Consider the following 1153433-nt stretch of genomic DNA (forward strand, 5'->3'; position numbering starts at 1 on the left):
AAAGATATGAGAAGTTGTTTTTCCTCTGGGTGAATCCAATTATTTAGTGCAGATGATCACCCCAATTACCAGATGAATCTAGGAAGAACCACGTGTGATAAACAGTGCTGTCATGCCGCTCACCTGAGGATTAACTACTGTTTATCCTGAGAACATGTATGTAATGGGCCCTGACTGCTTAACTCTATAAAAGGGTGATATTTCTTTCTGTCTTTGCCATTTAGTGGACTGCCTATGATGTACATCATATTCTTATGCTTATTCAATAATTGTTTTCTTTACTACCTTTGTGAGAGGTTTCTAGGTTGCGAGAAGATCTTACATTTAATTATATTTCCCCAATAGTTAAAAGGAAATTACTCTAAATATAAGCCCTGCATTTATCAAGCCAGGATTTAGATAAGCAATATCTCCAGGTTCCATTACAGAATTTTTTCTCTCCCTCCCTCATTTCTGAGGCATCTTAAGCAGATCTTAATCATCTAACCTGAAGCAACTTAGCAGCAGTAGCAGCAGCAATCATCTAACCACTATTTAGCATGTAGTGGTCAGCTCCATACTTACCTATAAACTTTCACCCCCCCACTTTTGACTATGTTCAGGCAGTTAAAAAACATTTCCCCATGTGATGATTATTGCATTTTTCCTGCATCTGACCTTTCCTGGTCATTCTCAGTTCTTCAGGTTTATCCCTGAACAAAAAAACTGGCTTCAGCCTGAGCATTCATGCTAAGCAGCTACCCTCCTCTGTTCCTGATTGTCCCTTCTAATTATCCATTTCTACAGTCACTAATTATGGTCATGGGATGGAAATTCACATCCTCACACTTTAGCATTAACATCATTTCAAATAGCTTTTACTTTACCCCTCTTTCAGAGTAAGAACAACTCCCATACTCAAAGAGATGCTATACTCATGTATTAGTGTTTATTCCATCATGAGAGGTAGAAGGTCCAGCGTAATTTCACTGTGCCTTGGGCAATCTTTTTTATCAACAGGTCAGCACTACATCTCAATTGGCAATTATCAGTTGACACAGTCTCCTGAGTTCTAGCATCCTGTTTTCAAACTAGTGTATTCAATACTAGTGTATTCCAGGGTCACCAATACTGTGATATCCCACGTTTAAATGTCAGCAGTGCTGATAGAAAGATCTTACATGGGACATCGTATAGTAGGTGATGTTCATTAGCAGTGACCCTGTACTTATTTCCAAAATGAGATTCCCAGACAAAAGTAACACCCAAGAACATCAGCTTGTTTAACTGGACTTTTCTGTTAGGCAACGACTCAATCATGAAGCGAAGGAATAACAAGTGTGCTTTCAGAAGTCACTGACTTCTGAGTCATACTACTCTACAGTGATTTAAATGATGCTTAGGGCTGTTTCTGTGCTCAAGAAAAACCTCTTATTTTTGATGGACGTGCCAGTTGACAGTCTCATCAGGGAATACTGTATGTCCTTTTCCTGCTATTAACAACAATATTAACAGAATTTCCTGACACACAAATCTTTTCACTTTAAGGTTTCACATACCGCCAAGGTTCTGCTTCTGTTTTTTCATCATAATTTTAAAAAACCATAAACAGATCACTACAACATTTTTGAGCTTTCTATTAGTGATTCTGGAGTAGCAATTATAACTCCATAGCTCCTCGACACACACTCTGGTACAAACAAAGGAAAGCCATCATTTTTGTTCACTTGGAGATTTTTAGTGCAGCCATATATTAGAATGGATGTCCAGGCATCTACCGATTATGCTACCCAATTAATATCTGGGTTCACTGAACCACTTCAAAGTCAATACAAAAAAAAAAAAATGTTGTAAGAAATCATCTGTTGTAGAGAAATTGGAATTCCTGTGCATTGCTTTTGGCAGTGTAAAATGGCAGAGCTACAATGGAAAACAGTATGAAGATTCCTCAAAGAGTTAAAAATAAAACTACCATATGATCCAGCAACCCTACTTCTGAGTATCCAGAGAAGTTAAAGAAAGGAAGAAAAAAACAATTGGTATCTGCATCCTCATGTTCTTTGCAGCATTGTTCACAAAAGCCAAGGCATACAATATTTGATTATGTAGGTAACCTTTCTAAACATTCATTTTAACATCATCAAAATATGAACATGGTGCAGTGAGTACTGTGGCTTATTCTTCATGCAGCCAGAGGCACTGACTGCTGAGGCTCATTGCGGGGTCCTTCCCCATGAGTTGCCCCCACTGAAGGAAGCTGTCTTATCCAAGGTTATATCCACTTCCTGCAGGCAGAATGTGTTTATAACTGGTTGAACTGGGTTGCAAAGGTCTTGGCCCCTTTGACTCAACTGGTATTCTAAAGAGTCATGCCAGCTTCCAAACACCCCTTAGGATCAGCTGAAGCCTCTTTTGCAACTTCTCCCTGTGCCCAATTTTGTTTTCTCCATCCCTTGCAGGCATTGTAGCTCAGCACTCCCAATGAATTTTTGTTTGCAAATCTCAGTATCTTTCCCAGAGATCCTGACATACAGTATAAGTCATCTTGGTTTAGAATTATTATTTTTCCTAACTTTAAAAAATTTTAAACATAAGGAAAAAGTTGAGAAAAAACACTACAATGACACCATGTATCTACTACCTAGATTCTATATTTATATTTTACTGTTGTTTTATAACATGTCTATCCCTCTGTTTTAAATTCATTGTGAATAGCTGAATATTTAAGATACTAGCAATCATCATAAAATGTAAAACTGCAATGAAAATCGACCTCAGCAAAAATCAGCTACATGTTATCAAGATATTTTAAACTGCCTTATCTTATAAAAGATGTTCAGCCAAGACATGCTTCAAGACACCCTGGGCCCTGCAGCCAACCATTTTAAGAACCAGCCCACCCTCCAGTAATCGAACCCTGCTTTGGGACCACTGGGCCCTACAAGCAGACTCCAGGACCTGTCTCTACCTGCCATAGTCTAGCACTAACTCGAGGACCTGGCTTCACCCATCAGTGGGTGAGCAACAGGTTTGGAGACTCCTGGACCCTGCCTCTACTCAATAGTAACCAGCACTATCCCAGGGATCCCTATGGATTCCACAGTCAGCCACTTCATGAGCCTGTCCAACCAACCAGCAGCCGGCAGCCTCCACACAGGTGGCCAGCCAAGCTTACCAGACCACCCACATAGCATGCCGCAAAAAAGAGACCCTCACAGGGGCAAACATTGCAGCATTTGGGTCTGGTGACACGAGGGGAGTGTACTGCTGGGAGGTACAGGACAACTCCTACAAAAGGTCACTTTGTCAAGGTCAGGACATGTAACTAGACTATCAGTTGAAAATACAAAATAAAAAAAGCAAGTTAAGCAAAATGAGGTGACAGAAACATGTTGCAAAGAAGCTAGATAAAGTTCCAGAAGAAATAAATGAAATGGAGACAGGCAACCTACCCAAGAAAGACTTAAAGGTAATAATTGTTAAGAATGATCAAAAAAATCAGGGAGATGTAGAGAATGGACATCTGGGTACAGAGGGTGGGGGGTGAATCGGGAGGTTGGGATTGATGTATGTGCACTGCCCTGTGTAGAACAGATAGCCAGTGGGAACCTGCTGGATACTCAGGAAGCTCAGCTCTGTGTTCTGTGGTGACCTAGATGGTTGGGATTGGGGAGGGGTGAGAGGGAGGTCCAAGAGGGAGGGGATATGTGTACACATATAGCTAATTTCCTTTGTTATACAATACTGTAAAGCAACTCTACCCTAATTTATGAAAAGAAAAATGAATATCTACTAAGCCTGCCTCACTAATATGCAACATAATTAGCACAGGAGCAATTTACCAGCTGCCATTGCTGAAAAAATGTTTGTTTTAGAATGTCAAGCCTTAAAGCACAACTACTAAGTAAATTATAACAAGATTTCAATTATTTGACTTTTATAATATTTCAGATTTATTTTTGCATTTGACATGGTTTTTCTATAGTATGTTATCTATCTTGGCCATTTGGTGATTTTAACATTTGACCATTCAACCTTCAGCCGAAATGGGTATTCAGTACACCTCCAGTGAATTTTATAGACTGTTTTCCCCTAGTTAAGATGCCAGACTGTTTCTATGTTGAAAAACTCTAAATTTTTATATTTAAAAATTATTTAATATTCCTAGAGAAGCCTAAGCTATTTTACTAAGAACCTTCAAATACTTTTGAAAAGCACTATTAAAGTTCATTCTCTCAATTACGGGCTTCCCGTAAAGAATCCACCTGCCGATGCAGGAGTCATGGGTTCAATCCCTGGGTCAGGAAGATACCCCAGAGGAGGAAATGGTAACCCATTCCAGTATTCTTGCCTAGAGAATCCCATGCACATAGGAGCCTGGTGGTCTACAGTCCGGAGGGTCCCAGAGTCAGAAATAACTGAGAAACTGAGCATGTACACACTCTCAATTACCCCTTTTGGAGTTAGTGTAAGGATCTGTAAAACTTCAACAACAATGAAAAAGTCAACCACATTTTTGTTTTATTAATATTTTTGAGAATATGTACACTGATTTTATAGCTTATGTGGAATAATTTTTGGTTTTGAAACTTGATGAAATAATATTTTTCCTACCTTTTGTAGACCTCATGATTTGTATACAGCTCTATTTTTTATTTTGTTAATTCAGACAAGTCAAAAACTAGCTTTTAAATGTATAGATTTACCAATTAAATATCCAATACTCACCAAGTGTGGAAAATGAAAAAGAATGAACCACAGAGTACTTGTAAGAAAAACGGGATGTTTGCACAACAGGAAAGATGCTGCTGTGAGGACTGTTTGCACAATGAGCCCTGACTCACTCTCTTATTTGGAGCAGGTGTACATTTGGACAGCAGCTTGTGTCCATTTCTGAGGCTGTTATTAAAAACAGCTGGACAAACATTAATACCTTATGAATCTCAGGAAAGCAACTGGAAGAGAATGCCTGATGGAAATAAATTATACAGAGGACAAAGGGTATTTGACAAAAGTACAGACATAGGGAAAATTGCCAGTTTAAACAGGAAACAGAGAAAGGGAAGGTAATGCTTCCTGACATGAAGAGACTTTGTTGTCTACAAGGAGACTCATCTTCTAAGTGAAAAAGTGGTTAGTAGTTAGAGCTAGCTGACCCTAAGTGTAACAGTTTTATTGACTCCAAAGGAAATCACAAGTCCTGACTACACTTGATAGGTGGTTTTCAAAGAAGCTGTTGATACTGAAGGGAGTCAAAAAGGCTTAATGAGAGTGCTTGCACTTTGTTAGAGCATCGGTGCACACACAGACTACTAAGTGTACAAAAATCTCTTTTGGTTTTAAACAAAATCTCTTAGTTTTAGCTAATGGGAGAAGGACAGTTCCATCTTGCCCTTGACGTAATGGAGATGTAATCCATTTTCTGAGTAAGGTATATTGGCTCTTCAAAATAACAATAAGCTGTACTTTGTACAAAAGAAATCTGAACTTTTAATTTCTTGTTAAGAACAAAACAAACAAATGGAATACTTTTAGTTCTATTGTGGTACAATTGCACTTTCTCATAACAACTTTCTGGTAGTGAGTACTGGCTCACAGTTTGTTTTAGAGCGGTAATAATTTGTATCAAGGTTTCACCAATAACCCTACTCAGCTACATGACTGGAGTGTAAAATGGCTAGGGCATTTCTAGTAGTCCAGATGTCAAATATGACTGTCACCTTTCTGGTAGCACAAATATGAGGATCCCAAAGACCACAAGAGGAAAATTCTCCTTCTCTGCACAAAGCATTCACACTGTCAGAGTAGACACAATTAGTAATTCTAAGAGTATATAGTCCCTAAGATTTTGGTTTACCTATATAAAATATATTTTAGCTTTTGTTGATTCCAAATTTTTCCAGTTTTTCCCATCTGCGTTATGGTCATTTTAATTCCTTTACTTTTCAAATAACTAACTCTGATGCCACATTTTTTGAAGTAGGGAAAGCACACAAAGAGAACACAAATACAATTCTCTTAAACAGTGATGGATTCAGGAATGGACACCTAGATTAGACAATGCCTACTCAAGTGCTATACCTTGAGAGACAGTAGCAAAACAGCTCCCAAACTATAACCTACATCACTTTGGACAACGCCCTGTTTGAAATTAAACTCATAAAGATTCATTGGATGGAAGAGTTCAAGGCCCAGCAGATCTCCTGTGGCAGAGAATAATGCAGCAAGAAGCCAGCTGCAGGGTCTCCTGAGCACCCCAAGAGAGAATTGTATTTGGTACTTTTCACTCAGAAGTCATCAACAAGGCAACTGTTACAGTCAAGAGAGGAAAAGACCAACCAACTCTAATTAAAAATCATTCAACAGGCTGTTTCTCCCATCTCAGTTCTCTGTTCTCAGTATACAAAAAGAGCTTCAGAAAAGGGAGGATAAGGAAAAGTCCCTAAATCAGAACTTATCCCTTTCCAATTCCAACTCCTTTGAGCCAAAAGTCTTGCTGCTGATGCAAGGAAGAGAAAGATTTAGACTGAAGATAAACTGATATTTAATAACTGAGATTGACAGGAAAGCTATAGAATTTGTCCCAAGATAACACTAAGGAATAGAAATGGAAATTCTACAAAGAATGGTTGAAGGAAGTGATTTTGTAAGAGAAAGATATTAACAACTTTATATCTGTGTCCCATCAAATTCACACTGTTCATTAATTTATTTACACATTGATATTGGTAGTTCATATTTGAATTAGTTTGTCTAATTCTTTCCCCAGTAATCTGACATAAAGTCACAGATTAAATGCGAGTACTGATGAGGGAAGAGAACAGAAATAACTGTGAAATAGAAATGTAGTTTTAGGGAGACAGTTTGGTAATGATAATCTTAACAATCAGCTATTATGTATCAGGCATTTCATAAGCATCTTTTGGGAATCTTTACAACTTTGTCAACTAATTATTATCCTTCCTAACTTGAAAATGTAGACAGCCCATCAGAGAAGTCAAGTTAATCATCTCAAGTAAAGGATCCAGAGTTAGGGCTTGAAGGTAGAGGGTTTCATTAGTCATATATACCTCTAGAGGGGAGGAGGGCAGGAGTATTTAGGGGATGGTAGTGATGGGGGAAAAAAGAAAAGGTCAGTAACCCAGAGAAGAAAAGGAAAACAGAAAGGAAAAGCAGGAATATGCTGGAGAAACACTTTCTAACTTTATAATTACCATGAGGACTAACTTGAAGGATTCAACCTCACTGTCATTTATCCACAGAAAACAAAAGTAGTGGCTTAAATACACATAAACTCTTAGTGCTTTTCCTCTATCAGCCTACTTTTGGTTATATAGAGTAGGTTATACACTCTATATACAAAAGTGTAGGAAGTCCTTCCTGTCATTTGGGTTCATTTCAAGTATTATGTTGCCAAACATCAGACGTAACAGTAAGTATGACCACAAAAACACACCACTCAGCAAAATACATTGTAGAATTTACACTGTTACAAAGAAATTTAATGTTTTCTTTCATTAATGAAATCACAGGCAACTATTTAAAGTCCTTTTTATAACATTAAAAATATAAGACTAACATTATTCTCTCTCTGGGGCCTAACCTCCCCCTGAATATCCATAGGCAAACAGAATTTACAATTAGATTGTCCTGTCAGTGAATTTATTTCATATTTACCAGTCAAGTCAAAGACTGTGCTCTCACTGTGTGCGTATGTATGTATTTGCATGTATATACATGTGTATTTTCATACCTGTGAAAAATTCTGTATCAAGAGCAGTATATACTACTATTTACTGAGTTAGGCAGATAAATCTAGACATCATATCAGAAGTAACATTTGCTCTGTCAAAATCTCACTTCAGAGCTTCTCTATAAACAAGCATTGCTTCTACTAATAAATCTGAGACCTGAAATGACTAAAAGTGAACATAAAAAAATCAAGAAATCATGTGACAACTAAACAAAAGGTCCAACACACAGAGGATACGATCTGCTCAAGATCCTTTTTTTCTATGCAATGTATTATATGGAAGTAATGTGAAGTACTCTCCATCTATCTGCTGCTCACCAGAAAACGAATCATTCCCTTACCCTGGGAACATTAGTAGTAGAAGAAGAATAGATAAACCTTGGTTTGAATACAAGCTCTGTCCATATCAGTCAAGGGAGCTTGGCCAAGATAACTAACTTCCCTGTGCCTCGGTTTCTCCATCAATAAACTGTGGAAAATAAGATCCATGTCACAGTGTTATATATGTACATTGAGACAGAATGATCTCTGTTTTTTTCCAAGGCAAACCATTCAATATCACAGTAATCCAACTCTATGCGCCACCAGTAACGCTGAAGAAGCTGAAGTTGAATGGTTCTATGAAGACCTACAAGACCTTCTAGAACTAACACCAAAAAAATTGCTCTTTTCATAATAGGGGACTGAAATGCAAAAGTAGGTAGAGTTTTTGACAAGAGAACACACTGGTCATAGCAAACACCACCATAGTTTGGCCCCAGGTAAATAACAGGGAGGGAACACAGCCCTGCCCATCAACAGAAAATTGGAATAAAGGTTTACTGAGCATGGCACCACCCAGTGGAACAAAACCTAAGTTCCCCCTTAGTCAGTCTCTCCCATCAGGAAGCTTCCATAAGCCTCTTATCCTTCTCCATTAGACGGCAAACAGACTGACAACCACAATCACAGAAAACTAACCAATCTGATCTGGTCCAAACATGGACCACTGTCTTGTCTAACTCAATGAAACCATGAGCCATGCTGTGTGGGGCCACCCAAGATGGACAGGTCATGGTGGCGAGTTCTGACAAAACGTGGTATACTGGAGAAGGGAATGGCAAACCACTTCAGTATTCTTGCCTTGAGGACCCTATGAACACGATAAAAAGGCAAAAAGATAGGATACTGAAAGATGAACTCCCCAGGTCAGAGGGTGCCCAATATCTACTGGAGAACAGTAAGGAAATAACTCCAGAAAGAATGAAGAGATGGAGCCAAAGCAAAAACAACACCCAGTTGTGGATGTGACTGGTGATGAAAGTGAAGTCCAATGCTGTAAAGAGCAATACTGCATAGGAACCTGGAATGCTAGTTCCATGAATCAAGGCAAATTGGAAGTGGTCAAACAGGAAATGACAAGAGTGAACGTCAACATTTTAGAAATTAGCAAACTAAAATGGACTGGAATGGGTGAATTTAACTCAGATGACCATTATATCTACTACTTTGGGCACGAATCCCTTACAAGAAATGGAGTAGCCATCATAGAAACAAAAGAGTCCAAAATACAGTAGTTTGGCCTTGAGTGCAGAATGAAGCAGGGCAAAGGCTAATACAGTTTTGCCAAGAGAACGCACTGGTCATAGCAAACACCCTCTTCCAACAACACAAGAGAAGACTCTACACATGGATATCACCAAATGGTCAATTCCAAAATCAGACTGATTATATTCTTTGCAGCCAAAGATGAAGAAGCTCTATACAGTCAGCAAAAAACAAGACCAGGAGCTGACTGTGGCTCAGATCATGAACTCCTTATTGCCAAATTCAGACTGAAATTGAAGAAAGTAGGGAAAACCACTAGACCATTCAGGTATGACCTAAAATAAATCCCTTATTATTTTACAGTGGAAGTGACAAAGGATTAGATCTGATAGAGTGTCTGAAGAACTATGGACAGAGGTTTGTGACACTGTACAGGAGGCAGGGATCAAGACCATTTCCAAGAAAAAGAAATGCAAAAAAGCAAAATGGTTGTCTGAGGAGGCCTTACAAATAACTGAGAAAAGAAGAGAAGTGAAATGCAAAGGAGAAAGGAAAGATATATCCATTTGAATGCAGAGTTCCAAAGAATAACAAAGAGACATAAGAAGGTCTTCCTCAGCGATCAATGCAAAGAAATAGAGGCAAACAACAGAATGGGAAGGACTAGAGATTCCTTCAAGAAAATTAGAGATACCAAGGGAACATTTCATGCAAAAATGGTCACAATAAAGGACAGAAATGGTATGGACCTAACAGAAGCAGAAGATAAGAAGAGGTGGCAAGAATACCCACAAGAAAAAAGATCTATACAAAAAAAATCATGGTGTGGTTACTCATCTAGAACCAGACATCCTGGAATGCAAAGTCAAGTGGGCCTTCGGAAGCATCACTATGAACAAAGCTAGTGGAGGTGATGGAATTCCAGTTGAGCTATTTCAAATCCTAAAAGATGATGCTGTGAAAGTGCTGCACTCAATATGCCAGCAAATTTGGAAAACTCAGCAGTGGCCACAGGTGGAAAAGGTCAGCTTTCATTCCAATCCCAAAGAAAGGCAATGCCAAAGAATGTTTAAACTATTGCACAGTTGCACTCATCTCATAAACTAGCAAAGTAATGCTCAAAATTCTCCAAGTTAGGCTTTAACAGTACATGAACAATGAACTTCCAGATGTTCAAGATGGATTCGGAAAAGACAGAGGAACCAGAGATCAAATTGCCAGCATCTGTTGGATCATTGCAAAAGCAATAGAGTTCCTGAAAAACATCTACTTTTGCTTTATTGACTACACCAAAGCCTTTGACTGTGTGGATCACAAAAACTGTGGAAAATTCTCAAAGAGATGGGAATACCAGACCACCTGACCTGTATCCTGAGAAATCTGTACGAAGGTCAAGAAGCAACAGTTAGAACTGGACATGGAACAACAGACTGATTCCAAATCAGGAAAGGAGTACATCAAGGATGTATATTGTCACCCTGCTTATTTAACTTCTGCACAGAGTACATCATGCTAAATGCCAGGCTGGATGAAGCACAAACTGGAATCAAGATTGATGGGAGAAGTATCAATAACCTCAGATACACAGATGACACCACCCTTGTGGCAGAGAGCAAAGAACTAAAGATCCTCTTGATGAAAGTGAAAGAGGAGAGTGAAAAGGTTGGCTTAAAGCTCAACATTCAGAAAACTAAGATCATGACATCCAGTCCCAGCACTTCATGGCAAATAGATGGGGAGACAATGGAAACAGTGAGAGACTATTTTGGGGGGCTCCAAAATCACTGCAGATGGTGACTGTAGCCATGAAATTAAAAGATGCTTGCTCCTTGGAAGAAAAGCTATGACCAACCTAGACAGCATATTAAAAACAGAGACATTACTTTGCCAACAAAGGTCCATCTAGTCAAAGCTATGGATTTTCCAGTAGTCACGTATGGACGTGAGAGTTGGACTATAAAGAAACCTAAGCGCCAAAGAAGTGATGCTTTGGAAATGTGGTGTTGGAGAAGACTCGAGAGTCCCTTGGAAAGCAAGGAGATCCAACCAGTCAATCCTAAAGAAATCAGTCCTGAATATTCATTGGAAGTACTGATGCTGAAACTCCAATACTTTGGCCACCTGATGTGAAGAACTGGCTCATTTGAAAAGACCCTGATGCTGGGAAAGACTGAAGGCAGGAGGGGAAGGGGACAACAGAGGATGAGATGGTTGGATGGCATCACCAATGCGATGGACACGAGTTTGAGTAGACTCCAGGAGTTGGTAATGGACAGGGAGGCCTGGCATGTTGCAGTCCATGGGGTCACAAAGAGTCTGACGCAACTGAACTGAACTGAGAGAATATATGCATGGTGCTTAGCACAGAACCTAGGACACATGGGGAAGTGATCACGCTTGGCTGGTGAGCATGCTCCGGAGCCAAACTCTGATACTCATGGGAGCCACACTCTGACACTCACCAGCTTAGTTTCTCAGGGTAGGACACTTAATATGCTATGTCCCTCTTTTCTCATCTATAGAAGTGTGATAATAATGGTATTACCAAGTTGGTTGCATTAAATTAACATTTTAAATACATTTAATAACTTCACACAATAAAAGTTAGCTCTTATAACTCACCATCAAGTCAATGGTTAGTATTAATATCTGTTATTTTTTAAAAAACAGAGTTTTTAGGAAGAAAAAAATTTTTTTTTCAAAAACAGAAACAAAGAGCAAAATAAAATATCCATGGGAAATGACAAAATACCCCATAGCTTATCCACTAACTCCACCCCTGTCCTGACCTGCAGAGACAGGGACTCACCAAAGTTTAACACTCAGAGGGTGAGAATTAGAGCTATCCCCTCCCCACATTAGCTGCCACCTAGGGAGGCTCTTTCAGAGGTTTCAAAGAAACAGTACTGCAGACCAAAGGACGACATTAATTCTGCCTTGTGGGAAGGACACAGTTCAGTGTGTTCTGCCTCTCACCTTAGCTGTGGACCCATTACAGCATTTCCGGATCGATTTTTTATCCTGTTCTAGGCTTGTCCTTCCTCTTAGTTTCTACTCCCTCAGCGCCCCACCCCCAGTCCAAGGCTAGAGGTGAGAAAGCTTTATCCTGTCGCTATTGCTCAACCAAAGGTTTCCTGCCAAAATGGAAAACAACTGTTGAAGGGACAGAGCGTGCTGCTGCCCACACAGCCCCCTGACATCAGAGGAACATGCCAGGCCCTTTTTAACGCAGGTTTGGGAACTAAAGTTGCAAAATGTGCCATAGGACAAGGGAGTAATTTATACATAAAGAAAGGAAGGAGTCTTATTTCTGGACAAAAAGTAAAAATTTTATAATAAAACAATTGTCTGTAATGGAAGGAAGGAGTTAATTTGAAACATTAACTCAGAAAAACCAGTTTGTAAGTATTATGTGATCAACACATGCAAAGCAAACCCCTGGACAGATGTGCATAGGCCAACATGGTCACAGTGATGATCTCAGTTATTTTTTTCTCTAGGTTTCCATTTCTGTAGTTACCAAAATATGCAATTCTTTTATAACAGGACATTAAGTTGAATTAATATTAGTGACAGCTAGTCTCCAGGATGGTCCCTAATGACCCTCACGTTTGTATAGACTGCCCCCAGGCTGTATCAGGGTTGGGCTGTGTGACCCATGAGATTACAGCAGAGGTCACTTCCAAAATTAGATTATAGCAGACTCTAGTTTCTGTCTTGGGTTCTCTTCTTTCTCATCACTTGATCTGAGGGAAGCCACTGCCATGTTATAAGGACTCTCAAGCAGCCTATGAAGCAGCCCACGTGTCAAGGAATAGAAGTCTCCAGCGAACAGCCACTAAGGACCTGAAGCCTGCCAACAAACCTGAAGGTCCCACCAGAAGTGCATCTGCACCCTCACCAGGGACTCTAAGCCAGAACCAGCCCGATGTCTCACTGTCTTCGTTTCTTGACCCTCAAAACTGTGTGATAATGAATATTCATTATTTCATGCTGTTACATTTTGGGATGATGTATTACTCAACAATAGTTAAACATTTTTCCATAATACTGAAGATAAATAACCAGGTAGGGAAAGTTTTGTTTTGTTTTTCTTTCAGGTGGTTTATGCACCGACTCTTGTGAGGAGTGAGTATTACTCAGTTTTTTTCATGAAGACTCCAGGTTTGGAACAATTCTTCTAAAGTGAAAAATCAATTGAAAGAAGGACTTCAGAACTCTTTCTTCATTTATGTTCATATCTGTGAAGAGGAAATATTTTCCATCACAGATTATACCTAGACTGATAGAAAAATTTCAGGTAAAGTGAATCCAAGTGTGGAAAAGAACTCTTAAGGTTAAAGTAATTTTGTACCAACTTGGGAATTTTATAAAAATAGCCTATGGCTATAATTTTATTGAAAACTAGACCAAAGGAGCAAATCCAAATTGAAAGTATTGAGTTATTACTTTCCTGCTCTGACAGCACAAGGAAATCATTCTGTATCTAGAAGAGCCCTCAGGCTCTCTACTGACTAAATTGGACATATGAAGAGGCTGACCGAACATTGCATTTTACACAATACTGACATTTCACCAAAACTTATCTAGACGGGGAAGGCAGTTTTTTTATATACCAATTATTTCCTCGAGAAATAATAGAAATAATCTTTCAATTCCTTTTTTTTTTTTTTTTTTTTTTTTGTCTCCACCCTTCGTATCTTTCCAAGGAGGCCCCAGCATCCTTTTAAAGCAGACAGCAAATGAGATCATTACGGTTTGCAATTTGTTGCTACCTGTTTGGCCATTTCTAGCACCTTATCTCTTGGGAAATGTAACAAAAGAACACACAAAAATTTGGAATGGCCAAATCTTTTCATTTTGATCACTGAAAACATATAGACATAACTGGGATCCCTGGAAGCAATTATTGCTAGACGGTCATGAAACCACATGGATGCCCTCGGTCACTACACCCGCAGCATCAGAGTCACCATTGGTGACGTGTCAAAAATTCATCTGCCAGGGCCCTCAGTAAAGGCAGCACCTTCTGACATATTTTTCTGAATTTTTAATCCAATAAACTTCATCCTCTTTTTTTCCTCAATTGCTTTGTCTGGACATTTCTTATATCATTCTTTATTGTGCCTTTTATTATTGTGGTTTGTGAATTTGTCTTTATTATGAAGATGGATGGCCACAAATTATAGTAGCCACTGGGAATATAATGATAAAGGATGCCCAGGACCTGAGCAGGAGCTGAGAGAAATCCTCAGGGATCCTCACCTTCCTGGATAAACAGCCCCTCAGCTTCCCCACCTCATTTCAAAATGTTGCCGGTCTCACAGCCAAAGAGAACAGTCTCTAGAAGAATACCAAAATTAGAATCAATTATTAACTATTACTTTTCCTCATAAGAAATCATGCGTATTAGCCTCACTGCATTTACAACCTTCTTCCTTTGACACAAGAACCCCTAGTCTCTCAGACTCTCCAATCCTTCTCTATAAGCCCCTTCGCTTCCTCAACCCCCCACTGCAGCTGCCTTTTCGCTCACCGTGCCCCCCATGACAGCATCTACACGAAGCTTGCAACCTCAAGTCCTTTGAAAGTTCCTGTAACTTTGTTCTCTGTTGGAATCAGACTATGCTCTGGAAGACATTACCTTTCCTACAGGCCTCACAGGTGAGGAATGTCCCCCCTCTTCTCATATGAGAGGCAAGTGGGTTGGCAGCCTCTCCATCATGGTTTCCAGATCAATGTTCCTTTCCTTGCCATAAAAAGAAACACAAAACAAATAAAAAACCAAACCTACTTGAAGTATATGCCATCATACCACCTTTTATTTTCATAGGTATCTGCCATTCACCTGGTTACTCCCTATATTCATTGAAGATTTTAGCACTTCACTTCAAGTGTTTATTCCTACAGAATCCCTGTCATTTTGCACGGTGAGCTTAACATCTACGCTGATGATCCATTCAGGCTTCTAACTCTTCAATCCTCAAATCTTTTCATATCCAGTGTTTTACACTTCACTTGCTGCCGCTTTCATCCATATAATGGATGAAACCTATATCCATATAATGGATATAACCTAGAACAAACAGTTGGCAAACTGGCCTGCAGCCAAATCCAGACCACTGCCTCTTTTTGTCCAGTCTGCAAACTAAGGATGGATTTTATCTTTTTTAAGTGGAGTGCACCCATGTTCATTCATGTTTATATCATCTATGATTACCTTCTTCACAGTAACAATAACAGTTCAGTAACAGTTCCCTGTATTTCAGTGAATGGTTCACAGTTCACAGTGAACAATAACAGTTCCCTGTAACAATGCACTGAGTTGTCAAGAGATACCTATGGCCTGTGTGTATGCGTGCTAAATCGCGTCAGTCATGTCTGATTCTTTGCGACCCTTTGGACTGTAGCCTACCAGGCTCCTCTGTCCATGGAATTCTCCAGGCAACAGTACTGGAGTGGGTAGCCATGCCCTCCTCCAGGGGATCTTCCTGACCCAGGGATCAAACCTGTGTCTCTCATGTCTGCTGCACTGGCCTACACAGCTGAAAATATTTACTATCTACCTAAGCTGACTTACCCCTGCCCTAGACTGTCTCATTACCAATAACTGCAACACTTTCAAAAACACAGTTTTAAAAGTTTCCTCTCTGCCTGCCAGCCTCTCCTCCTTCTGGTTTGCTTGAATAATCTTTAACCACCCATCCTCTTGATGCAGTCATCACTTTTTCCCCACCTCACTTCTCTCACTCTCCAGGTTGGATTCCACAGTCCAGCAGTGTATTCACTCCCTTGCACATGTACGCAACGTCCATGCCCCCATTTTTCTATCAGTTGAGCCTCTTGTGATCATAACCATACCCCTAGTTAAGTTCAACTGTCTGCCTATTCCATGCCTTCCCCTAAGGAGATGACGGTAGCTGGAGGAAAGGCACACAGCCACATGACAAGCTAGCTTGTAACAGCCTGCTGGTTTGAATGTGTGGCTGAAGGTGGAAGGAATTGAAATGTAATAATGTTTGGAAAGCTTCTCAAAGAAAATAAAAGGAACTCAGGTTAAGGCTGATGCAAGTCTTCAAGACTCTGACAGGCCCAGCTGGAATTAAATGAACTATTAAAAATAAGGTCTCATCAATACCAAGTGCAGAGCAAGCGCCTTTAAAAAAGAAGAAATGTTTTCCCCCAGAATTTTGGGGCTACATTTACTCTTAGAAAATAATAATAGAAGTAGTAATATAATGATAATAATAATGATGATGATGATGCTTGTCCTCGGGAGATGTGCTATCTTGAATAGATGAATTGGTAGAGAAAGTAGGGAACTAGCAGAAACATCAAAAAGGACACTGTGGAAGCATTCCCAGCCATGCTCCCTTCACAGTTTGTGAAACTGTCCAGTGATGGCCAGTGGAGTGCAGAGCTTCAAAGAGTAGGCCACAGGACTCAGGCCAGGGCATTTCATTGCGTGGGTGGGAGCTGGAACCCAAAACACAAGGTTTTTATTCCTGATTAAAAAAACTGACTTTCCTGTGTTGGGGATGTTATGGATTGAGATGTATCCTCCTAAAAGTCATATTTGACCTAAATCAAACTCCTTACAATTATACAGTGGAAGTGACAAATGATTAAAGGGATTAGATCTGATAGAGTGCCTGAAGAACTAAAGACAGAGGTTAGTGACGTTGTACTGGAGGCAATGATCAAGACCATCCCCATGAAAAAGAAATGCAAAAAGGCAAAATGGTTGTCTGAGGAGGCCTTACAAAGAGCTGAGAAAAGAAGAGATGCAAAAAGCAAAGGAGAAAAGGAAAGATATATGTAGAGTTCCAAAGAATAGCAATGAGAGATACAAAGGCCTTCCTCAGTGAGCAATGCAAAGAAATAGAAGAAAACAATAGAATGGGAAAGACTAGAGATCTCTTCAAAAAATTAGAGATACTAAAGGAATATTTCATGCAAACATGAGCTCAACAATGGACAGAAACGGGAAGGACCTAAGAGAAGAAGAAGATATTCAGAAGAGGTGGCCAGAATACACAGAAAAACTATACAAAAAAGATTTTCATAACCCAGATAACCACGATAGTGTGATCACTCTCCTAGAGCCAGACATCCTGGAGTGTGAAGTCAAGTGGGCCTTAGGAAGCATCACTATGAACAAAGCTAATGGACGTGATGGAATTCCAGTTGAGCTATTTCAAATCCTAAAAGATGATGCTGTAAAAGTGCTGCACTCATTATGCCAGCAAATCTGGAAAACTCAGCAGTGGCCACAGGACTGGAAAATGTCAGTTTTCATTCCAAGCCCAAAGAAAGGCAATGCCAAAGAATGCTCAAACTACTGCACAATTGCACTCATCTCACATGTTAGCAAAGTAATGCTCAAAATTCTCCAAGCTAGGCTTCAGCAATACTTCATCATCCAAGAACTTCCAGATGTTCAACGTGTATTTAGAAAGGGAGAGGAACCAGAGATCAAATGGCCAACATTCATTGGATCACAGAAAAAGCCAAGCGAGTTCCTAAAAAACATCTACTTCTGATTTATCGACTACACCAAAGCCTTTGACTGTGTGGATCACACAAAAGTGTGGAAAATTCTTAAAAAGATGGGAATACCAGACCACCTTACCTGCCTCATGAGAAATCTGTATGCAGGTCAAGAAGCAGCAGTTAGAACTGGACATGGAACAAAGGACTGGTTCCAAATTGGGAAAGGTGTATGTCAAGGCTGTATATTGCTACTCTGCTTATTTAACTTCCATGCAGAGTACATCATGAGAAATGCTGGGCTGGATGAAATACAAGCTGGAGTCAAGACTTCCAGGAGAAATATCAATAACCTCAAATATGCAGATGACACCACCCTTATGGCAGAAAGTAAAAAAGAACTAAAGAGCCTCTTGATGAACGTGAAAGAGGAGAGTGAAAAAGCTGGCTTAAAACAACATTTAAAAAACTAAGATCAAGGCATCTGGCCCCATCATTTCATGGAAAATAGATTGGAAAACAATGGAAACAGTGAGAGACTTTATTTTGGGGGGCTCCAAAATCACTGCAGATGGTGACTGCAGCCATGAAATTAAAAGCTGCTTGCTCGTTGGAAGAGAAGCTATGACCAACCTAGATAGCATATTAAAAAGCAGAGACATTACTTTACCAACAAAAATCCATCTAGTCAAAGCTATATCTTTTCCAGTAGTCATGTATGGATGTGAGAGTTGGACTCTAAAGAAAGTTGAGCACCGAAGAATTGATGTGTTTGAACTATGGTGTTGGAGAAGACTCTTGAGAGTCCCTTGGACTGCAAGGAGGTCCAATCAGTCAATCCTAAAGGATATTAGTCCTGAATATTCATTGGAAGGACTGATGCTGAAGCTCCAATACTTTGGCCAGCTGATGTGAAAAATTGACTCCTTGGAAAAGACCCTGATGCTGGGAAAGATTTCAGGTGGGAGGAGAAGGGGATAACAGAGGATGAGATGGTAGGATGGCATCACTGACTCGATGGACATGAGTTTGAGCAAGCTCCAGGAGTTGCTGATGTACAGGGAAGCCTGGCATGCCACAGTCCATGGCGTCGTAAAGAGTCAGTCATGACTGAGCGATTGAACTCAACTAAAATGTCATATGTTTAAGCCCTAACTCCTAACATGATCATATTTGGAAATGGAGCTGATAGGGAGGTAATGAAAGTCACATGAGGTCATAAAGATGGGGCCCAATCCAGTATGACTGGTATCCTTAGAGGAAGAGAGATACCACAAGTGTCCATGCAGAGGGAGAAAGCCATGTGACGACACAGCAAGAAGGTGGCCTTCTACAAGCCAGGTGGAGAGACATCAGCTGAAACCAAACCTCTCAGCACTTTGACCTTGGACTTTCAGCCTGCAGAACTGTAAGAAAATTAATTTCAGTAGTTTAAGCAACCCAGTCTGTTGTATCTTGTTATGGCAGCCCAAGTAGGCTAATAGCAGGAGTAAAGTGGATTGGCAAACCACTCCAGTATTCTTGCCTGGAAAACTCCATGGACAGAGGAGCCTGGTGGGCTAAGAGTCCACAGGGTCGCAAAGAGTCGGGCACCACTGAGTGATTGAGCCTCACAAGGGAACCCAAACAGGGCCAGGAATATGAAGAAGTAGAACTGGGAAGTTATGCTACACTCTTGTCTATCCTCCCTTCTGTGGGCTGATTTCATTGCTCACATTGTCGACAATTTTGGCCAAAGTTAAGGATAAAGGAAGAAAAATCATAGATATGTTCTGGGTTTACCTTTTCCCAGGTTAATTACTCATAGAAAAGAGGGCTTCTCTCTTTCTTCCTGGTCACATAAAATCCCAGAGAGGAAACTGAATTGTACTGGCTTAGCACAGAACAGAACTGATCACACACCCTTTGATAAACAAGTCTAATTCTAGGGATGGAGTGTTACAATTAGTCAGACTGGATCATTTGAGCATCCTGGTGGTTAGAAGAGGGACTGAGTGGGCCGGATACTCTGTAGACATTCACACAACAATAACAAAAGGTGGATAAGGAACATTACCTGAAGGCAGGGGTAAAGGTACATGGTGCTTATGTCAGAAGAAGGGGGAAGATATTAATGATGGACTCCCTTGCCCTCCATGGAGACCAAGGTATTTAGATGCTTTTTCTTTGCACTTCCAAGAGAAAATACAAGTTAGATAGAATTTTTTAATTATAATAATAATAGAATGAACATTACCAGGCTAAGAGACAGATCTGCTTAATCGTCAGTATTCATTGAATCCCTGTATGCAGGCATGCTCAGTTTTGTCCAAATCTTTGCAACTTCATGGACTGTAGCCTTCCAGGCTTCTCTGCCCATGGGATTCTCCGGGCAAGAATATTGGATTTGGTTGCCATTTCCTCTTCCAAATCCCTGTATAAGGGAGTGCTAAGCAGTGTTCAGCTACTAATTGACTTCTGCCAAAGGTCTTTAGAATATCCATAAAATCCCAGAACTCTTAGTTGGCATGGCTCACTTTGGACTTAGGGGCACACCTGGGGTCATCTCTGTGGGCAGGAAAGACAACTGTTTTGAAAGACGTGGGAGATGCTCTAACACTTTTTCATAATGACTGTCTAAGCAGAAATCAAGAGTCTTTGGGGGGAGGGCGGGTGTGTGCATCCTGTACTTCTTTAGAGACATTACAAGGAAATTTTCATTCTAATCTCTAGTAGAAATACTAAAAAAAACAATAAAATATTATCTTTCATACAAAGAGTCTTTCCTGGAAATTCATAAATATTACATGTTCTTTCTTGCAGAATGGATAAACTATGAGCTGGGTTTAGTCACACAGCCTCACACTTCTTTAATGGGGGACACTAACTACTAGCCATTAACTCTATCTGTCCTTGAAAGAAGGAAGAACTATCATATCAAAATATGGAGGATCCTGACCATGAAGGATTTTCTGTAATTTCCTTCTGAAATGGCCCATATTCTTCAGAAACCTACACGTAACTGTGCAGTGTAATGGGGCTGAAAAGAAAGCTTAGCAGAAGATAACTAGTTCTGGCTCTTTTTTTCTCCCCACCAGCCTTCTAATTCCAGAGGGATTCGTAAGCAGTAACAGTGGAAGGCTGTCACTGCAAAATTCAACATAGCAGAGAACCCAAGGACATTAGAAAACTATCTTGCAAAGGATACATGTCAGATATTTCACTGTATACCTCAGTAAGCTTCGTCATAGTAAGAAAACAGGCACACTAAAAGGGCAGACAGAGATTGTGGCAACATTTAAAATTATACAGAATCATCAAATTATAGGAATGCTCCTAAAATTTGCTTGAAACATTGAAAGCATTCAATATGTTTTACTGAAAACCACAATCACAGAAAACTAATTAAGCTGATCACATGGACCACAGCCTTGTCTAACTCAATGAAACTATGAGCCATGACATATGTAGGGCCACCCAAGAAGGATGGTTCATGGTGGGGAGTTCTGACAAAAACTGGTCTATTGGAGAAAGGAATGGCAAACCACTTCAGTGTTCTTGCCTTGAGAACGCCATGAACAGTATGGAAAGGCAATAGATAGGGCACTGAAAGATGAACTCCCCAGGTCGGTAGGTGCCCAATATGCTACTGAAGAACAGTGGAGAAATAACTCCAGAGAGAATGAAGAGATGGAGCAAAAGCAAAAACAACACGCAGTTTGGAGAGGGAGAGGGTGGGAAGATTTGGGAGAATGGCATTGAAACATGTAAAATATCATGTATGAAATGAGATGCCAGTCCAGGTTCGATGCACGATACTGGATGCTTGGGGCTGGTGCACTGGGACGACCCAGAGGGATGGAATGGGGAGGGAGGAGGGAGGAGGGTTCAGGATGGGGAACACATGTATACCTGTGGCGGATTCATTTTGATATTTGGCAAATCTAATACAGTTATGTAAAGTTTAAAAATAAAATAAAATTTAAAAACAAAAACAAAAAAAAAAAAAAAAAAAAAAAAAACACGCAGTTTGGGATGCGATTGTTGATTAAAATAAAGTTCAATGCTGTAAAGACTAATATTGCATAGGAACCTGGAATGATAGGTCCATGAATCAAGGTAAATTGGAAGTGGTTAAACAGGAGATGACAAGAGTGAACATCAACATTTTAGGAATCAGTGAACTAAAATGGACTGGAATGGGTGAATTAAATTCAGATGACCATTATATCTACTACTGTGGGCAAGAATCCCTTAGAAGAAATAGAGCAGCCATCATAGGCAACAAAAGAGTCTAAAATGCAGTACTTGGATGCAGTCTCAAAAATTACAGAATAATCTCTGTTCATTTCCAAGGTAAACCACTCAATAGCACATTAATCCAAGTCTATGCCCCAAAAAGTAAGGCTAAAGAAGCTGAATGGTTCTATGAAGACCTGCAAGGCTTTCTATAACTAACACCCAAAAAAGATGTCCTTTTCATTATAGGGGACTGGAATGCAAAAGTAGGAAGTCAACAGATACCTGAACTAACAGGTAAATCTGGCCTTGGAGTACAGAATGAAGCAGGGCTAATAGAGCTTTACCAAGAGAATGTACTGGTCATAGCAAACACCCTCTTCCAACAACACAAGAGAAGACTCTACACATGAACATCACCAGATGGTCAATACAGAAATCAGATTGATTATATTGTTTGCAGCCAGAGATGGAGAAGCTCTATACAGTCAGAAAAAACAAGAACAGGAGTGGACCAGACATGAACTCCTTATTTCCAAATTCAGACTTAAATTGAAAAAAGTAGGGAAAACCACTAGACCATTCAGGTATGACCTAAATCAAATCCCTTATGATTATACAGTGGAAGTGACAAATAGATTCTAGGGATTAGATCTGATATACAGAGTGCCTGAAGAACTAGGAACGGAGATTTGTGACATTGTACAAGAGGCAGTGATCAATACCATCCCCAAGAAAATGAAATGCAAAAAGGTTGTCTGACAAGGCCTCAAAAATAGCTGAGAAAGAAGAGAAGTGAAAGACAAAGGAGAAAAGGAAAGATAAACCCATTTGAAGGCAGAGTTCCAAAGAATAGCAAGGAGAGATAGGAAAGCCCTTCTCAGTGCTAGAAATAGAGGAAAACAATAGAATTGGAAACACTGGATATCTTTCAAGAAAATTAGAGATACCAAGGGAACATTTCATGCAAAGATGGGCACAATAAAGGACAGAAATGGTATGGACCTAAGAGAAGCCGAAGATATTAAGAAGAGGTGGCAAGAACACGGAAGTACTATACAAAAAAGATCTTCATGACCCAGATAATCACGATGGTGTGATCACTCACCTAGAGCCAGACATCCTGGAATGTGAAGTCAAGTGGGCCTTAGGAAGCATCACCACGAACAAAGCTAGTAGAGGTGATGGAATTCCAGTTAAGCTATTTCAAATCCTAAAAGATGATGCTGTGGAAGTGCTACACTCAATATGCCAGCAAATTTGGAAAACTCAGCAGTGGCCACAGGACTGGAAAAAGTCAGTTTTCATTCCAATCCCAAAGAAAGGCAATGCCTAAGAATGTTCAAACTATCACACAATTGTACTCATCTCACATACTAGTAAAATAATGCTCAAAATTCTCTAATCCAGTTTTCAACAGTACATGAACTGTGAACTTCCAGATGTTCAAGTGGATATAGAAAAGGCAGAGGAACCAGAGATCAAATTGCCAACATCCACTGGATCATCAAAAAAGTTAGAGAATTCCAGAAAAACATCTATTTCTGCTTTATTGACTATGCCAAACCACTTGACTGTGTGGATCACACAAAACTGTGGGAAATTCTCAAAGAGATGGGAATACCAGACCACCTGACCTGTCTCCTGAGAAATCTGTATGCAGGTCAGGAAGCAACAGTTAGAACTGAACATGGAACAACAGACTGGATCCAAATAGGAAAAGGAGTACGTCAAGGCTGCATTTTGTCTCCCTGCTTATTTAACTTCTATGAAGAGTACATCATGCAAAATGCCGAGCTGGATGAAGCACAAGCTGAAATCAAGATTGCCAGGAGAAATATCAATAACCTCAGATACACAAATACCACCACCCTTATGGCAGAAAGCAAAGAAGAATTAAAGAGCCTCTTGATGAAAGTGAAAGAGGAAAATGAAAAAGTTGGCTTAAAACTCAACATTCAGAAAACTAAGATCATGACATCTGGTCCCATCACTTCATGGCAAATAGACGAGGAGACAATGGAAACAGTGACAGACTTTATTTTGGGGGGGCTCAAAATCACTGCAGATTTTGACTGCAGCCATGAAATTAAAAGATGCTTGTTCCTTGGAAGAAAAGCTATGACCAACCCAGATGTTTTTTTCTCTATAAAAAACCATAGTCATTACTGCCAAGCAATGTCTAGTCAAAGAGAGGTCATGGTCTGGTATTCCCATCTCATGCCAAGGTCTGTCTAGTAAAAGCTATGGTTTTTCTAGTAGTCATGTATGGATGTGAGACTTGGAGTGTAAAGAAGGCTGAGCACCAAAGAATCGATGCTTTTGAACTGTGGTGTTGGAGAAGACTCTTGAGAGTCCCTTGGACTGCAGGGAGATCCAACCAGTCCATCCTGAAGGAGATCAGTCCTGGGTGTTCATTGGAAGAACTGATGTTGAAGCTGAAACTCCAGTACTTTGGCCACCTGATACTGCTGGCCACCTGAAGTGCTGACTCATTTGAAAAGACCCTGATGCTGGGAAAGATTGAAGGTGGGAGGAGAAGGAGATGACAGAGGATGAGATGGTTGGACGTCATCACAAACTCAATGAACATGAGTAAGCTCTGGGAGTTGGCGATGTACAGGGAAGCCTGGCATGCTGCAGTCCACAGGGTCACAAAGAGCTGGACATGACTGAGCAACTGAACTGAACTGAGCATGTTTTATGTCCTAGAGATGGTTGGTTTAAACAGAACATTATGATCACTCTTTGTGCGAACTGAAAAAAAAAAAATGTTTCAATAATTCAGTATTTCAAGAAAACTTATTATCTTCTAATATTTGGTTTTACAAGTTTAACTGTCAGTGTATTGAGATTTCTTTCCCCAAGAAACAAATATAAATATCTTGAAGGACGTTTGAAGTAAGGGACCTCATCGGCATTATTCAGATGTAAAGACAGTAAAGCAGAATTAGTAAAGTTCAGTTAATAACTGCAATTGAACCTATATTGTCACCACCATATTCAATGACTATCAGTCTTCTTTTTCTTAGAGTCTTTAAATAGAATTTAATTGTGAAAATAATTAATATTTCATAATCATGGTTTAGAAGGAAAAGAGTCACCTAAATCAGAACTCCACTTTTGGAGAAAGCTTAGTGTCGTAGGAGATCTAATTAAAAGAACAAAATCTAAAATTGGGAGGAAATCAAGATGGCAGAATAGGAGGACATGGACCTCACCTCCCTCCACAGACACATCAAAAAGACACCTACATGTAGAACAGTTCTAACTAGAAACTTGCAGCAAGTCACTTGTACAAAGAAGGGTATAAGAAAGAGCTACACCGAATTGGGTAGGAAGGAAAGAGAAGCAATCAGGTCGGGACCTGTGCCTCTTGGAGGGGACACAGAGGAAAAAGGAGATTACATGGAAGAAGATCCACCCTGGGGCATAAGCATTACAAGCCACCTACTGGGCTCCCCTGTCCTGAGGTCCAACACGGGAAGATAGCTCCCATGGCTGGCTGTAGGGTGGGACTAGCAGGAGGGCTGCTGGAAGCTCTAGCTCTACATGTGAGGAGTGCACACCAGTTTGCTTGCTCCTGAAGCAGGGTCAAAAGCAAGGGTGCTAGTACTGGGAGCAAGGCGATTATGCACTTAAAGGGAATGGAGTCAGCTCGGTCCCAACAATCAGGACTTCTGCTCCAGCAACTTGGGACGAGCCCTGCCTGCGACAGCATGGTAACAGCCACTAAGCAGACAGGGAGCATGAGGTCACACCTTACTCTGGCCCTAGTGCCTTCATCTTCAGTCTTACCTCCTGCCAAGGTGACAGCCGCCAGATACCCTGAGGAGAGATGTGACTTATGTTCACCTGGAATCCAGCTCTCACACCAAAGCCACCGGGCACACACAAACTGCATAGGGAGGCTCCTATGTAAGCGCACCACTTCAAGACCACCACGGGCAACTGTTTCAACTAAGTGCCAGAGACAGAGAAAGATAAGCAAAATGAGAAGACAGAGGAATTTGTCTCAGTTGAAGAGTGAGAGAAAAACCCTTAAGAACTAATGAAACAAACAGTTTACCAGATAGAGTTAAGAGCATTAGTAACAAGAATTCTTACTGAATTAGGGAAAAGAATAGATAAACACACTGAGAATTTTAATAAGTAACTAGAAAATATTAAAAAAAGAACCAGTCATAACTGTAGAATACAATAACTGAAATGGAAAACACACTAGAAGGAATGAACTGTAGACTACGTTATACAGAAGAATGCTAAGTGATCTGATGACAGAAAAATAGATATGGCTCTATTGGAACATACACAGAAAAACTTACAAATTTTCAAAAATGAGAAAGTTTAAGGAAATTTTCTGGAACATCAAGCATACCAATCTTCATGTGATAGTGGTCCCAGAAGGAAGAGAGAGAGAGAGAGAAGGGAGTTGAAAATGTATCTGATAAAATTATTTTCTCATTGATAGACACTGAACTTATTTTTTAGAGCTCCAAAGGCTTTTTGGTTCCAGTTTGCCTAAAGCTCTGTTTTCCCTTGTATTTTATGTATATATTTCCTCCAAAATGCATAATTTGTAAACTGCATCATACAGTTTATTTTGAAATGGACAGTGACCAAAATGATGATTAAAATGTGCACCTGTAAATTTCTAGGATATTGGGAAAGGATATTGAAAAGTATAGGGGTTGGGGCCTACTTAAACTGTGAAGGGAACAGGATTATAAGAAATGATCTTTGATGTTAACTTCTCATTTAAATGCTTTCTTCTCTGCAATCACCCTCTGTGTTTTTTCAGCCTTCTAACTTTACTGAGGCTTTCCATGGCTAAGTCAAAGATCTCTCCTGGTAAATGTCACACTGCACTTGAAAATATGTGGGTTATTTTCAAATACCTTTTGATATTGATTTCTAACATAATTCTACATTGATAAGAGAACAGACTCTGTATGATCTGTTGAGTCTGGTAACAGACTCAATAGCTTTAGACTATGAAAATTTTTTGTGCCTTATTTTATATTCCTGAATATGTTCCAGTAGCTCCTAGTTTGCAGTATATGAGAACTTGAGTAGAATTTGTATCCTACTGTTGTGTGAAAATTGTGTAAATTTTAATGATGTTGAATTGGTTCATAGTGTTTTTTAGGCCTGCTGTATCCTTCTACTTCTCTGTATGTTTGTTCTATTCATTTTTGAGGGTTGGATATTGAAACTCCAACTAAAAATCTTAATTTCTCTACTTAAAATATTGTAATATATATAGTGGAACAATATGTAATCTTGTTCTGTATTTTCCAAGTCTCCTGTAAATGCGCTATCATACTTTTATGATTTAAAAAAAGAAAAAAGAAAAAATATTGTGGCACATTAAAATTTGTGGAATGAATATATGTCAGTGATATTATTGTAGCTTGGTATGTACTTATATAAATTAATGTGTAAATATTGTCAAATGTCTGAATTTGAATCCTACACTAAATATACTTTCTGACTCTTTGGAGGAAAACTGGATGCATGGTTTTTGGAAGGCATCTAACAGTTCTGCACTTCAGTTTTCTCATATGTGCATTGAGGGCATTTGCTGAGCTATTTCTAAGAGCCCTTCCTACACTAAAATTCTATTAGTCAAGCTCTACTCCCATTCTTCCTCTCATATTCCATTGAGGTAAAAGCCCCTTTGATCTTACAGTCATCTTCATCTTTTATTTAACAAGGGTGGCTCTGTGTTCTCCAGACTGTTCTAAAAGACTCTTAAAGAGAAATCAAATTCTTTTAGACCCTCAAGTCCTGATCGACTGAGACCTTTACATCCTAACAATAGCTATTTGATACAGTCACTGGATGAAGCAAAGTCTCTGCTTCTGTTGATGCGGCTTAGTGACTGTGAGTTCAGCCAGCCAAAAAATCCATTTGATTGAGCAGTCTTAGTACTGGACAAGGTCCTATCCCAAGGTAATACATCCAATGCTAAGATAAGAGAAAATGTTGGGTAATCTTTTGTTAGAATCTCTGTGAATCCAAATGTCTTTGTTGTTAACTTGGTAGGGGGGTTGGGGGAAGTATGGTTTAGGAAGATTTATATTTTTAAAACGTGAATTCTGTAGTATCTGAAACAAAAGCAGCAATCATTGAGGGATAAACTATATATTGATATTAGCTCTGTGTTTTACAAAAATCTATACAGTGAGAGAAACATATATATATATAGTGAATCTACATACAATGATGCAAAATTTTTGTATCTTAATAGCTATATGCAAGCGTAAGATAAAATCAAGATATTATTCTCGACTATTAGTCAAATGACTTAGAGGTAAGCTACTTTATGATAAAGGAAGTTCCACATTTCAGAAAAAAATATTCCTAGTTGGAAATGTATCAGTTCAGTTCAGTCACTCAGTTGTGTCCAACTCTTTGTGACCCCATGAACCACAGCACGCCAGGCCTCCCTGTCCATCACCAACTCCCGGAGTTCACTCAGACTCACGTCCATCGAGTCAGTGATGCCATCCAGCCATCTCATCCTCTGTCGTCCCCTTCTCCTCCTGCCCCCAATCCCTCCCAGCATCAGAGTCTTTTCCAATGAGTCAACTCTTTGCAGGCCAAAAAAATTCCCAAACAGCATTTTTAAATATCTATATGGTGAGAAGTTTTATTTATGAAGTTTTCAACATTTCAAAGCATCTGAATATCACTTTTAATGGTTCGTTGATATTGTTAGCATCTTGTCTCATGTCCATTTCCAAAAGCTCCAAAAGGTATATGGCTAAAATCATGAAATTTTAAGCTGTCGTTAATAAACTGCAAAATGACTTTCTTCCACTTTTTTGTCTGACTCCTAATAATTCTTAAATGTCTCTTCTCTGAAGTTTTTCCTACACCTATTTCCCTGGCAGATTAATCACTAGCACTCTGTTTTATTTAAACAGAAAATGTGGATGTATTTTAATATGTATGCTTTAGTTGTTTCCATACCAATCTCTCTTATGAGGTTGTCTTATTCATTTCTCTGTTCCTAATACCAAGCACAACGCCTCACACACAGTGTGGGCTTAATAAATACATGTTTCTGAACTGGTGAGAAACATGAAGCCCAGAGAAAAGCTGTGTTCAGAGATTACACAGCTCAATAAGAGTACTCAGGCTAGAATTCAAATACACTACTTTTAGCATAATGACTTTAACATAATCCAAAACAGAACTGGGGAAACAGACTCTTGGAGGGCACAACAGAACACTGTGTGCACCAGAAACCAGGAGAAAGGAGCAGTAACCCCACAAGAGACTGACCCAGACTTGCCTGTGAGTGTCCAGGAGTCTCTGGCAGAGGTGTGGGTTGGTGGTGGCCTGCTGCAGGGCTGGAGGCACTGAGTATAGCAGTGTGTGCATGGGACCTTCTGAAGGAGGTCTTCATCATCTTCATTACCTCCACCATAGTTTGGCCTCGGGTCAAATAACAGGGAGGGAACGCAGCCCTGCCCATCAACAGAAAATTGGATTATAGATTTACTGAGCATGGCCCTGCCCACCAAAACAAGACCCAGGTCCCCCCCTCAGTGAGTCAGGAAGCTTCCATAAGCCTCTTATCCTTCTTGATCAGAGGGCAGACAGACTGAAGACCACAATCACAGAAAACTAACCAAGATCACATGAACCACAGCCTTGTCTAACTCAATGAAACTATGAGCCATGCTGGGAGGGGCCACCCAAGGCAGACAGGTCATGGTGGAAAGTTCTGACAAAACGTGGTCCACTGGGGAAGGGAATGGCAAACCACTTCATTATTCTTGCCTTGAGAACCCCATGAACAGTATGAAAAGGCAATATATAGAACACTGAAAGATGAACTCCCCAGGTCAGTAGGTGCCCAATACACTACTGAAGAACAGTGGAGAAATAACTCTGGAAAGAATGAAGAGATGGAGCAAAAGCAAAAACAACACCCAGTTGTGAATGTGACTGGTGATGAAAGTAAAGTCCGATGCTGTAAAGAGCAATACTGCATAGGAACCTGGAGTGTTAGGTAAATGAATCAAGGCAAACTGAAAGTGGTCAAACAGGAGATGGCAAGAGCGAACATCAACATTTTAGGAATCAGTGAACTAAAATGGACTGGAATGGGTGAATTTATATATACTACTGTGGGCAAGAATCCCTTAGAAGAAATGGAGTAGCCCTCATAGTCAACAAAAGAGTCCAAAATGCAGTACTTGGATGCCATCTCAAAAATGACAGGATGACCTCTGTTCATTTCCAAGGTAAACCACTCAATATCACAGTAATCCAAGTCTATGCCCCAAACAGTAAGGCTGAAGAAGCTGAAATTGAACGGTTTTATGAAGACCTACAAGACTTTCTAGAACTAACACGCAAAAAAGATGTCCTTTTCATTATAGGGGACTGGAATGCAAAAGTAGGAAGTCAACAGATACCTGGACTAACAGGCAAATTTGGCCTTGGAGTATAGAAGGGCAAAGGCTAACAGAGTTTAACAAAGAGAAGGCACTGGTCATAGCAAACAAAGTCTTCCAACAACACAAGAGAAGACTGTACATATGGACATCATCAGATGGTCAATACTGAAATCAGATTGATTATATTCTTTGCAGCCAGAGATGGGGAAGCTCTATACAGTCAGCAAAAACAAGACTGGGAGCTGACTGTGGCTCAGATCATGAACCTTATTGCCAAATTCAGACTTAAATTGAAGAAAGTAGGGAAAACCACTAGACCATTCAGTTCAGTTCAGTTGCCTAGTTGTGTCCGACTTTTTGTGACCCCATAAACTGCAGCACGCCAGGCATGCCTGTTCATCACCAACTCCCAGAACATACCCAGACTCGTGTCTATTGAGTCACTGATGCCATCCAACCATCTCATTCTCTATAGTCCCCTTCTCCTCCTGCCCTCAATCTTTCCCAGCATCAGGGTCTTTTCAAATGAGTCAGCTCTTTGCATCAAGGGGGCCAAAGTATTGGAGTTTCAGCTTCAGCATCAATCCTTCCTATGACCTAAATCAAATCCCTTATGATTATACAGTGGAAGTGACAAATAGATTCAAGGTATTAATTCTGATAGACAGAGTGCCTCAGAACTATGGACTGAGGTTACTGACATTGTACAGGAGGCAGTGATCAAGACCATCGGCAAGAAAAAGAAATGCAAAAAGGCAAAATGGTTCTCTCACAAGGCCTTACAAATAGCTGAGAAAAGAAGAGAAGTGAAAGTCAAACGAGAAAAGGAAAGATATACCCATTTGAATGCAGAGTTCCAAAGAATAACAAGGAAAGATAAAAAAAAAAACCTTCCTCAGTGATCAATGCAAAGAAATAGAGGAAAACAATAGAATGGGAAAGACTAGAGATCTCTTAAAAAAATTAGAGATACCAAGGGAATATTTCATGCAAATATCAGCACAATCAGTTCAGTTCAGTCACTCAGTCGTGTCCGACTCTTTGTGACCCCATGAATCGCAGCATGCCAGGCCTCCCTGTCCATCACCAACTCCCGGAGTTCACTCAGACACACGTCCATCGAGCCAGTGATGCCATCCAGCCATCTCATCCTCTGTCATCCCCTTCTCCTCCTGACCTCAATCCCTCCCAGCATCAGAGTCTTTTCCAATGAGTCAACTCTTCGCGTGAGGTGGCCAAAGTACTGGAGTTTCAGCTTGAGCATCATTCCTTCCAAAGAAATCCCAGGACTGATCTCCTTCACAATGGACTGGTTGGATCTCCTTGAAGTCCAAGGGACTCTCAAGAGTCTTCTCCAACACCACAGTTCAAAAGCATCAATTCTTCGCCACTCAGCTTTCTTCACAGTCCAACTCTCACATCCATACATGACCACTGGAAAAACCATAGCCTTGACTAGACGGACCTTAGTTGGCAAAGTAATAACGTCTCTGCTTTTCAATATGCTATCTAGGTTGGTCATAACTTTTCTTCTAAGGAGTAAGCGTCTTTTAATTTCATGGCTGCAGTCACCATCTGCAGTGATTTTGGAGCCCAGAAAAATAAAGTCTGACATGTTTCCACTGTTTCCCCATCTATTTCCCATGAAGAGATGGGACCAGATGCCATGATCTTTGTTTTCTGAATGTTGAGTTTTAAGCCAACTTTTTCATTCTCCTCTTTCACCTTCATCAAGAGGCTTTTTAGTTCCTCTTTAATTTCTGCCATAAGGGTGGTGTCATCTGCATATCTAAGGTTATTGATATTTCTCCCAGCAATTTTGATTCCAGCTTGTGCTTCTTCCAGCCCAGCAGTCCTCATGATGAACTCTGCATATAAGTTAAATAAGCAGGGTAACAATATACAGCCTTGACGTAAAGGACGTCAAGAAATGGTATGGACCTAATAGAAGCAGAAGATATTAAGAAGAGGTGGCAAGAATACATGGAAGAACTATACAAAAAAGATCTTCATGACCCAGATAATCACGATGATGTGATCACTCACCTAGAGCCAGACATTCTGGAATGCGAAGTCAAGTGGGCCTTAGGAAGCATCAGTACGAACAAAGCTAGTGGAAGTGATGGAATTCCAGTTGAGCTATTTCAAATCCTAAAATATGATATTGTGAAACAGCCACATTCAATATGCCAGCAAATTTGGAAAACTCAGCAGTGGCCTCAGGACTGGAAAAGGTCTGTTTTCATTCCAATCCCAAAGAAAGGCAATGAGAAAGAATTCTCAAACTATTGCACAATTATCTCACACACTAGCAAAGTAATGCTCAAAATTCTCCAAGCCAGACTTGGAGAACTGTGAACTTTCAGATGTTCAAGATGATTTTAGAAAAGGTAGAGGAACCAGATATCAAATTGCCAACGTCCATTGGATCATCAAAAAAGCAAGAGAGTTCCAGAAAAATATCTACTTTTGCTTTATTGACTATGCCAAAGCCTTTGACTGTGTAGATCACAACAAACTACACAAAATTCTTGAAGAGATGGGAATTCTAGACCACGTGACCTGCCTCCTGAAAAATCTGTATGCAGGTCAAGAAGCAACAGTTAGAACTGGACATGGAACAATAGACGAGTTCCAAATCGAGAAAGGAGTGCATCAAGGCTATATATTTTCACCCTGCTTATTTAACTTATATGCAGAAACATTTATCATGAGAAACGCTGGGCTGGATGAAATACAAGCTAGAATCAAGATTGCCGGGAGAAATATCAATAACCTCAGATACGCAGATGAAACCACCCTCGTGGTAGAAAGTGAAGAAGAACTAAAGAGTCTCTTGATGAAAGTCAAAAAGGAGAGTGAAAAAGTTGGCTTAAAGCTCAAAATTCAGAAAACTAAGATCATGGCATCTGGTTCCATCACTTCATGGCAAATAGATGGGGAAACAATGGCTAACTTTTTTAGGGGAGGGCTCCAAAATCACTGCAGATAGTGACTGCAGCCATGTAATTAAAAGACACTTACTCCTTGGAAGGAAAGTTATGACCAACCTAGACAGCATATTCAAAAGCAGAGACATTACTTTGCCAACAAAGGTCCGTCTAGTCAAGGCTATGGTTTTTTCCAGGAGTCATGTATGGATGTGCAAGTCGGACTATAAAGAAAGCTGAGTGCATAAGAATTGATGCTTTTGAACTGTGGTGTTGAAGAAGACTCTTGAGAGTCCCTTGGAAAGCAAGGAGATCCAACCAGTCCATCCTGAAGGAAATCAGTCCTGAATATTCATTGGAAGGACTGATGCTGAAGCTGAAACTCCAATATTTTGGCCATCTGATGTGAAGAACTGACCCTTTTGAAAAGACTCTGATGCTGGGAAAGATTGAAGGTGTGAAGAGAAGGGGACGACAGAGGATGAGATGATTGGATGGCATCACTGACTCAATGGACATGAGTTTGAGTAGGCTCTGGGAGTTGGTGATGGACAGGGAAGCCTGGTGTGCTGCAGTCCATGGGGTTACAAGGAGTCGGACACGACTGAGTGACTGAACTGAAGGACATTGTAGGTCATATGGTACAAACTATTCATTTTATAAATATGAAATTTAATAATAACAGATAATTAATAGCACTCTTCATGTACAAGGCACTGAGTGAAGCACTTTACATGTATAAACTCATTGATGCTTATGGCAATTCCTGAAGGGTAGATCTTATTACTATAGTTCATTGATTTAAAAATACACATTTTCACATTTCCCACTTGAATATCTTCAAACTATAAAAACTGAAATCAGAGTATCACCTCAAACATTTTAGAAGTTATGTGAGTTTGGAAAATATGAAAAGGAAAGGAATTGAAGATAACTCTCTTGTTTTACAAAATAATAAACGTAACTATTGTGTTTACCCATGTTCAACTTTTTTCACAAAAATCTCTAAGATGGAAAAATAAACTTGAAAATAACATAATTTCTATTTTTTTCCCTGATTTTTCAGGAAAGAAGTGCTTATGATCCTCCAAAAATAAGAATAGTTAATTCCATTACCTGTATCATGTATAATATGATAAACATCATTTGTCTGAGGCCAGCATGACACTCAGTGATCCAAGTTGGGGTATGGCTGTAACAGCCAGGATTGTGGATCCTGGCATTGTTTTCCAAGTTAATGAGGTCAAAACCAGGCACATAGACAAGGACCATTTCTCAGGAGGAGGCCAAAGTTACACTTCAGAAGCTCAGTCACTAAGTTGTGTCTGACTCTTCACAACCCCATGGACTGCAGCATGCCAGGCTTCCCTGTTTTTCACTATCTCCCCAAGTTTGCTCAAACTCATTTCCATTGAAAGAGTGAAGGACAGAGCTGCTATTCAAACCTACATGAGGCCAAAAATATGCTTAAGAGTCAAAGATTGTGGTCAATGTTGAGAGAACCTAACTAGGCAAGGGGCAGAGCAGAGTATGACAAGATACCCCAGCCTGGATTCAGGATTTAAATCAGACAAAAAAAAAAAAAAAAAAAAAAAAAACACACACAAAAACACCAGGAGAAATAAGTCTAAATCGGAGAAGAATTTAAACTTGGGGGTTGAAAACAAGCAATTGTTCTTCAAAGAACTGAGCATCAGTGGTTTTTAACTGTAGGCAACAGTTGTGTGCCTCACAAACCCTGGTTTGGGGAACAGATGAGCCTCCAAGATCTAGCCCACTCCACAGAGATGTTGGTGACCACATTTGGGAGCATCCTCCTGGAACACTAGTTCTAACAGCCAATATCTGGCTGATTAAACTCAAGATGAAATTTAGGTTTTGAAACTTAAGATGAAATTTAAGGTGCTGCAGTCCATAGGGTCACAAAGGGTTGGACATGACTGAGTGACTGAACTGAACTGATGTCCTGATTCGGGGCTTCCCTGGTAGCTCAGCTGGTAAAGAACCCGCCCTGCAATGAAGGAGACCCCAGTTCAATTCGTGAGTCAGGATGTTGCCTGGAGAAGGGATAGGCTACCCACTCCAGTATTCTTGGGCTTCCCTGATGGCTCATATGGTAAAATAATTCGCCTGAAATGCAGGAGACCTGGGTTTGATCTCTGGGTCAGGAAGATTCCCTAGAGGAGGGCATGGCAACCCACTCCAGTATTCTCGCCTAGAGAATCCCCATGTACAGAGGAGCCTGGTGGGCTACGGTCCATGGAGTCACAAACAGTTGGATATGACTCAGCGACTAAGCACAGCACAGTACAAGTCCTTATTCACTAGACAGATGCTGACTTTTCCACACCACTTTAACAGGGCAACACTGAGTCAGGGTGAAGATCGCTGCTGTAGCATTTGAAATGCTGACTATAATTTTAAGCTGATGTTTAGGGATATTTTGGCCACTGACTGCAGTTAACCTTTATGAATTCATATGCTGGGCTATGCTACATCACTTCAGTCATGACCAACTCTATGCACCCTATGACCTGTGGGCACCAGTCTCCTCTGTCCATGGGATTCTCAAGGCAAGAATACTGGATTGGGTTGCCATTCCCTTCTCCAAGGGATTCTCCAGATCCAGGGATTGAAACCCCGTCTCTTAAATCTTCTATGTTGGGAAGCACTTTCTCTACCACTAGTGCTTCTTGGGAAGCCCATGAATGCATATATTTGCCAGTAATTTTTTAAGACTTTTGATATATTTTAATGAGGATGTAATCCATACAGCAACCTTCTGAATGGATATTGCTTTTTTTTCTCATTTCACAGATAAGACGACACAGGACTTTGGAAGTTAAGTACTTTACCTTCGCTCACACAATTTCATGCCAACAACACAGAAGTTCCTCTCCCAGGAGGAGTATGGAGGTAAAGTATAGGGAGTTGGAAGTAGAATTATGGAAAAAGGAAAAATTTGCTCTTTCTGGATTAAACTAGAAAAATCCATAAGCAATAACTGTGCTTAAGCTTTTTATAGAAGTAAACCCCCAAACTGATATACATATTTTTGTATTTTTTAATGTGTGACTGAAAGATTTGTAAACATCAAAATCTTGAATCAAGGTTGCTAGGCAGTTATTTCCAGGGACGGTATATGGAAATTTTGTATTGAGAAAATGCCCTGCGTGCATGTAGTGTGTTGTGAGTAAGTGCTAAAAGAAGGGGGAACTGTCAGCCTAGAGGACCAAAGAAGAGACCCAAATGACTAGAAGCAGGCTTTGCCCATGCAGAATTTTCTACTCCTTGAGGCAGTGATCATCTTATCAGGGAGAAGGAACAGCAGGCTACTTAGCATACCTTCAACAGGCAAATTGTGACACTCCCCTTATTTTGAACCATGCTCACCAGAAAGGCTTCTGAATGTACTATTGCTTCCTAAACAGACATTAGATAGGAAAGAGTCTGATACAAACATCCCAGTTCACTTATCACTGCATTTCTTACTGTAAATAAACAAAACAGAATTATGGAATTTATCCCTTTTCTACGAGCTTGAATAACATGAGTCCACTCCTGAGCAATAGATCAGCTCTTTCTCTGATAAAACAGCAGGAACAAAAGAGGACAAAACTCCGAATATGTTTAATCCACCAAATGAAAATATCTTTATATATCAAAAATATAAAACAGACCTAGGTAAAAAGCCTCTTCAAACCAGTGAACTCTGCACAACAGCCATAGTGTAACTCTACTAGGAGAAAATTAATCCAGAATAACTTCATTTTCAAAATAAGACATTTCTTGCTGTCAAAACTATGCCTACCATAATCCATAATTCCATACATTTTATAAGAAGTTAGAAGGAAATAAAACAATAAACTGAACTAAAAGAAAAATAATGTAAAATAGAACCCCAATAATCTAATACATAAAACAAAATTCTTCCCTTAGCTAAATATTAGACATAAAGAGATACAATGCTACTATGCATAAATAAAGATAATGATATATTGGTAGCTGTTGGAACTTCAATAATTGTGCTCTTAAAAAAAATACCAGTTATCCCATGTCCAGATCTTGGATTCTGATACCATTCTCCAATGAAAAGGACCAGAGTTCACTGGAGAAATAGCTGGCTGTTTCTAGAGCCAAGGAAGGGTACAGACATGATGAATCAGGAGCATCTTAAAGGGTCAGAAAATAAGAAAAGTGCTCGGAGAACAAAAGATTGGGGCCTGTCAATGGAGCCGGAGTGAAAGACTTCCTAATGGCCAGAACTGCAATAATTTGAAAAACAAAAAAACAATAGTATTGGATGATAATTCAAAGCATGCAATACATATCTCAGGTCCATATAGATATCAATAAATGATGTAATGAACAAAGGAGGGGGAAGAGACAATTCTGTCTTATGAAGAATTTCAAATAATTTATTTGACTGCTCCCATTTCCAGGAGATGGAGCTTAAATCATGCCCTACTTTTTTTTTTTTTTTTTTTAGATTTTTCTTTTTTTTTTAATTTAAATTTATTTATTTTAATTGGAGGCTAATTACTTTACAATATTGTATTGGTTTTGCCATACATAAACATGAATCCACCACGGGCGTAAATGCCCTACTTTTAAGTGTGAGCTACCCAGAGTGACTGGCATCTTTAGAGCAAGGAAAACAAAGACAGGAATTAACCTCAAAGTGGAAAAACCTTGCGAGCACTGCCTCAACAAGATGATTAAGATTAGCATCATCACTAATAAATCATGGTAATAACATGTAGCCTGATATGATGTGATGAAAATTCACCTTCACCTCTCTGGTCTTGCTCCCAAAAGCCCGTGACCTTAGTCTAACAAAGAGAAAAACATTAGACAAACCCATACTGGAGGATGCTCTACAAAGTACTCCTCAAAACTGACAAGTTCATTAAAAAGTAAAAAAAAGAAAGCTGGAGAAACTATCACATATGGAGGAAACTGAGGCAATATGATGACAAAATGTAGTGAGCAGAAAACAGACCTTAGGGAAAAAACTAGTGAAATCTGAATAAAGTATGTAGCTCAGTTAATAGTAACAAACCAAGGTTGTCATCTTAGTGTGATAAATATACCAGAGTAATGAAAGATGTCAACATCAGGGGAGCTAGAACTCTATACTATCTTTGCAACTTTTCTCTAAGTCAAAATGTACTTGAAAATTAAAAGGTTATTTTTAAAAAAGAGAACTATTGTTTTCTTCATACTGTAGCACTATGGATTTTTTAAAAGCTATGTAATGAAAAATTCTACATCAGATGGATTTTGACATCTCTAATTGTTCTTCTATAGTAAAGTCACCTTGAAAAGATTGCATTCAGATTGAGCAACACAGCAATTCAATTATATGAAACGTCAAACCATCCCCACTCAGGATTTTGGAAGACAAAGCTTTCTGACCTCAAATACAATAGGGTATCCTCTTTTGATCCTTAGTTTCCAGCAAAGGCTAAACCTTTGCTAGAATAGATGACAAATAAAATAAATAGATGACAAAATGAAGAAAAACACAATCAATAAAACAACCCTGTCATTATAGGCACTGAGTTTCTCTGAAAGAAAATGAGCAATTTATGTCTTGAAAGACTGTCCCATGAGAAGGAGGGTTGTGATGAAAAGTTATTTATTCTTTAATAATTTATTCAATAAAAAAGTATTGCTTGCCCATAGTGACCTAGTGATTCCAGAAACAGAGAGAATGGATAAAGCCCTGGTCATCATGCTCCTTGAAATCACAATCTGAGGGATAAAGATGGACAGGGAAGGGGCATTTAAATACCCTGAAGACTGCTAGAGCTGCCTTTTCTCTCCAGTATCTGTGTTTTGTAACATATGCTGGATGCTGTCTCAGAACATCCTCTCACCCTGCACCATCAGTGGTTACAAATGCAGGAGCCAGTCCAGATTTACGAGGAAAAATAATTATCAGATAAAAAGCTACCTCTAGAACCATTATCTCTTTTTTTCTTAATAAAGCCATTACTTCATGGTAATTTCTCTATTGCATTCAAATATTGCCCCTGCTATAGCCATTTGGGCTTTTAATATTTTTTACACCCACTTATGAGCAAGTCACCAACATGACCTAATGGTATAGGCTTGACTTTAAAAGATTTATGATTCCTAAAGATTCACAAAGGCAACTCCTAAATAAGTGAGGAATGTGTTTTGTCAACACCAGGGTCTTTGTTTATCCCCTTTGCCTTGTAGTCTGTATAAAACATGTTATCTAACCACTACCAGACCTGACCAGTAAGCCATGGTACCACTGGGATTATTTTTTCTAAGTCAATTTTATTTAGGAATAAAATATACTCACTTTTCGACAAATGAATATACCCATGTAACCACCACAATGATAAAGCCTAAAACATTTTTCCATCATACCCAAAAGTTCCTTCATGCCTCTACTCTCTGATTCAGGCACTCATTTTGTTAATTTGCATCCTCGAGGAAGTAGATGCCAAGAGATAATTCCTCATTAAATAGATCTAGGGGAAATAATGTGAAGGATAAAGGGAAGAAAATGAGGGTGTGGGGAACCTGCAGACCAATGCAGCTCTGATACAAGGGAATAAAATGAGAAGGCAGGAGGAGAGGGTAGAGAAATACTCAGACAGCACAGTGCAACCCCAAGAAAGCCTTGGCCAGGTCAAAGGGGCGTCCTCCAGTCAGTCTCCCATAGAAGAGTCCTGCATCTCTTAGGAGTGGGCTGGAATCAGCACCTCCTCTGTGTTCAGGCATTGTGTAGGGGTATCCCATTGTAGGATGGACCACCATTATGTATGCATTACCTAGTGCTGGACATTTGCACTGTTTCCTGTTTGGGGCTATTATAAATAAAGCTGTACGTTTATGGACAACTCTTTGTGTAAATACATGCGCTCATGTATCTTGGGTAAATATGTAAAACTAGAATTCTTTGGTCCTATGATGGGGAAACAGTGGAAACAGTGTCAAACTTTATTTTTTGGGGCTCCAAAATCACTGCAGATGGTGACTGCAGCCATGAAATTAAAAGACCCTTACTCCTTGGAAGGAAAGTTATGACCAACCTAGATAGCATATTCAAAAGCAGAGACATTACTTTGCCAACAAAGGTCCATCTAGTCAAGGCTATGGTTTTTCCTGTGGTCATGTATGGATATGAGAGTTGGACTATGAAGAAGGCTGAGCACCGAAGAATTGATGCTTTTGAACTGTGGTGTTGGAGAAGACTCTTGAGAGTCCCTTGGACTGCAAGGAGATCCAACCAGTCCATTCTGAAGGAGATCAGCCCTGGGATTTCTTTGGAAGGAATGATGCTAAAGCTGAAACTCGAGTACTTTGGCCACCTCATGTGAAGAGTTGATTCACTGGAAAAGACTCTGACGCTGGGAGAGATTGGGGGCAGGAGGAGAAAGGGACAACAGAGGATGAGATGGCTGGATGGCATCACCAACTCAATGGACGTAAGTCTGAGTGAACTCCGGGAGTTGGTGATGCACAGGGAGGCTTGGCGTGCTGCCATTCGTAGGGTTGCAAAGAGTCGGACACGACTGAGTGACTGAACTGAACTGATGATAAGTGTAGTTTAACTTTGTAAAAATCTGCCAAACTTTATTCCCAAGTGTTAGAGTCACTGCATATTTTACAATATGTCCAGTTGCCCCCATCCTCTCCAACATACGGTACTATCAGTATTTTTAATTTTAGCCCTTCTAGTGAATACCTAACATATTTCATTTTGGTTTTAATTTGCCTTTCCTAGTGATGAGGAGCATCTACTCCTATGTTCCACCATCCCTCCTAAAGGGGCTCCCATTAGAGCACCAGGTTAAAATCATTTAAATCAGGTCCAGGTGTCCATGAGGTTACCAGGTGTAATCTGTTAAGTGCAGATCATGATTTTTCAGTGTTCCTTACTGAAGGAAGAATAGTAAAAATATAAAGGAAATAATCTCAAGAGGATTTTAAGTCACTGCTTCGAATATACACATATTCTTTTCACCTTATGTCACCTAGATATTATACTTGGTCAGTTTATAATTACAATTGCATCTAGCTGCTAAAAACATAGTTACAACCACAGGACTTAATAATTATTCTTCTCACATAACCGTAGTAAACCATTGGTGACATTGATTCAGGATTTCAAGAATACTAGTGCTTACGTACCTGAGATTCTCTTGACCTTTTTTTCCAAGGTCCCACAGTGGTTGCTCTGACTTCTGCCATCTCACCTCCATTTCAGGAGGGTGGAACCGGAAAGGGGAAAGGACTGACTCCCAGCTGAGGCAGCCTTTTTAAGTGGCTCCCTGGAAGCCCCGCCCAATGGCGTGCGATCATACTCACTAGCCACCCAATGGGTGGGGAGAAGCGGAGAAGCTTGAATTTTTTTATGTCCGGTATTAAACTGGGCATAATACTGTGATCAATCATATAAGAGTTCTGTACCTCAATGAAAAGGACAAAGCTGATATAAAGGATGCAACTAGGAATCTTTATGGGCTTCTTCCGAGGTGCTAGTGATAAAGGACCCGTCTGCTAATGCAGGAGATATAAGAGACATCCGTTGGATCCTGGGGTGGGGAAGAGCCTCTGGAGAAGGTCTTGGCAACCTACTCCAGTATTCTTGCCTGGAGCATCCCCGTGCACAAGCAACAGAGGAGCCTGACAGGCAACAGCCCATGGGGTCGCAAAGAATTGGACACGACTGAGGCGACTGAGCAGGCAAGCAGGAGTCTTTACAGTCTCCTTCCCTTTACCCTTGATGGTCTGAAAAGAACAATCTTAAATTACTGTTCCCTATTTGATCAATTTTAATTCACTGCTTAATTCATGGAGCATCTTTCAATCTAACGTCTCTATAATTGTCTACATTTGATCCTTTCAACATATTATATACCCTTCTACCTGGAGTATTTATCTATAATTAAATCCTTTCTTTTAAAAACTCCTTCCTTGCTTTATAAAGCACTATTTAATGCTGGTTACCCACTCACTCTCTCACTGCCAGGTTTCTCCTTCTCAGTATCCTTTTTGGGGGTCCCTTCTTTACTGGGGTCCCTCTTCCCTTCTTATTTCTATACACTGTCTCTGGCGATGTCATTTACAACTATGACATCAATTTTAATATGCCCCACTTCCCATCAGTACCTTCTTTTATGTCTCTTTTAAATTATCAATTCCCTGCTAGATATATCCTTGAATTGCCAGCTACCTACTAGATATTTCCATGTGCTGCTGCTGCTAAGTCACTTCAGTCGTGTCCGACTCTGTACGACCCATGGACTGCAGCCCACCAGGCTCCCCCGTCCCTGGGATTCTCCAGGCAAGAACACTGGAGTGGGTTGCCATTCCCTTCTCCAATGCATGAAAGTGAAAAGTGAAAGGGAAGTCACTCAGTCATGTCTGACTCTTAGTGACCCCATGGACTGCAGCCTACCAGGCTCCTCCATCCATGGGATTTTCCAGGCAAGAGTACTGGAGTGGGGTGCCATTGCCTTCTCAGATGGGTATCTTACAAAAACTCAGAGTCTAGATTTTCAAAGTGAAATTGTCTCTCTCCCCATCTTTCATCCCAAATCTCCCATATTTCCTCTTTTAGCTGATGTTCTAGAATTAATAATTAGTGGGGGAAAGATATGACCAAAATATTATAAATCCCTTATATGGATCAGAAGGCTAAAATATTTTTATCCTCCATATCATTTCACTGTCACTACAGCATTAGAAGAAAGATACTTTATTGTATCTATTTTACAAGGAGGAAACTGAGACATAAAAAATTAACAGTTAAGACCAGAGAGATAATAAATGATATCCTCTCGTAGTCTCAAGTCCAAAATCATTGCCTTGGGCTGTTTCACGCTTTTTAATCAAACTATCTGACATAACTTTCTGTATACCTACTTGCCTAAGGAAAGTGACTTCCACCTCAACTCTCACAAAACTCAGCAGTATACCTTTAAAAAAAGTTTACTCCTCTGTCCCACAGCTGTGGCTTTTAATGCAGTGTCTTAGCCTTTCTTACCCACACTAATACAGATAACTTTCAAAGTCCTCTTACTAGTGATACCGGATTCTTTTCTTCATTCTCCCCCCAAAAAAGAGATATTTGCAAAACTAAATTCTGTCCATGTCAGCCTTTTGATAATATTCCTTCAGTGATATGTTATTATGTAAAGAACAAAGGCCAGTTCCTTAGTATTATAAAGTCTGCTATGGTTGGGCTCATGTCTATTCCACCCTGTTATCCCACATTTGCCTGTGGAATTATTTAATGACTGCCTAACTTTGCATAGGCTGGCCCCTGCCCCTGTTTTGATAGCTTTTCTTTTATTGTTTAGCATTTGGATTCTCTTGGAGTTTCCTGGCTTTTCTAAACAGATGTAGTATGCCATATTCTTTCACAGGTGTTTCAATCTCGTACATCACAGTAGTCTTACCGCAGGTCCCAATGTCTAAACAACGAGACAACCTACTCTGATCTCTTTGATGTCAACAAGTATGTCATCTTAATCTCTACAGGTTTAGTTCCTAGAATAGTACCTGTTCCTAAGAAATCAACAGTCCAGTTTGAGATACATTAAATAATATACAGTAGGGTTTCTCCTACCATAGGATCGACTTAAAGTGCCATATTAATATAGATTTTGTTACTTATTTGTAATTTGATTTGTTCATGTGATTTCTTCTTCCCCACAGTTAGCAAAAATAAAGATACAAGGTAACCCAGGTTCCTTAAGGAAAAAAACAACCAGTATTGTGTCCTTTATACAGCCAGAGAAATGCATAAAATGTTTTCTAAATGGCACAGGACTTTTTTCTTTTCTTTATTCTGCAACATATGGCATACTTGCTCCTGAGCCTCAGAGTATTAGTCAGCTTTACTACAATAACAAACCACCCCAACTTTCAATGACTTACTATAACAAGTGTTTCTTCCTCATTAATGTTAACTGTATCTGCGTTCTTACTCTAGGCAGAGGACCTTTTCCATGGGTCCTCTGATTCTAGGACCAGGGATGGAATAACAGTACCCTCAGGGACTAGCTGTAATGGTACAAGCACAAGCTGCCCTACATAAGTGCACTCCATGATTCTGCCACATCACTCATTTTACCTCAGTGAGTCATGTGGTCAGGCTACTGGATGGAGTAGGAAGTGCAGGGAAGCGCTGATAGTCGCCTGTTGTACAAAGTCCTAAAGGAACTCAGTCCTGAATAGTCATATGAAGGACTGATACTGAAGCTGAAACTCCAATACTTTGGCCACCTGATGCAAAGAACTGACTTACTGGAAAAGACCCTGATGCTGGGAGAGATTGAAAGCAGGAGGAGAAGGGGACAACAGAGGAATGAGATGGTTGGATGGCATCACCGACTTGATGGACGTGAATTTGAGCAAGCTCCAGGAGTTGGTGACCGATAAGAAGTCTGGCGTGCTGCAGTCCATGGGGTTGAAAGAATCAGACACGACTGAGCAACTGAACTGACTGAACTGTTGTACAAAATAGTTAGTAGTTAATACAACTAAAAAGCCTAGAGGAGGACTGCCTTCACGGATAGCTTGATTTGATGACAAAAAGATTTCACCAAGAATCTGTCAGTTTGAGGTAACTAGATGGTTGCCAACTGCAACTGGATACACGTGTGCTTTTCCTGTTACTCCAAAGGGACAGTGTTTGCCATCCTAGCTATTGATTAAAAATTCCTGGTTTTCCTCCGAGTAGATCAACTTTTTTTAAGTTCTCCAAACCAATTACCAAGATATGATTTTGCTACTTGGCTTCTGCCTACCCAGAACCCTATTATGCCCAATAAGGGAGAGAAAGTAACTGCTAGAGAGATGCCTGATCATGTCCACAATGAAAGAGATTTCAGGAGGATATTTTAGTTACTTCTTTGTAGACTTTATAAATTTTTAAAAATATATCACTATCATATAAAGAGATAAGAGAATACCATAAAGAACATACCACATTTATATATCCATGAGCATATTTTTACGCTTCTAATAGAAACTATGGTAACTAATTCTAATCTGGATGTTGTAAATTTACAGTGTTTTTCTACTGAGTACTTATGTTGAAGAAAGTTAAACTGCCCAATTTGTAAGAGCTCCTAAAATTCTTTTTTTTAAAAAAAGATTTTTTTATAAATGGTTAAATATTTATGGGTAAAAATATAAATCCACTATATCATTTCAAGAAATTACCCCTGATTCTTTTATCTTGCATTCAAGGTCTTAAGTGTATCACAAGCTATTTTGCTTCATTAACTCTTTTGTTGACATAAACAGGATATTCTTTCACATGTAGAAAGAAATAGAAGAGCACTAGCTTTGAGGGCTAGGAGTCCTACATTAAAACACAAAGCACACCACAAATACTAATCCTATTTTTGTTCCTTTTTATTTCAATAAATAGCTTCCCTTACGCCTAGAGAAATTCTCAGGAAAGCAGGCCATATGGGTAGTGTGTGGAGGACTAAACAGGAAGGCAATTTCTGGCTTCTGGAGAATCAGGTCTTACAGATAGGGTTTCAAATTTTTGTATGAAATATTAGAAGTTCCTAGATCATCAGCCACACTTATTATTCCAGAGGAAATGCCAAAACGTATTCCAAACACAAACATAAGTGATTTTTGGATTATCTGCTTGTGTTCCTCTCCAATAGCTTGGAAAATTGAGTCAACTGCATGTGAACTTCTTATTCACAACTAGTCAGAATATAGCCTCCTCTGAATTATTCATGCTAATTGTGGGGAAGAAGAAATGTCTTGGGTATATTAATTTACAGATGAAAAAATCTGGATTGCTATGGCATATTGCATTTATCATTGAGAGAGAATATTTCACAACATATTATAATTATTTAAAACATTTTGTCTATTACACTTGGAGTTTTGAGGGCACCCAATGATAAGGAATTGAGGCAGGTGTGAGAAATATAAAAATGAGCAACTCACAGCTGGTCATCTCAAGGAATTTAGTGTTTCATGGAAAACATAGATAAGAATACTAAGATTTACAAAACAGTAAGAAAATCACATGGAAACACAGGGACAGAGGGAGCTTGGAGGATTTGAGAAATTCCATGGGTAAGTTAGCAAGCTGAACGTCAAAGGATGAGTTATCTAGACAGTTGTGAAAGAGCATAAGTGAAATAAGAAGAGCTCAGAGCTTGCAAAGAAAACCAAGCAGTTCCATGGAGCTTTGGCCAGCTCCAGGCAGCAGTGGACACCTGGGCTTGGCTGCTATCATAACTTGACTGGCATCACAAGCAGCTATAGCAATCAAGATCTAAGTACAATGCAATGAACCCAAGCACTTGAGGACTTATTTTTTAGAGGTGCAGATTTTTGGACACTATACCTGATCAATAGATGTGAGTACTACAGTTGGCCCCAAGAATCTGCCTTGTTAACAAATTATCCAGATATTTTAAAATGTTAACTAAAATTTAATAATTATTGTTCTATGACATTAGATACACATTATAATCACCTGCTGCTGCTGCTGCTGCTAAGTCGCTTCAGTCGTGTCTGACTGCGACCCCATAGATGGCAGCCCACCAGGCTCCCCCGTCCCTGGGATTCTCCAGGCAAGAACACTGGAGTGGGTTGCCATTTCCTTCTCCAATGCATGAAAGTGAAAAATGAAAGTGAAGTCGCTCAGTCGTGTCCGACTCTTTGCGACCCCATGGACTGCAGCCTACCAGGCTCCTCCGTCCATGGGATTTTCCAGGCAAGAGTACTGGAGTGGGGTGCCATCGCCTTCTCTGTATAATCACCTTGGAAGCCTTAAAAGATGCCAATGTCTAGACCCATCTCAGATATTATAATCTGGGCATCATCATTTTTTACAGTTTCCCTGGTGACTCTAATGTAGAATCAAGTGTGGAAATCACTTATCTAAAGGAATTATCAGTGCATTGTTATTCCTTTTTTGCTGACATATCTTCCCAGGGACATTTTAGACTGAAAAGTCCATTTCTCTAGGTACTAAAGGTCACTTTTGCTAGCACCATAGTAATGACCATCTGGTTTCTATGTTTGTATTTGCCACAATTTGAAACAGACCTTGTAGAATAGTATAAACACCTAACTATGCCTTTATCACATACACAAGTGGAATAATTGAAAGAGTATTGCTGCTGCTGCTGCTAAGTCGCTTCAGTCATGTCCGACTCTGTGCAACCCCATAGACGGCAGTCCACCAGGCTCCCCTGTCCCTGGGATTCTCCAGGCAAGAACACTGGAGTGGGTTGCCATTTCCTTCTCCAATGCATGACAGTGAAAAGTGAAGTTGCTCAGTCGTGTTTGACCCTCAGCGACCCCATGGACTGCAGCCTTCCAGGCTCCTCGTCCATGGGATTTTCTAGGCAAGAGTACTGGAGTGGGGTGCCGTTGCCTTCTCTGGAAAGAGTATTAGAGGACACAAAATCTTTAGAGGTAAAGTATCTGGTAGTCTCAAGTACTGTGTATTGAAATTAAATGTTCCAGGAGCTGTATTTCAGGCAGCTCCAGAACCTTTCCTTCATAAATGTATTTTGACATTGAAATGTATCTGTCTACACATGTGAATATACCAACTAATCATTGTGAGGTTTCCACTATAAATGGCTTCTTTCATGGACAGAAATTTCTTGTAAGATAAATTAAGGGACACATTCAGAGCATTTCTTAAATTGTTTTCCTGTTTTATCAATATATAATTGACCTATAACATTGCATTAGATTAAGTTATACAACAAAATGATTAGATATATGTATATGTTGTGAAATAATGACCACAATAAGTTTAGTTAAAATCTTTCTCTCTGGTTTAGTTTAACACCGTGCCGAAGTCCTTCCATGCTGTCACAAAGGCAGGATTCCCTTCTTTGCTATGGGTGAATTATTTTAACTTATTCATTTACGCATATACACACTATATTGTTTCCATGTCTTGGTTATTACAAACAATGCTGTAATGAACATGGGGGTGCAGATATCTATTCCAGATAGCAATTTTCCTTCATTTGGACATATACCCAGAAGTAAAATTACTGGATAATATAGCAGTTCATATAGTAGTAGAGGCAATGGAATTCCAGCTGAACTATTTAAAAATCCTAAAATGATGCTGTTAAAGTGTTGCACTAAATATGTCAGCAAATTTGGAAAACTCAGCAGTGGCCACAGGACTGGAAAAGGTCAGTTTTTCATTCCAATTCCAAAGAAGGGCAATGCCAAAGAATGTTCAAACTACCATACAATTGCACTCATTTCACATGCTAGTAAAGTTATGCTCAAAATACTTCAAGCTAGACTTCAGCAGTATGTGAACCAAGAACTTCCAGATGTGCAAGGTGGGTTTAGAAAAGACAGAGGAACCAGAGATCAAATTGCGAAAATTCATTGGATCATGGAGAAAGCAAGAGAAATCCAGAAAAACATCTACTTTGCTTCATTGACTACATGAAAGCCTTTGACTGTGTGGATCACAACAAACTATGGAAAATTCTTAAAGAGACAGAAATATCAGACCACCTTACCTGTCTCCTGAGAAACCTGTATGCAGGTCAAGAAGCAACAGTTAAAACGAGATATGGAACAATGAACTGGTTCAAAATTGGGAAAGGAGTATGACAAGGCTGTATATTGTCACCCTGCTTATTAACTTATATGCAGAGTACATTACATGAAATACCAGGCTGGATGAATCACAAGCTGGAATCAAAATTGCTGGCAGAAATATCAACAATGTCATATATGCAGATGGTACCACTCGAATGGCAGAAGTTGAAGAGAAACTAAAAAGCCTCTGATTGAGGGTGAAAGAGGAAAGTGGAAATACTGGCTTAAAACTCAACATCCAAAAACAGATCATGGCATCTGGTCCCATCACTTCATGGCAAATAGATGGGGAAACAATGGAAACAGTGACAGACTTTATTTTGGGGGGCTGCAAGATCACTGTAGATGGTGACTGCAGCCATGAAATTAAAAGATGCTTACTCCTTGGAAGAAAAGCTATGACCAACCTAGACAGCATATTAAAAAGCAGAGACATTACTTTGCCAACAAAGGTCCATATAGTCAAAACTATGGTTTTTCCAGTGGTTATTTATGGATGTGAGAGTTGGACCACAAAGAAGGCTGAGCACCAAAGAATTGATGCTTTTGAACTGTGATCCTGGAGAAGATTCCTTGGATTGTTCATTGGAAGGGACGGATGCTGAAGCTGTAGCTCCAATACTTTGGCCACCTGATGTGAAGAGTTGACTCATTGGAAAAGACCCTGATGCTGGTAAAGATTCAGAGCAGGAGGTTAAGGGAGTGACAGAGGATGAGATGGTTGCAGGACATCACCAACTCAATGGACATGAGTTTGAACAAGCTCCAGGAAATAGTAAGTACAGGGAAGTGTGGCGCGCTACAGTCTATGGGGTCACAAAGAGTCAGCAAGGAATCAACAACTGAACAACAATAATGTTATTCTATTTTTTTTTTAATTTTTGAGGAAACTCCGTGCTGTTTCCCATAGTGGTTGCATGATTTTCATCCTCACTAACAGTGCACATGTGTTCCCTTTTTTCCACATCCTCACCAACACTTACTTATTGTCATTTGTGATGATAACCATTCTTACAGGTGTGAGGTAATAGCTAATTTTGGTTTTGAATTGTATCTCCCTGATGATTAGTGATGTACTCTGCATATAAGTTAAGTAAACAGGGTGACAATATACAGCCTTGACGAACTCCTTTTCCTATTTGGAACCAGTTTGTTGTTCCATGTCCAGTTCTAACTGTTGCTTCCTGACCTGCATACAAATTTCTCAAGAGGCAGATCAGGTGGTCTGGGATTCCCATCTCTTGAAGAATTTTCCACAGTTTGGGTGGCATCACTGACTCAATGGACGTGAGTCTGAGTGAACTCCGGGAGTTGGTGATGGACAGGGAGGGCTGGCGTGCTGCCATTCATGAGGTCGCAAAGAGTCGGACATGACTGAGCGACTGATCTGATCTGATCTGATCTGATGATTAGTGATGTTGTTCACTTTTCATGTATCTGTTGGTCATTTGTACATCTTGGAAAAAAATGTCTATTTCATTCCTCTGCCTAATTTTTAATCATACTGTTAATTTGTTTGCTGTTGAGTTGGGTTAGTTCTTTATATATTTTCCAATATTGACCCTTTATCAATTGTATGGTTTGCTAATATCGGCTCCTATTCTGTAAGTTTCCCTTTCATTTTATTGATGGTTTCCTTTGCCATACAGAGCTATTTTATCTCATTTATTTACTTGCTTCTTTTTCCTAATTCCTATTGGGGGCATTACCTCCCTATAGTCCTCGTTTATAGTGAAGCCATTGCAGGACAGTTCTTTTTAAATGTACCCTGACCTCTAATGCCTGTAGTGTACAGCCACTACCTGTTAGGCAGTACGTGCCCCAACTGTTGGGAAGAAGGAAGGACGCAAACTCAGTCACTAATTTAATTTCCAGCTTACCAGAAGGTAGTAAGAATCTGTTCATTATTCTCTACCTGTTTGGGGTACAACAATGGTGAGAAAGATAAGAACATCAGAAAGATGGATGTTAGAGGACAATTCTACTCATTTGCTGGTGGAAATAATGAAAGTCCCAGAAATTTTAGCACATGTTAATCAAGAAATAATGAGAGATGAGAGGGAAAGAAAGCATTAAGTTATTCTTCTTTATCTTTTGCTGAAAATAGGTCTCAGCTCTTTGGAGTTTAGAGCCAATGTTATTTACTATGGAAACAAAGGTTCCTGAACAAAGACCAAGATCATGCCTGATTCTGTGGATGGTTGAGTGGTGAAGCCACAGCCCTTCCCCACTTTGCTCTCTCCAAACTATTTCTACTTAATGACAGGAAGGGGAAAGGAAAATGCGCAATCCATCCTAAAGTCTCTCTTTTGTCACTTTCCAAACAATGTCTAGAGGCCAGAAATGAGTATTCATTACATTTTGTCCTGGCAGGAAATGAACCTAAAATGATCCTATTTTGTTCTTGGCCCTTTACCATCACTATCGCCAAAAGCAATTACGCTTTTGCACAATGTATTATATATAGGAAACCAAATACATTTACTCCTTGTTCTCATGGCTTTAAAAATCAAAGCCAACTAATTCTACGGTGGAGCCAGGCAAATACACAGTTAGCCTGTAACATCTTGCATCAAAAAGGAAGGAAGGATTTTTTAAAATGGGGCATGTCAAAGGGATGAGGGAGCACACCCACGAGAGATTTCACTGATGAAAGCTAGAATAACTCAGACAAAAAATAATTAATGGAACACTGGGTTATAATCCAAAGTATAAAAGAAACATCCCTGAATCCATACAGATATAAATAAATGACTGAATAAACAAATAGAAAAGAAGAGACAAATCTTCAAGAAGAATTCCAAATAATTTATGGGAGTATCCTCCCCTCCAAGAGATGGAGCTTAAGCTCCCTTACTGTTTGAACGTATTGTGGACTTGGTGACTTGCTTCCAAAGATAAAATAGGGAAAGGAAGGAATAATAACTTTACAGTGGAGCAATGTGGCACATGATACCTTGGATGAGGATCGAGGTTAACATCATCAGTGGTAAATCATGTTAATAGCGTGCATGCCCCAAATATGATGTGATGATAAGAGCATTTCATCACAGGATCTTCCTTGCTAAAACCAATGACCCCAGTCTACACAGGAGAAAAACATTATACAAATTCAAGGACACTCTACAAAATACCTAACCAATGCACCTCAAAACCATCAAAGTTGTGAACAACAAAGAAAGACTGAGAAACTATCACAGACTAGAGCAGAGTGAAGAAGCAAGACAAATAAATACTATATGGTAGCCTGGATTAGATCCTGGATCAGAATACGATAATGATGGAAAACCAGTAAAATCCTGCCATTCCAGTTAATACTAATATACCCATGTTAGTTTCTTAGTTTTGACAAATGTGCCCTGGTAATGTAAGATGTGAATGATAAGAGAAACTGGGTGAGATGTATGTCCCAAAATAAAAATTGTATCTCAAAATAAATACTGTATTGAAAAAATAAGACAAGTAAACATTATAAAAGCATGTGGAATGAAACTGTCAAAAAAGCATGTATTTTATGCATGTTATGCAGGTAAGGTTTTTTAAATGTGTGAATTAGGTGTGTTTTAGAAGAAATAAGCCAAAGATACATGATGAAATTTTTAGGCATAAAATTTAAATGTTTCCACATTTTTTTGTGACAATTCAGGAAGGCTTTCCCTATATCAACTTACTTCCTTTTCTTAAAACAAAAATTAGTGTCAGTTAAGTGTTTTTAAGAGTAAATTTTCTATACATTATATCAAACCTGAGATCATCATGCAATAGGTTAAAAGCATCAAAGATTTTGCTCCAAGTACTTACCTGACAAGGGTTTCCCTGGTGCTCAGTGGCAAAGAATCTGCCTGCAATGCAGGAGATTCAGAGACACGGGCTCGATCCCTGGGTTGGGAAGCTCCACTGGAGGAAGACATGGCAACCCAATCCAGTATTCTTGCCTGGAGAATCCCAGGGTAAAAGGAGCCTGATGGGCTACAGTCCATAGTTTGGCCAAGATTGGATACAACTGAAGTGACTTAGCAAACACTCACTCTCACTTGATATTCATTATTACATCTCTAATTCACCCAAGGTAGCCTTACTTTTCCAGTTAACTCGTAGTGTTCTGTGCACTCTCTCTTCACTGGTGTATGCTTCAGTTCCAGGTAAGGTCTTGCAAACTCATTAACTGCTTCTGTTTCCCCACCATCGCTGCCTTTTCTTTCCTCTGTTGCTTGGACACAACAAAAGAATTTAAACAGGGCTTTATTTCCCTCATTCATTTTATACATTTTGATTAGTATCGGTAGTCTTCAAAGTTATTTTGATCACCTTAGTCCTGTTTCTAGGTCAGTGTTTCTTAAAGAGTGGTGTGAAGACTAGCTACATCAGAAATACCTGGGATGTTAATTCTTGGCCTATACCTACAGACTTAGAATCTCTGGGGTGGAGTCCACAATCCTAATTTTAACAGTGGTTCCAGGGTAACTTTTGTCCACCGCTATTCCCTAGTGGCTCAGACAGTAAAGAATCTGCCTGCAGTGTGGTAGACCTGGGTTCAATCCCTGGGTTGGGAAAATCCCCTGGAGGGGGATATGGCAACCCACTCTAGTATTCTTGCCTGGAGAATACATGGACAGAGAAGGCTGGTGGGGGGTCACAAAGACTTGGACATGACTGAGAGACTAAGCACAGCACGGTATAGGAAGTTACAAGTTTCTGGACATCCTTAGTTTTCTCTTTGATTTATGGAAGAACTTGAAACGTTTTTAGCAGTGTCAAAATTCCAAGTAAATACTGGTTGCTGTTCAGTTGCTCAGTCGTGTCTGACTCTTTGTGACCCCATGGACTGCAGGATGCCAGGTTTCCCTGTCCTTCACCATCTCCTGGAGCTTGCTCAAACTCATAACCATAGTGTCAGTGATGCCATCCAACCATCTCATCCTCTGTCATCCCCTTCTCCTTCTGCCTTCAATCTTTCCCAGCATCAGGGTCTTTTCTAATGAGTTGGCTCTTCGCATCAGGTGACCAAAGTATTGGAGCTTCAGCTTCAGCATCAGTCCTTCCAATGAATATTCAGGATTGATTTCCTGTAGGATTGACTGGTTTGATCTCCTTGCTATCCACCCTTGGACTCTCTCAAGAATCTTCTCCAACACCACAGTTCAAAAGCATCCGTTTTTCACCATTCAGCCTTCATGGTCCAACTCACATCCATACCTGACTACTGAAAAAACCATACTTTTGACTAGGCAGACCTTTGTTGGCAAAGTAATGTCTCTGCTTTTTAATATGCTATCTAGGTTGGTCATAACTTTTCTTCCAAGGAGCATCATCTTTTTATTTCATGGTGCAGTCATCATCTGCAGTGATTCTGGAGCCCAGGGAAATAAAGTCTCTCACTGTTTCCATTGTTTCCCCATCTATTTGCCATGAAGTGATGGGACCAGATGCCATAATCTTAGTTTTTTAAATGTTGAATTTTAAGCCAGCTTTTCACTCTCCTCTTTCACCTTCATCAAGAGGCTCTTTAGTTCCTCCTCACTTTCTGCCATAAGTGAATACTGGGGTGCTCCAACCTTTGTTCTTGACTCTTTATTTGGATGAGTCTATCAGTTCTACAGCAAAGAAGTCTGAAATAAAACTTCTTGTGATTTTTCCTCAATTTCAGTATTTCCAGGGGCTCTTTTCAAATAAGGCCCCTTCCAAAATCCAGCTACAAAAGGCCATATCGAGAAATGTTCTTAAATGTTATTTCAATTCACTTTCTTCACTTTTCTTGATGGATTTCTTGCATCATTTCTAGACTAATAACACAATATGAAGAGTCACATACATAATGTAATAGACAATGAATTATGCTGAATTTATCTGATGAATAAATCATTTCAGCTAACAACACTTGGTTAAAATATTTCCTAAAAAGATGTTTCTTTTCTCAAAGTTAGAATAGTGTGAAAAGTGTATGTGGTTTATACTTGTTCTCCTTTTCCTTCATGGCTTGAAATTTCCATTGTCTGCCTCACTGTGACACATTATTTGCATTTTTTTCTCATTTCATTTAAAATTATCAAGTTGTCTTTCATGTTAATTAGCTTTAAACAGGAAAAAATATCTCTGTGCGTGTAATACCCAACTCCAAATAGCCATTATTTCATTAGCTTCATGCTTTGGAGACATAATGGCTGCTTGTTATAGCACAGCAGAGCTGGTATAAATTAAATCTTAATGGGTCACTCATTGAAAAAGTAGTGTAAAATGTCCTGAAAACCAAGGTTCTTTAGCTAAACTTAATGATATCTTTTGCCATAAAATTTTCCTAATGTTGCTCTTGTAGTTTAAACACACATCCATTTTAATCAGTTTCTAAATTGTTTACTCAGGAATATCTTAAGAAAAGAAATGAATGCTGATTAGATCTTCTGACAAAACAAACCTGAAACATCACTATTGATGTTTCTAACCAAATGCTGTGAGAACTATACATATATTTTTGTGCATGGATTCTATATTTCCTAAGGAAATGACATGCAAAAAGCTGATGATGGCTACTGAAATATCAAATTTAATGATCTCATACATACAAGTGATTTTTAAAGCAAGTAATTCATTCATTTAATATTTTGATTCAGAAGTAACAATCTCAACTAGGTTAAAATGATTAATAAACTCCTCTAGAAAAGAACTGCAGAAGGAAATGGCAACCCACTCTGGTATTCTTGCCTAGAGAATCCTGTGGATGGAGGAGCCTGAGGGTTGTGTCCATAGGGTCACACAGAGTTGGACACAACTGAAGAGACTTAGCGGCAGTGGCAGACAAAAACTCTTCATATTCAAAAACACTTCCAACATTTTACTCCTGCTAAAAGATTCATTTTGATGTTTGGCAAAACTAATACAATTATGTAAAGTTTAAAAATAAAATAAAATTTAAAAAAATAAATAAATAAATAAAAGATATATGTGTGTGCATGATATTGGCTCTATTCGACTGTATATAGTTAGAAAGCCTTCCAGTCATAGAGCATACAGAAATCTAGTTATGATTTTTAAGTAAAATTTCTTCTATTAATTATTCAAAAAAATTATCTCAACACTTTTGTATGTCAGGCACTATACCAAATCCACTGAGAACAAATGTGAATAAGGCAGACATGTTCCCTGCTCTTGTGGAGCTTGAAAATTAGTGCTACTATTTTATTTCTAAAAATATAAGGACTTTTTGTCAACTGCATGCTAGTTGGACTCACCTCATATTAATCAATTAGATTTTATAGTACCTAATTGTTACTGTTTCAACAATACAATAAAACAAATAGGGAATTTTAAACATTGTAGGAAAGTAAGTCACACATTACACATAAAATAATTATGTGATCAAGGTATTATGGGTTTTACAGAATTTGCAATCATTGCATTTATGATATAATTCAGTTAAATATATGGTACATTAGAAAACTGAAAAGTACCTGAGAGGATGCTAATTCTATGCTACAAACCGCACTCAGCCCCAACCCCCTGCCAAATTAATTTCTCTTCTGGGAAAAGAGGTTAATCCTGATCCCAGAAGTTTCAAGAATTCTTCCTTTCCTGTAAATAGTGATATAAGTAAATGGAGTGATATAAGTAAGAAAAACTACCTCTTATGAAAAGCTGAGTGCCGAAGAATTGATGCTTTTGAACTGTGGTGTTGGAGAAGACTCTTGAGAGTCTCTTGGACTGCAAAGGAGATCCAACCAGTCCATTCTAAAGGAGATCAGCCCTGGGATTTCTTTGGAAGGAATGATGCTAAAGCTGAAACTCCAGTACTTTGGCCACCTCATGCGAAGAACTGACTCATTGGAAAAGAGTCTGATGCTGGGAGGGATTGGGGGCAGGAGGAGAAGGGGACAACAGAGGATGAGATGGTTGGATGGCATCACTGACTCGATGGACGTGAGTCTGAGTGAACTCCACGAGTTAGTGATGAACAGGGAGGCCTGGCGTGATGCGATTTATGGGGTCGCAGAGTCGGACACGACTGAGTGACTGAACTGAATTGAACTGATACTCTACTACAACAGTGTGAAGTTCCTAACTTCCTGTGATTCTTTAGAAAATTATATTCTTTAAATTAATTGAAAAGGGAATTTTGAGTAATTCATGAAAATTCCAGAAATCAGTTTTTAATTGTGAGATTAATATTTTATACTGACATATTAAAAATGTGGAAAAATTTTTTTCCACCTAAATAGTGAATTCAAGAATGAGCTAGAAACTGCTTGGTTTCTCCCAACTTTTAGTTCAGCCCAATCTTGCTATTCACCATTCACTACATCAGTTAAGGATTTCTGCTGGTCATCAAGGAAACTATAATATAGAAAGGGTTGAAAATGGTGATAATCTCATTTTCCATAAACCTGTAAACAAGAGATAAACTGAACAGAAAAAGCACAAATGCATTCACTGTTCCATTGGAGAAAACAGGTTTGAAATTATCGTACAAAGAGGCTTTTCAAAAACAGGGCATGCTGTTTTACAATAGCTAAAAAGGAAAAGAGAATCTGAGGGATTCTCTAGAGGTCCTAGGATAAATGAGGAAAGAAATGGAACTTGAAGAATAAGGGTATACATTCATTACAAATGCAAGAGGAATTTTTTTTCTTTCTAATTTAAAAATTAGAAACACAAGCCTGAAATTCTGCCCATATTAATTTGCCTTTTTATACAGTGTAGGACAATTTTATTTCATAGTACTATAGAAGCAAACTTCACAAAGGTTTAACGAAAACAAATCTTCATAGTAGCCTTTCCATAGTTCACTGAAGAGAGTTGGAAATATCCAGAACTATCACTCCATTTAAAATTATCAAATTTACTTAGATATATAAAAGTTTTCATTTCCTATTTTCCAATTTTGAGGTTATAAAATGGAATAAAAATCTCTGACACAAAATGAGGAAGAGGAGAAGGGGAAAACAAAATGTGGTTACACTGGAATTTTAGCACAGTTCATTCTTATCACTGAAAGATCCAAGTAAAAGTTAAGAGTAGGGATTAAATAGCAAAAAGTAAGTATGCAAACTATTGATAGAAGGAAGAGATATCAAAATCAAGCTTCAATTATTTTATGATTTAGATAAAAAAAAAATCCTGCATTTAGAGTGTTTTAACACTAATTGCCCATAAAATATAAAATAGGACTTCCTTAAATTCAATTAAATACACTATACATACTACTTTCTAATGGTCCTCTGTTTCATACTGCTGTTATCAATCTCTACTAAAACTGAGGTCCTTGAGGACCAAAGCATATATATTTTTCTCCCATCGTCCCAGCCCTCCCTCCACAGGTAACCAGCAGGAAACTAATAAATGTTCCAAAGACAGAAGTGAAAACAGACAGGAATGAGACTGACTTTCTTAAAGATTGAGTAGAAAGATACCTTTTCATCTTGAAGTCCTTGCTTCTACTAATAGAATGATGGGATTCAGCACATGCCATACAAAAGTATGGCACCTTGGCATGTTGAACATTTTAAGCTGAAAGAATTTGAGAAAACAGCAAAAGCAGAAAGATCATCCTGACATTTCTCCAACCCTTCTCCTCTGACATGTCGTAAAACCCTCCTGTGACAGGTATCCTCCCTGTACTCAGAGAAAGGAGCATTCATATCTGGGAAGACAAGGGGACAACCAAGAAAAATCTGAACATCCCTTGCCAAGTTCCCCCCTTGGAACTTGGGGGGAACTACACTTAACTCATACTCCTTAGCCTATTTCTCCACGCTGCCCCACCCTTCATCAAAGCTAGCAAAATGATACTCAGATTTTCTTTGGGTCTTTGTTTCCTTATGAGGGCTCCTGTGTCAAGTAAAACTTACTTTAATTAATGTGTATGCTTTTCTCCTGTTCCTCTCTCTTTGTCAGTTTAACTTTCAGACCCAGCCATTGGTATTAGGGGAGCAGAGGAAAACTTTTTTCTCCTCTGCAAGAGATATATGTTCATACCTCCCCAAATTGATTTTTTTCAAGTGTCCTTCTTACTGAATAGTTTTACAACCATAAAAGTCTTAAAGGCAGTTGTTAACAGAGCTATCAAAAAGGTTAAGGACTTAAAGGGAAAGTTCAAAATCCTCTGACAGATTTTCTTTAAAATGAAGATAGGAAAGGGAAATAGAACAATGTAATGTGCTGAGGGTTTTTTTTTCCCCCTGGGATAAAAATGTCTCTTCCAAAAGTAGGTTTGATGTCCCACTTAATTTTCAGCTACTAGTTTCAATTGCTATGTGGAAGACAAAGATGATGAGCTACCCCTCAGCTGCCTTGCCCCTCAACCCACAGTGCTCTGGGCCTCAGTGCTCTCTGAGTCTCCTTCCTATTAGCAGGCATCCCTTCCTATTGTGGGCATCCTTCCTATTGGTGGGGCTGTGAGCACACAAGAGAGCCCTGTCCCAAATTCATGACTGAGTTACTGTGTGCATAGTACTTAGTTTCAATTTTTTAATAGAAAAAAAGTAGACAGTGATTTTAAACCTAAACAGTCATGCAAATATGTATAGTGTTTCATTTATAAATTAATTTTACAGATATTTTCTCATATAATCTGGCTTCCCTGGTAACTCAGATGGTAAAGCATCTGCCTGCAATGCAGGAGACCTAGGTTTGATCCCTGGGTCGGGAAGATCCCCTGGAGAAGGACATGGCAATCCACTTCAGTACTCTTGCCTGGAAAATCCCATGGACGGAGGAGCCTGGTAGGCTACAGTCCATGGGGTCACAAAGAGTGGGACACGACTGAGCGACTTCACTTTCTTCCTTTTTTTCTTTCTTTCTTTCTCATATGATCATGTATGATCACTAAAGAAGACCTTCCAGTTATTATCTTCACTGGGCAGCAAATGGAACTCTGACTTAGAGGAGGCTTAACTTGTTGCAAAGAGTTGGACATGACTCAGTGACTGAGCATACACACACACAATTTGTTACAAGTAAATGTTTTAACTGCAAGAGCATTCAAAAAATGCTTAGAAGAACCAGTCATTCATCTCTTAGAGATTCCTTCTGTAAAATTCAAGGTGATCTTTTGATGGATGAGAACCCATATTTTAAGCCATATGTTATCTCCTACTTTTGCTATATTCAGTGATATGAAGAAAAAGAATTCAATAATCTAACCAGAAATCCAATAATAGCAATGTCTACCCTAAAAGGTTTTAATCTACTTAAGGTACAACTTAATTTTTGGTGTAACTAAAAAAGTGAATAAGTCAAAAGAATTTAGTATGAATATTTTATATTCAATTTAAGATCAAACTATTATTAAGTGTGGGCTTCCCTGGTGACTCAGATGGTAAAGAATCAGCCTGCAATGCAGGATACCTGGATTTGAACCCTGGATTGGGAAGATCCCCTGGAGGAGGGCATGGCAACCCACTCCAGTGTTCTTGCTTGGAGAATCCCCATGGACAGAGTATCCTGGAAGGCTACAGTCCATGGGGTCACAAAGAGTTGGACATAACTGAGCAACTAAGCACACATTAAGTGACCGTGGAAATACATTGTTAACTCTCTTACCAGAAATTGCCTGTTATCCTCTAAGCTACAACCAGAACTTATACAATAGGTAATACATTTCCTTTTAACAACAAACAACATTTTTCATTGCTATGACAAATATTCTACTAGTAAGTGTCAAAAGATGGGGAATACTTGTTTGGGATGATAAGAAGGCCAGCATCCTGAAAAAGAAATGGTCAACTATACTGGAAATTTTCCTTCTTAAATTTCCCTTTATAAATCCCAGTTCAGCACATCATTCCCTTACAATATAGATAAAATGAGAATATTCCTATTATTCTTTCTGCATCAACCATGACACATTACATAAACACATGCAGAAGTTTATGTTTCACATTTGTATTTCAAAAATAATGGTATTATTTGAAACATGAATCCAGTGGTATTTAAACATATGTGTACAAACCTTGGAGCTCAGTCCTGAAGGTCCCATTGGGAACATTTTTCTCCCAAACGACACAAGGGCTTTGGGTCACAGATTGTTTTTCTTTGTTTTCCCTCCAGTCCTCATCAAGATCCAACTACACCAGCAGGGAATGAAATCAGCAGGACGCCTGGCAGCCACTTTGCAGAGGCCAAATCTTCACTAATGAGGCCCTGAGAGGAGACAGCCACAGAGTCGGATGAAATTCTGCTAGGGATCTTTTGATGCTTCCAGGTGCATTTTCTGCTCAAATCTGATGAAAGTAAGGAAATATATAAGATCATGAAGAATAATACAATAGAACTATCATAGCCAAGTGTAATCACAACGTGGAGACACAGATTTGGAACTGATGGGGCTTGATACAGTTAGTACTCCAATGTTGTGACAGAGTTAACATTTTAAACTATGATGGCCGTTACTTGAATTTTCCAAAAAGTTGCCTTAAAAACCAAATGAAAATCACTTTCTGACCTAAAGATTCATTACTAACAAGATGAAAATATTCTAACTGGAACAGAAAACTGGATGATCTGAAGTCCCACCGGAACACACAGAATGACAGAATGACTCCAGGCTGACAAACACCCTGAGGAGAGCCTATTGTGAATACAGGTACTGCGGTGGGGAGAGGCACACATCTGTTTGGGGTGCTGCAAGGTGAGCACCCACCTGTGGGCAGAACACAGATCAGTGAAGACTAATACTGACTCTTAGGTCTGCGGCCAGCCTGGGGTGGGGGCTGGTGACGAAGGCGATACAGAGCATCCCTTTACCATTTTTTTTAAATTTTATTATTATATATCTATTCTGTACTTGGACAAGGCAATGGCACCCCACTCCAGTACTCTTGCCTGGAAAATCCCATGGACGGAGGAGCCTGGTAGGCTGCAGTCCATGGGGCCGCGAAGAGTCAGACACGACTGAGCAACTTCACTTTCACTTTTCCCTTTCATGCATTGGAGAAGGAAATGGCAACCCACTCCAGTGTTCTTGCCTGGAGAATTCCAGGGACGGGGGAGCCTGGTGGGCCACTGTCTATGGGGTCACACAGAGTCGGACATGACTGAAGCGACTTAGCAGCAGCAGCAGCATTCTGTACTTTCAATTAAATAGAAATTCTAAACCAGAGAGCTTTAAATTTCAAACCTTGAGTTCAGACAATTTAAATGGGGGCCTTATGATCCAGCAATCCTACTGCTGGGCATACACACTGAGGAAACCAGAAGGGAAAGAGACACGTGTACCCCAATGTTCATTGCAGCACTGTTTATAATAGCCAGGACATGGAAGCAACCTAGATGTCCATCAGCAGATGAATGGCTAAGAAAGCTGTGGTACATATACACAATGGAGTACTACTCAGCCATTAAAAAGAATACTTTTGAAGCAGTTCTAATGAGATGGATGAAACTGGAGCCTATTATACAGAGTGAAGTAAGCCAGAAAGAAAAACACCAATACAGTATACTAACGCATATATATGGAATTTAGAAAGATGGTAACAATAACCCTGTGTACGAGACAGCAAAAGAGACACTGATGTATAGAACAGTCTTATGGACTCTGTGAGAGAGGGAGAGGGTGGGAAGATTTGGGAGAATGGCATTGAAACATGTAAAATATCATGTATGAAACAAGTTGCCAGTCCAGGTTCGATGCACGATACTGGATGCTTGGGGCTGGTGCACTGGGACGACCAAGAGGGATGGGATGGGGAGGGAGGAGGGAGGAGGGTTCAGGATGGGGAACACATGTATACCTGTGGTGGATTCATTTTGATATTTGGCAAAACTAATACAATTATGTAAAGTTTAAAAATAAAATAAAATTTAAAAAAAATTTTTAAAAAGGCAAAAAAAAAAAAATGGGGGCAGGGATTTTCAGTGTTGTCTTCATGAGGGTTCAGACATGGGGACTCACTGGAGGACTGCTGGAGCTGACCAAGAGGCCACCTCACCTGCACAGCCTCTTGGGGAAGGTGTCATCACCTGGCTATGGAGAAGAGAGAACACTTGGGTTTGCCCTGGCTTCACTGTCTAGTCAAAACCACATGGTGTCCTATAAACGTCATCAGGATAGAACTCCTACAAGAAAAATAAAATAGATTTTACCGAGAAAATATTGTGATAACACTGAGAACACAATACTGAGTGGTTTGAGACCAACTAAGGTTCTCAGGGCCCTGATAAATATGTCTTTCCTGGAGCACTGCACACAGCCCCTTAACAGGACTACATGGGTATTTGAAATACTCAGAAATACGCTTCAAATATGATTTTTACCAAAGTCTTTGTCCTATATAGGATATTACTGGAAAAATTGGAGAAAATACAATGATGTCTAAGGATAAGTTATTATTTCCACATTTGGATGGTTCCTCTACATTTGGATGTTGGATGGTTATACAGGAAAATGTCTCCATTTATATGAAATATATACTAAAGTAGTTGATGTGATAAGACTTCAGGTCAACAAGTTACTCTCAAATGGTGGAGGAAAATAGAAGTTCTTGGCACCAAACTTGCAACTTTTTGTGAGTTTGTAAGTTTAAGATTGCTTTAAAATTTATATATATATAATTATATATATATGTTCTTATTGTTTAGTTGCTAAGTCTTGTCTGATTCTTTTGCAACCCCATGGACTGTATCCCACCAGGCTCCTCTGTCCATGGGATTTCCCAGGCAAGAATACTGGAGTGGCTTGCCATTTCTTTGTCTAGGGGCTCTTTCCGACCAAAGAATGAAACCTGTGTCTACTGCATTGGCAGGCAGATTCTTTACCACTGAACCACTGGGAAGCCCATAGCACTCTCCATGACCTTGCCTAAACCTACCATTCTAGCATTTTTACCCATTATTCCCCTTCATAAATCCTGTACTCCAGTTAAACTAGCTTATCAGCTACATCCTAACATAACAGCCCGCAGACTTCCCCACTAATATGACTTTTGCCTTACCTCCACCCCAGAAGCTTTCCAAAAAACAAGAATCTAACTGTCAAATTCTACTCATCCTTGAAGGCATTTCCTAAATGACATCCCATTCATGAAATTTTCTATCAGAGCCTAGAGTAATGCCTCATACATAGTTTATGCTCAAAATATATCTAGTGATGAGAGTTCAATCACTTAAGACTGGAACAGTTAGAGATAAGTTCATAGACATTGTACACGAGCTGGATCTTTCAAGGTCAGCAGAAGTCAGCAGTTCAAAGGTAGATAAAGATTTTTTTCAATAAACAAGAAAGACAGAGATCCAAAAGGAAGATATAAGTTTACTTGAAGGTAAATTTGGGAATGCAATTTAATGATCCATGGGAAAGAGTGTAGAAGAAATTCAGATTATAGTAATTGGAAGTATAGAAACCTAGCCCTGCTCTATTTCAGATCAGATCAGTCGCTCAGTAGTGTCCGACTCTTTGTGACCCCATGAATTGCAGCACGCCAGGCCTCCCTGTCCATCACCAACTCCAGAAGTTCACTCAGACTCACGTCCAACGAGTCCGTGATGCCATCCAGCCATCTCATCCTCTGTCGTCCCCTTCTTCTCTTGCCCCCAATCCCTCCCAGCATCAGAGTCTTTTCCAATGAGTCAACTCTTCGCATGAGGTGGCCAAAGGACTGGAGTTTCAGCTTTAGCATCATTCCGTCCAAAGAAATCCCAGGACTGATCTCCTTCAGAATGGACTGGTTGGATCTCCTTGCAGTCCAAGGGACTCTCAAGAGTCTTCTCCAACACCACAGTTCAAAAGCATCAATTCTTCAGCGCTCAGCCTTCTTCACAGTCCGACTCTCACATCCATACATGACCACAGGAAAAACCATAGCCTTGACTAGACGGACCTTTGTTGGCAAAGTAATGTCTCTGCTTTTGAATATTTTATCTAGGTTGGTCATAACTTTCCTACTGGCTAATAATACAGACAACAGGGAACAATAGAGGATGAGATGGTTGGATGGCATCACCAACTCGATGGACATGAGTTTGAGCAAGCTCCAAGAGTTGGTGATGGACAGGGAGGCCCGGCCTGCTAAAGTCCATGGGGTTGCAAAGATTCAGACATGACTGAGTGACTGAACTGAATAATCTAGAAAGTAAATAAAACCAAAGAGAAATAAAGAGATTTTTCACATACAAGCAATTAAACAAAGCAAGACAAGATTCTTTTTAAGTATGGGGATTGTGTCCAGGTTTTATTTTGTTCAGTTGCTTGAAGCAACAGAGTATTAGGTCACAGGCAAAAATGAGTGATTATCCTAAAACACTGGAATGGGAAGAACAGCCAGCAAAGAATTAAATCTTCTGACTGTATGTATATTCCCTAAACCACTTTCCTGGAAAAAAAAAATGCTTTATATTGAAAATACATTATTAGTCACAGTCATGAGAGGCCAAGTATGTACCTGCTAAAGAAACAAAGCATTCCTACTTTTCCCTGAATTTCCTGTATAATAAAACCTGAAAGACAATAATGCGTAATTCCTATGGACCTAAAATATTTCATCAAAGAACTACCAAGAATTCTGCAGACATTACTGACAACTACTTTAATATGAATTTCATATTTTAAGAAGACTTCCTCATGGAAAAAGGATATAAGTGATTTCAATTTTTGAAGAAAAATATTGGAGTAATGCCATTTTGTAAGAATCAGCTGTTGCAAATGAAGCTCTCACTCAGGAAACAAAAAGAAGCAATTTCATAATAAAACAAAGTTGCCAGCATGTAACAGCTGTCACTTCACCCTTAACCCTGCACTCTTCTCTATGACAATCTAAGGAGTGCAGTATTTCCAGTAAGCTCTGGATCACCTGGTTTTTTTTCAATACTTTCACTGCACTAAGAATTTCACTACAGTACCAAAGAAAGAAGTCTCACAAGAGCCTCACAAAGGAATACATTTTTGCAAAGATTTCCTGAGTAAAACATACTGAAATTGATCCCAGTATGCCTGGAACGTCTCCATTCCTTTCTGCCATCCTCCTTTCCTGTTTGCAGCCTTTCCCATAGACTGGTCCCTTGTTTTCCTTACAAGATCTCTCTCACACACACAACAGTCTGAGACCAGTGTGACTTGAGTAGGAGACTCTCAGATGCCTTCTGACCCTGAGGTTCTGTCATCTATGACTATGAAATGTTCAATTAGAATTAACCATAGCAAGTCTCCAGTCCCTTTAGCTTTTCCTTTTTAAAACCTAAAATTAAACTTAAACTCATGAGGCAAAAATAAATCATGTGTTCATTTTTTGAAAATTGTCATTCCCTTGGAGTCCAAATGAGAGGACTCATTTGCACTCTAGGAATGAATAATAATAGCTTATAATGACATGATAATAAGCTGATGGGATCTGGGGCTCAGAATACATCAAGGTTTGTGAAACAGGGGTCAGCAATCCTAATAGTTGGAAGGCAGAGGATCTAATGAGAAATACAATGATTTCTGTCTTGCCTTTCCATTAATTTGTGGTTTGCTCTCTGTGATATTGATTTATCATGAGGTTTAAGAAATCTCTTCCAGATACATGCTCTCTTATCTCTTGATTTGGAGATAAGTTAGATGTTACAAAGACCAAGAAGAATAAACTGCAGCGCATTGCAAGTCGCTCAGTCATGTCCAACTCTTTGCGACCCCGTGGACCATACAGTCCATGGAATTCTCCAGGCCAAAATACTGGAGTGGGTAACTTTTCCCTTCTCCAGGGGCTGTTCCCAACCCAGGGATCTAACCCAGGTCTCCTGCATTGCAGGCGGATTCTTTACCAGCTGAGCCACAAGGGAAGCCCAAGAATACTGGAGTGGTAGCCTATCCCTTCTCCAGCAGACCTCCCCAACCCAGGAATCAAACTGGGGTCTCCTGCATTGCAGGCAGTTCCCTGAGCTATCAGGGAACCTTACTGCATCTGAAATGTGTGAAGACCTAAACAAATATTCAGTTTATTTAGTCTATTTGAATGAGTACACTAAGCCTAAGAGATTAATAATTGTTGTTGGAAGGCTTGTATGGGGACACTCAGCAAATTATAGTAAATCCCTATCAGCATAAAGCATTTCCTAAACCGAATTCTGAGTAGTACAGTAGATACATTTCATATTTAAGAAGTTGATGATATCATCTCATCTTCCCAAATTCTTACATAAAAAAGGATAGGTCACTCTTTCATCAATAAATTGGAATATTTTAAAGATAGCCATGTCCAGAAAAACAAAACAAAAAATTCTTAAATCATGTGGCCTCTTTTTCGAAAAAAAGAGAAAATTAACGTGAAAGGAAATGTTAACATTTTAAATAACCAGTTAGAAACTGGTTAGCTGTTTGGTTGAAAATTACCTGTTTGGTTAAAACAAGTTGTATGTTCTATAAAACAATAATTGATTTCATTATATCTTTGAGAAAAAAAAATTTCAGAATTGGTTCCTTGGTGCTTAGAGTTGAATATTAAGTAAATAAGTTGAAGGGGAAAAAAATAGCCTAAAATTCACAGAACTGTGCAGCACTAAATCAAAATTTGGGCTTCCCTGGTGGCATCAGACAGTAAAGAATCTGCTTGCAATGCAGGAGACTCAGGTTCCATCCCTGATTCAGGAAGATGCCCTGGCGAAGGGAAAGGCTACCCACTCTAGTATTCTTGCCTGGAGAACTTCATGGACAGAGGAACCTGGTGGGCTGCAGTACATGGAGACATAAAGTGCTGGACATGACTGAATGACTAATACACACAGCACATATCAAAATTTACTGCATTTTTAATTGTTCCAATTACTAGCAAGTTTTTATTTTTAGTTATTCCCAATGAAATTAGTTAAGACAGTAAATAATAGCATATTTGTAGCAAGTGTTTCAAAGTTAATGAGAATTATTAAAGATAATTTTTATCACATGCCTTCTCTACAAAACCAGGAGATTTATGACTAAATAGGGACATTACCCACAGTTTAGCTGCCAGGAAGAATTATATGTGCTAATTAACAAAAGACCTTGGAGGAAAGTGGTCTCATTTACAATCTTAATAAAAAGAAGAGAAGATACCACAGAGGAAAAGATAAACAGATTATTCTATGAACTATTATTTCTTTATTAAAAAATATATCATAAATAAAGAGGAAAAACTAATAAAATGTATTCAGGAAAAGATGAAATTGATAGGAAACATAAGGAAAAATTAGGAAACAAATAAATGAAAAAAGAGATAGAAAATGAAAATTTTGAAAGCATGTTATACTTAATGAGTACAAAATAAAAATAAGGTAATTATCTATGCTGGTAATGTGTATATAGAAACTGATAAATATTTTAGAAGTCATTTTTACTATGTATTCCAAAAATTATATCAATGGTAGTATCCTTTGATACAGTAATCTCATCTGCAGTAATCTCATTTTCCTAAGGATAATCTAAAGGAAAGATTATCTATATTCATTGCAAATTTATTTATGGTAGCAAACAAAAAACTATATATTTATCAATAGGAAATAATTAACTACATTTTGGCCTATCAATTTGATGGAATGGTATTGGGCAATAATTGAAATGCTATTTATGAGGATTCTATTCAGTTCAGTTCAGTCACTCAGCCATGTCCGACTCTTTGTGACCCCATGGACTGCAACACACCAGGATTCCCTGTCCATCACCAACTCCCAGAGCTTACTCAAACTCATGTCCATAAAGTCAGTAATGCCATCCAACCATCTCATCCTCTGTTGTCCCCTTCTCCTCCTGCCTTCAATCTTTCCCAGCATCAGGGTCTTTTCCAATGAATCAGTTCTTTGCATCAGGTGGCCAAAATATTGGAGTTTCAGCTTCACCATCAGTCCTTCCAATGAATATTCAGGAATGATTTCCTTTAGGATTGACTGGTTTGATCTCCCTGTAGTCCAAGGGACTCTCAAGAATCTTCTGCAACACCACAATTCAAAATCATCAATTCTTTGGTGCTCAGCTTTCTTTATGCTGCTGCTGCTAAGTCGCGTCAGTCATGTCTGACTCTTCACGACCCCATGGACTGTAGCCCACCAGGCTCCTCCGTCCATGGGATTCTCCAGACAAGACTACTGGAGTGGGTTGCCATTGCCTTCTCTGCAGCTTTCTTTATAGTCCAACTCTAGCTACATATCGTAAATATTAAGTGCAAATAGCTATTGAAAAAACTGCATAGATGTAGAGAATAGAGAAAAATGTGGAAAAGGAAAAAAAGCTTTGAGAGAAAATATTGCTAATTTTGAACCTAATTTTTATCCACATTTTGTTATAACTTATTTGGGGAGAGAAATAGAGTAAAAGATTTCTCAGGGTTCTATTGGAATTCAATACTCTCAAGATAGTTAAACATAGCTCTTCAAGTTAAATCTATTTTGCCATTTATTTCAGAAACCATATCCTTAAATTACATGTGCTATGGAATTACATTCAATACAATATCTGGTCAGTGCTATCAATTCAGGTATGGAAGGTTTGATGAGATATTTCACTGAATTAATTGGCGATGTTTTGGATTCTAAAACAAGAGACTGAAGTTCAGTGCAGGCTGATGACAACAGAAAAGGCAATATAGACAGAACCAGGAATGTTCTAACTAGAAATCATTTCAAGGTGCTTAGAGAGAAGAAAGTGAAAGAGACACAAGGCCTCCCCTCAATATCCTTTATAATTTTATCCTGTATATATAACATCCTTTACAATTTTACCTGTATGATTATGTTAAAAATTGCTTCATGGATTTCATGAGAATGCTCAATCTGCCTGCACAAATCCTTTGGTTGCTTTCATAAAGACCTAAGTTAATGATTTGTCTCTCTGCTGCTGCTGCTGCTGCTAAGTCACTTTAGCCGTGTCTGACTCTGTGCGACCCCATAGACAGCAGCCCACTGGGCTCACCCGTCCCTGGGATTCTCCAGGCAAGAACGCTGGAGTGGGTCGCCATTTCCTTCTCCAATGCATGAAAGTGAATAGTGAAAGTGAAGTCGCTCAGTTGTGTCCGACTCTTCACAACCCCATGGACTGCAGCCTACCAGGCTCCTCTGTCCATGGGATTTTCCAGGCAAGAGTACTGGAGTGGGTTGCCACTGCCTTCTCCCATTTGTCTCTCTGCTGTGCTGCTAAGTCGCTTCAGTCGTGTCCGACTCTGTGCGACCCCATAGACGGCAGCCCACCAGGCTCCCCCGTCCCTGGGATTCTCCAGGCAAGAACAGTGGAGTGGGTTGCCATTTCCTTCTCCAACTAGATATATGTAAATATACATAAACCAAGCATTAGATCAGAGAGTCAAAAGCTAAGGACCTGGAGGCTAAAACTGACTTACAGATTTATGTTCAGGTAGACACAACATTGACAAAGGTTTGAGTTGGAGTGTAGTATGGTAGAACAAATAGTCTGGACCAATTCAAACATTTTTTGTCATTTGCCTGGATCCCAGAGGCATTTGCGCTTACACAGTTGACACCTTATCAATAATGCCAACATCATCAAGTTAGAATTTTTTTGCCTTACAATTAAGGGTGACTGAGAGCTACTTTTTTTGGTAGGAGGTAGAAAAGAGGATAAGGGCCTCCCAGCTGCTTTCTCAGGAGAAGGCAATGGCACCCCACTCCAGTACTCTTGCCTGTAAAATCCCATGGGCGGAGGAGCCTGGTAGGCTGCAGTCCATGGGGTCACGAAGAGTCAGACACGACTGAGCAACTTCATTTTCACTTTTCACTTTCATGCATTGGAAAAGGAAATGGCAACCCACTCCAGTATTGTTGCCTGGAGAATCCCAGGGACGGGGGAGCCTGGTGGGCTGCTGTCTATGGGGTTGCACAGAATTGGACATGACTGAAGCAACTTAGCAACAGCAGCAGCAGCAGCAGCTGCTTTCTCAACTTACCAGAGGCTGACTGATTCCAACCTTGCACTGATTGTTTGACCCCAAGACAACAGCTCCAAAAAGGGAACAAAGAGCAGGATTGAGGTCATCCCACTTCCCAAACTTCAGCAATCTCAATGCTTTCAGGAAATCAACATCAGTAGCTACAGCCCCATGCCTTGATGGTAAAATGGAGCTGGGGCCTATTCATAAAGACTTTTTAGTCCACATTCATTTTCTCACTAGTTTTGGGTCCAAACATCTGTATCTAACACAGGTGTCAACTGTGTAACCTCAAATGCCTCTGAGAAAGCAGTTGGGAGGCCCTTATCCTCTTTCTCTGCCTCCAACCGAGAGAAGCAGCTCTCAACCACCCTTAATTGACTGTACAGCAAAAATATTCTAACATGATGATTATTGATAGTACAGGGAGAATCTTTTACTGTATTAAAAAAAAATACAATGATTGGAACATATTGCAATTAGCCATAAATTTCATTTAATATCTAATTAGCCATAAATTTCATTTAATATCTTTCACCTAAGAATCTCAGAGGTTGATAGCTATTAGATGGTTAACCTTTACTGAATGAGGTATTTTTATTCTTACAGCCTGCAAACCACATATTAAAAAATAGCTGGAATTTTTTAAGATGTGAAAAAAAAGAAAAATAGAAATAAAATACATTGTTCTTTCAGGGGCTTTAAATCCATCCAATAGGAAGAAACATTGCATTTAATTGATAAAGACATCAGTTGGGCATAGTCTATGAAAAAGCACGTTTTTTTCTGCTAGCATTTTTTTTCACAACTAAGATTCAAGTAATACATGATCACCGCTTCTGTGTAATAAAGAACTTTTGCTACTCAGGCATCTTTAACTTTTTGGCGACATCTGCTGTACAAATGGGAAAATGCTGCGGAATCATTCTGAACCCAGAGATAGTCTAGAAATTATTTTATTTTTAATTTAAACACTACAGCCTTTTTTATTCTTTCCTTCAGTATAAGCAGGCCTCTTTTTAAAAATTTAATAATATTTAAGTAATTTCTCTATCTATTATTGCATGCATGCGAGTGTGTGCTCAGTCATGTCCAACTCTTTGTGACCCCCATGGACTATAGCCCACCAGGCTCCTCTGTCATGGGATTTTTTTTTAGCAAGTATACTGAAATGGGTTGCCATTTCCTCCTCCAGGGGATCTTCCCGACCCAGGGACCAAACTTGAGTCTTCTGCATTGGCAGGCAGATTCTTTACCACTGAACCACCTGGGAATCCTGTATTACTGCATGAAAGTGAAAGTGAAGTCGCTCAGTCATGCCCGACTCTTTGCGACCCCGTGGACTGTAGCCTACCAGGCTCCTCTGTCCATGAGATTCTCCAGGCAAGAATACTGGAGTGGGTTGCCATTTCCTTCTCAGGGGATCTTCCCGACCCAGGGATTGAACACGGGTCTCCCGCATTGCAGGCAGACGCTTTAACCTCTGAGCCACCACATAGAAACATAGACATATCATTCTATGCTGACAAATCCCAACTTAATTCTCTGGTAGATTGTTTAAAAATATCAATTTAAAGATTTTGCTAAACTTCTGTTTAAATATTAGGAAAAATATTAAAGTGAATATTTAAAAGCCTTCTCTTATTTCTAAGGGCTCAATTAAATATCATTATTTAAATGTCATGTATTTAATTAAATAATGTATTATTCAAATAACTCCTGGTGGCTCAGCAATTAAAGAATCTGCCTGCGATGCAGGAAATGTGGGTTCAATCTCTGGGTCTGGAAGATTTTCTTTTCTGTTTTGGAGAAGAAAATGGCAACCCACTCCAGTATTCTTTCCTGGAAAATCCCATAGACACTGGAGCCCGGCAGGCTACAGGCCATGGGGTTGCAAAAGAGTCAGACACAACTTAGCAACTAAAACCACCACCCAATATTTACAGTAGAACTTGACTTTTAAAGGAAATAAAAATTCCAAATCTGTCAACTTGACTTGTCATTTCTCTAGCTATAAAAATAGAAGATTTATCTGGTATGTATAGCATCGTTTACACTCCTAAATTATGTACAACCTGTTCACAACAGGTGGGTTGCAAGACTCAAACTATATCACAGCTCATGATTATAACCAGGATATTCTTTCGGAGGTATTTGGTAATTCAACAGCAAAGTAAATAATTTTTTATTGAGTATATATTATAGTAATATGCTAGATGCTTTCACCAATGTAACATGTGAGGAAATGGTATGCTGTGCCATGCTCAGTCACTTCAGTTGTTTCTGACTCTTTGCAACTCCATGGGCTATAGCCCATCAGGCTCCTCTGTCCATGGGATTCTCCAGGAAAGAATACTGGAATGGGTTACCATGCCCTCTTCCAGGGGATCTTCCCCACCCAGGGATCAAACCCGCATCTTCTGCATTGCAGGTGGATTCTTTACCACTGAGCCACCAGGGAAGCCAATGAAATGGTACAGCTCCCAAAGAAAACCTCAAAATACGGGAGCCCCGTGTTCCAATAGAAGGAGCTATTCTCACCCACTCTGGTAAGCAATGAGAAGATATATCTCTCATTGACTATGGTTCTCCAGGTCATAAAAAAAAGAAAATACTATTTTTTCAACCTGCTTATTGTTTTCCAGTATACAGATACCTATTTAAAGTTGGTTATAGTATAAAAACTAGATATGATAGAAGTAAATAAGCCTAGAGTTTCACATAATTTTCTATGAACAGATTTACATTATTGAGCAATTCCTTCCCCATTGTGATTTCCTCTCCAGTTCTCAGTATCTTTTTTAAAATTAATGACCTCAAGGCCCAATAATCTGCATGAAAAAATAACCCATTTTGGTTAATTATTTTAATTATGCTATTATCTTTATAATTATACTAATTTAATAATTACACATTAAATTATGAGTTAATTATCCTGCATGTATTTATTGGCAAGGCTGGCTCACCCTGTGAAAAATAAAATACAGACTGTTCCTCAAGAGTTCATAGCCTGGAAAAGGGATGCATCAACATTCAAATCAGAAGGCCCTAAGTGACCAAATGAGGTCTATAGTAATGAGATTAGGATTGGCTCAGACAGCAAAAAATCTGCCTGCAATGCAGGAGACCCAGGTTCGATACCCTGGAGAAGGGAATGGCAACCCACCCCAGTATTCTTGCCTGGAGAATTCTGTGAACAGAGAAACCTGGCAGGATACTGTCCATGGGGTCGCAAAGAGTTGAACATGGTTGAGCTACTAACACTTTCCCTTTCACTTCACTTCACAAGTACTTCCAGCTGAAGGAATCAGGGGGAGATATATAGACAAAGTGATCCATGTGATCAAATAAGAGGAGTAAGTGCATTTTCCAAGTGCTGGTGTGGATGGTCTAGGTAAGGAGGAATTCAAGAGCCTGGACCATCATCACTGAGACAGGAAGGGCTAGACAAAGGTCTGACACTGAGCAGCCTTGGATGTCTACTCATTGAATACACATTGGCTGATAAAGGAATAACAAGAAACAGAGGCTGAGACAACTCACAAATGACCCTGACTTGCAAACTAAAAAGTTTGAGATATTTACCAGGAATGCTGAGTGCCTTACCCTAGTGCCCTAGATCATGGAAGAGAAATATCTTCAACTCCTGAGTTTCAAGTCAATTTCCTTTTAGTTGCATCTCAATGCTATTGTGCCAGGCTGGGTTTTCCCCAGCTTCATTCTTCTTATACTTTTAAATTCTTTGTGATCTAAGACTATGGCTTTTTGGCAAGTTGCCACAGATTTTGCACACAGATTAGTCTATATTTTCCATTCTGAAAAAATCATTGTTTCCCCCACTTCCTCTTAAAATTACAAATTACAATCACCATCTTTCCCTGGGAAATTACTTTTATGCTATAAATTTTTAAATATTTTAGATTTTCCTCTCCAAATACATTTTATCATAGTCAGCCCTAGAATGTCCCTTACCACATCTGGTAAGTAAAAGCATAGTCCAGGAACATACCATCATCTCCTCTGACCACAGAAGGTAGTAATAGCCTAGAAAAAGGCAGAGATACAGGAGGAAACCTCACCCAATTAGTAGCCTTCATCCACCTTCCAAAAAAAAAAAAAACCTTGCTTTGCTTTATCTTAAAGTCTGAAATTTTCTGACCGGTCAATTAAACAGCATGTTTGAAATGCCTAATATATAAGTACAAATATATTCAGAGATAATTAAATTCAGTTGACAACTCAACTGCAAATCATAAATACATACACATTGAGATTCTGCCTAGAATTTTATTTTCATCCTAATTCTAGAAGTAACGAAACATTTTTCTACTACATCAAGTTTGAGGTTCTCAACTCTACCCGAGACAAGTAAGATTTTGAGTTTCCAGTCCATGAATGGGTTCATAGTTTCTTTTTAATCAATTATCACTTTCTACTAACCTCAGCATATTGGTAAAATTAAAACATCATCCTTTCTTTTCTCTAGTGGCTCAAATGGTAAAGAATCCACTTGCAATGTGGTAGACCTCAGTTCTACCCCTGGATTGGGAATATCCCCTGAGAAGAGAACGGCTACCCACTCCAATATTCTGGCCTGGAGAATTCCATGGACAGAGGATCCTGGCGGGCTACAGTCCATGGGGTCGCAAAGAGTCGGACATAACTGAGCGACTTTCACTCACTAACCTCAGCATATTGGTAAAATTAAAACATCATCCTTTATTTTTCATTTGCAGTTTCAGTCTAACTTCACACAACCTATAGAAGAAAAATGGGACAAATTCAAATGACAGAAAGAATTATAAAGATAATTTACACTTCTATACTAATTTTTAAATGTCTGCATGAATCGAGCAGCTTAACTTCAACTCTGTACAAATCTGTGGTAAGCAGATGAAATGGCTACAAGGAAGCCACAGTTCTCTCTACAGTCAAATTATATTCTCTATAAGCATACACATGCACTAAACTGGTTTTCCCCACAGGCATGACTGTTCCTTAAATAAGGCTGTCAGGACTGCCATGTACTGACAGAGCAGCTGCACCTCAGTGTGATGGTTTAAGAATGACCATGTACTTCATCCAGATTAGGCCACCTTTGAGAGTAAAATCTATATATCTTTTTCATATTGTTCTCAAAACTCTACAAAATTTTTTAAGTAAAAACTACATATCTGTATAATCTAAGATAAAAATTTTAAAACTTCATATTCATTATCTAAACATTAAAAGATATGATCACATTATATAGATTTAAACACATAATCTATGTGTGACCAGACTAGAATCAAGATGGCAGAATAGAAGGATGCAGAACTCATCACCTCCTACAAACACATTAAAAATATACCTACATATTGAACAATTCTCACTGAAAACTAACTGGAGACAAGCAAAAAGAATCCTGTACAGTCAAGGCTATAAGAAAGATCCACACAGAATCAGGTAGGAAGGGAAGAGAAATGATCAGGTCGGAACCTGGCCCCCGGGGAAGGGACAAACTCAGAGGAAGAGATCACACAGGTGGAGATCTGCCCCAGGGGGTAAGAAGTTCAAGCCACATACTGGGTGCCCCAATCCTGGGTTCCCCCAACTGCCCTCTTGGCTGGTTGGGGGGCTGGTGGGACTAACAGGAGAGCTGAGGGAAGCCTGGACTCAGCTCATGAGATGCACAGAAGTGCTTTCTTTCTCCTAAAGCAGGCAGAGAGGGCAGATTGAAACCATGAAGGTGGCTGAGTGATTTTCCAGGACCACCACAGGGTCTGCCCCAACCTGAGCCAAGCAAATGCTCCAGCGCTGCTTGTCTCCACATGCGTTGCAGCGTCTCACACAGCGTTGCAGCTCAACATGACAGCAAGGGCTGCCACAAGAGAGGAAAAATCTTACCCCTGAAACACTAAAGAGGCTCATACCCTATGTGAGGTCTGAACAGGGAGGGGGGCAGCCATTACTGCTGTTGCTTAGGGAGAGCATCAGAGGCAGAATGGATCTCGAACAGCAGCCAGACCTCCACAGCCCGCGCACCAACCCCACAGAATACCCACTCCAGCCCCTCTTGCTCCAGCACTGCTCTGGGGCAGAGGTGCTGGAGGAAGAGCACACACGTAAATGAAGCTGAATCAGCTCGGTCCTGAACCAAGGGCTTCTTCTCTAGCAACTTAGGACCTGATTCTGGCCCCACTGGGGTAGTGATGGCCACTGAACAGAGGGGAAGCCCTGTCTCATGCCTGGCTCAGGGCTCAGCCCCTCATCCTACCACGGTGACAGCTGCCAGCATACCTGAGGAAGGAAGGGACTTGTGTTCACAGCAAATCCAGCTCTCTCACCAAAGTCACTGGGCACATGCAGATTCTACAGCAATGCTCCGACATAAGGACACCTTATCAACATCGACATAGGTAACCACTTCACCTCACTTCATAGAGACAGAAAGAAAAGTAAAATGAAGAGACAGAGGAATTTGTCTCAATGGAAAGCACAAGAGACCCTCTTGGGAAAAAACTAATAAAAAAGAAACAATTCACCAGATAGAGTTCAAAGCATTAGTAATGAGAATGCTAACTGAGTTAGGGGAAAAGATAGATGAACACACTGAGATTTTTAACAAGAGACTAGAAAATGTAATATAGAACCAGTTAGAACTGTTTTAGAGCTCTTTGCAGCAATTTTTGAGTGTGGAGTTTCACCTGTCATCTAGTTTTATTGAGGAAAAAATTTGTGTTTAATTTTATCTTTCTTATGTACTTCTTATGATTTCTTACAGAAGTAGAAATAATACTATATGCTTAAATAGTAAAAATACTATTTAAACTGAAAGTCCTTTTTTAAAAAATTTTATTCAACTCAATGTATTTCTATAAATCAAGTCAAATCCGTTGTAGGATGACAATATAAATGTATAAACACAATTATTTTGATATATAGTTACAAAGTTTTTTTTAAAAAACAACACTCAGGTTTGAGTGTTGATCAAAATACAGGTTGATTTTTTTGATCAAAATACAGGTTGATTTTTTTCCTTTGATCAAAATACAGGTTGATTTTTTTCAATTATCTGTTTTAAGGCTTTGTCCTTTTAAAATTAAGTTGCACTACAACAATGTAGATTTATGCATAAACTTTTGTATCAATTTCAAAAAGTTCAGAGAATTCATCAGGACTCCTAATGCTTGCATGACCTATTTTGAGATTAAGAAGGAAGCTGAATGTGAGAGTCTTATATTCACAATACAAAATCATTTAGGATAAAGAAGAAAAACTTGCCTATGATGTTACCACCAAAGCGTGGAAATTAAAATACCAAACAAGATAGGAACTATTTTAATAAACATCACAAATATTATATAAATGTTTATTTATTTTTAAATAATCATAGTATAGATGATTCAACCTAAAATATTACTATTTCCAAACAGGAATATGAATGTGCTCAGCAAGTATATACTCAATACAGTTTTAAACAGATGATTGACTTACATTTAAAATCTTTGGTTAATGTAGCAAGTCAATTGCAATTAAATTTCTTTATAGATAAAAGCTTAGCCAGATTATACAGACTGTACAGTAATGTCATGGAAAATAAAAATTAGATACAAAATGTTAAATGATGTTAAAATGGCACTTCATCTGCTTTAGTTTGACATCAGGCCCAAAGGGAAAACAGAGCCACTGATGCTACCTGCCCTCCATTTCAAGCCATCTTGTTAAATGATTTATGCAGGGTATGCAAAGGAGGCAGTTCAAAATATTTTTGCATTTGTTGGTTTATTATCTAATATAGGGATATGTAAGTCGTTGTAAAAACCTAATAAATGAGATAATTTCTTTAGCACAAATTATCCAAATACAGTGGCAGTTTACCTACCCCCCACTCTTGAGGTAGGGAGGAAAAGTGCCTCTTCCTCACTTCAAAGCTACTGAATGAATTAAACAAGGTACTGCTGGGCGAATTGAATGTTTGTCTACTAAAGTTTGGAGAGTATAAACATCTGGTACTTGACTCCCACCTGAGAAATTCCGAAGGAAAAGTCTGAACCTGAGTCCACAGAGTAAAGAAAGAAGTCTATGCTTTCCATAACTGGTAAGTCAGATGCAGGTTTTGGAGAAAGGAGCCACACAAGGATCATTTAAGGGGAACATCATCTTCAAGAAGGTTTACTGTCAGGAACAAGGAGCCTTTAGCAGGAAGAGAGCAAAGATACCATCCAAAGAAGAAGTAGCTGGGAGACCAAGGGAACATAGGGAACAACTGCAGGAGGAACATTCCTCACAGCGTAAGAGCTGAATTTGATGTGTTCATTCTCCTTCAAAGGGAGAATACCTAAGAAACCCACAAAAATATTTTAGGAGAAAAAGAATGGACTTTGGGAATCTGCCATATTCAGAGGGCACCAAGCATCAAGTTACATCTGCCTCTGTCAACTGGGTTTTTTTTTCATGCCTCCTTTGCTTCCTCCAGAACCAACTCAGGATGTGACAGTTGGCAGCCTACTGGGGAAGTGATGTTGAGAAGGAACAAGGTGCGCAAGTGGCCACACTCTCTTCCTCTCCTCTGATACTTAATTTTATGTGTCAATTTGGCTGGACTAAGGGATGCCCAGATAGCTGGTACACATTGTTTCAGGCTGTATCTGTGAGGTTGTTTCCAAAAGAGATTACTAGCATTTGAATCAAATTGAGTGAGGATCACCCTTACCAATGCAGGGGGCATCCACCATCTGTTGAAGGCCTGAATCACAGAGCAAAAAGTCAGAGGAGGGGCAAAAGGAGAAGGGGGTGATATAGGATGAGATGGCTGGATGGCATCACTGACTCAACGGACATGAGTTTCAGTAAACTCAGGGGTGAGGGCAGGGGGAAGAGACTGTGCGGTTGGGTCATTTCAGGTTCTCCGAATTTTACAGTTGTCAAGGTAACATTGATATTGAATCTTAATTTCAGCCATACACCACAATGTAAAAGCACCAGAGAAAAGACACTGTGTATTTAGGGTCTAACCAATATTTTAGAATGTCTGGAATGTGGAGCACACAAAGAGAAAAGTCTGAAGAGAGTGGAAAAATAAGCAGGGACCAGAATCATGAGTCTCAGATGCCCTGCTACAAAGCTTTTTCCTCTAAGGGCAAAGGGAAAGCATTAAAGATTCTTAAAAAGAGTAACATCATGAGATTTGATTTTTGTTTAGAAGTCTCTCTAGCTATAATTAAGTCAATGTTTGGGAGAAGGGCATGGCCAGAAGTTGGCAGACAAATTAGAAGGCTGTTGGAGTACCTAATAGAGTAAAATGTACCAGAAGTACCAAAAATAATTTTAGGAATAGAAAGATATGGATGGATCTCAGATATTTAAGTAGAAGGAATAAGTAAGCTTTCTGGATTTAGAAATTAGATAAATGATATGTCTTTAACTATAGTTTTAAAAAATAGGCACAATTTTGAAATGGAAATGTTCTATTCACAAAATTATGATAAATTAATCATACAGTAGGAAGATTAGAGTCATGTGTATATATTTAAATGGTAGGTTTTTCCACTTCCTGTGTTTAACTGTTAAAATAGAACACAGTAGACTCAATATCTAGGTAATATGAATCAATCAACAAACTTTCAACATACCCACTAAATAGTAAAGATAGTATTAAAGATAGTATTCTCAAAGAATTTTTACTAGTTGAGCATCTTGAGACCAAATAAATTAAAAAAAAAACAACTGGTAGCACATTGTGGTATTTGCTAAGTAGAACTATATGCCAGGAAAATGGTAAAGACATTTAAATAAAAAATGTGAGACAAAATAAGTGATAAACACTGAAGTTAATGCTTTCTCTAAAGTTTTTGCTTATGGGTACAATGCGCAATCTTCTTTTTGAGCATTCTTGAGATCAAAAGAGCGCCCCTTTTTAAACAAAAGATGAAACAAAAGACCCAATTAGTTGATGTGTTTCCATCAATGCCTCCTCTTTCTTTTTACTTCATCCTGTAGGGCTGAAATCTATGCAAAATACAGAAAAGAATGAAAACAGGCTGACAATGATATCTTTAATTGCCTATGCCTTCCTTGCTGTTTTTCTTCAATACTGATTTTTTTGGTGAACAAACTCACTTTTAGTCTACCTCTCCTGCTTTTCAAAAACAACCTTGTTATATCCCTTTAATTATCAGCAACAGACTTCCTAAGTTTAAAAGGTTCAAAAAATATGTTTACTTTTGGATAGAACCTTAAAAACACAAATGATTTAAAAAGTCATCTTTTTACATAGAAGTTCTGCTTCTAGAAATTTATGTTAGTGACAAAGTGAAGAAATTATGATTATGTGCCTAGAATGGTGCTCTTTGAGTGTTTTGTTTTTCTTTTGAACTTTTTATTTGTATTGGGGTAAGAGTGCCAAAGAATTGATGCTTTCCAAACTATGGTGCTGGAGAAGACTCTTGAGAGTTCTTTAGACTACAAGGAGATCAAACCAGTCAATCTTAAAGAAATCAACCCTGAATATTCATTGAAAGGACTGATGCTGAAGCTGAAGCTACAATAGTTTGGCCACCTGAAATGAAGAGCCAACTCACTGGAATAGACCCTGATGCTGGGAAAGATTGAAGGCAGAAGGAGAAGAGGGTGACAGAGAATGAGACGGTTGGATGGCATCACTGATGCTTCACATGAATTTGGGCAAACCCCAGGAGATGGTGGGAGACAGGTAGGCCTGCCCTGCTGCAGTCCACGAGGTCACAAAAAGTTGGACAGAACTTGGTGAACGAACAATAGCCAATTTACAATTTTGTAATATTTTTGGGTGAATTGAAAGGGAATCACCCAAACATATATAAGGATCCATTCTCCCCCAAACTCCCCTCCAATCCAGGCTGCCACATAACATTGGTTTCTCTTTGAGTTTTAACAGTGGAAACATAGTCATCACCAATACTAATGTCAAAAATGGTTTGGTTATATAATAATAGCATAAGTATACAAGGCTATGGTTTTCCCAGTGGTCATGTATGGATGTGAGAGTTAGACTGTGAAGAAAGCTGAGCGCCGAAGAACTGATGCTATTGAACTGTGGTGTTGGAGAAGACTCTTGAGAGTCCCTTGGACCGCAAGGAGATCCAACCAGTCCATTCTGAAGGAGATCAGCCCTGGGATTTCTTTGGAAGGAATGATGCTCAAGCTGAAACTCCAGTACTTTGGCTACCTCATGCGAAGAGTTGACTCATTGGAAAAAAGTCTGATGCTGGGAGGGATTGGGGGCAGGAGGAGAAGGGGACGACAGAGGATGAGATGGCTGGATGGCATCGCCTACTCGATGGATGTGAGTTTGAGTGAACTCTGGGATTTGGTGAGTCTGAGTGAACTCTGGGAGTTGGTGATGGACAGGGAGGCCTGGCATGCTGCGATTCATAGGGTCACAAAGAGTCGGACACGACTGAGTGACTGAACTGAACTGAACTAATACAACAGAATATTATGCCATCATTAAAAAATTATAAAGTAAAACAGTATTATTAAAAAATACTTAGACCATATATTATTACATTGAAAATCATCTAATAGGAGAGTATTATGACATGCATTCCTATCTATATGTGTAAGGAATTCAGAAAGAAATTACCCAACGGGTTAATAGTAATACTAAAGGATATGGCATTATATATTTCTTTCACTTCCTCTCTACCATCTGAAATTTTAGAATGACAATATGTTATTTGAAAAAATAAAATATATTATGAAAGGACTTTCATTGTTGTCTTTTTTTTTTTTCATTGTTGTCTTATGAGGTGCTTTCTAGACAACACTTCTTTAGACAGAGAAAATCATATAAGGCCATATGTTATAAAAACTCCTTCTTCTATGGTTGTATCTTGATTCCTACTACTGAATGCCTCCCATCCCCCAGCAACTAGAATGAGAACAGATACACTTGCCATTTTTATGGGGTTTGTTTTTTGGCCAACTCATGACCACTTAAGGCTCATTTTTCTAGCTTCAAATAATGACAAATTATACAAAGTTATCTTGCCATTTGAGAAAAACCATCAAATAAGGCTTTACTATTTTTATTAAGGTAAAACATTCTATCACCCAAATTCAAAATTAGAGAGTCATCTTTAATTTCTTCTTTGCTTATTACATCAAATCTCTAACAAAACTACCCATATTCTCCCTTTCATTTCTATTCTTTACAACAGGAGTCAGCAAACTGTTTCTATAAAAGACCGCATAGTAAATATCTTAGCACAACATGTTTAGATCTTAAATACACTTTGCTAAGTGAAAGAAGCCAGACATAAAAAGGCTCATTTTGCACAATTCAATTTATACACCACTCTGGAAAAGGCAAAACTGAAGGGACAGAAAGCAGATTTGTGGATGCCAGTGATAAAGGGATAAATAGAAGAGTGAATATAAACAAGCAACACGAGGAATTTGGGGGCAGGGGGCAGAAAAACCTCCAGACAGAAATGTGGTGGTAAATACATAAGCCATTGCATTTGTCAAAACTCAAAGACCTGAGCATCACAGAGTCAATTTCACTGCATGTTAACTTTCAAAAGTCAGACCAAACAAGATGTGGGGAGGAATGCAGGCTGTGACAAATCTAGTTGTATTTCAAAGGAGTTACATAATTACAAAAAGTTGATGACCAAGTAATTTTAGTAAAGCGTTATTTTATTGTATACTTCAACATTAAACACACACAAAAAAATGTACATTAACACTATGCTTTAACTTAGGACTTGAGCAAACTTTTTCAATAAAGACTTGATAGTAAATATGTTAGGCTTTACAAGCAATAGTCTCTGTCATAACAACTTAACCATGCAGTTGGAACACAAAAGCAGCCACAGACAATACATAAACAAATGACCACAGCTGTGTTTCAATTAAACTTTATTTATTAAACAGGTGCTCAGTTGGATTTTGCCTGTGAGCTGTACTTGGCCAGTCTCTGCTAAAGCTGGTAAATTGGGTCCTCGCAAGGGTTCAGTTCAGTTCAGTCTCTCAGTCGTGTCCGACTCTTTGCAACCCCATGAATCACAGCACGCCAGGCCTCCCTGTCCATCAGCAACTCTCAGAGTTCACTCAAATTCATGTCCATCGAGTTGGTGATGCCATCCAGCCATCTCATCCTATGTTGTCCCCTTCTCCTCCTGCCCCCAATCCCTCCCAGCATCAGGGTCTTTTCCAATGAGTCAACTCTTCACATGAGGTGGCCAAAGTACTGGAGTTTCAGCTTCAGCATCATTCCTTCCAATGACCACCCAGGACTGGTCTCCTTTAGGATGGAATGGTTGGATCTCCTTGCAGTCCAAGGGACTCTCAAGAGTCTTCTCCAACACCACAGTTCAAAAGCATCGATTCTTCAGCGCTCAGCTTTCTTCACAGTCCAACTCTCACTTCCATACATGACCACTGGAAAAACCATAGCCTTGACTAGAGGGACCTTTGCAGACAAAGTTATGTCTCTGCTTTTGATATGCTATCTAGGTTGGTCATAACTTTCCTTCCAAGGAGTAAGCGTCTTTTAATTTCATGGCTGCAATCACCATCTGCAGGGGTTTTGGAACCCAAAAAAATAAAGTTTGACACTGTTTGCACTGTTTCCCCATCTATTTCCCATGAAGTGATGGGACCAGATACCATGATCTTCATTTTCTGAATGTTGAGCTTTAAGCCAACTTTTTCACTCTCCTCTTTCACTTTCATCAAGAGGCTTTTGAGTTCCTCTTCACTTTCTGCCATAAGGGTGGTGTCATCTGCATATCTGAGGTTATTGATATTTCTCCCAGCAATCTTGATTCCAGTTTGTGCTTCTTCCAGCGTTTCTCATGGTGTACTCTGCATATAAGTTAAATAAGCAGCCTTGACATACTCCTTTTCCTATTTGGAACCAGTCTGTTGTTCCATGTCCAGTTCTAACGGTTGCTTCCTGACCTGCATATAGGTTTCTCAAGAGGCAGGTCAGGTGGTCTGGTATTCCCATCTCTTTCAGAATTTTCCACAGTTTATTGTGATCCACACAGTCAAAGGCATTGGCATAGTCAATAAAGCAGAAATAGATGTTTTCCTGGAACTCTCTTCCTTTTTCGGTGATCCAATGAATGTTGGCAATTTGATCTCTGGTTCCTCTGCCTTTTCTAAAACCTGCTTGAACATCTGGAAGTTCACGGTTCACGTATTGCTGAAGCCTGGCTTGGAGAATTTTGAGCATTACTTTGCTAGCATGTGAGATGAGTGCAATTGTGTATTCTTTGGCATTGACTTTCTTTGGGATTGGAATGAAAACTGACCTTTTCCAGTCCTGTGGCCACTGCTGAGTTTTCCAAATTTGCTGGCATATTGAGTGCAGCACTTTCACAGCATCATTTTCCAGGATTTGAAATAGGTCAACTGGAATTCCGTCACCTCCACTAGCTTTGTTCATAGTGATGTTTTCTAAGGCCCACTTGACTTCACATTCCAGGATGTCTGGCTCTAGGTCAGTGATCACACCATCGTGATTATCTGGGTCGTGAGGATCTTTTTTGTACAGTTCTTCTGTGTATTCTTGCCATCTCTTCTTAATATCTTCTGCTTCTGTTAGGTCCATACCATTTCTGTCCTTTATCGAGCCCATCTTTGCATGAAATGTCCCCTTGGTATCTTGGTATTCCCTTGGTATTCCCTTGGTATCTCTAATTTTCTTGAAGAGATTTCTAGTCTTTCCCATTCTGTTGTTTTCCTCTATTTCTTTGCACTGATTGCTGAGGAAGTCTTTCTTATCTCTCCTTGCTATTCTTTGGAACTCTGCATTCAGATGCTTATATCTTGCCTTTTCTCCTTTGCTTTTTGCTTCTCTTCTTTTCACAGCTATTTGTAAGGCCTCCCCAGACAGCCATTTTGCTTTTTTGCATTTCTTTTCCATGGGGATGGTCTTGATCCCTGTCTCCTGTATAATGTCACAAACCTCCATCCATAGTTCATCAGGCACTCTGTCTATCAGATCTAGGCCCTTAAATCTATTTCTCACTTCCACTGTATAATCATAAGGGATTTGGTTTAGGTCATACCTGAATGGTCTAGTGGTTTTCCCTACTTTCTTCAATTTAAGTCTGAATTTGGCAAGAAGGAGTTCATGATCTGAGCCACAGTCAGCTCCTGGTCTTGTTTTTGCTGACTTATAGAACTTCTCCATCTTTGGCTGCAAAGAATATAATCAATCTGATTTCGGTGTTGACCATCTGGTGATGTCCATGTGTAGAGTCTTCTCTTGTGTTGTTGGAAGAGGGTGTTTGCTATAACCAGTGCATTTTCTTGGCAAAACTCTATTAGCCTTTGCCCTGCTTCATTCCGTACTCCAAGGCCACATTTGCCTGTTACCCTAGGTGTTAGTCCCCTGTAATAAAAAGGACATCTCTTATGGGTGTTAGTTCTAAAAGGTCTTGTAGGTCTTCATAGAACCGTTCAACTTCAGCTTCTTCAGCGTTACTGGTTGGGGCATAGACTTGGATTACTGTGATATTGAATCGTTTGCCTTGGAAATGAACAGAGATCATTCTGTCATTTTTGAGATTGCATCCAAGTACTGCATTTCAGACTCTTTTGTTGACCATGATGGCTATTCCATTTCTTCTAAGGGATTCCTACCCGCAGTAGTAGATATAATGGTCATCTGTGTTAAATTCACCCATTCCAGTCCATTTCAGTTCGCTGATTCCTAGAATGTCGACGTTCACTCTTGCCATCTCTCGTTTGACCACTTCCAATTTGCCTTGATTCATGAACCTAACATTCCAGGTTCCTATGCAATATTGCTCTTTACAGCATCAGGCCTTGCTTCTATCACCAGTCACATCTGCAACTGGGTATTGTTTTTGCTTTGGCTCCATCACTTCATTGTTTCTGGAGTTATTTGTCCACTGATCTCCAGTAGCATATTGGGCACCTGCTGGCCTGGGGAGTTCCTCTTTCAGTATCCTATCATTTTGCCTTTTCATACTGTTCATGGGGTTCTCAAGGCAAGAATACTGAAGTGGTTTGCCATTCCCTTCTCCAATGGACCACATTCTGTCAGACCTCTCCACCTTGACCTGCCCATCTTGGGTGGCTTAGTTTCATTGAGTTAGACAAGGCTGTGGTCCTAGTGTGATTAGATTGACTAGTTTTCTGTGATTATGATTTCAGTTTGTCTGCCCTCTGATGCCTCTCGCAACACCTACCATCTTACTTGGGTTTCTCTTACCTTGGACGTGGGGTATCTCTTCATGGCTGCTCCAGCAAAGCACAGCCGCTGCTCCTTACCTTGGATGAGGGGTATCTTCTACAACTTAGCAACTCTGAAAGTACTTTATTTTTATACTAATGTTGAACTAATAAGTAAATATATTGTAGAAAATGAGATTTGGGTTTCTCACCTGCCGGGAGCCGGCATATTGCATATTGAGTGCATATTGCATATTGAGTGCAGCACTTTCCACAGCATCATCTTTCAGGATCTGAAATAGCTCAACTGGAATTCTATCACTGCCGGGAGCCAGCGTGAGGAATTCCGCCCATGACAAAAGTCATGAGGAAGGAGGCTCGGCATACGCAAAGGCGGGATCGAGCCTCAGGAGTCCCCCTGGAAATTCTCGAGCATCTACCCCCAAAACCAGAGTCTGCCTACTTTCTGCTTTGTGCTTTCACCTACACCTCTGACTTTACGGGGGGCTGTCCCCCACTACCTCTCTCTGAAAAGAGAGTTAGCTTACAGCTCCAGTTAATAATTCCTGGGTGTGACAGTGTTTAACCTACAAACTCCTTTGGAAATCCTCTAGCCTGCCTGAATAGGTTTTTCCGGCCACATGTGATTGTTCAGAGCCTCCCAACTGTGAGAGGCAGGAGATGTTCTAAACTGCCTAAACACAGATTCCTTTGAGTAGTTAAAAGATTGATTAGAAATTGTATTGGTGAAGGGTTTTTCACTTGTTGGGCCAATGTTTGCTGCTAAGTCTCCATACTCCTTACCTACTGTGTCTTTGGCAGTGTATTGATTGATATAATGGGTGTATAGAAATGTAAAATGCAGCTTTGTCCAATGCTTTTTGGAAGGCTGGCGCCTGACTTTGGAATAATCACCTTTAGAGAAAGATAAGTTTCTTAAAATGTTAACAGGCCTCCGGGCAAGAAGATGATGTCAATCACCTGAACTTTTGCATATGATAAGTTTGAAAGCCTGGCTTAGATTAGAACCAGGAACTGCTGTCCTTGCATGACTCCACCCCTTCCCCCATTATCCTCTATGCATACCTTAAGGTATAAAAACTACTTTGGAAAATAAAGTGCGGGCCTTGTTTACTGAAACTTGGTCTCCCCATGTCACTATCTCTCCCAAATTCCAGCTGAGTGTCCATCTGGAGTGCGGATGTCCTCTGCGACCATTTATTTGCCTGGGCTTCTAAGACCCACTCGAGAAGGTGTCTAAGGTGGGGCACCTTCCGCTATTCGAGAGGGCGCCTGCGGCCTCCGTGGTCAGAGCTAACCTGGTGTCACGGGTTATATTGATTTTCCGCGTAAACCAAGCCACTCAGCTTCTTTTCTCCACTGAATTTTCCTACTGAGCTATCCTTATTTCAGCCGCTTTTCTCCACTGAATTTCCTCACTGAGCTATCCTTATTCTATTACTCTTTGTATCCTTAATTAAAGTGTAATTAAGCAGTTATTCCCTGACCCTCGCCTAGCCGTCTCTCCTTCGAATACCCTGGATCAGCCGGGGCTGGTCCCCGGCACTCACCATCAAAAGAAGTTACAAATAAGGAAAGAGGAAATGCTAGAATGAATCATGTGGAACTGGATTGCACATGGGAGTAGTCAATGGATTCATGATTTTTTAATATCTACAAATATAGATAGAAATAGAGATATGTTTACAGGCATGCGTTAGGGAGATACACATGTATTGCCGAATTCTATTCATTAAGATGTACTAGAGGTGTCAGCCCAGCAGCAATGAGTGTGGTTTCTAGTTATCATTCTTTAATAAAAGGAACCGGGGCTCCTTATAAAATTGGTTGACACCAGGGCTGGGGCAGGGAAAACATTGGATTATCTTGGATCAGTTTCTGATGCCAGAAAGTAAGGAATTGATTAAAAGTAAATAATAAAAGATCAAGCCATAATGAAGGAGCATAAACAAAAACTCCCAAAGTCAATATGAGGATATTTTCAAAAATAAAATACAAGTAACAAAGATACTGTATTATAAGCCAAGAATGAAATAAATATCCACATAGATATAAACACCCCCAAAGTGAATAGATAAATAAATGGGGGAAAGAAACTAATCTTTTTTACAAAAGATTTACAATCAAAGATGTAGAAGGAATGAGGAGAATCACCATTAGAGTACCACACCAATAACTGTCTCAGACACAACAGGTTAAAACCTACCACACTGGTTCATAATATTTATGTAATTGAAATTATAGTTAAGATACTACCTTATAGGTAAGATATTTTTTCTAAGTGCAATCCATTTGCCATTTTGGGTTCAGGGTAAAAGAACATATGATAACTGTCTTTAGGGCCTGGTTCTGAAGAAATACAGGAACTTAGATAACAGCCTGTTCCCCCTGGTATAGATTAGTGGAGTACTCAGCCTCTGCGAGGAGCCCATTGTTTGACTTCACATCCACCTCAGCCCAGAAGCAGTAACAACATGACCTCAAGGAGGCTCTCAGCTAGGTAAACCTAAATAAAACCCAGATCTCCATGTGCTACATCTATGGATCCGGAGTGTCCACGTAACCCAAGAAAAAGAGTATGAGAGGACCAATAAGCTGACGAAGGCCTGGGGGTCATGTGGAACTATTTTGGGATTTCAACACTGCTGACAAATGACTGGGACCATTGACTTCAGATCCGGTGCCAGCACAATGTCTCAAAAACACCACACTGAAGTGGTCACATGCCAGTGGATACCAGTCAGGGGCTAGATAAGATTCCACACTTCATAGAAAATCAGCAAGGATTCACACAACGCTATATGCCTCCATAAGTTCCCACAAGGTCACTTCATCCTCTTTACTACTACTACTACTAAGTCGCTTCAGTCATCTCCGACTCTGTGTGACCCCATAGACGGCAGCCACCAGGCTCCCCGTCCCTGGGATTCTCCAGGCAAGAACACTGAAGTGGGTTGCCATTTCCTTCTCCAATGCACGAAAGTGAAAAGTGGAAGTGAAGTCGCTCAGTCGTGTCCGACTCTTAGCGATCCCATGGACTGCAGCCCACCAGGCTCCTCCACCCATGGGATTTTCCAGGCAAGAGTACTGGAGTGGGGTGCCATCCTCTTTAATACCCAGAAATTATCTGGAATTAGAGCAGGGGTGAGAAGATGAAAAATTAAAGACTGAAAACTTATACCAAAAAGCCTGAAACAAGTCAAAGAGGTTATTTATGCAGGAAGAGAGGGAGCGATCATTATATTCTAAAGTGAGTTTTTTGTTTTGTTTTTTTTAATAAATACACCTTTAAAGGGACTAACTGTATGAAATCATGGAAAATATTATGAAATTGCATTGATGTTAATGTTAACTTATTGAATACATACAGATGTGTAATGATTCTTTTTTGAAACTGAATTGTTGGCCTCTCCATGCAGCTGGTGGGATCTTAGTTCCCAGGGACTGAAAGCAGTGAAAGCCTAGAGCCCTAACCACTAGACTGCCAAGGAATTTCAAAAGTGGGATATTTTGTAGAAAATAAAAATTTGCACTTTATTTGCATATGTGTAAGCAATTACTAAATCGGTGAATTTACAATACTTGTTTACTTTGAGGTACCATTAGATTGAAAGTTCTGTAGAAACATGAACTGCATCTTTTTTTTTAACCATTGTATATCTAGCATGGTAAGAGGTATTTGATAAATATTTGTCATATGAATGAATGAATAATAAGGTACTGCTCTGGAACTGAAGACTCAGAAAAGCAGGCAGACATGTAAATGGATAATTAAAATAAACACTAATAAAGGTATGATACAACTCACTAATCTCTGTCTGTGAGGGGCAAAAAAGACTTGAGAGGAGGGGTATAGATCTTGAAGGATTAAAAAAGGGCTTGACAAGGATTTTCTGAACTAGGCAGAAACTCAAAAATTTTCCTGAGGTTAAAACCATTGATTTTATACTTATTATTTTCTCTGAGCACCAGCACAGTAACAGATACTCAGTAAATGCACTAATTTGATTTGAGTTTCAGTTTGCAATCCATTAGTCAAAAGAAATTGCCATTGCCTAAAATAGATTTCCACCTGATGATGTTCATTAGAATGCTTTTTGTAAGCTAAATTGATCACTACAGTAGCCCTGTATGATGAGATTTATTTATGAAATTACCTGCCATAGGATCAAATCAAATAGTGATCATGGATAAACATACAAGTAAATTGACTTTTTTTGCTTTTTTTGATTTACACACATGCAAGTTTAATAATGATGTAATCTATTGATACTTTAGGTTAGATTCTCTGAGCAAGTCTTTTGTTTTTCATTTGAATTCCTCTACCTACTTTATTAAAATGTAATTGTATTCATGTAATAAGTACTGAACTTTAAGTGTTATTAAAAGGCTAATTTGACAACTTTTTTCACCATTTGAATCTTCTTATTCTCAATGAATCAAAAATATCTCTCCCAAAATAGTAAGAGAGGAGCAAAAAGAGGGAGGGAGAGAGAACTTCAGTTCGGGGCACATAATGATAACAATTAGAGTGAATTTCCTTCAGATTTCAGGATAAAATTATATAATCATAAAATTCAAATTATACTGCTGGAGGCAACCTTAGAAATCATCTATTTCTTTGTTTTACATTTAAACCTTATTAGATGTAGGTATAAACAAACTAGAAACTGAACTCTAAGCAATAACCAGGGAAGTATCTTAAATGTCTTGATTTGAATTACTGTTTTTAACAACAACTTTATTGGGATATAATTGACATTACATAAAATTAACTGCTTTAAAGTATACAATTCAATACTGCTACTGCTAAGTCGCTTCAGTCATGTCCGAATCTGTGCAACCCCATAGACGGCGGCCCACCAGGCTCCCCCGTCCCTGGGATTCTCCAGGCAAGAACACTGGAGTGCGTTGCCATTTCCTTCTCCAATGCATGAAAGTGAAGTCGCTCAGTCGTGTCCAACTCTTCGCGACACCATGGCCTGCAGCCTACCAGGCTCCTCCGTCCATGGGATTTTCCAGGCAAGAGTACTGGAGTGGGGTGCCATTGCCTTCTCCATACAATTCAATAGGTTTTAGTTAATTAACAGATCTGTGCAACCATCACAAATATCAATTTTAGAGCACTCTCATCACCCCAAAAGGAACCCAGGACCCAATGTGAGTCATGCTCCATTCCACCATCACCCTAATCTAGTTTGTTTCCATATTTTCACCTATTCCGAATTTCATATACCTCTATTAGGACAATATGGGGTTTTTGTGGCTGGATTATTTCAGATAGCATAATTTTTTCAAGGTTTATCCATGTTGCAGCATTTAATAGTACTTCATTCCTTTCTCTCTCTTTTTTGTTTTTTTTTTTGCTACATAATTTTCCATTTTATGGATATGCTGCATTTTATCTATCCATTCATCACTTGAGAGTCGTTTGAATTTTTTCTACTGTTTTGTATTCTGCCCTTCAACCTTCAAAACACTCAAATCTCTCCCATCCTATAAATTTCCATTCTTTCAAATTCTATTAACATACTTCTCCATATCTTTACTGAATATTTTGGAAAATACAGTGCCTTTACCTTTTTCTCTCATAATCCATTGAGACAGAAACTGTCAGCTGCCTATCCAGTATCTACGCTCCTGTTCTTTGTCTCTAACTGGACCCTGATCAATGCACCCAGCTAGAATATTTCATTCCCCAGTCTTTTCTGGCAGCTAGGGGAGTTTAATGGGTTCTAAGCATAAGTTACATGGACTTCCAAACAAAATAGTGTTTAATGGGGGGTTTTAAATATGTTCTTGTTTTTCTTGCTATTAGTTCTTTCTCCTTCCTCTTGTCTACAATACACAGCTGGTGTCTGAAGTCCCAGCAATCATCTGGACAATGAGAAGAAACCCTTGGGATGGAAGTCATGGCCAACCACAGTGGAGTAGGAAGATAAGGAGTTTCATACCAGATCTGGGAGGTCTTCTTTCTGACTTCCTCATGAAGGAAATGTGTCTTTAACTTTTCTGTGTTTCATTATGACTTTCTAAATTATCAGTCCTCTCCATTAAACTACTCTTTATTTCCTTTTATTTATTGATGTAGTGTTGGATGCATATATTTAAACAATAACATATATAGTAAACTATATAACCTTAGATGGTATTATTTAAGGCTGTAAGCTTTAGTTTTAATATATAAATAATATTTTAACATAATGCAGTTCATTCCATAAACCACATTGACTTTAATTAGTTGATATTTTATATGTGTGCACAGACAGGCAAGAATATAAGTAAAATGATTGTTTGAAAGTTCAGTGGTTTTCTGATTTATATGAATCAGCTAAGGAATTTTTTAGATGAACAGAAATTATTCACTATTTATTTTTAAGGTCTCAAAATCAAATAGCAATTAATCTCAATTTGATCTTAAAGCAGAATATAATCACTGTTGACATTTAAAATTCATCAGAGAAATATGATATTTTAAAATTTTACCCATATGTAAAACATTATGTTTGAGCCAAATCTAACCTCAGTTGATAACACTTGTGCTATCCTCAACCTCTGAATTTTTTTCTTATCTCTTTGCTCTAATAAAACTCCTCTCTTAAAGGTCATTAGTTAACCCAAGTTGCCAAATCCAGTATTTAAATGCTAATTAAAAAGCCCCATGTCATTCATCTTCTGCTTTTATCATATGTACTGAAGTCTTAGAACTCTGTTCTTGTTTCTTTTTCTTTATTGTTCACTCTTGGATTTTCTCCTACTTCTGAAACTAACCTCTCTTTTTCATTGATTCCTCTCTTCCAGCTCCCTATTAAATTTTAGTTGCCTTATATCTCATGCTCAGTTATTTCTTCTTAATCATACAAGGCCAAAACTTTCTCTTACCAATATGATTGTGCTACCCAAATTTATATCTCAAACCTGACATTTCTCTTGAGCTCCAGACTCACGTTTAGAGCACCTGATGTCCTAAGAGGATATCCTGTTAACAATTTAAATAAATATAAGCCTTACAGTCATTCCATCGATGTTAGTCACCCTTCGATGACTGCTCAGTGCCTAAAGCAGTAACACCAGAAACAGTATCAAAAGATCCTCGTGTTGAAGGGAAAAGATGAAAAATCTTGTGCCTGTGAGTAAGGGCTCTTGCAGTTTCAAGTAAGAAAATACCAAATCTGCTCAGTTTAAGAAAATAAGGGAACATATTGACTCATATATTTCTGTAAGAAACTAGCTGCTGACATGGTTCAATTCAATTGTTTAATAATTGGCTTTATTCTCTAATATCACAGGCAAAATAAACTCAAAATGGATCAAAGAGCTAAATGTACGGCTGGACACTATAAAACCCTTAGAGAAAAATACAGGCAGAACACTCTGACATAAGTCACAGCAATCTTTCTTGACTACCTCCTAATGAAATGGGACACCAGTCCCAGGCACTCACCAGCACCTCTACTACGCTTGCGCAGTACAATCAGCACTCCTCAGGAGGGCGACGAGAGGCGCTTGATGACGTTCCTTGACGCGACTCTTCCCCCCTCGATTCTAACATAGCAGCTTAGTGATCATCCAGAATACGTACCAGATCGGGCTATTCTGCGTAAACCATCCAGAGCCATCACTGTACTCAGAGGAACAGCCAAGGCCTTTACAATGCTCTACGTGCCCACATTGTGTCCAAACTCCTAACCCATTCCCTCTCTAAACTCATCTCCCAGTGTTCACCCCTTCACTCACTCAAATCTAACTTTTCATCTTTTTTTAGATCAATATCCAAATTTCTCACCATGATATACATGTTCTCTGAGTTTGCTTTTAGTGCTCGACCTGCCTGATCCCCTCACTTGGTGTCTTCTTGTTCTTTCTCAAATAGTCCGTCCTATCTTGTGGCCTTTGCACCAACTTCCCCTCAGCCTAGACTGCTCTTCCCCAGATGGCTGCAAGCACAAGTCTTATTCCCAATCCCGTCAGGTCTCTGCTCAAATACTACTTGATCAGGAAGGACTTTTTAATTATTCTATGTAAAATAAAAGCCCACTATCACTCTGCATATTTCTCTAATAAAACAGTATCACAAAAATATGCACTTATTTATTTCCCATCCTTCCCTCATAGGTCTGAGGACTGAAGAAAAGATTTCCTGATGAAGCAGTGATCCAGCTGAGTCATAAGTAGGAATAAACCGCCAAGAAATGGGAAGAAGCACATTCAGGTAAAAGGGTTAGAAATAATGAGGCCCTGGATCTAGAAAAGGCAGGCACAGAAGTAACTATTGTAAAAGGACAATGTAAATCATACTAAGGAGTTTGCCTTTATCTCAAGCACAATGAAAGATTTAAGGAGTAGGATTTTATGATAAGAATTTCATTTTGAGATGATGCATTTAGCTGTTTCAAGAAAAGATGGATTCAGTGGAGGATAAGGAGGTTTAGGAAAGTCAGTGAGAGGCTCTTTCAATGGCAGATGTAGGTGTTTCATGTGATGGCTTCTGAGATTCATCTTCTACAGTATTAACCATGAATCTCTTGCAGCCTCTTGGTCCAAATCTCTCCTTTAATTTATTTTGAGATGGTTATATTGTCCCTTGGCTTGAAGACCTGGAGCTAACTGTGGCTCAGATCATGAGTTCATTATTGCAAATTTGGAGCTTAAATTGAAGAAAGTAGGGAAAATCACTAGGCCATTCAGGAACAACCTAAATCAAATCCCTTGATTATACAGTGGAAGTGACAAATAGATTCAACGTATTAGATCTGATGGACAGAGTACCTGAAGAACTCTGGACAAAGATGCATAACATTGTACAGGAGGTGGTGTAAAAACCACCCCTGAGAAACAGAAATAGAAGAAGGCAAAATGGTTGTCTGAAGAGGCCTTACAAATAGCTGAGAAAAGAAGAGAAGTGAAAAGCAAAGGAGAAGGAAAGATATACCCAAATGAATGCAGAGTTCCAAAGAATAGCAAGGAGAGATAAGAAAGCCTTCCTCAGTGAACAATGAAAAGAAACAAAGGAAAACAATAGAATGGAAAAGACTAGAGATCTCATCAAGAAAATTAGACCAAGGGAATATTTCATGCAAAGTTGGGCACAATGAAGGACAGAAATGGTAGGGAACTAATAGAAGCATAAGAGATTAAGAAGAAGTGGCAAGAATACACAGAAGAACTGTCCAAAACAGGTCTTAATAACCCATATAACCACAGTGGTATAGTCACTCACCTAGAGCCGTGCATCCTGGAGTGTGAAGTCAAGTGGGTCTTAGGAAGCATTACTATTAACAAAGTTAGTGGAGGTGATGGAACTCCAGCTAAGCTATTTAAAATCCTAGAAGATGATGCTGTTAAAGTAGTACACTCAATAAGCCAGCAAATTTGGAAAACTCAGCAGTGGCCACAGGACTGGAAAAGGTCAGTTTTGATTCTAATCTCAAGGAAGGGCAGTGAAAAGAATGTTCAAACTACCATACAACTGTGCTCATTTCACATGCTAGCAAGGTCATGTTCAAAATCCCTCAAGCTAGGCTTCAATAATACATGAACCAAGAGCTTCCAGATGTACAAGCTGGGTTTAGAAAAGGCAGAGGAACCAGAGACCAAACTGCCAAAGTCCCCTGGATCATAGGAAAACAGCAAGGGAATTCCAGAAAAACATCTACTGCTGCTGCATTGACTATACTAAAGCCTTTCACTGAGTGGATCACAACAAACTGTGGGAAATTCTTCAAGAGATGGAAATACAAGACCACCTTACCTGCCTCCCGAGAAACCTGTATGCAGATCAAGAACATGGAAAAACTGACTGGCTCAAAATTGGGAACGGAGCGTGACAAGGATGTATATTGTCACCCTGCTTATTTAACTTATATGCAGAGTGCATCATGTGAAATATCAGGCTGGATGAAGCACAAGCTGGAAACAAGATTGCCAGGAGAAATATCAATAACTTCAGATATGCAGATGATAATACTCTAATGGCAGAAAGCAAATAGGAACTAAAGAGCCTCTTGTTGAGAGTGAAAGAGGAGAGTAAAAAATATGGCTTAAAACTCAATATTCACACAACCAGGAAAATAGAGCATAGATTTCAAATTGTACACATTTTGCTGTGAATATATTCATGTCTGCAATTCACAAATAGAATAATTTTCTTTTACAAGATAATGACGTCCATGAGATGGAGTCGCAATGGGATATCTCTATAGTCAAACAAATATTTGTGCATGTTTCCATTCATTTACTTTTACAAATGAAAGTGACAAAATAATCTTATGTCCTTGATGATATAAACTCTAGTGCTTTGAACTGGCAGCTCCTTCTGTAACATGTATAGATTCTCTTTGCTCTTTTCAACCTCATAGGTGCCTCTTTTAGCCACTGAATTTGACCTTAGTCTGTCATTTTTTAAGCCATAAAATGACCAGAGAACATCTGCCAGGGAGGTTCATAATAGCTGAATCAGTAACTATCTCAACTAGTAAGCAGTTTCATATGGTTAGAAATTTATCATGTGATCTTAAATCAAGGGTGTTTGGACTTAGAAATTAGTTGCATTTTTACCTTATACCTAGTTCTATTTTCACATGTTAAATTTATAACTACACATGAAATTCTTCTTATGTATAATGTTGTTGTTGTTCAGTTGCTAAGTAGCGTCCAACTCTTTGCAACCCCATGGACTATAGCATGCCAAGCTACATGAATAATAGCTAAGGCTAAAAATTTCTATTAAATACAATATTTTTGTTTCTGAATCTGTGTGCATGTGTGTCTGTGTGTTTGCATGTGCACATGTGCACGCACATTTGAAATTTCTTTACTAGATACAGACAGTCTTTGATTCTATGTGAAAGTGTCTGACTCTTTGCAATCCCAGGCACTGTAGCCCTTCAGGCTCCTCTCTCCATAGAATTCTCCAGGCAAGAATACTGGAGTGGGTTGCCATGCCCTTCTCCACGGAAATCTTGTCGATCCAGGGATCAAGCTCAGGTCTCCCACATTGCAGGTGTATTGTTTACATCTGAACCACCAGGGAAGCTCAAAGATAAAATCCATACAGTTATGGAAGAGTTATGCATGAACTTAAACTTAGTGTATGTGTTACAAATCTCTGAAGAGTTAGTTAAGTCAGTTATGTTGTATTCTACCAAAACTACATGAACTAGGACTTAGCATTTTTTAAAATATACAGTTGATAATATATTTTTAAATAATGTTGAGTGTTAGGAAGGAAGATGAAGAGGGTACCTACTGCCTCAACTGCTCATCCCAAGCTGTTTATTCACTCGCGCAAAATTTCATTTAAAGAATATGCTTCAGATTTAAGTGGTCCAGTTGTTTGGAAAATAAAATGAGATAATTCATGTAAAGGAAAGTTGTACAATAGTCAGCAAATGTTAACTCCCTTTATTTCTCCCTTTATCTTTCTCATTCCACACTCCTCTTCCCCCTTCTTCCAACCTTCACTCATGTATATTACCATGTCTCAAATAATACTTTTACATGTAAACAAAATAGAAATAGTTTATACTGAAAAAAACCTCCCCCAAAAAATCATTTTAAGAAATAATTTTTTAATATGATAGCATTTACAGATTTTATTCTGAAGAAATAGAAGCCAGAAAAGTTTTCTGATCATTTTCTCTTCCTGATTGCTAATATTTTATATTAACCAGTGATGACTATATCAGGTCTCCATGTCAAGCTATCACAATAGAACTATGATTATGCAATCCTGATACTGAAAACATTTTTAATTGTAAACAATATTTATTAGCTAGGTATACCACTAATGTTACATTACTCTGTGGAAAGGCAGGATATAAATATTTTTACCTTTTTTTCTTTACTTTCTCTACTTTTTTGGGGGGGGTGAGGTGGGATGGAATATTTTTTAAAACTTTTACATATGGTCAAGGCACTAATGGTGCCTTGGGAAAAAAGCATAAAACAGCAAGCAGGGACTTTTGTCTAGTGCTTATTATGTGCCAGGGATCCTGTATTGGGCTTCCCAGGTGGCTCAGAGCTTAAAGCATCTGCCTGCAATGCAGGAGACCTGGGTTCAATCCTTGGGTCACAAAGATCCCCTGGAGAAGGAAATGGCAACCCATTCCAGTATTCTTGCCTGGAGAATCCCATGGACGGAGGAACCTGGTGGGCTACAGTCCACTGGGTCGCAAAGAGTCGGACACGACTGAGCGACTTCACTTTCTTTTCTCTTTTATTATGTGCCAGTTCCTGTTCTAAGTATTTTATAAAGTCATTTAACTCCCACACAAACTCTGGGGTAGTGCTATAAGCCCCACTTCAGCTCCCAGAGGCAACTTATTATTTTCACCCCATCCCCTAGCTTTCATTCTCCTCCTTAATATTATTCTTATCGTCTTATGATCTCTGGTGTGTTCACCACTCATTATGAAAGTTGAAAGGGCCCAGATCCTCTTTTATCTTCTCCTATTGGTCAGGGATTGATCAGCATATAAGCTAAATTGAGCCACTTAGCTCAACCCCAAGCTCACCCTGGCACTTAGATTTTAGGTGTCTGACATTAGAATATGTTCCTATAGGCAGATGTCAGGACATGTCAGCAGCCATGACTTAGTGTCACATTGCTGGTGGTGACACCTTGATCTGACCCATCCTGCAGTGGTTGTTCTTCCCACTGATTCATCTTCATCATCCTTGTATCCTGCCCATTCCCTTCTCTCTTCCCCCAGCTTCCAGGTGAAACTAGGCGAGCGAGGGTGGTACCATTTATTTCAATAAATCTTTTCTCTCTCTCCACAATTTTTTTTTTCATGTAAGGTAGCCATACTTGGTTTCTGTTGCTTATAACTCAGATCCTTGAAACAGAAATTAGGACCAGATGTCAGGTTAACATTAAGAGACTCTAAAATGCAGTCTTAGCAGGGCCAAGGAGATTGGGTAGAGGTCAGCGGGACACATCTATTCAGTGGCTGGAAGATTCTAGTTATTAATATAGTGCTTAAAGCTCAACATTCAGATAAACGAAGATCATGGCATCTGGTCCCATCACTTCATGGGAAATATATGGGGAAACAGTGGAAACAGTGTCAGACTTTATTTTGGGGGGCTCCAAAATCACTGCAGATGGTGACTGCAGCCATGAAATTAAAAGACGCTTACTTCTTGGAAGGAAAGTAATGTCCAACCTAGATAGCATATTCAAAAGCAGAGACATCACTTTGCCAACAAAGGTCCATCTGGTCAAGGCTATGGTTTTTCCTGTGGTCATGTATGGATGTGAGAGTTGGACTGTGAAGAAGGCTGAGTGCCGAAGAATTGATGCTTTTGAACTGTGGTGTTGGAGAAGACTCTTGAGAGTCCCTTGGACTGCAAGGAGATCCAACCAGTCCATTCTGAAGGAGATCAGCCCTGGGATTTCTTTGGAAGGAATGATGCTAAAACTGAAACTCCAGTACTTTGGCCACCTCATGTGAAGAGTTGACTCATTGGAAAAGACTCTGATGCTGGGAGGGATTGGGGGCAGGAGAAGGGGACGACAGAGGATGAAATGGCTGGATGGCATCACTGACTCGATGGACATGAGTCTGAGTGAACTCCGGGAATCGGTGATGGACAGGGAGGCCTGGCATGCTGCGATTCATGGGGTTGCAAAGAGTCGGACACGACTGAGTGACTGAACTGAACTGAACTGAACTGAATGGAAATAATTGTTTTTGTCCATTCGTACCCTGGAGAACCAGATCATGTGTGTATTGAAGCTTTTGCATGAAGGAACTATGGAGAAAAAATTAGGATGTTAGAGTGTATTGACTATATTTAATGGCCTTCAATAAATTCATACATAAAAGAGGTACGATAGTTTTGATACTGCCATTGGAAAGCAGAAGGGTGAAAATAAGACCTTGACTAGCGAAACACTATAACTGATGCCTGTTCAGTTGCCAGAGAGTCTAATACCTGGAATCCGCAAAGATTGGAAGAGCAGTTATGCTTGTGACTCAGGAAAATGCTGTTGCTTCCTGTCCCTCATCCAGGCCTCCAGTATTAATAATTAGCTCCTACTAATAAGAAAGAAAAAGTCTCTTTCCTCCCCTTGAAAAAAAGCCCTCACATGAAGCCTGCAGGAAAAGAGGATTTTAATGGCATTTTTATCTCCCAGCTTATTGTTTCAAATTGCCCCCAAACAGCATCACTAAAGCTGTTGCCTCAAACTTTATCTTACTTCCAGTGCCTTTTCCACCAGATTTCTGGGCCCTACCCTCAGAGTTTCTGAGACGGTCTGGACCCAAGAAATTGTATCTCTAACCACTCCTCAGGTGATGCTGCTGCTGACCAGGAGCCACTTTGAGAGTCACAGTGCTTGATAAATGAGCAAAGCAGAGAAACGGAGGCTCATTAACACAAAAACTCTGGTAGCTAGAACTGAATGTCAAGACTTCAACTCATCAGGACATCTGTCTTTGGCTGCTGGCCTATGAAACTTCGTGGAAGCCTCTATACATTTAATGAACTTTTCTGCCAAATAAGCTCCACACCTGGGATTTCTTGCTATGCTATGCTATGCTAAGTCATTTCAGTCGTGTCCAACTCTGTGTGACCCCATAGACGGCAGCCCACCAGGCTCCCCCGTCCCTGGGATTCTCCAGGCAAGAACACTGGAGTGGGTTGCCATTTCCTTCTCCAATGCAGGAAAGTGAAAAGTGAAAGTGAAGTCGCTCAGTCGTGTCCGACTCTTAGCGACCCCATGGACTGCAGCCTACCAGGCTCCTCCATCCATGGGATTTTCCAGGCAAGAGTACTGGAGTGGGGTGCCATTGCCTTCTCCGTGGGATTTCTTAGGTCCTGAATATAATCTCTATGCTCCTTAACTAATAGGAAGTCTCTAAGCAGCAAAGGGAAAGGGGTAGCAAACCCAGTGCCCTTCTCAGAGACGGTGGTGAGGGACTGTAGAAAAGAAACATCCAGAAACATCGTAAGCAAGCCAGAGGTAAGCAGATTGGCAAACTGGGAAACTCGCAGGTCAGAGAGTCCATATCATGGACGTCGGGACCAGTCATCCCTATGTGATGTTTCCTCTTTTCCAAATGGAAGTTTTCACTTTAGTCACTCTTTTCCTTCTGCACCACTCTATTCTTACATGTGCACCATATAGATAACTGTCTATTTAGCCATAAATTACTGAATTATGAGAAACTAGATTTGGACCCAAGAAAAGGAATGTATCTTACCCAGGGTCAACCACTCACTCTCTGAAGAGCTCCTCAAAATAATTTGCTGCTAAAACAAAGTTAAGTTTATTGCTTACCACTGTAAAGGAAACCACTGATGGGACATTAGTAGCATTTCAGAATAGCAAGGTCAAAAACTAGGGTTTTGGTCTGATTTACTATATCTGGGGATATTTCCATGTGACAGGCAGATGAAATTGGGCCAAGATTATTATGTAACAGTTTAGGGTTAGTGGACACAGTGAAAGAAAAGTTTTAAAGCAAGCCTTTGAAGATTAAACAGTCTAATGATTATAGTTGAGTGATCTACTGAGATACCCTGCAAGGGCAAGTTCAGAAAAGTTATTTGCTACTTCATCTTCCAAACGCCAGACTCACTGGAATTGCAGTCAGTCAAATACAAAGCATGTTAATGTAGACCTTAAGCTGTGTGATTATATATGATTTTGATTTTTATCCGAGCTCTTAGAATCTGAATTCAGTAACTTAATCTTTGGATTGCATTTTCTGAGATGACGTGTGTGCTTTTAAGGGCTATTTGTGTGGTGTCTGCTTGTTCTGTGTAAACTTGAGCATGTTTTAAGCCACGTGTTGAAAGAAGTGTGTGTCCAGCTATTGAGAAGCCTGAGGAGTAGGCTAAAGTGGGCATTTCTGTTTGTCTCCAGAATCCATGTCCCTTTTTAGTAATGCCTGATTTCCATTTGAGATTAGTTTCCAGGTTGTCTCTGGCCAATCATCCTGACTCAGGGGGCTTCCTGGTGCTACACGCATTGATAGAGGAATGGATGCCAGAGAGAAGGATTTGGGAAGGTGGTAGAACACATGGCATCTCCTTCTGACCGTTCCTGAACTCTTCCAGTTGATCGTGGCTTGTTCTGTGTTCCTCACTAGTCCTTCTGTCATAAAATAACTCACGCAAATGGTTTACTATTGTGCCTGGCCAAGCTGAGTGGTTTCAGTGAGTGTGTTTCCCCTGCCACCATGACCCAAGTGATAGGTAGGTCTCTCCATATGTGAAAAGTGTCTAAATTCCAAAAATTTTTTTTCTTTCTTTTAAAACTCTGGTATTCAAGACAATTATTTTACCAGGTGTTCAAAAAATGTCTAACGCAACATTTAAAGTTGAGCAATGAATTCTCTGTCAGGTGCTGTCTACTATCACCCTGAAATAATTGAAGCCTAGTCAATGCACGGGAATATCCAGGACAATATACATTATGGGAATCCAAAATGATTCTATTTTTATTATACCTTCATCCAATTCCCCTTTACCCCACTACCACCACCTCTGGTAACCACAAATTTGATCTTTTTCTGAGTCCATTTGCCCGTTATTGAGGCATATTTTCTGAAAATGCTGTGTTCACTCTTGTTACACAACATAGCAATTCAATAATTCTGTACATTTCAACATGATCAACATGAAGTCTAGTTACCATCTGTCACCATGTATATATTAGGTAGTTAGAATAGGAAAAAGAAGTCCAGAGTGGTGGTGGCTAAAAAACAAAGAAGGGGAAAACCTGTGAAAATAGAACAAAGGTCCGAGGACCAAAGTGACAACCTCAGGTAAAACAAACAGCCCTCCTGGCTAGACCAATTTACATAGGGCAGGCTCAGTGCGGGGAGAAAAAAACATAAAAAGAGGAGCCAAAATTGGGCCTCTGTCTTCTCTTCTCTTCGTGTTTTTTGGGTCAGCCCGCCCTCATGCCTCGAGAATGTATTTTCCTTTGCTTGCCAAATAAAACTGAGCTGTAACATGGAGCTATAACAGTGGTCTGTCCACTGTTTCAAATTTTTGCTAGAGCAAGACAGAACTGAGAAAATAACAAACTCCCCTGACATATATGGTGCCGTGACTCGTATTTAACCTGGTTGAAACAACCTCAGCTCGGCCCCCATGAGGCAGAAGCCAAGCACAGCAGAAGCCCAACTCAGTGAAAGCTTCTGTGGTGGAAACTGAATGCGAAGAAAACCCAGCACTGAGGAAGTGACAAGAAGCCCAGTGTGCTGGAAACCGGGACAGCAAAAATAAACTCAGCCGAAAGCTCACATGGCTCAGTCTCAGATTTCAGAAGACCTCTGGTTAAGGTAGGAGATCCTCGCTCCTATAGCTGGAAGGACATATGGCTAACAAAATCTTAATTTGTTTACAGTCTCTGGTTTCTTGTTTCCTCGAATCCCCCGCACTCCACCCCACCATGAATAGGCAAGTGGTAGTGGGTGCAATTGAGGGGCTCTGGGAAGGGCTACTTAGTAGTTGTTGCCCAAATGCATGGGGATTTTTCTGTCCTTAATCTTCTTTAATCTTCTTTGTGCCAAGAATCCGGCCAATGAAAACTCTGAGAACAGGTCAGGTATTTAGCAGATTTTCTGGCAGGTTATGAAGGGGATTCCTTGGTACTTTTTTCCCACTGCTTTTTCCTCTCGTCCTTTAGCTCCTCTCTCCCAGGACTTGAGCCCAGCCGAAACCCACGGTGCCTCGTTTCAGGACATGATAAATCTTAGGCTCTTGATATCTCATTGCAAAAAATTCAGTGAGAGACACAGTGATGGGTAAGAGATGGATTTGTTCAGATTCAGAAAGAAGCACATTCCAAGAGTGTGGGCCATCACAGAGGGCGAGTGCAGTGGCCATGGAATGTGGTGTGGTCAGTTTTTGAAGGCTGGGTTATTTCATATGCTAATGAGTAGGAGGATCATTCCAACAATTTGGGAACCTCCCATTCCTTTTGACAGTGCTTTGGAACTGTCCTGGCACTTCTGGGTGTGTCATTTAGCTTGCAGATTTTGAGGATCAAGGTTTAGTTGAATTTGACTTGTTATCTTGGACCCATTTGATTTTAATTGGTTTATGTTATGCCCTTGGGCTATGTCATTCTTTCAAAAGTTGTGCCCTGCCCCCCTTCCCTCCTGTTTCATACTTCTCCTGAGCCTCATCTGGGCCCACAGTGTTGCCTTTACAATCTTCTGGAGGGACAAACAGAAAATGTCTGGCCCTTGGGAGGGAAATACTGTATAGTATCCAATCCTTCTAGGTATTCAGGCCTTCATCTTCTAAGTTTCCTACAACATGTGCAACAACAGCATCTCTCAGAGAACCCACTAAGGTAGGTGACAGGCACACAAAGCCTGCTAGAAGTCCATCTGTTGGTGGCATCCCTTCAAGGGCAATTGGGCTTCCAGGGATAATGTTTGCCACTTTGGGAGTTAGCCCTGCAGGCCATTTAGGCCCAAACCCTTGCTACCCTTCTCTTCAACTTATAAACATAGCCCAGGTCAAATCTCCACTCCACTTTTATGGAACACCTGGTCTGTTGCCTCTTATCAGTTTTTTCCTAAGCCACTTACTAACTCCTACACCAGGACCCTGTTGTAGGCAACATTGCTCAACTCTGCTTATTATTAAAATACTCCTAATGCGCCCGACATGGGGTAGCTCCTCCTGGCTGCTGCCCCTGACCTTGGGCGTGGGGTAGCTCCTCTCAGCCACTCCTGCGCCATCGCAGCCTGGCACTCTCGGCCGCTGCCCCTGACCTCGGACATGGGGTAACTCTTCTTGGCTGCCGCCCCTTGGGCATGGGGTCCACCCAGCTTCTGCCCCTGACCTCAGACGTGGGGTAGCTCCTCTCAGCCATGCTATGTGCGCCGTCGCAGGCGCCCACGCTATGTGGAGGAGCTACCCCAAGTCCAAGGTCAGGGGCGGTGGCTGAGAGTGCCAGGCTGCAACAGCGCAGGAGCAGCCAAGAGGAGCTACCCCACGTCCGAGGTCAGGGACGGCAGCCAGGAGGAGCTACCCCTGCCCAAAGCCAGGGGCGGCAGCCAAAACAAGTAACCCCACGTCCAAGGAGCGGTGGCTGCGTGGGCACAGGAGGGCCGAGAGGAGCTATTCCACGTTCAAGGTCAGGAGGGGCGGCGGTGAGGAGATACCCCTCGTCCAAGGTAAGGAGCAGCGGCTGCGCTTTGCTGGAGCAACCGTGAAGAGATATCCCACGTCCAAGGTAAGAGAAACCCAAGTTAAAAGGTAGGTGTTGCAAGAGGGCATCAGGAGGCAGACACACTGAAACCATAATCACAGAAAACTAGTCAGTCTGATCACATGGACCACAGCCTTGTCTAACTCAATGAAACTAAGCCATGCCTGTGGGGCCACCCAAGACGGGTGGGTCATGGTGGAGAGGTCTGACAGAATGTGGTCCACTGGAGAAGGGAATGGCAAACCACTTCAATATTCTTGCCTTGAGAACCCCATGAACAGTATGAAAAGGAAAAATGATAGGATACTGAAAGAGGAACTCCCCAGGTCAATAAGGTACCCAATATGCTACTGGAGACCAGTAGAAATAACTCCAGAAAGAATGAAGGGATGGAGCTAAAGCAAAAACAATACCCAGCTGTGGATGTGACTGGTGATAGAAGCAAGGTCCAGTGCTGTAAAGAGCAATATTGCATAGGAACCTAGAATGTCAGATCCATGAATCAAGGCAAATTGGAATGGTCAAACAGGAGATGGCAAGAGTGAACATCAACATTCTAGGAATTAGAGAACTAAAATGGACTGGAATGGGTGAATTTAAATCAGATGACCATTATATCTACTACTGCAGGCAGGAATCCCTTAGAAGAAATAGAGTAGCCATTATGGTCAACAAAAGAGTCTGAAATGCAGTACTTGGATGCAATCTCAAAAACGACAAAATGATCTCTGTTCGTTTCAAAGGCAAACCATTCAATATCACAGTAATCCAAGCCTATGCACCAACAAGTAACGCTGAAGAAGCTGAAGTTGAATGGTTCTATGAAGACCTACAAGACCTTTTAGAACTAACACCCAAAAAAGATGTCCTTTTCATTATAGGGGATTGGAATGCAAAGTAGGAAGTCAAGAAACACTGGGAGTAATAGGCAAATTTGGCCTTGGAATATGGAATGAAGTATGGCAAAGACTAATGGAGTTTTGCCAAGAAAATGCACTGGTCATAGAAAACACCCTCTTCCAACAACACAAGAGAAGACTATACACATGGACATCACCAGATGGTCAACACTGAAATCAGATTGATTATATTCTTTCAAGCCAAAGATGGCGAAGCTCTATAAGTCAGCAAAAACAAGACCAGGAGCTGACTGTGGCTCAGATTATGAACTCCTTATTACCAAATTCAGACTTAAATTGAAGAAAGTAGGGAAAACCACTAGACCATTCAGGTATGACCTAAATCAAATCCCTTATGATTATACAGTGGAAGTGAGAAATAGATTTAAGGGCCTAGATCTGATAGATAGAGTACCTGATGAACTATGGATGGAGGTTTGTGACATTATACAGGAGACAGGGATCAAGACCATCCCCATGGAAAAGAAATGCAAAAAAGCAAAATGGCTGTCTGGGGAGGCCTTACAAATAGCTGTGAAAAGAAGAGAAGCGAAAAGCAAAGGAGAAAAGGCAAGATATAAGCATCTGAATGCAGAGTTCCAAAGAATAGCAAGGAGAGATAAGAAAGCCTTCCTCAGTGATCAGTGCAAAGAAATAGAGGGAAATAACAGAATGGGAAAGATTAGAGATCTCTTCAAGAAAATTAGAGATACCAAGGGAACATTTCATGCAAGATGGGCTCAATAAAGGACAGAAATGGTATGGACCTAACAGAAGCAGAAGCTATTAAGAAGAGGTAGCAAGAATACACAGAAGAACTGTACAAAAAAGATGTTCACGACCAAGATAATCACGATGGTGTGATCACTGACCTAGAGCCAGACATCCTGGAATGTGAAGTCAAGTGGGCCTTAGAAAGCATCACTATGAACAAAGCTAGTGGAGGTGATGGAATTCCAGTTGAGCTATTTCAAATCCTAAAAGATGATGCTGTGAAAGTGCTGCACTCAATATACCAGCAAATTTGGAAAACTCAGCAGTGGCCACAGGACTGGAAAAGGACAGTTTTCATTCCAATCCCAAAGAAAGGCAATGCCAAAGAATGCTCAAACTACCACACAATTGCACTCATCTCACACACTAGTAAAGTAATGCTGAAAATTCTCCAAGCCAGGCTTTAGCAATACGTGAACCGTGAACTTCCAGATGTTCAAGCAGGTTTTAGAAAAGGCAGAGGAACCAGAGATCAAATTGCCATCATCTGCTGGATCATGGAAAAAGCAAGAGAGTTCCAGAAAAACATCTATTTCTGCTTTATTGACTATGCCAAAGCCTTTGACTGTGTGGATCACAATAAACTGTGGAAAATTCTGAAAGAGATGGGAATACCAGACCACCTGACCTGCCTCTTGAGAAACCTATATGCAGGTCAGAAAGCAACAGTTAGAACTTGGAACAGACTGGCTTCAAATAGGAAAAGGAGTACATCAAGGCTCTATATTGTCACCCTGCTTATTTAACTTATATGCAGAGTACATCATGAGAAGTGCTGGGCTGGAAGAAGCACAAGCTGGAATCAAGATTTCCGGGAGAAATATCTATAACCTCAGATATGCAGATGACACCCACCCTCAGGGCAGAAAGTGAAGAAGAACTAAAAAGCCTCTTGATGAAAGTGAAAGAGGAGAGTGAAAAAGTTGGCTTAAAGCTCAACATTCAGAAAACGAAGATCATGGCATCTGGTCCCATCACTTCATGGGAAATAGATGGAGAAACAGTGGAAACAGTGTCAGACTTTATCTTTTTGGGCTTCAAAATCACGGCAGATGGTGACTGCAGCCATGAAATTAAAAGACGTTTACTCCTTGGAAGGAAAGTTATGACCAACCTAGATAGCATATTAAAAAGCAGAGACATTACTTTGCCAACAAAGGTTCGTCTAGTCAAGGCTATGGTTCTTCCAGTGGTCCTGTAAGGATGTGAGAGTTGGACTGTGAAGAAAGCTGAGCGCCAAAGAATTGATGCTTTTGAACTGTGGTTTTGGAGAAGACTCTTGAGAGTCCCTTGGACTGCAAGGAGATCCAACCAGTCCATTCTGAAGGAGATCAGCCCTGGGATTTCTTTGGAAGGAATGATACTAAAGCTGAAACTCCAGTACTTTGGCCACCTCATGGGAAGAGTTGACGCATTGGAAAAGACTCTGATGCTGGGAGGGATTGGGGGCAGGAGGAGAAGGGGACGACAGAGGATGAAATGGCTGGATGGCATCACTGACTCGATGGACATGAGTTTGAGTGAACTCCGGGAGTTGGTGATGGACAGGGAGACCTGGCGTGCTGCGATTCATGGGTGTACAAAGAGTTGGACAGGACCGAGCGACTGAACTGAACTGAATGCCCCTGACAGGACCAGATAACCTACTCCTTTGTCATTACTGTAGGTCTATGACAATGAAATGTTTACCATTGGAGACACACTAAACTCTTCTTATGAAAGACTAGGGGAGGAAATCAGTGACTTACATTCCCTAGAGCAATAAGAGGATAAGTCTTATGGCTATTTCACCAAGTTCCCAGTCTCAGGGCACTGACTTGGATTGCTTTACATCATGATATCTATTCCCATCCATGGTGGACAAACCAGCAATGAGTTAAGATTGCAATCCCTTAATCCTATCCAGCTCTGGTCACACTGGAGACCTTGGGGACACCCAACTCCAGCCCAGGGGTCCCAGGAGGTCGATCTGCCTGAACTGCCTAGGGATCTGGTCTTCAAAAGGTTGTCCTACCTCAACATGCTTGGGGATCTGCCAGTCCAGGGGTCCCAGGAGTTGACATGACTCAACCTTCCCAGGGACCCAAATCTCAGGAGGCCAACCTGCCTCGACCTGCCCTGGGATTCAATCTCCAGGAGGCTGTCATGCCTCTGCCTGCCTGGGGATCTGCACCCTGATCTGGGGATGCCTGGCTCTCAGGTTGCAACAGTACTGGGTAGGGTAGTCATCAAAAAGACTCATCCCTAAGGAAGTCCACCCCTGGAAATAGAAGGAGGCCTGTTAGTTTTGTTTTTGTTTTTGTTTTTTTTCTTTTCCTCCCTGTCATCACTGTCTTTCAGATGGCAAATAACCAATCCACTTCCCAACAGACACCCTCGAGATGCATCCTTGATAACTAGAAGCTGTTCAGTCCTCTAACCCTAAGGAGAAGTCACTTAAAATTCTTTTGTGCCACTGTATGGCCACAGTATCCTATGGGGGACAAGGAATACTGGCCTGAGGATGTGCGTTTAAATTATAATACCATCCTGCAGCCAGATTTATTCTGCAAAAGACAAGGGAAATGGACAGAGATCCTCTATGTCCAAATTTTCTTCTGACTAAGAGATATGAAGGAACTCTGTCTTAAGTATGGGATTGTTGTATGCCCTAAAAGTGAGCCTACTAGGCAAATGGTGTTAGGCACAGACAACCAAGAGAAGGAAGCCCCCTGTGAAGGCTCACCTCCTATGGCTCCCGAGTTGCCTGGTGCTCCTTTCTTGTAATCAAACATGCCCCCATATCCAGGAGCAACCCCTCCACAACAGCCAACTTTCAGTATGTCCTTTGGTTGAAACTGGAGGAGAATTCAGACCAAGGAGATCCATAAGCCTCTTAGAACTAAGACAGATCAAATAAGACCCGAGAAGCTATACAGATGACACAGGCAAACATTCCAACACATTACCTTGGCCTTTGACTTGACGTGGAAGGACATCATGGTCATATTTAATCAAACTTTATCTGACCCTGAGCATGCTAGGGTCTTAAAGGAAGCCCGAAGGTATGCTATGTTGGGCTTCCCTTGTGGCTCAGCTGGTAAAGAATTCACCTGCAATGCTAGAGTCCTGGGTTCGATATCTAGGTTGGGAAGATCCCCTGGAAAAGAAAGTGGCAACCCACTCCAGTATTCTTGCCTGGGAAATCCCACGGACAGAAGGAGCCTGGTGGGCTACAGTCCATGGGGTCACAAAAGAGTCAAACACAACTTAGCGACTAAACAACAAAGTATGCTACGGGGCTTCACATGTCACGCAATAAACATCCAGTAGGGGAAACTGTGGCCCCCTCCTCAGATCCTAATTGGAAGTATAATGATCCTCAGCACATCTGGGAAAGGGATCATTTTTGGATCTGTGTAAAGGCAGGACTAAAAGCAGCCCAGCAAAAAGTAATCAGCTATACCTGGGTCTCAGCAATAACTCAGGAGCCCAATGAGAACCCCATTGCCTTTCTGGAAAAGCTAAAAGAGGCCCTCCAAAAGTTTACCAATCTGGATTTAGACTCTTACAAGGGGCAGATGATTTTAAAGGACAAATTCCTGTCCCAATGTGCATCAGACATCAGGATAAAGTTACAATACCTACAGCAGCAGGACCCTGCTGCCTCTTTAGATGAGATGGTCCAGACAGCTACCAATACCTTTTATAACAGAGAACAGGAGAAGGGAGCCAAGGCCCAGGAAACTGAGAAAAGGAAAGAGACAAGGCATGCCCAGATGCCGGTCCCCCTCCAAGGAAGCCCTATGGCAAACCCTGAGTCCTTGAAGGACAAGGCACGAGGCAGATGCCTAATCTGTAGACAGATGGGGCACTGGGCCAAAGAGTGCCCAAACCATGACAAGTCTTCTAAAATGGCTTGCTACAAATGCCATCAACTGGGCCATTGGGTGGCACTCTGCCCTCGGGACTCAAGAGCCTCAAGGTCAAGCACCAAGCCTACCCTCACGATGGTTCAAGAGGGCTGAAGCGGCCTACTCCAGCCAGCCTATCTGTCACAGATAACCATCACGGGGCTGGAGCCAAGGGTGCAACTGGACGTGGCAGTTAGGTCCAAGAATTTCTTGGTTGACACAGGGGATACCTACCCTGTCCTGGCCTCCTATTCTGGAGGCTTCTCCTCCCAAACCCATACCATTTTGGATGCTACAGGAAAAACGATTACAAAAAGATTCACCTGAGCAGTTCTCTGTTGCTGCCATGGACAAATAATTTCCCACCAGATTCTGGTGGTTCCGAGTGTCCTACTCCCTCATTGGGAAGAGATATACTCACTAAACAGAGGACCACCCTTGTGATGGGAAGCTTTTAGCCCCTGGAGCCCTACAGCTTCTGATTACTACTGAGGAACCCATTACACCCACTCCAATAGGGAGGGACCAGAAATTATGGGAAGAAAAAATTAACCCCCAGGTATGGGTCCAGGGGACTCCTGGACAAGCCCACCAAGCTGAACCAGTCGTCATTGTCCTCCGAGATCCCACTGGGTTTCCAAACTGGAAACGATACCCTTTCAGAAGAGAGGCTCAGGAAGGACTACAGCCTTTAATAAATAAATTCCCTGCCTGTGGGCTATTGGTCCCCACCAATTTGCCATGTAACACCCTGACCCTCCCTGTAAAGAAAAAGGGCAGGACCTGGCGAATGGTTCAAGATCTCTGTATCATAAATGAAGTTGTAGTTCTCCTCCATCCCACAGAGGGTTTATAGCCCTCGATCTCAAAGATGCATTCTTTTGCATACCACTGGCTAAAGAATCTCAATATCTTTTTGCCTTCGAGTGGGAGGCTCCAGGAGAAAAACACCAACAGATGACTTGGACAGTATTACCTCAAGGGTTCAGAGATAGCCCCCACCTGTTAGGGAAGGCTTTTAGCCAGGATCTCCTAGATATGGACCTGGGACCTAATGGGAGAATATTACAATACGTAGATGACCTACTAATCCGCTCTCCAGATGAGAAAAGTTCCCAACAACATGCAATTCAGGTTCTAAACTTTTTGGCAGATAGGGGATATAAAGTCTCCTGTGCTAAGGCACAGATGGTGGAGACAAAGGTCATTTACCTGGGAGTTCAGATTACACACTGGTCCAGGAGGCTGTCCTCTTGACTGAGTACAAGGAATCCTCCAGTTACCCTCCCCCACAACTCAAAAACAATTACAAGCTTTCCTGGGGCTAACTGGGTATTGTAGAATCTGGATACCTAAAGAGTCGGACACGACTGAGTGACTGAACTGAACTGAACTGAACTATGGTCTAATTGCCCAGCCCTTATATGAAAGTTTGAAGGGACAGGATGATTCAATCCCACTGATGTGGGGAACTCCTCAAAAGAAGGCAGAGGCTATACTAAAACAACCCTTAACTCAAGCATCTGCCTTGAGGTTGCCAGACCCAGAAAAAGCATTCTTTATGTCCAACTTTATGTCCAACTTTATGTCCATGAAAATAAAGGAATAGTCTTGGGAGTGTTAACTCAAAGGTTAGGACCTGAGCCCCAGTCTGTAGCTTACTTATCCAAGAGGCTCGACCCAACCACCTGAGGCTGGCCTCCCTGCCTTTGAAATCTTGCAGCTATTGCAATCCTGATAGAAGATGCTTTAAAATTCTCTTTTGGGGGCAAACTAACTACTTTTACCAGCCACTAAGTGAAACAACTCCTGAATGGGAGAGGCCATTTATGGATGTCTGATCAAAGGATCCTCAGATATCTAGTAGAGCTGATGGAAAATCCAGGCCTGACTATATCCCCTTGTGAGGTTCTTTACCTTCCTGCCTATCCCCAAGGGCTCTCTCCCTTTTCACTCTTGCCTAGAAACCTTGCACCACTGGACAAAACCCCAAGACAGATTGTCAAAAGATCATCTGACCAATCCTGGGGAAATCTGGTACACTGATGGAAGCAGCTTTGTCTTGGATGAAAAAAGAAGAGCCAGATATGTAGTAGTCTCCAATTTTGAGACCATAGAGGCTAAACCTTTGCCTCCAGTTACTTCAGCCCAATTAGCTGAGCTCATAGCCCTGACTTGAGTTTTAGAGCTGTGAAAAGGAAAAAAGAGTAGCCATTTACACTGACTCCAAGTCTGCCTTTCTGGTGCTACATGCACATGCTGCTACTTGGAAAGAAAGGGGCCACTTGACCACCCGAGGGTCCCCAATCAAATATGGTGATCAGATTCTTAGACTCTTGGTCTAAGACTCTTGGAGGCAGTCCGTCTGCCCACTGAGGTTTCAGTTCTCCCATTGCAAAGGACACCAAAAAGGGAGCATGGAAGTGGCACGAGGGAACCAAGCAGCTGGTCAGGCAGCTAAGAGAGCAGCATTACAGAACAGTGACCTAATATGGGTTGTCACCTTAATTCCTCAGACTAATTTGCCAGAAACTCCTTCATATCCTGAAGGTAAGACTCTTAAAGCTAACAGTGAGGGCTTTCAAGATCATATGGGGTGGTCCCTCCAAAAGGAGGGACTCCTTTTTCTGCCTGGGAACCTCAAACGCAAGTTGGTTAGCTCCTTACATGCCACCACTCATTTAGGGGGAAAGGCCCTCCAAAGATTACTAGAAAGGTCGTTCAGAGGAACAGGCCTCCAAATGACTATAAGGCAAGTGGTCTCCTCTTGTCCCACTTGCCAGTTAAACAACCCCCAAAGATCTCGAAGACCCAAGCTGGCCCAGCCCATCCAAAAACATGGGACCTACCCAGGAGAGGACTGGTAGATGGACTTCACCCAGATGCCTGTTTCTCATGATAGATACATTCACAGGATGGACTGAAGGCTATCCCACCTGGACTGCGAAGGCTGAAAGTGAAAGTCGCTCAGTCGTGTCCGACTCTTTGTGACCCCATAGACTATACAGTCCATGGAATTCTCCAGGCCAGAATATTGGAGTTGGTAGCCTTTCCCTTCTCCAGGGGATCTCCCCAACCCAGGAATCAAACCCAGGTCTCCCGCATTGCAGAGAAGGCTGAGGAGGTGGTTAAAAAAAAAAAAAAAATCTGCTCCATGAAATCATTCTGAGACTTGGTCTGCCCAGGTCATTACAAAGTGAAAATGGGATATCATTTACTTCTAAGGTCACCCAAGGGGTCTCTAAAGCATTGGGCATTACTTATCTCCATTGTGCCTGGAGGCCTCAGTCTTCAGGAAAAGTAGAAAAAGCCAACCAATTCTTAAAATCAGCATTAAAAAAGATAACCCAGGAGACCTCCCTGGGATGGAAGGCTTTACCAATAGCTCTCCCACACAATCATATTGCCCCTAAGGAACAAGTTGGTCTTAGTCCTATGAGATGCTATATGGGGACCTTTTATTTGTGTCAATGACCAGAGGGTCAAACCCTCTGGTCTTATACCATGGCCACTGAGCAATTCCAACAAGATATACACTTTTGGGGTGTGAACCAGGAGCCAAAAGATTCTAAAGAGCCACCACTATATGCTCCAGGAAATCAAGTCCTAATTAAAGTCTGGAAAGATGGATCCCCAAAGGCTCAACTCAAGCCCACATGGAAGGGCCCCTACCCTGTAATACTTTCTACCCCCACAGCAGTCAAGGTACCAGGACATGACTCCTGGATTCACTACTCACGAGTCAAGCCATGGAAGAAAACAGAAGAGGACACTCAATACACCTGTGAGCCCCTGGGAGATCTCAGGTACCTGTTGAGGACTACAAATGAGTGCAGTTCTAATGAATACCCCAAAAATTAAGTTTCTAGGGATAAGATTTCACAGGATAGCTGTAAAGAGCCAACACAGCTTGGCAGGGGTTGTACTCCAAAATAGACAGGAGACAGCTCTCCTGATCCCTGAATAAGGAAGGACTTGAGCCATCTTGAAAGAGACGTGTTGTTTCTGGGTGAATACCTCCACTTAAGTTAAAGAAAGTCTCACCATTTTCAAGAAAAACATTCAGATCCTACAATATCTCAAAGAATGAGCTAGAGAGTTCTTGGGGTGGTTACAATCTCTCTTTGGGGATCCTTCTCCTGGCAATGGGGAATTTGGAGTTTGCTTTGGCCACCTCATGTGAAGAGTTGACTCATTGGAAAAGACTCTGATGTGGGGAGGGATTGGGGGCAGGAGGAAAAGGGGATGACAGAGGATGATGGCTGGATGGCATCACCAACTCGATGGACATGAGTTTGAGTGAACTCCACGAGATGGTGATGGACAGGGAGGCCTGGCGTGCTGTGATTCATGGGGTCGCAAAGAGTTGGACACGACTGAGTGACTGAACTGAACTAAACTGAATGCCCCTATGAATCCTTGTTATCACCATATTGATGCTACTTATAATTGCTCCATGTATTATCAATTGTCTAACCCATTTTGTCTCTGCCCAGGTCAACAAGCTACAACATGCAGTGCCAGTTCAACAAGGATATATAAAACTACAGCCGACCACTGAAAATATCACTCATCCTTAGATGGACACTGCTATAAGGACTCTGAGGCTTGAGACTAGCAAGAGGGGAGGCCCAATGCCAACGCCATCCCAGTTCGGCAGGAAGTCACCAGAGAGAGCTCAACGCCCCTATTCCCAAAGAATTGGGCCTCCCATCTCTTGAGGGGAGAATGTTAGGTAATTAGAATAGGAAGAAAGGAGTCCAGAATGGTGGTGGCTAAAAAACAAAGAAGGGGAAAGTCTGCAAAAATAGAACAAACCAAGGTCCAAGGACAAGAGTGAAAATCTCAGGCAAAACAAACAGCCCTCCTGGCTAGATAAATTTACATAGGGCAGGCTTGGGTTGGGGGGTTGGGGGAGGGACATATAAAAGGAGGAGCCAATATTGGGCCTCTGTTTTCTCTTCTCTTCACATCTTTTGAGTCGGCCCACCCTCATGCCTCAAGGATGTATTCTTTGCTTGACAAATAAAACTGAGCTGTAACACGGAGCTGTTACACTGGTCCATCCATCACTTCAAATTTTTTGCTGTGGCAAGACAGAACTCAGGAAATTACAAACTCCCTGGACATAAAGACATTACATTGTTATTGACTATAGTCTCCACTCTACACATCTCATACCCATGACCCATTGACTTTGCAACCAGAAGTTTGTACCTCTTAAACTCCCTTACCTATTTGTTTTTTAGAATAGATTCTTTTCTTTATTTTGAAAATGTCCTTCTTATAGACATAAACCAAACACACACAACATGACCAAAAATATAAACCTCCACGTTAGTAAAGTAATGCTCAAAATTCTCCGAGCCAGGCTTCAGCAATATGCGAAGCATGAACTTCCAGATTTTAAAGCTGGTTTTAGAAAAGGCAGAAGAACCAGAGATCAAATTGCCAATATCTGCTGGAACATCAAAAAAGCAAGAGAGTTCCAGAAAAAACATCTATTTCTGCTTTATTGACTATGCCAAAGCCTTTGACTGTAGATCACAACAAACTGTGTAAAATTCTGAAGGAGACAGGAATACCAGACCACCTGACCTGCCTCTTGAGAAACCTGTATGCAGGTCAGGAAATAACAGTTAGAACTGGACATGGAACAACAGACTGGTTCCAAATAGGAAAAGGAGTATGTCAAGGCTGTATATTGTCACCCTGCTTATTTAACTTATATGCAGAGTACATCCTGAGAAATGCTGGGCTGGATGAAGCACAAGCTGGAATCAAGATTGCTGGGAGAAATATCAATAACCTCAGATATGCAGATGACACCACCCTTATGGCAGAAAGTGAAGAGGAACTAAAGAGCCTCTTGATGCAAGTGAAAGAGGAGAGTAAAAAAGTTGGCTTAAAGCTCAACATTCAGAAAACGAAGATCATGGCATCTGGTCCCATCACTTCATGGGAAATAGATGTGGAAACAGTGGAAAACAGTGGCTGACTTTATTTTTCTGGGCTCCAAAACCACTGCAGATGGTGATTGCCGCCATGAAATTAAAAGACATTTACTCCTTGGAAGGAAAGTTATGACCAATCTAGAGCATATTAAAAAACAGAGACATTACTTTGTCAACAAAGGTCCATCTAGTCAAGGCTATGGTTTTTCCAGTGGTCATGTATGGATGTGAGAGTTGGACTGTGAAGAAAGCTGAGCGCCAAAGAATTGATGCTTTTGAACTGTGGTGTTGGAGAAGACTCTTGAGAGTCCCTTGGACTGCAAGGAGATCCAACCAGTCCATCCCAAAGGAGATCAGTCCTGGGTGTTCATTGGAAGGACTGATGTTGAAACTGAAACTCCAATACTTTGGCCACCTGATGTAAAGAGCTGACTCATTGGAAAAGACCCTGTTGCTGGAAAAGATTGAGGGCAGGAGGAGAAGGGGATGACAGAGGATGAGATGGTTGGATGGCATCACCGACTCAATGGACATGGGTTTGGGTGGACTCTGGCAGTTGGTGATGGACAGGGAGGCCTGGCGTGCTGTGGTTCATGGAGTCAGTCGCAAAGGGTTGGACACAACTGAGCGACTGAACAGAACTGAACTTACCCAACTGGGACAACCAAAAATGCCTCCAGACATTTTCCAAATTGCGGTTGAGAATCCCTACTTTAGGACTTAGGTTAAGTATCACATTCGCAAGGAATCCTTTCTTGGCACCCTGACCCTCACTCATTTACTTGAGCTCTTCTGTCATAGCACCCATATCAATTTGTAATAAAAACTATTGGGGGATTATTAATTATGATTATTAATGGTCCCTTCCTGAAGGGATGTAAAGTTTGCTGTAAAATTTGATGTAAAGTTCCTGAAGGTAGAGACTATATCTGAATTTTTTTCTTCTCTCTTTTTTTAAATTACTATTTACTAACCATTCCCTCTCTAGAACAATAGCTATGTATTAACATTATTTAACAAACAAATGCTTGTTAAGTGAATAAATTAAAAGCTAGCTAAAGAAACAACACAAAAATGTCCCATGTCTGGTAGTTACAAATCTGAACTCACCATCTGCTCTTATTTTGGGAATAACACATAATTATTTAGGGACAAGGAGAAGGAGAAGAAAAAGAGAGAGAAGAGGAAGTAAGAGAAAGACAAAACCAAGAGCATGAATGAAAGTATGGGTCCAGGAAACTAGGTGTCGCCAGAATAAAGAGTGTTATGGAGAAACAGGACCACAGCATCATATTTCCAAGTATGAATATGCTTGTATACTGAAACAGATATTTGCTTGCAAGTGTCTGACTTTTCTAAGGTCAGAAATCTGCTGAATCAAACATGAAACTTGCTCCAGGCCCTTCCTATCTTCCCTATTCCTGGTATGCACAGCTACTCATTGTGAAATCTCACACTGTGTGTGTGTGTGTGTTAAGTCGCTTCAATCCTGTCTGACTCTTTGCAACCCTATGGACTGCAGCCCACCAGGCTCCTCCATCCATGGGGATTCTCCAGGCAAGAATACTGGAGTGGGTTGCCATTCTCTCCTCCAGGGGATCTTCCCCACCCAGGGATTGAATCCATATCTCCTGCAGCTCCTCAATAGCTATCCTTGGAATTTCTTACTTTCACCTAAGTTTTTCGTAATTGAAAAAATAATTAACAAAAGGCTGATATCATCACATTGTTCCAGAGAGTATGTATTGTTGTCTGGAGCTGCATGTAGGTCAGTTCTAGACAGTCCTCAGAATGTTAAGAAATGCTGCAGACTTTCCCAAAGACATAATAGCTTCTACAGTGGCCCTGCTATGGTTCTAATCAACAAGGGAAATGAATCCTTTAAAATCACATTCAGAAAATGATAGATGCAGAAGCATCACATTTCATGTTTTCAAACTATCAGTTCAGTTCAGTTCAGTTCAGTCGCTCAGTTGTGTCCGACTCTTTGCAACCCCATGAATCACAGCACGCCAGGCCTCCCTGACCATCACCAATTCCCGGAGTTCACTCAGACTCACGTCCATCGAGTGACTGATGCCATCCAGCCATCTCATCCTCTGTCGCACCTTCTCCTCCTGCTCCCAATCCCTCCCAGCATCAGAGTCTTTTCCAATGAGTCAACTCTTCGCATAAGGTGGCCAAAGTACTGGAGTTTCAGCTTTAGCATCATACCTTCCAAAGAAATCCCAGGGCTGATCTCCTTCAGAATGGACTCCTTGCAGTCCAAGGGACCCTCAAGAGTCTTCTCCAACACCACAGTTCAAAACCATCAATTCTTCGGCGCTCAGCCTTCTTCACAGTCCAACTCTCACATCCATACATGCCCACAGGAAAAACCATAGCCTTGACTAGCTGGACCTTTGTTGGCAAAGTAATGTCTCTGCTTTTTATATGCTGTCTAGGTTGGTCATAACTTTCCTTCCAAGGAGTAAGCGTCTTTTAATTTCATGGCTGCAGTCACCATCTGCAGTGATTTTGGAGCCCAAAAAAATAAAGTCTGACACTGTTTCCACTGTTTCCCCATCTATTTCCCATGAAGTGATGGGACCAGATGCCATGATCTTCATTTTCTGAATGTTGAGCTTTAAGCCAACTTTTTCAGTCTCCACTTTCATTTTCATCAAGAGGCTTTTTAGTTCCTCTTCACTTTCTGTCATAAGGGTGGTATCATCTGCATATCTGAGGTTATTGATATTTCTCCCAGCAGTCTTGATTCCAGCTTGTGTTTCTTCCAGTCCAGCGTTTCTCATGATGTACTCTGCATAGAAGTTAAATAAGCAGGGTGACAATATACAGCCTTGACGTACTCCTTTTCCTATTTGGAACCAGTCTGTGGTTCCATGTCCAGTTCTAACTATTGCTTCCTGGCCTGCATATAGGTTTCTCAAGAGGCAGGTCAGGTGGTCTGGTATTCCCATCTCTTTCAGAATTTTCCACAGTTTATTGTGATCCACACAGTCAAAGGCTTTGGCATAGTCAATAAAGCAGAAATAGATGTTTTTCTGGAACTCTCTTACTTCTTCCATGATCCAGTGGATGTTGCCAATTGTATCTCTGGTTCCTCTGCCTTTTCTAAAACCAGCTTGAACATCAGGAAGTTCACGGTTCATGTATTGCTGAAGCCTGGCATGGAGAATTTTGAGCATTACTTTACTAGCATGTGAGATGAGTGCAATTGTGTGGTAGTTTGAGCATTCTTTGGCATTGCCTTTCTTTGGGATTGGAATGAAAACTGACCTTTTCCAGTCCAGTGGCCACTGCTGAGTTTTCCAAATTTGCTGGCATATTGAGTGTAGCACTTTCACAGCATCATCTTTCAGGATTTGGAATAGCTCAACTGGAATTCCATCACCTCCACTAGCTTTGTTCATAGTGATGCTTTCTAAGGCCCACTTGACTTCACATTCCAGGATGTCTGGCTCTAGGTCAGTGATCACACCATCGTGATTATCTGGGTCATGAAGATCTTTTCTGTACAGTTCTTCTGTGTATTCTTGCCACCTCTTCTTAATATCTTCTGCTTCTGTTAGGTCCATACCATTTCTGTCCTTTATCGAGCCCATCTTTGCATGAAATATTCCCTTGGTATCTCTAATTTTCTTGAAGAGATCTCTAGTCTTTCCCATTCTGTTGTTTTCCTCTATTTCTTTGCATTGATAGCTGAGGAAGGCTTTCTTATCTCTCCTTGCTATTCTTTGGAACTCTGCATTCAGATGCTTATATCTTTCCTTTTCTCCTTTGCTTTTCGCTTCTCTTCTTTTCACAGCTATCTGTAAGGCCTCCCCAGACAGCCATTTTGCTTTTTTGCATTTCTTTTTCTTAGGGATGGTCTTGATCCCTGTCTCCTATACAGTGTCATGAACCTCAGTCCATAGTTCATCAGGCACTCTATCTATCAGATCTAGGCCCTTAAATCTATTTTTCACTTCCACTGTATAATCACAAGGGATTTGATTTAGGTCATACCTGAATGGTCTAGTGGTTTTCCCTACTTTCTTCAATTTAAGTCTGAATTTGGTAATAAGGAGTTCATGATCTGAGCCACAGTCAGCTCCTGGTCTTGTTTTTGCTGACTGTATAGAGCTTCTCCATCTTTGGCTGCAAAGAATATAATCAATCTGATTTCAGTGTTGACCATCTGGTGATGTGGGCTATTATAATCAAAACAGTATACTATTGGTATAAAAGCAGATACATAGACCAATGGAATAGAATCAAGACCAGAAATAAATCCATTCATATACAGTCAACTAATCTTTTACAAGGCTGCCAAGAATCTGCCTGAAACACAGGATAGTAGTTTCTTTAATAAACAATGTTTGGAAACTGTGTATCCACATGTAACAAAATGATATTGGATCCTTTTGTTACAATATACACAATAAATAACTCAAAATGGGTTAAAGCCTTAAATATTATATGTGAACCATAAAAATCCTATAAGAAAACATAGGAATAAAATACCCATGACATTACCCTTGGCAAAGTCTTTTTGGAAATGTTCCAAAAACAAGGCAATCAAAGCAAAAATAAACAAATGGGGCTAATGGCAAACTAAAAAGGCTTCTGCACAGGAAGTGAAAGTCTCTCAGTTGTGTCCGACTCTTTGCAACCCCATGGACTATGCAGTCCATGGAATTCTCCAGGCCAGAATACTGGAGTGGATAGCCTTTCCCTTCTCCAGGGGATCTTCCCAACCCAGGGATTGAACCCAGGTCTCCCACATTGCAGGCAGATTCTTTACCAGCTGAGCCACAAGGGAAGCCCTCTGCACAGGAAAGGAAACAACAAAATGAGAAGGAAATCTACGGAATGAGAGAAAATATTTACAAATTGTATCTGATAGGGGTTAATCTTCAAAACATATAAGAAACTTATACAACCCTACAGCAAAACAAAACACACACACACACACACACACACTTATAACCCAATTAAAAAGTGGGTGAAGGACCTCAGTAGACATTTTTCCAAAGAAGACCTACAAATTGTCCACAGGTACATGAATAGGTATATCACTAATCAGTAGGGAAATGCAAATCAAAGCCATAGTGAGATACCACCTCATACCGGTCAGAATGGCTATTATCAATAAGATAAGCAATAACAAGTGTTGGTGAAGGTATGAAGAAAAGAAAACTCTTGTGCACTATTGGTAGGAATATAAAGTGGTACAACCACTGAAAAACAGTATGGGAACCTCCAAAAAAATTAAAAATAAAACTATGTATGATCTAATAACCCCACTTCTGTGTATAGATCCAAAAGAAATAAAGTTAGTATCTCAAAGAGATATCAGCACTTCCATGTTTTCACAGCATTATTCACAATAGCCAAGATATGGGAAAACTTAAGTGTCTGTCAACAGATGAATAGATGAAAAAAAATGTGAGATAATACATATGAATTAATATTATTAGCTTTAAAACAGAAGAAAATCCTGCCATTTACAAGACAGATGAACATTATGGTAAGTGAGATAAGTCAAAAACAGAAAGATAAATAATGCATCATCTCACTTATATGTGAAATCTGAAAAAGTCAAACTCACAGGAGGATAGAACTATTGCAAGTTTGGGGGCATACGGAGTCAAAAAATGGAGAGATGTTGGTCATAGGATACAAGCTTTCATTTATAAGATGAATAAGATCTGGAGGGGTCTAATATACAGCATGGTGACTGTGGTTAATAATAATATATTTTACATTTGAAATTTGCTGATGGAATAGATCTTAAGTGTTCTTATACAGAAAAGGCAAGTACATGAAGTGACAGAAGTGTTAATTAGTTTGATTTTGGAAATCACAATGTACACATATATCAAATTATTGTGTTGTACCCATTAAGTATATATAGTTTTTTGTTTGTTTGTTTTTTGTTTTTATCATTTATGCTTCAGTAAAGCTGGGGGAAAAAAAAGAAAGAAAAGGACAAATGTAATATATGATTGCATGCACAGCATGGAGAACTTTAAATACACATGCAAAAGAAGAAAAACAGAATAAAACCACCTATCAAAAAAAAAAATCCAGTATGCCCAGGGCACATGCGCTGCTGCTGCCTGAGTCCACTGCTCTGCCTCAGCCTGCTTCTCTGACCATGCCACCTGCTGTTGGGACTTGGCAAGCTCCAGCAGCCTGGAGTCGGACAGCCCTGGATGAGTGTCTGGCACCTCATGTGCATATCTTTGAGCTTGCAGCCCTGAAGCAACCCCTCTCTTGGTCCTCCAGTCAGCCTGGATGTAGACATTAAGGAAGGGGAACAGAGACTTGGATGGCAACACATCTGATATGGGAGACTGGTTCCATCCTTGGTCACACATGCCTCGGAGCAACTAAGCCAGTGGGCCACAACTACTGAGCCTAAGCGCCGCAACTACTGAAGCCCGCATGTCATAGAGCCCTTGCTCCACAGTAGGAGAGGCCACTGTGATGAGAAGCCTGTGCACTTCGACTAGAGAGTAGCCCCTACTCTCTGCAACTAGACAAAACTTGAATGCAGCAATGAAGACCCAATACAGCCAAAAATAAAATAACTGTCATTCACTCGATACAGTTGATAAGCAGTAGAGGGAGTCAGGCAAGGGAGGTACAGCAGCCTCCCAGGGGCTCCTGAGCTTCAGAGGAGTCTGTGACATAAAAGAACCTTGAACACATGAAAAGATGCTCAATATTGCTCATCATTAGAGAAATCAAAACTACAATGAGATATCACCTCACACTGGTCAGAGCGGCCATCATCAAGTCTACAAACAATAAATGCTAGAGAGGGTATGGAGAAAAGAGAACACCCTTGCACTGTTGTTGGGAATGTAAATTGATATAGCCAGGATGGAAGACGCAATGGAGATTCCTTAAACAGCTAGGGATAAAACCACCCTATGGATGGCGGACCTAAGATGGCGGAGTATAGGATGGGGAGACCACTTTCTCCCCCACAAATTCATCAAAAGAACATTTGAACGCTGAGTAAATTCCACAAAACAACTTCTGAATACTGGCAGAGGACATCAGGCACCCAGAAAAGCAGCCCATTGTCTTCGAAAGGAGGTAGGAAAAAATATAAAAGATAAAAAGAGAGACAAAAGAGGTAGGGACAGAGATCTGTCCCGGGAAGGGAGTCTTAAAAAAGAGAGAAGTTTCCAAACACCAGGAAACACTCTCACTGGCAAGTCTGTGGCAAGCCTTGGAACCTCAGAGGGCAACATAGCCGGGAGGAAAAAAAATAAAAATTAAAACCCACAGATTACGAGCCCAACGGTAACTCCCCCAGCAGAGAAGCAGCGCAGACGCCTGCACCCGCCACTAGCAAGCAGCAATGCAGCCTCTTCTGCATGAGGTGAAGGTAGCGCCGAGCCCCTCATTCTACTAAAGTTAAGGTTCTTGTTAAACCAGAGTCTCACAAATGATCAGGAAAAGAACTGCATGCCTACAATTATGGTTTTGCTTTATCGGAAATTAAAGATCATTGGCCAAATTTTCTTAATGCACATTTTAACTTTTTTATTTTTTTGTTATTTAAACTTTTTTAGAACAGGAAGGAATCATCTTTTCATTTGTAGCAGAAAGCTAGGCAGAAGAAATAAATCTAACAGAAAACATTGTTATTTCCTAAGAATACTGCAAGGATTAAAATAGAGTTATATCCAAAAAAAGTCTGGTGGATGGCTGTATATTTAAAAGATACTTTTACTATAGGTGTCTATGTATTGCTTGGAAATCATTTTTACTTGCTTCCAGATTACTGCTTTTATTCCTGTCAAATTCAAAACATTTAAATAGACGGTGATGCCTGATGACTAAATCTCAGGCAGTTTATAGTCAGTAAAGAATACCAACAACTGTATATGGTACCTTTAAGTAGTGTGAAGATAATTATAACATCATTAATGTTATTCTCAAGTATAGTGGTATGAACTGAACATACCAAACAAGAAATTCCAAAGAACTAACAGGCTTTCAATTCTGCTAACTTGGATTTGTATGTTCTGCAAAGGTGGATTAGACAAGTTTACCCATCTATACTCTCATATCCAATATTTCCTTACTCTCTCACACTACCACTTACCAGTTGTTTACAATTCCCCCAAATAATTCTACTCTTAAATAGTTTTCATCTACCCAAGACACTGTATATTGTTGATTAAAAGTATTGTAATGGAAAAGCTGAAGTACATCTAAGAAGGCATCTAAAGTACTTCCCTGATTCACAAACTGGAATCTTTTGCAGCTTAATTAACTTGGAGGAGGTGCAAAACATCTTATTTGATTGTACCTAACTTGAGAATACACTCAATTTGATCTCCTTTGGAAAACACTCAGCTGTACAGCAGAAATTAACAAAACTTTGTAAATCAACTATTCTTACAAAAGTGAAAAGAAAACACTCAGGCTCCTAAAAGAATCATATTTTTCATCAACAAGCAATTTTTCCCTGAGCCTACTCAAAGTAATCTGCCAACAGGATATCATTACGAACATTAAGGATTTAAATAGTTTTCTATTCTTCTTTTTATAGTTTTATATTTTTATTCAATTTTTTAAAAACCCTGTTTCTATTGTTGTTTTTAAATTCACTCTTTTTGTCATATCTGTGACTTAGGCAATCAAGAGCTCATTTGTTTATATTTGTCTCTCCTTTTCTCTATTTAAAAATGAATAAATACTTTTATCTTATCTAGTTTGTACATGAAATTCTGCACATAAGTAATCGGTCAATTCCTGCAGGTTTATTTTTAAAGTTTTAATCATAATTAAAAGATTACTAGTTTCATTTCCATAAGCCATTCACTCTTAGTAGTCAATTATAAAAGTGAATTCATAAAGCATATGCCATTAAACCATATTGATAAGAAACTGAACACAACAAAGATTACATACAACAGGACCTACAGTGTTGTAGAGCAATGCTTTTATCTGTTTGTTCTTTTGTAAATAAATTTTCCCTAGACATTTTATTCCAATTTTGTTCTCAGCCATTAGATTTCTGGATATTCTTTGTGACCACTAGAGGTCTACTGCACCTCTCTTGAAAAAAATGCTTATTTTTGTTAGTTATGCTGTTTAGGACCTGCCTGAATGTGTCTACTATTTACCCATATTTTCACACACTGAATCACTAATCCATTCATCATTGTTCTGATGCTACTTTCAGAGGAGGAGAGAGTTGTGAGTTTCTTACATCTGCCTCTTTCCCTATCCTTCTTGTATATAACACTCTATCTCCTGGCTCCCCAGGCCCTTATTCTACCAGGCATCTCTCATCCTCTCTCTACCTTCAACACTTGCCTTCTTCTTTGGTCTCCACTCATTACCTTGTAGGCTTCCCTGGCGGTTCAGACAGTAAAGTGTCCGCCTGCAATGCAGGAGACCCGAGTTCAATTCCTGGGTCGGGAAGATGCCCTGGAGAAGGAAATGGCAATCCACTCCAGCAGTCTTGCCTGGAAAATCCCATGGACGGAGGAGCCTGATAGGCTACAGTCCATGGGGTCGCAAAGAGTCGGACATGACTGAGCGACTTTACGGCATTACCTTGTAAACTTGCTAATAAGGCTCCCATCCTAAAATCTTCCTTCACTCTGGTCTTCCTCTAGTAACTCTTCTAAGCTTAGGACTAAGTCCTAAGTCTAATCACCCATTTATTGATGAGTTCTTACTATTATGTAAGAACTCTCATGTTATCTGTGCTCCCATTGTCACCCCCCATGGCTCCTCCAATACAGTTGCACTCAACTGAAATGGCTGTAACAAGACAGTTACATCCTTGATGCTTCCTATCTTTCTCCCAATAGCATCATTCCTGAGTCCTGAGGTTCTATCTCTTTAATAGTTCCAGAATCTGCTTGCTTTCCTCCTTGTCTCATCTCCACTCAGGTCCTCATTTCTTCTCATCTAAATTACACCCACAACCTCTAACTGACCTCATGACATTGGCCTTCTTTCCTTCCAACATTCTCAACCCTCCTGCCAGGGATCTTACTAAGGCACATCTAACCATGTCACTACCTTGCTAAGACCATTCCATCATTCCCTGAACCTTCAGATAAAGCCCAGACCCATAGTAAAGACAAGAGTAGCCCATCACAGGCCTCCGCTTACCTCTCCCCTGGGTCTCTCTCCACTTCTCTCTTCCCCCAGATCTTCACACACAAACTTTCTGGCTTGTCCTTGCTCCTTTTGTTACCATTGATTTTTGCACCCACTCTTTTCTTCTGTGTTGAACTTCATCGTTGAGAGTACGTTCTTCAGAAGTCTGTGGGTGATAAACACTTGGTCTTTGTGTGTCTTAACATGGCTTTATTTCATTCTCTTTTTAGTTTTACTGACTATAAATATGACTTTTTAAAATCTGAGGGCACTGATCACTTTTTCCTGGAAAAGTCTGCGCTTTCATCTTTCCCTTCATCCTTTCTATTCTCTCCTCCTTTTACTCTAATTACTTGTATGTGGAAATTGATCATATTATCCTATCTATCTCTTAGCTTTCTCCATGTTTTCATCTCTTTATCTTTATATTGTGAGTGGGCATCTCAAATCTATCTTTCAATTCACTTTCTTTTTTCGTCTGCCATTTCTATACAATTGCTTAAATTCGCCTCTCTAAGAAGGCTTCTTGAAAGCTAAACCTGAATTAAGTTTTCTTTCTCTGGGTCACTAAAGGTCCATGTACAGGCCAACATATAGTACATTTAAAACTTTAACTTTCTGCTTATTTCTCTCTTCCATTTCAAATTTTCTATTTGTTAAGGGCAAGACTGTTTTTTATTTTTAAACCCCTTGTACCTGCTACTGTGCCTGTAACATGAGGAACAATCTGTAAACATTGATTATTTCTCACTTTTAACTTCAATACGCATACCTGTCTGGTACTATTGCTAATTTTATTTTTCACTTGATATCTACTTATACACCTTCCCCATATAAGGGTAAGAACTATATTTATTTTGTGCACTATTATATTTCCTATGTTTGGGACATAACAAACACCCATATATATCTGTGTTTTCTTTATGATGTGCCTCTCATTACCTTGAAGAAAACCCAAAGGAATGGTCTGTGATTCGAAAACACTGGCAATATTACTAGAACTGTGGCGCTATTGATGGATCCTATTTTAACAGCACAGCCTTCTCCTAACTTTTCTTTGACAGTTGATGGGTTAGATCCCAGTTTTATATTTTGAACAGTTCTTTCCATTCCAAGCATATTGACTGACTTTTTTCTATCTCCATGGGTTTTCTGAAAGCAACAGTAACATTCCAAATATCTTAAATCTATTACTTTTAGCCAAAAACAATTTCAAGAGAGGAATAATACAGGTATCATTCAGGGAAAATTCTTCTTTTCCATACTTGATGTTTTCTTCTGGATGAAGAGAGTAACACTTCCAGCCTCTCTCCATACTCTCACCACACATTCTTCTATATTCACTTTAACTGCTCCATCTCATACTCACATCCAAGAAGGAAAACATGCTATTTTTTAATTTGGAGAAAGAAACTGGATGAATAGCCCAGCTCCTTCTGTCTCCTTATTCTGAGGAGTGGGAATTCTTCTCTCCATGAACTTATTCTGCTCCTGTTGGGAGAGATTTTCCATGGTCCAGTATTGCTTTGTAGCTATATGTGTATATATAAATATATAAATATATATATATATACCTAATTGGGGGATTCAGTATTAGATAACTGACTTGCCTACAGACATATGCATGTTCTTTCACTGTCCTTTCAGTAATAAGGTGATATTTTTGCCCTCTTTCCCCTGAAATTAAGCTTTATTTATCAATTGCTTTAGACCTAAACCAAGCACGGGGAGCTATTTATTGATGCCCCCCGCCCCAAAGATACTAACACATTTCAACAGAAGGTGGTAGCACATATTACAGTGATCCAAGCACGCATTCCTGCCACTGTCATAAAAGAGCAATTCATTCATTCATTCAACAAACATCTATCGAACATCTGTAATGTGCTAGTCCCTGAGGGTAGCTCAGTGAACAAAACAGTCAAAATCCCTTTCTTCATGAAGTTCATATTCTAGTGGAAGAGAAATAAAGGAAGATATAAAAATAATATTGGGTTGGCCAAAACTTTTATTCGGGTTTTTCTGTAACATCTTAACATCTGTAAGAAACTACAGAAAAACCCAAATGAACTTTTGGTCAACAGAATAAGTGCTATGGGGAAAAAATAGGTTGAAGAGATTAAGAGCGGGATAAGATAGGGAGGTCAAGGGCAATCTCAGTGAGAATATAACATTTGAAGCATTGCACAAAGAATGGATAGAAGTGAGAGAGTAGTTGAGGGAGAGATCTGGAGTAGAGGAAACAGCTATGAGGCAGGAAGAGTGAGGAGGTCAGTGGGGCTGGAGAAGAAGGAGTACAAGGAAGGAGAGGTAGAGTCCATGGGACAGGAGGTCAAAGAGGTGATGGGGAGAGAGAACAAGTCATGTAGAACCGTGAAGGCCATAGTAATGATTTGAGCTTTCATTCAGGGTGATATGGGCTGTTAGTGCAGGATTTAAACAAAGGAATGACATTGCCTGACATGTTTTCAAGGGATTTCTCTTGCCTGCTATATTGAGAATGAACCTACAGGGAGCAGTATAGAAACAGGGTAATCAGCTAGCAGATGATGGCAACGATCCAAGTGAGAGGTGATGGTGTCCAGGAAGAGTGCCGGCAGAAATGGTAAAAGGTGTCAGATTCTGGATATATTTTATAGATGGAGCTAAGAGGAATTCCTGATGAACAGGCAGTTGGATATGACAGCCTGTGCTATTAACTACTTCCCAAGGCAAGTGCCTCTTAAGAGATACTGAATAAGCCTCATAAAGTCCATCAGTGATCCCTGCTTCCAGGCATCATATTTCAACACTTTAAAATGTAGCTTTTGCAACTCAAGTTACTCCCAGTGTAACTGGGAAGTGAAGTCTGGTCTAGAAGAACTCACTCACTTCAACATTTCACTTGGTAGAGAAATTAAAATGCTTGCTCTCTGATATCAGCAAACACTTATAAGAATACATCGTGTATATAAATATATAAAACATACAGCTTTAATAAGAAAATGTATCGATAAGTCAATATCCAACCTCATATCTCGTAGTAACTGCTAAAAGAACATCTCCTATGTACCACATTTAGAGTCTATTAAAAGGTGACAAGGCGTCTGATATTTTGTGAAATCCTAATTTAAATCTTTATATCTTTTAGGAGTAATGGGAAAAATCTTTTCTAGCCTTTGCATAAAAGACCAAACAAAGATCTAACCAATAAGTAGAACATATTAAAGTTTTTTGTTTTTGTTTTTTTTAATTACAGGCCATTTAAGTCAAGTATGACTTGATGAACTCAACCCACAAATGATTTCAAGATTATGAAATAAAACTCCAGAGACATTTCTAGAAACTTGCTCATACTCTGCTATCTGAAGTAAGCTTGTAAAACTATCAGTGTGCCAAGGTAAGTAATAAAATGTTTGACCAATTGTCAATATTTTTCTTTACTATCATCCAAATGTAACAAGGCAAGTCAAAAAGCAGCATTGTCCTCACAGCAGTATCACAAACATTTGTTGGGAACAAAAGGAAAATACTAATGATTCCTTGCTATTTGCATAAAGTTATCAAAATTAGAACATGAAGGAAAATAGTCTATAGTCACCAACATGTGTAAATAGTATAATCACTCCCTCCATTGACAGCTGCTGTCCATGCCAATGCCACGTGTCCCTTCCTTTTATCTTCCACCTTTCTGTGTTTGAAGAAACATCCAAGCATCAAGACATGAATGACCTGCACTCCCACCACCAGAGGCAAAGATAACAAAGTAGATGTCACCATCTCCCTAGACGAACAGGAAAAATGTCAAGGACCTGTTTTTACAACATAGTAATCTGGGGATTTTTTTCATTCAGAGATTCTATTGTTTTTTCCACTGCCATCTGTAACAAAACAGGGAAATGAGGTTTTAAAAAAATCAATGTTAAATGTAAACAAATCATGTGGACTCCACTGGGCTCCATAGTGTTGTATGTTTACTTTACAGATGTAACCTTTGCAGGCATTGGCTAATTCCGGTGTGATAAATAAAATTATCTTCAAAATTGGAGTACGACGTCATCACAAATGGTATGATGGAAACAAAGTTATAGCCAGTGCTCACTTATCCAGAATGACAGGAAACTGGATAATTGAATAGTCTCATTAGGTAAGAATTATTGTACATAAATTACCAATTTTCCAAGAAATAGAGTAAAAGTAGAATATATTTAAACCATGGTAAGAAGAGGAACTAAAAAGCCTCTTGATGAAAGTGAAAGAGGAGAGTGAAAAAGTTGGCTTAAAGCTCAACATTCAGAAAATGAAGATCATGGCATCTGGTCCCATCATTTCATGGGAAATAGATGCAGAAAAGGAGAAGACAATGGCACCCCACTCCAGTACTCTTGCCTGGAAAATCCCATAAACGGAGGAGCCTGGTAGGTTGCAGTCCATGGGGTCGCGAAGAGTCAGACACAACTGAGCGACTTCACTTTCAATTTTAACTTTCATGAATTGGAGAAGGAAATGGCAACCCACTCCAGTGTTCTTGCCTGGAGAATCCCAGGGACGGGGGAGCCTGGTGGGCTGCCGTCTATGGGGTCGCACAGAGTTGGACACAACTGAAGCGACTTAGCAGCAGCAGCAGATAGGGAAAAAGGGGAAACAGCATCAGATTTTATTTTTTGGGGCTCCAAAATCAATGTAGATGGTGACTGCAGCCATGAAATTAAAAAACGCTTACTCCTTGGAAGGAAAGTTATGACCAACCTAGATAGCATATTCAAAAGCAGAGACATTACTTTGCCAACAAAGGTCCGTCTAGTCAAGGCTATGGTTTTTCCAGTGGTCATGTATGGATACAAGAGTTGGACAGTGAAGAAAGCTGAACACCGAAGAATTGGTGCTTTTGAACTGTGGTGTTGGAGAAGACTCGTGAGAGTCTCTTGGACTGCAAGGAGATCCAACCAGTCCATTCTAAAGGAAATCAGTCCGGGGTGTTCCTTGGAAGGAATGACGCTAAAGCTGAAACTCCAGTACTTTGGCTACCTCATGCGAAGAGTTGACTCATTGGAAAAGACCCTGATGCTGGGAGGGATTGGGGGCAGGAGGAGACGGGGACGACAGAGGATGAGATGTTTGGATGGCATCACTGACTCGATGGATGTGAGTTTGAGTGAACTCTGGGAGATGGTGAACGACAGGGAGGACTGGCCTGCTGCGATTCATGGGGTCGCAAAGAGTCGGACAGGAATGAGCCACTGAACTGAACTGAAGCACAAATTAACCCATTTGGTTCATAGCAGTAACCATACCATGCTAGTAATTTTGAATATCAATTTAGCCTGCCAGATACTGGGTTGAATCAATGGTAGCTTTCTAATTTGGCCTGGAAGTTGTTGATTTCAACAAATTTCTGCCATATGAATGCACTGTTATCATATGTCTATCTGATAGAGCTGTACAAGTGTACATTTTTATAACTCCCATAATTTGAACTTTTCTAATATTTCAGAGAAAGAGAAAGGAGAGAAAATCACTAGTATAATCCTCACACAAATATAATAGAGAAAATTAGGCATGTATTTTACACATTATTTCTACTTACCATGTCAGTTCAGTTCAGTCACTCAGTCGTGTCTGACTCTTTGCCACCCCATGAATTGCAGCATGCCAGGCCTCCCTGTCCATCAACTCCCGGAGTTCACTCAAATTCACATCCATCGAGTCAGTGATGCCATCCAAACATCTCATCCTCTGTCGTCCCCTTCTCCCTCTGCCCCCAATCCCTCCCAGCATCAGGGTCTTTTCCAATGAGTCAACTCTTCGCATGAGGTGGCCAAAGTAATTGCAGTTTCAGCTTTAGCATCAGTCCTTCCAATGAACACCCAGGACTGATCTCCTTTAGGATGGACTGGTTGGATCTCCTTGCAGTCCAAGGGACTCTCAAGAGCCTTCTCCAACACCACAGTTCAAAAGTATCAATTCTTATGCGCTCAGCTTTCTTCACAGTCCAACTCTCACATTCATACGTGACCCCTGGAAAAACCATAGCCTTGACTAGATGGACCTTTGTTGGCAAAGTAATGTCTCTGCTTTCGAATATGCTATCTAGGTTGGTCATAACTTTCCTTCCAAGGAGTAAGCGTCTTTTAATTTCACGGCTGCAATCACCATCTACAGTGATTTTGGAGCCCCAAAAATAAAGTCTGACACTGTTTCCACTGTTTCCCCATCTTTTTCCCATGAAGTGATGGGAGCAGATGCCATGACTTTAGTTTTATGAATGTTGAGCTTTAAGCCAACTTTTTAACTCTCCTCTTTCACTTTCATCAAGAGGCTTTTTAGTTCCTCTTCACTTTCTGCCATAAGGGTGGTGTCATCTGCATATCTGAGGTTATTGATGTTTCTCCTGGCAATCTTGATTCCAGCTTGTGCTTCTTCCAGTCCAGCATTTCTCATGATGTACTCTGCATAGAAGTTAAATAAACAGGGTGACAATATAGAGCCTTGATGTACTCCTTTTCCTATTTGGAACCAGTCTGTTGTTCCATGTCCAGTTCTAACTGTTGCTTCCTGACCTGCATGCAGGTTTCTCAAGAGGCAGGTCAGGTGGTCTAGTATTCATATCTCTTTCAGAATTTTCCACAGTTTATTGTGATCCACATAGTCAAAGGCTTTGGCATAGTCAATAAAACAGAAATAGATGGTTTTCTGGAACTCTCTTGCTTCACCCATGATCCAGTGTATGTTGGCAATTTGATCTCTGGTTCCTCTGCCTTTTCTAAAACCTGCTTGAACATCTGGAATTTCACAGTTCACGTACTGCTGAAGCCTGGCATGGAGAATTTTGAGCATTACTTTACTAGCATGTGAGATGAGTGCAATTGTGTAGTAGTTTGAGCATTCTTTGGCATTGCCTTTCTTTGGGATTGGAATGAAAACTGTCCTTTTCCAGTCCTGTGGCCACTGCTGAGTTTTCCAAATTTGCTGGCATATTGATTGCAGCACTTTCACAGCATCATCTTCCAGGATTTGAAATAGCTCAACTGGAATTCCATCACCTCCACTAGCTTTGTTCATAGTGATGCTTTCTAAGGCCCACTTGACTTCACATTCCAGGATGTCTGGCTCTAGGTCAGTGATCACACCATCATGATTATCTAGGTTGTGAAGATCTTTTTTGTATAGTTCTTCTGTGTATTCTTGCCACCTCTTCTTAATAGCTTCTGCTTCTGTTAGGTCCATACCATTTCTGTCCTTTATCGAGCCCATCTTTGCATGAAGTGTTCCCTTGGTATCTTAATTTTCTTGAAGAGATCCCTAGTCTTTCCCATTCTGTTGTTTTCCTCTATTTCTTTGCATTGATAGCTGAGGAAGGCTTTCTTATCTCTCCTTGCTATTCTTTGGAACTCTGCATTCAGATGCTTATATCTTTCCTTTTCTCCTTTGCTTTTCACTTCTCTTCTTTCCACAGCTATTTGTAAGGCCTCCCCAGACAGCCATTTTGCTTTTTTGCATTTCTTTTCCATGGGGATGGTCTTGATCCCTGTCTCCTATACAATGTCACGAACCTCAGTCCACAGTTCATCAGGCACTCTATCTATCAGATCTAGGCCCTCAAATCTATTTCTCACTTCCACTGTATAATCATAAGGGATTTGATTTAGGTCATACCTGAATGGTCTAGTGGTTTTCTCTACTTTCTTCAATTTAAGTCTGAATTTGTCAAGGAGTTCATGATCTGAGCCACAGTCAGCTCCTGGTCTTTTTTCTTGCTGACTTATAGAGCTTCTCCATCTTTGGCTGCAAAGAATATAATCAATCTGATTTCAGTGTTGACAATCTGGTGATGTCCATGTATAGAGTCTTCTCTTGTGTTGTTGGAAGAGGGTGTTTGCTATGACCAGTGCATTCTCAGCAAAACTCTGTTAACCTTTGCCCTGCTTCATTCTGTATTTGAAGGCCAAATTTGCCTGTTACTCCCAGTGTTTCTTGACTTCCTACTTTGCATTCCAGTCCCCTATAATGAAAAGCATATCTCTTCGGGGTGTTAGTTCTAAAAGTTCTTGTAGGTCTTCATAGAACCATTCAACTTCAGCTTCTTCAGCGTTACTTGTTGGTGCATAGGCTTGGATTACTGTGATATTGAATGGTTTGCCTTTGAAACGAACAGAGATCATTTTGTCGCTTTTGAGATTGCATCCAAGTACTGCATTTCAGACTCTTTTGTTGACCATGATGGCTACTCCATTTCTTCTAAGGGATTCCTGCCCACAGTAGTAGATATAATGGTCATCTGAGTTAAATTCACCCATTCCAGTCCATTTTAGTTCGCTGATTCCTAGAATGTTGACATTCACTCTTGCCATCTCCTGTTTGACCACTTCCAATTTGCCTTGATTCATGGACCTAACATTCCAGGTTCCTATGCCATATTGCTCTTTACAGCATCGGACCTTGCTTCTATCACCAGTCACATCCACAGCTGGGTATTGTTTTTGCTTTGGCTCCATCCCTTCATTCTTTCTGGAGTTATTTCTCCACTGAGCTCCAGTAGCATATTGGGCATCTACTGACCTGGGGAGTTTCCCCTTTCTGTATCCTATCATTTTGCCTTTCATACTGTTCATGGGGTTCTCAAGGCAAGAATATTGAAGTGGTTTGCCATTCCCTTCTCCAGTGGACCACATTCTGTCAGACCTCTCCACCATGACTTGCCCATCTTGGGTGGCCCCACAAGGCATGGCTTAGTTTCACTGAGTTAGACAAGGCTGTGGTCCGTGTGATTAGATTGACTAGTTTTCTTTGATTATGGTTTCATTGTGTCTGCCCTCTGATGCCCTCTCGCAACACCTACCTTCTTACTTGGGTTTCTCTTACCTTGGATGTGGGTTATCTCTTCACGGCTGCTCCAGCAAAGAGCAGCCGCTGCTCCTTACCTTGGATGAGAGGTATCTCCTCACAGCCGCCCCTCCTGACCTTGAACGTGGAGTAGATCCTCTAGGCCCTCCTGCGCTGTTGCAGCCACAGCTCCGTGGATGTGGGGTAGCTCCTCCCGGCAGCTGTAGCTCCTCTCAGTCACCGCCCCTGACTTTGGGCGAGGGGTGACTCCTCTCAGCCAGGCTTCTGCGCGGTCTGTCGCTGCCGGCACGCTTCTGTAGTACAAGCCTAATGCTTTAAAATATTTTAAAATTCTGGCTGAAGTTGCAAAAAGTTATTTGAGCTGTATACCCTTCTATTATACTTGCTTTCATACTATAGCAAGAATAAACCATCTAATCAGAAAGATTGAATTTGAAGCATAATAAATCTGAATACAAGATTTCCTGGAAATACTTTACCCTGCTTTTGGATACCTATAAGGAAGTAGCCTATGCTTTTCAAATCCAAAGAGCAATCTTACCTTTATTTTGTGCATATTAAAGTTTCAAATTCTGTATTCAACATGGAATAGTATTTTGATATAAACCAAAAGCTCTCTGCTCATCTGAAATTTTACTAGCCTCTGAAGCAGTAAAAACATCTTCAGTTTTGTCGTCTTGGAAGGATCTAGAACTTTCAAGGAATGCAGGCATCTCACGGCACAGCACACCCTAGCTAATTCCAGGAGGAAGGAAAAATCTGAGGAGATTCACATACCCGAAGCATCCTTGCCCACTAGGCAACACAGGCATGCACTTGGGGAAGCTTCAATTGAGGCTGCAGTACTTCCCTTGCTGCTGTTCAATTACTAAGTCGTGTCTGACTCCTCTGTGACCCCATGGACTGTAGACCACCAGGCTTTGCCGTAGGATTTCCCAAGCAGGAATACTAGAGTGGGTTGCCATTTCCTCCTCCAGGGGATCTTCCTGACTCAAGGATTGAACCCACTTCTTCTGCCTTGGCAGGCAGATTCTTTACCACTGAGCCACCTTATCCCAGCATTCACCATCTTCTGACTGCTGAACCTATGACTTTCAGAGGCTCACCTTTGTTTACTGGAGTTACCTCACTTGCAAGTAACTGGTAGGTTCAGTTCAGTTCAGTCGCTCAGTTGTGTCTGACTCCTCACGACCCCATGAATTGCAGCACGCCAGGCCTCCCTGTCCATCACCAACTCCCGGAGTTCACTCAAACTCACATCCATCAAGTCGGTGATGCCATTCAGCCATCTCATCCTCCGTCATCCCCTTCTCCTCCTGCCCCCAATCCCTCCCAGCATCAGAGTCTTTTCCAATGAGTTAACTCTTCGCATGAGGTGGCCAAAGTACTGGAGTTTCAGCTTTAGCATCATTCCTTCCAAAGAACACCCAGGGCTGATCTCCTTTAGAATGGACTGGTTGGATCTCCTTGCAGTCCAAGGGACTCTCAAGAGTCTTCTCCAACACCACAGTTCAAAACCATCAATTCTTCGGCGCTCAGCTTTCTTCACAGTCCAACTCTCACATCCATACATGACCACAGGAAAAACCATAGCCTTGACTAGATGGATCTTTGTTGGCAAAGTAATGTCTCTGCTTTTGAATATGCTATCTAGGTTGGTCATAACTTTCCTTCCAAGGAGTAAGCGTCTTTTAATTTAATGGTTAGGTCCCCACAAACATACATAGTGTCAGGTCTACCCATAGACAATTACTGATTGCTTGAAGGGTACAAAATCCCTACTCCTTTGCCTCCAAATAAGACAGCCTCTGAAATTCATACTCCAGAGCTCCTTGTGGGATCAGGTTGAGCTACACTTGAAATCACACGACTGCATGGCTTTTTCTTCTCCCCCCGCCCTCTACTCCCCACTTCCCCGACTTGATTCTCCAGGGAGCCTTCTTTTATAAATCACTTGCACCTGAATCCTTAATTAAACTTTCTACTTTGGAGAGAGCTTGATCTACAAAGCAGGCATGGCTTGGTATTCAATACTTACAAACAAAGTATCTCAGTTCAGGCAAATCAGTATCCAAGTTAGAAAGCAGATGCAGAAATCTGGGGCAAGTGACGTTCAGATCAGGATCTAGGACTGAAAGGCAGCAGCAGAGAACTCTAAATGCCACTATCAGGAAGGACTGATATTCAGAGGCAGAAGTCAATTCTTTAGGAGGAGAATGGGACTTCAGCAAGTTTTAAGAATAGGGACTTGGGAAAAGGAACTAATACAGAGGTCTAGTTATAAGAAGTGTGCCAATTTTAACTTTTTCATGTCTTTTTTTGTCCTTCCACCTGGAATACCTACTTCCAATCTCCCCATATTGCCTTCTGCTGAATCTGAAAATTTGAATTAGTCTTTGAAAACACAGCCTGGAAGTCTCCTACTCTATGATGCCTTTCCAGTACCCGTAATACAGGCACAATCTCTCTTCCCTCTCTGCCACCTCTATAATGGGCACATAACTGGGTGCAATGACCATTCAACATTATTGTTAATGTTTGATTTTCATCCCTTTAAAGGCTGTGACCTACCAACCTGGGGAGTTCATCTTTCATTGTCATATCTTTTTGCCTTTTCATACTTAGTGTTCATGAGATTCTCAAGGCAAGAACACTGAAGTGATTTGTCATTCCCTTCTCCAGCAGACCACATTTTGTCAGAACTCTCCACCATGACCCGTCCATCTTAGGTGGCCCTACACAGCATGGCTCATTGAGTCAGACAAGGCCATGGTCCATGTGATCAGTTTGGTTCAGATCAGATCAGTCGCTCAGTCGTGTCCAACTCTTTGCGACCCCATGAATCGCAGCATGCCAGGCCTCCCTGTCCATCACCAACTCCCGGACAGAGTTGAAGTCCATCTCAGACTCATGTCCATCGAGTCAGTGATGCCATCCAGCCATCTCATCCTCTGTCCTTCCCTTCCTCTCCTGCCCCCAATCCCTCCCAGCATCAGAGTCTTTTCCAATGAGTCAACTCTTCGCATGAGGTGGCCAAAGTACTGGAGTTTCAGCTTTAGCATCATTACTTCCAAAGAAATCCTAGGGCTGATCTCCTTCAGAATGGACTGGTTGGATCTTCTTGCAGTCCAAGAGACTCTCAAGAGTCTTTTCCAACACCACAGTTCAAAAGCATCAATTCTTCCGCACTCAGCTTTCTTCACAGTCAAATTCTCACATCCATACATGACCACTGGAAAAACCATAGCCTTGACTAGATGAACCTTTGTTGGCAAAGTAATGTCTCTGCTTTTGAATATGCTATCTAGGTTGGTCATAACTTTCCTTCCAAGGAGTAAGCGTCTTTTAATTTCATGGCTGCAGTCACCATCTGCAGTGATTTTGGAGCCCAGAAAAATAAAGTCTGACACTGTTTCCACTGTTTCCCCATCTATTTCCCATGAAGTGGTGGGACTGGATGCCATGATCTTCGTTTTCTGAATGTTGAGCTTTAAGCCAACTTTTTCACTCTCCAGTTTCACTTTCATCAAGAGGCTTTTGAGTTCCTCTTCTCTTTCTGCCATAAGGGTGGTGTCATCTGCATATCTGAGGTTATTGATATTTCTCCTGGCAATCTTGATTCCAGCTTGTGTTTCTTCCAGTCCAGCGCTTCTCATGATGTACTCTGCATATAAGTTAAATAAGCAGGGTGACAATATACAGCCTTGATGTACTCCTTTTCCTATTTGGAACCAGTCTGTTGTTCCATGTCCAGTTCTAACTGTTGCTTCCTGACCTGCATACAAATTTCTCAAGAGGCAGGTCCGGTGCTCTGGTATTCCCATCTCTTTCAGAATTTTCCACAGTTGATTGTGATCCACACAGTCAAAGGCTTTGGCATAGTCAATAAAGCAGAAACAGATGTTTTTCTGGAACTCTCTTGCTTTTTCCATGATCCAGCAGATGTTGGCAATTTGATCTCTGGTTCCTCTGCCTTTTCTAAAACCAGCTTGAACATCAGGAAGTTCACGATTCACATATTGCTGAAGCCTGGCTTGGAGAATTTTGAGCATTACTTTATTAGCGTGTGAGATGAGTGCACTTGTGTGGTAGTTTGAGCATTCTTTGGCATTGCCTTTCTTTGGGCTTGGAATGAAAACTGACCTTTTCCAGTCCTGTGGCCACTGCTGAGTTTTCCAAATTTGCTGGCATATTGAGTGCAGCACTTTCAGTTTGGTTAGTTTTCTGTAATTGTGTCTTCCCTCATAGCTCAGTTGGTAAAGAATCTGCCTGCAATGCAGGAGACCTGGGTTTGATTCCTGGGTTGGGAAGATCCCCTGAAGAAGGAAATGGCAACCCACTCCAGTATTCTTGCCTGGAGAATCCCACGGACTGAGGAGCCTGGCGGGCTACTGTGCAAGGGGTCACAAGAGTTAGACACAACTTAGCGACTAAACCACCACCACCAAAGACTGTGACATCTGTCTCATTCATCACTTCATCCCAGAAACTGTCATGACATTGAAAGCACCTATCGTGAATTGATAGGAATAGCTCCTAGAACAATGCAGAATCCCAATTACATGATGGGGAAAAGCACAAAAGCACATGGGAATTGTTCAAATAGATCCCAGCAAATCTGGACTGTCTAAAAGGATCAAGGCAGATAGTTTAGAACTAAAAGACACACCTGAGGGCATGGGGGAAGTTGGCAACTATTCTGGGGCAAAGAACCAGACTGGGCTGGAGAAGCATTTATTTCTGGTTCACACCTTTCATACTTGCAGATTGATGAGTTACTTAAATATCTTATTTTGTTCTCGTACACAAGAAATATCAATTTTCTTTTATATTAAAAAAACCCTCAATATTAGGATCCTATCAGGTAAACACTTATCTTTTATTTCCTCCCCTTGTCTTCTACAATCTGGTGTTATTATGATTGTTTGGTGGCTGAAAGAATGAGGTTTAAATCCTCTTTGCTACCCAGTTCTATTAAAGAAATAAATTCCAATTAGCACTTTAAATGATGATTTAAATTATCTATGCCTTTTATTCAGGACATCATTTTCCCCATAATTTTAGAAAGTATAGTACAGGGAACTCTACTCAATAGTCTTATATGGGAAAAGAATTTGAAAAATATATATGTAGAACAAAATCTCTTTGCTATACACCAGAAACTAACATAATATTATAAATCATATATACACCAATATAACAATATTATCCCTTTAAAAAAGAAGAAAATAGATGGCTATTTGTATTGAGAATCCTATCAGTGTTTTGATATCTTAGTTCATATGATTATAACCAGTGTATCAACTTACTGTAAAAAGAACTGCACTTAATTGATTCCTTGGTTCAACAAGTGTGGAAACAAAAATTGATTATAGTTCATTTAGATTTCTGTTTTACAGACTCACTGCCATTAGGAAAGATGGTATTGAAAGACTTCATCAGCTAATTTAATGGTGTAATTGGCAATCCAAATGACAGACTTGGTTTTCCTTTTCTCACAGTCATAATTCCTCTTCTTAGCACTGCAACTTCTCAATGTTAAATGAAGACAAATATTATACAACACACAGACTCTGACTCTCACTAAGTCCAAAATAGTTCATCTTCAAGTATTTGTAAACTGAAGTGCATTCTGAGAGAATGTTATCTATTCTGTGCTTTAACCCATTACAGGGGCCCTGCTATCTTTAATCCTCAATAGGTTCCATCTTCTTTCATATTTGGAAAGTACCAGGCAGTTGGAATCTTTCAGTGGTGCTACCTCCAGCTCACCCCTAATACTCAAACCATGTGCAAATTTGTTCATTCTTTTCAGTGTCCTAGTAGTTTGTCTTCCTCTCTAGTGAATTCACTAGTTCAGTGTTTTTTGTCTTTATTTGGAGCTATTACCATATGCTTCTTACCAGATTTCCTATCTGCAGCCTACTCCCGATACACAGACTTATCTTTCTAAAATAGAAACATATGTTATAGCCACTGAAAACTTTCAGTTCTTGCCTATGACTTGCTTTTCTTTAAAAAAAAAAAAAACCTTTTTATTTTATATTGGAGTATAGCCAGTCAACAATGTTGAGATAATTTCAGATAGACAACAAAGGGACTCAGTCTTACATATACACATACGTATACATATACATATACATGTTTCCATTCTCCCCCAAACTCCCCTCCCATCCAGGCTGCCACATAACATTGAGCAGAGTTCCCTGTGCTATATACAGTTGTACCCTGTTGATTATCCATTTAAAATATACCAGTGTGTACATGTTGATCTCAAAGTCCCTAACTATCCCTTCCCTGCGAGTCTGTTTCTGTTTTGTAAATAAGTTAATTTGTATCATTTCTTTTGATTCCACATATATCATATGATATGTCTCCTTCTCTGTCTGACTTCATTCACTCAGTGTAGCAATTTCTAGGTCCATCCATGTTGCTGCAAATGTCGTTGTTTCATTCTTTTTCGTGGCTGAGTAATATTTCATGCATATTGCTCTTTGTCAGAGTAAGCAAGTTGCCACCTTTCTTGGTAGTTTAAGCTGTAACTTCCTGAGTGCTGTTCTCACAGCAGACCATTTGCCAGCTAGTCTCTAAGACAGCAAGCTTTCTTTCCACCCTTGCCTTTATTTACTCCCACAAACTAGAATACTCTTTCTTCTACTCAGATTCCTTTTAATCACTCAATGCTCTTCTCAACCACCTTGTCCATTCAATACTTTTCTTTGAGTTTTCTAATCCAAACTCATGACACATTTCATGGGCATTCTAATTGTCTTAATTGTCCAATACTAAAAATAATATCTGGCCTATAAATCATGTTCAGTTAATGTTTTAATGAAAGAGTTTTCTGAATCTTCTGTCATGGAAAATGATAAGCTCTAACTCACAGTCTCTGGTATGATCCTTCGTAAATGGCGTGCTGCGATTCATGGGGTCGCAAAGAGTCGGACACGACTGAGCGACTGATCTGATCTGAGAATTACTTAGCTAAGACTTAAATGAGCTTGTCATTTCAATTATTATATGATGACTCTCTGTTATTCATCCAAGTAGGTAAATATTCATGGAGGATCTAGGATAGGATAGGCACTGAGAATAAAAGTGTGAGTAGAGTGAATATCATCCTGTCTTCATGGAGATGACAGTCCAGAGAAAGATCCAAATACACACACTTGCACATACAAAGTACAAATTAATTCTAACCACTTCAAGGAAAGTACAAGATATACAAGAGAATGCAAGAGATCTCAACCTATCTTATTTGTCATTTAATCTCTAGCATATGAAAAATTACCAGAGTTACAGCCAAAGCTTATTACAAGTATATTGAACCAAAACAGACTTTTTCCTGCTTTGTTGTTATATAACATCAAACAAAAGTCAGGGAAAACTGTCAAGAGGCCAGTTCATTTGAGTAAGCTGAGTAAGCTTATCTTTTTAGTTCAGCAGAGGTGAAAAGTTTTAAGTCTTCTACATAAAAAAGTCCTTATCTCTTACATGAATCTCATATTTAAATATATGTGGAAAATGTGGGAAAAGGTAGAATAGAAGTAAGTAAGGAGAAGCTAGAAACAGAATATAAAAATGAGAGGAGGAAAATACATACATGTATACCTGTGGCGGATTCATTTTGATATTTGGCAAAACTAATACAGTTATGTAAAGTTTAAAAATAAAATAAAATTTAAAAAAATAAAAAATAAAAATAAATAAATAAATAAAAATAAGTTGCCATGTAAAAAAATAAATAAATAAATAAATAAATAAAATTATAAAGAGAAGAAGAAAATTGGAGGGGACATACCAGAAATTGTGTTTTTTTATACATGTCTCCACACACATTAAACTCTTCACTCAGTACCTGGCATTCTTTTCTATTTCTCTGTCAACACTGAAGAGCTAAACTGATTTTCATGTTATGAAATTGTTTAAAAAATATGATTTTTTATTTTTTACAGTTAGAGATACCATAAACATGTCTTAGTGTTTTTTATGACCAGATAAATAAATTTCTATTCTACCAAAATGTTTATGGGTCATATTATCTCTATTGGAACTACTCATGTCTATTGTGTAGTGTGAAAGGATCCATAGATAACACAGAAACAAATGAATGTATCTCTGTTCTAATAAAAATTTATTTACAAAAACAGATATCCAACCTATGAGATATAATTTGCCAACCCCTACCTCGGAGTAAAATGTACTATTCAACATACACACATACATTTGTGCAAAGTGCCTCATGTATGTTTGAGTTATTTAATGTGTCTTTCATATGGATCAGGGTATAAATTATTCTAGGGTTCAATGTGCATTAAATTATTTATACAATATGAAGCATATTTTAAGTATACTGTAATATTCATCCTTTACTTTTTATGAGACAGTATTGAATCCCAGGGACGGGGGAGCCTGGTGGGCTGCCGTCTATGGGGTCGCACAGAGTCGGACACGACTGAAGCGACTTAGCAGCAGCAGCAGCAGCATCTGATTTATATATACATTAATCTTTGCTTTTTATGATCCTCGATCTTGTTTTTTATAATTATTTTTTATAATAATACTGCCTTAATGCAAATAGCAAGCTTGATATGCTTGTGCATGTATGTGTATTATTAATATTCTTAATCACTTTCCCCCTCTATAGTTCATGTAACTTTAACTGTGAATGTCATTCTGTAGAAACAGATCTAGTCATCTAATCCTTCAAATTTATTTTTTCAATCATTAAAAGTTATGCCTTATAGGTAGGGCTAATAATAACCTTTTTCCTATAGAAATATATTAATATCACTGGGTAGTAATTGACCTCCCCTCCCTAGGAGACAATGCAGACATTTCCAGGGGAGTTACTTTAACAGAAAATGTCTTTAGGCCTCTTTTTCCAAATCAAAGACTTTAAGAGGAAACATGCTCTTAATTGTCTGAAGAAGGGCAGTGGCTGACCCATCACTCAGGCCCTGTCAATTTTCTCAGTTGAGAATACAATCAGAAGCCAGCAGATGATCTCTTTACTTTCCTTCTGCCCAACTTAGTATGCAGTTTCCATGACTCAGTTACCTTGGCTCTGTCACTGGTGTACAAGGCAGGACTAGAAGCCAAGCAAAGGCGCCTTAAAGACAGTAAAGATGACTGGAGATCTACAGAATGAAAGTCAAAACTGTGTACCGCAGAAAAGAGAGAGGGAGTTCCACTTTCCCATTTACGGGAACAGGCACAAAGCCAAATTAATTTCTTCTAAACTTGAGGTTTGTGTTACATGGTCCTTAAGTCTGAGCTCACAGAAATGAAGTTGACAGCTAAATTACAGGCAAAAGTCACGCTTAAGAACTGATCTCATAGCCTTTACTCACCCGTCTAGATATGGAGCTATTTCTGTGTTTGAAATGTTCATCTGATCCTGCCAGCTTTACCCAGGTGAAACTCCAGGTGAAGCCTGAGAAATCAATAGAAGAATTGTTACGCAGACAGGATCCGGGAAGGCAGGAAAGCAAGGTGGGGCTTAGGGAGCCTGGAAAGACAGCAGGCTTGAATTGGGCCTTTGATAATACATCAGTTAGGCCTGACTAGCAGGACAGGCAACAACATTCTCGTCCTGAATTTGTAGATTCAGCTATGTTTCCTCAAACCACAAAGTGAAGGAACACAGGCAGCCTTTTCTTCGGTTATGGCAAATACCTGGTTGATCAAGTTAAATGTATATTTATGTATTATATATCTCTATATATTTACAGAGATATATTATATTATCTCCACATATATGGGGCTTCCCTGGTGCCTCAGTGGTAAGAAATCCGCCTGCCAATGCAGAAGACGCAAGTAAGTGCAATCCCTGAGTGAGGAAGATCCCATGGAGAAGGAAATAGCAAGCCACTCCAATATACTTGCCCAGGAAATCACATGGACAAAGGAGCCTGGTGAGCCACAGTCCATGGGGTCACAAGAGTCAGACACAACTAAAGCAACTGAGCATGCACCATTTATAGATATATAGAGAGATAATGTATAAATATATTATCTATAAATAGTTATATATATATACACACACACATACAAGAATGACATGGCCTAGCAATCTCCAAGTTTAGCAATCATACTTAAGTGTACTACCATTATTTCAGCTTTTAAATTTCCTTTCTGCTTACATGCTTAGCAAGAATACCAGTTTAGAAACGTCAGTTAAATTTGAATTTCAGTTAAATAATGAATAATGTTGTAGAAGTATATACCCTCTGCAATAGCTGGGACATGTATTCATTTTTGTCTGATATTCATATTTAATTGGGCATTTGCATTTTATCTGGCAGCTCTAGTTCTTAGTAAAGCATGGAAGATGGAAAGGGATGATGTTTCTTATGGAAATATTAATTACTGGATGGATAAATTGGCACTGAAGTGTTCCATGCTGTGGTTCATTAAAGATCAAATGAGACCAGTTTATTTTTTTCTTATATAGACACACATAATTAATTCAGAATAACAGGGGAAGGTCAGTCTGAAATGGTAAGATATTTTAAAGTAAATGATACAATTTAAGGAAAGGAGTCTTCCAGAGTGAAGTTAACCACCAGGAACTCAAAAATATTTATTGAAAGAATTATGTGAGATAAATTGTTGATTATCATACAGTTGGCATGACTGTTAATTAATTACAATTGAGGCTGATAGAGTAAATTTATTCCCTTGAAGAAAACAGATAATTGTCATTTAAGGCCCCTGGAGGGTTAGAAAGCAACACAGAAAGGAAGAAATAATAAAGATTATTGGACAAAGATTAAAGGAAAAAACTCTCTTCTTGAAATAAACCCACCAGATAATAGCACTTTATTGGATGCTTACTATTGTTCATATATTTGGGTTGCACATTTTTGCCAAACACTTTACATAAATCAGCTCATTTTCTCTTTTAATCTCTACAGTATATCTCTATGAGAAAGATACTCCTATGGTCTCCATTTTCTAGATAAGGAAATCAGGGCTGAAGACTGATTAAGAAAAATTATACAAAGGCAGGTCAGAGTCCTTAATCCAGATTTTACTAATACCGTAAAATTCCATACTCCTAGCCATGAAGTGATATCAACTCCAACAAGTCAAAGACCAATCTGATGTGTATTTGAACATAGGAAATATGTTAGAATATAATAATAAGTAACCCAAGGTTGAAAGACTCAGAAATCAAAAGACATACAATCATATAAAATATAAATAAGGAAACAAACTAATAACTTGTCCATCTGTTTTTGGATTTAATTGGATCGGACTCTGACCATACGGTGGCTAGAATCTTGTGCTTGGGCTGGGAAGGATGCTACTGTGGAGGGCTTATAAAAGCCCTGAAGTGAATCAGCTATAACCTGATCTGGACAGGTGTACTTTACTAATACATACAAGTGATTCATTAGGCTGCCATATGTTGGGGATATTCATTGAGACACAGAGCTGAATGTGCCAGGAATGGAATTGTTGTCATTAATTACCACTATAGAAAGTGGCTTCTACTTTGGGTGGCTACAAAGGACAGGGCATTGATAGAGCCCATGTTAGGAAAACATCCTTTTGTAAAAATGGAATACTTCATTAAAGTTGCTAATGGCTCGATCAGCTGTACAGCATAAAGAGAAAATAAAAATTTGAATATCCAAAAGGATCAAGACAGGACAGAAATAAATAACTAAATGTCATAGCGTACCTTTTATAAAGTGCTTAATTGCTTTGAAGTTAAACATGTTCATGCCTTGCATGAATTTTAGCTCTCAAGATTTAGGAAGTCACAGGACAGCACAATTGCCTTCCACTCCTGGGTTCAAAACTATTGAGAGAAAGGTACAGAGATCAGAGAGATGGATATTAAAATACAGGCTTTATTATAATAAATTTCTGATTGGAAAGTATGACTTGTCTTATATTTATGGCCACCCCAGGCCTCCTCTACCTCACCTTTAAATTTCACAAATGTCCTGAGTCAGTAACAGTGCCGCTCTGGGCAATCACAGGCCTGATCTTGCAGGTTGTAACACAGAGGGGTAGAGAATTAATACTTCCTGCAGGTAAGCTGCATCCAAAAGTGAAAGAGGGAGAAGGTATACAGTAAGGAGAAGGTAAGCAGTTTTTCCAAACTTCATCAACACACCACTCATCTTCCCTGGGGACACTGAATGAGGGGCTGGGAAGAGGCCAGGAAGTGACCCTGGAGCAGAAAACCAAAGGAGATTCTTCCAAAATATGGACTTTTCTCCATCCTATTCAAGTTGAAGCATCACTTGCTGAATTCACTTAGCAACTTCTAAGAGACTCAAAGAAACTGGATACTCTGGAATCAAGATTTTATACTATTTGAATTTTACAGTAAAATTAACTATAACAGGAACATTTATTTAATACTTATGATATGCCAGGCCCTGTTCCAAACTCTTTACATATATACATTCATTTAATCCTTCAAATTCTTCTAAAAAGAGAGATTCATTATGATCCACAGTTTACAGTTGGGAAGACTGAGACACATGGAAGCTAAATAGTCCTCCAGAGACTTCCCTGGTGGTCCAGTGGTTAAGACTTGACTTTCCAATGAAGGGAGTGGGCATGGCTTCAATCCCTGGTCAGCAACTAAGATCCCACATACTGCATGGTGTGGCAAAAAATAAATACACAAATAAAATAAAATACAACATTTATTTAAAAAATAGCCCTCCACATTTTTGCTGGTGGTCTTTTTATTGTAAGTCCCTTCCACCTGTGGTAGAGACACAGGAAATTTTAGCATACTTTTCTGTATATTTTCTTTAGGCAGTACGGCTTTGATTGCTGGCTCAAATGCCACATTCTACATAGAATTGGATAACCCTTGGATTTTTTTTAAACCAAGCAACTTCTTTCCCTGGTCCTTGTTTATACTTTCCCCTAGATGCTTCAATTGTTAAAACTTTCTCAATAGAGAGGCTATATGTCTGCCTTCCTTCTGATCGTTTCTTTATTTGCCCATCTAACTTTTCTAGGTTTCTTCTTCTTCTCAGGCATCTGCTCCGGTCATCTGCAAACTTCTCAGGTGAATCACGACTCCCTGACAACCCATAAGACAGTATGAAGCCAGCCCTTCTCTGCCTGCAAGGCATGACACCAGTTCCACTATGTTTAAAACTAAGGCCCATTTACTTGAAAGTTACCTGACCTGTCCTTCCACTGGGTCCACCTGAGTCTTTAAATATACACGTTTTAAGAACCTAAGTGTACTTGCTTCCTGAATTTTTTCTCTGTGTTGCCTTCATTTGCTCAGGTCTCTGCTACTTGCACTTTCTTTGCCATCTGCTGCCCCTATTCTGTTACGAAGTTCCTGATGCCAACTTTGGTCTTTAGCTTTTCCTTCTTAGTTTGGCTCATGCATGTCTGCAGACTGGACACTTGGTCTCTCTCTCTAGACCAGTGCCTTTAAAACTGAAATCTTCAACTAGTAGGCATGACCCCTGTTTTCAAATACAGAATATAATTAAATGAAATAATGTATAACAGATTACAACTCTCATGATAACTAGAGTATTTGGGGTGACTTTATTCCAGGTGTGTGCACATGTGTGTGTGTGTGTGTACCTGTGTTGTGTATTAGAAACCACAAGGTCAGTGCTGGGTGAAAAAAGGATGCTGGCCCAATGAGGCTATATTCAGGCAGAGAAGTACAGCTATATGATGAGGGAACAGAAGGAGGCTCAGGGAAATATTCTTTTTTTCCCATTTCTGTAGAAGGAAATGGGTATCACTGATGATACATGTTCCAAACTAGAGTGAAGGCATGGGGCAAAGCTATTGAGATGTAAAGGTGTCAAATCACAGGAGAAGGCAAGTGAGTCCCAATGACCTCTAACTTAATGTAAAATGATTTAGGTCATACATTAGAAGCCTTGAATATAATTAGTTGGGCATCTTGAAAAATTCTGGGACAACTAATTTCCAAACTGTTAGCAATTTAAGAAGGCTGAATTTTTAAAAGCCTTGTTGAATGACAGTGAATGTTTATTTGAAATTCAGTTCAGTTAAGTTCAGTTCAGTTGCTCAGTCGTGTCTGACTCTTTTCAACCCCATGGACTGCAGCATACCAGGCCTCCCTGTCCATTACCAACTCCCGGATTTTACTGAAACTCATGTCATGTTCATTGAGTCAGTGATGCCATCCAACCCTCTCATCCTCTGTCATCCCCTTCTCCTCTCACCTTCAATCTTTCCCAGCATCAGGGTCTTTTCCAATGAGTCAGTTCTTCTCATCAGGTGGCCAAAGTATTGGAGTTTCAGCTTCAAGATCAGTCCTTTCAAAGAACATTTAGGACTGATTTCCTTTAGGATGGACTGGTTGGACCTCCTTGCAGCCCAAGGGACTCTCAAGAGTCTTCTCCAACACCATGTTTCAAAAGCATTAGTTCTTCGGCACTCAGCTTTCTTTATAGTCCAACTCTCACATCCATACATGACTACTGGAAAAACCATGGCCTTGACTAGATGGACCTCTGTTGGCAAAGTAATGTCTCTGCTTTTTAATATGCTGTCTAGGTTAGTCATAACTTTTCTCCCAAGAAGTAACTTGAAATTACTACAGAGTAATTTAGAGTAGCTCTGTTATTGCTTATCAGCCCTAGGAACCATAGAAAAATAACTAAGAAAGTGGTAGCTCAAGATTGGCCACAAGAGGACGTGGCAAAAAAGGCTAGGGGTGTGGCCACCTGATGAGTCCAGCAGGCTGGAAGAAACTACCACCATGGAAGGCCTGCTGAGTGCTAGGGGAAAGGCACTGAGACTGTGCCTGGTGCAGGCGGTCTACCTGCCCATAATGAGGAGAAAGAAAGGGTCCTGGGAAGACAATCTGCACCACTTCTTGAGATTAATATACTTACTATGCATTAATAAACAGGATGCCTGAGGCAAAACAGTCAGGTAGAGGTTTGGGTATCCTTGTTTAAATTTCTGAGCTCTGGTTTTCCCTAAATAAACTGAATAACAACATAGGTGATGGAGGAAGATGGGGGCTTGGAAGTGGGATGCAATTCTGAAACAAACTCCTCTTTCTTCATTCTCCAGCACTTCTTAAATCTTCTTTCTACTTTCTTTGTAATCGACTTAGAAGATTAATAAGTCTTTTGAATGTATTGAAAGTAGAATTGATTAAATCTTGAAAATCATCTTGAAATTTTAAAAAATCACTTATTCCTTATTGCTGTTCAGTGTTGCATTATCTATTGCTATGTAAAAATGCCAACACTTGGTGACTTAGAATGATCAATTTTGTTTCCAAATGTGCAGTTTAGGCAGGGCTCAGTGATGGCATCTTGACTCTGGTCTACTCAGCCTCAGCTGTGTGGCTCCATGCCTGGGTCTGGAATCATCTAAATATATGTTCAATCCCATGTCTGTCAGTCAGTGCTGGCTGTTGATGGGACCTCATCTGGGATTGTCAACCAGAGCACCTACACATGGCCTTCTCCATGTGCCTGCGCTTCTGACAACATGGAGTTTTAGGGTGGGCATTCCAAAAGAGAGAGAGATGGAAAAGAGCCAGATAAAAGATCTGTCACTTTTTGTGACTGAGCCTCAGAAGCATCACTTCCTCTGCATTTTATTAATTGGGGCAGGCATGAAGGGCAGTCATCTGGCCCATTTTCAGTCATTTTCAATCATTAAAATGGGTCAGATGACCTCCAAAGTGCCTAAGCATTTTTTGTCTACTGTCAGAAGTACAGGATGACTCCTAAATCTCATGGTTTTGCACTTTGATTCACATTATTTATTCCCTACTTCCAGCTCAATCATCAAGCCTAATCATCCACCCAGGTTCAAAAGAGAAGAGAATTAGACATGATATGTCATTTGTACCACATTCTTTTCATCTAGGCAGTCCCAAAGGTCTGCCAAGTTTCAAAGGGAAGGGAAGCAGACTCTTCTTCTTGATGGGAGAAATGTAAAGGGCAAAATGCTGGCCCTGGGAATATTGCTTTGGCCATTTCTGGAAAATAAAGTTCACCACATTTAGCAAACTTCAAAAAAAAAAAAATGAAAACGTCCAACTTTATTTAGGTACAGAGAAAAGAAAGTCAAAAAAACTTTCTCAAATGGAAGCAGAGAGGTAGGTATTGTTACCTTTCTTCTGCCTACCACAGATTTCCTGAGGGTTTACATCAATGGGAATTTTATCCTAGCAGTCAAAAGCATGATTTGACCCTAGAATTTTTATGGGTGAATCTTAGAGCAGAATCTGAGGAGTTAAGTAAAATGCTCTTCTGCTCAAAGCTTATTTTAGAAATAAGTAATGGATGAATCACTAAATAGCTTATGGTTATGTTTTTATTGATATGTGACTCACCATGTGCTCCTATCTTTCAGGCAAAAATAATGTCTTTCCATGTAGGTGATTTGCTTTATTAGACCTCATGGGGGTAAAGAGCTCTTTGCTTTATGTTTTACTCTGACACAGTAATGGTCCTTGTCCTGCTCTTGAGAAGTGACTAAGATCCTCACTTGGGAAGATGCATTAACTTTTCAAGCTATATAAATTCCATTTATGAAATTATGTCTACCAGGCATTATTATCTAAAAGAGTTAATGCTCTTTCTCAGCATATGGAATTTACTGCTGAGACCCAGGCCCTCCAGTATACACAGGGTATCACAAAAAGAATCCATTCTGCGAAGTTGTGCCAAAGATCAGGAAAATGGAGGTCAGATGAGTGCTTAAGTATTTTTTGTCCACTGTCAGAAGTACAGGATGACTCCCTACATCTCACGGTTTTGTACTTTGATTCACATCATTTCTTCCCTGCTGAGAGAAACCTAGTTCCTGCTCAATAATAATCACATCCACTGAAAGCCTTTCCATACTTTACCAAGTTTAAAATTACTGTGAGTCTATCAACAGTAATTTGATGAACTCAACATCAAATTTAATTCATATATATTCAATATTCGGAGAAGGCAATGGCAACCCACTCCAGTACTCTTGCCTGGAAAATCCCATGGACAGAGGAGCCTAGTGGGCTGCAGTCCTTGGGGTCGCAAAGAGTCGGACACGACTGAGTGACTTCACTTTCACTTTTCACTTTTATGCACTGGAGAAGGAAATGGCAACCTACTCCAGTGTTCTTGCATGGATAATCCCAGGGACGGTGGAGCCTGGTGGGCTGCCGTCTATGGGATTGCACAGAGTCGGACACGACTGAAGCGACTTAGCAGCAGCAGCATATTCAATATTTATCATCTTTTTAGCATAACACAATATGCTAAATTATTCTTTATTTTCTTTTGCCATTGGAGACATCAATAATCTTTGTTCCTCTGCTACCCCAAATAATCCCTGCCAGATAGAACTGAATTCATGTTAGAATCCCCAAGCACCTTTTTGAAAATACCAACCCCTGAAATTCATCCTAAACCAGTTAAATCAGAATCTCTGGAAGAAAATCCAAGTATCAGGTCATCACTATTTTTTTTTAAACTTTCCTGGGTAATCCAATGGTCAGCCAAAATGGAGGACCACAAACATAGTGGATATTCAGTGGTGTTTTCCTGAATGGCATTTGTCTATTGAGTACCAAGTTCCCATTATAGATCCTTGAAGTATCTTCATTCTACAAAATATAAGATTCCTAGTTAATGCGGTAAGTACTTTCCTTTTTCTCCAGCTAGAATAAAGTAGGAACTGCATATACAAATATATTTCAAGTTATTCAACACAAAGAGTTGAATGAAAATTATTTCTTTCCTAGAGTATAAAATTTTAGGTAACAACTTAACCTGATACAGAAAAAGATATTAAAGATTCTCCAGATGTTATCATGGGCAACATGTGGTTAGTTATAAAATAGAATAACCTAGACTATGGTATTCAAATGTGTTCAGGGGAAATGTTTAAGCTAAATTCCATGATTTGTATACAGTTGACCCTTGAACAATGCAGGGTTGAACTGTAAATGTCCACTTACAGGAGGATACTTTTCAACAGTAACTATTATAGTAGTACAGGGTCCCTCGATTCAATTTGTGGATGTGGAATGAACCACAGAGGACAGTTATAAATTATACATGGATTAAAGCCCCCATGTTGTTCAAGGGTTAATTTGTATTTTTACATAGTTCAAATATGCTATATACCATAATTTAACATATTGGTAATTACCAAAATATTAAGATATGTTGGTTATTAAAATTACTTTTGCAGAACTTCTGACATACATATACATGTACACATGCATACACACAAATGTGGAAATCAGACTTGCTTCAGTCTGCTCACATAAAACCGCATGAGTTCATTATTAAAGCATATGAGTGCTACTCTCAACCATATGCTGGCAAGATTTAGGCGCTCTAGCTTACAGGTTGTATTTCTCGCAGCAAAAAAAAGGAAAAAAAACAGTTGTCAGTTGTGAAATAACAATTCATAATATATCACATTATAATAGTTTAATGTCATAGATCACTTAATGCATTTATATTTTAGGCACTCCTTTTCAGACTTTCACATTATATGGAATGCAAACATTATTAAATATTATTAGTGATACAGTTTTGACCTTAACATACCAAATACTGCTCCTTCATGCTTCTGGATCAGTTCAGTTGAGAAGTACCTGATGTTTTAAAGTAATCGTTTTAAACAATGATTTTATGACTTCTTTTATGAATCCAGTGTATACAGCTAAAAATGTATTAAATAAATTGTATGCAGATGCTAAAGTACAGCAATTCTCACCAGACTGAAACTTACAGTGTGCAGTTAGTATTTCAATAAGGCTCTCTAGTGTGTGTGTAACTGTGTTCTCCCAGAAAACCAAACATCCTTGTTAGTAAAACAGAATTTTTTTCAGCTACATCTCAGGGAGGATGGGAAATGTCAGCAACATATACATTAATGCTGAAAATCATGTTTGAAACTAGAGCCAACCCAAAATTTTCCTGTCGTTTCAAGTGGCAGGAGGGGAAAGGAGAACAGGAGCTGAATTTAGTATTTCTTTAAAAAAAAAAAAAAATGTACTCTTATTTATTCGGCTGTGCCGGGTCTTGGTTGCAGCACACAGATCTTTTAGTTGAGGTATTTGGGATCTAGTTCCTTGACTAGAGATAGAACCAGGGTCCCCTGCATTGGGAGCATGGAGTCTTAGCCACTGCACCACCAGGAAAGTCTCCCAATTCACTATTTCTTGTTACCTGTCAGAAATAAGGTTTGGCATCAAAATGTCTCAAGTTTGGCTTCACTCTGAGGGCTATTGGGTTTAAATGCTTTTTTACTGAGGACCTGGGTAGTTTTCTAGTTTAGCATAGAGGACTACTCTGTAAAACTCCTGGAAGCATCACAGGAAATTTTAGGAAACGAGGAAAGCTATACTTAACCAGAAGCTGCCTCCGCATGTCGCAGGTAGAATGAAAGGAATTCTGCAGAAAGACCCTTGGAGGATTTGGTAGAAGGCTTCTGTCTCCTTTCCAAAAGAAAAAAAAAGCATGCTGGGGTAACAGATCATTTCGGAGGGTAAGGCAAAGAGCTGCAGGATTTGGTTTTGGTTCCCAAGGGATTAGGCAGCGGCACTGCCTTTTCTGCTTTTTGTTGGAGCAGCAGAACTCAGAACTCTGCCCTCTGAACTCAGACTACCTGGGGCGTCCCTGCAGGGTCACGTGGCTGTGTCGAAGGACTAGGAGCTGAGCACGGGATCCAACCTCTCGCTGCCTATATTCCTCCTATGAAAACAGAGCATTCGCCATAGCTATGTTGCGAGGGTTTAATGAATTAATACTCATAAATTACATAGAACAGAACCTAGCACAAGTAAGTCCTCAATTACTTAACAATTTTTTAGAATATTAGCTCAAAATAGTTCTAAATTAATACCTAGTTAGTGATGCCCTGCAGCCTCTATGCTTATTTAGCCTTGTCTTTGATATTTCACCAGTGACTTCTATAAAATGTATTTTACATTTTTAGACCTGAAAGACAAACTATAAATAAGTTGTGTAGACCACAAATCTGTAATTCAGTTTGTTCTTCTTCTTAGAGAAAGTCAGTCAATTGTGGTTAAAATCATGACAAAAATATTTCTTCCTTAGAATAAGTATCTCTCCTTCAGCTTTTTTTTCCAGGAAAACACAGACCTGAATGAACTGTTGAGTTCTCTGAAGTACTGATCTGAAAGTCTCAGCTTTTAATTCTCCAGTACATATCCCTTCATGAGCCTGGCTCTGTAGGATGTGCAGCAAACCTCTCTCATTTTGGGGATCTGTGTCTTTGGTTTCCTAGTAACAAAGAAGACACCGCACACTAATGTCCTATCCATTTGTAACATAGTGACAGCAAAGCCAACAGCCGTAAAGTTACCCAGTGATGTAAACTGAAGAATATTTGCCAAAATTGGCAAAAGATAAGCTACTCAAGGCAGTCCTTTTGAAAAAGTAAAATACATCTATAAAACAAGATTATCTATCTGTTGCTTTAAAGGACATAGTGTATTTTTCCATTATTTGGAAGGATCCTCAAAAGCAAAATGAAGTCAATATTTGGGATTTCATTGGATATTTTACTTAATAAAATGAAACGATCGCTTTCCATGTATTGTGTTATGTGCCAAATATAGTGTAGGGAACAACACAGACATAAATCCTAATTTATAGAACTTAATCTAAGCACTCTGTTTCAGATTTAAGGTACTTTAGAATTACTCAGGAAGCTTGTTTAAAGTGTTCTCAGGACTTGGATTCTGATTCGGATCACCTGGGAGAAGCCCCTAAAGCTGCATTTTTCAAAGGTGCCCCACATAACAGTGATGCAGATCACCCACCAACCACATACTGAAAACTGGAGCAGAGGATGATCCAGGCAAATCTTGTTAAGAAAATAAGAGTTGTGATTAACATTTTTACAGTAGTGATTTATGATGAAGGACACAGAAGATAAGTGTCAGCCTACCATATCATCTTGCAAGCTCAGACACAGTGTATCTGTAAATGGGAAAAAAAAAAAAAAAGAGTCGTTTTACAGGGAAATTTTGCACAGGATGCAAGCTTTGTCGGTATTCAGACTCCTGATGCCCCATCTTCCAGCTGTGACCAAGCCTCTCAGGACTCTCAGTATGTGTTCAGCCTCTCTCCCAAGCCCCTCTGATAACTCGTCCAGCTGTTCAGAGAACAAGCCAACTGAATCAACACAGGCTATATTTACCACAAGTGAAAGACTATCAATACTTGAGATAGCAGCAGGGAATTCTGACATCTGGTAGCACCAGATGATTAAGAAAGGCATTTGGCAAATCCAAATAGGTAAAACTTAGGAAAGACAGCTGCTTTGTGGGTTCAGGATTAAATCGAGCTGGTGAGAGGAAGTAATAGCAGACTTGCCTGCCAATTTGCAAAACTTCTCCTTAATTCCCCAAGGTGTCATTTTTACAGATAACTACATAAAGCAATTTTATTACTGTATATGATTTTATCTAAATCATATGTAAAATTCAGCATTTATTCATAGATTATCTTTCTGCACCTGATGATTAAAAAGGAGCATTTCTTAGCAATACTGAGAAACTGAATGGCTTTCATTGGTCAGATTTTTTGGTGGGAACTCTAGTCTACTCATTCTGTTGGGACAGGTGCCATAAACAAATCGTGTGCCCAAAGGAGGCATGATTTTTAGCAAGGCAAGGAAGGCATCCTTCTCAGTTTCTTAATAAGACAGCGGGCTCAATGATCCTGAAACACCATTCTAGGAAATACAGAAATTCCCATATAATTCTCCACTTTAGGTTAATATTGATATATCTGTTTGAAATGCTGATTGTATTTTCTACAGTGAAAGCACAGAACAGGGAAAAGGTCTGGAATTAAGGAGCAAGGGGAAAAAAACTTGCGTGGCAAGGCAGAACGTTTGCATAACAATAGTTATTAAACAATTTTCAGAGACCCAGCTGATCTGGACAGGAGAATCAGGAAGAGGAAATTCCATTAAAAGACCCTACTGCCATACACCTGAAACAGCACAGCATTGTAAATAAACTATACCCCTATATAAGATAAAAAAATTAAAAACTAAAGTGTAAATAAAAAGTAAAGACACTGATTTGTAGAGAGACCAGGCCTTCTCCAGCTTTAAGGTGCATATGACTCACCTGTGGATCTTGTTGAACTGTGGGTGCTGATTCAGTAGATCTGAAGCAGGCCGAGATGCTACATTTCCAACCATCTTTCAGGTGATGCTGAAGCTGCTGAGGATTGAGGCGACAGGGGACCACACTGGCTAATGGGGAAAGGATGGAAAGGAGTTCAGTGTTTGCAACATGACCTTGGACGCAGTATTCTTAGATTTGCTTACTCTTCATTTCTTCACTTATTCATTTCTTTAGCAAGTGTCTCACTAAAATGCCTACTATGTGCTTCATACAGCACTGGGGGTATCAAAAGGAACAAAACAGGGGCTTCCCTGGCAGTCCAGTGCTTAAGGCTCCAAGCTTCCAATGCAGCGGGCACATGTTTGATCCCTGGACAGAGAACTAACATCCCACACACTGTGCCCTATGGCCAAAAAATTTTTAAAAAAAATGGGGGAGCAAAACAATGAATTCCTAACATCCTGATCTGCTTTTCCTGCCTTCCTCAAAATGTGCTAGATGACTCAGGACAAGTATGGAAGTATGACTGAGATGCAACAGTCTCCCTGAAATCTTCTCATCCCCTCAGGCTTCTTACCTTTTGTCTCTGTGCTAATTACCAAGAAGTCACTTCCGTGAGTTGCACTAAAACACATCAATTTTAAAAAGAGCAGATTAAAGCCATTAAATAATTATGAAATGATTTAGTATAGCTTCAAGTTCTTTAAGGACACTTAATACCCTTAAAGAGAACTTCAACCCGAATTTTCCCATTACCCAAATCATTTCCTGGCAGACTGAGAAGAATATTAGATCTTTTTAATGCCACCAATGTGACAATAATGTGGAATTAATACATTATAAAACATTCTAATGTGTCAATAATAGATAATTTTAAAATACTTGCTATGTAAAAGAGTTTATTTATTTTAAAGTTTGTCTCATCAGTGATAGTTCTTAACAAATTTAAAGAGTTCAAACCTTCTTTCTTAGGTCTCCTTCACTTACTTTCACAGCTCCTTTCCATTGTTAACTCTGTTAAGTTTAAAAATAAAATAAAATTTAAAAAAAAAAAAAAAGATACAGTTATCTGAAAAAAAAAAAATTTTTAAAAAAAAAAAAAAAACTCTTTTTCAAGGTTATCTCAATAGAACAAATGGAGAAGTCTGGAAAGGCATCTATCCTCAATCTCCTTGCATGTTATCTAAGTTGTCTACCACCCCAGTTCTCAGTAATTAGTAGCAGGAATGATGTGCTAAATGCCAAAGTGTGCCAGGCATCATGCTAGCTCTTGCATAAAGCATTTGCCCATTACCACCTGCAACAGTTCTGTCAAGGAGGTCTTATTCCACTTTCACAGCAGACCAGGGCTCAGAGAGGTGGGGTTTATATGAGCTAATAAACCAAAATGACAGATCCAAGCCAGGAGGACAAAATCCCTAAGTCTGTCCCTTCTACCCCATACCACCATACCAACACCTCATGAAGCCTTCTGTTAGTTCTTAAGTACATGAGTGTGGGACATTATGAGTGTGCCATAAGGAAAGAAACTGTAGTCTCTTTTTGTCATGTATGGAAATAAATATTGTGATATGGATGATTAATCTGATAATTTTAATATTCAAATTCTTTATATGCGATGGGGTTTAAATATGGCAAATATACGTATTGAATATCCTAAGCAAATATACATATTGAATACTGTAGTCTCTTTTTGTCATGTATAGAAATAGATATTGTGATATGGATGATTAATCTGATAATTTTAATATTCAAATTCTTTATATGCAATGGGGTTTAAATATGGCAAATATACGTATTGAATATCCTAAGCTGGATTTTGAGAAAACAACAGAAGCAGGAGGGTCACCCAGACTCTCTTGCAATCGACCTACCCCTTCTCCTCTGAAACATGAAACAATCATAAACCTTCATGTGAGTGATGCCCTCCCTACACTCAGAGGAAAGGAACATCCTTTTCTTCAAAGATAAATGAACATCAAGAAGAGCCCATATAAGCCTAATTTTACTTCATTTTCTTCACATTCCCTAATCTCTCATATTCCGTCATGATCTCCCATGTTTCATCAAACCTAGCACAAAAATATACAGTTCTGCTTCTTTAGGTCTTCATTTCCTTCTGAAGGGTCATATCTCACATGAAACTTATATTTAATAAATGTATATGTGTTTCTCCTGTTTATCTGTCTTTGCCAATTTAATTTTCAGACCCAGCTAAAAACCCGAAGAGAGTCAATGAAATCCTTTTCCTTTCCTACATATGTTTACTTATTCTTTCATTGTTTGGTCTATCAGATTCTCTCAAATGGTGTTTGGTCTGCTTATTAGGCTCATTTGATCTAAAAATACAAAACTTCTTCAATTCAGAATTTTTTATCTTCCTTTTCTTGTTTTTGTTTTTTGAGCTCTTGCTTCTCCTCCATCTCCTTTTTCTCCTTTCAAACGTGTTACTGTTTGCATACTAAATAACTGGATCTAGCTGTCTTGTGTGTGTGTGTTAGTTGCTCAGTCATGTCCAACTCTTTGTGACCGTCTTACCTTTTAAATCATGATTCCCGTTTCTTGGTATTTTTGCTCCAGATTATGAGGTTGTACATCAAATTGATCTTCCAGATTATTAATTCAACTCAGCAAGGTCCACTCTATTTTTATTTTCTCTGTTATTTTTAATCACGTGTTCATTCAATAGCTATTGAGCATCTCTAGTGGTACTAGCTCTAGTCTAGGCACTTGGGGAATATGAATGAATGAAATAAATCAGATAACTCTTATCTTCTAAAATTACTTTAAGGCAATTTATCAGAAAGGCTCACACAGAAATTCTTCCTGTGGCACCCTGACTCCTCGCTCTCCCCTGCCCCGCAAACATCCTGTAACTCCAGACACTCCTGAGACTCAGAAGTTTAAACTTCTTGTTGAATCCTCTATAATTTGTGATTGCTTCTGGCCCAATTTATTCATGATTATTCACACTTAGGAGCTGTTTTCTACCCTGGTGTTTACCATTGCTAGAAGATTACTTTTATAGAATCAAGTTATTTTAAATTATTTGTTCTTGACTTCTAGGCATAGTTGATGGGTAGATTACAAGTACCCAGTTTACAGAATATATAGAATTGATATCCCATGGTATTATAATTTTTAAAATTTTTTTCATGGGGGTTACTCACTAACCCTTATAAGTAACTTAAGGCAGTTTGTTTTATTCATCTCTGAATTTCTAGAACCAAATAACATGCCTGGCACAGAAGTTAAATAATTTTTTGGAATAAACAGTACAAAGGGCCGGTTTCAATGTGTGTTTTTTATTTCTTTACCTATTGATAAATTCACAGAAAATTGAAATGACAGACTAAATACACGAATGAGAAAAGTGTGCTGAGATTCCACTTAAGAGGAATAAGGAGTAAACTATCACAGATTTTCCTTCAGCATTTTTATTAAGTGAAAAATTAAAATAACTTCTTCCTATATGTGTCCCTATTCTTAAAATTAGCATTTCGTAGGATTTTACTTGCTGTTCTTTGATTTTTCAGCAAGAAACAAATTGACGTCTTTTTCCATACCTTAACTTTAGTCTCTTATAACAGGTTTCCTGGACTAGAAAGTGCACCTTTTCAACATACTTGGATTATCGGACAATTCTTTTGTTGCTTTTTATAGATAATTGGAAAATTCTTCAAGAGATGGGAATACCAGACCACCTGATCTGCCTCTTGAGAAATCTGTATGCAGGTCAGGAAGCAACAGTTAGAACTGGACATGGAACAACAGACTGGTTCCAAATAGGAAAAGGAGTACATCAAGGCTGTATATTGTCACCCTGTTTATTTAACTTATATGCAGAGTACATCATGAGAAGCGCTGGACTGGAAGAAACACAAGCTGGAATCAAGATTGCCAGGAGAAATATCAATAACCTCAGATATGCAGATGACACCACCCTTATGGCAGAAAGTGAAGAAGAACTAAAAAGCCTGTTGATGAAAGTGAAAGTGGAGAGTGAAAAAGTTGGCTTAAAGCTCAACATTCAGAAAACGAAGATCATGGCATCTGGTCCCACCACTTCATGGGAAATAGATGGAGAAACAGTGGAAACAGTGTCAGACTTTATTTTCTTGGGCTCCAAAATCACTACAGATGGTGACTGCAGCCATGAAATTAAAAGACGCTTACTCCTTGGAAGGAAAGTTATGACCAACCTAGATAGCATGTTCAAAGGCAGAGACATTACTTTGCCAACAAAGGTCCGTCTAGTCAAGGCTATGGTTTTTCCTGTGGTCATGTATGGATGTGAGAGTTGGACTGTGAAGAAGGCTGAGCACCGAAGAATTGATGCTTTTGAACTGTGGTGTTGGAGAAGACTCTTGAGAGTCCCTTGGACTGCAAGGAGATCCAACCAGTCCATTCTAAAGGAGATCAGCCCTGGGCTTTCTTTGGAAGGAATGATGCTAAAGCTGAAACTCCAGTACTTTGGCCACCTCATGTGAAGAGTTGACTCATTGGAAAAGACTCTGATGCTGGGAGGGATTGGGGGCAGGAGGAGAAGGGGACGACAGAGGATGAGATGGCTGGATGGCATCACTGACTCGATGGACATGAGTCTGAGTGAACTCCAGGAGTTGGTGATGGACAGGGAGGCCTGGCGTGCTGCGATTCATGGGGTCGCAAAGAGTCGGACATGACTGAGCGACTGATCTGATCTCTGATAGAGAGTTGGACTGTGAAGAAAGCTGAGCACCAAAGAATTGATGCTTTTGAAATGTGGTGTTGGAGAAGACTCTTGAGAGTCCCTTGGACTGCAAGGAGATCCAACCAGTCCATTCTGAAGAAGATCAGCCCTAGGATTTCTTTGGAAGGGATGATGCTAAAGCTGAAACTCCAGTACTTTGGCCACCTCATGCAAAGAGTTGACTCATTGGAAAAGATTCTGATGCTGGGAGGGACTGGGGGCAGGAGGAAAAGGGGATGACAGAGGATGAGATGGCTGGATGGCATCACCGACTCAATGGACATGGGTTTGAGTGGACTCCGGAGTTGGTGATGGACAGGGAGGCCTGGCGTTCTGCAGTTCATGGAGTCGCAAAGAGTCGGACACAACTGAGCGACTGAACTGAACTGAACTGATACATTCACATCTCTTATATCCACAATATTAGCAAAACATTTTTAAAGTCAGTTTTTGTTCATATTTGGTTTTTTGTTTTTGTTTTTGGTGGGAGGAAGTGGGAGCTACTAATTCGTACCTTGATGTTTCCTTTGTGGGCACTTAGCAGAAGATAAAAATGATGTTTCCCTCCCCTAATACAAGAGCCAGTTCTCTTTGTTTGAAGAAGCATCACAAAGAAAATTTCCATGAGGGCTATACAGGCAATATAACTGAATGATATGTATAGACAAGGCGTCTGTGAATGGTGAAGTGCCCGTTCTTTCTAAACAGGATGGCTGCTGTTCATCTCCAACTCTGTAGGAATGCAGCCCAGTCTCCACATTCTACATCTTCCAGTTTCCCATGAGAAGCCAGGAATATCTTTGTTTTTGTTTTTGTTAATTTCAGCTTTATTGAGGTATAATTGACATATAAAATAATAAAATATTTAAAGTGTTCATCATGCTACATGTGCATACATTGTGAAAGGATTCCCTCAACTAGTTAATTAACACATCCATCACCTCGAATATTCTCATGTATTTCTTTTTTTTCTTTTTGTTGGAAACATTTCAGTTCTACTCTCTTTGCAAATTTCAATTATACAATTCAGTGTTATCAATTATAGTCACCACATTTTTTCATTAGATTCTCAGGCTATGCTTAAAGTTGGAAGTTTATGTTCTTTTTCCAAAGTCCCCTGTTTTCTGCATCCCCCAGCCTCTTCTCTAATTTTTTGCTCATCATTTCTATGAGTTTAATTTTTTTTTCAGATTCTATACATATATGATATCATGCAGTATTTATCTTAATCTGCCTAGCTTATTTCACTTAGCATAACGCCCTCAAGGAGGTCCATCCATGTTGTTATAAATGGCAGGATTTTCTTTTTTTGTGGCTAAATAATATGCCATTGTGTGTGATGTATGTATGACATCTTCTTTATCTATTAATATTTGTGGGTTGATGGACACAGGTGGTTTCTATATTTCAGCTATTGTGAATAATGTTCAATGAATATTGGAGAGCAGATATTTCTTTGATATCCTGTTTTAATTTTCTTTGAATGTAAATCCAGAAGTGGGATTACTGAACCATGTGGAAATTGCTGGATTATATATTTTTCTTTAGTATTAGTGAGTAATATAATTTAAAAACAATCCCACACACACGGAAAAAAATCCTAAACAAACAAACTTTGAAAACCAAACTAAATACATCAGTGGATTCAATCTGTCCACAGCTGCCTATTTGTAACATCCAGTTTAATATCTAATTTTCTTAATCCTGGAGGAATTAATAAATGCATTTTGCTTTATTTTCCTGAAAACATTTTTGAAAAACAACTCCTACTCTTTAAGCGGTCAGGGCCTTTGAAGAACAGAACAGAATCGTCTCAGGATACAAGGGTAGAGAAACTTCCTTTAAATTTGAAGGATTTAAAGGAAAAAAGTGGCACAAATGCAGAAATGAATTTTTCCCTCCCAGACAGACAGACCCAGGGGAGGCAGGTTTCCAAATGGCAGAGTCCTTCTATTGGCCCTAGAGTCATGTTATTTCCAGGAGATGACTGGGCTAACTGTATGGATGGATGGATGTTTATGAAACGAACACCAGAAAAGTGGAGCACCCTATGCTCAGGGGGCCTATGTGGACTTGACCACCATAGTCTCAGTGGTAACCACTCTGGGCTTCAATCTCGAGGCCAGCTTCTAATTTTCTTCAATTACAAAAGTGGAGGGATTTCTAACTAGTCTGTGTTTACCTGTATCCCATGGTGGTAGAATTTTTAGTGAGGTACCCAGTCAGTAACAACTACAACTAAGTTTCTTTGCCACTAGACATGGCCCTATGCCCACCTTCTGGTCATTAAAAGAATTATGTGTACAACCTTAAGGTCATCCCCATGAAAGAAGTTGACCAGACTTTCCCTCTTCCTTTTCTTTAGTTGGAATGTGGGCATTAGGATCAAGAAATGAAAACCTTGAGTCAAGAAAAGTAAATCAGTGACACAGAAGGTGATCCTACCAACTCTTGCCACCTACTCAGAAGTTTATGTGACAAAGAAATATTTTTAACTTGTGCAAGGCACTGAATTTTTAGGTCTCTTTGTTAATTTAGCCTAACTTTTCCCCTAATGAATTCAAGAGGGCTTGGAGTTTTTCCAAGCGGATACCTTATCTGCCTCTCCCTCCCCCCACAAAACCTTCCCTGGTGGCTCAGATGGTAAAGTGTCTGCCTACAATGTGGGAGACCCGGGTTCAATCCCTGGGTTGGGAAGATCCCCTGGAGGAGGAAATGGCAACCCACTCCAGTACCCTTGCCTGGAAAAGTCCATGGACTGAGGAGTCTGATAGGCTATAGCCCATGGGGTCGCAAAGAGTCAGACGTGACTAAGCAACTTCACTTTCACTTCCCCTCCAAAAAAGGAAGAAAGGCAGGATTGACTTGTGCCTAATTACAAAGGCAAAGAGGATGGAGTCAGTATAAAATTTAATTTAATTTAGAAAAATATTTTACATGCTCAAGTGTTATGAAATAATTCATGTTGATTACATGTTTTTGCCACTGAAAGAAGAATAAAACTGAATGCTTATCTTGGCATTCCAGCCTTGAAGTATTTTCTTTGATGTCCACCACAACTGAAGCCTGATTACTTGGGGATATTTGCCATGAGGATAATGAAAGTTTTCCCACAATGAATCTATTCTTACATATAAAGGAATATCATATATATGTTTTATAGGTGATGGTAACTTTTTTGGATGATGTACTGACTATGATTAGATTACTTTGTGCCTTGATTACTTTGGACTGCGGCCTGAAATTTTTCTGACAGCAAACCTTTAAAAGAAGGTAATTTCTCAACAGTAAACTTAGGCACATGGATTTTTTTTATCCACTCACTTCATCATACTTAATCTTTTTTATTCTTCTTTTCAAAATAATACTCAAAATTATTTTATTTAATAGATTAAGGAAATACAAATATGGGAAAACAGGGTAAAAACCCAGTTCAGTAAAAGAAACTGGTGAGGTATAAGAGATCATCAATATTCATGACAATCTCAGCTTATTATTAGACGTATCATTTATGAGGACAGGCCTCAAAGGTGCAATTAAATCCAATACATATTAGAATGAACATCAACAATCCCTTTAAGATATTGCATAACCCTTAATTTATAATTGATAAGGGATTCTCTGGTAGTTCAGCTGGTAAATAATCCACCTGCAATGCAGGAGACCCCAGTTTGATTCCTGGGTTGGGAAGATACACTGGAGAAGGGATAGGCTACCCACTTCAGTATTCTTGGGCTTCCCTGGTGGCTCAGCTGTTAAAGAATCCGTCTGCAATGCAGGAGACCTGGGTTCTATCCCTGGGTTGGAAAGATCCCCTGGAGAAGTGAACAGCTACCCATTCCAGTATTCTGGCCAGGAGAATTCCATATTCCACTGTATAGTCCATGGGGTCGGAAAGAGTTGGACACGATGAGTGACTTTCACTAACCCTTAACAGCACCAAAATATTGCATGGAATTTTGTTATGGTTGTCCTAAAGCCTAGGGGACATTTCCCTTTATGGAAAAATAAAATCCAGGATTAATTTCCTTCTTCTAGCCTATATCAAGATACATTTTAAAAAATCAAGCAATTCTTCTATTTTAACAAATACATAAGTGGATGCCCAAAGCCTGTGCTGAGAGTGATTAAATAAGTAATCTGTGTCAAAACATTTTCAATAGCTGACAGTGTGTCCTGCATTCCTTGAAGTTCTTCACAGTCCTGTGATCTGGGAGAGCCTTACGTAACAAGCATCTTTCCCAGAAAGCGTTCATTAACATCTGTGGAATAAATTACTGTGTGAGGAGAGGAATAAATGAACACCAGACAAATATTAACAAGTTAAAACATTAACCACCTAGATGTAGCAACTGACCTTGGTTGAATTATTTTGTTTACTTATATTCTTATTAAAATTTCTCTCAAAATGTGGAGACCATTTGCAAGTTTGTCAGGAAAAGTGTCGGATATCACCACATCCGAGTCCACAAAGATGCATAGCAGGGCATGTTTGGGCATTCCTTAAACTGAGGAAGACATGGAAAGCTGGAGTTTATCTTGAGAGAAAAAAGCACGGGATATATTATATATATAACACATAACTAGACATTTCCTGAACTGGGAAATACCTAAAAAGGTGGAATATATTATGGAATATGACTCTGGTGGAACAGAGTTGGGGACAACGTAAACCAACTCCATCCAATAGAAATATGATGCAAGCCACAGATGCAAACTATATATGTCATTTTAAATTTTCTAGTAGCCACATAAAAAAAGTAAAATTAATTTCAATGATATATTTTATTTTAGTGAATGCTATCTAAATTACTACACTTCAGTAGGTAATCAATAACAAAGTTATTGAGATATTATATACTTTTTATAAACTAAGTCTCCAAAATCTGCTGTGAATTTTACACTAAGGCACAAGTCAGTTTGGACTAGGCATTCTTGAAGCTCTCAATAAATTCATTAGGCCAGTGGCTACCCTACTGAGCCACCTAGAGAATTTGATTATTTCCCTTCTGAGTGATCTCTTTTTCAGAGAGGAGAGATATAATGCACATTTTTGTGTTTTTTGTTTTTTGGTTTTTTTTGTTAAAAGTATTGTTAATGTCTAAAATATTAAACAATATTGCATAGGAACCTGGAATAATGATGAAAGAGCTTCCTCTGTGGCCTTATGTAGGAATGCCCTTGTGTAGACTGCATACAACAGGCAACTCTGGCAGACTGCCTGGACCTGAAGTGGGTACAGATAGGAGTGTCTTGGGGCACACTTTCACAGTCACCTTGGAAAGACTGGTGGAGCTGGAGCAGGTCCAGATCAGGAGGGTTTCAGTGCACACCAGGGCCACTTTGGCAGGACAGTTGGAGCTGGAATAAGCAGATCAGGGAGTCCTGGGGTGTGATACACTGAGGCCCCTTGACAGAATGACTGGAGCTGGAGCAGACGTGAGCCAGTAGATTCCTGGAGCATATCACAACTAGGGCCACCCTGATGGCCAGCTGGAGGTGAAGCAGGGACAGGCTGTGTTGAGGCCACCATAACAGGACAGCTAGAGTATGCATGAGCCTGGGAGTCCTGGTGTGCACCATGCCAGGGCCACCTTGGTAAGACAACTGGAGCTGGAACAAGTGCAGGTTGGGGGAACAAGGCACTCTACTCAGGGGTTTCCCTGGGGAGAAAATTGTAACTGGCAAGGGCCAGGGAACTTGGCAGGTGGGTCAGAGCACCTGGACCATATTTTTGTTCACACTATCAAGGTGAAGCAAGAATGGAAAAAATAGCACTCTCTGGTGACTCTGATCCTGAAGAGAGTTCCAGCAGTTCCTTGCCTGTTTGGCAGCACTCTAGAATTAGTAAGTGGATTTCCTTCAGTATCATCTAGGTGCCCTTTAAGCTGTTATTTTTTTTTTACCATGTTTCAGGATGGGAGAGTCTGCAGGCAGGTCCCTCAATGATATCCCTCCCTATTATAGGTTGCTGCATCAGGGATGGAGTTTCTGTAGATACCATGTCTTCCTCTCTTCAACCCATCTCCATGAGGTCTTCTAGCATTTGCTTTTGCAGAAGATGTTCAATCATCCCTTTGTAGGCATTAGTTTTGGTGTGTTTGTGGGAGGAGGTAAGTTCAGGGTCTTCTTGTACCACAATCTTGGATCATCTTCAAAATGTGCTACTTTCAATTAAGTGTATTAATATAATTCTTTTGTTAAAAAGTATCATGTAAAATCACTGCAGATGGTGATTGCAGCCATGAAATTAAAAGATGCTTACTCCTTGGAAGGAAAGTTGTGACCAACCTAGATAGCATATTGAAAAGCAGAGATATTACTTCGCCAACAAAGGTCCATCTAGTCAAGACTATGGTTTTTCCAGTGGTCATGTATGGATGTGAGAGTTGGACTGTGAAGAAAGCTGAGTGCCAAAGAATTGATGCTTTTGAACTGTGGTATTGGAGAAGGCCCCTGAAAGTCCCTTGGATTGCAAGGAGATCCAACCAGTCCATCCTAAAGGATACCAGTCCTGGGTGTTCATTGGAAGGACTGATGCTGAAGCTGAAACTCCAATACTTTGCCCACCTCATGTGAAGAGTTGACTCATTGGAAAAGACCCTGATGCTGGGAGGGATTGGGGGCAGGAGGAGAAGGGGACGACAGAAAATGAGATGGCTGGATGGCATCACCAACTCGATGCACATGAGTTTGGGTGAACTCTGGGAGTTGGTGATGGACAGGGAGGCCTGGCGTGCTGCAATTCATGGGGTCACAAAGAGTTGGACACAACTGAGTGACTGAACTGAACTGAAACTCTAAGTATTTCTAGAATTACAAAATAAGGTAAGCCTATCATATTCCATGGAAAGTAATACGTTGGACATTATCATTGATAATAAATAATTGACTGAAAAAAATCCATTTTCAGCCTGTGATTTATTTAAATGTTTAATGGATACTAGAAGACTAACCTGGAAGAGTTTGGAGTCAAGCTGGGGTAAAAAATCTCACCCATATATAACAATTCAGAGACAATAAAACTAAGTTTAAAACAGACAGCAAAATTTGACATCAAATATAATTCCTAGGTTTTTTCCCTAGCCTGTACAAAGCTGAGATTGAGAAAACTTCGTTTTTAGCACTGACTCTGTGAGTTACCAGCTATATAATTTATATAGCAACTCTGATCCCACTTCTCTACGTTAAACAAATAGGAAATAGGGAGAATACACTCTATGTTTTCTCAGTTTTTGTCAGTATTAACATTCTGAAATTCCAATTCTACTTTTTTAAATGGAGGTTCATGGTTGATTTATTTTTCAAATAAATAGAAATATCTGACACAATATAAAATTTCAGGATTAGGATAGAAGACACAATTTTATTAGAGAAACTAGAAATGATAAGCATCAAACTCTTCAAATTTTTTGGAAGCTAAAGCAAATAGAAACAGGAAATTGGTTATAACTCTTATTGTCCGATGAGGCAGTTTCTTTTTTACATGGAAAAACTCAAACAATTTATATGAGATAATATTTATGAAGGCATCATGCTAAACAAATTCAACATCGGTATTGTATAAAATGCAATTACTGCCTCATATTATCATGTTGATGTGAAATGTCCATGTAAGTTGAGAGAAACTCATCATAACTATCTAACTCTCAAGTTATCAACTCAGAAATAGAGATCATTCTTCAGATTTTTACAATCAACAAAATGAGGAAAATAATCTAACTACCAGTAATTGACACATGAAGAAACAACTTCTGCCAAATCGCCACTCCTCAATTTTTCTTCCTCTGAAAAAAATATTTTTTAGTTAAAGTGACTTTAAAAAATAAAAATTAAAAAAATGTATCTACATTTCTGGTTAGGATTGTAGCTAACTTTTAGTGAGCTCAGTTTTTCTAGAATATATGGCAATGGACGACAGATTGACCATATTCTAGTTTGCTTATGCGCTATAAACAGCCATAGAGGAAATAAGAGGGAGAAACTTTTATACACTGAGAGCAGAGGGTCTCCCGGTTTCAACGGCTGTCCTTTCTCAGGACGATACTAACACTTGCACTGAAAACGCACTTGATTTCAGCTCAGTCTGTATAAACAAGTGTCCTTTCTGACAAAAGAATCTGCATCAAGGTAGGTCTGAGAAGGAAATTAACTGCACAATACTGAATTGAAGTATACAGTTCTGGCAATGTTCATGACATGAACTCCTCTTTCTGTATTTTTGGCTTCATGCTTACTCTAATCCTATAATCAATATAAAAATATAATATGGGAAAAAAAACCTTCAATCAATGTTTATGAATCTTTCCAGTTGAACAGAGTTTCTACTCCTAAGCATAGAGAGCCTACAAGTTGGGGGCAGGCCAAATTGCAGGTATAATTGAATGGCTAATGGGGAATTTGATTGTAGGCCAGAATTTAAAATGAAAAATGCTTCCTGCACTTTGTAAAGGTCTACCAATCCAAAATGCATTGATAGCCTTACGTCTCCCTACTGGATTGTTAAAAATGTCAATCAAGTATTATACAGTTTAATCTCATCTAGCCAGGTAACTTATCTCCAGATATCTCATTTTGCCATATTGATAGGAAAAGGATCACACTATATCTTCAGATGTTTTGTTTCAACATTACACAGCAAAGAAATGAAGAAATGCTCAACTATTTCTTTTCTTTAGTATTCCTATTCAACAACTCTCCTTGACTACTTTTCTACCCCATCAAAGCCGACAGCCCACAGATTCAATAGCTTTTTCACTATCACCTTCAACCTGTACTTACTTTCCTCTCTAGCTAGAGCTTAGTTTCCATGGTCCATCACTTAAATAATTTATTGTCACACGCTGTTTCACTCATTTCTCTCTGCATCATACTCTCTTGGCTAAATCCCAGTTGTAATTAAACTCAACTAACACATTGAGTCTCAACCTGCAACCAAACAAATTCTCCTGGAGAAAAACACATACCTACTGAGTCCATCCTAAAGGAAATCAGCCCTGAATATTCATTGGAAGGACTGATGCTGAAGCTGAAACTCCAATATTTTGGCCACCTGATGTGAAGAGCTGACTCATCTGAAAAGACCCTGATGCTGGGAACGATTGAAGGCAGGAGGAGAAAGGGATGACAGAGGATCACATGGTTTGATGGCATCACCGACTCAATGGACATGAGTTTGAGTAAACCCTGGGAGTTGGTGATGGACAGGGAAGCCTGGCGTGTTGCAGTCCGTGGGGTCTCAGAGAGTCAGACACAACTGAGCAACTGAACTGAACTGAACTGAGTTTGAATATATTGTATGGCCACAAAACTCAAAGGGGCATACAACAATGCTTAGAAATTTTGTTTATCTTATGACCTTTCAAAATGACTATTTTATCATTATGGAATGGCTACCGACTCCAGTATTCTTGCCTGGAGAATCCCAGGACAGAGGAGCCTGGTGGGCTACAATCCATGGAAATGCAGAGTCATCCATGACTGAGCTATTAGCACTTTCACTTTCTTGTTCAATTCTACATCCCTTCTCTTCTAAATCTTTCTCATTTGACAACTTTGCTTTATCAGTTCAGTTCAGTTCAGTCGCTCAGTCGTGTCTGACACTTTGCGACCCCATGAATCGCAGCACGCCAGGCCTCCCTGTCCATCACCAACTCCCAGAGTTCACTCAGACTCACATCCATTGAGTCAGTGATGCCATCCAGCCATCTCATTCTCTGTCGTCCCCTTCTTCTCCTGCCCCCAATCCCTCCCAGCATCAGAGTCTTTTCCAATGAGTCATGAGGTGGCCAAAGTACTGGAGTTTCAGCTTTAGCATCATTCCTTCCAAAGAAATCCCAGGGCTGATTTATAGTCAGCCCTAAAATAGAAATATCAGACCGTATCTCATGCATCTTTACACCTTGAAATAACCAGCCTATCAATATCTGTACCCTTTTTTTCTGTCCTTCCCAGAGCCCGCCAGTGTTGTAAAGCGAACTAGTATCTCTATGATGGTGGCTTTTGTTTCCAAACTGTTGCTCAAAAAACCTAGAGGATGCCTCTTTTTCTTTCCCACTTTTGCCTGGCCCCAAGAAGAGCGCTGCCTTGTCTTTTGTCTCAGAGACTTGAAGGAAATAACTATCTTACTTAATTTTGTCCATTGAGCTTAATTGCTAGGACTCAGGTAGTACAAATTCCTCTGTCTGTATTAGGAAATCAAGAGATATATGTGCCATACAGGATAAGAACACAGGACCATATGAACTGCACACACTTATTACCTGACTCTGTCCACACAAGTCCATGGTCATAAACCTCTCTTATGAACTTCAAATTTTTCGTGGTTCAGAAGTTCCTTTTTTAGTGGTGTCTTCATATTCAGAGACTAGACTTCAGGATCAGACACTGCCTATACATGCCTAATGTCTAAAATGAACCTGTCTCAGCTGGAAACCAAAATATGCTGCTTTAATACATTTAATCACAAATAATTCTCCTACAGCTATTATGTTTTTGACTAGTTCAAAGAATCATGGAAACCACAGACAGGAAACAAAAATGTCTATTTGAGATACTTTCTTTTCCAACTGAGGTGAGAAAGATTAAATGCTTACATTACCTTGTGGCTTTTTCTATAATAAATTAGTATGGCTAAAAAGTTGAGATAACTATAGCATTATCTAAATGAAGACTTAATTAAGGTTCACCAAAGCCAGCTACACTTTCCTAGGGGCCTCTCAATGTTTTCATGGCCACATATGACAGAACATTCAGAAGTGCAGCTTTTTTTTCAAATGAAACCTTTGGTAAGTTCTGGGAGTCATTTTATCATGAAATCTGCAATAGTTCTGATTCTCAGCTGTTGGTACTTCTTATTGGTCAAGATTCTGCTCTGACCCCTTGTCTGTTTGTTCTTACATACTGTCTCCTTGAGTGAAGTCATCCACTTTCACCATTGTCTGAAGTTGTCTTCAGATGATGGTCATATCTACCTTTCTGTCTCCTCCACTGTAGCCTCATTTTGTTCTACGAGGTATCATTTTTCTGTTGGTCCTAATATCACTCAACCTGAACCAAATAAAGGTTATCTTCCCACCTTAATAACCAAACTTCAGAATTTCCCTTTGTCAGTTATTCCTTCAGTATCTCAGGGAGGAGGCAGTGGCGGGGGTGGGGGGGGGACGCAAGGGGGGAAGTTCTAGGAGGTAGGGCCTTTGAGAGGTGATTAAGTTATGAGGGTGGAGTCCTTGTGAATGGGATTAGTGTCCTTTACAATCCACAGAGTGGCAAAAGAGTCAGACATGACTTAATGACTAAACAAAAACAACAAAACAAGCTTCCAGACAGACCTCTAACCCTTCCACCGTGTAAAGACATGGTAAGAAGAGCCTGGCTATTAGCCAGGAAGAAGGTCATCACCTGACCATGCTAGCACCTGCGTCCTAGATGTCCCAGCCTCAGAACTGGGAGAAATGTATTCCCATTATTTATAAGCTATCCCTGTGTGTGCTATTTTATTATAGCTGCACAAACTGGTTAAGACATCTTCCAAGGCCTGTTAAAATGTCACATTTTGGGGATGAGCCTTTCCTAGTCACCCCACAGCCCCAGTGGGGGTTTCTTTAAACCCCTAAAAAGCAATTGCATTTTACTCTGCATCGCTAAAATTTCATTGATGTATAATAATCTACTCCTAAACTCAGTATCTTACAATAGCAAGTTTCTGTCTGCCATGATTTTGCAGGTTGACTTGGGAGTTTCTCAGCTGTGCTCACTCATGTGGAGCATCACCTTGAGTGTCAGCTGCACAGGAGGATCAAAGACAACCTCACCTGCTGCCTGACAAATGGTACTGGTGTTGATTAGCACACCTTCATTTTCCTCCATGGGCCTTTTATCTTCCAGTATGTTAGACCAACTTTTTTTGCCCTAGTCCTAAGGCAGAGTTCCAAGAGTGTCAGGGCAGAAGTTGCAATGTCCCTGGAGATGGAAAATCCAGGACTCAGTATAACATCACCTCTACTTTATTCTGTTGGTCCAAATAAGGCACACAGTGAGTCCAGACTCAGAGGTCAGGGAAAATAGTCTCCATCTCTTGATGGAACAAGTCACAAAGGCACATTGCAGAGAAGAATGGGAGAGAATAGGAGAAAGGTTGTGCTTATCCTTCAAAACAATATACAACACTTGGGATCTAATGACATGCTTTATTGTATTGCTGTCTATCACATGTATTTTAGTTTAATTGATTCTCAAATTATGATATAATTCCCCTGCAATAAAACTTCAAAACACATAGTTTTCTTGAATTTTTTAAAATATTTAATACAGACTGGACACTGCTCTGCTGCTGCTCAGTTGCTAAGTCATGTCTGAATCTTTGCAAGCTGATGGACTGCAGCCCATTAGGCTCCTCTGTCCATGGGATTTCCCAAGTAAGAATACTGGAGTGGGTTGCCATTTCCTTCTCCAGGGAATCTTCCTGACCCTGGGATGGAACTCACATGCCTGCATTGACAGGCATATTCTTCACCGCAGAGCTGCCTGGGAAGTCCAGACTGCACACAGATAATATTAATTATATACCACTTCCCTTGTGGCTCAGCTGGTAAAGAAACCACCTGCAATGAGGGAGACCTGGGTTTGATCCCTGGGTTGGGAAGATCCCATGGAGAAGGGAACAGCTACCCACTCCAGTATCCTGGCCTGGAGAACTCCATGGACTCTAAAGTCCATGGGGTCACAAAGAGTGGACAAGACTGAGTGACTGTCCCTTCACTTTTCTTCTTTGCTAGACACTAAGTATTAAAGTCATTTAATTCTCAGTATATTAAATAATTTAGCTATCACAGTGGATGTATGAGATAGGCCTATTTTTAGACTCATTTTACAAAGAGGGGAACAAAGTCAAAGTGTAGTTAAGTGCCTTTCTCAGTGTTCACAACTACCAAGGATTATTTTTTTTTAATGTGACTTTTTATTCACAAAGCACAAATTCCAGGGGACAGCCTCAGTGACTTGGAATTCATGTTAGGGAAGTGTCTTGAACACTTGAGTAAAACAAGTGGCTACAACAGCGGTCAATTAAAAGGCACTTTCATGAGAAAAAAAAAAAAAAAAAACTTCCTCAGGAGATATTTCTCAGTGCGTAACCCACTGGACAGCTACTTTGCCTGTGACACCTGTTGCTGCTTTGCTGACCAGTTTAGTACAAGGTTAATAGTCAAACCCACACATTCTGGCTTCAGATTTCATGCTGTTAATCAGCATGCTATAGGTATTGATATTAAGATGATACAAATATTGTCATCATTTTATATCTACACAAATGTATTTCCTCAAAACTACCTAGAAAATACTTTAGCAGCCAAATGATGTATTTTCAGACAGAATGTGTTTCTATCTAAAATACTGACCTATTTTTGAAGAAAAGATATACAAAAAAAATGTAATAATCACTGAAATCATACCTGATGTGAAGATTCCTTTTTCTTTCTTTCACTCCATCCCTCTAAAATCTCTTATCTTGATGTAAACCCCTGGCCTTTTCTGGTATCTTTACGGGAGACACTTCCAGTTAGCCATCTCATCAATGAACAATACCTTATCTGAGCTTGGGTAATATCCTCTGGTGTTCACGTTAACAGGATTTAGCATTCATCACAAGTGAGACTCATACCCATGTGGGTCAGTTAACATGCCACCATTTCATCTTCTTAACCAGCTTGTCCTTAGTCACAAGCAAAATATGGGCCCGGAGACTGGAATAAACCTAGTCTATATGTCATTGCTTCTGGGGAAAGTCCTCAAAGTGCATACATTTATAGTAGAACAGTTGTTAACATTCTTAGATACTAGATATTTTGTGTATTAACCATGTGAGGGATGTTATGGATACTAGAGTTCAAGTGAACAGAAAAAGTAACACTTCCGAGTTTTCTTGCTTTTGTGGATTCTCAAGAAAAATCTAGTCTCAGCTTGCTGGATATTTTTCATATATTGAAATAGATATCCTATTTTTTCAGTTGTTTCCAAATAACTGTGAAATCTCTGAGGCAGTTTTCCTTATGATTCCCCACCTATAAGCAAGGGTACATGTAACAATAAAATCTAGGGGATTTAAGGTGGTTGATGCACAACAATGGGGTTGCTGGGAATATAGAAATGATCTATTTGATGGTACTTTACATAATAATCAATCTGACAAAATCCCTTGACAAAATAGCAGCAGGAATTGGGAGGAGCCTTTAGAATTCATAATAAAAGTGAGTAAATATCTAAGTCAGGCATGGACAAGGATGTTGTCTAACTCCTTTGACAAGGTTTAGGTGATGTTCTCAATAAAATCCAAGATCTCACAATATAGTCTTTTGAGACTGAATTATGTCCCCTCAAAAGATGTCAAGTGCTAACCCCCTACCTGTGAATGTAATCTTATTTACATGTGACCAAGTAAAGATGAGGTTGTAAGGGTGGGCCCTAACCTAACAGACTGTGTCCTTTTATAAATGGGGAAATTTGAAAACAAAGACAGACATGCAGAGAAGAAAGATGATATGAAGATGCAGGAAGACGAGGATCATCTATGAGGCAAGGAACACCAAAAACTGCCAGCAAACTCTCAAAACTATGAGGGAGGAACGGCATAAATATGAGAAAATAAATCTGTGCAGTTTAAGCCATCTAGTTTGTGGTAATTTATTATGGCAGCCTGAGAAAACCAGCAATAAACTTTTTCATACACTCTTGGTTACTTAGGCCCCAGGTAGTTATGGCTACTGGAGGGTAAGTTCCGGCACCAATAACGAGGTCCAGGATATTTAGAAAATAAAAAAAACTACATCACAGATAGAAGGATGACTTTCTTAACCTTACATTCTTATAAGTCATGACTCTACCCCTTATTTTCAGGAAGGAAAACAATTTTCCATGGTAATAATCTCATGAGCTCATAACTTTAATACTTATTTTATATCCCACACTCATTTAAGAAATATATAAAGAGTAAAATTCTATCATTAAAGAGTTTATAATTAGTTGGAGGTAGGTAAAAACATTAACCAAATTAAAAATCAATAAAAGGCAACACTAATGGATTTCTAAATTGAATCATGTAAGTGTACTCTAAAACTCAACATTAGTATGACAATCTCATAGGGAAACTATCTTTTTAAAGTATGCACTCAATACACACAAGTGTAATAATTAATACTCAAAAAATAAATACACTTTTAAAATCAACTTTATTTTAAAGGTTTTACTCACTCGAGCTCTCCACCCTTAACTACAAGCCTCTTGACTGCAATTGTGATTTGATGTCCACATTGTCTAAGTATCTACATACAATACCTAAAGATAACCCAGTTAGCAAGAAGGGTTAACTGAAAACAACTAAAGCTGTGATGTGAAATGTGAATTATATGTTTTTTTCCTTTCCATTCAATTTGTTACATTACATATGATTATATATTAATTGTCATATCATATATATCAAACCATAAACAGCAGGCTCACTATGAAGTTCTTTAAAGGCACAGGGTGTATCTTGTTCCCACATATGATCTGGATCTTTCAAAAATATTGGTTAAATAAACAAATAAAAGAATAAATGGATTTCTGATATTAACTTCTTGCAAGGAACACATTTACACTCTTAACCACTTATTCTGGGGCAATACATTCTTCCTTCTTGTGTTGATTAATTTCTATCGATCTTATAGTATGTGGCCCACAAGGCTCTTGTCTCATACCACTCAGTGCTGGGTTATTGATTCCCTGCCTGCATCAGGACACTTATAATATTTGCAGGAAATTCTATCTTTGTTGATGTGCTTGCTCAAAGTTCACTTCAAGTACAGAACCATTACATTGCAGGGTTGACTCTGGTACTCTCCAGAATGTTCTACAACAAAGCTTGTTTGTTGATTGATTGCTTGCTTGCTAGTTTTTTATTTTGTTCATGTGTTTTTGTTTCTGGTAACTGCAAGTCAATACCCATCAGAGTGTCAAGAAATTAGCCCAGTGGACTGAGATGAGCTATTTTGGAAAGAAGGTGTGGCAATGGAGAAAAGGAAAGGAAGGAAAGGAAAGTTAAAAGTACATCCACACTATGGGTAAATATTCCTTATAAAAATTGCTGCATTTGTTACTGAGGACCACAGTCAAAATTTTTGGAAAGCCACTATCTAGTATTACTGTCCGTCAGTAACTTTTGGCCACGGAATGATTTCTTTTCATTTTTTGCATGACCCCATTACTTTAGCTTCTTTGAGTTTATTGAGCTTATATCCAGCTTTCTCTGAAGTCTGCTCTCTTTGTATCACTGATGCTTACATTTGCATCTTCTTGACAAGGATGACTTCCAGACTATGCCCACTTTGAGAACAATCCCCAGGTTGTACAGGACATCTAAATCAAGAAGCTCAGGTGATTTGCTGTATAATTCTTAAAATATGAGTGACATTTGTCCTAGATAGGTAACATAGTAAATATATTGTCAGACTCTGTCTCTGTCCTTGGGCACAATCCTAGCCAGTATCTACTTTTGTCCATTGCACTCAGGGCTCTGAGCATTTAAAGTGTCCTATGAACTAAATCCCCGCTGATCAGATGATAAATTCAGCATTATGTGCAAAACTGTATAAACTAAATGCTATTACATTTAGGATGACCCTGCTAAATCTAAACAAAAGGTTCTCCTGAGTTCCCAACAGGAAAATGTTCCCCAAATCAGTTGGATTCGGCCAGCTTGTGTACAGAAATGGCCTAAAGACATAACTCCAAACTCACCTATGGAGAGACCAGGGCCAAAGCCTGGTAATTACTGAGATATTAAGGACTTTGGCTCACTGAGAATGTGATTCTGAAGAGAACAAAGACACTTATTTCTATTTGATATGTGTGTTGGGAGAGTGGTGGCAACTCAGATCCTGGCATTGGAAATAATCCTCCCCACTAGCCCAGCTTTGTGGAACAATGTTGCTCCTTAAAGATTTTGAAAAGAAAAGTAATACCCTCATTGCCTTTTACTGACAAAAAAAAAATTTATTAAATGAAACAAAAGGATTCAAATAAAAGATCAATGTGACCTCTCTGTATGGTTGACACAGATACAAAGCATTTTCTAGCTTCATGCCTATTCAGAATTCACTGTCCTTATTGATATTCATTCTATTTATCAACTCAAACTACATATTCAAAGCACCTATAAGTACACAGTGCTAGAGGCTTTATATCTGCTTTCAAGGGTCTTTCTCTCTCAGTTCAATTTAGTCACTTAATTGTGTCTGACTCTTTTTGACCCCATGCACTGCAGCACGCCAGGCCTCCCTGTCCATTGCCAACTCCTGGAGTTTACCCAAACTCATGTCCATTGAGTCAGTGAAGCCATCCAACCATCTCATCCTCTGTTGTCCCCTTCTCCTCCTGCCTTCAATCTTTCCCAGCATCAGGGTCTTTTCAAATGAGTCAGTTCTTCCCATCAGGTGGCCAAAGTATTGGAGTTTCAGCTTCAGCATCAGTCCTTCTAATGATTATTCAGGACTGATTTCCTTTAGGATGGACTTGTTGGATCTCCTTGCCGTCCAAGGGTCTCTCAAGAGTCTTCTTCAACACCACAGTTCAAAAGCATCAATTCTTTGGCACTCAGCTTTCTTTATAGTCCAACTCTCACATCCATATGTGACTACCAGAAAAACCATAGCTTTGACTAGACGGACCTTTGTTGGCAAAGTAATGTCTCTGTTTTTTAATATACTGTCTAGGTTTGTCATAACTTTTCTTCCAAGGAGCAAGCGTCTTTTGATTTCATGGCTGCAGTCACCATCTGCAGTGATTTTGGAGCCCAAGAAAATAAAGTCTGTCACTGTTTCCACTGTTTCCCCATCTATTTGCCATGAAGTGATGGGACCAGATGCCATGATCTTAGTTTTCTGAATGTTGAGTTTTAAGCCAACTTTTTCCACTCTCCTCTTTCTCTCTAGTATGGGATATAAATATTAAATGAGTAAACTGAAAAATATATATGATATATATATATCATGGAAACCACTGTGCTATTAAAAAATAACAACAAGGGATGGGGGTTACTGTGAATTAAGCCATGATGGATTATGTTTAACATTGAGACCTGAATGGTAAGGAGAAGCAATCTATTTGAAGGTGGAAGAAGAGCCTTGCTGTAGGTGGAAGGCAAGGCAGAGCTTAACTAACTAAAGAATCAGAAGGAGACAGGAGACACTACTTGAATGACCTGGACAAAGAGAGCCATGGAGGGAGCAGGAGGAAAGGCACCTGGGAGAATAGGTAGGAGGTAGTAATACAGGTAATCACAAGGTAAGGAAGGCGGAGTTTATTCTAAAAGCAGTGAAAAGACATAAAAGGGCTTTTAGCAAAAGAGGAGGCTGATAAGACTGAAATTTTTAAAGACCATGTTCTTGTGGTATGATGAATGTGTTGGAGATAGGAACAAAGGACCAAGAAGAACCACGGGGAGAACTGTTAGGGGATGATTTTGATATCCAGATGAGAGATGATGGTTACTGGGATGAGGAAACGGTTGAGAAAACTGTTGAGGAAGTGGGCAGATGACTTTGAAAGTAGACTGACCAAACTTATAAATCATATTTAGAAAAAGAAGGTAGGAGGCTCAAGAATGACTTCAAAGATTCTGATTTTAAGATTTATGTGGATGATTATGAGTGAGAGATAGGAAAAGTTAGAGGAGTCACAGACTTTGGCAGGAAATGAAGTGTTTAGTAGGGGACAAGCTAGCAGAGCAACTTCGAATGGAAGAGAAAAGTAGACAGTTGGAGAGCAGGGACAGAGACTCTGAGAGGACCTCTGCTGTGATCATCTGATTTCTCTGCTGCCCCACGTAGTTGCCTAGAACTCTAGCTGCCCCTAAATGAGGAGATGTGGTCAGCAAGAGGAACCTTGATATTTCATTTAATCAAATCACACATTCTCTATTGCATTTGACTTGGCAACTCCCAGGTGACCTGCTGCCAAGTCAAATTTTTAGCCAGATAGTGAGCTGTATGTATCTCTTGCAACTTCATTTGCTTCCTGCTTTGTTGGAAGCAGAAAAGTTACCACCAGGTAGAACAATAGACAATATCAGGAATGGGAAACAGCTGGTATTGGTTGATCCAACAGTGAGAAGACCTCGGAGATGGAAAAAGTATATTCAAAACCAAAATAAATCAAAGAGGATTAAGACATAAGGTAAGAAGTCACCTTCACATTTTTCGGAGGGAAATCAGTGAGTCAGTACTGAGAAGACAGCACGAGTGCTGAGAGTGTGATTGATGAGAGGTCAAGGCCATTAAGAACAGTGGTGCCTGGTGCACTTCAGCATTGCCCAGTAAGCCAGACTCCCTGTCTTATGTTGTTATCTAGGGACATCTGTACTGGTCTCCCCACAGTACAATATACCTCTTTTTCAGCAGGACATGAAAGCATTTAGACAACTTGTCAAAAAGTAGATCATATGGTGTTTCAAGCTTGCATTGCACAATAGCTGAGTAGAGACATTGAATTATATTCCACCTAACTCTTGCCGTGTGCCTGTATTTGCCATCCCCATTTCACACATAAATAAATAGAGGGGCAGAGAGGTTGAGAAATGTGTCCAAGGTTATACATCTGGTAGCAGAGGTAAAATTTAACCCAAGTTGGTATATCTTCATGCCACAATGTTGCTAATGAGAATGTGTCAAATAAATTTGACTAGGAAATTAAAATAAGTAGATCCTTAATCAACAAACTTCCCGTGATTTTTCACTTTAGTAGTCACTTGTAAAGCTTAGTGTTAATATTAATAATTTCTACGGTCCTCTCAATGAAACTATACCATGAATATTATTAAAAATTTCACAAAGACCAAATACATGGGAAAAAAAAGATTCCCAAAATGCAAAAAAAGAAAAAAAGGCCAAGGAAATAGGTAGAAAATGTACTTTAACTTAGCTGACAGCATGTTTCTTTGACACCTCCGTTGAGAATAAAGTGTATACGTTGCTTATTTTTTAGGACTATAGGAAATTTAACATTTCTTTTCCAATAAATAAAGAAGTCATGAAGAAGGAAATGAAGAAATTTCAACATGATGCCCCAGGCAGTTTATGTTTCAGTCCAATTGGTCTATTTGCAATTTTATGAACTTACAATATACTCTGATACCTCTGCTTTTGCTCAAACTATTTCTTTATCCTCTAATACCCATGGGTCTGCTTTTACTTTTTAACTCTTTGTACCAAAATCCCAATTATCCACAATGACGGCTCAAATGTGACTTCTCCCATGAACACTTCTACTAATAAAAGAAATAAAAGAACATCACCATTATCTTTTGTACCTTTTCATAACACTTTACATATTTGTTTATATGTTATACATGTAAGGTCCCCTCCAGTCTAAAAGCCTCTTGAGACAAGAAGCTGTATTTTATGCGCTTTTGTTCAAATGCTAGGCATGATTCACCACAGAGGGAATTCAAAGAGTTCAGCAAAAAAAAAAAAAAAAAAAAAAAGAAGAGTTCAGCATATGAAATACTCTCATAAAAGCTTGAAACATTCTCAAAACTAGCACAGAAAGCAGGTTTATTTCAGGCATACTATTAGATTCTCAATAGAACTGATATCATTGCTCTCCTGCAGAAGAAACATAGCCCTCAGTCTCCTAAATTATCCTGATAGAAATTTAGCTTGCTCTATCAGTCTTTCCAAGATAAATTTTGGAGCAAGGCTCTGTAGAGGACTCAGAGCATCTTCTTTAGGTTTATAGAAAGACTATGCAGAGATAATCTGAGTATAGATGGCATCCAGTTTCCATTGTCTACCCTCAGAACTATTCCCCTTTCTCTGCTATCCCTATTCCCTTTAAAGATAAAGATCAAAAATTTTAATTTTATTAAAATTAAAATGTGGAACTAAAAATAATGTCTATAGCAACAAGTCAATAAACAAAATTATCACTAAGAATCTGACAAAAGCCCTTACATGAATTAGAAATCCCTGAATAAAATAGACTACATCATGACTAGAAAGTGAGATTTAATTCAGGATCTATTCATGAGAGAGCATCATAGATGAAGATCCTTAAAACTAATATTCTTGGTCAGGAAAAAAAAAAAAAAAAAAAAACAGGATCAGAGTCCTGACCCTAGAGACTTGCAAATCTATTGGTAACAACATTACCAGAATTGATGAGCACCTCAGACTTCATACCATGGCAGGTGGAGAGGAGAACTAAGTGAAAAATGGTGATGGGGAAAAGTTCAGTTCAGTTCAGTCACTCAGTTGTGTCTGACTCTTTATGACCCCATGGGCTGCAGCACACCAGGCTTCCTTGTCCATCACCAATTCCTGGAGCTTACTCAAACTCATGTCCATTGAGTCGGTAATGCCATCCAACCGTCTCTTCCTGTCATTCCCCCTCCTCCTGCCTGCAATCTTTCCCAGCATCGGGGTCTTTTCTAATGAGTCAGTTCTTCCCATCAGGTGGCCAAAGTATTGGAGTTTCAGCTTCAGCATCAGTCCTTCCAATGAATATTCAGGACTGATTTCCTTTAGGATGGACTTGTTGGATTTCCTTGCAGTCCATGGGACTCTCAAGAGTCTTCTCTGACACCATAGTTCAAAAGCATCAATTCTTCAGCTTTCAGCTTTCTTTATAGTTCAACTCTCACATCCATACATGACTACTGGAAACACCATAGCTTTGACTAGATGGACATTTTTTGGCAAAGTAATATCTTTGCTTTTTAATATGCTGTCTAGGTTTGTCATAACTTTTCTTCCAAGGAGCAAGTGTCTTTTAATTTCATAGCTGCAATCACCATCTGCAGTGATTTTGGAGCCCAAGAAAATAAAGTCTGTAATTGTTTCCCCATCTATTTGCCATGAAGTGATAGGATCAGATGCCATGACCTTAGTTTTCTGAATGTTAAGTTTTAAGCCAACTTTTTCACTCTCCTCTTTCACTTTCATCAAGAGGCTCTTTAGTTCTTCTTCACTTTCTGCCATAAGGGTGGTGTCATCTGCATATCTGAGGTTATTGATATTTCTCCTGACAATCTTGATTCCAGCTTGTGCTTCATCCAGCCCAGCATTTCTCAGGATGTACTCTGCATATAAGTTAAATAAGCAGGGTGACAATATACAGCCTTGACATACTCATTTCCTGATTTGAAATCAGTCTGTTGTTCCATGTCCAGTTCTAACTGTTGCTTCTTGACCTGCATACAGATTTCTCAGGAGGCATGTGAGGTGGTCTGGTATTCCCATCTCTTGAAGAATTTTCCACAGTTTGTTGTGATCCACACAGTCAAAGGCTTTGGCATAGTCAATAAAGCAGAAGTAGATATTTTTGTGGAACTCTCTTACTTTTTTGATGATCCAATGGATGTTGGCAATTTGATCTCTGGTTCCTCTGCCTTTTCTAAAACCAGCTTGAACATCAGGAAGTTCATGATTCATGTACTGTTGAAGCCTGGCTTGGAGAATTTTGACCATTACTTTGCTAGAGTGTGAGATGAGTGCAATTGTGTGATAGTTTGAACCTTCTTTGGCATTGTCTTTCTTTGGGATCGGAATGAAAACTGACCTTTTCCAGTCCTGTGGCCACTGCTGAGTTTTCCAAATTTGCTGGCATATTTAGTGCAGCACTTTAACAGCATCATCTTTTAGGATTTGAAATAGCTCAACTGGAATTCCATCACCTCCACTAGCTTTGTTCATAATGATGCTTCCTAAGGCCCACTTGACTTCGCATTTCAGGATGTCTGGCTTTAGGTGACTGATCACACCATCATGGTTATCTGGGTCATGAAGATGTTTTTTGTATAGTTCTTCTGTGTGTATTCTTGCCACCTCTTCTTAAAATCTTCTGCTTCTGTTAGGTCCATATCATTTATGTCTTTTATTGTGCCCATCTTTGCATGAAATGTTCCCTTGGTATCTCTAATTTTCTTGAAGAGATCTCTAGTCTTTCCCATTCTATTGTTTTCCTCCTTTTTCTTTGCAATGATCACTAAGGAAAAAGCAGAGGCATTTAGGATGACAGTAACCACTAACATACATTGAGCCTAACTATGTACCAGGTGCTGGGCTAAGAGTTTTATTGCTTCACTTCATTTAATTCCACAACAGCTTTATAAGCAAAGTCCTATTTTCATTTCTTTCTTAATTAAAGAGAATGATGTTAACAGAGATTCTGTGGCTCTTACAAGGTCAGCATCTAACAAATACTGGCACTGGAATTAACTCAGCAATAGGTCTGGTGCCCAAGGAAGCTGCTGCTAAGTCACTCCAGTCGTGTCCGACTCTGTGTGACCCCATTGACGGCAGCCCACCAGGCTCCCCCGTCCCTGGGATTCTCCAGGCAAGAACACTGGAGTGGGTTGCCATTTCCTTCTCCAATGCATGAAAGTGAAAAGTGAAAGTGAAGTCGCTCAGTCGTGTCCGACCCTCAGCGACCCCATGGACTGTAGCCCACCAGGCTCCTCCGTCCATGGGATTTTTCAGGCAAGAGTACTGGAGTGGGGTGCCATTGCCTTCTCCACCCAAGGAAGCTAGCCTGTATTTAAAAATCATCATGCCCAGCCAGGATCCATTATGGCAGCAAATACCTAAGAGAGTCTCTTGGAAGGAGCCATACTCACACTGCAGCAGGATGAGGAGAGTACCAGGGTCTCAGGTAGTCTATCTGGTACAGAACCCAGTTTCCTGGGAGTGAAAGTGCTAAACACGTTTCCAAGGTGATGTATGCCAAAGTTCATAGGTAGGTTAAACTGTCAGCAAGGAATTGGAGGGTGGAATAGAAGTTTTTGTGTCCCTTGCCCCCTCCACTTGACCCACCAACCACTGTAGCCATACTGAGATGATCTGACCCCATGTCTGTAGCCAATATCCCTGCTCATGTGCTCACTGTGCCTCCCCACTTTGCTGCCTCGGGCTTTCCCTGAAGCTACAGGAGCATACTCAGTCTGCTCAGGATAGCCCAGAAGTGCAGACAGTTAATGTCCCCAAGGACAGTCTTCAATCAGTAGGGATGGAAGTTGCCCCAATCTCCTACGGTAAGCAGCTGCAACCCCCAAGCTAATTCTGAGGGCTTCTTAGAAGTCCCCAGATGCCGGGAGCCGGCGAGAGACATTCCACTCGTGACAAAGGTCATGAGGAAGGGGGCTCGGCATACGCAAAGGCGGGATCGAGCCTCAGGAGTGCCCCCGGATATTCTCGAGCATCTACCCCCCAAAAAACCAGAGTCTGCCTACTTTATTGCTTTGTGCTCTCACTTCTGACTTTACTGGGGGCTGTCCCCCACCACCATCTCGCTCTCTCTGTCAAAGAGTTAACTTACAGCTCCAATTAATAAAGTTCCTGGGCAATTAGGAGTGTTTAAATCCAAACCCCTCAGATGGCTCTCTAACTCGCCTGACAAGTTTACCCAGACACCTACAGCTATGCATACGATTGTTTACAGTCTCCCAGCCTCCAGAGGCACGGGAAGCTTAAGATATTCAAATAGCTTAGAGCCTCTCAGAAAATTAGAAACTGTCAGAATAAAACTAGTAAAAGATTTCATTGATGAGCCAATGTTTGTTGCCAAGTTTTCACATCCCCTGAATTGTATCCTTGAATGTGCATTAATTAATATAGTTGGTATGTAGAAAAAATAAGTAGTGGCCTGGTGTTAGTAACTTTAGACCCTTAAGGTAGTAAATGCTTTCCTTTGTAAACCCATTACACATCCACCCTATAGGAACGTAATCTTATCTTCGGAAGATGGCGCCAAACCTTAAAATAATTACTCTTAGAGAAAATAAGTCTTTGTTGATAAGTCCTTGTCAAGAGTCATAAAATGTTAATAGGCCTCTGGCCAGAAGATGATGTAAATCACCTAAACCATTTGTATACGATAAATCTGCAGGAAAGAAACCCTGGTTTTTGATAAGCATCAAAGACTGCTGATTTTGCATCCCCTATTATCCTCTATGTGTAACTTAGGGTATAAAAGCCCCTGTTGAAAATAAAGCTATGGGCCTTGCTCACCAACGCTTGGTCTCCCCATGTCATTCTTCCCTTTAACTTCCAGCTGAGTGTCCATCTGGAGCGTGGATATCCTCTGCGACCATTTATTTGCCTGGGCTTCTAAGACCCACTCGAGAAGGTGTCTAAGGTGGGGCACCTTCCGCTATTCGAGAGGGCGCCTGCGGCCTCCGTGGTCAGAGCTAACCTGGTGTCACGGGTTATATTGATTTTCCGCGTAAACCAAGCCACTCAGCTTCTTTTCTCCACTGAATTTTCCTACTGAGCTATCCTCATTCTATTCCTCTTTATTATCTCTAATTAACATTTGAATAGGTCGCCTAGCCGTCTCTCCTTCGAATACCCTGGATCAGCCGGGGCTGGACCCCGGCACCCAGAGGGCTTGAGCCCCAGCTGCTTGGAGCAGTACTCAACCCAACGACACCTGTGCTGATTGTACTTTCTACCTTGTCCCACTCTCCTTGTGCCTCGCTTCTGCCTCCTGGGATCACTTCCAGGAAAGTGCACAGTAGTTCTTAACAGATGATCAGCTTTGAGAGGAACCAAAACTAAGACATGGACAACTAGGCAATCAAGAGAAAGAACCATGCCTAGCATTCTGGGCAAATATGACAGGAAATGAGGGAAACAGCTGAAGTGTAGTAAGAGCCAGTTTGGGCTCCAAGCCGTCACCACCTCTCACCTGAACTACAGCGGTAGCCACCTAACTTGCCCCTCTTTCTTCCCTGACAACTTATTCTCCTCACAGAAGCCTGAGTGGCCCTTTAAAACATAATAGAAACTGATCATACCTTCAGAAATCTTCCAATCCTTCAAATTACCAATGGAATAAAATCCCAAGTCCTTATCATAGCCTAAGGTCCTGTAGGATCTGGCTTTCAGAAGCTTTCACGTTCATCTTCTGCTACGGTTCTCAAATTCTACAACCTTGGAGACATTTTCTGTTCAGTCTTTTCCAAATTAGTAATTCTTCCAGCCCTATCACATATATCCCTCTCAATCCTCATACTCCACACAGCATATATCACTGCCTGAAAGTGAAAAGTGAAAGTATTACTTGCTCAGTCATGACTGACTCTTTGTGACCCCCTGGACTGTAGCCCACCCACCAGTCTCCTCTGTCCATGAAATTCTCCAGGCAAGAATATTGGACTGGATAGCCATTCCCTTCTCCAGGGTATCTTCCCCACCCAGGGATCGAATCTGAGTTGCCTGCATTGCAGATGGATTCTTTGCCATCTGAGCCACCAGGGAAGCCAATCACTGCCTGACATTGACCGTATTATATTACAACCAGTTCTTGCTATATATGGCAATTATGCTTTATAAAATCACTGTAGATACTGAATTAGCAAATACTGAACCAATAGTCCTGAGGGAAATATAAGGTTAAGTTCCTGTGAGCTTCTGAACACAAAATGTTCACCTTCTATCAATATACAATTTGTTTTATGAATGTTTCTGTTCAAAGACACTGTATTTAATACACACTGCTGATTTGTTAACACTGAACTCACATCCAATGGCTGTGTCTAAACAAAGCTTATCTAATTCACATATTTTCTCCATAAGTCACATCATAACTTTCTTAAGCTTAGGAAGACTAGACAGTACTTTAACACTACCCTGGGGGGGTCATTGGAAACAGCAAAATCAGACCCCTAAAAAACAAACAAGAAATGTAAAAATCACAGCACTAAATAGTCCATGAACAGGATACTTGTTTTTAGAATGAGAGCAGAAACAGGAAGAGCATTGCCTTGATTGGCTTCAGCTGAGAACATGCTTGCACAGTGACTCAAATTTTTTACCACTCAGCACATACCTGTGAATGATTTTAAAAATACTACAAATACTGATTTAGGGGGTTACACACATTTTTAGCAACCAGGTAAAGTCACAGAAAACCATGAACAATTAGGATCAACAGTATTTATTTGTTCACTTTATATTATCTATTTCTTCTTCCTGATATCTGTGGCACTAGCAATAAAGAACCCACCTACCAATGCAGGAGACATTAGAGACTCAGGTTTGATCCCTGGGTTGGAAAGATCCCCTGGAGAAGGGAATGGCAACCCACTCCAGTACTCTTGCCTGGAGAATCCCATAGACAGAGGAACCTTGCAGGCTACAGTCCATAGGGTTGCAAAGAGTCGAACATGACTGAAGCAACTTAGCACGCACACTCCCTTCCTGATATCTAAACTCTATAAGAGCCTTTTTCTGGTTATTGGCTTGTTTTTCTTGTTTTCACTTTTTCCTCAGCATCTAGACCAGCACTGTCCACTAGAAGTGTAATGTGAGCCACATATGTAACTATATATGTCTCAGTAGCTATATTTTAAAAAATAAACATATAAAATTAATTTCCATAATGTATTAATTTATCATATTATATCAATATCTAATCAATATAAAAATGTTAACCTGACAGTTTCCATTCTTTTGTTTATTTGTTCCAAAGCTTTGAAAACCAGCATGTATGTTTACTTATACACACTTCCATTTAACCCAACCACCTTCAAGTGCTCAATAACCACATGAAGCCAGAGGCTACCATGTTAGACAGTTTGGGTCTAGAACAATTATTGGTACTGTGGATCACAATAAACTGTGGGAAATTCTGAAAGAGATGGGAATATCAGACCACCTGACCTGCCTCTTGAGAAATTTGTATGCAGGTCAGGAAGCAACAGTTAGAACTGGACATGAAACAACAGACTGCTTCCAAATAGGAAAAGGAGTACGTCAAGGCTGTATATTGTCACCCTGCTTATTTAACTTCTATGCAGAGTACATCATGAGAAACGCTGGGCTGGAAGAAGCACAAGCTGGAATCAAGATTGCCGGCAGAAATATCTATAACCTCAGATATGCAGATGACACCACCCTTATGGAAGAAAGTGAAGAGGAACTAAAAAACCTCATGATGAAAGTGAAAGAGGAGAGTGAAAAAGTTGGCTTAAAGCTCAACATTCAGAAAACGAAGATCATGGCATCTGGTCCCACCACTTTATGGGAAATAGATGGGGAAACAGTGGAAACAGTGTCAGACTTTATTTTTTGGGGCTCCAAAATCACTGCAGATGGTGACTGCAGCCATGAAATTAAAAGACGCTTACTCCTTGGAAGGAAAGTTATGACCAACCTAGATAGCATATAAAAAGCAGAGACATTACTTTGCCAACAAAGGTCCATCTAGTCAAGGCTATGGTTTTCCCAGTGGTCATGTATGGATGTGAGAGTTGAACTGTGAAGAAAGCTGAGCACAGAAGAATTGATGCTTTTGAACTGTGGTGTTGGAGAAGACTCTTGAGAGTCCCTTGGACTGCAAGGAGATCCAACCAGTCCATTCTGAAGGAGATCAGCCCTGGGCTTTCTTTGGAAGGAATGATGCTAAAGCTGAAGCTCCAGTACTTTGGCCACCTCATGGGAAGAGTTGACTCATTGGAAAAGACTCTGATGCTGGGAGGGATTGGGGGCAGGAGGAGAAGGGGACAACAGAGGATGAGATGGCTGGATGGCATCGCTGACTCGATGGACGTGAGTCTGAGTGAACTCCGAGAATTGGTGATGCACAGGGAGGCCTGGCGTGCTGCGATTCATGGGGTCGCATAGAGTCAGATACGACTGAGCGACTGAACTGAACTGAACTGAACTGAATAAGTCCCCAGTAAACATTGTTGAGTAAATTCATTTATTCACTATTTCTACATTCCAAACACTGAACCAAGAAGTTTATATCCTTTAGATTACTTAGTTCACACAACCACCCTGTTGTTAGTTATTGTTACCTTCTTTGTACAGTTCAGCACCTGAGATGCACTAACTTGCCCACAGTTACAAAGAATTCCAAAACATGACTTGAGTACCCAACCATCTGACGGAAGCTAATGTCTCCAAATGTATCTTCATTAAAAGATACTAATACAATTTTACTTAAAATATCCATTAAGATATTAGTCAAAAGATGTTGGCTGTGGAAAAAAAACCTGCGTGGTTCCGAAAGTATCTCAGGTTTGGCGTCAATGTTTTACCTTTTTAAGAACCAGGAAATGCTAATTAATGCAATTATTCTATGCTTGAGTGAGTAAGCACAGTTCAGCTCAGTTCAGTCGCTCAGTTGTGTCTGACTCTTTGCGACCCCATGAATTGCAGCACGCCAGGCCTCCCTGTCCATCACCAACTCCCGGAGTTCATGCAAACTCACGTCCATCAAGTCACTGTCATGCAAAGCGTATCAGGAATCCTTGTAACTTGCCAGTGGCTCAAGGGGAACACTTGAGCACCACTGGCTAGACTTTGAAGCACAAAACATCAGACATCTTGTTATTTTACATCATTGAAAAACACGTTTCTATCCTTCTAAACCACAGGACTCCCCTCATTTTCCTATTGTATGGAAGAACTTCTATTTTTTCTTATCTGTGAAGCAAACTCTACTGCATTTTTATACAAGCATTTGCAGTAAGAAATACTTCATGACAGCTGTAGAATGGCAACATAATCATCAATTCAAAATATTAACCTTCTTTAGATTCCAAAAAGGAATGGCTTTAGGGTGCTTTAATCAATTAATATGAACAATTCACAACTGATTAACACAACCTATTTTTTCTGCTCAAATTCTGCTCATGTAAAAACCCACAAGATTAATCAGAGGTAATTTGTTGCAGAACAAAACAAGAGACAAGAAAAGTTTTTCAGTGAGAGCAGTTGTAGAATAATAAAGCTCATTTTGATTCTATAAAAACTGAAGAGCCCTCAGTTTCAGAGTAAAAATTGCAAATCACGTTTTCAATACTCCTGTAATTCCAGACTCTAATTACAATGTTGTATCATCCTAGCTGCTCAGCTTGCAGTATGTTACCCACACCCTCACACAGAAAGCAATCTGGACACACCAGCCCATGGAGGGGCACCAGAAGCCAGGCTTCTGTGATGTGGGCTGCAAGAGTGCTCCTTACATCATATTTTCCTACGGTGACAGAGCTTTTAAATAGGCAAATAATCAGCACTTGTTTCATAAACTGAAGCTTACGTTGAGGGTCTTGAACATAATCTTGCTAACATATGAAATGAGCTCAATTGTATGATTGTTTGAACATTCTTTGGCATTGCCATTCTTTGGAATTGGAGTGAAACTGACCTTTTCCAGTCCTGTGGCCATTGCTGAGTTTTCCAAATTTGCTGACATATTGAGTGCAGCACTTTAATAGGATTATCTTTTAGGATTTGAAATAGCTCAGCTGGTATTCCATCACCTCCACTAGTTTTGTTCATAGTGATGCTTCCTAAGGTCCTCTTGACTTCACACTCCAGGATGTCCAGCTCTAGGTGTGTGACCACACTATCTTGGTTATCTGGGTCATTAAGACCTTTTTTGTATAATTTTTCTGTGTATTCTTGCCACCTCTTTTTAATCTCTCCTGCTTCTGTTAGGCTCTTATCGTTTCTGTCCTTTATTGTACCCATCCTTGTATGAAACATCTCCAGTTTTCTTGAAATGAGCTCTAGTCTTTCCCATTCTATTGTTTTCCGCTCTTTCTTTGCATTGTTCATAAGAAGGCCTTCTTATCTTTCCTTGCTATTCTCTGGAACTCTGCATTCAGTCTCCAGGTCTTGTTTTTGCTGACTGTATAGAACTTCTCCACCTTTGGCTATACAGCACATAATCAATCTGAATTAGTACTGACCATCTAGTGATAACAATGTGTAGAGTCATCTCGTGGATTGTTAGAAAAGAGTGTTTGCTATGACCAGCATATTCTTGTGACAAAACGCTGTTAGCTTTTGCCCTGCTTTTCTTTTTGTACTCTAAGACCAAACTTGCCTATTATTCCAGGTATCTCTTGACTTCCCACTTTTGCATTCCAGTTCCCTGTGATGAAAAGGACATCTTTTTTGTGTGTTAGGTCTAAAAGATATTATAAGTCTTCATAGAACCAGTCAACTTTAGCTTCTTTGGCATCAGTGATTGGGGCACAGCCTTGAATTACTGTGATGTTCAACAGTTTACCTTGGAAATAAGACAAGATTATTGTGTCATTTTTGAGGTTGCATTTAAGTTTCTGACTCTTTCTGACTCTTTCATTGACTGAGGGCCACTCCATTTCTTCTAAGGTATTCTTGCCCACAGTAGTGGATATAATGGTCGTCCAAATTAAAGACACCTATTTCCATTCATTTTAGTTCACTGATTCCTAAGGTGTTAATGTTCAATATTGCCATCTCCTACTTGACTACATCCAATTTATCTTGATTCACAGACCTAACATACCAGGTTTCTATGCAATATTACTCTTTACAGCATCAGACTTTACTTTTAACACCAAACACATCCACAACTGAAAGTCATTTCCACTTTGTCCCAGTCACTTAATTCTTTTTGAAGTTATTAGCAATTGCCCTCTCTTCTTCCCCAGTAGCATATGGGATACCTTCTAACCTGTGAAGCACATCTTCCGGTGTCGTATCTTTTTACCTTTTCATACTATCAATGGGGTTCTCTAGGCAAGAACATTGGAATAGGTTGCCATTTTCTTCTCCAGTGGACCACATTTTGTCAGAACACTTCACTATGACCTGTCCATCTTGGGTGGCCCTGCACGGCATGGCTCATAGCTTCATTGATTTATACAAGCCCCTTCACAATGACAAGGCTGTGATCCAAGAGGGGGTAATCACTCTTACTAGTAATTAAACAAACACATCAAGCAGAAATTATATTTCTTTATGTCATTTTTAATGATAGAAAGGAATATATTATATATTCTCAAAACTGTTCTTGAATATGAATTTTGTGGCAAAATTTTAAAAATTAATTTGGTTTCAGTCATCGACAACATTCCAATTATTTTACTTCTAGCTATCACGTTTAATGCAATAATGTGAAATACATGTCAATATTTAGGTATAAAGACATTCATTATCAAGTTACTTGCTATAATAAAAAAATGGAAACAATGTAAGTATCTAAAATGAAGAAAGCTTCAAGTAAATGACCATCCATAATTACAATGAAGTAGACTTTAAAAATGACATTCCTGAAAATTTTAAATAACAAGAAAATGCTTTAATATTATAATCTGATGCTAAAAGAGACAGAAGGAGATAAAGCTACTTGGCTATGTATGTGTGTATATATATATATATATATATATAGGTATGTGTATATGCATATATGTGTGCGTTTTATTAGTGATCATTAGTCTTTTTTTTTTTCATTAGTCTTAACTATAGAAAAAATACACCAGAATATTATCTAATGTGGAAACACATCAGACTATCTTATCTCTAAATTTTTATGCTCTCCTGTATTTTCAAATTATTTTAAAGGAAGAATGTGCTCATTCCATAATCAAAAATTTAAAATTTCCATCTATTTATTTCAGAAGGTTCTTGGATTTTTCTAGAAGGATAATATTAGGAAAGAACTTGGAAATGAGAGGTTGCAGACTGGTTCTCTATGGGTTAGGCTGAAACTGCAGATTTGTTTTTGTTTGGCCCATGGTGTGTTTTTGTAAATGATTTGTTGCCAGCATTTCATATAAATTTCATATAAAAATCCAAACATCTGGTCTTCTAGAAAAGTCCAAAGATCTCATGATGCTGGGCCCATCTTCACATGGGGCAGTGGTGACTGCAGCTGAGGATCAGCTAGTCCTTCTCGTGGGACACAAGCTTTCCTCACAGCCTACTTCTCCTAAGACCTGCCCTAATCCTCACAAGAATTTGACTTTGCTATGAATATTGGTAATGTAAAGTTTTACCAAAACCACAGCACCCTACAGAGTCAATGTCACCTTCCAGTCCAAAACCACTGAACTCGGGGGTTCGTCAGCCTGGAGTGGAACACATCCATTCCTGTAAGGGTTTTGTGGTAGAAAGGTATGCTGTCTGCATCTCAAGACATCCAAGATGCTTGGCCAGCTGTCTCTCCTCTCCATCATCAGTGTTTATTACACATCTTCAACATAGCCAGTACTTTTTTTAACTTTTTCTTTTAATTAAAGTATAGTTGATTTACAATATCATGTTAGTTTCAGGTGTATAGCACAGTGATCCAGTCATATGTATACTTATTTCTTTATTCCTTTTCAGATTCTCTTCCCTTTTAGGTTATTATAAAATACTGTGTATAGTTCCCTGAGCTATACAGTAGGTCTTTGTTGGTTATCTATTTTATCTATAGTAGTGTGTATATGTTAATCCTAATCTCTTAATTTATCCCTCTTCCCACTCCTTTTTCCCCTTTCTGCTGCTGCTGCTGCTAAGTCGCTTCAGTCGTGTCTGACCCTGTGCGGCCCCATAGATGGCAGCCCAACAGGCTCCCCCATCCCTGGGATTCTCCAGGCAAGAATACTGGAGTGGGCTGCCATTTCCTTCTCCAATGCATGAAAGTGGAAAGTGAAAGTGAAGTCACTCAGTCATGTCTGACTTAGCGACCCCATGGACTGCAGCCTACCAGGCCCTCCATCCATGGGATTTTCCAGGCAAGAGTACTGGAGTGGGGTGCCATTGCCTTCTCTGTTTTCCCCTTTGGTAACCATAAATTTGTTTTCTATGTCTGCCAATCTCTTTCTATTTTGTAAATAAGTTCATGTGTATCTTTTTTTGGATTCTTCATGTAAGTAGTTATCATATGATATTTATCTTTCTCTGGCTTACCTCACTTTGTGTGATAATTTCTAGGACCACCTATGTTGATGTCCACCGACAGATGAATGGAAAAAGAAGATGGGGTATACACACACATACACACACACAATGGAATATTGTTTGTGCTAAGTCACTTCAGTCATGTCCAACTCTTTTCGACCCCATGGACCATAGCCAGCTGGTCTCCTCTGTCCATGGGATTCTCCAGGCAAGAATACTAGAGTGGGTTGCCTTCTCCAGGGGATCTTTCCAACCTACGAATCAAACCCTCATCTCTTATGTCTCCTGCATCGGCAGGCGGGTTCTTTACCACTAGCACCACCTGGGAAGCCCTACAGTGGAATATTATGCCATTTGCAACACGGCCCGCTCGCATCTGTCACCACCATTATGGCTGGTGCTCTTCATTCTTTGCTTCTTCCACCTCTTTACATGTTCTATTCTGTTTCTTAAGCTTCCAATTCTTTCTGAAATACTTCTCAATTTTAGACTTTTATAAATTATATTTTCATAGCTTTTATATAGCTATATTTTTTATATTTTTATATAAACCAGCTTTTGTTTGTTTAGATCCACCCAGTTCATTAAAGCACTTTTTCCTTCATACTAGACTATCCAATTACAAGTTATTTATTCATTCATTCAACAATAGTTAGTAACATTACAGTGACAGGAAGTAGCAACGAACAGACAGAGAAGCCCCTCTAGCCCCTAACTCTGCTGCAGTTATATTTTAGTAAGAGAAACACAGTCAACTAGGAAATGAAAAAGAAGATCATTTCAGAGTAATCCATGCTATAAAAACAAAATAAAACAATGTGATATGATAACCACCAAAGGACAACTTTAGAGTGACTAGATAAGGAAGGTCTCTCTGAGACAATAACCTTTGAGTTAAATGATGAGAGGCATTAAGTCAGAACTGGGAGGAGGGTATTGCAGGATGAGACAAGAGTCAGTTAAAGGTGATAAATCAGGAAGATGACTGGCATAGCAGAGTTGAAGAAAGGCAAGGTGGACAAGACCAGTTCTGTTCAAGTAGGTGGAGCTTGCATGCACTACTAAAGAATTTTGATTTTCTTCTAAATGCAATGGGAAGCCACTAAAGAGTTTGCAGGGAGGCTGTTTAGGAAACTATTGGAATAATTACAGTTGTAGATGATGGTAGTTTGGACCAGGATAGTAGTAATGGGACTCAAAGAGAGATCTTTTGACCTTTCCAAACTATAGACATTTTTCATTACTTTTTAAAAAATTTTTTATTTTATATTGGACCTGCCTCTTGAGAAACCTATAGGCAGGTCAGGAAGCAACAGTTAGAACTGGACATGGAACAACAGACTGGTTCCAAATAGGAAAAGGAGTACGTCAAGGCTGTATATTGTCACCCTGCTTATTTAACTTCTATGCAGAGTACATCATGAGAAACGCTGGGCTGGAAGAAGCACAAGCTGAAATCAAGATTGCCAGGAGAAATAACAATAACCTCAGATATGCAGATGACACCACCCTTATGGAAGAAAGTGAAGAGGAACTAAAAAGCCTCATGATGAAAGTGAAAGTGGAGAGTGAAAAAGTTGGCTTAAAGCTCAACATTCAGAAAATGAAGATCATGGCATCTGGTCCCATCACTTCATGGGAAAGAGATGGGGAAACAGTGGAAACAGTGTCAGACTTTATTTTTCTGGGCTCCAAAATGACTGCAGATGGTGACTGCAGCCATGAAATTAAAAGACTCTTACTCCTTGGAAGGAAAGTTATGACCAACCTATATAGCACATTAAAAAGCAGAGACATTACTTTGCCAACAAAGGTCCATCTAGTCAAGGCTATGGTTTTTCCAGTGGTCATGTATGGATACAAGAGTTGGACTGTGAAGAAAGCTGAGTGCTGAAGAATTGATGCTTCTGAACTGTGGTGTTGGAGAAGACTCTTGAGAGTCCCTTGGACTGCAAGGAGATCCAACCAGTCCATTCTGAAGGAGATCAGTCCTGGCTGTTTTTTGGAAGGAATGATGCTAAAGCTGAAACTCCAGTACTTTGGCCACCTGATGCGAAGAGTTGACTCATTGGAAGAGACTCTGATGCTGGGAGGGACTGATGGAAGGAGGAGAAGGGGATGACGGAGGATGAGATGGTTGGATGGCATCACCAACTCGATGGACGTGAGTTTGAGTGATCTCCGGGAGTTGGTGATGGACAGTGCAGCCTGGCGTGCTGCAATTCATGGGGTCACAAAGAGTTGGTCATGACTGAGCAACTGAACTGACTGACTGACTGATAGTTGATTTACAATATTATGTTAGTTTGAGGTATACAGCAAGGTGATTTAGTTATACATATAGTTAGAGAAACCAAGGGAACAGTTCATGCAAAGATGGGCACAATAAAGGATATAAATGGTATGGATCTAACGGAAGCAAAAGATATTAAGAAGAGGTGGCAAGAATACAAAGAAAAATTAAACAAAAGAAATCTTAATGACCCAGATAACCACTAAGGTGTGGTCACTCACCTAGAGCCAGACATCCAGGAGTGCAAAGTCAAGTGGGCTTTAGGAAGCATCACTAAGAACAAAGCTAGTGGAGGTGATGGAATTTCAATAGAGCTATTTCACAACCTAAAAGATGATCCTATTAAAGTGCTGCACTCAATATGCCAGCAAATTTGGAAAACTCAGTAGTGGCCACAGGCCTGGAAAATGTCAGTTTTCATTCCAATCCCAAAGAAAGGCAATGCCGAAGAATGTTCAAACTACTGCACAATTGCACTCATCTAAAATACCATGGATGGAGGAGCCTGGTAGGCTGCAGTCCATGGTGTCGCTAAGAGTCAGGAACAACAGAGAGACTTCACTTTCCCTTTTCACTTTCATGCATTGGAGAAGGAAATGGCAACCCACTCCAGTGTTCTTGCCTGGAGAATCCCAGGGACGGGGGAGCCTGGTGGGCTGCCATCTATGGGGTCGCACAGAGTCGGACATGACTGAAGTGACTTAGCAGCAGCGGCAGCATACGCTAACAAAGTAATGCTCAAAATTCTCCAAGCTAGGCTTCAACAGTATACAAACTAAGAAATTTCAGATGTTCAAGCTAGATTTAGTAAAGGCAGAGGGACCAGAGATCAAATTGCCAACATCCGTTGGATCATAGAAAAAGCAAGAGAATTCCAGAAAAACATCTACTTCTGCTTCATTGACTACACCAAAGACTTTGACTGTATGGATCACAATAAACTGTGGAAAATTCTTAAAGAGATGGGAATACGAGACCACCTTACCTGCCTCTTAAGAAATCTGTATCCAGGGCAAGAAGCAAGAGTTAGAACTGGACATGGAACAACAGACGTTTCTAAATTGGGAAAGGAGTATGTCAAGGGTGTATATTGTCACTCTGCTTATTTAACTTATATGCAGAGTACATCATGTGAAATGTCGAGCTGAATGAAGCACAAGCTAGAATCAAGATTGCCAGGAAAAATACCAATAACCTCAGAAACGCAGATGACACCATGCTTATGGCAGAAAGTGAAGAGGAACTAAAGAACCTCTGGATGAAAATGAAAGAGAAGAGAGAAAAAGCCGGTTTATAACTCAGCATTCAAAAAACAAAGATCATGGCTCCAGTCCCATCACTTCATGGCAAATAGATGGGGAAACAATGAAAACAATTACAGACTTTATTTTCTTGGGCTCCAAAATCACTGCAGATGGTGACTGCAGCCATGAAATTAAAAGACGCTTGCTCCTTGGAAGAAGCTATGAGAAACCTAGACAGGATATTAAAAAGCAGAGACATTACTTTGTTGAGAAAGTTCTGTCTAGTCAAAGCTATGGTTTTTTAGCAGTCATGTATGGATGTGAGAGTTGGACTGCAGAGAAAGCTGAGAGCCGAAGAATTGATGCTTTTGAACTGTGTTGTTGGAGAAGACTCTTGAGAGTCCCTTAGACTGCAAGGAGATCCAACTAGTCCATCCTAAAGGAAGTCAGCCCTGAATATTCATTGGAAGGACTGATGCTGAAGCTGAAACTCCCATACTTTGGCCACCTGATGTGAAGAACTGACTCATTAAAAAAGACCCTGATGCTGGGAAAGATTGAAGGCAGGAGGAGAAGGGGACGACAGAGGATGAGATGGTTGGATGGCATCGTGGACTCAATGGACATGAGTTTGAGCAAGCTCCAGGAGTTGGTGATAGACAGGGAAGCCTGGCATGCTGCAATCCATGGGGTTACAAAGAATCAGACAGGACAGAGCAACTGAACTGAAACTGAATACATATACCCATTCTTTTTCAGATTCTTTTCCTGTATAGGTTATATAGAGTGTTGAGTTGAGTTTCCTGTGCTATGGAGTTGGTCCTTCTTGATATCTATTTTCTATATGTTCTTGTTGTTCAGTCTCTAAGTCATGTCTGACTCTTTGTGACTCCACGAACTGAAGCACACCATGTTTCCCTGTCCTTCATTGTCTCCCGGAGTTTGCTCAAACTCATGTCCATTGAGTCAGTTTTGCCATCCAACCATCTCATCCTATTTTGTCCCCTTCTCCTGCCCTCAGTCTTTCCCCATCAGGGTCTTTTCCAGTGAGTTGACTCTTCACATTAGGTGGCCAAAGTATTGAAGCTTCAGCATCAGCATCAGTTCTTCCAGTGAATATTCAAGGTTTTTTCCTTTACGATTATTTAGTTTGATCTCCTTGCTGTCCAAGGGATTCTCAAGAGTCTTCTCCAGCACCACAATTCAAAAGCATCAGTTGGTGTGCGTATGTTAATCCCAAATTCCTAATTTATCCTCAGGTCCTCTATTTATTTGCTACCAAAAAGATATTTCCCATAGTTATACAGACATAAGTGTATAGTTAGTTTGAAGTCAAAAAGTTATGGAAGACCGGGTTTTGCATAGTTCATGTTTCACTACACCTTAGGGAATAAATTACTGCATTTCTCTGACTCTGTCAAAGATGATACTGAAGATGTACCATGCTTTTATGTACAGTTGCTGTTGTTCAGTCGCTCAGTCATGTCCAGTTGTTTGCGACCCCATGGACTGCAGCATGCCAGCCTTTGGTGTCATCCACCATCTTCCAGAGCTTGCTCAAACCCATATCCATTGAGTCAGTGATCCCATCAAACCATCTATCCTCTGTCATCCATATTGTAACATATTACAAAATAAAGCATTCTAAAAATGTGAGGATAGAATAAAAGTCAATTTTTCTTCTTCCCCACTTAGTTCAACAGCTCACTGAAGCCCTAGCTCAGTGTTCCACTCTACCATTTATCTTTGTTGTCCTTCTTAAAGCCCTTCTGGCTGACCCAGAAGAGGTGGGAAGCCAGGATGGACAGCCACCCTAGAGGGACAAAACTACAACCATCATGGGCAATGGAGTTGCAAAGTGACAGGGGACAGCTCTAAACACATGATTAAAGACTTGCTACTTCTCATCCTTAAGGACTGAACTGAAACGGCATCTGCCAGAACAGAACTTAGTGGACAATCTAATTTACATTCCTCCGTTGACCACATTACAATCTGTTTTGGCACCTTTTTACTTCAGTTCAGTTCAGTTCAGTCGCTCAGTCATGTCTGACCCTTTGCGACCCCATGAATCGCAGCATGCCAGGCCTCCCTGTCCATCACCATCTCCCGGAGTTCATTCAAACCCATGTCCATCAAGTCGGTGATGCCATCCAGCCATCTCATCCTCTGTCGTCCCCTTTTCCTCCTGCCCCCAATCCCTCCCAGCATCAGAGTCTTTTCCAATGAGTCTTTTTACTTCAGTTCAGTTCAGTTCAGTCACTCAGTCGTGTCCGACTCTGTGCGACCCCATAGAAGGCAGCCCACCAGGCTCCCCCGTCCCTGGGATTCTCCAGGCAAGAACACTGGAGTGGGTTGCCATTTCCTTCTCCAATGCATGAAACTGAAAAGTAAAAGTGAAGTCGCTCAGTTGTGTCCGACTCTTAGCGACCCCATGGACTGCAGCCTACCAGGCTCCTCCGTCCATGGGATTTTCCAGGCAAGAGTACTGGAGTGGGGTGCCATTGCCTTCTTAGCAAGTCTCAAATTGTAATGTTTTCTACCTCTCTCTTCTTTTGAACTATAAATTCCATAAAGGCAAATTTCAACTCTATCTTGGTCATTATTGATCTCCAACACATAAGAAAATGTCAGAAAATACTATATGCTTAAAAAGTATTTCTTGAATAAATGAATGAAAAAGAAAAGATGACAATTTTGTCCTATACTTGGCACATGGAGCCTGATTAGTTCACAATACAATGAAGCCAGGAGCATATTGGCTAATTCAGCTCACATCAGACTACTCTGAGCATCCCTGGAGTCCAAGTTCGTCTGACTGCAGACTTTTGAAAGAATACATGCCAAATGGATTATGGGCAGCAGTGAGGACTAGCGGAAGAGAGAACAATGCTATGGGATGTCATGAAGAAAAGAAAAGTCTTTTGAGAAATAAGACATTTGGGACTATGCTAATTCTCTTCAAATATTTGAAGGGCTATTAAATATGGAAGATACAGTTGTTTTGGTTTGATTCATTTCCTTTTTTTTTTTGTTTTTCCTGTTTCCTCAGAAAGAAAAACAGATATCACCAAGTAAAATGTATAAGGAAGCAGACTTTGGGAGAATTTTCAAGCAGGTAAATGTAGTTATTGAAGTGTATGTCATTAGAGATATTTCAGCTGATACTAAATAATCTCTTGTCAAGGTAATATGGAAATGATTTAAGCATTCAAGAACCCAAGGAGAATGAGATGGAGAATGTAATTGGATTAAATAGTTTCAGAAGTCCCTTCCAATTTTATGAATACATGCACCTATAAAAAATGGATATAAAATCTCCAAGTGTACCCAGATAACTAAAAAGTACAAATAGAACCTTGGAATGTTTTGTTTTGTTTTGTTTTAACTTTCATCACATTTGTTTGGGAAGATCTTCTGGAGAAGGGAAAAGCTACCCACTCCAGTATTCTGTATAGTCCATGGGGTCACAAAGAGTCAGAGATGACTGAGAGACTTTCACTTTCACACTTGTATCAAATCTTCAGAGTTTAGCATCAGTTAATACCATTTTTTAGTACTTTTCTACTCTTACAATTATAAAATTTTGATTATTTGCCTCTAGTAATACAATTTTAATAGAGTTCTTTTGCACTGTGCTGTTTTATTGCCAAACATGTTACTTGCAGGGAGAAGGCAATGGCAACCCACTCCAGTATTCCTGCCTGGAAAATCCCATGGATGGAGGAGCCTGGTGGGCTGTAGTCCATGGGGTCGCTAAGAGTCAGACACGACTGAAGCGACTTAGCAGCAGCAGCAACATGTTACTTGCAAAGCACAAGTACCTCAGGTTTACTTTAGAGAGAACACATTGAGGTCAGAAAGCAATCCATTTAATAAATAAGGCTACACTGTAGTTGAATGTCTTATCAACATGACTTAGCAAGTATTAAGTGGGGCTGGCATTAGGATTTGGATCTGCAGGTCTTCTATAAAGTGCAAGCATTCTTTGCTTGGAGAGGAGGGAGCTTGGTTTACTGACTTGTCAATTTCAAGGGTTGGTGAAAATGATAAAGTCACAGGGAAGACTGACAAGACATTTTAATTTACCAGTTTTGAGAGAGCACATCTGGAGGATCCTGAAAGTAAATCAGCCAGTTGGCAAGAAAATAAAATCAAGATGTTCTGAGAAATTATGAAATTTCATCTAACACAAACCAGAATAACAGAATAAAAATGATGAATGTCCTAAGTATCTTAAAATGGAGAAAATAATGCATTGTAGGAATATAATAGATTTAAGATATATTCATAGTCTAGATCCACATTTTATTACTTAGATGAAGTACATCTTATAAGATCATACATTGCTTGCTGGAGAGAAAATTACAGAAATAGGTGTCATGTTACTAGGAAATTTAGACAATTAAGACTGGCTATAAACACAGATCTGGAGAAGGAAATGGCAACCCACTCCAGTGTTCTTGCCTGGAGAATCCCAGGGACGGTGGAGCCTGGTGGGCTGCCATCTATGGGGTTGCACAGAGTCGGACACGACTGAAGCGACTTAGCAGCAGCAGCATAAACACAGATCATGTTTGGACTTCCTCCATACGTTTCCGTTCCCATTTACTTGGGAAGGGACTCAAATCCTCTTCACCACGATGTGCTTACAATTATATATAAATAATTGTGTAGTGCACAAAGGTGTGGGATGCCTTATTAGTGGGGAGGGGGACATAGGTGGCAAAGGAAGGTGATAGAAATAAAACATGTAAAAGCCATCCACAAAGTGTATACTTATTAAACTGATTGATTCATGAAGCATCATATCCTGGAGATCTTTTCACAGCAAACAAAAGACCCCCTGACTATTTACTACTTCTGATTTTTTAAGTGATATCAATAGAGAACCATTTCCCTTGTAGAAACACCTCTCAATGCTGCTTTTTACAGCCACTATGAAACAATTGTGATGTCACACTCACCTCAGCCAAGACACGGCATCTGTTATTTGATTAGTACATTTCAAACAAAATTAAACTTTAGTAATTCAGTCAAAATGATTTATCATATGCAAACAATGCTGAGCAGAAGTGAAGTACTCTCATTACCCAACCTCACTGGGGGCCTGCAGCACTTATTATAGCTTTCTAGTAATAACCACAGCAAGGCCCACGTCACCAGGACACAGAAGCTTATTTTGTGGTTGTCACTTCCTGAGTGAGTTCCTTAGCTACTTGGGATCCTCACTGGGCCACACGGTAAATCTTTGGGATTGAAACAGTAACTGATAAGAGTGCTGAGTCATGTTTATTTCAAAAGCAGTTATCATGATTCATACTTAGGAAGAAAACACAATAAAGGGGCTCTTTCAGTTCTCCATCTCTCACAATCAGGAATATTAATTGCTTGTTATTATCTTGATTCAAAATGCAATGAAAGAACCTACATATTTTCTCAAAACTTGGTGTACATATCAAAATCTAAAATATTTAGAATATGTCAACATATTCTCTGAGGCAGATCTTTGGCCTGAAAACACAATTCAATAATGCGATGTGGTCAATTAGCTAACCATCCGCTCAGAAGCAAGACCTGCAGTTGTCAGTGATAGAACTTCCTCCTATAATGAATGCTAAGCTATTAGATAAGTTTAAATTTTGTTTGGATTCAAAACAATTTTCTAAAAAAGCCTTCCCCTTTGAGTTATTTGTATCTTATATAACAGAGAAATATGCTTTTTAAAATATGATTCATTCATTTAGAAGTAACTATTATTTCTCAGAAATTATTCTATTTACATTATTAAGGATGAAAAAAAGCACTCGAGGTACTCACATGTCTAAATACAAGAGAAATAGATTTTAGAATAAAGGCAGGTATTTTGTTCTTTGGGAGCACAAAACTACAAGTGAAATAAAAGATAAGAGCTGAATACAGGTTGATGCAACCAATTACTTCCAACTCTCCATTTGAAGCCTTATTATTGAGATGCCACTATGGACATCTTATTGCAGGAAATTCCAGTCTTTATGATGTCTTAGTCTGCAAGATGCTGCCATATAAAATACCATTGATTGGCTTAAACAATAGAAATGCATTTTTTATAGTTCTGGATGCTGGGAAGTGCAAGATTAACGTGCTGGCAAGACTGGTTTCATTCTGAGGGCTTTCCTCTTGGCTGATAGACAGCTGTCTTCTTGCTTCATCCTCACACAGTGGAGAAAGGAAGTGCTGGTGTCTTTTTCTCTTCTTATAAAGACACTAATCCCATTATGGGGCCTCTACACACTGACCTCCTCTAAACCTAATTATCCCCCAAAGACTCTGCCTCCTAATATCACCACATTGGCAGATTAGGGCTTCATCACATGAATTTGGATGGAAACAAACATTCAGTCTGTAACAACTGGCCTAACACATGCGCGTTAGAAGTTGGAAAGTAAACGAAGGCAAAATACTGCACTGAAATTCAAAAGCTCAAAATATTTTCTGAGCTTAGTTTGGGGAATAAAGAGATGATATCTGGAGCATTTCAGGCAAAATAAAGTAGTACTTCAAAAGAATAAGAGGAAAATTTTGCAACATTTACCTGAATACGTTATAGGAATAAATCTTTTTGAAATTTTGAATGATTTTGAGAAAAAGTGGTTGTAATCATTCAACAACAAAAATACCTGCTGTTCTAAGTACCATGGAAAATACAGTTAAATATGTGACATGGTTTTTCTGTGCAGTGAACTTATTATTTCATTTGTTTCTAATCAGAGCACACAACACAATGTAAATGATGCATCACTCAGTTCTGAATTGCTGACTCAACATCTGGTTCAAGATGTCTAGCTTTATCTTCCTTACTTCACAAAAAATCACATTGAAATGACATAAACAAATCCTCAGCAATCCTGTCAAGACAGAAAGTGTATCATCAGCACAGCAGAACAGAAAGGATTTTCTGATGAGAATCAAATGCTGGGAAGAATGCAACAGAGCTGAGTCATGGAGTAATACTTAGTTCAGAGGTAGTAGAGTCTAGGGAAAGAGTGAGCTATAACTCTCCTTGTTGGCTGTACCAGTCCTCTGCTTCCAGAAGCTTACCCTGAGCCACTGCCTTTCACAAGTAGAGTCCTTTAAAAATGGAAGCCTGGGGACAAAGAAGCAGGTGCTCCAGGTGACCTAGTGCAGTCATGAAGGACACAAAGCGCCTCCTTGCACATGGAAGACTCATAATAAGCATTTTCTAAAAGAAAGCCAGCCTGCCCATGTTCTTGCTACATGCACACATTCACATATATGCACACACAGAAGGAGTGAGGTCACCATCCAAATCTATATTCACTACCAGGACTTCATAAACTTTTATCTGAACCCGGAAATATTCTCCTGCTGCCAAGAGCAATCTCAAGTATCAACCAGAGGTGTAATAGACAACAAATATTCAGTAACCATTTGAGGAACAGTGACATGAAGGAAAACTAATAAAATCTGCAAACAAAAGAATAAATGTGCTGAGCAATGAAGGAGCATTTGAAAACAAGCACAGCTAGGAACCTCTGAAAGATTCAAAGGATAACTCGCTCATTAATAATGAGGCTGCTAAGAGAAAGAAATTAGTAAAACAATCGATAAGTGAGATGAACAGAAAATGAAATGCAGCTGAAAAATCAATCATAGAGACTGCCGCAGAATGCCATTTAAAAGAGAAATAAAAGCTAAATGATCAAAAGTATGAGGGAACATTTAGGAGATGAGACACGGAGTATAGATCTATCAATTCCAACATCTGTCAACCAGGTCTTTCTGTGCAGAAGTACAGAAAGCCCAGAAAAGGAGAGGCGAAAGGAAATTAGGTAGAAACAAAATTATACACTAAAATGACTTATTCTTTCAAAAAATGCTCAATAGGTTGAATGACCACAACTCTGGTTACTAATGTAATTAAGCTGATATCAGAATTTGTATGAAAGAGTAAAGGATTGAGACAGTTTGGTAGACAAAATAGGAGGGCTTGCCTTCACAGATATCAAGACACAGTAAGCCAGAGTAATTAAGACAGTATGATCCAAGACAAGGAAAGACAAACAGTGCTACAGAGCCTAATAGAGAGTCCAGAAACAGAGTGATGCCTTTGGGAAAACTGCACATAACTAAAGTGCTAACAATCAGTGACGGAGGAATGGACAACTCAAGAAACCATGCTGGGACTGTTCATTAGCCCGATGACTAGGGTCCCTAGCTCACTTCTACAAAGATAAAAGCATTCCCATGGGGATTAAAGTTTTTTCTCCATAATTTTTCTGTGTTAGAAAAATTTTGTAATAGTCAAACATTTTACAATTAATTCAACAAATACTGATTACTTTTAAAACAGTGAACAAATGAATCAGTAAAACTTGCAATTAAGTCTAGATAAGGGTTAATACAAGATATTATGAAATTATTAATAATCTGAAGAACTTTAGCGCCTTTCCCATTGTCAAAAGGCTAATAAATAGAGCCAAAATTTAAAACTGAAGTTTTCATGAGTGCCTAATTTCTCTGTTTAAAATACTAGAATAAAATATAGGAGCTAATTTCAAATCCTGGGCTGAGTAGGCCTCCTTAAATAAGATATAATACCCAAAATTCATAAAATCAAACAATACCCCAAGCACACATAAAATGTAAATATGTGCTGGGAGAAAATATTTGCAATGAGTATCTTTCAAAAGGATTAACTTTCAGAATAAAAAGAGCTTCAACTCTGAAAGAAAAAGATGACATAATATGAAAAAATGTAGAGCATATTAAGAAGCAACTCATGAAAAAAGTGAAGAGGAACTAAAGAGCCTCTTGATGAAAGTGAAAGAGGAGAGTGAAAAAGCTGACTTAAAACTCAACATTTAAAAAACTGAGATCATGGCATTCAGTCCCATCACTTCATGGCAAATAGATAGGAAAAAAAAATGGAAACAGTGGCAGACTTTATTTTTTTGGGCTCCAAAATCACTGCAGATTGTGACTACAGCCATGAAACTAAAAGACACTTGCTCCTTGGAAGTAAAGCTATGAGTAATCTAGAAAGCATATTAAAAAGTAGAGACATTACTTTGCTGACAAAAGTCCATTATAGTCAAGCTATTATTTTTTCCAGTAGTTGGATGTGAGAGCTGGACCGTAAAGAAAGTTGAGCACAGAAGAACTGATGCTTTCAAACTGTGGTGTTGGAGAAGGCTGTTGAGAGTCCCTTTGGGGCCACCTGATGTGAAGAGCCGACTCATTGGAAAAGACCCTGATGCTGGAAAGGACTGAGGGCAAGGAGAGAAGGGGATAAAAGAGGATAAAATTGTTGTGTGGTATCATTGACTCAATGGACATGAGTTTCAGCAAACTCTGGGAAATAATGAAGGACAGAGAACCCTAGACTGCTGCAGTTCATGGGATCTCAAAGAGTCAGACACAACTTAGCAATTGAACAACAATAACAAAATTTATATAGGTTAATTATAATGTATGATAATAATAAAAAATGAGCTATGTATATGTGTACCAAAATGCAAATATCATCAAGAAAAAAGGAAGTAAAATTTTAAAAGCACATAACAGAATAATTTATTTAGGCTAATTCTACAACTTAATAAAAAAGAACAACAGAATTTAATTATATTATATATGCAATATAATTATATAGTACAATCATGACAAGGACACACATATATTTTACAATACATTACACACATGCATTTACCTATAAAACTTCTCTAGGGAAACATACCAAATTATTGCCACCAGAGATGCCCAGATTGAGAGGGATGAAAGATCAAATAGTAAAAAGAACTTAACATTTTACTGTATGTGTGTTGTTCTATTTTTTACAATGTGAATGTATGACTGTGAATTATTTTATCATTAAAAATTATAAAATATTCAAAGTACAGGTTTCATGCCTTGACTATTTGTAATAAGCAAATACTTGCTATTGTGGACTGAATCATGTCCCTTGAAATTCATATTTTGAAGTCCCAACCCTCAGCACTTCAGATTGTAACTATGTTGGAGATAAGATCTTTAAAGAGGTGACTAAGTTAAAATGAGGCTATAAGGGTAGGACCCTCAGCCAGTAACACTGCTGTCCTTATGAATGAGGAAGAGGTCCCAGGGATGCTGTGCACAAAGGAAAGATCATGTGAGATCCCAGTGAGAAGGTAGCAATCCACAAGCCAAGGAGAGAGGCCTTAGAAGAAATCAACATTGCCAACACCTTGATCTTGGGCAGAGGGGAGTCCAATTCAGGCAGTCTGACTCTAGAACTTGATTTTATAACCACCGCCCTCTCTAGCTCCCAGACTCCAAATCACATTACTCCTTTTCATTTCTTCTGTATTGTGTTTGATGCCTTTGGAGCAGTGGGGTATATACGAGATTAAATCAGTGTAAAATCAAATCACTTAAATCCTCAAGCTTAATACATTCTAACAAAATTCAGAATGAACTGGCCATGTACAATATTACTAATTTACTCACTGTACCAGTAATAATTATTCCTTTGAATTGGCTACATGTTATTGAGTCAAGACATCTCGTCCACTGTTATTTTGGTGTTCTTTTCTTTTATTGACTACTCTACTTCATTCAGAGTGACAGTAAGTACGACCTTACTTATCTCTTTTGTTACAGAACATCAATATTGATCCTTTTTCTAGCTCAACACTCTTAATATGATTGAATGCTAGTCTAAACTGAAAGTATGATAAATGATGATTAGATATCAAATTCTAGAAAACCATTAATTTTGGAAAAGTTAAAAAAGTTTAAAAATTATTTGTTATTTAAATTTAAAAGGTCTTATTTTGAGGGTATTTTCTTTCCCTCCATTGAACTGTGATCTGAGTATCAGTCTCTCTCTTCCACCATTACTGTCTTATACTTTAATTGGAAAAAGAAGAGATTTGTCTAATATTAGTTCCTCAATCATCTTTCTGCCACCTAGCTGCTCATCACCCAACAAACTCTGGTCACAAGTACCACTTTCAGCAATTCGGGACCACAGATCATGCTCTGATGGGTCTACCCTGGGTCCTGAGCTATCCCAGGATTTTCCACCTCCACATCAGAGGAAAGGTAAATATGAGATGTGCCTCATTGTTTGTTACTGACTCATCCCTTTATCCTCCTCTTCATCATCAGAATGTAATGGTGTTACCAGAATTTACCAAAGGATTAAGAAATATACATTGATTTTGAATACTGAAAAGAAAAACAATTTTAACTATATGAGTTTAACTGTTTTATTAGTCAAAGAAATAGGCATCAAAAAAAGTTGCCCTTTTACATTTGATCTTTGGACTCCCTAGTCATGCTTCCCCGTGGTCAAATGCAGTGCATTAGAGAGAACTTCAGATAAGATGTACATCTCCAAACCACTGCGGGGAAGCTCATTCCCTGTCCCAAGGTTGGTTTTGCTTTAAAGATGCCCATATCATTATACATCTCTTAGAATAGAGATATCTCTTAATGACGCATGTCGCAGCACCATGATTATTTAGTGCAGACTAATTAACCTCTGGGCTGGAAAGAGGAGATTCTAGACAATCCAAGGTCTTTAGTGCACTAGAGTGAAAACAGGGGAATCCAGGTTTTCCTAGTCTTCTGAGGAGCATCAGTTAAATCATACATAAAACTCTTCCACAGAGATGCATTCATTCTTAGAGTAGTTTCTGGCCAAATTTAAGAAGAAAGAAATTTCCTAAATGTACCACAATCTGCACAGGCCCCACACACAACAGAAATCATGCTTATGGTAACCCACTCCAGTATTCCTTGCCTGGAGAATTCCAGGGACAGAGAAGCTTGGCAGGCTGTAGTCCATGGGGTCACAAAGAGTTGGACACAACTGAGTGATTAACACTCTTTTTCACTTTACACTTTCTTTCACTTTATACTGTTCAAAAGAATCACGTCAGTCCTGTCCCTGCCTCTCTCCCCAGCTTTTGGATGCTTTATAAAAAGGGCACAACTGCAAACCATCCAGTCATCTCTGCCTAGAAAAAGAAGCGTTGATATTTCCTATTTTTGTACACCTTAGACCTATTCACATTTGTGTGCTTCTCTTTGTATCAGAATAAAGAGTGAATGTTTATGACTTTCCTGAGAACATCCAGGATGGCAAGAAGGAGAGTGACCCTCTCTGCTAAATAGAGAAATAAAGATGACTTTATCATGTATTTAAATATAAAGGATATCTGCCTTCGTTTACTTTAAGTGAGTTGGTTTTATCTGTACTTAGATATATTGGTAAAATCCTTTAATAAAGTTTTAATCTTGAATGATATCAAGGTGGTTTGTTTTGTTTTGTTTTTTGCTAATTCCTCAGATTTACAAAGTTATAAAATTAAGATAAATTTTAAAGGGATTATTTCATATACACAAATATCTGTCTATGAAATGCAAGTTAAATTATGGGTTTTGCTCTAGTAATATTTTTTCTCACAATGTGGAGCAGGATGATATTTTCAAAGGAAGTAGAATAATGATCTAGTCAATGAATGGTGTCTCTTTCTAGAGAAAGTGATGTTTGTAGTTTTCTACAATAATTCCTGTTATTGGTTCTTCCTTTTGAATATATCTACTTTCTTAGCTTTATTATTATATGGAAGATTTTCTGTTGGAAATAGCATTGATATATATTCAATTTATAATGTATGATATTTTGGAAATGTTTAAAAATAAGTGTTTCAGAACAACTTATTTGCATATTTCAGAAGAGCTGAGGTTTGTAAACACATCACTATTACACTATTTTACAAATAAAGAAGATGATTCAGGATGAAGGACCAGCTCTCCACAACTTGAAGATTCTCCTGATTGGACCAAATGTCTTGTTGGCAAGTAGGACGATGAGTAAGCTGTATAAGGGCAGAACCATTGTTTGCTTACTAATGATATACCCCACGTGCCTAAGATAGGCCTGAGTTGGTTAGCAATAAATGCTTGCTGGATGATTTAATCAACCACTTACAGGTCAATATTTTTACGTTAAGAGAATTAGACTGAAATGATTTCCCATTTAGCTCTCATATTAGAGTAAGATTCCATTTTCAGAAAAATCACAAATTGTATTATACAGATCTCTGTTCTTCCTCTGCCCTAACACATAATTAGGGACAGGTATGGTCAAACAAAACTAGTGGAGGTAATGGAATTCCAGTGGGGCTATTTCAAATCCTGAAAGATGATGCTGTGAAAGTGCTGCACTCAATATGCCAGCAAATTTGGAAAACTCAGCAGTGGCCACAGGACTGGAAAAGGTCCGTTTTCATTCCAATCCCAAAGAAAAGCAATACCAAAGAATGCTCAAACTACCGCACAATTGCACTCATCTCACACACTAGTAAAGTAATGCTCAAAATTCTCCAAGCCAGGCTTCAGCAATATGTGAACCGTGAACTTCCAGATGTTCAAGCTGGTTTTAGAAAAGGCAGAGGACCCAGAGATCAAATTCCCAACATCCACTGGATCATGGAAAAAGAAAGAGAGTTCCAGAAAAACATCTATTTCTGTTTTATTGACTATGCCAAAGCCTTTGACTGTGTGGATCACAATAAACTGTGGAAAATTCTGAAAGAGATGGGAATACCAGACCACCTGACCTGCCTCTTGAAAAATCTGTATGCAGGTCAGGAGGCAACAGTTAGAACTGGACATGGAACAACAGACTGCTTCCAAATAGGAAAAGGAGTACGTCAAGGCTGTATAGTGTCACTCTGCTTATATAACTTATATGCAGAGTACATCATGATAAATGCCAGGATGGATGAAGCACAAGCTGGAATCAAGATTGCCAGGAGAAACATCAATAACCTCAGATATGCAGATGACACCACCCTTATGGCAGAAAGTGAAGAAGAACTAAAGAGCCTCTTGATGAAAGTGAAACAGGAGAGTGAAAAAGTTGGCTTAAAGCTCAACATTCAGAAAACTAAGATCATGGCATCTGGTCGCATCACTTCATGACAGATGGATGGGGAAACAGTGGAAACAGTGGCTGACTTTATTTCTTTGGGCTCCAAAATCACGGCAGATAGTGATTGCAGCCATGAAATTAAAAGATGCTTACTCCTTGGAAGCAAAGTTATGACCAACCTAGACAGCGCATTAAAAAGCAGAGGCATTACTTTGCCAACAAAGGTCCATCTAGTCAAGGCTATGGTTTTTCCAGTGGTCATGTATGGATGTGAGAGTTGGACTATAAAGAAAGCTGAGTGAGCATCAAAGAATTGATGCTTTTGAACTGTGGTGTTGGAGAAGACTCTTAAGAGTCCCTTTGACAGCAAGGAGATCCAACAAGTCCATCCTAAAGGAAATCAGTCCTGGGTGTTCATTGGAAGCACTGATGCTGAAGCTGAAACTCCAATACTTCGGCCACGTGATGCGAAGAGCTGATTCATTCAAAAAAGACCCTGATGCTAGGAAAGATTGAAGGTGGGAGGTGAAGGGGACGTCAGAGGATGAGATGGTTAGATGGCATCACCAACTCAATGGACATGAGTCTGGGTAAACTCTGGGAGTTGGCGATGGACAGGGAGGCCTGGCGTGCTGCAGTCCATGGGGTTGCAAAGAGTAGGACACGACTGAGCGACTGAACTGAACTGAACTGAATCATCAAGCTTAAGGTAATTCCTCAGGTAAGAAAAAAAAGCTATCATAAAATTAAAGAATTGGAATCATTGTGTATTTGAAGAGCTTCAAAATTCCTTATACCTTGCACTTTTGGTGTTTTTAACTTAACATCTATGAAATAATTATTGAATATTCATCTTGTGCCAACCACAGTTTTATGCATTGAAAATATAGCCATGATAACACAGACGATGATTCTTCTTCAAATGCAGAGACTGATAAGTAAAAACAAAGAAGAATAGGAAGAGTAATTGATTGAATTATTTCAGATGGTGATAAATGCCAGCAAGTAAGTTCTAAGTGAAATAGGTTGATGAGCTAGAGATAACAAGTGAGGAGCATGTATATATTAAAAAGGGAAACCAGGGAGAACTTCTTGAGAGCAGCTAAAGTAAAGCAGGAGCTGAGATCTGAATGATGAGATGGACTCAGAGGAGGGAAGGTATGAGAAATGTTTGCCTTGCTAGGATTGAAATCCAGAGGCTCCCAGATGGAAATAATTATGGCAGTTGTAAGGATCAGATCTTACACTTTATATACATCTTATAACCAGAGGCCAGCAAGCCTGGAATGAGGTAAGAGAGACTGAAATCAGAAAGGAAGGGCAGACAGCAGTGGAAATACTATGTTCCCAGCTCATTGGGGAGCTACTGAACATTTTAAAGCAGGAAAATAATGCAGCCTGACATTTTTAAGAAGATCATATTTACTGTTTTGCTCTTCCTGTTGGTGCTTTTTAGCTCTATAGATATAGAGAGATGAGCCCAAGGCATCTTCAGGAGAAAAGAGCTGAAGAAAGACACTTAGCAGCATTCCTTACTAGTTTAGAATTCTTAAAGATCACCAAGAGTGCTTGTTTCTCCCGCATTGTAGGCAGATGCTTTGCCCTCTGAGCCACAAGGGAAGCCCTTGTTTAAAATACAGATTCCTAGAATCTCCTCCTCCTGCTGCTGCTGCTGCTAAGTCGCTTCAATTGTGTCCAATTCTGTGCAACGCCATAGGTGGAAGTCCACCAGGCTCCCCCGTCCCTGGGATTCTCCAGGCAAGAATACTGAAGTGGGTTGCCATTTCCTTCTCCAATGCATGAAACTGAAAAGTGAAAGTGAAGTTGCTCAGTAGTGTCCAACCCTTAGCGACCTCATGGACTGCAGCCTACCAGGCTCCTCTGTCCATGGGATTTTCCAGGCAAGAGTACTGGAGTGGGGTGCCATTGCCTTTACTGATTTGGGAGGAACTAAAATTTGCATTTTAACAATGACCCCAAATGATTCGGATATAAGTGATGGCCTACAGCTCACTTTGGTTTAGAAATTATCCCAATTTGAAAAGAAAAGAGTTGAGAATTTTTTAGGTTTACCAATCCAGCTCACCATTAGAGGAAAATAGCAGGAATTTGATGAAAGTCTAGTCAAGCTGGACCCTTCACTAGAATTGGATCTCTGATGGATGTTTTCAGATCTCCCTTTAAAACAGGGATCAAAACAGAGACAGACAGTGTGTAAAGAGTATGGATACAGGTTTGGTAGTGGATGGGTTCGCCTTGAACTGAAGATTTATGTACACACCACACTAAAGCAACATCCAGCATGTTTATCCCATGACTCAGTTTCCTAACCTACCCATCCATCCCATTCCTTATTTCAATCCTTACCCTACTTCTCTACACAGTTGTTACTGTTGTCACTGCTTCTAAGCTCCTACTTGTCCTTGAAACACTGCAAGCCTCATCTCTCATGGTTACAGATCTTTGAGTCTGGCTTTTGCATCTCTCTTTCAGCAACACGTAAAATAACCTGTGCAAAATGGGCATCTGGATTCTCCCCTCTTCTCCCTTCTCAGCAATACTCAAGATGACTTTTCTGGTCTTTTTAATAATTGAAGGGAGGCACACAAAAACACCATTTTGCACATGCAATCAAGGGTTGCTTTCCTTTAAAATTGTACCCCTTTCATTATGCAGTTAATGACAGCAGAAATTCAAACCTGGCTTTCAGCCCCCAAGAAAATAGAGAGAGCTCCGCACAGAGTTCACTGCGGAATTCCACACACTTTCATGAGATGTGGTCAGAAAGGATGAGCATATGGCTTCGAGAGGGGTTGGCAAGTTTCCTGTGTGACAACAAGCTCTTGATCCCACAGGCAGACAGCCAGGCCACACTGGGCCATATTGTTTATTACCTGTAGGGCAGGCTGGGCAACAGCCAGCCAGGTCAAGGGTCCAAGCTGCCCACATCAAATGTAAAATGGAGCGAATGCTAACAGAGAAAGGCTGCTGCCCACAGCCAAGAATGCAAGGGCCTAAGAAGTGGAATGTGATGGTGCCCAGAGAAGGTACCATCCCACTGTATTGATGGGGGACCTGAGCAGAGGCCAGGAGACAGTCCCGCCCACCTGGAAAGAAGGCACTGTCCACATTCCTCCCTTCCCTCCTGGAGCTCTGAACTTGACAGCTCCACTGGAGAAAAGGGAGCTCGAATAGTAAGTGCTGCGAGTCTGGAATTCCTATACTTGAGGAATAAATTCAGGCCACTGATCCAATGGTGATGCTCAGACAGATTCTTACACCCATTCCTACACATTCTTTCTAATCTAGATGTTCCACCCTTCTAGGTATAAATACAGTCCTTTATGGTCAAGAACCATCCAAGCTCTTTGTTCTGACTAAAAAGACAAAGGAAAAATGGGATAGAGCTGGATTATCCATAACTATTAAAATGACTTAGTACTATTATTGTACTATTATTATTACTACAAAAGTCATACACAATTTTAATAGGGTTATATGCACAGTTATCTGGGTGTCACCATCTGAAAGCTGCTTTTTCCTTTTAAAAATATGAATCTAGTTGATTTCTCTTTAAAAAAAATATGAACTTAAGCCTGTTACAGCATTTTACTGGCCAAAATTGTGGAAATGTTGGCCTGCAACACCTGCAGACAGGCCTGAGGGTGGCCCGCCTCTAAAGGTGTTCTGGACAATGCCTCACGCAGATTTTGCTGTTCAGTGTATCTGTCTAACACAGATAATGTACTCAAATAGTTACTATGTGATTTTATAGGAAGAAATTTTTCTTCATAATTCTGAGAAACATGTTTCCGTCCAAATAGGTATTTAGTGACAATATTGAGAATGCACAGTTTGAGATGTCCATTCTCAACCTTGTCCCAGCACCACGACTAATGTCTCGCCTCCTAACTGCTCATGCTGACTCGGATTTCTCCCTTCCCATCCATCCTGCAGACTACGGACAGGATGTTATTTCTGAAATGTAAATTTAATCTTATAGTTATCTTGCTTAAAATAGTTTCATCCTCATCAAGAATAAAATCAAATCTATTTGTCTATGCACAGGTTCTCAAGGATCCTTCCCTCACATTACTTTTTTTTTTTTAATTAAACTGTGGTTGATGTACAATGTTGTGTTAAGTTTCAGGTGGAGAGCAAAGCGATTCATATACAAATGACAGATTATTTTCCATTACAGGTTGTTATAATCTATTGAACATATGTTCCCTCTGCTATATAATAGGTCCTTTTTATTTTATATACAGTAGTGTTTATCTGTTAATCCCAAACTCCTAATTTATCCCTTCCTCGACCCTCAACTATCCCCTATGGTAGTCATAAGTGTGTCTTCTATGTCTGCACTCACACTATTTTTGAGCCACACCAAACTACTGGCAGTTCAACATCTCTCAGTTTTGCACATGTTATTTGTCTGCCTGGGATACCTTCTTTCCTTTCATGTCTGGACAATACCTACCCTTCCTTTAAGGCTGCTCAAGCACCAGCTGTCCTCTGAAATTGTCTATGAACCCACAAAGTTTTAATCACCGAAAGCACAGCTGTTGGTTCCTCTTCTGATGTATTAGACAGTCTGTGCACAGTTCTCAGGAAGGGCACCGGGAAGCCAAGCTGCCTGCAATGGAATGCTAGTTACCACTTAATCTGTCAGCTGTGTGACACTGGGCAAGTTAGCAGAAGGCACAGTGTCTCGGTTTCCTCATTTATAAACCAAAAATAATATAATACCTACTTCAGGAGACAGTTGGGAGGATTAATGAGTTAGTATATGCAAAGTGTCTGGTAACTAATATGTTCAATAAATATTATTATTGTTACTAAATAAAATTTATATTAAGGCAGAACCTACTTAAAGTGTGCAGCTCTGAAATATACAACTCCATTAGTTTTCTCATAGTGAAACACACCTGCATATCCACCCAGATCAAAAGTGAGAAACAGACTCTCACCAGCACTCTAAAAACCTCCTTCCTGGCCCCTCCCATACCCATCACTCCTACCTCCTGCAAGGTAACCACAGTTCTGACTTCTATCGCCATAGATTGGTTTTCCTTGATTTTAGTTCTATATAAATAGTATGATACAATAATTTTGTATCTGGTTTCATTCACTGAACATGGCAATTGTTTGATCCACCCATCTTGATAGCATTAGTATAGTATACCATGTAGCAATAATTCATTCATTTTGATTACTATAATGTGTAATATTCTGTTATCTAAATGCATCCTCAATTTAATTATTCATTCTACTGGGCTTTTTATTGTGGTTAGAAAAAAACATGCAACATGAAATACACCCTCTAAAACTTTTAAGTAAACAGTACGTTACTGTTAACTCTAACTCAACCTTGTACAGCAAATCTCTAGAACTTTTTCATTATATGTAACTGAAATTTCATACACATTGAACAACAATTCTGCACTTCCTCCAAACCCCAATCCCTGGAAACCACCATTTACTTTCTGTTTCTAGACATATGATTACTTTAGGTATCTCATATAAGTTGAGTCATGTAGTATTTGTCCTTTTGTGACAGACTTATTTCACTTTGCTTATCTTGTATCTTCAAGTTTCTTCCATGCTGTCACATGTAACAGGATTTCCTTCTTCAGGCTGAATATGTAATATTTCACTGTGTGTATTTATGTTTCCTTTATCCGTTCATTCTTTAGTCACATCTAGTTTGCTTCCCTGTCTTGGCTATTGTGAAAAATCTACAAGAAACATGGGAGTGCAAATGTCTGTTCAAGATTCTGATTTCAGTTCTTTGGATAAACACCAAGAAGGTGAATTGCTGGACTATATAATAGTTCCATTTTTAATTTTGAAGAAATTACTTACTGTTTTCAATAGTGGCTGCACCATTTCACATTCTCACAAATACTGTACAAGGGTTCCAATTTCTCCACATTATCATCAACACTTGTAAATTTTTGTTTGTTTTTGACGATGACCAGCCTAACATGTGTGAGCTGATATCTCATTGTGGTTTTGACTTACATTTCCCGTTGACTAGTGACATTGAACATCTTTTTCATTGACCTGTTGGCCACTGTATGTCTTCTGTGGAAGCATGTCTATTAGGATCCTTTCCCCATTTTTTAATTGGGTTATTTGCTTTTTGTTATTGAGTTGTAGGGGTTCCTTATATGTTATGGATATTAACCACTTAGCAGATATGTAGTTTGCAAATATTTTTTCCTGTTCAGTAGGTTGCTTTTTCATTTTGTTTGTTGTTTTCTTTGTTTTGCAGAAGCTTCTTAGTTTGACATAATCTCACTCATCTACTTTTGCTTTTATGGCCTGTGCTTTTGCTGTCATTTCCAAGAAATTATTGCCAAGACCAATGTCATGAAGATTTTTCTCTATGTTTCTTTCTAGTTGTTTTATATTTCAGGTCTTACATTTAAAAATGTAGTCCACTTTGAGCTGATTTTTATGAATGGTGTTGGGGTAGGAATCCAATTTCATTCTCTTGCCTGTGTATATTCAGTTTTCCCAGCACCATTTGAAGAGGCTATCCTTTCCCTGTTGTGTAGTTTTCATTCCACTATTGATGGACAAATGACTAATTTCGAGTTATTGTTTTTGTTTTGTTGTTGTTGACTCTTAACAAAAAATGCTTCTATTAACATTATTGTTCAAGTCTTTTGGTAAACAAGTACACATTTCTCTCATTTAAAAGTAGTATTTCAGAGGCTTTGAATAATGTATGATCCTTTAGTAACTAACTGCCAGTTTTCCAAACTGGCGGTATCATATCTTCACCAAAACATGCTACTGTCCATTTTTTTGTTTGTTTATTTAACTTTAGTTTTCTTGTAAAGGTATTTCACTGGTATTTTAATTTATTAATACATTTCCATGACGACCAACCATGTCCATCACCTTTGCAAATGTGTACTGGTCAACTGTACAGCTTTTGTGAAGTGCTTATTCAAGTGTGTTCCCCATTTCTAATTGTGTTTTCTGGAATATTTTTTATTGATATAAAAATAGTCTGAATATAGTTATTTGTCAGATATGTGTATTACAAATATTATCTCCTATTCTTCAGTGTGCTCTATTACTAGTGTCTTTGGTGAACAAAAGTTTTTAACTTTAGTGAAATTCTATTTATCAATCCTTTCTTAATGTTTTTGATGTCTGGCTTATGAAAATTTTTCTCCCCAAGGGGATGAAATATTTTCCTATGTTATTTTCTAAAAGTTACTGCTTTTATTTTTGTATTTGTCTATGATCCATCTAGAACTAATTTTTGAGTATGCTGTAAGGTGGAGGTCAGTAGACAGCTGATTAACCATTTTTTGAATTTAAAAAATCCTTCTCCCTGTTATACTTCTATCATTATTATATCATAGTCACTATCATTATCATCATCATGACCATCATCAGCATTTATTTATAAGCCTGTCTTCTCCATTAAACAATTAGCATCTTTGGACAAAACTGTGCTGTGTTCACCATTTTCCTCTATACTTAATATAGCTGCCAGTTAAGAGTTTGTTCAATCAACATTTACTTAATAATTATGCATGCCAATTTATAACATGGGTAGAGATATTGTAAGAAAGTGCATGATTATTTTCAGAGTTCTGGCATCCTGCCGTAGTATATTATATGGAAAGTTATTGACAGATTGACAGAATGTGGGAGGGTAGTGAATCACTATTGTGGATCTGCGGAGACCAGAGTATTGCCAGAAGACTGGCTATGGGCTAATATTTAACTTTTCACTATATTCTGGTGAGTTTGATGTGGATTCTTAAGAATACTCTCAAATGGACATGAAATATGGAATAAAGGATTCTGGGAGCCAATATCAGTTAACTGTAACCAAGTCATGCCAGACTAAACTTTTGTAACAGGTTTATCTCAGTAAAGTAGGAAAATGTAGTCTATGTAGTTTAGAAATATATTTGGTGTGCTCTCCTGATTCCCTAGCAAATAAGGGGTATGACTCCTCTCTGTGACTCACAGAAACTATGACTTTTTAACTTTTTAACTCTGCTTGACACCTCATACACTGTAACAGATCACAGTTAATGAATGATTTATAATAGAGTTAGATGAGTTCTTATATAGTAGAGTATGTTGGAGCATGAACTTGTACTCAGAATCTGGCTATTGAAGACCTGGTAGTCTATTTGTGTGTTTTGATGATGCACAGGTCTTTTTCTTCTGGGGCTGAAATAGAATGGAGGAGTTTTAAAGCCTATGAAGAAAGATAAGGTGAATATAGTTGAGGAAGACAGGGATTGCTTAAATCTATCTGTTTCTGGCTTCAGGTACTAGATTTTAGTGTAAGAGGGATTAAGGGCAGACGGTTTAGGAAACCAATAAAAACAAAACAAAACAAACAAAAAAAAAAACACTGGAGGCTATGAGCACAAATATTACTGCTGGTCCTAGTGAACATTACTCCCCAGCTTTGCCAGGCATCACTGAGAGGGTTTGGCAGCCAGCCCATGGGCTCAGAGGGGCCACCTTAGGGATATGACACTTAAAGAAGAATATTAGCCGATTTGTTCCAGGATACTAGTGACACAACTTGACATCCCAGAAATAACTAGGGGTAACTTTGACAGAGAAGGGAGATGTCCTTCAGTATCAAAATCAGAGGCTAAGTACTATAATTTTGAAATTAATGTTAATGTGACTTCAACAGGCTGGTAAGAACTGGGGGAATTCTAGAACACCTAAGTACTAAATAACCATACACAAAACTGCAACTTAGGCTTCCTTGGTGGTCCAGTGGTTAAGAATCTGCCTGCCAATCCAGGTGACATGCGTTCTATCCCTGGTGCAAGAAGATCCCACATGCTTCAAGGCAACTGAGCCCGTGTACCACGACCACTGAGCCTGAACCCCAGAGCCCTGGAGCTGCAACTACTAGAACCTCCCACAACAAGAGGGGCCCCAGCAATGAAAAACCTGCATACCACTAGAGCGTAGCCCCTGATCACCACAACTAGAGAAAGCTTTCACAACAAGAAGACCCAGTGCAGCCAAAAAGAAAAATAATTTTTTTAAATCGCAACTTATTGAAATTCTAATTAATCTCAAAATTTTTGTATACAATATTTTATTTCAACTTGTTTTATAACCCTACTATTTCCCAGGTGGCTCAGTGGTAAAGAATTTGCCGGCCAATGCAGAGATGCTGGAGACAGGTTTCAATCCCTGGGTCAGGATGATTAACCGGAGGAGGAAATGGCAACCCACTCCAGTATTCTTTCCAGGAAAATCCCATGGACAGAAGAGCCTGGTGGGCCACAGTCCATGGGGTCACAAGGAGTTGGACACACCTGAGTGACTGAGAATGTATGCATGCACTAACTTTCATTAGCAATAAATTCAGTTCTTTTTATCTAATTTTTTCAGACAAACCTTGGAAACATTTATAAAGCTTTTTAAAATTTTTAATCCCATTTAAATTTTAATTATTTAGTTTACATACATATTTGTTTGAAAGAAAATAGCATTGTGATATTCTGTCTTCACATAATTAGAGTACAATATTTTTCTCCAAATATTCCAAAGGCAGGTTGTCTACAAGTTTATAAAAAAACAGTTTACTTGAAATAATAACTATAATTCTTGATAAGGTTATTTCTAACTTAATTTGTGTATTTTGTTAATATTGTGAATGAGCTCTTATTATATTTTCTAAATTAGAATTGCTGGAATAACACACAGCTATTGTTAAATGTTTTTCATGTATGTCATTTGGCTAAACTTTTTTATTATGGTATTTTTTTAGTTGAATCATATATATTTTCTAGGTATATCTTTACATTTGCAAATAATAATATTTCCCTCAGTTTCCAAAAGTATGTACAACTTACTTCTATTTCAATCTTATTACATTAATTAGAACATACAGAACATTGTTAAATGATAATGTGATTATGAGCAGAATAACCTATTTTTAAACCCTCCCATGTGGCAAAATGGAAACAATTTAAACACTTCCTGATTCAGTTAAATTGAAGACCAGAGGAGAAATAATCCTATGTGAAGGATGGAAGGTGAGAGGAAGACAAGCATAGTCACAAATCTACATAGGGGAAACTGAAAATGAAGATACAAGAGGGAAAAAATGAGGTCTGATGACATTAACCTGAATTAGTATACCAGATCCTTCCCTGAAGGAAGAATTTGAGCTCACTTCCTCCCATAGATACAGCAAAATCAGAGGCAAATATAGAACAACTCTCTCAGAGAATGACCTAAGCTAACAGGGCAGATTTTCTAAAGAATATAAAGGAAAAAACTACATTGATATATAGGTAGATGGGGCAGAGATGCAATGAGCCAGGACTGACAACTCTAGCAGGCAACCCAAGATAGGAAGAGGATATTACAAACTCAGAGGTGCTCCTTAAAGAGCAAGCAGTTTGAGGTCCACATTGGGTATCCAAGCCCTGGGAACTGACAGCAGGAAGACAAACCCTCTTAATGGATTTTAAACCAATAAGGCTTACACTGAGAGAGTCAAAGGACTGTAGAATACTCCACTCTTAGAGTGTGCATCCACAAACTTACTCCCTCTGAGTCTCAGTGCAGAGGAAGCTGATTGAAAACCACCAGGCACTCTTTCTGGCCTGCCAAGACCACCCCAGCAAGCCCTCCAGCTCAAACTAGTTTCTGGCTCCAGCACCGCACTTCCAACTCTGATGAAGCAGTGGCCCTTGGTGTGCCCCAGGAAAATGCCAACCCTCACCAGGCGCTGGCTCCAACACACCCCATCCTCTGCCACATTTGCCTTATAGGGATCCTAGAAAGTAAGAGAGAGAATGGCAGAACACTTATTAGATAAAATAATGGCTGAAAACTTCACCAACCTAGGGAAGAAAACAGATATCCTGGTCTGGGAATCAAAGAGACTTCCAAAACAAAATTAACACAAAGAGAACCACACCTAGACATAACATAATTAAAATGGCAAAAGATAAAGAGAGAATTTTAAAGGCAGTAAGAGAAAAACAAAGAGTTACTTACAAGGAAAACTTTATAAGGCTATCAGCTGATTTTGCATGAGAAACTCTGCAGGTTAGAAGGGAGTGGCATTATATATTTGAAGTGCTGAAAGGGAAAACTCTATAAACAAGCATACTCTACCCAGAAAGTTTATCATTCAGAACTGAAGAAGAGATAAAGAGCTTTCTAAACATGCAAAAACTAAGAGTTCATCACCACTAAACTGGTCTTTCAAGAAATGTTAAAGGGCCAGCTTTAAGCAAAAAAGTAAAGGCTACAACAAGAAATAAGATAAAAAAAGCTCACTTGTAAAGACATATACAGTTGACCTTGAATATAATGAGCTTGAATTGCATGTATCCACTTATATGTGGATTTTTTCAATAGCAAATACATGGCACCCCACTCCAGTACTCTTGCCTGGAAAATCCCATGGACAGAGGAGCCTGGTGCACTGCAGTCCATGGGGTTGCTAAGAGTCGGACACGACTGAGCGACTTCACTTTCACTTTTCCCTTTCCTGCATTGGAGAAGGAAATGGCAACCCACTCCAGTGTTCTTGCCTGGAGAGTCCCAGGGACGGGGGAGCCTGGTGGGCTGCCGTCTATGGGGTCACACAGAGTCGGACACGACTGAAGCGACTTAGCAGCAGCAGCAGCAGCAGTACTACACAATCCACAATCCATGGTTGGTTTAATCTGTAGTTGCAGAAGAGAAAATATGGAAGAATCACGTATTCAGATTTTTTACTGTCTGGAGGGTCAGAACTCTTGGCACCTGCATTGTTAAGAATCAACTGCATATAATAAAGACAGGGGATTAACCACTTAAAAAGTTAGTATCAATATTATAAGACAGAAGTCATAAAAATCAACTATTATTAAAATAAGTAATTAAGGGATACACAAAGGTATGAAATATGATGTTAAACACCAAAAGTGTTAAGGAGTAAAAATTTTGAGGTTTTAGAATGTGTTCAAACTTAAGTGACTAATAGTTTAAAACAAACTGTTATATACATAGGTCAATATATATGAACCTCATGCTAACCACAAACCAAAAACCTGCAATAGGTACACACCCAACAAAGAGAAAGGAATCCAAACGTAACACTAGATAATATCATCAAACCACAAGGGAAGAGAATAAAAAAGTAAAGAACAAAAAAGAGCTACAGAAACAGACAGAAAGTAAGTAACAAGATGGCAGTAAAGCATACCTATCAATAATCACTTTAAATGTAAATGAACTAAATGCCTCAATCAAAAGACATAGGGTGGCTGAATGGATGAAAAACTAAGACTCGTCAATATGCTGCCTACAAAAGCATATTGTAGGCAGAGTTAAGGATACATATGGACTGAAAGTGAGGGGATGGAAAAAATATTAAATGCAAATGGAAATCAAAAGAACACTGGGATAGCAATACTTATTTCAGATGAAACAGACTTTAAATCAAAGACTATAACAGAAGACAAAGAAAAGCATTACATAAAAAGAAATAAATTCTAGAAGAGGATATAATAGTTGTGTGTGTATGTGTACGTGTGTATGTGTGTATTCAACACAGGAGCACCGAAATACATAAAGCAATTATTAACAGATATAAAGGAAAAAATGTACAGTAAGATAATAATCATAGGGGACTTTTAACACCCCACTTACATCAATGGATAGAACATCCAGACAGATAGGGAGTAAAGAAACACTAGCTTTAAATGACACAATAGACCAAAGAGGCATGTGTGTGTATATATATATATAGTATATATATTATATATATATATATAGTTGTTGTTGTTTACTTGCTAAGTCATGTCCAACTCTTTGCAACCCCATGGACTGTAGCTTGCCAGGCACCTCTGTCCATGGGATTTCCCAGGCAAGAACAAGAATCCTGGAGTGGGTTGCCATTTCCTTCTCCAGGGGATGTTCCCACCCCAGGGATCAAACCTGTGCTTCCCACATTAGCAGGTGAATTCTTTACTGCTGAACCACCATGTGGTTTATATATATAAACATTCCATAGAAAAGCAGCAAAATACACATCCAAGTGCACATGGAACATTTTCCAGGATAGATCACTGCTAGGTCACAAAATAAATCTCAGTAAATTCAAGAAAATTCAAGAAATTATACCACAATTCTATGAAGAGAAATAAACTACAAGAAAAAAACTGCAAAAAACCAAACACATATGCTCTTTGCTTAGTGGAGGCTAAACTATATGCTACTAAAAAATCAATGGGTCAATAAAAGAGTCAAAGAGGAATCCAAAAAAATACCTTGAGACAAATGAAAATAGAAACACAACTTTATAAAATCTATAGGATTGCAGCAAACGCAGTTCTAAGAGAGAAATTCATAATATTACAGGCCTACCTCAATAAACAGGAAAAGTCTCAAGTAAACAAACTAAATTTATACCTAAAGAAATTAGGAAAGGAACAAACAAAGCCCATAATTAGTAGAAGAATGACATAATAAAAATGAGAGTGGAAATAAAAGAGATTGAAAGAAAAAGAAAGAAAGAAAAAGAAAAGATCAATGAAACTAAGAGCTGGTTCTTTGAAAACATAAACAAAATTAATAAACTTTTACCCAATTCATTAAGAAAGAAAAGGAAAGAGCCAAATAAAATTAGAAATAAAAGATAAGTTACAACCTATATGACAGAAATACAAACAATCATAAGAAATACAAACAATTATATGACAACAAACTGGACAATCTAGAAGAAATGAATACTTTTCCAGAAATATTCAATGTTCTAAGGTTAAATCAAAGAAAAATAGAAACTATAAATAGACTAATTATTAGTAAGGAAATTGAATCATGAATATGAAAAACTCCAATAAACAAAAGTCCAGGATCAGATGGAATCACAAGTGAAATTCATCAAACTTTTAAAGAAGATGTAATATCTATCCAGGTCAAACTACTCCAAAAAGTTGAAGATAAAGGAATATATCCAATTCATTCTATAAGGTCAACATCACCCTGATACCAAAACCAGATATAGATACCACAATAAAAAGAAAATTATAGGCCAACATCCATGATAAACATAGACACAAACATTATCAATAATATATTAGCAAACCTAATTCAACAATACATTAAAAAGACTATCCATCATGATCAAGTGGGATTTATTCTGAGGATGCAAAAATGATTCAGTATCTGCCAATCAATGCGATACACCAAATTAATAAAGCAAAGGGTAAAAATCACATGATCATATTAATAGATATAGAAAAAGTATTTGAAAAATTCCACATCCATTCATGATAAAAATTCTCAACAAACTGGGTATAGCAGGAACATACCTAAACATAATAAAGCCATTTATGACAGATCCACAGCTAACATCATACTGAATGATGAAAAACTTAAAGCTCTTCCTCTAAGGTCAGGAACAAGACAGGGATGTCCACTCTTGTCACTTTTACTCATCATAGTGTTAGTAGTCCTAGCTGCAGCAGATAAACATAAATAAATAAAAGCATCCAAATTGGAAAGGGAGAGGTGAAACTGTCATTATTACAGATGACATGATATTTTATGTAGAAAATATTCACCAAAAAAAGATTACATCAAAAAAAAAATATTAGAATGAATAAATGAATCATTAAATTTGCAGGATAAAATCTGTTGTATTTCTATGTATTAATAATGCACTATCAGAGGGAAATTTTTTAAAATCCCATTTACAGTCACACCAAAAAGAATTAAATACCTAAAAATAAAATTAACCAAGGTGAAAGAACTATACTTTGAAAATTTCTTTTAAATTTGATGGAAGAATTGAAGACAACACAAATAAATGAAAATATATACCATGCTCATGAACTGGAAGAATTAATATTATTAAAATTTACATACTACCCAAAGAAATCTACATATTCAATATAATCTCTATCGAAACACTGATGGCATTTTTCACAGAATTAGAACAAATAATTCTAAAATTTTTACAGAACCACAAAGACAAAGCAATCTTAAGAAGGAAGAACAAAGTAGATGGTATCATGCTTCCTACAAACTATACTACAAAGTTATAGTAATCAGAAGAGTACGGCCATAAAACCCAAAATATTGGTCAATGGAAAAATAGAGAATTTAGAAATAAATTTATACAAATATAGTCACTTAATCAAGGAAAAAGAAAGCAAGAATAAAAAGGGAAATAAAGCTTCTGTAACAAGCAGTATTGGGAAAACTGAACAGCTACATGTAAAAAGAATGAAACTAGGCTATTTTCTTACACCATGTACAAAAATAAACTAAAAATAGTTTAAAGACTAAATGTAAGACTTAAAACCATAAAACTCCTAGAAGAAAATATTGGCAGTAAACTCTTTGACATCAATCTTAGCAATATTTTCTGGATCTGTCTCCTCAAGCAAGGGCAAAAAAAAGCAAAAATAAACAGGAATATATCAAACTAAAAAGATTTTGCACAATAAAGGAAATCATCAACAAAAAGGCAAATAACTGAATGAGCAAAGATACTTGCAAATTATATGTCTGATAAGGGATTAATATCCAAAATATGCAAAGAACTCATATAACTCAATATCAAAAACCAAACTGATTAAAAACTAGGCAGAGGACATGAATAGATGTTTTTCCAAAGAAGAAATGCAGGAGGCCAAAAGACACATGAAAAGATGCTCAGCATCTCTATGATTTAGAGAAATGCAAATCAAAACCACAAGATAGCGCCTCACTGAGATATCACCTGTTAGAATGGCTACTATCAAAAAAACAATACATAACAAGTGTTGGTGAGGATACAGAGATAAAGTAACTGTCACGTATGGTTGAGGGAAACGTTAACGGACATAACAACTATGAAAAACAGTACGGAGGGTCTTCAAATAATTAAAAACAGAGCTGTCATGTGATCCAGCCATTGCACTCCTGGGTATATATCCAAAGAAAGTGAAAAACACCAATTCAGAAAGTTACAGGCACCCCTGCATTCCTGGAAGCATTATTTACAATATACATAACCTATAATGGAGAAGGAAATGGCAACCCACTCCAATATTCTTGCCTGGAGAATCCCATGAACAGAGGAGCCTGGTGGGCTACTGTTTACGGGGTCACAAAGAGTCGGACACAACTAAGTGACTAAGCACATAACCTATAAAAATATCAAATCATTGTGGCATACCTGAAACTAATATAATATTTTACATCAACTATACTTCAATTAAAAACATGAAAGTAAGAAATAAAATCCAGAAGATAGCTTTCTGATATTAAAAAAAGAAGAAGAAATAAGATTGTTACACAGAGTGATATGAGGTGGATATAAATGCAAGGTGGCAATTGCTAAGAAAGGAGAGGACCATATAAAGGAAATTTTATCATTCTCGTAATTTTACTTAGGATCAAGCTTGAAAACACATACAACACATTATATGGTGCTAACTTTCAATGTTAGCTAGAGCAATGAGTTCATGTATTTATTCTGTATTCTTATTTTGAATTCAGAACAAAATTTCATTGTCACTGCCTTAAGCATGATCTATTTAATTCATTATGGGAATGGGAGGAACAGTTTTTCTAAAGAATTTGTGATGAGAATAAAGATGAGGTTTAGAGTCAAAGCAACAAATAATTGACAAAGATGCAATGAGGTTTTTCCACAAGGACAGTTTCAATTTTTTAAATAGAATCAATGTACTGGCAGAATTTACTGGAAGAGAAGTGTTTGTTAGAATTGACTACACAATCACGCTGAGATATACTTTCATAATAGATGTCACAGTGCACATGGAACCTGTATCCTAGATTATTTTGTAGATAGATTCAGGAGCATGCCCCCAACAATTGACAAGCCTTCAGCTGATGATGGAAACCTCTTCTTTACAGAAAAATGCTCTTTCCCAGTCAGATGCTTTTATTTCAGAGAATTAAATTTTAGGGAATAAGGGGTGAACTGTCAAAAGCAATAAGTGGGAAAAGAATGTCTTTTGGAAGCAAAATGTCAGCTTGAATCATGGCCTACCTCTTATTGCACTAAACAGTTTGGGCAAGTAACTTTAAATTCTGCAAACCTCAGTTTAGCTACCAGTAAAATGGAAATAAAACTATCTATATGAGGCTAAAGGAAAGATTAAACAATGTAAATTTCATGGCCTGAAATTGGCACCCTTAAAGGAAATTAAAAGTGTTGGTTCTTCTTTATTGTTATTTATGTAGCATTTTGAAATATGTTATTGCTTTAATATTTGTACTTTTTAAAATCTTTTTTTATAAGTGTATCTTTTTAAGCCAGAAGTTTTCATTGCCTCAGAGAAATTTAGTATCTTTACAGCTGGGATGGAAACATAACCAAAATATTTTTATTCATTTCTAGACTGCCAAAATAAGCACTAGAAACCCATCTTTGAAACAACAGTCCTAAAATCCTGGCTTTTGATTATAACTTTTGGGCCTTTGTGATTTAAGGAAAAAAAAAGTGTTTTACGTCCCAAAGTCTTATCATTAAATATCAGGGGACAAACCTGACCCTCATAGCGTAATGTCCTGTAAGCCACAGACCAGAAAGATGTGGCACAAGTGCCTACACTGTAGCAAAAGGAGATTTTAATAGCTGAACCACATGCATTTTGTATTCCAAGTACTTTAGTCACATTAATTCACTCATCCTCATGACAACCTCCTGTACAGATAAGGAAATTGATGCTCAGAGAGGTTAAGTAACTTATCCAAGCTGACACAGCTTGCAACGGATGGCTCTAGTATTTGATCCTGTGCAATCTGGCTATACTCTTTACTATGGCGCCATGGTGCTATAAAAGCAGATCCTGGGCTTGGGAGACGGTGCTTGGAGATTACTGGTAAAACAAATCTGAAATCCAAACACTTGGAGGAAGCAGATTTTAAAAATCTCCAGTTATGTTTCAAAATTCAGAAACAAAGCAGGCTGTGTAAAGATAACCTCACAGAGGGTCCCGTGCCCCATGTCCACCCCCACCCCTGCCACACACACCGATCCTGGAGCAGTAGGTACACTGGCATGGAGCATTTGTTCAGAAACAGGACTTGCAGTAGTATGTCCTCTGCTTCACAAGTCCTACACGTCCCTGCATGCCAGCAGGATACCCCAAATGCCAGTGGGGTACCCCAAATGTCACTGGGGCATTAAGTGCTCCTAGAACTCAGAAATGGGGTGAGGTGTGCTGAAATGAGCATGCTCAGGAAACATAGGCCTGGAAGACAGCTGCGATCTGGACAACGAGAACACAGAGTCACTGCATAGGGGCCGGAATCCAAGACCCCTCACACAGCAATGTTTACTGCTCAAAGGACATAAGGAAAGCTGAATAGGGTTCATGGTGCATGAAGTTTGCCTATAAGCTTTGGGGATCCCTGTGAGGAAAAAAGAATATAACATGATAAATATAATGTTAAGAATGAAGGTAAATGTTTCTTTAAATATTTGAGAAAAGAAAAAAAACAAATATATAAAAGCTAACAGATATATCATAAAATCTAGATAATAAAAATGGTTTTATTAATTTATAATTATAATTTAATTATAATTAACAAATTATAAATTCTCTATAAAACATTTTTCATACATTTGTGGCTGCATACTTTTTGATCACTTATTCATATGATAACTATTTTGTAATAGTTTCTACAGAAAGAATAAAAAGGTAGATAATTGAGGCTTTCTCAAGGATCACTGACATTTTTTATAACTGGTAGTTGGAAGGCATAAATCATGTGGCCTCACACGTGGATGCACCTGCTGTCTGTGCCAGTACCTCACAAACACAGGAATTCTAAGTTCTACTTTGCATAATTTCTGTCGGAAAAAAAATAGATGTAACATTTATTATTGCATATGCTGCATTATTGAATGTATTCCTGGCCTAAAAAGAAAAATCTCTATGTCAAGCTGTCAATGAGAACTAAATTTTCTGCTTACGATGTTACCCCTCTGGTAACTGCAAGAATCTTCCATAGGCTTTTTCCCAAGTTTTTTCTCCTCCATTCGCCCACATACTTCTAATGCCAGGCATTGTAGGCGCTATATCCCCATATGACCCCAGCCTTCCATGCTTTTGAATTGGCACAGCAGGTGACGGGAGTATTTCTATTAGAGAAGCCATTTCTAGCCAAGATTGACCAGTCCATAACTTAACTATTAGTGGAAGTGACTGTAAACCACATGAATCTATCACACTAAATACAAACTGAATGTACCCCATCTCAACTTCCCCATAATCAGATCCCCAAAATTCTTCAGCTATCCCAAAGCTATTTTATAAAAGGTGAAGTTTTGGTGGAGTGAAAATCAAGTGGCAAACAACAGTGTTCTTAATCAGTTGCTATTAAAGTATTTAACTTCTGTAAAAGTTCTAAAATCTATGACTATATGAACCCATCCCTGTGCCCCTTCCAAGGATTCAGAAAAAGCCCTGAAGTTTAAGCTTCATTAACAGTACAGTACATTCAACTCCAGGTATGAGATACTTCAGGCAAGACCAAGGAGGACAGGATGATACAGCAAGGACCAATGGCCTCTCCCGGAGACCTAGGGCTTACCCTGGGGGCTTGACTTATTCTGGAAAATAAGAGTTTTAAACTGAAAGTGACTAAGAAAACTCGAGTGAGCAATTTATAGTTCTTCCCCGTTCCTGACCAGATTTGGGGGGCTCATGGACCAGTTGAGTTCAGTTATAGAAAATAAATTACATCTCTGCACGTCTAAAGGGTGACTTGAAATATAAACCCCACTACATATGAAAAGAAAATGACTGAAACACAAAAGTCAAGGAATTTAACCCTCTGTCCTCAAAAGATTGTGAGTTAATGTGAAAGGCTAAAAAAAGGTACAGATAACAGTTTGGATAGCTTTAAATAGCTTTCTGTGGTAACCTCTAAATCCCCACGGTTCTGGATGATTTTGACAGAGAACTGGACCCAGAATGGGTTTCTCTTGCTTTGGTCTGAATGTTATTCAAACCAAATTCAACACTGGTTATTCAGCCACGTTTGGAAATACCAGGGGGTGACTGGCAATAAAGTTTACTGCTCTTTTAACCCTTCTCTCACCAAAAAGAGTAATGGATACAGCTGGAATAAACTACTCCATCAAAAGACAATGTACAAAATAAATTTAGTTAGCCTTGTTATAAACTGAATTGTATCCCCCAAGTTCACAAGTTGAAGACCCACTGCCAGAACCTTATAATGTGACTGCATTTGAAGACAGGGCCTTTAAAGAGGTTGAAATGAAGGCATATGGGTGGGCCCTAATGTAATATGACTGGTGTCCTTAGGCGAGAAGGACATAGACAACATAGACAGAGGGGAGAACATGTGAAGACACAGTGAGAAGGCTTCTATCTGCAAACCAAGGAAAAAGGCCTCAGGAGAAACCAACACTGCCAATACTTTGATTTGGGACTTCCAGCCTCCAGAAATGTGAGGGAATAAAGTTCTGTTGATTCAGTCACCTTGTCTGTGTTACATTGTTATGGCAGCCTTTGCAAACTAATACAACTCAAATTGGAGTCTTGGTGGGGTGGAAGGTTCCTTTTATGCTCATAAATGAACATGACAGTCATGAAAAAGTTTTTTTAATAGCTTCACACCTATATCTACCACCTCTATGAATTTTCTCCTATATATGCCAATTCCTTCTGGGCACTGAAGAGGCTTTTTTAAGGGGAAATATATTAAAATTAATGTTTCACCCCTTAAGACCTCTGTTGGGTATCTTAAGCATACATTGTGGATCCTGGGGACTCACAGCAATTTCTGTGTAAAAATTATTCTTTCCCTGTGATTTCTCTTCCTTTATCTGGCAATTGAATATTTCTCTGGGAATTTAATATTTTTATCTTTGAACTAAATTGCTAAGCCTACATGTGATATGGGTTTTTCCTCTATTATTTTGTAAAAAATATCTCTCTGTGTGTGTATCTGTTTGCTATATAAACTATCAACACTTAATTTTAGTGCCAAAAAAGAGTTGTCAGGTTTTGAGGATATGCACATGTTTCATGCTTCCCTGGTGGCTCAAATAGTAAAGAATCTGCCTGCAGTGCAGGAGACCCAAGTTTGATCCCTGGTTCAGGAAGATCCCCTGGAGAAGGGAATGGCAACCCACTCCAGTATTCTTGCCTGGAGAATCCCATAGATAGAGGAGCCTGGCGGGCTACAGTCCATGGGTTTGCATAGAGTCAGACATGACTGAGCAACTAATACACACACACACACACACACACACACACACACACGTGTTTTACACACCAAATACTGGGAAAAGAGTTTACTCGTTTTTTTAATATTTTGCAAGTTTTTGTGTGACATGAAGTCTCCTTTTCCAGTAGCAAGTCATCATCTAAACACAGAGAGAGATTCGGAAAGGCTACACTGTGACTGCGAAGGTGGAGGAAAGGGCCAGGAGCCAAAGAACACAGCTGGAAAAGGCATGGAAGTGGATTTTCCCTAGAGCCTCCAGAAGGAACGCAGTCCTGCTGACCATTTTAGATTTCTGACCTCCTGAACTTTCAGATGACAAATCTGTGATGTTTGAAGCCACTAAACTTGTGGCAATCTGTTATAGCAGTTATGGGAAGCTAAGCTGCCGTCTATGGGGTCGCACAGAGTTGGACACGACTGAAGTGACTTAGCAGCAGCAGCAGCAATGCTCAGTGTATACTCCAGTGTACCCTATAAGTCCAGGCCTTTCCTAGTCCTGAAAACCTCATGAGAAGGCCAGGAAAGGTATCAAAACCCTAAGTTCCACTCTCCATTGGAGCATGAAATAAATCATGCCCTCAATTTGACCCAACAAACAACTCACTCCGGAGCTAGGTGGTGGTTTCATAGCCTTGAATCCACATCACTTCCTGTCCACTCCTTCTTCCCCAATCTGTGTGGGCTTCTTTTGGATACTGAGCTCCTATCTGGACCCTCACTGGTCCTATGAAGACTAAGGCCTCAGAGTTTCAGAACCACGGCTATTCATAATCAGTATAAATCCAGCTGCACTGGGAATGAGGGACCCGCACTGACACAGACCAGGGTCTCGGCAAAGCAGAACAGAGAAGCAAAACCTTTTTACGAAAGAGATCAACATGCTAAGCCACAAGTCTGAGAGCAACTTCTTAAGATTTAGACTACCAGAAGGACATAAATAAAACTAACATTCCCCGGTTTGTGCCGTGGACTTCACACGCATTATCTTATTTAATCCTGATGGCAGTGCCTACGAGGAGGTGTTTTATTACCCTCATTTTACAAATGAGAAAACCAAGAATTCGCAAACATCATTACTTTCACAAATGTTACGCAGCTGGGGCTTGAGCCCAGGCAATCTGACTCAGAGCACCTACAAAGACTTCTGGCCAGCAATGCAGTGAGGTCTTGGGCAATGTGTTTTCAAGCTACAAGTAAAGCCTGTCAGCAGCACCACTTCCTAAGGGAAGGAAGCTTTAAAAAGCCAAGTGGGGACGGGGTGAGAATTTTAGGGACCCAGGTAAAGAGAGTGGAGTTCAGGACAGGGTTCCAATCTCAGAGATGCAAAAAAAAAAAAAAAAAGGGGGGGGGGCAGAAGGAGAAACACCAAAAAGGCCACCCCCATCCCCAATAGGACCTGGAGCAGAGTGAAGCCATGGCCCTATCTGGGAATCAGATAACTAAGTTTCTCCAGTGAGACTTGGGCAGGGAAGGAGGTTAAGGGAGCAGCAAACTTTTTCAGACTTCATTGACAAGAGAGAACAAGGTTCCCATTCATCTTCAGTGCTGGTTTTCCTTGATCTGGGGCACAAGAGGAGCTGTGACTTTGGGTGTTTATCCTTTCTGGCTGACTATAGGAAAGGGCTGGACTAGGGCAAGGTGGATAGTGAAGTAGGTCATATAGTGGTGATGAGGTGGGCAGCGGAGGCCCTCTGTCAGGGCTCACATCCACCCTGCTGTTTGCTAGCTATAGACCTCCAGCAAGTTACTAGACCACATACAAATGAATGCACGCATACTCTGCATCTTGATTTCTCGTAAACAAGTATCAACCAAGAAATTCTTAGTGGGCATCTACTTGTAGACTCAGTACAGGGTTATTGGACAGATAAAACAGTGAATAAGAAACATCCCTTGCCATCATGGAGCTTGCAGAGAATCCTACTTATCAGTAGTAGTTAGCCCTCTATAAGAAAAAGGGGATTGAGAAGAGAGATATATAGGTTCAAAAGCATATCCATTTGGGCTAATTAAATGAAACTTGATTTAAGGATGAACAGCAAGGAAAGAACATCTTAGAAGGATGAAAATTTCATGTTGGCAGTGTTGCTAGTCTGACCGCACTTTGCCTTTGGTTTATGTTAAAGTTAACTTCAAACAGCATTGATATATTTTAAACTATTGGAGTTTTCCTTAGAGCTGAATCGATAAAGAGGCCTAATGGCTTTAGAACAAATTGATCAAAATTTCATTTCAAGCCTGACATTTAAAGTAGAACATTACGAGCAGCTTATTTGCCCTCAAGGAAAACTTAGATATAGAAGTGCTATAATTTAAACTGTTCTTCAAACAGTGAGAAAGCTCGAGTTTATTGAAATAATAAGGATGATGATGACAATATCTCTCATCCATTAAGCATCACCCACCTACCAGACATGGCGGTAGGTCCTCCACATGTATTATATCTGCGTGTATGCTAAGTCGCTTCCGTCGTGTCCGACTCTTTGCAACCTTATGGACTGTAGCCCTCCAAGTTCCTCTGTCCAAGGAATTCTACAGTCAAGAACACTGAAGTGCGTTACCATGCACTTCTCCAGGGAATCTTCCTGACCCAGGGACTGAACCTGCATCTCTTACATCTTCTGCATTGGCAGGCAGGTTCTTTACCACTAGTACCACCTGGGAAGCCTGGTATTATCTCTAGTCCCTGCAACAACTTGGAAAAGTAAGGACTATTACTTTTGTATATGAGAAAATTGAGATTAAGTAATGTGCTTAAAATAACACAGACAATATATGTAGAATGCACATAAATGTACAACATGTACATGAAAGATAAAAGTCATTTTGATTTACTCACATATTTTGTATCGTGCATTATAGAAAGGCCACCTATTTCTGTTTTCTCTTACTCTTGCACCTTATATTTTTACTTAAATCTCTAGGTAGTATTTTCCTAAAATTCTGAGAAATAATGGTAGACATATGTTGCTTTTACTTAGTATTCACACCCCTTCAAATAATAGTACCTCTATCCACTTTCAATCCATGTGATTTCATGGGCCTGACTCCATCACCTGGCTCCAGAGCTAAGCATGTGAGTCATCTCTAGACAATCAAAGCACCAAATTACCCTAACTACAGGGTGTTTGCTTTTAAGGTGAATATGACAAAACAGGATAAATGAGAATTGTCTGCCAAATATTGGTTGGAATTCTTGAAAAATAAAACCTTTCCTTTGGTGTTGCTAGCACAACAAGGCAAAAATCTAGATACAAAGAAGCAATCTGCCTGAATTTGAAATGAGCACAGAGAAGTGGAGTGGCATGTGAGGAAGAAAGGCAAATTCCTGGATCAATCTGTGCCTGAAACTGCCTGAACTTCTCCATTTAATAATGTAATGAATAACTCCCACCCCTCCCCATATTGATTTCTTACTTCAATCAAAGTCATCTAATGCAGAGCATGAGTTCAGTTTGTGACTTTCCATTAAATGCTAGTCATGTATTTTGGAAATACTAATACACCAAGAATTAATGAGCAGTTTCTTTGGTATGCAAAATAATGATAGCCACCCCGCCCCAAGGATATGCACACCCTAATCCCCAGGATATTATCTTACAAGGAAAAATTTCTTTACAGATGTGATTAAGGATAAGGACCTTGAGATTAGATGGCCCAATCTAATCATGTAAGTTTAAAAGCAGATCTGGGAAGCAGAAGAAAAGGTCAAGAAATGAGGTGGAAGAAGAATAAAGAAAGAATCTAAAAAAAAGATGGGCTCCTCCTGCCATTCTTAGCTTGGAAGTTGGAGGAAGCAGGCCACGAGCAAAAGAATGGGGTGTCCTCTAGAAGCTGGAAATGACCCCCTGGAAGCAGCAAGAAAACAAGAACCTCAGTCCTACAATTATAAGGAACTGAATTTTGCCAACAACCTAAATAAGTAGGAAACGTAATCTCCCCATAGCCTGCAGGCACCTTAATTTTAGTTTGATGGACACACCAGGCTTCTGACCTACAAACTATAAGATAAGAAATCTGTATTGCTTTAAGTCACCACATTTGTGGTCACTTGCTACAGCAGGAGTAGAAAACGAATACAGATTCTGTTCACTGTATTTGCCTTGGAGAGTCTGGGAAATCAGACCATAACACTAAAAGTTCTATTAGCACAATTTCCTGGGTTTGAGGGGAAGAAACTTTGGGCCTAATCTTAGCACAGCCACACAAAGAAGAGGAGTAGAAGGAGAGGCCTCAGAAACAACATAAGAGAAGGCAGAAATCTTAGGCTGATAAAATGTGTGCCTCAGTTTGTATTACTCAGCAATCACTGAGGAGAAATAAATTTGCTGTGCTAACCTAGGGCTTCGGTAATCATATCCAAAATTCCTAACAGTGTATTAGTAAGTAAAAAGCAGCCAGGTGGAGCCTTGGAAGACCAGAAAGCACCTACCAGTGATAAAGAAACTTTTCTCCATCATTGTTAGGACCGATGTCAGAAGTTTTGACAAGGGAAAGTAAAATTAGGAAGAGAAAGCAACGAGAGTATTGAATGGGAGTAGCAACAGCAGCAACACTGACAGGGTTGGATGATCCAGGCCGGGGCAGCAGCAAAGCTATAGCAGCCACTGAGAAAGAACATGAAGTCCCCAGAACCCTGGAGGTGAGAGAGGAAAGGAGAGCAAGGGTGGGGGCTCCCATGAGAGTTCTGGGGATGGGGGAGGGAGATCAAGGAAACACAACTGCAATTATTGTACAAAACCTCAGCGACCCCAGGGCCCCACAGTCTGGCATCACATGGGTTACCGTGCTCACAAGTTTCTATTTCAAAACTTTCTCAGAACATTCTAAATGAGCTTATGACTGCTTTTTCAAGAATGGTGCTGCCTTTGGGATGATGCCCTGGAGCCTCTCTCAAGGTCGTCATCCAAGGTTCACTAGTCTGTTTGTAGTGACTTTACGCCACTGTGGCAAAGCACAGAGGTTCCAGACTTATGAGTCTCTTGAGCTGATGTGACACAATGAAGAGAAGGCCTAGGCGCTTAAAGCAGGATGATTTTTCCACTTTCCAGTTCACCTGCCTCCTGATGTCTTCTGAAGGGAATTAATCAGAGAGCTCCTTAGTCATAAATCTCTGGAGATAGTACTCAAGAGGAAAAAAATAAAGAAAGAAAGCTTAGAAAGTGAAGATCTTAAGTAACATATTCTTTTCTCCAGTCAAGGAAAGTAGTATTTATAACTAAAGCATCAAAGCCAGCTTTTTCTCTTTCATGAATGACTATTTTATTTTCTCTCTTTTTTGTGGCACTAGAATTATACTCTTAAAAATACAATGTTATATCATATTAAAAAATTTGCCTATATTAAAAAAAAAACTAAATATTTTAATTATTTAATTTTTCAAAAATGCCCAAGCATTATTTAAACACACCTTTAGCTTTTTGGATATTTGACAGTACATTGGTCAAGAAATAAAGAACCAAGGAAATAATAGTAATAGCAAGAATTCATTAGGGTCTATGCTTACTTTGTACTGGGGAATCAAGGACTAAATACTATATTTTTTAAAGTTGCAGCTAGAAGTTTCATTTATGTATTCTACTTCCTCACTCATACATAGCTACAAAGCCTTATTCATTAATGACAATTGTTTTTGTTAGGTAGTTAGAATAGGGAACAGAATGATAGTGGCTAAAAGACAAGGAAGGGAAAAGCCCTCGAATAAAATAGAGCTGTAACACTGATTTGTCTAAGAGCTATGACACGGTCTGTTTGAGACCTGAGAGCTATAACACAGTCTGTCCAAGACCCAGAGCTGTGACGCGCCGAGGGCTTTAATGTCCGTCACTTCAAATCTTTGTTGTGACGAGACAGAACCGAGGAGCATACACTCGCCTGACATTTTGATGCTAGCTGATCTGTAAAATGGGGGCCACAGACTTCTCAACATACACAATCTGGAAGAAAAGGTTCTAGTTCATATTTCTTATAGTCATCTGAGCTTGGGAAATTTTAAAGAAGACAACCAGAAAGAGTTTTTCCTGCAGCACTATATTTAGTCTTATTTGTTTATCTTTCTTGTTGCTTAATTGAAATGTAAACATAAAATAATCTGATTTCTGGTTTACCAATCTACAACTGCTAAGCAGTAAATAATGGCATGTCTTTTCTAACCTCAAGAAATCTCAGAGCTGGGAAGGGCAGTTAATTGCCATCTTAGAAGTTCACCAGTGGTGAAGAGCAATGCACTGCCTTTCTTTGATCATTAAGATTAATTGTTCTTTGTAATTCTCAGAAATGGCAATCTGTAAGGTTAATAATATAGAATGGCACAATGTAGATTTTTCTGACCCTTGTTTTTCTTAACAAATAAGGGCAAGAGTTTAATATTAATTAATTATCACTCATTAACTCATGCTCTTAACACAAACAAAAAACAGTTTTGTGAAATTCTGTTTTTCTAAAATTTTTTTTGTCCCTGGGTTTATGAGAAGTCCTTCTATGTATCAGGAGACTGGATTTTAAAATTATTTTTAAGAATTGCTTTCTTCTCCTTACTCGTCAGTCTTTCTACCTGCCAAAAAAAGAAAACTAACATAACAAAACCCAGGAATTTAGATTTCATGAATCCTCTAATTTCAACTTTGCTTGAGCAATTGTGGACAAAGTATCTAAGATGAATCTAAGAGGTGGAAAGACCCTTGATCTCACCTGCTCCATGTTCTCTTTCCCACACCCACAACTTTGGTCTCTGGGCAAGAAACATGCCTGGTTTGTTCTTCACTGAACCCCATTACAGAAGAGGAAGTTGAGATCCAGAGAGTGGAGACTGTTCTCACTCCACCAGTCATTAAGGGAGCAGGGCTCCTAATTTCCTGTCCAACTTTTATTTCCTGCATCCAGGGTCCCTGGAGGATGTGAAAATTCAGAACAGTAATCAAAATAATGATGTTGATATGATATTAGAGCTAAAGGAATGTAGTCATCTAGTCCAATTCCCATATTTTTTAGATGAAAAATACAAGACCCAGATAGATTATAATTTGTCTGAGGTCATATGTTTTGTCAGAGGAAAAGCAGAACCCAATAATGGTGCTGCATGGCCCCCATTACCATCAGAAATCAACAAGTTCCTTGTAGAGGGACCTGGAAAAGAGAGACCAATTCCTGGAATTTGATAGCTCTTTCCTGTCTTTGTTTCTCATAGATAAGTCCTGTATAGGTGACTTTCTCCAAATTGAGCACATAAAACTACTTCAGAGGCCAAAATGATGAAGATCTTCAAGACATTCTTAAATTTCTTGGGTTAATGATGTCACACAACTGGCCTTTGAAAGGAAGCACCTTAACTTGCCTCCTCTCGTCTTGTTGTACATCAAGAACAGAGCCATCTTCTGCCCTAATTTGGGGCTGACCATCACAATTACATTCTAAACACTCCAATAGTAAATGGAAGTTCCCAGGTGCCATTGGAGCATATATCCAACATGTCACTTTTTAGCTTAAAGAAAAAACATGTCTTAGGGGAGGGGTAGGGTTTAATGGATTGGAGGAAGACTATTGCTTTTAACTGTACTTTTTACTTAACCTATCTCAATGCTCTGAATATTTGTTTCCCCTCATGATGCATATGCTTAAATCCTAACCCACAACGTCATGGTATTAAGAAATGGTGCCTTTAGAAACTATTTGGTTGAAACATACACATTACCATATGTAAAATAGAAAGCCAGTGCAAATTTGCTGTATGACTCAGGGAGCTCAACCTAGTGCTCTGTGACAATCTAGAGGGGTGGGATGGAGTTGGGCAGGGGGGGAGTTCAAGACGGAGGGGCCATTAAGTATACCTATGGCTAATTCATGCTGATGGTAGAAACGAACACATTGTTGTACAGCAATTATCCTCCAATTAAAAATAAAAAACAATGGGAAAAAAAGAGAAAATATTTGGGTCATGGGGGTAGATCCTCATGAATGGGATATACAAGGGACCCCAGAGAACTCTCTTGCCCCCTTTCCATCATGTGAAGATACAATAAAGATGACTGTCTGTGAACCAGGAAGCAGGGTCTCACTAGACATCAAATCTGCTGTAGTCCTTAATCTTGGACTTCCCAGCCTCAGAACAATGAGAAAGAAATGCTTGTTGTCTATGGGAGTCTTAGATATGGTACAAACCTTCTTCTACTTATGACAGAGTTGAAAATATCACAATTCAAAAATGAATTTAATACACCTAGTGTACAGAACACCATAGCTTAGCTGAGCCTACCTAAAATGGGCTCAGAACACTGACATGAATGAGCCTACTTTGGAGCGAAATAATCTAATACAAAGCCTATTTTATAATAAGCTGTTGAACATCTCATGCAATTTATTGCATTCTATACTGAAAAAAGAAGAACAGAATGGTTGTAAGTGTATTGGTTGTTCACCCTCATAATCTCGTGACTGGCTGAGAGCTGTGGTTCGCTGCCACTGCCAAGCATCACGCGAGTATCATGCTGCATAATGCTAGCCTGGGAAAGGTCAACATTCAGCATTCAGAGAATAGTTTCTGATGAATTCATATTGCTTTCACACCATCATAAAGTCAAAAAATTCTAATTTGAACTATTTTAAGTCAGGGACAGGCTGTATTTTTGTTACAACAGCCCAAATTAAGACACCTATAGCCTACATTTTCAATAGGAAGAACAGTGAAATCTACCTTACTAGACCCTCAGACTTTGCAAGTCACTGGGGACCCTGGTGAGGGAAGCGCTGACTGGGTTTACGAGCGATGGCTTCTAAATGAGTGAAGACAAATCTTTTAACAGTCAAGTCCTTTTGATTCCCTCTCACGTTTATCTGATATTCCAGGATAAGGATGTGTTTGCCACCATGGCTCCAAAAATCTCAACTCATTCTTAATTTATTTACAAGTCCTACTCTCCCTGAAGGAAAGGCCAGTAACAAAAGCTGGCATTAAATGAGTTCCTCTTATGTGTAGGTACTGTGCTTTAGATACGTGATGCTCATTCTCATGATAAACTGCTAGACCTTATGAAGCTCCTTTTATAGATGATATGTCTGAGAAGTCCACAATTTGCCCCACAGGTAAGTTAAGGATAGAGATTATTCCCACTTGTTTCTCAACTGATTCAGGTGTTCTTTACAGATTTGTCTTCTCCTCTAACATAATTCTGGTTTACGGTCCTCATGCTTCTAGCTAAACTGAAGGGTTAAAAATGATGCCCAGCCTTGGAGAAACTGCCCTCGCTCTGGCTGGCTTGCCTTCCATTGTTAGGGTCTCAATAACAAAGAAGAACTGAGGAAGCTCAAAATAAGACTGCTGTTTTTAGTTTTGATTTTTATTTAACCTATAGTCTACATTTTCAACAGGAAGAACAGTGAAATCCACATTACTAGACTCTAACTCAGCGGGGCACTCGGGGACCCTGGTGAGGTAAGATTTGAGTGGGTTTAAGGAGATGTTTGAGCAAAGGAAAATTTGGAGATTGAAGCTTGACACTTCTTAATCAGAATAATATTCAAATCCAAGAAGTGGAGCAAAAATAAGTACTAACTATGGTATAGAGTGGGAGAAGGAAACAATAAGATTAAAAACGTTTTAGAAATACTAAGTACGATAGAGGGAATGTAGGAGGTGATGAGGGTGATAGTGTGGTTGGCAGGGGTGGAGTTTTGGCATAATTTTCAGTGTATACCTAATAAGATTTAAACGTGAGCTGTCAGAGGAGTAGTTTCTAGGTTAGAACAAGGTATATACAAAGACATGAAGGATCAGAGGTTTATTACTGTCTTGAAACTTTTGTAAAATATTACATAATTATGTTGACTTCACCAGCAATAAAAAAATTGACCTACCCTTCACATAGAAGTTAAATCTTGTCCAGGGTTATTCTATAATCTTGTAACATCTAGATATGGCCCAAGAGGACTTAGGCTTTATGTTTTCAGTAAGACTAATGATTGAGTTGGTTTGTATATTAAATTTGGGCAAAACTAATTTTCCTGAATCCAGAAGCTTTCTCCTATCCTAGTGATAAATGAGTCACTCATCTGTACCTTAGTGGTGGCTTAGTCACTAAGTCATGTCCAGCTCTTGCGATCCCATGGACTGGAGCCCACCAGGCTCCTCTGTCCATGGGATTCTCCAGGCAAGAATACTGGAGTGGGTTGCCATCTACTTCTTCCTGCACCCTAGTAGGAGTGGCATTTTTATTCTCAAAGGCAGTAGTGGACCACAAACGAGTAAAGGTAGATAGTACATGACTGTAACCCATAAGTAAAAAATGTATTATCTCTGTTTCCTAGGACTCAGCTATTAAGCAACATATAAAAGAGGGAATCTTATTACTATTCACCCTAATTTATACAGGTCTTATTGCTACTGTAGTTATATTGCCAACAACTTGTCTGAGCAATAGATATTGCTATGAAGCAATAGATAGAGGTAGGTAGGTAGGCAAAAAGATCAATAGATAGACACATAGAAATGCATATGTCTGTGTCTCCATGTGATGTGTGTATACTTAATTATTTTGATCAAATTTGGTTAATTGAAATATTTCTAGAATTCAGAATTTTTAAATGCACATTCAGTTCAGTTCAGTCACTCAGTCGTGTCTGATTCTTTGCAACCCCATGAATTGCAGCACGCCAGGCCTCCCTGACCATCACCAACTCCCGGAGTTCACTCAAACTCACGTCCATTGAGTCAGTGATGCCATCCAGCCATCTCATCCTCTTACTAAACTCAAATATGCCTTTGTGGACTTTGAGTTTCTTGTCATTAGAATATGTTATAAATTACAGAATTAGCCTGTGGTGCCACAGCCAGAGAAAAAGATACAAAAAGAAAGAAAACAAATACCCTTGCCCCACAACCTTCCTTTCCCAGAGACCATCCCTACCCTAGGGTAAACTTCATTGTCTTTTCACCTCTTTATGAGGTAGCAAGCTCAGGTTTGGGGTGAATCCATTTATCTCAATGTACCTGAGAGTTTTTTTTATGCTATTTTTCAGCCACTAGGTGACAGAAAGGTGTGCCACATGTCCCCAGGTTTATGTTTCTGTGTGTGTATGCTTTGTCATTCAGTCGTGTCTGACTCTTTGTGACCCCATGGACTGTAGCCCGCCAAGTTCCTCTGTCCATGGGATTCTCTAGGCGAGAATACTGGAGTGGATTGCCACGCCCTCCTCCAGGGGATATTCCTAACCCAGGGATCGAACCCAGGTCTCCCACATTGCAGGTGGATTCTTTACCATCTGAGCCACAAGGAAAGCTCAAGAATACTAGAGTGGGTAGCCTATCCCTTCTCCAGAGGATCTTCCCGACCCAGGAATTAAACCCAGGTCTCCTACATTGCAGGCAGATTCTTTACCAGCTGAGCTACCAGGGAGGCCCATGTGTATGCATAAAGTTCTGAAATTTAACATCAAAGAATTCCCTTTACACTACAGGAAGGCCTATGAAAGCTCAGATTTCTCTGTCATGAGATGAGTGGAGTATCTGAGGAAATAGGTTAATCAATTTTAAGTATTTCTCCAACGACATTCTAGAGGTTGGGTACCCGATCCTTCCCATGGCTAGAATCTGAGGAGACTCCTAAAAAGAAACATTCTTAAATATTTGATCTCATCCATCTCACATCTCAAACTCTATGAGTCAGTAATGTCACTCAGCCAATCCAGAGTAAGACATGTCTTTCTCACCATTACTAAGTAAAGTTGTTTTGTACCCACTTCTGTATTAGTGGTTTATATATTTTTAATATTTTAGATAAAAGATAGAACATAAAGTGCCACTTCATGCTATGTAGATCTTCCTTTTCTTATTATTGATTATTTTCTGGATAGACAATATACTCTAAAATCATTAAAAGTGCTGTAGAACATCAGTGGGTATTTTATTCTTAATCTCTTTGCATACTTCTCTGTGTTTCCCATGATGCCATTTCTGGGCTTTTTGCCCACTCTGAAGATTCTCCTTTAATTAGCTCTGAAGCATCTACTTGCACAGAAGATGCAGTTAAGATACAGGTAAATATCTTTCAAAAAAACCCTTATGCTCTACATAATATACCTACAACAAAGTCTAGAGATGATCATAAACAGTAAGATATTTGCTCAGATATTTGGAGAAGAACACACTCACATAAGCAATAGTTACTGAGTTCAATTAAGGATGCAGGAAAAATGTGATGCAATTCCTGCCCTCCAGAGGTCACATCTATTATTCTCAATATACAAAGAGTTCAACAAGGTAGACCTCAGTGTAAGTGGAGATTAAGAATGAGCTGTGGGAAAATCAGGGAGAAAAGTCCATATATAAGAAAGCAATGTGAACAGAAATCTTTTCCATCCCAAGAGAGAACTTGGCTGGGGCATCTTCACCTAAGTCAGCAGTTGGCAAACACTGCAAAGGCCAAGATGGCAAATATATCAAACTTCATGGTCTACACAGTCTTTCACAGCTACTTAACTCTGCCATGTTCCTGTTAATTTCAATTTACAAAACAGGTGGCAGCCAGACTTTGCCTTAGGGCCATAGTTTGCTGACCCCTGATATAAATAATCACAGTTTCAAGTTGGTATCATTAATAGAGAAGGAAATAGAAGGGAAAGTAGATTACATGAGGAAAAAAAATATGAGATTGGCATTAATAAACATTTGATTGAATATGACAAATATTTCCTGAGCATTTACTATATTCTAGATATGGTATTAGGTATTAGAGTAGGAAATGGCTACCCACTCCAGTATTCTTGCCTGGAAAATCCCATGGACAGAGTATGCTGGAGGGCTACAGTCTACAGAGTTGCAGAGAGTTGGACACAACTGAGCATACATTAAGGTATTGGGTATAAGGGGTAAAAGAAATGAACAAAAATAATCATACAATGTGATAAGATCATATCATGGAGCCACAGCTTTCTGTGTCCTGAAATAAGCAAGCCATGCACATGGGCTCAATAAAGGCCCTCCATTCAAATTACTTTAGTCTCCAAAACACGCTTGTGGCTCAGTAAACTAGGCTAAATGGGCAAGTTGAAGAAGCTGCCAGTGAGTGCTGGTAAAGTAAAGACAGGACATTTGATGACTTTTGAATCAAGTGGATGGAAATGAAATTTAAAACTTCAGACAGACAAAGGCTAAATTGTTACTGGCAGCTGAAGTCATGCTTGTTTCTTTAAGAAGAATAGTGGAAGTTGAAATAGAAGTGATAAAATATTGATATCATAAAGATACTGACTTGTGATAGGTAAGCATATCAACTACTTTAAACTAGATGTGCTCTATGTACCAGAAACTATCATTATAAAAAGATAAAACATGCATCTCTGATGTTACCATACACTGTGAGTATTCACTCAGAAGATTTGCCTATAGGTCAAGTTTGTGGTTATCATGGGGGAAAAGAATGAACCAATCCCACTCCTGGAGAAATTGAAAGAAAAAAAGGAGAATACCATTTTGATTATCCAGTACAATGATTTTTAGTATTTGACAAGCTTATAGACCCTTAGAAAATGTAATGAAAAATAGATATAAGATTTCCCACACACACAAAAAGTGTATTTATACATAGAAACAAAATCTTGTAAATCCAGAGGATCAAAGATCTACTGAATCCTATCTGTGGAGCCTCTGCAAGCCTGTGAACCAGAATTTGAGAAACACTGCCTACAGTAAGCCAGACACTTTTCATGTTTATCTCAGGTGATCCACAGACAAAGAGAACAACAGTTGACAAAGGTCCTGTTAATATTATCACCATTTTACAGAGATAAAGGAATAAGATTCACAGCGGCTAAGGAATTTGCCCAACATCACAAGCTAGAAAGTGGCAGAACTGTCTGTGAACACCCGGCTTACTAGTGAAATGGAACTCACATGTGCCTTGTTGCAGCATTCTACTTGCAAACTAGGAGAAAGTAAATGAAATCATTCTTTTATAAAAACAACTTCTACGACAACCCAATGGAAGCATTCCCCAAAGAGAAATAAGTTCTTTGTTCTTAAACATTGAAAAAGTGTTTTAGGTGAAAACTTGCTCCCCACTTGACCCCCTCCCACCCCTGAAAATATTCACACCCTAGTCCCCAGAACCTGTGAATATGGTACTTTACATGGCAAAAGGAACTTTGCAGATATGATTACATAAATGATCTGGTGATGGTGAGATTATGATGGATAATGCTTGTAGGCCCAATAAAATCGCAAGTGTTCTAATAAAGAAGATGGGCAGGTCAGACAAAGGAAAAGACTGTGATGATCGAAGCAGAGGGTGGAGTGATTTGACCACAAGCCAAGGAATGCCAGCAACCCCTAAAAGCTGGAAGAGACAAGAAGACAGATTCTCCCCTAGAGCTTCCAGAGAGAACCAAGCCTGCCAACATCTTGCTTTTAGCCCTGTGCAGTCTTTTTGCAGACCTCTGCTTTTCAACTGTGGTGTTGGAGAAGACTCTTGAGAGTCCTTTGGAATGCAAGAAGATCCAACCAGACCATCCTGAAGGAGATCGGCCCTGGGATTTATTTGGAAGGAATGATGCTAAAGCTGAAACTCCAGTACTTTGGCCACCTCATGCAAAGAGTTGACTCATTGGAAAAGACTCTGATGCTGGGAGGGATTGGGGGAAGGAGGAGAAGGGGATGACAGAGGGTGAGATGGCTGGATGGCATCACTGACTCGATGGACGTGAGTCTCAGTGAACTCTGGGAGTTGGTGATGGACAGGGAGCCCTGGCGTGCTGCGATTCATGGGGTCGCAAAGAATCAGACACGACTGAGTAACTGAACTGAACTGAACTGACCTGCAGAACTTGAAGAGGATGAATTTCTATAGTTTCAAGCCACTAAATTTGTGGAACTTTCTTACCATGGAAACTGGAAACCAATACCAAAAGTAAAACCAAGTTATTTATAATCACATTTCATTTTTTTTTCTGAGCTCCATGAGAGCAGGGAGTTTTATATCCTAGCACCTAAAACAGTGCCAAAAACAGAGTATATGCCCAAAAAAATACACAATGAAACAATGAATGTTCATTGTGGTACCATGAGATTTTACAAATATAGGAGAATTAAGAGTGAACCTAGAGGCACCTTCCTACAGGGAGAAAAAAAAAGTTTTAAAATGCTATATATATTAATAGATATAGAGTATAAAGACAACTATATCTTTGTCATGTGTTTACACCCCAAAGATGCAAATACAAGAGAATTATTAAATAAATGTTAAGGTGAATTGATTGATTATTCAGCCAAATTCTCTAATACACTAGTCCTTTCTTCATATAATCTTTTGTTATTTATGAATGAGGTGGTCCAAACTCAATTCTGCTTAGCAAATGACTATATTTTTCTTTTTCCTCACTTCTGATCACTCCTGCTATTCTTCTTGGAACAGGGCAGGGAATGAATTAAGGAATAATGAATCATTTAGAGGTTGCTGTGGGGAGGAGGCTGAAGCTTATGACTCCTACAAACAATGAAGTTCATGTCCATACCTCACAGCATGACAAAAACAAAAGATGACTATCCCCCTTCTCTTTAAAACTAAAGGCTTCAAATTGATCTTCTATGGCCACTTTGCTTATATTAGGTTTTCCCTCCCAAGGGAAGCTGATACAGTGATGTTTCAGGTAAAGGATTAAGAAAAAAAAAAAAAGAACTGAAGTACCAAACTCAATAGATGCCTCTTTTCAAGTCCCACCTACTAAAAGCTTTAATAGTTAGGGTCAGTGATCGCTGATGATACCTGGAATTATAGCCATCAGAGGCAGCATCATTAAATAGATATTATAAGTGTGAAAGATGTCCAAGGACAAGAGAGAAGAGGATGGGAGAGAAGAATTCTAAATCCTGTGGCTTAACATAGTTGATTGTATTTTGTTAAAGCAAATATTCCTAGTCAGTGAACAGGAATGTGCTTAGTTAGAGACCAGGACTGCCCAAGGTCTGAGTCCTCCATGAGATGGGAAATTAAGGAAATGAAAGAATTACACAGAACATTTACATGAATAAGACTGTGAGTAATATACAGCACTTATACCACATTCCAGGGGTCAGATCCCATCACTTCATGGCAAACAGATGGGGAAACAATGAAAACAGTGAGACACTTTATTTTGGGGGGCTCCAAGATCACTGCAGATGGTGACTGCAGCCATGAAATTAAAAGACGCTTGCTCCTTGGAAGAAAAGCTATGACCAACCTAGACAGCATATTAAAAAGCAGAGATATTACTTTGCCAACAAAGGTCCATCTAGTCAAGGCTATGGTTTTTCCAGTAGTCATGTATGGATGTGAAGGTTGGACCATAAAGAAAGCTGAGTGCCAAAGAATTGATGTTTTTGAACTGCGGTGTTGGAGAAGACTCTTGAGAGTCCCTTGGACTGCAAGGAGATCCAACCAGTCCATCCTAAAGGAAATCAGTCCTGAATATTCATTTAAAGGACTGATGCTGATGCTGAAACTCCAATACTTTGGCCACCTGACATGAAGAACTGACTCATTGGAAAAAACCCTGATGCTGGGAAAGATTGAAGGCAGGAGGAGGAAGGGACAACAAAGGATGAGATGGTTGGATGGCATCACTGACTTGATGGACATGAGTTTGAGCAAGCTCCAGGAGTTGGTGATGGACAGGGAAGCCTGGCATGCTGCAGTCCATGGGGTTGCAAATAGTCAGACACGACTGAGTGAACTGAACTGAGGGGTCGGAACTCTTTTATATGGCTACACACTCCCACCTGCAAAGAATTCTAGGCAATACAGTATGGCTTCGAAACTAAGAAGCAGAGAAAACAACTTCGGTAAAGATAAGTATTCGACTCATTTCCTATTGTTCTTCCCCTCATTTACTGTGTTCCAGCCATTTTGGCCTCTTTGTTTATTTTTAAACCTATTAAACCAAAGTCCTATCTCAGAATCTGTGTACAGACTGTTCCTAACAACCTAAATGCTGTTCCCGTTAGATATTCACACGACTTTCCCTCTAATTTCATTCTACTTAAAACCACTTCTTCAAAGAGGAATTCCCTGACCCCCACCTCCATCTAAAAACAGTACCCTGTCGCTCTCTAGTCCCTCACTCTGATTTTTTGTTTTCCTTTATGTAATTCATCACTATTTGATATTATGCATGCATGTGTGCTCAGCTGTGTGTGTGACCCCATGGACCGTAGCTCCCCAGGCTCCTTTTTCCATGGAATTTTCCATGAAAGAATACTGGAGTGGGTTGCCATTTCCTATTCCAAGGGATCTTCCCAATCCAGGGATCAAACCCATGTCTCTTGCATCTCTCACATTGCCAAGCAGATTTTTTACCACTGCACCATCTGGGAAGACCATCTGACATTATCAGTTCAGTTCAGTCACTTAGTCGTGTCCAACTCTTTGCGACCCCATGAAGGGCAGCACGCCAGGCCTCCCTGCCCATCACCAACTTCCGGAGTTCACCCAGACTCACATCCATCGAGTCAGTGATGCCATCCAGCCATCCCATCCTCTGTCGTCCCCTTCTCCTCCTGCCCCCAATCCCTCCCAGCATCAGAGTCTTTTCCAATGAGTCAACTCTTTGCATGAGGTGGCCAAAGTACTGGAATTTCAGCTTTAGCATCATTCCCTCCAAAGAAATCCCAGGACTGATCTCCCTTAGCATGGACTGGTTGGATCTCCTTGCAGTCCAAGGGACTCTCAAGAGTCTTCTCCAACACCACAGTGCAAAAGCATCAATTCTTCGGCACTCAGCCTTCTTCACAGTCCAACTCTCACATCCATACATGACCACAGGAAAAACCATAGCCTTGACTAGACGGACCTTTGTTGGCAAAGTAATGTCTCTGCTTTTGAATATGCTATCTAGGTTGGTCATAACTTTCCTTCCAAGGAGTAAGAGTCTTTTAATTTCATGGCTGCAGTCACCATCTGCAGTGATTTGGGAGCCCAAAAAAATAAAGTGTGACACTGTTTCCACTGTTTCCCCATCTATTTCCCATGAAGTGATGGGACCGGATGCCATGATCTGACATTATAACATGTTTATTTGTTCATTCCATTTTTATGTTTTTCTCACTAGAATGTAGACTCCTAAATGTCAGAAACTTAGTATGTTCTCATAATTGCTGTATTTGCAGCACCCAGAACATTGCCCCATATATGATAAAACACTCAGGAAGAATTTTATTGAATGAAAGATGTTTCTTAATAAAGACTTCACATATATAAATACTGCAATGACTCTATTTTCTAATGACCCATTTTGAGCACAGCCCAGGTTACCCTCTTTCACAAATATCTCTTATTCATTCCACTTCATCCCACTAACTCCTATCCATCTTGAATTTAACTCGTCTCAAGGATCCTCTCTTTTCCCAAAACTCCAGCTGCTCTGTGCTCCATAGTGCTTCACACATGACTCCTTCCTGTATGGAAGTCAACTGAGGATGTGTCTGTCTCCCCCACAGTACAATTAATTCCTCCTGGGCAGGGCTGTGTATTCCTTAACTTTGTGTCCTTATTGCCTAGTATACTATCTGACATATGGTAGAATCTTAACAAATATCTGTTCATCAGAACTGTTCAATAAGTTTGAAGACTTCTTGCTGCAGAAAAACTTATCAAGAGAAAAAAATCAACCACTTAGACTTCCCTAAGCAGATTTAATAAGAATTTGGCAAAACATGATTCCTCCCAGCTCCTTCCAAATTGTAAGAATACAAAAATTGTTCCTTGAATCATATATAATTAATGCAATGGTTATTAGAGCTGGATTATTTGTTTTAAATATGTCATTATGATGCAGTAAAGTGGTAATAGTTTAGTGTTATAGATGTAATTTGTACATTGAGATCCATGAATAATTGATGCACACATCCTCTTTATGTCATTTTATAAAATTTAGAACATAATCTTATTTTAAATGACTGTAGAGATTTTAGTATTTGTTAGTTTTTAACTTTGGATCATTTTGCTGTTGAATTCATGATCAGAGAAGCCAGGCCTAATGGTAACATTATTGCTAAATGAAAAAAAGATCCATTTCACATTGACATCCTTAATGGTGTAACTTGCAGCAATGTCTTATAAAGAAATGTGGAGATTCCTTATAGGAAATGGATAATTGGAGAGACAAGTTAATCCTGGAACTAACAAGTAGAGAGCTTCCTTCCCAGGTGGCTAAGTGGGAAAGAACCCACTTGCCAATGCAGGAGATGCAGGAGACATGGGTTTGATTCCTGGGTCTGGAACCTCCCCTGGAGAAGGAAATTGCAAACCACTTCAGTATTCTTGCCACAAAAATCTTATGGACAGAGGAGGCTGGTGGGCCCCATTCCATGGGGTTGCAAAGAGTCAGACATGACTGAGCACACACACACACAAGTAGTTATAATAACCCATGAGGTGATTAGTAAAATCAAGTATTTTTTCTTAACTAGAGAAGTCTTTATTGCATTCATTTTCCATGTGTATAAAAGGTTTCTAGAAAATATGGTAACAATTGGACAAATGTAACTCCTGTCAGAGACACCTTCAATCTGTAAAAGATAAAACATATTATCTGTGTATCTAGACTTTGTGTATCCCCTTGTACATGTATATATTCTGCGATACAGACATATATTTATTGTCTATATTTATGCATAAGGCATTTTCTTTCTCTTTCTCTCTCTCTCTATATATACATATATGTGTACATGTATGTATACATATATATATGTATATATATATTTAGTATGGTTAATAACCATGCCTCCCAGGGTAGGCAATCATGACTTTTAGAAATCCTATTCCACTGTGTTACTTACATTTCATGAACTGATTAGATGTTTGGTTCTGTCTTCACCCATGCCAAAAGAACAGGCTTAAGACACAGTAGCCAAACCAGATGTGAGTTTACAAAATGCATTTGTTCAATTTCTATTTGGATCTTTATCTAAAAATCAATAATGTCTCAGCCACCACCTCATGGTGAAGTCCACCAGAGAAAACTGAGCCAACTGGATATCATAATATTAACACAGATATCAATGCATATGAGTCTATAAGATCACTAAAACCAAATATAGCTTAAATTTCTCTGGGACCTTGAGTAGGTATCAATCCCATTGACTCATCAATAATGAGTGCTGTAGTGACTTCAGGTTTCAGAAAATAAAGTGAGATACCTGGTACAATTCTACGTTTGGGTGAAGGAAGAGGAAAGATAGGATATAAAGAAACAATTTTTCTTTGAGGTGCCAGGTTTTCCTACTGTTCTATCAAATAAATCAGGTTCTATTTTGTTCAAATTTGGAGAACCCCATGTATATAGACTACAAGTTGAGTTGTGCAATTTCATGATAATTAGATAAACTTAATCCATCTGGGGCAAATGAGATACATTCATCAGTCTACAAACAATATGCTTAGGATATAAGTTTATTCATTCATTAGTTCAGTTCTTATTGATTACTGATGTAGTAGTGATGCTGAAGGCCAAATCACTGCTCATTCTTGCCATGGTTTCACATCTACTACAGAAGACAAGATCAGTAACTATATATTATTTTCATTTATATTTGGTTTATTTTTCTTCTGTGATGTGATACTCCACATGTCCAACAGGAGTCTTTATAGTTTTGCATCAAAAAATAATATTCCATCTAATTTAATGTAGCTTAGACCTGTCAAGAAGAAAGGGCAAGCGGCCAACCTGCTGACTGACTAATAATTTTAGGCAGGGTCTCTCGGGGATTCAGTATCTGTATGTGGCTAATATAGGCCAGACATTTAGCTTTGCAGTTTGCTAAAATCAATTCCATCAGCTCATCTCAAGTGTGATCAAACTCTGGGGGAATTATTTGGACTGGAAAAACCACAAGAGATGGGCATGCAAACCAGAGTATCAATTTATTTGCATGGTTGATGTACTTGGCAGAGTAAGCATCATTGATCAGGGTAATGCACTAAGGAAACTGAATTAGAGATGAAAAACAGTTGCTCGCATGCTCAGCCTTAGAATTATGGAAGTTAAGGATTCTCAAAAAGTAGTCCATCCAGCTAAATTGTTAAGATAATTGATTGTTAAGATAATATTTTTAAACAGCTTTACTGAGATACAGGCTTCCCTAATAGTTCAGTTGGTAAAGAATCCACCTTTAATGTAGGAGACCCTGGTTCGATTCCTGAGTTGGGAAGAAGCCCTGGAGAAGGGATGGGCTAACACTCCAGTATTCTGGCCTGGAGAGTCCAGAATGTATAGTCCATGGGGTTGCAAAGAGTCAGACAAGACTGAGTGACTTTTACTTTCACTTACTGAGATATAATTCACATGTCATACAATTCATCCTTTTAAAGTGTACAACTGAATATTTTTACTGTATTCACCTCTAATTTTAGAACATTTCCAGCACCTCAGAAAGAAATCCTATACCCGTTACCAGTCATTACGCATTCCCTCTTCCCCCCAGCCCTACACCTCGAGGCCACAACTAATCTACTTCCTTTTCTATTGATTTGTGTATCCTGGACATTTTATATCAGTGGCATCCTGCAGTATGTGTTTCTTTGTGACTGGCTTATTCACTTAGCATGTTTTCTTGGTTTTCCTATGGTGTATCATATATCAATACTTTGTTACTTTTTATTTCTGAATAAAATCATATTTTATGAATATACTAAATTTTATTTATCTGTTCATGGCTGATGTATATTTGGGTTAATACTAATTTGGGGCCACCATGAACAATGCTGCTATGAACACTCACATACAAGTTTTTGGGTGAACATATGTTTTAATTTCTCTTGGGTATTTCATAGGATAACTCTGGGCTTTCCTGGTAGATCAGATGGTAAAGAATCTGCCTGAAATGCAGGAAATCCCAGTTTGATTCTTGGGTAGGGAAGTTCCTCTGCAGAAGCCACGGCAACCCAATCCAGTATTCTTACCTAGAGAATCCCCATGGACAGAGGAGCCTGGCAGGCTATAGTCCATGTGGTCACAAAGAGTCAGACATGACTGAGCAACTAAGCACAGCACAGCACAGCACAGGTTAACTTTATGCTTAAATTTGGGGGAGGCCTACTAAACTCTTTTTCAAAGGAATTGTACCATACTTAATTCCCATCAGCAATTATAAGCATTCCAATTTTCTCCACATCCTCATCAGCACTTGTTATTTTCTATTGTTTGTTAGTAGACATCCTAATGGGTATGGGGTAGTATCTCATTGTGGTTTTGATTTGCATTTCTCTAACTAAGATCATGGCATCCGGTCCCATCACTTCATGGCAAACAGATGGGGAAACAGTGGAAACAGTGGCTGACTTTATTTTTCTGGGCTCCAAAATCACTGCAGATGGTGATTGCAGCCATGATATTAAAAGACACTTACTCCTTGGAAGGACAGTTATGACCAACATAGACAGCATATTGAAAGGCAGAGACGTTACTTTGCCAACAAAGGTCCATCTAGTCAAGGCTATGGTTTTTGCAGTAGTCATGTATGGATGTGAGAGTTGGACTGTGAAGAAAGCTGAGTGCCAAAGAATTGATGCTTTTGAACTGCGGTGTTGGAGAAGACTCTTGAGAGTCCCTTGGACTGCAAGGAGATCCAACCAGTCCATTCTAAAGGACACCAGTCCTGGGTGTTCATTGGAAGGACTGATGTTGAAGCTGAAACTCTAATACTATGGCCACCTGATGTGAAGAGCTGACTCATTTGAAAAGACCCTGATGCTGGGAAAGATTGAGGGCAGGAGGAGAAGGGGACGACAGAGGATGAGATGGTTGGATGGCATCACCAACTCAATGGACATGGGTTTGGGTGGACTCCAGGAGTTGGTGATGCTGGCGTGGCGTGCTGCGATTCATGGGGTTGTAAAGAGTGGGACACGACTGAGCGACTGAACTGAACTGAACTTTGGAGAAATAGCTATTCAGATATTTCGTCCACTTTTTAATTGGAGCATGTATTAATATTTTATTTGTTTTATTGACAATTACATTGTACAGATATACCACATTTTATGTATCCATTTATCAGTTGACAGATATTGTGGAATAATGTTTGTATTTCTATGGAGAATGTTGGTGATGTCAGCAGGATGGAAACCCAGGGAAGTGTGTACTATTGAAATTAATTTGGTTTATGGGCCTAAATGCTGAAAGAAGTAATAGTGCCTGAAAGAACCCAGAAAATGTTATAATATACAGCTAACATATTTAAAGTAGGGGGAAGGTGAAGCAGTCTTAGAAGTCTCTGCTCCCCTAAGAAGGTGAAGCCATTTAGGCAAGGCAGCCAGCCTCTAGATAGCAGTTATACTTGCAGCCATGTGTTAGTTGCACTCTCTTTCTAGCTGTGTGCATGCTTAGTTGCTTCAGTCGTGTCCAGCTCATTGAGAACCCATGGCCTATAGCCTGCCAGACTCATCTGTCCACGGGGTTTTTCCAACAAGAATACTGGAGCGGGTTGCCATGCCCTCCTCCAGGGGATCTTCCAGGAGGTCCATCTAATTTAAAACTGAAACTTTAATTACTGGAGAATTAAGTTACTGGAGAAACATCACCAAGGTACAATTAGCCCATTGCCCTTGGAGAAAAAGGACTGGCAGGAAAAAGAAGGGTCAGGGTCTTCAGCAAGCAAGTTGAAATGCCAGCAAATGGAGCATTACTGAGAAATCAGGCAGAAGTGGGACCACATGAACCAGGAAAAAATGGTAGAGAACAGAGATGAAGGGGGATCATCATTGTAGGGACAGTAGCCCAGAGCCCACTGCAGTCATTTTACGTTCAATGCAGAAATTTAGTGATATTATTTCTATATTTTACCAGCTAGAGGGTGAAAGTCCACTACCTGTCTTGGTCAGACTTGGCTTTGGATCTGAAGTCTTGAGCATACACGGTAAAATAAAAAGCCTATATTAATAGCAACGTGGAACAAGAGAAAAGCAGTGACTTCCAAGCCTCTGTAATCAAAAGATACAATCAATACTAGTTCATCTATCTATCAGTCTATCAATCATCCATCAATTCTTTTCATTAGAAGAAAATGGTAACTCCTCTTTTGAACCCTTTCTTTCAGCACGGGAACAGATTTCTGACCTTTTGGTCTAATACCAAAGCAAGTGGTAGATAGTGTTTATGCCATATTTTAAGATGGGGTGGGGGGGGCAGGGCGAATGGGCCTTTAAACATCAAAATCATCCCCAGCCTTCTAAGAAGAAGCTACTATGAGAGCCTTACTGAAGGAATAGCAGGTTTTTGTCTCTTATTGCATGCTAATCCCTGGTCAGATGCTAAATGGTAGAATGTCCCACCCAAATCCCATGTAAATTATTACTGCTATATTTCTTTTACCATCCCTTCCCAATACTATATATTTATATTTACATAAGTTAAATGGGCATATAAACTTTCAACTCACTCTACAGTTTTCTTTACATAAGCTGTATTTCAGTCCTTTTCCAGATGTTATACCTTGGATATATTGAGTGAACTAACTCTGGAGACCCCTTGCTGTTTTGGTCAATGGTATTTCTGATAGAGACTTGGGATACACCCTAATCTCACTGTTAATTATTTTATTCAATAGTTAACCAAAATTATTTTTTATCTGTATTGTGCTTCATATAAGTCAAGAAAAAAATCCTGTCCTCAAAGAAATCACAGTCCAGGAGTGCTGGTGAAGAGGTGGACAAATAGACAATGAAAGGCCAAGTAATGAACAGGTAGATGCTTTAGAAACACAAAGAAATACTTAACCCAATTCCAGAGTCTCAGATAGCTTTTGTAGAGGAAATGGCTTTCCCTGAGACTTGAAAGATGCATAGGCATCAGCCAAAAAGGGGGAGGGGGGCCCTGGCGCAAGAAAACATGCCAAAGGGAACAACCTGTAAAAAAGCACTTCATATATTTAAGGGACTGTATCAAATAGCCAATCAGATTCTCTTTCTTGGGACGTTTGAATGCATGTTGTGCAGAGAAAAAGAAGAATTCAAAGAATAGTGGTGTAAGCAGAGAAACAGAAAGAAACACAGTTACAAGGTCATTTGCAGGCTTCAGAAAAAGAAGCAATAGCAGATGGCTGCTTCTAAAAGAATAGGTTGACCAAGTCACCAGAGACCTTCTTATTGGACCACAAGCGTCATCACCAAACACCAGGTGTGCTGCTCTATTCTGAGGGACAGACAAAGTCTCTCTGTGCATCTGTTATAAGAGCCTACAAGAACTCTTTCCTTGCAGGAAACAAACCCACCTTGGAAATGACTGAGCAATGAAAATTTCAATAGTAGAACTTGAATCTGGGGATGGCTGAATATAGTGGTTTAAATGATATCACCAGAAACAGAACTCATCTCTTCCTCTTCATCTGCCAGCCCTGCTTTGCTTTACGTTGTCTTTATGTTTCCCTCATGCAAATGGAGAAGGCAATGGCACCCCACTCCAGTACTCTTGCCTGGAAAATCCCATGGAAGGAGGAGCCTGGTAGGCTGCAGTCCATGGGGTCGCTAAAAGTCAGACATGACTGAGCGACTTCACTTTCACTTTTCACTTTGCTGCATTGGAGAAGGAAATGGCAACCCACTCCAGTGTTCTTGCCTGGAGAATCCCAAGGACAGGGGAGCCTGGTGGGCTGCCGTCTATGGGGTCCCACAGAGTCGGACATGACTGACGTGACTTAGCAGCAGCAGCAGCATGCAAACGTTGTCCAAGTGGCCCCCACTAGTAGCCTCAGTTTTACATTTTACTAGCCAGGGGACCCCATTCTCCCAAGAGTTCCAGCAATAGCTTGGGTCTTGCACCTATCTGTGAACTGACCACTGTGGCCAGGGACAGGTGAACCTTCTATTGCTCTATCCTAGGTCTTATGTTCACCTTAGATCAAGGTCAGACCCACCTACTCACGTGGACTGAAGTGTGGTTCCTCAGTGGAAAATTGATCAGCAAGGAGTAAATGGAAGCTCAGAAGACAGAAACAGCAGTTCCCTTCCATAAATTGTCCTTGTGTGTCCTTCCCTCCTTGTATCTTTCAAACAAGTTTGCAGTAGCTGATGTCAACTCAGCACATTTTTGTGGGGTTATTTGTAGTTTTTTTATTTTTTATTGTTTGCTCCTCATAGCCTGAAAATTCCTGGAAGAAAAATAATCATTTGAAAAATGGTCCTGTATAAAATAGATTTTCACATGTATAACATGCAATTTGTAAACAGAAGTAATGATTATTACCCTTAAGCACATATGGCTAAATTAGCCAAGTGTAAACCAAACACTGCCACACTGCATACCTATGAAGACAGCGTAGGCACAACCAGTTTTCAGGGCCTAAAGCAATTTAGGACTCCTTGCTCATCTTAAAATTAACTGTATGCCTCTTGTTATAAAAGGATCATTCATCATCTCTGACTTTAAATAGACTAATAAACTTTAAATTGTCTAGCACAACAACTAAAGCATAGTAAGACCCTTTAAAAATTGAGTTGGCCTGGAATTCAAAAGTTGTTAACAATCAATAGGCAATGTGTCAAGTGTGACAACAGAAATAATAGACCAAGATTTAATCCTTCTGGAATTCAGAGTCTATTAGCGGAGAAAAACAAATAAAAATACAGAATTATAGTACAATTTTTAACTACAACAGAAACTGGTACTAGGTGTGCCTACAGAGGAAGAAGTAATTAAATATGGGAATGGGTGGTCTGGGCAAGGATTCCAGGAGGAGGTGATTGCTAAACTAGATTTTGCCAGATAGATTTGGTAAGTGGCTCTGAGCAAAGGGCACTCTGGAGGTGGGTTGAGGGGGGCACAGATCAAAACAAAGTCATGGTGCTGTGGAACAGTATACTCGTGTTTTGCAAACTACTAGGGCAGGAATGGAAAATATGAGTTTAGGGAGCAGTAAAACATGATGCTGGTATGACTAGCAGTTACTTGAGTGTCTCTTAGCCAATCAGTTGAACAAGCCTATTGTGAGAATATTTCTGATGGTGAGAATCGAAACATTTGATAGCAGGGCACTGATTAAATATACAGTAGAATACTGCTGCTGCTGCTGCTGCTAAGTCGCTTCAGTCGTGTCCGACTCTGTGGGACCCAAGAGACGGCAGCCCACCAGGCTGCCCCCTCCCTGGGATTCTCCAGGCAAGAGCACTGGAGTGGGTTGCCATTGCCTTCTCCAACAGTAGAATACTAAGTACGACCAAAAACGATGCTGCGGAAAGCCATTTAGTATTAGAGGAGGGGAGAGGGAAGGAGAAAGGGAGAAGGAAGGAAGGATTGAAGGAAGGAGGAACTGAAGGAAGGAAGGAGGGAGGGAAGGAGTGAAGGAGAAAAGGAAAGAAAAGAAAAGAAGAATGAGAAAGGGGAGAGGAAGGAAGCGGGCGAGAGAGAGAGGAGAAAGGGAGGAGAAAGGTAGGAGCCTGACTTAACATGACTTGCCAGAACTCGAAAGGCAGCCAGGAAGCATCAAAATGGACCTTGTAGTGAGTCTTCAGCATTTCCATCCTGATTTCTCTGTGAAAGAACTGCTAAGGGCTGATTCTAGAGCCTACCTTCCTTCTCTCTCAATAAGAGAACCTCGGTTTCAATTGGGGCACCAGGACATCTAGCCTAGGAAAACCAAAGCAAGCCTGTTCTTCCTGGCTACATGCTCACTTTCACAAACTCCTTGGGTGATCTGGTGACTGTATTCTGGTCAATGACTTGGAAATAGGAGAGTGGGTTCTGGAAAATATTTTTTCCTCCATAAAAAGAATATGTTCCCTTTTCCAATGGAATCCTTTTCTTTCTATTATAGAGGAGAGAAAAGGTTTTTTTCCCCTCTATCCTCCTAGGGTCTCTAACTGGGGCCTTGCATATTAGACAGTGAAAATACATATTAACAAGAGAAAAAGAATTAGAGTTTATTAATATGTATCAGGCATAGATGCAGAAGAAACTCAGTGATGAGTAACTCAAAGGGGCAGTTAGAAATTGGGCTTAGAGAACATTTTCACAAGAACAATAAGCTTGTATAGAAATGACAAGACAAAGGAAAAGGGGGTTTAGGCTTTTAGGGGCAGCAAACTGTGGGAAGGCAAATATTAGGGGGAAACCTAATGAAAGGGAAGAATTCCTTTAATACGATTTGTTTGCAGACTTATCATGGTGCAGGGTTCCTGTCCTCTTCATGGCCTTACACTATCCCAGGAGAGGGGATGTATGGTAATCCTCACTTCTCAGAAGTTTCTGCTTTTAGTCATATAAGGGAAACTCTAAGAAGGCTTCTTTCTGCAACTGTTGGTTCTCATTTTCCTCTGGTTCAAAATAATCCTCATGCCTAAGCGGCATATTTTGCAGTGGCATATTTGAATCCCCTATACTGTCTTGAATGTGGTTTGTAAGGATATGGTTTTTAAGGCAATGGCAGCCATTTTGTAACCACGCAGTGATAAAATTTATCTATTTAGAGTCCAGTACTGGGCAGAATGGGCTTCCCTAGTGGGTCAGTGGTAACGAATCCACCTGCCAACACAGGAGACATGGGTTTGATCCTTGGATTGGGAAGAACCCCTTTAAGGAGGAAATGGCAACCCACTCCAATATTCTTGCCAGGGAAATCCCATGGACAGAGGACCCTGTTGAGCTACAATCCATGGGGTTGCAAAAGAATTGGACACAATTTAGCAACTAAAGAATAACAACTGGGTAGAATGCATGGATATAAAAAAAAGTTATAGTCCCTCAGCCAAAAAGTGTAATACAAAGTGTCAAGATATGCACATATGAATTAACCAGAGAACAATTACAAAATAACTTACAGTATGACTCAATGCCAACTAATGCAGCACTAATGGGAGTCCTCAAGAACTGACTGCTGCTAACTCCTCCTGTCGATACTTCTTGCCAATCCAGCTAAAATGATGAAGTTTCTAGGCAAGATGTGACATTTAGAGAAGATTCTCATCTCAAATTCTTATCCTTTTAAAATACAGTACTGCCCCTGTTTAAATGCCCCTAAGACCTTTCAGTTAGAACTGGACACGGAACAACAGACTGGTTCCAAATAGGAAAAGGAGTACATCAAGGCTGTATATTGTCACCCTGTTTATTTAACTTCTAGGCAGAGTACATCATGAGAAACGCTGGGCTGGAAGAAGCACAAGCTGGAATCAAGATTGCGGGGAGAAATATCAATAACCTCAGATATGCAGATGACACCACCCTTATGGCAGAAAGTGAAAAGGAACTCAAAAGCCTCTTGATGAAAGTGAAAGTGGAGAGTGAAAAAGTTGGCTTCAAGCTCAACATTCAGAAAACGAAGATCATGGCATCTGGTCCCATCACTTCATGAGAAATAGATGGGGAAAGAGTGGAAACAGTGTCAGACTTCCTTGGGCTCCAAAATCACTGCAGATGGTGATTGTAGCCATGAAATTAAAAGATGCTTACTCCTTGGAAGGAAAGTTATGACCGACCTAGATAGCATATTCAAAAGCAGAGACATTACTTTGCCGACAAAGGTCCATCTAGTCAAGGCTTTGGTTTTTTCAGTGGTCATGTATGGATGTGAGAATTGGACTGAGAAGAAAGCTGAGCGGCGAAGAATTGATGCTTTTGAACTCTGGAGTTGGAGAAGACTCTTGAGAGTCCCTTGGACTGCAAGGAGATCCAACCAGTCCATCCTAAAGGAGATCGGTCCTGGGTGTTCATTGGAAGGACTGATGTTGAAGCTGAAACTCCAATACTTTGGCCACCTCATGTGAAGAGTTGACTCATTGGAAAAGACTCTGATGCTGGGAGGGATTGGGGGCAGGAGGAGAAGGGGATGACGGAGGATGAGATGGCTGAATGGCATCACCAACTCGATGGACATGAGTTTGGGTAAATGCCAGGATTTGGTGATGGACACGGAGGCCTGGTGTGCTGCGATTCATGGGGTCTCAAAGAGTCGGACACGACTGAGCAACTGAACTGAACTGAACTGAAGACCTTTCACTCAGAAAGGAAACAGACTAACAAAAAAGCTTTGGGCTGGACCCTGGGCTTTAGTCTTGGTAAAGGCTCTGAACAGCTGCAGGACATCACAAAGTTTATTTAAATGTCTGGCATTTTGATCCTGATTTATAAATTAGAGTAATGATTCATTTAATTTACTGAGCCCTTAATAAATGAGTGTAGTCTTAGGTGATAGAGATTTAGCAGCAAAAAAAGAGACAAAGTCCCTGCCCTCAAAAACAGTAGAGAGACAATAAACAAATATATACTCTATCAGAATGCAGTAGGAAGTCTGCTAGAAACACATAAAGCAGGCTAGGGAGGACAGGAAGAATGACAGGTAAAGGGGGAGGGAGCTGCTATTGCATATAGAGTGGATGAGAACACATCTTTGATAGGAAGGCTGTATTTCCTTTTCCTTGTGGCGTGAAGTGTATCTGTGTTCATGTGTCTGTGAACACATTGCCCTGCTTCTCCAGGGTCAGAGGAGAAGAAGTCAAATAACTGAAAATATGTAAAAAGTGCTTGGTAAATTACTGGGCATTATGTGGACATAAGGTATTGTTATTGTCATTATAATTTCAGGTTAAGTCTAAACTCCATAACTTGACATTTAAGATGCTTTACAAAACAATTTTCTAATCTACCTTTCCAGCTTTATCTCCACTCCCTTGCATAAACCTAACTTGCAAATAAAATTTTCACTTTAATTCACTTGGCAATTAATCATGTACCGACTCACATTGCTTCTCCTATTGTTTCTTCTGTTCAAATCCTTTATTATTTTCATTTCCCACAAACCCTGTGTTCCTAATGATATTTTAAACTTGTGTATGTCAGTCTTTCTGTAAATTCCTTAAGGTATTCAATAATATGATTTGGCTTTGCTTCATGTACTGGCATACTATTTATCATCATTCTGATAGTTATTATGCTTTGGAATTTGGTGTTATACTAATTTTGTATGGGTTTTGAATTGCTTTATTCATCATGGAACAACGTACCTTTGAGAAGCAGAATTAAAAAAAAAATTCTGTATTGCTAAAATGAGCCTATAACTGTGGTTAGGACTTGCCTTAAGGATTACCTCAGTTCACTCAGACCAATAAGCACCTCCTAATCCTCTGCGTCCACTTCATGACCACAGTCCTAGCCATCCTCTTGGCTTTTTCATGGCCTTGGGGTTTCTCTTGCTGGTATGCATTTGTTATTGTCTCTTGAATGACTTTCAAGTGATTTTTTGCATTGAAAGAACTTCCCAGCAGTCTGAGAAATCAAGCAGAAGAGATGGATGAGTAAAATATAGTAGAAACTATAGGATAAGTACTAAGTGAAGCTTTGGTAGACATAATGATCCTACCAAAATAGCTAATCCCTGGAACCTCTGACTATCTTACCTTGCATCACAAAAGGGCCTTTGCCGATATGATAAATTAAGGATTTTGAGATGGGGATATCATTCTGGGTTATCTGGATTAACCCAAAATAATCACAAGAGACTTTGTAAAAGAGGGATGCAGGAGAGTCAGAGTCAGGGTAGAGGATAAAAGAGGTCTGAGTGATGTGGTCACAAGCCAAGAAAGGCAGGTGCCTCTAGAAACTAGCAAAGAACAGTCAGGAACAGATTCTCCCCTTAGAGCTTTCAGAAGGAATACATAGCCCTGATGAACCTTTGATTTTAGCCCCATAAAACCAATTTTCAGGCTTTGTACCTCAAAAACTATAAAATAATAAATTTGTGTTGTATTAAGCCACTACATTTGTGGCAATCTGTTATAGCAACAGGAGAAAACTACTGCAGGAGACCTGGGTTTGATCCCTGGATTGGGAAGACCCCTTGGAGAAGGCAACAGGAACCCACTCCAGTATTCTTGCCTGGAGAATCCATGGACAGAGGACCCTGGCAGGCTACAGTGCATGGGGTCACAAAGAGTCAGACATGACTAAATGACTAATAGGAAACTAATACAGTAGTTTAATAATTTTTTTTAAAAAAGCCTGAGCTAGGGATCTGTCACAATCTAGCCCCTATCACATTTTTAGTTGTGTAATATCAGGAAAATTGCTCTACCTCAGTTTCCTTTCCTGTAAAGTAAAATTATACCTGCCTTACAGAGTCATTATGAAGACAGATGAAATCATTCATATGAGCATTTTGTAAAGTATTTTGTGTTATGTAAACGTGAAGTGTAAAACTTATTAAGGCTTTCTTAACAAGGGTTGGGTATGGAATGAAGACACCCATCCTTATATGTTGCATCATAATCATTCTCAATAACCAACATGTTATTTTAAAAGTGGTAGAAGTAGCCTACTGTCGGGATGGCCACCCAGCACACTTGTCACAAACTTCCCTCTATTAACCAAACTGGACATGGCGAATGGGCTTCCCTGGTGGCTCAGATGGTAAAGAATCTGCCTGCAATGCAGGGGACCTGGGTTTGATCCTTGGGTTAGGAAGATCCCCTGGAGAAAGGAATGGCTACCTACTCCACTATTCTTGCCTGGAGAACTCCATGGAGGAGCCCAACAGGCTACAGTCCATAGGGCCACAAAGAGTCAGATACAACTGAGCAACTAACACACACATACAATGGAATGCAACATTCTTTGTGCAAGAGCCAAGACACAGCCTTAGAATCCTTCTTAACCTACCTTTAGGAAGTTGCAATCAGTCATCTAGAGCTGGCATAAAAGAAGAAATTTATTAAAATCCCTGACTTAGTGGTTTAGAAAGTTCGGTCCCTTGGCCAGCAGCACAAACACCCCCTGTGAACTTGTTAGTAACCACAGGTCCACCCCAGGCCTACTGAGCCAGAACCTACATTTTAACAAGATCCCCAGGTGATCCCCATGAATGAGAGGATCTCTTTTGCAGTGTTTTGAATTCCAGTTATGCAGTTACTACTGTGTGACCTGAAGCAAAGTGTCTAAATCATTGAAGCTTTAGTTTTCTCATCAGTAAAGTGGAGAATATCACTCACTTCACTGGGTCCTTAAGAGAATTACAGAGGCTGCATATAAGGCATTTTGCACAGTGCCTGCCAACAAATAGTCGGTGAACATTACCTCTTTTCAGTTTCATTTGCACCATCTGCAGCTGCTAACCATTCATTCAGTGTTGCTGGAGCCACTTTGAGTGGACGCTTTCCAAAGCCATCCATGCCCAGGAGAGGGGAGTTGGGGCGGTAGGGGGCAGGGGGCAGAACACTGTCAGCAATGCATTCTCCAAATACGCGGGGCATCATACTTTTTGCAACACCGAAGAAACCTCGGATGGTCTCCTTGGTTTCAGATCTCTGCACTTGGCTCTACCGGAACCCGTGTGCTGGAGTCAAGACACAGCCATGGAGTCTGGCGACCTGCGGGTGGGAGCGAGGGCCAGAATTCCTGCGGAGCTGCTCTGGGCCCCGGCCCTCTATCTTAATCTCCTTCTGAACTTTCCACCTGCTGCTGGTCTCCTTGCAGCAACACCGCAACCCGCCAGCGGGGGCCCGGTTGCCCCCTGGCCCGCAGCAGCCGCCGCCGTAACCCCTTCCCGCGGGACGGAAGGCTGGGCGGGGGCGCGGCGGGGGCGGAGCTCGGCGTCCTGCTGCTGCTGCTGCTGCTGCTGCTGCTGCCGCCGCCGCCGCCGCCGGTGCTGCCGGTGCTTCGGCCGCCGCTGTCTGCGCTCCTGCCGCCCCTGTCTGCGCTCCTGCCGCCCCTTCCTCGAATATTCAGGCAGGGCAGCACTGCCCGGCGAGGACAGTTGGGCGCAGCCCGGGCCTGACGGACGAGCAATCGGGGACGTGAACTCCCACCTCCAGTTTGGCTCAGTGCCGGGCGGCGGCGGCTGCAGTCCCGGAGTGTGGGGTGGCCCCCGCGGTCTCCGCCCGGCTCCTGCGCGCCGCCTCTGCTCTTTGCATAGTAATTTCAGTTCCTGCTAGCACCCGGCTCCCTACCGGAACAGGTCTGAAAAGGACCGCCGCTCCCGAGCCCGCTGAGGCATCGGTGTGGCGCCGGGAGCCCCTGCGTGTGATATGCGACGGGAAGCCCTCGCCAAAGCGCAGGCAGCGGCCCCGCCACGCCGGAGACAGCCGGGCAACAGCAGGTAGGTGAACGGCGGCCGCGGGAGGAGACGCCCCCCGCGCCACCTTGCCCATCTTGCAACCCTGGGAGACCACAGCTTTGCGGTGTGCTCGGTACTGATGGGAGATGGATTCGGTCCCACATTTTGCCAGGTGATCCTTTTTGCCTGTTGCTCTCGTTCCCATCCCGTCCTGAGCTCCAGGAGGGGCAGCCTTTCGCTCAGGTGATGAATTTCTCGGCAAGGTCATTGCTCCCTTAGGCTCTGGCTTTGAAGGTAAACCGGCGAAGACGCCTGTTGTTCTTGTTCTTGAGAGAGGGGGATTTGCAATCAGGTCTGCATACTGTGAATATCCAAATAGGGGTGCGTGTGTGTGTGTATGTGTGTGTGTGTGGCAATACTACACATTTTTCTCATTTTTCTACACTTACTCCGTTTAAGGTCAGCATACTATCGTTCTATATAATATACATGCTTTTGTATGTGTGTGTATACACACATTACATACATAGTTTTTCTTGAGATAGGCAGAGAGGGAAAGGCAGGCAGAGGTTGATAAAGGGAAATCATTGTAGAGACCTGTTCAATATCTAGAGGTGAACTTTGGAACCACATTAAATCAGGGTAGACTAGAGGCTATAAACAGTTCTTTGGAGATGGATTTTAGAAAAGAAATCACTGAAAAACAGTCAACCAATACACACAAAAGATCCCTACGCCATCCAGGCAGATCCAAAAGATACAGGCAAAATTTCAGACGCAACAATGGGCAGTGAAAGAGTGGGGGAAAAAAGAAGGGGGAAGAATTTAGACACTCGAAACTGATTTTGGCTGGTAGGAAGGCAGCAAAGTCTGGTCAGGTTTAAAGTGCTTTTTAGAGGGGCCTTGGGAGAAATCTTGGCTTGGGGTGTAGGTAGTTCAAGGTTAAGATGATGTAAATGTCCTGAGAGTAGCATAGGTAATGGGGGAAAGGCAATGGTTTGGAGGGGGAGGGGAGAAAGGAAGCTCTGAAAGTCATCAAGAAGCAACCACCTTTATTAAGGTATACTCTTTTTCCTGTTAAGGCAATACCTTGGATATGCTCTATCTGGTAATAAATATTTTTCACACCACATTTGTTAAAGATCCATTGGATCGTGTTTTCATTTTGTTTTTGCAAAGAATCTGGGTCATGGTGGGACTGGAGGAAACTGAAGTGTTTACAACACCAGCAAGATTTGGAGAGAGAGTTGATTAAGGCTTTAGCTTCATGAAATATTTACACATCTCTTGCGTGGGCTTTTGTTTGCTCTTGTTGGTAATGCTGCATATTTTACTTTGATAATGCTTTGAGTGTACTTCTTCTGAATGTGCTTATTTTCCAGTTATAAACTCTTCTTTCTTTTCCATTGTGTTCACCACTGGCCTGCCCTGAGTAGCAGCTGTGGGAATAAAGATACAATGAGTCACAGCATAAAGAAGAAAATCTTCTCTTTTGCTATCTGGGAATGGCAGGAGTTTGTATTAGGGAATATTCTTTTCAAATAGGATCGCAAAGAACATCTTTCAAGAGTTTTGCTGCTTTTAGTTTATTGGCAGGGTGGGGGGTAGGTTGTTGATTCATAAACATAAAAAAAAGTAGTAATTGCCATGGCAAGCCTAGATGTTATATCACTGGAATTTATTCTGGAAATAGTGCAAAGGAACTTATGAAGATCCATGCAGAATGTGTGTGTGAGACTTCACCTGATCACTAACTAGACTAATGAAAATGATGAGGACAAACTCGCAAGTGCATAGCTTCATGTGGCAAATGGAGATCTGAGGCATGGTCAGAACCCCTAACTGCAGGTCAGGGTGGGTTCCAACCAGCAGTTTTGTGTGTGTGTGTTTTTTTTTTTTTTTAATTAATTAATTAATTTTTTGGAGGCTAATTACTTTACAGTATTGTATTGGTTTTGCCATACATTGACATGAATCCGCCACAGGTGTACATGTGTTGCCCATCCTGAACCCTCCTCCCACCTCCCTCCCCATCCCATCCCTCTGGGTCATCCCAGGGCACCAGCCCCGAGCACCCTGTATCATGCATCAAACCTGGACTGGCAACCCATTTCACATATGATATTATACATGTTTCAATGCCAGTCTCCCAAACCATCCCACCCTCACCGTCTCCCACAGAGTCCAAAAGACTGTTCTAAACTTCTGTGTCTCTTTTGCTGTCTCTCATACAGAGTTATCGTTACCATCTTTCTAAATTCCATATATATGCATTAGTATACTGTATTGGTGTTTTTCTTTCTGGCTTACTTCACTCTGTATAATAGGCTCCAGCAGTTTTAAAATCTGAGTAATTTTTTAAAATTGCCTCAGTACACTTGCCCAATATACTACTTTAATTATTTGTCCCTTCAAAACACCCTAGTTTGTGCCCTAAATAAAATTGAAAGAATGTATTAGACACAGCTATCCTTCACTATATGAATTTCCAGTCACAAAATCTGCACCCTTCAGGGAAACACTAAAATCATGGTCATAGAATCCTAAAGTCATGAATGACTGGCCTTGGAGGGTCAAGACACACAATTCCAGTCCCAGATCACATTCAAGCTTTTTCAGTGGCCATTCTTTATGAGGTCACTTGTTGATTCATTTATGCCTTCTCCATATTTTTATCCTGAATTCAAGATGGCTCTAGATTGTAGAATAGAAGTCTCAGCCTATAAAACTCGGGAGGGAGGGAGGAAGAGCACAGAGTGCTATGAAAGTCACATTGTGGGAGAGGAGAAGAGTAAGGACAGTTCCCAGGATTTGAAGGATGAGGAACTAGCCTGGTAAAGAGGACAAAGAAGGGCATTCCTTGTATAGGGACCAAAATATACAGAGGCCGAAGAAGAACAAGTAGTTCTAGGTGGCTGAAAAACTGAGGTGATGAAGATGCAAAGATGGGGATAGAGAAGGAAGTGGATCCATCTTCAAACTGAAGTTCAGAAGAGCTGTTAACTCATTTGATCCAGACGAGTTAGGTAAATACATTCATACTGAGGCTCTGTGTTGTTCACATTACCCAAGTTTATCTCTTTTAAATGTCTAGAAACCATATTTACCTGAATTTATAATAGCCTGATTAAAAGGGAGATATGTCATTGAGAAAGTCAGAATTCTCTGTGCCTAAATTTCTTCATCCATGAAATGTCTACCACCTACCGTGCATATTGTGAAAATAAAAGAGAATGAGAGAATGGAGATTTCAGTTTTACAGAAATTCAGGGAATCTTATCTTTTGACCAGCAGTACTCAGGGCAAAAGAATGGAAAGTATGCATACGCCAAGCATTTAATCGTCCCAGATGACTCCACACATTGGACTACGGTAAAATGGATATCCTATCATGCATCGTTTTAAAAAGTCTGAAATCTACTGCTTTAAGTGATACAAAGAAGAGATACTTCCAGTTTGCAAGTCACCTAGAGATCTACTACACAAGCGTTTACACCATATTCTGAATAGCAATCAGAATATAGGGCTTCCCTTGTAGCTCAGTCAGTAAAGAATCTGCCTGCAATGCAGGTGCCCTGGGTTTGATAGATCCTGGGTTGTGCCCTGGGTTGGGTAGATCCTCTAGAGAAGGAAATGGCAACCTACTCTGGTATTGTTGCCTGGAGAATCCCATGGACAGAGGAGCCTGATGGACTACAGTCTGTGGGACTGCAAGAGTCAGACTCAGCTTAGTGACTAAACCACTGAATAGCAAACTTGTCTTGAGAAAGGTAAAAAAAAAAAATGAGTATCAAGGTGGGGGGAGAAAATAACAGCAGAATTTCTGTTTAGACTAAAATACGACTCGAAAATTGTTATTTATTTTCTATCTAAAGTTTCTTTTCTCAGTCCTACTACTGTAAGAATGCTAGACAGAAAGGCCATAACGCCAGTCACTTATCTGTTATTTTCTGCCATATTTTTTATTTCTTTTGCAATAATTTACTGGCTAAGCCTTGCTTCAAATGAATTTAATAGTTGAACTACTTAAATTATATGACATACCACAATATAGCATGATTATTTCATTTCTCGGAACACAAATATAGTCTTTGGCACAGAGTGGCAAGGGTGATCAAGTGATTGTCTTACATGGAGCAAACCCTGCTTCTGTTCTCAACACGCTTCTTTTCCTGAGTGCCTTATAGGTGTAGCCTCCCATGCTCGATACTGGCAGCTCTGTGAGAATGAATCAGACCACCTGATACTCAGAATCCCAAAAGGAAGGGATTCTGCCAGACTTTCTTTCACAGTTGCTCTGTGACTTGTCCATCATTTTAATTAAATCTGTAAATATATCTGTATGCATTTTGAGAAATTAACATCTACTGTAGCTAAACAGTTATTTTAAGAAGATAAAATCAGAGAAGAAAGTGCGTTATATGTATTTCTGAAAACTTTTGGTGGGCTTCTCTTAGCTCTTGCTGTCTTTCCTAAGCAATAAAACAATCTTAGGAATTTGATATCCTCTTGAATAAACCTTTAACCAAAAGAACCATTGCCAGTTAAAAAAATAGCCTCATGGGCTTCAATTAGTTGATTTGGAAGGCAATCAATATGGAAATTCACTTTTTATAAATATGTCTCAGACTTCTCTTTCATCTTTCTCCACTTCAGAATGTTTACATTCGTGATAATCTAACTTTTTTGCATGAGTCAAGTCTGGGTAATAAAAACATGTAGAGGCTGCATTTGAGTTGAAAAGGCATTTGTTAAATTTCATGGAGGAAGACATAAATACATACATATATATACATACTGTTACAATTCAAAGTACTGTCTTGAATGCCAGTGAGAAAAATTTTCACAGCTTTTGATCTGGGCATGTTACAGTTGGCAATACAATAGCAGCTTTCTAATTTTACATGCCTGTAATTAGACTGACAGCTTTATTTTGAAGCTAGCAGCATAACTGAGGGCCTGAATTATTAATTCCAGTCAGTAATAACTCACCCTTAGCTGCTGTGACCTATGGAATCTGAATCTATAGGTAGGGCTTAGAAATCTATATTCTATAATAGTTAAGAAAGGATTTTAATCGCCAGTTGTGGACACTCCTGTTTAGTGTCCAGCCTTTACTTATAAGGAAGAGGAAAGATTACAGATGAGTCCCAGAGAAGTTAATAAATTGTCCGAAACCACTGAGGCAAAACAACCTAGACCTCCGCTTTCTAGTTCACTGATTCTCTGCAAAGGAGAGGAGGAGCAGGACCTGAAGTGAGGGTCTGAGGGGCTCCTGAGTGGTGTGGGGGGGGGGAATCCAATTACTCCTGCCTCCTTCTTCCTGGATTGTGAGTCAGTACAGTGATCTCTGTCTCAAGGGTCTAATGAGGCAGAAAAATTTTGAGGATCTACTGTGTGATCTGAGACCAGGCCACTTTCTTGGCCTCACAAATCAGATTCCATTTTAAAATGTTAATTCTTGGGTCCTAAACCTCGTAGATCCCCAAGCTATCCCTAGGAAGATTGCTTTAATCAGTAGTCACAGCCTGTGACACTAGCAGAACCAAGCAAATCCTGAAAAAACTCAAGACTAGAGAGTGAAAATCTATAAAGTCACAAGCACCTTGAGGGACCTCAGGACTGTTGCTAATTCAGTAATGGAAAGCTGGCCAGAGACCTCAGAGCTCCTTAAAAAATCACATTTGCATCTACTAATTTTCTGGAGGGAAAGGAGTTAGAATACCTTTTTTTTTTAAGCCTGAATTGCATATGGTCCAACAAAGTAAGAGATCTAGTTTAGGGGGTATTAATCAAGATGGTTTATGTGGATAGCTTCTTGATTTTTTTTTTTTTTCAGAATATTGACTTCTAAATAGACTCAAATTAAGCTAACCATATTGTGTCTATGGGAGACTCTTTCTTTATAACATAAAACTTGGAGTAAATGAAATGCTTGAGGGAGTTAACTGTTCAGTGTATTTTCTGAGTAATAAGAGCATCTTTTTGTTTGAATTCTTGTTGAAATTTTTTCTGAAATCTAATACCCTATGCTTGTGTGTCTGCCTTAATAAGGACAATATGGCAAATATTATCAGGATTCAGAATTTTGTATCACCTCTGGGTTTTTATTCTGAATTATATCTGTGTAGGACAGGGCTGCTGAATATAACATAGAATTTTTGAACTGTTTTTTATTCATTTTGATGTAAGTGTGTTTTCTCATGATGTACTTTAAAAACTTTTGTTGTTGTTCAAAAATGCAAAAGATATTTGATTCATTGTGGGTGTTACTTTGTTGGACTTTGATCTTTGCTTTTGCCGTTACATCATTTTGGAACACTTATTTCATCTGAAATTAGTTTCTCAATCCCCTCAAAACATGGTTTAAAGCTCATTTAATTCAGCAAACTCTCCATGCTTCTTTAGACCTGTTTCTAAGTACTATTTTATACATGAATTTGTAATTTATCCTTACTTGTGTTATTCTCTAAGCATGCCTTACTTTGAATCCTATAAATGATTTCTCCTTGAAATAGGCAAGCAAAAAATGAAGTGACTAGAATTTTTATGCTAATGAGAATTTTAATCAGAGCTAAGGTTAATAAATCGATGTACATTTCCCCCTGCATCCTTGAATGAGTAAAAATTGCTTATGACAGATGGGTGTGGAGGACTGGCCTTGTTTTCGTGTTGAACAAGTTCTGAAATCAGTCTGAGAACAGAAAGAAATCTGTCAGTGTCAGGGTCAGGGGCTAAGCTCTGACTGAGTGAAAATGCCTCTGCCTTTCCTTTCACTTGGGGGGTGATTTCTTGTCTGCATATGCAGATTCGCAGAGCAGGAGAGTCCTTTGTCATGAGCATCTGAGGGGCCTGGTGTGCTTCACTTAAACCTCTCAGACAGGTTTGAGGATGTATGTGTGTGCTAAGTTACTTCAGTCGGATTCTTTAGCGCTGAGCCACCCAGGAAGCCTGAGAATGTAGGTACTGGATCAGAAATTGAAAACTGGCCAGCAGGAAGATCATGTTCTATCTGATCTGCAGGTATTTCTTTTTAATTAAGCCAATATTTAAAAATAAGAAGATCTATTATAAAAATGAAACACCAACCCACACTCTCTAAGCCAGAGTTGACTACAGTATGTGCCTTTATTATACCTCAGACTATATTACACTTCAGTCTTTATTACACTTCAGACCCCACTGCTCCCTATTGTCTCCCTGACACTGAAACTGCGTATAATCCCTTGTACTCAACAGCTTCGCTTAATTGTGTGAGCTATAGGTACTGGGTTCTCAAAGCCTGAACTAGATGTTTTCTGAGTACCACTGAGCTCTCCAGTGCTCTGAGCGTGTTCATGAAATTGATGTGCCTCTACAGAGTAGAGAGATTATTGTGCAGTGTGTAGTTAATTCCTATACATTCTCATGAGAATCTAAACAGTTCTCATCATCAAAATATGTAAATTCTGTGAAAGGGTAATGAATGCAAACTGAGTTGACCTGGTCTGTTAAGAACAGACTAGTGGAAATTTTTGTTTGCTTGCATGCTTTTTATGGTACCACATTGGAAAATATAAAACAAAGAAGCAAAAAGTTTGATCAGTTATCAGTTTTACATTGGGTTGCTTTATGTATTGAAGTACAGTTGAATTATAATATTGTGTTAGTTTAAGGTATACAGTAAAGTGATTCAGTTATGTGCGTGTGTGTGTGTATTCCTTTTCAGATTCTTTTTCCTTCTGGGTTATTACAAAATATTCAGTATAATTCCCTGTACTCTATAGTAGGTCCTTGTTGGTTAGCTTCATATATTTTTAATGCACCATATCTTTGTTTTATTCACAACTCTTTCTGTAGACTCTACACATGTGTAGCCTCCTGAAAGCCCAAAGCATATCTCAAGCTTTCAGTGGATGGTGTATTCTGTTTGGTAGACTGGGCAGTTGAGAATAAACTGTCAGGGGTGGTATTGACTTGTGTCCCAGTTTGTGACTGTGTCCGTGCAACTGAGGAAGGGTCATCTAATGACGGTCGTTGGTAATGATTCCAACCCTTGGCCACAGCGGCCCGAATCCCTGTGCAGTCTGCCCACTACACTGTGTGGAACTGCTCTGTTAATATGGCTGAAAATGAAGTGACCCTGTCAGTGTTGATTTATTCATGCTGCAAATAAAAGCAAATGCTCTTTGGAGACAACAGGCAGAAAACGCAGGCAGAGCCCTGAAGTAGACAAAGCTCTTCCCAGCTCTCTGAAATCTCTGCTACTTTCTCAACTTCAGCTGCCACTCTCCTTCCTCGTGCATACTTCATGCCTGCCACCCCCACATCGTGCCTCCCACTTTACTTCTAAAAACATCCTCGCACCTAATTATTAATCCCAAAGTGTCGGTGCCTCGGCAGCTTCACTCCAAGAAGACAATGCTGAGAATAGTATCAATGGAGGCCAACAGAGGACACGGTGCCACATCAACTGTATGCTTCCTTCGGACAAGAGTGCATTTCCTTCTAGAATATTGTCTGTCTTTAAGTAATAGGCATCATATCCCCTGAAGCATATTGATAATATATATAAAACCAGAGGTGTCCAGTGACTTAAATTTACACTAAAACTTTTATGTTCTCTTATGAAACTATCCTCCTTTTCCCCTGGTGGTTATTTTGACGTTTAAAATTGCAGCGATGGGCTTTTAAAGATCATCCCTCTGGGGTTTGTGGCTTTTGAGTGCTGCGTCCAGGTCTCAGGAGGGATGATAAAAGTTAGTAATCTGAATTGGACTGGGTTGAGGGTACATCAGCACTTCCGTTTGGTAAATCAAATAAAAACATTCCTCAAACTGGAAATAGGAGTTCAGTTAGGAGCTGAAGTACAGAATGTGAGAAGGGATTGGCAGAAGGCCCTGATTTAAGGAAGACGGATGTTTGGATCATTTGGTAAGTTGGATATTGAGTACTTCATAAGTAAGACCCTGTGCTATGTGCTAGGGATTCATAGTTGGATAAAACGTAGTCTGAATTCTCAAATAATTCCCAGACTACTGGATTAGATAAATTTATTGATAAATGTGGCTCAGCAAAGTGACAGTGAGCTCTTTTCCTGTCAGGATCTCCAGGAATTCCCCTAGTCGCCTAACAACCAGGCTCCTTTCTCAGTCCCAACCACACACACCCCCGTGCCTCCCTCTTCCTTACTTAGGCCCTAGTGATTCAGATCACTTTCCGTCCATCTTCACAGCTTCACTACCTGTTCATCACACCTGGGTTCCTTTTTTCCCCAGCCAGGCCAGCATGAAAACTGGAAGTCTTTCCCCTCACTGTACTTCCTTCATGAATTTGAAAATAAAAACGTAGACACATGTATTTTCAACTTTATCCTGCTAAAAACAACTAAGAAACAGAAGATCACAAGAGTGACCAAGATGGGGTAGATAGAAGATCAAGAAATCTTCTGAGTTTCTGCTGGTGGCTAGTCTGAATACTGTAGGGAGTTTCTTCCCCATGAGTACATAAGAAACTCTGTGTAACTCCATCCCCTTCTCTTTTCTCTATTCAGGAAAATATCTACAAATGCAAGTGAGGTGAATAAGAGTAACATTATTATAGAAGTGACTTTATTATCGAGATCAGTATGGTTGACATTGGAAAGAACTGCTTTAATTATTCTTTTAATAAATCATTTACTGTCATTGATACTTTACCTTTGCTCATAAACTGTTTGTGATACACTAGTGAATTATTAGATGGTTTAAAGGTCATGGTTTTAGAGTATTGCTTAGATTCTCAGGGTTCACGTCCACCCTGGGGGGATGACTTTGAGTTAGATCATTACTGGGCCGTGTACCCACTTCAGGGCACTGAAAATACCTGGCTGTTTTCATAGTTGCCTGGCAAAATGCCTCATACCCTCATGCTGTCTTTTGTTTCTAAGGTGGTGCTCATCACTTTCCCCTGGTTTTCCTCTTCGGAGTTAGGACCCTGTAGGTTCAGATGGTAATCCACGTCTCTGCAAAGCCCTGGTGAATGAGCCCATCTCTGTGTGCTTGCCCCTACTTACAGAACTTCCTAGCCTTGTTGCCTAGAAGGTAGTAGTGCAGGGAGAAGGGGGACGGTACCTGGATTACAGAACTAATGATGATGAGTGGAGAGAACAAAAGGCCAGCCAGACACAAGAGAGAAGAGGAATTTAAGTGGGATAAATAGGAGCAAGAGACCAAAGGACCCACTCAGGCCACTTTGTCATCTTGGTTCCAGCGCATGAGAGAATGGACTACATTTCTTTTTATCTATTTGCTTTCCACTGTAAGGAAACTAAACATGAGCAGATTATACTGTGCTTAGTCTCTCAGTTGTGTCCTACTCTTCACGTTCCCATGGACTGTAGCCTGCCAGACTCATCTGTCTAAGGGGATTCTCTAGGCAAGAATACTGGAGTGAGTTACCATGCCCTCCTCCAGGGAATTGTCCCAACCCAGGGATCGAACCCAAGACTCCCACGTGGCAGGTGGATTCTTTACTGTCTGAGCCACCAGGGAAGATTATAGGTTGGTATAATTAATGACCTCCAGCTCTTTCAAAACTTCATTCTTTAGGCTCGTCTGCCAATAACATCTGCTAAACTCATTTCTCATTTAAACAAATCTATGAGGTTTGGACTTTCCTGGTGGGTCAGTGGTAAAGAATCCACCTGCCCTTGCAGGCGATATGAGTTCAATCCTCGGGTCAGGAATCCTCTGGAGAAGGAAATGCCAACCATTCCAGTATTCTTGCCTGGGAAATCCCACAGACAAAGAGCCTGGCAGGTTACAGTTCATGGGTTCGCAAAGAGTTGGACATGACTGGGCGACTACACAACAACATAGGTTTGTATAATACTATTATCTCCCCCATTTTAGACAGGAGGAAACAGATCAAATAACATGCCCCAAATCCCTCAGATTAGTGATGGAGCTGAGAATCCAGAGTTGTCTAACTTCAAAGGCTGCACCCTTTACCACTATGCTATATACCTTGCAATATTTTAATATGAACGTTATTAATACTGTGGGTCAAAATATTAGGAATGGACAGGATCTTACAGACTGCTTTTTCCTATCTCAGATTTCATTTTGTGTTATTTAAAAAGAAAATGTGAAAGCTTCTAGATCAGTGATAAGTCATTCTTTTATCAAACAGGGTGAGCTCAAGGACAAACATTTTGAGTTAAAACTTCATAAGTCATAGTATAGGCAGAAAAATTGCAGAACAAAATGTCTTATTAGAATATCCAGGTGACACATATGTCGTACAAACAACGTCTTTGTTTCTTGAAAGAAAAACCAAATATATTCTACGCAGTCACAGGTTTGCACATGTGCACATACACACATATAACAAGAAAGAAAACCGGGCAAGGCTGTGTTTAGCTTTACCTCTGGACTTTGGACCTAGAAACTATTTATAGAACTAGTGTTTCCGTGATTGAGGCTTTAATCACAGACAGTCATTTACTTATGAAAGTGAGCAATTCCTTATTATAGCTTGCTGCTAAGTGTTCTAGTTGCAGACTGAAGGATGAACAAAAGGTAATCTATGCACAGGAGGCCCATTTGAGACAAGTTTCTTCTTAAAACTCTATTTCTAATAAACTAACGGTACGTGACAGGAGGATGAGGATACATAGATTTGTCTGTTTTGAACATGAAAATTCACTCATTGGTTTAAAGTCATGATTTCTGCTTTAATTTTTTTAATATTAATAATAAGCAATTGATTTTTTTTCTAGTTAAAAATAAAAACAAAACAGAAGTCCCCTGCAGGCACTAGGCTTATTGCTGGACTCTTACCATCAATCTGGAATGTCTTTACCACTTGGTGTTGTTTCAAAACCCAAACTCTTTGTTCCAGAGTGTGGCACAGTAGAATGCACTGCTTTCCAAAGTGCAAGAGATTTCTACCAGTGACCTGTGAGATGATCTTAGGTAGTATACATATTTACTTTGTATTGAATAGTTACAAATTTATCTTAATAGAAAAAGGAGTAAATTTTAAAGTATATAATTTTAAATATGCTATATGAAAAATATATCACTGATACAACAAACCTGTGACTTTACAGGTACCATTTCCTAAGGCTTGGCCAGTATTTTTAACTAGTGCACCAGTTACATTCAATTGAATGAAAAATATTAAGCGAAAAATCATTTAGACAAGAGGGCTTCCCTGGTAGCTCAGTTGGTAAAGAATCCACCTGCAATGCAGAAGACCCTGGTTTGATTCCTGGGTTGGGAAGATGTGCTGCAGAAGGGATAGGCTACCTATTCCAGTTTTCTTGGGCTTCCCTTGTGGCTCAGCTGGTAAAGAATCTGCCTGCAATGTGGGAGACCCGGGTTCGATCCCTGATTTGGGAAGATCCCCTGGAGAACAGAAAGGCTACCCACTCCAGTATTCTGGCCTGAAGAATTCCATGGGGTCACAAAGAAAACTATTAAGTAAAATATTTTGTAAATGAAAATATTAAGTGAAAAATCATTTAGATAAGAAGTACATAAACCAGAAATCATGAGAGAGGTACACAAATGTCACAATCTGTGCAGGTGGTATATGAAACCACTGCCCTAGGCAATGCCCTAGGGCAAATGTCACTGCCCTAGGCATCTCAGATTCTCTCTAGAAATGAGAAGGCTGGCCCAGAAATCCCTAAGATCAACTCTAGCTCTAAAGCCCAATTATTTTTAACAGGCTTGCATTTTTTTCTTTATCCTTGGGCCCATTTACTGAATTTTAAGTCTTTCAGCCTTTTCTAGATCTTAAAGACACCCTTCTTATCTGCCCCCCTCCTCTGTCAGCACCAAGCACTCACGCATTCATTCATTTATGCCGGGTACTCCTGAAACAAATATTCTATGGAGAACGTACATTCTAGGTAACGTGGGCAAACAGGAAAGCTGTGCAATTCTATACCCTTGACTTCATTCTTAAATGAGTATGCATGTCTGTGGCTCCCACTAAAGTTAAAACCCTCAGAAACGCTGGACTTCCGTCATAATCTTTTCTTTGTACTTCCTGAATGACTAAGAGATCCTCAATGGAAAGTCCCTTCATTGATAAAAGCACATTATCAAGGCTCATATTACAAATTTAAAACATGTGCTGTATAAATCCTGAGTACGATTATATATGAGAATAGACAAAAAGGACTTTCTATATTTCACAGCTAGAATGGTCTAATGCTTGGGCCATTTTAAACACGAAGGGAAAAATACAGTACTTTTTCTGTAGAGGATAATACAGTTGGTTGTCTAGACATTTTTACAGGTCTGAGTGAAATGAGGAATTTTAACATGTCAGGTGTTCTTTAATTCAGTGACACTGAGGGAGGAATTGAGTTTCAGCAGTGTTTACTGTTTTTCTGTATAATTTACCTCCAAACACATGATGCTTTGTCGCTTATCGTGTCTGACTCTGCGACCCCGTGGACTGTAACCCTCCATGCTGCTCTGTCCATGGAATTTTCCAGGCAAGAATACTGGAGTGGGTTGCCACTCCCTACTCTAGGGGCTCTTTTCAACCCAGGGATTGAACCTGCGTCTCCTGCATTGGTGGGCGGATTCTTCACCACTGAGCCACCTGGGAAGCCCAAACACATAGTTATGGTATAACTATTATTATCACTATTTTTCTTTAGGAATTTGTCCTTGAGAAACATTTGAGAAAGTATTGTAAAGCACCTGAGTGTGGTGAGTAGAAATTGTCACAAACATCTGTGTGATGTCAGTAGAGTTCTTTTATGCTTGCCAGCAATTCATAAGATTTTCCTGTACTGGTAAAAAGGATATAGCTGTGGTTTCCTGCTGGGGTTTCTATATAATAGTGAGAAAAGCATCAGAGGATCAGTTCGTTGTGGTCGTTCATGCACTGCTGCTCTTTTCTTTTTTGCAAAAAAAACAGGAAGTTGAAGTTTACTCTTTACTCAGTTCAATTATGTTTAATAAGGACTTATCCATGTCCTCCTGTATAGGAGGATATAAAGATGAAAAATGCCTTTAAAGACCATAAACTCTTAATACTAAGAAAAAGTAAAGAGGTTGATGTACATACATTGTGATTAAAAACTGTGAAATTGTTCTCAAAATTTTAATGTTTATGTTTTATCTTAGCATAAATAAGATTCCAAGTGTCACATTGAAACATATTTTGAAGAAACAGCTAGTTAAAAACAGGTGGTTTCTAATGCTAGTAATTACACCAAAGTTCAAATTATAATAGTTTCTTAGTTCTGTATTCTCTAGTGATAGCCCAAAATCTTGATTTCCTAGCCCAGTAATTTTGAGGGGAATTGGGCAGAAGAGCATAGTCCAAGCCTTTTTCTCAAAGACAAAGTAAAATGATGTACTTAGATTTAATAAATCAGTATGATTACACTTAACACTATTATACATTTAAAAAGAAAGAAAGCCATGCACAAAAAGAACATTTGTAACCAAGTATGTATTCTGAATGGGGCTTTCCAGGTGGCTCAATGGTAAAGAATCCACCTTCCAATGCAGGAGAGGCAGGAAATGTGGGTTTGATCCCTGGGTTGGGAAGATCGCCTGGAGGAGGGCATGGCAACCCACTGCAGTATTCTTGCCTGGAGAATCCCATGGACAGAGAAGCCTGGTGGGCTATAGTCCATGGGGTCGCAAACAGTCAGACATGACTGAGCGACTGAGTGTGCATGCACATATATTCTGAATAAAAATGATTTAATGGAAACTGTATCAGTTAGGAAAGCAGTACTGTATGGTACTGAGCACACTGAAGAATTGATGCTTTTGAACCGTTGTGTTGGAGAAGACTCGAGAGTCCCTTGGATTGCAAGGAGATCCAACCAATCTATCTGAAAGGAAATCAGTCCTGGGTGTTCATTGGAAGCACTGATGCTGAAGCTGAAACTCCAATACTTTGGCTACCTGATGCAAAAAACTGACTCATTTGAAAAAGACCCTGATGCTGGGAAAGATTGATGCAGGAGGAGAAGGGGATGACAGAGGATGAGATGGTTGGATGGCATCACCGACTCAATGGACATGAGTTTGAGTAAACTCCAGGAGTTGGTGATGGACAGAGAGGCCTGGCATGCTGCAGTCCCTGGGATCGCAAAGAGTCGGACATGAGTGAGCAACTGAACTGACTCACCACTATGGTGATATGGAATAATGGGTTTATTATAAACTTTAGACCTTGCACAATTGTGGGAGCTTATAGAAAAGTTTATGAAAAGTAGTTGCTTTTGCATCTGGTATTGGGTCTGAAGTCATCATAGGTTAACAGAGCTGGTATGTGTTGTGTGTGTGTTAGTCAGTCATGTCTGACTCTTTGTGACCCTGTGGATTGTAGCCCGCCAGGATCCTCTGTCCACAGAATTCTCCAGGCAAGAATACTGGAGTGGGTAGCCATTTCCTTCTCCACGGGATGTTCCTGATCCAGGGATGGAATCCGGGTCTCCTGAATTGCAGACGGATGCTTTGCCATCTGAGCTACTAGGGAAGCCCTAACAGAGCTGGTAGTGGGAAGAAAAGCTGGATGTTAAGTGAGGATGGGCAAAGGCACACTGGAAGCTATGTCGGACAACTGTCCCATCCAGCCCCAGTGATCTGGGAGAACTGTGGAAGGAGCTGGCACTCTGCATTGCAAAGCTATTCGTGCACCTGGCCCAGAAGGTGAAGATGGGGGTCTATGTGCTCAGTCATGTCCAACTCTTTGCGACCCCATGGACTGTAGTCTGCCAGGCTCCTCTACCCATGGGGTTTTCCAGGCAAGAATACTGGAGCGGGTTGCCATTCCTTCTTCATGGGATGTGGATTTGGTGGGAGGCAAAGAACCACAACCTGGCTGCTACTTGACTTCACCAAGGTGAGCTGGAAGATCTGTGCCAGCACCTGTTGCACCACATGGGCCTCCTGAGAGCTGTAACGCTACTGCTTCACTTCTGCCTTCCAAAGCTCACCTAGATTTTCCTTGTAGCCAAGTGGAATGAAGAAACATTTAGAGAAGGGAATTCTGGAAATGGGTTTCCATCTAAACTAAATTGGCAACTGGTACAAAACCATCACGGAAACTAGTCAATAAATAGAAAGAGAAATGTCTACGGTCAGACAGCCCCTTGTTTTTGAGTTCTGTGAGAATCCTCTAAACTGAAGGACTCAGGTTCCAGTCTGCTCATGGATTATGTTTAAGACGTTTTCTTCTATTTATACAAATTTTCTTCTGCGTGGAACTATGAGTTGTTGGTTTACTTACACTCAAAGACTAGAGCTTCAAAAGTAGTATCTATTAAAAAAAAAAGTTCCTGGATTCATGTCATTTAAGCCACTGAGCTCAACACTTCAAAATATATATCATCTTGCAATACAGAAGTTAATGAGATTAACTCAGCACATGGTTGAATGATGTAATGATGAACATATTTTCTGCCACAATAGATTCCAAACTCCATTTTTAGATTTCCGTAGGTGCTGCAGAAGGTTCATATAATATAATGTTACAGAAAAGAAAAGGCTCACTTAGAGATAAGCTGCCTTCTCCACCTCTTTGCAACCCCATGGACTGTAGCCCACCTGGCTCTTCTGTCCATGGAATTCTCCAGGCAAGAATACTGGAGTGGGTTGCCATTCCTTCTCCAGGGGATCTTCCCGACCCAGGGATCAAACCTGGGTCTCCTGCATTGCAGGCGGATTCCCATCTGAATCACCAGGGAAGCCCAATGCAGCATGTGTCATTTGCCTATTGCTGCAAATCTCTGCACTTGGGTTAGGGTGACAGTGTGCTGGCACCCCACTCCAGTTCTCTTGCCTGGAAAATCCCATGGACAGGGGAGCCTGGTAGGCTGCAGTCCATGGGGTCGCGAAGAGTCGGACACGACTGAGCGACTTCACTTTCACTTCTCACTTTGCTGCATTGGAGAAGGAAATGGCAGCCCACTCCAGTGTTCTTGCCTGGAGGATCCCAGGGACGGGGGAGCCTGGTGGGCTGCCATCCATGGGGTCGCACAGGGTCGGACACAACTGAAGCGACTTAGCAGCCGCAGCGCTATACATACAGAGGTGGCTAAGATTTACTCCGTGTGTGTGCTCAGTCACTTCAGTCACGTCTGACTCTTTGAGACCCTGTGGACTGTAGCATGCCAGGCTCCTCTGTCCATGAGAGTCTCCGGGCAAGAATACTGGAGTGAGTTGCCATGCCCTCCTCCAGAGGATCTTCATAACCCGGGGGTCAAACCTACGTCTCCTGCATCTTCTGCATTGCAGGCAGATTCTTTACTGCTGAGCCACTGGGGAAGCCCAAGATTTACTTCTTACCAAGAATAAATCTGTAATCTAGTGAGAGAGATAATACAGAGATTCAAGTGAGGGAGAGGAGCAAGTGTTTAATGTGGGCTTAATATGGAATTGGAAATATTCTGGTTCTAAAAAGATGAAGTGTTAAAATACTGTCCCACACTATGCATCTAGAATGACAAGGACAAAACAAAAACTTGACAATACCAAGTGCTGGCAAAGATGTGGTATAACTGGAACTCTCACATGTCACCAGTAGGAATACAAAATGGTACAGTGACTATGGAATGTATTTTGGCAGTTGCTTATAGAGTTAAACATTCAGTTACCCCATGATCTGGCACCTCTACTCCTATTAACTTAAGTGAAATTAAAACCTACAGTAACCCAAAGATCTATTTCTAGTGGCTTTATTCATAATTGCCAAAACAAGACATACTGAAAATATAGCTCAACTAGAGAATGTATAACCAAACAGTGGCACACTTGTGCAATGGAATACTATCCAGCAGTGAAAAGGAAGAAATTATGGATACAACAAACAGCACAGATGAATTTCAAATATATTATGCCAAATAAAGAAGCCAGTCTGAAATAGCTCTGTACTTTTACTGTTACATGACAATCTGGAAAAAGCAAAGTCAGAAGTGGAAAACAAATGAGTGGTTAAGAGTGGGGGAGAATTTGACTCCAAATGAATGGTCAACAGTCAAGGACTTTCTTTGGGGAATGACAGGATAGTTTTGTATCTTGACTGTGGTGGTGGTTATACAGCATTTATCAAAACTCATAGAATTGTACCCCCCAAAAGTAAATATTACTGTACATTTTTTTTTAATTCTTAAAAAATAAATTCAGCTTTGAATCATGGTCCAGAGTTTAGCATCCTCTTTGTTCTGAGATCAGAAAATCAGGCCATATGGAGAAGATGCTAATCCTATTCTCTGTTTATTGACATAGAAAAATGTGCAGACTGAACAGATTTGTGCTCTGATGTCCAGAAATCTTGGGTTAGTTTAGCTCTCAAAACTCTCTTTAAATGGATGGAGGCAGGGATCATGGGGCCCTGAATATCAGCTAAGAATTCTGTTGCCAAAAATGCTGTTACGTTAACCATATGGTGGATGTAGGTGAGGGTATTGTGCGCTTGCTGTGTCTTCTGCTGGCTGTGTGTGAATGGGCTATGACCCCTTCTCTCACCAGTCTCACGTTCATAGACCCTGAAGGTGACTGTTCACTCCGATCTAATTTATTAAGGTCTTATAATATCGGAAGTGCTAAACTACATGCTGTGAGCACTAATACCGAGCTACTTAGAGTCTGTATCAAAAATGAAGCTTACAACCTAAGGTGAGAGATAAGACATGATAAATCCTGTAATAAAGGTCTTCTTACTGGACTGTGGCTATTGAGAGATGGAAGTCACCACTTCCTGCCAGGAGTATCAGAAAGGTTTACTTTGAGGAGAGGATGGTGTTTGTCCTGAACTTTGAGATTCTTAGTTCCTAAGGTCTTTGAGAAATGGGTCTTTTCTATCTTATTTACTAGTTTCTTCCATATTTCATCCAGTCCCTGATACACTATGTTTTATTGATACATCAATGTTTTATAATTAATAAATAAAATAAAAGACAGAGGTGGAGAACACACACCAGGGGGACATGGGCTGAGCACAGAAATTCAGGCAAATGCTTGAGAGATGCATGTTTGAGAAACTGAGAGTTGTTCTGTCTGGCTGGAGTATAGGGGGCTTGTGGAAACCAATGTGGTGAAATCAAAATGGTGTTGAAATCAAACTGGAGGTATTCTTCAGTTAATGTTAAATAATATGAACATGTTTCAGTATAGGAAGCCTCTGAAGGATTCTAAGCTGAAAGTGAAGTGATCAGTCTTTTAAGATAATGTCATTTGACAGTGATTATAAGACAGTGACTATTACTGATTATATAAGCTGTATTGAAGCAAAGCAAAAAAACCATATCTTAGGCACCTATACCAGCTCAAGCATGACTTGGAGAGCTCAAGGGTTGGAAGATGGAAACTGGAAAACAAGAGTCAGAAGCCCTGGGTTCAAGTCCTAACTCTGCTTCTGAGCTATGGTATAAATCACAGAAGTTCCTGAAGCCTCAGTCTTTTTAATCTGTAAGGTTAATGTGGAAATTATAAGAAAGAATATCTATGGGAGCTTTGTATATTCAAAAGAGCTATATAAATGTGAGAAGTACTGTTATTTGAGTCTTGGTTATAGGCAGGAAAGTTGCAAATATTTCTGGCAGAGCTGTGACAGGAGTTGGGGACTGCATGATTATAGGGGATGAGGGATCTGAAGCTGTCAAAACCATTCCAGGATTTTAAGCCAGACCTGGCTGGGTGACCACTGGTGCTATTAATAGGAACAGAGATGTCAAGAGGGAAAGTTCATTTAGGCAGAATGATGTTGAATATGGGATAGCCAAATTCACCATCCAGTCGCTGTACCATGTTGAGTTTGGGATACTGGCATAACATGCAGACCCGCAGTTGTAAAACGTAGGAGGATGGGAGAGTGGGGAAAAGTGGTGCCTGTAAAGAAGTTACAGCTATTAGATCAGCACCATTAGATACTCTAAGTGTGAAAGAGATTTCCAAGGACAGGAAAGAAGAGGACTAAAGAGAAAAATTCCTGATAAAACCCATGTTTAAGGGTCAGAAAAGGAAACAGTTTCATCTAAGGCTACAAAGGGACTGTCCAAAAGTGGAAATGAAACTCAACTAGGAAGAATGTCAGAAGGGTTCAGTGGTGAAAACCATGCCTGGAGTTCTCGGCAGATGAGGAATAAAATTCAGTTTCCTTATTTTGAAATTGATAAAGTAATACTTCCCTTGCTGGCTTATTGTGGAAAATAAATAAGACTTAGAGCAATATCTTATACATAATAGTCTTAAAATAGGAGCTGTTATTATAGCATTTCTATTGCTATTAGAAATGAAGTCTCATTTTCAATATCTTTTAGGAATTAAAAAAAAATGTAATTACCCAGGCCTTGTGAGTTTTGTGTGTATCGTGTTCCTTTATAAAACATAAATCATAGGCTTAATTTGCAGCATAATTAACATCTACCAACCTTTAAAGCATAAAACCTAGCTCCACCGTCATTTAAGAAGAGCTCCATACTGTCCTGACAAGAGCATACTATTTTTCAGTGATTCATGAAGGTGTCCTGCTTGAAAAAAATTTCTTCCATCCTTGCCAAAGTTAAAGCAAAGATACACAGGTTAAGAACTTGCCTGTCTGTTTCCTGCTGCTGCCCTAATGTGAAATGTATGATTTATATGGAATTAATGCTATATTCAATCCTGAAGGTGGAAATGTAAACTTAGTTAACTCAGAAAATCACTAGTGGAGGGGAGAAAAATTAAAAGAATATCAGTTTTATATGTACACTTTTACACTGTCTTATGAATAAGTGACCAGACAGCATAGAATAATCATAAAATCTATTTGTACCATGCTGATTATTTTTTAGATTTTTATCTAAAAAACTGAGCATCTCTGCTTTGATTCAGGTAAAAACCAGTTTCCTTTAAAACAGGGGTAAAAAATCTTCCAGGATCACATCTTGTGTCTCATCTCAAACCAGCCACCTTGAAAATGTATGCTATTAAAGAAACAGTGAAAAAGCACAAAAGGCTTGGGGACATCGGCAGTTACTCTGGGGAACACTATCCAAGGCAAGGAGCAGGATACTGTATCTTTTAAGATCCTCAGGGCTCTGAAATTCACTGGTACATTGAACATAAGTCCCTTGGTTTTCAAAGCCAGATGTTCTGGGGCTTTTTTTCCTGGTGTAGGACCCCAAGCTCAGCCCTTTGTAGGCCTGGACCCTTTGCTCCTTGGGGAGGACCTCTGTGATTGGGACATTCCTTCCATTCATGGCTCACCAGTCCAGGGGGACGAGTCCTGACTACACTGTGTGTCTGCTCCTCCTACTCATATTGCTGTGATTTCTCCTTTGTGTCTTTAGTTGTGGAAATCTTTTCTGCACGTCTTCAGGTTGTTCTCATGGATAGTTGCTCTGTAAATAGCTGTAAGTTTGGTGTGTCTGTGGGAGGAGGTGAGCTCAGAGTCTTCCTACTCTGCCATCTTGGCCACTTTCCCTCTACAAGTTTTGATTAATCATTTAAATACATGGAGTAATGTGCCATTGAATTTCAGAGCCATGAGGATCTTGAAAGATCAGAGCATAATAGCCCCTTATCAGCTTCTCTCTGAGTCCTGGCACAGGCGGCAGTTTGAAAGAAGCCAGGGTCAACCCTACTTGATGATCTTGGAGAGCCTCCTGGAAAAACAGGAGGCAACTGGGACTCCCCCTGGGAGCCTTCTTTGGGAACTCATTCTACCACAATAACATCAGCGTTGGCAATCACTATTTTGAAATTGTCTCTATAACCTATTAGTGTTAGGGACACAGCCTTGCCCACCAGTAGGCCGTGCCAACCCCCAAAAGACTGTGTAGCACTTTATTTATAATGAAAAAAATCTGCATATCGGTGGACCTGAGCAGCTCAAAACCACACTGTTCAAGAGTCAACTGAATACACAATGGAATATTAGTCAGCCATAAAAACAAAAGCTTGTTATTTTTGACCATGTTGCTGGATCTAGAGATTACTGTGGAAAAAGTCAATAAAAAAGCAAATACTGTATGATCTTGCTTATATGTGGGAATCTAAAAAATGAAACAAACAAAATGAAATGAAACTAGACAAATAAACAGAAAACAAATGGGTGATTGCTAGAGGGAAGGGATACAGGGGGCAAAATAGGTTAAGGAGATGAAAAGGTACAAATCTCCAGTTATAAATAAGCCACTGGGATGTTATACAGCATAACAAAGATGGTCAATAATATTGTAATGACTTTGTATAATGACAGATGGTTACTAACTTGTGGTGATCATTGTATGGTATATGCAAATGTTGAATCACTGTGTAGTATAATTCTAAAACTAACATAATATTGTAGGTCAACTATATGTCAATTAAAAAAAACTATGGGACCTCCCAAAGAAATTGATAACACATTTTGTCATCATTTGATATGAGTTGCTGCCCCAACACTGAAATCAGGCACATTTTCTTCTATATAGCAATCAGTAAAAATGAATCTTACCATGGAACCAGCTCATCAATATTTCTCTTTTCTCTTTTTTATTTTGTAAATTATGAGAGTATGATAACACATTTACAAGAGACTTGGAAAATACAGAACGAAGTTACATATAGTCCCACTATATATTACAATTATTTTTAAGTAGATAAATTAAGATCATCAATCTTTCTTTAGGATTTATTGTGATTTGCTGAATTTTCAAAAACATCTCTAAATATACACATTTCTTTCTGTACTTTCATTCTACATTTTAGTTAGTGATTTATTTTTTACTTATTTCAAAGTATAGGCCTTTGAAATAATTTCTAGAATAAAATTAAATTTCTTAACTTGGCACTGAAGTCTATTCATAATAGACTTGGGCCGAGAGCCGTATTTCCCAATGAATATCCCAACCCATACCCCATTTTCACACAACTCCCAGCTCTCCTCCTTTATATACTCTTAAGTTCCAGGCACAATGGACCACAGTAAGTCTATAATTTCCCATGTTTGAATCTTTCCTTAGGCTGTCTCCTCACTCCCAAAGCTCAACTTTAAAACCTCAGCTAACACCCTTACCATGTGCTATGAAATAGCACACCGTCCAGTTTAGTCAGTTCAAATGTGTGAGCCACAGTAGACTAATTTCTAATAACATATAACCCCAAAATGTCAAGGCTTAAGGAAATAACATTATATGTGTTTCTTAAAATCTTTACCGGCACTTGCAAAAAGTCTTTGAATTTTACTCTAGTGTCAATTGAACATTTGCCCTTCTGTACTCTCCTAGCACTTTCCTTTGTAAGCCTAGTACGGTAGTTGTTCTTAGAGGTATATCTTCCTTAAAATGTTCAGTTCTGGAGCCTATCAGCCAGCTTTTCTGGCATAGCCCACCCCCCAAACTTAACATAATGCCTTAAGCATAGGACTCCTCAATAAATGTTTACTTAGTTCAGTTTTCCATTGAGTTCAGTGTTGAAATTCTTCAGGAATTTGAGACTAGCATAGTAGAGTAAAAAATAATAATAATTTGCTTTATAAGTATTTTCGTGGTACTTCTAAATCCTTATAAAATTAAGTTGTTTTTTTTAAGTGGCTGTATTGTATCTAAGATATTTATCATATTTAAAGCATCTTTAATGTAATGAAATAAAGCATATATTTCCCAGTCAGTACTTGGTGACTTTTCTTCCTTGAGGTTTTTGTTTTCTACTCATTCTGAAAGTCAAAAAACTCCTGGAACCAATGATAAGAGATAAAATAAATAGGAATGTATTTATAATGTATAAGAGGAGATGTATATAGAAAATGCAAATACATTGAAGCTGGAGTCACATTTTTTAAATGAAAAAAAGGACAAAGGATCTATAGTATTTTTTTAAAGTAAGCTTTCCAATTATGAGGTAGATTCTCAGATGAAAAGAACCTTTATCTGATGTCTTTATCTGATGTGATAAAGACAGAATACAGGAAAGCACCAATGAAAGGTGAATTTTGCTGGAAGAGAAATATCAAAGCTGGTCTGAAGTCAGTCCCAGCCAGAGTATGAGGAATCAAAAAGCTGAGGACAAGATTTCTGGGTCATCATGATAGAATGGTTATAATGAGCATCACCCACTACTGTTATCTATATAACTTTAACAAGATGATCAGCAAAAAACCACAATTTTGTTGAAGCAGTTCAGCTTTTGAAATGAACATTTTTGTGTGTTGCAAACCAGTATCCTTGACTTTTATTGACAATTCCTTTTATCACTTTTGTTAAAACATTCAGAGAACATGACAAGTACTTAAGTATTGTGTCCTCTTAATTTTTATGTGTAATTACATGAGGAAAATATATTCCTTCTATTTAAAAAAAGGGGTGAGTGTGATTGAGCAACCTCTATGAAAAGGAAAATGTCTATCAGTTAAAGAAAAAGATATATAGATATTTTGCAAAATAAAAAGGGAAAGAGCTGAAAAGATAAGCAACTGATGAAGTCAAGCTAGGAAATGATGTATCTAAGTGGAAAACTTGTGTATGACTTCCTTGTCCACTGAGGATAGATTAAGCAGCTGGAGTAGCAGAGTTAGAGATTTAGGCAAAGAGTGGATGTTCTAATGAGCTCCTTGCTCATAGTGATTCCTTCCCAAACACCCAGTTTCTCTGCCAGTTCCTGGACGCTGAATTACTTTATGTGCCTTTTCCCCAATCCGTGTCAATTTCATTTTGTATAAAAGGTGAATCTTGATCATTTCTTTTGGAAATAATTATGCAGAAAGGCCATAGTAAGATTTGAGAACAGCAAAAAGAAGTGCATTGGAGGACAGAGTCAAGAATTGAGATCTTTTCAGTGCAGCCTAAGGTTCCAAAATATTTTCAGAATTAAAATGTCAAGTTGTGGACCATGACCTTTGGTGGTTCTGTGATTATGGAGTGGGTGGAGTAAGGGAAGGGAGGTGGGGAAGGGGCAGTGGACTTGGAAGATTACCTGGCAGTAAGTTTATTAGTAAGAAACTACAAGTAGTTGTCTGTGACTAACACTACATATGTTGCTGCTGCTGCTAGCCAACACTGTGCAAAGCCTTCTTTCTAAGAGCTCACAACAACCCCATGAGGTAGATGCTACTTCCATCCCTCTGTTATAAGCTCTAGGCGCCGAGGAGTTAAGTCATTTACCCAAGGCCACACAGTTCATAAGTGGCAAGCTGGGTGTGAATACAAATCATCAGATTCTAGAAAATTCTTAACAGTCTTGCTAATGGAGCCTCTCCCACAGAGAAATGTTTCTCAAAGATAAGGTCCACAGTAACTCTAAACTGCTAGTAGTTCTCTAATGCCTTGTGTTCAGTCTCCTGCCCCTGCTCATGCTGTTTTCTTTGCCTTGAGTGACCTCCTCCTTTCCACCCTTTCCTTCACATGGCTAACTCTTCACCCTTCAGGTCTCAGTTCAGGGGTCATCCTACTCAGCAAAGCTTTCCAGAACCCTCCTGAAGGTGGTGGGGTCCCTCTCCTCACAGACGTACATGGTGTCTTATGAGCACCTCCATCACAGCGCTTACCTGTTACTGTACTGCCTCATCTTGACATCTTGGATAGCCCAGCTAACTCATCCTTCGCATCCAGTCAGTCATGGCGCACAGGAGGTTTCATAGCTTCAGTATTTCTAGATCCATCCTTTCCTCTCTGTTCCTGTGACCATACCTTGGTTCTCTCAGTACCTCCTGCAGTCACCTTCTGAAAGGTCCTTTTCCCTCCAGTCTCCACACACCTGCCCCGTCTAGCCCGCAGTGACTGCCTGTTGGCAAGGGGAAAAGCCCAGTGCAGTCTCACTTTGTTGCTCCCTTTAGTCTCATCTCTTAACAGATGGCTGCTTTGCACTATCAGCCCTGATCTGGAGCTCCAGCAATGCTCAACAATACATCGTTCCAACCCCACCCCACCCTCGACCACTCCTGCCAACAAGCTGTCTCTCTCTTCTAACATCTGTCCGTGAGTTGTTCTTAATGTGCACATGAAATGCCCTCCCCCCTTCGCTGACAACTCCTGCTCAACTTTCTTTTTTTAAAATTGAGATATAGTTGATTTACAGTATTATGGTAGTCTCAGATACACAGCATAGTGATTCAGTATTTTTACAGATTATCTCCATTAGAGTTATTATAAGACAGTGGTGACAATTCCCTAAAATATAATCTATTTTATACTTAGTAGTTTGTATCTGTTTATCTCATGCCCATGATTTGTACTAGTTTGCTTTCTGTATCCATGAGTCTTTTCTGTTTTGCTACTTACATTTGTTTTATTTTTTAGATTCTATATCTAAGTAATATCATGTAGTATTTGTATTTCTCTGACTTATTTCACAAGTCATAATATTCTCTAGGTCCATCATATTGCTCCAAATGACATTATTTCATTCTTTTTTATGACTAATATTACATTATCTATTTTTACCACATCTTCTTTATTCATCTGTTGATGGACATTTGAGTTGCTTCCATATCTTACCTATTGTAAATAGTGTGCTCTGAACATTGAGGTGGATATATCTTTTCTAATTAGTGTTTTTTTCTTTTTCTGGATATACCCAAAGTGGAATTGCAGGATCATATGATAGTTCTATTTTTAGTTTTTTGAGGAAACTGCATACCAGTTTCCGTAGTGGCTGCACCAATTTATATTCCCACCCAAGGTGTACACAAGTTCCCTTTTCTCTACATCCTCACCAGTATTTATTATTTGTAGTCTTTTTAATGACAGCCATTCTGACTGGTGTGGTCATGTTGACATATGTCTCCCCTATATTCACTGTGATGAGAGTCTTTATCCTGAATTTTGTCAGATGCCTTTTCTGTGTCTACTGAGATACTTGTGTGATTTTTATCCTTCCCTTTATTAATATGGTGTATCACATTGATTGATTTGCACATACTGAACCATCCTTGTGTCTCTGGCAAAAGTCCACCTTAATCACCATGTACGATCTCTTTTATATATTGTTGGATTGGGTTTGTTAATATGCTGTTGAGGATTCCTGCTTGACTTTCAAGGCAGCCTTGCTGTCACTTACTCTCAGATTCCCTAGGTAGGCCCTCTCTCAGTTTCACCAACAGTGTGATCTCCTAATGCCCTGTATCTCATTCTTTCATGAAGCTCATTGTATTATATTCCAATCAGCCCTTTTCATTTCCTCCTTCCACGCTAGGGAGGAACTTCCTGAAGGTGAGAACTGGTATATTTATCATGATACTGTCAGTGCCTGGGATGTAGCAAAAGCTAGATAATGTTTGATGAATGAATTAATGAGTTAAATGTCACATATATAAATATATATATCACACAAATAAATATCACATAAATAAATATCACATAAATAAATGTCACATATATAAATACATATAAATAACATTATTTCCACCTTTTGTGCCTGATGCCTTACCATTTGTCCTTCCCCCTTACTCCTCATTAAACTTGGAGCTGTTCCCGAAGTCCACTTTGCATGTACCATGATCTGTGTGGTTATTTCCACTGACTGCACAGATTGGAATGAGTCCTTTTCCTCTTGTGTTCCTGTTGAAATCTCTGGCACTTAAATTGCCTCTGTCCCCAGCAGATGCCAACCCCTGTAGGCCGGAATGAAGTTTTGCTCATTTCTGTGTCTCTCTAGTCTCACAGGCCCAGCACTAGTGTATGTTAAAAAATTTTGAATAGCTAAAAAAAAGTAGTATGTTTCATATTTAGTACTTCAGGCCCTTTATTTAGCTGTATAAGAGTTGAGTGGATACAAAAATAATTACTGTGAAGGCCCTGCCTTCATCTCATCTTATAGCCTTCAGTTAAGCAAGAGGTTTTACAAAGCTACATGCTGAGGCCCTTGGCAAGCTTGGTTGATCTTAATAACATGTGGTCTTCTTAGGCCTGAGCAGATGTGGGTGATGTTCTTATCACTTTTAGAAAAAAATAGCCTCCCTTACCATCTGAGAGTAATATAATTGCATGTATGACAAATTATTATATTAATGAATTCTTAAAAGCAAACAAGTCCAGCTCATTATAATTTTATTAGGTGAATTTCCACAGATTTGTGAGATTTCTGACATAAATTCATAATCCCCATGATAATCAAGTGGGAATAGCCCACTAAGCCACTTCAGGCCATGAAGAGGTCATTTTTAATGAAAAGCACCAACACATCTGCAAAGTAAGTTCTCAGGGTAGCGCCTACACATTTTGGATTGATCCTTTCTTAATTAATTCTTCTAAACCTGTGGGTTTATCCCAATAAAGAATGTGCACTGCTGAAGCAAGAGAGAGAACACAACTGCTCATGGTCAGGCTGACAAGGCATGATGTAAACTTGCCTGGATTCCATTTATTTTATTGTTTAAAAAGGATGTAGAATATTTATTTTTGTTAAAAACTGCTAGTCAAAGCAGTGAATAAAAATGCAGAGCAAACAATTCATGAGTTGCGATGGCATGGACATGATTCTCATCATAGCTAGTGAATAAAACAACTTCAATAATAGAAACAGCTCTTCCTTTATGTTAAAGTGATTTTGTTGGCAATACATTGCACATTATTGGTCTAATGTGAGATCTTATTTTCCCATTAACTTATGTCCACTCGATGATTTATAACTTTCTATTTGAAGGAAATAAGAGCACAGTTCTTTTGAGGCATGTTAAACTTTTACCCGTGTTAACTGCACGCTTTTTTTTTTTTCTTGCCAGTGCCAGGGAGGATACCAGGCCTGCCAGGTAGGCACTCTCTTTACACTCTTAGACCTTACTGCTTAACAAATAAAAACAAAGGAACAAAAATCAATGTTTGACAGCAAAGCAATACCTTATAAAGGGGCCATGCCCCTGCACCAATGCAATGAGAACAGAGGGGAGGTATCTAAATCAGGGGTTGGGAAACGCTTAGGGTGGGAGAGGTCTAAAAAAGTTACCCAGAGGAGGAGATGCTGAGCTGAACTGAGCTTCACAAGGGAATAAAGAGGAAGAATGTATTTGTTTCCTAGATCTGTCATAGAAAAATGCCACAAACTGGGTGGCTTGAAACAACAGGGATTTGTTCTCTCACTGTTCTGTAAGCTAGAACCTGAGACCGAGGTGTCGGCAGAGTTGGTTCCTTCTGGTGGCTCTAAGAATCTGTTCCATGTCCCTCTCCTAGCTTCTGGTGGTTGCCCACAGTGCTCAAATTGTAAACACATCACTCCAGGCTCTGCTCCTGTCTCTTCACAGGAACTTCTCCCCAGTATTTGTGTCTAGGTCCATTTTCCCGTCTTCTTAATGAACTAGTCATATTGGATTTAGGACTTAACCTAACCCAATGTGACCTCCTCTTAACTTGATTATATCTACAAAGACGCTGGTTGTGGGTTAAGCTCACATTCACAGGTTATGGGTGGATCTGAATTTTAGCGACAGTATTGAGAGTACAGAGGGCATTCAAGAAACAGGAAGTATCATGGATGCTTGTTGGATTGCTACATGGATGCTACAGTTGGATTAAAAGGTTCTGGAGATCCTAACAAGTTATGAGGCTTAGAGGCAACAGGAGCTTCATCACAAAGAGTTTTGTGTGCCAAGCTTAGGAATTTGAATTTCCTCATGGAATGTGTGGGTGTCACAGAAGGATTTTAATTCTGGAAGTTACATGATTATATTTGCATTTTAGAAAAATCTTTCTGGCAGCAGTGCGGAGAATAGAAGAAGGTACAGATTGGAGATAGAGAGATTATATAGGAAGTCCTTGAAATAATTCTGGCAAGAAGTGATAAGTGCCTATATCACATCAGCAGTAGGGAGACTCAAGAGAAAGTGGTCGATAGAGGAGATATTTAAAAAGAAGGATCTCTAAGACATGGTGGCTAGTTGGGTGTGAGGGAGAAGAACAGAGAGACAAGAGTGGTTTTGAAGTTTCTGGCTCTATGTGAGAAGATGGAGGTGACATTCGCTTAGCTAATTGAGAAGAAGAACATGATTAGAGATCAAGGTGTGTTAGCATTTGAACCTAGTTGAGGTAATAACACTTCTAACTGGAGGGCTGCTATTTTGGAAATTGACTGACAATTCTGGCTTGAGATTTGAGATTCCTGAACATATAAGTAATGGTGCCCCTCAAGTTGAAAGTAAAAAGTGAGACGAGCAGAAGTTCTGGCAAATGCCAACATTTAGGAAATTAACTGAGGAAAAAAAAAAAAGTCAAAGACTGCATTATGAAGGAGACTTCCTTAGAAAAGAGGAAAACCCAAGGAGAGCATATCACAGATAAGAGAGCTTCCAGAAGGACAAAGTGTTCAGACTGTCAATGCTGCTGAGAAGTCTACAAAGATAAGGAGAGAAAAGTGTTTGTTTTGGCAAAATACAATCATTGGTGGTTTTAGCAAGGGCAGTGTTGGTGGAATGACAGGAATGACAGAGGAAGAAAAAAGACCATGGTGACTGGAAGTGACTCTACAGGAAGGGAGGTATGTAGGGATCATGGACTGTCATTTCAAGATGGTGGATTGTGAGGAATCAGAGCTCTGGTGGAATCAGTAGCTCCATGGGGTTAGGGAAGAGTTTTCCCCTGATGGAGATTTAAACAAGCTGTGATTCAATTCAAATGGGAGAATATGAGGTCTACGGAGTGGCCTTGGGGCAGAGGCGGAAGGTGGGAAATGAGTAAGGACATCTCTCCCAAATAAAGAAGTCTATGAGGGCATGTTCTTAAGGCAGTTGTGGGATCTCTCGGAGAGCTGCTATGTGGTCATTGTGTTATATGAATAAAAAAAAATAATTCTCCATGAAATGGGCATGTTTTGCTGGCTACCTTTCCCAAACCTTAGAACTATCACATGAGGGGACCTATCCTCCTCCAGACAAGGTCAATTATGCCTCTCTCCTTGGGCTTTGCATCTGGAGCATTTAATTGATGCAGGCAGGGGTTTGGGAGATGACGGTGGGGGTAATTAGAAATAACTTATCCCAGTGACAGTTTTTTACCATACCCTGGTTTCTTCCCTCTTCTACCCTGCTTCTGTAGCCTTCTTCTCTTCCATTCCTGTGTCTTTTGATAGGCTATAGTGCCAAACTCTGGGAACCACATGGCTTGGGTTCAAATCCAGACTAGCCACACCCTAACTGTGTGATTTGGAGCAAGTTACCATTTAACTTCTCTGTGCCTTGGTTTCCACATCTGTGAGACTAGTGATGATGCCTGTATACAGGGTTCTCTAGGAATTGATGATTTTAATGCTTAGAATGGTCTCTACTCAAAGGAGGTGCTCTAGGTGTTTGTTATTACTTTTCTGATAAATTCCCCTTCTCTGTAAGCTAGTCCGGATCATCTGTTTCTGTGTGCCACCAAGGAATCTTTATGGATACCTCCTTCATTCCAAGTGAGTAACATTATATGATATTATACTAAACTTGAATATCTCATGTAATTAATACTTTCATAGGGATTGACCACTACAATGGTTTAGAGAGAGATGAAAGTTCTCATTTAAGTATCAGATAAAGCAGGTTAGCAAGAGACACTAATGGCATATTTGTACAGAATTTTAGAGAACAAATATGGGTGAATTTTTAAAAATTATTTTGAAATGTGATAACTCCACATTGTCTATTGATAGAAGTGAGATGGATATGATAGTTCCTTTCTAAGTTCATAATACAGTAGAAAATGCAGTGGCCGGAGCATCAGATTTGGAGGCTTATGTCACTTATGTCCCCTATAAGAAGGTAGTATTTCTCTCTGAGTCTCAATTTCCTCAGGCAGAAAATGCGCATGGCTATCTGACATTGAATTCTAGGGTAGTTTGTTAAACAGCAATATTGCAGCAAAGATAAGGAGGCTGATAAAGCGATGGGATTAAGATCTCCTTTAAAGGAAAATAGGGGATAGTGAAAAAAGCCAAGGAATAAATCTAACAAACTCTGGCAGTTAGAACTAAGGAAAAAAAGCTACCCAAGGCAGTCTGGACCAAAACACAGAAGAAAACCAAATAAACTGTGGGTCACAGAGGCTAAAAGAGACACACATTTCAAAGAAGAAACATTCATGTGTTGAACCTGGCTAAGAGGTCAACTAAGATGAAGCCAGAAAGTGTTTTGGATTCACATATGTCAGGGTCACCAGTGATGGCAGCATGAGGCTGGGTGGAATGCAGGGATGAAGGCTTATGAGTCAATCATGAGCAACTAGTGACAAGAAAATATTATATATCCAGGAGCCTCAGAACCCAAGGACAGAGGATGGAAAAAAGGAGTTTGAAATGACTAAGGCCCAGCAGATGGCCCAGCAAACAAACATGACAATTTTTTCTTGTCTGATTACCGCAGACAAGTAACCAGAAGGTCACCATTGTGGACTGACTCTCCAAGGTCCCATGACAAAAGGGGAAAAGCCAAGTTGAAGATCTGACAGGTGGACCAGTGAAGGGCAGGCAGCCGCACAGAACAATATCTGCACAAGGAAGCACAGTGGTTCCGAAGCAGAAGAGTTCAGCCTGTGTTCCCTGGGGCTCCTCGCCTCTCTCCTGGAATGCACAGTGTGTAGACTGCAGACTGTCCCTTGGGGACAGATGTTCTGCTTTTGCAGGTCTCTCATGCCTTTCCCTGAGATCACCTTGCCTCCCACCTAGACACAGACCCCACAAGGGCAGAATCTGCCACTTCTCCTGAGAGGTTAGCCCACAAAAAGAGGGAACAGTGGCCACTTTCTTCACCATTTAGGCTGGAATCTAAAATTCCTAAAACATTTTGAGAATTCAGCTGTGATCTCAAAAGCCACTGTTATGGAGAATGGACACTTCTGAGGTCAAAATACTCCCCAACTTTAAAGGTTCTGGGAGAAAAATTCTTTGTTTGGGCTGAAGGCCCTTCCCAAAATGTGTGAGAAGCTTATGAATCAGAATGAACTGTTGAAAAGGAAAAAAGATACTTAAAAAGTGTTATGTTTAGGTCTGCCCAAACAAGCATGTATGTGTGCTTAGTCACTCAGTCATGTCCAGCTCTCTGCGACCCCATGGACAACAGCCCACCAGGCTTCTCAGTCCATGCAGTGGGATGTCATGCCCTTCTCCAGGAGATTTTCCCAACCCAGGGATCCAACTCAGGTCTCCAGCATTGCAGGTGGATTCTTTACTGTCTGAGCCACCAAGGAAGCACTAGAATACTGGAGTGAGTAGCCTATCCCTTCTCCAGGGGATCTTCCCGACCCAGGAGTTGAACCAGGGCCTCCTGCATTGCTGGAGAAGGAAATGGCAACCTACTCCAGTACGCCTGCCTGGAAAATCCCAGTCTCGAAGAGTCAGACACAACTGAGTGACTTCACTTTCACTTTCATGTATTGGATAAGGAAATACTCCAGTATTCTTGCCTGGAGTATCCCAGGGACAGAGGAGCCTGGTGGGCTGCCGTCTATGGGATCGCACAGAGTCGGATGTGACTGAAGTGACTTAGCAGCAGCAGCAGCTCCTGCATTGCAAGTGGATTCTTTACCAGCTGAGCTACCAGGGAAGCCCCCAAACAAGCGTATTTGACGCATACTTTTTTTTCTTTTTAAAAAAATGATTCAGTTATACATATACACATATATGTATTCTTTTTTAGATTTCTTTCAATTATAGATTATTACATGATATTGAATATATTTCCCTGTGCGATACAGTATCCTTGTTTATCTACTTTATGTATAACAGTCTGTATCTGTCAATCCCAAACTCCTAATTTATCCCTCCCTGCCCCTCTTTTTTCTTTAGTAACTATAAGTTTGTTTTCTGTGTCTGTGAGTCTATTTCTATTCTGTAAATAAGTTTGTTTGTATCATCTTTTTAAATTTCACATATAAGTGAGATCATATGATATCTGTCTTTCTCTGTCTGATTTACTGCACTTAGTATGATAACCTCTAGGTCCATCCATATTGTTGCAAGTGGCATACATTGCACTTTGGCACATATTGCAAGTTGGCCAGAAGGTTTGTTTGGGTTTTTCTCAGGGAAAAAAAAAAACACAGTGTGATATATATGTATATCACATCTCTATATATGTATATACACCATGTATCTTCTTTGTCCATTTATCTGTTGATGAACACAGGTTGCTTCTATGTCTTGACTATTGTAAATAGTGCTGCTATGAACACTTGAGTACATGTATCTTTTTGAATTAGTTGTTTTTTTTTTTTTTTTTGATATATGCCCAGGAGTGGGATTCCTGGATTATATGGCAACTCTATTTTTAGCTTCTTACAGAAGCTCCAGACTGTCCTCCATAGTAGTAGCACCAGTTTACATTCCCACCAACAGCGTAGGATGGTTCCCTTTTCTCCACACCTTCTCCAGCATTTATTATTTGTAGATTTTTTTGATAATGACCGTTCTGAGTGGTGTGAAGTGATATCTCATGCAGTTTTGATTTGCGCTGCTATAATAATCAGCAATGTTGAGAACCTTTTCATGTGACTATTTGACATCTATGTCTTCTTTGGAGAAATGTCTGTTGAAATCTGCCCATTTTTTTGATTGGGTTGTTTGTTTTCTTGATATGGAGCTATATGAGTTGTATGTATATTTTGGAAATGAATCCCTTGTCAATCACATCAATTGCAAATATTTTTTCCCATTCTGTTAGTTGCCCTGTTTTGTTTATGGTTTCCTTTGCTGTTCAAAAGCTTTTACATTTGATTAGGTTGTATTTGTTTATTTTTGCTTTTATTTCTATTACTCTAGGAGGTGAATCCAAAAAAAATGTTGCTGCAGTTTATATCAAAAAATGTTCTGCCTATGTTTTGTCTAGGAGTTTTATAGTATCTGGTCTTAAATTATCATATCCAGCCTTACTTTTGACATGTATTCTTATATGCTATCATTTTATGAGTATATATTCCCTCTACCCATTATGGGAATATTAAGTATATGTTCAAACTGAAGTTGCAGGAGCACAACTCCTGCTGCTGGATTCTTGGCAGGCAGAGCATCTCCCAGCTAACATATCCACTCGACAAATGAAGGTGGGAGAAATGATCCACCAAAGATCCCTTTGACTTCCTATCATAGGGATCGCACAGAAGAGGCTAGGAAACAATGACAATTCGCCTGACAACAATAATAATAATAATCTGTGACTGGTATTTCCCCATTTCTTTGCATATTACGAAGAACTCACATTATTTTTTAGTACATTTATGTTTCTTCTCTTTTACTTTAAGAGGCTTTGGGGTGAGTGAGGGAAGGATATACTTCTCATGTGTACCAGATTACTTGTTATTTCTATAGAGAAACATAAGAGCAATGTCTAGTTTATCAAAGGAAACTAACCACCATTTATATTAGCCTCCCCCAAATGAAATACTTGAGTATAAATTTAACAAAATAGGTAGAAACTTTATGAGGAAAGCTATAAGACTCTGGTGAATGAAATCAAATGAAGAGATATTTCCATGTTCTAGGATAGGAAGATTCAAAAATGGCAAAATGCGAGTTCTTCCCAACTTGATTTATAAATTTAATGCAACACCAATTGAAATCTCAGCAAGTTATTTTGTGATCTTGCCAAACTGATTCTAAAGTTTATGTGGAGAGGCAAAATACCTAGAATAGCCAACACAATATTAAAGAAGAACAAAATTGAAGGACTGATGCTACCAAACTTCATGGCTTCCTTTAAAGGTACAATAATCAAGGCAGTCTGATCTTGGTTAAAGAACAGACAAATAAATCAATGGAGTAATAAAATGTCATCAGAGTTCAGATTTTGGCCCATATAAATATAGTCAACTGATCATCAAGAAAAGAGCAAAGGTAACCCAAAATCACTGCAGATGGTGACTGCAGCCATGAAATTAAAAGACTCTTACTCCTTGGAAGGAAACTTATGACCAACCTAGATAGCATATTCAAAAGCAGAGACATTACTTTGCCAACAAAGGTCCGTCTAGTCAAGGCTATGGTTTTTCCTGTGGTCATGTATGGATGTGAGAGTTGGACTGTGAAGAAGGCTGAGCGCCGAAGAATTGATGCTTTTAAACTGTGGTGTTGGAGAAGACTCTTGAGAGTCCCTTGGACTGCAAGGAGATCCAACCAGTCCATTCTGAAGGAGATCAGCCCTGGGATTTCTTTGGAAGGAATGATGCTAAAGCTGAAACTCCAGTACTTTGGCCACCTCATTCGAAGAGTTGACTCATTGGAAAAGACTCTGATGCTGGGAGGGATTGGGGGCAAGAGGAGAAGGGGACGACAGAGGATGAGATGGCTGGATGGCATCACTGACTCGATGGATGTGAGTCTGGGTGAACTCTGGGAGTTGGTGATGGACAGGGAGGCCTGGCGTGCTGCAATTCATGGGGTCGCAAAGAGTCAGACATGACTGAGCGACTGAACTGAACTGAACTGAAGCAAAAAGTTAGTCCAGAAACAGACCTTGCACCCTTCACAAAAACTAATTCAAAATGGTGGATCATAGACCTAAATGCAAAATGTGAACTATTAAACTAGAAAATCACAGAGGAGAAAACTCAGATGACCTTGGGTATGGTGATGACCTTTTAGATACGACACTAAAGGCACAATCCATGAAAGAAAGAATTGATAAACTGAACTTCATTTAAATTAAAAACTTATGCTCTACGAAAGATGATGCCAAGAGAATGAGAAGACCAACTATAGACTGGGAGAAGATATTTTTAAAAGACATTTCTGGAAAATGACTGTTAACTCAAAATATACAAAGAACTCTTAAAATTCAATGAGGAAACAATCTGATTTTAAAATGGGCCAAAAATCTTTAAGAGACACTTCACCAAAGAAAATATACAAGGAGCAGATAAGCGTATGAGAAGCTGCTCCACATCATACTTCATTAGAGAAAAGCAAATTAAAACAACAACCAGATGCCATTACACATCATTTAGAATGACTAAAATCCAAAAAATCAAAATAACACCAAAGGCTGGTGAGGATGTAGAATAAGAACTCTCATTCATTGCTGCTGCTACTGCTGCTGCTAAGTCACTTCAATCATGTCCAACTCTGTGTGACCTCATAGACAGCAGCCCACCAGGCTCCCCCATCCCTGGGATTCTCCAGGCAAGAACACTAGAGTGGGTTGCCATTTCCTTCTCCAATGCATGAAAGTGAAAAGTGAAAGGGAAGTCGCTCAGTTGTTGGTGGAATGCAAAAAGGTACAACCACTTTGGAAGATAGTTTGGCAATTTCTTAACAAAATTAAACATACTCCTAACATACAATCCAGCAGCTGCACTCTTTGGTATTTACTCAAATAAGTTGAAAACACATAGCTACACAAACACCCCCACATGGATGCTTATAGCAGCTTTATTCATAATTACCCAAACTTGGAAGCAACCAGCACATCTTTCAGTAGGTGAATATAATGGTTTATCTGGACAATGGAATATTATTCAGTGCTAATAAGAAATGAAAATACTTGGAAGAACCTTAAATACATATTGCTAAACGAAAGAAGCCAATCTGAAAAGTCTACATACTGTAAAATTCCAACTATATGACATTCTGGAAAAGGCAAAACTATGGAGATAATAAAAAGATGAGTGTTTTCCAGGGGTTAGAAGGACAGGGAGGGTGCTTGCTTCTGCAGCACATATACTAAAAAAGAAGGGCTGGGAAGGGAGGAATGAATAGATGGAGCACAGAGTGAAACAGAACACTGAAACAACTCTGTGTGGTTCCCCTTATGATAGAAACATGTCGTTATACATTTGTACAAACCCACAGAATATACAACACCAAGAATGAGCCCTAATGTAAACTATAGACATTGGATGATGTGTACATGAAGGTTCACTGATTATAACAAATATGCCACTCTACTCTGGTGGGGAATGTTGATGGTGGGGGACTTTACGCATGCATGGGGACAGAGGTATATAAAAAAAATCTCTATATCTTCTTCTCAATCTGCTATAAACCTTAAACTACTCTAATAAAATAAAATCTGAATTTTAAAAATATTAATAGTATTTCTGAAGATTAGAAAAATTTATCCTTTATTATATATTCTAAAATTTAGTTACAGTTATTAGTGATGGTTGAATTAATCTTAGCTCTCAACTCATTTTAGTTTGAGCATTGGTCTTTAAAGGACTCTGTCTTGTTAGTTAATCAAATAATTAATTTCTTTTTCCTTTTACCCCACTTCTATCCTTTTCCTCATCATTCACCCATAACCCATCATGCCATTTTTACATGTTTTTATAAGAAGGATATTATATCAATATATCTCTATTGCATAAAATTTTTTAAAAAGAAACTACCTACTGAGGGTATTGTTTTCAGCTAGTCTTTCTTCATGTGTAAATAATAAGGAAAAGGAAAATCCACATTCTAAGCAATAACAGAAGTGTAAGTGCAACAGTAATTAATGAAATGAATCTCTAATTAAGACAGGTTGCATTAAAATGTGAATTAGAATATCATTGCTGCTGCTGCTACTAAGTCACTTCAGTCATGTCCAACTCTGTGTGACCCCATAGACGAAAGCCCACCAGGCTCCCCCATCCCTGGGATTCTCCAGGCAAGAACACTGGAGTGGGTTGCCATTTCCTTCTCCAATGCATGAAAGGGAAAAAATAAAGTGAAGTCGCTCAGTCATATCCGACTCCCAGCAACCCCATGGACTGCAGCCCACCAGGCCCCTCCGTCCATGGGATTTTCCAGGCAAGCGTACTGGAGTAGGTTGCCATTGCCTTCTCCAGAATATCATTAGCAAACCTATAATAATTTAATTAAAATAAATATTCTGAAAGGAACTTAAAGATCAGTGTATATTTTAATTTACATGTGGAATCTAAAAGATTAAACAAATGTAAGAAAACGGAAACAGACAAATAGAACAAACTGATGGGTTGCTCCCTGAGGCTAAGGGGTTCAGAGGATGGGCAAAATAGGCGAAGGGAATTAAGAGGTACAAACTACCAGTTCTAAAATAAAAAAGTCATGGGGATGTAATGTACTGCACAGGAGATATAGTCAGTAAATATCACAATAACATTGTATGGTGTATAAGCTATAAAAATAATTGAATCACTATGTCATATACTTGAATCTAATAAAATGTTGTAAGTCAATCACACTTCATAAAATGTTTTAAGTCAATTTTTTAAAAATCAGTACATAGACGGTAGAATAAATACAAGGCATAAGAATTGTATAAAGTATGATTATACATGATTATACCTAATATATAGTAGGTGATCAATAAATATGAGAGAATGGTTATTAAATTCATTGTTAGTATCAAAAATACTCTATTATTTGTTATATGGCAGAGGGACAAAATAGCTCTGAGCTCTGAGACAGGTAATTCTGTTTTTAAGCAAGAATTTCCTGGATTCAAGCCCCTTGAGACAGGTAAGGCTCAGAGAACCTTCCCTTAAAATTAAGTCTGCCTGGCCTAGGTTAATTGTAGACATTATGGAACTGAGAGCGCCACATGAAACTGACCCACTGTTAAGATCAGTTAAGCAGGTTGGGGTTTTGATTTTCCCTTTTTTTTAATGAAATGTGTTGGCAAATATTAACTAGTCTGATTAGGACCCAGATTGCATTACGGTGACAACATTACAGTTTGTTATTCCTGTTGACATGGACAGGGAGACAGACAAAGGTCTGTTTCACTAAGGAAGAAATAAACAGACGAGTAAGGGATTGCACAATTACTTTTCCTAGAGCTCTTTGCAGGGCTGGCAGGAAATGAGTGAGGAGGAAGGAGGGCTACTTTCTGCTCCTCCTCCAAGGATGGACACAGTTCTCAAATGTCAGCAGGGGCGCAGGACTGCCGGAGCAGATCTAGTCCAACTGTCGGGGAATCCAAATCTGTTCTCAAGAAGGAAGAAGAAAGCTATCCTATTGTCTTTTATCTCTGATTTGATTCCTTTTTTCCTACTGATACCAAAATTACTCAAATAAAACCAGGATCAAGAATGTGCTGACTCAGCCTGGCATTGAGTGGCTGCTGGCTCTAGGCAGGATGCTACTATTTTATTATTGATTAGAATATCTTGAATAATAAAATGTAGACATCCTTGGTAAAGCTTTAAAATTAGAGATCCAGCATTTGTTCTATTGTTCAAGTCATAGGGCCAAACCTGTCTTCTATTTGAGTTCTCTTCTCAGACAAAGGCACTGCTTTACTCTAAACTTGCTTTCATCCCCCCATACCCATGTGTGATTGTACACACTGAGCCTGCACACACACACACACACACACACACATACACAGAGGTTGCCTGTCCCCATCCTGGAAAATGTAGAAGTCACCATGACACAGTGCTTGCCATAGCAACTGAAGCTCCTCTGGCTACATCTATAGCTCCTATTGCCTGTCCATGAACTTCAGATGATTTTAAACTCCTATTTGTTGTGGCTGTTGGATTTAATGCTACAGTTGGGATTGTCTGGGACTTGGGGACAAATTTGCTAAGTTTGCAGATGGCATAAACTGAGATAGTCATGCAATGAATTTACCAAATCTTTTTTAAGAAAAATGGAGGATCTACCCAAAAGATGTGATTCCTTCCCTCTTTCCTATTTGCAACATTTCTAAAGCTTTACATGTTAGATTCTGTGTGGGCACCAGAGGCCCAAGATGACCACCTGGTTACCTCTGATTTGAAGCTCTCAGTTAAGCTGTCTGTTTTTCAATCTTTGGGTCACTATAGATATAAATTTGATGGATTTTAGTCAACACTTTTTAAAAATGTGTTTTATTGACACACAGTTGCTTTACAACATTGTATTTTTGGTGTATGATTTAGTTTTATATATATAATACTTCATATATATATATATAATAATATATATGCTATGCTATGCTATGCTAAGTCACTTCAGTTGTGTCCAACTCTGTGCGACCCCAGAGACAGCAGCCCACCAGGCTCCCCCATCCCTGAGATTCTCCAGGCAAGAACACTGGAGTGGGTTGCCATTTCCTTCTCCAATGCATGAAAGTGAAAAGTGAAAGCGAAGTCGCTCAGTCGTGTCCGATTCTTAGCGACCCTATGGACTACAGCCTACCAGGCTCCTCCATCCATGGGATTTTTCCAGGCAAAAGTACCAGAGTGGGGTGCCATTGCCTTCTCCAAATAATATATATATTGGCTTAAAATTCAACATTCAAAAACTAAGATCATGGCATCCAGTCCTATCACTTCATGCAAAATAGATGGGGAAAATGTGGAAACAGTGTCAGATTTCATTTTCTTGAGCTCCAAAATCAATGCAAATGGTGACTACAGCCACAAAAGTAAAAGATGCTTGCCCCTTGGAAGAATAGCTATGTCAAATCTAGACAGCGTTTTAAAAAGCAGAGACATCACTTTGCCAACAAAGATCCATATAGTAAAAGCTATATTTTTTTCAGTAGTCATGTATGGATGTGAGAGTTGCACCATAAAGAAGGCTGAGCACCAAAGAATTGAGACTTTCACACTGTGGTGCTGGAGAAGACTCTTGAGAGTCCCTTGGACAGCAAGATCAAACTAGTCAACCCTAAAGGAAATCAACCCTGAATATTCATTGGAAGGATTGATGTGAAGCTGAAGCTCCAATACTTTGGCCACCTGATGAGAAGAGTTGACTCATTGGAAAAGACCCTGATGCTGAAAAAAATTGAGGGCAAGAAGAGAAGGGGGCAACAGAGGATGAGATAGTTGGATGGCATCACCCATTCAATGGACATGAGTTTGAGGAAACTCCAGGAGATAGTGATGGACAGAGAAGCCTGCCTGGTGTGCTGCAGTTCACGGAGTCGCAGAGTTGGACACAACTTAGCAACTGAACAACAACAACAACAATATAAGAATATATACATATACACACACACACACACACAAATATTCTTTTTCATATCCTTTTCCATTATGGTTTATTATAGGGTATTGAAATAGTTCCTGTGCTATACAGTATGCTCTTCTTGTTTATCCAATCTATATGTAAGTCTGCATCTAGTCAGCATTTTTAAATGGGATGGAATTGAAATATCAGAAGTATTGTTTTTAGTACCATTTTATTTTAGTGGGCTAAACAATTGTATAAAAATGTGTGTACTGGATTGTGAGGTAATTTTTTAAACATACACTGTGTCAAAAAAAAAAAGGCTCAAAATCCACTAGTATAGCTAATATATTGACAGAAAAATTTGTGATAGCCTAAGTATTCCATTGAAGCAAAAAATCCCATTAATTGCAGTTGTTTTCAAACAATTGGAAACATGCCATCAGGAAATCAGTGGGAATGAAAGTTTGAATTGAATGGCCAAAGAGTGATTAAAAACATGAAAAGAAAATATTTTTATAAATCATAAAATAGTAAGTGCTAAGATAATCATGACTGCCATAGTGATATGACCAACCATAAAGCTCTGAAAGGAGATTCCTTATGGGATTAGCAGAGTCAAGAAAATGCACTGATCATAACAAACACCCTCTTCCAACAACATAAGAGAAGACTCTACACATGGACATCACCAGATAGTCAACACCGAAATCAGATTGATTATATTCTTTGCAGCCAAAGATGGAGAAGCTGTATACAGTCAGCAAAAACAAGACCAGGAGCGGACTGTGGCTCAGATCATGAACTCCTATTGCCAAATTCAGACTGAAATTGAAGAAAGTAAGGAAAACCACTAGACCATACAGGTATGACCTAAATCAAATCCCTTATGATTATACAGTGGAAGTGAGAAATAGATTTAAGGGCCTAGATCTGATAGACTGCCTGATGAACTATGGAATGAGGTTCGTGACATTGTACAGCAGACAGGGATCAAGACCATTTCCGTGGAAAAGAAATGCAAAAAAGCAAAATGGCTATCTGGGGAGGCCTTACAAATAGCTGTGAAAAGAAGAGAAGCAAAAAGCAAAGGAGAAAAGGAAAGATATAAGCATCTGAATGCAGAGTTCCAAAGAATAGCAAGAAGAGATAAGAAAGCCTTCTTCAGCAATCAATGCAAAGAAATAGAGGAAAACAACAGAATGAGAAAGATGAGAGATCTCTTCAAGAAAATTAGAGATACCAAGGGAACATTTCATGCAAAGATGGGCTCAATAAAGGACAGAAATGGTATGGACCTAACAGAAGCAGAAGATATTAAGAAGAGATGGCAAGAATACACAGAAGAACTGTACAAAAAAGATCTTCACGACCAAGATAATCACGATGATGTGTGTGATCACTGACCTAGAGCCAGACATCCTGGAATGCGAAGTCAAGTGGGCCTTAGAAAGCATCACTATGAACAAAGCTAGTGGAGGTGATGGAATTGCAGTTGAGCTATTTCAAATCCTGGAAGATGATGCTGTGAAAGTGCTGCACTCAATATGCCAGCAAATTTGGAAAACTCAGCAGTGGCCACAGGACTGGAAAAGGTCAGTTTTCATTCCAATCCCAAAGAAAGGCAATGCCAAAGAATGCTCAAACTACCGCACAATTGCACTCATCTCACACGCTAGTAAAGTAATGCTCAAAATTCTCCAAGCCAGGCTTCAGCAATACATGAACCGTGAACTTCCTGATGTTCAAGCTGGTTTTAGAAAAGGCAGAGGAACCAGAGATCAAACTGCCAACATCCACTGGATCATGGAAAAAACAAGAGAGTTCCAGAAAAACATCTGTTTCTGCTTTATTGACTATGCCAAAGCCTTTGACTGTGTGGATCACAATAAACTGTGGAAAATTCTGAAAGAGATGGGAATACCAGACCACCTGATCTGCCTCTTCAGAAATTTGTATGCAGGTCAGGAAGCAACAGTTAGAACTGGACATGGAACAACAGACTGGTTCCAAATAGGAAAAGGAGTACGTCAAGGCTGTATATTGTCACCTTGCTTATTTAACTTATATGCAGAGTACATCATGAGAAATGCTGGACTGGAAGAAACACAAGCTGGAATCAAGATTGCTGGGAGAAATATCAATAACCTCAGATATGCAGATGACACCACCCTTATGGCAGAAAGTGAAAAGGAACTCAAAAGCCTCTTGATGAAAGTGAAAGTGGAGAGTGAAAAAGTTGGCTTAAAGCTCAACATTCAGAAAACGAAGATCATGGCATCTGGTCCCATCACTTCATGGGAAATAGATGGGGAAACAGTGGAAACAGTGTCAGACTTTATTTTTTTGGGCTCCAAAATCACTGCAGATGGTGATTGCAGCCGTGAAATTAAAAGACGCTTACTCCTTGGAAGGAAAGTTATGACCAACCTAGATAGCATATTCAAAAGCAGAGACATTATTTTGCCAACAAAGGTCCGTCTAGTCAAGGCTATGGTTTTTCCTGTGGTCATGTATGGATGTGAGAGTTGGACTGTGAAGAAGGCTGAGCACCGAAGACTTGATGCCTTTGAACTGTGGTGTTGGAGAAGACTCTTGAGAGTCCCTTGGACTGCAAGGAGATCCAACCAGTCCATTCTGAAGGAGATCAGCCCTGGGATTTCTTTGGAAGGAATGATGCTAAAGCTGAAACTCCAGTACTTTGGCCACCTCATGCGAAGAGTTGACTCATTGGAAAAGACTCTGATGCTGGGAGGGATTGGGGGCAGGAGGAGAAGGGGACGACAGAGAATGAGATGGCTGGATGGCATCACTGACTCGATGGACGTGAGTCTGGGTGAACTCCGGGAATTGGTGATGGACAGGGAGGCCTGGCGTGCTGTGATTCTTGGGGTCGCAAAGAGTTGGACAGGACTGAGTAACTGAACTGAACTGTGTGGTGTGGTACAGTGTGACCTGTCTCAGTACTCAACATCAGCAGTTCCATTTTGTGACTCTATTGCCTTCCCCTCTCTATCTACTCCCTGCAGTCTTATATTAAAAACCTAATTTTTACAGCCTTCTCACCAACATGTAGGCCCAGTTTCCAGTTTTTCCATTATTCTCTCTAACCAGTTAGAATTCAAGTCCTGGTAATTCCTCCTTGAAAAGATGTATCACATCCATGTCCTTCCTCTTTCCACTCCCATTCTCACTGTTAGTCCAGACTATTGTTTTAACCACCTGTCCATTGCCTTGCTTCCCAGGTGGTGCAGTGGTAAACAATCCGTCTGCCAATGCAGGAGACTCAAGAGTCAGGGGTTTAATAATCTCTGGATAGGGAAGATCCTCTCGAGTAGGAAATGGCAAACCACTCCAGTATTCTCGCCTGAAGAATCCCATGGACAGAGGAGCCTGCCAGGCTACAGTCCATGGGGTCACAAACAGTCGGAGATAACTTAGCCACTAAATAACAACAAAAAGGGTTATTGTGGGTTTTAAATGAGATAAAGCTTATGAAGTCTTTAGGACACGAGAACGCCTGGAGTATAGTAAGTGCTCAATAAATATGTTTCCATATCATAACACATCGCTAACCTATATGATGGAGTGTACATGCTTCCAAACAATACTCATCTTCCCTTAGTGTGACATGCTGAATTTGTATTGTCAAATCCTCCTGATTCACAGACTTGCCACTGTAGCTGTCCTTGAACATGGCAGCCTGAGATGTTTGCCTTCTCCCTCAATTGCTGCCTTTCCCATGCACTCTAATCCTTCTCTGCTGTGCCACATTCCAACTTCTGCATCATTTTACACCTTGTTTTCTGCCATTGTTTGGCCTTTAGCCTTATGTGTGATGAGGTATTGTTTCTTCTATGTGTATCTCTAAGCATGAGATTTATAGGAGAGGTGCCATAGCAAATGAAAAGGTAAAAATGCCAGATATGATGAATTACATATAAGAAAAAATATGTTTGAAAGAGTAACAAATAGATGAACCATTTATATTTCCAAACACAGTGGGGTCTACATTTGTCTGGCAACTTTGATAAGCTAATTTGATTCTAGTTAACTGAACTTTGTTTTCTCAGCATCAAAGCAGATTGCAGGGAGAATGACTTAGTCACCAGATTTGATATAGGCCCCAGAGGGTATCAATGTGAAGCCACTTTATTCACCCCTGAGAAACTGTACTAAGACCAGCAGATAAAGTGAAGCCTTTTATCTCTCTTTTTTCCCCACTCCTGTTGTCCTTTTGTACATCAATTTACCACATCCCTTTCCTCACTTCCTTTATACTTTTTCATGTCACTATGTATTCTGCTTTGGTAATTTTAAAATAGTAATTAATCAATAGGTCTCATAATATTTTCCCCCCAGAGAAGTAAAAATACTCAAGCTAAGAATAAATACTCAAGCTTTACATGCTATTAGTTGGTTAAATTAGGCTGACAGTTATACAATAGAATTTTAAATGAAAGGGACATGTATTGCCTAAGTTCCTCAAATATTTGATTTAAAACTTAGTGCAATGAGAACTCTACTGCTACAGAAAAATACTCCTGTCACTCCACAAATATTTTTGAGCACCAATTATGTATTAAACCACAGAACAAGAGATTGGATTCTTTGATAATGCCTAATCATTTCCTTGGGGCTTCCCAGGTAGCTCAGCTGGTAAAGAATCCGCCTGCAATGCAGGAGCCCCCAGTTCAATTCCTAGGTCAGGAAGATCCCCTGGAGAAGGGACAGGCTACCCACTCCAGTATTCTTGGGCTTCCCTGGTAGCTCAGATGGTAAAGAATCCACCTGTAATACAGGAGTCCTGGGTTTGATTCCTGGTTTGGGAAGATCCCCTAGGGGAGGGCATGGCAACCCACTCTAGTATTCTTGCCTGGAGAATCCCATGGAGTGAAGCCCTGGTGGGCTACAGTCCATAGGGCCATGGAGCGAAGCCCTGGTGGGCTACAGTCCATAGGGCCATGGAGCGAAGCCCTGGTGGGCTACAGTCCATAGGGTCGCAAAGAATCAAACATGGCTGAGTGACTAAGCACAGCACAGCACAGCCATCATTGTCTTGAAAATTCCATGGGAATCTCTGTCACTCAATCTATAGTTTTTTCTAATACTTACGGAGGCTTGAAGAACTGTATTTTGTCCTGTATGGGAAAATATGGTTCTAAATAATGGGGATCTTAACCATGGACCACGACTGAGGAACTTCACTTTCACTTTTCTCTTTCATGCATTGGAGAAGGAAATGGCAACCCACTCCAGTGTTCTTGCCTGGAGAATCCCAGGGACAGGGAAGCCTGGTAGGCTGCCATCTACGGGGTCACACAGAGTCAGACACAACTGAAGCGACTTAGCAGCAGCAGCAGCAGCCATGGACCGTAGATCTTAACCTTAATCCAAACAAAATGTCATTTAGGCATAATAACCTATTGTATCCTGTCTGCTCTGGTTAATAACTTCTGTAATAAATTTCACAGTTGAGGGATTAAGCCTTAGAAATAATTATGAAATCAGTGAATACAAACTACATTAGCTTTTTGTAGGAGGGAGGAGAAAGACCAGGCAGATGGGGTTGTAGAGGGATGGGGTAGATGTTTTAACACAGACCTAGTTCCAGAAAGGTGCCCTAAAAGAGAAGTTTAGTAATACACCTTTGAGATGAATTACTATCTTTTTAAATAACTGTTTTACATATTGGGCTTCCCTGGTGGCTCAGACAGTAAAGAATCTGCCTGTAATGCAGGAAACTCAGGTTCGATCCCTAGGTCAGGAAGATCCCCTGGAGAAGGAAATGGCTACCAATTCGTGCCTGAAGAATTCTATGGACAGAGGAGCCCGGCAGGCTATATTCCATGGGGTCACAAAGAATCAGACATGACTGAGTGACTAACAGTCACATATTAAGCATGCTAGCCTGCTGAAGAAAAGTCATTATTGCACAGTTGAATAATTCACCAGACTTGTAGAGGAAATCCAGCAGGATAACTGCTACAGGAAGGATAAGAAGCAGGAATTGCCTACAGTGGTCATCTTTGAAAAATATATTTATGCCAGAGTATTAAATATTGTCTTAAAAATCAAAAGTTTTTCCTTCAAGGAAACAATAGCTAACTTAGAAATATTTAGAAATTCCTTCTAAGTGGGAATAAATTCTGCCACCCACCTTGCCTGAACCTTGATAGCAGGTATATCAAGCATACCTCAAAACTATATGCTTCTCCCTTTTCTCCTTCCAACTGATATTCTTAAATGTTGCCTTACTATCATTCAAGAGCATATATAAAATTTCACTATTTTTCTTGCTTTCATAGCCAATTTCTCAAGAGAGGTATAAATATTTAATAACTGGCTCTCTAGGAGAAAAACAGCCCTTTGTTTATAGTTTGGCAGTTTCTGTGTTGCCAGTATTACACTATTCTGTAAATACTCCCACCATGGCCAGTTTCAAGCTACATGATGTTACTGATAGAGTTGCTGATTATGGAGATCCAGCACAGCACTGCTTGTAGGCCTGCTATTCCCATCTTTCATCACTTAGGTACCTTAGTAGTGGCTCCATAATTTCTATATAAAAAGGAATACACAGGACCAATGTAATTGGAAAGAGAAGCTGCATATTAAGTGCACTGTTTTTATTGGGTTATATGTTTATTTGGAGTTAAGAGGCACAGACAGAGAGAGCAGTGGAAGAGCAGCGAAGAGGAGTAACCCCATTCATGCCATTTGCCAGCTTTCACACAGACACCCATTAATTAAAAGTCTTCCAGTCCAGCTTTGGTCCTTGTTCAGTTTCTTTTTTTTTCTTCAGGTTAGAGCTTCTTTATTTTTTAAAAAGTTTTTATTTTATACTGGAATGTAGTTGATTAACAGTGCTGTCATGGTTTCAGATGTACAGCAAAGTGACTCAGTTATACATTTACATGTATCTATTCTTTTTCAAATTCTTTTCTCATTTAGGTTGTTACATAATACTGAGCGGAGTTCCCTGTGTTATACAGTAGGTTCTTGTTGGTTATCCATTTTAAATATAGCTATGTGTACATGTGGTTCCCTGTTCTTTAATCATCTTGTCAACCTTCCCAACATCCTCCCAGTCGCTCTGATTTGAAATCTTGGAATCATCTTTGATTCCTCCCTAGCCTTGCTTCCCTCCCACATGGCACCTCTGCCCTAGTTTTCTTATGTCTTTTCTTTTTATATTCTTTATATTAACAACATTGATGGACTCTCCCTACCTTTTTAGGTGGCAGTAGCCTTGTAACTGTTCTCCCTCACTGGATTCTTTTCTACTAGTCAGTGTAATTTGAAATCCGCTTCATTTGTAAACTTTCTAATTGTCTCACTGGCCTGTTGGAAAAGCTCTAGTAGCTTTCTACTGCCCACTGAAGAAACCCAAATTTGTTAACAAAGCCAATAAAGGCTTTCCAGTCTCACCTGATGTATGGTGTCAGCTTTTAGCTCCCCATAGCCATTTTTATGTAACTACATACCAGTGTTGGTTGTTTTATACATAGCCTTGCATCCGATAAGTCAGGCACACGTAGGCATGTATTAACTGGTAAACATGTTTAGTGATACTCCTGCTTATGAGTACACTATATTTGAATTTTCAGGACAACCTACTCTTCCTTGAACAACTAGTATATTTTCCCCATGTCTGTGTCTTCTTTTTTGTGGATTCTTCTGAATTCCTCCCCTCTACAGTTGAAATCTTCTCTTGTCATTCAAGGGCAGAGTCAAATTCATGTAGAACTTAAAGATATTAACAAACAAAAAGAGGATATGTAATATGTCTTAAAACAAGCAGTAAGAGAGAGAAGTGGCTGTGCCTTTTCAATGGCTTAAACCAGAAGCTAGAGACTGCAGCCCAGAAAGGAAAGAATGCCAAGGGCTGATGAGGAGCAGTGATAACTCCTAGAAAAGGCATGTTAATGCTGTTGAACCAGAAACATCAGGGTGATTGTAAACCTTTAAGGCAGCAACTACCTCAATGAGGCAGGTTTAACCCCAGATTTCTTCTCAGGTATCCAGTGGAGTCTCATTGTATACTTAGGACTAGAGGGCAGAACTGATTTAGTTAGACAAAGTAAAGAGCTGGTGTAACATCTGAAAATCCAAAGTGAATCGAGAGAAAATAAGATCTGAAAGTGCAATGTTAGAAAAAAACATCCTTCTTACTGATACTCTTAGCAATGGGGAACCCAGAGTTTTCACCTGGCTTATAAAATAGGAAACCTCAGGGTTCTGGATTTTGATTTGGCAGTAATAATATTTTTCCATTCTTTACATTTTTTACTAAGTTTTACACAGTGGAAATAAGACTACAGGGTTTTAAAAGTACAAAAGAATAAAATTTTTTAAGTCATCCATAAAACTACCATATATTGACACACTACTATTTTCTATATTTCCTTCTATATTTTTTCTGTATATGTTTTCTCTACATATTACATTAGATATAAATTTTTTATAGCATATAGCACCACAGCTTACTGATATAATTGATCAAAACTAGAGAACATAAGAAATTATGAAATGATATGTATATTCTTATTATTTTCCTTCCAACATAAAACATTTCAATTTTCATCATTCACTAGCCGTTTGACACAGGGCAGATGGAACCACTAGTTGGAGTTTTGTATCCTTTTTCTTATATAAACTCATAATGGACTCTTTGATACTTTTCTACTTCAGTTTTATTAGAGTAAAGCAAAGAATTTCTAATTAAGAATAAGAATATTAAATGTTGTTATTTTCCCCTTTTATAGCCATCTTACCCATTCCTAATTTGATCGCTCCTTTTTTTTTTTTTTAGTGACCTACCTTTGTCAAGTCTTACCAAAGCATTCACCTTGGTTTCCAAGAAGCAAAAACACTTTTGTCGTCAAGTTTTATCCTTTTTTATGCAATACAGTAGTCAAATGATGTGGTGGTGAGAACACAAGCAATTGACATGAGCAAGTTTAGGAAGAGCCACTGACTCTTGGTTTTGATACAATGTAGTGATAGAAACAGAATTGGGCAGGACCGCCAGAGAAGGGGCTACCTTCTGTGAAGGTTCCATGAGTCACGATTCTCACCAGTAAAGCCTACATTGAGAATGGAAAGCTCTTTAGCTAGATGGAGGTTATTTAGAGAGCTCCTGCTGTACAACCCTCCAATGAATGTCATTGTTCACCAACACTTGCACGTTGTTTTGTTTACTTCTTTAGGCTCACTTCCAGAAGTAGAATTATACATAAGCTTAGTAGGACTTCAGAAGTAACAGAGAGTGGAAATCAGAGATTAGCGATTTAATAATGGGCTGGTCTGGAGGACCTCATTGGGAAGACAATACCTGAGCAAAGGCGTTTAGAAGCCCTGTGCTGTCCCTTCACCTGATTTCACTCCCTTGCCCTCCTACTCAGCTCCAGCTGCCACGCTGAGCTCTCACCCTTACCCGCAAGTTCCCACCTTTGTACTAGTTGTGCCCTCTGCCTGGAGCACAAAGGATGAGGTAAAAAGTGCCATTGGTACAATGAACAGTTAACTACAGGAGATGAGAGGTAGGACAACTGGTTTGGGTTCATGTAATCAGAAAAGGTCCTAGGGAAACATTATAATTCCAAAAAGCTATGCATATTTACCCTTCTTGCTGTCTTTAATATGCATACATCATGAATTCATTTTTACCTCATTTTGTGCTTTTGGAAGCAGTAGAGTGTGGGTTCAGACTCACCAGGATTAGAATTCCAACTATGCCACTTACTGAATTTGCAACTTTGGTGAGCTGGATTTCTCTGAGCCAGTTTTCTCATCTGTAAAATAAAGATAATAACCCTCTCTGAAGCTTGTTGAAAGAAGAGTAAGCAACATACAAGGTCTGACAGATGATGAGAGAGGATGTCACTATTAAAAGACAACTGGATCAGATAGTGAAGGACATTTTTTAAACTGTGTTAAGGAGCATGTATCTTATTTTATAGGTAATGGAGAACCATTAAAATTGTTTTGAACAGAGAAGTGACATAGCGTATGTTTGTTTTAGGAAGATAACACAGCAGCAAGTGGAGGGTACGTTTTCAGAATTGGCTAAATGAGACCAAGTAGTATGGTACTGCACTGTTGTGAGACATGATAAATTCAGTTAAGCCTGGTAGAGACACACGAGGTGGATTTGATAACTGGCAATTAAAATATGTTTTCTAAACTGTATATCTTAATATTTAGTCAATTCTCAAAATATAAACAAAATAATTTTTTTTAATCATTCTCATTGATGTTTTGACCCAGTTTCCCAGAGTCTGGCTTTAGGCCATTCTTGGATTTATTGTTTGAAGTATATATGACTTGAGGACCAACTGCTCAAGCTACCAGGAATAGGAAAGGAGGGAGGGAAAAAAAGGAAATCAACTGATAAACAGGAGTCAGAGAGTCTGGGAAAAGAATCTTAAGTAAACTTTATTTTGTGGCCCAACAGACATCGCTTTAAAAAGCATTTCTCAGCTGTTGACGTTGAAAAATAATTATATCGCCTAGCTTGGAGCTTGTAGATAACCAAGATGGATACGGAAATCATGGTTTCTTTTTAACTGGTTGCATTCCAGACTGATCTCCTTACAGAACAAAGAGTAGATGGAAAGAGTGTGAAAGGATAGATCAGCACAAATCCATCAACACTGATAGAAAAGATTCAGGGTGCAGATTTTCTCAGGAGGGGAGCATAAGCTTTTAAATTTTTAATTATTTTTTTATATGTGTACATTCATATAACTTAAAATTTTAAAAGTACCAAAGAATATGAATGAAGTCTTCCACCCATCCTATTACCCTAGACACCCAGTTCCCCCCCTCTGAAAACAATTTCTTATTTATCCTTGCAGAGATATTTTATGTATGCACAAGCAAAAGCTACTCATTTTTCCCTTTCTAATATAGTTAGTAGCATTGGAAACATACTGCTCTGTATCTTAGGGATTTTTTTTTTTAACTATCATTATGTTTTTGTCTTACTTGTTGTTTTTCCTAACAATATGTTTTGGACTATTCCATATCATTGGAGAAGGCAATGGCACCCCACTCCAGTACTCTTGCCTGGAAAATCCCATAGACGGAGGAGCCTGGTAGGCTGCAGTCCATGGGGTCGATAAGAGTCGGACACGACTGAGAGACTTCACTTTCACTTTTCACTTTCATGCATTGGAGAAGGGAATGGCAACCTACTCCAGTGTTCTTGCCTGGAGAATCCCAGAGACGGGGGAGGCTGGTGGGCTGCCATCTATGGGATCGCACAGAGTCAGACACAACTGAAGCAACTTAGCAGCAGCAGCATTCCATATCAATATATAAAAGTTTCCTCATTATTAAATCTGACTGCTTATATAGCAAAGAATCTGCCTGCAATGCAGGAGACCCCAATTCAATTCCTACGTTGGAAGATCCTCTGGAGAAGGGATAGGCTACCCACTCCAGTATTCTGGCCTGGAGAAATCCATGGACTATATATAGTCCATGGGGTCACAAAGAGTCAGACACAACTGAGCAACTTTCACCTAGTTGAACTTAGATGGACGTGCCATAAATTTTGTAACTAACCTGCTCCCTATTAATGGATATTTAGATTGCTTCTAATCTTTTGTTATTTCATGCACTGAATAACCTTGTACATGTATCAATTAGTACATGTATTTTACTCATAAGTACCTAAGGTGAAATTGTTGAGTCAAAGTGTATTTGACCTTGTATCTTTGATAAATAGTGCCAAAAATGTTGTATTAATTTGCATTCTCAAAAAAAATTTGCATTCTCACAGGTAGAATATGAAGAACACTATGTTTGACCTGAAAGCAGAAAACTCTATCATTAATTCATATGTACCTGGAGTAAATTCAAAGGCTGTCACATCTACTCATGGTATTCATTCTGAAGATGCTGCTTTCTATCCAAGTGGATACATTTGTCTCCTAGATCAGAGGTTCTCAACTGGGGACAGTTTTGCCTCCCAGGACACATTTGGCAATGTCTGGAGACATTTTTTATTATCACCAAAAGGAGGTGGAGGTGCCACTAGGGTACAGGCACAGGACCGTCATTCCTCTGTCCCTCCCCACAAAGGGTTATCTGGTCCAAAACATCAGTAGTGCAAAGTAAGAACACCTACCATAGATCAATGTCTACATCCTCCTGATTGTATTAAATATATCTTACAAAACTGCAGCTCCTCGACTCTGTAACCAAATGAAATAATGAGACCTCTGTGCTTTCATAGTACATTTGCTTTTGTTTTTTCCCCAACATTTATGTTGTATTGAAATTAATGATTTACAGGAACTGTGAGCTCCTCAAAAAAGATCAATGTATCTTATTTATATCTGAATATCCAGCATCAAGAAGGTACTCAGCTTATTAAATGAGTGAATGGATGTAAAAGTACTTTCTAGTTGTTTCATTGTGACTTAAAGTGTGACTTATTTTATATATTTATTTTTTTACTCTTACTTGCTCACTTTCTCTTTCAGTTTTCTTCAGACTTACACAAGTAATTTTTTCTAGCAGACAGAGGAATTGTACCAGGAAGTGTCAGCTGAAGAAGTATGGGCCCCTCCCCTGACTTAAACTTATATAAACTCTGGTTTATTACTATATCATTAATCACTTAATTATAGACTAGCTTGCTCATTTATAGCTCTGGATTGAATTTGTCTTGTCTCCTCAAATGGACTGAAATCTTCTGAAGGGCAAAATCAAAAATTTTAAGGACCTCAGTGAGGCCTAACTTAGGACTTTACAGACTATAACGCAGGAGAGTGACAGGTTGGTTCATCTTTTTCGCTAATCACAACTCAGACCTCACCCAAAGCAGATTCTGAACTCAACCAGGAAACTGCTGCTGCTGCTACTGCTAAGTCGCTTCAGTCGTGTCCGACTCTGTGCGACCCCAGAGCTGGCAGCCCACCAGGCTCCCCGGTCCCTGGGATTCTCCAGGCAAGAACACTGGAGTAGGTTGCCATTTCCTTCTCCAATGCATGAAAGCGAAAGTGAAGTTGCTCAGTCGTGTCCGACTTCTAGAGACCCCATAGACTGCAGCCTACCAGGCTCCTCTGTCCATGGGATTTGCCAGGCAAGAGTACTGGAGTGGGCTGCCATTGCCTTCTCCCAACAAGGAAACTACTTCTCAAAAGCAGAACACCCATGGGAATTCTCCTGAAGTCCTGTGGTTAGGGCTCTGTGCTTCCACTGAAGGGGGCACAGGTTCGGTCCCTGGTTAGGGAACTAAGACCTTGCAGTGCAGTGCAGCCAAAAATAAATCAAGACTAACCATTTGAAGAAAAAAAAAAAAAAAGAGCAGAGTATCCCAGACTCTCCTAGACACGCAGGTCAACAGCAGAAGGTCTGTGCTGCGAGGGGATCCATCAGCTTCCTCACTTGGCTTTCTCCCTCCTCCCCACCTTGTTCTCTAGGAGAGGATGAAACAAGAGGAAAGGGAGCAGGGCATGACCTTTGAAAGAATGACATGGCCACAGAGACATGACAAAGACAGGTTAGAACCAACTAGGTCCAAGATTCAACTTGCAGTAAACCCTGAGTTTCATGACAGGCTCATTGTAATATATTAGCATGTAAATGCCATACCCACCAGCGCCATGACAGTTCTGAGGCGGAAGAGAAAAGGCCAAGAAGTGGGCGGTGGCCCAGTTCCTAGAAATCCCTGCCCCTTCCCCAAAATAATTAGTACAGTCCTCCCACTTCTTATCCTATGAAATTACTCAGCCCGTAAAAACTAACCACGCTATATTTTTAATTTCTCTCTTTCCCTGTCTCTCTCTCTGTCCTTCTCTTGCACTCTCGCACACTCTCGCATTCTCTCTCCTTCTGAAGTGGCCCACACTCCGCATGTGTGTGGGCGGATAATTAAATCCACTTCGTACCTGTAAGTTCCTCTCGGAATTCTTTCCCAGGTAAGCAGGAACCTCAAATCCGCTGGCCTTAAGAAGAGCCCTGACTGACAGTTGGGGAAGAGCTCTCTTTTCACATGTGTGTCTGGTCACCACAAATCCTGCCATAAGACACTTCATTGTCCGATTAAAGGCCCCAGTGTGACTTGAACTAAGTGGCCAAAATCACTAGTAAGCTTTCCTACCGCTGGCTGCTAGCCACCGTCTCCGCTCAGCAGGCCCCTGCAGGGCTGCCACACGAGGGGAGGCACGTGGCCAGAAGGGAAGTGGGTGGAGCCAGAGGCCAGGTTTTAATGAGACCCACCTGTGTGGGTGGGGGAAGGGTGGCAACAGGCCTGCAAGGTCAAACAAAGCAAAGACGAGAATCCTGGTTTGTAACTCCCTGGCGCTAATGGATCTTGGAGAAAATTGGGCTGGGGGCAGCTTTGATCCTGTCTAACACAGCAGTTTAAAATGCAAATACAAAAAAAATATGCAAATATTGACTGCTGGGTTTATTTCAACCGCTTGTTGTTTATCTACCTTTTAACCCTGAGATCCTGTTGCCTTCTTTCCAATTAAGACAAGCTTGCAGCTGAAGATCTTCAAAGCTGAGTTGCGGGAGAAAACATTCAGATTCAAATATCTAGAAAGCAAAAGCCGAGTAAATGATAAGAGACAGCTTGATTAGGAAAAGGTTAAAAAAAAAAAAAGCAAAACAAATGTTTAGTTGTTCTTCCCTGGAATAGTTCAAGTTTAAATATTTTTAAGACGGTTTTGAAACAGCAACTTTGATATTTGATACCTTAGATACTTAGGTATCTTGGATATTTATAGAAATGATCTTAAGTAACTTTAGATAGTTATCTCCACAGGTAGGACAGTGGAGCTACTGAGGGGTTAATTTTTTAAGGTTACTAAAGCTTGAGTCTTGACTTTGCTGAGAAAAAACCCGAAAAGGTCACATTTCCTACATGATCTAAAAAGAATAGAGCTCACTGTTGTGTTTATTTTCAAGTTAGCTAAAACTTTCCTCTTCAAATGATGGTGTTTGGTTAGGGGTTTGGGAGAACATATTGTAAACTTATTTAAGTATTGGGATGTTTAAGTTGGCTTTCTAGTAATAGATTGCATGGTTTCTACCTTCTTAGGTAAATGACTCCAAAATAATATTTTTAAATGATAATAATTTCTGATTGTGTATCTGTTATTTTCCAAGAACCAGCAGAGTGTTTAACTTATTTAAGCTCTATAACAACCCTGAGGCAGGTAAATTCCATTTTGTGACATTTTTCCAAGGCCTCAGACAAAAGGATATTAAGGTACAGTCTTAGAAAGTTTTCCAGACATGAATTTCCTAAAATTATGTACATACATGTATGTGTGTGTGCACATAGGTGTTTCTAGAAAGAGTACATAGTTTTTATCAGCTTCTGAGAAAACTCTGTGACCCTTAATGCATTCAAATTGGATAAATCATTATGAAGAGCAGAATTTCTGTGTTGCCTTGTCTACCTCTATTAGCCTGAGCTAGTAAATGGTTTCAAGGCTATGTTTTCTGAGTTTTCTCTTGTTTCTTTCATTGTCTGACTTTTTTCTTGGGCTTCTTTCTTGCCCAGGTCATTGAGCTTGCCTCTAGAAGAAATGCCCATCTCTCTCCTGTGTAAAATTGGTTAACAACTTGGACTCTGGAGCCATATGGTCTAGATTTAAATCTGTTCTCTCTTACTGCTTGCTTGCATGACCTTGCCTCAGCTTCCAGTTCTGCAACATGGAACTCAGAGTAGGACCATCCACCTGGAGTTGTTCTGAGTCAAATAAATTCACATAAAGAACAATGTTTGGAATATAGAGAACAGTAAGGGAGTGCTTGCTGTACTGTGTGCTTCTAATCAGTTGTGCACTTAGAAGTCATCTTTTCAAATCATATTTGACAAAAAGGAAGGATATATTTGTGGTCTTCATGCTTTTCAAAGCTCATTTTTACATCTTTGTTTTTGTCCAGCCCTACTTACCATGGAATTCAATGAGATCACAAGCCATGCATTTGTTTTTCTGAAAAACTGTGGAACAAAAGAAAAGCTGAATGGGGAAGGGATGCAGCCTATTCCTCATGTGCCTTTATTAAAATGACCATTATAACCAAAAGTCTGGGACACTGTTGTTGGCACAAAGCAGAGACTGCCTGTCTCATGAGCCTTCTGATTGATTTTAGATGCAGTTCGAAGGGAAGAACCAGTTTTTCAGCTGGTATCTTTGAAGAGTGCATTTGAGGCAGCTATTAGTGTGAGGGTATGATTTTTTAAAGAAAGAAGCAGCAACTGCTTTTCGTAGCCTGTGGGTGTTTTCCTGGGACTGAATCACCTCCCCCTAAAGCTGTGCACTGGCAGGATCTGCTGGGTTCAGAATGCAAATGATCTAGGCAAAGGTTCCAAGTAAAGGGAGCAAATCAAATCGGATTGAATAGGAAACCAGATGATATTTTTTCTTTATCCTTTTTTTGAGGATTAACAGTCTCTTATCTCTCACCCCACTGTTCTCCAAGGGTCTTTGTGATCATCCAAATAATGGCTGCAGTCAGATGAGTGTAAACAGGGACACCAGGGTCCCTGTAACGCTTTCCTAATGTCACTAAAGAGATCTGATGACATCCTGGAGCCCTTGTTCTAGCAGCGCAGACATTGTTAAGTGGGCAAAGGTCATTGCTGCCACAGGATTGTCACCATGATCTGCACCATATTGGCATCTTGCTGGCCCAGGACTGCCAAGCCTCTCCCCATTCTTTGTTTGCATCTACTGCTCTTCCCGCCAGAGCAGCTTTGGAGCAAGTCACAAAGGGCTGCAATTCCCTGCTGCCCGTCTTATTAAGTGTGGGTGTCTGTTATGAAAATAGGCAGCGCGGCTGAGTAGTGGAACCCACTATTTTCAGAATGAGCAGTGGCGGTGTCAGCTTTCAACAAGTCGAGCTTCTCATAAAATGACCAGTGATGAATGCCATTGTAGTCGGTGTTAGTACCGTCCAAGCTGCTGTTGCAAACCACTTACAGAAAGAAACTTCCCTCTCCTCTGAAGATACTTTTCTTTCCCCTCTTTTTTTATATTTTCTTTCCAGAGTTAGAGATAATAAGGAAGCAGCATAGAAGGGGCCCAGGCATTACCATTCATAAGAATTCAATTATAACAGGAATTAGATTGGTCTCGAGTCAGTCTCTGGGCCTGTTACCTTCCCTGTAAAAAGTCAGTGGTGTTTACCCTGCAGGCTTGCTGCATTGCTGAAACAAGGCTTTAAGTCTTTGTTCACAATTTTAAAGGCAAAAGCGCCAAAGGGACCTGCTGTCAAAAGTCCAGTTCTCCAACAGACTTAAAAACAAACTGACTTAATGATACCATCAGCTTCTGTGGAATTCATGCCCAATTCAGAAGGAAGTCATAATGCCCCAGAGAGTCTTGTAAGAAAATTCTTATTTGCTGTTGCTAATGAGATGAGATGATAAGGACTCCTTCCTTTACTCACCTCAAGTTGGGCTCCTGTGAGCCCATTTCTTAATTAGATCTCAGTCTTGGTCATTCTCAATTTGTTGTTGTTCAGTTGCTAAGTCGTGTCCGACTCTTTGCAGACCCTATGAACTGCAGCATGCCAGGCTTCCCTGTCCTTCACTATCTCCCAGAAGTTCGCTCAGACTCATGTCCATTGAGTCGGTGATGCCATCCAACCATCTCATCCTCTGTCACCCCCTTCTCCTCCTACACTCAGTCTTTCCCAGCATCAGGGTCTTTTCCAGTGAGTCATCTCTGTGCATCAGGTGGCCAAAGTATTGGAGCATGAGCTCCAGCATCATTCATTGGAAGACCAATGAATATTCAGAGTTGATTTCCTTTAGGATTGACTAGTTTGGTTTCCTTGCTGTCCAAGGGACTCTCAAGAGTCTTTGCCAGCACTACAGTTCAAAAGTATCAATTCTTCGGCACTCAGCTTTCTTTCAGTTCAGTTCAGTCGCTCAGTCACGTCTGACTCTTTGCGACCCCATGGACTGCAGCACACCAGGCCTCCCTGTCCATCACCAACTCCTGGAGCTTACTCAAACTCATGTCCATTGAGTCAGTGATGCCATCCAACCGTCTCATCCTCTGTCATCCCCTTCTCCTCCTGCCTTCAATCTTTCCCAGCATCAGGGGCTTTTCAAATGAGTCAGCTCTTTGCATCAGGTGGCCAAAGTATTGGAGTTTCAGCTTCAACATCAGCTTCAACCTTCCAATGAACACTCAGGACTGATCAGCTTTCTTTATGGTCTATCTTTCACATCCATACATGACTACTGGAAAAACCACAGCTTTGACTATATGGACCTTTGTCAGCAAAGTGATGTCTCTGCTTTTTTATATGCTAAGTCCGTCATAGCTTTTCTTCCAAGGAGCAAGTGTCTTTTAATTTCATGACTGCAGTTACCGTCCACATTGATTTTGGAGCCCAAGAAAATAAAGTCTGTCACTGTTTCCATTGTTTCCCCACCTATTTTCCATGAAGTAATGGGACCAGATGCCATGATCTTAGTTTTATGAATGCTGAATTTTAAGATTGTTGCCTTCAGCAACAGTCCCCCTACCCTTGATGCCTCTTCTTAATCATTTTCCATCCACCGATCTGCCCCCACCCCACCCCCATTCACACACAAACCTACTCCTTGGTCATAAATCCCTACACATTTTTGTGTATTTGGAGTTGAACACAGTCTTTCTTTCCTCCTGCCATGGGCTTTACCCCTAATGCAATAGCCTAAATGAAGTCTTTCTTATCATTTTAACAAGTGTCAGAATAAATTTCTCTTTAACACAGATCAAAGTTTGCATTCGTACTTAGTCGTGTCCATTGTGTCCAACTCTATGTGACCCAGTGGACTGTAGCCCACCAGGCTCCTCTTTCTATGGGATTCTCCAGGCAAGAATATTGGAGTGGGTTGCCATGCCCTCCTCCAGGGCATCTTCCCGAACCCCTGTCTCTTATGTCTCCTGCATTGGCAGACGGGTTCCTAACCACTAGTGCCACCTGAGAAGCCCCAGATCAAAGTATATATGAGGTTTTTTAAAGAGGCTAACACTTCTTTGGTGCTTAACATGAGCCAAGACATTACTTGTTTTAAGAGCTAAGTCTATTCCTCACAACAGCTCAGTGAGGCTGTATTATTATTATTAGCCTCAATTTATGGATTACACTGGGGCCCTAAGATGTTAAATTACTTGCCCAAGCACACAAAGCTAGAGCTTTGTGGTGGAACTGATATGTGGTAGAACCCAGGGGGCTTGGCCCCAGGGTTTATGTTCTTAAACACAATGCCTGCCTGTCCTCAGAAGACTGAAAATTAGGTTGGGAAGTCTACTGTGTCAGTGCTCTTAAAACAAAGCTCTCAAACTTACCCGTCCATAGGAGCCAGGGTAAATTATGCAAAGGAGTGAAGCAGGCTAGGTGAGGACGGGTTGTGTGGAGTCTGGAATGCCCCTGCTCTCTAGAAAGACTGACCTTCACATCGTCACCTTGTGTTGGTATCTGGAAATGCATGTCTTCTGAGGTGGGAGGGAGGGCGGGGGAAGGCGGAGAAACAGAAGAGAGAAATACGGATTTTTATGAATGATCTCTTCAATAGACAAAGAGAAGAGAAAAAGGGAAAGGAGAGAGAGAGAGGAAGAGAAAGGAAATGGAAGGGAAAGTTGCACAATAAACACACACAGACCTGCGGAAGGAATTTATTCAGTCTGTGGGCCACCTCATTTAATAACCTCATTTTGAAAGGTTATTAAATCTTATCACAATGGAATCCTACTGATTTTAAAGACTTACTCCTCACTCTAAACCACCAAGTCATTACATTTTTTAAATAACCTATTTGTGTAACCTATTAGAGACTGTGCTGCTGCTGCTAAGTCACTTCAGTTGTGTCCGACTCTGTGTGACCCCATAGACGGCAGCCCACCAGGCTCCCCCGTCCCTGGGATTCTCCAGGCAAGAACACTGGAGTGGGTTGCCATTTCCTTCTCCAATGCATGAAAGTGAAAAGGGAAAGTGAAGTCACTCAGTCGTGTCTGACTCTTAGCGACCCCATGGACTGCAGCCTACCAGGCTCCTCCATCCATGGGATTTTCCAGGCAAGAGTACTGGAGTGGGGTGCCATTGCCTTCTCTGATTAGAGACTGTAGATTTCTGCTATTTAGTTGGAGAGGAAAGGAGCAAAAGGAGGAGAATTGTTTCTTGAGGTAAAGCAGTCTGTCCAGGGCTCATGGAGATGCAGGGACAATTACAATAGCAAATCTGTTTCAAGTAGTGTTGATTTCCTATCTACTCATGAATCAAGAGATTTCAAATTACATGTGTTAACCAAGCAATCTGGGCTTTTCTTCTTGAATTGATGGATAATTTAACTGCTACTAACAAAGCAAACAAAAAGAAAATGTTCTTTTAAATGTAAACTAGTATAATCAGCTCTCGGAGAAGGCAATGGCACCCCACTCCAGTACTCTTGCCTGGAAAATCCCATGGACGGAGGAGCCTGGTAGGCTGCAGTCCATGGGGTCGCTAGAGTCGGACACGACTGAGCGACTTCACTTTCCCTTTTCACTTTCATGCATTGGAGAAGGAAATGGCAACCCACTCCAGTATTCCTGCCTGGAGAATCCCAGGGACGGGGGAGCCTGGTGGGCTGCCGTCTATGGGGTCGCACAGAGTTGGATACGACTGAAGTGACTTAGCAGCAGCATAATCGGCTCTCTGTGGGAAATGGGGATCAACTCGGTGACTTCTGAGATTTCAGTGAAGTCCCTCATCTTTTCTAAGTCTTCCAGCCTTCAGTTGCTGGACGCTGAGGTGTTCATATTTTACAGTCCTCTCTGGCAAGCCAGGCTTCTTGGTTCCAGCCATATAACAAGGAGATGTCCCCCAACCAGATGTTCTGACCTTCCAACTTTTTATAGGAGGTGGCCAATGGACTTGTTTTTACTTATTTAAAGTCTCATAAATAAGATACAACTATTTTATTTCCAAAAAATAGCACTCTTTCAAATAGTGTTTTCATTACTATTTCATGTCATGGCTTAAATTTGCTTATTATTTTGAAGTTTGGTAGGGCTTAATAATGGCCATTTTGGAGGGAAATGGGATCAAGTAACACCTTTTTGCGCACAAGGCTCTGCACTGCGTCCTGAGGAGTGAACAGAAAAGAATCAATAAGATTGTCCCCTTCCCTCCTGGGACTTGAAGGACTTCTGGAGAAATGAGACATTTATACAAGCAACAACAGTACAAAAACAGTACATGAAAAGCACAATACAAAGAACACAGATGGCCATAGCTGTAGAATTTTGAAAAGAGAGAGAGATTTTATGACTTAAAGGCCTTAGGAGCCTTCAGAAAGGATGGGGTTTAAGTGGGGTTTTGAAGAACAAGTCTGCTTTTTGAAGATGAGGTCAGAGAGTAGTACTAAAGGTATAATAAAGACAGATGCCAAAGAGGCAGAGGGAAAATAAGCTTGGGGCACAACAAGTGACTGCAACAGAAAATTCTAGAAAGGAAGAAATGGAACATAAACCTGGGGAAGTGATTTGAATGAGCAGAAAGCAGTCAAGACCAAGGAAGGGAAAATATTTAACCCATGAATATGAATAATGAAGTTAGAAGAAGAGCTGTTTGGGAAAGAAGATAAATTGGATTTATTGTTAAATGCCATATGATTGAGCAATCAAATACCATTGAACCAAAACACAAAAGTATTTATTTTCAAAATCTGGGCCCAACCAAGTTGACCTTTGCCTTGCTTTGACCCTAAAGCTGGAGTTATGATTGTGCTGTTTGATTTATTATCTATCACATGCAAAAAGTAGGATCTTTGAACTTTGGAGCTGGAAGAGCCCTTAGAAATCATATAATTCATTTGCCAATGAGTTAATTTGGGGTGCAGAAAGATTAAGTGATTCCCATGAGGTCATAGAACCTGTGAGTGATAGAAGTAATATCAAAACAGTCATCTGCTAATTTCTGAACCATTGCTGTGTCTTCATCACATAGTCTGGTTATTCTTTCTAAAAAAATGTTTATGCATAAACACACATGAATACATTTTCATATATACTTTTAAGGACTCAGATATACTTGTTAACATCCAAAATTTTCCCACTTTTGGATACCTGCATCTCTTTTTCCCTATTTCTAAGTCACAAAACTCCATTTGCCACCTAATATGTCTCATTATATATATTTTTGGGACTTATATAACTATACACAAACACACATAACACATATGTATGTAGAGTTTTTGGTCATTGTTTTACAGAAATGAAAACATATGTTCTTTTATGTACCTTGCTTTTCGCATTCAACCATACCTTGGTGAAATTTCTCCCAAGTGAAAAGTTATAGCCTCATTAGCTATTTATTTTAATGGTTGTAAAATGCTCTACTGTAGAGCTATATCATGATTTATTCTGCCTCTCCGCCTTTTATGGAGACCAGTTTGAGTTTTTTGCCTCTACAAATAGTTCTCCAATAGACATGTGTGCACGTGTTAGTCACTCAGTGGTGTCCAACTCTGTGATCTCATGGGCTGTAGCCCACCAGTCTCCTCTATCCACAGAATTTTACAGGCAAGAATACTAGAGTGGGTTCCCATTTCCTTCTCCAGGGGATCTTCCCAACCCAGGGATTGAACCCAGGTCTCCTCCATTGCAGGTGGATTCTTTACCATCTGAGCTACCAGGGAAAGCTTTTTTAATAAACATACTTGTATATTTATCTACATATGCTGGTATTTTATTTCTATTGATAGGATCACTGAGTGAAGGACATGTGTATTTTTAGTTTTAAAAGCTAAACTACTTCCCTAAGAAAGCTGCAATAATACACATTTGCACATACAATTAATAGAAATACTTCCTTTCACAAGGTCTTCCCAGGCCATGGTGTTACAACATTTTTTAAAAGTTTTTTGCAAGTGCAGTTGGTATAGAGTAAAATCTCATTGTTTCCTTATTTGCATTTCTTTGATCACAAATGAATTTGATCATCTTTTCATCAAGTTGTTGGCTATTGGATTTCCTACCTTATAAACTCTGCTTCCATATCCATTTTTCCAATGGATTATTTTGTCTCCTTATAAGTTTTTAAGAACTTCTACTATATTTCAGATATTTTTGCCTGTCCTCTAGGGTTGAAAACGCTTTTTTAAACCTGTTGTATCTGTTTGTGTCATCTTTTGCCATGCAAAAGTTTTGTCATTTTTTTTAGTCATCTGTGCTGATGTTTTCTCTCATAATTCTGGGTATATTTTCTGCCTTGCCAAAGAAACCTATCTACCATGCTCCTAGATATATTTATGAGCTTATATTTTCTTAACAGAATTTTTTATTTAAATATTTATATTTTAACCTTTAATCTCTCTAAGTCTATCTAAGATTTATTTTTGGAATTGGTATAAGAGAGAGTTTTCTTTTATTTAAGATGACTAATGAGTTTGCCAGCCCCTTATATTAAATAATCCATCCTTTTGTCACTAGATCGAAATGCCTCTTTTGTCATATATTAAATCCTTATTTTATATCTGGATCTATTTCAAGATAATCTAGTCTACATATCTGTTTGGGCTTATATCTTATTTTAATACTTATTCATTTGATTACAGTTGCTTTATAGGATTTTCTGATATCTGGTAAATCAGATTACACAAATGACTTGAAGTTGTTAGTAAGTGCATATGTAAGTATTAATATGTTAAAAGCCTATTTTCTAGACAGCAATGGGATGAAGCAGAAACTAACATATCAAGATAATACTTGTATAATTAATTTTTCCATAATCTTTCTTCCCAAGATCTGCATTTATATCAACAGTTATGGAAAGAAAAGATTTCATGTGCTTGTGAGATCCTATACAAGTGACAAATTGGTATAGTTTCAACCCTCAGATACTGTACTGTATTAATGGTACTGTTTCCTTGATTCACAGATTGGTCCTTCAGAGGAATCACCCCTGATTGCATCTTCACTTTGAGCTTCGGCTGCTTCCCTAAAGGAGCGCTGTCCAGGTGCGAGCTCCAAGGTTTTTCCCGGAGAGAGATTCCATGGGGACTGTACCTGACCCTCTGAGATCAGCCAAAACATCCCTGATTGCAGCTTCTGGAGAAGAAGAGGGCCTGGGAGAGGTGCAGGTTGCCTCGCCCCAGCCTCGACCAGAAGTCCTGAGTGAGAACACCAATGGCCTTTCCAGCACTCCTGCAGAGCCAGACCTCAGCCCCAGAACAGCTGCCAAGGCCCTGATGCAGGCCGGTGAGCATGTGCCCACGCAGGCAGCCATGTCCTCTCCTGACATTGTCAGTGAGGTGGGGAAGGCATCTCCCACACTCAACTCTCCTGGCAATACTCAGCTGTCAGGGGGCAGAGAGTCCATAGCACCAGCCCTGTGTTCTGCAGCAGGCAAGGATCTAATACGTGCAACATTTACAATGCCAGCCAATCAGCACATCCACCCGGTTGTCCCAGGCAACCAGCCCCATGCCAGCCCCCAATCAGGGCCTGAAGATACCCTGGTGAAATCACAGAGAACTGCAGATGGAGGGCAACCTGAGAAGTCAAGTTGTCCGGTGGTGGTCATCTGTGGCAAAGATCAAGTGCCCTGTGATTTTCCTTCTCAAGAAACAATGCGGGGAATGGTGCAAACTGAAGATACAGCAGCCAGGTCATTCAGTCCTACTTCCGCTACTGTAGGTGGACCCGAAGCAGAAAGGCAGCAAGCTGTTTGCACTTCCCAGACAAGGTCCTGTGGCTCTCCAACAGGAGAAGATGGATGTTCGGGGAACAAACCACCCCCTGCCGCCACCTCAGACACCCAGGCCATGACTTCGGTGATTCCTCAACCATCCCACCTCCCTAGCAACGGATCCATGTTTCCTCCAGATCCAGAGAAGGTGCCGCTGGCAGCACAGCCTCAAGTGTCAAGGTTTAAAGAAGCAAGTACGATGACCAGCCAAGCTGAAAATGAGATCAAGAAAACCCCGCCCAGGGCTCAGCAAGATGCCGAGGTGCAGGCAGTGGCGAGTGTCGAGAGCAGATCGGCATCCACCAGCCCCAGCATCCTCGCTGCATTCTTAAAGGAACCCCCTGCTCCAGAGCGGTTCGAACAAGAACAGCTGCGTGTCATTTGCCACGGCAGCGCGAACCACACGTTGGAGCTGTCTGAGAACAACACCCTAGACCCCCGGGAGGCGGGTCAGTGCCGTGACCTCATGCCAGCGGTGCACATCCAGACAGCTACAGCTGTTTCTGCAGCTTTCCAAGGAGAAAATAAATCAGGGAGCCTACCGGGGGACGTCCTTAAAACCTCAGCCATCAACGTGTCATCCAGTGATGCTCAGGAGACGTGTAAACAAGACAGGAAATCAGCAGGAATGACCCTAGCGGGGCAAGAGCTTACCTTTAGACAGCTTTCGGGTACTACTTCTACCTCCCTGAAAGCTAGCCCCAGTGACCAGATTTCTCTTAGCGCAGGACGTCAAGTTGAAACAGGTCATGGATTAGGGAAATGTGAAACGAAGCCATCTGAGTTTGCAGTGGCAACCACCAGTGGCCACAAACCAGACCCCGACTGCAAACTCTCCGACTCCTGTGGCCCTGCCAGCAGAGCCGACCAGTCCAGGAGCTTGGATCTCACGAACCAAGGGGATGCAAGAGAGAAGAAGCTTGTGTCTCCTCAGATAATGAAAGAACAAGAATCTCCTGGCATCGATATCCTGGAGGTGAGGGCAAGGGCAGAGGCCAAAAGCCTACTGCTCAATCCTAAATCTCAAGAAAGTGGAGGCGTGGCATCAGGTGCCAGCCCTACACCCTCCCCAGTTAGAAGGAGCCAGGAGGGCACCGGGGAAGAAAACAGACAGACCAAGACAGCTGCCAGCCTAAGCCTGCCGTCGGATGCCATTGGGGACTCTAGTCCTGGTTCTGGTAAAAGGACCCCTTCTCGCTCCGTCAAAGCCAGCCCCCGCCGGGCCAGCCGGGTCAGCGAGTTCCTCAAGGAGCAGAAGTTAAACGTGACAGCTGCTGCCGCCCAGGTGGGACTCACTCCAGGAGAGAAGAAGAAGCAGCTGAGTGCCGACTCCAAGCTCCAGTTGAAACAGTCCAAGCGTGTCCGGGACGTGGTGTGGGACGAGCAGGGCATGACCTGGGAGGTGTATGGCGCTTCCCTGGACCCGGAGTCCCTGGGCATTGCCATACAGAACCATTTACAAAGACAAATCAGAGAACACGAGAAGTTAATCAAAGCTCAAAGCGGCCAGAGCCGGAGGTCCATCTCCTCAGATACTTCTTCTAATAAAAAGCTCAAAGGCAGGCAGCACAGTGTTTTCCAGTCCATGCTGCAGAACTTTCGACGCCCCACCTGCTGCATTCGTCCTGCTCCTTCTTCTGTGTTAGATTGAAAAGGAACATGTCCAGAAGCCCTTGGATACTGCTACAAGCTTCAGAGGTGTCCATCTGTCTGTCAGAGCTTACTTAATTTTTTTTCTGAGGGACCAGGAAGAGAAAGTATTAACTCACAGAAATTGCTACTAAGAATTGCTGGGTCCTTTGTTCGGGGCTCCATAAATAAAAAATGTTGTTTCAATTTGAAAGGAAGTGAAGAAGTAAGCTTCGCTGAAGGTTTACAACCTTAATTAAGAGGAAATAACACTTTTTTTTAATATGATGTTTTTAGAATAACATGCTCATTACACATGTGTCATTTTATATTACTGCCTCAATTTATCACACTATGGTATTTCCATTAAAACCCCTGCTTTATATTAAAAGTAGCAAAGACACTGTTAGCAAATACAGTTATACTTTGTAGTCCAATGCAATAAGAATGCTGATACCACACAAAATTTAAGTAGGTGATGAGAAATATCATGGAAAAAAAAATGGAAACAAATTTGACTCATTCCTCGGCTAGAGGATATAAATAAAGTACTTACATGCATAAAATGCCAAATATGAAATAATATTTGTAAACATCTGCATATAATCCTTTTTATAAACCTTGTTATACCTGTTAATAAACATAAGAAAGTTATATTAGGAAAAAAGTTAGCAAACCATTTGAATACTGCCCACATAAAACATGAATTTATGTATATACATTTTCCTACACTAAGGACAAGGGTCATCTCTGTGATTGTGCTTAGATTAAATTCATATTTCCTTGCCCAAGAGGAAATACATGTGGCTGAATTCTTGAAGAGAATTATCATATTATTGATAATACTGAGTTTTATGTTGTTCAGCTGTCTCCAATAACATTCTGCTGAGAATGTTAAGGTTCTGGTAAGGAATTATAAATAGCCAATTACCCAACACTCCTTTTCTTATGTTGAAAAAAGGAAAGTCTCCTGAGTAACAAAAACAACAGGTTTAATTGTGGCTCCTGTAAACAGGATGCAGTTTGTATTTTTGTTTTGATTTGGTTCAGTAGCTTCTAATAGAAAATGTAGTCAAATAGAAATGAGCTCCCATGCTGCTTTTGTATACAGACTAATATCATCTAATTGCTTAAGACTAATCTGTGGTAAAAGGTAATTTCTTCAAGCCTATTAATTTTAAGAGAAATACCATCATATCTCATCCTTCCAACCCATTAGAAGAAGCTGCCTTTACTAAAACATCATTTACTAAAACAGCTTTAGTAAAGCTGCCTTTACTAAAACTAAGCTTTGGGTGAGCTTAGTCCTTGAGAATATAGGCACCTGTTTGAGCTGAGCCCTCACCTGTCTCCATAATGAAAGCGTGTCCTTGGGGCCCATGAGTGTTGTGCAGGGCACTGGCTGGGTGACCAACAGTGGCTTGAGTGGGGCTAGTGGGGAAGAGAGGAGTGAGCCCTGGAGGTTGTTGGTTTCCACCTTGCATTTAGAGAATCACTGTTAGTGATGAAGGGGCGTTGGCTGTTTTCTCTAAACTCACTGCCCTGATGAGCCAGGAAAGAATTGTCCAGCTGTATACTATCTCTCCAGAGATTCATAAAGGCCATTTGTGTGGTAAATGCAAAGTTTCTATTTTTTTTTAAATTTGGATTCTCTTTTGCAGATTCTGAACATATTGCAGGAGGATATCATACTTCAACTTTAACACCACAAGCTACATCAGACATAAATTAGTCAATAGTCATCAGTTTCTTTCAAAGTAATTGGACTGTCTATGAAGCGTACATAAGCAGACCACAGAGCCATTCTCAGAGTCAGAGCCAGAGAATGGCAATTACAGGTGTTAGAATTGAAACTTACAATGAATTTTTTAATAAAGCACATGTTTGTTTCTTACCAGTTGGCCTCTACTAAGAAGGCTATCTAAGTAGAAATTACCATCAAATTAGCAGCCAAAATTATTAATAATGAATTGCATCTAAAACTCTCTCTTTGGGCCTTAAACACCCATTGGCTGCAGTGTTCATGTCACTTCTGTAGGAGATGCCTTTGCCAGAGTTTAACCTCCCTCCTGTCTCGCTCACTGGCTGGCTCCCTCCCACGTGCTGTGTACACATAGAGAACACCCTCTGTACACAGTGGCAGCTGTCAACAGTACCCACTCCAGATGGGTGGGCCCAGGTCACCCTCTGCTCTGAACTGGCTAGAACAGGCTGTCCCTGCATTAAAATGGGAAAAAAGGAAGAATTTAGCATCTGGTAATAATATTAGTTTTCATGAGGTTGGAGTAACCATGTGATTTATAAATAGTGAAAGGCAACAGAGGCCAAAGAGAGTTGTAGACATTGTTGTCACACATTAGAAGCAAATTAATAAAATTCAATAAATTAAAACTTAAAGTGTGCTAGAGTCACTTTGGTTTTTCTGGGGACTGAAACTAACCTTTACTTCTTAATCTTCAATTTTTTACTTTCAATCTTTACCACACTCTAAAGATTGTCACAAAATGTTACAAAAGCTTTCTTCTCACTTACTGAATCTTATAGAAGGAAAAGTCCTGAAAAAAATTGTCACAGAAATAGCTCATCAAATAGATAAATAAGACAGGAGCCTATTCAAAACAGTGGTGTTTCTGCATTATGATCCCCCAAAGAGTCTCAGGATAAAACCTTGTTTTGAAAACGCTCTTTCACTTGGATCTATGACACATACACATTTAGGACATCATTTGTCATTCCTTAGGTTCACTCAGCAAATGAAGTTGCAAAACAATTTTCATGGCAGACTCTTTGAACTTGCTCTGCTTATTTGTTACCTGCATGACACACACAGTGTTGAAAGCTGTTTTTGTCCTTATTTCTTTTAGTTATCTTTTGGTCCTTTTAAATGTATTTTAGTTGTTGAAATAAATGGAGGAAATACTTTATTAAGTAGATCAGTATAAGATATTTTTTAAACCAGCAGAAAAAAAGAGATGACTTAGGCCATCCATATGTTTAACATGTGAAGATGTCTACCCAGTGAAAATTTTTCATTTAAATACCGATTTTTCTATTTTATGACTACAAGAAAAATGTGACCATTTCAACTGTCATGTATCTACTTATCTTCAGTGTTTTTCTAATTATGTCTTTCTGGAGTATTACCCTTGATGCCACAGACCAACTACTTTACATACACTGAAATCCTAATTAAGCTTTGTGTTTTGGATCCATGGCACGCGTTAAACGTTTTGTTAGGCCACAGTGGACCAGAAAACTTTTTTGTTTGCATCCAAAATGAAATATTTATAAAAAAATATTACTGTGTTTTCCTACCTTGACAAGTCAGCTCTATTGAATATAATTTGATTTCTGATGATCTTTAATCTTTAGAATGGTCGAATATTTATTATTTTGGATATCAGTGTTCTCCATGTTATAGGTTAAATATCATAACTGGAATAAATTGGACTGAATATGCATGTGTACCATATACCCTAGAGGTTGAATTTGGAACCAAGTTCTTAACAAGAGCTTGTCATCTTAAGAAAGCAGAAAAGGAAAACTGCTTTGGGTTGTATCTAAGAGTATTAAGGTTTTTATTGTTCTAGCTTATTCTGATAGTCTTCCTCTCATCTCTGGGATTTCCTATCATTTGGGAAATATCTGTATATACCACATGAAGACTAGGATATGATGTGACTTTAAGATTTGTTTACAGAGGACCTATATGAATAGGTTGTTAATGTAAATTGTTTGGCCTCTGTTGTATCCTCTTTGTTACTGTTTTGCTTCCAAAATGTGAGAAACTGTCTTTTCTTCCTCCTACATATTGTGCAAGTGTTTAACAATTTGTCCATTTCTAGTACCGCATAATTTACCACAGCCCTTGTCTACTTTTTAAGAATCAGTGTAAAGGAAAACAATACATTAGGATAAGGTTTGCATATATATATATGTGTGTGTGTGTTTACTGAATATCACAAATGTCACTTGTAGCCTTGTGTAGGCCTCTACGTGTCTGATTTACTAATCATCTACAGTGCTGCCATGGAGATGACGCTGTTTACTCTCTCCAGCTTTGTCCTAAGTGGTATTTGAGAAACGGAGCCTATGAACTTCCCTTTGTGATAATAATGCAGTGAACTCAGCAGTATCTTGGATAAATAAACTGACCATCTTGTCTCTATCCCGGTTCTGTCTACACAGTGAACCAGAAGTCTCGCCCTCCTCTGCCTCAGTGCTTGCTGTTTTATATTCCCATCTGACCATTTTCTTTTCTGTTAGCAATGTTCTTGGTTCCATGTGTGGCCCTTTGGGTTGAATCTCCAAAGGTGGGTCAGCTGTTGCCACCTGGCAAATAACAGGTAACGTGCCAGATCTCCTGTCCAACTTTGTAACTTTATCCTTCTTAATGAAATTCTGCAGCCAGCTGAGTAATTTACAAATGTCATTGTGTAGACACATGGGCTGAAGGATATCTACAAAGTTTTAGACATTTTTTTGCAAAAGGGGAAAAATTAGTCTTGTAAAGACTGAAACAGATTTCCATGAACTTTACCCTACTGTTGGAAAAAAATGAATTCTCCTTGGCTACAGAATAAAATAAACTTGATTTGCAATGACCAAGGACATAAATGAAGATGGATTGAAGTGGAAAAATTCTGTCTCACAAATCAGAGACATCTACCAGAGTTCATTACAGCTACTTTTAACTGTGAACATTCACCAGCTAAACTACTCACTTGCCACAACCAAATAACCTCTCTCAAAGTAAATCCAGTACATTGGTATATATGTGTAGATAGAAACAAACAAAACAAAAAAACCCTGAAAAATTACTGTTGGCTGTTAGGTAAATCAAGGTGATAATCAAAAGGACATTTGAATAACGGCAAGCCTTGGTGAAATGACTGTGAGGGCCAGAATGGTGCAACAAGGTCTTATTGCCAAGTTTGGTGTGTTTTTCTAAGACCCAGATATCTCAGCTACTCATCCTGAGAATAAAGACTGTTGATAATGAAATTAAAGTCAAGCAATAATGTGCCAAAAGAGGCAGTTATACCACCAAGTGCATCTATTATGGGCACACCATTATATATTTATGGTTTGCTCCATGAAGACTGACCATAACCCATGGGATAAAATAAGCAAAGGCATAATTTCTGCTTTCTTGCTGGAAAAACTTACGTAAGAGCTCCATAAAGAGGTACAGCACTAGTGAACATTAGATCTTAGGGTTAACAGCTCTGTTTTAACATTAGTCAAGACCAAAGGAATCACCAGGAGTCTTGCTAGCTTAAAATTCAAGACAGCTTCATCCAGAAACATGGTTGAAATGGAAGGTTAAATGTATAGTCATACTCTCCCTGGACACTAGCCTATAAGAAAGCAATTCAGTTAACTCGGCCTGGAAGATTACCAGATTTAGCTATGAAAAAAAATGGGTTCTCAAATGAGGAATAGCTAAAACGTGAATACTCTTATCAAAAGTGGCCAGACATAATGCCTTACAGAATATGATGTTGTAGATGGGCGTTTCTAAATACTAATTCTTCACCAAGTATTCCTTTGGGTTCAAGCTCGAAATCAACTGGCTGGAGTAAAGATCACGTATTTCCGACTCAAACGACTTAGCAGCGGCAGCAGCGGCAGCATTTTACACTTTAGAAAAAGGTACTGATGATCGACCAGCATGATGATAGTTGTGATGATGTGATGACAAATACCCTAATGATTTAAGTGTGTTAAAGAGAATTGAGTGGGGAAGAAACACTACCTTCTTTCTCGATCTTTTAAGATATGGGAGGCCATCTGTTTATTTTGGAGTGAAAAGGATAGCTTGCTTTTTGACCTTGCTGCTAGCATTACTCTTTGTTCCTTTAAAAATCAAATTATTTTTAAGCAAAACTTTTGAGAAGTTAAACTTTTTTTTATGGTTCATATTGTTTTTGTGTTATGTATAGAGCAAACTATGAAATGAGCAGAAGAGGCTTACCCATTTAGACTTCGTAGCATTTATTTAACCACATCTTTGAGTAAATTATTTTGTAAAATGTTTTCCATCATTTCTGATGTTGGTAACTTGGGAGATTACAGTATTATTCTCACACTCCCTATTCCCTAGAGGGTTGGAGAGACTAAGTCTTGTTTTTAAGGGCATCTGGAAATACCTTTCCCAGGTATTTGAGAAAGGTCTTCGGGGCCTGAAAACCCAAGAAGGAAATATACTGACAATTACTAAACTTCTAAATGTATTTATCTCTGCTGTACTATCATGTAAACACTATATTGTGCATTACCCTGTAGCTGGTTGTGGTACATCAGTGCATTTTGTAAGTATGTACAGTCTGTGAGCAGTTGGTTTTCTATTTTTATGTGTAGGAAAAAAAAAACGCTGCATCCCATTTTAAGGCCAAGTTCTGTCATCAGGTAGGCACATGGCCGAAAGTGAATAAAACCAACAGAAGTGTGCATGTATGTTAAGTGACAGAATTTGTCCTTTTGTTTTTGAAGGTCAGAAAGGGCTGTTGTTTTCTTCCTTTAATCATCTCCCAGAGTAGATAACATAATTGTCACAAAGGCTGAATGCAGTCATCAGTAGATTGGCCTGCTACCAAATATGCCAGGGCTAATTCCCCATGCCGTTAGTCACAGGTAAGGTCAGTTCTTTGACCACTGGGTTGATTTACATTCCTCACACATCTTCTCTGTGTTGTGTGATTAGGATGTACATACTATGGGTGTGATTGTGTACATACCTTGTATGAATTATCTAAATTCTCAAAGCAGTGGAAAGCAGGAAGGAGAAACAGTTGTTCAAAAGCCTCAAAAGGGCTAATCAATGTGAATTTTCATTTTCTACACATAAAAATGTATACATAACTGTAAATAGCTTACCCACATATATATGCACACTTAAATGCATTTTATTCATACTGGTACATTTAAATCGATCACAAATTAAAACAACTAACTGAAAATTGCATCTTTTCATGACTGTTTGGTTTCACGCGGATTGATATCAGACTGGATGCTCCTCATTTAACAGTGTTACTCCCTCGTAGCACATTTGGCGCTTAGAAAAGCCCAGCTCCACTGAGTCACGAAAATCTAGGTGATATTACTTGAGACACAGACAGGTACTTGAGCAGCTTCAAAGGTTTAGTGCTGTTCTTTAAGTACCTAATGTTTTATCTGAAAATGACAAACACCGGGGGAAACCAGTTATGCTTCATAGACTCGTTTTGTGCGTTTGGTGGCATGTTTATGTGCACTCAGAAAAGCTCTATATTGTAGAGCTGTATCCCTAGATTTCAAAAGGGTATATAATCACTCAAGGTGGAACATGATTGCAGGCATTCTTCTCTTGAGATTGGCAAAACAATGTTTAGCAACACCAAAGAAAAGTCAAAGAGTAAAGATTTTATTTTTAGAAGTTACAAATGATACTGGTAGAATAACAGGATGTTAGCAATTGGGGTTTCCTTAAAATGGACTCAAATAAATGACTGTTATTGACAGTTGGTGACACTGTGGACTAGATAACAAGATTAGAGTCATTAGCCAGCAAATGTCAGTACTGGACAGTAGTCAATTTATCACAGTTCCAGTCAGTGAATCGTTGTTTTAGTTTCTCTCATTTCTTCAAAAAGGAAGTACTCTATTAGACATCGAAAAGTCTGATCTGGTCCTTAAAACCTAATATGAGTTGATCCTGATATTTTGACACTAATAATTATGTTGGCTGGATATTAGGTTGAAGTTATGAAAAGAAATACCAGAATTGCCATCAACAGAAACTTCTGTATGGCAAAGTACAAATATAACCACTTCTCAATAGAAAGTCAATTATACCATTTCATAGGTACTCATATTTTAAAGACTGAATGTGCCATCTTTATATCTTAGATTAAAAAAGGTTAAACACCATAAAAACACTACAATTACAACTACACCTAGCTGTGTTTTTTAACCACCAAAAATGGATGTTAGAAAAGCATACATGAAATCTTGATGTCAATATTTACTGTTGCTTAAAAGATAAATTTAAGTTTATGTAATTATTTTGGAAGTCATGTATTAATTTAAGTGCCAACCAGAAAAATTATAGATGTCAATATAAGAATCATTTATGTGTGTACTCAGTGGAGAAAGACCAAAAGTGTAGTATGATGTTAAATCACTGAAGAAACAGTAATAAAGTGAAATTCCATTTATGAATCTAAAGTTATGTCTTTTCATGATGCCTATAGACAAAGGTCATTAAATTGCTTATTTAAGAAAGTCCCCATCCTCTGTAAATTGACCTATCAATAAAATTTCATTACCTAGGAAAAAAGATGGAATATTATGATTTACATGAGGATAGATCAAGATTTTGAAATTACCTACACATCCACCCTCATTTTGGATTTGAGTTTTGAATGGATGAATGAATGAAATTCAACTGATGACTTAGTTTTATCCTTAAAAAATGTCAAATATGATTTTGTTGCTTTTTTTCACTTTCCATAATAAACGTAATATAGATTAAGAGATACAGTCTTTGTATTTTGTTATTATTGCTTCTGCCATTGCTGGCAAAGTTGTTCCTTAGCCCTAGGATGTTTAGAATCAACTGATTTTCAGTGTGACACAATTCTGCAGTGAAGCTGAAAGTATTTACACTGAAAGTATCAATTCCATTAATTAAAATAGAAATCCCATGCCTTCAGCTCATCCGAAACAGTGGTTTTTCCTGCTCAGCATGGCACAGTGGTATGTGTGTACGTGTCCATGTGGCTGTCCATGTATGAACTTTTGCTCAGTGAGAGGTGATGAGAGGTTGATGTTCATGGAAATATAGGAGGAGGTAGGGTGCAGGGTACACCTACTCTTATGGAAGCATAGAAACCTATATTCAAGCTTATATTGTCTCGTGCCTCTGCCCGTGGCCACCAGGTGCGTTGCTGTGGGGTTTCAGCTTTTCTGCCCGCTCCTTGGTAAATAAATCAGCATCCTGCAGTTTACGTTCCCAGAAGGAGACAGAAAACCCAGCCATGGCCTTAAATCCAGTTTAACCGTGAATAAAACTAACACCATAGTTAGATCCCTTTTTGCCTCCTTGAATCTGTGTTCAATTCATTGAAGAACTGCTGAGTTGGATAGATAAAACATTTATGAACTCCAAGGCTCAGATGAGAAAGAACCTACCTGCAATGTGGGAGACCCAGGTTTGATCCCTGGGTCCGGAAGATCCCCTGGAGAAGGGAATGGCAACCACTCCAGTATTCTTGCCTGGAGAATCCCATGGACAGAGGAGCCTGGCAGGCCACAGTCCATGGAGTCACAAAGTGTCAGACACGACTAGCACTTTCACTTTCTTTCAATCTTAAAAAATGATTTCGTGAACTTTCCATGAACCTTAAACAGTGATTGTTTCAAAACTTCCAAGGGCCTTGCTCTCCATCCAATGACTGTATGTATAAATACACACTATTCCAGCCTAAAATGATGTCCTGGGGCTGCCATTATCTAACTCTTGAACACCGAGACATTCATTTTGGCAAATGAAACTTCATACATTTCCAAAGATATAAATGCTATTTGTGGAGAAGTTAGATGATGCAAGGATCCTCAGGAGGGCTGAGATGTTTTATCTTATGCCTGTAGCTGTTTATGTGCCACCAGCAGGCATTCCTATCATTAGGTGCATTTACAGCCAACTGTTCTCACACACCCACATCTTTAATCTTACATAGTAAACACAAAACAGCCTTAGCATAAGCTGGCTTCACTGGACTGACTGAATTCAAAATACTTATTTCTTGTAAAGAGTACACCTTTTGTAAACCATATAGGAACTCTTTAAGTCTAACACATATTCTTAACGAACTCATGAATACCAATATTGTTTAATTTCCCTTAACACCATTCTAGACTATCAGTAAGCTAAGTTACAGAGTTCTAAATTCTTTAGACTCTTTGAATCATCTTAATGTCCTATAGCCAGTTTTTCTAAAAATATCATACAGGACTAATATAGTAGAAACTCATATTATCAGGATGGAAGCTGCAAGTGCTCAAAGAAATTTCTGGTGGGAGTACGGGCTTCCCAGGGATGATATTTTCCTACGCCTTTTTTTTTTTATTCCCACTTGACACCTCTCAATCAAACTACACAAGGACCTTGGCTTGTCATTCAAAACAAGAAAAAAAAGACCTAAGCAGAATGTCACTGTCAAAGATATTCTAAATGTTTAGAAGCAAGGTAAGACTTCTTAAAAGGGTGAAAGTATTTGGTTATTTTCTGTGTTCTTTTTTCCTAAAGTCAATACAAAGAGTAATGATCAAGGGCTAAATATTCTGCTGGGCACTTCTACATATATCTCCACCTTGGGAAGTATTGCATAAAATTGCACATTTTTTCAGGGTTGGATACTTGAAATGGATGTTCAAAAAGATATCATGGTAATTACCCAGGCTTAGAACCAAAGAATCCTGGGTTCAAATTTCAGCTTTAAAACGAAATTTCTTGGCCCAGTCACTTAATCATTTTGAGCTTCAGTGAGCTCACCTGTGAAATGGAGATAACAATACTTACTTTGCAAAATTATGAGGATTAAATGACACAGGGAGAACAAATGTTAGTTCCTCTGGCTACTCCTTTGAGTTTTGTATTCTTTGCTTGAACTTTACCACTAGATTATAAAAAGGCTGGCATTTTGCCACTGTCTTCTATTTAGTAAACTTTTTAATAAATCTAGAAAAGCACTAAGACTGGTTTAAATATGACTATGACATACCTAAATTGTCACTTTAAGCATATTTCCCTTTTTGTTCAAAACATAAGGGTAACACTATTCCAATGTTTAGAGTTATCAGATCCTTAAGAATTGGTAAAAGATTTTGATTAGTTTAACTTTGTCACATCAAATATGATTTTTAAAATATAAAGTTAAATGCTAATTAAAATATTACCTAATTATATTACTAAATTATAGTACTAATTATAAAGTTATAAAGCCAATTATTACTAAAATATGAAGTTAAATGCTAATTAAAATATTTAATTAAATACTAATTAAAATATTAAAAATTAATGCTAATTCATATAAAAACTGAATTAATTAAATAATTAATTCAAAAAAGGAGCAAAGAGGAGAAACAATTGGTAACTTTACATGAATATTTGAAACTTAGATATGATAAAAAAAGATTCTATATGCAAATTAAGAGAGGTGATATAACTGACAAAATATTGGAATCTAGAAAAATAGGAAGAACACCTACAAACCAGTGACAAAAAGATGAATACAACACAGAGATTCATCAAACTGCACAAGCAAGCATCATGGACGTGTGAAAATATGCTCGACTCCACTAACAAATCTCTACCTCTCACAGCTGAACGCTGTTGGAGGAGACCTTCCAGATATACAAGGGCTGAGTTAGGAGCTTTACATGCAAGAGAAGGAAGAGAGTGCTTCACCTGTATTAAAAAAAAAAAAAAAAAATCTGCAAGTTGGAGAACCCTGGAGATGTGTGCATGGGAGGGAAGGAGAGAGAATCAGTGTGTGTGTGTGCATGCACCCGGAAACAGCACGTTTGCATGTAAGGGAGGCAGGGGCACGGGGAGAACTCTTAAAAGAATCCGCAGAATGCCCACCAGTGTAGGTTCAAATAAGCCCTTGCCAGAGAGTGCAACACTCAGCCAAGTATGAACTTTCCAGATCCCCTTTGTTCCTATCTCTCCCTGGTCTTCATCCAGATTATCTGGCAGAAATAGAATCTTTAAGGGGTGTAGAAACAAAAAGCCAAATCACAACCCCCTTCTTCGCTGGGTCTGTGAGGCTGATAAGGAGGGAACTTCCGGTTGTAAACAGAAAAATGATTATTCCATGAGACTGGGCATTTAAAATTTGCATTGAGACTGCATTTGCAATTTGAATGAACTGTGCCTGCTGAATCGGGGAGGGTCCCCAAAGCTGAAACAGATGATGTCACTAATGATGACCTTGCCACCTGATGGAAAGCTTTGTGTGGACAGAAAATACTGGAAGTTCATGTGACTGAGCCCTGCTACCTGCTTGGCCCCTGAAAACAATTGCATTTGCAACTGCCACTAGTCCAGAGGCTCCAGATCTACCCCAGATTTTAGAAATCATCGACATCAGACTTTGCATGGGTCGTGGAGGCAGGGTCCCAGGTGATTCCTCTTCCACTTATCCAGACCCACTGCTGCTGCTGCTGCTGCTGCTGGTGCTGCTGCTAAGTCGCTTCAGTCGTGTCCGACTCTGTGCGACCCCATAGACGGCAGCCCACCAGGCTCCCCCGTCCCTAGGATTCTCCAAGCAAGAACACTGGAGTGGGTTGCCATTTCCTTCTCCAATGCATGAAAGTGAAAAATGAAAGTGAAGTCGCTCAGTCGCGTCCAACTCTTCGCGACCCCATGGACTGCAGCCTACCAGGCTCCTCCGCCCATGGGATTTTCCAGGCAAGAGTACTGGAGTGGGTTGCCATTGCCTTCTCCACCAGATGCACTGAGGTAGGCAGAATTCTAAGAGGGCCCTGGAGATTCCCTGCCTCTGATAAGCACATATCTTCCCTCAGTTATTCAGTCAAGCACAGCTGTGGGGGTGATTTTGTAATTAAAGTCCCAGGTCAGCTGACCTTAAAATAGAAAGATTATCTGCATGGGCCAGACCAAATCATGTGAGTCCTTTAAAAGATAGTATTTTTTTCAGCTGGTACCAGAAGTCAAGGAGACACATTCTGTCTGGCCTGGGGGAAAACAAGTATCCCATTTGGCTGGTAGAGAGGAGGCCAAGTGGCAAGGAATTGGGACACCTTCGAGGGGCTGGGAGTCTCCTTGCCATCTGACTAGGAGAAGTAAAAACAGCAACTCAGCCCTACAGCCACAAGGAAATGAATTCTGCCAACAGCCAATGAGCTTGGCAGAGGACTCCTAAACTCAGGTGAAAATTGCAGCCCAGACCAACACCTTGATTTCAGGCGGCAGGACCTGGAAGAGAGTCCAGACATGCTGGACCTGTACTTGTGAAAGTGGCGCAGTGGTAAAGAATCCACCTGCCAATGTAAGAGAGGCAAGATATGCGGGTTCGATCCCTGGGTCAGGAAGATCCCCTGGAGGAAGGAATGGCACCCCACTCCAGAATTCTTGCCTGAAAAATTCCACTGGTGGAAGAGCCTGGTGGGCTACAGTCCTGTAGGGTTGCAAAGAATCGGACAGGAATGAATAACCAAGCACCAGCACAACAACAGAAATTGTTAAGATAACAAGTATATAGTGTTTTAAGTTGCTGAGTCTCTGGTAACTTGTTACATAGCAATGGAAAACTGATACAACTCTCAATTAAGGATTTGAAATTGCCAAAGACCAGTTGCTAAGTCAAGAACTTGTTTCTATCTTTGCCACCCAAATCAAGACACAGGAAGCCTTCCATTCTGGAGTATCCATTTTCCTGAAACATCTGATGGGAGCTTTAATGGGTAAGTACCTGAGTCACTTTAACAATGAAGCGATCCTGGATGTTTTTAGTTGTGCTGGTTATCTCTCCTGTGCTCTTCACCCTGACTCATCCTGCTCTGTGCACTTGGAGGCTGACCTGGACAGATGGGTACCACAGCCCCTGTGCCATGTGCTGGCTGCAGATGGGTGGCAGGGAGAAGAGAAAGGAAGGCTGGGACATTTATTTCCCGGATTGGCCCCATGCGTTGTGTTATGCTTGACCAAACCAGAACCCGTGCCGACAGACCTCTCCATTAGGTGACTCCTGGTTACTTCTCCTGCCTTTGACTTCTCAAGCCTAGGACTCATGTGCTGGGGACCCCCACCCGGTCACTAGACCCCTGGTCCTCCACTACTATTTAGTGATTGCCCTAAAACCTACCTATATTTGCATAAATCTCTTTGTAGAATTCTCTTCAGTTATGCTGTTTTAAAATGCCAACAGTTTCTTAACAGAATTTGACTGTTAGAGTACTCAAAGTGTCCATTTTTAAATGATAAAATGTGGGACTTAAGATACATTTCTGTATCTTTTGGCTGGCTATGTCCAGCTGTGCCCCTTGACCTTAAAAGTATTATTATCTTCTTATTCCCACCTCCCTGTTAGCATACTGCATAAAATTGGAAAACCATTTGTTGGTGTAAATAATGTAGATCCTATGAATATAAGATTTTCTTTACTGTATGATGTGTATGCTTTGTCACTCAGTTTGTGTCTGACTGTTTGTGACCCTGGCCTATAGCCCCCCAGGCTCCTCTGTCCATAGGGATTCTCCAGGCAAGAATACTGGAGTGGGTTGCCATGCCCTCCTCCAGGGGATCTTCCCAACCCTGGTCTTCCGTATTGCAGGTGGATTCTTTACAGTCTGAGCTACCAGGAAATGTCATTTTCAGTAAAGGAGAAGCCTCCTGGTGTGAAACAGGTACCAGAGTGTTACAAGATGCCTCAGATACCAGTGCGTGGCAGGGCTTTTAAGATAAAAGCTTAATGAAATGATCTGCCTCATCTTCCCCATTTGCAAAACAGGACAATTAGTATTATTTGTCCCCTACTCACAAATTAAATTAAATTTCATATATAAAAGATTATACTTTAGTAATTTTTTTCATATTATTGCTATTAATAATAATAACTAAGGTGTATTGATGGTTGACTACATTCTAGTCTTAATTCTAAGTTTCTTAGATACATTTCCTATTCAGTCAGTTCAGTCACTCAGTCGTGTCTGACTCTGTGACCCCATGGACTGCAGCATGCCAGGCCTCCCTGTCTATCACCAACTCCCGGAGTTTACTCAAACTCATGTCCATTGAGTCGTTGACGCCACCCAACCATCTCATCCTCTGTCATCCCCTTCTCCTGCCTTCAATCTTTCCCAGCATCAGGGTCTTTTCAAATGAGTCAGCTCTTCACATCAGGTGGCCAAAGTATTGGCGTTTCACCTTCAGCATCAGTCCTTCCAACGAATATTCAGGACTGATTTCCTTTAGGATGGACTGGTTGGATCTCCTTGCAGTCCAAGGGACTCTCAAGAGTCTTCTGCAACACCAGAGTTCAAAAGCATCAATTCTTCAGTGCTCAGCTTTCTTTATAGTCCAACTCCCACATCCATACTTGACTACTGGAAAAACCATAGCTTTGACTAGACCGACCTTTGTTGGCAATGTCTCTGCTTTTGAATATGCTGTCTAGGTTGGTCATAACCTTCCTTCCAAGGAGCAAGCATCTTTTAATGTCATGGCTGCAGTTACCATCTCCAGTGATTTTGGAGCCCCCAAAAATAAAGTCTTTCACTGTTTCCATTGTTTTCCCATCTATTTGCCATGAAGTGATGGGACCAGATGCCATGATCTTAGTTTTCTGAATGTTGAGTTTTAAGCCAACTTTTTCACTCTCCTGTTTCCCTTTCATCAAGAGGATCTTTAGTTCTTCTTCACTTTCTGCCATAAGGGTGGTGTCATCTGCATATCTGAGGTTATTGATATTTCTCCCAGCAATCTTGATTCCAGCTTGTGCTTTATCCAGCCCAGCATTTCTTATGATGTACTCTGCATATAAGTTAAATAAGCAGTGTGACAATATATAGCCTTGATGTACTCCTTTCCTTATTTGGAATCAGTCTGTTGTTCCATGTCCAGTTCTAACTGTTGCTTCCTGACCTGCATACAGATTTCTCAAGAGGCAGGTCAGGTGGTCTGGTATTCCCATCTCTTTCAGAATTTCCCAGAGTTTATTGTGATCCACACAGTCAAAGGCTTTGGCATAGTCAATAAAGCAGAAGTAGACATTTCCTACTACTCTTCACAATAACTCTGTGATGGAAATATTATAGTCCTGCCCATTGTACATATGAATGATAAAATGCAATTTGTAGATGAAATGAAATGCAAAGAGATTCAGTGCATATAGCTAGTGGATGGTGACACCAAGATTCAAACCTACTCAGGCGGTGTTATTGACTTACATCTCACGAGTTCACTAAGGCTGCCTTACTGTACACAAAATGCTGATGACCAAAAAAAAGGGGGGGGGGCAATATCAGGATGTTAGATACTACTTCAACAAAATCTAGGGGTTTTCTCAAGATCTATCTATTGGCCCTTACAAAGTTGTATTAACTCAGGCTTCCAAAGTGTTATGTGATGTCTCTCTCAAAGGAACAAACCTTCTCTAACCAGGGGAGGAGTATTAAGAAAACAGAACAATTACTTCTAGGAGAATATGAAGTTTTCTCAAATATATTTCCTCTAGTTAGTGTGGAAATGGAAGGGAATTAAACAAAAAAACATGTTTAGGTATCAAAATATCCATTCATACTCTATGTGAACCACATATTCACAATCACAACAAGTAACTATGCTAAGACTGCAAAAAACAGGAGAATGCTTACTGAAACTGTATAAAATTACATGCCCTTTTCTGGGAAAAGAAAAAAAAAAAGGATCCAGGTGTATGAAGGCATTATGTTATGTGCAATCTGAAGTACAGTTAATACAAATTGATTGAAAGTTATTTCTTGTCTCATAGCAAATGAGATTGCTTTCTACCCTCACAAGTGTTTTAATAATTAATTATTAAGTTAAATTTTTATGAACTTTAGAAATGTAACTCAAAATATATGAACAAGCCTTGAGCATATTTTAAAATAATTGATACAGTTATTAGAAGGTATAAATTTTTAATTATAGCTGCCTTTGTGGAAAAAACAAGGCCCAGTACAACCTCATTTTTCCCTTGAAGGTGAAATCCTCATTTAAAGATACTAATTCTAATAACATTGGCCAAATGTACGGACTGAGACATTTAAAGTAATTATGAATTTGTAAGTGATGTAATAATTTCATTTTGAGAAGGTTTTTGACTTAATCTTCTAAGGCCTTAGAACTTCCCTGGTGGCTCAGATGGTATAAGCGTCGCCTACAATACAGGAGACCCAGGTTCAATCCCTGGGTCGGGAAGATCCTCTGGAGAAGGAAATGGCAACCCACTCCAGTACTCTTGCCTGGAAAATCCCATGGGTGGAGGAACATGGTAGGCTACAGTCCATGGGGTCACAGTCGGACCTGACTGAGCGACTTTACTTTCTTTTTTTTCCAAGGCATTGGATGACTTGAAAGAAATACTCTCAATCTTAAAAAGGTGAAAACAGATCACTTCTCCTTCTGAGAACTTTCCAGGTCATTATAACCAGTTTTGCCTTTAACTGGGGGAATTTTTCTACACTAGGTCAAATGTCAACCAGAATCTTAATCCAAGAACCTATTACAGACTTAAACAAAATGACATCAAAAGAGCCATTGTTTCATTCAGTAAACATAAATTAGATACCTCCATCAAGCACGTGTGTGACATTGACAAACAGGTGTGTTGAAAGTGTGAATTACCCACACTCTAATAGCTTCCCAGATATGTAAACCACAAAGCACAGCAATATCAGAAAGTCCGCAGTGGAACTCGTATCAGTTACTACAGGAGTCCAGAAGATGAAGCTCTGACTCTCTCTCTGGAGTTCAAGCCAGAAGTTAGAGGATGGGAACAGGAGAACACAGTGCATAGCGTGTCACACTGTGCATTTGCACGCCTGTGTAGTTGTAGTAACTTGTACTGAAAATGAAAGTGAAGTCGCTCAGTTGTGTCCGACTCTTTGTGATCCCATGTCCATGGGATTCCCCAGGCCAGAATACTGGAGTGGGTTGCCATTTCCTTCTCCAGAGGATCTTCCTGACACAGGGATGGAACCCAGGTCTCCCACACTTCAGGCAGACTCTCTACTGTCTCAGCCACCATGGGCTTCCCTTGTGGTTCAGCTGGTGAAGAATCCACCTGCAATGCGGGACACCTGGATTCGATCCCTGGGTTGGGAAGATCCCCTGGAGAAGGGAAAGGCTACTCATTCCAGTATTCTGGCCTGGAGAATTGCAAAGAGTCGGACATGACTGAACTTGTAATGTCACAAATTATTTGTCAGTGGACATATTATATCATAATATTGGTAAAGTTTAATGGATATTCTCACACATTTGCACATTTATCAGTGAGCTGTGATCATTTTAAGTGGGTAGTACCATGAAATGAGCCCCGAAGAATTGATGCTTTTGAACTGTGGTCTTGGAGAAGACTCTTGAGAGTCCCTTGGACTGCAAGGAGATCCAACCAGTCCATTCTGAAGGAGATCAGTCCTGGGTGTTCTTTGGAAGGACTGATGCTAAAGCTGAAACTCCAGTACTCTGGCCACCTCATGCAAGGAGTTGACTCATTGGAAAAGACTCTGATGCTGGGAGGGGTTGGGGGCAGGAGGAGAACGACGGAGGATGAGACGGCTGGATGGCATCACCGACTAGATGGACATGAGTTTGGGTGAATTCCGGGAGTTGGTGATGGACAGGGAGGCCTGGCGTGCTGCAATTCATGGGGTCACTAAGAGTCGGACACAAATGAGACTGAACTGAACTTAACTGAACCATGAAAAATAATTGAGTGAGTGAACACTTACAGATAATATATTTACTATATAAAACATGTATTAGTAAGATATGAGGTAACATATGATGAGGTATGATGTGTAGAAATGAGCCCTCTTTATCCAAAACCCCTAAATCATGTTTGGAACCAGCAGTTGAGGGCAGTACATCATGACCTAATATAATGTTTTAGAGTATACTTTGTTATAGAAAAAAAATGTGAGGCCATTGTTTCCTTTCACTTTGACACTATTGAGTTCATGATCTCTGAAACATGAGCGTGACAAAGAATACCATATGTCAGGGCAGGATTAAAAAGGTCTACTGGCATCCACTGTTTGTTAACACAGAACAGTAAGTCACATGGCATTCTTAAGTGGAGATGACATGTGGGTCAAAACAGGTGAGAACTAGAATGTCAGTTGCTCATTGTATTCACCTTGGGCCTCTGATAAAGTCCACCCTGAGGTGCTCAGACTGCCCCCCAGGACTTACAGCGTGAGGTGGGGTGCCTCACACAGCCATCAGGGTCTGGTATGTAAGGGTTTGAGGTGGAAGCAGGGTAATGGCCGCCCACCTGTGGTAAGACCGCACTGGTGCCTCTAAGAAGTTGATTCGGACCACCGGGCCCCTCACTGTCCACATCTTGCCTGTTGTGATGAACCTCAAAATGAAATGCCAAGAATCAACAGAAGTCAATCAGAAATTATGTCATTAATCAAAAACTCTCTATCATGTCCTTCCATGTTAAAAGAAATGGTTATTTTCCAGCCTGGAACTCAAGAGTCAGAGGTTTCCCAGTTCTACCTCATGATGCTTATCTCATGTGTGAAGCCTGTCTTCATCACAGAGAAAGGCAGGTTAGTGTGGCCTGGGTTTTTTTTCTGTCTCTACTTCCACTCTTGGGATATTGGAGAGTCTTCAAAATGAAAATTCTCTCAGTTTAATGTAAAAGGGTCACAGAGAAGCAAACCTCCTCTTTTCACTACTGACTATTCCGTCTGCAGATTTCAGTTTCTCCTCCCATAGTATGAATAGGATTCAAATCTGAGTCCTCTGAGCCCACATCATTGCCTATAGTAGAAGAAAAATGTTAAGAGTTTGTAGCTATCAGCCCCACTTCTCCTTCAATGCCTCTCCATCTGGGCACACAATCCTATATTCCTTTACGATGAGAGGGAGAGGCAGAAACTCAGTCCTTTTTAGGATTTAGCATTGGATATCTCATACCATTGCTACTGAGATATCCATTAGTCAAGGACCAGATTCTAGGGAGAGAGGGAGCAAGAGAACATAAATCCCGCTGAGAGGAGTGTCAATCACCTTGTAAGAAAAGCATGTGAGACTGAATAAACAGACTGATGCAACCATCTTTAGAGCATATAATCTTCAGTCTGTCACACCCTCTCTCCGAGTAAGAAGGGCCCAGTCCTTAGAGATATAATGGCTGTTCTCTTCTTCTTCTCAGGGTAGGGAAAATAATTTTATTTATTCTCTTACAAGGATGGACAAAATGTTTCCTCTTAAATGAAAATTGCATTGAATATATTCATCTCCAATTGGAAGTCTATAAACTTGCTTCTGCCAAATGAATCCATCAGTGGGAATAATTAAACCAAGGTTCATGTAGGAATTGGCAGAATTAGGAGGGAGATTGTGGACTCAAATTTCTGATTGGTTGCTGTAGTCTGTAAGAAGTAAATATTTTATCTTCATCCTGTTTCCGGCACACAGCTAACCCTGTTGGAATTTCCTAAATGATGAGAGCTTTAAAGGTGTCTTTTGTTCTGTAACTTAGGTGGGTTTTGGACCAAAACCTAAGGATGGGGGCTAGTTGCCAGGGAAACTAATCATGTGATTAGAGGTTCACTCAGAGAAGGATTCTTGCCTGGAGAATCCCATGGACAGAGAAGACTGCCAGGCTACAGTCCATGGGGTAGCCAAGAGTCAGACACAACTGAAGTGATGACTTAGCATGCACACACAGAGAAGGAAAGGCTTCCCATGAGAGTCCCGTGGAGAGCAAGGAATTCAAACCAGTCAATCCTAAAGGAAATCAACCCTGAATATTCATTTGAAGGACTTGTGCTAAAGCTGAAGCTCCAATACTTTTGACCACCTGATGCAAAGAGCCAACTCGTTGGAAAAGACCCTGAGGCTGGGAAAGATTGAGGGCAGGAGAAGAAGGGGGTGACAGAGGACAAAGATGGTTGGATAGCTGCTGGGAGCCGGCATATTGCATATTGAGTGAGGATCTGTAATAGCTCAACTGGAATTCTATCACTGCCGGGAGCCAGCGTGAGCACTCCGCCCATGACAAAGGTCATGAGGAAGGAGGCTCGGCATACGCAAAGGCGGGATCGAGCCTCAGGAGTACCCCTGGAAATTCTCGAGTATCTACCCCCAAAACTAGAGTCTGCCTACTTTCTGTTTTGTGCTTTCACCTACACCTCTGACTTTACGGGGGGCTGTCCCCCACTACCTCTCTCTGAAAAAAAAAAAAAAAAGAGTTAGCTTACAGCTCCAGTTAATAATTCCTGGATGTGACAGTGTTTCAACCTACAAACTCCTTTGGAAATCCTCTAGCCTGCCTGAATGGGTTTTTCCGGCCACATGTGATTGTTCAGAGCCTCCCAACTGTGAGAGGCAGGAGATGTTCTAAACTGCCTAAACACAGATTCCTTTGAGTAGTTAAAAGATTGATTAGAAAATGTATTGGTGAAGGGTTTTTCACTTGTTGGGCCAATGTTTGCTGCTAAGTCTCCATACTCCTTACCTACTGTGTCCTTGGCAGTGTATTGATTGATATAATGGGTGTATAGAAATGTAAAGTGCAGCTTTGTCCAATGCTTTTTGGAAGGCTGGCGCCTGACTTTGGAATAATCACCTTTAGAGAAAGATAAGTTTCTTAAAATGTTAACAGGCCTCCGGGCCAGAAGATGATGTCAATCACCTGAACTTTTGCATATGATAAGTTTGCAGGAAGAAAGCCTGGCTTGCTGCATGACTCTACCCCTTCCCCCATTATCCTCTATGCATACCTTAAGGTATAAAAACTACTTTGGAAAATAAAGTGCGGGCCTTGTTCACTGAAACTTGGTCTCCCCATGTCACTCTCTCTCCCAAATTCCAGCTGAGTGTCCATCTGGAGCGCGGATGTCCTCTGCGACCATTTATTTGCCTGGGCTTCTAAGACCCACTCGAGAAGGTGTCTAAGGTGGGGCACCTTCCGCTATTCGAGAGGGCGCCTGCGGCCTCCGTGGTCAGAGCTAACCTGGTGTCACGGGTTATATTGATTTTCCGCGTAAACCAAGCCACTCAGCTTCTTTTCTCCACTGAATTTTCCTACTGAGCTATCCTTATTTCAGCCGCTTTTCTCCACTGAATTTCCTCACTGAGCTATCCTTATTCTATTACTCTTTGTATCCTTAATTAAAGTGTAATTAAGCAGTTATTCCCTGACCCTCGCCTAGCCGTCTCTCCTTCGAATACCCTGGATCAGCCGGGGCTGGTCCCCGGCAGATAGCAAAACCAACTCAATGGATATGAGTTTGAGCAAAGAGATAGTGAAGGACAGGGAAGCCTTGCATGCTGCAGTCCATGGGGTTGCAAAGAGTCAGACATGACTTAGCAAATGAACAACAGAGAAGGAAGAGGGGCTGGAAGCTGGTTCAATCACCAACGGCCAGTGATTTAATCATGTCTATGTAATGCTGCTACTGCTAAGTCACTTCAGTCATGTCCAACTCTGTGCGACCCCATAGATGGCAGCCCACCAGGCTTCCCTGTCCCTGGGATTCTCCAGGCAAGAACACTGGAGTGGGTTGCCATTTCCTTCTCCAATGCATGAAAGCGAAAAGTGAAAGGGAAGTCACTCAGTCGTGTCCGACTCTTAGCAACCCCATGGACTGGAGCCTACCAGGCTCCTCCATCCATGGGATTTTCCAGGCAAGAGTACTGGAGTGGGGTGCCATTGCCTTCTCTGGCCTATGTAATGAAGCCTCCAGAAAACCCAGAAAGGATGGGAATCAGAGAGCTTCCAGGTTGGTAACATATGAAGTTTCAAGGAGATTGGTGAAATGGAATGCACATGGGAGCTTTGTGCCCTTCTGCATTGCCTTGCCTTATGTATCTCTTCCATTTGGCTATTCCTGAGTTGTATGTTTTTATGATAAACCAGTAATCTAGTAAGTAAAATGTTTCTCCAAGTTCTGTGAGCTGCCCTAGCAAATTAATCAAAGTCAAGGAGGTGGTCATTGGAATCTCTGACCTATAGCTTGTTGGTCAGAAAGACAGGTGGCAGCCTGGACTTGGACTGTCTCCAGGTAGAGTGTCAGAATTGAGTTGAATTGTAGGTCACCAGAATTGTTTGGTAATTTGAGGAAACATCCCCCACCCCCGATACACATACACACTAAAATTGGATGATGAATTTTTGAGAACAATTTAGAACCAAAGAGTACTTTACTTGTTATAATATCAGTAACTAGTAGCTTTATATCCATAATGAAAATATGTCCAAAAAGTACATAATGAAGAATGCTTTATAAAGCATTTTTAAAATAATTTTTATATTTTTTATAATAAAGGTAACACAATATTGTAAACCAACTATACTTCAATTTACAAAAAGAATGCAGTAGGTAAAAGTTTATTAGAAAAAATACTCAGCAGTTTATTGGGAAGTTAAGTCTCTTGAAACAACTTCCCTGTAGGGACAGAAAAACAGCATGGATAATTTGGCTAAAACACCCTTTGAATCCCAAACTCAAAAAAAGAGCAATTAATTTAAAACATTTGTACTACATAATGATCTAAGACTTGGTTATTAGTAAGAATGGAATAGCATTTCATTTCCCTATTAATAAATACAGAGTACAGAGTAAATTAACAAAAGAGTTGTAGACTATGGACTTGAGTAAATCATTCTAAGGGAGGAAAAAGAATTTTTCCACTATCTGTCTGAGTTCTTACCTGAGACCTCTTTAGTAAAACATAGATTAATAAGAAAAAAGCAAGCAGGTTATTAGCATGTATACTTCATGAATACATGGGAGAAACCCAGGGGAAAAAAAAAGTGCATCTCTCTGAGGTAGGTTAGAATTTGGACTTACGTATCATCATAGGGAAAAGGGAAAGGGAAGATAGACCTTTTGGGGCAGGGTAAATGATTTTTAGGAAAAGCGAATGGTCCTTTAGAAGAACAGATTGAAGTTATGATAGTTAGTGACAAAGTTTGTCTGGATGTCTCCTGTAATGAAACTCCTCAGAAGAAGATTTATGACAATTTAGTTTCTTTTGGAGGATCTGTCTTTAGGCTTATAAGGGTAGTTCAGAGACAGCGTGTCTGTACAGTTGCCATTTCTCAAGTATCTACAGTTCAAAATAACCAGTATACTAAAGGGCACATTCCGAGGTGGTGCGCTACTCTTTAATATCAAGAATTTCTAGTAAAATAATTGATACAAGTACCTGCCTTCTAGGTGTTTGAAGTCCCTGAAGTAGGTGTTTGTTTTTTTTCTTATACATTTCTGCAATCTGTTAAATACTTTAGGTTTTATACATTTAATCACCTATATTTCCTCTCTTGCAAGAAATTTTTGGTTAAGCAACAATAATTTCAGTCAAACCTTTGTCTAACATACTGCATTTTGAACAGACATGGTCTAAAGAGAGAACTGTCAAACGAGAGCAGGGAAGCAAAAAGAAAATCTTGGTGGATGGATCCTCAGTTCTGTGCCCTGAAAAGAGAATATGTAGCTAAGTTTCCAAGGTCCTCTCTGGGATTTGAGACCTTGATAAAAAGACTTTTCCCTCTCTATGGATTGGGGGAGACTCCTCCTGCAGAAAATAGAGAGCCGCCCTACCCCATGCTTGAGACCCCAGAGTTAGCTCAGACCGAGGGGGTGAAAGCTTGGAGTGCCTGAGAAAAACCAAGCTGTGACTGCCCTCTGCTGGACAGGCTTAGATGAGCAACCTCTCTGAGACTCCATAGGACTAGATGCCAGCTACCCTTCACTCTCCCTTCTGCCTACTAAGCTCATCAGTACTCTCGCTAGGCTACTTGCTACAGCCTCTATGCCACCATGCTGGCTCTTTCTTCTCCTGAGATGTGTACTGTGGCTTCTTAGGTAGTGCTAAGTATGCATTGTATTTTTACTTTCCCCAATTTTTAAGCAAGGTGACATTCTGCCACAAGTCTGAGATACCATTCTCTCCTCAGTTCCACCCAAAACTCCAACGTACTTTATCTCTAGGATGTAATGGACTACCAGCAAATGTGACTACTTTGCAATTCACTAATTGCTCTTTACATTTGCTGAGTTCCCTTCTATGTAACAGATGGCTATGGGCTAGTGATCTTAAAATTGACTGAGAGGAACAGAGAATAAGAATAGAGAACCATTGAGTTAGAAAAAGAGAGCTGAGTTCTAATACTAACTTTATCACTCCAGGCCTCATTTATCTCTGTCTGTATGGAAAAAGATAAACTACATCACTATTCCCAATTTAAGGTCCTTAAGAGTTTAAAATGTAATCACAAATATCTGGGAAATACAAACAGCCTGTGCATATGTTAGCCAAAACATCACATTTCTAAAGACATAATTATATAATTATTAGTTAAAATATATAATTTAATAATTATTACTTTCAGTTCAGTCGCTCAGTCATGTCTGACTCTGTGACCCCGTGGACTACAGCACACCAGTCTTCCCTGTCCATCACCAACTCGCGGAGCTCGCTCAAATTCATGTCCATCAAGTCGGTGACGTCATTCAACCATCTTATGCTCTGTCGTCCCCTTCTCCTCCTGCCTTCAATCTTTCTCAGCATCAGGGTCTTTTCAAATGAGTCAGTTCTTCCCATCAGGTGGCCAAAGTATTGGTTTCAGCTTCGCCATCAGTCCTTCCAATGAATATTCAGGACTGATTTCCTTAGGATTGACTGGTTTGATCTCCTTGCAGTCCAAGGCACCCTCAAGAGTCTTCTCCAACACCACAGTTCAAAAGCATCAATTCTTCGGCACTCAGCTTTCTCTGTAATCCAACTCTCACATCCATACATGGCTACTGGAAAAACCATAGCTTTGACTTGATGGACCTTTGCCAGCAAAGTAATGTCTCTGCTTTTTAATATGCTGTCTATGTTTGTCATAGCTTTTCTTCCAAGGAGTAAGCATCTTTTAATTTCATGGCCGCAGTCACCATCTACAGTGATCTTGGAGCCCCAAAAAATAAAGTCTGTTGCTGTTTCCATTGTTTCCCCATCTATTTGCCATTAAGTGATGGGACTGGATGCCATGATCTTGGTTTTCTGAATGTTGAATTTTAAGCCAACTTTTTCAGTCTCCTGTTTCCCTTTCATCAAGAGTCTCTTTAGTTCTTCTTTGCTTTCTGCCATAAGGGTGGTGTCATTTGCGTATCTGAGGTTATTGATATTTCTCCCAGCAATCTTGATTCCAGCTTGTGCTTCATCCAGCCCGGAATTTCACATAATGTACTCTGCATATAAGTTAAATAGGCAGGGTGACAATATACAGCTTTGACATACTCCTTTCCCAATTGGAACCAGTCTGTTTTTCCATGTCCAGTTCTAACTGTTGCTTATTGACCTGAGAAATTGCAGATTTCTCAGGAGGCAGGTAAGGTGGTCTGGGTTTTGTTGTTATTGTTATTATTACTTTGGCACTAGACTGATTATTACTTTGGCTCTAGACTAATGCATTTGGTTATTTTTGCTTTAATTTGTAAATTATCTACATAATACAAAAATCTTGGGACCACATCCTTCTGTGGATTTAAATGACTTTATCATTTAATCCAGAATTTATCTGATACATCACCCTCATCCGTATAACTTTCAGGTACCTCCTTAATCATTTTTCCCATAGTTACTTCTGAGAATACCTGGAGAGTTATACAAATACCCACAAACCAGTGAACTCCTGTTTGTCCTCCTATCAACTCGATGATAACTCCCTTTGCAAATCCGAGATCGTAAGCACCACCACCTTGATTGCAGACTCTGTCTAGGGAGGTCCGCCAGGCCCATGAGGTTGTCTGCTTGACTTTCAGTGCTACAGGACCCTTGAGTTGCTGATAAGCTTATATTCCCTGTGGTTTTTGTTACACTGAGGTGAAGCCAGAGTCAGCACAAAATGAAGCGGAATGGCTTCTCCCCATAAAGCCCAGATAAAGTCATGGGTCCTAGCCAAGTTGAAAGCTAGAGAACACATGCTGTCAACCACTGTCTTACAATCTCTGAAGCCCCACCCAACCCTTCTTCATTCTCCTGGACAGGAAAAAGAGGGGAAAGCATTCTCCTCTCCAGACTCTCTTCCCCCATGCTTGAGTTAATCCACTGGGACATCAGAGCTCTTGGTGAAACATTAATTCAAGGGAGTCAGTGGAGGAAAAAGTAATAAAAAAAAATCTTAGTGGTGATAAAATTTGAGAACTCTGAGCTGGGTGACGCTTAAACCCCCATTCAGTACTCTTGATGGTATAGCCCTTCTGGCATCACCTTGTCTCACCGGGAATGTGGGAGTTTTCTTGATTGGCTTTCTTGGAATACTTCGTCTCTGTTATTGTTGTTGTTCAGTCACTAGGTCGTGTCCAACTCTGTGACCCCATGGACTGCAGCATGCCGGGCTTCCCTGTCCTTCACTATCTCTTGGAATTTATTCACATTTACATGCATTGAGTCAGTGATGCCATTTCTACTGCTCTGACCTGCCACCAATTCCACACTTGTTCTTCATTCTCTTTTTTCCTAACATGCATTACACATTTTGTCTAAGCAGTACCATTTCTATTGTTTGTAGTGATTTTATTTTTCCTACTTAGATGTCACCAGAGAATAATTTGATATTAATGAGCTTCTTTATATATTATAAAAGAGACAATATCCTCAAATTTGAGTGCTTAGATGCAGATGCTTTAGAGATATCACCTATTTTGTGGTATCGTGTAATACACGTGACAGATCATTCTAATACCATTTAGAGAACAAAGAATATGGACTAGTTTATTTGTTGCCAATAAAATGGCAAAACAAAGATTTAAAACCAGTTCAGTCTTCAAATCCATTCTCTTAAATCTCTGCTCAGAAAAGCTAAGAAAAAAGGAAGCAAAAAAGGCTTTTGCAATCAAAATAAATTTCACATAATCCATGCACTAAAGCTTATTAACTCTTCTCTAAGGGACTGTCTCAGACTCTGAATCAGAGCCTAGAATATTCACTCTAATCCCAATCCCATTTCTAAATTATCTGTTTTCTAAATCTATGTCAGATAGAAAACAGCCTGTTGACAGCTGTGAGAGGAATAAATGATGTAATTATCAGATTCGGAGAAAAGAAGAGACAGGAAAGTTATAAAAATTAGTCTCACAAACTGAAAAATTCCCAGAAGAGTAGGACTGCTTAGAGGCACACAGCGGTACATTCTAATGTCAGATGAGTGCAATCGCTGGTGTTCATAAATTCTGAGGCCATTTTGTCACCCTTATACCCTACTTACAATAACTCCATTAAATTTTCCAAAAGACATGAATCAGTAGCTGCAAGTTCTCGTTTATACACCTTTTTTCAAAACTTAAAGATAACTTTCTGCATTGAGTATTCTAGAACCACTGTTGGAAAACAATTGATTTTATCCAACATGAAAGTTGAATTTTTAAGAGTATATAAATCTGTTTTTGTAAAGCTCAAGAAGAAGCAAAGTAAAACACTGTTTTGTTTAAAGTGAAAAGTGAAAGTGAAGTCACTCAGTCATGTCCGACTCTTTGCGACCCCATGGACTGGGGTCTACCAGGCTCCTTCATCCATGGGATTCTCCAGGCAAGAATACTGGAGTGGGTTGCCATTTCCTTCTCCAGGGGATCTTCCTGACCCAGGGATTGAACCCAGGTCTCCCTCATTGAAAGCAGAGGCTTTTAATCTCTGAGCCACCAGTTTTGTTTAAAAATATGTGATAAAATAATTTTGTAAGCCATACATTATAAAAACAAAACTTTTATACACAAAGGAATAATGGTCCTAAAATTTGAGACAGTGCTTTCCTCCAAGAGGAGACAGAGAGATGAAATAAGCAAGTAACCCAATTCAAAAATGGACAAAGGCAAAACCAATACAATATTGTAAAGTTAAATAAAATTTAAAAAAATGGATAATGCCAAAAAAATAAATAAATAAATTTAAAAAATGGACAAAGGATTTGAATACACATTTATCCAAAGAAACTATCAATAAACCAATAAGGACATGAAAAGATTCTCAACATCATTCTTTACTCATTAGGAAAATGTGTATGAAAACCACAGACACCATTTCTCACCCACTAAGGTGGGTATACAAAAAAGACAAGCAGTAGCAAAGGTTGCCAAAGATGTGCAGAAACTGGCACTCACACATGGCTGGTGAGAATGTAAAATGCTAATTATATTGGAAAACAGATTCGCGTTTCCTAAAAAACATTAAACAAACTTACCATGCAACCTTGCAATTCCAGTCTTTCGTATCTAGCTAAGAGAAATGGGTAAATTCTATGATACATAAAATATCTCAATAAAACTTTTTTTTAAGAGCATAACAGATTTCAACTTTTTCCTCTAACATTTTAGTAGGCTACCCACATTATTCAAAGCCCCTGTGAAATTGTTCTTAATTGAAGCAACACATGACTGTGCTGTTCGGTTCCTTCTAGTTTGCATAACTGACAGGTGGAAAGGAGAGGCTTAATTACCCGCAAATTACTCTCATTATCATTCCTTCCAATTTAAACAGCCAAAGTGCGGTTGTGAGTAATGTCACTAAAAATGTACCAGTTTGCACTCCTGAAAACAACAGGAAAAATACTGGTGACTGGCGACCTTTGAGTCACTGGCCCTGGTAACATGGGCACAGTCAGCTTTGCCTCTGCCTTGGATCAGCCAGAATATGTCACATGTTTTACCTTAAAGTCAAAGAAAAGGAGTTGATAGTAACTCTTATTTAAAAGAAAATGATCAACTTTTGATTCACCTTTAAAATTATATATGTAGATGATTATCTACAGGGCAAAATAGAAAAGTAGATGAACATGAACATAGCTGAAATGCATCAAATCCAAAAAGAAAAAAAGAAGATTCACTTGGAGACATACCTGCTGTTCCTCTGAGAAAGTATTCCTTTGGTTCTTCACATAGGACTTGACAAGGTTCATCATGGCCTCTCATCTGTATTTCCCTGGAGACTCAGGTGATTGTTTCTGTGATGGTTGTTTTGAATGGAGACATACTCTAAATTTATGTCTAGTGTATTATTGCTCTATGGAGTTTATGGTGGTTGTTTTTTTAATGTAACTGTTCTGAAAGCCTTTTAGAAGAAGACCTAGGATGAACTTAATGGCTTTGTTTATGCTGTTTTGGAGAGCAGGTTCTTTCTGCCCTGCAAAATGAAAAAGTTATTTGGGGAAACACAGCACAGACTGGCATATTTTTCTCAGATCTGTGGTAATGTTACCATGAGGCTAGAACTGTCAGACCAAGACTGCAAAGCCATCGAGAGTGCCATTAGCACGGAAATGCACACAGCCTCATTTTCTATTACTGGCGATGCAAAAGCAAAACACCGCAGAGCAACAAGAGAATAACATGAATTATTTCCCTTTTTATTTATCACTTTATATTCAACCAGACAGAAAGGTAAAGAGCAATGGAGAGTTCTCCATTTGCTAACAAAGCAATTTAGATTCATTAAACATCATTGGCCACTTTAGAGGAAGTATCCTGGACTTAGACATTGTTCAAGGACTTCCCTTTTTTATGGAATATCTTCCTCTTCAATCTTCTCCTGATAAAATTCATTACTTGAGTTTGGAATGGAGAAAGGACATTAGTGGGAAAAACGGGGGAAATCTCAATAAAATCCATCATTTAGTGAATAGTATTGTGTCAGTGTTAATTTACTAATTTTGCTTATTGTGCCAAGAGTATGTAAGATGTTCATCTGAGGAACAACTGGGTGAAGAGTACAAAGGAATACTCCTTGGCAACTGTTCTGTAAACCCAAATATATTTCATAACAAAACCACTCGAGAAAACAACTTAAAGAGAGTTACTAAACGTAGAACAACAAAATTCTTCTCTTCCTGTGAGAAATGGGTCAGATAGCTTCCCCATGATGTCTGTTTTTATCCGCTACCAGTGAGAAGTGAAACTGTTACATACTCTGATGGCTGATGGCCTTTTGTTTGTTTACAGCACATACCACATTCTAACATTTATAATTGATGTCCGTGTTTAATATCCCCTGTTAAGAAAGCAGAAAGGGTTAGGACCCAAAAAAATGTGAGTTTAAATTCTAGTTTATCAACCTTGGGTGAATGACTTAGCCTCCCTAAGTCTCAGTTTCTTCATCTAAAGAAGTGAGATTAACCAGTTCACTATAGATTCGATGATCTTCCATGCATAAAGATCTTTGGGAAAAGCCAAGCACCTCACAGAAGCTCAAAATATGTATTTATGTGTTGATCCCATTACCCTTATTATTAAACTATGTTTCTTGGCATCAGGGACATTTTCATCACAGTTCACAGTGACTTGAAATATGGATGCTCAGAAATGGGTTAGTGAATCGAAGTGGTTCCAGAATATGTTTTTTCAGATTGATGTGTATGTCAAACATTCCCATTTAACTCTCTATTCCAGTAATTTATTTCTCTAAATTATTATTTCACTTTTTACAATATTCTCAATTCTCAAAAGTATACATGTATACTCAGTTATATCTAGCCCAAACCATTAAAATTTCTCATGAAACTATTATAGGAGAAAAGGGTTTTTTGTTTTTGTTTTTTTTTCCATATAAAGTTATTGAGTAAACCTTAAATGTTCCCCTTTTCTATTTCTCTCTCTGGAGCAAGAATTTACCTCTCACTACAACTCAGTAACCCGTGTCACATTCTTGGTCTTGTCAGTGCCTGTTTCAGGGGATCCTGCTCAAAATCTGCAGTGCTTGCTCTGGTTTGTTAATATCTTCATTTCCAGTCACAAAGCAGACTCTATATATTCTAACCCTACTCATACCTATGTGTTTTGGGATTTATCAAAACTGAAGAGAGCTGGAGTAAAATAACATGACATTTTCACTTACTTTTTATATGACTATTCTGAAAACATTTATTAGCATAAATCTAATTGTTTTCTCATTCACTCATCCATTCTCTTTGACAAAGGGTGATTGATTATTTAGTACCTACCAGCCACTAAACAAAATACTGAAAATATGAAAAAAAAAAAACCAGTTCCTACCCTAAATAAGTTCGTGTCCTCTAGACAGACAAACTTGTAAACAGCTCATTAAAATGCAATGTGGCCTGTGCAATAAAAGAATGTTATGGAACATTATGGGATCATAAAAGAACATTTCAGTCTGGGGAGAAGAGGTGTATCATGACTCCAAAGCATAGTTCTCAGCCAGAGCTGCTATGGAAATTATCTGGGCAGCTTTAAAAAATACCGATTCCTGGGAGCCACTTACATACATTCGATTATGATCGGCCTGGGGTGTTTTCTTAGGGAATAGGATCTTTTCACCCTCTACTGTCCTAAAGAATGAGAAGAATCTAGCCAGGCGGAGGACTGGGAAAGTGAGGAAGGGCATGGAGAAAGGGTATGTCAAACAGACAGCAGCATGAGCAAAGCCACTGAGGCAAGGAAGAGGAAACTGACAAGCATTCCAGTTTTGTGAACGGGCAGTGTTGTAAGTAGGCTTTCGATGTTCTGAGAGCAGAGGTAGGAAGTGAAATGAGAGGTGAGCAAGGAAGTCACGTGCTGCATCAGGATAACAGATTTGGAGCAAAGAAATGCCATGGTCAGATTTACATTGTAGATCGCTTCCTCTGCTAGCTGAGTAGAGGGGGGCGGGATTTTATTGGGTTGGCCAAAATAATCGCTCAGTTTTTTTTGTATGATGTTATGGAAAAACTGGAACAAACTTCTTGGCCAGCCCAATAGATAGCCACGACTGGAGGCAGGGAGAATGAATCAGGATGTCCAAATGAGACACGAAGGCTAGAGTCTTGCAACGGCATTAGGAAGAGATTCCTAAGAACTGTTTGGAAAGTCATATTAGCTGGCCTTAGATATTGTTGGGGTGTGGCGAAAGGGGTGAAAGGAGAAATCTGGTGAACGGGTGAATAGAGATTACTTCCTACTGAGACAAGTTGGTGATGGCAGTAGGTTTAAGAGGAAATGTGATCTGCTCAGCTTGGAACACGGTGCATCTGAGACGCCTGTGGAGCGTTGAGATGGAGATATTGTACTAGGCCACCTGGTCCAGGTTTCAGGATGGATGAGAACATGGATTTGGACTCATTCAAGGTTGCTTTTGCTTTGCCTGGATCCTGAAGCAGCAAATAAGCAATGCAAAGATAGGGATGTGACAGGCTGACATAGTTCCTCATTGTCTCTCTTTTATCTTAAGGAGACACATTGCAAATGCAGTGTCTTGGCAGTGTATGTGAACAATTTTTCCACCGAGACAAAAGAATTACAGATCTATGGGCTTTCCTGACTTTTATATCCTCAGCTATGTCCGCACCCAGCAACTTATGGTAACATTTGAAGCTCCAATTCTGTTCCACAGACCATATTACACAAGCCTACTATCTGGGTTCTGAGGCTTGAAATTCTTGCTTTGTTAGTACCAGAGAAGATGCCTTACCTACCCAAGTCAGTCTGGTCACATATATCTTGTAGGTTCTTTTAGTTATATCTCAATAGGCAATGATATTTGGAGGAGTGTGAATAAGGGCTAAGCCTCCCTGTGACTTCAGTACCAGGTTATAAAGAAAGCAAGTTGCAGACCAACTTCTGCCATAAACACAGATATTTATTAGTGTTCCACTCTCTACTCTCGTAACAAACCACCCTAAAACTTAATGGAGTATGTTAATAAAAAATATTGATCAGTCCATCTAAGACAGAAATGGAAAATTTTCTTCAGGCCAAATTTGAGGATTATAACTCAGGACGAGCACCTCAGAAAGCTCTGAGAACTCTTCCACCCTTTAGCAGTCAAGGCACAGTTATATAACTTTTTTGAGACAGAGAGCTGTACATTAGATGACGTATGATTGACAGTTTACATAATCCAGATCTAGGCTCCATGTGACCCCTTATGAGATGAAGAAGGGGTGGCATCTTTAAGGAATTGCCTTGTTGATGCTAGGGGGATGTTGCTTCTTATGGTTAAGCAGGTATTTCTGCTGTTGGGAAAGGCTACACAGTGCAGAATGTAGGGACAGGGAAGGCCAAAGGGCAGAGAAAATTTTTGTTTTAAATTTTTTGTCTTCCCATAAAATAAAAATTTTGTTTCAAAGCTGAAATAACAATCTTACTATTAATATCTCATAGTTCTGAGGTATAACTGATCTCAGCTGGGTGATTTTTATCCCCTGGGATCTCTCAGTTGTCATGTCTGCTGGAGTACAGACAGATTGAATATCCATGATGGCTACTCACACGGCTGGTTTGAAAGCTGGCTTTGGTTGGGAGCTCAGTTGGAGCCACAACACCTGTGTGTGTCCTCTTTTTTGTGGCCTGGCTTCTTCCCACCACATGGCATCTGGAAGCAGGGCAGTTAAGGGCCATACCCAGAACTGGCAGAGTCATTTCTGCTGTACTCTATCACCAACCATTCCAGCAGCCGCAGGAATAGTCCATATTCAATGGGATAAAGAAACAGGTGCCTATAGCTTGACAGGAGAGTGACAAGGTGACATTGTAGAAGATCAGTCTGTGAGAATACAATCTGCCACAGTTAGCAAACTGGCACAATCCACCATCTTGAAGAAAGATGAAGCCTCAGCTTTTCATTCTTTTTGTTGCTCCAAAAATATTTTTCATAAAAAGCTTCACCTGAGGCAAGTGTAATACCATTCCAGAAATAGGGTTTGGCTGACTGCGTTTTTTGTTGTTGGTGGTGGTGGCAAATACATGGCATCAAGGAATATGGACTCCTTGAGGCCCATGGAACACCTCAGGGATTAAGCTCAGGACACCATTCCAAAGTTAACAGGGCTTATTAAACTCATGTGCTCTGTGTATTCAAGGTTGGTGAATGTCTAAAATATTCAGCACATGTATTCCCAGGTGGGTCAGTGGTAAAGAATCCACCTGCCAATGCAGGAGATGCAGGAGACATGGATTCGATCCTTGAGTCAGGAAGATCCCCTAGAGCAGGAACTGCCAACCCATTCCCATATTCTTGCCTGGAAGACTCCATGGACAGAAGAGCCTGGCAGGCTACAGTCCATGGGGTTGCACAGAGTCGGACACAATTGAGTGAGCTTGCACACATATACTTCCCCACTATCAGTGATATTGTGAGATCAATGAGTATTTTTAGGCAATATGTGAAATGATCATCAGGCACTGGGGAACTGCTGCACTTGTCTACACAGGAGTTTCTGGGAATAGGTTTGTTCCTCACCCAGCACAGATGGCCAGAGACCATTGGATATGAAAGTCTGAGCCTTTGCAGAGACCTCAGGGTTGGCGATTTTAATTTAGAAAGTATTGGATATAAAGTTTTAAGCCATTTTTAAACTATTAAAAAAAATATGAGGTTGGATGAAATCCCCCAGGAAGGGTGAGTACAATGAGAAAAGCAGTGATTCTTGGTCAGTCTCTGTGTCTTCTTAAATTTCTTTCATCAATGTCTTATAGTTTCCAGTGTAGAGACTTTCATCTCCCTGGTTAAATGTATTACTGTTTTATTCTTTTTGTTGCAGTTGTAAAAGGGACTGTTTCCTCAATTTTCTTCCTGATGCTCTGTTATTAGTGTATCAAATCACAACAGGTTTTTGTGTATTGATTCTGAAATTTTACTGTATTTGTTTATTAGTTCTAACATTTTGAGTGGGACTTTTTTAGATTTTCAATATATACTTTCATGTCCTCTCTAAATAGTATAACACTTCTTCCTTTCAAATTTGGATGCCCTTTTTTTTTCCCCCCTAATTGCTCTGACTGGGACTTCCATACTATGTTGAATAAAAGTGCAAGGGTAGGCATCCTTGTCTTGTCCCTAATCTTAAAGGGAATGGCTTCAGCTTTTCACCATTGAGTACGAAGTTAGCTGTGAACGTGTCTTCTATGGGGGCTTCCCTTGTAGCTCAGTTGTTAAAGAATCTGCCTGCAGTGCAGGAGACCGGGGTTTGATCCCTGGGTTGGGAAGATCCCCTGCAGAAGGAAATGGCAACCCACTCCAGTATCCTTGCCTGGAAAATCTCATGGACAGAGGAGCCTGGTGGACTGCAGTCCAAGGCATCCTTGTTTTGTCCCTAATCTTAAAGGGAATGGTTTCAACTTTTCACCATTGAGTACAGTTAGCTGTGAACTTGTCTTCTATGGTCTTTATTATGTTAAGATATGTTCCCTATTTACCACTTTGTTGAGAGTTTCATCATAATTGAATGTTGAATCTCGTAAAATGATTCTGCTGCATATATTAATATGATTAAACGATTTCTGTCCTTCATTTTGTTAATGTGATGTATCATCATTATTGATTTGCATATGCTAAACCATCTTTGCATCCCTGAAATAAATTCCATTTGAACATGGTATAATCATTTTAATGTATTGTTGAATTTGGTTTGCTAATATTTTGTTGAGGATTTTTGCATTTATGTTCATCAGGGATATTGGCCTGTAGTTTTCTGTTCTTGTGGTGTCCTTTTCTGGTCTTGGTGTCAGGGTAATATTGGCCTCATAAATGAGTTTGGAGGTGTTTCTTCCTCTTCTTTTTTTGGAAGCATTTGAGAAGGATTGCTATTAAATCTTTTTAAAATGTTTAGTAAAATTCACCAATGAAGTCATCTGGTCCTAGACTTCAGTTTGCTGGGAGGTTTTTTGATTACTGATTCAAGCTCCTTATTAGTAATCAATCTATTCAGATTTTCTGTTTCCTCATGATTCAATCTTGGTTGATAGTATTTTGTTAGGAATTTTTGTACTTCTTATGGATTGTTTTGAAGATAGACAAACCTCAAGTTTTTATTTTTAAAAGCTGAAAGTCACTGAAGGAATTGTGCTTGGTCATCCCCTTTGGGGAGTGGGATGAGACTTGAATAACTTTAAGAGAAGAAATCAAAATAGTTATAGAAGAAAGGATGTGGAAATCTTCAAGTAGGAAGGCATAGCCCTGGAGGAGGGCATGGCAACCCACTCCAGTATTATTGCCTGGTGAATCCCCATGGACAGAGGGGCCTGGTGGGCTACAGTCCATGGGGTCGCAAAGAGTCGGACACGACTGAGCAACTAAGCACAGCACAGCACAGGAAGGCATAGAAATTTCAACGTGTCCTGGGAGAAACAGAGAGTAGTGTCTCCTATCTCTGAAATCATCTTAAGGCATAGCCAAACTCACAGAGGAATTAGATATGGGTCATATAGGAATGCTGAACGCCAGGCAGAGTGGCACCCCACCTCAGAGAGAACTAGCAGAAAATAGGCACAAAATAGTAGAGCTGCCAGTCTTTGGGTGGGCCCACAGGTTTGGACACTGAAATATCAACATTATATAAGAGTGGAGAGTCTCATGGTCAAGGCTTTGGGGGAGTGGCATTATAATACTGGTATCCATTTGGAAAACAGACGATGTTTGTTCCAAATGATGGAGCCTAATGAAATTAACTATGCTTTAGCCAGTTATCTTCTGAGATAAGGCCTACACATGTTTAAAAATTACATGTTATTATTATTGCACTCTTTTTATCTCAGTGCCTTGACTAGAGTTTGGTTCTCCACAGATGATGCTACTCTTTCTGCGGGAACTTGTTCTCCCAGCTCTCATGTATTGAAGGGTCATATGTAGGGCAGCCATGGCGTTCTCTGGCAGTTCATTGCTTCCAGACCTTGGGAATCCTACCTTTGTAAAACTTAGGTATCTAGCTAGGGCCTTCAAAGTGCCTTTTCTGTCAATGACCTGATCTTACGTCTTCCCCTTATTTATTCAATGTCTTGGGCGCTTGCTGACCCATCTACCCCACACTCATACCACCGGAAGTTTCAAGGAATATGTAGACTGTTGAATAAGCTTGTGGACATGTGACCTATGCTTTCACACAGAGCTCCATACTGAAAAGGGCTCAACACTTGGTTAAATGTTCTACTTCTGCCATCTTAAAGTTCTCAGCATTTTTTTTTTTTTTTTTTTGGTCCATGCCAAACCACTCTTGTACAAAAGACCCATTGTTAATTTTTCGTAATAAAAAGGGACTTCATCTTAATTACAAGGTTGTATTTAAGATGGCAGGTTTTCCAGTGTAGGGGAGATTTTGAAGCTAAGTGTTCTATCAGCTCCTGCTGATATACTTGTCCCTGTTTACTCCTTAAGAAATGTACAGTATATTGAAATTGCAGCTTCCAAGGACTGCTGTTCAGCTAATCATGAAAACTGTTTAATATTAGAGTGTTGCCTCTCTGTGTGTCTTTCATTTAAATTACAAAGTTGGTACTTTCTTGAATACCTTTGTGTGGCCTGGACTGCCAGTGTCTTTGTGAGGAAGATTAGGTGAGCAGTAAGCATGATTTCCCATCATTTTGGAGATGAAACAAGGTGAACAGCAACTAAAGGACTTGTCCAAGGACAATAATGACAAAATTTGCTGCGGTGTTCAGAATCTCAAATTTATAATTCTTTAAACCACTGTTCACAGTGTCTGCTTGGCAAGCTTTTCCATTCCTTCTCCGCCAGAGGGGAAGGCAAACAATTGATCTTATTTTTTCCAAAAGTAAAGATCTATTTGCTAAATATGCTATCTAAAATTCATGCAGTTTTTTCATTTGATGATATGGACAACATTTGTAAAATTTGTACACAGCAGCAATTGAGTGCCTATAGACTGAGCCCTTGCTAAGCCTGGGGTTAATTTAATTTTTACATTTGAGACAAAGTGACATATGCGCCCTTCAGAGGATGCTCTACGGTTGCAATGCCAGTTAGGTAATGTTTCTGCAAAAATGACTGCAATGGACTGAAGGTGACCCCCAAAATTCATATGTTAAAATGCTAACCTCAGTGTGATGGTATTTGGAGGTGGGGCCTTTGAGTGGTGATTAGCTCATGAGCAGGGCTCCCCAGCCTCTGGGATCTAATGCCTGATGACCTGAGGTGGAGCTGATGTATTAATAATAGAGGTAAAGTGTAAAATAAATGTAATGTGCTTGAATCATCTCAAAACCATCCCCCCACCGCAGTCCATGGAAAAACTGTCATCCACGACAACTGTCCCTGGTACAAAAAGGTTGGGGACCACTGGTGATGAGGACTGGGTCCTCACAAATGGAACCAGGCCCCGAGAGGTCTCTTGCCCCTGTCCGTTCTGCCTTGTGGGGATACAGCAAGAGAACAGTTACGAAGGAACCAGGAAGTAGGTCCTCATCAGAGTCAAATCTGCTGGCATCTTGTTCTTGGGCTTCCAGCCTCCAGAACTATGAGAAATAAATTTCTGTCACTTAGAAGACACCCAGTCTCTTGTATTTTGTTATAGCTGCCCTTACCCAATGGCATTTTGCAACCCTAAAAATGAAAGAAATTCTGTCACATGTAACAACATGGATACCCCTCAAAGACTTTATGCACAAAGGACAAATACTGTATAATTCCACTCATATGAAGTATTTAAGAAGTCAAAATCATGAAATGAAAGTAGAAAGGTACTGAGGATAGAGTTTGTTTTGTAAGAAGATAAAGTTCTAGACAGCTTTTCTGCTTTTTTTGGTGTCTATTGTTACAACAATGAGAATATACTTTACACTGCTGAATTGTGCATTTCCTTCTCCAGGGGATCTTCCCAACCCAGGGATCGAACCCAGGTCTCCCGCATTGCAGGCAGACACTTTAACCTCTGAGCCACCAGGGAAGCCCCTAAAAATGGTTACAATGGTAACCAAAAACCATGAGAGAGACAAAAAAAAAATATCAGAGGGTAATAAGTGTTACGGAGGAAAATAATACAAGTAGGAAGAGCCAGGAAGCACCTGTTGGGAGATGGAGAGAAGTCTGTGGTCCAGAGGATGGGGTGCTGAGGAAAAGACTTGCTAGATTCAAGACATCAGGGAAGTCCTTGCTGACATTTGAGGGCATGTCACCCATGTGGATAAATGAGGGAAGGTGCAAACAGAGGGAACTGCAAATGGAAGGCCCTGAGGCATATGATGTCTGATATATTTTAGAAACATCAAGAAAGTCTCTGTAGATGGAACAAAACAAAGGCTAGGGTGAAAGGTCAGTGATGAGGTAGAAGAGGGTTGAAGCAAGAGAAAGCCACAGATAATGTAAGACCTGGAAGCCATTTTGAGGAGTTGACTTTATCAGAGTGACACGGGAAACCATGAGTAAAGGCAGACACAGGCCGAACAGTCCAGAGCTATTAAAATTATCCAGGAGAGAAAATGGATTTAAGATGTGTTTTGAAAGAAGAACCACAGAATCATCCTGACAGATTAAATAGAAAGGGAAAGGGGGGAATGAAGGATGATGCCATGATCTCCTCTCACATGGTTACTCCTGCCTGGTCTCAAGTGGCCTGTGCTCCATTCACTATCTCATTTTGGGGGTGATGCTCAGATCTGTTCTCGAAAATTTATGGAGAAGGCAATGGCACCCCACTCCAGTACTCTTGCCTTGAAAATCCCATGGAGGGAGGAGCCTGGTAGGCTGCAGTCCAGGGGGTCACGAAGAGTCAGACACAACTGAGCAACTTCACTTTCAGTTTTCCCTTTCATGCATTGGAGAAGGAAATAGCAACCCACTCCAGTGTTCTTGCCTGGAGAATCCCAGGGACAGAGGAGCCTGGTGGGCTGCAGTCCATGGGGTCGCTGGAGTCGGACACAACTGAAATGACTTAGCAGTAACAGAAGCAGTTCTCAAAAATTTACTACATCTCATCTTATTTATTACCCTGCTTGAAAAATAAAACCCCTTCCACATAAGTCATAACTACAACCCCAAGCCTTACTCACAAGTATAATCCAAAAGCAACAGGGATAAAATCTAAGGAGGCATATCAGTCAGCTCACCAGATAAGTGTATTTGGGTGAGCTGCCACTGCTAGAAGGAGTAGCCCAGACCCCTGGAAATGACTCATTCACATAAAACGCATGAAAGGAAATAGGAAGTTTATTCTGAGATCAAACTCTGAGATGTATACAGTAGAATTCAAAATCTTCTTTCTTCTCCAACTTTTATATCATTTCTTCAGAAAGCATGTCATATTCCTGGAAGGAAAGTAGATTGAGTTGCTCCAAAGCCATTTATTTGAAATGTCTAACTAATAAATTTCAGATGATGATGGCACATATGAAGGACTTCCTGGATCATTTAAAAGAATATGTCTTAGTCTGAACAATTACTGGGTAAGTCAAAATAGACTAATTTCTAAGACTAAAGTAGCTCCAAAATCTCAATGGCGTAACACAAGGAGATGTATTTCTTACATGCACACAGGGTCCTGAGGTAGATGCTCCTGGTTATCTTGCTTTCCCAGGAGGATCCACTCCACATGGTGACTCAGAGAGTCAGAGCCACACAGGCAGTGCGGGAATCACCTTCAATATTCTTTTTTTTGTTTTTCTTCCACCATCTCACGGGCCTTCATTTCCAGACAAATGGGCAGGGAAAGACAGAGTGGAAGATGACACAAGCATTTGATATCAGGTGTACAAGTGGCAACTTCCATTTACTTTGCTGTAGCCAGAACTCAGTTACATGCTCGCAAGTTGTAGCAGGAAGGGTGTAACTGGAGCCTTCCTGGGTGCACAAAAAGCAGACAAAATGATGGATGGTGAACAAGTAGTGTCGTCTCTGCAATAATTTCCTATTTGTATCTTTATTTTTTTTTTAATTTTTTAAAAAATTACTTGTTTTTTAATTGAAGGATAATTGTTTTACAGAATTTTGTTATTTTCTGTCAAACATTTTTATTTAACTTCTCGCCTAACCCCAAAACACATGACTTAACAATTCTGGCCTATTTTTAAGGATCATGAAGACAAGCAGCCCAACATAAAATCTCTAGCTTTCTGTTCTTGGAATTTGACAGGAAATCAGAAAGACATGTATACATGTATCATGTATCATGTATTTGATCCCTTCAAATCAATATTCTGTTTTTTTAAGTCCACTTATGTTGAAATGTGTCACAAACAAACCAAAAATCATAGAGAATAATGTAATGTCTGCTGTGTGTCCTAAGATGATTGGGCTTTTAACATTTTGATGGTGTGATGACTGTGGAACAATGTCTCTATGGTTTTAGTTGGCATTTCTCTGATAACTAGTGAAGTGGAGCATCTTTTCATGTTTGTGTGCTATTTATTACCTGTAGCTATTCCATTTGGCCCCAAACTAACATACCCCACTCAGCACAAAATAAAACCCTGCATGCCACCAGTACCACCCTTCTGAAAGACAGCCTGGTAACTACAACTATGCATTACTCCTGAAGACTTGCAATAGTAGAGTCCCAGGAAGAATTCTGGTCAATATCATTTTCTCAATTTCATTGTATTTCTGAGGAGATTCTATTGCATCCGTGGTATTTCAGTGTCCATTATAAGCAGGCATCTAATCAGAATCTTAATCTCAATTTGAATTAAATAGTCAAAATTTGTATGAGGAAGCACAAAAAAGGTGCAAGAAACGAGAAAATGAATGAACAAAGAAAGGATGCCATCGGCTGTAATTTTCTGGTGATCTTGCTGAGCTACATGGAAAGTTTGTTGCATGTGAGGATCTACTGTTTGCAAAAGTGTCAGCAAAACCTAAATGGAAATATCTCCTTGCTCCAAATGTGCTTAAAGCAAATATGCATAAGTACCTATATTTCATTATAAGCAAACATGCGTCAGGAACTTATATTTTACTAACACCACTGGAAGCTATAATAACCTAGATTTCTGCATCTGAAAATGCAAAACAGGGAGGAGGCACAGAATGCTTGATAAAGCAGTTGCCTTGTCAGAGGCTCCATTTATTCTCTTTTCTTATGCACAGACACCCATTTTATATTTGCTTTTCAGCATGAGCAGATACTGCCATAACATATTTGCCTTCCGGCCAAATAACTTGTTTAATGAGACCAACATCTACTGGCAGATCACTGAAGGTCACACCAGTTTAACTATATTGCAAGACTCCTGTTTTTACAAAGACAAGCTTCACTCTTGATAGAAAAAGATTTAAACAGATGCATAGCAGGGTCAGAAGAAAATACCTTTTTCCTACGGGTACTGCTCTGACTTAGTTACCTAAAAACTAAAACACACCCTCTCTTCCTAAGTCCATCTGCCTTTGATGGTGTCTTTGGAAAGAAGGGAGGAACTCTTACTGGTCATTACTATGCAGCAGTGTTTCTTGATAAGGATAGGAGTTGAGGAAGCTGCCTTGCTGTCTCTCTTGGAGGCGTTTCAAGTCCAAAAAGCTCTACCAAGGTGTAAGGAAGGAAAGTTTTCCTTGACCCTCCTTAGGGTCTCTGGCTGCATCTGAAAATTAAAGGGACAAAAACAGATTAACAGGAGAGAAGTATACACATTTATTTATTAAAATTTATGTGATTTGTGAGCCTTCGTGAGGAAATGAAGACTCAAAGAAATAGTTCGACCTGAGTATTTGATGCTAGCTTTGATGAAGGGTGAAAAGTCATGAAGCAGTATGATAGGTTAAGGATTATGGGTAAGTATAGCAAACTGGGAACACTTACAAGTCCTTTCCATTCAGATTCTTCTTGGCATCCTTTGTATTCAAAGGTAAAGATGCTCCTTTCCTCCAGATATAGGGAAGACACCTCTCACATGAGGAATTTATGATCTGTTTTAGGAAAGAGGGTGGGGACAAAATTAGAGTGATCGTCTTGCTTCTGCTGTTTTCTCCAACTCCCTCAGCTTAAAATATTTCATACGTCAAGGTATCGTGTTTTGGAGTAGCCTGCCCTGAATCCCACCGAAGGGAACTCTGCACTGTAAACTGACATGGGCAAGACACCAAGCCGCTGATCTTCCTCTAGTCTCACACAGATCTTCTTAAGACTGAGTTTCCTTCTACCAAGTACTGCATCCTCAGCATCCTCGTTCTGCTGAGAGAAGACTGCCTCAGCGCACGGAGGTGGAGCTCTGGAAACCCTGACCTGGAGCCACAGTCATGGCCTCATCAGGGCTCATGTTGACTCTTTCTTGGTGATGTAATTGGCCCCTCCCTCTCCATGACACCATTTGGTGCTAGACCGACTCCAGATTTACAACAGCAGTCAACAAGAAAATGAAATTTCATTGGGAGGAAAGGAATGTGGAGTCAAGTGTGGTTTCATATAACTTCTTTTTTAGAGCCTTATGTTTTCTCACTTTTATCTCAGATGGGTATACACTTTGCTTCTTTAGTTTGCTTGGGTGATCATAAGAAAGCACTTCATACTGGGTGGCTTAAACAGCAGAAATTTATTTTCTCATAGTCCAGAAGTCTGGAAGTCCAAGGTCAATGTGTTGACTAAGTTGGTTTCTTCTGAGGTCTCTCTGAACTTGGCTTGTAGTTGGCCATCTTCTGTCTGTATCTGCACATGATCTTCCCTCTATGTGTGTCTGTGTTCATGTCCCCTCTTCTTAGAAGGACACCAGTCATACTGGATTAGGGCCTAATTGAATGGCTTCATTTTATCTTAATTACCTCTTTAAAAGCCCTGTCTCCAGATACATTTCTGATACCAGATAAAAATCCAAATACCACTCTGAGGTCCTGGGCCTTCAACATGAATTTATGAGGACTAGTTTCAGCCCATAACAATTTTCAACACATGCTTTCTAAAATATTTTCTTAAATTTTAAAGGAATGAGTTTAGAGGTTCTCTTTGTTATTATACTCCCCCTCTTCTATTTGCTTTCCTCTTCAAAAATTTTTTTCTCATTCCTTCAACTAAAGTTGTACTGATACTATCACACCAGGAGATCATATTACCACCATCCCATCATGCTAAGAGGCTTCCCAGGTGGCTCAGTGGTAAAGAATCCGATTGCCAATGCAGGAGATGCAAGAGACATAAGTTCGATCCCTGAGTTGGAAAGATACCCTGAAGGAGGAAATGGCAACCCACTCCAGTATACTTGCCTGGAAAACTCCATGAACAGAAGAGCCCAGCAGGCTACAGTCCCTGAGGTCGCAAAGAGCTGGACATGACTGAGCATAGTACAGCACAGCACATAATTCTAAGAGGAAACCACATATACCTCCTTATGTTTCTAACTGAAATAAATCCTGTTTAAATGATGACTGTGAGTCTTTCAGCACCAACTTTAGTAAATGCATATCCATCAATCACAATACCATAAAAGGTCTGTTCTTTGGCATGAGGACACTGGCTTATCAAAGTTCTCAGTAGATTAACTGAATTTGACTCTTCCAGATTATTTTTTTAATTTATTTTTCTCTCAGAGTCTATGAGTAAATAAAAGAACAGCTATTAATCAAAAATCCAGAAACGTATCCATGTGTCTGGAAATTTTCAATTTTTTGAGAAGTTGAGCTCTAAGCATTCCTTAATTTAACCTGCTTCTTCACCCTCTCATTCCTTCTTCCCCCAAGGGAAAGTAAACAACAGTCATCTGGCCATTTCCTGTAACTGAATTCAATGGCCTGAATGTTTACGTTCCCCCAGATTTGCCTGTTGAAATGTGAACCCCCAAAGTGATTGTATTAGAAAGTGAAGCTTTTGGAGATGACTAGGAGATTGGGATTAGTGTCCTTTTAAAGAGGTCCCATGGATCCCCCCAGCCGCTTCCACAATGTTACACCACAAAGGACAGATGGCCACCTGTGAGCCAGGGGGAGGGCTCTCACCAGAAGCAAAACCTGGCCATGTAGACACCCTTATCTTAAACTTCCAACCTCCAGAACTGTGATAAATAAATTTCTGTTGTTTATAGGCTACCCAGGCTGTGATATTTTGCTATGACAGCCTGAATGTATTAAAATATTGAACAATTTGACAGCTGTACTGCAGCTAGTCTAACTCAGATTACTAAACTAGGCTTAGAATTGGAATGGACCATCAGAAAAACGGAAAAATGTGGAACTCTCTTAAATGTGAAACGCTCTGAGAAACGTGTATGCGGGTCAAGAAGCAACAGTTAGAACCCTGTACAGAACAACTGATTCAAGATTGAGAAAGGAATATGACAGGGCTGTCCGCTGTCACCCTGTTTGTTTAATCTATAGGCTGAGTAAGCATGAATAAATGCCGGGCTGGATGAGTTACCAGCTGGAATCAAGATAGATGTGAGAAAGATCAGCAACCTCAGATACACAGATAATACTACTCTAACGGCAGAAAGCGAAGAGGAACTAAAGAGCCTCCTAATGCGGGTGAAGGAGGAGTATGTAAGAGCCGGCTTAAAACTAAATATTAAAAAAAACTAGGATCATGGCATCCAGCCCCGTTCAGATCAGATCAGATCAGATCAGTCGCTCAGTCGTGTCCGACTCTTTGCGACCCCATGAATCGCAGCACGCCAGGCCTCCCTGTCCATCACCAACTCCCGGAGTTCACTCAGACTCACGTCCATCGAGTCAGCGATGCCATCCAGCCATCTCATTCTCTGTCGTCCCCTTCTCCTCCTGCCCCATTACTTCATGGCAAATAGAAGGGGGAAATGTGGAAGTAGTGACAGATTTCCTCTTCTTGGGCTCTAAAATCACTGTGGTTGGTAACTGCAGCCATGAAATCAAAAGACGAAGGCTAGGACAAACCTAGACAGTACACTGAAAAGCAGAGACATTACTCTGCTGCTGCTGCTGCTAAGTCGCTTCAGTCATGTCCGACTCTGTGTGACCCCATAGATGGCAGCCCACCAGGCCCCACCATCCCTGGGATTCTCCAGGCAAGAACACTGGAGTGGGTTGCCATTTCCTCCTCCAATGCATGAAAGTGAAAAGTCGCTCAGTCGTGTCTGACTCCCAGCGACCCCAAGGACTGCAGCCCACCAGGCTCCTCCATCCATGGGATTTTCCAGGCAAGAGTACTGGAGTGGGGTGCCATTGCCTTCTCTGTTACTCTGCTGACAAAGGTCCATATAGTCAAAGCTGTAGTCTTCCCAGTGGTCACATATGGTTGTGAGAGCTGGATGGTAAGCAATATCACACATTGAAGAATTGATGCCTTCAAACTGTGATGCTGGAGAAGACTCCTGAAAGTCCCTTGGACAGCAAGATCAAACCAGTCAATTTTAAGGGAAATCAACCCTGAATACTCGTTGGAAGGACAGATGCTGAAGCTCCAGTATTTTGGTCATTTGATGCAAACAGCTGACTCACTGGGAAAGTCCCTGATTCTGGGAAAGATTGAGGGCAGAAGAAGAAGAGAGCATCAGAGGATGCGGTGACTGGATGGCATCACCGAAGCAATGGACGTGAACTTGGGCAAACTCCAGGAGGTGGTGAGGGACAGGGTGACCTGCCGTGTTGCAATCCATGAGGTCGCAAAGAGTCAGACATGACTGGATGACTGAACAACAACAACGAAATCAGAAAAATACAACAACAGGAGGTGGCTTGGAAAGTGCTGGCTAGCTTAGCCTTTATTATGCAAAGGTAACAGACCACTTACCTGATAGAATGACCAATTTCAACATAAAGCAACAATTAAGGGGGTTAGAAGAAAGTGAAGAAGAACTAAAAAGCCTTCTATGCAGAGTACATCATGAGAAACGCTGGACTGGAAGAAGCACAAGCTGGAATCAAGATTGCCGGGAGAAATATCAATAACCTCAGATATGCAGATGACACCACCCTTATGGCAGAAAGTGAAGAGGAACTCAAAAGCCTCTTGATGAAAGTGAAAGTGGAGAGTGAAAAAGTTGGCTTAAAGCTCAACATTCAGAAAACGAAGATCATGGCATCTGGTCCCATCATTTCATGGGAAGTAGATGGGGAAACAGTGGAAACAGTGGCAGGCTTTATTTTTCTGGGCTCCAGAATCACTGCAGATGGTGACTGCAGCCATGAAATTAAGAGACGCTTACTCCTTGGAAGGAAAGTTATGACCAACCTAGATAGCATATTCAAAAGCAGAGACATTACTTTGCCAACAAAGGTTCGTCTAGTCAAGGCTATGGTTTTTCCAGTGGTCATGTATGGATGTGAGAGTTGGACTGTGAAGAAGGCTGAGCGCCGAAGAATTGATGCTTTTGAACTGTGGTGTTGGAGAAGACTCTTGAGAGTCCCTTGGACTGCAAGGAGATCCAACCAGTCCATTCTGAAGGAGATCAGCCCTGGGATTTCTTTGGAAGGAATGATGCTAAAGCTGAAACTCCAGTACTTTGGCCACCTCATGTGAAGAGCTGACTCATTGGAAAAGACTCTGATGCTGGGAGAGATTGGGGGCAAGAGGAGAAGGGGACGACAGAGGATGAGATGGCTGGATGGCATTACTGACTTGATGGACGTGAGTCTGAGTGAACTCCGGGAGTTGGTGATGGACAGGGAGGCCTGGCGTGCTGTGATTCATGGGGTTGCAAAGAGTCGGACACAACTGAGCAACTGATGTGATCTGATCTGAGAAGATGTCCATGAAATTTTTATGTCTCCAAGCCAATACTACACTTTGTTTCCATTTTCTTAGTAAAACATGGTTGTTTTTGTAATAAAGCAGTTTTAACTGTGCTTATTGTTCTGTAAGTTAAAGATTTAGTAAACTCAACTATTTAAAATTTCTGGGTATTTGCTTTTAAAGGCTCATCCATGTGCTTACCTCAGGAAACTGGCCCCCAAATAGTTATATTCATAACTAGTCAGTACACAGAAAATGTATGTAGCTCAAATTTTGTAAACCAGATTTCCCTTTTCACTTATAACTTTAGAATTCCTTTCTTTCCTTTTACTTCTAATTGATCAAATTGACTCAAAATATACAGTCAGTCATTTAAATCACTTTACGTAAAGCCATTTGGTTAGGAGGTTTATGATTTGTTACATGTTAAAATGACCTACGGGAAATTTCTTACTTTATAATACAATTCTTATCGCATGGTATATTAAAATAAAAATATATCATATCAATGTTGGGTTCATTCTAGTAAAGTGGTGATAATTCAAGACTATAAAATATGTTATTATTACTTACTAAGCCTTTCAAAATACATAAGGATTCAGCAGATGAACAACTGTGGTAAAAAGCTGAAAAGTGATTTTTAACCACAGCCTCCAGACTGCTAGAGTCTCTAGGGTGGGAGTGGGGTTGGAAGGGAATGAGATATTGTTTGAAAAAAATATATACGCAGTCTATTGTTTTCATAATTTTTTTTAAAAAACACCAGTGATAAAGGAAGGGAGGAAGGAAAAAAAAGAAAGGAAGGAAATTACAAAAGCAAATGATATTTTTATAACCTAAAAGAGTAGTTAAATATGTGTCAAAAGACTGAGAGATATTGACTTAAAAAATTGTTAAATAACAAAAAAACATATTTTTAACCTTCAAAATATATAAACAATGTAAAAGATAAAGAAAAAACTGAAGGAAGTGTTCGAAACACATATATATCAAAGGTTTAACTTTCTAAGAACTTTACATAATTTCTGAGGATATAACAATGGGCAAAGGACACCAATAAGAAGCTTAGAACACAAGCAACAGTCAAAGATGCACAGTGCAGTGGTTAGGTACCCAGCTCTGCAGACAGAACTTTGCCTCCACTAAACCAGATAACTGTAAGCAAGCTATTTACCTCTCTGTGCATCTATTTTCCTACCTGTTTGTTCAGTTGTGATTTTTTCATGCTGGGTTTTTTAAGTCAAGGAGCAGTTCCATGGAAGAAAGAGATTTTTACTTTAGCTTTTTCATGTTCATTGAAGCTTTTAAACATGAAAAGCTTCATGTTGATGAAGCTTTTTCAATGTTCATTTCAAAACAGTTGCTAATTTTGAAACATTTGGTAAAATGACATTTCTTGGTATACTTTAATCAAGTCCAATAGAGATGAAAAGGTATTCAAAAAGAGTAACTTGAGCAGTAATGAGGATAGAGGTCTTAATATTCTTTTTGAGAATGTGGATGTTTGAACTATTGGTGATTCTCTGTTAGCACGGCTTTCTCTTCTGTGATTCTCTGTTTCTTAAATTTCTGGGTGAGGGTGATAGAGGAGTGCTGACAGTACAGTGCTCAGGAACTGTCAGACGTGAGGTGATGGAATGTGCCTGGAAGATGATGCTGTGAAAGTGCTGCACTCAATATACTAGCAAATTTGGAAAACTCAGCAGTGGACACAGGACTGGAAAAGGTCAGTTTTCATTCCAATCCCAACGAAAGACAATGCCAAAGAATGTTCAAACTACCACACAGTTGCACTCATCTCACACACTAGTAAAGTAATGCTCAAAATTTTTCAAGCCAGGCTTCCGCAATACGTGAGCCGTGAACTTCCAGATGTTCAAGCTGGTTTTAGAAAAGGCAGAGGAACCAGAGATTAAATTGCCAACATCTGCTGGATCATCAAAAAAGCAAGAGAGTTCCAGAAAAACATCTATTTCTGCTTTATTGACTATACCAAAGCCTTTGATTGTGGATCACAATAAACTGTGGAAAATTCTGAAAGAGATGGGAATACCAGACCACCTGACCTGCCTCTTGAGAAACCTGTATGCAGGTCAGGAAGCAACAGTTAGAACTGGACATGGAACAACAGACTGGTTCCAAATAGGAAAAGGAGTACATCAAGGCTGTATATTGTCACCCTGCTTATTTAACTTATATGCAGAGTACATCATGAGAAATGCTGGGCTGGAAGAAGCACAAGCTGGAATCAAGATTGCTGGGAGAAACATCAATAACCTCAGATATGCAGATGATACCACCCTTATGGCAGAAAGCAAAGAAGAACTAAAGAGCCTCTTGATGAAAGTGAAAGAGGAGAGTGAAAAAGTTGGCTTAGAGCTCAACATTCAGAAAACTAAGATCATGGCATCTAATCCCATTACTTCATGGCAAATAGAAGGGGAAACATTGGAAACAATGTCAGACTTTATTTTTCTGGGCTCCAACATCAGGGCAGATGGTGATTGCAGCCATGAAATTAAAAGATGCTTAGTCCTTGGAAGGAAAGTTATGACCAACCTATACAGCATATTAAAAAGCAGAGAACTACTTTGTCAACAAAGGTCCATCTAGTCAAGGCTATAGTTTTTCCAGTAGTCATGTATGGATATAGAGTTGGACTATAAAAAAAGCTGAGTGCAGAAGAATTGATGCTTTTGAACTGTGGTGTTGGAGAAGACTCTTGAGAGTCCCTTGGACTGCAAGGAGATCCAACCAGTCCATCCTAAAGGAGATCAGCCCTGGGTGTTCATTGGAAGGACTGATGTTGAAGCTGAAACTCCAGTACTTTGGCCACCTGATGTGAAGAGCTGCCTTACTTGAAAAGACCGAGATTCTGGGAAAGATTGAGGGCTAGAGGACAAGGGGACGACAGAGGATGAGATGGTTGGATGGCATCACTGACTCAATGGACATGAGTTTGGGTAAACTCCGGGAGTTGGTGATGGACAGGGAGGCCTGGTGTGTTGCAGTCCATGAGGGTCACAAGGAGTCGGACACGACTGAACAACTGAACTGAATGTTAACCAAAGTCAGGTCTGGCTGCTTAAAATTCCCTACGAGAGACAAGTGTTGGTAGAAATGGAAAACGTTATTTTAATCAGAAGACCAGCAGTCTTGAGAGAGGGTGGACTTGTGTCACAAATGTGTAGGCTTGTTGACCCCTGTCATCTTTCTTTGGATGCTATCTCGTTCACAGTTAGTTCATAAGAGTACTACAGAGGAAGCTGAGGAAAAGATGTGCTCATCTTTTATTTACTTATTTTTCATTTCTGTTTCTTTGATCTAAGGAAAGGACCAACAGGTTAGGCAAAGTGCTGTGTGATCAAAAGATTTGAAAGGTGTGCTTAGTCTGGCGGTTAGTTAAAATATAGCTTTGCCAAAGTGACAAGACAAAAGAGGTCTCCTGCAGAGAGCTCCTTCCTGCAAAGAGCTCTTTTCCTGCAAAAAGCTTCTTACACTAGTGCAAAGATCTGCAAGTTAAGTGAGGTTTCCTGCAGCTAGGTTAGACTTGGCCTTGGTTAGAACCTCCGTGGGTTTAGTCCATTGCCTCCATATAATGACTTCTGTTCCAGCATCGAGCCTCCAAGTTCAACTGTATGGCCGGAGGGACTGAAGAAACTCATTTCATAACTGCTTTGCCCTGAAATTTTCAGATGGACTCTGTCTCACTCATATCAGCACATGGACAAAAATCTTAGCTGACAATGAGGTGATGGCTCCAGATATTTGACAATTCCCAATCCATATCTTTTTTTTTAATTTTATTTTATTTTTAAACTTTACATAATTGTATTAGTTTTGCCAAATATCAAAATGAATCCGCCACAGGTATACATGTGTTCCCCATCCTGAACCCTCCTCCCTCCTCCCTCCCCATTCCATCCCTCTGGGTCGTCCCAGTGCACCAGCCCCAAGCATCCAGTATCGTGCATCGAACCTGGACTGGCAACTCGTTTCATACATGATATTTACATGTTTCAATGCCATTCTCCCAAATCTTCCCATCCTCTCTCTCTCCCACAAAGTCCATACATTCCTGCTGTGCTGCAGTCTGGATATTACATCCATTCTACAATACATCAAAACACATGAACTACTCAGATACCTGTGGTTAATGTAGCACACAAAACCTAGCAGTCTTTCCAAACAGCTAATACTTTAGAAGGACTAAAGAAACAAGAATGTTTTCTATACTGCTAACTGCTGCTGCTAAGTCGCTTCAGTGGTGTCCAACTCTGTGCGACCCCATAGATGGCAGCCCACCAGGCTCCCCCGTCCCTGGGATTCTCCAGGTAAGAACACTGGAATGGGTTGCCATTTCCTTCTCCAATGCATAAAAGTGAAAAGTGAAAGTGAAGTCACTCAGTCGTGTCCGACTCTTCGTAACCCCGTGGACTGCAGCCCACCAGTCTCCTCCGTCCATGGGATTTTCCAGGCAAGAGTACTGGAGTGGGGTGCCATCGCCTTCTCCGGATGTTTTCTATAGTGGTTAAAAATGCCATAATAGTAGGTATCACTAATTACATGCTTACTATTTGCCAGACACTATGTTGAACCTGATATAAAAAAGTTGTATATCTTTATAGTCTTTAGATCAAATTAAATTATATACCAAACCCAATCCTGCCAAACTCATTAGAAAATCTCAGTTTTATTCTTTGCTGGGATCACCCCAAAGCATGTGAGTTCTGTGGGCTTTCCAGAAAATGGGGAACAGCCTCTGTGTTCTTTGGTCCCCTTTTATGCAGCTATTATAAACTTCATAAAAATGGCCAAGCAGGCAGTCTTAGCATTTCTGTGCCAAGCCTGGTCGTGGGGCTGTTTCGAGGCTGGGAGTCTGGGTGCCTGGGTCCCACCTATGAGGAGTACCACGGAAGTGCCTATCAAGGCTATGCCGCCACCCGCCAGGGCAGTAGATGTGGGCTCAGGATCCCACTCCTCTTGGGATCCACAGATCTCTGGACTCATCCCAGCCTGGGAAAACTCTCTCCTCCTCCTTGCTACCTCTGCTTTCCTTTTCTCTGGTATATTTCCAGCAATAAGCTTAAGTTTACACACGTGCAAAAAAACCAAAAAAATTTTTTTCCAATCCTTTTAGGGTCCCTCTTGCTTCCCTGATAGCTCAGTTGGTAAAGAATCCACCTGCAATGCGAGAGACCCCAGTTTGATTCCTGAGTCGGGAAGATCCACTGGTGAAGGGATAGGCTACTCACTCCAATATTCTTGGGCTTCCCTTGTGGCTCAGCTGGTAAAGAATCTGCCTGCAATGTGGGAGACCTGGGTCCGATCCCTGGGTTGGGAAGATCTCCTGGAGGAGAACAGGGCAACCCACTCCAATATTCTGGCCTGGAAAATTCTATGGACTGTATAGGGTCGCAAAGAGTTGGACATGACTGAGTGACTTTCACTTTCAGTGTCCGTCTTATGTTGGGTCTGAAAATTAAACTGATGAAGACAGATTAATAAGAGAAAAGCTTACAGTTTTATTTAATATTAAAAGTTTTACCTGACACAGGAGACTTCATAAGGAAATGAAGATCCAAGGAAGGAGTTAGACCTGAGTATTGTATGCCAGGTTTGAGGAAGAATGGATCGTCCTGGAGGAGTGGGCTAAGTTGAGGAGGTCAGTGTAGAAACTGAGCAGGGCCTATTGTTCGGAGTCTTCCTTGGCATCCCTCTCTCTTCAGAGACAAGAATGTGCCTTTCCTCCTGGTACAGGAAAGGCACCTCTCACATGAGGGTTTTCTGAACTGTCAGGGAGGGATTCGAGAGAGTTCAGACTGATCTGCCATTTTCTCTAACACCTTCCACTTAAAATATTCACTTTGCCAAAATGTGAATGGAGCATGGAGGAGAGCATGGCAGCCCACTCAGTATTCTTGCCAGAAAAATTTCATGGACAGAGGAGCCTGATGAGCTCCAGTCCATGGAGTCACAAAGAGTCAGACATAGCTGAAGTGACTGAGCACACGGGCACGCACATCAAGATGTGAATGGGGTAGTTTGTCCTGAGCCCTATCACCGTCAAAGGAAACTGTTCCTATGCTGAAAGCACCGTTGCCACAGAAATAGAGGGATTCAGGCTACCTCAGAGAGGAAGTGGAGAAGGCAATGGCACCCCACTCCAGTACTCTTGCCTGGAAAATCCCATGGGCGGAGGAGCCTGGTGGGCTGCAGTCCATGGGGTCGCTACGAGTCGGACACGACTGGGCGACTTCACTTTCACTTTTCACTTTCATGCATTGGAGGAGGAAATGGCAACCCACTCCAGTGTTCTTGCCTGGAGAATCCCAGGGATGGTGGGGCCTGGTGGGCTGCCGTCTATGGGGTCGCACAGAGTCGGACATGACTGAAGCGACTTAGCAGCAGCAGAGAGGAAGAGGAAAGGAGAGGGGGAGGGTGATGGAGGGGCAAAAAGGAAGAAAGGAAGGAAATAAAACAGTAGCGGTTCCTTCCTGCTGATTTCTATACCACAAGGAAAATAGCTATAAATTAGTGCAGCCATGAAATTAAAAGATGCTTACTCCTTGGAAGGAAAGTTATGACCAACCTAGATAGCATATTCAAAAGCAGGGACATTACTTTGCCAACAAAGGTCCGTCTAGTCAAGGCTATGGTTTTTCCTGTGGTCATGTATGGATGTGAGAGTTGGACTGTGAAGAAGGCTGAGTGCCGAAGAATTGATGCTTTTGAGCTGTGGTGTTGGAGAAGACTCTTGAGAGTCCCTTGGACTGCAAGGAGGTCCAACCAGTCCATTCTGAAGGAGATCAGCCCTGGGATTTCTTTGGAAGGAATGATGCTAAAGCTGAAATCCAGTACTTTGGCCACCTCATGCAAGGAGTTGACTCATTGGAAGACTCTGATGCTGGGAGGGATTGGGGGCAGAAGGAGAAGGGGATGACCGAGGATGAGATGGCTGGATGACATCACTGACTCGATGGACGTGAGTCTGGGTGAACTCCGGGAATTGGTGATGGACAGGGAGGCCTGGCGTGCTGCGATTCATGGGGTCGCAAAGAGTCGGACACCACTGAGTGACTGAACTGAACTGAACTGAGTGTCTTTATGCCATGTATCTCATTTAAGATTCACAATAACCCTATGAGACAAGTGCGGTTGTAATGTTCACTCTACAAATGATCCAGCTGAGGCTTAAACAGTCTGTGTCCTGCTCTAGGTTGTACAATTAGTAAATGATGAAGCCTGAATTAAAAACCAGATCCACCTGATTCTAGATGATAGCTTATTACCCACAAGAAGTTCACCTCTTTAGCACAAACATCATATCATTCTGTGAATACAGCAGTGTATCTAACAACACGTCCAGCTCCTAGAAGGGACTCAGTAAGCATTTACCAACCAAGTCACACGTAGGCTGTGGTTTCTTAACACAATTTCATTTTCCTAAAATGTATTTGCCCTCAATATGATTTCCAAAAAGAGCTTACCCAAAGTAATATTTTGTCAGAGAACACACCTTTTCCTGAAATTTGAGCACTTTTATAACCATCAACTAAGGGTCAAAAGATTGTCCTGTATATTCTTTTTGTCTGCTAAAAGGGGCACCAAAAGAGTAGTCATTTGCCAGAGGTCACTGCAAAGTTGGCCAGAATGAAAGCAGAATTGAGTTCAAAGCTATATTTACCTGTGCCCTATGCAATGAAGTGAGGCTTTTGTTTATTCAGAGAGAGAATGGTTCCTCTCTGTGATAGCTATGATATGGTTCCATAGCTATGGATATGGAATGGTTCCAGGCTTATGGTAGCTAATTCCTTTATTCTTTGTTTAATAGGGCTAAAAGGAAACTTGATAATTTTATGTATTAAAAAAGGTAAGGACTGAAAGGAAAAGTAGACCCTTGCTGTTTGAATTTTCTGTTAATTTGTACTGTCTTGGGAGAAAGTAAGTAACATAAATTTATGTTGTTCATTGGTTGTTACTCCTTTCTATGAATTGAGTGCCTGTCCAAGCAAGAAGATTCCTTCTCCCTTGGCTCTGCTGAGAGCACTAAAGTCCAGGTGGCACTGGGGACAGTTGGTATCATTTCAGTGGCCGCTCCTGATGTGTGAGCAAAGTCTGAAATTGTTAAATGTGGGTAATTTACAAGGCATCACCTACAAATTTCTCAGAAATTCTCGGTACATATTCCAAGAGTTGCTGTGTCAAACACATTCAGAGGATCACATTTGGTCCTGCCAGTACTGTGCAGCACTTAAACCAAAGTGTTAGCACCTTCTGTAGCACTTTTAAAATTTCAGTCTTGCTTTTAGCAAAAGATGGAAACCAAATACAAAATGTTAATAAGAGCTCACTAGCTTTCAAGACAACTCTGGGGCTTAAGCCTAAATTTATGCAAGAAAGGAATTAGCAATAATCTACCCTTTGAGAAAGGAGTTTAGGGGTTTTGTTGTGTTGGATATCTAAATTGAGAGAATTCACTCCAATTTTTTAAAATTAATACTTATCAAATAGCTAACACACCAACAGTAACACAGATTATAGTGCTGCCATATTCAGTTAGCTCCAGCCAGAGCCAAAATTTATCCATAATTAATCTGATATTCTTTAACTTAAGCTACTATAAAAAATTATAATGACCATTAGTTAAGAATTACTGAATTGACCATGACCTTTATGCAATTTATTATTATATTAATTTTGAATATGTTTTAGGCTATATACTATAAAGCACTAAGAAAGCAGTGTAGTTCTGGTATTAATTTCCAGTCTTGTGTCATAAGGATGTTGGAGAAATCCTTTGAGACCAAGTTTAGATTTATGTCTATATCTGATTCATGTATTCACCCATGTAGTCATGGCTGCTGATATAGATCAGATCCAGATATAGAGACAGTTGTTGGTGACGTTTTTTGTTTTACTGTCCTATGGTATTTTACTGATCTTCTCGTGACTCTTGTTCATAGAACCTGATGCCTATTTTGGGATCATTATTTCTTTGCATCTCTCTGATAGCAGTTTCTCAAAGTTCACTTTATAAACCATACCTCCAAAAGTGCTTGATTTCCTTTTTTTTTTTTTTTATAGTCTGGTTATTACTGTTACCCAGGAATTCTCACTCTATCTCAGCTGTGATGAAGTTATAAATGGCCTATGTGGGGAAACAGAGTAATGGTCCAAACACCCAAGAATTATGCCTACTACTCAAAATCACTGGAGTCTAACTTACACTATTAAAACGGTAGATTGGTTGAAGATCCTGGGTTTTTAATTGCTTAACTGTTTCATATGACTTTTGTAGGTTGCATGTGTTAACACATATTTTAATTGTTGTTATTTAAGATAAAAAAAATTAAGAATTACTCTATTTCCCTCTATGCATACTAGAACTCCACTATTGACAATTTTTCTCCTAGTTCTGAGAAAATTGTAAAATTGGGGATTCATGGAATATGGTTCATATACAGTTTTAAAGAAACAAGAAGAAATATGGCAGGGGTTTGTTTTCATTCCACTGATGAAAATCCCATTGCCAGAATTCTCAAAGCTCTTTATAAACATATCTTACTAAGCAATTCAATTTCCATTCTCCAAATATTGTACCAAGCACAGTACCAGGGGCTTGGAAAAGAAAAATGAATAAGGCTCAGTTCTTCTCTTCAAGCAGATGAGAATCTAACAAAAGAGAAAACACATAAATAATAAAAGATCATTTATCTCAGAAAATTAATGTGTAAGGGAGTATTTCTAGAAAGAGTTGTATTTTATTATGTATGATCATATTTATAAAACAAAAATGACTTATTTTCAATTTCTTCAAAGTTTGCTCACATGAGGCCTACATTGGCCCCTGTATTTAAGAATAGCATCTACCTCATGCTTTATGCTGCCCTAATTTTTCTGCTATCCAATAGCACTTGTTACCTTCTGCCGTACAATGTAATTTGGTCCTTTATTTTGCTTGTTTATCATCTCCTTCTACTAAAATACAAGCTCCATTAGACAAGGTTTTTTATTTGTTCACTAATGCGTCCCGAGAACCTAGACACTACCTATGTTTTGAAATGTTCAATAAGTGATTACTGAATGATTGAATAAGCTTGTGATTTGGATTATACAACATATTTATATTGGAGAAGGCAATGGCAACCCACTCCAGTATTCTTGCCTGGAGAATCCCCTGGACAGAGGAACCTAGAAGGCTACAGTCCATGGGGTCTCAAAGAGTCAGACACAACTGAAGTGACTTAGCATGAATGCATCCATGTATTTATATAAATGACTAGCATATATATGAGTATATATGACTAGTTTATGATTTGAATTAGATAATTCATCTGTTAAATATTAATTGCCTAGCAGTCATCATAAATTCTTATATGATTCTATATTATAAAATTATTTTGTTTCCTGGTTCAGATTTTCTCATGAATTGAAAAACTGAGGAAAGTTCTATCAGAAGGATAAAAATGAAATAAATGTATTTTCAGGCAACTAAAGACCCAATTTTTCATGTATTAAATGGAATCAGGATATTATGTTCAAATTATTGCTAATTAGGTAATAATTGAATTACCTATTGAATTATGTAACAAAATTAATTTTAATGTGAATAGAGCTAGGTATCCATTGCTGCTGATAGTAATAATAATCTTATGAAGTAATTAATCATTTGGTAGTTGTGACTCTTCAGGAAGAGTTTAAGATTTCCACTAAAATATTGTACCTTTAAGTTTCTTTTTTTTAATAAGAAATTTGGATTATTGAATTTTAAAGTTACTACATAACCTGGACTTTTGTAACTTGGCTAAATTTTTAGAAGTCAAATGTCTAAATTTTATATCACATTACTCTTTATGTATATTACCAATCTGAAGAAGCTGTGTGTTTTCCTGAATCATCCTATTTTTGTTTTATTTTGTTTTTATTAGAATGAGACAAAGAAATGTATTTTTAGGAACTTTTGGAACATGTTAGTAGATACAGTCTATATAAATAAAAGTTTAACAAACTTGTCAATTGAAAGAAATATAAAAAGCATATTGGTCTATGCGAGATATCATATATGGTGTAAGAAAAAAATGATAAAATAATGAAAATCTTCCACCTTTAAAGCTAATGTAATAAGCAAAGACTTTAAAAAATAGCTGTTCATACTGAGAAAATAATTTTTGAGATAATATAAAAGTGTTCAAAGTTCATGAAGATAGAATGTTAAATTGAAAATTTAACATTTGAACTGTGCCTTTCTATGTAGTATTTTGATATGTCTATACATTGCAAATTGATCACCATGATAAGTCTGGTTACCATCTGTCACCATACAAAGATTTTACAATATAATTAGCTGTACACTTCATCCTCATGACTCATTTATTTTGTAACTAGAGGTTTGTAGCTCTTAATCTCCCTTGCGCATTTCACGCATCTCCTCTCCCCACCCCTCCCCCACTCCCCCTGCCAGCAACCCCCTATTTGTTCTCTGTAGTTATGTTTGTCCATTTGCTTTATTTTTTTAGATTACACATATAAATGAAATTCTATGGTATTTATCTTTGGCTTTGCATCTTTGAATTAAGATTCTATGTAGAAGATAGTAGGTTGTTTGGTTTTGGTCAAGGTAGGGTGTTGTGGGTTTATTTTTTAACTTTGGTCAACTTGTTTTCCTTTTTTAAAAAGAAAATTATTTTAAAATAACTCTTGATAAGAGAGTTAGTGTGACCAAATACAGAATTACTATGTGGATTGTCAAATGTTAATGTGCCTAAGAATCTGCTATGGACCTTTTTTCGAATGCAGATCCCTAGGCAGGTATTCGGAGAAGGCAATGGCACCCCACTCCAGTACTCTTGCCTGGAAAATCCTATGGACAGAGGAGCCTGGTGGGCTGCAGTCCATGGGTTCGTGAAGAGTCGGACACGACTGAGCGACTTCCCTTTCACGTTTCACTTTCATGCATTGGAGAAGGAAATGGCAACCCACTCCAGTGTTCTTACCTGGAGAATCCCAGGGATGGGAGAGCCTGGTGGGCTGCCATCTATGAAGTCACACAGAGTTGGACACGACTGAAGTGACTTAGCAGCAGCAGCAGCAGCAGGCAGGCATTGCTAAGCATGTATGAAATGAGGCCTAACTTCCTAACAGGCTCCCCAGATGAGTCAGAGGATATGCTGAGAAATATGGGTTCAGTTAAAAAAAAATAATAAGCCTGAGACCAATGACCTGAACTTATATTGATTTTGTCTAGTTTAAGTGATATAAACCAAATTCTCAATATTTAGTATACATACTAAATATAATATATGTATATAATTTATAAATAAATAGGCCTATATGTTGATTGGCATATTTCATGTATTAAATGGTTATTTAACTATTTTTATATCTGAAGTAGTAGATAGAGCATAGGAGTCTGAGAGAGCTTGGTTCAAATCTTGGTTTCATTGCTTAATTAAGTAAATAATTTTGGGAAAATTATTTAATCTCTCTGATCCTTTTCTGTTTTGTATGATAATAGTGCCTAAATCCTTGCTGAGAATAAAAGAATTAGTGGATGGAAAGTAATTAACTTAGTATCTGAAGCAGTAAAATACTGGAAGACATTCAACTGGGCTATGATAATTCTGTTTTATGAAGTGTTTCATTGAATACCCCTATTCTGGCTTAGTAATTAAGCCTTTTTTTGCATTTTTGAGAACTATTTTGTATTTTTTAGCTTTATTGAGATATAATTGACAAATATATAGTAAGATTTTTAAAGTACACACTATGAGCAATTTGATATACTCATATATTTTGAAAAGATCCCCCCGTCTAGTTAATTAAGACATCCTTCACCTCACATATTTATCTATTTTTGTGTGTGTGAGTACATTTAAGTTCTACATTCTTTGAAAATTTCAATTTTATAATGTTATCAGTTATTGTCACCATGTTTTACATTAGGTCCTCAGATCTTATTTATCTTATAGCCGGCAGTTTGTACTATTTACCAACCTCTCCCTGGTGGCTCAGATGGTAAAGAATCTGCCTGCAATGCAGGAGACTGGGGCTCAATCCCTGGGTTGGGAAGATCCCTTGGAGAAGGGAACGGGTACCCACTTCAGTATTCTTGCCTGGAAAAATCCCATGGACAGAGGAGCCTGGCAGGCTACAGTTCACGGGGTCACAAAGAGTTGTACATGACTGAGGGACTCACTGTCACTTTCCCTATTTCCCCACCATACCACAGCATCCAGCGATCCCACTTCTGGGTGTTTATCACCAAAGGGAATGGAAACAGTATATCAAAGAGATATCTGTGCTCCCACATTCATTGCAAAGTTATTCACAGTAGCCAAGATATAGAAAGAAATAAGTGTTCTGATAATGGATAAATGGATAAAGAAGATACAGTGTATTTTTCAGCCATGGAAAAGAAGGAAATCTTGCCATTTGCAACAAATGAATGGGCCTTGAAGGCATTATGTTAAGTGAAATAAGCCAGCTAGATCAAGACAAAAAAAACTAAGTTATCACTTGTGTATGGAATCTGGAAGAAAGAAAAGGTCAGACTCATAGAAACAGACTATATTATGTGTTTCAGCTGAGAAACACTTTGCGCCATGACTTTGCCAGTCATACCTATTTGCTCTCAGATCTGTCTGCCTTCCCTCCCAAGCTCTGTTCTGCGCAAAGGGAGTTAACCCTTGCAACTGTTTCCTAGAACCCCTTGCTACCTGGCTTCTTCAGACTGTGAGAGACATAAAAACAGATTGAAAGATGAGAGAGGGGAGACAGGGAGGTGACAGTTCTTGCAGGCTCTCCTCTGGGCGCCAGCTCCTGAGACTGCTGGTCTGGCTTCTGGTAGAACACCTCTTCCCAGTCCCCTAACCCCTACAGGCTGCCTCACCTTTCCCTATGTACACTTTCCACTTTAATAGACTAAAGTGTTTCTAGTATAAATTATTCTGATTCGGGGACTCAGAAGTCCTTTTTAAAGTAACTTTTTAATAGCAATTAAGTTTTCAAAGTATAATGTTATGTCCTATTACGATTTCAAAAACAAACCATTCTTTAAGACAGAGAAGGTCTATATAGAGACTAAAATTGAGGAAATTTTAGTTTCTTCTTTACCTCCAAAAGAAAAAAAAAAAAACGGCACAGTCACTCCAATCCCTAAAATCAAACTTTGGTTTTCCATCACATGAGATTGTATATTCTTTGTTTTAATGTAGAAATAAAAAACTAGATAAAGAATTTTCTAACTTCATATACTATAATCTTTTAAGCATATGTAGGGGGAGGTTTGGGAGAAGGAAATGGCAACCTGCTCCAGTATTCTTGCCTAGAGAATCCTGTGGACAGAAGAGCCTGGTGGGCTGCCATCTATGGAGTTGCACAGAGTCGGACATGACTGAAGCGACTTAGCAGCAGCAGCAGGGGGAGGTTTAAAAAGATACAAAATTGAATAGATATATCTTGCATGCTCAGTCACTCAGTTATGTCTGACTCTTTGCATTCCCGTGAATTGTGGCCCACCAGGCTTCTCCATCCATGGGATTTTTCAGGCAAGAATACTAGAGTGGATTGCCATTTCTTACTTCAGGGGATCTTCCTGACTCAGGGATCAAATCCACGTCTTTTATGTCTCCTACAATGGCAGGTGGATTCTTTACCACCGAGCTACCTGGGAAGCCCAGATAGATATATCATCATAATGTTAATTAGATTATGCTGATTTTTCAAACTTGTACACTCTGTACAATCTTGGAAGTTTTATATCACTTTCTGGCTGCCAGACTTAGCTTATGAATTGTGTATTGAACTGCAGCCAAGACTGTTATCTTGAGACTGAGTTGTCTTCCATGGTGGCATCCAAACATTCACAGTTTGATCCTTGCATCATTGTTGTTGTCATTTAGTCCCTAAGTCATGTCCAACTCTTTGCAACCCATGGACTGCAACACACCAGCCTTCCTTGTCCTTCACTATCTCCTGGAGTTTGTTCAGACTCTTGTCAATTGAGTCAGTGATGCCATCCAACCATCTTATCCTCTGCTGTCCCCTTCCCCTGTCCTCAATCTTTCCCAGCATCAGGGTCTTTTCCAGTGAGTGGGCTCTTTGTATCAGGTGGCCAAAGTATTTGAGCTTTAGCTTCAGCATCAGTCCTTCCAATGAATATTCAGGACTGATTTCCTTTAGGACTGACTGGTTTGATCTCCTTGCAGTCCAAGAGACTCTCAAGAGTCTTCTCCAACACCACACTTTGAAAGCATCAATTCTTCGGCAATCAGCCTTCTTTATGGTCCAACTTGCATTAGCCCAGTTTTAACTGAAATTGCTACTATCCAGATTTGAGATGAAATTTCCAATATTCTAGAACATTTGAAAAGTAACCCAACACATTCAAGAAGGAAAGTAAACATACTTCCCATAAACTTGTCCTGCAAAAAGCAATATAGGTTCCAAACCAAGACTCCTGATGAATTTTTCATAAATTTTCATAATTTCATAGTTAACTAATATTAAGAAAAAAGCAAAAATAAAATAATCATTTATACTACCCCGAGAGTTTGAAAACCTATGAACTTATATAATTTCATAAAGTAGGTTTTCTTATTCATGTTTTAAAATGAAGAAATAGTTTAGAGAATTTAATTAACTTGGTTGTCGCACTATTGGTAAAAGGAGTAAAGATATAAACTCAGATCTCTGAAGGAATTCATGCTTTTTATCACTATATGGTTTCTGGGTAGAGTAAATTCCCTTAAGAAAATACATTAGCATTGCCTAAGTCAAGGTCATCCACCCTGGTCCTGGCGTCACCAGGGTTTTCGCTGAAGGCTCTAATAGGTTAGGTTTTCTCTGAGTTCAGACCTCTTGCCACTGCTTCCACTTTTTCCCCTTCTATTTGCTGTGAAGTGATGGGACCAGATACCATGATCTTAGTTTTTTTAATATTGAGTTTCAAGCCAAATTTTTCACTCTCCTGTTTCACCCGTATCAAGAGGCTCTTTAGTTCCTCTTAACTTTCTGTCATCTGCATATCTGAGAATGTTGATATTTCTCCCAGTAATCTTGATTCCTTCTTGTGATTTATCCAGCCTGGCATTACACATGAGGTACTTTGCATATAAATTAAATAAACAAGGTGACAATATACAGCCTTGTCATACTCCTTTCTCAGTTTTGAACCAATCTGTGTTTCATGTCAGCTTCTAACTTTTGCTTCTTGACCCGCACACAGGTTTCTCAGCATATAGGTAAGGGAGTCTGGTACTCTTATCTTTTCAAGACTTTTCCATAGTTTGTTGTGATCCAGAGTCAAACGTTTTAGCGTAGTCAGTAAAGCAGAAGTAGATGGTTTTCTGGAATTCTCTTGCTTTTTCTATGATCAAAATGATGCTGGCAATTTAGTCTCTGGTTCCTCTGCCTCTTTGAAACCCAGATTATACATCTGAAAGTTCTTGGTTCACATACAGCTGAGGCCTAGCCTGAAGGATTTCCAGCATAACCATGGCAACATGTGAAATGAGTGCAAATGTATAGTAGTTTGAATGTTCTTTGGCATTGCCCTTTTCTGAGATTGGGATGAAAACTGACCTTTTCCAGTCGTGGGGCCACTGCTGAGTTTTCCAAATCTCCTGGCATACTGAGTGCAGCACTTTCACAGCATCATCTTTTAGGATTTGAAATAGCTCATCTGGAATTCTATCACTTCCACTAGCTTTGCTCATAGTAATGTTTCCTAAGGCCCCCTTGACTTCACACTCCAGGATGTCTGGCTTTAGGTGAGTGAACACACCATCATGGTTATCTGGGTCATTAAGACCTTTTTTGCACAGTTCTTCCGTGTAGTCTTGCCACCTCTTCTTAATCTCTTGTGCTTCTGTTATGTCTTTGCTGTTTCTGTCCTTTATCATGCCCATCCTTTCATGAAATGTTCCCTTGCTATCTCTGGTTTCCCTGAAGCGATGTCTAGTCTTTCCCATGCTACTGTTTTCTTGTATTTCTCTGCAGTGTTCATTTAATAAAGTGTTCTTATCTCTCCTTGCTATTCTCTGGAACTCTGCATTCAGTTGAGTATATCTTTCCCTTTCTCCCTTGCCTTTTGCTTCTCTTCTTTCCTCAGCTATTTGTAAAGCCTCTTCAGACAACCACGTTGCCTTCTTGCATTTCTTTTTCTTTGGGATGGTTTTGGTCACTGCGTCCTATACAATGTTGTGAACCTCCATTCATAGTTCTTCAGGCACCCGGTCTACCAGATCTATTTCCATGAATCTATTCATCACCTTCACTGTATAATTGTGAGGGATTTGATTTAAGTTATACCTTAATGGCCTAGTGGTTTTCCCTCCTTTCTTCAATTTAAGCCTGAAATTTGCAATAAGGAGCTCATGATCTGAACCACAATCAGCTCCAGGTCTTGTTTCTACTGACTATACAGAACTTGTCCATCTTTAGCTGCAAAGAACATAATCAGTTGGATTTTGATATTGACCATCTGGGGATGTCCATGTGTAGAGCTGTCTCTTGGGTTGTTGGAAAAGGGTATTTGCTATGACCCATGTGTTCTCTTTATAAAACTCTGTTATCCTTTGCCCTGCTTCATTTTGTACTCTTAAGGCTAAACTTGCCTGTTATTCCAGGTATCTCTTGATCTCCTACTTTTGCATTCCAGTCCTCTATGATGAAAAGGACATCTTTTTTCAGTGTTAGTTCTAGAAGGTGTTATAGAACAACCCCTCTGAGAACAACAGTAATCCAAAACTAACAACATCAAATGCCAGCAAGACTGTAGAGCAACAGGAACTCTCTGTTCATTTCCAGAAGAAATGTAAAATGGTACAGCCACTTTGGAAGACAGTATGTCAGATTCTTACAAAACTAATATTTAACCTTACAAAACTAACATATAATCCAAGAATCACTCTCCTTGATATTTACCCAATGAATTTAAAATTTTTATCTCCACAAAAACTTGTGCATGGATGTTTATAGCAGTTTTGTTCATAATTGTTAAAACTTGGAAGCAACCAAGATACCCTTAAATGCATATCAATAAGTGAAAAGGCAAATCTGAAAAGACCACATACTATATGATTGCAGCTATATGGCATTCTGATGGCAAAACTATGCAGACAATGAAAAGGTCATTGGTTGCTAGGGGAAGTGGGGGAAAGTATAAATAGGTGAAGCACAGAGGATTTTTAGGGCAGAACTATTCTGTATGATATTATAATTGTGACTACATGTGAAAACCTAGAAAATGGACAACTCCAAGAGTAAACCTTGGTGTAAAATATAGATTCTGGGTGATAATGATATGTCAATTTAGGTTCATTGATTAAAACAAATGCACCACTCTGGTGGGATATCGATGGTGGGAGAGACTGTGCCTGTATGGTGACAGTGGGTATATGGAGACTCTATACTTTCTGCTCAGTTTTTCTGTGAACCTAAAACTACTCTAAAAACTAAATTCTGTTGATTTTTTATATAGCAATGCAGTGCTAAGTTGCTTCAGTCATATCCGATTATTGTGACCCCATGGACTGTAGCCCACCAGTCTCCTTTGTCCATGGGATTCTCCAGGCAAGAATACTGGAGTAGGTTGCCATTTCCTTCTCCAGGGGATCTTCTCAACCCAGGGATAGAACCCGTGTCTCCTATATCTGCTGCATTGGCAGGCAGGTTCTTTACCATTAGTGCCACCTGGGAAGATATATATGTGTGTGTGTGTGTGTGTGTGTGTGTGTGTGTATACACATACACACATGCTAGAGAAGCCAAATCAGATGAAAGGAAATATTTGAAGCTCTTATTTTGAAATAGGAAAACAGACCAAATTTATGTTGCATAGGAAGAGAAGGAAATTAACCCTTATGAAAATCTGCTTACATAATAACTCTCTTTACAATTTTTACAACCTTTCTGTAAGTATTATATTCAGTTCAGTTGCTCAATCATGTCCAACTCTTTGCGACCCCATGGGCTGCAGCATGCCAGGTTTCCCTGCTGCTGCTGCTGCTAAGTTGCTTCAATCGTGTCTAACTCTGTGCGACCGCATAGATGGCAGCCCACCAGGCTCCCCCATCCCTGGGATTCTCTAGGCAAGAATACTGGAGTGGGTTGCCATTTCCTTCTCCAATGCATGAAAGTGAAAAGTCAAAGTGAAGTCTCTCAGTCGTGTCCAACTCTCAGCAACCCCATGGACTACAGCCTACCAGGCTCCTCTGTCCATGGGATTTTCCAGGCAAGAGTAGTGGAGTGGGGTGCCATTGCCTTCTCCTGTCCATCACCAACTCCCAGAACTTGCTCAGACTCATGTGCATTGATTCGATGATGCCATCACCCTATTTCATCCTCTGTCGTCCCCTTCTCCTCCTGCCTTCAATCTTTCCCTGCATCAGGGTCTCTTCCAATGAGTCAGTTCTTCACATCAGGTGGCCAAAGTATTGGAGTTTCAGCTTCAGCATCAGTCCTTCCAATGAACACTCAGGACTGATTTCCTTAAGGGTTGACTGGTTTGATCTCCTTGAAGTCCAAAGGACTCGCAAGAGTCTTCTCCAATACCTCAGTTCAAAAGCATCAGTTCAGCACTCAGCTTTCTTTATAGTCCAGCTCTCACATCCATATGTGAATAATGGAAAAACCATAGATTTGACTAGATGGACCTTTCTTGGCAAAGTAATGTCTTTACTTTTTAATATGCTGTCTAGACTGGTCATAGCTTTTTTTCCAAGGAGCAAGCGTCTTTTAATTTCATGGCTGCAATCACCATCCACAGTGATTTTGGAGCCCAAGAAATAAAGTCTGTCACTGTTTCCATTTTTTCCCCATCTATTTGCCATGAAGTGATGGGACCGGATGCCATGATGTTTGTTTTTTGAATGTTGAGTTTTAAGCCAGCTTTTTCACTCTCCTCTTTCACTTTGATCAAGAGGCTCTTTAGTTCCTCTTTGCTTTCTGCTGTAAGGATGGTGTCATTTGCATATCTGAGGTTATTGATATTTCTCCCAGCAGTCTTGATGCCAGTCAACTTTACATATATATCTTTGGGCTCAATGTTTCTGAAAAGATACATAAATCTGTTTTATCTTTAGAAAGTGAAAGTGTTAGTTGCTCAGTCATGTCTGATGCTTTGTGACAGCGTGGATTGTAGCCTGCCAGGCTCCCCTGTCCATGGAATTCTCCAGGCAAGAATACTGGATTGTGTTGCCATTCCCTTCTCCAGGGGATCTTCCTGCCCTGGGGATTGAACCCAAGACTCCTGCATTGCAGGAGGTTTCTTTACCCATTGAGCCACCAAGGAAGTTTTATCTTTAGAGAACAACTTGATTGCCATGCACATAAAATGCCCATGATATGCGGCTTTCTGGGATTCAAGGTACTGGGCCCATATTTTCAGGATGCCTGCTCAAGACAGCATGAAATTCTTGAACACTTTGAGGACATTTTCTTTTTCTGTTGATTGATCAGCTATCTGAATGAGAAAAAAAGAGAGAGAAACATGAAAATAGAAACTCCATTACCTCTTTCCCAGGCTCCCACAGTTTTCAGTGCGGTGTCTATGAAGCTGCTCTAAGATCATGGTGTAGTCTAGAGGAGAGAACAGTGGCTTCAGCAGCAGACATCATAGCTGCAGTTCTGGCCCAGCCATTTACCAGCAGGCCTCAGGTGTGTTAAGCAACCAGCTGGGCCTCCATGACTCTCTTTGTAAATGGGAATAATATTTAGACCATATACTTATTACATGCATTACCTAGCATGCAGATTCGGAGAAGGCAATGGCACCACACTCCAGTACTCTTGTCTGGAAAATCCCATGGACGGAGGAGCCTGGTAGGCTGCAGTCCATGGGGTCGCTGAGGGTCGGACACGACTGAGCAACTTCACTTTCACTTTTCACTTTCATGCATTGGAGAAGGAAATGGCAACCCGCTCCAGTGTTCTTGCCTGGAGAATCCCAGGGACGGGAGAGCCTGGTGGGCTGCCATCTATGGGGTCGCACAGAGTCGGACACGACTGAAGCGACTTAGCAGCAGCAGCAGCATGCAGATTTTTGAAAGCTTTTTATTTTGAACTAAAATGGGCCAAGCATGGTATGTTTCATACTTCTTAAAATAACCACCAAGCTACTTCATGTATCTAACAGTTTGAATGATACCAAGCCCTCTCCAAATTTTTAGATGGTTGACAATAAAGTAGATACAAGAAAAGGAGTCAACAGAAGAGGCTCTTCCAAGATTTGTGAATGTTAAAAGGATTAGCAGTTGAGTATTTCAAGAAATCTTCATTTCAGTAGAAAATCCATAATAGAATTAAGATGTATCTTTAAAGGCACAATGAGTTACTCAAAGAATGCTCCAGTGATCGAAAAGTATGCTTGCTTGTGTGGGGGAAGGTCCCTGGGGAAATTCTGGAGCCTGTTTCAACATCTGATATAAAAGCCAACAGTGCCTTCCATGATGTGGGTGTTCAGTAATCAGAGTCAGAATCTTACAGATAAAAAGGACCTTTGAGATCAAAGTAACTAATTATGATTGACATTCCCTCCTGAAAACACACTGAGAGCACATATAAGCAACGTGAGTTTTCACACGTTTTTACTATCAGAGTAAAATCTGCTTTGGGACACAGAGCAGTGGTTTTCAGGATATTCCTGTAATTCAAAAAAATAAAGCCTCATCATTTCATGGTCCATTAACTGGAATCTATTTTGCACAAGTCTAATATCACTTTCTACAACTTTAGCTAATGCATGCAGCTAAGTTATATCACAGAAGATACTTGACTTTTTAATCTGTACTATGAATCTCCATCTCCCTGAAATCACTGTTAAAATCTTTTATTTCACTAATCAGAGACACTTGAATTTAATGTTCTTCACCGAAAGACTTATATTGTACGGAAAAAGACCTAACATATTGTTCTAACTCAACCATAAAGCAAGATCAGATAATGAGGTATAGATCTCTGCTGGCTTGTGTGAGTCACATATTTTCCAGTAAATGGAAAATCAAGAGCATTTTGAAGAGATGCAGACGGGAAAGGGCAGAACTTCATTATAAAAGCCCTGAGCTCAAAGACTATATGTGAAATGTCACAAAATTCATTTGCTATAATATTTCAGTTATTATTTTAGTAGCACAAAGGCAGCTAATTTCATCTCATAGTTTCATGTCATGCTGGAAAGAATGCATACTAATCAGAGATAAAATTCACCAGCCAGGAGTTCAGAGCCAGTTACCACTGACTCCTTAGGGGATGTAGTGTCTAAGGAGATACCATTGCCCCCACCCACAAATTGATGACATTTGAGTGCCTGTAAAAGACAAATACTTGTGTGAATGAGTTTAAACAGAAGGTGCTTAAAGTAATTACACTTTAGGCTGCTAATTTTTTAAAAATTTTTGTTTGCTTAAATATGTTCTGGGCTCCAGCTTCCAATTAGTAGTTGATCTGAGTATTTTATTTAGCATCTCCCTCAAACTGGATATGGTTTCAAGTATTTTAAATGTTAACTCATTTACACCTCCCAAGGATCCCCCTAAGAATGGCTAAGAAATGACAGAGAAGAATTTGAACCCCAGAAGTCTTGCTCTGGAGTCCATGCACTTACCCGCTATGTTATGCCAACTCTTTCAAACACTTTGCCTGTTATAGATCCAACTGTAGAATGCCTTGGAGAAGGAAATGGCAACCCACTCCAGTATTCTTGCCTGGAGGATCCCATGTACAGAGGATCCTGGCAGGATACAGTCTGTGGGGTCACAAGAGTCAGATACAACTTGGTGACTAACCCACCACCACCTTAAGTGGGCTTCCCTGGTGGCTCAGACTGCAAAGAATCTGCCTGCAATGTGGGAGACCCAGGTTCGATCCCTGGGTCAGGAAGATCCCCTGGAGAAGGGAATGGCTACCCACTCCAGTATTCTTCCCTGGAGAATTCCATGGACAGAGGAGCCTGGCGGGCTATAGTCCATGGGGTTGCAAAGAATCAGACACGACTGAGTGACTAACACACATAAAATGCCTGCTAATCAGAGATACAATTCACCAGCCAAGAGTTTAGAGCCGGTTACCACTGCCTTAAGGAGCTCCCCTGACTCATTAGAGGATGAAGTGTCTAAATGACATTCCAGTGCCTGTAGAAGACAAATGTTTGTGTAAAAGAGTTGATATAGTTTATAAAGTTTGTAATAATTTATATGGTTTATAATATATCACTTCTGTACTCACTGAGTGTCAGGTGCTGTGCTGAGCTCTTTATGTGATTAATAGCTTTTTATTCCCCCATCAACCCTATGGGATAAGACTACATTTAACTGATGAGGAAGTGAGCCCAGAGAGGCATGGTCCTTTGTTGATCATCACACTGCCAGGGAGTGACAGAAATGAGACCAATCCCAGGTCTGGCTGTGGCCAAAGTCCACAGTGTAACTAACAGGTTCTGCTGGTCATCTTTAAGAAAGGGGCCAAGGAATCCCTTGAGGAAATATGGACAGGAAAATGCCAAAATTTTAGGCTAATTGTGCTTTTGTAATACTTTCTGTATAAATCTTGAAAATGAAGTAATTCTAGAGCAGGAAGGACTTTGATAACATCTAAGCCCCAGCCCCCTCCTTTTATTGATGAGGGCCTGAGACTCAAGAACTCTCGCAAAGTCACAGAGATACAAAGCCAGAACCACTGCCAACTTAAGTTTTGTTCCAGAACTCCATGGCACTTTTTGGTAGCAGTGTATCCCAAGTCATATAGGAATTTGGATTATAAGTGAAAACATCTATATCTAATTCCAAACTATAACTTTTGTTATCTGTGTGGAGCTCAATAAACCTTCCATTGCTGAAATTATCCTTTTGGACTGTATTACGATAGCTTAAAGGTCACTTATTCATGCTTGCTGAAACATTTTCAATGACTGGATGAAAATATTTATGTTTACACTGTTTCCTGATTTTTAATGTATCCTTTGGGTTTAAAAAAATTCACTTGTCATCCTGTTTGTCTTTAAAGGTACTGTTTTATTGAAGGGAAAAAAAGAGATGTACTTCTTAAAAGCCTATAAATCCTCCATGCTTTTAGTTGTGATTATTACTGTAACAAAAGAAAGACAAGAGCTTTTAACCTGAGACAATCACCTTTTCCCCCCCTATTCATTGTGTGACCCAAGTTCATTTCTGTGCCAATTCCCTGCATACCTCGGAAGTCTCTACCTCCTGCTAATATCCTTTGTCAGTCTGAGGTTGTCGTCTCCTTGTTCCCAGTCATTTCTGGGCCCTCTGCCATGTTCTTCCTTACCTTGACCTGGTGTTCTTGCCTAAGTGGAGAGAGTGGATGTGGGGAGCAGCGTGCTCCTTTTTTCAGTGTGGAGATCTCTCAAGTCCTTCAGCAGTAAACAAAGATAGAGACAGCATTGATGGAAATGCTATGGCTGCTGTAAAAAGAGACAGAATCCTCCCAGGTCAACTGCCTGACCACTTAGCTGATTTTCTTAAGATTTAAGAATATAGACCGGTGCTCCCTTCATGGAAATTTGGTTTATTATAAGTGACACAATGGAGTTTATGTTTCATTGAAGAAGTTATAGTCTGAGCCCAGGTGGTATATCACCATTTAAATCCCCCAGATGTCAAAATGACACATAACTGGAGGTGGGTGGGAAGGTGAAGTTGGGAAAGGAGTCAGTGGATAAACAGGAACAGTTTCCTCAGGGCAAATGACTCAGTTATTAAGACCCCCAGAAGTTTTCTGGACAGAAAAGAGAAAAATTGAAGGAGAGGTTGCTCAAGAGGAAAGAGGTGGGGTGAGGGTAGAGGGCACCACATCACTTGTGCTCAGTCACTTAGTCCTATCCTACTCTTTGGGACCCCATGGACTGTAACCCACCAGGCTCCTCTGTCCATGGAATTTTCCAGGCTAGAATACTGGTGTGGGTTGCCATCTCCTCCTCCAGGGAATTCTTCTGTCCCAGGGTTCAAACCCGCATCTCTTGCATCTCCTGCACTGGCAGGTGGGTTCTTTACCACCGCGCCACCTAGGAAGGCATCACATCACTACTCAAGGCTAATGTGGTCCTATCTGCTTCTGTGCCTGGGGTGTACCTGGGGAGCTCACTGGTCCCCTTAGTGTCTCCCATCACTGGCCAATCTCAGTGAGAGGGTGCTTCTTTTCTGGGCCCCTTACAGCCCCAGTGGAAAAGGAGCTGGAGGGCATGGGAGGTTCTGTTCCCTTTGTTATTTCATAAGTGAACTTGGATTTGGATGACACTGTCTTCAGTACATCTCCGACTGCCTAAAGTGGGATAGGCGGAGCCATCAGTCAGATGGCATTTGTCACCAGTTACCAGCACAGTGCCTCACAAGAGGAGCCTCCTGTTCCCTCTGGAGAGGTGTCCCCATTTAGGAAATATGAACTGAAGTAACCTCGCATGATAAAGGTCTCACATAAAACAGATATTTGATCCTTTTTTCCTTCTGAAAACTTCAGGGCATTTTTTTATCCTTCTTCACATATTCTTATCTATTACTAAGTAAGTGAGACTTTTGAAATGTCATTGTCAGCATTTTCAGGCTATGATTTTCCTGTCTGATTAACAAAGGCCTCTTGTACTTTCTCTCCCTGCTTTCAGAAAGGTGAGTGCACTTGATTTATTCGTGATATTCACAGGGAGCTTGCAGTCTCAGCCTCCTACTGCTGACTTTCTGAACTTGACCTTGGGATGGTCCAGAAATTACATGTATCTATTGAGATAAGGTAGTGATAAGTACCTTTATGTTGAGTTGGTCTGATTGAGCACATTGATATACAAGCTGGATAATTTCTCCTACATTCTTTATTTTATTTTATTTTAAAAGCAACTCTCCTTCACCCTTCAGAATTGACATATATTGACATTCATCAAATGGTTTTCTTGCTTTAGTTTGGAGCTAAGACACTGGCAAGGAATAGCCAGCAACTGAAAATTTCAACTAAAGCTGATGTATGGAATACTTATGGAAAAGGAAATGGCAACCTACTCCAGTATTCTTGCCTGGAGAATCCCATGGAAGAGGAGCCTGGCAGGCTACAGTCCATGTGGTCACATAGAGTCGGACACGACTGAGTGACTAACACACACACGGAATACTTTACAATAATAACAGCTCACTTCTTTGAGTACTTACTATTCAAAGTCAATGAAATAACATTTTACATATATTATCCCAGTTAATCCTCACAACACCATGAGGTGGGTAGCCCATTTTACAGGTGAAAAACTGAAGCTCATGGACTATTTTTGGTTCATCATAGTCTCACAAGTAATATGTGAGGGAATAAGATTCAAATTTAAAACTAATTCCAAAGCTTTTTACTGCCAAACACTTGATTCTACCTCAAGTAGAATGTAGTTAAATAATATTTCAGGATTATAAAAACTCAATTCAGTAGTTAAATGTGTCCTTTCTTCACACTGCAATACTTCCTTTCAGAGGAGAAAAATTAAAATACAAATTGGCAAGATTTCCCGATTTGTTGAACCTGAGTCTCCGATTAGAGAACTATGTAAAATCATGTTGAAAGTTCAGTCTCTTCGTGGTATTATGTAGCTATTCCAGAGCAGCGTCAAGAGCCATGGGAACTAAAGACTTTTCCATTAACAAAATACTTCCTCTTTCTGTCCAGCTTGATTTAGCCTGTGTAGAAAATGCCAAAGCTGAAGGAAAGGCACTTGCCCCTGTTAGACCCACTTTGTTCTTTGCTTTTTCCCCCTCGACTTCTAAGAAACACCTATGAGTGTGTCTTGTGAGAGTGAGTGTGGGTGTACTGCTGGAATGGGATGAGAGAGGGCAAGCAGGGTTCATCAGCATCTACCTTGTACGGAGCACTGCGTTTCTCATGTGTGCATGCTGAGTTGCTTCAGTTGTGTTTGACTTTGTGACCTATTAGACTGTAGCCCACGAGGCTCCTCTGTCACTGGGATGCTCCAGGCAAGAATAGAGGGTGGGTTACCATGCCCTCCTCCAGGCGATCTTCCAGCCCAGGGAGCAAACCTCCATCCCTCATGTGCCCTGCATTGGCAGGCAGGTTCTGTACCACTAGTGCCACCTGGAAAGCCCTACATTTGCTCAGTTAAACTCTGCACCAACCCCATGAGCTAAGTGATGTTGTTCCTATTTTATAGCTGAAGAAACCCAGGCTCAGAGAAGTCTAATAGCTTCTAAGTGTCAGCACTGGAAATCAAACCTAGGGTTAATCTGATGCTGATCAAATAAATAAGTAAATACAAAATGTGGTGTATGACATACAATTTTAGATCAGTAATTACACAAGATTTTCAGAATGCAGAATCTGTAATATCCTGCAAGATATCCTGGCAAGATGTCATAGACTTTTATTATCTGACGTATGGAGGCCATAATTATTTTTTTTTTTACAATTCATTACCTGGTTTTCTAATATAGTGCTTTACTATTAAGGCTCTGGAGACCCTTGTTTAAGCTTTAATTAAGCAGTTTACTTGAAATATGAGTATAAGACTTTAAGCTTGGCACAGAATATTACAAATTGAAATACCACTCAATATGTCATTATAAACCAGGCTGTTTGTTTTGGAGTGATGTTGATATTTACAAACCACTTGCCGATAAAAAGAAAGACTGTTTTATGTGAAAACATTAAAATATGTGCAATCGAGATTTCTACTCTTATTGTTTATTTCCAGTAAATGAAAGGTTCTGTTCATTCATTCAGTGTTTGATAGTTGTGGAAAAAATCATTCCCATCCAAGTCTCAAGCACAGAGCAACAGAATAATTGCTAGCTTCAAGAACAAAAGAGCAGTTTGAAACCATCTGTTTGAGAGTGGACTTGCTATATCAAAGATTTCCTACTGGACAAATTTCTAGACAAGACAAAGCCTCCAGAAGGAGATAGAAAGTATGTATTTTGTGTTAATACATCATTCCAAAATTTGTCATTAGGCCTTTAAAAGTAACAAAAGCTGATTTTTCTATCGCTGTTTTTTTGTTATATCTGTCTGTTATAATAGGAAGCAATTTTTCTATTTCTGGGGTTATTTCTTTTGAGTTCTCCTCAGCTACATTATACACAAATATGAAAATAAATGTGGCAAGACAGAAAGGCTCAGGCCTGAAGGTATGAAGACAGTTATAATCCTAGATCTTTGTGAGATTTCAAATGTAAGACATTCTGTTTCCTTAGGTATCAACTCAGATTTCTTCCTTCCCCAGTTTCAATTAAAGAAGAAACCAAAAAAAGTATTTTCATAGGTAGGAAGAAAAGTTAGGTATTATTTACTCTTTTTTTCCCAAACATATTAAATGATCTGTCTAAGGTCCTAGAATTATGAAAGAGTTAAAGAAAAAATTTACTTGATTTCAGTATCCTTACATTTTCCCCAATAAATTATCCTCCCTCTCTTAAGATTTTAGTATGTGAGAGGTTTAAATTGTGCCTCTTTTTAGCCATGGACTAGATTTGTTGTAAATCATAGAAATTTTAGAGCTGGAATACTTTGTGTTGTAAATTTGAGATGGAAAGAAATCCGTGAAGCTGTGTTAGATCTTGGATACTCATTTCTGCGTCAAGGACAGAACTGAAAAAACATTAACACTGAAACTTTGCTTCTTCAATAATTGGGCAAAGTTACTTGTGGTATATCCACATTTGTTTTTCCAACCTAATTTGAGTTTCTTCCATTCTATAACTAGAGAGTTTGGCTGGTTAGTTTGACTGCTCACTGCAATGCAAAGAAATGGACTTTGGGAATTACACAAGACTAGGAGTGTGTTGAAGCTGAAACTCCAATACTTTGGCCACCTGATATGAAGAGCTGACTCATTTGAAAAAACCCTGATGTTGGGAAAGATTGAGGGCAGGAGGAGGAAGGGATGACAGAGGATGAGATGATTGGATGGCATCACCGACTCAATGGACATGGGTTTGGGTAAACTCTGGGAGTTGGTGATGGACAAGGAGGCCTGGTGTGTTGCGGTTCATGGGGTCGCAAAGAGTCGGACATGACTGAGCGAATGAACTGAACTGAACTGAACTGAGGCCCAAGACTAGGTGTGATAGGAGCAACCAGCCTAATCTGTTTGAGAGATGTTAATACCTACTTTGTAGCTGTTGAGAGAGATTAATACCTACTTCATAGTTACATTTAGTGATGTAATACTTGTCAAAAATCTAGCATAGGGTTCTGGCACATTCTAGGCACATCTGTTACTAACTCCCTTCCTTATTTCTCCTGAGTATGAAACAAATCTAGCATTTAATCTGTTTGCATTTGTTTACCTCTGTGTTTATTCTTGAGGCTTCTCTTACGTGTGAGCGTTTTATATCTCAGCTCACTGGGAGCTCCCACTCTTTAAGGGCAGGAACCATGACTCTCTCATTGAACCATAAGGTCTTTGTATATGAGGGTTGTTTTTTTCTGAAAGAAAGGGTGGGGCTTGTAGTAATATCAGGAGGTAACTATCTGAATGTTCCTGTCTTGTCCTCCGAAAAACTCTTTTTCTGATAGTATCTGCTATAAGGGCTGAAAGTGAAAGTGACATGGCAACCCACTCCAGCGTTCTTGCCTGGAGAATCCCAGGGACGGCGGAGCCTGGTGGTCTGCCGTCTATGGGGTCGCACAGAGTCATACAGGACTGACGCGACTTAGCAGCAGCAGCAGCAGCTATAAGGGCTGTATTAAGAAGGATTCTGAAGTCATTGGAAAGACTCTCTGGTCCACTGTTGCCATTGGCACAAAGGGTAAAGGCAAAGATGGCACTCTTGTCATGAATGAGTCATCCTTCTTATGAACCCATGGGGGAAGGCAGCTGGGTTAAGTTAATCTTTGAAGTCCTGTCCCTGCACCAGTAGCTAATGCAGGCCTTCATATGCAGTAGATCCTCAATCTGTATTTCTTCACTTCATGTATAAATAACGTACATAGCAAGCAGTATGAGCCTGAAAGTGATGAATCAATAAGAAAAATCTAGACAAAAGTGAATATAGATGCTTTAAAGCCATTATCTGTCAAGTGGATCAGCAAAATTCAAAGATTTAAAGAGAAAGGAATACCTGTGAGATTTTCTTTAAAATGTGTTGGACTGGGAATTCCCTCTTCTAGTAACACAGGAACACAATTTTAAATCATGCATTGTATAAAATGCCATTTATGTGTGGCATTAATTCCTCCCACTATGATGCATAACTTCCATTTGTTATATCCAAGTTAAAATATTAACTCTGAGAATATATTCTCTATAGTAATCCTTCCAGGATACTCCCAACTACATCTCCTGGTACTGCTTTAGTGATGGGATAATGTAATGTGATGTAAAGTGTAAAGTGTATGGGGATGTAATAGGACCACATAAAATTTAATAACTCTCCAGAAATGTTCTCCTAAATGAGCTATTCAGATCAGCCAATTAAGGAAAATCAGGTGGATATTTGTTATTGAAAAGATTCTGTACATAAATAGGGAGAGAGGAAATGGGAGAAGGTATCAAAAATTCCTTTGTTTTGTTCTTGAATAGAACTTTGGTGTGTCACAATATGAATTTTCGGCAACCTGAGGTTATGCAGTGTAAAGGGTCTTTTCTTTTTAAGTTGTCTCAGTGGGTGGCATATATGAGTCGATTAGAATCCATGTGGAAAATCTTCACCTGATGTTCTCTGTCTGCCCTTTCACTTTGGTATAGCCAAAAACAATGGTATGCTGTTTGTGTGTCTGGGAACTTAACTCTGTGATATAACTGTTTTTGACCAGAGTTTCAAAACTGAGCTTCTATACACATGTTGAGTAACACAAAAGTGCCACCTATAGATTGATAATAAATTACATGAATACCTGTGATTCTCATTCTTTCAGGATCATACATTTAAGGAATCTATAGTCCAATTAACATCAACAAGGAAAACTTGGTTATTGCAGTCACTTATCACAGGTAGTACTCCTGCCTGGAAAATCCCAAGGACGGAGGAGCCTGGTGGGCTGCAGTCCATGGGGTCGCTAAGAGTCAGACACGACTGAGTGACTTCACTTTCAATTCTCACTTTCATGCATTGGAGAAGGAAATGGCAACCCACACCAGTGTTCTTGCCTGGAGAATCCCAGGGACGGGGGAACCTGGTGGGCTGCCATCTCTGGGGTCGTACAGAGTCAGACACGACTGAAGCGACTTAGCAGCAGCAGCAGCAGCATCACAGGTAGTTAGTGGAAAAGAAGGACTGGATTCCACATATCCTCAGTTCAGTTCAGTTCAGTCGCTCAGTCGTGTCCGACTCTTTGCAACCCCGTGAACCGCAGCACGCCAGGCCTCCTTGTCCATCACCAAATCCCAGAGTCTACCCAAACTCATGTCTATTGAGTCAGTGATGCCATCCAACCATCTTGTCCTCTGTCGTCCTCTGGTCCTCCTGCCCTCAATCTTTCCCAGCATCAGGGTCTTTGCCAATGAGTCAGTTCTTCACATCAGGTAGCCAAAGTATTGGAGTTTCAGCTTCAACATCAGTCCTTCCAATGAACACCCAGGGCTGATCTCCTTTAGGATGGACTGGTTGGATCTCCTTGCAGTCCAAGCGACTTTCAAGAGTCTTCTCCAACACCACAGTTCAAAAGCATCAATTTGGCTCTCAGCTTTCTTTATAGTCCAAGTCTCATATTCATACATGACTACTGGAAAAAACATAGCCTTGACTAGACAGACCTTTGTTGATAAAGTAATATCTCTGCTTTTCAATATGCTGTCTAGGTTGGTCATAACTTTCCTTCCAAGGAGTAAGCATCTTTTAATTTCATGGCTGCAATCACCATCTGAAGTGATTTTGGAGCCCCCAAAAAATAAAGTCAGCCACTGTTTCCACTGTTTCCCCATCTGTTTGCCATGAAATGATGGGACCAGATGCCATGATCTTAGTTTTCTGAATGTTGAGCTTTAAGCCAACTTTTTCACTCTCCTCTTTCACTTTCATCAAGAGGCTCTTTAGTTCTTCTTCACTTTCTGCCGTAAGGGTGGTATCATCTGCATATCTGAGGTGATTGATATTTCTCCTGGCAATCTTGATTCTAGCTTGTGCTTCTTCCAGCCCAGCATTTCTCATGATGTACTCTGCATATAAGTTAAATAAGCAGGGTGACAATATACAGCCTTGACGAACTCCTTTTCCTATTTGGAACCAGTCTGTTGTTCCATGTCCAGTTCTAACTGTTGCTTCCTGACCTGCATACAGATTTCTCAATAGGCAGGTCAGGTGGTCTGGTATTCCCATCTCTTTCAGAATTTTCCACAGTTTATTGTGATCCACATAATCAAAGGCTTTGGATAGTCAATAAAGCAGAAATAGATGTTTTTCTGGAGCTCTCTTGCTTTTTCCATGATCCAGCGGATGTTGGCAATTTGATCTCTAGTTCCTCTGCCCACATATCCTAACACCTGACAGACTCAGTTTAGATCATCTCTATCTCTCTGCCTATTAGTCTGTGTGAACTTACTCAAAGTTTTTCTGAACCTGTTTCTTTATATGTGTCATTATGAATGATAAAATCATTGATCTCATACTTCAAGATGCTATATAATTTAGAAATGTTATGTTAAGTACTTATTTTTGTGCCCAGCACAAATTAGGCACTCGATAAATAATAGTAGCTATTGTGATTTTATCATTATTATTATTCTTTCTCAGTCTAGTAGGAACAAAATGTTAATAGTTGTATAGGATTTGTCTTTCAGGATTGTATTTTGAAGCAATAATTCATACTTTTCAAAGTTAGGTAAGAGTCATTTAAAAATGTTATGGTAGCCAGCCTCCAGAATGGTCCACAGTGATCCCAACCTGCTGATATTCACATGCATAAGTAATCTCATCCTGCATTGTACTGGTTAGTCTGTGTGGCCACTATAATATAGCAAAAGGGATGGTATGTATGGTAAGTGGACTGCTGGCTCCTGAAATACATCTACACCCTAACTCCCACATCCCAAACCTATGACCCTATTGAATAAATTACCTTACATGGAAAAAAGGACTTTGCAGAGGTGATTAATTCAAAGAAATTTGAGATGCGATTATCCTGGATTATCTGGGCCGGTCCAATGTAATGAAAAAGATTCTTACAAGATAAAATAGGCAGTCAGAGATTTGAGGATGCTATGCTGAGGACTTTGAAGACAGAGAAAGGGCTATGAGCTAAGGAATGCGGATGGCCTCTAGAAGCTGAAACAAGGCAACGCCAAGAAGTGGACTCTCCTCTGAAAGGAACACAGCCCTTGTCCACGCCTTGATTTTCGCTCAAAGAAACTCATTTTGGGCTTCTGGTCTCCAGAACTGTAATATCATAAATTTTTGTGTTGTTTAAGCGACTGAGTTTGCGGTCATCTGTCACAGCCGCAATGGGACACTAATACGGTACGTCACTTCCAAGATTAGGTCATAAAAGACTGCGGCTTCCATCTTGGGTTCCATCTGTCTATCTTTTGCACGGCTCACTCTGGGGGAAACCAGTACAGTCTCGTAAGGACACCTAGGTAGCCTCAGGAGAGGCCCACATGCAAGGAACTGAAACCTACCCACAAACAAGGGAGCTCAGAAGCAGATTCTTCAGTCAAACCTCAGATAACTGCAACCCCAGGAGACAGCTTCATGAGAGACTGAGTCAGAACCACCCAGTTCAACCACTCCTATATTCCTGATCTATAGAAACTGTGAATAATGAATGCTTACTGCTTTAAATTGCCAATTTTCAGGGTAATTTTTAGTACTTCAACAGATAACTAATACAATATCCTACGTAGTTGCCTCCCACCCACCATCAGGTTGCCTTGTGTGACCAGTAGACTACTGCAGAAGTGATGGTGTGAGACTTCTGAAGAAAAGCTTCTAAAAACTAGTGCAACTTCTTTAAACCTATGGAGAGGCAACTCTCAGGAAAGACAGATGCTATGTCATGAGGATACTCATTGCAGCCGAAGGAGGAACCAGCTCTCCCATACCACCTTGTCACCATGTGAGAGCCAACTAGGAAGTACATCCTCCAGCTTTCAAAGATTCCAGCCCTTCTGCCTTTAAGTCTTTGATCTGAGGTCTCAGACATTGCTGAGCAGAGACCAGACATACCAGCTGTGTCCTCGATGAATTCTGGACCCACAGAAACTATGAAATAGGGAATGTTGTTTTAACCCAATTAGTTTTTTTTTTCTTTTTTTTTTAATATAAATTTATTTATTTTAATTGGAGGTTAATTACTTTACAATATTATATTGGTTTTGCCATACATCAACATGAATCTACCACGGGTGTACACATGTTCCCCATCCCGAACCCCCCTCCCTCCTCCCTCCCTGTACCATCCCTCTGGGTCATCCCAGTGCACCAGCCCCAAGCATCCTGTATCCTGCATCGGACCTGGACTGGCAATTCATTTCATATATGATATTATACATGTTTCAATGCCATTCTCCCAAATCATCCCACCCTCTCCCTCTTCCACAGAGTCCAAAAGACTGTTCTATACATCTGTGTCTCTTTTGCTGTCTCACTGCCAGTAACCCAATTAGTTTTGAGTGGTTTGTTATGTAGCAATGGATACCTAGTACACTTGTATTAAATATTTAATATTTCCCACTGCATTTTGGGCTTCCCTTATGGCTCAGCTGGTAAAGAATCTGCCTGCAATATGGGAGACCTGGGTTCAATCCCTGGGTTGGGAAGATCCTCTGGAGAAGGGAAAGACTACCCACTCCAGTGTTCTGGCCTGAAGAATTTCATGGACTGTATAGTCCATGGGGTCACAAAGAGTCGGACATGACTGAGCAACTTTCACCTCACCTCACTGCATTTTGGGATTCCTTCATGGCTCAGACAGTAAAGAATCCACCTGCAATGCTGAAGACCTGAGTTCAATTCCTGGGTCGGAAAGATCCCTTGGGGAAAGAAATGGCCACCCACTCCAGTATTGTTGCCTGGAGCCTGGCCAGAGGAGCTACATGGACAGAGGAGCCTGATAGGCTATAGTCCATGGGGTCACAAAGAGTCGGATATGACTGAGTGACTAACACTTTCACTTTTTCACTGCATTTTAGAAAAATACTTTTTCATGTCTATAATGTAAGTGTATAAGTACCTTTTCAAAATGGCATATTAGATGTGCAGACAACTATTCTCACATTCCTTTTCCTATAATCAGAATCTCTATTGATACTGTGTAAGGTAGACGTGAAAGAGGAGAGTGAAAAAGTTGGCTTAAAGCTCAACATTCAGAAAACTAAGATCATGGCATCTGGTCCCATCACTTCATGGGAAATAGATGGGGAAACAGTGGAAGCAGTGTCAGACTTTATTTTTTGGGGCTCCAAAATCACTGCAGATGGTGACTGCAGCCATGAAATTAAAAGACGCTCACTCTTTGGAAGGAAAGTTATGACCAACTTAGATAGCATATTCAAAAAACAGAGACATTACTTTGTCAACAAAGGTCCATCTAGTCAAGTCTGTGGTTTTTCCGGTGGTCATGTATGGATGTGAGAGTTGGACTGTGAAGAAAGCTGAGCGCCAAAGAATTGATGCTTTTGAACTGTGGTGTTGGAGAAGACTCTTGAGAGTCCCTTGGACTGCAAGGAGATCCAACCAGTCCATCCTAAAGGAGATCAGTCCTGGGTGTTCTTTGGAAGGACTGATGCTAAAGCTGAAACTCCAATACTTTGGGCACCTCATGTGAAGAGTTGACTCACTGGAAAAGACTCTGATGCTGGGAGGGATTGGGGGCAGGAGGAGAAGGGGACAACAGAAGATGAGATGGCTGGATGGCATCACCGACTTGATGGACATGAGTTTGGGTGAACTCCAGGAGTTGGTGATGGACAAGGAGGCCTGGCGTGCTGCAATTCATGGGGTCGCAAAGAGTCGGACATGACTGAGCCACTGAACTGAACTAAACTAAACTGAAGGTGGATATCAGAACTGATAACATGTAGCAGACTCGATTCTTGCTATATGTTTTGGACATATAGCAGCTTTATTTTTATAGCCACAACTCACAAAGGCAGAAATCTCCATAGCTGAGTTCACTTTGCTCACATATTCCTTATTTCACGTGGTTTCGATGTGTTGAAAGGATGCAAGAAATGAGGCTTATTGACAGAAGCTAATTAAAAGCAATGTTTAAGCGTAAGTCCTGCTCTCTTGGGAATTCAGTTGGTCTATTTAAACTCCAAATTTCATTTCTGGACAGCAGCCCTCTTACATGTTTTCCCTTTCCCTCATTCTCCCAAGTAAGAGGAAGAAGCTTACTTAATGTCATGAAATGGGGCTGAGGAGACCCATCTAATCTGTGCATTGGCCTCTTGTCTTTACTCATCTTCTCTAAGCTGCATTTCGTCCAGCCTCACCTTGGGATGTTCTGTGTTCTCATTTCACTGGCTGCTGCAGCTTCCAAGGCTAATGTAACTAGGAGCATCTGTTCTCTTCCACAGGCAGTTCATGGTCTTCCCACTTTGCACACTGTCCCCACCTTGCTCTTGCCCTTGACTTATATTACTGTTGCTAATCCACTGAAACTTTGCCATATTATCAAGTCACCCTGCAATCTCACAAACAGCATCTACTCTCTCCCCAGAATAGAGACCCTCAAGCAGGCACAGTGGCTCTCAATTCTCACAACCTCCTCATGCATCACAGTGAGTATGGGAATTGACTTGTTTCCCTTCTATATGCTCTGGGACTGAGGGTCACTGGGGGGATGGGGACTAATTTTCTCAGTGAGCCTAGCTTCTCCAGTTTGTCTGTCAGAGTGCTACAGAATTTTAGAATACCTTCTTACTTACATGAAGACAGGAACAACTCTTTATCTGTCTGGCCAAGAGGAAGCCTGGGAAATTGTTGTTGTTGTTGTTTTTACATGCTCTATGTAACCAATTAAATATGGGAGACCTAATCATCAGCAATTTAATCTTCTAACTTTTAGGTAGAATTAACATGAGTGATTTGTAAATTCAATCTATGTGTATTCAACATGGAGCAATGCTAGATAAATGCATTTAAAGACCTTCTTATTCATGCCTACATGTGTGCATAGAATTTTGTTTTATTACAGTAAACATGCCTATTCATACCTTCCACAAAACAGCATGCTGTATGTGGCACTGTGTTGTGTACCAGACCACACAGCATTTGCCATCAAGTCTAGCAAGACAGACATGATCCTGTTTCAACCCAAGGGCAGCTTTTGGGGGTAAGGGCCAAGAAGTCCTAAAAAAATTTAGCAATTTAGTCTATGAAAACAATGGAAGAAGAGAATGGAGAACATAATTAAAAGTCCTGTGTGCATCTCCATAAACAAGGTCTCACACCGGGCTGGGCCTCCATGGACACCCAGCCTTGAGCGGTATCTCTCAGTGGTAAACTCTCAGTCAGGAAAAGCCTGGGAGACAAGAGTTTCCGACCTCTATCACTGAGCTTATCCTATAAACCACTTTCTCTTGCCTCTTTCTTTCCCTGCCTTCACTTGCCACTGCTTATGCCTTCCTAGCAGTATAAAGAATGATAACGGCTAAGAGCACAGCTTCTAGAGACAGACATCTTGATTCCAGTTCCAGCTTGACCACTTATTAGCTGTGAGAACCGGTCATGTTACTTAGTTTTTCTTTCTGTTACTTTTCTGATCTGTGAATAAAATGAGGATGCTAGTATCCACCCCATTGGGCTGCTGTGGGAGACTAAATAAAATCTATAAGTTAAGTTCTAATGCTGGGAAACAATAATTATTCAGAGAAGGCAATGGCACCCCACTCCAGTACTCTTGCCTGGAAAAGCCCATGGATGGAGGAGCCTGATGGGCTGCAGTCCATGGGGTCGCGAAGAGTCGGACACGATTGAGCGGCTTCACTTTCACTTTTCACTTTCATGCATTGGAGAAGGAAATGGCAACCCACTCCAGTGTTCTTGCCTGGAGAATCCCAGGGACGGGGGAGCCTGGTGGGCTGCCGTCTATGTGGTCACACAGAGTCGGACACGACTGAGCGACTTCACTTTCACGCATTGGAGAAGGAAATTGCAACCCACTCCAGTGTTCTTGCTTATCATTATTTTCCCTCTATTTTGCCTTCCCACTCTCTATTAGTTAGCTCAGCTACCAGAACAAAATACTGCAGACTTGGTGGCTTAAACAATAGACATTTACTTCTCACAGTTCTGGAGGCTGGAAGTCTAAGATCATGGTGTCAGCAGGGTAGGTTTCATTCCGAAGCGTTTTCTCTCATCTTGTCAGCAGGTGGTCTTGTGTGTTTTCCCATGACCTCTTTGCGTGCACACTGGGTCAAGAGAGAAAGTGATTGATCCCTGATATTTCTCCTTATAAAGACAGTCCTATGAGAGCACCACCCTTATGACCTCATTTAACCTTAATTGGTTCCTGAGAGGCCTTATCTCCAAGACAGACACACTGGGGTTAGAGTGTCAACATATGGATTTGAGGGGCACACAAATACTCATATATAACTATTCCTCCCTATGCCCACACTCAATTTCTTCGTTTACCCCCACTTCCTATACCTAAAGTCAAAACTAATTTGCTAAATGTCTAGAAACTCTTGGTAAAAGTCACACAAGTCAAAATGTCTGATGCAATAGAATGCTAGGTATTTCACAGTTTCTACCTTTTGTTAAAAGATGTCCTCTGGGTTGGTCATGAGCTTGTGTCTAGTTAGTAATGAAGAATAGTTTGCAACCCTTACCTATTTTGCAAACAATGCTGCCTAAAACACTATCCCAAAACTCAGTGGCTACAAATAATAAGTGTGTCTTGTTCATACAGCTGCAATCAGGCACAGCTCACAGACTTAGCCCGTGTGATTCTCCTGGCCTCAACTGGCCTCTCTTGTCTGCCTGGGAGTAGATTGCCTCTTGGCTGGGGTGTCTTTCTGGGCTTCATCTGGCTGGAGCAACTCATCTCTCCAGGTCTCATTTTCCACATCTGTCTCATCCTCCCCAGACATGTTCTTCACTGAGGTTCAGCAGTAAGCCCATCTCCAGTCCTGGGGACAGACAACAGAAAAACACTTGAGGTATCATGGGAAGAATGAGGCATTATAGCCATTTTGCCACCTACTCCACCAAAGAGCATTTCACTATCTCTACCTCTCTGCTCCTTTTTTTCACTTTAAAAATTCATAAGTTTACATTAGAGATGGTATGTGATTACACATCGTGTGTGTTGGTGGAAAAAGTTTTATGTAATTCACCAATTACCTTTTGAGCACATAGATCATATTTTTGTAAATGAGACCATAGTGCCTATAAGAAAAAAGTCTTTCTATTCATAAGGGTAGTGTGTATTTTGGTTCTTTGAGTTTGGGTTGGTTTTTTTGTTAGGAAACATAGAGAAAGTTCTGAGAATAATTTAACTTCATTTCTTACTGTTTCTCAAAGTGAGAAACTTTTTTCTGTGTGCTATATATCTCACAGAAAAGAGTATCCGAATATACATTATATGGCTGAAAAGTATCAAAAGCTCTTCTTAATGTATTATTGATACATTCTAATGATCTTCTGGTTTAACTTAGTATCCAGCTGTGGCCGAGCGTGAGGGAACTCGACTTGGGGAAATTGAACTGTGGTGCTGCCACCTTGCGTACTGAGCCCGTAATCATCACTTCCCGTTCTCATCTCTAGAATACCAACCGAAAAAAAAAATACTGCAATGGAGACATATTGTCCTTTTAAAAGGAGGGTTTTCTTAATCCTTTTTGTGCTCATGGGACTCTTCAGGAACCTATGGATCTCTTTTTAGAATAATGTTTTTAAATTATGAAATAAAATAATAGAGTTAGAAACTCTAAACACAGTTACCAAAAGATTAAAATGAAAAATGTGTAATAAACTAGCATGTATACTTCTTCATTAATAGGGCTTCCCTATTAATTATTCCCTATTAATAATAATTCCCTATTAATTCCCTGGTGGCTCAGACGGTAAAGAACCTGCCAGCAATGCTGAAGACCCGGGTTTGATCCCTGGGTCAGGAAGATCATAGTAACAAGAAAATTTTAAATGACAAATGTACCATAAACCAGCATGTATACGTCTTCATTAATATATTAAGTAAATCTAGTGGCCAGTCTAATAACTGCTTTGATCTCAAATAAGTAAATAGTGTAAATATATTTGAGATACTGACAACATGTAACGTGATTTGAAAATGTGTGTCACAGGCTAATGCTATTATGGTTTGTTGCTTGTATTCATACTTGAAGGAAATGCTAAACTATAGTTAAAAATTATTAGAAAAATATTGTTATTTTTTCCTAAGTTGACAGACCACTTGAGTTCAAGGCATGGGCCATTTTGGATACAGAGACCCCAAATTAATCATTCCTGACTCTTAATATATTTAATATTTGATCACTAAATAAGGAAATATTAGACAACAAAACTTCCAAAAACAAATTTTCATTAAGAACCTACAAGTCTATAGAAGTCTTCTTTTAATAAGGTATTTTTAAAGAGCAAATCATTATTTTTTTGCTCATAAATATTATTTTTCTACATCATGCTATAATCAACATTTATATGATGTAGGATATTTCTAATACTTTTATGCATGCATGTGTGTGTACTCAGTTGTGTCTGATTCTTTGTGACCCTTTGGACTGTAGCCTGCCAGGTTCCTCTGTCCGTGGGATTTTTCAGGCAGGAATACTAGACTTGGATGCCATTTCCTCATCCAGGGGATCTTCCTGACCCAGGAATCGAACCTGCGTCTCCCGATTCTCCTGCATTACAGGTGGATTCTTTACCTATACTGCTAAGTCACTTCAGTCGTGTCCGATTCTGTGCAACCCCATAGACGGCAGCCCACCAGGCTCCCCTATCCCTGGGATTCTCCAGGAAATAACACTGGAGTGGGTTGCCATTTCCCTCTACAACGCAGGAAAATGAAAGTGAAGTCGCTCAGTCGTGTCCGACTCTTCAGGACCCCATGGACTGCAGCCCACCAGGCTCCTCCATCCATGGGATTTTCCAGGCAAGGGTCTACAAAATAGATGCTAGGTTTTATTTGATTTCTTAAGAAACTGACTACCTGGATTCTGATCCAAGATTTGTCTTTAATTGATTCAATGACCTTGTACATTTCTCTCCTTTGCCTCCCTCTTTCCTTCCTCCATTCCTCCCTTTCTTGTTCTCTGCTACCTTCCTTCCTTCCTTTTTTCTTCCCTCCTTACTTTTCTCTGTTTCTTTGCTCCTCTCTCCCTCCTCCCTCTTCATTTTTCTTTCTCTCTCCTCTTGATTTCGCCTTCAACACACTTTTAATAAGAGACAAACAAGTGCTAAGAATTGTGCTAAGAAGTGTGTGATGATCTAAGGGACTTCACAGTTAATTATAATATAGCATGATCCAGAGGCAGATTGACCAGACACCTAAAGCAGCTTAAGCTTCTGTGTACAGCCACTCTCCTCTATATCTGCAAGGTCTGCATCTGTAGACTGAACTCAGAGCAGATTGAAAATATTCAGGAGAAAAATCTTTTCAGAAAGTTCCAAAAAGCGCAACTTGAATTTGCCATACATTCTATTCACAAGTATTTACATGTTACTTATATTTCGTTAGGTATTATAAGTAATCTGGAGATGATTTAAAGTATACAGGAGGTTGTGTGCAGGCTATATGCAAATGCTACACCATTTTATATAAGGAACTCGAGCGTCTGTGGATTTTGGCATCTGGCAGGGGTCCTATAATTTGTCCCCCTCAGACACAGAAGGATGGCTGTCTTACTTTCATGGTTCCAAGGAGACTTGGCAGTGATTTTACATGTTTCTATAGTTTTATAAAATTTATAAAGTGAGAAATTTAAACCACAATCAGTTAAGACCACTGTCTCTTTGAATCTCTACTTCTGCTCATGTTCATTGCTTTTAGAGTGCCTAGGCATTTTGAGATCCTGTTAAGCAGAAGCTGAGCAAGGGATACATTTAGATTGGGTTTAGTGAGATACATTTATGTGGTTCATACTCATTTTCATGTACAGGGAAGATTCCCAAGGGTACTGTCAGTCAATACCTAAGAATTTTATCTAGTCAGTTTCTTCTGTTTAATTAGTTTTTGCATACTTATGAAGAAGTCTACATATAATTTGTCATTTTAACCCACAAGAAGGAGGTAGCCAAGTCTGTGTGGCTATGAAGGTTAACATTACAAAGGCCTTTCCTCACCAAGATGAAGTGATATTTGATCTTTTCCCACTTGAAACACTAGACTCAAGTAGAATAGTTAGCATCTATTCCATTTAGTGTCTCTCTATAAATACTGTCTCTAAGACAGTTTTTGGTTGTTTTAACACACAGTTCCATGAAGTTAATCAAAGATGTTGCCTATGACCAAAACACCATTTCCTAAGGAGACTGCTGCTTTTGCAATATGCCAACCTGGCTGGGCTAAACTCTGTTTCCTAGAACTCTCTTTCCTCTGTGTCTCTGGTTCAGCCCTCAGGAGATTCTTGTGTGAGATTTGAAGGATGGAGGTGAAGCCGCAGACATTTTTATAACTCACACACATTGTCATTTATCAGCTTTTTTACCTTGTTGGTGGAAAGCAGCTGCTCCATTTTTTCCAGGACCCTCTTCATTACTTCCGGAGAAGGCAATGGCACCCCACTCCAGTACTCTTGCCTGGAAAATCCCATGGACGGAGGAGCCTGGTAGGCTGCAGTCCGTGGGGTCGCTAGGAGTCGGACACGACTAAGCGACTTCACTTTCACTTTTCACTTTCATGCATTGGAGAAGGAAATGGCAAACCACTCCAGTGTTCTTGCCTGGAGAATCCCAGGGACGGGGGAGCCTGGTGGGCTGCCGTCTATGCGGTGGCACAGAGTCTGACATGACTTAGCAGCAGCAGCCAGTATTTTCGCCTGGGAAATACTATGGATACTGGAGCATGGCGGGCTACAGTCCATGGCGTGGCAAAGAGCTGGACATAACTTAGCAACTAAACAACAACAGCACAGCCAAGTTACATCCCTAAAATCCAGTTTATGGCTCTAGAATAGTATTCAGTGGACATAGATTCCCAAGGGGGTGGCTATAGAGTGTTGGGTTGCCTCAGAATCATTCCCAAATTTACTTATACAAACATCAGAAGAGATTAAGCCTTTTATTTCAAATTTTGCACATTTTGCACATCCTTTAAAAATAGCTTTTAAATGTAATAGCTCAACTATCAACTTTTATTTGAGGTCTTCTTCAATTCCTCCAGACAGAGCTAATATCTTCTTTTCATGATTATAGCAAAACTCACATTGTATAGTGATGGGATATTTGTCCAACTTATCCACAAGACTACGATCATTTAAGGTTAAAAAAAAATCACACTTTTTTCACCTTTGCCTAACTAGTACCTAGCATATTAATGAATTTTATTAAAATTTTGATAAATGAATACTTAAGTTTTTGTCATCTCTAAATTTAGTCTTCTCTATATTAGGAAAAATAACTCTTAATTACTTTTTAATGTTACCAAATATCTGGATGTATCAATATATTAATAAGCTATCTAAAAATTAAAATGTTACTACTATTTATGACCCTCTGCAGCAGTGTTATCCAGTAGAACTTTCTGCAATGGTGGCAGAAATTTCCTTCTGCAATTATGAACTTGAAATGTGGACAGCACAGCTCTGGATATTTGAAAATATGTAGGCATTTCTACAAAGATAATCTATATTCTAACTTTGAGTCTTTTAAAAATGCTACAGACAAAGTTCTATTGATTTCCTCCCTCTGAGAGTCAGTTTTTTGAACTTGAACTCACTGTAGATATAAAGGGGAAATATATCATGTGAGAATAAACATTGGTAAGATAATCTTCTCCCAAAATGGTCTTTCCAGTTGAGTAACATCTTTGATTTTCAGCTGTTATTAATAACTTTCAAAATGTTTCCCATTCACTCATGATATTTTCTGTTCAATTTTTTAAAGATTTTTTTTTTTAATTCTTAAAGAATCTAACAGGATAAAAGATAACCCTGTCAGACCAATGTCATCTATGTCATGAGCTCATAGTAGTTTTTCAAGGAAATTTATGACTATGAGTAGATAGCCATTTGGGGCTTCCCTTGTGCCTTAGTAGTAAAGAATCTGCCTTTCAATGCAGGAGACATGGATTGGGTTGAGACAGTCCCGTGGAGAAGGAAATGACAACCTACTCCAATATTCTTGCCTGGAAAATCCCATAGACAGAGGAGCCTGGTGGGCTACAGTCTGTGGAGTGACAAAGAGTGGGACACGACTTAATGACTGAACAACTGAGACCCATTTTATGCAGTATATATTTTTACTGTAAAATGAATATACTATTGTTGGCCAATAATCTTCATTTTAATCTCTGATTAAAAAAACTTTTTCCTGAAATTATAGAACCATTCTGTCAAAATACCTATGCATAGTTTACTAAACATTTTTATATAGAGCTGTCTATTAAACACAAGTATTGAGTTCAGAAGTTTTGATTTGGGGTTGGGAAGGGGCATTTTTGCTCTTTACTTCAAAAAGAGACAACAGAAAAAAAATCTATAAAAATTATTAATTAATTCAGTATTCTTGGGTTAAATACATACAAAAAACACTCAACAGCAGTAAGAAGGTTTCAACTGGTAAAGTTTATGAGAGGACTGTAAAATTGATGATATATCTGAAGTTCTATCATATCTGTGTAATGTATTTATATTTATCAAGGAATCCAAAAGACAAATGGCATGTGAACATTTTTAAAAAATGGCTTATATTCAGAGATTGTATTAATTTAAACCAAGGATCTCAAAAGAATTAGCTAATCAACTAGACTCACAATGGCTAAATTAAAAAAATGCACATTTACAAAGCATTTCCTCTATTATTTAACTGTAAAATTTTTTAAAGTAAAATGAGATCCACTTTTCAAAAGCATCAAGTGATGCTGCAAGCGTGAAAGCCATTTAAGATTAAAAGGAATTGCAGGATAAGAAATACAGAAAATGAAATCTGTTCTTTACATAATATTCAAGATTTGTATTTATATACTACATTTTTGAGAATCTATGCATTTGTTTATACAGACCTGGGTTTAGATATAGGCTCATCACTTATTAGTATTCTTGAACAGATTCTATGCTTCAATTTCTCCATCAGAAAACTGTAGATAATCATCATCATGACTTTTATATAAGAAGCATTTAGAACATTAAGTACTCAATAAATATTAGTCTTAAAAAAGGCAAAGTTGGCTAAAAGAAGTGCTTTTTCTGAAATTCCACATATTCAGGTCTCTCATCTTTAGTTTATTTCTTAAAATGTAAATTTTCATAATATATTCTTCAATAATGCTTTTTATTATCTTTCAAGTATAAGCTATAACAAGATAAATCAGGGCAGTTGTAAGCCTGCAGAAAGAGCAAAGGTTAAGAAATTGCAAGTGAGTCAAACTAAAATTCTATGTACTGCCTTTTTAGTGCCTAAGACCATATGCGAAAATAATTATGAATAGTAAATTTAACAGCAGTAGCAAAAGTAACCGTTTGCAAGTGAATCACAGAAACAGTTGTTAATATCATTACATTAAAACTTGAAGTTGCTGGTGGGATTCTAATGAAAAATTTGAATCTTTTTGAAAAACTCAGAAGTAACAGAAAGGAAAAAAAAAAGCAATCTTTATTCTATTCCAGAATTCTAGTACGAGATGAATCACAAGAGGGTGAATCAGTAGTGACAGCTGGGGAAAAAAGAAAAGTAAGCAGATCAAATCCCTAGGGCCTGAAAGAAGAAAGGATTATACTGCAAACTGACCTCAGATGAAGAGATGACCCAGTGCTTAACCAGCAGGAAGGTCCATATGCTACCTAACAGCAGGGAGATGGGAAAGATGCCCAGTCAGGGATTCTAGCAAGCCTCTGATTAGATAATGAATAGAAATATCATTGGAGTTAGATCTAAGTCTAAATCTTGGCTCAGTTGTTTGTTAGCAATGCAGCGTTAGGCAAGTTGTTTAAACTCTCTAAGCTTCATTTTCATTCCTTTAAGATGAGGATAATATTTGTAGTTTCTTACAGTTTTATTGCATTAAAAAACACAACATCTGTGAAGCAATTAGCATGATTTCGGGCAGAAAGTAACTTTGATAATATTATTTGAAGATGAAGCAAAATCCCTAAGTAACTGTGGATTACTAGATATTAAACTATTAACCACCAAGTTGAGTCTTTGAGCTATGAATTGACTGATACCTCTACACTAAGTTTTTTATTAAAGATGTTATGTCTTTTTTCGATTTGGGGAGTTTTTCTTAGGTTCTCTTATGTTTTGGTTTGTTGATCTTTCTCATGACCTCCTAACCCAGTGCTTCCAAACTCAGCTATAATGGGATATGAGGTCAGACCAAAAATGTCTCTATGCTTCTGAAAGTCAGGACCAGTCTTGATATCTCATTTAGAAATGTTCCTACTGAATTAACCACCCTAAGGAAGGCTTCTGCGTTTAGAAAACAGTGTAGACCTCATGTGCACGGGCTTCAAGGTGTTACACCTATCTCAAAGACAGGGAAGGCATGTATAAGCAGGTTTTATACAACTATTAATAGGATGTCGAGTTGGTCATTTTGAAATATAAAAAATATCATTGAGGTAAAACAATTCTATTAGCTGGAATTTAATTTTTATTTCAGACGTAAGTTTATTCAGATGTTTATTTCAGATGTAACAGCAATGTTAAAATCAACAAGTTTAATCTTAACTGCACCAAATAAACAGCTATTTAAGTATTTTTAAAATTATTCCCTCCAAAAAGCTTTTCTTTCTACCCAACATACCACAGTTTTCCAATAGTTCTATTTTTGAAGGACTTTGAATTGATGAGTAAACTGCTTTGGGGATATTTTAAAACTTCTTTCCTCAAATGAAAAGCAATCTGGACGAATTATATATTACATAGATTTCCCTGCAGATTCTTTTCTTTAGAACCTAAATGTAATTACCATACAATATAATTTTTCCCTATTTACCCTACAGAAAAAAAAACTGAATGTCCTAAAATATACAATGGATATATCCTGTGACCTTCCAGCTAATAGAATTGTGGACAATGAAGTCACAAAGTTTTCTGGACATCAAGGTAAGAATTTTTCTCAAAATATATCTGGATTCAGAATCACACTAATTTAATAGTGCTATTTCCTAGACTGAAACTTAAAGGAGTTATTAGAACTACTTTTAAAGTATCCAGTTTCATATCAACTTTATAATGCCTTAGATCTATCCATACTAATGAAAACCATTTTGCACACTGGCAATCTACTCTGAAACTACTCATCTAAAAATGTGAGGGCCTCCCTGACAGCCCAGTGGTTTAGACTTCACCTTCCAGTGCAGGGGTTGCAGGTTCGATCCCTGGTCAGGAGCTAAGAATCCACGTGTCTTGAGGCCAAAAACCCAAAGCTTAAAACAGAAGTAATATTGTAACAAATTCAATAAACACTTGAAAAATGGTCCATATTAAAAAAATCTTTAAAAATGCTAAATCTGCCCATGATGATCATAGTATTTCTACTTTTCTCACCTAATAATAGCCTTTCTCCCTTCTTCCATATCTGGTCCAACATTACTTTAAGATTTAAGTTTATGTTTTCAGACTATATTTGCTATCAGATATAGAAAAATGAAAGACCCCAAACCTCAAGTGATATTCAGACCAGCTATCATGTGTAATGAACACATTTTTATAAGCTGGCCTTTATATATTTCTAGCTGACATAAAATTGTTTTATGAACAAAAATATCAATAATTTAAAAATAGTTTAATCTACATGAAGGCTTGTATAATAATCCTATAATGTGGTTACCTTGTACTGTTAACATTAATGAAACAGGATGATTTTTCCTGAAATAAAATAGCACTTGTTTGGGAATCAAGTAATAAAGGTATTTCACTCAGGAAATCACTAACTGGCTTAACTGGGTATGTATTAATATACAATGATCAGTTTCATTATGTAATACTTTTTTGACGCATCAACATGTTTTAATAAGTCAGAAATGTAATAATAAAATAATGATAATGAGCTATTGAAAAAAATCAGAGTGTACTGTGAGGTGTATCCTTTAGAGTATAATTCAGAAAGCACTTGTGGACTTAAAATATTGCTTCTCTAAAAGTATTTCTCAGCATGCATATTCAGTTAGAAAAAAATGTTGTGAATCGTTTGATGATTTTGACACTTTACAGTCCCTAAAAGTGGTATCTGGCAGTAATGTCCTGGTGCCTTCAAGGACAGGGGCCATCGAAGATTTCTCTCTTCACCTACAGCATCGCTGTTGCATGTAAAATTTAAGTATCAACCACTTGCGGATATTACTTTTACACATGAATTATCGTTGCTTATAAAACATATATGGAAAAATTCCATTAAAGTGAAAAGTTATACACCACTAACCATAGAATAAACAATGAAATTAAAAGATTACCACAATTAAGTTTAATCTAAGTAGGTCTTAAAATACAGCAGTTTGCAAAGCAATATAGTAATTCATTGCCTTTGGAACTCTCAGTTCTAGACTCAGATAGAACCTTTAAACATATGGGCTAAAAATTGACCCTAACATCATAAGTGCTAAGGCTTTTTATATCCTAACATGTTTTTTTTCAGTTTTAAAATAAGGGCCCAATTGTAAACAAACAAGCTCAACAGAGTTGTGACCAAATTTTAAGATTTGATAACTGTTTAAAGTATTGACATTAAAATGATACACCCAAAAAATAAATAAATAAAATGACACATCCATTTTTTTTAAAGGCCACTTAAAAGGAATATTTAAATCAACAACTAGTGATGTTTATCTGTAGTTGTGCCTATATGCTAAAAGTATATAAATATTTTAAAATAATTAAAAACTTTTTATTGAGGGGATATTGGTCTATAACATTATATATATTTCATGTGTACAACACTGTATATTTTAACTTTGTATACACCACAGCATATACCACATTCACCACTAAAAGTTTAGTTTTCATCTGTTACCATACAGTTACCTGTTTGGTCTTCTCATTCCCTTCCTTCGCCTCTGGTAACCACTACTCTTTTCTCTGCAACTATGGGTTTGGTTTGGTTTGTTCACGTCTTATTTACTTATTTTCCATATATGAGTGAAATCAGATGGTATTTGTCTTTTTCCACATTGTCTTTATTCATTCATCTGTAGATGGACATTTAGCAAGGACAATAGCCAGGACATCCATATCCTGGCTATTGTAAATAATACTGAGATGAACATAAGGGTACATATAGTTATTTAAAATTTATTATTTTTAAATAACTACCTGGAAGTGGAATAGCTGGATCACATGGCAGTTCTATTCTTAACTTTTTGAGGCAGCTGTATACTGTTCTCGTCACATATGGATGTGAGAGTTGAACTATAAAGAAAGCTGAGCACTGAAGAATTGATGCTTTTGAACTGTGGTGTTAGAGAAGATTCTTGAGAGTCCCTTGGACTTCAAGGAGATCAAACCAGTTGATCCTAAAGGAAATCAGTCTTGAATATTCATTGGAAGGACCGATGCTGAAGTTGAAACTCCAATACCACCTGATGCGAAGAACTGACTCAATGGAACAGACCCTGATGCTGGGAAAGATTGAAGGCAGGAGGAGAAGGGGACAACAGAGGATGAGATGGTTGGATGGCATCACCGACTCAAGAGACATGAGTTTGAGTGGGCTCTGGGAGTTGGTAATGAAGAGGGAAGCTGGGAGGGCTGCAGTCCATGGAGTTGCAAAGAGTCAGACACGACTTAGTGACTGAACTGAACTGAGTGACTTAGTAGCTTCACAGCAAGGTACTTGGGCCTAAATTTTTCTTCATTTTATACTGATATACTTTCCAATGGATATCTTTGTTAATGAGTGTTTTTTAAAAATTACCACTGCTATCTTCTAAATTGATTTACTTTTATATTCTGGAGACACATGTAGCTATTAAGTAAACTGTCTTTAGCTCCTCAAGTGCCCATCACAGTCAGAATCACAATGTGGTTGATTTAGCGGGAATTAGATCAGGTAGTTGAACTGCTTTCTCTCTCAGAGGTGGAAACTGATGTCAAGTGTGGTTAAGTAACTCAGACTTCTGATGCATAGTCTAAAGGTTATATTAAAACCTTTCTTTTTCTTCACATCACTACTCAAAGTTTAAAAATAAAATAAAAAAAAATCACATTTAAAAGGTCAGATTTTTCTGGATCAGTTTATATCCTCTTCATAACCTATAGCATTCATAGCCTACTAAGGAGGAAGTTGTTGTTTAGTCATTAAGTCGTGTCCAACTCTTGGAGATCCCATGGAATGCACCATGCCAGGCTTCCCTGTCCTTCACTCTCTTCTGGAGTTTGCTCAAATTCATCTTCATTGAGTTGGTGATGGTATCTAACCATATCATCCTCTGCCACCCTCTTTTCCTTTTTGCCTTCAATCTTTCCCAGCATCAGAGTCTTTTCCAGTGAGTCAGCTGTTCACATCAGGTGGCCTAAGTATTGGCGCTTCAGCTTCAGCATCAGCCCTTTCATGAATATTCATGGTTGATTTCCTTTAGGATTGACTGGTTTGTTCTGCTTGCCATCCAAGGGACTCTCAAGAGTCTTCTCCAACACCACAATTCGAAAGTATCAACTCTTCGGCACTCAGAGTTCTTTATGGTTCAACTCTCACATCCATACAAGTGCTGTTTATTAGGGCAAATGCTTATTTGCCAATTATCTTGAATCTGTAAACAAACTTGCTATTTTTTTTAACCAGAACATCACATGTAACAGCAGATTTTTTTTCTCCCCTAAATCTGTAAAGTCTAGTCCTATAATGCCCTTGAACATAAATTTTGTCCTAATAACCTTGCAAAATTTTGTAGTCCCTCTAGGACTCAACTCTTGTCTTTTAACTCTGCAGTACAGCTAGACTTTAGCATAGCCTTTATAAATCACATGAAGGGAGAGGAAATAGGAAATGGCATTTAGGATGACTTCTGTGTTGGCAAGAACTGGACTCAGCTACTTTGAGCTACAAAGTGGGAGCAAAGTATTTCAGCTTCAACACAAAATACAACACCCATAAGATCAAGGAATAAAATGAAATTGAGTTGAAGCCTGTCAGAAATAGGCTAGAGTACTTGTTTTTAATCTGTTTACCCCAGAAGAATTCTTTAAATAATTTTCAAGTCTCAAGGAATTCCCACATAAATATTCTTATACCTACAAATCACAGAATGTTAATGTGATCACAAAATTATAGATTTTATTGTTTAGTCGCTAATTCATGTCTGACTCTTTTGTGACCCCATGGACTGTAGCCCACCAGGCTCTTCTGTTCATGGGGTTTCCCAGGCAAGAATACTGGTGTCAGTTGCCATTTCCTTCTCCAGGGTATCTTCCCAACACAGGGATCGAACCCACATCTCCTGTATTGACAGGCGGATTCTTTACCACTGAGCCACACCAGGGAAGTCCTAATTTATAGATATAGTAATCCAAAAATGATTGTCAATCATTTGACTACTGGGGATATTTATTAGCCAAAGTGTGTTTCTCTCTCCCCACAAAAGACACCAACTCTAATGTACATTGGTAGTGTAGGCAGAGAAAATTTAGCTTCCTTTTTATTTTTATTTCATACCTGATTTTTAAACCATATCCAGTGTATTAGTGCAAGTTCTCCAAGACACCAAGACAGGATTAAACATGCAAGGATTTTACGAGAGAAATACCTGTAAGAGAAAGAGCCTAGAAGACTAGGAGAGCCATCGGGCCATGAATGCACACATGAGTTTGCATGAAGGCGAGAGGGAGGAAGGTTAGGTGGGAACGGTCTCCATGGCTGTGAAGTCCAAGGAAGGGTCTTCAGTGCTCTCAGCGAGTCTCTGAAGCAGAGGCAGCCATCAGAGGGGTCTGACGCTATCAGGTATAGGCCTGCTTCCGTGCTCCTGTCTGGGGTGTGACCTTAGCACCAGCACAGCCATGGAGTTCAGAGCCCAGCAGCTGGGCTCTTGGTCAGTTAGCTTCCCTGTAGCTAAAGGTCTGCAAAGCACATTCTCATGGCCATCACACCTAAGATGGCCAAAACCTTTATCATAAATGTCCACTCTACAAGTAGCTAATGAGATTTAGACTATGTGATTCCCCCCACTCTACTTAAACCTTAAACCACTATTTACCCAAACTTTCTTGAAAAAGAAGTTATAGTTAGCTTACTTTTCCTGAAATTAACACCTTTCTTTCCTTTTCATAATTTTTTATAGTAGGTCCTTCTTAGTTACCTACTTTAAATTTAGCAGTATATGCATGTCAAGAGCCATATAAAACAAACATAAGAAATTTCTGTTAAATAGTTGGTTTATACCAAAAAATGTGATTTATTTTTCTTAAGATAGACTTAGTTAATTTAAATTTATAAATTGATTTAGCCAATGTTATTTGCAACTTGAAAATTATTGACAGTATAATCAGTATAGCTACTAAACCATAAGACAAGAGAATATGAATAAAAGTATCTCTTAAGATAGTTTTTTATACAAAACTTTGAAACAATTATTTTTTTCCTGAGTAACACTTATCAGGCGCCTAGGCCTAGCAGTTATGAAATTATTATACATCTATGTTAGCTTTTAAAAATCTCTTTTATATACCTGTTGCTGCTAAGTCACTTCAGTCGTGTCTGACTCTGTGCGACCCCATAGACGGCAGCCCACCAGGCTCCGCCGTCCCTGGGGTTCACCAGGCAAGAACACTGGAGTGGGTTGCCATTTCCTTCTCCAATGCATGAAAGTGAAAAGTGAAAGTGAAGTTGCTCAGTCGTGTCCGACTCTTAGCGACCCCATGGACTGCAGGCTACCAGGCTCCTCTGTCCATGGGATTTTCCAGGCAAGAGTACTGGAGTGGGGTGCCATTTACTTATACATAAAATTGTCATTTTTGAAACTAGGAGTATACAATAAAATAAATGTAACTTCTACTTGTTTTTCTAATGCACAGTTACTCACTTCTGGAGTTAACGAGGAAAACACAGGTGCATTTAATTTTCAACTAAAATGAGATGATTTTAATCCCTGCTGATAATGACTGTTATACAATTCAAAGCTTGCTCACATATGTAACGAGTAGAAAACTGCAACAAAATGTTCTCTGCCTTCCTATGAATGACAGAATACTCTTCTTTCCCAGATCCAGAACTTGTCTAGGGGAAGATCAGTAAGCCTCATCCTGACTGCACGATCAGACCACAGCTTACCAAGCTCTTACTCTTCTCTCCGAGTCAAGTTCTCAAGCTGAGCAAATGATTCAAAGAAAGGGTCTCTCTCCTCTGTTGGAAGAAAGAGATAATACTGTTCCATTTTGTTCTGTGGTTCTTCCATGCTAAGTCGCTTCAGTCATGTCCACCTCTGTGTGACCCAAAGGACTTAGCCCACCAGGCTCCTCTGTCCATGGGATTCTCCAGGCAGGAATACGGTAGTGGGTAGCCATTTCCTTCTCCAGGGGATCTTCCTTACCCAGGGATCTAACCCATGTCTCTTCTGTTTCCTTCATTGGCAAGCAGATTCTTTACAACTAGCATCATTTGGAAAGCCCCATGGTTCTTCTGGGTGATTTCAGTGGCTCAGACGGTAAACAGTCTGCCTGCAGTGTGGGAGACCCAGGTTCAATCCCTGGGTTGGGAAGATCCCCTGGAGAAGGAAATGGCAACCCACTCCAGTATCCTTGCCTGGAAAACCCCATGAGGAGGGATTTTCACGGAGGGAAAATCATAGAGGAGCCTAGCAGGCTACAGTCCCTGGGGTCGCAGAGTCAGAAACGACCGAGTGACTTCACTTTCACTTTAAGTCTGGCTAATAATCTCTACTCTCAAACCCCAGCAGCAGTGAGAGAATTTCAAAATTTCCTATTGCACTATAATTTTTCCAGAGATTCAGATTGTTTTAAATCAAAGAATCTTGTTACTTAAACAGAACTTTCTTTAGGGTCTTGTGGATACTTGTTCCGCAGGTTCATGTGACGAAAAATGCCTCTTAAGTAGCTAGTTGCTGTAACCTCCCTTCATCAAAACACCCCACAAAATCTGGCCTACTGTTTCTTGAAAATCCTCCTATAATTCACATTTTAGCTAAAACACGTGTTGTAAACTCTTCCTCTGCTTAGTCACATATTTTTATATATAATAGGTCTATGTGATCTTCTTAGATATGATAACACAATTTTAAGACATTTTGGAATGAGCTGATCTTTAATAAAATTAATCATTTTGTACCAACATTTAGAAACTTTTTCATTTCATCTGTAAGAGTTTTTTGACATTAATACCTCTCTGAAGAAAGCCCTGTGTTGTAATAACTTCAGATCCAAGAAACTCAACAAACCCAAGCACAAGAACTAAGAAGAAAATTATGTCAAGGTACATCAGACTTCTCCAAACTGGTGGTAAAGAAAAGATCCTAGCAACTAGAGAAAAGGCTTGTTAGATACAGAGAAACAAAGGTAAATATGACATTAGATTTCTCATCAGAAACTATACAAGTGAGAAGTGAGTAGAGTAAAATCTTTAAAGCAGTGAAAGAAAAAGCCATCAGAATACTATAACTCCCAAAATATCTTTTAAAAATGAAGACAAAACACTTTTCAGATGTACAAAACCCAACCAATTTCATCAGCAACAGGACCACATTACAAGAAATGGTAAAGGAAGTTCTTTGGTCAGAAGGAAAATGATACCAGACAGACATATGAATCTATACAAAGGAATAGAGTATTAGAAAAGGTAACTCCATGGTTAAACATATAAGAATTTTTTTCTTTTAATTTAATGTTCTTATTGTTAAAATCTGTAATTAAAACTAATTACAAAGTAACATGTGGTTTATAACATTTGTGAAAGTAAAGTATATTACAACAATAAGTGCAAAGGTAGAGAAGGGAGAAATGGAAGTAAACTATTGAAATGTTCTTATACTATATATGAGGTAGTATAATATCATTTGAAGATATACTGTGATAAATTAAAAATACATATGTACACCCTAAAGCAACAACTAAACTAACAGAAGAGTTATAGCTTAAAAGCAACCAATAAGATAAAATAAAATCAGAAAAGTTCTAATCTAAGAAAAGTCAGGAAGAGCAGAAAACGTAAAAAAAAAAAAAGGTTCTTGTTGGAAAACAAATAGCAAAATTATATATTTAAACTTAACCACATTAATAAACACATTAAATGAAAATGCTCTCAATATCCCAATTAAAAAACAGAGATATATTGATTTTGAAAATACTATCCAATTATATGCTACTTACAAGAAGTCTACTTCATATATAAAGACACAAGCAGGTTAAAAGTAAAAGTAAAGAAAAAGATATACTGTGCTAACACTAATCAAAAGAAAGTATCAAAGAAAACAAATTTAGGAGCAAAGAATAATACTAGAGATAAAAAGGTCATTTCCTATGGATAATGGGGTCAATTCATCAAGATCACATAGCAATCCTAACTGTTTATGTATATAATAACACAACTTTAATTACATGGAGCAAAACTTGACAGAATTGAACAGATAAATCAACAAATCCAGAGTTATGAGAGATTTCAGTATGTCTTTTTGAATTATTGATAGACCAAGTAGATAGAAAATCAGTAAAGATATAGAAAATGTGAACAGTACTATCAAACAACTTGACATTTATAAAACACTCTACCCAACAGCAAAATAGATATTATTTTCAAGCGCACACAGAACATCTACCAAGGCAGACCATATTCTGGGCTAGAAAACAAGTCTCAATAAGGTTTGTTATTTAGTCATAAAGTCGTGTCCGACTCTTTTGTGATCCCATGGACTGTAGGCCGCCAAGCTCCTCTGTCCATGGGCAAAAATACTGGAGTAGGTTGCCATTTCCTTCTCTAGGGTATCTCCCTGACCCAGAGATTGAACCCACATCTTCTGCATTGGCAGGCGAGTTCTTTACCACTGAGCCATAAGATGAATCAACTCATACAAAGAAAGTTTTTTGAACAAAATAGAATTAAATTAGAAATCAATAGCAGAAAAATCTCTGCAAAATCACCAAGTATTTGGAAATTAAGTAATATACTCCAAGATAACTCATGGATCTGGAGAAGGAAATAGCAACCCACTCCAGTACTCTTGCCTGGAAAATCCCATGGACAGATGAGCCTTGTAGGCTGCAGTCCATGGGATTGTGAAGAGTCGGACACGACTGAGTGACTTCACTTTCACTTTTCACTTTCATGCATTGGAGAAGGAAATGGCAACCCACTCCAGTGTTCTTGCCTGGAGAATCCCAGGGACAGGGGAGCATGGTGGGCTGCCGTCTCTGGGGTTGCACAGAGTCGGACACGACTGAAGCGACTTAGCAGCAGCACCAGCAGCAAGTATAAGAAAGGGAATAATAAGGATCAAGGTGGAAGTCAATGAAGTTGAAAAACAATAGAAAAAAAAATCCATAAGACTAAAAGCTAGTTTTTTGAGATCAATAAAATTGATAAACCTCTAATCAGACTGATAAGAACAAAAAGTAAGCACAAACTGGCAGTTACAGGAATGGGAGGAGTGACATTATTAGGGATTTTACAGATATTTAAAGGAAAATGGGAGAATATTATTGACAACTTTATGCCAGTAAATTTAACACATTAGAAAAAACACCTTGCAAGACATAAATTACAAGGCTCAGTCAAAAAGGAATAGATTAGGTGAAAGGCCATATATCTACTTTTTAAATTAAATTTCTAGTTAGAAACCTTCCCACAAAGAAAATCCCAGGCCCAGATGGCTTCTGGAGTGAATTCTACCAAATGTTTAAGGAAGAAATAATATCAAGTCTACACATATTCTTCCAGAAATTGAACAATAGGGACTATTTCCCAACTCATTCTATGAAGCCAGCATTGATCTGAGATAAAAACTAGACGAAGACATTAGAAGAAAACAAAACTATGGCCTAATGGTCCTCTTGAACACAGGTGCAGAAATTCTAAACAAACTTTTAGCAAACCGAATACAAAATATATAAAGGATAATACATAATGACCAAATGGATTTTATCTCATTCTCTAGGATGCTTTTTCCACCTGAGACTATGTTCTCAACGTCCCATGCAGGCGATCCATTTGAGAGACCATCTGAGCACCTAGCCAAGGGGCAACATTAACTGTCAGCCAAGGGAGTGAACTGTTTCAGACTCCAGCCCAAATGAGCCACATGATAACCATAATTCCAACTGATATCTAACTGCAAATGCATGCAATACCCCATTTGAAAACTGCCCAACTGAGCTTATCCTGAATTCTTGACCACAAAAGTGCTCAAGAATTAAAATAAACTTAAATTAAATAAAATGTAATTTTATTTAAAAAATAAAAATTTTATTTTATTAAAATAAAATAAACTTAAATAAAATAAAAATTTCATTTTATTAAAAAAATAAAATTTTATTTTATTAAATATAAAATTATCATTTTAACCCACAAAAACAGGAACAGAAATAGGGAGCTTTCAGTGAAACAGCTTTTTGCCCTAAGAATTCTATGGACAGAGGACCCTGGTGGGCTACAGTCCATGGGATCACAAAGAGTTGGATATGACTGAGTGACTAACTTTCACTTTCTCTACCCTAAACAAGTCAAGTTCTCCTAGGGACAAACCTACTCACTTAGATAATGCTTCCTCACAGATTTTTAGGATTTCACTCTTAAATATAAATGGCTAGCCAAAGATAATAGAACAATAAAATCAGGAAAACAAACCAGAAAAGAGAACCCCCTAAAATCAGAGACAATGTGCAGAATAATAGGTAAGTTAATTTATATTTAAAAAAATCTTCAGAGAGATGAGAGGATACTCAACACATTAAAAAAATTAAAAAGTTCTATTAAAAAAAAATAACAGGATGTATTAGTTTCCTATTGCTGCTATGACAAATTATCACACCCTTAGTGGTTTCAGTTCAGTTTAGTCGCTCAGTCGTGTTTGACTCTTTGTGACCCCATGAACCGCAGCACGCCAGGTCTCTCTGTCCATCCTGGAGTCCACCCTAACCCATGTCCATTGAATCGGTGATGCCATCCAACCATCTCATCCTCTGTCATGCACTTCTCCTGCCCTCGATCTTTCTCAGCATCAGGGTCTTTTCAAATGAGTCAGATCTTCGCATCAGGTGGCCAAAGTATTGGAGTTTCATTCAGCTTCAACATCAGTTCTTCCAATGAACACCCAGGACTGATGTCCTTTAGGATGGACTGGTTAGATCTGCTTGCAGTCCAAGGGACTCTCAAGAGTCTTCTCCAACACCACAGTTCAAAAGCATCAATTCTTAGGCGCTCAGCTTTCTTCACAGTCCAACTCTCACATCCATACATGACCACTGGAAAAACCATAGCCTTGACTAGATGGACCTTTGTTGACAAAGTAATGTCTCTGCTTTTTAATATGCTGTCTTCAGTTCAGTTCAGTTCAGTAGCTCTGTCCTGTCTGACTCTTTGCAACCCCATGAATTGCAGCACGCCAGGCCTCCCTGTCCATCACCAACTCCCGGAGTTCACCCAAACTCATGTCCATTGAGTTGGTGATGCCATCCAGCCATCTCATCCTCTGTCGTCCCCTTCTCCTCCTGCCTGCAATCCCTCCCAGCATCAGAGTCTTTTCCGATGACTCAACTCTTCGCATGAGATGGTCAAAGTATTGGAGTTTCAGCTTTAGCATTAGTCCTTCCAGTGAACACCCAGGACTGATCTCCTTTAGAATGGACTGGTTGGATCTCTTTGCAGTCCAAGTGACTTTCAAGAGTCTTCTTCAACACCAGAGTTCAAAAGCATCAATTCTTCAGTGCTCAGCTTTCTTCACAGTCCAACTCTTACATAATATGCTGTCCTTCCAAGGAGTAAGCATCTTTTAATTTCATGGCTGCAATCACCATCTGCAGTAATTTTGGAGCCCAGAAAAATAAAGTCAGCTACTGTTTCCCCATCTATTTGCCATGAAGTGATGGAACCGGATGCTATGATCTTAGTTTTCTGAATGTTGAGCTTTACGCCAACTTTTTCACTCTCCTCTTTCACTTTCATCAAGAGGCTCTTTAGTTCTTCACTTTCTGCCATAAGGGTGGTGTCATCTGCATATCTGAGGTTATTAATATTTCTCCCAGCAATCTTGATTCCAGCTTGAGCTTCTTCCAGCCCAGCGTTTCTCATGATGTACTCTGCATATAAATTAAATAAGCAGGGTGACAATATACAGCCTTGATGTACTCCTTTTCCTATTTGGAACCAGTCTGTTGTTCCATGTCCAGTTCTAACTGTTGCTTCCTGACCTGCATATAGGTTTCTCAAGAGGCAGGTCAGGTGGTCTGGTATTCCCACCTCTTTCAGAATTTTCCACAGTTTATGGTGATCCATACAGTCAAAGGCAAAGTGGTTTAAAACAACACAAATATATGAGCTCATAGTTCTGGAGGTCAGAAGTCCAAAATCAGTCTCATTGGGCTCAAGTCAAGGTGTCAGAGGGGCTGGATCTTCCGGGAGGCTCTGTGGAGAGAATCCATTTCCTTGCCTTTTTCACCATGTAAAAAACACTACATTCTTTGTCATGACCCCTTCCTTGAATCACTCCAACCTCTTGCTTCTGTCATTGCATTTCCTACTACTGACTCTGATCCCCCTACCTACCTTTTATACGGCCCCTTGTGATTATATCACTAGACCCATTCAGGTAGCCCAGGACAGTCTTCCCATCTGAGGAACCTAACCTTAGAATCTGCAAGTCCCTTTTACCATGTAAGGTCACATGTTCACAAGTTCCAGGAATTAGGTTGTGGATATCTTTGAATGTGGAGACAATATATGAAACCACATAAAAAGTATTGAAAATAATTGTCAGGTCTGGGGATAGAGACCTAGGGATAGGAAAGGGATTTGCTGTTACTAATCTTATAGTATTCTTTGACTTTAAAACTATGCCCATTTTTCCTTTGCATCAGTATATATTAATTTAATTCATTTCATGAATAAAATTTTATAAGTATTAAATGTATATATATATATAAAAATGTTAACTATGGTTTTCTTTACATACTTTTCTTAATTTTACCTTCATTATTATCCAAAATTTTATAATAAGCACACAATCATTTTATAATGGGAAAAATCAATCATTTAAATTTTATATAATTTTTAACTTTTCAAAGTAAATTAAGTTCATGATGTAAATGAATAGCCACATGTTCATATCTGCCATATAAAAGGTACTTTAAAAGCTGAGGTAGGTATGACTACTAGACTCTGTTTTTCTTTTTTAATTTTTTCTTTTTTTGGGCCTTGCTACAAAGCATGTGGGATCTGAGTTCCCCTGAAGTGGAAGCATGGTATGTTTTTTATATTTCTTGAGAGAAGATTAAAAAAAAATTTAGTCTTTCCAGTGAAGGATATGACTGATAGTATCAATTGTTAGAAATAACTATTGATCGAGACATAAACAATTATTAGAAGTTAGAGTTTTAAAAGATTTGTGAAGAAGAGACACTTTATTCCAATAAAAAGTAATTTATTTTCCTACAAAGTAAGCAAAACAAATGAAAAACTCTTTCATGAATTCTTTTCTCTCTCTTATGGAAAGTGCATGCTTAATAGTACCATGGAGTAAAAAGATCACTACATGATGAAGAAATGACTTTAGTTATTTTGATTAATTTGCCACAAACACTTAGTTGTTGTAGTAGGTCCAATCAGGAACTCAAAAATTTAGAGAATTTTTGAAAAAATTTATTTTGGATCAGAATTGGCCAATTATCCTTCAGAAATGGCTTTTTTTGCAACGCGGGAGACCTATGTTAGATCCCTGGGTTGGGAAGATCCCCTGGAGGAGGGCATGGCAACCCATTCCAGTATTCTTGCTGGAGAATCCCATGGACAGAGGAGCCTGGTGGGCTACAGTCCATGCAGTCTCAGAGTCAGACACAACTGAGCGACCAAGCACTGCATGGCACAGCAATAGCTTTTATAGGGTTTATTCTGGGTCACAAAATGAAACTGCAAAGCCAGGACAGATTAGTGAATATGTTAGAATGGATTGAGTGTCTGTGTGCAGGGCACTTAAGGCACCTCTCAACTAAAAGTGGGAAAAATATTTTCTCAAGGAACTGGTCTCAGAAGAGTTTACTAAGCCCATTTTCACACAGAAGCTTGCATAATATCAACAACCAATTTCCTTTAAGAGGAAAAATATTAAGTGGAAACCTTTTCATCCTTTGTTGTTGTTCAGTTGCTCAGTCATGACTGACTCTTTGCGACCCCATGGACTGCAGTACACCAGGCTTCCCTGTCCTTTACCATCTCCTGGAGCTTGCTCAAACTCCTGGCCACTGAGTCACTGATGCCATCCAACCATCTTGTCCTCTGTCATCGCCTTCTCCTTCTGCCTTCAATCTTTCCCAGCATCAGGGTCTTTTCTAATGAGTCAGCTCTTTGCATCAGGTGGCCAAAGTATTGGAGTTTCGGCTTCAGCATCAGTCCTTCCAATGAATATTCAGGACTGATTTCCTTTCAGATTGACTCGTTTGATCTTCTTGCAGTCCAAGGGACTTCAACACCACAGTTCAAAAGCATCAATTCTTCAATGTTCAGTTTTCTATATAATCCAACTCTCACATCCATACATGATTACTGGAAAAACCATAGCTTTGACTAGATGAACCTTTGTCAGCATAGAAATGTCTCTGCTTTTTAATATTCTGTCTAGGTTGGTCATGGCTTTTCTTCCAAGGAGCAAGCATCTTTTAATTTTGTGGCTGCATTCAATATCTGCAGTGATTTGGAGCCCAAGAAAAAAAGTCTATCATTGTTTCCATTGTTTCCCTGTCTGTTTGCCATGAAGTGGTGGGACTGGATGCCATGATCTTAGTTTTTTGAATGTTGAGTTTTAAGCCAACTTTTTCATTCTCCTATTTCACCTTCATCAAGAGGCTCTTTAGTTCCTCTTTGCTTTCTGCCATAAGGGTGGTATCATCTGCATATCTGAGGTTATTGATATTTCTCCCAGCAATCTTGATTCCAGCTTGTGCTTCATCCAGCCAAGCATTTTGCATGATATACTCTGCATGTAAGTTAAATAAGCAGGGTAACAATATACAGCCTTGATGTACTCCTTTCCCAGTTTGGAACCAGTCTGTTGTTCCATATGTGGTTCTAACTGTTGCTTCTTGACCTGCATACAGGTTTCTTAGGAGGCAGATAAGGTGATCTAGTATTCCCATTTCTTGAAGAATTTTCCACAGTTTGTTGTGATCTGCACTGTCAAAGGTTTTAGCATAACCAATGAAGCAGAAATGAATGTTTTTTTGGAACTATTTTGCTTTTTCTATGATCCAACAGATGTTGGCAATTTGATCTCTGGTTCCTCTGCCTTTTCTAAATCCAGATTGAACATCTGGAAGTTCTTGGATCATATACTGTTGAAGCCTGGCTTGGAGAGTTTTGAGCATTACTTTGCCAGTGTGTGAGATAAGTGCAATTATGCAGTAATTTGAACGTTGTTGGCATTGCCCTTCTTTGGGACTGCAATGAAAACTGACTTTTTCCATCCTGTGGCCACTGCTGAGTACTTCATATTTGCTGGCATACTGAGTGTAGCACTTTCATGGCATCATCTTTTAGGATTTTAAATATCTCAGCTGGAATTCCAGCACATCCACTAGCTTTGTTCGTAGTGATGCTTCCTAAGGCCCACTTGACTTTGCACTCCAAGAAGTATGGCTCTAGGTGAGTGTTCACACCATCACTGGGTTAACTGGGTGATTAAGATTTTTTTGTATGGATCTTCTGTGTATTCTTGCCTCCTCTTCTTAATGTCTTCTTCTTCTGTTAGGTCAATACCATTTTGTCCTTTATTGTGCCCATGTTTGCATGAAATGTTCCCTTGGTATCTCTAATTTTCTTGAAGAGATCTTTAGTCTTTCCTATTCTATTGTTTTCCTATATTTCTTTGGATTGTTCACTTAGGAAGGCTTTCTTATCTCTCCTTGCTATTCTTTGGAACTCTGCATTCAGATAGGGATATCTTTCCTTTTCTCCTTTGCTTTTCACTTCTCTTTTCTCAGCTATTTTAAGGCCTCCTCAGACAGCCTTTTTGCCTTTCTTCTTCTTGAGGATGGTATTGATCACTGCTTCCGTGATCAATGTTACGAACCTATGTCCATCGTTCTTCAGGCACTCTATTGAATCTCATCTCTTCAGTCTATTTGTCACTTCCTCTGTATAATCATTCCTCTGTATAATCATAAGGGATTTGATTTAGTCATACCTGAATGGTCCAGTGGTTTTCCCTACTTTCTTCCAATCTGATTTCGGTATTAACCATCTGGTAATGTCCAGATGTAGAGTCGTCTCTTGTGTTGTTGGAAGAGGGTGTTTGCTATGACCAGTGCATTCTCTTGGCAAAACTCTGTTAGCCTTTGCCCTGCTTCATTGTATATTCTAAGGCCAAACTTGCCTGTTAATTCCAAGTATCTTTTGACTTCCTACTTTTGCATGCCAGTGCCCTATGATGAAAAGGACATCTTTTTTGGTGTCCTTTCATCCTTGGGCTTTACCAAAGCAAAAGCAGAGTATATTGCATTAGATTTCTTTCTTATCACCTAACATCAATTTTTAACGAATGTTCACTTTATATAGAATTAGAATTAACCTAGTTACACAATAAAAATATGTAGTTATATAATAAGAACTTTGAGCGGTCACAATGTAAATGTATTTAAAGGTTATACATCAGGTAACCCTTTATTAGAAGTTTCAGATTTAACATAATAACTTTGGGTGAGTTATAGTTATTATTATGTTGAAGATACAAAATTAAAATTGATCAACTCTAAATATGGAAGGGAAGTTATGACCAACCTAGATAGCATATTGAAAAGCAGAGACATTACTTTGCCAACAAAGGTCCGTCTAGTCAAGGCTATGGTTTTTCCAGTGGTCATGTATGGATGTGAGAGTTGGACTGTGAAGAAAGCTGAGCGCCGAAGAATTGATGCTTTTGAACTGTGGTGTTGGAGAAGACTCTTGAGAGTCCCTTGGACTGCAAGGAGATCCAGCCAGTCCATTCTGAAGGAGATCAGCCCTGGGATTTCTTTGGAAAGAATGATGTTAAGCTGAAGCTCCAGTACTTTGGCCACCTCATGCGAAGAGTTGACTCATTGGAAAAGACTCTGATGCTGGGAGGGATTGGGGGCAGGAGGAGAAGGGGACGACAGAGGATGAGATGGCTGGATGGCATCACCAACTCGATGGATGTGAGTCTGAGTGAACTCCGGGAATTGGTGATGGACAGGGAGGCCTGGCATGCTGCAATTCATGGGGTTGCAAAGAGTCGGACATGACTGAGTGACTGAACTGAACTGAAATATGTTCAGAATTTGGTGAATAATTTTCTTTATAAAGGAGATTATTAACTTTGCTTGTTAAATAGGCCTTTTCTTATAATGTGCATTATTTAATATTTATTTATGAAAAGGAAAAATATAATATTAATTTAAAACTATTTTTGGAACCAGCTTTCTGTTTTGATCTTGCATAGGAACAGATTGAAATATAAGATCTGTCAAATTAGAGAATAGTTATATTTTCACATTAAATATTGAATTCAAATTTGTCAAACTTTTTTACTCCAGTGAAAACTAAATATTTTTGTTAAAGACTTCTTGGAATATTTAAAGGGCAATATTTGCATACAGTGTGGCTTCAGATGAGTTTACATCATGTCACTCTGTTACTGGGAGAGGATATTATTAAAATGTAAAGTTATTGCTAAACAAGACAAAGTAATCATCTTTAGACTTATAAAGAAATAGTGGTGACTTCTATTATTATACTTACAAGAGGATGAAATTCAGAGTGATTCCAGGACTTTCACAAGGTCATGTACCTCGTTGTGGGTTAAAGCAGGTCTATGGTGTATGTCTCCTATTTAGAGGCCAGAGTTGTTTCTCTTACCACCTTCTTTGTGAGCATGAATGCAGGAAGATCAGGTACTACTGGCATGTTGAGCATTTCAGTTTGTAATCTGCAGGGCTCTCTCACTCTCTGCGATCTATCTAGCATCCAATGCCAAGCCCATTAAATGCTAGTAGCACCTCCACAGCCCCCCAGCTTTACAGAGATGTAATTGATAGATAACACTATGTCAAGTTTATAGTACCTGTGCTGTGCTAAGTTGCTTCAGTCATATCTGACTCTTTGAGGCCCCATGGACAGTAGCCTGCCAGGCTCCTCTGTCCTCTGTCCATGGGATTCTCCAGGCAAGAATACTGGAGTGGGTTGCCATTTCCTACTCCATTATTTCCAACTCCATTATAGTATCTGCACATTCTTAAGTGCTTCTCCTAAAACAGTCCTGCCCTGGTTAAGAAATACTGCATATATCAAAAGCTCATGTATTAGGAGGAAATGATGAATAATAAGACTCCCAGATGTCTCATGAAATCCTTTTACTTTCACTTGTAATTCCCTAAGTATGCAGCAGCTCTTCTTGAAGCCTAGTGGAAGAACTTCTGATCTTTATACTTCCACTGCCAATGTGTGTTCAGAAATTAACAATGAACACCACTAGGAGCTGTAACTAGAAGTGAGACCTTTTTACACCTCTTTGGTTTTTACCTTGTGGATTTTTATACCTATTATGGATTTGTTGAGAAACGCACACAAAGATGACATTATTTACCACCTATTAAATATAATACAGACATGAATTTGACCAAACTCTGGGAGATAGTGGAGGAGAGAGGAGCCTGGTGTGCTGCAGTCCATAAGGTTGCAAAAAGTGGGACACGACTTAGTGACTGAAGAACAATGACCATTAAATATAAGAACATTTAATGGTTCTGATAAGAGATCTTAAGTGGAAGAGTTGGAAAATTCATTTGTATGTTAGATATCCAGTCTTATGCTTTGACAGTCCTCGGTGAATAAGCTAAGTCAAGTAAGAAAATGTTTCTTTATAGTTATATAAGGGTATTGTAAAGTCATAATCCCAGTTTGATTACACAAAATGTGAGAAATTACTGTATATGTGAGTGTGTTTATTTAACCAAATACATACCATCTTCTGTGTGCCAGGAATTGTTCTAAGCACTTTATACATGTTTATTCAGCTAATCCTCACAGCATCCTAAGGTAGATCTAGTCCCCAAATAAGATCTGTTTCCTCATCTATAAAATGAGAAAACAGAAATGGAGAATACAATCACACAGCCAGCATACAGCAGAGTAAGAATTTCCACCAGGCAGGCGGGACCCATAGTCATTTTCTTCACCACCTCACTATTATTCTGCTTCTCTACAACACAGGGATAACAAGGCAACAGAACATTGTGAAAACCAAGTTTAGGATTTTGGCCAACTGGAAGAAAACCCAAAGTTGCCACTTGCAAATCAGATGTTGTTTTGCTGCATCTGAAACAACAAGGCTTCTCGACATCTTTTTGTAGGAATTTCACGAAAATCTCGTTTTCCCAGGCCCTGGTTTTATAACCTAAATATCCAAGAGAAAAAATATATTAGTCAAAAGAGCTATATATTTGCCTTCTCTTTTTTATTAATGTAAGATGGTCTCACATATGTGAATTTTAATTTTTAACAGTTAAACTTAAACAATAAGTAATAGCAAAGTTAGAATTTTTTTTCTTTAAACAAACCTGTCCCACATTTCAGGAAAACCCTGTATAGATGTTCCATATCCTCTTTATCAACTAATGGTTTGAGCAGCTCCACTAGGAATAGAGAATGGTGATGGAGAAAACTTTGAACACCATTCTAGTCCCAAACAGAAAAATTTTCCTTTCAGATTGAGATTTTATGTGTCTAAATAAAATTAGTTCCTTCTCCTGGAAGCCAGAATATTACCCTTGCTATACTGGAAATGATAATAATTTTATGTTCATTTTCATATATATGACTCCTCTTTCCTTATAATCCATCAAAACAAAATGACTTTTATTGTGGGTATATGACTGGGATTCCACTGTGAGTGATATAACAAAGCATTTAATCTTGTATTCCCAATTCCTAAAAGAGTACCTGGAATTTAGGAAGTACTTGATTTATGTGCTGAATAAATAAATTATAGGAAAATGGCAAAAAAAAAAAAAAAGGAAAATATGTCTTGATCAAAATATACAAGTAAAATATGCTTGGATACTTATTCATTTAAACTGGTTTATATAAAAATAAAATTCTTGTTGGTGACATTAGATTTCACATTTCTATTTTCTATTTTGGTGGATAGGAATGAGCATGAAAAGATCATCCAAATTTATAACTGATAAATAATTAAAGCTCTTTTGTTCTCTAACACTTTATATTGAGTAACATTTTACTTCAGTCAGCATTATTCTATATAGACTTTACATTTAAGAAATACTTTCTTCTTCTAAAATTTCAGGGTCAATACAAACTGATATGTGAAAGTGAGAACCCAGTCCTTGGTGTTTATTTTTTACTGACTGACAATATATTTGCCATTGTAGGTTGACGCCAAATATATATGAACAATGAGCCTTGCTTCAGAAAGCAAGGGTCTTGCTATGCAAGAGTAAAGTAATAACTGAACATGGAGGGGAAGGGTGTGAATGTGGAAAATCTCAAAATGAGAGAAAATATCAAAGTTTACTTTTTCAGTATTTTTTTCAGAGCAAACTTTAGCATCCATTCCTCCTCCTAAAATATCAAGTTAATTGTCATCCCAGTTTTATTTGAAAATCTTCTCTCTTCCACACTTTGCAATGCTGTTTAGAAGGGACAGTCCCTGCCCTAAGCTTGAGAGAGTGGGCACTGATTGGGTTAAGCCAGGCAGTGGGACCCTTGTGCTGGCCACAGTTCAGGCTTAGGCACACACATAAGCTATCAGAGACAATTAGGGATGTGGAGACATTTGCTGGAGGTGGATTTGATGCTATGAGAGCATGGATCTTGGAGCTCAACAACATGTTTCTGTGATGAGAGAAGCTATCACAGAAACGGGGGTGAAGCTGACTTACAGGATGCTGATCACAAAGACGGACACTATGAACATGGGTAGAGTCCTTAATCAAGCCACATCTAAAGCCAAGCTCCCCCCTGGACTTTCAAATCTAGTACCTAATAACCTATTGCATTCCTCCTTTTAAACCAATATGGGTCGAATTATGACACTTGCATTATGAAGAGTCATAATGAATTTAACAATGCAAGTCAGGCTACTTTTCAGGCAGAAGCACAATATGGAGAAAATGTGAAGGTCATTCTAAAGTACTTTGTAAAATAAAGTGGAAGAATGATCATCCAAATTGAGAAATATTGCTTCTAATTATAGTTATATTGTTATCTTTTTATTTGAAAAATTCTTTGACTTGCTGTTTTATAAAGAACAGAAATGGACATATCTGTTTGATTTGTCTAAAAATTGTTGTGCTTTTCAATATTGTTGTTTAGTCATGTCCAACTCTGTGCAACACCATGGATTGTAGCCTGCCAGGCTCCTCTGTCCATGGGATTTTCCAAGCAAGAATACTGGAGTGGGTTGCCATTTCCTTCTCCAGGGGGTCTTCCCGACCCAGGGATCAAACTTGTGTCTTCTGCATATTCTTTACCGCTGAGCCACCTGGGAAGCCCTGTTTCAATATTACCTGACTTTAAATCACATTCAAAGTAGTTGGAGAGAATAAATGTTTAATCCTTTGACCTACAAAATCAAGAATATGAATTGTTTCTATAGATCTATGAACTCTAACAGTGGGCTTCCTCTCTTTCCCCTCACCCTAGGCCTGCCTCTGAGAGGCACAAGCTGTGGTGTTTTAAAACCAAAAAAAAAAAAAAAAAAAGGAAAAGTAATTTATGTTGACAACTGAATGTCCTACTTTACCCTTTTTATTTTTAAGAGGTAGGGATGTTTCAAGGTTTGCAGAGTGGAGGTTGTTGCTTTCAGTTAGGTTCAAATCCAGCATAGTAAGCTGAAAAGGAAATTTAGATTAGCATTAACATTTGTAAGTGAAATTTATGATTTACAGTGGAAAAAACTGTCTTAATGTTAATTTTCAAGGCAGTTGCTTTAGAATGTGCTTCACATGTTCCTCATTTGTCTTCCACAACTTTGGAGACCTTGTCACGAAGTCCAGCACAGGGCCAAGGGGCTCACTCAGTGTGGCCACATGGGTCTCGCCTTCCTGCTTATACCCCTCAATTCCCCTTTATTTTCATTCCTATTCTTTCCCTCCTTTCCCTCATCTTTTCGCTCTTCCTCCCTTTTGACCAACTCCCATTTTCCTTTAGTTAAGGAAATAGACTTGGTATCTGGGAGTACTGAGATATGCTGATGGAGGAAGAGATTCCCCTCCTCATCACCATCAGTGTTCTGCCACCACTGAAAGATACTAGAATTAGTTTGTACTTAACCACTCTAATTTTTCTTCTCTCATCATCTATTTAATATTTTTAAATTGTAAAATATCACACACACACAGAAAATCACGTGTGTATGTTTGCTCAGTCATTTCCAACATTACCACCCCATGGATGGTAGCCCACCAGGCTCCTCTGTCTATGGGATTCTCCAGGCAATAATACTGCAGTGGGTTGCCATTTTATTCACTAGTGTATCTTCCTGACCCAGGGATTGAACTCTCTTCTCCTCCATCTCCGGCAGTGGTTGGCAAGTGGATTCTTTACCACTGAGCCACCTGGAAGCCCCACATAACACATTTACTGTCGTTACCTCTTCAATTGACTGTTACTGGATTCTGCCTCCATCCCTCAATGATCCTGCTCTGCTAAGGGTCATCATGACTTACCTGTAAATATTATATTGATAACTATATTTTAGTTTTCAAAGTTCTCTGTAGTTCCTTTCCAAATCTGCTTGATCTTTAAGTCTATTTCTTGCTCATAGTTTAAAGAGATACATAACTCTCTTTGTATAAGCTAAAGTTTGCTATGTTTGCATTCTATAGTGATTCCCGTAAGTAGAGTCTCAGTGAGTCTGCTGCTGCCCTTGGTTGTTTTTGCTGGCTCTTAACTAAAGTGCCTTGTGAGATCTTGTTCTTTGGAACTTTATCCGTGGAAATTTTTTGAGGATGGTGTCAAAGTTGTATCCTTTCAGAGGGGATTTATGTTCATTCCTATCAACGTTCTGCAACCCACACTACCTAAATTAAATTGTCAGCTGGATAGTCTGGATAGACAGAGTAAATTCATATTGGAAACCTACACAAAGTCAGGCTCACGTTTACAGATTCTCAGGAAAGATATTTCTGTTCCTCTCACCCAGTAACAGGGTCAATACAGGAGAGTTTTCTTGTTGCTCCTCCTGTGCCACAAAGTGAAAAGTGAAAGTCGCTCGGTCATGTCCGACTCTTTGTCTATACAGTCCATGAAATTCTCTAGGTCAGAATACTGGGTTGCCTTTCCCTTCTCCAGGGGATCTTCCCAACCCAGGGATTGAACCTGTCTCCCGCATTGCAGGTGGATTCTTTACCAGTTGAGCCACAATGGAAGCCCCCTGTGCCACAAGTTTATTTCTAATTTCTTTTCACTGAAGATGTAAGTCTTTTGTGGTCCCAACTTTATGGGACCTTTTCTCCTCTCTCTCTGGCTTTTATTAAACAATTCTTTACTGTAGTTATTTGAGTGGATGATGCTGCCCTATGTCTTTATTGTGAAATGCTCGAGAACAGAACTTTTATCTTAGTCATAAATATAGTGCTCTGAATGGTATTGATTCATTCTTTCAGCCAGTCTTTATTGAACACTTTCGTGCCAGGACCATTTTGTATTCTGGATATACAAAAATTGTCAAGGCTTTCAAAGTCCTTGCTGTCCTGGAGCTTAAGGTTGTTAGGTTTCATTGGAGGTGTTACAAAAAAAAAAAGCACTAGTGAAACAAATTATCCAGTGATGAGCAGTAAGAGGAAAGAAGATGTAACTGTCAGCCACAAAAGAGGGTAAGGTTACATTTACAGAAACAGCAGCAAAAAGGACGGAGAGAGTTGAAATCAGCTACCTAAGGAGGCAGTCTAGAACCAAATCTAGATTCAGAGTGTCGGGTAGGGCTCAAAAGGAGAAGAAACTGGCTTAACTGGAATAGAAAAGTCTAGAAGTAGAAACCTAAGCAATAGCCCAACAACACTTGTAGTGTTCTTGAACGTCTTGCTTCTTACCACAGCTCTGCCATGTATACACACACCATGTAAGAGCACTTGCAGGTAAGCTGATGGCAATGGCTCTGAGGGGTGCCTCCTCCTTCTCCACGCTTCTGCCTCAAAAGATGGGACCTGCTCATCTCTGCCTGCATTTCAGTCCCCTATTTTTAGTCTTACCCCTTCAAACATTTACATGTGCTTCTCTACTTTTGTGTGTCTTTTCATTCTCTATTTTTCCTCTATTCTTCTAAATTTCCTGAGTAACAATGGTGATAATTATTTTAAAGAGATGACTCTTCGGGGGCCCCTAGATAGCTTCAGGGTGGGGGTTGCTTTTATTAGAAGCTTGGGCCTTTCAGACCCATCTCCCAACCTTGGGGTAAAGGAAGGCACTGGAGATTAAGTTAATCATCAATGGCCATTGATTTAACCAGCCATGCCTGTTTATAGGATTAAAGCTCCATTAAAAGCTCTTAAGCAACAGGGTTCAGGAAGTTTTCAACCTGGGAAACATCCATGTACCAGGAGGGTGGCCCACCTACCTCCACAGGGACAGAGGCTCCTATTCTTAGGACCCTTCTGGACCTTACCCTACATGTCACTACATCTGACTGTTCATTTGTATCCTTTATAATAACGTGTAATAGTACTTGGGGGGTTGTGGGAACCCCCAGTTTTGTAGTCAAGTCAGACAGAATTGAGAGTAACCTGGGGTCCTGATACTTGCCACTAACATCATAAGTGAGGGCAGTCTTGTGGAGCTGAGCCCTTAAACCTGTGGGGTCTGGCTCCATGAGTTAGGGTCAGAACTGCAGGACATCTAGTCAGTGTCAGTTGGAGAAAACACTGTGTATTTTGGTGTCAGGAGGGGAAAATACCCTCCAGGCCCCTACCAAATTTGATTCCAATACTGTAATCACACTTTTAATAAACATCATGCTGGAATCATATTCATTTGTTATGAGAAGGTAATCTGCATTCCTCATATTTATTCCCCTGATCCCACTGAAGACTCAACTAACTGCTTCAATGGCAAGACGCCTTCCCAGTCCTCATCAAAATTTATCTTTCTCTCATATTTTAGTTCTCTATAATGTATTTTTAATCAGACACCTTCACAATCTGCTTTGTGTTAGAATAGGCAAGGAATGCACAAAGAACAACAAATTATGGAAGAGGTACAGGGTATAGGGACAGCGTACAACATACCTGATCACTACTCCTCAAAACTGTCAATGTCATCAAAACGAGTACATTCTGAGAAATTGTTACAGCCAAGAGGAGCCTAGCGAGATATGAAAACTAAATGCAATGTGATGAGATCCAGGAATAGAAAACAATATTAGGTTAAAACTAAGGAAATATGAATTAGTTACAGAAAAACAAACAAAAACCTATTATGTTAAGTTATATGGATAGAACATATAAACAAACAGTGTTATTCTTAAATAATGTATAAATTTAACATAATTAATTCACATATAAATTAATTTTTAAATGATTTCTTTTTATAGAATTTATTTTTAAAATATATAATAAATTTTATATAATTTAATGATTAATTCACATATAAATCATTAGAAGTTTGACCAGTAAAAATTTGGCTATTTGGCTACATTTTGATAGCTCTACAATTTACTTGAATGAAATAAATGAAATAAAGTAGTATGCATTTAAAAAACATGCAGTAGTTAAAAGGTTACCTTATCTTTACTCCTAACTTAGTGAAACACAAGGCTATGCAAGAGCAATCAATAGCATTATGAAAAAACAATTCTGAAGTTAGATTACCTTTTAAATATCTAACTTTTAACTGTGCTTTTATAAAAACATATCTGTTAAATGCAGTTTTTATGTACACCATTACCTCTAGTTCTATTTTCAAAAAAAAGGCAAGATTTACAAAAAAATTTATATTTCATACAACCTAAAAGATATAATTATTTTACATACCACTAAGAAAGACAAATGCTGTCAACTAACTCTAAGACAAGATTGATTGTAAGAAGTATCCCAGTTTTGCAGGTATTAAAATGTTCATCTTTAGAATCAGTGAAATACTGTAGTTTTTCTCATGGTGGAAACATTTTTATTATACATTGTGCCAATTTAATTGGTGTGTATGGTACTGAATATTTGTGTAGTGCAGGAGAAAACCCTTCATTCTCTAGTTTTTATAGAAAAGTAATTTAGGTATTTCATATGGTAAGGTAAAATATCTTATTAATGCAATGAGGGGAGACACAAACGCCCCTAAACACTAAAATGTTAGCAAATGGCCCCCAAAATCTGATTTTGGGGGAAACAAAAATCAAAAAATGGAAATACTGTTCCCTACAGATTGTCCAACAATAACAATAATTAAAAAAAAAAACAACCAAACTTTGTGAGTCAGCTTTGTGTTATGATTATTACGTTGAAACAGCTTACAATATGTTAGTTTGGATTAGATCACATAGATTATCAAGACTCCTATTGAATTCATCTTTTAAGTTACATTTTTAAAGCCAAAAAAGTAATCTAAAAAATCCGGGTTCTTTGTCAAAATAAATTAACACAGCAAGTTTATATGCATTTCTCATTTAGAAAAAAATAGTATCTTTAAGATTTTATTCTGTTATATGACTTTTTTAAAAAGATCAATTGCTTCAATGGATTGAAAAAAAGAACTGTTTTCCTTAGGCTTTCTTTTCTTAGGTTCAAAGGTAATTGTGTTTTCTTGGTAAGTTCCAGATGATCAACATATTCTGAAATGTAGGAAAGAATTGGGTATCTGTTGGTCTTAGAAGAAATTACACATGATTTGGTTTTAAGTTCAGCTATTAAGGTTTCTCTTGAGAATAAAAGCACTCTTGATAGTTACTTCACACATTAATGAGGCTGAGTGTTACAGGCAATTTTTTCTCTTCTAATTTAAGAAAAAAGTTAAATGTTCCAAAATCTCACTGATTTCTTTAATATCTGTATAGTAAGTCTAATATATCATATCCCCCAGTGATTTAATTAGCTACAGTGATATTAGCCATTCATTACAGAGTCACTATGGACATATAAAAACCCAAAGGTCTATATTTGAAGTTCTAGGGATATTCATAAATTACACCTAGAATTCCATAAAGGAACTATACTAAGTATGTTCATATCCATCTTTAGGTTAACCAAAAAATGTGGAAGACAGTATGCCTTACACATTTCATTCAGCATTTATAGCACCTTTTGTTTCTGGCTTTCTAAATATACTAAACAAGTACTCTCTTGACATGGGTACACAAGCCAGACAAGTTTGGGGTAACCTAGACCAGGAGGAAAAGTAGAGTCAGGAACAAGGATAGGCTCCAGTGCCCCCTACCCCCAGTGATTTCCATGTAGAAAGGATGTTGGCCACCCTGGTAACCAGAGGAGGGAGGCATGGTTGGATCTACTTCTTCCCCCAGATCTGATCTTTTGATCAGAAGAAAATTTAAAAGATGCCTTCATAATGACTGTACCTGTCAGTTGCGTGGAACTACATTGAAGGATTTTTCTGAGCCTGATAGATTTAGAGTGATATGCAGCTGCCTGGGGAATGATGCTGGTGGATGCATTCTCTGGAATGACACACACTCAGCTAAAGGTGGTTTTAAGGAAGACCTTGGTGGAGAGCCTCATAGATTCCTGCAATCTGGATGTCCGAGGGGGTGGAGAGGTGTAAAGAGGACCTCTGCTTCCTGCAAGTGCTGTGATCCCTGTCATTGTCTCAGATAGCAGTGTTTGGCTGGGTCTCTGCCAGCTTCCTTTGGGAACTCCCTCTGAAAGGGGTATTATACATCCCCAAATTGGTATTAAGGATCACACATGCCTGGTACATAGCAGACATTCAGGACATGAACTGGGAACATTCCTTGTCCTTCAGGAGACAGAATCTCAGTAAGGGTCCTACCACCTGTATCAAGCAAGCAGGTGCTGGGCTGGACTCCAGCATGGAGTGGGATTGGGATTGCAATCCAGCCCTCGGAGGTGCAGTCTGGAGGAAGCCCCTACCCGTGGCCACTAGGCCACACTGTTGGAGCTGAGAGAAGCAGTTTCTACTTCCTTCTTGGCCGCCTAGTGACTGTGTGACCTGGGGCAGATGAAAACCCCTTCTCAGGGTGTTGGTAGGGAAATCATCTAATTTCTCTTCTAAGCTGGGGCATTTGAGAGTAAAAAGGGTGTTGTAACACACCGGACAATCACATAAACCAGGGATGCTGCTGAGCAAACCAGGCCCAGTGACCCTGGACTCATCGTTACGCGGGGCCTGTGCTGATAGTGCTGCTTCCTGACCGGGTGCCAGTCTGCTCCTCCAGTTTCCCTCATTTACAGAAGCAGTTTGCATTTCTGCCTTTAGCATACAAGCTCATTGTCTCACAAAGATGCCTTCAGCTGCTTGGAAGAACCCATTTCTCTGTGAGCCCCGTTATCCCACACCACTGCTAAGGCAGGGACTCCCCCGCCACCCCCATGTTTTGACTGCTGGATGAGACCTTACAGTGACTGATGGCACACACTGTATTTTTAAGGGTCTGCGGAATTCAGCACTGCCCTCTCACTTGTGCAGGCACCCCAGTGAACATTCCCCGCGATAAGGCAGTGCCCTAGACCTCAACAAGGATGCTCAGGCCTCCTGGAGGTCTGCACAGAGCCACCATTCTCCAGGCCAAGCCTAGCGACCAGGGGTTGTCAATCAACAGCCCTAGGTGCCTAATAGTGGTGTTTATGAATGCTTGGAGTGTGCCCATTTAGCGCGCAACCCTTTTACATATGAAGAAACTTGGGGTTCAGAGAGGTCTGAAAAGCTGTCAAGGTTATCTAAGGAGAAGACAGAGAAGCTGGTATTTGGACAGAGGACCCTGGTGGGCTACATAGTCCATGGGGTCACAAAGAGTCGGACACAACTTAGCTACTGTATAACAACAATCACCCTCATTCTGCTTGGCTAGAGTTTCACAGTGTTGTTGCTCAGTCGCTAACTCATATCTAATTCTTTGCGACCCCATGGACTGTAACCCGAGGCTCCTCTGTCCATGGGATTTCCCAGGCAAGAATACTGGAGTGGGTTGCCATTTCCTTTTCCAGGGGATCTTCCTGGACCAGGGATGGAACCCATCGCCTCCTTCAGTGACAGAAGATTCTTTACCACTGAGCCACCAGGGAAGCTCTTCACAAAGTGTGCCAATGATATATATAAGATAATTTTGGGTTACAGATGGTTATTTTTTTTAAAGTTTATATTTATCTGAACTAGAAAGAAACTGCAACTGGCACATAAGACCTGTGATTTTGCTTAGGATGGAGATAAAGCATATGTTTAAATGAGAAAAGGTCAACTTTGTGAAAGTATTAGTAAGTGGACCTAGTACCCCTGAAGGCAGGCTAAATTTGGAATGCAGGTCCTAGCTTTGATTTGTAGTATGTTGTGTGGCTCTGGCCACAGCACTGGAGGCCGAGGGTCTCTGAGATCGTGGCCTAAATAGCTGTGCCCTGCTTCATGTCTGCTGTGCCACTTAGTCCATGATCTTAGCTAAGTCGGGAAAAATAATGAAGTGACCAGAGAGTTCAGTCTGAAGCTAGATTGAGAACAAAAAAGAATCCCAGAACAAGAGTGCCATTATCATCCTATAATTCTGCTTGAATTGACTGTGGCAGTGATCTGGGCCTTGCCAACTCTATTATATTTACTGAGCACTCAAAGGTTTCCAGTTAACTCCTATATTATTCTCTGAAATTGAATTATGAAATAGTAAATATTCCTACTACACAATTTTTTAAAAAGTATACTCACAGTTGCCAAACACTTTCCATTTGGTCTGAGTTCTGTTAGTCTTACAAATCCTCTAAAAAAATAAGCACTTTTATAAATGGAAAATTTATCAATTTCCATTTATACATTTATTTAAAAATAAACTTTTGGATATTTTCCTTTACAGTGCACAAGGTCAAATGAGAGCACATTATTTCTGGGCTTCTTAAACTAGGATACATATTAGGAGCGTGGGGTTAACCAAGATAACACAATGTGTTGTCCTAGAGAATATAATTAATATAACAATACCTGCTAAAGGAAAAACTTTTTTGAATTACAATTAATTATGGGATTAGAATGCACCATTTATATCATTGTTATGATAAAACAGAATTAAACCATTTCAATGTCATGACTGAAAGAAGTTTGAGAAGTTTTTGTTAGCAAAAAAGCTGTGTGTGTGAAAAATGCAAGGCAGTATTCAAACATGTCATTTCCAGGTTTCAGAATCCCTTTGTACCCACGAAGCCAAATAGCTTCAGGGCTTATCTGCATAAAGTTTCATTTCCTCAGGCCTTTTTAGAAGATGAAATATGTATTAATAATAATGTATGAATTCTCTCAAAGAAAATATCTTCTTAGAGGTTGTCTGAAAAGGCCTCTCTCGAACTTAAAATTTCTGCTTTGTCAAAAGGCAGAATTCTGAGCTCTAACGGTCCTCATGAAGGACCGTCAGAGCTTCTAAAAATCTCAAATTAATCACAACAAAGCTCCCTATATGGCTGAACCTAATTACTGTAAACAGTCTCCTGTGACATTTCTTTTGCCTCGATGTTCTACTGATCTGTTAGTTTAGTTTGATATTTTAAGTCTTCTGCTAACTGCTATTTTATCTGCTTTAGAGATATTTTATTACTTCAGTGAATGAGGCCAATATTAGTAACAGATTCTATGAACAAAGCCACTATGTATGTTATTAGCAGGCCTGGAGCAAAGAAACTACAATTCCATTCCCATTTCCTTTTCTAATTCAAACTAAGATGTCTTAAATATGCCTGCATACCCCATTGTGCCTAGCAGTAGACGGTCAGGAAATGACTTCTAAATTGGATTAACCTTCCAGTTTTCACTAAAATACATTATGATTGTATTTCAGCTGAATCTAGTCACCTGCATCTCTTTTAACTCACCTCCCTAAAATGTAGCTACATGAGGGATCTGCTGAGCACATGTCTGAAACTCATTATTCCTGCAACTCAGTAACAGTAGCTAGTAACAGTAGCTAACACTCAGAGAACTTATTCTGAGCCAGGTCCTTTTCTAAGTCTTTATGACTTTAAAATCCATTTATTAACTCATGTACTCCTCACAAAAACTTCTGCAGGCAGGTACTATTCCTATTTTACAGACGGGTTAAGTAACTTGCCCATGGTCCCTCAGCAGTGCAGGCTGTTTCTCAGGTTTGATTTAATGTCAATCCATTGTTCATGTGATGGTCCCACAAATGCGATGTTTGCTTATATTCCCAGTATTGAATTCTTAAAGAAAAATTTGCTATATGAAAGCAAATGATGTACTGGGAAGCTTTAAAGTGTTGTATCAAATAGCTTATTAAAAACTACTGACATATCTCTACTAATAAAGGATCAAAATGACAGATAATACAATTTAACCCTCACTCTCTTCTAACAGGCAATGATTTGGAAAATGAAATCTATTTTTCTGGAAGAGTGATGGCATTCTTTCCACAACTACGAAGGAACTCTCCCTACTGTCACATGAAATAAAAGTGAAGTGCAAGCCCTTTCCCTGAGGACGTTTTAACCTGATTTTCTTCTTCCCTCATTACACTCAGAGACCTAATCTGAACTGCTGGCTGTCCAAATACTGTCGGTACAGAATGCCGTATTTCAGGCTTTAAACTATTTTCCTTAAGTTCTCTGCTTTCACAGTGAAATACATGTACTTCAAGTATAATCTTTGCTGCGTTCTACAATTTTCAGCAGGTAGAAAAAATCATAGACATGGAAACTTACCACCCTTCCCCCAACGTATTTCAGTTTGGAAACTGAAGTTCAGAGAAAGTCATAAAAATTCAATTTAAGAAAGATTTATTGATTGCCTATAGTGTGCGTGGTCCTCTATTAGACAATGACATTCAGGCACAAAACAGACATAGGCACCCTGGCCTCAGGTACCTTATGATCTAAATTAGTACAATACAGATTAGGAACAGTAGACAAACAAGGTACATGTCAACTTCCTAGAATCAACATTCAAGTGCAGTAATTTATGTAATCCAAAATGGCATCTAATTCTAAAGTCATTTATAAAATGCATTTGGCTTTGAAATCCACAGCACTTCAAATAAGAAATTAAGTTCCACTGCAGATAAAGTCACAAAGATGCAAATACACTGAAACTCTTAAGAGCCTTATTAATGACTTTTGTTATTCTGGATCTTCTGTTTTCTTCTTATTATGGTTCGAAGCCTTCGCAATACCAGTTTATCAGACAGAAGCATGTCATCTTGTTGTTCTAGATAATCTAGTAAATTTTCGGTCCATTCAAGTGCAGCTTTATGGCTAATATGCTTCTCTGGATTCAGTTCTGTTTTTCTAGTCTTACTGGAAGGCCTGGTCTCAGCAGGCCTGGCCTGGTCCTCCACACCTTCACTGTCAGTTAGGACCTGACAGCTTGAATCATTACTCCGAGAGTCAAACCACTGATCAATATTCTCAAGGTCAACATGTTCACAGTCTTCTGTGTTCTGTAAAACTGTTGCTAAGTTAGCTGCTAAAATGGCTCCTTCATCAATGTTCATGCCTGAATTCTCTTCAGTGCCAGGGAAAAGTTTTTTCCACGCTTTGGTTATGGTACTTGACTTTATCATGTTCCAAGCTCTTGATACTTCATAAATTGCATCTAACACTGTCAAGTTCTTCCAGAACATTCTGGGGTCAATTCCTTCATCCATGTATTTCTGGAGAAGTCCTGCTCGGTAGTATCTTTTTACTGTGGCTAGAACTCCTTGGCTCATAGGTTGAATGAGACTTGTGACATTTGGTGGTAAATATTTCACAATTATTCTGCCATCATCTGAACTCAACAATTCTTCATTTGGATGTGCTGGAGGAAAGTCCAAAAGGAGCACTGCTTTTTCTAGAAGCCCCTTGGATTTCAAATGCTTCTGTACCTGTGGCACAAAGTATTTTTCAAACCACTGTCTGAAAACAGAATGTTCTATCCATGCACTTTTTTGACTGAAATAAGTGACAGGAAGGTTTGAAAGGTCAGCTCCTTTGAATGCACGAGGTTTTTTTGCTTTTCCCACAACACAAAGATTAAGTTTGTGTAAACCAGTGGCATTTGCACAACACATAATAATGATTCTCTCTCTGCTTGATCTATAACCAGAAGAACTTTGCTCAGTTTCAAGAGCTAATGTCCTTGATGGTAGACATTTCCAGAACAATCCAGTTTGATCAGCACCATAAATTTGTTCTGGTTGTAGATTCTCTCTCTCAACGAATTCCTGAAAGTTACCACAAAACTCACTGGCAGCAGTTTCGTCTCCTTTTAATTTTGTTCCTTTACCAGCAGCCTTTGGAATACCATGGCGTTGCTTGAATCGAGTCAGCCAGCCAGAGGATGCATTAAAATCACCTTCCATCCCCAGAGCATCAAAAAAGAACTTGGCTTGTTTTGCACATATCGTTCCCGACACTGGAATTCCATCTGTTTTCTGTTGGTTAAACCACTCTATCATAACTCTGTCAAGTTCTTCATATGTGGACGACTTCATAGATTTACGTTTGGATACCCCACTTGTAGGATCTGAACTGTTGGCATAGTTTATTATCCTTTCTTTGTTCTTTTTAATATCACGAACTGTGGATTCACCAATTCCATATACCACGGAAAGCTTTTTGAAAGAGATGCCCTCCTCCAATTTCTTAATAATGTCAAGCTTGTCCTTAATTGTCAACACCACACGCTTTCGTTTCCCCAACATTGTATCTAATATTTTAGAGGATTACTACAACAAGACCTTTAATACGTTAGATTTGGACACAATGAGATTTAAAAAATGGTGTTTTAAGATCCCTTTCCTGCCCCACTAGGACCTAGATGGACAGTGTGTTGGCCAATTTCCAGGCCAAGCCTATGTGACTCTCTTCACTTTGCTCTTTTAAAATTTACAAACTCAAAACAACCAAGACTAGCTCCAATTAATCCTATCTTCTATCTTGCTTCTCCTAAGTTTAAGATCTTTTCATGAACTGTAATCTCAATGGTGATGATAACCCATACTGTATTAGCAAGGTCTCTAAAACAGTCCTATTGTGTACTTAATTGTTTTTGCCATTCTATGGGTGAGGCTCTATGTTAAAGGAACTAAGTCACTGGTGGACGAATTTAGAGAAATGTGCTAGGGAACAAAGTTTTTAAGACAGGACTTGCAAACTTAATAAGAAATTATAATGGGAAAACTCACCCCCTGACTGCTGTCCTTGTCAGGCAGTGCACTGTATGGAATGCTGCCTCCCCGGGCAAGGACTGCTGCAGGTTACGCAAGAGAGTGATTATGGAAATCATAGGCAAGCAGGAGAAGGCAAGCTGAACAGAAGTGAGCAGTGCAAACAAGGCTGAGTGGACAAGCAAGAAACTCCGTACTTCAACACGACACAAACTTCCACCTAATGTGTTTGGCAACTCAAAAGGGAAAAGGCTGACCAGAAGTGGTGTCACATGATTAAAGAAAGCATAAAAAAAAAAAAAAAAAAACTTCATTGGCAGAAATCAGGACTCATGGTAGAGAGTATGGGGTGGAAGGCTCAGTGAAGATGTTACGATAATCCTGGTGAAAGATGATCCTCGATGGGCCAACAGAAGCAGTTCCTGTCGGGGGCTGTATAGGCACTCCAAGCCTCCGAAAACCTAAAGGAAAATACCAAAAACATTCTTCGTTCAATATCAGGGTCTGTGGCATTACCCACACCTATCCTGCAACTGTGTTGAGAAAATTAACGCCTCTTATGAATGTGATGGCTAAAAACAACAAACACTGCTTTGGGGCATTACACACACAGTGTCAAGGAGCGGGACCTGAATTGCCTACCTCCCGAAATTAAGAGGTCAGAGAGCAGCCGTGTTAGCGAGGGCCTTTCCCCGCAGAAACGCGGGACGTCTTTGCTCATGGAGAGGGAGCCCGGATTCCTCCGTGGTCGCCAGCAACCAGGATGTCACCACCGAAGCCAGCCAGCGAGGGAGAGGGCGCTTGGCCCGGGGGACACCAGTCCACGGGCCGGGGACATCGCCGCGGAGGCCTGACTTCGCGGCGACCAGACCAATCTGAGAGCAAATGGAGTCTCCCGAGGGAGGCTGACACCGGCAGCGCGGCGGCGGCAAGAAGCGAGCGTCGCCGCCGGAGCCGGAAGGCGGGGGATTAGGGGGCACGCGCGCGCCCCCGCAGGAACGTTGTGTCGGCGGGGGGGCGGGGCCTGCGCGAGCGAGCGCGCGCGGCCCGGGGGCGGGGTCTCGGGCGAGCGGGTGGGAGGAGGCGGGCCCAACCTCCTTGGAGTCTCAGGGCGTCGCGTGGCTTCTGCTAAGGGCCGGGCTGTCCCAACCTGCAGACTGCTTCGCCCGCCAGCAGGGAGCGGTGCAAGCTCACCTTGTCTTAGCCCTTTTCCAGTGTCCCGGCTCTGTGGGCGAGGCTTCCCCCCACTCTTACGGGGAATAAAAATCGCACCCTCGGAGGGCTCGCGGGAAAGCTGCGCCGCCTCGGGTGCCTTGAGCGCGATGCGAATGGGGCAGGGCGAGCGCACGTGGAGCTTGTTTACAAATAGCGGCCCGGGCGTCCGCGCCTCGCAGCGCAGACTCCCGGGAGTCCCCAGCCCGCCCGCCAGGACAGGACGAGCCGGAGCAAGAATCCCGAGTCAAGGTATAAGCGGGGGGACGCGGCTGCTGGCCGAAGGCAGGGAGGCTGGCTCCCCGTGGGGAAAGGGGTCAGGCGAGGACGTAGGGCTGAGCTCTGCAACATCCATCCGAGCGAGCCCCGGAGAGGTGGGCGCGCCGCCGAGGGCGGTCAAACTGCGTATCCGGTCGCCTTCCTGCTGGGTTGCTCGTGGGTGAAGTCTCAGTCTCTGTAAAAGCTACTCTGTGTGAAGCTGACGGAGCCCGGGAGACGCGAGAGCCTGTGGGAAGCTCCCTCGTGAATTTCATGCCGCTCCCTTCACTGTCTCTGCCTCTGGGTAGTAGTAAGGGAATTTTAACAAAGACTCCCTTGGTTGGTTTGAATCCGAGATACACTACGTTTCTATTTGGGCGTTTTAAACGAATCAGTTGCGGGCACCTGTGCCGTTATAACCGCTTCGAGGGACCGTGCCTTGCCGGCGTTGCGGGACTCGCTTCCCCGCAGGGCCGGGAGCCTTCCCTAGAGAAGCGAGCGGCTACACAGTCCTGCAGCACCTGTTTACCGAGGGCACGCCTGTAGTCTGTCCTTTATTACTCTTTTTTTTGTACAATTTGAAAAAAATGCAAGAGTCTTTTAGTTAAGCCTCTCGAATTTCTGAACATAAATGTCTAACCTTTTTCGTTCACATAAATTAGCATAGATATTAGCCATTTATTTGCAAAGGCGACTTTGTTGCCAGACTGTTTCAAAAGGGAACTGACCTGAGCAGTCTTACTGCGGAGATGGTTTTAAGGCTTCTAATTCTCTGACTTCCTCTCCCAAACTGCTCATTTTCCTTCCTCAAAATCACAGCTTTTCCCCATCTGACGTGTTGGAAAATCTTTGATCTCCTAGTTATACTGAAGTTGTAAGTGGTTTTTGACAAATGTCTGCTTTTCCTCTCCCTCCCCGCATCAACCAGTCAGTCTTGGTCCACTATATTGGATAAAATGAAACTTCGTTCTAGTTTAGTATCATTTTTTAAAGTTAGCCTCTTTTCTGTGATAGCTGTGGTTGGAGGTGTTTTAGTCGCTAAGTTGTGTCCGACTCGTACATCCCCACGGACTAGACTGTGTAGCCTGCCAGGTTTCTCTGTCCATGGGATTCTCCAGGGATGAATGCTGGAGTGGGTTGCCATTTCCTTCTCCAGCGATAGTTAATAAGAAGCGTGAAAACAGGTGTATCTGAGGTATGAAACATTATTCATTCCTCAGAAGTAAAGGGAGCTGACATTACATGTAGCCAGAAGTTAGCCTGGTTTTCCCCCCTCACAGCCTACTGGCCCCATAATATTTAAATAAAATGAACTCTGACTCTTAACCTCTATCCCCCTCTATCTCTGAGGTTTCATTTCCTTCCAGACACCTCTCGGATCCTCTATGTTTCTGCTGAATTCTCCAGCTTGCTCGTGTCTTATCTCTTATAGCTGTTCCCTTTTCATCACCTTGTGTAAGTTCAAATTTGGAACATAGCCCACATTTCTTGTTTTCCTCAAACACTACTTCGTAGGAGACCCTTGTCTGCCCAGGACAGCTTTAGACAAGATTTTTTTCATCTAACAGGAGGGGAGGGGTCACTAATTGCAGTAGATACATCAATACATTAGCTATAAGAGTAGGGAGACCTTAAAATAGAATGCATGTTAGCCTTGTTTTATTAAGAGACTGGCTGGCCATAGGGAACTTCTTACTGCCAGTTCTTTCCATTGGGTCTCACAGCCTTGCTCTGCCTTGCTGTGTCGTCCTTCCCTTTTCTCTCCAGTGTTTTTCTGTCTCAGGGTCCCTTCTGTCCTTCTTTCTCAGCCACCTGTGAAATCTTAAAATTCTTCTTCCTTTATTACACAGAGCAACTTTATATTCTGTATCTGTTTTCCAGTTGTCCCTTACCCTAATCAAAAGACACGTCACTCCTTGTGGAATTTTGCCACCAGTCTTTCTTTCCTTCTGCATATATGCAGTCTCTCCTAAGTCCTTCTAATAGTAAAGTTTGTGTTACCTCTGTTTTATGTACAAGGATGCAAAGCTTAAAGAAATGTATGACTGTATCAAATGTAGGTTGTTGAATGGAGATTAATCTGACTTTGAAGCGTGTTCTGCCCACACTATCACAATTGAAGTATTAACTCAAACACATGAAAACAGGAAAGTATACTTGTGGGGTTTTTTTTTCTGAAAAATTAAAGTCTCAGTTTATTAAAATTAAACTTTTGGCAATAACCTACCAAAAAGGCATTCTTGCTTGAGAGTACTTCTAAGTCTGCAACTGAGTTGATCAGACACAGCATTTGGTTTATGGAATGTGGGTTTTCTTAAAACTACTCCAAATCACCTGAAAGTGGCTTATGTTTCTGACCATTTACAAGCCCTAAATTTATTCTTAATGCATAATAGTATTGCAGTGGAATAGGAAACCTCTAGAATAAATTCTTGATTTTATAGGCGCTGCATTTTAGGTTTCCATTTAGTTCATCACTAACCTCATGCACTTGGAAGTTTTTGTTTGATACCTGAAATTACTCCAGTAAGCTTAGGATGAGGACATGTTAACATCGTTCCATGTGTATTAAACTGATTTAATATCAAGTAGTATTTCTCTGTTAATTGAAAATTTTACTGCCAATGGGAAATCTGTCACTTTCAAAAAAAAATGTACTGTTACCTATTTTAAGAGACATAAAATATTAAGGGGAATTTTAAACTAAAATAATTTGGGGTTGTGTTTTAGTGCTAACAAGCTGTGAAACAAGCTCAAGCTGGGAGTCAGGTAGAGCTTATTATAGGATTTGGGTAAGCTGGAATCAAGATTGCCCGGAGAAATATCAATAACCTCAGATATGCAGATAACACCACCCTTATGGCAGAAAGTGAAGAGGAACTAAAAAGCCTCTTGATGAAAGTGAAAGTGGAGAGTGAAAAAGTTGGCTTAAAGCTCAACATCCAGAAAACGAAGATCATGGCATCTGGTCCCATCACTTCATGGGAAATAGATGGGGAAACAGTGGAAACAGTGTCAGACTTTATTTTTCTAGGCTCCAAAATCACTGCAGATGGTGATTGCAGCCATGAAATTAAAAGATGCTTACTCCTTGGAAGGAAAGTTATGACCAACCTAGATAGCATATTCAAAGGCAGGGGACATTACTTTACCAACAAAGGTCCATCTAGTCAAGGCTATGGTTTTTCCTGTGGTCATGTATGGATGTGAGAATTGGACTGTGAAGAAAGCTGAGTGCCGAAGAATTGATGCTTTTGAACTGTGGTGTTGGAGAAGACTCTTGAGAGTCCCTTGGACTGCAAGGAGATCCAACCAGTCCATTCTGAAGGAGATCAGCCCTGGGATTTCTTTGGAGGGAATGATGCTAAAGCTGAAACTCCAGTACTTTGGCCACCTCATGTGAAGAGTTGATTCATTGGAAAAGACTCTGATGCTGGGAGGGATTGGGGGCAGGAGGAGAAGGGGATGACAGAGGATGAGATGGCTGGATGGCATCACTGACTCGATGGACGTGAGTCTGAGTGAACTCCGGGCAGGGAGGCCTGGAGTGCTGCAATTCATGGGGTCGCAAAAAGTTGGACATGACTGAGTGACTGAACTGAACTGAAGGTGATTTTTAGAGACATTTAAAGAAAGTGAAGGGTCTGTTCTTGGTTGGGTGCTGTTAGAAAGCAGAGGCAATTTTACTATTAGGCATCTTCATTTTTACCCCAGAAGCCAAAGGAACAGGCTTCTCCTCATTGGAGAAGAAGCAGTCATCAATAAAATGAAAGTTTGTACTTTGAAGTCTCTCTTAGCTGTAAAGTTATTTTACTGTATATTGTAGACAAAAGCTTATTCATTTTTATTATAAACGTTTTCTTTTAAATTAGTTAAAGGGGGGAACACTTTCCCACTTAAATTTCTTGCCCCAAGTGTGAGGTCAGATTGCTCATCAGAAAGTCCTTTTCCTTAAAAAAAAGAAAAGGTTATGATATTGAAAGGTGACTTATAGTCTTGTGTTGTATAGATGCTCAGTAGGCTTTTATGGCTTCCCTTGTGACTCAGCTGGTAAAGAATCCACCTGCAATTCGGGAGACCTGGGTTCGATCCCTGGGTTGGCAAGATCCTCTGGAGAAGGGAAAGGCTACCCACTCCAGTGTTCTGGCCTGGAGAATTCCATAGACTGTATAGGCATGGGGTCACAAAGAGTCGGACGTGACTGAGCGACTTCCACTTTCAAGGGGCTTTTAAACTTAATTTAGTTTTCCATATTTCTTTGTTGGCTGGCGGTAGATTTTCAGCTGATAGGCAGTATAGGCACAGATAAGAGAATGAGTTCCTGGGAGGGTAGAAAAGATTTAATAGGGTCAGAAGAGGGAAAATTGCTGGTGGAAATGTTAAAAGTTAGGAAAGCAGGTGGATATAAATTGAAGAACCAGTGAATTGCTGATTGATGTCAACAATGTGGGTGGGGAATTTGAGTGAGATTACACACTGCCCGCCTTATGTTTCCAATGTCCAGCTGTTTGCTAAAGGAGCCACAGTTTTGTCAGGTGGATCAAATCAGGTTTATTGAGAGCCTCCGGTGCCTCCCTCTCCCTCTCCAAGGCAAATGCAGCATCATGGTTTCAGGCTCCTCATTCTTCTTCTTTAGCCTACAAAGTCTTTTCCTTCTTCTGTTAATCTGTACATCTTTCAAGTTCTAGTTTGTCCCCAAAGCTGAGTTTTTCAAGGTTCCTTAGACCCTATGGATGAGAATCGCTTGGTGTGTGACTTATCGATTCTGGCGCCCACTCCCAGGATGAAGCTCAGGAATCCTTATTTTCAGTGAGCGTCACATGTGTTTGTAATAGGCTAAAGATTGAAAGCCTTATACATTGACAACCACTGTGAATGAGATTCCTCTCTTAAAACATTCTTTTGGGAGTTTTTCTTTTCTCTTCCCCTCCTACCTTCTTAAATTATATGCAATATTTGAAGGAAGATATAAAATACAGAAAAACAAAAAGGGAAACAGGCATACCAATATTCAGAAATAACTACACTTAATATTTTGGTGTGTATCCATCCTCTTTCATCAGTGTAATTATTATATATGTAATGTGTGTATGTATATGCATATTTCAGTAAGAATTTGAAGTTATATACATAAATTATATACATGTGTTTATTAACACATTATAAATATTTTAGATATTGTTGATTCTAATCAACCAAATACCATCAGAAACACATCTTTGCCCAGTTGGGCTTACTACTGAACAGAGAGTCTCAGAAAAGAGGGAGTCAGGTAGAGCTTATTATAGGATTTGGGTAAGGTGATTTTTAGAGAGGTTTAAAGGAATTGAAGGGTTTGTTTTTGGATGGGTGCTGTTAGAAAGCAGAGGCCATTTGGCTATTAGGCATCTTAATTTTTACTCTAGAAGCCAGAGGAACTGGCTAGAGTCCTTGGAGAAGAAGAAGTAATCACTCTTGCTAACCTGGAGAGGAGGGTGTTTGATCATTTTTGTGGTAACATAGCTTTCCCCTTCTTTCCTGGTGAGATTTTCTGTTCAGGCAGGATTAAAGAGTGATGTTGTTTTTGTCTTGTTTGATTGCAGTCATGGAGAATCATTCTCTAATGTCTATGAAATTAATTACATTCCTCAGGGTAACACCATACTTACCTTGTTCAAAGCTTTCAACACATACTCGAAGGCTCCAAGATTCAAAAAAGTTTAAGTAATAATTATTAATTCTTTCAACCTTGAAGCTATCCCTAATGCAACTGGCTAGTCATTGTAGTTCCACCTTATGAGACTCCCTTATGCTTGAAGATGATAGTTGTTAACGCCTCGCGATGGTGTTCGTGAAACTCAGTTTTGATCAATTCTAGAAGTTTCTATCACCCAAAAAGAATACCCCCTTTCCCTCCATTCCTCCGTCCTCTTCCTCAGCCCTTGGCAACCACTCGTCTTTATGGATTTGCCTATTCTAGGTATTTCATATAAATGGAATCATACAGTGTGTGCCCTTTGTGACTGGCTTCTTTTCCTTTAACCAAATGTTTGCAAGTTTAATCCTGTTGTAGCATGCATCACTGCATCAATTTATTACTGAATAATTGTTATATGGATACCCTGTGTTTCATCTATCAGATGATGGACATTTTGCTTGTTTCCACTGTTTGACTATTATGAATAATGCTGTTGTGAACATCCAAGTACAAGTTTTTGTGTGCACATATGTATTCATTTCTCTGAGGTGTACCACAGATTGGAGTTGCTAGTTCATGTGGTAACTTTATGTATAACCCTTTGAGGAGCTATTTTCTAAAGCAATTCACCATCTTATAGTATGTGAGGACTCAATCTTATTCAGACTGCTATAACAAAATACCACAGATCAGGTAGCTTATATACAACAGAAAGTTATTTCTTACAGTCCTGGAGGGTGAGAGGTCTCGAACCATGGTGTCAGCAGATTTGGCCTGATGGCTGGTTAGGACCGACTTCGTGGTTGAGAGATGCCTTCTTGTCATGTCACCACTTGGTGGAAGGGGTGGGGGATCTCTGTGGGTCTCTTCTATTAGAACCTATTAGTGAAAGCTCCACCCTCAAGACCTAAGCACACCCCAAAGGTCTTGCCACCTCAGGCTGTCATATTGGGCATTAGGATTTCAGCATAGGAATTTTGAAGGGACATGGACCGTCAGACCACAGCAGGCTCCAGTGTCTCCATGTCTTCACCAACACTTGTTACTGTCTTTTCTGTTCACAGCATCCCAGCAGATGTAAACTGGTATCCGGTTGTGGTTTTGCCTTGTATTTCCCTTATGGCTCATTGGAGCATGACTTGATTAGCTTATTTACCAATTTCATATATCTTTTTTTTGCAGTGCCATCTATTCAGATCCTTAGTTCAGTTTTTAATTAAATCACAATAGAGTTACAATAATAAGTTTAAAGTATTACAATTTACTGTTCTTCCACTGGCTTTCCTGGTTGTTCTTAGTCGCTCAGTTGTGTCTGACTCTTTGTGAGTCCATGGACTGTAGCCCACCAGGCTCCTCTGTCCATGGGATTCCTCAGGCAAGAATACTGGAGTGGGTTGCCATGCCCTTCTCCAGGCGATCTTTCCCAACCCAGGAATCAAACCCAGCTCTCCAGAATTGCAGGTGGATTCTTTACCATTTGAGCCCCCAGGGAAGCCCATGAATGCTGGAGTGGGGAACCTATCCCTTCTCCAGGGGATGTTCCTGACCCGAGAATCAAACCTGGATCTCCTGCATTGCAGGTTACCAAGGAAGCCTGGCTTTGCTAGAGAAGAGACATAAAGAACTTGCTGACGAACATCTCTATATCTAGCACAACTGATGTGGACAATATTTTTCATGATATGCAGTCACTTAAGGATTCTTGTGATAAATTCTGGCCATCTAGTCAGAAGAAAAAATTATGACTTGTGGATGAAATTAGGCGTCCTTTTATCTGACACAAGAACTAGATATGTCCATTTCAGCACTGACTTGAACAAATCTATGAGCTTTGGTTTGTGCTAAATTGCTATAGCTAACTCCTTTTGAATTTATTGTATTTTTCTTTCTCTTAGTCATTCATTGTGTTCTTTTAGTGGTAACTCTTTCTATATTTGGAGAAGACAATGGCACCCCACTCTAGTACTCTTGCCTGGAAAATCCCATGGACTGAGGAGCCTGGTAGGCTGCAGTCCATGGGATCACTAAGAGTCGGACACGACTGAGCAACTTCACTGTCACTTTTCACTTTCATGCATTGGAGAAGGAAATGGCAACCCACTCCAGTGTTCTTGCCTGGAGAATCCCAGGGATGGGGGAGCCTAGTGGACTGCTGTCTATGGGGTCGCACAGAGTTGGACACGACTGAAGTGACTTAGCAGCAGCAGCAGCATGGTGCAATTGACAGTATTCAAAGAGTCATCCTTTTGGAGATATGTTTGAAATATACTTTATTATTATCTTTTTCTCCTTTGTAAAATAGTGGCAGAGTCTAACTCTGCCCTTCCTATTTGTATTAATTTTCTTTCTCAACTTAAACCCTGACACTAAAATTCTGAAAGGTGGTGGTAGGTGATAATTATCTCTTTCCCTTGCCTTTTCATATTTTTCCTTTTTTGCTTTGTTTCATATGGGTGTGTATTCACATATATCAATTTATATGTGTGTGTGTGTGTATATATGTATATATTTTCCCCTCAGTTGAGTTCAGTTCAGTCGCTCAGTCGTGTCCAACTCTTTGCGACCCCATGAATTGCAGCACGCCAGGCCTCCCTGTCCATCACCAGCTCCAGGAGTTCACCCAAACTCATGTCCATCAACTCGGTGATTCCATGCAGCCATCTCATCCTCTGTCATCCCCTTCTCTTCCTGCCCTCAATCCCTCCCAGCATCAGAGTCTTTTCCAATGAGTCAACTCTTCGCATGAGGTGGCCAAAGTATTGGAGTTTCAGCTTTAGCATCATTCCTTCCAAATAACACCCAGGACTGATCTCCTTTAGGATGGACTGGTTGGATCTCCTTACAGTCCAAGGGACTCTCAAGAGTCTTCTCCAACACCACAGTTCAAAAGCATCAATTCTTTGGTGCTCCGCTTTCTTCACAGTCCAACTCTCACATCCATACATGACCACTGGAAAAACCATAGCCTTGACTAGACGGACCTTTGTTGGCAAAGTAATGTCTCTGCTTTTGAATATGGCGTTTATGTTGGTCATAACTTTCCTTTCAAGGAGTGAGCGTCTTTTAATTTCATGGCTGCAGTCACCATCGGCAGTGATTTTGGAGCCTAAAAAATAAAGTCAGCCAGTGTTTCCACTGTTTCCCCATCTATTTCCCATGAAATGGTGGGACCGGATGCCATGATCTTAGTTTTCTGAATGTTAAGCTTTAAGTCAACTTTTTCACTCTCCTCTTTCACTTTCATCAAGAGGCTTTTTAGTTCTTCTTCACTTTCTGCCATAAGGGTGGTGTTATCTGCATATCTGAAGTTATTGATATTTCTCCCAGCAATCTTCATTCTAGCTTGTGCTTCTTCCAGCCCAACATTTCTCATGATGTACTCTGCATATAAGTTAAATAAGCAGGGTGACAATATACAGCCATGATGTACTACTTTTCCTATTTGGAACCGGTCTGTTGTTCCATGTACAGTTCTAACTGTTGTTTCCTGACCTGCATATAGGTTTCTCAAGAGGCAGATCAGGTGGTCTGGTATTCCCATCTCTTTCAGAATTTTCCACAGTTTATTGTGATCCACACAGTCAAAGGCTTTGGCATAGTTAATAAAGCAGAAATAGATGTTTTTCTGGAACTCTCTTGCTTTTTCATTGATCCAGTGATGTTGGCAATTTAATCTCTGGTTCCTCTGCCTTTTCAAAAACTGGCTTGAACATCTGGAAGTTCACGTTTCACGTATTGCTGAAACCTGCTTGGAGAATTTTGAGCATTACTTTACTAGCGTGTGAGATGAGTGCAATTGTGCGGTAGTTTGAGCATTCTTGGCATTGCCTTTCTTTGGGATTGGAATGAAAGCTGACCTTTTCCAGTCCTGTGTCCACTGCTGAGTTTTCCAAATTTGCTGGCATATTGAGTGCAGCACTTTCACAGCATCATCTTCCAGGATTTGAAGTAGCTCAACTGGAATTTCATCACCTCCACTAGCTTTGTTCATAGTTATGCTTTCTAAGGCCCACTTGACTTCACATTCCAGGATGTCTGGCTCTAGGTGAGTGATCACACCATCCTGATTATCTTGGTCATGAAGATCTTTTTTATACAGTTCTTCTGTATACTCTTGCCACTACTATTCTTAGTATCTTCTGCTTCTGTTAGGTCCATACCATTTCTGTCCTTTATTGTGCCCATTTTTGCATGAAATGTTCCCTTGGTATCTCTAATCTTCTTAAAGAGATTTCTAGTCTTTCCCATTCTGTTGTTTTCCTCTATTTCTTTGCATTGATCACTGAGGAAGGCTTTCTTATCGCTCCTTGCTATTCTTTGGAACTCTGCATTCAGATGCTTATATCTTTCCTTTTCTCCTTTGTTTTTGCTTCTCTTCTTTTCACAGCTATTTGTAAGGCCTCCCCAGACAGCCATTTTGCTTTTTTGCATTTCTTTTCCATGGGGATGGTCTTGATCCCTGTCTCCTGTACAGTGTCACAAACCTCTGTCCATAGTTCATCAGGCACTCTATCTAACAGATCTAGTCCCTTAAATCTATTTCTCACTTCCACTGTATAGTCACAAGGGATTTGATTTAGGTCATACCTGAATGGTCTAGTGGTTTTCCCTACTTTCTTCAATTTAAGTCTGAATTTGGCAATAAGGAGTTCATGATCTGAGTCACAGTCAGCTCCCGATCTTGTTTTTGCTGACTGTATAGAGCTTTTCCATCTTTGGCTGCAAAGAATATAATCAGATTTCGGTGTTGACCATCTGGTGATGTCCATGTGTAGAGTCTTGTCTTGTGTTGTTGGAAGAGGGTGTTTGCTATGACCAGTGCGTTCTCTTGGCAAAACTCTATTAGCCTTTGCCCTACTTCATTCCGTATTCCAAGGCCAAATCTGCCTGTTACACCAGGTGTTTCTTGACTTCCTACTTTTGCATTCCAGTCCCCTATAATGAAAAGGACATCTTTTTTTGGGTGTTAGTTCTAAAAGGTCTTGTAGGTCTTCATAGAACCGTTCAACTTCAGCTTTTTCAGTGTTACTGGTTGGGGTATAGACTTGGATTACTGTGATATTGAAAGGTTTGCCTTGGAAACAAACAGAGATCATTCTGTCGTTTTTGAGATTGCATCCAGGTACTGCATTTTGGACTCTTTTGTTGACCATGATGGCTACTCCATTTCTTCTAAGGGATTCCTGCCCACAGTAGTAGATAAAATGGTCATCTGAGTTAAATTCACCCATTCCAGTCCATTTTAGTTCGCTGATTCCTAGAATGTTGACGTTCACTCTTGCCATCTCCTGTTTGACCACTTCCAATTTGCCTTGATTCATGGACCTAACATTCCAGGTTCCTATGCAATATTGCTCTTTACAGCATCAGACCTTGCTTCTATCACCAGTCACATCCACAGCTGGGTATTGTTTTTGCCTGGTCCCTCCCTTCATTCTTTCTGGAGTTATTTCTCCACTGATCTCCAGTAGCATATTGGGCATCTACCGACCTGGAGAGTTCCTCTTTCAGTAGCCTATCATTTTGCCTTTTCATACTGTTCATGGGGTTCTCAAGGCAAGAATACTGAAGTGGTTTGCCATTCCCTTCTCCAGTGGACCGCATTCTGTCAAACCTCTGCACCATGACCCGCCCATCTTGGGTGGCCCCACACGGCATGGCTTAGTTTCATTGAGTTAGACATTGCTGTGGTCCGTGTGATTAGATTGACTAGTTTTCTGTGAGTATGGTTTGTGTGTCTGCCCTCTGATGCCTCTGGCAACACCTACCGTCTTACTTGGGTTTCCCTTATTTGGACATGGGGTATCTCTTCACCGCTGCTCCAGCAAAGTGCAGCTACTGCTCCTTACCTTGGACGAGGGGTATCTCCTCACCACTGCCCCTCCTGACCTTGAACGTGGAGAAGCTCCTCTTGGCCCTCCTGCACTCGCGCAGCCACTGCTCCTTGGACATGGGGTTGCTCCTCTCAGCTGCTGCCCCTGACCTTGGGTGTGGGGTAGCTCCTGACCCCTACCCTTTTCTTTTTATAACAATGCTTGTAGATCTCACAAATTTCTATTTCCCCCTTTTTCTTTATCTTCTACATTGTGTTCTTTTCCTTTGGGGATGTAATAGTGAAACTAGCTAACAATTTGGAAAACCCCTGTCAACAGTGTGCTGAATTGATGTGCAATTACATGATTGCTTCTTTTAGAAAAAATTTATGGATTTATTAAATCTATCATTATAATGCTGACAGGACTTTTAAAATTTCTCACTTCAATTGGTAGTTTGTTTCCAGTCATGTTAAAAAGAAACAGGCTGATAAATTTAACAATAATCTCTGTTACCATAACACAGGAATTATTTTGCACTGACCTTGTTCTGAAGTTGTTGGAATTTTTTTTTGTAACCAGTAGATGACTTTAATTTATTATTGCTACAGTCCCTGAAGAGCAGGTTTTTAGGTAGTTTTTCTGACGTAGCTTTCAAATGCAGTATTGACTTCAACTAACCAACTTTCCTCCCTCCCTCCGTCCCTTACACTTTTTATCTTTTTACTTTTGAGTTGAATGATTCCCTTTTGCATATTTTGAGAGTCTTTGCACATGAGTATGAAATTTATTTTTCTCAGTTCAGTTGCTCAGTAGTGTCCAACTCTTTGCAACCCCATGGACTGCAGCACACCAGGCTCCCCTGTCCATCACCAACTCCCAGAGCTTACTCAAACTCATGTCCATTGAGGTGGTGATGCCATCCAACCATCTCATCCTCTGTCATTCCCTTCTCCTCCCGCCTTAAATCTTGCCCAGCATCAGGGTCTTTTCCAATGAATCAGTTCTTCACATCAGGTGCCCAAGTATTGGAATTTCAGCTTCAGTGTCAGTCCTTCCAATGAAAACCCAGGACTGATCTCCTTTAGGATGGACTGGTTGAATCCCCTTGCAGTCCAAGGGACTCTCAAGTCTTCTCCAATACCACAGTTCAAAAGCATCAATTCTTCAGCACGCAGCTTTCTTTATAGTCCAGCTCTCACATCCGTACATGGCTACTGGAAAAACCATAACTTTGACTAGATGGACCTTTGTTGGCAAAGTAATGTCTCTGCTTTTTATTATGCTGTCTAGGTTGGTCATAGCTTTTCTTCCAAGGAGCAAGCGTCTTTTAATTTCATGGCTGCAGTCACCATCTGCAGTGATTTATCCCAGGCTACAGCAGTTAATTGCTTGACCACTAGGCATTTTGTGCTCAGTCACTAAACTGTGTCCAACTCTTTGTGACCCCATGGACTATAACCCACCAGGCTCTTTTGTCCTTGGGGTTCTCCAGGCAAGAATACTGGAGTGAGTTGCCATTTCCTCTTCCAGGGGATCTTCCCAACCCAGGGACTGAACCCACATCTCTTAAGTCTTCTGCATTAGTAGGTGGATTTTTTTTTTTTTTTAATCACTCGTGCCACCTGGGAAGTCCACTAGGCATTTTACCATATTCCAGTGAAGGGGAACACACATTGTTATATATAAAGTGGGGATTTAGTAGCAATTCATATCTGTAAATAGTGATTAAATTATTTGTTGTGGTTATTTTAGTCACTAAGTCATGTCTCACTCTTCTGCGTCCCCATGGACTGTAACCTGCCAGGCTCCTCTGTCCATGGGATTTCCCAGGCAAAAATATTGGAGCGGGTTGCCATTTCCTTCTCCAGAGGATCTTCTCAGCCCAGGAATCGAACCAGCATTTCCTGCATCGGCAGACAGATTCTTTACCTCTAAGCCACCCAGGAAGCCAAAACAAACAAATAGAGCTATAGTAACGTGAAATATTCCTACTGAACAGTTCGCTGTCACATGAATGTACAATAATCTTATAGTAATGCTCTTTCCGTCTTTCCTAACAGTCCATAATAGTCTAGCATATTCATGCATTTTAATGCTTTATAATTATAAATTATATCCATAAAAAGTCCACTGTTTGCAATGATGTTTTCTTAGTAATTACTTTATTGTTAAATAAATAAGTGACATTTTGAGTTTCGATTCTGTTTGTACATCTTTCCAGCAGTGGTTGGGCAAGTAATTTGATTTCTGAGTTTCAAATATTTTTTCATTATAAAATGGGAATGATGGCATTTGCATCCTGTGTTTTTTTATGTTGATTGAATGAGATAATACCGGTAAATGTGCTGAGTAATTTTTTTAAATCTCTTTTGCTTTAGTATTTCTCAGTTGGAATATTGGTTTATTGTTTATTCCTTGTAATTAGCAATGATGTTCATAATACGCCTTTACTCTTAGTCTTGCCACAACTGGAAATCAGATGTGTTCTAAAAAGGGATTTGCTGATTGTATTTTATTGCATTTGTGAGAACACTAATCTCAGAGAAGCCTGGGTTTGAAACGTAGCTTTGTCCATTGTTGGCTGTGTAAGTCTGAACCTTTGTTGATCTTCAGTCTCTCATTTGATAAACATGAATATTACCTATATTGTGGAATTGTTACCGTAACTAAATGAGAACATATGTGAAAGACTTTGGCAATAAACAAACATTACTGATTGTTTCGGAGAAGGCAATGGCTCCCCACTCCAGTACTCTTGCCTGGAAAATCCCATGGACGGGGGAGCCTGTGTGGGCTGCAGTCTATGGGGTTGCTGAGTCAGACATGACTGAGCGACTTAGCAGCAGCAGCAGCAGTGATTGTTTCCTATACCCCCTCACAAGTTAAAACAACCTTTAATTCTAGTTCTGGGAGTTATTATGCAGTTGCTATTTTCTTATTAGCTCATGACTTATTTTTTTACTTTTCTGGATTTTTAAAAATATTTGTTTAAACCATGTTATTTATTATAGTCTCACAATGAGTTAGGTACTGTGCTGGCCACAGGTCATATATTTTAAAACATTTTAATAAAAAATGTTTAGGTAACTAAATTCTTATTTTTAAAAAATCAGAAGTAACTGCTTTAAGGATTTTAACTTAAGGGTTAAGATTTGAAAAATTCAGTGGAATCTTCCTGATTGAGGTTGAAAATGAGGAACTCAGATATTAAAGGCCACAAACATATTTTCCATAAGCACTGCACTCCTTGTTTCTTCTGTTAGAGATTTTATGTGCTTGCAGATATAATTATAGAATGTAATTTTATGTTCTAATTTTTTATAAAAATATAAGTATTATTTTTCCAGTGGTCTTGAGATGTAAACGATGTAAACAATGTGTAAGTTTAAAGTACACAGCTTGATGACTTGATATAGGGGTATATTGTCGAATGATCACCAAAGTAAGTTGAGTTATATCATCACCTCACATAGTTGCATTTTTTTTTCTTGTGATGAGAACTTTTAAGATCTCTCCAGAAGCTTTCAAATATATAACAATATTATTAACTAAAGTTGCCATGCTATATATTACATCCCCAGGACTTACTTATCTCACAACTGGAAGTTTGCACCTTTTAACTACCTTTTTACTTCATCACATATTTATTATTCTTGACTCTTTTTCCTCCTTCAGATCTCCAAACTTTTTCTCTGAAATCCCTTAGAAGCTGTATTCATGTTCACACTTTTCAGTTCTTTGATGACTCTCACGTAATCCCTATTTCTTTTCACTTTTAAATGATCCCAGAGTGCTTGCAGGGGCAACCCAAGATTTTGCTACACATTTAATACATGAATTGTGCAAATATTTATGTTATAATACTTACCAAGAAATTGAATAAGATAATGCCCTATCCCTCAAGGAGTTCTCAATCTAGAAAAATAGGTTTGCAGACAAGAGCAGAGCCATGTGTAAATGTTCTACTAGTGGTTGAAATCCGACATGGGTCCACCAAAGGGATAACTTTCCTCAGGAATGCTATTGACACTGGTGCCAGGCATTGAAGTGTGTGTGTTCCTTCCCCAAGTGGAAAGAGGGGACAAGGACGTTCTGGTGAACGAAGGTTCTAAAGTAGGAAAATATAAGCCTTGCTTAATTCCTGGGCAACAGTGTATTCGTTTCCTATTGCTGCTGTGACCAATTACCACCAATTTAGTGACTTAACATAATTTTATTTACTGTTCAAAAGGTCTGAGGTCTGCAGTCAGTTCCACTGGGTTAAAATCAAGGTCATTCCTGTCCCTCTAGAGCCCACCTTCCTTCCTTGGCTGTGGCCTCTTCCTCTCTCTGCAAGCCAGTACCTTCAAATCTGAGGACAGTTCCTCCAGCTCTGACCCTCCTGTTGTCTTATAACGACTCATGTTATTAGAGGTGTCACAGTGGTAAAGAATCTGCCCACAGTGTGGGAGACCCAGGTTCAATCCCTGGGTGGGGATCCTCTGGAGAAGGGCATGGCAACCCGCTGCATTATTCTGGCCTGGAGAATTCCACAGACAGAGGAGCCTGGTGGGCTGCAGTCCATGGGGTTGCAAAGAGTTGGACATGACTGAGTGACTAACACTACTACTGCCACCTTGCGATTAGGTGATGCAGGATAATCTTCCCCATCTCAAGATCCTTAATTTAACTACATCTGCAAAATCCTTTTGCCACGCAAGGTTACATATTCACAATGGGTATTAGGATGTGAACATGTTTAGGTGGTTATTATCCAGCCTACCATGATCAATAGACTAGAGTTTAAGGTATGTAATAGCAATAGCAATTTAAAAAAGAAAAAATGGCAATTAAAAAAAAAAAGGAAATGGCAATCCACTCCAGTGTTCTTGCCTGGAGAATTCCATGGACAGAGGAGACTGGCAGGCTACGGTCCATGGGGTCATAAAGAGTTGGAAATGACTGAGAATTTAATTTTGAAAAACCTTGAAGTTGTGTTAAGACTTCTGGAGTCTACCTGAAATCAAATGCAACTTTCTGTTCAAACATGTTGTTTGCCAGCTAATTAATATCTCCTTTTAGTAGGGTCACTGTATAACAAATAGTCCCAATTAGGACAATGATTTTTAGAGCCATTTTTAAAATATTAAATCAAACTTACTTTAAAACACCAAGCTAAAATTTGTATTTCTTTATAGCTTCCGAGGCCAAAGGTATAATCGCTTCACTAATACAGTTACTTAAACCAAAGGTGAGAAAGAATTCAAAATTACTTTTGAAGAGAGACAAAAAGCCTCAAGTTTCTTGTGGTTCTGGATTTATACAGCAAATTTGAAGACTGAATCAACACTGGCAGTGACTCACATTATTTTCAGTGCATGGGGATGATGAAAGAAAATTCAGCATATGAGAGGAAGATAAGAAAACCCCCTTCGTGGACAGACAGTTTTTCTTACTGCTACTTAAGGCTGTAGTCCAGAAAGTCCCCCGGTAGATAGAGTATGCTGGGGTGGTCAACAAAGCCCTCCTTAATTCCCATTTCATGAACTGGCCCACGGGACTTTGCCTTGGTGTTAGTGCAGAAGGGAGTGAAAAGATCTTTTCCAGTGGAAGACAGACTTTGGTGAGTCTGGGTTCTTAGGACCCTCGGGGAGAGGATCCTTCTGATACCCTGGCAATAGCCTTTGCTGGCGTCTGCCTACAACGCGGAAGACCCGGGTCCAATCCCTGGGTTTGGAAGATCCTCTGGAGAAGGAAATGGCAACCCACTCCGGTACTCTTGCCTGGAAAATCCCATGGACAGAGGAGCATGGTAGGCTAAAGTCCATGGGGTCGCAAAGAGTCAAACACGACTGAGCAACGTCACTCACTCACTCACTCTTAACCTCAGCTTTCCCAGAGCACTTTTAAGAGTAAAAGGGGACCCGATTAATAATTACATTAAGTCAGCAAACATAAATTGAAACTCTCCCAGGCGAACTGGAGTACCCACATTATTAGGCACTGCTCCAGTGTCCTGGAAAGCAAAACTTTAAAATCATTTTCCATACCTCTCTTGATTACGTTGACATCTTTTTTGCCTCTTAAGTTAATTATTCATCTTAAGAGTTCTTTCTACAAAATTCATGTGACTTATCCTTCACTACATGAATTCAAGACCTGTTCATCTCAGCTGGATTATTACTAACGGAGTCCATTTATCTGTAAGGAGTCTCCTTCCTATTCTAGCACCTTCTCATCAGATGTTCAGGTGAATATGACACGAGTTGGGCTTCCCTGGTGGCTCCGATAGTAAAGAATCCACCTGCAGGAGACCTGGGTTCGATCCCTGGGTTGGCGAGATCCCCTGAAGGAGGGCATGGCAACCCACTCCGGTATTCTTGCCTGGAGAATCCCCATGGACAGAGGAGCCTGGTGGGCTACAGTCCATAGGGTCACAAAGAGTCTGACATGGCTGAGCAACTAAGCACAGCACAGCAGCATGGCACAAATTTACTCAAGCTGTTCATTCTACTTAAGAACTTAGAGTAGTTTCTCATTGTTTATGAGGTCAAGCCAGTGTTTCTTTGCTTTTCCAGTTAGTGTCAGTTCCCCTGCTCATCACACAGACCCACGTTAGATGCCCTCTCTTTCCCCTTCTGTCCTAGTCAGTGATCTCATTGTATAAGTCAGCTCAATACCTGCCTTCTAGATGGTCTAGCTCCAATCACTTTTGTCCATCCCATCTTGTTCTGTCTTCCAATTTTAGACTTTTCTCAAAGACTAAGTGTTCACATTTCAAATTTGATTATACAATTTAGTGTTTTATATTTGGTAATTGAAGGATTAAGACTCAAGTGCCTTCAGAAGCCATGAGATAGTTGTAAACTGAAGCTGGAAGAATGACGGACAGTAGGTATTGAGTGCCTGGATAATCCTATGGGTAGAGAAGCCTGGCAAACTACAGTCTGTGGGGTCGCAAAGAGTTGGACGCAACTGAGCACGCACACACATGTTGATTGCTAGCAATAGTGATGTTCACCCATGTAGAGGTCCATGGCCTTTCAAATCACTATGGAAGTGATACAAAATGGTCAAACAGAATACCTTCACAAATTGTGCAATTGATGTCCTAAATATGTTTACATATACTTCATAGTTCAAGTAATACACCATTTCCTGTACATCTCTTGAGCCATAATTCCTAGAATATTAATAAGGTATACATTGTGCTTTGTATATAAGTGCTTGTGAAATTGAAAAGTTAAATTATGGCTTTAACAAATTTATTGGGAAAGTAAAACTTTTCCAAAAAATTGAGTATTAAATAAATAAGCTATGAGGATATATTGTACAACACAGGGAATATAGCCAATATTTCATAGTAAATATAAATGGAGTATAACCTTTAGAGTTGTGAATCATTTTGTTGTACACTTGAAACATATAATGTCCTAAATCATCTATCAGATCAGATCAGTCACTCAGTCGTGTCCGACTCTCTGCGACCCCATGAATCGCAGCATGCCAGGCCTCCCTGTCCATCACCAACTCCCGGAGTTCTATACCTCAATTTTAAAAAAAAGAAATGTGACTATTCTCTTGTTTCCCAGGCCTGAGGCTAGGAGGATTACCATAGATATTTAGTGCTTCCTGTTCCCAAATCAGCCCTCTTGTCAACTTCGTAGTGGGCTGGGCCCTGATTTTCTCCTGCTATGGAGATTGGTGTGGTGGATCTGCTTTGGCTTCCAGGCAAGAAGGAAATTATGTCAAGCAGTCTAGCCTCAGCCAAGAGGCATGCTGAGAGTTGAAGCAGAGCTATAAATAGGACTAGAAGAAAGGGCGGTAGGAAGCTAGCGAGGAAGTAATAGAAATGCAGATCAAACAATGCAGCTTAAAGAATGACCCACAGATTCGGGGTTTCTAAACTTTGGGTTGCGTCCAAGAGTAATGAGATCAATACCCAAAACCTGAAAAGACAGCTGAATTTTTTACTATTGTGGTAAGGGAAAGCTATGCTGGTCAGGCAGTCTTGTGAGCAGAGCAGACGGCTATCTTAAGAAGTGTGGAATTAGAACTGGTGCAGTTTTTGGGGGTGTTGGCATCATCTGAAGGAGAGTGGTTATTCCAATAAGGTGTTTATTGATTGGTTGGCACTCAGAGGCATGTTTATTAGAACTTTCTTCATTGGCCAGAAGTGATGGGTTGGCTTAAAAAAAACCGATCGGTTTACTGAAGCAGGTTTCCAGTTGAACAGATTTAAATTAGTTATTTTGGTTATTGGTTTCCTTGGCTACAAAGTAATCAGTCTTTTCCTAGGACCATGGTCATTGTTTTTCTCCTGAAGTGGAATGGAAATGCATCTAAATTCAGAACAGAGAGGAGATCATCAGCTTTAAACTGGTCCTTTTTCAGGGAAACCTTTCAGAAAATACATAGGAGAAGGTTCAAATGTAGCTGCTGTCACAAAGCAGATTAACACACCCAATAAAGACTTCATTCCTACTGTTTTCTAAGGAACCAGAGTCCATAGACTAGTCTTTCAGTAGGTATATGAGGACTCTAATGCCCAGTAATGAGCAGGGGTCAGTGAACTTTATAAAGGGTCAGATGTAAATATTTTAGACTTTTGGGTCATGTGTTCTGTCTGTGTTGCAGCTACTCAGTTCTGCCACTCAGTTCTCCCATGGTACTGCTACTGCCAGAGTATTCGTATGCATATGTAAACAGATGCGTGTGACCAGATTTGGTCTGGAGTAGCTGCATTTGGCAGGGCTTTCCTGGTGGCTCAGTGGTAAAGAATCCACCTGCCAGTGCAGGAGACTCAGGAGACACAGGTTCAATCACCTGAAGAAGGAAATGGCAACCCACTCCAGTATTCTTGCCTGGGAAATCCCAGATAGGAGCTGGGCAGGCTACAGTCCTTGGGGTCACAAGAGAGTTGGACACAATTTAGCAACTAAACAACGACAACAACAAAGCTGTATTTGGCACTCAGGCTAGTTTGCTGACCCTGTTATGGAACAAGTGCATCCACAGTGAGGGATCCAAACACCAAAATATCTGAGCCCTTCTGTCTGACAGAGAGTATGTAAATACTAAATAGTTGCTGACTGGCTGACTTCTGATATCCTGTCGAGCTGAATGTCATTGATTCTGGGCCAGGTTGGGAGTCTCATTGAGAAATAGCTGGGATAGGGCAGGAGCTGGAGTAACGACTCTAGCTTGGAGTCTTTTTGGACCCCAAAAAAGTCTTCACTGTCCCATTTCTAATGGGCCACCAGTGCTTCATGCTCTAGTTACCACCTACCACCACAAGCCACCCTGATATTCACTGGTCCTTGCTACATGGCTAATGGTACTGTGTCTACAGGCTACTGCTCTTCTTCTGGCATCTGTTATAGCTACTCCCGGTAAAGAGATTGTGCCCTTTGATATCCATTAGCTCTGCCATCTAACATTAGAGGGGCTGGTTTCAAAGCATTTTTTTAAGATGTTTTGGAGCCTGGAGGATGACCTGGTCCTTTTAACTTCCTCCATGAATCTTCCTGGGTCAAAGGGTGATTTAAATGACAGTGTCCAAGGGGCCTGACCATCCATTGTGAAATAACCTTGACCTTTTTCTCCAGGGTACCCAGGGATCTTCTTGAACATAGGACATCTTTTGTCCTGGCTGTGCTTTTTCAGCATTTTTGGAAGTAGTCATGGAGTTAGCCCACCAGAGCAGGCTCTGCAGTAAAGAACTTTAAAAATTCCCTCTATCCTTTCTAGGAAGAATCAGTAATTCATATAAGCAAATCTCTTGACTGTGGCTTGTGTATCTTAAGTTCTTTATAAATCAATAATCAGGAATATACATATGACAGCTCAGAGAGCTTTCTGGAATTAATTGAACTCTACTATTGCTTTCATTCATTTGAGGGTCAGGAAAATAGTAATTTCAGGCTATGATAACAGATATATTCCACAAAGAAACAAACTTTGTAGTCAAGAGAGTCTTCTGGTGCTTTTTGTTAAATGGCCTATTCAGGGTTTCTTTTAACAAATTTATTTTGTCTATATCTAGTCACTGCAGAAAAAGAAGGATAAAAATTTGTTATCACAGTATTAATTTTACTTTATAATGGTATTTAAGAAGTTATGGAAATTAGGACTAAATTTTTTCCCTCCTTACATTGTCCTTCTATAGTATTATCTAAAAATAGAAAAAAGATAAACATACACCTATTAGAAACAATAACGTGAACGTGAACGTGAAGTCGCTCAGTCGTGTCTGACTCTTTGCGACCCCATGGACTGTAGCCTACCAGGCTCCTCTGTCCATGGGATTTTCCAGGCAGTAGTACTGGAGTGGATTGCCATTTCCTTCTCCAAGGGATCTTCCCAACCCAGGAATCGAACCCGGGTCTCCCGCATTGTAGACAGATGCTTTACCGTCTGAGCCACCAGGGAAGTCCAGAAACAATATCAGAAAGTATAATTTTTGATTCTCAAATTTGATCTGATATTACAGAATGCTTTTGAAATTCATCATTAAAAATTGGAAGAAGAGCAATAATTTTGAAAGAGATGGAGAACAAAAAAAAACTATTTTTATTTGATATTTAAATCAATTATAAAGTTAAATTATTCAAATATTATAAAAATGGTATAGAACTATGATAAAAAAAACTAGATAGAATATATTAGCCTGAAAAATGTACCCTAGTATGTACATGTATATGTGTGTGTATTTATGAATTTAATATATAGTATACATAGTATCACAAGTGGGAAATGAAATTTGCCCAATAAATGTGACTGAGTCCTTTTATTGAGTATTTGAGTTAGGCTAAAGACAAACTTGTTTAATATACATACATGTATATTCACATATAGGACTTTCAAATATAGTATCTTACTGGGAGTCTTATTTCATTCCCACTTAAATTTTATTTGTTCTAGTCTTATAAGAATGCTGTACTCCTCAAGGTCATTCAGAGGTCTAGGGTTTGTTCCATCAAGTTACTCTGTCATCTTCTGGGACATTGTCCATCTTCTCCATGGTCGAAGCTAGTTTTCTGGTGCATCCTCATTCCAGCTTGTGATGAAGGGGAGGGCATTTGTGATGAAAGGGAGGGAGAGTAAATGTGAAGCAAGGGATTTCCTACTAAGCACAGGACACAGAAGGTGCACATATTCTATTCGTACCCATTCTGTTAATGCAGATCTGATCACTTGGCCCTGTCTACCTGTATGAATGGTTAGGAAATGTAGTCTCCAGCTGGGTAACTGTGGGCTCAGCCAGAACTCAGGGGAAGAAAGAGCTCCAATATTATCAGAAAGAGAGATTATATATACTGGAGAGAGTTAACAATCTGGACCATAGTAGTTATATGAAAATAAAACATCAATTTAGATCCTTATCTTTTACCATACTTTGAAATAATTCCAAGTAGATATATATAGTCAAACCATATAATAAGCATCCCAAATTGTTAGCATAGCATAGCACAGGCAAATGGTAATAAAAATAAGTGCTTTTTATGGATTATATCATTGATCTTTACAATGACCCTATAAAAGAGACTGCAATGGAAAAGGCTCCATTTGGTAAACAAAATAGATCAAAGAGAGTTCACAGAATAAGTACAAATGACTAATAAGGCTTTTTCATATCTTTAATGTTATGATAAATATAAGTTTGAAAATGAGAAATCGTTTTCACTAAATTAGGAAATACTTTACAAAATATTCAGGCCTTGGATGGGGTAAGTTGAAGAATAAAAACTGCCAGAGCCAGTGTGTGTCAGGAACCTTGATACATGTTCATATTAACTGTGATCCAGAAATTTCATTTTCAGGAGTCCTTACTAGAAAGAAAAAATCATTGAGAACAAAGCATTATTTAAAATCATACGCACATAAAATTGGAAACCATATAAATGTCTAAAAACATTTTAGGGAAAGTGACTAAATGGTTATATATATAGAATGTAGTATTATGCTATAAACTACAAAATATAAACTATATAATATAAACTATAAAATAGTTTATAGTTCTAACAATATGGGATCTGATGAGATGTTAAGTAAAAATATTAGGATTTAAAATGATCAGAAATTGGATTTAAATTACATTTTAAAAAAAGCATAGAAAAAATCCTGGAAGTAAATATGTTAAATGTTTCTGGGTGTCCTCTGTTATTCTTTTGCTACATCTTGACTTCTTTATTAGCATCTCTACATTTATTAATCAAAAGGTTTCTTTACTGACTCCTCCCTCCCAACATTGGATGATGTAGGAGAAAAGGTACATACATTGTCAGTAAGGTATATAGTGCCTGGCCCAGTGTAGGTAATGCATATTGATTGGGTAACATTGGATGATGGGCCTTGAGATGACCTAATTTTTTATTTTTCACCATGGACCAGCAATATATATAATCAGAAAAAGAAGACAAATTTTGTGTTAGAAAAAGTTTATGTTATGATTTTCTTTAGTAATCAACCTAGTTTTCTAATGGTTGAATGGGAAGCAGAGTGATTAAAATCTAGATTAATGTAGAAGTGAAAAAAAAAAATGTATTCTTTGCAATAGAGAGGATTCTGTCCATTGTCCCACTGCCATTCCCTTGTATGGCCTTGGAATTGTGTTGCTCTGCCTTGTGAAAGTAGAATCTGTGCAGTGTTATGTGCACCTATGGAAATAAAACACAATTGGTCAAGTCTTACGGATTGCTTAATATGATTTGCTGTCTTGGCTCCTCTGCAGGTACTCTTGGTTGGCTGCAGTTAAACAAAGAATACTATATTTGGAGAAAAGTATTGTAATGGAATCTGATTTCATTTTTCCCTTTTCCTCCCACCTCCTCCCCTTAAGAGTAAATATTAATATATTTTGTAGTTGGGGGCAATTAAAGTCTTTTAAAGTTGAGTCAGGTGAAACTTCCCATGTAATACTTGTTACCATTCTCTTAAATGTGCCAGTTAAAAAGATTTGACAGAAAAGCGGTAATTAAAAAAAAAGTACCATTTCCTTCTGGCTTGTATGAAATGGATATTTTTACCTATCTGCTCAAATATTTGGAAATTGTCAAATGAGATTTTCTAATGATGTGGCATATGGGGTAGAAAATTCTGGAAAAGTCAGCTGGAGGCTAACTTTCCAGACCATAAATCGCATATGTTGAATTGTGGATGTCTAGAAACATGTTGTCTGTGTTTATCACCCATGTATGTAAGATAATCTGAAGCTAATTAGAAGCAGTATGTAACAGTTAAATAAAGTAGAGCGTTCTCATTTGGAGCAATGCTGACAGAATAAAGGTGGAAGGAAGAAAATTTTGATAAAATTTAACTGATTCTGCCTTAGAAAAGTGAGGAATATGCCTTCAGATTTAAACCTGAGTGTAAATAGGTGAATTTTTCTTAGAGATGAGTATCGATGGAAGCAAATGTGCCTTTGCTTTCTGCACTTAGTTAAATGTGTTAATAAATGAACACCACCTGTTGAGGTAATTGGTGCTTTCTGAGCCGAAGAAGCCTGTGTGTGGCATCTAACAAGTCAGGTTTAAGAAAAAGATGTCAGCAACTTAAGACCCAGGTCACGTGACTCCGTCAGTTCACCAGTCCTAGAAGCTGTGGATCAAATTTCAACTCCAGGCAGTCCTCCCAGCCATGTGGGTTTAGCCAAATCAGAAGCAAAGCCACACTTCCGAAAGTGTTAGGAGCTGCCCTGGACTTTCTGTGGGGCCTCTGGATCTGGAGCTGTGTTTTACATCAGACCATATCGACCAAATGGAATTTTAGTGTTTTGCTGCTGTTTTGATCGTTTCATCCAGTCTCCGTCAGATCTGCCAGGCGAGATGGGGGCTGGAGCTCTCGCCATCTGTGTGAGTACAGGCCGCCTCTGTCTCGGTGGACGCTGCCAGGACCCAGGAGAGGCCTCTGCCCTCCTGGTTTGGAGGAGATGTCTGTGTGACTTTGTTTTCCCTTCTTAGGAGGTGTGGGGAGATTTGTTAAGTTAAATTCCTAACTGTTCACATGGACATTCAGCAGTATTTGGGGTGGTATTCCATGTTATCGTCCAGTTTCCTTTTCCACATGAAGGAAGATGTGTGCTGAGTTTACTCAGTTAAGTAAACTTACATACTGTATGTAGATCACTCTCCAGTGTTTTAGACTTTCTTGTTCTGAGTTAAGTATGAGTTAAATTATAGTTATTGGAAATATCTTGTGCCTAGATTGAGAGCAAATTAAAAAAATTAAAATAACCGTCAATGTCTTTGCTTCCAAGAATGTATGTAACATTTTTCTATTTCACATTTTTGTTTTCATTTAGTAATTCTAGAATTTTTGTTTTAGCATGGTTGCTAAAAGTGATGGTGAAAGAGCTAAGTTGATAAACGTGTAAATCCTTAACCAGCCGTACAAACTACTGATTATAATACAGTAGCAGTAATAAAAAAACACTGATATAAAATCCATGGAGAAAAGTGGTATTTCTAGGGCCGAAATTCATGAATTTTCCAAAAAAGCAATTCTCTTGGTGCTTACGAGTAACCTTTTGCAATAATTGTATATATTTTTTTGCAATAATTGTATAGCTACAATTACATAAATTACAGAATGCTGTAATTACATCTTTTTAAATAATACACAGAAAATACATCTATCTCAAATTGGTACTGTATTCCAAGGGGCATTTTATTTGTCCTGGAGTTTTACCAAATGAGAAATATCTTACTCTGTATTATCATCTTTAACTACTCTCTAGTGTTTCATCACATTTTGATCAGATCCTGTGAAGTGTCCGAATGAACTGTATTTTTGTTGTAGTTCTGGTGGCATCCTAAAATATCTAGAAACATCTGGGAAATTTTTGACACGTAGGCCCAGAATGGCCACCAGATGGTGCACTAACCCCACGGATTGAATTTTCTTAGTAAAACTGTAGGATAACTCCCTGGTTTTCAGCTCAGAACTTCTCAGCATCCTGTGTCTTCCTAACTCTTTTCCTTTCAGCCCCGATGCTTGGATGCCTGTAGCATCTAGGTGTGCAGCTGGGAATCTTTTTATCACTCCAAAGAGTTTCCTTCAAGATCTTACTTTTCTTTGTGGAAAATACTGAGCTTATATTTGACTGCACAGGTCTGCATTTTTCCAGCTTTATGAAAGAAAGACTTTAGAGCTGGAAATGTGTAGAGTAAACCAGCAGATTGACCTATTAGTCCTGACATTTGCAGACATCTGATTGTTTGATTGGATCTTTGCTACTTGCTTTTAGTCTGCTTATATTGGTCTTTACTTCCCTGGTGGCTCAGACGGTTAAGCGTCTGGTCTACAATGTGGGAGACCAGAGTTCGATCCCTGGGTCGGGAAGTTTCCTGGAGAAGGAAATGGCAATCCACTCCAGTACTACTGCCTGGAAAATCCCATGGACAGAGGATCCTGGTAGGCTACAGTCCATGGGGTTGCAAAGAGTCGGACACGACTGAGCGATCTTCTTCACCTTCACCTTGACTAAAATGCAGACTAATCCATGTATGAAATTCCATATTTTTCCTTAATTTATATCCAAAACATATACAAAATTTCATTTAAGGTTGATATAGAAATCGTACAATTTAAGGGATTATTTGCTCCCAGGAGAAATAGTTCTTAATCATTCCTACTCTTTAGCTTGGTCTTTGATTGTGCTGTGTCCCAATTTTACTATAGGGGGAAGCACATTTTTAGGAATCGAAGCATGGTATTTCTGGAAAAAAGGCTGTTGAAGATCAAAACACTTTATGTTTCTGACAGAAAAGTGAGAACTTTAAGTAAACATAAATGAATGCATGTGGGCTCATAAACTTAATAGTTTGGAACTTTGCTACCTAGACATATATGTAGTAACTGCTCAGTATCCTGTTACTGAAGATAGTTGTTCTTCAGACAAAATAATTGAGTACCAAATGTTTGTAAAGTGTGTGTATGGGTGTGTGTGCGTGAATTCTTGAAATGGGAAGACAGGTTTAAAGATTTTAAATTCCTAGTTCTATTGACTTTCTCATCCTCATTTCCTTTTGATATTTTCTGTTTCCCAAATTGCTAGTGCTGTTAGTAAAACTGTAGTGGACTCACAAACTTACTTAAATTACATAGAATAGGTTGATTCTTTACTGGGACATACTTCCTTTTCCTCAGTAATCACCCCCAGGCAGAACAGGAAACTTATACTTGCCAACTGGCATTATCTTAGTTTCTTCTAGTTTTTAATACACTTTTGGATGACTCAAGCCTTCTCAGGTGAATCCTGAGTCTTTCAGATTCCCTGCCCTTCCAGGTGTTCTGTCCAAGGTGCCATGTGGTCATTGTGAGGATAGGTGGGCTGAGACTGGGGAGTGGATGTTCTAATAGATGAATAAAGGGGGAACTTTGAGTGCCTAAGTGTAGGTTCTTATACTCTTGACTTTTCTGCTGTGTGAGTGAGTTTAGGGACCAAGTCAGTGACTGGTGAATCTGGGGCTCAGTTCTCTTGGTATTGTCAGGCCCCGGCTATCATTCTGTCCTGACTTAGCCCCAACTCTTGGTAGTGCTGGCTACAATTTGAGGGGTATCCCAGGCTTTATAGCCTTTGTCCCTATTGTGGGCACATCCGCTCCTGTAGCTTCACCACCTGGTGCTATCAGCTACCTTGTTATACATATAGCGCAGACAGGCCACAGTACAAAAAGGCTCGCGGACCAAATCAGGATACTCTTGTAGATTTATTGCACCAACCTGAGATACCACACATGGAGAGGGCGATGGCACCCCACTCCAGTACTCTTGCCTGGAAAATCCCATGGACGGAGGAGCCTGGTAGGCTGCAGTCCATGGGGTCCTGAAGAGTCGGACACAACTGAGCGACTTCCCTTTCACTTTTCACTTTCATGCACTGGAGAAGGAAATGGCAACCCACTCCAGTGTTCTTGCCTGGAGAATCCCAGGGACGGGGGAGCCTGGTGGGCTGCCTTCTATGGGGTCACACAGAGTCGGACACGACTGAAGTGACTTAGCAGCAGCAGCAGCAAGACACTGCACAAAGCAAGGGGGAAAAGATGAGGTAGGTTTACCTACTTGGAAAGGGTTTAAATGGGACCAAAAGACGACACTCCCCAAGTCCTGATTACATAATGTTCATCTTTCCTGTCTTTCTTGCCTTCTTGGTCATATCAACCTTTTTTGATCATGTTGCATTTTTGAAGACCAGTATTGAGTGTGAGCTGGCTCAGCAGGTGGAGGGTATCTGGAGCCAGCACAACTTGCTCTGTCGTCAGGGGCAAGTGTGCCTAGGTATAATTGTAACTTGCTAAGACACCACTGCACAGCTATGAATTTTTATGTGCATATCTCAGGCAGAAAGCGCATGGGGCCAGAATGGGTAAAATCAATGGGTGACTTAGTAAAGACATAAATAATTGGTGTCTCATGAATGTCAGGTGCTTAACTTGGTTCTTTCATCTCTTTTTAATCATCTTCAACTTTTTCTGTGTAGAATATGTCTACCAAGCTATCGTATGTCCTTATGTACTGTCAACACTTAGTTCTATCTGTTCTCCTTACAGTTTCTCTTGTTCTCAATTTAGCTGAACCAAATCTTCCTAAATAATACAGCAAACAAATATTATGTAAGAGCAGAGTTTCAAGACCATCAGAGATATCCTCTTGGTAGTTTCTAGTTTGATTATTTGGTACCAATTTCCTCCCATGCAGACTACATTTAGGTTTTTTAAATGCCATACTGAATTTCATTTTTTTAAGCTTTATTTGAGATTTTTGAAAAGCATGGGCTTTGTTTGGAGCCTGGCATACCTGAGTTTAAATATTGGTTATGTTAGTATACTCTGATCTCAGACATTATTGAGCAGTATGCTACCTTGATAGTAGATTTTGGGGACTATTTGACCATCTGTTTAACTTCTTAGCATAATTTCTGTCATCTAGTAGGCAACCCTGGTGGCTCAGATGGTAAAGAATCTGCCTGCAATGTGGGAAACCTGGGTTTGATCTTGGGGTTGGGAAAGTCCCCTGGAGGAGGGCATAGCAACCCATTCCAGTATTCTTGCCTAGAGAATCCTCACAATCAGAGGAACCTGGTGGGCTACAGTCCATGGGGTCTCAAAGAACTGGACACAACTGAGCAACTAAGCACAGCACAACAGCACAGTAGGCAGCAGTTTGGACAGAAAGGATCATGTCTTATTTGCATTACTTGCTTTTTGCTCAGGACTGGGCAGTAGTAGTTGTTCAATAAACATTTGCACAGGACAGATCAGTCATGGCCTAGGTTTTGCAGTTCCCTGGGTATATTTTATTTTTGAAGACCTTCAAGAATCTGAGAGTGTATCTGCAAAGGCATCTATCTTCTTGGTGGTGTTTTTTGTGTGTAAATGCAGTTTTCTATTAACAAGAATTAGCAGGACAATTATAAATGTTTTGTACTTTTAACTGTTTGAGTCTCCAATTGAATATCTCAGGAATTCTTACTGTGAAGTCACATGTAGTCAAAAGATCCCACACATCCATTCCATCTCAGATGATGTTCAGTCTGGCCAGTGTGCAGCTTTCCCTCAGGTGGGCATGTAATCTGCTTCGATCGAAATAACTAGCACTGCATGTTCCAATAGATAAAGCTTGAAATCTCAGTAGCTTAAGGCATGAAAATTAACTTGTAGATAACTCAGAGTCTCATGCAAGTTGTCAGAATCTCTCTCCCATCTGGTGGCTCTGGTATGTAGGCTTCCTCCATTCTGTGATCTATTTATTATCTTGGCATATTAGCATGTATCCCCTAAGTTATCTGAGGGAAAGAAATGGAGGAGGCACACACGCTTTTTATCTGTCTCACTCTGGAAGTGACTCATTACTCTTCTCATGATTCATTGCTTTGAACTAGTCACATGTTCCCACCTAAATGCAAAGATAGTTGGTTCATGTGTAAACAAAGTCTCCCTGGTGGTAACCTAAATTGCTCAAACCAAACAAAGAGAAGGACATATGTTCCATGGTTAGGGTAGCAGTCTGTCCCCCACTCCCTACTGAATGTAAACAATGAATTAAGTACACCAAGTGCTGCTGGCAGATATGAAGAGAGAAGGCGGCCTAAAGACCTGCTTTTAGTTAATTGATCAATAAATGGCAAGTAGTGGTGACATTCACAAGCCATTGCACCTGACAACCTTCCATTCCTCTCAACTCCTTAGTAGTAGTTTAATGTGTTAGTAAATGTCATTATTATTTTAGCTAGTTCAAGCTGGAATTTCAGTTGCTTGCATCAGAAACAACTAATACACCTCATCATTTGGTGGCTTACTGTTTTGTGGTTTGGGGAAGTTCATCATGCATTGGAATGAGGCAGGATTTGAAAGGCTGGAGACATGGCTTTGAGTCTTGGCTCAGCCACTTCCTGGCTTGCCCAACATGACCCTGAGCAAGATGTTTAACCTCTCACTTTCCATCTGTCACAAGGGGGTATTGAACTGGATTGTTGTGAGAAACCAAATAAACACTAATGTGAAAATACATTGTGAACAGTACAGCATCATAAAGTATTATCTTTGTTACATGGCTATCTGCTTGCCTTAAGGTGGTGTCCTTAATACTGTCATTATCTGTCTTAAATAATACAAAAGGAACTCTATGATCTGAAGGGACTATTTATATTATTGGATTTAGATCAAATTTCAAACAGGATTAAACATTTAATTTTGTTTTTTTTAAACAATAAACCAAGTACTGAAGATGACTAGATTAATGGTCAAACAAAGATGTGTCTGTCTTCACATTTAAATTGTGTTGCAAGGAGAATTTTCATCTTTGCCCTTCAGAATCAGAAGTCAAAATAGGTCAATAACAGAGTGATAGAGAAATGCATCTACTCAGTGTGGATAAAGTCAGTAGTATCTAGGTTATTTCAGGGTTTGTTTTTTTTTTTTTTTTTTGGAAGAATGGTTGGCTCTGTGGATGGGTTTAATTTGTTAATACCTGTGCAGAAGATTTGGGGGAAATTCTAGTTACAGTGGTGGAAAGTGCAAACTAGCATGAAAGAATTAGGCCAGTTAAGTAGGGAAGACTATAGTATAATGATAACTCTGATTAATTCTGTTTCATATATTAAAGCTGACTTAGGGAGAAGAAGCTTGTGTCCAGTAATTTCTTTTTTTTTTTTTTTCAGTAATTTCTGAAATAGAGATCATAAGAAAGCATATTTGAGTTGTTCTCTGTAACGATGAATTGACAATAATCGATGAAGGGGTAGTACAGCAAGTCATAGCATAATTGTTTATGTGTCATATAATTAAATATAAGTTCATATAGGTAACAGGCAGTTTGGAGATTTATGTTTAAATTTATCATTCAAAATGAATGTTTTATGGAAAGATTCTATATTATTTTATTTTATGACAATTCTGAATTATTACAGTTACTCCTTTAAGACTAAGTTGGGAGAGTTTAGCATATCAGATATTAAAATAACAGGAATTAAAACAGTTTAATAATCACTAGCTACTTGAAGAAAGATAATTGCTGTATCTCTTCCTCTTTCAACTAGAGATGGATCAAAGATATAAATATCAAAGTAAAGTCATAAAAATACTAGAATAACACACGTGTGAATTTAAAGATTAATTTTGAATCAAGGAATGTGTTTCAAAGGAAACCCAGCCCTGAAGAAAAAGATGGGTAAAGTTTTCTGCCAAATAACCAAAATGTCTGTACAACACAAATATCATAAGTTAAATGCAAGAAGGAAACTAGAGCATATATTTAAAACACACGTGACTAAAACAAGATTAATTATTTTAATATAAAAAAATTCCTACAGATCAGTAGGAAAAAGGAAACCACCCAATTAAAATTAGGCAGAGCTTATGACTAGAAGGCTCACAAACAAGAAACATAAATGCAAATTCACAAAGAAGATTGCTCAATCTCATTCATAGTTAATTCATGAAATTTTTTAATACTCGTGGTTGATAAAATGGGAAACAGGCATTCTCATATGCTATGAATCAAGCTGTAAACCATGAAAGCATTTTTGTAGGGCGATGTGGCAATATTATTAAAATTTATAATTTATACAGTAAGTTCGGATAAGGCAATGGCAACCCACTCCAGTACACTTGCCTGGAAAATCCTATGGGCGGAGGGGCCTGGTGGGCTGCAGTCCATGGGGTCGCTAGGAGTCGGACACGACTGAAGCGACTTAGCAGCAGCAGCAACAGTAGCAGCATACAGTAAGTTAAAGGGAAATTTATTTTGCTTTCATATAATCTAGTAGCAAGAAGCTCCTCTTTTAACTCTTGGAGGTAGTATTAAAAAAATTACAGCTTTATAAGCCTGTCCATCTAGCAGTTGTGCCTCTAAGAATTTATCTTATAGGTATCTGTACAATTATGTAGAAATGTTTGCATGATTGCTTATTGCTGAAATACTTGTAATATGAAGAACTGTAAATAACCTAAACATCAGTAAATTGATTGGTTAAGTCAGTTATAGTGTCTTTATAGTGTAATATTAGCAAATATATGTGCTAATATGGAAAGGCCTCCAAAATAAGCAAAAGCAAGGTAAATATACAAATAGTATAGTTACATTTGCCTTTATATATGTGTGTGTGTATATACACACCCCCACGTTTTGTTTATTCATCTTTTGATAAGCTTTTGAATGGTAATCTCTACTTTTTGACTGTTGTGAATAATGCTACTGTGAACATTGGTCTACAGGTACCTGTTTTAGTTCCTGATTTTAGGGTATATATTCAATGTGTAATTGGTGGATCATACAGTAATTCTATGTTTAACTTTTTGAGGAACCTCTGTTTGCCATAGTGCTGTATCATTTTACATCATCACCAGCAATGCATTAAGGGTTCCAGTTTTTCTACATCCTATGCCAAAGCCTTTGACTGTGTGGATCACAATAAACTGTGGAAAATTCTGAAAGAGATGGGAATACCAGACCACCTGACCTGCCTCTTGAGAAACCTGTATGCAGGTCAGGAAGCAACAGTTAGAACTGGACATGGAACAACAGACTGGTTCCAAATAGGAAAAGGAGTATGTCAAGGCTGTATATTATCACCCTGCTTATTTAACCTATATGCAGAGTACATCATGAGAAACGCTGGGCTGGAGGAAGCACAAGGTGGAATCAAGATTGCCGGGAGAAATATCAATAACCTCAGAGATGCAGATGACACCACCCTTATGGCAGAAAATGAAGAGCTAAGGAGCCTCTTGATGACAGTGAAAAAGGAGAGTGAAAAATTTGGCTTAAAGCTCAATGTTCAGAAAACTAAGATCATGGCATCTGGTCCCATACTTCATGGCAAATAGATGGGGAAACAGTGGAAACAGTTGCTGACTTTACTTTTCTGGGCTCCAAAATCACTGCAGATGGTGATTGCAGCCATAAAATCAAAAGATGCTTACTCCTTGGAAGGAAAGTTATGACCAACCTAGATAGCATATTCAAAAGCAGAGACATTACTTTGCCAACAAAGGTCTGTCTAGTCAAGTCTATGGTTTTTCCAGTGGTCATGTATGGACGTGAGAGTTGGACTGTGAAGGCTGAGCGCCGAAGAATTGATGCTTTTGAACTGTGGTGTTGGAGAAGACTCTTGAGAGTCCCCTGGATTGCAAGGAGATCTGACCAGTCCATCCTAGAGGAGGCCAGTCCTGGGTGTTCATTGGAAGAACTGATGTTGAAGCTGAAACTCCAATACTTTGACCACCTGATGCAAAGAGATGACTCATTTGACAAGACCCTGATGCTGGGAAAGATTGAAGGAGGAGGAGAAGGGGACGACAGAGGATGAGATGGTTGGATGGCATCATTGACTCAATGGACATAGGTTTGGGTGGACTCTGGAAGTTGGCGATCGACAGGGAGAACTGGCATGCTGCTGTTCATGGGGTCGCACAGAGTCAGACACGACTGAGTGACTGAACTGAACTGATTACTTTCTGATTTTTTTGATAGTAACTGTCTTAATGGGGGGACTGTGTGGTGGTTCAGGCAGTAAAGGATCTGTCCACAATGCACGAGACCCAGATTTAATCCCTGGGTCAGATGGGTCCCCTGGAGAAGAGAATGAATGGAGTTGCAAAGACCCGACTGAGCGACTAACACTTTCATTTTCACTTTTCATCTTGATGGGTGTGAAGTATATCTAATTGTGGTTCTGATTTGCATATGGTTAGTGAGTAGTGAAATCGAGCATTTTTTGTGCTTATTAGCCACTTGTCTATCATTTTTGAAGTGTTTATTCATTTTTGAAATGGGTTTTGTTGTGTTGAGCTGTATATGTTCTTAAACATATTTTGGATATTAAACGTATCAGATATATGATTTGCTAATACTTTTTCCTGTTCTGTGGATTGTCTTTTCACTCTGCTGATAGTATCTTTAATGCACAAAAGTTTTTCATTTTAATGAAATACAGTTTCTTTGTCTTTATTGCATGTGCTTTTTGGTATCCTTATTAACTTTGGTTATTTTGTTAGGTTACAGCTATTGTTTCTTGGCAACATTTTTTTAATGAGTTATTTCAAGAAAATTGTGATGTTCCTTTATTCTTTTAAAAATACTGTCAGTTCAGTTGCTATGTTCCTTTTTCCTTACTCACATTTCAATGAGATGGATTTTTGTACTTCAGTATGAAGACGGTCCTGTGGGGTGTAGCCATGAGAGGCCAAGGTAGCTTTTCAAGTTTTCAACCCTGAGACTCCCTCCTGTATTGCTACCAAATACCGTTTTCTTGAATGGGGCCCTTCTGTTTGCCCATTGCTCCGCCTTCTCTCAGAAGCTTACCTGGTCAGGAGAGCTCTACTGGCTTTTCTTCATAAACTTGCTCTCCAAGGTCATGAACTGACTATTAGGCTGTGAATTTTCCTGGTGCTTTCTGATAACTGCCTCTTGGGGTCCCTGTAGATATTTTCTATACCTTTTTCCTCTACGTAGTTGAGCCCTGTTCAGCTCCCAGAGTGTGCTCTATCTTTAAAGTAATACATATTTGTAGGAGATTTTTAAGAACATCCACTCCTGGGCTCCTACTGATCCTCCCCAGACTCCTCCTAGAGCTGGTGTGATGTCTGCGATAAGTTTCCTGTCCCATCTTTGCCTTTAGCAGCAATAATACACAAATTGGACTTTATAGCTTCTCTGTCTTCTGTTGATTTACTATTCTGCTTAATCTGCTTTGTATGTCTCTGAAAATATAGCTGTTTTGTTTCATAGTGTTTTCTTTAAAACATATTTATCTTTTTAAAAGTATTAACCTAAAATAAATTATCAATTAAAAATGATGAATCAACTATTCCTTTATTGCTTTGATTATATATAAACCTGCTGTGTAGTAGGGGTCTATATTGAGTAAACAGTTAGCTTAATTTGTAATCAGTTCAAAATGTGTGAGGTTAATTACATGTCTCATCCTTGAAAATATTGAGCCGTAATGCTGATTGCCTATTTACACTATCTGTTAATAGACGCAACATACTGACTGTACTGAGTAAAAGATAGAATAAAGAACAGGACTGTTAGCAGAAAGAATGTTAAATTACGTTTTAAACATATAGACAGGATTTCTAAGAAAACTTTGAGTTTCTAATAAAAATTTTATAAATTTTGATACTAATGTGCAAAATGATTTTATCTTTATCTTTCAAAAGTCATACCTGTATATTTTAAGAAATTGAGATCCTAGGAGAATAATTAGATCATTAGACTATCTACCAACCACAAGCCTTCACCACAGTGCCTTTTTCAACCGCAGTCTTTAGTTCACACAAACATTTGAGTACAGAAGTGGTTAAGGATCTCTGAATTGTTTTGAGAAGAAATCAGAGTAATTTCCTGGAAGAAGGATGATAATGATCATGATTGTAACAATTGGTACTTACTAAGTGTGCCAGACACTCTTCTCATTCTTACATATATATGAGCTGCTTCCAACCTCATTTATTGCTATACGCCAGGAACTCCCAGTATCCCCATTTCATAGATGGGGAAACTGAGAGTAAGTGACTTGTCCAGGTTTGCATGGCTAATAATATTGGAATGGGATTCAAAACAGAGTCTGGTTCCACGGTCCATGCTCTGAACCAGTATGCTATGTTGTGTCTGTAAGAAAATGATAAAATTTGCATGATCTGATCTCTTTGTCAGCTGTTTCTGATGCTACATTTAAGACTGCTTTCAAAGTTTCATTATTACAGGTTACTTTTTGGCTGCTTACTCACCAGATAGACCTGGTTGACTGAAATTTTCCATGTATTCTTTTGAAAGATACTTACAGGTTTTTAAACTCACACCAAAATAGTAGTGGTTACAGATTTGACTTAATAACTTCCTTGGTAACAGAAGTGACAGTTCTTGCCCATACTACTCTGTAGTAGCTAACACTATGCCTTATTTAGAATATTAATAGAAAATAAAATTTTTAAAAAATTAGAATATTAATAGATACTAAATCTGTGTTACAACTGTATTGTTGTTGTTCAGTCGCTCAGTCGTGTTTGACTTTTTGTGACCCCATGAACAGCAGCATGCCAGGCTTCCCAGTCCTTCACTATCTCCTGGAGTTTGCTCAAACTCGTTTATAACTTTATACACTTGCTGAATTTTACTAGGGAAATCTGGCTTTCAAATATGACGTATTAAAAGATGTCCATGAAAGTTGGTGTGATTCTATAGACTGTAAGATTCAAAATCAAATTGAAACTATAGAAATCCTACTAAAAATCACAATTGTAGGATTTTCTTTATGTAGCTGTCATGTGTCACATGTAGTTGTTATCATAGTTTGTTACTATAATTATATACAAACTACTTTAATGTTAATACAAATTTAAATTAAGGAGAGGAACATGGAGTATGGTGAAACTCTTACCAGCTCCATGACGTTTACCAAATTACTTCTTAACTCTTTGATCTTTGTTTCCTCATCTCTATGATGGAGATGGTGTTTCTCTTTTTAGATTGTAAGATCTACATGAACCTACACTTACAATATTGACACTTCGGTTAGTTTCATTCATTCTCAACAGGGTATATTTCCCCTAATCTGCTTCCCTTGTCCTCAAATAAAATTTTTTGCTTTTTGCCATCTTTTTAGTGTTTAGAGTTACAGATCCATACATTTACATAGGACACATGCTTTATTAAAAACAACCCTCACTTAATTATGTTAAACCATATTAAAATTTATCTTTTACTTCCTTGGGGACAATTTTTCTATTAAAAGGAAGAAACAAACCTATATGAGGTTTTCACTGTGATAACGTGAATGAACTGTAAATTGCATTTTTATTTATAACATGTACAGTCTTGTTGAAATTGCTTAAGTTGTGATTACCTGAAACTTTGCTATTTCAGAGATCATAGCATTTTGAATGTCAAAGAGAACTGAGTTGATTTTATGTGCCAATATATCAGTGAGATATTCAGATATAATCAAATCAGAGACATAAGTGTTCCTTCTACATATTTATATTTTCTAGTCCCTCAAATTAAAGCTACCTTAAGATGACATCTAGATAAATCTTCGTTTTCAGTAGCGTCTTACTATTACAGGATCTGCATGGGATTTCAGTGTTCTGACAAACGTTTTATTTTCCTGTTAAGCAGGTACTTGTGAGTCACACCCCCGGTTACTGTAGTAATCTGTCTTAGATACTGCAGTGTATTGCTCCCTCTCTTAGATACGGTTAAGTTGTGGCTTTAGGTTTCTCATTATCTTTCACTTCTTTTAATCAGTATATCCGTGTATGCCATGCCTAACACTGAGCAGCATTAGAGAATTGTTAGGGATTTAGGTTTGAGTTGACATAAAAATAAGTGAAGACCACTCCTCTACAGCCTCCAATACTTACCCTTCAGCTCAGGTGATTGTGTAGTAAGCATGCAGCCTCCTGTGGTAAATGTAACTGACTGCTCTTTTTTCTCCCGCTATTTTAAGCAAAGTAAAACAGCGGTTCGGCTGAAAGAAGACATGAAAAAGATAGTGGCGGTGCCACTACACGAGCAGAGGAATCCCACCTATACCAAGTTGTTTGGAGTCAGTCTCCAGGACCTTCACCAGCAGGGGCTGACCGAGAACGGTGTTCCAGCTATCGTGGGGAGCATAGTGGAGTACTTGACCAGGCACGGTGAGTCCAGTCGTGTTGTGTAACTCTGCTGTTTTTACAAAAGAATGTTTCAGTGTGAATTCATCATGCATTATGAGAATATTCCCTAAAACACCTTAATCAGAATATTGAATTATGGCATATATACCCTGCCCTTATAAAAGGATGTTAAGAGCATTATGACTGTTTAACATTATTTGGAAAATACTTAATTCAGCTTACCATGGAGAAATCACTTTAGTTATTGAGATTTCTAGTTTGGAATGATTCCTAGTATAAAGTACTTTTAAAAGATACTGTTTTAATATTAATGCTGAGTTCTCTTAACTCGTTCCCTCTGAGAGTCAATACTTTTTAATATAACAGAATACTTTGAGTATCTCTTTCGGTTTGAGGTCAGTCATGAACTTATTGAATATGTTGATTGCTTTCAAAACTCAGCAGAAATATCAAAAGAAAGTATTATGTATAACCTACTGTGGTGTTGGGAGGGGGCATTAACTTTTGGAATGATAAAATTGTGTAAAATAGTTGTAGACTGCCATAGAACATTGAATGATAAAAAGAAAATCATATCCTCTCTTTGTTAGTGAGAATAAGTATGTTTTACAGCTTTTTAAATTATTTTATTTAAGACTTAAAAACCTGGATGACTTGACAGAATGTTGTTCAGTCACTCAGTCCTGTCCGAATTTTTGTGACCCCCATGGACTGTAGCACACCAGGGTTCCCTTCCTGCCTGTTTCCCACAGTTTACTCAAACTCATGTCCATCGAGTTGGTGATGCCATCCAACCGTCTCATCCTCTGACGCCCCCTTCTCCTCGTGCCTTCAGTCTTTCCCAGCATCAGGGTCTGTTTCAGTGAGTCAGTTCTTCACATCAGGTGGCGAGAGTATGGGAGCTTCAGCTTCAGCATCAGTCCTTCAGTGAATATTCAGGGTTGGTTTCCTTTAAGATTGACTGGTTTGACCTCCTTACTCTCCAAGGGACCCTCAAGAGTTTGAGAGAATGATGCTTATCAAATGAGGGCAGGGTGATGGGAGAGCTCCAAACTATAATAAATATCAATAAACTTTAAGAGATTTGGAAAGAAGCTGTTCTGAGGGAAGAGCTTGTAATCTTCATTTTCTATGCTGAAACAAACATTTATATACTAAAACAAGACTCTCTGCAGAGTAGAATATGAAACTTGTGGGTATTTTTAAAGGTAAAACTTGAGATTTGGAAGATATTCTGTACTTTGGGCAGTTTGCTTCGCCTGAGTCTTGGCATGATTCCCAGTCAGTTGCCCCTGCTGAGGAGGAGGCTGCAGGGAAATGTTCCACCTTTCCTATGTAGGAACATGTATGTGCTGTAACAGGGACTGAATGGCAGACAGTTCAGGCCTCAGAAGGTGTTTTGTGTTAATTGAAAAACAGCCATTTGCTCAGGTTATTTGGTATGTAGATGAGAAAATATTATAGTATTTTGCTTTGAAAACTGAAGAGCCAGGGACTCATTGCATTCTTACCTCCTAGGAGTTAGTGTTTTGGGAGGAAAATAGCTGCAGGAGGGTGAGATTCTTAGAGAACAGTTCTGGGTTTGTTCAAGCACTTTAAGCAGGTTAAACACAAAGGTGTTATATGCAGTATGGCAGGAAGATGGGCCCTTGGCCTACAAAATCTTGAAGCCAGGTGTTACAGAGTTAGAGGTTTGACAGGACTTAGTTATACACTCACTATTGAGTAAAACTGTAACTTCTGACTTAGATACAAGACGATCACTAGATAATTCATTTAATATCTTAAATAGAGTTGTTTGGTATTACTCATTTGGATGCCAAATGTGACAACCTAAGATAATATTTTCATTATGGCATCACCAATATTTTGACCTTTTACCCAACAATGATTAAGTAATAGCCTTTTAAGGTTACTCTCATGTAAAATTGGCCTTCCCTGGTGGCTCGGACCATAAATAATCTGCCTGCAATGGGGGAGACCTGGGTTTGATCTCTGGGTCAGGAAGATCCCCTGGAGAATGGAATGTCATCCCATAACAGTATTCTTGCCTGGAGAATTCTATGAACAGAGAAGCCTGACTGGCTACAGTCCATGGGATCACAAAGAGTTGGACACAACTGAGTGATTAACACTTTATGTGAAATCATTTTTATTTTTAATCTTTTAAAACAATATTGAATAACTACTAAATGTATGTGGTTTGAAATTCAGAAAGGTATACAGTGAAAAGTCTCTCCCTCCAAACCCTGTCCCCTGACCATTCATCTCGCCCTCCCCAAAACAATACTACTATTTTTTGCTACGTTCTTGCAAAGATATTTGAATATATAAGCAAATTTGTGTATTTTCTGTTTCCCTTTTAACATTAGCACATCATGTACACTGTTTATGAATCTTCTTTAAAAAAATCACTCAACGGTATATTTTGAAGACTGTTCCATTTTGCATAAAGAGCTTTCCTCATTTAATTCTTTATTCCTCTGCATGCTGTTACACTTTATGTATATATGTGTCACTGGGTTAACTAGTTACATCCTGATCAACAGTGAATTGTTCCAGTCTTTTGATGTTTGCAGACAATGATTCAGTGACTGACCTTTAACATGTATCGAGGACTGTGATGTGCCTGTAGACTAACCTTCTGAAAATGGGCTTATGGATAAAAAGATATGTGCACTAATAATCTTAGGAATTGAGCTAGTTTACATTCACGCCATCAGTGTATGAAAATCTGGGCAAATTTTGAATTAGAGATTGTGTTTCTTCTTTTTCTCCTTAGTGTACCCTTCATTGTACTTTAGTAGGGTGTATTCAGGTAATACAAAACTAAATGTTTTAGTGGGCTCACTCAGCTATCGAACACATGGCCCCTGCACTGGAAACACGGAGTCTTAACTACTGGACCACCAGGAAGTCCTTCAGTCCATCATTCTTAACCAGGGTTAAGAATACCCTGGTTAAGAATATGTGTTCAAAATACACATTCATCAACAGTACCTCAGATCTACTGAATCAGAGTCTTGACAGGCACCTGCCCTGTATTTTGAAAAGCTATGTAGTTAATCACACTGTAGACAACCAGAAGCTGCTTTCTGTATTTGAAACTATTAATTTAATAAACCATAGGGCCTGTGTAAGTTTGAAGTGTGGTATGGAGTTTGAGGAGCTTCCCTGGTGGCTCAGTGGTTAAGAATTTCATCTGCCCAAATGGGTAAGAAAGCTGTGGTACATATACACAATAGAGTGTTACTCAGCCATTAAAAAGAATACATTTGAATCAGCTCTAATGAGGTGGATGAAACTGGAGCCTATTATACAGAGTGAAGTAAGCCAGAAAGAAAAACACCAATACAGTATACTAACGCATATATATGGAATTTAGAAAGATGGTAACGATAACCCTGTATGCGAGACAGCAAAAGAGACACAGTTGTATAGAACAGTCTTTTGGACTCTGTGGGAGAGGGCGAGGGTGGGATGATTCGGGAGAATGGCATTGAAACATGTATAATATCATATGTGAAACAAATCTCCAGTCCAGGTTTGATGCATAATACAGGATGCTCGGGGCTGATGCACTGGGACGACCCAGAGGGATGGTATGGGGAGGGAAGTGGGAGGGGGGTTCAGGATGGGGAACACATGTACACCCATGGCAGATTCATGTTGATGTATGGCAAAACCAATACAATATTGTAAAGTAATTAGCCTCCAATTAAAATAAATACATTTATATTAAAAAAATAAAAAAAATAAAAAAAAAAGAATTCCATCTGCCAATTCAGGAGGCTTCGGTTCAGTACCTTGGTCAAGAAGGTCTTCTGGAGAAGGAAATGACAACCCACTACAGTATTCTTGCCTGGGAAATCCCATGGATAGAGGAGCCTGGTGGGTTACAGTCCATGGGGTCCCAAAAGCATCCGACATGACTTAGTGACTAAACAACGAAAACAAAATGGAGTTTGAGGGCAAGATACTTCAGCTGGTTTTGTTTCACTGTTTTATAGCTTAAGTCAACAAGTATTTATTATGCACCTGTGAGACAATAGGCACTCTGTCAGATATGGGATTAGGGATGATTGGTTGTATAATTAACCGTATTTAGATATTATAGTTATACTTTGTTGTTTAATGTAAATGTAGATATCTAACAACTTGCTGTGAGGGAAACCTTTTACTATTACAAAGGAATTTTAGAACAGAAAGTGCTTATCAAGCACTCTATTAAGACCTTTTAAATAGACTTTTCTTTGGCCACCTAATGCAAAGAGGCGACTCATTGGAAAAGACCCTGATGCTGCGAAAGATTGAGGGCAAGAGAAGGGGGCACCAGAGGATGAAATGGTTAGATGGCATCAGCAACTCAGTGGATATGAGTTTGAGCAAACATCTGGAGATAGTGAAGGACAGGAAAGCCTGGTATGCTGCACTCTCTGAGGTCACAAAGAGTCAGACACAACTGAGCAACTGAACAACAAAAATAGACTTTGGGTTTTTATAAAAACCAAAAAACCCCACAAAATTTACATGTATTTTTCCATTCAAAGTGGCTCAGACAGTAAAGTGTCTGCCTACAATGGAGGAGACCCGGGTTCGATCCCTGGGTTGGGAAGTTCCCCTGGAGAAGGAAACGGCAGCCCACTCCAGTATTCTTGCCTGGAAAATCCCATGGACAGAGGAGCCCGGTAGGCTACAGTCCATGGGGTCGCAAAGAGTCGGACACGACTAAGCGACTTCACTTCACTTCACTTCCAGTCAAAGGAAAATCTTGTAAGTTATGAGTCATATCATGTTTATACTGATTAGTTATTTTAAAATAACTAATCTTGTTTATTGTGTTACTGGATTGCTTCTACTTTAACATGAAGGTGCTGTGGGATATTTGAATAGTGTAGTATTCTCTACTTACCACCAGATGTCAGAATATGCATACATATTGTCATATGACTGTCTGGCCAGTGTGCTAATAAGAAAAATTCTGACTTCTGGCATGTTCAGTTTCTGTTGATGGATTCATACAATCATACATGTATTCATTAGATTTTTAAATAAATACTTCAATTGTAGCTGTCAGTGCTGTATACGTTATTTTTTGGCGTTGCTAATCCATTAAATTGATGTTTCATTATTATTAATCTACATCTCATGAAATCAAATGTGACAGAATCTCAAATGTATGAGAGTAACTCCATAAAGCTTTCTAAACACCTCCTCCCTCTGAACGTTTCTGTTGTAATCATTTCCTAAAAATTTATAATAGGAAACATTAGAGACTGTATAATCTGGTAAGTTTCACATGGGTATTGTATATATTATAAGTTCATAAGGGACTTCAAAAAACTATATGGATTCTTTTTGCCAGAGTACAATAGCCATGTCCTGATTGAAAAGTCACTAAGTATCCTTCAAGTTGTTTGGGTGAGAAAAGTTCCTGAGGGAAGAGAGTTCTGCAAATAAGTGAAATCAGGTCGAAAAAAATGGTTGAGAAGCATTGACTTTGATGACTTCTATTTGTAGTTTCTCTGTCCTTTATTAAGGTCCACAGGGATCATGAATGTTTAAGACTAAAGCCAGTTCTTGGAGCTGGCTAGTTATTTTTTAATAACTGAAAGTACATTTATTTGAGGGAAGGGTCAAAAATCCTTGTTGGAAGAGGGAACCTTAGGTCAAAGCTAGAAAATTACTGTGAAATCAGATCCAGGGGCATTTTCTGGGCCAAAAGCAGGCTCTCGAGCTGGGTAGATAGAGGACTATATTGTCAAATTATGTATCTTCAGAATTTGGGCCTTGACCAGGAACAGGATTCTCTTTTATTGGGCGCTATCTGCTTGATGCCAGAATATGTTTCTGAAGTTATAAATGAAGCTTTGTAGAGGAAACAGACCTTGAAAGCTTTAAAAATGACTAAGCTAAAGTCTCCTTGTAGTAACTGATACTCTGCAGTATTAAGCAAATGGCATATCACATGAGTTATCTGTTGATGCAAAACAGACGACCCCAAAACATAGTAGCTTAAAATTGTTTATTATCCCACAGTTCCTATGGGTTAGAAATTCGGACACAGCTTAGTTATGTCTTCTGTTTTAGGATCTCTTTTAAGGCTGCAGTCATGGTGTTGGCTGAGGCTACCATTCATATCAGGACTCAACTGGGTGAAGGTTCACTTCCAAGCTCCTGCATGTGGTTGTTGGCAGGATCCAGTTCTTTGTGGCCTGTTGACCTGAGGGTCTGGGTTACTCACTGACTGTTGTCCAGAAACTGCCCTCATTTCCTTGCCACATGGACCTTTTTGTAAGGGAGCTCACAAAATAACAGCTGATTCATCATAGTGAGCAAACAAGAGCAGTCAGAGGGAGAATGCAAGCAAGCAATGTAGACATCACAGTCTTATAACCTAATCTCAGAAGTGAGGTTGCAACCTCATCCCTTTCTCTTGTTTAGAAGCTAGTCACTATGTCCAGACCACACTCAAGGAAGGGAGGGGATTCCACATGGCATGGATACCAAGAGGTGAGGGTCAGGCACTAGGGCCGGTCGAGAAGCTGCCTAGCTCGCAAACTGCCTGCTGTCTCCTCTATTAAATGGTGGCCTAGCCATACCAATTGTGAAATATTTTTAATATCATCTCTGGTTTCACAAATTTTTGTCAAACTTGAGCTAAAATTCATATCAATTTTTGATACTTGTGTTCTTCATAACCCAATAATATGTGTATATGTAGAAGTAGAAAAACATCTTACCAGATGACAAATTCCATAAGGATCCTGGTGGTATTTGAAGTTTTTTTTCTCATAGTTGGTTTTTTGTTTTAGTACCTAATATACTGCAGGGTACTTTGCTGAATTAAAGGATTCATAAATGTCTATCAAATTACAAAGTAAAATGAAATTAGCTTTCTTTTTCTTTAGAAAGAGAAATACAGTTAGAGGAAAGAGAGAGAAACCAAGGCTGATAGGAACAAACACCGGCCATCTAAATAATTCAGATAGGCCTCAATGCTTAGGTGGTTGGCTGAAATTCACCATTGGACTCTCAAAAAGAGAGTGGCGAGTTGAGTCCGTGGGTTACTCTTTTCTTAGATTGTTTTTCACACTTTCAACATTCCTCCACCATCTGATTCACTTGCTTTCATGGTACTTTGTCTCCTTGAACCCAGCACACTGAGCTGGAAATCATTGTCCTCGATCTCAAACCAGCTGCCACCCTTCTACCACACCCCCCCACCCCCTCATTCTTTACAGTACTTTTTCCTGAATTCCTAGTTTTCAAATATTAAAGTTATTTTTCAATCTTCTCCACTCCTCTGTTTTCTTTGTATGTGCCAAGTTCCCAAATCATCTTTATTCTTTCCTTTTCACTCCCTTCCCACCATAGTCTCTGTCTTACTGCCTTACATAGACTGTAAGTCGCCCTAAAGCAAACTCTCTGCCCTCTGCATTCTCTACTTAGCTAGCTAGGTCTTCTTTCAGCCTTGTTTATGTTGTCTCCCACAGTCAAACACACATTTAATGCTCCACTGATAAATTATGATAAAGTCTTTGCCCTTTGTCTTGACATGCATTACCCTATACTTAACCATTTCTTCCATTTTATTTACTCATGACTCTTAGACTTAAACACTCCATATTTTTACCTGCCTACCTTTCTCTCTGTTCTCCTCTCTCAGCTTCTCTATTCATATATTGGTTTCTCTTTGTCAGGGATCGATTAAGTTTTTTTGGGTTGTGATGCTTAATCCTCTTGTGGCCCTCTTTAAGAGAAAGAATACAGAATTAAGAGTACAGAAACAGGGATAAAGCACTGGAGAGGGCCCCAAAATAAATGAGCGGCTTCTCCATGAAGCCTTCTCTGCTGACCCCAACTAACACGAATAATCACAGATCAATAGGCTAAAGGCCAAGATCTTTTCTTAACTACTTTACAGTCTCTAAGTCTTACAGTTTGTATTTATTGATTACTAAAGAAGTAATAGTTCTTTATCAAATAATTGCAAAGGTAATTACATACAGTTAAGTTTCTAACATACATGTTATTCTTTTTTAAATAGTTGTTCTCAAAATGATAAGTTGTTTTTGGAGCCCAGAGTAAATTTCTGTTGTATACTGTAGAAGATATGAATGACATTTCTTTATAGAGTAGTATGTGTTCTGTGTCTGTTGTGTCCTGACCTTATTTTTAGAGGTCAGCTTTCACAACAATCATATATGATGTTCTGGGTTGATATACAGTAAATGGGAAAACGTATTATTCTAAGAAAACATTTTTATAAACATGTGAAAATCTTCCAGTGCTTGATAATTATTCAGGACATTTTATACTGCGGTTTATTTGTTACTGTTCTTTCGAGTTTGTATCTGTGAGAGACCTCTGTTTATTTTCTGTGTGTCGTCTTGGCTGTTTCAGGACTCACCCAGGAAGGCCTTTTCCGGGTGAATGGCAACGTCAAGGTGGTGGAACAGCTTCGATGGAAGTTTGAGAGCGGGGTGCCCGTGGAGCTAGGGCGAGATGGGGACGTGTGTGCGGCGGCCAGCCTGTTAAAGCTCTTCCTGAGGGAGCTGCCCGAGAGTGTGATCACCTCCACGCTGCAGCCTCGCTTCCTTCAGCTCTTTCAGGGTCAGTACACCAAATCCTTCTAGGAATTAAAGCAATTTTATTTTTCACCTAACAGATTTTAAATATTTACAATTTCTCCATTACTGTCACCTTGCTATCTTATTCTAGATCCTTACCTTCTACCCTAAAATAATACTAAATTAATTATGAAATGCTATTATTAAATATAATTTCTAAGACTGTTGGCATATGAATATATAAATAACATAATAGTTAAAAGCCCTGGTGCTTTTGGGCCAAAGAAATTCTTTTCTGACTAGTTAGTGACTGCCATCGAAGTACTAAGACTGAGGCATTAAATTCTGTGTAGGGAATATTAATTAGTGCTTAGTGTCCTTTGAGACTGAAAAGTCAGTAGTGTGCTTTCTCATAAGCAGTATTGAGTCCTAAAATAGTATTTGTTTTATATAGTTGAAGTTAAAATTGATTGTTTAGAGGTTCTTAAGCATCTGTTTTTCTTTGAGGTAGCGTTCATTTGCAATATTATATTAGTTTCAGGTGTACAACATAGTGATTCAAAATGTTTATATGTTATACTTCATTTAAAGTTATTATAAAATATTGACTATATTCCCTGTGCTGTCCAATATATCCGTGTACCTTATTTATTTTATATGTAATAATTTGTGCCTCTTAATCCCCTACCCCTACCTGTCTTGCCCCTTATCTCTTCTTTCTTCTCATTGGTAGCTACTGGGATGTCCTCTCTTTCTCCAAGTCCGTTTCTGTTCTGTTATGTGTATTCATTTGCTTTATGTTTTTCAATTTCACATATAAGTGATAAGACAATATTTGTCTTTCTCTATCTGACTTATTTCACTAAGCATAATATTGTCCAGGTTCATCTGCGTTGTTGCAGATGTCAAAATTTCATTTTATTTTATGGCTGAGATATGTGTGTATACACACACACACACACACACACATATGTATATACATATTTATCTATGAAAGGACACTTAGTTGGCTTACATATTTTGGCTATAGTAAATAGTGCCACTGTGAACATTGGGCTACATGTATTTTTCAAATTAGTGTTTACATTTTTTTGGATATATGTATATCTAGAAGTGAAATTGCTGGATTATAATGGTAATTCTATTTTTAGTTTTTTGAGAAAATTCTATAGTCGTTTTCATAGCGGTTGCACCAGTTCTCAATAATATTGTACAAGGCTTCCCTTTTCTCCACATCCTCAGCAGCATTTGTTGTTTGTGGTCTTTTTCATGATAACCATTCTAACAAGTGCGAGGTGGTAGCATATTGTGGTTTTGATTTGCACTTCTCTAATGATGAGTGCCGTTGAACATCTTTTCACACTCCTGTTAGCCAAAGGTATGTCTTCTTTGGAAAAATGTCTGTCTATTCAGGTCTTCTTGCCCATTTTTTAATTGATTTGGTTTTTATTGATAATGAATTGTATGAGCTATTTATATATTCTGGATGTTAACCCCTTACTGGTCATATCTTTTACAGATATTTTATCCCATTTAATAGGTTGTCTTTTCATTTTTTTCAATGGTTTCCTTCGCTATGCTGAAGATTTTACATTTAATTAGACCCCATTTGTTTATTTTTGCTTTTGTTTCCTTTGCTTTAGGAGATAGATCCAAAACAATACTGCTGCAGTTTGTGTCTTGCCTATGTTTTCTCCTAGGAGTTTTATGGTTTGGGTCTTAGATTTAGGTCTTTAATCAATTTGAGTTTATTTTTTATATGGTGTGAGAAAATGATCTGATTTTATTCTTCTAGATATAACTGTATGGATTTCCCAGCACCAGTTATTGAAGCAACTGTCCTTTCCCATTACATAGTCTTGCATCTTTTGTCACAGATTAGTTGATAAGTGTGTGAGTTTATTTCTGGGCTCTCTGTTCTGTTACATTGATGTGTGTGTCTGTTTTTGTGCTGATACCATACTGTTTTAATGACTGTGGCTTTGTTATAAAGGCTGAGGTCAGGGAGCCTGATTTCTCCAACTCCATTTTTCTTTTTCAAGATTACTGTGGCTATATGGGGCCTTTTGTTTAGCCATACAGATTTTAAGACTTTTTTGTTCTAGTTCTGTGAAAAATGTCATAGTAATTTGATAAGATTGCATTGAATCTGAAGAGGGTCTTGGAGCCTCACCTTTTTGACCTCATGTAACCTTAATTACCCCTGTAAAGGTCCTGCTTCCAAATATTGGAGTTTAGGTCACATTGGCGTTTAGGGCTTTAACCTTTGACTTTGTAGGGACATAATTCAGTCCATAGTACTGCTTTTTTTTTAAAAAAAATATTATCACAATTTTCTGTATGTATTATTAAAAATTAATTAGTAAAATGCCTACAGAGGATGCTAATTAGATACTGTCTAGAATAGAAATCATTAATTACTATGGAACTGATGCTTTTTTCTTAGAAATCTTTAATGACTAGCAGAGATAGGAATAAGGAATGAGTTTAAAATAAATGATAAGCTGTCTAAAAAATACTACTGGGTATTTTTTTTGTATAATTTTCTGTAAATTGTTTATATTTTAATATTGATTCTCTGTAAGAATTTATTCCTTCTTGAGATAATAGGTGCTAGTTAGTGACTACTCACTGCGTAATACCTAGAGGATACTTTATTTATATAATCTCTCTTGATTCCAGCATCAACTCTAATGAGATACAGAGAAAATAAGATTCATTTTGGAGGAGGAAATTACAGCCTGCGGTTTAGAGCATGGGCTCTGGGTCCATTCTGACTAGTGTGCCTGCTGCCAGCTGCATTAGTATGGACGGTTACTTAACCTTTCTGTGTCTTAGTATATCAGGTATCTATCGCTACACAACAGCTGTCTGAAAACTACGTTAAACATGTATTTTCTGTCAGGAAGTTGCTCTCAAGAGTTGTCAAAGGGCTGCAGTTATCTGAAGGCTTGCCTGGAGCTGGGAGATCTGCTTCCAGGGTGGTTTGTTCACATGGCTGACAGTGTAGTGCTGGCTGTTGGTGAGGCGCCTCAGTTCCTTCTCTGTGAGCATTTCCTGATGGCTACTTGAGTGTTCTCATAGCATGCAGCTGGCTTCCCCGGAGTGTGAGCACATCAGGAGCGATGGACGCCGTCCTTTCAGTGGCCTAGCCCCAGAAATCAAATAGCATCATTTGTACTACATTATATTCATTAGGAGCATATTCAAGAGGAGAGGAATTGGGCACCATCTTTTGAAAGAAGAAGTGTCGGACTTTGTGGACACTGTAAAAACCACCACACATAGTTTTACTACTATGGAGTGCACTTCCTGAGCTTGTTGTGGATACTGATTTATTCACTGAAGCAATTAGAACAGTGTTGGTACCATATATTTAATAAATGTTAAGTTGTGCTTCTCAATTGTGGCAACCCATAAACATTGTCTGGGAAGCTTTGAAAAATCCCAGAGATCACTACATCCTGGACATACGAAATCATCATCTCTAGAGATGAGACACAGGCATCCATAGTTTTAATGCAACCTTCCATCCCCATGCTTATGTACCAGTTTATCCTCAGCCCTTGCTCCCACCCCTTGGTTTCTTGGTTATACAAAGATGAACCATTTAGTGTGATTTCCTTCAAGTTTTTAACTTTTAACCTTAAAATTAGTCCCTTTATTCTAATGTCCCTGTTTCCTAAATAAAAAATTACAAGTTACAGAAGAGTGAATGCACCTACCTGCCTAATGATTAAGGAGGAGGAAGGAAAGGGGGGAAAGTGAGTTCCAGTTTGGAGTTAAATGAAGATTTCAAAATTCTTGCCCAGATTAATTGAAACTGTTTGAACTTTTGGTTGTTGTTCCGCCTGGTAAATCACACAAAATGGACCAAATCTTCTAGAAATTCATCAGGAATATTTTTGGAATAGCTATCAATTATCAATTTTTATTTTTTGAAGTGTTTTATATAATTTTAATGAAAGTGTGAGCCTGCAAATATTGCATGTTACAAATAGTACCGGACTCCTTTATATGAAATCAGTGATTAAAATTTTTTTAATTATAAATTGAGGTAAAGGCATTGTTGCTTCCCAGTTGGCTTAGTGGTAAAGAATCCACCTGCTAATGCAGGAGCTACGGGAGACATGGGTTCGATCCCTGGATCAGGAAGATTCCCTGGAGGAGGAAATGGCAACCCACTCTAGTGCTCTTGCCTGGAATATCCCATGAACAAGAGGAGCCTGGCAGGCTACAGTCCATGGGGTCTCAAAGAGTTGGGCATGACTGAGCGACTGAGCATTCACACACGCAAAGGCATCGTTTGGTATTTTATTGCTCACATAGAAGAGTAGGGTACTGTCCTGTGATCAGTGAGCTTACAGGTATATTAGGGGAATAGAACAGGTACACAGAAAGCCAGGATACACAAAACAAAGTGAGTTTGAGGGGAGGAATCCTTACTAAATCAGATGATAAGAAGGGTTTATGAAAGAAGGAAGTGATCCTTGAACTGGGACTTTTGGAGGGCTGGTAGAATTACCACAAATGGTGAGCGCTTTAGGAAGAAAGGATTACAAAAACAAAGGTGTTTGGAAAACAGAGGTGCAGATTGCAACAGTGAACATAGTGTGTGTTAGGGAAGAGGCCGGGATGAATGGTTAATACAATCCAATTGGTTTGGTGGTTTGTCAGTAACATTTTTAATCAAATACTGAAGTGACACATTCTTAAGTAATTTTATTACTTGATACAATTCATCATCTTATTGCTTTTAACATTTTCCTTTATTTAAAGAAATCTTTTTGTCAGACTAATATATGCATATGGTTTTATTAAAAAATTAAATTAAGTGGAAAGATTTACATAGTAAACCCCTGAACATGCTTTGGCTGCCCTTAATTTTCTTTCCCAGAGGAAATCAGTTTTCATTTGTCTAGCTGTTCTTTTGATATTTCTTTCCATTTGATAATATGTTTTATCTTGATGACTTACTTCCAGATATTATCTCATTGTTTCTGCTAAAGAAATGTGCAAAATTAGCTCTGTTACACTGTTACTTACTCCAGCATCATTCTACCACAATTTTAGCTGATAATTTTTGTATTTAATTAAGGTATGCCCTGTTAGCACTATGTAAGGGTGTGTACTTGTGTGAAGTATATTGCCTGATGTTAATATCTCTTAGATTTATAGGGACTTGTGTGAATGAAAATAATCTGCATTTTTTAGATTGCTCCAATGCATCCACCATTGCCTGTTCTTTTCAAAATGTCAAATAATTTGTCACTTGTTTATTTCTGGGGAGATTGCTCTTAGACCCTCTTTCTTCTCTCATCTGAATCCCAGTAGTAGGTGTCACCCTGAGCCTCCTTCCCCAATCTTCCCAGACCTGCCCGTCCTGCTAGTCTTTTCTCTCTATTGTGTTAGACACTCAGCAGATCCTTTCAGCCTGGAAAATATTGTCTTTTGGTCTTGGAAATGTACCTGTATTATCTTTTACTGTTCCTGTAGAGGTTTGATTATCATCTTTAAATTCTGTTTTCTGTGAAATTTAATCAATTTTATTTTCTGACCTTATTTTAAAATTTTAGCCTTTGACTTTAATATTGAACATATTCATGCTCTATTTTTTTCCGAAGTACTTTCTTTTATTGCACTGTGTTCTTCTTCTTTCTGAGATACAAATAAGGCTTTTGGGGATGTTTGTTTATGTGGCTTTGGTTTGGTTTTCTTCCCCCCTATATTTCTGTTTGCGGGATTTCTTTTTCTCTCTTTACTCAAACATATGAGGATCTTTGGCTGTCGAGATTTAGGAGTAGCGTTTTGTACGTGGACCAGTGGGCTTGTCTACTGGCGTGCCTCACTTCAGGAGGATTAGATGGTGGGGATAGAGGAAACTCGAGCTGTTTCATTGGGGAACCACAAATGTCAGTATGTGGGCATATTTTTCTCTTCAGCTATTGAGTTCCTTGAGCAGGAGTGGGAGGGAGATGGGAAGTATGCTAATGGGCCTGTTATTTATTAGCACATTTTCACTCATCTTCACATTTTCAGCTGTTTCCTCACTGTAGACCTGAGCTGTTTCAGATGTCCACGAATTCACTGACGCTATGCAGAGCCTAAGCCTCAGCACTCTTGTCTGCTGGCTCGCTTGCCTGGGTGCTGGGGTGGTGGAGGCTGCCTGAAGCTTGACAGGCTTGCATGCAGTCTGTCTGTTTTCAGTCACTTGCATTCACTTCCAAATGGCTTTGAAATCTCCTCTCCTTCTGTCTTCTCTGCTGTTCTTTTTTTGCCCATGGGTGCTTACACTTTTTAAGCATCATTTTACTGTCAGTTAAATAGGGTTTTGGGAAGAATATGTGATCAGTTTGTCTCTTTAAATGGACATTCGCCTTTACCTTTCACCCATCCCATGCTTGATTTTAAATGGGGAGAATTTTATAATAGCAGCTGTGTAAACAATGTGTGAGAGATAAGTGCCTCTGAATTTTAGCTTTTGAGCTTTGATAATTTAGATTACATCTGTTTTTTGTAAGAAAACCACCCTAGTAACACTATCTTAATCAGCATAATGCCTGATTGTAAAGAAAGCTTATTTCATTTGCTGACTTGGGGCTTGAGCCTTGCACTATTTTTTTTTTCCTTACGTGAGGAATTCACTAGGTAAGTTTGAGTTAAGGCTGTCTTTTGTCTATTCTATATCATAGTGTCACTGGCATTGTTTGATGTGAGCTGAATGGTTTTGCCTTGCAAATTATAATGTACTAGTTATTAAGTCATTACCCCTTGGGTAGTAAGAGCACCATAGGAAAAATGAAATATTTCCTTCCCTAGGTTCATTCCTTCTTACTGAGAAGTTCCTTTCCTTTCAAAATTATTAAACTCACACATTTGTTTCTATGAAAAACAATCATTATATTAAACTCCAAGTCTAAGCCCTTTGCATTTTCAGTGTGTGTGTTTTAGGTTTTCTATAAGCAATGCTAAATATATAAATTATGCATTTTGTCCTGGGTAAAGACCTAAATACAGAGCAGAATTAAAGCATTGCCATCTGCCCAAGCTGCCAGTCACTCAGATGTGTGAAACCTCTACTGGAATAAATCGAAAACGTGGTGCCAGGAAACGCAGGTTTCCACACATGACTTTATACATTTTTATGATATTCCAGTTAGTCCTGCTTCCATCCAGATCCATGTGACAGGAAAAAAAGCCTTTCTTATTTATAATTCCCTATGGTCTCTAAGGTTGTAGATCCTAGTAGCTAGATGATCTTTGGTTTACTGAGTACATATAAATATTTTCCTCTTAATGGCCTTTGACACTGTGAGATAGTGTTAAGTAATGCGTGGGATTATGCAAATTTGGAAAGGTCAAGACTGAGCAAAATTATTCTGCATTAGAACAACTGGTCTTGAGGTATGTATGTGTTGTGAATGTGCGTGTATGTAAATTTGCTGAAATCCTTGGTTTACTCTTGTCTTTTCAGCTGTGTTCTCTTTATCCTTGATGGCTTACACCTTAAAAAATTCCTGTCATCTTAGTGAGATATGAAGAGGAAAAGTAGATAAACTCATCTTTAATGGAAAGTTCTCTTCTTCAGACTTTTTCCTACACTGGATTTTAAAGTCAGCAGAATCACCTTATTCTTTCTTGAGATACAATGTACATACCATAAAACTGACCTTTATAAGGTGTACAATTTAAAGTGGTATTTAATGTATTCAGAGAGGGCAATCATCACTACTATCTGGTTTTAAAATATTTTTATCATTCCCAAAGAAACTCCAAGCCTATTAGCATATACTCCCCATTCCTTCCCAACTTCCCCCCTCCTCTCCTACTAGTCGTAGGCAAACACTAATCTCCTTGCATCTATATAGGTTTGTCTTTTATGGCCATTTCTTATAAATGGAATCACACAATATATTGTCTTTTGTGACTGTCCTGTTTCACTTAGCATAAGTTTCAAAATTCATCCATCTTGGAACATAAATCAGTGTGTTGTTTCTTTATGGCTAGGTAGTATTCTATTGAACGACTATACTGCACTGTATTTATTCATTCATTAATTGATGGGCATTTGGGTTGTTTTCACCTGTTGGCTCATAGGAATAATGCTGCTATGAACATTCATGTACAAATTCTTATATGGACATATGTGTTCATTTCTCTTGAGTATCTATCTAGGAGTGAAACTACTGAGCCAAATGGTGACTTTAACATTTTAAGAAACAATTTTCCAAAGTAGCTGTACTATTTTGCATTCTCATCAGCATTTAATGGAAGTTTCAATTTCTTTACACCATCAACAATACCTGTTATTGTCTGTGTTTTTCATTTTCATTATCCTCATAGTACAGGTGGTAGAGTTTTATAATAACATGAAAATTATAGGCTTGAAGGGGAAAAAGAGAGATCCAGAAGCTCCAGGGCCATGAAAACAATGTCTGTTGGGGGATTTTGGAATAAATTATCACAAACTGACTGAAATCTTCAGTAAATTCTGCACTCTTCATGAATGCTTTCATGAAGAAGTCTTATTTAGATTGAGCTGGAAGACGAAAAGAGAGAACAGCCAACAAAGGACTTACTAAAAAAAAAAAAAAAAAAGTAAAACAACCTGTATCAATAGAATCAATTCATAAAATACTGAAAATTTGTTTATTGTTTAAATTGTATTGGTTTGAAGGGATGCCAAGTGACCAGCTTGCTAGCCACCTGCAGCTGTACCAGAACCGTGTTAAGCCCTGTCCTGAACCCTTGCTTTGCTGAGCCCACGAGCAGAGTCAACTTTTACACTGAGTCTATAAACAATTTGAAGACTTCAGGGGAAGAAGGGGACATCCAAAACAACCTTAAATAACTCTGGCTAGTGGTTTAAGTCACAGGACATCAAATAAGTCCAGTCCACTTACAGCTGAGCAATAGTGTCAGCTGGCTCAGTAGTGGGGATTAGGCAGAATAGTAGTAACACGATTTGCACTGAAACTACATACTTACTGTACTTTGCCCACTTAGTATAGCACTAGCTTTATGGAGAAAGCCAAGTTTTATTGGCAGCAATATTGCCAGTAGTTTTGAAGATTAGCGTCACTGTGGGAGGCTGCCCCTCCTATATTGGAATGATAGCTTTTCCCATTCTCTGGTGTATAGACGTTCCTACATTATAAACAAAATCTTCAGCTGTTACACCCTTGTGTCTCACATTTAGCCTAGATGTGAGCTCCCAGTTTTGCTATATATTTATAGCAAATATATATATATATTTAAATGCTTGCTATGTTTTTAATTGATGTCTTCATCTCCACTGACAGACATTCAGTGAATGTCTGCAGCATAGATTTGCTGATGTACTACTTGGTGTCACTGAGCATTAATTTTTGGCTATAGGACTGAAATGTAAAGCATCATCTAGTTCTTGTTTTTCCTGCACCCTTTGCCTTTGCTTTCCCATGCAGGTCCATTCTGGGAGTGGCAGTGTCAGTCTAGATACAGGCTAATTTGGCAATAAACATAACTCTACATCTTGCAGGAGCTAATCAGAATGATAAGATTTGTAGTTTTATTAATAACGTCTAAGAACAGGTTGTCATTTATTAATTTTTATTAGTTACATTATCATTCTGCCCTTTGAGAAATTTGTGTGAGGATTTGAGAACTTTGTCATGGGCAAGGGTTGCAAGAGAGCTGTAAAAATATAACTTCTCCTTTCACATGGAAAAATACCATTCTATCATAGGATAGAATTATGTATATATACTTCTCCTCATTCTAAAAAGACATGGTTCCACTCACAAGAAATAAAATGCAGAGGTAAAACCCGGTCTAATCCAGGATAGCTGGCATTTTATGATGATTTTCCCCATTCTTCTGCATGTTTATAAAAAAACAGAATTCGTGTTTTGTTTATTCTTAGTTGTTTTATGAAGCATTTTGTGCCCAGAAATTCTTAAGAGTCTTTTATTAAAATGCTGTTCCCCACATATACCCCGGGACCTAAGATGTTATATTTGATTGTAAATGAATGGAGATTCCTACTCCCAGGAGTAGTTTCCTACTACTCCTCACCAGTTCTGCTTATTTATTTGTTGATTCAAGAAACATTTAAATACTGACATATTTGAGACGGTGTGCTAGGTTCTGTGTGATAGCGATACTCATAAGTGAGCTTTGTAGGCATGCACTGATCAGAGCCTATGCTCTGAGGTCAGACTGCCAGGATTTGAGTTGCAGCTTGGCTGCTTGGTAGTTGTATGAACATGGAAAAGTTAATGAAGGTCTCTGTTTCCGTCTAGTCATGTCTAGCTGGGGATGTGTGCGATGGCTAGTGCCGCTGTGGCACATTACCAGAAACATAGTGGCTTAAAACATCACGTGCTGCTGTCTCATTGTCCTATGAGGACTGTGTAGGCTCAGCTGGTTTCTCTTCTTCAGCTCTCACAAGGTCCAAACCAAGGTGTCGGCCCGAGTTCTTGCTTCCAGGCTCATTGAGTTTTGGGGAGCTTTCAGTTCTAAGTGGCTGTGAGGCTGCAGTCCCTGATTTTTGCTGGCTTCTCTTTCTGGAGGCGGTCCACATTCCTGAGCTAGCGGCCTTTCTCTAGCTTCCGAGTCAGCATCAACTCCCTGTTCTAATAGATTAGCACATTTTCATAAATCCTTGTGTGAGCATTAATGAGGAAATAAAAAGCTACTTCAATAATCTGGCACCATGAAGCTAAATATTTTGGTTCTTTTAATAGCTGACCTTCCCATGGCCCTGAGATATATTGTAGTAGAGATTAGCATTTTGCCAATTGTTGTTGTTTTTTTTTTTTTTCTTCTGCTTGAGGCTAAGATTGTATGTACAGTATAACTTCCTGGCCATCAAAAAGTCAAAGCACATGACAAGCACTAGGAGGAATGTCCAGATAAGAGTAGGGTGCCATCCCGTGATTAGGTCCATTATTGCTGATTATGATTGTAATCTCTTTTTAATGAGAGCAAATACTTGTCACATGCTTCAGTGTTTGCTACCTAATCTGGAACAGAAGTTCTGGTTGTACAGTTTTCTTCAACTGCTGAGTTGGAACAGAAGTTCTGGTTGTACAGTTTTCTTCAACTGCTGAGTCATTTACCTGTATACCACACATACTGGGTGCTAGTTTTTTGTTCATGGTTTAGGTTAAAAAAACAACAACAACAAAAAAAACGGGTCACATTCAGCCAATAATGAAAATATTGTAAGAAACATGAATAATTTGAAATGGCACTTTTCACTAATAGAAAAAGTTAGTTCTTCTCCTAGGAAGAGATTGATATTAGGGAAAATGATGTCTGTTTCAATTATTAACCATTATTTCATGTACAAAGTTTTTTTAAGCTCTTTGGGTTCATAAATTATACACATCCTAATTTTTATTCCAATTTGGTTCTAGAAGTAACCACACTTTTCTGAAACAGTTAAAATATTTTAATATATCTGCATTGTGCAGTGCATAGTTGCTCAGTCGTGTCCCTCTTTCCCCAAATAGAATATGCTTAATGAAAGCATGATGTTTATTTTGTTTAGTGCTGTGTCCCTGGTGTTAGAGACAGTCAGACACACAGAAAGCATGTGATCAACACCACACATAGTGTGGATAAGTATACATTAGGAATAAGTGTGCCCAAGATAGAAGCCCTGCTCATTCTTATTTATGATGTGAGACCTTGAGACATTGTCACAACCAGTATAAATGTAAGGATGTGAATGAATACGGTACTCTTTATTATATTTAGGTATCCGTGAATCAAAAAGTAATGCAAACAATAATAGTTATTGAATAATAGTTATTATGAACTTTGTTTCTAGAAAACATCAAAAGGCATCTTCTTAGGCACATTTGCACCCATACTTGCTTACTCAGTGCTAGGCTGGACATTATAAATGTGTGGAGCAGTTATTAATCTTATATGGAGGAAGACTTATCTGTGGGATAGCTGCAGGTGCGCAGTAAAGATGATATTTACCCCAGATTTCTGGAAAAGCAGTATAAATTGCAGATCCTCAGTATTATTGTGGGTGCTAAGTTGCTTGAGTCGTGTCTGACTATAACCTGCCAGGCTCCTCTGTCCATGGCATTCTCTAGGCAAGAATGTTAGAGTGGGTTACCATGCCCTCCTCCAGGGGATCTTCCCAACTCAGGGATCTTAACTCACGTCTCATGTAATTATTTGGTATGAAAAGAAATGTTATGCTAATAAAGTCTTTACTTCACTGCCAATATGTTTGAACAAAGACTCAGGAGGTAAATTATGAATATTAAGGTCCAAGTGTGGTGCACTGTGTCAGAGCCGCTGAAGTAGAGTGAACCAGTGAATCTGTCTTCCATCAGAGGAAGCGGGAATGCTTGTGGGTAGGAGGAGATACATATATTTTCCCCATCATACTTATTTTTGCTTTTGGAGACCATATTTAGTGATTTTTTCATTCATGCCATGAAGGATTTCATGGTATTTTGTTAAGTTGGAGATTCTCTGAATAGATGTCTCCCTTCCCATTTTTTGGTCAGTTTTATTTCCTGGGAAATTACTCATTATATTTCAAAATAGTGGAAGTAAATCATCAAAGTACTGCTGCTTTTCAAAGATGTCATAAATTCCTAACTATTTTAAATATTTTTTTTTGATCTAGTGTCTTCACACATTGCCTGCCATAGGGTTTGAAGTTTCATTTCAGAGCCAGAAGGGCGGCCAGATGTCCATTGTCAACACTGTTGGAAAGCTGTTGCTTATACCCTGAAATGCTGGGAATTAATCCACATTTTTGAAAGAGAGCACACACCCATGAAAACATCCAGACTCACTTTGCCTTAGTCACCATAAGGAAGAAAAGGCAAATAGGAGTACATTTTCTGTTAGTTTCTTTTTTGTTTTATTTTATGTATTTACTTTGACTGTGCTGCATCTTCCTTGCTATGCGGGCTTTTCTTTAGCTGCAACTAGCAGGGCTACTCTCTAGTTGTAGTGCACACGCTTCTTAATGCGGTGGCTTCTTTGTGGATCACAGGCGTTAGGGCGTGTGGGCTTCAGTAGTTGTGGCTCTCGAGCTCTAGAGCCCAGGCTCAGTAGTTGTGGTGCATGGGCTTAGGTGCTCAGCAGCATGTGGAATCTTTCCAGATCAGGGATCAAACCTGTGTCTCCTGCATTGGCAGATAGATTCTCTACCCTAAACCACCAGGGAAGCCCCTCTTAGTTCATATTTATCTTTATAAAATAAAGGTATGAGAAATGGATAGTTATCAATTCATTTTTAATCACTCCAAACAATTATTTCCATTTCTTATGTATTTCTACTAGGCAAGATCATAGTACAGTGGAAAATGATGTGATAATATGCAACATACCACATCTTTATGGAGTATCAAAATATTTGGATATGACTTTTTTTTTAAAAAATGGGTTTTCCCAGTGGTTCAGTGTAAAGAATCTGCCTGCCATTGCAGGAGACACAGGTTCAATGCCTGGTCCGGGAAGCTCCCACATGTCATTGAGCAACTAAGCCCCATGTGCCATAGCTTTTGGGCCTATGCTCTGGAGCTCAGGAGCCACAACTGATGAGCCCGCGTGAAACAGCTGGTGAAGCCCTCATGCCCTAGAGCCTGTTCTCTGCAGCAAGAGAAGCCACTGCAATGAGAAGCCTGCGCACCCCAACTAGAGAGTAGTCCCTGCTCACGGCAACTGGAGATAAGACCAGCCAGCACAGCCAAAAAACTTAATATGAATAATTTCTAGTATCAAGAGATCTATTTGCCCTGAAATTATAGTTTACTGGATCACATTGTTTGTGATCAATAAGAAATGGAGTTATTCCAGTCATAAATAGAATGTTCTCCAATATGATTCTACCAAAGAGGGGACATCTATACATTTTCAGCATTGCTATTTTTGACAGCATCACTTATTCTAACATTCATAAGGGTGAAATGGGTTCCTATTAAAAGACATTTCACTGAAACCTCACTGCATTCATAAAACCAAGGTAATGAAGGTAAAGCAAAACATTACTTTGCTTATTTAACAAACACTTAACATAGCACTTAGTATGTGTCACCTACTTGGTTTTAAATACTCTGCAAGTGTCAGCTCATTTAATCCTCATCACAACCCTGTTTCATAGTTGATTTGCATTTTTTGCTAAGTCGCTTCAGTCGTGTCCGACTCTGCGTGACCCCATAGACGGCAGCCCACCAGGCTACCCCATCCCTGGGACTCTCCAGGCAAGAACACTGGAGTAGGTTGTCATTTCCTTCTCCAGTGCATGAAAGTGAAAAGTGAAAGGGAAGTCGCTCAGTCGTGTCCGACTCTTAGCGACCCCACGGACTGCAGCCTACCAGGCTCCTCCATCCATGGGATTTTCCAGGCAAGAGTACTGGAGTGGGCTGCCATTGCCTTCTCCAGTTGATATTAGCCTTAAAAATAAGGCAACAGTGCAGTGAAGAGTCTGAGGTCACAAAAGTAGTAGGTAGCTAAACCTGCTTCCTAGCCTGCATTCTTATCCTGTGGTCTACAGCCACTGTCAGTGGCAATCTATGACTTTCTGTGTTTTCACTTCCTGCTATTGGACATTACCTATGTATCTGTAATGCCGACACTCTTCTTCCTTTGCATCTTACTTGCCTCACTTTTCTGTTTCTTACACTATTGAATTGCTGGAGCAGCTGGCCTATCTAAATTAAAGAATCCAATGTGTGTTAAATATTCAGTTCAGTACAGTTGCTCAGTCGTGTCCGACTCTTTGCAACCCCATGAACTGTAGTATGCTAGGCTCCCTGTCCATCACCAATTCCCGGAGTCCACCCAAACCCATGTCCATTGAGTCAGTGATGCCATCCAACCATTTCATCATCTGTTGTCCCCTTCTCTTCCTGCCCTCAATCTTTCCCAGCATCAGAGTCAGCTCTTCACATCAGGTGGCCAAAGTGTTGGAGTTTTCAGGTTCAACATCAGTCCTTCCAATGAACACCCAGGACTGGTCTCCTTTAGGACGGACTGGTTGGATCTCCTTGCAGTCCAAGGGACTCTCAAAAGTCTTCTCCAGCACCACAGTTGAAAAGCATCAATTCTTCGCCGCTCAGCTTTCTTCACAGTCCAACTTTCACATCCATACGTGACCACTGGAAAAACCATAGACTTGACTAGACAGACCTTTGTTGGCAAAGTAATGTCTCTGCTTTTGAATATGTTGTCTAGGTTGGTCATAATTTTCCTTCCAAGGAGTAAGCATCTTTTAATTTCATGGCTGCAATCACCATCTGCAGTGATATTGGAGCCCAGAAAAATAAAGTCAGCCACTGTTTCCATTTTTTCCCCATCTATTTGCCATGAAGTGATGGGACCGGATGCCATGATCTTAATTTTTTGAATGTTGAGCTTTAAGCCAACTTTTTCACTTTCCTCTTTCACTTTCATCAAGAGGCTCTTTAGTTCTTTTCACTTTCTGCCATAAGGGTGGTGTCATCTGCATATCTGAGGTGATTGATATTTCTCCTGGCAATCTGGATTCCAGCTTGTGCTTCTTCCAGCCCTGCATTTCTCATGATGTACTCTGCATAGAAGTTAAATAAACAGGGTGATAATATACAGCCTTGACGTACTCCTTTTCCTATTTGGAACCAGTCTGTTGTTCCATGTCCAGTTCTAACTGTTGCTTCCTTTCCTGCATACACGTTTCTCAAGAGGCAGGTCAGGTGGTCTGATATTCCCATCTCTTGAAGAATTTTCCACAGTTTATTGTGATCCACACAGTCAAAGGCTTTGGCATAGTCAATAAATCAGAAATAGATTTTTTTCCTGGAACTGTCTTGCTTTTTTGATGATCCAACAGATGTTGACAATTTGATCTCTGATAGATTGTCATTATTCCCTGAAAGTATCTTCTGTAAAGGATTTGTTTGTCCCTCTGATAGAAAGTAGTATACAGAATTACTTAAGATAGCAACTTTACTATTTAAATATCGACAAAACAAATCTCTGAGAATTGAGGGAAACTTTTCACATGTCTGCCTAGTGAATTTTGGTACATTGCTGGATGTTTTTGGCTTCATACAAGGTTATTGGGGCTTCCCCAGTGGCTCAGTGGGTAAAGAATCTGCCTGCAATGCAGGAGACACAGAAGACTAGGGTTTAATCACTGGGTCGGGAAGATCTCTTGGAGGAGGAAATGGTAACCCACTCCAGTATTCTTGCTTAGGAAATCCTTGGATCCTGGCAGGCTACAGTTCAAAGGGTCGAAAAGAGTCAGATATGCTCAATCCAGCTGAGCAACTAGGCACACACAAAGTTATTAGACTTTTATATGAAGCATATATCAAATTCTAAAATCTGTGACATGTGGGTGATTAAAAATCTCCTTAAAAATTTAAAGATTCTTTCCATTTTCTCTATGCACAAGACCCCTGATTATTGAGTTCAGTGTCACTCATGGTGATCCAGGTAGGTCTCTTACATCAAGTTTTTTCAACCAAGCGATTCTTGTTTTTAACAGACTTGAAGGCAAAAATGAAATGGAAGATGTGCTATGGATAAAAGTCCAGCCGTTATCTTAATTTGTGGCAAGAAAACACAGAATTGAAATACCAACCTATTTTATTCACTGAATAAAAAGCTTGTGGTTTTCAGGATGTCTTGAATAAGTCAGTTATTCTTGAAAATTAAATGCTTGAGGATCAAAGAAAAAGCAAAAATGCCTCTTTATAATGTCACATCTCAGTCCCTGGGAATGATTTCTGAATTAAATGTTGGGATATATTGTACTTGTGTATCTTTTTTACTACTGTAAAATATACCTGAGAACAATTTTTCTTCTTTTTTTTTTCCAGAAGACAGAAATGATGCTCAAGAGAGTAACTTAAGAGCCTTAATAGAAGAGCTGCCAGATACCCACTACTGCCTCCTCAAGTACCTTTGCCAGTTCTTGACGAAAGTAGCCAAGCACCATGTGCAGAACCGCATGAATGTTCACAATCTTGCCACTGTATTTGGGCCAAATTGCTTTCAGTAAGTTGGTGAACTTTTGCTGTTAGTTTCATCACGTATCCCCTTTTCCTTTACAACTGCCTAAAATTACTGCGATGTAGAAGCATATTTTGGACTAAGAAGTCAACCAGTTTATATTGGAGAAATTCCATCTTGGTATTGGGCATTTTAGCCTTTTTTTAATCCCAATTTTTGAGAAGGAAGCTGTGCCTTTTTATGAGGCCATAATTTTTAATGTTTCAAACAACTTTATTTAAAATTCTGGGAATTAGTGTTACTTTTACTAAAAACAACATGTAAAAATCAATTTAAAAAATTGATTAGAAAAAGAGGGAATGAGTTTGATATAGTATGTAATTTTTTTGTAAATCATTGCTAATGGGTGGAAAGTAACACGTGGAATAAGTCAGTGACAGAAAAATATAACTTCAGCTACATTTGTTTTCTAGGAATAGATTAGAAATAAACTAATCTCCTTGGTAGGTGCTATATCACTAGGCACAAGAACTTTTCATAAAGCTTTATATTTTCCCTGTTATTCCTCAAAGGTGTTTAATCATTAATACACGAAATATGATCTTGAAAATCAGAGACTTTGCTTTTAGCTTTCCTATCAATATTTCTGATATCAAATACATTCCTTCCACTTATAAGGAAAGAGAAAGAAAGAACATTCACAGTTTAAAGCTCTAAGAAATTCTCAACAAGTTTTTTTTTTTAATAGTATATCTGCTTATCTGCTCCATTAATTTACAGACTCATTCAGCTGCGTGGAACTAGTAATAGTACAATTTTCAGAATGACTCTAAATATAAACTCTAGCTTAGATCATAGCCACCATGGGCTTCCCTGGTAGCTCAGATGGTAAAGTGTCTGCCCGCAATGCGGGAGACCCGGGTTCAATTCCTGGGTCAGGAAGATTCCCCTGGAGAAGGAAATGGTAATCCCCTCCAGCATTCTTGCCTGGAAAATCCCATGGACGGAGGAGCCTGATAGGCTACAGTCCATGGGGTCCCAAAGAGTTGGACACGACTGAGCGACTTCACTTTAGATCATAGTGACTACAGGGTTGCAAGATACTTACAGTCTTCGGTGGAGAAAAGATCTACCTAGAACAACTATCTCCTTTGTAATGTTAGAGATTTACATTTTGAATAATGGGATTTCATAGGATATATTAGGGTCTTGTGAATGAATATCTCAAACATGGGCTCCACTCTTATTCAGGAGCTCCATGGTAGTAAAAAGACTGTATTTGTTCTTTTTACACCTATCTGCAAAGTCAACCTTGGGTGACCTACATGTAAGAAATAAAAGTAAGTAGAAAACTTTTGAAACCCTAGATTTTAGAAGAGGTGAAAATGAATCTTAGAATGAATCTAGAATGCTTATTTAATAGCGACATACAGATCATACCTCATTGCTGACTTGCTGGATTGGGCTTGATCTGCAATTTCTAGTAACCTGCTTCAATTAGTCAGTCAAAATATCAAATAAAAAATGAGTTTTATTATATGCTCTTTTAATCAGTATAGCTTTTCAAATTTTTCACTGTGGTAAAATAAACATAATGTATAAAGTTTACCATTTTTGCCATTTTAAGTATGCAGTTCAATGGCATTAAGTTCATTCACATTGGTGTGATCTACTAATTGATGTGTATTTCTAAATTTATGGTTATAGAAGTCACTACTATGTACTTTTCTTCTGAAATAAGGTACAATACTCACAGCACTTGGTGTTTATTGCGTGCTTGTGCTAGTAATGGTACAGCCTTCAGAATGACTCTAAATATAAACTCGAGCTTAGATCATAGTGAGTACAGGGTTGCAAGATATTTACAGTCTTCTGTGGAGAAAAGTTCTACCTAGAACAACTATCTCCTTTGTAATGTTAGAGAGTACAGTGTTTATTGAGTACAGTACTAAGTGCTGTACTCATTTATCTGATTGAGTCTAATGAGGCAGAAGTGGTTTATTTTAAAGTTCCCATATTTAGGATAAGAAAAAAGTAGTTAGTTCAGTTCCTGTGACCACAGTTAGGTCAGTGACTATAGTCCATAAATGTTAATAAAGATCATCGGTAGAAAGTCTGCCATTTAAGGACAATTCTCTCATCACGAAGCCCTGAACAACAAATGAAAAACTTTTCTTAATAACTTAGGCGAATACAATGTATACATTGTATGGTCAGTAGAATGAAATGATCAGTAGATGAGGAGGATTTTTTTCCAAAGGGGAAGTCCTCATTAAAGGCTGTAAATTTTAGATACAAGGTGATATTTTTAAGAAATCTACAATCATAAAGCTGGAAGAAAATACACCAGTAATAAATGATTGGTGTTCTGGATACTAGACCTCTAGGTGACTCTTAATTACTATGTTTTCACATGTATTTCCAGTTACAGGTTATTAAATTTAGTTGACTAGGTAATATTATCATTGTAAAATATTCAAACAGTGTAGAGGTATATTGAATAAAAATATCCTCCAGTAGTTCCTCCCGTTCCAACCTCTTCTCTCTAGAGAGAAAATTAGTAGCCAGGTGTGTAGCCTTTTTGAACACAGCCATAAATCTATTTTAAAATATGAATGGGATCAAGGTGTGTATACTGTGAAGCTTGATTGTTTTTATGGTAACACTAGAACTTTTAATGTCAAAAGGTCTATATACCTCATTCTTTTAACTATTAGATAATGGGAATTTATTCTAACTTAGCTCTACCTCAATTGATGAGGGCTGAGGTTGTCAATTTTTTTATATTAAAACAGAATTATAGTGTACATCCTGAGTGTGATTCTTTATGTACATCTCTCTTACTGCTTTGTGGGAGTTCTTTAGGTCTTCTGGAAAATAATCTTTTGTCTTTTATAAACATTGCAAACATTTTCTCCTACTCTGTTGTTTGTCATTTAGTTTTATTTATGGTGCTTTATAAAGTTTTTAAATTTTAATTTAATGTATCAACTCTTCCTCTTTTTGCTTATTAGGATTTAGGTCTTAATAATATTTCTAAATAATATTAATTATGTTCTCTTGCTTAATAGTGATATATTATAAAAATATTACAACACATATTTTTCTTTTGTCACATTTATAGACTTTTTTTGCTTAGGTTTTTACTTTCTCTAGAATTATTTTTGTATGTATTGCATGTGGATCCAGTTTGATTTTTCTTCCAATAGATAGCTAATTGTTACCAGACCATTCATTGAGTAGTTCATCTCTTTGCTAATTTACAATACCAACTCAATCACATATTACTTTCCTGCATATATGAGTTTGTTTCTGGTGTTTGTATGGCTCCTTCCTGTTCTCCATATCTATACATTTACCCTTTAAGAGGAATTTTGGAGTCTCCATGGTAAGTGGTATCTCATTGTGGTTTTGATTTGCATTTCTCTGATGCCTAATGACATTGAATATTTTCTTATATGCTTATTGACCATTTGTATATCTTTGGAAAAATGTCTATTCAGATCCTCAGACCATTTTTACTTGGATTTTTGTTTTTATGATTGAATTTTAAAAGTCCTTTCTATATTTTAGATATTAGTCCCTTATCAGATGTGGGATATGCATCTATTTTCTCCTATGAGTTGTCTTCTCATTTTCTTAATTGTATCCTTTCAAACAGAAAATGTTTAATTTTTATAAAGTCCAATATATTTTTCTGTTGTTACATATGCTTTTGGTATTGCATCTAAGGTTTTGCCTAACTTGTTAAGATTTTTTAAAAGAGCTTTATTGTTTTAACTCTTACACTTAAGTCTATGGAGTTAATTTGGAATTAATTTTTGTGTGGTATAAGGAAGGAGTCCAGTTCCGTTCTTTTGCCTGTGGGTGTGCAGTTGTCCTAGTACCATTTGTTGAAAATTGAATTGTCTTGGCACTCTTGTCAGAAATTGGTTAACTATATTGTTAGGGCTTATTTATGTACTTTCAGTATTATTCCATTGATATATGTCTATGCTTATGTGGTTACCACACTGTCTTGATTCCTGTCACTTTTTAGTAAGTTTTGAATTCAAATAGTGTTATCTTCCAACTTTGTTCTTTTTCAAGATTGCCCCTTTCATTTGCATAATAATTGTAGGGTCATACTGTAAATTTCTGCAAAAAAAAAAAAAGCCAGCTGGGATTTTGATAGGAATTCTGTTGAATCTGTAGGTCAATTTGGGGAGTATTATTGGTAGGTTAAGAATATTAAATCGTCCAATCCATGATCATGGGATGTCTTTCTTTTTTATTTTTTCTTTTTTATTTATTTTACTTGGAGGCTAATTACTTTACAATATTGTAGTGGTTTTTGCCGTACATTAACATGAATCAGCCATGGGTTTACATGTGTTCCCCATCCTGAACCCCCCTCCCACCTCCCTCCCCATTCCATCCCTCTGGGATGTCCCAGTGCACCAGCCCTGACCACCCTGTCTCAGGCGTTGAACCTGGCCTGGCAATCTGTTTCATAATATACATGTTTCAATGCTATTCTCTCAGATTATCCCACCCTCGCTTTCTCCCACAGAGTCCAAAAGACTGTACTATACATCTGTGTCTCTTTTGCTGTCTCGCATATAGGGTAATTGTTAACCATCTTTCTAAATTCCATATATAGCATTAGTATACTGTATTGGTGTTTTTCTTTCTGGCTTACTTTGCTCTGTATAATAGGCTCCAGTTTCATCTACCTCATTAAAACTGATTCAAATACATTCTTTTTAATAGCTGAGTAATATTCCATTGTGTAAATGTACCACAGCTTTCTTATCCACTCCTCTGCTAATGGACATCTAGGTTGCTTCCATGTCCTGGCTATTGTAAACAGTGCTGTGATGAACGTTGGGGTACACATGTCTCTTTCAATTCTGGTTTCCTTGGTGTGTATGCCAAGCAGTGGGATTGCTGGGTCATACGGCAGTTCTATTTCCAGCTTTTTAAGGAATCTCCACACTGTTCTCCAAAGTGGCTGTACTAGTTTGCATTCCCACGAGCAGTGTAAGAAAGTTCCCTTTTCTCCACACCCTCTCCACCATTTTTTGTTTGTAGATTTTTGGATGGCAGCCATTCTGACTGGGATGAGATGGTACCTCATCATGGATTTGACTTGCATTTCTCTGATAATGAGTGATGTTGAGCATCTTTCCATGTGTTTGTTAGCCATCTGTATGTCTTCTTTGGAGAAATGTCTGTTTAGTTCTTTGGGCCACTTTTTGATTGGGTCATTTATTTTTATGCAATTGAGCTGCAGGAGTTGCTTGTATATTTTTGAGATTAGTTGTTTGTCAGTTGCTTCATTTGCTATTATTTTCTCCCATTCTGAAGGCTGTCTTTTCACCTTGCTTATAGTTTCCTTTGTTGTGAAGAAGCTTTTAAGTTTAATTAGGTCCCATTTGTTTATTTTTGCTTTTATTTCCAATATTGTGGGAGGTGGGTCATAGAGGATCCTGCTGTGATGTATGTCAGAGAGTGTTTTGCCTATGTTCTCCTCTAGGAGTTTTATAGTTTCTGGTCTTACGTTTAGATTTTTAATCCATTTTGAATTTATTTTTGTGTATGGTGTTAGAAAGTGGTCTAGTTTCATTCTTTTACAAGTGGTTGACCAGTTTTCCCAGCACCACTTGTTAAAGAGATTGTCTTTAATCCATTGTATATTCTTGCCTCCTTTGTCAAAGATAAGGTGTCCATATGTGCGTGGATTTATCTCTGGGCTTTCTATTTTGTTCCATTGATCTATATTTCTGTCTTTGTGGCAGTACCATACTGTCTTGATGACTGTGGCTTTGTAGTATAGCCTGAAGTCAGTCAGGTTGATTCCTCCAATTCCATTCTTCTTTCTCAAGTTTGCTTAGGCTATTCAAGGTTTTTTGTATTTCCATACAAATTGTGAAATTATTTGTTCTAATTCTCTGAAAAATACCATTGATATTTTTATCAATGGTAGCTTGATAGTGATTGCATTGAATCTATAGATTGCTTTGGTAGTATACTCATTTTCACTGTATTGATTCTTCCAATCCATGAGCACGGTGTATTTCTCCATCTATTTGTGTCCTCTTTGATTTCTTTCATCAGTGTTTTATAGTTTTCTATATATAGGTATTTTGTTTCTTTAGGTAGAATTATTCCTAAGTATTTTATTATTTTCGTTGGTGAATGGAATTGTTTCCTTAATTTCTCTTTCTGTTTTTCTCATTGTTAGTGTATAGGAATGCAAGGGATTTCTGTTTGTTAATTTAATATCCTGCAACTTTACTATATTCATTGATTAGCTCAAGTAATTTTCTGGTAGAGTCTTTAGGGTTTTCTACGTAGAGGATCATGTTATCTGCAAACAGTGAGAGTCTTACTTCTTCTTTTCCAATCTGGATTCCTTTTATTTCTTCATCTTCTCTGATTGCTGTGGCTAAAACTTCCAAAACTATGTTGAATAGTAGTGGTGAGAGTGGGCACCCCTGTCTTGTTCCTGACTTTAGGGGAAATGCTTTCAATTTTTCACCATTGAGGATAATTTTTGCTGTGGGTTTATCATATATGGCTTTTATTATGTTGAGGTATGTTCCTTCTGTTCCTGCTTTCTGGAGGGTTTTTATCTTAAATCGATCTTGAATTTTGTCATAGGCTTTCTCTGCCTCTATTGAGATGATCATATGATTTTTATCTTTCAATTTGTTAATGTGGTGTATCACATTGATTTGTGAATCGTGAAGAATTCTTGCATCCCTGGGATAAAGCCCACTTGGTCATGATGTATGATCTTTTTAATATGTTGTTGGATTCTGTTTGCTAGAATTTTGTTAAGGATTTTTGCATCTATGTTCATTGATGATATTGGCCTGTAGTTTTCTTTTTTTGGCATCTTTGTCTGGTTTTGGTATTAGGGTGATGGTGGTCTCATAGAATGAGTTTGGAAGTTTACCTTCCTCTGCAATTTTCTGGAAGAGTTTGAGCAAGATAGGTGTTAGCTCTTCTCTAAATTTTTGGTAGAATTCATCTGTGAAGCCATCTGGTCCTGGGCTTTTGTTTGCTGGAAGATTTCTGATTACAGTTTCAATTTCTGTGCTTGTGATGGGTCTGTTAAGATTTTCTATTTCTTCCTGGTTCAGTTTTGAAAAGTTACACTTTTCTAAGTATTTGTCCATTTCTTCCAAGTTGTCCATTTTATTGGCATATAGTTGCTGATAGTAGTCTCTTATGATCCTTTGTATTTCTGTGTTGTCTGTTGTGATCTCTCCATTTTCATTTCTAATTTTGTTGATTTGATTCTTCTCCCTTTGTTTCTTGATGAGGCTGGATAATGGTTTGTCTATTTTATCTTCTCAAAGAACCACCTGTAGGCTTTGTTGATTTGGGCTATGGTCTCCTTTGTTTCTTTTGCATTTATTTCTACCCTAATTTTTATAATTTCTTTCCTTCTACTAACCCTGGGGTGCTTCATTTCTTCCTTTTCTAGTTGCTTCAGGTGTAGAGTTAGGTTATTTATTTGATTTCTCTCCTGTTTCTTAAGGTAGGCTTGTATTGCTATGAACCTTCCCCTTAGCACTGCTTTTACTGAATCCATAGGTTTTGGGTTGTTGTGTTTTCACTTTCATTCGTTTCTGTACATATTTTGATTTCTTTTTTGATTTCTTCTGTGATTTGTTGGTTATTCAGAAGTGTGTTGTGTAGCCTCCATGTTGGAATTTTTAATAGTTTTTTTTCCTGTAGTTGATATCTAATCTTACTGCATTGTGATAAGAAAAGATGCTTGATATGATTTCAATTTTTTTGAATTTACCAAGGCTAGATTTATGGCTCAGGATGTGATCTATCTTGGAGAAGGTTCTGTGTGCACTTGAGAAAAAGGTGAAATTCATTGTTTTGGGGTGAAATGTCCTTTAGATATCAATTAGGTCTAACTGGTCCATTGTATCATTAAAGTTTGTGTTGCCTTGCTAATTTTCTGTTTAGTTGATCTATCCATAGGTGTGAGTGGGGTATTAAAGTCTCCCACTATTATTGTGTTGTTAATTTCCCCTTTCATACTTGTCAGCATTTGCCTTACATATTGCAGTGTTCCTATGTTGGATGAATATATATTTATAATTGTTATATCTTCTTCTTGGAGTGATCCTTTGATCATTATGTAGTGTCCTTCTTTTTCTCTTTTCACAGCCTATATTTCAATGTCTATTTTATCTGATATGAGTATTGCTACTCTTGCTTAATTTTGGTCTCCACTTGCGTGGAATATCTTTTTCCAGCCCTTCATTTCAGTCTGTATGTGTCTCTACATTTGAGGTGGGTCTCTTGTAGACAACATATATAGGGGTCTTGTTTTTGTATCCATTCAGCCAGTCTTTGTCTTTTGGTTGGGGCATTCAACCCATTTACATTTAAGGTAATTATTGATAAGTATGATCCCATTGCCATTTACTTTGGGTTTTTTGGGCTCAAGTTTATACACCTTTCCTGTGTTTCCTGTCTAGAGAAGATCCTTTAAGATTTGTTGAAGAAAAAAAAAAAAAAAGATGTGTTGAAGAGCTGATTTGGTGGTGCTGAATTCTCTCAGCCTTTTTTGTCTGTAAAGCTTTTGATTTCTCCTTTAAATTTGAATGAGATCCTTTCTGGGTACAGTAATCTGGGCTGTAGGTTATTTTCTTTCATCACATACTTAAAGTATGTCCTGCCATTCCCTCCAGGCCTGAAGAGTTTCTGTTGAAAGATCAGCTGTTATTCTTATGGGAATCCCTTGTGTGTTATTTGTTGTTTCTCCCTTGCTGCTTTTAATATTTGCTCTTTGTGTTGGATCTCTGTTAATTTGATTAATATGTGTCTTGGGGTGTTTCACCTTGGGTTTATCCTGTTTAGGGCTCTCTGGGTTTCTTGGACTTGGGTGGCTATTTCCTTCCCCATTTTAGGGAAGTTTTCAACTATTATCTCCTCATGTATTTTCTCATGGCCTTTCTTTTTGTTTTCTTCTTCTGGGACATCTGTGATTCGAATGTTGGGGCATTTAACATTGTCCCAGAGGTCTCTGAGGTTGTCCTCATTTCTTTTAATTCTTTTTTCCTCTCTGTTTCATTTATTTCTACCATTCTATCTTCTACCTCACTTATCTTATCTTCTGTCTCAGTATTCTACTGTTGTTGCCCTCCAGAGTGTTTTTTTTTATCTCATTTATTGCATTATTCATTATTGATTGACTCTTTTTTATTTTTTCTCGGTCCTTGTTAAACTTTTCTTGCATCTTCTCAATCCTTGTTTCCAGGCTATTTATCTGTAACTCCATTTTGTTTTCAAGATTTTGAATCATTTTTACTATCATTATTCTGAATTCTTTTTCAGGTAGACTTCCTATCGCCTCCTCTTTGGTTTGGTTTGGTGGGCATTTATCATGTTCCTTTACCTGCTGAGTATTTCTCTGCCTTTTCATCTTGTTTAGATTTCTATGTTTGGGGTGGCCTTTCTGTATTGTGGCAGTTTGTGATTCTTCTTTATTGTGGAGATTCCTCCCTGTGGGTGGGGTTGGACGAGTAGCTTGTCAAGGTTTCCTGGTTAGGGAAGCTTGCATCGGTGTTCTGGTGGGTGGAGCTGGATTTCTTCTCTCTGGAATGCAATGAAGTGTCCAGTAGTGAGTTTTGAGATGTTTAGGGGTTTGGTGTGACTTTGGGCAGCCTGTATATTAAAGCTCAAGGCTATGTTCCTGCATTGCTGGAGAATTTGTGTGGTATGTCTTGCTCTGGGTGCAACCTTGTTGGCTCTTGGGTGGAGCTTGATTTCGGTGTAGGTATGGATGCTTTTGGATGAGCTCTTATCAATTAATGTTCCTTGGAGTCAGGGGTTCTCTGGTGTTCTCGGATTTTGAACTTAAGCCTCCTATCTCTGGTTTTCAGACTTATTCTTACAGTAGCCTCAAGACTTCTCCATCCATACAGCACTGATGATAAAACATCTAGGTTAATGGATAAAAGATTCTCCACAAAGAGGGACATCCAGAAAGGTTTGCTGAGTTACATGGAGAAGAGAAGAAGGGAGATAGAGGTGACCAGGAGGAGAAGAGGGGGAGTCAAAAGAGGAGAGAGCAATCTAGCCAGTAAACAAATCCCTATGTGCTCTCCACAGCCTGGAATACCTAGAGAGGTTCACGGAGTTACATAGAGAAAAGAAGAGGGAGGAAGGAGATAGAGGTGACAAGGAGGAGAAGAGGGGGGTCAAAAGGAGAGAGATAGATCTAGCTAGTAATCAGTTCCCTAGGTCTTCTCCACAGCCCAGAATACCCAAAGAGATTCACAGAGTTAAGTAGAGAACAGAAGGGGGAGGGAGGAGATAGAGGTGACCTAGGGGAGAAAAAGAAGAGTCAAAAGGGGGAGAGGGCAATCAAGCCAGTAATCACACTCCTAAGTAAAACTGGGTACTGAAGATTGGAATCTTAAAGGTACAAAATTAATAACAAATACCAAAAAGCAAAAATTAAAAATCTAGAGTAGAGGTTAGACTCTCAAAAATACATTAAAAAAACAAAATCACAAAAATTATAAAAAATATATATGAAGTTTGCCTTAAAAATAGGGTCTTTTTTTGCAAGGTAATAGTAGGTTATAAAAATGAATATTAAAGAAGTAATAGAATACTTAAAAATTAAAAAGTTAAACATTTAAAAAATGATAATAGTAAAAATATATCTGAATTTCTCTGGAGCTGTTGCAGGCAGTGTGGGATCAGTTCAGTTTCATATAGTTCCTTGTTCTAGCTTATACTTCTCAAGATCTGTAGGCCCCTTCCAGTGTACTCAGTGTTAACTACAGGGTTTTAACTGTTGCACCTGTCACTTCCAAAGCGGTTCCCTCTGTTTATTTTGGCTTCTTCTGTTTGCAAGTCTAAGTCTCTTCAGTGTCTAATTTCTGCCCTGACACAAGGGGGCAAAGGTGGTCACTTATTTAGGCTCACTTTTTCAGTCGTGCTGTGGAGAGGGAGGAACACTGCAAACAAGTATCACTGGCATGTGTGGGGAGTGCTCGCAGTGTCTCAGCTACACTGGGTTTGCCCCCAGCATGTGTGCTTTCCCAGTCTACACTGCTCAGGCTCCAGGTTGCTCTGCAGGGGAACTGTCTAAAGCGGGCCCTGGGTTGCGTGCACTCCCCAGGTCTAAGCCACTCAGGTTCAGGTTCTTGGTTACTCCACAAAGACGCAGCCTCGGTCAGGCCTTAGTTTTGTGCCCTTCCCAGGTCCAAGCAGCTCAGGCGACCAGGTGCTTGGCGAGCGCACTCTCCCTAAGTGTGGTGCGTCTTATCGCCTCCCCTGTCCCAGCCTTTCGGTTTCCTGGGAGCCCCGTCTCAGGTGTGCCGTGTGTCTCTTCTGGAGAACTGATCTTGCTGCAACCCTCCTGGTGGATGTCAACCGTCCAGGATCCCAGGAAGACTTGGTTAGCAACTGGGAGCCCGCCCGCAGTTTGGTAGAGGATGCCGTCTCTGAGGCCGAGATGCCACCCGCCTGCCTCTCTGTCTCCGGTGGGGCATGGGCCAGTCCACAGCCAGCTTGCTCTCCTCTGGTATTCACTCAGTCCTTTGTTCTGTGAGCGGGCGTGGCAGTGCCTTAGGTTAGGGCTTTTTGCAGGAAAGTTCTCTGTCTCTCTCTCTCTTTCTCTCTCTCTGGCTATCCCACAGTTTGGGTTGCTATCTCAGTTAGCTCCCTCAGATTACCCTCAGGGCATTCAGGCCCGGTCCTTACCCTAAGCGGTGCAGCCCGCGCCTCCCTCTTCAGCCCCCGCTTGGCGGTGGTGGATGCCTATTCTGGTTTCTAAGACAAGTACCAGTCCTCCTAAAGAATGTTATTGTTAGAGATTGGAAGAAATTTCTTTTTCCAAGTGTTGATAATTATTAAAATGGGTACTGGATTTTCAGTGGTTTGGATAACATGGCATAATAAAAAAGTTATGCTAGTCCTTGTTCTGTGATTTGGTAGGTTTGACTTTCTGCTTTGTTTTTCTGTTAAGTTTTCTGTAAAATGGGACCTACAGAATTTGCTTTGAAACTTAAGTGAGACCATAAGAGAAAGTCCTGGTGCCTACTAGATAATTGATAAAGTGGTATTGAAGTATATGTACAGTTAGTTGCTTTAAGGGGAAGATCAAGTTTTGCCATCATACCAAGCTTAATGAATTGGGCTCCTTAGAAACAATACAAGAGGCATGACTTTCTTTTTACTTCATTTGTCTTAGTTTTTACTTTCTTCTGAAATATATTATTTCTTAGAGTATTGAATATGTCTTTTAATATTTAAGGAAAATATTTTTTCTTATCTAGTAAAACGTCTAAATGCAAACCAACTTCTTCAAATTATTAGACATATATCTTGTGACCTCCCCTAGATTGCCTTGGTATTTACCAACCTCCAGGACTAATCTACCACCAGGGATTTATTTATTTATTTTTTTAAGTTTGGGGTTTTTAAATTTTATTTTTATTGTGTTATTTATTTTTGGCTTCACTTGGTCTTTGTTGCTGCACACAGGGACTACTTTCAGGTTGGGGTGTGCTCGCTTCTCTTGTTTTGGAGCATGAGCTCTAGGCAGGCGGGCTCAGTAGTTGTAGCTTGTGGACTTAGTTGCCCTGTGGCATATGGAATCTTTCCAGGGTAGGGATCAAACTCACATCCTGTGCATTGGCAGGTGAATTCTTAACCCTGTACCACCAGAGAAGTCCAGGGATTGATTTTTCACCTGCTTTGGGAATGCTGGGTCCTTTCCTTGGGCTTCTGCCTTGCAGTTGAGCCAAACAGCCACCTGCCCATAGCTTCCCCCATCACTTCTGGGCACTGGACTAGGATTTGAATTCCTGATGGACTAGATAAAGTAACTTGGAAATCTAGAACAGTTAAATGTCTCTGAGTGAACCATAGCATTGGGGAACAGGAGTGAGGAGGAAACCAGGTAGATGCCTACTTTCTCCCTTCTGTGGAATCTTCCATCCCATAACCTGTCTCCCCTTGTATCCCATCTAGTGAATTCCAGGCTCTCAAACACAGCATCTTTTAAATGAACTGTTGTGTGTCTTGGTATTCTTGTAAAATAGCTATGCATATTGTTTCCTGTTTGACATCCCCACTTGCTGCTTTTCCTCACCCTTGCTAACCTGTCCCCTGCTTCAAAGTAATCTACTAACATCCCCATCCTTGCCTCAGTCTCAGATGTTTTTTGTTTTGTTTGTTTTTGTTGAGAATCTGCTCTAAGGCACTGTGTACCTGAAGACCCAGCAGGCTGTAACAATACAGGAAGAAAACTATTTTCTTAAGACATGGTGAGGCTATTGTACTTTAAGAATTTTAAAGAATAACATTGGCTATGCATGATTTTTTTCCCATATTCCTGCTTTGGAACCTGATTTCCTCATAAACAGCAACTCTACTATAAATGGAGAAGGCAATGGCAACCCACTCCAGTACTCTTGCCTGGAAAATCCCATGGATGGAGGAGCCTGGTGGGCTGCAGTCCATGGGGTCGTGAAGAGTCAGACACGACTGAGCGACTTCCCTTTCACTTTTCACTTTCATGCATTGGAGAAGGAAATGGCAACTCACTCCAGTGTTCTTGCCTAGAGAATTCCAGGGATGGGGGAGCCTCGTGGGCTGCTGTCTATGGGGTCGCACAGAGTCGGACACGACTGAAGCGACTTAGCAGCAGCCACTATAAAATTTTTACTTCTTCACTATTATTACATGAATCTTTTGAGTTTGGGGGCTTTCCCAGTGACTCAGACCATAAAGAATCCTCCTGCAACGCAGGAGACCTGGTCTCCATCCCTGGGTCGGGGAGATCCCTGGGGAAGGGAGTGGCTAACTACTCCATTCTTCTTGGTTGGAGAATTCCATGGACAGAGGAGCTTGGCGAGCTACAGTCCTTAGGGTCACAAAGAGTCAGACAAAACTGAGTGAATAACACCACTTTCACTTTTGAGTTTCAAGTTTCCTTTAAGAAAAAGTATTCAAAACTGAGAATGATATTAGGAAAATCTAAATATTTGTATTTACTCTTAATTTTAAAATCTGTCTGTTAAATACACATTGATGAAGAGACCAAATACCCTCTAATGATGCTTTTGCTGAGAGTTTGAGGGGGTTAATATTCTTCACATTTTGCATTAAACTCATTATGTAGACCCTTGGCATTAAATCAGCTGTATACAGTTTCCATCATTTAATAAAATCAATGACATCAAAATATCTAGTAATTAAAGCAGATCTGCTGATTTCTACAGATAAGTAAGCCATTTTGATCAAATTCTACCTCATCCCTTTGCTTTCCTTGTTTTTTTGTTTAGAGATCTGTAAATTAATCCCATCCTTTGAAACAAATATTTAAATGTTAATAAGTTAATCAGTAATATTAAAGGTCTTTCTGATGCTGAGATTAATCAGTCTTAGATTTTTAATAATAAGGCCTTCCAAATGTGCTTCTGAGATATTATGTTTTTGCTTAGAGGCAGCATCAAAATAGTCTTAAAACTGCTATTCCATTCAGTTAAGTCGCTCTGTCATGTCTAACTCTTTGTGAACCCATGAACTGCAGCACTCCAGGCATCCTTGTCCATCACCAACTCCTGGAGTCGGTGATGCCATCCTACCATCTCATCCTCTGTCGTCCCCTTCTACTCCTGCCTTCAATCTTTCCCAGCGTCAGTGTCTTTTCCAATGAGTCAGTTCTTCATACCAGGGGGCCAAAGTATTGGAGTTTCAGCTTCAGCATCAGTCTTTCCAATGAATATTCAAGACTGATTGCCTTTGAGATGGACTGATTGGATCTGCTTGCAGTCCAAGGGACTCTCAAGACTCTTCTCCAACACCACAGTTCAAAAGCATCAATTCTTTGGCACTCATTTCTTTATAGTCTACTCTCACATCCACACGTCACTATTGGAAAAACTGTAGCTTTGACTAGACGGACCTTTATTGGCAAAGTAATGTCTCTGTTTTTAATATGCTGTTTAGGTTGGTCATAACTTTTCTTCCAAGGAGTAAGCGTCTTTTAATTTCATGGCTGCAATCACCATCTGCAGTGATTTTAGAGCCCCCAAAATAAAGTCTCTCACTGTTTCCTCATCTATTTGCCATGAAGTGATGGGACTGGATGCCATGATCTTAGTTTTCTGAATGTTGAGTTTTAATTCAACTTTTTCACTCTCCGCTTTCCCTTTCATCAAGAGGCTCTTTAGTTCTTATTTACTTTCTGCCATGAGATTGGTGTCATCCAGATATCTGAGGTTATTGATATTTCTCCAGGCAATCTTGATTCTAGCTTGTGCTTCATCCAGCCCAGCGTTTCTCATGATGTACTCTGCATATAGGTTAAATAAGCAGGGTGACAATATACAGCCTTGACGTACTCCTTTTCCTATTTGGAACCAGTCTGTTGTTCCATGTCCAGTTTTAACTGTTGCTTCCTGACCTGCATACAGGTTTCTCAAGAGGCAGGTCAGGTGGTCTGGTATTCCCATCTCTTTCAAAATTTTCCACAGTTTGTTGTGATCCACACAGTCAAAGGCTTTGGATAGTCAATAAAGCAGAAATAGATGTTTTTCTGGAACCTTCTTGCTTTTCGATGATCCAGCAGATGTTGGCAATTTGATCTCTGGTTCCTCTGCCTTTTCTAAATCCAGCTTGAACATCTGGAAGCTCATGGTTAACGTATTGTTGAAACCTCTGAGTATTTTGAGCATACTTTATCAGTGTGTGATATGAGTGCAATTGTGCAGTAGTTTGAACATTCTTTGCCACTGCCTTTCTTTGGGATTGAAATGAAAACTGACCTTTTCCAGTCCTGTGGCCACTGCTGAGTTTTCCAAATTTGCTGGCATGTTGAGTGCAGCACTTTCACAGCATCATCTTTCAGGATTTGAAATAGCTCAACTGGAATTCCATCACCTCCACTAGCTTTGTTTGTAGTGATGCTTCCTAAGGCCCACTTGACTTCGCATCCCAGGATGTCTGGCTCTAGGTGAGTGAGCACACCATCATGGTTATCTAGGTCATGAGAATCTTTTTTGTATAGTTCTTCTGTGTATTCTTGCCACCTCTTCTTAATATCTTCTGCTTTTGTTAGGTCCATACTATTTCTGTCCTTTATTGTGCCCATTTTTGCATGAAATGTTCCCTTGGTGTCTCTAATTTTCTCAAAGAGATCTCTAGTCTTTCCCATTCTATTGTTTTCCTCTATTTCTTTGCACTGATCACTAAGGAAGGCTTTCTTATCTCTCCTTGCTATTCTTTGGAACTCTGCATTCAAATGTGTATATCTTTCTTTTTCTCCTTTGCTTTTTGCTTCTCTTCTTTTCACAGCTATTTGTAAGGCCTCCTCGGACAGCCATTTTGCTTTTTTGCATTTCTTTTTCTTGGGGATGGTCTTGATTCCTGTCTCCTGTACAATGTGATGAACTTTCGTCCATAGTTCATCAGGCACTCTGTCTATCAGATCTAATCCCATGAATCTATTTGTCACTTCCACTGTATAATCTTAAGGGATTTGATACCTGAATGGTCTAATGGTTTTCCCTACTTTCTTCAACTTAAGTCTGAATTTGGCAATAAGGAGTTCATCATCTAAGCCACAGTCAGCTCCTGGTCTTGTTTTTGCTGACTGTATAGAACTTCTCCATCTTTCTGCAAAGAATATAATCAGTCTGATTTCAGTATTGACTATCTGGTGATGTCCATGTGTAGAGTCTTCTCTTGTGTTTTTGGAAGAGGGTGTTTGCTATGACCAGTGCATTCTCTTGGCAAAACTCTATTAACTTTTGCCCTGCTTTTTTCTGTACTCCAAGGTCAAATTTGCCTGTTACTCCAGGTATCTCTTGACTTTCTACTTTTGCATTCCAGTTCCCTATAATGAAAAGCATATCTCTTCGGGGTGTTAGTTCTAGAAAGTCTTCATAGAACTGTTCAACTTGAGCTTCAGCATTACTCGTTGAGGCATAGACTTGGATTACTGTAATATTGAATGGTTTGCCTTGGAAATGAACAGAGATCATTCTGTCGTTTTTGAGATTGCATCCAAGTACTCCATTTTGGACTCTTTTGTTGACTATGATGGCTACCCCATTTCTTCTAAGGGGTTCTTGCCCACAGTAGTAGATATAATGATCATCTGAGTTAGATTCACCCATTCCAGTCCATTTTAGTTTGCTGATTCCTAGAATGTCGGCATTCGCTCTTGTCATCTCCTATTTGACCACTTCCAATTTGTCTTGATTCATGGACCTAACATTTCAGGTTCCTATGCAATATTGCTCTTTACAGCATTGGACTTTGCTTCTATCACCATGTCACATCCACAACTGGGTAGTGTTTTTGCTTTGGCTCCATCTCTTCATTCTTTCTGGAGTTATTTTTCCACTGATCTCCGATAGCATACTGGGTACCTACCAACCTGGGGAATTCATCTTTCAGTCTCCTATCATTTTGCCTTTTCATACTGTTCATGGGGTTCTCAAGGCAAGAATACTGAAGTGGTTTGCCATTCCCTTCTCCAGTGGACCACATTTTGTCAGAGCTCTCCACCATGACCTGTCCATCTTGAGTGGCCCTACACGGCATGGCTCATAGTTTCATTGAGTTACACAAGGCTGTGGTCCATGTGATCAGATTGGTTAGTTTTCTATGATTGTGATTTTCATTCTGTCTGCCCACTGATGGAGAAGGATAAGAGGCTTATGGCAGCTTCCCGATGGGAGACACTGACTGAGGGGAAAACTGGGTCTTGTTCTGATGGGCAGGGCCATGCTCCATAAATCTTTAATCCAATTTTCTGTTGATAGATGGAGCTGTGTTCCCTCCCTGCTATTTACCTGGGGCCAAACTATGGTGGAGGTAATGAAGATAATGGCAACCTCCTTCAAAAGTTCCCATGCATGTACTACTACACTCAGTACCCCCAACCCTGCATCAGGCCACCACCAACCCACGCCTCCGCCGAAGACTCCTGGACACTTTTGGGCAAATCTGGGTCAGTCTCTTGTGGGGTCACTGCTCCTTTCTCCTGGGTCCTGGTGCACACAAGGTTCTGTTTGTGTCCTCCAAGAGTCTATTTCCCAGCCCTTTGTAAGTTCTGGCAGCTCTATGGTGGGGTTAATGGTGACCTCTTCCAAAAGGACTTATGCCATACCCAAGTCTGCTGCACCCAGAGCCCCTGCCTCTGCGGCAGCCCACTGCTGACCTGTACCTTGGCAGGAGACACTCAAACACAGGTCTGTCCCACTCTCTGTGGGGCCTCTGGACCCTGGTGCACACAAGATTTGTTTGAGCCCTCTGAGTGTCTCTGGCGGGAATGGGGTTTATTCTAAATGCAAATTTGCCCCTCCTACTGTCTTGCTGGGGCTTCTCCTTGACCTCTTTCAAATCTTTCAGAAAAATAACACAGTAAGTTAGTGGTACCAAGTCAATAACTCGTAACCTATGGTTACATGATGTGTGTGTGCATATGTGTGTAATTAGGTATTTGGACTGCATCAATTAATATTAGATGAGTTCAGCTAAATTTGTAGACATAAGCAGATAAGCCTAATAATATTACCATCATCCTGTCTTCTACTGCTGCTAAGCAGCTTTGTTTGGTTGGTGGCCTAAATGTTACTTTGGGAAATTGGTAATTCAGATTGAAAAATGTAGATGGTTGATCTTTTAAAAAATTAAGCCCAAGCCCTAGTCTCATATATTCATAGCCTGTTAACATATCTGTTTGTAAAATCCAAGTCATTCGTATAATTTTTAGCACAATTGTATATATCATCATCTATAAACATGTTTTTTAGCAATAAAAGAGTGGATAATTGGAGAATTTGGTCTTCCTCTGATGAAACCTGGACCTATCCCTTCCCTGGTTATTTCATTGCCTGAACTGCATTATCAATCCCTCGTCACTTCTAATTGTGATAATTAACTTTCCAGTTGCCTTTTTTTCCAAAATGGGTATGTTCATTTTATATTATGAAGGTAACATATATTAATTAAAAAAAAACTTTTTTCATACCCTAAAGCCACAAATATAGGGATGAAAATGAAAATCATCCATAATTCTATACTCAGATTCAGTCACTGTTCATACTTCGGTTTACATGCTTCCATATTCTTTTCTCTGCATGCTCACATATATATTTGTGTTTGTTTGGTTAAAGATGGGGTAGTATATTAATACTTTATCACCTTTATTTAAAAACTTAGTGTCATCTATGGTGGCATTTTTCCATACTTGTAATTTCACCTCATCATTTCTAAGGACTGCATAGTGTTCTGATCTTTTGATCAATATGCTTTACTTAAGCCATCCCTATAAACAGCATTTCAGAATTTTTTTCTCAGCAATAATAATAATAATAGGTAACATTTATTGAGTGCTTACTAAGTTCCTGGCAATGTTCTGGGTGTGTTTTTTTTGCTTGCCTATTTTATTCTTAAAATGCTGTTAGGCAATTACTATTATTGTTTCTGCTCATGAAGAAACTGAAGCACAGAAAGTTTAACTTGCCGTTTAACATGGGTAGGAAGAGGATTGCGTCAGAAGTCTAAATCCAGACAGTCTGGCTCCTTGATTCCAAGCTCTTAATCACCACTCAGTAACTCTTTCCCCTATAAACAGCATTGCAGAGACTATTCTTGAACATACATTTTTCACACTTCACTATTTTCTTTGAATGTACTTTTGGAAGTGGACTTGCCTAGTCAAAGAATATTTGTATCATCAAAATTTTTTTTCATTGAGAGGTTGTACCAGTTCACGCTGGCGCAGCCACCTCCAAATGTGTTCCCATTCCCATACCTTCTCCAATACTGATGTTATTATTCTTCTTCATATTTTTCAATATAGTAAGTGAATATTATTTCTCATAAAGAATTTTACGTATTTATTGTGAGGTTTAACCTATTTAAGCTTGAGTCCCCATACAATTTTTCTTCTGTGAATTGTCTTTTTTTCAGTTTTTCTAAGCTAGTGGGAGTTTTCTTTCAGGTAACTGATTTGTAAGAGTTCCTTTTGTAGTACAGCTATTACTCTATTGTTATGTATTGAAAATACTCACACCTTATAATTCACAGTTGAACCTCATAATTCTCTTTGCCATAAAGAAGTTTAAAATTTTTATTAATCCTGTATATCAATTTGTGTTGTTTGGGTTTGGTGTTATCCAGAAAAGACCTACATCAAAGTTATAAAAATATTTGCTTATATTGTCTCAATATTTTTGTAGTATTGTATTTGCATAATTAAATCTTGAATATATTTGGATATTAGAAATGGTGTGGTATGGGAATCTAAAATTATTAAATATTCTCCTATATTTTATCTCAACATATTTATAATTTTTAAAATATTTAGGTACTGAATTCACTTTTAATAGTTAAAAGAATGAGCAATATAAACATTTTTACTTTAAAAATGGTATTCTTCCACTTCAGTTTTCTTTTTCAGGATTTTCCTGGGTAATTATAAGCGTATATTCTCCCATAATGTCAGAATATTTTTCTAGATTAAGAAATTTCCATTGATCTTTAAGTTTAATTAGGTATAGTTGAGATATTTAATGTTGAGCCATTCATTCAGTAAAATGATATCTCTCCCCATTTAGTCCAATTTTTACTTACATATGTTTTCCTAAAATTGTAGATGCATGGAAAAAATATGTAAAGTTGTCAAATATACAGTGAAAAATCCAATAATCCCAGATAATACCAGAAATACTAACTTTAAATGTTTTACATATTTTTCATACCTCTAAAAGAAAATTCAATTTATTAATGTCATGGCTGCTGTCTGTAAGATTTCAAGTAAAAACTAGTGCCATATGTCTTGCTTGAGCATAATCTTAAAAATAACTATTGACCTTTTAAACTTTTGTCATCATCTTTTAGTAATGACAAGCGACTGATTTAGGCACACATGCAAATATATATAAATATCTGCATTGAGGCATATTTCCTAGCTGTTGACAAAATCCAGTGACAAATTTATATTCTCAGCATTACATGTGGGCGTGTGTATGTACACTTATATAATAATCTCCAGAATTATACCCCCATATCTACCTTCTGTATCTGCAGGTTCTTTTTTTTTCCCTCTAGTCATAGAGGAGCAGAATGCTATGAGTCCCTTTGTTATTAAATTAGTTTTGTGACTTGAAACAGTCATTTAACTTTTCTTACCTTCTATTTGCTATTAGGTGATACATGAATTTCTTTTCAGCATTATGATTTTGTTGTGACTTTAGGTTTCTAGAATTTTTATATATTTGGCAAATTTATTAACTTATCAAATATTTTTGAGTACATACTATGTACTAGCAGACCATGTGCCAGCTCTTGGCAAAACAACATGGTTCAGACCCTCAGGGAGCTTGTACTCTCTGGGGGAACAGAGAGACTCCTTAAATAATTATTGAGTTACAGTTGTGATAAGTGTTGCAGTGGGGTTTGTAATAGAGATCCCAATCATGTGAATATATGAGTGTGTATGCCAGGGCAGTGGCTTGTGACTCATTCAAATTTAGCTGACTTAGAGTTCTCTCTCCCTTTTAGTGTTCTCAGCATCCTCCACGTTCTCTTCATTTCCTCTTTGATTTTGATAACTTCTTAACTGGTTTTCCTTTTCCCTCTCACTCATACAGTCCAAATCCACACTGTTACTAAATTACCTATTTGAAATGTAAATCAGATCCCCTCTCTTAGTTCCAAGACTTTAATTCAAGGATATTTCTTTCCTCCACCATAACATTCAAAGTCTTTAAGTGATTTGGTCCACAATTTCTTGTGTAGCCTCTCTTCTTCTCCTACTACTTCCCAAGAATTATCCATTAGGGATCAAGAGCTAAGCAGCTGTAATTAGGTAAGAGTAAAATCTGGCTGAGCTAGAGTTTGGAAGTCATTCATTGTCTTCTTGAAGACAAACTGGACAGACTCTTCAAGAACAATGGCATGCTGGGAAATTTCTATACTAAGTGATGAGAAAAAACATTTGGAGAGATAGGAGGAATATAAGCTAGTGAAGCATCACCAAAGCCAAAGAAAATGGAATTTCACGAAATAATGAACTATAGAAAGGGATCAAGGAGAAAGAGAACTGAGAAAAATATCCTGGATATGCAGATATAGTGATTATTTGCATCATTCATTGTTTACACATAATGACACTTCTTATTGTTTACAAAAGAACAATCTTCAGAATAACACTATTAAGAAAATATTATGAGAAGCATAAAAATAAGTCTACCTCTGGAATGAAGGAAAAAACCCTCTGTTTGTAGAATGAGTAGTCATTTTAAGATACATTAATATAAATTATGACCGGCTGAATTTTTCAACTTGGATTTTTAAACTTAAAATTTTTAAGCTTCTCAGCTTTTTACCATAACTTACAGTCCTTGTTAAATTTGTCATGCCTCCTCTAAAGTTTCTATTAGATAACAAAAGTGGGGGGATGCAGATAGGTTTGTTGTCAAAGTAGAATGTAAATGATGGAGGACTTAGCTTTTGATGAGTTCTCTAGAATCTGTGATTGGATAACATGTTGACTGGAATATATTTGTTTCAGATTGAGCTCAGGTAGAATGTCACATCACTTTGATTTTTAAAGATTTAACAGTTACAGTTGGAAAAAACAGAGACCCTGTTCATCGTTAAAGACAAACTGGTGATATGATATCTCATTCTTCTTAATGTAGCTAGTGAGCAAAACTTTGTCCCTTGGTAAGCGTAAAGAGTTATCTTGATGGGTCATGGGAACTATTCTGTGGTAAATCAAGATGTAATAAGACATGGTTCAAGTTTTATGTAATTTGGCATAGAAAGACAGTGTAAGGTGGGAGGAAGATTCTAGAGAGAGGCATATGTATACCTATGGCCAGTTCATGTTGAATGAAGAAACCATCACATGCAAAAACCATCACAATATTATAAAGTAAGTAACCTCTAATTAGAAATAAAAATTAAAACGGTTGACATAGCCAGACTGTCTTGGTTTAAACTTTACTTCATTACTTTCTAAAAGTAGGATCTTGGACAAGTTATTTAACCTCTCATTTCTTTTGTTACAAACTAGAAATAATAGTATTAGCTATCTTATTTAGTGGTTGTTAACATATGTGAATATATATGTATGTAAATGTATATATAGCTATATATGTATAATGCATATAAAGCTTAGAACAGTTCCTGGAACCTATTCATATTATATGATTACAGTTTAGTGATTTTCTAGAAAAGCAGATTCTCTGTAGTTTGTAAATTTCCCCATGATAGGGCTTCAAGTCAATTGACAGTATTGTAGCAGGAAATTTGCCCTAAAGGTAGGAAAAAAGTATATTTTGGAAGAAAGAAAAACATCCAGGGACATATAAAAGGTTAGGCACTATTATTTCCTAAATATAATTATGATATTCATTTCTAATATAAACCAATATAATTTCTTTGTGCATGGATTAATCTAGGGGGTTAATCTTGCTTGTAGATGTACTTCTAAACATTTTTTAAAATATTGCTTACATATATTTTAATATATTGCTTTTCTAGACCTTTTTTGTTTTCAAAGAATTTCCTAGGTCTTTTAAACTCCTTTTTAACAGCCCCACACCCCATCACATCAAACATGTTAATGTGCACCAACAACCCATACCATTATACTTTATTTTAAAAATTGATTTCTATTGAACTCTAATTGAATAATTCATGTAATACTATAATCTGTTGAGTTTTCTTTTTGGATTTTGGAATCCTGAGATCTCACACATTTTCATTGTTTCATGAAAACTCATCATCCAGCTGTAGGCTATAGTGGAAATAATGGCCCTATTTCAAATTTTGTAAAGCTCACAGTGACTCAGTTAAATAGTAGCTCATCTTCAGCTCTGCTCTGAGTCCCCTCTTCTTTATATTGTGTAATTAGTTGGATACCTGTTCTAGTTCTGTCTATATAAAAACAGCTTTCCCTGAAGAAATTAAAGCCAGCAACAGTGCTTTTCTTATTAGAGTTCATGTGCACCCTGAGACAGGACAGGCTCAGATTTAGTTATAAGAATATACTGATAGTATTGACCATGTGAAGCCTAGTCTGCAGCATTTAGCTTGAGTTTTGCTTAGCTGCACCAACAGGAACACTGGGCGCACTGGGAGTTTCAGTTCAGTTCAGTCACTCAGTCGTGTCCAACTCTTTGTGACCCCATGGACTGCAGTACACCAGGCTTCCCTGTCCATCACCAACTCCTGGAGCTTACTCAAACTCATGTCCATTGAGTCGGTGATACCATCCAACCAGCTCATCCTCTGTTGTCCCCTTCTCCTGCCTTCAATCTTTCTCAGCATCAGGGTCTTTTCTAATCAGTCAGTTCTTCGCATCAGGTGGCCAAAGTATTGGAGCTTCAGCTTCAGCATCAGTCCTTCTAATGAACATTCAGGACTGATTTCCTTTAGGATTGACTGATTTGATCTGCTTGTAGTCCAAGGGATTCTCAAGAGTCTTCCCCAACACCACAGCTCAAAAGCATCAATTCTTTGGCTTTGGGGAGTTTAAACTGAAAGTTTAAAGACTGGGTGGGAATGTAAATTGGTATGGGCACTATGGTGTTTTTTTTTTTTTTTTTTTGCGATAGATTGACTTCTTATTTAGTAAAGAGCTGAAATTCTCACCTAAAGTATATGGCCATTTACTCACCATTTATATGGCCAGAATTTTTAGAAATAATAAGATTATGAATTAGAGGATATAATTTTTATTATTTTAAAGAAATCTTTGAACAAATATTCACCATTAATTCTCTTTTTAAAATATTTATTGGAGTATAATTAACTGCTGTATTAGTTTCTGCTATATTGCAAAGTGAATAAGTTATACATATATCTACTCTTTTTCATTTCTATTCCCATATAGGACATTACAGAGTATTGAATAGAGTTACCTGTGCTATACAATAGATTCTTATTAGTTACCTTTTTATACATAGTGATGTATATATGTCTATCCCAATCTCTCAATTTATCCCTCCCCACCCTTTCCCCCCCTTGATAACTGTAAGTCTGTTTTCCACATCTGTGACTATTTCTCTTTTGTAAACAGATTCTTTGTATTCTTTTTCTTTAGGTTCCACATATAAGCAGTATCATCTGATATTTATCTTTCTGTGTCTGACTTACTTCACTCAGTATGACAGTCTCTAGGTTCCTCCATGTTGTCTCAAATAGCACTATGTCATTCCTTTTTATGGCTGAGTAATATTTCATTGTGTATATATGTACCATATCTTTTTTATCCATTCCTCTGTCAGTGGACATTTAGGCTGCTTCCATGTCCTGGCTATTTTAAATAGTGCTGCAATGAACATTAGAGTGTGTGTATCTTTTCAAATTATGATTTTCTCTGGGTATATGTCCAGGAGTAGGAATTCTGGATTATATGGTGCTTCTGTTTTAAGTTTTTAAGGAAACTCCATACAGTTGTCCATAGTGCCCATACCAATTTACATTCTCACCAACAGTATAGAAGTGTTCCCATTACTTCATACCCTTGCCAACATTTATTGTTGTATAATTTTTGATGATGGTGATATTGACTAGTGTGAGGTAATACCTCGTGGTAATTTTGATTTGCATTTCCCTAATACTATGGAAAATTCTGAAAAAGTTGGGAATACCAACCACCTGACCTGCCTCTTGAGAAACCTATATGCAGGTCAGGAAGCAACAGTTAGAACTGGACATGGAACAACAGACTGGTTCCAAATAGGAAAAGGAGTACATCATGGCTGTATATTGTCACCCTGCTTATTTAACTTATATGCAGAGTACATCATGAGAAACGCTGGGCTGGAAGAAGCACAAGCTGGAATCAAGATTGCTGGGAGAAATATCAATAACCTCAGATATGCAGATGACACCACCCTTATGGCAGAAAGTGAAGAGGAACTAAAAAGCCTCTTGATGAAAGTGAAAGAGGAGAGTGAAAAAGTTGGCTTAAAACTCAACATTGAGAAAACTAAGATCATGGCATCTGGTCCCATCACTTCATGGCAAATAGATGGGGAAACAGTGGAAACAGTGTCAGACTTTATTTTTTTGGGCTCCAAAATCACTGCAGATGGTGACTGCAGCCATGAAATTAAAAGACACTTACTCCTTGGAAAGAAAGTTATGACCAACCTAGATAGCATATTGAAAAGCAGAGACATTACTTTGCCAACAAAGATTCGTCTAGTCAAGGCTATGGTTTTTCCAGTGGTCATGTATGGATGGGACAGTTGGACTGTGAAGAAAGCTGAGCACCGAAGAATTGATGCTTTTGAACTGTGGTGTTGGAGAAGACTCTTGAGAGTCCCTTGGACTGCAAGGAGATCCAACCAGTCCATCCTAAAGGAGATCAGTCCTGGGTGTTCATTGGAAGGACTGATGCTGAAGCTGAAACTCCAATATTTTGGCCACCTCATGCGAAGAGTTGACTCATTGGAAAAGACTCTGATGCTGGGAGGGATTGGGGGCAGGAGTAGAAGGGGACGACAGAGGATGAGATGGCTGGATGGCATCACCAACTCGATGGATAGGAGTTTGGGTATACTCCGGGAGTTGGTGATGGACAGGGAGGCCTGGCATGCTGCAATTCATGGGGGGTTGCAAGGGGTCAGTCACAACTGAGCGACTTCGCTTTCACTTTCATGTGCATTTTGGCCATCTGTATAAGAATTGCATTGCGTCTTTAACAGCTCTTCTCAGATATAAAAAAAGGATGTTGAAATTATTATTTCAAAGGTGCTTTGCAACTCCAAAATTCTCATAACGGTAACAAACTTTTCTTAATCCTCATTCATTCAGCAAATATTTATTGATTGCCACACTGAGTGAATTCAGGTCCAGACTCTGCTGTTTACAATTCAAACTATAGGCCCTAGGACTGTTTCCTTAACTCTTCTGAGTCTCGGTTTCCCCATCTGTAAAATAGTTTCTTTTGGTGACTTATACATATATACACACACACACACACACACTTATACATGCACAATATATACACATTTTACTTTTATTGAAGTATAGTTGATTACAATGTTGTGTAAATTTCTGCTGTACAGCACAGTGATTCCATTTTACATATATATACTATTAATATCCTTTTCCATTATGGTTTATCACAGGGTATTGAATATGTGTCCCTGTGCTATATAGTAGGACCTTGTGCTTTATCCATCCTACGTATAATAGTTTACTGCTAACCCCAAACTTTAGTCCTTGCCTCCTCCACCCCTTCACACTTGGCATCCATAAATCTTTTCTCTGTGTCTGTGAGTCTTTCTTTTTTGTAGGTTTGTTCATTTGTTTCATGTTTTAGATTCTACATATAAGTGATTGCATATATTTGTCTTTCCCTCTCTGACCCGTTTCACTGAATATGATAGTCTCTAGGTTCATCCATGTTGCTGTAAATAGTATAATTTTGTTCTTTTTTATGGCTGAGTAGTTGAGTTGTATTCCGTTATGTAAATTTACCACGTCTTCTTTATCCATTTATCTGTTAGTGGACATTTAGGTTGTTTCCATATCTTGGCTATTGTGACTAGTGCTGCTGTGAATATTGAGGTGTGTTTATCTTTTCAAATTATAGTTTTTTCAGGATATATGCCCAGATGTGGGGTTTCTGGATCATACGTCAACTCTGTAAAATAGATCTAATATCAATATTTACCTTACATAGAGATAGGATTAAGTGAGTTAAGATATGTACAATGCACGTACATTGCAAGGACTCAGGAAGTATTATCTATTTTTTTCCCAGGTAAAGGAACTACCTAGTGCAAAGGCTCAAAGATGAGGATAAGGTTGGCATGGTCCAGAAATGGAGAGTAGATCTCCGTTTCTGGAACATGGTAGAAGATGATGACATGAAGGGAATCTGGGCCAAATTATGTAGAGCTTCCTCTACTAGAGTGAAGAGCTTAGACTGAGTTCTCTGCACAATGGAAGGTAATTGGGAGGTTCTAAGCAGGGGGGGCATGTGTGTAGGACTGTAGACAAGCCATCAGAGTGGTTCCAGTGAGGAGGGGGATGGTGGTATGGCCTCAGGGGATGGTGGTGGAGCCAGAGTGCCCAGCAGATTTGAAAATGCTTTGAGCGCTCAGAATCATCTGGAGGAGACCCCTGAGGGAGCGGGTGAACCAAGATCAAGAAAAGAAGGTCCAGGCCTAAATCTCCATCCCTGGCCCTGCCCCCTCCCTTTCCTGTTCCATTACTGTGTGCCTGGTGGTCATTTTCACTTGTCCAGAAATCTAATTTGCGCCCTTGCCCTGCTTCCCAGCCTTCCATCAGTTCCTGTTTCTGCCATTCTCTGTTCAGGCACTATATACCTCCTCCTTCCTTAGCAATCCTCATGATAAAAATCAGTTATAATACTGTTCCAGTCCTGAACACTACCATACTTAAGTTTTTCCTGCCATCACCTACCTCAGACTCTCATCATCTTTTCTAAACACTACCATCCTTAGCAGTTGAAGTCTCTGCCTTAAGACTGTTCCCGCTCTCATTCTGCTTGTGTAGCACGTTCTGATTTTAAAAGTGCTTTCATGTCTGCTATTCAATTCGAATCTATAAAGAAAAAAACTTCACATCCCCTCTTCTGATGCAGAAGCTGCGGCAGTGAGGGACTATGACTTTCAAATCAAACAACTAGTAAGTGGTTAAACAGAGATCTGGCCCAGCCTTTGATTCTCTATGCTCTTTCTTCTATACTGCAGTCATTTCTGTTTTCTCCAACATGGATAGTAATACACTTAGAGTGCAGTCTTTGTCTTGTCATTTATTTGCTCAGAGCCTGATATTGCCTAGGAGAACATTCACCTCTTGTGGGCAAGACTTTCCCCAGTCAGGCTCGGCCTCTACTACTGTGTGCCTCTCTGTTCTTGCCTTGAACCCTCAGCTCAATGTAAACTGTCCCACTGTGTTCCTACTTACATACGTTGTTCACACCTTTCTTCCAGTCTTCTTTTCCCATCCCTTCCTTCCACCTGAACCATCCTGTGAGTTTACTGGGGAGCCAGCTTGTTCCCCAGCATCCTCCAGGAAGCCTTTCCTGGCCACTCCTATCCACAAGCTCTGCGTCCTTTGCTAGCAGTTTGGAGCCTGGAGTTAAGCCTGTGGTGGAGACCCATCTCTGCCACTTAAAAACTATGCCTTCTGGATGAGCTATGTAACCTTTCTTATTTTTTTTTTTTCTTTTTTTATTTGAGCCACCAGGGAACAGTGTTTACCATCACAGTTTGAAGTAGTTAACACCTTTGAATTATTTGTTATCACTTATATCCCCTAATGGTATTTAATATAATCATCAGTGAGTGAGTGAAGTCACTCAGTTGTGTTCGGCTCTTTGCAACCCCATGGACTATAGCCTGCCAGGCTCCCCCATCCATGGGATTTTCCTGGCAAGAGTACTGGAGTGGGTTGCCATTTCCTTCTCCAGCATGTAACCTTTCTAATCCACAATTCCCTATATTTAACATAGAAGTTATGAAAATTATTGCAGAGACTTACCATAAGGATAAAATGTAATGAACTCATGTGGAAATGGTATGTCTTTAAATGTTACTACTGTCACTAATAACTTGTAGCATTCAATTATATGACCTCCTTGAAACATCTTTTATATTGATAACATTATTATTTAATTTCCTCACAAATATTTCTTGTCTCCTTAGTTAAAATGTATGCCGTGTTGATGGAGGAGGTTGGTTATACTTCTTTGTGTGTGTTAGTCACCCAGTCATGTTCAAGTCTTTGTGACTCATGGACTGTGGCCCACCAGGCTCCTCTGCTCGTGGAATCCTCCAGGCAAGAATACTGGAGTGGGTAGCCATTCCCTTCTCCAGGGGATCTTCCTGACCCAAGGGTTGAACCTGGGTCTACTGCATTGCAAGCAGATTTTTTACCGTCTGAGCCATATGTAACCCCAAAGCCCTTAATAGTGTTATTTATAGATTTCTGTTGAATAAATATAGTCTTGTGAAGATGCAGAGGTGAAGTAAATGCCACTGATTCTTCAAAAAACAAAACATTAAGGCAATTACTTCACTGGAATTTAAATACTCATTATGCCAGATAAGGTGAAAAGGGCAAGAACAGGAAAAGAAATACGAGAAGAAAATGGGAAAAGATGGGGACAAAATAAAAGCCTCTAAATACCTTTGGAAATTAAGTCAGTGATTAATCTGCTATTAAGAAAAGTACAGCATTTATCCTCTCCTGCATTTAGGGCAGAAAAAGATTGAGAACAAATGTCAAGTGTTCTAAAGTCAAAATGTTTCATTGTGGAATAAGTAATTATTGTATCCTACTTCATCAGAGCTTGATTCCAGGTCAGGGCCAAGAGAAAATCCAAAAGTTTTTTTTTTTTTTTTAAGAATAAAATTTACCTTGCTTCTGATCCTAGTATTTATTTACTTGGTATGTTGGGAACAGTGATTGTCCTCACTTCCCCATTACTTAGAACAGAAGTGGTGTGAAGTTGAAGCTTTGGAAAGGTGTGTCCTGCATGTGTGTTGTTATCAGGTAATGCAGATAATTCTTGTTATCCACCCTTCTTGGCCATTGGACCCAGACAGCCTCCCACCTTGAGTCAACAAACCTTCAGTCAGTAAGCACAAGCATAAAGGCAGGTCCTCTGTGAAAAGGAATAAACAGGGAAAGTAAGTATGCACTGGACTTAATTGTGGAGAACAGAGATCTGGCTCTATCACTCAGCCAGTCCCCTCCATGTGGCAGCCTAAAACTCCTGGTAACAACGGAGTATCAACTAAATTACCATCTCCGAAAGAATTGTCCTTCCTTCTGCCCCATTACACACCCCCTGCCCACAGTAGAACTGACTGTTGATTGAAGTTTGGTTTGCTTTTCCTAAAGTTATGTTGGCACAATGCTTGTCCCCCTGATTTTCCTTTCCATTGTTCTCTCCCACATCACAAGTCAGATGGAATGTTTCTCATTTCTATAGTGAGGAAAGAAAAGGCACTCCTTAGGCATCATCTCACACAGGGCGTGTACTATAAATTAAGGTAAATATAAAGATGACAGTTTTTGTAGCTGAACTTCTAGAATAGTTAAAATGTTAACATCAGTTCAGTTCAGTTCAGTTGCTCAGTTCTGTCTGACTCTTTGCAACCCCATGAATCGCAGCACACCAGGCCTCCCTGTCCATCACCAACTCCCAGAGTCTACTCAAACTCATGTCCATCGAGTCAGTGATGCCATCCAGCCATCTCATCCTCTGCCGTCCCCTTCTCCTCCTTACCCCAGTGCCTCCCAGCATCAGAGTCTTTTCCAATGAGTCAACTCTTCGCATGAGGTGGCCAAAGTAGATTGTACTAATAAAAGCTCTAATAAAGTAATTTGGTACATTCCATCTAAACAGGAGATAATCACATATGAAATACTGGTAGTACTGGAGAAAGTATCATTAAACAACCACTTGATTATGGAAGGGAGTGAGATTATTTGTTCTCTTATGTTTATTGAACAAATTCTCTGTCGTGGGCACCATACTATGTATCAGATACACAGTGAGTGAACTGGAGAGACATGCCTGCTACCCTTAGTGATCTTATGTTCTTGTGGAAAGAGACAGACAAAACTACTTTACAAATAGATAATAATTACAATACAAATAAAGAGTAATTACAATATGAAATAATAATTACAGTAATAGTAGTGTTAATTAGGTGTCAGGCACTGTTCTGTCCAATTCGCATATATTAACTCATTTAATCCTAACCACAACCCCATAAATAGGTAATACTCTCCCAAATTTACAAATGAGGAAAGAGACATATGTAGGTTAAGTAACTTTTATACAGTGTCATCAAGCTAGTAATATAAAGAGCCAGGATTTAAACTTGGATACAAGGCTCAGAGTCTGAATTCTTGACTTCCACATTGTAACTACAGAACACAAGGGCCCTAGAGTCAAAAGCAAGATACTGACTTAGAGAATGCTGAAGAGAAAGCATGATGATTTTCTAGTAGGTTAAAAGTTTAGATCCTACTTTAGTAATTGCAGTGTTTAGTTTTGCATGTATTAAGAGATACATCAGTGGTGTTTAATTCAATATAAAATTTCTGATTAACCTTATGAGCATTTTTTCTTTGTAATTCATTGGAAGAAGTACTAATGTGGTTCCTTTTAACATAAAATACAAGGAGTCAGGATGGACTGAAAGTAATGAATATTGTAACTGAATGTCAGAGAGTCAACTTTAGTTGAATACTATAATTAATAATAAAGTAGACAATAAATTAGATGGAAAAATAAAATAGTTTTTGTTGGGCATATTAAGATATAGCCCAGGTTCTAGGCAGATGGGTTATTCATGGTCCCCCTAATGCTGTAATTCTTTAACAATTACAGGAAAAAGGCCAGATGTGAGAGGGCACAGTGAAAATTTCACTTCTGTCTTGTTAGCCTAGCACACAATGCCCAGTGCCCAACATGTAGTGCCCTCAGTATAAATTTTGTTTCCAATTCTATAGGTAAAGGAGGGGAGGAATGGAGCCCACGTGAGTTTAATTATTTGGGGAAAAGTAAGCCCCCAGAATTAATCTGAATAGTACTAATAATCTGTTTAATTCAAGTTTAATAAACAGGAGTCCAGTTTGCAAACCACTTGAATTGTCCAAAAGTATACAGTTTTCAAACTGTTCTTCAAAAGATTAAAAATAGAGTTCTCATATGATCCAGTAATCCCACTTCTAGGTATTTATCTAAACATTGAAGGCAAGGTCTCAAAGAGATATTTGCAAATCCATGTTTATAGCATTATTCACAATAGCCAAGAAATAGAAACAACCCACATGTCTATTCATGGTATGTGATGTATACATAAAAGGAATATTATCAGCCTTAAAAAGGAAGGAAATACTGTTACAAGCTTCATTGTGGATGAACCTGTAGAACATCATACTAAGTGAAGTAAGTGACAGAAAGACAAATACTATATAATTCACCTTATATGAAATATCTATTCAAATTCATAGTAGCAAAAGGTAGAAAGGTAGTTGCCAGGGGCTGGGTGATGAGGGAAATGGAATGCTGTTGTTTAATGGCTATAGAATTTGTTTTGCAAGATGAAAATGGTTTGGACATCTGCTCCACAGCAATGTGAATATACTTAACCCTACTGAACACTACACTTAAAAATGGTTAAGATAGTCAATTTTATACGAGACAGCAAAAGAGACACTGATGTATAGAACAGTCTTTTGGACTCTGTGGGAGAGAGAGAGGGTGGGATGATTTGGGAGAATGGCATTGAAACATGTATAATATCATACATGAAACGAGTCGCCAGTCCAGGTTCGATGCACGATACGGGATGCTTGGGGCTGGTGCACTGGGACGACCCAGAGGGATGGTATGGGGAGGGAGGAGGAAGGAGGGTTCAGGATGGGGAACATGTGTATACCTGTGGCGGATTCATGTTGATATATGGCAAAACCAATACAATATTGTAAAGTTAAATAATAAAATAAAATTTTTTAAAAAAGATAGTCAATTTTATGTGACATAGGTTTTTTTAGCCACAATTTTTTTTATGACAGTCTTTACATAAGATAGTTTGTAGAAACTAACAACATTGTAAAGCAAATATATTCCAATTTAAAAATAAGTAATATGGAATATTTTTAAAAGATAGCTTTCCATATATTCATCTTCTTTTTTGGTGTTTTAGGTAGCTACAACATTTGCACATTTTTCCTTCATTCTTAATGTTCTAAGAGGATTGCTATTTACTTTCCCTTCTGCCCCAATATCTGATCTTTGTAATGTAGGGAAAGATGTTTTGTTTGAGAGAGAAATCCACTGTCTGTCTTTGATAGAGGAAAGTTCTGAAGATAGAAGCACTGTGTGTGCTCACAGGGGGCCAGTTCAGAGTCCAGTTTGGATCACCTTGTGGTTCATAAATAATGCGAGGCATCTTTCCTTTTTAGGTTTCTCCCTCGGTGAAAGGCATTGTTCTTCTCACTGAAGGTGAGGAATGACCTAGTGCTCACCTCATAGGGGAACAGAAATGTTATAGCTGTTCCAGTGGTAGCGTGAGTTATATAAGGCCAGGTCTAAAGCAAAGAGTCAGACACGACTTAACAGCTGAGCACACACACCCAAAGCACCCTTAGTGTTACTGGTTCGATTGTAACAGCAAGGCAGGTATCGAAGATGCCAAGTTGTACTGTGTTATTGTTTTCCCATTACGTTAGAGAAGGCAGTAAGAAAACTGATAGCACTATGAGAATACATCTGTGGATACTCTGTGAAATATTTTGTTGAAAGCAGAGTGCATGTTAGTTTTGTGGTTCACTGTGCTTACTTGTTGGTGCTTTCTTATTAAAGAGATTCTGGAAGAATGTAGTTGTGTTAACTGTGTTACCCAGACTTTTAGGTCTTGTGTCAAATGCTACCTCCCCTAGAAGACCTTTCTGGATAATACTTTTTAGCCCCTAGACAAACCAGTCCCCCCCAATACAGAATTCTTAACTCCTGTTTGTACCATATTCTAGCTAGTAGCAGTTTGTGCATTTCTTGTGGAAACATTCTATTAATTATAATTACATAATTTTCTTCTCCTTCATCCCATTATATAAGCTCCTTTAGGGCAGGGGCCGTCTTGCCTTTTATCTTGGTCTTGTCTGAAGCACTTCCCACCAACAAAGAAAACACTAAGTGCTTAGTAAATATTTGTTGGATCGAACTGAGCTGACTGTTTACATATTCATTCAATTAACTGTTCTGGTTATTGTTAGTCGGCTGAAAGATATGCAAGTCCAGTCCATCACTGGCTTCTGTTGCCTAACCTAGGCAGATTGCAGCTACTTTTATTTCTTGTTGACTATTCAGGAAGTTTTTGTTTGTGTTGAATGGAAGTCAAACCTATTGAGTTTTCTGGTGAACAGAAAGTTGTTTATAGCATCTCTTCTTCATTGATGCCGTTGTTCAGTGGGACCTGCCCAGGAGTGTACGGTACACCAAACAGTTTACACCCAGCACTCACTTATTAATTAGCTTGTCATTAGATTACTCATCTACTGCTTTTCCCTATTAAGTAAATATGGATATCTCCATGCTTGAAATATCATTCATGTCGGTACGGTCTGTTTCAAATAAGTAGCCTACCATATTATTTATGGGCTTCCCCAGTGGCGCTAGTGGTAAAGAACCTGCCCACCAGTGCAGGAGATATAACAGACGCGGGTTCAATCCCTGGGTCGGGAAGATCCCCTGGAGGAAGGCATGGCAACCCACTCCAATATTCTTGCCTAGAAAATCCCATGGTAAGAGGAGCCTGGCCGGGTCCATAGGATCGCAAAAGTCAGACACAACTGGAGTGACTTAACACGCATATTATTCACACATTTTTAACATCAACTAACAAGACTGTCTGGTCCCTCAAACATGTAACAAGGAGCTATGAAATATAATTATTATAAAAATAAAAAAGCTTTGAAAAATAACCCTGGTCATTGCCTTCTTAGTCTAGGGAAATTTATTATCACCTTATGCAGGTAGAAAGATTACAGTCACCCATCAACATTACTTACTCAGTAGAGATATATTTTTTAAGGTTAAACATACTGTGTTATGAAACTCTGGTATAAAATTAATTTTCAGTACTATCAGGGAAGTGATTTTAAATCAATTGACCTAAGATTATGCCAGTTAAATATGTTCCAAAAGAGTCACCTTTGGAATGCCATTTGTTACTCATAGGTAGAAGAGGCTTTTTTATCTTTCATTAGTATGTTTTTGTTCACTTTTTTATAAAAATTATTTCTGTAAAGTATATAGTTTGATGTTTGGTAATGCCTTTTTACTAATGAAAATTGTTTTTGTAAATGTAATACTGAGGTGCAGTTATCTCATCTTTAAGGAAAAGGTTTCAGATGAAACTGTCTGGTATTAGTAATGTCTTTCCTGGTGGCCAAACTATTGCTGTAGAATAAGGGAACATTTTATTAAATGTTGTTTGTTTGGTCTGGGTGAGGTAATGATACTTTTATCAGATTGCTAAGCTTCACTGAAGCGTATACTCTCATCACTTTTAAATGTTTTTAATGAACATTATTCCATTATAATGATACTTACTCCTTGTTAAGTAACTAAAATAGTACCCAAAAGGGCAAAAGGAAAAAGTAAAAATTACCAAGTGACCCCCTGCTCTCCACATTTTTCTGAACATCCTTTTAGAAAATCTCTACATAGAAATTTAAAGGCATTTTACATAAAAGAGCTATTCATGTTTGCTATTCTGTTACTAACTTTATCATTTGGGTAATATGCCATGAATATCTGTATGTCAGCAAATATTAATCTATATACTAGTTGTAATAGCTATTATAGTATTTCCTTATGCTGCATAATTTGCTGTATTCTCTCTTATGAATATTGAGGTAGTTTACAATTTTAGAATAATATCCACCCATGCTTCAGTTTCCAGAAAAGCCCAGAAAGTTTGTTTACTCTGAGTGACTGGTGCACATCCCATAAATATTTTACTCATTTCTAGCTGTGTCATAAAGTTAAAATCTAGTTTTTAGATAACTCTTTCATGACTTGATACATACAGACATATATATGTATGTACTGCTGCTGAGTCGCTTCAGTTGTGTCCGACTCTGTGCGACCCCAGAGACGGCAGCCCACCAGGCTCCCCCGTCCCTGGGATTCTCCAGGCAAGAACACTGGGGTGGGTTGCCATTTCCTTCTCCAATATATGTATGTACACACACGTTCAAATAAACAACTCTTTGATGATAACAACCCAGTAACCCCTTGTTCCCTCCACTCTGGAGCCTCCCCCAGCAGCCCACCCCCTACACAGATTGCATTTAAACTCCCTAACTTGGAAATTCTGATTCACAGTGTTTTACCACCTCCTTTCTTTCCCCTCTGAAAAGCTGTACAAATGCTGAATTCTTCCTCTTATTCTTTCATTTTCACAGGCAAAATATTGGTTTGTTGTCCTTTAGAAAATCCTTTGTCTATTTATATATGTCTGTTCGAATCTTAATCTCTCTCATCCTTTCCTCCTCTCTTCTCCCAGTCACCTCCTTTCCATGCTTCTCCTTTTCCATTTCTCTCTCCTATCTCTATTCCTCTTTCCCTAACCTGTTCTTTTCCCCTTCCACTTTCCATGACGTAATAAAATATCTGTTATATGTAAAAGAATAAGATTCCATAAATTCTGAGGTGGGATTAAGCCTCATTGAAGTAAAAAGCTATATTTACAGCCCTTCAAATGGACCAAATCCAGAAGTTTCCATTTAAATTAGTCCTTCAAGTACCCACATTTGAGACACATTCAATACACCATGCATCATACATTCATCTATTCCTGTGTTCCCCACACCACTGAAGTTTCACTAAGGCAATAATTTGTTTTTATATTTCTCTTTTCTTGGCAGATATAGGTACAGCTTCTTAAATGAAGGAGTGAGTTTTCTGTAAAACATAACTTACACTCTTTCATTTTTAAAGTGAGTGTTTCATTTTCAAGCTTTCATTCCAATTATATTGTTTTCTGTTTTTTTGATTTTTCTATTTCAAGTGTATAGTATTATATTTCAAAACTTTTTTGGAGTATATTGGTTGCTCTAGGCTAACTTGGAAAATCACTGCTTGATCACTGTGTTTGTCAGAATTATCAGATAATTCTGATTATCAGAAAGTGTCTCCTGAATTCTAAAACTGGCTTAAGGTGAACTTTGGAATACAACTTAAGAGGGAACCTCCTTAAAGAAGTATTAATAATTAGTACAGATGTACTGTTGTGCTACCTAATGAAGTAGTTCATCGGTTTCCATAAGAAGTACAATTTTGTTCTAGTTTCTTCATGAGTTTTCTTCTCATTAAATATTTTTTTTAAATTAGAAACTGTTCTTTGTGTTACAACTTGCACAAGCCTTCTGCTTTACAATGTAAATTGTTACATATGTGTTCCACAATAATCCTGTAAATTTTTTCAAGAAGCAGTTTTACAAGAGACAGTGCCTCCACTTAGAAAGAGACCCTACACTTGATTGTAGGCTGAAAGGGAATTCGGAAAGCCATGTTGGAAAAAAAAAAAAATCCAGAAAATCAACAGTGACAAGATCAGAGAGAGGTTTGTTGCAGGAAAGGGGACCCTTTCCAGGGCCTGAAACTGGGCTCTTGTCTAACACTCGGAAATGAATTGTCCAAGGAGACACATGTGCTGACAAAGCAAGAGATTTTATTGGGAAAGGGCACCCGGGTGGAGAGCAGTAGGGTAAGGGAACTCAGGAGAACTGCTCGCGGTCTCGGGTTTTCATGGTGATGGGGTTGGTTTCCGGGTGGTCTTTGGCCAATCATTCTAATTCAGAGTCTTTCCTGATGGCACACCTATCGCTCAGCCAAGATGGATGCTAGCAAGAGGGATTCTGGGAAGTGGATGGACACGCAGTGTCTCCTTTGAACCTTTCCCAACTCTTCCGGTTGGTGGTGGCTTATTAGTTCCGTATTCCTTGTCAGGATTTCCTGTCTTAAAACAACTCATGCAAATGGTTACTATGGTGCCTGGCCAGGGTGGGCGGTTTCAGTCACTGTGCTTCCCCTGACAGCTCCCCCCTGAGAGACTTCATACTCAAGATACTTCTTGGGAATTGGGGTGGAGGTCTCTTTCTTCTGTAACTTCTTCCTGCTGTGCATGGGCGTAGGCCTGCCTAGCAGGGCAGAAGTCTCTCTCTACCTGATCTAAGTTGGGGTGTTCCACATCTGAAACCAGCTTCCACCCTTGTAGTAATAGCAATTTAGTTTGAAACTGTTGGCTCCTCTCAGAGATGAAATAGAAAGGGGTCAAACAGGAGACCTAACAGGATGATCATCACTGGTCCCCAGAAACAGGAGGCAGCCTTTGGGGGTGAGGTCTGCAGGGTTTGTGACTTTTTTTTTTTTGGCCAGGCAACTGATTAAAGAATGTGATAAAATTCAAGATATATCGAGATGAGTATTCTGCTTTTAAGATGTTCTAGTAATCATGATAAAGAAAATGAATGGAGAACCTTTTTTGTGCTTTTTCCTACCTGCTCTCTCCTTGAGAGTACTCAGTTAGTTATCTTAGTACCTTTGTTATTGTAGAAAAGAGGTTGTTTATTGTTTTACTCTTTTGTGTATTTTATCTTCCTTTGAAGCAGATGATGTACAAGGAGTAGAACCAAAGGATTGTTTCTGATCAGCAGGGCAAACTGGCTTTTATCCGTCTGTTTTTCTCGACTGTTTTATTTTTGAACTTACCATCTTTTTTTTTTTTTTTTTCTTTTTTCAGTTTTGCTTCCACTCAAAACTAGTATAAAATTTTTTAAACTGCCTTTCTCACATAAAAATAAGCCTTGGGATGTTGAAAATTAAATTGTTTATTTTTTAAAAAAGGCAAAAAAGAGAGAACGACAGTAGCTGACAGTTTATTTTCCTAAAGGATTTCCTGCAGCATTTTCACTTATGTCCTGCAGAGAAGTGGGAGATAGCACTTGTCTTGTGTAGATACTTCCATGCATGTGACTCACAACCATTTTGAATTTGAGATGACCACCCCTAGAACTTTTGGCAGTGAGATATGTTTTTAAGATCCCGGAATCATTTCTTTCTGAGTGTCCAGGGTATTTTGAGGAGACATTTCAGAGCTGTCTCTGGGCCTCCCTGCCTGGGCCTTTCTGCCTTTACTGTGCTCAGCCGGGGTAGGAATACGGTGCTCAAGGAAGAGTGGACTCGGATGCCTGAGTGGATTTGCTTTTAAATCTGCCAGAGAAGTGAGTGCAGTGGACAGAAGACCTGGCCCCCCAAGATGTCCAAATGCTAATCCTGGGGCCCGTGTCTGTGTCGCTTTATATGGGGAAAGGAGAGGCCAGTGTATGCAGGAAGAGGCCACCAGCTGAGGGACGCAAGTGGCCTCTAGAAGCTCAAGGGTGAGGAAGCTGATTCTGCCCTGGAAGGAACGCAGCCCTGCAGACGCCTTGATTTTAGTTCAGTGAGACCCATCTTGGACTTCTGGCCTCCAGAACTGTAGGATAATAAATTTGTGCTGTTTTAAACCACTAAGTCTGTGGTAATTTGTTACAGCAATAGGAAACTAATATAGTGACCTTGGGAAAATTCCTTCAACTTTAAGCCTCTGTTTTTCCATCATTTTTTTTTTCTATAAGAAAGCTTCTTTGAGGTATATTTTACATATCATTAAATTCCCCCTTTTCACATATACAATTTAATGATTCTTGGTCATTTTTCTGAGTGGTATGCTGCTGCTGCTGCTGCTAAGTCACTTCAGTCGTGTCCAATTCTGTGTGACCCCATAGACGGCAGCCCACCAGGCTCCCCCATCCCTGGGATTCTCCAGGCAAGAACACTGGAGTGGGTTGCCATTTCCTTCTCCAGTGCATGAAAGTGACAAGTGAAAGTGAAGTCGCTCAGTCGTGTCCGATTCTTCGTGACCCCATGGACTGCAGCCTACCAGGCTCCTCCATCCATGGGATTTTAAGAGTACTGGAGTGGGGTGCTATCGCCTGAGTGGTATAACCATCATCAAATCAGATTTAGAGCATGATTTTACTCCTCCCATGAGACCTTCCATGCCCACTTTACAGTTAACCCAACCTCCTGGCAACCATTAATCTACTCTCTCTTTAAAAATCTTCCTTTTCTTGACATTCCATATAAATAGAATCATACCGTATGTGCTGTCCTGTGTTTTTTTCACTGTGAATAATATTCCTTGATGTCTGACAGAGATTAGAGCAGTACCCTTCTTCCAGAATTGTTGTGAGGGTTAAATCAGATCATGAATTCAAAGCATTTTGCATAGTGTCCAGCATATAGTAAATGTTCAATAAATGTTCTTTTTCTGCTACTTATTATTCTTTTTGTTACTTTTTTCAGATTTCTGAAAAAATTCACAAAAGCATATTTTGACACACACTGCTACTGTTGCTCTTCTAGTCTTATTTATGTTGTGAGTAATGTGAATTTAATTTGTATTAAATTGATTTTGGGGAGTGGCCTAAGAACTTAAATACCACACTTACCTTTTCTTTCCTTTTGAGATTATGTTCTGTATACTGGGTGACTGATTTACAGTGTAAATTTTTAGAGCAAAATTATTTACTACTTAGGAACTGCCTGTACTCAGATGGATTATATGAGTATTCTGAACCTACCTTGAAATTGAGAGGTCTTTTAGATGATGTTCTGCTGCCACAAAACTGAAAGTAAAGAGAAAGTAAGCAGCATCTGATCTTAAGAAAATCTTTGTGAAAGTCACAAATCTTTGAGGGATATTAAAGAAGCACTTTGGAGTTTCTTGAATTTTGACTGGCAGACTGAGATCCTGATAGGATTTGAATCAAGAAAATAAGAGCTTGGGGCTGGTGCACTGGGACGACCCAGAGGGATGGTGTGGGGAGGGAGGAGGGAGGAGGGTTCAGGATGGGGAGCACATGTATACCTGTGGCGGATTCGTTTTGATGTTTGGCAAAACTAATACAGTGTTTCAGGTTTAAAAATAAAATAAAATTTAAAAATAAAATAAAAATAAAAAAAAAAGAAAAGAAAAGAAGAAAATGCTGGAGATGGGAAAAGCAAGTAACAGCCTCTGTTCCAGAGTTGTTATAGCCTGAGAAAGTTGTAAAGCCTGAGAAAACTAAAGCAGTAGAGAATTACCTTATACAGATGGTACAATATGGACAACTAAGTGGGAAGGTATCAGAACAAGGTTTAATAGAAATCCTCGAAAAAGTAAGCCAACAAACAGAAAAGAAAACAACAGGTAAATTCAACAGAAGAAAAGTAATGGACTCTGATAAAGATGGCGATTATTGAATTTGTCTAGAGACTGGAACTTAACAAAATAACTCTAGGACAGATAATACTTGGCAGAAATTAAGATCTGGCGGTGTGTTTACTTTGTTTATTGTCTATATACCTTTTAAAAATAAACTTGTTATGCAAAATAGAAAAAAAAACCACAACTGCTTTTGAAAGCAGTTAGAAACTGCTTCTCTTTTGAATCCGGTTTTGTTAGTTGTTTAAGCCTATTGACCTTTGCTTCTTCCTGACTCTTCACCCTGAGCCCACCTATAAATGGCTTTAGGGCAGGAACCTGATTTGTCCATCTTAGAAGTGTCAGTGACTTGCCTAGCTTCCAATACTTTGATTGGTAATTGGATGAATGGTTGGCTTTATGGATAGATGGTTAGCTGACATTGAAGTGTTTAGAAAAAGTAGCATAGCTCTTCTTGGACAATAGCATCCTCCTGTGTTCCTCTGGACTGCCCCTCCCCCCAAAAAAACAGATGAAGGGAATAAGTGCATGGTAGTGAAATCAGTTTTCTTTGTTGCCACTGATAAAATATCTATCTTTTCTGGAAAATTGACAAAATGCTTTGGTTGAAGAATATAAAAATACATAGTACCTCAAAAGGTTTTATGTATTATACAAACTAAGTTGTCTTATTTTGGATTCTTTTAAGACACACTTTGACTTAGTTGTAGGTAGATCAGTTAAATTCAAGAAGTCTAACATTTTGTTCTTTTTTAATTTTTTCAAAGAAGTAAATAGCCTCCCTAAATGTTCACGTCATTTGTGAACATTTTGGCTCATTTTAGTTAGGTAAGGCTGAATTTTCAGAATTTTCAGAATTTTTGCATAATTCTTATTTTGTTCTTTCTTTCTTACTAATTTAAACCCTTGGTTGCTGTTTAACACTTCTGTATAGAAAGAGGCAAGACACAATAGCCAAGAGGTGGAAGCAACCCAGGTGTCCACTGATGGACGAATGGATAAATAAAATGTGGTATATACATGCATACAAGGGAATAGTCGCCCTTAAAAAGGAAGGGTGTTCTGTCACTTGTGACAACATGGATCAACTTAAAGGACATTACACCCATGTGAAATAAGCCCACAAAAGCACAAACATACATATCGTTACAGTTATATGAGGTATTTAAAATAGTCAAATCCATAGAAATAGAAAGTAGAACGTTGGTTACTAGGGGCTGGGGGCATGCACAGGAAGAGAGGAGTTGTTTAATGGCTGTAGAGTTTAGTTTTGCAAGATGAAAGAGTTTGGGAGATCTGTTTCACAATAATGTGAGTATACTTATACTCAACCTCTACACTTAAAAATGATTAACATGGTAAATTTTACGTTATCTGTTTTTACCACAATTTAAAAAAAGGAAGCAAGGAGCTGAAATTTCAGTTAGTCAGGTTTGCTTCTTGAAGAAAGTTTTCTGGAGTATTCAGTGGGCTAAGGTTTAGAAGATAGCACACGTATCTACACATGCATGCATGCATGCTAAGTTGCTTCAGTCATGTCCGACTCTGTGCGACCCCATGGACAGCAGCCCACCAGGCTCCTCTGTCCACGGGATTCTCTAGGCAAGAATACTGGAGTGGGTTGCCATTTCCTTCTCCAATATCTGCACATACTGCAGGATAAAACAAGATGAGGGTGGTCATCATTTCCTTTACTTTTTACCATGTTTTAGCTAAAATTCATGAGACTTTTTGGGGCTTCCCTGGTGACTCATGGGGAAGGAAATGGCAACTCACTCCAGTACTCTTGCCTGGAAAATCCCATGTATGGAGAAGCCTGGTAGACTACAGTCCATGGGGTCGCAAAGAGTCGGACACAACTGAGTGACTTCACTTTCACTTTCTTTCTGGTGCTTCAGATGGTAAAGTCTCCACATGCAGTGTAGGAGACCTGGGTTTGATCCCTGGCTGGGGAAGATCCTCTGGAGAAGGAAATGGCTACCCACTTCAGTATTCTTGCCTGAAAAACTCCATGGACAGAGGAGCCTGGCACACTGAGACAGTCCATGGGGTTGCAAAGAGTTGGACACAACTGAGTGACTAACACTTTCTTTCTCTTTCACTTTCATGAGACTTCTGCCAGTTTATAACTAGACAGATACCATGAAGCTCAGCATAAGATGGAAACAGTTTATTTCAAACTATTTTAAAGGTGATTTTGAAACTCTGAGTTTTCTTACTCTTTTGATAATCAATATTGTGCATCCCTACTGGGTTCAGAAAATGCCCTCATACTATAGCAACGAAGGATGCAAGTTTGACTTTTCAGTAACATTACAGAATGAGCTCTTGGTAAAGACCATGTGTTTCTTGGTATTTATTTCTCTGTAATCCTTGCCAATGTTTCTTTAGCTGTTTTGGAAGCATTCCAGTTCCAGTCCAGGTGCTATCTAAGTCAAAGATGGCTACTTTTGCCTATGAGTTGCTGATTTGAGGAGTGTCTCTTCTCATAGGAAATGAAATGTGTTCTGAATGCTATTTATTCTGATGCTAGCAAGAACATTGGGTGTATTCTTTACACTATGTACTATACACTACAAGCATATGGTATATATATACACAAAGAAGAAAATTTTGTGATGCCATTAACACTTTATTTTTCTCAGTTATCTTGAGATGTACTGGCATATAAATTTGTAAATTTAAGATATACAATGTGTTGATTTGATATATTTAAATATTGCAAAATCATTACCACCATAACATTCTTTAACGCCTCTATCATGTCACATAATTCCATTTTTTGTGATGAAAACATTTAAGATCTACTGTCAGCAATATACTGTATATAGTATAGTATTTTATAACAATAATCACCATGATATACCTTATATGGAATTCCATTTGAGCTATTTCAAATCCTAAAAGACAATGCTGTGAAAATGCTGCACTCAGTATGCCAGCAAATTTGGAAAACTCAGCAGTCCTGGCCACAGGACTGGAAAAGATCAATTTTCATTCCAATCCCAAAGAAAGGCAATGCCAAGAATGTTCAAACTACTGCACAATTGCACTCATCTCACACACTAGCAAAATAATGCTCAAAATTCTCCAAGCCAGGCTTCAACAGTACGTGAACCGTGAACTCCCAGATGTTCATGCTGGATTTAGAAAAGGCAGAGGAAACAGAGATCAATTGCCGACATCCGCTGGATGACTGAAAAAGCAAGAGAGTTCCATAAAAATATCTACTTCTGCTTTATTGACTACGCCAAAGCCATCGACTGTGTGGATCACCACAAATTGTGAAAAATTCTGAAAGAGACGGGAATACCAGACCACCTGACCTGCCTCTTGAGAAATCTGTATGCAGGTCAAGAAGCAACAGTTAGAACTGGACTGGAACAACAGACTGATTCCAAATTGGGAAAGGAGTACATCAAAGCTGCATATCGTCACCCTGCTTATTTAACTTATATGCAGAGTAGATTATGCGAAATTCAGGCTGGATGAAGCCCAATCAAGATTGCCGGGAGAAATACCAATAACCTCAGATATGCAGATGACACCACCCTTATGGCAGAAAGCAAAGAAGAACTAAAGAGCCTCTTGATGAAAGTGAAAGAGGAGAATGAAAAAGTTGGCTTAAAACTCAATGTTCAGAAAACTAAGATCATGGCACCTGATCCCATCACTTTGTGGCAAATAGATGGGGAAACAGTGTAAACAGTGAAAGACTTTATTTTGGGGGGCTCCATAATCACTGCTAATTTAAAAGACTCTTGCTCCTTGAAAGCAAAAGCTATGATCAACCTAGACAGCATATTAAAAAGCAGAGACATTACTTTGCCAACAAAGGTCTGTCTAGTCAAAGCTATGGTTTTTCCAGTGGTCATGTATGCATGTGAGAATTGGACTATGAAGAAAGCTGAGCACCAAAGAATTGATGCTTTTGAACTGTGATGTTAGAGAAGACACTTGAGAGTCCCTTGGACTCCAAGGAGATCCAACCAGTCCATCCTAAAGGAAATCAATCCTGAATATTCATTGAAAGGACTGATGCTGAAGCTAAAACTCTAGTACGTAGGTCACGTGATTCAAAGAGCTGACTCACTAGAAAAGATCCTGATGCTTGAAGGAAAGATTGAAGGCGGGAGGAGAAGGGGACACCAGAGCATGAGATGGTTGGATGACATCACCAACTTGATGGACATGAGTTTGAGTAGGCTCTGGGAGTTGGTGATAGACTGGGAAGTCTGGCGTGCTACAGTCCATGGGGTCGTAAAGAGTCAGAGATGACTGAGTGACTGACCTGAACTGATGCATTAGATTCCTGGAACTTACTTACCTTATAACTTAAAGTGGAAAGTAACTTTTAATTAAATTGAAAGAGCACTATAAAGATCAGTTCTGCTTCTTGGAGTATGTAAGAAGCCATGTGTAGTAGTAGCCTCTGTTGGAAATTTAAGATGACTTAGATAACTGCCCACCCTTAAGATATTAATACTTACAGTCTAATGTAGAGAAATACCTTCATAGCAAATTGAGATACTAAACAGACACTTTTAAGTGCTATGTTGCTGCTAAGTCACTTCAGTCGTGTCTGACTCTGTGCGACCCCATAGACAGCAGCCCACCAGGCTCCCCCGTCCCTGGGATTCTCCAGGCAAGAACACTGGAGTGGTTTGCCATTTCCTTCTCCAATGCAGGAAAAGTGAAAAGTGAAAGTGAAGTCACTCAGTTGTGTCCGACTCGTAGCGACCCCATGAACTACACCCTACCAGGCTCCTCCGTCCATGGGATTTTCCAGGCAAGAGTACTGGAGTAGGGTGCCATTGCCTTCTCCGTTAAGTGCTATAATAGAAGATTAAACGAATTCCTTGAAAATAAGGCAGAAGCAGCTAATTTTGATGGGGATAGAGGTACAACTTAGTTGAAACTTGGAAGATAAGTAGATTTTACTAGGTAAAGATGGAGAGGAAAGATTCTCCAGGAAAAAAATGTATGTGTGTGTGTGTATATATATATATATCATGAGTAGAAGCTCTGAGATGGGAAAGGTGTTATTATGTCATAGGACCCTAACGAGCAGGGGAGAAAATGATGAAAAATGACTAAAAGTGATATGAGGTATTCAAACTACTAACATTCTGATCCTGATCACTTTTGGTTGGTATAAAATTTAATACCAAGCTGAGAACTAAGAGTGATATTCTCTGCTAACAATGAGAAGTTTCTTAGGTAAGGCACTGAAGTTAATACTTTAGATGAAAGATGAGGTTTCTCCCCTTCTGCTCTAAAATGAGAACTTCTTGTAAAGTTGAGTTTCTACAAAATCCCCATGTTTTGTTAATGTTGGTAGAACTCCTATGCATGCCTGCTCTTCTGTTCCATCACTGGCATTCTAAAGCCATCAGGACTTGACACTCACCTCACCTCACATCACCAGGATGCTGCTGTTAAGTCGCTTCAGTCATGTCCGACTCTGTGCGACCCCATAGACGGCAGCCCACCAGGCTCCCCTGTCCCTGGGATTCTCCAGGCAAGAACACTGGAGTGGGTTGCCATTTCCTTCTCCAATGCATGAAAGTGAAAAGTGAAAGTGAAGTCACTCAGTCGTGTCTGACTCTCAGCGACCCCATGAACTGCAGCCTAATAGGCTCCTCCATCCATGGGATTTTCCAGGCAGAGTACTGAAGTGGGGTGCCATTGCCTTCAGAAAAGTAGAATTACAGAAATGAAAGGTATCCAAATACCATTAGGGCAAAACTCAGTTAGAGAGTGAGGAGGTTTCCAGAGTGGATCAGTGCCCAGGTGACAAGTGTGAAATGGCAGTGGCAGCCCAAGACCACAGTAGCTCTGACTCTGAGCTGAGGGCTCTTCCCAGCCTCCAGCACAGCAGAGGGGCCGGCAGAGGGCTTCCACCACTGTGCGTGGGCCCCACTTACCTCCCTGTTTCTTGACATGTTTTAGCTCTTCTGTCTAAAGCTGATCATCTGAAATCCAGTAGATACCCTAACTGTTTCTGCTAACAATTTAATAAGAGCTGAATGGAGTTACTAACCCATCATTCTTAATCTACTGTTTTAACATCAGCCACATCCTTGTATAAAAATGAGAGTCATGGAAAATTTCCTTCAGATTTTAGATTGGGGCCCCCCTAAAATCTGAGCCCCCCTCTTTACCCAAAATCTATTAGATCTTTTCTGATTGTGAGCCTTTCAGACAGTGTCTTTGAGATACCAGCACTTAGTCTCTCTTAATTCTGGTAGAGGTTTGGAAAACCGCATCTACTCCTTTGTCTTTACCTTGTTTTCTCCTTGTGTCCCCACTATAAACAGATTTTCTATTAAATATTTAAGGAGATACTTTGTTTTAGTATAACATGGCAAATTTTTGAGAACTCTTAAAAGTGGCAATAACAATACCCCAATCTTCATGTTTAAGTATATCAATTCCTATCTGATTTTTTCCATTGTAGATTTAATAATAACTATCTTTAATAACAGTCACATTACTTTTTCACTATTTTAGTTGAAAGCATGTATATAAAATAGATTGAAACGTACCTAGTTATCTAGTACAAATTTTTTTTAAAAATTACTTATTCACTTTAATGATTGGTAACTGGATGTTGAACATCTGGATATTTTAAAACATCTAAATAGTTCATGTAAAATTTTCTAATTGCTAAAACATTGATTGAATATTATGTAGACTTGATTGTGTACTTACTGATACAGTAGTCTAGAATTTTCATTTAGGAAGTTTTATATTCAACTAGTGCTTTTAAGTAGGAAAGATCAACTTATCAACTGGATGAACATCTTAGTTCTTAAGAAGGGAAGCATTGTGGGGCGTGGGTGGAGAAGTTCAGGTACAAGAACAGTTCTGGAAAATTTTGTTTTCATCGCCTCACTTCAATTCCAAGAAGCATTAGTGAAGTGAAAGTGAAAGTTTCTCGGTCATGTCCGACTCTATGTGACCCCATGGACTATGCAGTCCATGGAATTATCCAGGCCAGAATACTGGAGTGGGTAGCCAGTCCCTTCTCCAGGGATCTTCCCAAGAAGCATTAGGAGCTTTATTATTGAATGTGATCTTTTAAAACAATCTTTCAGCTCTTCATTTATACTAATATTTTATTTGAAGCATGTAAATATAGTACAATCACAGTAGTCGTTAATAGGACAGTATACATGGTTATTAGGCCTGACCTCCAGTGATTGCTTTCAATAAAAGATGTTTTTTACACAAAACTAAATAAGGGGGAATGTCCCAGCATATCAGCATGTTTTATTGCAAAACAAAGGATGTAATATTTGCGTGTAATGTATGTGGACAAGATTGGGTGATATGATCTGATGATAACACAATTAGGTACATTCAGTCCTCGGTGAACAATCATATTCCAAGGTCATTCATGAATCAAACGATAACAGTCCACAGAGAGTTTACAAATGAAGTATCTCATTACTCACTGCCTCCTTAAGCCTTTTGTTAATGACTTAAATTAAGATATAGAAGACTTTATGCATATGAAAGTAGTCAATGAAACAAAGCCAAGAAGGATAATTAATTTGTCGACTAGCAAGTCTAGAAATAAAAGATTGAAGACCACTACCAAAATGTTAGATGTTTCTTTCTAGCTTATAAGGGGAAAAAATGGATGGAGACTTAGCAGATTGATATTTAAATTTCTAGTCTTGAACTCTGACTCTCAAATCAGAACTAGAAAAACCTAGTTTAATAGCAATTCCTACGAAAAAGACTAAAGAATTTTAGGCAATTGCAAGTTCAGTGTACACCAACAGTGTTATTTTGAAAACTAGAGTCTTACTCTGCATAATAAAAAGCACTGGTATGGTTATTTATAGTTTGCAAGGCACCTAAAATTTTTTTGGATTATTGACATACAATTTATATAGTGTAAAATATCCATTTTGGTATAGTGTTCTGAGTTTCAACAAAGTCATACAATCATATCACCACCCCCGCAATTAAGATATGGACCATTTCCTTCATTGCAGACAGTTCCCTCATGTCCCTTTTAGCCCACCCTTCCCTTTACTCAAGCCCCTAGTAACCACTGATTATTTTCTGACCCCCATAGGTTTGCAAAGCATTTTTCACATCACTTTTTAAAGTTCTCATAATGTCCCTACAGCATTTAATATTACCACATTGTCTATTGTAAAAATGAAGTAACTAGGGTTCAGTCAAGTGATTTTCTGAAAGCTGCACTACATAAATAGTGGACCCAGGACCTGAACCTTCATTTTCTAACTCAGAATCCCAAACACTTCTTTGATTCTTCCATCTAGCCCTTTGCTCCAGGAGTCCCACCCTTCTTTACATTGTTCAGTTACATCTGTGTTGTGCTGTGCTTAGTCGCTCAGTTGTGTCCAACTCTTTGTGATCCCATGGGCTGTATCCCGCCAGTCTCCTCTGTCCATGGGAATTCTCCAGGCAAGAATTCTGAAGTGGGTTGCCATGCCCTCCTCCACGGGATCTTCCCAATCCAGGTATCAAACCCAGGTCTTTCCCACTGCAGGTAGATACTTTACCATCTGAGCTACCAGGGAAGTCCTCAGTTACCTCTAGGTGGCTCCTATATTAGGAGCCAAGATTTAACATTCACAGTAATGAGCAATGTTTCTCAATATTTTTTTCATTATCATTCCCATAAGGAGTCTTTTTAGAATCTTTTTCCTAATCACATGCCCTCCACAATTAATTTTTAACATCTTAGATATACTGTGTATCTATGTGTATACTGAAAACGTCTCTGCTTTATGTGTGTTGGTTGCTCAGTCATGTCTGACTCTCTGTGACTCCATGACTGTAACCCATCAGGCTCTTCTATCCATGGAATTCTCCAGGCAGGAATACTGGAGTGGATAGTCATTCTCTTCTCTAGAAAATCTTCCTGACCCAGGGGTCAAACTTGGGTTTCCTGCATTGCAGGGAGATTATTTACTGTCTGAGCCACAAAATTTTTTTCACCCATCCCCCAAGAGCCAGTGTGCCTCATTGGGGACAATATAGCCCCCACTGAGAATGCTCAGTCTAAAACTAGACCAGAATGATCTTCAACCATTGTCCCATGTCCCATTGTCCCATGCATGGCACATGACCCTTGAATGAGTATGAGACACATTCACAGTCACATCCAAATTTTCATAACACTGAAGATTTAGAAAATAGCAGAGCAGACTTTTGGCAGGATGTTCATGAAAGTGCCTTAAGAACATGTAGGTAAGTAAAATCAGCCATTACACATAATCTTTAAATATTATTTAATAGGAAAAGTTAAAATATGGCTAACCTAATTTTAAAAAATAACTTTTTAAAAGTTAGCTTTTAACTTCGATCCCAACTTCAGCATATAATGTGACAAAGTAGTTCTACTGAAGAGTAAATATTAATCTTATTTTTATTAAGTGCCCCAGTGGATATAATACGTAGCTTTAACATGTTGTTAATGTGAATATAAGTATTGCAAAATGTATCTTGTGTCATCATTTTATCTGCCTTCCATCATGCATAGCTGAAGAGGAATCTTAGAGGAGAAGCCTTCAGTTTTTCACCACTGAGTATGATGTTTGCTGTGAGTTTTTCATATGTGGCTTTTATTGTGTTGAGGTAACTACCTTCCATTCCTAGTTTTTGAGTGGGTCATGAAAGAGTGTTGAATTTTGTCAAATTCTTTTTCTGCATCAATTAAGATAATCATGTGGCTTTTTTCCCCCTTCATTCTGTTGATGTGGCATACTACACTGATCAATTTTTCTATGTTGAAACATCCGTACAAGAATGAATCCTACTTGATCATGTACATAACCCTTTTAATAGGCTGATGATTTCTGTACCTAATAATCTGATGAGAATTTTTGCATTAGTGTTCATAAGGGATTTAGGTCTATAGTTTCAGGGGATGTTTGTTTGCTTTGAGGTCTGAAGTTTTATTGTAGTCTCTGTCTGGCTTTGGTATTGTTGTAATGCTCCTCTCATACAATGAGTTACAAACTGTTCTCTGTTCAATTTTTAAAAAATGCTTGAAAAAATAATATTACTAATTTTTCTCTAAATGTTTGATAGAATTCATCAGTGAAGCCATCAGGTTCAGGGCTTTTCTTTGTTAGATTATTTTGATTATTGATTTGTCTTCTTACTAGTTTTAAGTTTATTAAGATTGTCTATTTCTTCATGATTTAGTATTTATAGGTTTTCTTTTCTTAAGAATTTGTCCATTTCATCTAGGTTATTCAGTCTGTTGCTGTTTAAATATTCATAATATACTCACCCTTTTTATTTCTGTAGAATTGATATTAATATCCCCATTCTTATTTCTGACTTTAACCATTTGAACCTCCTTTTATTTTTCTTAATCCATCTAGCTGAATATTTGTTAATTTCATTGATCATTTCAAATAACCATCTTTTGGTTTCATTGATTTTCTTTTTTGTTTTTTATTCTCTAGTTCATTTCTTTGCTGTAAGCTTTATTATTTCTTTCCTTCTGCTAGCTTTGGATTTTTTTTTTTTTTTTTTAATCTTGAACTGAAAGGAGATCCAAGCATTCCATCCTAAAGGAAATCAGTCCTGGGTGTTCATTGGAAGGACTGATGTTGAAGCTGAAACTCCAATACTTTGGCCACCAGATGCAAAGAGCTAACTCATTTGAAAAGACCATGATGCTGGGAAAGATTGAGGGCAGGAGGAGAAGGGGACAACAAATGATGAGATGGTTGGATGGCATCACCGACTGAATGAACATGAGTTTGGGTAGGCTCTGGGAGTTGATGATGGACAGAGACACATGGCGTGCTGCAGTTCATGGGGTCGCAGAGTCGGACACGACTGAGCAACTGAAATGAACTGAGTTCCTTAAATTGTAAAGTTAGGTTTTGGATATGAGATCTTTTTTGTTTTTTTAATGTGTTTATAGTTGTTTATAGTTATAAGCTCCCTCCTTAGCTCTACTTTGCTGCATCCCATAAGTTTCAGTTTATTGTGGTTTGTTTTCATTCATCACTAAGTATTTTCTAATTTTCTTTGACAGTTTTTCTTTTATCCATTAAGTATGTGTTGTGTAATCCCACAATTTTGTGAATTTTCCAATTTTCCTTATGTTACTGATTTCTAACTTTAACCCCTTATGGTCAGAGAAGGAACATTGTATGATTTCTTTTAAAATGTGTGTGGACTTAATTTGTGGCCTAACACATGGTCTGTCCTGAAAAATGTCACATGTACACTTGAGAAAAGTGGGCATTCTGTTGTTGGATAGAATATTCTATATATGTCAATGCTATGCTATGCTAAGTCACTTCAGTCGTGTCCGACTCTGTGTGACCCCATAGACGGTAGTCTACCAGGCTCCCCCATCCCTGGGGTTCTCCAGGCAAGAACACTGGAGTGGGTTGCCATTTCCTTCTCCAATGCATGAAAGTGAAAAGTGAAAGTGAAGTCGCTCAGTCATGTCCGACTCTTAGCAAACCCATGAACTGCACCCTACCAGGCTCCTCTGTCCCTGGGATATTCCAGGCAAGAAGAGTACTGGAGTGGGGTGCCATTGCCTTCTCCGGTAATTGACATGTCAGTTCAGTTGAATTCAGTCACTCAGTTGTGTCTGACTCTTTGCAACCCCATGAATTGCAGCATGCCAGCCCTCCCTGTCCATCACCAATTCCCGGAGTTCACTCAAACTCACGTCCGTCAAGTCAGTGATGCCATCCAGCCATCTCATCCTCTGTCGTCCCCTTCTCCTCCTGCCCCCAATCCCTCCCAGCATCAGGGTCTTTTCCAATGAGTCAACTCTTCGCATGAGGTGGCCAGAGTACTGGAGTTTCAGCTTTAGCATCATTCCTTCCAAAGAACGCCCAGGACTGATCTCCTTTAGGATGGACTGGTTGGATCTCCTTGCAGTCCAAGGGACTCTCAAGAATCTTCTCCAACACCACAGTTCAAAAGCATCAATTCTTCAGCGCTCAGCTTTCTTCACAGTCCAACTCTCACATCCATACATGACCACTGGAAAAACCATAGCCTTGACTAGACGGAGCTTTGTTGGCAAAGTAATGTCTCTGCTTTTGAATATGCTATCTAGATTGGTCATAACTTTCTTTCCAAGGAGTAAGCGACTTTTAATTTCATGGCTGCAGTCACCATCTGCAGTGATTTTGGAGCCCAAGAAAATAAAGTCTGACACTGTTTCCACTGTTTCCCCATTTATTTCCCATGAAGTGATGGGACCAGATGCCATGATCTTAGTTTTCTGAATATTAAGCTTTAGTTCCTCTTCACTTTCTGCCATAAGGATGGTGTCATCTGCATATCTGAGGTTATTGATATTTCTTCCGGCAATCTTGATTCCAGCTTGTGCTTCCTCCAGTCCAGCATTTCTCATGATGTACTCTGCATATAAGTTAAATAAGCAGGGTGACAATATACAGCCTTGACATACTCCTTTTCCTATTTGGAACCAGTCTGTTGTTCCATGTCCAGTTCTAACTGTTGCTTCCTGACCTACATATAGGTTTCTCAAGAGGCACGTCAGGTGATCTGGTATTCCCGTCTCTTTCAGAATTTTCCAAGTTTATTGTGATCCACACAAAGGATTTGGCATAGTCAATAAAGCACAAATAGGTGTTTTTTGGAACTCCCTTGCTTTTTCAATAGTGCTGCGTAAATTTAAAGTATATAGCATAATGGTTTGACTTATATACTATATACATTATGATTACCATAGTAAGTTTAATAACATTCATTATCTCATATAGATACAAAATAAAAATAATTTTTCCTTGAGATAAAAGCTCTTAGGATTTATTCTGTTAAAATATTTTTATATAACACACAGCAGTATTAATTATATTTAACATGTTGTACATTGGGCTTCCCTTGTGGCTCAAACAGTAAAAATCTGCCTGCAATGCCAAAGACCTGAGTTCAATCCCTGCATCAGGAAGATGCCCTGGAGAAGGAAATGGCAACCCACTCCAGTATTCTTGCCTGGAGAATCTCATGGACTGAGGAGCTTGGAGGGTTACATTCCGTAGGATCGCAGAGAATCAGACATGGCAGAGTGACTAATACTTGCACTTTTTGTTGTATATTATATCCCAAGTACTTACCTATCTTAGAAATGGAAGCTTTTTTTTAGTTCATTTCCTGCATTAGTATTCTCTTTTGTGTTAAGTTGTTGTCTTTTTTTCTTTCTACTGAAATGTTTCAGTTCCTTTCTTGTTTCCTTTTTTTGAATATCCTATGGCTCTTTTCCTTGTGGTTACCATAGGAATTACATTTACTGTCCTAAAGTTTTAATATTCTAATTTGAATAAATACCAGCTTTACTTCAGTAACATACAAAACTTTGCTCCTTTACAGCTCCAGTTTTGGTGGAGTCTTTAGGATTTTCTCCATGTGATATCATGTCATCTGCAAAGAGTGACAGCTTTACTTCTCCTCAGTTTCAGTGTCTTTTATTTCTTTTTCTTGACTAATTGCTCTGGTTAAGACTTCCAATACTATGTTGAATAAAAGTGGTGAGAGTGGGCATCCTTGTCTTGTTCCTGATCTTAGAGGAAAAATCTTTCAACTTCTGCCCATTGAGTATGTTGTTGACTGCATGCTTGTCATATATGGCCTTTCTTATTTTGTGGTACCTTTGCTCTGTGCCCACTTTATTGTGAATTTTTATCATAAATGGATGTTGAATTTTGTCAAATGCTTTTTCTGCATCTGTTGAAATGATTGTTATTTTTGTCTTTCATTCTGTTAGCTTTGTGTTTCTCGTTGATTTGCAGGTGTTGCACCATCTTTTAGTGTCTGGAATAAATCTCATAGTATGATCCTTTTAATGTACTGTTGAATTCAGCTTACAAATACTTCGTTAAAGATTTTTGCATTTATGTTAATCAAGGATATTGGCCTATAGTTTTCTTTTCTTGTGTCTTTGTTTTGGTATTGGGGTTACTGATAATTCTTTTGAATCACTAGTCTCTTAGGTTTGCAATTACAAACCAAAGTTACAGTACTAGCTTTTAAACTAGTATTTTTTTGTACTCTGAGTGTGTTAGTCTATTAAATTAGAAAACAGAAAGTGTGGTTCCAGATCATTGTTACACCAGCACAAGCTCTTACACGCGCCCATGTATTTAGCTTTATTGTAATACTCATTTCCCCATATAGCCCTATTTACTGCCTTGTGTCCTTTCATTTCACTGTGCGGGATTTCCTTGAGCATTTTTTGCAGGGCAGGTTTGTTGGTCACTAACACTCTTAGCTTTTGTTTATCTGGGAATGTCTTCAATTCTCTGTCACTTTTGAAGGATATTTTTGCTACATACAGGTTTACTAGTTGACAGTTTCTTTCTTTAGCATTTTGAATATATCAGTCTCTGGCCCCCAAAGTTTCTGATGAGAAATCTATTGATAATCTAATTGAGGATCTCTTGTATGTGATAACTCACTTCTTTCTCATTGCTTTCTAGATTCTGTCTTTTCCTTTTCAAAGCTTGAGTATAATGTGTCTCTGTAGGTCTTTGAGTCCTTAGAGCTTCTTAGATATTCATATTCATTTCTTTCATCTTGGAATTTTCAGTCATTATTTTTCAAATATTTTCTCTCATTTCTTCTCCTGGGACTCTTATGTTGTGTATACTGACTCACTGGCATCCCATAGGTTCATTAGGTTCTGTTTGCTTTTCTTAGGTCTTTTCTTTTCCTTTATGTTTCTCAGACTCAGGAGTTTTCATTGTCCTATCCTTATGTTCACTGATTCTTTCTTCTGCCTACTGAAACCTGCCTTTGAATCCTTTTAGTGAATTTCTCATTGCAGTTATTGTACTTTTCATCCCTAGAATTTCTTTTGGTCTCCTTTTTGGGTTTTCTTTCTCTTTATCAATACTTCCATTTTGTTCACACATTATCTTCTTGACGTTTTTGACATCTTCCTTTGATTTTTTGATCCTCTTTAAGACAGTTGATTGACAATCTTTATCTAGTATGAGGTGAAGTTGCTCAGTCGTGTCTGACTCTTTGTGACCCCATAGACTGTAGCCTACCAGGTTCCTCTGTCCATGGAATTTTCCAGGCAAGAGTACTGGAGTGGGTTGCTATTTCCTTCTCCAGTTTATCTAGTATATCTTCCATCAATTCTTTTCCTAGCACATTATCTGTTGATTTATTTTTTCCTTGAATGAGCCATATTTTCCTGTCTCTGTATGCCTTGTGATATTTTTGCTGAACAGAGGTCCTTTAAATCAAATAATGTAGTAACTTTGGAATTCAGATTCTCTTCCTTCCCCAGGGTTTGCTGTTTCTAAAATTCTTGTTGACTGGTTTTTGTTTTTATTGTTATAGACTGTCTTTTTTACCAAGATCAACCTTATGTGTAACTTTAAGGTCTTATCAGGTCTGTTTTGAGCCTTTCCCTGGGCATGCACCATCATTTTCTGATTTTCCCCATGTATATGGATGTTTTTGAATGTCCTGATTTTTAATGTCTGATTCCCAAAAGTGGAAAAAGGAAAAAAAATTTTAAGTGTCAGAAAAAAAGGGTGCCAGCCCTTTAAATCTCCTAGAGGTCACTTCAGCTAAGAGGGAGGGCTTTTCAACCAGGGAGAAAGATGCAGCAGCAACGGCTGCCCACGTTTTTGCGCCTCAGATGCAACAGTCAACATTCAGAGCACAGATCCCCAGTATTTGGAAGACAAGGTCCTTTTTGCTTATCCTGGTTCCCACAATCTATATACAGGCTGCTTAAGGAATATGAGACTATCTTCCTGCCACATGAATGGGGTGGGGAAGAGTGGCTACTCTGCTATGAGCTGAAGTTGACCAGAATTAACTGTAGTTTACTGTCTGCACCTTCCCCAGATGTAAACCTTCAGTTCCAGAATATCTTGAGTTTCAAAATATTTCATCAGACAAATTCTGCTAGTGTAATTGTTGGTTAGGTAGTGAGACAGATTTCTGGTGCTTTCTACTCCACTATCTTTCCATAATCCTCCCCTTAACATTTTTTTCTCATTTGCTTTTGCCTGGGATATTTAAAAAGTGCTAAGTATAAAATTGATAAGCTTTTATCAATGGAAATAACCATATGGCAGAAAGTTATAATTGCCAAAACTTTCCAACAGACTGCTGCATCATTGGTGCAGAAGCTCTTAAGGAAGGCATGTATCCTGTTACTTAACAAGCTTCAGCCTTACATCTGACTAAAGAAAGATATTGCAATACAATGATTGAGAGTAAGTGTATCATATCAAATACCTTGAACCTAATTTCAGAATAAGACAAAATGTGCAAAAGTTTCTATTTTGTTACAACTGATGATTGTCTACTAGCACATCTCAAGACTGGCTGTGACTTTCTGGTTGAGAAAGCATCCTGAGAGGATGAAATTGAAGAGAGGTTATTTGCCCCAACATGCTTAACATATAATGATGGAACGAACACAGGAGAATAACAATAGATGTTCTGGTTCAAACAGGATAAAATTCAAGATTAAAAATTTTAAAAGTCACTGGCTAATGACATTTCTGATATCCAGCCCAGCCAATATTGGGAATCGAATGACTAAGTTTCAAAGCCTGGGAATACTTCTCCATGGTTTTCAACTTCACGCTCTTGGTTCTTGGTTCTGTCTTTTGAGACATCATTTTTGATGAAAGGCAGCACATGTTTGTAGCTGAGTAACTTATCAGCCTGCTTCCTGCCAATTGCATTTTGGAAATCTAATGGCCTCTTGTCATTTTACACCCGTTTTGTCCCTTTCATTCCAAGTTGGCAGTGTTTTTGCAGAAATAGGTTTCTCAAAAACTTACAAGTCTTCTGTGAATTTCATTGGTATTCACTACATTAGAAAAAAGACGTATCCTCAGATCTTTCCAAGATAACCCTTTCTCTATTTAAGGCTCATGCTAAAATGGCTTGACAGGCAATGCCTTTAAATTCCTGGAGGCTCTCTGGTTTAATTGAAAGGATCGGTGAGACGCACCCTTACTCACCTTTGTCTAATGGAATAATCTGAACTTTTCATGTTTCTGAGGTTTTAGAAAAGGTTCTCATCATCACACACTCAGCCTTTTTCATCAAGCTTACTTTCCGGACAGTGAATCTCTTAATTTCAGTGTCTTTTGCCATCTGTGTGGCTTCTTTGGTGGCTCAGATGGTAAAGAGTCTACCTGCAATGCAGGAGACCCGGGTTTGATCCCTGGATTGGGAAGATACCCTGGAGAAGGGAATGACAACCCACCTCAATATTGTTGCCTGAAGAATTAATTCCACAGACAGAGGAGCCTGGTAGGCTACTGTCCATGGAGTCACAAAGAGTTGGACATGACTGAGTGACTAACACTTTAACTTTCTTTGCCATCTGTAGAGTTGATTTTTAAATCAAGCCTTATTTTCTTTTTGGGTTTCCCTTGTGGCTCAGCTGCTAAAGAATCCACCTGCAATGCAGGAGACCTGGGTTCAATCCCTGAGTTGGGAAGATCCCCTGGAGAAGGGAAAAGCTACCCACTCTAGTAGTCTGGCCTGGAGAATTCATGGACTGTATAGTCAGTGGGGTCGCAAACAGTCGGACATGACTGAGCAACTTTCACTTCACTTCACTTCACTTCACTTATTTTCTTTTTACTTGGCAGTTTTCACCTCAGTTTCCCTTCTCTCCCCTGACCTCCTCTTCCCCCCGCCTCTGATTTACCATAAGTGGCAAAGAGAAATCAGGTGGCACTTTTACAGCATTGCTTGGAAATTTCTTGCACTGTCTATACAACCTTGTTGCTTAAAAATGTGCTTCCCACATAACTGCAGAATACAATTAATTGCACTTTTCTTTCTGTCAGCAAGTGAGGGTCTACCTTCCTCCAATTTCCAATAGCATGTTTCTTATTGTCTTCTGTTACTGGACACAGTGGGTCAGTCCATCATCCCTTGAAGTGCTTAGGCAATGAATACACCAAGTACTTTTGATTAAAACAGAAGTATTTATTATTTGTGACAAATTAAGAGACAGGGAGATGGCTCGCAAAACACTGTCTCCCCAAACAGGAAGATGAGTGATGTTTACACCTGTGAGTGCATACACTTTCATGACAGAGTGAGTGTAACCTTCTGTTGATAGGTGGAGTTCTAGATGGGCTTGCACAATGAGACAACATGCTCAAACATAGTCTCATGTTCAAAAATGGTAGCAATCCCAGACCTTGGCGTGGGGATTTTAACATTAAAATGAAGCAAAAATCACTCTAGGTTGACAAACTTCAGGTACCTAGTTGAATGAGGTCATGAGGGTCAGCAGAGGTCACCAATATCATTCCTTAGGCTCCAGTTAATCTGGTGGCTCAGTGCTTGAGGGGATTTGGATCCTACAAAACGACTCAAGAATGTGCTTCAGACTCTGATCTGTACCTTTGGAATAGAAATGGTAGTCTTTATGACTAATTTATTATCTTTCCTGTGGTTACTTCTCCTCCTCAATAACAGTCATTTGTTCCTGCCTTCTTTGTTCTACTTAAAAATCATTATTTACCAAGACCTAGCCTTCGTTTCCATATGAAGCCCCAGGAGGCCATAGTTCATCTTTTTCCCAGTCATCAGTAAACAGAACACAAATGGGTTCTAAAATCCATGCTCCAGTTCTCAACCTAAATTTGTCTAGCGTGTGTTGCAGCTTCTTTCATTGCCTATTATTTGACCTCACTCCTTCCTTATTGCTGTCTGGCTAGCACTTCTGAACTCTCCCCAGCAGTGTCTGTAAAGTCCAGATTTCAATGAAAACTCTGTTGAAGGCATTTAGGCTTTCTCTGTCATGCCAGTCAAATTCTTACAGTCTCCTCTCACTATCCAGTTCCAAAGACATTCCACATTTTAGATATTTGTTATAGCAGCAACCCACTTCCAGGTATCAAAGTCTGTATTAGTTTTCAATTGTTGTACAACGAATCACCACAAATGTGGTGTCTTAGAACAACAAAAATTTGCTATTTCATGCTTTCCATGGCTCAGGTGTCCAGGCACAACCTAGCTCGGTCCTCTGCTTTTGGTCTCACAAGGCTGAAATCAAGGTAACAGCTGGGCTGCATTTTTATAAGGAGACTTGAGTTTAGGTGGCTTCCCTGGTGGCTCAGACGGTAAAGCATCTGCCTACATTGCGGGAGACCCAGGTTCAATCCCTGGGTCAGGAGGATCCTCTGGAGAACGAAATGGCAAGCCACTCGAATATTCTTGCCTGGAAAATCCCAGGGACGGAGGATCCTGGTAGGCTTCAGTCCATGGGGTCACAAAGAGTCTGACACGACTGAGCGACTTCACTTTTCACTGAGTTTAGGAAATTACTTGCTTTCAAGCTCATGAGAGTTGTTCACAGACTCGTTTTCTTGCAGCTGTACAAGGACCCTAGCTTCTTACTGGCTGCGAGCTAGAGGCCTCAGGTCCACATTAGTCCCATGGTGTGTGGCACTCTCACAGGCCCTCTCTGAACGTGCAGCTTATTTCTTCAAGAGCAGAGAAGAATCCTCACTCCAGTCTGCTAAGATTGAGTCTTAAATAATGTAACGTAATCATGGGAGTGACGTGATATGACTTTTGCCATATTCTCTTGATCAGAGGCAAATCACAGGTACTGCCTACACCTGAGGGGAGTACAAGAGTGTGACTCATTGGGAGTCACCTTAGGGTATGTACCCCAAAGGTGGTATAGGAGGCTGAACAATGTCCCCCCAAGGTAGCAAGTTTAGAAGCCTTGGAAACTGTATGTTACTTTATTGGGGGTAAAAAAGGGAATTTGCAGTTATAATTAAGATGGAGACCTTCGTAGTGTGTGCTCAGTCAGTCATGTCTGATTCTTGCAACTCCATGGACTGTAGCCCACCAGGATCCTCTGTTCATGGAATTTCCCAGGCAAGAATACTGGAGTTGGTTGCCATGCCCTGCTCCAGGGAATCTTCCCGACCCAGGGATCAAACCAGAATCTCCTGCATTTTCTGCATTGGCAGACAGATTCTTTACTACCTGTCACCTCAGAGATCTTCAGATAGAGATTATCCTGGATTATTTATGTGGGCAGTGAAAGTCAGTGTCTTAGCCCCAGCCCAAATGCAATCTCATGTATTCTTATAAGAGGGCAGAAGGAGATTGGGCATGTACACAGAGGAGAAGGTCATGTGAAGGTGGAGTAAAGAGAAATTTGAAGATGTTGGCCTTGATTGAAGATTAAAGTGATGCGGCCACAGCCAAGTAATGCTGCCAGCCATATTCTCTCCCTTGAGCTTCTGTGGAGTGTATGATTTCTTTCCAGTAATACTGATGTTACTCTTCAGGCCTCCAGAGCTGTGACAGAATAAATTTCTTTTTCAAGCCACCCAATTGGTCATAGCTTTGTTGCAGCAGCTGTAGGAAATTAATACAGATGGATATTAATTGATACATCTTTGTTGCTTTTTGATGTATTTCACTGGTTACTCAGTGAGGTTAAGTATCTTAAGATTCTTGACTGTCCATGTGTTTTCTTCTATATGAGTTTGTCAGTTTGTCTTTTCTCTATCTTTTTAAAAAATAATTATTCATTTTCTTATTGATTAGTAAGACTTTTTAAGATAGTATAATTACTAAATCCTATACCCATTACCCATGTTACTAAAGAGATATTTCTTTCAATCTATAGCTTGTCTTTCCTCTCTCTCTATATATATGTATCTGTATGTATATAGTGTCTTCTGCATTCAGATTTGTATACTTTTTTTAATTATGAAAAAATTTAACATACCCCAAAGAAGAGCAAATAGTAATAATACATCTTCCATGTGCATAATCAACAACTACCAGTATTTTTCCAGAAGTATCTTATCCTTTCAAGTTTTGTGCCTTTTGTGAATTATCTAAGAAATCCTTAAATAAAGATCATATTGCTATTATTTGTGTAACTGAGTGTTTCTAACATGATAAAACACTCATTCTTTTTGTCGTAACACTTATTCTTTCTAGCTTTTGCTTTTTTAAAAAAATAAATGTTAATACTTTATGAGTAACAGTTTCTAATATATGCAAAGCATTATTGATTGCACCCATGTTAACCTATACCTTCTTCCTGAACAGCATGTACTTTTATTATTCAGCACAAGCTATTAATTCAGATCTTGGGAACTTGCCAGTTGTCCAAACAATACCTATGTGTCACCACAGAGCTTATTGAAAATCCCATGTGTCCTTTTGAGAAGGCTGATCAATCATTCAGGAAATGTAAAAGTATAAGCATGAGTCAGCTGTGCTGGCATTGTGCTATTACAAAGTAATTGCTCTCAATTTTTTCCCCTTATTTCTAGTGTGCCACCTGGGCTTGAAGGTGTGAAAGAACAAGATCTCTGCAACAGGATAATGGCTAAAATACTAGAAAATTATAATACCCTGTTTGAAGTAGAGTATATGGAAAATGATAACCAGAGGTGTGAAAACCTGGCAAGGCTTATCATGGTAAAAGTAAGTCAACTTTGGTATTTAATTTTTAGTATTGCTAATTTTGAATGATAATCATTCTGTCATAAAAAATGCCTTATGAGTATACCTTCAGATGATTATTCCTATGTTTGCTGAGTCCTTTTTATGAAATCTGTTCTTTGTGTTGTTTGTTAAACTGATATATATTCTTCCAAGACTGAAGAATAATTGTGGTTTGATGTTTCCCAGTAAAATCATCTCAAAAGCACTTCCGTGAGCCCAGTGCTGTGGTCAGTTGTGTGCAGCACATGTGTATGGAAGTCTGGTGTTTCAGCAGGGAGACATGCTTAAGCCTGTGTCCACCAGAGCTAGCTTCCTGAGTAAGCAGCAGATTCCTGAAGACAGTAGTATTCTGTCTTTTTGTCTCTCTTGTGCCTGGCACACTTCCAAGTTCAACTTCAGATTGAAAGTCCCATATATATGGTCCTTGGTAACTATCACCAGTACCAAGAGTAGTTTTAAAACTGATAAAGGAATCTTGACAATAATCTCTAAATCTTTCTATATGTTGGCAGATAATTTATAACATATCTTTTTCACATTAGGTAAATGCGTGTAAGTCTCTACAGATTTACTATTGAGAGTCAGAGGATAATCATCCAAGCCAAGTGCTTTAGGTAGGGACTAGAGGGAGGGCATATTATTTCTTTCTCGTTCATATTGAGGTAAATCCTTATGGAACTGATAGGGGAGGTTCCCCAGGAGGTATCCTGAGACTTAGCACATTACAGACCACACTATACTCTTGTTGATTCATATGGCCTTCAGTGGTAAAACTGGAGGCACTTGGTTTGGGCACTGAAGGGGTATTTTCATCTCCTCTTCCAGTTGAGGCATGACTTTGAAGAAGAAATGAAAAAAAAAACAAGGGGTATCACGTGGCACTGAACCAAAACAGCTAAAAGAAGGCCAGAGTGAGCTTTTCCTAATGAGGGCTTATGTGTGAATACAACAGACTCCCTGTAAGAAATGGAGAATATATGAGAGGAATGCATTTGATGGGAATCTTGCCAACCTGATAAAGAGAACTTTTTTTTTGCCTTTTATTTTTTATTTATTTTTTTACTTTACAATATTGTATTGGTTTGCCATACATCAACATGAGTCCGCCATGGGTGTACACGTATTCCCAATCCTGAACCCACCTCCCACCTCCCTCCCCATACCATCCCTCTGGGTCATCCCAGTGCACCAGCCCCAAGCTTTAAACTGAAATTTGTGGGAAGGGAAGAACAGTGCCCAGATACAAGGAGCTGCTTTGGAGAATATCAAGTGTAGCCTAACATGAAAGTAACATGGTAGCTGAGAAAATATAAGGGATTCACAAGAGAATATTAAAAAAAAAAAAAAAAAACTTGTATCAATTTTGCTATGAAAAATAATTTTAAATAGAAAAAATATACCTTAAATATGTTTCTCTAATTCCAATCATGCTTTCTAGAGAGTCTCTTTTCAAATTATTAAAAAATGATTGACTTTGTTTTGGCTGTATCTCTGATAAACACTTTTTAATACAACATATGTTTTAACTACGTCCGATAAGATAATATAGTAAACCTAAAATAGAATGAAAATAAATTAGTATGATTCCGTAGGCAAGACAAACTTGCTGGGATACCAATAATCACTAGAATATGCCAACGGGAGCTTAAATGTTGTGTAAATAAAATAACTCCTGTTGAGATCTTTGGAAGAGTGCCCTGTTTGGAAATACTTGAGCTGCTCGGTTTAAATATGGGCATACAAGAAAGATAAACTAATAATACTGAATGAACCAAATACGGATATCTCAGGTGGATGAATATGACTGCTACTCTCCTAATGCAGCTTTCACATCTGGCCTAGAAGCAGGTAAGTGTCATCACTGGGAACTCCATGTCTATATGTTGAACCATCATTCTGTTAAAGCAGAATATTTAATGCGGTTTTTTTGCTGATCTTGCTAATAGTCTTATCTCTCATATGGTAAATAAAGCAACAAGGGAGTGTGGTTTTCTGGACTTAATTATAACCAATAAAGATGTAGTGGAAGTTATGGAAACTAGTTTAATGGGATGGACCAGGGCCATTTTAAGATCCGTAACAATAAAGAATACATTAGCTATGGTTAAATATGTATACCTGGACATTGTTTAGAAAGCAGATTTTTTCTAAAATTCCTAAGATCATAGAAACAGTTGGAATAAGCCAAAAAGAAGCTGGATTGAAAAGGGATTGGGAGGTTCAGAGTGGTATCATTAACATACTGGAAAATGGAAGAGCAACAAAGAAAAACAAGGTTTCATTCTCATGAGCTCAGCTTTTAGAAGGATGTAGCCAAAAAGAGGAAATGGGCACAGAACAAGTGATAAATACACTGAAGTGAATGAGACATGGAACTTCCGAGCTGAGAATAAACTGAGGCTCATGAAAAGTGCTGAGACAGAGAAAAGGGTATTTAAGGAGGAAAAGTAATAAACATACCCACTGACACACCTCTGTGTGCCCCAGGGTAGGACACAAAGTGTTAGATGATGTTCTCATGTCCCTTGTGGGCTAAATGAGAATGGGGGCCCAGACAAATATAAATTTGGATTCATTTGGACCTAGGTGAAGAACTTTTTCTGAATGTTGGAATGTAGATTGCTGTTTTGTTCAGGGGTGGTCTCTATAATTGTTTGTGTCATTCTCAGTATTTTAATAATTGGATTGAACAAGCACATACTTAGCCCTTTTGAGAGTGAAATAAAGCTGGAAGAATAGGTCAGACACTGGATGGCTGGATATGTAGACCAAAAAAATGTGTGTGTGTGTGTGTGTGTGTGTGTGTACAGCCCTTCCCCTATCCTTCCTTGCTTAACAAGAAGAAAAATCACCTGCTTTATTTGAGCCTGCAGCAATGGGCTGAGGTCAGACAGGCCCCTCCCTCAGCCCCAACTGTTGGTTAAATCATAAATGGTTCATAATACTATCTTCTTTAGTCAGTGATTGACTAAATTGTGTCGACAGTGACACAATTCAGGGCAAAGAGATGAAAGGGAAAGTGTGCTGGGGGCAGATGGCTTCTAGGAAGTATTTTCATCCCTGATTACAGAAAAGAGAATGATTTGAGAGATCTGAGTTGGGGTTGCCTCTGGGTGAGTTATCCTGCTTTCAGATGTTCTTATGGGAAGGCAGAATGCAGGTGCCGCTGCCACCTCCTTTTGCCCCTGATGAATGTGCTGCTGATTCACTGAGGTTGGCAGCTAAAAGAGAAAAAAGCCTCAGTTCCTCATCATTGCTCATCTGCCAAGCCAACCCTCAATACACATACCTCTGAACTTTCAGTTACACAAGGGAAGTAAATGCCCATATAAGATGAACTATTTTTAGTTTAGCTGTCTATCTCTTGCAAGAAAAACATCATGTCTCATGGAATCAGTACAGTTGGACAGTCCTATGCTTAGTTTCAAAGCCAAAAGGAGACCAAAATTTGTTATTAATAGTTCAATTAAAAACCATACATGGATTTTACCTAACATCTAACACAGTATGAAATGTCAGTATGACATGATTGCCAAAATTTAAAAAACGAAAACCCACAGACTGATTTACTGTGTGTACCAATAGTACTTAGAATAAAGAATGTAGGTCTCCTTGAGCTTGGTATAGATCAGGCAGTATCTGTAGTATTAATTTTATTTTGAATACTACATTCACACAGTCCTGACAATCACCACTGGCCATCATTTATCCTCACTAAATATGTATTTGCCATGGTGACTATCGTTTACTTTACTTATCTGTCCTCATGATTTCGAAATCATAACTAGCCCCAACCTATCAGAAGAACAATAGAGCCATATTTCTCACTACCCATAAAACACCATATGGTGCCTGAAATTTCTCACACCCACAACATCACCTCTAGAACTTTGTCTACATTCTGCCCTCTCCAGCCTTAGTTTCTCAGCCTGTAGCCTGCCGAGCTAGAAACCTCAGTTTGCCCTTACTTCCCTTTCCTTTACCATTCCCACAGGGACTAATGTTCTGCCTTAGACATTTCCCTTGAAATGGGTGACTTGTGTCCACCCCCTACCACTGTTTTAGATTAGGCCCTTTTCTTTTGCTTTTTTTTTTGTTAGTTGCTCAGTTCTGTCTGACTCTTTGCAATCCATGGACTGTAGCCTGCCAGACTCCTTCGTTCGTGGGATTTTCCAGGCAAGAATACTGGAGTGGGTTGGCATTTCCTCCTCCAGGGGATCCTCCTGGCCCAAGGATCGAACCCAGGTCTCCTGCATTGCAGGCAGGCTCATTACTGTCTGAGCCACCAAGGAAGCCCCTTTTTACTGCCACACAATTTCAGACTGTTCTGCCACTTCTAGACTCAGCCTCTCCCCATCTCCTTTCTACCAGTGATAGAATGATGTTCCCTCAAAATAAATCTTACTATATCATAGTCTTGACTTGAGTAAATAAACCCTTTGCCATTATTGTTTTGCCCTCCCCCGCTTTTGCTGACAATAGACCATCAAGATTTCTTTACATGGAATTTAGACCCTTTATACTTTGTCCCCAAGCCAAACTTTCCCTATTGAATGCTTGAGTGAATTTTGAATTTTACTTGTCTTCTTCCTGTTTCTCTGATCTCTCTTCCTTCTCCTTTGAGAATTCTTCCTTCTCTTAGTCAGAATTAAACATTATTTCCTAAGTTCATTCTTAGGTCTTCAATCTAGAGCTCTCCCTGGCACACCATACATCTATATCTACCTACCTAGTGCTCATCTGTGCCTGCATGCCCCATGGATTGTCTCATCATTTTCCTTCCCTTTGAAGGTCTGAATGCTCCATTTGATGGGCGTAATGTATGGCCTATCCATCCACATAATCACTCCAGGTTGATGTCCATCAGTCACTAAAACGTGTTTATTCTATTGCTTAAGTACCTCATAAGTCTCTCCCACCCTCACTGCTGCTTCCTTATTGCCTCTCATCGAGCCAGGAGAATTCTACACCTGGCCTGTGAGCACATTCGCCTGGTGACCCAGATTGAGTCGGAAAACTCGTGGCAGGCCTCCAAAATCTGTATTTTAAAAGGCTTCCTTGACAATTTTAATACTCAGCCAGATTTGGGAACTGATTGATTCTCAGGAGTCTGCTGCAGTAGCCTTCTTGATGGTTTTCCTGACTCTACTCTGCCCCTTGACACGGTCTTCCCTCTTCTGCTGCCTAAGGCACTTCCTGTCATGCAAATATGACCATACTGCTTCCCATATCAAAATTCCCAAATCAGAGTCTTTTCAAAGGAGTCAACTCTCCGCATCAGGTGGCCAAAGTATTGGAGTTTCAGCTTCAACATCAGTCCTTCCAATGAACACCCAGGACTGATCTCCTTTAGGATGGACTGGTTGGATCTCCTAGCAGTCCAAAGGACTCTTCAGAGTCTTCTCCAACACCACAGTTCAAAAGCATCAATTCTTCGGCACTCAGCTTTCTTCACAGTCCAACTCTCACATCCATACACGACTACTGGAAAAACCATAGCCTTGACTAGACGGACCTTTGTTGACAAAGTAATGTCTCTGCTTTTTAATATGCCGTCTAGGTTGGTCATAACACATTCCAGGATATCTGGCTCTAGGTGAATGATTTTAGTGTTTAAGGTATATTTCCAGATATGCTTTTTAAAAATGAATTATTTCATAAACTGTAAAACTATTTTAAGTGGAAGTTTTTGGATGATTGGGTTATTAAGTGGCTCTGTGAAAAATGACAAGGAATTTCAAGAAGTTAGTGGGGAGAAGAAGCAAGGTGGGGAACAGAAGACCTTCTAGGTAGAAGCGTATGCTTTACGTTGAAGTTTCACATAGTGGTGACCGGACATTTCAGGCTGGACCATAGGAAGCAGCAGGAGAAAGCCAGAGACTAGTGTTAAATTAGGATAGAGTTCAGCTAAGTAGTTAAAACTTGTAGGAGTCAGAGAATGATGAAAGATTTTAAGAACAGGGTGAATTTGATCTTAGCTATATTTAGATTTTTAGTTCATCCCTTTGACATGAGTAGGAAGTTGGCATGACTCGGTAAAGCATTTTTGTAACAGGCTGTCAGTGCAGTCGTCTAATACCTATTTTTGCTCAGCTGACTCTGGTCAAAGCTGATCATGGCTTCTGCAACACTTTCATCAGCCTCACTTCCAGACAGGCTTCCTCTACCAGGAAGTCAAAGCAAAGATAAGGACAAAGGTTTACCTGCATGCTTCCTCCTTCAACTCCCTTTTCCCTGTCATTCTCTGGAAGTGAACCTCGGGCCCTTCAGGGTTTTTTCTAGATTTGTTTTTCTTTTAATGGTTTGGCCACGTCCACCAGATCTAGTTACTTCAGACAAAGGAATTTTGAATAGACCTCTTAGGACTGTGATATTTGGGAAAATGTGTAGTCCACTGGAGGTCTGAGAGTTTGTATGTTGGCCATTGGCCTTTTGGTCCACATTTTGTTGAATTTGATAAGTAGTATTCATGATTGGCTACCTATAGTTATGGCCATTTCTTACTCACGGTGCAGCTTTCTTTTCTTCTTCATTATTTTTATTGTAGTTTCTAAAGAAGAACCTAAATGGAAGTGCCTTTTTTTTGGTATGCTTTATTAGTCGATAAATGCCAAAGCCTTTGACTGTGTGGACCACAACAAACTGGAAAATTCTTAAAGAGGTGGGAATACCAGACCACCTAACCTAACTCTTGAGAAATCTGTATGCAGATCAGTTAGCAACAGTTAGAACTGGACATGGAACAACAGACTGGCTCCAAATAGGAAAAGGAGTATGTCAAGTCTGTATATTGTCACCCTGCTTATTTAACTTAAATGCAGAGTACATCATGAGAAACGCTGAGCTGGATGAAGCACAAGCTGGAATCAAGATTGCCGGGAGAAATATCAATAACCTCAGATGTGCAGATGACACCACCCTTATGGCAGAAAGTGAAGAAGAACAAAAGAGCCTCTTGATGAAAATGAAAGAGTAGAGTAAAAAAGTTCACTTAAAACTCAACATTCAGAAAACTAAGACCATGTCATCTGGTCCCATCACTTCAGTCAAAGAGATGGAGAAACAGTGGAAACAGTGACAGACTATCATTTTGGGTTACAAAAATCACTACAGATGGTGACTGCAACCATGAAATTTAAAAAATGCTTGCTCCTTGGAAGAAAAGTTATGATCAACCTAGTTCAGTTCAGTTCAGTTGCTCAGTCGTGTCCAACTCTTTGCAACCCCATGAACCACAGCATGCCAGGCCTCCGTGTCCATCACCAACTCCCAGAGTTTGCCCAACCTCATATCCATCGAGTCGGTGATGCCATCCTCATCCTCTGTTGTCCCCTTCTCCTCCTGCCCCCAATCCCTCCCAGCCTCAGGGTCTTTTTCAAAGAGTCAACTCTTTGCATGAGGTGGCCAAAGTATTGGGAGTTTCAGCTTCAGCATCAGTCCTTCCAATGAACACCCAGGACTGATCTCTTTTAGGATGGACTGGTTGGATCTCCTTGCAGTCCAAGGAACTCTCAAGAGTCTTCTCCAACACCACAGTTCAAAAGCATCAATTCTTCGGTGCTTAGCTTTCTTTATAGTCCAACTGTCTCATCCATACATGACCTCTGGAAAAACCATAGCCTTGACTAGATGGACCTTTGTTGCCAAAGTAATGTCTCTGCTTCTTAATATGCTATCTAGGTTGGTCATAACTTTCCATCCAAGGAGTAAGTGTCTTTTGATTTCATGGTTGCAGTCACCATCTGCAGTGAATTTGGAGCCCAAAAAAATAAAGTCTGACACTGTTTCCACTGTCCCCATCTATTTCCCATGAAGTGATGGGACCAGATGCCATGATCTTCATTTTCTGAATGTTGAGCTTTAAGCCAAATTTTTCACTCTCCTCTTTCACTTTCATCAAGAGGCTCTTCAGTTCCTCTTCACTTTCTGCCATAAGAGTGGTATCATCGGCATATCTGAGGTTATTGATATTTCTCCCGGCAATCTTGATTCCAGCTTGTGCTTCATCCACCCAGTGTTTCTCATGATGTACTCTGCGTATAAGTTAAATAAGCAGGGTGACAATATTCAGCCTTGACGTACTCCTTTTCCTATTTGGAACCAGTCTGTTGTTCCATGTCCAGTTCTAACTGTTGCTTCCTGATCTGCATATAGGTTTTTCAAGAGGCAGATCAGGTGGTCTGGTATTCCCGAACCATCAATATTTTATGTTTTGGAATGAATTATTCTTGAAACTGCCTAAATCTGAAGAATTTTGGAGTTCTCTCATAAGATGATTTAAATCCCAACTTGAATGAAACTTTTCCTTTATCGTCTTCAAGAATTAAACTTAATCATCTAGAAATTTATATACACAAATTTAGTGGCAAAAAATATGGTTGAAATAATGGACCATGAAATCTAAGCAGCATTCATTAAATAATCATCAGGTGCCTACCATGTCCAAAGCATTGTTCTAGGAATAGGGACTACATCAGTGAGTGAGAGACAAAAGTCTCTGCCCTATGAATCTTATATTTTAATGAGAACTCTGTAAACAATGGGCAATACAAAAAATTAAGGGAATGTATTTTGTCAGATGGTAATATGTCTGTAGGAAAAAAGCAGGGAAAGGGGGTAGTGCTGGTGAGGTAGGGGAGTGTCATTTGCTCCTTGAAACAGGATGGTCAAAATGTTTCATTGACAAGGGACATTTGGGCAGAAACTTAAAGGAGGTGAAGGAGTAAACCATGAAGACCCTTGAAAGAACAGTACTGCCTGCAGGAAGAAGAGCAGTACAGTGTGTCTGTACTATGTTCCGAGTAGAGTTGAGAAGGCTGTGGTTGGATTACAGTTAGCAAGGGGAAAGTGAAAAGAATTGAAATCACATAAGCAACAAGGGACCAGATCATGTATGCTTACAGGTCATTATTAGGACTTTGATCTTTATTCTAACAGTACTTTATTAGATAGTACCGAGCAGAAGAGTTCCCCGACAGGACTTATCTGTTCCAAGGATTACTCTAACTGCTCGCCCAAGAATAGACTCAATAGACTGTTGAGGACAGGCAGAAGCAGGGAGATCCATTGGGAGTTTATCACAATAGACACATTAACTAACTATGTAGCTTAGACCTGGGTTGTAGCAGTGAAGCTGGGGAGAGGAGCTGAAAGGTAAGTTAGGATATAAAATAGCAATACCATAGGAGGCCCTGGAGACTCCAATCAGGCTGAAGAATGTTTAAGATGGGAGTAGATAAGCAAGCAAGCTGGAAGAGTAGGGGATTGTGAACAGAGTGGGATGTTTGCATTAGTCATTTTGGAGGTGGAGTGATATGGAGCAATGATAAGGTTTAAGTTGTGTTTATGAGAATGAGTAACTGACATGGAGGAAAGAGACCATTGGGAAAGAGACGGTAGGGATGATTAAGCTGATAGTTTTTCATTGTATTTACCTAGGAGGGTGGCCGATACTGAAGTGGACAGGAAAGCTGTGACTTTGGTCTAGGTAGGATAGCCATATTATTTGTATATTTTGTGCATATATAAGTATATATATTTAACAGGATTAATGTAGAGCCTCTTATATATACATTCACAAAATAATGTGATTAAAGTGTTACTAAATATCTCTCTAGAAGTAGTTACATGAATCTCACTATATTCCAAATAAATATCTTGTGAAACTATCTTTACTAGACAGTGTTGCTATTACTCAGTATATCTTTGGGAATTTATTTTAAAATTGTCTTCAAATATATGTCATTCATGTGTCATGTTTTTCTATGTATTATTAGACTAAGAAATCTTTGTACTTTAATGTTCATCTGCTTATAGATAATAGTCAGTAGACCTTTCGAGCCACAGCAGATCACTAAGTTTGGGAGTAGTAATTAAATAACTACTTTTGGTTTTAAAACTGAAATCTGGCTATAAAATATTATGGTCATTTTCCCTTGTGATTCATATGCAAACTCTCATAGCAGTTATTTAAAATGGCAAAACCAATACAATATTGTAAAGTTAAAAAAAAATTTTTTTTAAATGTCATGGGCAAAAGGAAAATCTTAGAACAGCCTTCAAGATGATTAGTTCAAGGGACTTGCTCACTTATCAATATATGTTTTGGCAGTTTGATTAGAAAGTTTATTCCTAAAGAGTCATTTCTCATATTAAACTCTTATATTTCTCAAATAAACATCACATAAACTTCTTAGAATATTTCCCATGTCTTTTCCACGCTCAAAAACATTGCATGTCTCCATTTTTCATTTAGAGCTATAATCTAAAATTAGCTTCAATACATGTTTGTTCACTTTTTAAAAAAATTTAATGCCCACCCTGTGTAAAGATCAGGACTATGTGCTGGGCCTCTTCAGAAAATAATAAGATATATCTCTGTCCCTAAGGGAATTTACAGTCTACAAAACACAAATAAAATCAGTGCAGGAACAGAGGGATGAAAAGAAGAAGGGGGACTTCATGGCAGACACTGTGCTAAGTTCTTCTGTACATATGATCTCATTTACTTCTTAAAGTAATCCTGAAAAGTAAGTGATCTTAATCTGGTTTTGCAGATGAGGAAATCTAAAGAGTAAATTATTCAAGCTGAGTAGCAGTAAATGACAACTGGATTTTGAATTCAAAGTACTGATCATAAGCAAAGTATAGAAATAATCAAAATTACAGTTTTTAATTGGAATATCAATACCATGAACATTTATACATTATTCATTCTATACCTATTACAGCAATTTTTTGTCAGGGGAGGACTTGAATTCTGTTCTTCTGACTCCAGTTCTACATGTTTTTACTACTCCTAGCCTTTTCTATAGCCCTTCAAGAATACTCCAAATGGGTAACAGTCAAGTCATAATAGGAAAAAAAAAAAAAGTTTTGGTTTTTATATTGTTATTTGATATTTTGTGTTTAGCTGTGTTGTCTCTGTGTAAGTGGATTTACATAATGAAGATGACCTACCAAAATCTGTAGGTTATCATTGTGAGCAGCAGGAAACTCAGAGGTAGCACTAAATTCATTTGCTCATTTCATCAAATCAAACCTTTCTTTTGATCATGAGTTATGCCTTTCAAGGCATAGATTGTTTCCAAGTTTGAAGATTAAAAAATATTCAATGATGGTTAATTAAAGCAGAGATAATAGAGCATGACAGAATGTTGTTTGCTTACATGACTCAAATGGGCACTTTCCAGGAGTGGAAACTGATTAGATTATCAATACGCATAAAGCATTAAGTAATAAAAGCAGTTTTGAAAGTTATTATTTAGCTTGGCATACTATTATGGCTACAGTTTTTAGATCACAGTCACATATTTACAATTCAGATTACTATGAATTTCTTCTCCCCAGACGTTTTGTTTTATGGAACTCTTACAGAGAAACACTAGAAGGTCATGTCTACTCAGGAATCATTGGAATAGATTAGATATATATGTGCCAGGTGTTAAATTCCTTCTTTCCTATTCTGAGGAATGTTTAACAGAAGATAGACTAAGTTGCTTTTGGTTATGAAAACATTATTATACTGGGTAATCTTTAAGCTACTTACAGTAAGACAGCAATACTTTGGCACTGACACCTTAGAACTTGCCTACTTTAAATCACTATATTGTGTGTATTTGGCAAATAGAGGCACTCAATAAATAGCAAGAGAGTATTTGAAGATTTTCAGAGATTACTTGTATTTGCTTTAGAACTGAATTTCTCATTTTCTTCAGTTGGCCTCCTAGGGATAGAAGCTATTCTTCTGTGGACCAGAAGTGCTTAGAAAGTAATATCCCTGTAGGAGCAACTCTTAACCAATGACTGAGAAATATGGGGGTATAAATTCCCAACTATTTACTCCTTGGTTGGAATAATTCTGGGATGTGTATTTTATAGAGTGTTCTAGAGCTTCTCTGCAGGTTGCAGCTATAGAACCACTGAAAAAGCTCTAGTAGCTTAATAATTGTACCCCTTGTTGACTCTATTTTCCCTCAATTATTGTCCCATTCTCCTGCTGGACTAATCACATCAACCACCTGCTCTCAATACCTCTTGCAAAGTTGACTTTTGCTTGGGTAAGTGGAGGTCCAACTAAGACATCTCAAATTCTCCTTCTCCTAGGAAACCCTCTCTCATGCTCCAGGTACATTTAATCCCCATCTCCTCTGTTGTCTTAGGGCACTCTCTCTCTCCCTCTGTGAGAACACATCTTACATTCTGCCTGGAACAGTTAGTTTTTTCTCTTATATTGCATTGTAGCTTAAGAAAATAGCTCATATTTATCTGTACATTGGGTTTTCTCTAAAAGTTGTGGAGTAACTCATATGTTCCTGTGTCTTCCAGAGCACTTATTCTAATCCCTTATATTTAATCAGCAATATCCACTGAACTGTACCATCGATGTATAAATAAAAGCTGACTGAAATTCATTTCAGGAAAGTCAGAGATAGACAACATAATCTGGAAAACAGTACATGGACAAGATGAGAAATTCATCAGAGATAGAAGTTATAAAATAAAAGAACCACATTGAAATTCTGGAGCTGAAGGATACAAGAAATGAAATTTTTAAAAAATGCAATAGAGAGCAACTGCAGACTCAGTCAAGTGGAAGAAAGAATCATCTAACTCATACATAGGTTATTTGAAATGATCCAATCAAAAGAGAGATAAATAATGAAAGCCTATAGAATTTTATGACATCAACTGAACCATATTTGCATTATGGGAGTCCTAGGAGAAGAGAGAGAAAGGGGCAGAAAGCATTTTTTTTTTTTTAAAGTAATGACTGAAAACTCCCCCAATCTAATGAGGGAAATGGACATCCAGATTTATGAATGGTCTTAAATACGAGCAAATCAAAGAACACTACACCAAGACACATAATCAAATTGTCAACAGTTGAAGACAAAGACAAAATTTTGAAAGTAGGAAGAGGAAAATAACTTACCATATATAAGCCCCACACTCCCACCTCTCAGTAAGACTGAGTGGATTTCTCAACAGAAACCTTGTAGGCCAGGAGAGAGTGGAATGACATATTTCAAAATGCCAAAGGAAAAAAAAAGTTAAAGGAAAAGAAATCTATGAATTAAGAACATTTTACCTGAAAAAGTCATTTTTTTGAGAATAAAAGAGAGAAAAATAAACTGAAAGACAAACAAAACACAAAGTAGCAAGAAACAAAAACGAAGGGAGTTTGTCACCACTACCCCTGCTTTGCAAAAAAAAAAAATGCTTAAGGGAGTTCTTCAAATCAAAATAAAAAATATGGTACACTGCAAGGTAGAACTGTATGAATGCATAGATCTTACTAGTAAAGGGAAATTAGACACAAACACAGAGTAATGTTACACTTGTAATAGTAATATGTAAATTACTTTAACCCTGATATAAAAGTAAAAGATAAATTGTTAATGGATACACAATTGAAAAAGAAAAAGCAAATTCTGACTACAGAAACACACAGTGTTTGAGTTGGTAAAAAAAAAAAAAAAAGTGTGATGGAAGTTGTTATTAACTTCAGTGATTATAACTACAAAATATTTTATGCTCAAGGTAACCACAAAGAGAAAAAATCTTATAATCAATATACAAAAGATAAAGAGAAGAGATCCAAAGCAATTCACTTCCAAAAATTATCAAATAACAAAAAGAGCAAGAGAGGAAGATGGGAACAAAAAATGCAAACAAACAAAACAATGAAAAAGCAATGTTATTATTGCGGTGGTCTGGTACCAAACTGTACGGGTTTTTTTTTTTCAAACTGCACTATTTTTGAAGTATGCCTGTACTATGTATTTTATAATTAAGAAAAAGTAATACTCTTCAAAAAAAAGAAATAAAGCTTTCAAAAACCTAAAAAAAAAAAAAAAAAGGAAAAAGCAATGTTAAGTCTTCACCTATCAATACTTTAAATGCATTGAACTCTCCAATTAAAAAGGCATAGTATGGCAAATAGGTTAAAAAACAAAATCCAGCTATATGCTGTCTACAAAGGATTCACATTAGATATAAGGACACACGGAGGCAGAAAGTGAGGGGGTAGGAAAATATAGTCCATGAAAATGGTGACAAGAAAATGGTCCAAGAAAGCAAGTCTGGCTGTGCTTATATCAGGAAAAAAAAAAGTAAACTTTAACTCAAAGACTATCTCTAAGACAAAGAACGTTATATTATAATGATAAAATGGTCAATCCGATGGGAAGGTTTAATAGTTATGTATGTACCCAACATCAGAGAACTTAAATATATCAAGTAAATATTTATACATGTGAAGGGGAAAAGTGACAACAGCACAATAGTTTTCAGTAGTGGACAGAACATCCAGACAGAAAATTAATAAACAGCTACCTGGAAGAACACTATATACCAAATGGACCTAATAGGCATATTCAGGACTTTCAACCCAACAACAAAAGAGTACACGTTCTTAACTGCACACACAACATTCCCCAGAATAGATCACATCTTAGGTCACAAAGCAATCTTACCAATTCAAGATTGAAACCATCTCAAGTATCTTTTTTTGACCTCAGTTGAATGAAACTAGAAATCAGTAGCAGTAAGAAAATGGGAAAATTCACAAATTCATGGAAACGTGGAAACTAAACAACTTATTCTTGAAGATCCATTGAGTCAAAAAGAAAATAGAAAAAGAGTTTAGAAGGCGTCTCAAGAGAAACAAAAAAAAACACAGCATACCAAGACTTATGGAATACTACAAAACCAATATTAAGAGAAAAGTTTATAGTAATGAATGCCTGCATTACAAAAGAAATAAGAATTTCTCAAACAACTTAATTTTACAATTCAAGGAACAAGAAAAAGAAGAACACGTTAAGCCCAAAGTTAACAGAATGAAAAGAAGTAATAAAGATTAGAACAGAAATAAATCAAGCACAAAACAGAAAAAAAAATTTTTTTAATCACTGAAAGTTAGTTTTTTGAGATTTTTTTCTTTTTTAAAAGATTTATTTATTTTTAATTGAAGGATAATTTTTTATAGTATTGCATTGCTTTCTACCAAACATCAGCGTAAATCAGCTGAGAAATTTTTAAAATCAACAGGACCTTAACCAGATTTACTAAGAAAAAAGAAAACTCAATATTAGAAGTAAAGATGAGACATTACAGTGGATACCTTAAAAATAAATTGATCATAAGGGATTATTTTGACCACCTGTGTCAAAAAATTGGATAAGCTGGACGAAATTAATAAATTCCTAGAAACATACAGCCTGCCAGAACTAAATCAAGAAGCAATAGAAAACCAGAACAGACACATAAATAAGTAGATTGAATCAGTAATCAGATACCTTCCAGCAAGAAAAAAACAGGTACATGAGAAGGTGCTCAGCATCACTAATCATCAGAGAAATGCAAATCAAAACTAAGATAAGTGGGACATAGACAAATATTGTATAATCTCACTTATATATGGAATCTAAAAAAGATGAACACATGAATGAAGAGAGTAGATCAGTGGTTGGCAGAAACTGGCAAAAGAGGGAATGGAGAGATGTTATTCAAGGGGTACAAAGTTTCAATTTTGTAAAATAAGTTCTGAAAAGCTAATGTATAGCAGTATAACTGTAGTTTAAAATATGTATTGTATCCTTGAAATTTGCTAGGAGTATACATCTGAAGTGTTCTTATCATACACATCAAAAAGGAAAAAGTAATTATGTGAGGAATGGATATGTTAATTAGCTTGATTTAATGCTCATTTCACAATGAATATGTATTTCAGAACATTAAATTGCCTACCTTTAAATATATGCAATTTTCATTTGTCAATTACACCTCATTAAAGCTGGAAAATAAAGTAAACAGATGACAACTAGACTTCCCATAGAACATTAATCTAGGCACCCTGCAGTGTAAGAGCAGAACAGTCTGTTCACAGAGCTGCCATTGGGATAAATTAGCTTCAGCTGTTCTCAGTTCTTGAGTCTTTGCATTCCTGGTATGACAAGAAATGAATATCTAATTGATAGTTGGAAATATCTTGGAAGATATGCCCATTTAACTGGAACACAGAGGCCAATAGGAAAAGGATAGCTTCCTGAAACTCTTTGCCTAAAGGAAAGAGAATGGATACTAGGCATGCCAAAACATCAGTTGTCTACTCTGGTGCTATTGAGACAGGAAAGATTGAAACATTCATTATATTTTTAGAGTCTGGATGGGAAATGAGACACGTAGGTAACTGTCACAAGCAACAAGTCATCCAGGTTATATTGTTCATGGGAAGTAAATATGACAGGAAGATGGGTTGAAGGGCTTTGGATAGTAGGATAAGTGCAAATGTAATCTGTCATTGGAGGCAATTAAGACTTTTTAGGAAAGGAGTGACTCAGAGTCATAAATTAGAAAAATTAATGTGACATTAGTGTGAAGGTAAATTGAAGGAGAAGTGATTTTGAAAGTTTATTTTTTAAGATCAGTCTGATCATTGAACTATCATTGATTTATTTTTTTAATTTTATTGAAGTATAGTTGATACACACTGCTGTTTTAATTTTTGCTATACAGCAAAATGATTTACATTATTTTCCATTATGCTTTATCACAAACTATTGAATATTGTTCCCTGTGCTATATAATACGACCTTGTTGTTTATCCATCTTATATGGATAAACACCCTACACTCCTTCCCCCTTGGCAACCACAAGTCTGTTCTCTTTATCTGTGAGTCTGTTTCTATTTCATAGATAAGTTCATTTGTGCCATATTTTAGATTTTACATGTAAGTGATATCATGTGGTATTTTTCTCTTTCTGACTTACTTTGCTTAGTATGGTAATCTCTAGGTCCATCCACACTGCTGCTAATGAGATTATTTCATATTTTTATAGCTGAGTAATATTCCACTGGGCTTTCCTGGTGGCTCAGTGGTAAAGAATCTGCCTGCCAATGCAGGAGACGTGGATTCATTCTCTGGATCAGGAGGATCCCCTGGAGAAGGAAATAGCAACCCATTCCAGTATTCTTGCCTGAGAAATCCCATGGACAGAGGAGCCTTATGGGCTATAGTTCATGGGGTTGCAAAGAGTTGGTCTTGACTTAGTAACTAAACACCAACAAATATTCCATTGTACATATAAATATACACTACATCTTCTTTATCCATTCATATGTCAGTGGACATTTAGGTTATTTCCATGTTTTGGCTATTATAAGTAGTGGTGCTATGGACATAGAGTTGTATGTATTTTTTTGAATTACAGTTTTATTTGGATATATGCCCAGGAGTGGGATTGCTGGAATCTATGGCAACTCTATTTTATTTTTTTGAGGAACCTCCAAAGTGTTTTCCATAATAGCTGCACCAACACACATTCCCACATTCCTCTTACAGTGTAGTAGGATTCCCTTGTCTCCACACCCCATCCAGCATTTGTTATTTGTAGACTTTTTAATGATGGACATTCTGACCAGTGTGAGATTCTACCTCATTGTAGTTTTCATTTGCATTTCTCTAATAATTAGCAATATTGAGCATCTTTTCATGTGCCTCTTGGTCATCGGTATTTCTTCTTTGGAGACATGTCTATTTAGGTCTTCTGCCAATTTTTTGATTGAGTTGTTTGGTTTTTTTTTGTTGTTCTGTTGGTCTTCCCCAGTGACTCAGCAGTAAAGAATCTGCCTGCAATGCAAGAGAAGCAGGAGACACAGGTTCAATCTCTAGGTTGAGAAGATCCCCTGGAGGAGGGCATGGCAACCCACACCAGTATACTTGCCAGGAAAATTCCATGGACAGAGGAGGCTGACGGGCTACAGTCCATAGGGTGGCAAAGAGTTGGGCATGACTGAAATGACTGAGCAGGAGCACAACACAGAATTGTATGAGCTGTTTGCATATTTTGAAAATTAACCACTTGTCAGTCGTATTAGTCACAAATATCTACTCCCAGTCCATAGGTTGTCTTTTTTTGTTGTTTATGATTTTTTTTTTGCTGTGCAAAGGCTTAAAAATTTGATTAGGTCCCACTTATTTTTGCTTTTATTTCTGTTGTCTTGGAATACTGACCATAGAAAATACTGATGCAGTTTATCCAATAATGTTTTGCCTGTGTTCTCTTTTGGGATCTTTATGGTGTCATGCCTTATATTTAAGTCTTTAAGCCATTTTGAATTGATTCTTATGTATTCTGTAAGGGTGTGTTCTAACTTCATTAGTTTCCGTGTGACTAACTTTCCCAACACCACTTGTTGAAGAGACTGTTTTTTCCCATTGTATATTATTGTCTCCTTTGTCAAACTTCAGTTGACCATAGATGTGTGGGTTTACTTCTGGGCTCTCTGTTCTGTTCTATTGATCCATATGTCTATATTTTTGCCAATACCATGCTGTTTTGATTACTGTAGTTTTATAATATTATCTGAAGTCTGGGAGCATTATGCCTCTTACTTTGTCATTTTTCCTCAGGATTGCTTTGGCAATTCTGAGTCTTTCATGGTGCCATATAAATTTTAAGATTATTTGTTCTAGTTCTGTGAAAAATATCATGGGTAATTTAATAGGGATCACATTAAATCTGTAGATTGCTTTGGGTAGCATGGCCATTTAAACAGTATTAATTCTTTCAGTTCAAGACCATGGGACATCTTTCCATTTGTTTAAATTATCTTTGATTTCCTTTATTGCTGTTTTGTAGTTCTCAGCATATAAGTCTTTTACCTTTTTGATGAGATTTATTCCTAAGAATTTTTTTCATGCAATATTAAAAGAATTTCTAATTCAAAAGAATTTTGATGCAAAATTAAAATAATTTTTGATGCAGTTAAAATTGATGTTTATTTATATTCCTTTTCTCATATTTCATTGTTAGTGTAAAGAAATGCAGCAAATTTCTTTGTTAATCTTGTACCTGCTACCTTGCTGAATTCTTTATCAGTTCTAGTTGGTTTTGTATGGAGTCTTTATGTTATATATATGTAGTATTGTATCATCTGCATACCATGACAATTTTATCTCTTCCTTACCAATTTGAATACCTTTTATTTCTTCCTGTTTGATTGCTGTGGCTAGGACTTCCAGTACTATGTTGAATAGAACTTAAGAGAGTGAGCATCCTTGTCTTGTTCCAAATTTTAGTGGGAAGGCTTTCAGCTTTTCACCATTGAGTTTTATACTGACCATGAATTTTTCATAAATAGCTTTTATTTTGTTGAGGTATATTCCCTCTATACCAGCTTTCCTAAGGGTTTTTATCATTAATGAATATTAAATTTTATCAAATATTCTTTCTGCATCTATTGAGATGATCATATGGTTTTTGTTTTTTTGTTGTTGATGGAGTGTATCACATTGATGGATTTGTGTATGTTGAATGATCCTTGTGACTCTGGGATGAATCTAATTAAGAGTGCTGTGTATGATATTTTTGTGTGTTGTTAGATTCCATTTGCTAATTTTTTTGAGAATTTTTGCTTGTATATTCATCAAAGAGATTGGCCTTTAATTTTCTTTTTTGGTAGTATCTTTGTCTGGTTTTGGCATCAGGGTGATGATGTCTTCATAGAATATCTGTGGGAGTGTTCCTTCCCCTTAAATATTTTGGAAGAGTTTGAGAAGGATTAGGTTTTTCTTTGTATGTTTGGTCAAATTTGCCTGCAAAGCTATGTGATCCTGGACTTTTTTTTATAAGGAGTTTTTAAGTTATAGATTCTATTTCACTACCAGTGATTGGTCTGTTCAGGTTATTTATTTCTTCTTGATTCAGTTTTGATATATTTCTAGAAACTTGTCCATTTTTTCTAGGTTATGTAATTTTTAGGCATATAATTGTTTATAGTATCTGTTATGTTTGGGTGGGGATTGGTTGGTTGGTTGTATTTCTATGGTAGCAGTTGTGATTTCTCCTCTTTTTATTCATTTGGGTCTTTGCTCTTTTCTTCTTGGTGAGCCTGGACAGAGGTTTGTCAATTTTGTTTGCTGTTTCAAAGAACCAACTCTTGATTTTGTTGATTTTTTATTTTTCTGTTTTTTTTAAATCTCTATTCTACTAACATTTCCTTCCTTCTGCTGACTTTAAGTTTTCTTTGTTTTTCTTTTTCTAATTGTTTTAGGTGGTGGATTATATTGATTAGTTGTTTGAGATTTTTCTTGTTTCTTGAAGGCCTGTATTGCTATGAACTTCCCTCTAAGAACTTCTTTTGCTGCATCCCATAGATTTTTTTATGGTTATGTTTTCATTGTCATTTGCTTCAAGATATTTTTAAATTTCTTCTTTCATGTCATCATTGATCCATTGGGTATTTTCTTTTTTTGTGTAGTTTGCTGTTTAGTGTCTATGTAATCATTTTTCCTCATTTATTTTTCTGTGGTTAATTTCTAGTTTCATGCCATTGTGATCAGAAAAGATGCTTGAAATACTTTCTGTACTCTTAAATTTGTTGAGACTTGTTTTGCACCCTAATATGTGATCAATCCTAGATTATATACCATATGCAGTTGAAAAAAGTCTGTCTTCTGCTTTTTTTTTTTTTGAGTGTAATGTCCTGAAAATATCAATTAAGTCTAATTTGAACTACCATTTATTAAACACCTACTATGTTACAGGCAGTATTCTGTGAACTAGAGCTGTAGGTTTAATTTAAAAAAAAAACTCTGCCCTCATAGAGTTTGCCTCTTTAGTAAGGGGACACAAACAATAAATAATTAAGGAAATTAACATGATATTTAATGATATAGTCTGTGAAGAAAATTAAACCATGATAAGGACTTGAGATTAATGGTGTATGAGAGGAGAGAAGGAAAGTGAAGTCACTATTTTCTATAGAGAATTGAGGGAGACCTCTCTGAGGTGAGTGGAGATCACAGTGATTTGATGGAGTAAGTCATGTATATAGATATGAGGAAGAAGAGCATCCCAGGCAGAGACCAGCAAATAAAAAAGGCTTGAATCTGGCCTTTGCTTGGTCACTTACGACAACAGATTCAAACCCCTGTGCAAATCAGTAAAAAAGTTAGAGCTTCTTCAAGTCAAGACTGTGAAACAATAAAATGTGGTGACTAACTTAACAAAGAAATGCACAGATATTGAGAATAGATCTGAAATCTCCAGCACGATATATGGACACACAAACCAATCTTAAACCATGAGGCACCGTGACAGAAATAAAGCAAGTTGTGAGTAACTGGGGAGAGCTGTTTTTGATGAGATTATTACAAAAAGCTTCTCTATAAGAGGTGACAGAGCGAAAGGAAGAGAAAACTATAATGGATTGTAATTACACAATCACAAGTCTAGATTCTAATGTTTAGAAGAAAGAAAGCATTAGTCACTCAGTAGTGTCTGATTCTTTGTGAACCCATGGACTGTATTCCGCCAGGCTCCTCTGTCCATGAGATTTTTTCCAGGCAAGAATACTGGAGTTGGTTGCCATTTCATTCTCCAGGGGATCATCCCCATCCAGGGATTGAACTCAGGTCTCCTGCATTGCAGCCAGATTCTTTACTGTGTGAGCCACCAGGGAAGCCCAAATTCTAATGTTTAGTGATGTTTCGATCTTTAATTTCACCATCCCTTGCTATATTCATTCTCATTCCTTTTTCTTTAATTAGAAATGACTGGCTGCCATTCTCTGTAAAGCAATTTTTAAGAGACTTAAAAGACAGTTAAGGTTGTACCTGTGACTATTATAGTTGCAGTTTATAAAGTAATGAGTTCAAAATATATCTGACACTTTATTACTTCTCATCTCCTCCATTTATATTTCCCTGGTCCAAGCCCAAGAACTACAGATTTCTTCCCAAACATTTATATAATGAAAATCTGTTAAATGCTATTTTAATTCAATTTGTTCCATTTATTTATGTAAAGATAACATCATAGTGCTTTTGAGTTTTAATAAAACATATTCATTTATTAAAGTCAGTCAAATTAACATTCATTTTGCAGATACAGATGAATTAAAGAGGAGACGTTTATGGTATTGTAAGAAGTGGTCTGCAAGCTGCCAGTATTCTGTTTCTGTATTCTGTATTCTGTTTCTGTATTCTGTATTCTGTTTCTGTATTCTGTATTCTGGTTGTGTGGAAAGTAGCAGTGTTCTTTGTATCTCTTTCCTGTAGGAGGCCTTAGGCTTTGGCTATTACACCCACTTGTAATCATATCAGCATTGCTGTCTGTCCTCTGATCTCCATGTCACTATTCAACCAAATCACTTGTTGTGGTTTGACCCCAGCCTACCATCTGCAGCTCTCTGACAACTGCCTGTTATAATAGTAGCTTATTTGCCACCTGCCCTCACTCATCATCATATTATCCAAGTAATTAAAAAAAATGTATTATTATCTGATTCTCAATATCAAGGAGATTCATTACATTTCTTTAGTGGTTGGAAATTAATACTAAAAGAAAGGGAAATGTAGGAGTTGGCATTGTTCTCTTTATTCATTCAAAAAAAATTTATAAAATACTAATGAATACTCAAGACCCCATGCCCTTCTCTAGGGGATCTTCCAACCCAGGGATCGAACCCAGGTCTCCCACATTGCAGGCAGATTCTTTATGAGCCACCAGGGAAGCTCTACTGAATACTGGGGATACACTAAACAAATCTCTATCCACGTGAAACTTAAAGTCTACTGAAGTTAATATTAACCTGACTTCCCTAGGGGCGTTGGTGGTAAAGAACCCACCTACCAATGCAAGAGACATAAGAGACACGGGTTTAGTCCCTGGGTCAGGAAAATCCCCTGGAGAAGGGCATGGCAACCCACTTTAGTATTCTTGCCTGGAAAATCTCATGAACAGAGAACCCTGGTGGGCTATAGTGCATGGGGTCGCAAAGAGTCGGACACAACTGAAGTGACTTAGCATGCAAGAAATTAATGTATGATAAATAAATCAAATGTAAAATAAAATTGTGAATGACAAATTAGAATAAGCACCATGATTGAATTAAAGCAGGTTAATAAGAGTGTTGGGGCTTCCCTCATATTTCAGTTGGTAAAAGAATCCACCCACCTATATTGCAGGAGACCCCGGTTTGATTCCTGGGTTAGGAAGATCCACTGGAGAAAGGATAGGCTACCCACTCCAGTATTCTTGGGCTTCCCTTGTGGCTCAGCTGGTAAAGAATCTGCCTGCAGTGAGGGAGATCTGGGTTCAATCTCTGGGTTGGGAAGATCCCCTGGAGAAGGGAAAGGCTACCCACTCCAGTATTCTGGCCTGGAGAGTTTCATGGACTGTATAGTCCATGGAGTTGCAAAGAGTCAGACACGACTGGGCAACTTTCACTTTCAGTAAGAGTGTAACCAGGGAAGCCACTTTAAATGAGGTTGTTAAAGCAGGCATCTCTGAGGGGATGACATAGGAGCTGAAGAATGAGAATACACCAGCCATACTAAATAGATGGTAGAGAGGAATTCCAGGGAGAGGGAACATGAGGGGCAAATGCTTGAAGGCATGAAGGGTCTTGGAGTATTTGAAGGTTGAAAAAGAAGGCCACTATGGCTGAGTCATAGTAAGGAAGGGGGCAAGTCGTGTGAGTGAGGTTAGAGAAGTATGGATGGGCTAGAACTTGCAGGGCTATGTAGATAATGATAAAAAGTTTAGATTTTATTCCAGGAGTAATAAGACACTGCTTGTGGAGTGACCTCATCTGATGTATGTACGTAAAGTTTGTAGAAGGCAGGATGATTGAAGTAGTTTAGGTGAGCAGTGGCGGCTGTGACTGAGGTGGCCATGTACCTAGAAGTGAATTAATCCCAGTTTACTTTGGAGAGTGCTGACTAGACTTGATGGTAGGGTTGATGGTGGGCATCAAGGTCAATACCTAAGACCTTGGCTTAAGTCACAGGGTACCATTTGATAATCTGGCAAAGACACTCAGGACTGACAAAATATGTTTTTGCTGATAAATCAAAAGCTCAGGTTTGGACATACTAAATTTAGGTGCTTATTAGACAGCAAGGTGGAGTTGCCAAGTAGACAGAAATAAGTAGCTTAGTAGAAATGTCAAAAATAGTGATACAAATTTAGGAGTCACTAGATATTGGTTGTATTTAAAAGCAGTTAAAATGCTCTGAGATCATTGTATCATTTGGGAAAAGACTTCTCTGCATCAACCCTTGAGTCACTCCAATTTCATTCAACACATATTTATTGAGCTCCTGCTATATGAGGCACTTTCAGTGGCATGTAGTTTTAGTAATAAGTAAGAAAGACCCTAATAGGTGGCTCAGACAGTAAAGAATGTGCCTGCAATATGGGAGACCCAGGTTTGATCCCTGGGTGGGGTAGATCCCTTGGAGAAGGGAATGGCAACCCACTCCAGTATTCTTGCCTGGAGAATTCCATGGACAGAGGAGCTTGGCAGGCTACAGTCCATGGGGTCACAAAGAGTCAGACATGACTGAGCGACTGAAACACACACATGAGAAAGACAAATTATTGCTTTCATAGAACTTCTATTTAGTAAAGGAATGGCTCAGATGGTAAAGAATCTGCCTGGAGTGCGGGAGACCTGGGTTTGATCTGGGTTCGATCCCTGGGTCGGGAAGATCTCCTGAAGAAAGGAATGACAACCCACTCAAGTATTCTTGCCTGGAGAATTCCATGGACAGGGGAGCCTGGCAGTCTATAGTCCATGGGTCGCAAAGAGTCGGACACAACTGACTGACTAATACACACACACAAAACAAACCAATAACTAGTAGATATGTAACTTTATTGTATAGAGGAGAAGCAGACTCCAAAGAGATCATGTGAAGTTAGTGAGTTAGGCAACTTTTTTTTCCCTCCCGGTGATGATGTGGCAGCTACTAGAAGCAGGCACCTGGGTCACATGTTGCTAAGAACCTGAGTAAGATGGAGACCAAACTGTGAGTGTTTTCAGTACTTTCTGTGGAGTGTGACCACTTAAAAAATAAAAACAAAAATTAAAAAAAAACTAGAACAACAACAAAACAGATTTGGGGGCATCAAAGCTAAAGAAGTAGAGATCATGAAAACAGCTATTTTGGAGGAATGGGTTATAAAGGAAAGAAAAAAAACTTGGGACCACCACTAATGGAAGAAGTAAGATTAAGGAAGTGAGTTATGTTTGATTATTTAGGATAATTACAGAACCTGCCTGTGATTATGGGACTTGTCTAATAGAGAGGGAGTGGGAGGGTAGAATTGGAAGAGTGATGTCCTTGAGAAGATGAAAGGAGATAGGATTGAGGGTGGCATTAAAGGAATGGTTGATTAGGACCAGAATCTTCTATTGTAACTGGAGGAATGGAGAGTGGCTTGTAAATTTGATGGGGGGGTGTAGGGGAAAGGTGATGAGAACTTTCTCTGATGTGTCTCTTTTTCCAGTGAAGCAAAAATGGAAGGAAAGGGGCTTGAGAAAAGAGGAGGAGACATGAAATAGCATCTTGGAGAATAGAGGCCTTACTAAAGAAATATAGCAGGATTGTTATGAAGATTTATGTTAATACATTTAACATGGCAGTCAACCACTTCTATAATTTTTTTCCCAGCCATTTTCAGTTGCTCCATTCTCAACACAGAGAAGGCATATCACTGGATTCTTCCTTTTATGAGATAAATGCAGTGATTAAAGACCAGAGGAAGGAAATGAAGGGCATTAGAAAAGGAATGAAAGGTCCTGAAGTGTAAGCTGATTAAGAAGGGAATTAAAAACAAGAGGAATGCATAAAGGATTGCAAAAAATTAGAAAGGGATATTGTTCATTGATTTGGTTTACTCATTCACTACAACAATTGAGCTTCTGCTATGTGCCAAATTGTACTGGGTCCTGTGAATATATTCATAAGTGATAGGATATAGGTCTTCTCACGTTGTGAGTGATATAGGTCTTCTCATGGAGTAGTGTGAGATGGATAGTGAAGAATTGAAACCACTCAGTATTAAAGTCATATATTGCTGAGCGCAGTGAAGAAATAGAGAGCATCAGCAGGTGGGGAGAGCAGTAGTGACACAGATGAGGTGTTCAGGGAGGGCAGCCTCTCTAGTAAAAGCTGAACAGAGACCTGGATGAAGTGCAGGCACACTCTGTGAATATCTGGGATCAGTGGGTTCGGCTGAGGGAGCAGCAACTGTGTTTATATTTTTTAATGTCATTAGTAGGTGAATGGCAAGGCCAACAAAGCTGTGACAAACAAGGTATTTTTTTCTTTCCCTATTGTGTTTTAAAGTGGTGTTTTCATGATACCAAAGTGACACGGCAGGTTTAAACAATTGATTGTTGCTCAGAGTCATTAGAATGGGCAGTCAGTTCAGTCAGAAGTCTTATTCAAGCAGTTGAAATGTTTAAAATAAATATAAATATACCCTGTGTAATATATTCATGTCTAATTTATCATTCCATCCTCCAGTGACCAGCATTGGAATGCCACACGTAATGGGGTTCAGTTAATATTTGAGAGAATTTCCGTGCACACATGTAGTTTAATACTTACAAACAAAAACATCCCCACTTCAAACCTTTGCCAAGAAGCTCTTCTAAGGGGAGAGTTTAAACACAAACCTGAGGTTCCTTGCTTTTGCCCTGAGAACTGGGGATTAGCTTTAAAAGCCTTGCTTTTTAAATGTAGATACAGTTTATGTACCATACAGTTCACTCGTTTACAATATGCGGTTTATTGAGTTTTAGCAGGTTTACAAAGTTGTACAACCATTACCATTATCTAATTCCAGAACATTTTTGTCACGCCCAAGACCCTGACAGCCGCTAATCTCCTTCCTGCTGCTGTTTGCCTGTTCTGGACACTTCATATACGTGGAATCACACAATATGTCTGTGACTTTGTGTTTGGCTTCTTTCCCTTGGCATATTGTTTTCATGATGTTATTAGCAGATCTTAGTACTTTATTCCTTTTTATAGCTGGACAATATTCCATTGTGTGAATACACCATTTTTTAAAATCTGATCATCAGTTGATAGACATTTGGGTTATTTACATTTGTGGACTATTATGAATAATGCTACTGTGAGCACTCAAGTAAAAAGTTTTGTGTGGACATATGTTTTTAATTCTCAGGTATATGCCTACAAGTATAAGTGGCTTTTGAAAAGCACAACTTTTAAAAGGCTTAATCTTTAAACTGTTTCTCATAATATATTACCGAGTTTCCACACTATATCTGTTTTAAAACAATAAATTCAGTTATTACCAGTTACTGATTTAAGCTACTAGTTGAATTACTTAATTTTTCTCTAGAAATCTGAGTAACACAACCCTGCAGGGAACGTTGCCGGTGTTCTGCAGCTCAGTGCCGCTGCTTGGGTGCCCACACCTCTGCAGCATTCTGATGGCACTCTGGGACTGCAGCTCTGAAGAGGACATGGCTTACCTTTGAGTCAATAAATACTGTTTCCTGGAAGAATCATGAAATCTTGAAATTTAAGACTAGATAGGATTCTTGAGCACATATAATCAATCCCTTTGTTTTATAGATCTTTGGACTGAGGGAGAGATGCAAGAGGTTAAAATGCTTGCCTGGCTTCCTAGAGATGATTAGTTCAAGAACTAGGATGAGAAAGCAGATCGCTTGACTCTGCATTTTGTGCTGTGACTACTAAACTTCACAATGACTCTGTTGTCTGAATTTGAAGTCATAAAACAAAAAATAAAAGAATTTATGTAGGTGGTATTTTCAGTTAAAAGTTTACAGAAAGCACTTTCAGAGTCTTTTAGGGAAAAGCTGACTCTCAGCTTTATATTTATTAATTCACAGGAACAGGGAGGCAAAATAAGGGTGATGCCATCACTTTTAAAGGGAATACCATCACTTCTAGTTTATGCATGAGGAAGAAAGAATTATAGGCATTTATAAACCCAGACAGACATAAACAAAGGTCAGTTGTTCCTATTAACTTCCCTTACCAATCAGCCTTCTTTCTTCTCGTCACAGTCTAACATTTACTTACTAGCAGTTTAAAAAGAGGTATAAGGATTATACCTAATTATATTATCCAAGTGTAGCCAAATTACACAACAGATTATGCAGTTAATAACTTAGACCTTTTAAATGTCATTCTGGTTATAGTTTATTCCTCTCACAGTGAGTCAGAAACGGGAATGGGTTCATTCACTATTTCCAGTAAACAGCTTCCCACCAGCAGGTGTTGTGACTGGTGGGAATGGGTGGGACTGGAAGGCACACTTACTTGGACATCTCAGAAATGTACCCTTGATCCGTACATAGGGCTGTGCGCGAGGCCACAGGCAGCTGAGTGTGTTGGCAGCGCTGCAGTGACCCCCCCACACCCCCCACTCCAGCTCACAAGACGCTCTGATCTCCTCTGAGTCTGGGGATACTGCTCCCTACAAAGCAGAGAACGGGTGCCAGGTGCAGACCTGTGGCCCAGGCCCCATGCTCTGTGTGATTTTGGTCACATCACCTCAGGATCCACATCTCTCACTTGTAAAATCGGGGGAGGGTAGCTGAGCACTGTTTCTTTAAAAATTCTCTTGGCTTAAAATGCTTTAGTTCTACAACCTACTCTTTTAAGATGCTGAGTATATTGGATGATAAGTAGTATCTATAGATCATAAGAGCTCAGGCTTTAAAGTAATTCAAAACCATCTTTGAAGCCTGTGTGACATTAGGCAATTTACTTAACTTCTGTACACTTTTATTGTGTAATGTTAATAGTTCAAAGGGGAATAATGATAATACAATTATAGTACTTAACTCATAGACTGTTGAGGTGGAAATGGTATTATAAATGCAAAGTCTTTAGCACCATGCCTGACATATCCTATAATTTAGTAGTTATTTATTAGTAGTGAATAGTATTATTATTTCTGAGTAGTAGTATTATTTCCTTTAGGGATGTTTTATACTAATAATATACTGTTTTCTTTAGAAACAAAATAATCCCAGCAAATTTTAGTAACATTACAAGGTGTGTAAACTGTAGTTTTGTTTAAAAGATGATGATCTTAAAAAAGGATGATGATTAATTAACTGTGAGATGAACCTGAAAAAAACTCATTATTTAGGTGATTGAATGGTAGGCATGATGGGAAAAGAAGTGAGATGCAGAGGTAAAGGTTATGGAGCAAGTAAAAGAAATCTGACTTATTCTTAGCATTATTGTCAACTATCATCTTCCTGTTACATATTTTTGTTCTATCTTAATCTAGAGATAGAATCATCTAATGGAAAATTTACTAAACTTAATGGCCATTCAGAAGTGAATCCCTGTATTATTTTTTAAAACAACAAGACTATTCTTTTCATGAATTCAGTTCAGTTCAGTTGCTCGGTCATGTCCGACTCTTTGCAACCCAATGAACTGCAGCACGCCAGGCCACCCTGTCCATCACCAACTCCTGGAATCCACCCAAACCCATGTCCATCAAGTCGGTGATGCCATTCAACCATCTCATCCTATCGTTCCCTTCTTTTCCTCCCCTCAATCTTTCCCAGCATCAGGGTCTTTTCAAATGAGTCAGCCCTTTGCATCAGGTGGCCAAAGTATTGGAGTTTCAGCTTCAGCATCAGTCCTTCCAATGAACACCCAGGACTGATCTCCTTTAGGATGGACTGGTTGGATCTCCTTGCAGTCCAAGGGACTCTCAAGAGTCTTCTCCAACACCATAGTATAAAAGCATCAATTCTTCGGTGCTCAGCTTTCTTGATAGTCCAACTCTCATATCCATACATGACCACTGGAAAAACCATAGCCTTGACTAGACAGACCTTTGGTGGCAAAGTAATGTCTCTGCTTTTTAATATGCTGTCTAGGTTGGTCATAACTTTCCTTCCAAGGAGTGAGCATCTTTTAATTTCATGGCTGCAGTCACCATCTGCAGTGATTTTGGAGCCCAGAAAAATAAAGTCTGACACTGTTTCCACTGTTTCCCCATCTATCTGCCATGAAGTGATAGGACCAGATGCCATGATCTTCGTTTTCTGAATGTTGAGCTTTAAGCCAACTTTTTCACTCTCCACTTTCACTTTCATCAAGAGGCTTTTGAGTTCCTCTTCACTTTCTGCCATAAGGGTGGTGTCATCTGCATATCTGAGGTTATTGAGATCTCTCCTGGCAATCTTGATTCCAGCTTGTGTTTCTTCCAATCCAGCGTTTCTCATGATGTGCTCTGCATACAAGTTAAATAAGCAGGGTGACAATATACAGCTTTGACATACTCCTTTTCCCATTTGGAACCAGTCTGTTGTTCTGTGTCCAGTTCTAACTGTTGCTTCCTGACCTGCATACAGGTATTATGTAGAAATAAATAGTAAATCTATCCAACCCCAAGTAAGCTGCCACCCGTAATCTCTGCTCTTATTTTTGCATGTACTATATTGATGTGAACCAGGGACTTAGAAGCTTAATTATTTTGTAAACAGATACTCCGATATTTTTTCTCAGGATATTGATATTGTTGCTATTCAGTAGTAGTTTGCTAAACAATATGAAGGAATTTGTTTTATGATAAAATACTTATAGACTCAAAACCCATTTGTTAAATACTTGGAGAAAGTTGGAAACTCAAAGTTTGGTGTTGATGTCTTGGAAAATTACTCTTTAGTTCTCCAAAGGAGAGGCGAGCTGTCTGTGAATATGTGAGTGACATGCTATATCATCGTAGAATATGTGTGTCCTATAGGTGCCATACTGATTCTGTCACTGTTTTATGTTACTTCACTCTTGTATGTGATGAAGAAAAGAAATGTTTCAGCTTCTCACTACAATTTCACTAGCTTCTGGTGTGAACAACTCAATCCAGAAATGATTTTCACTATATTGTAATTTCTGTTTAGGGTAGTATTCTTCAGTCTCTAATGTTTCTTTCATACTTCTTTTATAGGAGGCCAATTGTAAGAACATCCTTCTAACAAAAGATTTTGAAAGAGACGCACAAAAGCCATCTCCAAAAACCAAGGTAGGCAATCTCTGCTTTTTAGGCAGAAACATTTAGGAAGACTCTTTATTTTCTTGTGTTTCCATGTTTCTGATCATACATATGACTGAATAAAGGGTATAATGTGTAAAATTTTGTTTTCCTTATTAAGACAATTTCAAAATGCACATATTTGTTTTGCTACTGAGAAGAAAATCTCATTTAACTGAAAATATTTACTTGTACACCCAGAAGAGTGATTACATAAATTTTAGAGCCCCTTTCCAAATCTTAAATCTTTTAAGTAGAACTTCTCCTATATACTGGGCTTCCCTGGTGGCTCAGAGGGTAAAGCGTCTGCCTGCAATGTGGGAGACCCAGGTTTGAGCCCTGGGTTGGGAAGATCCCCTGGAGGAGGAAATGGCAACCCACCAGTATTCTTGCCTGGAGAATCCCATGGACAGAGCAGCCTGGTAGGCTACAGTCTACGGGGTTGCAAAGAGTCAGACACGACTGAGCAACTTCACTCACTCACTCTCCTATATACTAGGTGTATATGATATTCCTAACTGGCCACTGTATATTTTAAATTTTTTTATTTTTGACTATTTTGGATCTTCTTAGCCGTGCACAGGCTTTCTCTAGTCGTGGTGAGCGGAGTCTGCTCTCTAGTTGCGGTCCACGGGCTTCTCGCTGCAGTGGCTTGTTTCGGAGCCCAGGCTCTGGAACACATGCGCCTCAGTAGTCGCGCGCGGGTTCAGCGTCTGTGGTGCACAGGCTTAGTTACCCTGAGGCATGTGGGGTCTTCCCAGACTAACGATCAAACCTGTGTCCCCGCATCGGCAGGAGAATTCTTAACCACCAAGGAAGTCCTGTGATATTTATAGAGATATTTTTTGTTTTTCTCCAATTCTAAGACAAGATTTTCTCCAAATTTTCTTGAGTACATTGTGGGAAAAATTTTAAAGGATTCTTGTCTTTAGTTTTAATTGCACATTATTATAAAAATGATTTTGGCTTTTTTTTTTTTTTGCCTTTTTTTTTGTTTGTTTTTTTGTTGGCTTTTTTTTTTTTTTTTTTTGGCTTTATTTTTAAAGGCAAATCAAGTTAAGTGTGAGTCATTACTTAGTATCTTACAGTTAGAGGCTACAGTTATTTTTTTTTTTAATTTTTTAAAAATCTTTTTTATGAAACTTTTTCCACTTTTTTTTCCTGGAAAATTGTTTTAACTACTATGCTTTTCTTTCCAGATCAGACTATTTTTTTAATCTTTTTCATGTATTTTCTATTCAAACTTACATAACTTCAGTTCTCTAGAAGAAATCTTGTTTACTGTTAAAAATTCAGTGTCAAAAATATGCTCACCAAAACAAATGCATTGAAAAATACAGGATTTGAGAAACATTTTTAAGGTAACATTTGCTCGTTATTTTCATTTTTATTGATATTCCTACTTTTAGGTGAAGAGACCTTAGATGAATCACTTTCTAAATATAAGATAATCTTGAAACTGTCATAAAAATTGTTTGAAGGGATTCTTTTATTCTTATGAAATTAATCCAATTTGGAATATTTCAGGCATATAGAGAATCAATAATTAATGTGCATTGATTACTCTCTGTGAGTCTCACTGTATTGTTTATGACCAAGCTAATTAAATAGAGAAATTGCTTCATTGTTTAATCTGCAGTTTGTGACTTTAGCTTTTTTGTGGTCTTACATGAGCAAGTTTAAATTTACATGAGCAGGCTAATCTTTGCTTAGCTTTGCTTACTTTAGAAGTGATTAAAATCCTTGTAGTTTCAAATCCCCAGAAATGAGGCAGAGCATGTGAGCTACACAAGATTATAAGGCACTAACTCCTTCACCCAGATTGTATTAAAGATCTTTTTCCAGAAGTTTATCTTTGAAAGCTGAAGCTGAAAACACCTTCAAAATATAGTTGATATAAAAAACAAAATGTGGATGGTGTGTCCTTTCTAGAATGACTTAGGGAACTGTGAGAATGATGTGTGTCCTTGGTACTAATGTTACTTCATTTGGCCTACATAGCAGTCTTTCTCAGACTCTCTAGTTACAGCTGTATGTGCCTTGGACAGCTAAATATTTCTGATCCCTATATGGCTAGAGATGTAAAATGGTAATCCAGAAATGGCATGTGTCCCATTGGCTCTGGAGATGTCTCTCTAGTCTAAGCCATCTGTCCCCATCTGTGTTCCCTCTGCTAGCTGTTGTCTCTGCTCTTAGGCAGTGGGGAGGATTGTATTTCTCTCCCTTACATAGGAAAACCTCTTCCTGACCTGACTCTGCTGGAAAAAATAAATGATACCTTCATTACAGAGTGCCGTGATACTTCCTGGATGAGCAATGATCACCAGCCCTGTTAGTTCAAGGACATGCTCATATAACCATTCCAGGCCCCATACTGGATAGACTGCATATGCAAACAAGTAACTGGAATAGATGATATAGAAGGGAACATTAAACGGATTTTTAAAGAGGTGTAAACATAGACATAGCTTCTTGTAACCTAGTATGATCATGATTTGAGGAGAAGAGACAAAATCTTCTTCTGCCTAATACAAATGCCAGGGGCTCTAAATAAGCCTCATAGCTCATATTCATTGGTCACAGTATAAACCCTGAAGAGGATCCAGGAATTGAGGGGGAAAAAACTCTCTTTCTTCTCTCTCCCCTTGGTGTATGACCTAGACTTCCCACTGAACTTGCTATGTTCTTGTTGACCTTGGTTAAAAAAAAGTTCAGGCCATTGTATAAGAAGGACTGTCCAATTAATTCAGTGCTGGGTGAAGGTATAAAATACAAGATAATCTATTTCCTTTCTGATTCCCTGATAGCTCAGTTGGTAAAATTAAAACTACAAGCACATAATAGTTTTAGTCACTAAATTCTCCTAGTGCTTTTATAGATGTTTCTTTTAGTAAACCAAGTCATATTAACTATAAAATGTGTGATAAAAATAGTGCAGTTATCAAGTTATGTAGTAGAAGCAACTGTTAAATTATTTTTATTTTCAGAGGTTAATGATTTCAGGGATTATGCATCATTTATGAAGGAGATTTTATTCAAAATGAAACCAGTTGTCACATTTGTAGTTTCTTAAATGATTTTTTAAATGCCTATGCCTATTAGCAAAGTAAACTAGAAACTTAGAATAATGTAGAATTTTGAGAAATTTTAGTGACAGTATAATTCAATTTACAAATTAAGTCATTTAATAAACATTTAATTTTACCAAGATTAACGTTATTTTAAAGTCATTGTTAATGGATGTGAATGTATTTTGTGGTTGCTTTAATTTATAAAACATTCTAATTAGTATTCTGCTTTTCCACCGAACGTTGTTTCAGTTTGTGTTTCCATGTATCAGCTTAGCTTGTGTGCTTATCTAATAAAAGTAATAGTAGTAGTATATGTAATAGTGATGATTGCTAATACTGGTCAAGTGCCAGACACTATACTTAATATATATATATATTATCTAATAATCATAACATTTCATATGTTGTCATACCATATTCAGCTATATTGAAATTTTGAAACTGCTTCTAATTATCATTAATATAAAAAGCCTTACTTGATAAGTATTAACCAAAGAGTAATTTTTAAACACTTTTATTTTCTTAGGTTTTATGACCTATAATAAATTAAAAGATACAAATTGTTATGATTAATATACCCTAACATACCATCTCTCCTCCCTGTTTTGAAATTGTTTACAATTTAAATACATGTTGTTATAGATTAACTGAATGCCTGTATATATATATATATACATAAATATATAAATATAATAGATATCATAATTTTGTAGGTTTTATAATATCACCTTCTGCTGAAAGGTTGTTGAATCACGCGAATACACTGGGATTCTTGGCCCCCGGAGGAGAAGAATTCAATCCGGGGCCAGAGACGAGGCTTGATCGCTCAGAGCTTTTGTGTAATAAAGTTTTATTAAAGTATAAAGGAGATAGAGAAAGCTTCTGACATAGGCATCAGAAGGGGTCAGAAAGAGTACCCACTTGCTAGTGTTAACAATGAAGTTATATACTCTCCAATGAATCCAAAGAATGTCTGGAGGTTGTAAGACCTCATCAGACCTACTCCCATAAGTTACATTTTAAGATAACAGAATTAGCCAGAAGGTTTAATCCAAAGACTGTCCTTAGGCAAGATATATTATTGTTATATAATCCTAAGGAATGTGGAGAAAGAAAAAAAGTTTGTCCTTTCTTCCTCCTTGAGAATTCCAGACCCCTCTCTCCTTGGGGACCCCTAAACTCCCTATCAACCTGCCTAGGAACTGACTCTCTCACTGCAGTTTTCTTTTTCCTGTTCAATAAAGTGTGTCCTATCAATATTCACTTTCAGTAAGAATATATAATGCAGTTTACTTAGATATTCTTGATTTTTCTGTTTAGGTTGTCTCCAATAGTTAGATGACTTCCAGTATTTTGTTATTACAGATCCATTTTAAGTGAGTAATTTTAACATGATACCTTTTTCACCTATAGAAATAGGATCATATGTACATACATCTTTGTCCAGGTATTACAAATACTCTTAAAATGGGCCAGTCTCCATGTTCAGTGGCTGTGTGTGACTGTTTCCATTTCTCAGTTCAGTTCAGTTCAGTCGCTTAGGCATGTCTGACTCTTTGCGACCCCATGAATCGCAGCATGCCAGGCCTCCCTGTCCATCACCACCTCCCGAAGTTCACTCAAACTCACGTCCATTGAGTCCGTGATGCCATCCAGCCATCTCATCCTCTGTCATCCCCTTTTCCTCCTGCCCCCAATCCCTCACAGAGTCAGAGTCTTCTCCAATGAGTCAACTCTTCCCATGAGGTGGCCAAAGTACTGGAGTTTCAGCTTTTGCATCATTCTTTCCAAAAAAATCCCAGGGCTGATCTCCTTCAGAATGGACTGGTTGGATCTCCTTGCAGTCCAAGGGACTCTCAAGAGTCTTCTCCAACACCACAGTTCAAAAGCATCAATTCTTTGGCGCTCAGCTTTCTTCACAGTCCAACTCTCACATCCATACATGACCACTGAAAAAACCATAGCCTTGACTAGACGGACCTTTGTTGACGAAGTGATGGCTCTGCTTTTCAATATGCTATCTAGGTTGGTCATAACTTTTCTTCCAAGGAGTAAGCGTCTTTTAATTTCATGGCTGTAATCACCATCTGCAGTGATTTTGGAGCCCAAAAAAATAAAGTCTGACACTGTTTCCATTGTTTCCCCATCTATTTCCCATGAAGTGATGGGACCAGATGCCATGATCTTCGTTTTCTGAATGTTGAGCTTTAAGCCAACTTTTTCACTCTCCTCTTTCGCTCTTATCAAGAGGCTTTTTAGTTCCTCTTCACTTTCTGGCATAAGGGTGGTGTCATCGGCACATCTGAGGTTATTGATATTTCTCCCTGAAATCTTGATTCCAGCTTGTGCTTCTTTCAGCCCAGCATTTCTCGTGATGTACTCTGCATCATGAATGTTAAATTTTAGCAAATATTCCTTCACATCTGTTACGATCATTGCCTGATTTTTCTCCCACATTCGTTGATTGTAGAGAGTTATATTCATAGATTTTCTAATCTTAAAGCAACAGTGCCTCACTGGAATAAACCACTTCTGAACCTTACCTTGATACATGTTTTTAAATACCTTGAAAATCAAAAATCAGTTATCCAAAACTGATATTTTACTTAGTATTTTTGCATCTAAGTTAATAAAATGTTTTGTTAATCAATTTTTGGTATAAAGGTTGTGCTAGCCTAATAAAATGGACTGAGGAGAATCTTTTCTACTCTGTGAAACAATTTAAGGTGAGGGTTATCAGTGCTTTCATTATTTGATAGAATATATCTATAAACGTGTCTGGGTCTAGTGAGGTTTACTGATTTATGTGTTTTTAATTTTGTTTTGCTTTTTAAATTTGTTTGGCAAGTTGTTTTTTAGCTGCTTATTCAATTTATTTTGGGCTTATAGTCCTATTCATGTTTTTATTAATTCTTAATTATTAGTTTTTTATTAAAATATAGTTGATTTCTAATAATATATTACTCCAGGTATATAGTATAGTAATTCAAAAGTTGTATAGATTGTATTCCATCCATAAAGTTATTATAAAATGTTGGCTATATTCCTTGTGCTGAAGAATATGTCCTTGTAGCATATTTATTTTATATGTAGTAGTTTGTACCTCTTAATCCCCTATCCACAGCTTTCTTCTCTCCCCTTCCCTCTCCCGACTAGTAACCACTAGTTTGTTCTCCATATCTGTGAGTCTGTTTCTGTTTTGTTATATTTATTCATTTATTTTTTGGATTCCACATAGAAGTAATAAGAGAGTATTTGTCTTTCTCTGTATGACTTATTTCATTAAGCATAATACTCTTTAGGTCCATCCATGTTGTTACAAATGGCAAGATTTAATTCTTTATTATGGTTGAATAGTATTTCATTATAGGTACATGTGTGTGTGTACACACATCTTCTTTATCCATCCATCTGTTGAAGGGCTCTTAGGTTGTTTCCATGTCTTGGCTATTGTGAATAATGCTGCTATGAACATTAAGGTGCATGTATCTTTTCAAAGTAGTGTTTTTATTTTCTTAGGGTATATACCCAGAAGTAGAATTGCTGGATCATATAGTAGTTCTATTTTTCATTTTTTGATGTTATATTTTCTAGAAAATAGTCTGTTTTAATTAATTGGCATACAAATTTTAATCTTTCCTCTTGTTTTTAAAATCTTTATTGTAGTCTTTGTTTTATTGTAGTTACGGTATTTCTTTCCCTGATTCATCAATCTCTGTTACTATTTACTCTATATCTATTATTCTTAAGGTAAATCTTTTTTCTTAATGTTTATTGCTTTTTCCTCCACAGACATATATTTTTTTTCTTTTTCTTTGTCTTTTTATTTATTTATTTATTTTTTAAATTTTATTTTATTTTTAAACTTTACATAATTGTATTAGTTTTGCCAAATTATCAAAATGAATCCACCACAGGTATACATGTGTTCCCCATCCTGAACCCTCCTCCCTCCTCCCTCCCCATACCATCCCTCTGGGTTGTCCCAGTGCACCAGCCCCAAGCATCCAGTATCATGCATCGAACCTGGACTGGCAACTCATTTCATACATGATATTTTACATTTCAATGCCATTCTCCCAAATCTTCCCACCCTCTCCCTCTCCCACAGAGTCCATAAGACTGTTCTATACATCAGTGTCTCTTTTGCTGTCTCGTACACAGGGTTATTGTTACCATCTTTCTAAATTCCATATATATGCGTTAGTATACTGTATTGGTGTTTTTCTTTCTGGCTTACTTCACTCTGTATAATAGGCTCCAGTTTCATCCACCTCATTAGAACTGATTCAAATGTATTCTTTTTAATGGCTGAGTAGTACTCCATTGTGTATATGTACCACAGCATTCTTATCCATTCATCTGCTGATGGACATCTAGGTTGCTTCCATGTCCTGGCTATTATAAACAGTGCTGCGATGAACATTGGGGTACACGTGTCTCTTTCCTTTCTGGTTTCCCTGGTGTGTATGCCCAGCAGTGGGATTGCTGGATCATAAGGCAGTTCTATTTCCAGGTTTTTAAGGAATCTCCACACTTTTCTCCATAGTGGCTGTACTAGTTTGCATTCCCACCAACAGTGTGGGAGGGTTCCCTTTTCTCCACACCCTCTCCAGCAGTTATTGCTTGTAGACTTTTGGATCACAGCCATTCTGACTGGTGTGAAATGGTACCTCATAGTGGTTTTGATTTGCATTTCTCTGATAATGAGTGATGTTGAGCATCTTTTCATGTGTTTTTTAGCCATCTGTATGTCTTCTTTGAAGAAATGTCTATTTAGTTCTTTGGCCCATTTTTTGATTGGGTCATTTATTTTTCTGGAGTTGAGCTGTAGGAGTTGCTTGTATATTCTCGAGATTAGTTGTTTGTCAGTTGTTTCGTTTGCTATTATTTTCTCCCATTCTGAAGGCTGCCTTTTCACCTTGCTAATAGTTTCCTTTGATGTGCAGAAGCTTTTAAGGTTAATTAGGTCCCATTTGTTTATTTTTGCTTTTATTTCCAATATTCTGGGAGGTGGGTCATAGAGGATCCTGCTGTGATGTATGTCAGAGAGTGTTTTGCCTATGTTCTCCTCTAGGAGTTTTATAGTTTCTGGTCTTACGTTGAGATCTTTAATCCATTTTGAGTTTATTTTTGTGTATGGTGTTAGAAAGTGTTCTAGTTTCATTCTTTTACAAGTGGTTGACCAGAGTTCCCAGCACCACTTGTTAAAGAGATTGTCTTTAATCCATTGTATATTCTTGCCTCCTTTGTCAAAGATAAGGTGTCCATATGTGCGTGGATTTATCTCTGGGCTTTCTATTTTGTTCCATTGATCTATATTTCTGTCTTTGTGCCAGTACCATACTGTCTTGATAACTGTGGCTTTGTAGTAGAGCCTGAAGTCAGGTAGGTTGATTCCTCCAGTTCCATTCTTCTTTCTCAAGATCGCTTTGGCTATTCGAGGTTTTTTGTATTTCCATACAAATTGTGAAATTATTTGTTCTAGCCCTGTGAAGAATGCTGTTGGTAGCTTGATAGGGATTGCATTGAATCTATAAAGTGCCTTGGGTAGTATACTCATTTTCACTATATTGATTCTTCCAATCCATGAACATGGTATATTTCTCCATCTGTTAGTGTCCTCTTTGATTTCTTTCACCAGTGTTTTGTAATTTTCTATATATAGGTCTTTAGTTTCTTTAGGTAGATATATTCCTAAGTATTTTATTCTTTCCGTTGCAATGGTGAATGGAATTGTTTCCTTAATTTCTCTTTCTGTTTTCTCATTATTAGTGTATAGGAATGCAAGGGATTTCTGGGTGTTGATTTTATATCCTGCAACTTTACTATAGTCATTGATTAGTTCTAGTAATTTTCTGGTGGAGGCTTTAGGGTTTTCTATGTAGAGGATCATGTCATCTGCAAATAGTGAGAGTTTTACTTCTTCTTTTCCAATTTGGATTCCTTTTATTTCTTTTTCTGCTCTGATTGCTGTGGCCAAAACTTCCAAAACTATGTTGAATAGTAATGGTGAAAGTGGGCACCCTTGTCTTGTTCCTGACTTTAGAGGAAATGCTTTCAATTTTTCACCATTGAGGATACTGTTTGCTGTGGGTTTGTCATATATAGCTTTGATTATGTTGAGGTATGTTCCTTCTATTCCTGCTTTCTGGAGAGTTTTTATCATAAATGGATGTTGAATTTTGTCAAAGGCTTTCTCTGCATCTATTGAGATAATCATATGGTTTTTATTTTTCAATTTGTTACTGTGGTGTATTACATTGATTGATTTGCGGATATTGAAGAATCCTTGCATCCCTGGGATAAAGCCCACTTGGTCATGGTGTATGATCTTTTTAATATGTTGTTGGATTCTGATTGCTAGAATTTTGTTAAGGATTTTTGCATCTATGTTCATCAGTGATATTGGCCTGTAGTTTTCTTTTTTTGTGGGATCTTTGTCAGGTTTTGGTATTAGGGTGATGGTGGCCTCATAGAATGAGTTTGAAAGTTTACCTTCCTCTGCAATTTTCTGGAAGAGTTTGAGCAGGATAGGTGTTAGCTCTTCTCTAAATTTTTGGTAGAATTCAGCTGTGAAGCCATCTGGACCTGGGCTTTTGTTTGCTGGAAGATTTTTGATTACAGTTTCAATTTCCGTGCTTGTGATGGGTCTGTTAAGATTTTCTATTTCTTCCTGGTCGAGTTTTGGAAAGTTGTACTTTTCTAAGAATTTGTCCATTTCTTCCACGTTGTCCATTTTATTGGCATATAATTGTTGATAGTAGTCTCTTACGATCCTTTGTATTTCTGTGTTGTCTGTTGTGATCTCTCCATTTTCATTTCTAATTTTATTGATTTGATTTTTCTCCCTTTGTTTCTTGATGAGTCTGGCTAATGGTTTGTCAATTTTATTTATCCTTTCAAAGAACCAGCTTTTGGTTTTGTTGATTTTTGCTATGGTCTCTTTTGTTTCTTTTGCATTTATTTCTGCTCTAAGTTTTAAGATTTCTTTCCTTCTTCTAACCCTGGGGTTCTTCATTTCTTCCTTTTCTAGTTGCTTTAGGTGTAGAGTTAGGTTATTTATTTGACTTTTTTCTTGTTTCTTGAGGTGTGCCTGTATTGCTATGAACTTTCCCCTTAGGACTGCTTTTACCGTGTCCCACAGGTTTTGGGTTGTTGTGTTTTCATTTTCATTTGTTTCTATGCAAATTTTGATTTCTTTTTTGATTTCTTCTGTGATTTGTTGGTTATTCAGCAGCGTGTTGTTCAGCCTCCATATGTTGGATTTTTTAATAGTTTTTCTCCTGTAATTGAGATCTAATCTTACTGCATTGTGGTCAGAAAAGATGCTTGGAATGATTTCTATTTTTTTGAATTTACCAAGGCTAGCTTTATGGCCCAGAATGTGATCTATCCTGGAGAAGGTTCCATGTGCGCTTGAGAAAAAGGTGAAATTCATTGTTTGGGGATGAAATGTCCTATAGATATCAATTAGGTCTAACTGGTCTATTGTATCATTTAAAGTTTGTGTTTCCTTGTTAATTTTCTGTTTAGTTGATCTATCCATAGGTGTGAGTGGGGTATTAAAGTCTCCCACTATTATTGTGTTATTGTTAATTTCTCCTTTCATACTTGTTAGCATTTGTCTTACATACAGTGGTGCTCCCGTGTTGGGAGCATATATATTTATAATTGTTATATCTTCTTCTTGGATTGATCCTTTGATCATTATGTAGTGACCTTCTTTGTCTCTTTTCACAGCCTTTGTTTTAAAGTCTATTTTATCTGATATGAGTATTGCTACTCCTGCTTTCTTTTGGTCCCTATTTGCATGGAAAATCTTTTTCCAGTCCTTCACTTTCAGTCTGTATGTCTCCCCTGTTTTGAGGTGGGTCTCTTGTAGACAACATATGTAGGGGTCTTGTTTTTGTATCCATTCAGCCAGTCTTTGTCTTTTGGTTGAGGCATTCAACCCATTTATGTTTAAGGTAATTACTGATAAGTATGATCCCGTTGCCATTTACTTTATTGTTTTGGGTTTGAATTTATACACTGTTTTTGTGTTTCCTGTCTAGAGAATATCCTTAAGTATTTGTTGGAGAGTTGGTTTGGTGGTGCAGAATTCTCTCAGCTTTTGCTTGTCTGAAAAGCTTTTGATTTCTCCTCATACTTGAATGAGATCCTTGCTGGGTACAATAATCTGGGCTGTAGGTTATTTTCTTTCATCACTTTAAGTATGTCTTGCCATTTCTTCCTGGCTTGAAGAGTTTCTATTGAAAGATCAGCTGTTATCCTTATGGGAATTCCCTTGTGTGTTATTTGTTGTTTTTCCCTTGCTGCTTTTAATATTTGTTCTTTGTGTTTGATCTTTGTTAATTTGATTAATATGTGTCTTGGGGTGTTTCGCCTTGAGTTTATCCTGTTTGGGACTCTCTGGGTTTCTTGGACTCGAGTGATTATTTCCTTCCCCATTTTAGGGAAGTTTTCAACTATTATCTCCTCAAGTATTTTCTCATGGTCTTTATTTTTGTCTTCTTCTTCTGGGACCCCTATGATTCGAATGTTGTAGCGTTTAATATTGTCCTGGAGGTCTCTGAGATTGTCCTCATTTCTTTTAATTCGTTTTTCTTTTATCCTCTCTGATTCATTTATTTCTACCATTCTATCTTCTAATTCACTAATCCTATCTTCTGCCTCTGTTATTCTACCATTTGTTGCCTCCAGAGTGTTTTTAATTTCATTTATTGCATTATTCATTATATATTGACTCTTTTTTATTTCTTCTAGGTCCTTGTTAAACCTTTCTTGCATCGTCTCAATCCTTGTCTCCAGGCTATTTATCTGTGATTCCATTTTAATTTCAAGATTTTGGATCAATTTCACTATCATTATTCGGAATTCTTTATCAGGTAGATTCCCTATCTCTTCCTCTTTGGTTTGGTTTGGTGGGCATTTATCCTGTTCCTTTATCTGCTGGGTATTCCTCTGTCTCTTCATCTTGTTTAAATTGCTGAGTTTGGGGTGTCCTTTCTGTATTCTGGCAGTTTGTGGAGTTCTCTTTATTGTGGCGTTTCCTCGCTGTGTGTGGGTTTGTACAGGTGGCTTGTCAAGGTTTCCTGGTTAGGGAAGCTTGTGTCGGTGTTCTGGTGGGTGGAGCTGTATTTCTTCTCTCTGGAGTGCAATGAAATGTCCAGTAATGAGTTATGAGATGTCTATGGTTTTGGGGTGACTTTGGGCAGCCTGTATCTTGAAGCTCAGGGCTGTGTTCCTTTGTTGCTGGAGAATTTGCTTGGTATGTCTTGCCCTGGAACATGTTGGCCCTTGTGTGGTGCTTGGTTTCAGTGTCGGTATGGAGGCGTTTGATGAGCTCCTGTCAATTAATGTTCCTTGGAGTCAGGAGTTCCCTGGAGTCAGGGTTTGGACTTAAGCCTCCTGCTTCAGACATATATTTTAAATACATTTTCTGTGATGTGATACTGAAGCTTAATGACCAATTCTTTTAAATATATTTGCTTTGCTTATTAACAGCCTCTTCTGATGTGTTGAGTGTCTTTATTACATTAGAGAATTCTTTTAGAATCATGTCATTTTCTTCCTTCCTTTTATTTTGCTTATTTCACTTATTTAATACTTTCACAATGCCAGGACATAGTGAACCCTTAATAAATAATTAAGAACAAATCAATCAATCAATTTTTAAATTTTATATCATATAAAAGCAGTGTCGTTTGTATGTGTGATTATAGAAAATTTGTGCTTGTAAAAATCTAGTAAAATTTAGCACATTTTCCTGTGGAAAGAGTTCAGTAACCACTAAACACAAATATTTCTGGAATTTACGATTCTGGGCTTTGTTTCTTTTCCTGATTTGTTCCTTTAGAGCTTTTCATCTAATAATTTCCCATCTGATTTGTCTGCCCTCATATGCTTGTACATACAGATATATGTTTATTTCACCAGATAGAAAATGTTCTGTATTTTTCCATCTTCCCTATATAAGTGCTGGATGATAAAATTCTCTTTGCCTCTTTCATTATCTCGGGAAATCACTTTGCAAACCTCTCTCTTCAGTGCTAAGTAGTGTAAAATTTTGAAAAGTGAATACCTTTGTTCATTTATTACTAGTTATATCTATGACTAAATCTTTTATTTTTTGCAAGCATATTCTTTATGTAGTTTCATAAATCACCAGTAATCTATTGGAAGAATTCCTGGAATCTCTTTATGATTAATGACATATAGATTCAGTTATTTAGATAATATTCTCCTATGTTTTATGATATTTTTAAACATGTATATGCATGCATGCTAAGTTGCATACATATGTTATCAAGTAAAAAATAATACAAAGTTAAATAGTCATTTTAAAAGATAATACAAATATGGTATATCTGCGTGTACCTGCATAATCTCTTAATCTAATAACTTGGCTAATGTAACCTCTATACTTAGCCTCTTTCCAGATGCTATAACCTGCTGTGACCCCAGGCCCAGGAATGGAGGGACCTCTGTGAAATGTCTCTTGACTAGCATTGGCATGCACAGGGTAGCTGGCCTGGTCTCACTGGCCCTGAGAACCCAGCTTCCTAAGTCTAGGTCTAGATACTTGCTCGCTGATTTTCTACAACCAAAATGATCTCCTCTTGCATATCTGCTCTGCTTTGAGAAACAGCCTGAAGCCCATGCTCAGTTTAGACATTTCATCTTATCTCTTCTGCATTGTATGCCTGGGATGCAAAGTTGAAAAGACTCTGTTTCTTACCTGAAGGAACAAACATATATACTAGCAACTAAATTAAGACATCACTATGCCGGACCGATTTTCTGATCTCGGATCTACATTTGAGTTCACTGTTGTATTTGGCAACCAACCAAATCTTAACCTGATTGCCATGATTGCCCATTAGCCCTAAAGATCTCACTGACCTTTTTGTTCCAGTTTCCCCTGGTTTATCCTATTCAATAAGTATGACCAGTCCCATCACAATCATTAGTGACAACTTTTGTAACAGCCCCATAATATTAATGACTTCATTTATAAAGTTTATTTCTCCCTCTTGTCACAGTCCAATGCAGCCAGAGGAGGATTTATAGGTAGAAAATGCCCAAACAGTGATTCAGGTCTCAGGCTGCTTCCATCTTTCAACTGTGTCATCTAAAAAGTGGCTTCTAATCTCAGGAGTGGAGAAGGCAATGGCACCCCACTCCAGTACTCTTGCCTGGAAAATCCCATGGACGGAGGAGCCTGGTAGGCTGCAGTTCATGGGGTTGCTAAGAGTCGGACACAACTGAGCGACTTCACTTTCACTTTTCACTTTCATGCATTGGAGAAGGAAATGGCAACCCACTCCAGTGTTCTTGCCTGGAGAATCCCAGGGATGGGGGAGCCTGGTGGACTGTCATCTCTGGGGTCACACAAAGTTGGACATGACTGAAGTGACTTAGCAGCAATCTCAGGAGTGAAAAAGAAAAAAAAAGTGTGTGCAGAGTTCATAGATACTTAACTGCCTTAGCAACAGAAGTGACTCTTGTCCCTTTTGCTCACATTCCAGAATTCAGTAACATTTGTGGGAGTCTGTAAATGTAGTTTTCCAGTGTGCCCAGGAAAAGGAAGATGAACTAGGAATTGATGAGTACATAACATTGTTCTTGCTACAGCCTGCCCTTCTGTTTGCCAAATACATTTTTTTCCATTTCTCTTACCCTACAGAAAACACACTCAGTCCTTCTGTATGGATGAAAATCCAAATAACCAGTCAGTCATTACAATCAACTCAATCTCCAAAATATCTAGGAGACACATCAATGCTCCATCAGGTCTAGACATGGTTCTCCTTATTCTGAGACTCTGTGAAATTAAAAGACAAATTGTCCATCCTCCACACACATCCATCCCGTGTACAAACAGTACTGTTTGTACTAAACAGTCCCACTCTCACTCCAGAACACACACATACACATGCACAGAAGTCATGGAGGCACCTTCTGTGAGGAATTGCATTTCCTTTTTGTCTCTGAAAGCTGCCTTCACCTTTTAGAATTTCCTCCTTGTCATTACTCCCTTGTTAGTGAGTGCAGTGATTATATCTTCCTTAAACTACAGCTTGCCTGCTGTTCGTGGAAGTTTGGTGTCTCAGGAATTGTTTTACGTCTTGCACAGCAAAGACTTCTTTAGTTTGGCCTGATATTGTTTTGTGGTAATGGTAGTGGTTTGTTGATGCTTTTGCGGTGGTGTGAGGCAAGGTTTATAGTAAACTCCTTCCAAATGTAAAAACGTGATTAACATCCAATCTGTTTGCTTTCAGTCATTTCCATGAGGCAGTTAAAATCCTCAAAGTATGTTGTTTTCTCCTCTGCCTTCAAAGCTCATTGGAATTTCTCCTTAGAAGAAATTAACCAGAATCCTACTGGCAAGGGATTCTGGGAAATGCAGTTTCCTTTCTTTACACCCCATGCCATACACAGCTGTCTTATAAAATCACATGAAATTATGTTTCAAATAAATACAATGGACTATCTGCAATTAAATTGATTCCAGTTGACTTTGTGGAAGAAATAGAGGTTAAGTCAAATTTTTGTGTAACAGAAAGTGGGTTTTAGAACAGTAACAAAAAAGGCACATGTATGAACAAAAAGATAATAATTATTAGAGGGTTGGGGATGTGTTTTAGCCATGTTTGATGACAAGAGGAGAGTGAGATGACTTTAAAAATAAACAGATCTTTGGCTGTGGACATTACAGAAGCAACTCTGTCACTCAACAGCAGTGTGTCCTGAGGCACATTACAGAAGATTTTACAACCTCAGTATTCTAACTGATAAAAGATAATAACGTATAATAATCATCTTATAGATGTCACTTTTTGAGTATTTACTGTTTGCTGTTGCTAAGTCACTTTAGTAATGTCCGACTCCTTGTGACCCCATGGACTGTAGCCTGCCAAGCTTCTCTGTCCATGGTGTTTTCCAGGCAAGAATACTGGAGTGGGTTGCCATTTCCTCCTCTGGGGCATCTTCCCAACCCAGGGATCGAACCAGCGTCTCTTAGTTCTCCTGAATTGGCACACAGATTCTTTACCACTAGAGCCACCTGGGAACTGTTTGCTAGACACTGTGAAAAATACTTCTGATGGTACTTTATTAAACCTTCATGACACTATAAGATAGAAATTACCTTTATCAATCTATATTGCCTAGGTTACACTTCAGTAATAAAGCAATCCCATAATCCTAGTGGCTTACGCCTACATTTATTTCTTGCTCATGCCACCTGTCCAATTTAGATTGACAAGTGGGCTCCGTTTATTCTGGTTGCTTGAGGATCTTTTCTGACAAGAGTTCAGTTCAGTTCAGTCACTCAGTCTTGTCCTACTCTTTGTGACCCCATGAATCACAGCACGCCAGGCCTCCCTGTCCATCACCAACTCCCAGAGTTCACTCAAACTCATGTCCATTGAGTCAGTGATGCCATTCAGCCATCTCATCCTCTGTCGTCCCCTTCTCCTCCTGCCCCCAATCCCTCCCAGCATCAGAGTCTTTTCCAATGAGTCAACTCTTCGCATGAGGTGGCCAAAGTACTGGAGTTTCAGCTTTAGCATCAGTCCTTCCAAAGAAATCCCAGGGCTGATCTCCTTCAGAATGGACTGGTTGGATCTCCTTGCAGTCCAGGGGACTCTCAAGAGTCTTCTCCAACACCACAGTTCAAAAGCATCAATTCTTCGGCACTCAGCTTTCTTCACAGTCCAACTCTCACATCCATACATGACCACTGGAAAAACCATAGCCTTGACTAGACGGACTTTTGTTGGCAAAGCAATGTCTCTGCTTTTCAATATGCTGTCTAGGTTGGTCATAACTTTCTTTCCAAGGAGTAAGCATCTTTTAATTTCATGGCTGCAATCACCATCTGCAGTGATTTTGGAGCCCAGAAAAATAAAGACTGACACTGTTTCCCCATCTATCTGCCATGAAGTGATGGGACCAGATGCCATGATCTTCGTTTTCTGAATGTTGAGCTTTAAGCCAACTTTTCACTCTCCTCTTTCACTTTCATCAAGAGGCTTTTGAGTTCCTCTTCACTTTCTGCCATAAGGGTGGTGTCATCTGCATATCTGAGGTTATTGATATTTCTCCCTGCAATCTTGATTCCAGCTTGTGCTTCTTCCAGTCCAGCGTTTCTCATGATGTACTCTGCATAGAAGTTAAATAAGCAGGGTGACAATATACAGCCTTGACATACTCCTTTTCCTATTTGGAACCAGTCTGTTGTTCCATGTCCAGTTCTAAGAGTGAAGTGAAGTCGCTCAGTCATGTCCAACTCTTTGCGACCCCATGGACTGTAGCCTGCGAGACTCCTCCATCCATGGGATTTTCCAGGCAAGAATGCTGGAGTGGGTTGCCATTTCCTTCTCCACCCATCTCAAATGTGGCCATTGTGGTGCCAGAGGAAAAAGAGTTCTGTGGGATCTTGCATTGACAGTTAAATGCCTTGCATGTGTGCACGCTAAGTCACTTTAGTTGTGTCCAACTCTTTGCAACCCCATGGACTGTAGCCTGCCAGTCTCCTCTGTCCTTGACTCAAAAATAATTTCTTCACTTCTGGTCATAACTCATTTAGCCGGAACTAATCATATTGCATCACCCACCCACAATGAAAACAGGAAATACAACTCTATTATGTGCTTGGAAGAAACTTTAACAGTACTTACCAATATCTTCATTTTTCTTCTTTCTTTATAGATGAAGGACTTCCCTATAGCTCAGACAGCCAAAAAATCTGCCTGCAATGCAGGATACCTGGGTTCAATCCCTGGATCAGAAAAAACTTCTGGAGAAGGAAATGGCAGTCCACTCCAGTATTCTTGCCTGGAGAATCCCATGGACAGAGGAGATTGGCGGGCAGTTGGTGGGATGGAAAAAAGTTGGATACGAGTAAGTGACCAACGCTTCTACTGCTAGTTTAATAGTACTTACCAATACCTTCATTTTTCTTCTTCCCTTATACGTGAGAAAATGGAAGCTTAAGAGAAGCTAGTTAATTTTCCCAAGGTTATATGGATAATAAGGGCCAGATATATTTGAACCTAGAGATCAAACTCTTTACCCTCATAGCGCCTCTCCCATTTCTGTAGTCCTCCATGGTGTATTGCATTATTCTGCCTCCATGGCAGAGAAGTTGTGAGAATTAAAGTTCACTAAGTAATTTAGGTACTGCCTAGGACATGGAGTGAGCATGCAGGGCCTTTTTTCTTCATTTTTAAAAAATTTCTTTACCCATAACTTAGAGTCCTTCTTAAGTGCAAAAGCTCTGAACTGTTTTGTAGTGACTTTATTTTCTCCATGATGACAACAGCCCTTCTCAGTTATTCACATTGGACATGTCTTGTGTGTAAAGGTGTCCTGTTGCACATGACTTCATATTCTCATCAGCCATCCTGAAAACCATTCTATATGTCAACTAAACTTTTAGGATACAGGACTTTCTCAGGCTGTCCTACCAAACTCTCAATGTAATAAGATAATTCTCAATGTAAAGATAGGCTTTAGAGGGGTATCCTAGGAATCCAACAGCCTTACCAATACTGTGGATATTGCTATGGAAAATTATAGGGTAAGTTTCATATTAGGCCACAAAGTTTGGACTTTTTCCTCAATGTGATAAATATTTATTTACTGTTTCACACTATCAAATGTAGCTGTAAAATGTACTTGTTTGTTAAGACCTCTCATACCCAGAATTTATAGGCATTGAATAACTATAAATGCTAAAGAAGTTTCTTAAAACCATCACTAGATACTACCTCAGTTCTTATAATCCTGTCATTAGCTTTACCTAGTTATTATATTGAAAAATCAATATTGAATGTTTGTTTGCTTTGCCTCTTAAAATTTTAATGGAATGAATATTAAATAAGAGAACAAAATTCTAGATGTGGAATATAACTCAACTCCTTTAAACTGATTAATTGAAGCAACTTTACTTCCTATTTTGATATATATGGTACATTGGAAATAAAATGAATTACTCTTCTGCCCACAAAATAAAAAAAATTACTGGTGTAGTGATAGTGATACTAGTATAGAGCTTTCTATTTCCAAATTCAATAGGTTACTGGTTTCATAAGCAATCTTTTTATGGGAATAGAACTTTTCTTAAAAGTTCCACATTGCGTCACCTTAAATATATCTCCATCCCACAGAGAGTGTATCAGGAAATGTTCAAAAAGAAAAAAAAAAATCTACTCAACTAAGTAAACTTAAAATGAGACCACTATTGGACTCGCTGGGAGGGAACATGTTAAGGGAGGGATGCAATTAGGGAGTAAGATTCAAGTGAAAATAGAGATGAACTGAAGACCCTGAATAGGAGAAGGTGCTCATAAATTTAACCTTATTAAACAAATAGTGGGGAGCCACTGAAGATTTCTTTTGTTAATTTCATTGTAAAAGGAAAATTACATTGAAAAAGACAGTAAAGGAAAATAGCAAAAATCTAGCTCCTCCCTTTCTACTTCTATTAATATAATCACTATTAGAATTTTAGTAAATAATTTTTGCCTCTTTTCCCACATATATGTGAATGGATTTGAAAAATATATAAGCAATTTTATTTTCTACTATTTTCCCTTAATATATTTTATAAGCATTTTCTTTGTTAGTACAGATTTCATAATAACAGTGATAATCGTTCTCACATTATTTTATTTCAGGTTTTCGGTGATTGTAAATACTGTGAGTTAAACACTTTCCAGCATAAAGTTTATTTCTTAGCAAGAATTATGTCTTCAGGATAGATTGCTAAAAGTGGATTTACCAGTTCAAAAGATAAAAATATTTTTATGGCCCTTAAAGCCTATTGCTAAGTTAAATTTTTACTAAAGAGTTATAAAAATTTACACAGCTACTGGAAAATATGAGAGTGCCAATTGCATACATCCTCATCAGCATTAGGTATTATGACTTAATTTTTGTCTACGAGCCAAAAGGACTAAAACTAAGACTTTGTTCTAAATTGCTTACTTCACATATTGCTAATGAAATTCCATGTATTTCCGCTTGTGTGCATGCAAAGTGGCTTCAGTCATGTATGACTGTTTGCGATGGTGTGGACTGTAGCTTGACAGGTTCCTCTGTCCATGGGATTCTTAGGCAAGAATACTGGAGTGGATTTCCATGGCCTCCTCCAGTGGATCTTCTTGACCCAGGGATCAAACTTGTGTCTCTTTTGTCTGCTGCATTGGCAGATGGGTTCTTTACCACTAGTGCCGCCTGGGAATCCCATATTTCTGTATACAGGCTTACTATTGTTTACATTTCCTCTTTTGGTATCTTTCATTTCAACGTACTTATCCATTTAGCTCTCAGTTGCAATCTTAGTGTCTTTCTTAAGAAGCATGAGAATTAATTGTATATTAAAAATACTAGCAGTGAAGGTTTGTGATAAAAGAAGTGAAGGGACCAGACATAAGTGTATATTAAGATTAATCTGCATATGGTCTACTGAATAGATTTTAGAACAGAATCACCAGTGAGAAAAATTCTGTATTACATTATTTTTTAAAATGATGCTGGTGTGACACTAGGCAGAGTTGTTTTTTATTCTCCCATTTCATTCATATTACAGTATGATAATGCTATACTTTTCAAACTATTTTCCCCTTTAAATTTTCATCATTACAGTAAATTTTCATGACATAAATGTTACCTGTTCTTAGGGAAGAAAGCATAGAGAAATAGTTTCTTTAGATCACAAGCTCAGGATGGAAGCATAAATTTATACTGCCAAAGTCTCAGTTTAATCTTGAGTTCTGAAAATTGGCATAATCAGAGAGAATGTAAATACATGAATTATGCATATTATTGCAAGTAGTTCTATTTTATCTTGGCCCACAGTGATTTTGCTTACGTATTCTGAATTTTGCTCACCTTCTGAGGTTAGTCCTTTTGGTCATTTCATGCTGAGTCATGTCTATTTTGATTATTGCTTCTCTTTGTCTTATCAGACATTTAGCCTCTGTTGTTGTGGTTTGCATCATTTACTTTATTTCTTCAAAATAATAATTGTCTACATTATGACAGACACTGAACTAGAAGATAAGCACTTAGATTTTAACTTGGTAGTGGAGTTTTCAATCCAGTGAGGAACAGAGACTAACTCTCAAATATTTAGTTGCAAATTAAATGAATTGCTAGGAAGGACAGGAGCATGCACTGACAGCCTGTAACAGTGGTGCCTGTTTTAAAGGGATGCATCCAGGGAAGAACTCTTAAAGGAGGCTACATTTCTTCTGAGACCAAATGAGGAAAGAGGGGAGGTTGGGGGTAGAGAATTTTTAAACATTGTAGCAACATGTGGCAAGGAAGGACCTAAGGAGAGACAACTGAACCAAGGCTGCTTGCCGGGAGGCTGAAGTCCACTGAGAGCAGCAGAGAGCACCTTCACCTGAGGCTGAAGAAGGGTTTTGTAGGCTGTTGAGAATTGGAGCATTTTGCCAAGACAAAATGAGAAACCACTGGAGCGTGACAGTCACTCAGTCATGTCTGACCCCGTGACCTGTAGCCTGCCAGGCTCCTCTGTCCACGGAGTTCTCCAAGCAAGAATGCTGGAGTGGATTGCCGTTCCTATTCCAGGGGATCATCCTGACCCAGGGATTGGACCTGGGTCTCCCACATTGCAGGCAGATTCTTTACTGTCTGAGTCACGAGAGACGCTTTAGATAAAGAAAACTGCAACAACATTTATCTTTAGAAAATATAAATCTAGTTTCTATGTGGTGAATAAAGTCAGGAGAGAGCAAAAATGAAAGTAGGAAAATCAGTCGAGCAGCAGTTGCAGTTATTGGAGCAATAATGTATGGAAGCCTGGAATGGATAGAGATGAGGAAGGCGGACTTTGTTGGGGTCTTTATTAATGACCTCACTAGAACTGGGTGATGGATTTGGTGTGAGAAGTGAAGGAAAGGCAATTGGCAAAGATGGCTCTCAGGTCCCTGGTCTGGGGAACCAGCTGGCTGGAGACCATGTACCTGATGGTTTGAACCCCAGATCTGCTGCATGCTCTGCAAGCTTTCTGCTGTAGCATCTCAAGCTTCCAAATAGATTGTGGTTGGATATAGGTTTGGAGCTCAGGAGAGGTCTGAACAAAGGTACAAGATTAAGATTCATTAGCATGTTTTTGGAATATGGTGCATAAAATGAGGTGTCAAAATCTTCCCTCTATAATAATATGAAAACTAAGGAAAGCCTAGTGTAGTAAATTTAAAAATGTATTCTTTGCTTAAAATGTCAACACTGCTGTGCCTGTATTGAAGTCATCAAGAAATTGTGTAGGTACCGAGTAACCAAGATAGAACTTGTATTGTAAGAGGGTGTGTTGCAGAGGGAACAGCACGTACAAAGGGAAGCAGATAGCATGCATGTTTATAGTCTTGCAGTTTAGAGGATATAGTGTGTCTAGGGAAGTGGCAGGAAGTATCTATGGATGTGCAGAAATAGTCTGCTGCAATTTATATGATGTCAGAGAGTTTGGATTATAGACTATAGGAAGCAGAAAGCCATAGAACAGTTTTTGTCAGGGAATAAGATCAGGTCAACAGAAAGAATTAAAAAGGAGGAGACTCATGAGGAAGCTACAGTCCAAATGAGAACTGGGAAGGGCCTGACTAATGTGATAGGTAGGGAAGGAAAGTAAATAGATAAAAAGCCTCAGGGCTTGGTACAAGGCAAGGAAACAGAGGAATGACTTCCAGATGGACATTTTCTTCCAGATGGACATTTCAAATGGACATTTTCTGCCTTAATCAAGGTGAGAACTAGAAGAAAAGGAACTTACTTGAGGGCTGGGAAGCTGATGAGTTTAGTTTGGGTCTTGTAGAGTTGTGGCTATTTGGGGAAAATGTAGAGGGGTTCTCTCATAAAATGCTAAGACTAACAAAAACATATTTTGACTAAACATTCATACAGGCTTTGACAGGGCAGATACAAGCATAACATCATGTTTATTGATTAGGCCTTAGCAAAAAATTAAAAGACTGCCTGTGAATCATTTTTTCAAAATCAGGAAATGGAGACAAGACAACCAATTTGGTGTTGACAATTTTAACATACCTGGCAAAATCTATCTTACCTTCTATGCTTGGAAATTTTGAAGTGATTCTTGGTACAATAAAATGTAATTATATTCCTTAAAGTTTCAAGAAGTTGGTTTTCAAGAAAATCTCCATTTTGTGTTGTCCATTGAGATATCAGTTTTCTTTTCGGTTAACTGTTATGGTTTGTTTTTCACCTATAGACCTATAATATTGATGGGTACAGATTAGTAGATAGCTTATTTTGTTTTTAACATTTTCTCACATCTACTTTTTCTCTCCTTTTTGAAAATGATTTTCAGGCATCATGTTTTCAACATATATCTCATAAAAACCCAAGGACATCTTAATTCCATTATTGCACTGAAGAAACATAACATTGATAAAATAAATATAGGATAATTTTTAGTCCTTATTCAAATGTCTTCAGTGGTACCCCAAATGACTCTAAAGTCCACCACCTGACTGAGGATCCAGCATTGAGTGTATTGTCATATATAGCATTGAAGGTGAAGGTGAAGTCACTCAGACACGTTTGACTCTCTGCGGCCCCGTGGACTCTAGCCCACCAGGCTTCTCTGTCCATGGGATTCTCCAGGCAAGAATACTGGAGTGGTTTACCATTTCCTTCTCCAGGGGATCTTCCCAACCCAGGGATCGAACCTGAGTCTCCCGCATTGGAGGCAGACGCTTTAACCTCTGAGCCACCAGGGAAGCCTAGAACAGTCATCCTGCCTTTTTTTTTTCTTTCATGATATTGGCATTTTTGACATTTTTGAAAGACTCTTGAACAGTTGTCATGGGACAGAACAAAGGTGGGCAAACCAGTTCTTTGGTCAAGACCCACCACTTGTCTTTGTAAATAAAGTTGGATTGAACACAGCCACACCAGTTCACACAACAGAAAGTTGCATAGCTGCAACAGAGACTTTATAGCCTGCAAAGCCTAACATGTTTACTATCTGGGCCTGTACAGAAGAAGTTTGCCAACAGTTATTGCAGAATGTCCCGTAGTTTAGTTTTATATCACTGTTTCTTCTTCTAGATAGAGGGTAAACTTTTTGTTGTGTGCTCTCCATTGTGTACCAGAAGCATAGAATGTCTGTTTCGTTATTTGGTGCTGAGTTTGATCACTTGGTTTAGGTGGTGTCTTGCCAGATCTCAAGTTAATCTGCCAGTTTCATGGTTGCTACTAGGAGACATGAGACTCCTAAGTTTGAGATGAAGGACACCTTCTTATTTCCTGCAGTAGCAATGTTTTTATTGTTCAGTCTCTAAGTCTTATCCAACTCTTTGTGACCCCATATGCTGCAGCACGCTAGACTTCCTTGTTTTTCACTGTCTGACAGAGTTTGCTCAAACTCATGTCCATTGAGTCCAATGATGCCAGCATTTTTTTATGCTAGTTGCCCAAACTCCAGTTCCCACACAGTGATATGAAGAGGTTCAGAGGGATGATACCTTAGCAGTTGACTGTGTTACCAGATAGGTGTTCTGAATTTAGGGAACCTAACTCTTTTATAACAGACAGTAAGGAGACTGCCCTTTACTCCAGAGGGAGAAGCTATCTCTGACTTCCAAAGCTTTAAGGAAACCAGCTTTTGCTGCAGTTGCAAAATCTATCTAATCTTCCAAGACTGTTCATTATACAGACACCTTGAAAAGACGATTTAGAACAAAGGCAGTCAGTGCTTTTGTTTAAGACATGCAGGAACATGAGAGACCTATAGAGAATTCTCTCCTTGCATTACTGTTCACTGAAATGAGAGAGAACCTTTTGTTGTAGCATTCCCAGGAAAATTCCTGAGGTTCACCGTCACAAATTACTGTGGCTGGAAAACAGGAATATACTAATTGACTCAGTCTAGGTCACATGATTCACCCCAAGCCAGGAGAGGAGTCACCTTCTTGGGAACCCCATTGCACACCAATAGAAATTGGGGACATTGGCAGAGGAGAAGCGGGGATATGAGCATTGTGGAGGCAACCCAAAATTACTCATTCCTCATACTCTACTGAATATCACAGTTAAAATGTGAAAAAGATATGAATGTAATCTGGGGCATTTTATTATCGGCAAAGGTTAGTGTCTGAAGACGTTTTGGCCCAAAACTGTTTATTGCCCAAGTCTTTCTTCCACCACTGTAGCTGGAATAAGTATTATAAAATGCTTTGTTCAACACTGTGTACTGAATAATAGTCAGACCCTTTAGCACAGTACACTTGCCTTTAGCAGTGTGACTTCAACACAGTCCTTCAGCCTCAGCTCTTGCCCCCACTTCTTTGTACTTGCTCCATGCCCAGGCATTTCAGGTTCCTTATTTTGTACCTTTGTTCCTGTTCCTATTACCCTGTGAAAGGCCTTCTCTCCTCACCACTATCTGCCTCAGGCAGAGTTGATTGTGTGCCCTGTATATATTCTCAAATAATAGTGCATATATTATACATCCTTTATAGCTCAGTTGGTAAAAAATCCACCTGCAATGCAGGAGACCCTGGTTTGATACATGGGTCAGAAAGATCCAATGGAAAAGGGATAGGCTACCGACTCCAGTATTCTTGGGCTTCCCTTGTGGCTCAGCTGGTAAAGAATCTGCCTGCAATGCAGGAGACCTGTATTCAATCTCTGGGTTGGGAAGATCCCCTGGAGAAGGGAAAAGCTACCCACTCCAGTATTCTGGCCTGGAGAATTCCATGGACATATAGTTAATGGGATTGCAAAGAGTCGGACACGACTGAGCAACCTTCACTTCACTTCACTTCACTTTACTTAACACAATTTTTTCTAACATTTATCATAGTTCATATGTATATATTCATGCAGTTATGTGATTAGCATTTGTCTTTCCTACTATACCACAAGCTCCAGGGTGCAGAAATACGTCTGATTTATTCCCCCTCATTTATTCCACCTCAACTTACAGATGGAAAGTTGCTCAGTAAATATCTGTTATTATTGTATGTATTTAAAAATATAAGAGGCAGGGTGGCATAATAGTTAAGATTGCTGGCTCCTTCGTGAGGTTGCCAGAAATTCCAATCCTAGATTCGTCGCTTTATTAGCAAGGTGACCTTGCTAATAAACCTTAGCAAGTTTAAGTTCTCTGTATCTCAGTTCTCACCTTGATAACTTGAGAATAACAGTACCTAATTCATAGGGTTGTTTTTTAATTTAAAAAGGGGAACTATACATACTATATTATGCCTCCTACTCAGTAAACATAGCAGTTAGCTCTTACTGCAGTTATGCTCATTACTGGAGGTAGGAGTCTGTGTGTCTGTCTCCCTGCTAGATACTCTACTTCTTTAAGACAGCAGCCAGCATCACTAATGATGCCAGGACTTAACCCGAGGCCCAGCATGTTGTAATTGTTCAATAAACACTCATTGAATTGCATTGTTGTCAAATTTGAAGAATGCTGTCTGAGATTAAATCACTAGGTTAATTTGGTAATAGTGACATGTTGTCCCAAGTTCTGCAGTCCTTTATTGTATCTGTTAATTGTTAAAATTAATAGCTCTCACATCTCTCATTTATTATGTGCTTATTCTGTTCTCAGTGCTAATGGAATGCGAATTATCTCATTTAATTTCCATCACGTCTTAGGAGGTGTAGGTTTTCAATTATACAGATGAGACAGTGCAGCTTTGGAAAGTAGACTTGCCCCAAATCATGTAACCAGCAACAGGAAGAAATATGTAGAATTCAAAGCCAGTTTCTTCCCCAGAAATGAATGTGATGTAAAATAAAATACTTATATTTATGACAATGAAAATGGTTTATAATGTATTGAGAATAGGTATTTTACTAAAACCAAACAACCCAGTGACATCTTCCAGTTTGTTGCACTGAGCTGGGCCATAATGGAGACTTCTGCCAAAAGGAAAGAAACTCCACTGACTAGATCTTGTTATTCCCAGGTGGCTTTGCGGATTAGGGTTCATTAGTTTCAGAGTTTGGCAAAAGGAGTACAAAACATTCCATCAGCTTTCCTTGTTTATAGTAAGACCTCTGTTTAAAGAAAGCTTGGACTACAAAGAGCATTTTTTTTTTTTATCCCTTTAATCATTTTTTGGCAGTCATGCTCACAACACACATTGACAAATACGTGCAGATAGAAGTTGCTGCCCTGCTCACCGAAACAGCACCTTCAGAAAGAGCCTTAAATGCAATATTCTGTTCCTTCACTGTTTTTGATGTGGGAGGTGCTTTCCCTCCCCTGAAAAATGTACCTTTAATTATGAATTTATCATAAAAACACAACCAGATCGCTTGATAATTACTGTTCACAGACATGGGAGAAAGAATTATACTAGAAGTTTCCAGAGGAGGAAGCTCATCTGTTGCTGAACAGTATGAGAAGTCTTACAACCAGGTATCCTGCAAATACGTATCTTTCCCTGGGGAGTTAGCTCTCATTTTTTTTGGAGACACCTAGGCTGGGTTGGGTTACATGCCCCCATATTTATGCTTAGAAGAATAAGCTAATATTTTTTATTTTATTTTTTATTTTATTTATTTATTTTTTTAAATTTTATTTTATTTTTAAACTTTACAATATTGTATTGGTTTTGCCAAATATCGAAATGAATCCGCCACAGGTATACATGTGTTCCCCATCCTGAACCCTCCTCCCTCCTCCCTCCCCATACCATCCCTCTGGGTCATCCCAGTGCACCAGCCTCAAGCATCCAGTATCGTGCATCAAACCTGGACTGGCGACTCATTCCATATATGATATTATACGTATTTCAATGCCATTCTCCCAAATCTTCCCACCCTCTCCCTCTCCCACAGAGTCCATAAGACTGTTCTATACATCAGTGTCTCTTTTGCTGTCTCCTACACAGGGTTATTGTTACCATCTTTCTAAATTCCATATATACGCGTTAGTATACTGTATTGGTGTTTTTCTTTCTGGCTTACTTCGCTCTGTATAATAGGCTCCAGTTTCATCCACCTCAACTCACCCATGACATTATCAGAAGACATTTTATGTTTGATTAGTATTTTGGTGACCTCATCTGATTAGTTTTCAGAAAACAGACTACTTTTGAAAAGTAACTACTTTCTGAAAATATTACTTTTTTCCATTTAAATATAAAGAACCTGTAGGGGAAAACTGTAGTCTTAAATAGTTTATAAGTAAATCTGTCTAACTAATTCATTGGCTGTGTTTTAGGGAGGGAGAGTAATCAACAAAATAGTTTATAAAATGTTTTCAGAAAGAAAATACGATATTAAACATTTATTATTTATTATATTAGTATATACGTATACAATATGTTATAAACATTAATATTATATTAAATATTTAATAATCACCTATTATATGTCAAAGTTATAGGCAGAGGAGGCAACAGTGTGAAAGACATACACTCAAGTGTCACTAGAGACTGACAGCAGGTAAACAATCACTTGCAACATGAGAATAAAGAAGCTAATATCTGCTTGCTTAAAATCTCAACCCTCTCTGAAATCAGCAGGCTGCTCACTCCTTGCCTACCCCAGCAGCTGAACAGAGCTAGGGAAACCCACAAAACTAAACTTACACCCCACTTAATTTTTTTGTTGAGATTTGTTGACACATAACACTGTACTAGTTTTAGGTGTACAGCATTATGATTTGAGATACATGCTGTTTGACCCTGAACAGCACAGGGTTGAACTGCTCAGGTTCACCTGTCCATGGGTTTTTTTTTTTTCCCCAGTAAATACCAACAACAGTACTGCATGATCCATGGTGTGTCGAATAACTCATGCAGTACTGCAGATATAGAGGGCATATGGTAAAGTAAAACTTGAATTTTCATCAGCATCTCTAATCCTCTGTGTTTGTTGTTCAAGAGTCAGCTGTATGTGTTATGAAGTGATTACCACAATAAGTTTAATTAATATCCATCATCACATATAGTTACAACTTTTTTTGTTTATTGTGATAAAAACTTTTAAAATCTACTTTTTTAGCAACATTCAAACATAGAGCACAGTATTATTAACTATTGTCAGTACATTGTACATAAAATCCTCAGGACTTATCGTATGCCTGGAAGTTTGTATCTTCGACCACATTAATTAATTTTACCTATTTCACCCACCTGCTTCCCCATTCCTCTGGCAACCGACAGTCTATTCTTTGTTTCTTTGGGCTTCTTTTTTTTGTTTAGATTCCACATGTAAATGAGATCATGTGTATTTGTCTTTCTCTGTCTAACTTATTTCACATAGCATAATGCTCTCAAGGGTTCATCCAGTTTGGTGAAAATGGCAAGATTTCCCTTTTTTCGTTGTGTGTGTCTGTATCAGATTTTATTTGTGTGTTTATTTGTCTATGGACACTTTCACTGTTAATATTATAAGTAATGTTACAATGAACATGGGTTTGAAGGTATATTTTTGAGATAGCGACTTCATTTTCTTTGGATACAGGCTCAGCAGTGGAATTGTTAGGTCATATAGCAGTTCTGTTTTTTAGTTTCTTGAGAAACCTTCATACTGTTCTCCATAGTGGCTGTACCAATTTACATTCCCACCAGCAATACACAGGGTTCCCTTTTTTCCACATCCTTGAAACGTCTTTTTTTTTTTTGATAATCGTCATTCTAACAGATGTGAGATGATATGTTACTTTTGATTTTGATTTGTAGTTCTCTGATGATGATTGATATTGAGCACCTTTTCATGTACCTGTTGTTGACATCTGTCTTCTTTGGAAAAATGCAGATCCTCATTTTCTAATTGGATTTTTTTTTCTATTGAGTTGAATGAGTTCTTTATATAATTTGAATATTAACCTCTTATCAGATACATGACCTGCAAATATTTTTCCTGTTCAGTAGGTTACTTTTTTATTTTGTTGGTATCCTATGCTATGCAGAAGCTTTTTAGACTGATATACTCCTACTTGTCTATTTGTTGTTGTTGTTGCCTTTGCTTTTGATGTCAAATCCAAAAAACATTTTCAAGACTAATGTTAATGTGCTTACCTCCTATTTTCTTCTAGGATTTTTATGGTTTCAGATCTTACCTTCAAGTCTTTTGATGTGTTTTGAATTTATTCTTGTGTATGGGATAAGATACTGGTCCAGTTTCTTTTCCATGTGGCTGCTCAGTTTTCCCAACACCACTTACTGAAGATACTATTCTTTCCCCATTGTATATTCTTATCTCTCCTTTGTCATAATTTACCAGATATGCTTGAGTTTATTTCTGAGTTTTCTATTTTGTTCTGTTGATCTGAGTCTGTTTTTTATGCCAATACCATATTATTTTATTTACTGTAGCTTTGTAATGTAGTTTGAGTTCAGGAAGTACAATGCCTCCAGCTTTGTTCTTCCTTCTCAAGATTGCTTTGGCTATTTTGGAGTCTTGTGTGTTTTCATACATATTTTAGGACCATTTATTCTATTTCTGTGAAAAATTAAAGTGGAATTTTTATAAGAATTGCATTGAATCTGTTTATTGTTTTGAGTATTATATAGAACATTTTAACAATATTAATTCTTCCAATCCATGAGTGTGGGGTATCTTTCTATTTATTTGTTTCTTCTTAAGTTTCTTTCATCACTATCTTCCAGTGTTCATTATACATGTCTTTCATTTCCTTGGCTAAATTTATACCTAGATATTTTATTCTTTAGATGCAATTATACATGGAATTATTTTCTTAATTTCACTTTCTGATAGTTTATTATTAGTTACAGAAACACAATAGATTTTTGAATACTGATTTTAACTGAATCCATTTGTTCTAATAGTTATTTTTGGTGGCACCTTTAGGGTTTCCTGTACACAAGACCATGTCATTTGCAAGCAAAAGTTCTTCCTTTTTGATTTGTTAACTTTTATTAACAATATGTTAACTTTTATTTTACCTAATTGAAGGAAAGTTATGACCAACCTAGACATCATATTAAAAAGCAGAGACATTAGTTTGTCAACAAAGGTCTGTCTAGTGAAGGCTATGGTTTTTCCAGTGGTCATGTATGGATGTGAGAGTTGGACTATAAAGAAAACTAAGGGCCGAAGAATTGATGCTTTGAAGAACTGTGGTGTTGGAGAAGATTCTTGAGAGTCCCTTGGACTGCAAGGAGATCCAACCAGTCCATCCTAAAGGAAATCAGTCCTGGGTGTTCATTGGAAGAACTGATGTTGAAGCTGAAACTGTTTATACTTTAGCCACCTGATGCAAAGAGCTGACTCATTTGAAAAGACCCTGATGCTGGGAAAGATTGAGGGCAGGAGAAGGGGATGACAGAGGATGAGATGGTTGGATGCCATCACCGACTCAATGGGCATTGGTTTGGGTGGACTCTGGGAGTTGGTGATGGACAGGGAGGCCTGGCATGCTGCGGTTCATGGGGTTGCAAAGAGTAGGACACGACTGAGCTACTGAACTGAACTGAATTGCTCTGGCTAGGACTTCCAACACTGTGTTGACTAAAAGTCACAGGAGTGGCCATCAAAGTCTTTTTCCTGATCTCAGAGGAAAAGCTTTAAGCTTTTCACTGTTGAGTATCATGTTAACTGTGGCCTGATCATATATGACTTTTATTATGTTGAATTGCATTCTCTCTATACCCATTTTGTTGAGAGGGTCTTTTTTTTTGTCTTGACTGTAGGTTGAATTTTTGACAAATGCTTTTTCTTTGTTGAGAATATTATGATTTTTATCCTTCATTTTGTTAATACAGTGTTTCACATTTATTGATTTTCTGATATTGAACCATCACTGCATCCCTGGATTCAATCCCATGTGATTATAGTATGTGATCCTTTTAATATACTTTTTAATTTAATGTATCATTGCTAATATTTTGTTGAAAGTTTTAACATGTGTGTTCATTAAGCTTCCCAGGTGGCTCAGTGGTAAAGAATCTGCATGCAATGCAGGTGACTCTAGTTTGATCCCTGGGTCAAGATGCCTCAGAAAAGGAAACGGCAAGCCTCTCCACTGTTCTTGCCTGGGAAATCCAATGGACAGACGAGCCTGATGAGCTGCAGTCCATGGGATCACAAAAGAGTTGGACACAACTTAGCAACTAAACAACAACGGTGTTCATTAAGGACTTGTTGTTGAGTTGCTCAGTCATGTCCAACTCTTTGCAATCCTGTGGACTGTAGCACACCAGGCCTCCCTGTCCTTCACCATTTCCTGGATTTTTCTCAAACTCATGTCCACTGAATCAGTGATGCCATCCAACCATCTCATGCTCTGTTTTCCCCTTCTCCTCCTGCCTTCAATCTTTCCTAGCATCAGGGTCTTTTCCAATGAATTGGCTCTTCGTATTAGATAGCCAAATTATTGGAGCTTCAGCCTCAGTCCTTCCAATGAATATTCAGGATTGATTTCCTTTAGGATAGACTGGTTGGATCTCCCTGAAGTTCAAGGGACTCAAGAATCTTCTCCAACACCACAGTTCAAAAGCATCAATTCTTTGGCACTCAGCCTTCTTTATGGTCCAACTCTCCCATCTGTACATGACTACTGGAAAAACCATAGCTTTGTACTGACCTTTGTCATTAAAGTGATATATCTGTCTAGGTTTGTCATAGCTTTTCTTCCAAGGAGAAGGCATCTTTTAATTAATTTCATGGCTGCAGTAACCAGCCACAGTGATTTTGGACCCCAAGAAAATAAAGTCTGTCACTGTTTCCATTGTTTCCCCATCTATTTGCCATGAAGTGATGGGGCCAAATGCCGTGAACTTCGTTTTTTGAATGTTGAGTTTTAAACCAACTTTTTCACTTTCCTCTTTCACCTTCAACAAGAGGCTCTTCAGTCCTCTTTGTTTCCTGCCATTAGGGTTGTGTTTTCTGCATATCTGAGGTTATTGATATTTCTCCCAGCAATCTTGTTTCCAGCTTGAGCTTCATCCAGCCTGGCATTTTGCATGATGTACTCTGCATATACATTAAATTATAAATTGTAATTATCATTAAGAATATTGGCCTGTAATTTTCTTTTCTTCTAGTATCCATATCTGGTTGGTATCAGGGTTTACTGACCTATAAAATGAATCTGGAAGTGTTGGCTGCTCTCTTATTTTTTGTAAGAGTTTGAAATTTAGTATTAATTCTTTGAATGTTTAGTAGACTCCATCAGTGAAACCATCTGGTTCTGGACTTTTGTTTGTTCAGAAGATTCTGATTACTAATTTAACCCCTTTACTAGTGACTGGTCTGTTCACAATTTGTTTCTTTAGTCTTGATTCAGTCTTGAATCCAGTCTTGGTAGATTATATGATTCTAGGAATTTATCTGTTTCTCCTAGGTTATCCAATTTGTTAGCATATAACTGTTCTTAGTAATTTATGATCATTTGTATTTCTGTAGTATCATTTGTAACACTTCCTCCTTCGCTTGTTTATTTGAATCCTCTCTCTTTTTTTCATTGTGAATCTAGCTAAAAGTTTATCTGTTTTGCTTATCTTTTCTAAAATCTAGTTCTTAGTTTCATTTTTAGTTGTCTTTTTAGCCTCTGGTTTATTTAATTCTACCCTGATCTTTGTTGTTACCTTTTGTCTACTAATTCTGGACCTGATGTCTCACTTTAAATGTGTGACTACCATCCTCAAATGGGCCTTCATTTTGCTGGCAGTCCAACTGCTCTCTCCAAACCTTTCTCTCTACTCTCTTTTAAACACTGTTGTATACATTCTCCTGTCCTTAACCTACAACATCCCCCTTCTCATTGTTCACTCTCAGATGATGACCTTACTTCCATTTGAGAACATCAGAAGAGTGTCCACCAGTTCTCACCTTTATCCACCCTGCACCTGTGCTGTGCTCTTGCCTTCCTTCCACTCACAGGAGATGTGCTGTGTTTGCTTCTCTCCTAGAGCAGCCCTCCCCTGTGGATAAGATCCCATACCCTCTACCCTCTCCTTCTTTCTGGGATCATCAGTTTTTTTGTCTCCCTACCAAATCAATCCCATTAGTGCAGAAATATGCTGTATTTCCAAACTTAGTTGGGAGGACAGGGGAGGACCTCCCCTTTTGAGAGCTTCTCTGTTGGCTCAGATGGTAAAGAATCTGCCTTCAGTGCAGGAGACTGGGGTTCAATCCCTGGATCGGGAAGATCCCCTGGAGAAGGGAATGCTGGCTACCCACTGCAGTATTTTTGCTTAAAGGATCCCATGGACAGAGGAGCCCAGTGGGCTACAGTCCATGGAGTTGCAAAGAGTCAGACATGACTGAGCAACTAACACTTTCAACCTCTTCCTTGACTCCAACATGCCCCTCATCATTTAACCTTCACCCATTTGCTCTGCTATTTCTTACAACAGAAGTCCTCAATGAATTATATAAGCTTGCTGTTTCACTTCTTCTCTGTTCTCTTTGTAACCCACACTAATCAGTCCTGCTACAGAATGAAATGGTTTTGTCAAATGATGCCACTTTGCGAAAATCAGTGGCCAGTGCTTTAATTTTCATCTTATTCACCCTGTCAGCAGCATTTGATACACTTGGTCATGCATTCTTTTTTAAAGATATAATTTTTTGATGTATAATACAACTTTTTGAGATATAATTTGTGTACCATAATATGTGAAAGTGAAAGTCACTCAGTCATGTCTGACTCTTTGCAACCCCATGGACTATACAGTCCATTGAATTCTCCAGGCCAGAATCCTGGAGTGGGTAGCCTCTCCCTTCTCCAGGGGATCTTCCCAACCCAGGGATCAAATCCAGGTCTTCTGCATTGCAGGTGGATTCTTTACCAACTGAGCCACAAGAGAAGCCCAAGAATACTGTAGTGGGTAGCCTATCCCTTCTCCAGTGGATCTTCCTGACCCAGGAATCAAACCAGGGTCTCCTGCATTGCAGGCAGATTCTTTACCAACTGAGCTAATTATAAATTTGCAATTCAATGATTTTTAATATATTCACATATCCAAGACATTTCATCACTTCATAAAGTAACCCCATAGTCATTTGCAGTCACTTCCCATCACTCAGTCCCTCGTAGCCAGTGATTTACGTTTTGTCTCTCCAGATGTGTGTGTTCTGGACATTTTATATAAATAGAATAATCCAGTATATTTCCTTTGCATCTGCCTTCTTTCACTGAATGTGATGTTTTCAAGATTCATCTCTGTTGTAGCATATATCATTGCTTCATCCCTTTTTACTGCTGAATAATATACCATTATATGGATATACACATTTAGCTGTCCATTCATCTGGTGATGGATATTTGAGTTGTTTCCATTCTTTGACTCTAGTGAGTAATGGTGCTATGAGCATTCACATACAAGTCTTTATGTGGACCAGTGTTTTCAAATTGCTGGATTATATGGTAACTGAATTTATTCCTTCCTTGTTGAGACCCCTTTCCCTTGCCTTTCAGGACACTAATGGGTTTCCCTCTATTTTACTGTCCACTCCTTAGTCTGTCTAACCTTGGAGTGCTCTGGAGGTCAGTTCTTAGTCTTCTTCCCTTCTCTATCTAGATTCACTCTCTAGGTGATCTCTTCCAATTACTTGGTTTTTGAATACCATCTATATACAGATAATTTCCAAACATGTATTTGCAGTTCAAGCCTCTCAACTCTTAACTCCTGTATCTAACTGCCTCCATGACATCTCCACTTGTCTATCTTATGTGCATCTCAATTCTAGCATGTCTAGAGCTATAAACTCCTGATTTACCCACCAGAATCTGTACCTCCTGCTGTCTTTTCCAACTCCATGATGGCAGTTCCTTTTTTTCAATGCTAGGGCCAAAATCTTTGGAGTCATCCTTGAATCCTTCCTCCTGTCCATGGCATCAGCAAATCCTGTTGACTCCACGTTCAAAGCATGTCCAGAATCTGGTCTTCTCTCAATGTCTCCCTGATCCAATCCACAAACTTCTCAGTTACTTCCTAGCTGGTCTCCTTTAATAACTAACCAGTCTTTTCTTGATGTAGCAGTAAGGATCCTTTTAAAAATGAAAGACCTGTTTCTTCTCTGTTCAACACTTTATCAAAGTTTTTTCCCCCTCAAGGTGAAAACCAAAGTCTCAGAAGTGCCCACAGGTCTCCATGATCTAAGCCCTCTGCTGCTTCAGTGACGGCACCTCCTGCCACTTCTCTTCTCACGCATTTGTCTTCAGCCACAGTGGCCTCCTTGCTGCTCCTCGGACTTGCAAATCATGCTTCCTCCTCAGGATCTTTGCACTGCTCTGCATCTGAAATGCTCCTCCCCAGACATTCTTCTGAGACTTTCCTTTATTTCTTTAGGTCTGTGGTCAAGACTGCCAGTGGCCTCCCAAGATCTAATCTCCTTCTCTTTCTTGGCTGGGTACACGGATGCACAGCTATAAGACCACTTTCCCTAGTTTCCCTGGCAGCTGTGTGTCACCATGACTAAATTTTGGCCAATAAAAGTAAGCAGTGGGATTTCTCTCTAAGGTGGGGTGGGAGGGGGCTTACCTTTCTTTCACTCTCCCTTCACTCTCTCTCTATCCCACAGTGTTTGCAACACGAACCAAAGTTTCTGCCCTCATGGAACTTAAATCTGCTGGGGGGAAAAGACAAAAACTAATGAAAGTAGATACACAATGTGGAGAAGGAAATGGCAACCCACTCCAGTGTTCTTGCCTTGAAAATCCCAGGGACAGGGGAGCCTGGTGGGCTGCCGTCTATGGGGTCGCACAGAGTTGGACACGATTGAAGCAACTTAGCAGCAGCAGCAGCAGCAGCAGCAGATACACAATGTGTTTGATGGTACTGGATGCAGTGGAAATAAATAAAGTTCATTTCAAGTCACTTAGTCGTGTCTGACTCTTTATGACCCCATGGACTGTAGCACACCAGACTTCCCTGTCCATCACCAACTCCTGGAGCTTACTCAAACTCATGTCCATCGAGTTGGTAATGCCATTCAACCATCTCATCCTCTGTTGGCCCCTTCTCTTCCCTCCTTCAATCTTTCCCAGCATCAGTGTCCTTTTCAAATGAGTCAGTTCTTCACATCAGGTGGCCAAATTGGAGTTTCAGCTTCAGCATCAGTCCTTCCAATGAATATTCAGGACTGATTTAGTAGGGTCATGTTAATAGGGAGTGGGGCATTTTGCTGTTTATTCTGTACTGTCAGAGATAGCTCCACTGATAAGGCAGAATTTGAGGAAAATCTTACATCAGTTTGGATTAGGTGGTCTTTTTTGTTGTTGTTTGTTTTTTTACATAAAAGACCCTGACGCTGGGAAAGGTTGAAAGCAGGAAGAGAAGGGGACGACAGAGGATGAGATGGTTGGATGGCATCACCAACTCAATGGACATAAGTTTGAGCAAGCTCTGGGAGCTGGTGATGGACAGGGAAGCCTGGCGTGCTGCAGTCCATGGAGTCGCAAAGAGTCAGATATGACTGAATGACTGAACTGACTGACTGACTGAAAGAATCTGCCTGCAATGTGGGAGACCTGGGTTCGACCCCTGGGTCTGGAAGATCCCCTGGAGGAGGGCATGGCAACCCACTCCAGTATTCTTGTCTGGAGAATCCCCATGAACAGAGGACCCTGGAGAGTTACAGTCCATGGGGTCTCAAAGAGCTGGACATGACTGAGTGACTAAGCACACAAACCCCAAACAACCCTGACTTTAACAAGATAGAAATGTATTCCAGGACTTCCCTGGCATTCCAGTAGTTAAGACTCTGCATTCCCAATACAGGGAGCACGGGTTCAGTCCTTGGTCAGGGAACTAAGATCCTGCATGCCACACAGCACAGCCAAAAGAAACAGAGCTATAAAAATATATTTCCTCCAAATGAGCTAAATCGGTAAGCCAGGCTAGGAGGGGTAATGAGGCTGTTGGAGGTCACTACAGAGCCAAGACCCTTTAGCTTACAGCTCCTCAGAGCTGCAGTGCAGAGCTCCCTGCCTAGGTGTTGCCATCTGCTTTCCCACCAGGCCACAGAAGGCGTGTTGCTGCCCTGCACTTCCATTAATCATTTAGTTTGCCCTGAATTTGACAGTTCATTACTTCATTTCTCACCTTCACTTTGGTCAGGAGAAGGGGGTTTTAATAGTCAAGTTTCCAATTCTCTGTACAATTCTGGACAAATCATTTCAGTTCTGTGACCCCTGGACATTATTTCTGGGATGATGGGATTAGAACAGACCTCTCATCAGCTTTAAAACTAAGTGATTAAAAGCCAATACAATATTGTAAAGTAATTAGCCTCCAATTAAAATAAATAAATTTATAATAAAAAAACCTAAGTGATTCTAAAATAGTCATTTAATTTCTGACTCTTCCACCTATTTTTCTTGCGTGAACATGAAACTTGTGGGACCAGCCATAATCAAGCAATTCAGTTATTTAATGTTAAGTTTATTTTTCCATTTTAACACTTACCTTCAAAACCTTGAAGAGAAATTATTTACTTCTCGATTTTTTTTAAATTCTGAATCAGCATACATTATTCTAAGGATTTTTTAAAAATTCACCTGGCCAGTATCTATTGGAGATGGGAATGGGAAATGAGGTGGTAGGATGAATTTTGGCAAGTGTACCACTTTTTTAAAATCTCCGAAGGATATTCTGATGTGCACCCCTGGGGAAGAAGCACTGCTTCCTGGCATTCCATCTAGAGTCAGTAGCATCCCTCTGGATCCCTGAGCATCCAGAGAACATTTTGTTTTAAGGCCCCATCACCCTGTGTAATCCTGTCCTCTAAGTTCACAAGAACTTGAGGCCAAAGGATTGCATTTAGGGTTGGATGTTAAACATTCCCATTGATTGATCATTGATTTTTATTAGAGATAAATGATCAAAATTTTCAAAGCAGATTTTTATATTACTAATAGAATGAGAATTTGTAGAAATCTTACATTTAAATTCCTAAACTACTCAGTTTACACACCTGAATTTTTTTCCTGATGAAAGACCTAAAGTCAGAAACTTGAACTTGGTAATAGCAGATGGAACTGTATTGATGCTAGTGAGAGGCCTCACCTTACTGCCATGTACAGATTTCTCTATGAGCAGCTACTGAAAGATGAGACTTACTTGAGCCTAACTCCCAGGCCACATGGCTCTACTACGGGGCTGCTTAGTTCAAGTAAATGCAGTTTCCTGGTGTTGCATTAATAATCCTCATGCTCCGTAAATTTAGATTCTACCCATTTCTTTACCATAGCTCTTTTTCAACTAACTAAATTTTGAAACTGAATATAGATGGCACTTTTAAAATAAGAATAATTAGGCTTACACAGTGGAATTAATCTGCTTTATGGTATCAATATTTGTGAAAGAAAGGTAGATACTATCAGTTCATTCTGTTATTCATTTATTCATTATAGGAATATTTAACAGTCTTCTACTATTTACCAAATGCAACTCTAGGATGCAAGGCAACAGCAATTAACAAAACAGACAAAAATTTCTGCTGTGATAGCCTGTAGCTTTTACAGAGGAGAGAGGAGGTGTGAGAAGAGTTAACCAAGTCCTAAGAGGTTTGTTACTTACTTGAGCCACACTGTGAAACCGTAATTAATCTGATCTATTACATTTCCCTGGGTTGGGATCAAACCTGTGTCTCCCACATTGTAGGCAGATGCTTCACCGTTATCTAAGCCACCAGGGAAGTCTAAATACATTTCAAGATGAACTTTTTATATTGTGAATTTTTTGTTTTTTCACATGTGAGTAATTTTTCTAATCGCCTTAGTTAAGATGATTTTATACCAAGTATGGATTCACTCTAAAATTTAGATTAAGATGAGATTTTAATTAGTTATAATTTTACCATTGACCCATTTATACAAAAAAAAAAAGAGAGAAAAAAAGATATGCGTAAGAAGCTACCTTGCAAATTTTCTTAAAGCAAGTTAATAACTTACTTTAAAAAAAAAAAAACCTGGAACATTAATTAACTTGCACTATCAGTTCAGTTCAGCCATGTCCTACTCTTTGCAACCCCACAGACTGCAGCACGCCAGGCTTCCCTATCCATCACCAACTCTCGGAGCTTGTTGAAACTCATATTTATTGAGTTGGTGATGCCACCCAACCATCTCATCCTCTGTCGTCCCCTTCTCCTCCTGCCTTCAATCTTTCCCAGCATCAGGGTCTTTTCCAGTGAGTCAGTTCTTTGCATCAGGTGGCCAAAGTATTGGAGCTTCAGCTTTAGCATCAGTCCTTCCAATGACTATTCAAGACTTATTTCCCTTAGGATTGACTGGTTTAATCTTGCAGTCCAAGGGACTCTCAACAGTCTTCTCCAGCATCACAGTTCAATAGCATCAATTCTTAGGTGCTCAGCTTTCTTTATGGTCCAACTCTCACATCCGTACATGACTACTGGAAAAACCATAGCTTTGACTAGATAGACCTTTCTCAGCAAAGTAATGACGTGGTCTGACAAAACATGGTCCACTGGAAAAGGGAATGGCAAACCACTTTAGTATTCTTGTCTTAAGAACCCCATGAACAGTATGAAAAGGCTTGCACTGTAGCTGGCTCATAAAAGATTGATCAGATTATTTATCAGGAGAATTGATAGCTGCTGTTTAATAAATAAGTCTCACTTCTGAAAAGCAAAATTTAAATCATTTTTGAGCAAAATCAAAGGCTTTTAAAATTTTTTCTAATTTAGAAGGTTTTAAAAAATGTTTAAGCTAAAAATGCCTTTTATAAAAAAATTAGAGTAAAACATGTGTTTCCTGGTACTTATTTCACCGTTTCTTCCTCTGAAGGTGCTAAGTTTAATGAACGTGAAGGAAAAGCAAGAGGCTTTGTCCTCTTTGAACAAATGACAAGTGCAGGACAGAAAAGGTCAAGGATATTGAGAAGGTCCAGTGAACTTTATTTAGAAAGTCTAAATGTTAAATATTAACTTTTCTGCTTTCATCCTGCTATCAGTTTCCCTTCATCATTGAGCCTTGAGTGTAATTTTCTGCCCTGTTCTAATCTCCTCTTGAAGTACCTGATGGTGGAAAGAATAGACTTTTACCATTTCAGAATTCAAGCACAGCACTCCTAAGACCAAAACATTAAAGTTTGTTAGACTTAAACTTTTAAAAATTATGTATTAATAATATAGTTTCATAATAGTGTGCCAAATTGTTATAAATTTTTCTACAGTTGATTCACATGCCCATCCCTTTTCTAGGAAGAAGCATAATAGGAAATATTCACCTATAAAAGGACAGGGGGCTACAGGTTTCAGAGAGATTGGTCCCCATCCACTAAACTGAGTCCCTCCTGTTTCTGAACTCACCTGCCATTGCTCGGTTTCAGAGCGGACGGCTCCTACCCCACACCTGCGCATGGCACAGAGGGCACTGTTGTGCCCTCACAGTTATAGATTTTACATGGATAAATATCAAAACAAGTGTTATTTTTTCACGTCTTTTCTTTTTAGTCACATCAATGTTTCAGGGTAAATCAGATTGTGGCATCACAGACATGTTTTTCTGTGGTGCTGGATTCTTTGTTCAGTTTTTAAAGATTAGACCATGTTAAAAACCTTTGTAGTACTGATTAAGGCAGAATTTGGTTTTGGACCTTTGAAATTTGTTCATGTATGTTTTATTTTTTGTTTGTTTTTAATTTTGTTAGTACAGTTAATTTATAGTGTTGTGTTAGTTTCAGGTATACAGCACAATGATTCAGATATATAGATATATAGATACTCATTTTCAGTTTCTTTTGCCTTATAGGTTATTACAAAATATTGAGTAGATTTCCCTGTGCTATACAATAGGTCTTTGCTATCTATTTTATATGTAGCAGTGTGTATATCGGAGAAGGCAATGGCAACCCACTCCAGTACTCTTGCCTGGAAACTCCCATGGACCGAGGAGCCTGGTAGGCTGCAGTCCATGGGGTCTGGAAAGTTGGACGCGACTGAGTGACTTCACTTTCACTTTTCACTTTCCTGCATTGGAGAAGGAAATGGCAACCCACTCCAGTGTTCTTGCCTGGAGAATCCCAGGGACGGGGGAGCCTGGTGGGCTGCCATCTATGGGGTCGCACAGAGTCGGACACGACTGAAGTGACTTAGCAGCAGCAGTGTGTATATGTTAATCCCAAATTCCTAATTTATCCATCCTTCCACCATCCCCTTTGGTAACCATAAGTTTGTTTTATGTATATTTTAGATATAGTATACCTAAATAACACAAGTATTATTAGATATATAGATATATATATGCTTGTGTTAAGTCGCTTCAGTCATGTCCGACTCTGCGACCCTATGGACTGTAGCTCACCAGACTTCTCTGTTCATGGGAATTCTCCAGGCAAGAATACTGGAGTGGGTTGCCATGCACTCCTCCAGGGGATCTTCCTGACACAGGGATCAAACTCGTGTCCTCATGTCTCCCGTGGTTCATGCAATGCAGGTGTATTCTTTACCACTGAGCCACCAGGGAAACCTATAGGTATATTTGTATACACACACACACATTTACACACATTTTTATTTGCTGACTCACATTTATATATCACAGCACACTGTATTATCTATCATAACAAAACTTTTTCACAGTCCCATTAAACCTTTGTAGATATTTTAATGACTAAATATACTTTCATCATATACATAGGCAATAATTACCTATTATAGTAATTTGTCTATTTAGAATGATTTTATTTGGAACATATTATAAATAAAAATATGATGAGCACATTTTCCAAATAGTTTCCTCGTATCTGATTTCTTTCCCCTAAGATCATATTGCTAGAATAGTTCAGTGGGTGCCACAGAGATAAATTTAAAGAAAGTTTTAATTATTAATGCCCCTAAGAAAAGAAGAAAATGGGTTGCATTATGAGATATAATGTGATTTTTATTAAAAAAAAACAAACCTTTTTTTCTTATAATTTAGCATTAACTTATGACCAAATATACAGGGTAGTGGTAAGCACAGGCCCTGAGGCCTGGCTCTCTGGGTTATAACTGTGTCTCTGCCACTTCCTTACTGGACAGACAACTCAAAGTATGCCTCCATTTCCTCAGCTGTGAAATGGTAATAATTATAGTCCCTGCCTCTTTGGGTTGTTGTAAGAATTAAATGGGTTAATTTATGTAAATCTCTTGGAACCATGCTAGCAGAGTGTCACTAAATAGTTATAACACTAACCGCAATAGCATCTAAGAATATTTCTTAATTTTACATTTTCAAAGGTTATTCTTCTATTTCCCTGGCATCTCAAATACCAACATATTTCAAATTGCTTCTTAGATTCTTTCATACCTGCAAGTACATGCACAGAATGCACCTTCCTAAAGATTCCTAGAACTGTTAGTGTTTGAGTTGTACACATAAATCACGCGACATAAGCCTAGATCCTTATCTCAAACAGCCAATGGCAGAATTCTTAGCAAAATGTTTTTCATAGACGGTTGGAGGGCTTTAATAGTTTTCACCTTCAAGTACAAAACTTATCACAAAGATCACTAAAATAAAGGAGCAAAAGTAGTGTGAATTTGTGGATATCTTCAATGGAAAAAGAAAGCTGTCTACCCAAGTCAGTATCCCAAACCCTTGGCCATTTTTCTACTGCAGTCACGTGCTCTGAAACTGCAGGTGGGTCTCTTCAAAGGCATTCACTCTGTTTATTACAATAAGATATTTATTTTTGTTGCAGTAAATCTGTGCCCCACAGGGCTTGCCTGAATCTCATGGAAAGTGAAAGTGAAGATCACTCAGTCATGTCCGACTCTTTGCAACCCCATGGACAATACAGTCCATGGAATTCTCCAGGCCAGAATACTGGAGTAGATAGCCTTTCCCTTCTCCAGGGCATCTTCCGAACCCAGGGATCAAACCCAGGTCTCCCACATTGTGGGCAGATTCTTTACCAGCTGAGCCACAAGGGAAGCCCAGAACCTCATTGAGTCACTAGCAATTCTTGGGTAGATAAGGTAGGGCTGTGTGACCTCCTTGACCCATTCTTGCTAAGTTCAGAGCTGATCTTGGCCCCTTATATGTTAACATGCCAATGACAAAAAGGGAGGACACAACCAGAAGAAAAGCATAGAGAAATGGCCTCAATATAGATTTCTTCTTCCTGTTCGCTCTGAAGCAGGGTTCCTCAAAGTCAGCTGTACTGATGGTTTGGAGCAGATAACTTTTTCATGGCAGGCTGTCCTGGGCACTGTAGAATGTTTAGTCACATTTCTGGCTTCTACTCACTAGTTTGCAATGTCACACACCCTCGCCCCTGTCATGTAGTTGCTGGTATCTGAATCCTAGTATGGCATTCAGTTCTGTTCAGTTCAGTCGCTCAGTTATATCTGACTCTTTGCGACCCCATGAACTGCAGCATGCCAGGCCTCCCTGTCCATCACCAACACCTGGAGTCCACTCAAACCCATGTCCATCGAGTTGGTGATGCCATTCAGCCATCTCATCCTCTATCGTCCCCTTCTCCTCCTGCCCTCAACCTTTCCCGGTATCAGGGTCTTTTCAAAAGAGTCAGCTCTTTGCATCACGTGGGTAAAGTATTGAAGTTTCAGCTTCAAAATCAGTCCTTCCAATGAACACCCAGGACTGATCTCCTTTAGGATGGACTGGTTGGATCTCCTTGCAGTTCAAGGGACTCTCAAGAGTCTTCTCCAATACCACAGTTCAAAAGCATCAATTCTTCGGCGCTCAGTTTTCTTCACAGTCCAACTCTCACGTCCATACATGACCACTGGAAAAACCATAGCCTTGACTAGATGGACCTTTGTTGACAGACTAATGTCTCTGCTTTTTAATATGCTGTCTAGGTTGGTCATAACTTTCCTTCCAAGGAGTAAGCATCTTATAATTTCATGGCTGCAATCACCATCTGCAGTGATTTTGGAGCCCAAAAAAATAAAGTCTGCCACTGTTTCCACTGTTTCCCCATCTATTTGCCATGAAGTGATGGGACCAGATGCCATGATCTTAGTTTTCTGAATGTTGAGCTTTAAGCCAACTTTTTCACTCTCCTCCTTCACTTTCATCAAAGGCTCTTTACTTCTTCTTCACTTTCTGCCATAAGGGTGGTGTCATCTGCATATCTGAGGTGATTGATATTTCTCCTGGCAATCTTGATTCCAGCTTGTGCTTCCTCCAGCCCAGTGTCTCTCATGATGTACTCTGCATTTAAGTTGAATAAGCAGGGTGACAATATACAGCCTTGCTGCTGCTGCTGCTGCTAAGTCACTTAGTATGTCCAACTCTGTGCAACTCCATAGATGGCAGCACACTAGGCTCCCCAGTCCCTGGGATTCTTCAAACGAGAACACTGGAGTGGGTTGCCATTTCCTTCTCCAGTGCATGAAAGTGAAAAGTGAACGTGAAGTCGCTCAGTCGTGTCCAACTCCTAGCAACCCCATGGACTGCAGCCTACCAGGCTCCTCCGTCCATGGGATTTTCCAGGCAAGAGTACTGGAATGGGTTGCCATTGCCTTCTCCATATACAGCCTTGATTTACGCCTTTTCCTATTTGGAACCAGTCTGCTGTTCCATGTCCAGTTCTAACTTTTGCTTCCTGACATGCATACAGGTTTCTCAAGAGGCAGGTCAGGTAATCTGGTATTCCCATCTCTTTCAGAATTTTCCACAGTATATTGTGATCCACACAGTCAAAGGCTTTGGCATAGTCAATAAAGCAGAAATAGATGTTTTTCTGGAACTCTCTTGCTTTTTCAATGATCCAGCGGATGTTGGCAATTTGATCTCTTGTTCCTCTGCCTTTTCTAAAACCACCTTGAACATCTGGAAGTTCGTGGTTCACATATTGCTGAAGCCTGGCTTGGAGAATTTTAAGCATTATTTTACTAGTGTGTGAGATGAGTGCAATTGTGCGGTAGTTTGAGCATTCTTTGACATTGCCTTTCTTTGAGATTGGAATGAAAACTGACCTTTTCCAGTCCTGTGGCCACTGCTGAGTTTTCCAAATGTGCTGGCATATTGAGTGCAGCACTTTCACAGCATCATCTTTCAGGATTTGAAATAGCTCAACTGGAATTCCATCACCTCCACTAGCTTTGTTTGTAGTGATGCTTCCTAAGGCCCACTTGGCTTCACATAACAGGATGTCTGGCTCTAGGTGAGTGATCACACCATCGTGATTATCTGGGTCTTGAAGATCTTTTTTGTACAGTTTTTCTGTGTATTCTTGCCACCTCTTCTTAATATCTTCTGCTTCTGTTAGGTCCATATCATTTCTGTCCTTTATCGAGCCCAGCTTTGCATGAAGTGTTCCCTTGGTATCTCTAATTCTCTTGAAGAGATCTCTAGTCTTTCCCATCCTGTTGTTTTCCTCTATTTATTTGCATTGATCGCTGAAGAAGGCTTTCTTATCTCTCCTTCCTATTCTTTGGAACTGTGCATTCAAATGGGTATATCTTTCCTTTTCTCATTTGCTTGTTGCTTCCCTTCTTTTCACAGCTGTTTGCAAGGCTCCTCAGACAGCCATTTTGCTTTTTTGCATTTCTTTTTCTTGGGGATGGTCTTGATTCCTGTCTCTTGTACAATGTCAGAAACCTCCATCCATAGTTCATCAGGCACTCTGTCTATCAGATCTAGTCTCTTAATTCTATTTCTCATTTCCACTGTATAGTCATTAGGGATTTGACTTAGGTCATACCTGAATGGTCTAGTGGTTTTCTCCACTTTCTTCAATTTCAGTCTGAATTTGTCAATAAGGAGTTCATGATCCAAGCCACAGTCAGCTCCTGGTCTTGTTTTTGCTGACTGTATAGAGCTTCTCCATCTCTGGCTGCAAAGGATATAATCAATATGATTTCAGTGTTGACCACCTGGTGATGTCCCTGTGTAGAGTCTTCTCTTGTGTTGTTGGAAGAGGATGTTTGCTATGACCAGTGTTCTCTTGGCAGAACTCGGTTAGCCTTTGCCCTGCTTCATTCTGTACTCCCAGGCCAAATTTGCCTGTTACTCCAGGTGTTTCTTGACTTCCTACTTTTGCATTCCAGTCCCCTATAATGAAAAGGACATCTTTTTTGGGTGTTAGTTCTAGAAAGTCTGTAGGTCTTCATAGAACTGTTCAACTTCAGCTTCTTCGGCTTTTCTGGTTGGGGCATAGACTTGGATTACCGTGATATTGAAAGGTTTCCTTTGGAAACAGAGATCATTCTGTCGTTTTTGAGATTGCATCCAAGTACTGCATTTTGGATTCTTTTGTTGACTGTGATGGCTATTCCATTTCTTCTAAGGGATTCCTGCTCACAGTAGTAGATATAATGGTCATTTGAGTTAAATTCACCCATTCCAGTCCATCTTAGTTCACTGATTCCTAGAATATCGATGTTCACGCTTGTCATCTCCTGTTTGACCATTTCCAATTTGTCTTGATTCATGGACCTGACATTCCAGGTTCCTATGCAATATTGCTCTTTACAGCATTGGACTTTGCTTCTATCACCATTCACATCCATAACTGGGTATTGTTTTTGCTTTGGCTCCATCCCTTCATTCTTTCTGAAGTTATTTCTCCACTCATCTCCAGTAGCATATTGGGCACCTCCCGACCTGGGGAGTTCATCTTTCAGTGTCCTACCTTTTTGCCTTTTCATGCTGTTCATTAAGGAGGCTATTTTAATGTGAACTGGCAAGGTGGAGTAAGCTGCATGTCACCTTTTTGTACCTTAGAATATTTTTTTTGCATAAATTGTTGAATCAAATTTAGAACCCAAATTTTCACTGAACCTACATTCATTTCAATATTGAGAGAAAATACACTACTTTTTCAGTGTTTTTTAATTGATATTTCATGTTTATTTCTTATGAAAAGTCACATGAAAAAGGAGCCCCTGTATGAAAAATATAATCACATGTATTTACATTTTTCATATTCTTTTGCTGTTTACCTGAGTATTTCTCTTGGCTAATACAGCTATGAGCTATAGTTAGTTCATAATTTTTTAGAATTTTTCTTTGATTTTCATGAACTTATGTGTATTCTGCAGAGAAATGCAACTGAAGAGTTGATTGATAATCATCAGATTTGGGCAGATTTTACATAACAACTATACTAGTAAAGCCTAGCTTTTACTTAGTGTTTATTTTGTGCTAAATGTAACTCTTTGCTAAATCAGTTTCATGTAATTCTCATAGTGGTATGAATGTACTAAATATTTATGTTCATAGTTTTCCCCCTGTAATTTTTTTAAACATTAAGCCTAATATTTAATTTTTTATTGGAGTATAATTGTTTTGCAATGTTGTGCTAGTTTCTGTTGTACAACAACATGAATCAGCTATATGGACACATATTCCCTCCCTCCCTCCCTCCCACCCCTATCTCACTGCTCTAGGTCATCAAATCTCTGAGCTGAACTCCCCGTGCTATACAGCAGGTTCCCACTAGGTATCTATTTTGCACATGGTAGTGTATATATCGGAGAAGGCAATGGCACCCCACTCCAGTACTGTTGCCCGGAAAATCCCACGGATGGAGGAGCCTGGTAGGCTGCAGTCCATGGGGTCGCTAAGAGTCAGACACAATTGCGCGACTTCACTTTCCCTTTTCACTTTCATGCATTGGAGAAGGAAATGGCAACCCACTCCAGTGTTCTTGCCTGGAGAATCCCATTGACGGAGAAGCCTGGTAGGCTGCAGTCCATGGAGTCGCACAGAGTCGGACACGACTGAAGCGACTTAGTAGCAGCAGCAGCAGCAGCAGTAGTAGTAGTCAGATCAGATCAGATCAGTTGCTCAGTCGTGTCCGACTCTTTGCGACCCCATGAATCGCAGCACACCAGGCCTCCCTGTCCATCACCAACTCCCGGAGTTCACTGAGACTCACGTCCATCGAATCAGTGATGCCATCCAGCCATCTCATCCTCTGTCATCCCCTTCTCCTGCCCCCAATCCCTCCCAGCATCAGAGTCTTTTCCAATGAGTCAACTCTTCACATGAGGTGGCCAAAGTACTGGAGTTTCAGCTTTAGCATCATTCCTTCCAAAGAAATCCCAGGGCTGATCTCCTTCAGAATGGACTAGTGGTGTATATATATGTCAGTGCTACTCTCTTGTTCCTCTTTTTAATTGTCCGTTATCCTATCCTCTGGTTCACTCAGTGTCTTGGGAATATCTTGTAGTTGAGTGTCTGACAATAAGTGTTTATTAATGGGTTTAAAACTTTGCTAGACTTTTTGGTAAAAATGTTGTTGTTTAGTCACTAAGTCATGTCCCACTCTTTTGTGACCCCATGAACTGCCTGCCAGGCTCCTTTTTCCATGGGATTTCCCAGGCAAGAATACTAGAGTGGGTTGCCATTTCCTTCTCCATGGCATCTTCCCAACCCAGGGACCAAACTTGTGTTTCCTGCATTGGCAGGAGGATTCTTTACCGTTGAGCCATCAAGGAAGCCCAATAAAAATGTTACAAATAATATAAAGAAGAAGAAGGGGCAATCTGGTTGAGACCACGTGACCTAGAAACTCGAGATGACTAAGATTATGCTATTAGATGACATGCAATGAAGTGTAGATTGTGTGGTGGTGAGTTAACAGGAATTCAGAATTGGGAAAGGTTACTTAGACCTGACAGTAGTAGTTAGTGAAGCTCTGTGGTCAGTGTATTCTTATCTCAGCTTCGTAGGAAGTTAAGATTTGATTTGGTTGGTGATTGGTCAGTGATCAGCAGGTGACTTTCTAGGTGAAAGGACAAGGAAGAGACAGTCCTCAAGGTGAGAAAAAGCTTCCAGAGTAACATATACAGTTGATCCAAGCTTTTGAAAATTTCCTGAGATTCTGACATGATTTTTACACATTTTTAGGAAAAGAATATTGATCGTATTCTCATTTTTTTCTGACTTAAAATAAGACAATGTGAGAGTATTTCTGGGGTTGGAGAGACCTCAGGTATAAAAAGTCTGTACTCTGAGTATTCATTTGGCATTTGTGTTGTCCGTGATTCCAGAGATAGAAGAAAAGTAAAAAGATGGTATTTTTCGCATTTATTTCCTTAATTCAAAATGTATTACACCATGCTTTGCCCTACAAAAGATTACAATGGAAACTTGCAAACTGGTGTGTATTTTGCTTCTTGGTAGTGAATATTTCTGCATAACTATCCCACACTGGAATTCTTTATTTCACTGGTTCTCATACTTATTTTCTTCTGCTTCTTTCTAGCTATTTATTCTCTTCTTCTAGGTTGCCATCTTATATACTCTCATAATCTCTCATTACATAGAATAGTTATTCTAAGGAGGCATTAGGCCTGGGGAAAATTGGTTTGAGAGTCCAGGAGAGGTGTGTGGATCATATATGGTTTGAAAGTTCCCCTCAGAAATATTGGTATCACCCCTTTACTGTACCCTTTGCTGTAAAAGAATTTTTATACACATTTTTATTTCTATATCTCAGTTGATATTTTTCTGGAGTATGATTAATAGATTATTAATGAATTCAGATAAACTGTCTTCAGTGTCTTAACTGGAAGGTTTTTTAAAACTCCTTTCTCTCTCTTTTTCTAATTTTGTGTTTTAGATCCGCAAATCCAGTAGTGAGGGATCTATTTGGACCCACAGGGTACCACACCCAGAGCTGTCTGAGGGCGTTCCTCAGGTCAGCCTGCAGCTAAGTCGGAGAAAATCCTGCTGGGATGACACGAGTTCAGCAGAGGATGCTAAGGCTACCAAGTTGCTGTCCAGGTTAGCATGTTTCTTTTGTTTACATGTCATGTATTGCCATCTGTGCTAATGTACAAGGCCCTCATATGTAGGTGTGTTTACACATATCTACCACCAGGGTCATCAGGATACAGATCAGTAAAACTGTTTAAAATTTACCGTAACTTTTGAAAATGTTCTGATCTTATCACAGAAGCATTCCTGGTTTGTTATATTTTGTTTTCTGGATTAAAACAAATTATTTAGTCAGTCAGTCTATGCTAGCCTCACATTAAATGTTGGAAGAGTTATTTTTTGGATGCCTTTCATAATATGTTCAGTGGCCAATATTATCTGCAGTGGGGATTTTACAGTTGTTACTAGAACCAACTCTCACTAACACATTGTGAATATTGCCTTTTACGCATTAGATTGCATGTTAAACCTAAAAGCAAACTTCATTGATATACTTGAGGAAAAAGGAATATAATTTTCTTAAAATAGGTAAAATGGGGTCTGAATCTTATTTACTCCTAACATATAGAATTTTTCCTTTTAAAAGTTTTTCATCTTTTTTTTGTAACTTACAACCTATTTCTATAATTAAAAAAAATCACTACAATAAATTTCACTAAAAATAAAATTTAAATCTTTTCTATGTCTTTGTAGTAACAGAATAGATAGTGTGCCAATTTTTATTTCAAAAATGAACTTATGGAACTGTTTTCATTTGCAGTTGCTTTCTAGAACAAGTTATTGTTTAGTTCATAAATTTGAACCAGGAAAAAATAGTGTGTGTGTGTGTTTTGTACACATACACAGGTTTCTCTAAATTTTTTCTTAGGGAAGTTTCCATTTTTCTCCTTAACAATTTATTGGTTGATTCAGTCTTAACCACAAGGTGTGGCATTGTGTATTAAATATATTGCATGCCCTTATTCTCTAAATACAGTATTCATTTTGATTTTCCAACTTTTTTCCAAAAATTTGTCAAGAAGCATTTCATCAGGGCTTTTCATAGTATTGATTTATTTTTTAGTTGCTCCTACAAAGAAAAAAAAAAATGGCAATTCAGCAAAATCTATTTTTGTCGGCTCTATCTGATAAGCTTGATTGACTTTACAAAGCAGTGAATAAAGTCATTCTGTTTGCACTTATTGAAGTCACTGAAACATATTTATACATAACAGTTTGATTTTCAACAAAATTACAGTATCAATTTTAACAACAAAGATAACACTAAGAAAGAACCTTTGGCACTGAAATGCCACTTCCTCCAGAATGAGGAAGTGTCCTGTGATTTTTCAACAATAAGTTTGATTTCTAGAGCTTTAAGAGTTGGTTTTTGGCTAACAGTGTGTTCTAGATAACTTGAAATTTTTAGAGTTTAGACCTTGTTCAGTAGTTTTTCCCAGGTTAGCTGACTTTGATCATTTTTCTTCTTAGTTTCAAATCTTAAACATAGCTCCATTGCTTCTTGAGATGTAACAGAAGTATGAATTTTTATCAGCAAGAGTTCATTGTTTTTCTACTCTTCAGATAGTGGCAGTAAAAATAAAAGCATAAGGAAGTAACACACTTTAAAATGTGATGTTTTAAGAGTTCAGAGAGGAGTTCACTATCATTTATTGCAATTGACTGACTTCTATCTTGAAAAATTATTTATGTATATGAATAACATTTTTCTGTATTTCTGTAATAGTCTAAAACTGGCTTTGAGGATGTTCAGTTCAGTTGCTCAGTTGTGTCCAACTCTTTGCAACCCCATGGACTGCAGCATGCCAGGCCTCCCTATACATCACCAATTCCCGGAGTTTACTCAAACTCGTATACATTGAGTTGGTGATGCCATCCAACCATCTCATCCTCTGTTGACCCCTCTCCTCCTTCCTTCAATCTTTCCCAGCATCAGGGTCTTTTCAGATGAGTCAGTTCTTCGCACCAAGTGGCCAAAGTATTAGATCTTCAGCATCAGTCCTTCCAGTGAATATTCATGACTGATTTCCTTTAGGATGGACTGGTTGTTTCTCCTTGCAGTCCAAGGGACTCTCAAGAGTCTTCTTCAACATAACAGTTCAAATCCTATAAAAAACAATAACTTTTCTAGTCTTCATAGAATCTTTCTCTCAGAATGGCATGAGAAAAGCTAAGGAATAAACTATCTTTTGATTTTGTTAGAGCTCAGAGGAGCTGTTTTATACTGACTTCCCAGCCAAAGACAGAGGTGCTTAGTGATAGGTTCACTTCATTCAGTAAAGACATTTAGCTAGTCCATTTATATTTTCTAAAACTGACAGCAGCAATTCCTAAAATATTGTCAAAAATTCTTTTTTTTTTTTTTTTTGGTAATCCAGATGCTTGCATTACCAAAATTCACAGTAGTCTGAAAGGCATAACCTCTATTCTGACATGCCAACTCTGAAGGAATAAATGTCATCATTCTCCACGTTGTAAGTACAGTGCTTAAATTTGGCAGGTCAGAGACACACACAGAAATGAGGATGTTGTTGGACAGGTGCATCCCTTAAGCAAGTCTGGAACATTCCAGTTCTTCTCCCTACATGGTAGTAATCTTATTTTGCTCCTTTTAAAAATATCAAGAACAGCACTTGTTTTGTCATTTATACAAGAACTAAACTCTAAGTATTAACTTGTATGTTAGTAAGCAGGCTGTTTAAAAATTCTTCTGAGAAGAGAAAATCACACATCCATCCTAAAAAGAGAAAGGAAAAATACACAGTATATGTAAAGTTTAAGATGTTAAAATGGTTTAACATTTCAGGGATAGCTATATTATCTATTTCAACATGTGACATAGATAAATGATCATTTTTCATGTTTCTAACACTGTACTATATTATTTTCAGAATTTAATTTTAGAACTTAAGAGGATTAATATTTTTAGTCTTTTATATGTTTAACAATATTTATTATAATGTTTTATTTGAAAGGTTATGCATTTCCTTGAATGTGTGATTTTTCTTAAAGGCCAAAAAAAATTTCTAGTTTTGTTCTGTAAAGTCAAAGTGTAGAGTCAAGAAACTGTATGTGTGTTGTACGATTCCCTTTATATGAGATGGCCAGAAAAGGCAAATTTATAGAAACAGAAGTAGATTTGTGATTGTCTGGAAGCCAGGAGGGGACTGTGAATGTATAGGAGATTAGTTATACATGCCTGCTGCTGCTGCTGCTAAGTCGAGTCAGTCGTGTCCGACTCTGTGCGACCCCATAGACGGTAGCCCACCAGGCTTCTCCGTCCCTGGGATTCTCCAGGCAAGAACACTGGAGTGGGTTGCCATTTCCTTCTCCAGTGCATGAAAGTGAAAAGTGAAAGTGAAGTCAGTTGTGTTTGACTCTTCGCCACCCCATGGACTGTAGCCTACTAGGCTTCTCCGTCCATGGGATTCTCCAGGCAAGAGTACTGGAGTGGGGTGCCATTAGAGGAGCCTTATTTAAGGCAGTGAAAATGTTCTGAAACTCTTTTATGGTGATAGCTACACCACTTGGTAAAATTACTAAAAATCATTGAACTGTGTACTTGAAAAGGTAGTTTTTATGATATGTAAAATACACCTTGGTAACATTGTTTTGAAAAATACAAATACAAAAAAATATTGGAGTGAGGAGAAGTGGATATGTTTTAACAAGAAATGAAACACATGAAAAGATGTTCAATGTTGCTCATTTTTAGAGAAATACAAATCAAAACTATGATGAGGTATCATTACACCCTGGTCAGAATGGCCATCATGAAAAAGTCTACAAACAATCAATGCTGAAGAGGCTATGGAGAAAAGGGAACCCTCTAACACTGTTGGTCGGAATGCAAATTGATACAGCCACTATGGAGAACAGTGTGGAGATTCCTTAAAAAACTAGGAGTAAAACTGCCATATGATCCAGCAATCCCACTACTGGGCATATACCCGAGGAAACCATAATTGAAATGGCCTGGCTTTAATTCTGCTTCACTGAAATCCCAGAGGCAATTCTGTCAGCCCAGGAACCCAACAGAAGAATGTGTTTACCTGCCAAAACCAATCTATAAAGACCAGAAGATGTGTTTGCTCCTTCAAATGCACAGATACCAATACGTGGCTACACAGATCACGGAGAATCAGGCAAACATGATATCACAAAAGTAAACTAGTAAAGCCCCAATAACCAAACCAAGTAAATGGAAATAGAAAAGTTTTCTAAAAAGAATTTTTAAAATTATGTTTTAAAAGCTTGTTGAGATGCAAGAGAACGTTGATAGACAACTAAATAAAATTTAAAAAAACAGTACTTAATAGATCAAGGAGTATAATAGAGAAATAGAAACCATGAAAGGAGTCAAACAGAAATCCTAGAGCTGAAGACTACAATGACAGAACTAAAAATTTGATAGAGTTTCAACAGTGCAGACTTAATTGTGAAGAATAAAGAATCAGCCAACTTGAAAATAGGTTATTTAGCTTTAGTTGTAGGAACCAAAAAAAAGAATGCAAAAGAGTGACAAAATCATGCAAGACCTAGAGAACACCATTAAAGAAATGAATATACACGACTTAGAAGTGCAAACGGGAGAAAGAGAAAGAAAGAAGAAAACTTATTTTAAAAATAATGGCTGAAAATTTTCTGAATCTTAGAAAGGATATGGATATCCAGATGAAGCTAAAAGAACCCCGAACAAGGTTACTTTGGAACATGTTATACAAATTGTCAGAAGTCAAAGGCCAAAAGAGACTCTTGAAAGGAGTATGACAGAAAACAACTCACCACATACAAAGCAACCCCAGAAGGCTATAAGTGGATTTTTTGGCATGACCCTTGTAGGCCAGGAGCAAATAGGATGATATATTTTTCTTGTGAAAGAAAAATTTGCCAACCAGGAATACTCTGTCTGACAAAACTGTCCTTCAAAAAAAGGGTTAAAATATTCAGTTAGAAGATAAGTAAGCTCTGGGCATCTAATGCTCTGCATGATGATAGTTAACAGTACTGTGTTGTATACTTGAAATTTGCTAAGAGAGTCAATCTTAATTGGTCTCACCAGAAAAACTAAACTGTAGCCGTGAGATGATGGATATGTTAATTTGCCTGTTTGTGGTAATCAGCTTACAATGTATACATACATCAAATCATCACACTTATATACCTTAAAGATATACAATTTGTATTTGTCAATCATACCTCAGTAATGTTAGAAAAAATTACATAGCATGCATGTAATATTTTGGTCTACGTTACAGTTTTGTCAGGTGACCCTGTAAAAATATTTCAGGTTTGAAAAGTAACCTTGGGTGAAGAAACCATGATTCTTAAAAGGTTGTTCCTTTAACAGGTATTTATTGAGTTAGGTGAATTATTGAAGATCACATAGTTAGTTGACAGGCTGAGATTAATATATGTCTTCTGACTGTTTTCTAGTCATTTCCCACCTATCTTCTACCTTGATTTACTTCACCTTTCATGTCTTTATACTTTTCTCTTCAACCTGATTGTGACTTTCTGAATTAGAGGGACTGAGTCTTATTAGTTTTTTTATTTTTTTTTTTTTGCATTCATGATAGTACGTACTAGTCATACACTTAGCCGATCCTACCATAGTCATTATTCTTGTAATATTATTACAGGTGCTCAGTTTGAATTTAAATTCTACTATCTTTATCTTGACTGACTTAAACTTCTCTGAGATTGAGGTCTGATTCTAAAATGGTAGAATTTGATGTGTCAGTTCTCTTTCCTGTGGTCCTTGGAAAGTGTTCTTTGGGAAACGTTCCCAAGGGAACCCTGTACTGCCCACTCTTGAAGATGCCACAGAATTCCAGACAGCTGTACTCTCTCATCATCCTTACTAACTTTCTGTGCTGTCTTCCCATGGGATGGGTCTCTGGCCCTGATGGTGCATTTCTATCAGTGATGTGCTGCTTATTTGTGTAGGAGAAGTTCATTGTTTTATGAGACTCATTACCTCTGTGTGCAGCTCTCCACCCTTGTGGCAGAAATTGTGTCTTGTAATGTTTGCTAGATGATTCTTCATATTTTAGTCACATTACTATAGTAGATCTCATAAGATTCAGATGTCTAATGATTAATAATTAATCAGTATTCAATAATGTTCGCTGTACCCATTGTCCTTCAAGATAGCTTATCTATTAATCCTGGCAGTTAGCTATGACTTTCTTCATTTCTGAAGTCCAGCCAGCCCCAGAAAGCAGCCATAATTATCCTGTGTTTGTACTTCATAAAGGGCACTCCAGTTACTTCCTGAACGTCTTATCTGTTCCCTGGAATGCTTCACTCTCTGCTACTTGGAAAAAATGTTTGCAAATTTTTAACTGACAAGTAAGGCTGAAATAAAATTAGGATTCTTAGCTACAAGATTCATAACCATATCATGTACAGTGTAATTTGAAAAACTACCAAATATAAATGTGCTGCTGACTCGGCAAGGTTTCCTGCGATAAGTCCCGTATGAGGAAAGGAAAGTCTAAAAACCACTTTGTGAAAAGCATAGTGGTAAGCCTAACCACACAGTTGACTTACAGAGTTACTATTTTCTGAAGTATTCAGACTCCCTGGCCTTCATAACAAAGATTTATAAGAAAGTAGGTTTGAAATGTCCCCAAGGCCCCAGGCTGTATTAGATAAAAATATCTAACTCTATTTCTAAAGATAGTTCCCTAATCTATTCTTTACCGCCACTAGCTCCCATAATAAATATTCCAGGGTCATCTTAGATAAACTCTCTCATATACATTGAATAACTATTAAACGTATTTCTAGTATTTTTAATCACCTTTTCCCCTATAATTTAAAATGAAAGTCTCTAATACTTCTCTAGTTATTTTGATGATTAAAAAAAGCAATTTATCCATTCACCAAGTCTGCCACTCAATACAGTTGCTCTATTCAAGTTTTTGCATTTCACTAGAATGCAAATTTCAGTTTGAATTTTTTTTTTTTACTAAACTCTGTTTATAGTATGAGTGGTTGGTGAAAGGGAAGGTAAGTAATGGTAAAGAAATTTATTATGATGTTTGCAGATCATTCCCAGTAGCATGTAAATCACCAGAGTATATCAGGACTACTGTGGTGTTAGTTGAAATTATTTTAGTAATTCTAAGTCTACAAGCTTTTACTGGGCACATTTTTGTACTGCACATTTTGCACTGGGCCCTGAGAAGTCAAAGAGAACTAGGGAACAGTCTCTAATGTTCAGGGGTCTCCTAGTCCATTAAGTGAGGCAACTTATATGTGGTTAACAATGGTATGAAATGCAGAAGGTTTAAAAGTGACATAATAGATATGTTATAAAAGCAAAGAGGACTTCTCACTGAATAAATGTCAAGTCATTCAAGGCCTTTAGAAACCCGGCTCATCCAATCTTCTTGACTTACTCTTTTAACAGTTCTTTATTCTACTAAACTCAGGTTACATTGCCACCACATTAACCATATATCCCAGTGGTTCCACACATCTGTATCTTTCTTAATGTGTTCTCTTTATCTGGAGTGTCCTTATTCCACTTTGTCAGTGGTCAGTTTTCATCTCCTCTAGGAAGCTCCCATTAACTCTTCGCATTTCGTATAAATAGAATCACAGAATACATGCCCTTCTGGATCTACCTTCTTTCACTTATCATATGCTTTAGAGGTTCATTCATATGAATGAAATATCAGTATGTCATTCGTTTTATGACTTAAATAATATTCCATTGTATTAATATGTGTACACCACATTTTTAATTCATCAGTTGATGGACATTTGGATTGCTTTTACTTTGGGGCTATTACAAATCATGCTAGTATGAATATTTGTGTGCAAGTCTTTCTCTGGACATATTTTCAGTTCTCTTGAGTATATGCCTAGGGATGGAATCTCTGGATCATATGTTAAGTCTATTTGATTTCTTGAAGAACTGATAAGCTGTTTCTCAAAGTGACTGCTTCATTTTGCATTCCCATTGGCAATGTATGATGTTCCCAGTTTCTTCACATCCTTCCCAACGCCTGTAATTGTCTTTTTATTGTAATCATTCTGATGGGTGTGGAACGGTCTCTCATTGTGGTTTTGATTTGTGTTTCCCTAATGACTAATGATGTTGAGCACTTTTTCATATGTTTATTAGCCATTTGTATATCTTCTTTGGAGAAATGTCCATTCAAATTCCTTGTCCATTTTTTAAAAATTGGGTTATTTGTCATTTTATTGTTGACTTGGAAAAATTCTTTATATGTTCTGAATACTAACCTTTATCAGATACATGATTTTCAAATATTTTCTCATTCTGTGGGTTGTGTTTTCACTTTTTTGATAGTATCATTTGAAGGACAAAAGTCTTTTTGTCTTTATTGTCCAGTTAATCTGTTTCTTTCTTTTGTTGTTTATGATTTTGATATCCAAGAAACCATTGCCTAATGCAAAAACAAAGATTTACATCTATGATTTATTCCAAGAGTTTTATAGTTTTGCTGTTATATTTAGGTATTTCGTTCCTTTTGAGTTAATTTTTAGATATGGTGTGAAGCACAGGTCCGGTTTCATTATTTCACATGTGGATATTCATTTGCCCCCACCACCATTTGTTGAAAAGATTATTCCCTTCCCTTTAAATTGTCTTTTTGGTTTCTTTGTCAAACATCTAAGTCTAATGTTAGAATAACAAAAACAAAGCTAAACATAGTAGCTCTTCTCTCACCACATTTGTTTTCTGAAAACATGAATTTCACTTTAGTAGAGAAATAAGCATGGCTTAGATTTATAAAATGTTACAGCACAATCCAAAGATTTTGTCCTATTTCACACAGCAATTAAGAAAGACTGTTATCTCCTGCCTCCCCATTCTACCAGTGTATCCATAGCTGTACCCTTACACTCTGCCTTCTCTTCTTTCTCAGTGGGTGAACTGAACTTGTACCTCTCTGGGGTCAACCCTGTGCTGGTACTCTGAACCCCATTCTCTCTCACTCACTCAAGGACTAAGTTGGAATAATCACTTCCTTTCTCTATGACATCAATTTTGCCTTTCCAGAGTTTTCCCATCAGCATAGAAGCATTTTATAATAGCTCTCAGTATTTTTTAATCCTCCCTAGGAACAATATCCCTCTTCATTTTTAGAGCTCTGGTAAAGGATTATATGTACTTGCTGTCTCCATAGCCTTTCCTCCCATTTCTTTCTTCAACCCACACACCACTGAAATTGTGCTTGTCGGGAACACCAACAATCTCCATCTTGCCAAATCCAAAGGTCAGTCTACTGTTCTCATTTTACTCTTCTCTCAGCAGGATTTGACCGAACTACTGACTGTTTTGAAGCACTTTCTTCACTTTGCTTCTGCAATACTACACTGTCCTGATTTTCCTCTGATCTTATTAGACACCCTTTATTAGTCCTGTTTGCAAAATCTGTCTTTTCCAGACCTCTTAAAGTTGGAACATGGAAAGGCTCAGTCCTATGACCTCTTCTCAAGCTATGCTTATCATGGGTACGTTCATCCAGGTCCACAGTTTTGAATACCATGTTCAGGCCTGTGACCTCCAAAATTATACTTCCAGCTCCAACCTCTCAGTATAATTATATTCCAAAGTATTATATCCATTTGATAGGAAAAGCTACTTAACCTTGGGGTAGCCCCCAATGCAAAGCAAAAATGTGGAACTGTCTGTTAAAAAAATGAGAATTTTAAGATGGCAGCAGCAGAGCATAAAACAGATATGGGGCTTTGTGTGCATCGTCCATGGGAAACTGCATATTTCATATTCCCATGATGTCAGCCCTGCCTATTGGCTACCTGATAAATGTTCTTGGATATTGAATGAGCGTATTACACTCAATCTATATATAGCAAAACTCCTCATTTACACCTCTGCCTAAAAAAAGACAATCTCATTTCTGCCCAGGTTTTTCCCCATCTTGATAATTTGTACCATTCACCAAGCTGTGATCAGTCACTTCAGTTGTGTCCATGTCTTTATGATCCCATGAACTATAGCCCACCAGGCTCCTCTGACCATGGGATTTTCCAAGCAAGAATACTGGATTGGGTTGCTGTTTCTTTTTCTGGGCGATCTTCCCAAGCCAGGGATCAAACCTGTGTCTCTTTTGTCTCCTGCATTGGCAGGCAGGCTCTTTACCACTAGCACCACCTGGGAAGCCCCACTAAATGCATGGTAGACTTTAAAATTATTGTTTAACTGGTAAGTTGTATCCAAATCTTTGTGACCCTATGGACTATATAGCCTGCTGGGTTCCTCTGTCTATGGGGTTATCCAGGCAAGAACAGTGAAGTAGGTTGCCATTTCCTTCTCCAATTCACCCAGTTACTGAGGCCAAAAATTTGTTATTCCTCTATTTTTGTCAACCGATTCATCAGCAAGTTCTGTTGGCTCTCCCTTTGAGGTATATGCTCAAATATCTAGCATCTAAATTTTCAGTCTCAAATCATCATCTCACAGATAATTTTTCATTACAAAGAGAAAACATTCTTATATAGTGGAAAAATCTAGCAATCACTACTTGAATCAAATGATTAAACTTGTCATTGTAGATAGAAGTATAAGAAGCATAAAAATATTTTTGAGTAGAAATGTTATAGAAATATTTTACTGGTTATTAAATGTAATGTTATAAAATAGTACATACTGCATAATCCTTATCTTTTATTGTAAAATATACATAAAATTTACCATTTCATCCATTTTTACATACATGGTTTGCTGGCATTAAATACTTTGCATTGTCCCATATTTATATAATTATATAAATTATATCTAAATAGAGAAAAATGAAAGGACATAGAATCATATTAAATAATGCTTATGTAAGTAATGGGATTGTGTTTGACTTTTATATTCTTTTTTTCTCTGTATTTTCTAAATTTTCTGTGTGAGTATAGATTATATAATTTGCAACAAGAAATAATGTCTGTTGTATTTTAAATAAAGGATGACAAATGTTTCAAGAGAGATATAGATTGTTAGATATAAATTGTTAGATTTTAGAGAAATCATATAGAGCTACAACTGAACTGACCTTGGACTTAACAATTATGGCTTCACTTATTTAAGAGGATAAAATCTCTTGGGTGGTGGAATTGGAAAGAGCAGTGATGAGAAGCCCAAACAGGCTGAGTTTTATTTGGATGAGTGGATATGGGTTCAGAAGGGGGATTCCAGGGTAAGAGAAATGCCTGATCAGGAACAAATGGACAGCAGAGCACATCTCTGGCCATGTGCAGTTCAGCCAACCTGGACCTGCCATTCATGTGAAGGAGAGGGTAATAATATATGTGGATATGGAGAAGCAGAAGAGCCCTGTTGTATGTGTGAATCAGTTCAGTTCATTCACGCAGTTGTGTCCAACTCTTTGCGACCCCATGGACTGCAGCATGCCAGGCTTCCCTGTCCATCACCAACTCCCAGAGCGTGCTCAAACTCATGTCCATTGAGTCAGTGATGCCATCCAACCATCTCATCCTTGTCATACCCTTTTCCTCCTGCCTTCAATCTTTTCAAGCATTGGGATCTTTTCCAATGAGTCAGTTCTTCACATCAGGTGGCCAAAGTATTGGAGTTTCAGCTTCAGCATCAGTCCTTCCAATGAATATTCAGGGTTGATTTCCTTTAGGATTGATTGGTTTGATTTCCTTGCAATCCAAGGGACTCTCAAGAGTCTTCTCCAACACCACAGTTCAAAAGCATCAGTTCTTAGGCACTCAGCCTTCTTTATGGTCCAACTCTCACATCCATACATGACTACTGGAAAAACCACACCTTTGAGTAAACGGACCTTTGTCAGCAAAGTGATGTCTCTGCTTTTGAATATGCTGTCTAGGTTGGTCATAGCATTTCTTCTAAGGAGCAACCATCTTTTAATTTCATGGCTGCAATCACCATCTGGAGTGATGTTGGAGCCCCAAGAAATTAAGTCTTTCACTGTTTCCATTGTTTCCCTCTCTATTTGCCATGAAGTGATGGGACCAGATGCCATAATCTTTGTTTTTTGAATGTTGAGTTTTAAGCCAGCTTTTTCACTCTCTTTCACTTTCAGGGCTTCCCTGGTGGCTCAGATGGGAAAGCGTATGCCTGCAGTGTGGAGACCCAGGTTCGATTGCTGGGTTGGGAAGATCCCCTGGAGAAGGAAATGGCAACCCACTCCAGTACTCTTGCTTGGAAAATTCCATGGATGGAAGAGCCTGGTAGGCTACAGTCCATGGGGTCGCAAAGAGTCAGACACAACTGAGCCACTTCACTTTCACTTTTTCAGTTCCTCTTTACTTTCTGCCATAAGAATGGTGTCATTTGCCTATCTGAGGTTAGTAATATTTCTCCTGGCAATTTTGATTCCAGTTTGTGCTTCACCCAGTCCAGCATTTCGCATGATGTACTCTGCATATAAGTTAAATAAGCAAGGTGACAATATATAGCCTTGACATACTCCTTTCCCAATTTGGAACCAGTCCATTGTTCCATGTCTGGTTCTAGCTGTTGCTTGTTGACCTGCATACAGACTTCTCAGGAGGCAGGTAAAGTGGTCTGGTATTCCCATCTCTTGAAGAATTTTCCACAGTTTGTGTGTGTGAGTAGAATTTCAGTTTTACTTTGTTAAGCTATGAAAAGCAATTAAAGCTTTTTGATATTACAGTAGTGTTTTGGGAAGATCAGTTCTGTATAACCTGTATTTATTGTGGAAAAGGCCAAAATCCATAACCTACTGTGAAAGCTGTCATTCAGAGGCTGTGTGTGTGTGTGTATGTGTGTTCAGGCAGTCAGCTGTGTCTGACTCTGCAGCCCCATACACTGTAGCCTCCCAGGCTCCTCTGTCCATGGGATTTTACAGGCAAGAATTCTGGAGCAGGTTGCCATTTCCTACTCCAGTGGGTTTTCCCAACCCAAGGGACTGAACAGGATTGAACCTGTGTCTCTGTCATCTCCTGCACTGGCAGGCAGATTCTTTGCTACTAGCACCAACCTGGGAAGCCCCCATTCAGAAATTAACTAATAAAAATTTTAACTATGGGGAGGGGTGAGGGAGCATGGAAAAGAACAGGTATAGTGAACTTACCAAAAATGAGAGAGGCAATATTATCTCATTTAAGCTTCTCTTTGTGACAGAGTATCCATTCAGTTATCATTTGGTTTGGCCACACTCTCCCATTTATCTGTTTCATATAGAGTGACTTGAAGTCTAGGCTAATATTTCTAAAAACATATTTTACTAGGTTGTTTCCAGACTTTTCAAATTGGATTATTTTACAATTTAGAGTTGTCTTCCTGAAGCAACATTTTGGAAACCTATTATGGAATTAGAACTCACTTTTCAATGCATTTTTTTCTTTTTAAATAATGAATTAACTGCATTGCCTATTTGGAGGAGACCGTTGCTTTTATTAACTTTATGTATTTATTTATAGGTCCTAATTTATTTGAAATCTTGTTGTCTAACTCTATATCTCTGTACTAAAATTCAATGAGGAAAACGTTTTTGGATTAATTTATGAATTCTAATAATGCTGTACACATGAATAGCACTAGAAAAAGAAGATATATATGCAGTTATTTAATGCAGTGGGTCAATTCTCTGAAGTGTTGAATTTAAAATAATTTTTTAAAATCAGATCCTTTAAAATGCTGTAGGGATGTTGACACTTTAGGGCACCACTACTGTGATTTTTTAATTTTTTTTTTTTATTGAGGTACAGTTGATTTAGTGTTATACAATTGAAGTGTACAATATAGCAATTCACATCTTTATAGATTATTCTCCATCTAAAGTTATTGTAAAATAGTGGCTATATTCCCTGTGCTATATAATATTTCCTCCTAACTTATTTTATACCTAACAGTTTGTACCTCTTGATCCCCTACTCCTATTTTGCCCTTCTGCCCTTTCCTCTCCCCACAGGTAACCACTAATTTGTTCTCTGTATCTGTGAGTCTGTTTTTATTTTGTTATGTTAATTTGCTTTATTTATGTGATTTTTTTAAAATGTGACCTATTATTGGTAATACAAATGATCACTATTTCCTCTTATTTTCTTTCTTAATATATTTTCATTTATTCATTTATTGCTTGCTTGAAGCAAAGCATTCCACTTTATGATAAAATAATTTTACCAGCTAGTGTATTGCCATTGAGATATTTTTTGCTCATGCTCAGTATTTTATGTCTCAGAAAGATGAAGAGTTTATGTCTGAGGGATACAGAATCAGCAGTGATTACCAAACAGTTACCATATCACAGTAAATAATTTTGGCATTTCTCAAAGGGAGCCCTGCTGAAGTCGGCTTCGCCTCTGCAGGAAATATCATTTAACAGGGTGAAAGGTCACTGGGACAGTCTCAGGCAGCTGATCTCAGGTGTGGTAGCAGCTGTTGTGTGGGGCATGACTTATTTTGTGAGAACAGAAACGCTATTTTCTGGGCTCCCGAGGGAGATTTGGAGAAAGTCATGCCCAGGGAGTCCCATTCCAGGAAAATGTGCTCAAGCACTTATTTATTGGCAGTGGTCACTAACTGAGATTCCATCTGGCAAAAATGTGGATTTTTCCCTGTCCCAGAAAGTTGGAGAACAATTATGTAAGTTGTTTCAAAGAATTTATTTTTAACCACTTTTTATGAAGAGATTGCAGTCCCTCTGTTGTTAGAAGAAATTCTCTTTTTTAAAGAAGAAATAGAGCTTCTGTATGAATTTCTATATAATTGTGTATTTATGTACCATAGATTGCAATTATCTTTTTTCTTTTTATTTATTTTTATACAATTTTAATGGTTGTACTCCATTTTCAGTTTTTATGCAATATTGGCTATATTTCCCATGAGTAGGTACTGTAATTACTTGTCTTTTGATTTGTCAGTCTTTCTGGTGAAAGTTTTGATGCTTGTATCGGGAATGCTGGAACCAGTTAGTGAAGTCAAGGTGTCAATGGGGTGGAAAGGGGAACCCTGAGTGATGCCTCTCCAGCTGTGGAGCCTTTCAGCCTTGCCTCACTGTTTGCAGCCTTGTCCTCTACCTGCTACGGCAGCTCTACAGGAGCCTAAAACCCAAATAAGTGAACTGTGTGTGCCACTGTAGGCTCCACCAAGGCCTCAGGTGTGTTTTAATGAAATAACTCCATATACCATTTTAAAAGCAAGATCTATCATTAGAATTAAAGAGGTTGTGTCTTTGGAAAAAGGGGCTTCTCCTGTGGCTCTGTGGTAAAGAATCGACATGCAATGCAGGAGACGTGGGTTCGATTCTTGGGTCAGAAAGATCCTCTGGAAGAAAAAATGGTGACCCACTCCAGTATTCTTGCCTGGAGAATTCCATGGACAGAGGAGCCTGGCCAGCAATAGCCCATAGGGCTGCAAAGAGTCAGACACAACTGAAGCAACTTAGCATGCAGCTTGTCTTTGAAAAAACAATTACATAATTTCTGTCCCCATGGGACTTTTTCCAGCAATCTTTAATTATATACTAAACAATTTGAATAAGTATTGGAAAAAAAAATGAAATATTTTAATTATGTTGATTTTATTCATTATTTTTTATTTGGGCCTTAAGTAAAGCAAGCATCTTTGTTTCTGCTGTAACTAAAGAAAATTAGTTTACCTAACTAGAAATTCCTTATTCCTATTAGCATGAACCTGTTTTAAATGTCACTGTTTTGCTTTCCAAAATAAATCTTTTATGAGGCTTTATAATCATTCTTTGAGTTAAGAAATGCTGTCGTTTTTTTTTTAACATAAAAACAGTTGATAGTCTACCTGTCATTTCCATGTATTTATTTCTTAGAGGAATACAATTTAAAATACAATTTAAAGTTTAATTTTCCATCTTTTCTGTTTGTTCCTCTTCCCCTCAATACCCCATGCCAACCACTTCCTTCACCTACTGCAACAAAGCTGTCTTCTACCATTACACAACACACACTCATGCACTCCCTCCCTCACTCACTCTCATACTCTGTTGACTCAGAGTAGCAAAAGAGGTTTGTTCTGGTCCACTGTATGTCTTTGGTTCTGACAGCCATTATTACACTGTATGTTGTTATTGCTTAGTCACTAAGTCATGTCCGACTCTCTTGTGACGCCAGGGACTGTAGCCCTCTAGGCTCCTCTGTCCATGGGATTTCCCAGGCAAAACTACTGGCGTAGGTTACTATTTCCTTTTGCAAGGGATCTTCCCGACTCAGGGATTGAACCTGTGTCTCCTGCATTGCAGGAGGATTCTTTACCACTGAGCCACTTGGGAAGCCCTTCCTTATTTAATATATTTGCACTCACCTAAATATACAACTCAGACCAAAAGAAAGGATTCTTTCTTTCCTGTAGCCAGTTGATAATGTGTGCTATTGATGAATAAATATAATGCTTTATCATCTTTAAAAGCTTTCATATCATGGAAATGCTGTGGCATTCAGATGCCAGCTTCATATCAGCCACTTGCTCTCTGCGTGCTGAAGATAACTTCTTCATTTGCACATCTATTAAAATGAACACAGCATAACTTCTCAGTACACGCTGATTACCTTCATGCATCACCCCTTCAGTTTCTTCTCCCTTCTCACCTTTATTTTTGACACTGGCTGTGGTCGATGATGATCCTATCTGCTGATGAGCCCTGGACTTCACTAGTGTTCTCACCCCGATTGCTGGAGAGCAAGTTTAGTCAGAATCCTGTGCAGTGGTACCAGGGTATCTAAATTATATGTACCCTAAAAATCCTGGCTTCATAATTACAAAAACTCCTGTCAGATTTAGTCATTACCATTTATGAATACTGTGTGAGCATCTTGTGGAAGGTTTTGCTCCTTAGTGCAATTTATAAAGATTGATAAAAATATGAGGAAGAAACCTTGCCTGAGAAGCACTTTCTTACCAAACCTGTAAGAAAGAAATTATTTCAACATATTTTTTCTTAGGAAACAAATCAATCTGATGTTAAAACAACATATGAAAACAAAATAATGTGGCCAAGAAATGTTCTCAGTTCTTCAGTTGCTTCAACTTGATGTTGAAATTAAAACAAATGAAGCCACATCATTTTTGGAGCAGTTGTTGCTCTTGATATCACAAGTGCAAACAAACCTATTGCCAAACACTTGGAATCTGCTGAAGAAGTTATGTAAGAAAATTAGAAGTCTGCAAGCCAGCTGAAATGTAGAAAAGGAAATAGACAGCCTGGGAGAGATTGGGTAATGTAAAGTGCTTAAAGGATTTTGAAAGTTTTGGATAGAATCTTACTTTATGCATCTCTACGATTGCATACCAGTGTATAACTCCAATAGTTTATTTCTTTAGCTAGTTATTGGTTATCATTATCCTTCATTTGAATCTACAAGAGGTGTCGACTTTATCTCTGATGCAAACCCGGAGAAGGGAAAGGCAACCCACTCCAGTATTCATGCCCAGAGAATTCCATAGACAGAGAAGCCTGGCAGGCTACAGTCCATGGGGTTGCAAAGAGTCGGCCATGACTGAGTGACTTACAAAAAACAAACCAAAAGCCTAAAATAGGAAATGTCTAAAAAGTAGGTAGAAACATTGCTTGATAAGTGAAAATCGAATCAAAGAAGCTATGCTCTGACTCTGAAGAGAGATTGATATTCATTCATTCATTCAGTGCTATTGGATGTCTGCTCTGTGTAATGGCTGCAGGAAAAATACAATTGTTACCTGGAGAACTTTCTTTCCAATAGGGAGAAAATATTTAAATTCAAATATTAATGAGACATTGTGCTGGGCAAAGGGCTGTCTGAGTTAAAATGGGTAAGAGTTTTGTTTCATCTTGCCTAATTCTGAGAGTGCACAGAATTTTTCCAGGAGAAAATGGCATGGGAAAATAGTCTAGACAAAGGGTAAATGTTTGGCATAGGTAAGTTCAGAACAGATTTGAAAATGGTGTCCAGGTAAATCTGGATTGGGTTCCTTAGGTGATATAAGCAGCTGATCTGGAGGAGAATATTGAGGTTAATCAGCAGTCTTAATCATCATATTAAAAGAATTGGAGTTCATTTAAGAGGTAGCTGGGAGCTCCTAAAGCTTTTGAGAAGAGCAGTGAGTATCCAGTTCGCAACCACAGTAGGAAATTCACTCTAATAGTGAAATGTGTTCACTGGAGATTGAATGGAGGCAAAAAGATCATCCTGAAGGTTATCATGATACTGTAGATGACCAAGACCCACTGATTAAAGAGACATGACAGAACAATCAAGAGATTTGGTTAAGGAGAGGAAAGGGAGGAGTAAAGATGACTCATGCTTTGAGTCTTGATTCACAGAAAGAATCATAACATCATTAACAAGAGGGGCCAGGAGGAGGAGAATTTGGGGAATCAGATAATACGAAGCTTTGAACGTGTTGATTAGGGTGATAATACTAATAATTATTGAGCACTTATTTGCCAGGAACTATTTTACGTGTTTTATATGCATGATCTCATTTATTCCTCAGAGCAACTTCAGAGCTTTTAAACAGCTTGCCCAAGTTTACGCTGCCTGTCTGTGGTAGAGCTGGAATCCAATCCCTAGGAGCGTAATTCCAGAGTGCACTTTATTAAACTCTAATGGAGTGCTTGTATTGAAAGATGTGGGGCTAGAAGATGAGGCAGAAAGGGTGTAAGAGAGGAGGGAAGACAGATGAAATAAAAGGAGGATGGAATAATCAGGACGCTTGGAGAATGCCCAGGAAAGATCACAGAGAACCAGACTTTCAAAAAACTGAAGGTGGGTGTTTCTGTAGAAGTTAAGAGGAGAAAGAGATCTCAGCCAAGGCATTTAGATTTAGTGACCAAAAGAGCATTGGTGGCTTCAAAAGCAGTTTCAGACATGTGGTGAAGTCTGCAGTACATGGGTGTGAGGCAGAGGAGTAATTTCGGGGGAAGTGGGAGGAGCAGAAGTAGGCTTTGGGCAGCCTGTCAGTGGGAAGGGGAGGCAAATGGCACTGCGTCACCAGAGGGTAGGAGTGCTGAGGGAAAGCTTTCAAGGCTGGGGGCACTCGCCAGGGCACCTGTCGGACTGGGGACAGACTTAAGATGGGGGAGCAGAGAAAATGATGAGATTCAATACATGGATACGAAGTTTGAGTCCTGTGGGTGGGGATGTGTTCCCCTAGACTAGGAAGAAGTCAAAAAGAATCAAGCAAGGTGTACGTGTGTGTGCGTGTGCGTGTGTGTGTGCGTGCGTGTGTGTGTGTGTGTGTGTGGATGTGTTCCCCTAAACTAGGAAGACATCAAAAAGAACCAAGCAAGAGGCGTGTGTGTGTGTGTGTGTGTGTGTGTGTGTTAGGTGTTAGTGGTGGTACTTCAACACTTAATGCAAAAGAGACCAAAGGAATAGACTCATATTTGATGATCTTGACTTTCTTCGTAAATTTAGGAAGCAAAGTAATTAGTGACATAAGAGAGGTTCAGATTTGTAGTATTGGAAATCAGCAGTTTCTTTGGGAATGCCGTCAGAGATCAAAGACAGCTACAAGCTTGACACATAGTACTGAGGTTCAGGCCAAGATTAAATAGGACTTTTTAATCTACCCAGTTGCCAGCGTTCTGTGACTTTCTTTTGCAATGTTTAGCAGCCTGGCAGTAGGTCACCCAGCTGGCAGGATGTATACAGGGTGAAGAAGCAGAGGATGCTAGTGAACCTGTTTTAGAAAACTAAATGCTAAGGACAGCCAGCAACGCATCTTTTTTTAAAGCTGTGTGCTCGTCGGTTTGGGTGCAGGTTGTCCTCTGCAGACGTGGACAAACAGGTGGAGCTGAAGAGAGAGCTCAGGAGGAGGAGGGGGAGTGGGGGAGGCCGCGGTATGCTGGTTATGAGAGGCGCACCTTGCAGGGCGTGTGGAGGAAATGTGGTCCAGGAGTCCAAGTTTGAGAAACTGGCACTGCCGGGGTTCAAAGAGTGGAGCTTCTGCTACCTGACAATGAGGGATTGACATGAGGATGTGGGATGTGGAGTAATAAAGCTATCCCAGTGATCCAGACTCTGGTGTGGTTTGAGAGGAGGAGCTGTGGGCCAAGTATAAATTCAAAAAGGATCATCTAGTCATGCCCTGAAAATCAACCAAAAGTGAAAGGAGGAATTATTATAAATAAGTAATGGAGACTTGAAAGGGCAGGTAATTACTGAGCTATAGTGTTAGGTGATTTTCAGAAATGACCACTGACATCTCACTCGTAATATGGCATGTTAGCGGGATGCTGATAGGAAGATTTAATTATCAGGAAATGTATGTGGAATCAGATGTTAAAATTTGAATGTTCCTATTCAGTATTTTACATCTAGTATGTATTGAATGTAAATTATTATATGATTTAACATATTTTTTGTAATGCTGGGTCTGTTATTATTGGTCTTATGTTTCTTTTAGCCATACAGTATTGATGTATTCATAAAATTAAAAGAGAAGATATTGTTTCTATCACTTGAATTTTAACTATTTCTAAAAATATATTATCCTATGAAATATTTTTTTAACAAAAGCACAACAGGACAAATCCACACTTTTATTTATTTTCAAGAATCTATGAAATATTTTAAAAACTCATGTAGAATAGACTAAGCACTATGCTGTACAGAAGAGATCTGAAGCAGACCTGAGCAATCCTGAAACCAGTTTCTGTTCTGCCACTAACTTTCCATGTGAAGTTTCCAAATTGCTTCATTTTCTAGTACCAAGTTTACTCATCAGTGAAATGATATCATGATATGTAACAGTGATTTCCTATCTCCAGAAATGAAGTGTTAAGCAAGATACAGAGATGCATTTTTGAAAGGTAAAAAACTTAAGAAATACATAAAACAAGGTTATTGTTACTGGAGAATGGTTAGAATTTCTAAGTCTAGAATCAAAACACTGTACTGATACCTTCAATAAAAGTAAGTTCTGAATTTACTTTAAAACACTTAAAACTTCCATTGTTTTAAATGGCTGATTTTAGTTATTGATTCTATCATAATGTCTGAATATAACTTTTAGGATGACTAATCCATCATCATAAATATGATAGAGTATTTAGTCGGACAGTGAATATTTTTATTAGTAGGTATAGCAAAGGAGAGTGGATGCTTACAGTAGGGCTTTGTGTTCTAAATTCAGAATTATGAGTGATCTGTAAGAAATCTGGGGAAAACTACAGGGGAGAAGGATACATTTTTGGTCATACAAGCCCCCTCTGTTTCTCAATGTTGTGGACTCTGGCCCTCTGCCCTTGTACTAAAAGTGATGCTCTGGGCTTTGTTGTAACTCTCAGCAAGTCCTATGCTGTGAAGGAAAGCTTAATAAAATATATTTCTAGATTTGTTCTGCAGTATTTGAAACCTATGGATTAACAGTTATGTTCCTAAAACAACACATTAGTATTCCCCACTGAGGAGGAAAATAAGGGAAAGTTAGGTAACTAACAGGCATTTAGCAGCCCTTATGAGAAGTTGATTTGGTGTTACCTGTAAAAAAAAAAAAAAATCAATAAATAACCAACCTACCAAAAATATGCTGGTGATATTCTTAGAGGAAAATGGGTATTTAAATAAACACATTCAATTTTATAAGGATAAAATGCAAAAATAATAAGTTGAAATATTTCCATGGGAAATAGTCACATTGATCCCTTGAGACCCTGAGCAGTCAGTCTTAGGACGTGTGTTCTCCCCAGAAATGAGAGCTACGTGCCTTGGGAGATGTCACCAGTGACTAGTAGCCACCGCAATGTAAACATCAGCAGGAAATAAATATGGGTAGGGCAGGGGTCTAGAAGAGTGCCTGCGTGCCTTCTGGAAGAGTATCACGCCTTTCAGTGTTAGTGGTTTGATTTTTTTTCTTTGTTCTTTTTTAAGAAGAAAAGAGGCAGCTTATGCCTTCTGTCACAGAAACCTTCAGTTTCAGAGGCAGTGTCTTTCCTTGACAAATGGATTTCCTTGTTGGCAGTCTCAGTACTGAGCAGTCAAGGGACTCTGCTCTTGCCGCAGTTATTGGTTGTTTCCCCAGACTGACAAGCCCGTCTGTGGAAGGGCTCCGAGGAAAGTTTCGTGTTACCAGAATTAGGCAAGCCCGCTGAGGAGCCAGGGGAGGAGCAGCAGCCACCGCAGAAGAAGCAGCGCCTTTAAGCCCTCCAGCAGCTGCTCCTCTGATTGGCTGGGTGGTTCAGCTGCTTCCCTGGAACAAAGGTCAAAGTGGACTGCAGTGGAAATGTAAGAGAGGCAGCGATCGAATAGCACTGCTTGAAGAAGTTTGGAGGCAGAGAGCAGCGGGACGCTGGCGGACTGCAGAGCAAGCCGCTTCTCCGGCGGTGAGGCGCAACCTCCCGCCCCCAGCCTGGCCCAGCCGCTGTGAGCACCCGGTCCCTGCACAGACGCCCCCACTAGGCGCGGAAGAGAGAGTTGTGAGGGTCCCTTGCTAATTTACAGACAAGGATGGCTTGTGAAATCATGCCTCTGCAAAGGTAGTATTCTTTCCTGTTTGGGGTTTTTCTTCCGTATTTTCTGAGTGGTGTAAAACTATATAACTTTGCCGATACTTGGCATCTTTCAGTAATCTGCTGCAAACTCAAGACCAGAAAAATGTAAACATATTGCTTCTTATGCTGACACTTACGCCCAACTTCTGATCTTCTTCACTGTTTGGTGAAGAAGAATAAAAATAAATATAAGAAAATAGCTTTGACATCTGAAGAAAAACAGAAACTGAAGAATATATTGAGCAGGTTTAAAATAAAACTGAATTAGAAACTGAATGAGTTTCTAAGTGATGTTATGAAGCTGTGGTGAGCTCTAATCTCATTTTGAAGGATGGCGACAAGGGGAGAGACCTTTTAAAAATGCATTTTAGGAGCCCTCTGCATTGAATTTTATATCTAGACAAGGATTTTCTATCAATAAGTACTTTATAATACATGGACATAGATGCTAAGGATATTATTTCCCCATGAATAATTCTAGATAGGTTTATTACACAGATGACACCTTTAAACAAGCAAACCAAACTGCTCTGTAAGAATGATTGAGCACAAGGCTCTGTTTTGTTCATTAATGATTGTAATATGGATTGGGGGGTGGGGTGGAGGAGTTATACTAAAGCAGAGAAAAGTAAATTTAAACAAAAGCCATGTCAAAAAAGATCACTGTTGGTAAATTAAGTGAATAAGATGTCTCGGAATGTTGAAGCTGAAAGTCACCTCTGAGGTGAAGGAGTCTAGCCCTCCAGTTTCATGACTAGAAGATGAGGCTTGGGGTAAATCCTCAGTTGCCCAAGGTCATGTTTTAGGATTTTTAGAATTTCTTTTGCCAATCATGTTATACTATTTCAGCTACAACTGCTGTACATGCCGTGGCATTTGATTCTATGTAAATGCTTCCTCTAAGAAAACTATAGAGAGTTTTATTAATGAAAGTGATTTTAAAAGTCACGTAGTAAATACGGTTTATCCATAAGAGGAAAACCTATACAAAAAATGAATTTCTTTTTTAAAAACCATTTTACCAGACGGTCATGTTGTAATATGAAAATAAGGCAAACCAAAGTTGAGTGTTCATTTGCAAGATGGTTCCTGCAGATGTACCCCGTGAGATGAAATGGGATAATTGTTTTTCTTTCGCTGTAATGACACCTGCACTGTAATGGAACTTGACGCGGATGTCCCTGGGATTCCTTTTCTAAAATTGATAACCCAGGGGAGCAGAAAGTGACTGATGGATAGATCTGAAATTTGTCTATATTAATTCAGTGGGAAGTGCCATGCATTTGAAACTTGCAAGAAGACTACAAACTAATGTACACTTTTTGGACTCTTGATGTAGTCTCCAGCTTTAAAGCTGGGGGCTTATTTTTTCTTATAATGGTGTCAGTTCTTAAGTGTCTTAAGCACACCCTTTCTAGAACTGAACTCTGTAATAAGCTGCACAATGATATAATAACTGTTAAGAAAATAGATCTGTATTCTGCTAAAATATTGTTTAGGGAATTAAGTTGATGAAAGCTAAAATAGAATCAGCGTAATTTCTTCCAAAATTATTAGTCCTTAGTCCTTATTAATTATTAGTCCTTATAAATAAACCTATGTAAGAGGAATAATGTGAATTTGCATTCAAGATTGCTGATCACTGTATTCACTGTCTCCCTATGTCTGCGGATTTAATTTGGTTACCTTGCAATCCTCACTTCAGCCTGTGCCTGCCTGTGATCAAACACCTCTTGAAGGCAAGGAACAGGTAGGCTTGTGCGCTTATGTAGAAAGCTTTCTGGTTCCTACACATAATTGCTTCTTCCAAGCCCAATACAGTGTCTTTGGCTAAGGATTTCTGTGATGTCTAGTAGAGGTGACTGTTGCCAGCCACCCCCACTGTTAGCCTGCCTGGAGCAGGAAAGTTGCAGAGTCTTGCATTGTGGGCTGAATGCATTGCTCCATTCTGTTTAAGAACACTGAGGGGCTAGAAACTGAATTAACAGTGGATGAGGGAAAGAATAACTTTAAATACCAGTTAAGAGAAACTCATGCTCACCCATGTTTGTATTGAGCAGAGAGCCCAGTGCTTCTCATACTTTAGCTGCATGAGAATTACCTGGGGAACTTATTTTAAAATCAGTGTCTTCCTGATACTGAATCTGAATCTGGGTGTGACAGGGAAGTATCGACATTTTTAACAAGCTTCCTGAAAGTAAATATGGTACAAATGGTCCACACACTCAGAGAAACACTGATCTAAACTCTAGTTAATGATTATAACTTATATAAAGCCATTGACAGCAGGTATATATAAGATGCTAACACTATACTACTCAACATCCCCAAATAACATATTGAATATCAGGACCTTATGCGAAGTGTCTTTGTCTTAATTGATGTTTTCATTTACTAGACGGTCAGTGTTACATATTAAAACAAAAGATACTTACAGTGTTTTTTAATGTTTTCTTTATGACTGAATACCACTCTGTATTGCCAGTGATACTAAGAGAATGAAGACACAGTTCTGCTTCAGAGAGCTCACATGCTAGTGAGGACACAGACACATTACCAGACAATTACAATACATGTGGTGAATTGGGTAATGGACATTATAATTAACATGATAATAGAGATGTGCCTGCATGGATAATACTACCCTATGTTTTATGTAACCTCATATAAGTGTATGATCTTTTTAGAGGGCGTGTTTGTACCCCAATGTCTACTTAGCTTATAATTCCCATGAGTGACTTTTTAGCCTTTCTTAGCATGTTGTGAAAGTATATAGAAGATAAATTTGTTACTGCTAATCAGTAACTAAGATGAGAATAACAGATTGAAAGCTAAGAATGAAGTAAAATACTTTGGTTCCCTTTAATGTATTTTACTATCTGTTTATAACTTAACATAATTTGCAGACTTTCTCCAGGATGGAAGTGACTATGTTGAAACTTACCATTTTCAGAAAAACTACAAAGGCTGAATGTTTAAAATTTGATCCTCTGTAAAGAACTCAGTTCTTAAAGTTCACTTCAAAATGACTTAAACTAATGATAGATCTTATAATACATCTATTGAGATGGTTAAATTATTCTAGTTATTTTTAGAAATACTAAAATATTTGTGCTCTATAGCATTGTATTGATATTCTTGACAGCTAAAAAAGTGCTTCTAAGGAAATAGAATAATATCAGAATTAAGTAGAGAAACTATATAAAGAATTGAAACAAGTTTTTTCTCAGGTACTAAATTTACCTTCCGGGTTTACCTGGTGGGCTCAGTGGTAAAGAATTCGCCTACCAGTGCAGGAGATGCGAGTTCAGTTCCTTGTCTGGGAGGATCCCCTGGAGAAAGAAGTGGCAATCCACTTCAGTATTCTTGCCTGGAAAATCTTCTGGACAGAGGAGCCTGGAAGGCTACAGTCCATGGAGTCGCAAAAGAATCAGACAAGACTTAGCGACTAAACAACAACAAATTTACTTTCTATCACTAAAGAGATAGTTTATTAGACTCTAGACTTTACTTATACCTCAAGCACCTTTCCTGATTCATATTCCATTGTATTTTTTTTCCTTGGATATTGTGGATCTGTAGGTGAGGATTCCATTTTATATGTAGAAGGTTTCAATAGGCCAAGAAATAGTCTTGACTCACTCTTATGTCCATGACAAAGCTCTCAACTTCACAGTAGTATTTTGATTTGCTAGATTAACTTTCAGATAGTCACTAACTCATCTTATGGCCACAAAAACTAATGATGGAAGATGAAGTTAAGTGCACTAATGACTAATCTAGATTCCTTTGATTTTAATGCATTGTCATCTGCTTTCACATCCCTTTTTCCATTTGATTTATTTATAAAAGTGGGAAACTGAAATCAGTAATGTCAGTATAACTCTCTTTTCATTACTTCATCAAGCAAATTATGATATTCAGTATACATTATTGAATATTTATTTCATGATGGTGAAATATACCAAATTGCAAATGGCAATGGCTCTTTAAGAAGATTTATAGCAACAGTATTAATTAACATATATTAGTGATCCAGCATGGGAAAATTTCTCTGAACCTCTTATCAACAGAATCCATCTGGCCTTTCTAAGTATTGGTTTTTGGAATATTCTTTTGCAAGCAAGTAAACATTGGTAACATGGGGATGATGGGAGACTTAACCAAGGAACAACCCCGGCAATAATGGGCCAGCTTTTGAATCTCCTGTGTGATGTTAGAGAGCCCTCTACTGTTTGTGGTGGTGATGCCTTAGGTTAATTTATCTGAAAACGCATGCTATTCCAAACTTGTTTGCACGTTGATAGCACTCAACCTCCCCAACCTTCCCTTCTATGACCCACCTCAGTCTCAGAGGGAGTTAAAAGCTGCCTTACCTCAAGTCTGGGTTAACCCTTCCGGGGTTGCGTGTCTGAACTTTGATTTCCTCACCAGTGTGGTCTGTGTTTGGTAGTAATGAGAATGCGTGCGGACAAGGAAGACCTCCATGGGCTCTGCTGTCATGGGATGGTTGCAGTGGATCTGAAGTCTAAATATTTGCTGTTTACCCCAAACAAAGAAGCTGGTGTGAATTAAAGTGACGGTTATTCTTAAATTTTACAGGGATCACCCTATCTACACTACTGGGGGGAAAAGGAGAGGTATTAGAGAGTCAGCAGAAAACAGTGGGGAAAGCAATGAAAAGATAGTACACTTGCTGTCAAGAAACATATCCAGATATCCAGATGCTGACAGTGAGTTAGCCATGTGAATTTGGGCAAGTCATTTTCTTTACCTATGAAGTGCGGGTGATAATGCCTAACATACTTACTTCGAGGGGAAATTTTGTAGTTAAAGAATATTATCAGATCAGATCAGATCAGTCGCTCAGTCGTGTCCGACTCTTTGGGACCCCATGAATCGCAGCACGCCAGGCCTCCCTGTCCATCACCAACTCCCGGAGTTCACTGAGACTCACGTCCATCGAGTCAGTGATGTCATCCAGCCATCTCATCCTCTGTCGTCCCCTTCTCCTCTTGCCCCCAATCCCTCCCAGCATCAGAGTCTTTTCCAATGAGTCAACTCTTCGCATGAGGTGGCCAAAGTACTGGAGTTTCAGCTTTAGCATCAGTCCTTCCAAAGAAATCCCAGGGCTGATCTCCTTCAGAATGGACTGGTTGGATCTCCTAAGAATATTATAGTTCTTTGTAAATGATAAAACTATTCAAATTCATATACTGGAGCTTTAGTCCCTAGTGTGATGGTATGTTAAAGTGGGACCTTTGGGAATAATTAGGTTTGCATGAGCTCATCGAGGTGGAGCTCCCATGATAGGATTGTGCCCTTACAAGGAGATAAAGGTACCAGAGCACAATCTCCCCATCCACCAACTCCATCCAGGTGGAGGTACAGCAAGAAGATGGCAGTCTGCAAGCCAGAGAGAGCTCACAGCAGAACCTGACCATGCTGGCACCCTTATCTCAGACTTCCAATCTCTGGAAATGTGAGAAGTCAGTGTTTCTGTTGTTGAAGCCACCCAATCTGTGGCACCTTGTTATAGCAAACCATTAAGAATGGTTGTAAAGTGAAAGTGTTAGTTGCTAAGTTGTGTCTGACTCTTTGCAACCCCATGGGCTGTAGCCTGCCAGGTTCCTCTGTCCTTGGGATTCTCCAGGCAATAATACTAGAGTGGGTAGCCATTCCCTTCTCCAAGGGATCTTCCCAACCCAGGGATTGAACCCAGGTCTCCTGCACTGCAGGCAGATTCTTTACTGTCTGAGCTACCAGGGTAATAATTCAAAGAACTTAGTAAAAAAAAAAAAAAGTTTACTATTCCCTTTTGCAGGTACCACCTATTCCTTTGCTTTTGTTTCAGAGCCAAAGATTAGGAAATATTTCAATGTATTTGTTAATGTTCTAAAAATATTCTCTTATCCATTAATATCAACCCACAAAAAAAAAAAAAACTTACTGTATATTACATTCTAAATTGCTGCCTCCCGAAGGCGATCTTGCTATATCTATAATAATGATAAACAGCACTTTGCTGAACAAGAATCTCAGAGACAAATGAAAGCTTCCAGCTGCCTTGAAAACAGTTTTGTGACTAAACCAAAAATTTCTTTAAGCTCCACACAAAGCTTTGGCTTTGCAATGAAGTGAAAAAATTTTCTTTTCCTGCTCTCAAGCCAGAACAAACAGATAGAGTATGTGGCAAGCCCGTATTCAAACATTGCTTTGCCCGAACATATCCTTTTCTGGGTTCACAGTACCCTACAGAAAGGACAGTGTTTACATTACTGGCACAATGGCAGCACTCCCACCTCTAACTGTGCAGTGGGAGAAAATAAATTCTCTAAATAAGGGTGGGAGAAAGCCCATGGCACAGTTGCAGTTCCATTAAGTTTGAAATAACAGGGAACAAGATAACTTAAAATAATCAACATACAGCTATCTGAGCATGCATCCAGTTGGGAAACTTAATTTTACAAATTATAAACGGTGTATGTTTTCAAAATGCATAATCACATGGTCGTGTCAGCACTCAGCATGGTCTGAGTGATGCTGATTTTATTCCTCAGCCACTGATGGAACACCCAGAATGTTCTGGGTACCTTGCTAGGTGCTGCAGGGGACAAAGATAAAGACCAGTCCAGGAAGTGAGGCCAGCTTCCAAACTGGAATTCTGGCATCATGTGCTGGGCACTGGTTTATGGCTGTGGACAGAGTGTCTGGGAACCTGCATGGAGAAGCCGCTCCCCTCTCCAGGGTGATGGAGATGGCCTCCCAGATTAGATGACATTTGAGCTGAGAGATGAAGTATTTACCAGACAGAGAGAGAAGTGCCGGAAGCATTCAAGACAGAGGGAACAGCACGTACAGACAGGGTTACGAAAGTGCAGCGCGAGGTTGATGGAAGCTCGCTGTCCTTGTGTGCCAGGTTCGGACATCTGGACTTCACCCCAAAGACAAAGAGGAAACAGGAGAGGCTTTCAGGTTAGGAAGATAAATCTGATGGGAGTATTAAGGATAAACTGGTCTGGGTGGCAGGGGAAAATGAGTATTGCCACTGTGATGGACTAAAGCAGTGGAAATGGAAAGGAAAGGTCAGATTCAAGAGATGTGTCTCTTTTTGAGATAGAATCAGTGCAGTTTGGTGACTGACCACGAGTGGGGGTGAGGGATTTTTTTTTTAAGGAGAGCAGTTGGCTGTTAATGCAACTGAAATTATTATAACAGGAATGAGGACTCTGTCTGGTGACTTCTAAACACATCTCCAGCCAGGATCCCCTGTAAAGTGCGGTGTGAGACTCTCGGCTGTGTTAGCCAGTCCACAGGTAGTAATAGTTTCCTTTTGACATTCTCACTGTAGGAAAAGATGCAAAAGAGACAGAAGGTAAAGCAGCCCCACCCCTCCCTGCTTAAAAGCTTTACATCCTGTTGCTGACAGGCACACACCCTCACCAGTCCCCTCCAGTTCCCTAGAGATTGAACAGTGTTCATTAGAAGGGCATCCAGGGACAGAACTAGCTGGGTAGAGGGACAGAAATAAAGTAAGATGCTCCCTAGTTCCTTCCAAGTATACTAGTTCTTTGAATCGAAGAGACAGAATATAGGTGATAAAGAATGCCACGGTCATTAGTAATCTCTAGAAGCTCTCAGTTGTATCTGACTCTTTTCGACCCCATGGACTGTAGACCACCAGGCTCCTCTGCCCATGGAATTTTCTAGGCAAGAATACTGGAGTGGGTAGCCATTTCCTACCCCAGGGGATCTTTCCAACCAAGGAATTGAACTCACATCTCTTGCATCTTCTGCATTGGCAGGTAGATGCTTTACACTAGCGCAACCTGGGAAGCCCAGGTCAGTAAGGAAGGCGAAATCAAAAAAGACCATGGGTCCCTGAGTCTCCTTCTTGACACCATCCTGTGGTATAAGCAGCAAAAGAATATTGAAGAGACCTGGAAATCCTCTATCAGCTCCTCCATGCTCACCTAGAATGACTTTCTCACATCTGTATTGCTAGGTGTATCCGGACCTGCTTTCTCTCTGATTTTCTCTGTGATCCAGTCTCAACAAAATCTGTACTTTTGGCCCAGAGCTGATTCTGACAGTGGGGCAGAGAAGAGAAGAGTGTTTGCTGTCTGTCCTATGAGAATGTAGATCTTACTTCAGCATCATTCATTGTGTATTAATTATACCTCAAGCCAGGGAGGTGTGTTTTTAGCGTAGCATTTTTCAACTGTGGGTCATGACCTTTTGGTGGTCATAAAACCAATTTAGCGGATTGTGACTAGCGTGTTTTATATAATTCTATATAAGTGAAATATGACAAAATAGAAAACATGCAAAGTAAGAATTAATGCTATGAAATGTGTGTCTCTTTTACGTATCTGTGCACTGTCACAAAGTAAAATGTGTTTCTAACTGGATCGTGGCCAGAGTTTTTCAGAACACTGACTCTGGAGTGCTTATTGAGGATACTTTATTTGAATGAGAGGTTAGTACAGGCCTGGAAGTCAAATCCCCATGTCAGTGTGGGAAATAGATTCTAGTCTTAGCATTCTTACAGATGAAATTCCAGAGTACAACTTATGTGTAAGATGGAGACACTTTTGTTAGGCAGGTTCTTTTTTCTGGATTTGGGGGGGAACATATTTTTAGTAGAATTGTTAGTTTCCTAGCACGGCTGTGAGAAACCACCACAAACAAGGTAGCTGAGAATAACAGAAATTTATTGTCTCACTGTTCTAGAGGCCAGAAATCCCGAATTAACGTGTTGGCAGGGCTGGGCTCCCTCAAATGACACTGGGAAATGAGTTGTCCCTGGCCCCTCTCCTTACTTCCAGGAGTTTTTGGTTGGTGGCAACACAATTCCAGTGTTCACGTGGGGTGCTACCTGTGTGTACCCACCTCTGTCTGCTCCAGAAAGGTGCTGGTTATATGACTTAGAGCCCATTACGGTAACTTTAACTTGATCATCTCTGTAAAGACTATTTTCAAACATGATCGTATCCTGAGTTTCTTGGGGTTAGGGGAAACTTTTTGAGGAGATACTATTCAGCCCCAAACAATATATTTCAAATTTGTACTAAGCAATCAAGAAAAGAATTGACTTATTTCCCTATCTTACTGGGCGGAAGGTTGCAAATTTTTGGAAGCCTTTTGTTTGTTTTGCTTCCAAAGCACAATACCTCTTCGTGTTAGCTAAAATTTCTAGTCTTGTGAACATTAACAGTTTCAGCTCTTTGCATTTACCCATTGGTCAGGAAAAACCTATTTGCTCTTGAAGTTAAGTGGTTTGTTTTTATTTCTCCTGGCGGCTAGGTGTTGCTTTCTTAGTTAACAGCATACAAATAATAAAACTGGAAGCGAAGTTGCTTGGGTTTATAATAAAGAACTATACATATATCTACAAAAATCTCCCCCTGTACTTACAGGGGCAAACAGTTGGCCAAAAGTTGATCTGAAAACTCTTGACGTTTGTTTTCCAAAAGTAACAAGGAGAATGTTTCCTACTGTGTTCCTGAATGGAACGGAACCAAAAATCTGAGCGGCAGAACACCAGCTGCTCCATCACACCCCAAATGGAGGGTTATAAATGCTATAAATGGGGGGTTATAAATGCTATAAATGGGGGGTTATAAATGCTATAAATGGGGGGTTATAAATGTTAATGCCTGACACTGTGGATAAATCAAAAAGGCTCAAGTATGACACTTTATTTTTTGCAGAAGAAGGAAGGAAAGAAAATGTGCTAATTTTCACTCACCTCATTATCCTTGAAGAAATTTCACCTAAGAAAATTCTTCCATTTAGCACATTTGTTGCAACAGGAGGGGAAAACCTGAATTCCAGAGAAAATGTTTATTTAATACTTTTAATTTTGTCTTTTCACTTGTCACTCCCTTTTTCTCCTCCTTTGGCTATTTGCGTTTTTTAAGCCCCAGTAGATATTTTTTTTTCTGGTTTTTCAATGAATGGAACTAATCCTTACCTATTTTGCTGTACTTTTCAATACCCAAGGAACACTTACAAACTGTTTCGTCTAGCTCAAATCATTTGAAAATGTAGTTAAAGTGTGTAGCTAAATATGCAGATTATGTTAATTTTGGGGGTAGCCAGCCACATTAACCAATTAGTAAGTTGGACTAATTGGAACATTTATCGTGACAGTTCAAAAGGGAATTGAATGGAATGGTGGTTTGATCCACTAATTGAGGGTCCATTCTGAATACCTCAGTCTGGGAATTCTCCCAACAGTACTTGGTTTTTCTTAGGCATAGAAAGCACCACGCTTTTCGCAGTTTCAGTTAGCTTGCTGTGTAATTAAATCGATAGGCATTGCACTCTGTGGCTTCAGTTTAGAAATGAGTGCAGCTCAGGAAGAGATTGTAAATCTACGTGTCATCCATTTATGTGCATTTACTAATCTTGAGTCACATCAAAAGGTAAGTTAGTATAGCACAGGAAACTCTACTCCATATTTTGTAATGATCTTTATGGGAAAGAATCTGAAAAAGAAAGGATATATGTATATGTGTAAATGAATCACTTTACTGTACACCTGAAACTTACACAACATAATGTAAGTCAATTATACTCCAAGATAAACTAAAAATTAAATGTAAAAAAGGTACGTTAGATAGGCCCCCACTAAAACCCTTCTATCTTTGTTATTGCCCTTCTCAGCTGTAGCTTCTTAGATTTGGACTATTACTTGGGTCTATTTGATAAATGTTCTTCCCACAGGCAGCTGTTGTGAGAGAATATAACACCACATGTCTAAGGACATTAAGCACTCAATGGCCTGATGAACATGAGATGATTGCTCAAATCTCTCAATGTATTTGAATTTTTTAAAAAAGCAAAGCAATTGGCTGCTTAAACTTGGCTATTATTCAGAGTCAGCAAACAAGAAATAATTAAAACATGGCGTTTTTACTAGTAACCAAGGAAGAAATTGAATGAATTCCAAGTTGTTACAGTTTGTCATTGGCTTCATTTCATGACACACACTCCCCTTTTCATTCACAGTACATGTGCTTATTTTTAAAAATTGAAAGTACGTCTGAATTAAATCTCAATTTAAAATTTAGGCAAAAAATTACAACTCAACGTCACTGGACATGCCTGAGATTGATGTAAAGCTAGCAACAGGCATAAATAACTATAAATAGGTGGCTGAGGACATATAATAATAGTCCAATATTCCTTTTGCACAGAGGTAGAAATGGTGATCTTTTCAAATGTTTTACATTTCAATGTGTAAATTTTCTGGAAAAATTTATATTCTCTGTTCAATTGGAAGAATTGTCCTTGGCCATTTTTCCTTGAACTTGCTTTTAAAATCTGTGCATAAAATTGATTTTTAGAATTAATAGACTTTATCTGAAATCAATGCTTTAGTTGTTTCAGAATTTATACTGTAGTCAAGATTACATTACTTTTATGAAAGGGAAAATAGAAATAGGCTAATTAACTATCAAAATTAATTATTTTCCTCATTTTCTTTTCAAATTTTATTTTTATTCTTGGGTACTGTGCATAGATTGCTGTCCCATTGACTGCTACTGACTAAGCAAATCTAATACTGAGTTAATACTGAGTCTGGTTCATTTCATTTAAATAACAGTGCTTAAACACTGCTCAAATTTAAGGACATATCCAAATTAAGGATTTCTGATTTTGTCTTTCATTGACAAATTTACCTTGTGCAAATGCAGCCTGAAAAAATAAGGAGAGACGTGAATGTAGGGAGCAGACATATGGATGGGATGGGGCAGGGAAAGGGGGGGTGAATTAGGAGATTGGTATTGATATATGTACACTGCTATGTATAAAATAGATAACTAACGAGAAAGTAGTGTATAGAACAGGGAACTGCACTCAGTGCTCTGTGGTGACCTCGGTAGGTTTAGTCGCTCAGTCTTGCGAACCCATGGACCGTAGCCTGCCAGGCTCCTTTGTCCATTGAATTTTCCAAGCAAGAATTCTGGAGTAGACTGCCATTTCTTTCTCTAGATCTTCCCGGCCCAGGGATCAAACTTAGATCTCCTGCATTGCAGGCCGACACTTTTTACCAACTGAGCCACCAGGGAAGCACTGTGGTGACCTAAATGGGAAGGAAATACAAACAGGGGTACAACATTGTAAAGCAATTATACTCCAAAAAAATAATTTAAAATATATTTGCTCATGATTTAAAAACTCATGTTTCTGTCAAGAGGCATTCTTGACATAGTGCCAATACATTTTAATAAATTAATCACCTTGTACGTGCTATCAGGCATAAAGCATTATGAGTGGACTTTTGACTAAGGTTGGTGTAGAGTTGCTATAATCAGAAGCATGGCATGGGGCTTATAAAGTCCACAAGATATTGTGCCAGAATGAGGACATTCATCCCATCATATTTTGATAGACTAAAATTGAAGGCAAGGCAGTGAACAACAAAAAGTATGTTTATTGTTTGCACTTCACTAGCCGTGTGACCTGGGAGAAGGCAATGGCGCCGCACTCCAGTACTCTTGTCTGGACCATCCCATGGACAGAGGAGCCTGGTGGGCTGCAGTCCATGGGGTCGCTTATAGTCGGACATGACTGAGCAACTTCACTTTCACTTTTCACTTTCATGCATTGGAGAAGGAAATGGCAACCCACTCCAGTGTTCTTGCCTGGAGAATCCCGGGGTCTGGGGAACCTGGTGGGCTGCTGTCTATGGGGTCACACAGAGTTGGACACAACTGAAGCGACTTAGCAGCAGCAGCTGTGTGACCTGGATAAGTTATGTGCCTGCTCTGAGCCTGCTGTTCTCAAGAGAGGGGCAAGTACCAGGGAAGTTTTTGTGAGGATTTACATGAGATAATTAATGTTAAGCACAAAATAGTGCCTCACTGATGAAGAGATGTGTGAAGAAGAGAAGATGTAAAGGAAGAAATTTGATTTTGATTGCCTCTGTTGACTACAAGGACATTTTCGTGCATGCACACAAAATATTGGCCAAAGCACATGAACAGCTATGTTCAGAACTCTGCATCATTAAATTATCTCCCAAGGCACTTCTGAATTTTAAGAAAACCATCCCTATTGTTAACTGAATGTTTACTAGAGAAACTTTGTTAATTTTCTTTAATATTTGTTGCATGTTAGAGTTAAGAATCTGTTCTGGGCAAAAATGTATTTAGTACACTGCTCACATGTTCCTATCTTTTGCATAGTGTCAGTTATACTTACTGTTTTTGACACCAAACCCTTGGTTAGGAAACAAACCCAATTCTAACATGTTTATAATTTGTTAAGTGTTTTCAAGGACTATTTTGATGTCAAATATGTAAGCCCCTTGTGCTGGTCTGGCTTAAAGTTATCACTCCTGTAAAGCACGGCTCCAGGGGTTTCTTCCCAAGACACCTGGAGGTTTCCCAGGTGTTAGTGCCTGTAACTCATCAAGCCTTGCCCTCAGCCCATCCATACTCGAGTCAAGAACAAAGCTGATCTATCCATTTACCTTTCACTTGAGAAGAACTGGCACAATCAATTACAAACAGCAAAATCTTTGACAAGATAAACACTAAGATTCCTAAGTGATATTGACATTGGAAATCAAAATCATGAGAGAGTGAAAAAATAATGTCATTTTTTATATGTCGTCTTGTAGCCAGACCGTTTCTACTTCCAGGGCAGGGTTGATGGGTGTGTGTGTGTGTGTGTGTGTATGTGTTTCACTATAACTTGTAATAAGATTTGTGTGTGTGTGTCTCTGTTATACTACAACTTGTAATAAGATTTTTGGTGATTGCCAAGGTAACATTATGAAGAAAACTTTTCTCTTTTCATCAGTGACAAGGGTACAAGAAGATTAATTGGATTGGATTAACTAGCTAATACATTTATACTTTTTTCTGTTTAATGTTGAACACATTTAACATAGATACCTAGTCATATATCCAGGGGAATGGCTACTTAAAAGCAAATTTTGCATAAGTGCATAATCAAAAAAGTTCAAAGTCCACTCTAGTAGACCTGAAGGGGAGAGACTCATTATTTGTTTTGAGGTCATTTATCAAAAGAGAAAAGCAGGTAAAAGAAAGGAAAAATATTTCACTGTAGTATACTTTTATATTTTTAATTAAATACTTTTCATTAAGCTTCATGTTGTTTCTGTGGTGTTTGAGGAAATTAAACTGTTTTTATAGTAGTTTCATTTGTGTCCTTTCTTGTTACTTACCTTCATTAATACCTTGGGTGTAGCTGCAGAAGGCAAAGAGCAAGAGTGTTGTGTACTGGTGCCTGGGCATTGCTAGAGCATCATACACTTAGGAATATTTTGTTGACTCTTTCTTATTTTCATATCATGTTAATGAGCTGTAATTAACTGTATTGAGATAATTGAGTATGTAATCATTTTAAGAGTTTGTATAATATATGGGCTTGGGCTTTTAGAATAAGGTAGTTAAACACTTCCTCTTGAAAGTATGATGTAAATTACTTTTGCCTTAGGCTAATCTTGAAAGAAACCTCTCTTGATCTCCCTTGAAGAAGTAATTGGTCTTGGCTGGGTCCAAGGTAGAGTGTACTCTACTAACTTTACTCCATGGTGAGATTAAATGTGTCAAAACAAAATTTTTGATAGGGGGAATAGAGTTTTAGTAAAATTGAGATGTTATGATGTTAACAGAAATTAATTCAAATTTCATTTTCCTTTTAGTTCGCAGGAAGATGAAAGACCTATGTCACCTTTCTATTTGAGGTATTTATTTGATTTTTATTGGTCTGTTACAGGGAATTGGGGGAGGGTTAAGAATTCTTTGGTTTTGTCTACATTAATTCTTTTCAATAGAATATTCTGTCCTATAGCCAGACTAAGCTTATTAGAATCCCTTACCATAATGTTCATGCTATATTTTTCTCTCTTTTGTTTAAGAAATCTTAAAAAAGTTTTAACATAGTTGAAAAGACTAAAATAAGATATTTGGTTTTAAATTCAAAGATGTCAAAGTAGCCATTTTAATTTTAAAGTCTGCCTAATGATGAGGCTGTAATCTAAATTTTAAAAACTCTGTTCCACACATATATGCAAGTAGGGAGGTCTCTAAGGCTCACTTGCTGAAATAGTCTTGGGTGATGTCGGATCATTTTATATGGTAGTAAAGTATGAAACTAATATTCAGCAAGTTCATGGAGTTCGGGATTATTTTTTAAAGTTCACAAAGTCAGAATGATAACTCTTGAAACAGGTAAGTTTATATCAAAGTAGATGTTAGATGAGATCACTTCCCTACATACTAAAAAGTTTTTGTATTGATGTGATTATCAGTGAACCACCTCATTTAGGTAATGACCTAGAGCCAGGTTTTTCTTACTTTTGCATTTCTTTCCTCACTACCTACCTAATTCAAAGGCTTAGAAAATATATTTGAAAAAAATATGACTATAAATTCAAGTTTAAATTGCTGAAGTTTTCTTTAACTTTTCCTCAATTTTGAATTCTACTTTTTAAAAAGTGTAAGGATATGACATCCATATTTTGTTTGTTTTTAAATCTGATTTGTTGCAATAGTCTTAGAGTTAGATTTTAATTCAACCATCATAGTTCTGAAATGTGTCGTAGGACATCAGGCTTGACCAAGGAACTGGTTTATAGTAGTGTTCTGCCCTTTAGAGACTTGAAGCATGTTGTGTAGTCACTTTGTGGCAAGAGAGGGAACATTTGGGATATCAGTTTGAAACAGCATGGTGGTCCATTTGATTCATTCTGGTTTCCTGCCAGCCAAACCAGCACATTCTGGTTTATAAGCTATCTTGACTGTGCAATTGCTATAAACCCATGAGGATGTTGCTGGGTACACAGGGATGCTAGTATTCATTATGTAAATACACACAGTAATATCAAGCAAATGATTATCGCATATTAATGGAAATTAAGTTCTACACAGTACAGAAGACTGTAGCACCAGATCCTGATGACTAATGAGAACTATTCTCTGATCTGTCTTACTTTTATTACTCTGGGTAGCATCAATCTGTGTTTTGCATAGCATTGAATTTTATTTTTTACCACTCTTAAAAAGGTGGGGAAAATGGGCTTATAAAAATCATAAGTCTTCAGATACATATTATTGTGTTTTATAGTGTAAGTTTTGTAATTACCTAGAGTAATACTGTACTCTTGAAAAAGAAATTCTGTACTGCCAGAATGAAAGCAAAAGAATGTAAAGAAAGTTAACATATTTACTGAACTCATGATAGACCCTATTTGGCCTTTGAATATTAAGAGTAATAAAAACTAGAATATGATGGAAGTGGTGGGGGGACATGCATACTGCCCACATTTACAGTCCAGGTAAAGTTGTAGAAAAAGGAAACGTTACCAACAGCCATTCTTGTCACATGAGGGGAATTTAAACTAAGTGGAGATGCTTCATAAATGCAAAACTAGCAATTATTTGGCCCAAAATTAAGATTTTCAAATGTAGCTTCCTTTGCTGAAAAGTATTACATGGTAATCTTAGAAATTATATAAGAATTAGATTGGTCCAAGCTAATTTAGATTGTTTTTTGCCTACTTGACATGAAGCAGGAAGAATCTGTTGATAAAACATGAATCTTTTTTTCCAAATTATTTTCATGGCTGGTTTGAGCTTGACTTTTCCTGGGTTATTCTAGCATGCAGAATTCAAGTAGAAAAAGTGTTATGTGATTGTTCATTATGATTAGGTTCTTCTAGATTTTTGGACTAGAACCATTAACATGTCCACTGATAATTTAATTTATAAATCTGTGCACTTTTTTTGGTACTACCTCAAGTAAGAGCAAATGAATGCTTAAATGTTTTAAATATATTTAAATAAATTTTTCTAGCATCCTGTTTTCCATTCCTTTCTCTCCACTTTATTATAATTCCTTTGCTGCAGTGTTAGGAAAGGGGCATAATTGTATGACTAATGAATTTCATAAAGATTTGTTAACATGTTGAAAATCAAAATTGGCTCTTTTAAATCCAAAATAATTTTTTCTGTGCCTTTAAGAAGTAAAACATGATTGGTAGTTGCAAAATGGTGTCTTCCCTGGCTAGGGATATTGAATATTAAATATTGTATATCAACAGTATTGATTGGTCAGCTTTTTCAGAGGAGGAAAAGGCCAAATCAAGAGATGAGATACATCTAAGATGTGTATTCACCAAAAATTGGTTCAACCACAAGCAGCCTGGTAGTGGGGATGGGTATTTAATGGTAGGCTATTCCATTTGGTGGTTTGTTCTGAAATGTCTAACATGAAGTAGAACAGCAAATCTCAGTGGCTGCAAGTTTGGGAGTGGGCAGTCTTCAGGTAGACCAGGTCAGAACAGAGGGAAGATAAGGGCAAAGCAGGCCTCCTATTTCAGAGGAAGGAGAATAGATGATCCATAAAGGAGCTCAGATACAAGAGATTAGATTGGCGTCCAGCCATTGCAGTGGACACAAGATGCATTATCTACAACGAGAGAGAATCTAGAGTAGAAATGAAGAGCAGAGTGAGAGGCTGTGGTGCTCTAATGGAGGTTCCAGGACTTCCCTGTGGCTGGGGGAAGGAGGTGGAATACAGGGACGGAGAACGAGAGGGGCCATTTCATTTGTTACCGTGCTCTACCTTTCACCTTGTAGAACTGCAGTTTCTGCAATTGCTCTTCTAACAATCATGGCTAAACCACTTGTTAATCTACTGGACATTTCCATTGTCTTCAAGCCTTTCTTGAGTAAGGTAGGGCTTTTATAAATAGACATACACTCAGATATTCTCATTCTGGGTTAATAATTTTCTCTGATAAGAATTGTCTTGTCTAACTCCAGTACTTCTCCAGCCTAACCTAACTCACCATAGAACCATTTGTCCTTTTTTGCAAAAGAAAGAAATAGTAGCTACAAATCTACACCTGTCACTGTCCCATGTGGCAAGTTTATTGCAGCTTGTTATTCGCTTGCTAAGTCCTGTCTGACTCTTTGTGACCCCATAGACTGTAGCACGCCAGGCTCCTCTGTCCTTCAGTGTCCCCTCGAGTTTGCTCAAATTCATGTCCATTGAATTGATGCTATATAACCATCTCATCCTCTGCTGCCCCCTTCTCCTCCTGCCTTCAGTCTTTCCCAGCATCAGTGTCTTTTCCAGTGAGTCAGCACTTTGCATCACGTAGCCAAAGTATTGGAGCTTCAGCATCAGTCCTTTCAATGAGTATTCAGGATTTATTTCCTTTAGGATTGACTGGTTTGATCTCCTTGCAGTCCAAGGAAGGGACTCACACGACTCTTCTCTAGCATCACAGTTTGAAAGCATCAGTTCTTCAACACTGAGCCTTCTTTATGGTCCAACTCTCAAATCCATACGTGACTACCAGAAAAACCATAGCTTTTACTATATGGACCTTTGTTGGCAAAATGATGTCTCTGCTTTTCAATATACTGTCTAAGTTTGTCATAGCTTTCCTTTCAAGGAGCCAGAGTGTTTTAATTTCATGGTTGCAGTCACCATCTGCAGTCATTTTTTTTTTTTAATTGCAGCTACAGTAGCTCAAACAGTAGGTGTCATTGTTCCCCAGGTGCTTATTAGAGATTACCTGCCCTGTTGAAGTGATTAAGGAAGTGAAAGAAAGGGACAGTCTATGCCAAACCCTTAGTGAAGGGTTTGCTGCAAAATAAACACAGACCTGTACACTAAAGGTACAGAACATACTTGGCAAAGACGCCCATACCCTGACTTATTTCCTAGTCTAGGCTGGAATCCCAGAAAAGGAACCCTTACCTCAACTGCTCAGATTAGTGTGAAAGCAACTTGGAGTAGATGTTCTCTGGGCCACAGGCAGCCTGTTGTTTGAATTCTTTTGGTAATGTCCAGTCAGATCTGATTGGGATCTGTTGGTAGTTCTATTTATCGAAGTCTTCAGCGTCCACAAGCCCAGGTGTTGATTTCTCTGGTCATTTCCACTAGGAGTAGAGTGCTTGATCTCTGCTTTCTGTTCCTCCTCATCTGTACCTGCTTACATCTCCCTTCACTGCCTTCACCTTCCTTAGGAGCTATGGTCAGGTCCTGTCTTCATCCCATCCCACCCAACTTTGACCCATGAATTCCTTCTTTTTTACAAATTCCTGGATTATGCACATACCTAGAACCCATCTTTGCCTGTACCTTAGCAAAATCCTGACTATATGCTTCAAAGACTGCATACCTATAATCAGTCTTATGCGGTGGGATCTAAACAGCTCACCTGGCCTCTAAATGTTGGCTCCTCACTTACCTAATACTTGTTTTTTAGCATCTTGATCCTCCTCTGCTCTCCCCTTCTCATATTGTGCTTCACTGAAACCCTTAAATTAACAGTTGTTATCTATTTCAGCCCTAGTTTTAATACTCATGGTGCAAATTGAAGCTAAATTACTATTTTAGCAGGTTTGGAATTGCTTAGGGTCAGTTTCAGAATTTCAGATGTTTTCTTGTTTTCCTGAATCAGGAACATCAGCTAGATTTATTTCTAAACTAGTTGTTTGGTACACAAATGCAATATTTAGGATTTTGTTTTTATTCCTAGATTCCAGGAAGCATCAATTTTATGAAAGTCTTCTAACTGCAGAATTTATGTTGAAGAAAAAAATTTAGCTTTGGATAAATTCAGATTTAAATAGACACTGGATGAGATCTGAAAATTATACCACTCTTATCTTGATATGCAGAAAAATTCTTTCTGACTCACCTTTAATAGCTTCTGGGGGCTTACTTTTCCAAACAACTTGTGCTGTGCTAGAATTTCAATGTTTGTGATTTGGGGGAGTAACATTTATTAAATTTTTAATCATTTACTTTTCTCCTTAAGCATAATACATGTTTTCTAAATTATCATTTTAAGGTGAAAATCTCTTATTATTGGGCTTCCTGGGTTGATCATGATAAAGAATCTCCCTGCCAATGCAGAATACATGGGTTTGATCCCCAGGTCAAGATGAACCCCTGGAGAAGGAAATGGCAACCCACATAGGAGCCTGGTAGGCTACAGTCCATGGGGTTGCAAAAAAAAAAAAAACAAACAGTTCAAACACAACTTAGTGACTAAACAACAACAGACAGCTTCAGGGGGGTTACTTTCCAGCACCTTGTGCTAGAATTTCTGTGTTTGTGATTTTGTAGGGGGGGACGGTGTATGTGGTAATATTTATTAAATTGTTAATAGTTTATTTTTCTAAGCATAATATAATGCTTAAAATTATCATTATTATCTGATGTGATAACTTGGAGAAGTGTATTACCAGACATTGTATTTGTTCATAAGCCTATTTCAGGTTACTAACTAGAAGGTAGAACAAATAAGCAGGTTGTTTGTTTAATTATCTGCTTGATGTTTCACCCAAGATGATAAAGTCAGCTAGGTATTTTGGGTGCTTTAGACCCAGATAACTGTATACTTAAAATTGTTTTTTCCTTGTCCTTTTTGACTAGAACAGTATCTCTAAATTGAGGTACATCACCTCTGCTTATGGAGCTTTTTCCTTTTTTTCTTGGTGGTAAAATAGAAATAAAATCTGCCATTTTAACAGTTTAAAAGTTTTTAATTGTGATAAAATACACATAATATAAATTTTACCACCTTAAGCACATTTCCACTAGTAATACACAAGAGTACTGTTTTTTCACATTCTTGTCAGCATTTGTTATTTTTCTGTGCTTTGATAATACTATCTTTATAGTATGAAGTATGTGGAACTCATTAGAGATGCCAGGATCTCACTGGCCAAGACCCTGAGTCTCAAGAGGGCTGTTTTTTCATATTTTCAAAAAGTGCCATATAGCAGTCTTTTCAAAAAAAAATAGTCCTGAGAAAACTGAATATCTACACGCAAAAGCATCAAGTTGAACCCTTACCTAACACTATGTACAAAAATTAATTCAAAGTAGATCAAAGATCTACATGTAAAAGTTAAAACTATACAATTCTTAGAAGAAAACATTGGCCAAAAGCTATGTGACATTGAATTTGGCAATGATTTCTTAGATGCAACACCAAAGGCACAGGAAAAAGGAAAAAAATTGACAAATTGGACTCCTTTAAATTTTTTTAATTTTGTGATTTAAAAAACCACACTGTCAACAGAATAAAAAGCCAACTCACAAAATGGGAGGAAATATTTGCAAATCATGTATCTGATAAGGAATTAATATCTAGAACAGATAGAGAACTCTTAAAACTCAGCAACAAAAATAACCAAATTAGAAAATGGGTTAAAGACTTGAATAGTCATTTCTCCGAAGAACATATACAAATGGCCAATCATCACATGAAAAGCTGCTCCACAACATTAATCATCAGCAAAGTAAAAGTGAAAGTCGCTCAGTTGTGTCCGACTCTTTGCAACCCCATGGACTATCAAGTCCATGGAATTCTCCAGGCCAGAATATTGGAGTGAGTAGTCTTTCCCTTCTCCAGGGAATCTTCCTAACCCAAGGACTGAACCCAGGTTTCTCTCATTGCAGGCAGATTCTTTACCAGCTGAGCCACAAGGGAAGCCCAAGAATACTGAAGTGGGTAGCCTTTCCCTTTTCCAGTGGATCTTCCCAACCCAGGAATCGAACTGGGGTCTCCTGCATTGCAAGCAGATTCTTTACCAACTGAGCTATCAGGGAAGCCCCCAATCATCAGCAAAATGCAGATCAAATCTACAGTGAGATACCACTTCATACCCATAGGATGGCTACTATAAAAAAATACTAATAGCCAGTATTGCTGAAGATGACAAGACACTGAAACACTTGTGCATTCCTGGTTGAAATGTAAAATAGTACAGCCACTATTGAAATTAGTTATGGTGAGTCCTCAAAAAATTAAACTTAGAATTACCATATGACCCAGTAGTTCCATTTCTGGGTATATACTCAAAAGAACTGGAAGTAAGACCCAAAAGTGCTGTTTCTGCCCTCATAGTCATAGTAGTATTATTCACAATAGCCAAGAGGTAGAAGATAATGTCCGTCAATGAGTTAAATGTTCAACAGTGAGTTATGGATAAACAAAGTGCAGAATACCCTTACAGTGGAGTATTATTCAGCCTTTAAAAAGGAAGGAACTTTTGACACATGCACAATATGGATTACCCTTGAGGACATTTATATTAGGATGGTGCAAATGTGATTGCAGTTTAGGACTGTGAATTTTAAATCATTATAACTAGGCTCAAGGACATCTTTATTAATCAAAATAGGAACCATTACAATCAACACGTTTTTGCCAATGGGAAATAAGTTTGTTTATTCCTGTAGCATAAAAATCCATGATTCTGTGAACTCTTGGAAATCATTTTCTGCATCCTGCTGGTTGTGGAAGCATTTTCGCTGCAGAAAGTTGTCAAGATGCTTGAAGAAGTGGTAGTTGGTTGGCGAAAGGTCAGGTGAATATGGCGGACAAGGTAAAACTTCATAGACCAATTTCTTCAACTTCTGAAGTGTTACTTGTCCAACTTGCAGTGGGGAGTTGTTGTGCAGAAGAACTGGGCCCTTTCTGTTGACCAGTGTCAGCTGCGGGCATTGCAGTTTTCAGTGTATCTCATCGATTTGCTGAGCATACTTCTCAGATGTAGTGGTTTCGCTGGGATTCACAAAGCTGTAGTGGATCAGAACAGCAGCAAACCACCAGTGACCATGATCTTTTTTGGTACAAGTTCGGCCTTGGGAAGGGCTTTGGAGCTTCTTCTTGATCCAACCACTGAGCTGGTTGTTGCCAGTTGTCATATAAAATCCACTTTTCATTGCATGTCACAATCCAATCGAGAAATGGTTCACTGTTGTCGTGTAGAATAAGAAAAGAGAACACTTCAAAATGACAATTCTTTTGATTTTCGGTCAGCTCATAAGGCACCAGCTTATCGAGCTTTTCCATCTTTCCAGTTTGCTTCAAATGCCGAATGACCATAGAATGGTCAACATTGAGTCCTTCAGCAACTTCTCATGTAATTGTAAGAGGCTCAGCTTCAGTGATGCTCTCAGTTGTTATTGTTCAGTCGCTCAGTCATGTCTGAATCTTTGAGACCCCATGGACTACAGCATGCCAGGCTTTTCTGTCTCTCCCTATCCCCTGGAGTTTGCTCAAACTCATGTCCATTGAGTTGGTGATGCCGTCCAACCATCTCATCCTCTGTTGTCCCCTTATCCCCCTGCCTTCAATCTTTCCCAGCATCAGGGTCTTTTCTAGTGAGTTGGCTCTTTACTAGGTGGCCAAAGTATTGGAGCTTCAACATCAGTCTTTCCAATGAACATTCCGGGTTGATTTTCTTTAGGATTGATTAGTTAGATCTCCTTGCAATCCAAGGGACTCTCAAGAGTCTTCTCCAACACCACAGTTCAAAAGCACCAATTCTTCAGTGCTCAGCCTTCTTTATGGTCCAGCTCTCACATCCATACATGACTACTGGAAAAACCATTCCTTTGACTAGATAGACCTTTATTGGCAAAATGATGTCTCTGCTTTTGAATATGTTGTCTAGGTTTGTCATAGCTTTTCTTCCAAGGAGCCACCATCTTTTAATTTCATGGCTGCAGTCACCATCTGCAGTGATGTTGGAACCCAAGGAAATAACGTGTGTCACTGTTTCCATTATTTTCCTGTTTGCCATGAAGTGAAAGAACCAGATGCCATGATCTTAATTTTTTGAATGCTGAGTTTTAAGCCAGCTTTTTCACTCTCCTCTTTCATCTTTATCGAGAGGCTCTTTAGTTCATCTTCACTTTCTGCCGTTAGAATGGTGTCATCTGCATATCTGAGGTTATTGATATTTCTCCTGGCAATCTTGATTCCTGCTTGTGATTGATCCAACCTGGCATTTCCCATGATGTACTCTGCATATAAGTTAAATAAGCAGGATGATAATATAAAGCTTTGACGTATTCCTTTGCCAATTTCCAACCAGTCCGTTGTTCCATGTCTGGTTCTGACTGTTGCTTCTTGACATGCATATAGGCTTCTCAGGTCAGGTATTCCCATCTCCTCAAATATTTTCCACAGTTTGTTATAATCCACACAGTCATAGGCTTTAGCGTAGTCAATGAAACAGAAGTAGATGTTTTTCTGGAATTCTCTTGCTTTTTCTATGATGCAATGGATGTTGGCAGTTTGATCTCTGGTTCCTCTGCCTTTTCGAAATCTAGCTTGTGCATCTGAAAGTTCTCAATTCACATACTATTGAAGCCTAGCTTGAAGGACTTTTAGCATTACCTTGCTAGCATGTGAAAAGAGTTCAATTGTGTGGTAGTTTGAACATTGTTTGGCATTGCCCCTCTTTGGGATTGGAATGAAAACTGACCTTTTCCAGTCCTGTAGCCACTGCTGAGTTTTCCAAATTTGCTGGCATATTGAGTGCAGCACTTTCACAGCATCATCTTTTAAGATCTGAAATAGCTCAGCCGGAATTCCATCACTTCCACTAGCTTTGTTCATAGTGATGCTTCCTAAGACCCGTTTGATTTCACACTCCAGGATGTCTGGCTCTAGGCGAGTGATCACCATCGTGGTCATCCAGGTCATTAAGACCTTTTTTGTATAGTTCTTCTGTGTATGCTCTCAGTTGGTTGTTGTCAACTTCTGATGACCAACCACTGCACTCCTCATCTTCAAATGTCTCATCTCCTTTGCAAAACTTCTTGAACCACCACTGCATTATAATTCAGTAGCAGTGCCTGGGCTAAATGTTGATGTTGTGAGTTGTTTCTGCTGCTGTATGACCCATTTTGTACTCAGACAAGAAAATTGCTTGAATTCGCTTTTTGTCTAGCATAATTTCCTGGTCTAAAATAAATATAAAATAAACAGCAAGTAATAAGTCATTACAAATAATATAAAGCAATAAATGCACATTAAAATGATGTATAACATAACCACGTTTAAGAATGCATTCCGATATCAAACAAAAAGTTTAATATTAAAGTTCAACAGCGCAAAACCACCATTACTTTTGCTATAAAGATCAAAACTAGAGACAGTGTTACAACAGTGATAAAGAAGAAAAACATTTGTCAAAGATCACACCATCAATGAAGATGGACTGAGAAATGTTCTCTGGCCTTGCAAGCTTCATATTGCACCATCTGAACAACACAGTAACCACAAAGAGAGAAAAGGAAGGCAAAAACTCTGACTTGGATTCCTTCCAGTGTTTACTGCTGACCAGAAAAACAAGTGACATTTCCCCCAGCTGAACACAAACTTATTTTCTGAACCATCCAGATCTGAGTTGTGTATTCTTTTTCATCTCCTATTTAGAGACTAGAACATTAAGTCCACAAAACAATAGAGAGGAGGGGGCATCCCCCTGAGGTGCTCAGTTACCTAACAAAGGCATTTGAGAAAGGGAGATTATTGGATTTAATACATTCTTTCAAGTGTACACTGCTCAAAGACAAAGTACAAATTTGTTTCTGATTCTCCAGCTTAATCATAAATTGGACCACAAGTGCAAACAGCAAGTCCACTCAAATATGCATTGTAGATTGTCCAAGGGTAGACTCATATCCTGGCTTTTAAAGTGTACATCCAAGAGGAGGCGTCTGCCCATAGCCAAGGGACAGTGAAGTAAACTCAGAACAATATGCCCAGCCAGGTTTTTGATAAGGGCTCTGCCTGAGTTGTTTGTTTCCCCTTATGAACCACTAAGCAGAAAGAACTATTTGGGACCTATTAAGAGAAATTACAAACTAAGGGAAAGGATGATTTGCTCTGAGGGCTCAGAGTAGAAACAGATTTCAGAGAATTGCTTTTTGTGTGATTCAGAGGAAAACTTGGAAAGTAGTATTTGCTACTGCTATTCTCAAAAATGCTCAAGGATATAACCAACCTCTTTCAAACATGAGTAGGAACCTGTAAGGGGAGAATACGTTTAGAATTAAAAGGCTAGAGATACAGAACAGCTGAAATGAGGGAAAGGGTAGCCTAGAAATGTATTTGCAAATACTGTTAAAACTTTGCAAGGCAGTAAAGAGCAGAGTATTTGAAATAAATCAAGTTCATGATGAGAGAGAAACTTGAGAAGTTCTTCCAAAATGAAGAAAAGGATAAAGGAAAAAAAAAAAAAAAACTATGAGAGAAATTATGTTAGATATGAAAATCAGAGATTGGAAAGCCAACCTGAAAATTATGATTCTAAGAAGGAAACCATACTAATAGAAATAGAAGTTAATATATACTTCTCTTATTATATCTGTTCAGGCTCAGCAATATCCAACTGTTTGCAACCCCACAGACTGTAGCCCTCCAGGCTCCTCTGCCCATGGAATTTTCCAGGCAAGAATACTGGAGTCAGTTGCCATTTACTTCTCCAGGGGATCTTCCTGACCCAGGGAGCAAACCCTTGAGAAGTATGCATACTTCTATTAATAGAAATGGAAATCAGTGTCAATATATACCTAGTTACCGGCTTCCCTGGTGGCTCAGCTGATAAAGAATCTGCCTGGAATACAGGAGATCCAGGTTCAATTCCTGGTTCGGGAAGATCCCCTGGAGAAGGGAATGGCAATCCACTCCAGTATTCTTGCCTGGGAAATCCCATGAACAGAGAAGCCTGGCAGTCTATACGGTCCATGGGATTGTAAAGAGTTGGGCATGACTAAACAAGAGACATTTTATTATTTATTATATACCCAGCTAAATGTGAGGTGAATCTAAAAAAATATTTTTTAATTAAGAAGTAGAAACCTGATTATAATCATTAGTGGAGGATCAAAGACAGTGATGAAATTCTCAATTTCTTGCAAGGAAGGTTGGAGAGTAGAAGCAGGAGTCAGGAGTTGTAGGGGGCTTTTCTGGTTGATTGTTTTTTTGTTTTGTTTTGTTTTTTTCACTGTTTTATTTATTTATTTAAATTACATAATTTATTTTAATTGGGGAATAATTACCTTACAATATTGTGATGGATTTGCCATACATCAACATGAATCAGCCACAGGTATTCATGTTTCACCCTGCCCCATCCTGAACGCCCCTCCCAAGTCCCTCCCCATCCTATCTCTCTGGTTGTCCCAGAGCACAGGCTTTGTTTTTTTTTTTTTTTTTTTTTTTTTTAATTTAATTTAATTTTATTTTTTAACTTTACAATATTGTATTGGTTTTGCCATATATCAGAATGAATCCGCCACAGGTATACATGTGTTCCCCATCCTGTTGTTTGGGTTTTTGTTTCAGTTTTGATAGTTATAGATATTTGGGTATAAGAAACAACAACTAGAATTGTGCATAGGACTCCTATATCCCCAATCACCTCAGAAGAGCAGAGACAGAAATCAAAGGAAAAGAGAGCTCCAAAATTATAAAACATAAATCAAAATGCAAAGCTGGAACAAATATTTCAGTTACAACTGTGTAAGTATATTAAATGCTTTGATAATAGCTAAAAATGCTTTTTTTTAATGACTACTTGAACTATGTTTTGTTCAAAAGAGTTATACCTAAAACAAAATAGCACAGGAAGATTAATAATATAGGATTTATTTGATAAATGTGAATAGAAAGAAAACAGATAGCAATAGCAATATCAAAACAACTAGAGTTTAAAGCCAGATCCATTAAATAGGACAAACCTAGACTTACTTTATTGGGTAAAATTCATAATAAAACTATAAAGGTTATAAATAATAAGTATGTATAAAATAACTTTGCATCATCTTATAATTTTTTTATTTTTTTAATTAATTTATTTTAGTTGGAGTCTAATTACTTTGCAATATTGTGGTAAGTCATATAAATTTAAACTCTTAACCGAGATAAACATGCAAACACATTTGAAGTATCAAACTTATACATACCACTATATGTCTATAACAAACAAAATTTATAAAATAGCACTGAGAATTCAATAAAATTAGTAAGATTTAAAATAAGGAAGCATCACATTCACTAAAGTTTGCAACCTACAAATAGGGCTTAGGCATTTCTGCTGCTTCCTGAGAAATTACTCAGCTATCTCTAAAGATTCTTGAAAAGTAGAGATACTACAGTCATATCTTCTAACCACAGTATAATTAATAACAAAAAGTTTCCAATCAACCCGTGGAAACTCTCCTAAAGGGAGGAAGAATTTCCAATAGGAAATAAAAATTTCAAGTACAAACTGGAAGAAAAAGGGGAAATGTACATATCAAAATCTGTGGAATGAGATCTCAGCTCTTTTTAAGAGGTACCTTCTTAAAAAGATTGAAAATAAATGAGCAGCTACACCTTCAGAATAAGAAGTTATAAAAAGGAAGAAAAGCAACCTCTTGGAAACCTGAAAGGATTTAATAGTAATAAAACAAAAAAAGCAGAACTGAAACTTGAATCCAGGAACTTGTTCTTTGAGAGTAAAGATAAAAATGAAAAGAATAAAATAGAAAGCCTCTGGTAAATGTGAAAAAAAAAAAAAACTGAACAATACTAGTAATCAGAAATGAAGTTTGCTGTGAGGGATATGGTAGTTTTTGAAAGACTGTAGAATGCTTCATGCCATTTTATGCTAATAAACATGAAAATAGATGAAATTAAAAGTTTTCTGGAATGCATAAATTTTGAGAAGAAAATTTCCACACAAATCCAAAAAGTACTTTTAGTAGTCTGTTTTAACTCTAAGAAAATAAATAGATGTGTAGTCAAAGATTTATGTGAATAGTAGCATTATTTGAGACTAAGGATTATGTTCTTATTAAGGACATGTCTAAAGCCCATTACATGAGATGGAATCAGAGCTGTGTAAAGTTGAGTGAGGTACTGAACCTCTTGGAATGTCAATTTCCTCATCTATAAATGGGTATAGAATATTTAGTGACCTCTCTTTTCATTTCTTAATTTTGCTTTATAAAGACCTTAGTCTATAAACTAAAAAAGAGAAAAGACTCTTAATTTCTTTTTATGCAAAACATGTTCAATGCAGGATACAGGAAGCTTGGGGCTGGTGCACTGGGATGACCCAGAGGGATGGTATGGGGAAGGAAGTGGGAGGGGGGTTCAGGATGGGGAACACGTGTACACCCATGGCGGATGCATGTTGATGTATGGCAAAACCAATACAATATTGTAAAAAAAATAATAATATAAAAATTTTTTAAATAAATAAAAAATAAAAGCTGGGGGAAAAAATAAATAAATATATAAAATGGAAAACCCCAATAATTAGGGCCTGGAAGAAGCTGTACAAAAGGTATTTTGACATTTTGATTGGCTCCGTTTAATATTAGAAAATACTTAATATAGAGTCAAAATTTGAATTGAAAAATAATTTTTTCCTTCAAATCAGCCCTAAATTTAAAGGACTAGGTTGTGTGTGTTTCAATAAAAATATGTGAGGATAAATATTTTCCTTTTCCTGAGTCACATCCGGTGACTAAGTAGTATGTTTTCAGCTTATGTTCTGTATTGTATGCACAGTATATAATTTTTAAAAATGAGGCTTTTTAAAAATCCTATAACACAAAATAGTGATGTGATTTTTGTCAAATCTAAATATCTATAAATGCTCCTTTAAATTTCTGCATATGATAATCATAACTAAAAGTTAAAGGGAATAAATATTGAGGAATTAGTGTATTTGTTTTAACATAAGACACCGTAGAAAATTGAATTAAAATCATGGAAATAATTTAGAAATCCATTATACAGTTACGAGGAAATAATGCTGTAATTATGATGTTGATACTGTGTATCAACTTTTAGTATTTTCAGATGATACTAAAAATACTGTATTCTGTTAAATAAGCAAATTAAAAGTTTCATTTTATTTTGATGACTAGTTACAGGATCTTCATCCTTAAGTTGAAACAAACATCACATAATTGTCTTTTAAATTCTTACTCATTAAAAAAAATTGAGAGAATATAAGTATTATTTCTAGAGGAAAAGGATAATTCTGTTAGACCTAATGGTTCCCATTAAAACAATATCTTATGGGCAGGATTTTACACCCCCTAGAAAAGAGAACTGGAGAAGGCAACGGCACCCCACTCCAGTACTGTTGCCTGGAAAATCCCATGGATGGAGGAGCCTGGTAGGCTGCAGTCCATGGGGTCACTGAGGGTCCGACACGACTGAGCGACTTCACTTTCACTTTTCACTTTCATGCATTGGAGAAGGACATGGCAACCCACTCCAGTGTTCTTGCTTGGAGAATCCCAGGGACGGAGGAGCCTGGTGGGCTGCCGTCTGTGGGGTCGCACAGAGTCGGATATGACTGAAGCGACTTAGCAACAGTAGCAGCAGAAAAGAGAACATAGTGAAGTTAAAGGACAGACAGAAAAAGAGAACACATGCTTGTTCAAGATGTCTGGTTTCAGAGATTTGGAAGTTTTCTTTATTTCAAGTCAAAAGATCCAATTAATGAATCACTTGTCAACAAGCATTCTGTGTATCTTATCACATGTAAATTTTATAGACTAATATTGCTGAGTATAATCATTTCTCAAGAATGTTTTGCTAATAGAAATAAAAAATAAATATATTTAACTATGTCATAGAATATATTTCAGAGTAGACTTACTATCTGTTTTGAATGACCATACCAGGAGAACATTGACTCACACTATCACTTAAGTAGACTTGGGTAATGAAATTGACCATAATGCTGGATTTGCACATGTGCTTATTTATTTAGTTTTGAATAATCCCTTCATCAACATTAGGAAATGAGCTCTTCCATATTCAAGTATTTATATTGCATAAATAAAAGATTTTCTTAGCAAATCAGTCAAGGGCTCTGAAAAAAGTTCATTATTCTTAGCTCTCTGCAGGAGATAAAAAACAAGCTGCATGTAGATGGAAGTCTTTCACTTTAGCTTGTTTGCTTATTGCCTTTTTATTAGTGTCTTAAAATTACCTCTGTGAGCCAATTATAACAATGGAAGCGGTCCCTGTTTCTGACAATATTCTTAGAAATCTTGCTCTTCGTAACTTGTTAAGCATATCCCACAGAAACTGTAGACGTGATTGGATACCTGACCAAAGGCATTTTGGAATCTGATAAACATCAACTGTGACTGACACCATCATAAAACTAAATATGCACTTATAACCTTTTGTAATGTTTTAGACTTTGGGGCAATAAACTTGAAACTGAGATCGTCTTATTAACTTTTATAGCTTGAAGAAAATCACAGAGATCACTAGCCAAGGCTTTCATTTTCTGTATGAAGAAACCATCCCAAAGCAGCCAAGCTAACCAATAATCTGACTATGATTGCCGCTAATTAACTACAGATTCAGGACCGGAACCTCTCTTTTCTGATGCCCAGTGGAAAACATTCTCTTTTCAGAATATTTTCTTTAGAAAAACTCTGTTTTAAAAAAGCCTGGAAGTATGGACATGTTAAGTAATATCAAAAATTCCAAAGGCCTATTACAGAAACACAAAAATATAAATTTTTATAAATTTGACCTAAGAGAAGTATATTAACAAAAATCAATATGATTTAATTACTAAGTCTTATTACTGATTTATTCATTTATTTTGCATCCTGAGAAAGGCTCTTTAAGACTGATTTAGATGGCTCGGGTCATTTTTCTCTAAGCTCTGAGGAAAATTTTGATGTATGGCCTTTTATTAACAGAGTAAGTTTTCCAAATCGTATCTAAAGCACTTAGAATGTTTAAAAATACATTACCATGTGTAAAATAGATAACCAACAGGAATTTGCCGTATGGCTCAGGAAACTCAAACAGGGGCGCTGTATCAACCTAGAGGGGTGGGGTGGGGAAGGAGTTGGGAGGGAGTTTCAGAAGCCAATATGTATACCTATGGCTGATTCATGTTGAGGTTTGACAGAAAACAGCAAAATTCTGTAAAGCAATTATCCTTCAATTAAAAAAATTAATTAAAATTTTTTTAATTAAAAAATATAGTGGTTGTGATATCTAGATCATTGAAGTTTTAATGAATTTTAGTTGCAAGGATTTGGAACCTTGCTAATCAATGTCTTCCACGAATCAACAGCATCATGATCACTGGGGAATTTGTTAAAAATGCAAAATCCCAGCTTCCCGTTCCCTCCACCTAGACTTACTAAATCAGAACCTGTGTGTGAACAGGATCCCAGGTGATTCTGATGCACGTTAGAGTTTGAAAAGCACCTACTCAGAGAGTTACGAATCTCAGAACCTGGTCCCGTTTGTTGTCATTCCCTTCTCTGTTTCTTCCCCACAATTTTTCATCTTCTCCTTCCTGCTCACCAAAAAGGAATATCAAAATATCATTATGTGCTTAAAAGCAAAAAGATCAGATCAAAAGTGTATAGAAGGAAGGAGAGGAAATGTATCTTCCTTCTGAGATGGCATGGCTGGCTGATTGGCTGACTGTGCTTACATGTCTTTGTCGTGTTTTTAGTATCTTAGCAGATCTATATTCTTTTCCCTCCTCTGGGTTCTCCCAGAGTCATTATTCACATTGGCCACTGCTCCCAAAAGCAAGGTTGCATAACTGCATGAGAAGTGGAATACAGGAGTAAATTATACAGTGTTTAATTTACAGAGGGTGAGCCACAAAGCATCAAAAGTCAGGACTGCCCGTTCCAGCTGAGGGCAGAGAGCAGCAAAGGATTTATTATTGGTTATGTAACCTGGAAACCTCTGTGAATAGCAGACATTGTGAGACAGAAATCGTTGTAATTAAAAGCGAAGTTAAATACCTAAGTCCATGCTTCCATATACGAAGATGACTGTAGAGGGTGTTTCTTCTAGTGAGTGATGGACTGAAAGTCTAGTGTAGTGATTAGGAGCTTAGACTCTTAAGCTAAAGCTCTTTTGGTTCAAATTCCAGCTCATCTACTCTTTGACTCTGTGACTGTGAGTGAGTTACTTAACCTCTCTAACCTCTTCATTTGAAAATAGGGAAAAGAAAACAACTGTCCCTACCTACTTCATGGGGTTATTGTAAACAGTAAATGAGAAAAGCTGTGTAAACAATACTTAGCACAATGTCTGAAACATAGTGAGCACTCAGCAATCATTAGGGTATGTTTGTTTGTTCATTCATTTGTTAACGAAGATTCTTCTCATAAGTTTCTCATAACTACACAATAGCATTTTTTGGACAGGTTTTCTGGGATTTGTGGTGGTGTGTGGCCATGACAAAGAGCTACAGCTTTAGCTAAAGGGATTCTCTGAGGCTGAAGAGTGAGTGTCTGTTGATCACCTCTAGGATAATGACTACTGTATTGGGTATGGTGCTGGTGGTACGTAGTGTCATGAAAGAAAAGGAGAAATGTTAGAGAGTCCCTTGAGGCCCTTAGAGTCTAAATGGAAAGAGATGAGACGCATATGGGAGAAGCAACACATTCATATGCGGAAAATGCTGTAGTATAAATGAGAATGCCCGGAATGACTGAAAGGCAGCCATGAATATTGATCTTGCTACTAGCAGTTTGTATTCTCTTCAGGTGTCTTTTACAAAGAGGGACTTGAACGTGGGAGAACTATTAGATTTGTTAGGCAAAACGGTAGTTTGGCATGCACAAAAGATTTTTTTTTAACTTGATACTTTTGAACCTTGATTGACAAGGCAAGTAAGCACCACAGGGCAGGACGTGAGAAAGCACTGCCACTCACGCAGTCAGAGCAGCCGCCAGCCTGCACCTCCCTGTGCTACGGTGCAAATCAGATAGTATTCTATCGTTTCACTGTTCCGCTGTATACTGACTATTTTTTTTTCTTTTACTACTGTTCAATACTTTCAAAGAATTCAGGATTTGGAGAAAATGAGAAAATTGAGGAAGTTTATAAATGCTCGATAGAAGGGCATTAGGTGTTAATTAATTAGGTGTTAAGATGAAACGTTGGAGAAGGCACTGGCACCCCACTCCAGTACTCTTGCCTGGAAAGTCCCATGGACGGAGGAGCCTGATAGGCTGCAGTCCATGGGGTCACTAGGAGTCGGACGCGACTGAGCGACTTCACTTTCACTTTTCACTTTCATGCACTGGAGAAGGAAATGGCAACCCACTCCAGTGTTCTTGCCTGGAGAATCCCAGGGACAGGGAGCCTGGTGGGCTGCTGTCTCTGGGGTCGCACAGAGTGGGACACAACTGAAGCGACTTAGCAGCAAGATGAAACGTTATGGAACTCGAGGTGTTTTTCCATCGTGAGAAACTTAGGCAGAAGAGGTGGCTCAGGGAGAGTCCTGGAGAAAACAGTGTTTGTTCCCCGTTCTCTGCCCCCCACCACCCCTGCCCAATGTTTAGAGCAGTTTTAAGAAGATGCTCCTGTCTGTAGGTCTGAAGGGAATGGGCAGGAGAGATGGACTTGGGCTGGGGGAGCTAGAAACAGAAAAGCAGTCAGCTGCAATTAACATTTCAGAAAATAAGAAGACCCTGGACTTAGGACCATGGCAGTAGTCTGAGAGGTAGAGATGGTTTTTCCGAGATCACTTTTGAAATTATCTGTCATGGACATCTTAAAATGGAGAAAAAAATGCTGTTTGGAAGTAACCACCCAGGGCCATCTCTAATCTAGATAAGAGAAACCAGCATCTGTCAGTGGGTGATAAACTGTCATATGAGGGTTGCTCAGGGCCTGGCTAATACTTCCAGCCCAGGATCCCCTCATCAATTTTGTTCACAGGCTCTGGTCCTCTGCTTAATCTGACGTCCTTTCTTTTGCTTCTTTTTCAGCAGTGCCCACGTGTCCCAAGTCAGCAGCGTGCCATCAGCTGGAGAGTAAGTGGTCCAGATTGGGCTTTTTTCCCCTCCTTTCACTTACTAAGCAATGAAAAAAAACAAACTATTCTAATGGTGTGCTGCATTGGAAGATTAATATAGTACATAACCAATGATGATTTTTTGACTACCCAGAGGAAAAGACTAAATAAGAAATGTTCCTATTTGAGTTTCTGTGTGGGCGTGGGACTGGAGAGAGCTTGGCCATGTGAACATCTGAGATTTTCTGTTTATTTCAGTCAAAATAATGTTAGTCAGTTAATATGTGCAAAGCAGTCTTTGTGATTTAAGAAGTGTCTTGCCACTAAAGGTGAAGGTCTGAACATATATTTTACTTCTTCCTTCATTTGTTTTAATTAGCCTCCATGTATTGACCACCTGCAATACACTAAGCATAGTGTTAGGTGTCTGAGGTTAAATAAGCCTTGGGCACTGTGTTTGGGGACTTCCCAGGCTGATAGAACACAGAAAAGGAAGGAAGTTAGTGATGGCAACATGTCCTTTTTCCTCTGGGCAGTGGCAGTGGAACTAATTCTAATCAATCTACTAGTCACACTTAATTCCACTTTAGTTCCAGTAGACACAAAAGTCTGAATTCCAGTTATCTACGCCCACCTACTCTCTGACCACATTGTTCATTGTGCTTCAGCTACGTGATACTGCTGGGGCCTGGGGGGCCATTTGGAGCCTTTTCATCAACAGAGATCAGGGGGATGAGGCGTGGTGTGATATCAGGTGGTATAATAAGGAGGAAGAGAAAAGAATTAGAAGAAGCACTAATTAGTATAAATTTGGATCTAATAGGGCTTCTCTGATGGCTCAGATGGTAAAGAATCTGCCTGCAGTGCAGAAGACCAGCGTTTGATCCCAGGGATGGGAAGATCCCCTGGAGAAGGGAGTAGTTATCCACTCCAGTGTTCTTGGCTTGGATGATTTGGGAATTTTTTTCTCCTCCTTATTAGACAAGGAAGCAATCAGAGGGCAGATTTGATCTCTCTTATCTTTATGAATTTTAAAGAGATTCTAGAGTTATGCCAAGACAGACATATTCTTGCCTGTTTATTTCCTAACAACTTCTTATGTGACTTGTATAGTGTTTGGAAAAGGTGTGGGTTTGGTATGTGTGTATATATTAATTTATTTAGATTCCTAGGTACCACTATTAGGTCATCTCAAATCGTTGGGATGTGGAGTTCAAGATATTAAAGTTCTTATGCCTAAGTCAGACTACACTTGTTTTAATGAAATAGTTTTAATGAAACTAGTTTTAATGAAATTACTATAAGTCTATTATAAAACTACCTTTGGAAAATCTAAAAGTTCTTAAATTGTTAAATTTTCAAAACTCATTTTATTTAACTAAATTTATTCCTCAGTCTGACCATTTAAAAATATATTTTTTAACAGCTTTATTGAGGTGTATATACAAAAACTGTACACATATTTAATGGACACAGAAAAGCAAGCAAATTAGTGATGGCGACAAGTCCAACTCGATAATTGGCTGAGTTTGGATGTGATTCTTTTCTCAAGTGAAGGAAAACACGCTTTGAGGACTGTCCGTTTAGAATTCTTCATGCCTGCTTATTCAGAATTAAATAATGAAGTGATAAGAGTTTAGATACATTTTAAGACTATATAGCTTTAAAAATGATACCTTATCTTATTATCACTTTTGTCAGCCCCTGTGCTTACCTGTTTTCTTCAGGTTGAATAAAATAAATCTGTCCTTCTCTCTTCAGTAGTATATATTGGGATGTTTGCAGGAATACATTTTCAATCAGATTAGGATGTTTGTGTATGAATACAGTTTCAATCATTTATATCACAATTTAACTGAATAGAGATTCGGAAAGTTTTACCCTTCTGTTATTAAGAGTAATTGCTCTGGTAAGTTGTTCTTTTTTAATAGTGTTATTTTCTATGTAATTTTATCTTCAAGAGATTCAGATAGTAGGGATCATAAAATTATTTGTGTCAATTTGCTTTGTAAGTCATACTGTCTTCCCCTGCAGAACTGGTATGAAATCTGGAAGATACTTGCCTTTGTAAGAATATGTTCATTATTATTCCTTGAGGGAAAAAAATCTTTCCTCATTCTGCCTTGTGTTAGATGATCCTTATTTCCTGAATGCCTCCTGTAATTGTTGCTGGATCTGCTGTGAGCATTTCAGTAATTCTGGACCCACAAAGATGGAAAACGCAATTATCTGATTGGTGGAATATGTTGCATTTAGTTTTGTTTCTCATTCACGGTGCAAATATTGGAGGATTAATTTCTCATACTGTCTTTGCTCATGAAGTGGTAGTAGATATTCCATTGAAAATGCTGATATTTCCAATATTATGGGGACTTTTTAATTGAAGAATAGTTGATTTACAGTGTTGTGTTAATTTATGATTGTACAGGAAAGTGATTCATTCTTTTTTAAATATTCTTTTCCACTATGGTTTATCACAGGATACTGAATATAGTCTGTGCTATACAGTCGTGCCTTGTTGTTTATCCATTCTGTATTTTAAAGCTTGTATCTGTTAACCCCAACCTCCCAGTCCATCCCTCCCCCAACCTCCTCCCCGCTTAGCGGCTACCAGTCTGTTCCCTATGTATGGGGCCATATTTTTAAACGCAGTTATTGATTTTTTTTTTTAACCAGGCTCTTAGAAAGAACCATCCGGTCAGCTGTAGAACAACATCTTTTTGATGTTAATAGCTCTGGAGGCCAAAGTTCAGAGGACTCAGAATCTGGGGCATCATCATCTTCCTCCACATCCACCAAACAGCGACGCCGCCAGGCTAAGGAGCAGGATGAAATTCGACACAGCAGAGATGTGTGAGTTGGCATTGATACTCTTGTTTACATTTGCTCTCTTCTTTTAAAAATATATGATACATGTCCAAATTCATGACTGTTATCGCACTCTCATTTCAGTATTCAGGTTAAAACTTTAAAAGTTTTCATTTTGACGCTTCTAAGCTTGGTTAACATTTGGAAATTCACACGTGATTGAATAAATATTTCATTTTCATCTGGATGTTTCATATGTGGTGGGAAGCTACCTCTGATTTAATACATTTCATGGCTTTCTCGTCAATATCTTATTTAGAGGGATCCTGCACCATTGGAGGAGAAAATTGCCAGATGCCTGTCTTGAGGTGGTTTTTTCCCTTGTTAGACAACATTCAGCTTGCTGTTAGATTTTCTTATGAGCCAGCAGATTCCCCTACTTATATTGACCTGATTAAATACCAGAACATCACTGGAATGCTCTGACAGTTGATAATGTTTTAGTATAAGAAAGGCTGAGCTCAAGTCTAACAAAAGAGGAAATGCTTGAGTTCTTTATTATTACAATGTCTCATTTTAAAGCATTCTCTTAGCATGAACTTCAAGAAGAGTATCACAATAAACTCTCTTCTCCATTAAAAGCTTTGATAAAATACAAATGAATAATTACCATTCATGTTATTGAATAATCATGATTTAAATTGTTAAGGAAAATAAATTTATATATAATAGACTATATTCTCATATTTTTCCTGAAAGTTTTGCCTACTGTAGCATTTAGTCTCTATAAAGTTATTTTGTGCTTCTTATTAAATGTCAAAGACTAAACCAAACCCTAGTTCCCCACATGCTTTTTCATCTGGACTTGTCATCTATGTCAAAATGTTTATGGGGAAAAAGAAACTTATCTTTGCTTAAAGAAAGATATAAGATAAATAGTACAAGTAAATTCCATGCTGCACATGCACATTACTGAGATATTTAAGAGCTATTTTAGCAAACATAATTTTAAAAATTAAAAAGTATCAGTTATATAACCCACTGACTTTTCATGTGATAATAAGCAACACTTTTTTGAAAACATTTGTTTTGGAGCTGGTGGGTAGGAGGGGGTGCTCTAACATTTCCTTTTAGCAAATAGGAAAATTATAATATAGGACATATTTACATTTAAAATTAGTTACTGAGTAAGCTTTATAGAAAATGTTTAGGAATATAATTAGTTTGTATACTGCCTATATTGTGTTATTCAGCAAGCACCAGTTATTCATTTAACACTGTTCTTAGTCTCTGCTTTATTTTTTGCCACACTGTATGCAGCAGCACTGCATTTTTAAAATCCTTAGTGTGTCACGACATCATGCTTTCCACCCTTGTTGTTGGGACAGAGAGGAGCATGTTAGCACAAAGCTGGGCAATAGTCCTAGAGGTGGCGGTGCATTGGGTGGACCAGGGAGGACCATGGCAGGGGTAAAGTCAAAAGTGAGCAGGGTGCTAGACAGGGAGAGAAATATGAAACAGAGCATAAACACTCCTGCAGAATTTAAATACAGTTTCCCACATCTGAGGATGTTTCTGTAGCAGTTACCTTGATTGTTCTCCACTATCGACATCAAGGGAACAAAAGGAGATGGAGAATGGAAGAGACTAACTAACCATATTGTTGCAGGAAGGGGCACCCCTTCCAGAGCCCGAAACTAGCCTTTTGTCTAACACTCGGAAGTGAATTGTCCAAGGAGACACATGTGCTGACAAAGCAAGAGACTTTATTGGAAAAGGGCACCTGGGTAGAGAGCAGTAGGGTAAGGGAACCCAGGAGAACAGCTCTGCCATGTGGCTCGGCTCACAGTCTCGGGTTTAATGGTGATGGGATTAGTTTCCGGGTTGTCTTTAGCCAATCATTCTGACTCAGAGTCCTTCCTGGTCGTGCACACCTTGTTCAGCCAAGATGGATGCCAGAGAGAAGGATTCTGGGAGGTGGTCAGACATGTGGTGTCTCCTTTTGACCTTTCCTGAACTCTTCCTGTTGGTGGTGGCTTATTAGTTCCGTGTTCCTTACCAGGACCTCCTGTCGTAAAATAACTCATGCAAATAGTTACTCTGGGGCCTGGCCAGGGTGGGTGGTTTCAGTGTGCTTCCCCTGACAGTCTGAAGAGGTGCCCGTGAAGCTCTAGCCTTTTCCTCCTCTGGAGTTCCTTTATCGCTCATCCTTCTCACTCATCATGGTCAACAGTGTGTTGAGTGAGAGAATCTTGGCATGCGAACTGTTTATGGCAGAAGAAACTTACAGTCTCACCTGATTCATTTCCTTAGTATGTGGTCTGGGTGATCAGAAGTCCCCTTTCCATGCTCCTTGTTAGCCTCACCCTCCTGGTCATAAGGCCCCTCCTAACCTGTCACCCTGGTCACTGTCATGTCTTGAGAATCCTTCTCCTTTAGCTTTCAGCCAGTACTGAATGGCTGCTCCGAGCTCTCCACGGCTTTGGAGGAACAAGGCCCTATCTCTCAGAGCTCTAGCTCTGCTACTTCTGCTCCCCACCCAAGGGCCTCTTCAGTAGGTCCCAAGAGATGCACTTACATGGTGTCAGATTTGAAAATGTTAAGAATCATTACTACAACCTATAGCAAGTATGTTTTTCTCAGTGTTCGCTTATACATAATTGATTTGTTCTCTTAAGATTTCTGTCAAGTTTTGCTTAAAAAATTAGGAAGAATTAAAGCTACACCTCACTATCTTCTGTTCAAAACAATTAGCCCTATGGAATGGTTTTAAAATGTTTTTGAAAAATCCATGATATGTTATTTTGCCTGAAACCATTTAGAAAAATATCCCCATGTTTCAGGGTGAGGTTGGAGAGTCAATAAAGTCTGTACTAATACCATTATGACATTTTTTTTAAAAAGCAATGCAGAAGACAGACTAGAAATACTTTAATGTACATGATTTCTTATTTGTCTCAGTTCATAAGGAAACATGATCAGGCTTATATTATTATTTATTACACTAAAAATGTAAAAGTTTAAGGAATATATTCATTATGTGAGAGAGCTCAATTTAATTCTCATTTAAAAATTGACCATCTGCCAGGAGCATGAAAATAATGTTGAATCTTGGTGGTGGATATAAGGAAGTTCATGGTGATAGTCCCTGTATTTTTCTATGTTTTAAAGTTTTGTAATAAATATTTTTTAAAAAGTAAAGCATGGCTATTGAAAATGATTTCAATTTTCTAAAACACAATGAACTAAAAAATTATACCTATTTTTATTATATAACTATGATGTTAAATTCCTAGTGCAAACTAAAAGAAAATCTTGCCATCTTAGAATATTAAAAAGCTCAGTATTGCCAGAACATTACTTGTGCATGCATGTAGAGGAAGGAGGAAACTCTGAAAAAAGAAAACCTGAGATGTGGAGAGTGAGCGTGAGAGGCCCCCAGGATCTAAGTTCAGGTTAAATCGCCCTGACGGCAGGTGTGCGAGTCAGGATATTACTGGAAGGATCGTGCTCCTGTGCTCCTCAGGGTCGCCCAGGCACTGACTCATACAAGAGCAAAGAGCATCCTTTGAGGACAGCAGGATTTCCACCTAAGCACAACTGCACAACTAGATTTGGGAATATTTATTTGAACAGGATTTATTCCAGTCATTCATTCACTATTCAAAAAGATTAGAAAATAAACTTGGTCCTTTAGTTTCTAAAAATAATGTTTAGCTTTTGTATTAATCTGCTCAAGCTGCCATAACAAAGTACCACAGGCTTAAACAACAGGAGTGCATTTTCTCACAGTTCAGAGAGGTCGAAGTCCGAGATCAAGGTGCTGACAGTGGGTGCTTGCTGGGGCCTCGCTGCCTTGCTGGCAGTGCCTGCTCAGTGAGGGTGTCCTCACACGGCCTTTCCTCTGCTCTCCCGTGCCTGCCTCTTCTTATAAGGATGCCCGTCCTCTTGGAGTAAGTCCCCACCGTCATGACCTCATGCAACCTTGATTACCTCCTCAGAGGCCCTGTCGCACTGGCAGGTAGGGCTTCCTCGTATGAAGTGGGGAGGTGGGGGACACCGTTTAGTCCTTCACTTCAGTTCAGTACCTCAGTTGTGTCCGACTTTGTGACCCCATGGACTGCAGCACACCAGGCTTCCCTGTCCATCACCAATTCCAACAGCTTCAAACCTAAAAATTCCTCCATTAAAAAATTATAATTGGATCTATACCCCAGGAATTAAGAAAATACAAAGGCAAAGAGACATAGTTAAATATCAAACTCATTGTGAATTTGAGAGAGATTTAAGAGTGTTTGTATATGTGCCTGCATGTTAGTCCCTAGCAACTTTTCCTCATGTGTTCATTTATTTTATACTTGGAATATTTCTTATAAATGTAATATACATCTTTTATATAATTTTACTAAATGTACATATGTGTACATTAAAGGTATAAAATAAGGCTAGATTAAATATAGAGTATTAAAAATCACCAAGATAGTGTGATGGTGAAAATATTATGATAATATTTAATTCATACTTTTGCCTCCATGATAGCCTAAGACAGGATATGAATTTAAATTACAGAATAAATATTTAAGTTACTCTGTTTCATTTGGGGATATGATTGATAGTAAAATAAAAAAAAATAAATGAACATTCATTTATTTTTACACTTTGGAGCTCACTTATTTCAAATACAGTTTTAGGTGGTTAGGAGTTATCTTTATATATTTTTAAAATTGAATTATAGTGGATTTACAGTGTATTAATTTCTGCTGTACAGCAAAGGATTCAGTTACACACATACATACATTCGCTTTTATATTCTTTTCCATTATGCTTTGTCCCAGGTATAGAATGTAGTTGCCAGTGCTATACAGGGGGACCTTGCTGTTTATCCATTCTATACGCGACAGTTTGCGTCTGCCAACCCCTAACTCCCACTCCCTCCCTCCCTCCCATCCCCTTGGCAACCACCAATCTGGCTTCTTTGTCCGTGATTCTCTTTCTGTTTTGTAGTTAGGTTCATTTGTGCTATATTGTAGATTCCACACGTAAGTGATATCGTGTGGTATCTTTCTCTTCTGACTTAACTTCATTTAGTGTGGTAAACTCTAGTTGCAGGGAAGTACCTTTAAGGTCACACCATGACAGAGAGTAAGTCTCATTCATTTGTACCTGACCAAATGGTGCTGCTGCGCTGCTAAGTTGCTTCAGTCATGTCCAACTCTGTGTGACCCCATAGACGGCAGCCCACCAGGCTTCGCCGTCCTTGGGATTCTCCAGGCCATTTCCTTCTCCGATGCATGAAAGTGAAAAGTGAAAGTGAAGTCGCTCAGCTGTGTCCGACTCTTTGAGACCCCATGGACTGCAGCCCACCAGGCTCCTCAGTCCATGGGATTTTCCAGGCAAGAGTCCTGGAGTGGGGTGCCGTCGCCTTCTCTGAAATGGTGCTGCACTCATGGTTTAATTTGTTCTGTGATGTAGTAAAAGACAAAGACTTCGACAAGTACTTTAATTTTCGAGAAAAACCTCTTAAAAGAGAATGTTAAAATGCTTAAGGGAAGCATTTCAAGAGCGTTACATGAATTAAATTCTGTAATTAAAACTTCTAAAACTAAGTCATGAAGGAACTTTAGTTAAAAGCTTACATTCAGAAACTGGTACTGGGAAGTAATGAATCCATATTTCAGTTGAAATGCTTTCTTTGTATTCCATAGTTCTTGTTATATCATTTTTACCCAGATCATCTAATATAGTCAGGTTTAGGTATTAATGCATTTGTACTGTGATAAAATGTCTTTCTCAATTGGAGAAAATCAGTGTCCCATTCTGGAGAAAAAGATGTATTTCCTTTTCAGATTTTTCTTAATATATTATATTGATTTATAAGATCCATGTACGTGTATGTATGTATGTATGTATATAAAACCTATGAATAATGGAAAAATGTCTTTGCAAGTTTGCACAATTCCCCTGGTTTTGAATACAGATTACTTTCGGTACAAATACAAAAGCTTTTCATTGGTAGAAACACAGCCTTCGCCAGTTTGCCTTTAGGAATAATTTCTCTTTTAATCTGATACATTTGGCACCAAGTGGTCTCTGGAGTAGCACTCTGCTCAGATTTTTATAAAAGATGAAACATGGAATTTCTAAGCACTCTTCTTTCTGCATGATGCAGTGTCTTTAAAACGTCCTTTTTACCTTTTAAAGTAAAATGAAGCTAATTTTTTTTCAATTCAAGGGGACGTCTCAACAAAGAAAATATTCCTTCTGGCTTCAGCAATCTTGATGAATGCATGTTGAATGCTTGTGAAGTGGAAAAATTATATGAAAATACTTCTGGTTATATTGGAGAAAGGGGTAAACCTAAACGTCAGAAATCCAGTTCCAAACTTTCTGAGCTCAATGAAAATCAAGATGGTCTTGTGGTAAGTGCATGATTCTATAAAATTTTTACTTGTAGCCAGTTAGGAAATACCACATCTCTTTTCCTTGCTTTGTAAAAAATAAAAATTAATGTCAAGCTCGAGTTTCACAGAATTATAGGACATGAGTTCTGAAAGAGACCTTAGAGGTACTAAGTATACACACTTTTATTTCTTTTTAATAACTATAAAAATCAAGTTCACGAAACACTGTATTTTGCCAAAGGAAGCAGAAGCAGCACAAACTTTGATTTCTATGTTATTGAAATTGGTCTGACTTTTCTCTCATTCTTTTGAGCATTTTTAAACTTTATTTTTAGAATAAAATTATCAAAGCATTTTTCCTTATTTTCCTCCATTTTATCTGTTCTCATTTATATGAATATAAAAAATTAATGAGTTTAAAGTGAGGTAAAAGAAAAATACATATGGAAATAGGATCAGCTGTCTTTGTGTTCAGAAATCCCTTTGTGTTCAGAAATTTAATTTCAAAGCTATACTCTATAGTTTTTTTTCCCCTATCTCCTAAACAGTTACCTTTAAATGCTGGTTCATGAATTTGATATATAACTTATGCAAGTGAGTTTAGTCAATAACTCAATACTTATCCAGTTTAACTATAAATATACATCATCCTTTATTGTGTATGCTCAGTTTCTTTGAAAAGTGAGAACCAAAGTCTGTCTTCTGATTTCCTTTAGCTTTCAGAAATGTAATCCCCCCAAAAAAACTGAAGTTGAATTTTATAACATGAACTGGAGTCCCTAATAAAAATAGGTAATATCCATTCTCTCACAGTGTTTAAAGCCTCTGTTCTGGTTTATCTCAGCAGTTTTTACCTCCATGCTGGGTTTTCTATAAATTTAACAAAACTCATGGACCACCTCTTTTCCCATTGTCAGTTTCTGCCTGCACTCAGAGAAAATTCCCAGTTTTATTCCTTAAAGAGAATATGCATAAATGCAAATCTGGGGAAAGCATGTTTGCCCCATTCCCCCCAGATGTCCTGATGCCCTGTTTCTGGAAGCAAACTGATCAACTAGAATAAACACTGTCACCCACCTCAGACTGGTGTCTGACACTGTTCTACAAATACAGCTTCCCAGGCGGTACTAGTGGTAAAGAGCCCATCTGCCAGTGCAGGAGACATGAGAGACACAGGGTCTCTTTGATCCCTGGGTCTGGAAGACCCCCAAGAGGAGGCTGTGGTAGCCCACTCTAGTATCCTCACCTGGAGAATCCCGTGGACAGAGGATCCTGGTGGGCTATAGTCCATGATATTGCAAAGAGCTGGACATGAATGAAGCGACTTAGCATGCATGCAAGCTTTGGAACCATTATACATTAAATGGTTTTTAACACTAACTTAACTCTTATTTGAAGGAAAAGTAAAATTTTTAATAAACTAAATGATACTAACTCTGTTAGCTCTTTATTCGGCCCATGATTTGTTTTCATCAATGTTTTTTTCCACCAGGAATAGTATCTTAAATTAGCTAAGTGGTAGTAGCTAATGAAACCGGAAAAGTATATTTATTCCTTAGAATACATGTGTGATTACTAAAACTGTGGACATAGTTGATGTTTAAAAACATTTGGATGAGAGAGCTTAATTCCATTCTGTGTTTTTTTTTTTTTTTTTTTTTTTTTTTCTGTGAAAGGATTTGTCCCCACCTTAGCTGCCAGTTTCCACATTCCAGGATTGTGCAGGTCACATGTTAACATAAGTGAGCTAAGTGGAACGTGTCTTTGTTGCAATGAATAATTTAAAGCCCTGCCAACACAACTCGGACAGAAGCAAAACTTTCTCATCTGTGAAGTGAGGGTATTCTCAAAGATATTTCCTGACTCTCATATTCCATTAATTTTAAATCTCATCTTCACAGGTAACCAACCACAAAGCAAATAGCCAGGGAACATGACAGTGACTACTGTTTAGACTACATCCTGAAAGTGAAGTTGTGCTTCTTAACTTCCTACTTACTTTTAAACTTCTATTTTTACTTTCCCCCACTCTCCTCCAAAACCTTCTCTTATCCCTTTACAAGCTTTTTATACACTGACTAAACTTTTGTTTCTGGAAAACATATGTAATAGGATACCTTCTCTGTGCCAGGAAATATTTCAGAATCTGGGGATACATCTGTGAGACTAACAGGCAAAAATCACTGCCTTCACGGAGCTTACATTCTAGTGGGAAAAACTGACAAAATCAAGATAAAAAAGTAAACCAGGAAATATATTACATAGTGGTAACTATTAGTAAGAAAAATAAAGCAAAAAATGAGGCTAGAAATTATAAATGGGCAGAGGTTGCAATTTTAAATAGAGTTTTTAGAGATGGGCTTCCAAGAATTTGATATTTGAGTGTGAAGATCTAGAGGAAGTAAGGTAACAAACCATACTATATCAGCAGGTTTAGAGACGCCAAGAAAATCACTTATATGAAATGTTCAAGAAACTGCAAAGATACCATTATGGTTAGAAGAGAATGCGGACAGTGAAAAAGATAATGGAAGGTGAGGAGAGAACAAATTAAGTAGGGCCTCATAGAACATTGTAAAAACTCTGCCTTTAATCTGGGTGAGATGAGAATCCGTGTGAGGGTTCTAGGTAGAGCGGTGATGTGACTTACTGAAATTTGGTTTGACCACTGTGTTGAGAATGGAAACGACACAGCCAAGGGCAGAAGCAGAGAAACCAGTTAGGAAACTGTTGCAATAATCTAGGTGTGCGCTGATGATGGCGTGAACTAAGGTGATCCTCAAGCCAGCACATATTGCCTTGCAGGCTGCACAGGGCACTGCAGTAGGGGACATTGTTCACATTGACTAAAATGTCCTCCTAGAGTACTGTATTGCAGTCGTCATGAGGAAATAGATATATTTTGATATATTTTGAACATAGAATTGACAAGATTTCCTGATATTACCTGTGTAGTATGAAAGATAATGCCAAGGTTTGGGGCCTGAGCAGCTACAAGGTTTGTGACACCGATTTACTGAGATGGAGAAGAGAGAAGTTTGGGAGTAGTATCATGGTTCAATGTTGGGCATGTTTTTTTGCATTTGTTTGTTTGGCTATTCTCGGTCTTAGTTGCGGCATGCGAGATCTTTGATCTTCATTGCATCGTTTAAACTGTTAGATGTGGCATGTGGGATCTAGTTACCTGACCAAGGAACAAACCCAGAGTATTTAAAGTCAGTATACTAGATGAAGTAATCAAGGGTGTGAGTTTGAACAGACAAGGGAAGTGACCTCAGGGACCGTGAGCCCTGAGGCCTATGAACATGCAGAGGATGGGGAGATAACAGGGAACCAGTAGAGGAGACTTAAGAAGGAGACAACAGCAAAAAAGGAGAAAATGAGGTGTGTTTGATGTTTTGGAAGCCAGGTGAACCGGGTATCTCTAGCTGGAAAGAAGGTCAAATGGTTAACCAAGTAGAACAGTGAGAGCTTAGCCATTGGAATTAGCAAGCTGGAGATCACTCAATAAGAGCAGTTTTGATGGAGATATGGGAGCAAAGCATTTTCCAGAGAAAACAAGAGGAGAGGAACTGAAGAGTTTGAGTGATAATTTTACAGTGATCTCACCAGCCCATAACACAGCCAAAGAGATCTAAAAAGGGCATCTTGCAGATTAAGAATCTCTAGAGTGGGAACTGTCTGTAGTACTTTGCCTTGTCCTTTTCCCTTTTGAACTATCATGAGCAGCAGAGACTGAGAGACTGCAGATAGTTCTGAACTCAGAAATTAGTGGTAGTGAGTGGCATTGAGTACCTCTAATGATTGGTGTGGTCAGAACCTTCTGCTGTCTTCTTGCACCACCAGCTCACATCTGTGCTCTTGAGCCTCTCTCTGATGGAAAGCTTGTGCCCTAATTTGTCTTTGAACAGCTAAAACAGCAAGTTTGTGTTTCAGTGACTTCCCTCTTTCCTGCTTCAGAATTTCTCTAGATCTCTACCCATTTTCTTACCTGCTCAAATGATAAACGTTTTTCTAAAATCTAAGATTAAATATCCTTGAAAATAATGTTTTCTGCATCTATCTCTCTACCTCTTGTACATGTGCAAACATACACACACTCACTCACTCATTCACTTTTCATTGCTTCCTCACCACTAGCTCATTTCTGTTGGCCTAGAAAATGCCTCTACTTCAAAAATATTCTTTCTAGGGCACAGTTTAACAGTTTGAATCAAAAGCCATAATTCAGGCATTTTATCCTACCTCTGCTATTCTGCTCTGGAGACAGCATCATAGATATGGAAAGGACCAGAAGTACTGATTTGCTCACCACATGGTTGTCTATAATCATGGAGAATTAGAAGCAATTTAAATGTTCAAAATTAAGAGACCAGATAAGTAACATTTGTATGTCAATTCAATAAGATATTATGCGTCAAATAAAAATTACGGTTCTGAAGACTATGTAATAAAGTGAAAAATGTTTGGCAAAGTATATTTTAAGTGCTTTGCATATATTATCAATTTTAATCCTCCCAATAACCCATAAAGTAGTAATTATTATTATTAATATTCTCATTTGAACATGAGGAAAATGAAGCACAGGAGATAAACAGCTGTCCAAGGTCACAAATAAGTGGTGGGGCTCGGGTTCCATGATACTCTCCCTCAAAAGTAGGTATATAAGGAAGCAGTATATATAGTGTGTGCATTTATGTGTGAATGTATGTATATAAATATGTTCCTAGAAAAACACACAAAGGAAATATACCTAAAATGACTGAACAATAGTATTGTGCTGGTGGTGGTGATGGTGGAAGTATTAGGGGCAATTTTTACTCCATCCAAAGAATATTTTCCAGATATTCTTTATGTGATTATACTAATGCCTTAATAAGATTTACATTTATATATTTAAAAAAACATAGTCTAGTAGCCCTTTTATTCATAAACAGCATCTGTTTAATCTCACGTACACCCTCTGAAATCATAGGCAGGGATCAAGGAAGCAGCTTAGGTCTTACACTCAGGCCTGAATTTCAGTTCCAGCTTTATCACTTAATAGCTATGGCAAGTGAGCAGTTACTCTGTAACATGGGAGTATTTATCTCTCTTTGTGGTTTATTGTGAGATATAAGTGCAATGAAATGTGCTAAATAATAGGAAAAACTGAAAACAATACCTATATAAGTTCTTTCTGCTTCCTCTGTTCTGATGGTCAATCTTTGCCCTTCGTTTTGCATCAAAAATTTTAAACAGTCTGCAGACATTTCCAGTTCTTTCCATACTTGCTAATGAACTCCTGTAATTCAGATTCTATCCCCACTTCTCTGAAGAAACTCCTTTCTCTGTGTCGCTGGGTGACCGTGTGGTTGTTTCTGGTATGTTAAGACCTCTGTGCTGTTATTGGCTTGGTCCTTGGCCTCCTGAAGTCCTTGTGGTTCTTGACCCTCTGTCCCTTTTTCTCAGAAATCTTTCTCCCTTGACCTCCAGGATGTTGATCTCTCTTTGTCCTCTTAACACAGTGACCCTATTCCTCGTTACTGTGTCCCTCACTGACTGGTTTTCCACAAGACATGCTTAGATATAAATGTTACACAGATTATCGCCTCATCCCTTGTCCATCAGTACTGCACCTGAGAGCTTCTCTACTTCTGTGGTGTCAGATGTCACCTCTTTGGAAGTGGCTTCCAAAGCAACACTTCTGTGATGCTCTGTGAAGCTCACCTTAGACAGTACTTTCAGGTCAACATGTGAAAATCAAATGAATCATCTTTTCCTCCTTGGTCTCTCTTTCACTCATCTGATTTCACAGGTCCTTATCTTCTTAGTCATTTTCTAAGGCCTTTCCTTTTCCTTACTCCCAATCCTTCTTCCAGTGTTAGTCATATGTCAGATCTAGTTGACTCTACCTTTCCCCTTTCCCCTTTCCCCTTTGTATTGCCATAGCCGAGGCACTTTTTATAACTAGTCTGGAATATCAGGACAGCCACCTAGCACAGCTTCATGCCTCCACTGTCTCCTCCACCCCCTCCAAACCATTTTACCTGTTTATAAGAACAATCATTTACCTAATGTTGAAAATCTCAACTCTTGGTTTTAATGCAGTATAACCCAGCAAGAACTCCTGTCAAAAACCATCTAACAGTGATTCTCTGAGTGGTATCAATGTAAGGTAAAAACAAACAAACAAACAAAAAAAAAAAAAACAAAAAACCCACCGTTTGAACCGCAGACTGAAACGTATTCATTCCTTCAAACATACAACAATGAACTATATGACAGGCACTGTTTTAAGCACAAAAGACAAAATGGTGACCCAAACAGATACACTGTCTGCCATCTGGAAGTCTACGTTCTCAAAGGATGAGGCAGATAAGAAACAAACCAACATGTAGTCAGATGGCAGCGCATGCTGTGGAGAGAAGTGAAGCGGGGTGAATCAGATGGGGTGTGGGTGGGAAGCTGAGGATGGACACTGAGCAGATTGAGTCTTCAGGTCCGGCGTCACTGAGAATGGCGCTTGTGCAGGGACCTGTGAGGGAGGAGGGATATCTGAGGAGAGACTATCCAGGCAGAGGGAGAACAGCCCTAGCCTTTGGAAGATGAGCAAAAGGCTCTCCTGGTCAGAGCAGAGTTGAAGGGGGAGTGCTGTAGGAGATGAGGTCAGAGGCATAGCAGGGAGCCTGATCCCTTAAGGCTTTGTAGCCATTTTTAGATCTTTAGCATTTACCTTGAGTGAAATGAGAAGCCATTAGAGGATTGAAGAGAAGAAAGCAATTTTCTGAAGTACCTTTTGAAAGGATCACTCTGGCAACTGTATAGCCCAGGAATGGTGAGGGCTGTTCAGATAGAACCTGTTTTTAAAATTAAGATAGCATTAACAGTGTAGCAGAGTACAGTTGGAGCAGTAACCAAGTACAGAAGTGGTGATGGCAAGGACCGGGGCCTGTCACTTCACCATCCACCATGGTTCCCCAGTGCCCAGCGTAGCTCACCACTCACAAAAAATGTGTTTTAAGAAAAGTGAGCGAATGAACGGTTGCCATTTAGTGTGGTAGCTCAGGTGATAGAGAATCTGCCTGCAGTGCAGGAGACCTGGCTTCCATCCCTGGGTTGGGAAGATCCCCGCTATCCGCTCTAGGATTCTTGCCTGAAGAACCCCGTAGACAGAGGAACCTGCTGGGCTACAGTCCATGGGGTCACAAAGAGTTGGGCACAGCGGAGCAAGTAACACTTGCACTTACACTTTCTTTTTTAGGGTAACGAGTAACAAAATGACCCAAAATTCAACGCCTTGAACGCCGTCAAAGTTCTTTCTTCTGTGACAAGCTAAAGCAGTTTAGGGCTCGGGAGAGGAGTTAGAAGACTTGCTCCACACAGTGTTTTAAGGACTCAGGCCAACTGCCTCTAGCTTCAGCAACTAGCTTCCAGAGCAGTCGTGATTTTCATGTGCATTCCAGCTCACAAGAGGAGAGAATGAGTGAGTGTCAAGGCATGAACCTTGTGAGGCAGCTAATTAGGCAGGCCTGGAAAGCACACATACAGCTTCTCACATCCTATTGAAGACCTACCTACCTGCCTGAGAGGCTTCAGATGTGCTCTCACTGGGCACGTGGCTCCGTCATCACTGTGCAAGAAAGGTGGAATGGATTTGGGTGGACAGCTAGCAAGCTCTTCCGTAGGTGTCCTCTTACAGTACCAGGAATTCCTTTTGAATATGGATTAATTTATACAGTTTTAAGCCGTAAAACATGAAGTGTACAAAAGAAGACAAAATACTCAAATTTGTCATGAATCCTTTGTTAATGAGAACATATCAGATACCTTCTCTTACAGCTCAAGGCTAGAATAATGAGCTTGTTTTGCCTAGCAGTGTTCCATGTAGCCTTCAAACTGAATTGTTTGTATATTGAGAAAAGTCATCTGTAAAGGCTTGTCGGGCTTCTCTGGTGGCTCAGCAGTAAAGAATCTTCCTTCAATGCATGAGACACGGGTTCAATCCCTGGGTCAGGAAGAGCCCCTGGAGGAAGACATGGTAACCCACTCCAGTATTCTTGCCAGAAAAATCCCATGGGCAGAGGAGTAACTCAGACACAACTGAAGTGACTAAGTACAGCACACACACAGTATAAAGGCTTTGTCAGCATTTTGTAGTTTTAGAAGCCAAATTTGTTTGTGCTCCAAGTGTTTTCAAGTATTTCAGTGATCAAACAGGTTTGAGCCTAGCTGTCAATGCCAAAACAGAGAAGGGGCCAGGGGGAAGAACTGAAAATAAGCTCCACAGTCTAATTTTTTCAAAGCTTTTGCTCTTTATAGATTTTAGATCATTTTTATAATTGAGGAAAATGGTTCTTAAAATTCAATTTCTTCTGACACCCCCAAATTGCCCAAGTAAATTATAGAGAATTTGTATGTTTTCAAAAGTCTCTGGTAGGTCTTCTATGAGGCAGAACTAGATTTGTCTGTCTTTTTTAGTGCAATTCTAAAAGCAGTTTTATCAAATTATACTTAAAGACATAATCTGCCCTTTGCTGTTTCTTAAAATTATCTATTACCTTTCAGATCAGATCAGATCAGATCAGTTGCTCAGTCGTGTCCGACTCTTTGCAACCCCATGAATCGCAGCACGCCAGGCCTCCCTGTCCATCACCAACTCCCGGAGTTCACTGAGACTCAAGTCCATAGAGTCAGTGATGCCATCCAGCCATCTCATCCTCTGTCGTCCCCTTCTCCTCCTGCCCCCAATCCCTCCCAGCATCAGGGTCTTTTCCAATGAATCAACTCTTCACATGAGGTGGCCAAAGTACTGGAGTTTCAGCTTTAGCATCATTCCTTCCAAAGAAATCCCAGGGCTGATCTCCTTCAGAATGGACTGGTTGGATCTCCTTGCAGTCCAAGGGACTCTCAAGAGTCTTCTCCAACACCACAGTTCAAAAGCATCAGTTCTTCGGCACTCAGCCTTCTTCACAGTCCAACTCTCTCATCCTCTATTACCTTTAAAAGATACTAATTTTAGAAGACTAAAATTAAATTAATCCAGTAAGACATGATGTTTATAAGAGTTCTTTTACTTCCAACTTTAATAAATGAAAACATTAATGAGCTCCTCTTTTACCACACCTGGAGAAGCATTTGGCACATAAAACAGTTAAAAGCCTTCAGAGGTCATTGAGCCTCTGTTTTCTCATAAGACCAGCACTGTTAACAACTACAGGGCATTTGAAAGTCCAGTAGCATCCTTGTCTTACAATGGAAGCTTTCTAAATTTCAGCCATTACTTTGACCTGTCCATTTCATTTTCTCCTTTCCTCATCTCAGTGAAGTGGGGAACTGGCTGATCTGTTTCTTAATCTTCCCTCTCCAAACCCTTAGGCAAAGAATGGAAGTCAGAATCTATAAAGTGTTTAGCACCCACGGAAAATAGGTACTTTTGTTATGTACTTCTAGATCTTTCCTACCCTTGTTAGTCTCATTCTTTAAAAAATTACTGCAGGTTGCCAGCTGTAACACGTTCTTCACATATTCCGGTTTCCAAAAGGTATAGGGGCGACCTAATTACTTTAGCAAAGGAACACTGTGTACTCGCATGCTGCTTTGGTGAAAGCAGACTATGACTATTCAGTAGTCTCAGATGTGTGGAAGACAACATGAAAACTGGGATTATTACAAAGCTTTAGAGAGAAATATTGAACAGTTTTGAAAGTCACCCTTTGTCAGTTACATCTGTAGAAATTCAGGTCCTTAGAAAGTTGTTAAACGTATAGATCAAACATTTTTTTAAAAAGTGGAGGAGGCGAGAGAGTTGAAGTTACAACTTGTCTTAACCATGAAAATCAGCTAAACTTTCTCACATTTCCCACCTGCTTTTTGCAAAGCTTTCTATTGTAAAACATAACTATATCTTTTCTGTAATTCTCAAAGCCTATGTTGATTGTATCTTGGTTCTTTCTGTTTTGAAAAAAAAAATCAATCATCTAACATTCTGCTAACTGAAATATCTTGAAATTTATATTATGGTTTATTTTATGTTCTTTCCGAATGTATCTTAGCCTCCCACCTGAAGATTTTTATTTCTTCTGAAATAGTTATTTGCATATAATTATAAAGGTATTTCATGGACAGTGGTTTAATGTGATCTGAAGGTTGAGGGTGGTGCTTTCCCTAGGAATTCATCTTTCAGAGCTTCAGGGAAATTTAATACTATTGCACTAGATCTTACACTAAAGATTTTGATACTGTGTTGAAGATTACCAGTGTGAACAAAGATTCTTTGTCAAAGATGGATTGCTCTTTATCAGGAAAATCACATTCCAGTAATAAGAGCAACTATGCTCTGGCTTAACGAGAGCCGTTTTAGAGAAGCCTCTTCTAACTCAAACTTTAGAGGTAAAAAATGTACATATTATTGAATGTTTATATATATATATACATATATATATATTTAAATTTCTCAGATTCCTTAAAATTATCTGTGTAAATTATCTAAACATGTCAGTGGATATGTAGTGATGGCAGACACAAACACTGTCTTACCAGTTCCTGGGACATCATCTTAACTGGGGGCAAATAGCAGTAATATATTTCCTTGGAGATTACACAGTTTTAGAAATCATAATAACACCACCAACAGCTAGTATTCACTAAATGTATAAGACATTAGTGTAATACTTTACATGTATTACCTCATTTCATCCTTACGACCGCCCTATGTTAAGTATTGTTGCCAACCCCACTTTACAGCTGAGAAAACTGAGAGTAGGATCTTACAGTTAATAAATGATGGAGCTAAGAGTCAAACCCAAACATTCTGACTCCAGAGCCACTATTAATAACTCTTATGGTATGTTGTCTCCCTTGTTTTTATACTTGATGGAACCTGGGGCTTTAAACTTTTAAGAGTCGCAGACAAGTTGACCATACCACCATAAATGGAAAATAATTTATCCATCTACCAAGCCCAAGATTAGTTATCTACTCTATACGCTTGTTTTGTGGAGATTTTTGTATATCTCAATTTCATAGGATCACTGTGAGCCTTAATCAGATGTATTTTGCAATGGGCTTTTCACAGCGGAAGATTATAAATGTGTAGATGAATGCATGTTACTTCAATGTGTTCTTTATTTTGACAACACAGAATACATGGATTGTACTTAATAGTCTTTTAATGCAGAAATGAATCTTTGAGTTCGATGAAATTCAGGTCCAAATCTCCAAGGCAGCTGTGCGTTTGAGTCCACCAAATGCACACGTGCTCTTGTTTGCATATTTGTAATCTTCCTGCATGGGGACGGCTTACTTTGTGCTCAGTCACCTGAGTTGTGTTTAGAAACTGTTGGCTGTTTTCACAGAGGCAGTCAAAAAATCTTACTAATATGCCTCCCAATAAGTGTTAAGCCCTCTCCGTCAGTCTGAAATACATGCTACTTGAAGTAAGTTTCCTGTTTATTTTTGTCCAGCTTGGCTAATATAAAGATTAACATTAAATATCAGAGAAGAAAAAGCTCTTAAGTTAACTCCATGTCTTTGTGATGGCTATTTTGCAGTTTAGATACAAGCTGCATATCCCCTCAGATCATTTTGACAAGAAACACTGAAAAGATGTTAAACAGGCAATGAATGTGATATTGGCTTCTGATTACATTAGAAGTCAGATTCCTCAGGTCTAGTTCTAATGCTGCCCTAATATTCTGAGAGTCTGGGTTTTGCTCTATTTACCTATAAAATGTGGGCAATACCTAAGAGGAACACTGTAGGCCATGATGACCATCTCTGTGCTGCTGTCAGATGTTTTTGTTAATGGACTGATGAAGTTCAATATACAGTTTTATACCAACAGTGTATAATAAAGTGTCATGCTGCTACTGCTAAGTCACTTCAGTTGTGTCCAACTCCGTGCAACCCCATAGACAGCAGCCCACCAGGCTCCGCCGTCCCTGGGATTCTCCAGGCAAGAACACTGGAGTGGGTTGCCATTTCCTTCTCCAATGCATGAAAGTGAAAAGTGAAAGTGAAGCCGCTCAGTCGTGTCCGACTCTTAGCGACCCCATGGACTGCAGCCCACCAGGCTCCTCCATCCATGGGATTTTCCAGGCAGGAGTACTGGAGTGGGGTGCCATTGCCTTCTCCAAATAATGTGTCATAATTTTACCAATTTTAACAAAGTTGGGAATCTGAGGACTAGAATTAATATCTACTTATTATCTGATGTTTCTGTCTTAAAGAAAGAAGGGTCTGTTGTTATGTACTTCTTACCATTACTGCTGGACAACAAGTAGTTTGTTTTGTTACAGAACATGGAAAATCTCAATCCCACACCATCTCATGAGAGGACTGGATCTGACCATGTTGAACTGATATCCGATGGAAGGTAATTTTAAGAGTTTTCTCCTAACGCCATTTATAAGAATGTGAATAAACTTTTTTTTCACTTAGTGCAGTGTGCTTTAAAAGAACTAAAAAGCATAAAATTAACAAACTCTATATTTACCAACCACATTTTATAGCAAGGAAAATGCTTGAGGACGGGAAAATCTATGGTGCTATTAAAGACAGATAACCATATTCATGTTTTGTGTTGTTTCTAGGTTTTGATTTTTTGTTTTGTTTTTTTTTTTAATTTCATAAGAATTTTATTTAGAGCTACTGAACTTCTAAAACAAGTAAAATTATAATTTCAATGAATGAGAAGCATTATTATAAAACAGAATGACAGTTTATGTTTTGTTTGTAGCAAAGAAAATGAAAAGGATGGCAGACAGAGCCAGCATCTTGAGGTGAGTAGCTACCAAGTAAAAGTCAGATTGTGACAGGACTGTCCCTACGTTCCTGAGAGTCCCTGGGAAGATTTATTGGCTTATCAATAAGAGGTGACGAGATAGTGACAGGACTACGGTTGATGAGAAAGGCAAACATTGAGACATAAAAATTCGTTGAGAAATCGTAAGAACTCTATTCTTTGGGTGTTTTGTTTTTTTTTTTAATTCTTTTATTTGACTTGTGAAGATAAACTTTAATATACCAGGGAGATTTCTCCTTAGATTTTTTTCCATAAAATAAGACAAAAGCCAAAGCTACTGGTTTGATTTTCCATGAATTCAAGCATTTTTTTAAGTGATTGAGACAGATAATAGTGAATCATAGTGGATTTGTCACAGAGATAATTTCATGAATTTTCAAATTAATGTAAAATCATTTCAAGGTATTAAATTCATTTCCTGAGTTTTGTATCTTGTTTTAAGTAAACGACAGAGAAAATAACGTCTAACTCCCTTCTATCGTCCGTATCTTAAAGTTTCGGTGACTTTCCTAGCTTCCTTGTTGTCCTCGGGTGACATTGCCTTCCTGACCCAAGTATTTGATTTCCTTTGTCCCAATGCTGGCTTCCATTCAGTGTGCTGAGCTTCATTTTTCATTCATATTTGTGTATATAACTCACTACTTCCAAATGCTTCCAACTGCACCTTCAGTCTTATGATCAGCTTTCTTTTTGGCAAGAATTAAAGCTTTCTTCAACCTGTTCTTGGATTCTGACTCTTGATATGTTAATTATGCATAGAACCCCCCCCCCCAACCACTGATTCCTAATCATTTTTGGGCAGTAACCTCACTCACTGATGGTTTGTTCAGTAATATATATATTGAGTCCTACTGTGTGCAGGTAATGTGCCAGGAGCTGGGATTTAATAACAGCTGCAGTTCCTACCTCCATAAAGTTTTCCAATCTAGAAAGTTAAGAATTCGAAAGCTATGGACCCCCTTCTTAGAAAAACACACACTTATGTTGAATTTGGTATAAAATTGCTGGAAATGAATGGCCACCTGACACGACCACCCCCCAATTCTCTAGATTCCTCATATTTCCTCTTTGTCATCTGTCACGGGCACTTCTTCGTTAGCCCAGCCAGACAACAGGAGGGGAGGCTTCTCCCTGACTCCATGGCTTCTGAGCTACTGCTTTCAACTTTTATTTCCAACTCCTTTATGCTTCCTTCCTCGGGACCCAGGCAAAAAGCAGACCTTCTTTCTCATCTCTAGTCACAGTTTTTCAGAGCACAGTGTCCCCATGATACTGTTTTAGTTTCCTTCTGTTTCATCCTTTTTCTGCTCCCTTCCTCTTCTCACAACGAGCACCTACTCATCATGCCATTGAACATTATTTTAAAGAAAATGGCTTTGCCAGCCTCCTGGAGAGGTATTCTCAGTTCTCCCCTTTTCTGCCTCTTATCTTTAGGAGATAAAAGGATAGAGAACAGCCTTTGGGATGAACTATGTAACATTAACTCATACATTCCAAGTGGCACCCAAACAAATGGGTGCTGAACTCCGTTTGTCTTGGTGTTTTTGTGGACAGCTCTCACGGCAGATGCATCACAGGGAAAGAATCTCAAACCTTTCTTCCACGGGCCAGGAACTATTCTTATTTGTGTTGCCCATGTGCATTTACCAATCAGCACCTAGCCCACCGCTGGCACTTCTGAAGCACTCACTATTAATAATCATTGTCATCACGGTCGTTTCAGCGAGGAGATAAAATTAGGCAGTGAGTTAAAATCCAGACTAAGCTCTCCGTGTCATCCTTCTTTCACAACCGCACCAACGGAGGGAAAAAAGGCATCACTCCACAAGATGAGGATTCTGTTTCTACTCATGACCGCATGTGTTTCCTTCACTGAAAGAAAGATACTTTATGATTGATGAAGGACTGTGAAAGATCTGACTTCCATTTTTAAACCTCTTTCCCATGCTTACAGTCTATTATTATTTCCTACATTTTAATATATGTAGCACTTTCTAAAACTTATGCAACTCAAATTGTCTGATTTTCTGATAATACTGCACTAATTCCTAGATTGCAGAAATGAAAAGTGAGTCTAGAGGTTGGTTACCCCTCCTAGAATTCTGTTTAGCTGGTATTTTTTTTTTTTCAATTTCCTATAACATCAGATTTACATGCCCACTATGAATGGATATGGTAACGTTCCCAGTTTCATTTCCTTTGTTCATTTCAATCCTTTGTTGCATGTCTCGTTAATTTCTTTTACCTATACACCTGCTGCTGCTGCTGCTGCTAAGTCGCTTCAGTTGTGTCCAACTCTGTGCGACCCCATAGACGGCAGCCCACCAGGCTCCGCCATCCCTGGGATTCTCCAGGCAAGAACACTGGAGTGGGTTGCCATTTCCTTCTCCAGTGCATGAAAGTGAAAAGTGAAAGTGAAGTCACTCAGTCGTGACCCCATGGACTGCAGCCTTCCAGGCTCCTCTGTCCATGGGATTTTCCAGGCAAGTGTACTGAAGTGGGGTGCCATTGCCTTCTCCGACCTATACACCTAATCTTACCCAAAAGGAGAGTCTGCTGAGGTCTCAGATGGTCAGTGATGAGAATTATCCTTTTCTATTTCATCTGCATTTCTTAAAGTAGTTTGTATTAAAATTCATTTAGTGACACATTGGCAATGGGGGAAAAAAATGTTAGAGTCACTTCAGAGTGCCAACAATTTAATTATGATTTCTTCAGCTAAGTTTTGGAAAGGTTGATGTTTTTATAAAATAGGATGATACGTGCTGGACGAAATAGGGTGACACGTGCAAGAGCTGAAGCCCCCTGTTCCCTGAGCTTGTGGAGTTCAAAGACTTTGTTCTGTTGTTTGTTTTTAAACTCATTTGACAAGTGGAAGTATCCAGGAGAGAGGTTGTCCTTAAAAATAGCAATTTCTAGATTCTGAAAGATAACCCTGAAAGAACAGGTTTTCAGAGTTCTGTGGAGTGTTTGCTTTATGTTTCAGCTTGATTCCTTCTGACAAGCTGTTTTCTATTGTTGAAGTATTTCATGTTCCGTATAAAATCCAGAACGGTAAAATGATAACCTTATATTTAATCCTTTTGTTAGAAAAGCAAAACATGTAAAAGTTTTTAATTATGTGGTAGAATATGCCATTATCTGGGAGAGGTCATTATAGTCAGAAGTTGAAGGTTAATAAAGTGTTAAATTCCTTCAAGATATTTTTACATTCTTTATGCTTTCTAAGCCTACTGCTTAGAAGGGCTTAGAAGCATACCTTTGATAACAAACAGGACATTCATAATAAACAAAAGACTATTTCCCTTTTTCTTATCCTGCTTCAAAAAAAAAAAAAAAAGGAAGAGAGAAGGAGAAAAGATAAGACTTTCTAATCAAGCATGAGAATTAATATTAGTTATCACAGGAGCTTAAGTGAAGGCTTGTATTTGCATTGAGAAGGTTTGAGATAAATTCTGAAATATCCCCATCAACAAGTATTTATGAAATGGATGACCGTTATTTCAGCCTCACTGTATTTCATGGAAGCTTTAGGATTTTGGAGAAGGGAATGGCAACCCACTCCAGTGTTCTTGCCTGGAAAATTCCATGGACAGAGGAGCCTGACGGGCTACAGTCCATGGGGTTGCAGAGTCAGACATGACTTAATGACTGAGCACAAGTACTGGTTTTGAAACTAGAACCAGAAAGATTTGAAAAGCTCTGTTTGTTTAGATTCACTTCCAATTCCATCCAGTCTTGAAAGGCTACTGAAGCTTGGTAATTCACATGAATCTGGGGAATTTGTTACGTTTATTTTCCTTTCTTGTCAGGCCAAACGGTAAATGTTTACACTTCATGTGGCTCCTCTGTTAACCTCTGTGGCTCCTTCCTGTGCACGCTGCCTTGTGGAGGCGCTGATACTGTCCTGCCCGTCTCTGGTGAGCTGCCCTGCCACTTCCTATCCAAATCCCGGGCAGGTAGGGAGAAGGGGTGGAACAGACATTCACCATTTGAGGCCAGGAAAGGAGCGGAGGGCGGCAGAAGATGAGATGGTTAGATAGCATCACCGACTCAACGGACATGAATCTGAGCAAACTCCGGGAGATAGTGAAGGACAGGGAAGCCTGGCATGCTGCAAGCCATGGGGTTTCAAAGAGTCAAATGTGGTTGAGAGACTGAAGAACAAGAAGGGGCAGAATGAGTGAAGTCTGGCCAGGCCCAGCCAGCCAGGGACAAGTCTTAAGAGGAGTCAGGTGGATAGACTGGTAGTTAATGGCTCCTTGACCTGACCATAGAATGTAAACTGTGGCCCCAGGCTAGGTGAGCTCTCTTGTTTGCTCCCTAGCATCCTGAGCTTTTCTTCTATAACATGCATGTGACTTGGCACTTATATGATCAGTGAATCCCTTCCACTCTGAATCCCCTGTCTCATTAATCCTTGTAATTCCAGTGCCTAGCACGTAGTATGTGTTCAATAAACACTTCCAAATGAATGAATGGGAAAGGGAGGTAGTGTATAAGTGGAATTAGCATTTCTTCTACAGTTATGACAAGCTAGCTCTTTTTACACTACATATTTTTCACTTTATCTTCCCAACTGTTTGAAGTTATGGTCCTGTATTAGACAAAAAGAGTCTCAAAGTTTACTCATTGAAGATCTTGCTGCTGGTCACCTGTGTTTGAACTCAGATCTCTAACTCTAAAACCCATATCTGCCATGCCATGTTGTCCCTCCTAAGAGCCAGTCACTCAGTTTATGTCGTCACATAAATATTTAGCATGTTTTCATATGGTGCCACGTTTTTGACAGGGTTTTGTATGTGACAGCACAAGGATCTCTGAGCTGAAAATTATGAAATGAAAGCATTTACCTGGATTTAACTGAAGGTACAATGTGTGTAAACAACAACAGTTGAAACCAAAAGATATTTTTGGTATTTAAGACTGTCCTTGACATTTGCACATTAATGATCTAATAGGAGAAACATACAGTCACGTAGGCAGGCCCGATGCTCCATGATAAGACTACTAGAGGGTGGGAAGCCTGGCAAGGTGCCTCATCAGACTAGGCTGACAGATATTTGAAGTAAGAGGAGTTTTTGGCTCATGTGTTGCTACTAAGCAGTATCCTTACTCCATGTACATGCATACCTGGGTCCACGCTATCAGCCCCCTCTGCAAACACCAGCAAGGTGACCATGTCCGCAGAAATTGGGAATCAGGTCTTCAGATACACAGCAGACAAGAGAAGGAGCACCCTGGGGGCCGGTCAGAGCCCAGCAGCACGGGGCCATGAATGTGCTGGTGAGCGAGCCCTGCCAAGTGCATCCACGGCCGTGTGAGCTCATGTGGATTTATGAAGGACACATCTCTCCCTTGCTGTGCAGAAGATCAGCCAGGGAGTCTGGAAATCCGTGTATATCAAGCTCGTGTATGTATAGGTCTTCAGTGCGAGTGACGCCCTGTTATTTATGGCACAGCGCACGTTCTTGACTCCAAGCACAGGGACCTCTTTGCTGTTCCTAAACATACACAACATGGCCATGCCTCGGGGCATTTGCACTTGCTTTCCTTCTTCCGGGAATACTCTTCCCTCAAAGAGTGTCTCCTTTGTGTCTCTGCTCACATGCCACCTTATTGGAAGGGCCTTCCCTGGCTACCCAATATCAGATAGCAGGCCATGGCCCCTCCCTTCAGCATCCTCCTTACCCTGCTCTATTTTTCTATATAGTCTATGTCACTCCTTGACTTCTTTTTCTTTATTAACTGTCCCCTTCTGTAAAATTCATTAGGACAGAGATTCATTTGGGCCACTGAAGTTTCTCCAATGTCTAAAAAACTGTCTAGCACGTCATAAGCCCTCAAAATTATTTCTTAGATAATGACTAAATAAATTTTTCTTTGTATCTCTAGCACCTGATGTATAATAGACAGCCCTATTACGTGTATATAACATGTAATATATACTATTATAATTGAATGGTGGGAGTTTAGTCGCTAAGTCGTGTCTAGCTCTTACAACCCCATGGACTGTAGCCCACCAGGCTCCTCTGTCCATGGGATTGTAATTGAATAAACTAGTAAGGTTTAGACCTGATTCTCTTTGTTAGAATAATAGAGTCCTGTCAAGGCCGTCCATTCCAGTGTCCTACCTAGGGTGGTGCTCCCTCTCCCACATCCCTAGCTCCCAGACTTTGTGTGAACACCGTGAAGGGCAGCTCACCAATTCACGAGGTAGTCCGCTGTTGCCTTGCACCAAAATCAAGTTTCCAGAGCTCCACAGAGCACAGTTGAGTCTGTTCTGCTAAATGTCAGCTCCTAAGTGCAGGGAGCTTGCACGTCACACAGATCCTGGGACAGAATGGGTGCACCAAACCGTGTTGTTGAAGGAGTGAATAAACCCAGACATTTTAGAGAAAACAAAAACTTAGGAAAAATTTTCTAACTAATTAATTTCTAGTTAATTTTTTTTACTTTGAAATTGGTGCAAATTCACATGTGGCAGTCATTAAAAGGTACACGTTTTAAGTCAGCTTGTGTGTCTGCGGAATTTGGGGATTTCCCACATGTCATGTCAAGCACCGCAGACTCTCAAGCACTCTGAGGGGACACGGGGAGCAATGCCAGCAGCTGGTGTGAGCAGAGGGCACAGGTTGCCTGTGATCCCAGCTCTAGGCCTGCAGGTGTTCCCAGCAGCATGCATTCCCATGCCTAAGATATCAGCCTGGAAAACACACATTTCTCTGTTACTAGTCTTTTTGTTTTGTTAAGTATTAGTTTGTTTCACTGTGTGGCTTGTGGGATCTAGTTCCGTGACCAGAGATCAAACCCAGGCCCCCTACAATGCAAGTGTGGTGTCTTAGCCACTGGGCCACCAAGGAAGTCCCCTAGTCTGTTTTTTAAAATCCTTCAATGGCTTTCCATTATCTACCACAGGATAAAATCCAAACTTAGCCCAGCGTGCAAGGCCTCTGTCAGCCCAGCCTCTGCTGATCCAGCATGCGTGTCATCTGTGCTGAAGGCTGGCACCCGAGCCTCATCTCTCTTGTACTCGGCATCCCCTGCTCCTGCCCAGCTCTATGCCCACAGCCTCTCCTCCTCCTCCCCTCTATATGGGGTGCCCTCCTCCCCGACCCCTCTGACCCCCACAGCCCAAACCACCTTTACTGTTGTTGATCAATGACAGGAACACGAGTTCCCCTTTTCTCTAATATTTTTTCTGAATGCATCCAAGACTCTGCCCTGCCCTCTGCTGTAGCACATTTCTCCTTAAATTGCAGTTGTATAAGCCTCCTCTAACTCCTCTCTCGAGCGTTTTGAGAGGTAGCAATATTTTACTCATCTTCCTATGGTGCCTAATAATAGTAAGAGGGATCACTTCTATTTGTGTGTCTCTGCCCCAGGCACCATGCTTAGAGGCCTCTCAGATCTTCAAAGGAACCATGCAAGACAGGTGTTGTTAATGCTGTTTTATAGTTTAGGAAGTGGAGGCTCAGAGAGGTGAAACAGCTCAGCCAGGGCACCGAGCTACTCAGTTGCTTTTCAATCCCAAGTCTGCCTGGGAGGAAAACCCCCATCCGCTCCACCGCCTCACAGGGTCAGCGCTTCACAGATGTTCCTGGTGAAGAAAGTGCCATACTTGCACCATGGAATCACATTTTTTTATATTCTTCCCTTTTATCTGTCTCTAAGTATAACAGGTATTAGAGCTCTTTGTTGAGGAAATGTTTATTTGCTATATGGGGTTCTGACACACACACAAATGGTTGGTGAATAACTGACGCTGTAACTTTTAAAAAGCTGAGCGCCAGATTGGGTCCTTCAACACTGGTCTCATTAGGATTCAGCTCAGGGAACAAATTATTTTTGTGGCATAAATACTTAATCTGTGTGTGTTTCCCTCCCCCCCCCCCCCCCCCCCCCCCCGGTATAATAGACAAGCAGAATGTTTAAAGTGTCTTAAAGCCCCAGATTTACTTGGCATTTCCATCTGACTTTCACGAACTGATTGGTGATACTTCATTTTATCCCAAATGTGAAGAAAATGCTTCATTTCATGGAAATACAGTAGTAAAAGCCCTGACTATTCCCCTGGTGATATCAAAGTAGGTTGAATAGCTATTAAAAGGAGCTGGAAGTCTTAGTAGTGCTTTATTTTAAGCATAAGAACATTTCTCATACATTAACAGAATCATTTATGATTTCCAGATGTTTGGGTTTTTTTTTTAATGATGATATATTTGCTCAAATAAATTTCCAGTTATTCTCAAAGAAAATCTTTTGTAGAAATCTCTGCTCCTGGAGAAATGTCTTTGTGAGGCAGCACTTTTGTTTATAATTTTGTGACAGGGGGAGTATGACAATGGTTGGGTTTACTGGATGCCAAAAGAACAAGGTAAAAAAAGACTACATTGCAGTGCATTTTAAAAAATACAAAATCGCTTAGTTAAGATAGCCTTGTGTTGAGGGGGAGTTTTCCCATTCCTCCGATGTCCTCGCCTGGTGCAGGTGCCACCAGTAAATAAAACCAAGGGTAGCTGAGTATTTAATATTCAGAGTAGATGAATAGTAGGAAAAGAAGTGACAGTTGCATATTTGTAAGATATAAATTATGCTTTGCCGACTTGCCAGCTCTTGGCTTTTACTTTCAAAAATAAAAAAAGTCATGCTCCCTGTGTAATTTTGGCTCATTTCCAGAGTCCGTATTCCTTACTGCTAGCTGGTAGCTAGCAAACCACCCCCTCCAGCACCACCACCCGTGCTGTTTGAATTTGCGCAACAATGCTTGAATACCCAGAGCTCCTCCATAAATAGTCTGTTCTCCCCACACTGTGGCGAAAACAGTCACAGGAAATCTGGGAATGTGCAGCTAGCCCCGCTTAATTGCTCTAAGCCTCCAGGGCCAGCAGGAGAGCACACGTGTGCACAGCCTCTGCTCCTGGCCCTGCAGGACTGTTTACCTAAGGGGCAGAGAAGGCTGCGTGAGAGAGACACCATGTTGCTGCTACAGCCTTAGCAACAGCGGTAGCTGAGTTTTGGGTTGTTATTTACAGTCTGGAGAGCCATACTCCTTTAAGGAAACACAAACTCCTTTTCCCTCCTTCCTGGCCCCAGTCAGTTATCATCCAGTCTGTCAGCTGCCAGCAGTTATCAGGAAGAACAGCCCTCGGAAATGATCTTGTCTTTCTCCCAGAAGAAAAGTTAAAGGCACGCAGATGGCAGTTGCTTTTTGCACGCAAGTGACCAGCTAACATCCGGGGGGCATCAGGCTATGATTTTGGTTTTAGTGCCGGGGACACCAGCAGCTGTGGCTTGGGAGGTTTTGTTCAGCAGGAGTGGAATTGCTGCAGACGTTTTTGGGTCTTGGTGAGCAGTAGAGATTTGAGGACCTTGTGCTATTGTTGCAGAACCCCACAATGAAGATCCAGGAGCATCCCAGCCTGCCTGACAGCAAGCTGCAGAGGACTCCGGATGCTAATGACCAGCAGGAGAGCTTTGTGTCCGAAGTGCCTGAGCTGGACCTGACTGCACTGTGTGACCAGAAGAGCTGGGAAGGTAAGATCATCAGATATTTGGATGATTTAATACTGGAGAACCACATGTAAATTAGCAGAAAGGAGAAGCATGTTGGGTGCGTGGGTGAGAGCAAGAGCTGTGCATGCAGAAGTAGCCACATTTCTAAATGACCGAAAATCCTTCCCCTGACATAGGAATGTGTCACGTTCTGTGTTGCCAAGAGTGATTGCGATCTAAGAAGGAAAAATGTGTTCGCCCTTTATTCTAGTATCACCTTGCAGCCCCTTTTTTTTTCTTTCTGACTTAGCAGGAGTGCTGAGATGTGAGTGCATTTTCCCTCTAGGAGTACCAAGCTGAGTAACACAGAACTGGTGTGCATTTTGGATTCGCTGTCAGTGTTACTAACCTTCCCCCTGCTACGTGCCAACCCTCTACCTTCCTCATTAAATCTCCTCCCCATTTTTCAAGAAGAATACTTTGCTTTGCTTTGCTTCTACGTCTGTTTTTATGGATAAATTTTTAAAAGCCAGGTTAGCAAACATAAAGAATCTGCTTATCAAAGAGAACACTGAATAAAAGTGCTTCATATTGAAAGCCTGTAATGTAGTTCTTGAGACTGGTTTTCCTAGAGATCTTTGACAGAAATGTTAGACATTTATCTCTGCAGAAGAAGAGGATATCCTCATCTTGTCAAACCTGTATTTCAGAGAGGGTCTGCAGTAGTTCTCTCAAGCTGCTGTTCTTCCATGATCCATATGTCTGCATCCAGACACGTATCAGAGTGTCTCCATAATAAGTGCCCATCTGCCTCTAGAAGGTCTGTGTGTCTGAAGGTAGAGAGAGGGGGAAATTGTGCTTCCTAGTTCAGAGCCGTGGCCTGAGTTAACACAATGACTTAACGAATCACAACTATTAAAATAAAAAGTCAGTCTTTTTCAGAAGCACCTAAGTTTGCTTGTCTTCTGCCCCCACCTCTTTTTTTCTTAACCAAAAAGTATTCATTATGTTAATGATCTTAAGATGATCTAAGAAGACCACAAGGTGAAAAATAGTAGCATCATGATACTTCTCGAATCCAGGGCTTCAGTGAAATGAAATCAAAATGTTTTTTATTCTGATTTTCCCTCTTTGCAATCTAAGAAACACATTCCATTTTTTTTTTTTTTCATGTAATTAGGTGGTGAATCTGAGATTTTTGTCAGATCTTCCCAGCTATCCACTGGGGGGAAAATTCAAGGTTTTTTGTTTTAAGTGATACATTATAGGGTAGTATTTATTGTTCTTTTCTGTACTTTGAAATAATCAGGTGTGCTTTTAATTCATACATTAAAAACAGCCTGCCCCACCAAGGTCCCAGGGTAGCCACTGTTGCACAAATAAAAGAAAAAAAAAAAAAGCAGTAGCCAAAACAAAAGCTCTGTTTGGGCTTCAAGAATATGGTCTCCTTATATTATTAACATACAGCTCTAGATTAAAAGCTCTAGGATTTTTTGGTCAGAATTCAAATTGGCCACATTATCTTGATGATTTATTCAGGAAAGGGGCTAGTAGAGTCTCCTCCTATTGAAGCGGACTCAGGTGTTGGATTTTTTTTTAATCATAAATTCATAGTCCCTTCCAACATACTTAAAGAAGCTAAATATAAAGCAGAAGAAATCTCTCCAGACTGGTTGAAAGCTAACTTATAATTAGAACTATTTCATTTCTTTATATTAAGAACTTTCTGCCAGATAATAATATGAGGGAAATAACATTTTGTATTGGGAAACTGGGTGAAATTTTTAAAGCTTATGCCAAGAAAAATAATACATTTTATTAGGATTGTGTTACCCATATAATTTATAAAATGACTTATTTTAACTTTTCCTTTTTGCCAGTTACTACATTTGTCATTGAACTTACATACCTCAAAAATCTACATGGTTTCATTTCAAGGTTGTTTTGATTGTTTGGTTAGTGCTTTCAGTATATTTATTTTTATTTATTTATTTTAAGTGTCCAAGTTACATTTTAGCAGTAATACAGCTGTAAGTATAGTCTAAATAAAGGAATATTTTGCATGAAGGATAGTTAAGCTGAAAGCAATCATTTAAGCCACTGAAATATCACCTTTTTCTATAGGTTTAGTGAAAAACAAAATGGCCACTCCCCTGTAAGGAATAAACTTTGTACTGATTTAAACTGTACAACCAGTGCAACAAAATATATAGTTACTGAAACCATATGAACCAGTATCCATCTATAAGTCGCCATCAGTAGTCTCCAGACCCCCATGTAGTGTAACCAACACTCTCTGATTTGTTTGCTTGCTCTCCTTCCCCATGCCATGGCTCATACTCGCTCATACATGTAGAGTAATAGAATATCAGGTGAGAGAGTACTTAATGAGCAACCTCCAGGCACTGGCCACTACAGTGTAAGCTTTCACATGAAAATGATGTTCTGTGGCTTCTGAAGCATATGGTATTGGGAAAATAAAAAGAAAAATGAAGCTGTTAATGAGTTCCATAGACTGCTCAGAGTGGAACCCTCTCAAAGTGAATGGAGGATCAGAGTCCAGTCCCACTCATTGACAGATAAATAATACACGCTTGATCTTTTTTCCTTTATGAGTGGAACCCTCTCAAAGTGAATGGAGGATCAGAGTCCAGTCCCACTCATTGACAGATAAATAATACACGCTTGGTCTTTTTTCCTTTATGTGTAGCTGTGTATTAGGGCATATTATTTGATCTGTCCACGTGAAAGCATCATTATCATCACTATTACTAGAGTTTGCACTCTCCAAAATTAAATGAACACCCAAATCAAATGAACTGTCTTAGTTATTTAAAACCCTTGAAAGTTACATAATTAAAATGTCCATAATCAGCCAACTCATGTTGATTTAGGACACCCTTGTGGAAGTACTGAGATGTAAAAACTCAGCTACTCTATTAGATTTGTCCTGGTGAAATCAAGTTTTATAGAACATTTTTTAAAGGGTATAAAGCACTTCAGATATCTTATTCATCACTTAACTGCTTATCTTATCAAAAATAACTGTGGGCAGGAAATTCTGTTTAAAAAATACTAGAGAAGCAAGGAATCTTAAAGATCTTACAGCTGAACCCTCACATTATACAGCTAAGAAAGTTGAGGCTAAAAGAGGCAAAGTGATGATTAAAGATCACAAAGTCTCCTGACTTCCACCTAAATGCCTCTTTTAAGCAATGCTAGTTCAGTATCATAGCAGGCAGTGGACTATGATAGTTAAGAGGCATACACATGGAGAGTTCAAATTCTGGCTCTACCACTTAACTAGCTTTGTGGTCAAGTTAGTCAGCAGGTCTCAATAGGAGACATAGTACATAATAACAAATAGTAGGGGCTTCCTGGGTGGCTCCATGGTAAAGAATCTGGCTGCCAATCCAGGAGTTGCAAGAGATGTGGATTCAGTCCCTGAATCGGGAAGATCCCCTGGAGGAGGAAATGGCAACCCACTCCAGTATTCTTACTAGAATAATCCCAAGGACAGAGGAGCCTGGTGGGCTACAGTCCATAGGGTTGCAGAGAGTCAGGCAGGACTGAGACAGCTGAGCACAGCGCAGCACCGCTGTAGTGGTATCTATTTAGTACATTTGTTGCAGGGATTATATGAGCTAACATACACAGAGTGCTCAGCACAACCATGTGTTAGTTTGAACTGATGAAGCTGGCTAATAAGGTTCTGCTAGTTTGTGGTGAGACTGTTGGAACAATTTAACAGAATAGTGGTTGTTCTCAGGTTACATTTTGGAATTCTAAGGAAAATGTTATGAAAGGATTTTCCCAGTAAAGACCGCCCACCAGTGGGGTTTCCATGTCCCTGTATCTGGGATGTAAGTGTACCTCCAGCGCTACTGGGTAGCCTCCTCGGAAGACTGGATGACATCACACCAAGTAGGAATGACTCTGAGTAACACATACGCAGTTAGAAATGAGACATGGAAAACATCAGCTCCCTTAATTCTGTGCAGATTTCTTAGAGAAAAATCATCTCAGTAGCTCGTTTTCTTTTGTGTAGTAAATGGATCCAGCCAGCTAATGCAGAGAGGAGCTGCGACCCGGTGATCGCATTAGCATCAGTCAGAGCTGCGTTCTCTCCTCCCGCAGTGAATCTCCTTTATTTCCATGTGTGCTGTAGTGGCTGAACTGGAGCTCCCCACGGACCTATTCTTATTTGTTACTTAGGTAGCAAGCATACAGCTTTTTTCTCTGTTATTTCTGACCTGCTGGGATGTCAGCTAACCTGGGCAGATTAATTTTTAATAGACGTGCCATACTTATGTCCAGAGTTCTTTTCGATCAGACACATGGCTAAAATCAAAACCACCATATCCAGGGAATTCTGGTCCAGAGAGGGAAACACTTTTTTGTTTTACGGAGTCCTTTAAGATGAAAATCTAACTTGAAGCCTCAAATCTTTTCTCTTGTCCCTTTGAATAATTATCTTGCAATATCCTCGTCTGTTTCATTGCTCTAGAATTATGGTTAAAATGTAAATTATTCCTCAAGCCCACAATTGGGAATTATCAGTGAACACATCCTCAAATTGGCTTTCTATGCAGGTGGGTAATGCATAGGACATACTATCATGGACTGTGTTGTTCTTCTCAGTTCAGTCTTGTTATTCTATTTGAGCACCAACTATCAAAACATGAGATAAAAAAAAAAACACCATGAGATAGCCTTGTATTCTTAGAATATTTCAAAATAGGAACAGTTGGTCTTACTGAATCTTTCATTATATTGAACTATGTATAATTATGTAACTCTTAAATAGGAGCCCTAAGTTGTAAGACTGTATAGAATTAAAGGAAAGGGAAAAGAGAGAGAGAAATCATATAAGCATTTCCAGATGCATAGGTGAAAACTTCCCTTCTGTTCTACCTGGGCTTAATGATGAAATATTTATTTTTACTTTGTTACCGCTGAAATTCTTAATGCTATTATATTTCTCTTTTTTAAAGTAACGAATCTCTTAGAGATTATCATACTAAGAGAAACATCAGAGAAAGACAAACCATTTATATGTGGACTCTGAAAAAATGATGCAAAAGAACTTGTTTATAAAATAGAAATAGACTCACAAACAGAAAACAAACTTATGTTATCAAAAGGAAAAGGGAGTAGGGAGGAATAAATTAGTAGGAGTTTGGTATTAACAGATACAAACTACTATATATAAAATAGACAAACAACCAGGATCTACCGTATAGCACAGGAAATTGTATTCAATATCTTGTAATAACCTATAATGGAAAAAGTATTACATATATATATGTATAAAACTAAGTTACCTTGCTATATACCTGAAATTAACACAACATTCTAAATCAGCTATGCTTCCATTAAAAAAGAAACAGAATCATACAGTAAAAATTAAAAAATGAATTCAAGAGACAGAGCTAGAATTTCTTCAGCTGTGTACTTCATATATACCACTGGTGACACCAGGAACATGGCACATCTGGTCTTCTTATCAGTGAAGTGATGGATCAAGAATGGAGGCCCAGAAGACTAACAAAAAGGCAATCTGACGGATGGCCCCATGTTAGTCACAAAGCATCAAACAAGCACCGTTCAGTTCCGTGATTAGTATTTTGTAGTTAACTCAGGATCACAGTTTACTTTTTACCGGAGACACACTTGGTTAATGGTCACAAACATGTACTGTGTTTTGCAGAAATGGTACATAGAGACCACCTAGTTCAAAACTCAAAGATTAGTTGTACTATATTTTAAAAGCTATTCTGCTAGATTCAGACAGATTAACGTACTTCAGGACCTAAAATAACACCTTTCAAACTAAGGTATGATGCACAGAAATGTCAAACTAGCCAGCACAGCAGCATGCCAGCATCAACATCAGACTTTGTTTTCCCTGTGCCCCTTGTCCCTGTCAACCATCAAAGCCTTCCCCTGGGTGTTATGCTCCTTCACCACTGCCTTCGGCTTGACTGTTCAAGCCATCTTAACCCTTTCCCTGTCCTGGCTCCATTGATTTTCGTCCTTATAGAAAATTACTGCTGTCCTATGAAATAGACGTCATCTGGTCGGTTTAATAATTCCATTTTCTGTAACTGCACATTACATTCTTATTATTTTTCTAGGGATTACTTTCCACTCACCCTCTGCTTCCCTCATCTCCCCTCACTTCTCAGTTACTTTCACTTTTTCTTGTCGACAGTTCCAAGCTGCTCATATCTAAGCCCTGCCACTTAGGAGGAGCCAGCCAACCGCATCAGTACAGATGATGAAACAACTCCTGTTTGTCTCCTGCTGTAGCCAAGTCTATTCTCTGCCACTCTTTGAGACTCAGTAGGCAGGACTTTACATGCTTTGATTGTTTAAAGTATTTATATTGTCATCTGTGTTATAAGATGACTTGGTTGTCTTTAAATTTTGAGAACCTGTGGACCTCATTCCACATGAGGTTATTTTATTAATAAAATTAAAATTTATTAATTTTTATTAATGTGCCTCCTTAATTTTTATTATTTATTATTTATTAATAAAATTTTTATTAATTTTTATTAATGTCTTACTACACTGTGGGATCTTAACATTTTTAAGATAGTCATCCTTGTTCCTGAAGTGCCTGGCACGTTCTAAATTGAAGCAGTGTCCAGGAGGGCAGGAGTCTTGAGTTTCTAGATCCAACTCTTATCACTGATTAGGTATTTGCTCTTGAATTCCTTGGGTTTCAGTTTCCCTATCTGTAACTGTTGAATCAAAGCAGTAGTTCTCAAACCTGACTGAATTATGATCACTTGAGAAGCTTTTTAAAGACTCTGTGTTTGTGTCTCACATATCTGGATCCTCACCTACACATTCTATTTGGGTGGTGTGAGACCTGTATGTTAGAAAAGAAAAAAGTGAAAGTCATTCAGTCATGTCCAACCCTTTGTGACCCCATGGACTATACAGTCCATGGAATTCTCCAGGCCAGAATACTGGCGTGGGTAGCTTTTCCCTTCTCCAGGGGAATCTTCCAACCCAGGGATCAAGCCCAGGTCTCCCGCATTGCAGGCAGATTCTTTACCACCTGAGCCATCAGGGAAGTATGTTAGGAGATATTTATATTTTCCTCCATGACCCTGATGTGCAGTCACAGTTGAAAAGTCACTGGATTCTTTGTTGTATGAAATTTCAACCAGCTTTAATGTTCTATGATTACAGTATGATTTTTTAAATTAAAATACTAAGTAAGCCCTTGTTTAAGATGATTTTGTGGATTTTAGAACTACTTCAATAGCAGAAGGGACAATTGTTCCATGATTCAAACTGAGGGAATCCCAGAATTTAAGATCATGGCCAAATTCCAGCCTTGTGTAAATTACAATATCCACAAGGGTATTTAAGACATAACCTTGTTTTATAAATGAAGGAAGTATTACAAATGAAATACCATACATCATCTGAGATCTATCCTTAAAGTATGTTAGATAGGATTTGTTTAATGAGGAAAAGAACACAAGGTAGGTCTTGCAGTAAAAATAAATGCCGCCCTATTCCCTCACAAAGTGAAAAATCAGGATTTTGTGCCCTTTTTTTCCTTCAAGATTGTCTAAAATAACTCATACTGATTTGTTCTTTTTTATTTTTGTGCATATTTCTTACTTTAACTACAGTCTGATGTTGTTGTCCAGTCAGTCATGTCTGTCTCTTTACGACCTCGTGAACTGCAGCACCCCCGGCTTCCCTGTCCTTCACTGTCTCTCGGAGTTGGCTTAAACTCATGTCCACTGAATTGATGATGCCATCCAACTTAAGTAGCCTCTAAAAGTTCCAAATACAGACCATACATTGTAGACATGCTAAATCCCAACATGCTAAAGCAAAAGCACACAAAACAGCTTATTGAGTGACCTCAGCAGAGGCGCAGCCTGAATCAATGGACTCTCCCAAGGTGAATGCGATTCCTTAACCCGATTCCCTAGTTGTATCAGTGAAGGATGTCCAGCCATGATGCCAAACCCCTTGCTCACAGACACATAGGCGTTTCTGTTCCATAACGCCCTCAGGCGGAGAAGTGCTCCTCAGTGATCTGCCAGGAAAGTTGGAAGCTCACTTTAGTGGCTTTTCCTCAGGGCAGCCCTAGCACATGGACTTTTGAAGGCAAGTGAAGGTGGAGATAAGAGAGTAGACGATGGCTCAGATAGATTCGCTGATTCAGGTCAGGGCATAGCATCTTGAGTCAGAACCTTCGATCTAAAATATGAAACTGAGAACTCCCTGGTGGTCCAGTGGTTAGGACTCCCTGCTTCCACTGCAGGGAACACAGGTTCAATCCCTTCAGGGAACTAAGAACCTGATTGCTATGTGGTGCAGCCAAACAAATGAGCTAATAAATAAGTAAAATGTGAGACCCTCCAGTGCCTCCTCAATTCAGTGCCTCCTAATGCATTCAGAAAACTTGGGAAACAGGTGTGCTTTAAAGAACAATTTTGCCCTCTTGCCCCTGTTCTTTTCCAGAGCCTATCCCTGCCTTCTCCTCGTGGCAACAGGAGAATGTGGACGCTGACGAAGCGCGCCTCTCCCCGCAGGCGGGGCGTCTGATTCGGCAGCTCCTGGAGGAGGACAGCGACCCCATGCTGTCCCCCCGCTTCTACGCTTACGGGCAGAGCCGGCAGTACCTGGACGACACGGAAGTGCCTCCTTCTCCCCCCAATTCCCACCCTTTCATGAGGTGTGTTTCTTTGTGTTGCTGAGGCACAGACGTTCCATCTGTGTAACTTTAAAAGGGAGAGGAATGTTACCCATGGCTAGTCATGTTTTTAGCTAGGTTGTAAGTATATCTCCATCCGAGTGCACAGGCTCTGTTGTAATTTTACCCGTGACCTGTGACCCGACTACAGCATCACTGACCGAATTTCCGTTAGTGCCCCCTTTCCAAAGCTCTCTCCAAGTTAGCTGTGAAGTCCACTGTGCACATTTCAGTCCTAGCTCTGCCCGGTGCAAAGGTGAGCTGGAGAAGATTGGACGTGTTTAAAAGGCAGGACATACGGAGCTCAAGGTCACAAATGTAATCGCAGTCAGTCCTCTTTTATTTGAGAGGATAAGCACCCCTCGATGCCACACCCCTTCCCCCCAGCCCCTCCCAGCAGGCAGTGACCCCTCCTGGGAAGCTGACCTCCACACGGTGCCCCTCACAGGCGCCGCAGCTCCTCTCTGGGCTCCTACGAAGATGAGCAAGAGGACCTGACTCCTGCCCAGCTCACTCGAAGGATTCAGAGCCTTAAGAAGAAGATCCGGAAGTTTGAAGACAGATTTGAAGAAGAGCGGAAGTACAGAGTGAGTGCTCACTGGCTTGTTTCTGGACCCTCCCCCGACGCGATGTGTCAGAGAAGTGGGGACGGTGCAGGGAGCTTTGTGGGGGATCACCAAAGGCAGTAAACGCTGGGCAGTAAACCCCGATAAACTCCAGTATGGTGTGTCAGCGTTTTCCTTGCACAGTGTATCCTTACAAATGAATCGAAGGCTTTCCGATTTCAGTGATCGGAAATGGGGAAAATCATTAAGTGAAGTATTTTGTTTGGCTAAAACTTAATTCAGAATTATCTTCTAAAATTTAACTGGTACTGACCTTATTCTTCTCTCAGCTCTATCCTTAGTATTTCCTATAAGAATAACAAAAAGACATTTTTCACACTGGTTGTTGTGTAAAATATCATATACCCCACTGCTTTCTATCTTGTTAGGCTGACAGGGTGAACCCTGCAGATAATGAAAAAGAGGTCATAGACTCATGGAAGTCCGTGACCCTAACAAGCCAGCGTTTTGTCTCTGAGGAATTCTTTGAAAGCATCAAAAATAACCAGATATAAAGAAGGATAATGGAATTCCACCTGTGAAGTTTCTCTGATTAATCACAGTTCATTTATTATTCCATTGGAACTCAGCTTTTCCTTGCTGTTTAAAACAAAGTGATCATCAAACTTTTCTGTCTCCTGCCCCAATTCCAAAACATTTACTCTACGTTTCCTTTTCGCAGCCTTCCCACAGTGACAAAGCAGCCAATCCAGAGGTTCTGAAATGGACAAACGACCTTGCCAAATTCCGGAAACAACTTAAAGGTAGGGAAAGCTCTAGACCTATGTCAAGGTCTTCAGAGAACAAGCCAAGCACAGAAGCTGTGATCTTACCGCGCACTGAGAGCCACTTACCACTCAAACGTTCCAGGAAAGACAGGTTCCTTGAAGCTGACTCCCAGGACCCTTGGCATTCACGGCACACTTTCTGTGTATCTTCCCATGACCTCCGTCACAGGGAAACCCAGATCAAAGATGCTGAAAATTCTGCAGGGCTTTCCCCCCCCCCCCCTAAATAACTAATCTAAGAATGATGGTTTCAATTCAACACTTTTTAAGAACCTATTTAATCCAAGGTGTGGATTATGAAATAGCTTATGAAAAGAATTTGGTCCCTGTCCCTCCCAGAGCTTGCTGTCTTGTAGGACACAGAATCATATAAACAAAGGAATAGAATACAAAGTGAAACTAATTCCAAAGTGAGATATATACATCATATGGAAAAGGTTGGCCAACATTTGGGTTCTAGACCTGCAAATACCTGTAAATGCTACGGGATTCGGTGTGGGAAGACATCGGCCTTGTTCTGAGAACAGCCCACAGGCTGGTGCGGCTAAAGCATGGATGTTAAAGAACTAAAACTTTCTCAGGAATTAGGGTTAGGAAACCATGCCAGATAATACAGGAAAACATTATCATTTTCTTAAGTTTAAGAAATAATAACCCAGGGATTTCAGCTAATAATATAATTAGATGCTTTCTGGGGGAAAAAGAAGATAGGACTAAGCACTTGTTAACAGCAAGAAAAACAATCTGGGTTCAGCAGACGTCAATTCCCATACATCTCCACCCCCAAATCTTTTCTCATAGAGTCCAAACTGAAGATATCAGAGGAGGACCTACCCCCCAGGATGCGGCAGCGAAGCAACACACTCCCCAAGAGTTTCGGCTCCCAACTTGAAAAAGAAGATGAGAAAAAGCAAGAGCTGGTGGAAAAAGCCATAAAGCCTAGCGTGGAGGCCACTCTGGAATCCATCCAGAGGAAGCTCCAGGAGAAGCGGGCGGAGACCAGCCGTCCGGAAGACATTAAGGTGTGATTCTGTGATGAGCCCGAGAAACTGCTAATCCCAAACCATTCCAGTCACTGTGGTAGGATGGCAGGGCATGCCCCGGGGTCCCAGTGGGGAGGGTGATGAGTAACACCTTTTTATATCTCCCTCACTCTCCCCTTCCACACATTGAGACTCCAAAGAAGCAGATGAAACCAGCTCAGAGTGCTTTTTAACTATAGGTCCTTTGGTTTGGACTGCAAATGGAGAGCAGGAAATCCTGTTGTACAGGTTGCAGGATGGAGTTGTTTCAGTTAAGAGACAGTTTGGTGACTCTCTGAGGTAGGAGGATTAGAGACAAGCCTTTGGGAATGTGTATCCTGTAACTGTATTCATCACTGGAGCCATTAGGCTAAGCCCCGTGTACCTCGCAGCCTTGCTGACCTCAGTCCAGCATGCCTTTGCCACCATGTGGGAGAAAGGAGTACTCATAGGTGATTCTGCTGTGCTGTGTTCCTAGCTGCACATCAGGAACAGCTAATTCCTAGCTTTGGATGAAGCTAGGGAGAGCTGTTGGGTAAACATTCTTTTTAACCTTACTTTGGGAAACTTGTTTAACTAAATAAAGCAGTTGCGATGTTCACAAATGTTTTCCCCGCTCTCATTTCTCTGTCCTTGTGTTTATACAGGATATGACCAAAGACCAGATTGCTAATGAGAAAGTGGCCCTGCAGAAAGCTCTGTTATATTATGAAAGCATTCATGGACGGCCGGTATGTGAATGCACTGAATTTTTTTTTTTTTTTTAAGTTATTTTTTTATTGGAGTATAATTGCTTCACAATGTTGTTTTAGCGTACAACATGGATCAGCTATCTGTACACTTGTATCCCCTGTCTCTTGAGCCTTCGTTCCACCTGCCCCCTCTTCACCCCCGTCTAGGTCATCACAGAACATCAGGCTGAGCTCCCTGTGTTGTACAGCAGCTCCCCACTAGCCATCTGTTTTACACACGGTAGTTTATACATGTCAGTGCTGTTCTCTCCGTTCATCTCACCTTCTCCTTCCCCAGTTGGGTCCACAAGTTCATTCTCTACGTCTGCATCTCTGTTCCTGCCCTGCAAATAGATTCATCAGTACTGAATTTTCTGACTGGGGTAAATCACCAGGCTTTGAAGTGGATCTTCTGTGTTCAGTATTTTGCAGTTGAGGTGTCCAGATACTTAGCTTACTATATATTTTCACCAGAACTAAGTTTTTTGAAGCCTAAACCTTTGATAAGAGTTCCACTATCTAATAAATGCTAAATTTAATTAAATTCCAAAGAAATATCTGTTTGCAAGTAAAATGTAGTCTCTAGTGTCCTGCTTCGAGTAGAAGATAGTGGAGGGGGGTATGAGTTGCTACACAGAAGCCGAGAGTGAAGAAACATGTCTGCCCCGTAAGCTGTCATCACCAGCTCTAAGCATTCTTAGCCATAAAAGGAAGGTGCTAAGCTCGAGTGATCTGCCCTAAAATTCAGTTTCTCTTCAGTGCAGTTTACAACCCGTGTTTGCTGAGACGTTTCAGCCGCCATGCAGAACTAAAACCGAGAGGAATCTAAAATGTGGCTTTAGAAACGTTTGAGGCAATTTGTTATTCAGCAAGCACATTTATCCCCTGGATGCTGTTAGTCCTTGGGGAGACAGTAGTTCAACAGGCCTCCACTCTATTCCTAAGGGAGCTTGTAATCTGATCTCCTTGTCAGTGACTCTTAGTAACCTTCTGTTAAGAATGTTGTCAAGAACCCAACAACACAAGTTCTTAAAAGCAGGTGTAAAGAAGCAGGAAGTTTATATTCACAGATGGACTTTTATATCACCAAAATACATAGACCTCTTTTCCAGTCTCAGTCACAGCTATGCAATGGAGAGAGTCTTTGCATCACAAATATGCTCTTTTAGGTGAAGAAATTTAGAGAATAGAGCACTGGACTACAAGACCTGTGAGAGCAGGGATTCTGAGCTGTTTGTTTGTTTGTTTGTTTTTTACCTAACGGTAAACCTGGACCTCAGCATCTACCTGATGCAGAACATGTGGCCAGTTATCTGTCTAATGAGCCTGCCTGGTATTTTGATTCTGAATTTATTAGGTTTAAATTAAAAAAAAAAAGCAAAGCTGGAGTTGATGATTGATTTCGCTGGCCTGTCCCTACAATGGAAAAATACTGGCACTCTGGGATAATGGTCATGTTTCAAGCCAACTGTTGTTCTGGACTTTTTTTAAAGGCACTGAACCAAACAGTAAATGCTCTGGAGCTCAGATGTGTTGTGAAACTTCGTCCTTCTCTTCCGGGATATTCAGAACTTGCAGAGATAGAACTAATCCTCTTCTAACAGAGAGGAGAAACTCCTCCTCCACTAAAGACTCAGTGCCTCTCGGTGTCCATCTCCTCACAGCCCCCAGGCAGGCCTCCGTGAAGGAGGTGGGGCTCGTGTGTCTTCCTTCTTTTCATTATATGGATTCAGGGTATGACAGTGATAGACTCCTTTAAAGACTGTCAGCTGTGTTCTAGTCTTCACCCTGCTGCCGGAGCAGGGGGCTGTGTGCCGTGGTACTTGCTGCTCCGAGCTGAGCACAGTCTCTCCTCCTGCCTGGACTGGGGCAGTCAACAGGCACTAGGCTCACAGTGTGTGTTGAGCCGCTCAGACGTGTCGGAATCTTTGCAACCTCATGGACTATAGCCCGCCAGGCTCCTCTGTCCATGGAATTTTCCAGGCAAGAATACTGTAGTGGGTTGCCATGCCTTCCTCCAGGGGATCTTCCTGACCCAGGGATTGAACCCGACTCTCTTGCATGTCCTGCACTGGAAGGCTGATTCTTTACTATGTGCTGCCTGGGAAGCCCTAGATTCAAACCCAGCTCTGCTGAGACTGGCTCTGTGTCTCTAGGCCGCTTAGGTAACTCCCTGAGCCTCAGTGATTGGTCTGCATAATAGATGTCTGTTATAATAGGTTGTCATGGAGACTAAGTGACATTACACACACGTATACCTGTAGGCTGTCCGGCACTGACTGAAGAAGCAGGGCAGAGTGGCTTTGTGGGGAGTGAGGTGGGAGTCCTCCATAAATGACAGGTGTCTCTTCTGGTACAGTTATAGGTTCTGCCCTCTGCTGTCTACTTCTTATTAAATAATTGAATTAGGAAATGTACATGCTTTAGCTCTTACCAATATGAATTTGAACAATTAATCCTTGGCCCTTTCTTTCATCATTCTTGCAGAGGAAGGAAGAACATTTCTGGACCGGATTCTAGCATCTCACAGGTCAGGGGACACATGCTCCAGGAAGTTTGAGTGTCATTTATTCCTGGTCCCAGGTCAGGCTCTCTGCCTCTCTCTGGAACCTGATACTCCAGCCTCCTCAGGAGAACAGAGTTCACTTGATATCTTGCCAGTCCAAAAACCAGAGAGTGAACTTTTCATTCTTAACATCTGTGGTGTTGCCCTGGACCCTGGACTCACGAATAACATTTGGGCAACACTCTTCTTAAAAGAAAAATACAAGTACTCCCAGAGCTATACTGTCATTCCAAACCTTTGCTTTTTAGAAAAGCAGGTGCTTAGAGCCTGGTGGTTTTTTGCTGTGTCTGCAGATTCTGATATAAAAGAGTCAAATCACCGGCCAGAATAGTCATCTGCTGCCTCTGTACATTGTTTAACGAGGTGGTTTGCTTTAACGGGACACCCACATGTATGAAAAACAAGAACATAGTCGTCTACACACCAGCACGTAATTCCCTGTGAATTATTATTAAAATGTGTCCTTTTCAACATGTAGGGGTCTCATCAGAAGAAGACCACGTCCCAGAAGTACAGCACATGGCTGCAGCCCCCCATGACCCCTTGTGCAGACCCAGATGATGGTGTAGAGGGGAGAGCGTGGCTGGGTCCACAGAGCTTCTGGGTTCTCATTGGTATATTTCAGTCTTGTCTTTTAGAAACTGGGGAACTAAGCAGACACTAAGCATATCGCGTTCAAATTTAAGTACAGATTCTAAAGCCACATATAAATGGTATCATTTGTTTATCTGTTGCTTGGTCAGATCTGATCTTTGCCCAGTCAGCCCACTGTTGTTGCCTGATAATAAAGGAGGGACAGTCACCATTTTCTGACTCAATGGGACAAAAGTGCAGCAGGTATAAAAATCCATCTCCTTTACCTTCTCCCACTGGTAATCTTACGACTCAGAGGTACCACCTCCACACACATTCAGAATATTTTTTGTTTTACTAAGGAGATTCTGGGGCAGTGTGGTTTCCTGACTACTGTAATTTCTTGCTGCTGCTCAGAACAAGAAATCTCTGTGAACTCAATATGGGCAGAACCCTCAGCTTGGAGGCAGAATTTTTATCTCAAGATGAAAACAAGATTCTTTGTCTTAAGATGTCATCTGTATCTTAAGATGGCAGTTCTTTATCTTAAGATAATCTTGGCCAAACTCTGTTAGGGGAAAATGCTATAACTATGACATCTTTGGTATGTCTTGTGGTTACTATGTTAAGGTCCTCCTTCGTGTCTTGCTTATTTGTTAATGTATAGAAAACTGGACTGGGAGTCAGTCCACCTGGGTTCTTGAACCAGCTCAGTTGCCTTGGGCAGATCATTCCTGAGAGCTCTCCAGTGTTTAGTTTTATCATATTAGAAAGTAAGACTCGTCTAACTTTAATATTCTGTGGTTCTAATGTTATTTCTTTCTTCAAGTTAGAAACTTCATTCTTTTTATCTTTCACCTTTGTTATACCGTTCAGCTAACAGCAACCAAATCAGTATTTCTGTAGAGAAGCTTTATATGAGGCTAAGAGGAACACCATCACAAAAGATAAATATGTTCTCCTAATCAGGTGGCTTAGACGGGAAAGCGTCTGTCTACAATGCGGGAGACCTGGGTTCGATCCCTGGGTGGGGAAGATCCCCTGGAGAAGGAAATGGCAATCCACTGCAGTACTATTGCCTGGAAAATCCCATGGACAGAGGAGCCTGGTAGGCTACAGTCCATGGGGTCGCAAAGAGTCGGACATGACTGAGCGACTTCACTTTAATTGGGCTTTTGTGATTTCTGCCTGAGACTTGCCCTTACTTAAACATGGATAATATTGGCTGGTGTTCCCATTGTACTTTGATGTATTATCTAAGACTTACACAGCAACTAATCAGAATAGTAAGAGAACAGTAGATGAAGATTTCTTTGCATCAGAAAACAAAGATTTAGTGGAAGGTGCTGCTTTCAAATCCATTAGATCTGAATATCTAGATTTTTATGTTGTGATGACTTGTGTACAAAAATACATTTTAGTCTTAACCCTATTTCTACACATTGAAAGCCATTCAGAAGTGCCCCTTAAATGAAAAACTAAATAATGATTTGAAGCAGGAAGAGTGAAATTACGTTGAAAAAACGGTATACTGTATGCTTGGCCTAAGGGCATTTTCAAACAATTACTGATCGTGAAGATTTTCTAATCTGAATTCTGCACTTTGCCTATCAAGAAACTGAGGCTCTGAGAACTTCACTGGCTCCTTCTAAGGCCTGTTACTGGTTTTAGTGGAATCCCTGAGCAGCTGATGACTGGAGAATAAGAGATGTCCACTTCTGAGCAGTTTCCCATGGTCCACTTAATGTCAGCACCCCTTTTTGACAGTTCAGCCAAAGTGCTGCTTTGTTTCTCTAACTGTTGGTTAGGTTTTGGCTCCACTCCCAAATCCAGCACTGATAATTACATGAGACTTGGCTTGATAATGGGTAAAAGTTGTATTGAGCTTCAGTATCACCATACCTTTGGCTTACGGCATTTATTGTGAAAATAATTCTAGTGTAAATCAAGTGGTATTCTTTCCAGACCTAAAGATCATTGATTTGTTGGTGTTCAGATAGATCTGTCAAATGCCAACGCTGGCTGACGGTATCATGATGAGTTTTGACTCTTCGTAGTCAAAAACTGGATTTTATCAGATCTCTCACAGGTGATTAGTTCTAAACATCATTACTTTTTTTTAACTGTTATATTGGAGTATAGCCAGTTAACGATGTTGTGATAGTTTCAGGTGGACCAGAAAGGGACTCCACTCTACATTTACATTTACATGTATCGGTTCTCACCAAACTCCCCTCCCATCCAGGCTGCCATATAATATTGACCAGAGTTCTGAGGGTCATTAATTTTTAAAAGGAGCAATTCATAGAAAATCTAAATATCAGTGTTATAAGCCAAATATGGGCTTCCCAGGTAGTGCTAATGGTAAAAAGGCTGCCTGTCAATGCAGGAGATATAAGAGGTGTAGGTTCGATCCCTGGGTCGGGAAGATCCCCTAGAGGAGGTCATGGCAACCCACTTCAGTAGTCTTTCCTGAAGAATCCCATGGACAGAGGAGCCTGGCGGGTTACAATCCGTGGGGTCACAAATAGTCAGACACAACTGAGTGACTAAGCAGCACCAAAGCCAAATATTAATGTAAGCCAGTGATCCTCTTCATCTACTCTAACTAGAAAATTTAGTTTTCAAACAAAGAATTAGAAAATTGATTCTCTCGAATTTTCCATATCGGGCTAATTTTAGCAGTAAGTCTCCTTCCAAAGTCTCCTTTCAGAATCCAAAAATGTTTCTGTGAAGCAACTGCAATTGACCCTTGAAATAATGCAGGAGTTTGGAATTGTTCAACGCTCAGCATAGTTGACAATCTGAGTATAACTTAGAACCAGCCCTCTGTCTCCACGGTTTTGCCATATGCAGCATTCTGAATCCATGGGTGCAACCATGTGGCAGATTGTGTAGTAATGCAGTATTTACTGTTGAAAAAATCTGCATATAAGTGGACCCATGCAGTTCAAACCCATGTTGTTCTAGAGTCAGATATAGTAATAGGATGCTATTCCTCAGTGAGGAAATGCTGGCTCCTTATTATTTTTATTTTTCATATGTCTTTTGGTCACTAAATATCTGTTGTTTATCTTACACAGTAATATTTCACCACATGTCATATGTTGACAATTAGGATGTACCTTAATTTCATATGCAGTACATTTAGTGGGTACATCTTGTATTAAAAAAAATTATTTCATGTGTTCCACTCCTAAATTTTGTCATTTTACATGTGAGATTATCCAAGTCATTTATTTCTATTCCTCACACTTATTTGTGGCTATTGTTCAACTTCTTGAAGTATAAGTACAGAAAAGAACCTAAATTTTAATTATATATCTTGGTAATTTTCACAAGGTAGACAAATCCATGTAATCAACATCCTGATCAAGAAATTAAAAATGGCCAACCCTCTGAAAGCCCTTATCATGTCCCCTTCTAGTCAATACCATGACCTTCCACCCCACCAACAAAAACTTGACTTCTAACCTTATAGATTTGATTTGCTTGTTTTTGAACTTTATATAATTAGGACCTTACAGTGTATATTCTTAGGTGTCTGGCTTGTTTTGCTTGGCTTTATTTTTGTGAGATTAATGCTGCATATAGCTGTATTCGTTCATTTTCATGGCTGTGTAGTATTCAGTTTTGGAAACTTAAAATACTTATTCATTCTACCATTGTTGGGCATGTGGATGGTTTCCAGTTTGGTGGTGCTATAAATAGTGCTGCTCTGAACATTCTTCTTTGTGTCTTTTGGTAAACTTTAATCTGGGTTTGTTTGGTGTGTACTTAAGGACAGAATTGATGAGTCATGTGTTTAGTTTAGGAGATACTGCCAAATAGTTTTCCAAAGTGTTTCAGCCTTGCCAGTACTGAGAGAGAATTCCAGTTGCCCAGCATTATTTCTGACACTGGACACTGTCTTTCACATTAGCCATTTTGGTAGGTATGTTCTTGTAATACCTGTGGTTTGATCATCACTCTTTTTTTTTTTTTTGTATGAAATAGTTCTTATGGTCCCTTCAAACAGTCATACTTTATGAAATACCAAATGTAAAACTCCTTTTACTATGACAGATAGTAAAAGCAAGAAAATGCCACCTCTTGATATTTTGGTAACAGAAAAAGATAGAAATAAGTTATTATTATTGCTTATGGCAGAAAATGAATCCACAAGATGACAGTAAATAAATACCACAAGATTGGCAGTATCCTATCTTGGCTTGTGAGATTTATCCAAGGTTCTCTTATTGTTGATCACTTTGAGAAAGACAAATAAAAAACAGGTAGCAAAGGGTGATCAGTTCATGCATTATCCAGACTTGTCTTCAAAGTTGAAGGCCCATAAGAGAGATGGTCAGAGCTAATACTGTTGTCCTTCCTCATATCTGTAAGCCTTGCCTTATGTGTACAATGGAAATAAAATGCAGAAGAACAACAGCAAACTTGAAACAAAGATACGTCATATCTTACTCCATTTTAGTAAACAAATGCATACTTATGAATATTCTTTCACTCATTTTGCAGACATTTATGGAATATTTTTATCATATCAGGCACTGAAATAGTTACCAGAACAGTTTACAGTTCTGGAGGCTGGAAGTCCAAGATTAAGGCGCTGGTGTCTGGTGAGGGCCCCCTTCCCAGTTCATAGCCAGCCATCTGTTCGCTGTCCTCACATGGCAGAAGGGGTGAGGGAGCTCTCTGTGGTCTCTTTTATAAGGGCACTAATCCTGTTCATGAGGGCACCATCTTCATGACCTAATCACTCCCTGAAGACCTCACTTCCAAAAACCATCACATTGGGGATTCATTTTCAACTTATGAATTGGGAGTGGGGGCATGCGGGGAGGTGAGTTGAACATAAACATTCCGTCCATAGCAAAGCATATGTGAATTATAAGATACACAAGGCTGTATTAGGTGACTCAAAGGAGAGAATGAGCAGGGCTCCCAGAATGGGGCGTGTTGGAAGAAGGTTGCACAGGGCGGGAGGTGGCTCTTGATGTGGAATTTACCAAATCGAAGAGCAGAGAGGAGGCCACTCCAGGACAAAGGGAGCTAGACAAGGAGGCGTGACACTCCCTAGTTTCCTTCCGGAGCTTGAGTTCTAATGGGGAGGAGGTGATGGGGCTTCAAATACTATGCTGGGGAGCTGGGCTTGATTTCTCTTCACTGTCTATTAGAGTCTGTCCTTTAAACATTTTTGGACCCTGAGCCAGATTTTAGGGACACAGAGATGAGTGAATCCACGTATTCTATCAGCATATATTCCTTGAAAGCCTGTTTGCTTGCATTTGTCCCTAAAAGCACAACACAGTTCCATAGGGAAGAGAGACATTTTTAAAAAATGATCACAGAACTGCAAGGTAAGTAGTATAATAGAAATATTAATACATGTTTTCTTCTTCCCAGGACCTAGAAAATAGTGAATCATCTGGAACTCTGAACCTTCCAGAATTTTAAATAGAAAACTAATAATTAATAAGGATCACAGTTTTGAGGAAAAGTAATACTTCTGAGGGAGTGATTTCAAGTGATTTGCAGCCAAAGTAGATATTTTAAATTTTCATTGATTCATGGTATCAGTTTAAATAAATTTTACAAGAGTGGGGAGTCTTCAGTTGAATCGCCTGTTCTTTCTCTCAGTCCACAGCATGCTCAGTCAGCATAGCCAATAGGAGCAGGTCTCTCAGCAATCCTGTTTTTGCCTTTCAGGTGAGCAAGAATGAGCGTCAGGTTATGAAGCCGCTGTATGACAGGTACCGCCTGGTCAAACAGATCCTGTCCCGAGCCAGCACCATCCCCATCATTGTGAGTACTCCACGCCCAGTGGTTGACTTCCGGGCTATGTTATTAGGGCACTAACTTGCCTTCTCACGAAATAACAGTCTTTCGTAGTTGAACCTGCCATTAATATCAGTGGCCCCTAAACTTGAGGGATGAAAAATTTATCAAAGACTTCTGAGGTGACATTTGCCAAAAATGAGCGAATCTGAAGCTGACAGTTTGTTCCCCTCTTGGGTGCACAAGCTTTGGCCGTATGCTTCTGTCTGACACGTGCTGGGTCAGCTTCCCCGTACTTCCCTTAGAGACAGAGCATCCGGGAAATGGTGTGCTTCCCCCAGGGGCCACTCCACACAGAGTGCCTCTCTGGTCTTAGGGGCCTCGGTTAGTGTTCTTCACTCTGCCTCCAAGACGGAGATCCACCCTGCTGGAGTCATACCCGCGGAGAGATCCTGTAAGGAACTCAAGAGAGGGAACCGCTTCTTTTTGGAGATGTAGGAAAGAGTGAGGTAAAGAAAAGGGAGGGCCACCATCCTTGGACTTCGCTGCTTTTGGCCTCTGAATTGGGATTTTGTCAAGAGTAGGGAGCAGCGACTGGCTCTCAGTTCTGGGAAAAAGCCTTTTGGGCACTGGCCAGCTTGCCCCATCCCTCATGCCAGCCCAGCTGCGGGGGTAGTGGTCGTGGCCTTTCCAGCTCGTGGGGCACCTCTGCCTTGGTTTCAGTGTGCTTATCTCCTGGGACCCTGGGGGCTTCCTCTGTTGGCCTTTAGACTTTCTAGCCAGCAGACACGGCCTCGCTTTTATGTTGTTGCTGAAATGCATATTCTTTTTAGCTGCTGCTCTTCTATTCCTGCTTTATATCTTCTTGTTTATTTCCAGGCCCAAGATGTGGTCCTTATATGTCTTTTAATAGTGTATTTGTTCAGACAAACAGAGGAGGGTTCAGGGACTTCAGTCAGGTGTGTTTGAAGAAAGCTACCTTTCTAGAAATTTCCTGCAGAATATATCAGTAAACTAACAAACAAAAGGATTAAATTTAAGGAACCCTTTTCATTCTCCAGTCAGGAGCCCTTAGTAGCCTGAAATAGGGTGAATATACAGCCTGTGTCTGTAACCTTTTGCATCACTTGATGAGCGTGCATTGTTATTTGTTGTTCTGGAAGTTATGGTCACCAGGAGGAAAGAGGGAGGAGGCAGGAATGTTTCTGTGTGTTTGGTTAACATACTTGCATGCCATCCTTGCTACTGTGTGGCCTCTGTGGTTGGTGGGGTGGGCGGGCAGGCTCTGCAGTAAAGCAGCCAGTTGGACGAGAACTGGTTTGTTTCTGGTTTTCTGCCATGTAACCTGCCTATTAACACCTGTCGCAGGGTTCCCCCTCCAGCAAGCGGAGAAGCCCTTTGCTGCAGCCAATTATCGAGGGCGAAACTGCTTCCTTCTTCAAGGAGATAAAGGTGAAGACCTCCAGCTGCTAACCGCGTGCTACACCTGCCCCAGTGTCCCCCACGTCCCTCCCGGGGACGGAAAGGCGCTGTGATTGCGCCCCCTGGTGACGGCTTCCTGCAACCTCCCCTAAAACTCAGTAGCTGCTTCTAACCAACTTCAAACAGTCCTCTTTAATTTATGTTTTAGGCCAGCTGATCTCCTTCGTTTCATTTCATTCCCTCACTGTTTTGTACGTTGCTGTTTGTTTGCTTTTTACTTTGCTTGTGGGGATCTGTCTTGTTTTACAATGTTTTTCGTTTTGTTTCCCCTTGGAGGAATGGATTTTCTGTACTCTGAAATTTTGTCAAAATAACTCATTGGATAACTTTCTTTTAAAAAAAAAATCTCATTTACTGAGTTTATAGAAAAAACAAAATTAACAGAGGCAATATATGTGCATGTGATAAAAAATAATGATTTTATAGACAAAAAACTTACTTTTCTTTGACAGATTTGCGGGTATAGTTTTACCCACTCTCCTCCTTCCTCTTGCCTTCCCCCTGGCACATTTCGTTCTTGGTGCTAATTTCATAATCTGTTCTTGATCTGTGAATGTAGGCTTATGACAAGCAGTCGACTAGAACATACTCTCTGATCTTTTCCCCAGCAGTAATCAAGGATAGTATGCAGATTAAACCTTGTCCTCAGTGGCTACTTTTTGCTCGAATTGGGGTACCCTCTGTGTCCAGAGAGTTGTAGAGACCTAACTGGCCTGGGCTAGAATCAACCTCTTTCGTATTTTTGTTTCTAGACAATTGAACACACTGACTGCCATACACAGGGCTCTAGAGATGAAAAGACAAAGATTTTTTTTAAAATCAGTGATTGTTTTTTTAGCAGGTAAGTCAGAAGGGGGAGTAAAACTCCAAGGAGAAGTGAGTTTTACGAGTTTCACTTTTGTCATATTTCTGTGGCAGCCTCAATCCTGGGGTGTCATTTATTTAATGAACTTAGAAATAATTATTTCAAAATGTGGGGGCCTTGTTCCCATGAGAACCACTCCATTTTCTTGCCTGGTTCTTCCGCTGTATTTGAGGTAGGGAGCCAGAAGCTACAAAGCCGTCCCTTCTCTTTACTCTGTTCTTTTTTACCTCTCAGGGAGCTTAACTACCTCATAGCCCTCACTTTAAGGTGTTAGACAATGATTGTGCTCCCTATCTGTATTCTCTTCAACAGAACTTGTTTATAAAAAATTCTGTAAATGCGAAATTTAGGCAAATTTGCTCCATTGTATCTTCAAAATTAGAGCCATTTTCTCACAATAAGACTTGATGCTAATGAAATAAGACAAATTTTGTCTAGCTGATCGTTTCACACAAGAATTAAATCACCATAATTGAGGAAATGTAGGTGATTGTGTGTGTGAAAACCAGCATATTTCTCTTAGAAGCTCTGTTCCTAGATAAAAATGTGTTCTTTAACACATCCAAAATATGACACTTAATAATTACCTCATGAAACAAATGGTAGATAAATGAATTAAGCTCTTTTTAAAAGAGGATGTCCTTCCAAATCTTATCCCTTAGCTTGGTTTATTTTTTTCGCAACTATGTTTTGGCCATGGCTCTTCTACTGGCCCTCATGATGGTCAAAATTTCCGATAATTTTGAAATGATTACATTGCTCTTGAAAATAGTGTTGTCCTTTAGTTCATTTTGTCCCAGTTGGCCATGTTTATCAGCATGAATTTGGATTGTATTAATTCTCAACAGTTCTGATACATTTTAGAATTTAGTGTTTGTATGTGCAGAGATTTATCTAAACTGTTTGAAAACTGTCCCTGGTTTTAAATGCTTATGGGAAGACACCAGCTGTGTGTGAAATAGCTAAAAACGAATTAGTTTTTATAACTACCATTTTTTAAATGCTCAAAAACAATATAGTAATTATACAATGTGTAATTTTAGAATGTATACGTTTAATAACTATAAAATGTCATAATTAATGAAAATAATTATTATTGTGTGACTTTCTGCTTAGGGGCTTAGTTTGACCTCCAGAGCAATGTGGACTAAGCTTACAGCTTCTTCCTGAGAGCACTTCCATATTTGTAGCCACCGGCCCTGCTCACTCCCAGCAACACCCTGTGAACACTCTTCCTCCAGGTTCTTGCTCTTTCTCATGTGATCTGGGCTACAGACCTTCCCAGTCCTATGGCTCTGCTCTCTACACACACACACCAGTCTATCTATATCCCTCTTGAAAACTGATACCCAGAACTGAATATTATTCCAATGGTTTAGCGGGACAGTGGACCAAGGACTAACCCTGACCTCGATCTAGATGACTAAGGCTCGTCAGTTCTCCAAGTCTATGCCTACGTGACTGTCAGCGTGCCATGAATTCATCTTAGTCTTTCTAGGGCAGGGTGTCTCAACCTCAGTACTGTAAACACTGGTCCCAGATAACTCTTGGTTGTGGGGGATCTGGCCTCCCCCACTCCAGTATAACAACCAGCAATGCCTCCAGACTTTGCCAAAGGTCCCATGGGGGCAAACCTGCTCCCAGTTGAAAGCCATGGCCTGTGGCCCCATCTCAGTGTTGATTTATGTAACGCCCAGCTTCCTTTTCCAAGGATTACTTAGTGTCCATGTGTCCAGATTTTTTATTTTGTAATCTAATTATAGGACCTTGAAGTTTTCCAATTTCTTACTTTTCATTCTTCTATCCCAGACTTATGAAATAGATTACGTCTAGGTTTTATATTGGAGAAGGAAATGGCAACGCACTCCAGTATTCTTGCCTAGGAAATCCCATGGAAGAGGAGCCTGGCAGGCTACAGTCCATGGGGCCGCAAAGAGTCGGACACGACTGAGCGACTTCACTTTCACTCTTCACATTCATGCATTGGAGAAGGAAATAGCAACCCACTCCAGTGTTCTTGCCTGGAGAATCCCAGGGGCGGTGGAGCCTGGTGGGCTGCCGTCTATGGGGTCGCACAGAGTCGGACACAACTGAAGCGACTTAGCAGCAGCAGCAGGTTTTATATTCTAACACACTTACCCACTGTATCATCTACACATTTAGTGACTATCTTTGGTGCCGTATCCAAGTGGTTGATAAATACTGAAAAGGCTGGGTCAAGTACAGCCTCCTGGCTCGAGGCTTCCCTGCAGATGCATGTCAACATTGCAGCGACGCTCTGCATAAACGTTCACAGTCAGCTTTCCTTTCACAGTCATTGTCCCTCATTCTTTACTGAAATCCAGATATCCTGCCAATCCTATCAAAAAAGGGAAAATGGCTAGCTTTCCTGATTTGTGTTCAAGAAACCAGTGTTAGTCACTGGTGATCACTGATTCTTTTTCAGTTGCTCATATGTTATCTAGATGTTGATACCTTCTAGAATCTACTCAGTATCCACAGCAACCTGATGGCCTTATAATCTGAAGATCCATTGTGCTGTTTCTTTTGTCCTGTGTTTTCCACGGCTTACTGAGAACAGCTTTGTGTAGCTTTGTCTCCGGAAACGTTGATTCTCCCTTCTGTGCAGGGTGTAGTTTCCCTTTGTTGAGCTCTCTCAAGACCTTGGGATCTAATTGGTAAAGCTTGGACCCCTGACTTCATTTCTTATCTGTCTCGGGCAGTGCTGACCAGGGTTCGATCCCTGGTTTGGGAAGTTCCTCTGGAGAAGGGAATGTCAATCCACTCCGGTATTTGTGCCTGGAGAATCCCATGGACAGAGAAGCCTGGTGGGCTACAGTCTGTAGGGTCACAAAGAGTCAGACACGACTGAGCGACTAACACACACACACACACACACACACACACACACACGGACTTTTGTATACTCTTTGTTTAAAAGACTTTTTTTTAATGTGGACCATTTTTAAAGTCTTTATTGAATTTGTTACAATATTGTTTCTGTTGTTTTTTTTTTAATTATGTTTTGGTTTCTTGGCCACAAGGGGTGTGGGACCTTCACTCCCTGACCAGGGATCGAACCCGCACCCCCTGCATTGGAAGGTAAAATCTTAACCACTGGACTGCCAAGGAATTCCCTAATATACTCTTAATAGAAATTTGTATTTCTCATTTAAAGCTGAATTACTGAAATAACAGGCATTTATTGAACACCTAATATAGGCAGACATTGGCCGAGTTCGGGGACAGTGAACGATCCCAGATCCCACCCGGTTTCCCTCCCCGCCAGGGAAGGGAGGGGAAAGAGGCCAATGGCGCTGTCCACGTGCCAGGTGCCCCACGTGATTATCTCAATTGTTAGAAAAACAATGTAGATGGGACCTGCCACTTCCTTACGAAAAAAGAGAAACTTCTCAACTATCGATGGAAAAGCCACTTTTACCCTTTAAATTTTAAAACGATTTTAATTTTTAGAAACTAATAATGAAACTCTTACTTCCATGGATCAAGAAAAGAGACTGAAGATCCGAAGTGACAGCAGAAAGAATCTAGGAAGGCCACCTAGTTTTTTCCAACCTTACCTTCGTGTCTTCATAACAGTAGTTTCATTGTAGCTGTGTGATAGTCCTTTTCTTTTGCCTGTTTGTTTATTCATTCACATGATTTCAGAGGCACCACCATAAACGCACCAAGCTCTGTGACAAGAGAATCAGCACACAGTTTGAATTGGGTGCTTTGCCATGAGCGGTGGCTCCTCCTGAAGCCGCTCGGTTTACCTAACAACTGATGTTATCATCCTGTTGTTCATGTAGCTGAATGCCTAACCAATTTTTTTAATTTCTTAAGATATTCTTTTCTGGTCTGACTGTACATTTTGACAGTGAATTATTTCCTTTAAGAGCTTTCTTTCAGACTCTGACATCATTTCTTAGATTCACGTAGCTTTAAATTGACACCAACATATTGTCATTTGACCTCATTATTTTTCTAACCACATTTTTATCAAGGTAGAGAATATCACATTTTTCTTAGAGTCTTGGATGCTGAAAAATACAGCTGTGGCCCTTAGAAATTCTTTGAAAAAGAAATGTTTCATGAGTCCAGTAATGGAAAGATAAATATTTTGATCTTCTCAAAAGTTTCCTAAAATTTTATCAAGCAGCCACAAATATTTCATAACCTCACCTTTTATATAGAAAGGATGCATTGTTGAATCTCTGAAATTCTTCATAGCTTCATAAAAATAATTCTGAGACACATAAGTAGTGAAATCTTTAAAGCACGGATTTCTGGTGGTAAATTTTATTATGTATTGTCACAATGCTGAGAATTTTTAGATTCATTTGCCTCGTTTGATTTTGGGTATAAATTCTGATGATTTTTTTCCTTCTTACCCTCGGCCTTGACAACTGTTAATTGTACTGTGTACTAATTTTTTATAGATTTTCCCCCCTATTGAGAAGCTGTGTTTAGTGTTTGTCTTAATTTCTGTGTGTATATAGATATTCAATAACATATCCATCATGTGCATACGTGTTGCTAAACACAGATATGTAGAAGAAACCGTATGGGGTCTGGATAATTAAATGACTATGAAATGATACTAGTAATGAAAGAGGGCCTAAAAAGTAACCAGATTTTTATTAGGGTTGCTGTGTATCTCCAGGAAGAAGAGGAGGGTTCAGAAGACGATAACTACACGAAGCCAGACTTCATGGTCACCCTGAAAACCGATTTCAGTGCACGTTGCTTTCTGGACCAATTTGAAGATGACGCTGATGGTTTTATTTCCCCAATGGATGATAAAATACCGTCAAAATGCAGCCAGGACACCGGACTTTCAAATCTCCATGCTGCTTCCATGTATGTTGTTATGGTGGTGTTATTAGAATGTCATGATGAAAATAATTTTCTGAAATACTATTTTACCCTTTGTACTTAATGGCAAAACACAAATGACTTGCCTAGGATGTATCTCTATGGATAAAACAGAGTTTGTTTTAACTCCTGGCTCAGTGTTTTTAGAAGCTTCATCCCATGTTGTCTGAGGGAGCATCGGAGATCTTGCTTAAACAAGGGGAAGGCCTCTTGTAAGGGACCTGTCTCTGTGTGTCACGGCTCGCCATTTAATACACTGAGTACAGATGACATTTCTTTCTTCCAAAGCAAAACATAACAGAGTGCCCTGGGATTTCACAAGCCTGAAGAATTTACAAGTAGCAGAAGCTTTGGCCTCCATTTCTGCTCCCTCGACAGTTCCTGCATTTATATGCTTTTCCCATTCTCTACAACCCCCATCTCGTTGCACAATCACAATATTTCTAACAATTCAGATTTAACTCAATTTTCTTGAACTTTTTCTGCCCCTCTTAGACCAGAACTCTTGGAACACCTTCAGGAAATGAGAGAAGAAAAGAAAAGGATTCGAAAGAAACTTCGTGATTTTGAAGACAATTTTTTCAGACAGAATGGAAGGTCAGCACATGTGTCTTTCTTCCCCTCCTCCTCCTCACCTGCGGCCCTCTTTTTTCTCTGTCACATCTGTGCAAAGCCTCCCACCTGGGAGCCACCCTCCCTGCGTCCTGTAGCCTGGCCCTTGGCTGTGTGCCCAGGGCTCCTTCGAGGTTTACTGTGAGATGGTGAGGTGTGTGTGGTCCTTCAGGAGGAAAGACTCCTTGGCAAATATCCAAGACTGATACAGATTCAGCTGACGTTTCTAAAACTAACCTGCCACATCAAATTCTAATCTAAGAGGAGCAGCGTAAAGCTAAGTTTCTCGTGGGCAGCACTGGTTTTGATTCCTGGTTTTGTTTTTTAACCTTAATAAACTTGAAGGAGGAATAAGGAAAAGGGGTACTCTGGATCTTAATAAACTTGAAGGAGGAATAAGGAAAAGGGGTACTCTGGATCTTGCTGGTTTTTAAGCTCATTTTAAAAGCAAAGTTGTCAAGTCATGAGAAATACACCAGAAGCAGGAAGGCGGCCTGATTGATAGGCTATCAGTGAGTTTTAAGACCTAATGTTATCGTCGTCATAGAGCCTTATGCTGCCTAATAGTCTTCTGTGTTTGCAAGTGACCACACGCAGAATGTGTTACTCAGGTCACAGCAGAAGACAGGGTAGAAGAGAGAATAGGTTTCCTTCTCTTACACTGGAGCTGAGTTTATCATTTTAAAATGTTTTATTTTAATCCAAATTATTTAAACAGTATAAATACAGTTTCTCTTTAAGTCCCCTTTCATAATTCTCAAAAGAATTGGAAAATAAAAATACCATAAAAATTAACTTTAACATTTAAAATTTACTATATTTCTGTTGATTTCCATTATTGTATAAATTTATTTTAGGATTTCTGACTTGGATCTGTCATATAATGACTTTTCAATGAATTTTTATACCTAAATATCTCCTTTTCTTTTTCCGTGAATTGTAGGATATTTTTTAAAACGTAGATAAAATAAATAATATTCAAAAAAAAATGCATGCATGCATGCCATATTGCTCAGTCATTTTTTGCAATTTCTATCTTTGCAGCTCCTCTCTGTCCATGGGATTTCCCAGTCAGGAATACTGGAATGGGTTGCCATTTTCTTCTCCAGGGGATCGTCCCGACCCAGGGATCAAACCTATGTCTCCTGTGTCTCCTGTCACATTGCAGGCGAATTCTTTACCCACTGAGCCATTGGGGAAGTCCCAAAATAATATTCTAACACCAAAGACAAACCAAAGGATTAACATTTTGATTTGTTTCATTCCAGTCTTCTTTCCAAGCGTATTTTTGGTTTGTCTGTTTTATTTTTCCCATATATTTATAATCGCGTTATGCACAGGCATCCTATAATTATGTAACTTGCACACGTTTTAAGAAAATAGAATTGATGGGAATCAATAACTATCATACAAGTTTAGAACTGTCAGGGACTTCAGATTTCAGGGTGTGATTCATATCTGACACGAATGAAGCCTCTCAAAGGGCACGTCTGGGGTTGGGGTCACACACCCCCTTCCCTTCCCTGCCCTCTTCTGGGAGTCATCCAGGATCCTTCCTTGGGCAGGCAGAACAGAAATAAAATCAGTTCACTGAGCAAAATTAAATGAACCCCAAGCTATCCCGTTTCCCATTTTTGCTCTTGAATAAGAAAGAAAGGAAGCCTGGTGTTTGAATGTTTGACGTGTACATTTCCAAGTGAGATGAGAAGCAGAGCAGCACCACAGTGGCTGAGGATGTGGGAACAGCAGCGCTTCTTCAGGTCCTCCTGCGGGTTGTATTAATATTAGATCCAGATTCACAAGCACAGTGCGCACCCTGTAATCAGCTCTTAATTATAGTCCTTGTGCATATAAAAGTATACATATAAAATTACTCAGTAAACTTTAAAGGCTTATTAGTGTTCTCTGATCCAATTGCTGAATTCCAAGGCTGATTTTTATAATAAGTAGGAGTATTAACTATTTTTTTTAAACCCTGTAAATGGAGTATACCAATTGCTAATTAGAAATTGAGTGGTTCATTAGGTGAAGTATATAAAAATGAGAAAGCATTAAGTATAAATAAAGGCTTTCAGTATATGGAGACTCTTGGTGTGAATTTACATGTAGCCATAACAGAGAGAGTTTCTACATTTCTTAGTCCATCCTGTCTTTCTTCAGGATGCCAGAGTAACTCTAAAATTCAGTTGCATGGTGCCATTTGCAGACACTGTCTTTCAGTGCTTGTCTAAACACAGCTCCAGTCTTGATACCAATGATGCTTGGCAGCGCTGATTCTGTGGGGCGATAAACTGCAAATTTCCAAATGATGATAACTCACCCAATGAACAGTATCCTCTAGGAGAGACACTGCCTGATCATTAGCCCCTTTTTTCTTTGTTTCCATTAGAAATGTCCAGAAGGAAGACCGCACTCCAATGGCTGAAGAATACAACGAGTATAAGCACATTAAGGCAAAACTGAGGCTCTTGGAGGTGCTCATCAGCAAGAGAGACACTGATTCCAAGTCCATGTGAGGAGTCAGCCCCATCCGAGCAAGGGGGTGGGGGGAACACAGGGGGACTGTCCCCCCTCCCTCCCCTCCCCCCGCCTCTCCTGGTAAATAGCAGCTGGGCAGAAACTGGAAGGCAGCCTTGGAGCTGGACCTGCGCCCTCCTGCCTGCAGGCCCTGGGGGTCAGCCCATTTCCATTGCCTGCCTTGGAAACCCTCTAGGTGGAAGGAGGCCACCTACCCCCATGCCAGAATTTTGCAAGGGAATATCAAGATCTCTGCACACCTGTGTGCACACAGACACACACATACGCTGCAGTGGAAGCTTGCGGACACTGGCAGCGGTGGATCACTACATGAAGACACACTCGTCTACAGAGGATGTACACTGCTCTTCCTTGGATAACTGAGCAACAGCATTCTCTGTCTAACTGTGACAATAACAAGCTCAGGACTTCACTCTGGAGAGCGAACTTGCTGCGCACATTCGTGTTCTCTGTGGATCCCATCCACAAACCCTGTTTGCTGCCTCGGCCATTCTTGTGAGCTTTCCACGGAGCCACGCCTTTCCCCACTTGTGTGAATCGCTTCTCCTTCAGCTCTCGGGTAGATGGAAGCTGCACCTGCCTGGGAGGGCAGTGCAGCCCTCTATCTGATGTTGTGTTTCTTCGAGACGTCCTCAGATGACAGAGAACTGATCCCTGACTAGGGCTGGACCATCAGCAGAGGACAGATGGGATAGAGAAGTAGCTAATATCCGTGCTGGTTTTTCAGTTAGGCAGCAGTGAAGAGAAGTCTTTCCTGAACGTTGACTACACTTATCAGCTTCAGAATTTATGATCAAACACTTAAGCAAGGGGAAGGCCAACGGTCTATTTGGTTTGGTTTTGGCTCTAGCTAGACAAAAGGGTCTTGCTTAATTCCTAGCTTAAGTGTAGAGGATCATGAGAGAGAAAGAGCCTGTATTTTAAGCCTTCTGTGTACTTACCAGAGTTTAATTTTTTTTTTTTTAAGTAAACCTGCACTAAAAGTCTTCTCTAACTGAAGGATAAGTGTAGCCCTCAGAGCACAGCCCAAGGCAGAACCTAAATCACACTGTTTTGAAGATCCTGTACAAAGAGAAAATAATGGTGTGTGGCCAGTTACAATGATAGTTTCTTCAAAGATGGTGTCGCAGAGCTATCTGTATTAGACACTTTGGAGGGACCAGAGAATTTAAGACACCAAATCATCCATCACCTCAGTGTGCTGATGTTATCTGGTGATTGGTTAGTACTTTTTGACCTTCTGTGTCTGCACTAAGGAAAATGAGTTCTGGTTCTGCCTGTATATCCTAGCCCACCTCTGTGCTCTGGGAGGTTGAGCACCAGTATCTGCCCACCAGCCACTGGTTGCCAAGAGAAGGTGTTTCAGCAGGCTCTGCCTTTTGAAGATAATGGTGCAGGGTGAACAAGACAGCAAAGGGTACCATTCTGTTTTCCTTAATAATAATAACGGAGAAAAGTCTTCCTGATCAGTTGTCACTTTCCAAATTGGGTTCTTGAGAAACTGGTCAGATCAGGTTTGTAGCAGCATTTTCCATTTTGAGGTAGTGGCTCTCTGTTGGTTAAAAATTGTTCAAGTTAGGAGTAGGGGGAAATACCTTTAAGTTTGCTCTTTAATCTTCTAGAAGCACGAGCTGTATGTTGAAAGCACCCTGGTTTAATCCACATACTTAAAGACGGTACGTAATCCTACAATATAGTTTGTTTGGTATTCTCTGCTCTACTGTTTACACTGCAGATTGCTATAATTTCAAGGAGTTATATTATTAATGAAATGATGCACTTTAGGATGTTTTCTATTTTTGAAATCTGAACATGAATCATTCACATGACCAAAAATTGTATTTTTTAAAAGAAATACATGTCTAGTTTGTCCTTTTTAAGTAATTACTCTCTCAAATAAGCTATAATATAAATCACATCATTACCAGTTAACTTTCAAAGCACATCTGTCTAAGTATTGTTTTGAAAATACTAATATGCTACAAACTTTCAAAGAGAAAAGGCTATATAAATGAGAAGTTACGAAATGTTTTGCAATCTGTTGTTTCTGCCAAAGGTAAATTAAGTAAAAGATTTATTCAGGAATCCCCTTTGAAATTTGTATGATTGAATAAAACTATACACCAAGTTATAGTAAAATAAATCGTGTATGCAATGTCGTCTTTTCCTTTGTAGTTTATAATACGCTTCCTAGAATGGTGCCCAAATTACGGGAGGGGAGTCCTGTTTTCACTAGATTCTATCTGAAGACACGTTAGTCAGTAGATTCTGGCTCTGCCAGAAATGCTGGGGCAAATTTGTTTCCACAGCAACCGTTTCTGCAGCCTAGAGTCTCAAGGCCCTAGAGGCAGTGTCTTAATTGGCTTCATACAGAGTACACTGGACCGCAGTTTTTCCTTGGCTCTCTAGGGAATGCATATGTGTGTTTACTAACACATGCCAACAAAATAAATGTCAAGGGTTATTTAATAACAAGGATAAGTAAAAATAAAGCATGAATAAACTTAATAGTACGATTGTAAGAATTAGAGATAGCAGAGACTTATAATTTTCCAAGCATTTGCTTTTATTGTTTTAGTCTGGCATAAACCTTGAAACAGATGTTTATATGGGCTATGGTATCATTACTGCATTTCATCTTTGAAGCACTGAGGTTGATCTTACTTTTTGACAGGTATGTACAAGGTTTAGGAAAATGGCCTGCTGTGAAGTGTTTCACAACAGGCAGAATTTGTTTCATGCCAGTACAAGAAAATCTGCACCAGCTCACTAATCTCTGATTCAGGTCAAATTTCCCTGAAAGACCAAATCACATTTCAAACTGGAGAATTTTTTTTTTTTTTTAACTTGCTAGCTGTAATTCATTGTGAGCTAATAATTAGATTGCTTTGCTTTGGTTGCCCGTTTGAAGTCCAATGATTATTCTTCAGTGCAAGGCAGGGATGAGCAGTGCCTCTGTTTGTAGCATCAGTGTGATTTGTGTTTTGTCTCATCCTGACGCAACACTTACGTGTGGCAGAAGAGCCTGAGGCGGGATGTGCCTGCTCCCAGGTGTGGCATTTCTAGCCCAGGACAAATGCTTCAGGGCTGTGCTTGTATCAGAAACATGGACTGTGGCCAGCCATCTTGGAGCCCCCTGAGGGCTGGGCATCTATTAATGTGGCTGAGCTTAGAATTCCTCTTAAAGTGACTATTAAGGTCTATTATCAGAATCGAAGGGCAGCTGTAGTGCCAATTAAGTTTATTCTTTTAGGAGCTGCCAGTTCTCAGTAGACATAATTGGACCCTCTTTCCTGAACTGATCATAGGTTTACAAGAAAGATCAACATTTAAAGTTTGTTGATTAATTTTTTAAGAGCTCTTAACCTGATTATGAAGATACCATCTCTCCTAAGGGTATATTTTTTTAGCATTTATACTTTATTATCTTTGGTGGTATATTTATAGCTGAATGCCATAAATGCTTAACTGCTTTGTGAAAATCTGATTGTAGTCTAAATTGGCTTTGATCTCAAGACAAGTATTCCTGACATATTGCTTCCCGAGGATTTTTCTTTTGAGGAGAAGAGAGGTGGTTTCTGCACCAAGACCAACACCTCTGTGATATTCTTTCATAATATCCATTTGGTTAAACCAATAGGTTGGGACAAAACTAGACTAAAACGCTGAAGTAGTTTCCTCAGAAACCCACGGGTTTAGCAGAAGCCAGAATGTGCTTTCTTTTCCTTTGATTAATTCCCTTCCTTTATATTTTTTTCCCCACATGATCCTCAAATTCTACTGAAGAGTACCTTTTGTCAAAACATAGGCTAAACATATTTTCAAATCTGTAGGTACTGAACTTGTGCATCGTGGCACTTCTTCACAGGGTGGCTGACTTGGCAAGCCCCAAAGATGGGTGTTCTACGCGTCAGCCACTGCACTGGGGCATTAACGACTTTCCTGAGTAGAGGTCGCTCCCTTTGGGGGCATATATGCTCCTCCCCCATATCCTTCATAACAGAAGTATGTGGATACGCCGGGGTCAATTATCAGGTCCACACGGATATGTATCAAAATGAAATGTGTACATCTACAACTTCATATTGCTATGAAACTGCACTTATATCTCTAGAGGATCTCATTTTGCCTGGAATCCAGCCAATGTGATCACATACGCAGCTCAAGAAATCGGTTTGGCAGATCTAACTCTCAATCTGAAAGCATCTATATGGTCATGAAAATCTCCAAGAGTGGATACAATTTTAGCAAATAACATGGGCCCAGAACAATGTTTACATGACATGTAAGCAGAAAGTCTTTGAAATTACCATTGTTCCTTTTTTAAAATGTAAACTGAATGAAAAGATGTTATGTACATTTTTAAAGTACATGACTGTATTTTGTATAAACGTAAATAAAATATTTTTAATTGTGAGAGTTCCAAATTTTTTGACAGCGAACCGTCCTGTGGGGTGTGACCTTTCCCTTCAGAAAGGAATCAAGCTGCTCCCTTGAGTGCCTCAGAAGCCCACTGAAGATTAAGATTCGTTGTTCTGTCTCCATGGGAGGCACCAGAAGGTGAAGCAAACTGGGCACAAGCGAGACATGCCCGTGATGGTCAGGAGGAAAATGGGCTTGTGCTCTGCTCAACTGCCTTTCAAATCCACGGGAGGGGGGCTGAAGGGGCACTTAAGGGGGGGTGGGGGGCAGAAAGAAAGGCACTTTAAAAAAAACCATGTAAGTATATCTCCAAAGTCTCGGAGGCCATCACAGGCAAATACAGGAGCCATTCACTGCTCTGAAGCTAAGGAGGCAGGAAACGGTGACATGGGAGAAAAGGCATATTGCAGTTGTGTGAGGTGAGTGGCTGGCGGTCGGTGGAGGTTAGGCCTGCAGGTATCCTTTAAGCTGCACGTGTTATAGACATTCTAAGCGACTCAAGTACACATTCAAAACGTACTCAACCTGAATTTTTTTTGTTTTTTTTTTAATTAAGGCTTGGCGTAAGGACCTTGTCACAGTACTGACGCCAGGATTTGAACTGAGATCTGTCTGACTCTGGAGCACGAAAGGTGCAGCGCTGCTGATGGTGCAATGGCACGGCGTTCTGCCTCAATTCAGCCTCGCCCTGAGTAATTCACTTTTTGAAACCCATGCGGCAGGCAGTATATAGCGACCATCCATTTTCTTAAACCCTATTTTGACGAGGACCCTGTGAGGGCCCAGAAGGTGATGCTGGCCCAAGTATGCCAGCTTCTGCAGCCTGTTAGAAAACCGAAGGTCCTCCACTCTGCCTTGCCCGACTCCTCTGGAAATGTTTTCGCTCCTGATCCTGTCCATTTGTAGCACTGTGGGCAACCTGAATGGGAATTTCAGAACAGGGACCAACAGGGGTAGGCTGGGGGAGAGGGACAGTCCTTATCAGGCCTCTCAATAGCCTCGTTACCTCCTCTAGAAACGGATTCTGAATTTTGCAAGACAAATATATCAGGGTTCTCCCTAAGCTGGGTCAGCTTATCAAGGCTATAAATACACAGCTGAGTTTCATATTCATAAAAGCCAAAAGTCAAAATTCCCAAACGTGTTTTTAGAATGCTGGCTGCCTGGCCGACAATTGGGATTTGGCAGGAACTGGGCTTGTTGACAACTTGCTTCTCACTTTTCCTCTCCATCAACAAGGCTTGTACCACAGGATGGATCCCAGAGTTCAGCATCTTCCGGAGAACGTGGCCCAATGCAAAACACAGCAAGAACCGAGTCCAAGACCTAAGACTTAGGTTTCTCAGCTGGGCCTTTGAGTGCCTCTATTACTTGTTCCTGTGAATTCTGAAACTCATACTCTTCCACGTTTGAATCTTTAATTTCTCAAAAGCAATTTAAAGATGCTGAGAAATCCTTGTCATGCTTCTGGTTCTATAGCAGAGTATTTCTTGGTAAGATATTCTGAGATATTGTTATCTTTCTGTAACTATTATTTTACTGAAGTATAGTTGATTTACAGTGTTTCAAGTGTACAGCAAAGTGATTCAGTTTTATATCTATATATGCACACACTTTCAGATTCTTTTCCATTACAGTTTATTACAAGATATGCAATGTGCTATATAGTAGGTCCTTGATTATTTTACTTTCAAAGAACTAAAAATTCCTGGATAAGATTAGAGGAAGGGGGCGGGGGGAACACAGGAAGAGAGTGAAGGGTATGTTCCTCTCTGGAAGCAGAGGGCAGGGCTTCTCAAATGGGTCCGGGGTCTTTAGTACAGTAGCCCTGCGGGAGCTGGCCATCTTCACTTTTCTGACAAGCCTCCAGGTGCTGCAATGCTACTGGGCCAAAGACTGCACATTAAGTAGAGGATGCAGACGACATCCTGGGTATTTGCAGGAATGAGCAGCTCCGATCAATTCAAAATCCTGAGTTGACAGAGGCGGCACACAACAGTCCCGGTGGAGACCAAATGCCGCCTGATGCGTAAGGTCCAGACTGCAGACAGATGCCCGGCTCTGCAACTTGGGCACCTTCCTTACCCTCCCTTTCTCTGTTTCTTTACCTTAAAAGAAAATGGGAATAACTGTAGTACCTCCTTATTGAGGTTATTATGGGAATTTACTTGGATGAACATGAAAGATTTACTACAGTAAATCTTGAGTAAACGGTGGTGGTGGGCTATTATCATCAGCATTAAGACAAAGATTCTTTGTGGGCTGAAGTCCAAACAGACATTTTGAATCACTACAAAAAAGGAATTGTATTTCTCCCCACCACCCCCCTCCTCTTCACCCTCAGCTCCCATTTTTGTATGTAATCAGCAACAGAGGCACACGTCCAGCACTTTAAGCACAAGTCAGTACTAACCAGTGAGCAAGATTTTATGTGAGCGCTGACCCATTCTCTCAGCAGGGAAAGTAAAATTCTGACTCTTCTCAAGCAATTTGCATCAAAACCTGCAGGCAGCTTTCTCCAAGAGACTTTTGCTTGCTAAATCCCTTCCCTCTCAAAGCAGGGCAGCCAACCCCTCTAGGTCTACTTCTCCCGAAGGCACCACTGTGGGAGGTCCCTATCTGCTCAGACATGTCAAAAGAATTAACTGAAATGACAGTGCCTGTGTCTGGCACAGGAAAGGGACAGAATAACCTTGGAAATAATTTCTAGGTCAGCTGGTGTCCTGAAATTTCTGTCTCAGGGTGTATTTTTAAACAACTAAAAACGAAGCATACCCCAGGGAGGAGAGTTGCTCTGATTTTGGCAAGCTCCTAACCAACATGAGTTTCACCAAGCCTGTGAGCAAGGCTGAGACTAGGAGAGGGCCTGGGGTTGTCTTCCATTCCTTCATCAGCCCCGGGGTGGAAGGCTAGGGGTCGGGGGAATGGAGGTACCCCAGCTCAGGCCAGCAACAGAGCAAGCTGTGGTTCAAATGACCTTCCACTCTCACTGAATGAAGCCCTCCCTGCCATTAACTCAAATTTAGAAACTCCAGGTCTCCTCTCTGAGAGACTGCCAGACTTGAACTTGAGAGCCCTTGAGCCTGCTATACCAGACTCTGAGCACAAGAGTACCCAGGCACAAAAGGGTCAAGAGACCGGTTTTTAACAAGAAGCCTTTAGCGGTGGAAGACTGGTTTCTCTGGGACCACAGGCCAGTACCTAGTTGGCACTTGCTGTTGACCTTCGTTCTCAAGAGCTCTGGCCTCTTATGACACTGGGACTGGGGTTGTTTCTGAATCTGCTTTAGTGTTTGCCTTTATCTGAGAAGTGTGTGTGTTTTAGATCTTATTTAATTTCTCAGAAGTTCAACATCAACAGGAGCTGAATCAATAATTCCTAGAGATTGTATCCAGCTGCCCTAGGATTAGGCCCAGGAAAATCAGCTTTTAAAAGATCTGAAGATTGTGTGATTGTGCATCCTGCCAAGCATCTGGCCACTCTTGAAAAAAAAAAAAAAAGAGCTGACATCTGAACTAATTTTCTCCATGCCACACATAACTCAGGGGTACACATTCCATTACTTTTATAAGGAAATAAAGTGCCAAAGCCTGGATCAGCTAATCCCTGGGAGAGACTGTTATTAATACAGATGCAAAGAATCTTCCCACAGTGGGTAGACGCCTCCTCCAGCTCCTGTTGTGTTGCATATCCTTGTTTCTTGCTCCACAAGTGAGGTTGAGCAGTCTCTCTTGACCTGGGTTGTAAAGGCATGCTGGTAGCATCTATGTCACATCTAACTGGAGAATTCCCTTATCTCACCCACAGGAGAGTTTTCATCTTTTCTGAAGACATGAGGACCTGCTGTCTTCCTTACCACAAGCTTCTCCTCAGCTTTGTGAGATACTGTTCCCCAAGGTAAGTCTGCAGGTGGAGCCTGCCAACGGCTCCTACCAGTGCTGCAGAAAGGCATCTCTTAAAAATGAAGACGTTCACAAACCAGAAGACTCATAACTCAAACCAAGTAGTACAAAGGCAACATGGGCATCATGTCCTTAGATATTCTAGACAACTGGTTTACAATCTCCTTGGCTTCATTTTTAAGAGCCAAAGAAGACCGGAGACAGCAAACTCTGACATTTCTTTTTGAGAGGAAATGATAAAATCCTGCATGGCAGCCTTATTTGCTTTCTCTTCTACACTTGACTCTAACACAAAATATTCTGTTCATTGGGTTGTACCTCAAATCTGTTTTGATATTCTGTTGTGTGTCCTCCTCCATTCCACTTTTCTCTCCATCACCTGGTCAACTATGATTTGGCTATTTTTTCCTTTATTTTTTCCAGTTTTATTGAGAGATGATTGACATTGTAAAAGTTTAAGGTGTACAACAGGTGGATTTGAAGAGCTAGTTTATTGTAAAACGACCACCATCATAATAGCATTAGCTAACACCTCCATCATGTCACATAACTATCATTCTTCTTTGCAGTTAGAACATTCAAGATCTACTGTCTTAGCAACATGCAAGTATATAGTACACTATTATAAACTGTAACCACTATGCTGTTCATTAGATTCCCAGAATGTATTCATCTTATAACTGGAAGTTTGACCAACAAGTCCCCTTTTGCCCCACTCTCCAGCCCTTTTCTATTCTGTTCCTATGGGTTAGGCTTTTTAGATTCTACATATAAGTGAGATTTGGTCTTTCTCTGACTTATTTCACCTAGTATAATACTTTCAAGGTCCATCCATGTTGTTACAAACAGCAAGATTTTCTTTTCTTATAAACAATACTCCACTGTGTATATACACCACAATTTCTCCATTCATCCGTTGACAGACCCATTGTTTCCATGTCTTGGCTGTTGTGATTAACACTGCAATGAACACGAGAGTGCAGATATCTCTTCAAGATCCTGGTTATATTACACTTTGGGTCTGCACCCCCAAGTGGGATTGCTGAATCACATGATAGTTCTATTTTTAATTTTTTAAGGAAACTTCGTAATGTTTTCCATAGTGGCTATACCAATTTACATTCCCACCAACAATGTTCAAGGCTTCTCTTTTTTCCATGTCCTCACCAACACTTATCTCTAGTCTTTTGGATAACAGCCACTTTAAAAAGCCTGAGATGAATATCTCCTTGTGGTTTTGATTTGCATTTCCCTAATGTTTTGCAATGTTGAGTACCTCTTCATGCACCTGTTGGCCATTTGGATGTCTTATTTGAAAATGTATTTATTGAAGTTCTGCTATTTTTTTAAGTCACATTATTTGGTTACTTTTACTATTGAGTCAGATGAGTTCTTTATGTATTTTGGACACTAACTCATCAGATATATGATTGCAGATATTTTCTCCCATTCCATAGTTTGCATTTTTATTTGTTGTTTCTTTTGCTGGGAAGAAGCTGTTTAGTTTGATATAATCACAATTATCAAGTTTTTGTTGCCATGAATTTGGTGTTATATCTCAAAATCATCACAAAAACCAATGTCAAGAAGCCTTTTCTCTGTGTTTTCTTCGAGGAGTTTTAGTTTCAGGGGTTGTGTTTAAGTCTTTATTAATTTTTGTGAATAATATAAGGTAGGGGTTCAATTTCATTATGCATTTGGCCATCCAGTGCTACCAACACCTTTTGTTAAAGAGACTAGTCTTTCCTCACTGAATATTCTTGGCTCCCTGTCAAATATTAATTAACCATATATTAAAGGTTTATCCTTTTTTATGCTACTATGATGCTGTTAATTACTATATATTTGTAGGATAGCTTGAAATAGTTATTAGCTGTAATAGTATTTAAAACAAGAAGTGTGATCCCTCCAATGTATTCTTTTTTTCTCATGATAGCTTTGACTATTTGGGATCTCTTTTTGTTCCATACAAATTTTGGGATTTTTTTTCTATTTCTATGAAAAATGCCACTGGGACTTTGGGAGGGATCACATTGACTCTATAGATGGCTTGGGGTTATATGGATATTTTTAACAATATTAACTCTTCTGAATCATGAACATAGGATAGCTTTCCATTTCTTTGTCATATTTTTTTTTATCAAAGTCGTGTATCTCACAGCGTACATATCTTTCACCTCCTTGGTTAAGTTTATTCCTAAATATTTTATTGTTTTTGATGTTATGATGAAGGGGATTGTTTTATCCTTTTTCAGATATTTCATTGTTAGTATATAGAAACACACCTGATTTCTTTTTTTTTCTCCTGCTATCTTAGCTTTTCAGTTTTTCAAACTTTAAATTTTTTATTAAATTAGCAATGTTAGCAATGTTGTGGTGAACAGCGAAGGGACTCAGCCATCCAAATACATGTATCCATTCGCCCTCAACCCCCCGCCCCCACCCCCACCCACATCCAGGCTGGCACGTAACATTGAGCAGAGTTCCATTTGCTATACAGCAGTCCTTACTGGTTATCCACTTTGAATATAGCAGTGTGTACATGACCTTTCCAAACTCCCTAACTATCCCTTCCCCCCAGCAACCATAAGTTCATTTTCTAAGACCATGAGTCTCTCTTTGTTTTGTAAGTTCATTTGTATCATTTCTTTTTAGAGTCCACATAGAAGAGATGTCATACAATATTTCTTCTCTGTCTGACTTACTTCACTCAGTATGACACTCTCTACTAGGTCCCTCCACATTACTGCAAATGTCATTATTTCATTCTTCCTAACAGCTGAGTAATATTCCACTGTATATACGTACCAAATCTTTATGCATTCCTGTGTCAATGAACATTTAGGTTATTTCCATGCCTTGGCTCTGTCCCTTCATTCTTCCTGGAGTTATTTCTCCACTAATCTCCAGTAGCATATGAGCACCTGCCAACATGGGGAGTTCATCTTTCAGTGTCCTATCTTTTTGCCTTTTCATACTGTTCATGGGGTTCTCAAGGCAAGAATACTGAAGTGGTTTTCCATTCCCTTCTCCAGTGGACCACGTTTCATCATAACTCTCCACTATGACCCGTCCATCTTGGGTGGCCCTACACAGCATGGCTCACAGTTTCATTGAGTTAGACAAGGCTGTGGTCATGTGACCAGATTGGTTAGTTTTCTGTGATTGTGGTTTTCATTATCTCTGCCCTCTGATGGAGAAGGATAAGAGGCTTTTGGAAGCTTCCTGATGGGAGAGACTGACTGGGGGCGGAAACTGGTTCTTATTCTGTTGGGTGGAGCCATGCTCAGTAAACCTTTAATCCAATTTTCTGTTGATGGTGGGGCTGTGTTCTCTCCTGTTGTTTAACCTGAGGCCAACCTATGGTGGCGATAATGAAGATAATGGCGACCTCTTTCAACAGGTCACATGCACACAATGCTGCACTCAGTGCCCCCGGCCCTGAAGGAGGCCACCGCCAACCCACACCTGGACACTCCTAGACACTCACAGGCAAGTCTGGGTCAGTCTCTTGTGGAGTCACTGCTCCTTTCTCCTGGGTCCTGATATGCACAAAGTTTTGTTTGTGCCCTTCAAGAGTCTGTTTCCCAGTCCTGTGTAAGTTCTGGAACCAAAGCAAAAACAACACCCAGTTGTGGATGTGACTGGTGATTGAAGTAAAGTCTGAAGCTGTAAAGAGCAATATTGCGTGGAACCTGGAATGTAAGATCCATGAATCAAGACAAATTGGAAGTGGTCAAATAGGAGATGACAAGAGTGAACATTGACATTTTAGGAATCAGAGAACAAAAATGAACTGGAATGGGTGAATTTAACTCAGATGACCATTATATCTACTACTGTGGGCAAGAATCGCTTAGAAGAAATGTAGTAGCCATCATAGTCAACAAAAGAGTCCAAACTGCAATACTTGGATGCAATCTCAAAAGTGACATAATGACCTCTGTTAGTTTCCAAGGCAAACCATTCAATATCACAGTAATACTGGTCTATGCCCCAACCAGTAATTCTGAAGAAGCTTAAGTTGAACAGTTCTATGAAGACCTACAAGACCTTCTAGGACTAACACCCAAAAAAGATGTGCTTTTCATTCTAGGGGACTGGAATGCAAAAGTAGGAAGTCAAGAGATACTTGGAGTAACAGGCAGATTTGGCCTTGGAGTACAGAATGAAGAAGGGCAAAGCCTAACAGAGTTTTGCCAAGACAATGCACTGGTCATAGCAAATACCCTCTTCCAACAACACAAGAGAAGACTCTACACATGGACATCACCAGATGGTCAATATCAAAATCAGATTGATTATATTCTTTGCAGCCAAAGTTGGAGAAGCTCTATACAGTCAGCAAAAACAAGACTGGGAGCTGACTGTGGCTCAGATCATGAACTCCTTATTGCCAAATTCAGACTTTAACTAAAGAAAGTAGGGAAAACCACTAGACCATTCAGGTATGACCTAAATCAAATCCCTTACGATTATACAGTAGAAGTGACAAATAGATAGAAGGAATCAGATCGGATAGACAGTGTGTGAAGAATTATGGATGGAGGTTCATGACAATGTACAGGAGGCAGTGATCAAAACCATGCCCAAGAAACGAAATGCAAAAAGACAAAATGGTTGTCTGAGGAGACCTTACAAATAGCTGTGAAAAGAAGAGAAGAGAAAGGCAAAGGAGAAAAGGAAAGATATACCCATTTGAATGCAAAGTTCCAAAGAACAGCAAGGAGAGATAAAGCCCTCCTTAGCGATCAGTACAAATAAATAGAGGAAAACAATAGCATGGGAAAAACTAGAGATCTCTTCAAGAAAATTAGAGATACCAAGGGAACATTTCATACAAAAATGGGCACAACAAAGGAAAGAAATGGATGGACCTAACAGAAGCAGAAGATATTAAGAAAAGTGGCAAGAATACACAGAAGAACTATACAAAAAAGATCATCAAGACCCAGATAACCATGATGGTGTGATCACTCACCTAGAGCCAGGCATCCTGGAATGCAAAGTCAAGTGGGCCTTAGGAAGCATCACTACGAACAAAGCTAGTGGAAGTGATGGAATTCCACTTGAGCTATTAAAATCCTGAAAGATGACACTGTGAAAGTGCTGCACTCAATATGCCAGCAAATTTGGAAAACTCAGCAGTGGCCACAGGACTGGAAAAGGTCAGTTTTCATTCCAATCCCAAAGAAAGGCAATGCCAAAGAATGCTCAAACTACTGCACAATTGCACTCATCTCACACACTAGCAAAATAATGCTCAAAATTCTCTAAGCCAGGCTTCAACAGTACATGAACCATGAACTTCCATATATTCAAGCTGGTTTTAGAAAAGGCAGAGGAACCAGAGATCAAATTGCCAACATCTGCTGGATCATCAAAAAAGCAAGAGAGTTCCAGAAAAACATTTACTTCTGCTTTATTGACTATGCCAAAGCCTTTGACTGTGTGGACCACCACAAACTGTGGAAAATTCTTCAAGAGATGGGAATACCAGACCAGACCACCTGACCTGCTTCCTGAGAAATCTGTATGCAGGTCAGGAAGCAACAGTTAGAACTGGACATGGAACAACAGACTGGTTCCAAATTGGGGAAGGAGTACATCAAGGCTGTATATTGTCACCCTGCTTATTTAACTTATATGCAGAATACATCATGAGAAATGCTGGACTGGATGAAGCATAAGCTGGAATCAAGATTGCTGGGAGCAGTATCAATAACCTCAGATATGCAGATGACACCACCCTTATGGCAGAAAGTGAAGAAGAATTAAAAAGCCTCTTGATGAGTGAAAGGGGAGAGTGAAAAAGCTGGCTTGAAACTCAACATTGAGAAAACTAAGATCATGGCATCTGGTCCCATCACTTCATGGCAAATAGATGAGGAAACAATGGAAACAGTGACTTTATTTTGGGGGGCTCCAAAATCACTGCAGATGGTGATGCAGCCATGAAATTAAAAGATGCTTGCTCCTTGGAAGAAAAGCTATGACCAACCTAGACAGCACATTAATAAGCAGAGACATTACTTTGCCAACAAAGGTCCATCTAGTCAAAGCTATGGTTTTTCCAGTAGTCATGTATGGATGTGAGAGTTGGACTATAAAGAAGGCTGAGCGCCAAAGAATTGATGCTTTTGAACTGTGGTGTTGGAGAAGATTCTTAAGAATCCCTTGGACAGGAAAAAGATCCAACCAGTCCATCCTAAAGGAAATCAGTCCTGAATATTCATTGGAAGGACTGATACTGATGCTGAAACTTCAATACTTTGGCAACCTGATGCAAAGAATTGACTCGTTGGAAAAGACCCTGATGCTGGGTAAGACTGAAGGCAGGAGAAGGGGATGACAGAGGATGAGATGTTTGGATGGCATCACCGACCCAATGGACATGAGTTTGAGTGAACTCCGGGAGTTGGTGATGGACAGGGAGGCCTGGCATGCTGGAGTCCATGGGGTCACAAAGAGTCGGACGTGACTGAGCTACTGAACTGAACTGAATCCCTTATCATTTGCAAATATTTTGTGTTAAGAATTTTTGCATTTTTATTTGTCAGGGATATAAGCCTATAGTTTCCTTCCTTACAGTGTCCTTTTCTGGCTTTGGTACCACGTTATCCTAGCCCCATAAAATGAGTTTTGGAGTCTTCCTTCCACTTTCATCTTTTGGAACAATTTGAGAAGGACTGGCATTAATTCTTCTTTAAATGTTTGGTAGAATGTGCTTAGTCGCTCAAGTTGTATCGGACTCTTTGCGACCCCATGGGCTGTAGTCCGTCAGGCTCCTCTGTCCACGGGGATTCTCCAGACAAGAATACTGGAGTGGCTTGCCATGCCCTCCTCCAGGGTATCTTTCCAACCCAGGAATAGAACCCAGGTGTCCTATATTGCAGGGGGATTCTTTACCATCTGCGCCACCAGGGAAGCCCCAAATTTACAAGAGCGATCTGGTCTATGGCTTTTCTGACTGGGAGGTTTTCAATTATTGATTCAATCTTGTTTCTCATAGTTCATGTTTTGATCTTCTTTTTTTTTTTTTTTTTCATGATTCAGTCTTGTTAGTTTGTATGTTTCTAAGTGTTTTTTTGTTTTTTAACTGATGGACATTTGAAGGTTTTTTTTTTTTTTTCCACACAAATCCTGAGCTTTATTGCGGAGCATGATTTTGTAAACATACTTTTTACATAAGTAAGGTTATGAGATGGAGAAGGCAATGGCACCCCACTCCAGTACTCTTGCCTGGCAAATCCCATGGATGGAGGAGCCTGGTAGGCTTCAGTCCATGGGGTTGCTAGGAATTGGACACGACTGAGCGACTTCACTTTCACTTTTCACTTTCATGCATTGGAGAAGGAAATGGCAACCCACTCCAGTGTTCTTGCCTGGAATATCCCAGAGACAGGGGAGCCTGGTGGGCAGACATGACTGAAGCGACTTAGCAGCAGTAGCAGCAAGGTTATGAGAAAAACAAGTTTGAAAGAACTTAGCTATTTTTATAAATTATATCATCTGCTCGCTTATGGACAGATTTTCTCTAAATGATTCAGGTGATTTTTATTTATTTATTTTTTTTAGTTCTACTAGTTTATTGCTACCAACCCATCTCCCTTCCCCCTCCTCAGGCATGCATACTCAGTCATGTAACCCCATGGACTGCAGCCCACCAGGCTCCTCTGTCCCTGGACTTTTCCAGGCAAGAATACTGGAGTAGGTTGCCATTTCCTTCTTCACAAGTGATTTGTTTTTAATACTTCTGACTTCTACATCTGTTTTTTTTTTAATTGGTGTATAGTTGATTTGAAATGTTTTAGTTTCTAATGTACAGCAAAGTGAATAAGTTATATATAAACACATATCACCACTCTTTTTTAGATCTAGTCCCCATATAGACCATTTATATAGAGTATTGTGTAGAGTTTCCTGTGCTGTCTGGTAGGTCTTATATCTATTTTATACATAATAGTCTGTCAATCCCAGTCTCCCAATTTATCCATTTCTTGCCCCTTATCCCCTAGTAACTGTAAGTTTGTTTTCTACATCTGTGACTCTAATTCTGTTTTGTAAATAGGCTCATTCATACCCTTTTTTAAAGATTCCACATACAAGCAATATCACATGATGCTTGTCTTTCTCTGTATGACTTAAGTCACTTGGTATGACAGTCTGTAGGTCCATCCATGTTGCTGCACATGTAATTATTTCTTTTTTAGCTGCGTAATATTCCATTGTATATATGTACCATATCTTCTTTATCCATTCCTCTGCTGATGAACAGGTAGATGGTGTCCACATCCTGGCTATTGTAAATAGCTCTGCAATGAACAAAGTGCATGTATCTTTTAGAATTATGGTTTCCTCCTGGTATATGTTTAGGAGTGGGACTGCTGGGTCATATGGTAGTTCTATTTTTAAGAAACCTCCATACTGTTCTCAATAGTGGCTGTGCCAATTTACATTCCCAACTGGGTGGGAGGGCTCCCTTTTCTCCACACCCTCTCTAGCATTTGTTGTTTGTAGATTTTTTGATGATGGCCATTCTGACCAGTGTGAGGTGATACCTCATTGTAGCTTTGATTTGCGTTTGGAAGGAATGATGCTAAAGCTGAAACCCCAGTACTTTGGCCACCTCATGTGAAGAGTTGACTCACCGGAAAAGACTCTGATGCTGGGAGGGATTGGGGGCAGGAGGAGAAGGGGACGACCGAGGATGAGATGGCTGGATGGCATCACTGACTCGATGGACATGAGTCTGAGTGAACTCCGGGAGTTGGTGATGGACAGGGAGGCCTGGTGTGCTGCGATTCATGGGGTCGCAAAGAGTCGGACACGACTGAGCAAATGAACTGAACTGAATAATTAGTGATGTTGAGCATCTTTTCATGTGCTTCTTGGCCACCTGTTATGTCTTCTTTGAAGGAATGTTTGTTTAGATGTTCTGCCTGTTTTTTTCTTTTTTTAAATATTGAGCTGTATGAGTTGTTTGTATATTTCAAGGATTAATCTTTTGTCAGTTGCTTCATTTGCAAATATTTTCTCCCATCCTGAGGATTGTCTGTTTTTTTTATGGTTTCCTTTGCTGTGTAAATGCTTTTAAAAGTTGAATTAGATCCCATTTATTTTTGTTTTTGTTTTCATGACTCTAGAAGGTAGGTCAAAAAAAGGATCTTGCTCTAATTTATGTTGAAGAGTGTTCTGCCTGTGTTTTTCTCAAAGAGTTCTATAATATCCTGTTTCTAAGCATTTACCCATTTCTTTTAGATTATCCAATTTGTAGGTATGTGATTGTTCCTAATAGTCTCTTAGGATCCTTTGTATTTCTGTGGTATCCACTGTAATGTTTCCTCTTTTTAATTTATAATATTATCTATTTGAGTCTTCTTTTTCTTAATCTAGCTGAAAGTTTGTCAATTTTACCTTTCAAAAAACCAGCTTTTAATTTCATTTATCGTTTCTGTACTTTTTCTGGTCTCTCTTTCATTTATTTATGTTACCCCCTTCCTTCTGCTAAATGTGGGCTTAGTTTTTTTCTTCTTCTAGTTCCTTAAGGGATAAAGTTAGGCTGCATCTTTCTTTTTAATGCAGACATTTATTGCTACAAACTTTTCTTAAAACTGTTCTTGCTGCATCTCATAGGTTTTGGTATGTTGTGTTTTAATTTGTGTTACATTCAAGGTGGGTTTTTAATTTTCTTTTTGTTTTCTTCTGTGACCCAATTGTTTGTTTAGGACTATGTTGTTTGAGTTCCACTTGTTTGTGAAAATTTCAGCTTTCTTCTTGTTATTGATTTCTAGTTTCATACCATTGTGGTTGGAAAAGATATGATTTCGATCTTAAATTTGCCACGACTTGTTTGCCAAGAGGTCATAAGACCTCTTATGTGACCTGTTGTGGAGAATGTTCTGTGTGCATTTAAGAAGAATGTGTATTCATTCTGTTGGATGGAATGTTCTATATCTGTTTGATTAATTGGATCTGAAGTATAGTTCAAAGAAAACCAAGTGTTTCTTTGGTTTTCTGTCTAGATCTATCTTTTGTTAAAAGTGGAACATTGAAGTCCTCAACTATTACTGTATTGTTGTCTGTTTCTCCCTTCAGATCTTTGTTAATATAGCAATCCCTGCTCTCTTGTGGTTTTCACTTGCATGAGTATCTTTTCCCACACCTTCACTTTAAGCCTGTGTGTGTCCTTAAAGCTGAAGCGAGTCTCTTGTAGGCAGCATACAGTTGAGTCTTGTTTTTTTAATCCCATCAGCCACTCTTTTTTTTGAGAATTCAAAGATTCATATTTAAAGAAGTTATTGAGAGGTAAAGACTAACTAATGCCATCTTTTTGTTTTCTGGCTGTTTTGAGGTCATTTGTTACTTTCTTCATCTATTGCTACATACTTTTGTGAGATGTGAGATGACTTTCCACAGTGATATGCTTTAATCTGGGCCTCCCCAGTGGCTCAGATGGTAAAGAATCCTCCTGCAATGCAGGAGACAGTCAAGAAGATCCCCTGGAGGAGGAAGTGGTAACCCACTCCAGTATTCTTGCCTGGAAATTCCATGCACAGAGGAGTTTGGTGGACTACAGTCCATGGGGTCGAAAAGAGTTGGTCATGGCTGAGTGACTAACACAGCAACAATGCTTTAATTTCCTTCTCTTTATGAATCTACTGTAGGCTTTTGCTTTGTTATTCCCATGAGGCTTACATAAAGTAACTTATATTAGTCTACTTTAGGCTGATAATCTGATGGAGTGCAAAACCCTTTTACTTTCCCTATGTTTTTATGACAAAATTTGCATATATATTCATTAACAAATTATTATAGCTGTAACTTTTTAAAAATACTTTTGTCATGTAGCTTTTATACTAGCATTAAGTAACACACCACCATATTAGAGTATTCTGAATCTAACTATATACTTCTCTTGACCAGTATTTTGTGTATTTTTATATGTTTTCAGGTTACTAATTGGCATCCTTCATTTCAGCTTGAAAAATTCCTTTCAGCATTTTCTATAAGTAAAGTCTAGTGGTGGTGTGTTAGGCAAAGTATCTCACCTTCATTTCTGAAGGAAAAGTTTTCATAGGTAAACTATTCTTGGTTGGCAGTTTTTCTTCTTCAGTACCTGAATATATTAACCTCTTCTCTTCTGGCTTGTAAGGTCTCTACTAAGAAATCTGCTGATTTCCTGATGGGGGTTCCCTTTTATGAGACTTTTTTTTCCTCTTGCTGCTCTAAAATTCTCTATTTTTTATTTTAGACAATTTTTAATGTATCTTGGGAAGATCATTTTAGATTGAAATTTTGGCATAACCTAGTAGTTTCAAGAACTTGGAAGTCCAAATTTCTCCCAGGTTTGAGAAATTCTCAGCCATTGTTTCTTTAAGTAATTTTTCTACCTCTTTCTCCATGTCTTCTCCTTCATACATTGTTTCTCTTACTGGTGTCCTCTAAGTCCTGTAAGTGTTCTTCCGTCCTTTTCATTCTTTTTTCTTTCTGCTTCTCTGATTAGGTAACTTCAATTGATCTGTCTCATTGATTCTTCATCTTGTTCAAGTCTGATGTTGAAGGTCTCTGTTGAATTTCTCAATTCAGTCATTGTATCCTTCAGCTCCAAAATTTTCTTTTTCAGATTTTCTATTTCTTTATGTACATCTTGTTCTTGTACTATTTTCCAGATACCATTCAATTATTTGCTCTCTTATAGCTCTCCAAGCATCTTTAGACAATTATTTTAAATTCTTTATCAAGAAATTCCTGGGTCTCCATTTCTTTAGGGCTGGTTACTTGAGATTTACTGGATTCCTTTGGTGGAGACATATTTCCCTGATTCTTTGTGATCCCTGTAGTCTCTCCTAGGTGTCTTGTGCCTTTGACGAAGCGGTCACCTCCTCTTGCAGACATTATGGATTGACTCTGGTAAGTGAAGACTTTCACACCTGGAAGGGTTGGGGGAGAGCACAGCACACTGTGACCCCAGGTCATGGGTGCGGGTCCAGGTAACAAGGTTATGTGATGGCAATGGGTCCAGGAGGGGGGCGGGGTCACGGTGGTGATCCCTTTGGTTCAGGTTGCCGACATCTATAGCATCAACCACTGAGTGGTCCTTGATGAATGCTGCAGGGAGTCCCCAAAGGCTGCAATGGCTGTTGGGGTCCTTAGCAGCACCCCTAGGTCCAAGGAGCAGGACCGGTTGTGGTGCGTGGAACCAGTGGTGTGTACACCCACAGCTGCGGGGGTCAGCTACAGATGCCTGTGTAGTGGCAGGGGCCAGTTGTAGACACACACCTAGTATTGGGTGCCAGGGCAGGCAGGAAGGGCCAGGGCCCACTGTGAGCACCCTGGCAGCTGCAAGGGTCCCTGGATGTCTGCGTGTTCTCCCATGGCTGCACAGTCTTCCCTGGGTGTGTATACGGCAAGGGAGGTGCCTCCAGTGACAGGAATCAAGCTGGCATGGACAAGTGCACAGCTGGAGCATTCAGCCCCAAGTACACACCTAGTGATGGGGCATCTAGGCTGCTGTCCTGTACTCACACAGCGGCCTGGACCTGCTGCTGGTGAGGTCCTTGGGCTCTAGCAGGGGCCAGGCTGGGGAGAAAACAGGTAGGGACTCAGGTGGCTGACGTCAGTGAGTGCAAATGCCTGTGGAGTCCATGGCGGTTGCGCTGCCTCTCGGTTTCTTCAATGGTGAAAGCTGCTGGAATATCTGTGGAGCAGGTGGCTAGGAACTCCAGTCGCTCCTGCCATGTGCCCGCTTCTGGGAGCCCCTGCTTTTCTCTCTTGTTCCTAGTCACATCTCTCAGTATCTCGGCTTTGCCAGTCTCTGAGTAACGTGAAACTAAAGTAGAACCTTCATGAGGTGACCCAAAAGGCTGGGGAAGCTGGTCACTCACTCCACGCCCTTTCCTCTTTCTAGCTAGAAGCTCCCTCTTGGTGCCGAGCACTGCTGGCTTTGGGGATGGGCTGATGCAGAAAGAATGAAGCTGTCTTCCCCTTTCTGTGGGGTTATTCTCAGGTTTGATGTTCGACTGCATTGCTCAAGTTTAAGTGGACTCCAGAGCTGTTTATGTTCATGGACAACTACATGTTGACTTCTGTGGAAGAATGGTGACTGGGGATCCTGCACTGCACTTTGGAGGCATCGCCTCCAGTCCTGCACCTCAGACACAGTCAGCTAGAAGAGATGCACAGAGCAAGGCACGTGGGAATGGGCAGAGTGCTCAGTGTCCTCACCAGGCACACCACTCTCCTAGTACCTCTGCATGTTTACCAACTTGGAATCGACTATTTGACCATCATTCCAAACGATGGTCTGAGAGAAGTTAAATCCTAGGCTGACCACTCAATGCCAACAGATACCAGCTCCAGTGGGACCCACTGCAGATGACATAGGAACGGCACACCCTATCAGTATTTTAATCCTATGATCATAGAAGTGACTTACTGAACTACACAGTGGCAGTAAAACAAAGCACAGGGTATCTCTGCAGATAGATGCTCGGGAAAGTTACCTGCCACATCACTGTATCTCTAGCTATCTATCTCTAGTTAAATTTTGCTTCCCACCTTTAACAGCTGGGCATAATACAGATCACAAGTCCACATCCTACCAGTTTAACTGAAAGTTATTTTCTCTAAGCTTTCATTTTTTCATGTGAAATTAGAATGATAATTATACTTACTGAGAGCTTGTTATGTGCTAGGCACTGTTCTTTTTGTGCTTCCCATTAGTTCTCATTATAACTCCATGAGAAAGGTACTATTTTTATTCCCATTTTAAATAGGAAGAAAATGAGACACAGAGAGGTTAAGATACTTGCCCGAGGGCAGTGGTGGCATTTAAACTGAACAGTGCATAGAGAATGCTTCCTGCAGGGTCTGGCACACAACCAATTCATGATAGTTTTTATTACAGTAAAAACCTGGGTATTTTTTGGGTTAATCTTAGCCAAAGCTTGATTTTCTTACACCGGTGGCAGAAAGTCCCAGACACTTCTTCTCTCGATTCATCATCAACTATGACCAAGTTCCTCCTAAGACTTTAGTAAGTTATCCACAGTTTTATTATGGTTCCTCCAAGTCTCCTCTCAAAAGGGTGGGGCAAATCTTTTTCTATAAAGGGCCAGGTCTATCTTAGGATTTGTAGGCCAGTAATTGCTGTTACATATCCTTTTAAAATGTAGAACCCATTTTAGCTCGCAGCCTGTAGTTGGTTGGCTCTCTAGGATAATTAATAGAGAACCATTCTAGTCATCAAAAAAGGCTTCACATGGAGACAGAATTATCAGAATTGGCTAAACTGCCTTGTTACACTGTCATTGAATCCCACCTACCAAAAGTTGCCTTGTTTTAATGAGATTTTTTTTCATTAAATTGGTACATTTCTGAAAACAGTGAAGAAGCTTCCTATGTTTTCAGAAAAGGTAGGTAGGTAGGTACATCTAGAAATCCCTACCTAAAGAGTGTTCTAAAGCAATACTTGATAAAGGGGAAAAGAGGAAAACATGCCAGAAAAAAAAAAAAATAGTTTTTAGAAAAGCAGCACAGATTTTCGTTCATGCAACAAATATTTAGAATTTACTGAGCATCTCTGTGCAGGCACTGCTCTTGGTAATGCAATTTTAGAGCTCAAAGGGACCTTAGAAATTATCTGGTCCAGTCTCCTTATTTCATGGAAAATGAGAATTCTGAGGTCCCCAAATTTAAAATAACTTGGCTATCTCCATTCAAAATTAAATGTAACAACAGACTTTTCTGTCCCTTAAATTGAGCACTTATGTATGCTATTAAATGTCTGTTGAAAGCTATTATTCTCTACCACTTTTAAATTGTCTATTGAGCCTAGTAAAACAATACATGGTAATTGTTTTTAAAACCTATACACAGCAAAAAAACGTTTCTCTAAGTGGGCTACTTAGCGTCAGCCATTAGATTAATAAGTCTTACACTCACCTTTAATTTCTCCTCTTCCCATAAGACGCCCGTCTCTCCTGTCCACACCCCCGCCTCTCTCAGTTGCTGTCTTTCCACTCTGTCCTTCCCACTCCATTCTCCCACATGTACCCCCCATTCACATTTCTTTAAAACCAGGGTCAAGTCACATCACTCCTCCTCTCCCTACCCCCAAGGTTCTGAACATTTTCAAGGTCCAAGGCTTTGCCTGGTCCCTCCGCGCCAAAGTTAGCTTCTTTCTCCCCAGTCTTATTTACCACTATTCTATTATTTCCTCTGATGCGCCCTTCAGGTTGTTCCTGGCCCTTTCCTAAACATGCCCTCATATTCAAGCTCCTGCTAAGGCATTCCCCTCCACACAGAGTGCCTTTTCACCCATCATAACCTTCAGAACGCTCATCCATCCTGAATGCCGTCGGCCACCCCCGCCCTGTCTTCATTTTCCCAGCAGCCAGCTCTCCTTTATGACAGGAACCACATTTGACCTATCAGATTATGTGGATAGACGACTTAATTCTTCTACTGAAAGCAAGCTACCCATTCTGCAAGTACAAGAAGAAATAGTTCTGCTTACATTAAAACACCAAATTTATTGCATAATATTGAACTATATGCACACACATAGAAAATAAACATTTTGTATAACTGTATATCTTTTTTTAAATCTTGTATTATAAAGACTGAAAAACTACCAATTGGAATAAGTTTTAAAAACAAAAAGAAAAAGCAAAAATCTACAGTCCTTCATTGAGATTTGATGCTGTCTCATGGTTCATAAATACTTCACTTTATATAAATAAGTCTTTTCTCTAGTGACTAGGAATTTAAAGTTAGGCGGACATGGATTCTTTGCTCATATAGAATTTTCTTATCTCATGAAGAAGGTTCACCATGTTGTGATTTTTTAAATACATATATTTGCTTCAAACACAATCCCTAAAATCCCATTGTAAACAAACATTTCAAATGCAATAAACAAAAGTCCCATAATAAAGAATATCCTTTAGCAATTAGGGAATGGGGGGGGGGGATCTGAGTAGAAATATTTGCAATTTAAATAGAAATAAAAACTAAAACAGACTGCATGCATCTACTAGAAGGAAAGGAAGGGAGCATTAAGTTAGGTAACAATGTGATGAAAAGTAGCAGGTGGGGAGGAAAGACAAAGTGGTAGAGATGGAAAGTGACAGTTATAGAAAGAGGCAAGAAATTTATTTTTTCTACTTTTCTAAGAGAAAATACTCCTTAAAAAATTAATGCGACTTGCTCCAAAAGCAAAATGATGGAAGAGGGTGGGAACCTGTTACCTCATCTTTTTGTCAGAAGGGCCTGGCGAAGCAACCAGACAAAATTCAGCTCAGCTGCAAAGCTAAGCAGCTTTGCACAGCTTTGAGGAGGGCCGGGAACAGGCAGAGCCACAGGAAGACAGCTAGGCCCTCGAGGACTTTAAAAAAAAAACAAACAAGGCATGTTTGTTAAAGGCTCCCATAAATTCTCAAGAGTTCTGCCAAAGTCATGGACCCAGACTCAGCTTGTTGGGCTTGGGAATTTCTGAAGTAGTCCTTTCCTCCTCCGTCCTGAGGGTTGGGCTGCAACAAGCCAGGAGCATTTCCAAGGCTGCAGAGAAAGGAGATGTTCTACATGTGCAGGAGAGCAAGGACGGGTCAGTCAAATCATTCTTGCAGAGGAATGAGAAGTCAGAAGGAGGACAAGGAAGTGTTGGGAGGAAAGATCAGGGCTGAGAGATTTGGGAAACAGTTTAAAAATCTACTGCCTTTTATCCAGCCGAGTGCAGCACAGTCACAAGTGCAAGGACACTGGGGAGTTTGGTTCAGGTTCGGGATTCAAAAGTTCCAACCTGCTATACAGTAAAAAAAAAAATAGAACTCACTCCCTATGATTTTCTGTATGGGCCTCACTGTGGCTGTTGAGGAAGGAAGGGAACTCTGGGGCAAGCTGGGGTTCTCAGGCCAAACTGAACCCCTCGTAGTTGTCCAGGGCCTGAGTTAGCCGCGCCCGCAGGACCTCTTTGCTGCTGTACTTAGGGAGGTCAAGAAGGTTGTAGCAAGTGTGGGCCACAGGCAGGTACTCCTCTCCGCTGGCTGTGGACTGGATGACGATCTGCAGGCTGGCCATGCCATAGATGGGAATGCGATCACTGCCCGTCAGGAACACTGTGGAGAAAGAGAAGGGGAATTACCAGCTACGCAAACGTGCTCTCGGTGGCCCTGGGAAGTACCGAAGGGAAGGAGTGACACCCTGTGGCTCATGTGAGAAGTGCAACCACTTTTATGTGCGATTTAGCTCTGCGGTTCCACAGTCATCTCAAGCGGCTTACAGCTTATGGCAGAAAGCTGTATGAGGTCGGGGGTTTATACTGACCTGCCAATGCCAAGAGGCACCCAATGTCTCCTTCAGGAACCAACCAAAAACGGGCAAAGCGTGTGGACCGAACTCACCTTTCTCGGTTAAACTTTTCGGTCTCTTTGACCATTTCATAACTCCTTGAGAATTAAAAGTACTAACCTAATCTATTGGATCATAGACTTTCAAGGGACTTGTGATCTATACTGTTACTGTGTACTGTGGCTTAGGTCCCAAACTTGGATTGGTGGTAGTCAGGAAGCACCTAGCCTCGCTAAGAATCGGAAGTTCGGAAGCTAGATGGAGCTCTAGCTCCAAGAACATCTCTGAGGTTAAAGGTTACTCAGATTGGGACCGCAATGGGTTTTTTCCCTTTGGTAACGCTGGCTCTTCGGAGAAGGCAATGGCACCCCACTCCAGTCCTCTTGCCTGGAAAATCCCATGGACGGAGGAGCCTGGTAGGCTTCAGTCCATGGGGTTGCTAAGAGTCGGACATGACTGGGAGACTTCACTTTCACTTTATATTAATATTAAATATGCTCACTTACAGAGCAGGAGATTGACTTTCAAATTCTGTTCTTTTGGTTTCATAGGGACTTAGAAGTCTACATTTTTCATTGGCTAATTTCAGACCCTAATTATATATTGACACAAAGAATGCACCCCATGAAAAAATGCTCAAAAATGCCCTCACATAAAAAATGACCTCGGACCTAGTCTGTCATACAGAGTGAAGCATGTCAGAAAGAGAAACAAATATCATATATTAACGCACATATGTGGTACCTAGAAAAATGGTCAAGACGAACTTAATTCCAAGGCAGGGATAGAGATGCAGAGAATGGGCATGTGGGTATGGGGGTAAGGGTGGAGGAAGGTGGGACAAACTGGGAGATTAGGATTGACACATTTACCATGTGTAAAATAGAGCGCTACTGGGAGCCTGCTGTACAGCACGGGGCGCTCAGCTCAGTGTGATGACCCAGAGGGGTGGGGTGGGGGTGAGAGGGAGGTACAAGAGGGAGGGGATATATGTATACATATATAGCTGGTTCACTTTGTTGTACAGCAGAAGCTAATATACCCTTGTAAAGTGATAATATTCCAATAAAAAATTTTTTTAAATCATCCTTCCCTGTAAGGGATGGCCTCCATCAAATGTGTGTTCTCATAAATGTTATCAGCCTTCACAAAATCAGAGAGGAAGGGGATTGCTGCCAGAGGAAAAGAGCTGACCTCAGGGAAACCAGGAAGAAGATGATAGTCTACGTGGCCTCAGGGTCTCCTCTCCCCTCAAGTGTCTGCTGCTACCCCCTTTGCCGGTGAATTTCCATTAGGGATCTGTCTGCTTGCCTTTCCCTTAAACCAGGAGATCTGACACCGGCAGTATATGAGACATTTCACTCCTGCGACACACTGTGACTTAGGAAAAAGAGACCAACCCTTCTGCTTTCCCAGTTTTCCAGCACCAGATAACCTTCTTTGTTGAACTGCTAGCAAATCTACAATGATATCATTAGTTAAGGAGCACTTTCAAATAACCTGCCACTACCTGAGGCTGTGATATATAAAAACATATATAAACATTCTTGCCAAATCTATAGAGTCTAATAAAGACAATAAACATAGTCTAATAAAGTCTAATGTTATTAAGACTTTTTTAGAGTCTAATAATAGATTTATGAAAGTCTAAAGGTCTCTGAACAGAAAAATGTCTTATTTAAAGGAAAGCCCAGCCCAAGAGCAGGCGCTTCCTGATTGCCGCAGCTCTTGTCCCAGCCCTACAGGCTCCATGGCAAATCTATCCTGTCACCTGACTCATACGCCACTGTTTCTCAAGAGCCCATGTAACTGGGCAGAGGGGAAGCGGGGATTCTTTAAAGAATTCTTCTGTAAGATCTCCACTTCCTCTCATCTTTACTCCCTGTGAGCAGTAGAATCTGGGGATAAATCTTGCATTAATACTAATATATGCTTATTCTTATAAAGCAAAAGAGACTGCCTTTCAAATTCTGTTTTTAAATTTTATACTATTCACTGGCTAATTTATGACCCTGATTATAGAATGACACAAAGATTTCTACTATTTTTAAGAGGCTCAATTTGTTCATGTAAACTAGACTTCATTCTCCTTTCTGAATGTATTACCATTCTCAAATGTCATCCAGCCAGTCACAAAGGACCATTTATTGTATGATTTCATTTATATGAAATGTCTGGCACAGGGGAATCCATAGAGACAGCAGATTAGTAAGGGGTGGGAAGCTCAGAGAAAATTGGGAATGATTGCTAATGAGTACACTGTTTCTTCTCATCATTTTAGAACATGATACACATGTTCTAAAATTGATAGTTTCACAACTATGAGTATACTAAAAACCACTGAATTGTATACTTTAACTTATTTAGTATGTGCGTGTGAATTACATCTCAATAAAGCTATTATAACTCACATCTGCCCAGCTACACTTAGAGTGGACACTCTAATATTTTTAAAAGGCTAGAGAAATAAGGGCGGAGAAGGCAATGGCACCCCACCCCAGTACTCTTGGCTGGAAAATCCCATGGACGGAGGAGCCTGGTAGGCTGCAGTCCATGGGGTCGCTAAGAGTCAGGCACAACTGAGCACCTTCACTTTCAATTTTCACTTTCATGCATTGGAGAAGGAAATGGCAACCCACTCCAGTGTTCTTGCCTGGAGAATCCCAGGGACTGAGGAGTCTAGTGGGCTGCCATCTATGAGGTCGCACAGAGTCGGACACGATTGAAGCGACTTAGCAGCAGCAGAGAAATAAGGGAGGTTAATTCAAACAATTTGATTTCATCAATGTAATACTTCAAGGAATCACTTACATATAAAATACCTAGTATTTCTAGAGCAATAAAAAAAAAAAAATCAATGAAATGCTTTTCTTCCTTTCATTCAACCCATCCTATTAAGCAACAAATAAAGATTAACAACTTCTACTGTGCCTGAGATACCACTAAGACAAAAAGTGTAAATATATTTCCTTACTTAGCCTTTCCCCAGAGAAGGAAATGGCAAGCCACTCCAGTATTCTTGCCTGGAAAATCCCATGGACAGAGGAGTCTGGTAGGCTATATAGTTCACGGGGTCACAGAGAGTCGGACACGACTGAGTGACTGAGCACGTTTATCTTTTACCATTTAAAAGAGCTGAACTTCACCCATGTAGTATACCATCCTATACAAAATACAAAACCGAAATGTGGACAAATACCGTATGGACATTATTGATACTTACACAGAAACTTCTTCTTCTTTTCCAATGGGAGCTCATGAAACGTTTCCCAGAATAGTTTCACGGTGGGATGTGTGGCTGAGTAATCACCCTTGTAGATGGCAGTCTGCCCAAAAAAGACAAAAAGAAAAAAAATTATCTTCCAGAAGCAGAATATTACAAGTGGACATCTGTATACCATTTGTACTAAGAAATAAACACTGAGATGAAGGAGACCCCCAAATCCAGTTAATCAGAGATCACTTAGAAAGAGAGCAAGCTCTGGGTATTCCTGCCCAGGCCGCTGCTACACTCGGAAGTAAAAGACTGTGTCTTTAGGCTTACCTCTTCCAGCTCCTCCCAGTTGTAGCTGCTGTTCCCCACCATCATGGCCCTCAGCTCTGAAGGCTGGAAGAGCTCTAGCACTTTGCCACCACACACCTTTAAGAAGCCGCTGGAGAAAGCTGTGTACCACTCATGAACTGAGATTTGGAAGACATAATTCACATAAGCATCCACAAATTCCTGCCTGCCAGGAGACCAAAGAAATAGAATACATTTAGCCCAAGGATCTGTAGAATTTATCAAGTTCCCCTTCTACACTGAGGTTGAGAGGTGAAAAATCCTCACCAAATTCTCTCAGCAGGAGGCATTCTACAGCATCCTGCAGGTTACCACCCAGCCCTAGGAATCCAACAATGACTCTCAGGTGATCTGGGGGTAGGGGAGACAGGAAGGAAGGGGAGGGCAGAAGGTAGGTGAAACCGTAATATTGACTTTATTTCTCCTGAGGCGCTCCAGTTTTCATCTTGTTTATGGTTCTACATAATTTAGTTCAGAAAAGACTTTTTCTGCTTAAAAGTCTAAAATGATGGTTCTAGACTACTACTTTTCAGAAATTAACAAAGCTAACACCACCTACATTTGTATCCTCCCCTATTTTAAAGGTAATCTCCTAAAGCCTCACTCTAAATCCCTTAATCACCTCTGGAAAGAACTGTCTTATACAATGGCTCTATCTCACTAGTTCAGCTGAGTTCAGTTCAGTAGCTTAGTCCTGTCCGGCTCTTTGCGACCCCATGAATCGCAGCATGCCAGGCCTCCCTGTCCATCACCAACTCCCGGAGTTCACTCAGACTCACGTCCATCGAGTCAGTGATGCCATCCAGCCATCTCATCCTCTGTCGTCCCCTTCTCCTCTTGCCCCCAATCCCTCCCAGCATCAGAGTCTTTTCCAATGAGTCAACTCTTCACATGAGGTGGCCAAAGTACTGGAGTTTCAGCTTTAGCATCATTCCTTCCAAAGAAATCCCAGGGCTGATCTCCTTCAGAATGGACTGGTTGGATCTCCTTGCAGTCCAAGGGACTCTCAAGAGTCTTCTTCAACACCACAGTTCAAAAGCATCAATTCTTCAGCGCTCAGCCTTCTTCACAGTCCAACTCTCACATCCATACATGACCACAGGAAAAACCATAGCCTTGACTAGATGGACCTTTGTTGACAAAGTAATGTCTCTGCTTTTGAATATGCTATCTAGGTTGGTCATAACTTTCCTTCCAAGGAGTAAGCGTCTTTTAATTTCATGGCTGCAGTCACCATCTGCAGTGATTTTGGAGCCCAAAAAAATAAAGTGTGACACTGTTTCCCCATCTATTTCCCATGAAGTGATGGGACTGGATGCCATGATCTTTGTTTTCTGAATGTTGAGCTTTAAGCCAACTTTTTCACTCTCCTCTTTCACTTTCATCAAGAGGCTTTTTAGTTCCTCTTCACTTTCTGCCATAAGGGTGGTGTCATCTGCATATCTGAGGTTATTGATATTTCTCCTGGCAATCTTGATTCCAGCTTGTGCTTCTTCCAGTCCAGTGTTTCTCATGATGTACTCTGCATATAAGTTAAATAAGCAGGGTGACAATATACAGCCTTGATGTACTCCTTTTCCTATTTGGAACCAGTCTGTTGTTCCATGTCCAGGTCTAACTGTTGCTTCCTGACCTGCATACAAATTTCTCAAGAGGCAGATCAGGTGGTCTGGTCTGGTATTCCCATCTCCTTCAGAATTTTCCACAGTTTATTGTGATCCACACAGTCAAAGGCTTTGGCATAGTCAATAAAGCAGAAATAGATGTTTTTCTGGAACTCTCTTGCTTTTGCCATGATCCAGCGGATGTTGGCAATTTGATCTCTGGTTCCTCTGCCTTTTCTAAAACCAGCTTGAACATCAGGAAGTTCACAGTTCACATATTGCTGAAGCCTGGCTTGGAGAATTTTGAGCATTACTTTACTAGCATGTGAGATGAGTGCAGTTGTGTGGTAGTTTGAGCATTCTCTGGGATTGGAATGAAAACTGACCTTTTCCAGTCCTGTGGCCACTGCTGAGTTTTCCAAATTTGCTGGCATATTGAGTGCAGCACTTTCACAGCATCATCTTTCAGGATTTGGAATAGCTCAGTTGCATTTCTATCACCTCCACTAGCTTTGTTGGTAGTCATTCTTTCTAAGGCCCACTTGACTTCACATTCCAGGATGTCTGGCTGCAGGTCAGTGATCACACCATCGTGATTATCTGGGTCGTGAAGATCTTTTTTGTACAGTTCTTCTGTGTATTCTTGCCATCTCTTCTTAATATCTTCTGCTTCTGTTAGGTCCATACCATTTCTGTCCTTTATTGAGCCCATCTTTGCATGAAATGTTCCCTTGGTATCTCTAATTTTTTTGAAGAGATCTCTAGTCTTTCCCATTCTGTTGTTTTCCTCTATTTCTTTGCACTGATTGCTGAAGAAGGCTTTCTTATCTCTTCTTGCTATTCTTTGGAACTGTGCATTCAGATGCTTATATCTTTCCTTTTCTCCTTTGCTTTTCGCTTCTCTTCTTTTCACAGCTATTTGTAAGGCCTCCCCAAACAGCCATTTTGCTTTTTTGCATTTCTCTTCCATGGGGATGGTCTTGATCCCTCTCTCCTGTTCAATGTCACGAACCTCATTCCATAGTTCATCAGGCACTCTATCTATCAGATCTAGGCCCTTAAATCTATTTCTCACTTCCACTGTATAATCATAAGGGATTTGATTTAGGTCATACCTGAATGGTCTAGTGGTTTTCCCTACTTTCTTCAATTTAAGTCTGAATTTGGCAATAAGGAGTTCATGGTCTGAGCCACAGTCAGCTCCTGGTCTTGTTTTTGCTGACTGTATAGAACTTCTCCATCTTTGGCTACAAAGAATATAATCAATCTGATTTTGGTGTTGACCATCTGGTGATGTCCATGTATAGAGTCTTCTCTTGTGTTGTTGGAAGAGGGTGTTTGTTATGACCAGTGCATTTTCTTGGCAAAACTCTATTAGTCTTTGCCCTCTTCATTCCGTATTCCAAGGCCAAATTTGCCTGTTACTCCAGGTGTTTCTTGACTTCCTACTTTTGCATTCCAGTCCCCTAGAATGAAAAGGATACCTTTTTTGGGTGTTAGTTCTAAAAGGTCTTGTAGGTCTTCATAGAACCGTTCAACTTCAGCTTCTTCAGCGTTACTGGTTGTGGCATAGACTTGGATTACTGTGATATTGAATGGTTTGCCTTGGAAATGAACAGAGATCATGGAAACGAACAGAGATCATTCTGTCGTTTTTGAGATTGCATCCAAGTACTGCATTTCGGACTCTCTTGTTGACCATGATGGCTACTCCATTTCTTCTGAGAGATTCCTGCCCGCAGTAGTAGAAACAATGGTCATCTGAGTTAAATTCACCCATTCCAGTCCATTTCAGTTCGCTGATTCCTAGAATGTCGACATTCACTCTTGCCATCTCTTGTTTGACCACTTCCAATTTGCCTTGATTCATGGACCTGACATTCCAGGTTCCTATGCAATATCGCTCTTTACAGCATCAGACCTTGCTTCTATCACCAGTCACATCCACAGCTGGGTATTGTTTTTGCTTTGGCTCTATCCCTTCATTCTTTCTGGAGTTATTTCTCCACTGATCTCCAGTAGCATATTGGGCACCTACTGACCTGCGGAGTTCCTCTTTCAGTATCCTATCATTTTGCCTTTTCATACTGTTCATGGGGTTCTCAAGGCAAGAATACTGAAGTGGTTTGCCATTCCCTTCTCCAGTGAACCACATTCTGTCAGATCTCTCCACCATGACCCGCCCATCTTGGGTTGCCCCACAGGCATGGCTTAGTTTCATTGAGTTAGACAAGGCTGTGGTCCTAGTGTGATTAGATTGACTGATAGCCTTGTCTATCTCACTAATGATCATTCAAATGCTAATTAAGACAATGCTGTGCTGTGCTTAGTCAGTCATGTCTAACTCTTTGGGACTGTAACCCTCCAGGCTCCTCTGTCCACGGGGGTTCTCCAGGCAAGAATACTGGAGTGGGTTACCATGCCTTTCACTAGGGTATCTTCCCAACCCAGGGATCAAACCCTGGTTTCTCACATTGCAGGAGGATTCTTTACCATCTGAGCCACTGAGGAAGCCAGACTAAGAAAACAGCTTCCTGCAAGCCTGACTCACAGCAAGATGGCTTCCTGGGCTGTTTACTGCAGGTAAGGAGTTAGTTTTTTGGGCAGGCTTCTGCAGGCTGCAGGTCAGAGTTCTAGTTTGGTTTGTTTTTTTGGCTGTTTGTAATTTTTTTTTTTAGCCATTAAAAAAAAACAAACTGAAATACAGTTAATTTTGAATGTTGTGTTAGTTTCAGGTGTACATAAAGATGTTACAGAAAAACTCAAACTTTTGGCCAACCCAATATATAGTAGTGTGTATGTTAACCCCAAACTCCTAATTTATCTTTCCCCCACCATCCCCTTTGGTAACCGTAAGTTTGTTTTCTATGCCTGTGAGTTTACTTCCTTTTTATAAATAAGTTCATTTATATCATTTTTTAGACTCCACATATAAGTGATATCATATGATATTTGTCTTTCTCTGTCAGAGTTCTCATATTTTTATATATGGTCTGGCCATTGTCTGTATGTATATTCCACCTCTGACTAGTAAGGATGTGAACTGAGGCATAAACACCTGGGAGAAAAAGTTGCCAATATCTAGAAAGGTTGAAAATGTTAACACCCTTTAACCCAGCTACCGTTCTACTAGGTGGTATCCCAGAGGGACTCTTCACGTGACTGCACGGGAAGACAAGTACAGGGGTGTTCACTGCAACATTTTCTTGTAATACAGAGAATTCGGAGAAACAAAACTAAATACCCAGTAATATGAGAATGGCAAAGAAAAACCAAGTCATATGGTGGAAACCATAAAGCATAATAGCACTCTAATGGGATTGTGCATGCATGCTAAGTCGCTTCAGTCATGTCCAACTCTTTGCGACCCCATGGACTGTAGCCCATCAGGTTCCTCTGTCCACAGGATTTCTCCAGGCAACAATACTGGAGTGGGTTGCCATACCCTTCTCCAGGGGATCTTCCCAAGCCAGGGATCTTCCCGAGCCATGTCTCTTACATCTCCTGCGTTGGCAGGCGGGTTCTTTACCATTAGCACCACCTGGGAAGCCAGGTTAATAGAATCAATTAAATCTATAATTATCCAAAGGAACAGAATCTCGAGAACAATGCTGAGTGAAAACCAAGTTTCTGAATGTTAACTACAATATAATAGCACTTAGCACTTGCCTAAGTTGTTTTTTAACACTTAAAACATTTCTATCTATAGAGCCAGACAGTGGCTTTGCCACTTATGGCTGATGATCCTTGGGCAAGTTATTTAATCTCTCTGTGCCTCATTCTTTTCATCAGTAAAATGGGGAGAATAAGAGAATGTAACTAATCAGACTATTATAAAAATTAAATGAGTTAATAAATGTAAAGTTTTTAGAACTGGGGCTGCTTTGTAATTGTTAGTGATTATTATATTGTTTATGGCTAAGAGATTTTGTTTAGGAGTATGAAATTGTATATAATGTATATGTAAAATATGTTTAATAAAGGCATTAATGTAAAAAGATTTTTGTCTTAAAACACACATTATAAAAATATAAAAACACGAAAGAATATGCATAAAATTCGTTAAGAGTTTTGTCTGTGGAAAAGGAGGGTGAGAAGAGAGGCATAGGATTAAGAGGATGTACAGCAAGAATGTCAATGGTTTCAGGAATTCTTTTTTTAAAAAAATCTGAAGCATATACTATCTGTGTTTACTGTGGATCATAGATACAAAGTTAGTTTTGTGCTTTTCTGTATTTATGTCTTTTTCTAAAAATTAAAAAAACTGACACTATGAAGATAGATACTTGCCATGTCTCCTTCCCTGTGACACACTTCACAGAACTACAATTCGAACACCTTTTCTTATGTTTCCTCCAGGCAGATCCAGTCACCAAAAAGTAAACAATCTACACCAATAACTGTTGTGTGAGCCCTAACAGTTGATTTTTTTTTTCCATTTTGGAATGCAAGTGCTTTTACTGTGAAAGCATCAACTTCAAAGATAGCTACGGAGAATAAACACATGGCCAGCCACACAAGCAGAAAACATGAACAGCCAGGCTGCCTACCACACTGAAGTTCCTTTGGTTCAAAGATTTTGGTTGATTTTGATAACTGACCATTTGGGCCACTCGCTTTTTTCTCCTCCCACACATTAAATTCCTCCTCTTATGTTTTAAATTTATAAAGAATAAGCCCGGAAGGGACTTCCACGGTGGTCCGATGGCTTGAACTCTTCACTCCCACTGCAGGGGGCGTGGGTTCAACCCCTGGTCAAGGAACTAGAGCCCCCATGTTGCAACTAGCAGTTTGCATGCTGCAACTAAAGGTCCCATGTGCCACGACTAACACCCAGCACAGCAAAATATACATTCTTAAAAATAATTTTTTAGAAGTATGAGCCCATGAAACCCTAGGCCCTCACTGTCAACCTCAATGAAAGTAGAACCCCAGACTCTAACTCACACTCACTTTCTCTGCACCAGCCCCAACCCAACCTTATTATGTGGCCCCGGTAGGCTATGCAATTTCCAAGTCTTGAAGTAATAAACTCCCCCCCCTCCCAAAGTGTCCTGATAATTATTTCCAAAGGGCATTTTGCAGTCATAATCATAACCACAAGGGCTGGTTCAGTCACAACACTGGTTATTGACAGGCCGAGACCAGCACAAAACACTGACACTAGGCGGTATAATACAGTGGGTGGTGGAGTAGACAGGGGTGCAAATCCAGGGTCTGCCATGTCCTCTATCTAGTTACTAAGCTGCTCTTTTCTTATCTTTAAAATGGGGTAAATGTTCAGTTTTTAAAATAAAAGCCACTAATGTAAAAATATTGTACATCTTAACTACAGCTGCTGAAAGTTCTCACAATGCAGACAATGTACTGCTTTCCTGACAAAGACAAAGCCTGTAAAACAGAATGTTGCCTGCCTTCCAGTTCTGCAAGTATCAAGTCATAAGCCAATGCAGTCACTGAGAGGAATGAAAGACAGTGAAAGTGAAAGTTGCTCAGTCGTGTCCGACTCTTTGCCACCCCATGGACTATACAGTCCATGAAATTCTCTAAGCCAGAATACTGGAATGGGTAGCCTTTCCCTTCTCCAGGGGATCTTCCCAACCCAGGGATCAAACCCAGGTCTCCTGCATTGCAGGCAGATTCTTTACCAGCTGAGCCACAAGGGAAGCCCAAGAATACTGGAGTGGGTAGCCTATCCCTTCTCCAGGGGATTTCCTGACCCAGGAATCCAACCGGGGCCTCCTGCATTGCAGGCAGATTCTTTACTAACTGAGCTATCAGGGAAGCCCTATAATACAGGATAAAAAACAAGATTAAATATTCTGTGTTTTTTGGTCCCAAGATAGTTATGATACATGTCGGGAAGAATTTCAGTGACACCAGATTCTTGATTCTTCCTATACATAAATAAGCACTAAAATCACTTACTCGAGATACTTGATTCTTTTGTGATTAGAAATCTTTCACCAAGATGTATGTTTGACTATATGTATTTCCCAGTCAAAAAAAAAGAAAAAAAAATTACATATAATGGCTCTTTCTCTACCTCTTAGAAGCAGTTCCTCAGAACTATCTAAGTTCTGTCTCACAGGCTATAGTACTAAGTAAAGCCCCTGAGGGCCTTATAGTCAAAGCTATGGTTTTTCCAGTAGTCATGTACAGATGTGAGTGAACCATATAAGAAGGTTGAGCATAAAGGCTGAGTGGACCATAAAGAAGAACTGATGCTTTCAAATGTGGTTCTAGCAAAGACTCTTAAAGAGCCCCCTGAACAGCAAGGAGATCAAACCAGCCAATCCTAAAGGAAATCAACCTGGACTATTCATTTGAAGAATAGAACATGAAACTATTCATGTTGCTAAAGCTGAAACTCCAATACTTTGGCCACCTGATGCAAAGAGCCTACTTCACTGGAAAAGACCCTAATGCTGGGAAAGATTGAAAGCAAAAGGAGAAGGGGGTGGCAGAGGATAAGATGGTTAGATAGCATCACCAACTCAATAGACATGAATTTGAGCAATTCTGGGAGACAGTGGAGGACAGAGGAGCCTGGGGTGCTGCAGTCCACTGGGTCGCAAAGAGTTGGATCCAGTTTAGCCACTGAACAGCAAGAACAAAGGCCCCTGAATAAACTCAAAAATCATCTCTCTCATACCGTGCATTTTTTATTTCAGTCAGCAGTTGCAGAAACCATGAATGGACCCAATGCAGACTTTTCTCCTTCATCTGAACCCTACAAGGCACTAGCAAGGCCCTTGTGCCTGTCCACCTTCTTGGTGAGTCTAGACGAATTTGGCTGAGTGTCTCTTGCCTTGGTAGACAATCTTGAGTTTTATTCAGCAGTAACTAAGAAAGGTACCCAACTTTTCATTTGTAAGATATTGAGAAAGTGCCCAGTGGTGATTAGGTAGGAGGTGGATCTGATGTCTTTCCTCAAATCATCTACCTTAACAGGATTTCTTGGATAAAAGTGAAGACACCATATGAGAGCCTTCAGCCCCAAAGATAAGGGACATAGCTCTTCCTGGCCAGTAACAACTTTCTCGGGCAACTGAGGAAACTGAGTTGTGGCAGAGGCAAGTCCTCATACCGTGCAGCAGTCCCTAGGGAAACCCACTCATTAATTTAAAAATTCATTAATCCAGAGACACATATATGAAAACTGGCCATTCAGTGCTCAGAGCACCCACACCAGTTTTAGACTGCCAGCAGGAGAAAACGAGACAGGCAGAGGAGCTGAAATGACTCTAGGGTGCCACTTAGAAGAATTAAGCCCATAAACCACACATTGGCCCGCCACAGTCTTCAATAGTGATTTTACTCTGATAAGCCAACTTTAAAATGAGAAAGAGCCTCCCAAACAGAAGAAAATGGGGTGTCAGATGACCCCTGACTAATACCCCAAATAGGTTTACATATGTACAGACCTTATACTTGTAAGTACTTAATTAGGAACTAAGAAAATCCTCTCTGAAATGGCCAAGATGCAGCTCTGTCTGACATACCAAAACCGGTTTCTGCATAAGCAGTTAGAGAAAGCCACCTCGATAAAACATCTTTTCAAAATTCTAAGGGCACGAACTCCTTCTAGGAGGAACTTGCATTTTTCTCCTTGCATCTTTGAGCTATATATGTTCTACCAGAACGCTCAAGAACTCTTGCCTTATTCTTATTTAAACCATCTCTAATTCCTGGGACTGACTGGTGTGGCGGGGCGGGGGTTGGCAGGGGAGGAATAGGCCTTTAAAATCCAAGCAAGGGACTTCCGTGGTGGTCCACTGTAAGACTCTGCAGTATGAATGCAGGGGGCCTGGGTTTGATCCCCGGTCAGGGAACTAGATCCCACATGCCGCAACTAAGAGTTCCTGCGCCACAAGTAAAGATTCCTCATGCTGAAATGAAGATTGACGATCCTGTGTGCTGCAGCTTAGAACCAGCACAGACAAATAAATAAATAAATAAATATTCAACCCAAGTGAGTTAAACTTATTCCAACTGTTGTTTATAAACTAGTGAGTTTTATATCGTAATACTTGATTTATGACTAAGTTTTAAAATGAAGCTATGAGATCCCTGGTTACATCTGCCTATACGTGTGTACATTATAGATAAATGTCTCTACTTCTGAATGGTATTGCCAAAATTAATTTGTAAAAGAGCTCTCTACTTAATTGACTTAAAGGAAATTAAGCACCTATGTAAAGTCTCAAAAATATAGGCGAAACTAATCCAAATGAATTTCAGGTCACATGATCTGGTAAATATTCAGTTTTAAGTTAATATTCAGTACTAAACTTAGTTTAGGTTTGCTAGTTTAATTAATACAGACTCTTTAAAGTCATCAACATTAAGAGTAATACTTGTACTGAAGTTTACTAAAAGTCATCTAAGATCTCATTTCCATTAAAGAATTTGTCAGCAAGAAAAATAACCTGATATATTATGGAATTTTTATAAGTAAATTAACTGTAAATGAGATGACAGTTTTTAGGTCGCTTTAGGAATAATTATATTTTATGGTCTGTTGTTACTTGCTAAGTCATGTCTGACTCTTTGCAACCCCATGGGCTGTAGTCTGCCAGGTTCCTCTGTCCACGGAATTTTCAAGGCAAGAATACTAGAGTGAGCTGCCATTTCCTTCTCCAGGGGATCTTCCCAACCCAGGGATTAAATCCACATCTCCTGCATTGGCAAGTGGATTCTTTACTACTGAGCCACCAGAGAACCTTTGTTTTTTATGGTATGTTTAATGAAAAATAGCTTCTCCAGATTTTTGGTTACTTGAAACTTTAGAGTTTTACTAAATTATGTTAAATGATAAATCTAAATCATTCCAAAATAAAATTAGATACTGAAACATTAATTACTGAACATAGATTTCCTTTTACAGAGAAAATAAAGATATTCAGGACTATTAATAAATATGCTTGGCACCACATGGAAACATTTTCTATAAGAAAGCACTTTTTTTTAAGAAATCACAAAAAGTATTCATAAGTTTGTCAGTCTATAGAATGCTAAAATAAAAGTTTAAAATTGCTTACTTCTTAGTTTTCACTAGAAATTAAGTTTTTAAGAGTTAAGAATTCTAGTTAATATATGTAATTAAAACTAATAAAATTAATAAGAGAAACATCTTTGTATGCAAGGGAAAAAATAAGCTATAAGGAACAGAAATGCATTCTGTTAAGGGAAAAGAGAGTAATTTGTCCTAGAGAGAGGTTAAAAAGAGAGAAAGAGGAAAAAAGAGTACAGAGGGTCTTAAAAAAAAAAATAGAGCTATCATATGATCCAGCAACCTCACTCCTGGGTATATATCAGAGAAAACCATAACTCACAAAGATACACGCACCCTAACGTTCAGTGCAGCGCTGTTTACCACAGTCAGGACATGGAAGCACCCTAAATGTCCACTGACAGAGAACAGATAAAAGATGTGAGATACACACACACACACACACACACACACACACACACACACACAGGAATATTACTTGGTCATCAAAAAGAATGAAATTATGCCGTGTGCAGCAACACGGACGGACCCAGAGATTGTCATACTGAGTGAAGTAGTCAGACAAAGAAATATCATATGATATTGCTTATATGTGGAATCTAAAAACATGGCACAAATTAACTTATTTACAAAACAGAAACTGAATCAGAGATACAGAAAACAAACTTATGGTTACCAGTGGGAGGATAAATTGGGAGACTGGGATCGACATATAAACACTACTATATATAAAATAGCTGACTATTAATAATAAGGACCTACTGTACAGCACAGGAAACTCTACTCAATACTCTACAATGACCTACCTGACAGTAGAATCTAAAAAAGACTGCATATATGTATAACTGACTCACTTTGCCGTACAGCAGAAACTAATACAACCTTGTAAATCAACTATGCTCCAATACCATTTATCAAAGAAAAAGAGAGAGAGAAAGTATAGGAAAAAATCTAAAGGTAAAAAAGGAAGTCTTAGAATGATGTAAAAAGAAACAGAGGAAAGAGTTTTATGCATGGTCTGGACTGGCTAAGATAAGAATAAACTTAGTTGAGTGAATGAATTACAGTGTTAAAGGTAAGATGGTGCAAAACTAGAATTTGGCCCCCTGTTAAGAGGACAAAGTTTTCTTGGAGCATTGGTATGATTTTGATAACAGATTTTGAAGTTTCTTTTACTTAAGTAATCTGTTGTAACTTTCTATATTTGCCTTTGAATCTTTGTCACTTTGGTTAAGTGGTAAGTATTGTTTCACAGTGACCTATAGTTCTATTTGACCAAGAGTTTTAAAAACTCTTGATATCTTTGACAAAATTCCTCATATTGATTTCTAAATGAAGTTCTTTTGACCTGTAGGTAACTTTGGGACACTCCAGAGGGCCCCTGAAACATCTTTGAGAGAAATATTAAACTAATTGGGCTTATTTGATATGTTAAATTACATGGCTAGTATAATCAAATGAAAATAAATAAAATTTAATATTGTAATAGTGTGTAAAAATGCCCAAATTTCCTTGACAAATGCATTGTAATCAGGTCTTTTAACTGCTTTTTTAAAGTCTTTTGTCATCAATATACAATTAATCTTTTACTCTGATGCTTTTACAAAAATGCTCTATCTCCAAGTAGACTTATAGAAAGGATTTTTTGACAATCACAGGTTTCTGGTAACTTTCAGATCATACTGCCTAACTGGGTAAGACAGTAAAGAACATGAATTGAAAACCTGATGGCTTCATAAAACTGTAAACAGAGGATCAAGAATTAGTAACATGAGACTGAATGAACTGACAAGGATAGCTATAACTTTCAAGTCTCTGAAAAATTATTGCTGATTCTTTTTAATGTTTTGTTTTCCCAGATTTGAGAAACTTTTTGTCTTTCCTCTTAAGCTAATTATGATTTATAGCAGTTTGGTAAATTATACCTTTGTAAGCAGAAATGAAATATTTATCACTTCTCTGATTTCCCCAGAATTTGGAAACTCTTGGTGAATATTCTTATTTTCATGGCAATATAATTATTTGCACAATTTCAATAAGAATCTGTTCTCTTTATAACAGGAGATAATTGGAAACACTGGCTATATTACCATGACTTTGGATGGGATGTTATATTTGAGACTACACAAAAATCAGACATGGCCAGACAACTTCAAAGATCTGAGGTGGACTTAATGGAACCATAAAGCCCCTTTGAAAAACAATCTAGTACTTTGCTTATAGGATTCCTAGAAGCCTTATCAGGTGAATAAGGGCGGCTACTTCCTGGCAGGTGCATGGATCTCGCATGGATCTCAAGATTTTTTGCGGACCTGAAGAGGAGAGGAACCTGCCCAAATCTGTAGATTTTGCAGGCAGAATCTGATGCCTAGTCTTTGATATGGCTTTTCTAGCCTGAGGGACCTTTTAAATGTTCAATCTGAGATTCCTTATGAAGAAATTCAGCAAAAGCAATTTCAAAGAGCCTATATGATCTCAATTTGCCCATAATTAGGAGATATGAGGGTGATTTTAGAGAGAAAAAATTTATTTCAGTGAATATTAATTTCTAGTGTTCTTAACTGTTTTTGTGGTTTGTATTTACTGCCTAAGACTCAACTTCCTAGATGGCTCCTTGTTAATATGTTGTATTATTGTAAGATTTAATTGAATTATTAAAAGGACATTCTAAATTTATTTCTGAAGCTTACCATAGTAATCTATTTTTGCATGAAGATAGATGTCCCATAACCTACAACCAGGAGATTATATACAGGAAAGACATCAATCAAAGGACTCTCTCCAACCTACATAAAAAGACCCCATCAGGTACTCATGACTAGCTTATACACAATGAAACTTAAGGGAAATGATCCTTAGGTTTACATTTCCCACTGAAAAAGAGCCATGCACCAGACTGGTCTATAGAGAGGGGCTCCTGACCTCAAAATCCCCTTGAAACAACACTCAGAGGAGAAACTACATCCACACCAGGCCAAGAAGACAATATCAGGAGTAGACAGCTATATTAAAATGATCATTTATAGTGTTTTGTCGATTTCTTGGACCTTTGCATTCGAATCAAAAGAATTTTTTAATTGTGAACAATAATCCTATACAATTTAAAAAATCAATCCAATTTTCAGACTTGTGGTCACTTACCTACATCCAGTACTTCTGGTTTATTTTGGTGGATTTCTTATCTCCAAGGCTCTAACTGGATGGACCGCAGAAAACTTTTATTTTAGAAGAAAGAAGTTATAGGGCCACTAATGATATTACTAGATAGGAATCCCTCATTTGGCTAATCAATCATACTTTTTCTGACCCTGACCATAACATGAATTCCTTTTTAAAGTTACTCAAGCTCAATCAGGACAATGAGCTAAATTTCAAAGAATGTTCAGTTCAGTTCAGTTGCTCAGTCGTGTCTGACTCTGTGACCCCATGAATCGCAGCACACCAGGCCTCCCTGTCCATCACCATCTCCCAGAGTTCACTCAAACTCACGTCCATTGAGTCACGTGATGCCATCCAGCCATCTCATCCTCTGCCGTCCCCTTCTCCTCCTGCCCCCAATCCCTCCCAGCAAAGAATGTAACTTCCCACTTATTAGAAAAGACCCTCCCTCAATTATGGGATGGATTTATATAGCTAACACTGGGCTACAGTCATTTAAGTTTAAAGGCCTATGTCGAGAACAATTAAATCATATTAAAGATAACCAAGTAACAATCGAAAATTAAGCTGAGTGCGTTATGAACAATGCCAACATATTATTTCCCTTAAATACAACAATTAGTATGAAACAGACTGGGTCAGATGACCAGAAATACTGACTTGCACCTAATGGAACTCAGTGGCTTTGTGGCACTAATTTATGGCCTTGGCTTCTGCCACAATGGATAGGAAGATGTATCCTAGGATTCCCTTGGGCTCAAGACCATGTGTGTTCCAATTCAGATATGACTCCATCAACTTTACCATGTATACAAGCCTGATGGAGCAAGAGATCTGTGTTTCACTGGTCTGACCACTTAGCAGCTATTTCTGTGCCTTCAGTAGGATTGGAAGATGTAACCACCCAGATCAAAGCCTTCACAAAATTCACCCAGCAGGCCTTAAATGACAGTAATCAGGCTATGAGCTTACTGAATTATGAGATCTCTATGATGAAAAAAAAGCAGTATTATAAAACACACGGCTCTCAATATCTTTACAGCATCTCAAAGAGGCAGGCCGTAATTCAAACTGAGTGCTGCATCCTTATACCAGATGAATCCTCCAATATTACCCATTTAATGACTCACATGAAGAATCTGATTTCTGCCTTAAGTGATCTACTTCCTAGTCTTGGTGGTCTACTAAGGAGCTGGTTTCCTTCTCAGAGCTCATGCACAAATCTCTACTGTGGTCTTATTAATGTTATTAGCTGTATTACTTACATCCTGTATAAGGTGGTTGTTTCTTGCATTACCCAATGTGTCACAAGATCTTCGAGAAAACTAATGATGGCTCAGCGTCTTGAGGCAACTGATCATGTATATATTCCTATACAAGGGCTTCCCAGGTGGCTCAGAGGTAAAGAATCTACCTGCAATGCAGGAGATGTGGGTTTGATCCTTGAGTTAAGAAGATCCCCTGGAGAATGAAATGGCAACCCACTCTAGTATTCTTGCCTGGGAAATTCCATGGACAAAAGAGCCTGGTGGGCTACAGTCCTTGGGGTTGCAAAAGTTGGCCACAACTCAGCGACTAACAACAATGCTGCTGCTGCTGCTGCTAAGTTGCTTCAGTCGTGTCCGACTCTGTGCGACCCCATAGACGGCATCCCACCAGGCTCCCCCATCCCTGGGATTCTCCAGGCAAGAACACTGGAGTGGGTTGCCATTTCCTTCTCCAATGCATGAAAGTGAAAAGTGAAAGTGAAGTCGTTCAGTCGTGTCCGACTCTTAGCGACCCCATGGACTGCAGCCTACCAGGCTCCTCTGTCCATGGGATTTTCCAGGCAGAGTACTAGAGTGGGGTGCCATTGCCTTCTCCGCTAACAACAATAGTCCCATACAAATTTAACTGTAACGATGCAACTCTAGATACAGGGGAAGGAACATCCTTGCCTGACCTAGGAATGAACTTTCTTAGCACTGTGGGACAAATTGGTCATGAAATGTCTCCTAAACCTTGGTTCAACTTATGATCTAGAGGGAGGTAGTGGTAAAACAAAGAATATTGCCTGCCATCCAGTTCTACAAGGATCAAGTCATTTGCTATTGCACTCACTGACCTACAGGACACACTGAAAGGAATTCAGGACAAAAAACAGAATGGAGCATTTTGTTTTTTGAATATATGGACCCCTCGATAGTTTTGATACAAACTTGAGGAAGAATTTCAATGGCCCCAGATTCTTTCATCTTCCCATATAAAGATAAGCACTTCTTTGATTATGATTAGCAGTAATCTTTCACTAAGATGTATGCCTGACTCCATGTATTTCCCAGCCAAAAAATTCATATATACTGGCTGCTCCCCTGCCCCTTTCGAGCAACTGCTCAGAGTTAGCTGACAAACTGTCTCCAGGGGTACAGTCCTCTGTAGGGTCCCTGAATAAAACCAGAGCTCGCAGCTCTCATGTCCTGCATTTTTTAATTCTGTCAACAGTTGGTAACATTTTTCTGGTACAACTACCTAAGAAAAGCACCATCAGCATGATTTTGCATTATAGCCTGCGATGGTTAATTTTATGTGTCAGTTTGGCTTAGCTATTGTGCCCAGCTGTTGATCAAACATCACTCAAGATGTTGCTGGGAAGGAATTTTTTGGATGTGATTCACTTTTAGACTTTGAGTAAAGCAGATTAGTTTTCATAATGTGGATGGCCTCATCCTGTCGGTTGAAGGCTCTAAAAGACTAAAGTTCTCCAAAGAAGGAATCTGGCCTCCGGACTGCCTTCTGACTCAAGATTGTCACATCAACTCCTGCCAGAATTTTCAGCCTACCCTCCTGCTCTGAAGGTTTCTGATTTGCCAGCCCCACAATCACACACACAGATTCCTTAAAATCAATTTTTATCTTTATGTGTATGTGTGTGTGTTACTAGTTCTCTTCGTCTGGAGAACCCCAAGACAGATTTAGGTACCAGGAAGTGGGGTACTACAATAGCGCATACCTAAAAATGTAAAAGTGACTTTGGAATCAGGTAATAAGCAGAGGCTGGAAGGGTTTTGAGGGCATGATAGAAAAAGCCTAGTTTGCCTTGAAGAAACTACTGGCAGAAATAAGGACATTAAAGGAGATTCCAGTGAAGGCTCAGAAAGAAAAGAGGAGAGCTACAGTGAAAGCTTCTACTGTCTTAGAAAATACATATAAATCATAAACAGAATATTGATAGAAATATGGATGTTAAAGCACTCTGATAAAGTCCCAGACGGAGATGAAGAACATATTATTTTTTTGAAATTGGAAACAGGCAATCTTGTTATAAAGTGGCAGAGAACTTGGCCAAATCACGTTCTAATATTTTAAAGAAGGTAGGACTTACAAGCGACAAACTTGGTTACTTAGCGGAGGACATTTCTGAGCAAAATATTAAAGGTGTGACCTGGTTTCTTCTTGCTGCTTATAGTAAAATGCAAGAGGAAAGAGATAAAGAGGGAATTGTTAAGCGAAAAAGAAACAGAACTGGAACGTTTGGAAATCCTCAGCCTATCCATATAGCATGCTCTGAAAACAAGGCCAAGGATGTGGCTGAACAATGGTCTGCTAAAGAGATCAGGCATGTGACTGATGGATCCAGTCAACCATCTCCGTAGAAGCCAGGGTTAAAGATGTGGCTATCCAGGAAAGATCTGTGGAGGCCTCTCTTGTCTGATGGTGTGGACCCCCATGAATTGCCTGGGAGGCCAATAAGTTTTATGAGAATTTTATATAAGCAGGAACACTGTCAGCTTGCACTGAAGGGGCAGAGACGGTTTAAAAAAAAAAAAAAGGAAGAAAGACTGCCAGAATTCCACAGGCTCATTGAAATGAGCCAACAGAATTAACTGGCTGCAAACAGAACAGGTGTTAGAGCGCAGAACCAAAGAGAATTATTCTCCACGTCTAGAATCCACTTGCCTCAACTAAAGATCCCACATGCCACAACTAAGACCTGGCTCAGTCAAATGAATAAATATTTAAAAAAATCTAATGAACAACGTGATGTGAAGAACTGACTCAATGGTAAGTATTTGGATACACACTGTCTCAGTGATACTTAAGACTACCCTTTGAGTAAATTTTATGATATGAGAATTGTGGCCCAATAAAAACAAATACACAAAAACTCAAGAAAAAACATTTTGAAGTTAATGCCATCGTTATTCCAATTTGAGAACTGAATTCAATACAAACAACTAGTAAATGGGCAGGGGCAGAAAGTGAAGCCAGAGTCTGAGTACAGACCTGTGCTCCCAACCACTTCACCAAAGTGCCCTCCCATCACCCACCTTTCTTATTTTTCCCCCGATGTGACAGGTGTGTGAGAAATTACAGTAAGCAGAGATAAAGACGTGACAATACAACAGCTCATCTTGCTATTCCCAACTATGTGTTACTGGCAGCCCCAATAATACGCTAGAGTCCATAAAGCCCACAAAATGAGACAACTCTTAATAACAAGAGTTAAAACTTTTAAACACATAATTCTTACAAAGCAGGTACTATATGCATTGCAAACTGTTTTCAGAGTCTGAATCCAAGGGTTTTTTTAAATGCTTGTCAAACCAATTCTGAAATAAACATAGAAAGTCAAAGGAACTAGAAGAGCAAAATAATTTTGAAAATGAACCGAGCTAACCAACTTGAAGTACCTCATTTCATGACTTACACAGTTACCAAGTGTGGTACTGGTGAAAGGACACGTAAATCAATGCAACACGAAGTCCAGAAATGGATCAACATGTATGTGGACAATCGTGCAGTGCTGTGCTGAGTCGCTCAGTCATGTCTGACTCTTTGTAACCCATGGACTGTGGCCCGCCAGGCTCCTCTGTCCATGGGGATTCTCCAGGCAAGAAGACTAGAGTGGGTTGCCAAGCCCTTCTCCAGGGGACCTTCCCAACCCGGGAATCAAACTGGGGTATCTTGCACTGCAGGCGGATTCTTTATCAGCTGAACTGCAGGGCAGCCCTCATATGGACAATTACTTTTTGCCAAATTGAATGAGCAATTCCGTGAATAAAGGATAGTATTTTCAAGAAATGGTACCATATCAACAGAAGATCAATATGCAAAAGGTATATATCCCTATAGTAGTAGTAATGTTAGTCACTCAGCTGTGTCCTACTCTTTACGATCCCATAGACAGTAGCCCACCAGGCTCCTCTGTCCATGGACTTCTCCAGGCAAGAATACTAGAGTGGGTAAGCCTTTCCCTTCTCCAGGGGATCTTCCTGACTCAGGGATCGAACCCGAGTCTCTCAAATTGCAGGCAGATTCTTTATTGTCTGAGTCACCAAGAAGCCCATATACCTCACGCTTATTTTAAAATTAACTCAATATGGATCAGAGTCTAAATGTGAAAATTTAAGTTGCAAAACTTCAAGAAGAAAACTAAGACCAAATCTTTATGGCCTTGAATTTGGCAAAGATTTCTTAAATATGACACCAAAAGCATAATCTACTAAGAAAAGATTAATAAAATGGATTTATCAAAATTTTAAATATCTGCTTTTGGAAGACACTATTACAAAAATGAAAGACAAGTCACAGACCAAAGAGCATATTTAAAAAACACATATCTCACATAAAACTTTTACCCAGAATATATAAAAAATGTTAGAAAATTAGTAAGAGAACAAAAAATTCAATTTAGAAAATGAGCAAAACATCTAAACAGACATTTTATCAAAGAAGATATATGAATGACACGTAAGCACACTGAAAGATGATGTCATTAATCATTATGGACTCACATACAGCTCTTAGATTAGGGGACAAAACTCAACAATATGAAATGGTGAGGGTGTGGAGCAACTGCAACTCTCACGTATTGCCAGTGTAAAAGCGAAATAGTACAGCCACTGTGGAAAACATTGTGGAAGCTTCCTATAAAACTAAACCTACATTTACCATATGACCCAGCAATTCCACTTCTAGGTACTTACTCAAGAGAAATAAAAACCTTTGTTCACATAGAACCTGTTGAATGTTCAAAGCAGCATTATTTGTAATCACAAAGAACTGGAAATAACTCAAATGGGATACTAGTCAGTAAATAAAAAGGAACAGACTATTAATATACATTGTCACCGATGAATCTCCAATTCATTATGCTGAGAGAAAAAGGCCAGACTCAAAAGGCTACACACCTATTCCACTTATATGACATTCTGGGGATACAGAGACAGATCACAGACCAGTGGTTGCCAGGGTTGACAGTAAGGGAAAGAACGTGAGGATATTTGAAGAAGATGAGGTCACTGTTCTACAATTCCATTAATGTAGTGTTTACATGACTCTTATGTGTTTGTCAAAGTACCCTAAAAAGGGCAAAATTCGTTGTACATGAACTATATCTCAACACAGTCTTTAAAAAAAAAAAGAGTAGCCTTGAGACAGGTGGGACCTGGGACCCTTCGCTGCAGTGCTTGTATCTGGACAAACCTCTCCTCCAACAACAAAATAGGAAGTAACAAGGGACTAAAAATAACTGCATGCACAGCCTCTCTGGGCAATTTATGAACAAGATACAAAAAGACCAAAAATCCAACTTCCAGGAGCCAACTTGAGGAGCCGGGAGCAAAAGCAGGGTACTGCGCATGCCTCCTGCACACAGTGCCACCAAGGGGGTGGGCAGACCACCCAAGCCACCCTCTGGCCCGAACCCATCCCTCCCCCACCCTCAGCTTCCCAGTGCCAGCCCCCCTATCCTCACAGGGAGTAAACAAGGAAGTTACTTGTTTTAGCTCCCTTCTGCTGGCAGCAAGAGTCCCAAAAAAGCCTTGCTTGAATTTATCATCTAGTCTCTTATCAATTTCCATTTATTAAGGAGTCCAAGAACCCTGGTCAGTAAAGCATAGCTTAACACTAAGTTTAAAGATTTTTTAAGATGGGAACATAAAAATCCTAAAAGATGGGTACACCCTGGTTGTTTCAAGTAATTCAAGTTAGATTGAGTAAAGTCTGAGTTTAGTTTTGTCTTTTTAAAGTGTGTCATAGCTTCTATATTACAGGAGTTTGAAGGCCTCGCTTCTGTCCCTGATTCTGCCAATCAGGTGATAAATCAGGTAAAAGAGCATTTCACTTCCTTTTTCTTCACCTAAGTTCCTTATTTTTTAAAATGAGAAAATACAGTCTTAACCTCACAGTAGCTGTACCTATCTAAAGATGGTATATGGAACATGCAGGTGATATATTCAATATGTATAGCATCAGCCAACTAAATATAGATACATTGTTACACCAAATTTAGGGTTAGGATCGAAATTTCAACCTTAACCAAAAAATCTCATCATTATGAATGGTAACAGGGAAGCAGAAAGTAAATTATCCGAAACATAATTAAGAAAGTAAATAATATGAACTACAAGTACAAAAAAACTAAGATATTTTCTACTGCAGATATATTAAACCGTTTGTAAAGTTTCTTTGAGGAAGGGCACAAAGATGTCCTTTTCTTTTTTTTTTTTTTTTTTGGTAAGAAAGCTCTTATTAAGATGTCCTTTTCTAAGAGTATATTATTGCAGGTTATTTTTGAGTAATAAATACAATTTAACTATTTTGTAAACAAAATATCAAGTTCTTGCTAAGTGTCAGCACTAAATGCTTTGCATATTATTAACCAACATTTACAAGACCCAAAAAGATACACCAATGTACTTGGGCAGTTAATTTCCTTACATTCATGTGTTTTATGTAAATACTTCGGCAAGTCCCAATATAATGGGGAAAAAAGCATTTGTATAAGTAATGCTTAATTTTAAAACATTCCTGAATAAGTCCTATAAGGATCGTCTGGCTTCCATACCTAAAATAATGTGCTCTTACCCTTATTCAAGAAGCTCTCATTTTGATTTAATAAACAGGAAACTAAAATGTCTACTCATTTGACTGTTAGAAAACAAGACATTAGTATTCGATAGCTTTTTTCTTTTAACCGTTCTCATATACAAATCACCAGTTAGACCCTTGGAGCAGATGCTGAACCATATCTTGGGGACAACGCCTGTGTGTACGTGTGGGACAGTACATCCCTAGCAAACGGCACTGTTAAACATGCGCCTCAGCCCCGATAAGGCAGGGGGCCCCTTACCCTGGGCCTCCAGCGTTAGAAGGCTTTGCTTTCTTTGGCCCTCCTCCAGCTTTATTCCTCCCCACAGGACAAGGCTATTGAGGAGCCTTCTGGAACATTCCAGAATACCCAGGGTTTCAGACATTTCCTGGTCAAATGGCTCCAAAACTGCTTCCAGGGTCCGCCTAACTGAAAGAAGACCGTGCTACCGGTATATGTGCCACTAGGCTGAGAGAGGGGCAAGAGAGGCTGCTGAGGCTGGGACGAGGGGAGAAGGGCTGAAAACTGTTCAGTTCCCCCACAGGTCCCTAAGTGGGTGGAATGGAGACAGATCCCCCCAAGCCTCCACTCTCTGGCAAGGACTTCACTGAAATCTGAGGTGATCAAAGCCGAATCCCCAAGAGTAAGCTCAAGATGCCAACGCCAGCTACAGAGAGATGGAGACAAATGCCAAGACACATATACTGGCAGATGTATATGAGCACCTGCGTGAGCTAGAGGAGCCAAGTGGCAAAGGCTAAGCCCGTCCACACAGTTCGTGAAAAATTGCCGCGGACACCTGCCGCCACCCCCAGCTCCTCTGTACTGGGGGAGGGATTTGCGCGGGCAGATGTGGGGGTAAGCAGGGTAGCTAGGAAACGGGTCCTGACGTTGCCCGCAGTGCGGGGGAGAGCAGGGTAGCAACAGGAGGCTGCTGGTGTGGTTCGAGGGCCCCACCATCAGCTGATTATGGGGAGCCAGTCAAGGGCCCGCAGGGGGGAAGGGCGGGGCCGCGCGACGTCACCGCCGCGGCCAACGTCAGCGCCTCTTGCCGCTTGCCGCAGCCGCAAGATCGCTGTGGTGCAGCTCGGGTGCAGGTCTCTGTGGGAGCCACCTAGAACTCTGCGCTGCTCCTCGAACATGGCTGACTCGCAGAACCAGGGCTCTGCGGAGCCGAGCCAGGCAGCGGCGGCGGCGGCAGCAGCAGCAGACGCGGCCGCGGCAGCGGAGGAGGTAATGGCGGAAGGCGGTGCGCAGGGGGGAGATTCTGACAGCGCGTCCGGCGACTCCGACGGTGTGGTCGGTCAGATGGCTGAGGAGCCCCAGACCCCTGCAGAGAATGCACCAAAGCCTAGAAATGACTTTATCGAGAGCCTGCCTAATTCGGTAAAATGCCGAGTCCTGGCCCTCAAAAAGCTGCAGAAGCGATGCGATAAGATAGAAGCCAAATTTGACAAGGAATTCCAGGCTCTGGAGAAAAAGTATAACGATATCTATAAGCCCTTACTTGCTAAGATCCAAGAGCTCACCGGTGAGATGGAGGGGTGTGCATGGACCTTAGAGGGTGATGAGGAGGAGGATGATGATGACGAGTACGAGGATGAGGAGGAGGGAGAGGAGGAGGACGAGGAGGAAGAAGAGCCTGCAGCAGAGGCTGCGGGGACCGCTGCCGCCAAAGATGAGGGTCCCCACTCTGCAGTGCCTGATGACGCCAAGATATAAGCGGGGAAGAGAGTGCAGAGGAGAATGACGACGCAGATTTAAAACCCCGATTACTATTATTTTGTACACATTGGTGGACTTGAACGGCTCAGGTTTTGGACCAAAGTACAGTAGGAATCAATTCTGACATTCCTAAAATACTATGAAATTGACGCAATCAGATTATGCCCAGCGCGTCTCAAATTTGATTTCCAATTTGAACACAAATATACCAACAGGTGTTGAAAATGAGTTAAATTTAAAATGATTTTTCATGATCTCTTCTGCGAGGACTGGAGTTGAGACTTACTAAGGGTGTCAAGTAGATGTGAATTAAAGAACGTCACTTTGAAAATCCTTTCGTCACAGTATCATCGTACTAGGCACGGAACACCCAAGCCGAGATCAAACATGTTTTCAATGCCTAATTCTTCAGTTTCTTTAGTTTTGCATTTTTCCAGCGCAGCAGCAGCAGAACTCAAAACAGATCTCATCTTTAAGACTTGGTTTTTGTAACATTAGCTTTACACTTCAGAGAAGAGAGATGGGAGGAAGGAACCCGGTGCTGGAGATCATGACAATACTGTTAATGAGGCTCAGAAAACTGCCACTTCAGATTCTAAAGACTGTTCTGAATATTTGGTTCTGAGAAGGAGGGTGTATGACCTGTACAATATTGTCAACGTGTGTGTTCATTATGTACGGTCTCGTGTTTATGTGTTTTCTTGGTAATGTCTATTTACAAAGGTGTAAAATCCCAATTGTTTAAGCATTAAATCCCTTTATCAAGTATTTTAGAAGTATTAATTTACTTGAAAAAATGTAGAATTCTAGTAAAGTCTGTAAAGCATGTGTATCCAATGTTATGTACTTTGAATTGTGTGATGTCTTTTTGTCTTGTAGCTTTTAGAATGTAGCTGTGAAAATTATCACAACTCTTTACTGAAGCTAATGTTTGGGAAAAAATATATACTTGAAGAACCAATCCAACTGTGTGTCCCCATCCGCAGCTCAGAAGTAGAAAGGGTTTCAGTTTGCTTGTGTTAGCTGTGCCTTCGTTATTTTGCTATGTAAATGTGACATATTAATATAAAATGGTGCATAATCAAATTTTACTGCTCGGGAACAGATTGGCATACAGCAAAGGATTTTTAGGAGGACACATTTAATGTAAAGACTCTTAGCTTCTTTGTGGGTTTTGAACTGTGTGATCTATAAAGAAATTTAAGCATAAAGTTGTTTACCACTGTGGTGTTAATAAAACTGTATTTTCAAAAAAAACAAAAGGACTCATTCTCTGACTGCCTGGAATGAAATCCCAAATCTGCCTCTTATTAGCGATGAATCTCAAGCAATTCAGTTAATCTGTGTTTAGTTTCTCCTTATCTATAAAAGGGGATAGTAACAGTTCCTTCCTCACAGGTTATTATGGAGAACAAGCTAGTTAATTTACATAAAGCTCATAGACCAGCATCTGACACTAAATGCTCAAAGTACTTCAGCTGTTATTAACATTGTTATTATTATATGAAAGATAAAAGAGGAAGATTTGAAATTCAGTCCTCTCATAAGTTACAAAAAGGGAGAAAATACATTATATTCTTATGATTTTTTTTCATTATATTCTTATGATTTTATTGTTTAAGAATGTGGCCTTTCATTTGTAAACAAGTAAATTCAATAAAAGGTCTTCTTCCTCAATATAAAAATCAGATTTTGATTTCCTCCCAGAAAGAATAAAAAACATTATGCATATAAAGGCTATTTCAACTTTATATCTGGGCATTCTAAATTAAGTATAAAATTGAAAGTGACTCCCCACAAATTTTAAACACACAGATTTTTTTTTTTTCATTTCCCTTAAGGGTTAAAATTATTCAGAAGTAACATTAGACCCATTTACCTTAGGGAATGGAAGGAAGCTCTGACCTGTTGCTAATTGCAATAGTTGAGTAAAACCTTAATGGAACAATCTTCCTTAGGGTCAAGACAACAAAAAGAGAAAATCAAAATAATTTATTATAGAAGAAGTAAATGATAATCATGCCTATCTGCAACAGAAGCAAAAAAAAAAAAAACTAAAAATTCAATATTCATTTCTTATCCCTAGGAATAAAAGACTTGTTTTTCTAGGTCCTACAAAAACAAAAATGAGTGAAACAAATAAGGTGTGTAATTAGTGGGGAAAATAAAAAATTTTGGAAGGGATGTGATTTTATATAGAAAGCCCAAGAGAATCAGTTGAAAGCTATCACATTCAGTAAGCCTGAGGAACTGATCAGTTACCGGATAAATATATAAAAACCACTAATTATTTCTAGGCACTTTAATAATGGTAAAAATACATGCAAAAGGCTCTCACAGTATATAAAATAAAAATATTTATAAAAACCTCAATTAAAAATGTATGCAACCTATGAAAAGAAAAAAAATAGAATATCACAAAGAAATGTAAAAAACAGGCCTTTGGAAGGTAAGACTGAATATCACAAAAGTGTCGATTCTTCCCATATTAACATTTTATTTACTACACTTCAAATCAAAACCCAAACTGGATCTAGAACCATATAACTACCCTAATCTTCACCTAATTGTTTACTAATATGGAAACAGTAAAGATTTTATCTTAAACTACAGACTCAAAAGAAAATTTTCAATGGAAGAAAATATATTATTATGCATTTACTAATTACTGGACAGGGAAAGGTTAAGTCTAGAGTGATTTAAGACCAAAAGAAATAATCAACAGATATGACAACACAAAAATTAAGAGGTTATAAAAATTTTAAAAGACTTCACATTTTGAAAAGCAAGCAGCAAATGGAATACAATGTGCACTAAAATACAAATACAAAAAAGTTCACATAAATCATATGAAAATCATTTTGTCTTAATAGAGAATTATATAAAAGATGTCAGCAGACTACTTTAAAAAGGGAAATACTGCAATCCTCTTTAGGGTAGCAAGACACTTCCTGAAAGGACAGTACTAAGTGGTCCAGGCCTCCGGCAAGGTCTGGATCTTTCTTTCACCTATACATACAGCTTCAGCTATGGGGTTTTCTAGCTACCATTCATACCACTATTGGCCACTTTTCTCAGGATATAAGCACATATGTGATGCCCTTCATAATGTCAAGCAATTTCCACCATTTCCTAACTGGCTTGATCTTTCCCCCCTGTTTCCTGAATTGCTTATTTGATAGTTCCTCGGGCAGCCATAAAACTTGCATGTTAATATGTAGCAGAATACCCTCTCTTTAAGGCAGGTCAAACACTCTCACTCATAAACCACTTTTAATCCATAATAGACCCAAATTAGTAAGCAACGCACAACATAACTGGCAGAAAGAAAGGCAGTGTGCATTACGCATTCAACTCAGTCTCTGTGAGCATTATGCAGGAGACTGCAGCCGGCTGGCGCTCACAGCCCAGCACAGCACAGCAGCTCTCCCGGACTCAGACTTTACCATCGAGCACACATAGACACATCTGCACGTGCATACACAGGGACACAAACATTTTTTTATTGACATGAAAGTCACAAAACATAATTAGCCATTTAAAATGAACAATTTGGTGGCATTTAATTCATTAAAATGTTGTGCAATGATCACTTCTACCTAATTCACTTTTTTTAAGAAAAAATATTTTAAAGGTAAACATCAGAAAAATGGATTAATGCTATGTAGAATATGTAAAGTAGCTTATATACGGGAGAAATACAAAATTTTACAAGTGAAGTCAAGTTTCTTATTAGACTAGATTTTACAAAAAAGAATACTCAGTATTTTTAAGGATTAGATGAAATAGAGTAGTACTCTCATACATTGATGATAATGTATAAGTTGGTATAATTCATAACCAAAATAAATTTAGCAAAAATAGCCACAGATTCAAAATGATATACACTAATTCCATTTCACCCTTGGGACCTTATCATTAAACAGCAATTTTAAAAACAAAGGTTTATACTTAAGATGTCTGATACAGTCTTATTAAAAATGAAGGAAGGGGAAGAGAAAGAAAGAAAGGGAAGGAAAAAAAGAACATAAAAACAAGCCAGACACTCAAAGGGAAAGTAGGGAAAACACACATTCACATAGGCTGTGCAGTCATTATTAAGACTGTCCATGAGGGCTTTATAATAAATTTATAGATACAAGCATTATCTCAACCTAAGTTAAAAAATTCAGACATACAATTTTATACATATATAGTATGTTTTCAACTATGCCAACTTTGTGTTTAAAAAATTGCATAGTCTGTCTGAACTGAAAACAGGAAACTCTTCAAGTTATTTATCTTCAAGGGATGAAGGGACACAGGGACCCTGAACCTCTGGTCTTGGCCTCTTAGTGGCAATGTGCTGAGAGCCTAAGCTCTCACTCAAACAAAATGGCTTTGAAACTTGGCTCTGGTTTTTGAACTCTGGACTTCTAACCATGTAAACCTGAGCAAGTAACTTATACCTCTCCATGCCTCAGTTTATTCAACTATGGGAAGCACTCGAGAAATGTTACTAGCATTTTAATTATCTGCTATTCCTGTAACAGCCCAGCACAAGTACCATGAAGATATTAAAGATTACACCTCCCATAGACTATCTCAAGAGATCAAGTGAAGTCTCAGCATTCCTAACTTCAGTTGATCTTAAGGAGCTAGAAGTGTTTGTTATGTGTGGGTTTTATTCTCACATTCCTTTATAGAATCTAGGTGCCTTTTGAACTCTGGTGTTGGAGAAGACTTTTGAGAGTCCTTTGTACTGCAAGGAGATCCAACCAGTCCATCCTAAAAGATATCAGTCCTGGGTGTTCATTGCAAGGACTGATGTTGAAGCTGAAACTCCAGTACTTTGGCCACCTCATGCGAAGAGCTGACTCACTGGAAAAGACCCTGATGCTGGGAGGGATTGGGGGCAGGAAGAGAAGGGGACGACAGAGGATGAGATGGTTGGATGGCATCACCAATGTGATGGACATGAGTTTGGGTAAACTCTGGGAGTTGGTGATGGACAGGGAGGCCTGGTGTGCTGCGCTTCATGGGGTCACAAAGAGTAGGACAAGACTGAGTGACTGAACTGACTGACTGACTGGAGCACTTACCTTAAGTTGCGCTTTGTGCTAAGTCACTATAGTCATGTCTGACTCTTTGCAATCCTATGAACTGTAGCCCGCCAGGGTACTCCATCCATGGGATTCTCGAGGCAAGAATACTGGAGTGGGCTGCCATGCCTTTCTCCAGGGGATCTTCCTGATCCAAGGATCAAACTCGCATCTCTTATGTCTCCTGCACTGGCAGACACGTTCTTTACCATTAGCACCACCAGGAAAGACTGGCACCTCTTTTTTACTATTTCCTCTCCTCATCATCTTTTCAGGGCTTTCCAGGTAGCACAGTAAAGAATGTGCATACCAACGCAGGAGACGCACTACACTTGGGTTCGATCCCTGGGTTGGGAAGATCTCCTGGAGTAGGAAACGGCAATCCACTCCAGTATTCTTGCCTGGAAAATTCCATTGACAGAGGAGCCTGGCAGGCTACAGTCCACGGGGTTGCAAAGAGTTGGACATGACTGAGTACACACACATGTCATACAACTCTCTTTTTAATATGGAAGAAACTGGAGAGATATTGATTGCATTTGATATGATTAACTTGAGTTAAACTGGAAGGAATATAGACTGACATGTGGGTTTTTTTTTTTTAATTGATGGCAATAACACCATGTTACAGAGTGTGAGAAATACTTAAGTCATGCGGTACAGTATTATCCAGATGTGACTACCAGTTGTGGCAAGATTTAGCTAAGATGCCAGCGGTCACCAGCAATTATCCAAGGGTGTTCTTTTACCTGGATGCTTATAATTCGTTTGTCTGTCTGCAACTCTTGTCCAAGTAAAGAACGCAATTTTAAGACCAAATGGAATGTAATCAATTATGGATACAGAATTGGTATCCTTCTGTCATTTTCCTCCAGGGCAGTGGTGACAGCAAATATCTTACTGTTAGCTCAACAAAAACAGCTTCAATGCCAGTAGCATCTCTATATACAACTGCTCAAGTTAAAGATACAGCAGGTGTTCTTCTTTTGGTTCTTTCACTTCATTTTCTTAGACTAATTTATGAAAATACCCAGTGACAAGATTATGGCATGTAACAGTCAAAAGGAAATGATTAATCTTTCACCATCGTATACAACCTTTCTTTCCAGCATCTCAACATGCTTTGATAGTAACACTTCTATTTTTCACAACATTAAGTGAAAGTGAAAGTTGCTCAGTTGTGTCTGACTCTTTGCGACCCCATGGACTGTCTAGTCCATGGAATTCTCCAGGCCAGAATACTGGAGTGGGTAGCCTTTCCCTTCTCCAGGGGATCTTCCCTATCCAGGAATCAAACCAGGGTCTCCTGCATTGTAGGCGGATTCTTTACCAACTGAGCTATGAGGGAAACCCCTCACAACATTAAAGATAAAGGGGAAAAACAATTAAACAACCACTAATTCACGTCTTTTTCTGTCTGTCCCTGACTATGACAGCAATATTAATAATGTGGCAATAACCACACTGGGTTCTCAGAAGTCTGTCCAACAGGTAACTGTGACATGGGGGTCGGCTTCCTGACACCAAGTACAGAGTCAGGGACAGTAGGGCCTAAAGCAGTGTGGATGACCTCACCGTGCGCTCAATGAGTGTTAGCAACCCAGAAAAGTGGAAACCCAAACTTCCGTCTAACACAGAAGCTATTCCCTATTCTAATTTCAAACACAGTGTCTTGGCAATAAAAATAGGAGTCCCCCTCAGCCTGGCAATATTTGAAACAACAGCACATTTTACAACACAAAGACTTAAAAACTTTTTTAGAAAGAGAGAAGCTATTTTTTTTAAGAAAGTCATGGTAAGAGAATAATGGAGTTTTGTAATATAAGTAAAAGAATAATGTAGGTTCCCTTATTACTCCCTTGAAGTTATGTACTCTCTTTCTTTTAAGGAACCTGTATGTCATCAGAACATCCTTATGGAAAATGTTTTGTAGAAGCAGCCCTGAAGTCAACTAGGGGCAAACAACCGCAAAGAAAGAGAAAAGGAAACCACTGACTTTAAACAAAAGCACGTTCTCTGCACTGATTCTGAGGACCACTCATGGGATGAGCAATGTCCAGGAGTCAGTATATGTCAGTGTATGGTCGGGACACTCAAGATGGTCATGCTGTTGCGCTCTGTACAACCCCTCCTCAACCTGTGCCTGCTTCACCCACACCCTACTCATATAACTGACCTTCCACATACCTGTGCCAGGCCCCACCTCATGACTAGGTCAGAACATCTCCATTAAGATAGCTTATCAAAGGGGTGTTGAGGGGCATGTCTCCCCCTTGCTGGTTTCCCTGATAACCAAGAGCCAATCTCACATCAATTCCCCTGATTACTGGTACCCACCTCCCCATTTCCCCAGTAGCAGAGACGGTCGCCACGTCCCGCCTGCTATCTACCACACAAGGTGGTGTATCGCCCTAGGACCTTGCTTCACACGTGTAAGAACCCGCATCCATTAAACCACTGACGTCTCTCTTGTGGACTCCAGATTTTTTCTTCAGCCTCGAGATTGGGCTTGCAGGCCTGCAGGGCCTTTTGCCCAACTGTCAGCAAAAGATAAAAATGGTGGAAAAGGAAAAAAAGATGAAGAAAGCAAGTGTGCCACAGACCCACTTCTATCATGAGACTTCTTTGCTTGAAAACTTTACTGAGCATCTTTCTCTTTTTGTTACGTTCTCGTCTCTGTTTTCTAGTATCCAGACTTCAGCAGTCCTCCCAAGAGCTCTACCCATATCCATTCCCCCCAGATGCCTCTGTCCATGTGGATTTCTCTGAACCCCTTTCGATTCAATTAATTAATTTTGTCTTCATATTTCATTTATGGGTTGCAAATGAGAGCAGCTTAATACCCTAAACAAACTGGGTTATATTTCAGTATTCCTGCACAGATTGTGTCTCAACTATCAGGTCAATTCAATTGCTGATTCAAAGAAATACCTACTGAATAAGGAGACAGCGTGAGAGTGAGAGAAAGCAAAGAGACAGAAAGAAAAAAACTCAGACCCACAAAGAGAAAGAGAACAAAACAGGCAGAGACATAAAGTCTCCAGGAGAAACAATTTTATAAAGATATGAAAAAAGAGGGTTAAGTCCCAATACCTGCCTCCTCTGCAGACTTTATCATAAATTGCCTATGCCCACGCAAGAATACTCTTTCCCCACCGGGTGTATCGAATACACAGTGCATTCAGAAGACTCACTAGAAAGTGAAGAAATTCTGAATGTGCCCTTCCTCAGGTTGCTTGCCTAGCCTACTGTTAGCTCATAACAAATGATGCACACACTATATTGTCTGAAACCTGATGCAAAAGCTCAGACATCCTTTGAAAAGTCTAAAGGCTATAGATGTATCTACATATGTACATATATACGTTATAAAGTGATCACCAAAACCAGGAAGGAAGAAGAATTGTTACAGAGAAGAACCAAGTCTGACTCCATGTTGGAACTGTTTCTTTGACTTGTTTTTTGTTGCTGTTATAATCATATATAGTGGCCTGCCTCAAAGGACCCTGCCACTCTGTTAAACTGTCTTTATTCAGTTCATAGAAAGATAATCTGACCCTACCTACTTGCGAATGACTGCCAAAAAAAAAAAAAAAACGGAGTGAAAGAGAGAGAAAGAAGAGATTCAACACACCCCTTCCCAAGGCTGGCCCTTCCCAGAAATGTTTTGCAAGACTGAAGACCCTTTTTACTTTACTTCCTCACTGCCTCTCCCACTCTATATTCTGCCTTTTGACTTTAGTTCCTCATTGCCTCTCTCTGGTTCTATAAAAGAACCTGCAATCCAGACCCCAACAAGACAGTTATTTTGAGACATAGTCCGCCATCTTCTCTGTCAGCCAGCTTTCCAAATAAAGTTGTATTCCTTGTCTCAACACCTCAGCTCTCAAGATTCACTGGTTTGTTGTTCAGTGAGCAGAGTACTTGGACTTAGTAACAAGATCACCTGGACCCAAAAGCCACTTTATCAGTTCAGTTCAGTTGCTCAGTCATGTCTGACCTTCTGTGACCCCATAGAATACAGCACGCCTGGATTCCCTGTCCTTCACCAAATCCCAGAGCTTACTCAAATTCTTCTCCATCGAGTCGGTGATACCATCCAACCATCTTGTCCTCTGTCATTCCCTTCTCCTCCCGCCTTCAATCTTTTCCAGTATCAACATCTTCTCCAATGAGTCAGTTCTTCGCATTAGGTGGCCAAAGTTTGGAGCTTCAGCATCAGTCCTTCCAATGAATATTCAGGACTGATTTCCTTTAGGATGGACTGGTTGGATCTCCTTGCAGTCCAAGGAACTCTCGAGAGTCTTCTCCAACACCACAATTCAAAAGTATCAATTCTTTGGCATTCAGCTTTTCTTATGGTCCAACTCTCATATCTATACATGACTACTGACCACTGGAAAAAACCATAGCTTTGTCGGCAAAGTAATGTCTATGATTTTTAATATGCTGTCTAGGTTTGTCATAGCTTTTCTTCCAAGGAGCAAGCGTCTTTTAATTTCATGGCTGCAGTCACCATCTGCAGTGATTTTTGGAGCCCAAGAAAATAAAGACTGTCACTGTTATTCTGCCTTTTATTCTGCCCTTTAACCACTTTATGATCTGCTGTAAATTTCCCAATTTTAAAAATATTATCAGATTCTATGGAATAATACTGTTTTTATTAAACAAGTCATTAGCAGTTAATAAAAGTCCCAATGTTATACAGTTAAAGAAGGGACAGTGCTTTTAGCTTTGAAACATTCTTGTCAAGTAAGAGTTTCAAATGAAATACCTGCTGCAGAGAAGAAATAATTCGGACTCCATGTTTCTTTGAGTTGCTTTTCCTTGCAGTTATTATAATCATACTAATGGCCGGTCTCAAAGAACCCTGCTACTCTGTTTGACTGTTAAACTTAAGTGCCTTTGTTCAGCTCATAAAGAGATAATCTGACCCTGCCCCTCTGTGAATGACTGCAAAAAAGAAGAGATGAACACATTCCATTGATGCTTTTGAACTGTGATTCTGGAGAAGCCTCTTGGAGTCCCTTGGACAGCAAGATCAAACCAGTCAATCCTAAAGGAAATCAGTTCTGAATATTCATTGGAAGGAGTGATTATGAAGCTGTAGCTCCAATACTTTGGCCACCTGATGCAAAGAACTGACTCACTGGAAAAGACCCTGATGCTAGGAAAGATTGAAGGCAGGAGGAGAAGGGGACGACAGAGGATGAGATGGTTGGGTGGCATCACCGACTCAATGAACATGAGTTTGAGCAAACTCCAGGAGACGGTGAAGGACAGGGAAGCCTGGTGTGCCGCAGTCCATGGGGTCACAGAGAGTCGGACAGGATGAGCAATGAGCGACTGAACCGAACACACCCCTTCCGAAGGCTGGCCCTTCCCGGAGATGTTTTGCAACCCCGGAGATGTTTTGCAAAACCGAAGACCCTTTTTACTTTACTCCCTCACTGCTTCTCACTCTCTATTCTGCCTTTTGACTTTAGTTCCTCATTGCTTCTCCCTTCGGTTCTATAAAAGAACCTGACATCCAGGCCCTGACAAGATGGTTATTTGGAGACATCAGTCTGCAATCTTCTCTGTCAGCCAGCTTTCCAAATAAAGTCATATTCCTTGCCTCAGCACCTTGTCTCTAAGATTCACTGGCCTTGCGTGCAGTGAACAAAGCGAGCCCGAACTTGGTAACACACCTACTTAAGACAAGATTAGCCTCTATATGAGGTTCCCAGAGTCAAGATCACCTGAAGCCGTTTTTGTTGGGTCCTTGGCAACTTCTGCATTATTTCAGTTAACTCTGGTATTACAGCTCACACGTTCCCCAAAGCTGACGCTTCCTGGGTAGTCTGGAAGGTTTACATGACAAAAAAGATTACTGAATGCTACATTAGATCACCCTGGCTTCTAGCTATCTTTTAAACGGTAAAAGGATGGAAGAGGAGGCCTGTCAGGTTTTCTGTCACTCCTACTTTCAGAAGGGAAGATTTATGGGAGGAAGCCAATATACATCACTTATATAGGATTTTTGTCTGCATCTTTGCAACTATGTACAGTAAGAAGCCAATTAAAACCCAAAGCTTTCATTTCCCAACATACCCAAAGCAGCATCCAACTTCTCTACCTCTGTAACCTTTTTCCACCCTTGCTTCCAGGCTTCCCTCACTCACAACCCTCCCAAGTGGAGACCACCATTCCCTCACCTTTCTGCAGGAAGATGAGAGACACCTACCTTATCTTTCTGCACACCCACGACTTCTTCAAGTCAAGAAGTTTTGTCTCTACCCAATGTGTTAATGATCTTTAAGTCCTCATCACAAGAGTCTCCCTTCTGTTCTAATATATATAACTCTTCTAAGAACATACATTTTCCCCCATCCTTGCTTTTTTTATTTCACCACGTTTTTCTTTGTGTAGGCAACCTCAAATTCACTGGTGGTTAAGGTTGGCATAAGTAACTAAACAAACTACTGACAATAAGACTTCTAATACAACAGATCAGTGAATATAACAAAAAAAAGCAGCAGACTCACAGATACAAAGAACAAATTAGTGGTTAAGAGTGAGGGTAGGGAGGGGGAACAACACAGGAGCTGGGGAGTGGGAGGTACAAACCACTGGGTGTAAGGTAGGCTCAAGGATGTGTTGTACAATGTGGGGAACGTAGCCAATATTTTGTAATAACTGCAAATGTAAACTAACCTTTAAAAATTGTACTAAAATTTGAAATGCAGAAAAAGAAAAAGGAAATATCCTACTTAGAAACTATGACTTGATTTAAAAAAAAAAAAAAGACTTCAAGACATACATAAATCTTCAGCTCTAAACAAAATCACCTAGGTATCACACAGACATGTCAAAATCACCATTTATAAAATGGAACTCTTAAAAAAAAAAAAAAAAAGGAACTCTTTTTCTTTTCCACCCTGCTCTATAGATTGTGTTTCCTGTTGTCCAAATTGGAACCCTCAAGACATGCTTCTCAATACATGCCTCTCTAGTAGGATCCATATATAATCAGGCACTAGCTCCTGTTCATTACATAATCAACACAGAGCTGACTCTGCATCCCTGCTGCCTTCATTTTGGCCCTCAGCACCTAACACCTGAGTTACCTCAGTAGTCTCCTAGGGGTCTCCCCACACATGGTCCGTTTCCATATGGCCACCAGCTATCATTCTAAAACAGATCAACCATGTCCCACTTCAAAACCACTTAAGATCTGACAAGTTTCACCCCAATACTATTGCACCCCCCTTTAATCCACACACTAGCCCCTACCCAACAAGTACTCACCATTCTCTATCATGTGTTAAATTTGAGAGTCTGACTCACATTATTCCCTAAGCCTGAAATGTTTTTCCCACTCACACTCTTTGATGGTCAGTGAAAGTGTTGTGGCTTCTCCCTCTGGTTCCATGGCGCTTGTTCTATCACTTACCTACCACACGCACCATCATCTACTGCAATTATTCATTACGCTGTCCCTTCCCAGTTAGTACTGAGGATAAAAGTTACTTATTTCCTGAATCCAGCAACAGATTTGGCCCACAGAAGGCACTCAGTGTTTGCAAACTGAATTAATTAACATGCAGATGGCCAACAACCTCACTCTAATTCAAAAACAAACAAAACTGAATTTTTTTCTCCTTCAAAGAGATAACACAGAAAATCATACTAAAAAAATCAGATGTACTTGAATTAATTTTCATGAGGCACAAAGAATTTAATTTAAAATCTACATTACAAATTCTTCATCAATAAAACCGCCACCAATAATAGTAAGCATTTTTATAACTTTCGGTTATTCAACACCTAGTTTTTGGAGCATTTTTTTGCCAGTCACTCTGATGGATACTGGAAACCTTCTATAGATGCTGGGAGTTCCTTCATTCCAAAATGTCAAAATATTCTCCTATAAATTATCTCACTTAGTCTCCCATGAGGGAGACACAACGGTTATTTTAACCCCCTATTGACAGGACAGGAAACTGAGATCAGGTAGTTTATGTGGTTGACCAGGGTCAAAGCCAGTAGGACAGAGATGCAGAACAAACACAATTACCTTCCAATCCGAGGTCCACTGCTTCCTCCACTATTAAATCTGTAAACTTGCCCTAGCACTCTTATTCCCTCCGAATAAGGGATGAAAAGTTGACTTTAGTCTTGGTCTTCAAAGTAAAAGTGTCGAGAAATGGAGTTACATGTGCAGAGTCAAGGGTCAAGACTAACCTGTTCTCCTTGCACACGGTCACTTTGTCTCCTCCTGGTATCAGCTTCTTCTGTTCAATCACACCATAGCTTTCTCGACAAATCTATATTTAAGGGGGAATAAAGAAACGTTTCCATTTTGTTGACTACTTATCTTTCTAGATCCCAAATGACTGAGAAGCCTTAGGAACAAATGTAGCTTAATTACTACTTACATTACCACAGAAGATTCTTGGGAGGAGAAAGAATCAGAGAACATTGGCACTTTATAGGATAGTTTTGTTTTAAGATAGGGAGTTGCCAATAAATGCAATCAGAGAGAAAATATGAACTCTAGAAAATAAATTATATGTATAGGAGTAAAGGGGCTTCCCTGATGGCTCGGTGGTTAAGAATCCACCTGCCAATGCAGGAGACATGGGTTCAATCCCTGGGTCGGGAAGATCTCCTGGAGAAGGAAATGGCAACCCACTCCAGCATTCTTGCCTGGGAAATCCCATGGACAGAGGAGCCTGGAGGGCTACAGTCCATGAGGTCGCAAAGAGTTGGACACAACTTAGTGACTAAACAACAGCAGCAAACAACAACATAGGAGTGAAGAGGAATAATGCTTCAGTAATTTTCTTAAGTGTATAGATTAACCATTCATTCATTCATTTGTTCAACACATTTACTGAACTCCAGAAATATTCAGGATACTTTGACTATCATACTATCCACCAATTCCATTTCTGAGTATATATCTAAAAAGAACAAAAATACTAATTCAAAAAGATACATGCACCGCAATGTTCAAAGCAACACTATTTACAATAGCCAAGGTATGGACACAATCTAAGTGTCCGTCAACAGATGAATGGATAAAGATGAATGGCTTATGTACACAATGGAATACTACTCAGTCATAAAAAAGAAGGAAGCTGTGCCATTTGCAGCAACATGGATGGACTTGAAGGGTATTATGCTAAGTGAAATAAGTCAGACCAAGAAAGACAAGTACTGTATGATGTCACTTATAGGTAGAATCTAAAAGATACAACAAACTAGTGAATATAACAAAAAAGAAGCAGACTCACAGATTTAGAGAATAAACTAGTGGTTACCTCTGGGGAAAGGGAAGAGGGAAGGGACAATATAGGGGTAGGGGACTAAGACACAAACTATTATGTAAGAAATAAGCTATAAAGATATACTGTACAACACAGGAAATATAGCAAATATTTTATAATAACTATAAATGGAGTTTAACCTTTAAAAATTGTGAATCACTGTACTGTACACTTGTAACTAATATTCTACAACAACTACACATTGATGAAAAAAGATACTATGACTAAAATAGTTTGGTTCAGAGAAGTCTCTGAATTTGTTCTTTGATGTGGAGAAAAATTATGCTAATTATAACTTGTAAGCATGATAAAAGAGACAGCTACGGTTGTAAGTAAAGAAAATCCTTACCGTGAAGTTGAGACAGAAAGTCTCCTCAATATCTTCCCCAGGGTAATCTAACAGTTCTTGAAGACTCCTAATCACAGTGTGACAGAGAAAAGAAAAGAGGTAAATCACACATGGCAATGGTGTTTCTATCCCAGTCACATGTCCAGATTATTTGCAAGGAAATGCTACAAAAGAAGATTCTTGAATGAACATAAAGCTACACATTAAACATATTTTGAAAAAAATGTCTTACAAGCAGCTGACTTGTAAGATGCTCATTAATTGTTCTCTGTTCCTACTGACAAGCCTCACTGAGTTTAAGAAGAAAATCAGGCAGCTTTATATCTGACACACTTATGTCAACCCTAGTATACTTTGGAAGTAGATAAGTGAGGCGATGATCCTGCAGTGGTCCCACAGATTGGCTTTATCTGTTTGCATTAGAAGGATAATCCTCCCATCATAAAAAACAAGCTTCAAAGTCACTGTGTCCACTTAGGAATCTAGTCTTACTTGTTAATGCAAGGGGCTCTGTGTGCAAAGAACTCTATTACCTGCCACATTAAAGAACACTGAAACCTGCTTATGCCAGCAATGGTCGTATGGCAGCTGTCACGAGAATACATTCTCATAACTAGACTTCATTCACACTTCTTCAATGAGCTCAGAATCCGGCAGTTCCATAACAAGCTGCCCAGAAAGAAAATTCTTCATGCAGAATTGAAATCTTTTTTCACTTAACCAGCCAAAATCATTACTTGAAATATATCATTCTAAGCCAGGTTGGCAAAAAAAACAGCACACATTTCTGTTACTCTCAGTTACCAAAAAAGTAACGCTGCCTGGTCTCCTCTGCCATTTTTTAATGTTCCTTCTAAATTTTCTTTGCCTCTCTCTGTGCCTCGCTCCCCTGTCCCACATCCTTTGTGATTTCTCTGTACTGATGTCCTATACTGGTGGTGTGACCATCTCATTTCCAGAGAGCACCTTAGAGACTACCCTTTCTCTATCTCCATCTTAAAATCAGTATTCTTTCTCTATATAAAAAAAGGGATGTTACCTCCTGCTGAAGTCAAAAGAACTATAGTGTTTCCACAAAGCCAAGGATATGGTATTTTTTTATAAATTAAGTTTCACCTTATGCTACCTAAAATCAATACACAGAAACTCCAAATAAAAGGAGTTTTTAGAGACAGAAAGAAAATGACTAAAAACATGTCTCTACTGTCCTGGAAAATAGTATGGAGGTTCCTCAAAAGGCTAAACATAGAGTTAGCATTTGACCTAGCAATTCTACACCTAGGTACATAACCAAGAGAAACGAAAACTTATATCGACATAAAAAGTGTGTAAAAATATCCACAACAGCACTATTGCTAACAGTCAAAATGTAGAAACAAGCCAAATGTCCATCAGCTGATGAATGGATAGACAAAATCTGCTATGTCCATACAACGAAATAAAATTTGAAAATAAAAAGAAATGAAACACTGATACAAGTTACAACTCAGATGAACCTTGAAAACATGCTGTGTGAAAGAAGCCAGACACCAAAAACCACATATTGTATGATTCCATTTATGTGAAATATTCAGAAGAGGCATGTCTACAGAGACAGAAAGTAGATTACAGGGCTTGGGGGATGAAGAAGTTGGGAAATGTCAACTAAAGAATACCAGGTTTCTTTTTCAGGTGATGAAAACATCCTAAAATTAATGGAGTAAAGGCTGCAAAACTCTGTGGCTGAAAAGTCACTGAATTATATACTCTAACTGGGTGAATTGTGCAGAATGCAAATTATATCCCAATTAAACTACTTTCTAAAAAAGGCTCCATGAGATAACAGAAAAAATACATATACTGGTCTCTGCCCCCAGTTCCTTAGCACAGAGCTCCCCAAATCCTTGTAAATTCCTCTGGGATAAGGGCACTAGAAACCCTTAACCTGTGGGATCCAACTCCATCTCCAGGTAGACAGTGTCAGAACTGAGATAAGTTGCAGGACACCCAGCTGGCATCATGCAGAATTACCTGGACATGTGGGAGAGAACCCCACACACATTTGGTGACCAGAAGTACAGCATATGTGGTCATAGTGTGAAAGTCAAGGAGACACAGAAAAGAGAAATACTAAAGGATGGGGAAATCTGTAACTTAAAATACAGGCTCTCTTTTCAATACTTTCTCCCCTGCTATTTATGGACCATGACAAATCTCAAAGTCCTTATATTCTGTTCAGGATAAGAAAAGCAGAGATTGTTTGGATTCCTGGGAAGCTATGACTTCCCTTGTGCTTTTTCTCCTGCTGTCCCTAGAGTGACCCAGGCATTGTTTCAAGCCAGCCGCTATGGACCTCCGTCTTAAGACAAAGCATACACAGCACAATCGAATGAGAAACTCTAACTTATACACGTGGTATTTTCAACCTTTAATCTCAGTGCCAAGAGCAGTTCTCCACGCCAGGCTCCCATCTTTCAGCTCTGTACCTTCCTTCCGTGGGTGACAACTCCTTCAAGTCTTCCAGGCCAGGCTTCACGTTCAGTAGCTTCTTATAGAGAGCCAGCGGGAAGTGCAGGTCCACCACAGTGGAGTTGTAAATGGCGAGTCCGCAGGTTATGCCAATCAAGTGAAACCAGTTGTGCTCTACGAAACACTTTAAGCACATGCACAAATGTGTTAAAAACAAAAGCAGTGCTTGCACCCTCAAATCCATCTGTGATTTACCTTAAAATATTTTCAGAATGAAAGAATAAAGATCTATAATATTGTTACCTTCTGAAACAGAGAAATATCCCTAACAAAAGTTTAACTGTGTATGTTTGTGAATGATATAAGAGGTTAAAAAAAAAAAAAAAAAAAAGATGTCCCTAGAAATTACTGGAATACTGTTACAAAATTAATATATGCCCATTGTTTCACATAAACATGAGCACAAATACAGAGTAATGATCTGTTTTACAATAGTGATTTTTATCGGAGGTGGATGAGAACTGCAATATTTAGAATAAAATATTAAAAAAAAAAAAGTTCAATTGTCCCCCAAAGATGCAATGTAGACAAAGTTAAGCATTTGCAGCTCACCTATGATGCAGAGAACAGCTTATCTTCATTTAGAGCACTGGTGCCCAACAGAACTGCCTGCAGTGATGGAAACATTCTGTTCTGTTCTGTCCCAGATGTCAGCCACTATGTTTGTCTACTGAGCACCTGAATGGTGGTTAGTACAACTGAGGGAATGTGAAATGCTCCAGGCAAGAATACTAGAGTGGGCTGCCATTCCCTTCTCCTGGGGATCTTCCCAACCCAGGAATCGAATCAAGGTCTCCTGCCCTGCAGGTGGATTCTTTACCATCTGAGACACCAGGGAAGTGCAAGTATTATTTAATTTTAACTAAATAAAATTGAAATTTAAATAGCCACAAGAGGCTAATGGCCACTTTTCAGAACAATGCAGATATAGGGAGAGAAGTCTGGTAGAAAAAGAAAGAAACTATAGTCTGTTTGAAATGAGAATGCCTTTTAAAACTTAGCCCTCCTACTGCATTTTCAAAAATAAACTGTGTACATCTGTGGGAGTATCCATACACATACTATCGTTGTTATTAAAATAAGATATATTTGACAATTACTTTTTATATGTCATAAAACCAATTTCTTTATCATACTCTTTTTACCCTTCGAGGATTTACAAAGCTTGGAGCTTACCTACTAGAAATGGAAATGGGACTGATGGGCAACAAAACACAACTATGAGGTCTTGGCAACAGGTGAAACATGAAGACTGTTATACTCTTTCTAAACATTAAATGATTATCTTTGTTAGAGCTCCCCTTTGCAAATGTCAGAAGGCTAGGGACTGGTCTGACAACAAAAAGGAAGTTTAGTTCAATCTATCTGTTGAATGATGACATTACTAACTTACCGTATCTGAAAACCATAAGAGATTTGAATCCTGGTAGTAGGTAAACATTCCATAGATGGGATTCAACAACTCTTTTAACAGTAAAAGAAAGAACTCCTTTGTGACGCCACCTGCATCCACTGCTTCTTCACCATCAAAAATGACCTTAAAATAATGAAAGGAGAATTAGGACTTCAGGGAAATCATTGTCATTTTATGGGTTTGGGGTTTTTTTTGCAAATTATTTCCAAAGTCAGGACAAAGAAAGGAAGATATAACAGAATACACTGCTGCAATGAAACTGCAAGGTGTATCTGTTGATTATTACCAAGACACCTAACAATCACATAAAATTTTACTGGGCACTTCAAGGGATATAGACAAAGTTAGAAGTTTACCAGATGCCCACAGAAAATTTACCATCAATTTGGAGCAGAGAGGCAAACATTAAAAAAAAAAAAAAAAACAATTCAAGAATACATTTTCAAAGAGTCAGATACACTGAGAGGTAAATGTTCTGGCACACAGAGAAAAGCAATGACTAACCTGAGTAGAGACAGAAATCTCTCTCAGTAGGGGTCTTAAACTAACTGATGAATATGAAAGGGAAGAGAGTAGTTCAAGCAGACACATCTGTGAGGGGCTAGGAAGAGACCCATTACAGATCTATATGGAGCACGCTGGACCCAACCACCGTAACAACTACAGCAAACCAAAGGACGAGATTTATTAAGAGTTTTCTATATGCCAGCCACTTAAATTCTATTAACCTAATCCTCAGAATAGTCTTACACACAGAAATTACTATTATCATCCCCACTTTACTGGAAGGGCTCAGGCACAGAGCTAAAAATAAAAAGCACTTAAAAAAGCTTATCCTGGGAAATTCCCTGGCAGTCCAGTGGTTAGGACTCTGCACTTCCACTGCAGGGGGCACAGGTTTGATCCCTGATCAGGGAACTAAGATCCCACATGCCACATAGTGCAGCTAAAAAAAGAAAGAAAGAAAGATTATCCTGAATACTGTGCTCAAGGTTGCCTAGAGCAGGAGGAGAGTAAAGGACTCCGATTATATGGATGCCAGTAGAAGACTTAATTCAGACATGCTACCAAGCAGAGAGTCTCATCTGAATTAGTGATTGAAAACAGGCGGCAAAGAGAGCACCTTCTGTTTGCATTATCAAACATCTATCCCTGAAGTTCTAGGGAGAACTCCCAGGCAGACTGATGGGACTGATGCTACCCACTGAAATTCTGAAAAGGATGACAGTGTCATGGATACTATCAGTTTCTTATCTATTACATTTCAGGAGTTTACAACAGGATTGGAAACAGGAAAGTCTTCTGAAGGGAAAGGTAAATAAATGATCTAAAACTTCAATAATTCACTAAATATTTACTGACCAGCTACTGTGTTCCAAGCATTGTGTTAAGCCCCAAGAATACATTAAGTGGTAACACAAAGCATGCATAGTTTATGAGGAAAGACAATTTCTTAATCATTTCAGAGTACTAAAAAGGGCCTATCAGGACAGACGACCAGCTGCCCAGAAAATTTCACTACTTTTCTGTTTTTTTTACCTTCTTTCTCTTAAATTTTTGACATCCAAAGACTTCCTAGATGCTGGCTTGGTAGTTTTACCTAATTGAAGCTTTAGCAGTGCTACTGTTTGCGTGGTTTTGGTCGAGTGGGAACAGGTACACGAAAAACAGCAGACAAAGAAGGCCCTATGCTGCTGCTGCTAAGTCGCTTCAGTTGTGTTACACTCTGTGCGACCCCAGAAAGCAGCCCATCAGGCTCCCCCGTCCCTGGGATTCTCCAGGCAAGAACACTGGAGTGGGTTGCCATTTCCTTCTCCAATGCATGAAAGTGAAAAGTGAAAGAGAAGTCGCTCAGTCGTGTCCAACTCTCAGCAACCCCATGGACTGCAGCCCACCAGGCTCCTCCGGCCATGGGATTTTTCTTAACGTCCAGGCAAGAGTACTGGAGTGGGGTGCCATTGTAGTCCCTCAAATAATCCACTGGCATTTTTATCTGATGTCATGTTGAGATGGTCTGTTTGGTGACTGGACAGAAGGAGGTGAGTAAATTCTTGTAAAATGAATGAAAGAAATAATGAATGGCTGTACTTCAAGATTTTAATTTTGCTGCTTCATCTGACACTGTTTAAAGAAACCCAGAAATGTTGTTTAGATAAATATACTGAAGGGCTCACTTTGAGAGGCTTTTTCAAATCAATATCAGAATGAATGCTCAGCTCTCTTAGGGCATCTCCAACAAGGTTGCTCCTGCGAACATGAAGGACCAGGAAGGGGCTTCTGGCCAGCAGAGGCTCCAAGGTGAGCAGCATGAAGACGTTCTGCAGATTGGCCCCATTGACTGCCACCTGGAACAGCACACCCAAGAACACAGTTATCACCCAAGAGCGCATCTGTGAGGGGAGATGGCTGGCAGCCGTGCCTCTGGACCATGGTTGGGTACAGGGCAGGGCAGACATGCTGCATCTCCACCTTGTTCTTTATTTTCCTTCTAACTCTTCCAGTAGATTTTCTCAGTCATGTTTACAAAACACACAAATCTATCTAAGATGAACCCAAAGAGATTAACTGAAACACTTTGTGAACCATATGATCCATAACTCATTCCAGGAAAATGATTTGGACTAAGCGGATTAAGACTGAAATAATATCTTAGTAGAAGAAAGTGATGATGTAACTGGGTAAAAATGGTGACTTTCGAATTAGCAGGAAAAGAAACCAAATAACCACTTGCTAAACAGCTTTAGTTCTTTGAAAAATGTCCATTTTCTCTGGAAAAGCTTTAAATTGTCAATATGATGGCTATATCACTGTGAAAACAGATCTATAGAGATAGATATAAATAAGAGCTAGAGACAGAGTCAAAAAGATGGGGAGAGGGGGAGAGAGATGAATGCAGTTACATATCCACCAGCAGTAGGAATTGATAGGTTTGGATTGCTAGTTCACAAACATCTTTGCAGGCTTGCCAAAACCAATTATATTGTACAATCAAAACAAATTTAAATTGCACAAATCTAATTTAAGTTTTGGCTCAATAAAGAACTGCCAAGGTCCATTTAATAATGTATCAAGGGTCAGCAAACAACGGCCCATTGACTGAATCCAGCCTGCTGCCTGTTTTTATACAGCTCTTGAGCTACTAATAGTTTTAACATTTTTAAATGGTTAAACAAAAATTAAAAAAAAGAATATTTCACACATGTGAAAATCTTGTAAAATTAAAATTTTGCGCTACAACAGAGTTTTATACTTGAGACCATATGGCCCACAAAGGCAAATATTTACTCTATGATACTTTATGAAGACACCTGTCAACTCTAAGTTTACGTAAATGTCCCTTCACTTGTATTTGCTTTATTCAATAGAGAATTGCTGAAAAGTTTTCTATAGGTTCTAAAAGTTATACTACAACTTTACCCAAATGAACCTTCTTCTGTTAGGAAAAAATTACAACTGAATGTGTAAGATGAAAGAAACCCATAATAGGAAAAAATAATTTTTAAAATATGTTACCTGCATCTGCAGTTCAGCATCAGTTTGTAACATTTTGGTCTTGGCTTGGGCATCAAAAATAAAAGGGTAGGAACAAAGCGTTACAGCATCCTAGAAAGAAACACATTATTGGCAATATTACAGTATTCCACAGAGAATACTGCTGGAAAAATACATTAATAAATTTTAAAGTATCATTTACCTGCATTATAGATGGTCGAGCCTTCTGTGTAAAGAAAAATAAAGTCTCTTAGTTGGATTACAAAACTTGAACTTTTTATCCCCTACAAATAACAAAACAAATAACAAAATAGATAACCTATCTGACTATTTGGCCATGGAACTAACACCATTTAAACAGCTGACTGGAGTTATGATGGAATAGACCAGTTGTTTTGATAAATATAGACTGAGAAAAACACTGAAAACAACTTCAGAAAAATTTAAAGGACCTTTACAAAAACAGTATTTCACTAACTCCATAATTTACAGCATTCATAGAATTTTCGTTTATAAGAAATCTAATACCAAAACAGGAGCTTTACAACCATGACTTCAGAGGTTAATCTTGTTAGGTAAAGTGGATAATGCAATTTTAAATCATTTGTCAGCATGTTAAGTCTACCTCTTACAAACATACACGTACACACAGTTGCTCTTGGGAGAAATCAAATATTTAGAAAGTTGTCCATAACTAGGTATTTAGAAAGTCATCCCTGTCCACGACCCAGAGGGATGGTATGGGGAGGGAGGAGAGAGGAGGGTTCAGGATGGGGAATACATGTATACCTGTGGCAGATTCATTTTGATACTTGGCAAAACTAATACAATTATGTAAAGTTTAAAAATAAAATAAAATTTAAAAAAAAATAATAAATAAAATAAATAAATAAAAAGCAGAGATTACTTTGCCAACAAAGGTAAAAAAAAAAAAAAAAAAAAGAAAGTCATCCCTGGCTTGGCCTGCAGAAGATATTCCATCAATATGTAAATGAAATCTGAATAAACTTTTAAAGAAGGGAATAACAGATAAGCACGCTACATTTTATTGCTCTTCACTTTATTGCATTCCATAGATAATCTTTTTTTTTTTTTTAAATAAACTAAAGTTCTGTAGCAACGCTTAGTCTTATACCACTATCAGCACCATTTTCCCCTTACGTCTCTGTGTCACATTTTTGTAATCCTTGCAATATTTCATACTTTCTTGTATCATTTGTTATGGTGACCTGATCAGTGACCTTTGACACTACTACTGCAAAAAGATTACAACTTGCTGAAGGCCCAGATGATGGCCAGCACTCTTGTTTAGCAATACAGTATCTTTTAGTTAAGGTTTGTACATTGTTTTTCTAAACATAATACTATTGCACATTTAATAGAATGCAGTATAAACATAACTTTTATATGCACTAGTTAACAAAAAAAATTGTTGTGACTTGTTTTATTGCAATATTTGCTTTATTGTGGTGGTCTTGAACCAAACCCACAATATCCCCAAAGTATGCCTGCAAATAAAAACAACCACAAACATATCTAATAGGTAGGTTACAAACATATCTAAGAGGTACATTAGTTTATCAGGAGAAAAAAGGAAATCTCTCCTGAAAGATTAAGCTAATGAATACTGTTTGCTACATAACCCAACAGAATCAATCAAACAAAAAATCAACAGTATGGATCACGCTGACCTGGAGCAGTATTTCACAAACAGAAAACCATGGATTTATTCCCAGAAATCTGAGAGTGTTCTATGCATTTTTGTGTGTGTGTTTTCTAAAAAAAAAGAAAAAAATGATATCCTAAACAAAATAAAAACAGATTCTGAATGAACTCCTTATAATTCTGTGTTACCATATAATTTGCATTTATTTTAATGATTGCACTGGTGCCACGGTACACTGAATTGTCCAAGGAAAGGGAAAAAAGCAGTCTTCCTTTGTAAGTGATGCATTTGTGCCCAAGAAAAGGCCACAGCAGTCCTGACTAGCTGCATGAATGAAGGTTTGATAGCAGCTGAAAGGACAAAAGAGAACTGAATCATCCCTGGGTGCACAGGACAAGCCACAGAACTCAAGGCCCCAGGCCTGGCAGCCTGCAGTCCTAATCACAATGCAAGAGGGGTCTCGCTTCAGAAAGGCATTCTTGCTCATTGCATTAAATCCATGAGGCTAATTTGTGTTTATTTTAGAGTTTTGCTTATATTTAATTTGTAAATCTGCTTTGGTTTTCTAATGTTTAAATGCTATATGAATAATAAGTATATATATACTTCCTTTTGTATTCGTGTATATTTCGATGAAAGCACTGAAAAGAAATTCTTAAAAATATCACCCTGTTTATCCTTTAGAACAGGTTCCTTCTCTAGACTGAGAAACACTAATTAGAGAAGAGAGTCCAGTCCAGGGAGACAAGGTGTCGAGTCTTACATGTAGAACCCAGGCTGACTTGATTCATTCTCATGCCGGCTTCTCTAATTACTCTGACTTCTGGAATTGAAACAACTAAAACACACACCATAAAACAGCACTCTACAAAGTTATCTTGTACTCTAGATACCCACAAAAGGTACAAATATCCTGGGGAAGCATGTGCCAATATTTAAAATTTTCTATCCTCCTTCTCAGAAGGGATTTTATTCTAGGCATTATTTGTCTGTTCTCAAAACAAAAGAAAGATCTTTATCTTGTGTGTTGTTCTATAATGCAAAATAAAGTTTTAAACACTTCAAATAGATTTAACAGTGACCATAAAAACAGTTGTTGGCTTTACAGCCTCCCAGTATACAGTGGGCCCTCCTTATCCACATGTTCCATGTCTGCAGAGTATACCTAGCTCAGATGGAAAATGCTTGGAGAAAAATGACAATTCCAGAAGGTTCCAGCAAGCACAACTTGAATTTGTCACACACTGGCAACTATTTACATAGCATTCACACTGTATCAGGTATTATAAGTAATCGACAGATGATTTAAAGTACTTGGGAGGATGTTCTTAGGTTATATACAACTAACATATCATTTTATATGAGGGACGGACGACAGAGGATGAGATGGCTGGATGGCATCACCGACTCGCCGGGAGATGGTGATGGACAGGGAGGCCTGGCGTGCTGCGATTCATGGGGTCGCAGAGAGTCAGACACGACTGAGCGACTGAACTGAACTGAGCATGAAGAGTTTTGATACGGGGGTGGGGACTCCTGGAACCAATCCTCCATGGATATGGAGGGACAACTATATGTAGTAAATACTAGTATTTTTGTTGGTACAATGTAGTTATTTCAGACATCAATCAGCAGCTCTGTCTGTATTTCTTAGCTCTCTCCCACTCTAGTTCTCCAATTCTTTCCTGCCATCCTCTCCCTGCAACCCCCACCAAAAATCCTGAAAAAGCCCAGTTTTGGAGGTTAGGCTGATCTCCCTTCTGGAGGGGCAGGGTTATCATGCTTTCAGCAGGGTACGATGGCTGGAAAGAAATTACTCTTGGGAACCAGAGCCAAGGCAAGAGAACTGATGGTCCAGAAGACCCCCACCGCAGGGGAGGACTGAGGTGCTGACTCTGTGGAAAGCGAACAAGGGAAGGGTGTTCAGTTAAAAGCAGCAGAAGGCCTATAAGAAAGTCTGTTTACGTGTCTACAAACTTTATTTTTTTACAAGTCTGAGATTTTGTATTTAAAATTTAACGGTTTAATTTCACTGATTTTTATTTTGTAGATGCTGAATATTTTAGAAGTGGTATTAGTACTAGCGTTTCCAGATTACATGAACTAAATACTGAAACAGCAATATTATGATTCTGCTTCCTGACTGCTCTCCCTAACCTGGAAAGATGTATATGAACGGGTAAGATATGTGACCCTCTCCTGAGAGGCTACTTGGCCTGGGCCATTCATTCCCCAAAAGTGAGTCTCCCAAACCTAAAACTAGCAAAGTACCACTGGTGGATTACATTTCAAGTGTTCCTGCTTGAAATGGGGTGTCCCTGTCACCTTAAATCATTTTTCCTAAGTATATGAAACAGGAGCAATGAATAAATACATGATACAGAACTGGAGAGCTGGAGAACTAGGAATATCTTTTTACATCCCAAGCCAATCTTTCCTAACTGTGGCTGTGACTGGGGACAAGAGTCACAGCATGAGCGCCCGTCGTGCCAGGGAGGGAGCACGGAGGCCTCTGCCTCAGGGCCTGCTTGCCACCGGGTGCTCCTATACCCTCAGTGGGCACGCCTGGCCCCCAGTACCACTGGCGTGCAGGCAAATACAGCGGTGCACAATCCTGGCACCTGGAACCAAAACACGGCCCCGTACAACACATACAGCCAATGTCACATAGACTCCAGTCTTTATTTTTGAAGCATTTCCTCTGTATCACTGACTTTCTCACTTGTGCTGCCCCATGGGAGCCCACGGCATCACTCATTCTGTGCTCTGTTTATCTGGTTTCCAAGTGTAGATGACAGCAGTTTATTAATTGAAATAAATATGCCACTACCATCTCTTCTTTAAAATAAACAAGTCAGTCAGTTTAGAATGTTTCTTTTGTACGCCACAGTCCTTGGCACACACGTGTGTGTCCCTCTGTAATTCCTTTTTCACTACACTAAGCATGTCACAGAGGCAGCCACCATATCCCATAGGTGTCGCCATTCCCAGTGACTAGCAGGCATGCGATATACATTAGGCGCCCAAGACTGCTTACTGAAAAATAGCTACCAGGGCTTATGACCAGGCTTCCCTGGTAGCTCAGCTGGTAAAGAATCTGCCTGCAATTCAGGAGACCTAGGATCGATCCCTGCGTTGGGAAGATCCCCTGGAGGACGGCATGGCAACCCACTCCAGTATTCTTGCCTGGAGAATCCCCATGGACAGAGGAGCCTGGCAGGCTGCAGTCTATGGGGTTGCACAGAGCTGACACAACTGAGCGACTAACACTTCAGGACTTATTAAGTGCTTGGCAAAGTAAGGCCTTTCCATGCTTTTTCCCATTTAATTCTCACAATACTATTAGAATTCACATTTCTAAATGAGGATGCTAGGCTTACAGAAATTAAGGAACTTGTGTAAGGTCACATAGGTAGTAGGCCTGAGCTGAGACTGAAACCGGTTCTTTTTGACTACGGTAAAGCACGTGCTACGAACTGTAAACTATACTGCCTTGGCTACTACACCAAGCTAAAAAAGTTAACACATAAAACTCACGTAGTGTGAGATGCACACACAGACACATAAACATGTACACACACACGGTGAAATATTATTCAGTCATAAAAAAAGAAGGTAATCCTGCCACTTACAAAAATATGGGTGAAACTAAAGGACATTATGCTAACTGAAATAAGCCAGACAGAGAAAGATAAATACTGCATGGTGTCATGTATACGTGGTATCTAAAAAAAAAACCACCCAATCTCATAGAAATAGAAGAATGGTGGTTGCTAGAGGATGGGGGGAGAGAGGTGGGTGAGGGAGGAGATGGGGAAACGTAGGTGAAAGGGTACAATCGGTTCGGTTACAAGAAAGTTCTAAGGAACTAAAGTACGGCATAGTGACTACAGTTACACACATTATATACTGGAAACCTGATGAGAATACATCTTAAGCATTCTTAAGACACACAGGAAACAAGTTAACTCTGTGAGGTATTGGATGTGATAATTAACTTGATCTTTGTAATCATTTCACAATGTATATGTGCATCAAATCATCACATTGTACACTTCAAATATTTACAATTTTGTTTGTTAATTATACCTCAATAAGGCTGGGGAAAATCCACTTATTGTTCATTACTATCATTTAAAAGCTCATAAATAAGCCTATGAATATATGTTCAATCAAAAGGAGGCAAGATCACACAATGGGAAAAGGACAATCTCTTCAATAAATGGTGTTGAGAAAACTGGACAGGCACGTACAAATGAACAAAATGATCACTATCTTACTTACTTACTATATATAAAAATTAGCTGAAAATGGATCACAGTCTAGAATGTAAGATCTGAAATCATAAACTCATAGATGAAAACATAGGTAGTAAGCAACTTGATATATCAGTCTTGGCAGTGATGTTTTGGATCTGACTTCAAAAATCAAAGACAAAAAAAGCAAAAATAAATAAGGGAATTAGATCAAACTAAAAAGCTTCTGTACAGCAAAGGAAACCATCAACAATATGAAAAGGCAGTCTACAGAATGGGAGAGGTATTAGCAAACAATATGTCTGATAAGGTGTTAACAAAATACACAAAGAATTCATACAACTCAATAAAAAAAAAAAAAAAGACAGACAATGAGCAGAGAACCTTAACATTTTCCCAAAGTCAACACACAGATGGCCAATAGGCACATGCAAAGATGCTCAACCTCATTAATCATCAGTTCAGTTCAGTTCAGTTGCTCAGTCATGTCCAACTCTTCGCAACCCCATGAATCGCAGCACGCCGGGCCTCCCTGTCCAACACCAACTCCCAGAGTTCACCCAGACTCATGTCCATCGAGTCAGTGATGCCATCCAGCCATCTCATCCTCTGTTGTCCCCTTCTCCTCCTGCCCCCAAACCCTCCCAGCATCACTCTTTTCCAATGAGTCAACTCTTCGCATGAGGTGGCCAAAGTACTGGAGTTTCAGCTTTAGCATCATTCCTTCCAAAGAAATCCCAGGGCTGATCTCCTTCAGAATGGACTGGTTGGATCTCCTTGCCGTCCAAGGGACTCTCAAGAGTCTTCTCCAACACCACAGTTCAAAAGCATCAATTCTTAACGGCGCTCAGCCTTCTTCACAGTCCAACTCTCACATCCATACATGACCACTGGAAAAACCATAGCCTTGACTAGACGGACACTTGTTGGCCAAGTAATGTCTCTGCTTTTCAATATGCTATCTAGGTTGGTCATAACTTTCCTTCCAAGGAGTAAGCATCTTTTAATTTCATGGCTGCAGTCACCATCTGCAGTGATTTTGGAGCCCAAAAAAATAAAGTCTGACACTGTTTCCACTGTTTCCCCATCTATTTCCCATGAAGTGATGGGACTGGATGCCATGATCTTCATTTTCTGAACGTTGAGTTTTAAGCCAACTTTTTCACTCTCCTCTTTCACCTTCATCAAGAGGCTTTTTAGTTTCTCTTCGCTTTCTGCCATAAAGGTGGTGTCATCTGCATATCTGAGATCATTGATATTTCTCCCGGCAATCTTGATTCCAGCTTGTGCTTCTTCCAGCCCAGCATTTCGCATGATGTACTCTGCATATAAGTTAAATAAACAGGGTGACAATATACAGCCTTGACGAACTCCTTTTCCTATTTGGAACCAGTCTGTTGTTCCATGTCCAGTTCTAACTGTTGCCTCCTGACCTGCATACAAATTTCTCAAGAGGCAGGTCAGGTGGTCTGGTATTCCCATCTCTTTCAGAATTTCCCACAGTTTATTGTGATCCACACAGTCAAAGGCTTTGGCATAGTCAATAAAGCAGAAATAGATGTTTTTCTGGAACTCTCTTGCTTTTGCCATGATCCAGCGGATGCTGGCAATTTGGTCTCTAGTTCCTCTGCCTTTTCTAAAACCAGCTTGGACATCAGGAAGTTCACGGTTCACAGATTGCTGAAGCCTGGCTTGGAGAATTTTGAGCATTACTTTACTAGCATGTGAGATGAGTGCATCAAAACCATACTGAGATATCACCTCACATCTGTCCAAACTGCTATTAACAAAAAATACTATTTTGGGGCAAGGAGATAGAGAAATGAGACTCCTCATGCATTGCTGGCAGGAATTTAAACGGGTACAGCCACTATGGAAAATTGTATGAAGGTTCCTCAAAAAATTAAAAATAGAATTACCATATGATCCAGCTGTTCTACTTCTGGATATTTATCCAAATAATACAAAAAACACTAATTCAAAAAGATATATGTATCCCCATATTCAGAGCAGCCTTATTACATTAGCCAAGATATGGAAACAACCTAAGTGTCCATAGATATATGGATGGAGAAAGAAGATAAGGCATACACAGTGGAATATTACTCATGTAACCAAGCCTGACGTTATGGGGCTTTTCTAGAACAGACCCCTCCCACCATCCTCTGTTTTAGCTCCTTTCTGAAGGACCTAGATAACGGTACCTGGAGCACATTTCCTGAGCTGTGCAGCAGATACTAAAATCCCCACCAAATGCCAAGAAATTACTACCTGACGACCATGAGCACACAGCCCCCAGACGTACTGCAGTCCGAGGATTGACAATGACACTGCCCTCTTGCCTCCCCATCAACCAGGTTTGTGCACGGGCTGATTGCACACCCTGCAACTCCCTTCCCTCCTGTGGCCATTAAAATGCTTTCCTGAAGCCCACTGGGGAGTTCAGGTGTTTTGAACACTAGCTGCCCTGGGCTCCTTGCTTGGCACTCTGCAATAAATGCTATATTTTCCTTCCCACAACCTGGTGTCAGAAATTGGCTTTACTGAGTGCACAAACAGTAACACTCAGACAAAAAGAATGGAATCTTGCCATTTCCAATGACTTGGATGGGCCTTGAAGTGAGTCAGACGAAGACAAGCGCAATACAATTCCATTGATATTTGGAAGTGAATATATTCCAAGATTTGCTTGGAATCTCAACAAGCAAAACCACAACAAACTCATAGATAAGAGACAGGTTAGGTGACTGCCAGAGAGAAGAAGGGATGGAGGGTGGGCAAAATGGGTCAAAGGCACAGAATTTCAGTCATAAAACAAGTCACAGTAATATAATGTACAGCATGGTGACTACAGAGAGTAAAACAGCACTGCATATTTCAGTTGCTAAAGTTGCTAAGAGAGTAATTCTTAAAAGTTATCTAAGAAAAAGATTTGCAACTATGTGTGGTAACAGACAGTAACTAGACTTACAGTGATCATTTCAGTGTGTTTAAATATCAAGTCATTAGGGTATACACTTGAAATAATGTGACATGTCAATTATACCTCAAAAAAAAAAAAAAACAAATACATGAAAAAGCTTTAGCATTTTAGGTTAAAATCCAAGATATCAAGAAATTTAAACTTTAATTTCTAATAGTATTATATAACAGAAAAAAATTCCACAAAAATCACAAAAGGTCACGTTATTTTACCCAATTTTGTATCTTTCTGTAAGAACCTTAATTATTGAAGGAGATGAGCAGCTGGTATTTAAGGCTTATATTTGTTTATCAACTATTAAGAGAAAGGAACAATAAAAAAAGTTATAGAAGTTGTTCACTTAAGTACTCCATTCAGAGACCACAGCCATGATAACCTATATTTTTAACACCAACAACTTCTTTTTTAGGGTCAAAGTAAATTAGAGTCCACTAGGATTCAGTACCAAGTCACAGAAAGAGTAGATTAGAAGTCAGAACAATTGGCTTTTAAGCTAACTGAGTTGGTGGAAAAACTGTTTAGCTTCTCTGAGACTCCAATTTCTCACCTAGAAACAAAGCAGCTGGCTAAATAATTCATAAGACTTACTGAAGCTCTTAACATTTTATGAGTCAATGAATATTCATGAATTCATAAAACAGAGAAGTTTGTCTGCTTACAACTTCTAAATTAGGAGATGAAAACAGAGTTCATTGCTAGCTTCCATGCCTACGTAAACCCATTTAGAAGATTTATCCACTTTTCTGAAAAGTATTTTGGCTTTTTAAGGTAATCAAAACCCATATTAAAACACTCAATAGTCTCCAGCATTGATCATCTGGTATTTGACAAAGAAAAAAATCTTCCTTAAAGAAACCTATTTAAATGACTTGCTTTTGGAAAACCACTACTGACCTCCAAAGGACTTCCCTGGTAGTTCAGTGATTAAGAATCCACCTGCCAATGTAGGAGACTTGGGTTCAATCCCTGGGTTGGGGAAGATCCCCCTGAGAAGGAAATGCAACCCACTGCAGTGTTTTTGCCTGGGAAATCCCATGAACAGAAGAGCCTGGTAGGCTACAGCCCACGGGGTCAAAAAAAGAGTTGGACACAACTTAGTGACTAAACAATGACAAAAACTGACCCCCAAAATCCCTGCAGGGTATAGGAAAATATTGCCTACATGTCAGTGATGAAACTGTTAAATTGGCAAGGACTCATCTCAAACATGTCTGCTCTGCATGGCTTCACTAAATAACCATATTATCACTCTGTTTTCTGACATCACTCAAATTTATACATAATCCACAGATGGGTGATCCTAAAAAGCCTTGCATATATCCCAAGCCAGTCTACAAACAAACTATACAGCCAACTCAACGGTGGCAGGCAAACCCACAGCTGTAATGTAAGCGAGAACTAGGTCAGGGATATGTGACATCTTCACACACATAATCCCAAACCAGGCATCCTGTAGGGTTCAGGCAGCTGACATAAGATGACTCAAGCTGACTAGCTGTTAGATGAAGATAATAGCAAATGATCCTTTCCTCAATGTCAAAATCAAACTGCAGTGGGGACTCTGGCATGTATAAGCCATATCTAAAGAGCCCCTATTGAACTCCAGCCAGCTGGCACCATCTGGGAGACAGGTCATGCTGCCAGGTCTTCCCAGGTCTCAAGAAAGGCCAGAAATTCATTTTATGTTCCTTGACTTTTTAAATTGTGGTAAAAGACACAAAGTTTACCATCTTTACCGTGTTAGATTGATTAGTCTCAAATACATTTCCATTATTGTGCAATGAATCTCCAGAATTTTTTCATCCTGCAAAACTGAAAGTCCTAGAGATTATTATACTAAGTAAGCCACACAGAAAAAGACAAATATCACGTGATTTCACTTACATGTGGAATCTAAAAACTGACACAAATGGACATATTTACAACACACTCACAGACTTAGAAAACAAATTCATGGTTACCAAACGGGCATGGTGGGGGAAGGATAAATTAGGAGTCTGAGATTAACATGTACACATCACTATATACAAAACAGATAACAAGGACCTACTGTAATAGCACAGGGAATTATACTCAATATTCTGTAATACTCTATAAGGGAAAAGAATCTGAAAAGGAACATAGAGTTATAGATATAGAAAGATGAATCACTTTGCTGTGTACCTGAAACTAACACAATATTGTAAACCAACTATACTTCATTTTTTAAAAAAGGTCTAAACCCATTAAAAAAAACTCTTCAATTTCTCCTCACTAGACCCTGGCAACCACTTTTCTACTTTATGTTTCTATGAGTTTGACTACTTCAGATACCTTGATTTTTTTTAATGTTGGCAACTAATTAAAATGATGCCATTTGGGTGACTACCCGTTTGTGACTGCTTATGAGTACTTATGATTACTCAAAGTACTTCAGTGTTTTAAGAATGCAAAAGCCAGTCAATAAAGCACAGGTGTGACATTAACATCAAAGTCAAGGACAAATTATAGAGCTCCGATTTTTTTTTCTTGTCCTTGTGCTCTGAGAAAAGAGTAAAGCTTTAAGATATGCTTCACATGAATTCTTACCATTCCTGCTTGATGCAAGAACCACATGAGGTAGTCTTCCTGAATGTCCACGAGACTGGAAATCTCAGGAATGTAAAATGTGTCATATTCCACATGTTTCACTTTAAGATTTACCTGATGAAGAACGAAACAAGGACAGTTAAGACCCAGATGCCTGGAAAATAGCTTCCCACTGAACATGCAGGTAGATCATTTCATCCTACTCTCTCTCCACCCCTCTCCCCTCTGGGTCTTCTCTATGCTTACCTTGTATAACTTCTCCAAGAGCTTGAGAGCTGCTGTAATATAATTGTTAAACAGTACAGGGATTAAGAATGTCTTTCTTCCTCTCAGCAGATAAACGACTGCACCTTTATAGAGGTTTACCAGTTTCGTGAAGTATTTCGGGCATACCTGAGACCACCAGTTATCTTTAGAAAAGAAAAAAAAGATATATTTCAACATGTGATCTTGATCAAGTATGTATGTCTTCTGTCTACTAACTAAAAACTGCTCCAGCTAGAAGATAAGCATTAGTCTAAAACACAGTTTCCCAAAACTGACTTTAAAAAGAATCCATTAAAGCATTTCCAGAGAGAGTGGTGGCTGCAGGAGAACCTTGGAGCTTTTTTATAAAGCTTCATCTGATTGTTTCCCTCAAAGACTCAATCAGAAGGCTAATCTAAAATTTCAGTCTAAAGGACATTTGTGGTCAAGATGCTCAGGCGTATACTTTGGGCAGGAGCATCCACAGATCCTAGCCTTTCAGCCCCCTTCTCAGCCACCACTTGGGTCCTGCACCAGGGATGCCGAGGACCACACACCCCAGATGCAGCACCAAATATGGCAACCAGTCCTTCCTTTCAAGAGGCATCATTAGTTGAAAAACTACATATTTCTGTTTCTTAACAAACAATACTTTCTCATGACCAGACAAGAAGACTATACCACTGGTTTTACGTTGTCAGAAACAAACTCAGTCACATTGACATACTTATAGGATGAAGTAATAGAATGTCCAAGATTTTTCAAGTGTATTCCAGAAAAGATTACAAGGTAGTGGTAGGGAGAACAGAGAAAACTAAAAGGGCAAAATATTGATCATCGTGAATTTGTGTGATGGTTACTTGCAGTGTTTTCTCTTCTTTGAAGTACTCTTTTCAATTTCTATGATTAGAATTTAAAAACAAAGTGTAAAACTGAACTATTCTGATCGTTTTGTGCTATTCTCTCTGAGAAAATTAAAATAATAAATAATAATAAAATAATTTTTTTAAAAACTTAAAAGTCAGGTAATATTCCTTCAGAGATGGCCATCTCTATCTCACAGTCTACTAAAATACCTGAGAAAATATACCCCAAAGAGCTTGTGAGCTTAAAAAAAAATTAAGGACTAACATATTCATGATTATTTCTGTGTTTGTATCTTCTACAAAGATGGGAGCAATACGGAAAAGACAGTATTCCATCCTGAGCAATACAGGTCTCTACTCGTGGGGAGACCACACTCAAGTAACAGCCTAGTCCATATGGAACACAGAAGTTACTGAGCTGCAGTGAACACCTAAAAAAAATTACCAGGAAAAAAAAATAAATGAAAAGAAAAAGCCAGGTGACAGATTTTCTGCATTTGATTAATAAAAACATCTCAGGCGCTACTCCCATGAGAGACACTCTCCAATTCACTGAGGAACGGAAGGTTCTTATCTCAGCAAAGTGTCCGTAGCCTGCAAAAATCAGTGTGGACTCAACTGTCCTAAAAAAGAAAAACAAAACAAACATTTGGTAAGTCTCCACTAGGTCATTTTCTTCCTCTCCTTTTCTGGAGACCTGTGTATCACACCACAATGTTCATTTCACTCCCACCCCCTAAATTAATTATAAGAGAAAGAACAACAGATGGACAGTAATACTTGAGACACTATTAACCGCTAGCAAGCACAGGAGGAAAAAAAATTAAGTCAAATAATCTAACTTTGTGAATATTTAAAAATCAAGATAAGTCTGGTGTAAACGGTTTCAAATAACCTAATTAATGGTTCAATTTGTTTAAACTGAAAATATGGCTTGAAATTAGAAATTAACAGCAAAGAAAGAAATGTTTAAGTGTTAAGCATATTAAATGATAACAAATCTTGGATCTCAATCCAACAGGAGCCAATGGTCACACCAATAAAATATAAAGCAGAAACTTCCGGTACTGTGCAGCAAATTCACCTAAGACTTTGCTGGGGTTTGTATCCAGCCGCAGAATGGCCATAGCCAGGGGAATAGTCAACGTTATGTAATACTTGGAATCCTGGAGCAGGGGAAACTCTGGGAGTATTAAGTAGATTCTCATTGCTTCAACATCTGGTGGTGAACTCGATAACTGAGGAATCAGGCAACTTTCAAAGCTATTTAAGATCTGTATGAGAGAAAAGAGTAATGAGAAATTCAATCTAGTTACCTGATCTCTAAACTCATAAATTATTTGAGAGACTCTCAACTCTTATTCATTCAGTATGCACTCAGGAACATCTACGAGCCAGGCACCAGTCTGGGCAATCAGGATACATCAGTGAAAAGAAAAGCCAAAGGTCCCTGCCCTTGCCAACCTTATACTCTAGGGAGTGGGGATTTCCTTAGAAAACTTTAAGCTAAATAGGAAATTTAAAGTTAGGACAAATTCCTAATGTATTTTACAGAGTTAACATTTATACAAGACTTTTGCCTTTTCATCTTACTCTTTTTTTTCTTCTTGAAAGTTGACTTATTTCAATGCAAAAATGCATTTTAAGCATATACTTTATAGAAGTAAAAAAATACCTGTTCTAGAATCATGGAGTGCTGAGAGTTCATCAACTTCTCAAATAACACTCTAGTTGAGTTCAGATCAATTCCAGGGATTTTGGGACTTGTTTTAAAATGCTCATCAATTCTAAACAAACAAAAAAAAAAACATGTAATAGAAGAAAAACAAAGCAAACATTCTGATAGGGATGAATTATAAAAAAGTCAATATATAGTTTGCACATACTGATCCAATTTAAATTTCACCTGGCACACAAGATGCACGAAAACATTAACTTTGGGGAAACCCAACAGAATAAATCTCTCTGAATCCCTTTTTCAAGATATCTTACAATTTAAGTCATTAAAGTATAAGGATCATCATCTTACTGTGAGACTCTTGAAATTTATAGGCAGAATGTTATTTTTCTGATTAACTCTTGTATTTTTGCCTCTTTCTGTCATTGTGGTACTTTGAACCAAAGGCAGATGCTGTGCCTAGGTACAAAAAACACCCCTTGTGCAATGTGGCCCACTCATTAACTAATATCAAGTTCAAAGCAAGTTTTTTTAATATCAGATCTATAATAAATGCAAAGTTAGTGTATTACTCAGTTAACATAAGGAATACAAGTACATTCACTCCAGGACTAATTTTATCCTGAATAATCCTTGGATTGATGCTGAAGCTCCAATACTTTGGCCACCTGATGAGAACAGTCAACTCATCGGGAAAGACCCTGATACTGGGAAAGATTGATGGAGGGAGGAGAAGGGGACAACAGAGGACAAGATGGTTGGATGGCATCACCAACTCAATGGACTTGAGTTTGAGCAAACTCTGGGAGATGGTGAAGGACAGGGCAGCCTGGCATGCTGCAAGCCATGTGGTCGCAAAAAGTCAAACATGACTGAACAACAACTGTTTTTAACTTCCTAACAACTAATCATTTATCTGTTTTAAACAAACTTTCAGCCTTTTAGAGATTTAAAGAATGTCTCTTAAATTTTCACTCTTAAACATACCACATCTACTAATTACAAAAGAACTATTTGCAAAACAGACTTCTGCTTATGTGTAACAAACATATTCAGATAGTTTTAATGTCATCTGTTGGCAATATTACAATTTATAAAAACACAAGCAGAGTTCCTAACGTGAAAAAATTTTAATTATATAATTATATGCATTGGAACCTAAATTGTCAATCAAGAGGAGTTACTTCGGCTTTCTCTGTTTGTTGAATCTTTTGCACTATTGTTCTAAAAATAAATTTGCCCAAAACATAGAAATTGTTTCTGCTATCCCATATGCAGCCTTCCATATGCTTAGAAGTACCTTCTGCTATGCTGCTAAGAAAAATCAAAAGACTTTATCTACATGTATTTATGCTTTGTTAAACTGGTCTTTGGGAATTCCCAGGTGGCTCAGTGGTCAAGAATCTGCCCGCCAATTCAGGAGACACAGGAGATGTGGGTTCGATCCCTGGGTGGGGAAGATCCCCTGGAGAAGAAATGGCAACTCACTCCAGTATTCTTGCCTGGAAAATCTCATGGACAGAGGAGCCTGGCGGGCCACAGGCCATACAGTGGCAAAGAGTCAGACATGATACCACTGAGCAACTAACAAATTAAGGCTGGATAATCTAACAAATGGAGAAGACAATGGCAACCCACTCCAGTACTCTTGCCTGGCAAATCCCATGGATGGAGGCGCCTGGTAAGCTGCAGTCCATGGGGTCACTAGGAGTCAGACACGACTGAGCGACTTCACTTTCACTTTTCACTTTCATGGATTGGAGAAGGAAATGGCAACCCACTCCAGTGTTCTTGCCTGGAGTATCCCAGGGATGGGGGAGCCTGGTGGGCTGCCGTCTATGGGGTCGCACAGAGTCGGACACGACTGAAGCGACTTAGCAGCAGCAGCAGCAATCTAACAAATCTAACAAGAGCCATTCCCAACTTTCATAAAAATTGTCCTTCTAGAATAAGGTTTCTCAACCTTGGGATTGCTGACTTTTGTGGTTGTCAGATAATTCTTTGTTGGGTGGGTGGGATTGTGAGATGCTTAGCAGCACCCGTGGCCTTTGCTCACTAGATTCCAGTAGTATACTCACCACCACAGTAACAACCAAAACATGTCAAGAGACAATGCTGAACATCCCCTGGGAAACAAATCAGCCTGGTTGAGAATCACTGTTCTAAAAGACCAACATCAACACAAAATTTTTTCCCTGGAGGAAAAGGCTAAGTATTGATTATGAAATTAGTTGGATGAGCTCATTTCAGTTGCCCTAATGATACAAATGACTTTGCAATCTTTAATTGTAACTGAACAGAGTTCCTGAAGCAACCTCTTACAACCCAGTTAGGGACAGAATTGGGGGTGGGGTAGGGGGTGCAACTGACACACAGAACTGAAGTCTCTCTTCATGGGATTTCATTAGCCTTGCAACAGACAGAAAAAGGATGGTGAGAAGGTTGGGACTTGGGATCACCAAAGATCAAAACCCATGACGAGACCCTTCTGTGGCCACAATATCTGGAGACGGGATAAGGCCTAGCAAGGAAACACTATTTACAACCTGGGAGTTTAGGCCAAATGCAATTTTCTGGTGGGCTGGGCTGGCCCTGAGTCCAAGGAGTCCCTGGAGCCTTCTTGGAACTTTCCCTAAATTCATTCTTTTTTGAGAAAGAAAAAACCATGGGAAAGGTGTCAAAGAAACAGGGAGATTATTTAAAGAAATACGAATTTAAGAACAGAATTGTCCACTTCCAGTTCAAGATGGCAGAGTAAAAAGGACATGTGCTCATCTCCTCCTGTGAGATCACCAAAATTTCAACTAGCTGTTGAACAACCATCAACAGGAGGACGCTGGAACCCACCAAAAAAAGATACCCCATGTCCAAAGACAAAGAAGCCACCACAGCAAGATGTTAGGTGGGGATGCGATCATGATAAAATCAAATCTCATACCTGCCAGGTGGTGACCGACAGACTGGAGAACAACAATAAAAAAGAAAGTCTCACACTGTTGTGAAGGTTCTGAACCCCATGTGAGGCTTCCCAGCCTGGAGATCCAACTAAGGGACTAGGAATCCCCATGGAATATGGCCTTCAGCGCCAGCAGGATTTGATTATAGGCCTTCCAGAGGACTGGGGGAAACAGACTCTGGTCTTAGAGGGCACAAACAAAATGCATGCCTTCCAAGACTGGGAGGAGAGGAGCAGTGACCCCACCGAAGACTGAACCGAAACTACCTGCTAGTGCTGGAGGGCCTCCAGTGGAGGTGTGGGTCAGCAGGGGCTCACCACAGGGACAAGGGCACTGGAAGGTCCCCCTTGGTGTAAACCCTCATGGAGTCCACTATTAACCCTACCATACAGCCTTTAGACCCCAGGATAAGTTGCCTCAGGTCAAAAAACTACAAGGATGGGAGTGCAACCCCACCCATCAGCAGATAATTGTAAAGCTTTACTGAGCAAGGTCCTGCCCACCAGAGCAAGACGCAGTTTTTCCCATCACAAGTCCCTACCATCAAGAAGCTTACACAAGCCTCTTAGCCTCATCCATTAGAAGGCAGACAGAAGAAGCAAGAAGAAGCACAGTCTCACAGCAGCTAAAACAAAAACCATGTTACAGAAAGCTAATCACCATGAAAGAGCAGAAAGTTATATCCCAGATGAAGGGACAAAGTAAAATCTCAGAAAAACAACTAAATGAAGTGGAGACAGGCAATCTTCCAGAAAAAGAATTCAGAATAATGATAGTAAATATGATTCAGGATCTCGGGAAAAGAATAGGGCAAAGACTGAGAAGATGCAAGAAATGTTTACCAAAGACCTACAAGAACGAAAGAACAAAGAAAGAGAGATGAATAATACACTAGAAGGAATCAATTGCAGAGTAATGAGGCAGAATAATAAATGACCTGGAGGACAGAATGGTAGAAATCATTGCCACAGAACAGAATATAGAAAAATGAATGAAAAGAAATGAAGACAGCCTAAGAGATATTTGGAACAACATTAAACACACCAACATTCGCATTATAGGGGTCCCAGAAGGAGTAGAGAAAGGACCTGAGAAAATATTTGAAGAGATAATAGCTAAAAACTTCCCAAACATGGGAAAGGAAATAGTCAACCAAGTCCAGGAAGCACAGAGAGTCCCAGGCAGGATAAACCCAAGGAGGAGCACACCCAGACACCCAGTAATCAAACTGACAAAAATTAAAGACCAGAGATAAAATATTAAAAGCAACAAGGGAAAAATGACAAATAACATACAAGGGAACTCCCATCAGGCTATCTGCTGATTTGAAACTCTACAAGCCAGAAGGGAATGGCATGATACATTTAAAGTGATAAAAGGGAAGAACCTCAACCAAGAATACTCTACCCCACAAGACTCTCCTTCAGATTTGATAGAGAAATCAAAAGCTTTCAGACAAGCAAAAGTTAAGAGAATTCAGCATTAGCAAACCAGCTTTACAACAAATGCCAAAGGAATTTCTCTAGGCAGCAAACGCAAGAGAAGGAAAAGACCTACAGAAAATAAATCCAAAATAATTAAGAAAATGGTAATAGGATCATACATATCAATAATTACCTTAAATGTAAATAGATTAAAAGCACCAACTAAAAGACATACACTAGCTGGGTGGATGAAAACAAGTGCATGTATGCACTTTCACCTACCACATCATTCTGCTTGATACTCCCCTCAAATTGTAATTATTTATATTGTTAAGTTAATCATGCTCCCATTATGGCTTGCAATTGTAATTATCTTTTATTTTTGTTTGGCTGCTGCTGCTGCTAAGTCACTTCAGTCGTGTCCAACTCTGTGCGACCCCACAGACAGCAGCCCACCAGGCTCCCCCGTCCCTGGGATTCTCCAGGTAAGAACACTGGAGTGGGTTGCCATTTCCTTCTCTTTGTTTGGCTACTAATTGTGAAAACTGATTAACATCTTTTGCTATTGTGACTATGTAACTATCACTCACTTAATACCATTGTATCATGACTGGTCAATAGAAAAATAATAAAATTCTATATCAACAAAACTAGGATCTAATAGAAAAACCTGTAATCACTTTTAAAAATCCAGAGGCATATCAGAATTAGCTTGAAATTTTTGGAAAACTACAAATGCTCAGGTATCGCTTTTTTCTCCAGAGCTCCAGATGTTTCTAATGAGCAGTCATGTTTATAAACAACTGGCCTATATGATGATCTTTTTACTTTTATCTAGTTTGTTTCACTTTTTCTATTACATATTCAATGCTCCCGTTTCATTTAGTTTATGTTCTCCAACTTCTCCATCTCTCCTGTTTTTTTCGTTCTTTCTCAAGCCCTTATTAAGTATAGTAGAAGAGCTTTTGTATACATATACATATAAATATGTATAATATATATTTTAGAAAATATATGAATTCTTGCCTAACTAAAAAAATTTTGACATTTTGATTTGACTTGTCTGACTTAGTATGAACAGAATGTTAGATTTCTAATTAAAAAATAGATATGCAACAAGCAAGAAAGGTCTACTGTATGATGGAAAATAATTTCAAAAATAATATATGTGTATCTGTATAACTGAATCACCTTGCTGTGTACCTGAAACATTGCAAAGTCAACTACACTTCAATAAAATATATATATATTTTTAAAAGAATTTAAGAACAAATATTATTAATATTTTGGAATAGCCTGAAAAATCTTACTTTTGATCACACCAACCCTTTCTGAGATACTGCCTCTCTCTTGGTGATCTGCTTCTCTGCCAGCTAGGCATGAATCAGCACTGCCCTTCCTGGTGTCCTCTCACCACCATCAGGCACTTCCGTTGCTGTGCAAATCGTAAGCTTACCCACTGAGTTAAGGCCAACCACCAGCAAAGAGAACACAAGCCTTTCTCAGCCTTTGCTGAGTAAGCACCTGCATCACACGTGGTTATTTTAAGACTAAGTCACTTACTTTTTCTCAAGAAAACTTCCATTCCAACAGGCCGCAGAAGATAATATCTGAACAACACCACTGCTCAGAAAGAAAAACGGGAAAGAAGTCTTTAATAAGTATAAATAAATGGTTATTTAAGCATCAGCAATAGATTACTCCTCTATTCCAGAGTTTCCATAATAGCTGCTCCTTCTTACCCAGGTGAAGCCTTGGAAAACAGTGTCCTGTCTCAAAACGGACAAGAACTTACATTATCCGTAAATCATGTTAAAATAAAGAGTATTAAAGTTGCCAAAAAAAAACTCTCAGGCCTAATAATAATGACCTTGGACTTTCCTCCCATCAACCGTCTAAGACACTTCCCCCCCTCACCTCCAAACACGAACCCAAAATAAAACCAAAAAAGCTAAGCCCAGCTTTTATTTACCAACACAGAAAGTATCTCTGCAAACTAATAACTGAACAAATACTTCCTTCTGTTTTGTTGCCCATCTTAGAAAGAAACTACAAATGAGTGAAGTTAAGTTTTTATTCCTATTACTTAGATTTTCTGGGGGGAAACTGCTAGTTTCTGAGGACCCACAGTGATACTACATGTCAGGAAGCTCGAACCCTCTTATTTAGTATAAGGAAAAGGGAAGGAACAAAGCAAATATACAGTTGAGGAGGGGATCACAGTAACTTCTGTTAATCACAGGAGCCAGGTCAGGAAGGATCTTTGGAGATCATTCCTTATATCCTATTGCTTGTAAATAAGAAAACTGAGAACCAGTCAAGTCCCAGCCAAGGGAGTCTCAGTGCCCCCACACCCCTATCTTCCCAGTGAGTCTAGTCCCCCCAGCCTGTTCCCTGCCCCTTCCAGACTGAACTCCCTGGCAGAGTCACCAAGCTTAGAGGGCTTCTGAGGACTGTCACAGAGATGCTCTAGGGCATTCCCAATGATCCCCCACTCAAAAAGCTGGTGTGTCCAAAGGGCTCAGGCAATTTGCCCCTCTACAATCTATTCCATAAAGTAAAATGCTTTATATACATATATGGGAACAACTATCACCCAGTACACAATCTGATTCATTCATCCCCAAGAATCAGCTTCTGTCAAAAAATGGAAAAACTGAGGAAAGCCAATACAATGTGTAAAAATATAAAAATTAAGAAAAAAAAATTTTAAGAATGAAATACACTTGCTGAAAGGACTCAATCCTTTAACTGTACTTTTTTCTCTATCTCATCTAATCATTTTGAATATGAAAATGCTAAATTATTCTGATTAAGTAAAATAAGCTTAGATTGGAATGCTTCAGAACAAGCATATGAAGAAAACTCTTGGAATTAAACAACAATAACACTAAGCTTTCTTGGCAGAAAGGCCAACTCAGGTCTTCATCAGTTAGGAATTTTAAGGTCCAAACAAAGCACATTGAGGAATACACCTTGTAAGAAAATGGGGGAACTTACTACGTTATTTCAAGCTAAGGGCACCAGATGTGTGCCCAAAAAATGACCCCTCAAATGCAAAACGCCATTTATATTCACAACCTCAAGATGGAAGTAGGGGAAAATCACTAAGTTGGAAATTCCAATACACTTTGAAAAGAACTGAAAACAAGCAACCACATACTTGATTGTATTTGCATTGTTGTGTTCTGAGAGCTTTTGTCTCCAAACTGCTATGGTTTCATCATTTATTAAACTGGTGTAATGTGCTTGGTTCATCATCCTGAAGTCAACAGCAGGAGAAGAATTCTGAGGGATTAAATATGACAGCAAAAAAAAAAAAAAAAAAATTATGGAACAGCAGGGACTTTTTCTCATCTCCCTTTCCCCATATAGCTCCCACTTTGTGTTTCACTTATGTACAGGAGCGGGGGTGCACCATCCAGATCCTCTCTCCCTTCAGAACGGACCACTCACCCCACCAGCTGCCTCAGTGTAAGCTCTGGACTGCCCCCAGCTGCACTGACCTCCAGGAACTGCCCTGGGCGCTGGCCTCACTCCCTTCCTGTCAGTGGCAGCTGGGGATGTGGTGCCAGGCCTCAGCCCCCCTGCCCCCAGAAGGATTTACACCTGGGAAACAGACTCTGAACCTGAGATTTATGTTTGAAGTTTGGGGTTGGGAGGAGTTCTAGAATATTTCCTCAGGATGAAGGAGGCAGGATCGGGCAGAAGGGGAAGCTGAACTGCAGCTCAGTGCCTCAGCCGAACTCATGGGGTGCTGTGGAGCCGGGATGGCCCTTCAGTACCCTCCCCAGAGAAACCAAACCAAGAGGACTGCTTCAGATTTCTTTCTCCCTCTGCTTTGAATTACCGTAACATCAAGGTTTTTAAATTACTAATCTTTTGCTTAACTGTTCACCAAACTCCAACAATATGCATTATAAAACGTCTATACAATCTATATTGTAAATAATCTATGAAAATGTAATGCCTCTTAATGTCTTGCTCAAAGTACACAGCTATAAATTTATAAGAAAGACAAAAGACATATCAATAATGGCCTTTAAATCCCCAAATGCTGCACAGTGCTATATAATAAGCACTTTTCCTAAAACTGCTATTTTTCAACTTATTTTCCCCAAATCTAATCATGATCTAGAACTAGAGAAAAATTTAAAGTGCTTTATGTCTCCTGTACTTGTCACTAGAAGAGAGGGAAAAAAGCAATATTAAAACATTAACCAGATGATCATAAAAACACAACTATCAAAGTAAATTTTCTTGGTTATTTTCTCAGAGTGATGAGTTAAGACAGCATTATAAGGGGAAAGGAAGAGGGCATGTAACAGACTCGAGATGTTTGCCAAAGTTTATGATCATCTGGTTTTTGATAAGTGTTTTAACAAAAATGACCACAGAAATCTGTTAAGAGAACAAAAGCCATCTTGAACTGCATAGAGAAAAACTGTAAGACAAAACAGACACTTGAGAACACACAAACAAGACTGTCTCTCCACCGTGGTCTTAAAACCAGTCATTATGTAAATTTGAATTGCTTCCCCCATTCCAAGGAGCAGCTGAACACAGACACAAACACATACTTAAAATATAGACATGTTACTATTTTCTCATTCTTCACCCCAAGTCCAACAAACCACAGATGCCTTGGATAAACTACAATCTCAAAATCAAACATAAAGACCCAAGAAAAAGCACTGGTTTTCCATGCCTTAGAATTACGTACAGCCTCAAAAGAAAAAATTGGTGTAGGTCAGTGTATCCAACTCTGGCTGCACTTTGGATCACCAGAGCTTTCAAAAATCCTGACAGCCAAGTTACACTCTAAACAAGTTAAATCAGAATCTCTGGAGATACTGGTGTCTTTTTAAGACTTCTAGGTCTTAGTCATTAATTATGTAGTATATTTGCATGGTGACAGATGGTAGCTAGACTCGTGGTGATCATTTCAAAATTATAGAAATATAAATCACTATGTTGTGTACCAGGAATTAAAATAGTGTTGTAAATTAATATACTTAAAAATAAAACAAAATTGCTCATAGAAAAAAGAGATTGATTTGTGATTACCAGAGGCAGGGAGTGGGGGGGATCGGGGATTGGCAATAGGCAGTCAGAAAGCACATACTTCAATTTATAAGATAAATAAATACTAGGTGTATAATATAAAACAGCGCTCAATTTAGTTGCTCAGTCATGTCTGACTCTTTGCGACCCCAATAATTAACAAAAGAATTCAAAATGCAGTACTTCGGTGCAATCTCAAAATCCACAGAATAATCTCTGTTCATTTCCAAGGCAAACCATTCAATATTACAGTAATCCAAGTCTATGCCCCAATCTGTAATGCTGAAGAAACTGAAGCTGAACAGTTCCATGAAGACCTACCAGACCAACCTTCCAGAACTAACATCCAAAACGATGTTCTCTTCATTATAGGGGAGTGGAATGCAAAAGTAGGAAGTCAAGAATTACCTGGAGTAACAGGCAAATTTGGCCTTGGAGTAAAAAATGAAGCAGGGCAAAGGCTAACAGAGTTTTCTCAAAAGAACGCACTGGTCATAGCAAACACCCTCTTCCAACAACACAAGAGAAGACGCTATACATGGACGTCACCAGATGGTCAACACTGAAATCAGATTGATTATATTCTTTGCAGGCAAAGATGGAGAAGCTCTATACAGTCAGCAAAAACAAGACTGGGAGCTGACTGTGGCTCAGATCATGAACTCCTATTGCCAAATTCAGACTTAAATTGAAGAAAGTAGGGAAAATCACTAGGCCATTCAGATATGACCTAAATCAAATCCCTTATGATTATACAGTGGAAGTGACAAATACATTCAAGAGATTAGATCTGATAGACAGAGTGCCTGAAGAACTATTGACTGAGGTTCATGACATTGTACAGGAGGCAGGGATCAAGACCATCCCCAAGAAAAAGAAGTGTAAAAAGGCAAAATGGTTGTCTGAGGAGGCCTTACAAATAGCCGTGAAGAGATGCAAAAGGCAAAGGAGAAAAGGAAAAATATACCCATGTGAACGTAGAGTTCCAAAGAATAGCAAGCAGAGATAAAGCAGCCTTCCTCAGTGATCAATGCAAAGAAATAGAGGAAAACAATAGAATGGGAAAGACTAGAGATCTCTTTAAGAAAATTAGAACTACCTAGACAACATTTCATGCAAAGATGAGCACAATCAAGGACAGATATGGTATGGACTTATCAGAAGCAGAAAAGATTAAAAAGAGGTGGCAAGAATACACAGAAGAGATCACAAAAAAGATAAACAAAAAAGATCTTCATGACCCATATAACCACGATGATGTGATCACTCACCTAGAGCTAGACATCCCTGAATGCGAAGTCAAGTGGGCCTTAGGAAGCATCAGTACAAACAAAGCTAGTAGAGGTGATGGAGTTCCAGTTGAGCTATTTCAAATCCTAAAAGATGATGCTGTGAAAGTGCTGCACTCAATATGCCAGCAAATTTGGAAAACTCAGCAGTGGCCACAGGACTGGAAAAGGTCAGTTTTCATTCCAATCCCAAAGAAAAGCAATACCAAAGAATGTTCAAACTACTGCACAATTCCACTCATCTCACATGCTAGCAAAGCAATGTTCAAAATTCTCTAAGCCAGGCTTCAACAATACATGAACCGTGAACTTCCAGATGCTCAAGCTGGTTTTAGAAAAGAGAGAGGAACCAGAGATCAAATTGCCAACATCCACTGGATCATTGAGAAAGCAAGAGTTCTAGAAAAACATCTACTTTTGCTTTATTGACTACGCCAAAGCCTTTGACTGTGTGGATCACAACAAACTGTGGAAAATTCTTAAAAGAGATGGGAATACCAGACCACCTGACCTGCCTCCTGAGAAATCTGTATGCAGGTCAAGAAGCAACAGTTAGAACTGGACATGGAACAACAGACTGGTTCCAAATCGGGAAAGAAGTACATCAAGGCTGCATATTGTCACTCTGCTTATTTAACTTATATGCAGAGTACATTATGTGAAATGCCAGGCTGGATGAAGCACAAGCTGGAATCAAGATTGCTGGGAGAAATATCAATAACCTCAGATATGCAGATGACACCACCCTTATGGCAGAAAGCAAAGAAGAACTCAAGAGCCTCTTGATGAAAGTGAAAGAGGAGAGAAAAAGTTGGCTTAAAACTCAACATTCAGAAAACTAAGATCATGGCGTCTGGTCCCATCTTCATAGCAAACAGATGGGGAAACAGTGACAGACTTTATTTTGGGGGGCTCCAAAATCACTGCAGATGGTGACTGAAGCCATGCAATTAAAAGACGCTTGCTCCTTGGAAGAAAAGCTATGACCAACCTAGATAGCATATTCAAAAGCAGAGACATTACTTTGCCAACTAAGGTCCGTCTAGTCAGAGCTATGGTTTTTCCAGTAGTCATGTATGGATGTGAGAGTTGGACTGTGAAGAAAGCTGAACGCCGAAGAATTGATGCTTTTGAACAGTGGTGTTGGAGAAGACTCTTGAGAGTTCCTTGGACTGTAAGGAGATCAAAACAGTCAATCCTAAAGGAAATCAGTCCTGAATATTCATTGGAAGGGCTGATGCTGAAGCTGAAACTCCAATACTTTGGCCACCTGATGCAAAGAAACAACTCATTGGAAAAGACTCTTATGCTGGGAAAGATTGAAGGCGGGAGGAGAAGGGGACAACAGAGGATGAGATGGTTGGATGGCATCACTGACTCAATGGACATGAGTTCAAGTAGGCTCTGGGAATTGGTGATGGACAGGGAAGCCTGGCATGCCGCAGTCCATGGGGTCGCAAAGTGTCGGACACGACTGAGGACTGAACTGAACTGAAATAAATCTTAAGAGTGTCTTATAAAAATGGAGTATGTCACTACACAGATGCTTTTTCTTGGGTCATTAAGAGATTCTTCATGTGTCATGGTAACAGAGTCAACACATTTTTTGACCAATCTCTGTACCTAAACAAATACCTAGGCTTAATAGCTTAAATAAAAGTGTACAGGTTTCAGTGTTTATAAGAAAGAGCAATACCTTTCTAAGTCATATTCTATTTTCAGTTGCTTTTTTCTTTATCTTACATATTTAATGTATACCACTCTTCTAGTTGTTTAAACTTTAACCTGCCCTCTTTCTACAACAATATGCTACTTTCACTTCCTTCTCATCAATGTTTTGTTTTCCGGTTCCAACAATGTTAATTACAGTTAAATTTAAAATTCAACTACATATATCAGATACCATATTTATAAAAGGAATGAAACTAAGTTTTATGCTGAATTTCACAGGAAAATTAAAGTTGGTTAATCAAACCACTTTCTTAGAGAAAGGAATACTTCAGACTGTACTACTTGTGGACACAAAGTAACTATCCTACAAAGATTCAGGGCTTTTCATATTTTGCTTTATTGGCACGTTAAAGAAACAAAGAATAGTTTCAGCTTTTTTCAAGGTTTCTCTGTGAAGCACTGAAGCTGGGCCTAAAATAGGTCTGAAGCAACAGCTCCAACTCAGTCCAGATGGCTGCACTCAACAGAACCTTCTGCAGCATCCTGACCTGGATAATATCTAACGTCAGTATCAGCTATCCAACCTGCAGCCTCAGACTCCACCACAACCTTTTCTATCCAAGTCAGAGAATGATACTGACTAGAAGGCAAGGATATCATATGTCGAGAGATGGCACAGTATCAGAGTAATGGGGAGAGTTTCCAATACCAACAGGGCACCTTGTGTCCACAGAACTTCATTTTTCTTCCCAGCCTACTCTGATTCCTTTGTCATCACCACCAGCGCTTCCCTGCTCCTCCAGGGGAGGATGAGGATCAATGCACTACATATGGTTAATCCTCCCCAAGCGCTGACTGAATAAAAGAAGGGTCAGGGCTTGAAGGGAAGGGAGGGAGAGAGGAGAGGAGCATAAGAGCAGCAGGGTGTAGAGGACAGGAAACAAACCTGTGGTGTTCATTTCAGAATGATTTTTCTCATCCAGAAAGAGGGGAATGAATTAAAGCCCTGTCACGGATAGCATCACCGACTCAACGGACATGAGTCTGAGCAAACTTTGGGAGACACTGAAGGACAGGGGAGCCTGGTGTGCTGAGGTCCACTTGGTCGTAGAGTCAGACATAACTTAGCAACTGAACAACAACACAGATACTTAGCCCACGTTCTCTTCCACCTCCAGCCCTAAGAAAATGTCATTTGCCCACCACAGGGATGCAGGAGACAACCTGAGGGAAATTTTCGTGTGGTTTTATAAGCAGACGATAAATAATAAAGGATATCTGAATGGCATCTCTTATATTTAGTATATACTCAATCACATCAAACAAGCACAGTGAGTTCTCAAATACCTAGCATTTATTGCTACTTAGGGAAGGAAACAATAGAAAGTCAAACAATCCCAAAGTTAGTATGAATTCTCTGAGGCCTCCTTAAATCTCTTTTGGGACAAATCTAGATATAAATAAATAATTTTCCATTATAAAGTAGAACTCTGTGATTAAATACCAAGAAAATTATTGGCACTTTAAGGAAACAAAATGGAGATTACTTCAGTTTTGTCAGCGTATTTTAATAATATAAAATTGGTAGAAACAAAGAATAATGCTGCTCTCATGTAATTATTATTTATTAAAATAAATATTGGTTCACCAGTATTCCACCCCCAAGATAACAGTCAAAAGAAAATTTTACCTCATATTTGGAGCAAAGTACAAAAGTCTGGTCTCCTCCAGAGAAGATCTGCTTAACAATATGATATTTAAAGCGATCTGTCAAAAAATTTTCAAGAGCATGTTTTTCAACAATTAAACTTTTTCCTTGATCCCCTTTTCTAACATTCCAAATATGTTTCCGAGTGGTTTCCTATCCATTTAATTATGTCAGAGAAGTAAAAAACCTCCTCTCCTGGCTCTCTTCCCAGGACTGTTTCTACCTCAGTTAAAACTAAACATATAAAACTGTATCTTCCACTCTAACCCCCTCTTCCTCCTGCCAACTGCCAGCTAGTCCTGACCTCGTTTTTATTTTTTCATTCTAACTCTGTCATGACACTGAAGTTTAAAACAGTCACTACTATAAACCGTAACGTCAGCTAAGACACCACTTACAGCATCTGAGTGTGGAGGTCTGCAGCCACTTCCGGATGAAGCTCCATGTCCTGCTTCCGCTTTGCCTCCCATCTCACTGTGCCCACAGCGACACTCTCACACCACCGTCTCACTCAATTCTAATGGCTCCTCTAATAGCACCACCTCATAGCTCCATGGGAGAAGGCAATGGCACCCCACTCCAGTACTGTTGCCCGGAAAACCCCATGGATGGAGGAGCCTGGAAGGCTGCAGTCCATGGGGTCGCTAAGAGTCAAACACGACTGAGTGACTTCACTTTCACTTTCCACTTTCATGCACTGGAGAAGGAAATGGCAACCCACTCCAGTGTTCTTGCCTGGAGAATCCCATGGATGGAGAAGCCTGGTAGGCTGCAGTCCATGGGGTCGCACAGAGTCGGACACGACTGAAGCGACTTGGCAGCATAGCTCCATGCCTTTCCCTTCTACCACGCCCAGAGCACGCTGTGTTCTCCAGGAATGGCGCCCCCTAGAGCATGATGGAAAGGTGCTCCTGGTACCCGTAGTTCCATGGTACTCACCACAGCCTACCCCTCCATTGTCCTCTACCTAACTCCAAACCATCCCTTAAGACACACCTCAAACTTCCTCTCTATGGAACACTGTGCTCCCAAATTACCACGAAGGTTCCTAAAACCAGCATTTACATAACAAATTAAAATTCACCTACTTACATTATAAGTTTTATCCTGTAATTAAACTTTGAAAACTTTGTGGTTTAAAATTAACCTACATACTGGAGTTTTTAAAAATTGGTGTATTTCTTAAATATATGCTTTCCTAACATGAGTACAATGCCTTAGAGAAAAAGAAATTTATAAATGATAGATAAGAGGACACCTAGCCATTTTTCCACTTTGGGGAACATGATCAAAACAAAATCTTATTTATTTTACATTTCAAGTTCCACTACATTCTCAGATGCTCATATATTCATTCCATGAATATTTATTGAGTGAAAAGTTTGTGCCAGACCCTGTGCTATATGCCAGGTTTACAAACAGGAAATGACTCTGAACCGGGGTCTCCTGCATCGCAGGTGGATTCTTTACCAACTGAGTTATCAGGGAGGCTCGCCCTGTACTTAAGTTTCTCATGCTCCAGAAGGGTACTTATGGTTGTTACTGTTAAAATTCTGATTAAGCCATAACTGTGCCACTTTATAGTCTTCAAAATCGAAATCAGTTATTAAATCACAGTTCTTTGTAATGACTCTCCATCTCCATTTAAGCTTCTGGATTTATTGCTTCAAGTCACTCTTACTGAACAACTGCCTTATTTTGATTTCCAGTGAAATGAACACTGTGTTACTTAACTATTCTTTAAGAAATAGAAATGGCATGAAAAAAGATCATGTCATATTGTGACCAAAATAGCAATCATAAATGGAAGCTAACAAGAATTCAAGCATTAAAAGCACTGGCTTTAAAGTTCACAGAGAACCACCTAGTGGTTACCAGTGGCAAGCAGTGTGGGGAGGGGCAATCCAGAGTTGCAGGGGGTGCTAGGTACAATCTACTGAGTGTGAGATAGCCTACAAGGATGTTTTGTACAACACAGGGAATATAGCCAATATTTTGTGATACCTGTAAACGGAGTGCAACTTTTTTAAACTGTAAAATTTTAAAAAATTAAAAAGAACACAGGTTTTAGAAAGAAGCAGGCCTGGGTTTAAATTCTGTTCCCAGAATCTACATCATTTTGGGCAAGCTACTTAACCTCCAATTGATTCAGTTTCCTCCTCTCCAACATGGGGATAATAACCACTAGTTTTTAAGGTTGTTTTCAGTGCTTAACATGGTAATGGAACTTGGTTAAGCCTTCAATAAATATGAACTTTCATTATCAGCAACAATAGTAAATAAAATGGATACACCACAATCAAAATCCTTATGACCAAAATAGAATTTTTGCTTTATTCTCTAGAATCTCAACTGTAGTTAGTAAGTGCTCAAATATTTGTTGACTTTTAGAATATCTTGTATTTATTCCCTCCAAAAGACCTCAAGGTTAAAAAATAAAATAATACATGTTCTATAACAAGAGTTTTTAGCACTTAAAACACCATTAAATTCCAATAAGCATCACTCTTACCAGCTCTGGCTGAAAGCTGGCCACTGTGGGCAGCCCAGTAACCTTTCACAGGAGAAGGGCACTTGACGTTACAAGTGTGTCCAGTTCCTAACTGACCTCTGGCTCCACAACCAAATGCATAGATGAGTCCAGAAGAAGGCACAAAGGCTAGGGTGTGTTGTCTAGGGGAAAACAATGTGAATTAACCCAACAGCATTGTTTCTACTGATAATGAATGAATACACACACCGACTTTTAATAACCATACGTGAGCACAGCAATTCCTACAGGTGACCCCAGAAGCCTACCCCCTTGTGTTTACATGTGCTTATTTTTGCAGCCCTGGATCTTCATAATACTGCCCTTCACTGATACCCTAGGTCATTGGGATGGTGATAAGACCTGGAAAGAGTTTAAGGGCCTACTGCATTGGGGATGAACAGAAAGAGGTGGGGAAAATCAGCAAACTTTCCAAGATTTCTTTGAGGCTCTCTCACTTTCCTTTCTACATGTCTCCCTCATGTCATGCTATTCTTTATCCCCAAAGAACTATACTGGCCCCATGTAGCTCTGCTTCTCTAAAACCCTTCCTTGCCACACTCTGCTCAGATTGAACTCTCTCCAAATTTTCACCATAGGTATGCATGCAGTTGATTTCTTAAAACAACACTGGTTAGAAGTAGCCACATCACTACAAAGACAAGATCCATTTCTGAGTCTTAATAGATCTAAGGAAGTTCTTAGGAGCACTCACCTGCCACAAGCAATTTGAGTGACTTCACTGCCCATCAGCTCCAGAACTCTTCTTGGATTGACCTCATCATTCATAGAATCATGTCCAAGTTGCCCACAGGAACCAGCACCAAAGGTAAACACACCTCCACTCTAACAAGGAGTAAACACCACATAAGTGCACTGTGTCTCTGAGTTTGGATACACTCCTCTAACTTCTGTATACAAAATTAGTATCACAACAGTCTGTACAAGAACACTATGCCCACTTGACTCTTAGACAAATCACTTCTTTGGAATGTTCTCTAAATAGAAAAGAGAATTTTTAAAAAGAATTTAAGACTACATCTTTATGGAACAAAGACAGTATTGCTCAAGGGAATGTGTGTCATCTATATATAAATTTTAAAAGTAGTTTAAAAGTACAACAATGTTAATAAACAGGAATACAAAAAAAGAAGAAAAAGGTAGGTGAAATGAGATGAACTTTTCATGACCATTCATATGTAAGAAATTACATACTCCACAGACTCCTAAGATTTTTTTTAGCAGCTGTACTTACAAATACTAAAGCATTTTATTAAAGTAAATCTTTAACAGTTTGTTCAACACAAAAATACTTTTTCATTCTCTCCAGATGTGACTGTCTTAGAAGCAAAAGAAATAGGTTGAATAATTTTAAAACATTAATTACATTGCTCTTTCTTTTTTCATCATTCAGTCGCTCAATCACGTCCAATTCTTTGTGACCCCATGGACTGCTGCCCTCCAAGCTTCCCTATCCTTCACCATTTTCCAGGGTTTGCTCAAACTCATGTTCATTGAGTCAGTGATGCCATCCAACCATCTCACCCTGCCTTCAATCGTTGCCAGCATCAGGATCTTTTCCGATGATTTGGCTCTTCCCATGAGGTGGTCAAAATATTGGAGCTTCAGCTTCAGCATCAGTCCTTCCAATGAATATTCAGGATTGATTTTCTTTACAATTGACTGGTTTGATCTCTCTGCTGTCAAAGGGAGTCTCTCAAGAGTCTTCTCCAGCACGACAGTTGGAAGGCATCAATTCTTTGGTGCTCAGCTTTATTTATGGTCCAACTCTCACATGCATACATGACTACTGGAAAAACCATAGCTTTGACTAGATGGATCTTTGTTGGCAAAGTAATATCTCTGCTTTTTAATATGCTGTCTAGGTTTGTCATTGCTTTTCTTTCAAGGAGCAAGTATCTTTTAATTTCATGGCTATAGTCACCATCCACAGTGATTTTGGAGCCCAAAAAAGTAAAGTTTCTCACTGTTTCCATTGTATCCCCATCTATTTACCATGAAGTGATGGGACCAGATGCCATGATCTTCATTTTTTTAATACTGAGTTTTAAGACAGTTTTTTCACTCTCCTCTTTCACCTTCATCAAGAGGCTCTTTACTCACTCTTCACTTTCTGCCATAAGGGTAGTATCATCTGCATATCTGAGGTTATTGGTATCTCTACCTGCAATGTTGATTCCAGCTTAGGAACACAGAATATTGCTATATGTATTTCAAGGTTATATATATTGAACTATTTTTATGTTTATACACTATTCCTACTCTCTATAAAAGACCTTATCAAAAATAATCAAGTAATGATAATCATCCTTATTATAGAAGTACCACAGAACAAACCAGAATACTGAAGTTTCTTACTTTTGTAAGAACTGCTGTATGTTCTTCTCCACAACTGATATAGACGACTTTCTGTGTTCGCAGGAGCTTCACATGGCAAGGAGACTCCCGATCTAGAAAAGGAGAAATATCAAAAAGTCAGTATCATCTGTCTTTGAGATGAAATATGCACAGTTCTTTTAGCCTCAATTTTGGGCCCCCTGATTCCTGATTCTCCTCTTCAGCTTGCTGCCTGAACCTCCACTTGGATGTCTAATAGACATCTCATTTTTAACATATTTAAGGCCTAATTCCCCATAATCTCCGACTCTGCCCACCTTCCTCCCTACTTCCCCATACAGTTTTCCTCATTTCATAAATGCAGCTTTACCCTTCCACTTTTTCCTCTCTTTATTTCAAAGTACATCCAACAATGAGGAAAACCAACTGGCCCCACCTTCAGAATATATTCAAAATCCATCTTTATTCCCACCGCCTCCAAAGTGGTCTGCTAGCTTCCCCGTGGACCGATTCTAGGCAAAGTCAAGTCAGATTACTGTTCTCAACACCCTCAGTGTCTTCCTCTTTCACTGAGAGAAGCCAAAATCCTTACCCTGTCCTTCCAGGCCCTACACTGCAGGGCCTCCCTTCCTCTCGGAGCTCCAGCTTTGTACTCCTCTCCCTGCTCATCGCATCCCCAAGCCTACCATGATTCCTCCCACATCAGAGCCTCTGCACACCCTGTTGCCTCTGACTGGAACAGTTTTCACCCAGCTCCTCTAAACACCTCCTCTTCTACTGGACTTCCTACAGGGCTCTGCTAAACACCTTATTCAAGAGGCCCTCCCTGGGTACCTTATATAAAATAGGAAACTTTCCTCTCAAAGCCCCTGACATACTGCATACATTTGTTGCTGTTCAGTTGCTCAGTCCTGTCTGACTCCTTGAGACCCCATGGACTGCAGCATGCCAGGTTCCCTGTCCTTCACCAGCTCCTGGAGCTTGCTCAAACTCATGTCCATTGAGTCAGTGATGCCATCCAACCATCTCATCCTCTGTCACCCCCTTCTCCCCCTGCCTTCAATCTTTCCCAGCATCAGAGTCTTTTCCAATGACTCAGTTCTTTGCCTCAGGTGGCCAAAGTATTGGAGCTTCAGCATCAGTCCTTCCAATGAATATTCAGGGTTGATTTCCTTTACAATTGACTGGTTTGATCTCTTTGCTGTCAAAGGGAGTCTCAAGAGTTTTCTCCAACACCACAGTTCAAAAGCATTAATTCTTCAGTGCTCAGCCTTCTTTACGGTCCAACTCTCACGTCCATACATGACTACTGGAAAAACCATAGCTTTGACTAGATGGACCTTTGTCAGCAAAGTAATGTCTCTGCTTTTTAATATGCTGTCTAGGTTGGTCGTAACTTTCCTTCCTAGAAGTAAGCGTCTTTTAATTTCATGGCTGCAGTCACCATCCACAGTGATTTTGGAGCCCAAGAAAACAAAATCTGTCACTGTTTCCACTGTACACATACTGGTTTGTTGTCTGTGTCTGCCCATTAGCATGCAGTCTCCACTAAGTCAAGGGTATTATCTGTTTTGGTCCTTGCTGCACCCTCAGTGCCTGACTCGGGGAGAGGACACAGAAGCTCCTCAGGAAGCACATATCAAACAAATGAAGTTAAGAGGGCCAGGTGAAGACTTCACCCACCTTTCTCATCACTGAGCCCAAGCTGCCCTGCATTATTCATCCCCCAGCCAAATACAGCTCCTGAGAGTGACAGGGCAAAGCTGTGGGCCCCTCCTGCGACCACCTGCGCCAGTGGGATCCCCTCCAGGGACCTCACCCTCTGTGGACTGGCTTGGGAAGGGAACTCCTTCCCCAGGCCCAACTGCCCATGGCTGTTTCTCCCCCACGTGAAGAACTGGCCATCTGAAATCAGAAGAAGATAACTGGTATTACCAGAAAGATACAAGTTTCATTCACAAATATAAACTTATTAGAACAATGGAATTCCCGTAGGGCTCATTTGTTAGTTGCCCACCCCACCCCCCACCACAACACATACCCAAGAGCAAGGAAGCAGACACACTGCATGGTGTGAGACTCTCACAATCAGAACTCCCACTTGTCATGACAACACAGAGATCAACACCCTTCAAAGGCTATTAATATTTATGCAAAGAAAAAACTAAATGTTTAAATCAGTTCAGTGTTGAATAGGCCAATTATCAGGCTTAGATCCACTAAGCAAAGGGAACTAGTTCTGACCATACCAGGACTACAAGAGACCGGGACTTCACAGGGTCCAGCTATGACCTGGACAACACCACAGAGAATCAAGCAGGACGTGTTAGTGCTGACTTCCTCACAAATTTATGCTAACAGAATATAGCAGCATATGTTGGCTTAGGTTTTCCTAACTTTTCCTTCTTCATTTATTTGGGTGCTTTATGGTGGAATACGGAGAAGGCAATGGCACCCCACTCCAGTACTTTTGCCTGGCAAATCCCATGGACGGAGGAGCCTGGTGGGCTGCTGTCTATGGGGTCGCACAGAGTCGGACACGACTGAAGCGACTTAGCAGCAGCAGCAGCAGCATGGTGGAATAGCCATATGAGTTGTAGCTAAGAAAAACCAATCCTCTGTTCAAGTACACTGATGAACAGTCTTGCCTCCTGCTGATTTTCCCCGAGAGAGGTGGAACAGCAGTGATAACCATCTTTTTCATCATCCACACCCTGAGAAAAGTATGAGCTACACAAGGGCTATCTTAGAACTGTCGCTGTCCAACAGAAATGCATAGACCCTAACTAGTGAAATGTATCTGGTTACATAACATCACATAAAAATACGAAGAGAAATGGTTCCCAAATTAACCCAACACTAGCATAGATTTTAATGTTACATTACCAGCCGCAAGAGCCAAGCAATGCCAGTTGCCACAGGAAACTTGTAATATTGTCTGCTGGTTCAGCTTTTGTATTAACCTAAAACAGAAAAGATTTTCCTTTTAAGAAGGGCATTCACAATGATTGGAAATATTCCCAACTAAATAAAATAGTTGTAATAAATAACATATTTCACAAAACACTTTTTAAAATCAAATATATGATCTTACATGATAAAGTTCTATTAAGTCTTTCACTAACCTCCTGCATCTTTGGTAGTTACCACTTAAAAGGAAGAAACCCTGCTCTGCACTTAAACCCATTACCACAACCCTGTGTTAATGTCTACCTTGTCATCTCCAATTCAGAGACAAAAGGAGTAAGCAGCCAAAGACATACCCTAAGAACACAGCTGATATCTAAATGGCTTTCAAATGAGACCAATGGCATGATCTAGCAATCTCACTTCCAGGTATATAACCAAGTAAACTGAAAGCAGGGTCCCAAAGAGATATTTGTACACCCACATTCACAGCACCATTATTCACAAAGGCTATAAGGTGGAAGCAACCCAACTGTCCATCAACCGATGACCAGAAAAACAAACGTGGTATATACATTTGGAATATGTATGCACTGGAATATTCATCACTCTTTAAGAGCGGAAATTCTGACACATGTTACAACATGGATGAAACCTGGAATTATGCCTAGTGAAACAAGCCAGTAACAAAAAGAGAAACAGTCTATGGTTTCATTTATGTGACGTATCTAGACTAGCCAAATTCATACAAATCAAAAGTCTAATGGTGCCTGCCAGGGGCTAGACGAGGAGAAATGAGGAGTTTTCATTTAATGAGTGTAGAGTTCTATTTCTACAAGAAAAACAGTCTGGAAACTGGTCACACAACAGTGTGAATATACATAACACTATTAAACTGTACACTTAAAATGGTTAGGATGGTAAATTCTTTTGATTTTTTATTTATGTGTTTTTGGCTGTGTTGGGTCTTTGTTGCTGCGAGAGCTCTTCTCTACTTGCAGTGAACAGGGGCTACTCTTCATAGCCTTGCACGGGCTTCTCATTATAGTGGCCTCTCTTATTGCAGAGCATGGGCTCTAGATGCATAGACTTCAGTACTTACAGTGCATGGGCTCAGCAGTTGCAGTTCCTGGGCTCTAAAGCACAGGCTCAGTGGGTGTGGCCCATGGGCTTAGCTGCTCCATGCCATGTAGATTCTTCCACTCAGTGGATTCCTTACCACTGAGCCACCAAGGAAGCCCAAGATGGTAAATTTTATGTTATGTGTATTTTGCCACAATTTTTAAAAATTACTAAGGGCAATGCTTCTAAAACTCTTAATTCCCTAGGATGGTAAAGAGGAAGATCATATGATCACTTTTTAAAACTTGATCCTCTGCTTGCTTATGTGAAATAGATAAGAACAGTACCTATTCACAGGGCTGTGGTGCGAATTAAGTGAAAAAAATGTCTGGCACTGCCCAATAGAGTTGGACAGCCTGAGAAATATCTCCTGCTTCCTATTTTAATAATTCATAGGTTGCCATGTTCCTCTTCATTAAGTGTATTTCATGGGAACAAAAGACTCAGAGGGGCATTTTACAAGATAGATGTCCAACAGGGAAGTGGGGGTTATTTAGAGTAACAGGTAAATGTTGCTTTAACAGTTTATTTTCTCGGATATAAAAAAAGTTTACAGAGTTCACATACACATTTACTATCAAATAGAACCCAACTATTTTTTTATGGAGATAATTGTAAATTCACACGCAGCTGTAAGAAATAATACAGAGATCCCTTGCAGGCTTTATTCAGTCTCCCCCAGTGATGATATATTGCAAAACTATAGAAAAAAAATCATAACAGGGATACTGACAAAAATACAAACTACCAATCTCACTTCTTTGTCCCCAGTTTTATTTGTACTTATTTCTGTGTTTGTAGTATTTCTGTCACCTATGTAGGCTCATGCATCCACCACCATATTCAACGTTTCCAACACAAGGATTCCTCCTGTTTATAACCACCCCTCCCCTCCTCCATCATAGGCCCCTGGCAATCATTATTCTACCCACCATTTCCAAAATGTTGTCACTTCAAGAATGTTATGTAAATGTAATCATATAGTAGGTAGCCTTTTAGGATTGGGTTCTTTTTCACTCAGAATAATTCCTTGACCATTTAATATACACACAGCAATTTTTTCGCTGCATATATCAATAGCTTGTAGAATTCCACTATTTTCAAAAAATATTTATTTTATTTATGGCTGTGCTGGGTCCTCCCTGGTTGGGGCCAGCAGGGGCTACTCTCCAGTTGCAGTGTGGAGGCTTCTTACTGCGGTGGCTTCTCCTGTCGCGGAGCACAGGCTCTAGGACATGCATGGTTCATCAGCTGTGGCTCCCAGGCTCTAGAGCACAGGCTCTAGGACATGCATGGTTCATCAGCTGTGGCTCCCAGGCTCTAGAGCACAGGCTCAACAGTAGTAGCACAGGGGCTTAGCTGCTCTGCAGATGTGGGATCTTCCCAGACCAGGGGTCGAATCCTGTCTCCTGTACTAGCAGGCAGGTTCTTTACCACTGAGCCACCAGGGAAGTCCAGAAACCCACTATTTTTTAAAACTGAAAAAATTCATCCTGTCTTAGGGACCAATGTTTCAGAACTTTATGCAAAAAGAGTCCTTTTCCTGGCCAGTTTCCAATCAAATTCCCCACACTTCTCCCTTTATGGGTCACCATTACCCTTATCACAACCTTCACAACCACAGTTACAAAAAAAAAAAAAACAAAAAAACAAACAGCAGGTCAAAAGAAAAAAGACAATAAGAAATTGTACCATAAGATGGAGAAAAGGATATATATGCACAAGCATACACTGTGTTTTACCTACTCATCTTACTCCATCCTCCCAACAACTTGGTAAAGGTACACAATACTACATAATTTCACTTTTAAGTTAGGAAACTGAGGCTCAGATAAGTTAAAACAATTTGCCCAAAGCAACTCACCTAATACGAACAGAGCCAATACTGGAATCTGAGGCTGTCTGACATCAAAGCTATGTTACTTCCCACAATACTAAGATAGGAATTGATGAATTTATCTTAATTAACTTATAAAATTTTATACAAACTAAAGCCTCAGAAGTCATCCATAATTTAGGCATAACTAATAGAAATAATGGCAGAAAGTGAAGAGGAACTAAAAAGCCTCCTGATGAAGGTGAAAGAGGAGAGTGAAAAAGTTGGCTTAAAGCTCAACATTCAGAAAACAAAGATCAGGGCATCTGGTCCCATCACTTCATGGGAAATAGATGGGGAATCAGTGGAAACAGTGTCAGACTTTATTTTTCTGGGCTCCAAAATCACTGCAGATGGTGACTGCAGCCATGAAATTAAAAGATGCTTACTCCTTGGAAGAAAAGTTATGACCAACCTAGATAGCATATTCAAAAGCAGAGACATTACTTTGCCAACAAAGGTCCATCTAGTCAAGGCTATGGTTTTTCCTGTGGTCATGTATGGATGTGAGAGTTGGACTGTGAAGAAAGCTGAGTGCCAAAGAATTGATGCTTTTGAACTGTGGTGTTGGAGAAGACTCTTGCGAGTCCCTTGGACTGCAAGGAGATCCAACCAGTCTATTCTGAAGGAGATCAGCCCTGGGATTTCTTTGGAAGGAATGATGCTAAGGGTGAAACTACAGTACTTTGGGTACCTCATGCGAAGAGTTGACTCATTGGAAAAGACTCTGGGAAACTGGTCAACCACTTGTAAAAGAATGAAACTAGAACACTTTCTAACACCATACACAAAAATAAACTCAAAATGGATTAAAGATCTAAACGTAAGACCAGAAACTATAAAACTCCTAGAGGAGAACATAGGCAAAACACTCTCCAACATACATCACAGCAGGATCCTCTATGACCCACCTCCCAGAATATTGGAAATAAAAGCAAAAATAAACAAATGGGATCTAATTAAACTTAAAAGCTTCTGCACAACAAAGGAAACTATAAGCAAGGTGAAAAGACAGCCTTCAGAATGGGAGAAAATAATAGCAAATGAAGCAACAGACAAACAACTAATCTCAAAAATATACAGGCAATTCCTACAGCTCAATTCCAGAAAAATAAATGACCCAATCAAAAAATGGGCCAAAGAACTAAATAGACATTTCTCTAAAGACGACATACAGATGGCTAACAAACACATGAAAAGATGCTCAACATCACTCATTATCAGAGAAATGCAAATCAAAACCACTATGAGGTACCATTTCATGCCAGTCAGAATGGCTGCGATCCAAAAGTCTACAAGCAATAAATGCTGGAGAGGGTGTGGAGAAAAGGGAACCCTCTTACACTGTTGGTGGGAATGCAAACTAGTACAGCCACTATGGAGAACAGTGTGGAGATTCCTTAAAAAACTGGAAATAGAACTGCCTTATGACCCAGCAATCCCACTGCTGGGCATACACAGAGGAAACCAGAAGGGAAAGAGACACGTGTACCCCAATGTTCATCGCAGCACTCTTTATAATAGCTAGGACATGGAAGCAACCTAGATGTCCATCAGCAGATGAATGGATAAGAAAGCTGTGGTACATATACACAATGGAGTATTACTCAGCCATTAAAAAGAATACATTTGAACCAGTACTAATGAGGTGGATGAAACTGGAGCCTATTATACAGAGTGAAGTAAGCCAGAAAGAAAAACACCAATACAGTATACTAATGCATATATATGGAATTTAGAAAGATGGTAACAATAACTGTGTATACGAGACAGCAAAAGAGACACTGATGTATAGAACAGTCTTTTGGACTCTGTGGGAGAGGGAGAGGGTAGGATGATTTGGGAGAATGGCATTGAAACATATATAATATCATATATGAAACGAGTCGCCAGTCCAGGTTCGATGCACGATACTGGATGCTTGGGGCTAGTGCACTGGGACGACCCAGAGGGATGGTATGGGGATGGAGGAGGGAGGAGGGTTCAGGATGGGGAACACATTGTATACCTGTGGCGGATTCATTTTGATATATGGCAAAACCAATACAATATTGTAAAGTTAAAAAATAAAATTAAAAAAATAAAATAATAACAAAACAAAACAAAAAAGACTCTGATGCTGGGAGGGATTGGGGGCAGGAAGAGAAGGGGACGACAGAGGATGAGATGGCTGGATGGCATCACTGACTCAATGGAGGTAAGTCTGAGTGAACTCCGGGAGTTGGTGATGGAGTTGGTTCATGGGGTCACAAAGAGTAGGACACGACTGAGTGACTGAACTGAACTGAATAGAAATAATAATAAATTGCTACTGTAACACAGACTACTTCATTTTTTGAAATGAAACGCCACTAATGACTTGAGTATTCATTCAACAAATGAAATATTTTTGTCATGAATGTTATAAATCTTTTCCTTAATATTACATGCAATTTCACTAAAATAAGCCATCCCTTTTTTTATATTTCCACTCACCCTCTTCTCCCAAAATTAAATTAATTTTTGAAAGTAATGAACCCAAGACATGAGTCAAATTATTCTTACCTTCTCCGTGTTTCTCTTTTCCCTAAAACAGCTTTTGATTAAAGAGACAAAAATCTAAGAAGGGCAAAACAGAGGAGGAGGAAGAATGTATTGTGCTTTAAAAGGGACAATACTTGGGCAGGAGAGGCTGCTACTGCTGCTAAGTCGCTTCAGTCGTGTCCGACTCTGTGTGACCCCAGAGACGGCAGCCCACCAGGCTCCCTGTCCCTGGGATTCTCCAGGCAAGAACACTGGAGTGGGTTGCCATTTCCTTCTCCGATGCATGAAAGTGAAAAGTGAAAGCGAAGTCGTTCAGTCGTGTCTGACTCTTTGCGACCCCATGGACTGCAGCCTACCAGGCTCCTCCATCTATGGGATTTTCCAGGCAAGAGTACTGGAGTGGGGTGCCATTGCCTTCTCCTGGGCAGGAGAGGAGAGGCCATTTATTAACCAGACCTATATTGAGCAATGCATGTGCTAGAGCACCGTTAGCAATGGTGATGCTAAAATAAATAATCCAGTTATCCTGGCATCAAGAGCTCCCAGCTTTGTACTAAAGTTAGTTATTAAATTAAAAATTGCAATGAATGTGACTAGTACTGCAACAGGAAAACGTTGTACATTTGAAGTACAAAGGAATAGGAATTAAATGAAGGATTTAAACCAGTGGCCTCTTTGATCATTAAGAACCCTCAACAAACAGAGACGCCACCCCCAAAATGTCCACTTGAGAGTAACTTCAATACTACAGACATTTTCTTAGTGGTGAAGCATCTGTTAGCCAAATCATCTACGATTTTGTTGTTGTTTAGTCGCTAAGTGGTGTCTGACTCTTTTGTGACCTCATGGACTGTAGCCCATCAGGCTCCTCAGTCCATGGGATTCTCCAAGCCAGGATACTGGAGTAGGTTGCCATTTCCTTTTCCAGGAGATCTTCCTGACCGAGGGATCAAACTTGAGTCTCCTGCATTGGCAGATGGATTCTTTACCACTGAGCCACCAGTGAAGCCCTCATTCTAAGATTTAGAATTAAGTAAATACTTAAGGGATTAAAAACCATTGTATTAGTACTTCTGTGTTAAAGAACTTATGTATATTTGGTATACTAGCTGTTGATAATGCTGAAGGTAATTTGGCCTATTATTAAAGAGTAACAGGTCAGCTCTGTGACTGAACTTTAAAGCGTCTAACTGAATAATTGATTTAGGCTTGCAATTTTAAGCTAAAGGTTAATAAGTGCAGCGTGTAAAAAGAGGTTTTTTAATTCAAACATTTAATGAGCTCCAAACACTACCAGCAACAGGCTATCAGAATAAATGAAGTATATTTCCCCAACAACTCACATTTTTTAACTGGAGATAAACACTTCTATCAGGCTTCCCTTGTGGCTCAGCTGGTAAAGAATCCGCCTGCAACTCGGGAGACCTAGGTTCAATCCCTGGGTTGGGAAGATCCCCTGGTGAAGGGAAAGGCTACCCACTCCAGTATTCTGGCCTGGAGAATTTCATGGACTGTGTAGTCCATGGGCTCACAGAGTCAGACACAGCTAAGCAACTTTCACTTTCAAACACTTCTACAATAACAATTCTGGGGACAAGTGTTGTAACAGTATAAGTCATGACAGTGACTCAAAGGAAACAACAATTATTAATTAAAGAAGAAAGCAGAACCCAAACCAAGGAGTCTAACAAAGAAACTAGCAGGAAATAACCTTTACAGTAACTGACATTCTTACCTGGGTACTGCCACAGAATCCTCAATAGTCATGAGTCCCAGCTGACCGTCACTACCTGCACCCCAGGAAAACAGCTGGCCCTGGTCACTGAGGGCCAGACTGTGGGACTCGCCACATGCCACATGGACAATGTGCTGATCTGCCAAAGCTCCAATTTGCTCTGAAAAAAAGAAAAAAAAATCAAAGGAGGAAAATGTAAAGCCCAGAAATAGGTATTACACAGAATTAGCATCCTAGGCAGTTGCGTTTTTTAAAGAGAACCACTACATCTGTATAGAGAATATAAAATCCTACGTTGCTGAAAGCCGTTGATCCAGACCCCAGTTACACTAGGTGGCGCACAGAGCTGGAGCAGCGCCCACACTCCAGAGGTTCTCTCCGCTGTCTGGGGCTTCTCCCTAGAGAGATGCCTTAACGGTTCAGTATTTGGAGGTGTGGGACCAGAGAGGACTCAGTGTAAATAGGAGTGAGGCTTCTTACTAAAAGCAGTGGGACTGAGGGAGAGTCTGCCTGGGAGCAATGAGCCCTTCCCCATCCACAAAAACACTCTTCTCTCCTCAGTTCTGTAACACAAATCTGTCCATATAGCTAGCCAGGAGGATTTCTCTGAGAAAACTGAGAAAGTTTCTCAGGCCCAAAAGAAAAGACCCACAGCTACTGGCAATCCTGGATCCCCCTAGGAAATGTCCCGCTTCCCACTAGTTAATGAAACTTGCCCGTACACTGTTCTGCTTACATTTTAGTACCTCACTTTTAAAAAACAAAAGGCTGGACAAGGACAATCACGTATGTGAAGACAATTTAACATAAAAGTTAAATAGCAAAGAAAACAGAAGGAAGGAAACTCTGAAGAAAATGATCAAGCAAGGAACAGGAAAAAAAAAATCTTTAGATCATTAGCAACATAAGACAAGAAGATTCCAACCTTCAGAAAACAAACAAAATTACCTTGGAAAATGAAAACATAACAGCACAAATTTAAAGGGAAAAGCTTCAGAGCAGGATGGGGAATAATAACTGAAATATTCTAAGAAATAGAACAAGAAGTCAAAGAGCAAAACAGGTGGAAAAAGAAGAAAGAAATGAGACTATTTCAAGAATCTCAACAATGGAAAAATAAGAATCCCCAAAACAGAATGGAAAAAAACAAAGTAGAAATTTTCAAAGACAGGATTGCTCATAACTGAAAGACATGAGTTTCACATTGAAAAGATTGATTTAAAACCTCAGAATAAAGAGAATAAGGACTGAATTTTAAAAAGAAGAAGAACTACTTCAGAACACTACAGCCTGAAATTTCACAACACCAAAATAGATTCTAAAATTTTCTAGAAAGGACAGTTTATATACAATTGAACAGGGATCAGAATGGCATCATATTTCTCAGAAGCAATAATAAAAGCTAGAAAGACACTAGAGCAATGCCTTCATAATTCTGAAGGAAAATGACTTCTAACAGAGAATTTCATATCTAGCCAACCAAAAGGGCTTCCCCTGGTGGCTCAGTGGTAAAGAATCTACATGGCAATGCAGGAGACATGGGTTTGATCCCTGGCTCGGGAAGATCCCATAGAAAAAGAAATGGGAACCCACTCCAGTATTCTTGTCCAGGAAATCCCATGGATGGAGGAGCCTGATGGGCTGCAGTTAATGGGATCACAAAAGAATTGGACATGACTTAGCGACTAAACAAGAACAACAGCCAACCAAAAATCTGAGAGGAGAGGGGAAAGAACAATTTTCAGGGATGTAAGGTTCTCAAAATATTTTACCTCCCATGCCTATCTCAGTTACATAATATCATGCCTTCAGAACAACAACAAGATTTTGGATTCAGGAAAGGGTAAAAACTATTTCCATGACAGCCATGTAGCAGCCAATGAAGGAAAATTGGAAGGAATGTCTCCAAAGTGAAAAATGACATACAATCTGATGAGTTTATATTACATGAGTTTTACAGTTCTGTCAGAGAATAAAGATTACATGCAAATGAAAAAAATGAAATAATTAACTCCAGGGAACACTAAACGCTTTACCAGCAATAAGAACAACCATGGTACACAAAGTCATAATAACAAAATAAATATTATTTATTAATTTACATAGTTAAATCTGCCAATCAATTTAAAAAATCAACTATATGGGAAAAGATGAGCATCTAGGAGTAAGAAAGAGGAAAGGCTGGGCAGAGAATATAAAAGCAGAGTAATCTTTCCCAGTATGAAGCCTCTAGATCATGTCCAATATTGAAAAAAATCAAGAAACAGCATTATAAGCATGTTATTTATAAATATAAAGGCAAACTACCCCCAAAAAGTTTCAAGAATTGAAAGTGATGGCCTCTGCAAGTGAGACTCAAGAATGGGGACAGGAGAGGTAAGGAGGTGTTATTTAACCTAAACAGAGGTCAAATAACATATAATATTTCTTTTTAATTAAGCAGCTGAAAACATGCTCATGTTAGAGAAATCTCCTGAATTATCTCAACTTCTTTCATTCCCATGACTGTCTCCTTTACCCTCTACTTGCCATTAGGCCCTAACTCCCAACTCACCCTTGTCCCCCACACTAAGAACAGCCCTGTATTTACTTTGGGAAAACTAAGAAACTCCTACCAAAGTAGCTCAGGTGAATCAGATTCTTTCTTCCTTCACCAAATTTCTACATTGTACTGTAGTTCTAGGACTTCGGCAGCTTTTACGTTCTCTTGTGCCTGAATGCCAGGCCTGATACCTCAGCCAGAACCAAGACCTGTGCCCCTGATACCTGACCTCCTATGCCAACCATTAGCCTTTCCTGCCTAGATGTTAATGTACAGCATTGTTATGGTTGTTGTTCAGTCGCCAAGTCACATCTGACTCTTTGCAACCGCATGGACTGCAGCACACCAGCCTTTCCTGTCCTTCACCATCTCCCAGAGTTTGCTCAAACTCATGTCCATTGAATTGGTGATGCCATCCAACCATCTCATCCTCTATTGTTCCCTTCTCTTCCTGCCCTCAATCTTTCCCAGCATCAGGGTCTTTTCCAATGAGTTGGACTTCTCATCAGGGGGCCAAACTACTGGAACTTCAGCATCAGTCCCTCAGATGAATATTCAGGATTACATTCCTTTAGGATTGACTGGCTTGATCTCTTTGCTATCCAGGAGACTCTCGAGTCTTCAACTACCTGCCAATCCTGATGAAACTGGAAACTTTCCTGATGAAGTAAGTAAGCAAAGTCAAGTCAAGAGACAACAAACTCATCTTTAAACTTGGAAAGGAGGATTTTGTCAGCCTTCTTTATGGTCCAACTCTCACACCCGTACATGATTACTGGGAAAACCATAGCTTTGACTACACGGACCTTTGTTGACAGTGATGTCTCTGCTTTTTAATACACTGTCTAGGTTTTGTCACCGGAAAAGGCAATGGCACCCCACTCCAGTACTCTTGCCTGGAAAATCCCATGGATGGAGGAGCCTGGTAGGCTGCAGTCCATGGGGTCGCTAAGAGTCGGACACGACTGAGCAACTTCACTTGCACTTTTCACTATCATGCACTGGAGAAGGAAATGGCAACCCACTCCAGTGTTCTTGCCTGGAGAATCCCAGGGACAGGGGTGCCTGGTGGACTACCGTCTATGGGGTCGCACAGAGTCGGAAACGACTGAAGTGACTTAGCAGCAGCAGCAGGCTTTGTCACAGCTTTTCTTCCAAGGAGCAAGCCCTAGGCAAACCAATTCCTGTCTCATCACACATCAGCCACCAAAACAGACATGGAAGGAACCCCTATTTCACCACAACACAACTTGCAGCCCCAAAGGCAGAGGTTCCATTCAGTAACGCAAAGATTTGTAGAGAATTAAATCCTAGTTGTATCAAGTCCAATTTATTTTCATTTCTCCTAGCCAGAAAACTAAGCTCATCTGATTCATACTAGGAATCTGTTACAGTAAAATTTTAATTGCTCTTCTAGAATCTACTCCCTGAGTCAACTGGGAATGCTTCGTGCACAGCTTTCACGAATACACCCCTGCCCCAGTTGGGAACACTCAGGCTGCAGTGCACATGTTCACACGTAATCTCTTCTGATTCATTCTGTCAAGACTGTATGCTATATTTTGCAGATCATGACAGAAACTCAACCCACACATTTAGATAATTAAACACACTAAGGAAATATTTGGCATTTTTTGACAATAAAAGTATATTTTATTTCTGATCCTTTCACAAGAAGCAATTTAAGATCTTTAGAAGTTTTCAGCAAGGTTACCGACTCTGAATGAGCCAAGGTAATAGGGCAGAACAGCAGCAAATGTGGAATGATGCTTAGGGCAAGGCAGCAATTCAACTGCACTCAGTTTTTTTAGGATTACTGCTAGTTGGCTTTTGAGCCCATTGTAATTTTTTAATGTGTTTTCAAACTAACAGTAAGTTGGGCAGTGAACCATAAGAGTGGTAATAAAGAAGGATGTTATGTGCCTGGAGGGTAGATGGATGCTGCTCATGTGAACTTAATCCTTGCAACAATCCTGTAAGGTTCCACCTCTCTAATAACCCCTGCTGAGAAAAAGTGTGTTATCTGGTCAGAGTACACAACTAAATGAGTGGTGGAGCTAGGACTGGATCCCAGGTCTTCCTGACTTCCAAGCCCATTATACCCAAAAGTCTGTATCATCTTCCCTCATGGAAAAGAACTAGGTGATTTTAATCAGTAACAGTCACTACTCTTACTGTCTATTCCAATGAGAAATGTTATCGAGTAGTTTACAGTTAACAGTATGAGCAGTTTGGGTGAAAGGTATACAGAATATATAAAATTAGTAATCAATATTTGGTACTCAATTTTTCATAAAACTTAACCGTCAAGTAAGTTAAGTGTCAGCAGTTAGCATGACAAAAGGGATTAAACTTTCATCACTTAGATGTCTCCTGAGTTGCCCCAAACTATCTACACTTTCTTTTTAATACTGGTCAACAAAGACAGAACCACACTGTAGGAAACCCACGCTCCGAGCTCCCATTCTGTGGATTCCAAGTCCTCATATTCACCCCAACTCTGATTTTCATTTCCCACTGAACTCTCTAGTTCACATCTTGCCTTCTGCTGCTATACTCTGCTCTTCCTGGACAGTTTTTCTCCAAAGTACTATCAACCTAGTCTGAGGGGTACAGCAGGCTTTTACTGAAAGTTTGGGATAATGGAAATGAACTCAGCAAACCACTCAAAATAGAATATAACCAAGTTCCCTGCAGATCCCAACAAAGAGAATTTCCTAGTGCCCATCTTTCCTCCCAGGGGCCCCTGGCTTCCTACAACTTGGCAAGATTCGCCCTCATTTTCTTTGCTTCTGTGTCTGAAAGGTCTTATTTCCAAGCCATATTCCAACTACTTTCTAATTTTCATTTAAACATTTTAGGGCAATCTGGGCTTAGTGGGATCTCAATGTTAACACAACTCACTTTCAAGTGACCACTCCCTCCCATAAGAGTGTTATTACCATAGATTCTACCTTGTTCCTGAGCCAAAGCACTCAAACTAGAGTCAACTTTTTAAAAACCTTTTTATGTTGTCATACAGTAAAATGAACCTTTTTTAGTGTACAATTCTATGAATTTAAGCACATGTAATCAGTGCCACAATCAAGATACAGAATGGTACCATCACACAAGAAAGTCCCTTAAAATGTTATCTCTGAAGGACAACGAGTTTTATCCCTTAGTCATTCTCTCCTCATCCCTAGCTCCTGGTGACTACTGATCTACTTTCGATCACTAGTTTTATATTTTCAATATAACAGAATCACAGAATTCACATAATAGAATCATATAGCATTTAACCTTTTGAAATTATTTCTTTCACTCAATATGATAACTCTGAGATCCATCCAAGTTGTCATATGGATCAACAGTTTGTTCCTTTTTATTAATATTAGTCAGTAGTATTCCATTGTATTATGGATGTACCACAAAAGACTTTTTCCCATTTTAAGAAATTATAGAGATGAAATTAATATTTGTGCACAGGTTATTGTATGAAAATAAGTTTTCATTTCTCTGGAGTAAACACTCAGGAGTGGGTATTTTAACTTTCCTGTACAGTGTCGGGTTATTTTAAAAACCGAATATGATGATCTCTGCACTAATTGTTTGGCTTAGACTATTTAGATTTGAAATAATTATTGATATGTTTGATTTTGTGATCTTTTTTAATTTGCCATTCTTCCCTGTTTTTCACCCTTTTACCTCATTTCTCCATCTGTATTAAACATTTTCTAGTGTTCCATTTTTATTTATTGTGTTTTTATTATATCACTTTGATTAGTTACTTGTGATTGCTCTAGATTACAATATAAGTATTTAACTTTTCAAAGTGTAATTAAAATCAACCATTTACCATTTAAAGTGGAATTGAGAAAATTTACCACAATATAGCTTTCTTTACCTCTCTCTAAGTTACAGTCATCTTAAATATTACATCTATATATACTGAAATCTCTGTAACAATTTTATAATTTTTATTTTAATCAAGACATTTTTAAAGAATTCAATAGTTTATTATAGTTATTGAGATATCTACTATTTCTGTTGCTCTTCCTTCATTCAGCTTAGTTCAGTCGCTCAGTCCTGTTCAACTCTTTGCGATCCCATGGACTACTGCACGCCAGGCCTCCCTGTCCATCACCAACTCCCAAAGCTTGCTCAAACTCATGTCCATTGAGTCGGTGATACCATCCAACCATTTCATCCTCTGTTACCCCCTTCTCCTGCCTTCAATCTTTCCCAGCATCAGGGTCTTTTCAAGTGAGTCAGTTCTTCACATCAGGTGGCCAAAGTATTGGAGCTTCAGCATCAATCCTTCTAATAAATATTCAGGACTGATTTCCTTTAGGATTGACTGGTTTGACGCCCTTGCTGTCCAGGGACTCTCAAGACTTATCCAACCCACAATTCAAAAGCATCAATTCTTCAGTGCTCGGCTTTCTTTATGGTCTAACTCTAACATCCATATAAGACTACTGGAAAAAACATAACTTTGACTATGTGGACCTTTGTTGGCAATGTCTTTGCTTTCTAATATGTTTTACTAATACAGCCTAATATGGTCATAGCTTTTCTTCCAAGGAGCAAGCGTCTTTTAATTTCATGGCTGCAGTCATCATCTGCAGTGATCTTGGAGCCCCAAAAAATAAAGTCTGTCACTGTTTCCATTGTTTCCCCATCTATTTGAAATGAAGTGATGGGACCAGATGCCATGATCTTCATTTTCTGAATGTTGAGCTTTAAGCCAACTTTTTCACTCTCCTTTTTCACTTTCATAAAGAGGCTCTTTAGTTCTTCACTTTCTGCCATAAGGATGGTATCATCTGCATATCTGAGGCTATTGATATTTCTCCCGGCAATCTTGATTCCAGCTTGTGCTTCATCCAGTCTTGCATTTCACATGATGTACTCTGCATGTAAGTTAAATAAGCAGGGTGACAATATACAGCCTTGATGTACTCCTTTCCCAATTTGGAACCTGTCTGTTGTTCCGTGTCTGGTTCTAACTGTTGCTTCTTGACCAGCATACTAATTTCTTAGGAGGTAGGTAAGGTGGTCTGATATTCTAGTCTCTTTAAGAATTTTCCACTTTGTTGTCATCCACACAGGCTTTAGGCTTTAGCGTAGTCAATGAAGCAGATGTTTTTCTGGAATTCTCTTGCTTTTTCGATGATCCAACGAATGTCGGTAATTTGACCTCTGGTTTCTCTGCCTTTTCCAAATCCAGTTTGAACATGTTGAAGTTCACAATTCATGTACTGTTAAAGCCTGCCTTGGAGAATTTTGAGCATTACTTTGCTAGCATGTGAGATGAGTGCAATTGTGCAATAATTTGAACATTATTTGACATTGCCTTTCTTTGGGACTGGAATGAAAACTGACCTTTTCCAGTCCTGTGGCCACTGCTGAGTTTTCCAAATTTGCTGGCATATTGAGTGCAGCACTTTCACAGCATCATCTTTTAGGATTTGAACTAGTTCAGCTGGAATTCCATCACCTCCACTAGCTTTTTCTTTTTCTTGGCTTTGTGTAGCTCCACTAGCTTTTTCATAGTGATGCTTCCTAAATCTCACTTGACTTTGCATTCCAGAATGTCTGGCTCTAGGTCAGTGATCACACCACTGGGATTACCTGGGTCATTAAGATCATTTTAGTATAGTTCTTCTGTGTATACTTGCCACCTCTTCTTAATATCTTCTGCTTCTGTTAGGTCCATACCATTTCTGTCCTTTATCGAGCCCATATCTGCATGAAATGTTCCCTTGTTTACTTCAAGAAAATCTCTAATTTTCTTGAAGAGATCTCCAGTCTTTCCCATTCTAGTGTTTTCCTCTATTTCTTTGCATTGATCACTGAAGAAGGCTTTATCTCTCCTTGCTATTTTTTGAAACTCTGCATTCAAATGGTTATATCTTTCCTTTTCTCCTTTGCCTTTCGCTTCTCTTTTCACAGCTATTTGTAAGGCCTCGTCAGATAACCGTTTTGCCTTTTTGCATTTCTTTTTCCTGGGAATAGTCTTGATCACTGGCTCCTGTACAATGTCACGAACCTCCGTCCATAATTCTTCAGGCACTCTATCAGATCGAATCCCTTGAATCTATTTGCCACTTCCACTGTATAATCGTAAGGGATTTGATTTAAGTCATACCTGAATGGTCTACTGGTTTTCCCTACTTTCTTTAAGTCTGAATTTTTCAATAAGGAGTTCATGATCTGAGCCACAGTCAGCTCCCAGTCTTGTTTTTGCTGACTGTATAGAACTTCTCCATCTTTGTCTGCAAAGAATATAATCACTCAGATTTCGGTATTGACCATCTGGTGATGTCTATGTGTAGAATCTTCCTTCATTACTCATGTAACAATATTCCCTCTGGTATCATTTCACTTCTGTCCAAAGAGCTTCCATTAACTATTATTTAGTAAAGGTCTGCTGGCTGTGAATTTTCTGCCTTTTCCTTTGTCTGAAAATGACTTTGTTCTACCTGTTTTTTTTTTGTTGTTTTTTTTTTGGCTGAATATAGAATTCTGGGTTGGTTTCATTTGTTTCAGCACTTAAACACTGAACCACTTATGGCCTCCATAGTTTCTGGGGTGAAATCCACATTCCCCTGTAAGTAAAACGTTTTTCGTTGGCTCCTTTCAAGTATTTGCTTTGTAGTTTTCAGAAGTTTGATTATGGTCTGTTGTCATATGAATTTCTTTGGATTTATCTTGCTGGTTTACTGACTTCTTGAATTTGTATATTTATGTCTTTCACCAAATTTGGAAAATTTTCAGCCATATTATTTTTAGCACTACCTTCTTTCTCTCATCTCCTACTAGGTTTCCAATGACATGAATGTCAGACTTTCTGTTCTTGTCCCACAAGCCCCTGAAATTCTGTTTTTTTCTCTGCCTTTTTAATCTTTGTTACTCAGTTTGCATAATTTCTATTGATCTTCAACATCACTGATTCTTTCCTCTGTCATCTTCATGCTGCTACTGAAACCATCCAGTTTTTCATTTTTATTATGGTATTGGTTCTTCTTTATATCATCTATTTCTTAGCAAAGAATTTCATTTGTCCATTTGTTTTCCAACAGTGTGAGCCAACTTCTTGGAAAATTTGTACCATAGCTACTCTAAATAAAGTCTTTACATAGTCCCAATACCTATGTCATTTCAGCATCTGTTGTCTCACATGTTTGTGGAGATTTTCCTGGGTTTTCCAATGCTGAGTATGATTATATTATGAACATTCTGAATATTATAAGGTTCTGGGTCTCATTTAAATCTTCTGGAGAATGTTAACAATTTTGTTTTAATTTTCAGTCTTTGCATGTTAATTGGGCTTGTGTCCTCCTGCGTGTGCCACACAGTGGCTAGCCTGAAACCTGAGTGGTTGTCTACTTGTTAGGTAAGTTCTCAAAGTCATTTATATGCTAAGCAGGTTCAGATTCACACATGTACCTCAGGGATGAGCCCAAGAGTTCATAGATAACTATGTGGAGTTGCTTTCCCACGCTCCTCCTCCTCTGCCATCTCTCAGATACTTTCAGGTTTCCTGGGGCTCTCTATTTAGCTCTCCAGCCTACATACTGTGCTTCCACAGCTCCCTCAGGCCAAATGGCAAGGGGACCAGAGGGGAAAAATGGTAAACTCATTGCCAATTCAATGGCACTTTAAATTCTGGTCTTCTTTCCCAATCCACCTGCCATTATTTGCTTTTCGGAGTCCTCAAAAGGCTGCTCCATGCACTCTATCCAGGTTTTACAGTTGCATTCAGTAGGAGCAACAGGAAGGAAGGTGCTTAGTCTGTGAACTGGACCTGGAAACCCAGAGTGTGATGTTTAAAATAATATTTTTTTTCCCTACTATGTGTGTGTGTCCATAAACTGATTTGTTCCACTTGGCTAGAAAAAATAAATAAATCAATCAAAGGCACAGCTCTCCCACAAATGCTCCAACTACAATTGTGTTTAACCTAAAAGCTTGATTCCCAATGGCAGGCAGTATCTTTGAGCAGTTGACGCTTCCATTTAAATTATTTGAGCATATTGAACACTTATTTGCATAATCTTATGTTTGCCCAAGTTTAAACAATCATTCAACCAAATATTTTCAACTAAAGAATTAGAGAAAAGATTAATTACTATTATAATTAGAGTCTATTGTAATTAAAGTCTATTGACTTTAGAGCAGTAGGTCTCAGTTCAGGACCAGATGACTTTAATCCTGGGCTTTAATCCTCACATACAAAGCCTGAAAACACTTATACACTATGAAACATGTTTGAGAATAGTTTCTTTTTAAAGCCATAAATCTAAGTTTACCATGTATGTTTTCAGATGCAATAAGCCAAAATCAATGACTAAGTCAATTAAAACATATGGAGAAAAATAAATAAAACATATGGAGGCCTGTCACGGGCCATGGGAGGGGAGAAGACTTTGTGAGTCTGAGTCATTAGCACTTCACTAGTCAGAATAATATCAGTTGCAATCTGTGACTCAGTTATTTTCAAGAACTCAGAATTGCCAACTATGGCATACTCTAATGCTGTAAGACGATTTTAATAGAGAAAGATTAAATTAGGAAACTACCTGAGAGCTCTGATAGAGGAAATCCTAAAAGCACAAGGGACCACTGAAATGGTGAGACACTACATGTAACATTGTGTAGTTAAATGCCTAAGTCCTCCAGGTGATAATTTAAGATCACTCCAAGAAGACTGAAATCTTAATCCTCAGTTCAAAATATTAACAGTCTCTCCGAGTTCAGCTCACAGCTTACCATGGATGCTTTCTCTTTCACAAAGCATTTTGGCCCCAGAGCATCTGTTTGGGTACCTACAACAATTAGAATGTAAGCTCCAAGAAGTCTGTCTCTCATTAAAGAAATGCTAGCGAACACCTGTTGAATATATAAAGTCTCAGGTAGCAAAATGCAAAGTCAGGCTTTAAGATGTCTCAGATGACCGAAAAAAAAAAAACAAAAACCCTACAAATTCTGGTGCTATTGTTCCTATTAAAGGAGAGGAAAACAAACTAGTTATTTCAAATTACTAGAGGAGTTTGCTTGCTCCTTGGAAGAAAAGTTATGTCAATACTAGACAATGTATTACAAAGCAGACATACCACTTTCCCAACAAAGGTTCATACAGTCAAAGCTATGGTTTTTCCAGTAGTCATATATGAATACAAGAAGGCTGAGCACCAAAGAATTGATGCTTTCGAACTTTTGTGCTAGAGAAGACTCCTGCGAGTCCCTTGGACAGCAAAGAGAGCAAACCAGTCAATTCTAAAGGAGATCAACCTTGAATATTCACTGGAAGAACTGGTGCTGAAGGTCCAATACTTTGGCCACCTGATGGGAAGAGCTGACTCACTGGAAAAGACCCTAATGCTGGGAAAGATTGAAGGCAGGAGGAGAAGCAGGTGACAGAGGATGAGATGGTTGGATAGCATCATCATCGACTCAACGAACATGAGTTTGAGCAAGCTCCGGGAGCTGGTGATGGACAGGGAAGCCTGGCGTGCTGCAGTCCACGGGGCTGCAAAGAGTCGGACACAACTTAGCAACTGAATAACAAGGGGAGTAAGGGATATCATCATCATCACCCTTTATGGGGGAATGGAGAAAATAAAATAGTTTCAAAAGATACATGAATCAGAGAAGTGACAGAACCGTGACAGATCCACTCAGAAAAAATAAAATTAATCTGCACCAGATTCACTAAATAGAAGACTGTTAAGAAAACCCAGCACCGTCCCCACTGCCCTCCCCCAAGCCTTTTATGTATGTCTTCTTTACTACGTGAGGCTTCCTCACATAGGTGTGATCAATTACGACCCCCATTTCCAGCCCTTCTCCCCTCTGGAGAATACGGGGTTGGCTAAAAATTCCAAGCCTCTAATCATCACTGGGTCGTTCTGGTGACCCATCCCGGCCCAGAAGTCCAACCAAAATCACCACATTAAAACAAAAGATGTGAGTTCCCTGGTATCCTATTGGTTAGGATTCCAGGGGGCCCAGGTTCAATCCCTTGTCAGGGAACTGAGATCCTTCAAGCCCCCCAGCATGTCCCCTCCTCCACCAAAAAAGATGCTCCTGGTATCATAGTACTCTCTTATCACTTAGAAATTTACAAGGGTTTTAGGAGCCCTGTGCCAAGGAACAGAGATATATATAAAAAACATTCTTACGTATATATTTTCTATTATCTCACATATATATTCTCATCCTCCCAATTTTCACCACATACTACACTTAACACTAGCTATTTTACTCCTTAGAGCTCAAATATTTCAACTCCCTGCAAGGCAGCCAAAACCCATGGATGATCCAAAAGAGAATTAAAAAACCCTCTATAGGAAATCACAAAATACACTGAGAAGCTGACATGTTTTACCTGTGCAACCACAACAAAATACTTTCCACTCCCTTTCTTTTCCAAGACGCTGTGTTAAAAGTCTCTCTTTTTTACTCATCATTTAAACTGTGGTAGATGTAAAAACTGTCTTTGATTAAATCAAAATAATAGAAATAAGTTGATCAGCTTTTAGGGAAAAAAATGAAGGACCAGAAAATCAAATTTATGGTACAAATCCAATTTATATCTCCCAAAAAAGTAATCAGTAGACACCGATGTTAGCATGGGCTTCCCAGGCGGCACTAGTGGTAAAGAACCCATGTGCCAATGCAGGAGACATAAGAGACACACGTTTGGACCCCCGAGTCGGGAAGATCCCCTGGAGGAGGGCATGGCAACCCATTCCAATATTCTTGCCTGGACAATCCCATGGAAAGAAGAGCCTGGCGGGCTACAGACCATGGGGTCGCAAAGAACTGGACATGACTGAGCAACTAACACTAATACACTACCAATCAGTATAAACTTTAAGGCAAGCATTTTGACAATACTCCAGAAACTTTAGAATTTTCCATGTTCCTTAATCCAACAGTCAAATTTCTAAATGTATTCTAAAGAAATACTATATACTGCATTGCTACTAACAAAAAATATAGAAATCAATTGGGATTATACACTATAAATTGAAATATGTAGCCATTAAAAAGACTGATATAGATCAGTATGAACATCCAACATGGAAAAATATTCATATTAAGTGGAAAAGAAAGTTACAAAGAAGTATTACAAAGTGACTTCATTTGAAAATTACACTGATGTTTAAAAAATATTGGAAAGGTATATTTCAAAGTAATGTTTTATCATTCAGAGTGATAGAATTAATGAGTAAAACACTCTTACTTGCTTCTCCTTGCTTATGGGTATTTGAACTGTGTGCAATATACATGTATTATTTTTGTAACTGGAAAATTTTTTAACTTTTATAAACGAACTTTTTACCACTTCCCTTCTTATGCATATCTTTTTTCAACAACTCAAATCTTTTTCATTCAATGTGATATAGCAACAGGAGACCATTTCCAAGACTGCCATTGCTTACTGTTTTAGACTATATGCCACCTTATAAACAGTATCACTGTGTAATCACAACACAAGACAAGCTGCTTCTGGAGAGGCTTCATAAACACACTTAATCCCACTTGCTTTTATAGACTGAGTAAAGTTTTATCACAGCAGGCAAAACGTCCCTGCACTGAGATCAATCTATGGAATTATAGCCCTCTGTCCATTTTCTCTTAAAAACATAGGTGTATATAAACTCACAAATCAGAATATAGAAATAGATTGATTGCAAGACCCAATTCTATTCAGTCTTTAAAAAAGAAAAAAAAAAAAAAAAAAAAACGTCTAAATATAAACACATAGAAAAATAAAAAATAAATAAACAGATGGAGAAAGATATGCATGCTAACACCAATCAAAAGAAAGCTAAACTGCTATATTCATACCAGGCAAGGTGGATTTAAAAACAATGAATATCATCAGGGATAAAGTATATTTCATGATGTTAAAAGGAACAATTACTCAAGAAGATCTGGCAATCTTAATTGTGTGCACACCTACCAACAAAGCTTTAAAATGCATATAGCAAAATTCAAAGAGTCAGAAGAAATAAGCAAATCAGTAATGACAGTCAAAGATTTCACCACTATTCTCTCAGTAAATTATAACAAGTAAACACAAAATCAATAAATATGCAGATCTTAACACTATCACCCAACTTGATCTAATTGACATTATAAAACATTATCCATCAACAGCAAAATACACATTTTTTTCAAATGTACACAAAGTATTTTACCAAGATAGACCATATTCTGGACCATAAAACAAATCTGAATAAATTTAAGAGGCCTGAAATTATATAAAGTATGTACTCTGACCACAGAATATTCAACTAGAAATCATTAACTGAAAAAATCAGTAAAATTCCTGTATATTTGGATGTTAAACTACCCACTTCTAAATAACCCATAGGTCAAATAAGAGAAACTATTACAAAATATTTTGAACTGAATAAAATAAAAAACATCCAATGAAAACTTGTGGAATACACCTAAAGTGATGCTTAAAGGAAAATTTTTAGCATGAAATGCTTATTAAAATAGAAATGGCACATCATTGATTTAAATGTCTACATTAAGAAACTATAAAAATACAGCTAATTAAACACAAAGTAAACAAAAGGAAATATTAAGAATATAAAAGCACAAATCAATGAAACAGAGAAAACCAAGAAAGATTAAAAACAATGACTGAAATAAAAATTTCTTTGAAATATTAATAAAAGAGGTTAGCCTCTAGCCAGTCTAATCAAGAAACAGAGAAGACACCAATTACCCATATCAGAAAAGCAAATCTTACAAACATGAGAAGGATAATAAGGGAACATTATGAACTATTTTTTGCCAATAAATTTGACAACTTAGGTGAAGTGGACAAATTCCTTAAAAGACATAAACTATGAAAACTCATCTAAGATGAAACAGATAATCTAACTAGTACTACATCTTTTTTAAAATTTGAAATTGTAATTTAAAAATGTCCACACAAGAAAACTGTAGCCTCAGATGCTTTAACTAGTGATTCTAGCAATCATTTAAGTAAAAGATAATAACCTATAATAAACCTATATATAATATAGACAAACGCTTCCAGAAAACAGAAGACGGAACACTTCCCAACTCATTTTATAAGGATACCATGACCCACAAAACAAAACCAAAGGCACTACAAGAAAAGGAAACAATAATCCTTATGAACACAAATCCTTATCAAATTTTTAGAAATCAAAAGCAACCAAGTGCGATTTAGTCCATGAGTCTAAGGTTGGTTTAACAGTCAAAAATAATCAATACAATTTATCACTTTAAAGGCTAAAAATGAAAAGAGAAAAAAGAAAAATAATACAATCATCTCAATAGATTCACTATAGCATTTAACAAAATTCAAGTCATATTTTTTAATAGAAAATCATTATATTTAATGGTTAAAAACTAATGCTTTCCCTCTAAAAAAAGGAACAAGGTAAGGATGTCCTTTTTTATAACCTCTTTCACTGACTAGAGTCCATTCAGTAATATAAGGCAAGAAAGTAAAAGACATACACAGACTGGGAAAAAAGAAATAAAATTGACTTGATTTATAGACATTATCATTGATGTAGAAATTTCTAAGGAGCTTACAGAAAACGTAACCAGGACTATTAAGAGAATTTAGCAAGGTGATTCAAGACCAATACACAAACAATTAACCATATTTCTATAAACTACAAAAGATTATAAATTATTTCAAAATACTTCAAAATATTATAAATTAGGAAAAAACTATGTGCAAGAGCTGTATAGAGAAGTACAAAACATTGCCAAGAAAAATTAAAGACCCCAAAATGGAAAATATACCATGTTCATAAATCACAACAGTCAGTATCATTAAGATATCAATTCTCCCCCCAGATTGAGCTATAGATTCAATGTAATCCTAAGGAAAATCCCAGCAGGCTTTTTGATAGAAATTGGAAAGCTGATTCTCAAGTTTATATGCAAAAGCCAAGGACCTAGCATGGCCAAAACAGTTCAGAAGAAGAAAAATAAAGTTACAAGATTTATATTATTGCACTACATACTCTGACGATTTACCAAAAAGATACAGTAGTCAACAGTGTAGAACTAAAGACAGACATGCATATAGAAAGAATAAAACGTCTCAAGATAGACTACCACACATACGGCCAATTGGATTTCAAAGGTGCCAAAGTAATTCAGAGTAGGATATAGTCTTTTCAACAGTGGTCCTGAAAACTTGATATCCACAAGCAAAAACTGAACATTGACCATATTAAAATGGATCACAGGCCTACATGTAAGAGCTAAACAATAAAATCTGAATTAGAAAACTTACGAGAAAAATCACTATAATCCTGAGTTAGGCAAAAGTCTTAGGTCTCAGAAAACATGAATCATAAAAGCTAAAACTAATAACTGGATTTCACCAAAATAAAATTTTTGCTCTTCAAAAGACACTATTGAGAAAATGAAAAGGAAAACCACTGACTGAAAGAAAATATTGCAAAAGATCTCTTTGATAGAAGACTTGCATGCTGAATAAAGAATGATTACAGCTCAAAAGTAAGACAAGCAATTTGATTTTTCTGTAGTGAATATTAAATGAATTTATTCAAGTAAAACTCTTAAAAGAATGCCTGGTAGGTAGAAAATGCAATTTGAGTCTTTATTACTCTCCTCCAATGGCAATTTGATATTTTTTTAAACAGGCAAAATATCTGAACACATACTTTGCCAAAAATAAGACATCAGTTCAGTTAAGTTGCTCAGTCGTGTCTGACCCTGCGACCCCATGAATCGCAGCACGCCAGGCCACCCTGTCCATCACCAACTCCCGGAGTTCACCCAAACTCATGTGCATTGAGTCGGTGATGCCATCCAGCCAGCTCATCCTCTGTCGTCCCCCTCTCCCCCTGCCCCCAATCTCTCCCAGCACCAGGGTCTTTTCCAATGAGTCAACTCTTCGCACGAGGTGGCCAAAGTACTGGAGTTTCAGCTTTAGCGTCATTCCTTCCAATGAACACCCAGGACTGATCTCCTTTAGGATGGACTGGTTGGATCCCCTTGCAGTCCAAGGGACTCTCAATACAAATGGCTAAAAATAGTCTCATGAGAAGTTGCTCAAGATTGTTCCTCATTAGCAAAATGCATATTAAAACCACAAGATTTCATTATATATCAATTTGAATGGCTGAAATTAAAAAGACTGATGGCACCAAGTGATGGGGAGAAATTGCAGCAACTAAAACTCTTATAAACTGTGAGGATAAATGAAAATCACACAGTCACTGGAATACTGACAGTTTCTTATAAAGTCAAACATATACCTACTATATGAACCAGCAATCCCAGTTCTAGGAAACTGCTCAAGAAAAATGAAAACACGTATCTACACAAAGACTTGTACTCATATGTTCATAGCAATTTTACTCAAAAGAGCCCAAACCTGGAAAAAAACCCAAATGTCCATCAACTGGTTAATGGATAAACAATGTCATGTCTGTAACAAAGAATATTCAGCAAACAAAAACAAACCACTGAATCAACAATGTAGAAAGAATCTCAAAATCATTATTCTAACAAGCCAGACACAAACCTACTTTATGCATGATTTCATTTACATAAAATTCTCAGTGTGTCAAAACTATGGGGACAAAAAGCAGATACAGGGAAAGTAGTTGGTGTGCAAATGGAATAGACTACAAAGGGCATAAGAGAAGTTTTGGTGGATCAAAAACCATTCTGTGTGATGACCACAGCGGTGGTTATTTGATTCTCATGACTTCAAAACTCATTAAATTGCACATTTAAAATGGGTTAATCCTACTGTATGTAAATTACAGCTTTAGAGCTGTTAAAAATACAGTACACCAGAAAAAGTACGAGTTTTTCAAAGTTTTTTTAGATATCAGGGATCAGAAAATAAACAAGATTGGTTCTGCACTCAAGTTCACTCTGACTAGAGGCAAACAAGTTATATGAACTGATGTTACAGCACAGTGTGATGAAAGACACACGCACAAACTGCTAAAAGCAGCCCACGTGAGAGGCATCTAATCCAGCCTCAGGGCAGGGGAGAGTCAGGAAAGGCTCACTGGAAGAGGTAACATCCAAGATGTGCCCTGAGTAATAAAGAGCTAGTTCCTTATTCATTCACCTACCCATTCCAAGTGACCCAAAGTCTATAATAGTAGACGTAAAGATTACATTTAGTGTGTGAGTCCAAAGACAAAAATGTGCAAAGCACGTAGTGAGAGGACAAAGGATGAGTAACAAAATCAGCCTGAGAGGGCCTAGGGAAAGCTTCTTGGAGTAAGCAGTCAGAGTCGAGTCTCTAAAGCAGTGATTCACAACAGAAAATGAGCAGCAGAAGCCCTCAGGAAGTTTCAGTGTATGTTTCTAAATACATATACCTGCATCAATCCCAGCTTCCAGAATCAGAAAATTCAGGGAAGAAGAACAGACACCTGGTGTTGTTGTTTTCTTCCTTTTTAAATTGCCCATGTGATTCTGATATTAAGAAACAATGCACTGAAAAGCTTTACAACACTACCTTTGACAACAAAACAGAAAAAAAGAGACAAATTTAAATATTTTGTGCATCAAAAGATACTATCAACAGAGTCAAAAAGAAACCCACAAAATGAGAGAAAATTTTTCCAACTGACATATTTAATGAGGGAATAATATCCAAAATATATACAGAACTTCTAAAATTCAACAAAAAACAGCCCAATTCAAAAACTGGCAAAGGACTTAAGACATTTCTCCAAAGAACATATACTAATGGCCAGTGAACATATGAAAAGATTCTCAATATCACTAATCATTGCATGTATGCTAAGCCGCTAAATCATGTCTGACTTGGAAACCTGCGGACTGTAGTTCCACCAGGCTCCTCTGTCCATGGGATTTTTCAGGCAAGAACACTGGAGTGGGTTGTCATTTCCTCCTCCAGGGGATTTGGCCGACCCAGGGACCGAATCCATGTCTCCTGCACTGGCAGGCAGACTCGTTACCACTGAGCCACCCGGGAAGCCCTCACTAGTCATTAGGGAAATATAAATTAAAAGGACAATGAGATACCACCTCACATTCATTAGGACAGCTACTGTCAGAAATATTAAAAAATAAAAGTGTTGGTAAGGATATGCAGCAATTGGAATCCTTGCACAGTACTGGTGAGAATGTAAAATGGGACAGCCCCTACAGAAAACAGTATGGCAGCCCCCATCAAAATTCAATATCTAGCAAGTCCACCTGCACGTATATACCAAAGAGAAATGAAAGCAAGGTCTCCAAGAGATTGGTGTATCCATGCTCTCGGAGGTACCACAATAGCTAAAAAGAGAAAGCAACTTAAATGTCCATTGATGGATGTATGGATAAAAAAATGCAGTATATCATAGACTGACTATTTTTCAGCTTTAAGGAACTTCTGACACATGCTACAATATAGATCATATGAAGTATATAGTTACAGTATTCAAATTCATAGAGATAGAAAATAGAGTGGTGGTTGGGGGTAGGTGGCTTGGGAAGGAAATGAAGAGCTACTGTTTGAGTTTTACAAAGTAACGAGTTTTGGAGATAGATGGTGGTGATAATAGAACAACATTAGGAATGTATTTAATACCACCAAACTGTATACTTAAAATGACTCAGACGGTAAAATTCATGTTATGTATATTTTACCACAATTAAAAAAAAAAGGAATCACTGCATTGATTATGAACTTGTTATATACATGGAGTACCCACTGTATCAGTAACAGTAAAATAGCCAGCACTTACTGCTTCCTATGTGCCAGGAACTGTTTTAAGTGCTTTATATGTTTTATCTCCACAACAATCCTATTAGCCAGGCACTCTTAGGAACAGATTTGCATTTTAAAAAACTCTCAAACCCTCATACACTATTAGCAAGAATGTAGAATGGTTCAACCACCACTGTGGACAATATAGATAATTGGCAGCTCCTCAAAAGACTAAACATCGAGTTATCTTATAACTCAACAATTTCACTCCAAAGTATGTGTCTAAGAGAAATGAAAACCTATACTAACACAAAAACTTGTGCACAAATGTCCATAGCGTCAACCAACTGATGAAACAAAATGTGGTATATTTATACAATGGAATATTACTTGGCAATAAAAAGGAACAGAGTACAGATACATGCTAAAGCACTGATGAACCTTGTTAACAACATGCTCAAAGAAACCAATGATAGAAGACCACATACTGAATGATTCCATTATATTTACATGAAAAGTCCAGAACAGGAAAATCTAGAGAGACAGGAAAGTAGATTAGTGGTTGCCTAGGGCTAAGGGTTGGGGGAAAAGAGCTGTGTGACTGCTAATGAGTATGGGATTTCTTTATGGAGTGATTAAAATGTTCTAAACTTGATTGTACAACTCTTCAAACATAATTAAAAAAAAAATGAACTGTATGCTTTAAGTAGGTAAACTGTTTAACATGTGAATCATATCTCAATAAAGCTATTATTAAAGAACAAAAATACCTCAGGGTGGGGAATGGTTTCAAACTTTAGTCAGCAGGCTGTCATAGCAATAATCTACTACCGATGAAATCATACGTGCTTCTCACTCGGAATACTTACAGTTTTCGGGTTACGAAAGCAGCTTCAGACATACTTGGGTAAAGGAACTAACACACCGCAGCATATCCGTGCTCAATGTATTTACGTCCCTAGCATAGCACCAACAATGTATTTGCAACTGACTCACGAACACTGCAGACCCCAACAGCAAACCCAATGAACCTGATGCAGGATAGAGCAGGCCAGATTTCTAGGGGAGACCTTTCTGTCTCAGGTCCTTCACATGTGAAGACCTGCACATCATCACAGCCACCAAGCAAAGGTCTGATAGCTGCAGCTGTCTACAAATGAATCCCACATACCAGCCACGGGAAGGAAAAACGAGAGGTATACAGTTGTTTGGGCTTGATTTTATTTATACAAAAAAGAGATTCTATACACAATTAGTAACTTCTTTCTTGTCAAAGTATAGTCATTTATTCAAAAAATAATTAGTAAATATTGCATTTATTATGTGCAATATATTTTTATATATTATATTTTAATATATATTTAATATAAAAATATATTATGTGCAATTATTCTAGATAATGGGGATACAAAACAAAGTTATGACTCTCATGGACCCTAAACAAATATGAGGGGGATATAAACAAATTCTGAATATAGTATATCAGATAGGGATAAACCGTGAAGCAAAACAAAGCAGGGAATACAAATAAGAAGTGCTGGGGGGAGGGGGGAGGTGTAGGAAATACACAGGGTAGTGAGAGGAAAGGAGGACGGAGCAGAGAATTAAAGATGACTTTCAAGTTTTTCGCCTGAAGAATGGAACTGCCATTTACAAACAGAAAAACAAGGTAAGGAAGAAGTTTAAGGGGAAAAAATCAGTTTGGTTTGGATATTAAATTTAAGATGCCAATTATACATCTAAGTGAAGATTTTAAGTGGACATAAAGCTTGAAATTCAGTAAAGTTGAGGCTGGAAATAATTAGTGAGTCAACAGTGTCAAGACAGTACTTAGAGCTTTATCTCATGACTATCCATAATTCAAACTATTCCCTAGAGGATGAATAAGCGGATACTGATATTTTGACATTAAAAACACTGCTGCAATAAGCATCCTAGAAATATTTCCTTATGCTATATATTGACATTTTTGAGTAAGGAAGCCTCCTAAAAATGGAACTGCTGATTCAAAAGGTATGACCATGTTAAATTTTATTAAAAACAGCCAGTTGATTTACAAAAGGATTATAGAAGCTCATACTTCCTCAATTAGGACACAACTGCCCCTTTTCCAAGACCAGTGAGCAGTGGATATTACTCTTAAATTTCTGGTCAACCAGATGGCTGAAAAAAAAAAAAATGCTATCTTGTTTTAATTTTTCTGAACATATCTGCATATATTTGTTGGCTATCTGCAAGTGCTCCTCTGTAAAATGTTCATTTTATTACAGGATGGTTTCTCTTTTCGATTTGAAGATGCCCTGATATATCACAAATATGAAATCTTTATCTGGTAGTTTGTGGTAATTGTTTCTCCCAGTCTACCACTTGCCATTTTGTTTACAAATGCCTTATAGAAAAAATTTTATGTTCATACAAGTCATTTACTTTATGGCTTCTAAACCACCTGTCTCACTTTAGAAGTCCCAGGGTTCGAAATACATTCCCCTATTATTTTTGTACTTTTACTTTTTACATGTATGTCTTTCATACATCTGGAAGTTACTTTTGATTCCAGAGTGAGCTAAGGCGTCTAGGTGTATTTGGAGGTGAACTGCCAATTTGATGGGCAGTTTATTAAGGAAACCGTCCATTCGTTCCCACATAGTAAGTGCCTGATCATAGGCCTGACTTGCCTGCGTAGCCATGCAATCTCGACCAGAAAAAAATTCTGCATAAAAGCATAAGGGAAGTCAAAGCGCCCCAGTACTTTATATAAATATGCAAATTACACAGAGCAGTGGCATAAAATTCAGAGTCAAGAATGCAGTAAGGGAAGGAGAACAGCAGCAAAAGTGAAAGAGCACGGCTTCTTCTTGTCTTGCTGGCTCTGGCCTCACTGTGATGATCCAATCAAAGGAAGGGACAGAAGACAGGCAATTAAACTGAAAACAGAAGAAAAGATTCCCTCTATCTTGAAGTCTTTGACTCCTTCCAGTCTCCCCTGTCAAAATGTTTTCACTGGTCGGTTTCATCCACAGGCACTAAAGCCTGAAGCCCTCCTCAGCTAGACACGTACGGATGAGTTCTAGGAAAGCTCCAGACAGCACTGTTTGGCTGCAACGTGTGTCTTCTCAACATTGCCAAAGCTAACTGTTCCTTTTAATTGTGGACAAACTTGAAATAGACGTTTTTCTGACACAAAATGTCTAAATCAGGTCAGTTAAATGGTATTCATTACATGCCTTAACAGAGACAGCAGTGAGGAGATGAAATAAGAGTTTAGTTTTTCTTGAGCTCATGAAATAAAGAAGAGAAAACTCTGTAGGTCAGGGGTCCTGCCCAGCGCTGGGTGAAATGAACTGACACTCTCCCCTCCATTCAACCTATGTCTGGTAATTGTGTGTGTGCATGTGAGAGAGAGGGAGAGAGGGAGAGAGAGGAAAAGAGAGACAAGAGGGAAAGAGAGACGGGGGGGAGGGGAAGAAAGGAAAAGAAGGCAGAGGGAAAGAGAAATATCGCTCATTGCTCTGGTCCACCCCTTCCCACTCCTTATCACATTTTGTCAATTTACATATATAAAAAGCAGCTATTGGGAATTCCCTGGCAGTGCAGTGGTTGGGAGCCTGTGCCTTCACTACTGAAGCCCCAACTTCTATCCTTGTTCAGGGAACTAAGATCCTACAAGTCATGCAGCATGGGAAAGGAAAAAAAAAAAAAGCTATTTACAAAACCTATATAAAACCTAAAGATGAATCCCCCTCCATTTGAAATGCTTTATAATGAATCAGAACAGTCAAGAAGAAAGAAGACAGGCACCCGCCAGTCTGAATGATACCCTCAGTGAAAGCGTGGGACAGAATGACGAGACACTGTTCATCATGAATGTCTCTGCATTGCATACACTAAAGGTGTCACCAAAGCGCTTCCGTTACTTTCAGGGAAGAATGAAAAATTGAAGGGTGGGTAGAACATTCAAGTAAACTCTTCTATCCTTCATCCTTGAAATTCAGCGAATTTCTTTAAACACAAATCACTCTAATCTTTGTTGACCTAACCCTAGCAATCTCCCAGAGCTCACACAGAGCATGGTAACGTAACTAAATAATAAAACCCATGAAGCACTGCATACATTTAATAAATTACCTACACTATGTGCCTACCACATGATGCTTAGCACTAAAATACATAGGTGAATAAGATACTAATTTTTCAGAAACACACAATTTCGTATCATATATCATATAATAAATACTACAGAGAAAGCCCTGCCTCATGATAGTAGCCATTTTTGTTCTAAAAGCAGATGTGAGGGTGTTGAGTTCATAAAAGGAACTACAGATCATAACACAGAGCAAAACATAGACTGAATGGCTCAAAGAAACAAGTTTGCACGCAATATGAAATCACACACTATGTATTGCTTACTTGTCAGCCACTGTCCCCCTCTTCGTTGCACCAGAACCCTCACGGCTACTGGGCCCTCCCCAGGCCTAGGCGATGGGCCCTAAACCAATCAGATGATTCTCATTTCACTTATCAGGCCTGGCCCATGAGACTAAAGATGATGTATGCTGGGGGTTCCTGAGAAAGATTTTCCGCATTGTGAAAGGTGACACAAGCAACTCCCCTCCCTGCCTGCCTCTGAACACAGCTGTGTGGGGATGTGATGCCTAGAGCTTTGGCAGTCACCTTGTGACCATGAGGGGCCAAGCCCAAGTGTGATCAGCACAGTTAATGAAGATGGCAGAACAGCAAGGTGAGAAGCACCTGCTGCTTGGGCGGCTGGACGGCGTCAGTGTGCCCTTGCTCTAACAGCCCTGTACCTCTCCATAGACCTTTCTGGGTTTGAGATCAGAAATTTCACTCATTGTTTAGCCACATTTAGTTTAGTATTCTGCTACTTGCAGATAAAAGCATCCTGAGTGACAGAGGCCATTAAAAATAAGTAAAACAAGGATCAGATAAATTCAGACTCCAGGGTGATTGCTTCTTAGGCAACTGCAGAATGCAGAAAGAAAACCACTTACCTTTCTTCAGGTCATGGATATTCTTGTCCAAAGATTCACCTCCATCAAAGCTAACCGGAAGCCTAAAGTGACAGCCTGGACTCAGTATCAATGGATTGTAGTCTATTTTCTGAAACTGTGGTAAGATCGTATCACCTGTCCACATGTTGGCAAACCACTTCAAGTCCTCTAGGAGCATCACTAAGTACCCCCGGTAGGCCACAATGTCCACAGTGGCCTCATTTGGTTCCCTCATCTTTGCAATTTTGAACCAGAATGCTGGAGGCAATGTAAACCATGGTGTAGAGATAAGATACATGTATATATCTCCACGTGTGGAAAAGCAGCTTTTACAGAGTTCCTGAATGTATCTAAGGTACTTTTCTTGGGACCAGTAAGGTAAAAGACACCCCCCGCCAAAAAAAAAAAAAAATGAAAAATAAAACAGACTGTCCTTCAAAACTCAAAATAAGTCTCTCTTAACATCCCTAACCTATATCACCTCCCTCCCCTGCATATATGTAGCATTTATTACATCCTACAGAGTTAAGAGAACCCATAAAAATGATTAACAGTTATTTATTTATGTATAGGAGATCCAACCAGTCCATTCTAAAAGAGATCAGTCCTGGGTATTCTTTGGAAGGACTGATGCTAAAGCTGAAACTCCAATATTTTAGCCACCTCATTCGAAGAGTTGACTCATTGGAAAAGACTCTGATGCTGGGAGGGATTCGGGGAAGGAGGAAAAGGGGACGATGGAGAATGAGATGGGTGGATGGCATCACGAACTCGATGGACGTGAGTTTGAGTGAACTCCGGGAGTTGGTGATGGACAGGGAGGCCTGGCGTGCTGCGATTCATGGGGATGCAAAGAGTCAGACATGACTGAGCGACTGAACTGAACTGAAATGCCAAAGAATGTTCAAACTACAGCACAACTGCACTCATCTCACACGCTAGCAAAGTATGCTCAAAATTCTCCAAGTTAGGCTTCAACAGTACATGAAGTGAGAACTTTCAGATGTTTAAGCTAGATTTAGAAAAGGCAAAGGAACCAGAGATCAAACTGCCAACATCCGTTGGATCATTGTAAAAGCAAGAGAAATTCCAGAAAAACATCTACTACTACTTCACTGACTACACTAAAGCCTTTGACTGTGTGGATCACAACAAACTGTCGAACAGTCTTCAAGAGATGGGAATACCAGACCACCTGACTTGCCTCCTGAGAAATCTGTATGCAGGTCAGGAAGCAACAGTTAGAACCAGACATGGAACAATGGACTAGTTCCAAATTGGAAAAGGAGTACATCAAGGCTGTATGTTGTCACCCTGCTTATTTAACTTATATGCAGAGTACATCATCTGAAATGCCAGGCTGGATGAAGCACAAGCTGGAATCAAGACTGCTGGGAGAAATATCAATAACCTCAGATATGCAGATAACACCACCCTTATGGCAGAAAGCAAAGAGGAACCAAAGAGCCTCTTGATGAAAGTGAAAGAGGAAGAGTGAAAAAGCTGGCTTAAAACTCAACTTTCAAAAGATGAAGATCATGGCATCTGGTCCCATCACTTCATGGCAAATAGACGGGGAAACAATGGAAAGAGTGACAGACTTTATATTCTTGGGCTCCAAAATCACTGCAGTTGGTGACTGCAGCCATGAAATTAAAAGACACTTGCTCCTTGGAAGAAAAGCTATGACTAACCTAGACAGCATATTAAAAAGCAGAGACATTACTTTGCCAACAAAGGTCCATCTAGTCAAAGCTATGGTTTTTCCAGTATCCATGTATGGAAGCGAGAGTTGGACTATAAAGAAAGCTGAGCGCCAAAGAATTGATGCTTTTGAACTGTGGTGTTGGAGAAGACTCTTGAGAGTCCCTTGGACTGCAAGGAGATCCAACCAGTCCATCCTAAAGAAAATCAGTCCTGAATATTCACTGAAAGGACTGATGCCAAAGAATAAGCTCCAATACTTTGGATACCTGATGGGATGAACAGACCCATCAGAAAAGACCCTAATGCTGGGAAAGACTGAAGACAGGAGGAGAAGGGGATGACAGAGAACGAGATGGTTGGATGGCATCACCGACTCAATGGACATGAATTTGAGCAGGCTCAGGGAGTTGGTGATGGACAGGGAAGCCTGGTGTGCTACAGTCTATGGGGACATAAAGAGTAGGACACAACTGAGCAACTGAACTGAATTGAACATATATGTAATTAATTTATGAATTTGTTCATATGCTGGAATAGCAGGATCAAAAAAATTTTCTAATAGAATATGTTAAGACAAATTACTACTACCAGAAGTAATGATGTTGTTGTTTAGTCACTAAGTCATGTCCAATTTTTGCAATCCCAGGGACAGAGGAGCCTGGTGGGCTATAGTCCATGGGATTTCCCAGGTAAGAATACTGGAGTGGGTTGCCATTTTCTTCTCCAAGGGATCTTCCTGGCTCAGGGATCAAACCCACGTCTCTTGTGTCTCCTGCACTGGCAGGCAAATTCTTTACCACTGAGTCACCTGGGAGGCCTAGCAGTAATAATAGCTGCTGCTGCTAAGTCGCTTCAGTCGTGTCCGACTCTGTGCAACCCCAGAGACAGCAGCCCAACAGGCTCCCCCGTCCCTGGGATTCTCCAGGCAAGAACACTAGAGTGGATTGCCATTTCCTTCTCCAATGCATGAAAATGAAAAGTGAAAGTGAAATCGCTCAGTCGTGTCCAACTCTTCGAGACCCCATGGACTGCAGCCTACCAGGCTCCTCCGTCCATGGGATTTTCCAGGCACGAGTACTGGAGTGGGTTGCCATTGCCTTCTCCAAATAGCTAGGACTAATTAAATGTTTACTTTCAGCCAGACATTATTCCAAACATCTGACTGACATACAGCTTACTAAATCCTTACAACAGTCCTAATAGGTAGATGTTATTAACATTATCCACACTTTACAACTAAGAAAACTGAGACACAAAGAGGTTAAGCAACTTTCTCAGAATCACACAGCCAGCGAGTTGATTCCAACCCATAAGTTGCTCCAGAGTCCATGCTCTTATTCATTATATTGTCTGCATAGTTAGCTAACACTCTAAAATCACTCACATAACAACTTCAATTGCTCTGAGTTAGTTAGTAATTATGTATAATAGAAATTGAAAAACATATCTGAATAATTAGAGAAAAATTATTTTAAATCTGTAAGGATATGAGACCATATCCGTTGCAGAACTGCCGAAGATTTCAACATTACATGCCATCAAAGGGCATTTACTCGAAGATTGCAGTAGCTCCTAAACCACTGAAACACCAGCTGACAAGATATACCCCATCCAGACTGATAAATTTAGAACCATTTACCTATCCTTGATCAGTCCAGATCACAGATCACCAAGCCAGACAAGAGTTCATCAAGAGTGCCAGACAAGGCAGTCATTATTACAACATAAACATTCAAGGGCGGACTTACTAAAATCACGAAACATCCCTGGAGCACTGACGCCATTACCAAAGGTGCCCTGTCTTTGGCACCTTGTAAAGCTCTTGTAAAGCTCACTCCTCCTGCAAGCTCACAAATCTGCAGTAAACTTGAACTTCATATGTGTGTTGGTGGAAAAAAAATTCTTAGAAATCAGAATTCAGCACTGCTGGTGACCCGACTTAGACCTAAGTCTCCACCGCAACTCTAAATTGGACACGCTTGGGACCTCGATCACTCGCTTGGCACAAGGGGAACTGCATTGTGAAAGCTTCACAGGAACACACCTTATTCCCACCTGGCCTATCAACTACCAAAAGGCAGCTGTGCACTGAGCATGTTGTGTCCTGGCAGCGTCTAGAACAAACGTGGGACTTGGCAGTCTAACCACTCCGTAAATGTCTGCTAACTCCATGACTTCACGAGAAGTAAGTAATTCGAGGAAATAAAGGAACGAAGAACAAGAGGTAAATTTCAAGGCAAAAATCTATCTTCCAATTATCAGGTGTTCTTTTTCCCCAGATTATGATACCCAAAAAAGCACAAAAGCCTTTTTGTCAGCTGACAAACAGTCATCTAATGATTTTAAAGATGTAAAGGAACTGCTTCTCCACACCTTTAATCAAAACACCTTGATCAGATGTGGTATTCAACCTGTAAATTAAAGATACAAGCTTCTTGGTGGCCAACTTCTCTTTTTGTTTCTTTTTACAAGGACTAAGTGGAAATTAAATATAAACAAGAAAGACACCTTGGAAATAAAATTCTATTGGGCCTTCCCAAACAGCCTGAGGTTAAAAAGATGTCTGTGAACAAAATTCTAGGATTATTAAAACCAAACTGTTGGTACCCGACCATGACTCACAGTCAACTCTCTTTCCTCTTCTTTACATACACCTGAGATAATACTGACCTACTTTACAGGACTATCGTGAGAAGTATCAGCTTAAAAATACTCAGCATGTTGAGATGAAAAGAGTTTGTAGTATGTATACTTAACCACTTTTAAAACTGACATGAATTGACACTTATGTCATGATGCAAACCACTGTGTTAACTACTTAAAAGTAAACTACAAATATTTAGAACACAAACATTATCTCACATTGAAGAATATGCTCATTAATAAGTATGTATTTTCTAAAACATTCAAAATGTCTTTCAAGAAAGTAGGCAGAGTACTACAGACAGAAAAAAAGTGACTTTTCATTAACCACACCAGGAAATAAAAAGTATTGACATTTGCTCCCGATCCCTAGGCCTCTGGACCAGAAAGCTGTCCACTCAGCTATGAAAGCAGTCAACAAATCAACAGACCCTACGAAGGTTGATAACTACCCTTCTCCTCCTCATCAGAGAGGGCTGTGCAGCCCCACTCCCAGCCCCAACCACCTGCAATTCCTAATGAGAAAGAGATGGGCTCCTAACAAGGACAGAGTTGAGATCTGAATATTTGCTACGGCACCTTCTGCTTTTTATATCAGAGTTATGCCCACGGAAACACGTGTTTCAATATTACAAAGTCACCACAGGATTTCTTCTATTTCCTTTCAGCTCAGTTAGTTTGCTTTTTGGCAAAAGCTGATTAACATGACAGAGTTATTGCGTCCTTCAGATGCCCTAGAGCAACCTGATAAGCTGGTTCAAAGTGCTACTTCTCCGGGGTTAGCAGCAACTACAGCTCTGGGAATTGAGGCTTTTGAGATGCTCTGCTTTATAAACCTCATTTATCAAACAGCGGGAGAGCTGTTACATATGGTGATGGGCATTATGGAAATACTCTGATTGAATACAAAATGTGAACTGGATTAAATTACCTACAAGGAGAGAAACTGAGGAGGAGGTAAAAGGAACCAGTCACAAGTATGAATCAAATACCGCTGCACAGAGATGTTAGTCTGTTTATAATTAGTTACCCTTTGGGTTTGCTATGGAAAGGTTTCCTGGGGTATCTATGCAGAATTTTTTAAATTTAACATAGGTGAAACTAAATAATTACATCTACCATAGTTTTTGCCTACTCAAGACAGGAAGAAAGGTTAGAGGAGGTTTACATAAATTCAGACATTCCTGATAACACAAGGATTAGCTTATGCTAAAAATCCCAGTATGGGAAATCAGAGTGTGTGCGGGAAAAGAACTGTCCCTTACAACGTGGATGGGCGGGAATAAGAGAAGCACAGTAAAATGAGGCAAAATTTTTGAACATTTTTCTGTGGGCAACTAGTTTCTACTTTAATTTAGTAAAATACTTCAAGATTTGTTTAATGTTCAGTTACGGATTAATTACTTAAAAAATCATTTAGAAGAAAACTCATGTTCTGTTTGCTTGCTTTATTTAAGAAAACGAGGAGGCACACACATCTTCCCGTAACGTCGCTCTAAGCTGCGATGACTTCATGGACAAAAACATGAGGAAATTAGTAATCATCCTATGCTGTCCTAAGCACTGAAACTCCTTGATTTTGGGGAGGAGACAGGCTGATACCACAATGTGAGGGAGAGAATCAAGGAGAAAACAGTCCTATGGGAGATGAGTACGCACCACAGTAATAAGCCTGACACTTATTTTTAAAAGTTGGACATTGAGTTTAGATGGGGCTTTGAGATCCTGCTGATAAAAAATGCTTCTGGGAAACGCAGGCCTCTACCTCTGGCCGAAGAACAAATGAATGAATCGTGGACACACCCGAGCTAGAACCCCAGGCCGTCTGACACACTGGGAAGACACCTGGGCCTGCATAACCTGGAGTTCCAGTACTGAGGTGGCCTGGAAACACCCTCCCTGCGCCAGGCACAGACACACAACTGACAGGTCACACAAAGGCCGCGTCAGGGAGGAAAGAAATCCGAGTACAAAGAAAGCACAGCAGCCTCAGAAGCAGCAAAAGCCACAGGAAACAATCCGATGTTCTCAAAGAGAGGGGGGAAAAAAACTTTCAAAACTGCTGTGGAGGGCTTTATGCCACTGCTCTGCTGACAAGGACAGGATTCCTCCTCCCCGCAAAAGTGAATTCAGGTACCCTGCAACTTTGCCAGCTAGAGACAAAGTGGAGAAACTGGTATCTCACGACTGGCAGGACAGACTCACAGCACACGTTCACCTGGAAGGGTTCTGTCCCTGTGCATCCCCAACAGCACCACCTTCTCCCACCTTTCCTGCCCCTCGCTCTTTCTAACCCTTCCTACTGCTAAACCCTTTGAACTGGGTACTGATGCTGACCTGAAATCGCAGACCCGCCGCCCGCTGCGCCCAGAAGCAGACTCTCTGGGGAGGTGGCCTTCTCGCAAGCTCCCTCCCGAGGATCGCAGGGGCGACTCAGGAACGGCGTTCCCGCGGGCCCGGCCAGCGCAGGCTTCCCGCAACAGGGCCCCTCTGTCACTGACGTGCCTTCCGTGCCTAGCAGCACCCCAGGCCATGGTTCTCAATACACACATACAGGAAACAAGCTCATTCTCTTTTCCCCACTCCTTAAAAATAAACCCAACGGCACCCAGATTTAGAGCACACCTACCGAAGAAAAAATTAAAGAAAGGGAGGTGCCCACCCACAGAATCTTTCCATTCAAAGAGGCACCATTCTGCAGCTGCCTCGGAGTTTATAACAGGCAAGCTTAACCAGCAACAGAAATTTCTGGAGTCCACTGTAATTTACACTAGAACCTGGCTTATTCCAAATTTGGATTACAAGCACGGGCTGGATTCCATGATTTAATCCGAAAGCTTTCTTGGCACACCTCTAGCTCAAGTCTCTCGCCATCACTTAGCCTAGCCTCCAGGGAGTGGGTACAGGCCAAGCCAAGTGCAGGAGGACGCAGGCTGACCGCTCCCAGGTCGCCCACCAGCTTCCAGAGCCCCACCAGCCGCCCAGCGCCAGCCCCGGGGGCTCTGGCCGGACGGTTGGCTAGAAGAATGGCAGATGGCACTCAGGTGTATTCACCAGGGTGCCATCTGCAGATCTTTGCTATCGCTGGCCTGCAAGGGTTTCATTTCCTTTTTCAGCTGCCACCGCAGGTCCAATCCTCCAGCTCCAGCCCCTAGGACCAAGGTGTGCAGTGAGGCACTCCTGAGTGCTGGTGGCCTGACAGAAGGCAGTCACAGAGAAAACAGACTAGAGCGGGGTAGAAGGAGACGGAGGGGACGGTAACCACACAGGCTAAAGTGGCTTTGGGGAGACTTCTTTATCATTAGAATCTACTTCATCAAGAGCCACAGAACGGTAGGAAGTCTCCTTTTAAAGGAAAAGAGCCTGGGCTCAGAAACAGAGTCAGAGAGAGGTAATGCCTCCTGCACGAGGTGTGTCTGACTCCAGGGTTCACACTCACCATGGTGTCTCTGCAGGAGTTACTGGAAAGATCTCCTCCTGATCCCAAAACACGCCCTTCACAGGCTGGCCAGGGTGAGCACAAGTCCGTGCAGGTTCACTGGTACAAAGGGGGCCTTATGTATCTTTTAATGTGTACGTGTGCTCAGCCATGCCCAACTCTTTGCTGCCCCATGGACTGTAGCCCACCAGGCTTCTCTGCCCATGGAATTTTCCAGGCAAGAATACTGGAGTGGTTTTAATATTCTCCTCCTCCAGGGAATCTTCCCAACCCAGAGATAAAGTGGGTCTTAAATGCAGACATTCCCCCACGAAGGAGCACGCCTTTGGGTTGGGACCGCCCATCAACCCCTCTGCAGGTGTGAGCTGTTAGATACTGGCTCTCACCTGGGAACAGGGCAAGCAGAGAAGCTTCATGTAAAACACAAGTTATTACAGGAAGAGTGGGGAAAAAGACCTCTTGTTTTTTTCCAACATGAAAAGTGTTTTTAAAAGTCAAAAACTTTGCCACCACCATAATAGCTATATATTATGATTTTGTATTATATTAATTGGTTAAACACATAATGATTAGGATTCATTAACTCAAATAATGAACCGGTAGCACTGTTAATTGAATTATTTCAGTGAACAACAGGATTTACTTCCATTTGAAAATACGTAGTTATCAGGTGGGCTGTACACATAAAGGTGTACAAACGCGTGGTCCACACTACAAACCCCTTCCCTGAACTCCCCCGAGTCCAGGGCCCAGTGGTTAGGAACCCCTGTAGAACGCTGGGTGTTGCTCCAGGTGGGCAGGCCTAGGGGTTGGAGGATGGTTCTCAGGGAGGTTCTAATGAGGGAACCTGGAGGCAAAGAATGGGGTAAGAGCCCAGAAACCATGCTTCACACACTTCATAATCTATCCTTAAGACCAGCCTTGCAGCCCTTTAACCAAGGGTCAACAAAAAAATTAACAAATGTAAATTAATACTAACACTTGAACAGGGGAATTATAGAACATAGCCACTTTGCCGTGGGAGGGAATAAATATGAAAAAAGAGGGAAGCAGTCACATCCTGTTGCCAAACTGACTTTCCTAAAAGAACACAAAAGAGAAAAAGCATCTAGACTAAAAACACCAAGGCTCTTCTTTCATGAAGCTTTGGAATCTTGATTTGGATTGAATTAAAAAAGACAGCAAATAAGAAAACGGCACGTGCTATTGTGAAAAATACTACCAAGTCACAATTTAAGAACCTCCCTCACCATTTCTCACCATAAGGAGAGCTTCCCTAAAAGGTCAACACTCGATAAGAAAATCTTCAACCAGCTCCTCAGGTTCTCAGCCTGACTCCCCAGTCATCGAGGCCGACAAGGGCCACTTACCCGGCTTGTTTCCTTCCCTCTCGTGGCCCAGCTGCCCCTTGGTGTTCACACCACACGTGTAAACTTCGCCATCCTCCAGCAGGAACACGGAGTGGTTTCCTCCACAGGCCACCTCCTTGACGCTTCTGTCGGATATAAATCCACACACCTGTGGCTCAGCCACAATGCCCTGCAGGTTAGAGCTGATCCCAGGTTGGCCCAGAGACCAATATCCCCAACATAACATTGTTCTCGTTGTTCAGGAAGTCATGTAGCCTAGAAGAAAGCTTTAAAAAAAAGGGATGGAGGGTCAGAAAAAAGTCACTTTAAGGAATAAACATCATCAATTTTAAAAAGCTTTCCCCTTAATAGTCTTCATATACCTTGGATCTCAAAATAAAACATATTACTATTGCTTCAGTAGTTATAGTAATAATGCCATTTTGTGTTTTGGTAAGAGTTTTTAAAATTTCTAAATAAATTCTGCTTTCTGTCAAGGAACAGTGAACACAGAATGTGGTTTTCGGATCACTGATGAAGAACTGAGTTCAGGTGACTTGCTGAAACAATCTTTGCAGAGCACGATGGCAATACCTATTTTGAAATTACCCTCATGACTTCACCTTGCTCTTTCTTGTTGTACCTTTCCTTTGAGTTTTCTGGCGGAGGGTGGGGGAGGGTCTTTTTTTTTTTAATTAAGTTTGAACTAATTCCTTTATGTAGCCAATTGTTAGCTTGTAATAATTCACCACTCAAACATGAGCAATGAGAAAAAATACATTATCTTCTTTGCCATTCCCTCTCACACATGCTTCAGGATGTGGGTCAAGCTTCACTTCCTACCTGAGAGCCTCTGGGGACCATTCCAGCCACAGTCAGCCTGCATCCCTCTGACACATTTACTATACTGCCTTGATGGACTCTTTCTCTGTGTTTTACAACTGAACTCCTCAGCCAGATTTTTAACTGCCTCAGGCACAGACCACATCACAACATATACCTCTCTGATTTAGCAGGTGTTCAACCTTTGGCTGATTATAGCTGACTACCCCCAACGTTTTGCTACCATTTAAAAATTCATGTTTCCCTTGTATACAAGCAAAAACAAAAGCTCATATCTCTCTCTCTACCAGTTTGCACCCACTAGGAGGGCTATAGAGCTTCCCTGGTGATTCAGTGGTAAAGAATCCACCTGGAGTGCAGGAGACTCGGGATTGATTCTTAGGTAGAGAAGATTCCCTGGAGGAGGAAATGGCAACCCACTCCAGTATTCTTGCCTGGGAAATCCCATGGACAGAGGAGCCTGGCAGGCTACAGTCCAAGGAGTCGTAAAAGAGTCAGACATGACTAACTTCTAAACAAACAACAACAAGAGGGCTATCATCAGAAAAGAACAGATAATAACAAATGCTGGTGAAGATGTGGATAAATTAGAACCCTCCTACATTGCTGGTAGGAATGTAAATGTAAAACAGTCTCAAAGTTCCTCAAAAGGCTAAACACAGTTACCTTCAGTTCAGTTCAGTCACTCAGTTGTGTCCGACTCTTTGCGACCCCATGAATTGCAGCACGCCAGGCCTCCCTGTCCATCACCAACTCCCGGAGTTCACTCAAACTCACGTCCATCGAGTCAGTGATGCTATCCAGCCATCTCATCCTCTGTCATCCCCTTCTCCTCCTGTCCCCAATCCCTCCCAGCATCAGAGTCTTTTCCAGTGAGTCAACTCTTCGCATGAGGTGGCCAAAGTATTGGAGTTTCAGCTTCAGCATCATTCCTTCCAAAGAACACCCAGGACTGATCTTTAGAATGGACTGGTTGGATCTCCTTGCAGTCCAAGGGACTCTCAAGAGTCTTCTCCAACACCACTTAAAATCCAATAATTTCACTCCGAGGTATATATACAAGAGAATTATAAACATATTTCCACAAAAAATTGGCACATGAATGCTCACAGCAGCACTGCTCATAGTACCAAAAGGTGAAAATAACAAAAATTCCCATCAATTGATGAAGTGAAGTGTGAGGTTTCCAAACAATGGAATGTTATCGGACTACCTATATAATACTATATGACTGTTTGAACTCCTCAGGCTTTCCGGAAAGGCATAAAAAGACCCAAAATAAAATATAAAACTGCATCTTAATTTACTGTCTTAATCAGGAAGCTCTGCTTCTGTTTTTTATTTCTGTGTAGAGACTAAAACTAAAATAAAATCTTAAACTTAAATATTATTCTTTGAGTTAAATGCAGTGATGGGAAAGATGGGAGGAGAGATAAAATGCAAACTAGGGAGAGAATGGGGATGGAGAGGAGGTAGGACAGACATTTTAAACGAGAAGCAAGATCATATAATCTAGTCATTAATTTAATTTTCCCAGTCTGCTCAGCTGCTGTATTTATACTAATTTCTTTCTTCATTTTTAATGTTTCATGAGTTTATCTTCTCTCTCCTACCAATAATTATATAAACAATCATAGTGCTGCCCATACCACAGTCACTGTGCTAATAAGCCTTTCATATCATTATCTCTTTTCATCTTAACAACTCTGTCCTAAGCACTATTTTTAGCTTCATTTTCAGATAAAGCAAGGCTCAGAGAGATTAAGAAGCATTCCCAAGGTCACAGAGCTGGAAAGAACAGAACCAGGCTATGAATCTAGGCCTGATGCTAATGTGCACACTCTTACCCACTGGGTTACACTGCCAGCCAAGCAGATTTATATGTCACCTAAAGAAGCAAGAACACGCACAAAAACATATGGAGTCAGTACACAACACAAGGTGTCTTAGAAACTTAAAAATAAAATTGCCCTCTGAGAGTGAAAGTACTCTGCATTGAGAGATACAGGATGAGATTAGGCAGCAGCAGCATTAACCCATCCTCTTAACCAGCCAAGTACAATATGTCTAGAAATATGGTATCAAGAAGCATGACTGTACGTCTATATATGCAAAGATCTATACACAATGTTCACAGCAGCTTTACTCATATGAAACTAAAACAGCAACAACCCACATATCCATCAACAGACACTGCTCATCAATAAAATGTAAAGAACATTATGCATCAAATAAAAAGGGGATAGAGGCCATGGCTAAAAAGCAAAAAAGAAAGCTGCAACCCAAGATGGTACAACCTTTCTGAAGAAGGAAGCTTTGCTCAAAATAAATTCCTCAAAGGTGTTATCGACTGCCCTTTTGTCTACTCTCTGTCTCTCTTTGAGAACCCCATAAACAGTATGACAAGGCAAAAAGAGAGGACACTGAAAGATGAACTTCCCAGGTCAGTAGGTGCCCAACATGCCACTGGAGAACAGTGGAGAAATAACTCCAGAAAGAATGAAGAGACGGAGCCAAAGCAAAAACAACACCCAGTTGTGGATGTGACTGGCGCTGGAAGTAAAGTCCGATGTTGTAAAGAACAATGTTGCATAGGAACCTGGAATGTTAGGTCCATAAATCAAGGTAAATTGGAAGTGATCAAACAGGAGATGGCAAGAGTGAACATCAACATTTTAGGAATCAGTGAACTAAAATGGACTGGAACAGGTGAATTTACCTCAGATGACCATTATATCTACTACTGTGGGCAAGAATCCCTTAAAAGAAATGGAGTAGCTATCATAGTCAACAAAAAAGTCTGAAACTCAGTACTTGAATGCAATCTAAAAACGGCAGAATGATATCTATTCATTTCCAAGGCAAACCATTCAATATCACAGTGATCCAAGTCTATGCTCCAACCAGTAATGCTAAAGAAGCTGAAGTTGAACGGTTCTATGAAGACCTACAGGACTTTCTAGGACTAACACCCAAAAAAGATGTCCTTTTCATTATACGGGACTGGAATGCAAAAGTAGGAAGTCAAGAGATACCTGGAGTAAGAGGCAGATTTCGCCTTGGAGTACAGAATGAAGCAGGGCTAAAGCTAACAGAGTTTTGCCAAGAGAACGCACTGGTCATAGCAAACACCCTCTTCCAACAACACAAGAGAAGACTCTACACATGGACAACACCAGATGGTCAATACCGAATTCAGATTCCTTATATTCTTTGCAGCCAAAGATGGAGAAGCTACATACAGTAAGCAAAAACAAGACCAGGAGCTGACTGTGGCTCAGATCATGAACTCCTTATTGCCAAATTCAGATTTAAATTGAAGAAAGTAGGGAAAACCACTAGACCATTCAGGTCTGACCTAAATGAAATCCCTTACGATTATAGGGTGGAAGTGACAAATTGATTCAAGGGATTATATCTGATAGAGTGCCTGAAGCTCTATGGACAGATGTTTGTGACATTGTACAGGAGGCAGTGATAAAGACCATCCCCAAGAAAAAGAAATGCAAAAAAGCAAAATGGCTGTCTGAGGAGGCCTTACAAATAGCTGTGAAAAGAAGAGAAGCGAAAGCAAAGGAGAAAAGGAAAGATACACCCATTTGAATGCAGAGTTCCAAAGAATAGCAAGGAGAGATAAGAAAGCCTTCCTTAGTGATCAGTGCAAAGAAATAGAAGACAACAATAGAAGGGGAAAGACTAGGGATCTCTTCAAGAAAATTAGAGCTACCAAGAGAATATTTCATGCAAACTAGGCACAATAAAGGACAGAAATGGTATGGACCTAACAGAAGCAGAAGATATTAAGAAGAGGTGGCAATAATACACAGAAGAAATATACAAAAAAGATCTTCATGATCCAGATAACCACAATGGTGTGATCACTCACCTAGAGCCAGACATCCTGGAATGTGAAGTCAAGTGGGCCTTAGGAAGCATCACTACAAAAAAGCTAGTGGAGTTGATGGAATTCCAGTTGAGCTATTTCAAATCTTAAAAGATGATGCTGTGAAAGTGCTACACTCAATACACCAGCAAATCTGAAAAATTCAGCGGTGGCCACAGGACTGGAAAAGGTCAGTTTCATTCCAATGTCAAAGAAAGGCACTACCAAAGAATGTTCAAACTACCACACAATTGTAGTCATCTCATACGCTAGTAAAGTAATGCTCAAAATTCTCCAAGCCAGGCTTCAACAGTATGGGAAAAGTCAACTTCAGATGTTCAAGCTGTATTTAGAAAAGGCAGAGGAACAAGAGATCAAATTGCCAACATCTGTTGGATCATCAAAAAAGCAAGAGAGTTCCAGGAAAACATCTACTTCTCCTTTATTGAGTATGCCAAAGGCTTTGACTGTGTGGATCACCACAAACTGTGGAAAATGCTTAAAAGAGATGGAAATATCAGACCACCTGACCTGCCTCCTAAGAAATCTGTATGCAGGTCAAGAAGCAACAGTTAGAACTGGACATGGAACAAGAGACTGGTTCCAAATTGGGAAAGGAGTACATCAAGGCTGTACATTGTCACCCTGCTTATTTAACTTATATGCAGAGTACATTATGAGAAACGCCAGGCTGGATGAAGCACAAGCTGGAATCAAGATTGCCGGGAGAAATATCAATAACCTCAGATATGCAGATGACACCACCCTTATGGCAGAAAGTGAAGAGGAACTAAAGAGCCTCTTGATGAAAGTGAAAGGGGAGAATGAAAAAGTTGGCTTAAAACTCAACATTTAAAAATGAAGATCATGGCATCTGGTCCTATCACTTCATGGCAAATAGACGAGGAAACAATGGAAACAATGAGAGACTATTTTTCTGGGCTCCAAAATCACTGCAGATGGTGACTGCAGCCATGAAATTAAAAGATGCTTGCTCCTTGGAAGAAAAGCTATGACTAACCTAGACAGCATATTAAAAAGCAGAGACATTAATTTGCCAACAAAGGTCCATCTAGTCAAAGCTATGGTGTTTCCAGTAGTCATGTATGGATGTGAGAGTTGGACCATAAAGAAAGCTGAGTGCCAAAGAATTGATGCTTTTGAACTGTGGTGTTGGAGAAGACTCCTGAGAGTCCCTTGGACTGAAAGAGATCAAACCAGTCCATCCCAAAGGAAATCAGTCCTGAATATTTATTGGAAAGACTGATGCTGAAGCTGAAACTCCAATATTTTGGCCACCTGATGTAAAGAACTGACTCATTGGTAAAGACCCTGATGCTGCGAAATATTGAAGGCCGGAGGAGAAGGGGAAGACAGAGAATGAGACGGTTGGATGGCATCACCGACTCAATGGACATGAGTATGAGTAAGTTCCAGGAACTGGTGATGGACAGGGTAGCCTGACGTGCTGTAGTCCATGGGGTCGCAAAGAGTCGGGCACAACTGAGCAACTCAACTGAACTGTCTCTCTTTATCTGATAACAACCCTATGTCCTCCTGCACAGAGGTGCGCATGACTCTGGCCAAAACACTCGGAGAAGGCCAAAGATAATATATGTGATAGATGAGCTCTGTTCATGCATGAGTTCCAGTCCTGCTGCCTGTGAGTCAGGGCTAATTTAAAAAAAAAAAAAAAAAAAAAAGAGGAAATTCACCGATCTGTACATGTGACCATTTAGGAAAGTGCTAAAGTAACATCCATAGTGCATAATGAAGCCACACAAGTGATAGAAAAGCAACTTAATCTGTAGATTCATGAGATGATGCCTGATCATAGAGTGCATCAGCAGCGTTGCAAGGCTGAAACCCAAAGAAATTTACCCAGCGTTCAGGAAAACATCTTTTAAAAAAGAAACAAAAACTCTTCCTGACTAGTGTTTTATTATAAAGAAATACTGTATAGAGTTAATCATTTGTAAGAAATATTCATCGAATAAGATATCTAAACAGAAACCCCCCCACTCCCACCACTGGCCATACCAAGAGACTGTGGGATCTTAGTTCCCCAACCAGGGATTAAACCTGGGCAGTGAAACCACATAGTCCTAACCTCTGGGTTGCTAGGGAATTCTCCCCAGAAACACACTTAAATTCACACAATACAAAGTTATGTATTGATCTTAGACATAGAGGCTCTCAGCAGGAAACTAACTAACCCTGTGTCTCCCTGGGAGCAAAATGGCTCAGTCTTCACTAATTTGGTCTTTGCAGCAACTTCATACAAGTTAACTACTACAAGAATCAACTCTATACAGTTCAATGAGACCCTTCTTTGTTTGCTTAAGTTTGTTTGAATTGGATCTCTGTCACTTGAGAAAAAAAAAAAAAAAACTCCTGACTGAGAGTAGAAAAATTATACTTTAATAATAATAGCAGATAACACTTCATCTGACCTTATGCTGAGTCCAGTACTTTTCTACATGATTAACAGGTATTAAATCATTTAATCTCCTATGAGGTAGGTACTACCATTATCACCTCAAATTTGTAGATGAAGAAAGTGAAGACAAAAAAAGAATAAAGATAAAGAAAGTGAGACAGAAAGTACTGAAGTGACTTGCCTAAATCACAAAACAAGGTAGTGGCAGAACTAGAATTTAAGTCCGAGAATATGCTCTTGACTAGTATGCTAGAGCCTAGAAAAAGGACAACCAGACAGTCAGAACTCCCCAGTATCTCCAGCACTGTCCAGGGAAAAAGGGTACCATATTCAGTCAAGCTGACTGATCTGCTAAGTAATTACTTTCCAGTAGTAGAGATGGGTAGATGAGACTCCATAACACTAATCAATAAATTTACCCAGCCACTTGCCCACATAGATTCCATGATTAATAAGCAAGCTCAAATAACTGATTTCCAAAGCAGATCCTAGTATGGGAAAAGAATACCATGAGCAGCTGACCAAAGCATCCCAGCCTTCCTGAAGTTTCTACTTTCCACTATTAATTTGGCATCCTGTATCCATCAGTCTCTTACAAGTTTGTTTAAAAGTGTGAAAGTAAGAGTGTTAGTTTCTCAGTTATGTCCAACTATTTGAGACCCCACAGACTATAGCCCACCAGGCTATTCCGCTTGTCCACAGGAGTCTCCAGGCAAGAATACTGGAGTGTATAGCCATTCTCTTCTTCAGGGTACCTTCCTGACCCAGGGATTGAATCAGGTCTCCTGCATTGCAGGTGGATTCTTTACCATCTGAGCCACCACGGATTCAATCCTTGAGAGTCAGCTGAACTCTGGGTGCTCTGGACAAGCGCAAGCCTCGGTAAGCAGCCTGAGGTATGGCCTCATCCCTTACTGACTAGTAGGAACCATTTATGGAAAAAGATAAACAGGGCTATTGTTAAAATTCTTCCTACCTGAGTTATAGTAATGCAATCTTCAAGTAGTCAAATGAAAACTACTAATTCAGGGGTGACTAAATAGCAACCACAGATAAGATATATTTCTATGAATGAAATATTAACCTTCATTGGAGATACAGTCCAGCTCATCACAATGCTCTGCCAAAACTAGAGCAGGAGGTACTAAAATCATCTAGCTATCAGGAGAAAAGTTCACTGTGTCCAAGAGATGCCAGACATTAACACAGCTTTCACTTAAAGTACACTCTGGTGGAAACCTCATATCTAGTAGCTACTGGGGTCCATGGATTTAAAAGTCTGCCTTTGGCAATGTTCTTCATAAATTCGCATTTTGATCTCCTGTGTCCTTCCTCCCATTTTTCCTCGCTCATTGTCTCTCCCTTGCTTCTAGAGGAGTAGAATCTTTTACTTCTCTTCAAAACATACCATTACAAAAGGTGCTGCTGGAAAAAAAGGGGCGGGGGTGCAGGGGCGTTCCCCGGCTGTCCAGTGGTTAAGACTCTGCACTTGCACTTCTGCGGACTTGGGTTTGACCCCTGGTTAGGAATCTAAGATCCTGCATGCCACACAGTCAGAAAAAAAAAAAAAGGCCGCAGAAGAATATAGGGCTATACGCTGGCTCAGCACCCAAACCAGCTACCTTGGCTGTCCTGTGCCACTTCAGCCTGGCCTCTTACCTCTCTCTATCACAACACAAAAGGAAGAAAGGTGAACCTTCTGTTTCCTCCACATCACACCTCCTACTTTTCCCAGTGCCTCTCCTCATCTATTCTTGGTTAAGGTGGCTCATACAGTAAAGAATCCGCCTGCAGTGCAGGAGACTTGGGTTTGATTCCTGGGTTGCGAAGATCCCCTAAAGAAAGGAAAGGCTACCCACTCCAGTATTCTGGCCTGGAGTATTCCATGAACTATACAGTCCATGGGGTCACAAAGAGTCAGACACGATTGAGCAACTTTCACAAGGGTCAAAAGGATCAAAGTTCAAGTCCTGAATTAACCATGTGCTAGCTGTGAAACTTTGGGGAAGATGTTTAAACACTCTAAGGCCATTTCCTGTCCCTAAAATGGCAAAAAGAGCAACAGGGCTGTAGCGAGTGCTGAGCCTGGCGCTCAGCACTCAGGGTAACTGTCAGAGGCTGCAGGTACTGTGACTCCTACTCCACGTGCTCTTCGGAGGCCTCAGAACACAGGGCAGCCCCCCAGTGGGCTGGGGTTGTGACTGCCTTCTTCCTGTGGTTAGCATCTGCTGTTCCGCCAAGGCTGCACCACCGCTGGCAGGCAGAACTTTCACATGGGAAATCTGAGGCTGCAAGGACAAGGTTTTTACATGTTTTTTCTCTGCGCTTCCACTGCACGGGGCTCAAGGTAGGTACATAAATCTCCTTTTATCAGTCTTAGAGTTGAACACTAAAAGACAAGCTGCAACTCCTAAACTCTGTCTTACTAATCAGACTATGCAAACATCAACCTAAAAACTGATTCTTGGTTCTTTGAAAATCACTAAAATCTAAATATAAATAACACTCAGGCAGGACTTCTAATCTCATTTATGACAGGGACAAGCTCCATTTCAAATAAACTCAGGAGCCCTGCCCTGAATGACATGTGGGAAAGGGAGGGTCTTTTCCAATAGCAGGAAAAGGGAATGTCCCAGTCTCCAGTGCTCTGCAGGCACTCCCCAGATCCAAGCTTTAAATAAATCTGGAGCCAAAACTCAAATGAACAATTAACTCCAGTAACAAAGAAGATTTATTCTAATGACATACTTTACTGTCAGAAAGTTTACTACCACAGGCAGAAATAGCCCAGAAGGCAGAGAGAAGTTTTCAACAATGTGAATCCACTCCTTGCTTGTTTCCAACTTCAACTGGACTTTGGTCTTCTGACCCTTTTAGACAACACAGGAAACATTCCTACCCCTCCCTTGATGACTCTGCCCCAGGTGGCACCTTCTTTATTACCTAGTGCTGGGCTTCGTACTAGAAGGATGATCTTTCCATTGTGTGCATAAGCCATAAGCTGCCTTCAGAAAAAGACACTTGACCAGACAGGCAAGCATTAAAAAGTCTAACAGTGCCAAGTCAAGGACACAAAGCAACCAGGACTCTGACTCACAGCTGGTGGAAGTATAAGTTGGCACACCCACCTTGGAAAACAAGTGTGCATTATTACCTAGTGAAGATGAAGATGTTACATACCCCATGGCACAGTAATTAAATTCCTAGATATATGACCAGCACTCTCCAACTTACCAAAGACCTACAGTGTCCCTTCACAATGCTGAGAACTGGAGATCAAAAATGAGATAAAACCTGGAAACTGAGAATTTTGTGATGGAAATGTTATGTATCTGTCCTGTCCAATATGGGACCCACCAGCCATATGTGACTACTGAGCACTTGAAATGTAGCTAATGATGAGCTGAAATTTTAATTTCATTTAATTTTAATACTTTTAATATAAGCAGTCACATACGGCTAGTGGCTATCCTAATATACAATGCAGCAAGAAACTCATAATATACACCCCAAGACATATGCACAAGAATGCTCATTTCAGGATTGTTTGAGATACATAGAACAGAGACAACCCAGATGTCCACCTGTAAGTAAATGGATAAGCCGCAGCACATGCATAAGATAGAATACTGCACACCAGTGAAAAAGAAATTAATTCCATCTATAAGCATCAGTTCTGCTGCATCTTAAAAATGGCTCTGAGGCAGGGAAAAAGTCACAAAAGAATTCAGAATGCAGAATGTGATGCATTTTTTACAAGGTCCAAACACAAGTGTAACAAGTATTTGAAGAAAAACATTAGTGGTGCTGAAGTTAAAAAAATATAAAAAACAGTCAGTATTAATACAGAGACCAAGAGAGATTTCTGTATTAATATATGTAGCAATGGAGGGTACCATCTGGAAGAAGCATAGAGGGAGCTTCAGTGACATGGCTGATGTTCTGCTTCTGCCCTTTTATTGTTGTTTGCAGCACATACATTACACACATTGCTTTATGCTTTCAGATACGTCACAATATAATAAGAAGAAAAGTACTATTAAGGTAGGATCACTGCTTCCTGCATTTCACCCACCAATTCCCCATCCATGTGTAGACTGAGAGCTACTCCATGAAGGGAACCAGGTTTCACTTATCTGTACATCTCCAGTACCCAGCAGAGCAAAGGAGCACAGTAGATGCTACTTAAGCGCCTCAAGAACAGAACCCAAGTCTGAGAAAACCAGAGTTCTCACAATCTAAAGTTGCTAGGTTTTGTCTGCCAGGTAATATCAGATACACATTCCCTAAGCTGTAACCAAAAAAATGTATTTCCTCCATTCTAAATGTGCTTTCCCTCACAGATCTGAAAGCAGAATGCCTTTTACAATCCAAGCTGTCTTTAAAAAGCGGTGTTTCTCAATGCTAAAGCTGAGGAATGGAAGCTCCATTAAGGAAGGACTGAGTCTCTCTGTTCATTTCTCTAGCCCTAGAGGCTAGAATAGTGTTTGGCACACAGGAAGAGCTTGATAAGTAGCTGTTGAATGAAGAAAAAGCAATAGTTACCACTACTGCAAGCCTACTGTGTGCCTGAGTCTGTACTAAAAAACTTCACATAGAGTATTTAATTTGTCCTTTACAATAACCTCAACACTTAGCAAGGTTAAGTTACTTGCCCAGGAACATACAGATAAGTACTAGCTACGGTAGATAAGTTCTAGCTGTGCTGGCAACTTACCTAAAGTGACAAAGGCAGGACTCAAATATCATCTCCCAGACTCCAAAGCCCATGCTCTTATTAAACGCAATGCTATATCACCACTCAAATAAAACAAAGCCAAGCTATCTTCCTTCTCCGATTTTAGAAACAAACATTAAAAGAAGATGTTGCACACGGTAAGTGAGTTCATATTAGCTGACTCATATTAGCTGACGGTGATGTTTACAGGCAACTTGAATTAGAACTTGTGTCAGCCAGAGACAGAAGGGATGAGCAAGGCCATCTCAACAGTTAGCCAGGCTTCTCTCCATGTCCACCCAACCTCATAATAAAATTAGTTCACTTACTGGCTCATACACATAAACACACGCCCTTGACACCAGCAAGTACTATTTCTAAATGTTATAAATGTCTAAAGGGGACAGAGTTATCCCATCAAAGGGATCATCTTCTTATAGAGAACTTAAAAGTCCATTTGATCCAACCTCTAGGCAAGAGACTGACATTTTTAACCTCATTTTAATGGCAGCTGAAGTTAACTTCGGTCCTCTGAGAAGTAACTGGTTGAAGCTGAGACCAGAAACTAGGTCTCCTACTTCCTGGGTTCACCTTGTTCTCTTCTCTCAATCACAGTGGAAGAAGCCAGTCAGGATTTGTTAAGGTCCCTCTCTAGGCAGCTATATTAATCTAAGTCCTTTACGTAGATTATCCTCTTTAATGCTCTTACCCGTTCTGGGAGTTAGATATAATCCCAAGTACAAGATGAGGAAACTGAGGTTCAGAAAAATAAAGTAACTTACCACGGGTAACACACTTGGCATCAGTTACTTAAGCCAGACTGGTTCTACCTCACCCTGCAGATCTGCAAAGTAAAGAAAAAAACAACGAACATCAATATATTAACAGAATGCTACAAAGCGCTTTCAAGTTACTGAAAACAAAAGGAAATGTAAACTTCTGAAAAGAAAATATATTTAAATTATGCAAGCTTGAATATGCCCCAAATATTTTAACTCAGGACCGGAGTTTGGTTAAATGCTAATAATATAAGCACTAACCAACTATGAAGATGTCACCTCTAAAAGTGAACTTACAGTTAGCTCAGTTGGTTAGAGCATAATGCTAACAGTGAACCTAGAGACATAGATTTAAAAATTCCTAGCATTTGTAAGTAGATGTAAAAGTAAAAATAGAGTTACTTTTAAATCTCCCATTTAGGTTAAAAAAGATAATTTTTGAAAAATAATTCAATTTTTTCCATGTACCACACATATTATAGCATATTTTGCCACAACTGTTTTGAAGCCTTCCTTATTTTTCCTTCCTTTTCATCACATCCTCTTTCATGCAAAACAAGATGGGACTATCTAAGAGGCACCTTAGTCTCTCAAAAAAAAAAAGTGATAGTGTAATCATAACTTTATTTCTACATAATGTAAGAAACTGCCATGAAATTTGGAGAATATTACTTTTATTTCTGATATGGAAACAAAACTATCTTGTATCTCTAATAGTGGTGCAACTCTCATTATGTAAACGGAAAAAAGCTTTTATTACGTGGATTTTAAGAAATTTAAATTTGTTACTCAGAATGAAATGCTATAACCAATGGCTCCAACCACACCATTTGGAACGTTCTGAAATCTCTTTTTTCAAAAATAAGATCCCAACTACTCACTGAAAAAGTAAAACTGGCTGCTAACCAACTGTGTTTCTTTCTTTCATGCCAGAAGAGTTCTGTCAAAGAGGTTTCTAGTCTTCCTCTTTGATTTCTGCATCCTTTCTCCAGAAGGTTCCTAGCCTCCATGCGGTCAATGATGTGTAATTTTTCTATTTTGCTTTAAAAGGGGGTTAAATATATTACTCCCTTTTTCTAACATACAATGCCGCCCCCCGTAAAAGAAAGTAGGAAGAGAGACAGCTTCACAGTAATCGCCTACTAAAACAAGACAGCATCTCTCTTCAGAGTCACTGCATTTTAAAAGGGTGTTAATTCTCATTTTATTTCGCTTTTCTTTCTTCTCAGTCTGGAGTTTAAAAAGCAGCCCACTTGATGTTATCAAATCATCAGATGAAAGGTTCTAGAAATAGCTTCCTATTTGTGGAAAGAGTCAGGAGACACAAAAATGGAAGAGAGCGCTTGAATCGTCTTTCCTAAAGCATTCGTGCGTAATGAATGCAAGCAAAATCCTGGAAGGCTTAGCTCTGAATTTAAGATACTTCCAAATGGGGCTGACTTAAAAGCTAAAGTGAAGTGCAATCAGAAAACAATTAGAAACACTGAGACACCAAAAGCAAAGTTCAAATACACATTTTCCCGGTGCCACGGAGCATACCCCGAATCAAACCACACTTGCTTTAGGTGCTGTCTCTACAGCAGCTCCGGGTTGGTCTGTTTCAGGTTACACCTGCCCGGTGTGCCCACTCCACACGTTCATAAATGACTCAAAGTGCCACCTGCCCCCGAACGTCCCAGTTCCTGACACCCCCGCGACCGTCCGCGCACTTACGTGTCCGCACACACACACGCACACACACGTGTCCACACACACCCTCGCCCCAGCTCCGCCCAGGAGGCGGACTCCGACCAGGCGAACCAGGCACGGAATCGGCGAAGTGGGTGTTGCCGGGAACCGCGGTCGCCGAGCCCCCAGACCGCAGAGCAAACTCCTCGCGAAGCCGGAGTCCCTCAAAACGCAGAGGCCTCGGCGGCTCCCATTTCGCCAGGAAGCTTCCGGGCCCTTCACCGCAACGGTGTCACCCGAGCCCCGGAATTTAAATAGGGGCAGGCGAGGAGGAAGGGGAGGATCCTCTTTTTTACTTTCTGCGTCGCAATTCCTCCCAGTTTGCAGGCAGCCTAGTCGGGGTGGGGGGCGCTCCCGTCTTTAAAGCGGCTTCCGGCCTCTCCGGGCGCCTGGGCTCTTCAGGTCAGAAGGAGAGCTCTGAAAACGCCTGGAAGGCGTACACGAGGCAGAGGGGCACCCTGCCCGCCCCGCCCCGGCGCATCCCCGCCGCCCGCGTCCTGCAGGCACTGAAGGCGCCGGGCCCCGACCTCCCCGCGCGCCCGGCTCCGGGTCGCCGCGGAAAGCGCCTGGCAGCCGCAGCCGCCCCTCCAGGAGCTAAGCGCTGACAGCTGAGCCGCGCCGAACGCGGCGGGCGCGCGGCTGCAGCTCCGCGGTGCCCTCCTTCCTAGAACCCCAGCCCCCGCCCCACGCACCTCGGCAGCAGCCGAACCGCCGCTCGGGATTCCGACTGTGACAGCTCCACCGACCTGGCTCAGGGTTTCTCCGATTTCGGCGTCACAATAATAAGGAAGTTTCCTCGCAAGCCTGCGGGCGGCGGAATGCGCTGGGTAAAGGACGGCCCGGCCGGCCAATGGGCTTCCTTCTGGGGCGGACCTACACCAATGGCGGCCGCGGTGGAGCCGGAGGCGGGGCGGCGAGATCCGCGGGCTGGTAGCCGGGAAAGGCCCAGGCCCTGGAGGGAGGCGGGGGCCGCCCACGGTGACAAGACCACCGCAGGCTCGGCGAGGGAACAGCGGCTTCGGTTTGTGTCGGCGAAGATCCGACTGCAAGATACAGAGCATTAGTGCTGGAACTGGATTGCTTTTCACTGGCGGAGAAGGGAGGGACGCTAATCAGCGGTTGGTTTTTCAGGTTCTGAGCTCTGAGTCTTATTATTTGTGCAGAGGTGGTCAGAAGCCTTGGGCATAAGGGGAAAAGCTAGAGGTGACAATTGAGGGTGCGTTGTTAAGCACCGTATTCCATCCACAATGGAGGAGTCTTGTTTCACTCGTCTTCGGAGGACTGGAGGAAGCGCCAAGCCGAAAGCCGGGCTGCGCAATGGGACAGGCGGGAAGGAGGTCGGCGCTTTCCTGGGAACCTCGCAGAGAGTTGGGGTGGAAGAGGAAAGCGGCGCAGCAGCAGCAGCAACGGACTTGGGGAAGACTAGGGGGGTTGCTGAGAAACATGAAAAGAAATCAGCGGGAGATCTGAGAGGCACTAAGTGGCCTAAAACCCAGTAATAGATAAAGAAGTTTGTCCTCCCCTACTTTCCCTGGCGCTGAATCTCAGAGCTTCCGTCTCCTCCCCAAGGTCATAGTGCTTTCCGAGTTACCCTGATCCTTGTCTGATCCACAGATAATCTTGTGAAGAAAACATTCTCATAAAAGTGACTTCATGAGTCTACCGCACCACCTCCCATACCCCTAAATATGCAACACAGAACAGAAATACAGGGAAAGTACTATTTTAACTCAAAGGAATGACTTAACTCCTGGAAGAATTTTTGTAACCTGCCATTTGAACTGGGAAGATCCTGTGAGGCCAGATTCTTCCCAAAGACATTCAAATCAGGTCAGGTCTTCAGTTATCTTTGAGAATTAACTAGATTGACCAAGCAGAAAAGAAGTTTTGGGGAGTAATACATCCTGGGGATCGGGCACTGTTGGCTGGCATATAAGCTGTCACTGACGTGTGGCAAGTTGTCATACACTGCTGTGACAAGGCAAGAAAGCAAGATCGCAGTTACCAGGTAGCTAACTGTCATCTGTGAAAATGATTCCCACCTTTGAAGTCTGAATCACACTGGATACCTTTAGAAACTCCGGGGACAAGATTAACACAATTCCCTTATGCTCCAGAGATGTGGCGGTTTCACAAAAGTCCAGGTCTCTTACAAAGACATAATCCCAATTCAGCGATGGTATCACCAAAAAGAATTGGAGGAATGGCAAAAACAAATCACTGTGGGAAGGAGGTTTCCCCATGGTCGAGAAGGAAAGAATAAGAGTCTATTTTCATGTCCTGTATATGAGGTTTGTAGTCAGCATTTAGGTCAATATCTCTGACTCGTGGTTTTTCATATGAAATTTTATCTTGAAAAAAAAGTTGGTTACCTGAGGCTCAAGTATGGAGTTGGGATAGTAGTCAGAATTACAAACTGAGGTACTATAAAGGTCCTTACCAAATAAACATCCAGAACCCTGGGAACTTACTTTTATAGAATAATCAGTGACTGTACACACTCCACTTCATTTTAATTTCTTAACTGAACCAATGTAAAATTGCAGTTTCCTCAATAAGCATGTCCTGCTCCATTTACCAAAATGGCTTTAAATGACCCCAGCAACAACAATAGTCCTAAGAGCAGATATTTAAACTGGCTTGAAGAGGTACCATGGTTTACTTTTTCTATTTCTGTAGCTCTGTCTTCCTTCCATTTTTTTCTGACTTCCACATGTTCTCTACCAGATACACTCTACACTGAGCATCAAAATGGAACAGTCCCTATAGCCTTGGAGGGGGAGGCAAACATTAACCAAATAGTCATAATAAGAACTAGACAGTCACTAATCATGAGAAATTGTCCAAAAGAAAAACATTCATGTTAAAAATATTTAACCCCAACAAGAACTGTAAACAGAATTGAGCTCCAGTTAATGCTATGTATGCTGAAGTATTTAGGAGGAAATATCTGATGTTGGCAACTTATTCTGAAAATATTTTTATTTTAAAAGATGGACTGACAGATGAATGAAGGGATGGATAGATATATGATAAATCACGTACAGCAAAAATGTTAAGTATAGATTAACATGGTAGGTAGATGGGTGTTCACCATGCATTACTGCCAACTTTTTTGTGTGTTTGGAAAGTTTATATTAAAAATTGTTGTGAGTGAAGTGAAAGTCGCTCAGTTGTGTCCGAATCTTTGTGACCCCATGGACTATGTCCTATACAGTCCATGGAATCCTCCAGGCCAGAATACTGGAGTGAGTAGCCTTTCCCTTCTCCAAGGGATCTTCCCAACGCAGGGATTGAACCCAGGTTTCCCACATTGCAGGCAGATTCTTTACCAGTTGAGTCACAAGGGAGGCTCCCCCAAAAACTGTTGGAACACCAAAAATAAATAAACAAACAAATAAATGGTGGGATAGAGTCTAAAATAACCTTTGACAAGCAGAAGGGATCACGTGGTCCAGCTGAAGCACTGAGCATCACATAAGGCATCTCCAATGGCAGGGGCCATTCCCAAGCCTGCTGCACCTCCACCTGAATGGACATTGATTTGTTCCGTTTTTCACAACTTCTTGAATGCATATGCCTATTTTTGAATTGAAAGAAATTTTAGTGCAGTAGGAATACTCTTTAATAATTATTGTTCTCTGTGTTTACTTACACTGCACACAAACTTTCACTTGGTAAAATTTCGACAGAGACAAACTTCTGGTAAATCAGATTAAACACGTGGGAAAACAGGGAGTTTCCTGGCTGTCCAGTGGTTAGGACTGGGCAGCTTTCACTGTGGTGACCCAAGTTCTACCCCTGGTCAGGAAACAAAGATCCCACAAGCCTCACTATGTGGCCAGAACCAAAAAAAGGGGGAAAAAACCAGGCTATCCACAATATTCTGTCCTACAGGCATATTTTTGAGGAACAGGTGTCTTCATCTCTAGAAAGGGACAGCAATGATTATTTAGCAGGTAATGGGTATGCACCCTGTAGAAGTACACAATCACAACAGTGTTTCTTGGTACCACACAGCCTCCAACAAATTACACATTTTGTCAGTCAAGTCAATACTCAACGGAAAAATTGGTTGTAAAACAGTTCTCATATTTTTTTGGTTGTTTAATAGAGTTTATCAAAGAGGCCTATATATTCCCAGGATGGTTGTCTGAGGAGCCCTTACAAATAGCTGAGAAAAGAAAAGGAGCAAAAGGCAAAGGAATAAAGGAAAGATATACCCATTTGAATGCAGAGTTCTAAAGAATAGCAAGAAGAGATTAAAAAAAAAACCTTCCTCAGTGATCAATGCAAAGAAATAAGGGAAAACAATAGCATGGGAAAGACTAGAGATCTCTTCAAGAAAATTAGAGATACCAAGAGAACATTTCATGCAAAGACGGGTACAATAAAGGACAGAAATGGTATGGACCTAACAGAAGCGGGAGATATTAAGAAGAGGTGGCAAGAATACATAGAAGAACTATGCAAAAAAAAAAAAGATCTTTATGACCCAGATAACCACAATGGTGTGATCACTTACCTGGAGCCAGACATCCTGGAATGCAAAGTCAAGTGAGCCTTAGAAAGCATCACTACAAAAAAGCTACTGGAGGTGATGGAATTCCAGCCGACCTATTCCAAATCCTAAAAGATAATGTTGTGAAAGTGCTGCACTCAATAAGCCAGCAAATTTGGAAAACTCAGCAGTGGCCACAGGACTGGAAAAGTTCAGTTTTCATTCCAATCCCAAAGAAAGGCAATGTTTCCAAAGAACGTTCAAACTACCGCACAATTGCACTCATCTCACATGCTACCAAAGTAATGCTCAAAATTCTCCAAGTTAGTGTTCAACAGTACATGAACCTAGAACTTCCAGATGTACAAGCTGTATTTAGAAAAGGTAAAGGAACCAGAGATCAAATTGCCAACATCTGTTGGATCATTTAAAAACCAAGAGAATTCCAGAAAAACATCTACTTCTGCTTTACTGACTATGCCAAAGCCTTTGACTGTCTGGATCACAACAAACTGTGAAAAATTCTTAGAGATGGGGATACCAGACCACCTTACCCACCTCCTGAGAAACCTGTATGCAGGTCAGAAGCAACAGTTAGAACCAGACATGGAACAATGGACTGATTCAAAATTGGGAAAGGAGTACATCAAGGCTATTCTTTGTCACCTGCTTATTTAACTTATATGCAGAGTACATCATGTGAAATGCCAAGCTGGATGAAGTACAAGCTGGAATCAAGATTGCCAGGAGAAATAACAATAACCTCAGATATGCAGGTGACAGCACCCTTATGGCAGAAAGCAAAAAGGAACTAAAGAGCCTCTTGATGAAAGTCAAAAAGGAGGATGAAAAGCTCAAGTTTAAAGCTCAACATTCAAAAAATGAGGACCATGGCATCTGGTCCCATCACTTCATGGCAAATAGATGGGGCAACACAATAAAAAGAGTGACAGACTTTATTTTCTTGGACTTCAAAATCACTGTAGTTGATGACTGCAGCCATGAAATTAAAAGATGCTTGCTTCTTGGAAGAAAAGCTATGACAAACCTAGACAGCTTATTAAAAAACAGAGTCATTACTTTGCCGACAAAGGTCTGTCTAGTCAAAGCTATGTTTTTTCCAGTAGTCATGTATGGATGTGAGAGTTGGAACATAAAGAAAGCTGAGCGCTGACGAACTGATGCTTTTGAACTGTGGTGTTGGAGAAGACTCTTGAGAGCCGCTTGAACTGCAAAGCGATCCAACCAGTCCTGAATATTCATTGGAAGGACTGATGCTGAAGCAGATGTTTCAATACTCTGGCCACCTGATGCAAAGAACTGACTCCCTGGAAAAGACTCTCATGCTGGGAAAGATTGAAGGCAGGAGGAGAAGGGGATGACAGAAGATGAAATGGTTGGATGGCATCACTGACTCAATGGACATGAGTTTAAGGAAACTCCAGAAGTTGGTGATGGACAGGGAAGCCTGGTGTGCTGCAGTCCATGGGGTGGCAAAGAGTCAGACATAACTGAGTGACTGAACTGAACTGAAATTATCTAGGGTTATTGAAAACTGTCCTGTAACACATCACATTAATTTATTAATGTGAAAAAATAACTTGGAAGAAAGATATGATAAATCAATATTGCCATCAATAAAATAATCCTTAAGTATTTATTGAAAGTCTTCTATATGTAGAGGACAAGAAGCATCCTTCCTGACTACAAAGATCCTACAGTCATTATGACTAATCCTTTGTTTTTCTTGAAACTATTCACAATTTATGTTTGTATTTGTTCTTATCAAGCCATTTGGATGAGACACAAGCACCTTAGATATAAAAAACTCACTACTGTCATATAGGTGGAAATTAATTAACATTAACAAGATTTGATGGTTGAGCATTTCCTAAGAATGCCTTTAGGGTGAGCTTCGGTTTGTCCCTGAAGATTGCATGAAATAGAACCTTGGAGCAATTGCATAGTTCATGTTGCAATGAGTGTGATTCATTAATACTTTTCTTAATCCTAGCAGAGGCATCTGCAGTGTGTTGCCTGATTTCTCCCTCTCATTTTTACTAAATAAACTTATACTTTTAGCATACTCCAGAAGAAATAAGTAATCAATGCAGTTACATCTGTAAAGTTGATGTATACTATAACATAATGTAATTTACTTAATGTAAGTCTGTAAAAAAATAAAATAAAACAGTATTGTTTGTGTTTCCAAACCTTATGGCTATCCCCTTATATAAAGGGGAATGTATTAACTGGTATATAACTTTCTATTGGCCTTTGGCATTTTGTTTTCATCCTATATGTATACACCATGCTTTCTGAATTTGTGTGCCATTAGACACAACCAAGCATGCAGTGAAAGGTGTTAGTCACTCAGTTGGGTCTAACTCTTTGCAACGCTATGGACTGTAGCCCACCAGGCTCCTCTGTCCATGGGATTCTCCAGGCAAAAATACTGGAAAAGGTGCCATTTCTTTCTCCAAAGGATCTTCCCAACACAGGGATGGAACCTGCATTTCTGGTGTCTTCTGCACTGGCAGGCAGATTCTTTACCACCAGTCCAACTGGGAAGCCTTTTCTGGATTTAACAATATATTAAACGTCTTCAATAGATTTAAATACTATTCTACATCATTTTAAACAATGCAAATATCCACAAAATATACTATAAGTTAATCAGTTTCCCACTTATTGAATGTTTAAATTATTTTCAATCCTTTGCCATTATAAACAATAGTGCAACATAACTACACATGATGAACACAGCAAAATATCTGCCCTCAGTCTTGATTATTTCCTTAAGATAAATTCCTAAAAGTGCAAATCCTAAGTTAGGCAGAACACAGTCTCTTTAAGTTCTTGTAATGTATTGCCAATATATCTCTAACAAAGGATAACACCAGCTAAGTACCTATACAGTATTTAAGTAGCCTCTGTCCACTTACCAGTAATGAGGTTGTTTTGTTTCGGTTTGTTTTGGTTTACATTTTTCTTTATGGTATTAATTTTGTAAGCCACCTTAAGTCTCAACTAGAACAACAAAAAAATCTTCTAGTAAAGTAAAAAGCCCTGTGGTGCACATCTAAAATCAGCTTAACTGTTTCTAAATAGTCATATCGAAAATTAGCTACATGCATAAAAATGTATGATTGAAGTGGCTGGTCTTTTGCTGAAATTTTGTCTGAGATCATATGATTCCCCCAATCCTTCCATATATCTGCCAAAAATAAAAGATTCCAGAAAGGAAGTTCTGTACAAATTCAAACTGTTGTTAATCATTTTCATGTTCAGTGCACACACACAAGCTAGTAACAATGGGTTGATGGTTCACCGAGTTTCATAGCAAACTAAAAAGCAAAGTGTCAGAATTTGTGTCATTCAGCAATAGAACGGTAGCTGGAGAAGGTATTTATTGTCCCTTTCTAAAAAAAAGAAACCTCAGTGTAATGATTTCTAGCATCCATTATGGCCCAATCACGTTTGCCATCAACCGCCTTGTTACATGTACCAGTGTGTCCCACATGTTATCGAAGAAAGTGTTCTTACTTACCAACCATCAGGTAGGCATTCACTTTCATAGCCTTTAGGGGTAGGTTTGTATCATTCCATCCAAGTTCTTGCCTTTTTAATTACTTGGATAAAATTTCAAGGTAAATATCTGTCAGGCTAGAACCAACTAAACTGACCTGTCCAGTACCTGAAATGAAACATACACCCTGGGCCTTATTAGCACTAAGTTCTGATGAAATGTACTGATATTTCTGAGGGTAAATGGGTTGGAGGGTGTCGTGGATTAAATATTTCCCTCCAAAATTCATGTCTACATAAAAACTTCAGAATGTGAACATATTTGGAATAGAGTCCATTAAGATGAGGTCATACTGGATTAGGAAGGCCCTAAATCCAACAACTGGTATCCTTATAAGAAGGCCATGTGAACACACAGAAACACACAGGTAAAGCATCATGTGACAATGGAGACAGAAACTGGAGTGACCAAGTCAAGGAATGCCAAGCAACCACCAAAAGTGAGGGAAAAGGCACAGAGCAAAGATTCTCCATCAGAGCTTCCAGGAGAAACCAACTGCAAACACCTTGATTTTGTGAGAGTTGGACTGTGAAGAAAGCTGAGCGCCAAAGAATTGATGCTTTTGAACTGTGGTGTTGGAGAAGACTCTTGAGAGTCCCTTGGAGATCCAACCAATCCATTCTAAAGGAGATCAGTCCTGGGTGTTCGTTGGAAGGAATGATGCTAAAGCTGAAACTCCAGTACTTTGGCCACCTCATGCGTAGGGTTGACTCATTGGAAAAGACTCTGATGCTGGGAGGGATTGGGGGTAGGAGAAAAAGGGGACGACAGAGGATGAGATGGCTGGATGGCATCACCGACTCGATGGATGTGAGTTTGAGTGAACTCCAGGAGTTGGTGATGGACAGAGAGGCCTGGTGTGCTGCAATTCATGGGGTTGCAAAGAGTCGGACACGACTGAGCGACTGAACTGAACTGAACCTTGATTTTGAGCTTCAGCCTCCAAAATCATGAGATAATACATTTCTGCTGTTTTAAGCCATCCAGTTTGTGCTACAAAAGTAATACCTATATAGATATACACATATTGTTTTTTAGATTCTTTTCCCTTCAATTCAGTTCAGTAGCTCAGTCATGTCCGACTCTTTGCAACCCCATGGACTGCAGCACACCAGGCTTCCCTGTCCATTACCAACTCCCAGAGCCTGCTTGAACTCATGTCCATTGAGTCAGTGATGCCATCCAACCATCTCATCCTGTCATCCCCTTCTCCTGCCTTCAATCTTTCCCAGCATCGGGGTCTTTTCCAGTGAGTAAGTTCTTCATGTCAGGTGGCCAAAGTATTGGAGCATCTGCTTCAGCATCAGTCCTTCCAATGAATATTCAGGACTGATTTCCTTTAGGATTGACTGGTTTGATCGCTTTGCAGTTCAAGGGATTCTCAAGAGTCTTCTCCAACACCACAGTTCAAAAGCATCAGTTTGTCAGCGCTCAGCTTTCTTTATGTTCCAACTCTCACATCCATACATGACTACTGGAAAAACCATAGCTTTGACTAGACGGACCTTTGTTGGCAAAGGTCTTTTCCCTTATAGGGTATTATAAGATATTGAGTATTATTCCCTGTGCTATACAGTAGATCCCTGTTGTTTATCTATTATATATATAATAATGTATATATGTTAATCCTAAGCTCCTAATTTATCTCTCATTACCCCTGCAATCTTTGGTACCCATAAGTTTTTTATTTTTAATTGGAGTATAATTGCTTTACAATATTGTGTGAGTTTCTGCCCTATATCTGTGTCAATCAGGCATAGGTATACATTTGTCCCCTCCCCCTTAAACCTCCCTCCCACCTCCCACCCCATCCCACCCCTCTATTTTGTCAGAGATCACCAGCTTGTGCTCCCTGCATCATACAGCAAATTCCCACTGGCTATCTATTTTACATATAGTAATGTACACGTTTCAATGTTACTCTTTCAAGCTGTCCCTCCACCTCCTTCCCCCAAAGTGTTCACAAGTCTGTTCTCTATGTGTGCGTCTCCACTGCTGCCCTGAAAATAGGTTTTTCAGAACCACCTTTCTAGATACCATATATATGTGTTAATATACAATATTTGTTTTTCTCTGACTTATTTCATTCTGTATAATAGGCTCTAGTTTCATCTACCTCATTAGAACTGACTCAAATACTTTCCTCTCTATAGACAAGTAATATTTCATTGTATGCATGTACCACAACCTCTTTACCCATTGATCTGTCAATGGACGTCTAGGTTGCTTCCATGTCCTAGCTATTGTAATTAATGCTTCAGTGAACGCTGGGGTATATGTGTCTCTTTCAATTACAGTTTTCTCAAGGTATATGCCCAGAATTGGGATTGTTGGATTATATCGTAGTTTTAGTCCTAGTTTTTTAAGGAATTTCCATACTTTTCTCCATAGTGGCTGTATCAATTTATATTCCCACCAACAATGCAAGAGGGTTCCCTTTTCTCCACACTCTCTCCAGAATTTATTGTTTGTAGATTTTTTGATGATGGCCATTCTGACCAGTCTAAGGTGATACCTGATTGTAGTTTTGATTTGCATTTCTCTAATAATGAGTGACATTGAGCATCTTTTCATGTGCTTACTAGCCATCTCTATGTCTTCTTTGGAGAAATATGTTTTTAGGTCTTCCGCCACTATTTCATAGAGTTGTTTATTTTTCTGGTATTGAGCTGCATAAGCTGCTTGTATAATTTGGAAATTAATCCTTTGTTAGTTGTTTCATTTGTTATTATTTTCTCTCATTATGAGGGTTGTCTTTTCACCTTGTTTATAATTTCTTTGCTATGTGAAAGCTTCTAATTAAGTTCCACTTATTTTTTCTTTTTGTGTTGTTGTTGGTTTTATTTCCATTATTCTAGGAGATGGGTCATAGAGAATTATGTCAAGGAGAGTGCTATCTATGTTTTCCTCTAGGAGCTTTTTGATTTCTGGCCTTACATTTAAGTCTTTAATCCATTTTGAGTTTATTTTTATGTGTGGCGCTAGGAGGTGTTCTAGTTTCATTCTTTTACATGTAACTGCCCAGTTTTCCCAGCACCACTTATTGAAGAGGCTGTCTTTTCTCCAATGTATATTTTTGCTTCCTTTTCAAAGATAAGGTGTGAGGGTTTATCTCTGGGCTTTCTATTTGGTTCCATTGGCTACATTTCTGCTTTTGTGCCAGTAGTATACTGTCTTGATGGCTGTAGCTTTGCAGTATAGTCTTAAGTCAGAAAGGTTAATTCTTCTAGCTCCATTTTTCTTTCTCAAGATTGCTTTGGCTATATAAGGAATTTAGAAAAATGGTACTGAAGAATTTATTTACAGGGAAGCAATGGAGAAACAGACAGAGAACGGACTTATGGACATGGGGAGAGGGGAGGAGAAGGTGAGATGTATGAAGAGAGTAACGTGGAAACTTACATTACCATATGTAAAATAGATAGCCAATGGGAACTTCCTGTATGTCTCAGGAAACTCAAACGGGCTCTGTATCAATCTAGAGGGGTGGGATGCAGAGGGAAATGGGAGGGAGGTTCAAAAGGGAGGGAATATTTTATACCTATGGCTGATTCATGTAGAGGTTTGACAGAAAACAACAAAATTCTGTAAAGCAATTATCCTTCAATTAAAAAATTAATTAATTAAAAAAAAAGATTGCTTTGGCTATTCGGGGTCTTGTGTTTGGTAACCATAATTTTTTTTTCAGTGTCTGTGAATCTATTTCTGATATGTTGCCCTTTCTGTTTCCTCTTGCTCTTTGCCTATCCCCTTCTGCCCTCTTATATCACATACCATTAATGCATGATTCTCAATTTTCTTTTTTGACCTATCCTTTTGAGAATCTGATGAAACTTACATGCTGTCCCCACAAAATTGGTGCATATACTCACATAAGATTTAATAATAACTCACAAAAGATTTCTAGATTGTTCATGGACTCTTTACCTCAACCATTTACCAAATCTAAGAATCTTCTAAGCTCATTCATACTAATATGTAATAATAATACATGTAATATGTAATAATATTTGGCCATTCTCTCCCAGAAGGGAATTTTAAATGAAGTGAGTTCATCTCTAACTAATATAACATATCTAAAGGATATAAGCATCATTGGGCAATGTGGGGGCTGCATTTTCCTCCTAAGGCCCCTTCCCAAAGCCCCCAAATCAAACCCTCATATGAGGTAAGCTTGATTTTACATACCCTTCCTGGAACACAGGCAAAAAAATATAATTGACTCATGTTTTCCCCCAGAAATTAACACCACCATAATCTAGACTCAGAATCTTGGAATTACTTTGATTCTCAGAACTTCTCCTCTCATCTAGTCATTCATCAGAAACCATTTTTCTTTATAATGTCTTTCATATCCATCTCTTCCTCCATGTATTAATTTCCTATTGCTTCTATTTCTTTGAGCCCCTTTTTTATAACAAATTGCTAGCTACTTAGTGACTTAAAACAACACAAATTTATTCTCTTCTATAGGGATAAAATCAAGGTTTTGGCAAGGCTGATTCCTTCTAGAAGTTCCGGAGGAGAATGTTTCTAACCTCTTGCAGTTTCTAGAAGCTGCTCACATTCCTGAGCTTGTGTCCACATTACTCCAATCTCTATTTCCATTGTAACATAAAGTTCTCCTAACATTGACCAAACTGCCTCTCTCTTATAAAGACCTTTGTCATTACACTAGAAATATCCAGATAGTCTAGGGTAATTTCCCATTTCAAGATTCTTAATCACCTCTGTGGGGCTTCCCAGGTGGTGCCAGTGGTAAAGAACCTGCCTGCCAAGGCAGGAGATATAAAAGACACAGGTTCAATCCCTAGGCTGGGAGTACACCCTGGAGGAGGAAATAGCAATTCACTCCAGTATTCTTTCCTGGGAAATCCCATGGACAGAGGAGCCTGGCAGGCTACAGTCCATGGGATCGCAAAGAGTTGGACACAACTGAAGTGACTTAGCACACATGCATGCAATCACATCTGCAAAGTCCCTTTTACCATGTAAGAGAGCATATTCACAGGCTCTGGGCATTAGGACACGAACATCTTTGGGGGACAATATTCTACATTGTTTCTTCCTCAGCCCCAGTTTTGGTCCTTATCTGTACCCCTGGAATATGTCAACATTTTCCTAATTGGCTTTCCTGACCCTCGTTTCTCTCCCAGTTCCTTTGGTCATTCTAGATGTGATAAATATTCAGCAAAAATTAGTTCTTCATCCTGTTCTTCACCCATTCCAAGACCCTGACCTTAGTTTACTTTGGCCCAATATTGTTCACTCCAATTAAACTGATCTCTACACTCTTCCCCTACACACACACACACAAACACATTAATGGAGAGACCTATCCAGCATTTTCAGGGAATTCCTCCCTGAAGAGAAAACCTATAAGGTTAAATTTTAAGGATGTAAAGAGATGCCAAATACGGTAAGAGCATCCCTGGCAGAGGGAAGAGCATATGTGAAAGTTGTGTGGCTGAGAAGAGCTTGTCGTTGTTATGCAATGAAAGGAGTGCCAGATTGCCAATGTGACTGGGGCAGAGTGAGCAGAGAGGGGAGGGGCAGGAGATCACTGCAGAGGAAAAGGCAGGGACATATCATGCCGAGCTTTATAGGGGTTCTAATTTTCTTACAAGTGCAATGAGAAACCCCTGGAAGGTTTTGAATAGATCACTAGTTCCTGGGGAGATGGCAAAGAATGGAAGGGGAACAACAGTAGAACTAGAACTAGAACTAGAACTAGAACAGTTAGGGGGTTATTGAGGTGATTATAGGAATCCAGACTAGAAACAGTAGTGGCTTGGGTTCAGATAATGGCAGTCAAGTTAAGAGAAGTAGATGTAGCCACGATCTATTTTGGAGGTAGCAGAGAAGGGATCTGGAGGGTTGAGAGAGGAAAACCAAAGAGAAGTCCTAGATTTCTGGCTTCAGCAGCTGGTTAGATGGCAGTGATGCACTTACTAAGGTGAAGAAGGTTGAGAGACAAACAGGTTTTAGAATGTAAACACCGTCCTCTAAAAGTATAAGATTCTTATGGGAGCAGCTATGTTTAAACTTTGCTCACCAGTATATACCAGCACCCAGAACACTGCCTGAAGAGCTTCCCAGGGGGCTCAGTGGTAAAGAATCTGCCTGCCAATGCAGAAGACAAAGGTTCGATCCCTGGGTTGGGAACATCCCCTGGAGAGGAAACGGCAATCCACTCCAGTATTCTTGTCTGGGGAATCCCAGGGACAGAGGAACCTGTATTCTTGTCTGAGAAATACAATGGATAGAGGAGCCTGATGGGCTACAGTCCATGGGGTTGCAAAAGAGTCGGATATGACTTAGCAATAAACAACAACCATAGCACACTGTATGACATGGTGAACATTAACTGAACTAAGGTTGTTGACAGTCCTGTAACATTCTGATGATTCACTGCTTATAAAAGGGGATACAGTACACTTAAGTGAAATATTAAACAGACATGGAATATAGTGAAAAGATTCATATTTCAAAGGTATGAAGTGACAATAGCTTATGTCTTTCACATATATGAGCCTTATGTAAAGCAATTTCATAGAATGTCTGATGTAAAGAAAGTCTGATGCTATAAGTTGATGTTTTAGAAAGGAAAAAGTCATAAGAACTCCACTGTAGATGAAGGTTCCTTGTTATTACCTGAGTACTTAAATTATATTGTTTTAGAGAACTGATTCTTAATGACATGGCATCAGCCTTGCACTACTAGCTTTTAGTAGTCAGGGGAGAAAACAAGAGAGACAGTGACAGCTGTTGATGTTTGTCCGATTTGACAGGGTAAGGAGGAGCCCTCAAGTGACACTGAGACTAAATCAGTATTCATCTTTTAAACTCCGAGGGCAACATGACGTTTAGCATAGTCACGTTGACATGCTATTTGTGTGGCCCAGCACTACTAGAATATGGACTGTTCATTGTGAGGAAAGGAGAAATCCTATACAAAAGGATACAAAAATATATATCTTCATTGGTGTTTTACCAATAGGTATCTAGTATCTTTAATACTTTTCAATACATAATTGGCATCTGGTGCTCTTACTATTCCAAGACAGGCTTTTCAAAAATTGGCACTAGCCATCAACAAATATCAGATTTGATAAGGGAGATTACAAACTCAGCTAAATTTATCCAGACCTGAAATTTTATACCTTGTCTGCTGCTGCTGCTAAGTTGCTTCAGTCATGTCCGACTCTGTGCGACCCCAGAGATGGCAGCCCACCAGGCTCCTCTGTCCCTGGGATTCTCCAGGCAAGAATACTGGAGTGGTTGCCATTTCCTTCTCCAGTGCATGAAAGTGAAAAGTGAAAGTGAAGCTGCTCAGTCATGTCCGACTCTTCGAGACCCCATGGACTGCAGCCCAGCAGGCTCCTCTGTCCCTGGGATTCTCCAGGCAAGAATACTGGAGTGGTTGCCATTTCCTTCTCCAGTGCATGAAAATGAAAAGTGAAAGTGAAGCTGCTCAGTCACGTCCAACTCTTCCAGACCCCATGGACTGCAGCCTACCAGGCTCCTCCATCCATGGGATTCTCCAGGCAAGAGTACTGGAGTGGGGCGCCATTGCCTTCTCAGATATCTTGTCTAAGTGAGATCTAAAACAAAACAAACAAGCAAACAAAAATGCTCTAGGAGAGCCAAGCAATACATTTTTAAAAAACATTCTGAAGGGATTAAAAATAATTATTAATTCCTTACAATCCAGCAATTCCAGTTCTGGGTATATACCCAAAATAATTGAAAGTAAGGTCTCAAAAAGATATTTGCACACCCACATTCATAGCAGTACTATTTTCAATGGCAAAAAGCTAGAACTCACTCACCCAAGTGTCTATCAACAGAAGGATGGATAAACAAAATGTAGTATGTATGTACAATGGAGTATTATACAGCCTTAAAAATGATGGAAATTCACACATGCTATAACATAGATGAAGTCTGAACACAGTATGGTAGATGAAATAAGCCAGTCACACACAAAAAATCAACTATTGTATGATTCCAGTTATATGAGCTACTTAAAGTAGTTAAATTCATGGCGACAAAGTAGAATGGTCACTGTGAGAGGCCAGGGGGAAGGGGAAAGGGAAGTTAGTTGAATGGACACAGAGCTTCAATTTGGGACAATGAAAAAGTTCTGGAGATGTATGGCAGTGACGGTCATACAATAAAGTGAATATATTTAATGCTGGCCGACTGTACATTTAAAAATTGTTTAAATGGTAGATTTTACCTTTTGTGTATTTTACCGCAATCAAAAATAATAACTAACTTTAAGTTGTAAGTGGTCAGTCACATGAGCAATATTATCATAATTTGACAGGATAAGACATGCTAAGAGTGGGATCTTAGTCTCTGCACTACCTTCAGAGCACCTGGCACCATGGGTTTTAGGTAACAGTAAGGTGAGTTTGAAACAATAATGGATGAATGTGGTCTCTAAAAAGCAAAATAGTTCTAATGCCCTGTAGAATTATTTTATCTAGAATGAGAGAATGATAGTTCCACTTCTCTTCAGACCAGTCCACATCACATGCTTTTCAGCTACAGGGAAACTCTTTCAGAGAATCATAAACAAACTGAAATGGGTTCAGGGAGGAGTAATCAGGAGGAAAAAGGGATCTGAGAAGTCCTTTATGAGAAACAACTGAAGGATGACACACTAGCAATGTTGAAAAAAAAAAGTAGTTTGTTTCCTCATGACTGAGAAGAATAGAATTAAGACCAAATTTTGGAAGCTACACAGTAAGACAGTTTTCAGATCAGTGGAAGGAAGAAACTCTCCAACAGTTTCCACAGCACTTTATCAGTAGCCCTCGTATAGAACTTTCCATTCTCTATCTGTAACTAAAGTTGCTCCCAGAAATTACTTCAGTACCCACGTAACATCTGATGATGCACATATTAGGCCCTGAAATACTTGTTTGATGAGTTAAAGAATGTGAGAATGATTAAACAAATGACTGTCAGATCTAACCAAAGATGAAACTGAGCTGTCCTGTGAGGGAAGGCATTCAAACAGAGGCTAGTTAACTACTTGGCAGAGATGTTATGGAGGAGATCCAAGTTTCGTTTACTTGGTTGGATTAGATGACTTTTAAAGGCCTTTCAAGCCCTAAAGATCTATGGTTTCATGGCCTGGGTTTAAGCGCTGGCTTCACCACTTCAATAGCGCTGCCATATTAGGTAAAGTCAGTGCGCTGCTTTGCTCAAACGGGATCAAAAGATATACCGTGCATGCTATATAAATTATTTGGAAGATCAAAATAACTTTTAACAAAAACGAACAACAAAAACCAAAATTGAAGGCTAACTACCTCCCTACCTTGACTGGCGAGAGGTCAAGCGTGAACTTTTAGAGGGCTCCCTAGGGAGGTCAGTGGAGGCCTGGGGTGAGAAGGACCAGACCAGAGGAACTGGCTGCGTAACAGGGTTTGTCCCTGAGGGTAAGGCAGTATTAACCCTAAATACTGTGGACCAAGGGGCACAACCATTTCAGGTTTGAGGAAGGTCAGTGTCCATCTTTGGCAAGTCAGTCCAACAAGGGGAGCAATGCCTCGAGTACACTCTCATATACTGCTGAGGGGGCACGGAAACAGAACACCACTGGGGCAGGTGATTCTAGATTGATCAAGATCTCAGCCAAGTGGATGGGATTCAGGTGGTCTAAAACACTTAAAAAGAAAATAATACAGGAGCCAGGGGAACAGGCCAATGTAGAAGAAAGTCGGGGAAGGCTGTGGTTCAACTCAGACATTCCAGAGTCTAAATAAAAGGACTGAGATGAGTGCCAGGCCCCAGCGGATATAGACTCTTAAACTGCCTGAGGTTAAGCCTGTAGGAAGAAACCACCATGGAATATAGGTGAATCAGGGAGAGAGGCAGGATTAAACTGGGAAAGTGCCCCACAATTCATAAAGGACTGTACAGGCATACATGGTTATAGCTTAGTGATTATAAAGCTGCCTCTGGAGTCAGATTATCTGGGATTGAATCAGATTTGACTCAATTTGACTTGAGAGTGGGCCCATGCCCTACCTGTGTCTCCATTTCTTCTGTAGCAAAATGGAGATAAGAGTACCTACCTCATAGCACGGTCTGGGGATAAATGAAATAACATGGCAACATGGTTAGAACAGCACCTGGCATACCATGTGTTCACAGTAAATATCAGGAGTTAAAGATCTTTATCTAGAGCCCAGTGATCTGTTCTGATCTACATACCTAGGTCATTTTTTCTTGCTGAATAACCTATTCTTAAATTATGTCTTTGCTTGTCTTCTTCCAGTGGTTCTCAACCAGGAGTGATTTTGCTCTGAGGGACATTTAACATAATCTAGAGACAGTGTTGGACATCTCTTCACAGGGTGGGGCGGGGTGTGGGAGTGGGGATGGTTACTGACATGGTTACTGGTTTGCCCAGCCCCAAATGTCAATAGAAAAGAGGTTGAGAAATCCTGGCCTAGGCCCATTTCTAGTAGCAAAATATCATTTAATGCAGCTCTGAAGGAAAAAGCAGTATCTTCTCTTTCCTTCACTTTCCAGAGCTCTAAATCCTCTGAAAGCATGTAATGTACACAAACCTGCATCCTGCAGTGGGCACTGCCACAAAGACCCTCCTTATCCTTGTCCCTTCTTTTACTGCTCTGGAGCTGGGGGCATGGTGGGCGCTATACATCCCAGAAAGCAATGGACCATTTAGTTCCTTCCTAAATCCTGCCCAGTTGCTTTCAGGGGCCTGCAATTCACATATGGATATTGATGGACTTGTGGGGTGGAGGTGGATGGGGATAGAGAACCTGCAATCTGGCTGCCTCAGAAAGCAGTGCCTGCACATTCAAGGCATGGTAGAGAGGGAAAACAAGGGTCTTCATATCTGCATTCAATTAGGATTATGCGGTTTCTGGCAGCATAAGGTAGGTGGTCTGTCAACTATTTGAATTCTTCAATTGTGTCTTGTTGCTTCACAGATGGTAGAAATTCTTTCTAGTGGAGGCTGAAGAGATTCAGAAATTCTACCATTTTTAGAGGGGGAGTCTGAAATTTGCATCATTTTTGGAATATCACAGGTGTGTTTGCTGACAAAGGCTGTCATGGCTACAAATCAGGTGTCCTTTAAAATCATTACTTTCTCTTTACTCCTGCTGACTTGATTTGGAAAGATTAAGGCATGAGCATCTCCTTTGAGGCAGTCGATAAATGTGTAGTGGGGATTTCCCTTTTCTAGATACTCAGAGTCATTAGATTAGATTTTGAATCAACGCAAAGATGTGGGAGTGAAGGGAAGCTCTGTGCTCTTCGAGTCACCATCTTTTCATCCTACCCCAGAATTGCCCAGAATTCCAAAAGTCAGAGTGAACGTGTGGTCCATGGTTCACGGGTCTTTAGTGATGCTGCCTTGTAGCAATGTGGATAAATGATTATATTGTACAAATTTCTAACTCTGGGTATAAAATATTCAACTAAAAATGTCATCTAATGAAGAGATTAAGTGTTCTAAGAACTGGAAGTGGCTGGATTATAAACCTGATGAGCTCTATGTTCCATGTGTACATAAAGAATGTTTTGTAATGAATGATGAGCAAGCTAACTTTTCATTTTCTTCTCCAAATGGCTATAGATTTTCCTTTTCTCAGTGAACACTGATCTTAAATACACACAAATGCTAAAACCCAGCTGTTTCTCTTTGTGAGCATAGAGCAATCTTAAATTAGTTTTTGTAACATATACATTCCTTTCACTCTAGAAAAGTACAAATCTCAACAAATAATGTTTTAATTAAAATCCAGTAAATGCTTTTCCTGTTCTTTTTCTCCCTAGTCTTACACCATACTTTTTTGCATCTTATGTCCAAGAGGTATTACCAAAATATAATTTTTCAAAAAACAGTATCAAATTACCAACTTTGTTTTGATTGTAGAGTTTATGATTAAAATGTTTCCATTTATGTAACTTTAATTACAGCCTTCATGAAGGAGAAGACTGCAATTTTACCATTTTTACCTATTGATAAATCAGTTTTTTTTGGTTAGAAAATGGCTTAAAGCCACACACACTTCATTAACTGCCACCAACTGAACAGTGACCATAACCCTGGATTTCTGAGCACTTATTCCTTGGTGCAATAAAACTGATGCTATCAGGAAAACTACACTGAGGATTTCCTCTTTGGTGGGGTACTCTATTCAATCTAACTTGAATGTGTCTCATTGGAAACACAAACCTTTCAGCACATACTTGGAAACCAACTGTAGTTTTGCTAGGGCCGCCATAACGAAGTACCGTACCACAGACGGAGTGGCTTAAACAACAAAAACTTGTTTTCTCACAATTCTGGAGGTTAGGAGTCTGAGAGCAAGGTGCTGGCAGGCTTGGCTTCTTCTGAAGCCTCTTTCCTGAGCCTCTAGGTGGCTGTCTTCTCCCTGTGTCTTCACATGGTCTTCCCTCTGTGTGTGTCTCTGTCCCAATTTCCTCTTCTTATGAGGACACCAGTCAGACTGGATTAGAGCCCACCTGACTCATTTTAACTTGACTGCCTCTTTAAAGACCCTACCTCCACATAGAGTCACATTCGGAGGTACTAGGAGTTAAGGCTTCAATATATAAGTTTCGGAAAGACACTGTCAAAAATCCAGGAAGAGCAAAATTAAAACCACAAGATCAGTAAGTAGTATTTAGTAAGAATTTATTGTGCATATAAGAAAATTTGAGAACTGGGAACTTTCAAATGTAAAACTGACGTGAAGCTCAAGGACATGATGTTACAGGATGGCTAATAAAGTGAAAATGAGGAAGTTAATTTTTATAATGATTAGTTATTTTCAATGAGAGTTTTCAGATGGTAGGGAGGTGATTAAAAGTGATTTTACATCATATTTAGGAAGATAAAATTTTTTATGATTATCCAGGGCATTTACAAGAGATAACCTAAGTTAATTTTTACTTGTGTTCACAAAGTAATTTTGATTTAGTTTTGCTTATGTGGCTTAAACAGTTTTGTCTGCCAGGGAATTTTCAAGTCTAGTCTCCATTTGTATTTAATCTTAACAATATCAAATCACAGACTTTCCATATTTTTCATTTGGTTAAGGTGGAAAAAAGTAGTCTCAGATGATCATTTCTATACAGAAAAATTAAATCTAAGTTATATTCGAACAGGAATCAGGTTATAGCATAAGCTATAGGTTGTTGGAGATTCCTAAACATTATTGTTAAAAATGGAAAATATTTGCACCAACAAATCTCAGAAGCCTGAGGATATGAAAGGCCTATCGAGGTCCCAGGTATAATGGAAATTAAACACTTGCACGTGTAAAAGCTTTGTTTGATGTATCTGAGACTTCATACCTGAGACCTACTGTTTGCATACCAAGTTCACCTTCTTCTTGATCTTGTTTAGTTGCTAGGTCATGCCCAACTCTTTGCGAACCCATGGACTGTAGCCCGTCGCTTCGTACCTGAGACCTACTGTTTGCATACCAAGTTCACCTTCTTCTTGATCTTGTTTAGTTGCTAGGTCATGCCCAACTCTTTGCGAACCCATGGACTGTAGCCCGTCGGGCTCCTCTGTCCATGGGATTTTCCAGGCAAGAATACTGGAGTGGGTTGCCATTTCCTTCTCCAGGGGATCTTCCCAACTCAAGGATTGAATTGGCAGGTGGATTCTTTACTTCTGAGCCACCAGGGAAGCCCAACCAGGGAAAAAAAAACAAAACAAAACAAAAGAGTGAATGAGAATTCAGAAGAAAACTCTGGAAAATATTTTCAACCAAGGTAGTTTCTTTCCTTCTGCTACTTAGTCTAGAGCCAAGAACATTCAAAGTCCATAGGGGCTGCCATTTCTCTAAAGGAAAAAGAAAGAAGCCTTAATGGTTTGCAAACACCTGCTCAGGCCTTGACTTTGCCTCCTTCCCCACTGCCTGTCTGCCATTCTGGAAAGGTGTGATGTAGAGATGACAAAGTTTAAAAACAAAATGGGGAGAAGTGGGCAGTACCCTAGACAGAGATGTGTTTCCCCACCCATTCAAAATTAAATTAGGGGAGCAGAATGATAACCGACAGAGCAAGCAGGGGAGTGCTGCAGTTCCTCACTGCCTCATTACAGCACTGTCCTAGACACACCCTATGACTAGATTAACATCATCTTCTAATAGAGACTGGCAACTTCTAGTAAAGAAAACTTCCTGTTGAATTTGATAAGGAAATTATGTAATCATTATTAAGAAATTTATGTATTTTAAATTTTATTTTATTTTTAAAACTTTACATAATTGTATTAGTTTTGCCAAATATCAAAATGAATCTCCCACAGGTATACATGTGTTCCCCACCCTGAACCCTCCTCCCTCCTCCCTCCCCATACCATCCCTCTGGGTCGTCCCAGTGCACTAGCCCCAAGCATCCAGTATCGAGCATCAAACCTGGAAGAAATTTAAAAAAAGGATGAAAACAACGTATGACTGAGTAGAAACACAAGAGATTAGAAATTAAAGCACAGAAACGGTCACTGACTTACCATCATACTGGCAGGAAGGATCAAAAGGCAGTAACCAGAGGTCATTCCTTTGCTAATATCATTTAATATTTTTGTGCTTGAAATGAGATAGAGCAATAACAAGTGCATGCTTATGTGGTTTGTAAACACTAGGGTGAAAGGGTTGCTAATGTTTTAAACAAAGAAATTCAGAGTGACTGTAAGTAGTAGATGATCAGAGGAAGTTTAACAGGAATAATTTCAAGACTGTACAGATAAGGAAAATGATATCAGCTTTAGCAATATAGTGTATTAGCTGGCACACAGCTAGTATCCAAAAAATATTTCTTTGAATGAATATGAAAATGACACTTCTGTTCTGTGCCTGTTGGTTAACTGAGAGCCTAAAACCCACTGAGAGTAGATCAGCAAAAAGTCTTTTAAAGCAATTGACACTAGAGATGAAAAAGTAATAAAACTGCATTTTAATATATCCAGTTGTATCAAATATGTCCTTCATTTACTGGTCTAACAAATCTTTACTGATCAAATTGGACAAATGAACAGGACAGAATCCCTGGCATGAAAGAACTGCACAGGAGAAAGCCTGGGAGGACAAGCGTTACAGTCCAGTGCTGGGGGCAGGGCAGACTGGTGCGGCCGCAGAACTTCTAAAAGGATGTATCTCGTAGAGGATGACAAGGAGTTGGCAAATTGTGGGGTGGGAGAAGAAAGCATGAGCAGAGTAACCAAGTGTGTAGAGGAATAGAGGCTAGAAAGTAAGGCATTTTTGGAGTACAGCACGTGACTGGGTTGAGGAGTCAGGGTAGATGATGAGACTAGAGAAGGACAAAGGAATTTATCCTGAATGCCTTGGAATGGTTTCCTGAAGAGTTGGACTTTATTCTTTTCTTCCCCCCACTTTATCAAAATATAACTGACATATGTTGTTCATGCACCCAGTCATGTCCGACTCTTTGCGACCCCTGGAGTGCAACACGCCACAACTCCCTGTCCCTCACCATCTCCCGGAGTTTGCCCAAGTTCATGTCCATTGCATCAGTGATGCCATCCAGCCATCTCATCCTCTGAAGCCCTCTTCTGCCCTCAATCTTTCCAAGTATCAGGGACTTTTACAATGACTCGGCTCTTCATATCAGTTGACCAAACTACCAGAGCTTGAGCTTCAGCATCAGTCCTTCCAATGAATATTCAGGGTTGATTTCCTTTAGGGTTGACTGGTTTGATTTCCTTGCTATCCAAGGGACTCTCAGGAGTCTTCTCCAGCACCACAGTTCAAAAGCATCAATTCTCTAGAGCTCTGCCTTCTTTACGATCCAGTTCTTACAACTGACATATAACATTGTGTAAATTTAAGGTGTGACATGTTGTTTTTATACACTCATAAACTGCAAATCGATTACCACCAGAGTATTAATTAACACCTCCATGACATCACATAGTTACCATTCCCTTTTTGTAGTGAGAATATTTAAGATTCACGTTCTTAGCAACTTTCAAGTATATAGTACAGCACTGTTATCTATAATCACAATGCTGTACATCAGATTCCTAGAACTTTTTCACCTCCCAACTGGAAGTTTCTTCTCTTTGATCAACATAGCCCCATTTTACCTACCCATCACCATTCTACTCTTTGTTTCTATAAGTTTGGCTATTTTAGACTTTATTCTTAATCAGAAGACACAGATAATTTTAAGTTATTCAATAAAATGATCAGATCTATGTATTCAAATATTATGTTAGTATGTATCAAATAGTATGTTAGTATGACAGTATGAAGAATTAACTGGCACTGGCAAGGACTAAAGACAGTGGTGATAAAGGTTGTTTTAGGATCTAGATGAGCAACACTGACCTGACTTAAGACAGTGGTGGCAGAAATGAAGATGAGGAGAGATCTATGAGAGATACTAGGTAGACTTGATTGCACATATGACCAGTTAATGAGCCCATGATATGAGCCAGGCACTGTGCCAACTGCTAAGGAAACGGAAAGGAAAGAAATATCTCTTGTGTTTAAGTAACTTCTAGTCCAGCGATAAACGGCTTCCCTGGGGGCTCAGCAGGTAAAGAATCCACCTACAATGCAGGAGACCTGGGTTCGATCCCTGGGTTGGCAAGATCCCCTGGAACGGCTACCCACTCCAGTATTCTGGCCTGGAGAATTCATGGACTGTATAGTCCATGGGGTTGCAAAGAGTCAGACATGACAGAGCAACTTTCACTCAGTCCAGTGATAAATGTAAACAGTTAAACCAATTATAAGTCAACATGAAAAGCATTAAAATAGTGGTATGAACAAGTGCTGTGGCTGTCCTGAGAAGATGTGATTAACTTAGACTGAGAAAAGAAAGAAAAAGAACCAAAAGGATGAAGATGAGTGAGGAAAGAAAAGGTGGGCGCTTCCAGATAAAATTAATCTGAAGAGGATGCACAGAGGAAAGGGAGAGGCATAAGATCATTTTGCAAAACTGCAAATAGTGTGCTGTGTGCAACTATAAGGTACAGGGGAACAAGTGCTGAGAAAACGGCTGCAGAACCAAGTTGAGAATAAGCAGGGCTTGTGCCATGGAAAGGAGTTTGAAATTAATCCTGGAGGTTGCAGGGCACAACTGAAGAAATTTAGGCAGGCAGGCTCCGTGACGTAATTAGTGTTTTAGAAGGATAGCTGTGGTGGCAGGATGGAGAATGGATTGTAGAAGGATAAGCAAGATCAGTAATGAAATGGAACTGAGTGCAAGTGAGAGTCCAGATCAAGGCTAGGATAAAGAGGTAGAATTTATAGGATTTGTGATTAATCTGATGGAGAGGTTTCAGAAAAGGAAATACTTGAAGAATGTCTGTTCTGTAACTCGTGTGTGTGCACACTGAATCACTTCAGTTGTGTCCGTCTCTTTTTGACCATATGGACTATAGACCACTAGGCGCCTCTGTCCATGGGATTCTCCAGGCAAAAATACTGGAGTGGGTTGCCATGACCTGCTCCAGGGGATTTTTCCTGACCCAGGGATCAAACCCAGGTTTCCTGCATTGCAGGTGGATTCTTTACTGCTAAGCCACCAGAGAAGGGAAGGGAAGTTGCTCAGTCGTGTCCAACTCTTTGCGACCCCATGGACTGTAGCCCACCAGGCTCCTCTGCCCATGGGACTTTCCAGGCAAGAGTACTGGAGTGGGTTGCCATTGCCTTCTCCACTAGAGAAGTCCCTAACAAATAATAGCAGCAACATTAAGCAACATACATTTTATCCTTCACTACTCCCCAAATAATTTCCATTCACTTTTCCCATTAAGAGTTCTCTTTAGAGTTTTTGTTCTTTAGAGTTCTCGACACTTGAGGAAAACAATTACTGTCAAATGTAACAAGTTTATGCTGAATATTTTTAGTTATTTCTTTATCTACAAGCAACAAAGACCCTTTCAAATTAGTTCATGTAGAATAAAAAGGAAATTAGGATTTCATGGAAATTCAAAAACTGAAGCAGGAAATTGGTTTTGAATTCAAGCTCATTCTAGAAACTTTAGATGCAGAAATTCAAGAATTTTTCCTTTACTACTCTGCTGTTAATGTTAGTTCTATTCTGTTTATCTACTTCTTTCTATCTTGCTTTAATAACTGCTTCTGCTTTTTGTAACTTCTGCTTCCCCATAATTTTAGCTTATATGTGGTACATTATAGCCTCCCAAGTCCTGATTCTGTATCATATTCAACTAAAGCTTCCACCAGGAACTGAAAATTTCTTTCTTTGCTTCCTAGGTCCGTTCATGAGAAAGAGAGTTCATTTGGCCAGATGAAGTTTTTTGAATCTGGCCTTAGAGGGTGAAGATTACTTTATCACCTAAGGATTAGTTGTCTTGGGTCAGAGGGTTATTTCAGTCCAAAAGTGGGGTGAAGGATGGAGAAAGGAGGGAGATATCACCATACCATATATGACTCCTGAGACAGCAGGGTCCAAGAGCGGGTCAGTTTCCTTGGTGAAGGTTATTAACAAAACAAGCACAAAAAATGAAGCTGGCTAGTAGTTACAGATAATACAACAAGATGTAACCCTGCTGCTGCTGCTAAGTCACTTCAGTTGTGTCCGACTCTGTGCGACCCCATAGACAGCAGCCCACCAGGCTTCCCCGTCCCTGGGATTCTCCAGGCAAGAACACTGGAGTGGGTTGCCATTGCCTTCTCCAAACATGAAAGTGAAAAGTGAAAGTGAAGTCGCTCAGTCATGTCTGACTCTGTGCGACCCCATGGACTGCCTCCTACCAGGCTCCTCTGTCCGTAGGATTTTCCAGGCAAGAGTACTGGAGTGGGGTGCCATTCTTAATACTTATCTCAATTTTGTTAAATTCTATTATGCTATTGCATTTAGGAAATGCAACTGTGTCAGAAAAATATAAGAATTATAAATACTTTTAAAGGTCATTATAGCACCTACAAAATAACCCATATAACATAATAACTTAATGATGAAAGACTGAATATTTTCCTCCAAAGATCAGGAAGAAGGTAAGGATGTCTGCTTTTGTCACTTCTATTTGACATCATACCGGAGGTTCTAGAAGGGCAATTAGGGAACAAAATAAAGTAAAAAGCATCTAGATTGTAAATGAAGAAGCCAAACTATCACTATTACAGATGTTATGTTGTATATAGAAAATCCTAAGGAATGTAGTAAATAAACAAGGCACATGAAAAGATGCTCAACATTGTTGATCATCAGAGAAATGCAATTAAAACCACAATATGATATCACCTTACAACTGTCAGAATGACTATCATCAAAAAGAACACAAATAACAAATGTTGGTGATGATGTGATAAAAATCAATTTAATAATTTAAATATAAATGGATTAAATTATCTTATGAAAAGATACAGAGTGGCTGAATGGATTAAGAAAAAAGAAAAGGAAGACCCAACTATATGCTGCCTACCTGAGACTCGCTTTAGCTTTAAGATACACACAAGCTAAAAGTAAAAGGATGGGAAAAGATATCCCATGCAAATAGAAAACAAAAGACAGAGGGGCAGCTCTACTTATACATATAAAAAAAGTCAAAACCTGTCATAAGAGACAAAGAAGTTCATTATATAACAATAAAACGGTCCACTCATAAGGAGGATGCACCTGAGCTTCCCTGATGGCCTGGTGGTTAAGAATCCACCTGCCAATGCAGGGACACAGATTCAATCCCGGGTCAGAGAAGACTGCACATGCTGCAGAACTAAGCCCACGCGCCATAACTACTAACCCTGTGTTCTAGAGCCCATAAGCCGCAACTACTGAAGCCCAGGTACCTAGAGCCCGTACTCCACAACAAGAGAAGCCATTGCAGTGAGAAGCCCATTCATCACAATGAAGAGTAGCCCCTACTCACCACAACTAGGGAAAGCCTGTGCACAGAAACAAAGACCGAGAACAGCCCCCCCAAAAGTAAATAAATAAATCTTAAAAAAGAGAAGAGGATGCATCCAACAATGGAGCACCTAGAAATGTAAAGCAAATAGTAACAGAATTGAAGAGATAATGACAGCAACACAATAATGGTAGGGGACTATAATGCTCACCTTCCTCAACGGATATCTCATCCAGACAGTAAAGAAAGAAACAGCAGGCTTGAACAACACTGTATACCAAATAGGCCCAACAAATATATACAGACCATTCCATTCAATGGTGGCAGAATACACATTCTTTTTAAGTACATGTAAAACAGTCTCCAGAATAAACCATATGTTAGGCTATGATACAAGTCAACAAATTTAAGAAGATTGAAATCATACCAAGTATCTTTTCCGACTACCATGTTATGAAACTAGCAAAAGGATCAACAGCAGAAGGATTATTAGAAATTCACAAATATGTGGAAATAAAACAACACACTCCTGAACAGTGAGTCAAAGAAAAAAAATCAAAATTATCCTAGACAAATGAAAATGAGAACACAATATACCAAAACTTATCAGATGCAGCAAAAGTTGGTCTGAAAGAAATTTATAGTAATAAATGCCTATGTTAAAAAAAAATTCAAGTAAACAATCTAACTTTACACCTCAAGGCTACACAAATAAGAAAAAAAAATAAGCCTGACATTACCGAACAAGAAATTAATACAGATCAAAGCAAAAATAAATGAAATAAAGACTATAAAAAGCAATAGAAATGATCAATGAAATCAGGAGTTGTTTTTTCAAAAAGATAAACAAAATCAAGAGTTTTAGTTTGGCCAAGGAAAAACAGAAGATTTAGATAAACAAAATTATAAATGAGAAAGGAAACATTATAACTGATACCACAGAATGAAAAGGATCACAAGACTACTGGGAACAATTATATGCCGACAGATTAGATAATCCACAAGAAATGCATAAATTCCTAGAAACATATAACTTACCGAGACTGGGGCTTCCCTGGTGGCTCAGTGGGTAAAGTCTGCCTAAAGTGCGGGAGAATCATGTTTGATCCCTGGCTTGGGAAGCTCCCCTGGAGAAGGAAATGGCAACGTACCCCAGTATTCTTGCCTGGAGAATCCCATGGACAGAGGACCTGGTGGGCTACAGTGCGTGCGGTCACAAAGAGTTGGACACGACTGAGTGACTAACACTTTACTTCACTTTACTGAGACTGAATTATAAAGATATATAAAAAAAAAAAAAAACAAATAGACCAGTAACAACAACAAAGGAGACTGAATCAATAATCAATCTCTCCAACAAAGAAAAGTCCAAGACCTTATGGTTTTACTGGTGAATTCTACAAATATTTAAAGAACAAATGTCAATCATTCTTAAACCCTTCCAAAAAACTGAAGAGATGGGAACACTTCCAAACTCATTTTATGAGTTTGTCATAAATGAGTATGTCACCATTACTCTTACATCAAAGCCAAATAAGGATATGGCAAGAAAAGAAAATTACAGGCTAATATCCCCAATGTAAAAGATTTCAACAAAATACTAGCAAACCCAATTCAGCAGCGTGTTAAAAGGATCATACACCATGATCAAGTGAGACTTATCCCTTAGATACAAAGATGATTCAATATATGCAAATCAATAAATGTGATACAGTAATAGAATGAAGGATAAAAATCATATGATCATCTCAGTAGATTAAAGAAAAGGCATTTGACAAAATTCAACACCATTTTATGATTAAAAAAAAATACCTCAGCAAATTTGGTACAAAAGAAATGTATTTCAACATAATAAGGCCATATATGACAAGTCCATCGCTAACATCATACTCAGTGGTGAAAAGCTGAAAGCTTTTCCTCTAAGATCAGGATCAAGACAAGGATGCCTACTTTCACCAATTTTATTCAACATATGATTGAAAGTCATAAATATACATACATATAAATATATATATAAATATATATATATAGGTCCTATATACCACTGGAAATAATAGTTTAAAAACATTCCATTTATTGTGCTAGATTTATAGCTCTGGAAAAAAAGAGTAAACATGGATCAAATTACCCATACAGTTTCAGCATCAGATCAGATCAGATCAGTCGCTCAGCCGTGTCCGACTCTTTGCGACCCCATGAATTGCAGCACGCCAGGCCTCCCTGTCCAACACCAACTCCCAGAGTTCACTCAGACTCACGTCCATCGAGTCAGTGATGCCATCCAGCCATCTCATCCTCTGTCTTCCCTTTCTCCTCCTGCCCCCAATCCCTCCCAGCATCAGAGTCTTTTCCAATGAGTCAACTCTTCACATGAGGTGGCCAAAGTACTGGAGTTTCAGCTTTAGCATCATTCCTTCCAAAGAAATCCCAGGGCTGATCTCCTTCAGAATGGACTGGTTGGATCTCCTTGCACTCCAAGGGACTCTCAAGAGTCCTCTCCAACACCACAGTTCAAAAGCATCAATTCTTCAGCGCTCAGCCTTCTTCACAGTCCAACTCTCACATCCATACATGACCACAGGAAAAACCATAGCCTTGACTAGACGAACCTTTGTTGGCAAAGTAATCTCTCTGCTTTTGAATATGCTATCTAGGTTGGTCATAACTTTCCTTCCAAGGAGTAAGCGTCTTTTAATTTCATGGCTGCAGTCACCATCTGCAGTGATTTTGGAGCCCAGAAAAATAAAGTCTGACACTGTTTCCACTATTTCCCCATCTATTTCCCATGAAGTGGTGGGACCGGACGCCATGATCTTCGTTTTCTGAATGTTGAGCTTTAAACCAACTTTTTCACTCTCCACTTTCACTTTCATCAAGAGGCTTTTGAGTTCCTCTTCACTTTCTGCCATAAGGGTGGTGTAATCTGCATATCTGAGGTTATTGCTTTTTCTCCTGGCAATCTTGATTCCAGCTTGTGTTTCTTCCAGTCCAGCATTTCTCATGATGTACTCTGCATGTAAGTTAAATAAGCAGGGTGACAATATACAGCCTTGACGTACTCCTTTTCCTATTTGGAACCAGTCTGTTGTTCCATGTCCAGTTCTAACTGTTGCTTCCTGACCTGCATACAAATTTCTCAAGAGGCAGGTCAGGTGGTCTGGTATTCCCATCTCTTTCAGAATTTTCCACAGTTGATTGTGATCCACACAGTCAAAGGCTTTGGCATAGTCAATAAAGCAGAAATAGATGTTTTTCTGGAACTCTCTTGCTTTTGCCATGATCCAGCGGATGTTGGCAATTTGATCTCTGGTTCCTCTGCCTTTTCTAAAACCAGCTTGAACATCAGGAAGTTCATGGTTCACATATTGCTGAAGCCTGGCTTGGAGAATTTTGAGCATTACTTTACTGGCGTGTGAGATGAGTGCAATTCTGTGGTAGTTTGAGCATTCTTTGGCATTGCCTTTCTTTGGGATTGGAATGAAAACTGACATTTTCCAGTCCTGTGGCCACTGCTGAGTTTTCCAAATTTGCTGGCATATTGAGTGCAGCACTTTCACAGCATCATCTTTCAGGATTTGGAATAGCTCAACTGGAATTCCATCACCTCCACTAACTTTGTTCGTAGTGATGCTTTCTAAGGCCCACTTGACTTCACATTCCAGGATGTCTGGCTCTAGGTGAGTGATCACACCATTGTGATTATCTGGGTCGTGAAGATCTTTTTTGTACAGTTCTTCTGTGTATTCTTGCCATCTCTTCTTAATATCTTCTGCTTCTGTTAGGTCCATACCATTTCTGTCCTTTATCGAGCTCATCTTTGCATGAAATGTTCCTTTGGTATCTCTGATTTTCTTGAAGAGATCCCTAGTCTTTCCCATTCTGTTGTTTTCCTCTATTTCTTTGCATTGATCGCTGAAGAAGGCTTTCTTATCTCTTCTTGCTATTCTTTCGAACTCTGCATTCAGATGTTTATATCATTCCTTTTCTCCTTTGCTTTTCACTTCTCTTCTTTTCACAGCTATTTGTAAGGCCTCCCCAGACAGCCATTTTGCTTTTTTGCATTGCTTTTCTATGCGAATGGTCTTGATCCCTGTCTCCTGTACAATGTCACGAACCTCATTCCATAAAAAAATACGTGAGTTAAACAAAGAGACTGAAAGTTAGGACTTATCACTTTATCATCAATATAAATCTGTTCTTTTGACTGTAAAGTATGACTAATAGCCTAGGACATTAGCTTCCTGTCAGAGGTTTTTGAACAGTGATCCAACAGTGAGCCAAATGCATTCAGAATTATAGAAACAACAGTTCTGTTGCTATTCAAACTTCATCCCCTTGAGGAGCTGCTGAATGCAGAACTCTGGTTTACCTAAGGCTTTAATATTCAGCCCTGTAGAAATAAGAGCTATATCTTGTTTCCATAAAAATTCTGCGACTAAAGCACTGAAAGTGTCAGAAGAGTGCAATTTTTAAACAGTTTTCTAGCTTTTACATGTAATCTCTAAGAAGGTCAAATAACAGGGCTACATAATTTCCCATTAGATCACTTAGGGAAATGTGTGCTCTCTCTTTTATTTAGCCTTAAATATAATCTCATGCCCATATAATATTTATTAATTACATAGAGAAAAAGTTACTTACAGCAGAGACAACTTGCAGGCACCACCTTAATAAAATGTTTAGAGTTAGCATCATTGGTAATGCTTCTTGGTTAATGCGCTGAGAAGGACAAAGCCTCTCTCTGTGGTATTCTTGGCAACATGTATAACCTAAATCTAATCATGAGGAAATAGCAGACAAGTCGAATCAAGGAATGAACCTGCTGTGAATTAACTGGCCTGAAAGCTTCATAATGTAAAGATCATGAAAGAGAAAAAAGATGAAACAACTATTTCAAATTAAAAGAGACAAATGAAAAAAAGAGAGAGAGACAAATGAAACATGACAGCTAAATGCAGTGTTTGATCCTGGATTGGATCCTGGACTAGAATGCTTTTTTCTAGTAATTTTTTCGCTACATGGGACAACTGGCAAAAATGGTATGAAATCCGTATGTTATACAATAATATATCAATACCAATTTCCTGATTTTGATTATCAAACTGTGGTGACATAAGTTAATGTCTTTTGTTTTGAAGTGTTTAAGCCTTAGGTCTGCAAGTTACTTTTAGTTTTTTTTAAATCTAGCTATTGAAACCTATTAATTTAGGAAATCTAAATGAGAGTATTCTTTGTTCTATTTTTATAACCTTTATAAAAGTCTAAAATAAGAAGAAAAATCTCATACAATACTCCTTCTAGTACCACCAAAAAAAACCCCCCAAAACACAGCATAATTAACTTTTCTGTTTCAGTTTAGAGAAATTCTAAACACATAAAACTCTTTTCTAATCTTGACATAATTTTTAGCAACATAAGTCAGGGTACTGGTACTAGACATGAAGCTGTAGAACAGTATATTAGTGAGATAGCAAACAATCCAGAATGGCTGACTCCAGGATGGGGAGTGGCCACACTGAGAAAAAAGGCTAAAGACAGGCGGAGGCCAGTACCTGGAAAGCCTCATAAGCCACTGTGCCAGAAAAACTTTGCACAATCCTATGGAAGTGTGGTTGTGAGTTCTTGGCATTTGTCTGCATCTGTGAATACCTAACTTGTTAAACTATCACATAAAAGCAAGGTACATTGAACTAGGTCATTCCATTCCCATAAGATGATTTTGTTAATTATTAATATAACAAGGGAATGGAACAAAGAATGGGATGTTCTGCTATCTTTATATCTTACACTCCTATTTTAAATTTATTTATTTATTTAAAATGAAACAAAGATGAATATTTTTAATGATAAAAGGTACAATTCACAAAAAAGATAGACATTATAAACTATTAGACACCTTAACAACAAAGAAACAAAGATACACAAAGCAAAAATCAGAAGAAATATAAGGGAAAAGAAAAACAATATAATCATAGTAAGACATATTAACATCTCTGAGACTATTTTATCAAATGCAGAAAAAATAATAGGAGCATTGTGAATGATGCCATTAATAATTTAAATATAATAGATCCATAATTTATATTCATATCTTACACAAATATATTTTAAATTTTGTATCTCACATGTTATTAGATGTCCATAAGACATTTAGAAAAACTGGCAAAAAGATAAAAATTCTAAATTTCAAAAAGTAGAATTCCTTTTTGTATTTGTGATTCAGTTATACACATATGTTATTTTTCAAATTATTTTTCATTATAGGTTATTATAAGATCTTGACTATAGTTCCCTGTGCTATACAGTAAACTTTTGTTGCTTGTTGCATATCTATTTTTTAAATTAGAAACCTAGCATTCTACTCATGTTAAGTCAAACAAGGGGAATCAAAATGTCATAAATTTTTAGTTAGGCAGAAATTCTTAAATATTCTTAAATATATATATTATACATATTATTTATATGTATGTATACAAAAGCTTTTCTACAACACTTGATAAAGGCTTGAGAAAGAACATTAAAAAAAAAGAGATGAATAAATTGGAAAACAAAACTAAATGAAATGGGAGCATTGAATATGAAATAGAAAACAAACTAGATAAAAGTAAAAGATCCTCATACAGTCCAGTTATTTTTAAACATGACTGCTCATTAGAAACATATCTGAACCTCTGGCCAAAAAAAAAAAAAAAGCAATACTTGGACATTTGTATTTTTCAAAAAATTTCAAGCTAATTCTGATATACATCTGGATTTTAAAAAGTGATTACAGGATTTTCTATTAAATGGTAGTTTTGGTGATATAGACGTCTACAATTTTTCTGTTGACCAATCATTATACAATGGTATTAAGTGAGTGAAAGTGAGAAAGTGAAGTTGCTCAGTTGTGTCCAACTCTTTGCGACCCTAAGGGCTGTAGCCTACTAGGCTCCTCTGTCCATGGGATTTTCCAGGCAAGAATACTGGAGTGGGTTGCCATTTCCTTCTCCAGGGGATCTTCCAGACCCAGGGATCAAACCTGGGTCTCCCGCATTGTAAGCAGATGCTTTACTGTCTGAGCCAACAGGGGAGTGACATTAAGTGAGTAATAATTACATAATCGCAATAGTAAAAGATGTTTATCAGTTTTCACAATCAATAGCCAGATAAAAAATTAAAGATAATTACAACTGCAAGCCATAATGGGAGCATGATTAACCTAACAATGTAAAATAATTAGATACATTCTGGGGGGTCAGACAGAGTGATGTGTTAAGTGGAAATGCATACATACACATGTTTTCATCTGCTCAGCCAGTCTGTCTTTCGGTTGGTGCATTTAATCCATTCATATTTAAGGTAATCATTGATATATATGATCCTATTACCATTTTCTTAATTGTTTGGGGTTTACTTTCTGTAGGTGGGGCTTTTCCTTCTCTTCTTTTCTGCCTAGAGAAGTTCCTTTAGCATTTGTTGTAAAGCTGGTTTGGTGGTGCTGAATTCCTTTAACTTTTGCTCCCCTGGAAAGCTTTTGATTTCTCCATCAAATCTGAGTCTTGCTGGATAGAATATTCTTGTTTGTAGGTTCTTTCCTTTCATCATTCTAAATATATCATGCCATTCTGGCTTGTAGAGTTTCTATTGAGAAATCAGCAGATAGCCTGATGGGAGTTCCTTTGTATGTTATTTGTTGTTTTTCCCTTGTTACTTTTTATATTTTATCTCTGTCTTTAATTTTTGTCAGTTTGATTACTATGTGTCTTGATATGCTCCTCCCTGGGTTTATCCTGCCTGGGACTCTCTGTGCTTCCCTGACTTGGTTGACTATTTCCTTTCCCATGTTAGGGAAGTTTTCTGCTATTATCTCTTCAAATATTTTCTCAGGTCCTTTCTCTCTCTATTTTCCTTCTGGGACCCCTAAAATGCAAATGTTCATACATTTAATGTTGTCCCAGAGGTCTCTTAGGCTGTCTTTATTTCTTTTCATTCTGTTTTCTATATTCTGTTCTGTGGCAATGATATCCACCATTCTGTCCTCCAGGTCATTTATTCGTTCTTCTGCCTCAGTTATTCTGCTATGAATTCCTTCTAGTGTATTATTCATTTTGGTTTGTTCTTTAATTCTTGTAGGTCTTTGGTAAACATTTCTTGCACCTTCTCAATCTTTGCCTCCATTCTTTTTCTGAGATCCTGAAGCAAATTCACTATCATTTTTCTGAATTCTTTTTCTGGAAGGTTGCCTATCTCCATTTCATTTAGTTCTTTTTCTGGGGTTTTATCTTGCCCCTTCATCTGGGATATAACTTTCTGCTTTTTCATGCTGATTAACTTTCTGTAATGTGGTTTTGTTTAGTTGATGTGGGATTGTGGTTCTTCTTGCTTCTTCTGTCTGCCCTCTGATGCAGGAGGCTAAGCTGCTTGTGTAAGCTTCTTGATGGGAGGGACTGGTGGTGGGAAAACCTGGGTCTTGCTCTGGTGGGCAGGGTCTTGCTCAATAAAGCTTGAACTCAATTATCTGGTGTGGTTTCTATCCCTACCTGGTAGCTTTTTTGCCTGAGTCGACCCAATCCTCTAAGGTCAGGTTAATGGCAAGCTTCAGGAGGATTTTCATCAAAGGCGCCCCTTGCAGACAGCTGCTGCCAGTCGCTCCCTGTCCACCCCACACCATCCCTGTGGTGAGTCTCTGCCAACCCCCTCCCCCACAGGAGATCCTCCAACACTAACAGGTAGTTTTTGTTCCATTTCCTATTGAGTCGCTGCTCCTTTCCTCTAAGTCTTGGTGTGTCCAAGGTTTTGTCTGTGCCCTCCAAGGCTGGAGTCTGTTTCTCCCATTCCTGTGGGAGTCTCATAATCAAATCCTGCTGGTCTTCAAGGTCAGATTTCCTGGGGATTCCCAGGCCCTTTGTCAGGTCCCCATGCTGGGAAGCCTGATGTGGGGTTCCAAACCTTCACAATATTGGGAGAACATCTTTGTTATTATTGTTCTCCAATTTGTGGGTCACCCACTTGGCAAGTATGAGATTTGATTTTATCACGGTAGTGCCCCTCCTACCATCTCATTGCAACTTCTTTGTCTTTGGATGTGGGGTATCTTTTTTGGTAGGTTTCAGTGTCCCTCTGTTGATGGTTGTTCAACAGCTTTTGGTGCTCTTGCAGAAGGAGATGAGCGCACATCCTTCTACTCTGCCATCTTGAACGTATATCTTACACTCTAACATGAGAAAGACTTGCATTCTTTCTAGTTTGCAATATCACTGTAAGAGATTGGAGGGGATTCACTCTCAATGTGCCAAATGAGAAAGTTCAAGCTGTAATTGAACGTCATGACTTCAATTATCTTGCAGAAAAATAGTGGCTCAGCCAAGACAACAGTGCTTGACCTTGGGTGCATCTCTTTTTTGTTTACTTCTCATAAATCGGGTGACAAATGGCCAAAAATCTCTGTTCATATCTTTGAAAGGGTTTAACAATGAGGGAGAGAAGCCTTGCAATCAGAAAATTAGGGAATGAGTGCAGAAAATAGATGTTGGATACCAAAGAATATTTTGAGTAAAAATAAAAGATCTTTTCCCTTAAGGGAAAAAAATATTCCTAATTTATACCTGTCTCAGGATTCTAAACTTTCATTTACTATCATATACAAAAAATACATATGAAAAGAATGAGCAGATGAGCCACAGACTGGGGGAGAATATTTACAAAAGACATATTCGAGAGTGGACTGTTATCTAAAATTTTAAAAGAATTCTTAGAGCTCAACAACTCAATTTAAAATGAACAACTCAATTTAAAAATGAGCAAAAGATTCCAACAGATATCTCACCAAAGGTGACATATAGATGGCAAAAAACATGAAAAGATGCTCAACTTCATATATCATTCAGTTCAGTTCAGTCGCTCAGTCGTGTCCAACTCTTTGCAACCCCATGAATTGCAGCACGCCAGGCCTCCCTGTCCATCACCAACTCCTGGATTAGGGAATTGCAAATTAAAGTAATGAGATACTACTACATACCTCTTAGAATAGCAAAAATCAAAAACATTGACAACACCAGATACTGACAAGGATGTAAAGTAATGAGAACTCTCATTCACTGCTGATGGGAATGCAAAATGACACAGCCACTTTAGAAAACAGTTTGGCAATCTCTTACAAAACTAAATATATTCTTACCATATGATCCAGCAATCACATTCCTTGGTATTTACCCAAATGAGTTAAAAACTTATGTCCACAAAAAAACTTGCACAAGAATGTTTACAGAAGCTCTATTCATAATTGCCAAAACTTGGAAGCTACCAAGATGACCTTCAGTAAGTGAATGGATAAACAAACCATGGTACATCCAGAAAATAAAATATTTTTCAATATTTTATTGAAAAATATTGTAAAAAGAAATGAGCTATCAGTGCATAAAAATAAAACCTTAAATGCATACTGCTAAGTGAAAGATGTCAATTTGAAAAGGCTACATACTATGATTCCAACTATATGACATTCAGGAAAAGGCAAAACTATAGAGACATTAAAAAAAAATTCAGGGGTTGCCAGGGGCTTTGGGGAAGGATTAGCAAGTGAAGCACAGGTGATTTTTAGGGCAGTGAAAATACTTTGTGTGATACTATTAATATAATGGTAGATACTTGTCATTACACATTTGTTCAAATGAGTCGGTCACAACTGAGCACTAAGCACATACACATGAAATGTACACCAACAGTGAATCCTATTAAAAACTATGGATTTGGGGTGATAATAATAAGTCAATGTAGGTTCATTGATTCCAATAAATGTGCTACTCTGGTAGGGGATGGTAATAGTGGAGGAGGCTGTGTATGTTTTTTGGAGAAGGGATATATAGGAACTCTCTGTACTTATCACTCAATTTTGCTGTGAACTTAAAATTACTCTAAAAAATTAATCTATTAATTAAATATATATACTAATTGTATTGTTTATATATATATATATTATATTTTTACATTAAAAGAATATTTTGGCAACACTGAATTGAAAAAAGAAAAGACTGGAGGCAGGACCTGTTGAAAACTAGGACAGAAGTCATGAGGACCTAGATTAAGGGATGCAAATGATAGGAACTGGTGACCGATTGCATGTGGGTGGTACGGAAGGGAGCAGCATGGGATGACTGCAGTTCTGGGGCCCAGGTGATGCAGGGGGTGTTGGTATCATTTACTAAGTTTAGCAAAGAGGAGGGAGAGTTGGGGGGGAGTGAGATATTAACTTTAAGAGGATCATTCTGTCTGATTTAGTCACCTTATATAACATTTTTCAGTTTATGAATTCTATTAATATAAGTTGGTGAGTAAATTATGTTTCGATGAGTCCGTTACATTAAAAGAAAATATCCTCAGAGACAAGTCTAAACACTGTTTTAAAATGTGGAAAGAAAGCAAGAAGAAACCAGAGCAGAATGAATCCCAAGGCTGTGTGTGCCCCGGGCGCTGGCAGGCCACATGATAAGTGTCTGGTGGGAAGTTCAATGTTGGGCTATGAGTCATCCAGAGATGCCTGACAGGTGAGAAAACCAGGAAAAGCAGGCTTTCGAAAACTTGGAATTGTGACCATAGTTTACATAAAAATACTTTTATTTTCATTTAATCATGATTCTAGTAAAATCATCATATTTTTCATAGGCAATAAGTCTTTCGTGTGGGCTGTGTTGCTGGAGAGTCAAATAATTCCCAAATCTCTTCAACCATGGAAAACATAGCTTCCTATAGTCAGAGTGAAGATTCTTAGAGCCAGTTCCCATCTTGCTCACCTAAATACAGGCAAAGGCTTCTTTTAAGGTTCATTACTATTTACATCATTGACTATTTGATTTATACAATCTGAAGATTCTCAGGAAACACACATAGCGTAAAACATCTATTGATTATCATTTTAAGAATCACTTCAGCTGTTTTCTAAGACTCCAAAAAGCACCAATAAATATGAATAATGCAAAAGCCATATAAGGTCATATATTTCAAGCTTATAAAGTTGCTGCCTTAATTTTTCTTCATCCTTTTCTAGGATTACAAGGCTTTTCAAATCATGTTAATACCATGAAAAACTCTAACAAATTGGAAGAGCAAAGATGATGCCGTTAAAGTGCTGCCCTCAATACACCAGCAAATTTGGAAAACTCAGCAGTGGCCACAGGACTGGAAAAGGCCAGTTTTCATTCCAGTCCCAAAGAAAGGCAATGCCAAAGAATACTCAGGCTTCCATACAATTCTGTTAACTTCACATGCTAGCAAGGTAATGCTCAAAATCCTTCAAGATAGATAGGCTTGAGCAGTACATAAAATGAGAACTTCCAGATGTTCAAGCTGGATTTAGAAAAGGCAGAGGAACCAGAGATCAAACTGCCAACATCCTTTGGATCACAGAGAAAGCAAGGGAATTCCAGAAAAACATCCATTTCTGCTTCATTGACTACACTAAAGCCTTTGACTGCGTGAATCACAACAAACTGGCAAATTCTTAAAGAGATGGGAATACCAAATCACCTTACCTGTCTCCTGAGAAACCTAAATGCAGGTCAAGAAGTAACAATTAGAACCTTACATGGAACAATGGACTGGTTCAAAATTGGGAAAGGAATATGTCAAGGCTATATACTGTCATCCTATTTATTTAACTTATATGCAGAGTACATCAGAAAAGGCAATGGCACCCCACTCCAGTACTCTTGCCTGGAAAATCCCATGAATGGAGGAACCTGGTGGGCTGCAGTCCATGGGGTCACTAAGAGTCAGACACGACTGAGCGACTTCACTTTCACTTTTCACTTTCCTGCATCGGAGAAGGAAATGTCAACCCACTCCAGTATTCTTGCCTGGAGAATCCCAGGGACAGAGGAGCCTAGTGGGCTGCCATCTGTGGGGTTGCACAGAGTCGGACACAACTGAAGCAACTTAGCAGCAGCAGCAGGAGACTTTTGAAAGAAAAAAATTCTTCTTGATATTATGTAAAAAACCCTTTCAGAAGCTGGCTTAGAAGAGGGAACCTATAAGGCCTCACGGGGAGCAACCTGGAAAGCTTTTTCCTACCAATTAACCCTACCACCACCTCCAAAAAAAAAACTCGCAAGAAAACCTGTTAGAGTCATAAAAGATACACATCGGGTATTTACAGTGTTTAAGATCATTCTAGAGCAGGGTTCTTGGCCTTAGCACTATTAACCTTTAGGTTGAGATAATTCTTTGTTGTGAGGGACTATCTTATGCATAAGATGTAAGATGTTTAGCAGCATTCCTGGACTCTACCCAGTAGCACCACCTCAGCTGTAACAAAGATGTCTCTAGAACATTGCCAAGTGTCCTCTGGAGGCCAAAATCATCCCAGTTTGAGAATCAGTGTTCGAAATTTTTGCTACTGAAAGTGTGATCTGAAAGTCAGTAGCATCATCTGGAAGCTTTTAAGACATGAGGATTTCAAACTTCCTATTCAGTATGATCTCAGTCATACCGAATCAGGGTTTGCATTTTAACAAGATACCCAGGTGACTCATATGCACATTCAAGTCTGAAAAGTGCTGTCAGATGATATGGATCATATGTATCCAGCAGCAGGAAGGAAATGGGGAAGAAAGGAGTGGGAGGAGGGGGAGGAGGTATACAGCAAGAGGGAGAAAAGGAGTAAAGAAAAGATAAAAAAGCTAAGACACGTAGTTAAAATTGAAAACACTATAGAACTTTAAAATCAAACATAAAAGTAGGTGGAACAAAGAGGAATTTTAGGGCAGTGGAGAAACTCTGTACGATACTACAGTGGTGTGAACACGCCATTATGCGTGTCTGTGTGCTCGGCTGCTCAGTGTCATTCAACTCTTCGTGACCCCATGGACTGAATTCCACCAGGCTCCTCTGTTCACAGGATTTTTTAGGCAAGAATACTGGAATGGGCTGCCATTTCCTTCTCCAGGGATCTTCCCAATCCAGGGATCAAACCCACATCTCCTACATTTCCTGCACTGGCAGGCAGATTCTTTACCACTGAGCCACTTGGGAAGTGTACATGCCACTATACATTTGCCCAGATCCACAGACTGTACAACACCAAGAGTGAATCCTAAGGTAAACTATGGACTTTGGGCGATAATGATGTGTCAGTGAATCTTTTGAAAAGTAGTAAGTCAAGCATAAATAATTTTTCTTTCTGTGAACATTTTAACACAGTTGCCAATGAGAAAGAAACAGAGAAAGTTTCTAAACCTGAATTTTAAAGGAGAAAAATTAAAAAACAAGGAATTTAGGACTATATTCAGTTAACCACACTTTTAAAATATCTGAGGCATGGATTCAAACAGTGACTATGAAGATCAAAGTGAGTGAATGCCAGAGAATTTATGAAGAAACAAACTGTAAGAACTAGGGACCAGTTGGGTATGAAAGAAGTAACACAGACTTCTGGTTGGGTTGCATGATCCAGAAGCAAACCTTAGGAAATGGCTAGGGTCCATACTATGAATGCTACCAAATTACTTGCTGAGGCCTCGGGTGACATCGGTTTTGCCTCCTTTGATCCCTCCAATTTTTATCTATAAAATCAGAATTTTGCATGTACCGTATCCTCCCCACTCCTTAATGCTCTACTTTGAACCTTTGCAGAAAGAAAACTTCCCAAACGGTTTTTCCCAGCCATGACAGCTCTTGTCAAGAGGATGACAGTTTTCACGATGCTTCCTAATCCTCATACTCCTCACTCTTTTTCATAGCTCTGATCAGGGGCAAGCAAATATTTTCTGTAAAGGGCCAGAGAGTCAATACTTTAGGCTTTGTAGTTGATTGTTTCTGTTGGAACTGTGACCTTGAAGAATGAAAGCAGCCACAGACAACATGTAAACAAATGATAGTAGCTGGGTTCTAATAAAACTTCTTTATTTACGAAAATAGTTGTGGGCTCGATTTGGCCCTCAAGCCATAGTTTTCAACCTCTGACCTACATTGTTCTTTGCATTTTTAACTCATTCCTGATAAAAATTTTAATAACTACCATATATTGAGTACAAAGTGTCAGGTCCTGTTCTAAGTGATTTACATATATTATTATGTTATATTCTTATATCAACACTCTGCCATAGTTTATCACTCAGGATTCAGGATGGGAAAAATAAATTATTCTAGGTATTTCCAATATAAAGGAATTTAAAATAGTGAAATCCATGCTTATAAATTCATTTGAAGAGCAGGAAGAGCAGAAATAGGGGGCTTGCTCTGAGGTTTGGCATTAAGGTCACACCCTCATAGCTGTGATCCGGGGCGCAGAAAACTCTGCTGCAACAACTGCTATTGCTGCCACAGCTGTCTCATATTTGAGATCTGTTCAGAGACAAACATGGAGTCAGCCCATGCAAAGCCCATGCAACCCACTTGTCAGCACTCCCTTCTGCAGGCAGCTTGCTTCAGCCTGTTTCAAATCTCATGTGTGGGCACACCCACAAGCCTAGTTGCAAGAGTCTGGAAAGTGTACTTTGATTTTTTTGGAAAATGTACCTTTAGCTTTCCAATTTCTCCAACTAGGAGGGTGAAATGGAGGTAGGGAGGGCCCAAGTACCCAGCACAGATGGGCACTACCACTATTCCTATTTAAAGCCAAGTTGGAAAGAACTTTCTGCCATTTTTCCTTGACTTCCTTTATTCTAAGTAGATAAATTATTATGAGGAATTGCTTATCTGGTCACTTTCTCTTTGATACATTTGTTTTAATGACCTCTTATTTTTTAAATATTTCAAAATATGTATAAAAAATATTTTAAAGAACAAAATAGTCCTGTTGAGAGTTTAAGAAATACTATTCTGCTTTTCACATGTTTGCATTCCCTACTTATGCTGAACTTTTTTTTTTTTTTCCCCCTCCCCTTATGCTGAACTTTTAAGCTGAAGATCAAATCTGGACATTTTTGTAATCAGTTTTGAAATCTGATGCTTATATATAGAAGCTGTTAAAAATGTATTTTAACATGTAGCCCTTCAATATCCCTGGTGGCTCAGACGGTAAAGAGTCTGCCTGCAGTGCAGGAGACCAGGGTTTAATCCCTGGCAGGGTAAAATCCCCTGGAGAAGGAAATGGCAACCCACTCCAATATCCTTGCCTGGAAAATTCCATGGATGGAAGAGCCTGGCACGCTACAGTCCATGGGGTCTCAAAGAGTCGGACATACTGAGCAACTTCACTTTCCTCAATATCAACTCAAATCCATATCATTCTTTCTTATCTGAGTTGCTGTATAGTCTTGATGGTTGTTGTTGTTGTTATTCAGTTGTAGATCAGATCAGATCAGATCAGATCAGTCGCTCAGTCCTGTCTGACTCTTTGCGACCCCATGAATTGCAGCACGCCAGGCCTCCCTGTCCATCACCAACTCCCAGAGTTCACTCAGACTCACGTCCATCGAGTCAGTGATGCCATCCAGCCATCTCATCCTCTGTCGTCCCCTTCTCCTCCTGCCGCCAATCCCTCCCAGCATCAGAGTCTTTTCCAATGAGTCAACTCTTCACATGAGGTGGCCAAAGTACTGGAGTTTCAGCTTCAGCATCATTCCCTCCAAAGAAATCCCAGGGCTGGTCTCCTTCAGAATGGACTGGTTGGATCTCCTTGCACTCCAAGGGACTCTGAAGAGTCTTCTCCAACACCACAGTTCAAAAGCATCAATTCTTCAGCGCTCAGCCTTCTTCACAGTCCAACTCTCACATCCATACATGACCAAAGGAAAAATCACAGCCTTGACTAGACGAACCTTTGTTGGCAAAGTAATCTCTCTGCTTTTGAATATGCTATCTAGGTTGGTCATAACTTTCCTTCCAAGGGGTAAGCGTCTTTTAATTTCATGGCTGCAGTCACCATCTGCAGTGATTTTGGAGCCCAGAAAAATAAAGTCTGACACTGTTTCCACTGTTTCCCCATCTATTTCCCATGAAGTGATGGGACTGGATGCCATGATCTTCATTTTCTGAATGTTGAGCTTTAAGCCAACTTTTTCACTCTCCTCTTTCACTTTTATCAAGAGGCTTTTGAGTTCCTCTTCACTTTCTGCCATAAGGGTGGTGTCATCTGCATATCTGAGGTTATTGCTTTTTCTCCTGGCAATCTTGATTCCAGCTTGTGTTTCTTCCAGTCCAGCATTTCTCATGATGTACTCTGCATATAAGTTAAATAAACAGGGTGACAATATACAGCCTTGACGTACTCCTTTTCCTATTTGGAACCAGTCTGTTGTTCCATGTCCAGTTCTAACTATTGCTTCCTGACCTGCATACAAATTTCTCAAGAGGCAGATCAGGTGGTCTGGTATTCCCATCTCTTTCAGAATTTTCCACAGTTGATTGTGATCCACACAGTCAAAGGCTTTGGCATAGTCAATAAAGCAGAAATAGACGTTTCTCTGGAACTCTCTTGCTTTTGCCATGATCCAGCGGATGTTGGCAATTTGATCTCTGGTTCCTCTGCCTTTTCTAAAACCAGCTTGAACATCAGGAAGTTCATGGTTCACATATTGCTGAAGCCTGGCTTGGAGAATCTTGAGCATTACTTTACTGGTGTGTGAGATGAGTGCAATTGTGCAGTAGTTTGAGCATTCTTTGGCATTGCCTTTCTTTGGGATTGGAATGAAAACTGTCATTTTCCAGTCCTGTGGCCACCGCTGAGTTTTCCAAATTTGCTGGCATATTGAGTGCAGCACTTTCACAGCATCATCTTTCAGGATTTGGAATAGCTCAACTGGAATTCTATCACCTCCACTAGCTTTGTTCATAGTGATGCTTTCTAAGGCCCACTTGACTTCACATTCCAGGATGTCTGGCTCTAGGTCAGTGATCATACCATTGTGATTATCTGGGTCGTGAAGATCTTTTTTGTACAGTTCTTCTGTGTATTCTTGCCATCTCTTCTTAATATCTTCTGCTTCTGTTAGGTCCATACCATTTCTGTCCTTTATCGAGCCCATCTTTGCATGAAATGTTCCTTTGGTATCTCTGATTTTCTTGAAGAGATCTCTAGTCTTTCCCATTCTGTTGTTTTCCTCTATTTCTTTGCATTGATCGCTGAAGAAGGCTTTCTTATCTCTTCTTGCTATTCTTTCGAACTCTGCATTCAGATGTTTATAACTTTCCTTTTCTCCTTTGCTTTTCGCTTCTCTTCTTTTCACAGCTATTTGTAAGGCCTCCCCAGACAGCCATTTTGCTTTTTTGCATTTCTTTTCCATGGGGATGGTCTTGATCCCTGTCTCCTGTACAATGTCACGAACCTCATTCCATAGTTCATCAGGCACTCTATCTATCAGATCTAGGCTCTTAAATCTATTTCTCACTTCCACTGTATAATCATAAGGGATTTGATTTAGGTCATACCTGGCCTAGTGATTTTCCCTACTTTCTTCAATTTAAGTCTGAATTTGGCAATAAGGAGTTCATGGTCTGAGCCACAGTCAGCTCCTGGTCTTGTTTTTGCTGACTGTATAGAGCTTCTCCATCTTTGGCTACAAAGAATATAAGCAATCTGATTTCGGTGTTGACCATCTGGTGATGTTCATATGTAGAGTCTTCTCTTATGTTGCTGGAAGAGGGTGTTTGTTATGAGCAGTGCATTTTCTTGGCAAAACTCTATTAGTCTTTGCCCTGCTTCATTCCATATTCCAAGGCCAAATTTGCCTGTTACTCCAGGTGTTTCTTGACTTCCTACTTTTGCATTCCAGTCCACTATAATGAAGAGGACATTGTTTTTGGGTATTAGTTCTAAAAGGTCTTGTAGGTCTTCATAGAACCGTTCAACTTCAGCTTCTTCAGCGTTACTGGTTGGGGCATAGACTTGGATTACTGTGATATTGAATGGTTTGCCTTGGAAACGAACAGAGATCATTCTGTCGTTTTTGAGATTGCATCCAAGTACTGCATTTCGGACTCTTTTGTTGACCATGATGGCTACTGCATTTCTTCTGAGGGATTCCTGCATGCAGTAGTAGACATAATGGTCATCTGAGTTAAATTCACCCATTCCAGTCCATTTCAGTTCGCTGATTCCTAGAACGTCGACATTCACTCTTGCCATCTCTTCTTTGACCACTTCCAATTTGCCTTGATTCATGGACCTGACATTCCAGGTTCCTATGCAATATTGCTCTTTACAGCATCAGACCTTGCTTCTATCACCAGTCACATCCACAGCTAGGTATTCTTTTTGCTTTGGCTCCATCCCTTCATTCTTTTTGGAGTTATTTCTCCACTGATCTCCAGTAGCATATTGGGCACCTACTGACCTGGGGAGTTCCTCTTTCAGTATCCTATCATTTTGCCTTTTCATACTGTTCATGGGGTTCTCAAGGCAAGAATACTGAAGTGGTTTGCCATTCCCTTCTCCAGTGGACCACATTCTGTCAGATCTCTCCACCTTGACCCACCCAGCTTGGGTTGCCCCACGGGCATGGCTTAGTTTCATTGAGTTAGACAAGGCTGTGGTCCTAGTGTGATTAGATTGACTAGTTTTCTGTGAGTATGGTTTCAGTGTGTTTGCCCTCTGATGCCCTCTTGCAACACCTACCGTCTTACTTGGGTTTCTCTTACCTTGGATGTGGGGTATCTCTTCACGGCTGCTCCAGCAAAGCGCAGCCATTGCTCCTTACCTTGGATGAGGGGTATCTCCTCACCACCGCCCTTCCTGACCTTCAACATGGGATAGCTCCTCTAGGCTAGGTACAACTTTCAGTTGTAAGTTGTACCCAACTCTTGAGACCCAATGAACTACAGCCCACAAGGGTCCTCTGTCCATGGAATTTCCCAGGCAAGAATACGAGAATAGGTTGTCATGCCCTCCTCCAGGGGATCTTTCCAACCCAGGAATCAAACTTGCATGTGCTGCATTGGCAGGTGGATTCTTTACTACTGAGAAAACATGGAAGCTGATCATACTCATCCCTGCCAGTAACCATCTATATCCTCACTGCAAAATTAAAATCTGTTTTCATGGATTAAGAGAGATTATAAAAGGGGCTAAAATGGGTGTCTCCTGAGACCTAAGTACGTAATTTGATAGTCTATAAAACCCATACTTTACTGATACTCCCTCAGCCCTTCCATCAGGCACAGGTATCACTCCCTTCTTTGTGTACCTGATGCACAATACAAATTCAACAAATGCTGAATAAATACATAAAAATGCATCATGTATAAACCAGGTTTTTTAGTTAACTTTATCCTATGCAATATACTGCCCTTAAGATCATGAACTTATTAAGTCCATAATTTGGATCATATCTTTCATATTTTTATGCCTCTTCTTTTACCTCCTATTATAATACTGAGAATACAGAAAGTGCTTAATAAATATTCATTGACTGAATCAATAGTTTTGAAATAAGATACACATCTATCAATGATTAACCTCAAATATTAAATGGTAATGTTTATAGTTTAAAACTACTTTATTAAAGAAACAATTTAAAAGAGAAAAACAATGAAAGAACAATTCACTAATATCCCAACAACCTAATGACAATCAATAATTGATTTTTATTCTTTCTTTCTATCCCTAAACTCTTGGTTAAAAAAAAATAATTGTACTAACAGAAAGAGACTCACAGACTTAGAAAACACATTCATGGTTGCCAGGGTGGGGGCACTTTGGGAAGGTTATGTATACATTGCTATATTTAAAATGGATATCCAGCAAAAACCTACTGCATAACACATGGAACTCTGCTCAATGTTATGTTCCAGCCTGGATGGGAGCAGGGTTTGTGGGAGAATGGATACATGCATATGTATGGCTGAGGCCCTTCACTGTTCACCTGAAACTATCACAACATTGTTAATCAGCTAAACGCCAATACATAATGTTTCTGGTGTTAAAATAAAACAATAAAAAATAATTGTTCTCATGAATAAAATTAGTATCCTTCTTTTTTCACTTATACTTAATAATCATTTTGGTATTGTGATGAGTTTTTATTTTCAAAAACTGTATTACAGTGTATGCAGAGGATAGCTCCAGCCTCTAGAGCAGTGTGATACTAACTTTTTGTGTCAACTTGACTGGGTCAAGGGTTGCCCAGGTTAGACATTATTTCTGGGTATGTCTGTGAGGTACGGATGAGATTAGCATTTGCATCAGTAGACTCAGGAAAATACATAGCTCACTGCAATGTGGATGGGCATCATTCAATCCATTGAAGGTCTGAATAGAACAAAAAGAAGGAGGAAGGAGGATTTCCTGCCTTTTGCTTCCCACCTGGCTGCTTGAGCTCAAACATCTGTCTTCTCCTGCCCTTGGACTAGGATTTACACCATCCATTCCTCTGGCCCTCAAGCCTTCAGGGATTTAGATTGGATTTCACCACTGGCTTTCCTGGGCCTCTCAGTTTCCATAATCATGTGAGCCAATTCCTCATAATAATCTCTTCCCTGTATACACACACACATACACACACATATACACACACAACAGAATCAATTTCTGTTTCTCTGGAGAACTCTGACAGTATCTGCTACATAGTGGGCACTCAATAAATTAATAATTGAAAGGCAAATATTAATTACATTTCTAAAATATTTATAATTTTATAGGTGAGAAATGGAAACTTCTTTGATGTTTGAAACTTACATTACTACTGAGGATGAATAATTATGTGTTTATTGATCAAATATTTTTCTCAATTGTGATTTTTTTCATACTTTTTGTACATTTATCTGTCAGACCTTTGATTTTAATGAACTCATTACAATTGTAACTTACTAATAAAATTTTTGTGACTTTTGTTCCTAAAATTTTTGTTGTTGTTCAGTCGCTCAGTCATGTCCGACCCTTTATGCCTAAATACATGTCTTCAAATTTAGGAAACAACTGGCAAAATAAAGACAAATTTGTAATCACAGAAATAAAAGTATAAGCAGGAACAACTGTTAGTTCAAATATTGATTGATGCCATCTAGTGGAAAAGTGATTTTAACTTCTCTCTCTCTCTGAATCAGAGATTCCCAAATATCAATGCCCCAAATTTGGCATTTATGGGACTTTACTAAAATATATACTCTAGCCTCACCTCTGCCTATGTTTTCTAACTCCCTTAATATATATGATAACCCAAGAGTTGTGTTTCAATATTATCCATATTGTAAAGTATAAATTTGGATTCCCAGTGGTACCCGATACTTTCCTTTTTCATCAGAATTTTCTCCAGCTTCCTCACAATAGGAGATTATGCTGCTCTGGTAACATTCTTTAAATGTGTACTCTGGGGCTTCTCTGGTAGCTCAGTGGTAAAGAATCTATCTGCCCATGGGTTTGATCCCTGACCCAGGAAGATCCCCCGCTGCGGAGCAACTAAGTGTGTGCACCACATCTACTGAGCCTGGGCTCTAGAGCCCGGGAGCCGCAGCTACTGAAGCCCGCACGCCCTAGGGCCCGTGCCCCACAAGAGAAGCCACCATAATGAGAGCCCTGAGTACCCCAACCAGAGAGTAGCCCCCACTCGCCACAACTAGAGAACAGCTCACACAGCAACGAAGACACGACACAGCCAAAAGCAAACAAATGAATAAATAAATATTTTTAAAATGTGTACTCCGTGCTAGCCCCTGCGCTAACTGCTTTCCTTGTATTAATATTGCTCTATTTAATCCCCTCAACAACTCTAATAAGGTAAGTAGTATTATTATACTAGTTTACAGAGGCTAAGATTGAGGCAGGGAATTTCCCAAGGTCACATAGCTAATATGGTACCTGAGTCCAGATCTCACTGACAGGAATGATCATAGCCACACTAGCAGGAAAAAGCATCAATGACTTTACAATTCTATACTGTCACCTGTTTTCAGCTTTGTATACTACATGCAGAAATGAGTTAGAGAAATGAGTTAATTATCAAGGGCTATTTAGGGAAATTTTACAACTTAATAGTTACATGGTTTGGACTAATGCTTTACACACTCAGATGCTCTTTAAATACTGGATGTTGATTTGGAGTCTTCCAAATTTGAAGACATTTTCAATATTTTGCTGTCACTCTCCATTTTTCCAATACTAGTGTAAATTAAACTGATCTGCTTTAAACCTTCTATGTGGATGAAAACTGAAATTAACTTATAACTGGTTCAGTTCAGCTCAGTTGCTCAGTCGTGTCCGACTCTTTGCGACCCCATGAATCGCAGCACGCCAGGCCTCCCTGCTGCTGCTAAGTCACATCAGTCGTGTCCGACTCTGTGCGACCCCTTAGATGGCAGCCCAACAGGCTCCTCTGTCCCTGGGATTCTCCAGGCAAGAATACTGGAGTGGGTTGCCATTTCCTTCTCCAATGCATGAAAGTGAAAAATTAAAGTGAAGTTGCTCAGTCATGTCCAACTCTTAGCGACCCCATGGACTGTAGCCTACCAGGCTCCTCCATCCATGGGATTCTCCAGGCAAGAGTACTGGAGTGGGGTGCCACTGGCCAGGCCTCCCTGTCCATCACCAACTCCCAGAGTTCACCCAAACTCATGTGCATCGAGTTGTTAGAAAACCCAGTTGATCAGAATCTATCAGCCATGTGAGATGCATTGAAGCTAATGAAGCTTGTTGTAAGCATGGGTGCCTGGCCCTACCCAACAGGGGTCAAGGTTCTGGCTAGCACAGCCAGGCCTGAGATCATTCAGTGCTGGCAGAAGTCAACCTCTGTGTCCCCATATTTCACCCTCCTATCTACAGTTCACTCCTTCCCTAGGTATCAACTAACTACACCTGAAAAATTAATTCCTACTACTGCCCTAGTAGGAAATAATGGGACCGTAACATAGGGACTTTACAATAGGCCCTCTTAAGGCTACATAGAAGGCAATGGCACCCCACTCCAGTACTCTTGCCTGGAAAATCCCATGGATGGAGGAGCCTGGTGGGCTACAGTCCATGGGATTGCTGAGGGTCGGACACGACTGAGCGACTTAACTTTCACTTTTCACTTTCATGCATTGGAGAAGGAAATGGCAACCCACTCTAGTGTTCTTGCCTGGAGAATCCCAGGGAAGGGGGAGCCTGGTGGGCTGCTGTCCATGGGGTCGCACAGAGTCGGACACGACTGAAGCGACTTAGCAGCAGCAGCAGCAGCAAGGCTACATACCTGACAACTGCCTAGGTTGAAGTCTTTTGAGCATTAGTGAACAGAGTATCAAATAATGTAAAGAATTTTCAAAAATAAGAGCGAAAAAGCAAATAAAAGTTTCTTCACTTTTACATTGCTGAGAGAAGAGAAATTTGAAAATATAATCTTGTATTTGTGTCTATATATTCCTCACTCCCACCTCTACCTCTGAGGAACTCCAAGTGTGACTTGGTAAAGCCCAATGACATGAGAAAAGGTTAAATATTTACCAAAAAAGAGGGAAAAGAATGATGAGTAACGAAGAATCTCCTAGTACACTGCACTAGGAAGAATAGAGAAAAATAAAAATAATTGTAGATAACATTGAGAATTAATTTGTCCCAGGCAAAAATTAATTTTCTAAATGCTCTTTGCATGCATTTGCACATGGGGATTAAATTAGGTAAGTGAAGCATGTACAATTATTAATCTTATTATACAAATACGGAAGCAGGACTTAGGGCATTTGCTGGAGTCATACAACTAGTAAACTATGAACCCCAGAGCCCAAGAACTTATCTACTACACTATAAGAAACAGATCAAATCTGCGTCATTTTCTTGGAGACTAAGAAGCCGACATGGGGTGAAAAATCCATTGAATGGTTCACTCATTTAACTAACAGACGCAGTTACGTAGACTTCTGGAAGTTTCCAAGCTCATTTATAGAAGCAGATCAGTTGCGCTACTGTTAATCCACTGAGTTCAGGGTGAGTTCCCCAAGGGTAAGAATCTGGACATCTTAGAGGTTAAAAGGACTAAGCCAATCTTTTCAGATTCTTTTTTTTTTTAATGAAAGAATTAAAAAAAAAAGAGGTTATAGGAACCTTGGTAAAGATTTACATAAAAACAAAGTAATGTTTTTTAACATACCCAATATGACAGTGTGCTTGAAATCTCATTTTGGTGATAACCGCGTAGGTCCAAGAGTCACTGTGTGACTTTGAGGTCCGGCCACTTGCTTCTTGGCAACTCTGTGACAGGCTCCGGTGAAAACTCAAGTCACCCCCACTTAAGCATTGGTTTTCTTTCTAATTTGCAAACGCACAGGAACAGCTCCAAGAGTCTCGGGAGCCTGTCAACTACCAAGCGGTGTCGTGGGAAAAAGCTGTCGCGGCCTCGGAACCAAAGCGCTCGTCTCCACCTGTCGGGGACAGCGTTTCCAGAGCACCGGGGGGCGGGGCCAGGCCGGGGGGGCTGGATTCACCGGTATCGATTAGAGCTGCCCGGGTGGCCGAGGACGTGCAGAAGCTCGGTCGCAGCTGCCAGACCATGCTGAGTGGAGTGTGCGCCCGGCTCGCGTCAGCGCTGCGAGGGACACGCGCGCCGCCGTCCGCGGTCGCCCTGAGGTGTCTGCACGCGTCCAGCTCGCGGCAGTCCGCGGACAAGAGCGATAGGACGGAGAAACCGCCCCGCGCCTTCGACCAGGCCTTGCTGGAGTTCCTGGTGTGTCCGCTCTCCAAGAAGCCGCTCAGGTGAGATTCGTCCGCTGCGGGTTTTCCTTCGTGGCCTTAGTCGAGGGGAGTGGGCAGATAGACCGCATGGCCGTTTACAGCCATTGAGGAGTCTTTTAGGTGACTCTGGGTAGTCTTCGCTGCCATTTTTTGGACCTGCGCCGCCAGTTCCCAAATCTTCCCTCTGCGGGGGGAAGGGAGACAGGAGACCAGAGACCGAGGCCTCTGAAGCCAACCGCCGACTCGCAGGCTTGGGTGAGGCGCATATAGATTAGTCACTCACTGGCTTCGCATTAGAATCGCCAGTTGCTGCTGCTGTGTTCAGTCGTGTCCGACTCCGCGACCCTTTGGACTGGAGCCCACCACGCTCGTCTGCCTACGGAATTTTCCAGTCAGGAAGAGTGGAGTGGGCTACCATTTCCTCCTCCAGGGGTCTTCCCCACCGAGGGCTCGAACTCATACGTCCTGTCTCCTGCGTTGCTGGCAGATTTCCAGGCACCACCCAGGGCGGGGCGAATCGGGAGGCCTGGAGGCGGGGCCTGAGCAATTGTGTATTTTCTTAACAGGACCGCTAGTGTTTCTCACGTAGAGCCAAGTTTATGAACTATTGGAAACCCAAGGCATTCAGATTTTTAAGCCAAGATGATGAAAAATGTAGTAGCCTCCAGATTCTTGGGAAAATGCCATGTACGATCTTAAGCATGTAAACGACGTGTGCTGCCCTTTGGCTTTTAGTTCTCAACTAGTTGTGTTTTTGTTTTGTTTTTAAGGCCTTCTTAACCTTTAACCCAGAGTCTTGAGGGTAAACAGCCCTACTGTCTCAGGCTACTAAAACTGAACATTCACAACACTAGTAAACACCGAAATGTTATCAATAGGAGTCTTTGGGTGGTAGATTGCTAGTAATCTTTATTTTCATCTTTTTCACTTCTCTTTCTGAATATTTTTCATAATGAACATATTGCTCATTCAGTTTTCTTAAACCTTGAAATTACCACTTGATCTGCTTTTTGGCTAATTTTGTAAATAGCACATTCGCAGACGTAACATTCTGAAGTTTCCTCATTTTTGCCCTCTCTTTCTCAGACTTGTGTATTTTGATTTTTCAGTGGTTTCCTTTTTAATGGGTCAATAAGGCTGCTCTATTAAGCATGTAAAAGGAAGAAGTTGAAATTTCCTCTAGTGTCTGTTCCAGTAGTAGATTAATGGGGATTGTTTGGGGTTGAAAAGAGTAATGAAGGACTATTTGGATGAAAAGGGCGAGATCTTTTCTGACTGGTATTTTAAAAAATTAAGGCATAGCTTGAGGATAAAGTGAAAAAAAAAATGAGAGAAACTGACTAAAATGGAAACAAGAGGTTTATTTTCTAAGAGAAATAGTTCAATTGGCTATTACTGCTTTTAAAATGAAAAGCAGTCTAATTCTGCTTTTCTTGGATTAACTCCATGTTTAGAATTGGATAAATGTTACTGTTTATTGAACATCAAGCTCTTCCAAGCATTTTGTTTTCCATGATTCATTTTGGTTTTTTTTCCCCCTCAGATATGAAGCATCGACAAATGAATTGATTAATGAAGAGTTAGGAATAGCCTATCCAATTATTGATGGGATTCCTAATATGATACCACAGGCAGCTAGGATGACACATCAAAATAAGAAGCAAGAAGAAGTGGAGCAGCATTAGATCATACTTAAAAACAACACACACAACTAAATATTCTAAATATCACCTACTTTTTAAAAAGTCAGAGTGGCGGGTATTAAGTGGAGGAGAAGAATGTTTCTGTCTCTTCCTACGCTGACTGTCCTGATTCCACTGGTATCTTTAGCAGGACTGTTTTACTCAGCCTCTGTGGAAGAAGACTTCCCTCAAGGCTGCACTCGCACCACCAGTCTGTGCTTTTACAGTCTGCTCTTGCCGATTACCATACCTGTTTATGTGTTCTTCCACCTTTGGACTTGGATGGGTATTAAACTCTTCAGGCATAATTAACGCAGCCAGAGCCAAGATGGTATATCCTAAAGATATGCTTGAGTGCCTGTCTCTGAAGGCTCGTCTACATGGGAATACTGGAAACCCGCTTAATTTGCAGGAAAGATGCTTTGCCTAGCTTTCTGTCAGGGGTCTAGGTCTATGAGAGGCTTAAGCTGCAGAGGTGTCTTTATTGTACTTTGGTTCTGCCCTTGTTTTTTGAAGGTTCTCATTTATACCTGGAGTATCAAAAGGAACAATACAAAGTGTCTTGTTGGAAATTAACAGCCCCAACCATCACTTGATGGCTTATCCCATTCATAATTAAAAATTACTATTTTGAAATTTTATGTTTATTTTAGATTCAACAGCTTTGGTAATGTCACATGTTAACAATGACTAAAATAATTCCAAAGGAGCTATGTTGGAGTAGTTGTAGAGAAATGCATTTGAACTAATGTGATATAAAACTATAATAAAATGGAAATTTCATGGACTTGCCAAAATTCTGAGTTTTTAAAATCACCATTTCTTTGGCATCAAATGCTTACATTAATTTTAATAAAATAATAAATAAAAAGATATTGACACTTGCCATAAAGCAATTTGCAGTTTTGTGTTTTTTCCCCCTCCTTTGGTCACAAGAGTATGATTCTAAGAAAGGGGAAATGTAAAATATTCTGAATTTCAAACTATAGGCTATGTTTAGAGAGACACTTAACTAACCCAAAGTAGAAAAATTTCCCAGGAAAATACGTGCTTCTGGGGGTAGAGATGGGGTTGAAAGACTTGAAAATAGCTGATTATGTCCTAGAGTTTAATGTTATGCCTCACATTTCAGTTCCTTTTCCTGCCATGGACCTATTTAGCGATACTAAGAACATGAGCATTTGACATTTTAATAGTTCCTGACTTTCCAGAACTTTCAACAAGGCTGATTATTAACTATTTCAGAGATGCAACATGTTTCAGTAGTTACCCCAAAGAAACCTAAGAACTGAATATACTTTAATTGATTCTAAATAGACTCTTAAAGCAGTCTAACAGAAACTTTAGATAGTGATCTTCTCCTTCAAAAGAAAATTAAAATGAGTTTAGATGTGTTTTCTGTTGCATAACTTCAACGTATATACTCTAGTACTCTTGTTTTAAAAATTACTCTTCTGGCAATATACAAATAACGCAGAAACTGAATGAGGGACCCATCCCTTCTAGAAGTGGTTTTACTCTTAATTTGCTCTAAATTTCACTGTGGTCAATGTAAATGAAACAATTCTGAGAAAACAAGCACTGTATTCTAAACAGTCAATTTTAGCTTTTTCAAACTAAGCATTTTACCATAGTAGAGGGAACTGAGTAGCAAAGCCCTGGGGGACTACAGTATGAACGCCATCCTTTCACTAGTATTTATTTAGCAGTCATTTGTGTAGTACAAACTATACACTAGGTACAATTCTAAACATATTACACATATAAAATCTCATAATCTAAGGGGTAGGTGGGTAATATAACAATTTTACAGATGAGGAAACGAAAGCACACAGGTTAAGTGGTTTACCCAGAGTAATGGACAATAACAAGTTGAAACCACTCGGGAATGCAGTTTTGGTCTGTCTTCTGAATCACTGTAATAGTACTGCTTTATTTTGTGCAAACTCATCCTTTCTATTTTCAGGAAAAATAGAATGAGATATCAAAATGCTTGGACTCTAATTCTTAGTCAAGCCTGATGACCTTTGTGTTTTCCTAAGTATATTGTTGCACTGTAAACCCATCATGGAAATACTGCCTGATTCTTTCACTAATTGGAACTCTTCCCCACTCATTCCCACCCACAGCCCCAATAATGAGCTGACTTCACAATGGCAGGACTTCTTGCCTCCTCAGAGCCTCTTAGCAAGACTATGTTCCCTGCTGTCCTCACTGCATCACTGACAGGGATCATCTTTAAGACCTATGAATAAGCTCCTTGCCACCAACTTTGTAAGTGGGGATTTTCCACCCTGAGGGAACAAGAAAGGACTTGTCGTGACCTACTTTACCTTTTCATTTTCTTCCATTCCTGCAGAGTGGGCTTTTAAGGAAGCCTCTCTGAACTTCAGATCCTGCCCATCTGTGACATGGAAATGATACCAACTTTCAGGCCTGGTAGAGTTTTAAATGAGGCAGGAAATACAAAATTACCTGTTACAGCCACAAGCCATAGTAGATTCTCACTACTATGTGTACTTATGGAGGGAAAGTCCTATTCCCTTTTCTAAGTTTTGCCCAGCTTACTGAAATTCTCCATTTGTAAGTGGCTGCTGTTTTCCGCACAAGCCACTAGGTGGCACTCTCAGCCAACTCACTGGCAGGTAAGCTCTCAGGACACTGCAAGGCTAGTTGGGACATTGAGCTAGATAGCCATATTCCACATGCTTAATTCACTCTCATGGCATGTACTGGACAGCCATGATAGCTATAGTGAATCCTGACAAATGGAATAACCCATGCAGAGAGGGAAGGAGAACTGAAGACAGGAGGTGAGGAAGCAGCAGGGGTAGAGGTGGGATGAGACAAGGGTTCCAAGCAGAAGAAAACCATACAAACATAGGACTGTGGCCTGTTGAGGAAACAGAGCTAGTCACAAGTGACTAGAACATGGTACACTGCATATGCAAGGCTGTGGTGGACCAGGAGGCACATCAGGTTGGATTTTCAAACTAGAATAACCGTGTTAATGAACATTATTGCTTGATTTTAAAATTGTTTTGCTGTATGCAGCTGATAAACACTTCCTAGAAAAAGAAAAAAGAACATGGAAATTTGCAGGGGTTTTGTGTGTTATGGACCCCTAAAGTGGCAAGTGCTCACATTTGCACTAATACAGTAGCCACCAGTCACATGTAGACACTGAACACTTGAAATGACTAAGGAATTTTAAATCTCAGTTAAATAGCTACAAATTACTGGACAGCATAGCTCAACACTGTTTTTCCCATTACTACCAATGAAAGTTTTCTCTCTTCAAAATTCAACAACTAAACCTTATCTACAGCAGGGAGTCCATCTTCAACAGTACAAATCTACTGAAGTTTCTGCATGTGTGCTAAGTGGTTTCAGCCGTGTCTCTTTGCAACCCTATGGACTGTAGCCGGCCAGGCTCCTTCATCCATAGAATTCTCCAGGCAAGAATACTGGAGTGGGCTGCCATGCCCTCTCTAGGGCATCTTCCCGACCCAGGGATCAAACACGTGTCTCCATAGTCTTCTGCACTGGCAGGCAGGTTCTTTACCACTAGCGCCACCTGGGAAGCCCATCTAGATCTCTAGCCTTACAGAAAGTTCTACTGGACAGTGTTGGTCTAGATACAGGGAGACCAGCTGAGAGAGGACTGCAGTGATGGGACAGGAGATGGTAAGAGCCTGAACTAAAGCACTGGCAGTGGGCTTAGGGGAAGATGAAGAACAAGAATTGTCAAAACCTGGTATTTCTTAAATGTGGGGGTGAGTAAGAGGGAGGAAGGGAAGATGGTTGAAGGAGGTGTTAGTGGTACCATTTTAAGCTGCTGAATACAGGAAAGATGATCATATTCTTAAACATGTTGAGATGAAGGAGCTGAGAAGTATGCAGGCAAACACAGGCCATGTAGGAAAAATGGCTGTGGTGCTGTATTGTCAGTTCCTGTCAGACAGAGAGAGATCTGGGTATCATCAGCATGGACATAGTAACTATGCCACAGCAACAAGAAGGAATATGTGTAGAGTGAGAAAAGATGACTAAACGAGCACTCAAGGTCAGGAAGTGTAAGAGAAGCATGCAAAAGAAATGGGAAAGCAGCCACGAAAAAGAAAGCCTAGCAGTTCATTAAGAGTTTTGAGGAGAAAGGAGTCAATAGTTTCAAATGCGATAAATATATTTAAGATAGAAATGTGCAAGTTTCCATTGAAATTTGCAAAAACAAAGTCATCTAGGTAACTAGAGCAGTTTAAGAGGGAGAAGAATCACTTAAGCCCTGGACAAACTACCCAGACATGAGAAAAAACCCTGCTGTCTCAATGCATTGTTTCTCAATGCACTTGTTTTAACAGCCTAATCTATATCATTGCCAATACATTTTACAAGCAAAAATAGGAATTCTAAAAAAGCAAGTAAACACAGTGAAGAGTCAGCAAGATTTTTATGTTAATTTTTAAGTTAATTTTATTTCTGTAAGTATTTCCCAAAAGGGGTAAAGAGTATGAGGTAGGTCAGCCAAATCCTCTCTTGTTGTTGATGGCTGCTTGGAGTGCTTCTTCTACTCTTTCCATTGTAGAATATTTAGGGAGGTAGAGGACACTGAAACATGTCTGTGCTCTTATGGGATCTTTTTCATTCAGATTTTCAGGACAGTGAAATGTTATTTTCATATTCTTTAAACCTTTTACTTGAATTCTGTCGGTTCCTGTAAGAAACACTAAAAAAAAGAAGAAAAATCAGTGCTATCTAATTCACAGAAACCAAAATTTATATAGAGAAAATGTGTTTATTCAAAGACACTAATTGAGGGCCCATGTGCTTTGGACTGCATTGGGGGCCACTGTTAGGACAAAGTCTGAGACAGTCACTGCCCTCAAGCAGCTTATAGTCTGGTTGGGAATATTAAATTATTGGGCAGGAAAAGACAAAGAGAGAAAAATAAAAAGGGTGTAAGACAGCCCATGGAATTAGTCCCTCATGGCTGTAAATGCTGTGGCACAGCAGGGAGAGATTTAGGCTGGGATAACCAGGAGGCCTTAGAGTTCAAAGACTGGAAAGGCAGGTTGGGTTTCTGGAGAAGTCCGAATACCTTTCAACATCCATGTTATCCAAAGAAAAAAGAAGATAAATGTTTCTCAAAAATAAGTAAGTATACCTGTGGTGGATTCATTTTGATATTTGGCAACACTAATACAATTCTGTAAAGTTTAAAAATAAAATTTAAAAAAAAGTAAGTAAATTGAGTAAGGAAATGAGAGAGGCAATCATTAAGTCTCAGGAAAAGCACTCAGTTCAGTTCAGTCGTTCAGTCATGTCCGACTCGTTGTGACCCCATAGACTGCAGTACACCAGGCTTCCCTGTCCATCACCAACTCCCAGAGCTTACTCAAACTCATGTCCATAGAGTCAGTGATGCCATCCAACCATCTCATCTTCTGTCGTCCCCTTCTCCAGTCTTCAGTCTTTCCCAGCATCAGGGTCTTTTCAAATCAATTAGTTTTTCCCATCAGGTGGCCAATGTATTGGAGGTTCAGCTGCAGTATTAGTCCTTCCAATGAATATTCAACACTGATTTCCTTTAGGATGGGCTGGTTGGATCTCCTTGCAGTCCAAGGGACTCTCAAAAATCTTCTCGAACACCACAGTTCAAAAGCATCAATTCTTTGGCGCTCAGCTCTCTTTATAGTCTAACTCTCATATCCATACATGACTACTGGAAAAACCATAGCCTTGACTAGATGGACCTTTGTTGGCAAAGTAATGTCTCTGCTTTTTAATACGCTGTCTAGGTTGGTTGTAACTCTCCTTCCAAGGAGTAAGCGTCTTTTAATTTCATGGCTGCAATCACCATCTACAGTGATTTTGGAACCCAGAAAAATAAAGTCTGACACTGTTTCCACTGTTTCCCCATCTATTTCCCATGAAGTGATGGGACCGGATGCCATGATCTTCATTTTCTGAATGTTGAGTTTTAAGACAACTTTTTCACTCTCTTTCACTTTGACCAAGAGGCTCTTTAGTTCTTCAATTTCTGCCATAAGGGTGGTGTCATCTGCATATCTGAGAGTATTGATATTTCTCCCAGCAATCTTGATTCCAGCTTGTGCTTCTTCCAGCCCACCTTTTCTCATGATGTACTCCGCATATAAGTTAAATAAGCAGGGTGACAAGATACAGCCTTGATGTACTCCTTTTCCTATGTGGAACCAGTCTGTTGCCATGTCCAGTTCTAAGAGTTGCTTCCTGACCTGCATACAGCTTTCTCAAGAGGCAGGTCAGGTGGTCTGTTATTCCCATCTCTTTCAGAATTTTCCAGAGTTTATTGTGATCCACATAGTAATTAAATGGCAAATGACTATGCTATTGACTTTGGCATAGTCAATAAAGCAGAAATAGATGTTTTTCTGGAACTCTCTTGCTTTTGCCATGATCCAGCGGATGTTGGCAATTTGATCTCTGGTTCCTCTGCCTTTTCTAAAACCAGATTGAACATCTGTAAGTTCATGGTTCACATTTTGCTGAAGCCTGGCTTGGAGAATTTTGAGCATTACTAGCATGTGAGATGAGTGCAATTGTGCGGTAGTTTGAGCATTCTTTGGCATGCCTTTCTTTGGGATTAGAATGAAAATAGTCCTTTTCTAGTCCTGTGGCCACTGCTGAGTTTTCCAGATTTGCTGGCATACTGAGTGCAGCACTTTCACAGCATCATCTTCCAGGATTTGAAACAGCTCAACTGGAATTCTATCACCTCCACTAGCTTTATTCGTAGTGACGCTTCCTAAGGCCCACTTGACTTCACATTCCAGGTTGTCTGACTCCAGGTGAGTGATCACACCATCGTGATTATCTGGGTTGTGAAGATCTTTTTTGTACAGTTCTTCTGGGTATTCTTGCCACCTCTTCTTAATATCTTCTGCTTCTGTTAGGTCCCTACCATTTCTGTCCTTTATTGAGCCCGTCTTTGCATGAAATGTTCCCTTGGTATCTTTAATTTTCTTGAAGTGATCTCTAGTCTTTCCCATTCTGTTGTTTTCCTCTATTTCTGTGCATTGATCACTTAGGAAGGCTTTTTATCTTTCCTTGTATTCTTTGGAACTCTGCATTCAAATGGGTATATCTTTCCTTTTATCCTTTGCCATTCACGTCTCTTCACAGCTATTTGCAAGGCCTCCTCAGACAACCGTTCTGCCTTTTTGCATTTCTGTTTCTTGGGGATGGTCTTGATCACTGCCTCCTATACAATGTCATGAACCTCCGTCCATAGTTCTTCAGGCCCTCTATCAGATCTAATCCCTTGAATCTATTTGGTCACTTCCATTATATAATCATAACGGATTTGATTTAGGTCATACCTAAATGGTCTAGTGGTTTTCCCTACCTTCTTCAATTTAAGTCTGAATTTGCCAATAAGGAGTTCATGATCTGAAAAGCAGTGCGTAGGCATAAAACAGATCGAAGTCTGAAGGTTGAGTTAAAACCATGGAGACAAGTGATAGTGTACAGCTTGGCTCATCCCATGGGGCCTGGGTAACTGAATGATGATACAACTACAGGAGTCTCAATATTTAGCTCAAAGAAGCCAAATTTACAACAGGCAGAATTGAAAATGACTGGAAAAAAATACATATTACCATTTTTTTTTTTATATTGGGACAACCTGGAATAAAGAACATTCCACTGGACTATGAGTGACTCTGACTTCACAGGCAAGTGATGCCTGTGAAGAACAAGATTTCCTTATCCCACAAAAAGGACACAAGAGTGCAGACTTCCTCCTGATGTAACACTCACCAAGGAATTTTTTCTTTTCCTCCAAAGTCAATTTGTGTAAAGCTTTCCAAAACATCACTATGGTGGGATGTGAACTGTCGTATCCATGTTCATAATGTGCATTCTATAGAAAAATGCAAAAAAAAAAATATTCAAGAAACAAATACAATTTTAATTTAAACCACTCGGCCTTTATGATGTACCTTTTCAAATGTTTCCCAGTCGTAATCTGTATTTCCGATAATCACATCCTTGAGTTGTTCAGGATGGAAAAATTCAATAATCTCCTTGTCACACACTTTGTAAAATCCTCTTTGAAACTCCTCATAAACTGCCTTTACAGAGATGTTGAAGATGTAATTGACATACTTAGAAACATAGTCTCTCCTTTAATGAAACAAAGAATGATTTCAGATTACAGCAATACTCCAAACAAAACCGAGGGAGGGGTGAAAAGAATGATATAAATAGAGGAAGAGACGGTGACCTTGGGATCTGCCTGGTGACTGCGGCAGCACCTTCTCCAAATAAGGGGAAGACGGTCGCCGGCGCCATCTCCACACAACTGCTGGTGTGCAGGGCCCTTATTCTCAAAGAAGGATCCACAGTGCCACAAGGGGTTTAAGATCCACAGTGTACTATTATTCAGACTTCCCTGGTGGCTCAGACGGTAAAGCGTCTGTCTACAATGCGGGAGACCTGGGTTTGATCCCTGGGTTGGGAAGATCCCCTGGAGAAGGAAATGGCAATCCACTCCAGGACTATTGCCTGGAAAATCCCATGTACAGAGGAGCCTGGTAGGCTACAGTCCATGGGGTCACAAAGAGTCAGACACGACTGAGCGACTTCACTCTCTTCACTCTCTAGTGTACTATTATTGGATAAAGCACAAGAGCTTTGGAAGCCCGGCAGGGCAGTGCCCCTTCAGAGAGACTCCAGGCTGGCCTGGTTTGGAACTCTCCTCTTGGAGAAGCGCTGCTGTGATGGTTGGGGCGCCCAGATAATAGTTCCTGTCACCTCAACAGGCTGCGATAAGAAGCAGAGAGCATGATGCCTTCTACCTGGGTACTGTGAATTTTGCTGACACAAACGAAGTCCTCTATCTGGTGTTGAATAGACCCTAGGAACTTTACTTCTTTCCTGCATTAACCCTTGTGAGCGGCTGTCAACCTCCAGGAGTGGGAGGGAGGGGACTGTCTAGAAATTTGAGGCCAAAATTAATTAGATGGCCTTCATTTGGTCTTACTAAAAGGATTCTAATAAAATATTTTAAAGCAAAATAATACTACTAATAAAGAGCTAGTTTTTGGTCACTGTTTAGTCACTAAATCGCGTTTCTTTGTGACCTTATGGACTGTAGCATGCCAGGCCTCCCTGTCCTTCAATATCTCCCAGAGTTTGCTCAAATTCATGTCCACTGATTTGGTGATGCTATATAACCATCTCATCCTCTGTGGCCCCCAACCCCTTTCTCCTTTTGCCTCCAATCTTCCCCAGCATCAAGAGAGCTAGAATACCTAAAATTGGGTGCTTACCATGTACAATCAACTGTTAGAGTTGTGGCTTTTTTTTATATAGATTATCTAATTTAATCTTCATAAAACCATGAGGCAGGTTCTTATGCATTTTGGTAAAAAGGAAACTGAGACACAGTGCAAGTACGAGATTGCTCACAGTCACATGGCTCAGAGAACTGACAGACCAGAAGAGAAAAAAATTTGTTCCTGCTGTCTCTGGGGAATGGGCTTGGGAGAGGAGAAACTTCCTATTTTATACTCTTGTATTGTCTGAACTGGTCAGAGTGAGTATTTGTGGTTAAATACAAAAAGGACATTTGTATGTCTAGCTGAAGCAGCTTGTAGCAAAGGTTCCCAGGGATAAACTAGAAAAAGCCAGGTAACAAATACAAAAGCTCCAGACTTTCAAATCAAAGCCAATATTCAAACAGGCTTCCGGACCAAGAGAGCATGGAGGCTCCCTGGGGTGAGCCCAGCACTTCACTTGAAGTTGCTGCCTCTGGGCACACCTGCCAATTCTTTCAGGGGAAGGGGCCAGGCAATCAATAATTCTATGGACAAAATTGAGGTATACTGATTAAATATACCACAGAGCTAGAAATGTTCCATTTCTTGATCTGCATACTTATAACTTTGAACTTTTCTATATGTTATAATTCAAAATTTTTTTAAATAAACATTTTAAGAAAAACATTGGGCTTTAGGCCAGAATGCTCACTAGATATTTCTTTGCCACTCTGACCAACCATCAGGGGAATATTCTATGATCCCAAACTCTACGGCTTTAAATGGCATCCCATAAGGTAATGGGAGGTCAAGATACCACAGTAAGATCTAATAATATTAACAAAACTAAGTGCCTGCTATGGACTGGGCACCACTGTGAACTAGGTACTGGACAAACAACAGTGAGCAAAAGAGACCATGCTCTTGGCATCACACAGCTCCTAAGAGCTGGGGGAAACACTCAAGTAAAAATAAAGGCAGATAATGTATGACATGGAAAGAAAAAGTAAAGCCGGGTAAGGGGATAAAGAGAGGTCTTTATCCCCTAGACAGGAAGATAAGAGAAGGCCTCTGCAAGATAGCCATTTCCATCCCTGCCGGCAGCAAACTTGGAGACACACACATGCACACAACATGCACTGATCCTCGCCTTACTGGAAAATGGTTAAGAAAGGAAAATTATAATGACAAGGAATTTTAAGAGCCCAGTGAAATACACACTGTGCAAAAAATCGGACACGATTAAACGAGTAACACTTTCTCTTTTCAGATGAAACAATTATTTCTTTATACTTACTTGTTAGTCTGGTCAACAATTACGTGACTTCCATCAGGAATTAAGTCTACATCATTTTTGTCCCAATGCACCTGTAACCCACAAATGAACTCAGTAATCTCCAAGAGAATCCCCAACAATCTACTGTCAACAAAAATACTTTTGAGCATACCTCTTTTCCTCAAGAATTTGTGAAAATACATATTTGTGCTATAAAAACCAGCAAGGTGGTAAAAGAAATTTACCACATTTATCACAGAGAATGAAAAAAATAAACTTTAAAAAACCTGAATTATCTATTTTAACTGATCATACTGAATGAACTACTGGGAAAATTGCCACATCTCAGTATTTACTTCACACAGTACAGACCCAGTGCAGTAGATCTGCAAAACTGGTCAAAAATTCCTCCCATCCTGGTATTTACACCATGTAACTTTGCAACAGCTCTCATCAAGAGGGGGGTCTATTTCTTCAGCTGGTGAATCTGAGTGCAGAAGTGTGAAGATTTTGACCAGTGGGACCTGACAGGAGTAAACGCTTGAAAGGAAGCTGCGTGTTGGGGCTTGCCATCTCCTCCTAGTTTCTGTAACTCTTCACTCTGTGAAGAAGCCTCAGCTAGTCAACGAGGACAGACACAGCTGTTCCAGCTGCACCCCCTCAACCAACCAGCCTGCTAACGAACAGGTGTGGGAGCAAGGCCACTGTGATCCACCCAGAACAGTCAAGTCAGGCCAGTCCAGAAAGCCCCAGAATCGTGTTTGCTATTTTACACCACTAAGTTTAGGTGTTATCTGTTACTCAGTAAAATCTAACTGATAATACACCCAGCTCATGAAAAATGAGGAAAAAATACCTTTTGTACTACCTTAATTTATAGTTTGGTTTTTTATTAAAAGTATATAAATAGTTAACCCAATTATAAAGTCTATAACTTAATAGAGTATACAAATTTATAAAGCATATACATTTATAAGGTATATAAGTAGTAAAACAGATTAAATATGAGCTGTCATTTTATTTTTACTGTTACTTACATTAAAATGGATGTGAAATACTTCTTCTAAGTCATCGCCATCATCATCCAGAAGTGTCTGCAAACTCCTAAAGAACAGTCTTATTGTCAGTAATCATGATGGCTAGATACATCATCTAAAAATGTCAAGGGCATGCCTGTTCTCAAGGTGGGAGGTCAGGTTTAGTTCATGTCACTTGTTTCTGTATATCGATAGTCTAACGAGGGCCAGACTGCAGCCAAAAGTGTGAGGTTTGGAGGTTTATTTGTAATTCTGCAGGCTCCCCACCCAATTCCCAGCTCTCTTCCCTCCACCCTAGCTACAGTGGTGTCGGATAAGTACCACTAGAAACAGCATAACTGGTACAGGTACAACATGGGAGAGCTTCGTTAACTCTCTAAAGGGATGCTTGTCATTGGGTAAGGCCTCTGGGAGAAGGTGCAATCAGTTGATTTTTCCCCTGCTGAATTTTTTATTACTTAATTTTGCCAAAATCTGGATCTTTTCTTTTTGGCCACACCATGCAGCTTGTCGGATTTCAGTTCCCTGACCAGGGATTGAACACAGGCCATGGTGGTAAAAGCACCAAGTCCTAACTATTGGACCACCAAAGAATTCTCTAAAATGTTGGATCTTTTAAACAGTATCATGATAAAAACAGACCATGTTTTATTGTGTTTTGGGGGCGCTGAGAGAGACTAATGGGAACTCAGCTGACAAAACTGGATTCATCATAGATTTGGTTCATGATGCTTTGTCACTGTATGTCCATGGTTGGCTTATTTGCTTATTTATGGGTGTGTTTATGAAGAACACTTCCCCAAACAAGAACTAAAACACGGCCAGTATCTTATATCTACGTATAAAGGGTATGTTTCTTATCTCACTTTCTACCACCCTCAACGTGTTATACACATATCTACAGTTTGAAGAATACCTTTTCTCTTTGCTAAGGTATCTCTGGGAGAAGGCAATGGCACCCCATGCCAGTACTCTTGCCTGGAAAATCCCATGGACAGAGGAACCTGGTGGGCTGCAGTCCATGAGGTCGCTAAGAGTTGGACAAGACTGAGCGACTTCACTTTCACTTTTCACTTTCATGCATTGGAGAAGGAAATGGCAACCCACTCCAGTGTTCTTGCCTGGAGAATCCCAGGGACGGGGGAGCCTGGTGGGCTGCCATCTATGGGGTCGCACAGGGTCGGACACGACTGAAGCGACTTAGTAGCAGCAGCAGCAAGGTATCTCTTGATGAACAAAGAATTTCTTTCATCTTATTGCAGTTAAATGTATCAATCTTTCCTATAATGTTGGTGTTTTTATGTCTTGCTTGAGAAATTGCAATAGTGTGAAATAACTGTCCATATTTCCTTCATTTTTACATTCAATATTTAAGTCCTTAATCCACAGAGTTGGTTTCGGTCCATGGCCTAAGGTATCTGCTCTCATTTTTTTCCCCAGATGCATTACTTGAAGAGTACTTCTATTCCCACTGATCTAATAAACTACCTCTAACAAAGTGCCATGTGTATATGGGTCAGGTTCCATACTCTCCTGTCCCATTGGAAAGCCAGCACCAAAATCATACTGCCCTAATTAATACAGCTTTCTAATGATTCTTGATATCTGGTAGGCCAAGTTCCCCATCCTTATTCACCTTTCAAATGATCTCTGGCTATTCTTGGCCCCTTGCTCATCCATATAAACTTTAAATCAGCTGGGTTTTCTTTTTTTTTTTTTTAAGCCTTCTAGGATTAAAATAGCAGTTCAGAGATCAAGGATTCTCAAAGTGTAACTACAACTTCTGGGAATCCCTGAGGCCTTTACTGGGTGGGTGGGGTAGGGTCTGCAAGGTCAAAACAAATATTATAATAATACTCAGATGTTACTTGCCTCCTCACATTCTGTCATGAGCACAGAACAGTTTTCCAGAGGTAATAATGATAGCTAATAAGTACGTATTCCTATATTTAAAACTCTTTACTTTTAATTTTTAATATCATAAATACTGACAAGTTTACTTAATATGAGCAAAAGCTCTTCAAGGTCCTCTATTAATTTTTGAGAATCTTAAGACCTAAAAGTTTGAGAAATGCTAATATGGATTTAACGGTCTTTACTTAGTTCATCTATATGAAGTTCGGAGAAGGCGATGGCACCCCACTCCAGTACTCTTGCCTGGAGAATCCTATGGATAGAGGAGCCTTGTGGGCTGCAGTCCATGGGCTCGCTAAGAGTCAGACACGACTGAGCGACTTCACTTGCACTTTTCACTATCATGCACTGGAGAAGGAAATGGCAACCCACTCCAGTATTCTTGCCTGGAGAATCCCAGGGTCAGAGGAGCCTGTTGGGCTGCCGTCTATGGGGTCGCACAGAGTCGGACACGACTGAAGCGACTTATAAGCAGCAGCATATGAAGTTATTCAGTTTAATAACTCTTTTTAGACATAAGCTGGATTAAGTCATTGTCAATGTTTTCAGTAAAAAATAATGACAAATTCACCTCTTTACCAAATCGGGGGCTTTCAGTATTTTTTTCCTTATTAGTATATAAATATAATGATTAATAGTTGGGATTCTCGAGCTAGATTGTGTTCCACTCATGGTTCTGTCACTACGGGGTCTGAGGCAAATTACCTAACTTTTCTCTGTTTCAGTTTCCTCATCTGTAAAATAAGGATAATAACAGAATCATACTACTGTTCTCATTCTTTAAAAAATCTCCATAGTATTCCACTGCATAAATATACGAAAAATATTAATTCTCAGAAGGGAATGGCAACCCACTCCAGTGTTCTTGCCTGGAGAATCCCATGGACAGTGGAAGCTGTGGGCTACAGTCCATGGGGTCACAGAGTTGGACACGACTGAGCAACAAACACTTTCACTTTACTAAAGAACATTTAGGCAGTCTACGTATTACAGACTAATACAATGTGCACTAGCCGACATACGTCCTTGCGTGATTGTGTATTTCTGAATGTGAAATGTCTAAAGGTACAATTGCTGGGTCAAAGTTGTCTCACCTTATCCCTGGTTTTGCTTTTTACAGTTTCAGTTATCTGTGGTCTACTGCAATTGGAAAATGTTAAATGAGAAATTCCAGAATTAAACAATTCATCAGAAATTGTAGGACGTTCTGAGTAGCATAACGCGATCTCACGCTGTCCCAGGATATATGAATCATACCTTTGTCCAGCATATCCCACCTGTTAGTCATTTAGTAGCTGCCTCGTGACCACTGTGGTATCATAGCCCTGCATCCATGGAACTCTTATTTAACTTAATAATGGCCTCAAAGAGCAAGAGTAGTGATGCTGGCAATTGGGATGTGCCAAAGAAAAGCTGTAAAGTATATCTTTTAAGTGAAAAGTTGAAAGTTCTCAATTTAATGAGGAGAGAAAAAAATCGTATCCTGAGGTTGCTATAATCCATGGTAAGAAGAATCTTCTATCTGGGAAATTGTGAAGAAGGACAAAGGAACATACTGGTTTTGCTGTTGCCCCTCAAACTGCAGCGTTCTGGCCACAGTGCATGATAAAGCTAGTTAGGATGGAAAGGCATTAGATTTGTACATAAGATATTTTGAAAGATAGGAAGACTGCATTCCACATTCAGGTAACTTTTATTACAGTTGTTGTTGTTCACTTGCAAAGTCATGTGTGACTCTGCGACCCTATGGACTGCAGCACACCAGGCTTCCTTGTCCTTTACTATCTCCCAGAGTTTGCTCAAATTCATGTCCATTGAGTTCATGATGCCATCTAACCATCTCATCCTCTGTCGTCCCCTTCTCCTCCCGCCTTCAATCTTTCCCAGCATCAGGGTCTTTTCCAATGAGTCAGTTCTTCACATCAGGTGGCCAAAGTATTGGAGTTTCAGCTTCAGCATCAGTCCTTCCAATGAATATACAGGGTTGATTTCCTTTAAGACTGACTGGTTTGAGGTCCTTGCAGTCCAAGGGACATTCAAGAGTCTCCTCTAGCACCACAATTCAATAGCATCAGTTCTTTGGTGCTTAGCCTTCTTTATGATCCAACTCTCATACTCATACATGACTACTGAAAAAAACATAGCTTTGACTATACAGACCTTTGTCAGCAAAGTGATGTCTCTGCTTTTTAATACGCTGTCAAAGTATGTCATAGCTTTTCTTCCAAGGAGCAAGTGTCTTTTAATTTCATGGCTGCAGTCACCATCTACGGTGATTTTGGAGCCCAAGAAAATGAAATCTGTCACTGCTTCCACTTTTCCTCCTTTTATTTGCCATGAAGTGATGGGACCAGATACCATGATTTTCATTTTTGAATGCTGAGTTTTAAGTCAGCTTTTTCACCCCATCAAGAGGTTCTTTAGTTCCTTTTCACTTTCTGCTATTAAAGTGGTATCATATGTATATCTGAGGTTTTTGATATTTGTCCCAACAATCTTTGGCTCCAGCCTGTAATTCATCCAGCTTGGCATTTCACATGATGTACTCTGCATATAAGTGAAATAAACAGGTTGACAATATACAGCCTTGTCATATTCCTTTCCTAATTATGAACCAGTTAGTTGTTCTATGTCTGATTCTAACTGTTGCTTCTTAGCCTGAATACAGATTTCTCAGGAGACAGGTAAGGTGGTCTGGTATTCCCATCTCTTTAAGGGTTTCCCAGTTGGCTATGATCCACAAAGTCGAAGGCTTTAGCATAGTCAATGAAATGGAAATAGACATTTCTCTGGAATTCCCTTGCTTTCTCTATGATCCAATGAATGTTAGCAATCTGATCTCTGGTTCCTCTGCTTTTTCTAAACCCAGCGTGTACATCTGAAAGTTCTCAATTCAAAGAGTGCTAAAGCCTAGCTTGAAAATTTTTGAGCATAACTTTACTAGCATCTGAAATGTGAAACTGTACAGTAGTTTGAACATTCTTTGGTATTGCCCTTCTTTGGGATTGGAATTAAAACTGATCTTTTCCAGTCCTGTGGCCACTGCTGAGTACAAAATTTACTGACATATTGAGTGTAGCACTATAACAGCATCATCTTTTAGGATGTGAAATAGCTCAGCTGGGATTCTATCACCTCCTCTAGCTTTGCTCATAGTAATGCTTCCTAAGAACCATTTGACCTCACACTCCAGAACGTCTGGCTCTAGGTAAGTGACCACACCATCATTGTTATCCAGGTCGTTAAGACCTATTTTGTACAGTTCTTCTGTGTATTCTTGTCACCTCTTCTTAATATCTTCTGTTTCTGTGAGCTCCTTACCATTTCTGTCCTTTATTGGGCCCATCCTTGCTTGAAATATTCCTTGGTATCTCCAATTTTCTTGACGAGATCTCTAGTCTTTCCAATTCTATTGTTTTCCTCTACTTTTTTTTTTTTTAAAAAAGGTCTTCTTATCTCTCCTTACTATTCTCTGGAACTCTGCATTCAGTTGAGTATATTTTCCCTTTCTCCCTTGCTTTTCATTTCTCTTCTTTTCTCAGCTATTTCTAAATCTTCCTCAGACAACCATTCTGCCTTTTTGCAATTCTATTTCTTTGGAATGGTTTTGGTCACTGTCTCTTATACAATGTTACAAACCTCTTTCCATGGTTCTTCAGGTACTCTGTCTACCAGATCTAATCCCTTCAATCTATTCATCACCTCCACTGTATAATCTTAAGGGATTTGATTTAGGTCATACCTGAATGGCCTAGTCGTTTTCCCTACTTTCTTCAATTTAAGCCTGAATTTTTTGTAATCATGAGCTGATGATCTGAGCTACAGTCAGCTCTAGGTCTTATTTTTGCTCACTGTATATAAGAGCTTCTCAATCTTCAGCTGCAAAGAATATAATCAATCTGATTTTAGTATTTACTATCTGGTGATATCAATGTGTAAAGTCATCTCTTATGCTATTGGAAAAGAGTGTTTGCTATGACCAAGGTGTTCTAACAAAACTCTATTAAGTCTTTGCCCTGCATCATTTTGTACTCCAAGGTCAAACTTGCCTGTTATTCCAGGTCTCTCTTGACTTCCTATCTCTGCATTCTAATCCTCTATGATGAAAAGGACATCTTTTTTTTGGTGTTAGTTCTAGAAGGTCTTGCAGGTCTTCATAGAACTGGTCAACTTTAACTTTCTCGGCATAAGCAGTTAGGGCATAGACTTGGAATACTGTGATATTGAATGGTTTGCTTTGGAAAAGAATCGAGATCATTCTGTCATTTTTGAGACTGCACCCAAGTAACGCATTTCAGACTCTTGTTGACTATGAGGGCCACTTCATTTCTTCTAAGAGATTCTCCCCTACAGTAGCAGATACAATGGTCATCTAAAATAAACTCACCCATTCCCATCCATTTAGTTCACTGATTCCTAAGATGCTGATGTTCACTCTTGCCATCTCCTGCTTGACCCCATCCCATTTACGTTGACTCATGGACCTAACATTCCAGGTTCCTGTGCAATACTGTTCCTTACAGCATTAGACTTTAATTTCACAGCCAGACACATCCACAACTGAGAGCTGTTTCCGCTTTGGCTCAGCCAGCCTCTTCATTCTTTCTGCAGCTATTAGTAACTGCCCTCTATTCTTCTCCAGTAGCATACTGGACACCTTCCAATCTGGGGGGCTCATATTCCAGTGTCATATCTTTGCCTTTTAATACTGTTCATGGGGTTCTCACAGCAAGAATACTGGAGTGATTTGCCATTCCCTCCTCCAGTGGACCACATTTTGTCAGAACTCTCCACTATGACCCATCCATCTTGGGTGGCCCTGCATGGCATGGCTCATAGCTTCACTGAGTTATACAAGCCTCTTTGCCACAAGGCTGTGATCCATGAAGGGATATTGTTACAGTTGTCCTATTTTATTATTTGTTATTGCCACTATCATAGTGTGCCAAATTTACAAATTTTTTATCATAAGTAAAAGGTATGTATATGAAAAAACACGTATGTAGAGGAAAAAACATGGTGTGTGTGTGTGTGTGTGTATCTACATGCATATGTGTGTACACTATCCATGGTTGCAAGCATCCATTTGGGAGCCTGGAATGCATCTCCTGCAAACAAAGGGGGGACTACTGTATTGCCACAGTATTCTCTGAAAAGGAGGTACCACTTTACACTTCCACTAACAATTTCCAGAGTGAACCTTTTCCCAAATCCTTGCTGATACTATATAGCACCAGTATTTCCAAACTCTGCCAATGTGAAATCACATTAGCCTCTCATTTTAATATGTATTCTATGGTCACTAGGGAGACTGATCATCTTTTTAAAACAATTTTTTGGACGTGCCACACAGCACATGGGATCTTAGTTCCTGGACCAGGGATCAAGCCAGCACCCCTCTGCACTGGAAGCGTGGAGTCTTAACCATTACACCACCAGTGAAGTCTAAAACCAATCATCTCAATTTATGAGCCATTTCTATTGCTTCCTTTGTAGATTACTTTCTTATATACTCTATCAGCTTTTCTAATGGATATACAGGAACACTACACAGCAGGGATATTAACTCTTTCTATTATATGTTACCAATATGTTTTGTGAGGTAGTGGCTCACCTTTTAACTTAGAAATGTTTTCCTTTTAAAGGTAATGACATGTAACAACTATTAAAATAAACATCACTTGCAGGTTGTGCACCAAGGTGTACTTGTGCTCTGTCATGACTGTTTCTGTACAATGTCTAAAGGTTAATATAAACAGTAAGGGCTAACTATGGGCACTTCCCAAGTAGCGCTAGTGGTAAAGTATCCACCTGCCAATGCAGGAGACATAATAGACTTGGGTTCAATCCCTGGGTCAAGAATAGCCCCTGGAGGAGAAAATGGCACCTCACTCCAGTATTCTTGCCTGGAGAAACCCATGGACAGAGGAACCTGGCAGACTTCAGTCATGGAGCTGCAAAGAGTAGGACACGACTGAGCAACTGAGCATCTGAGCACAGCACAGCAAGGACTAACTATATAAAATTCAACTTTTCTTAATTGTTTAGAAAGTTAAATTATTACCTAACAATTCTTGCCTAAGTTAAAATCAGTTTAAAGTACCCAGAATGCTACTATTGAACATAAAAATACTACTGAAATGTGTATATGTTTAAATATTTATTTAAATATAATTATGAGATGAGATAGAGGTGCTAATTATCTCTACAATGACAATCATCAGTTCAGTTCAGTTCAGTGGCTCAGTTGTGTCTGACTCTTTGAGAGTCCATGAACCGCAGCACCCCAGACCTCCCTGTCCATCACCAACTCCCAGAGTTTACCCAAACTCATGTCCATTGAGTTGGTGATGCCATCCAACCATCTCATCCTCTTTTGTCCCCTTCTCCTCCCACCCTCAATCTTTCCCAGCACCAGGGTCTTTTCAAATGAGTCAGCTCTTCGCATCAGGTGGCCAAAGTATTGGAGTTTCAGCTTCAACATCAGTCCTTCCAATGAACACCCAGGACTGATCTCCTTTAGGATGGGCTGGTTGGATCTCCTTGCAGTCCAATCATACTATAGTATAAATATATTTAAGATACATAAATATATCTGAAAAAAGAACTATGTTAACTTACTCTCCCAAAACAGGACTGAGTTCTTTCAAGTCTTCTAGTGATGGCGTTTGGTCCAAAAGTTTCTTAAACAGAGCCAGTGGAAAAGGGATGTCGGCAACATTACAATTGAATAGAGAAAGTCCACATAGAAGCCCAAAGAAGAAATAACTCTTCTTTTCAAATTTAGGCTGAAAGGAGAAAAAAAAACTTAATGTATTATAAATTTTTACCAGTACAATGGAATATTTACATTAATTGAACCTTTTTCCCCCTTTAAAATCAAAATCAAATCACAAATTAAAACCAAAAATCTTGAGATAAGAATATTTAGGTTTTATACTCAATCACCAAGTCAATTTAAATCTCTCCCACAGTTTTGGTTACTAAAAGCTTTAACAGGATGGGGGTAGGGGATAGGAGAGATGTTGTTTAAGGGAAGAAACTGCAAGGAGTAGCAAATAAATCCCAAAGGTCAAATGTAAAGTATAGTGAGTATGGATAACAATACTGTGCTGTTTAATCACTAAGTCATGTCCAGTTCTTTTTGACCCCATGGACTGTATAGCCCGCCAGGCTCCTCTGTTCATGGGATTTCCCAGGCAAGAATACTGGAGTGGGTTGCCATTTCCCTCTCCAGGGGATCTTCCCTACCCAGGGATTGAACTTGGGTGTCCCACATTGCAGGCAGATTCTTTATCATCTGAGCCACTAGGTATCTGCAACAATATTGCATTATAATCATCAAATTTGCTAAGGTAGTAGGATCTTAATTGGTGGTGGTGGTGGTGGTGATTTAATCTCAAAGTTATGTCCAACTCTTATCTGATCCCTGCCAGGCTCTTCTGTCCATGGGATTTCCTAGGCAAGAATATTGGAGTGGTTTGCCATTTCCTTCTTCAGGGGATCTTCCCAACCCAGGGATTGAACCTGAGTCTTCTGCTTGGCAGGTGGATTCTTTACCACTGAGCCACCCAGGAAGCCCAGATCTTAACTGCATGTGTGTGTGCTCAGTCAGTCAATCAGTCGTGTCTGACTCTTTGCAAACCCCTGGACTGTAGTCTGCCAAGCTCCTCTGTCCTTGGAAGGCAAGAATATTGGAGTGGGTTGTCATTTCCTACTCATAGAGGTGCTAATGGGATTCCCTGGTGGCTCAGATGGTAAAGAGTCTGCCTGCAATGTGGGAGACGTGAGTTGGATCCCTGGGTCAGGAATATCCCCTGATGGCAACCCACTCCAATATTCATAGCCTTTGTCTTTAAATTCATTGAAGAAAAAGAACTAAAACAAAGAATGAATGCCTAAGAAAGGAAGGGCTCATTTTTACCTATACATTCTATAAATGGTCAAAAATATATATTGCTCGAGTTCTCCTGTGTGGAGTTGAGAATCTGGGGGAAGAGGACCCCAGTTTAAAGAAAAAAATATCACCTTTTAGAATTAAAATTTATCTCCAAAATTATAGCAATAATTCTTCTCCTAAAATAAAACAGTCCTAGACAACCTAATTTTCTATGGTATATCCCTACACCTTTTCTCTCAAGAAATACCTACACCAAGAAAAGAGGACTTACCCTGACAGGAAACCACATGTAGGAAGCCTCTTCAGGATATGTGAACATTCCGTATTCTGGCCGGGTCATTTCTTGAAAGAGACAGTAGAAAAACTCTGCCCTGACTCCTCCAAAATTATATCCAATTTCTCCACTAAATGAAACCTAAAAATACAGAGGAAATAATGCATCACTTCCAGAGCTCTGTACTGCTATGTATTAAATCTCATTTAATAATTATTTGTAGACCCAGTATTCAGAGATTAATGTACAGCAACTTCTAAAAATGTTTCTCTACTTAAGTGCTTCTCTCCAAGAGGCCTAAGAACCCATGAATTCCCAGTTCTAAGGACTTGAGTTTCTTCTGTCTCATCTTGATTTCACCAAACTCATTTTACACTTCTGAACCACCTCCTCTTTCTTCACACTCTTTTTTCCCCCTTGCTTTCTCTTATGAAGCACTATTTAAGTTTTTGTTTCTCTCTTCTTTTTCATGTTGCTTTAATACTGAAGATTCCTGCAGCTCTATGCTGGCACCTCTATTCTTTCTCTTACCCTGCCCCTTTATATGAGCAAGCTCCTTAATCTCACAAAGCCTATTTTCCCACAAGATCATCAGAAAGGTTAAATGGGATAACAGAAGTAAAATCCCTCACAGAGTCTGGAAAATAATAGCTACTTATCAATTGTTACCTAAATTTTAAAAATGGATGAATGAAAATTAAAATAACTCAGGGGACTGGCTGGATGACACAGGTTAGAATCATATAATGAATTTACCAGGTTTTTAAACATTATCTATGTGCAAAAATATTTAGAAATGCCCGCTCTAATTGCAAACTCCACACTTTTAAAACAGTATCTTGAGCTTTGGTCAAGTCAATCATTCTTTAATCTGAGTAGGACAAACGGTAAATTAACATCTCCCATCAAACCATTCTAATAAATATTATCAGGAAAATCTTTACTTCTTTTGATTAAGTGGAAAGTCTAGAGCCTGATGTGCGTTTGTGTGTTAGTCTTGTTTGACTCTTTGAGACCACATGGACTGTAGCCTCTGTCCATGGAATTCTCTAGGCAAGAATACTGGAGTGGGTAGCCATTCCCTTCTCCAGGAGATCTTCCTGACCCAGGGATCAAACCCAGGTCTCCTGCATTGCAGGCAGATTCTTTACCGTCTGAGTCACCAAGGAAGCCCCTATAACCTGATGGTTGGGCTCAAATCCTGGCTCTGATACTTATCAGTTGTTTCACTCTGGGATAAGTTATCTAATAGTTTGTACCTCAGTTCTCCCATCTGTAACAGGAAGAAAAAACCTTCTACACAGTGTAGTTGAAAGGGTTACACAAGTAGGTATAAAGCTTTTATAATAGTTCCTGGCATAAGGAAAACATTCATTAGATCTTCTAGTGATTATTATTCTATGTCAAGTATCTATTAGTAAGACAAGTTACACAGGAACTAGACCAAGGATCATTAACAAATGTTCAGGACATGGTGATAACTACAATTAAAACCCTCAAAAAACTATCAATGAAGAGACTGTTCTCTCTTCAACAAAGTAATCTGGGTTCTTGAAGGAGAGCAGAAACAAAGTCTCAGTTCTCCTCTGTGTCAACCCCATCTCACTGGAACCTTTAAAAGGTGATGACCAGCCAGGCTTAGACAGGCCTCAAAAGGGAACTGAATATCTTAGGGCTAGTACTGGAGAGGACAACCATTTCCCCTGCAGCCCCTTAGCCAGAGAACAATGGCAGCTTCTCCCCTGGAATTCACAAGTAACTGAGGAAAATTAGGGGACCCGCAATACAGACAACTCCAGCGTAAAAGGGATGTAATTCCCTCTCTGTAAGGCCCATTGTTACGTTCTTTTACGTTTTCCTTCTCTCAGCAGCAAAAATATTAAGTAAGAATTATACTTTACCATTAACTCCCTCCTCAGATCTTCATTTTCAAATTGATTTAGCTGATTAAAAACATCCTCAATCAAGTGACTCCTTCTGACTATCAGATTAAAGGTGGGCAGTGAAGATAATGCAGACTGTTCTTGGTCCACAATGCCAGCCAACCTCATACAAGCTCGAAATTTCTTCTCCTGGGAAAATAAAAATGTTTCATTTCATTTCACCATTGACTCTAAGTAGAAATTTTCAAAGTGGAATAAACCAACTCAGTTTCTTATAAGCACATGTCACAAACACTTAGGATAAGAGCTCTATATACTCCACTGACTATATACACCACATGACTATACAGTCCATGGAATTCTCCAGGCCCGAATACTGGAGTGGGTAGCCTTTCCCTTCTCCAGGGGATCTTCCCAACTCAGGGATCGAACCCAGGTCTCCCACATTGCAGGTAGATTCTTTACCAGCTGAACCACAAGGGAAGCCCAAGAATACTGGAGTTGGTAGCCTATCCCTTCTCCAGGGGATCTTCCTGACCCAGGAACTGAACGAGGTCTCCTGCATTGCAGGTAGATTCTTTACCAACTGAGCTATCAGGGAAGCCTGTACACCACTGAAGACAGGCTATATATTCAGCATTTACCCACTGAGAACAAAAGGTACATGAGCCGTAGGGAATGAAAAGCTTGTGGGGTCAACTTGGGTAAGCAGGAACGTGACCAACTGTAGGCTCCTCTGGACCACTGTACCATGTAAACCAGTGGTCCTTAACCTTTCTGGCACCATGAACCAGTTTCACGGAAGACAATTTTTCCACAGACCGGGGGTGGGGGTGATGGCTCAGGCAGTAATGTGAGTGATGGGAAATGCTAGATAAAGCTTCCCTTGCTTGCCGGCTGCTCACCTGCTGCGCTGTGCAGCCAGGTTCCTAACAGACCACAGGCCAGTATTGGTCCACAGCCCGGGGGTTGGGGACCCCTGCTGTAAACACAAATATGAACACTTCAGTGACCAAGCTAAAGACCATCAGTCTTTAGCCTGACTAAGGAGCCTGAAGCAGTAGGCTGAAACCTAATACTCTCATCGGGATGAAAAGTTCAGACGTTTAGAAGAGAAGCCAGCTGGAGGATGAGAGACCTCTCTAAAGATATCCTTTTTTAGGGGGAAAATTCAGACTGATTTTAGGGGACAGATAATCTAGGAAGTTAACATGAGAGAGACATACAGACTCACAGACTGATATACAGACTGTCCATTTGGAACCAAATGACAATTTGGGATAATGTCTATGTCTCTTTGCAAAAGAGAGAGGAAGCAAATGCCAGTTCCATAAAATAATTACTGGAAACTTGTTTAAAATCAAGAGAGAAGAGTTAGAGTTGAAGCAAAATAAAGTTCTTATATCTTTTTTCCTTCCAATATCCTTTTTAAAATATTTCATCAATGATCTTACTTGGAACTCTTACATCAGTTTCCTATTTTGTTTTATTATGGTAACTGTATTATGTAAAAGTTATCTAGTTTTATGACATATATATTATTCATGCAAATACATATGCAGGCACATATACATATACAGATGCATATACAAGGGTAAAAGCTGCAGTTTTGGGCACTTTATGCAAGGCATTGTTCTAAATGCTTTACCTATATTAACACATTTAGCCCTTATAAAAAATGCAATGAAGTATGTTTTCTGAGGCTTTCTCAACTGTTCAATTTTAAGTTCAAAACCACTTTGCTGGATATGCTGACAAACAGAGCCAAGTCAGTTGATGACAGTTAAGTACATGTGAACAGGAAACACTTTTTATAAACCCATACTATGGCACAATCACAGAGTACTAGCCGTTTATTTGTTGTGTCCAACTGGGGCTCAGTGGTAAAGAACCTGCCTGCCAATGCAGGAGACATCGGAGATGCAGGTTCAATCCCTGGGTTGGGAAGATCCCCTGGAGTAGGAAATGGCGACCCACTCCAGTATTCTTGCCTGGAGAACCCCATGGACAGAGGAGCCTGGCAGATTACAATCCATAGGGTCGCAAAGAGTCGGACGTGACTGAAGTGGCAGCACACACGGTCATTTATTTGAGTCTGAATTTCAAGACTCCTCCATCACTTCTATTCCCACTACTATGTCTTCCCATTAGATTGGACCTGCCTACATATGTTGCTAATCCGAATCAAGTCCACATCTGCTATGCCTCTCTGAGCACCATTCAGAAGGCTACTAGTGCTATTCTCAAGATAAAAGCCCTATAACTAGGCCCAAGCTCTATCCTTTACTACTGAGGCCCTAATATGCCTCAAGGCCAACGCAACCTAAATTATGATGGTCTCTCTTGCCTTCTTTATTACAGTATAAGCTCCATGAATGCTATGACCACCACTGATTTCACTACTGAGTGGTTCCCTAATCACCCAGCTATTGTGCACTGAAAAAGATACTCATCTTTGATTTGCTAACAAAGACAAAGAAAGAAGCATGCATACCTGTATTTTTAAAAGTGAGTCTGCATACAGTAGTTTTATTTTCGACAGAATATTAAAGATAAATGGAAAATGACTGAATATGACAGGATACTCGACGTCTACTAAAACGTCCTAAAAATGGAAATGACAACAATTTTGATAAATTAAAGGACAGAGAAATCTTACACCCTACTTCTTAGCCTTAAACCCCTGATGGTTTCAGGTCTCAGTACTTACAGTCAAAGGAATCCAAAATGTTGGCCAGTGGTGCTAGGATATATAAAATTCTAAGAAAATGTTTTATGTATCAATGAAAGGTACATAAACCTAGTATTTTCGGTGCTCATTTAATTTCACCATTAATTATGAACTCCAGACACTTTCCCAAAAGTCTGTTCTGCTCCTACTTTGACTTATGAAATGTGAATTAGTTCACATGTATTCAGTAAATAGGGGAGTGATAAAATACAGAAAACTGGTTAGCTCAGACCTGAATTTTGCCAGGCAAAGGACGATGTGCTAGTAGAATGAGAATCTTCAGAGAAAAGGAGAAAAAATAGATTAGCTGCGGAACTGGTAGCCAGAGCTCTTTAGCTTTATTTTAGTAAAAAAAGGCCTACTAACACCCAGGGAACCCTCACCAAAGTTACAACCTTGTACTGTTGGCCCCTGGTGAGTCACCTGCCTCCTATGCCCACCTTAAGAGAAGAGCTCCACTCCCATCGGTTATCTCAGTACCACTGTTCCCCTATTAGCCTGTGGATAGAGTTCTATCCTTAGGTTTTTGTGCATTTTTTATCTTCTCATGGCACTCTCCATGTGATCCGAGCTATCTCCCCAGCTAGCAGGCACTTTTCTGTCATAGTTCTGGCTACAAAACTGCATAGGTTTTGAGGGGCCTGCCTTGTTTTTCCCATAAGCCCTGCTATTTCTATTGGGCGATTTTGCAGAGTGTAAGAATTTTTGGAAATTTGTACAAAGTTATAGCACAAGTGCCTATATTAACTTACCAATGATCAATACCCTCTTTAAATATGCCATACTTACTGAGTCCGCTTTCCAGGAGGACCTTCTATATGCATCTACATAAAAATCAAGCCACTGTGCGAGTTCATTTATTTCAAAGATATTTTCAGGCACTTGACATTTAGTCTGGTTTACCTTAAATAAAATATGACATGTGAGAAAGTTTTATATATAAACACAATTTTGCTTAATAGCTATAAATTAGATTATCAGAATAAATAGCAAGTTAAAGATACTTTAATGACCAGAATTTAGTTCTATCCAATTATCCCATCGCCAAAGCCCCAAACTTTCAGGAGCATAAAGAATACCTATGACCTAATCGTAGGAATTGATGGTATGATGACAAACTTCTACTTACTTTTAATCCCTGGTCTGGAAATTAGACACCACATGCTGCAACTAAGATCTGATGCCACCAAATAAATAAATATTTAAAAATAAGCAAATGAATGAAATTTATATGGAAGAGCCAAATGCCAAAAATAGCCAAGATTCACTTTAAGAACAAGGTAGGAGTATTTCTCTTAGAAAAATGTAAACAATACAGAGCCACATAAAATGACTAACAGTGCAGAAGAGAGCCTGGAAATGAATCTCAGACACAGAAACTTGTTTTATCACAGTTCACATCACCTATCAGTGTAGAAAGGATGGGATTTCAGTTAAGTGGTGCTAGGTAATTGTTTGCATATGGAAAATAATGAAAATAAATTTTCAATTGGTTTAAACAGCTAACTGTGAAAGGCAAAGCTAACCACAATACTCCCTTTAGACCTGGACAAGACTGACCTCTGCCCTGGGTCTCTGATTTAAAGGTCTTTGCTCTGGCCCTTCTCCAGCCAATCCCCTTCCCACAAAGGGTATGCTGGGTCAAGGGCTGTGTCTATGCAGCCCACATATTCCCATCTACACTGAGCTCAAGAACCCAAGATCTTCAAGTCCCTGCTCAAATGGCTCCAAGAGCCCCAGGACCTGCACAGGCCTCTCCCTCCACTTGCTCTCTCAGGAGTGGAAGTCACAGGTGAGCACACCCCAAAGCTCCAGCGTACCAGGGCTGCTGCAGAAGGTGGGGACAGAACAGAGACAGGAGGTGAGAGGTGCACACATGGCCATGGGACACCCCTGGTGTGGGATAAAGCCAAGGCAGGAAAAGCAGGGCAGAGGCCCTGGGATGGGCCAGGGGGAGGGTCCATCGGCACCTCTGCTTTCACTGCAGAACTCTGCAAGGAGCTGATTTTTCTAAGTTCAAATCTGGCCTCCTCTGACACTGTGCTTAGTCCCTTCAGTCGCATCTGACTCTTTGCAACCCCATGGACTGCAGCCCACCAGGCTGCTCTGTCCATGGGGATTCTCAGGAAAAGAATACTGGAGTGGGTTGCACGCCCTCCTCCAGGGGATCTTTCCAACCCAGGGATCGAAACCAGGTCTCCCACATTGCAGGCAGATTCTTTACCATCTGAGTCTCCAGGGAAGCCCTCCCCTGTCATCAGGAAGATTTATTTGTCAAGATGGGAGGACAGACTATACTTTATTTCATTCAACAGGTTGTTAGCTAGCTTTCTAACCTTTTATACATTAGACATATGGTACAGGAGCCTCTGTTTGTATTCTCCTGCTGGTCCCAGGTATCATCTCTGTTAGAAGACTATCTGGAGCAGCTCTCAGGGCTAAATTAGGCCCTCTGCTTACTTTATAAATCTCACAAATGCCTAAAATAATTACCATCTGGTCCCTTCCAAAAAGAAGCCCTGCTGATCCCTGATTAAGGTGAATAGTTTAAAACTCTGAAGTGAAAGAAAAGTTTAAAACAAAACAGATGGAGTAAAGATTATACAGGAATGGATTGACAGCATCATCTACATTAAAATTAAGAATGTGGGTTCATCAAAAACCACCAACACAAGCTGCAAACTGGGACTTGATATTTGCAACACGTATAACAAAGGACTAGTGTCCAAAATAAAAAGTGCTCCTATAATCAGTAGGAAAAAGTTGAATGTATTTAAATTGAGCAAAAGGACAAGCATTTTACAGTAAAGGAAACAAGTACTACAATTATAAAGATGAAAATATGCTCTAATGCATTAGAACCAGGGACAAACAATTAAAATCATAATTCGCCATCATTTCAATGTGGTACTAAATATATTTTCCAAATTTTAAAGTCAGACATGGGGGCAACAGAATTCTCATCATCTCCTGGAGACGATTTAAACTGGTCCAACCACTTTGGAAAACTGTTACTACCAATAAAGAACAACATAATTCAATTCTATCAATTCCAGAATTAGGGATGGCAACTAAAAACTAACATTTGATACACAATACATATCTTTTACTATACATATCTCTTAGTGATGAACACTAAGAGGTATGTACAAAAATGTTGACGTACTTTGTTTACTCACAGAGAAACCCTCTCCCCTCCTCAGCAAATAGAATTGCAAACAGTACATACTACATATCAATCAATACTGGAATGGGAGGGGAATATGTATACCTATGGTTGATTCAAGTTGATGTCTGGCACAAACCAACATAATTTTGTAAAGCAATTATCCTTCAATTAAAAAATAAATAAATTTAAAATTAAAAAAACCAAAGCAACAAAAAATATGTTCTATCTTTAGAATATAAAATCCAACATGTCTTAGTTACATTAGAGTCTGACAGTTTTGGGATTTTTTGACACGGAATTTTGTTTTATAATTATTTACTATACTCTCTACAATGTTTTTGGAGAAGGCAGTGTCACACCACTCCAGTACTCTTGCCTGGAAAATCCCATGGATGGAGGAGCCTGGTGGGCTGCAATCCATGGGGTCGCTAAGAGTTGGACACGACTGAGCGACTTAGCAGCAGCAGCAGCTACAATATTTTTTCTGTTTGTATGTTTTGCTTGACAAATGCGAAGAAACACTCTTTTTTCTATTTGTTACACTAAAAGTTGAAAAGTATTTTAAAGTTTTCCTAGTAATTAAAATTTTAAATGGCTGTATTCTTTGTGTACTTTTAGCTTTATGGTTTGAACCTGTTGCTGTTTTTTTGAAGCTGCTGCTGTTGTTTTGAAGCTGATTGGTTTCACAAAAGATAAATATTCATGGTAGTTCACAATTTAGCAATAAAAATAAAGTACATATAATTTTTGTCTGGATTAAAAAAAAATACCGGAATGGGTACTTATGGTAGAGACATACTATAAACTCAGAAGTGAAAATGAGTTGAAATACAGACAGATGTATTAATCTGGATGAATCTATAAAATGAAACACTATGTAAGCAGCGTAGTCTATTCATATTAAATTTTGAAAACAGCAAAATTAAACAGCATAGTGTCTAAAATTACATATAGCTATAAAACAATAAAGAAGTGTTAAGGGAACAAGTAACTGAAAATCCAGGATCCTGGTGGCCTTCAGGAGATGAGAAAGTACAGTCTGTGAGAGACACACAGGTATTCCTGAAGTTTTCTTTTTTAACATGGGTGGTAGTTACACTGATGTCTGTTTTACCACTTGTCTTTAAACTGTACATAGATACTATACACACTCTATATGCATGACTTCACAAAAAAACATTTTAAAAAAGCAATATCAACTTCATGCTTTGTAAGAGTCTGCTTAAGATTCAAGCCAGGTGAAATCAAAGAAATTCTTATTGCAAAATAAAGATGTATGGGTTTCTAAATCAGCACTTACCCTATAGAGCTTTTTCAACACTTCTAGGAGAGCTTTAATGTGACCGTTATTCTCAGAACTTTCAGTCCAATAATGCAGTTGAGCAATGACAGCTGTTTTAAACATCTGGACCAGACTGATGAAAACAGATTCTTTCAGAGATGCCCAATATTCCTCTGAGGGATACAAAGGTAGATAACTGTTAGCATGTAATGTTTCTTGGATTCTTAAAGGTAAAAAGTAGTCAATATTTTCTAAAGTAGTCAAAAAATTATTTTCTAAAAGTAGTCAATATTTTCTAAAACAGAGTATTTTCATATATATCATAGGTATCAATATAAAAACACATTTGTAATATACTTTTCAGTAAATATAATTGCAATTGAAAGTTTAGATGTCCTCAAAGAAATGAGTTGAAATGAAAGTTTAGTGTCCTAAAAAAAAAAAAGAATGCCTTAACAGTAACAGAACCACAAAGCTGATCTAATTAATTTGTGAAGGGGGAAAAAAGCTAGACAAAATTAATTAGTCACATTTTTTGCCCCAGTAAAATAGCATACCGTATGAAAAACCAGATAAAAAACTATTTGTGATGATGACTCTTTTTTCACTCTGAGCATGAGTTTTTAACTCTTAAAAACCACCTTTCAGCATTGTGAAAAATAAAACTGCTTTAAACAACTGCTTGTTCACTTACAATGTGACTTAAGAAAACATAAGAAAGGGCTTCCCTGAGCTGATATGCTAATTGTGTCGAAGACCGCAACAAAGTTTAATCAAGGCCTAGACCTAACTTCCAGTGTACTAGAAACACAGGGAAAAGAATAAACAATCAGACAAAACTAGATGTAAAACACTGTACAGAAAAACTGACCCAGGCTCTTCTTAAAAAAAAAAATTCTGCGAAATACTTTTTAAGACAAGTGCAAAAATCTAAACATGGCCTAGATATTATATAATACGGTGGAATCATGTCTAATCTTATTAGGTGTGATAACAAAGTCATTGTAATACAGGATTCCATATCCTTACGAGATATGCATGCAAATATTATGGGTAAATGTCTCCAATTTACTTTCATATAGTTCAGCAAAAATGAAACTTAATCTGTACATCAAAAGGGAGATGCTTACACAACAAAACTGCTACTGACTCTCAGAGAGTATCTGAGATTTACTGTACTAGTCTTTCATTGTCTGGGAATGAAGTTTTTCTTAATGAAAAGTAGGGAGCAAAGGACCTCATGACCAAGTCACACATGTATCATTACAAGATCACTAAAAAGTGACTAGAACAATCCATTTTGGATGACCACAGTAATGATTATAGCATGTTTATATGCTAAGAATATAAACTAAAAAACAATAATATGTTTACAGTTATCTACCTAAGATCTGCTGTAACTTTGCTAGGCATGTGTTTCCATTGAGAAGATTGTCATGTATTTTCAAGTGTAAAACATCCATCTTACCCAGAACCCCTGACATCTGGTCATTCATTTTACAAATAGCTTCTGCAAATGGAACCACCAGGCTCTCCCAGTTGTTACTATCATGCATCACAGGACATTCTGGCAGAAGGAAGAAAACTTCTAAAGCTTCTTGGTGTGGAGAATTAAATGGAAGATTTTTCAGCAGATTATCCCTGAGACATGAGGTTATCTGTGGTCAAAAAGGATCCGGGAAAAGACAAGTCAAACACAGCAGGAACTGGGTGCAGTTACTGTAATAAAATAAAGTGTGGAACCTGGAGTTTCATTCCACCATGAAACTGGAATGATCACTTGTCTTTCTAAAACCCATGTTTACAATTCATCTCATCTACCCTCCCAAGTACCTAGGAGTACGTATTTGACAAGTATTTTCCCCATCCAGTTGTTGGCGTTTATGAAGGAGATCAAGAAGAAATCACATGTGCAAGACTGTACTAAATGCACAATGGACTCAGAATTAAAAGGCAGCCCCCTAATAAGTTCCATAGTCTTCCCTCCAGCTCCACTATCACACCTCATTTATTAAAGAGGAAGAATATGCCAGAATCTCCCAAAGTAAAACAAAAAAAAAGGAACTACAATGAAATCAACATGGTTTCCTGTTATCTTCTTACAGAATCATCTGTCTCATCAAACTCTCTCCACCAAACTCTAGTTTCTCTCTCTCCCAATATTCTTTCAATATCCCCAATTCAGAATGCAAGCTGAAGAAAAATCTGAAGAAATTTGAAGAAAAAAGTTGAAGAAAAATTCAAATGGAATTGTGAATTTTTATGTGTTATGTGGGCTGAGGTAACAGTAGTAATTTGCCTAAAAGCCCACTAAGAAGATAAGCTAGTGTTTCCAGGGTTCTTATTATTTGCCAGATATTGTACTAATTCACATATATAAGGTCATCTATTCTTGTCATTTCTCTGTATAATAGATATTATTATCCCTGATTTATAAATGAGAACTCTGCATGTCAGAGACATTAACTTGCTCAGGGTCACAGAGCTAAGTAAGAATCTCTCCTGGTTCTTTCTGACTCCAAAGCTCAATCACTGAATTAGGAGATACTAGCAAATGTTATCTCTAAATGTACAAATTCTTATAACCATCTATTGTAAACATTATATTGGGCTCCCTCTACTAGGTTCAATCTTCAGAGTCACGCACACCTGATTACTACACTGTAACCCATTTCCATGCCTCCCGAAATCTTCCTCTGTGCTCTTCATCATCCACACCCCCAAGCCTCCCAGCTCTTTAGAACCCCTGCAAAATTCTGGAACCAGTTACAGTTTCACATCTTAGGCCTTGGTGCACACCCTCCTGATTGCCTGGTATGTCTTTCCCCTGTAGGAACCTGGTACAGTCCCCTTCCACCCTGGGCACCTTGTTTTGAGCACTCTAAATAGAACCAACCATTTACAGCCCAGAGTAATGAATGAATTCATTCACCCAAAAATGTTTATTATACACTCACTATGTTCTGAGTTAGGCATTTGGGAAGACTAAGCGTAGTTGCTCAGTCGTGTCTGACTCTTTGAGACCCCGTGGACTGTAGCCCACCAGGCTCCTCTGTCCATGGGATTCTCCAGGCAAGAATACTAGAGGGGGTTGCCATTTCCTTATCCAGGGGATCTTCCCGATCCAGGGATCAAACCTGGGTCTTCCGCATCACAGGCAGATGCTTTACCCTCTGAGCCACCAGGGAACCCAGTGGAGTGTAAAACACATCCAGTCTTCACACTGACATCTGCACAAAGGTATCTGTCTCCCTTCATGAACTAAGAGCCTCTAAGAATGGGGAGCATGTCTCTCTCATCTGCATCAGGAATCCCACCACAATGCCCTACTCATGGCAGTATTCAACTGTTTGCTGAATAAATGAAGGAAGGCCAAGTCTGTGAGTTCATATCACAGAAATCTCAAAATAGAAAGAAACATTATAGGTCTTTTGATGCAACTATCTCGTCTGAAACAATGGGAGACTGCTCCACGATTATGTTGCTTGCACTGTATGTGATACTGTTCTGTCGCAACCAAGGTATATTAACCTTAGTGGTGAACTAGTCCAACCTCTTCATGAATGCAGAAATGGTTTTCTATTTTGGGTGATCTTTCCAAGTGCTGCAGAGTCCTGGATAAAGGTGCTTAATTAGGGATCCATTTTACTTCAGACTCCTAATTGGGCTATAGTTCTGCCAAAGTTAACATAATTAAATTTTCCATCTTCCCTTGAGAGAAAAGAGTGTATGTGAGAGAGAACTTGCAGCTAAGATACAGAATGTGGATTGTGACAGAGCCAGAGAGCAGGTGAGGGAGCTGACAGCATGGAGAGAATGAGTGGATATGGAGGGAAAGAGAATGAGAGCCACAGAAGCAGAAGGAAAGGCCAAATTGGGGAGGGACGGAAAAGCAAAGAGAGGAGAAATGAAAGTGGGGGAGAGAAAAGAACCAGAGACTTAGGAAGAAACAGATTGAGCGAAGAACAGATAATACTACCCCTAGATCAATCAGTACAGTAGAACAGGGAAATAAATTAATAAAAGCTATATATTAGGAAAGGCTATATTAAAAAAGGAAGTATATTTGAAGCATCTCTAAGTGCGAAGCCTAAGGATAGTAATAACAGTGCTGAAACAAAGAAGCAACAATCCTAGAAAGAATAAGAACATTCTAGAATCTACAGAAAAGGAAAAGCAATGCAACGAAACACAGAAGAAGAACCCACACAGCCCTTTCTGAGGGGGACAGTCACATTAGAAAAGGTGTTCTCATTTCTATACTTAAGTGTAAAATAATTGCAAATAATATGCTGCTCTTATTCTGATGTAACCGTCTCAGCAAATATTTTAATAATCTTCCTAAAGTCAGAGTTGAAAACATTCCCTCTAGGGGAGTCTGTGCATATACGTGTAAACATGTGTGCATACAGATAAACTGTTTTGACTATCTGTAACCTATGTTCCTACTATTTCACCCTATGTGGGGAACTCCTGAATACTATTGGAGTTTAACTTAATTTATATAAGCCACAGGGCTTCAGAGAATATATGAAAACAAGATATTTCTTCTGAAATTCTGAGTTCTTATAAAAATGTTTCAGTGTATTTTCTTTTTCCAAGTAACAATCTGAAGAATACCACCGTGTTAGTAATCCAGTCCTTTTGGGTTAATTCCTTAAAGGTGTTGCTTGCTGTATTCAAGTCCAAATGAATAGATATCATTTCTCCATCTATTCTGTGAAGGAAGATAAATGAAAGATAGATAAGTAAGTAAATGAAAAAAGAGGCTTCAAGATTAAGTATTTTATTATTTATCCAGATGAAAAGTTTATTCTAAAGCTTGCTTCATTTTAATAAAATTATTTTTTCTCACCTTTACAATAACATATGATTGTTTCTAAAATGCCAAAAAATATCAAGTCTGCATTAACAATATATATGCTATCAGACTTTACATCAGATACTGTCTTACCTTAAATGAGTAATCAATAAATATTTATTTTCCAGTAAATAAAAACAAACAAAAAAAAACAGCCAAAGATAAAAGGTAAAAGTTTTTCTTGTTTCCCAGTTTCATGAACCAGAAGCAGGAACCAAAAAAGGGGTCTCCAAGCAGTAAATTTGTAGTAATCCAATAGAAAATTACTAATGAAATGACTATCTTAACCCAAGAATTATACTGGATTGAATATATTACTAAAACAGACACATTCTTTGTGAAATAATATATTTAGTGTCTGAAAAGAGACAAATTCTTTTAAATAAATATTATACCAATATTTAGGAAAAGAAGTACAAAGTCATTCTTTCATATACTTAAAAATTCAAAGAAACCTAAGTATCCAGAAATAAAGAAACAAATAAATTAAGGTATGTCCTTCCCATGGAATACCTTGCAACCATTAAAATGATGTTATGGAGACATACTATTATAAAAATTGAATAAAATAGAAAGTGGACAAAACATTAAGTATAAAGAAATATATAAAACAATACCATTTTTTGTAAAAGAACACATTTGCATAGAAAAAGATATTTATACAAACTCTAGCTATTATGTGTAAGTGCTGAATTTTGGCTGATTTTCATTTTTGTTGTTCTTTCATGTCATTTTTTTTTTTACATTTTCTACAGCAAACATGTATGTGCTTTTGTAGGGGAAAAGGTAATTTTTTTAAATGAGATATTATTTTACCCTGAAACCATTTTATCATTTTTTAATAATTTTAATGAAAAATTTTTATAAACATTTTAAATAAAATTTTAATAAAATATAATTTTATAATTTTTCTTTATAATTTCTTTCACAATTTTTTAAATGAGACATAATTGACACATAACGTTATACTAGTTTCAGGTGTGTACAACATAGTGCATTGATATATGTGGAGCATGTACTGTGAAACAATCACTACACAGTTACAAATTTTTTCCTTGTGATGAGAATTTTTAAGATCTATTCTCTTAAGGAAGGAAGGAAGGAAAGTCACTTAGTCGTGTCCGACTCTTTGCAACCCCATGGACTATACAGTCCATGGAATTCTCAAGGCCAGAATACTGGAATGGGTAGCCTGTCCCATCTCCAGCGGATCTTCCCAACCCAGGGATCGAACCCAGGTCTCCCACATTGCAGGAGGATTCTTTACCAGCTGAGCCACAATTCTCTTAGCCAACTTTCAAATATACAATACAGTATTATTAATACTAATCATAGTAACCATGCTATCATTACAGAATACTTTTAACAAAATTTTAAATTTATAATATATATTACCTTTCCCTTAAAAAACTTCCAGTCAGACATGCAGGAGATGAAAATATCTCTCTTATTTCCCTATATTAGGAATAAGATCGTGGTTAAAACAAATCAGAATATGTCTCCTTATAGCAAGAGGCATAATAATTGTCCTTCAAACTCCTCCTGCTATCTCTGAGTTATTTGAATACTGCCATGTGCATCTGAAAGTCTATTTCATTTGTGAAATCTCAAAATTTCAGAGGCAAACAAAGAAATAAAAAGATACGTATTCAGAGAAGCAACAGGGGAAGAGAAGAAGGCTTGACCAAGGGTCAGTATTTTAAGACAAATAAAACACTCCCAACATACCCAGTTTCCAAGCCCTATTTATTTCTATTCTACTGAAGTGGAAACAAAATAGAGGGTGGGGGAGTATGCTCAGTTCCATCTTAGAAGTAACTGCACAAACAGTTCTTGACCATTTGTGCTCTGCAAGTCAAGATGCAGCTATTTGGTGTAACTACTTTCCAGAATTATAAAGCAATACCTAAAGTGTCTCTAAAAGGAAATGCTTGTAAAAATGAGTACAATCTTTAACGATGGTAGGAGTTCTATTATTTACAACAAGGTTGCCTAAGATGTTCAGCTGTGAGTAAGAGTTCAACACACAAGAGACCCAAAGTCAAGCAGGGTTGGGAAACTATACACTATATTTCCTGCTCAGAGTCACAATTACACAAACATATCAAAGGCCCAGAGAAGTCCTGCAATAAAGAGAGCTGCCCTCATGGAGCTTAAGTGCTAGTTGTGATGGTTAACTGTATGTATCAACTTGGCCAGAGAATTGATCAAACACCAATCTAGATGTTGCTGTGAAGGTATTTTTTTAGACAGCATTAACATTCAAATCAGCAGAGTTTGAATAAAGCAGATTACCCTCTATAACGGGGATGTGCCTTATCCAATCAGCTGTAAAGGTCTTAAGAGGAAGTGTTAAGGAAGAGGAAATTCTGCCTTCAGACAGCCTTGGGACTCAAGCTTAATATAATTCTTCCCTAGGTCTCCAACCTGCAGTCTTGCCTCACAGATTTTGCACTTGCCACCCCCTACAACTGAGTGTGTGTGTGCTCAGTCACTCAGTCGTGTCTAACTCATTATGACCTCCAGGGCTATAGCCTGCCAGGCTCCTTGGTCCATACAATTTCCCAGGCAAGAATACTGGAATTTTTACTCCTTAAAAATCTCTCTCTACACACACACACCCTCTTACTGATTCTGTTTCTCTGAAGATCACCAAGTAGTAGACCACTGGGTGATGATTTAGTCACTAAGTTGTTTCCAACTCTTGTGACCCCATGGACTGTAGCCCACCAGGCTCCACTGTCCATGGGATTTCCCAGGCAAGAACACCGGAGTGAGTTGCCATTTCCTTTTCCAAGGGATCTTACTGACCCAGGGATCAAACTCTCATCTCCTAAATTGTATGATTCTTTACTGCTGAGCCCCTAGGAAGCCAAACAGACTACTAATGGACCACAAAATCTTACATCTTTGTACTGTGCAAAATCAACTGGGAAAACACTGATTTAAAGAGCTATATGAGCAGACAGACACTTAGGTTGCACCTTTTTGTATTTTGCCATCGTTTAGTCCCCACATCAGCAATCCATCTCTTTACAGTGCCTTCATTCAAGGTAGGAATTTTCCTCCTCAGATTCACATAGGAATTCTGTAAACAAAATAGCAGAATATAGTAATCTAGATACAAATGAAATAGGTCTTCAACTTTTAGGCACCTTCTAAGGATAGAGCATAATACTAAGTATGGATAATATAGCTCTGGAAAATCATAAAGAGTCTACCAAGGAACAATTAATCATTAGCCTGGTTGCCAGTTTCTTGACCAAGGATGTTTAGATCCAAAGTAAACTTCTCTGAATGCCCCAACACTGAACTTTATATGGATATGACCAGATTAAATTGAACATCAGCGAGTTTGGGGAGATCCTGAAAGGACTGGGTACAGAAGTAGCAAGAACTCAATTTGCCTTGGTGAAGTAGGATGTGGAGATTATGGACTGATTATTCATAAGACTATGAACCTTGGGTCTTTATTAATACTGGCTGGCAAAGTCACTTCAAAATGTTAGCGCATTAGCTTCTTAAAACCCTAACCAAAATGCCATTTGCAAGGAGCCTCCTGAAAGGTAAGTAGAATTTAGGGAAATTACACTTATTTGACACACAGTATGGGAAAAATCTGCCGATTCTTGTTGAGTAAAGATGCATGCGGTTTCAACAATAAAGGGTCAATAACGTCTAGCCATTCCCCAACATGAGCCTAGGAACCTCATGATTTTGGAATTCACCAAATCTAGATTCTGGAAATTTTTGTTTTACTTAGATACCAAGTTATAAAACTTCTAGTCTCTAGTCTCCTAAGGTAATACAAGTAACAACAAAAATAAACAAATGGGACCTAATCCAACTTACAAGCTTTTGCACAGCAAAGGTAATCATAAAAATGGAAAAGACAACCTATGGAATGGGAGAAAATATCTGCAGACAACATGACTGACATGGGCTTAACCTGCAAAGTATACAAAGAGCTCGGCAACTCAACAATGAAAAAACAACCAACCAAATGAGGAAATGGGCAGAGGACCTTAATAGAAATTTCTCTAATGAAGACATACAGATGGCCAGTAGACACATGAAGACGCTGAACATCATACATATTAGAGAAACGCCAATCAAAACTACAATGAGGTACCACTTCACACTGGTAAGAATGGTCATTATTAAACAGTCTACAAATAACAAATGCTGGAGATGATGTGGAGAAAAGGGAACCATCCTATACTGTTAGTAGGAATGTAAGTTGGTGCAGCCACTATGGAAAACAGAATGGAGGACCCTCAGAAAAGTAAAAATAGAATTACTATATGACACAGCAATCCCACTCAAAAAGCTACATGTACCCCCATGGTCACAGGAGCATTATTCACCATAGCCAAACATGGAAACCACCTAAATGTCTGCCAACAGAAGAATGGATAAAGAAGATGTGACACATTTATACAATGGAATATCACTCAGCCATAAAAAGAACAAAAATCATGCCATTTGTAGCAACATGGAAGGCAACTAGAGATTATCATACTAAGTGAAGTAAGTCAGGAAAAGTACCATATGATACCACTTATATGTAAAATCTAAAATATGGCAAAAATGAACCTACCTACAAAAGAGAAACAGATTCACAGACACAGAGAATAGACTTGTGGTTGCTAAGGAGGAGGCCAAGAGAGAAAGAGGGGTGGACTGGGAATTTGGGGTTTGTAAATGCAAACTATCACATTAACATGCATAAAAAACAAGGTCCTACTGCATAACACAGGCAACCGTATCCAGTCTCCTGGGATAAACCACCATGGAAAAGAATAGTAAAAGAATGTATATACATGTGAAACTGAAGTCATTCTGCTGTACAGCCAAGATTGGCACAATATTATAAATCAACTATACTTCAATTAAAAAAAAAAAAACTTCTAGAGATCTTTTTTTACCTCTTTTTCCATCCAAATCAAAATGCTTTGATTCCCTCCAGCAACCATTATTAACTCCTTTACTGAGGTGCTGCTTTCTGAAAGGAATTTACAAAAAATAAGAGCTTAAAAACTCATGTGATACAAACATACACACTCAAGTAACTTTAGATCCTTCTTAAACAGAGTCCTTTTATCTTTCTGACAGACGAAGACTCAGTACACTTCCCACTCACAAAGCAAAAATACCTATCTACTTCAGGGTGAAGTCTAGTTGGCAAACAGGTGATTCGGAAGGCTGACAACGTGGTATCAGTTTAATATACATGGTTACTATAAATGCTTATATATTCAACACAGTCAAACAAATACTTGATTAGTTAATTGTTCCCTGGTTTAATTTAGCACCTATTACTAAAAACCACATTCTAGGAACTTCCCTGGAAGTCCAGTCATTAGGACTCCATGTTTCCACTGCAGGGAGCACGGGTTCGATCCCGGGTCAGGGAACTAAGATCGTACAAGTCACCTGGTGCAGCCAAAAACAAACAAACAAAAAGCCATTTCTACAACTCAAGATTTAATCAGTGACTACTGGCTCTGAAGAATGTTAACAGTACTTCAAAGGCCTATGTACGTGGTTATAAGAAATTAGATACAAGATACAAACTGCTTACGGAAATAACCCTATCGTTCATTTCCCCAGAAGAACTGAGAGAACTTTAGTACTTTAGGTCACCACTAAGCTTTCAGAAACAAGTGACCCAAGTGCTCCAAGGCACTTCTATAGTGAAACCTTTCAGAGTTAAGCCTCTGAAGTTACACAGTGCAAACACAGTTCAAGTCCAGCCCAAACTGCTTACAGGCTAACCCTTCACTTTCCAAGTCTCTGTGCCCTCCAGTAAGATGGGACTGAAAGCTTACATCTCCTGATGCTGCTTAAGGACAGGTAAGAAGACACAAGCAAGTTAAGTACAGTTACACTGCCTGGTGTATGTCAGCTGCTCATCATTCTGAGGGTTTTTTATGATTAGGAGTCAGTTTAGTCAGGTAAGAAAACCAATCATCATGGAAATGATAGGTCCCTTGAAGACTGGAATCAGAGACTGCATAGGCCTCTGAACCCATATAGTTTTGTTTGTTTTTTTTTTAATGTTCTATCATTCTAAGTTCACATTAAACTTAACCTGAAGGGCTTAGAAAACTAATGGCTATTCTGACTTGATAAATTAGATATGGTATGTTAAGTTATTTACAAGTAAACATGAAATCAGTAAAACTCCATTCATAGTCATACATTTTTCTTGATACATTACACACTTAGGAAAATCAGGTTTTCAACAAAGGCATTTATGCCAAATCCTGTGCTCCTACAGAATTTACCAGATTTGAGTTCTTCACCTGATGGCAATTTCATGGGACGTGGTATCAGCTGATTACGTGTCCTACCATTTCCCAGTTGTCCTTCTTTTCCAGAACCAAAAGAAAAGACCTTTCCCGTATCAGAAACATAGGCAAGTGTGTGCTGCCTATTAAACAAAAGCACATACAGTCAATTCTCAATTCTCCATAATGATCAGAATATGCAGCAATCTGGTAAAACTTCAGAATAGAAATTATGCTACCCAGTAAGTGAAACTAGTAAACAAACTCCAAGTGGATGAAATTAGCCATGTGGAAACTAAGAAATCACTAATGTGTAGCTGAGGTGATTTTGGAACCCCAAAGTCCACTGAAAGCCATGATACTGCATCCTGGCAAAGGATTTCCCTTGGTCAGAACAGGCACCACCTCTAGCATTCTACTCCTTTTTTAGGCCTTGGCTTGAGTCACCACCTCCTGGAAGCCATCTCTGAGCTCCTCCCCTTCCCCATCCTAGAAGATGGAATCAGGTAATCCTGAGCTCCAACTCTACTTCCCAAAGACCTTTAATTATGCTGATTTTCTTACCAATCTGATTAATGACCTCTCCTATTATACAGATGTATAAGGAAAGAATTTGGCCTTGCTCAGAGCTCTGGCCTTTATTCTCACCTCTAAGGAGGTGATGTCTAACCTCTTAGAATTTCCCAAGTGATAGGAGTGTCTCTGTTATTCATGGCAGGCCCCTTGACCACACCTAAGAGTTTATCAAAGTGGCTCATAGAGGCCCCTCCAGCTATAGGTAAGCTGAACCTCTGCGTACACAGAGGCTGGAGTCTGAGTTCAGTCACATGGGCAATAATTCAATCAATCATGATTAAGCAATGAAAGTCTGGACTTGGGTGAACTTCCCTGATTGACAATATTCTTCACAGTCATGTATCAGGCTGGGAGGAGGTAACACTGTCCATGCCTCCAAGGGGAGTGGACATCAGAAGCTCCTCATTTGGACCTCTTTTAGACTCTGTCCTATGCAGCTCTTCCTTTAACTCTATTGATAATTTGTATCCTCCTCTTAAAATTGACCAACAGTATAATAGCTTTCAGTGAGCCTTGTGTCTTTCCAGTAAACTCGCCTGTGTTAGTAGGGGTGCTGCTCTGGTTTGCATTAAGACATGTCTAAGGTGAGGATTCCTCCTGTAACACATGCTACTCAGAGGAGTGTGTGTCATGAAAAATCCAAAGTGGTGACAAAGTTTCTTTGGTTAACACAGAGAGAGTGAGGATATCAATAAGTAATCCTTTCTAACTCGTTTGTTCATTTTTTCCAAATAAATAATTTTTTAAAAGATAAAGTGCATTTGAATGTTTACAAAGGTATTTCACTGAAGGACCAACAGAAAGTATATTTACACATTTAAAAAATCAATTAAAATAAATATGTATACTAAAATAAAGATTATGATTGTCTAACAGTGTGAATTAAGCATTTTCACCTGTCTGAAAATGTTTGATAATTTTAACTCAAAGAAACTGAAATTTTATTAAACTACCTATCTAAATTTATTATATTTATCTTATCAATTTTTATTGATACTTTACAACTTACCGTCCACATGCTATCTGGGTCACTCTATTTCCAAAAAGCCCAGTTACCAAACGGGGTCTTAACTCATTCTTTGTTGAATTGTGACCAAGTTGCCCGTACTTTCCATCACCAAAAGTAAACACCAGTCCACTCTAAGAAAGGGAATTTCTTATCAGAAATTAGAGAATATGACACAGAAGTAACACTCACTTCTGTAAAGTGTCAGTGAAGGCATCAGTGAAAAATCAATAAAATCACCATCAGAACAAAGCCCCCCAATTATCAGGACAGTCCTGCATGGGGAAACAGTGACCTTGCTTCCCCAGGAAACACCAGCTGCCCGTATCTCCATGTTCTAGTGCTCTCTCCACTACAAAGTGCTCTTCTGGAACTGCAGTCAAAGAGACAAGGGTACACTAACCTTTGTGAGCAGCGCAGTGTGACAGCCACCACAAGCAATAAATTCAACTTTCTGATCATCCAGTGCTTCAATACAGGAAGGAGAATTTTTATCTACACAAGGAAAAGAAGAGTTCAAGTAACCACAAGGAAACATTGAATTTCATAATGCAGTTCCACGCTACTGATAAAACACCCAGATTACTTCCTCTAGGCCCATCACAGTAGCTCCCAACACACTCTGACAAGAAAGGCTCTATGCTGGTAGATTTAGGTCTGAAACCGGAACAGGGGTGGTGGTCAAAGGGCCACACTTGGGGATACTCACCTGTGAAGTGTCACTTTCACTTCCCAGAGCCCCTTCTTCTCTTTTTAAACCTGACTTGATTAGCTTTCGTTGCAGCATATCTGGTATTTCCAATTCCAGTCTAGCATTATTACCCTTCTAATGAACCTAAAGCTTCTTATTTTTCTTTCAAATTCTCTAGTGGAGAGAATTGCCTTACACTACCTCTTCTCTCTATCACGATTACTTCCTTATCCCAAAGAGATTCAGCAAAAGTAAGTTCAGCAGTCCTTTATTCCTTTTCCTCCTGTGAAATGACTTATGGGTTCTCCTGAGTAACTAGCATGGGGACATGTGAGGCAGAAATGCAGTATCTGACCAGTAACCCTAGGCGGAATGTGTATATTACCACGGCTGATAAAGCATCGGAGTTTGCCACACCTGAAATCTCTAACAAGGGGTTTGGGGTCATCAGAAATATTGACTTTTTCTTTGGGGAGGTAGCTCAGTAATGCGAATTACATGTTTATGTGTGTCTACACACATGTAATTAAAACCTTAAAGCATAAGATCAGAATAGGTGTTTCTAACTAGAATTTTACTATCCTTTTGCCATGTTGTATTAATAGATATTTAAAGTCCACAGGTACCTTAAAGGTCACTTCATCCGAACTCATCATTTTACAGAAAAAGAAAATGAGACATGGAGAAAAATGAAGTGACTTGGGTAGGCGAAATTAGTTAATGTGGAAGTGGGAATCACAGCCCAGATATTTCGATCTCTTGTCCAATGCTCTTTCCCTTTTTCCCACTTGACCCAGACACTCATCTCAATTACAGCCATGACCTGCACACTGCGTGTGTTGTTTAGACCGCTTCTACACTGAACACAGAAAGATAACCAGGCAAATCAGTGCTAATGAAAGCGGGAATCTGAACCATTTTTGGTTCAGATTACATTCCAATTATATTCATTTCTCTTATATGTCAAATATATGTTTATAATATGAAATTTTAAAATATATTTCCATACTGTAGGTGTGGCCCAGGCCCAGCTGTCCACAATCATTTCTTCCCCAAGAGTAAACATTTCCGGACATGGATAAGGCCATGCTGTGGGCTTCTCCTGCAGAAATCTGAACCAAGGGGACTCCTGAGAGGTTCTCCACAATCTCCGGTGTAGAAGTTGAGGCAAATATTCTTCCAACTCCAAGCTGGCCATCTAAGTTCTGTCCCCAAGCAAAAAGCTCACCACCTTGACATTAACAGAGAAAATGCTGTCTTAGTAAGTTTAAAATGCAGCAGACATCACCCTAGGACATTATATTCTATCCATACTACACCATTACAATCTCGTCCATTCAAACTGACAGGACTGCTCAGATCTCAAGACTCAGTCAGAAAAACTAGAAGAAACTTCTCTTCAGCAGTAAAAGTTACAGTTCCTTATCTCCTACCTCAAAGGGTAGTATTAAGAACTGGATGTCTGTGTTCGCCCAAAACTCGTATGCTGAAATCCTATCCTTCAGTGTGATAGTATTAGGAAGTGGCCTTTGGGGTGGTGACTAAAATTGGATGAGATCATGATAGGGGGAGCGCTCATGAATGGGATTAATGCCCTTATAAAAGGGTCCCCAGAGAGCTCTCTTGTCCTTTTCACTTGTAAGAAGACTGGCCCTCACTAGATACCAAATCTGCTAAAACTCTGAACTGGACTTCAAATTTCTGCTGTTTAAATCACCTACTCTATTTTTATTACAGCGACCCAAACAGACAAAGAATAAAGCTATTGGAATATATTATAATCAAATTCAAGAAATACTTATTTTTAAAAACTCACAGGATGGGCCTATGAAAGACAGAAATACTCTACTTTTGAAAACTAAAAACTCCAAACTTTACCTTTCTTTCTCTCCCTCTCCATGTGCCCAAAGATGCTAAATAAATAATGTAAACATACATTTGAAACTGCAGTACAGTATCATGAAGAGTGAGCATCTTCTTCCATGAATTAAATATATGGAACATATTTTTATTTATCTATTTTAAAAAATTTTATTGGAGTATAGTTGATTCACAATGTGGTGTCAGTTTCAGTTGTACAGCAAAGTGAATACACATATTGGAACATATTTTTAAAGAAAAGTTCTTAGATCTTATCTAACAGAGATGACAGTACCTAATAGAGGCTGAAAAAATATATCAGAGACTTAAATTTTAGTGAGTACTACTCTGCAAGATACTATGCAAGAACAGGTGAGAGGTAGAGATTTTCCTTCAAACCTAACTACCAAGTGCCTATCAGTCAGCAGGAAATACCAAAATGAGAAGGATGAGTAGTTCCCTTTCTTGCTTTCCCAACTTTCATCCTTCCTACATTGTATTGTGACTTACCAGTAATAAACCCTGAACAATCCCTTCCCCCCACATCCATACATCCTAGGCTTCTTGAAGGCACATGTATCTGTTTCATCTTCACAACCTGAACATGTACTCAAAATGAAAGAGTTGTTCATAAATGGATGATGTCAAACAACCAGCTTTTTCCAATACAAATTAACACTTAAACCTTAACAGAGCCTTCAGTATAAGTCAAATACATGATCACTTACTTCCCTTGAATTTCAGCTTTCATTCTAAAAGTTTGTATCTGTCCTATGTATGTAAAAAATTTCCTTGATCCTGAATTCCACTATTCCTTATCACCTGCCTGTCTTAATTAGGTCAAGTGGCTTCATGAAATAATTCAAATTCACTACTTCCCTTTCCTACCATTATGGCATCTGATAAGAAATGTTAAGTAATACAGGGTTGAGGAGAATCCCCAAATTCAAAAGGTAATGTTAAAACATGTCAAAGGCCAGCAAACTGGCCATAAAAGCAGACCCAAGGGATTCTGAGCTTCTATCATGGGAGCTGGAAGAACCCTAGGAAAAGAGAAGAAAGTTCTGGAAAAGGTTGGACCATTCCTAGTCTTGCTTCCAGAGAGAACGATTTTAATTATTTAGAATATTTTCATTGTTTCATATTTGAAAAATAGAAAACAGAACTGCTGAAATAAATCTCTAGGCCCAAGATGGCACCCAGATGCCATGTCACCAAACCGAACTTTCACACTCTGAATGCTCAGCCTGACCAGAAACACAGTATATCCAGTCAGCCAATCCCCAAACACCAAGTTTACTCTGGGCTCTATACTTATTTCCTTGATCAGATATGCAACCACAGTCAATCATGCCCTGTTTCCATATTGAAGCTTCTGACACTCTACAAAACTTGCCCTTGCTCAAAATCCCTTGGGAAGAGAATTCCATTGCTTATGAGCTCCTATACGCTTTCAATCAATAGGCTCTTTTCCCTTAAAGAAAGAACATCAAACTCATTACCAAATTACTTTAGTTTTTTCATTTGAAAGAATAAAATGTAGGAAAAGTAATTATGAAAACTGGAAGATTTTACAGGTCCAAGAATTCTGATTTTGTATCTCTTTTAGTAGTGTTCTAGACCGTACCACATTCAAAACCATATTTCGGTCCTGGTACCAAATGAAGCACATACATTCTCTTAGTTCTATATACACATAGATTTACCCCCCTTTGAAAAAACAATATTTAGAAAAGTACCTTTTGAGAGTGCAAGAGAATGATAATCTCCACATGTGATCTGAATTATATTTTTTTCTTGTAAAATGCACTGAAACCTGATGAAAGGAAATATATTTTATATTGATCACAAATAAGTCACAACAGTTAAGAATTATTAACTGTATTTAATTAGGATTGAAGCTCAAAAAAGTTAACTTCACATTCAGCACATCTAAAATTATTATAATAATAATATGTTTTAATTAGTGGTTTAAAAGGAAAATAATGTTCATTCTAAAATTGTGGTAGGATGATTCTAAGACTCTTTTACAAACCATAATTTTATGATGCAGGAATAATACAAGATGAAAATAAGTTCTAATTCACAAGATCTACTAGGAAAAAGTCTCACAAATCATTCCATAATTCACTTTTCTCCGGGGTTGAAAACTACTTTGGGGTTAAATGAGTTTATTAGTATGTAAGTCCAATTTGGGGATACGTGGACTAACCAATCATTTCCTTTAAGTGCCAAATCAACATGGTACATGCCCTGGGAGATACAAATTGATTTACAGTTCACTAGTCAGTTCAGAATTCGTCATTTACTTAAGATACCACCATATAAAGCAAGGATTGTATAAAGTAACATTTTCCTACAAAAATTATGATGCTTTTTGAGTGAAATTTACATCATTTTTAATAAAAAGAAAAAAAAACTTTCCTACCTTGCATGTTCTATGCTATACTTGTACTCAAATGGTTTTCCATCTGAGGATAGAACCAGCATGTGCTCTTCTCCTTGGTCCATGGAATGTATCTTCATTTTTTTCCCTAACTTAATGCACTCTGCAGAGCAAATCCAACAGGAACTATCATCACTCACTGTGACCCACTACTATTATTCACTTAATTATAATGCACTTAAAACACCTGGAAAAAAATGTCAACTACACAACTCAACATGAACGTCTCTTTTAAGAAAATTCAAATGCACCAAGCAGACAAAATAGCAACGACTACTGTCTTGACAACAGATTTTTTTTTGTAATTTGGGAAAGCATGGATTTATACTGTTTTAAATGGAATATATCTTTTCAATTAAAATAGCTAACTAAATATTTGCTTTTAGATTCCTGTTTAATAAGTTCAAGGAGAGAAACTAAATTTGAAGTGCTAGAAATGAAAAAGTCTGTAAGAAACTATAATTTAATTTTTGGAGAACATACTTCATTTTAAGAGTAAATGAGGAATTGGGTTTGGGGGACAATTTTTTAAAAGGATGCTATTAAAAGAAATTGTACTGTCAGTGCATATTTAGCACTTTCTCAAAGTTAAAGATTTAAAACTGTCCACTAAACCCTTTACTTTTATCTCATTTAATTTGTTCACAAAAAGTAGGTAGAGTTGGGACCTTGTTTCAGTTTTCAGTTCTAATGAAATAAATCTATTTATGCGAAAGATCAAAGCACAAACCACTTCATAATACAAATTCTAAAGAGAACCAAACCAGTCTGGTAATAAAGAATGGCCCAATAGACTAAAGCTTTTTTAGAGACTCAGCATTTCAAATCAGTTGAAAAAAAGGAGGGTTTATTCAAAAAAAGGTACTGGGACACGGCTAGCCATTTTGGAGAAAAAAAATAAATCAATCCATATTCCCCCCACCTCACTCCTTAAGTCAAAATAATTGCTAAGTGTATTTAAAATGTTAGGTTTAAAAGCAAAATCTTAAAATTAGTAAAAAGATGAGCACATTAAAAAAAATTCGGATTGAGAATAGCTTTCTAACATAACACGAAATGCCTAAGTCTCCTTAAATGAAAAGACTGATGTAGTAAACTATAAAATAACATTAGCAAACGGCAAGTCGGGTAAAATTTTACTGCGTATTTGACCGACAAACGGCTAGTCTTACTCAATACACAAAAACTCTTCCAAATAAACAGGAAAAAGATAAACAACTCATCTTTTTTTTTTTTTTAAGCGAGGCAAAGCTGTCAATGAACTGGCAGTTCACACACCCCCCAAAAACCTCAAATAACCTACAGAAAAAAGGTTCTCGACTTCCCTCAAGTTAAAAGCAAAACGAACAAAAGTAAAATATCATTTTCTTCACGCAATAGATGGGCAAACTTTTCAAAATTAAATGTGTGGTCATTTACAACCCCCTCCACCTGTAAAATCCGGAGTCAGGGTCACCAGAGCTAATAAATCTCTACAGAAATTACCAAAGTGCAACTGAAAGCCCTCTTTAAATTGCTTGCACACGTAAGACATTATCAGTGAGAACAAGAAAACCCAAACAAGGTTCTCCAAAGACTCACAAAATCAGAGCCGGTATGTTCTAAAAGGCGTAAGTGAAAAACACACTTTGAATAGAAACCAAAGATAGAGGCAGACTGGCCGAAACGCTGCCGGGAGACTCCCTCCATGAGGCGGCGGGCGGAGCGGACCTTGTGTTTCTCGCCACCGTCCGGCCCCAACTCCGCGCCCGCGAGGAACAAGGCTGGAGAACTCAGGGGTGCCAAACGCGAAAACACCCCCGGCCGGGCGCACTTCCACGGCCCGCGCGGGCCGCTGCGCCGTCGGGTCCCTCCTCTGAGTCTCTCACGGTCAAAGAAGGACCGCACACCCACAAGTCGGGCCGCTCTAGAGAGAAGCGTCCGAGCGGGCCCCGGCCAGGACGCCCACCGCACTCACACCCCCAGTCCGCGGAGGGGATGGCCGAGAGGGCGGGCGCGGCCTCACTCACTCGGCTTCCTGGCGCCGTCGCTCCCCGCCGGCAGCTGGTGGACTTCGACGCCCGCCCCGCCGCGCTCCAGCACCGCCAGGCGCCGGCGCGTGCAGCACATCTGGCGTGTGGCCTCGGGCCTCTTGGATAGCGCGCTGCGGAGCCCGGCGGCGCTGGGGAAGAGCCAGAGCATCGCTCCCCAAGACACCGCGGGCGCTGTCGCGGAGGGCCGGGCCGCGGGGGGTCGGGACTCGGGGACCCGCCCGGGTACCGGGCGTGCGCCGCCCCGCGACCTCCTCCGTGGCCTCCCCTCCATCACCAATTTTCCGAGCTCCTCAGCCGTGTCTCAGCTGTCCGAACCTTCGAAGGAGACCGAGCTGAGGCGAGGAAAAGAGGCTGCCAGGGCCTGAAGGCGCCCACTGCCCCCGGGCGTCGTGGTGTGGAGGCGCAGCGAGCGGAACGCAAACCGACGTCTAGGAGCCGCAGGCTCCCTACCCCGCCCAAACGCTGGGTCCCGACGTGCTGTTTGGGGGCGGAGCCGGCAGTTTCTGAGAGAAACGAAACTGATTGTTGTTGTTTTTTTAAGGGAGCGGAATCGAAAAGAGAAAGGGAAACTCCATGATTTTAAGACTGGCTTGGACGGTGGCCAGAGTAAACAAGGCTGTGAAGAGGTGGGAGGCGGGGCTGAGAAGATGTCCTCAGGCAGGCAGTGGCCACCTGAACTGGACCAGGTGGCCTTCGAAGAAGTACTGCAAATTCCACTAGGAGGAGCCTTGGCACCGGCGGACTTGCAGAATTTCCAGAAACTACTGTGACGAGGAAAGCTGAAGTTTGCTAAGCACTCTGCTCCAGGCTTAGCCACAGCATCATGGTAAAGCTGAAGAGAGCTAGCCCATCCCACGGCCCACACGACGGTGCCTGCAGCCACTGCTGTCGATATAGTTTTGCTTTTTCTAGAGTTTCTTACGAATGGAATCAGATTCGTGCAGTCTTTCGTCTGACTTTTTTCACTTAGCATAAAGTTTTAAGATTCAGCCTGTAGTGTTTCATCAGTAGTTCTCTCTGTTATTGTTGAATGGTAGTCTATTATATGGATACACTACAAATTTCTTGATCCATTTACCTATAGGCAGGCATTTTAGTCCTTTCTGGCTTGCGGCTCCGATGAATAGAAGTGCTGTGAATACTGTGAACAAGGCTTTGAATAAATGTGGATACGTGTTTTCATTTCTTTGGAATAAGTAACTAAAAATGAAGTTGCTGTGTCATATGGCAAGTACATGAGTATCGTTTCAAGAAACTACCATACTTTTCTAAAATGCTATACCGTTTAGCATTACCTCCAGCCATTTGAGAGGTCTAGTCCCTCTGCATTCTTCCCAACATTTAGTACTGTCAGTCTTCTTAATGTTAGCAGTTGCGGTAGTCTAAAATACCATCTTACTGCAGTTTTCATTTCCATTAAAACTTCCCTGGTGGCTCAGTGGTAGAGAAGCCGGCTGCCATTTCAGGAGACACCAGCTCCATCCCTTGATTGGGAAGATCCCCTGGAGAAGGAAATTGCAATCCCCTCCAATATTCTTACCTGGGAAATCCCATGGACAGAGGAGCCTGGTAGGTTGGAGTCCATGGGGATCACAAAAGAGTTGGACAGGACTGAGCAACTAAACAACAATGATTAATGATGGGAAAATTTTCAAGTGCTTTTATTAGTGCTGATCTCTGTCTCCTCTTTGGTGAAGTGTCTGTTTGCATCTTTTTTGCTTTTTTGCATCTTTTGCTTACTTACTGATTCCATTGCTTATCATCTAAGATTTTTTTTTTTTAATGTATGAGTCCTCTATGTTACATATAAAGTTCTTTACTAGATACATGTTTTGAAATATTTTCTACCAGTCTGTGGCTTGCCTTTTAATTTTATTAAAAATGTCATTTTAACTAACATAATATTGTACATCAACTATACTTCAATAAAAAGAGGAAAGTTATGATAAAACTAAAACAAAAAATTAATAAAATTACATGAAAAATGTCATCTAAAGAGCTAAAGTTTTAATTTTGATGCAAATTATTCATTTTTTCTTTATCCATTCTTTTTCTCTTACCAACATTATTCCTGCTTTTTTTTTTTTGACGTTAAAAAATCTTTGCCTAACCTAAAACTTTGTCGTACATTATCTTCTAGAAGTTTTACAGCTTTAGGTCTTTGTTATATTTCAAATGAATTATTCTTTATGGTGTAAAATAAGGGAAGAGGTTCATTTTTTTTTATCCATTTCCACCTGTTCCAGTTTGCCTTTACTCATTGAATTGCCTCAGTGTCCCTGTTGAAACTCTTGACTATATGTGATTGGACTTATCTCTGGACTTTTTATTGTGTTCCATTGTGTATTTCGGTTTTTTACTCCAATACCACACTGTGTTAATTACTGTAGATGCTAATTGACTCAAAATCAGTTCACCTAAGTGTTTGACCATTGTCCTTCTTCAGTTGTTTTGTCTATTTTAAGTTCTTTGCATTTCCATAAATATTTTAGAATCACCTTACCAATTTCTACAAAACAGACTGCAAGGATTTAGCAATTACTCTAAATTAGATCAGTTTAGGAAGAAGTGACCTGATGATAATATTGATTCTTTTGTCCATGAGCATCTTTCGCCATTAACTAAAAGCTTCTTAAACTGTTGCAGCAATATTTTCAAGTTTTTGGTGAGCAGTCAAACATATTTTGTTAAACTTATCCTTATATATTTATTTTTTGATATTACAAGTTGTACTTTAAAAAATTTCAGTGTTTGATTGGGAGTATATATGTGAAATACCAGTTCCTTAGTCGTGTCCAACTCTTTGCAACCCCATGGACTATGCAGTCCATGGAATTCTCCAGGCCAGAATACAGAAGTGGGTAGCCTTTCCCTTCTCCACGGGATCTCCCCAACCCAGGAATTGAACCCAGGTCTCCCACGTTGGAGGCTGATTCTTTACCAGATGAGCCACAAGGAAAGCCCGTGAGTATATATAAATGCATTTAACTTTTATATATTGCCTTGAACCATGACACCTTTCTATATTTACTTAATAAATGGTTCTAGTAGATTTTTTGTGTGGATGCCTTTTAATATCCTACAGATAACTATGTAATTGATAAATAAGATAGTTTTACTCTTTCCTTTCCAATCATTATGGCCTTTCTTTTTTAAGTTTGGCCTTATGTATGGACTAGTACATCTAGTATAATGTTGAACAGAAGTGATGAGAGACATCTTGGACTTCTCAATTTTAGTAGGAAAGCATTTCTTTCACCATTAAGTATGAAGTAATCAGGTCAAGTAAGTTCCTAGTTTGCCAAGAGTACTCATCTTGCATGAGTGAGTACGGAATTTTGTCAATTTTTTTCTACCTCTACTGAGGTAATTACACGATTTTTGTCTAATATGGTGAAAATAATGCATTTTCAAATGAATTTCTGAACTAACTCCAAGTTGGTCACAGATATTATATTTTACTGAATGTTTTATGTGTTTAAACTTTGTAAATGATTTTTTTATCTGTGATCATATGAGAGATACATGTAGGTTTCTTTTCCTGTAATGTCTTTATCTGGTTTTGGTATTAGAATAATGCTGGCAGAAGAGAATTAATTGGGAAGTGTTCCCTCTTCATTTTCTGAAAGAATATATAAAGAACTGGTACTATTTGTTCTTAAAATGTTTAGTACAGCTCACTCATTTGTATAGAAAAAGTAATGTTGGCGTTGAAAGGCCTGAATAACAAAATCCAAAAGTCAGGTGCTTAAGGATCTCTTCTGCACAATGTCAGTAACCTCTGTCCATAGTTCTTCAGGCACTCTGTCTATCAGATCTAGTCCCTTAAATCTATTTCTCACTTCCACTGTATAATCGTAAGGGATTTGATTTAGGTCATACCTGGATGGTCTAGTGGTTTTCCCTACTTTCTTCAATTTCAGTCTGAATTTGGCAATAAAGTTCATGATCTGAGCCACAGTCAGCTCCCAGTGTTGTTTTTGCTTACTGTATAGAGCTTCTCCATCTTTGGCTGCAAAGAATATAATCAATCTGATTTCGGTATTGTGATGTCCATGTGTAAAGTTGTCTCTTGTGTTGTTGGAAGATGGTGTTTGCTATGACCGGTGCGATCTCTTGGCAAAACTCTGTTAGCCTTTGCCCTGCTTCATTTTGTACTCCAAGGCCAAATTTGCCTGTTATTCCGGGTATCTCTTGACTTCCTACTTTTGCATTCCAGTCCCCTGTGATAAAAAGCACATCTTTTTTTGCTGTTAGTTCTAGAAGGTCTTGTAGGTCTTCATAGAACCATTCAGCTTCTTCAGCATTAGTGGTTGGGGCATAGACTTGGATTACTGTGATACTGAATGGTTTGCCTTGGAAATGAACATAGATCATTCTGTCATTTTTGAGATTGCATCCAAGTAATGCATTTTGGACTCTTTGGTTGACTGTGACAGCTACTCCATTTCTTCTAAGGGATTCTTGCCCACAGTACTAGATATAATGGTCATGTGAATTAAATCTATTCCAGTCCATTTTAGTATCACAGTAATCCAAGTTCACTCTTGTTGATGTTCACTCTTGCCATCTCCTGTTTGACCACTTCCAATTTCCCTTGATTCGTGGACCTGACATTCCAGGTTCCTATGCAATATTGTTTTTTACAGCATTGTAATTTACTTCCATCACCAGTCACATCCACGAAGGGCATTGTTTTCACTTTGACTCCATCTCTTCATTCTTTCTGGAATTATTTCTCAACTCTGGTAGCATATTGGGTACCTACCAACATGGGGAGTTCATCTTTCAGTGTCATTATCTTTTTGCCTTTTCATACCGTCCATAGGGTTCTCAAGGCAAGAATACTGAAGTGGTTTGTCATTGTACAGGAGGCAATGATCAAGATTATTCCCAAGAAAAGAAATGCAAAAAGCCAGAATGGTTGTCTGAGAAGACCTTACAAATAGCTGAGAAAAGAAGAGAAGCAAAAGGCACAGGAGAAAAGGAAAGATACCCATTTGAATGCAGAGTTCCAAAGAACAGCAAGGAGAGATAGGAAAGCCTTCCTTAGTGATCAGTGCAAAGAAATAGAGGAAAACAATAGAATGGGAAAGACTAGAGATCTCTTCAAGAAAATTAGAGATACCAAGGGAACATTTCATGCAAAGATGGATACAATAAAGGATAGAAATTTTATGGCCCTAACAGAAGCAGAAGCTATTAAGAGGTGGCAAGAATACATAGAAGAACTACACAAAAAAGATCTTAATGACCCAGATAACCATGATGGTGTGATCACTCACCTAGAGCCAGACATCCTGGACTGTGAAGTCAAGTGGGCCTTAGGAAGCATCACTACGAACAAAGCTAGTAGAGGTGATGAAATTCCAGTTGAGCTATTTCAAATCCTAAAAGATGATGCTGTGAGAGTGCTGCACTCAATATGCCAGCCTATGTGGAAAATTCAGCAGTGGCCACAGGACTGGAAAAGTTCAGTTGTCATTCTAATCCCAAAGAAAGGCAATGCCAAAGAATATTCAAACTACAGCACAATTGCTCTCATCTCACATGCTAGCAAAGTAATGCTCAAAATTATCCAAGTGAAGCTTCAACAGTGTGTGAACCAAGAACTTCCAGATGTTCAAGCTGGATTTAGAAAAGGCAGAGGAACCAGAGATCAAATTGCCAATATCCATTGGATCACTGAAAAAGCAAGAGAGTTCCAGAAAGACATCTGCTTTATTGACTACGCCAAAGCCTTTGCCTGTGTGGATCACAGCAAACTGTGGAAAATTCTTAAAGAGATGGGAATACCAGACCACCACTTGACCTGCCTCCTGAGAAATCTGTATGCAGGTCAAGAAGCAACAGTTAGAACCTGACATAGAACAACAGACTGGTTCCAAATTGGGAAATAGTATGTCAAGGCTGTATACTGTCACCCTGCTTATTTAACTTAGATGCAGAGTACATCATGAGAAACGCTGGGCTGGAAGAAGCACAAGCTGGAATCAAGATTGCTGGGAGAAATATCAATAACCTCAGATATGCAGATGACACCACCCTAACGGCAGAAAGCAAAGAAGAACTAAAGAGCCTCTTGATGAAAGTGAAAGAGGAGAGTGAAAAAGGTGGCTTAAAGCTCTACATTCAGAAAACTAAGATCATGGCACCTGGTCCCATCACTTCATGGCAAATGGATGGGTAAACAATGGAAACAGTGAAAGACTTTGTTTTGGGAGGCTCTAAAATCATTGCAGATGGTGACTGCAGCCATGAAATTAAGATGCTTGCTCCTTGGAAGAAAAGCTATGACCCACCTAGACAGCATATTAAAAAGTAGAGGCATTACTTTGCTGACAAAAGTCCATCTAGTCAAAACTACGGTTTTTCCGGTAGTCATGTATGGATGTGGGAGTTGGACTATAAAGAAAGCTGAGCGCCAAAGAATTGATGCTTTTGAACTGTGGTGTTGGAGAACTCTTGAGAGCCCCCTGGACTGCAAGGAAATCAAACCAGTCAATCTTAAAGGAAATCAGTCTTGAATATTCATTGGAAGGACTGATGCTGAAGATGAAACTCCAATACTTTGGCCACCTGATGTGAAAAACTGACTCACTGGAAAAGACCCTGATGCTGGGAAAGTTGAAGGCAGGAGGAGAAGGCAACAACAGAGGATGAGGTGGTTGGATGGCATCACCGACTTGATGGACATGAGTTTGATCAAGCTCTAGGAGTTGGTGATAGATAGGGAAGCCTGGTGTGCTGCAGTCCATGGGGTCACAAAGAGTCAGACATGACTAAACGACTGAACTGAACTAAGGATCTCTAAGATGCAGAAGTTACTTTTTCCCTTAAAATTCCAATAGTGTACATCTGGGCCTTCATTCCATTTATTGTAGAAACCAGATATATCCAAAATAACTATGAGAATTTTCTGGGGGCTTACGTTTCTACTAACTACCTCACAATCTAGGGTTTTTGGTGAAATCTCTCTCTCTGTCTGGTCTGTCCTCAGATTTCAGACCTCCTTCCACATCAGCACGTAGTGTGGACGTCACCCCATAGTTTCCTTTCCCACAGAACCACTGATACAAGATACACAGGCTTCTGTGTATGATACAAGTCTTCTGTGTATGGTTTGGGATGACCATAGGCATTTATAGAATAGCTTACAGTTTTAAACTTAATATGAGATAGAAATGGCTCACAAAATTAATTTCCAACATGCTTATATCTCTCCTTTAATTCATTCTATAGCTATAATGCTGAAACATATTTCATGTTCTTCATTTTTTTCCACCTGTAATTAGACAGGAGTTCCTGGTTGGCCTCAGCCTTTAACCAAAATAATGTTATTTTCATTTAGAACAATTCTTAGAACACAGCACTGAACACAAGCCATTATTCAGTAAATTAATATTTAGATTTTTCAAAAAGATTGTTTGGCTATAATCAAAACTCTGGAGACATCCCAGAATAGGAAAAAAACAAAACAAACAAACAAACATATTATATATATATATACACACACACACACACACATGCCTCAAAACATGGTGAATTCAATTACAGCTTTATTTTTTCGAACTTCATATTTGTAAATTATTTATTAGGGTTTCCCTGGTGGCTCAGATGGTAAAGCGTCTGCCTGCAATTTGGGAGACCAGGGTTCGATCCCTGGGTCAGGAAGATCCTCTGGAGAAGGAAATGGCAACCCACTCCAGTACTGTTGCCTGGAAAATTCCATGGATGGAGGAGACTGGTAGGCTACAGTCCATGGGGTCACAAAGAGTCAGACACGACTGAGTGACTTCACTTTCACTTATTAGATGTACAATATTTTTAGAGTTATCTTTTAGCTTTTAATATTCAGTATATTTTAAAATGCTAACTATTATTCAGGAAATAATTCAGTAAAAAGCAATTATTTCCTGAATAATAATTCAGTAAAAAGCAATCATTCTCATAGCAAATTTAAGGACCAGGAAATGCTGGTTTATTAACAATATTATCCTTGACTCATCATGTCATTGTTTATCCCAGCATTTGTCAACTTATTCTATCTAAAATCCATCAACCTTTGTACTCATCAGACCTAAAGAAGAAACTGTACTCCTGTACTAAAGAACAGAAGGATCGTAGGGTGAGAGGACCCGAGATGTGAGCCTCTCAGAGGTCACTATCACCCTGTGACTGTGGCTGAGATAAATCCTTTGTTGCTGTTGATGACTATTTGAAGTGCTTCCTTCACTTTTTCCATTGTAGAATATTTAGGGAGTTCCAGAATATTATGACATGTCAGTGATTTTGGGAAATCGCTTTCACTGCAAGTCTCAGGACAGCAAAACCGGATTCCTGGTTTCTGTATGCCTTTTACATGTAGTCTATCATTTCCTGTAAGAAAAACTAAAAAGAAATAAGCTTCAGTTAAGGTAGTTCACAGAAAGAACAAAACTTAAAATGAAAAGGAAGAAATTAATCATTTCATTCAAAAATATTTATTGGGTCCCCCTTGTGCAAAGAGAACTACATGGGACCACGTTGGGTGAAGAAAAATCATGACATTTGGTCTTTGTCTTTGGAGAGTTCACGATCTAGTTGGGGGGAAATTACGCATGTGAAAAGATAACAGCAAGATACAAGGAGTTTAGTTGAGCTCAGCTAGGAAGTATGATGTGAAGAGATAATGAAGACACTGAGCCTCAAGGCAGGGAGAGAGGTGCCAGGTTAGGGTGACAGGGAAGCTTCAGGCAGAAAGAAAAAACCAGAGGAGAAGATGTATGTGAACTCACTGAATGTACAGCCAACAGAATCCCTGGACTGAAACAAAAGTTTCCCATTAAGAAAGAACATTGGGAAGGTAGTTTGGGCTTGTGGAGAAGTAGTTAAGTTTGTGGAAAAGTTGTCCTCAAACATCCTCAGTAGCAACAAAAATAGCAAGAAAGATGTGTACGCATCTCAAGAAGAACTAAGAAATGGGATGAAAGATAAGAGAATAAGGCATTAAATCTGCCCTATACTAAAGCTGAAACTCCAATACTTTGGCCACCTCATGCGAAGAGTTGACTCATTGGAAAAGACTCTGATGCTGGGAGGGATTGGGGGCAAGAGGAGAAGGGGACGACAGAGGATGAGATGGCTGGATGGCATCACTGATTCGATGGACATGAGTCTCAGTGAACTCCAGGAGTTGGTGATGGACAGGGAGGCCTGGCGTGCTGCGATTCATGGGGTCGCAAAGAGTTGGACACGACTGAGCGACTGATCTGATCTGATCTGATGGAAACCCAGGTTTCCCACTAAGAGAGGTTCTTATGTCTTAGTGGTCTTGAACACGGGCTTTGAATTAGCCTGCTGGGTTCAAATTCTCATTCTGACATTAACCAACTGTCAGAACATAGGCAAGCTACTAAATGCTGCAAGCCTCTTTTTCCTCATATCTGAAGTGGGGGAAAATAAAGGTACCTGCTTCATAGGCTGCTATTAGGATAAAGGGAAGTAAAAGTTATAAAGTGATCAGGACAGTGCCTGGTATAGAGTAAGCATACAATATAAATGTTATTATTATCATCATCAGCGGTCACTGGAACTATAATCATTAATAGTATTTGAGATAGTTTACATTGCCCTAATTCCATAGGACTTTAGATAAGTAAATAAAGGTAGGAATGTGAGATAAAAGGCTCAATTAGGAGCCAACTAAAGTGAAGAAAGAAGACACAAACTGGGTCAGTGTAGACAAGGTAGTAAAATAACAATATCTTTATTACTATCATTTTTTAAAATGGAAAACAGGCTTAAGTAAGAAAATGAACGCTGGTCTAGAAGCTAGGGGACCTGCATTCTAACCCTTGCTTTGCCATTAACATTTGTGATACACTATTAATGACTTTATCTCAAATAAGATATTTTAAAAGATATGTAATTATAGATTCATCTATTTCTGCAATACTTACAGAGGAATTTTCTCTTTTCATCCAAAGTTAAATTATGGAAAGCTTTCCAAAACATCAGTATAGTAGGATGTGACTCATGGTATCCTTGCTCATATATAGAATTCTTGAAAAAAAAAAAAGGAGAAATTTGGTTTTTAGGGGTAATTTTTGTTTGGAAGACTTGGGGGCACTTTAGTTATTACCTACCTTTTCAAATTGTTCCCAGTCATAGTCAGTATTTCCAATTATTGCTCTCATTAGTTCTTCAGGCTTGAAATGTTTAAGTATCTCTTTGTCAAAAAGTTTATAAAATCCTCTCTGAAATTCCTCATAAACTGCCTTTACAGAGGTGTTGAAAACATAATCAACACACTTAGAAACATAGTCTTTCCTGAAGGAAGCAAAAAAAAAAGGCCAATAATATACTTAACCAGTGACTAAACTATTCTCTACTTTGCCTTTTCATCATTTCTATTAAGAAAGAAAAGTAAGTTACATCTGCAGAGCACACAACGCTATATGACACAGGGCTACGAAAACATCCAGTCAGCTGGAAGAAGAGAGCATGGAGAATATGCAGAAGCATGAAGGCTTTGTTTTGCTCCCATTGCCCCGACCACATTCAGGATGATATTTTAAAAACACCAATCTGAATATGTCATTCTCCCGCTTAAAATCTTTAAAAGACTTCTCATTGCCTGGAAGGTAAATTTCAAACCACTTTAGCAGGATTAAAAAGGTCTCCATGGGGGAAGGGGGTAAAAAACCATGGGCTCCATGACGTGCCCCTTGCCTGACTCTGCAGTCTCTGCCCACTGCCATTTGAACCTCCGGCCATGCTGACTTTCAGTTCACTGGCCTCACTGTCTCCCTTACAGTTAGGCCACAGCAGGCAGAGCTTCCTTTTCACCTGGCAACTTCCGTCACTCATCAGAATTAAAAATGAACATGACTTTCTCAGGGTTGGTCCTCTGTTCTACTCTCTCTCCCCTCTCACAGCACATCACTGTGTGTAAATTATGTCTGCAGATTGTCTTCTCCAATTTGTGATGAATTTCCTGAGAGCAGGTGTGCTACTGGAGATATTTCCACCAGATATCACCCTAAAACATGCTAATCTCCTACCCTTTGAGCATCCTTCAAGGACCATCATTTCTGAATCAACCTCCTCTGTCCTCCCCTGTAACCAGTGGTGTGCTGGTAAATGTTCTACAACCAGCTTTCTTAAAAGGTGAGGGAACAAGATGGAACCCTCATTTGCAGCATTTGCCAATTTCTGTGGTTTACCTGTCACCTTCTAGTTTCTTAACTGGTTTTCATTTTCTTCGGAGTGTTCGTCCTTATCTGACTTTCTATTACATAATAATTTATTGACTTTCTGCTCCACTGTAATTTCTGCTCCAGATTTTGCATCTTTTTTTACTGCCATATCTCTGACACCTAGAATAGGGTCTAGTATAGAGTAGGGGCTCAAAAAATAATTGTTAAATGAACAGTGTAAAGTGCTGCAAAGGAAATATTTAATCTTGACTCCTTTCGTCCCTTCTTTTCCTGTAACCTTTAATCCTTTGAAAAAGATCAGAAGCTAAAATGATCATCTGGAAAGACTGGGTAGCTCAGACGGTAAAGAATCTGTCTGAAATGCGGGAAACCTGGGTTCAGTCCCTGGGTTGGGGAGATCCCCTGGAGGAACGTATGGCAACCCATTCCAGTATTCTTGCCTGGAGAGTCCCACTGGACAGAGGAGCCTGGTGGGCTACAGTCCATGGGGTCACAAAGAGTTGGACACAGCTGAGCGACTGAGCACAGCAAAAGACAAAATATATTTATAAAGCATAGTGATATAAACATTTTATGTGTATTCAAAACAGATGTGTGATGTCTCAAACTTACTTGTTGCTTTGGTCTACAAATACAGAAATCCCATTTGGAATTAAATCAACATCATTTTGGTCCCAGTGTATCTGTAACCAAAATATATTCAGGTACCAAACATGAAAGAAAGTCTGAATAGTCAACCACAAGACCATTATTGCTAGTACATTCTTCCCTATAAAACTTTAAATAACTAGGCATTAAATAATTATTTATATAGTTCAATCATCTAACTATATATATAAATAAAAACATACCATAGTATATGCTATATATTGCTTTATGCATATATCATTCCATTTAATTTTTTACAGTGTTCACATTGATTGAATAATTGCTATCTTTTCACTTTGAGAGTGTATAGACATAAGGCATCAAATAAGGAGCAAGTGGGGGAAAAGTCTTACAGTACCGAAGTATAATACCCTTCAAAAAACATATCCAATATATAAGATATTATAATAAAAAACATTTTTAAAAACATTAATCTAAACTATAATCTGATTTTCATTAGTACTCACAGAAAAACGTAGGCCAAATTCTTCTTTAATGTCATTAGCATCATCATTTAGAACTTCTTGCAAACACCTAATGAAAATTTTGGTTTAAAATATACATATTATTCCTACACAACTTCAAAAGAAATAAATGGTCAATGGAAAAAATGGGAACAATATAAAAATTTATAAAGTGTATTAAAAGTCATGTAAATTTCTTCTCCACCTTCCCATTCCCTCTTCCTAGAGTTAACCTTTACAAGTTTGGTCAGATTACTGCCTATCATGTGGACACTGCTGAATCTTGGTGGAAATTTTCAGAAAGGAGCCCCTTCCCCTAGACCAGCCCTTCCCCTAAACCAGGCCTTATTTTGTCTCCCAGGGGACATTTGGCAAAATCTGGAGACATCTTTGGTTGTCACAATTAAAGGGAGTGTTATGATTAAAGGGGGTCCCTTGGACTGCAAGATCAAACCAGTCAATCCTAAAGGAAATCAGTCCTGAATATTCATTGGAAGGACTGAAGCTGAAGCTGAAACTCCAATACTTTGGTCATCTGATGCAAAGAACTGACTCGTTGGAAAAGATCCTGACGCTGGGAAAGATTGAAGGCAGTAAGAGAAGGGGATGACAGAGGATGAGCTGGTTGGATGGCATTACCAACTCGATGGACATGAGTTTGAGCAAGCTTCCCTGATAGTTCAGTTGGTAAAGAATCTGCCTGCAATGCAGGAGATTCCTGTGTCAGGAAGATCCGCTGGAGAAGGAATAGGCTACCCACTCCAGTATTCTTGGGTTTTCCTTGTGGCTCAGCTGGTGAAAAGAATCCACCTGCAATGCAGGAGAGCTGGGTTTGATCCCTGGGTTGGGAAGATCCCCTGGAGAAGGGAAAGGCTACCCACTCCAGTATTCTGGAGAATTCCATGGACTGTAAAGTCCTTGGGGTCGCAAAAAGTCTGACACGACTGAACGACTTGCACTTAGTACTGGCATCTAGTGGGTAGCAGCCCCATATGCTGCTAGGCATCTCTACAATGTCCAAGTCAGTCTTTCACAACAAAGAATTATGTAGCCCAAAATGTGTGTACTGCCAAGGTTGAAAAGCCCTGCTCTACACTGTCAGAGTATATGGTATAAATCTAGCCAGTGTTTTCTTTCACTAACAGTACACAGGAAGAGAATCTTTTTCTTCCATCTGTTGCCAACTCTATGCTATATGAAAAACTTTGTAACAGTCGTCAGTCTATAAGCAGAAAAATTATATCTCATTTTCATCTGCATTTTCTTGGTTACTAGTAAGGTTGAGCATATTTTTTGTTTATATATATACATATAGTCATATCTATATTATACAAAGATATTAATCCATTGTCTATCATGTGTTGCCAGTTTTTTCTTTACAGAATATAGTTGGCCTTTTAACCTAGAACAAGCATTTTTCAATCCTTAAAAAATAAAGTTCATGGGCTTCCCTCCTGGCTCAGTGGTAAAGAATCTGCCTACAAATGCAGGAGACACAGGTTCGATCTCTGATCCGGGAAGATCCCACATGCTGCAGAGCAACTATGCCCGTGCACCACAACTACTGAGCCTGTGCTCTAGAGCCTGGGGGCCGCAACTACTGACCCTCGTGCTGCAGCTACTGAAGCCTGCATGCCCTAGAGCCCATGCTCTGCAACAAGAGAAGCCACCACAATGAGAAGCTCGAGTACTACAACTAGAGTGCCCCCCACTCCCTGCATCTACACAAAGCCTGCCCAGCATGAAGACCTAGCACAGCCAAAAAATAAATAAAAATGAAAAACCAAAGTTTGTGACATGCTGATTTAGTGAAATAAGTGAAATATGATTTAATAGGATTGATTTAAAATCAGTATAGCATGCATGATTCTCATTACGAATATCATGTTCTATCCAAAGCAACTATTTCCATCTGGATAAATTCAAGAGACTAGACCACAGCTCTGTTCATTGTGCCATTGCTAATTAGAGGAGCATTTGGCTTTTTTCCACTTCTGAAGGTTTACTTGATTATAAGTTATGCTAAAATTCAAACTCATCTAAAAAGCATGCACATTTATTGAACCTGAAGACCTTATCTGTGTGTGTGTATGTGTCTGTGTGTAACATTATTTGTGTCTAAACAACTGAGAAGGACTGAGACTGACTAGATACACAGTCCTAAAAAAAAATTATATTTACTCACTTTCCAAAAGAAGGACTGAGTTCTTTTAAATCTTCCAATGATGGCTCCTGGTCCAGAAGTTTCTTAAACAGAGCCAGTGGGAAAGGGAGGTAGACAACATTAAAATTATATAGGGAGAGTCCACACAGCATCCCAAAGAGGAAATACATCTTCTTCTCAAATTTAGGCTAGAGAAGAAAAAAAAATCCTTTATGTATTAAATATAATCAATAATCCAAACATAATTAGATTAGTAAAAAAAAGTTTGGTTCCTTTTTCTCAGAGTCAGAAATTAGAAACAAAATGAGCTTTAGGAAAATAAAAATTTGAGGTTCTTATATAGGTTATAATACAATATAAAATTCTTCTGTAAGTTAAAATACAAATTTTAACAGTTCAGAATATTAAACAAATGAATTTGCTTTTTGTGACTGACAGCATATCTGGAATATGAAAAAAATGCTCAGTGAACCTTAAAAATGAAGGTTTTCACTATTGAATTTTACAGTGTTTGTCTTCAAATTCATGTAGAAAATGACCCCAGGAAGGAAGGGTGTACTTTATGCCTGCAGCGGGCATCAGTCATGCCAGGGGTGTGTCAGAGGAGTGCTGGCCCCTTCAGCAACGCAGCCCCCAACCCAGGCGTGGTTACAGGGACAAGCATATGGGTCAGGGAAGGTGACTGATGCTGTTGAGTATGAAGGTCTGTGGAAGGAAGAAGGAAAGAGTCCTGATAAAATTGGCTTCACTCTTCTCTGCACTGTGTGGTCCTGGATGAAGTAAACCCTGGCTACATCTGGCCAGGCCGTCACTGCAGCCCAACCGACAGGTCACGATTCCAAGACTTCAATTCCAGTGCCGGCTTTGCTGTTAGCTGATCACTGACTTTAGGCCACCCATATAGTAATCTGTGCTTCAATCTACTTGCTCTATTTACTTCCTAGTGTAATTGCCTAGGAGAAACGTTAAAAATGCACTTAAATTTTCAAAAGGAGTTAAAAGTTCAATACAAGTACTCTCCAAAGGAGACCTCTTCTAATCTAATCAGTCTTACTTCCTGTATTTGTAAGGTGTCCCTGATTCTAGTGGATTTTGTCTCTTTGTTTTCTATCCAGCAGTATAGTATTCAGTAACACTTAAGGGGGCTTTGGGATCACTCTTAAATTTATATCCTCACTTGGTCACTTGCAAGTTGAATATCCACTCAGTTCAGTTCAGTTCAGTCTCTCAGTCGTGTCTGACTCTTTGAGATCCCATGGACTGCAGCCATGTCAAGACACCCTGTCCATCACTAACTCCCAGAGTTCACTAGAGTTCATTCAAACTCATGTCCATTGAGTTAGTGATGCCATCCAACCATCTCATCCTCTATTGTCCCCTTCCCCTCCTGCCTTCAATCTTTCTCAGCATCAGGGTCTTTTCAAATGAAACAGTTCTTCACATCAGGTAGCCAAATTATTAGAGTTTCAGTTTCAATATCAGTCCTTGCAATGAATATTCAGGACTGATTTCATTTAGGATGGACTAGTTGGATCTCCTTGCAGTCCAAGGGACTGTCAAGAGTCTTCTCCAGCACCCCAGTCCAAAAGCATCAACTCTTTAGCACTCAGCCTTCTTTATAGTCCAACTCTCACATCCATACATGACCACTGGAAAAACCACAGCTTTGACTAGATGGACCTTTGTTGGCAAAGTAATGTGTCTGCTTTTTAATATGCTGTCTAGGTTGGTCATAACTTTCCTTTCAAGGAACAAGTGTCTTTTTAATTTCATGGCTGCAGTCACCATCTGCAGTGAATTTTGAGCGCCCCAAAATAAAGTCTCTCACTGTTTCCACTGTTTTCCCATCTATTTGCCATGAAGTTATAGGACTGGATGTCATGATCTTAGTTTTCTGAATGTTGAACTTTAAGCCACCTTTTACACTCTCCTCTTTCACTTTCATCAAGAGGCTCTTCAGTTCTTCTTCACTTTCTGCCATAAGGGTGGTATCATCTGCATATCTGACGTTATTGATATTTCTCCTGGCAATCTTGATTCTAGCTTGTGCTTCACCCAGCCCAGCATTTCTCATGACGTACTCTGCATATAAGTAAAATAAGCAGAGTGACAGTATACAGCCTTTACGTACTCCTTTCCTTATTTGGAACCAGTCTGTTATTCCATAGAGACTTCCCTGGTGGCTCAGATGGTAAGGCGTCTGCCTACAATGTGGGAGACCTGGGTTCAATCCCTGGGTCGGGAAGATCTCATGGAGAAGGGAATGGCAACCCACTCCAGTATTCTTGTCCTCCCCCACGAAAAAAGGGGCTCAAAGAAATATTTGACTTCCCTGGTGGCTCACACGATAAAGTGTCTGTCTACAATGCGGGAGACCTGGGTTTGATCCCTGGGTTGAGAAGTTCCCTGGAGAAGGAAATGGCAACCCACTCCAGGGTCTTGCCTAGAAAATCCCATGGACAGAGGAGCCTGGCGTCCATGGGGTCATAAAGATTTGGACACGACTGAGCGACTTCACTTTCACTTTCTTTCTTTCTTGTTGTTGCATATCCAGTTCTAACTGTTGCTTTCTGACCTGCATACAGGTTTCTCAAGAGGCAGGTCAGGTAGTCTGGTATTCCCATCTCTTTAAGAATTTTCCAAAGTTTGTTGTGATCCACACAGTCAAAGGCTTTGGCATAGTCAATAAAACAGAAATAGATGTTTTTCTGGAACTCTCTTGCTTTTTCGATGATCCAGTAGATGTTGGCAATTTGATCTCTGGTTCTTCTGCCTTTTCTAAATCCAGCTCTGGAAGTTTGTGGTTCAAATACTGTTGAAGCCTGGCTTGGAGAATTTTGAGCATTACTTTATTAGCATGTGCGATAAGTGCAATTGTGCGGTAGTTTGAGCATTCTTTGGCATTGCCTTTCTTTGGGATTGGAATGAATACTGAACTTTTCCAGTCCTGTGGCCACTGCTGAGTTTTTCAAATTTGCTGGCATATTGAATGCAGCACTTTCACAGCATCATCTTTTAGGATTTGAAATAGCTCAGCTGGAATTTCATCACGTCCACTAGCTTTGTTCGTAGTGATGCTTTCTAAGGCCCACTTGACTTCACATTCCAGGATGTCTGGCTCTAGGTGAGTGATCACACCATCGTGATTATCTGGGTCATGAAGATCTTTTTTGTATAGTTCTTCTGTGTATTCTTGCCACCTCTTCTTAATATCTTCTGCTTCTGTTAGGTCCATACCATTTCTGTCCTTTATTGTGCCTATCCTTGCATGAAATGTTCCCTTGGTATCTCTAATATTCTTGAAGAGATCGCCAGTCTTTCCCATTCTATTGTTTTCCTCTATTTCTTTGCACGATTACTGAGGAAGGCTTTCTTATCTCTCCTTGCTATTCTTTGGAACTCTGCATTCAAGTGGGTATATTTTTCCTTTTTTCCTTTGCTTTTTGCTTCTCTTTTCATAGCTACTTGTAAGGCCTCCTAAGACATCCATTTTGCTTTTTTGCATTTCTTTTTCTTGGGGAATGTCTTGATTCCTGTTTCCTGTACAATGTCATGAACCTCCATCCATAGTTCTTCAGGTACTCTATCAGATATAATCCCTTGAATTGATTTGTCACATCCACTGTATAATCGTGAGGGATTTGATTTAGGTCATACCTGAATGGTCTAGTGGTTTTCCCTACTTTCTTCAATTTCAGTCTGAATTTGGCAATAAGGAGTTCATGATCTGAGCCACAGTCAGCTCCTGGTCTTGTTTTTGCTGACTGTATAGAGCTTCTCCATCTTTGGCTGCAAAGAATATAATCAATCTGAATTCAGTATTGACCATCTGGTGATGTCCATGTGTAGAGTCTTCTCTTGTGTTGTTGGAAGAGGATGTTTGCTAAGACCAGTGCATTCTCTTGGGAAAACTCTATTAGCCTTTGTCCTGCTTCATTCTGTACTCCAAGGCCAAATCTTCCTGTCACTCCAGGTATCTCTTGACTTCCAATTTTTGCATCCAGTCCCCTATAATGAAAAGGACGTCTTTTTGGGGTGTTAGTCCTAGGTCTTGTAGGTCTTCATAGAACCGTTCAACTTCAGCTTCTTCAGCATTACTGGTCGGAGCATCAGATCAGATCAGATCAGTCGCTCAGTCGTGTCCAACTCTTTGCGACCCCATGAATCACAGCACGCCAGGCCTCCCTGTCCATCACCAACTCCCAGAGTTCACCCAGACTCACGTCCATCGAGTCAGTGATGCCATCCAGCCATCTCATCCTCTGTCGTCCCCTTCTCCTCCTGCTCCCAATCCCTCCCAGCATCAGAGTCTTTTCCAATGAGTCAACTCTTTGCATGAGGTGGCCAAAGTACTGGAGTTTCAGCTTTAGCATCATTCCTTCCAAAGAAATCCCAGGGCTGATCTCCTTCAGAATGGACTGGTTGGTTGGAGCATAGACTGGGATTAATGTGATATTGAATGGTTTGCCTTGGAAATGAACAGAGATCATTCTGCCATTTTTGAGATTGCATCCAAGTACTGCATTTCGGACTCTTGTTGCGTATGATAGCTACTCCATTTCTTGTAAGGGATTCTTGCCTATAGTAGTAGATATAATGGTCATCTTATTTAAATTCACCCATCCAGTCCATTTTAGTTCTCTGATTCCTAAAATGTCAACGTTCACTCTTGCCATCTCCTGTTTGACCACTTCCAATTTGTCTTGATTCATGGACCTAACATTCCAGGTTCCTATGCAATTTTGCTCTTTACAGCATTAGCTTTGCTTCTATCACCAGTCACATCCACAACTGGATGGTTGTTTTTGCTTTGGCTCTGTCTCTTCATTCTTTCAGGAGTTACTTCTCCACTGATCTCTAATAGCATATTGGGTACCTATCGACCTGGGGAATTCATCTTTCAGTGTCCTAATTTTTCGCCTTTTCATACTGTTCACGGGGTTCTCAAGGCAAGAATACTAAAGTGGTTTGCCATTCTCTTCTTCAGTGGACCACGTTTTGTCAGCACTCTCCACCATGACCCTTCCTTCTTGAGTGGCCCTATAAGGCATGGCTCATAGTTTCACTGAGATAGACAAGGCTGTGGTCCATGTGATCAGATTGATTAGTTTTCTGTGATTGTGGTTTTCAGTCTGTCTGCCTTCTGATGGAGAAGGTAAGAGGCTTATGGAAGCTTCCTGATGGGAGAGACTGACTGAGGGGGAAATTGGGTCTCGTTCTGATGGGCGGGGCCATGCTCAGTAAATCTTTAATCCAATTTTCTGTTAATGGGTAGAGCTGTGTTCCCTCCCTGTTATTTACTTGGGGCCAAACTATGGTGGGGCTTCCCTGGTGGCTCAGAGGTTAAAGCATCTACCTCCAATGCGGGAGACCTGGGTTTGATCCCTGGGTTGGGAAGATCCCCTGGAGAAGAAAATGGCAACCCATTCCAGTATTCTTGCCTGGAGAATCCCATGGACAGAGGAGCCTGGTAGGCCACAGTCCATGGGGTCGCAAAGAGTCGGATACGACTGAGCGACTTCACTTTCACTTTCAAACTATGGTGGAGGTAATGAATATCTGTAGACAGTTTATTTAATCTCTCTGTGCCTCAGTTTCTTCATCTGTAAAATGGGGCAAACCACCTATCTCATAGAGTTGATATAAGGTTTATTTTCTTCCTTTCCATTCCCTACTTGCATTGTTTTGATATATTTAGTCCCTATCCTTCGTCATTAACCTCAGGGCTCCATTTTCCAATGACACTTTTTCCAATCACTTCAGTCCCCCTTGATTTCTTTAGGTCCTAAGAAAGAATCCCTTAAATTTGTATAGTGACCTAAAGTTTTCAGAGAACTTCACACTTTGACATACCTTTTATCTTGTTTTAATCTCACAATAGCTCTATAAAGCAGGCAGAATAGAAATTAGTTTTGCTAGTACTTAGGCATTTTTACCGGAGAAGGCAATGGCAACCCACTCCAGTACTCTTGCCTGGAAAATCCCATGGACGGAGGAGCCTGGTAGGCTGCCGTCTATGGGGTTGTACAGAGTCGGATACGACTGAAGTGACTTAGCAGCAGCAGCAGCAGGCATTTTTACAGTTGAAGAAACTAAAAATTCAGAGAGGCTAAATTATATACCCACCATCACTCAAGACTAGATCTCTGGGCTTCTCATCTCACAAGAGTGCTTCCTTCCCTATCCTACCTATTACCCAACAACTATTACAACAGACCCTGATGCTGGACAAGATTGAAGGCAGGAAGAGAAGGGGACAACAGAGGATGAGATGGTTGGATGGCATCACCGCCTTGATGGACATGAGTTTGAGCAAGCTCCAAGAGTTGGTGATGGACAGGGAAGCCTGGCGTGCTACAGTCCATGGGGTTGCAAAGAGTCAGAAACAACTGAGCAACTGAACTGAATTGATTACAACACAAAGTCAGCAGCACAAAATTTCAAAAACTTTCTAAAATTCCTGGTATTTTAGTCTTATTGCTCTATCTACATATATAAAATGTTTTCAAAGCAAAGAGATTGTGTTATCCACTAATCTGAATCTTCTATAGTATTTAATACAATGTGGGAACTTCAAGAAACAGCCAGTAAAAACTTGCTGGTTGACCCTACCAATGGCACACCTTAGCCACTCCTATCTTTTAGAGATTCATTCTTTCTCAAAAAGATGTTTAGTGGCTAAACATCTAGCCGCTAAATTGTGTCCAATTCTTTCGGGACTCCATGGACTGTAGCCTGCCAGGCTCTCTGTTCATGAATTTTCCCAGGCAAAAATACTGGAGTGGGTGGCTTCTCCAGGGTATCTTTCCCACCCAGGGATCAAATCCATGTCTCCTGCATTAGCAGGCAGATTCTGTACCACTGAGCCACCTGGGAAGCCCTTCTAAAAAGATACAAAACACCTTTTAGTACTTTTTCACTCTCATTCATGTTCTCTTCCTGTACCCTTTTCTTTCTGGGTTCCAAACTTCACCATATCATTTGAAAGAGTATTTGGAAGTTTATGGGAAAGGAGATCAATAAATTGAAGTTCAACATGTGATTCTTGTTAGAATTATTTGCTCTGTGTTACTACCAGAGAAGGCTTCCCTTGTGGCTCAGCTGATAAGGAGTCTGCCTGCAATTCAGAAGACCTGGATTCAATCCCTGCATTGGGAAGATCTCCTGGAGGAGGGCATGGCAATCCACTCCAGTATTCTGGCCTGGAGAACCCCATGGACAGAGAACTTTGGTAGGCTACAGTCCACGTGGTCACATAGAGTCTGACACGACTGAGTGACTAACACACACACACACACTAATAGAGAAATGAAGTTTTTACTACTTTAAGAAAATGTTTGTAAAAATATAATTATTTCATAAATGAATCATATTAGAATTAGCAATTATCTCTAGGATTCTGTTAACAATTTCTCTCCTAGTTTGAAACTCTAGATTACTGCCTCTTAAAATTTAGGAAACCACCCAATATTCAACCAAGTGTAATACATCTAAACAATGGAATACTACTCAGCAATAGAAGGGAATGAACTATGATAGATACAACAACACACATGATTCTCAATATCATTATGCTGAGTGAAAGGACAGATACAAAGACTACTTATGATTCCATTTATGTAAAATTCTAGGAAATTCAAATTATAGTGTCAGAAATCGAATCAGTGGTTGCATAGGCATGGGCAGGGAATAGAAGCAGGGAGAAGTAGGATCAGAAAGGAACCTGAGGAAACTCTAGGGGATGATGGATGTGTTCACTGTCTTTTGTTTTCATTGTCTTGAATTTCATGGGCATAGATGTACATCAAAATGTATCAAAGTGCACATTTTATGTACCATTTATCATATCTCAAATATACCTTATTCAAGCTGTTTAAAAATTTAATGTCATATAAATCACCTGGCGATCTTATAAAAATATATATTCTGATATGGGCCTGAGATTCTGCTTTTCTAACAATTCCAGGTAATGCTGGAACTTCCGCTCTGTGGACCACATTTTGAGTAGCAAGGTTTTGTGACCTAATTTTACATTAGCAGGTATTGTGTTCATTTACAGTATATGGTATACTTTTTCTGTTCTGAAAAACCATAAGAAAACAAATAAAAGACTTACTTTGACAGGAAACCACATGTAGGAATCCTCTTCGGGATATATGAACATTCCATATTCTTCCTTGGTCATAGATTCAAATATACAGTGAAAAAACTCAGACTTCACCCCTTCCCCCACAGAACGAATTTCTTTAATAAATTCAACCTGAGAAAAGAGGACTTTGTCAGGTCCAGACTTAAAATATAATGCCTTGACATTTACAGAAAAGTTTCAAGCCTCCTGCCATCACCAGAATTCCCAGAACCCACTCTCCTTACCTAACTGTACTATGCTCTCTCACTTTGCTTCTGATAGTGGGTGCCGTGAGCCTGCTTACTGTCAGATTACTGTATAGTGAGTACATGGGTCCCTCCCATGGCCACATGAACCAAGTGAAGTGAGGTTCTGGCAACACTCAACATTCACCAATTATGCTGACTAACATCTTGAACCAAATTTTGATGTGCTTCAAACCCCTGAGCCCCTAAATTTCTCAATTTTTCTCTCTTGTCTAGCTTCCTCTCATCAGTCAAGCTTTACAACTTAGGCTACAGTCAACAAATATTTGGTTTCTTCTGCCTCGCCCCTCATTAGAACTTCAGATAAACAGCCCTCCCTCCCTGTCAGCCTGGACATGGCACCTTTGTTGGAAATTTCAGAGCTGACTGCCCAGAGCCCTCATGTGAGCATCAATAAGAACTGGTCCCTCTTTTCTAAAGTCTACCTCTGGGATTTGCAGTGCGAGTACTATCTTAGATTTCCTCCCATCTCTCTAACTACTCTTTGTTGTAAATATTTATGTGTTTATTTGGCTGTGTCAGGTCTTAGTTGTGGCATGTGGTATCTTTAGTTGGGATATGCAAGATCTTTAGTTGCCGCATAGGAACTCTTAGTTGTGGCATGCATAATCTAGTTCCCTGACCAGGCATCAAACCCAGGCCCCCTGCATTGGGAGTGTAGAGTCTTATCCACTGGACCACTGAGCAAGTCCCTCTAACTACTCCTTCTATACTTCCCTTCCTGTTTGTTTCTTTTCATCTTTTTAATGTAAATATCACCAGGCTTCACTGAGAGTTCTCTTTCACTTCTCTTTACCTAGATTTACCTCCTTGGCCTTGTCCATCATCACCAAGGGCCTGCCTCACATTCCATCAAGATATACCAAGAATAAATTAAGCTTGCTTCTGATTTTCTTACTTCCACTCATTTATACAACAAGGTTGTCTTTGCTATGGTCAGGACGTGCTCATAAAGAGCTCGACAACTTTGACTTGTTGAGAGTCTACATTTTGATTGGATTTCTCTTGAAGTTTACCTTCTTACCTCTTTGTCATTTCCTGTAGGCAGAATCACTTTCTATTGATTTCCTCATAATCAAGATTTAAAGGAAAATAGGTACAGAGGGAGATAAAAACTAGAAAGCCTAGCTTATAAAATCCTTTCCTCATTTTCCATCAGAATCCTGAGACCCAACTCTCAGAGTCTGACTTCCTCTCTGAGAACCTAACTTTTCCCTTCTTGGCTGATATCAGGAAAATGCACTCCCCTCTGGACAGATGCCAGCTCTCACCTACAAAGTTAATCTTTATTCTGTGGGCAAAGGATCTGAAGTATTACACAGTAAAAACCTTACAGATGCCCCCAAGGATGAAGTGAAGGATGGCTAGGAAATGGAACCAACACAGTGGAAAGTCTGTGACTAAAACTAGAGCCAAAAGTATCCATTCTACCTGCCGCTTGCTGAATGCATTCATTGCCCCAATTCTTCACCCCTCCTTGGCCCAGGTCTTTCACATGTGGCTTTATAGTTCCTCTCATTAAAAAGGCTGAGTATAGCTTTTTTTCGGATCCGCCATCTGCGGTGGAACCGCCGCCAAGATGCAGATTTTCGTGAAGACCCTGACGGGGAAGACCATCACTCTCGAGGTCGAGCCCTCGGATACAATAGAAAATGTAAAGGCCAAGATCCAGGATAAGGAAGGAATTCCTCCTGACCAGCAAAGACTGATCTTTGCTGGCAAGCAACTGGAAGATGGACGTACTTTGTCTGACTACAACATTCAAAAGGAGTCCACTCTTCATCTAGTGTTGAGACTTCGTGGTGGCGCTAAGAAAAGGAAGAAGAAGTCTTACACCACTCCCAAGAAGAACAAGCATAAGAGAAAGAAGGTTAAATTGGCTGTTCTGAAATACTATAAGGTGGATGAGAATGGCAAAATCAGTCGCCTTCGCCGGGAATGTCCCTCAGATGAATGTGGTGCTGGAGTTTTTATGGCCAGTCACTTTGACAGACATTATTGTGGCAAATGTTGTCTGACCTATTGTTTCAACAAACCAGAAGACAAGTAATTGTATATTGGTTAATAAAGATATGAGCTAACATTTAAAAAAAAAAAAAAAAAAGGCTGAATATATTATGCCAGCCCTTGACTTGAGTTCAGCCATGTGACTTGATTTGACTAAACCAATGTTTGTTGTCTAACTGGGCCTGCTATCTTTTTTTTGGCAGTGGCTTGGCAGGTGGGTGTGGAGGGGCCTTGCTATCTTGTACCTCTGACACTGATATGCGAACATGTTTGTGGGTCCTAGGAAGAAGATGGAAAACATAGGAGTCAGGGCCAGACTGCCTGAGCCAGGCCAAGCCTAGGTAACCAATCCCTAGCCAATTCTCAAACATGTAAACAGGTACAGACAAAATCTGAAAAGCCACTCAGATGAGTTCAACTTAGATCAGCAGTCTCAGCAGAACTGCAGATCTGTAAAATTACTATTTTAAGTCACTATGCTTTGGGATGGTTCATTATGAAGCATTTCTGTAGCCAAAGGTAACTAACTAATAGTTAACTCATAGACCCAATGGTCAATTAAACATCCTGGAGCTTTTCTCTGAAGGGTAAGCAAGGAATCCTGGTAACCATTAGGCTGATAACTATAGTTGCAAATACAGGTTCTCCTTGTACCACATTATATAAATGTTCCCCCCACACACATCAGTAAAAATATTATGAGGATTTTTAGCATACCACTAATATTTTCTGGAGGTCAGTGTCTTCAGCTTGGCTTAACTGACATAGAGCATCTTCAACTAAGTGACTTCGTCTGACTCTAAGCGTAAATGAAGGAGATTCATCCCTTCTTGGCAGAATTATTCCCCTAAAATCCATGTAGTTGTTCACTTCAGATTTCTAGAAAAAGAAATATTTTAGGAATCCTCATAGGAATACAAGAAATTGTGTAATATTTCAAATAAACATTTTATATAGCATACATTTATGCCAACCATTGCTATATATACTCATATCGCAATAACTTAAGTAAAAGAGCATTTAACTATAATTTGGAAGACAAAGAGATCATAAAATCTATGGCACCAAGGAATTGCGCAAATGATGGAATACTCAGTTAAGTTCAGTTGCTTAGTTGTGTCCGACTCTTTGCGACCTCATGAATTGCAGCACGCCAGGCCTCCCTGTCTATCACCAACTCCCAGAGTTCACCCAAACTCATGTCCATTGAGTCAGTGATGCCATTCAGCCATCTCATCCTCTGTCGTCCCCTTCTCCTCCTGCCCCCCATCTCTCCCAGCATCAGAGTCTTTTCCAATGAGTCAACTCTTCGCATGAGGTGGCCAAAGTACTAGAGTTTCAGCTTTAGCATCATTCCTTCCAAAGAATTCCCAGGGCTGATCTCCTTTAGAATGGACTGGTTGGATCTCCTTGCAGTCCAAGGGACTCTCAAGAGTCTTCTCCAACACCACAGTTCAAAAGCATCAATTCTTCGGTGCTCAGCTTTCTTCACAGTCCAACTCTCACATCCATACATGACCACTGGAAAAACCATAGCCTTGACTAGACGGACCTTTGTTGGCAAAGTAATGTCTCTGCTTTTGAATATGCTATCTAGGTTGGTCATGACTTTCCTTCCAAGGAGTAAGCGTCTTTTAATTTCATGGCTGCAGTCACCATCTGCAGTGATTTTGGAATACTACACAGCCATTAAAAAAAAACTAACAAAATTTTGCCTTTTGCAGCAACATGGATGGACTTGGAGGGCATTTTGCTACGTGAAGTACAACGTATGGAAAAAGACAAATACTGTATGATATCATTTACATGTGGAATCTAAAAACTACAACAAACTAGTGAATAAAACAAAAAAGAAGGAGACTAACAGATACAGAGAACAAACTAGTGTTTACCAGTGGGGAGAGGAAAGCTGGGAGGGGCAATATAGGAGTAGAGGGGAAGGGGTACAAACCATTAGATACAAAATAAGCTACAAGTATATATTGTACAACACAGGGATATAGCCAATATTTTATAATAACTATAAATGAAGTATAACCTTTAAAAATTGTGAATCGCTATATTGCATGTCTGTAATTTATATAATATTGTACACCAACTATGATTTAATTTTTTTTTTTTTTAAAAAAAAGGTTAATGGGAAATGTTACAGTGGAAGAATGTGGTCACCATCTGAACCCACTGATGAATCTCAGAATGAACAAAAGTGAAACCACCAGAAATAATGCACTGAAATATGGAGAGGTGAAAATAAACTGAGCCTGGAATTTGCTTTACAATACTTAACAAAAATATGGGAATTCCCTGGTGGCCAGAGGTTAGGACTTCGAGCTTTCACTGCTGAGGGTGAGGGATCAAACCCTGTCAGGGAACTAAGATCCTACAAGCTGCATGCCACAGCAAAAAAAAAAAAAAAAGAAACTTTAGCAAAAGTAGTAGCAACTAAAAATTTAAAAAATGATAAATGAAGTATGGCAAAATGTTGATGACTGCTGAAAATTTGTGCTGGGGTTTAATATGCCATTATCTCTACTTTGTATATATTTGAAAATTTTACATAATGAAAAATAAGACATACATACCAGCATTCTTATTTGGGAATCAGCTTGCAATAATTTAATTTTGGACACCAAATTAAAGGCAAATGGAAAATCACTGAAAATAATCAGATTGAAGTTTTCTGCAGGTATCTAAAAATTAAAAAGACAGAAGAATTTTGATAATCAAAAGAAAAGGAAGCCTTCATTCCTTTACCTCACTACCTTAAATTATTTACCTCCATACTTTATAGAATTCATTTTTAAGAATCTAAATTACCTAGAAACAAATTTCTAGGAAAATGCATTTGCTTTGTGGCTGAAAGATACTTTAAGTTATCCAAGAGCATCTACTTTAGCAAATTCAGCATTATAATGAGGACATTTTCAGATCATAACTTACAAAGAAGCTACATAGCTATTAATGTATTTCCCTTTCCCTTTTAAAGTACAAAAAATATTCAGAAAGTAAAATATTATTCTTACCAGGTTTTTTTCCCTATTGATCACTCTTCTTCTATCTTCATAAAAGTCCAACAAAAAGGAGAATTCATTTATGTGGAACATATCTTCTGGTAATCGACAGTTAGTTTTGTTTACCTTAAAGAAAATACAACCTGTGATATTTATTTTCTATCAATGAGTAACTTAATCTATTTTTATATATGGCTCAGTTCAGTCGCTCAGTTGTCTTTGCGACTGTTGTCCGACTCTTTGCGACCCCATGGACCGCAGCACGCCAGGCCTCCCTGCCCATCACCAACTCCCGGAGTTTACCCAAACTCATGTCCATTGATTCGGTGATGCCATCCAACCATCTCATCCTCTATCGTCCCCTTCTCCTCCTGCCTTCAATCTTTCCCAGCATCAGGGTCTTTTCAAATGAGTCAGCTCTTTGCATTGGGCGGCCAAAGTATTGGAGCTTCAGCTTTAGCATCAGTCCTCCAGTGAATATTCAGGGTTGATTTCCTTTAGGATTGTTGGTTTGATCTTCTTGCTGTCCAAGGGACTCTCAAGAGTCTTCCCCAACACCACAGTTCGAAAGCATCAATTCTTTGGCACTCAGCCTTCTTTATGGTCCAACTCTCACATCTGTACATGACTACTGGAAAAACCACAGCTTTGACTGTATGGACCTTTGTCAGCAAAGTAATGTCTCTGCTTTTTAATACGCTACTTAGGTGTGTCAAAGTTTTTCTTCCAAAGAATAAGCGTCTTTTCATTGCATGCCTACAGTCACCATCCACAGTAATAATCAAAATATCTAATTTTAAAAAATGGGCAGACGAACCGAACAGACTTTTTTCAAAGAAGACTTACAGATGCCCAACAAGTACATGAAAATATGCTCAACATCATTAATCATTAGGGAAATGCAAATCAAAACCATAGTGCAATATTACCTTATGGCTATTAGAATGGCTATCATCAAAAATACAAGAGAGAAGTGTTGGTGAGGATGTGGAGAAAAAGGAACTTCCGTGCACCATTAGTGGGAATGTCAATTGGTGTGGGCACTATGGAAAACAGTATGAAGGCTTCCTCACAAAATTAAAAATAGAACTACCACATGATCCAGCAATCCCACCTTTGGGTATAGAGCCAAAGGAAATGAAATCACCTGCTCAAAGAGATACCTACAGCCCCATGTTCATTTTAGCATTATTTAGAATAGCCAAGATAAATAAACAACCTAAGCGTCCATGGACAGATGAATGGATAAAGAAGATATGGTGTGTATATATGTGTACACATATACACTGGTACATACATATATACGCAATGGAATTTTATTCAGCCATGAGAAACAAGGAAATCCTGCCATTTGCAACAACATGGATGGATGGTGAGGACATTATGCTAAGCAAAATACTTCAGAGAAAGGCAAATACAGTAAGATATCACTTACACATGAGATCTAAAAAAAGCTAAACTCAGAAACAGAGTGGAGTGGTGGTTTATAGAATTGGGGGTGGGAGAAAAGGAGAGATGTTGCTCAAACGGTACAAACTTGCAGTTATAAGATAAATAAGTTCTGGGGATTTAATGCACAGCATGGCGATCATAGTTAACAATATTGTACTATATAGTAGAAAGTTGCTAAGACAGTAGATCTTAAGTGTTCTTACCACACTAAATAAACAGTAACTATAAGTGTTTTGTAATATATATGTGTCTAGAAAGAGAAAAAGTGGAAGTAGTAACAGATTTTATTTCTTTGGGCTCCAAAGTCACTGAGGATAGTGACTGTAGCCATGAAATTAAAAGACTCCTGCTCAGTGGAAGGAAAGTTATGACAAACCTAGAGAGAATATTAAAAAACAGAGATACCGCTTTGCCGACAAAGGTCCATATAGTCAAAACTATGGTTTTTCCAGTAATCGTATACAGATGTGAGAGTTGGACCATAAAGAAGACTGAGCGCCAAAGAATTACTGCTTTCATAACGTGGTGCTGGAGAAGACTCTTGAGAGTTCCTTGAACAGTGAGAAGATCAAACCAGTCACTCCTAAAGGAAATCAACCCTGAATGTTCACTGGAAGGACTGACGCTGAAGCTGAAGCTCCAATACTTTGGCCATCTGATGCGTAGAACCGACTCACGTGAAACGACACTGATGCTGGTGAATACTGAAGGCAAAATGAGATGTGGGCAACAGAGGATAGTAGGCAACAGACTTAGTGACTGAACAACAACAAATCAAATTAACACACTGTACACCTTAAACTTACACAATGTTCTATTTCAGTTATATCTTAATAAAGATGGAGGAAATACACTACTTTAGAAATATGAGTGCATTATTACTTCTGAAAAGCACTAACTTTTTGCACACAATACTCTCTCCTATTGAGACTGATATTTTGTGATGAAACAGTACTCTTGCCTGGAAAATCCCATGGACAGAGGAACCTGGTAGGCTATAGTCCATGGGGTCGCAAAGATTCAGACAGGACTGAGTGACCTCACTTTCACTTTCTTTTTGTTTTGGTTACCAATTGAGCAATTTATATTTATAAAAGCATCTATTTTAGCTAATTATTTTTCAATTGAACAATATCAATTTAATTCTGCTCTTCTATTTAAAATGCTCTGATTCCTTCCTGTCCTCCAATAATTATTGGATTTATTAGTAGCCGCCTAATCTTAGGTTACTTCTGGATTATGTTATATACACTAATGAAAATGCTGAATCATTGTCATATCTGAGTATTTGTGCCTGTAATATATTATATATACACTATATACATGTTATATGTACTATGTAATATATTCCACCAGAGTCTATCCAGTTAGCAAAACAAACAAAATTCTAAATATTTAAGGTCTGAATCAAATATTTTCATTCTTGCTGTGGAAAATAAAATAAGACTTCAACTGGCTAAGAACTAAGGGAACTTGATTTAGTAAAATGGTGTATACATGAAGCCTTACCTTATACACGTCTTTCATCACTTCCAGAAGAGTTTTAACATTGTGGTTACTCTGAACAGTTTCAGTCCAGCAAATCATTTGAGAAATGATGGCAGTTTTCAGCATCTGGACAAGTGAGTTGAGAGAAGATTCTTGCAAAGATGTCCAACACTGCTCTGAGAGGTGTAAAATCAGCCATGATAAATATCCACCTCCAAAAAAATTCTCTCAGTTTTCTTAGCTCTTTAATGTAAGAAATAGATCATATTTTCCAGTTCTGATGGCATAACCCATAAATCATGGGATAACCTTTTTGAAGGATAACATCCTGGACAATATTTATTACTCACAGATGTGGAAAAAATTTTTGCTCCCTGATTAAGTATCTTTGGAATTAAAAGCTCAAATTCAGGTTTCTGAAAAAAATGTGTTGATTATTCATATTTATGCTTGATTACTTGATTGATTTCATGATTTTCAAACTGAAAATTCCACAGGGTATTTATAAGGTCTGAAAATATACACAGGTGAAAACACAGAATACATATGCACACACACACATATACACACAAAGACACAAAATGTGATCAAGGACAATTTTAATCTGAAAAAAAATTATCTTTGTTTTCAGACTTTATGATCACCTATGATAGATGGATATATTTTTAAATTAGTTCAGTAACAATATTTTAGTATCTCTGAGTTACAAACTGAATTTCTGTACCTTTAGAAGAAAATTCTCAGAAAACAAACAAGTCAAATGTTAAAATGTATTTTCAAGTTAATGTAATTAAAATAGTATGACCCAGATGCATGAAAGGCAGACAATGTAGCAGACTTCACAAATGGAATCAAATACATACGAGACATTGGTATATGATGAAAGAGGGATTGTGTATTATCAGGGAATGAAACAGATCACTTAATAAATGTGTGACAACTGGAAACTGATCCAAAAAAATGAAATGTAATCAAGATAAACTCCATATAGTTCAAAGATTTGAACATTAAAAATTAAACAATGGGGGGACGGATATATTGGGAGATTGGATTGATGAACCTACTGTATAGCACAGGGAACTCTACTTAATACTCAGTAATGGCTTATATGGGAAAGGAATCTAAAAAAGAGTGGATTTTTATATATTATAACTGATTCACTTTGCTATACAACAGAAACTAATACAACATTGTAAATCAACTATATTCCAATAAAAATTAATTAAAAGAATAAAACAATGAATATTCTAATAGGAACATGGGAAATCTTTAAATTTTATCATGAGGTAAACTTTTTGAGGAAAGATCAGAAACCATAAAAGAAAATGTTAATACAGTAGGCTGCATAAAAGTGTTTAAAAATAATTACGCATGGCAAAAATGGCAAAAAGTAAAAAATTTCAGTAACCTAAAGGAAAAAAATTGCACCTCATCTTATGGATAAAGAATTAATTGTTGGGACTTCCCTGGTGGCCCAGTAGTTAAGAATCCACCTGCCAATGCAGGGGATACAGATTCGATCTTTGGTCCAGGAAGATCCCAAATGCCAAGGAACAACTGAGCCCGAGAGATACAACTACTGAAACCCTCATGCCTAGAGCCCATACTCCACATCAAGAAGCCGCCACACCGAGAAGTCCTTGCATTGCAACGAAGAGCAGCCCCCGCTTGCCTCCACTAGGAAAGCCTGCACACAGCAACGAAGACTCAGCGCAGCCAAAACTTAATAAATAAATAAATAATTTTTTTAAAAAAACTGCCTTAGTAGTTTAAAAAACTTCAAATAGAAAAGAAAGATACTAACAACAAATGGAAAAATAGGTAAGAGGAGAGAACTGATGGTTTGTAGAGTATGATATACAAATATAGCTGAATATAGGGAAAAAAGCACAACTTCACTTATAATGAGACAATTTAAATTAAGATATTCTTAAAAATTCCCTGGAAGTCCAGTAGTTAGGACTTCAGCCTCCCACTGCATGGGACATGGGTTCCACAAGCAAGCCATGTGGCAGGGCCAGAAAAGAACAAGAAATAGATTCTTCTTTTCAGAGTGGTATAGACCAAAGTTTGGTTTACACTGTGGAGAAATGTGTGGGCTGATGCTTTCATATTAATTGATTAAGTATAAATGGTACATCTTCTGTCAGAGCTGCCATATTGCCCAATTCCAAGGGTGATAATGTGAATGGTGACCCCTTAAGCTGGGCAATATGGTGGCCCTGACATCTGTGGAGGGCCATTTGGCAAAATTTCTCAAGATTTAAAATGCACATACAATGTGATCCAGTAATTTTGCTTTCTGAAAATTTCCCTGCTTGTGTAAATATATATATATATATTCATATAAATATATATTGTATTATTATATAATATATATTAAATATGTATAATTATAATATAATTATAAGCATGGAAATTTCCAGAAAGCAAAATTATTGGGTCTATATATATATATATACAAAGAAATGTATGTTAGAACTATTATAAGAGCAAAAATTTAGAAACAATTATTCATGTACATGAATAGAATACTATTCAGCCATTAAATTGGAACAAAGCATTCATATAAGTCAGGTAATATAATGATTTCCACAATATCGTGATTTGTGGAAAAAAGCAAGTTGCTGAAGTATGTATGCTACCATTTGAAAAAAAAGAATACATTTCTATATGTTTTTATAGAGTATCTTTCAAACGTTATGTAAGAAACTCTACTTTGTAACTGCTTTGTGGGAGGGAAATTAGATGGCTATTTCACTGTATATATCATCTTTGTATCTTTTAAGCTTTGGACTTTGAACATTAGCTCAAAGTCATACAAGGACATCTCAAAGCACTGAATAAAATAAAAAACAAGAACACAAAGATAAACATTGTTCCTCTCATGTCTGATCAAAATACCTAAAGTTTTAAAACACCATAAACAAAAAATTTTAAAGTATGGTTTTATCTTGACTGAATTCTCTATGGTTGTGAAATTCTGAGGTCGAGTCCATGACCAAGTCTAGGAATTACACATGTTTTGTAATAATAAGAGTAGTGATTATCTACTCAATCGTGTCTGACTCTTTGAGACCCCGTGGACTGTAGCCCACCAGGCTCCTCTGTCCATAGGATTTTCCAGGCAAGAGTACTGCAATGGGTTGCCATTTCCTTCTCCAGGGGATCTTCCCGACTCAGGATTTGAACCCATGTCTCTAGTGTTTCCTTCATCTCCTGTGTCTCCTGTATTGCAGGAGGATTCACTGAGCCACCAATGAAGCCCATTAAAATAGTTTTGAAATCAAGCAGGATCCTGTGTGGTCCTCCTTAGTACAAGGGCCTTCTTGTGTCTCCTTCCTGCATCTTCCCTGCTTCTTGTTTGCAGGGAAAAGGCTTCAGCCTCCTAGACCTTCCCTGAGTTTCAAAGGGCAGATTCAAACTGTTACTCATTAGGAAAGTGAGGGAATGCAGAAACAAAGGGAAAGCAGTCAAGAAACAATAGTGGAGGGATGGGGCAGGGTCCTGGTTCCTCCTCAAAGGATATATAAGACAGTTTGACATATATCTCTGAGTTCTACAGGAACTAAGACTCTCACTCAGGTGGAGGATGGTAACTTCAGGCTGAGCACAAGCACTTGAACCCCAGACTGTTTACAGCCAGAAGGCTGAAGACTGAGATTCCTAGAGCACCACCCTGTTACCTCACCACCAACCAATCAGAAGAAAGACACACTCAGCAGCCCTCCATGAAAATTTTTCTTTAAAAACTCTTTCCTGAAACCCATCAGGGGGTTTAGGTCTTTTGAGCACAAATTGCCCATTCTCCTTGCTTGGCACTTGAAATAGACCTATCTCTGCCCCAAACGCCAATGCTTCTGTTTGTTTGCCCTCAATGTGTGTCGGGCACACAAACTTGAATTTCACAATAGCTTTAGGTTAATCTTTTCAATAATACACATATCACATACTCAAACATTTGTATAGTGTTTTCAAATCTATCTAAAATTTGTTACAAATTCTATTTCAGACAGTATTCTATTGAGAATACAGATAAAGTGACATAAAAGTAATCAAGCTTACTCAGGACTTTTGAAGATTGATTGGTCATTTTACGAATAGTCTCTGCAAATGGAACCACCAGAGTTATACAGTTCCTGGAATCAAGCATGACAGGACACTCTGGGAGCAGAAGGAAGACTGATAAAGCTTCTTGGTGTGAAGAACGACATGGAAGAGCCCCAAGCAGATTATCCTTGAGACATGTGGTTATCTGTGGTTGAAAAACAATCAGGGAAAGGCCCAGGACATATTAGATACAGTATCATAAGAAACAAGATATAAGAAGAGAGGTTTCATATCTACTATATTCCTAATGGAATAATAATTTAGTTTTCCTAAAACCTACTATTCAAACTCCATCACTCCTTAATATCCCAAATCCCCCTAAAGTAGTATGTGAGAACCATCTTCCCTATTTTATGTTGGAGTCAATGAAAGAAATAAAAGTGAAATCACATGCCTGGACCTACTGGACAAATCGTGAAGGTTGCTCAATTAGAAGGGATCCATACCTAAATCTATCTGACCTAAAATATACCGTAGCAGAGAAAAATGGCACATGTTCACCTCACCAATCCTATTTCATCTTCCTTCAGGGCTCACAGGAAGATGGCATTGCCCGGCCTCCCTGCAGTTAGGTGGAGCCATGTGACCAGGTTCCAGCTAATGGAATGTGAGGGAAGGTGATATATGATACTTGCAGGCTTGACCCCTAAAGCTTCTCTGTGAACTTTCACACCCTTTTTCCTCATCTGCCAATCAACATGAAAGAGCTACCGGAGAATTCTATGGCCCTGGGGCCTAGAATGCCACAGAGAAGGAGCCTGAGTCACCCCTGAATGAGCTTGGGCGGAGGGGGGGAGGGTAACAGAATCTGCCATGCCCAAATATGCCACTCTGACATGACAATTATTTTAAGCTGAAGGCAAGTGAGAAAAAGTAGACACAGAATGAGCTCTCTGGCCTCCCCCATCTTCCTGAAAACAGAACATAATTCCCCTCATCAAGGTGTCCTCCTGTCCACAACTTCCCGTATCAGGAAGGGCATAACAGTCTCACTAGCAGAGCTGAGCTGGCCTGCCACACAGCAAACCTTACTACCTAGCCCTTATCTACCATTACTTTCTTCATATATCTGCCTTCCCACCATTTGCCATCTAAGAAGCTCAAAGTCCTTTTCCTTTGTCTTTTCACTTCTCTACAAAATTATTGTTCTTCATTTGCTAAGTTGCTATCATGAAGTGAAAGTGAAGTCGCCCAGTCGTGTCCGGCTCTTTGCGACCCTGGGGACTGTGTAGCCCACCAGGCTCCTCCACCCATGGGATTCTCCAGGCAAGAATACTGGAGTGGGTTGCCATTTCCTTCTCCAGGGGATCTTCCTGACCCAGGGATCGAACCCAGGTTTCCCACAAGCAGGCAGATGCTTTAACCTCTGAGCCACCAGGGAAGCCCTGTGTGACTCTTTGTGACACAGGGCTTCCATGGACACTAATTCCATGGACACTATACAGTCCATGGAATTCTCCAGGCCAGAATACTGGAGTGACTAGCCTTTCCCTTCTCCAGGGATTGAACCCAGGTCTCCCGCATTGCAGGTGGATTCTTTACCAGCTGAGCCACAAGGAAAGCCCCAGAATACTGGAATGGGTAGCCTTTCCCTTCTCCAGTGGATCTTCCCAACCCAGGAATCGAACCAGGGTCTCCTGCATTGCCGGCGAATTCTTTACCAACTGAGCTATCAGGATTGCTAGAGAAGCCCCAATTCTAACCACTCCTTAAAGTTACTCATCACTGAGTATTTCCATCTATATGCAGGATGCACATGTTAATAAACTTGCTTTTCTCTTGTTTGTCTGTCTTTTCTTAGTGTAATTTGCAAGGTCCCAGCCAATGAAGCTAAGATAAGGAGAGAAAAAATAATATTTTTTTCCTTCCCTACAGGTGCCTCCTACCTCAACCCTCTTTGGACTTTGGTGTGGGAAAAAAATCTTTACTGTGTGAATAAGCCATTGAGATTTCAAAGCTGTTTGGAGGAGCTTATGTTTGGAAGAGGTAATCAAGACGATGTTGCCCCTTGAACTGGACCTGGGCAATCAAAGCCTCCTCACCCACTCCCACGTGTTTGGAATGTATGCTCTGCCCACTGTTCCCACAGTTGGTGTGTTCCAAGGACCCTGCCTTCAGAGAGTAAGGTATTCTGAGACCATCTGGATGGTATATGTGACTGAACCCAGCAGTTAATGCCTCTGTATGAACTTGAAGATTCCAGGGTTTGGGTGTAGAGACCTACTCATCTTGATGTCACCCAAGACAAACCTTGTAAGTTCCCTGGCTTATTAAACCTGCCACCTTCCAATCTGGAGTGGCTGCCTCTTCAGTCTTTCCTGGTCCTCTGATCACAGGAGCCAGTTTCTGAACCAATAGTTTATTTATTCTAACAGATCTTAGATACTCTGTAACTACGAATGTCTGCCTTTACATAAGGATTAAGTAAGATGATACATAAAATAAACTGTGAAGTACTGTATATTATTGTTATTATTACATTAATGTTCTTGCAATTTGTTTTTTCATATGTTCAGAAGAACATGACTTCTGTTGAATGCTATTAGGTATACATGAGAAAGGTGTACAAAGTCAAATAACATCAAAATAGGGTCAAAAAAGCTCGATTTCTTTTGGCATATAACATCACAGAGTCTTTGATTTACTTGTGTGCATCATGACACCATAATAGTAGGCAGTGTTCCCAAAGTTGCTTCACTAAGAGCCCCTTTTCATAGAGTGTTCTGCAAAACTAATGTTTCTTCACACTTATATTAGGTATAGCACACCAAATAATCTCCCACAGCACTTAATTTGTTAAAAATATACTTGATCACATTTACTACTCTTACTTTTTCACTTTGAAAATTAAAATAGTTTCTACTGCATATTAAGAAACTCTCTCCCCCTTTCCCTTCAAAATGTAGGGACCCACAACAGTATAAAGATGATTTTAAACCGAAGACATCAGAGATACAGCTAATAGAAGAATGAACGGAAAGAAGCTTTCAGAGCTTTCCTCATCTGACTAAATGCAGAGACTTCAAGAATGAAGCAGCCATAAATTTCCTCCTAACTGGGCAGGCAAGTGAGTAACACTGCCAGGGAAAAGACCCTGCACTTGAGCTTGGATGAGAAATTGCATAAACAAACATTACTGCAAACTATCTTATGTTCCATGTATCCGCCTAAAAGCCCCTCTGTTTCCCTGGAAAGTTCATTTGTTTTCTCACAGAAGCCCTTTCTATCCTTTCCCTAAAATTAGTGTATAAACCCTTATTCCTAGCTGTTCTGTACAAGAGTAGAACTTTTCTTTTCTGTCAATCCATCTATTGTTACTTGGTAGGTCCCCAAACATATGAATTCCATAATGCTCTTTTCATAAGTTATACTTCTTAAACATTGTTTTTCTCATACTGAAAAAAAAAAAATACTGTATCTACTGTACAATTAAGCATTCAGTAACAAAGGTGTGTCTAGTCAAAGCTATGGTTTTTCCAGTTGTCATGTATGGGTGTGAGAGCTGGCCTATAAACAAAGCTAAGCGCTGAAGAACTGATGCTTTTGAATTGTGGTGTTGGAGAAGACTCTTGAGAGTCCCTTGGACTGCAAGGAGATCCAACCTAAATCCTAAAGGAAATCAGTCCTAAATATTCATTGGAAGGACTGATGCTGAAGCTGAAACTCCAATACTTTGGCCACCTGATGCAAAGAACTGATTCACTGGAAAAGCCCCTGATGCTGGCAAAGATTGAAGGCAGGAGGAGAAGGGGACGACAGAGGATGAGATAGTTAGATGGCATCACCGACTCAATGGACATAAGTTTGAGTAAACTCCAGGAGTATGATGGACAGGGAGGCCTGGCGTGCTGCAGTCCATGGGATTGCGGAGTCAGATATGACTGAGTGACTGAACTGAACTGAAGAAAATACTGGAGTCGGTTGCCATTTCCTCCTCCAGGGGAATCTCCCCGATCTCCCTAGGGATGGAACCTGCATCTCGTGTGTCTCCTGCATTGGCAGGTGGATTCTTTACCACTAGTGCCACCCAGGAAGCCCTGGAAAATAAAATGCCAACACCTAAATCAGTAGTATTTCTCCTTGTGGCTCAGATGGTAAAGAATCTGCCTGCCATGTGGAAGACCTGGGTTTGATCCCTGGATTGCAAAGGTCCCCTGGAGAAGGAAATGGCAACACATTCTAGTATTCATGCCTGGAGAATTCCATGGACAGAGGAGCCTGGTGGGTACAGTCCATGGGGTCTCAAAGAGTCAGACATAACTGAGCAATGAACACACACACACAATATAGTAACTGTAATAAACACTAGTCCCTCCTTTATCACACTTCTATCTCACTCAACTCCTAAGAAAATTAACTGTTGGTTAATTGGCTCCTGTAAAGAAATTCTATTGCTCTATTTCTAAAGTGAATATTGTTTATTACCATCGAAGAAATCCATTCTTTTTCTGTTAACTTCTTGAAGGTATTTCTTGCCATTTCTAAGTCCACATCAATGGAAATAATTTCTCCAGGTTCTCTTTGGATGCAGGAAATGCAAAAATAAATAAACAGATTAAAAGAATATTTCTAACTTCATATATCATTATGTGTAATTTTATTTTCCCTACAAAATTAGATATAATCTATTTTCTTGAAGTTTGCATTCTTTTGAAATCATCGATTTACTTGGCACCAAAAGTTTTTTTTTTTTTTAAGTTTATGTTTTCCTAAAAGAAAACAGGTAACAATTTATTATCTCAAGTTTGGACAGTTAACAATAGCAAAAGTTTACATGCTATGTCTGAGAAATGAAATAATTTACGCTTACACTCAGCCTGCACACTGGGAGTTGAAACTCCCTAACCCCACCTATTTTCCATCGATATTTACATTACTTTGGGATTCCACTGTTTCATTAGCATGACTGTACTATTCCAAGACTCTCCTGCCCAGCCCAATGGCTTGACTGTTCACTTTAGGAACTTCCTGAAAAGACCCATTAACTCCTCTATGGAACACAATCAACAGTTTATACCCTAAAATTCTTTGCATCTCTTGTCTCAAAATCCTTGCCTTGATGTTTCCATCTGTCCTGGATTGTGGTACCTTTCCTCAGTCCTAATCAAATCCCCAACCCTCCTCTCCCACATTGAAAAGATCTGCCTTATTCCAAATTGCTAATTTTTAAAAATCCAAACCTGGCCATGCCCCTCAGAAATACTACAAAGGCTTTGTTTAGGTGTGGCATTTCCCTGGGTTGTGTTGATAATATTTGAGGAGCCTGCATTCTATATAACAATTTGTCTTTATAATATATTATTTAAAAATATTTCAAGTTTACTGGATTAACCAACCAATTGTAATACTAGGGCTAAAACATTCATGCAAGTACTAAAACAAAGTACTGTAAATTCCCCTTTAAAATAAATCTTCCTTTGCAAACTTTGGCATCTTAAGATCAAACCTTAAGGTTTCTCACTCCTGGGAAGGGAACATGGAAATTTTAGAAAGATAATATTCTTAGTGTAGAAAAGATTATCCTCTATGTAGTGAGAACTAACTTAAGGCTACAGTGGGGAAGAAAGAGAATGAGTTGCATAGTAGAATCCCCTCCTTTGCTGCCTAGAAAGACGGAAAGAAGAGGAAGGCAAATGGGAGAGAAAGGGAGCAGAGAGAAGCAATGTCATAATTTCTCATCTCCTGCCTTTGGCTAAATATGTGGAGTCAAACAGGGATGCCCTGTGGGACTCTCAAATGATAACTGCCTCATGAGCTGTGGAGGTTAGAAGAGGGGGTGAAGGAAGCCATGACATTCAGCTTCCCTGGGCTTCTCTGGTTCCCAGGTGAAGCCTCTGGATCCAGCAGTTCCTCCAGTCTCTCTGAGGAGTGGCTGAGCATGCAGCTGGGTTAAGAAGCAAAGCTGAGAAATAACTGCAATAGGGATTAAGTGAATACAGAGTACCGCCTAGTGGCAGTTGTATACAGGTATCTTCTGAACCTGTGAGCCAACCTGAGGCCAAGTCAACAAGGGAGGGACAGGACGTGACCTAGCAAAGGAGGACTGGGAGGAGTTTCCACCAGCTGCAAGCAGACCTGTAGGCATCAGCCTCCAGAGAAGACAGATGGCAGCCTAATGTTAGTCGCTCAGTCATGTCCGACTCTGCGACTCCAAGGACTACAGCCTTCCAGGCTCCTCCATCCATGGAATTTTCCAGGGAAGAATACTGGAGTGGGTTGCCATTTCTTTCTCTAGGGGATCTTCCCAATCCAGGGATCGAACCCAGGTCTCCCGCATTGCAGACAGACCTTTTACTGTCTGAGCCACCAGGTAAGCCCAAGGGCAGCCTAAGGGCCCCTTTATGCTGCTACCCACCCCACTCCCTTGTTATTGCTAAATTAATTATACAAGGAGGCCATCACACTGCAGTGGATCTCAGGCCACGGTGGCCTACAAAAGCAAACCAAAATCTAAGCCTGTAAATTCCTCAAAGTTATGAAATCAAAGCCTAAGGACAACCAATCAAAAAACAAACAAAAAAAGCCAACTAGGCTTTAAGCTATAGCTAATCAAATGCTTCCTTTCTTTCTGCGCCTTCTCTATGTCTTTCCCTGAGCTCTTGCCGCTGGAGCTCTCCACCAGTTCCAAACTGGTGCTGTGTGATTCAAATCGATGTTCACTCTAATAAACTCTTACAATTTTTAACCTGCCTCACTTTATCTTTCAGTCATTCCCAGGTATATTATTGGAGATCAAACAGGGAGGGCAAGGAACAGTTGACCCAGTGTTCAGCATTTAACAAAGGAAATGTTTAAACTACCAAGATAAAGTGTCAAACCAAGTAGCAGAGAACTTGGACTCTCCTCTGTGGTAATAAGACTGTTAGTAGTTAAAATAAATAGGATGTGTTTTCCTTACTGGGCTCACAATAAGACCTTCAACGTGCAGCCCAGGCCTCTAAGTACATAAGCGAAGTTAGAATGAATTGATCACTCCTAGATACAAAGATTCTGAAAAAAAAAAACACCATTCTTGCCAATCAGATAACACAGGAGGGCAGGGCAGAGGACGGAACAATGTAAATTAGAGATTACAATTTGTAGTAGTCCAATGGGAAATTCCTTTATAAAACAGAAGAATTCTGTAACAATCCATGGAGTTTTCTATGTTGGATTTTTGGTTCATAGATAACAAAATTCACAAATTAAAATGACTGAGTCTAAATATTTCATTTAAAATATTCTCCAGTGTTTTAAATAAAGGTAAGTCTCTTTAAATAAAGGTAATTATAAATATTACCTCTTCTTTAAAAAACTTGCAGTCAGACAAGCAGGAGATGAAAATATCACTCTAATTTCACTGAAAAAATAATAAAATAAGGTTAAGTCACAACATACTACTAGTATGTTCCTTTTATCTTACTCAGTATATAACTGGTGATGTGGAATCATTAACGATAATAACTGCTCTCTTAAGAGTTTTCCAAATTCTTGCTATATTTTGTGCATGGTCTGCTAGATCTCATAAAAATCCTTCATAGCTGATTTGATCAAGTCATCTAGATTTAAATAAAATCCACCCTTTTGAAAACAGAAATTTGTGGAGCTGCAGAGAATAAACTGCTGCTGCTGCTAAGTCGCTTCAGTCGTGTATGACTCTGTGCAACCCCATAGACGGCAGCCCACCAGGCTCCCCTGTCCCTGGGATTCTCCAGGCAAGAGCACTGGAGTTGGGTGCCACTGCCTTCTCCAGAGAATAAACTATGAAGCTATAAAAAGAGTCAGTCTTGGGGATGGCTTTGTGGGACAGACAGAAAGCATTTTTGATTCACTCCTGAATTTCCCTCACCTATCAAAGTACCTGGCACATTGTACATCTTCAATATAGCCCAGTTAAGTGAAGAATCAGTGAATATGTCAATGACTTCTTCAAACTACAGATGGTTTAAATCAAGATTAAAATGCAAATAATTTAATGACAAAGCCAACCCCTCTCTCTTATGTCTAGGATAAAATGAACCAAGGCTTCAGAACCAAGTAAAAGTGGTTTCTACTTTATCAGATAGAGCCACCTCTTAGCCACTTCATCTTCTATACTTCTTTTTGCCACTGCCATCCATTTTTCTATCAGAGACTGGTTAATTCGGCTTATTTCTGGCAGGGTTTTCCTGGAAACACTGGTGGAACTAGTATCCTTCTAGGAAAAAAAAAAAAAAAAGAATGATCAGGAAAATACACACACACCAAGTAGTAAGTAAGACACAGGTGAAAGACACATGGAACCTGCTCAGGCAGTGGGATTTGGTGGGAGGAGCCTTGGCATCAGACTGGCTGGCTGTTCCATTTCCCAGCCTGGGCCACTTTGATTGGTCTGAGCCTTAGTTTTATCATTTAAAAAGTGAAATAACACAAAAGAATTGAAAACAGAGACTCAAACAGATATGTGTATGACAATATTCATTGCAGTATTATTTACAATAGCCAAAAAAAAAATGGAAACAACCCATGTCCAGCAACAGCATCAATGGATGAATATGGAATATTGTGTGCTCCGTTGGTTAGTCATGTCCAACTCTTTTGAGCCCATAGACTACAGCCCACCAGGCTCCTCTGTTCATGGAATTCTCCAGGCAAGAACACTGCAGTGGTTTGCCATTTTTCTCCTCCAGGGAATCTTCCCAACTGGGGGATTGAACTGGTATCTCTTACATCTCCTGCGTCGGCAAGCAGATTCCTCACCTCTAGTGTCACCTGGGAAGCCCATATGGACTATGACTCAGCCACAAAAGGAAGGACATTCTGACACATACTGCAACATGGATGAACTTGGAAAACATTATGCTACATGAAATAAGCCCAATATAAAAACATGATTCCACTTATACGAAACAGGCTAGTTGATAGAAAGGCTATTCGAATGTACTTGGGGTTAGGGGTAGGGGAGAACTCAGAGTTATTATTTAATGGTTAAGAATTTCTGCTTGAGGGGGAATAAAGAATTTCTGCTTGGGGTGATGAAGAGTTTTAGAGATGGTTAGTGGCCATGGTTGGGCTTCTCAGGTGGCACAGTGGTAAAGAATCTGCCTGCCAATGCAGGAGATGCAGGAGACACAGGTTCAATCCCTGGGTCAGGAAGATTCCCTGGAACAAGAAATGGAAACCCACTCCAGTATTCTTGCCTAGGCAATTCCATGGACAGGGGAACCTGGTGGGCCAGAGTCCATGGAGTCACAAAGAGTCAGACATGACTCAGCAACTGAGCAAAACAGTGGTGATGACTGAACAACACTGTGAGCACAATCAATACCACTGATGGCACATTTTTAAATGGTTAAAATAGCAGATTTTATGTTACGTATGTTTTACTACAGTTAAAAAATGAGTTAACGATGACCACCTCTCTAGGCTCCCGTTAAGACTAAAATACATTAGGTATACAAAGCCTTTCAATTCTAGGAAGTACTCAATAAAGACTAGCTTCTTTCAGCTCTTTAACCATCCACAGAGTTTTGCTTTTGTATCAGGGGCTTTCAAACTTATAACAGAATCATCTGGTGATCTTGTTAAAGCAGGGCCCATCCCCACAGTTTCTGATTCAATGGTCAGGAGTGGAGCTCAAGAATTTATATAGAGCAAATTTCTAGGGGATGCTGATGCTGATGCCTGCCGATTTGGGGGCCACACTTTGAGAACCGTGGTTCTTTACAATATTTGAAGCCAAATGGTTCAGTCAGAGGTGTCAGAGAAATTTGGGGAAAAAAATCTGTCTTTAATATATTATTTGAAAGACATCAGTGCTATGACTCCATATTATACCTCTGCTTTTGCTAAATTTATAATAAATCAGAGAATTCTGCATCACTTTTGTTTAATGCTTAACTAAAGACCTCTTGAGAAAGATGTATAACCATAATTCCCCTCACTCTCTTGATCTGAGTCCTGGGTGTCCCCTGGAGTTCAGTCATAAGGAAGTTTTTTTCCTCCAACATCCCAGGAACCTCAGGACAATGAGGTGCTCCGTATTGGCACCCACAGACCATTTCTTCTACTTTATTCTTCAAAATCTCGGCTCTTCGTAAGTGCGTGACATTAGACTATATCACCTGCCTCCCTTTCTTCTATGATAATCACCTGCCAAAGTCCTAGGCACTACCCTTCAATAATTGAAAACTTTAGCATCTTGTTGACTGTCTTCCTCAGCACAACCATGCCTGTCACCATTCTTTCCGTCATTCTTGGCAACTTCAGAATTAATTAACATAATTTATTTCCCTCCATGACCTCTCAATTCTTGATCTTATCTGCACTCTCTTCCTCTGCTTCATCTTAGCCACCCAGGCCCTGGATCAGGGTTTCTAAACTGACACAGTCGACATTTTGCATCAGATAACCCTTTTTGTGGCAGGTGTCTTGTGCATTAGGATGTCTAGCAGCATCCCTGGCCTCTACCCATTAGACATTAGCAGCAGCCACCCCAACACACATGGCCCTCCCTCAGTTAGGACAACCTAAACTGACGATAGACATTTCCAAATGTTTCCGGGGGTGCAAAATCACTCCTAGTGATACTCTGTTCTTTATAATTATCAAGAATTGTTCTACCTTCTAAGTATCTATTGGAAACATACTCCTCTCAGATCATCATACACCATCCCTCCACTTCACTGACTTCACAGTGGTACTCCAGTCTAACATTCTTTGACACGAAAATGAGTTAAGACTTTGGGGCTGCTGGGTTGAAATGAATGTACTCTGCATGTAGAAAGGACATGAATTGACTGGGGGCAGTGGCAGAACATTACAGACTGAGCATTTCCCACCTAAGTTCATATATTGGAATCCTAACCCCCAATGTGATGGTGTAAGGAGGTAGGGCATTTGGGAGGTGATTGGGTCATGATGGGGGAGCCCTCAAGAATGGGACTAGTGTCCTTATAAAGACCCCAGAGAGCTATTTTGCCCTTGTCCCTTTTGCCATGTGAGGATACATGGAGAAGACAGTCATCTATAAACTGGAGGCAGACCCTCACCAGACATCAAATATGCTGTCATCTTTTTTAAGTCATACTGCATTGCTTACGGGATCTTAGTTCCCTGACCAGGGATCAAACCTGAGCCACGGCAAGAAAAGAATGAAGTCCTAGCCACTGCACTGCTAGGGAATTCCCAAATGTACCATTATCTTAATCTCGGGCTTTCCAGCCTCCAAAACTGTGAGAAATAAATGTTTGCTTATAAGCCACTCAATCTACAGTGTTTTGTTAATAGCAGCCAGAACAGACTAAGACACTTACTTTAACAGTGGAACCCACTCCAACATTTTTTGAGGCCATTGGGCACTCTGATCTGTCAACTCTATTGTTTGTTCATTATCCATCACCCTCCTCATGTCTTTCTTACCCAGCTTAGATTCTATGGTCAGCACTATAATCAGTCCTTTACAAATACCTTTAAGTCTTCTGTCTTGAGTCACCTAGGAAAAGTCCACCTACAGTTAATCTCAACTCTGAATTACTCCAAAGGAATCCAAGCAGCTTAACATCAGTGGAAAAAAATAAACAGTGCTGACTGACTTCACCATAAGCCTACGACCACAGATTTCAAATGGACACTCTATACTGGCTAGTAATCTCCCACAATGTTCACTTTCTCACTCTGAGACATGATTGCACACATTCCTTGTATTCCTAAACCTGTAGCAATCATCCTCTGCTTCTCCAAGTTTTAGATAAGGATTGTACATCACTAACACCTTCCCTGGTGGCTCAGAGAATAAAGCGTCTGCCTGCAATGCAGGAGACCCAGGTTCGATCCTTGGGTTGGGAAGATCCCCTGGAGAAGGAAATGGCAACCCACTCCAGTATTCTTGCCTGGAGAATCCCATGGACAGAGGAGCCTGGCAGGCTACAGTCCATGGGGTCGCAAAGAGTCGGACATGACTGAGCAACTTCACTCAACACCCAAAAAATATATCCTTTTCATTAACAGGGGACTGGAATGCAACAGTAAGAAGTCAAGAGATACCTGGAGTAACAGGCAAATTTGGCCTTGGAGTAAAAAACAAAGCAGGTCAAAGGCTAACAGAGTTTTGCCAAGAGAACGCACTGGTCATAGCAAACACCCTCTTCCAACAAAACAAGAGAAGACGTTACACATGGACATCACCAGATGGTCAATACCAAAATCAGATTGATTATATTCTTTGCAGCCAAAGATGGAGAAGCTCTATACAGTCAGCAAAAACAAGACCGGGAATTGACTGTGGCTCAGATCATGAACTCCTTATTGTCAAATTCAGATGAAATTGAAGAAAGTAGGGAAAACCACTAGACCATTCAGGTATGACCTAAAGCAAACCCTTATGACTATACAGTACAAGCAACAAATAGATTCAAGGGATTAGATCTGATAGACAGAGTGCCTGAAGAACCATAGATGGAGGTTCATGACACTGTATAGGAGGCAGTGATCAAGACCATCCCCAAGAAAAAGAAATGCAAAAAGGCAAAATGGTTGTCTGAGGGGGCCTTACAAATAGCTGTGAAAAGAAGAGAAATGAAAAGCAAAGGAGAAAAGGAAAGATATACCCATTTGAATGCAGAGTTCCAAAGAATAGCAAGGAGAGATAAGAAAGCCTTCCTCAGTGATCAGTGCAAAGAAATAGAGGAAAACAATAGAATGGGAAAGACTAGAGAACTCTTCAATAAAATTAGAGATACCAAGGGAACATTTCATGCAAAGATGGGATCGATAAAGGACAGAAATGGTATGGACCTAACAGAAGCAGAAGATATTAAGAAGAGGTGGCAAGAATACACAGAAGAACTGTACAAAAAAGATCTTCATGACCCAGATAACCATGATGGTGTGATCACTCACCTAGAGCCAGACATCCTGCAATGTGAAGTCAAGTGGGCCTTAGGAAGCATCACTACAAACAAAGCTAATGGAAGTGATGGAATTCCAGTTGAGTTATTTCAAATCCTAAAAGATGATGCTGTGAAAGTGCTGCACTCAATATGTCAGCACATTTGGAAAACTCAGCAGTGGCCACAGGACTGGAAAAGGTCAGTTTTCATTCCAATCCCAAAGAAAGGCAATGCCAAAGAATGCTCAAACTACCGCACAATTGCACTCATCTCACAGGCTAGCAAAGTAATGCTCAAAAGTCTCCAAGTCAGGCTTTAACAGTATGTGAGCCATGAACTTCCAGATGTTCAAGCTGGTTTTAGAAAAGGCAGAGGAACCAGAGATCAAACTGGCAACATCCGCTGGATCATTGAACAAGATCCAACAAGAGTTCCACAAAAATATACTTCTGCTTTATTAACTACACCCAAGCCTTTGACTGTGTGGATCACAACAAACTGTGGAACATTCTTAAAGAGATGGGAATACCAGACCACCTTATCTGCCTCCTGAGAAATCTGTATGCAGGTCAAGAAGTAACAGTTAGAACTGGACATGGAACAACAGATTGGTTCCAAATTGGGAAAGGAGTACATTAAGGCTGTATATTGTCATTCTGTTTATTTAACTTATATGCAGAGTACATCATGTGAAATGCCAGGCTGAATGAAGCACAAGCTGGACTCAAGACTGCCAGGAGAAATAACAATACCCTCAGATATGCAGATGACACCACCCTTATGGCAGACAGCAAATAAGAGTCTAAAGAGTCTCTTGATGAAAGTGAAAGAGGAGAGTGAAAAAGTTGGCTTAAAACTCAACATTCAGAAAACTAAGATCATGGCATCTGGTCCCATCACTTCATGGCAAACAAATGGGGAAACAATGGAAACAGTGACAGACTCTACTTTTTTGGGCTCCAAAATCACTGCAGATGGTGATTGCAGCAGTAAAATTAAAAGACACTTGCTCCTTGCAAGAAAAGCTATGAGCAACCTAGACAGCATATTAAAAAGCAGAGACATCATTTTGCCAACAAAAGTCCATGTAGTCAAAGCTATGGTTTTTCCGGTAGTCATGTATGGATGTGAGAATTGGACTATAAAGAAAGTTGAGTGCTGAAGAATTGATGCTTTTGAACTGTGGTGTTGGAGAAGACTCTTGACAGTCCCTTGAACTGCAAGGAGATCAACCAGTCCATCCTAAAGAAAATTAGCCCTGAATATTTGCTGGAAGGACTGATGTTGAAGCTGAAGCTCCAATACTTTGGCCACCTGATGCGAAGAACTGAGTCATTTGAAAAGACCCTTATGCTGGGAAAGATTGAAGGTGGGAGAAGGGCATGACAGAGGACGAGGTGGTTGGATGGCATCACTGACTCAATGGACATGAGTTTGAGTAAGCTCTGGGAGTTAGTGATGGACAGGGAAGCCTGGTGTGCTGCAGTCCATGGGGTCACAAAGTGTTGGACACGACTGAGCAACTGAACTGAACTGAACTGTACATCACTGAGAAAATGGAAACAGGCAAGACCTAACCTTGCCTTCCTACCTCACCTCCACTGTTCCTCATCAGAACAAAATTTCTGCCCAAAGCCCTATATTCTACATTGGACCCTGGACCCCGCTTTCTTGCATCTATTCTAGGACATTAGCTCTGCAATCATTCTCTTTCTCAGGAATTATCACTTTTTCCACCTGAACTGGATTATTCTCATTAGCACACAGACATACCTTAACATCACTACTTCTAACAACAATAAAAACCTCCCAAGATCCTCTACTCCCTTTCACAACAAAACTTCTCAGAACTTTCACAGTCATTGCCTCCACTTATTCCCCTCTATTCTCCGTCCATCCCAGAGAATGTTTCATCCTCTGTCCCCTGAGACAACTCAGTCTTGACAAAGCAAAAACAAACTCTGTGCTCATCCTACTTGACCTCTCAGCAATATGTGCCAGGTTTGGCCACTTCCTCCTTCTGCAAAGACTTTCTTCTCTTGTCTTGATGAGCCACCCTTTTCTGGTTCTCTCCACCTCAGAAACTGGTTCTTCTCAGTTCTTCTGGCCCGGCCTCACTGCCTGACCTCCTCATGGAGAAGTCCCTCGAGGCTGGATTCTGTCCCCTGCTCTTCTCATTTCTACTCTCACTCCAGGCGACCTTTCATCCAAGCCTGTGGCTTAATAACAATCTGTAGTTTAACAACTATCACGTTTATTTTCCAGTGCTAGCGTCCTCCTTGAGATCCAGAGTTGAACACGCAATTAAGACTTTAGATCTCCTCTCCAAGGACATTTCAAATGAACCTCATCTCCCATAACTGAGCCCATTTCCATACGACTCCAGCTCATATAACTCTTTCACGCTTTCCTACTATACTGTCTCTGACTGGTTTACCTTTTTGTCCCTCACGCATGCTAAACTTATTCTTGCCCCAGGGCCTCTCTATTCCAGAGAGAGTGGTCCCTCTCTCTGGAATGCTTCTCCTGTGGATTTAAGCATGGCTAAGATCTCTGCTCAAACGCTACAGCCTCTGGGAGGCCTTTCCTGACCGACATTTCTAAAGAAGCCCATCTCATCTCATCATCAAATGGCCCATTTTATTTTTTTTCAGAGCAATTGTCGCTCTCTAACACAATTGTATTTATGTGTTTCTCATCTGTACTTCCTGGTAGAATCCAAATGCCATGAATGAGGATATACTTGTGTGTACTATTCACAGTACCCCAAGGACCCAGAGCAGAGCCTGAGACAGAAGCCTGATCAAACAGCTGTAAAAAGCAACCAAGCACCATCTCTTGACTATCCCCAGCAGCACAGACTTTTGCCTTGCTTACAGTTTTCTGTCCCAGAGAATACAGTTAAGAGTCTATATGAGTGTTGTTTAAAACATCCCTAATAATAGGAAAAAAGTACAAATTATTAAAATAACTATGTATACTTTTTCTATCTAAAACATTTCAGAACTTGTTCAGAAATATAATAATATAAACCTCTCTGTTAATAATTAGGAGGGTGCTAGAGCATGGTGGGTAATGGTGGGTATGGTGGGGCTGGATTGCTTAGGTTTGAATCCAGCTCTGTCAGTTCTTAGCACCATAATTTTGGGCAAGTCCATGTCTCTGAGACTCAGTTTTTTCATCTGTAAAATGGGAGTGATGATAAGAATCAGAGCTGATTTGAGGATTAAGTGTGTTGGTCAGTACTTTGGTTGCTAACTCATGGGTGACCATTAGTATTAGTCATTGTGAGCACCATTGGTATCTGTTGGGAATCCAAATGAGGAAGTGAGAATTACACGATATTTTCAAAGAAGAATTCTAACAGAGGAACTTACTAGTTTAGTAAAAAAATTTAATATATACAAATGACACAATGTTTCAAATACCACCGTGAAATCCAGAAGAAAAGATGATTTTTAAAAGAAACAGAAAATGTAATAGATACCTGGTAAGTTGTCACAAAGTTGGCATATGTTCCAGCAAAAATATGTTTGACTTGAACATCCGCAAGGTCTAGAAGAAAGTCATAAATCCATGCTTATTGTTTTTTTAGATGTAAAAAGTATAAATCTTTTGTTATAAACCTAAAGCTGCTTTTAAAAAGTTTTTTAAAAAAACTAATGTATTACCAAGCTAAATTTACTTATTCTTTGGCTTCTAAATAGATTTTGACTACAAACAGCATAAAAGATTAATACTGATCAGATTACACATTCTATATTCCCTTATCTTAAAATTTAATTTTCCATGTATTTACATAATGAAACCAGGCTGGTGTGCTTTAGTAGAGATTTGATTAAATATATAAAAAGTGTGCTATTCTGTTGAGGTTTGACAGAAAACAATAAAATTCTGTAAAGCAATTATCCTTCAATTAAAAAATAAATAAAAATAAAAAATAAAATAAAAGTGTGCTATTCTGAAGTGTAAATAACTGATTCTTTTGTATTACCTTAATCTTTAGAAAAAATTACTTAATATTCCAGGAAGCATTGCATTAAAAAAAATGCATATTCTACAAATCAAAGATAACAGTACCAAAAGAACCACCATTTATGCACTCTTTGAAAGGAAACTGAATAATATTTTTCCTCCAATGACACCAATTAAAACAAAATGACAAATCGTGGGACCACTCATACCATTAGCAGAAATCAGGCAGCTAATGTCAGAGCTCTCTGCCAGAGCCCCCGCATGTGGTGAGCTGCTTGCACAACCTGGTCCACGACCGAAAGACACCACCTGACCAGTGGTATAGACATATGCAAGGGTGTGAAGACTGCAGGAGACAAGATATCATGAACACTTATTATAATGAGTCATGCTTTTTGAGAAAGATGATGTCTCAACACAAAATAACAGATTTATCTTATACTAAGTACCCAGACCCCATTATCACAATGTCAGAGTTAGAGAGTACCAAGTCATATGGCCAAACAAATGGTGGGTGAATAGTGACTTATTACCACCCCTAAAGGCAGAATATTATTGATGGGTCTTTACTATGGTTTCTATCATTTGTGTTTTAAATGTAAGTTCTTTTTGTCTTTTGCTCTTTTTACTAATTGGGTGGATAATAGCCAAAGTGTCCTCATGCTGCTGTTGCTGCTGCTGCTAAGTTGCTTCAGTCATGTCTGACTCTGTGCGACCCCATAGATGGCATAGATGGCGACCCCACCAGGCTCCCCTGTTCCTGGGATTCTCCAGGCAAGAACACTGGAGAGGGTTGCCATTTCCTTCTCCAATGCATGAAAGTAAAAAGTGAAAGTGAAGCCGCTCAGTCATGTCCGACTCCTAGCAACCCCATGGACTGCAGCCTACCAGGCTCCTCCGTCCATGGGATTTTCCAGGCAAGAGTACTGGAGTGGGGTGCCATTGCTTTCTCCTAAAGTGTCCTCATAGGGAGGGATAAATTAGGAGATTTGGATTAATACATACGCACTATAAAATAGATAGCTAAGGACTTACTGTATAGCACAGGGAATTCTACTCAATACACTGTAATAACCTATATGGGAAAAGAATCTAAAAAAGAATGATATATGTATAACCGATTCACTTTGCTGTATAGCAAAAACTAACACATTTTAAATCAACTATACTCCAATAAAAATTTTTTTTAAAGTTCTCACACTTAGGTTATGCAAAACTCAGAATGCACATGCAAATATACATCATCTTCTACCTGCATGAGGGTAATTTTGTCTAATGAACTCAAGAAGATAAGCACCACTATTTTTGTTATATACAAACTCCCCTCACCCTAGAATCTAGTAAGGTGGTCTATGCCCAGTACATTTCCAATAAATTCTTATGAAATAAAAGAAATGCCTAGAATAAAGAAGAAAAACAGAAAAATTACACCATATTTGAAAGGAGTAAATTTTCAGAAAGGAAAATGATCTATAAAAAGAGTAATCACATATTTTAGTGTTTTAAGGTTTCAAAACATTTCATAAAAGTTATTTCTAAGTAATAAAATACACCACTTTCTTCTCTCACTTAAAAAAACCTATTACCTTCCACAGTCTATCTGTGAAACGAGGCCTTCAATTCTTTCCACAAGTTGTGGACCCCTCTTCTCAGCAGTGGGATCGTGTCCCAGCTGTCCATAGCTATTGTCTCCAAATGTGAATACTTTCCCATCCTGTTTAAAAAAGGAAGAATCAGACTAATTTCAGGCTAAAAGTGTAATTAAAATTTAAAAGATTAAGTCCCATAAGAGAGTTTTATGAGAGCACTATGGTAAATACAAGCTTTATATGAAGAAGGGTCTTATATTTATTATTTCTACTAGTGAATAAAGAGTTAACATATTAAACTTGAAAAATCACTGGCATTCCCTTCAGAACTGGGTACTTACTATGTATTTGTAGAAAGAATTGATGGAGAAATTAACTGGTTCAAGAGCAACACTAACACTTAAATATAAGGTTGCTTTATTTATTTGAGCATTTCTCTGAAAATAAATCTCTTTTCAAAAGATGATTCTGGATTAAAACAATTCTAGCTCTTTCCTGCCAACTGATAATATAATCCAAGCATATTTTTAAAACAAACAAAATATAAATTATTTTAGATATTTTGCTTTAAATAAACATTTCAACCACACAAATAGTCTTCAGGTCTATTCATTACAGCTATGAAGAGAATACATCTCATCAGAATGAAATGCATGGCCAGTATAAGACATTCAGGATGCTGATTCATAATTGTGCCAAGTAAGAAATGGAACATAGAATGTTCTGGTCTGTAATGTAGGCCACTGAAACCTAAAAAAATTACTTTGTTGCTTCTACAATATTTTTCATATGTAGAGCTACATTATGACAGAATAATTGGCTCCTAATCTATAAGAGATTTTGAAATATCTAAAAATATTTCCTGAAGCTGAAATTAGCTTTTGTTATAGGATCTTAAAAGTTCCATGGCTTGGCTGACTTCTCCTCGTTAGAGATCTGTACGCTGAATGGGTATCTTCAGATATTAATACACATATTGTTTTCTACAATAATTAGTACATGTACCTTACAGTAACATTTCTCTGGGATTTAAAAAAAATAGCAAAATGGGAATTCCCTGATGGTCCAGTGGTTGGGACTCAGTGTTTTCACTGCCAGGGGCCCAGGTTTGATCCTTGATTGAGGAGTTAAGATCCCACAAGCCACAAGGTATGGCCAAAATATATATATATATCCCTCTCTCTCAAGATGTTTTGGTTTACCTGGGTAAGCACTGCAGTGTGCTTGGAACCACAGCTGATAGAAACCACACCGAGAGTCTTCAGTGCACCAACTGATACAGGCTTATATCTTTGAACTGTGGAAAGAAAGCAGAATCTCTCAAGTATAAGAAATAATCATGTATCATGAGTTTTTATATATTTTAATATTTTTGTTATCTTATTATAATTCATCAACATAATTTAAAATGTGAACAATCAGAAGTATTATAAAACAGAAAGAAAGACCTACACTGGAAAAGAAAAGCAGTCCTTTAGCATTTATTTTTGGAAAATATTTAAGTTTCTGGAATGACTAAGGCTATTGGCCAAGAAACCTAAGGTTTAAGACCCCACTTCCCAATAATATTTCCATTATGCTGCATTCATTTTTGTCACATTATAGATGTTCTGCAAATATGCAACAATAATTGAGAAAATAAGAGGACCCACTTCACGTTGATCAAGTTAAATGAAATGAGATGTAAGAGATCAGCATGGTACAGGTATGGGGTCATCCAGCCACTAAGTCGAGTCACAACTCTTTGCTGCCCCATGGACTGTAGCCTGCCAGGCTCCTCTGTCTATGTGATTTCCCTGGTAAGAATACTAGAGTGGGTTGCCATTTCCTTCTCCAGGAGATCTTCCCGACCCAGGGATCGAACCAGCTTCTCCTACATCGGCAGGTGGATTCTTTACCGCTGAGCCACCAGGGAAGCCCTGGTACTGGTATGTAACAGGAGCTAAATATACATGAGCTGCATGTAAAGAATTGAACAGAAGGGCTCATCAGGAAGACATCACAGTGAGTTTTTTTGAAAGATTGTCAGAGGAACTGGTTGTTTCTCATACTGCTAGCAACTGTCTGAAAAAGGGTTCCCAAACTTTGTTGTGCAAGGGCACTACCTGTGCAGTCTTTGGTAATGACTGATGCCTGGCTTCCCTCCCCAGACAATCTGATTTAATGGTCTGGGGTCCAACCTGGGCGCTGGAATTTTTAAACATTCTTAGAGTAACATAATAATGGCCTTCCAAAGATGTACAAGTTCTTTTCCCAGAGCTCAGTGGTAAAGAATCCATCTGCAATACAGGAGACATAGGAGACTCAGGTTCGATCCTGGTGTCAGGAAGATCCTGTGGAGGAGGAAACGGCAGTCCACTCCAGTATTCATGCTAGGATAATCCCACGGACAGAGGAGCCTGGTGGGCTACAGTCCATGGGGTCACAAAGAGTTGAACATGACTGAGCACACAGAGGTGAATATGTTAGAGGACATGGCAAAGAGGAGTTACGAAAGCACGTGAATTTAAGGTTTTCTTAATCAGTTGACCTTAAAATAGGAAGGTTAGCTTGGATTGGAGAAGGCAATGGCACCCCACTCCAGTACTCTTGCCTGGAAAATCCCATGGACGGAGGAGCCTGGTAGGCTGCAGTCCATGGGGTCGCTAAGAGTCAGGCACGACTGAGCAACTTCACTTTCACTTTTCACTTTCATGCATTGGAGAAGGAAATGGCAACCCACTCCAGTGTTCTTGCCTGGAGAATCCCAAGGACGGCGAAGCCTGGTGGGCTGCCGTCTATGGGGTCACACAGAGTTGGACACGACTGAAGAGACTTAGCAGCACCAGCAGCAGCAGCTTGGATTATCTAGCTGTGCCCAATGCAGTTACAAGGGTCCTTTAACTGAGGAGGAGGGATCAGAAAAGTCAATGTCAGAGTAATGTGACTTGAAGAAGGCTTCACCAGCCATTACTGGCTTTGAAGAAGAAAGGGGGCTATAAGTCAAGAGTGTAGGTGCCAGTAGAAGCTGGAAAAGGCAAGAAAATGGTCTGTCTTCCTCCAGGAAGCCCCTGCTGACACTTTCATTTTAGCCCCGTGAGACCTGCATCAGAACCATGAGATAATACATCTATGTTGTTTGAAGCCACTAGATTTGTGGTGATTTGTTATAGCAGGAATCAAAAAAAAAAAAAAAGTTAATAGAGCTCCCTAAGTGATTCTAATGTGTCCCAAAGTTTGGGAACCACTGTTTTAACCTTTGAGAGTGCCCTTTGAAGAACTGGTCTTCCAAGTAGAAAGAAAGAAGGACTTACTATAAGCCTAACCCATTACCTGGGGCGTTATTCCCACTGAGGGCCAGCTGCCCTGCATTGTTGCTTCCCCAGCCAAATGAAGTCCCAGAGAGTGACAGGGCAAAGCTGTGGTCCCCTCCTGCAGCCACCTGTGCCAGCGGGATCCCCTCCAGGGACCTCACCCTCTGTGGGATAGCTTGGGAGGGGAACTCCTTCCCCAGGCCCAGCTGTCCATGGCTGTTCTTCCCCCATGAAAACACTTGGCCATCTGCAAAAGCAAAGAGGAGAAATTCAGAACTGCAAACATACTGTAATACCAAATTCAAGGAGAAACTACCACCTTAATTCTAAAAATCTTTAGAGAATAAAACAGGAGTAAAGGAGGTTAAAGTACCTTTACTAAAGGCAAAGTGAATGGCCAAGGTCACATTTAAAAATCTCTTCCAAAAACATCCACTCTTCTTTTCCCTCCCACTTAAGAATAACCATGATCTTTCATCTGCTCCAGTTAAAAATCCTGGAGTCATCCTTGACTCCTCTCTCTTTTTTTTACAGCCTTCAACCCAGCAAATACTAAAGTCTCTGCTTCAAAATCTATCGAGGATCCAACTGCTTCTCACCACTTCACTGTTACCCCCTTACCTGCCAAGTCAATGTCACTTTTCTCCTGGAAAACGGCAACAGCATCTCACTGCACTCCCACATCGTATCCTTGCCCCCAGCAGTTTCTTCTCTCATGAGCAGCCAGAGTGCGCTTTTAAAAACATGTCTGATAAAACCCTTCAAGAGCTTGCTTTCTCACTCAATAAAAGGCCAGTTCTTAGCACGGTTCATAAGCCCCACATCACCAGGATTCCCACAGCTACTTCTCAGACTGCATCTCCCCTGGCTCCCTTCTCTCCCTCTCTAGAACCTCTGCTGCTCCTGAGCACCCTGCTGGGCATGGTCTTGCATCTGCATCATTCCATGGCCTTAGCATCATCTCTCTCTCTCCTCTCCTTTTGGTCTTTGTTCACGTCTCACCTTATGAGGATAGCTTCCTTGATCTCCTTTGTAAAGTAGAAAGACCCCTTCCCTCCACCTACCCCTTCGCTCTCTGTCCCCTTTCCCGTCTCACTTCTCTTCACATCCTTATCCCTATTACATCACACAATTATTCGTCCGTGTGTTTAAGGCTCACTTCTCCTACATCTCCCCAGAATACAAGCTTCATGAAAGCAGTCTTAGGTTTGTTCACTGTTATATCCTCTTTGTTGGATATACTGTAGGCACTTAATAAATACTTGTGGAATGACTGGTGGGGGTGGGGGTAAGCAACATTTTATGTTGAATTTGACTAGAGATAGATCATTTACAAGAGGTAAAAAAATCAAGCTCTTCTAATGCTAAATTATGTACCCAGAGAATTGCTAACACATTTCAGATTTCTACAAGTTATTATATCTAAGTTTTCTTTTTAACTTTAAATGCATTAAAATGAACCCCAATGCATTAAAACTCAACAGGTATTATTTGTATTCAAAAAATTACTTTCTGATGACATTTACAAGATCCAAGAAGACTTTTTTACCTTCTGATAATGCCACGGAATGGTAGTGTCCACAGGCAACTTGTATAATTTTTATACCAGCCAGAGTTTTTATCTTCCTATAATAATAATGATACAAAATCTATTAATTCTTCTTCAGATTGGGTCACCAAGTGGACTACAGGTATTTTAAATTACTTTCTTGCACTTCTGTAACACATTTATCCCAAAGCCCTCAAACTGTTTTCAGCATGACATCAACATGTATAAAAATACAGGGCAGAATCCAAAACAATATATAATGCAAAAGTTATTTTCATTGGGCTTTTAATATATTGTATAAAGTTCTAACCTTTATACTATACTTACCAACCTAAAATAAAAATAAATTTCTTTATGCACATATAGTGTAGGGTTTTAGAATTTATGGAGCACTCTCGCCTACACCACCTACCTTAAGCCCTGTGAGATAAAGATACTACTAGGTTGATTCTTATTAAATTGCTGTTTTTGTAGATTAGAACATACTCTTTCAAGTCCCTTGGACTGCTAGGAGATCCAACCAGTCTATCCTAAAGGAGACCAGTCCTGGGTGTTCACTGGAAGGACTGATGCTAAAGCTGAAACTCCAGTACTTTGGCCACCTCATGCGAAGAGTTGACTCATTGGAAAAGACCCTGATGCTGGGAGGGATTGGGGGCAGGAGGAGAAGGGGACGACAGAGGATGAGATGGCTGGATGGCATCACCAACTTGATGCACATGAGTTTTAGTGAACTCCGGGAGTTGGTTATGGACAGGAAGGCCTGGCATGCTGCAATTCATGGGGTCGCAAGAGTCGGACATGACTGAGCGACTGAACTGAACTGAACTGATCAGCAATTTTATACGGTTGAACCTAGGAGAACTCAAAGAGGTCAACTGGTATCAAGCTACAGAACAGATTCAAACCTTGGGCTTTTCTTTACAAGTTCAATGCTCATTCCTCCGAGCCACAGCCATCTCTTATACAATTTAATGACCAGAGAAGGTAACAAGAGGTAACTTCCTAGTATTAAAAAACATGTTTTTGAAATTCCTCAGAGTATGTAATTCATGAACACACAGTTCAGACTGCTTATCATATTATTTGGCCTAGGAAGCTGTGTGTGAGGATATGATTTTCCCCCAATTTTACTAAGTAAAATATTAGGATCCAAGGGCTTATGGCAAGCCAAAAGATTACGTTGGGAGTAACACCTTTCCTCTTTCAACTTGTGTTCTCTGCCTGGGGAACCTGCAAATTAACTGCCATAGATTAACAGGGAAAAAAAGACAAAAAAGTTTATATGTGCAGATAGAAGCTCCCAAGTAATGGAAAATTTGTACAATAACCTGAGTAGAGGTTTATATATATTAACTTAGCAAAAGGGTCTCTTTTTTTTAGGGCTTCAGTGGCAGAGTATGGAAGGTTCTATTGAGTTTTTTGATGCAAATTGGGCATTTTATTTTCAAGACAGCTGAATTCATAGGAAACTCCCTCAAAGGAGGGTTAATGGCAGCTTATGGATTTTCAGGAGGCCCTGTTTTAGTCAGGTAAGTTATCTCTGTGAATCTTCTGGAGCTCAAATATTTTCACTTTAAAATAATTTTTATACTAACTCTGGAGGCCCAAGTGTCATTCCCGTACATAAGATTAAGATCAAAGCGTCATAGGTTCTCACATCATGCGGCCCTTCTCTTTCACAGATCCTAATTAAGTAGTAATTGGTGTTCTATGTTATTTTCCCTGCCTCCTTCCCTCACAACACTGTAACCCTTCAGGTTAAGTGTGTGTTTGTTATAGTCATCTTTGGACCCTGGCAATCTTGCATGGTGCCTGGCACATGAAACTCAAAAACACTAAATGAATGAACTAAAATACGTACTTAGGTATACACGTTTCCTTAAATCCTCCAATTCCCAGCTGTCCTTCAGAAGCAGCTCCCCACGCAAAGACCCTTCCTTTGTGACAGACAGCCAGGGAGTGCTCCTTTCCACAGCTCACCAGAGCCACGTGCAGAGTTTCCAATGCCGGAATTCGTTCTTTAGGGACAAAAACAAAACAACCCACACCAAGATTGCTAATTTAATACCAAGTTTAAGAAAGTACTTTTCTTCAAAAGGAAGAGTCACTGGGATGTCTCATCTCTTCCAGAGATTTTTAAATCAAGGCCTAAAGTCCACTTTAAAGAAGAGAAGAAAATAGGCTCATCGTGTGGCACATCTTAATGGAATATCACTACTATTTAAAAGGATGGGCATGTGGAGGAGTGGAACCTGTAAGGACTTGATGCTTGGCCGAACACTTCCTTGTGATGGTGGAGTAAAAAGCTCAGCTAGATAAAGGGAGCCAGAGAAAGGATGGGCTCACCCCTACTCCATTCCTCTGACTTCCCAGCCTTCAACAGTGAGAACAGTGAATCCTCTGCTCAGGAAGAGATGGGCAGGGAGCCTGCCTGAGTATGAGAGGCAGATGCCAGATGCCCTCCCAATGAAACTCTGGGCGAGTTACTTAATAGGCCTCTGGATGGGTCAAATACGCCCACAGTTGAAACTCTGAGCATTTTTCCCTACAGGACAATCTAAACTGTTTTCCTAAAGTGTTTGTTTCTGAATTATTAGAGGCTTGGAGTTAAGCACATCATTACCAGTCAAGTTTTTGTTAATATTTAAGTTTTCTTTTTTAGTCTTGTGATCTTATTCTTTTCAGTGATTTACTTTTCAAACCGTGCAACAAGAAAAAAAATTTCCAAAGATGCATACACTCATAGAAGTAGAACCTGGTACCTCATTGCTGGAGAAGAATTTGGCTTTAAGGATCACATTGTCCCTTACTTCCACTTTAAGGGAATCAGGATATACCACCCCAAAGCATGCCACTTTGGCATAAGGATGATTTTGAGCTGAAGGCAACTGAGAATCAACAGATGCAGGAAGAGTTCTCTGCCTTTCCCTATCAACTTAAAAACACAAATATGGCATTCTCCTCTGAAGGTGTACCCACCTCCCCCTTTCATACCAGGAAATGTGACTCATCACCAGAGTTGGTACTGAGATAAGATTGCATAAACAGCCTTAAGTAAAATAACCCTTAAATTTCATTAGTTTCCCCCATATATTTCAAAATCATTTCTCCACAATTGATCATTCCTCAAAACCCAAACCCTCTACTCTTTGTTAAATGGCACATAAGTTCCTAAGTCTAACCCTTCTTTTCTGTGAACTCCTGTGCACATATTAAAACTGTAAGGTTTTTTCCCTCCTTAATTTGCCTTTATCAATTTAGTTCACAGGTCCTCAGGACAGAACTAAGGGTAGAACTAAGGGTAGAGGAAAAGTTTTTTCCCCCCAGACATAATTCTTGGAATTTAAGTAAATAATCAGAAATGTGACGTTACTTACAATAATGTCAATCATAGTATTGTTTACAAAAGGCCCTGATGAGAAAAAAACAAATTTCCCTAAAAGAAGAATAGTTATACTGTCAGAGCCTAGAACATTATGCAACAATTCAAAATCTATTTTTAAATAGACTATAATATAGTAATAGATTATAATATAATATTATATACTATAATAAAAGGGCAATGTTTGTGATATTATTCTTGATGAAGAACACAACTTACAAAGTTATATAAATCTGCATATACAAAGCTTATAAAGACATAATTTTATAAAGATTAAATATGTAATAGGAAAATAAGGCAAAAAAGAAATGCATCAAAATGTAAGTTGTCTTTGGGTGTTAGACTAATAAGCGATTTCTTTTCCTGTGTTTCTCCAATAATCAATACTAGCAAAATGCTAGCATACATTATTTTAAGGGTATTTCGGAAGGAGTTACAGTGTTCAAACTACAAACTATGTTTGGAAGGTCACTCTGTTCCAGATAGGTTCGCATAGGTAAGGACTGGTCTCAAAAGGCATCTCTGTTCAGAGGAACGCGGTCCAGTTTAGTTCTGCTCTCAGTTTCCTTTTGAAGATAAAACTACTGGAAACCGAAACAAACCTGAGACGCGAGGAGGAAACGAAACTGATGGACCTGCGCTCCGGCAGCGCGGAACCCTGTTCTCCTGTCGCCTGTGGTCCAGCAGACCCACGGCTCCAGCACCGCCACCCGTCTGATCCCTTGCCCCGCATCTGAGTCCAGGAGCTCACCTGGCTGCTCCCCGCGCGGCGTGCCTTTCCGGCCCAGCTGGCCCCGGCTGTTGTCCCCGCACGACTGGACCGTGCCGTCGCTCAGCAGCAGTAGCGAGTGATGCTCCCCACTGGCCGCCTGCAGTAGCGTGTTGCCGCCAGCACACACCTGGCGCTCCCGCAGCGGCCTTCGGCGGCCAGCGCGCCAGCAGAAGTACATCGCGTTCCCGCGCCCCAGCCGCCTGCCCGAATCTGTGAGCTCTGCTAGCCCAGCACCCTAAGGCTAGTGACGAGTGCGCGCTGTTACTCAGAAAACCGGAAGCTGCGTGAGCCGCGCCTTCGCTGGCGTCTCCCTGCGGTCCCTCCCTCTTCCTCAGTTCCCCAACAGTCTCCCTCCTCCCACTTTCTCTTCCTCCCGCCAGCACTGACCTGACCTCTTCGTCGCCTCTGGCGAATGGCTTTCAAGAATTAAACTTGAGCCCCAAGCTCAGAGGAGCAGATGAATGAAGCCTAAATTTGCATCCTAGCTAACCCACTTAATGGAGAAGGAAATGGTAACCCACTCCAGTATTCTTACCTGGAGAATACCATGGACGGAGGACCCTGGTGGGCTACAGTCCATGGGGTCGCAAAGAGTCGGACACGACTGAGCGACTTCACTTTCACTTTAAACCACTTAAATGCTGTGTGACTCTGGGCAAGTTACTTAACTAATCTGTGTCTCAGCTATCAGGTCTATGAAATGTAGACAGTTCAGTTCAATTCAGTTCAGTCGCTCAGTCGTGTCCGACTCTGCACCCCATGAACCGCAGCACGTCAGGCCTCCCTGTCCATCACCATCTCCCGGAGTCCACCCAAACCCATGTCCATTGAGCCGATGATGCCATCCAACCATCTCATCCTCTGTCGTCCCCTTCTCCTCCTGCCCTCAATCTTTCCCAGCATCAGGGTCTTTTCAAATGAGTCAGCTCTTCGCATCAGGCGGCCAAAGTATTGGAGTTTCAGCTTCATCAGTCCTGCCGATGAACATTCAGGACTGATCTTTAGAATGAACTGGTTGGATCTCCTTGCAGTCCAAGGGACTCTCAAGATCTCCAACGCCACAGTTCAAAAGCATCAATTCTTCGGTGCTCAGCTTTCTTTATAGTCCAACTCAATACAGCAAATCTAATGTGTTAGGACAACGTAACAGATAATACAGAGTGTTAAAGTAATGTCTAGAGTACTTATAAAAGTATCATCGAAACTGTTTTTGGCACTGGAAATGCAAAGTCCTCATTGTGCTTACATTCTTTTGTTTATAAACAGATAAATATTTTGTATAATGTCAAATGGCAACATGAAAAATAAAACAGGAATAGAGGGTGAGGACAGACGGCACTAGCATTTTTTAAAATAAGATATCAGGGAAGACCTCTCTGATGAAGTGACATTTGAGCAGTGTCAAGGGGATCTGGGCAATGAGGGAATGAGTCATGCTTATGTCTAAGGGTGGAGGGTGAAGTGGAGCATCTGGAGGCTTCTGAACAGAGAAATGATATGATCTGACTTTAGTATCAAGAGAATTATTTTGGCTACCATGTAGAAAATAATATAACAGAAATGGAAACAGAAAAGCCAGCTAGGGAAGGCTACTGTCAGAGTACATGATAGAAGGGTGATGCTGAGTCCAAGACTAAGGTGACATCCAAGAGGGGGAAAAAGAAGACATGATCATATTCAAAATGGTTTAAAAGCCAGCGTCTACAGAGCAGCTGATGAACTGGAAGTGAGAGGAAAGAAGAAAAGGGATTAGGATTACTTGAACGTTGGCCTGAGCGACTGAGGTGAAAGGTGGTACGCTTTACTCGGATGGGAATATCGAGAAGGCACCAGTTTGGGACTGATGGATCAGGAGTCCCGTCTGGTAATAACTGCGAGATGCTTGTTATACAAGGAGGCAATAAAATCAATCATTCTAGAGTTGTGGAGAGAAGTTGAGGTGGTCATAAAACTGGGAGTCATCAGTGTACAAATGATAGTTAAAGCAAGAAGACTGAATGAGATCATCTGGAGAAAAGTGTGTTAAGCATGGAACAGAGGACTGATCCTGGGAGGAAAACCAGGAAGGGGAGTGTGCACAAGCAAGTGAAGAATCAGGGAATGATTAACTCTGTCAGTTGCTTTTTGAGCAAGGTTAAGTGTTGATCTTTAGATTTGGCAAAATGGAAGTCATTGGTGACCATCAGCATTAGCCATCATCTGCATTATTTTATTTTATGACAGCATCCATTTTATACTCTCAGCTCACCTCTCTTTACTACTACATTTTAAGTTCTCTAAAGATGACAATGAATGTTATTTGTTTTTCTACCTCAATAATGTCTAGCTCATATTAGAGGCTAATAAGTACGTATTAGACAAATGGATTGATGAGTGGTGATTTCATACTTTTGGTTCCATTTTATTGTATGCCATATATAACCTTTCTCTGAATAGTAATTTCCTAAATGTTTATCACTTTCCTCAGGCATAAGACACCAAGTCTTCATATTGTTTCTTTCTTTTTTTTTTTTTAAAGAAATCTACTGGAGAACTAAACTGTAAGTGTATCATTTTATGTCCCTACTACCTAGCACAGTGTGTGTCACTTAAAAAGAGCTCAATAAATGTTAGTGAGATAGTGAATAAAGTAAAGAAATTGAGAACATTTGAGAAAGATATAATTCTCAATTAGTCTGTGTCCATGCACTTGAAAATAGTATTTAGCACCTATTTACTGAATGTTTACCATGTGTTAGCTACTTTAAATAAAATATCTAATTTAACTCTTTCACCAGCTTTTCTCAGTTAAGGTTCTTCTGGCTGCAAGTGACAGAAAATATGACCTAAGCTTGCTTAAGCAAAAGGGAAATTTACTGGTAAATTGCATTGTTATTCAAAAACATTTACTGTCCCTCTGCACACTATGGCATCAAGCTTGAGTATGTGAATTTGTTCTGGCCAATGACATGTAAGCAGGAAGCATATGCCAGGCAGATGGCTTTAAAAGCCAGTACTTATTTTCCCTACTCTCTTTTCCCTCTATTACAGCCACTGGTGATTTTCTCCAAATAGAAATTCCTCCATCATCCTAAGACCCAGACCAAAAATAATCTAGCAGAGTTGCAGCCATTCTATGGAGCATAAGAGAGAAATAAATCTTTGTTGTTTTAAGCCCCTAAGCTTTTTTTTTTTGGTGGGGGTGGGGGGGGGTGGGGGGTGGGGGAGGTGTTTATTATTGCACAGAGAACATAACTTAGCCTCTTCTGAAGTTCACATAATTGAAAAGTCCATCAGCCTAGTTGATTTGGGGAAGTACTGTCCACAAGGGCTCATACAATGTTCAAGTGATTCCATTTCTCTGTATCTCTTGCTATGAAGGCTTCATCTTTGGGCCCCAAGCCACTATAGTGCACAGTTCCAAAACCTCCTCTGAGGTGGCAAGAGGGTTATAGCAGCTCTAGAGCCCCTTGGACTGCAAGGAGATCCAACCAGTCCATTCTGAAGGAGATCAGTCCTGGGTGTTCTTTGGAAGGAATGATGCTAAAGCTGAAACTCCAGTACTTTGGCCACCTCACACGAAGAGTTGACTCATTGGAAAAGACTCTGATGCTGGAGGGATTGGGGGCAGGAGGAGAAGGGAATGACAGAGGATGAGATGGCTGGATGGCATCACTGACTCGATGGACATGAGTTTGAGTGAACTCCGGGAGTTGGTGATGGACAGGCAGGCCTGGCATGCTGCAATTCACAGGGTCACAAAGAGTCAAACAGGAATGAGCAACTGAACTGAACTGAAACTTTGTATCCAACTCTCAGCTTCACAGCCTGTGGAGAATCTGCTCATAAACAAAAGCCTCTGAGTTTAGCCGTAATATTCTCAATGGACAGATTTGGATCACGTGTCCATCCCTGAGCCAATGAGATCTGCCTGTTGGAAGCTCATGTGTGCTGACAATCTGAGAGTGAAGAGTAGGTAGATTCCAAAATGAAAGCTGGGTGTGTTGCTGGAAGAAGTGGAGGATGGATGCCAAGGAGATTAAGCAACAGGGATTCTCTACATCAATCATGTAAACTAAGTAGTATTACTATTCCCATTTTTTTAGGTAAGGAATCAAGTCTCAGAGAGTTTTGGTAACTTGTTTGTTGATAACATGCATATAAATAGCAGGATTTTAACATTAGCCAATTTGACTAGAAAGCCTATTTAATTTCTACTATAACATACTTGTTGCTGGTTTGCTGGTTTAGACGCTAAGTCGTGTCCAACTCTTGCAACCCCATGGACTGTATAGCCTGCCAGGCTCCTCTGCCCATGGGATTCTCCAGGCAAGAATACTGGAGTGGGTTGCCATTTCCTTCTCCAGGGGATCTTCCCGACCCAGGGATCGAACCTGGGTCTCCTGCATTGCAGGCAGATTCCTTACCAACTTAGCTACGAGGGAAGCCCATAACAACATACTTGTTGGCCTTTAACAAATCAACTGCCATATATTTCTCCAGCAAAGGTGGGTTTGTTTGGAATCAGTAAAGAATTGCAATTCAGAGTCTGCAATCATGGTACACCATGTGGAAATCCCCCCATGGCAAGCAAAGAACAGTTCCATGGAGGGGAAAAGGAAGTTGGGAGGACTATAGTAAGCTAAGAGCCCATGGCTTTTCATTGTCTGAGTCCTTTTTCTTCCTGCTGGGCTCAATTGAGGTTTCTATTTATTAATTTTTACACTTTTGAGTCCCTGATCTTTGGGCTGTCTTTGGGCTGATGGCACATCCTCACAATCCTTCCATCCAGGTAATTTCAATTCATAGTATATTCTTTCTTCATTGCAAACTCCGCCCCTAATTAATAGTTGCTGAAGGATGTAGGCTCATATTAGCAACATCTCATTTTCTATACACTTTGTATCTCCAACATCCTACTCTAGTTCAGTTATTTTGCATATTTTGTGATAATATCTCACATTATGTTTTCCTAAGAGTTACATGCAAAAAACACAGTTCTGATCATGCCATTTAACTGTTTTAATGGTCATGTCAGACTCTTTGCGACCCCATGGACTGTAGCCTGCCAGGCTTCTCTGTCCATGGGGATTCTCCAGGCAAGAATACTGGAGTGGGTTGCCATGCCCTCCTCCAGGGGATCTTCCCGACCCAGGGATTGAACCCAGGTCTCCCTTGCTGCAAGCGGATTCTTTACCATCCGAACCACCAGTGACACAAAATTCTTTGTGTATAATTAAGGCCCTCCAAGATCTGCTTGTAACGGACATTTCCAGGTGCATTCTATCAACAGTTAAAGGTGTATCTCGTTCTCTCTCTCACTTGTGTGCGCACACACACACACACACACACACACTCTTTCAGTCTGCTGTTTCAACAAACAACTTGCTTCTTTCTCCCAGATTTTTCCAAATTCATGTCTTTGTTCATTCTGAGAAGACAAGTTTTCTTTTCTCTATTTCTGTTTATGAAAATATGTATGTCTTAAATGCCTCATCTCTGTAAAGTACTTCTTGGACTCCACAACATCAGTTACTCCCTTCTAGGCTCCTACCACAAATAATAACCTCAGTACACGCCCACTCCCCCACATGATACTGTCGCAGTGAAAAGGCAAAAAAAGAGGAATGACTTTTTTCCTTTCCCTTTCCTGAGAACAAAGATGAACAAAAATGGTAAAGAGAACAGTGAGCAGGCCTGAACATCCCTAGTTCTTTTACTTTAACTGCTCCTAACTCTGCATATCTGTAACTAAGTTTGCTTTCCTGCCCCCTAACTCCGCAGGAACTACACATCACACTTTTGTGACGCCTTTGACTCTATGCTAAATATATTCTCTGTTTGGTGTTTACCCTTACACTACCCTTCCCCTTGTAGTTACACATGAAAAAGTAGACCACAGAACCACTGAACTGCCAGACTCAGTTACTGGGTTACTGATGTCAACCTATGACTGTCTTTGAAGCAAAGAAAGAGGAAGAAATCAAGATCCTAACACTTTTGTTTCTTGTCACTGACTCCTGACTGAGAGCCCTCAACTTACATAAGCCACTAGACACTTCAAGGAGGGTGGGGGGCGGAGTTCTTGAGGCTTGAGCCTACTGTGTCCCCATCTGTCAGCTGAGAATTAAAACCACCTTTCTATCTCTCCTCCAAACTCTGTCTCCATATTTTTCATTTGGCTTTGGTGGGCAGTCAAGTGGGCCTTAGGAAGCATCACTACGAACAAAGCTAGTGGAAGTGATGGAATTCCAGTTGAGCTATTTCAAATCCTAAAAGATGATGCTGTGAAAGTGCTGCACTCAATATGCCAGCAAATTTGGAAAACTCAGCAGTGGCCACAGGACTGGAAAAGGTCAGTTTTCATTCCAATCCCAAAGAAAGGCACTTAATAAGTTTTCAATGACTACTAGGTGAATTAATTAGGTAAAATTCATGGTTAATATTTTTCTAATAGTTACTGAATGTCCACTATGGGTATAACAAAGAGGAAACAAAATATAATAATTACTGTTTACATTATCATTTACTATTTACATTAGTGTTTACTTTAGACTTCACAAAATCCCTCCAGCCATTTTCCCTGCTGTGTCCTCATAAGCACTGAGTAAGCAGGCATGAGAGGGAACACTGTCCCTGCTTCACAGGTGAAGAGTTTAGGCTCAGAGAGGTCAAAGTGATTGGTCACAAACTACAGATCAGTAAGTGGAATAGACCATGGTTTTCCCTTCCACTTTATGACCATATCTGATGAACTTCCCTTTCTCAGAGAACAAACAGGTTAAAAAAACAGAAAAGTAATAGACACTGATTGTCATTGTATCTTTAAAATCACACTTTGAAGATAACGTATACCTAATACCTTATACCAACAGTCTATTTTTCTTTTTTACTAATTTTTCCTGACAGTGATTTATGGAGGACAAGAGAATGAGAAAAGGGAAAGAAAATACAATTTCTTAACTACTCACCACATGTCAGTTTCTCTCACAATATATTTCCCCATTTTAGTTTGGTATCCATCCTGTAAGGTCCATGTACTGTACCCCCAAGTAAGTGAGTGAGTGAAGTCACTCAATCGTGTCCAACTCTTTGCGACCCTGTGGGCTGTAGTCTGTCAGGCTCCTCCATCCATAGGATTTTCCAGGCAAGAATAGTGAAGTGGATTGCCATTTCCTTCCCCAGGGGATCTTCCGGACTCAGGGATCAAACTCGGCTTTCCTGCATTGCGGGTAGACTCTTTACCATCTGAGCCACCGTGAATCCCACTGTACCCCATACAGATATGATTAACTGGAGTCTCAAGAAATTATAAGTGACTTGCTTGAGATAAATAGTAGGATAAATGGGGGACCAGACTCAAACCATGCCTTCTTCTCTACTGTCTTTCCACCACACAGTGCTGACCAAGGTGAGATGAGAAGGAGGTTAGAAAGGGGATAAGAGAGAAGAAGAGCTTACAAAAGGTCATCTTGGACCACATGAGGTTGAGGAAAGCAGAACAAACCAGGCAGAAGGAGGGGAAACGGGCCTGAGATTAGTCCTTGAGGATCAGCTGGAAGGACACTTGAGAAGAGGGAGAGATTTTGCACTTCCATTGCTTTCCCCTGTCATCCTCTTCTAAGACCTACTTCTGCTTAATCCTCATGCTTCTGAGTTCAAAGCCCACCTCCATGCTCCTCATCCAGGACAGCCCTTAGACAGGAATAATGGGAAGTGTACGGCACTCCATGTATCATTTAGCTTGATTTATGATCACAGCCCAGCTGCTACCCCAGCTACCTCCAGGATGCTCCCTGGAAAATGTCATCTAGTGACTCTTCATAAATGGGCAAGACAATTAGGATAGCTAGTACTAAGTAGTCAGTGGGAGAAGAAACCAACCTGATCAAACCCCAATCTTTCAGGGTCCTTACAGACTCCAGTACTCTTGCCTGGAAAATCCCATGGACGGAGGAGCCTGGTAGGCTGTAGTCCATGGGGTCACGAAGAGTCGGACACTTACTGAGCGACTTCACTTTCACTTTCATGCATTGGAGAAGGAAATGGCAACCCACTCCAGTGTTCTTGCCTGGAGAATCCCAGGGACGGCGGAGCCTGGTAGGCTGCCATCTGTGGGGTCGCACAGAGTCGGACACGACTGAAGCGACTTAGCAGCAGCAGAGATAAGTAGGTGGTGCTAGTGGTAAAGAACCCCCAAGCCGATGAAGGAGACATAAGAGTTGCGGGTTTGACCCCTGGGTGGGGAAGGTCCCTTGGAGGAGGGCGTGGCAACCCACTTGAGTATTCTTGGCTGGAGAATCCCACGGACAGAGGATCCTAGAAGGCTCCAGTCCAAGCATGCAGAGATAAGAAATGGTAGTTTTGAATCTTAACTCTAGGTGGCAGTATTACTCAACCTGATTTCTTTGCTCTGAGGCAACAACTTGGGCTTTCCAGATGCCGCAATGGTCAAGAATCCGCCTGCCAATGCAGGAGACCCAAGTGATGTTTGTTCAATCCTTGGGCTGGGAAGATCCCTTGGAATAAGCAATGGCAAATACTGCTCCAGTATTCTTCCCTGCAAAATTCTATGGACAGAGGAGCCTGGTGTGCCTAGTGGGCTAAAGTCCATGGGGTTGCAGAGTTGGAGGTGACTGAGCACACACACAGATGCAACAACTTGATCTATTTTTTTATGGTTGACATCACTTTTCTATAGGTAATCTTATAATTGTCAACAAGGATGTTAATTATTTTCTTTCCTATGCTCATTGTAAGATTGGTATTCAAATTATTAAATTCCCTTCTCCAGGGGATCTTACCAACCCAGGGATCGAACCCTAGTCTCCTGCATTGCAGGCAGATTCTTTACTAGCTGAGCCACAAGGGAAGCCCAAGAATACTGGAGTGGGTTTCCTATCCTTTCTCCAGCAGATCTTCCCCACCCAGGAATCAAACCAGGGTCTCCTGCATTGCAGGCAGATTCTTTACCAACTGAGCTATCAGGGAAGCCCTAAATTATTAAATATCAAAATTGATATTCAAATTACTTAGAAAAATTACAAAATTCTATTCTCACATTATTATTTTGTTACTACTTCACTCCCATAATGCATTACTTTTATAACACTGCATTTATCCGTAGTCTACCTGCAATCTCAGAGCTCCAGAACAGAGTCCTGAACTGGGAAGAAAGAGGAAAAGCTTTTCTCGAGCCTAGAAATGGGTGCCACTCAAGCTAGGGTATGGGTTACCCAATAACAAATTGAGGATTGCCTGAAGTTTGTCTTTAAAACATTGCTTAAATTAATTTGTTAACCTATGTGAATTAGTGAATCTGTCCCTGTAAGTTAGGCTTAATTTCATCTGCATATAATTAAAGCATCAAATAATAGTGCTTAACAAGATACAAGTTTTTCTCTTACACATTAAAAATCTTGTGGTGAGCAGCCAAGGGCTCATGTGGCAGCTCCGTGATCTTATGGGAATAAGGCACCTTCTATGTATTTTATTTGAGAACCTAACTTCCATCTTCAAGGTTGCCTCATGTTCCAAGGTGACTGCTGGACTTATAGTTCTCATTCTACTCCAAGCAGCTGGAAAGAAGGTATGATGCTGCTGTCCCCTAAATCCCAGGCGATACTTCTGAATACATTTGGTTAACCAAAACTTGTTCACAAGTAGCTGCATAAGATGCTAGAAAATGTCATTTTTAGCTGAGCATCTTGTATATGTGCTTGGTCACTCAGTCATGTCTGACTCTTGGTGACCCCATGGACTGTAGCCCGCCAGGCTCCTCTGTCCTTGGAATTTTCCAGGCAAGAATACTGGAGTGGGTTGGCATTTCCTACTCCAGGGGAAAAGCAAAGGAGAAAAGGAAAAGTATACCCATTTGAATGCAGAGTTCCAAGAATAGCAAGGAGAGATAAGAAAGCCTTCCTCAGTGATCAGTGCAAAGAAATAGAGGAAAACAATAGAATGGGAAAGACTAGAGATCTCTTCAAGAAAATTAGAGATACCAAGGGAACATTTCATGCAAAGATGGGCTCAATAAAGGACAGAAATGGTATGGACCTAACAGAAGCAGAAGATATAAAGGAGAGGTGGCAAGAATACACAGAAGAACCGTACAAATAAGATCTTCATGACCCAGATAATCACGATGGTGTGATCACTCACCTAGAACCAGACATCCTGGAATGTGAAGTCAAGTGGGCCTTAGGAAGCATCACTACGAACAAAGCTAGTGAAGGTGATGGAATTACAGTGGAGCTATTTCAAATCCTAAAAGATGATGCTGTGAAAGTGCTGCACTCAATATGTCAGCAAATTTGGAAAACTCAGTAGTGGCCACAGGACTGGAAAAGTTCAGTTTTCATTCCAATCCCAAAGAAAGGCAATGCCAAAGAATGCTCAAACTACCGCACAATTGCACTCATCTCACATGCTAGCAAAGTAATGCTCAAAATTCTCCAAACTAGGTTTCAATAGTATGTGAACCGTGATCTTCCAGATGTTGAAGCTGGATTTAGAAAAGGCAGAGGAACCAGAGATCAAATTGCCAACATCCGCTGGATCATCGAAAAAGCAAGAGAGTTCCAGAAAAACATCTATTTCTACCTCACTGACTATGCCAAAGCCTTTGACTGTGTGGATCACAATAAACTGTGGAAAATTCTGAAAGAGATGGGCATACCAGACCACCTGATCTGCCTCTTGAGAAATCTGTATGCAGGTCAGGAAGCAACAGTTAGAACTGGACATGGAACAACAGACTGGTTCCAAATAGGAAAAGGAGTATGTCAAGGCTGTATATTGTCACACTGCTTATTTAACTTATATGCAGAGTACATCATGAGAAATGCTGGACTGGAAGAAGCACAAGCTGGAATCAAGATTTCCGGGAGAAATATCAATAACCTCAGATATGCAGATGACACCATCCTTATGGCAGAAAGTGAAGAAGAACTAAAGACTCTCTTGATGAAAGTGAAAAAGGAAAGCAAAAAAGTTGGCTTAAAGCTCAACATTCAGAAAACTAAGATCATGGCATCTGGTCCCATCACTTCATGGCAAATAGATGGGGAAACAGTGGAAACAGTATCAGACTTTATTTTGGGGGGCTCGAAAATCACTGCAGATGGTGACTGCAGCCATGAAATTAAAAGACGCTTACTCCTTGGAAGAAAAGTTATGACCAACCTAGACAGCATATTAAAAGGCAGACACATTACTTTGCAAACAAAGGTCCATCTAGTTAAGGCTATGGTTTTTCCAGTAGTCATGTATGGATATGAGAGTTGGACTCTAGAGAGAGCTGAGTGCCAAAGAATTGATGCTTTTGAACTGTGGTGTTGGAGAAGACTCTTGACAGTCCCTTGGACAGCAAGGAGATCCAACCAGTCCATCCTAAAGGAAATTAGTCCTGAATATTCATTGGAAGGACTGATGTTGAAGCTAAAATTCCAATACTTTGGCCACCTGATGCGAACAGCTGACTCATTGGAAAAGACCTTGATGCTGGGAAAGATTGAAGGTGGGAAGAGAAAGGGATGACATAGGATGAGATGGTTGGTTGGCATTTCTGACTCAATGGACATGAGTTTGAGTAAACTCTGGGAGTAGGCGATAGACAGGGAGGCGTGGTGTGCTGCAGTCCATGGGGTCGCAAAGAGTCGGATATGAGTGAGTGACTGAACTGAACTGAACTCCAGCGGATCTTCTTGATCCAGGGATGGGACCTGTGTCTCTTGCATCTTCTGTATTGGCTGGCAGATTCCTTACCACTAAGCCACCTGGAAAGCCCTGAGCATCTTAAATCCCAAATAAAATTTGCATTCTGATACCAAGGAGGAAGGAGAGGATTATTAGGTCACAATGAGCAGTCTTTCCACAACCAGCAAGAAATTTAAGATGTTTGGTTCAAGCACATATAGCAGATAAAGCAGCTTCATGGGTGTGTGACCAGTGTAGTCAGTTGCATGAGGTTCTGCTCTCAGAAGGCCTTGCACTTAGTTTAATGTTCTGTCTTGAAATTCTTAATAACTTTATCTTTGAACTTGTGTTTTGTAAGTGAAGTCAGATTTAAAACTGGAGTATGCATGTGAGCAGGGGAGATACATGCAATATGTATGCTATTTTCTTGACACCCTATTCACATATAGTGTTCAGGATGCCCCATCAGCACAAAATCCCATTGGGTCCATAATTTTGATGAGTTTTGCATGCAAATTAAATGCTTATGCTTGCATTTAAACCTGGTATGCACAATGTAAAGGTGAATGGCAAAATTTATGCTAATAATTTATATATATATGGAGAAGGAAATGGCAACCCACTGCAGTATTCTTACCTGGAGAATCCCATGGACGGAGGAGCCTGGCAGGCTATAGTCCATGGGGGTCGCAAAGTGTCAGACATGACTTAACAACTAAACAACAGCAACAACTATATATATAGACACACACATATGTGTGTGTGTCTATATATATTTCCTTAGAATAACATTAGTAAAAAAAAAAACACACACACAACAAATTGAAAAAGAGATTGTGGAAGATCACCTTACTGTCACCAAAGAAACATCCAAGCGAAAAAATGAGAAACTAAATCACCAAAATGTGACTGTTACAGTGTTTAAAATTATTCTTTATGTGACCAAAAATAAAATAAAAATAAAAGGATTACAAATCATGATCATGTGGGATTTATCCTAGGGTACAAGGATGGTTCAGTATCTGCATATCACTCAATGTGATAACAGACTGAAGAATAAAAACCATATGATCATCTCCATAGATGGAGAAAAAGCTTTTGAAAAGATGCAACATTCATTTATGATAAAAACTCTCAACCAAGTGGATATAGAGCCATATATGATAATCCCACAGCTAGCCTGGACCCCTGAAGTAAGAAATGGCAACCCACTGTAGTATACTTACCTGGAAAAGTCTATGGACAGAGGAGCCTGGTGGGTTACAGTCCATGCAGTTGCAAAGTCAGACATGACTGAGCACAATACAACATATTCAACAGTGAAAAGCTGAAAGTGTTTCCTAAAGATCAGCAATCAGAGAAGAAAAAGAAATAAAGGCGTCCAAAATGAAAAGGAAGAAGTAAAACTATCACTGCTTGCAGATGATATGATTCTACAAATAGAATATCCTTATGATACCACCAAAAAACTACTAGAGCTCATCAATGAATCTGGTAAAGTTGCAGGATATAAAATTAATATACAGAAATCTTTTCCATTTCTATGCGCTAACAATGAACCACAAGAAAGAGAAATTAAGAAATTAACCTCATTTGCCACTGCATCAAAACAAGTGAAATACCTAAGAATAAATCTAACTAAAGAGATAAAAGACCTATTCTTAGAAAACTATATGATACTGATAAAAAGAAATTGAAGAAAACACAAACAAGTGGAAAGATATACTGTGTCTATGGATTGGAAGAGTTAATATTGCTAAAATTACTATACTACCCAAGGCAATCTACAAATTAAATACAATCCCTGTCAAATATTAATGGCATTTCCCACAGAACTAGAACAAAGGATTCTAAAATTTGTGTGGAAACACAAAAGACTTGTAAGAGCCAAAACAACCCCGAGAAAGAAGAACAGATCAAAACAGCGTGGTACTGGGACAAAAGCAGACAATAAATTAATGGAGCAGAATAGACAACCCAAAAATAAACCTACACACTTATGGTCTATTAATCTATGCCAAAGAAGGCAAAAATATACAATGGAGAAAAGAGTCTCTTCAATAAGTAGTGCATGGAAAACTGGACAGTTACATGTGAAAAGGATGAAATTAGAACATTTTCTAACACTATATACAAAAATAAACTCAAAATGGGTTAAAGACTTAAATGTAAGACCAGAAACTATAAAGCCCCCAGAAGAAAACATAGCTAGATTACTCTGTGACATAAATTGCAGCAATGTGTTTTTGGATCTGTTTCCTAAGGTAAAAGAAGCAAAAGCAAAAATAAGCAAATGGAATCTAAATTTAAAGGCTTTTGCACAGCAAAGGAAACCATAAACAAACAAAAAGACAATCTACTGAATGGAAGAAGATATTTGCAAATGATATATTTGCAAATTAAAATCCAATAATATTCAATATACACAAACATATACACTTAACATCAAAAAACCCAAATAACCCAATTAAGAAAAGGGCAGAGTATCTGAAAAGGTATTTTTCCAAGGAAGATATAGAGATTGCTAACATACACAAAAAAATGCTCAAAATATGAAATTATCAGGGAAATGCATATCGAAACTACAATAAAATATCAACTTAAAGTTGTCAGAGTGACTTTTATTCAAAAAAACAACAAATAGCAAGTGTTGCCAAAAATGTGAAGGAAAGAGATGTCTTTGCATTGTTGGTGAGAATGTAAATTGGTATAGCCACTTTGGAAAACAGTATGGAGATACCTCAAGAAATTAAAAATAAAACTACCATATGATCCAACAATTCCACTCCTGGGTATTTATCCAAACAAAACAAAAGCACTAATTCGAAAAAATATACATACCCCTGTGTTCATTGTGGGCTTCCCTGGAGACTCAGTGGTAAAGAATCCACCTGCCAATGCAAGAGCTACAGGTTTAAAACCTTGGTTAGGAAGACCCCTTGGAGAAGGAAATGGCAACCCACTCCAGTGTTCTTGCCTGGGAAATCCCATGGACAGAGGAGCCTGGTGGGCTACAGTCTGCTGCTGCTGCTGCTAAGTTGCTTCAGTTGTGTCCGACTCTGTGCGACCCCATTGACGGCAGCCCACAAGGCTCCACCGTCCCTGGGATTCTCCAGGCAAGAACACTGGAGTGGGTTGCCATTGCCTTCTCCAGTGCAGGAAAGTGAAAAGTGAAAGTGAAGTCGCTCAGTCCTGCCCGACTCTTAGCGGCCCCATGGACTGCAGCCTACCAGGCTCCTCCATCCATGGGATTTTTCAGGCAAGAGTACTGGAGTGGGATGCCATTGCCTTCTCTATGGGGTCACAAAGAATTGGACATGACTTAGTGACTAAGCAACAATAACGTTCACTGCAACATTATTTATAATAGCCAAAATATGGAATCATCGAAAGTGCCCATCAATAGATGAAAGGATGAAGATGTGAAACACTGGAATACAATGGAATATTACTCAACCATAAAAAAGAATGAAATATTGCCATCTGTGACAAAATGAATAGATCTGGAGAGTGTTATACTACGTGAAATAAGACAGAGAAAGAAAAATGCTGTATGATTTCATTTATATGTGGAATCTAAAAAACAAATAAACAAATTCAGAAATATAACAAAGCAGAAAAAGAGTTATAAAAACAAAAAACAAACAATTGGTTACTAGAGGGGAAGGCGGTTGGCAGAAGAAAAAATAGGTAAGGGAGATTAAGAGGTAAAAATTTCTAGCTGCAAAATAAAGGAGACGTGGGTATGGAATGTGCAAGGGACTATAGTCAATAACTGTGTAATGTCTTAGTACAGTGACATATTCTAATTAGTCTTATTGTGGTGATGAGCTTGAAATGTGTAGAAACAGTGAATCCCTGTGCTGTATAACAATAATGAACATAATGGTGAAGTCAACTGTATTTCAAAAGCTAACAAGGACTTCCCTGGCAGTCCAGGGGTTAAGACCTAACCTTCCAATGCTGTGGGTGCAGGTTTGATCCCTAGTCGAGGAGCTAAGGACGCACATACCTCCCGGCCAAAAAAATTATACATATATAAAAGAAAAAAGGAAGCAATGTTGTAACAAATTCAACAAAGACTTAAAAAAAAAAAAAAACTTAAAAGATAAAACCACTCAAATAAATAAACTCATAGTAAAAGAGATCAGATTTGTGGTTACCAGAGACAAGAAGTGGGCAGGAAAAATTGGATGAAGACAGTCAAAAGGTATGAATTTCCAGGTATAAGACAAATAAGTATTAGGCATGTACTTATATACCACATGTACAACTTGATAAATATACTTAACATTGCTGTATGTTATATATGAAAATCCTCAAGAGAAAAGAGTTCCCAGCAACAAGAAAAATAATTTTTTAATTAAATTTTTTTTGTTTCTTCAATTTGTATTTATATGAGATAATGGATGTTCTCTAAACTTACTTGGATAATCATTTCATGATTTATGTAAATCAAATCATTATGCTGTACACCTTGAAGGTATGCAATGCTGTATGTCAACTATATCTCAATAAAACTGGGAGAAAAAATGAATACATACAATGAAGTACAAAACCACCGTTGTCCACCTTGTAGCCATGGCTGTGTACTTAAAATATTTTTCTCCATGCCCTTGTCATCAGAAGTAGGTTTGTATCTCCCTAGTTTGCTACGTCAGAAGTTGAGGTTTATTTCTTCTAAAATCCACAAGTTTGAAGCAGGAACTTCATTATATTTACTCATCACTTTCTTCTCCTTTAGGAGTAGTGCTATAAATTAAAATATTCTTATGGTGGGTGAGCTGACAATACATAAACTTTGCTTCTTATTGTAACACTTCCAGTAATTAACACGTTGACACTTTTTCTCATTTTCTGAACTCAAGCAGAACTTTGAAATATTTCCTTCCAGGGACTTCCCTGGTGACGCAGTGGATAAGAATCCATCTGTCAATATCAATGCAAGAGACACCGATTCAATCTTTGGTCCAGGAAGATCCCACATGCTGCGTGGCAGCTCAGCTCAAGCACCACAGCTACTGAGCCCATGCCTAGAGCCTGTGCTCCCCAACAGGAGAAGCCACAGCAATGAGAAGCCCGTACACCACAGTGAGGGGTAGCCCCCACTCACAACAACTAAGGAAAGCCTGAGCAAAGCCACAAAGACCCAGCACAGCCAGAAAAAGAAATGGAAGGAAAGAAAATTTTTTAAAATTTCCTTTCAAATTTCACACTCCATCAAAAGAAACTGTTTCCTAGCCAATGGGAGGGGGGGTGGGGGGAAATCCACTCTCTAGTTAAGGAAGTGTTCATTATAAGTGGTTGATAGAGTAGTTTAAAGTCCTTTCCCTAAAAGGGGAGGAGACTCCCTACATTGTTTCTGTGTTCAGTTTCCATTCATTCAATTTCCCTTTACTGAATACCCCACTTATACAAGGCACCACTTGGGAAATTTCATGGAATTTGTGCCTCAAGATGATTAAATCTCACAGACCAGATGAGACATGTACATTAGTAATTATAGTAAAGAGTATATATGAAGAGTATCATGGTTGGGAGCAAAGAGGTATAGGCATTCAGAGAGAGAAAGGAGGTCAATGTAAGTTTCATGAAGGATGTTGTCACTGAAAAAAAACATAAAAAATGTGGAGGGACTCCCTGGCAGTACAGTGGTTAATGTTTTGCAGTGCTGCCAAAAAAGAAAGAAAAGAGATGGAGAATTTCAACTTTTAGATATGGAGGCAAAGGAATTTGAAATGGAGAATTGGCATAAGCAAAGAAACACAGGTACCGTGAGATACATGGTGTGGTTTCCTAAATAACAGTCAAATTTTAAAGTCGAAATGCCAAAGATCTTTAAACCCTTCTATCTGAGGAGGCTGACTAGGCCCATTTACCTGGGGCCTGAAACGCAAATGGAAGTATAGATAACCAGGTGGAAAGAGAGGAAGCCACCCATAGGCTTGGGAGGCCAGGCACTCAAAATAAATTCTATTATTCAATGGGGAACAGTTGAAAGGAATGGAACACAGAAGCACCAAGATTTCAGCCAAATGTAAAACCTGATTATTTTGTATTTAAATCTAGAAAAAGTTTTCAAATGCCAATTTAGCTCAACAAGCAATTGCAGAGTACCGAGCACAAATACCAGTTCCTAGGTTACATGCTCTAGACTCATACATGTAAATATTTACCTTTCTGACTCCCTACCTTAATGTAATCTGATAAATCGTAATATGAATTACAATGTAGGCATAGAAATAAAATAGCCATTCAATTTTAAAGTGGTCTGCAGAGGTTGGGGAATAGAAATAGAAGAGATTTAAGAGAAAGAAAACAGGACACCTTTGGAGTGAGTGTCATGTGTCAGACTCTGCTGTGAACTTTATACATTGTCTCATCAATGAATATTAGACAGTTGAGTAGGAGTGAGAGTGGGAAGGTAAGATACAGAGATGAGGCAAAGAGAGATAAATCTGATGTCTCAGTCTTACTAGTGAGGTTAAACTTCTATACATTCCTTTACAGTTACCTCCTGTGTGTTTCATTTCATTTCCACCACTTAGTTTCACATGAGTTAGTGAACTTTTCTGACCCTCAGTCCCCTGATTTGACAGTTAAGAAGAATTCTTTTTGTAGAATGTAGAATGTAGAAGAAGCTTTATTTCTGTTCCAGTGATTAAATTTACTGAAAGTAACTATGTAAACTTAATTTTTTTATCTAATATTATATCCAAAAAGATATTTATCCAATGAATATGCCAAAATCAGTGTCTGGATTTGTTGAACATAACTTTTTACAAATCCTGTTTACTAATATCTCCAACTAATGTTATATTTTTCCAAAAAATGCACAGTGTCTGATTGCATGCAACCGGATATAAACTTCAAATGTGCTTACTTGGATCATTCTCTGTTGGAAAATAAATATCTACCATTATAACCAAGGTTTCTCTTTTTATTCAGTTTTAAAGCAGCTGAAAACAGCACAGTGAACCCATCTTTAAAGAGGTTTCCTAGTGGGATCTCAGAGCTTAAATACTGCTAGCAGGATTGCAGATGGTCCATCTATGTGATACAGCCTATCAAATGACTGATCTCTTACATGGGCAGATGGCTAAGAGGCCTGACAGCAGCTCAGTTTCCAAGTTGCGAGTGTGTGTGTGTGTGACTGCTGAAGAACAAAGCTCCTTCACTCTGAAAGGCTTGTCAACACAACACTGAAAACGAAGTCTTGAGTTTTGGAGTTATATCTGAAAAGAACAGATTACCTAACTAAAACAAAGCAAAACAAAAAACTGTAAGGCTGCTGATTTACCTAAACTATGGTTCTAAATTTTCCATAAAATAAAAAATCAGAGAACTCTGCTCAATATTATGTAACAACCTAAATAGGAAAAGAATTTGAAATAGAACAGGCACATGTATATGTATAATTGAATCACATTGCCCTACACCTGAAACTATCACAGTATCATTAATCAACTATACTCCAAAAAGTAAAAAATATAAAACCTGAAATAGTTGAAGAATGGTGATCATCTGAAATAGTTGAAGAATGCTTCAGAAAATTTTAAATTTAATGTTAATTTTTACTCTTTGAAAATTGGAGAATTATTCATTAGTGAAAGCTAATTTGAAATTTAAGAAAAATAATTTGCATCTTTTCATCTATAAGAATCTAAAATACTCTTTTTTTTTTATAACCTCCTGTTCTCTATCTTTTAAACAAAATACAGTTCTATATTCAATTTGAACTCATCTCTTCGGAGAAATAAATGAAAAAATTTCAAAAGATTGTTAGCTGCAGAGTAGGCACTGGATTAGTGGTGCTCCTTTGCTGTATCTGTGAAGGGCGCAGTTATTTCATTTGCTCCCGGAACTAGCTGATCTGGAAAATCTCAGTTGTTTTCCTTTCAAAATTATTCTGTCATCTGACACATCTCAATCATTTATCATGAGAACAGTCAGAAATGACAGATTTTATTTTTTCTTCTCTTTTTTTTCCTCATCTACGATGTAGTAAGTAAGCAAACAAATTTCCAGTCTAATTTCTGGTGCAACCTGTCCCAGGAAACAAGATATTTTGAGAAGAAAATGAGTTGGTGCCTGCCTGGAGGGTAGATGTGGTAAACCATCTATCTCCTCAGGAGATGGAAGGCAGCCACACATTTGGCAGCGAATCCTCAGTCAACTGACAGAGCAGGCAGTTGGCGGCACAGGAAAAGTGCATCTGTTGCATTATTAAGTATCAAGATGACAAACAGAGGTCGTAATTAAGCTGGTGCTTAACAGCTCATTGCCTTGCGTAGTAACAGCTACGATTTTCTGAAGGCACCCTCCGATCACTTCTCTCCTGTCCTCACAGAGAAATGTGATGGCGTCAGAGTTGTCAGCACTAGGACAATGTATCGTGCTCGCCTTCTTAATTAAAACCTTTCCTCTAGTCTTCTTATTAACATTTTTATATTTTCCAGCTTTTAAAATGACTTCCGTTGCTGTTTGGAGACAAATCACTGTATAAATCCCCAAACACAAATAAGTCATCCCAATTACATGTTGTCTAAAGCAATTACTTCATTTATATATGTCTATTCAAAAGGAGAAAGAAAAGTATTAGAGAAACTTCAGATGAATACTGTATTTTGATAAATAAAAACACTGAAGTGGGATTATGCAATGAAATGGCAAGGTATTCTATAAAACCTATATTACATATGTTACATATTACATCTTTGCATAAAGATTGAGTTGTTTCTGTTAAAGGTGAGAGAAAAGAAAGGAAGTGTACTTAGCAGGTAATTAGAAATAATATTTTCACAGAGCTAATGTGACCTAACTTATGTTTAAAAAGTAAAATAATGAATTAGAATTCCATATTCAAGAGAAATAAAATTTGCTAGTTTTGATTAAACAAGAAACCAAAAGACACTAAAAAAAAAAGCAGCAGTTCAAAGAGTGATTATAATATGGCAATTAGTACCTGATCAAATGCATAATAAAAAACTGAGGATTCTAGTTAATAAGGATTATTCTGAGATGTTTCGAGTTTGGTATGTTGAGCCACGTACAAGTAAATAAAAAATAGAGGTTGTTAATTTCTCCAACCATATGTAAATTATAAGTGATGTTTGAGGTCCCTGCATAATACAGTGTTGTGTGGATGTGAAAGCTGGACTAT

General features: G+C 39.5%; 10 protein-coding genes, 5 long non-coding RNA genes and 1 other non-coding gene across 56 annotated transcripts; 10 read left to right on the plus strand and 6 right to left on the minus strand.

The window, feature by feature from the left end:
* Nucleotides 1-269438: 269438 nt before the first annotated feature.
* On the plus strand, nucleotides 269439-346416 carry GPRIN3 (GPRIN family member 3). Of its 3 annotated transcripts, XM_044946242.2 has the most exons (5): nucleotides 269439-269897; nucleotides 298485-298511; nucleotides 301081-301141; nucleotides 302088-302296; nucleotides 335459-346416. In XM_044946242.2, the coding sequence occupies exon 5, from the start codon at nucleotides 335574-335576 to the stop codon at nucleotides 337917-337919; it is 2346 nt and encodes a 781-aa protein (XP_044802177.2). In that variant the 5' UTR covers nucleotides 269439-269897; nucleotides 298485-298511; nucleotides 301081-301141; nucleotides 302088-302296; nucleotides 335459-335573; the 3' UTR covers nucleotides 337920-346416. The 3 variants fall into 3 exon arrangements, with proteins under 3 accessions (XP_044802177.2, XP_025146197.3, XP_006053712.3); XM_025290412.3 differs by lacking the exons at nucleotides 301081-301141; nucleotides 302088-302296; XM_006053650.4 differs by lacking the exons at nucleotides 298485-298511; nucleotides 301081-301141; nucleotides 302088-302296.
* A 4132-nt stretch (nucleotides 346417-350548) lies between these two features.
* On the plus strand, nucleotides 350549-440225 carry LOC123334536. The gene is made up of 3 exons (XR_006552550.1): nucleotides 350549-351370; nucleotides 432950-433052; nucleotides 439140-440225. It is a non-coding gene; the product is annotated as an uncharacterized LOC123334536 (long non-coding RNA).
* Nucleotides 378611-381295, minus strand: LOC123334538. The gene is made up of 3 exons (XR_006552553.2): nucleotides 381109-381295; nucleotides 380737-380890; nucleotides 378611-379157 (listed from the first exon to the last, which is right to left on the minus strand). It is a non-coding gene; the product is annotated as an uncharacterized LOC123334538 (long non-coding RNA).
* An 11799-nt stretch (nucleotides 440226-452024) lies between the features above and the next one.
* On the minus strand, nucleotides 452025-468707 carry TIGD2 (tigger transposable element derived 2). Of its 4 annotated transcripts, XR_006552546.2 has the most exons (5): nucleotides 468020-468409; nucleotides 467396-467838; nucleotides 455714-455789; nucleotides 454865-454952; nucleotides 452025-452497 (listed from the first exon to the last, which is right to left on the minus strand). XR_006552546.2 is itself a non-coding variant. In XM_044946351.2 (2 exons), the coding sequence occupies exon 2, from the start codon at nucleotides 466910-466912 to the stop codon at nucleotides 465335-465337; it is 1578 nt and encodes a 525-aa protein (XP_044802286.1). In that variant the 5' UTR covers nucleotides 466913-467838; nucleotides 468572-468707; the 3' UTR covers nucleotides 464992-465334. The 4 variants fall into 4 exon arrangements, 2 of the variants coding, with proteins under 2 accessions (XP_044802286.1, XP_006053711.1); XR_003110707.3 differs by lacking the exon at nucleotides 455714-455789 and having other exon boundaries at nucleotides 468020-468404; XM_044946351.2 differs by lacking the exons at nucleotides 452025-452497; nucleotides 454865-454952; nucleotides 455714-455789; nucleotides 468020-468409 and adding an exon at nucleotides 468572-468707 and having other exon boundaries at nucleotides 464992-467838.
* Nucleotides 468708-468713: 6 nt separating this feature from the next.
* Nucleotides 468714-801977, plus strand: FAM13A (family with sequence similarity 13 member A). Of its 16 annotated transcripts, none has more exons than XM_044946341.2 (26): nucleotides 468714-468841; nucleotides 507273-507462; nucleotides 515848-516057; nucleotides 532841-533018; nucleotides 596119-596272; nucleotides 627077-627151; nucleotides 644953-645144; nucleotides 677730-677893; nucleotides 701981-702025; nucleotides 714962-715003; nucleotides 734878-734922; nucleotides 737580-737756; nucleotides 743944-744130; nucleotides 756391-756467; nucleotides 756831-756873; nucleotides 766286-766433; nucleotides 774894-775107; nucleotides 775574-775712; nucleotides 776413-776494; nucleotides 777320-777540; nucleotides 778188-778271; nucleotides 787117-787212; nucleotides 788554-788637; nucleotides 794199-794395; nucleotides 794906-795007; nucleotides 797412-801977. In XM_044946341.2, exons 2-26 carry the CDS (start codon nucleotides 507306-507308, stop codon nucleotides 797536-797538), a joined length of 3240 nt encoding a protein of 1079 aa, XP_044802276.2. In that variant the 5' UTR covers nucleotides 468714-468841; nucleotides 507273-507305; the 3' UTR covers nucleotides 797539-801977. The 16 variants fall into 16 exon arrangements, with proteins under 16 accessions (XP_044802276.2, XP_044802281.2, XP_044802272.2 ...); XM_044946337.2 differs by lacking the exon at nucleotides 468714-468841 and adding an exon at nucleotides 493960-494172; XM_044946338.2 differs by lacking the exon at nucleotides 468714-468841 and adding an exon at nucleotides 493960-494172 and having other exon boundaries at nucleotides 734881-734922.
* A 12949-nt stretch (nucleotides 801978-814926) lies between these two features.
* On the plus strand, nucleotides 814927-821867 carry LOC102415540. The gene is made up of 2 exons (XR_006552552.2): nucleotides 814927-817797; nucleotides 818795-821867. It is a non-coding gene; the product is annotated as an uncharacterized LOC102415540 (long non-coding RNA).
* HERC3 (HECT and RLD domain containing E3 ubiquitin protein ligase 3) lies at nucleotides 821401-965406 on the minus strand. Of its 8 annotated transcripts, none has more exons than XM_025290415.3 (26): nucleotides 965281-965406; nucleotides 962810-962871; nucleotides 950166-950431; nucleotides 915740-915899; nucleotides 908463-908539; nucleotides 907260-907481; nucleotides 905598-905689; nucleotides 903934-904064; nucleotides 903201-903361; nucleotides 900671-900747; nucleotides 894120-894244; nucleotides 892520-892579; nucleotides 886573-886684; nucleotides 885982-886171; nucleotides 884032-884195; nucleotides 883786-883899; nucleotides 872515-872538; nucleotides 872334-872423; nucleotides 870995-871165; nucleotides 868800-868943; nucleotides 867364-867530; nucleotides 864899-864965; nucleotides 863462-863544; nucleotides 826781-826964; nucleotides 826460-826562; nucleotides 821401-823004 (listed from the first exon to the last, which is right to left on the minus strand). In XM_025290415.3, the coding sequence occupies exons 3-26, from the start codon at nucleotides 950389-950391 to the stop codon at nucleotides 822796-822798; spliced, it is 3153 nt and encodes a 1050-aa protein (XP_025146200.1). In that variant the 5' UTR covers nucleotides 950392-950431; nucleotides 962810-962871; nucleotides 965281-965406; the 3' UTR covers nucleotides 821401-822795. The 8 variants fall into 8 exon arrangements, with proteins under 8 accessions (XP_025146200.1, XP_025146199.1, XP_025146201.1 ...); XM_025290414.3 differs by having other exon boundaries at nucleotides 965227-965361; XM_025290416.3 differs by lacking the exon at nucleotides 965281-965406 and adding an exon at nucleotides 964520-964767.
* LOC123334537 lies at nucleotides 830540-840094 on the plus strand. The gene is made up of 3 exons (XR_006552551.2): nucleotides 830540-830985; nucleotides 835077-835178; nucleotides 839480-840094. It is a non-coding gene; the product is annotated as an uncharacterized LOC123334537 (long non-coding RNA).
* On the plus strand, nucleotides 849473-851423 carry NAP1L5 (nucleosome assembly protein 1 like 5). Its single transcript, XM_006053637.4, has one exon. It carries the CDS (start codon nucleotides 849570-849572, stop codon nucleotides 850149-850151), a length of 582 nt encoding a protein of 193 aa, XP_006053699.3. The 5' UTR covers nucleotides 849473-849569; the 3' UTR covers nucleotides 850152-851423.
* TRNAG-UCC lies at nucleotides 869666-869738 on the plus strand. The gene has a single exon. It is a non-coding gene; the product is annotated as a tRNA-Gly (tRNA).
* A 36460-nt stretch (nucleotides 965407-1001866) lies between the features above and the next one.
* Nucleotides 1001867-1017769, minus strand: LOC112586257. Its single transcript, XR_003110719.3, has 2 exons — nucleotides 1017448-1017769; nucleotides 1001867-1002429 (listed from the first exon to the last, which is right to left on the minus strand). It is a non-coding gene; the product is annotated as an uncharacterized LOC112586257 (long non-coding RNA).
* Nucleotides 1017750-1108742, plus strand: PYURF (PIGY upstream open reading frame). 5 transcript variants are annotated; one of them, XM_045166335.1, is made up of 4 exons: nucleotides 1017750-1018049; nucleotides 1105714-1105790; nucleotides 1107059-1107169; nucleotides 1108090-1108739. In XM_045166335.1, the coding sequence occupies exons 1-4, from the start codon at nucleotides 1017847-1017849 to the stop codon at nucleotides 1108143-1108145; spliced, it is 447 nt and encodes a 148-aa protein (XP_045022270.1). In that variant the 5' UTR covers nucleotides 1017750-1017846; the 3' UTR covers nucleotides 1108146-1108739. The 5 variants fall into 5 exon arrangements, 2 of the variants coding, with proteins under 2 accessions (XP_045022270.1, XP_006043320.1); XR_006552547.2 differs by having other exon boundaries at nucleotides 1017751-1018049; nucleotides 1105714-1105800; nucleotides 1107059-1107436; nucleotides 1108090-1108742; XR_006552549.2 differs by having other exon boundaries at nucleotides 1017751-1018049; nucleotides 1107059-1107436; nucleotides 1108090-1108742.
* On the plus strand, nucleotides 1019807-1020602 carry PIGY (phosphatidylinositol glycan anchor biosynthesis class Y). Its single transcript, XM_006043257.4, has one exon. The coding sequence runs from the start codon at nucleotides 1019807-1019809 to the stop codon at nucleotides 1020020-1020022; it is 216 nt and encodes a 71-aa protein (XP_006043319.1). The 3' UTR covers nucleotides 1020023-1020602.
* HERC5 (HECT and RLD domain containing E3 ubiquitin protein ligase 5) lies at nucleotides 1024158-1070670 on the minus strand. Of its 5 annotated transcripts, none has more exons than XM_006043254.4 (23): nucleotides 1070221-1070669; nucleotides 1068194-1068314; nucleotides 1067505-1067581; nucleotides 1064915-1065136; nucleotides 1063618-1063709; nucleotides 1063218-1063348; nucleotides 1061648-1061775; nucleotides 1060268-1060344; nucleotides 1058324-1058427; nucleotides 1056735-1056794; nucleotides 1055102-1055195; nucleotides 1051947-1052136; nucleotides 1050497-1050651; nucleotides 1046817-1046930; nucleotides 1045791-1045901; nucleotides 1043315-1043485; nucleotides 1041411-1041554; nucleotides 1039861-1040027; nucleotides 1031326-1031392; nucleotides 1030310-1030380; nucleotides 1027693-1027876; nucleotides 1027511-1027613; nucleotides 1024158-1024436 (listed from the first exon to the last, which is right to left on the minus strand). In XM_006043254.4, the coding sequence occupies exons 1-23, from the start codon at nucleotides 1070513-1070515 to the stop codon at nucleotides 1024231-1024233; spliced, it is 3084 nt and encodes a 1027-aa protein (XP_006043316.3). In that variant the 5' UTR covers nucleotides 1070516-1070669; the 3' UTR covers nucleotides 1024158-1024230. The 5 variants fall into 5 exon arrangements, with proteins under 5 accessions (XP_006043316.3, XP_006043315.3, XP_025146210.2 ...); XM_006043253.4 differs by having other exon boundaries at nucleotides 1061630-1061775; XM_025290425.3 differs by lacking the exon at nucleotides 1056735-1056794 and having other exon boundaries at nucleotides 1061630-1061775.
* Nucleotides 1077787-1132854, minus strand: HERC6 (HECT and RLD domain containing E3 ubiquitin protein ligase family member 6). 6 transcript variants are annotated; one of them, XM_006043251.4, is made up of 23 exons: nucleotides 1132574-1132854; nucleotides 1130302-1130458; nucleotides 1128438-1128514; nucleotides 1126908-1127135; nucleotides 1124798-1124892; nucleotides 1123593-1123720; nucleotides 1122216-1122352; nucleotides 1121519-1121586; nucleotides 1113235-1113356; nucleotides 1112463-1112522; nucleotides 1109609-1109702; nucleotides 1105139-1105328; nucleotides 1101095-1101249; nucleotides 1098146-1098259; nucleotides 1097705-1097812; nucleotides 1095840-1096001; nucleotides 1092838-1092981; nucleotides 1084743-1084909; nucleotides 1082561-1082627; nucleotides 1082058-1082128; nucleotides 1080372-1080555; nucleotides 1080186-1080288; nucleotides 1077787-1078635 (listed from the first exon to the last, which is right to left on the minus strand). In XM_006043251.4, the coding sequence occupies exons 1-23, from the start codon at nucleotides 1132770-1132772 to the stop codon at nucleotides 1078412-1078414; spliced, it is 3054 nt and encodes a 1017-aa protein (XP_006043313.3). In that variant the 5' UTR covers nucleotides 1132773-1132854; the 3' UTR covers nucleotides 1077787-1078411. The 6 variants fall into 6 exon arrangements, 5 of the variants coding, with proteins under 5 accessions (XP_006043313.3, XP_025146214.3, XP_006043312.3 ...); XM_025290429.3 differs by having other exon boundaries at nucleotides 1113217-1113356; XM_006043250.4 differs by having other exon boundaries at nucleotides 1113235-1113359.
* On the plus strand, nucleotides 1094639-1095199 carry LOC102414937 (ubiquitin-40S ribosomal protein S27a). Its single transcript, XM_006043249.4, has one exon. It carries the CDS (start codon nucleotides 1094695-1094697, stop codon nucleotides 1095163-1095165), a length of 471 nt encoding a protein of 156 aa, XP_006043311.3. The 5' UTR covers nucleotides 1094639-1094694; the 3' UTR covers nucleotides 1095166-1095199.
* Nucleotides 1132855-1153433: the final 20579 nt, after the last annotated feature.

The sequence above is a fragment of the Bubalus bubalis genome, chromosome 7 (assembly GCF_019923935.1).
Source record: "Bubalus bubalis isolate 160015118507 breed Murrah chromosome 7, NDDB_SH_1, whole genome shotgun sequence".
In the NCBI taxonomy this organism is placed as follows: Eukaryota; Metazoa; Chordata; class Mammalia; order Artiodactyla; family Bovidae; genus Bubalus; species Bubalus bubalis.

Coding starts and splice junctions, on each gene's coding strand:
- GPRIN3 (XM_044946242.2), top strand. CDS start 335,574: ATGGGGACTGTACCTGACCCTCTGAGATCAGCCAAAACATCCCTGATT.
- TIGD2 (XM_044946351.2), bottom strand. CDS start 466,912: ATGTTGGGGAAACGAAAGCGTGTGGTGTTGACAATTAAGGACAAGCTT.
- FAM13A (XM_044946337.2), top strand. CDS start 494,146: ATGGGGGCTGGAGCTCTCGCCATCTGT. Junction 788,638..794,198: donor CCTTCTTCAAGGAGATAAAG/GTGAAGACCTCC, acceptor GTGTATCTCCAG/GAAGAAGAGGAGGGTTCAGA. Junction 795,008..797,411: donor TTTTTCAGACAGAATGGAAG/GTCAGCACATGT, acceptor TGTTTCCATTAG/AAATGTCCAGAAGGAAGACC.
- NAP1L5 (XM_006053637.4), top strand. CDS start 849,570: ATGGCTGACTCGCAGAACCAGGGCTCTGCGGAGCCGAGCCAGGCAGCG.
- HERC3 (XM_025290415.3), bottom strand. CDS start 950,391: ATGTTATGTTGGGGATATTGGTCTCTGGGCCAACCTGGGATCAGCTCT. Junction 900,748..903,200: donor CCAGCTTTCAGCCAGAGCTG/GTAAGAGTGATG, acceptor ATTTTTTGACAG/ATCGCTTTAAATATCATATT. Junction 872,424..872,514: donor CTCGACCATCTATAATGCAG/GTAAATGATACT, acceptor GTTTCTTTCTAG/GATGCTGTAACGCTTTGTTC.
- PYURF (XM_045166335.1), top strand. CDS start 1,017,847: ATGCTGAGTGGAGTGTGCGCCCGGCTCGCGTCAGCGCTGCGAGGGACA. Junction 1,018,050..1,105,713: donor CTCTCCAAGAAGCCGCTCAG/GTGAGATTCGTC, acceptor ATCTTCCTTCAG/GGCTCACAGGAAGATGGCAT. Junction 1,105,791..1,107,058: donor CAGGTTCCAGCTAATGGAAT/GTGAGGGAAGGT, acceptor CCTTCCCTACAG/GTGCCTCCTACCTCAACCCT.
- PIGY (XM_006043257.4), top strand. CDS start 1,019,807: ATGTTTCTGTCTCTTCCTACGCTGACTGTCCTGATTCCACTGGTATCT.
- HERC5 (XM_006043253.4), bottom strand. CDS start 1,070,515: ATGGAGGGGAGGCCACGGAGGAGGTCGCGGGGCGGCGCACGCCCGGTA. Junction 1,043,486..1,045,790: donor ACTCACTTTTAAAAATACAG/GTATGCATGCTT, acceptor TTATTTTCCCAG/GAGAAGAAATTTCGAGCTTG. Junction 1,027,877..1,030,309: donor ATTGTTGACCAGACTAACAA/GTAAGTATAAAG, acceptor GTTTCATTAAAG/GAGAGACTATGTTTCTAAGT.
- LOC102414937 (XM_006043249.4), top strand. CDS start 1,094,695: ATGCAGATTTTCGTGAAGACCCTGACGGGGAAGACCATCACTCTCGAG.
- HERC6 (XM_025290428.3), bottom strand. CDS start 1,132,772: ATGTACTTCTGCTGGCGCGCTGGCCGCCGAAGGCCGCTGCGGGAGCGC. Junction 1,105,329..1,109,608: donor AAGAATGGATTTCTTCGATG/GTAATAAACAAT, acceptor TTTCAACCACAG/ATAACCACATGTCTCAAGGA. Junction 1,082,628..1,084,742: donor CTCAGTCCTTCTTTTGGAAA/GTGAGTAAATAT, acceptor AATTTTCATTAG/GTGTTTGCAAGAAGTTCTAA.